The 1,153,433-nt window shown below is 45.2% G+C and overlaps 6 protein-coding genes, 7 long non-coding RNA genes, 1 other non-coding gene and 2 pseudogenes across 60 annotated transcripts; 7 read left to right on the top strand and 9 right to left on the bottom strand.

Annotated features, from left to right (window-relative positions):
* The first annotated feature begins 6,316 nt into the window (after window positions 1–6,316).
* Window positions 6,317–9,058, top strand: LOC117098275 (aconitate hydratase, mitochondrial-like). The gene is given in 2 exon segments (XM_033236636.1): window positions 6,317–8,621; window positions 8,623–9,058. Coding segments are annotated over 2 exon segments (2,343 nt in total). The 5' UTR covers window positions 6,317–6,341; the 3' UTR covers window positions 8,686–9,058.
* A 207,475-nt stretch (window positions 9,059–216,533) lies between these two features.
* LOC117099291 lies at window positions 216,534–222,695 on the bottom strand. Its single transcript, XR_004443744.1, has 3 exons — window positions 222,207–222,695; window positions 218,099–218,335; window positions 216,534–217,475 (listed from the first exon to the last, which is right to left on the bottom strand). It is a non-coding gene; the product is annotated as an uncharacterized LOC117099291 (long non-coding RNA).
* A 23,090-nt stretch (window positions 222,696–245,785) lies between these two features.
* On the top strand, window positions 245,786–249,247 carry LOC117099290. The gene is made up of 4 exons (XR_004443743.1): window positions 245,786–245,875; window positions 246,861–247,046; window positions 247,812–247,979; window positions 249,013–249,247. It is a non-coding gene; the product is annotated as an uncharacterized LOC117099290 (long non-coding RNA).
* Window positions 249,248–339,678: 90,431 nt separating this feature from the next.
* Window positions 339,679–349,673, bottom strand: LOC117098273. The gene is made up of 3 exons (XR_004443299.1): window positions 349,544–349,673; window positions 343,002–343,015; window positions 339,679–339,695 (listed from the first exon to the last, which is right to left on the bottom strand). It is a non-coding gene; the product is annotated as an uncharacterized LOC117098273 (long non-coding RNA).
* On the top strand, window positions 340,593–414,211 carry PTCH1 (patched 1). 8 transcript variants are annotated; one of them, XR_004443298.1, is made up of 25 exons: window positions 349,270–349,470; window positions 351,022–351,214; window positions 371,570–371,759; window positions 375,256–375,325; window positions 375,419–375,510; window positions 376,858–377,056; window positions 377,354–377,475; window positions 378,300–378,447; window positions 379,259–379,390; window positions 379,750–379,905; window positions 380,588–380,686; window positions 381,284–381,409; window positions 387,931–388,049; window positions 388,692–389,094; window positions 390,431–390,740; window positions 395,835–395,977; window positions 398,015–398,198; window positions 399,504–399,784; window positions 401,299–401,436; window positions 404,069–404,211; window positions 407,547–407,562; window positions 407,745–407,844; window positions 408,355–408,609; window positions 410,220–410,769; window positions 411,286–414,211. XR_004443298.1 is itself a non-coding variant. In XM_033236630.1 (24 exons), exons 1-23 carry the CDS (start codon window positions 341,173–341,175, stop codon window positions 410,766–410,768), a joined length of 4,155 nt encoding a protein of 1,384 aa, XP_033092521.1. In that variant the 5' UTR covers window positions 340,593–341,172; the 3' UTR covers window position 410,769; window positions 411,286–414,211. The 8 variants fall into 8 exon arrangements, 7 of the variants coding, with proteins under 7 accessions (XP_033092521.1, XP_033092525.1, XP_033092520.1 ...); XM_033236630.1 differs by lacking the exons at window positions 349,270–349,470; window positions 407,547–407,562 and adding an exon at window positions 340,593–341,175; XM_033236634.1 differs by lacking the exons at window positions 349,270–349,470; window positions 407,547–407,562 and adding an exon at window positions 340,698–341,023.
* LOC117098274 lies at window positions 343,117–346,715 on the bottom strand. Its single transcript, XR_004443300.1, has 2 exons — window positions 346,059–346,715; window positions 343,117–345,621 (listed from the first exon to the last, which is right to left on the bottom strand). It is a non-coding gene; the product is annotated as an uncharacterized LOC117098274 (long non-coding RNA).
* A 29,652-nt stretch (window positions 414,212–443,863) lies between the features above and the next one.
* LOC117099445 (metallothionein-1E-like) lies at window positions 443,864–444,166 on the top strand (the record flags this gene model as incomplete). The annotated part of the gene is made up of 1 exon (XM_033238790.1): window positions 443,864–444,166. A coding segment is annotated over one exon (231 nt), but the record flags the coding sequence as incomplete, so codon positions are not given.
* A 94,612-nt stretch (window positions 444,167–538,778) lies between these two features.
* On the top strand, window positions 538,779–755,651 carry FANCC (FA complementation group C). Of its 9 annotated transcripts, XM_033236618.1 has the most exons (16): window positions 538,828–538,964; window positions 547,276–547,374; window positions 604,258–604,500; window positions 606,417–606,501; window positions 613,138–613,232; window positions 683,843–683,953; window positions 685,150–685,214; window positions 704,298–704,462; window positions 719,409–719,565; window positions 728,037–728,089; window positions 729,656–729,755; window positions 737,285–737,360; window positions 739,933–740,014; window positions 742,978–743,152; window positions 747,583–747,786; window positions 752,929–755,651. In XM_033236618.1, the coding sequence occupies exons 3-16, from the start codon at window positions 604,336–604,338 to the stop codon at window positions 753,070–753,072; spliced, it is 1,677 nt and encodes a 558-aa protein (XP_033092509.1). In that variant the 5' UTR covers window positions 538,828–538,964; window positions 547,276–547,374; window positions 604,258–604,335; the 3' UTR covers window positions 753,073–755,651. The 9 variants fall into 9 exon arrangements, with proteins under 9 accessions (XP_033092507.1, XP_033092512.1, XP_033092514.1 ...); XM_033236616.1 differs by lacking the exon at window positions 547,276–547,374 and having other exon boundaries at window positions 538,779–538,964; XM_033236619.1 differs by lacking the exons at window positions 538,828–538,964; window positions 547,276–547,374 and adding an exon at window positions 583,897–583,980.
* LOC117098266 (histone H3.3A-like) lies at window positions 620,229–621,029 on the bottom strand. Its single transcript, XM_033236627.1, has one exon. It carries the CDS (start codon window positions 620,953–620,955, stop codon window positions 620,545–620,547), a length of 411 nt encoding a protein of 136 aa, XP_033092518.1. The 5' UTR covers window positions 620,956–621,029; the 3' UTR covers window positions 620,229–620,544.
* LOC117099510 lies at window positions 683,397–683,503 on the top strand. Its single transcript, XR_004443846.1, has one exon. It is a non-coding gene; the product is annotated as a small nucleolar RNA U13 (small nucleolar RNA).
* Window positions 730,926–731,368, bottom strand: LOC117098267 (annotated as a pseudogene). Its single transcript, XR_004443293.1, has one exon. The product of XR_004443293.1 is annotated as a 40S ribosomal protein S26-like (transcript).
* Window positions 755,652–759,979: 4,328 nt separating the features above from the next.
* Window positions 759,980–1,138,576, bottom strand: AOPEP (aminopeptidase O (putative)). 29 transcript variants are annotated; one of them, XR_004443283.1, is made up of 18 exons: window positions 1,138,434–1,138,576; window positions 1,107,155–1,108,089; window positions 1,094,141–1,094,307; window positions 1,072,432–1,072,585; window positions 1,063,832–1,064,077; window positions 934,806–934,995; window positions 930,275–930,381; window positions 901,593–901,695; window positions 900,874–900,981; window positions 888,388–888,431; window positions 876,256–876,316; window positions 850,887–850,949; window positions 850,534–850,608; window positions 794,738–794,854; window positions 773,316–773,402; window positions 772,014–772,153; window positions 771,420–771,564; window positions 767,476–767,928 (listed from the first exon to the last, which is right to left on the bottom strand). XR_004443283.1 is itself a non-coding variant. In XM_033236600.1 (17 exons), exons 2-16 carry the CDS (start codon window positions 1,107,949–1,107,951, stop codon window positions 771,424–771,426), a joined length of 2,460 nt encoding a protein of 819 aa, XP_033092491.1. In that variant the 5' UTR covers window positions 1,107,952–1,108,089; window positions 1,138,434–1,138,576; the 3' UTR covers window positions 767,476–767,928; window positions 771,420–771,423. The 29 variants fall into 29 exon arrangements, 20 of the variants coding, with proteins under 20 accessions (XP_033092494.1, XP_033092491.1, XP_033092486.1 ...); XR_004443284.1 differs by having other exon boundaries at window positions 767,654–767,790; XR_004443285.1 differs by lacking the exon at window positions 767,476–767,928 and adding an exon at window positions 767,935–768,637.
* LOC117098265 lies at window positions 925,353–927,517 on the bottom strand (annotated as a pseudogene). Its single transcript, XR_004443292.1, has one exon. The product of XR_004443292.1 is annotated as an L-lactate dehydrogenase B chain-like (transcript).
* On the top strand, window positions 942,122–948,050 carry LOC117098268. Of its 2 annotated transcripts, none has more exons than XR_004443295.1 (4): window positions 942,122–942,300; window positions 943,146–943,307; window positions 943,960–944,150; window positions 947,807–948,050. It is a non-coding gene; the product is annotated as an uncharacterized LOC117098268 (long non-coding RNA). The 2 variants fall into 2 exon arrangements; XR_004443294.1 differs by having other exon boundaries at window positions 947,760–947,822.
* Window positions 994,765–998,745, bottom strand: LOC117098270. Its single transcript, XR_004443297.1, has 3 exons — window positions 997,664–998,745; window positions 995,494–995,571; window positions 994,765–994,959 (listed from the first exon to the last, which is right to left on the bottom strand). It is a non-coding gene; the product is annotated as an uncharacterized LOC117098270 (long non-coding RNA).
* LOC117098269 lies at window positions 1,055,409–1,061,519 on the bottom strand. Its single transcript, XR_004443296.1, has 4 exons — window positions 1,060,254–1,061,519; window positions 1,059,985–1,060,127; window positions 1,056,870–1,056,996; window positions 1,055,409–1,055,869 (listed from the first exon to the last, which is right to left on the bottom strand). It is a non-coding gene; the product is annotated as an uncharacterized LOC117098269 (long non-coding RNA).
* Window positions 1,138,577–1,153,433: the final 14,857 nt, after the last annotated feature.

Genomic DNA, 1,153,433 nt, shown 5'->3' with positions numbered 1-1,153,433 from the left:
CGTCTCGCCCGGCTAGTTTTTTGTATTTTTTTTAGTAGAGACGGGGTTTCACCGTGTAGGCCAGGATGGTCTCGATCTCCTGACCTCGTGATCCACCCGTCTCGGCCTCCCAAAGTGCTAGGATTACAGGCTTGAGCCACTGCGCCCGGCCAACTGTGCAGTCTTGAACACATTCATGCAATGATTCTGAGCTTCAGTTTCCTTGTCTGTTAAATGTGTGTATTACCAGCCTCACTAGCTCAAAATATAGTATTTTTTTTTTTTTTTTGAGACGAAGTCTTGCTCTGTTGCCCAGGCTGGGGTGCAACGGCACGATCTCGGCTCACCGCAACCTCTGCCTCCCGGCTTCAAGCAATTCTTCTGTCTCAGCCTCCCGAGTAGCTGGGATAACAGGCATGCGCCACCACGCCCGGCTAATTTTGTATTTTTAGTAGAGATGAGGTTTCACCATGTTGATCAGGCTGGTCTCAAACTCCTGATCTCAGGTGATCCACCCGCCTCGGCCTCTCAAAGTGCTGGGATTACAGGCATGAGCCACTGCACCCGGCTCTAGTGGAGTTTCTTCTAACTTAAAAGTTAGATTCTAAGTAAATGTGTAAGGCAGAAATAGATGTATGTGTATGGTATATGTATATGTACATGCTTGGAAGTACCTTTAAATCTTCTGTTAACTATATGATTTTAATAAATCCAACGCAGGTAGGTAGAGACTTCGCATTAGTATCTAGACAGTAATCTGTTCCTGGACAATTGGCATCATGGTTTGTTGGAACATTTTGCAGTCCTGGTGAGGTTCAAATTCCCTTCCATCACCAAGAAGGGGTGGAGAGGACAGTAATTGTTCCAATCCCTGAAGGATTGCCCTCTGATTCTCAAAGACATTGAGCAATTTCAAATTAACTTCCAAATCTGTTTGTGTAAACTGTATCCCGTTTCAGAAAGAACAATCTACCACATTCACTTATAAACAGAAACTTAAATCACAACAGATCTTTCCCTTTTTGAAAAGGTTCTTGAATTCATTGACAGACCTTTGGCTAAACTGATGAATTAATTTGTTCAGGCCAGATTTCATAAATCCTCTAATAATTCTTCCCTTTACACATATTGACTTGATTTTTCAGACCCACAGCATGTGGTTTAAATGTTTGAACCATTACCGCTTTAATCAACTAACATTTATTTCAAGGTTGGATGATGACTGACCATTGAAAGATATAGCTAACTAATAAATAAAGTCCAGTTTGTCAGTTAAGTAAACCTGGGTATCTAAATAATACGTAGAAATCAGTCTGTGTCACTGAATTTTGGAATGTTTGGCAGCTTTAACGTAACTCTTTCTCTCCCAGGACTATGTGGAAGATCAATTTCTGGGTATTGCTACAAAGCTCGGGCATGCATGTAGATGCCAATGCTTAAATGTAGCTAATTGAGCTTGGCCATACACACACCAGCTTTTAACTATACAAGTAGATTTGTTTATGGTGTGTTAGACTCTGTTTAAAATTAATACATGAAAGCTAAGTACCAATTTAGCATGGTTCAAATCAGGTTTTAATACAAAATTGAGCTGAGCTTTTCAATTTTATTTTTGTTAACTCACAGCACTAAACTTGAGGTGAACTTTGCTTACCATAAACAAGTTTAAACTCAAGTTTGTTAAAAAAAAAAAAAATGTTCAAAGAGTATATATAAAGCTTTTTAAGAGTATCTGTTAGGAAACTTTATTTCTTGAGTCCAATGAGCTGAATTTCATCGGTGTTCTTTGGTGGTTAATTATCACAGGGCCATGAGAGAAATTCAGGGGATCACTTACTGGTTATACCAAAAATGGGTTAAGTTGGTTATTTTCCTTTTTGATATGAGTCATATCAAAAAGTCATGTCAGAGTCTAAGATTCCCATTAGAATACTGAGGTGAGAGTCATCATAATTTCAAGAAAAAATGCCTTTTGTGCATTGGGAAAGCCATTTGATTGCGACCCTCTCAATCTTAGACTGGCTAAGCATAAGATAAAGGATAAAACACACGCAAAACAGCATGAGAATTACCTGGATGCTGGTTAAAACACAGACTGAGACAAGGGTGCCAAAATCATTCAGTGGAGAAAGGTCAGTCTTTTCAACAAATGGTGGTGAGAAAACTAGATATCCATATGCAAAAGAATGAAGTTGGACTTTTAACCTTATATCATATATAAAAATTAACTCAAAATGAATCAAGAACCTAAATGTAAGAGCATAAACTGTAAAACTCTTAGAGGAAGATGTGGGGGAAATCTTCATGACATTTGACTTGGCAATAATTCCTTGGATATGACACGAGAAGCACAGGCAACAAAAGAAAACGTAGAGAAGTTAACTTCATCAAAATTAAAAATTTTGCCTATCAAAAGTCACTATAGGCTGGGTGTGGTGGCTCACACCTGTAATACGAGCACTTTGGGAGGCTGAGGCAGGAGGATCACCTGAGGTCAGGAGTTTGAGACCAGCCTGGCCAACATGGCGGAACCCTGTCTCTACTAAAAATATAAAAAATTAACTGGGCGTGGTGGCAGGCACCTGTAATCCCAGCTACTTAGGAGACTGAGGCAGGAGAATCACTTAAACCCGGGAGGTGGAGGTTGCAGTAAGCTGAGATCGAGCCATTGCACTCCAGCCTGGGCGACAGAGTGAGACTGTCTCAAAAAAAAAAAAAAAGTCACTATAAAGACAGTGAAAAAAATAACTCACGAAGTGGGAAAAAATTTGCAGATCATCTAACTGATAAGAGATTAATTCCAAAACATATGAAGAACTCCTACAACTCAACAGAAAAAGACAAACAATCCAATTCAAAAATGGGATAACTTGGCCGGGTGCAGTGGCTCAACCCTGTAATCCCAGTGCTTTGGGAAGCAGAGGCGAGTGGATCGCTTGAGCTCAGGAGTTTGAGACCAGCCTGCCCAATATAGTGAAACCCCAGCTCTACTAAAAATACAAAATTAGCCAGGTGTAGTGGCTCATGCCTGTAGTCTCAGCTACTTTGGAGGCTGAGGCAGAAGAACTGCTTGAACCTGGGAGGTGGAGGTTGCAGTGAGCCAAGATTGCACCATTGTGCTCCAGCCTGGGTGACAGAGCCAGAGCGAGACTCCATCTCATAAAAAAAAAAAAAAAAAAAAAAAAAAAGACAACTTTAACAGATATTTCTTCAAAGAATATATACAAATGACCAAGAAACATATGAAAAGAAGCTCAATATCATTAGTAAAGTGCAAATCAAAGCCATAATAGGCTGTAACTTCATATCCATTAGGATGGCTGCTATCAAAAAAGTAGAAAACAGCAAATATTGGCAAGGATGTGGACACATTGGAACACTTGTGTCATGCTGGCAGCAATGTGAAATGGTGCTGCTGCTGTGGAAAGCAGATTGACAGCTCCTCAAACAGCTAACAGAGAATTATCCTGTGATCCATCAATCCTCATTCCCAGTTTATACTGAAAAGAATTGAAAGCAGGGACTCAAGGAGATATCTGTACAGTGTTTATAGCAGCATAATTCATGATAGTCAAAACATTGAAACAACTCCAATGGCCATCAACCGATCAACGGCTAAACAAAATATGGTATATACATACAATGGAATATTATCCAGCCTCAAAAAAGAGTGAAATTTAGATACATGCTTCAGTCTAGATGAGCCTGAAAAACATTATACTAAGTGAAAAAAAAAAAAAACAGATACAAAAAGACAAGTATTTTATGATTCCACTTATCTGAGGTACCTAGAACAGACAAAAATTCACAAAGACAAAAAGTAGAATAGAGGTTACCAGGGACTAGGGATGGGATTGGGGGAATGGGAAGCTATTGCTTAATGGGTATAGAGTTTCTGTTTGGGATGATAAAAAAAGCTCTGGAAATGAGTAGCAGTGATGGTTGCACAATATCATGAATGTATGTAAAACTACTAAATTGTATACTTACAAGTGGTTCAAAGGGTAAATTTTATATTATGTATATTTTGCCACAGTGAACACACACACACAGAGAGAGAGAGACAGAGAGAGACAGAGAGAGAGAGAGAGATTGCTGGGTCCTAGTCCCAGAGTTTCTGACTCTGTAGGTCTGGGCTGGAGCCAGAGAATTTACATTTCTTTTTTTTTTTTTTCTTTTTTTCAGAGTCTTGCTGTGCCACCAGGTTGGAGTGCAGTGGCACAATCTTGGCTCAGTGCAACCTCCACCTCTCGGGTTCAAACGATTCTCCTGCCTCAGCCTCCTGAGTAGCTGGGACTACAGGCGCCCACCACCAAGCCCAGCTGATTTTTGTATTTTTAGTAGAGGCGGGGTTTTACCATGTTGGCCAGGATGGTCCTGATCTCTTTACCTTGTGATCCACCCACCTCGGCCTCCCAAAATGCTGGGATTACAGTCGTGAGCCACCGCACCCGGTCTGAGAATTTACATTTCTAACAAGTTCCCAGGTAATGCTTATGCTGCTGGTGGAGAAACCACACTTGAAGAAACCTCTCCTTTAGAAAATAGTTCTTGTCTCCCAAGAGGGTAAGAAATGCTAAAGACGATTTTAAAGAAAGCTTCCAAATTGTGGCCAACTCTGATAGGTCATTGACACTTGAAACTCAGTGCTGAAGAGGATGCTGTAGTCATGCCCAGGCTCAATGGGAGAGAGCTCCAGGACGAGAGAGGCTTTCATACCATGGGACAGGGGGAGGAACTGACAACACAGATCCACGTACTTATCATCCACAAGGTTGGCTGGTCTTAATCTTGTGCTTGCCATATCCATTTTATAATACAATCACATTCGTACACTTGACTTTAATTTACATCACAGAGTTGTATGTCTTTGATGCAAGACTTCAGCAAAATGGCCCAGCCAGGGTGTTAGGGTTTTCTGGCACTCTACCCATGGAAGAGGAGAGGATTGGAATGCAGAGAGGAAGGCACAAGGGAGAAAGCTGACATGTGGAATCAAGTTGGAGAAAATAGTGGGAAATAGAAAAGTGTGTGCAAAGATTTCTTGTGAATTCCTAAGTACTCAATTAAAAGCAGACCCAAACTTGAGAACTGGGTTGAAGGCTAAGGACTGTGAGGGGAAAGGGTGGACAATGCATTTGCAGGGACCAGCTCCATCACTGGCTCTTCTCAGCAAGCTGTGCTGGAAGCCTGGATTACATCTGGAATTCAAGAACTCTCCCTGTTTCAAATACAGCCGAGAGAACACAGGTGGTCCACAGGCTGCATTTTTGCCACCCACAACTTTGGACCACATTTAGAGGAGCCAGTGAAAGAATCAATCTGCTGAGTCAGAATAAAAGTCAACACTTTAAAAGCTCTTATCCAAATAGGCACTCATACATGTTGCCATATTAAACATGCAATCTGTCCCATTAGTAATAAACTCTTCAGACACAAAAAGCATTTGTGTCACAAATTCTGTACAAGTTATAAATAGAGGGAAAAGCATCTGGGAATATGAAGTCAAGAGTCCTATGTTTTGATGCTAGCTCAAGTGCAGATTAAAAACATAGGTGCTCACCTCTCAGTTCAGTTCAGTTTAACAGTATTTCTCAAAGATCTCTCTGTGAGGCACTTGGATGCATGGTCTATAAATAAGACCAAGTCCCTTTCCTGAAAGTGCTTAAAAATCTAATGAAGGGGGGAAGATAAATACACAAATCAATCAATTCAAGACAGAGTATTGAAGATGTTAGGAGAGTAATACAAGTAAAACATTGACCAAGTTAAAAAGGACAAAACAAAACAGCAAGTAAGGTGTTAACTCCTCCATATTCCATTAGAATACTCTTAGCATGCCCAGTTCCTGATACAAAAGTAGGCATTTGATAAATCGTTCTTTGAATGAATTAAATGAGTATTATCTCTTCCCAGACCTAAACAGCCCACCAATGACCTAGCTTACAATTTATGCACTGTTAATTTGCCTAATTAGACTCAATATCTACTTCTGTGCCACAAAATCATATGATTACAGCATTAATAGTCATGAAATTCTTTATAGACCTGGACTTCTCCAATTGAGGACATTACAATCTACTAAATAAAGAATAACTTGAAGAGGGATTTAAATAGAGGAGGGTATTGAGAAAGTCACAAATATAGTAAAAGAGAGTTAAAATCTGCACGTGGGGTTCATAGAGTTAAAGGAAACGATTTACCTCTGAAACTCCTGTTTATTTCTACCGGATGAGCAGGAAGAGATTCTGAAGAGGAAAAGATGATTAGAAGTAGGAATAACAAGCTTGGGCAAAATGGCAAGACCTCCGTCTCTTTAAAAAAACAAAATGGATGCGACCTCATCTTTGTCAGTGCACAAAATGGCGCCCTACAGCCTACTGGTGACTCAGCTGCAGAAAGCTCTGGGTGTGCGGCAGTACCATGTGGCCTCAGTCCTGTGCCAACGAGCCAAGGTGGCGATGAGCCACTTTGAGCCCAACGAGTACATCCACTATGACCTGCTAGAGAAGAATATTAACATTGTTCGCAAACGGTTGAACCGGCCGCTGACCCTCTCGGAGAAGATCGTGTATGGACACCTGGATGACCCCGCCGGCCAGGAAATTGAGCGGGGCAAGTCGTACCTGCGGCTGCGGCCGGACCGTGTGGCCATGCAGGATGCGACGGCCCAGATGGCCATGCTGCAGTTCATCAGCAGTGGACTGCCCAAGGTGGCCGTGCCGTCCACCATCCACTGTGACCATCTGATTGAGGCCCAGCTCCGGGGCGAGAAAGACCTGCGCCGGGCCAAGGACATCAATCAGGAAGTTTATAATTTCCTGGCAACTGCAGGTGCCAAATATGGCGTGGGCTTCTGGAAGCCTGGATCTGGAATCATTCACCAGATTATTCTGGAAAACTATGCATACCCTGGGGTTCTTCTGATTGGCACTGACTCCCACACCCCCAATGGTGGCGGCCTGGGGGGCATCTGCATTGGAGTTGGGGGTGCCAATGCTGTGGATGTCATGGCTGGGATCCCCTGGGAGCTGAAGTGTCCCAAGGTGATTGGCGTGAAGCTGACAGGCTCCCTCTCTGGTTGGACCTCACCCAAAGATGTGATCCTGAAGGTGGCAGGCATCCTCACGGTGAAAGGTGGCACAGGTGCCATCGTGGAATACCACGGGCCTGGTGTAGACTCCATCTCCTGCACTGGCATGGCGACAATCTGCAACATGGGCGCAGAAATTGGGGCCACCACTTCCGTGTTCCCTTACAACCAGCGAATGAAGAAGTACCTGAGCAAGACTGGCCGAGCAGACATTGCCAATCTAGCTGATGAATTCAAGGATCACCTGGTGCCTGACCCTGGCTGCCATTATGACCAACTAATTGAAGTTAACCTCAGTGAGCTGAAGCCACACATCAATGGGCCCTTCACCCCTGACCTGGCTCACCCTGTGGCAGAAGTGGGCAAGGTGGCCGAGAAGGAAGGATGGCCTCTGGACATCCGAGTGGGTCTAATTGGTAGCTGCACCAATTCAAGCTATGAAGATATGGGGCGCTCAGCAGCTGTGGCCAAGCAGGCACTGGCCCATGGCCTCAAGTGCAAGTCCCAGTTCACCATCACTCCAGGTTCCGAGCAGATCCGCGCCACCATTGAGCGGGACGGCCATGCACAGATCTTGAGGGATCTGGGCGGCATTGTCCTGGCCAATGCTTGTGGCCCCTGCATTGGCCAGTGGGACAGGAAGGACATCAAGAAGGGGGAGAAGAACACAATCGTCACCTCCTACAACAGGAACTTCACGGGTCGCAACGACGCGAACCCCGAGACCCATGCCTTCGTCACGTCCCCAGAGATTGTCACAGCCCTGGCCATTGCGGGAACCCTCAAGTTCAACCCCGAGACCGACTACCTGACGGGCACGGATGGCAAGAAGTTCAAGGTGGAGGCTCCGGATGCAGATGAGCTTCCCAAAGCGGAGTTTGACCCAGGGCAGGACACCTACCAGCACCCCCCCAAGGACAGCAGCGGGCAGCACGTGGACGTGAGCCTCACCAGCCAGCACCTGCAGCTCCTGGAGCCTTTTGACAAGTGGGATGGCAAGGACCTGGAGGACCTGCAGATCCTCATCAAGGTCAAAGGGAAGTGTACCACTGACCACATCTCGGCTGCTGGCCCCTGGCTCAAGTTCCGTGGGCACTTGGACAACATCTCCAACAACCTGCTCATTGGTGCCATCAACATTGAAAATGGCAAGGCCAACTCCGTGCGCAATGCCGTCACTCAGGAGTTTGGCCCTGTCCCTGACACTGCCCGCTACTACAAGAAACATGGCATCAGGTGGGTGGTGATCGGAGACAAGAACTATGGCGAGGGCTCGAGCCGGGAGCATGCAGCTCTGGAGCTTCGCCACCTTGGGGCCCGGGCCATCATCACCAAGAGCTTTGCCAGGATCCACGAGACCAACCTGAAGAAACAGGGCCTGCTGCCCCTGACCTTCGCTGACCCAGCTGATGACAACAAGATTCACCCTGTAGACAAGCTGACCATTCAAGGCCTAAAGGACTTCACCCCTGGCAAGCCCCTGAAGTGCATCATCAAGCACCCCAACGGGACCCAGGAGACCATCCTCCTGAACCACACCTTCAATGAGAAGGCAGATCGAGTGGTTCCGCGCCGGCAGTGCGCTCAACAGAATGAAGGAGCTGCAGCAGTGAGGGCAGTGCCTCCCCGCCCCCCGCCCTGCCCCAGTGCTGGCGTCAAGTTCAGCCCCACGTGCGCCATCCGCGGATCCGATGCATCCAGTCATGGCTTCTTATTCCAAGATGGTGTGACCAGACATGCTTCCTGCTCCCCGCTCAGCCCAGGGAGTGACTGTGGTTATGGTGGGGGAGTTCTTAAAATAACTTTTTAGCCCCTGTCTTCCTATTTTTAGTTTGGTTCAGATCTTAAGCAGATCCATGCAACTGTATTTATTTTTGATGACAACACTCCCATCTAAAGTTTTTCTCCTGCCTGATCATTTCGTTGGTGGCTGAAGGATTCTAGAGAACCTTTTGTTCTTGCAAGGAAAACAAGAATCCAAAACCAAAAAAAAAAAAAAAAAAAAAAAAAAAAAAAAAAAATGGCTGGGTGTGGTGCTGCACACCTGTAGTCCCAGCTACTCAGGAGTCTGAGGCTGTGGTGAGCTATGCTGGTGCCACTGCACTGCAGCCTGGATGACAGAATGAGACCTTGTCTCAAAAAAAAAAAAAAAAAAAAAAGAGAAAAATTATGTATGAATCAATCAGCCAAGTTTCTCTTAGCATCCAATTCATATCATGTATCATACTTGGCACACTGACCCATTTTTGTAGTTCAAGACAGAATGTTCCTGTTAATTGAAATTCTTTCATTTTGCACACTGGAGGGCCATTCCTGCAGATTAGGCTTCATGAGCTTGGCAAAATGGAGCCCATGTTGCAAAGGAAAAGCAAAAGGAGTTGAGCTACTTAGAATTTCTTGGCAGAGGAAAATATTTTCAAAAACAAGCATCTTCTAGGCAGTGTTCTCAAAAGTTACGAGGTTCTACATATATTTTAGCAACATGCTTTTAAAGGAAAAGCCTAAGACTGATGATTTCTGTTCTACTGAAGAATACAATATATAGCTGTGGGTCCTAATCTTACTGTGCAAAGTTAATCTCACATTAAGCAGACATGAGAACACGGCCAGTGAAACTGATGCAGCAAATAGTGAATAGGAGGAAATCAAGCCGTTTGATAGAACATTGTGATATAATGTTGCAATACAGGATTTCATTATCTACTTCACAGTCTTTAAAATAATAAAATTGTAATTCCTTTCACTCTTCTGTATAAAGTATCTGTATTTAATGCATGACTATTTGACAAATAAGTAAATGCCTAAGTAATTAACATGCTAATATGACAGTTTACCATATAATTTATCAGGTAACAACAGGCATTCCTTCAGCCACTGACCAGGTGTTTATACCTAAGAAAATTGCGTTAGTTTCTCTGAGCTTTCATTTCTGTCTTAGTTTGTGTTTCCTTTGTGGCACACCCTGAAATAAGGACTTTATTTAGGAAGCATGCTGGAGGCAGTTTGTCTTAACTGGGGAGAGCTGACAGTGCTGTCCTTCCCAGGTTCAGGGATGTCCCATTGAGAGCTTGAAACAGGCCATGGTGAGAGCATAGACACCATGGAGACCAGCAGCTGCTTCACACAGGGGCTGTTTCTGTCCCACTTGTTGTTTTCCTCTGTATTTTGAGCACTGGTTTACTAGCGTGCTGCTGGTACGGGCAACTCAGCAGAGGAGTGGAGGAGTAAGACAAGGAAGGGAAAGCCTCCAGTTAGGGGACATTTTAAAGCCTGCTACCCCTAAAATTAAGCTAGAGATTAGAAGAAACTCTGAGAAATGTTATAGGACGCATTGCAAATTTTACCTGCCTGAGGATAGAGGGAGCTGGGGTATTTATACACCAACTGCTGGGGTGGAACCGTTGATTCCCCTGGCACCTCTGCCTCCAGTGAGTGGGAGGAGTGGCCTTGCCCCTCCTAAGCAAAGAGATGCAGCTCCCATCAGCCATCAAGTGGCAGGCCAGCACTGAAGTGACAGAACCAGGAGTATGGGTGGGGCACCAATAGCATCTGCTACAATTGCTTTGCCCGTATATTTTAAAAAGTCAATCATCTCACATTAGCTTAATGGGAGTATCCTAATGTAAAAAACAGATACAATTTTTTTTATAGAAAGTGAGAAAGATAAGAGAAAGACAAGATGTTTAGTGTATCATCATCATCATCATCATAAAAATGACAATGATTGGCAATAACCCATTGATCTAGAAAACAAGAGGAAAAAAACTTTAACAATCGCTAACAGAAAGCCTAGTTAATGTTGTTCATGAATAGGATGTCAGCACTGGGGACCAGCAGTTTGTGAGGCCATGGAGTATACATTTTGGGGCATAGGTAAAGACTCCCACTTAAAAATGACCTCCTCCTCTGGACCATTCTGACCCCTAACATTTGCCACTTTGGTTCCTTCACTGAATGTGGCACGTAAAAGGCCCTTGGTGATGATGAAAGAGGTCACTTTGAAATAATACACGAACCCCCAAGCTTTACCGAGAGCCTCACCATGATGGTTTTGTCAGAATCCTAGGTGCTAAGGAAATGGACAACAACAGGAAGTTTTTACAGTGGAAGAAGATTGGAAACTATTCAGAGCATGGAATCTTGGGTGAGGATGACTGACAGAAATAGAGGCTAATGACTTAGCCAGGGCCAGATGATGCGACCTTATAAACCGGACAGAATTTAATTCAGATTTTATCTTCTTAGATGTGACATGATCTGACTTACACCTTAAAAGGATCACTTTGGCTCCTGCAAAGAAAATATAAAGGGCTCAGGAGTGGAGCTGGGAGACCAGTGGGAGTATTGCGGGAATCCAGGCAAGGGCTTTCAGGGTGGAGACAGTGAGACAGGATAGGGTTCAGACCCTGCTGTGAAAGTAGCTAGGTGGGATTTGCTGAGGGGTAGAATATGGGTTGTGAAAGGAGAAGAGAAATTAAAGATGATGCTGAGGGTTTTGGCAAAGACACTGGGTGAAAGTGCTAAACCTGCTGAAATGGAAAGACTGGAATTTGGGGGAGGACAGGTTAAGGGTGGCAGGAAATTAGTTCTGTTTTAAACATGGGAATTAGTCCTGGTAATACAGATATCCAGCAGCAGTGAGGAGTGGCCCACATTTTCCTCAAAGAGCTCAAGAGTTTTGCATCTGTTCTGGTGTCTCAGAGTCCAGTACTTTAGAATATGCAAGAGATAACTTTGCCTAGAATTTGCAGGAGAAGTTTTTTGTTTGTTTGTTTGTTTGTTTGTTTTTTGAGATGGAGTCTTGCTCTTGTTGCCCAGGCTGGAGTCTTGCTCTTGTTGCCCAATGGTGCGATCTTGGCTCACCGCAACCTCCGCCTCCTGGGTTCAAGCGATTCTCTTGCCTCAGCCTCCAGAATAGCTGGGATGACAGGCACCTGCCACCATACCCCGCTAATTTTTGTATTTTTAGTAGAGATGGGGGTTTCACTATGTTGGCCAGGCTGGTCTTGAACTCCTGACCTCAAGTGATCCATCTGCTTCAGCCTCCCAAAGTGCTGGGATTACAGGTGTGAGCCACTGCACTGAGCCAGGACTTTTTTTTTTTTTTGAAACAGAGTCTCTCTCTATTGCCCACACTGGAGTGCAGGGTCATGATCTCAGATCACTGCAACCTCTGCCTCCCGGATCCAAGGTACTCTCATGCCTCAGCTTCCCAAGTAGCTAGGATTACAGGCATGCACCACCATGCCTAGCTAATTTTTGTATTTTTAGTAGAGATGGGGTTTCACCACATTGGTCAGGCTGGTCTCGAACTCCTGACCTCAAGTGATCCCCCCACCTCGGCCTCCTAAAGTGTTGGGATTATAGGTGTGAGCCGCCATGCCCAGCACAGGACAAGTATTTTAATTGCTCGCTCTTATAGACTAAATTCTGTCCTCCCTGAAATTCTTATGTTGAAGTCCTAACCCCAGTACTTCAGAATATGACTGTATTTGGAGATACAGTCTCTAAAAAGGTAGTTATGTTAAAATGAGGTCATTAAGGCTCTAATCCAATCTGACTGGTGACCCTATTAGGAGAGGACATGAGGACACAGACTCACAGGGGGAAGATTATGTGAAGACACAGGGAGAAGACGCTGTCTACAAGCCAAGGAGGGAGGCCCCAGGAGGCACCTGCCCAGCTGACACCTGGAGTTCAAGCTTCCAACCTCCAGAATGGTGAGGAAACAAATTTCTCTAATTGAAGCCACTGAATCTGTGGTACTTTGTTACAGCAGCTGTAGCAAACTAACACACTCACTTTGGCCATTAAAAATTTGAATTCCTAAAAAGGGTATTTTTTACTATATGGTATCTGTTTTCAAGCAAAATAATAGTCTGTTGGAACTGAACTCTCTACTTCTACAGAACAAACAAACAAACAAATAAAGTTGACCCGTTCATTGGAATTATTTGCATTTTCCATCTGAATGCTAAAGCCTCTGTACTAGCAATAACTCTGCTTTTTCCATTGAGGGCTTTTTCTAATAACACTTATCCAACAAGTCAATTGTTTCTCATGATAACTACTGGATTAAATTATTAAAAACCATGACATTGACATGGAGCATCATTACATAGATTTAAGCTTAACGGAAATGAAAGCTAGGGCACTCTCCTATTTTATACCGTAGAAGCTTGGAATCCGGTTTTTATTATTCTGATCCACGCTGCTTCTACGAGTGGTATAACCAGCCACGTAGGCTCTGACAGAATGTTTGTATTCTGGAATTTTCTGAGATCACACAGGTTAGCCGACAGCATGAGATGAATAAATATGAAGGAATGTTTCAAAAACCTTCTCAGTAAGAGAAAGCCAAGTGTAGAAAAGATCTACAGAAAAGCGGTCGTCATTAGATGAAGTTCGAGCCTCATACAACGTAGTAGATGAAGAGACCTGCATCTGGTTGAGAAGAATTCTTTTTTTATTTTATTATTATTATACTTTAAGTTCTAGGGTACATGTGCATAACGTGCAGGTTTGTTACATATGCATACTTGTGCCATGTTGGTGTGCTGCACCCATCAACTCGTCAGCACCCATCAATTCGTCATTTATATCAGGTATAACTCCCAATGCAATCCCTCCCCCTCCCCCTTCCCCATAATAGGCCCCAATGTGTGATGTTCCCCTTCCCGAGTCCAAGTGTTCTCATTGTTCAGTTCCCACCTATGAGTGAGAACATGTGGTGTTTGGTTTTCTGTTCTTGCAATAGTTTGCTGAGAAGGATGGTTTCCAGCTGCATCCATGTCCCTGCAAAGGACACACCTCATCCTTTTTTATGGCTGCATAATATTCCATGGTGTATATGTGCCACATTTTCTTAATCCAGTCTGTCACTGATGGACATTTGGGTTGATTCCAAGTCTTTGCTATTGTGAATAGCGCCGCAATAAACATACATGTACATGTGTCTTTATAGCAGCGTGATTTATAATCCTTTGGGTATATACCCAGTAATGGGATGGCTGGGTCATATGGTACATCTAGTTCTAGATCCTTACCTGGAGTAGGGACGCTGATTCATGCATGACCGAGGGAGATGGAGAGTAGGTCTTCGGACAATATGATGGGTGACATGTGAGTCCGTTCTGAAGCAGCCATTCCTGTTCTTTCATTATGGTGGATCATTATTTAAGATCCAGGACCATAGCAGGAGGGAGACACCTCTGAAGGCATAAGGATCTTCACTTAGTGCCATTTTCTAAGTCCTCACTAGTAATCATTTACCTTGTACTGAGGGCGGGTAGAGGAAAGAGCTACCAGACTCCAGCAATGAAACACTTAGAATATCACACTGGATCCTTCTCCTGCACCACTGTGTCCCCAAACCTTTATTCATTGGCAGGCTATGTGGCTGTCTCTCTCTGAGATTTCATTTATTTCTGTTTTTTAAGACCAGTTTATTTTCAAAAGTAAATACATTTCTGGTTGTTTTGGGAGTTTTCATTAAGAGGCCAACTTTTTTACTTTGCCAGACTATTTGTTCCAATCGTGTCTATTAAATCAAGAGACAGGGTTGCCAGGCCTGGGGTAGTCACAGCTTGCTTTAACTGTCTATTAAACTGTCCATTAATCTGCCTAGCAAGGAAGCTACTCCCTTGAAATAACGAAACTGAGGCTTATGAATTCTCTGCCCCACCAAATAAGTTTTATAAACTTGGTGATGCCTCAATTTATTTCAGTTTCATTAACCTTTATATTTATTCTATACAGGATTAGTGAGACTTAAGAACTTCAGTGTTAAGGGTATTTCAAGTAGGAATTATTTTTCAGCCCATTATATGGGCTTATTATAAATAATCCCCAAATCTGATCTCTTGATGAGAGATGACAGTGAAAGTCTCTTTGCACTTCTCTGCCAATGACCAACATTACTTTGTGATTATACGTGAATTTGGGCAAGTATTTTCTTCTCCGAGTGCTCCTCTTCTGATTCCTGAGAACGTCTAGTTTTTCCACGTTGATTACTTATTGGTAGAACCTTAGCCAAACCGTTGCCCGCATCAGCAATTTAAAAGATTGTTTGTCCAGCGTGTTCACCCCTGACATGTTTCAGGATGATGGGCCTGCAGTTTTGGTGTCTTAACTCCAAGAAGATGCAGAAATGAAAATAGTTACTACATTTCAAATTGTTATTTAAAGATATGTTACACAGGATTTTATAAAAATCAGCTTGGTACTCTGCAGTTGCTATCTGCGCAGGAGGTAAGATTAAAGTTTTTCCTTTGAAATCTGTTATCATTTCAAACTTTTATCTTTTCGGTTTACTGGAGGAGTGAGGTAAGAAAAGTGGATGTCTCCAGAGTGATAAGAAAACTGTAAACATTTTTCTTTATTGGAGTATAGCCAACAGTTTTATTTTCCTAGAAATTCTAAGGCCTGAGGAATCAAAATTGATTTGGCTAGGAAACTCTGGTGGGTATGTGGGTTTTACCCAAAATGTAAAGGATGTGGATTCTGCCTCTGATGTGTCCTCACTCTCCTCCTCCCTTCAAATGTGGACAATTATGACATCAGCAACTGGCCACAAAATACTTCCACCGAGACAGGCTCTATCAGTTACCCTGACCAGGAATCCACCATCCAAGATGGTGAGCTAGCATTCTATCAGAAAGGCCGCACTCAGGCATTCCTTCACCAACACCTGGGGCTGCTTGAATTAGCATACTGAAAGTCACAAAGTGAGTTTTTATTGGAGAAAGGAGTGGCCTGTTGACTGTCATGATACATGCTCCAAATGGTGAATGTAAGATTTTCAAGAGGCATGGGTTAGCTCAAAGTTATTTTGTTTATTTTTAAAAACTTCCCTTTCCTTGAATGTAAAGGATGGAAGAATCTCTTCTGGTTCACTGTTTTCTCAGTGCCCATCATACCGGTTTTGGTCAGTAATACCAAATGTTTGAATGGGTGAATGACTGAATGGTTTGCAAGCCCGTTTCTGTGAGGAAGCTGGATGGCCCTCCATCCAGGAAAAAAGAAAAGTAACTCAAGTTGTTTAAATTTTCTGACAAAATATCAACCTGACAATCCGCACACAACACCTAATGCACAGGAATCTTTCCACCCAGGCACACACACTGCTCACTCTCTGGCAGCTTGGCGCTGAGTGGAACAAGGACTGGCAACTCAGCGGCCCTTGCCTGAGCCTGCTCAAGATCATTTCTGTTTACAGAAACATATTCTATGAGACACGCTAAGTTTGTTCTTAAGGTTTTCAAACCCCTACCTCTATACTAAGTTAGAACTTGAAAAACTCTTCACAAGACAACATAATCTTGCAGAGATTCGTGTGTCATTCCTCGGCCGTATTTGGCATTGCTCAGGCAGAGTGAGAGAGTATACACTTTCTAAGAATAACCCACGTAAATATGTTTCTGTTTTTTTTCTGTTGTTATTAAAGAGATTATCTGCAATGTTGCTCGAACACCCTTTGTATCTGGATCTTTTTGACAAAATGTACATTGAGGCGCAGTTCCAGGAAAGCGTCCCTCTTCCAGTGAATTAGAGCTCTTCCTCATATCAAACGAGGAAGGCCATGTACTGTGTTTTCCTCTTTATGTTGGCTGCCAGGAAGTATTCCTCTGCTTCAGCCAAGGCACAGCCACAGACCCATGAAAGCAGGTAAAGCACATATCTCCGCATCTACCTAGCATGGAGCTGATTGCATATTTAGCAGTTATTTAGTGAAACCTATCCATTTCAAAATCTAGATAATTTTATTTGAAATTCCAAATTTTAACTTGTAGCTAGTCAAAATATTTGAGGTTGTTGTGTGGAAAACCTCATAAAACATTAATTGGCAAAACAGAGATAACAATTTTTATATAAGAGTCATATCTGATCTTTCATCAAAATTAATAAGATCAAGCCTAAGATTTGAAAAGTAAAATCTCAATTGAAAGTCCAGCTTGTATTTAATTTTTAAATTCATTTAAAATGGATTAACCTCTCTTAATATTATATATAATAACAATGAATGCATCCTTTACCTGGATTAGTTTCTTTTAATGTTGATCAATTTAATATTTAATCATAAATAAGTATAATCAACATTCTTTGCTTCTTAGTCACAAAAATTACTACATGCTTTGGCAAATGGAAAATTATTATTATTATCATTTTTTATTATACTTTAAGTTCTGGGATACATGTGCAGAACGTGCAGGTTTGTTACCTAAGTATACACGTGCCATGGTGGTTTGCTGCACCCCTCAACCCGTCATCTACGTGAGGTATTTCTCCTAACGCTCTCCCTCCCCTGGAAAATTATTACTGTTTTCAGGAGTATGTTCATGTCAACCTTTTCTTTCTGCCTTCTACATTCTAATGCCATGTGTCAACCCCAAGCATAGGCTGGATATACATGGATCTAGGAAAATAGGGATACCCACCTCCAACCCCAATCATAAAACTCAGTTTAAAAGAAAACCCTTGAGCACCTAAAACATTAGGCAATCATCATTGAAACTTCATGACGAACAAGCGCCTTCCGCCCAGCCCAGTGTCTCTGAGGGTCCAGTTGTTTGGAGGACGCTCAGCTTTGGGGACATTGGATCCTGAGCTACGCATTGGCCTCCTTGCTTTCCGTTCATTTGCCGCTCTCTCCCACCTTTCCTGTTTCACTGGAGGCTGATCCTCATTAACTTCATTTCCCAAAAGCTCTTTTACCAAATAGTTTTCCTTAGTTTGGTGAAAGAGGGGAACTGGTTAGAGGCTGGAGGGTAGGAAGAAGGGAGCAACCAGAATATTCCTCCCCCATCCTCTCTGCAGCCCAGCTCCTGGGCTCTGCCGCTGGCTGCGGTTCCCCTCCACTAAGTCTGGTCACAGGACCTCCATCCCGCGTCCTTCCCACCTTTAGGGTGACAGCGGCTTCCTAGCGTTGCCAGTATCTTTGTTTTCTCACTATCTTCTGTCTTCTTTTCCCCTTCAGCTCTACCAGTCCCTTCCTCACTGGCCATTTTATTCTCTCTACTGAATCCTTGTTATCGATAGAACTCCAGAGGGACTCCCTGGCCTGGCTTCTGTTTTCCTGATTGGACTTTGATTTACAGGGTTCCCACCCACAGCCTGAGCTGGGTTCACAGAACTCAGCCAAACCTGGCAGCTTGAGAGAGTGCAGAAGGAACCTATTTTACAAAGACTCAAGGAGCTTCTAAGAAAACTCAGCCTCAGGAAGGACAGAATGGACATTAGGTCAGGGTCAGAGAGGGAGCATTTTAGCCAGAGTGGCCTAAAACTAGAGCTTTCTCGGAGTGTGTAATCACAGGCAGCAGGAGTAAAGGGAGGGGAGAAAAGGAATTGAGACAAGGAAAATGAATTCAAATGGAAGGCGGAGGTTGCTGAGGTGACTACACCTTCACAAGGAGACACACACATAGCTGCCTTCTGGACAGGAGCCACAGAGCCTTTGGAAGAGTCTGTCTATGAAGAAGAAGGAACAGGGGATGGAGACGGGTAAGAATTTATCTGCTGGTTCCTTCCCACCTCCTGGTCTCCTGCCTCTCATTGTTCAAAATGTGCCAGACAGCCAGTTGTTGGGGCTGGGAGATGAGGAGACAGCAGAGCTGACTGGTGCTCTCCATCCAGCAAGTAGCCCCAGCTGAGGTGAGGCGGAGTGAGGCTGGGAGCTGGGGTCTGCTACAGTGACAAGCTCAAGCCCAGTCTCCGTCTCACTGACTTTTTCCTCCAGCTCAGACCTCATGGGCCCATGCCTGAGTTGTAACGATCATGTGCTACAATGACAGAGGGTATAACAAAAAATTAAAGCCTGCACGGGCCACTGAGGTCACAGGGTGTCAGCAGCTTTGGCCCCAGTAGCGTGGTCATTTCAAAAGATGGTCCTGGCGTCATGGCAGGGATGCCTGGTTGGCAGCCTCTGCAGCCACTGAAGATAGTAGCATCAGCTTTAGCAGCAGGGGCGTAAGGGGCCCTGGGTTTTGGCCATAGCAACTTGGGAGGGAGACGATCCCAATGCAGAAGTTACCATGTGTCAGCAGCAATGACTGTGTCTGTGATGGCTTTGGCGGCACAACTGCTGCTCAGGGCATTGGCAGCAGGAGACACAGCTGATGAGTCTTAGTGGGAGAGTGGGCCATGGTGACCCAGCGGCCCCAGGAGATGGAGCTCTGCGTGGGTGACTGGCATCATCAGCATCTTTTACCCTTAGGTGGGGTGGTTAGACCTGGTGTAAGAAGATTTTGCTTCTTGTTTTCAAGGCATGGATCTACTAGGGTGAATCACAGAAATATCTCTTCAGTCCACCAACCAGATCAGTTCTATCAGCAATTAGATTTTTTTTTTTTTTGAGATGGAGTCTCACTCTGTCACCAGGCTGGAGTGCAGTGGTGCCATCTCGGCTCACTGCAACCTCCACCTCTCGGGTTCAAGCGATTCTCCCGCCTCAGCCTCCCGAGTACCTGGGACTACAGGCGCAGGGCACCAATGCCCAGTTAATTTTTGTATTTTTGGTAGAGATGTTTTCACCATGTTGGCCAGGATGGTCTCGTTCTCTTGGCCTCGTGATCTGCCCACCTTGGCCTCCCAAAATGCTGGGATTACAGGCCTGAGCCACCACACCCAGCCCTCCTTCTTCTTTATTTTTTTTTTTTAAGACAGGATCTAACTCTGTCACCCAGGCTGGAGTGCGGTGGTGCATTCCCAACTCACTGCAGCCTCAGTCTACTGGGCTCAAGCATCCTCCTGCCTCAGCCTCCCAAGTTGCTGGGGCTAAAGGCATGTCCACCATGCCCAGCTAATTTGTTTTCAGAGACAGGGTCTTGCCATGTTGCCCAGGCTAATCTCAAACTCCTGGCCTCAAGCATACTCCCGCCTCGACCTCTCAAAGTGCTGGGATTACAGGTGTGAGTCACTGCACTGATTTAGCCAAAAACCTGATTCTTCTTCAGCAGTGTCTCAAGGTTCCTTTTCCTGAAGCTCCCGTCATCTCGCCTGCATTCTTCAAAGCTCTCAGCGGCTTCGTGTCCACGGCTCAGGGAGGCCCAACACCTCAGCCAACAGTTCTGGTGTGTTGGAGCACCCAGCCCCCACTGCCATTGGAACCTTGTTCTCCGTTACTCGCCTTCCGTATCCCCCGTCCAGTCAAAGCAAAATGCTTGCTGCTTTCTTTTGCACCACACTGCGTCAGCTTTCACACCTCTGCTCATGAAATTCCCTCTGGCTGCATTGCTCTTGCTTCCATTCCTTCACATTCAAACCCATTCCACCCTTCAGCACCGACTCAGTTCTGCTCTGGAGGGCTGGTCAGGGGAAAACCTCTACAGGGAGGTTCCTTTGATTCTGAGACTTCAGTGTCAACGAATGAGCCATGAGAAACTCTCATGCAGGCGTGTTCTAGGCAGAGAGGACAGCAGCATTTCTAAACCTTCTCACTTTGGCATTACAGCATTTTGGACCAGATAATTCTTTCCTTCGGGCCACTGTCCTGTGCACTACAGGACACTCAGCAGCATCCCGGGGCTCTGACCACCGGATGCCAGTAGCAACTCCCATACCCCATCCCTAGTTGTGATAATCAAAATGTCCCCAGCCATTGCCAATGTCCTGGGGGCCAAACTGCCCTGGTTGAGAACCACTGAGCTAGCGTGAAGGCTCACAGTCGAGATCAAGCTCGATGTGTCCAAGGAAATAGAGCAAGGCCAGGAGGTGTTTATTAATGCTTGCTTCCTCTGTATGACAAAATCCTTTTCTATAATAATCATGTAGCAATCCAGAGCCATCATTATTTTTTATTTTTTGTAAGTTATAAAATAGCTAGCAATTTAAAAAGAAGACTTTTTTTTTTTGAAACTAAAAACTTCTAAGAGCCACATAGAAAACCGAATTGAAGTAAGTCAACCTCTGTTTTTCATCTTTGCAAGCATTATGGGATCATTGGATCAGAGGCACACTGTGCCCAAAGAGAGCTTGAACGGTCACAAACTGTTACACACTCACTCTCAAAACCAGTGTGTGTAGCGGCACCTTCCCTGACTGCTGTGCTTGGAGGGATCTCTAAATTAACTTCCGTGTAAAATGCAATGTCTATTAAAGGATAAGTAATACAAATGTGCTAATTTTAAGCTTACCTGTACATTGTTAAAATTCCACATACATTCAGCAACAGCTTATAACTCAGACCAACAAATGCTTTATTTTTCAGGGAAGGAGTATTTTATCCCTGAGGTTGTTTAGAATTGCCAACTCGTGGTGATAATAAAACTCATACCAACTGCGATAGTTTTACCTATCTGTTAATATTCTGTGGTCAGTGCATGCACTTATAGCCCGCACCTAGGGCTGGCCACTCCCATCGCTCTGCCCCGGATGGATCAAAAAAGGCAGGAGAGATCTCCAGGAGGCAGGGGCCAGAGCATATGCAACTCCGGAGGCTACGGTAAAGACTTGGGCTGTCATTTTCCTTCCATTTTAAGTGCAGTGGAAAGTTGGTGGAGGGCAAGAAGCAGGGGAGTAACAGAATCTGAACTGTGTTTTCAAATCAAATCATTCTGGCCAGGGAGGAAGCCAGGAGACTGGAAGGGAGATTGACGTGGGAGTTCAGGGGATACCATCCTGCTAGCTGGGACCAAGGCAGATGCGTCCAATGGAGCAATGTGGGAATGCGAGTGGAGGCCGGATATGTTCTAAAGGTGACACAGGCAGGATGGGCTGTAAATCTGGAGCCCAGGATAGAGGTCAGGGTTGAGGGTTTCATCTGGGGCCAGTGGCATGCATCTATGTTTGAGCGCTCAGGCAGCTGGGGAGAGTGCGGCCAAGGGAGGCCGGCAGCCCTGCGATGTTGAGAAGCCAGCAAGGTGTTGAGAGGGCAAGAGGGAGCAGGGTCAGACAGGACAGGGTGAGAGGCAGGTGCGCAGGAAGAAGGGAGGGACCACCGGGACGACCTGACGAGAAGCCAAGAGCAGAGAGGACAGACTGGAGACCTGGCTTTGCATTCTGGAGGTGATGGAACAGAAACCCACTTGGGGATGACAAGAGGCGGAGAGGTTGTGACAATAGAAAAAACTCTTTGCAGACATCTTGCTTTGAAGGAGAGCAAAGAAATTGGAGGAGGATATGGGATATTGATTTCCCTTTCTTTTAGTAGTTCATGAGCTTCTTTTGAGGAATCTCTGCTCTCCCACGCTCAGCGCATATGGTTTGAGATCGGCTCAGGCCCTGTCTCTGCTGCTGCACGTGACCCAGCTTGGCCATGTGGAGTGTCACATCCCCTGGCCATGGTATTGGTTAAGAAATGGGCTTGTGACTTGTGTTGGTACAATCCTGAACTTCTTTGGGAGCTACAGGGGACACACTCTCTTTTCCCCTGAATCTGAATTTCGGAGGATGTGCGTCTGGAGCGGCAAGAAGTTACCACACGAGTCCTTAGAATAAGAAGAAATATTCTGGAAAGCAGAACCGAGAGACTCATCTGCACTCCTGAGTCCCTCCAGGCCTCAACTCACTTACTTCTTGAGTCAGTAAATTTCCTTGTTTAAAAAACTGAAGTGAGTATGAGTTAAGTTTTCTGTTTCTGTTTCCACACAAGAGAAAGTGTCCTAATAATAATAACCTTCTATAATAGCTTCCAAAGGGCACCCATGCACAATTTCCTTTGCGAAAGGCACACCAGGTATTGTTTTAGGTTCACAGGGCTCTGCCATAACAAAATACCACAAACTGGGTGGCTTAACACAACACAGACTTCTTCTCTCACAGTTCTAGATGCTACACGTCCAAAATCAAGGGGTCAGCAGAGCCATGCTTCCTCTGAAGGGTCTGGGAGAGTCTGTTCCAGGCCCCTCTCCCAGCTGTGGTTGGCAGCTCCTTGCTGCAGCTGCATCACTACCGTCTCTGCCTCCATCTTCATGTAGCCTTCTCCGCACTTGTCTCTGCATCTCTTCTCTTCTCATAAGGACAGTCATGTTAGACTAGGGCCCACCCTCGTGACCTCACCTTAACTTCATTAGGTGTGTAGTAGGGTCTCTAAATAAGGCCCGTTCACAGATCCTAAGGCTTAGGACTCAGCGTGTCCTTTGGGGGACACAGTTCAGCCTATAACATCGTTATGATTGTTCTCACTCTGCGTATTATTTACACTTTGCATAACATGATCAGAGTCATAGAGTCAATAAATTGTGGAATAGAGACGCAAACCTCACGACTTCAATTTGAAGTTACAAATTCTTAAGTGGTGGCATAAAATATTTCCGCTTCGAATTTTTTTTAAAGACTGTAAATTATTTATAGAGTTTCATGAAATGGTTATTTCTCTTAGACTGTGGAAACAGTACTACGTTCCATGTCTGAGTGTGATAAACCTGGACTGTTATTCACTCTTACCATCATACTTCTCTTGAGACCCATCTGTGATCCTTCTCCTGCCCCAGCACCATCCGGGAGGCCGAGCCCACTCCTCCGTGTGGGGCCCTTTAGGGGACAGCTCTCAGCAAACACCCTGAGCACACGGATGTGCCTGTGCCTCCCCAGGGAAGCAGGAGTTCCAGCTCAAAGCCCGTGGGCCATGGGAGCATATCCTGAACTTGGGGTGGTGACGAAACGTGGCTGGGCTGTGCCACCGGCTTGGATATCTGGTGGATGTTAGTCTAAGCCAGAAAATTTAAATCCATCAAGAAAAAGGAATCGACGTTACCTCAATCAGGCAATTTGAATCCTAGAGAGATAGGCAGGCTGAAAAAGCCTACATTTCCACAATGCTGAACCCAATAGAGATTATGAACTGGGGCACCATTCTTAGGGCGTTTCTCTCTCCTTTTATTTTTTATTTTTATTATTTATTTATTTATTTATTTTTGAGACAGAGTCTCGCTCTGTCACCAGGCTGGAGTCCAGTGACTGATCTCAGCTCACTGCAACCTCCACCTCCTGGATTCAAGCGATTCTCCTGCCTCAGGCTCCGGAGTAGCTGGGACTACAGGCATGCGTCACCACGCCCGGCTAATTTTTGTATTTTGAGTAGAGATGGGGTTTCACCATGTTGGCCAGGCTGGTCTCGATCTCTTGACTTTGTGATCCACCCTCCTCGGCCTCCCAAAGTGCTGGGGTTACAGGTGTGAGCCACCACACCTGGCCTTCTCTCTCCTTTTAAGGATTGTACTCTTAGGATTACAAGATACTGCACATCAAAAAATGAACCCCAACATGTGGTCAATTGAGGAATTTAAAAATGTCATGCCAATAATAAAAGCTTGCACACAATAACTGAAGTTAGAAGGAGGTAAATATTGCTAACCTATTGCGGATTTTAAAAGATGACCTAACCCTCTATTATTTTATGTGAGTCTCATGTTCCCGAAGGATAAAAGAATTTAGAAAAAGGGCAAGAAAAATGGACAATACACCTAAAAGAACACAAGCACCCAGTTCTATGAAACGCATCGCCTTGGGGGAGCTTGACGTGAAAGTTGTGATTTGGAGTGAGAGAGGGTGTGTCCGAACATGTTTTCATCTTGTGGGCTTTGGTTCTCCCAGGATGCAGTGGAAGAAAATGAGGACATTGATGAGATTTTAAGAGGCATAGATCCTCTGCGGTAGATGAGCAGTGGAAATGCTTGGTCACCAGCGCAGTTTTCACCAAGACGCTCCCAGCAGGACTCCTGCTTAAGCCTCCAGGCTCACGCCTCCCTCCGTCCCTCCCAGCCTTTGTTTCAAAAATGTCCACTCATTTGTAAACTATATATGTTGCTGCTCTGTGTCTCCAAAACCCAAGCATGATGCCTGGAGCACAGAAGGCACACGGTACATATTTGTGGCATAGGTAACTGAATTCATGAAAACAGCCATTCAATATAGATTGGATCCAATTCATTTTTTTTTCTGATTTCTTTGTACCATAGAGGCTAGCACTGCTGTGGTGGCAAGCAATCATCATAGCTAAATATGTAAGGAGCATGGTTTTCTTGGATAGTTCGGACATGCCCCGCTTTGTTGAGCTAGTCTAAAGGAGAACTCCAGGGCCATGAGGCTCACTCCCTGAGGAGCACCAATGTGGGAGGAACTCAGCCTTCGGAACCCCATTGATCCTGACTGGGAGTGGAGAAGCTCACTCATATTCTGCCGTGTTTGAACACCTGTGTGGCAGGTGGCAAAACAATCAGCTCACACATCATTTTCCCAGTCTTGAGCCCAAATCATATTCCCATGGGAGAAAATATTGGCCGTATTTCTTAAGGGCTTCAAGCCTGGAGAATAGGAAAGCTCAGGCCCTTTGCTGCCAGCTGGGACAAGCTCTGACGGGTGCCTTATCCTCTTGAGGTCCCTGCAGGATCTGGCTGGCGCCACCCCATGGGCCACAGCCTGAGATAACCCCCTGGCTTGGCTCTTCTCCCCCTCACCATCCTGCTTCCCTCACTCCTGCCCAGCCTTCCCTGGCATACTTACTTAGCAAACACCTCCCACTCCGTCCTCACCTCACAGAGTTGTTTCTGGGGAACCTGATCTTGCACACATGCTTACTCTGAGGGACACAAAGCTGTATGAGGTGCAGGAACCACCCCCAAGGAACTTTCAATCCAGTTGAACTTGGCTTGAATTGCAACTGTGCTTCTCACAGGAGGGTGGGCCTTCAATAGATCTAGACAGAGCCTGATGACACAGGTGTTTGGGAATCTTGAGGACAAACCTTCTGTTTTTATAAAAATCTGCCTGCCTTGTGCATGGCAGCAGGTTTGACCCTGATCTTGCTTCACTAAATTAAGCAAAAACAAGCATTATCAAATGTTTAGATTTCCTGGAGTCTCTGGCTTCAAGTAGCTTGATGATTCATTTCTGACAAGCTCATAAAACCAACCTCTAGCCACGTCCAGGCCTTAAGCTTTCTGGCAGTGGAGTGGGTTTTCCCTGTTGTATTTTTAACCTAAGAACAGAAGCAAGGCTAGCCACACTGATAAAAACAAGTGAAGACTTAACTTTCAAGGTGACCACAGTCAGATGGCAGCATGGAAGCCACCAGAGCCACTTAATCTTCCCAGACAACGATCACTGCAGTACCCAAGTCTCCCGTGTGGGTTTCTGCCATAGTCCTCGGCACACACTCATTAAAGGGATTTGCAGTTCATGGGTCCAACACAGCAGCATGACCATGGGTTTGGGCAGGGCCAAAGGCCCTCAAGGCAGAGGGGTTACCAGGACAGTCATGCAGCCTTTGCCGTCGGGATTTGTGAAGACAGCCACAGTTGGAGACAAGGGTTTTCAGAGTTCTAGGTGTTACTTCACCACCCTCCCCTCCTCTCAGCCCACTCTTTCCTCTCCTGTCTTCGTTCTTAGCTCCTATTGTTGCCTCCTTTTAGCTCTTACACATTCTCCCTTCTTCTGGTTCTGCCCCAGATATTCTCCCAAGCTCTGTCCAAAAAATCACCAGTTTATCCCTTGAAATTATTTCTCAAGAATTATTTTCCCCCAAGAAGTTGCAAGTTGCTGCATCCCACCTTGGTGAGCTAAGAGCCTGGAGATCAAGTCCTGGACGAGCGGCCAGACCCCGTTGCAGGGCAGCACCCTCATGGCTTCATGCTCAAGCCTTGCTTCAGACACCCTGAGATCACGAACAAGGGTACGTTCTTAGTTCATGGCCTTTTACAAAATGCTACAGACAATGGAATTTAGATGATGCAACCATTTTACTTGCAGTACAATGTGTTTTTAGCTGAGGGGGTTTTCAGGGGAAACACATTATTTAGATTTAGAGGGTATCACGCTTGTCAAAAGCAATTAAATGGGACATAGAGCCCTCAAAGAAATGTTCAAATGTAATCTGGACATGGTTTGGGTATCTGAATAAATATAAACTTGACCAAGCCTTCTTGTTTAAGAAATACAGCCTAAAACATACTGCTCTTGATAAAAATTGAAGTTATTAAAATGTTCTGATTTAACGTTGCTTTCACCAGCTAGTTGTTGCTTTATAAATGTCATTTGCCATGTAATTCCAAATGACTTTACAGACTACAGAGCATGGGATTATTGTGTCAAAAGGAGGCTTTCATGATCTCACATAAGCCAGAAAGATTTATTTAAACTTGCATAAGAAGATGTATCGGCTGTTTGGCCCAAGAAGGTCTTATTTGAAAGACAGCATTTAAGAGACCACATGACATTTCTATAAAACTGGACTAGAGTTGATAACAGATGAAGGATTAATTTGTTGTTTTTGTAGTCAATATAGTCCCAAACCATGGATCTATTGCTTAGATCCATTTATACCATCAAGTCAGCCCAAGACAAAATTACTACTCTAGTTGTCTAGCATAACCAACGACTCCAAATTTAGTGGCATAAAACAATAGCCTTTAGAGTAGGCTTACATATTCTGCGGACTGACGATTTGGAAAAGACACAGTAGAGATGGCTTGTCTCTGCTCCATGGTGTCTGGGGCCTCAGCTGGGAAGACTGGAACAACTGAGGCTGGAGGATCTACTTTCAAGATGGTGTCTTCTCCCGCATGCCTCGCTGGGCTGCTCCAAGCTGGGCTTACCGGGACTGTTGACCAAAGCACCTACAAGCATGTGGCCTCTCCACGTGGCTTGGGCTTCTCATAGCACGGCTGATAGATTCCAAGAGGAAACATTCTAAGAGCAAGTATTTCAAGCACAAGAGTCCCAAGAGGCTAGAAGAGATAGACACAGTGTCGCTTTCTCGGATCTAGCAGCGGAAGTTATATAGTCACTTTCCTTACACTTATTGGCTGAAGCAGTTGGAAGCCCATACAGAATGAAAGGGAAAAGTCAATGAGGAGAGAGTAATATGTGACCATTAAAAACAAAACAAAATAAAACAAAACAAAAAACCAACCCCATTATCATGGTTTTGACAAGATGGAAAAACCAGGAGCTTGGCTTTGAAGCCAAATTCCTCTGTTTCCAAATGAGTGACCTTAGGCAAGTTACTTGACCTCTTCCTTCTTGTACAAATGTAGGTAAGAAGTAACCGTAACGTTGCTGTGAATAGGCACGAATCCATATTAAAGTGTATCTGTGGTTCATAAATGGCTGGCTAATGATGCTCGTCCGCTTGTCCTACTCTACTACTCTACTCCTTTTTTTTTTTTTTTTTTTGAGACGGAGGCTCGCTCTGTCACCCAGGCTGGAGTACAGTGGCGTGATCTCGGCTCACTGCAAGCTCCGCCTCCCAGGTTCACGCCATTCTCCTGCCTCAGCCTCCCAAATAGCTGGGACTATAGGTGCCCACCACCATGCCTGGCTAATTTTTTGTATTTTTAGTAGAGACGGGGTTTCACCTTGTTAGCCAGGATGGTCTTGATCTCCTAACCTCGTGATCCGCCCACCTCGGCCTCCCAGAGTGCTGGGATTACAGGTGTGAGCCACTGCGCCTGGCCCTTTTTTCTTTTTTAAAAAAGTATAGCTTTATCAAAATACAATTAGTGCAATAAAGTACAAAGCTGTACAATTTGATAAATTTTGATGTATGAATTATACCCATTAAACCATCAGCACAAAGAAGGCAATGAAAATATCTAGCAACCCCAAAAGTTCCATCCTCCCTCTCCTCGCTCCCTCTTCCACTCCTCATCCCTGGCAACCATGGACTCATCTGCTTCCTGTTATAAGGCTGGGCTTGCATCTTCTGAAGTGTTGCGTGAGTGGAGTCACACAACAGTACTCTTGTCTGACTTCCTCACGTAGCATACATTATTTCAGATTCTCCATGTTGTGTGTATTGTTCATCTGTAACTCTTTCTATTGTTGAACATTATTTTGTTGTATTGATGTATCAGGTCATTTTCATCCACTCATTGTCCTTTCCTCTTCCTTTTTGTGTCTTAATCAGTTTTGCCTCCTTCTTCGGGGAGGAGCATCCTTGATCTCCCTCCCATCGTGCCACCTAAGTCTGCCCTCACAGCACTGTTCAGAAGGCAGCGTCTCCTGGGTCCCTCCATGGAGGAGGGGCATGCAGTCGCACCCTACAGAGGCCACCTACTAGGTCACGCCTCAAGCCTGGCCCTTCCTTTCGGCCCAGCTCCGTTAGAATTCCAAACCTCCCCTCTTGTGACACCTGAGGGAGGCACTGACAGACATTCTTTAAGCCCTCAGGAATTTCCTTTTCCTTTGAAGAAAGAGAAATGGAATTCCAAGCAAGGGCCCTGCAGGAGAGGATTTTCCTGCGGGATGTACTTATGTTCTTTCTGCTTCCTGTCCTCCCTGGGCGTCACAGCAGCAGAGGTGCATGCGTTCTGGAAGCTAAAGGGTGCCTGCAGCCCTGGCTTCTCTTTCTGCCCCACATCTTTTAGCAGGACACCCACATCTACTCCAGCCCAAGGGAGTTTCACTCATGGCTGGAGCCAAAGAACACACAGAAAGCTCCAAATACTGGGGGTGGTGAGGGCAGCATTGCATCCAATGATGGTGACAGAGCGGTGTTCTTCTTTCTCTTTTATTAAATTATTTTTAGATAGAGTTTCCCTCTGTCACCCAGGCTGGAGTGAAGGCTCTTTGCCTTCTCAGCTCACTGCAACCCCTGCCTCCCAGGTTCAAGTGATTCTCCTGCCTCAGCCTCCCGAGTAGCTGGGATTACAGGTGCAAGATACCACACTCGGCTAATTTTTAGTAGAGATGGGGTTTTGTCATGTTGGCCAGGCTGATCTCGACCTCTTGACCTCAGGCGATCCGCCCGCCTCGGCCTCCCAAAGTGCTGGCATTACAGGCGTGAGTCACGGCACCTGGCATGTCTTTCTTTCTCTGTTGTAGTTGTTGCCATTCTCCAGGCCCCCGCCCGAACTCCTCACTGGTGTCCCTGCTGTGACCCTAATCTCCCCAGGCTCCCCTCCACATGGGAGTCAGAGATCCTGCTAGAAGCCTATCGGGTCACCCCCTCCCCACTCAGAACCTGACAATGGCTTCCTGCTGCACTTGGAGGAAAATCGAAGGTCCCCACAATGGCTCACCAAGCCATCGGATCGGATCGGCCTGAAGTCCTCAGACTGACCTCGTCACCCGCCTTGCTGCCTTTAGAGCTGCCAGGTGACACGTACGGTCACCCAGGGCCCCAGCTTGGAGGCGCCCCACAATCGGTTCCGTGTTCCGCTGTTGTCTTTTTGAAGGTTTAAATAACTTTTGAACACGAGACCCTGCATTTTCATTTTGCACTGGGCCTTGCAAATCATATAGCGGCTCCAGCCACATAGGCCTCCGCTGATATTCAGTCAGGCCAGGCACATCTCAGCGGCTTCAGGGGTCGGTCAGGGGCGGCCCGTTCCCTCTACCAAGGAAGCTCATTCAAGAGATGTGCACCTGGCTGCTTCTCTCGTTCACTCAGGGCTCAGGTCAACTGTTTCCCCAGCAGCTGGGAGCCACCGATCATGCCTGTAATCCCAGAACTTTGGGAGGCCGAGGCGGGAGGATCCCTTGAGCCCAGAGTTCAAGACCAGCCTAGGCAAAATAACGAGACCCAAACTCTAAAAATATATATATATATTTTTTAAGTAGTGGAGTGTGGTAGCACAGTCCTGTCAACCCAGCTACATGGGAGGCTGAAATGGGAGGATCGCTTGAGCCCAGGAGGTCGAGGCTACAGTGAGCCATGACTGGGTCACAGCTCTCCAGCCTGGGAGACAGAGCAAGACCCTGTCTCAAAAAAACAAAACATAAAACAAAAACAAATGAACAAAAAACCCAATGTCTCCCCAGAAGAGAAAACTTTCTGACCACTCTGTCATGGTGTCAATGCCCCCCAGCCCCCGTGGCCACCTCCTCTGTGAAGTTCCCCCTGTCTCAGCCTGGCTTGATGTTCTATAGTTCCTAACATGAAGTTGGTTCTTGTTTTCCCCATGTAAGGTCGTTGAGGGCAGGGACATTGTCTGATTTGTTCATTTCTTTTTTCCGGGGCTAACACAGGCACACAGATGTTCCTCAATACGTTTTTGTTGAGCTAAGTGTTACCTCCCAGCCATACCACGCATGGTGACGTCTCACCAGGGGCGCGTTTTAATCCTACGAATTTGGCTGTGAGAGAAGTTCACAGGACACATTTAAAGATACATTGTTTTATTTTAATTGTGGTCAATTGGCTTTTCTCAGACTACCATAAAGTCACATTTATCTTAATCTCTTTGCCTTTTTTTTTTTTCCTCTTTCTCTTCCCCTGGTTTTCTATGGCTCTAGTTCTGTGTTTTAAACACAAGGTATGGAAAAGTTGAGTTTTTTTTAAACATTGAAGAGAGAAGCCATGCATGGAGGCTCATGCCTGTTTCTCTCTTCTAAGAAAAGAAAAAGAAAAAAGAAAGAAAGAAAGAAAGAAAAAAGGAAAAAGAGAGAAACAAGATAAGGCATGGGAAATATCCGAGGAAGCCCCCAGATGGCTCTGAGTGGGACAGTCTCAGCTGCAGAGGGCGGCCGCTGCCTGGTGTCATGACTACAGGTCCCAGGGCCCTGCCCCGACCCACGCAGGGCAGGAATGTGAGTGCCAGCGGTGTCTCTGAGGTCACGTAGCCTAAACTCTAAACATTTTGTGTTCTTTCGGAGTGGAAACCATGTGTCAGGTTAGCAAAGAAAGAAAGTAAAACAAAACAAAATGGAAAGGAGTGGAGAGGAAAGAGAAGGAGAAAAAGACAGTAGACGGGAGGGAAATGGAGGAAAAGGGAAGGAAAGGAGGGAAAAGAAACCATAAAAAGCATACGTGGCTGATTCTGCCTCCGGGGAGAAAATTGATTTCTTGAGATTACAAAGCTGTTTCCTTGTAGGTCAGGCTCCCAAATTTAAGTTTTCTGACTTTCTATCTGATATTAAATGTCCTTTAACAGACGAAATGATCACTGACATCTACATGTCCGATCGAGTAAATATTTATTACCGTTCTCCATGTTCAAGTGAATTTTTCTAGCATTACTCATTTCAATGAACAATTTCTGTCCAGGTCTGTGCCCTTTACACGCGGGCATCAGTGGCTCCACAGCCAAGAGATCAGCAGACGGTGAAGGCCGGGTCAGTGGGCTGCACCCAGGCCCTCTAGCAAGCTAAGAGGGTCGGCCGGGGGTCCTGGCATACATCTCCCTCCAGTATCTCTTTTTGCACCTGGATGAACAGAAATGGATTAATAATCATCTTAGGTTCTGGACATACTCTCCGCGTTGGTCCATGACGCCCCCTACGGTTTCTATGGAGATTTGTTTGTTTTTTCTTAATAATTATATCAACTCCCATGGACTCACCTGGCAACCTGGAAACCAGAACCCTGACAACGCCGCGCCTCCATCCGAGGTGCCCCCAGCCTGGCCTCTACCTCCCCAAACCGGGAACTGGAGGAGGTCCCTTTCCTGGATCTCCTGATGCTTTTTCCCTTTGCTTTTGAACACTTGTCCTTTGTGAAATAGTTGACATTCCTCCCTGTGTTCTCAAAAGAAATGTTGTTTAGTTTGGGTTGCTTTTAGCTGTGTACAGAGGTATCATGCTGGAGGTCATTTTTTGGGACTTGCTCGGAAGGAGGAACTGGCCTCGCCCGGGACCAAATCCTTCCACATCCCTCGGTGGAGACAGAGCCCCAGCGACCATTCCCTGCATCTGGCTCTGAGCTGACCCAGCTTCGGAGGGGGGCTGCCTTCCACGCCACCCTCTGCAGAGGGGAGCTGACAGCGCCGGAGCACTCGGGCCTCTGCCTGCCGGGGTCTGCTTTTGCTCGGGGTCTGCACCTGCGCTCCCGGCAGAGCCTCCAGCCACCCACTTTGCAAAGCCTCCTCGCTCCCCCATCTGTGCAAACACAGGGCTTCCTGTCACCACGTGGCCCGGCGTCGCGAGGCCGCGGACGGGGAGCTTCGAGCTTTTAATTTCCTAATGAGAACGACTGGAGACCTGGAAAACAGCTGTTATCCCAGGGGCCACGGCTCAGCCTAATTCAATTGCGTCTTTATGATTTCTGTCTTGTCCTTTGCAATTTCCCACAAACCTGAATCATGTTTGGCTACTCACTTTCCATCTCACCGCATCACAAGACTTAGCACTAGGGAGGTTCCTCCAGCGTGGAATGGGTTTTACTCCCTAAGTCCCAGGTGGGAAGTAACAGGATATGGACTTACTCACGCGATGGAGGTACAATGTCAGGGCGCTGAGTCTGCAAGGATAGTTAACTCAGTTCCAAATAGGGTCCCTCCCACGTCCTCTGTCACCACTATTATTCACCGTTTTCTTTAAAACAAGAGGCTGATGTGTCATAGCAGAAAGAATATGGACCAAGTCAAGACCAGAAAATGGGTTCCAGTCCCACTTGTGCGTGTACCAGTTACGTGGCCTTGGACCTGGCCTGCTCCTGGTTTCCTGACCTGTAAGATGGGGCCAGATACCGACTTCACAGGGCACGATGAAGATGAACGGAGACAAGATGGGAAGCACGTGGCTCGCACAGCCTGTAGGTCATGGGTGGCCTCAGCGCAGACTCCCAGCTCCTCACCCTGCTTCCACAGCAATCCCAACACTCCGGCTCTCTCTCCATCCTGATCCATCCTACATCACAGTCAAACGACTCATCCCAAAGCAGCGTCTTGTATATATCACATTTCCTTCCCTCCCCAACCAAACCACACCCCTAAACAACAACAGAAACCCTCCGAGGTTTCCCAGTGCCTTCAAGATGGTGTTGACCAACTTAAATCAACCGAAATTTAGAGTCCATTTACCCCCTCGCAGGGGCCCTTATTACTCCTATACCTTAATCCGCTTTGCTACGCAAACTCACTGCTCTCTGAGTGTGCCAGATTCATGCCAGGCCCACCTCTTCCCCTGCTCCCCAAGTTCATGCCGCTCCCCTTGCACGAACTCCTTGCCCCTCCAAGGCATTGCATCTTCTCTTGGAAACGCTGGTAAAGTCCCATCTCCTCCTCTCCCATCCCGTTGGCTATTTAATGTATCCCACCTTGATTTGTTGTTAGTCACCTGTGTATGCAGCCAGCAGCGCCTGGCATAGGCTCTGTAGAAGATGTTCAGAAACGTGAGGTAATGACTGCAGGTATAAAAGCACAAATGTCAAAGGCATTTCCATTTAGAAATTCAACTGGAATTCAACTCATAACAATTTCCTCCCATGCAATTTTGAAATATCGGTAGCTTGACTGAAATGATCAAGCTTTGAGTTTGTGTATTGCTCTGTGTGTGTGTGTGTGTGTGTGTGTGTGTGTGTTTAGGGAGTTGCATTTAGTGGTTTATCTTCACTTTATTCAGCTCCAAGTGGGAAATAATTATCTTCACTTCTTTCTCCTGCTACTCTCAGCTGATAAGCTCTCATCAGACCACACTGATCGTTCAAGCAACCAAAATCATACTGGAATTTAGGAAAGATAATTGAAGCAAAGATAAGGCTGACAATTGTTGACCAGTTTCCTCTTTAACTTTTCTCCCAGACTCCCTGGGTAGTTTAGTCTTCTGTATTTTGTGTATCTTTTTGCTAAAGCAGCTTAGCCTGTAATTTCATCCAGAACCTTCCAGTGCCTTCCCAGAGCCACTTGAAGGCATTGGGAAACCTCAGAGGATTTCTGTTGTTGTTTAGGGGTGTTGTTTAGCCTGTAATATAATACACCAAAGAAAGTGGTCTTCTCAGAGCCCGCTGGCAGCTGGGGCATGCTCTGACTATGTTGGCAGCGAAGGGCATAGAGGAAGGTGGCCCTTTTTAAGCTCTAAACTAGGCTGTTTAGATTCCAGGCATTCTTGATAAGTTATACCTAAACCTGTACTTGGACAAGGACCAAAAGATTGTGCATCAGTGCCATACCCAAGATATTTGAGGATTCTGTCAAATTGAAGATTGACTAGTATCCATGTGCAATGATGTAGTCAAGAGAATATTGAATTGAAGCAATCGAACAGTAATATCTTGAATTCATGTTTTTGAAAAGGCTGTTAACTGGAGTCCATTTTTCTGCCTACCAGGAAGAGTTTGAAGTTTGAAATCCCAGAATGAAGAAATTCATCCAGCTTGGAGACTTCCAATCCCTTCATTGTGCAGAAGGCTGCTAATGCTCTCAGGAGAAGCCCTTCACCACGAGGGTACTTCCGTGCAGAGTCCTCTCCACTGAGACTAAGGAAACATGCTATGTCATGTAGCCACAGCAGCCTTTGCAGCTGTCGAAGGCAGCAAGACTTGCATGGCAACCAGAAGACACAGAACCAAGACTGATATCCAGTTATAAGATGGCAGACGGGACACACACACGTCAGGCTTAGTGAGCAGCCAATCCAGAGGGAACCATACTCAGAAAGCCCTGGGGGCTGGGCACGGTGGCTCTCGCCTGTAATCTTAGCACTTTGGGAGGCCAAGGCAGATGGATCACCTGAGGTCAGGAGTTTGAGACCAGCCTGACCAACATGGAGAAATCCCATCTCTACTAAAACTACAAAATTAGCCGGGCATGATGGTGCATGCCTGTAATCCCAGTTACTCAGGAGGCTGAGGCAAGAGAATCACTCAAACTCGGGAGGCAGAGGTTGTGGTGAGCCGAGATTGTGCCGTTGCACTCTAGCCTGGGCAACAAGAGCAAAAGTTTATCTCGAAAAAAAAAAAAAGAAAAAAGAAAAGAAAAAAAAAGAAAGCCCTAGAAAGATTTCTTCAACCAGATGAAACTAATGATATCCCTAGTGTGTTCGAATATATTGAGAGGAGATCACATAAAAGGGACACTGTTTAGGGTTGAATTAATAGCAAGCAAATGGGATGCTAAGCAAATGTAAAGAATTAAAGTTCAAAGGGAAAACAAAATGTTATTCAAGAAAGTAAAAGGGTCCATCATACACTGTTTTTTGTTTTATGGTTTTTTTTTTTTTTGAGACGGAGTCTCACTGTCGCCCAGGCTGGAGTGCAGTGGCACGATCTCGACTCACTGCAAGCTCTGCCTCCCGGGTTCAGGCCATTCTCCTGCCTCAGCCTCCCAAGCAGCTGGAATTACAGGCACCCACCACCACGTCCGGCTAGTTTTTTTGGTATTTTTAGTAGAGACGGGATTTCACTGTGTTGGCCAGGGTAGTCTCCATCTCCTGACCTTGTGATCTGCCTGCCTCGGCCTCCCAAAGTGCTGGGATTACAGGCTTTAGCAACCGTACCTGGCCCATACACTGTTTTATATACCACTTGCAGTGTCATAATTGTATACATATTAAATATCTATTGATCTATCCAAAATTACAACATAAGTATATTTGGAAGATGGAGGAGTGGGTGCTGAGTATATGTGGGAGAAGGGAGGCTGAGGTGAAGGTGGGAGAGAAGGAAAGGATGAAATATTCATCTTCCAAATTGGAAACTCAATAGATAATGCCTGAACATGAAATATCGAACAGAAACGTAATATTTAAACACATGGTGGTGCTTCTGAGAAAAAGAAAAGAGGATGGGGAAGACTGTTCGTATGTTGTTTAAACATACAATTGTTTGTTTAAACAAGCAATATGGATGAAATTAAAGGGCTAAGCTGCTTTAGCAAAAAGACACCAAAATACAGAAACTTAAATGAGATAGGTGTAAGTTTCTCTTGTTTGATATGATCTCGAGAGAAGCAATCTGGGTTGGAATATCATCTTTATGATTCTTAAAACGTAGCTTCCACCTGTGGGGCTAAGGCAGCCATTCTAGTTTTTGTCTTCCCAGCCAGAGGGAAGGAGGACTGGGTCAGGAGAGCACACATGCATAACTGATAGGAACACGCCCCAGAAGGGCCACACATCCATTGGTCAGGATGTGGGCACATGGACCACAGCTGCATGGGAAGCTGGGAACCATAGGGTCTAGCTGTGAGCCATGTGCTCAGCTAAGATACTGGAGCCCTGATATTAAAGAAGGTGAGGCTTGATGCCAGTACTCAACCAGCAGTCTCTGTCACATCAGCTTTGCAGAATCATTTGATTCTTTCAACTCGGTGCATATACAACTTCAATACAAACGAAAAGTAAATATAAGACATAGTTCTTAAAGATCATCCTTTGAACAATTGAGGATGCAATCAAAACCTAGAACAGCAGGGTCCTGAAGCAGAATGCAGGCATCCCCAGAAGACACAGTGCTAATGGACTGGAGTCCAGAGGGTCCACACCTGCTTGGTGCCATACCTTGGGTCCCTCCAGATCAGGATGCTCCCAGCAACTTTTCCAGGATGGTTATACTACACATGCTGCAAAGATGAGTGGGCATCCCTGTAAGCCTATAATTTTAGAGCAAAGGGTTCCAAAAGAAGGCGTGAAGCAGACCCATAGATGGAGATGAGTGCATGGGAGGGTTTTGGGGGAGTGCTCTTGGGATCAACACCCATGAGCAACGGGGCAGAAGCAGGATTGAGCAGGGAAGAAGGTGGGGTTCTGGAGCTGAGAGCAGCCTTCGGAAGTGCTGTGGCAAGAGGGCCCAGTATTGGTGAGTCTTTCAATGTGACTGCTCCAGGAATTCACAACCTGGGAATGGAATCTCAGGTGAAGTTGCTGTCTTCAGCCTGGGCAATTCTGGAGAGGCCTGATGAGTGAAGCCTGCCCCAGCAGAACGCTTGGCAGCTCGGGGAACACATTTTTCATTCCTGAGATGCTGCTTCACAGCGTCTACTCTGTGTGGATCCAAGCAGCTGCCTCTGGGTCTCTGGGACATCAGTCATTTGAATCTGGATTCTATCGTGTGGCTCTTACATTTCTTTTTAGGAGAAATCCAATAGTGACTCTCTCACTATGATGATAGAGGGGCTGGAAGGTGCCAGGGGACCAACAGGGAAGCAGCAGGAGTGCAGCAGCACACTGTGTAACCCGGACCAGGTTTTTTCTCAAGGTGGCTTAGCACAGCTTTTGAAGATTTAAGGGAGAAGGACCTAAAATAGAGGCAAACCGGATGATCACTACCCTGCTTACATCTGTGCCTCAGGGTGATTAGTCAGCATTTGTTGGTTAACATATTAAGAACCCCGTGATTTCTTCAAATATATACTTGGTCTTTGACTCCATTTTCTGACATACAAGTCCTAAAATCCTTCAAATCTCCAAAGTGATAGTATCTTTTTGTATGCTTATGAGTTGACTGGTGGCCGACAGCCTCTATGTAGCTTCTTGACAGGGACTGGTCATAGGAAAGACCAAGGCAGCATTAGAGGGTTGGGACTCTCAGCCCCCTACTCCCACCTCCAGGAACCAGAGAGGGTGGGAAGGTTGCTGACCACCAATGGCCAGTGATGTAATCAATCCTGCCTACAGAATGAAGTCTCCATAAAAACCCAAAAGGACAGGGTTTGGAGAGCTGCTGGTTAGCTGAACACATGGTGCTTCTAGAGGGTGCTGCACCCAGGGAAGGCATGGAAGCTCCCTGCCCCTTCCCCCATAGCTCCCCCTAAGCATCTCTTCATCTATGTCCTTTGTAATACTCTTTATAATAAACCAGTAAACCGACGTTTCCCTGAGTTCTGTGGCCACTCTAGTAAATGAATCAAACCCAAAGCGGGGTGGTGGGAACCCCAATTTGAAGTCAGTTGGGCAGATGTTCCAGGGGCCCCAACTTGTGACTGGTCTCTGAAGGGGGGATCAGTTTAGGGTACTGAGCCCTTAACCTGTGGGATCTGAGGCCATCTACAGGTAGAGAGCCTCTGAAATTTTTTCTTTTTCTTTTTTTCTAGACAGAATTTCACTGTTGTCCAAGCTGGAGTGCAGTGGCTTGATCTCGGTTCACTGCAACCTCTGCCTTCCAGGTTCAAGCGATTCTCCTGCCTCAGCCTCCCAAGTAGCAGGGATTACAGGTGCGTGCCATCACACCTAGCTAAGTTTTGCATTTTTTAGTAGAGATGGAGTTTCTCCATGTTGGCTAGGCTGGTCTCACACTCCTGGCCCCAAGCAATCCTCTCCCAAAGTGTTGGGATGACAGGCTTGAGCCACTGTGCCCAGCCAGAATTGAATCAAAGTAGACACCCAGCTTGTGTCTGCTGCTTGGTGTCTGGGGAAACCCCCACATTTGGTCACCGAAGTCTTCTGTGTCCTTTTTGTTTTTTTTACGTGAAAGCAGAGGAAAAACTGGGTGAGTTTAAGTATTTCACTCACAAACCCTAATCTTACATTTAGGCTCCAGAATGGCCCAAGGCAAAGGTTTTAAATGGCCCTTCTCCATCTGCCCTAGAGGGTTTATTTGTTATCACAGGGGTTGTTAGAAGGAAATTTTCATTGGAGAAATGTGTGATGCTAAGGCATGTGGTTGGCTGAAGAGATTTCCACTGGCACCGCCTCCCTTGTCTGGCAAACCCAGCAGCTGGCCACCTTTGGAGTGACAGAATCTCTCTCTATGGATAGAATTCTGTCTTATGGTCCCCATCTAATGGAGAGCAGCCTATGTCATCTCTGTCACCTACTCTGATGTTAAAATTTTATTATGACCACAACAAAGTAAATATTTCCTGCAAGATGCTTTCCAAAGTACCTAAAAAGACAAGAGAATGAGAGAAAGAGTTTACATGACTATTTTTGTACTTGCCTCCCAATAAATGTTTGTGTATATGAGGCAGAATTTGGTCTGAGACTTGCTTTCATTTAAAAACAAGTCCTGGTGAGGTAGGGGGAGGGAAAGGACCTAGACCTTCACCTCCTTCTAACTGCTAGAGGCTACCAATATTTTTCAAAAGAGCCTGATATTTGTGAGTAGCTAAATAAGCCCAGAGATTAAGAAAGTAAATGATGCCTCATGTTATTGCTGGTTACATGTTTCAGCAATCTGAACAGTAAGGACACCTGAAAAAAATGATTATCAACACATTGGTTTAGTGCAGTGATTGATCATAAAAAATAAATGATCCAGCTATAGAATTTGGGAACATGATATATGATAATAATAGCAAGGCAAACATAACCTGATTATTCTAGATATTCATTTGTCATTTACATGGTGTCTGCTACTGAACTTGGCTTTGGGCAGGCTCAGGCTCTAGAAGAGTCTTTCATGCCCCCTGAGGATCTGTGGCATGGCTGTGGACAATCCCTGGGTTTAACTCCTATGTGTGAAAAATCTAGAGGATTCTAGTGGCAGAACATACAGAAAAGTAAATCCAAAATCTAATCTTGCTTTGATTTATGTGGTTGGAAGCGGGGGAGGTTTGGGAAATGCAGTCAGACAAAAATCATCCCATCTCAATATTAAATGCAAGAGAATTAAAAGGAGACAGAGAATAGAAATCACTGTCAATATGTTGGGAATCTGACAACTCTGATGTTAGACATGATTTTCCAACGTTCCCTCACACAAACCCTCCATTCAGGCCAGGCTTCGCTCTTTCTATCCCCAAGGGCTTGCCCACCAATTTACACGTGGGCTCATCAAACCTAGGTTGCCCTCATCTATTCACAAACTCTCACCACCCTTCGGCTATCCCATCCTCATGTATAAAATGCCTCCCCCAATCCCACTGGCCAGTGTTGATCTCTTCCTGTAAACTCTCTTAACTTTGCCACTTATATATTTCATGCTTTTTCTTCCTGAGATTCTAAGTCCCATGAACATTTACTGGGGAGGAACTTGTAGTCCTGTGAGACCACGTACAGTCCTCATCTGTCCATGGTTAGACATCATTAGTGAACAACCCTATACAGGGAAAACAAATGCTTAAAGGGACAATACTGAAGCATTATTTGCTTCATTCTGGACTTCTTCCCTTAATCCGCATTTGTTTCTGGGCAAAGGGCCAGAATGGCCCAAGGCAAAGGTTTTAAACAGTTCCCAGGAAGCCACATTCAGATTGCCAAGGCATCCTACTGAAGGGGCCTTGCTGTTCAGAAAGGTAGGTGTCCTCTGGGTCTTGCCCTGACCCCAAGCACAAACTCTTTCCCCTTCTGGAGTCCCTGCCTGGTCTCTGCTCAGACATAGTCTGCCCTGCAGCTGTCGGGCTGGGAGCTGGAGGGCAGGCAGGCAATGGGTGGAAATCAAGGGAATGTTTCTCTTCAGAAAGTGCTATTTGAAGGCAGAAACCAGCTTGTACACCTTTCCTAAGGATTCAGGATGAGGATGTTGGGATTTGGGAAGATAGAAAGATCGACGCCAAAAGCCATTTGAATAAGGCAAAAATATCTTTCTTTTGAAGGGAGGCTAAACATAGAGACGTACCCCCAAAGAAATGGGAAAATGAGAGTCTTTATACTTGGTGAAAACAAGAAATGAAAGACGATGGAAAGATGAATGGAAATTATCTTCCAGCTTGCTCTTTTGAAGATGCTCGTCTAAAAATAAGATCATGTGGAGGAGAAATGACATGTCTAGTGCTGACAACAGCCCTACTGGGACCAGGAGATGTGGAGCAAGATGTATTCAGAGAGATTTTCCTCTGGAAACCATTGCTCACTGCCCTGCTGCCAAGGTCACAGAGAGCTGGAGCTTTGCTGCTGCAAAGCTGTTTACATACAAGGATACACAGGAACGAAAGGTCATGGGAGGTACTTGAGCCTGGAGTCTCCAAAGCCAAAAGATAATAAACACACCAACTTTCAGGGCTTTTAACAAGCACAATCGGGCCAAACAAATTCTCACTTTGGATGTAGATCCACAACATCTTGCTGCAGATGGAAATAGGACTGGGGCAAGAGTTGGTACAAACAGAAATACTAAGTTTATCAAGACCAAAAGAGGCAATGGAGGGTTAAAGCCCGAAACCTACTTCAAATAGATCTGAACTGGTGCTAAAACTAAGCTAGCATTGAAGAGAAGGATAAAATTCAGGAGCAAGTTTCCAGAGACTCATAAGAACCCAGAGAGAGGAAAATCTTTTTCAGAAAATTCATAAAAGTTAATGAGTCGCCATTCTGATGTAATGGAGAGAACTTCAGTAATATGATCAGTGATGGAGTTGGTGTGAAATGCATAGACTCTCAACTATGACCTGACCGGGTATTTCCTCAGCAAATATTTGGGTATATTTAATTGAAATGCATTTGTGGCAAAAGTCAACTCCCACAAAAAAATTGTTAAAATATTCTTCCTGGAAGTTGTCTCCCATAGTGACTCACATCAAGTAGTCTGAATAAATATGGTGAGACTTGGCACCCTCTGAGGCATCATTTGCTAAGGAGAAAATGCTTTTAAATATCCTAGAACTCTTTGGCCTCACGCAAGCCCATTGTCCCTGTCCAACACACTCCCACATCCTCCTTTTCCCTCGCCATCAGGCACAAATGTCCTTCCTAAGTCACAAACGCAAATCTGACTGGCTGACTTCCTTTTTACAGACCAACCACAGTCACTGGTCTTTGAAATTCAACTTCAAGGAAGACAGAAAAGTCTATTTTTCATCAGAGAAAAACCTCAAATTGAGTGAGAATTACTGCCTAGGCCCTGTTGAATGCAGACTAGAACCACTTTTGAGATGATCATTAATTTTATGGACGTGATATACACCAGAATGAACTTCTAGCCTGCTTTATAATCAATCAGTTAATCAGCAAGTCTGAGTGGAGTGTGTATGCTTTGTGTTATCTGCAGTGCGGCCTGAGGTTATGGGAGAACAAAATGTCCCTGTGTATTTCTTGAACGCTCAGGGCTGTGCTCAACTAATTTTAACCATTGAGTCGAAATGATCAGGTAGAGGGCAGGAAATGTAGAATGACTTGAAAAACTGCCTCATGAGAGGAAGACAGCCAGGATGCGTTTGTAATTCAGCATCTTTAAATGTCTCTTTTGGTGGTATTTCTTTACAAACGTGGCAAAGCATGATATCTTTGAGTAAATCTTCAAACTTCACAAAAGTTTCCGAAAAAAAATGTACAAAGAAAAACACTTGGAAATAAATTCTGTCTATAGTTTATGCACATTTATTTTATGCATTTTCTTCTGAAATCATTACGCATTAACATTTTTTGAAATTTCTCTCTCTCTTAGCCTTGTAAAAGCCCTAATTCTAGTTTATCACACTTTGAGATCAGGCATGTTCAGGGTGGTATGGCTGTAGACACTATCACACTTTGAAGCAACTTTCTATACTCAAACTCAGCTGGATCCCAGAGGCAGCCTATTTCATACATCAAATTGAAAGAGTTCTTGCATGAGTGTCATTTCTATTAGACTAGAAGAGCTTATAATTTACAATTTATAAGTTATTTTAAAGAAACAATTACATTTTGAAATGTAACCCCTTTGTTTTCGTTAGGACTATATTCTCATAGTTGCACCTTGCAAAAATTACATTTGCTAGTGTTTCTTCATGCGTAAAATTATAACGAACATACTAATGTCTAATACTCCCACTACCTAGATAACTTTGATAACATGCTTTAAAAATTTATTCCCTTACATGACACAAAAATTCAAGAAGTACAGAAAGTTGTAAAGTGAAAAGTAATATTGTACTCATCTGGTCATTGTCACTCTGACTATTAGCAGTTTTTTAGAGTTCTTTCAGAAAATATTTTTCTTATATACCAACATGCATGCACACACACACATATACATACATATTTTCAATTTATTTTTACAGAGAAGATTATACAATCAGTACCTATAGTGCCTCATCTGGCTCATTTTCACATAAGATGTCTTGAAGAATTTCCCATGTTAGCACAAATAGACCAATTTCATTCTTTTTAACAGTTGCATACAAGGATACACAGGAACAAGACACCCAATTCTGTCAGATGCTAAATATATCCAATATAGTCTACAGTATATTTCAATAGCTCTTTACAAATAGACATGTAAGTAGTTTCCAGTTGTTTTTTCAATTAAAAAATGCTAAGTGAAGATCTTTTTATAGCTTGACTTTTTTGAAGTAAGTTTATTAGTCAATTAAATTCCTAAAAGTGGAATTTGGCATTTGCTTATTTTTTACAGAAGGGGTCTTGGTAAGTTGCCCAGGTTGGCCTTGAACTTCTGGGCTCAAGTGATCCTCCACCCTAAGCCTTCCAAGTAGCTTGGACTACAGGTAAGGTCTAAAAGTGGAATTTTTTTAAAACTAAGTTTTCTAATGTATTCTAACCTTTTCTGTTGCCTACAATTTGGAGGGCAAAGAAGCTTGCTAATTTTTTTAGGTTAAGAAGGAAAAACAACCTGGAAAACATCAGTGACACTAAACGTGCTGACCCAGCTGCTTTGATTAATTTCACATTCCAGTGTGGAGGTGTTAATTTTGAGAATACACTTAAGAATGAGGTCTGCAGCAATGTTCTTCTCACTTCAGAAGAATGCAAAAGGAGCTATCTAGCAGGTAGTGTGTGCGGAGTTGGCTCCTGTCAGGTGGGTTCGTGGCCTCCCGGCGGACCTTCCCAGTGAGTGTCACAGCTCTTAAAAAGGACCCAAAGAGTGGGCAGTCGTAAGGTTTATTGTGAACAGCGAAAGAAGATCCCACACTGTAGAAAAGTACAACAGCGGGTTGCCGCTGCTGGCTGGGGTGGCCAGCTGTTATTCCCTTATTTGTCCCCGCCATGTTCCGTTTTTATCCTATCAGAGTATCCTTTTTCAATCTTCCCTGTGATTGGCTACTTTTAGGATCCTGCTGATTGGTGCACTTTACAGAGCGCTGATTGGTGCATTTTCCAGAGTGCTGATTATTGCATTTTACATCCTCTTGCTAGCTACCGAGCGCTGATTGGTGCATTTTACGGAGTGCAGATTGGTGCATTTTACAACCCTCTTGCTGCCTACAGAGCACTGATTGGTGCTTTTTACAATCTTCTTGTAAGACAGAAAAGTTCTCCAAGTCCCCACTAGACCCAGGAAGTCCAGCTGGCTTCACCTCTCAGTAGCACCTACATGCAGAGAACCACGGAGAGAATTCATTAAGAAACATGGCCATTTAAAACTTATTGACACCTGATCAAGTCTTTGTGATGAAGTCACACTGTCAAGAGTGTTCTCAGTCACGCTGAACATGCAAGTGCCACTAAAGGCAGTACCCACCTCCAGTCTCTCTAAAGCAAGGTTTATGTGAAGCCGTTGGGCCTGGACCTCAACTATAATCACAGATTTCTTGGGAGAGAATAACTCACCCCTGTATAGCATCTAAGTGGTCCCCAAGTCACGTATAATTTTACAAGACCTAGAAGTTGTATAATAGAAGCCTATTTTAAAATCTTGCTTTCATTAAATGCAGAATGTTCATCCTATTGGGGAAAAGTCAATTCCTTTGCCAGTATTAACAGCCAGACCAAACCTCCCGCATATCATCAGCACGGCATGACAGATTCAAATTATGCCTTAAGTCACTAGGGTTGGGGAGACGTTGAAGGGGACTGTGTCCTGAAAAAGAACAAAATTGCTGACGTAAGTCTGAATAGAAATTTAATTTTAGGGAAAAGAGAAACTCCAGGCAAAGCTAGATTTGCTCCATTGATCAAGCCAGACAATTTTCCATAAAGCCAGATCCTTTGGTGACGTTCCTAAGAGGAGCAAACTACAGAGCCCACTTTACCTTTGCCATCTCCCAGACCCCATGCTCTGTACCCACAGGGTGTCCAATGAGGAGAAACCCCACACCCAGTGAGGCTGCCCTGGGCTATTTGTGAGCACAGCTACATCCCTTTAGGAATTTTTTCTCTGGGAGTTTGAGAAAACTAACACTCCTCAAGATCCTTGAATTTAATAACAGATAGGAAACATCGTTCCATTGGTGTACTGTATTAGAAAATTAATAGTCAGAACTTGGGTGCGTTAAAAAAGCAGCAAAAAATACAGCCAATAATATATTCCTGCTCCTGAGAAATTTCCACTGAAAATTAGATATGAACCTTGAATAGCTAATGGGAATTTTAAGAAAACAAATGGAAAATTGCAGAAATAAGTGGAGTTATGCACGAAGCGGCATGGATTGAACTGCTTTGATTAGATGTGCTTTCTCATTTCATTCATTCATTCTCTTAACAAATATTTTTGAGCACCCATGCACCACACTCTTCCAGATAGAGGAATACAAAGATTTTACACATAAGTAGTTCAAGTAATAGTTTTAATTTAAAGTGGCTTTCGTTGCAGCAACTGGAGTCCACCCATTTTTCATATTCACAAAAGTATGAAAAATTTGATGATACCCAAGGTAGGTCAGGATGTGGCCAGCAGGTGGGAGAGAAATTAAAAATATTTTAACACTGGTGTAACATATACACCCACTACTCCGAACTGATGCCAGCCGTAAAATGCCAGTATGCCCATGTTAGCACCTGCCAGCCGAACATCAATCTAGGGGACAGACGTCCCAATTTGATGGGGGGATGTCAGTGGATGCAGTTTTCCTGGAGGACATTAGTCATTTTTTTTAAAAAATAAAGTCATCTGAAAATGCTTACTGAATTGAATATCCATCTAAGTAAAACATTAAAAAGGATATAATTGTAATAGCTTTATCAATATATAATTCATGCATTACACAATTAGCTTACATAATGTGTACAGTTCAATGGATTTTCATATATCCTCAAAGTTGCGCACCCATCACCACAATCAATTTTAGAACATTTTTATCATTCCGCAAAGAAATCTCAGATCCTTTAGCTATCTTCCCTCCCAGCCACCCTCCTCATACCTGGTCCCAGGCAACCACTAATCTACTTTCTGTCTCTATAGATTTGCTAGTTAGTCTACATTTCATATAGAATCATATATGGTCTTTTGTGATAGTCTTCTTTCCCTTAGCATATGATTTTTAAGTTTCTTTTATGTTAAACCATGTATCAGTATTTCATTTATCTTGTTGCTGAACAATGTCCTATTGTGTAGGTATACCGCTATTGCTTATCCAGTCGTCAGTTGATGGACATTTGGCTTATTTCTACCTTTTGATTATAAATAATAGTGTTATGAACACTCATGTAAAAGTTTTTGTGAGGACATATGTTTCCATTTCTCTCGGGTATATAGTAACAAAGAATGAATTTGCAGTGTTAAATGATAACACTATATTTAAATTTTTGAGGAGCTGCCAAGCTGTTTTCCAAAGAGGCTGAACCATTTTACATTCCCAACAGCAGTGTATGAGGAGTCCAATTTCTCCACATCCTTGCCAACATATGCTATTATTTGACTTTCTGATTTTAGACATCTTTGTGGATGTGAAGCCATGTTTTCCTGTGGTTTCCATTTGCATTTCCCATTTGCTAATTATGTTGAAAATCTTTTCACGTTCTTGGCCATTTGTATAACTTCTCTGGAAAAATACCTATTCAGATACCTTGCCCATTTTCCAATTGGGTTGTCTTTTGTTACTGAGTTGTAACTGTTCGTTACATACTCTAGATACAAGGCCCTTATCAGATACATATTTTGTAAGTCTTTCTCCCATTCTGTGGATTGTTTTTTGCTTTCTTGATAGTGACATATGAAGCACACAAGTTTGTAAAGTCTAATTTATTTTTTTCATTGCTTGTACTTTTTGCTCATATCTAAAAATTCATTACCAAATCCAAGTTTACCAAGATTTAACCTGTTTTCTTATAACACTTTTATAGTTTTGGCTTTTACATTTAGGTTCTTTTTAATCTATTTTTATGTAATTCTTATATATGGTGTGCAGTAAAGATCCAACTTGTTTTTTTTTTTTTTTGCATACGGCTGTCAGTCTGTCCTAGGACCATTTGTTGAGGCGACTATCCTTTCCTCACTGAATGATCCTGGTGCTTTTGTTGGAATAAATTGACGATAGATGTATGGGTTCATTTCTGGACTCTCAATTTTATTATATTCATCTATATGTTTATCCTTGAGTCAGTTCTACACTGTCTTGATTGATTATTATAGATTTGTACTAAGTGTTAAAATCAAGAGGTATGAGTCCTCCAGCTGTATTCTTCTTTTTTCAACAGCATTTTAGCTATTTGGGGCCCCTTTCATTTCCATATGGATTTTAGAATCAGCTTTGTCAACTCCTGCAAAGAAGGCAACTGCGATTTTTTATTTTTTTTATTTTTTTATTTTTAGATAGCATCTTGCTCTGTTGCCCAGGCTGGAGTGCAGTTCTGCAATCATAGCTCTCTGTAACCTTACTTGAGCAATCCTCCCACCTCAGCCTCCCGAGTAGCTATTATTACAGGCATGCACTACCACACTCAACTAATATTTTTAGTGTTTTTGTAGAGACAAGGTCTCACTATGTTGCCCAGGCTGATCTCAAACTCCTGACCTCCAGGACTCTCCCATCTCAGCCTCCCAAAATGTTGGGATTATAGGCATGAACCACCTTGCCTAGCCCCAATTGAGATTCTAGTAGAGATCTCTGTATAATTCAGAAAGTTATTACCTACCGTCTTAACAATATGAAGTTTCCTGATCCATGAGTATGAGATGGCTCCCCAATATTTTTAGTCGTTAATTTTCTTTAACCATATTTTGTTGTTTTCAGAGTATAACATTTGCACTTCTTTTAAATTTATTCTGAAATCGTTTTCTTAATTTCATTTCCTAATTGTTCATTACAAGTGTATAGAAATGCAATTGATTTTTATATCCTGCTGCCTTGCTGATTTCATTAGCTCTGATAGCTTTTTAGTGAATTCGCTAGGATTTTCTACATAGTAGATCATGTCATTGCGAATAGAGATAGTTTTACTTTTTCCTTTCCAATCTGGATGCAGTTTTTTTTTTTCCCATTATCTTGCTTGATTGTCCTGGCTAGAATGTTTGAAACAATTTTGAACAGAAAAAACAGAGAAGACATCATAGTCATTTTCTCTTGAAATTTAAAATTAAAAATACTTTGACCCAGTAACCTCATTGCTGTCAAACTTATGAAAGTTCAACAAGACATATGTATAAATATACTTATAAGGGTTTAAAAACAAATACAAAACTTAATCAAAATATATCAATGACCTAAATATATGCATTAAAACCACAAATATCTAAGCAGAAAACATAGGAATACATCTTCATGACCTTGGATTTGGTAATTGATTCTTTGATATGATGCCAAAAGCATTACCAACAAAAGAGAGAAAGAGATAAAGTGAGCTTTATCAAAATTAAAATCTTTTATGCATCAAAGTATATCATGAAGAAAATGACAAAACAACCTACAGAATGAAAGAATATATTTGCAAATTGTGTATCTGAGAGGAGCTTAATCTCAAGAATATATAAATAACTCCTAAAACTCAACAACAAAAGGACAACTCAAAAGTGGGCAAAGAATGTGTTGGGATAACTGTAGACATTTCTACAGACAAGACATATACATAGTCAATAAGTACATGACTGGATGCCCGACATCCCCTGTCACTAGGAAAAAGTGAATTGTAAACTTCAATGAGATGCTACTGTATACCCACTAGAGTGGCTACAGTAATTTTTTATTTTTTTTAAGGAAACTAACACTTGGAGAAATTGGAACTCTTGTACATTGCTGGCTGGCATGTAAAATGGTGCAGCCACTGTGGAAAACAGTTTGATATTTCCTCAAAAGGTTAAACACAGAAATACCATATGAACCAGCAATTCTACTCTTCGTTATACATCCTAAGGAAATAAAGGCAGGGACTTGACCAGATACTTTTTTGGCCGACGTGCTCCACTTTTTTGCCCAACACGCAGCACTATTCACGATGCCCAAAGGTGGAAATAACGTAAGGGTCCATCCGCAGATGAATGGATAAAACAACATGTGATATGTACATACAATGCAATTATTTTATTTGGCCATAAAAAGAATGAAGTTCTGACCCATGTGACAACAGGGATGAAGCCTGAATACACTACATCAACTGAAATAGGCCAAACATAACAGGACAGTTATTGTGTGATTCTACTTATTGAAATATCTAGAATAAGTAAATTAATAGAGAGGGTAAGGGCCGGACACAGTGGCTCACAACTGTGATCCCAGCACTTTTCGAGCGTGAGGCAGGTGGATTACCTGAGGTCAGGAGTTTGAGACCAGCCTGGTCAACCTGGTGAAACCCTGTCTCTACTAAAAATACAAATATTAGCTGGGCGTGGTGGCACGTGCCTGTAATCCCAGCTACTTGGGAGGCTGAGGCAGGAGAATCACTTGAACCTGGGAGGCGGAGGTTGCAGTGAACCAAGATTGCGCCACTGCACTCCAATCTGGGCCACAGAGTGAGACACCATCTCAAAAAAAAAAAAGATAAAAGTTATCATGGACTAGAGCAAGAGAGAAATGGGGGAGTTGCAAAGTCTCAGGATACAAAATCAATGTGCAAAAGTCACAAGCATTCTTATACACCAATAACAGACAAACAGAGAGCCAAATCATAAGTGAACTCCCATTCACAATTGCTTCAAATAGAATAAAATACCTAGGAATCCAACTTACAAGGGATGTGAAGGACCTCTTCAGGGAGAACTACAAACCACTGTTCAGTGAAATAAAAGAGGACACTAACAAATGGAAGAACATTCCATGCTCATGGATAGGAAGAATCAATATTGTGAAAATGGCCATACCACCCAAGGTAATTTCTAGATTCAATGTTATCCCCATTAAGCTACCAATGACTTTCTTCACAGAATTGGAAAAAAACTACTTTAAAGTTCATATGGAACCAAAAAAGAGCCCACATTGCCAAGACAATCCTAAGTCAAAAGAACAAAGCTGGAGGCATCACGCTACTTGACTTCAAACTATACTACAAGGCTACAGTAACCAAAACAGCATGGTACTGGTACCAAAACAGAGATATAGACCAATGGAACAGAACAGAGCCCTCAGAAATAACACCACACATCTACAACCATCTGTTCTTTGACAAACCTGACACAAACAAGAAATGGGAAAAGGATTCCCTATTTAATAAATGGTGCTGGGAAAACTGGCTAGCCATATGTAGAAAGCTGAAACTGGATCTCTTCCTTACACCTTATACAAAAATTAATTCAAGCTGGATTAGAGACTTAAATGTTAGACCTAAAACCATAAAAACCCTAGAAGAAAACCTAGGTAATACCATTCAGGACATAGGCATGGGCAAGGACTTCATGTCTAAACCACCAAAAGCAATGGCAACAAAAGCTAAAATTGACAAACGGGATCTAATTAAACTAAAGAGCTTCTGCACAGCAAAGGAAACTACCATCAGAGTGAACAGGCAACCTACAGAGTGGGAGAAAATTTTTACAATCTACTCATCTGGCAAAGGGCTAATATCCAGAACCTACAAAAAACTCAAACAAATTTACAAGAAAAAAAAACCCCATCAAAAAGTGGGCAAAGGATATGAACAGACATGTCTCAAAAGAAGACATTTATGCAGCCAACAGACACATGAAAAAATGCTCATCATCACTAGCTATCAGAGAAATGCAAATCAAAACCACAATGAGATATCATCTCCCATCAGTTAGAATGGCAATCATTAAAAAGTCAGGAAACAACAGGTGCTGGAGAGGATGTGGAGAAATAGGAACACTTTTACACTGTTGGTGAGACTGTAAACTAGTTCAACCATTGTGGAAGACAGTGTGGCAATTCCTCAAGGATCTAGAAGTAGAAATACCATTTTACCCAGCCATCCCATTACTGAGTATATACCCAAAGGATTATAAATCATGCTGCTATAAAGACTCATGCACATGTATGTTTATTGTGGCACTATTCACAATAGCAAAGACTTGGAACCAACCCAAATGTCCATCAGTGACAGACTGGATTAAGCAAATGTGGCACATATACACCATGGAATACTATGCAGCCATAAAAAAGGATGAGTTCATGTCCTTTGTAGGCACATGGATGCAGCTGGAAATCATTATTCTCAGCAAACTATCACAAGAACAGAAAACCAAACACCGCATGTTCTCATTCATAGGTGGGAATTGAACAATGAGGACACTTGGACACAGGAAGGGGAACATCACACACCGGGGCCTGTCGTGGGGTCGGCGGAGGGGGTAGGGATAGCATTAGGAGATATACCTAATGTAAATGACGAGTTGATGGGTGCAGCACACCAACATGGCACATGTATGCATACGTAACCTGCACGTTGTGCACACGTACCCTAGAACTTAAAGTATAAAAGATAGAAATGGGGGAGTTATTGCTTAATTGGTACAGAGTTTGTTTTGGATAATGAAAAAGTTTGAAGAAGGATAGTGGTGACAGTTGCACCATGCATGAATGTAGTTAATGCCACTTAATTGTACAGTTGAAATGCTCAAAAAGGCCAATTTATGGTATATATATTTTATCACAATAACAAAATAAAATAGTTAAGAAAAAGATTTAGTAGTGGTTACCTTCAAAAGCAATGAGCCAAGAGTAGCAACAGCCTGGATGAAGAGGAGCAAACTCCCTTCTGTCTCTGGGATTGAGAACCTGAGCCTAGACCCCGCTCAGGGGAACTGGTCAGGGGTGTGCCTTTTGATTGGAGGTACATTGGTCTCTGCAACCCGCTCATCTGTGTTTATGTGTCATGGCTTAGCCCCCCCGACAACTTCTTCTTTTTTTCTTTTATCTTTTTGTAAGGCAAGGTCTCTTTCTGTTGTCCAGGCTGGAGCGCAGTGGTGTGATCACAGCTCAGTGCAGTCACAAATTCCTGGGCTCAAGCAATCCTTCCACTTCAGTCTCCCAAGTAGGTAGGACTCCAGGCTGGCAACTACACCTGCCTGATTTCTTTCTTTGTATTTTTTGTAGACACAGGGTCACGCTATGTTGCCCAGACTGGTCTCAGACTCTTGGCCTCAAGTGCTCCTCTTGCCTCGGCCTCTCCAAGTGTTGGGATCACAAGTGTGAGCCACTCCACCCAGCCTCAACTTCTTTTTAAGTGTTTTTTCTATTTTCCCCACCACGAGGATTATTTTTTTCATAATGCTGAAGCCCAGGAACTAATCTGGGAAAAAATAATTGTTCCCCTTTCCTCACACCTCCCTTCCTTCCTTCCTTTCTTCCGTCCTTTCTTCCTTCCTTCCTTCTTTCCTTCCTTCCTTCCCTCCCTCCCTCTTTCCTCTTTCTTTCTTTCTTTCTTTCTTTCTTTCTTTCTTTCTTTCTTTCTCTCTCTCTCTCCTCTCTCTCTCTCTCTCTCTCTCTCTTTCTTTCAGATGGAGTCTCGCTCTTGTTACCCAGGCTGGAGTGCAGTGGCACGATCTTGGCTCACTGCGAACTCTGCCTCCTGGGTTCAAGCAATTCCCCTGCCTCAGCCTCCTGTGTAGCTGGGACTACAGGCATGTGCCTCCACACTCAGCTAATTTTTGTATTTTAAGTAGAGACGGGGTTTCATCATGTTAGCCAGAATGGTCTAGATCTCCTGACCTCGTGATATGCCCGCCTCAGCCTCCCCAAGTGCTGGGATTACAGGTGCGAGCCACCGCAACTGGCCTCCTCACACCTTTTCAATCTCTCTCTCCCCATTTTCTTCGTTTGAAAACACAACAATCCCCCATCAAGGCTAGCAAAGACAGAATCTCCCCAGAAGACTGAGGTCTGGACTGGAGAGGAGGCTGGGAATATCCCACATGAACGGACCTCATCTCTATGATGTTTACACAGTGTATAGTTCTTCTAACATAAGCAGCACAAGTGTCTTCTTGCCTCTTCTCCTTCTGGATGATAAGCTCCTGGAGGCCAGGGAGTTGTCCAGAACTGTTTCTCCAATACCTGGCAGAGTTCTTGGCAGACAAATGGGCACTCAGACATTGGCTGCATAAATATTTCATGTTTCAAATGAAAGTGCCTCCTATAGTTGTAATGGCCATCCAATCAGATGATGAAAGGGGAAATGATAACCTTTTAAAGACCCAGAAATACAACACAGTTTTCAAAAAGACATTTCTTAAAGAAACAAAGTGTGAGTAGGATATCATCTGAATTTTCTAGCGGTGTTAGAGTCACTTCCCTGAACAAGAAATGAGAGCAATGATGCAAATGAAATATGATTGCAGACACACTGAATTCAAAATGTGGTGGTTCCTCGGATATCATGTGCAGATTCGCAATTTCAACATATGTTGTTTAAATAAATGACAAAAGATCAGATCTTTTGTGACTAAACATTTACAGCACTGTATATTTTACATCTTATCTTCCCACAGCTCCCTCTTCATACTAGTTTGTTTTTATTGGACCACCAGCAGCAAATTCCTGCAATTTTATAACCTTATGACATTATTGTCATTGCTTTTAGCACAGGCACTGCTACAACTGTTAGTAAAAAAACTAGAAGTATTCTCTCATGAGTCACTAAAATACAATTGCCAAAACCAATTAAACTCGTGCCAAATATGACAAGTCACCAGAAGACTTTTAGCAATTTACAATGTTTTTGCTGGGAAAAGGAAATAAAGGAAAGAGAGAAGTACATTTGCATAACACTTTTTTTTTCTTTTTTGCTTTTTGCTAGTGAGCTTCAAAAGTTATAATCACCGAAATTGAGTAATGCTGACTACATCACTGTTTCTTCTGGTGTTTTCTACACTCTAGTCCAGAGCTGACCATTAAAATTCTTGGTGGTTGGTCCTTCCCATCTCCACACTGCAAAATATTCCTGTTCTTCCTGAGCTGTAGATACTCACCAAAGATGAATGAAGAAAGTATAGAAGAAGCAGTGGCTGGATTTTAGGTTGAATAATCAAAGGATGGCCAGATATTTAACAAGCAATAAGGTAAACCAGCAGTGAAATTCTGCATATAAACCTGCCTTGGGATAGGAAATTTAGCTCAAATAAATGCTAGGGATAGAGTTAAAAAGTGCCAACAGGAGAGATATTTTCCTATCCTCACCTCAACAAGTTCATCAGGAGTAACACATTGGCAGGACTTGGATACTGGTCATCTCACTACATGCAAGCTTTAAGAGAAATGAGTGTAAATTTATTACAATGTGGAAAGCACAAGATTAACTAGACTACTCAATCGGCCTTATATCTTACCACCTAGATCTTTGCAGACTCATCCAGTCAGAGAATTGAAGCAGTTATTTCAACAAAACTGAGGCCCTAATATTATTTTTTTTCTAAAATATTCTAAAAGTAGAGGAAAAGATGTACTTAGTTAGACCATCAGTTGCACTATCCACATTTCAAATCCTACATACGTAAGTATGGCTAGTGGCTACCCTGCTGGACAGCGCAGATACAGAACATTTCCATCACTGCAGAAATGTCTACTGAATAGTACTAATCAAAAGCATTTGGGGCCACACTGGCTCATGCCTGTAAACCCAGCACTTTGGGAGGCTGAGGCAGGAGGATCACTTGAGCCCAGGAGAAGGAGGCTGCAGTGGGCTATGATTGTGCAACTGCACTCTGGCCTGGGTGACAGTGTGAGACCCAGTCACATAAAAAAGAGGATTTGGGTTGCTGAAAAGAGAACAGAGAAGAGAAAATTCTTGACTATTTCAACCTATAAGAGGTGAGCAGAATGAGAGAAGCCTGAAGATTTAGGAGCGTACAGAAAGGAAGGGGGAAACCAAGAGCATCAGAAGTCGAGGGAGAAAAAAGTTTCAAAAGGCAGTAAGGAAACAAGAATGCCACAGACACAAGTGAGACGGTCACTGAAGAGTACCATTGAATTTGGTCATAAGAAGATCATCCATGGCCTTCAAAAGACTCCAGATCACAGACAGTTCAAAAATCAATGGGAGGGTATGAACTGGAGCTGATGAGTATAGCCAGTCTTCTAAGAAATTTAACTTTGTAAATGATTGCGAGAGTAGCACTGTGCCTGGCACATCCTCTGTGTGTCCTCTCCGAATCAGAAGTGTCCCTAACAAGGTGGCTTCCGCATCTCAGTGCGTCATGTGGACCTAGAGGTCTTATGAAAGTATCATGGAGCAAGATGGTCATAAATAGCCCCATAGCCCCACCTTGTTCCTCTGTGGTAACTTAAGCACTGGGAGGGTCAGACTTACTAAGGGTTCATATGTGGGTCTCATAAACTAAAAGATTTTTTTTTTTTCATTTTTGGTAGCAATGAAACAAAAATAATTCAGCTAACTTTTTTACTCGAATGGAAAGGGGCACCTCACTGGTGGGAAGACAAAAGGTTATCATATTTTGCTTATTTTCCCCTTGTATTAAAGAAATAATTTTAGTACTTTTTTGGTTGTCATTGTTGTTTTGTTGTTTGGGTTTTTTTGAGACGGAGTCTTGCTCTGTCGCCCAGGCTGGAGTGCAGGGGCGCGATCTCAGCTCACTGCAAGCTCCACCTCCCAGGTTCAAGCAATTCTCCTGCTTCAGCCTCCTGAGGAGCTGGGACTACAGGCGCCCGCCACCACGCCCGGATAATTTTTGTATTTTTAGTAGAGACGGGGTTTTACCATATTGGCCAGGCTGATCTCAAACTCCTGACCTTGTGATCTGCCCGCCTCAGTCTCTCAAAGTGCTGAGATTACAGGCATGAACCACTGCACCCGGCCGGATTTTAGTGTTTTATTTAATATTACAAAAGAAATACATTCTCATATAAAAAGACTTAGAAAACTCATATGAGCCAAAAGAAGTTAAAAGTACCCATTATATCTGTTTGTGTGCCTCAGCTCCAGAAGAAGGAAACCTGGCTTAAGCAATACAGACTCTCCTACGTAACAAGGAGACCAGGGCCAGGTGGGTGGGTTTCAGGGCTGGCTTTTCCAGTGGCTCCTTGATGTCATGAAAAATCCAGGTTTATGGCCGGGCGCGGTGGCTCAAGCCTGTAATCCCAGCACTTTGGGAGGCCGAGACGGGCGGATCACGAGGTCAGGAGATCGAGACCATCCTGGCTAACATGGTGAAACCCCGTCTCTACTAAAAATACAAAAAAAAAAACTAGCCGGGCGAGGTGGCGGGCGCCTGTAGTCCCAGCTACTCCGGAGGCTGAGGCAGGAGAATGGCGTAAACCCGGGAGGCGGAGCTTGCAGTGAGCTGAGATCCGGCCACTGCACTCCAGCCTGGGCGACAGAGCGAGACTCCGTCTCAACAAAAAAAAAAAAAAAAAAAAAAAGAAAAATCCAGGTTTATTTCATCTCTCCGATCTGCTGTCTTCAGTGTGGTTTTAACATCAGCCCCACAGGCTGTTGCAATGGTGACAACAGTAGTTCAAGGTGTTACATCAAGACATAACCACATCGAAAGGAAAAAGAGAGACTTCCTCATCTCTTTTACAAGTAAGACATTTTCTTGGAAGAGCTTTCTAATGGACTCTTCCTCACATTCTATTGGCCAGAACTGGATGACACGCCCACTCCTTAATCAACACTTACAAGGGCGTGGGATTCCTTTTCGAGCCATCAGAAAGAGCCATGAAGACGGTCAGCTGCCCCTTGAGACACAGGAGTAAACGGGGCTTTGGGAGATATTGAGCCCAAAGTGACAAGTTACTCTAAAGGAAAGTAGGGGGATGGACACGGAGGAGGCAATCAACATTATCCATAGCTAACAGCTTGCAGGATTAACCTTGGTTAACATCTGAATAAACATCCCTTCTTTTCCTGGGAGTGTGTGTGCGTGTGCGTGTGTGCGTGTGTGTTTGTGTGTGCGTGCGTGCGTATGTGCGTGTGTGCGTGTCTGTGTGTGCGTGTGCGTGCGTGCGTGTGTGTGTGCGTGTGTGCGTGTGTGCATGTGTGTGCGTGCGTGCGTATGTGCGTGTGTGCGTGTCTGTGTGTGCGTGTGCGTGTGTGCGTGTGTGTTTGTGTGTGCGTGCGTGCGTATGTGCGTGTGTGCGTGTCTGTGTGTGTGCGTGTGTGTGTGTGTGTGCGTGTGTGCGTGTGTGTTTGTGTGTGCGTGCGTGCGTATGTGCGTGTGTGTGTGGTGTGTGCGTGTGTGTGTGTGCGTGGTGTGTGTGTGTGCGTGGTGCGTGTGTGTTTGTGTGTGCGTGTGCGTGCGTGTGTGCGTGTGTGCGTGTCTGTGTGTGCGTGTGCGTGCGTGCGTGTGTGCGTGCGTGCGTGTGTGTGTGCGTGTGCGTGTGTGCGTGTGTGTTTGTGTGTGCGTGCGTGCGTATGTGCGTGTGTGCGTGTCTGTGTGTGCGTGTGCGTGCGTGCGTGTGTGCGTGCGTGCGTGTGTGTGTGCGTGTGCGTGTGTGCGTGTGTGTTTGTGTGTGCGTGCGTGCGTATGTGCGTGTGTGCGTGTCTGTGTGTGCGTGTGCGTGCGTGCGTGCGTGTGTGCATGTGTGCGTGTGTGCGTGTAATAATACTGTATTCACTCTCGTAATCTGGGGTTTTCTCCCTCAGCAATATATTGTGTCAGGTAGAATAAAGCTGTAAAGAAATTAAACAATACAAATAAAAATAAATACATTATGGAATCCTGCCATGCCATAAACAATCTTCTACAATATCATTTTAATGACTACAGATATTCCATTTGTATGAATATAGCATACTTTATTTGCCAAAAAAGGAATTAAAAATAAATATTTTCAAGTACGATATGAAAATTTTTATTTTAATTATATGCACTGAAAAGATATTATAAAGTTAAGGTCTTGCTTTTTTTGAAGGCAAGTAAAAAGGAAGGAATCTTATATTGACATTTTATTTTAACAACTTATGTTTCAAATTAAAACATGACCATTGACGCTGATGCTGTTGGACCATAGACCAAACTTTAAGAATCTAAGCAGGTGTGGCCACTCATGACTGTAATCTCAGCACTTTGAGGGGCTGAGACAGGAGAATTGCTTGAGGCTAGGAGTTCAAGAACAGCCTGGGAATCATACAGTGAGACCCCCTCTCTACAGAAAGCCAGGAAAGGTGGCATGAACCTGTAGTTTCAGCTACTTGGAAGGCTGAGATTGGAGGACTGCTTGAGGCCAGCAGTTCAAGACCTCCCTGAGAAACATAGTGAGACCTCGTCTCCACACAAAAAATAAAAAGTTAGCTGGGCATGGTGGCGTGCACCTGTAGTGCCAGCCACGTGGGAGGGTGAAATGGGAGCATTGCTTGAGCCCAAGAATTCGAGGCTACGGTGAGCTATGATCACGCTACTGCGTTCCAGCCTGGGTGACAGAGCAAATCCCATCTCAAAAGTAAATAGATATAAATAAATAAATAAATAAATAATCTGGAGCAGTACTGTTCAGTAGAACTTTCTGTGCTTATGGGAATGTTCTAGAATCTGCACTGTATAATGTGGTAGCACATGTGGCTACTGAACACTTGAAATGTGGCTACTGCAACTGAGGATCTGGCTGGTTTTTTCTTTTTTTTTATTTTAATTAATTCAAATTTAAATAGTTACAACAGGACTGACTAGTGACTACCATATTGCATAGCACAAAATTAGAGTGTTTCACAATCAAAAATATTCTTCCTCTTGCAAATCAAAGTCACAATAAGATATCCACCTCACACCTGTTAGATTATCAACAAGGCAAAAGATAAGAAGTGCTGGTGAGGATGTGGAGTAAAGGAAACCCTTATACACTGTTGATGGGAATGCAAATGGGTACAGCCATTATGGCAAGAGGTATGGAATTTTCCCACAAAATTAAAAATTAGATCACCTTTTAATCCAGCAATCCTACTTCTTTTATTTTTCCAAAGGAAATGAGATCAATATTTCAAAGAGGTACCTGCACTCCCATCTTCACGGCAGCATTATTCACCATAGCCAAGATATGAAATCAACCTATGTGTCCATCAATTCGGATGAATGTATAAAGAAAATGTGATATATACACAACAGAATATTATTCGGCCTTTAAAAAGAAGGAAATCCTGACTGGGCGGGGTGGCTCACACCTTTAATCCCAGCACTTCGGGAGGCCGAGGTGGGCGAATTATTTAAGGTCAGGGGTTGGAGACCAGTCTGGCCAATATGGTGAAACGTCATCTCTACTAAAAATTCAAAAAAAACAAAAATTGCTGGTTGTGGTGGCGGGCTCCTGTAATCCCAGCTACTGGGAGGCTGAGGCAGGAGAATCACTTGAACCCAGGAGGCAGAGGTTGCAGTGAGCAGAGATCGCGCCACCACACTCCAGCCTGGGCGACTGAGCGAGATTGTGACAATATGGATGAATCAGAGGACACCGTGCTAAGTGAAATAAGCCAGATATAGAAGGACAGATTCTGCATGATCTCACTTACTTGGGAATCCAGAAAAGTGGAGATCATGGAAACAGAGTAGAATGGTGGTTGCCAGAGGCCGGAGGAGGGAGAAATGGGAGATGTTTGTCAAAGGATACAAAACAAAGTTTCAGTTACACAAGGTAAATAACTTCTGAAGATCTAATGTACAGCAATGTGAATATAATAACAATATGGTATTGTATACTTGAAATTTGCCAAGAGCGTAGATCTTGTGTTCTCACCACGAAAAAAGAAAAAAATGGTAAAAATGTGAGGTGATAGATACATTAATTAGCTTGATTGTGATGATTTCCCACAACATATATGTATATCAAAACATCAAGTTGTACAAGTTAAATGCACAAAATAAAGTAAAATAAAATCAGGCCAAATAAAAAATATTATTGTTAATTAAAAAATGTAGATTCTTCCTCGTTCTGAAAGGTATAGGTTTTCAAGCACTTCCAAAAGAGTAGAGGAAAAAGGAGAGAAGGGGCCAGAGAGAAATGAAGGTCTATTTGCATGCACTGCATATGATAAGACGCAGCAAATCTCTAAGCAGAGATGCCGGCTGAGTTCTGTATGGACCGTGATGGGACTCAACCTCACCACCTGTGCCAAGTGGATCAAAGACGCTTCTTCCCACGAGCAGGGAGACTGTGCCGGCAGTCAATGAAGAAAATGTTCTTTCTCATCAAATGAGGATGCTATGAAGTGCTGACCTGAACTGGGCTTTCCCTTTTGTTCTTAGAGGGATGGAAGCCATTGAAAATGTATTTCCAGCTGAACTGTGGCTCATTACGCATTGGCCTTGCACGGGAACCTTTTGTTCAGCAGCACAGGCAAAGTGGGCACACCAGCCAGAGCGTAACTGTCCACCTGTCTCTCTGTGAAAAGTCTTTTTTTTCAGTGCTTTTTGGCTCTAGCTAAATCATGGCAGCAGTTGAATCTTGGCAGAACTCTACGTCCTGAATGAGGATCTGGTGCTGGAATCTCAGAGAGGGCACGCTGTATTTACTCCATGCACACTCAAAGCCGAAAACCGTCTTCACTCGGTCCCGTGATTATCTTTTTTATTCCTTTTGGTCCTCTATTAGAATCACTTCTCCAGGAATTATATAAACAATCTTCTGCTCATGAGCAATTTGTGATCTAAAAATCTAGGCCCTTGTCGGGAGAATTCCCTGGTGTCACTAACACCACAAAGATCTTAAACCTGTCTTCACTTTACATCTTCTAAGTGTGTCATAGCCAGCTCGACTCTCCCCAGGGCTTCAGCCATCCTTTGCCAAGAGCAAGGGGAGGAGCCGGGATCTAAAGGCATCGAATGTCCACTGGAGGGTTGAGGGATGTGGTAGAGTTCTGATTGCGTGTCAACACCCAAGACATTCCAGAAGTGATATATCTGTGGGACTTAACATTTTTACTTGAAGCATTCTCAAAAATTAAAAGACTGGTTCTACTCTAGAAGATGCCTTACATTAAGTGAGGCACTAACTGGGTGCCAGCTCTTACTTTTAGGTGCCAACAATGAACTAAGCCGACAAGACTTCCTGTCTTAGCCTGGGCGCAGTGGCTCACACCTGTAATCCCAGCACTTTGGGAGGCCAAGGCAGGTGGATCACGAGGTCAGGAGTTCAAGACCAGCCTGGCCAACAGAGGGAAACCCTGTCTCTTCTAAAAATACAAAAATTAGCTGGGTGTGGTGGTGGGTGCCTGTAATCCCAGGTACTCTGGCTGCTGAGGCAGGAGAATCATTTGAACCCAGGAGGTGGAGGTTGCAGTGAGCCCAGATCCCGCCACTGCACTCCAGCCTGGCCACAGAGTGAGACTCCATCTCAAAAAAGAAAAAACAAAACAAAAAACAAAACAAAACAAAAAAACCTTCCTGTCCTAACATCATCTTTCTGAAAACAGATTCAGAATGTTGACGTTTATTTTTGCCAAGGGAAAAAATTAACACTTCCTATGAGAACTGGAAAAAAAAAAGCTAACATTTATTATCACTTTTATGTGTCAGAAACTATACAAAGTAATGTTACATAAATTATTTCAGCTTAGCCTGGTAACAATACCATGTATTAGATACTCTATCATCTTCAGTTTACAGATGAGGCATAATGATATTGGGGAGATGATAAACCAGGGGGCTATGGCTTCAGCAGTGGGGGCAAGCCTGACGCCCTGACAGCAGAGGAGGCCACTCCTCCACACACTAAGGAAGTAAAACACACAACGTCAGATCTCTGTCCTGACAGGAAAAGAAAAGCAGTCACAGTGAAGGCATGGAACCTAACCATCTTTGCTTGACGAGAGGTTTTGGTTCTCTTCCGAGGGCTGTTAACAGGAAAGTAAACCACGTTGTTTTCCACTGAAAATCATTTTGTGGCAGGGTTTAGGGCACAGAGCAGCTTCGGGATAAAGAGAGCGGAGGGGAAGAATGACCCTGCTATTGGTGACCACAGTGTTCCCGGAGGCCAGCCTGCCTCTAGACTTCTCATGGTGTGAGAGAATACATCTTCCCATTGCTTCAGTATGAGTTGACGTTTTGTATCGTTACTTGAAACTCCAAAATCCTAATTGCCGGCAGCACGGTCTTGGGGATGGCAAGCCCCGCATCCTGGCCAGGGGCCCGCTGGAAGACACTGCTGAGGTTCAGAAGGGCTTGAGGCATCAAGGAGAAATGACATGAGGCCACGTTAAGGAGGAGAACAGCCACAAACCAGGAGAACAAACCACAGGTTACCTGGCAGAACCCTAGGCCCAGGAGCAGAGGAGCTCAGGGGCCAGAGGACACTACCCAAAGCAGATGGCAGCAACCGGCGTCCCAGGGCGGCTCCCAGCCTGAGGCTTCTCCCCTCAGTCACAAGGTCACTGCCACCCCTTCCCATTTCCACAGACCCAGGTGCCCTCTTGCGAACAGCAAGCTGAGGAAGAGGACACATGAAAGACTCTCCCCACTCCCCTCCCCAGAAGACTGTTTAAACATGAAGAAACCTAAACTCCAAAAACTGGCAAATGAAAGGAGTTCCAAATCACCTCCGTCCTCTTCCCGAAGCCCGTCCTTTCCAGCCACCCAGCAAGGTGAGGTTTGCAGGGAAGATCAGATACCTTTAGGAAATAAAGAGGCGAGACCTTCTCCTGTCGCACAGAAACAGCACATGTGCACTTAGGCTCCACAATATAAGGCCTACGGAGTCTCAAGCAATGTCACTCTAAACCCCACTGGTCATCGCAGCCCCATGCCACAGGGGCTGGCACATGTCTGGCCTACCTGCGGCCACTTTCCCCCACTGAGACCATGGCGGGGATCACTGACTGATCATCACACCTTCCTCCTCCGAGATCGCATAAGGCCTCAGATGCCTTCTCATCACATGCTGCATGAAACCACTACCAAGTCATCAGAGCTGGGAAACACATGGAAACTATTTGCAAACAGCAATTTGACGAATGCCAGGAATCAAGATCCTTGCCTTCATTTCTTATTAGAAGGTAGTACTGGTGTAGCAGAGGCTCCAAGGCTCATTCTGCAGGATACCAGTGCTCCTCCAATACAGAGAGCAAAGCCTGTGGAAGTCAACTGTGCTTAAGGCAATCTGGATTTTCATAGTGACTCCTTTTAGCTCAGCAACAAGCAAGCCTTTTATTCCCCTTTCCTCCCACCTTGTTCCTAGGCATCATAAAGCACACGGGCTCTCCTTCCAGGCTTTCAACTGTTTCCAGAACCCTAAGTAACACCACTGTTTTCAAGACACCTTGCAGCAGCCAAAGTTCAACCTTCCTGGTGTGGGTTTTCCCTAGCTCTCGGTGTGGTTGAACATCTGACAGCCATTCGGTGGAATAAGTGAAGGGATTAAAACAAGAAACACAACCTCTTGTGGACTTTTCTGCTGATCCATTGGAAATTCAGTTAGGTTCCCCAAAGCATGCTGATTCTTACTTAAATATTAAAAATGCAATTTCTGCAGAAGCCATCATGGAGGTTATAAAGAGCTGTCAACACAGGATCCCAAAAGGGAGTCCTCTCTCACTCTTGTCTTTGCCCGGCCACCTTTTAAAATTATACCAGAGCTCTAGAGCAGCCCGGACGGATGGCCTCAGCCAATGAGGTCACCTGTTTACTGCCCAAGACCACCAGGCTGCAGGCTGCAGTGACATGGGAAGCTACTTCTCCCAAAGATGTCTTCCCAGGAACACCTCATTCCAAGGAGGTCAGATTCTACCCTCTCTACTGAAATCTGCAGTCCTTCTACAACCCACACTGTCAGGCTCTTGAGCATATTCATCTGAAAATCTTTATACATCTCCTGACCCTTCCATAACTCCGAAAGCTACACACAAACCTAGACAACATCTGGGAGAATTTCCCAGCCAATGGGCATGTCGCCAAGGTAGAAGCCTCCTGAGACCGTCAAGGGCGTGGCTTTGGGGTCAGATGGCCAAGGGTGAATCTTACAGCTCCCTCACTTCTAGCTGTGTGTGACCTTGGTCGGGTTTCTCCATCTTTTTGAGCCTCAGTGTCTATATCTCTAAAGAGCAGCGTAGTGAAACTGGCTACTTGGGTTTTTAGGATAACTGAGCAAAGCTAGGGGATGAGTCTGTTCTCGGTTCTGGCGTCCCTGTTCTCCCACCTCTGCTCATACACATAGGTCAGGAAATCTTCCAAAAAGAAAACCCGGTATCACTTGGTTGTCGTTCCTTCTGAAGGGGAACAGGGTTGCTCTGAAGGCGAGGAGGATCTGTTTGCAGGAAACCCGGAGACAGGCTCAACCTCGCGGGACGGCTGCACGCGCCGCTAATAACTGAAGCCCCGCTTGAGTCCGGAGCCCCCAGAGTGGGCCGCGCTGGAGGAGGGGCCTCCCCCGTCCCGCTCAGCCGCGTGGAGCCTGGAGCCGCAGGACTCCTCGTGCCAGGGAAGCCTGAACCCGGGGGTGCCATCGAGTTATGCTGCTGCGCAATGAGGTTTCCACACAGGCCTCGTAACCGCGCCCGGGAACCAGCTGAACCGATGCCCTCCGGCCGCGGCAGAGCGTGGGTCGCAGGACCGCCTCCCGCCCCGTCCGCCCACGACCCCGCGTGGGCAGCGCAGCGGCGCTTGCCCCAGGCCAGTGCGGGGACAGTGCCCCCCGCGGGGTGCCCGCAGCTTCCAGGCCCTGGTGGCCCCCAATAAGGAAAGGTGGGGAAGCGGGGGACGCCGGCAAGGCAGGCTTTAAACGCGTGTGTATAATCCCAGTAGACCCCCAGGAAGGGTCAGTGCTGCCGTCAAACCCTGGGAAGGCCGAGACTTCGTTTAGCGGCAGGCCGGGCAGGTGGGTGGCAGCGGCCGGGATCCAGCTCCAGGGGCGCGGAGCGCAGGGGCCTGGGCGCAGACCCTGGACCCCCAGAGCTGGCCGGGAAGGAAGAGGGGATGTGGCCCGCGCCTCCTTTTCCAGACGATGGAACCAAGGCAGGATCGCTGTATTCGCGGGGGCGCGGGCCCAGCCCACCGTCCCGCCTCTCTCCGTCCCCTTCCCACGAGCCTTTCCCAAACGGTGCTCCACGGAACACACGCTGCTGGGGAGCCAGGGTGAGGGGGGTTCTGTACAAACGGACTCTGATCAGGAGGCTGGAACTGGGAAGGAAAGGCCGCCTCGCACAGGCTGCCATCCCGCCACCGGCGGCTCGAGCCCGGGGGCCTGCGCTGGGGTCACAGGAAGCCTGGAGGCGCCAGCTCAGCTCTGGGCTCGCAGCGTCCGGGCCGCTCCCACCGCCCCCAGTCTCTGTTCTCAGCGCCCCGCTCCAACCGCTCCAGGTGTCCTGTTCCCTCACCCTCTCTCACGCAAAGGCGGCAGCCTCGAGGGCACCTGTCCCTGCGTTTCTCTCTGTATTTCCCAAACATCTCAAAGCCTCCCTCCCCTGAAGTCTCATTGGCCAGAAGGGCGGAGTCACATGCTCACCCTGTACTGATGACGGGCAAAGGGGACTCCAGGGCCCATGACTGCCGTAGAAACAGGACGATTCGCCCCCTGGGGCTGGGCCTGGACTTTCTTTCTCTTTTTTTTTTTTTTAATTGAGATCAAGTCTTGCTCTAGAGCCGCCCAGAGTGCAGTGGCAAGATCTCCACTCACGGCAACCTCCACCTCAAGTGATTCTCCTGCCTCAGCCTCCCCAGAAGCTGGGATTATAGGTGCCTGAAACCACTCCCAGCTAATTTTTGTATTTTTAGTAGTGACGGGGTTGCACCATGTTGGCCAGACTGGTCTCAAACTTCTGACCTCAGGTGATCCTCCCATCTCAGCCTCCCAAAGTGCTGGGATTACAGGCGTGAGCCACTGCAGCTGGCCCTGTGTTTCTTGAACAAGATCATAGTTCTGATCTCATAAAAAGGAGAAACAGCTATTCAGAAGCCACCAATGGGGTCAGCCACGACAGAGTTTCTCACTTTGGGACTTCTGAGTGCCCTTCCATGTGCATGTGCACTGTCCATCTCAAGAGGTGAAGTTCACTTCCTAAACTCAGTTGGCCACAGAACCCCTCCGTCACCAAGCATCTCCTGAGACTTGTGTTCTATGAGCATACTTTGGGAAGCACTGCCCAATGTGTCCTCTCAGGGTTTCCCTTCTTAATTTGTGTGACATCACTTTTAGGCTAGACAGAAACCTTCTCTTCAGCCTTGAGTAAATACAATGTCCATAAATGTCTGTCTCCTTGTTTTTTTAAGTCATTCCCTGTCCAAGTCAAACCTGGATTCTGAATGACAATTTTCTGTTTCAGCCAAAAGCCTTGCATTTAGACATTTATCCCCAAATATTTTCAGTCGTTACAAAACTCTTCAAAGTTTTAAAGCTCGCGTGCGCGCACACACACACACACACAAGATGAAGTCCTGAAACCTAAATTCCAGCAGCTGTTCTAAAATGTTTTAACAATTCTATCCACCCATGACTACCATGTTCACCATCACAGGAGGTTCTGTGTGTTTCTGTGTTTTCTCTCTAACAAATTAGATGTTTAAGGCTCCTTTCTTCCAGGAGCCTGAACATGGTGTACACTCAAAACTAGCTGCTACAAGTTCTGTAGCTCAGGATTAAAGGAAAACTTAGGTTTGCACTGAATTTGCAAAGTGTTCTCATTCTCTGCATGATAATTCTGAACTGCTGTAGCTACCACTTCCATAGCAGTGTCCAGGAGCTGCGCAAAGCATCTCACCTGCGTTATATCCATCTTTTTTTTTTTTTTTTTTTTTGAGACGGAGTCTCACTCTGTCGCCAGGCTGGAGTGCAGTGGTGCACAATCTTGGCTCACTGCAACATCCGCCTCCCAGGTTCAAGTGATTCTCCTGCCTCAGCCTCCGGAGTAGCTGGGATGACAGGCATGCGCCACCACGCCTGGCTAATTTTTGTATTTTTAGTAGAGATGGGGTTTCACCATGTTGGCCAAGATGCTCTCAATCTCTTGACTTCGTCCGTAATCCACCTGCCTCGGTCTCCCCAAGTGATGGGGTTACAGGCGTGAGCCACCGCACTCAACCCATTATATCCATTCTTATACGAAGCTGTGAGACAGGCATTCCTATCATCTATCATCCCCAATTTTACAAATGAGAACAGAGTTTGGGGAGGCAAACCCAGGCTGGTCTTATTCAGAAGCCGATGTTCCCAACACTAGCTCATTGTCAGATTATCTGCCAGTTTCTGGGAGAAACTTGGGGTGAAACCTTTCTTCTTAGAAAGTGAACCTGGGTGCACCACCTCCCTTTATGAAGTTGTAACCACATAACTAGTAAACTTCGCTCATTGTTGTATAAAACTTCTATTTTTTTAAGTCTAGACTTGACACAAATTGCAAAAAGTGTAACCAAGCTCTCCCTGGGAAGATCTGGTGTGTGTGTGTGTGTGTGTGTGTGTGCGCATGGGGGGGAGGAAGGAGGGGCAAGAATCACATGGTTCCCCTGATAAGCCAAATTGGCTTAAAATGTACATTAGGAGCAATCTTCTCCGATGTTTGCAAAGCAGGAGAGCACTACTCCCACTTATTAAAAAAATACAAATACGTAAATCCAATGTGAACATCGCCTACATGGGAGACATAGTGCTATGCGCTGTACTTACTTTTTCCAAGTTCTTGGAACCATCCTGAAATGTGGGTGTCATTGCTCCAATTTAATAAATCAGGAAACCACAGTTTCAAGAACTTAATCAAGTAAGCTGACGTCACAAAGCAAGATTTGGCAATAAACATGATGAAGTTGAAAAACAAAAGGTGATTACAGAAAGAAGAGTTCTGGCCTAGGCTTGAACTGGCCCCAGTACTTAAAGCCACCACCTTCTCCTACCAGGTACGGTAGACTCTCTGAAGCACTGGCTAGCAGAAAAGGGTGAAGACATAAGGTTTGAACAGTGATGCTGTGACCTCTTCAGCTTGGGTGCAAGACTGGGCAGGATCAGCCTGGCCTGGAACATTTCTGTACATTCAGGCCAAGACACTGGAATCTCTGAAGGGTCACTTGCTTCCTTGGTTGCCCATCTGCAAAGAAGGGCAGTCGTCGCTGCCTGCTTGTTCAGGTGATGAGGTGCTTGCCCTGTGAATTAATAAGGTTTATAAGTCACTGTGCACGCCTCTGAGAAAGGTGCCATTCCACCCGAAGCACTGTTTGACTGTTACTCTTTTTGCTTTTGTTATACAGCCTGTATTATTAAAATATAGTCTAAAACATCAGCTTAAATTAAAAGATCCTTTCAATGGATCATTTAAAATGCCCATTGTCTTGATTTCTGGAGAAACTTGTTTGTGCCACAAAATCTCTTAAAGGAAAAAAACAAAACAAAACAAAAAAAACAAAAGAAAAAGCAGAAGTAAACTCAAGTCAACTTGGTGAAATAAAAGAGAATGTCTTTTCATACGGCCATGCTTAGGGTTGGCCGCTTTTAAGATGTTTCAAGGGATTTTCTTTCTTTTATTTTCTTCTTCCCAAACTACCTTCTTTGTTTAGGGATCCCTATTTGCCCTCCTGCCTTTTCTACAGTGTCACTTATTGTTTTGCCAGAGACTAACTGAATGTGAGGACACAAAGGGACAATGAGGCTCGTTACCCGAGGCAAGAAGCCACCTGCATGCATTTAGAGAGGCTCCTTCTCATATGTCTTGCAGTTTGTACCAAAGGCATTAACAAGGAGAGCCACCAGCAGCTCCCTTACTCAGGGGGAACGGGGAGGGGGTTAGCCCATCAGTGTGTTACTCAGTGTCCCTTGCTCAGGAGGAACGGGGAGGGGGGTCAGCCCATCAATGTGTTACTCAGTGTGTTACTCAGTGTCCCTTGCTCAGGGGGAACGGGGAGGGGGTTAGCCCATCAGCTCCCAAACTGATGAGTCCTGAGGAAGCCCCAGGAGGAGGCACCTGAATTATTGTTATTCTTAGTAACTCAGTCCTCTTCTACTACAAAGACATTGCAAAGAAATAGCAAAGCAATTGATCTGTCCTGATTCACACCAGGTGCATCTGATAATAACATATTTTCTCAAGACCAGCCTGATCAACATTTAGTCTCTACTAAAAACACAAAATTAGCTGGGTGTAGTGGTGCATGCCTATGATCCCACCTACTCGGGAGGCTGAGGCAGGAGAATTGCTTGAACCCGGGAGGCAGAAGTTGCAGTGAGCCAAGATCATGTCATTGCACTCTAGCCTGGGCAATAAGACCAAAACTCTGTCTCAAAAATAAGTAAATAAATAACATATTTTCAAGGGCATAAAGAGGCCAGTAGTGTCACTTAGGCCAGACGGCTGGGTCAGACGCATTCAGCAACCTTCCCAACATTATTGACAAGCTTTACTGCTATTACCTAGAAAGTCAAGACAATGTGAATAATTCAACATGTGTTGTTCCTGACAGGAAATGCTAGCTAAGGAGACTGCAGGCTTTTTTTGTTTTTCAGCCAAACGGTTGGCTTTGTTTCGCCCTTTCCCTCCTTATTTTCTCTCCTCTCCACTTTTTGCTGAATTCTACAGAAATGACAGTTTGGAAATACTAGGCAGAAAACACTGCACAAAGGCCACACACTAAATATTCTCCGAGGCAAAATAAAAAGGAATGGATGCCATGGCATGTCTCAACATAATGAAAGACTCATCTGGGCAATGACAAGTTTATCCAAAGTCATATAAATGAGAGTAACAAGAAAGTAAGTGGTGATTGTTGACATGGATGAACTATTTAGGCAAGGAACTGGATTGCATTGAACTGGAAAGGCACAGAGAGAGACAGAGTCTGCACAGTTTGCTCACTTCAGATTTTGCCAAGCATGAAACACACCTGCGAGGTGGAATCATGAGGCGATTGTGTGATGAGTAGGGGCAGGTGGTCTGAGTCCAGTAATGGCACACGGCTCTCAGCACAAACCCTGCAGAGGAGGATGCATTCTAGCACAGGCCCCTGGCCCCCGTCCAACGTGCTTAGTTACCAAATTCCCGAAAGGACCTCTAATCAGGCAAGGTCAGCCGTAGTGCCACCTCAGAGATTGTGTATCAGCAGGCCCTGTTACAGTTTTCATTGGGAAACTAAGTTGCTTCCCAAATGACTGGTGTCTAGGATGAATCAATGCCCACAGCCATTATGGTGTCTGGCTCATCGGAAGCACTGAATACTCATCGACTCAATGAATGGTTGGCCAAAACTTCACCATGACCTGCATTGAGATTTAGTTATGCTGATGGTTTTATAAAGTGCATGTATCTTAGAACTAGCCCTGTCTTCCTTCATCATTCTATAAGCTATGATCTAACTGCTATACTTTGTCACAAAACAAAAGAGGAAATGGAAGGAGGAAGGAAGGAAATTTTCTTCAAAGTTGTTGAACAAAATACCGTGTTTAATTATTCCAGCTGGGGAAGGGGGAGGGGAGCCTGCCCAGGTGGTCTTTCCAGTGAGCCGGGCCACCAGGGCCAGGACTCTCTCTGACTCACATTCAGATTGGGGTAACCCAGGGGGCGGCTCCAGCCCGAGGCACCAGAAGCCGTGTATTAAGACCTAGACAGAAGCCAGAACATAAAGGGGCAGAGAAACGGAGGGAGTCGGGGCACTGGGTGTGGGAGAAGTAAGTCAGGATATGAAGAACCAAAGGAGTTCTGAAGGAAAGCTGAGGAAAGAAGAGCGATGGGCAAAGCCAAGCCCTCAGGACAGATACGCTGTGAATTTCAAAAATAGTTTAAAAAGTAATTGCTCTTTTTCTCCCTAAACCTATTTTCTCCCAACATGATTAATGTTTTCAAGTATACAGAGAAGTTGAACATTTTACACTGAGCAGACCACCTACCTAGATTTCCCAACGATCATTCCGGCATGCCTGCTTCTCATGTATCCATTCATCTACCCATTCTCCTCTCCTTCTATCAATCCTTTCCAGTTTTTGATATTGTCTTTTCCAGCATTATCTTATGAAAATACAGTCTTATTGTTAATGCTCATGATTTCTGTTATTTATATCAAGGTGAGTGTAGCAGGGGTGGCTAGCTCTCCAACAAATATATATCCTCCCCTTTATCCATAGTAATTGAGTTTTAAAATATGGACATAGAAATTTAGTATAAAAACTACATTTCCCAGCTCATTTGCAGCTCACACAGCAGGTGTAGCCATGTGACTACGTTCTGGCCAATTAAATATAAGAGGAAGTATCATGAGACAGCTTCCCGGACCCTTGTCTAAGGGGCAGCACGCCAGGGCCTGTGCCCCGTTTGCCCTCTTTTCCCTCTCTTCCTCCATTCTGCTACCTGGAACACGGATGTGGCCATCTTGGACCATGAGGATGAAGACGGCAGCCTAGGGATGGCATTGTGAAGCCCTGAACTGGGGGAAGCCTGGGGCCCTGAAGGCTCTGTACAACAGGGCCACCACAACAGTCCTGAACTGCTTCCCCCTGAACCAAATTTACATGAGAAGACAATAACCATCTTTCTTATTTAAGCTGTTATTTGTGGCATTCTGTCACTTGCTACTAAACTTAATTCTAACCAATGCAATAAGACTTAAAAATCTCCATCGATTCGAAGAGCTTATAAAGAAAAACAACGAACAAATCCTAATGCCTCCCCAGCCCCGCTCCCGAGGCAAATCCTTTTAAGTGGTTATTTCCACATCTCTAAACAATATGTTTCTATTTTTAGGCACTGTCTATTGAATTCAGCTCCCTTGAGCCTCCCCTCTACTTCTCCTTAATTCTTCCCGCCAATAAAGGTTCATCATCATTTCAGTCTCTCTATTGTTCCTGTTGGTCAATGTAGTTTTATTTACTCCATTATTTCTTTTTCCATCAACCAAAGATGAAACCTCTTGTGTCCCTGCTTTGTAAAACAGGTCCTCAGGCCACACACCTTCAATTATTTCTACTTCTACTCCTCTGTCTTCTGTCATCTCAGTCTCCATAGTTTTTACATTTACACTGTCAATGTTGCTGGCACATATATCCTTTGGCTGACAGCTTCACTACAGAGTGAGCGGAGGGCACCCTGAAATGCCAGAATGTGGGGGGCGTTGCTCTGCTGCATCAAATCCCAGCTTAGGTGCTCTAATTTGTTTGTAGCCCCATAACCTCCAATCTAGAACTCACACAGAATACTGTAATTGTGTGTTTAAATGTGCGTCACATCCAGACTCTTTATTCTCAGCCACACACATGGAGCTGTAATGACCTACCAAAGTTTTTTGAGTGACAAGACTGAGCCAGAACCCAGGTTCGTATTCGTTGCTACTGAGCATCTCTTGATGATTCAGTGCTTGAGGAACAATATGGCAGGTTTTCCCATCTTCCAAGATGCTCTGTCACTTCTTAGCAGATTAAAGCTGAGTTTGCTTAGGCACACTGGACACGCTGCAATTCCTCCAGGTTGTGGAGGCTCTAACAACCCAGAAGACCCCCGGTTAATACCATCCATATCTGAGCTGAAGAACCATGGCTTGGCAGAGTTAGATTCAGGCTGAGAGAGAGCACAGAGTGCCCACCATGAATATCTGTTTGGTGGATCACAGAGGGAAGCTGTTGAAATCATAAGATACTGCTCCAGATATGCTATTGGTTCAATGCATGTTTTCTCTACAGAGAAACAGATGAGAGTGCAGAAACACATGTTCAGATACATTTGGTCGAAAAGAATGGCAGCCCTGTCATGCATATTCTTGGCACAAAAATCCAAAACCATAATAAACATGAGAAGCAGATGTTTATAAGAATCATTTGTAGCTTGGAGCTATCAAATTGAGGATGGAGATGAAAACTATAAAATGTTTTTTAAGTGTACTGATAGGCCTTCTCTACATTGTTTCATGCCAGTTTAAATCTGTCTGACTTTATATTGTAGTTTTCACCCACCCAATTGGAGGTTTTAGGGTGATAAATGTGGAGATTTTGGAAGGTGATTGCATCCATCCTTTTTAATCAAGTCAAGGTCACATCTAAAACACCTCAGAAAGTCTGTAGTCCAGTGGTACCTCTTGGTAATACTGTTACATTGAAACAATTGGCAGTAGAGATTAATGAGAAGAGCTCATATAAGAAAATAGAAAAAAGACTAGAAAATCAATGAAGTGACCCCATAATGAATGAACAAGGAATTCACATAGCAGAGAAAAATCCCAGACAGAACCAGATTTTCCCAGAAAAGACACTGAGGTGCTGACGCGCCAGTCCCCAAACTGTACTTTCTTCTACAATCTCACAGTCAGTGTGCCCACCATGCCGCAGCGCCCTGCACAACGCCCCAGTGAACCCCAGGTCCCTGTCTTTGCTGGCTTCCTATCACAATACCCCCTTTACCATCCAGATCACAGGGTCCCTGTGGTCAGTGGCTTCATTCCCCGCGCCATCAGCTGTCATGTCTGCCTTCACATTTCCCACTCTCCCTTATGCGCCCAACACTGTCTTCCTTGCTGGGTGGACAATGATATTCCCGTCCCTCCTAATCTACCCCTTTGATTGCCTTCTTGTCCCCCTAACATGCTCTCTTTCTGCCTTTAATAATGAAATCCCCACATTTTTGCTGGTTATAGGACAACGTAGCATTAAGACTACATTTCCCAGCCTTCTTTGCTAGTTGTGCTCATGTCACTCAGTTAAGGTAGGAAGCTGGGTAAGTTCTAGGTCATGGCCTTCAAGAGAGTGGTTGCGCCTTCCCTCACTCTTTTCTCCTTCCTACCTGCTGGACTATGAAGCCATCGTTCATGTGAGGGAACCACTTGGACCAAAGGAATCCCCTAGGAGAAGGTAGAGTAACAAGGCGGAGAGCCTGGCTCCCTGCCCCATCGAGCCACTGCTGTAGCTCTGGATCACCTACTCCATCCTTGAGTAAGAGAAATGAACTTGGCTCTCAGCCACCGCATTGAGTCTCTTTGTTATTGCGGTCCATCCTGTATCTGAATACAGCACTATTCCCATCACTTTTCACCATGCAGGCTACCTGCTCCAAAGGCCAAGACTCTGCTCCCACACCCCTGGCACCCCGTGGAACCACTCCTCTGTGACCCTCAACAAAGTCCCAGCTTTCCCTGTGTTCACTTTCCTTTCGTGCACTGCAGCTGGAGTTCTCGGTACTAGAGCAGTGGGTAAGACTTGGTCAAGCTACTGCTTCATTAGAGGAAACCAAAAGGCATTCTGGATCTGGGAAGAGTAACTCCTGGTAGGTTCTTAGTTGTAATGAACCCCTGTTACAAAGGACACATAAACAAGAGAAAAACAAACAGAAATTGATTAATATGTGTATTTTATATATACATGGGAGATACCCAGAGAACCGTCCTGAATCGTTCTCCAAGAAGTGGCCTTGACTCCCAGCTTATATAAGATCTTCAACAAAGAATAGTACATTTTTAGAGAAGGGACAAAACAAAGGAAAAGGACTGTAAGTCTCTGCGGGCAACCTGCAGGAAGGCAAGTCCATGGTGGATAAAGGCTGGCTCGACAGCTGGTTAAGTAGAGACGTCTGTATCACCTCCAGGCCGATGAGAGTCTACAGCAGCCTTCAGTGGTCGACCTTTGTTCTCCTGGGCAGGAATACTCTTTGTCTCTATAAATCTATGTCCTGCTTTTAGACAAATAGAGGGAAGACTGAGGGGCTCCTGCATCTGCTTCTTAATCATTTTCAGCTGAACAATCCTTCGTATTTGGGGATGGCATATTCTGATCTCCCAGGAGCTCATAGAAGGTATTCAGTAAATGCTTGTCAAATGAATGCATGACCAAGAGAAAGTCCCACCACTAGGTGCAAAGGAACTCATAGGTGGGAATTTTCTCCCTCCAATTCCTTAAAATAATTATCAACCTCATTATCTTACATTCATTCAATCAACGTGCAAGATACCATACTGGTAAGCAATGTGTAAACATTGTTTTTTAATCTCACAAGAATCATATCAGCAGATTATTACTATTGTTGTTGTTGTTGTTATACCTGTTTTACAGATGAGGAAACTGGGTTCAGAGAAGCTAAGCTAATTGGCCAAGTTAGAACTCAAAGCTCTGTCAGTCTGTCTGCAACGCTACCTGCATCCCTAACCCTTGTGGCAACTGTCATGGTTTAAGGCAAAAACCGGTAAATAAAGAACACGGAGTAGCCCTTGCTATTCACGCTTGCTGCACTGAGAAGCTTTCCAAAAGCCCGAGGCCTTGAAAGAACACGTGGGGCCTGCAGGGCTGATCATTCAGGGACCACCTTTTGCCAACCGAGAATGAATAACCCAGATACCTAGGTTTCTTGATATCTGCAAGTCTAAAAGCACTTTATACTGCTTTCAGATTACTTGTTAAAGCACAATAATTCATATTATGTAGCACTTTACAGTGAATACATGCTCTGACGAACATCAGCCTAATCACAGAACTGTCTTGTGGTCAGGCCTGTCGTATTACTCTTCCCATTCTCCAGAGGAGGGCACTGAGGCCCACAAAGCTTGTGACTGTGCTGGGCAGAGGCCGCACAGGGCCTGGAACGCAGGACTTACCCTTCCTTCACGCCGCGCTTGTCTTGGTCAGCATGTTACCTTTCCTTTGTCCCTCACCCACTCCCTTCCACAAAGCAAGCTATGGGGAAATAATGATAGATTAGCCTTTACAGAGGGAAAACCAAATAATGGTAGGTTTCAAAATATTATTTTGAAAAGTTTTTTAAAGGCATCCAGTCCCGTTAGCTACGAAAGCTGTAAAAAAAATAAACCACAAGAGTTCAGTGGTTTGAATTCAGCTGAGGCTGGGAAAAATGCCATCAATGGCTTTTACTTAGGTGGCCAAGCTGCCTACGTTTTTCTAGCAACTTCGGGAGTTGGCCAATATCCACATCTGAAAAACCATCATGGGCCCTGAGAAACCTCCTGCTTGCCCAGTTCCACAGACAGAAAGACTGTGATGGGGCCCAAAACAGGATTGGCTGAGATCAAGGTCGCGGAAGCTGGCAGAGCAGGTGGGCTGTGCATTGTGACGCCAGTGGGGACCCACACTGGGCACCCACATGATGCGGGTTTCAGCGGGTGCCAGTCCCACGCCCAACACCCTGTCCTTTATTCCTCTCTTCAAACCGGCTGGATCTCGAGCCCACTCACCTGAATGCTGAACTTTTTAGTTGAAAATTTACCAGATACGAACAGGGAGTTTTTGTACTGGGTGCTTATTTCCCGGACCATGGGGGTTGGGGATGGGAAGAGGATGACAAGGCAGCAAACAAAAAGATTTTACAGCCGCCCACCCGCTGAGGACTCCAGCGAAGGCTTGAGTTGCTGAGGATTACTGAGAGGCCTGGGGCTGCCATCAGAGCTAGCAGTCAGAGGGGAGAGAGAGTGCAGTGCTCAGTGCAGCAGCGGAGGCTGGGAAGAGCTGTTCCGGGCTGTTTTCAGGAGCAGCTGCTCAGCTTCGGTGGCCTGTTCCCTGGGCTGACGGGGCCACAGGCATCGAAAACCCGGCCTAGCCCAACCTCTGCCGGCCAAACAGCCCTCATAAAACCACAGACTCCTTTTAAAAAGCAGTAAAAGGAGCCATGCCCAGAACACCAGATCAGGGCAGGACATGGGGTGAAGATGTGTGAGGGCGAGAACTGGGGGAAACAGTTCCAGGAACCTGCGTCTGTGCGAGTGGTTGGGGGGGCGCATGGTGTGTGCGTCTGTGTGAGTGTGTGTCTGTGTGTGAGTGGTGTGTGTGCCTCTGTGTGTCTGTGTGTATGTGTGTGAGTGTGTCTGTGTGTGTGCGTCTGTGTGTGTGCGTCTGTGTGTGCGTGTCTGTGTGTGCGTGTGTGTCTCTGTGTGTATGTGTGTGTGTCTGTGTGTGTGAGTGTGTGTGTGTCTGTGTGTGCGTCTGAGTGTGTGTGTGTGCTGTGTGTGTGTCTGTGTGTGAGTGTGTCTGTGTGTGTGTGTGTGTCTGTGTGTGTGTGTCTGTGTGTGTGTCTGTGTGTGTCTGTGTGTGTATGTGCGTGTCTGTGTGTGTGTGTGTCTGTGTGTGTGTGTGTCTGTGTGTGTGTGTCTGTGTGTGTGTGTGTCGGTGTGTGCGTGTCTGTGTGTGTGTGTCTGTGTGTGTGTCTGTGTGTGTGTGTGTGTGTGAGTGTGTCTCTGTGTGTATGTGTGTGAGTGTCTGTGTGAGTGTGTCTGTGTGTGTGTCTGTGTGTGAGTGTGTCTGTGTGTGTGTCTGTGTGTATGTGTGTGTGAGTGGTGTGTGTGGAGAGAGAGAGAGTTCTTCTTACAGGGGAAAGCCAAGTAAGATGACAGACCCTGGGGACTGGCAGACAGTAATTCTGTCGCCTCCCCATCCTGTGGCCTAGTGTCCAGCTCAGGCCCATGGACCCTGCAAAGCGCCCCCTCCTCCCAGCCACTCCCCTCCTGCCTTCCTGGCCCTGAACGCCCGGGAGGGCTCAGGCCTTCATCCCTACTCGCAAGCGGCAGCAGCCACCTCTTGTTTCCCGGCACTGTCGGAGAAGGCTGGGACACCCTGGACAGTCTTTTGGGCACCTTCCAAAACTGTGTGTGTAAAAAGAAACAGGGCTTGTAAAAGAGACCTTCGCGAATGAGGGCTTCCTCGCCTTCCCTGAAGAGGAACAGACTAAGAAAGCTCTCCCACGGCTCCCGTGGGTTTCTCACCGGAGAGCTGTGCTCCCCCTGGCTGGCCGTCGGCGGGAGGGAGGGGTGGAAAGCCTGCAGGATAAGCAACGGGGGAGGCTGCGCACTCACCCGCAGGAGGCCACCCACGGAGACTGCGGGGAACACACACACACTCACACACAAATACGCGCAAACACAAAGAAACCTCCATTCAGCCCGTCTCTCAACATGAAGCAAACGCATGGCAAACATTGCAAAATCGCGGCTTTGCCGGGGTGGCCGCTGGGTCTTTCGATGGGTATTAAGGCAATCGGTAGCCGTTAACCCGTTGTGCGCCGCCTGCTGGGTGATTCTCCAGCTGAGAATGAAGGGAGAAACTGGGTTTTAAGAAAGTCTCAGAAGCAAACGATGTGATGGTAGATACTGTATACAATTCAGGGAGAGAAGCAGCACACCAAACGGAGTATTTGAGTAATACTAAAATACAGTTAATATCACATTTTTAATGATGCCAATTGCAGTATTGATTATTCAATATTAATCCCAACTTTAATAAAAGTATAAGATGCTACAAGACACTCAAATGCAGTTGTGGAATTACTAGCTCGGGGCTTCTCAAACTTGAACAGGCACACAACCCTCTGGGGGTCTGGGAAAAACGCAGATTCCGATTCCGAGGTCTGGCAGGGGTGTGGGGTGGGGGGGAGCACTCCTAAGAAGGGCCCAGGTGGCGATGACGCTGAGATGAGCAAGGTATGGGTAAATTTTTTTCTTCTTTACAGTATAGCTTTTGGTATCTTACAATCTTCTGTAATGACCATGTTACTACTTAGGCAATCATGAAAATATTTTCCTTTTGAAGATAAGGTGTTTGTAGATTAAGTCCCATGCCTCATCTGACCAGGGCCTGGAGCACTAGGGTACGAGGCTTATCAACAGGAAGGGTAATTCAGAGCTTTGATTCTCAGCCTAGAGTGGGGGTCGCCAGGGAATCCCGGGGAAGCTTTACAAAGCATTTGCCCCCTGGGGACTTGTCAGAATCTGGGGGAGAGGAGGGCTGTGTAATTGGAGAGCTCCCTGGACCACACACCACGCCAGTTGCCCAGGCCTGAGCGCCACTACTGCAGACTTCCCACTTTGCTGTCCTGTGTCACACACCTCAGCCTGTTCCGATCCAGGCCTGCTCTGTAGCTGTCACTGGAGTGGCTGAGTGCAGGGTGAGAAATATACGCTTTGGTGTTTCAGCCAGAAGATCCAATGTTTCACATGCTTATCCGGAGTAAAAAGGGCTATTTGCTGCTCCCACTTAGCGTTTGTGCTAAAGAAACTATCGCGTAACTCACCTGCAGATCAGTGATTGAGAAGGATAAAGGACCCTGTTGCTGTCTTTAAGACACTGTGCATGTGGGCACAGGTAAGCAGACAGTCCTCTCCGCTGTGGCTCTTAAGGTTTACAAAGTAGCTCAGTGGTACCAAGGGTCTGACAGTTATAACACCAGACAAACTGGCAGCTTGGTGAGTCCTTCTGCCAATGGGACAACAGTCAGGAGCGTGGCTGTGTAAAATGTTCCTCTTCTGTAGCACTGTGCCATTCAGAATGCCGTCAGAGATAATGCGATGTTAACTTAATTATCAGTGACATGTGCACTGGCATCTTTTTGTTGCCTTGCACTGAGGACAAGGAAAACGAGATGGGCTGGTTTGTAAGTTATATTCTCTGTGCATTATTGGATTAGAACGCTTCCCATTCCAACTGGCATAAGCAAGAAAATGGAAACTATTGTCTTACGTAACTGAAAATCCTGCCTTCAGGCACAGCTGGATCCAGGCACTCAGATGATGTCATCAGAACTTTGCCTCAATCTTTCCACCTCTTCATTCAGCTCTCCTTCATGCAGGCTCTTTTATCAGGCAGCCTCATGATCCAGAGACAGATGCTGGAGGTTCAGGTTTATTCTCTATCCTTGCAGAAACTGCAGTAAAAGCAGCAAGCTTTTGTCACAACAATTCAAAGGAACATCCCTAAATGGAGTCTTACCAGCTGGACTTGGATCACCTCCAGGAATCTGAACCAATTGCTGTGACCTGGGGAATCCATGTGTCCAGTCCTGGCTCAGGTGCCCACCCCTGAACCAACCAGCAAGGTTATGGAGAATCCAACCTCTGACTGGGCAGGCCTGGGTCAGGTGTCCGCCATGAACCAATCACTGAGGTCATGAAGAGTCCATGCTATGATTGGCCAGGCTGGAGTCAGGTGTCTACCTGAGTGGACCAATGAACCACTCACTGAGGCCAAGAAGAGTCCTGCCTGATTGACCAGGCGGGAGTCAAGTGTCCACCATGAACCAATCACTGAGGTCATGAAGAGCTCATGCTATGATTGGTCAGGATGGAGTCAGGTGCCTAGCCCTGACCCAAATGTTGTTAAGAGATTCAAGAGCAGAGAAGTAAGGGCTCTTCTCGAAAAATACACATTCTATTACTAACAGAAGAGTAGTAAAGTCTAAGCAGGAAAAAGAATAAGTGTCCAATTCAGTATATAATTAGCAACAGACTAATATTCAAAAATGGTCTGTTTTGAACTTCATAATTAAGGTTGATTAGCATTGCCAGTGCTTCCCAGCCTTCCTGGGTCACATAGAAAGGTGCGATGTGTGCAGGCAGCCTGGGAAAATGGGAGGGGATTTGGGATTTTTTTTTTTTTTTTTTTTTGAGACAGAGTTTTGCTCTTGTCACCCAGGCTGGAGTGCAGCAGCTCAATCTCAGCTCTGCAACCTCTGCCTGCCAGGTTCAAGCGATTCTCCTGCTTCAGCCTCCAGAGTAGCTGGGATTACAGGCTCCTGCCAACATGCCCAGCTATTTTTTTTTCTGTTTTGTGTTTTTAGTGGAGACGGGGTTTCGCCACGTTGGCCAGGTTGGTGTCAAACTCCTGACCCCAGGTCATCCACTCGCCTCTGCCTCCCAAAGTGCTGGGATTATAGGTGTGAGCCACCGTGCCCAGCCTAATAAAAAAATTTTAATGCAGCACAGTTCAAAGTTGATTGTGACTTGTATCCTAATACCTTCCCCTCTTTACCCCACCCTACCTGCCTCCCCAAAACAATCGTTTATTAAGCAATTATTTGTTGAGCAAATGCTGTGCTCCCAAAACTATTTTAGGTGCTTGGAATACATCAGTAAATCAGACAGAGAAGGATTACTGATTGGCAGAATTTCTTTTGAGTACATATGGGTGGGTTGAGACAGACAATGTGCAATGGACATAATCAGTAAATAATAAAGCTCATTAGATGGTGGAAATGTTAGAGAAAAAAAATAGAGCAAGGCAGGGAGGCTACCCGAAGAAGAATTCAAGAGGCCAGGCGCAGCGGCTCACGCTTGTAATCCCAGCACTTTGGGAGGCCGAGATGGGTGGATCACCTGAGGTAAGGTGTTCTAGACCAGCCTGGCCAATATGGTGAAACCCTGTCTCTACTGAAAAAAAAAAATACAAAATTAGCTGGGCATGGTGGCAGGTGCCTGTAATCCCAGCTACTCAGGAGGCTAAGGCAGGTGAATCACTTGAACCCAGGAGGCAGAGGTTGCAGTGAGCCAAGTTCGCACCATTGCACTCCAGCCTGGTCAAAAAGAGCAAAACTCCTTCTCAAAAAAAAAGAAAAAAAAAAAGAAAAAAATTCAAGAAATGCTTCTGCTTTAATAGTTTCAGAGGTACTCCTAGTCTCCAAATGTTAGGTGATTTAAGAATGGCTCATCTCAGTTTACAAAGGGTTTCAGTGCCCACCTTTGGGCATTAGGGCATACCTGGAAGCTCTGAGCCTGGGTCTACAGTGGCAAGAAAGGGTAAGGCTTTTATGCAGGAGAACAGCTCATTACATGGTAATGCCAGCAGGTATGTAGAGTTCTAGACCTGGAAGGGACTGGGGTCCACCCTCTTGTGTTGCTAATGAGGGCTCACACGGCCACAGCAGTAGCACCAGGCTGGCCTCTGACTCAGGGTCTGGGGTAAGAGGATACAAGTCTCAGCTGGTGTCTGTACTGTTATCCATCACTGCATAGTAAGTTACTTCAAAATTTATAGCTGGAAAAAATCCCATGTTTCGGACTCATAGTTCCTGTGGGTCAGGAATCTGGGCATGCTTAGAGGACCCCTCCCTCAGGGTGCCTCATAGGCTTCGATGATGGTGTGGGCTCCCAGCATCCCGTCCCATATGGCTGTCACAGAGACTCAGCTGGGGCAGGATCCACTTCCAGGCTTGCTCCGTGGTTGGCCTGCCAGTGGTGGCAGGACCCAGTTCCCTGCCAGCTGTTGGCCAGAAGACACTCTCAGTCCCCTGCCGTGTGGGCCACTCCAGGGTGGCAGCTTGCTTTGTCAAAGCCCACCAGAGAGAAAGAGTGTGTGCTAGCAAAGGTGGGAGTCACAGTCACTTGTAATTTAATCACAGAAGCAAGTCACTAGGTCCAGCCCATATCAGGTCAAGGATGACATCAGGGGCATCTACCAGAAGGTGGGAATTGTAGACCATCTTCAAAGTCAGCCTGCTACAATTTCCGTAGCTCCTCTCGCTCCGTTTTCTACTAAGGGACAACACATCCTGCCCTCACCACTTTTCCTTTTGTTGTGAACACTAGGGCACTCTCTCATTCTCACCCCGTCCTCAGCCCTCTTGGGTTTCTCTGAGGACGTGTCCGTCACCCACCCTCTTGCAGAAACTGACTGCATCTCGGCCAGGACCACATGGTCAATCCACGGTCACTTACTCAGATGGTTTTAATTCCACTTCAACCTTCTAGGCCCAGCCAGACTCAACACCCACCACAGCCTCTGAGACATTTGGGGAGAGGGAGTTTTCCCCACAGGGAATTTGGAATAGGCAGCAGTTATCAGATTGAGAGGGGAGCCCTGGCAGGGAGGGTCAGTGGAAACAGTCACTGGCGGCTTCTACTGAGGCATTTGCTGAGAGAGAATGGTTTCTTTTTTCTTTCTTTCTTTTTTTTTTTTTTTTGAGACAGGTAATCTCAGCTTACTGCAACCTCCGCCTCCCGGGTTCAAGCAATTCTCCTGCCTCAGCCTCCTGAGTAGCTGGGACTACAGGCGCCCACCACCACACCTGGCTAATTTCTGTATTTTTAGTAGAGACGGGCTTTCACCATGTTGGCCAGGCTGGTCTCGAACTCCTGGCCTCATGTCATCACCTGCCTCAGCCTCCCAAAGTGCTGGGATTACTGGTCTGAGCCACTGTGCCTGGCTGAGGGAATGGTTTCTAGGTTTCTCACAAGCTGTCAGATAAAGTGATGATGGTGGAAGATTCTAAATTAAAGAAAATTCAAACAGCCTCACTCCAGTCCTGTCTATGCAGGTCAGATTGCACTACAAAGAGAAAGACGTAACTGAGCTTTCCTTCCGAGATCCAAGCAAGGCAATTCCGCAGTTCCACAATTAATAGGGCACAGTTTGGGGGGACAGCTGTGGTCTGTGCAGATTCCATTCATAAGGGGATATTTAGAACCACTACACAGTATGTCTGTGGTGTGCAAACCAACAGCACTCTAAATGCATCCAAGTGCAAAGTAACCTGGGCTAACACAGGCTTCCTTGGCCCCTCCTCCTTAGCCCACTGTGCATGCTTTATTATATATTTTCTTCACAACTCCCCTTCTCATTTTGACAACCACCCATAGTGGCCATTTGAAACTGTCTGCTAAACATTTGAGTCGTTTATTTCCCTCTCTCCCTCCCTCCCTCCCTCCTCATCCTTTCTCTGTCTTTCTCTGATGCCACCCCTGTTGTAACCTTGAATGCCCTTTGTAAACTACTGCCTTTTCCAAAGCAGTTTCAAAACTCATCAGAAGGAGGCAGGTGGTTACGGTATGAATGCATCCACCGCAGCCCTGTGTGCTTCTCTCCAGACTGAATCCTCTAAAGGCTGGGTGTGCTGAGCACTGTCCGCCTTCACGGTGAGATGCGCGTGTGTCTGGACTCGTCAGGCCGGAGACGCTGAAATGTCCTACCTGTAATTCCTCTTGGGGGATCCATGTTTCTGGAAAATGATTTCTCCTCACATCCCTACAGTTAGATTTTAGACAAAGCTTTCGTTTCTGCATGGAGTCTCCAGGGTGTTGACGGTATCTCCTTTGACTCATCCTTTTAAAGCATTTTTACTGTTTTTTGTTTTTAATTTTTTGGTGGCGGGGGGGTGGAATGGGGGACGGGTGGGTTCTGTAACTATACGGCTGTGTACACATATTTCTCTCCTGGAGAACAGCCATTGTGTGAGTTTGCCAGGGCTGCCATAACCAAGTCCCACAGACTGAGTGGCTGAGACAGCAGAGATGTATTTTCTTACAATTCTAGAGGACAGGAATCTGAGATGACAGTGTGGGAGGGCTGTTTGCTCTTGAGGCCTCTCTCCATGGCTTGTAGACGGCAGTCCTTTCCTCCCTGTGTCTTCATAGAGTCTTCCCTGTGTGCAAACGTGTGCGTGTCCTCATTTCTTTTTATAAGGGCACTGGTCACAGTGGATTAGGAGGGTCCACCCTAATTACCTCACTTCCACTTCATTACCTGGTAAAGACCCTATCTTCAAATCTAGTCACATTCTGAGGCACCAGGGCTTAGGATTTCAACACCTGAGCTTTGCAGGGGACATAATTCAGCCCCCAGCAGCCATAAAATAGAAATAAGCAAAAGAACAATAAAAAGCCATCTATAATCTCATACTTTATGACCTTCCAATGGCTCCCGATGACACTCAAGGGTCAATGCCCACTCCTTGACCTCGGCCACAGCTGCCCACTCTCCCCCACCCTCCACTTCTGTCACCTCCTCCTGGATGTCCTCCGTGCACAGGCCAATGCTCATCCTGCCGGGGCCTTTGCTGCTGCTGTTCCCAGACAGCTGCGTGGCCACGGACGCAGCCCAAACCTGAAAGAGCACAGAGGCCTCCCACACGCTCTCTCCCCAGGCATTCGAGAGCAGGGTGTCTCCACCCGGCACTCAGGCCCTTTGGGGCTAGAGAATTCTCTGTTATGGGGCTGCCCTGTGCATTGTAGGATGTTTAGCAGCATCTCTGGCCTCTGCCCACTAGAAAGCGGCAGCACTTCCACAGGTGTGGCAACCTAAAGTACCCCCGGCATTGCCCGAGGCCTCCAGAGATGGGCTAGGATAGAGCTGAAGAGCAGGGTGGGGCTCTCATCTCAGTGCCTCAACTCTCTCATTTATAAAATGAGGATAAAATGATGTATAATATGTTAGCTCATGCAATGCGAGTTAGCTTAGTTTAATAGGAGGTAGACTGTAGTGAAGCTTCAATGAGAGAAGATGTATTGAGCAAGTGGAGGAAGGCCAGACCCAGAGTAGGTGTCCAGAGAACTGGAGCCTTCTTATTCTCTCATGTCCCTGATATTTTATTTATTTTTACTTTTATTAATTTTGTGTGTGTGTGTGTGTGTGTGTGTGAAATGTAGTCTTTCTTTGTCACCCTGGCTGAGTGCAGTGGCGCAATCTTGGCTCACCACAACCTCTGCCTCCCACGTTAAAGCAATTATCCCACCTCAGTCTCCCGAGTAATTGGGATTACAGGCACATGCCATCATGCTCGGCTAATTTTTGTATTTTTGGTAGAGACAGGGTTTTGCCATGTTGGCCAGGCTAGTCTCTAACTCCTGATCTCAGGTGATCCACCCACCTTGGCCTCCCAAGGTGCTGGGATTAAAGGCATGGGCCACTGTGCCCAGCCGACCTTGATATTTTCCTGTACATGTTTATTCATCTACAAATGCCACAAAGCAGGTGCCTAGAAGACTTCACGGCACACAGTAGGTGCTCTATATCTATATGCTGAATGAAGAAATGGAAGTCTGGCCCAACTACAGTAGAAGGCACTGTCTGTTGTGTTCCAGGACACAGCTCCAGTGCAGGTGGCACAGAGCACCTGGCACATAGTAGGTGTTCAATAAAAGTGTTGAATTGCTGGCATGTGACAAATGAAGGAGATTTGCTAGCAACTCTGGCCACTATAGCTTCATATTTCCATTACTTGCCTTTTGTTATTGATGACTATTCCCATCATTTTTCTTCTCTCCTATTAAGTTTTGAGGAACTCAGAAAACAGACTTGGCTTTTTTCCTCCTGTGACGGGACTCCCAAGTGCAGGTGACATTTTAGGTCCCTGATGAGCTCATGAGTCCAAGTCCATGTTTGACTTGTCTGACGTCCCCTTCCCCAAACCCTTCCCCGCACACAGGACTACTCCTGTCCCATCTCCGTCCATGCCCTGGCGTGGTCACCATCTTACCAGCTTCATCAAAATGAGCCTGGCCTCCCCGCTTTCCATGGCTTACAGGTGAGTCTATGGCCACCCTACCTACCGGGAGGTACACTCGTTATTTGGGGCCCAGATGTCACAACTGTTACCACACAAGACATACCAAATACCTGTTTTGCAAGCATCTCAACCATCAACCACACAGTGAAGGAAGGTTCCTGTGAACGCTTCAAAACAGCCACACGTGGTGTCTGAGGTCTGGTCTGGTTCTGGTTGCGTTCTGCCACCACATGGCACCAGCCCTCCGATGCCGTTTGTAACGTCAGGGGGTGGAATGGAGTGTTGCTGATGAAAAAGTGGCACCAAACAAATGGGACCATGTGCCAGGCCCAGGTCCAACTGCTTTAGGGCCACACAGGGGCCATGTGCCAGGCCCAGGTCCAACTGCTTTAGGGCCGCACCTCCTGACTCCTCCAGCAGCCCCACAAGGTAACTCACTATGACTGGCAACCCGCACTACAGGCGTGTAAGCTCAAGCTTGGAGCAGTAAAGTAACTTGCTCAAAGGCCAGGATGACCAGCTGGCCTCGGTTCACCTGGCTCTTTCTTGGCTTTAGCACCAAAAGCTCCACATCCAGAAAAATCCCTTAGTCCCTGGCAGGCCAAGATGACTGGGGACCCAAGCCAGGTCACCCAGATGGTAAACAGAAGAGCTGGGATCTGAATCTAGTCAGCGGGACTCCAGTACCCACACTCAACGGCTGCGAGAAGCAGCCTTAGAGATACCGTCGTGTGTGTAACCAAGGACAGTAACCAGGGAAAAAATCAGTTGGTCAATTAGTCAAATTCAGGGAGATACTCTGAAATGTATCTTACATCCATAATGACAAAATAGGGTGCGTCTGTTCACCAAAACCATGGGCACTCTAGAGGGATAATGTCAGTATTTCTCCTTTGTCTAAAAGCATCCAGGCCGGGCGTGATGACTCATGCCTGTAATCCCAGTGTTTTGGGAGGTCAAGGTGGGAAGACTGCTTGAGTGCAAGAGTTCGAGACCACCCTGGGTGACTTAGGAAGACCCTGTCTCCACCATAAAAATAAAAAATAAGAATACTAGCCAGGTGTGGTGGTGTTCACCTGTAGTCCCAGCTCCTCAAGAGGCTGAGGTAGAAAGATCACTTAGACCTGAGAGGTCAAGGTTGCCGTGAGCACTGCTGATTGCACCACTGCACTCCAGCTGCGCAAAAGAGTAAGACCCTGTCTCAAAAATGAAATAAAATAATCCAGTTCAGTGTCTCAATTTCCCCCTTTGTCACTGGTCTCAAAGACCTAGGAATTTAACTTGTGGTCTTCATGCAGAAGACGTCTTTATTTCTAAAACCATGAGTCAGTCATCTCACAGGTGGACATGCGGCGAACCTGAAACATCCCTTGTTTTCGTTCCCACACTACATCACACGCCTAGCAAAGACTAAAGTAAACTGCTCCTTAAGTATTTCCTTCTGCCAACAGGATTATTTCCCATAACCGATAATGCTGGCTTAGAATAATGAAATAGGGCCTCGAAGGTCAGCTTTCAGATTGAATTTAAGTCTGTCGTTAGAGGGGGAAAGAAAACCCACGGAGTTGCTTAGTGCCATGTGTCTTTTGCTCAGCACATGTTGAGCTTGTCACAAATATGCACACATCCTTCGGCCTAACCTTTATCTTAAATTAAGAATGGCACTCTTGACCTCTTTCTGACTGCAAATGTCTTAGCTACAAACCAACTCGGAGCCCTTGGGCTGCGGGACACTCTCTGGCCTGCGTTCACTCAGTTCTGGGTGCTCCTGGGCACTCGGGCCTGCGTTCACTCAGTTCTGAGTGCCCCCGGGCACTCGTGCCTGCGTTCGCTCAGTTCTGAGTGCCCCCCGGGCACTCGTGCCTGCGTTCGCTCAGTTCTGGGTGCTCCCGGGCACTCGGGCCTGCGTTCGCTCAGTTCTGGGTGCTCCCGGGCACTCCGGCCTGCGTTCGCTCAGTTCTGGGTGCTCCCAGGCACTCCGGCCTGCGTTCGCTCAGTTCTGGGTGCTCCGGGCACTCGGGCCTGCGTTCGCTCAGTTCTGGGTGCTCCCGGGCACTCCGGCCTGCGTTCGCTCAGTTCTGGGTGCTCCCGGGCACTCGGGCCTGCGTTCGCTCAGTTCTGGGTGCTCCCGGGCACTCGGGCCTGCGTTCGCTCAGTTCTGGGTGCTCCCGGGCACTCCGGCCTGCGTTCGCTCAGTTCTGGGTGCTCCCGGGCACTCCGGCCTGCGTTCGCTCAGTTCTGGGTGCTCCCGGGCACTCGGGCCTGCGTTTGCTCAGTTCTGGGTGCTCCCGGGCACTCGGGCCTGCGTTTGCTCAGTTCCGAGTGCTCCCGGGCCTGCTTCTCTGCTGTCAGGGAGCATTCTTGATGTGTAAGACAAGAAGCAACCCAGGAGATTAAAGAAGAACCATCCTCCATAGGACACAAACAAACTGTAGGACAAGTTTCTGAGGGTTTACTATGTCTGAGAATTAGCTAGGAAGTTTATCTAAAATTCCCTGGCGATTCTGGATCTGCATTTCTTCATCAGTAAAATGCAGTGTTTGGCACAGAAACCGTAAGTGTTTTCTTGCTCCAGAATTCTCTGTAACGATAGCCCCTTGCCCTATTAGCAGACCACGAACCTTGGCAGATCTTTTATTCATGTATTTATTCATTAGAGTCAGGTGAACAAGAAACCTGGAGATTCTGATTCCATAGGTCCAGGGTGGACCCAGGCATCTTCTTTTTTTTTTTTTGAGATGGAGTCTTGCTGTGTCAACCAGGCTGAAGCGCGCAGTGGCGCAATCTCAGCTTACTGCAAGTTGAAGCGATTCTCCTGCCTCAGCCTCCCCAGTAGCTGGGATTACCAGTGTGCACCACCTCCCTGGCTAAGTTTTGTATTTTTAGTAGAGACGGAGTTTCTCCATGTTGGCAAGGCTGGTCTTGAACTCCTGACCTCGTGATCCCCTCTCTTCAGTCTCCCAAAGTGCTGGGATTACAGGTGTGAGCCACCGCGCCCGACCTGCATCTTATTTTTAACAAGCTCCCCAAATGATTTTCATGAGATTCAAGGCATGTTACCTCCAAATCTGGCACCTTTGGCATGTGAGAAAATAGCAGAAACAGGAAAGCCCTTCTCCCCTGACACAGATCCTACAACCTACAAGGTCACTCTGTGACTTTCTCCTGCTCTTCTCTTCTGAAACCAGTCATAAGACCCTCACTTGAGAGGTTCCCCCTATACCCAGAGGAGAGTAGTATCCTTATCTCAGAAGATGCAGGGATGCAGAGAAGAACCCGAACTAACGCCTTGCAAGTTCCCCCAGGCTAGCACCACTAGCTCTCCCCTGCCCAGTCACACTTCCGCACACCTGACCACTCTTCATCAAACCTAAGCATAAAAGTATGCAGGTTTCCCACTCTCTTTGGGTCTTCATTCCTGCAAGCTGTCACGTCAGGTAAAACCTACATGCAATCAGTGTGTATGCTTCTCACTTGTTAAGCTGTCTTTTGTTACAGGAGCCTGAGCCATGAACCTAGCGATGAAAGAGGACAGAAATCTTTCTTCTCCTACAATTCTATGCATTTTGCAATCACACAGTGAGAAACTCTACCTTGAGATGTTACACTGAGGTTTGTCTCACACAAGTTTCCTTAAAATTTCCCATATAAGAAAAACTAGAAGTCTAAAATTTAAAGCATTTTCCACATTTTCTCTTGGGTATATGTTTTGTTGAACTCTCTAACCACGGGTGCTTGGGTGGGCAGCAATGTTATCACACCAGTTGTGGATATTGAATAATTCGTCTTACTTTTTTTTTTTTTTTTAAAGAAAGAATGCTATTGGCTCCAAGGTGCAGTTTGGAAGATGACCGACCTCTATTCCAACCTTGAGGTCAGCTTTGAGGATGCCTCTGCCTGCCATCTTTGGTGTGCCCACATAGCACATTTCCTTGAATAGGTTTCGGTGGTGACGCATCTTCACTTCTCGGGGGTGGGTGCAAAAGTCATTCAGAGCTGAGTCTGATGGAGAGGATGGGTGATATGCTGGTGAATACTTTTTGCTTTAAAAAACATTTAAAGTACTTACATACTTTTTTTTTTTTTTGACACGGAGTCTTGCTCTGTCTCCAGGCTGGGGTGCAGTGGCACAATCTCAGCTCACTGCAACCTCCGCCTCCCGGGTTCACGCCATTCTCCTGCCTCAGCCTCCCGAGTAGCTGGGACTACTACTAGTCCCGCCACCACACCCGGCTAATTTTTTGTATTTTTAGTAGAGACGGGGTTTCTCCATGTTAGCCAGGATGGTCTCGATCTCCGGACCTCGTGATCTGCCCGCCTCGGCCTCCCAAAGTGCTGGGATTACAGGTTTGAGCCACCACGCCCGGGCTTAAATACTTTTAAAGTACCCTTAAAATTAGTACTTTGGGTCTGGGTGTGGTGGCTCATGCCTGTAACTCCAGCACTTTGGGAGGCTAAGGTGAGAGGATCACTTGAGCCCCGGAGATCGAGACCAGCCTGGGCAACATAGGGAGGCCCCATCTCTACAAAGGATAAAAGATTAGCTGAGTGTGGTGTCAAGTGCCTGTAGTCCCAGCTACTTGGGAGGCTGAGGCAGGAGGATTGCATGAGCCCAGGAGGTTGAGGCTGCAGTGACCTGTGATTGCACCACTGCACTCCAGCCAGGGCGACAGAGGAAGATCCTGTCTCAAAAAATAAAATAAAATAAAATAAATAAATAAAGGAAAAGAAAAAAAGAAAACAGTACTTTTGTTAATAATAATAGGTAAGATTAATAAAATAATTCAAATTAAATTTGAGATTTTTTTGAAAAACCCTGCATCATCATACTTTTCTAGAGAAAAAAAATAGCTAAACATCTGTCATGATTTAATCATCACACAGCAAATTATATTCTATAAAAACAGTAGCCTGGGCTGGGCGTGGTGGCTCACGCCTGTAATCCCAGCACTTTAGGAGGATGAGGGGGGCAGATCACGAGGTCAGGAGATTGAGACCATCCTGGCTAACATGGTGAAACCTCGTCTCTACTAAAAATATAAAAAATTAACCAGGCGTGGTGGCGAGTGCCTGTACTCCCAGCTATTCAGGAGGCTGAGGGAGGAGAATTGCTTGAACCCCGGAGGCAGAGGTTGCAGTGAGCTGAGATCGCGCCACTGCACTCCAGCCTGGGTGACGTAGCGAGACTGTCTCAAAAACAAAAACAAAAACAAAAACCACAGTAGCCTGGGCAACACAGTGGGACCGCATCTCTACAAAAAATTTAAAAATTAGCCTGGCATGGTGGCGTTCACCTGTGGTCCCACCTACTGGGGAGGCTGAGGCGGGAGGATTGCTTGAGCCCGGGAGGTCAACTGGATGACAGAGCGAGACTCTGACTCTAATAAACAAAAAAATTAAAGATCCGCTAAGGTTCATGGTCGGCTCATGGGTGGGGGCTGTTGTTACAGTGAATTCTAGAGCAGGAAAGAACCTTAAAATTTATGTACCAAACCCTCCATTTTATGGATGAAGAAATACAGATCCAGAAAAATGGAGTGACCTGGCCAAGTTCTCGTAGCCAGCTTGTGCCAGCGCTGGAGCTAGAACTCAGGCCTGGCCTGGTTGGTTAAGAGAGAAGCCAAGTGCTAAGGTCTCATCACCCATTAACATATGGACGCACGCCTGAGCTAGAAATCAGCGTGAAGAGAGGGTCAGACATTTCCCTTATGCAAAACTGCCAATTCAGGGACGACAGGCATGTGCCACTGCACCCGGCTCTGTCTCTCCATTTCCTTACAGCTTCACTTAATTTGTTTCAGACATCTGTGGACATACTGACCTCTGTGATTGGGCTCCTGGGAGACAGGCCCTTCCTACAGAGGCGGCGGGTTCATCAAGCCAACTACTGACCCCTTCTCTAGCGTTTTTCTCTGGTGAACAGAAATTCCTTGGGTAAAAGAGCAAGGTGCATTGACAGACAGTGCTAATTCTCCAGTACGTGAATAGAGATTCTCCCTTTCTCTCCCGTCAATTGGCTGTGGAGGAAGGAACACGTAGTCAAAGGAGAGACACGTCGTAATATCCTCTCAGAGCTGCTTTCTCCTCCAACACTATGTCATGTGCCCGTGATTCAGAGTAAAGAGGAGAGCAGGAATGGTTGAAGCAAACAGATTATACAATAGAGGATCCCAGCGAAGGGCTCCAGGGGAAAGCTGAAAAAAATGCAAGGTCTCTGCCAAAAGGCCCTGGAGGGAAATTCCTTTCAGAACCCAAATTTGGCAAAAACTTCAACGCTGCAAAATCACCATAGCTAGGTTTCTGATTTCATTTTCCCCTGAAACTATATGGGATGTCGCTTGGCCCTGGCATGAGTTTAAGAATAGAAGTGGTAAACACTCACTTTAAATTCTGACTTTTAGCTATTTTGAGCCCTTGCATAATCTGTGTGTTTTCCTTCCCCAATATGTAAATAATGTTTTTACATGTATAGGGATTAATTTGGCCTGCCACATGGAAGAGAGACCCGTAAGTTTTACTTTCGGAAAATGTGTACAGTTTTTCCAAAGGGTACTGTTAACAAAAACTTCTAGATAAATACGTCCTAATAAAGACAAGGAGTAAATTTATATTGTCTCTTGTCTTTCAGAAATTCCCTTTGCTTTGCCAAATAAAACACAGTGTAATTTTTTAACTTGATAAAGAATGATGAATTTGATGTCTTGAATTTGTATACTTTTAAGAAAAAGAGGCAAGATTTCTGTTGTTGTTGTTTTTCTTTTACTTTTTAAAGTAGTTGGCTAATAAACTCTGGATATTTGTTTGTAAGAAATTTGGTAGCAGAAAAAAGGATTAATAAAACACACATATCGAAAACCTGACCCAAGGCATTGTGTAAGCTACAGAGAAGTAAAAGCTCAGTATGAAAGAGTTCCTGCAGTAAAAGGGCCAAGAGAGGATGTGAGGGAGAAAGGGAAAGCCATGGCCTTCAGCAACAGCTAGCCCTGAATTCACATCCCAATTCAACCACTTATAAGCTGTGTGATCTTGGATAAATGTCCTAACTTCTCTGAACCTCAGTTTCTGGACCTGAAATTACGACTATCGTAATCCTGCTGTTGCAGGTCTGTGGCCTAACAAGAGCATGCCTTCGGAAAGTGATAGCTAATGACGTATTTCATGGTTGGTGCCCGCCCTAATGCTCATTCCGTCCTGGGATATTCCTGGTGCCTTTGAAGTGCTAGCAGTCTAGTAGGGGCATAGAGAAGCAGAAACACTTTTCAACTCCAGTTCTGCCTTTCCAACTTGTAACTGGGCATTTCTATTTGAATGTTTTGCCCCAAATTCAAGGTATATGAAACGATGCCTTCCTTTTATTCTTCAGGCCTTGCTAGCTTCTGCGGAAGGTGCTGCGCCTTCAGGGTTGGGCCTGGTCTTGCCTCCTCATTGAGTCCCTTGGCTCTTTCTCTAGGATCTCTGCAGTCCCCCAAGACTCCCCTCTCCACTCCAGCTGCCTCTGAGCTGCTCACCCTTATGCCTGGATCAGCAGCCATCTCTATCTTGAGTGTCTCACCTTTCCACCAGACCCACCTGCCTGGAATCACTGCTTTCCAGTACTTCCTCGTAAGATATGACAAGGAAGAGACTGAGCTCCTCACCGAGGACTCAAGCCCCTCACAATCTGATCACAATTCGCCTCCCCAAGGTTAACGTGCACAACTCCTTCCTGTTCCTTTAGGACAGATAAATGGATTGTCCCTTGGAAAGTCACTGTGAACACCTGTTGCTGAGCATCCGCCCAGCAGGTTACCATTCAAGGTGGCCTCTCTCAAGTCAAGTCTCCTCCCTGAAGTCTTCACTCTCTCTCCAGACCCCCGTCCCTCCCTTGACTAAACCCTGGCACCGTTTATTCCCTGTAGCACTGCTGGCTTTTCCTGTGTGGCCTTGACTAGTTGATCATCTTGTCAGAGATAAGGTTTATCTCCAGGGCAAGCATTTATCCCCTGAGGGTGGTTTGTATGCCAAACTTCTGCAGCTTCCAGCAGTGTCTTGAGCCATAAGCATCCCTGGTGTCAAATAAGGACGGGGGCAACAGAGAAATTCAGATTCTCGGCGAAGGTCACATCAGCTAGCAGGAGCGCAGTGGATCTGGAACCGGACTCCTGCAGGCCCCTGCCTGGCGCCACTCCCACACCCAGACACTGCCTGAAATTAGTGATCCCCGGAGCCAGCACTCGTCACTCAGAGGCACTAGAAACCAGTAGTACCCAGTTCCAAGCTCTGGCTTCCCTGGGAAGACAGAGGCAGAAATCCCTTCCACTGGGACGCAGGGCTGGACCAGCTGCTGCTGCCCACTCCCCACTCCCCACTAACCAGGTGAGAGAACCAGTGTGCTGTCACTTTTGTTATTTAAATGTCAAGGCCCTTCTTCCCTGTTCCTCACACCATTTTCATTTCCAAGTTTCTCCTTTGAGACTTTTAATCCAATAGCTGCCAACCCAAGGTCATAAGGTGGTTCAGTCACCACCATGTTGAGTTCCCGACATGCTGCTTCTGCCAGCCTCGGCAGTCACAATTCTGAATCTGTTTCCGACATGCTGCTTCTGCCAGCCTCAGCAGTCACAGTTCTGAATCTGCAGGGGCCTCAGGCTGTCAGCTGAAGGTTTAAATGTAGCATCCCTAGGCTCACCTTCTTTTTACGCAGGAAAAAACACCCCACATTATAAAGTAACAAGGGCAGCACATAAAAGCTCACTGTAAACAACTTCGATCTGAACACTCTGTCCATGCATTTCCATCAAAACGGAGATTTGAGATTCCAAAGTGCATGAAGTACTTTAGGGTCTCCTAGCTTTGGAATTTTCTTTTGACCCCTAAGCAGAGTTAAGGAGAAAGATCTGATGCCTAGGAAGGCTGAAAATGTCCAAGGCAGCTCTCATTATCTGTGGTCTGGATCAAGACCACAGACACGGCCCTTCAGTAGACACCCCTCCCCGCAAACAGCCATTTGGACATCCTGTAACCTGAAACACATACTTGCAAGCAGTTGAGAGCGGGTGCAAATGACAGTCAGCTACACAAATAATTGGCCCCCAAATGTTTATCAGCTCCCTGCCATGGCCACTTCCATTTATAGCTTATAAACGGTTATTAACTGGCTCCTTCCCATCTGATAGCCGGGCCCCAGAACAGGTGGTGAGAGCGGTGGGTGATTCGAGGCCTCCCTGGGAGGTGCTGTGTGTTTGCCTGTGGGTGGTCTTCCTGCCTGAGCCTAGTGCCCACATGAGAAGACATTGCAGAAAGCCTCCAATTTAGGAGATAACAGTCTATGTTGTCTGTTTGTGTAAAGCACCGTCCAAGTTCCAGCTGGCTTTGCTTTCTGGCCAGCAAACATTGCCAAGAAGGGTTGAAAGGTCAGCGTAATCAGCCCCCCAAACACAATCCCTTCCCCCCTCTGGCCTTTGCAGACGGGCCGCAGTGTTCCATGGATTCTTTTGGAGGTTTGATTATAACAAAATGTTGCTCTAGCTGCGGCTTTGCACAAACCCTGCCAGGAGACGGAAGCCAGAGGGGTACGCCCAGTGGGAAGGAGGGAGGGTTTCTAGGGCTTCGGTCCTCTATGATTTTGTTCTGTGCTAAAAACAGCGTTGCAGGTCCCCACAACTTGCTTTTCTCAGAAACAGTTCCCGACGCAATGGACCACAGAGACATCAGACGTTGGTTCCCTTGGCGTGTCTTTAGGAGAGACCGCAGGAGAAAGAGCTGTCAGGGCAGAGTTTCTCCATCTCGCCACTATTGACATTTTGGGCTTGTCTTTCTTTGGTGGGTTGTTCTGCGCATTTGAGATTTAACATCATTCCTGGCCATCACCCACCAGATGCCATTAGCAACCCCCTCTCCAGTTGTGACAAAATTGTCTCCAGATATTGCCTGGGGAGCAAAATCAACCCGTTAAGAGCCACTGTGTTGAGAGTCTATATATACACTAACTAAAACACAGCGTCCTCAAGTATCCTAACAGGACAGTAGAGGTTTGACAACACTAGAGCAGTCTGGTAAAGCTACACAGAATAGACCAGCGGTAAATATTCTTCATCAGCTAATACAATCCTGATTCATTTGGCTCATTGGGGTGGAAATGGTAACCAATGATCATAAAATTTGGAAAAGATTTTTAAAAAATAACTTCATGATGAAATGTTTAAACAAGACTCTGGTGATGATACTGTGATTAGCTAAAATGCAGTCAACATTTTTGAGCACTTTCTATGTGAAAGGCACTGTGCTAAAAACCTGCATTGTTTTCCTTAGTCCCAGCAAATATACGGGAGGTAGGTCCTGATAGTATCCGCATTTTACAAAAGCAGGGCCTGGGCGTGGCCCAAGACTCTTTCTGAAGTACTCTCCGGAAGGTTCTCTGACTACAAAATTATTCCCCACTCCCTGAATCCAAAACTGAGTTGAAGAGGTGGCATGTACTTGGGTAATTATGGAATGGGCTTTTAAAATCCCAAACTCAAAATGATAATAACGGCTACTATGCAGCCATTGCCTGGGGGTGGCGGATGCATCCTCCCTTTCAACGCTCGCAGTTGTCCTGGGTGAGGGACTTGCTGGCGGTGGCCCAGCGGCCGGAGCAAGATTTCAGGGCAGGAGCCGCTGCCCCTGCCTCCTCCTGAGCCCAACTTAGCGCCGAGGGTCTCCAGGCGGGACCCAGTCCCGCTCTGCGCGGTTCCTGGCTGCCTCGCCCCGTCTCTCTTCCCCGCCACACTCCACAGAGAGGGGCACGAAGGAGTCGCTAGCCTTGGCCTGAGCCCCTGGCAGTCCCTGCCCCGGGTGCCTGCTCGAAGGTCGGGAAGACAGTTCTTGGCAGGGCCTGACCCTGCCCGCTGAGGTCCCTCCCTTTGCGGCCTCCACGGCAGCCCCCGCGGGCTGACCTGGCCGCCCCCGCTGAGCTCCCCGGGTCGGTCCGCTGGTCTGTGCCTCGCTGGGCTCCTCCGGGCAGACCACTTCCCACCCCTCCGCCCCCCCACCCCCCCACCCCCTCCACCTCCCCCCACCCCCACCCCCCCACCCCCACCTCCCCCCCCCACCACCCCCCACCTACCCCCCCCCCACCTCCCCCGCCCCCTCACCTCCCCCCCCCCCCCACCCCCATCCCCCACCTCCCCCACCACTCCCCCACCCCCCACCACCCCCCCCACCCCCTCCACCCCCACCACTCCTCACCCCCCCCACCCCCCCACTCCCCCACCCCCACCCCCCCACCACCCCCACCCCACCCTCCACCCCCACCCCCCCACCCCCTCCACCCCCCCACCCTCCCCCCACCACCCCCACCCCCCACCACCCCCCCCACCCTCCACCCCCACCACCCCCACCACCCCCACCACCCCCACCACCCTCCCCCCCCCCACACCCCCACCACCCTCCCCCCCCCACACCACCCCCCCCACCCTCCCACCCCCCCACCCCCTCCACCCCCCCACCCTCCACCCCCACCACCCCCACCACCCCCACCACCCTCCCACCCCCCACCACCCCCCACCACCCCACCCTCCCACCCCCACACCCCCCCCCCCCCTCCACCCCCACCACCCCCTCCACGCCCCCACCCCCACACCTCGCCACCCCGCCCCCCCACCCCCACCGCGCCCCCCCACCCCACCGCCCCTCGCCAGCTCTGCGGCACGTTCTCCGCCCCCCGGAGGCGCCGCTCTGCCTCCCGGGTGCCCCGCAGGTCTCTCCTGCGCTCCCCTTGCCCGGGTGTGAGGAGGATCCGGCCTGGGGACCTCCCGCGCTGGCGCCACTCTCCCTGCTGGCTCCCAACCCGCACAGGAGGCTCCGGTCTGTAGGAGGACGCGGTACTGAGAGGGCGGCGGGAGGGGGAACAGATCATGTGTGACGCGCCCCACTCTCCTGAGACAGGGGTGATGTCCTTGGCACACTGGAGAGGATGAACGGGTTAGCCACATTTTTCAGTGTTAATGCGGCCCCTTCCCTGCTGCCTGGCATTGCGCAGGCGCGCAGGCAGCACCTCTCGGTGTGGGTTCTCCGCATGGTGCCCTCCCTCCCTCCCGCAGCTCAGCCTCCATCCCTCCCTCCCTCCTCTCCCTCCCTCCTGCAGCTCAGCCTCCATCCCTCCCTCCCGCAGCTCAGCCTCCATCCCTCCCTCCCTCCTCTCCCTCCCTCCTGCAGCTCTGCCTCCCCCTCCCTCCCGCAGCTCAGCCTCCATCCCTCCCTCCCTCCCTCCTACAGCTCAGTTTCCATCCCTCCCTCCCTCCCTCCTACAGCTCAGTTTCCATCCCTCCCTCCCTCCCTCCTACAGCTCAGTTTCCATCCATCCCTCCCTCCCTCCCTTCCTCCCTCCCTCCCTCCTGCAGCTCAGCCTCCATCCCTCCCTCCTGCAGCTCAGCCTCCATCCCTCTCTCCCTCCCTCCTACAGCTCAGTTTCCATCCCTCCCTCCCTCCCTCCTACAGCTCAGTTTCCATCCCCCTCCCTCCCTCCCTCCCTCCCTCCTGCAGCTCAGGCCCCATCCCTCCCTCCCTCCCTCCTACAGCTCAGCCTCCATCCCTCCCCTCTCTCCCTCCCTCCGGCAGCTCAGGCTCCTTCCCTCCCCTCCCTCCCTCCTGCAGCTCAGCCTCCATCCCTCCCCCCTCCCTCCCTCCCTCCTGAAGCTCAGGCTCCATCCCTTCTCTCCCTCCCTCCTCCCCACAGCTGAGGCTCCTTCCCTCCCCTCCCTCCCTCAGCCCCTCAGCTCAGGCTCCATCCCTCCTCTCCTCCCTCCCACAGCTGAGGCTCCTTCCCTCCCCTCCCTCCCTCAGCCCCTCAGCTCAGGCTCCATCCCTCCTCTCCTCCCTCCCACAGCTGAGGCTCCTTCCCTCCCCTCCCTCCCTCAGCCCCTCAGCTCAGGCTCCTTCCCTCCTCTCCCTCCCTCCCTCCCGCAGCTCAGGCTCTCTCTCTTTCCTCCCCACTCCCCACCCCCGCCCCCTCCCCCTTGGCTGCCAGCTGTGGGGACTCACAGACACCACCGCAGAGCTGCACATACCTTGTTGTGGACAGAGCACATTTGTACACATTGGTTAGAACTGGGCAGGCTTTTCCACAGCCTGAGGCGGAGAAAGTGCCCCTCTGAGTGAGGTACTCATTTGTGACCATAGTTACCACCATGAACAACTTTAAAGTCTGTGTTTTCTTCCTTGGACTAAAGACATACAGGTCTTTGAACTACTCTTGGTTGACATGGTCTTAGAGTCTGTCACATGTTGGCCAACAAGCCCATGGCACCAGACTCCAGGGTTTCAGGACTGGTCAGGCCTGGATACTGAGGCCCTCCCAAGATTTCCTTCAGGTAGGAAACTTATGGAGGCCTCTATGGGCCCCTGCACACACAGGTGAGCAAATTCAGCCTCTTTCCTCAGGAAACTGCAGTTTCCTTTGCTTCTCTGTGGGTTTCGAAGCCTCACTTCAGAGTTCCAGTAAGAGCAATGGTTTCCAAACCTGGATGTATAAACAAAGGGCCTTGAATTCAACATAATTTTAAAATGCAAATATAGGCCTTACACGTCCTTGAGGGTTTAAGGCTAGACTTGGGTTGCAAGGCCTTGGGCATGTCACTTAACTTCTGGAATCTCTCATATCCATCTTCCAAATGGACCCTAATGCCAGCCCACTCACTCAAAAGACTTTATCGAGAACCAAATAAATAATGTCAGCAAAAGAATTTATAATTTTTGTAATCACATAAATAAAATTTTCTTTTCTGGTAAAAGGTTCTAAATAGACCTCTCTTTGGTCCTTTCCATCTCTAACTTGCCGTAATTGCAGGATGGAGGGGCTGCGCCACTGCAACTGAGGATCATGGAAACTCAGTATGTTATGTGCATTAGACAGCTGCCTGTGACTACCAAGGAGGAGCTGTTCTCCCAAACAGGGAGAAATGGTCAGCCCTAGCAGACTGAGGGTGACGCTTGGGAGTAGTCCCACCCAGGGCACAAAAGGTTGTATTGTTTGAGAGACATTAAAAGCAAATATGAGGCCAAGCACAGCGGCTCTCACACTTATAATCCCAGCACTTTGGGAGGCCAAGGCAGGAGGATCACTTGATGCCAGGAGTTTGAGACCAGCCTGGGCAACATAGGGAGACCCCATCTCTGCTAAAAATACAAAAATTAGCCAGGTGTGGTGATACATGCCTGCAGTCCCAGCTACTCGGGAGGCTGAGGTGGAAGAATCACTTGAGCCCAGGAGGTTGAGGATGCAGTGAGCCATCATCTTACCACTGCACTCCAGCCTGGGTAACAGAACAAAACCCTACTTCAAAAAATAATAATAATTAATTAATGTTTTTAAAAAAGCAGCCGTAAAGCCCACTAAAGGGTATGCTTCTTACTTTCACCTAAACACCACCAGTGATGAACTCTTCCTTCTTGGCCAAAAAACCTTTCATTGGTCCCGATTTTAATGAATTGCTGTGATTTTGGCTGAGCTTTAATAATATAGCTGTAGATTTCAAATCAGCACATTTTCATGCTTACCCTTCAATAACATTCTATTCTCCACGAGGTTAATCTGGAGCACTCCCGCCTCCAACACATGTGGACTCAGCCAGCAGCATCCGTTTCAAGCTGCATTCAGGAGGGCCCAGAACCGAGCTGGCTTCAGAGCAGGTCATTCCACCAGGCCTGCAGGGCTGCACGCGCCTGCGTGTAAGCAGCAGGTTTGAAAGAAAGAGTGACAGCACAGCGATCATAGAGAGGAAAAACTAGAACTGCAGGGACGTGAATTCTGTCACTGCAGGTGACCACTTTCAGTTTTCATTTGTGTTTAAAATTTAAAACAGTGAGACAGTGGACAAACGGCGGGGAGTAGTATCTTTTTATTAAGTGTAGATTTTACTTCATTCATGAAATATTTTACTGAATGGGAATCATATCTTTCTGTTGAAATGTATTTTCCTTTTAAAATTTTTGTTTTAGATCTAAAGACTAAGGAAATAATGACTACTAATGATTATTACTTGAAAATAATATTATTGTACAGAGGAGAATATTTAAGAAATGATCCAGGCTAGGTACAGTAGCTCACACCTGTAATCCCAGCATTTTGGCAGCCAAGGCAGGCAGATTGCTTGAGCTCAGGAGTTCAAGACCAGCCTGAGCAACACAGGGAGACTCTATATCTACAAAAAAAAAAAAAAGATTAGCCAGGAGTGGTGGTGCAAACCTGTAGTCCCAGCTACCTGGGAGGCTGTGGGGGGTGGACGGCTTGAGTCCGGGAGGCAGGAGTTGCAGTGAGCCAAGATTGTGCCACTGCTTCCAGCCTGGATAACAGAGTGAAACTTCATTTCAGAGAAAAATAAATAAATAAATAAAACACTGATTCTGCTCTGAAAGTCAAGTATACCACCAATGATGAGAAGATGTTCATTTCTCTCTGTCGTTGTGACTAGTCAAAATTGGAAGAACAGGTAATAGGAAATGGCCGGTCTTCAGGTTTCTAATAGGTTGAGACCACAATGGAAAGCTAGTTAGCTCGATGGAACACTGACGGGGTGTTTCTACTGAGACATGCTGCAGTTCGTGCTCAACTGTCGCAGAAGAATGGGAAGGACTCACTCAACCATCCACTCATTCATTCATTTGACAGTTCTTCAGGGGGTGCTTAAAGACACTGTTCTGGGAGTTGGGGGCATAAAATCTCTTGTCTCATGGAACTTCCATTCTAATTTGGGGTGTGAGGACTCTGGCAATAAATAGGTAAAATAGACAGTAGGGTCGGACGTGTTACGTGCTGTGGAGACCAGCAGAGCAGGGAAGCGGCAAACGGGAGTCCTAGAGGACTCTTCCTGCTAAGCCGAGGGAGGTGAGCAGCGATGGGAAGGTTGGCTATGGAGGAATGCCATTGTCCTGCAGGTGTTAGGAGGACTGGACTGTCGCTAGGTTTCAGACCAGGGGGAGGCAGGCAACATACAGTCCGTGGGCCAAGCCTGGCCCTCAGCCTGATTTTGTGCAGCCTGAAAAAAAGAGTGGGTTTTGGAGTTTGTGTTTTTGAGACAGGGTCTCACTCTGTCGCCCAGGCTGGAGTGCTGTAGCACAATCTCCTCCCCGGGTTTAGGTGATCCTCCCACCTTAGTGTCCCCTGAGTAGCTGGGGCTACAGGCGTGCATCACCACACTTGGCTAGTTTTTTTTGTATTTTTTGTGGAGACGGGTCTCCCTATGTTGCCCAGGCTGTTCCCGAACTCCTAGATTCAAGCAATCCACCTGCCTTAGCCTCCCAAAGTGCTGGGATTACAGGAGTGAGCCACTGCACCCAGCTGAAAGTGTTTCTTACATTTTTAAACAGTTGATAAGAAGTCAAAAAGAGTCACATTTTGTGGTACATGAAAACTATGTGCAATTCAAACTTCAATGTCCATTTTGCTTATTTATTTTCTGTGGCTGTCTATGTGCTGCGAGGGCAAAGCTGGGTAACTGCAACAGAAACCATAAAGCCTGAAATATATACTGTTATGTTGTCGTGAAAATAATTGCACCAACCTAAAATATCTGGCTCTTTACAGAGGAAGTTCACCAATCCCTGGTTAGACCATAGAGGCATAAGGGTGGGAGCAGGGAGACCAACAGGGGGCTCTTGCAATAATCCAGGTAAGAGGATGCTGGCTTGGGCCGAAGAACAGAAGAGGAGACCATGAAAAGCGGTTGTATTTTGGACATACAGATGGTTCCTGACTAACGATGGCTTGATTTATGATTTTTTTTAACTTTACGATGGTGCAAAACAGATACACATTCAGTTGAAATCACAGTACACATTGAATTCTGCTCTTTTCCTGGACTAGCGATGTGCAGTCTGACACTCTCGACACTGGGTGCGGCAGTGAGCCACGGCTCCCCATCAGCCACGCAACCACGACCACCGTCACTTTATGACCAAGTGTTGAATAGCTCATGTAATTTCCTAAAGCACAAAAATACATTTCAACGGAAAGATATGATTCCCGTTCAGTAAAATATTTCATGAATGAAGTAAAGTGTACGCTTAACAAACAGATATTACCCTTCACAGTTTGTACTCTGTCTCGCTATCTTACATTTTAAACCCAAGACCGGAGATCTTCTTGAAGAAGTCCATGCCGGCTAAGCCATGGACAAGTGTGGATGCCCCAGGACCTGCTACCAGCTACTCTTGAGGTTCATCAGAAGACAGACATGGATGACCCTGTCACGGTAGCATCTCCATCATCCAATTAACTGTAGTTCAATGCGTCCCATATCCTTCAGGCCCTGTGTGATTTCAGGCCCCATGCAGCCCTTCCGTTTTCGACTTCCAGAACAGTACTTAATAAATTGCATGAGATAGTCAACACTTTATTGCAAAAAAAAAACAAAAAACAATAAAGGCTCTGTGTTAGATGACTCTGCCCAACTGCAGGCTAACCTACGTGTTCTGAGAGTGGTTAAGGCAGGCCAGGCTAAGCTCTGATGTTTGCTAGGTTGGGTATAATACATACATTTTTGACTTAATGATGTTTTCAATTTACGATGGGTTTGTTGGGACATAATCCCGTCATAAATTGGGGAGCATCTGTGTTTTGATGGCAGAGACATCAGGATTCACTGATAAATCCAGTAAAATATGTGAGAGCCAGAAAAAGGTCACACGGAAGGCCAAGGGTGTAGCTTGTACAGTTGGATGCTGGGGGCTGCTGTTTACTCAGATGGGGAAGTTCCAGGAGGAGCAGGACTTTTTTTGGAGGTGGTTGGGGCAGAGGATCAAGAGTTCAGTGAGATCATATCATAAACCTATTGCAGTAGTGAGGGTTGGGCATTCTTTTTCCTATTCACCTAATTCAGCTCTGGTAGCTGCCTGGACCTGTAATAAATGGCTAGGTATAATTATGAGGTCCTCGTATTTTCTGACGTGGAACCTAATGTCAGTGGTGTGTTAGACCAAGAGACTTGGGCTAACCTAAGGGACATCACGTGGGTTGCAATGGGCAATGGTGTCAATAAAATTAAAAACAACTATTAAGCAACATTGAGGTAGGTTGGGTTCACCCGGAAGCTGATTTTGAGACACAGATTCACGTACAAGAAGCTCATTTGGGAGCTCATCTCAGGAACCACTGACAAGAGAGAGGGTAAGTGAGACTAAGGGGAGAGGGCCGCCTGCAGTCAACAGGTCGCGGTTCTGGATATGGGGTTCAATCCCACTGGGGACCTCTAGGAGACCGTACCAAACACACCTCTGAGTTGTCCTATCCAAGGTGAGGCTGCTGGGGTATTTATCCTCCAACCTCTCTCTATTACTGGCCGAGGGGATGATAAATGCCTGGCACTTCCACTTCCCAAGTGTGACCTCAGCATGTGTTTGTAGCTAGAGAAAGCTCTCCAGTAAAGTTGCAGGTGACACTGGCGTCATTGAGAAGGGCAAGTGCCAGGGAGTTCATGTTCCCAGTGAGACAGCAAAAGCATCCGGTGGAACATGATAATCACGGAAGTGCAGATGCTGGTGCGCTCGCCTGTGATGCCCAGAGCCCCAGGGAAAGCTCAACTGATCCCCAGGCCTGTTTCAAACTACAGCCAAGGAGCTTTCTCAAGACCAGAGAAAGTTTTTGAAGACCCAAGGCCATATTTGGCCTCATTAAGTCAATTCAAGACCTTTTTATAACCAGAGCAAAAATGTCTTTGTGTGATGTATTTCCTAAATTGCTATAAACATTTTCACATATGTAGCTTCAATACTGATTTTATCAGAAACAACATGGACTATCTTTTCATTGCTAATGAAAAGAGAAAACATCACTTCATTTACTGAGAACAGTGGCAAAATCTTCTTCTAAGATATTGATCAAAAGTTGGGCTGAATACCCCTTGTGTTAGCCAGTAATAGAAGCTTCAAAAGGCAGCCCAGGGATAGGCTGAGTTCCGTGAAACGAGAAGAGGATTTAGTAGGCAAAAAGTACCTGGAAATGTAGATGCAGGTTCCATGGATAGCAAGGCTGACTTTCAGCTTCAGCTTACAGGTATCTGAAAGACTGAGCAGATCCCATTCGCTGATACTTCCACATCTCTTTAGAAACTGTTCCAGTCCACCTACAGTGAGATATAAGGGAAATAACAGTCAGGCTGTCCACCTAGAGGGGTGAACAAATACATGCAAACCTCAGAATAACGTTAGTTGTTAAGAAACACTCACACTCACACACCAGATGCTCTGAAGGCCAAATAAGTTGCTGAGTGTCTACCAACTTCATGCGCTTAGTGCTAACTACAAGATGCTTAGGTATTCTCTATTAAATCACCTGAATCGTTTAAGGATTTTTATATTTTCGTACCCATTAAGAGTGTATACAATGTACAGTGATTTAAAGAAAACAGAACTGGCCAGGCATGGTGGCTCATGCCTGTAATCCCAGCACTTTGAGAGACCGAGGCAGAAGGATCACCTGAGGTCAGGAGTTCAAAACCAGCCTGGCCAACACGGCGAAACCCCATCTCTACTAAAAAATACAAAAATTAGCCAGACGTGGTGGCATGTGCCTGTAATCCCAGCTACTTAGGAGGCTGAGGCACTTGAATCGCTTGAACCCGGGAGGCGGAGGTTACACTAAGCCAAGATCATGCCATTGCACTCCAGCCTGGGCGACAGAGAGAGGCTCTGCCTCAAAAAAATCAAAAACAACAACAACAACAACAAAAAACAACAGCAACAGAAAAGAAAATAGAACTCCCAGGTCCATGAAATTATGACGGTCGTCACTAAAAAGATATCCGATGTATGCAGGCAGGAAGATTTTGTCATTACACATCACAGAGGCCATAAACCACTGACCTCATTGCCTCCCTCTTCTGGCAGAGTATGCCTGGCCTTCAAAAGCTGAACACTTATTTTTCAACATTTATTAACTTTTTAAATATGTCTTTGAATAGCCTGTTTACGATCTTGCCCGTTTTCCTGTTAAAGCATTTGTCTTTTTCACATTGATTTGTAAGAGCTGTTTAAATAATTGAGAATGAGCATTTAGTTGTTGCAATTATTGCAAATGTTCCTTTAGTTTTTCATTTCTAAAACTTTCTGTGGCATTTTATGACATGTAGAATTGTATACTTTTATGAAGTGATAGCCAAGCTCTTTAGCTTTATGATTTTTTTTCTTGACTTTTATGTGACTGGATGAATATCCACCTATATTTTTCTAACTCATTTAGTTTTTTATTTTACATAAAACTCTTCAAACCATCTGGGATGTATTTAGACAGGGGGAAAGAAATGTAATATTTTTTCCCAAATTGTTAACCAGTAGTGTCAGCCATCAATTACTGAATAATCCTTCCTTACTGATTTGTTAACAAGGTGGATAATTTTTTTTTTTTTGAGATGGAGTCTCACTAGTCGCCCAGGCTGGAGTGCAGTGGCACCATCTCAGCTCACTGCAAGCTCCGCCTCCCGGGTTCACGCCATTCTCCTGCCTCAGCCTCTGGAGTAGCTGGGACTACAGGCGCCGCCACCAAGCCCGGCTAATTTTTTGTATTTTCAGTAGAGATGAGGTTTCACCGTGTTAGCCAGGATGGTCTCGATCGCCTGACCTCATGATTCGCCCGCCTCGGCCTCCCAAAGTGCTGGGATTACAGGCGTGAGCCACGGCGCCCGGCCAAGGTGGAGAATTTTATTCCCCAAAATGCTCCATGAGTTTTCTGTTGAAGTGAGAAACAACCGTGCTTCCTGGCGACTCTGATGTGCTTTCGCCACAGGGCGCCAGGGATGCTTGGAAGGTGAGGTGGTTCTAGATGCTGTGGCCATCCTAGAGAGGTCTGGCATGGGGGCAAGTGGAAACAGAAGTCCTAGAGGCCAATTCTGCAGTTCCCTGTGGCACAGAGGAGAAGGAAGCAGAGCATATGAAGGAGAAAGTCAGTGGGGAAGCCACGAGAAAGCAGTGTGGGCAAGAAAAAGGAGCGGTAGCTGGTAGCTACTGTGAATACTGAAGTTTGGGGAACAGAAATATTTCTAAAGAAGATCTTTGGGAAGTTTTCTAAAGATGAATTTCTTTCAGAAAATCTGTAGCAAAATTTCTATCATTCTTGAAAGGGTCTTAAATTGAATGTGTTTTCTTCGAATGAGACTGCAAAAACTGGACCACATGGGACATATATCTGGGTTACATTTGGAATGCTACCTCATTTGTAAAGAAACTTTATCTATTCTTTACTTAGGATGTATTGCTAAATTCTTAAATATCATAGCCTCTTTCTGAGATTCAGATTATAGTATGTTCTTGTACTAGGTCCTACTTACTTAAATGCTCATCCTTTTAACTTTCTCTGTTACCGCCCATAGGGGATCTTCATCCATCACAAATGATACGTCTAGATTATAGTAGAATCTAACCCCAGCCGGTGAAAAACACAGCTGGAAATGCATACCTGATTTGCCAGGTAGGAGCTGAGGTGAACTCTTTCCTTGATCTGAGTAGAACACAATCAATGCTGCTGGTCCTGGGAAACTCCTGGCTGCCAGAACCAGTGGGCTGTACAGGCAGCATGTCCAGCTGGGGCAGGATGAAGGGCGACGTGAGCAGGGGCAGAATATGTGGAGCAAACACTGTGACCACAGGATGGCTGAGACAATGCAGATAGGAGGTCTCAGGGATAGTGTCCCGGGACTGAAACTTGGGAAGGAAGAGGAAGAAGTTGTATGTTTCTATTACTATCACTACAGAGCTTAAGGACTGGCCCTAAGAATGTGATGAACTTAGAAGAAATTCTGATCCTTACTATGATCTGGAGTTATTCCTTTTATTTTTATATTATGTTATTCTTTTATTTGAGGCTCTTTTCATTTGCACAGGACTTTTATTATGCAATTTTTAAACACATTGAGACTCAAAGTCGGAATTTTAAATCTGAGTTTAAAAGAAAGTATGACAGTAGTAAATGTGGGGAAAAGCATTTCAATAAAATTCCAACAAGGATTCTTTTGTGCTGATGAATATCAAACGCGCTGTCATTTTTATTGCCCATGTGCTATTTTACTGCATAGATATTCAATGAATGACCGAATCTGTCCTCTGACTATGGACAGTTTTTCTTCCCCCCTTACTGGTTGCTATTGCAAACAAAGCTGGATTGAACACCTTTGTTTATAAGTTGAATCATATCAATCAACTGCTTTAAAATCCTTACTGGCTCCCTGTTCCCTCAGGATAATCCATCCTTTTATATCTGGCACACAAAGCTCATTAGAACCCAGCCAGAGTTTGCTTTAGAGGCTCCTCTCCAGCCAGCTCCATTTCCCAGCCCCTCAAGACCCAGCTCTCGTCCCCTTCTTTGTAAAACCTGTCCCATGGTTCCCAGGCCTGGTGACATGTCCTTGCTCTGAGAAATCACAGCACTGCGTTCCCACATCGATGAAAACAAGTATCACATCACAGCACAATTATCTGGGAGATTGCTGTCTCTTGACCTGAACTTAGCATTCTCTGTTTTGCTTTTGCTATTGAATACCTAGCCCGGTACTTGGCACCTAGCATAATGCCTCACACAGAAAAATAGTTGCTCAATAAATGCTTGCTGAGAGACATATGATTAAATAACAGAATGGAATTACACAATGGGTAAAATGTTGAATCACTGCTTTTTTTTTAACTGAAATTTAAATTCTCTCTTGGCCTTGAAATGATAGGATTTCATGCATCCCTTTAAAAAGTTAGTAGACTATGACCCAGAAATGAACAGAAAAGACTAGGTTTTGCCATCCTCTGGGGAGATCTCTGGCTGGGAGGTGGAGCCGCAGTGAGAGACCTCCTATAGCTGCTACTAGAGCTTCACGAGGCCATTTCAAAGACCTCCCAGCAGTGGTGTCGTTGGTGTGGGGCTGGAGGATGAGAGAACGTGTGGGAAGGAAGAGGAAACGACAAAAGTCTTTCTGTGAGACCCTCCCAGGCCCACCTTGTCAAGCGTTTTCTAGCCAGCAGAATTCGCTGCGCACCTTACAGTCACTCACTGCTGGACGGGCCAGCGGGTGGTCCAAGCACCTCCCTTTTCTGAGGCCTGGAATCTCAGTGGAAGTAGAGATCTGAGGACGAGTGGTTGTGAACGGCCCTTTGGGGGATAGAATTAGAATTGGAAGCGATTTTGAGAAATTGCAAACCTGGAGATAGACAAGGAACTGAAGGCCAGCAGGGCCCCTGGGCACCACCCCATTGAGGCCAAGCCTTCACGGTAAAAACGTAGCTGTGAATCGAGGAGTTTGCCCTTCAATAACCTTTGTTTCAGTGGCTTCGCGTTTTTTCAGTGATCCACAATAAGAAATACAGTTTACACCACAAGCCAACACACCACAATCAATAAATAGGCGCAGAATGAAAACAAAGTCTCAGATTCGTCTGAGTCTATGCAGCATAGCCTTATATTTTCAACTCTATTCGAGTTCATTGTTTTAAAAATTCTGGTCATGACCTTGCATTGATTTCAGTTTTCACCCTGCTGTGTGAAAACCACTGCCCAAGGATAACTGCAGAAAGAACGGTCTCCCAATTTCATGAGACCTGGGAGAGAAGTGCTTAGCTGTCAAGTGTGAGGTTAGCAGCCAAGGGCACTGCCCTGGGTCTCAGCCACCATCAATCTTAAGTAGGTGAGGAAGGCTTGGAGTTCTTGGTTGTTAGGAAAACAGCAACCATAACCTGTTAAGTATGAGTTATGTTTGTGGAGCGGGGAGAGAGAGAGGAGAGAGAGAGAGAGGGAGAAGGTGAGGCAGAGAGAGCAAGAGAGGCCACGACTGGGAACAGGAAAGGCCTTCCAAAACGTCTGCACCTTTGCCCTGGGGCTGTCGTGAGTGGATTGGTGGATGCCTCAACAGAAAGGCATAAAATACACAGCAGAATGCCAAAAGAGTCATTCTGAAAGAGAAATCACTCACACACAGCTTTTTGTTAACCACACAAAATCAGAATTTGTTAGCCTAATTGAATTAATCTGGACATCAAAACTCATTCTTGGTCCAGAGAACTGATGGGATTATAGGTAAGAGCTAAGCGGACAGACTGAACTTTTTAATAACACAAAGTTCACAAATATTTGTTCTCCCACTCTTGGGAAAGTAGAAGGGAATAAATTAGAGGCACATGCCAGGACCTTCAACCTCCTTGCCTCCCATCAACTTCTAGAACAACTAAACATCAGGCATCCTTAGTGACTTCCTCTTTGTGTGAACATGCATGAGCGACGGGAAAGAGATAGACTTGGGGCCAGTGTATTTTTAACTCCCTGGGAGGTATTTTTTTTTATCTAAACATGCCTTCATTTGGGCCTTCAAAGATGAAATAATGAAGCAACTTTCCCAAGTGCCATATCTTATTCTATCATCAACTTTTTATAGACTTGAATACCACATCAATTAACATCTTTTAACTCAGGACAAACTCCTCCTTCGGGAATAGACCTATGGTAAACGCAAGGCAGATAAAGGAGGGGCTGAAGTTGCACAGTAGTTGCGGATTTCGGCACTGTCCTTTACCCAACACACAGCAGTAAATGTTTTTTGGAGCGGGGAGACAGAGTGTCACTCTGTCACCCAGACTGAAGTGCAGTGGTGCAATCGTGGCTCAATGTAACCTCCACCTCCTGGGCTGAAGCCATCTCCCCATGTCAGCCTTCTGAGTAGCTGGGACCATAGGTGCACACCACCACACCTGGCTAGTTTTTTTTTTTTTAATTTTTTATTTTTTGTAGAGACAGAGTCTCCCTGTGTTTCCCAGGTTGGTCTCAAGCTCCTGGGCTCAAGTGATCCTCCTGCCTTAGCCTCCCAAAGTGCTGGGATTGCAGGTGTGAGCCACCAGGCCAGGTCAACAGCAATAGAATTTTCTGTGCCTATGGAACATGCCACTCCCAAAGGCAGGTGTGCAAAATTTTAAAATAACCTTTTTTAATTAAATAAAATGTCATTTCCATGTGAAGACCCCATTCTGACACATGTCAGAAGCTTAACCTTAGTCAATTCAGGATAAATTCAATGTAGCATTTTCCCACTTCCCATTTCTCTCCAGGATTGCATCTTATGCTTGACTTCTGGCTGTCAATGACCATCTCCCACACTCCTCTGAGATGTGGACATCCCCCCGAACCCCCCACCTCTGCCTGGGCCATGCACACTGCATCCCTGCTGCACACCGCCCTCAGCTGAACAGTGAGTTCTGGGCAGGTCTGTCATCCAGTGTCCATGCCTTTTTTGGTGCTATGGGAGCATTCCACCACTCTGCATGGAAGTGGAAATCCTCATGAGATCCCAGGAAAACATGGCAGAAGCTCCAGGAAGCTGTATTCCAGCAGCCTCATTTCCTTTTACTTTTTTTTTTTTTTTTTTTTTTGAGATGGAGTTTTGCTCTTGTAGCCCAGACTGGAGTGCAATGGTGCGATCTCGGCCCACTGCAACCTCCACCTCCTGGGTTCAAGCGATTCTCCTGCCTCAGCCTCCGGAGTAGCTGGGATGACAGGTGTGCACCCCCATGCCCGGCTAATTTTTTGTATTTTTAGTAGAGATGGGGTTTCACCGTGTTGGTCGGGATGATCTCGATCTCTTGACCTTATGATGTGCCTGCCTCGGCCTCACAAAGTGCTGGGATTACAGGCGTGAGCCATCGCACCTGGCCATTTCTTTTCACTTTTAACATATTTTTAAGTAGCTTAAATGTGATCAGTAGGGAAGACGCCACTTCTTGAGCCTGAGTCGGCGCCATCATCCTGGGGCAGCCAGTGGCTCCCAGCCGAGGTGTGTGCGTGTGCTGCTCCCCTGGCTCGCCCTCCCTCCCGCGTGTGCTGCTCCCCCTGGCTCGCCCTCCCTCCCTTCCTGCCATGGTCTGGGCCCCCGACTCGCCTCTACACAGGCCTCGCTGGGCTTCCTGGCCCTCTGGCTGCAGTTTGGGTTAGCCGGAGAGCGGCGCTGGCAGTAGATCAAAGCGCAGGAGGAAGGGCGGTGGAGATGTTGATCCTGCCGGCTCCCTTCCTTCTGAGTCACAGGTGGGCAGAGGCTGCTCTCCTCCCCTGAAAGCCCTATGCAGGCAGGGGCGAGGGGGCCATCTCCTGCAGACCCAGCTGCAGCGAGGGCTCCGGCTCTCTCTGGCCTTGAGTGTCCGCTCCCCGCCCTGCCCTTTCAGCCTGGAAATGGTGACAGTTCTCCAAAGCATGGCCCCAAGACGTGTCGCCATCCCTTTTTGGCTTCCCTTCATCTTGCCCATGGCTGTGTGAATAGCTCCTCCATTCAGCTCGCTCCAGTCACCCCGCTGGCAAGTGCCATCTGCTTTCTGCTAGGGCCTGAAGGAAACGCTCGCTGATCACGGGGAGGAGGCTCCTGCCTCTGGCCATGGAGTAATACTCCTTGGATGTGGAGTGGGTCAGGCTTGGAGGGAATGAGGAGACCGTCCACACCCCGGGGTGTTGCATCAGACACGTGCAGCTCCTTCAAGAAGACCGCCTGTCCCCATCCCTGGATGAAGAGGCAGCCCCGGGGGGCCTGCTTCTTTCCCCACCTGTCTCTGCTCTGCCTCCTATCCTTGGTATCCATGCGCCTTCCCAGGGCTGGCTCAGCCACTCACACCTGAGCTGGAGAGAGTATGTTCACAGCTTGGCCTGCAACTTACATCACGCTCAGCTTAAAAAACTGAACTAGGCCGGGCGCGGTGGCTCATGCCTGTAATCCCAGCACTTTGGGAGGCTGAGGTGGGTGGATCACCTGAGGTCAGGAGTTCGAGACCAGCCTGACCAACGTGGAGAAACCCCGTCTCTACTAAAAATACAAAATTAGCCGGATGTGGTGGCAGGTGCCTGTAATCCCAGCTACTCGGGAGGCTGAGGCAGGAGAATCACTGGAACCCAGGAGGCGAAGGTTGCGGTGAGCCGAGATTGCACCACTGCACTCCAGTCTGGGCAACAAGGGCGAAACTCGGTTTTAAAAAAGAAAAAAAAAAAGAAGAAGAAGAACTAGGCCTATCAGCATCTTCCTTCCAAAGCCAGAATCAGGAAAAGTAAAAAGAATAAAATGATTTGTGGCTGAGACAAGTGCGCAGGAGGAACAGAGATTGAGCAGCAGGCAGAATCCAGTCCACAGTGAGGGGGCCACAGGGGCCCTGGCCATCGAGGCCATGAGGAAAGTGGGAGCCCAGGGAAGCAGAAGCCATGAGGCAGAGGATGAGAACAGTGTGGGCAGCTGGAGGCGGCAGCCCCGCTGGGGAGAGCAGCTGAGCAGAGGAATGGCAGAACCCTAAGGACAGAGCCATCTGAGGGTCCCAGTGTCCGCCCAGAGGAGGCTGGGGCTGCCCTCCGGACTGCCTGCCAGGAACCTCGTGTTTCCAGGGCAAGAACATTGCACACTTAGAGGTGATGTCTATGCAGAGTGACTTGGGCTAGGCCGAGGGTCATTATTGTGGTCCCTGGCTGAGGTCCCTGAGAACCCCAAATTCCTCATGCCCTTGAGGCCCTGGATCCTGCCTGAACAGCCTTCCGGCTTCCTGGGAGGTTGCCGAGCAGGTCGTTAAGAGCAGGTCTCTGGAGCCAGTCTGTCTGGGTTTCTATCCCAGATTTGCCACTTCTTAGCTCTGTGGCCTCTGGGCAAACTTCTAACCTTGCTGTCTGTTTTCTCATCTGTAAAATGAGGATAATAATTGTAGCCCTCTCACAGGGTCATTGTGAGGATTAAATGAGTTAATACATAGAGCCATGATTGACACACAGTAAGGGCTGCCTAAAATTATTACTATTGCCACTTTAATAACCCACCCTACCCCCTTGCTCATTAAAAGGCAGGCGGGGGTGGTGAAACAAGAGGCGCCAGCGTCAGACCACCTGGCTTCACATCCTGCTTAGCTTGTTACTGGCTACAGGACTTTGTAACTTACCTCATTGTCAGTTTTCCTACCTGCACAATGGGAATAATAATAATGCTCCCTTTGGGAATGTGTTGGCAGGGCCCTGTGGCGGTGCAAAGGGAGGGCTGAGCAGGGTCTGGCCACAGCGGGCTGTGAGTAGAGCTCAAGTGTGATCACTCCTGGAGCTGTCAGCCTCGAGCCTCTCCAAGAGGGGAGCCTGTCCAAAACAGGAGTTTTTCATTTACACGGAGCTCTTCACTCTAAGGTGTTATCTCCATCTTTGCAATAGTTCTAAAGGTGAATTTAGTTTAATACCTACCCAGGAAATAAAGAAAGTGTATAGGGCCGGGCGTGGTGGCTCACGCCTGTAATCCCAGCACTTTGGGAGGCCGAGGCGGGTGGATCACAAGGTCAGGAGATCGAGACCATCCTGGCTGACATGGTGAAACCCCATCTCTACTAAAAATACAAAAAAAAATTAGCTTGGCGTGGTGGTGGGCGCCTGTAGTCCCAGCTACTCGGGAGGCTGAGGCAGGAGAATGGCATGAATCCAGGAGGCGGAGCTTGCAGTGAACCAAGATTGCACCACTGCACTCCAGCCTGGGCAACAGAGCGAGACTCCATCTAAAAATCAAAATAAAATAAAATTTATATCAATTGTTGGTGGTTTCAATTACTGGATGTCTCCTAAATTTAAAACAAAGGATTGTATTCATCAGCCCCTGGAGTTGGATATGTGCATTCCTGCCCTGTTCATTGAGCACCTGTGGGCCTTGATCTAGGAATTAGTTTCACAGAGATGAGTAAGACCTTATTCCTGCCCACAAGGAGTTTATAGTTTACTGAGCAGGATGGGCACAGGAGCAGGTAATTCCCCTACAATATGATGCTTCCTCTGAAAGAGGAACTCACAAAAGGGCAGTGATGGCTCAGATAAAAGGGGTGAGTGACTCTGCCTCCAGATAGAGGTAGACGCAGCCTCTAGAGAAGCCTTGAGATATCACATGTGAATTGGATCTTAAAGGATGCATGGGAGTTCACCAGGAAGAAAAGAGGGGAGATGGAAAGGAAAGAAATGCATTCCAGAAGCAGCCACGGGTCCACAGACCTGGAGCTGTGTGGAAAGAGGTAGGGGTAGAAAGGGAGATGTGATCAGAGCCAGATCAAGAAGGGCCTCTTAGGCAGTGCAAAGAAATGTGGACCTCATCTGCATGCAGTCGAGTTTTTAAAGAGAAGGTGGCCAATTTTTTGTTTCACACTGGCAGTACAGTGGAGGAGTGATTGGAGTAGGAGAAGAAGATAAGAAGACAGGACATACAAAGTGGACCCGGTCCCAGCACTCCTGAAATGCATAATATGTGGAGAAGTCAAAATGCACATCGCTTTCAAAAGGATGTTTGGGAGCCTCTCACATGTGAAATTTTTAGAATCTCTCGTGAATAAGAATGCTGTTTGGAAAGATAGAAGGAAGTGAAGTGTTTGCAGGAGAGGCAGGGAGAAGGATGGCCTGAGGCCCCGTTCCATGGCCTTTCTTTGGTCAGAACCTCTGTTTTTATGCATGAGGTTCAAGCACCTTGCAACCAGGCGGTGATTAACCCAATCCAGGTTCAAAGACACTCACCGTTAGTAAGATCAACTGTTGGGCCTCCTTTCTTAGGCTTAGACTTTGGGCTATGGTGTACAAATCTCCACTATTCACACAAGTCATTTTGTAAGAGTTTCCAGGTCGGTGGAGCTCTGGGCAGCTGCAGAGAACAGGGAGGAAATGCTTTGGGGCAGCAGGGAAAGCCATTGGAAAGGCAGAAATGCAAGTCCACTGGGACTCTGCAGAGCATTCAGAAGAAGCAAGGGCAGCACACTTGTTTGCGGGAAGGTGGTTCCGCTCTGCTTCCATTGTCTCTGATGCCCAGCACAGCAGGAAACCAGTTCAGAGTGACTTTGACTGGTGAATGTAATAAAGTCCAAAAGGAAAGGGCAAATTCCCAGAGTCCTCTTCCTTGCAGATGCAGTGTTCGACCAGATCTCCACCATGAAAGGGGTCCTCAGAGTCTGCCCAGTGGAGCCAAGGCATGCTCCTTCTTTTTCGTCTTCATTCTTAAAATACGCCACAGAAACATATGACTATCGTAGAGGGAAATTCCGCACCACAGCTAACTGGTAAGAAATGCCTGATACTGGGATGAGCTCTTTGGTAGCTGTGGTTGTCATGGCAATCGAGTTCCCAGCCATCAGGGACATACCCCCCACCCCTGGACATTGTTTTTTCAGTGCATCTATTTACTGGTCATTGATCCAAGACCTACCAGGTCACCTCCCAATTCCTGCACTGCAGACGGCAATTTCACAGAGAAACAGCCCACGATTAGCTGAATGGATCCCACATTTGGCTTTGGACCCCTCACCGAAGGCTGTGCATGGGCGCCACACACACACATCTGTGTCCCCATATCACAGCTGCATCAACAGAGGCGCAGGGCGGTTAAGGGACAGCCCCAGATCACCCAGCGAGCCCCTGTCTGCGCCAAGAATAAGATCTGGGCCTCATGACTCTTGCTCCATTCCCTTATTGCTCTCTGCCCTTATAAGGTGATTAAATGGTTCTTTTTCTCCTTAGAAAAGGCGAGGAGGGAGTGGTGGGAAGTGGGGAGGGGGAGGGTAGAAGGGGGCAAAATTAATTTGAATGCAACTATTTTGCCCAAGTCTCAGAACACTGTAGTTCTTTTATTCGTTTGGAATGAGTGGGTATACAGAACAGCTTTGTTTTTCAATTCATTAACTTCCACAGAAAAAGACCATCCTTTCTGTTTATACTAAAGGAACTGGATGTCGGAGCCATCGCCATGTGTGTGGTGTAAATAAGAAAGGCCACCAATGGAGATCCATCCCTTTCATGATGAGAAAATAAAAGTTAGTTACTTGGGTTCCAGGGGAAGTTTCTTACTTACCAGATGTCAGCTTTTATTTTTTTGTTTTGTTTTCAAGAAGTAGGTAAAATAGCTGTGTTTTTAAATTCATTCCCTTTAATTTTTAGAACCCCAGTGACTTCTAAAGCACTTCTCTGGACATAAATACTTTCTTTAATGGAAAAAGAAGGCATCCAGAAAATGCAACAGAGATGAGACGTTCGGAGAACAAAGCGCCCCAGGCTATCATGGGGTAATTACCTCCCTGCAGCCTGGAGCACAGAATTGGGTGTCAGTAATTTTCCTACCTAGATAACTAGGCCTCCAAGGGGTTCTGTTATTGCTGTTGTAACATTTCTGTGGTAAAAGAATGTGTTATTTGGATACATTTGTTGAAAGAAGATGAATCTATTTGTGCAGGTTGGCCAGAGGTGACAAAGGAACATGAATACCAGGTCTGGACTTTTCAAATATTCCTTCTGGACATTTTCTCCAGTCCCCGTTCTTGAGCACTCTTGCCCCAAACAGCAATGTTTGGCAAGCTTTGCAATGAAGACCATGGTGTCGTTCATTTCATCTGTCTAGAACACTCTAAAAACAAAACTCTTAACTGCAGTGTGTTTATTACGCATTTCCAGTTCTACTTGCATAATTAAAATATATAGCAAAGAAAACATTTTTGTAATGTCAGTGATGACCTTTCAACTTTTGTTTTGCTCCATCAGTGTTGTTTGATTTACAAGGAAATGACAGTTTGTTTCTGTCTTAAGCTTGTAATTTTCACCAGCAGTGTCCAGCAGAGTCCAGAGTCACCAGCAGAGTCCAGCAGTGACCTCAAAGGCACAGGCCAACTTCCTGGGATCAGGGGTGGATCAGCAATTCAGACAAACAGGCTCCATTTCCAACTAAAAACTCAGGAAGCTTCGATGAACCTAAACTTCTTCTAGGCTGGAAGTTCAGAAGCCCAGTGGTTGACTCTAAATTTTAAACTGATTTTGGAATAAGTCAGCTTCACCTGAGCCCAAAGATAGCATACCACCTAAAATGGGTGAGGATTTGAGGAATATGTCTCCTCCTTTCACTAGAACAATTCTCATTCCCTTCATTCTCATTTTCAGTTTTTTCCTGGTTGCTCCTAGCCGATGGAAGTGGCTTATCAACGGACCTCTACTTCTGTTGCACTTCATTAGGCAGCAAACAGAGAAAAACCTGCTCTGAGAAACCGATCTTCTCGTTCTGGGACTCTGATCCTAAACAAGAAGCTTCATTAGCAGCTGGAAGCCCTTGTCTCCTATGGATTAGAGAGGCTCCCATGGCTAATAACTAACATGGACGGGATTTCTTGGCTGACAGTGCTCAGTGTTAACCATCTTACCTGGAGGTGGTTTCCCTCACCCCCCAACACCCAGTCCTTTACCAGAGGATTTACTAAATCAAATTCACAATTTGTAACATGACTCCCAAAGCTCCTGATAATCCAGAGCTGCCCCTGAGTGTGCCCCTCAACAACCCTGGGCTACACACCACATTCCCCCCGGGTTCATGGGATTCCCATGCGCTGTGCTCTCTTCCAGGAATGCTCTTCCTCCTGTTTCTATGCCTGGATAAAACCCACTCATGAATCAAGTATCAGCTGAGAGTCACCTTTTTAAGGGTAGCATTTCTTAAACACTCCTCGCCCCTGCAAACACAGCTTTTTACCCACTTTAGTAGTTCTTTATCTCTTTCTTAGCACTTCTCATGACTCATCATTATATTTTTGTGTCATTATTAGATAAATACCAGTCTCCCTCTGTGGCTGTCTCCCAATACCCACTATCCTCTTCTTTAATGAAAGAACCCAACTTCTGTCTGGGCACATTGTTAACCACCTAAAAAGTCCACATTCCAGCCGGGCGCGGTGGCTGAAGCCTGTAATTCCAGCACTTTGGGAGGCCGAGGCAGGTGGATCATGAGCTCAAGAGACTGAGGCCATCCTGGCCAACACGGTGAAACCCTGTCTCTACTAAAAATACAAAAATTAGCCAGACATGGTGGCGGGTGCCTGTAGTCCCAGCTACTCGGGAGGCTGAGGCCAAAGAATCGCTTGAACCCAGGAGGCGGAGCTTGCAGTGAGCCGAGATCACGTCACGGCCCTCCAGCCTGGCGACAGAGCTAGACTCCATCTCAAAAACAAAAAACAAAAAACAAAAACCCACATCCACATTCCTCACCCTCTCTTATGGTTAGATGTGACCAGGAAACAAAATGCTGGTCAATAACATGTGCCCTTCCCTGTCGTTTTTATTTTATTTTTGCTGACTGGAATGGAGATGAGGAGGAGGGCCACAGCTTGGGCAGCCATGTTGGGTCGTGAGGCGGAAGTCACAGGCTTCCGAGGTAGCAATGAAAGGAAAGGAGCCCAGGTTCCTGGGGATACCAAGGAGCTTCCACACCAGCCTTGGAGCGTCACATTTTAGTCTCCTCTTCATGTGAGAGAAATAAACTTTCATGTTGTTTAAGCTACTTCTGTTGTCATTAACCTACGTTAAATGAATAGTTTCAGAAGCGATGACTGCACCTCCATTTTGCGGGACAGACGAAGAGCTGAGCACATCCCAAGTCTTCTCCAGTGTGCGCTGGGGGAGGAGACAGGTGTAAGGGCAAGGTTCTAGGTCATCAGTTTTTGTTCTTCCTCATGCCATGGATTTGAGATGTGTTCAACATCTTTTTAGCCTCACAAGAAATCTTTTGGCAAAGATTTCTTTTCTTTCCTTGAATTTTTCTTTCTTTTTCTTCTTCTCTTTTTTTTTTTTTTTTTTTAGATAGAGTCTCGCTCTGTCGCCCAGGCTGGAGTGCAGAGGTGCGATCTTGGCTCACTGCAACTCCATCTCCCCAGTTAAAGTGATTCTCCTGCCTCAGCCTTCTGAGTAGCTGGGATTACAAGTGTGTGCCACCACACCCAGCTAATTTTTGTATTTTTAGTAGAGACGGGGTTTCACCATGTTGGCCAGGCTGGTCTCAAACTCCTGACCTGCCTCAGCCTCCCAAAGGGCTGGGATTACAGGCTGAGCCACTGCCTGTGGCCTTTGCTTCCTAGCACAGCCTATCTGGCAATGAGGGCATCAAATTCATGGAATCAACTTTTCACAGTTCATGTGAGTTAAGATTATTGGGTGATATTACATTTGAAGATGCTGTAAATATGGTTTCATTACTTGAACCAGTGACCTCGCAAAGAGAACACCTCAAGTGAATGTGCCCTGCAGAGCACATGCCTTAAAAAGGTCCTAGACAAAGGTGTGTAAACCAAAGTTGAAATGAAGGAAAAAATCTTAAGGGCAGCCAGAGAGAAAGGTCGGGTTACCCACAAAGGGAAGCCCATCAGACTAACAGCAGATCTCTCAGCAGAAACTCTACAAGCCAGAAGAGAGTGGGGGCCAATATTCAACGTTCTTAAAGAAAAGAATTTTAAACCCAGAATTTCATATCCAGCCAAACTAAGTTTCATAAGTGAAGGAGAAATAAAATCCTTTACAGATAAGCAAATGCTTAGAGATTTTGTCACCACCAGGCCTGCCTTACAAGAGACCCTGAAGGAAGCCCTAAACATGGAAAGGAACAACCGGTACCAGCCATTGCAAAAACATGCCAAAAGTAAAGACCATCGAGGCTAGGAAGAAACTGCATCAACTAACGAGCAAAATAACCAGTTAATATCATAATGACAGGATCAAGTTCACACATAACAATATTAACCTTAAATGTAAATGGACTAAATGCTCCAATTAAAAGACACAGACTGGCAAACTGGATAAAGAGTCAAGACCCATCAGTCTGCTGTATTCAGGAGACCCATCTCACATGCAGAGACATACATAGGCTCAAAATAAAGGGATGGAGGAAGATCTACCAAGCAAATGGAGAACAAAAAAAAGCAGGGGTTGCAATCCTAGTCTCTGATAAAACAGACTTTAAACCATCAAAGATCAAAAGAGACAGAGAAGGCCATTATAATGGTAAAGGGATCAATTCAACAGGAAGAGCTAACTATCCTAAATATATATGCACCCAATACAGGAGCACCCAGATTCATAAAGCAAGTCCTTAGAGACTTACAAAGAGACTTAGACTCCCATACAATAATAATGGGAGACTTCAACACTCCACTGTCAACATTAGACAGATCAACGAGACAGAAAGTTAACAAGGATATCCAGGAATTGAACTCATCTCTGCACCAAGCGGACCTAATAGACATCTATAGAACTCTCCACCCCAAATCAACAGAATATACATTCTTCTCAGCACCACATCACACTTATTCCAAAATTGACCACATAATTGGAAGTAAAGCACTCCTCAGCAAATGTACAAGAACAGAAATTATAACAAACTGTCTCTCAGACCACAGTGCAATCAAACTAGAACTCAGGACTAAGAAACTCAATCAAAACCGCTCAACTACATGGAAACTGAACAACTTGCTCCTGAACGACTACTGGGTACATAACAAAATGAAGGCAGAAATAAAAATGTTCTTTGAAACCAATGAGAACAAAGATACAACATACCAGAATCTCTGGGACACATTTAAAGCAGTGTGTAGAGGGAAATTTATAGCACTAAATGCCCACAAGAGAAAGCTGGAAAGATCTAAAATTGACACTCTAACATCACAATTAAAAGAACTAGAGAGGCAAGAGCAAACACATTCAAAAGCTAGCAGAAGGCAAGAAATAATTAAGATCAGAGCAGAACTGAAGGAGATAGAGACACAAAAAACCCTCCAAAAAATCAATGAATCCAGGAGTTGATTTTTTGAAAAGATCAACAAAATTGACAGACCGCTAGCAAGACTAATAAAGAAGAAAAGAGGGAGAAATCAAATAGACGCAATAAAAAATGATAAAGGGGATATCACCACGGACCCCACAGAAATACAAACAACCATCAGAGAATACTATAAACGCCTCTACGCAAATCAACTAGAAAATCTAGAAGAAATGGATAATTTCCTGGACACTTACACTCTCCCAAGACTAAACCAGGAAGAAGTTGAATCCCTGAAGAGACCAATAGCAGGCTCTGAAATTGAGGCAATAATTAATAGCCTACCCACCAAAAAAAGTCCAGGACCAGATGGATTCACAGCTGAATTCTACCAGAGGTACAAGGAGGAGCTGGTACCATTCCTTCTGAAACTATTCCATCAATAGAAAAAGAGGGAATCCTCCCTAACTCATTTTATGAGGCCAAAATCATCCTGATACCAAAGCCTGGCAGAGATACAACAAAAAAAGAGAATTTTAGACCAATATCCCTGATGAACATCGATGCAAAAATTCTCAATAAAATACTGGCAAACCAGATTCAGCAGCACATCAAAAAGCTTATCCACCATGATCAAGTGGGCTTCATCCCTGGGATGCAAGGCTGGTTCAACATTCGCAAATCAATAAACGTAATCCAGCATATAAACAGAACCAAAGACAAGAACCACATGATTATCTCAATAGATGCAGAAAAGGCTTTTGACAAAATTCAACAGCCCTTCATGCTAAAAATGCTCAATAAATTCGGTATTGATGGAACGTACCTCAAAATAATAAGAGCTATTTATGACAAACCCACAGCTAATATCATACTGAATGGGCAAAAACTGGAAAAATTCCCTGTGAAAACTGGCACAAGACAGGGATGCCCTCTCTCACCACTCCTATTCAACATAGTGTTGGAAGTTCTGGCTAGGGCAATCAGGCAAGAGAAAGAAATCAAGGGTATCCAGTTAGGAAAAGAAGAAGTCAAATTGTCCCTGTTTGCAGATGACATGATTGTATATTTCGAAAACCCCATCGTCTCAGCCCAAAATCTCCTTAAGCTGATAAGCAACTTCAGCAAAGTCTCAGGATACAAAATTAATGTGCAAAAATCACAAGCATTCTTATACACCAGTAACAGACAAGCAGAGAGCCAAATCATGAATGAACTTCCATTCACAATTGCTTCAAAGAGAATAAAATACCTAGGAATCCAACTTACAAGGGATGTAAAGGACCTCTTCAAGGAGAACTACAAACCACTGCTCAGTGAAATCAAAGAGGACACAAACAAATGGAAGAACATACCATGCTCATGGATAGGAAGAATCAATATCGTGAAAATGGCCATACTGCCCAAGGTATTTATAGATTCAATGCCATCCCCATCAAGCTACCAATGAGTTTCTTCACAGAATTGGAAAAAACTGCTTTAAAGTTCATATGGAACAAAAAAGAGCCCGCATTGCCAAGACAATCCTAAGTCAAAAGGACAAAGCTGGAGGCGTCACGCTACCTGACTTCAAACTATACTACAAGGCTACAGTAACCAAAACAGCATGGTACTGGTACCAAAACAGAGATATAGACCAATGGAACAGAACAGAGTCCTCAGAAATAATACCACACATCTACATCCATCTGATCTTTGACAAACCTGAGAGAAGCAAGAAATGGGGAAAGGATTCCCTATTCAATAAATGGTGCTGGGAAAATTGGCTAGCCATAAGTAGAAAGCTGAAACTGGATCCTTTCCTTACCTCTTATACAAAGATTAATTCAAGATGGATTAGAGACTTAAATGTTAGACCTAATACCATAAAAACCCTAGAAGAAAACCTAGGTAGTACCATTCAGGACATAGGCATGGGCAAGGACTTCATGTCTAAAACACCAAAAGCAATGGCAGCAAAAGCCAAAATTGACAAATGGGATCTAATTAAACTAAAGAGCTTCTGCACAGCAAAAGAAACTACCATCAGAGTGAACAGGCAACCTACAGAATGGGAGAAAATTTTTGCAACCTACTCATCTGACAAAGGGCTAATATCCAGAATCTACAAAGAACTCAAACAAATATACAAGAAAAAAACAAACAACCCCATCAAAAAGTGGGGAAAGGATCTGAACAGACATTTCTCAAAAGAAGACATTCATACAGCCAACAGACACATGAAAAAATGCTCATCACTCGCCATCAGAGAAATGCAAATCAAAACCACAATGAGATACCATCTCACACCAGTTAGACTGGCAATCATTAAGAAGTCAGGAAACAACAGGTGTTGGAGAGGATGTGGAGAAATAGGAACACTTTTACACTGTTGGTGGGATTGTAAACTAGTTCAACCATTATGGAAAACAGTATGGCAATTCCTCAAGGATCTAGAACTAAATGTACCAGATGACCCAGCCATCTCACTACTGGATATATACCCAAAGGATTATAAGTTATTCTACTACAAAGACACATGCACACGTATGTTTATTGCAGCACTATTCACAATAGCAAAGACTTGGAATCAACCCAAATGTCCATCTGTGACAGACTGGATTAAGAAAATGTGGCACATATACACCATGGAATACTATGCAGCCATCAAAAAGGATGAGTTTGCGTCCTTTGTAGGGACATGGGTGCAGCTGGAAACCATCATTCTTAGCAAACTATCACAAGAAGAGAAAACCAAACACCGCATGTTCTCACTCATAGGTGGGAACTGAACAATGAGATCACTTGGACTCGGGAAGGGGAACATCACACACTGGGGCCTATCATGGGGACGGGGGAGGGGGGAGGGATTGCATTGGGGAGTTATACATGATATAAATGATGAATTAATGGGGGCTGACGAGTTGATGGGTGCAGCACACCAACATGGTATAAGTATACATATGTAACAAACCTGCACGTTATGCACATGTACCCTAGAACTTAAAGTATAATAATAAAAAAAAAAGAAAAAGAAAAAAAAAAAAAGGTGTGTAAACAGTAATGGGCCTTTTCCAATGCAGGATTCACAGTGGCTAGGAAATGAAGCTTTAAGGTCAATCCAAAGGAAACAGGAGATAGTGCCTCTATGGGTCATCACCTACAAGAAGAAACCCAATGAATAATATATATACTTTTTTTGTTTTTTAGAAAAAAATAATTTATGACACCAATAAAAATAGGACTTGTGTTTTAGAAAATTACATCATGGGTTGGTAAACGGTGATCTCAGTTTTGTAAATAAAGCTTTATTGAAGCACAGCCACACCCATAACTTTCCTCATTCTCTGTGGCTGCTTTGGGACTTGAACTCCAGCAGTTGCGACAGAGACCCTATTGAGTCTGCAGTTTCTTTCTTCCTGCTGGAGGGTCCACGGTCTCACCAACTCAAGAATGAAGCAGCAGACCTTCGCAGTGGGTGTTACAGCACTTAAAGATGGCACACATCCAAAGAGTGAGCAGCAGCAAGATTTATTGTGAAGACAGAAAGAACAAACCTTCCATAAGCAGAAGGAGACTGCACGGTTTCCCACCACTGGCTGGGATGGCCAGCTTTTGTTCCCTTACTTGTCCCAGCCCACATCCTGCTGATTGCTCCATTTTACAGAGTGCTGATTGGTCCATTTTACAGAGTGCTGATTGGTGCATTTACAATCCTCTAACTTGACACAGAGCGCTGATAGTTGCGTTTTTACAGAGTGCTGATTGGCGCATTTACAATACTTTAGCTAGACACAGAGCGCTGATTGGTGCGTTTACAATCCTCTAGCTAGACAGAAAAGTTCTCCAAGTCCCCACTCAACCCAGGAAGTCCAGCTGGCTTCACCTCTCACTATGGCCGCCAAAAGCAAACATTTCCTCTCTGGCACTTGGCAGAAAAAGATTTCCGACCTCTAGCTTATGGGATGGGGAGGCGTCTTTCTCAACTCCCGCTTTATGGCCCTGATGACTGGGGAGCAGAACGTCCTCCCACACACCGCGGCGCATTTCCAGGCGGGCCTGTGTAGGGCCTTTGCTGCCTCTGGCCTCCGGCCCAGCCTGGCTCTTCTCTCCCCGGAGCTGCGGGAGGGCGGTGCGGGCCTCCCAGGCTGGACTTCCACCGCTTTCCCCGACTGCGCGTATTTCCCACGCCCACCCCCACCGCAAAGTGGAGACCCCAGGGCAGGCCCCTGGGGACGGCGCCCTCCGCAGCGGCTCCTCCCCTCCTTGCAGCCCGCCGACCCGGGCGGTGGATGCGCCGGAAGTGCGCTCATCTCCAGCCCCACGGGCTCCCGCACGGTCCTCTCCGCAGGGTCCTCTCCGGGACTCCCCTCGGGCTCCCGAAGGGTCCCGGCGGGGGTGGGGCTGGGCGGGCTCCGGGCCAGCCTGCGGGTGGCCGCCTCCTCCGCGATCACACACACTTTGTCACCGCGAGGCTCGATTCTCTTCTCACTGCGTCTAGCCCACGCACCGATGCAAAGTGGTCAGAAGCGCCCTTCTCCCCTCACACAAATGAAGTCGTGTCCCGAGGGACCCCTCAGCCTCTCAGCGGAAAACAAGAGGCAGCTGCCTCCTTCCTTGGTGCCCTGCTGTTCACCGCACACAGGGGCCTCGCCCGCTCTCCACCAGTGGCTTTGTGGGTGGTGGGTCTCATCCTCCAGGCTGCTGGGCCGGCGTGGGCTGACCTCCGCTGGTCGCTTTCACTCGGCCAGGTCCTTCTGCATGTCCACGTCCAGGAAAGGGTAAGCAAGGAGCCTTCCTAGGTGACCCAAGGCCGTCTTCACGTACCCCCTCTTCTAACGCCCACTCTTGGGAAGGTTGTCCTGTCCATTGCCGGTCCCCTTGACCTCAGCGGATGGCCCTGGCAAAAAAAATATAGGAGCGGATTTGTGGATCACTGGCATGTAAGGACCGGGACGATGGCTGAGCATGCAGGAAAGTAGTCATATCAGCTAACGTTTGTTCAAGGTTTACAGTGTCAGGCTTGGCATATATTCTGTCACTTGACACATAAAACAACTTTATGGTTGTAGGACCTAGCATTATCCGTAATCATAGGGAAATTCAACAGAGGCACAGAGATTAAACGATATTCCAGGGGTGACTCAAACTCAGGCAATCTGACTGCCAATCCTAGTGTTAAGCACCTGTGTTGTGCCTGTCTTTTTAATCGAGTCCTGTTGCAGGCTGCTGCTGCTGATGCACAGTGGTGCAGTTTTCCCAGGCAATCCTCCTGAGTGCCTTTCAAAAGCTTTTGGCTTACTAGTTCCACATCTTGGAAAGTTTCCAACCCAAATAATGAAAGGTATGGGTAAAGATGTATGTATAAGAATGTTCATAAAATGTTTTTAGTAATGTGAAAAATTAGTAACAACCTGAATATCCAACAATGAGGACCGATTAAGTATACTGTGGAATGTATTTATGATAGACTACCACAAAAGCACTAACAATTATTTGTAAAAAATACTGAAATGGGATATTGTTTAGTCTATATTGCTAAGTGAATGTATCAGGTTATATAACAGTATTCCATAATCATAGGAAAATGCACATATAAATACAAAAAAGACTGGAAGATCATCATCAAACCGAAAAATTGTTAACTGTGAGTTTTCTCTGGGTGGTGGTATTTTGGGACTGTTTTTTAAAAATGATGTTCTATGTTTTCCAAGTTTTCTGAACTATAATTAGAAAAAAATCAATAAAAATCTTTATACTTACATGTATAATCGAGATAGAGGTCCATTCTCACATCTCTCACATCAGAAAGTATTACTCTATCACTTACTTTCACTTCCATGTAACTTACCACAAAGTGTGGAAAATGAAGGTCTCTGGATTCTACGTGGGTAATTATCTTTTTTCCTCAACTCTGAAAGCATAGAAATAGATCTCTCATTGGTTAAAATAACTTTATAGTTGGGGTTGAAGAATAAAATCAAATAGCCTCCACCACCAAAGACATAAAATGTCATCCGTCTACTCCGACCTAGCTCAGCCAGAACTGCCATTACTCAAATCTAGCTTCCTCTACTTACACAAAATGCCATATATGCAAAAAGAGAGAAGCACTTCAGAACCAATGCCTCTGTTTCTCTAGTGTTTATTTCCACAATAAATATCAATGCTACCAAGCTAGATCTCATGAGGAAAAGCTGTAAACACAAATGGTTGCAAAAGTGTCCTTTGAGAAGATTGAGAACTCTGAGTAGAGCTGCAGAAAAAGGAGGAGGAGGAGGATGAGAGGAGGAAGAGGAAAGAAAAGGGGAGTGGGGAGAAGTGGAGGATCTGAGGATATAGAGGCCCAAGCTGGGTTCCTGCAAGGGAGCTGAACTGATCTTGAGACCTTCCAAAGCTCTAGCACCAACAGCAGCGACATCACCTGGTAGCTTGATAGAAATGTAGACTCCGAGGCCTCACCCAAGACCTACTGGATCAGAATCTCCACAAAACCACCAGGTTATTCACATGCCCGTTAAAGTTAGAGAGACACTAACCTGGTATGTTGTCCAAAGCCCATCGCTATTTTGGAATTGTTTAGACAAGATGGAGACTGTCTCCTATCTCTCTTTAGTGACCCCTAGTGGTAATCCCAAAAGGTAACAAGATCTATATTATAGGATGACTGAATTTTGATCTCCAGCCTAAACCAACAACTGTCCAACCTTCAGCCAGTTGACCTATCCAAGGTCCAAGCACTTGGAAGATTAGGATCCTAGTTGGCCATCCTGGTTTAGAGAATCTTATGTAGTCCAATCCAAGCTGGAGGGTAGTGTTTTTCTGCCTATTGCTGCTGTTGGAACTCAAAGATCGTGTTTCTCAGTGAGATTATTCTCTGTGTCTAAGAAACACTGATTCAGGTAACTTGGGATCTCTTGACTGGAGACACACCAAGATGGGCCATTATTCATGTCACTAAGTATACCTCATGTGCCTCCTCTTGGACTTGCCCTCATTGAGAAGGCTTTAGCTGAAAAAAGAAAAAAAAAAAAGTGATGTTTCCTTACAGGCTGCTCAGTGTTCAACTGGCCTTTCCATTTATATTGAGTTTGAGTTTTGTAAGAAAAGTGGAAAAATTTAGGGAGTCGTAGGGGTGAAAGAAGTACCCTAGACATCATTTAGAACACGTCCCAAAGTGTGTTTCCTCTGTGGAATATTCCTAGAAGTTACAAATAAGGGTTCCAGAGTCAAACTAGTTTGAGAAACACTGGATTGAACAAAGTCGGAACTTTTTTTACTGCAGGACATCTCAGGACTTTTATTCGAGTGCCTGGTAAATTTCTCGAGTTATTCTCTCCTAGAAAACACGCACGCGCGCGCGCACACACACACACACACACATTTGTTCTTGAACTCCTGGGGAAATGTGATCCGTGGAGCCTCAGGCCTGTGAAGTATCTCAGTATCTCACCCCCAGTCATTCTTAGATCAGTGCCCAAGCGCCTTGCTCCTCTCTCCCTCACTCTGTGTGCGGTGTTACGCTGCACTGTAAAATTGATTCCCATTCTTTTCAACTCTGGTCTTATCCATCAACCCATCCATCCTTTTGTGCTCTATGGATAAATGTAGCAATGTGAAGGGGGAAAAGCAGGAATACAAGAAGGGGAAGGATAATTGAGAGGAAAAAAGAAGAGAAGGTACAAGAAGAACTTTGCATTCATTTAGAAGTGGGAACTTGAAAATAAAACAACAAAATGGCGACCTTATTTTCTTCCATGCTTTCCTTATCAAGCAGATAACTGGTGAATTGGTCACAGTGATCGTTCACATCAGACCATTAATGCGCTGGTTCAGGTGGTCCGAATTATACCCCGTGTTGGTGGACACACAACACTCATTCCTTCCATTTGTGGGCAGGTTGCGGGCAGCTTCCATATACATCACTGCTGGGCTCTTCAGGACCCTTGGCTGTGTGTCTTTAGTGGTGGGGTCTGTGCTCTTCAAAGGGAGTCCATCTACCATCAGCATTTTCCAGGGGAACGTTTGGTTATTGAAAACACCATGTTGTCTGGCATTTATGCCTTTTCCGCCAAATGATTTTGGGTTTGCCCACTGGGGGTTGGATTATTCTATTGTCAACCCATATGGTTCCAGGTTCGAGTTGGCAAAAGTGACTCTGCACGATACTTAGGAGGCAGAAGAGAAACCACAGCCACTATGTCTTGAAGGTCACTGTTGAGTGTGGGGCCAGAAGTGCTAGAGAGTTCCAGTGTGTCCTTACCCTTCCCACTCCACACCCACCTGTCCTTCCAACCAGCAGCGCTGCTGCCCAATGGTAATGCCAGGCGCCCACCAGAGGCACTGCTGTGGACTCACACAGGCAGTAGCTTCAAAAAGCCAATGACCTTTGGACTGATGTCAATCCCTTGTCAACTTCTTAGTGCAGATGCTCCATGTGCTTCGATTCCAGATTTCCTGCAAACTCTGACTCAGTCACCAGCACCAGAGCTGCCTAAAGATTTTTCTACAAATATTAAACACCCATTTTCAGGCGCTCGCTTCCTTCCCCATCTTTGCCCACAAGCTCTAATAGCTCTATTAAATGTTCAGTTCTAAAATATTCCTAGTGGGTCTGCTTCTCTGAGCCCTGTCTGATACACCTATGAACTCTGGCTGTTACACTCTTCGGCTCTCATTCTGGGGTTCCCTGTTGGAACACCCTAATATTGGATTCTGGTTGTACCTCACTCGGCTTTCCTTTGGGCACCATCTGGCTTCTGCCCATCCTTTGCTTTGATCCTCCTGTCCAGGAAGTAGCATCTTTAGACACCGCTTCCTGCCATAAGCCCAAGACTTACTCTATTTCGCACTCTCTCACCAGTGTTTGACAAAGGTTGCTAGTCACAAAGAAAGCAGCTCACTGAATGCTATATTTATACTACTACAGAATTTAAGGCAGTATGAAGAAGGCTTTGCTTCATGTGGCTCGAAACTTAAAGTCAGCGTTTGTAGTGGAAATAAAGATAAAAGAGCAGTAGTTCAAAGAGCAGTGATCTTTCTTTTTGGAGCCATGAGAACAATTAATTATAGGTTGTAGGTTAGCCTGGTTTGGGTGCTAATTTCTAGCTCATAATCATATGTGAACACTTCTTTTCAATCTTGGTATGGTGGTGGAATGTTAGTTTCTAAACATCCTTAGGATGATCATATGGTCATAAAATCCTTGGCAAAAATAAGTGCTGTGATCTTTTTCGAGTTAATGCACTGTATACAATGTGTTTTAAAGGAGGGGGGATATAGGATGTTTTATTAATGCAGTGTCTCTGGGCATGTACTTTTGACTTTCTATTGGCAGCACTGTAGGGGTAGAAGTTAACTGATAAAAAACCAATAGCAACATAAAATAATTCTTGTTAGAGAATAATGGAAATGATTCCAGCTTCTTACAATGCAAATGGATTTTACCTGGTAGAGATAAAATTTATTTTCATCTAATAGAAAAGCTAGCCCCCAAACATTACAGTTTATTACTGTCTAGAATATTAATCAGTTTTACATTTGTTGGCAAGCTTATTTCAGCATTCTTTTGACTGACCATATAAATCTGTTTCTTTCTTTCTTTTTTTTTTTTTTTGAGACAGAGTCTCGCTCTGTCGCCCAGGCTGGAGTGCAGTGGCCGGATCTCAGCTCACTGCAAGCTCTGCCTCCCAGGTTTACGCCATTCTCCTGCCTCAGCCTCCCGAGCAGCTCGGACTATAGGCGCCCGCCACCTCGCCTGGCTAGTTTTTTGTATTTTTTAGTAGAGACGGGGTTTCACCATGTTAGCCAGGATGGTCTCGATCTCCTGACCTCGTGATCCACCCGTCCCGGCCTCCCAAAGTGCTGGGATTACAGGGTTGAGCCACCGCGCCCGGCCAAATCTGTTGCTTTCAATACTTTCAACGTTTATTTTAGCTTAAGGGGTACACATGCAGGTTTGTTACATGGTGTGCTGCATGACACTGAGGTTTGGGGTGCGAATGGTCCCATCACCCACGTAGTGAGCATAGTACCCCATAAGGCAGTTTTTCGGTCCTTGCCCCACTCCCTCTCTCTGGCCTCTAGTAGTCTCCAGTGTTTAAATCTGTTCTTCAAATTCTCTTTTGAACCAGTCTTAACATTTTACTGGTTCCCTCATCAATTAATGAGTCACATACAATTTTGACACGGATATGATTTTGATTTCTTTGAGAGTCATGTTTTTAACTTTTTTTTTGAGATGGAGTCTTGCTCTGTCATCCAGGCTGGAGTGCAATGGCGTGATTTCAGCTCACTGCAACCTCCACCTCCCTAGTTCAAGCGATTCTCCTGCCTCAGCCTGCTGAGTAGCTGGGATTACCGGTGCCTGCTGCCACACCCAGCTAATTTTTGTATTTTTAGTAGAGACAGGGTTTCACCATATTGGCCAGGCTGGTCTCAAACTCCTGACATCAGGTGATCCACCCGCCTCAGCCTCCCAAAGTGTTGAGATTATAGGCATGAGCCACCATGCCCGGCCTTTAACTTTTTGAAAAGCTCGTTTCATTCACATTTGTTTGATGGTATTTATGTGATGTTAAGACATCTGGGCTTGAGGTTTCAGCTATAAACCCAACTTCAAAGTGCAGCTCCCCTAGTCTTAACTTCTCTTCATATACACTCTGAAACATTTGGGTGTCTTAACACCTAGTATGCCTTGATATTCTAAGCACTATACCACACACCTGGAGAGGTGGGAGGCCCACCTTTACAGGCTGGACCATCCATCTGGGCTTGGCTCTCCTGACACTGATGAGGACACGCAGAAACTCCTGGGATTTGGAGCACCAAATCTCTCAGCTCTTCTTTTAGGATAAAATGGTAAGAAGAGGGAACCGGGCAACCACTGTTGACTTATTAAAGTAGAATCAATGGTTAAGAAGAAGCACAGGATTTATATTATCAAAACAGATAAAGAAAATAAACAAATCAAGCACGCAATTGCACAAGGGAACTAAAACCATGAGAATTCATTCCTAATTTCTCTCTTTGCCTGTCTAATGGATCTTATTATCCAGTTCTTTACCAGACTTACTTATGATTGGGCATTGTCCAGTCTTTCTACGGAAGTCCCTTGAGGTGGAGGGATCTCCCACCGTGCCTCGCATCCCAGTTTTCTTGCAGTCTCTGCCCCTCCCTTCTTCCAGGTCCCTGAAGGTGACCTGCTCTTTCTCTATTGTCTGGAAAGTTCAGTGTGTGTGTACACATGCACAAGCACGGGCACACACACAGACACAAACACACACTCCTCCATGACTCCTGCTCATCCTTCAGCTCAGACAGCATTTCTCAAGGAAGCTTTGAGGCCACTGCCGCCCAGAGCAGGCCTTCCTGTTTTACACCACACAGACTCGCTGCTTTTCCTTCTGAGCTCTTGCATGTGATCATTTGTCTCTCTCTCCCATTGTCAATAAAATCCGGGATCATTGTATCACTACTGTATCCCCAGACCTGGCAGGATGCCTGGCGCATAGAAGGTGTTCTTGAATGAATTAATAAGAACTCAATGCCTGTTTGTTACAGTGATGAATAGATGGCTGTTTGGTCTGTTATGGTCCCAAAAAGCAAAAGAAGCTGTTAAAATAGTGTGACTCTGACTTACTGTTCATGTCTGAATAAAAGAAGCCATTCAAATTTTGGACTGAGTTTGACAATCTACTATGTTGTGAGGAATCATTTCCATACATTTCTAGGGGGAACTGGTAAACCTGGGAGAACAATTTGGCAGAAGCTTTAAAAGATTACAAATTTAAAAACCTTTTGACCCAATAATTTCACTTTCAGAAATATATTCTCTACTTATGCTTGCACTTGCATAAAATTATCCGTGTTCAAGGATGTCTACTGAACATTCCACAGTAAACTGAAACATTCCACAGGATGTTTCTGGAAGTTTCTATAATAAAGTGGTGGCAGCAGTTGCTTTGGGGAGGGGAGGTGTGTGGCTGAAGGGTAGGGGTGAGGAGGAGACTGAGGTTTCACTACAAGGATACTTTAAAATTTGTAATTTTGTGCCTTTAATCTTGCATGACCTATTCCAGAAATTCACGAATGTAAAAAGGTTACTATGTCGTAACTGCAAAAAATATGTAGTCATGGCAGTTAGATCTAGATTAAGTTTTACTGATGTTACTTTGATTTTTTCAATCCCATATTTTCACACATGTACCGTCAATGTATCATTGGCTTAAGCAGTCCCTGCAGTTCATTCCTTCTCCCCTTATCGCCCCCAAACCTTTCCATCTTTGCAGCACTCCTAAAGTCTTATCTAATTTGAAAAGAGGGGACTTCTTCTATGGGAGGTCCAGAAATAAGACTGCATCTGGACGCACATTGAGGTTCGTGACATAAAATCTCACCACCCTCGTGAAACCTGCCCAATGCGTCCTGGCCTACTGTATTGACTTTGGCATCCTTGCCGGCCTTGTCATACTAATAAGGTTATTGCAACTAAATTGAATGAGTATGTGGCTATGTCCTCCAAATGTTTTCTGATACAGTTAAATGGAAAACTGTAGATTGCATTTATTTATTTTGTGATAAACCCCTTGTTTATGTTGCTGGTGATCCAGAAAAAGTGGTCTCCTACAACATGCCATGACCTAAACAACGACAAGTTGAATTACTCTTTCATTTACCATAGGAGACTTTCTACCATGTGTTTTGCAGCAATGATTTCTGACACAGCTTAAGAAATGATAAATTACACCCAACGAAAACAAAGAGAAACTCAGAATCTCATAGCAGATAATTGTAAAGAAAACAGTTATTTGCATCTCTGTCTCCCACATTTTCAAAAAACAATGTACTTGATATGAAAAAGACCCAAGAATCGTAAAAGCAATTTCATTTTCCTCTTATAATTGGAAACATTTGGAGAAAGCACTTTGTCTACTCGGCCTGCATATTTATGGCTTAATTTTACATAGAGAATGTTACCATACCTTAGCCTCTCATTTCATGGTTATTGTAATTTTCACAAACGACCAAAATTATGTTATTAAAACAAATGTCACAAGTACAACAGCATTTCTGTATACACACACACCAATATAGCTGTCCTTTGTGTTGAAAGACATTCTATGGCGTGCTAACCTTGTCTGCAAGGTCATATAAAAGTTGGAGGCAAAGACAGCAATGCTTTCCACACCCCTTTCAGCAATAATAACAATTGTGTGGCCAAGTTACACGAGGAAAACATGAACTTCTGGTCACTGAGGCTCACACAAAACCATAAACATCCAGATTGGTGGCCGGGCGTGGTGGCTCATGCCTGTAATCCCAGCACTTTGGGAGGCCGAGGCAGGCGGATCACGAGGTCAGGAGATCGAGACAATCCTGGCTAACATGGTGAAACCCCGTCTCTACTAAAAATACAAAAAATTAGCCAGGCGACGTGGCAGGTGCCTGTAGTCCCAGTTACTCGGGGGGCTGAGGCAGGAGAATGGCGTGAACCCAGGAGGTGGAGCTTGCAGTGAGCTGAGATCGCGCCACTGCACTCCAGCCTGGCAACAAAGCTAGACTCTGTTTCAAAAAAAAAAAAAAGATTGGTATGAAAACACTCACAGGGCATTCGTATATCAAAGGACTTTTTTTTTCTTTTTTTTTTCGTAACAGGTTCACAGTGTTCTGCATTCTCCTTTTCCTTTGAATTATCTCTTATTTGAAACTGCATTGAAATAAATCAAATGTATGTTACTTCATCATGTAACATGATGTTACTTCATCAGTGAGACAAATGCTTTCATTGTTAAGAACCAGTAATAATTTCTATTTTCAGAAACAATGACTTTAGAACTGTATTAACATTTTGAAAGTTAACATCATTATTTTTAACAGTTTCCAGAATTTGTTCTACTAATATCGACTAACCTCAAGCTGCAGATGCATTAATTTAATAACCCAGGAACACATTCTCCAGCTCAATTACCCCAGGAGTTTCGCTGAGAAGCTATGTTTTTTTCAAATCAGTTGATCCAAGGTAGAGATACTGAAGTTCTATGGGTAATTAATTATTTCTGTTTAAAAAGTTTTAGTGATCAAAACCACCTTAGCCAGGGTTTGTGGCATTCTCTGCTGAGGACTCAATTAAGTGGTTACTCCCATGTGGTAGTTTCCTGAAAATTCTGACTCCATGTGGGCCCTGCGCCTGCTCACATGGGAGTTCATATTCTTGACTGCACTCCTCGTTTTCACCAGAGAGTGTTAATCTCACCCAGCACTTCTCCACTTGTTTAAAGTTCACAAATTCTCTCCTTACGCTGGTAAAAGGTAAACTGTTTTCAACAGAAAGGAGAACAAAGTCTCAGCTCCAGGAGCGTAGACCATACGGTTATTTTATTGCTTACTTGATAAGAATCTGCAGGAGGACGGTCTCCAGAGTGCACTCCCAGCTCCATGTCACAAAGACCCACGCTCACTGTTTTTTCTCTTGACCCACCTTAGCTAGTTGGCTTTTCATTTGCATTTCTATTACCTACTGCAAGCCTCTTGTATGGGTTCCAACCCCAAGAACGCGCCAACAAACAACACAAGGTGGTGTGGAGCAACACAGCTGTTTTAATGAGCGCCTGGGTGCAGGCAGGCTGAGGCCTAAAATGGTATCAGTCCCAAGTGAGGATGAGGCAAGGGTTTTATAGTCTCCTGTAAACAGGAAGTGTCCCAGTCTGACGTAAATGCTACGTGGTACGCGGAAGGCCTCTCTCTGTCTATTTCCAGGGGCTATGTGTCTTCTGGTCAGCTCTCTTCATGCTCCTGCTATCTTGCTGACGCACGCTGCTGGCACAAGTGGTCTTGTGCCTTGGGACTGGGCCTGAGGAGGGAGGAGTTACTCATCCTCCCAAGCTTTCAGGTCCCCAAGCTTTCACCTACCTCATGATAGCCACCATTGCACCAGACATCACATTCATGTTCAAGACAAGAAGAAAGAAGAGGCCATGCCAACACCTTTCTTCTCACATCATTCACTTTGTCAGTAGAACAAAAGCCTTCCTAGGAGCTCCCAAACCTATTTCCCCTTAGTCTTTCTGACTACATCTGTGTCATCTGGCCACTCCTTGTTGCAAGGAAGCCTAGGAAATGGACCAGCAGGCTTCTATTTTTAAAAGATAAACAAGGGAAATGGGGTTGGGAGGAGCTGTTGAGATAGCTGAGTAATGAGTGGTTGCCTCAACAGGCAAACAGATTGTTGGAGCTCCTAGGCTTAATCAGAGCACCACCCTGGAATAAATGTTACTCATCTTGAGAGGTGAAGCCAGCTAGACGTCCTAGGTCAAGTGGGGACTTAGATTAACTTTTCTGTCTTACAAGAGGATTGTAAAATGCACCAATCAGTGCTCCATAAAAATGCACCAATCCACGCTCTGTAGCTAGCAAGAGGATTGTAAAATGCACCAATCAGTGCCTGTAAAACACACCAATCAGCAAGATCCTAAAAGTAGCCAATCACAGGGAGGGTTGAAAAAAGGGCATTCTGATAGGACAGAAATGGAACACGGGAGGGGACAAATAAGGGAATAAAAGCTGGCCACCCCAGCCAGCAGGGGCAACCTGCTTGGGTCTGCTTCCACACTGTGGAAGCATTGTCCTTTCACTCTTCACAATAAATCTTGCTACTGTTCACTCTTTGGGTTCATGCCATGCCATCTTTAAGAGCTGTAACAATCATCCTTGAAGGTCTGCAGCTTCATTCTTGAAGTCAGCAAGAACACGAACCCACCAGCAGGAACCAACTCCAGACACCATCTCCCCTCCAGCTTATGTGTGGTCAGGCATTCTCTTCACTCTTCTGGAAACTCTGAGATCTAACCTTGAAACCTGCTGAATCACTAGAGATCACATATTTTTGCCCTTTGCAGAATCACTGCAGCTTACTTCAATAGTAGTGTTAAACCACAAACTTCCATGGAATCTCTTATACTGCAGGGCCCAGGCCCATGAAATCCACTATTGAGCTTTGCTGTAAAGATGCTGTTGAGAATCCTTTCCATGCATTGCTCCCTGCTCCCTCCTCTCAGGTAAGCCCTGAGAGACATCTTTCAGAATTTGGTGCTGGGAAAGATTTGCTTGCTCTAGGGCAAGTTTGTCCACTCCATGGCCTACTGGCCACATGTGGCCCAGGACGGCTTTGAATGTAACCCAACACAAGTTCATAAGCTTCCTTAAAATACTACGCAATTTTTTTTCTCATCAGCTATCGTTAGTGTTGGTATATTTTATGTGTGGCCCAAGACAATTTTTCTTCTTCTAGTGTGGCCCAGGGAAACCACCCCTGCTCTCGGGAAATTAGCATTCCATCTTCTTTCTGATAACACAAATAACGTAGAGCACGATCTCTTCTACCTATCCTTGGTGCCAGGAAGCACAGATCCAAGTTTGAACCGTGACTATAACAAGTACTCACCCCAACCCTGGGATCTGTTTGTCTTCTTGTTCTTCATGATCTGGGGTTCATTGTGTGACTGTTTTGTTGACTGTATTTTGTTGTAACCCTTCGCACGTTTTCTGTGGAGAAGGGGTAATCGGTAGGTGGGGAAGAGAGAGAGAAGCATTTATTTCGGCACATTTTATCAAAGCAAACTGCAAAGGCTGAAATAATCACAGCGGTGAATCAAAGGAGTCATTAGTGGAGAGTAGGTTGACTGGATATAGCACATTATTTCTCAGTCTATAAAATACTTCCAGTTTAAATGGATCCCTACTGACCAAAGGTTGGGTTCTAAAATCTTCATATTTATATTTTTTATACTATTTCTACCTGCTGATACTTTTATGTATTTTGTTTCCCAAATTATTCTTGTCACTAGTTTAATACTTAAAAACCGCCAAATGATCAATATTGACATGTGCTGATTTTCAGGACTGGCCAGTTGCCCATCAAATACCCATCCTTTTCTTCTGTGGGGACAAAACCTTGATTTAGTTGGGGTTGCCAAAGTGCCCACCTAAAAAGCCTGTTTCCCAGCTTCCCTTACAGTTAGGAATGACCACTTGACCTGATTCTGGCTCTGAGATTAGCTAGAATTTTCTAGGAGGGATTCCCAGGAAAGCGCTTTAAAGGGGCAGACTCAGCTGGTACCTTAGTTTGAATTCCCTCAGGAAGGGGCTTGAGACAAACTTGGGTGCAGGTGGTTTATCTTGGAGTTGGTCCCAGGTAACAGAAATGAAGGGGGAGAGGAAAAAAAGGAAGAGGGAAAAGCAGTGAGTGAGGCATTAATAAGCCAGTTGCCAGGGAGTGCCTCAGTCTGCCGCGGGACCCTGCACACTGTGGGCCATGCCTCACGCTCGTCTCAGTGAAGGAGGACTATGAAGCTGGGCTGCCTCGTTCCCCGTGGGCTGGGATCTCCCTTGGGCTCTTAGCTCCACCACACTAACTGATTGTTCTTCCACGTGGTTGGGTGGTCTTCTGTGGCTCTGGCACAGCAAAGACGTGGCATGGTGTGGCTGGTGTGTGATGTTTACCATGTGTGCAGATCTATGAACATGGCTGACTGGAGTGAAGATGGCCAAGGGAGTACAGCTGGAGCGTCCCAGGCACCCCCAGAGCCAGTGTGCATACCTGTGCACTCCACTTCCCCTCCTGCACTCTCCCCAAAATGTCAACATGACAGCTGGGACTCTAGGAGCTGTGAACACAAAATGAAGGCCACACTCTAAAAATGGCCCTGGAGTGAAAAACTAGAAAAAGCCTGATGTCGCCGTGGAGCTGATAAAGCCTTGGACTATGTAACTTGAAACTTGAGAGAAAAATAAACACTCATGTTGTTTAAGGCGCAGCCATTCGTTTTCCTCTTAAACAGAGCTGAACTCAGTCGTAATGGATACACATCCCTAGTGCCAGCCGCATTCACCAGATTCAGGCTTCCCGGTATGAATTATAAGCCAGTGACCTTCACTGTGACTCACTCCCCCCAGCTCAGCTCAGGCCGAGCTCCTTCTTTGTGAAAATGACCCAGAGGAAATCCTTTTCCCTTTGAATTTCTCCAAGCTGCCTGGAAATCAAGTCGCATTTTTCCTTCCCCATGCGTGCTATCAAAAACATCACTAAACATCTGAGTTGACTGAGTTTTTTTTCCTTCAACAGATTTTGTGTTAATCAGAGTAGACGAAGTGCTATAACAAACTCTTGGTGACACACCATAATGAAGGTTTATTTCATGATCATTTCACAATCCAAGCTTCGTTGGAGGGGGCTTTGATCCATGCAGTCATCCAGGACCTCAAGCATCTGCTATTGAGTGGTTCTGCCATCCCCTAGGGCCCTGGAGGCCTCCACTGGAGCATCCGTGTCTGACCAGCAGGAGAGAGAAGAGCAAGAGTGTGGAGGATGCCATAGGGAGTTTCATGGCCTCAGCTTGGATGTGGTGGATCCCACTTCTGCCACCTTCACTGCTTCTCCGGTCACATGGCCTCACAGACCTGCGGGAGAAGCTGGGAGATACAGTCTAGCTGAGTGTCCAGGAGAAAAAGAAAGTAGAGCTTAGTGAGCACTTATCATGCTTCTACTACACATGTTTATAAAGCGTCCACGGAGGCCGGGCACAGTGACTCACAACTGTAATTCCGGTACTTTGGGAGGCCACGGTGGGCGGACCACCTGAGGTCAGGTTCAAGACCAGCCTGGCCAACATAGCAAAACCCCATCTCTACTAAAAACATAAAAATTAGCTGGGCGTGGTGGCACACACCTGTAATCCCAGCTACTTGGGAAGCTAAGGCAGGAGAATCGCTTGAACCCTGGAAGCAGAGGTTGCAGTGAGCCATGATCACGCCACTGCACTCTGGGCAACAGAGTGAGACTCCAGTCTCCAAAAAGAAAAAAGAAAGAAGCTTCCAAGGAATCCTCCCAACAGGGACCAGGGCCCGGAGAGTCTCGCTACCACAATCTCAAGACGTGTGCTCATACCCTTCAAAAACTGCTTTTACACATTGTAGACCTTTGCATTTTAAAGTTTACACCTGGAGATTTTCGTCATAAATTTAAATCATTGTGAATGGATATAATTTCTGGCATATTATAGACACTGAAGTTTGTGGTGGTCACCAGACGATGCTCCACCCAGATCCCCCATCAAGGAAAGACTTATCCGTACCCCCTCCACTGCTGGGAGCACTGCCAGCTTGCAGCTGGGTTAGGATGGCCTCAGATGCAGAGCTGCCTGGCCCTGGTTCATGCCCTTCCCCAGGCAGCCCGCTTCAGTGACTGGCTCTGGTGGGAGCACAAGGCTTGAGAGTCAAGGCTGGAGCAATTCTGACAACCCTTTCAGTGGCAGAGCTTCCTTGGGGCTGCCAAGTCTGCTAGTTAGTCTGCATCGGAGCTAACTTCTTCCTCTCCCCAACTCCTGCTTCCTTCCCCTTCCTTTCTCAGGGTTTCCCCCCAAGGGCACCCCCCGTAGACATTCTACACACGAAATTCCAGGCCATGATCCCCTTTCCAAAGACCCTCCCTACAACAGTTTTTGACATGAAATGGTCATCCTGTTCTGCTGTAGCAGAAATACTTAAATACATTTAAATTAACTTTAAAAACAATCCTTAGTACCATAAGCCTTCAAGCGATTAAAAATGTGTCCTGAGTTGAGTTGCCATTTAAAGTTAATGTCAATCACTATTAAAAAGAAAAAGTAATTTTGGGGGATGTGCATCTGTAATGTACAGGAAGTGTTATGCTGACTAGAAGGAAAGACCAACACTGGAGGCACCATTTGGATTATGTCCTTTTTGGGCACTCTGAAGGTATTTCTACCTTGAAACATGTCACATAGAATATTCAGGAAGGATAAAGATATGCCTTGCTTTTGTAAAGTGGGAAAAGGCCAATTTTAAAAGCAAAGAAAGAAAAATCAACATAATACCTCCTGACCAATTTTAGAAAACAGTACAGCTCCTAATTTATTTTCCAAAAACCATCCAGGTCTGGATCACAAGTCGCAGAGCTAGTAGGAAAAGTGTGCACCCCCATTTGAAGATCGTGTCCACTGCACAGAATCCTCCCACCCTGCGTTCTTCCCTTTAATTCTGTTTCAGACGTATTGGTCACGTTGATCAATTACAAAGCACTCCCAAGAGGAACATCCTTCCCGTGATGCCTCCTGAAGGGATGCCCCTCTGCCATTGTGCACTGCACTTGCCACAGCTGATTGGACCGGGGTGGCATCTGATTTCAGTCTCTGTTGCTCGGGCTGGAGTGCAGTGGTGCAATCATAGCTCACTGTAGCCTCCAACTCCTGGGCTCAGGTGATCCTCCCCACTCAGTCTCCCAAGTAGCTGGGATTACAAGCATGAGTCACTGCCCAGCTGGCATCTGATTTGACAACCACTAATATATAGGCCAGCCAGTGATCAGTGCCTGCACAAAACGATGAACAGCCACTCAGAGGCTCTGTTTTGGAGGAATCTGAGTTGTGGACATGGAGAATACCATGCAGTTAGAAAAGAAAGCAGGAGGTAAGTGGATCCAGGAGAGGAGCCAAATGCCAGTGTCACAGCCACACAGGGCCACTAGGTGAACGGGGGTGAGCGTATAGAGAGGAGGAGATGAGGAGAGAGGGGCTCTGTCCCGGCTCTCAGGAGCTTAGCATGCTGGGCACCAAGATCTCCTGGATCCCCATAGGCACCTGCACGCATGACTATTCCTAGTTACAGTGGTATCCATAGAGACGGTGGCCATCTCCTGCTGCATAATCAACCACCCTTAAAACTCAGTGGCTTAAAACAACAAGAATCACTCACACTGTTTATGTATCTGCAGTTAGGGCAGGGCTTGGTGGGGACTACTTTTTCCTGCTCACAATGCACCTTAGCTGAGATGTCTGGGTGCTCAGATCCCAGAGCCAGCGGCCCAAAGTCAGGTGCCTCAAGTTGTCCAGTGCTCCTCCCAACCCCAGGTTGCTTCTTGGGTGTAGGGTGGACATTACTGGTAACAGCAAGTTTCTGGAGTCCTGTTGCCCCTTCTTTGTTCTCCCTGGAGCCATTTCTCACCACAGGCTTCCTTCTCGTGGCCAGCACAGAACTCCCTGAGTTCTGAAGGATGTAGAATAATCGCAACAGTGAAGTCCAATTGTCTGCAGTTCGACCTGAATGCTGCTGATTCAGGGCACGGAGGGGGACCACACCCCATGGGTGGTCCAGGGCTATTACTTCACTTTGGAAGGTGGCCAAATGAGCTACTACTTCACCCTGGAAGAATTATCAGTGGAAATGTTGGGGCACCAAGGAAAGAAAACAGAAAGTTCTGTCTCATACACAGTGCTCTGTAAAGATGTCTCAACTATCTTTTCATCCAGAGGCTCGAACTGCTGGCTTACAGAAAAAAATGCAGCTTCTACATATATTTATCTTGCTTGGCCCATACTCTGCTTTAAAAAAAATTCCCTACTTTTAAAACCTGGGAGAATTGTGTTTAAAAAATGGCTTTCTGGCCGGGTGTGGTGGCTCACGCCTGTAATCCCAGCACTTTGGGAGGCTGAGGTGGGCAGATTGCCTGAGCTCAGGAGTTGGAGGTCATCCTGGGCAACATGGTGAGACCCCATCTCTATTAAAAATATAAAAAATAGCCAAGCATGATGGTGCGCACCTGTGGTCCCAGCCACTCAGGAGGCTGAGGTGAGAGGATCGCTCGAGCCTGGCAGGTGGAGGTTGTGGTGAGCTGAGATCACGCCACTGTACTCCAGCCTGGGTGACAGAGCAAGACTCTGTCTCACACACAAAAAAAAGATTTTCAGACTTCTGTTGAAGAGACTGAAGGCCGTGGAAATACCAGGCCACTTTCTCACATGGTGCCCAGTGGGACTGAGTGGTTCCTGAGCCCCTGCCTGGCTCCTTCGGGCTTCTGAGTTTGAGGTCCCCATGGCTTTCAGGGGAAGCACCAGGGGCAGGTAGTGGGTGGAAACAGTGTGTGTAGCCACATTTTAGTCTTGCATTTCACAGACCGCCTTGCCAGCCCCCTATTAGTTTTGAACTGCTTTGTTTCAAGGCTCGAGCGGACACACATGAGACAGGGTTGAGTCTGACAGAACAAGAGTGGAGCTGGACTAGGGAGTCAGCCAGAGGCCGCCGACTCAGTGCCGTCAAGCACAGGGCTCTCCTTCCCCAACGACACCTTGCGAACCTGGAGACGGGCAGGTTAGCTGAGGTGAGGGTCCCAGGTAAGTAGGGCCACACACGTTGCAGTTTAGCATAAAGATTGTTACCCAAATGCCGGGGCAGAAGATGCTGCAAGTGTAAAGGAAGCATATTTGTTGAGTGACACGAGCCTCCTCCTCCACACACTGATACAATTTTTACTGCATTTCTCATAATCATTTTATTACCTATTAAATGCAAGTTTCCAGGTCCTAGTGCTTCTTGCTACAATGGCATCGTTGGCACGGCAGGCTGTTTCGATCAGGGCTGCTGCCTGCTGGAGGGGAGTCCTTTGTCAAGGAACAAAGCTTGTTCTCAATCTAACATCACAACAGGCCCCAGCAAAACCAGGAGGCCTCGGAATTGAATGGAAGCGCAGCGTTGTCCCCCGAGTCTGGTCCTCAGCTTGGGCTGCCTGCAGGGGCAGCCCGTGTCTCCTCAGGACGTTCCAGGGGGGGATGCATGTCACACCATCGTATTTCTCTGACTCTACCACCACTAGAAGAACTCCAGACCCCAGTTAGTCAGGGACGCCCTGGAAGGTAACTCCACAAACGATGTTTCAGGTGCCAGCTGGCATCGGCTGTCTTCTGTCTCTGATGCTGCTTCTGACTGCTGATGCCTGCAGCAGAGGCCACCCAAGCTCCAGGGAGGCTGGCATTCCCATATGACTACATCTGGATCTCTGGCACCGCAGCCACGTGTGGCCTTCAACAGGAACCCCAGGGGAGAGGCCTGCCCTTACCCCCCGCCCCATAGCTGCAGCCAGGTCACCCGAAGCAGAGCTGCCTGGGACCCACACCTGGAACTCTGAGTCTCATTGATCTTTGCAGCTTCGTCTTTCAGGGCTCGGCTCTGTTCCATGGGGCTGGGGCTGAGGACAGTCCAGGCAACCAACACCACGCAGAATGTTTCACTTGCCCGTTGTTCATGAGCCTCAATTCTTTCTGCCATTTATTCAAGTCCCTCCAGTCCTCCAAACCTGAACGTGGAGGTTCCTAGGCCTGAACGTGGCTCAGGTTCCCACTGGGACCCTGGACATGGGGCTACACATGGGTTAATCCAGAGCATCAGCTGCACAGGGTGTTTTCTTGACCCCTCAGATAAAATAGGGCCCCCCACTCCTCTTGGCAGCCCTCTCAGTCCCTTCCTCTGCTTATGTTTTCTTCTCATTGCTTCCTATTCTATTTTACCTTATTTTGTATTTATCTTCTGTCTCCTGTCATGAGAACGTAAGCACTACGAGAGCAGGAACTTTGATATTGATGAGGGCTGTATTCCTAGCACCCCGAACAGTGCTGGGCACACAGCTGGTGCATAATAAATGTGTTGAGATAAAAAAGTAAGAGTGGAGAGGGGTTGATTTTCCATTCTATAACATGACTTCTTCTTTCACTTATTAGGCATAGCTAAGGAACCGAAGACACAGAGAGTGGAAGATAGGATGGGAGAGACTTGCTGGGTTCTGCTTTCTATAATCTGCCTTGGCAATAAAAATGGCCAAGGAGAGGAAAGATGCTACGATTCTTTCCAAACTGATAAAGGTTTGATCACTTTGAATGACAATGACATTCCCAGGAGATGAGGAAAGAGCTAGAGCTCCTGGCCCAAGTGTAGCAGATTGTTCTGTGTCAGATTAGATTGTTCTGTGTCAGATTGCACCTTCTCTAGCATGGACATGCCATGTCTTCTACTTGGCCCGGGGTTCAATATCAATCAATATCCATAGAAAGACAATGTGCCTGATACTATGCTAGGTACTGGGTAGAGTATGACAGATGACATTTGGGAGTGACACAAGAAACAAGTAAACAAGCAAGATAATTTCAGGTAGTGACAAGTTCTTTACAGACAATAACAACAGGTGACATGATGGGGGTGGCATCTTATCGGTATTGATATATGCCCACTGTGGAATGATGCATCTTGAATATCTGAGTTTTCAGGAGACTGTAGAACTAAGCCCTTTACATTGCATTTTAAAATATCTAAACCCAGCCAGGAGACTAAGAGAGCTTAATCTGGAAGGCTTCACTGCACTTACAAATTCACTGGAAATTCACCAGCATCTGTTATTTTCCTGTTGAAAATGGTTTATATGTCAAATCTGGGCTCATGATTCTATCCCACTTACCTTTCTTACTCATTTCCAATTTTTAGCTGTCTCAGTTCTAATAAACATTTATTAAGAGTTTGCCATGTGTCAAGCTCAGGTGCAAGAGATACTGAAATGAACGTGACAAAGGTGAGTGGGTCTTCTTAGTGGCTGAGGGCAGAGACTATGGAATCAGGCAGGTCTGGGTTAGAATCCTAGTTCCTGCCCTTCCTCCCTAGCAGCTAGGTCCTGCCAATCAGAGCCATTTTCCTCTCTTGTAAAATGGGACTGATCCTATCCACCTTGCAAAGTTGTTGAGCTATTTAAATGAGAAAAATGTGGTCTCCCATAGAAGATGTTCAATAAAGGGAAGCCATTTCTTGCCTGAGACACCTGGTTTCTGGGAACAAGCAGGAACCTGAAGTGATTCAATGACGCATTCTCCTGAATGGGGACCTTGCATTTAAGGAATTGGTGCACATGGAGGCTCGAAATGCTGTCTATTCTCCCGGAATAGTGTGGCACAGAAAGCCATGGTAGTGACTGGGGCGGCACATTCTCTGTGCACGGGACATGGACACTTCATTTGGGAGCAGCTGGCTTCTCTGGGGCCGGGCTCCCTTTGGGCACAGTTATCAGATTCGTGACAATGTGGAAGATCTAATAATAGTGTTTTCCACCCCAAGACAGGGGCTGCTTTGCATATTTTGCGTCTTTTGTAGCTCCCTAAATGACTTGGTCATGTGAAACATGCCTGTGGAGAGCCTTATTTTGTTTGTTCTTATGCTTTTGTGCAAACATTGAGCAAGAGGAATTTGTTATAAATAGCTTGCAATTATTTAGTGAAAAAAATAGAAAAATAAAGTTGGGTGGGCACTCGTCAGACTTCTGGACAAATGCAAGCTCCCTCAGCAAGTATGGTCCAGTGGAATGGCAGGCCATGGGTGCTGGCTATGGACCTACGTTCATCCTAACTCAACCCTGAGGAATGTCGGCTTCCAGGGCCTCGTGTCTGAGAGCGGCTTGGAATCACGGATGACGGAAACACCTCCCCAGAGCCCACTCCCTGGGACACGTTCACCCACAAGGAGGGTCAACCTGACAGATCTGGAAGAGTCATTCTCAGCTTTAGGAGGCCAGAGCGGGGGAAACTAAGAAATCCTGTAAAAGGAATAGGGTGGAACTTTCCATCTAGTTTTTTCTCTGTAATTGCTGGTTCAAATTTTCATGTTTAGAAGTTGCAAGCTCAGTGTGGCAAGCATGTGAAAGGGCATCTACTCTTTCTGCCACTTCCTTCATCACCAGGAATCCACTGTTTTGGAAAAGGACAAGCATGTGTGTGTGTGGTGAAGAACCTTCTCTTATGATTCCATTATGGTGCTATTTCTGGAGAGTAACTGCAGCAGTAAGAAAGTCCTGATTTGTGTGTTCAGTAGGCTATTGCGACAGAAGAACCCAGGGAGTGGATCTTTTCAGAGGCCTTTGGGACTGCCCAGGTGCAGAGATACTTTGCTAATGGTGTTGATACCATTTTTTAGAAACACATTCTTCTTTGTACTGTAATTTGCATATGACATTTCCATGATTCTGCAGAATCCATGAGCTGAAGTCTCTGTTGTTATAAACTTTGCAAAGTACTTTAGAAATAATTATATAAGCTCAGCATAAGCTCGATTTCCATTCTTGCTTTATCACTTTTCTGGTCTCTGCTGGGAACGCCTCATGAATATTTGATGCATCCATGGTACACTCTTAAGGAGAATAGCATGTTCTGCTGGAGATGAAGTGGAAGATTTTTCTTTCCACGAATGGAACCTGAGAGGAGCTATTTTCCCTGCCTTCTTTCTCAAATGGAGCCACCAGTGCAGACAACGTAAATGACATAGTTGTCTGTAGGTTGTATGTGCATGTGTATTTTGACTAACCATGGGAATATTCTTTGCGTATTCCTTAGATTGATTACTTGTATCCCCGGATTTTGCTGTAAGCTTGGGCCTTTCATCAGAGGTCTTTCTGGCTGAACGAGAAAAGCAAGGCGGCAATGCACTGTGTGGCGAGAACGCGTGCCTTCTGTTCACTGATGGGGTAAGGGTCTGCCACCCCAAAATGACAATCTGAAGACAAAGCAAACAGTCTCCACTTTCTGGCCATACACATTAGCTTTGGAAAATGTGTCTTCTGAAATTCCACCTCCTCCCACCCTGCCGTCTAAATAAAGGCTCTTTCCAAGAAAAACATCAGCGGTTCCAGTTCTGCTTCCGGTGTCTTGCATGGGAAGCCTCTGTTTTCACAGGGGTGCTGCGGGGTGCGTTTCACTGTTTCCAAGAGTGGAAGAAAGCAGTGTGCGGGCTACCAACCTTATTAGTAGCTGATGACAGGTATTTGCAATCCATGGAGAAATATGTAAAGATGGAGGAGACTGAAGCAGATTCCGGTGATATTTAATAATAAAACACATCCCCAACACAGCTCACACAGGCTGAGCTTGTCACCTTCTCCTCTGCTCCCAGAGCTTTCTACCCACATTGCAACTATAGAACTCACATGTTAAAATGACTACCCAGGCCACATAGCCTTGAGCTCTGAAACCTAAGGATATGACTTGCTGACTTTGGATCCTCAGTGCTTAGAGCAACCTCTAGGACAGAAAATAGATGGCTACTGACTAAGTGGTTGAATTTCAACTGCTTTATCATTAACAAGGATTTTCACATGCATTAGCATATCTGCCTGAAGATTCCAAATGTTCTGACCCTTTAAGCTCTCTTTGACTCTGCAGTTCAGCCCTACGTTGACCAAAATCAGAGTTCAGCATGGCGGACACCAAACAACTAATCAATTTACTTACCAATCTTTCATCAATTGACTTTATGCTGTATGTAAATTTTAAAATCAATCATTTATAAACACAAGCAGCTCTAAAATTGCTTTGGCATCTTGGGTTTTAATCTTTAAGAAAAACAAAATCATCTTTGAAGAAAAATTAGAAGAAAAAAATTTTTTACATATTCCATATCATTTGAATTTTTCTGAATCAAAGTGCTTTTTTCAAAAAAAGCACCTATTTTGACAGAAATAAGATAAAGAAATGATTAAGCAGAGAAACACAGTTAGCCTAAACAGTTAGCACCTAAACAGAAAAAGATTGTCTGGGTGAGATCCAAAAACTTTCAGTTCCAGCAAGTTCCCAGGTGATGGTGATTCTGGTAATGGTGATGGTTGTGATGATGGTGACAGTGGTGCTGGTGGTCATGATGGTGGTGGTGGTGATGGTAGTGGTGGTGGTGGTGATGGTAGTGGTGATGATGGTAGTGGTTATGGTAGTGGTGGTGATGATGGTGGTGGTGGTGGTGGTGATGATGGTGATGGTGGTGGTGGTGATGATGATGGTGATGGGTGGTGATGGTGGTGGTGGTAGTGGTGGTGGTGATGGTAGTGGTGGTGGTGATGATGGTAGTGGTTATGGTAGTGGTGGTGATGATGGTGGTGATGGTGATGATGAAAGGTGGTGGTGGTGGTGATGATGGTAGTGGTGATGATGGTAGTGGTTATGGTGGTGGTTGTGGTGATGATGATGGTGATGGTGGTGGTGGTGGTGGTGGTGATGGTAGTGGTGGTGGTGGTGATGATGGTAGTGGTTATGGTGGTGGTGGTGGTGATGATGGTGATGGTGGTGGTGGTGGTGATGATGGTAGTGGTGATGATGGTAGTGGTTATGGTAGTGGTGGTGATGATGGTGGTGATGATGATGATAATGGTGATGAAGGTGGTGGTGGTGGTGATGATGGTAGTGGTTGTGGTGGTGGTGATGATGATGATGGTGATGGTGGTGGTGGTGGTGGTGATGGTAGTGGTGGTGGTGGTGGTGATGATGGTAGTGGTTATGGTGGTGGTGGTGATGATGATGGTGATGGTGGTGGTGATGATGGTAGTGGTGATGATGGTAGTGGTTATGGTAGTGGTGGTGATGATGGTGGTGATGATGATGATGATAATGGTGATGAAGGTAGTGGTGGTGGTGATGATGGTAGTGGTTGTGGTGGTGGTGATGATGATGATGGTGATGGTGGTGGTGGTGGTGGTAGTGGTGGTGGTGATGGTAGTGGTGGTGGTGGTGGTGATGATGGTAGTGGTTATGGTAGTGGTGGTGATGATGGTGGTGATGGTGATGATAATGGTGATGAAGGTGGTGGTGGTGGTGATGATGATGATGGTGATGGTGATGATGATAATGGTGATGGAGGTGGTGGTGGTGGTGATGATGGTAGTGGTTGTGGTGGTAGTGATGATGATGATGGTGATGGTGGTGGTGGTGGTGATGGTAGTGGTTATGGTGGTGGTGGTGATGGTGATGATGGTGATGGTGGTGGTGGTGGCGGTGGTGATGGTAGTGGTGGTGGTGGTGGTGATGATGGTAGTGGTTGTGGTGGTAGTGATGATGATGATGGTGATGGTGGTGGTGGTGGTGATGGTAGTGGTTATGGTGGTGGTGGTGATGGTGATGATGGTGATGGTGGTGGTGGTGGCGGTGGTGATGGTAGTGGTTATGGTGGTGGTGGTGATGATGGTGATGGTGGTGGTGGTGGTGGTGGTGATGGTAGTGGTGGTGGTGGTGGTGATGATGGTAGTGGTTATGGTAGTGGTGGTGATGATGATGGTGATGGTGATGGTGATAATGGTGATGGAGATGGTGGTGGTGATGATGGTAGTGGTTATGATGGTGGTGGTGGTGGTGATGATGGTGATGGTGGTGGTGGTGGTGGTGGTAGTGGTGGTGATGGTAGTGGTGGTGGTGGTGGTGATGATGGTAGTGGTTATGATGGTGGTGGTGGTGGTGATGATGGTGATGGTGGTGGTGGTGGTGGTGGTAGTGGTGGTGATGGTAGTGGGGTGGTGGTGGTGATGATGGTAGTGGTTATGGTGGGGTGGTGGTGATGATGGTAGTGGTTATGATGGTGGTGGTGGTGGTGATGATGGTGATGGTGGTGGTGGTGGTGGTGGTAGTGGTGGTGATGGTAGTGGTGGTGGTGGTGGTGATGATGGTAGTGGTTATGATGGTGGTGGTGGTGGTGATGATGGTGATGGTGGTGGTGGTGGTGGTGGTAGTGGTGGTGATGGTAGTGGTGGTGGTGGTGGTGATGATGGTGATGGTGGTGGTGGTGGTGATGATGGTGATGGTGGTGGTGATGGTGATGATGGTAGTGGTTATGATGGTGATGGTGGTGGTGATGATGGTAGTGGTTATGATGGTGGTGGTGGTGGTGATGATGGTGATGGTGGTGGTGGTGGTGGTGATGGTAGTGGTGGTGGTGGTGATGGTAGTGGTGGTGGTGGTGGTGATGATGGTAGTGGTTATGATGGTGGTGGTGGTGGTGGTGATGATGGTGATGGTGGTGTGGTGGTGGTGGTAGTGGTGGTGATGGTAGTGGTGGTGGTGGTGGTGATGATGGTGATGGTGGTGGTGGTGGTGATGATGGTGATGGGTGGTGGTGGTTATGATGGTGATGGTGTTGGTGATAATGGTGATGGTGGTGGTGGTGATGGTGATGGCGGTGTTGGTGGTGGTGGTGATGGTGGTAGTGGTTATGGTGGTGGTGGTGTGGTGATGATGGTGATGTGGTGGTGGTGGTGGTGGTGATGGTAGTGGTGGTGGTGGTGGTGATGATGGTAGTGGTTATGATGGTGGTGGTGGTGGTGATGATGGTGATGGTGGTGGTGGTGGTGATGATGGTGATGGGTGGTGGTGGTTATGATGGTGATGGTGGTGGTGATAATGGTGATGGTGGTGGTGGTGATGGTGATGGCGGTGTTGGTGGTGGTGGTGATGATGGTAGTGGTTATGGTGGTGGTGGTGATAATGGTGATGGTGGTGGTGGTGGTGGTGGTGATGGTAGTGGTGGTGGTGGTGGTGATGATGGTAGTGGTTATGGTGGTGGTGGTGATAATGGTGATGGAGGTGGTGATGGTGATGATGGTAGTGGTTATGATGGTGGTGGTGGTGGTGATGATGGTGATGGAGGTGGTGGTGATGATGGTGATGGTGGTGGTGGTGGTGGTGATGATGGTGATGGTGGTGATGATAATGGTGATGGTGGTGGTGGTGATGGTGATGGCGGTGTTGGTGGTGGTGATAGTGGTAGTGATGGTGGTGGTGGTGATGATTATAATGCTAAGTGGTAATGATGGTGATGGCAATGACATTGGTCTGGAGACAAGCGTGGAGAACCCTGAATTCAATCAGAGAAGGAGTATAAGGGTTTGGAATTGAATTTATCAATTGTTTGATGTGATGCAACAGATGGATGTCTGGTCATTGGACAAAGTCTCTCTTTCATCCACCTAGAATCCCTCCTAGAAAATTCTAGCTAATCTCAGAGCCAGAATCAGGTCACTTGACCTGATTGGAATGACCACTTGTCATTCCTAACTGTAAGGAATGTCTTATTGCTTTTCCCCATTAAAAAAAATGTTGGGGCCAGGTGTGGTGGCTCACACTAGTAATCCCAGCACTTTGGGAGGCTGAGGAGGGTGGATCACTTGAGCCCGGGAGTTCGAGACCAGCCTGGGCAACATGGCGAAAACCCTCTTTACAAAAAATTTTAATAATGAACTGGGCATGGTAGTGCACACCTGTAGTCCTTGCTATCTGGAAGGCTGAAGATCTTCTAAGCCCGGGAGGTCAAGGCTGCAGAGAGCCATGATGACACCACTGCACTCCAATCTGGATGACAGAGGGTGACTGTGTCTCAAAGAAAAAAAAAATTCTGTATATATTTGACAAAGACACCGGATTGGGAGGATGGCAGAATAGTGTACTGTTGAACAACCAGCTCTCAACAACAGTAACGATAAAAGCCCTGATTTGCAGCATTTGCCTCCATGGTGCAGTTCCCTCTCCTGTGGTCACCCTCAAGGTGCCAGCATGAAATCAGGGGGCCTGGAGTTGGGAAGGGCTAGCAGCACACACTGAGGGGTTAGGGATCACGTGGATGGCAGTCACCGTGGAGTGAAGAGGAGGGGCAGAGGTCATATTACAAACCAACTTATTTACTGATAGGATGCTATGGCCCCCAGAAGCTTCTCCAGGTATGGGAAGGACAGAGGTGGGGGCCCTATAGCCCAAAGACCACGCTGTCTTCATTCATGTGTAAAGTTCTTACATAGCATAGAGCCTAAGAAGAGTATAGTCGGTTCTTCTTTCTCAATTTTTCTTAGAAAATAAGTAACAAATATAAGGTCAAAATAAGAAAATGTTTATATCTGTTTTATATGCTATAGAAACCTTATAAATTTATATGCAGCAAACAATAAAAATGTGGTAGTGAAATCACTTTTTAAGACTGCTCTACAATAAACGCATTTTAAATATTTAATAAAAACAATAATCCTGAATGATTCTCAGTCTTCAGTTTCATGGCTTCTTTGTGACCTCCTGCAACTCTGCCAGGTTTCACAAAGCCTTCACGTATAAAGATGGCAGCTTCTGTCACCACTTAACAATCATAGAGTGCATACACAGTCTGGGTTAGGCACTGTGCTAAGTGCTAAGTGCTACAGGTACAATGCTGGGCTAGTCAAAAACTGCCCCTGCCCTCACAGAGCTTATATATCAGTTCATTCCCACACTGCTTTATAAAAGAAAGAGGTTTAACTGACTCACAGTTCCACACGGCTGGGGAGGCCTCAGGAAACTTACAATCATGGCAGAAGGCAAAGGGGAAGCAAGGACCTTCTTCACATGGTGACAGGAGAAGGAAGAGTAAAGAACGAAGTTGGAAGAGCCCCTTATAAAACTATGAGATCTCATGAGAACTCACTCACTATCACAAGAACAGCATAGGGGAAACCTCCCACATGATCCAGTCACCTCCCACCAGGTCTCTCCCTAGACACGAAGGGATTCTGGGGATTACAACTCAAGATGAGATTTGGGTGGGGATACAGCCAAACCATATCAGCTTACATTCTAATGGGGGATACAACTGGAAACAAGCATTATAAATGTTTCCTTAAGGAGAAAACATTCAAGGAACCATACAAGTTTCAAGAGAATGAATCCTACCACCACACAGCAAAAGGACTCATACCACAGAAATGGACTCCAGGTCTGCCCTGGTCCAGGTTACCTAGCAATACACTTCCTCTCCTCAGAGAGCTCCAGGCACACACAGAGCAATTGGAATAGGGGTTAGAGAGTTGGAAGAGCAAGATGTGGATTTTCCTTCTCTATAGTAACTAGTATCTCTCAGTTCCCAAACTGAAAATAAAACCAAGCAGGGTATGGTGGCATGCACATGTAGTTCTAGCTTCTCAGGAGACTGAGGTGGGAGGATCACATGAGCCCAAGAGGCACCCCGAGCTGATTGCTCCACTGCACTCCAGCCTGGGCAACACAGTGAGACCCTGTGTCTAAAATAAATAAATAAATAAATAATAAACTTTTTTAAAAAACCATAGATGGGGTAATTCTCATTTACTTCAACAAAAATGTCTTATACATGGTAACTGTGTTCAATTCATTGGCATACTGCAAGAGAAACAGAAGATAGCTCTTCTCTCTGGGATTTAGGGGACTGAGTTATTACCTTTTTAATTCAAGATTAAAAAGAAAAAATACCAGGTGAGGTGGCTCATGTCTGTAATCCCAGCACTTTGGGAGGCTGAGGCAGGCGGATTACCTAAAGTCAGGAGTTCGAGACCAGCCAGGCCAATATGGCAAAACTCCATCTCTACTAAAAATACAAAAATTAGTCAGATATGATGGGACATGCCTGTAGTCCCAACTACTCGGGAGGCTGAGGCAGGAGAATCGCTCGAACCCAGCAGGCAGAGGTTGCAGTGAGCTGAGATCATGCCACTGCATTCTAGCCTGGCAACAAGTGAGACCCTGTCTCAAAAAAACAAAAACAATGGCCGGGCACGGTGGCTCAAGCCTGTAATCCCAGCACTTTGGGAGGCCGAGACGGGCGGATCACGAGGTCAGGAGATCGAGACCATCCTGGCTAATACGGTGAAACCCTGTCTCTACTTAAAAAATACAAAAAACTAGCCGGGCGACGAGGCGGGCGCCTGTAGTCCCAGCTACTCGGGAGGCTGAGGCAGGAGAATGGCGTAAACCCGGGAGGCAGAGCTTGCAGTGAGCTGAGATCCGGCCACTGCACTCCAGCCTGGGTGGCAGAGCAAGACTCCGTCTCAAAAAAAAAAAAAAAAAAAAAAAAAAAAAACAACAACAACAACAAAAAAACTTCCCTAAGCTCATTATAAACAAACAACAACTAAACTGCCTAGAACACTAGTTAAGAAAACATAGGCTACATTGGGAGTGTGAGATGTTTTTATAAAGACCATAAAAGCTTAAAGAAGATGGGTGTTTTTGAAAGTGTGTTCATTTTTAAAGAATAACTGTATCAGTCAGGATAAGTCTAGGTTATGCTGCAGTAACACTGATCCTGAAACTCAGTGGCTTAAATAACACTAGGTTGTTTCTTACTCATGCTGCATAGACAACACGTGTTGGTGGGGGTTTGACCCATGGTAGTCCCTCAGGGGCCCAGGTTGGAGGTTCCAAACTGCACACATTTCCACAGTTAAGGCACCCGGTGAATCGTACATTCACCATTAAAGCTTCTGCCTGGAAATGACACATGTCACTTAACTTACCTTTGGCCTGAGCAAGTCACACGGTTATACCTACTTTAAGTGGGGCAAGAGCGTGTAATACTACAGCAGTGACTGGCTTCACGAAAAATGGGAATCATGGGAGTGTTATTTTTAAGGGTAGGAAATCTATCTCAACTACATTTAATTCCATATGTTTTAATTTTTAGAAGACATTTTCCAAGGCTTTAATCATCTTAACTACGCACTTGAGTTCACAGAGAGATGGAGTCTAATTACCGTCCTCTTGAATCTAGGCTGAAATCAGTAAACTGCTGGAGCAATTAGAAAGTGGCAGAAGTGATGTTCTGGGAATTCCGAGGTTAAGTGTACAGAAGGCTTTGCAGCTTCTTGCCAGCCCTTAAGGACCTGTGATGGGCAGTGCCCCCTGCCCACCTGGGATGCACTGCAGTGAGAGGCACTTGCTCCTGCAGCCCCAAGCTGCCACATAACCAGACCAGCTGCCCTGAAGCCACCATGCTGAGGAGGCCACAGGAAGAGACCACAGAGAGTGGCCCAGAAACAACACGAGGAGAGAAGTGCCCCCAGCTGGAGACGAGTTTACTTCTTTGGTTCAAGTCTTTCGATGCAAATAAATGTATTTCTGCCTTCTAAATGTTATGTGAAGATATAAGTATTCTGAGGAGTAGCTATACAGCTAACTGACTTCTTTTGGGCTCTAATTCCTTGTGCGAATGAGTGGATCATAAGATGTTTTTTCTTGGTTGCCAAGAGCGCTGGGGGAAAGGAGTCTTTGTTCTCAGAAGGAAAAGAGAGGATAGGAATAATTTTGAGGCTCGAGTTACTATCTAGGAAGGCACATACTTGTGTGGTTGGGATACTCACAGGGTGGCCAGCAACCAGCACAGAAATGGAACACACCCAGAAGCCCAAGAACAGGGTGTCTTGAGGAACCCCCACCCCATTTTGCCGGGACCACCCTGAGCTGGCAGCAGGGCAGGCTCTGAGCAGATGTGAGATACACCATGAACTCAGTCTTGTCTCCTGGAAACCTGCAGCCATCCCGTGGAATCTGCTTGGGTCTTTTGAGGAGAAATAGGCAGAAGCCACCCTCTTCCCTACCTAAGTTATAAAAATATTGACCAAAAAAATCCCCCATAAGGCACCTGAACTGGGAACTGAAACAGCACATTGATTCTGTCAAAGCTGACGATGTCGAGAAGGCAGCTTCAGGTCTTACAGCCTCATGGGCTTACCCTATGAACCCCAGAATGAGCAGACTTCAGCATCTGGTCACAGACAGTGTAGGGTGACAGTGGGACAGGTGACGTGAGCAAAACTGAAGGCACAGAGGAGCGTAGGAAGACACATGCTTCCTGTAGCCCCTCTCCCTGAAAGAACAGAGAGGGATTGAACTGAGCAAGCCCAATGTATTTTTCTCAAATTTGCAAAAAAGAAAGTCTTTCCACATTCCTGGGATGCAGTAAATAAAGTGGCAGAAAGAGGCTTGGAGTGTCACACTAGCTGAGCTCCCTCCACATGGAAGGAAACAGTAACAGTGGAGAGGAGCGTCTCACCCAGTGGCGGAGCTGACGGTGCCTTGCAAGACGGGCATGCACCTTCACCCCTAGCAACGCAGCGCTGAGCAATTGCATTGGCCTGGAGAACCCAGCAGGTTCACCAGATCTTACACTTGCTTGGCACGTCATACCAGCCCTCCTTGATTAGATGTCTGCTGTAAATATCTCTCTTGGTTGTGTGATCCTAACTCTAAGAACCTGTATTAGTGAAGATATAGCGGAGCTCACATAACCAAAAAGCCACCAACACAAAGGCTCTATGCCAGGCACTCAATCAGGCTCCGGAATACGGGAGATGGATAAGACAAATATTCTATTATTAAGGAACTGTCTATTTAGTGAATGAGCCAGGCAAGTAAATAGAATTTTTTTTTTTTTTTGAGACAGAGTCTCGCCCTGTCACCCAGGCTGGAGTGCAATGGTGTGATCTCAGCTCACTGCAACCTCCACCTCCCAGGTTCAAGTGATTCTCCTGCCTCAGCCTCCTGAGTAGCTGGGATTACAGGCATCTGCCACACCCAGCTAATTATTTTGTATTTTTAGTAGAGACGGGGTTTCACCATGTTGGCCAGGCTGATCTCGAACTCCTGACCTCATGATCCACCCGCCTCAGCCTCCTAGAGTGTTGGGATTACAGACGTGAGCCACTGCATCCGGCCCAATAGAATGTTATAGAAGAACAAGAGTGCTATCCCAGGGCCACGTTCACAACATCACAGAAGAAGCCATCAGTTCTGCGTGAGAGGCGGGAGGAGGTGCACGGAGGAGGTGAGGGCTAAGCCAAGACTGGTAAGAATTTGCCAAGACTGGGGAACAGCCTGTGGGAAGGCATAGCACTGCGAAAGAGAAGGCCCTGTGCCCAGAATACAGCAGTTCTCTCACTCAACAAGTATTTATGAAACACTCCTGCCATCCGTTTTCGGGGTTTGATGTTGAACGAGATAAGCACAATCCCTGTCTTCGGGGAATTTAACATCTCACTCTATATAGAAAAGGGAGTAACAGGAGACAAGGCTGGAAAGGTAGGCAGGGGCCAGATCATGGAAGGTCTTACGTGTCATGCTGTGGAGGCTGTGGTTTCCACAAAACCTTTTCCTACTCTGCTATTGTCCACACCATAGTGCAGGGCTGGCTCGTAATGGGGACGTGCCACATCCCTGCTCAGGGGCCAAAGTAGCCGTGGGTGATGGAAAACAGAATGTCCAGCATAGCAATGGCCTTTTATGTCCTAGCAATTCTAGAAGTACAAGGAGTCTCTTAGGTTTTCCCCAAGCCAAGTCATAATAACCATGAGTAAAAGCACTAGGAAAATAAGCCAAAGTTATAATAAGGATTCGTATCCTTATTACACTTAATGGTGGGAAACTTTTAGCAAGTCTTCTGAAAGTACCATAGGATTAAGTCAAGTCTCAGAAGAGAAGGGCTTCCTGGCCCATACAGAAAGAGAAAAGGAGGGAGTTTATGATCCCTTGCAGAGACCTGTCCAGATTTCTTTCAGTTTTCAGGATTCTATCATAATTTTTTTTTCTTTATTTAGGCTCAGAAGATGCTGAGACTGCCTTGCCAGATTGTTTCTTGGAGAAAGTTAGAGGGAAAACCAATTCAACAACAAATGCTTATTGGGCACCTGTACACTCCACGCTTGGTGCTGCAGTGTGTGAGAAAGGTACACTGTCTCTTTAGTGAGTATTCACTGTTTAGAGTTGAATAAATAAAACTTCATTATGCTCGGCCTAAATATGTTCCTAAAAGTAAAGTTACAGTCCATTTAGTTTTTTAGAAGAGGAAAATGGGCATGTCTTCTTTGGAAATAAGTTAATCTGAAACAATCGTAGGGACAGATTGCTTAAGTGTTTATGAATAAATATAAGCCCTTGAGCAAGTTTCCAGTTTTTTCTGGTGCCCCAGGGATAAATCTTGCTTTTGAAGAGAGACAATTCATCCCTTCTGATTGGAGAAACAAAGATAATGACAGAAATTTATATTGCTGACCTGAAAATGTACTTTTTAGCGGTAATTGTTTCTCTGTTCTGGCTTTTTTCAAGCTGCAGGGAAGGCAGAAGCATGGGATTTGAGGTTCTCATTTCAGTTTTTAAGCAAAAAAGACAGGCATCACTGCATTCATTCACAAACGTTACGCCAGGATACTGAGGTGACTGTTGGGATTTTTCACAAATATCCTGGTTGCCCTCTCCGTGCAGCTCAGGGCAAGCGTGAGCCTCCCCATCCCCTTTGAAGTTAGGTGTGGCCGTGTGTCTTGGTTTGGAATCAGGCCTGTGTGGAGACTGGAGAGCTGGAGAGCTAGGCTGTTCCTCACCACATGTCCGTCTCCCCGCACGGGCCCTTGGGGAGGGTATGACAGCATAGCACCTCTGTCTCTCTGTCTCTGATTCTTTTTTTTTTTGAGACGGAGTCTCACTGTGGGTGCCCAGGCTGGAGTGCAGTCGTGTTATCTCAGCTCACTGCAACCTCCGCCTCCCGGGTTCAAGTGATTTTTCTGCCTCAGCCTCCCCAGGAGCTGGGATTACAGGCACCCACCACCAGCCTGACTAGTTTTTGTATTTTTAGTAGAAATGGGGTTTCACCATGTTGGCCAGGCTGGTCTCAAACTCCTGACCTCAGGTGATCCACCTGCCTCGGCCTCCCAAAATGCTGGGATTACAGTGTGAGCCACTGCACCTGGCCACTGTCCCTGAAGTAATTCTATGAAGACAGCCTCTCAGTAAGAAATAAACTTGTTGCCTTAGGTCACCAGATGTGTTATTCCAGCATAAGGCGCCTATGCTGGCTTGCCCAGATGTTCACATGTAACTACCCTGGTGACAGCTTTCAAGGGTACAAAGGTATCAGACAGCACCTGCACTCTCCTCAGGGAACTTCTGTTCCAGGGGGAAGGAGAGCCAGGAAAACAACTCTGAGAGAGCCACGCCCACAGGGGAGAGGAAATCCAGCCTCAGGGGAACCCAAAAAAGAAAGGTGGTGAGATAAGTCTCTTTCCTTTAAATCAAGAGGTGAACAGACTAGGAAAACCTCCTCTATGTATTCAGTCACAGCCTGGCCGATACTCTGGTATAGTCTGTGCTATTGACAGTGAAGTGGTGGGATTGTTTATATGCTAGCAGAAAGCTTCATATTCTACTTAATATGTTTAAGTGTTTTTATGGAAATTCAGTTCCAAGATGGCAAATGGGAGTCATATTTTGGATTGTCTGATAGATAAGGAATGGTTGCCTGATTTTACTTAAGATAAGATTATGATGCTGCGTCCACACTTGTGAGAAAAGTGACGTGATCAATTAGCAATGTCTGTCTCATGTTTAGGAGATGGGACCAGAAAGCCATATGTTATTCTTTGCCAACCTACATCTATCGGAAACAAAATAATTGACAGTTTATCATAATTTCCCACCCTCCCAGCTACTCGGGAGGCTGAGGCAGGAGAATGGCGTGAACCCGGGAGGCAGAGCTTGCAGTGAGCTGAGATCTGGCCACTGCACTCCAGCCTGGGCGACAGAGCGAGACTCCGTCTCAAAAAAAAAAAAAAAAAAGGAGACTGGCAGCGGCTCCAGTTGGCCTGGTCTGCAGGGCTGATAACAGGTCCTAGAGGAAGTCTAGGGAAAGGCTTTATCTCTAATGAGCAGGCATCATCTCCACTCACATTCCATTGGCCCCAGGTTGCTCTAGGATCACACCTAGATTTGGGGATATCTGGAAAACTTAATCCCTCACTAGGCAGCCATGTGAGGAGCTCAGCCTCGGGGTGTTCTATGACTGAAAGGGAGGGAAGAGAATGTACCCTGAGGATAGTTAACAGTCGCCGTCCTTACAGGAGAAGGAGGAGACCAGTTTGTGCTGAAGTCATCAGTACAGGAAGCCCCTTCATGAAAGAAGGAAGAGTAAAAGCAATATGGGCCCACATTGGAGGAGGACATTGGAGTGAGACTCAAAAGTACAACTTTCTAATGTTCCTTTGGCTGACACCATGAATAAGTAGACATATCGACATCATGTACCTTTGATAGGATGGACTGAGAAAGGTACAATATCACCTGTAGTCTTGCCAAAAGTTCATGGCGTCAACATCATTATGAGAAAATGTCACATACACCCCAAGTGGGGGGCACGCTACAAAACAGAGAACCAATAGTCTTCCCAAGTTTCAAGGGCGTGCTGAGGGGCTGGCCCAATTGGAGGCAATGAGGAAACGTAACAATGCAATGCAATGTGAGATCCTGGATTAAATCCTAGACCAGCGAAAGGACATTATGGAAAAAACAAAATTTAACGACGTATATAGATTGGTTATGGGTGTTTTAGCAAAATGAGTTTCCTGGTTTTGATAACTGTAGTCTACATTTGGAAGATGTTTGCTTTGGGGAAAGCCGGGTAAACACTACGTGGGAACACGCTACTATTTTTTCTTTTTTTTTTGAGACGGAGTCTCGCTCTGTTGCCCAGGCTGGAGTGCAGTGGCCGGATCTCAGCTCACTGCAAGCTCTGCCTCCCGGGTTCATGCCATTCTCCTGCCTCAGCCTCCGCAGTAGCTGGGACTACAGGCGCCCGCCACCTCGCCCGGCTAGTTTTTTGTATTTTTTTTAGTAGAGACGGGGTTTCACCATGTTCGCCAGGATGGTCTCCATCTCCTGACCTCGTGATCTGCCCACCTTGGCCTCCCAAAGTACACGCTACTATTTTTGGAATTTTTCAGTAAGTTTAAAGTTATTTCAAAATGAAAAGCTTGTTTTTTTTCTTTAAATCCTGTCATGTCTTAGGAACACTTTTCACATGAAAGGCTAATGAAAGGCATAGAGCCAGAGGCCTATGGCCTGTGAAGGACGCCCATCTCTTCTCCATCCTGGGCTATTCCAATAGTTACGTAATTCATCTCCAGATCTTCATTCTCTCCCCAGCTGCACAGCCTTCCTGGTCCATTTCCTGTACAGGCCTGATTATCTCGATGCCCCACACAGAACCCAGCAGGGGCTCCCCATTTCCTAATAGTGTAAACCCACAATCTTCTTTTTTTTTTTTTTTTCTAATTTTATTTTAGGTTCGGGCTAGATGTCCACATTTGTTATACAGGTAAATTACATCTCACAGGGGTTTGCTGTACAGATGATTTCATCACCCAGGTATGCTTATGTATAGTACCCGGTAAGTAGCTTTTCTATATTCCTCCTCCCACCATTCACCCACACATAGGCCTGGCGTCTGTTCTTCACTTCTTTGTGTCCATGAGTACTCAATGTTTAGCCCCCACTTATAAGTGAGAACATACAGTATTTGTTTTTCTGCTCCTGTGTTAGTTTGCTTAAGATTACGGCCTCCAGATCCATCCATGTTGCTGCAAAGAACATGATTCAATTCTTTTTAATGACTGCATACTATTCCATGGTCTATATGCACCACATTTTCTTTATCCAGTCTACCACTGATGGGCATTTAGACTGATTACGTGACTTTGCCATCGTGAATAATGCTGCAGTGAACATACATGTGCATGTGTCTTTATGGTGGAACAATTTATATTCCTTTTGGTATATACCCAGTAAAGGGATTACTGGGTTGAATGGTACTTCTGTTTTAAGTTCTTTGAGAAATTGCCAGACTGCTTTCCGCAATGGTGGAACTAATTTACATTGCCACCAGCAGTGTTTAACTGTTCCCTTTTCTCCCCAACTTTGCCTGCATCTGCTATGTTTTGACTTTTTGATAATAGCCACTCTGATCGGCATAAAATTGTATTTCACTGTGGTTTGATTTGCATTTCTATAATGATTGGTGATATTGAGCATTTTTTCATATGTTTGTTGGCTGTGTGTATGTCTTTTATTGAAAAGTGTCTGTTCAGCCGGGCGCAGTGGCTCAAGCCTGTAATCCCAGCACTTTGGGAGGCCGAGATGGGCGGATCACAAGGTCAGGAGATCGAGATCATCCTGGCTAATAACGGTGAAACCCCGTCTCTACTAAAGAATACAAAAAAAAAAAACTAGCCGGGCGACGAGGCGGGTGCCTGTAGTCCCAGCTACTTGGGAGGTGGAGGCAGGAGAATGGTGTAAACCCGGGAGGCGGAGCTTGCAGTGAGCTGAGATCCGGCCACCGCACTCCAGCCTGGGCGACAGAGCCAGACTCCGTCTCAAAAAAAAAAAAAAAAAGAAAAGAAAAGTGTCTGTTCATTTCCTTTGGCACCCCCCACCTTTTCTTTTTTTTGAGACAGAATTTCGCTCTTGTTGCCCAGGCTGGAGTGCAATGCCTCACCGCAACCTCCGCCTCCCAGGTTCAAGTGGTTCTCCTACCTCAGCCTCCCAGGTAGCTGGGATTACAGGCATGCACCACCACACCCAGCTGATTTTGTATTTTTAGTAGAGATGGGGTTTCTCCATGTTGGTCAGGCTGGTCTTGAATTCCTGAACGGAGGTCATCTGCCTGCCTCAGCCTCCCAAAGTGCCGGGATTACAGGTGTGAGCCACTGCGGCGCCCAGCTCCTTTGGCCACTTTTTAATGGGGTTGTTTGTTTTTGCTTGTAAGTTTCAAACTCACACTCCTTACAATGGCTTATAAGACATTTAACGGTCCAACCCAAACTTAGCTCTCCACTCTTAAGTTCTGCCCCTTCTAGACATTCCTTCTCCTCTCAAACTTTTTACCTATTTTCAAAGATTCCATTTCAGGCCCTACCTTCCAGGATTCACACATACTCTTCTGAGTGCCTGAAATGCTTCCCTCAACCTCCTCTCTTTCTGAGATTTCTGGGCAAACTCCAATGTTTTCTTAGAGATCCAGCCTAAACATTACTTCCCCTTCAACACTCTGCACCATTTTTTAAAAACTCTTCTAGTTCTTATTATTAATATTGTGATTCATCTAGTCAGTCATGGTGAGGAATTGTGCTTGGTTCTTGGATAACAAAGACAAAGGACAGAATAGCCCCTGCTTCCTAAGAGCTCCAGGTAGGGGGCGAGGCTGGAGGGGAGCCAGCAGCTGTAGTACAGCATGATGGATGTGATGGGGTCAGCACAAAGTGGTTCCTCCAAGGGGGAGGATGCAGGAAGCCTCGCTGGGGACGTTATTCAAGAGTTCAGTGCTGTAGGGTGAATGAGGATTCCTAATTCTCCTTCTGCTTAAAGGTCAGTTCTTCCCACATCTCACTGCTCTCCTTCTTCTGCTACTTGTTCTCCATCTGGTCCATCATGGTTCCATTACTAATTCAATTTAGTTCAACAACTTCTCCATATAGTCTTTTATGAAGAGCATGAACATTAATGACAAAAGTTAACCTGTTCATGCTTAAATGTGGATGAGGTCCTCAAAACTATAAGAGACAGAAAACTACTTGTGTTAACCCTAGGTACCAATAGAGTGGAAGTTTTGAAAAAAAAATATTAGAGCCATTCAGAATCTTTAGACATCAAAGAAGAACACGAGAAAGCACAGCTTTCAAAATAACTACTTAAGGATGATAAAGATTGTCACCATTAATGATGAACTAATGGTGTTTGTTAATATTGCTTATGCCTGTGGTTCTTAAACTGTGTGCCAAGGCACCCAGGGTTGCTGCAGTAAAGATCCAAGAATATAACAAACTTTTTTGTTGTTGTTGTTGAGACAGAGTCTCACTCTGTCAACCAGGCTGGAGTGCAGTGGCATGACCTTGGCTCACTGCAACCTATGCCTCCTGAACTCAAGTGATCCTCCCATCTCAGCCTACTGAGTACCTGGGACTATAGGCACAACCACCACACCTGGCTATTTTGTTTGTTTGTTTGTTTTATGTAGAGACAAGGTTTTACCATGTTACCCAGACTGGTCTCAAACTTGTGAGCTCAAGCGATCTGGCTGCTTCGACCTCCCAAAGTGCTGGGATTACAGGCGTGAGCCACTGTGCCCAACCGACAGAATATTTTAAATTTTTGAAGGAAATACAAAGCTACTTAACATCTGTCAGACACTCAGTGAACCAATAGCTGAGCAGAATTCACAGTTTCAACATGAGATTATGCTAGATTCCTTCTGATGATATCATATCTTTGTAAAAACTAGATTTCCAGTGGTTTCTGTGATAAAAAGCCAGTACTGCATGAAAACCAATGTGGAAGAGGAAATGATGGGGAGATGGTCAATCTGATTCCAAGATTTGGGAAGTCAGGCAATGCCAAAAGGCTCACATATCCCATAAATAATTGTGGTTATTAAAGAATGAAATAAAATGTTATTTTTTTCTTTCAGTCTATGTGTCTTATTTTTTCAAACAGCTACTGAGTTGTTAGAACATAAATATTATTAAGGTGTTTGGACTTGCTTCATAAGTGGAACTATTGGGTGTTTCTTTTGGCCTTGAGTGTCACGAGGAAACTTACTGGGAAATTAAGGGAGTCAGGAACTGAGAAAGTTTGAGAACTTCTGACCTGTACTGTTATTGAATTAACAGTGATATTGCTCCTTTTAAAACTGCTTCATCTGAAGGCCATGGAAAACCTCTAGATTCCAAGGATTTCATGGGTCTTCAAGTGTAAAGACAGAAACACAAAGGTCTCATGAAAGAAAATCCTTATATAATCAAAGGAAATGTGAAGGACCTGGTTTGTGACTTTGGGCTTTCCTGGTGAGTTCTCGCAACCTAAAATGTGCCCATTCTCCAGATTCAGATGCCATTCCTGAGCCTCATCAGGAGGATATGACAAGGGGTTTGTGGTATCTTGCCCTGTCTACTTGTGACAAAACAAATAGACTTGCCAGCTACAAAGCCGGGTTTGGGGTTGTTTGCTGTGACTGATCATGATACAGTGAAACCTTTTCTTATTTTTCTTTTTATGATACTACTTGCTTCTTTCCAGTTTAAACTCACTAGCTTGACCTCATTGGCACTGAGACTGCTGTGATTCTTAGCCAGGGAAACCAGCCAGCTCCTCTCTAAAGCTGCCCTGGCCATGTAATCTTACGTGAGCATCACCAGCCACCAGAGAGAATTGGGTTTGGAAGTAGCGTAGGAAGGGGAGATGCTAAGTGCATTTGTTTCACCAAGAGTGGGCTAAGAACGTTATCTTCTTCCTGTGAAAATGGAAATAAGCAAAGTTACAATCAATGGAATAAAGAGCCTGTGTTCTAACAGTTCCTTACTTCTTTACAAGCTAAAATAAATATTTAACACTACTGTTTCAGTATTAGTGGCACCTATGTTGCTGGCTAATAGACATACATTGTTTTTGCACCCTGGAGGGCTCACTATATCAGGCAATTTAGTTGTTCATTGGTTTTCCATCCAACACACTTATTGACAGTTTTTTTTTTTTGTTTGTTTGTTTTTTTAAGACGGAGTCTCGCTCTGTCGCCCAGGCTGGAGTGCAGTGGCACCATCTCGGCTCACTGCAAGCTCTGCCTCCTGGGTTCACACCATTCTCCTGCCTCAGCCTCCGGAGTAGCTGGGACTACAGGCCCCCACCACCATGCCCGGCTAATTTTTTATGTTTTTAGTAGAGACGGGGTTTCACCTTGTCAGCCAGGATGGTCTTGATCTCCTGACCTCATGATCCGCCTGCCTCGGTCTCCCAAAGTGCTGGGATTCCAGGCGTGAGCCACCGTGCCTGGCTGACAGTTTTTGAGAACCTGCCATGTGCCAAGCACTGCACAAGGTCACACTGCATGCTGGCAAACCTGGGGTTGGGGAAAGGGCATGCATCCAATTAGCCTCATCTTTCTTGCCCAATAATGAGACTGTAGGGAATTACACTGTGGTTACTAACACAGTATCCTCTGTAGATCAAAGAAGGGCGTTTTCCCCATGGGGCTCAATGACACATGGATTTGGGCAATGGCAGAAAGCGTATGTTCTTCCTTGGCTTAGAGGGCTCTGTGCAAATATCCTACGAGTGCTTGTCATGAGAGGCCACCACTGATGAATTGTAGGATTGTCCAAATGTTCCCTGTTTCTTGGAACCACATCCTGTTTCTGAAGATTCAGGCAACAAATTAAATGAAGAGTTCATCATTTAAGTTTCTCCAGGCTCCCTTTCAGTTGTGTCCAAATTAGGATGGATAGATATTAATGAATAAATGATATTATCTAAGAATTGCTGTTAGTCTTTTATAAAATGGATATGAATAAAGTAGACTGTGTCATTCCAGGTTATGGAAACCTGGAGTTGATTTCCTTCAACTAACAACAGGGTTAATAGTCTCAGTTATACCAGAGAAGGTCCTTTGGAAGACAGTGATAGAAAACCCGGCCCAAGATGTCTTAAGTAAGAAGGAAATATGCTGGATCACATAACTGAAAAGTCGGTGGCAAGAGTGGGCTTCAGACAGGACCTCAAAAGAAGGACACTGCCACCAGGCCCCGGTGGCACTCCTCCATCCCTCAAGGCCACTCCCTCGGAGCCCTTGGCTTGCCAATGTTTGTGCCCTGGTGGTAATAAAATGGAAGCAGCAACTCCAATCTTTGTTTTTTAATAATTTTATTGTGTATATTTGAGGTGTACAACATGATGTGATAAGATACACACATATATATAGTAAAATGGTTATGATAGTAAACAAATTAACTTATCCAACACCTCACATAGTTACCCATTTTACCCCCAATGACAAGATCAGCTGTAATCTACTCATTTAGCAAAAATCCTGAATGCAATACGCTGTCATTAACCAGTGTCTGCCTGTTGCACTTTAGATCTTTCTTTTTCTTTCTTTCTTTCTTTTATTTATTTATTTATTTATTTATTTATTTTTGAGACAGAGTCTCACTCTGTCGCCCAGGCTGGAGTGCAGTGGTGAGATCTCAGCTCACTGTAACCTCCACCTCCCAGGTTCAAGTGATTCTCCTGCCCCAGCCTCCCAAGTAGCTGGGATTACAGGCACCCACCACCATGCCCAGTTGTTTTTTTTTTTTGTATTTTTAGTAGAGATGGGGTTTCACCATGTTGGCTAGGATGGTCTTGAACACCTGACCTCACGATCCGCCTGCCTCGGCCTCCCAAAGTGCTGGGATTAGAGGTCATCCTATGCATCTGCTACTCTGTGTCCTTTGACCTACATCTTCCCATTTCCTAACCCACCAAACCCGGTAACCCCTGTTTTCTTTCCCTTTTCTTTTCTTTTTTTTTTTGAGACGGAGTCTCGCTCTGTCGCCCAGGCTGGAGTGCAGTGGCGTGATCTCGGCTCACTGCAAGCCCCACCTCCTGGGTTCATTCCATTCTCCTGCCTCAGCCTCCCGAGTAGCTGGGACCACAGGCACCCACCACCACGTCCAGCTAATTTTTTTGTATTTTTAGTAGAGACAGGGTTTCACCGTATTAGCCAGGATGGTCTAGATCTCCTGACCTTGTGATCTGCCAACCTTGGCCTCCCAAAGTGCTGGGATTACAGGCGTGAGCCACCGTGCCCGGCCCTGACCTTTTTTTTTTTTTTTTTCAAGATTCCGCATGTAAGTGAGATCATGTACTATTTCTGTTTCTATATCTGGTTTATTTAACTTAGCATCCTAGATGCTATGTGATGAAATGATGCACAAACAGAAGGTGGAAGTAGGGGTGCAATTATCCAGTGAAAGGTAAACGGAGGCAGGAAGCCACATGCCCACCACCGAAATAAAACTCATCTCCTTTTCCAAGGAAGGGTATTTCCAAGAAGCCATCTTCATAGATTGTGGAGTCCAAGAAGCAAATGTCTTAGAATAGCAGCCCAGCCTCAACTGATCAAGTCTTCAAAAATATTATAGGAGGCAGAGGGCCAGGAAATGTCTGACGACAACTTTCTTGGGGGATGGTTTGTAGCATCCACTGATTCCCATGTGTAAATACTCCCACAATGGCTGATGTCAAGCTACCAAAACGGCTACACTGAGCATAGGTTTGGGAGGAGATGCAGCCAGCTCTCATGAGCTGGTGAGAGCTGATGCAAGCTGCCTCCTGCACTGGCAATTAATGATGTTCACAGAAGGTTTGCACACTTAAATACCTTACTTATGCCACCAAAATGATCACCAAAATCCCTCAAAACTTTCCAAATTAAGACAGATGTGAAGGTTGAGGTGAAGGAAGGGCAATTATAACCGACAGCTTTGTCACCAGGTCAAAAATACAATATTTTAGATGCTTTGGATGGAAACCAGGGAGATAAAACCATCGTTTGGCTGGTCATATAGCCACACTAAAATAGTCTTCCTTACTTGACATAAAATGTTGAAGAAAAACAGCAATTACGTGACTGCAGTTGCCTCCGTCTCTGTGAACTGCTTTACAGTCAAGCATTTCTGCACACACATCTCCCAAGATGCTCCTTACTCCTCAAGGGAGTCTCCCAGGTTTCAAACTTTCTGGTCACAGAAGACACATCTGTTTGCTGCTATTTTTCTAGACTGCTCATTACAGGAATCGTATGATTTTCCACTCGGGTAAATGATCAGAAACGAGGCCCTCTGTCAACACTGTGGCTCGGAACACGCTGGCTTGATCCAAACGCGGAAATAACCACAAAGACTAAGCCTGAGGTAAAGTGCTTGCTGAGAAAACGCATCTGAAAGCTTTAGGTTTGCCCTTTGCGGTCAGCTACTCTGACTGTGCACCAAGTGGAAATGGCATAGCTTGTCCTCAGGTTTATTTGGGAAATAATAATAAATTCCCCTGTAAAATTTTTCTGGAAAACCAACTTTCTGTGGCGGGCTGTGAGTCCAGATCCTGCTTATGAGAGTTTGGGGTATGACCGGCCTCGAGAAAAAAGCAACGTTCCTTGATTTGCTTCCTTTTCTGTCATGCTGGGCCCTGCTTTGGGGACATCTGGGTCATAGATATAATCAGTCAGGACTGATTAGCAGGAAGGATGCATAGCTGGAGGAAAGAAATTAAAACTTTTCAAGATCTCTTTTTCCCCCTCTGTCAATGAAGGTGCTAGTTGAGGTGGTGCCTGAATGTAATAACACGGCTCTAAATATTTGCCTTTGCCTTTCAAATTCCAGAGCACCAAATGATGAGAAAGTCATCAAATTCTTCCCCAAAAGGCTAAGAATCACAGAACTTGTAGTAGCTAAACTGCAGATTTACTAGAAAAATAATATTTAGTGTATATCAGATAGGGGGAAACCTGGAATTGAAATCCTTTCCCCCTACTAAAGATAGGATATTAATTAGCTTCTTAGTAAGTCAAAAGTCATACCCATCCCAGCTCTCAAGTAATTCAGAGTCAATCTACAAAAATAATCTTATTATTGATAGGAATGGTGGCAGCAGTGGCCCACCCGGAGCACTGCTGCCACGACGCCGGCTGCAGCAGGGAGGCGCAGCTGGGCTACATGCCCCACAGAGCCCACAGGAGCTAGGAGCAGGCAGGAGCCCCGCCCTCCTGGATGCAGCTGCAGCTGCAGCTGCCCAAGTCAGGCTGTGGACTCATGCCTCCCTGTGCTCTTGGGGGCCAGGAGCAGGCAGGAGCCCCACCCAGGGCGCAGCTGCAGCCACCCAAGCTGCCACGGCAGACCCAGACATCTCTGCACTCTCAGGGACCTGGGAAGGCCCCCATGTCTGGGCAGGCATGGAGGTGTCTGCTCCTGCTGCCTGGCCTCTCCCTGCTCCCTGTGCCCATTCTCTCTGCACCCACTCTCCCTGCACCCAGCCTGGTATGTGTACCACCAGCTCCCTGCTGCCTTGTCTCCCTCCCCACTTTGGATGCTGAGGCATATGGGAGAGAGGCTGAGTGGGGAGCTGAAGACAGCTCACTGCTGGCCTGCAGGAGCACCTTGGCACCAACAGCCTGGATATCATGAATGGTGGAAGGAGGCAAACAGTCTCCTGGGCAGAAGGGGGTGGGTCCTTGGTGAAGCCCCACCTTCAAGCTCAGGAGGACCTGAAGCCTGGGGGTGGGACTGCCAGTCCCACAGACTGAAGTGGGAACTTGTGGTTCTTTTTCCAGGGCCCATGGCTGCTCATGGACCAATCAGCATGCACTTCCTCCCCTCTGAGGCCCATAAAGCCCTGGACTTAGCCAGACCCTAAGACACAACAGGAGGACCAGCTGCAGAGAGGAGCTACCCACTCCAGGGTCTTCTCTCTGAGAACGGAACACTGCCCAGTGGAGAGGAGCTACCCACTCCAGGGTCTCCCTTCTGAGAGCTGAACACTGCCCAGTGGAGAGGAGCTACCCACTCCAGGGTCTCCCTTCTGAGAACTGAACACTGCCCAGTGGAGAGGAGCTACCCACTCCAGGGTCTCCTCTCTGAGAGCTGAACACTGCCCAGTGGAGAGGAGCTACCCAATGTGGGTGTCTCTGAGGTGTTCTGTAGGTCGATAAAACTCCCTTCACCTTGCTCACCCTCCACTTGTCTACATACCTCATTCTTCCTGAATGCAGGACAGGAACTCGAGACCTGCCAAATGGCAGGGCTAAAAGAGCTGTAACACAAACAGCTGAAACATGCCCCTTTTCAGCAACAACAAGGAAAGAAGAGCTGCAACCCTCAGGGAGCCCAGACCTAGGAGCTCCGAGCCAGGCCTATGGCACACTCTTTGGGGCTCTGCAGTTCCTGGTGTCTCCAAGCTTCCAGGTACCATGGTGTTCCTCAGTGCCAACCTCGGTGGAAGCTGCTTGTGGCACTCCAGGCCCAGCTGCAGCCTTGCAGGGAGCCAGCACCCATGCTGGTGCCTGGAGCTGCCCACCCCACACAGCCAGCATTCCTGGCTGTGCACAGTGGCTGGACCCCACACTCGCCCACACGTCCCTCACCACTCCATGCCTGGCTCACCCTTGGCCAGCATGGGATCCAGTCCAACAGGGCTAGCTGAGCGAAGCCTGCCAGGTTGAATGGGCCAAATGAACCCAGCAGGCCTGAGCAAAACTCAGGCAAAGGAGTCACTGGCCACAGAGATTTCCAACTAGCAAAACAACACCCCAAGAATCCCATAACAGTAATAATAGCTAACTTAGTTTACAAGTATACTTAAGAGGGGGATCAAAATGTCTTAACCCTCACAACTACCATCAGGTCCCCATTTCATACACAAAGAAACTGAGGCTTAAAAATATTTAGTGATTGGAACAAAAGTCACAAAACTAATACATGTCAGAGGCAAAGATTGAAGTCTGAGTTTTTTTGTGTTTTTTGTTTGTTTGTTTGTTTGTTTGTTTTTTGAGACAAAGTCTCACTCTGTCACCCAGGCTGGAGTGCAGTGGTACAGTCTTGGCTCACTGCAACCTCTGCCTCCCGAGTTCAGGCGATTCTCATGCCTCTGCCTCCCATGTAGCTGAGATTACAGGTACCTGCCACTACGCCTGGCTAATTTTTGTATTTTTGGTAGAGACAGAGTTTCATCATGTTGGCCAGGCTGGTCTCGAACTCCTGACCTTGCCTACCTCGGCCTCCCAAAGCTGAACTCTTAATTATACTGAATTTCCAAGTCAATTTCCAAAACTTGCAAAGTACATAGAAAATGAAAGAATAAAGGAAAAATAGGGTGTTTGGATGCAATACAGCCATAAACAGAAAAACAATTTAAACTTTGGATTTAGAATGCAAGTAATAATTATTTTAACAATATTTGTATCGCATGTCAGAATTTGAAAAATATTTTCATGTGCATTTGATCTTCACAGCAGTTCTGAAAGCAGAAAAGATCTGTGGTTCTCATTCTGCAGAAGCAAAGACCAAGCCTCAGTCAATGACTGAGGAAAACAGATCACTACTGTGCTACTCAAGGCCACTGAGAAGGATAAAGGGCTTCCTAGTTCATTTTCAAATCTATGCATGATACACAAATCAGATAAAGACAGACTAACACTACACGTTAATTCCACTTCTAAATACAAATTCCAAGTCAAACATTTCAAATTAATACAAATGCAAAAATTCTAAATAAAATATCTGCAAATGGAACTCAGAAGTATACAACATGATTACACACCACGGCTCCTGCTATGGTTTGGGTGTTTGTGGCTCCAAAATTCATGTGGAAACTGGGTAGCCAATGTGGCAGTGTTGGCAGGTGCAGCCTAACGAGAGGGGATTGGATCATGAAGGTAGAGCCTACGTGGGTTAATGTTGTTATTGTAGGAGTAGGGTAGTTACCAAGAGAGTGGGTTGCTATAAAGTGAACCTGGACTCTCCTGCTTTCTCTTTTTTTGCCTGCACTGGCTTGCCCTCCCACCTTTCTGCAGTGGGATAATACAGCATAAAGACCCTCACTGGATCCCAGCCTATGAACCCTGGATTTTTCCAGCTTCCAGAACCAAGAGCTAAATAAACCTCTATTCTTTATAAATGACCCAGTCTGTGGTATTGAGTTATAACAACAGACAATGAACAAAGGCAACTCCCTAGGGCATCTCCTAAGACTTCAAAAATGGTTCAACATAAGGAATCCTCATAACATACCATGTACATATGTTATACCTCCAAAGTAAGGTAGAAAAAGTGCATTACACTGCCAGCTTCCTAAATAGGCATTTAATAAAACTGAGTAGCCATTTTTAATAAGTTAGGGAAAAAATGTGAAACAGCGACTGAAAACCAAGTAAGTCTTCGAGTATTTGTTGAATCAAGTACATGTGCTCCAGAATAAGAGAAGAAAATGAGCTGTTTATTTCAACCACATGTGGAGGGGCAAATACACTATATATCTGAAATGTGTGCATAATTTACCTGAATGAAAAGCCTGCAAACAAAGTCAGTAACATAGCAGGCAGCAACCTTGCTCGGCCCTTCCCATCACAACCGCCTGGGTGTAGGAAGGTTCAGGGAAGCAGCCAGCTCTACCACCAACTGTATCTGATGGTGAACTGCGGTTGGGTCCCACCGAAGTCGAATAGCCATGTTTTTCTCATGTAACCACCTAACTAACCTGCTTCACATACTGTCGTCGTCTAACCGTCTAACTCACCTGTTTCACGTACTGATGAAGCCCTAATTGGCCCGTGAGGAGAGGACACAGGGGCATCTCTTACTGGAGGGTGCTCCAGCAGCCTTCACAGTCACTGGTCCCTAAAGGCTAAAGTTGCGGGTGGCAAAGAGAATGGTGACCACCTTCACTCCCTGGTGGAGAGTGGTGAGATCCCTCACCAGATCACACCATTTAAAGCCCACAGTAGCTTTGCCTGGTTGTGCAACAAGGGCAAGTAGCCCTCATCTGCACAATCATGACTCTCCGACAGAACACCCAGCTGGACCCAGTGGGGAACGGACAGAGCCAGCTTTGAGGACAGTCATGCCCTTCCACATGTGGGCTGCTGTGTCTGCAGAGTTGAGAGCACAGTCTCGAGCATGGGTGTTTTATACGAACGTCTGCAGGTGAAACAGATCACTGCGCCGTCTTTCCTCGGGTGTAGGAAAGGAACTGGTCAGTGTGTCCTCAGGCAACTCGAGCCAAAGTCCGAGCTCCCTTTTCGAATCTTGTTAGCTCATTAGAATGCTGAAAGAATGGGAAGAGCAATAAGAATAAAATAAGCCATGTTTTCTAACCTCCTCCTTTCCTAAGTCACAGATGGAATACCAGAAACTCTACCTGGTCCACAATTTTTATTTCAAAATGCTGACCAAAAAAGCTGTCCCGTTCTTCTCTGAGACTCCTAGAAAGGAAACCCCCAGAAAATCAGTAGCTGCCTAATTATTACACTAATGATGGAGCTTTAACAAAAGTAAATTCTTTATTCTTTTAATGCAGTAGACTTTTCAAAAATTAAAACTAAACAAAGTAGCTTTAGCATAATAGTTAGAGAATGTTATTTCTTTGGACTCAAGTTGAAATGTAAGCCTTACATTGCCTTTGACTTTATTTGTTTATACTCTTCCTATTTTTTTAATGAGGTTCCTTTGGTGTATTTTGGGCACTGTGCAGAACCGTTAGACTAACCCATGTGGCAGCCTGCCTGTTCCAGTTGGCATGTTTTTCTATTTTACTAACCTCGTGTATCCTTAGATATTTGGTTAGCTGGGCCAGAACTGCAGAGGCTCTTCTAAACAGCATGACCCAAGTGTTTTAGCTTAGCAATATTACAAATCTAAAAAGGCAATACTGCCAATCAGACTAAAGCAGATATGTAAAAGTCATTTATTAAACTTGTATGTGTTTTTATTTACCTAAATTAATTAAAAAAGATAACATGTTTAAAATGTGCCCAGAAGCAAGTTCTTTGAGACTTGAATGTTATAAAATAAATATTCTAAAAACGACTTCTTGATTAATTATAGTCTATTCTGGAGTGACAATGTTACATTTGCTATGGGTGAAATTCGTGTGTTGGAAGCAATCCCCGAGGCAACAGTGTTGGGAGGTGTGTAGGTTGTGAAGGCTCTGCCCTCGTGAATGGACCAATGCCACTATTACAAGGGCTTATGTGAGTGGGTTCAGTCTCTTCCAATCTTCCGTCATGTGGGGAACAGCATTCCTCCCCTCTGGAGGATGCAGCATTCAAGGCACCATCTTGGAAATGGAGACTGTGCCCCTCACCAGACACCAAACCTGCCAGCATCTTGATCTTGGACTTCCCAGCCTCCAGAACCGTGAGAAACAAATTTCTGTTCGTTATAAATTACTGTCTCAAATATTCTGTTATAGCAGCAAAAAGCAGACTAAGACAACATATCACTTTTCTCAGTTAGAAAATAGATTAATTTACCCTAATTATTTCCACTTGCTAATTTGCTTCCTAGAAGATTTAATACATCTCAAATATACTCTTGTATTTAAAAACACCTCAAAGACACAAAGTTAAAATAAAATTCCATGTTGAAAAGGCCCTTTTGTAGGGGACCAATATTTTCTATGCTAAAGGGAAAGCATTATGTTTGTTGTGGAATTTGAACCCCTAGTTAAAGTAAAACAATAATACTAATTATCTGAGTCTGTTCATGGTTCATCTTTATCAAACTGTGAAAGTGCCTCTCTTCACACATATTATGACATGCACATTTACACAAGACTGTACATTTACAGAGTTTAAAAATCAAGAGCAGGCCAGGCGCGGTGGCTCAAGCCTGTAATCCCAGCACTTTGGGAGGCCGAGACGGGCGGATCACGAGGTCAGGAGATCGAGACCATCCTGGCTAATACGGTGAAACCCCGTCTCTACTAAAAATACAAAAACTAGCCGGGCGAGGTGGCGGGCGCCTGTAGTCCCAGCTACTTGGGAGGCTGAGGCAGGAGAATGGCGGAAGCCCAGGAGGCGGAGCTTGCAGTGAGCTGAGATCTGGCCACTGCACTCCAGTCCGGGCGACAGAGCGAGACTCCGCCTCAAAAAAAAAAAAAAAAAATCAAGAGCAGTGCAGGGAAAGAGTTGACGGGCAGCATGGAGGTAACCAAAAGGAATGAATCCAACTTTGATTAAGTGTTCCCATCAACTCCCATGAATTGGGGAGCAGAATGGTCCAGTCTTAGATGTACCCAGACTGAAAAACAAGCCAAAATTCCATGGACAACAACAAAAAACATCTTACCAAAGTATAAGAGTCATGCATGAAAATTTTGAAAAAACAAGTGGAAGACTCTGGTGCATTGGTAAGTCACAAGTCATCTGAAAAAATGATTTTGATCACCATACACATACATAGTCTTCTTTTTACATAGTCTGTTTCCCCCTAACAGTCCATGAGTTGTACGCAAGCAGGCCACAAGGTATAGCTCAGCACTCATTCATACATTTAACAATTTTGAGACAGCTAGTATTACACCCACTAGCAGACTCTGTGCAAAGAGAGGGGATACAGGGATAAACAAGGAGTCTTGGATGAGGAAACCAGTGATTATCACACAACATGATAATTTGCTATACAATGAGAAACGAGAGAATGAAAGAGAATCGTGATCTCCGAGGAGAAAAGATAACATCACAGAAGAAGTGAGCTGAGTTGTTGAAGAATGAAGATGCATAAAAGAGAGAAGTAGAAATTATCGCCCTGGGGTCATCCCTGAGCAAAGAGTAGAAGAATCTTAATGGCCACAGGAAATTAGGAACCCTGTCTTTATGTTCTGGTCAACAGCAAATGCAGTGCTGAGAAATGGTGGTGACAAATAGATTTATAGACATTAGAGCAAAATGATGGCTTGGGATTTGGATGACAGTATTATGGACTGTGGGGTCAGGCCATGCAAGTTTAGACAAAGCTGAGGATGACAGTCTTCTTTTGCTTTCAGTCAAGTACATGAATATTGAGACACATTGACTGCACTGGCGATTTTAGCTTGGTTAGGGAGGGACCTTCCTTAGCCATCACTTACTGTGCCCTCCCTCCAGTTTTTTTTTAATGCACATAATTTCAACTTTTATTTTAGAATCAGAGGGTACAGGTGCAGGCTTGTTACACAAATATACTGCAAGATGCTGAAGTTTGGGGTACGACTTATCCTGGCACCTAGGTACTGAGCATAGAACCCAGTGGTTTTCTCACCCTTCCCCCAACTCACTTCTAGTAGTCACCAGCATCCACTCTTCCAATCTTTATGCCTGTGTGTACCCAATGTTTAGTTCCCATTTATAAGTGAGAACATGTAGTATTTGATTTTTTGTTCCTGCGTGAATTCCCTTAGGATAATGGCCTGCAGCTGCATCCATGTTGCCACCCAGGACACAATTTCATTCTTTCTTATTGCTGCATAGTATTCCATGGTGTATGTGTACCACATTTTCTTTATCCAATCCACCATCGATGGGCACCTAGGTTGAGTCTAAGTCTTTGCTATTGTGAATACTGCTGCGATGAGCATACAAGTGTACGTACCTTTTTGGTAGAACAATTTATTTTCTTTTGGATGTATACCCAGTAGTGTGTACCCTCCAGTCTTTGGCATCAATAAAATAGTTGAGATGAATATTCCACAAGGAGATTTTTGTAACAATTATAGAAGCTACTAACAAAAGAAGAAATAAAAGAAATCCTTCACGCAGTGTCCAGAGTGATAATAAAAATCTTTTTAAAGGTTATAAAATTTTCATAAACTTAGTTTTGAGATTTTGCCTTCATCCTCTTGCAAGCTTCTATCAAATCCTAAAACATCACAATTTGACCCATCATTCCACTTGTACAAGAGTGTTTAGTGTTTATGGCAAAATTGTTTATGATAATAAAACATTTGAAACATGTAGGACAAATGGGAAATATTCAAATACACCACCTGATAGAACAATATACTATCATTGTAAAATCATCTTACCTTTAAAGATATGAGAAACTTTTCATAACGTGAAGAGAACAAAAGTTTATAAGCTTTATCCAAGGAAGACTACAAAGCAATAGCCCAGTGCTTAAGAGTGATTCTAGTCAATGCAATTATGAGTGAATTTTATTTTTTTCTATACTTTTCATCATTTTCCAATTGTTCTGCAATTAAGCTTTATTCACTTTATAATCAGACAAGTGCTTTAAAATGTTAGTTAATTGAATAATTAAGAAAATACATATGTTCACAACTCCACTTGCAAAACTAATCCTGGAATTCTGGAGACAAAGGTCCACCTTCTGTGATTTTGACAGTAGTACTCAACAGGGCATGATATGGGATATGGTATGTGCTGTTAGGATAAAGATCCTCCCCTTCTTCCCCGCACACTGAGGAAACTGCATTTGTGGCGTTTGACGATGATGATATTAATGACTATCCACCTAAGGTCTCCAAAGTAGTGGGGGAAACATGAGAATCAGCAACATGAACTCCATGTACAAACTGAACTTTAAATCTTTACAATGTTCCCATTTCTTGAACTAAAAACAGTTGCAAAGTGGAGAGATGGCCTTGGAACACCTGTAGGCCCCTTAACTGCAAGGGCAAACTATCTCCATAGCTCTTTGGAAAGGCCACAGGGCATTCCAAGACTCATTTGAAAAAGAAAGTCTTGAATATGGAGCTGAAGCCTAAGGTGGGAATTGTTCAGGAAAGGGAATTCGAAAAATCAGGATGTAAAACTGGAAGGAGGAAGAAGGACAGCTACAAGAAAGATTATTATCCAAAATGGAGATTACCTGGTGAAAAAAAGTCAGCGTAGGAGGAAAAAAACTGAAAAGTTAGACCCAGAAATGAAAATGACAGAACTCGACGTGGAAGGCCAGAGGACTCTAGATCACTAGAAATAAGTATGAAATAGGAGTGGCTTTTTTTTTTTTTCAGAAATGGACAGAAATTAGAATACATTTCTTGCATTCGATTTCATCCATTAGCCTTTAAAATGCTTTATCCGAATGAAATGTACAGCGCTTGCTGATTTTTAATGGGGTTCCCTAAGCACAGTGTGATCAAAGTTGGCTTTCTCCTGGTAGCTGGAAGCCAAAACCAGGTTCGGAGAATGACACAAAACGCGAAAAGCCTCCAGGCAGAAGAGGTGGTCCCCTTGCTCTCCCGGAGAGGAGGTCAGACATCTGGAGGCCACACCTGGCCCGCAGCGAGGCAGCCCAGAAGGCAGCGCCATGTGCAGATGGCTGCAGACGCACCTCCCAAGGAGAAGGGCACCGGATGGGGCAGAGATGAGTGTCTGGACAGATTGCTTTAGGCTTGGAGAGAGCGCCGAAGGAACAGCGGCTGCACCACAGTCACAAACATTGTTTAAAGGATGAGGGCACAGCCTCCTGATGGAAAGAGCTTTTTTATTCTAAGAAATCTCACTTGAAGACCTAAAATCTGACTAAACTGGTTGTCTTGTTTTAAACAAAGCATGTATTCAATTCATTACCTCCCTCCCTTCCCTTGGAGGACTTTTTCAAAACACAAATAAGAACAGTAAAAAGCATGTGAATTGATTTTTAAAACATTTTAGTAACTTTCAAAACCATAAGTTTTGGGATTTTACTGTCACTACGGGAGAGGTTTCCCATTCCCTCACTCTCCCCCAGCCTCCCCCGACCCCACGCACCCGTCGTGGGCCTCCCTTCCATTCCCAGCTGTAGCTGCAGAACTCCATTCTCCCCTTCTCCCCGACACCCACAACTCACTGACCCTTCCCCGCATCCCTCTCTCCTCTTCAGCGCTCAGAGTCCAGGACGTGTCATGGTACCCACTCCCCTGACTGTCCCTCCCCTGACCCTCCTCAACTTGCCCCCCACCCCCGCCGCCGTAGGTCTAGGGGGCACTGTGGTGAAGGCATGATGGTGGAGCTCACCCTCACAGCTGCCAGATCGTTGCTGCTGAAGACTCACCGCTCACTTGTTCTTTTGGAAATGCCTTTGGCAAAAGGGAGTCGTCCCCTCCAAAGTAACATCCCATCCCCAGAGGCAGCCTGAAGCCAATGACACGGATATAAAAGCAGGGCCTGTGGCCTCGATCCTGTGCAGCTCAGGAACAGCCCTCCCGGCTCCAGGATCCCAGCAGATCAGCCCTGCCTGTGGCTGCAGCTGTGTGGCATTTCGGCTTCTCCCTCTGTCTCATCTGGTTCTCCCACTCCTTTTTGAGTTTTCTTTCCAAAAGCACTCCCCGATAAACCTCCTGCCGGCAAATCTCCTCAGGGTCTCCTTCCAGGGAGCCCAGGTTATCTGGGGTCCCAGAAACAGAGGCACAGGGGTCACCCAAGAGAGTTCACAGTTTACAAGGGCTTGAGCAAGGGTGAGCAGAACCATAGGGCTTGGTGAAATGTGCAGGGAATAGAAACAGGGTTGATACAGAAGAAAAATTATTCTGTATTCTTTAGTTCTTTAGCTACTGATTCTAAATATAAGTCAATCTAATAAAAAATGAACATTCATTTCAGCTCTACAAAAAATTCAGTTAAATCTAAGTGATATTTACTAAGTAGCTACTACGTATAGAATAAACTGCTAGGCACAGTACACCACCAAAATAGCCAGGTGACAACAGAACAACTCCAACCTTCAGCACATTATTTTGGGTACATGACACTGGTTGATTGGAAAATGAAATATACTGATTCAACACATTCTTCTGGAATCTGGTAAACAAAGCCATAACAAAGCACACATAATTGGCACACCATTTTTCGTACAAGATTAAATTTAATCACGAGGATAAAACTGTCTTGCAGGCATTTCTTTTAATCCACCAATCCATGTAAATACATCAAACACCTGTAAAAGAGAAAGCTCCTTCTCTCCACTACCTCTTACCTCCCATCAAATCTGCCTTTTGCTATGTTTTATACTATTTGACACTTTACTTCTTAATTCATAAAGAAACTTTCCAACTACATTTATGTTAAAATTTGGGGACTTCATTTTAGGTTTGCATTTTCTAAAGAGGAAGATGTATTCTCATAAAAGCGCTAGTATTTATTAACAGCCACTTGAGTGACTTGGCAACAACCAATATATCAATTTCATTAACGATATCATTGCAGTGTTCAGTGGGAAATGTCCATTTTCATACATTTGTTTTCTCAATGCCATTATTTCTGATTTCACAGCTGGAGGATGCTCAATATCTGTTCCTTACTCAGTTAAATAGAATTTCCTAAGTGTGTTTCATGTCCAAGTCTGTGGAGCACTGGGAAGGTCAAAGAAGTGGAAACTGTGGTGGGGAAGTGATACAGACCCCTAAATACTGAGAGACAAGGACAGACCCTAGTCTTCAGACTATGCCAATTCCCCTTGCCTCTGAGAGGTAATTCACTAAAAACCATAGACAGAAGTAGCCATATTTTCCTTGTCTTCACCACCTGATTTCAGGAGAGAGTATTTTAAATCTGTGCCCTGCAGGCAACATTTTAGAAGAAGCCTGCCAATCTCTGTTAATTGCAAAGTAAACAGATTTTTCCAACAGAGGTAAAGCCTGCGTTGGCATTATTTGTTCCTAGTCTTAGTATGCACATTTGTATCAGTTTCCAGGCTAAATTTAAAAAGGGAAGAGAATTTTGAAGTAAAATTTAAAGACAAAAAGTGATGAGGCAGTTCACTAAAGGGGCACATTTCATGCTAGGTCAGAAAATAAGTCTCAGTAAATTTCAGTGACTTGAAATCTGACCACAATGGAATTCAATTAGGAATCAGTAACAATAAAGTTGTTACTGATAAAAGAAAAGAAAGGATAATTAGAAAATATCCAACTATTTGGGGCCGGGCGCGGTGGCTCAAGCCTGTAATCCCAGCACTTTGGGAAGCCGACACGGGCGGATCACAAGGTCAGAAGATCAAGACCATCCTGGCTAACACGGTGAAACCCTGTCTCTACTGAAAATTCAAAAAAAACTAGCCGGGCGAGGTGGCGGGCGCCTGTAGTCCCAGCTACTCGGGAGGCTGAGGCAGGAGAATGGCGTAAACCCGGGAGGCGGAGCTTGCAGTGAGCTGAGATCTGGCCACTGCACTCCAGCCCGGGCGACAGAGCGAGACTCCGTCTCAAAAAAAAAAAAGAAAGAAAGAAAATACCCAACTATTTGGAAATTAAGTACACATTTCCAAATAACACACACCATTTTTTTAAAAAGGGAGAAGTCTTTAAGGAACTAGAAAATATTTCAAACTGAATGATAATGAATACCCAGTATGTCCAAGTTTGTAGGATGCACCCTACACAATCCTTAGAGAAAAATTTATTGTTTTAAATGTCTGTATTAGAAAAGATAAAAAGCCTTAAAATCACTGTTCTAAGTTTCCACCTTACGAAGCCAGACTAAGACCACATTAAACCCACAGTAGGGGAAGGCAAATAATAGAAATATAGATAAAGACAGAAATTAAAGAAATAGAAAACAAACATACAGAAAATCAGCAAAGCCAGATGTTGACTCTTTGAAAAGCTTACTTTAAAAAAAGTCAGCACATATGTACAGATATAGCACATTCCACTCATATGCTTTGTTAGGAAAATAAATAAATATCTCGCTTCAGGAAGATTAGAAGCCATTAATACTTCTTCCTTTTAAAAGCAGGAGAAGATCATGTTTATGCATGCCACAGGCACAGTTTGGCTTCATATGTCTAGTCAAATGGAATAGCCACAGAAAATGCCCAAAACCATCATTTAAATGGAAACATACACATATACACACGCTGTAAGGGGATTTTCCGAAAATATTGCTACTTTTGTTAGAAAAGTCAGGTCCAAAATTGCTTTGAAAAAGAGAGGATTGTTATTTTGCCTCTGAGTTCCTCCATTGCGCCTCTGCAATAGGGCTGTTGGCATATGCCCTTGAAGCCACACTTCCCTCTCCCTCCTATTATGGACCTCACACTGTGTTGTTTTTTAGTGCGAAAGCTCTGCATAACTAAAAAAGTTCCCTAGCCTCTGTTAATGGCATGCTTGTTATGAGTAATGCAGTCAATATACATATATTTTTAAGAATGTTGAAGCCCCTTAGACTTCAGCCTGATGGGACAGTGTTCATATTCATTCCGGGGATCCTAGTACACACAGGGGCTTTCCAAAAATCCAGCTAATTGCAGGCTAGTGGCAATTGCTCAGCTTCATGGGAGGTCATTGTCGTCACAGTAACTGGCTGGGTGCCCTGGGCAGGCAGATTCTCCTGGATTGTGGGAGAAAGACCAAGAGGGGGAGGGACAAGCAGTGTGGGGAAGCTTAGCCACGGTGTTGAGAGCTAGGAAAGAACAGGTCTCTCAGGAGACCTGGGCCTCCCTGCACTCCTTTCATCCCAGCCCAAAGGCAGGGTACAGATGAGCCAGGGCAGAAGGCAGCAGGGAGGTGAGACCCCGGGGCCTGGAGCAACCCAAGGACAAGCCTCAAAGCGAAGGAAAGCTGGAGCTGGCCTTCCAGTGGACTCCGTATGGGCCAGAGCATCCAGATCCTGTCCGGTAACTCCACATACACGACCGAACAGTGCCTCACCGGGCGGTTCTGTTACATTGCCAGCACGCATGAGTTAGGAGAAACAGCAAGTTTATGGACAGCTATGCACAATAAATTCCCTTTTACATTTATTCACTCTATCAACAAATATTTATTGAAGTTCTACTTGTACCAGTTCCTGCCCTAGGCATGGAGACAATTAGGACAAGCTTTCATGAAGTTTCCATTTTCGTGGTGGACCACAAAACAGACAACAGGTTAAAAAGATCATTTCAGAACATAATATTGCTCGAAAGGACATAAAACAGGAAGGTGTGATGGGGTGTGACTTCTGCAGCTGGATGCAATGGGGCTCTCTTGGATAAGGGGATCAAAGCAGGTCACTGAGACACGGCTGGCTTCACAGGCATGTGGCTCACATGGTCACAGAAGGTCCCACACTCAAAAGAAGGCTCGCAGCCGGGCGCGGTGGCTCACGCCTGTAATCTCAGCACTTTGGGAGTCCAAGGTGGGCGGATCACGAGATCAGAAGTTTGAGACCAGCCTGACCAACATGGTGAAAAGTCCGTCTGTACTGAAAATACAAAACACTTTAGCCGGACGTGGTGGCGGCGCCTGTAACCTCAACTACTCAGAAGCCTGAGGCAGGAGAAGCACTTGAACCCGGGAGTCGGAGATTGCGGTGAGCTGAGATTGCAACACTGCACTCCAGCCTGGGCGACAGAGTGAGACTCTGTCTCAAAGGGGGGGGAAAAAGCCTTGCATGTGGAGACTAGCACTCTTCTGTCGTCAAGTTGTAATTCTTACCTTTACCTTTGATTTTGTGTTTTGTAAGTGGCCTCTGTTGGGACAATGGCACATGCTCCAGGAGTACCCCAGGACAGGTTCTCAGCCACCTACTGCCTGCACCTATCCAGCAACTGTTACTGTCCTCTGCACCCTGAAGGGGCACCAGTGCCAGGTGGGAGAGGTTCCGTGTATTTCCCAAGAGCCTGGGAAGGTCTGTATTTGCCTCAGAAGTATTCTGTGCCCAATGAAGCATGGCAATGATTAGCCAATTTAAAACACCATGATGATGTGTCCAGAATTTGTTCCTGCCAGTGGGTTCCTGGTCTCACTGACTTCAAGAACAGAACCGCAGACCTTCGCAGTGAGTGTTACAGCTCTTAAAGATGGCACGAACCCAAAGAGTGCCTGGTGGCAAGGTTTATTGTGGAGAGCAAAAGAACAAAGCTTCCACAGCATGGAAGGTGACCCAAACAGGTTGCTACTGCTGGCTGGGGGTGGCTAGCTTTTATTCCCTTATTTGTCCCCACCCATATTCCATTTCTGTCCTATCAGAACGCCCTTTTTTCAATCCTCCCTGCAATTAGCTACTTTTAGGGTCCTGCTGATTGGTGCATTTTACAGGGCGCTGATTGGTGCATTTTACAAAGCGCTGATTGGTGCGTTTTACAGAGCATTGATGGGTACAAGAAATGAACAAGAGAAGGCCTCCCCTGTGTCAGGAAGACCGTGAGTGTGAGAGGGGTCTGCCGGTCCAGGACAGCTGCTTGCCTCTCTCCTTTGCCTGCATCTCCACCATCAGCCCTTGCAGATCCCCTCACCAGGCTTTCTGGTATTGTCCCATTTGCCCCATCGAAAGTAGTATACCATGGCTGGGTGCAGTGGCTCAGGCCTGTCATCCCAGCACTTTGAGAGGCTGAGGTGGGCTGACCACTTGAGCTCAGGAGTTCAAAAACCAATCTGGGCAATATGGCAAAACTCTCTCTGCAAAATATACAAAAATTAGCTGGGCTTAGTGGCTCACACCTGTGGTCCCAATGCTCGGGAGGCTGAAGTGAGAAGAAGCCATTGACCCGAGGAGACTGAGGCTGCAGTCCGTCAGGAGGGTACCGCTGCACTCAGCCTGAGTGACCGAACCAGACACTGTCAAAAAAGAAAAAGTATATCAAGCATATCAAGGTCTCTCTTGGGAACACTGGGGTAAAGTCCAACACCGTAGGCTGGGTTGAGACACTGTTAGGAAAGTTGAGACACACTTTTAGGAAAGCTGTTAAGTATCTTATTGCTCTGATAAAAGCAGAAATGAAGAAGAAAATAACCCAGTGTGGCAGGCAGCCTCTGGAACGGACTCAGAACCCCCACCTCTGAGGATTCACACTTTTTCATGGTTCCCCCCACTGAATGTGAGCTGAACTTACTGACTTGCATCTAAAAACTAGAATATGACAGAAGTGACAAGTCTAATATTAGGCTACACAGTGTTGTGGCTTCTGCCCTAGGCATCTTCTTCTACCCACCCCGAGGGAAGGCAGCTGCCCTGTCCTGAGGCAGTAGCTCTATGGAGAGGCCCACAAGGCAAGGGGCTGAGGCCTGCCAGCAACCACATGAGTGAGCTCAGAAGCAGACAGGGCCCCCTGCAGTCAAACCTTCAGATGAGACTGCAGCCCCAGCTGACAGTTTGACGGCAACCTCATGAAGACTTTGAAGCAGAGGCAACCAGTTAAGTGAAACCCAGGTTCTTCACCCACAGAAACGATGAGACAAGTAATGTCTGTTGTGTTAAATCACTAAAAAAATTTCTTACCCAAAACTAGGTAACATGCACTGTGGTGGGGAGTTTCTCAACCCCCACCTGTGCTGAGACTTGGTCCTTAAGCAGCAGCAATGTGCTGGACATGTGGGCATATGGCAAAGTGTTCGCTGGGACCCCTGCCCAGTGCAGCACAGTAAATGACAAAGGCAAACAAAAATAATTTCTGGCTGAGAAGATTTTATAGCACTGTTTTTGTTAAGCAACATTTAGAAATCTGTAACAATTACCAATACCCCCTTCCTTAAAAAAGAAACTTATGTAAGAGAAAGGAATTTGGGAGTTTTGACTCCTTTTTAAAGAATCTATTGAAGCATGTGTCCACAATATGTAATGCCAAGTTGACTTGACCAGTTCTTTCTTATCCCGTATTTACATATTGTGAATAATCCATTATATACACGGCCTTTGAAGATTCTTTCTCTTTTTTTTCCCTCTTCTTCCATCCTTCCTTCCTTTTGTCCTCCCTCCCTTCCCTCTATCATTTCTTCCTTTCTTCCTTAATATTATAGGCAAAACATTAGTAGCCTTTTGTTCATTGAATAAAATGTCCTTTAATTTTGGCAATCCTCGACTTACCTTTCAAACTTGGACATCACTCCTTATAGCCTATGTACAAAGAATGTTTTATAAAAGTAAGAAAACTTATCCCAAATCATATTAACTTAGTACTAACTGAGCTGTGCATCATATTCGTTAATTTCCTTGGAACAGTGCTTCTCAAGCTTGATGTCCACAAATCACTTGGGAACCTAGTTAAAATGGAGGTTCTGATTCCATAGGACTAGGAAGGCTGTGACTTTGCATTTCTAACAAGCTTGCACCCCTTGAGAAGCAAGGCCTTAGATGCAATCATTTCTTATTTCTGGACCTGAGTATCTGCAACCGTGAAGGGGTTGGACTCATTGATCTCTTAAATTCTGTAGTCTTGTGATCTTCCCCCTTTTTCTACCCCTGCTGCATTTCTTGTTGCAGTACATGGCACCACCTCCATCCCCATTTTCCTCTAAAAATATGCAAATGGTCCTCCCCCAGCCTCTCCCCGATACTTGATCCACGTGCAGGTGCCATCAGTTTTGCCTCCAATATCACTTATCTCTATCCATCCAGGCTCCACTCTATGCCAAGCCCTGATAACCTGCTTGCTGTTCTCCCAGGCTAATAACACCAACCTCCAGGGCCTTTTGACAAGGCAAATCCACCCATCTCGTTTCTCTACTTAAGCCCTTTGGTAATTCCTTAAGGCGGGCTGTAATGCAGTTCTCTTTCAATTTCTTAAAAAAAACAAGGTTTTTCCATTCTTAAAAGCCTTTGCATGGACAATCTGTTTAGCCTCAGAATGCTATTCCCCAACCTCGTCACCCTTTGGATGTGGCTTGCCTTGGAGAAGCCTTGCCTGATCCTCAGAATGGTTTGGGTATCTTTGGTGCACAGTCTTTCAACAGGCTGTGTTTTTCCTTCCTAGCACTGATTACGATTAGTTGCATTTTGTTTAAGTGTCTGCTCTATGTGTGGGCTGACATCCACACTGGTTCTTGGTCACCAGTCTATCCTCGCTGTCCAGTGCAGGGCCGGCACATTTGGGCATATGATCAAGACTTTTCTAGTGAATAAATGCTTTTCCACTCACATTCAGAATTCCTAAAAGATTTCTCTACATTGTATCTATAAGCTTTTAATAGAAACTATGGTCTTATTTAAAAATTTAACATGGGCCTCTCATAAGTGGCCAACATTCCCATGTTGTCTTATAATTCTTGTAGCAATTTCCTTGCTAGGAAGGCTGTGTATTCTCTGGCTAAGTGTGATAATAATTAGCGGATGGATGCAAGGGGCCTATGGCTCCTTATTGAAGTTCCAAGTAATTGACGTTGGAATTTTAAATATTGACACGAACAACACATAGAGAACACGTGGTTTCCAGGCCCCCTCCTTCAGAACTTTAATTTGCTTCTGCATTTTTTTTTAAAAATAATGAATTTGAAAAGTAAATTATTGTCTATCAAAAACCCAAACCAGTCCCAAGAACAGAAAAAAATGTATGGCCAAGGAGCATGTTTCTACCCAGGAGGTGTGAATGGAGGACTGGGAGCCCTGCAACCACAGTGCCTTCCCAGTCACTTGAACTCCACCAGAAGAAATATGTGTCTTTTTTAATTTAACTTTATTTTTTTGAGATGGACTCTTGCTCTGTAGCCCAGGCTGAAGTGCAGTGGCGTGATCTCAGCTAACTGCAACCTCCAACTCCCAGGTTCAAGCGATTCTCCTGTGTCAACCTCCTGAGTAGCTGGGACTACAGGTGCCCGCCACCACACCTGGCTAATTTTTTTTTTTTTGGTAGAAACGGGGTTTCACCATATTGGCCAGGCTGGTCTAGAACTCCTGACCTCATGATCCGCCTACCTCAGCCTCACAAAATGCTGGGATTACCGGCATGAGCCACTGAGCCTGGCCAGAAACATGTTTATTTAGACCTGGGAGAGTTCTGTAAAAGCACAAAGGCCTTTTAGACAGCTGAGCCATCTAAGATGAGAGAAACACACTGTGATCTTAAATCAGAGCATGTGTGCGCTCACAGACACAATAGGATCATTTTCCGAAGCCATTTGTTTTTTTTCCTACAATAAGAATCTTTAGCATATTTTAAACCAAGGAGATAAATATTTATTTATTTAGAATCCTGTCAAAATTTGCATGTATCTTCAGATGAGAGATCGAAGTACCTGTTACGATGGTGGAAGGTATTCCTAGGGATACTAATTCAGTCCTATGGTATCAAGGATCCCTCTTGGAACGTTTTAAAAGCACAGGCAAAGTGTATCCTCTAACTAAGCAGTCAGCCTGTGGAGCTGTTGGATGGTAGTACGTGTTTGTAGGATGATGTGTGGCAGAGACTGCTATTCTGTACTTTCCATCTTTCTGAGAATAGAATCCTTTATTTAAATCTTGGGCCATCACTAGCCATGACAAAAAAAAAAAACAATTGATATTTCCCAGCCTCCCCTGAAGCTAAGTGTAGCCCTGTGACTAAATTCTGGTCAAGGTGATGCAAGCTGAAATGTGATGAGATAATTTCTGGAAACTTCCTTACAAGACAACTGATAATTACATGGTTGTATCAATAGATACATAAAAAGCATTTGGCAAAATCCAACTCCCTTTCATGATTTTTAATAAAAGGACTCTCAGTAAACTAGAAATAGAGGGAAACTTCCTCAACTTGATAAAGAATATCTATGAAAAGTTTATAATGAACATCATACCTAATGGTGATGAATTCGAAGCTTTCCCACTGAGATCAAGAACAAGACGAGGATGTCCTTCTCACCACTGTTTTTCAGCATTGTACTGGGAGTCCTAGCTAATGCAGTAAGACAAGAAAAAGAAAAAAATCCAACAGATTTTGAACCATAAATAAAATTGTCTTTGTTTGCACATAACATGATTACTTTTGTTAAAAAAAAAAAAAAAACCAACAGAATTGACCAGAAAAAAACCTCCTGCAATTAATAAGCAATTACAGCAAAGTTGCAGAGTGCAAGGTTAATACACAAAAGTCATCACTTTCATATACTAGCAATTAACAAGTAGAATTTGAAATTAGAAAGACACGTACATTAGTACCTCCAAAGTGAAATCGTTAGGTATGACCCTAACACGTATGTGCAAAATCTATATGAGGAAAACGACAAAACCCTAATAAAAAAGATCAAAACAGAGCTAAATAAATAGGGAGAAATTCCATGTTCATGGATAAGAAGACTCAAATTGTCAAGATGTCAGTTCTTCTCAACTTGATCTTTGGATTCAGTACAATCCTAATCAAAACTCTCAGCAAGTTATTTTGTGGCTATCATCAAACTGATTCTAAAGTTTATAAGGAGAGGAAAAGCATCCAGAACAGCCAACATGTTATTGAAGGAGAAGAAAAGTTGGAAGACTGACACCACCTGACTTTAAGACTTACTATATATAAAGTTATAGGAATCGAAACTGTGTTACTGGTGAAAGAATACACAAATAGACCAATGAAATAGACGTACATAAATATAGCCAACTGATATTTGGCAAAGGAGCAAGGGTAATACAATAAATAAAAAGTAGTTTTATAACAAATGGTGCTGGAACAACTATAAATCCACAGGCAAAATTTTAAAAATGAATCTAGACACAGACCTTACACCCTCCACAAAAATGAACTCTAAGTGGATCACAAACCCAAATATAAAACACAAAACTATAAATATCCCAGAAGATAACATAGAAAATCTAAATAGCCTTGGGTTGGGTAACGACTTTTTAGATTCTAACAACAAAGGCACAATCCATGAAAGAAATAATTGATAAGCTAGAATTCATTAAAGTGGAAATTTTCTGCTCTGGAAAAAAAAATTGTGAAGAGAATGAAAAGACAAACCACAGACTGGGAGAAAATATTTGCAAAGGATGTATCTGATAAAGGACTGTTACCCACAATATACAAAGAACTCTTAAAACTCCAGAATAAGAAAACACAGCCTGGGCAACATGGTAAAACCCCATGTCTACAAAAAATAAGAAAAAATTCACCAGACATGGTGGTGTACACCTGTGGTCCCAGCTACTTGGGAGGCTGAGGTGGGAGGATCACTTAAGCCCAGGTGGTCAAGGCCGAAATGAGCCAAGACTGCAATGAACCAAAGTTATGCCACCACACTCCAGCCTTGGTGACAGAACAAGACCCTGTTGAAGAAGAAAAAGAAGGAGAAGAAGCAGGGGGGGGGGGGGGAGGGGGAGGGGGAGAAGGAAGAGAGGGGAGGGGGAGGGGGAGGAGGAGGAGAGGAAGAAAGAAGAAGAAGAAGAGGAAGAGGAAGAGGAAGAAGAAGAAGAACAAGAAGAAGAAGAAGAAGAAGAAGAAGAAGAAGAAGAAGAAGAAGAAGAAGAAAAAGCAACTTAGTTAAAAATGGGCCCAAAGACTTAATAGATACCAAAGAAAATATGCAGATTGCAAATTAGCATACGAAAAGACCCATACGTAGCATGTCATCAGGGAAATGCAAATTAAAACAACTATGAGAAACCATTACACACCTAACCAGAATGGTCAAAATCCAAAACACTGACCACACTAAAGGTTGGCAAAAATGTGAAGCAATGGGAACTATTCATTACTGGTGGGAATGCAAAATGGTGCCGCCACTTTGGAGTTCAACTTAGCAGTTTATTACAAAACTAGACATACTCTTAGCATGCAATCCAGTTGTCATACTCCTTGATGTCCACACAAACACCTGCACACAGATGTTTCTAGCAGCTTTGTTTGTAATTGCCAAAGCTTGGAAGAAACCAAGGTGTCCTTCAGTAGGGGAATGAATTAAAAAAAAAACAAGGTGATACCTCCAAACAATGAACTATTACTCAGAGATAAAACAGAAATTAGCTGTTAAACCATGAAAACTCATGCTGGAAACATAAATGTATGATGAAGTGAAAGAAACCAATCTGAAAAACCAACTCTATGACCTTCTGGGAAAGGCAAAACTACGGAGACAGTAAAAGGATCAGTGGTTGCCGGGGGTTAGGAGAGAGGCAAGGACGAACAGGCAGAGCACGGAGAATTCTTAGGGCAGCAGATCTACTCTATGTGACCCTATAAGGGTGGATACCTGTCATTATGCCCACGTATAATGGTCTATACATAAGCTGTCCAAACCCACGGAATGTACACCACCAAGAGTGACCCCTAATATCGACTCTGGGTGACAACGATATGGCAATGCAGGTTCATAAAATGTAACAAGGCACTACCCTGGTGTCAGATGTTGATACTAGAGTCTATGCATTAAGGCAATGCACGTGTAGGCATATGGGAATTATCTTTACCGTGCACTAAATTTCGCTATGAATCTAAAACTGCTCCAAAAAATAAAGTCTATTAAAAACAACAGGCAGCTGGCATCTGTCCTTAACTTCCTGTCTCCCCTCTGCCTTCCTTCCTATTGACTGAATTTTCCTGGGGTAGCTGAAGATGGAACAACCAGACATGGCAGGGGAAACTACACACACTAGAAGAATAAGACAGGAGGGGCAGGACTTACATTCGGGTCCCCAACAACTGACCCCAGACGTCTACAGAAGAGAAAGAGGCATCCACCTTGCTTACACTGTGGCTGTCAGGGGTCTGTAACTTGTAAACCTAAACCTAACTAACACACAGGCTAAAGATTTTTGAAAGGCATTTATCATCCTACTTCTGGAGGGAAATGGGGTGTCAAAACCATGTAAAATATTTTTCTAAGTTGCTATTTCATGTTGCTAGAAACAAAATTATATAATTTTTAACTATTTTTATGGAGTAACAAATTGGTTTTATTATATTGATAGACCTATAAAATAGTTCAATACAAAGACTATTTTTACAAACAAACTTTCTAGAAAAATAAGTAGCACATACCTTTGTAGGGTATGTAAAAACAATGGAAAATTTCTTCATATTGATTATCAGAGTGCTAAAAATTAAAATAAGCAGAATTACTTTTGGTGCCTATCCACATGCTTTGATCAGTTTCTCAGCTATATCTTGAATGCATGGCACTAATATACTAATTTTTTTTTCTGAAAAATGTGCTTTCTTCAAATTGGTCTTATTATCCTTTCATCTTTTTTTTGTAAAATTGCCAGCAATCTTCTTCAAAGTCACTTTTTATGGTTAACAATTTTTTTTTTTTTTAGACAGTCTTACTCTTTCCGCCAGGCGCGATATCGGCTCACTGCAACCTCTGCCTCCCGGGTTCAAGTAATTCAAGTGCCTCAGCCTTCTGAGTAGCTGGGATTACAGGCACGTGCCAACACGCCCGGCTAATTTTTGTATTTTTAGTAGAGACAGGGTTTCACCATGTTGATCAGTCTGGTCTCGAACTCCTGACCTCAGGTGATCCCCCAACCTCAGCTTCCCAAAGTGCTGGGATTATAGGCGTGAGCGACTGTGGCTGACCAGTTAATAAATTTTAAATTATTGACACCTTCAAGTCACCTCAATAGGCCATAGTATTTTCAGTTGAGAAAAAGTCTTCTCTCAGGACGGAGGTACACAAATGCTCCTAACTAGAGAATATTCTCAATACTGATTTTCCTAATTGAAATGTGTAAATATGTCCACCCAAACTTACAGTTTTTGTCTTTTTAAACTCTGTTCAAAACACTTTTAACAGGGTCAAACTTGTCAAACGGTCCAAATGTAGACACAGCAGAATAGGAGATTTAAAAATGTCATTTCACTAGGGTTCAGAATAAACATTTATCTAATTTAAAACAGAACCTTCAGCCAGGTGCGGTGGCTCATGCCTTTAATTCCAGCACTTTGGGAGGCCGAGGCGGGTAGATTGCCTGAGGTCAGGAGTTTGAGACCAGCTTGACCAATATGGTGAAACCCTGTCTCTACTAAAAATACTAAAATTAGCTGGGCATGGTGGCACGCACCTGTAGTCTCAGCTACTTGGGAGGCTGAGGCAGGAGAATTACTTGAACCCGGGAGGTAGAAGTTGCAGTGAGCTGAGATGGGACCACTGCACTCCAGCCTGGGCGACAGAGTGACACCCTGTCTCAAAAAAGTAAAAAATAACAGAACCTTCTTCAAAAATATTTTTCCCACACTCAAAATTTTTTAAATGAAACTAAAGAATCCTGAAATTAAACTTTATACCTTATCTGAGCCCTTGCCATCTAATCTATTCAGTTACTTCCTCTTGTACGTGTAAGTTGTGGAGTCTTTTTTCTCAGCTTTGTTTTCAATACCAGTAATGCGTAATATTACTTGTAATTTCAATACATGTAATAGCTAAGACTTTTTTGTGCTCCCTTCTTTAAATACTTTGATCACAGATTTCCAACAGATTTTGAACAAGATGCAACCAAAATTTAGAAGACTCATTTACAAAAATATCCACTGCCATGTTTAGAGACTTAGGTTTTACTTGTAAAGTTGACCTGCAAAACTCAACCATTTCTAAATGCAACTGATGGCAGGCAGCCAAGGAAGCATGCTTAGCCTGCCATGCTCATTTTTTAAATTCAAATATGGAAGTTTACTGGAGGACCCTCAGACGGTATGAATAAATGCAATGGAAATGCCTACATCATGTAGATGTAGAATCATCCGTGATTTGAATTTAAAAATTGTTACAAGCAAGGATATTTTAATCATCATAATGCTTTCTTTTGTTTCATCTTTTCATTTTATTCTTTTTATTTTTCAATTTCAGCAACATATTTCTCAATTTCTTCAGGATTTAAATTCCTGAGGGATTGATCTCGCCTGGTGACAGCAACCTCAATGTTTCTGCTGCCTGAGGCACCCACTTCCAGGAGCGCCTTCATCACCAGCCTAAGGGTCTAGGCCACACCTTTCCATGGCTTCATCCCTTACTTCTTCTCCAGGCACTCACTCACTGCCTTGGTGCCCGGCCTGCAGCACTGGCCCTGCAGGCACAGTGTATGCCCCGATAAAGTCTGGGGTGCCATCAAAGTCAAAACCCACCATGAGGGCGCAGGGGCCCAACAGCCCAGCCCATGCTTGACCCATAAGGCTGCTCCAGAAGGTGGAAGTGTGAAGTGGAGGCCTACCAAACCTACCCAGCCAATGTGTGTTAGTCAAGCCACTGTGGAGAGCAGTTTGAAGATTCCTCAAAGAACTTAAAGCAAAGCTACCATTCCACCCAGCAATCCCACCATGGGGTATGTACCCAAAGGGAATTCATTCTACCAAAAAGACACATGTACCTGTACGTTCATTGCAGCAACATTCACAATAGTGAAGACGTGGAATCAACCCAGGTGCCCATCACTGGTGGATCTGGAAAAAGAAAATGTGCTACACAAATACCTTGGAATACTACGCAGTCATAAAAAACATTAAATCATGTCTTTTGCAGCAATGTGGATGTAGCTGGAGGCCATGCTCCTAAGCAAACTAATGCAGAAACAGAAAACAAAAACTATGTGTTCTCACTTATAAGTGGGAGTTAAATATTGGGTATACATGGACATAAAGATGGGAACAGTGCCCTGTGAAATACAAGAGGGAGGAGGTAGGAAGGAGGGCAAGGGTTAAACACGACCTATTGGGTACCATGCTCATTACCTCAGTGACAGATTCATTCATACTCCAAGCCTCAGTATCATGCAATTGACTCAGGTAACAAACCTGCACATGTACCCCTGACTCTAAATTAAAAGTTGAAGGAAGAAAACCTACCCTCACTTATTTTAATGTGACCTTTAATAATATTTCCTCATTGGCCGGGCGCGGTGGCTCAAGCCTGTCATCCCAGCACTTTGGGAGGCCGAGACGGGCGGATCACGAGGTCAGGAGATCGAGACCATCCTGGCTAACATGGCGAAACCCCGTCTCTACTAAAAAATACAAAAAAAAAAAAAGCTAGCCGGGCGAGGTGGCGGGCACCTGTAGTCCCAGCTACTCGGGAGGCTGAGGCAGGAGAATGGCGTAAACCCGGGAGGCGGAGCTTGCAGTGAGCTGAGATCCGGCCACGGCACTCCAGCCTGGGCCACAGAGCGAGACTCCGTCTCAACAACAACAACAACAAAAATATTTCCTCCTTAAGGAACGGAAGACCTGGGACCAATACTAAACCATATAGAACCCCAGAAAAAGGCTTAAACAAGGACTGTCCAGGACAAGCAGGAATTTTGTATTTCCTCCATAAAAGAAAAGGTAGAACAAAGAAAAATGTCTTCTCCCATTTTATCTAAAGTGTACTCCTAAAGGAGTCATCAAAGTTGTTGCCTTCTATGGGTCTCTTAGCATACCACTCAAGCTGTTAAATCTGATTTTTATGTTTAATCCCATGAAATACTGTTTTTTTTTTTCAAGAATTTTAATGTTCTGTAAAGCAGACATCTACAGTTAGTATGAGTATTTTGAATTTCACTCAATTTCATTCTGTATTTCTTTCTTCTCTGAATATGAGCCAATAACATAATTAGCAATTTACACAATAATGGCCATAACACCAAGAAGATAACTACATCACAGACAGCCCCGGAAGATACAGGGATGGATCCCGCTTCAAATCCGGAGCAAACTGGAAGTTGAGGCTGTTCCTGGAAATCAATCAATACATGTTGTACAAGGTGCAAAGTTTACTGATTGACATTGCAGAAGAAGGGACAGTGGCTATTGGAGAGCTAGTGGACTGAGTTTCACTATTGCACCAGGGAAAATAAAAGAAATCTTTTTACTGGAAACACGTCTTTACTTGAACCCTTACTTTGAAAGAATTAACCAATTAAGGCGTCAAGCTGCTTTGACAATAATTTCTCAGTGATGGGACCAGGTTGACTTAACTGGCTTCTTAGTTTTGCATCATACAGACTATCTGTGTTTTGTGCAATGAAAACACAAACTAATCTACATCCTGCATGTGCTTAAACATTTTCATGTTTTTTTTTTATTTTTACCGTCAAATTTATATAAGCATGCTTAAATATTTTTAGTAGCTCTACATTGCCTACAGAAAACAAATGTCCAAACTCCTTCAACTGGCTCTTCATGAGGAAGCCCCTCCTTGCTTTCAGCCTCTTCTGGCTTCAGCCTCACCACATCACAGGCCGGCTCCTCCCCCACACACACCCATAAGCTTCGTGGCTGCTTTCCCCATGTCTAAGTACCCATCCTGATCTGTGCCCACAGGGCTCACCTTCAAGATTCAGGCCATGCCTTATTTCATCTTGAAAACAGCTTCCAACACCTCTTGTCCATTTCCGCCCCAACCTGGGCATAGCCCAACCCCTCCGTGGGCCACATCTACCCCCACTAACCTGTGGTGCCCTCCTGTTTGTGGACCTCATCACACAGTATTAGGCAATTGCTTTGCCTATCACCGCTGCACCCGGAGCTTTATGAGGGCTGGCTGCCAGGACTGTGTCCCTGGAATCAAACACAGTGCCTGGCCCAAGGTGGAGACACTCAGGAAGTGTTGGGTAGATGAAAGAATTTGGATGGATTCAAGCTCCAAGAGTTAAACTTATTTCTTTACAAGAATCACCTCCCATTTAACTTTCAGAGTCAGACTTCCTCCAATGCTTGAAACTGTATCTGATAACATGTTTTCTAGTTTAAATGCTGCCCACGTCTCTAATCAATCGAATAGTATTGTCCAGCAGCAAGGGAACAGCCAGACACCTTCCATTCTCGTGGCTTTGAAAGTGTCTAAAATAGAGCGGCTTGGGGAGCAGGAATCAGAGACACTTTCTTCCCTTTTCACTAGAGCTTTCTGAACATCTGTGTATTATTGTAAGGAGAGACACAGAGAGATGAAACCACAAACCAAAAGTTACACCCTTCTGGTCTGAAAGGTTTGGACAGACACTAGTGTTTCTGGAAGACAGAGAATCCGCAAACATAAGAATGTGGGTGTGAATGTTTGCACACAAAGAAAGGCACGTTTTGAAGGCACGTTTGCAGACCACGGTGTGAAATAAAAACTGTGAGACTTACCGGTAAGAGCACACATCACCTGTGGGGCTCTGACTGCAAGAAGGGGACGCACAGGACTCAGCAGAAAGCGAGACAACTCCTGCTCCCATGGACCCACAAAACAAAGCACTGAACAGACTCCATAGTCATTTTCCTTACACGTCATTTCCTGGTAGAACTCCCACCTCCTAAGAGGAAACCTCCGTGACCACATAAGAAAAAAAAAATTTTTTAATTTCATTCCAATTTTTAAATGAGTCCAAACTAAAACAAAGATTTTATGACTCTCCCTCTCAGTCTGCCATGCGGATTTCCGCCTCTGACAAATGCCAGGAATCCTTGTGGCTACTTTAGATGTTCAAACCATTTATTAAGAAGAATGAGAGGGTGCCATGTCGGAAATCGGGCTCCAGAAAGGTAGCTGTGGCCACCACTTTGGATGCCAGCCAGAAGAAGACTTCTTGGCAAGGAAGCAGGCAGTTTTAGGAATTTCACAATTGTTTCAACTCTCCTGTGCAATTTAAGAAAAGTATTTGCAATGGCGAGGAGGTACCACAGAGCTGGAAATACAGATGGAAGTATTCTCTCCAAACAATTGTATTATGCTGAAAATGAAAGCTACATAAATGCTGCCATTATCCACCAGAAGCTCAAACAGAAGCCGATCTCATTCAAAGGATTATCAGGCCATTGGATAAGAGGAAGGAGAAGAATAAACTGAAGGTACCTTTTGAAGAGCACAGACTTGTTAATGTCCCATCTAATTGGTATCGGACTTTTGGTGGGAGGAAAAAGTATATGCTCCGTATCAGATGCTGTTGGCTTTAAACTAAGTAGTGACTGGACATCTAGAAAATCATCTCCTCTGGATACGTGTGGGTTAAGGACTGAATACCACTAGGGCACACATGGATGGGAAATAGAGAGTGGGGAATAGAAGTTAGATCATTGATTAGCTGGCAGCCAGATGGAAGAATAACTTGCTAGTGATGGAGGCCACTCAGTTCTCTAGACAGAAATCTACTCCTAGGGTCTAGTGCAGTGCCTGGGACACACATGTACATAAAAAGTGAAAGTCTTCTTTAGTTAACAGTAAGGCATATTTTTTAAAAAAATGTGTGTCGAATCAGGTGAAGAGCAAATAAAATCCATACCTGAGTTAAAAGTATTGGATCAATGGTAGTGCCCAGGTTTTCAAATATGTTCTATGGTTATGTAAGATACTATCATTTGGTGAAGTGTGGGAAATCTCTTGTGTTTCATTTCAAAATGAAAGTTATAATAAAAATAATTTAAAAACAGAAAGGTGGAAGATAGATTCTTGACATGCCACATGTAGAAGATGGCTGAGTCTCCAAAAGCCTGGACCCAGAATGGCCAGGTGGAGGAGGACTGTCTCACTGACCTACTGACCAGCCCAGCACCATCCTGAGAGTGACAAATCAACTTCCTCATTGTTGCCATGACATGTTTGGGTGTCTTTTTACCGCAACCTCGCCTACCCAAACTAACAGAGTCCCGCTCCTTCTTCTCCTGCTAGCCCATTAAATAGTCGGGAAACCACTCTAATAAAACTAACATTGACCTCTAGAAGAGAAGGAAGAAGGGCAAACTTTCAAAGGAGCTAAGCTTGCAAAAACACTCTGAGGACAATGGAAATGACTGTCTTGCATTATACTCAAATAGCAGGTGCTGGAGAGACAGAAATTTGGCTACAGAAGCTGCATTTTTTAAAGTTGCCTTTTGGGTGGAGACAGGAAGACTTCTTAGAGCAGGGCAAGGTCACTTGGTCATGCAAATTTAAGAAGCCCACGTGCCCTTTACCCTGGAAGGGAGAGGGAGGGCCTTTGCGGCCTGGCAGAGGCTGCCTTTGCCCCTGTGGCTTGCGAAGGTGGGAGGGTCAGTAAACCTGTGCTGGAGACCAAGGACCCCGCCACTGGGAATGAAATGGGGACTCCGCTCTTCCCTGTAGCGTCTCAGCATTGTGGGGCCGCTTTACTGGGCCCAGCGTGCTCTGGCTGATGTCTGCTGTCAGGAGAGTCACCAAAGCCCACAGAGAACTGACTACAGGGAAGGGGAGTGTGGCGGGCAACCTTGACTCACAGCAGCGTCTGCAGGATCTTGAGGGGAGGACTCTTTCTGGCCCAAAGGGTGGCTGAGCTTAGATGGCCCTTCTAACCCAGCTACCCTGGTGTTCACAGACTACTTTGGGACAGTGCATGGCTTGAGAGTGTGAACCCAAGGGCTCTAGCCTTGGAAGGCCAACAATGGAGCACAGTGCATCAGGAACTAGCAAAGGCATGGACTGGCCACAGCCCCGTTACAGTAGTGCACAGGGCAATAAACCGGTGCCGGGATAAATGGCGCAAGTGGGTTAACCACATTCTCTGACACTGTCTACACCAAATGAGAACAGCGCTTGGACTGTGTACCTTCCTCTGGGAATGTCGAAAACCTGACACTGGGAGAGGCAGGGAGGGCAGATGTTTCAGAGGAACTGGATACCCTGCTAATGTAATATTCATAATTGGCATTCACAATTAATATTCGTAACTTAATACTATATTTTAATATTTGAGCCTTTAAAATAGCCATGACCATTTTTGCACCTTCAAGCTATATAGTGGATCATACCAGCTTCCCAGGGAAAACACATTAGGAAAGAAGACACCTGAAGTCAAAACCTACAGGTTGACAGACAGCAAAAAGCAAGCAGGGAGCTTGCATCTTCTTTTTCAAATGCAGTGATATTTAGGCCAAAAAAAGTAACATAAATATTAGTATGAGGGAGTGGATCCCAGTGTGGACAGAGCGTAAGAAAGCAGTGAGTGTGCCTATTGAACACTCATCTCCTGACCTGGACAAGTAACACCCAGGCCATAGGCAGAAGCGACCTTTACCAGCAACTGCGGAGGACGACTGGGGCCAGAAGAATGACCAAAGACCAGAGGCGGGCAAGTGGCATTTCAGTTTCCTGAAAGAGGGAAAAGGCAGATTCTGAAAACCATGCAGTTCCAATCTCAGGCGAGTCGCAAGAATAGATCATTTAAAGACCTGGGTGAGTAGTGGAAGCTTCGACGGGCTCACTGAAAGCAAGCCATGGAGGGTGAACAGCGTTTCTTTCTAAAAATTGTTAGAGTAGTAGCTCAGGGAAATGTGACTGTCGTAGAAAAAGTTGATATCAGAGAAACACTTGACAAAAGCACAATAAAATATTGGCAAGATGAGGATATTTGGGGATAGAGCATGGGGATAGAGGTCATTGGGTTGATGGATGACTGAATCAAAATGAGTGGATTCAGTTCATTAGTGATGTGTCATAGGCCGCAGAGCTGGACGTTGCCTCATTCAACATTTTTTAAATGATGTAAATGAAAATATAAATTACAATTTACTACAATTGCTGAAGCTGGGCAGAATATCAGAATCCAAAATTACCTCAAGTTGAATCAAAGGACCAAGGAACACCATAGAAATGGAAAAAAGTTCCTTAACAGTTAGCTTTTTATTGCTATTCTTAGTGCCAATTTTTTTTTCTAATCATAGCCAGAGCCAAGACTAGAAATTTAAAACTATTTTGTAAATTTAGTAAATCATTTCCAAATTATTCCAGTAGGGAATGCATTGCTCACTGCACAACTGTACATAGTAGGAAATTACATCCATTTTCAAAGGCAAATGTATTCCTAAATCTTTCAAATTTAGTGCCCTTCAAATTTCAGTAACTCAAGAAAACGAAAAGAACTTTATATTATTTTTCTTAATCCTCTCAGCAGAGATCTTTTAAATAAAACTTTTGTGCTAAACCACCATTTCTTAAATGGATAATTCGTTGAATGCTAGTCCATTAGAGGTTAATAGTATAGCATGAATAAAGTTTTCCACAGTCAAATAGATTGAGAAACCATAGGTCAAACTTGGCTATCAGACTTCATTTCTGTGGGAATTCTCAAAGCCTTCGAGTTTAAATATGCTAATGTGAAAAGAGCTCAAAGAAGTGGGTACAGCAGAGGTCCAGTTTACAATCCTCAGTCCTCAGGCCAAGTATGACTCAATGCCTGTTTCTGTTGGAACAGAGCCACACCTATTCATTTACATATTAACTCTGGCTCTAAGGACAGACCTGAATAGTTACCACCGGGACTGTATGACCCTCAAAGCCTAAAATATTTACTTTTATCTCACCCTTGTCTGGAGACATTTGCCAGCCTCTGGGCTATAGTATGCAGTGTTCTTTAAATTTGACCACAGAATAACTTCGGGGAGCCCACCTATTATGAAGATTAATTTTTGTGTGTCAACTTGACTGGGCTACAAGGTGCCCAGACATTTGGTTTCACATCATTCTGGGTGTGTTTGTGAGGGTGTTTCTGAATGAGCTTGACATCTGAATTGGTAGACTGAGAAAGCAGATGCTTCTCCCAAATGTGGGTGGATCTCATCCAACATGTTCAAGACTCAAATACAACAAAATGCTGAGTAAGGGAGAATTCACTCTGTCTGACCGTCTTTGAGAATAGGCCTTCTGCATTTGGACTCAGACTCAGGCTGGAATTTACACCATGGACTCTCCTGCTTCTCAAGCCCTTGGACTTGGACTGGAAGCACACCATTGGCTCTCCTTGGTCTCCAGTTTACCGACTACAGATCTCAGGACTTCTCAGCCTTCACAATCATGTGAGATCAGCTCTGTTTCTCTGCAGAACCCTGACTAACACAGATGTTGATACCAAGAGTAGTTCTGGAGAACAGAATAGAATGTTAGGGATGAATTTTCTGAATTGGTCCTGGGGTTTTTAGAATTGGCTCTCTAATCTGACTAGATTTAAAGCTTCCAGTAGTAAGGAGAGCATTGAGAGTACACCGTGTGATCTAGCAATAGAGATGTGCAGAATAGCTCCACGGGATACTCTAATCAACCACTTTTAAAATGTGGTATTTTCAAACACTTTTTAAAAACGAATTAATATAGTGAGGTTGGCATCAGTCAATGGGCTGCTGACTTCTGGTTATAAAAGGGAAAAAGTTCTTTGGTTGTCACGGTTGACGATATCACTGACTGACGTCATATTGATAACTGACATCACACTTTTCACTGAAGTGTGAACTGGCACCGCGTCCTCGGCTGACACTGAGAGATGCCCTATAGAACTCTTCCATGGTGGTTGCAACTGTATCGTGTTTATTGCCCATTACGATAACTGGTTGTTCTGCATCCAGTCTTGCACCCTCCAATACCTTCTCCATTCTGCAGCCAGGATGGTCTTTTTCACATTCAAATTTGATTACACCTCTATCTTGCTCACGACTCTCCAGCGGCCTCCTGCAGCATGAACAGCTAGCTAATCATGCACTAAACTCCATACCCTGTTTCCAGAATGGAGCTATTGCTGTGAAGTGGTTGCCTAGCCAGGGACTGCATTTCCAACCCACCTTGCAGTTAGGTGGTGGGTTGTGACTACTTGTCTGTGAGTTATGTGGAAACAGTGGGTCATTTTGGAGGTCAAGATGATTAAGACATGCTTCTTCCCCACTTTCTCTCTCCCCTCCATGGTCACAGGGTGGCTGTAGAGGGTGTAGGAGACTCACGACAGAATCACCACGGCGAAAGCCGCCCAGACATCAGAAACATCCCGTTAGGCTAACAGGGGAGTCCGGAGTAAGTTACACTGTGCACAGAGCTACTGAAACCCCGAGGTTTATCACAGCAGCTGAGTGTTCTAACTATTAATAATACAGTTTACATTGGATACAGCCCAGAACCTTTACCGTGTTGCTCACCATCTGACACAGCACATGCTCTGTTCTGTCTTCACTCCAACTATACCAGACAATGACATGGACAACTATAAGTGTCTCCATTGGTCTTCTCTCTGCCTTGCCTGACAACTTCCTCCTCTACTCTTTGCCTGATGAATTACTGTCATGCCATGGAGAAATGACTTTGGATGTCACCTCTTCAGAGAGACCTTCCCTGACCAGCCCATAGATAAAGTCCCCCTGCTATACATGTCTGTGCCTCTGTTCTTCTTCACCTATAGCACTCCTTGGACTTGTCAATAATTGCACATCCTGCCAGGCCGTGAGCTCCAAGAGAACAGAGTTATTTCTATCTGGTTCATGACATATCTTTCTAGTCACTAGGACAGTGTCAAATATGTAGAAGGCAATCAATGAATATCTGTTGAGTGCATGGATGAATAAACTGATATTGTGAGAATAACCCTGAGTGTCCCTGTTTAGGAAGATCCATGGAAAATGTCACTTCATGCTGTAGGAATTCCTAGCAACTTTTAAAACATTCTATTAATAGTGTTATTCTTACACAATCATCTTTCTATCTTTGCTTTTGCTGCTAGGAAACTCACAGACAGAATTACAGCTCATTTTTAAGAACCACACAAGCCCTGAGGGCATGCCATACTGGAAAATCTCTTAATCTAGCTCCATGTGATAACTGAATCCTTCCTCTCTCATTCTGAGTTCATTATTCTTTATCCTTAGATAGTGAAAGTACTTTTGTGGACTTCTCAAATGCTTTTCTGTACAGAATGGCATAAAAATTTTAGTTTCATTCTGAATGACAGAATTGGCCTGTAATTTCCCCATGCTTATACTAACTTGGGAATAGTTAAAATTTATTTTTTCCTTTATTTTGCCTATAAATATTGAATCTTTCCTGATACAACTTAGCACAAAGCTGCTCAGAACAGATTTAAGCTACATCTCTTACAACAAAGGTCACTATGACAGAGGCAGCTGTTGAAAATACTCCTTCTCAAAAATCAAAAAATTTAAAGATGACAGCACTAAAAAGAGTCTCAGGGGGTCATATAGTCTAATTCCCTCACATCACAAATGAAAAAAGCTAAAAGCTAGGGAGGTCCAATGACTCTCCCAAGACTGTGCATACAGTGACTGGAGCTGGGCCTCTGGCTCTGGTGAACTTGCTCCTAAATCAATGTTCTTTTTACAGCAATCCACCCGACCCCTGCCTTTTTGTTACTCCATTCCAGGGTGTAATAGGATGAAAAATGCCCCCTCCGCCCCCCACCCTAAGACATCCACATCCTATCCTGGGAACCTGTAAACGTTACCTTACGGCCAGGCACGGTGGCTCAAGCCTGTAATCCCAGCACTTTGGGAGGCCGAGGCAGGTGGATCAATGAGGTCAAAAGATGGAGACCATCCTGGTCAACATGGTGAAACCCCGTCTCTACTAAAAATACAAAAAATTAGCTGGGTGTGGTGGTATGCACCTGCAATCCCAGCTACTCAGGAGGATGAGGCAGGAGGATCGCTTGAACCCAGGACGCGGAGGTTACAGTGAGCCGAGATCGTGCCACTGCACTGAAGCCTGGCGACAGAGCAAGACTCCGTCTCAAAAACAAAAACATTACCTTACAAGGCCAATGGATTAAGTTAAACGCCTTGAGATGGGGAGGTTAGCCTCGCTTATCCAGGTGGACACTAAATGCAATCACAAGGGTCTTTGTGAGAGGTAGGTTTGATTACACAAGAGGAGAAGGTGATGCCATGTTAAAGAAGCAAAGGTTGGGATGATGCAGCCACAGGCCAAGAAATGCTGTCAGGCCTTGGAACCTGGAGCAAACAAGGAACAGACTCTCTCCTGGCACTTCCAGAGGAAGTGTAGCCTGCTAAAAACCTGATTTTAGCCCAGTGATAGTGATTTCAGACTTCTGTTTCCTATGAGAGAATACATCTGTGTTGTTACAGGCCACTAATTTCTGGTCATTTGTCACAATGGCAACAGGAAACTAATACACAAGAGTTGTCAAACTATAGCCTGTGACCAAATCTGGCCCATTGCCTGTTTTTGTAAATAAAGATTTATTGGAACACAGCCTTGCCCGTTCCTCTATGAAATATCTATGACTGTGTTCATTGCAGAGTTGAGTGATTGCCACAGAGACCATATGACCTGCAAAGCCAAAACTATTTACAATCTGACTCTTTACAGAAAACGTTTGCTTTTAATGAATTCCACCTTTTCTCATATTTTCATTGTCCTTTTGGACTAAAAATAATACATATTCATTATACAAAGTTAAAACATTAACAAATCATATTCCTTAGAAAGTAAGTGTCCCCTACAACTGTTATTAAAACTTGGGAGTGGCCGGGCGCAGTGGCTCAAGCCAGTAATCCCAGCACTTTGGGAGGCCGAGACGGGCGGATCACGAGGTCAGGAGATAGAGACCATCCTGGCTAACACGGTGAAACCCCGTCTCTACTAAAAATACAAAAAACTAGCCGGGGGAGGTGGTGGGCTCCTGTAGTCCCAGCTACTCGGGAGGCTGAGGCAGGAGAATTGCGTGAACCCGGGAGGCAGAGCTTGCAGTGAGCTGAGATTCAGCCACTACACTCCAGCCTGGGCGACAGAGCAAGACTCTGTCTCAAAATAAATAAATAAAAAAAAACTTGGGACTATCTGCTCCAATTTGACATTTACTATTACTAATGCTGTTCATCAGTGTTTCTTAAGTCTTCAGATATTCATAAATGACAAGACTAAACACTTCAGAAAGATAATATATAGATGGGAAGCTTTTCAATGAGCGAGCCAAGGGCAAAGAGAAAAGCATGAAACCGACAGGTTCCCAAGGCGCTCACAAGACACTCTCCCTGGAGCACCCCAGCGGGAGCGAGGAGGGTAAGTGGCTGTGACTCGACTCTTTGCCTTCACCAGACCAGGTCCAGATCCAGATCCCCACTTTTCCGGAGGAGCCATCCCTTAGCCTCTCTAGGCATCGGTTCCCTCATCTGTAAAACAGGCATAAAAATACACGCAGAGCAAGTGACACACTGGCAAAGTGCCTGGTGGGCAGTCACACTACATAGAAACAGCTGCCATCACTTTCAGTAAATGAAACAATATTCAAGGCAAATGATTTTTAAAAAAATAACTGCACAAAAAAATAATTTCTTTTTTCTAGTTATAAAAGCAATGCATGGTTATTGCAGATAATGTGAATTTTACTAAAATCATAAATTTTAAAAATTAAAATTGCCTTTTAATCCCACCACCCTGAAATTATCTTGTTTACTATTTTTTCACATTTCCTTCCAGTCCTTTTTCTAAGTGTGTGTATCTGTGCCCATTTATAACAAAAGTTGAATCCCATTATGTGCAAAGTGTGTGCTTGGCTTTTTAAAATTAAAACCGTATGTGCCATTAAATATTTTTGGGAAATATTTTAATACCTTCTCATGTGTTCCCCAGAGATATATTTCAAGCATTTTAACTCCACAAATACGTCCCAGGCACCTATCACATGTCGGACATTCTGGCTGATGTTGAAAGAGTAAAAGAAGAATGGATGTTTTTCCTGCTCTCAAGGAGCTTATAATTTTATAAGAAACGAAATAGCAAGCAAGCACATTTGTAGTCCATAATACAAGGTGGGTTCAAATAAGTACAATTTTTAAAAAATATAGTGGGTTTAGGTGTGAGTACAAAGTGCACTTTTCTCCCCCTTTGAATTTTCTGTTGGCTATTGCCTCAATAGAATTTGCAAATAAGGTACTATCATTTGAGGAGTAACAGAGCTAGCAAGAACATTCTTTGCCAAGAAAGGAGAATTTTCTTCCCAGTGAGCACTCTCTGGGAGGTATTTTGAAAAATGCAGCGCGTCCTTTGAAAGAGAGAGGAAATGAGGAGATTGTCGTGTCTGTCTCACCTTAGATAATAAATGCTGGGTCGACATCAGAAATTGGAAACAAATTCTAGGAAAACCTCTCTGAAGTTTCCACAAGGTGATCCAATTAAGATATGACTGGCAGCCATGAAAAGCTTTGGTCCTGCCAAACCACAGAGAAATTTTAGATGTAGAAACACAAGAAATATCTTGCTGGATAACCAAATATTTTTTAAAAGAGCCATATAGTGTAGGCTTAAACTTCCAAGACATCACTGACTATTTTTCTTGCCCTCCAGCCAAAGATAACCTAAAACAAGGGAAAACACTGGCTATCCCACGAAAGCCAGACAAGTAAACAGAAATTTGCAATGAATCTTTCTTAGCCTCCGCAAAGGCCAAGTTGAAAATCCATCTTCAGCACATTGGAATGGAATCTCTTAGGTCAACTAACAAGACCCCCGCTTGCAGGGGTGCTGACACCGAACCACTCCGGAATCTCCTGTGACATGGGCCTCCATCTGCCATCATAAAATACTGTGTCAACTGGGCTTTAGATGCTCTGGGCGACTTCTGAATGCTTCCAACTTCCCCTGACTCCAGAGAAGACTAGATACCACTCCAACGACAGCTGGTGCCATATATGATGCAACTGCCATGGAGGCATCCTTGAGTCAGCTTGTCCCACATGACAAGGAATGGAGGTCAAGAGAAGTCGCCGTCAAATCCCCTCCTTTTAAGCAGGAATATCACCCTCACATGAGAACCCTTAAAAAGTCAGGCTCCTGACTCCTTCCCATTCTTGAATGGTCACACTGGGGACCAAGTGGAATAGCCTGGAACCTAGGAAAATCTCCTCAAGACAGGCTACACAAGTTGATTGCTTAATAAAATCTCTTCGTTCTTCTTGAAAGACATTGTTTTACAGACATTTCAGTTGTATTCTTAAACCTGTCCCGCCAGGTAGAACATTTTGAGATCATGGAATGTTTGCTGAGCTTTTATTCTGTTTTCTTTTGTTTTTTTGAGATGGAATCTCCCTCTGTCACCCAGGCTGGAGTGCAGTGGCGTGATCTCAGCTCACTGCAACCTCCGCCTCCCAGGTTCGCACCATTCTCCTGCCTCAGCCTCCCGAGTAGCTGGGACTACAGGCGTCCGGCCCCTCGCCCGGCTAGTTTTTTGTATTTTTAGTAGAGACGGGGTTTCACTGTGATAGCCAGGAAGGTGTTGAGTTTGACGGAGCAGAATTAAATCTTTCTGGAATGAGACTGGGCATTGCTGAGTCACGAGAACCACAAAGGGTGTCTCCAGTCGCTGGTGGTGTTGGTCCTTCTCATTTCAGGTGTTCGGGCAGGCGTGTCATAGTGTCTGATGATAAATTCTGCATTTCCCTGGTGGCTGATGATGTCGAGCACATTTTCATATGACCATTGGCCATTTGCATATGTTCTTTGGCTTGTCAGTCTTTTGCCCATTTTTTAAAAATTGAGCTGTTTGTCTTTTTATTATTGCATTACAGTAGTTCTTTACATATTATTGATACAAGTTCTTTGTCCAATATATGTGTTGCAAATATTTTCTCCCAGTCTGCGGCTTGCCTATTGATTTTTCTTGATGGTGTTTTTCAGAGTTTTGATGAAGTTTCGTTTACATACACTGTTTTCTTTTATGACTTGTGCCTTCTGTAACCTCTCCAATACATTTTTGCCTACCTGAAGGTCGCGAAGATACTCCTCTGGGTTTTCTCCTAGTAGCTTTATAGTTTTAGATATTATATGTAAATATTATACCCATCTCAAGTTGATTTTTAGATTTGGTATAAAGTAAGAATTGAGGTTATACACGCACACAAAGGGATATATATATATGTATGTATATATGTGTGTGTATATATGTATGTATAGATATATATGTGTGTGTATATATATATATGAATATCTCATTGTTTCCATACAATTTAGTAAAGAGATTTTTCTATCTACATTAAATTGCTGGTCACACTCATCAAAAATTATTTGGATGTGTATTTGTGGGTGGTGTGTCTCTGGGCACTCTATTCTGTCCCACTGACCAACATGTACAGGCTTCCACAATTGCCACCCTGACCTGATGCGTAGTCTTAAAGTCAGGTACTATGAATCTGGAAACTTTTTTCTTCTTTTCCAAGACAGTTTAGGCTATTGTTGGTCCTTTGCTTTTCCAGACAAAACTTAAAATTGTCTTGTCAATTTCTGAATAAAAGTCTTTAAGCTACATAGCAAAGGTGCAGAAGCAAGGCTTTGCGATGAAAAACATGAAAGAAACTTTGAGGTGAATATCCTGGCGGCAAGCAGGTGGGGAAGGGGAACAAATGACAAAATAAGGAACATGAGCCAGTATGGAGGGTGCTCCATGGACTGACATGCCCCACCCCGGGAATCATACGTTGAAGCCCTTACCCTCAGTGTAATGGTATTTGGAGGTGGGCATTTGGAAGATCATTCAGTTTGTATGAGGTCATATGGGTGGAGCCCTCATGATGGCATTAGTGCCCTTATACAAAATCATGCCAGAGAGCTCGCGTTCTCTCCCATCTCCACCATATGAAGACACAGCAAGAAGGCAGCCACCTGCAAGCCAGGAAGAGAGCCCTCACCAGGAGCCAATCAGCCTGCCTCCAGAGTGGTGGGAAATAAATCACAGTAGTTTAAGCCACCCAGTCTGCAAGATTTTGTTATGGCAGCCCAAGCTGACTAACAGGTTGTAGGCATAAAGGGGAAATTATCATGCGCCTTAAAGCTGACAATTTAATTTGATTCAAGGGGCCACTAGAACTTACAAATGGCAGACTGATCCCATGCATTATCTCCATTCCCTTCCAACACCCCACTCAAATAACAGCAAAGGAAAATAGTAAACCCATAAATGCTAAGAGAATGGCAGAAGAGATCATTCAGTCAACTTTTTGAAAGTGAAAAGCACATGAGGAGATAGTAACTAACCTAAACTTAACAGAGGAAGCTAAAACCAAGAGGCTGTAGAGGATGCCAAGGGGTGGCAAGGATTTGTTCTGCTGAGCTCTGGAAAGGATCAGGAACTCGAGGCAATGGTTCTCATAGACACATGGGACTAAGACAGGAGCAGGGAGACCACTGGATCCCTTTCCCAGAAGCCACAGAAGAGCAGCAATGTCAGACAGGAATATAATGTGAACCATGGATATAATTTTAGATTTTCCAGCATCCATATTGAGAAAGGTAAAATTAATTTTAATAATATGCTTAACCTAATATATCATTATTTCAGTGTGTAATCAATACTTTACAAATTGAGATCATGTGTAATCAATACTTTAAAGACAGATATTTTACTGTTTTTTGGTCATATCTTCAAAATCAGGTATGTATTTTACACTCACCACACATCTCAATTCTGACCAGCCACATTCCCAGTGCTCCGGGACCGTCAATGGTGAGAGGTGATGGTATTAGACAGCATCAGTCTAGTGTAGCACAACCAAGGAGACCCTGAACACAAGGACTCGGGCATGGGGAGAGTTCGGCATCCAAGCTGAACTGAAAACAGAAGCTCTAAACGAAAACCTTCACTCTGAACAGTGATACCCACAGCGTCCCCTCACCCCAAAACCAGAACACAAGCAACAGATCTCTTCTCTCCTCAGCCCCCAGTTCAGGAGACTGGGTCCTTTTCAGTACCTTGGAAGAAACAGAAGCAATTTATAGGGCAAAATTAAAACTTCAGAAGTCAGTAACATCAAAGAACTAATAGAAGATATCACGTCCCTAAAGCAGTACCAGGATAACCTAAAAATGAAGAAGATATTTTGAAAATTAAAAACACTATAGCCAAGTAAAAATGTCAATAGAGCGTTGGATTTAAAAAGATAATGTAATCCTGCAGACAGGAGAAAAGACAAAAAATAAAATAAAAATGAACTACAGAAAAGAAAAAGATACGCAATTAGAGGATTAAGCCAGGAGATTCAACATGCAAAGGAGTTCAAGAAAAAGAGAGTAGAAAAGACATTGAAGTTCACAAAGAAAAATATGAGAAAAATTTCCTGGAAGTGATATCTGACTTTCAAAAGTATGTGCATATATTACTTTGATAACATTAAAATTTATTTCAAAACAAAAACTATTATAAAAAGAAAAAGAAGAAGCCATTAGACATTGCTTTGGTGTCTGAGGATGGGGGTAATGTGGTTATCGACCCTTCTTGATGAACACAATTTCTGTTCCTAGCACCTGGCAAGTATTAACTGACCACAGCAGCAAAGCCATCGGAGAGGCTGCCTGCCTGTCTCCCACTCCAACTCTTGTTTTATGGCACTGCTTTAATGCAGCAACAACCAAACATCCTCTGGGCTTCACATTGCAGAAAATCTCTTTTGGACTTGAAGACATTTTTGTTCACATTCAGAATCTGTGGTCTAGACATTTCTTTGGCACTTGTCATCATCATCCCAGGGAAATGGAACTGAAATGAAAGGAAGGGTGGGGAGTGCCTTAGAATAATCCCCTGGAAGAAGAGACTGCAGAGCACATTTCCGCCCTCAATTCCACTCAAATCCAGTGCTGACTGTACCAATGGTGCAGGGTGGGAAGGGCAAGGCGGTGGTCTTGGAATCCCTGGGACCGGGGGAGTGGCGAGGAGGTACGTCCTTGGATGCCCTCAATGGATCCCTGTCTCCAAGGGCTCCCACATCAGAACATACAGAGGGCTCTAAAGGCAAGGTCCAGGAATCCACTTTTAACCGGAACCCCACCCCTCCACCTCTACCCCCATTCATTCCCTCGCACACCTGCCAAAATTAGAGGACCACTGGGACACATGGGAGCTGGAATTGGAATCACAACGGGACTTCTTCCAAATGCAGATGCCTGTGATCCACCCCCAAATGTATTAAACGAAAATCTGCCAGGCACAGTGGTTCACAGGGTGTGATGGTGTGACCTGTGATTCCAGCCACTCGGGAGGCTGAGGTGGGAGGATCACTTGAATCTGGGAGACCAAAGCTGCAGTGAGTTGAGATCGCACCACCGCACTCCAGCTTGGGCGACAGAGCAAGACCCTGTCTCAAAAAAAAAAAAAAAAATATATATATATATATATATAATATATAATAATTCTATATCTTTCTTCTATATATATTCTATATCTATATATAAAGAGAACAGAGTGCTGAGAGTGATTCTCATGTGCTCCTCTACTTAAAAATCTCTGGATGGATGGCTCTCAAACTCATGTGTATTTTAGAATCTCCCAGGAAGTATTGTAACAATGAAAATACCTAGGTTCCATGTCTTCTGAGTTGTGCAGTCGTGAGTGAGGCCCCGGAATCTGCATTTTGACTGGCTCCCGTGATATTAGATGCAGGTAGTCCTGAGAGCTCACTGCTGAAAAATACAGCTCTATGCTCTGGAGCTTCCATTCGCCTCAGACCACATCTCCAGGAGACCCCCTTGGTGTGCATCCATCTTCCTCAGTGGGCTGAAAGAATCTTACATGGGAATCTGGGTTCAAATATCCAAATACTTCCCCAGCAAACACTCATCCGATTGCACCTACACTTACGGCTTAAAACAAGACAGGTTGGGAACATTAGGCTCAGGACTTTTTACCCCATTTGCTTCTCGCTGACCTTGAGGATGTGCGGCTGGGAGAGGAAGTACTTACGTTGTCCGTTTATTTAAACCATCTCTGCCTGAAAAAAAAAAATAGACTCATCATATACTTGGATCTTTGTGTTATGACGGTAGGTGGTGTAGCCATATGTGTGAGTGTGTGTGTGTGTTACACAAATGCCTCTGTAGACACTGCGCAGGAATTGGATCTGTGCCAAGGGCAGATACTAAGGAGACATTTGATTAAGATCAAGCCCTGCCCAGTCATTTGAAGTGTGTGTTCACAAAGTGTCAAGAAAAGGGGTCTGAGTGCCAGTTCTCCAAGAACATGTGGAGGGCAGCCCCGGCTTGTGTGTGTGTGCTGGCCGAGAGGCAAATACACTCCCTACCCAACTGCTGGAAACCAGATGAGAGAGTGGCCGTGCCACGCCACTGCTGCAGGCGAGGGAATAGGCCTCTTGAAGAAAACATTTTGGATAAGTTCTAGAGGCCAGAGAAATGCTCTGGGGAAGTTCAAAGGCCTGCAGAGAGAACGCAGCTCTCCCTGAAGGCAAGCATCTGGCCATCGCTTTCCTGGGGGCATTCTCATCAGGCCAGCAAGGCTCTTCATGGAGATTCAAGACTGACAGGAATTGGAAGAACGACCAGAATGAGGCTGTTCGCAGGGTTTCCAAACAGGACAATGCTGCCTGGGCCCAGTGCATCTGCCTGGCCTCCTGCTTCTAAAGGAAGGTGCCTCACAGGCTCTCAAATCTGGGCCCTTAATTAATCCTCCTGTGTCTTCAGTGCTCTGCTTGTGAACAGCAGCAAGGATCTACAAAGAAGCAGTTACACCTAGAACCCAGTTACTAGTCCGATCTCGCACTGCTTTAAGGGAATACCTGGGACTGGGTAATTTATAAGACAAGAGGTTTAATTGGCTCACGGCTCTGCAGGCTGCACAGGAAGTGTGGCAGCATCCGCTCCTGGGGAGGCCTCAGGGAGCTTCCAATCATGGCGGAAGGCAAAGGGGTGCGAGGTGTCTCACATGGTGGGAGCAGGAGGAAAGCGGGGAGGTGCCACACTTTTAAATGACCAGGTCTCATGAGAACTCACCCACTATCATAAGACCAAGGGGGAAATCCGCCCCCATGATCCAATCGCCTCCCACCAAGCCCCACCTCCAACACCGGGGATTATAATTTGACAGGAGATTTGGGCTGGACACAGGTCCAAACCAGACCAACACACAAGGACAAGCATCAAACTGGGGCACCGGTAATGACTGGGGAGGGCTTCTGTCTGGGAAAGGTGGGTCATACAATGAGAGACAAAGTACTGAAGCTGATGTTTCCTGGCATTGTGTGGGGCATGTTCACGTTTTTTTCTTTCTCTTTCTTCTTTTCCTTTTTGAGACGGAGTCTCGTTCTGTCGCCAGGCTGGAGTGAGTGGCGCCATCTCGGCTCACTGCAAGCTCCGCCTCCCGGGTTCCCGCCATTCTCCTGCCTTAGCCTCCCGAGTAGCTGGAATTACAGGCACACACTTCCACGCCCAGCTAATTTTTGTATGTTTAGTAGAGATGGGGTTTCAACATTGTTGGCCAGGCTGATATTTTCTTAGGTAAGTTAAACAGAATCCTTTCCACATATCAATTCTAATAATTTGTTAAAGAATTTTTTTTTTTTTTTGAGATGGAGTCTCACTCTGTCACCGAGGCTGGAGTGCAGTGGCGCAATCTCAGCTCACTGCAACCTCCACCTCCTGGGCTCAAGCGATTCTCCTGCCTTAGCCTCCCGAGTAGCTGGAATTACAGGCGCACACTTCCACGCCCAGCTAATTTTTGTATTTTTAGTAGAGACAGGATTTCACCATGTTGGCCAGGATGGTCTCGATCTCCTGACCTCATGATCCACCCGCCTCAGCCTCCCAAAGTGCTGGGATTACAGGCGTGAGCCACTGCACCCGGCTGTGTACACGTTTTTAAAATAGAAGAGTGCAGCAATATGACAAATCAAGTCAGTCAAACCAGAACTCTCCAGGGCTTATCAATGCAATCTGATCGCAGTTAGAATTTTGCAGTGCACCAAGTATACTACCAATATATCAAAATGATATTGATGACAATGGTGATGATGACATCCTCGTCATTTTCTGAGCATAGACTATGGGCCAACCCCCTAGTATTTTACATGTATTTACTTTCTTCATTCTCACAACAGTCCTGGTATCGCCTCCACTTTATTAATGAGGAAACTGAGGCCCAGAGAAGTGAAGTTACTTGTCCAAGTCCACACAACTAAAACTGACAACTTGAGGCAGCCTTATGTCAGTACCCACAGCTGTCACCACTGTTCAGTCGACACGATAGACTGTCTATTATTTTTCAGTTTTGCTCTTTCATGGAGAAAAGAATGGAAACGAAAAGGGTTAGAATGGATTTGAGGGAAACCTGGGAGGAGTTAAAAGTCTAAAGAAAATGGGTGAAAGAGCTCTTGGACAATTCCAGGGCCCGACAGTGGTGGAGAGAAGCTTGCAATTCCCGTCTTTCTGGGAAAAGAAATTATGGAGTCAGATTGCTCTGGGACCCAAGTCTCACTCTTGGAAACCACACTCAGATCAGCCTGTGGAACACCTTTCCCTGGGGGTCGGACTGACCTGAGACATCACACAGACCTCCAAGCAGGGTTTTCCATGCAGAAGCCTCTGGAGGATGAACGCAGAGACTGAAGCCCTTCTCTCCTCTCTCCCATGCGGACGGGCACCGGCAGCCCCGTCAGGCGTCATTAAGGAACGAGCTGGCTGCTTTTCCCCATGGCGTTTGTGATGCTGACAGACTGTTCTCTATGCAGATTCACCCCCAGCCCCCTCTTTTTTTTCTAATAGATTTCTTTTTACATAACATCTATTTAAATTTCATAGAAGCATTCCATGGCCCATACTAGGGGAAGCACACCCTGTTTATGTGCTGCCGGTGATAACAAATGCAAGAACGCCTCTTCCGTCAGAGATCTTACACTCCCATTTCCAAGACAGGATCAACTCACACCAAACTAGAGAACAAAGTAAGGAGAGTCCCTTCTAGCCAAAAGGTGCTTTGTGCAAACTAACAAGAAAAGGGGGACATGTCCCTTACTCTGGGGGCATTTAGCCCCACACCAGGGCACCCTGCTGTAAGCAGAGAGCATGGACTGGACTTTTGTCCCAGCTCATCCCCTTGGCCAGATGCCTTGTGCAGTGAGCAACTTACACAACCTTACATGAAAATAAGACCCAATACATTAAATGTAATCCGGTTTCAGTAAAGTTTATTACCAGTAGTTGAAAAGAGGACAAGAAGGGCATAGCTATCAAACTGCATCAGGCTTGGCCTTTGGGGCATCAGTGACAACGGAGACAGAAGGAGTCCCAGTGTATCCTCCTGACACATGACCATCAAAACGCACGAATTCTCTGAAGCAATGAGACCCCCGTGACTCTATTCTCCTGCTCTTGCCTTGTATTCAGGTGTCTGTCTTCACCAGTCCGTCACTGTCTTCAGTGCTCTTCAGCAACTTGCACAGCATAGACGTTCCCTAGGTCAGGGCTTACAGACTCAAATCCCTCCGGAGTCCAAGCAACTGTGATTTCTCAGACCCACCGGGACTGAGAAATCCCAGATGAAGAGGAGTGACATGGAGGCTTTGTGCAGGGAGCCATAGGGAGGGGTAGGGCCATCGTCAACTTGAAGGGGACAAGCCCTGCCCTGTCTGAAGGGGCAGCCCCTGCTGGGCTCAGGCCGACTGTTGCTTTGCAGGAATATGGGCTTATTGCTGCTCCAAACTCTAATTTTTCAAGAGAAAGCAGAAATCTGACTTTTTATATGAAATCTCCAGGTATTTAAAAGTTGGCTACTAATTCATATTTTCTTCAAAATACTGTGTGGACCAACAAACCAGAGGCCAATCAAAACACATACAGGCACCAGGGCTGGCAACGGGCCTTCAGGGTGCTACCTTGGCCTGATGTTTCCATCCTGAGTTCAACCTCCCTTTGATTAATTCTCCCAAGTTCCCTATAACTTTATTATTTCCTCTTCGTTCTCTCCAGCTGTCTTCTTGGGTCTTAGAAATTGGAACCAGGAGATAGATGGACAGAAAGCAATGTTTTTCCCCACACACTGAACTTAAAGCTTCGTTATTGATTTACATTGTAATTGTGAGTCAAGAAGACTTTTTCTCATCTTCTTTCTGTAGAGTTCTGTTCCAAATCAGAGCACAAAGAATAAAGTTCAGGGTCACCCACTGAACAACAGAGCTACCCACTGGGAATCACCCACACCGTTTGTGAGCTCAAAACCCCAAGCATACGTCTGATCAGAAAATTAAAAGGCAAATGGGACAAGCACGGGGCCAGAGGAACCAAAGACTGAGCTCTCTCCTCATTTAACGTGGGGATCTCCCATGAGAACGCCTTCCACGCTTGTTACTCCCAAGAGTGATAGCCTCTAAGGCCAGGGTTGGGCCTGAGTACTGTGTGGTGCTGAGCCGTCAGCAAGGCCATCCTTACCTACGTTCACCTGCATTTCAGGAGCCTGGAAATGAGCAGAACTCCAGCATCGCTCAGCAGAAGCTTATCTTTCTGCATTAAAGTAGTAGCTGAAAGAGCTGTGTCTTGGGTTAAGATGTTTAGCCTGCCTAAAACAGTGTATTTCTGAGGAAGAGTACATGTCACTCATTTATACTTCCTTTTTACCTTAGTATCATGTACGTTTCAGACCGTTCCTAAGGGATATGTGTAGAAAAGAAGTTTCTCCAGGAGTGGAGAGGGGGATTTGCTGAAGAGCTTGGACACTGAGGCGCTGCAGAGCGTGCTGTGCTCACCAATATCCATGGGCTCCTTCCGCAGTTAGGAGGGTGGCAAGATGGTTGTAGCCAAGGGCGTCGCACTTCTGATTCAGGCGGTTAAGAACCTGCTGCTCCTTGTACTCTTTCTCTTCTGTGCACATGACTAGAAGTACCTGAGCCAGCTCGGATCACAAAGCCACACCATGATCCCTGAGTCACTGCTTGGAGGACAGCTGTTGTGGAGCCACCCAGTTCTCAACAGACTTTGCACGCCTGTGAAACACACTTGTATTCAGTTATTGGAATTTGAGGACTATTTGTGATCACCGCTAGCACGAATTGCTGTAACTAATACAAAAGAGAAATTGGAAAGGCTGGTCAAAATGTATCCACAGTCCTTTCCACAGCCGCCAGGCTGAGCTACAGGAAGTGGAAGCTGGGGTTATTCCACCCCTGAAACTGCTGTCCCCAGGTCCTGAGATAATGTCCACCTGTTCTTTGAGATGATGTCACCCGGATCTCCAGGTCTTGGGGACCCATCTGGAATGTGGCCCCCTCCACTGAAGAGCCCACGTGGTTGCCACGGTTTTCCCTCATCGCCGGCACCTTCACAGGTAAGCCCTGTGAGATTTTGCTGAGGAAAAGGCAGCTCCCTTCAAGGTTGCCTGTGCTTTAGGCGGTGAAAAGTTGTCTTAATAGAAAAAGTATCTTTCCAAAGACCAGGTAGGACAGAGGAAGATTTGTGCCTGATTGCAGGAAAACCACCTTCTCTGCCATGGGTGAAGAAGGAGGGGAGGGCGGTGACTTTGCCTCTTCCGCTTGTTTTGCTAAATTGGTTTGACAGAGTTTCAGCAACAGCTTCAACTCCAGAGAAGCTACTTCAGAAGAGCAAATTTGGTTTTCAGGCTCCAGTTACAGATGCACGGCCCCTGATCATCCAGATATACAGAGAGACCCTTACCCTGGTGAAATAGACACCGTAAGGGACATAGATTAAACTAGCTTCCATCAAAAAAGGTCCATCTTCTTTGCTCCCTAAAAGAAAGAAACAAAATAAATAAATAAAAAGAAGACAAGGGCCAGGCATGATGACTCATGCTCATAATTCCAACACTTTGGGAGGCTGAGGCAGGAGGATCACTTGAGCCCAGGAGTTTGAGACCAGCCTGGGCAACATAACAAGACCACATCTCCACAAAAATAAAAATAAAAACAAAAATTAGCTGGCTGTAGTGGTGCATGCCTGCAGTCTCAGCTACTCAGAAAGCTGAGGCAGGAGGATCACCTGAGTCTAGGAATTTGATGCTACAGTGAGCTTTGATTGTGCCACTGTACCTCAGCCTGGGTGACAGAGGAAGACATTGTCTCTCAAAAAAAGTTTGTTTTGTTTTTTCGAAGACAAGGAAGGAGCAGAGGAGGAGAAAGAAGAGGTTAAGGCTCCTCCTTATTTGACACAAATGCAGGAAGATACACAGTTGACCGTTGAGCACCGTGAGAGTTACGAGTGATTATCCCTTGAGCCGTCAAAAATCACACATAACTTTCAACTCCTTAAAAACCTAACTACTAGTAACCTACTGTTGACTGGAAACCGAGAAGATAAACAGTTGATTGACACACATTTTGTATGTCGTATGTATTATATACTGTGTTCTTACAGTAAAGTAAACCAGAGAAAATAAATGTTACTAAGAAGATCATAAGGAACAGAAAATACATTTCCTATTCTTTAAGTGAAAGCAGACCATCCTAAAGACCTCATTGTCTTCATGTGGAGTTGGAGTAGGATGAGGAGGAGGAGGGGTTGGCCTCGCTGTCTCCAGGCGCAGGGACGGAAGGAAAACCATGTACAAGTGGACCCGTGCAGTTCCAACCCGTGTCGCTCAAGAGCCAGCTGCGTGTTTCACGATCCCGGGATCCGGTTTCCATTATGTGGAAAGAGTGCTAGTACTTCTGAGTGCCGTTGTCCCTTGCTCAGGCAGCATTTGTGGATTCATTTCTTATCCTCAGCATGATGATGTTAGGTGCTCTGTGGTTTGACCCTTCAGCTCACCCATTCGGAGGGGAAGAACTTTCCTCTCTGCTCATGGAGCACAGGCAGGTAGGAAACTAACATCAGTCTTTTTCAGGTGGCCACTGCCCCAGGCCAGAATGAACAGGACCAGGGACTCTCTGGGGGTCTGACAGGAACCATGGCTGTGGCTGAGGAAGCACTCTGGTATGTATCAGGAGCAGCGTGTGCCCTGACTCGGGAGACTGCCCCTGCTCCAGTGCATAAAACGGAGAATCCAGTTGGCTCCACTGTGGTAACATGCCTACCGCTTGGCCAGGGAGAGTAGGGCGCCTTGACTGACAGTCTACCATGCGGGTGAGCTAATTCCCTGGAATGCACAGGACGGGGATGAGGTCATTTCCTGGAAAGGAAATGGGGTGCTATTAGCATGAACGGGGAGCAGCAAAAACAACAAATGTCCGTTCTACCTCCTTTCTAAGTTCATAGATTTGATTTTAGCCCAAGACTCCTGGAGACTGATGCTTTCATTCAAAGGCTTCATATCCATGGAAAGGCGTAAAAGCATGCCCTGGTCGGATGCTAAAGAGGGAGCACCACTCCACGCGGCGTCCCGACACTGGAAACATGACGGACGTGGATGCTTATTTCCTCCTGTGAAATTGTTCCTCTCCTATTGCAGAAATGAGGAAGGAGGGGCAAAGATGGGAAAACTGCCCAACATCATCAGCTAAGCAGAAACCTGCCATGCACCCGAGATCTCTGTCTTAAGGCTCAACCTCCTGACCCCAAGCATCTCTCTCAGTCACCTTCCCCTGCTGACAGGAGGGCCCCGGGGGGCTGACGGCCTCACTACCCCCGGAACCATTTCTGAAAGCACACATCCTCCTGGGGTAGGGGCATAGGGGCGTGGCTGTAGGCTTGACTTGAGGCTGACTATTCTTGTCAGGGCTGGGGAGGGAGGGGACTAAGAAGGGGGTCAGCAACGGGAAGGAACCCAGCGTAACAGATTTCAAAGGTGACAATATTTTCCTGAAAATATAGTGTCTGTGTGTAGTAGGTTTCGATATAACTAACCTTCTGTCTTGAGTTGGAGCTGGGAATGGATTTTTTTTTTTTTTTTTTTTTTTACAGGAAAAGGAAATGCATGGGTGTGGAGCTGCCAGCAGCAAGGGAAGTTCCCAGGCGACTTGTCGTGGTGCAATTTATAGACCCAAGTCTCAGAAGGGCTGTGGCGGGCCGAGGAGTGGGTGTGATTTGCTGACGGTAGAGCCTGGCACCTGGCACCCGTCCACGCCGCTGAGCTCAGCGTGCACGTGTGTCGCCCGGACACGACCGCATCTGGGCCATTGAAGTGAGAAGGGCAGGAGGCAAATGTACTCATCCAGAGGGAACATAAAAATGGAACCCAGAAAGCAACAGAGAGGGATTGTGGGGAAGGGGAGCTGGCTCCAGGGTGAGGGGCCTCCCACGACCTCTCCGAGATCCGACTTGCCGCAGGTCATTGAACCTGCCCTCCGCTCCTGAAACACACATAGCCTGGATGCTGGCAAGGTCTTCCTCCCCAAAAGAAGACCGTCCCATTGGCTGTCAGGCCGGCTCTTCTGGGAAGTGGACATATGGACCTCAAGGGACAGAGTCAAATCACTGGACTCGCACCCTGTCCCTGAGGCTTTCCCCAGAGCCACAGAGACCAGACTCTGCGAGAGCCCATCAGGCAGCAAGGCCTGACAGTCCCCACGGAGTCCCAGGGGCGAGGGCCGCAGCCATGTTTACAGAGCCTGGGGGCCCTGCCAGAGCTAACATGCCACACGCTTGGCCCATCTGGGCAGGCTGGAAAAAGTCAACCATTTTCCTCTGGATCCCAATGGCTGTGGCTCAAAACATTCCACACAGCTATATTTGCTTCCCTCCCCTCACATCCCTTCAGAAAGCCCACACATCTGTATACACACTTGAAAATAAATACGCATAAATGCAGAATCCACCCTGAAGGTGGGGGCAGGACAGGCCTCGGGGGCTCCTCTCTGCACAGACCCTGGCTGAAGCTGCTCTGCCCCAGGACAGCCCACCCGGGGCAGGCTCCAACTGCAGCATTTTCGTGAAGTGGGAGAACTCTTCCGAATGTGTTACCTGGCTCTGTGGCTCCCCAGTCAACACAAATACAATTTTGAGATCTGCAGTTCAAATTTGCTTCCCCTACAAACTTCTGAGCTGGGTTCAGATGGCAAAAAGGCCCAAGTCTCTTTTCAAGTCTGTTGGAAACCCTCCAAGCCAAGACCCGCTCCCATATACCAACTTTACCAAAGATTTTCCTTCTCACTAAGACAACAAAAGATAAAGCCTCTGCTCTGCTCTTTTTGAGCTTCTTCTTGTCCAGTTTTCAAACTCGGCCTTATTGTCTTGATCCTCTTGAGTGGCAAGGATGGAAAGTGCCACCTGATTTCCAGAAGCCTGGGGGTGCACAGTGGTCCTGTCCTCTTAGCACGCTGTGGGCTCTAGGACTGCATGTGGGGCAAGGAAAGGCAGTTGGAGTTTGAAGCCAGGGTAATTCAGAATGCCACTGAACAACCGCTGCCACCGAGAAAGCAGAGAGCCATGCACACACACTCGCCAGGGGCCAGCAAAGGGCGGTGCCATCTGCAGCTGCACTGGTGACCGTCACAAAGCTGCTTCGCCCACTTGGGTGTCTACCAAATGGCCATGATATCAGTTGCTATGGTAATGGGCACCCTAGTGAGTGTGCCAGGAGCCAGCCTTTTGCTCCTAAAACCTCAGCCTCCAGTGGGCAACTGGCTGGGCCCTTGTCCGACTGGCAGACACCTTTCTCCTGTCGAGGGGCAGCTCTCAGCACCTCCTCTGTGAAGCTCCCTCACCCCAGTACATCCAGTCACCCCTCAGGATTGGAAACCCATTTGCTCCCTCACACAGTTTTAAGATGACATTTTCAAAACTTTTATGGTAAGTTTAAATAGTTGCAGAGAATGTCATTTCCTTACTATTGTAAATATTAACATTTTAAAATAAAACCATTACATCACTCTTTTAAACACTGCTAGTGAATGGTACTAAGCAGCAGAGCAATTTTGTGCTCACCATGACCAATTTTTAAAATACAGGAAAAGTCTTCTTTATTTGCTTCTTGTTCCATTTTCTCCTTGAACTCATATTTCCACGCCATTGACTCCTCATACTTCTTAGCAATTGTCATGTTTGAAAGTTATCTTCATAAATGACCATCATTATCATTCTATTCTGACATAAAAATGCACATACACTAAAATTCTAATTTCAGTATCATTGTAAGACTGTAAGGTTTAAGCAGTTTTTTTAGACCAAGTTTATAATTTCAATAGTCATCAGAATACAATTGATCAAAACAACATAGCTCTATAATGTGTTTAAATAAATAATTAAAAAGGCATTTTTTCAATTAGCTGATATATTAACAGATGAAATTTACTTATTGCTAAAATGAAGTGGGGTCCAAAATTAATTCCATTTCTATTTCACATTTTTAGAAAGAAAATTGTGAGAAACTTTGTTCTCCTCAAAAACAAGAGATCAATGAAAGGAGTTTTATGATGTCAAAAATTACATTATAATCTATTATCAAAAATTAGTAATGACCTATCACCTGACAAATCAACTTGATCCCCCTTCAATTTTGTCAAAAGAAAAGAAATGGAAACCATGAGACATGAAAATGTATTTGTTACCCAGTCATTTGTCATTCACTGTCTTGATTCTGGGAAATATACCAAAAAGACTGCACCCAAACTTCTCAGATGACTGCTAATTATACCTGCTACTCATTTACTTAGAGGTTCCTTGTTAAAATGGGAAAGGTTAGGAAAATTAAAATACTAGTCATTTTAACACAACTTTGACTATATATATATATATGTATTTTTTTTTTTTTTTGGTTTTCAGATTGAGATGTAATTGACATACCAGAAAGATCACTCTTTTAAAGTGTGCAATTTAGTGAGTTTCAGTATCTTCAGAAAGTTGTGCAGCCATCACCACTGCCTAATTCCAGGACATTTGCATCTCCCCAGCAAGAAATTTCATACCCATTAGCAGCTACTCCTCATTCCTCGCTCCACCCTCACTATTTTCAATAAAGTTATTTTATCTCATCATATGCATTAGGTACATTTTCATCCAAATCATGGCATTTTAGATGCAGCTCATTCAGTTCATGGAAATGTCTGCCATGTAACCTATTTGGCAAAGCAGGCCACTTCATCAAGCCAGCAACCAAACCAGATCTAGTTTCAGTTAGGAAAAAACTGACTTCAGTTTCAAAGCAATGTGTTAATATGCATCCCTTCCCAACCATCTGACTTCTGAATTCTAATTCTGAGATGAGAGATTGATGTACAAGGCTTATTGCATACCTCAGGTTTCATTCCAGACCACTGCAATAAAACAAATATCACAAACATCACAATAAAGTGACTCACACATTGTTTTGGTTTTCTAGTGCATATAAAAGTTATGTTTACACTACACTGTAGTCCGCTAAGTGTGCAATAGAGTTGTGTTTTTTAAAGATGTACATGCCTTAATTCAAAAATATTTTATTGCTAAAAAAAAATGCTAATGACCATCTGAGCCTTCAGTGAGTCACAGTCTTTTTGCTAGTAGAGGGCCTCGCCTCGATGTTGATGGCTGCTGACTGATGGGGTTGGTGGCAGCTGAAGGCTGGGGTGGCTGTGGCAATGTGTTCAAATAAGACAACGGTGATGTCTGCCACATCAGTTGACTCTCCCTTTCACAGAAGATTTCTCTGCAGCAGGTGATGCTGGTTGGTAGCATCTGACCCACAGCAGGCCTTCTTTCAAAACTGGAGTCAATTATCTCAAACCCTGCACTGCTTTTTCAACTAAGATTATGGAATATTCTAAATCCTTGGTTGTCATTCAGCAATGTTCATAGTGTCTTCACCAGGAGTAGAGTCCATCTCACTTTCTTTGCTCTTCCATGAGAATCAACTCCTCATACATTAAAGTTTTATCATGAAATCGCAGCAATTCACTCACACTTTTGGACTCCACTTCTAACTTTAGCTTTCTTGCTCTTTTCACCATATCTGCAGTGATTTCCTCCTCTGAAGTGTTGGCCCCTCAGAGTCATCCATGAGAGCTGGAATCCAGTTCTTCTAAACTCCTGTTATTATTGACACTTTGACCCCTTCCATAAATCACAAATGTTCTTAATGGCATCTACTATGGTGAATCCTTTCTAGAAGGTTGTCAATGTACTTTGCCCAGATCCATTAGAGGAATCACTAAGTATGGTAGCTAAAGCCTTATGAAATGTATTTCTTAAATACTGACTCTTGAAAGTGAAAACGACTGCTTAATCCATGAGCTGCTGAACAGACGCTGTGTTCACAGGCATGAAAACAACACTGATCTCCTTGCTCCTGTTGGAGCTCTTGGGTGACCAGGCACATTGCCAGTGAGGAGTCATATTTGGAAAAGAATCTTTGTTTCTGAGCAGTAGTTCTCAAGAGTGGGCTTAAAATCTTCAGTGAACCATGTTGTGGACAGATGTGCTGTCATCTTGGCTTTGTTGTTCCATTTCTAGAGCACAGGTAGTAGATTTAGCCTAATTCTTTTTTTTTTTTTTTTTTTCAGATGGAGTCTCACTCTGTTGCCCAGGCTGCAGTGCAGTGACACGACCTCGGCTCACTGCAACCTCTGCCTCCCGGGTTCCAGTGATTCTCCTCCCTCAGCCTCCCAAGTAGCTGGGACTACAGGTGCATGCCACTATACCCGGCTAATTTTTTGTATTTTTAGTAGAGATGGGGTTTCACCATATTGGCCATGCTGGTCTCAAATTCCTGACCTTGTGACCCGTCCACCTCAGCCTCCCAAATCCCTCCTGGGATTACAGGCGTGAGCCACTGCGCCCGGCCCCTAATTCTTAAGGGCCCTAAGATCTTCAAAATGGTAAGTGAGCATTGGCTTCCACTTATAGTCACCAGCTGCATTAGCCTCTAACAAGAGAGTCAGCCTGTCCTTTGAAGTTGGGCACTGACTTCTCTTCTCTAGCTGTGAAAGTCCTAGGTAGCATCTTCTTCGCATTTAAGGCTGTTTTATGTACTTTGAAAATCTGTTGATTGGTGTGGCCACCTTCATCTTAGCTAGATCTCCTGGATAACCTGCTGCAGCTTCTATATCTCCACTTGCTCTTTCACTGTGTGCTTTTATGTTATGGAGACGGCTTCTCTCCTTAAACCCCACGAACTAACCTCTGCTCGCTTCTGACTTTTCTTCTGCAGCTTCCTCACCACTCTCAGCCTTCACTGAACTGAAGAGATTCAATCCTGAGTCTTACTCTGGATTAGGGTTTGGCTTAAAGGAACATTATAGCTTGGTTGACCTTCTATCCAGACCACTCAAACTTTCTCCACGTCAGCAATAAGGCGGTTTTGCTGTCTTATCATTTGTGTGTTCGTTGGGGTAGCACTTTCAATTTCCTTTACGAACTCTTCTTTACATTCACAACTTGGCTAACTGTTTGGCTCAAGAGGCCGGGCTTTTGGCCTATCTCAGCTTTCAACATGCCCTCCTCATTCAGCTTAATCATGTCTAGCTTGTTAGAGACATGCAACTCCTCCTTTCACTGGAACACTTCTTAGCCATTAGGGTTATTAACTGGCCTACTTTTAGTATTGTTGTGTCTCAGGGAGACCCAAGGCAAGGGATGGAGACAAGGAATGGCCAGTTAGTGAAGCAGTCAAAACACACACAGCATTTATTGATTAAGTTCGCCATCTTATATTGGCATGGTTCATGGTGCCCCAAAACAATTACAATAGGCCAGGCGCGGTGGCTCACGCCTGTAATCCCAGCACTTTGGGAGGCCGAGGTGGGTGGATCACTTGAGATCAGAGTTTGAGATCAGTGTGACCAGCATGGCGAAACCTCGTCTCTACTAAAAATACAAAAATTAGCCAGGCATGGTCGTGGGTGCCTGAAATCCCAGCTACTAGGGAGACTAAGGCAGGAGAATCACTTGAACCTGGGAGGCAGAGGTTGCAGTGAGCCGAGATCATGCCACTGCACTCGAGTCTGGGCGACAGAGCCAGACTCCAACTCAAAAAAAAAAAAAAAATTACATTAGTAACCTAATGTATGGTGATCACGGATCACCATAACAGATATAATATAAAAAGTTTGAAATATTGCTAAAATTGCCAAAATGTGACACAGACATGAAGTGAGCACGTGCTGTTGGAAAATGGCTCAGTTAGACTTGCTTGACACAGAAGCCTTTCACTGGTAAATAATGTGATATCCGCAAAGTGCAAATAAAGAAAAGAGCAATGAAATGAGGCAAGGCCGTGGTGGCAAATGATTGGTAGACCAGCTGTTCATCTCAGAGAGGGACGTGGAGAAAGCACAGCACCAAGCCATGAATCAGTTGCCTCCATGAAAGAAAGCCTTTGCAATTGTCTTTGATACCCTCCTCCCTTCATTTCTGTGGACTCTATCTTTAGGGACATACATTCTTCAACATAATTTATTTAGGGGATGGAAGAAGTGAGCTTCTTGGACAGACATTCTCATCAATCCTGCTGCCTCGCTCTACAAAACATCTGAGTTCAAAACACTCCAACTCAGGACAAAATATCCCTCTTCTGAACATAACATTTTGCCCTTAGCGGAACGGCGCCAGCATAGGGAAGTGTGCTGGATGGAGTGCACCGTGTGGGTCTCCTCCAGGGAAGCCTTTGCTGCCCAGCTGTGGGAGCGAGGCCAGCAGATGGCCTCCAGCTGTCAGCTCCTTCTGAGTCAGCCTCAGCTACAAGGAGGCCAGCCTGGTCTCCCTTTTCTGCCCAAAGAGGGCCACTTATGTGGGCAATGCTTGCCCCAGCTTGCCTGCTGGGTTTGACTAAGCCTTTGTTGGGTCTATAATGAAGTTTGACTTCTTCTGCCCAAGCTTGCTTCCTCCCCTGTTCCTTGACAGTTGTTGATCCCTAATAAACACCTGGCACCCCAAACTCTGTCTCAGCTTCTGCTTCTGAGACCCCCCTAAACAGAAAGACACTGGTGGTCTCTCTGCAAGTCAGCTATGTTCAGTCACAGAAGCTTTGCCTACAGCAGTATGTTCAATCATAACTTTATTGCCTCCAAAGACTCTTTATTTTTGAAATGGAGTCTCGCTCTGTTGCCCAGGCTGGAGTACAATGGAGCGATCTCTGCTCACTGCAAGCTCCGCCTCCCAGGTTCACACCATTCTCCTGCCTCAGCCTCCTGAGTAGCTGGGACCACAAGCGCCACCACCACGCCCGGCTAATTGTTTGTATTTTCAGTAGAGATGGAGTTTCACCATGTTAGCCAGGATGGTCTTGATCTCCTGACCTCGTGATCTACCCCCCTCAGCCTCCCAAAGTGCTGAGATTACAGGCGTGAGCCACCGTGCCCAGCCGCCCCCAAAGACTTACAGTCCAGAGCAAGACCCCATGGTGAAGTTCAGCATGGGTGAGGGGTGCCCTAACTTTCTTTGGCCAAGTGGGAGAAGAGGACTGTGGCGAGGTGTTGGGGAAGGCCAGGGGTGGGCACCCCATCACAGCTGTGTGCGCCGCAGCGCATCTTAGGAGAGTGGATGGAGAGTGAGTATCCACAGCTGACTCCCTTCAAACCAGCTCAGGCCACACCCACCCCAAGAAGTCTCTGAGGACATCCTGAGGGACGCAGGCCCAGTTTAAAGCTCCTGCCGGCCGGGCGCGGTGGCTCAAGCCTGTAATCCCAGCACTTTGGGAGGCTGAGATGGGCGGATCACGAGGTCAGGAGATCGAGACCATCCTGGCTAACACGGTGAAACCCCATCTCTACTAAAAAATACAAAAAACTAGCCGGGCGAGGTGGCGGGCGCCTGTAGTCCCAGCTACTCGGGAGGCTGAGGCAGGAGAATGGCGGGAACCCGGGAGGCGGAGCTTGCAGTGAGCTGAGATCCGGCCACTGCACTCCAGCCTGGGCGACAGAGCGAGACTCCGTCTCAAAAAATAAAATAAAATAAAATAAAGCTCCTGCCTACAGCAAGGTGTCTGTCCTAATAATAACACACTGCGTTCTACGGATCTGGTGAACATCTGCCGTCTCCACCCCATGGGAGCTTCTTAAGAGAAAGCACTAAACTTCCTTCGTTCATTCACTCCCTCAGTCGGTCAGCTGGTCAGTCGGTCGGTCACCAATAACTCTGTTGTTTTTAACGAATGCCTGAGTACCCACTGTGTACTGGGTGGATACAGCTGAGCAATCCTCTAGGACCGGTTTGCAAGAGAAACAGGAAAAAGTGGAGGAAGTGGAAGGAAGTCAAAGCATCCCAAGGACAGCAAGTGGGTCTTGCTGGTCTCAGTGAAAAGAAAACTGTTTCTACTGCTTCAGCCCTTTCTAATCCATGTCCCTTCAGACAGAGTAACCGCTGTGAGCTGGTGATCAAACAGAATTTTATTTAAGTGAAGCAAGCGATGGAGAAATACGGGAATACTCCAAATTCCCTCCCTTTAATTTGCACATTTTCAAGTGCAGATATTAGTAAATAGTTTATTTACATGAACATACAGGAACTTTAACCTTTAAGAGTTTGTAAAATATGGCTTAACTTAAATGCGTTTATTTGTCTGAAATTCCTGGTGGTTAATTATACTTTTTTTTTTTTTTTTGGCAACTTTTCACTTGAAATCTCAAAGTACTTTAAAGTAAGATGGCATTAAAAACAGCAACAGGAATAAGCTGACGTGTCTTAAGGGCTCACCATGTTTAGACACTAAGTGCTGTTAACCTGTATCACCATTTACTCCTTGAACTCATCCTATCTGTTATTGTATCTACACCACCAAATTCTGTATCATTATTGTCTCAGCTTCACCGATAAAGAACCCTAGCTTGGAGAGTTCAGAATTGCTGGCAGATTAGGGAGGAATGGAAAGTGGAACCCAGCCCTGACTGTGCCCAGCACCCCCGAGTCCCCTCTCCCCTGCAACACTGTCTGCCTCTCAGGTGCCTGGAGTCCAGTCCTTCAAAGTGCCGCAGGTCCATGTTGTCCCAACAGAATTAAAAGGCGCAGGCCAGCATCACCTGCAAAGTCCCAGGTTGGAAGGGAACCTCGTCTACACGTCTATGGGCAGATAAGGTTAGAAGCAGACTTTCCAGTAGCCACGTGAGCTGCAGTTCTCTCTAGACAAATCTGTGTCTGGAATATCAGAAAATGCTCCCCACGTGCTGGTCTTCTCTGTGACCTTTTAATGCTGGGGCCCGGGGCTCCCTGTTGGTCAGCTCTTCCCTCCACACCATCCATGTGCTGAGGCCTCAAGCCACCCCTGCTCCAGCCTGGACCTCACCCCTGAACCCAGACTTGTGTGTGCATTTTCTACGCTCCCGCTAAGGTGTTTAAAGGACTCCTCGACCTTAGTGTGTCCTGTAGAGGGTTCCTGAGCGTCCCCCTCAGCCCCGCCTCTCCCAGTCTTTCCCATGTTAGTGAAGTCACTCCAGGTCACTTCCTGTCACTTGGAAAATGTGGAGGGTCCTCCCGGAGTCCTCCCTTTCTCTCGCACCTCGCACTCTGCACACAAGCCATGGAAAGGATCAAGATCCAGCCCCGGCTCCACCCTCACACGGCACTCCATGCTCCCATCCCAGTCCGAGCACCGTCGTCTCTCTCCGGATCTCCACGATGGCTTCCTGGTCCCTGTTTCTGTCCTGGCCTCCCTTCAGTCTATTCTCCGCACCCAGCCAGAGTGGCCACCTTTCACCATGAGTCGGAGTGTGACTCCACGGCTCAGCTCCCCCATGCCCATCCCTCAGAGAAAACACAGACTCCTCACAGCTGGCTGCTAGGCCCTGAGCCGCAAGCACGGCAGCCCCACTGCGACTCCTGGGACCGCACCCCCAGTCCCAGCCACAGTCCCAGCCACACGGCCTGCTGTTCCTTAAACACTCCGGAGTGCTTGCACCTGCTATTCCCGCTGCCTGGAACGGCCTCCCCTAGGGATCCACCTGGCTCAGGTCTTTCCCCAAGGCACCCTTGGTGACACCCTTTCCAGCCACTCAGTCTAAAATGGCAACTCCTGTAGGTCGCTCTCCCTTGCTCTGTTTTTCTCACAGCACTGACCTCCATCTAACAGCCCACATGTTCATAACTTTAAACCAAAAAGTGTCTGAGACGGGTCTCAGTCAACTTAGTGGCTCACACCTGTAATCCCAGCACTTTGGGAGACCAAGGCGGGTGGATCACCTGAGGTCAGGAGTTTGAGACCAGCCTGACCAACGTGGAGAAACCCCGTCTCTACTAAAAATACAAAATCAGCTGGGCGTGGTGGTGCATGCCTGTAATCCCAGCTACTCGGGAGGCTGAGGTAGGAGAATCGCTTGAACCTGGGAGGTGGAGGTTGCGATGAGCCGAGATCGCACCACTGCACTCCAGCCTGGGTGACAGAGCAAGACTCCATCTCAAAAAAACAAGTCTGTTTCACCGAGGTTAAGGATGCTCCTGTGACTCAGCCTCAGGAGGTCCTGACGACACGTGCCCAAGGTGGTCGGGGCACAGCTCAGTGTTATACATTTTAGGAAGGCGTGAGACATCAATCCATGAGTGTAAGACGTACATTGGTTGGGTCCAAAAGGTAGGACAACTTGAAGTGGGGAGGGGTCTTCCGGTTCTTAGGTAGCTAAGAGACAAATGGTTGCATCCTTTTAAGTTTCTGATAAGCCTTTTCCAGAATACACAATTTACAGCGACGTAGCCTCGTCTGGCTTAGGGAAACAAGAGGGCAAAAGAGGGAATGGGACGTGCATCGGACGCACGCGAGCAGAGGGATGGCTTTCAGTTCTGTCTGTGCTTTACCCACAAGAAAGTACCTCGTGGGCAAATTACAAGGGAGGTATGTAGCTTTTTTATCTTTGTAGCTCTCTTTTTTAGGAGCAAATGGGAGGCAGGTTTGCCCAGTCAGTGCAGTGCCCCGCTTGACTTTTCCCTTTGGCTTAGTGATTGTGAAGCCTGAGATTTATTTTCCTTTCACATAACCCTCCTGTGTCCTGTGCCATTGGGGTGTAAACTCCAGGAGGATGCAGAGTTCCCGTCTGTTTGGACAGTTATTTCTCCAGTGCCTGCCACACAGTCTATGCTCAGAACACCAAGGCTGAAATAAGTAATAAAGTTGTAGGAGAGGTGAGAGGGGCTGCCTCATCCCAGGGAGAAAGTTATGTCCTTTGGTCCAAAGTTTGGAGTGTATTCCCCTAAAGCCAGCACGCCTTGAGTGGAAGCTTCGTGTCTGTTGGTTTCCCCTTCCCTGAGGGCTGCTTGCGTCGGCTCCTTGCCTTCAGATGGGCCCATCGGAATCACGGATGGTACTCACGATGAGATGCTGTCTTTTGAGGAGCCATGATGTCCCAGCAAAGCTGTTTCATGGGTCTGTGAGCCACAGAAGAGGTGAGAGCTGCCTGCTGACAAAGGCTGGGGCACATCTTCAGCTAGAGACCCAAACTCTCTGCACCTCTATCAAAGGAGAAAACCAAACCTGGAACCCGCCTACCTGTCTACCCCAGGAGGCATATGAGATCCGGTGGAGTCAGGCCACGAAAGCGGGTAGCACCGAGCCCCACTGCTGGCTTGCTGATAAACGTGCACTGCTCCCAGGGTCCACAGTGCCTGCGCTCTCTAGTCCAGAACCCAGCGCTCCCCAGCCACTCCCTCAAGAACCTCAGTGCCCTGCTGTGACTCCCCACTACCCCAGAGTGCGTCCCCAGGAGGCAGGTGGAGAGAAACCATCACAGCTCCATTCTTAGCTCAAGAGGAATCCGTGCGTCACTCTCACTATCTCCCTCTCTCTCACACACACAGAAAAATCCAGATCAAATTGGCAACTAAACACCCTTGATTTCTTCCTGACTTTTTTTCTTTTTATTTGAGACATGGCCTCGCTCCGTGCCCAGGCTGGAGTGCAGTGGTGTGATCGTGGCTCACTGCAGCCTCCAACTCCTGAACTCAAGGGACTCTCCAGCCTCAGCCTCCTGAGTAGATGGAAGTACAGGTGCACTCGACCATACCCAGCTATTTTTTTTCTTTCTGGTAGAGATGAGGTCTCATTATGTTGCCCGAGCTTGTCTCCAACTCCTGGCCCTAAGCAGTCTTCCCACCTCAGTCTCCCAAAGTGCTAGGATTACAGGTGTGAGCCACTGCAGCTGGCCACCCCCTCCTGATGCCCTGTCCTTCCGGCAACCCATGCAGAAACTTCCTAGTGAACAGGGGCACCTCCCAGGCATCCCACCCCCACCCTCGGCTCCCAGGTGGCCCTCGGTGGAGCAGCCATCTGCAGGGATTCCCTTCCTTGGGAGCCCCTCGCAGCCCCGCCCACTCACCCTACTCTCAAAATCTGCCAAAAGGAGAACTACAGAGAAGCCAGGCAGGGGTATTTATCTCAGACTCCCCGCTCCGCTAAACTGGACCCCTCCAAAATCGCTCACTTCCTCATTCCTTCACCAGTTTTCATGGCAGGCTGTGGGCCCAGATCTCCTCCCCTTCCTGCCATCATCCTCTCACCTTGGTACCTCACTGTGGCTGCAGCTTTCAGGGACCCCCGTCCATCAAGCATCCTGCTGTCATCGTCCTCTCTGGTAAACATACCCAAATATCAGGGAGTCTCCAGTCCTCGTGTAGGTTGGTGGCTTTCACAGGTAGAATGTTCTGGGCTTCTAGAGGAAAGGTATCTTGGTTGGCACAGTCACAAATGGCATGTCAACAATTTTGATTCTAAAACCAGTTCTCCCCTTCTAGGTGAGAACAAAGTCCCTGAATTCAGAGATACTGCCTTCCTGTGCCAGGCAGCTTCTCCCACTCCCTTCTCTTTAAATCTAGGTGGGGAACTAAGGACACCTCCCGCCTCCCTGCAGAAGCACCCACAGGCCGAGCAGGGGCTGGGGCATCTCTCAGAGCCCAGGCCTGGCTAACAAAGAAGACTCAAAGATCAAAGGAGAGACTCAAAGATTGACGTGAGGTGGGGAGGGTACCGGGGAGATATTGGTCAAAGGACCCACAATTCTACAACTTGGAGACTATAGTTAATAGAAATGTATTCTTGAAAATTGCTACAAAAATGATAAGTATGTGAAATAATACGTATGTTAAGTACGTGAAGTAACACACATGCTAAATATGTATACATTGTGGAATTTAGCCATTCCGTAATATATACATATTTCAAAACATCATGCTATACATCATTAATAGGTATAATTTTGTCAGTTAAAAATTAATTTAAAAATTAATTGTTTACAAAAGGCAGATGTCAGGACATGACCCACAGGAAGACTCCAGGGGCCGTGAATCACCCACTGACCTGGTGGGGACTTCTTTTTCCTCCTCCGAATTCTCTCAAGCACCCAAAGCAGGGCCTCTGACAGAGACCTGTGAAGGCAGAAAAGTGCTGCCATTCTGTGAGCGAGCTTGTTTCCAGAACAGAGTCTCTTTTCCAGAAATGGAGAAGTGGCAGCCAAGAAAGCAAAAGAACCCGAAGTACCCCACGAGAGAGTGATACACCATGGCAGAAATTCAAGCCCAGAAGCCTCAAACCTGGTCTTGACAACATGCTGCTCTCTGGGTTCCCTTTTAATCAGGTCATAAAGAGCAAGGGTCAAGCCATTTTTTAAAAATTTCTTTAAATCCAAAAAAGGCTTTTCAGGGCACAAATTAATAGGCCATGATAAAAGTGTATGGAGTGGAGGAAGCAATCCAAGTGACTGTTGAGAATTTCAGCCTTCATGATTCCAAGGGAGCCATCACTCAGGCAGAGCCCTGCTGGATACTGCGCTCCCATCAGCTCAGAGAAGGGGAAAGTCTTGTCTTTTTGCACTTTGTTAATGAATTATAACTCATTTACTTGTAATGTTAAAATTTCGAGGAGTGGTGAGACTCCAAAACTTGCAATGCATTTGATCCAGCTCCCAAATCCACCCACAAAGTCTACCACATACAATGCAAGGAAGGCTGCAGGGAGAGAGATGCATGCCTTACAAGGCAGGTCACACCTCTGAACCAGAAGTTCAAATCAGAGCAAGCCCTCAGAAGAGGCTGTCTACCATTGGGAGAGGCGCTGTTTATTTTTGAGCTGTGAAAGGAGAAATCTTTTGTTGACTTGAATCCTACAAGACATCTGCCCAGGTTCATTCAGTCAGGAAACGATTCCACCAACATAACCTCTCCCTTCAAAGTCCATCTCAATGTTCTCCCTTCCATGAAAGGACTTTTGCACTCCCAAAATGATTATTATCCTTTTCTGAATCCCCATAGCCCTTCGTTCATTTTCCACCACATTCACATTCTGTCTTGTACTAATTATTTGTGCACTTACTGTGCCCTTTGGGTAAGAGTTTTTCTCCTTTGTATTGTCAAGGTTGCTGCTAGGTCAATCATTGCTGAATTGGAGCAAATCAAACCCAGTGTTCTCTGATGACAAGAGAACCTTCTAGTATTTTAGGAACCTCCCCTCCCAAAGATACCTAACTCATAAATAATTTGTAGCAAATGTCCTGGTGAAATATACCTAAAGCAGGCTGCAGTGTTAGGTGTGTCTACTAACTTCCCTCCACACTGATAGTAAGAGCTAAAAACACGTCCTTGAAGTCTGTTCCAATTACTTTTTTTTTTCTAGACAGAGTCTCTTTCTGTCACCCAGGCTGTGGGGCAGTCACCTCAACCTCTGCCTCCCAACTGCAAGCGATTCTCCTGCCTCAGCCTCCTGAGTAGCTGGGACTACAGGCACGCACCACCACGCCTGGCTAATTTTTGTATTTTTAGTAGAGACAAGGTTTCACCATGTTGGCCAGGCTGGTCTCAAACTCCTGACCTCAAGTGACCCACCTGCCTCAGCTTCCTAAAGTGCTGGGATTAGAGGCATGAACCACCGCACCCTGTCCATTCCAATTACTTTTAAAACTCGATTTGATTACTCTCATGGAAATTGAGAACAATGGGGATTTTTAAATGATATTCTTGCATATACATTAAGAAGAACTTGTTAATTCAGCTCCTCATTTGCATTTCTGAAAAGCTATTAAATCAGAAAACTTACAGTCAAGGAAACCAACAGCAACCCTCTGTAGAACAATAATTCTCCTTGGTGAGTCCATCTTGCAATTAGAGCCCACTAAACACATCCCCTGGTCAGTCGTGGGAGTCTGTTGTTTTTACCTGCCTAGCCGCCATGATATCTTCCTGGGAGATCAGGGGACCCATACCCAGGGCACACATACCTAATTTTCCCCAGGATTATCCCCCTAACCTCCTCCTGGTTCATGTGGGGTTTACCCCTGTGCCTGGCTGCAAGATCCGACACGTGACCAAGGCATGATCTCAGGACATGGTGACGGGCCTGAGGATGGACAGATGACCTATCCAACACATGCAAGTATCATCTGGGAATTTGCCTAAGCTATTAGAAAATGTGTCTTTTTTCTCTTAGGGTTGTTCAACTGGCAGAATCCAAATCTCCTGGTGCCCGTCTTTGCCATCACCTGGACGAAGCCAGCTTAAAGGAAAGAGAAAGCCTGATTCTTCACTGTTCAGTTTGAGCACCTAGATTAAGCCATGCCTGAAGCTCCTAGACTTTTAAGTTAGATAAGCCAATAAATTGCTTTTTAAAAAATATCTTGCTGGGATTGGGTTTATGTCACTTGTAACTGTGAGTCCTGACTAATGTAACAAAAATGGTGCTATGATAAGAATTACTGTTATATATATTATTTTTAAGCTTCCCATTCACGGAAGGACAGTTACTGCAGCTGCTCTTCCTGGTGAGGAAACTGGGGCCCAGACTGGGGCCCAGAGAGGTGCTGGGTTTGTCCAAGGTCACACTCAGTGAGTGGCAGAACTGGGACTTGAACTCCGTTCTCCTGCCTCCAGAATCCAAATTCCTGTCTCTGCACCAGGCTGCCTCACCAAGCACAGCACGCCAGCTGCATATCGCACCAGGGAGTGAGGATTCCTCTCAGGCATGACTGGCTGCTCATCCATTACATCCTAATAAAATGTAATTATTTTCTATTGAACCATGTCTTTGAGCTTCCACATCCTCCTCGAACTCATCAGTCATGCCTTTTTCTCACCAAATGAGTCCTTTGCTGCATTGTGTAACATTGCTACCTGACAAGAAAGTCCGGGCTTCCTTGCCACTCCAGTGGGGGGCCCAGGAGGAAAGCCCCCAAGAGCTGGGCTCTGATCCCCCACAACATTGGGCTGTGTGGCTTGGTCCTCACGGAATATGAGCACTGAGCCTCTGTCACGCGGTTAGGAAAGAGGTGAGGATTTTACTCTGAATCCGGTCAACTTGGCAACTTGCCAGCTCCTGGGTCCCCTCCAGACCTTGGACATGGCCCTGGAGAGAGGCCGTTCATGCTGCCACAGGCACCTGGCTGCCCAAGCCACAGGCGTGTGAGTCAACCCCAAGGAGGACTTTGTCATCTTTAGTAGGGAGATTATTTGGGATTACTGGAGATTAAGGTAAAGGGGAAACATAGTATCTGTTTAATCCTGTGTCTAATGAGTTGAGAAGGAATTCCCTGTGAGAAAGATCTGCCTGCTTTGCAGGATTGAATGTAACTTATAGACACTGTCAACTGGTGCCCTGTGGCCGAGGCTGGGCCAGCCTCAGTGTGTGCAGTGGAGGCACCAGCATAACCACTCCCCATACACACCCCGGCAGCCCAGACACAGGCTACTCGCCCCTCCTTCCAGAACTTCTTGTCTGGACTCTCTGGTAAGGTTCAGGTGTGTGTGGAAAGAAAGACCCTTTAAGCCTTTCCTGAGCTCCCTTGCGGCGTCAAAAACAACAGGTCAGAGAGATTTAAAAGACAGGGAGTAGAAGAAGTAAGAGGCCTGTGAGAAAGGGAGGGCCAGGCTGGGCGCAGTGGCTTACGCCTGTAATCCTAGCACTTTAGGAGGCCGAGGCAGGTGGATTGGCTGAGATCAGGAGTTCAAGACCAGCTTGAGCAACACGGTGAAACCCTGTCTCTACTAAAATACAAAAAAAAAAAAAAATAGCCAGGCTTGGTAGCATGCACCTGTGATCCCAGCTACTTGGGAGGCTGAGGCAGGAGAATCACTTGATCCCAGAAGGTGGAGGTTGCAGTGAACCGACCTCAAGCCATTGCACTCCAGCCTGGGTGACAGAGCCAGACTCCGTCTCAAAAAAAAAAAAGGAGGGCCCACTGGGCGGGGGCAGGACTTCCCAGTGTCATGACAGTGGCCTCCAACCTAGACCCAGGGCAGTGGGAACTCACACAGCCTCAGCCCGTTTTGCTCTTGACTCCAAGACTGAAGTCACAGGGCTTCACAGAGACACCAGCAAGCCTCAGTTACTCAGGGGATGGTCAATGCAGAGTTTGTCAAATGGCAGCCCTCAGGGGCAGTCAGAGAGAGGGCACTTTTTCATTTAACTGCCATGTTAAACGTAGGGTTCTGTTGCCAAAATAATGCACAGATCCACTCTGCTCTTTAGAATTAAAGTATTTGGATGAGGCTAGTCCTTCTTGACCACTACTCCAATCCCATCCTCTGGGGTAGTCCCGGTGAGAAACAACTCCTGCTAGACACACGTGTGTTTGCACGCATGCGCGTGTGGCCACATACACGCCCACAGACACTTTATGGTATTTGTGTGTGTGTATGCATCTTCACATAAATCATATGCTATCTGCCTATGACTTGTCTTTTTCACTCAAAAAAGTTGTCTTGCAGGGCTGGGTGCGGTGGCTCACACCTGTAATCCTAGCACTTTGGGAAGCTGAGATGGGTGGATCACTTGAGGTCAGAAATTCAGACCAGCCTGGTCAACACGATGAAACCCCCCTCTACTAAAAATATAAAAAGTTAGCCGGGCGTGGTGGCGGGTGCCTGTATTCCCAGCTACTCAAGAGGCTGAGACAGGGGAATCGCTTGAACCTGGGAGATGGAAGTTGCAATGAGCCAAGATTGCGCCATTGCACCCCAGCCTGGGCAACAAGAGTAAAACTCCATCCCAAAACAAACAAACAAACAAACAAGAAAACCTGTCTCAGGGATTTGTCCACATTGAGAGCCACTTGCACCTTCCACGCAGACTTTTTGAATCAAAGCCAAGTATAATGAAACTGAGCTGCAACGAACATGCCCTCCGCCCACCACCCTTGCCTCTGCCCTTCCTCCCTGGAGCTGGATCAACATTCCTTCATCAAACACTTCTTGGACTCAAGGAGGTGTCAGATTGAGTCCTAGTCAGGCTGAGACTCGTAGCCCATGAGACTTGTGGCCCAGGGGCGTCCTCCAGCACCTGTGAAAATCCTCCAGCCTCTTGTGAGCTCAGGGAGACCACGGCCGCTCCCCACGAGTTGCCCCTGGAGAGACCATTACTAACGTCTGGGCCCAGTCTCTTTCCTCCAGCAGCAGCACAGAACGGGGAAAGGGTCGCATGCTTAGAGCTGGCCAGCTTAGGTTTGGGTGCTTCAGCCCAACCGTCTACTTACATGCTATGTTCTTGGATACATTATGTAACCTCTTTACATCTCAGTGTCCTCATCTGGAAAACGTAGAGAATTCAGTGTCTCCTTAGACAAGGAGCTAGAAGGAATAGCTGCTCTGCTGATGATGGCTGGGGCAATGTGACGGCAGGGAGGCTTGAGTTACTCAGTTTGGGGATCGCCAGGTTGGGCACCAGTTTTGGAGCATCGGTGGCTCCGACTTGGCCTTCTCCCTCTTACTGCTTCTGGGATCCCCTTGCCTCCCCCCTTTTCTCTCCTTCTCCCAGTCTCAGAGTATGTCACACCACTGGGCTTCAGAGGACACATGACAGGAAGTGAAATAAGCATCTGGATTCACCTGTTTAGAAAACAGCTGAAGCTGAGAGAAGAAAAGATGGAGAAGATTCTCTTCCCAAATTTAGATTTTTTAAAATCAGTGGTAGATTTTGTTTTTTGGTACAGGGGAGATGATATCAGGATGGTGAGGAGAGCTGACTTTGGAGACTGAGCTGCACGAGGTCAAATGCAAGCTTGCATAGGCGACCTTGGGAGCCTTGGTGTCCCCACATCACACCTCCTCCCGTAAGAGCTGTGATCGGCACACGTAGTCGGTGCTTGATAAAGAGACACTATTAGCATTCCCCTCTAGTGATCCCTGTTCTTTCCTAACATGCTTACATGCAAGTTGACCAATTTCTTAAAACCCCTTTCAAGTGCCTTAATTTGCATCAAAAGAAGAAAAGAAGCAAAATGACCTTTAAGCCACAAGCTTTCTTGTTTCAAAATGAAAAGAACCAAGATTTAATTTCACCAAAAATGATGTTTTCCCAGCCTGGCTACATAGCAAGACCCCATCTCTATTAAAAAAAAAAAAAAGAAGAAGAAGAAAAAAAGATTTTAAATTAACTGGGGCTGACGACACATCTGTAGTCCCAGCTACTTGGGAGGCTGAGTAGCCCAGCTACTCGGACTCAAGATCCCTTAAGCCCAGGCAGTTGAAGCTACAGTGAACCATGATCACACCACTGCACTCCAGCCTGGGTGGCAGAGAGAGACCCTGTCTCAAAAAAAAAAAAAAAAAATCTGCCATTTCAGAGTTAAACAAAACTCACTAACATTTGCCTTGGTCTATGGGGCATCCACAATGGACAGCAGCAGCAGCCTCACTGTCCTTGGCCCTCAGTGTCTCCCCTTACTCACCAGGAAGACCAGCAACAGCTCACTGCGGGACAACCCTGGGCACACATTCAACCCTCTGCACGGACTGTGACCGAAAGACCCTTATCCCCATTTAATGGGTGGAGAACTGGGTGCTGACGCAATGTTCAGGACTCCAGCTCTCAGCCTCTGTTTTAGGATTCCTTCCTTCACCTGGTTCCACCTCTGCCTCCCCCAAAGAGCCTGTATTCTATTGCATTGCATTGAGATCACTTCTCTATGATGGAAAACAGAGGTAGGCAGCTAGGGTGGAGCGAACAGACCACAGAACTTTGCATCCAGAAGCCTGGCTCGTGGTCTGTAGGCGCCCTTTGGACATAGGTAAATCATCATCTCAGTCTCCATGTCTTAATTTATAAAATGGCAAAACCATACCCCACTGAGCCCAATAACAGGATGCATGTATGTTAGAAACCACTCCACACATGTAACATCATGCCTGGAAATTGAAACCACTCCAGAAATGTAAGGTCGCCAAGTCCTTGGCAGGGAGTGAAACAGGAAAACTGGATATCATGAAGTTTCTCATCAAACATTTACTGAACCCTCATAAAATCCCAGGTTGGAAACTGCGATGCTTTCAGGCTTCAGTGAAGGGCCCAGGCAGAGTCATGGACAGCAGCGCTGCTCATAGCAGATCCGGGGGCCAGCAGCACCATCGCAGTGCCTGCAAGAAAGAAAAACGCATGGGCCTCACTCCAGACCTGCTATATTAGATTCTCTAGGGGTGAGGCTCTGGAATCTGCACACTAACAAGGTCCCCAGGTGATCCTCATTGTTCCCAGGCACCACCGCCTACCTAGCACACTTTGGTTAGTCACAATCACTGCCTTAAACCCAATGTTATCAAGTAGATTGTTCTAATACGGAGGCAACCTTGACCCCGGGTGAGGGTGCAATGTCAGTAGGTCTATGACCAGGGCAGCTGGGGCTCCCTCATGGTGAGAAGCTGAGCTGGGTTTGGCTTGGAACAGCCGTTGGGAGGAATTAGTGGGGCGCCTGGCGGTGGAGGCACCGACCGGTGGGGTCTCAACTGCACTGGCAGCTGCCTCGGGCCCCCCAGCTGATGACACGTGGCTAAGTGTTGTTGCAAGAATTAAGCGAGATAATATATATAAAGCACGTGGTAAGTATTCAATTAGCTACTGTCATCATCATCATTATTCTCACTGCGGCCTCCACACCTCCAGCTCGGGCCGTGTCCATGCGTATCAGTATGAGTCAACTCTTTTACCCTTCATGTGTGCCCATGTTGAGAAAGAGGTCAGGAAAGGGCATTTGCATGTTTTAAAACAGGCGCTTTGATCATTCACAGAAACGCCTATAGTCAATAGGGAACCTCAGAGGGAAATTGGGGTCCTGTTTTGTGCCCTCCAGGCCTCCGCTAACATTGACCCCTTCATCAAAGGGATCGTGGTAAACCAACTGCAAACCAAACGAAACTGGTTTCTGAGATGAGAAGTGATTCAGAGACTACAGCAGCTCATTAAAAAAAAAAAAAAAAGCATTTGCTAATGAGTGCAGCAAATGCCTGTAAATGAGAGAGACCTGCTGCATTATGACGGTCTCAGAGTTGTGCAAACCTAATTTTGCAGCAGCAAGGAGAGAATAAAAACGTCCAGCGCTGGTCGTCCCCCGCTCCGAGACAGGATAATCTTGGGAAACATTTTACGGTGTATCGCTTGAAGAAAAGTGCATTAGTCTTTCCTGAAAAAACACTTGGTTGACCTTGAAAATAAAAGCATTCATGAGAAGTATGAGCAGAAGTTTTCATTATTCCTTAAGCCCTTGATTCAGAGAGACAAAAAATTCCACCCTCCACTGCAGCCCCACAATGCCAAGTTGCCAAGCAACGGCTCTTTTATGGTGAATCGCCACGGAGACTGATGTAAACAAAATCATAAATCCCATTACCCTGCTAAATACTAGGTCTGGGTTAGAAAGGGAGCAAAAGAGCTGCTTTTCAGGTTAAAAGAGATCATATGAAACGGTGAGTGGCAAGATCTTAGTCAGAGTAAATTGTCATGGGTGAGACTGTAATTAATGTCGTGCTTTTCTTCTTTCAATGGCCAACAGCCCCCAATTTTCTTGTATCAAGGAAAGCAGTCATCGTTGGAAGAGTCGTTTCCAGCTGAAAACTTACCTCCAGTACTCCCCAGGCCCACGCCAGCCACAGAAGGACCGGTTCATTGTGGTTCTTCTCTGCACTTCCCAACTGGACTTTGGCCAGGGCCCACCTAGAGCCAGCGGATGGTTCAGGAAACAGCTCCAAGGAGACCCTCGGGAACAACATTCTGTCCTTTGTTCCCCCTTTCAAGACAAAGGGAAAGGAACAGGAAATTCATGGAGCTCATCTCTACAGCAGACTGCTGCGGATGATCCATTTGTGGTACTCCATTTCATTCTCGCAACAGTTCCAGGAGTTCCAGGCTACCGTTCCCGTCAGACAGACAGAAAGCTGGAGGCCTGAGGATGAAGACATCTTATCTAAGGTCACACAGTCAACTAGCTGAAAAAGGGAGATTCCACCTTCAAAGCTGAATTACAGCCTCAACGTGGGCCCCACCGAGTTGGACCTCAGGCCTTCTGTGGGTAGAAACCTCTGGCTCATTCCACACTGGGACATTGACCCCTGCAGAGGAAACAGCTCACGTTGTGGCTCCCACAATAATGACCCAGAGCTCTTCAATGGTGTGCCAGGAGTGTTAACAACCGGCTCTCTGGAGTGAGGGGATGCGTTCTGCTTTCTGTGATGCAAATATTTCTCCCTGGCCAATTTCAAGGTATCAGCAAGAGAGCATTGGCCCTCCTGAGCTGCACAAGCTCCAACACACCGGCTCCAACACACCAGCTCCAACACACCAGCTCCAACACACGCTAACCAGCACTCTTAGTACTATCCTGGCCAGCCCCAGACCCATCAAACCTGAATTCCTAGGGGCGGGGCCCAAATCTTCGCATTTTTTTAAAGAGGAGAGCCAAGGGTTGAGAACCGCTGGGCTCAAAGCTTCATGTTCAGGGGCCTGTTGGCCTTTTGACTTTTGTCCTAGTGAGAAAATACTAGGCTCTGGAATTAAGTGCTGGCCATCAGATCTGCATTGGAAAGATACTTCTGTTCTTTCCTGAGTGTGGCCAGCCGCCAAATCTCAAGCCCCGGCCACGGCAGTCACATGCCAGCCATTTATTCCAGGTGTTCTGCACACGGTCAGTCACCTCTGCCCCAGACCTAGGGCCCCAGCAATTCTAGCACAGGGTCACAAACCCAAACATCCACAGGGAAGGCAGTAGAGGGATGTTCCCAAGCCAGTTTCCACAAGACAACTGCAGTGTGATGGGAACTCTGGAGGCCGTGCAGAATACCCCTCAGAGTCACCCCAGCCTCGAGGCAAGACATTAGGTTCTCATCCAACATCTTGTCTGTCGGTGAGAGATGCTTCTGGGATATTAACTTTACTTTTTGGCTGGCCCCGAGCTCAGGGCCCCAGATGAGACAAAGTTCTCACATATCTTAAAGAACTAAAAATAGAACTACCATTCAACCCAGCAATCCCCCTACAGGTATTGGAAACCAAAGGAAAAGATATCATTGTATTAAAAAGACACCTGCACTCAGACGTTATCGCAGCACTATTCCCAATAGCAAAGTCACAAGTGTCCACCCATGGCAGATTCGATGAAGCAAATTGGTCCATATACACCGTGGGATACGATGCAGCCACAAAAAAGGATGACATCGTGTCCTTTTCAGCAACACAGATGGAACTGGAAGCCATTATCCTAAGGGAAATAATTCAGAAGCAGAAGATCAACCACTACCTGTTCTCTCTGAGAAGTGGGGGGTGACCAATGGGTGCACTTGCACAGAAAGGTGGAAATAATAGACACTGGGGACCCCCGAAGAGGGGAGGGTGAGGAGGGGAAAGGATTGGAAAACTACTACTGGGTACCATCTTCACTATTCGAGTGGTGGGTACACTAGAAGCTCAATCCCCACCAGGACAAAATACACCCATGAAACAAGCACAGGTGCACCCTGAATCTAAAACACTTTTAGAAAGCGAAGGCTCTCGGGGTGTTTGCAGTAAGCAGCCTCTGGGGCACATGTGAATGTCGAGAAGGTGTGGGCAGGGCGCAGGCGGCACCTGCTATGCGCAGGAACCGAAACACTAGTGCCAGGATGCTCGGTAAGCAGCTCACTGCGGGGCACGCTGAGCAAGAAGACTGGACAGCGAGTCACAGGCCGCGCGTGATGGGGAACTGGGAGCCAGGACACAGCTGAAGAGAGAAGAGCAGGGGGCGGGGGCATGACACAACGACGGACGCCAGGCGATGTGGCGATGGATGCCAGGGGTTCCACCGCTGATTTCTGCCCCTGCCCTTCTCTGGCCTCCTAGGTGGGCTTCTAAGTGGGTGCAGGACTCCGCATCTGAGAGAAGAGTCCTGCAAAATGCAAGATGAAGGCAACACTGTCAGGCAGTCAAAGGGTGTCTTCAGGGCCTCTCCTGATGCTTTTCTCCCTTTGGAAACTCCGGCCCCTGTGTGCAGTCGGCTCCAGCTGAGGTAGGGGCCAGGATGATCCAAGGGAACCACAAATTGTGTAGGAAGCAACAGGCAACCCAGCAGAAGGCAAGTGCCTGCGTTAGTCCAGGTCTGAGGATCATATGCCAAGACAGGATGAAACATGCAAGGGTTTATCAGGGGAAATGCCCGGATGGAAACTAGGTGGGGAACTGGAGGAAGCTGGGGGAGTCGGCAATGCAGGGCTGACCCAGAGAGACGGAGAGAAGGAAGGAGGGTGGGGTGGAATCGTCCTAGACTGTCATGCAGCGGAGGGAGGGGTTACAAGGCCCTGGGGACTCCTGGAGCCAAAGGCAGCCCTCAGAGCAGCCCGTATCTGTCAGGTGGTACCTGGGGGCAGCCTGCAGGAAGCGTGACCTTGGCACACACGCTGCCATCCATTGATCCATTTCAGAGCCCAGTAGAGGACGTCGTTTGTCAATTACACTCACCCCTCTCCCCACTAGAGAATGCTCAGAAATACTGGAAGGGCTCTGGATTTCCCACAAGTTGTGGATGGTAAGGGCTCAAGTTATTTTAATTCAGAGTTAAAGAAGAAAGGAGAATGCAATGTATGAAGGATTATTATCTCCAGGCTATAAGGCAAGTAATGATCTTTCCTTAACCCTTCTTATATTTACGAATCCCTTCGTAGTAAGCCCTCATTGCCCTTGTAAGCGGTGGCAGGAGGTATGCTAACTACTGTACATGCCCACTCGATTCCATTTACCAGTACATGTCCTCCAGCTCCCACTCCCCCTCCCGCTGCTGAGAGCTCCGAGCCTGCTCTCTGCGCCCTGAATGGGAGCCCCTTTGCCCTGGCATTTCTCCTGGCCCTCCCCAAGGCTGACTGACCTGGGAGGAGGAAAGGGGCCCCTGCCTCAAGGTGGGACCAGCGCTGGGTGCAATCCAACGTAAGTGGCCACACCCTTGCTTGCTCCTTCCCGTGCCCGATCTTGCAATAAATCCCTTGCAGCACAATCCTTGGCTTGGGCTCTGCTTCTAGGAAACCCAGCCTAGGCTGGGCATTTTTTTCAAAATCTCGTATAGATTCCATCGGGGGATTATTCTCGGGTCTGTAGCCCTTGGTCTGCTGCACAATTTACTTGTGCTGTGAAGCAACTGCTTTAATGTTCGCCTTCCCTATGCTTCTTTTTATTGTTTGTTTTGGTTTGGTTTTTTTGAGACAGAGTTTCGCTCTTTTTGCCCAGGCTGGAGTGCTGTGGCGCGATCTCAGCTCACCGCAACCTCCGCCTCCCGGGTTCAAGCGATTCTCCTGCCTTAGCCTCTCGAGTAGCTGGGATGAGAGGCATGCGCCACCATGCCCGCTAATTTTTGTATTTTTAGTAGAGACGCGGTTTCTCCATGTTGGTCAGGCTGATCTTGAACTCCCGACCTCAGGTGATCCTCCCGCCTCAGCCTCCCAAAGTGCTGGGATTACAGGCATGAGCCACTGCGCTCGGCCTCCCTATGCTTCTTGAAATAAAAGATGACTTTATTTCAGGAGTGGCAAGTTCAAATTCTCCTGAGGCAAGGCAGTTGATACCAGTATATAAGGCCAGCCTGGTGGGGACCGAGGTGAGGGGAAGCAATGGCCTCGTCTGAAAGGGGCGCATTGGACACTGACACACAGGAGTGTGGACTGTAATCACCAGGTCTCCTGGACATCTAGGACATTCCAAAGTTTCAGGTATTCATGTGAAATTCCTGATGTTTAAACACTGGCTCAGATTTTTCAAAAAGCCCTGCATGGGCCAAACAAAACCCATCTGCGACTGAATTTGGCCCACGGGCTGTCATCTCAAGTCATTCGTTTTCTGGAACAAGTTGGGAAAAAGAAAAACATCCCCTTCACCACCGACCCCACAGGCACGCTGGTGAAGCGGACATTCCTTTTGCACTGTCCCCTTTTCTTACCCCGAACCTGATTCTAAACCCCTGACAAGGAGCCAATGTGACTCTGATCCGCGCAAGGGGAATTCAAACCCCAAACTCCACCTACACTTTCCAGGTGGACTTTGGGTGATCTGTTGTCCTCCAGAAAATGTGCTATTTTTTAAACACACTGCTTTCCTCCCCACCTACAATGAAACGGTTCTAGGCTGTTCTTGTGGCCTTGGAGGACTGGCTCTGCACCCAGCTGGCAGTAGTAGCCTCTGCCTCCCACAGTGCTTGGAGAGTGAAGTGGGTGGTGCACAGGAAAGGGCTGAACCCAGGGCCCAGCCTGCGGTGAGTGCCGAGAGGACGCCAGCCTTGGTGCTGCTGGCAGCAGTGGGCAGGGCTGGACTCAAGCCCCAGCCAGGCTGTGGTTCTTCAGCTGAACCAAATAGGTTCACAGCAGCAGGGGGGTAAGGGTGTGAACCAGGATACTCCTGCCCTGAGCAATCCTGTTCGTTTGTTCATTTCACACGTGTTCCTGGAGCACCTTCCTCACTGAGAACGTGATTTTTCACAGAAGACCTGAAAGAAGAAGAGAGTGGACTTCCCTGACCCTTTAGGGAAGGAAGAGCCCTCCAGACAGCAGGACAGCAAGTGGAGAGACCACGGCGAGAGCAAGCGTGGCAGGCTCTGATGGCTCCCCAGCAACAAGGAGGAGACCAGGGAGTGAGCGGAGGTCAGAGAGGTGAGAAGTATCCTGGTTCACGCCCTACCCCCTGCTGCTCTGAACCTGTTTGGTTCAGCTGGAGAATGGCAGCCTGGCTGGGGCTTGAGTCCAGCCCTGCCCAACCTGGGCGACAGAGCAGGGGCTCTGTCTCAAAAAAAAAAAGAAAAAAGAATAGAAGAAGTCAACATGACTCCATGACTTTTGGCCTGAGCAATTGAAAGGATGGAGTTTCTATTCATTTAGATGGAAAGGGGAAGAAATTATTAGGGAAGGTGAATATCAGTTCAATTTCAGACATTTAGCAGGTGGCGCCCATGATGCATCTCACGATATTGTACATCCTCAGTTGTCTTATACATCTCAATATATAGAATAATATATGATTACATATCTTATATACATAATTATAAAAACATTATGTATACAACATATATTATACATGTGTAATATCTCAATTACACACTATGACCGAATTCCTCCAGTTGACCATTGGATATAAGAGATCGGAATTTAAGGGAATCCTTGGCTGGAGACAGATGTATCAATACTTTTCAGCTCATCACGGTCAGGATGGGATCTGCAGCCAAGGGACTGAATGGAATCCCCCGGAGAGGAAATGCAGAAAGAAAACTAAAGGTCCAGGAACAGAGGCCAAGCCCACTGTCGCAGGGCAGCTTCAGACGACCATTCAGATACAGGTGTACAAAAGAAGTGATCCTTCCTAACAAACCCACAGCCAGAGAGCCAGAAGGACCACTCGAGGAGGCAGCCCCTACACACACACACACACACACACACACACACACACTCAAGCCATTCCCTTACCTCCCAGAAAGCAGAATCTTGAGGAATTTCATCCTGAGGAATACACGTACAATGTTGCTTTTTTCTGTCACTATTTATTTCATGATTTGACCTCAGCCATGAACTTCACAGTCCCGTTCATGACTGTTACATGTCACTCCCTCCCCTCTGGGCCACGCAGACATTCCTGGGTGGCCACCGTTCAGCCTTACAAGGTATTCATCAATTCTACATGACCGTATTTCAGCATTTGAGGTTCGGCAAGAAGAGCTCTGTTGTTGACGCCATTGGGTCAGCTGGAGACTCCACAAAGTTGCCACAGAGCTGCAGCGTGAAGCATCAGCTGCTTTCTTGAGTTGTGCTAACAAAATTAAAGATGCGAATTTAACTGATCTCTAATGGACTGCATCAGTTAGCATCTGCAACAATACTACTGCAAAACAAAACTCCCCACAATCAGTGTCTACAACAGTAAACGTGTATTTCCAGCTCTCACATGTGCAGTTGGCTGGGGTTTGGCTCGTCTTGGTGCGGTTTTGTGCTGGGCTTGACTCTAGGCTGCAGGTTTGGTTAGGGTCTGCTTCTCATATTTCGTTTTCCTCTGGGGTGAACAGGGTACCTGGGACATGTTTCCACGGTGGTGATAGGAGCCAAAGAGGCAGACCCAATCACACAAGAACATTTCCGACTGTGGCTTGCATCATGTTCACGAACATCACCATTGGCCAAAGCAAATCGCATGGCCAAACCCAGCATTATGGAAGCAGGAAAAGATTCTCCACCTCTGGTCAGAAGGGAAAGGATTTAAAGACAGGGAGGAATGAAAAAAATTAGGAACAATTCTGCAATCCACCATCTAGACTTTTCTTTGCCTCTACTCTGTAAACCCACGCCACATAGCAGCAGGTGTTTCCCAGTCAACCTATGCCTGCATCCATATATTTTGTAAGTCAGTCATAACAAGACAGAGCACAGCCTGGAACTCTGTTCTTTGGAGGCAGAGCTTTTGCCATGAACCTGACTTGCTAAAGCAATGAAAACGTTTGTGGGATTGAATAGAGAATAATGTTTCCAGATGGGCAAGCTAGGTCAGAGAGGCAGATGACTTTCAAAGGGAAGAGTTGGATTTCCGCAGTGTGCTGTAAAGTGGGCTGGGACATGTGAAATAGGAAAACCCTCAAGGGATTATTTTCTTGTTATTAATACAGTTTTTCTCACCCAGGTTTCACAAATAGAGGCAGTAATGAAATTGGCTCCGGACAATTCACACCCAAGTGTTTTGCTGATTTGACCCTCTAACCACAGGATTAGCAAGACCCATTTACCCTGGCTCGTTCTGCAAATTCTTCCGGTTTCATAATTCAATCAAAGATAATAGTAAATGGAATGAGAGGCTGCTCATAGGAAAGCCAAATGCAGGAGAAACAAAAATCAGGGGAACCAAAGACTTAAATTTTATGTATGTCTTGAATCGGTTTGGCAGGGAACCAACTAGAAAAAAATCTCATTCCCTGTTAGCTGCCTATTTCCAAATCACAAAAGCCTTGTGGGGTCTGGCCTAGCTCTGCAGCTTCTTCTCATAAAAGGCCCAGACGAAAGGGAAGCCCATTGCAAAATGCAAGTTCCCAACAGAGCTATACAGGGAAATTATTTGGTGGCTTTCTGAACCCAAGGGTGTCCTGCACCCTTCTGACAAGTCTCCCAGGAACCCACCAGCCAAGAATTCAGAGGAAAGCATCCTTCACATCAAGGTCTCTTGTCCAGTGTAACAAGAGCATGTGCTTTGGCAAAATCTTGTTCAAATGCTATAATTGCTACTAACTAACTGTAGGACCTTGGGCACATTATTGAACTTCTCTGAGCCCCAGTTTTCTCATCTATACGACGTAGAAAACAATGAACTCGCCTGACCCTTCCCAAGGGCTCAGGAAGTGGCAGTTCTTACTACTAGGAGGTGCTAAGGAAGCTTTGTGTAGGTACAGGTTCTACTGTCCAACAGTTCCTCTAATTCCAATCCCCTCTGCTTAGTGGAACTAAAAATAACAAAATATCTATCCTCTTCATAAGTGCCAAAGGCATGCTAGTGATCCATCCAACTTCCCCAGAAACCTAACAAAATCCATCCAAAGAAAGCAGCCCCGGCTGGGCACGGTGGCTCACACCTGTAATCTCAGCATTTGGGGAGGCCAAGGCAGGAGGATCGCTTGAACCCGGGACTTAGAGACCAGCCTGGGCAACATAGCAAGACCCCATCTTTTAAAAGAAAAAAAAAAGCAGGCTGGAGACTGGCAGAAGCAGCCCACCCACAGCCAGGTAGGCCAGGAGTCCCAGCGTCAAGCCAGACACCAGTGGGCCTGATCAAGAGGGCTCCTGCCCTGGAGCTCCCACACACTGCAAAGAACCCCTGTGGCCCGTCTCTGGCCACTGCGATCTCCCACTGTGAAGTAAGAAATCTGCTAGTTTAGGATGGGCCCACCAGGAGCCCAGATCCTCTTTTGGAGGCCACGCTCTAGGGACCTGGGGCCCCAGGTTTCCCTGCCCAGAGAGCCCCAAGCCTGCTTCCAGGACTTGTGGGGCCTCTTCCCCTGGTCCTCCCTCCCATGATGGCCTAGGCTTCTAGGGCGTACACTTTCAAGTCCAAGAAGTGGCCAACAGTAGATGTTTGCAAGGTATGCAGAAGGAGCTCAGAGGTGCAGGCTGCGGTGTGCACACGCATACCTTTGAAGCCCTTTACATTGTGGAGCAGAGCTGGGGTGTAAAGCCAGACAGGGTTTGCCTTGAGGGCTGAGGGATGGTTCTCCCCACTTAGGGAACTCCCAGGAATGTAGGAAATCCAAATTCAAATCTGGCTTTTCAGGTCATTAAGAAGGATATCTGCCAAGACGACAGGATAAGGTAGTCATTTAACAATTAATTTGCTTTATTTATAAACTAAATATTTAGACATATGGCAGGTGAGCTCCATGTGTACTCTTGCTTTGAGCCTGCAAAAGTTAGGGGCGAGGCTGTCACATAGCAAATCCCAGAAACAGCACATATTGATGAGACCCTGACATTGATCCCCTTTATTCAATTCAGTCTGGCTACAGAGGCCACGGCTACCTCATCCAAACCCCAAGGACCTCTGCAATCCCCAGGTACCCTGGAAGCAGCTGCCAGTACTGTCCTGCTTTGGCTCACGGTGACTGACTGCTGATGTCGAAGGGTCCAAGATGACCCAGAGTTCCGGAATCCTTGGGCCTGTGCTCCGCCCTACAGTCCTGGGCCCCATCAGGAGATGGTGGCAGGTTTATTTTCCAGAACTGGCCTCACATCATTATCCCTGCTGTACACTCTTCCAGAACCTTGCCACTCCCCTATCAAGAGGTGGAGTCCACGCCCCCTCCCCTTGAACCTGAGCAGAATTGTGTGACTTCCCTGACCGGTGGCCACTGTGGAAAATGCCACGTGACTTTCACTAACTCATACATGGCAACAGCGTCGGCTCAATCCTCCTGCGATATGCCTCTTGGGAGCCCTGAGCCACTGCGTAGGAAGTCCCACTGCTCTGAAATTAACATGGCTGGAGGGACCATGTAGATACAGGGATGTCCGTGGCAGAGACCTCTCCTTATAGAACTGCCACGCCACCCAAGACAGGGCCGCCAAGGCAGAGGCCAGCACCACAACGAAACAACCCAAAGTCCATTTCTACATTTACAGAGACTCATCTCAAAGATTGGCTCCGAAATGATTATTCCAAAGCTCCTCGACGGAAGCCAGTTCTCCGTGCGAGAGGGTGAGACAGAGTCCACGGGAAGCATCTGTTCTCGCTGCTGCCTGTGGCTACGGATCCTCCTGACGGCCGATTGCCCACTAACAGGCAGCACTCTCCAAGAATCGGGCCCAAAGACTCCGCTTGGTCCCCACGCTGGTCTGAGGGGGCTCCCAGGTCACGCAGCCGCAGTGGATCTCTCCAGCAAGCAAATACTACCACACGTCGGCTCCAGGCCAGGCCCAGGTCAGGGGCCTCACACAAGGGCTGGTTGCTGAGTCCTGGAGCGTCTGCAGCTTGGTCATACCAGTGCGAGGGCCAATCCTGCACGAAGGGGCCCTGGGTCAAAGCTCTGGCCCACCCTAGACTTAAGGGAGGCTCAGTGGGAACTGCATATATGAAAATACTGGCCAGAGCTTTCAACACTCACAAGTCAAGCATGTATGTATGGGTCATAGCCCTTTGGGGAAAAAAATTTTTTTTTAATTTATATCTTTTTTTTTTAATGCCTCTTTTCATGGGGCACATCAGTTCAACCATCACCCATGCAATTCAGGCTAGGAGTTTTGTGGTCTCAGGCACAAATCACAGATGCAAGTACCCACTGGGGCATCGCCAGAGATGTGGATGCCTGCAGCAGGCTGGAAGGGGTGGTAATGAATCAGAGCCCAGGCCTCTGCTCAAAACGGCATGGCCAGCTGTTTGCAGCCTTGTGGGAATGTCAGCCAGTTTTGCCAGGTCGTCACTGTTTTCCCCCGAGAAACCAGAAATTTATATTTTGTCCTATTTTTAAAAATATTGGCAACCAAAGAGAAACAATGGGTGCCACACCCACAACTCCAGGGCCTTACAACTGCGATGTGTACAAGCTGACTTTCAGCTGCCAGCCGTCGCAGCGTTGGAAGGCCTCTGGGCCTGAACACAGAGGCTGGAATTGTCAGAGCATTAGCTCCTCCCAGGAGCAGCCCTCTGGGACTGATAGGACTTGGTGTATACATGCTCCAGCTCCCTCGCTCCAGGCTGGGAGAACCCTGGGCGCCTTGTGTCCTGCAGTGCTCCCCAGCCTTTCCACCAGGATGAAGCACCATTGCTAACAAGTTTCATCATCAGTCCTTAACTGCTGGCTATCCCTTCCCACTCTCACAGCCCCGCTCCCCACCAGCATTCGCTGAGACCAGCCCCATAGAAGCTGTGTGCCCTGGATTCCGTATCTCACACACCAATTCCAAAAAGTTCAAATGCATAGAACCATGGTATAGGGATGTCCATGCTGTATACTTCTTAAGGGCACTTGGGAGGGGTTACGTGGAGGCTAAAATCCAGCTGAGCGTCTGTTCTCCCCACAAACCCAGCCCCTCCGTGGTGGGCTCAGAAGAGAGGCACCCTTCCGGAATTCACACGGAGATGCCGGGCGGGCTGCCAGAGCCTCAAAAACAACCTGAGGCTGGAGGTGACCCCAGTCACCAGCCTGCACCTTCCGATTTAGAGGACAGCAGAATCTGCTCACGAGGAGTTGGCCCCAGTCACCAGCTTGCAGCTGCCAACTTAGGGGACAGCAGAGTCCGCTCAAGGGGAAGTGGCCCCGGTCACCAGCCCACACCTTCCAACTTAGGGGACAGCAGAGTCCGCTCAAGGGGAGGTGGCCCCGGTCACCAGCCCGCACCTTCCAACTTAGGGGATAGCAGAGTCCGCTCAAGGGGAGGTGGCCCCGGTCACCAGCCTGCACCTTCCAACTTAGGGGACAGCAGAGTCCGCTCAAGGGGAGGTGGCCCCGGTCACCAGCCTGCACCTTCCAACTTAGGGGACAGCAAAGTCCACTCAAGGGGAAGTGGCCCCGGTCACCAGCCTGCACCTTCCAACTTAGGGGACAGCAGAGTCTGCTCACAGTGAGGTGGCCCCAGTCACCAGCCTGCACCTTCTGACTTAGGGGACAGCAGAGTCTGCTCACAGTCAGGTGGCCCTAGTCACCAGCCTGCAGCTTCTGACTTAGAGGACAGCAGAGTCTGCTCACTCCCACCAGGCCCAGCTCATGTCACCACAGCCCATCCTGCCTCCTGCCTCCCCGAGGCCAGGCACCTTCCTGAGTTCTCTTATTTTGTCCACTATCTCCTATCAAAAGTTCATCTGAGGAAAGTAGCACATCAATTTTTTATACTTAGTTTTATAGGATAGACCGTAGCTAAAAGTAATGTCCAGCTGAAGGGTATTTATGTTTTTCTGAAATCAAAAACTCAACAAAAATATCCCTTTATTCATTCATACAGCAAATATGTGTTCAGTCCCAGGCACTGCTCTTCCTGCTGGGGAAGACACAAGCAAACAAAACAGATAAGGACGCCTGGCCCCTGTACTCACACTCCAGGTAGGAGGGACAGCCAGTGAGCAACAGGCATAATTTATTTTAAGCACCTTCATTGAGATATAATTCATGTACCAGGAAATTCATCTATTAAAAGTGTAAATTAACCTGGCTTCTGTGATCTACAGAGTTGTGCAGTCATCATTTTCATCACCCCAAGAAGAAACCACACACACATCAGCAGTCACTCCCCAACCCAGCCCCTCTCACCTCACCTCTGCTACTTCCTGTCTACTCACCTCATCTACTTCCTGTCTCTATGGATTGCCCAGGCTGAACATTTCCTATCAGTGGAATCACACAATAAATACGTGGTCTTTTGTGTCTGGCTTCTTTCACTTAGCATAATGCTGTCAAGGTTCATCCACGTGTGGCACGGATCCTTCACTCTTTTTTATTGCCAAATAATACCCCACTGTATGAATATACCACATTTTATCTATTTATTTCTCAACTGATGGGCATTGAGGTTGTGTACACCTTTTTGCTGTTGTGAAGAGTGCTGCCATGAATATTCATGAACAAGTATTTGTTTTCCGTCTTTTCTGGGTGTGTACCTAGGTGTGGAATTGCTGGGTCATATTATAATCCTATGCTTAACTTTTTAAGGAACCAGCAAACAGATTTCCACAATGACTGTACCATTTTACATTCTCACCGGCAAAGTACTAGGGTTCCCATTTCTCCACATTCTCAGCAACACTTGTTATTTTTCTTTTTTAAAATTTATTAGAGCCAGCCAGGCACAGCAGCTTACTCCTACAGTCTCAGCACTTTAGGAGGCCATGGTGGAAGGATAACTTGGGTCCAGGAGTTGGTGACCAGCCTCAGCAACATGGCAAGACTTCGTCTCTAGAAAAACACAAAAATTAGCTGGGTGTCATGGCAGGTGCCTGTAGTCCCAGCTACTCTGGAGGCTGAGGTGGGAAGATCACTTGAGCCTTAGAGGCAGACGTTGCAGTGAGCCAAGATCTCACCACCGCACTCCAGGCTGGATGACAGAGGAAGACCCTTTCTCAAAAAAAAAACAAACAACAGAAATTTCTTAGAGCCATGTTGGTGGCTGTGAAATGATATCTCTTTGGGATATTTAATTTGTGTTTCTCTAATGACTAATGATGCTAAGCATTTTTTCATGTGCTTGTTGAGTATTTGTATACCCTCTTTGGAAAAACGGCTATTCAAGTCCTTCGCCCATTTTTTAATTGTATTGTTTGTCTTTTTGTTGTTTCATTGTAACAGCTCTTTACGTATTCTGGATACTAAGTTCTTACCAAACATGATTTGAAAATATTTCCTCTCATCCTGTGGGTTGTTTTCATTTTTGTTTTGTTTTGTTTTGTTTTTCTTTTTTTTTTCTTTCTCAATGGTAACATTTGCAGCACAAAAGTTTTTCAATTTTGATGAATTCATCTATATTTCTATATTTTCTTTCACCATTTGGGCTTTTAATGTTATATATAAGAAAGCTTTGCCTAAATCAAGTTCACAAAGAGTTACTGCTATGTTTTTTCCTAAGAGCTTTACAGTTTTAGCTCTTACATTAAGGCTTATGATGCACTTTAAGTTCATTTTCATGTATGATGCGAGGTAGGGATCTAATTTCATCCTTTTGCATGTGGATATCCAGTTTTCCCAACATCAAAGCTTAATTTTCATAATTGAATTGTTTTGGTACCCTTGTGGAAAATCAATTGAACATACATGTAAGGGTTTATTTCTGGACTTTCAGTTCTGTTTTATTGATTAATAGGTCTAGCCTAATATCACCAACACACTCTCTTGATTACTGTACTTTTGTAAGCTTTGAAATTTGCAAGTGTGAGTCCTCCAACTTTGTTCTTTTTCAGACTTGTTTTGGCTAATCTGGGTCCTCTGAATTTCTATATGAATTTTACAATATGCTTGTCAATTTCTGCAAAAAATAAAAAATAAAAGGCAGCTGGGATTCTGATAAGAATTGTATTGAACCTGGAGATCACTTTGGGGAACATTGCCATCTTAAATATTAAGCCATCCAACACACAAACATGGGATACCCTTCCAGTTCGTTTCTTTCAACAATGCTTTCTAGTTTTCAATGCACAAGTTTTGCACTTCTTTTGTTAAATGTATTCTTAAGTACTTTATCGTTTTGTGCAATTATAAATGAAATTGTTTTCTTAATTTCAGTTTTGGATTGTTCAATACAATAATTTTTGTATGTTGATCTTGTATATCCTGAACCTTGCTAAAATCAGTTGGTAGTTTTAATAGTTCTTTAGGGGGTTTCTTAGGATTTCCTATATATCACGTCATCTACAACAAGAGTTAGATTTTGTCTTTCTTTCCAATCTGGATGCCTTTTATTTCTTTTTGTTCACTTAACTCCCCTGGCAAACATAATTTTTAAAAAGTAAATTATACAGTGTGTTAGAAGATTATAAGTTCAGTGAAGAAAAGAAAAGGTGTATCCAGGTAAGGAGGGTTTGAAATACTGAGGGTTAGAGTTGTAGTTTTAATTTCTCCTCAATGAGAAGGTGACGTGTGAAGAAAGAGCTAAAGGAGGTGAAGGAGTTGAATGTGTTGAACATCCAGGTGGTTTGAGTAGCCAGGCAAAGAGCCATGGTAAAACTGTGACAGGCAAGTTTCCCAGGAGCAGCCAGGGGTCACTGTGGCTGGAGCAGAGTAAACAAGGATATCCCACAGGGGCCTTGGGATTGGAAGGTTCGGATCAAAAGTGTGACCCGACTTAGGTTTTGAAAGCGTCACTGTGGCTGCCGTGCAGAAAACAGACTGAAGGAGTAAAAGGAGCAGCCAGGACACCAGCTGGGGGCTGCTGTGGCCATCGCGGGGCCACCTGATCATGGCTTGTTGCAGGATGGGATCCATGGAGGGAGTGAGAGCAGACTGAATTCTAGCCATATTTTGAAGACAGAGTTGACAGAATTTGCTGACAGGTGAGATGAAGAGTATGAAAAGGAGGAGTTAAGATGAGTTCAAGATTTTTGGCCTGAGCAATTGAGGGGCTGATGTTGCCATCATCTCAAGCTGCAGGTTTTGAGAGGAAGACTAAGAATTCACTTTGGGACATGTTTTATTTGAAATGTCTATTAGAAGCCCAAGTGGGGGTCTCAGGTAGGGAATTTGATATGTGAATCTAGACACAAGAGAGAAGCCTGGACTAGAAATGGAACTGGAGATTGCCGTCCAGGTGGCACTGGAGGCTGAGCAATGGTGTGTGGTCACCAGAGGGGTGGTGTACACAGAGGAGAGACAAGGACTGGGGCCTGCGGTGTGAGACCTTCCCATGTTGACAGGTGGAAGAAGAGAACGAACCAGGAAAGAGGCTGAAACAGAGCCGCCAAGGAGGTAGGAGGAAGCCCCACAAGAGTGCCATGATCTGAGACAAGCCACGAACTGTGTTAGGGAGGCAGGGATGACGCACTGTGGCAAAGATTTCTGAATGGTCAGGAGGAGGAGGACTGACGATTCTCCACTGGAGAACAAACCAAGGCGTGAGTTTGTCATTTCAGATACCACAACGTAGAGAGGGCTTTTTTATCCCTACATTTCTTTTTGTTGGGGAGGGGCTCAGGTGGGCAGGGCTGGGGTGGAAAATGAGGATCATCCAGAAGGGTGCTGCCAGAGATGGTGCTTGACTCTCTAGCATGCATTTAGTATCTATTGCTGCGTAACCAGTACCCCAAAACTCAGTGGCTGGAAGCGACAGTTACTGTCTCACGGTTCCTATGGATCACAGGATCACAGGCCTGGGAGGGGCTCAGCTAGGTCCGCTGCTTCCGGGTCTCTCCAGGCTGCGATCAAGGTGTCAGGGACGGCTGGGCGCGGTGGCTCACGCCTGTAATCCCAGCACTTTGGGAGGCCGAGACGGGCGGATCACGAGGTCAGGAGATCGAGACCATCCTGGCTAACACGGTGAAACCTGTCTCTACTAAAAATACAAAAAATTAGCCAGGCGTGGTGACGGGCACCTGTAGTCCCAGCTACTTGGGAGGCTGAGGCAGGAGAATGGCATGAACCCGGGAGGCGGAGCTTGCAGTGAACCAGAATCGTGCCACTGCACTCCAGCCTGGGAGACAGAGCGAGACTCCATCTCAAAAAAAGAAAAAAAAAAGGTGTCGGGGCGACACTCTTTCCTCCAGGCTCGCCCCAGGAAGGGTCTGTGCCCAGCTTGTGCACATGGTTGCTGGCAGGACTCCGCTCCCCACTGGCTGCTGGCCAGAGGCCCCCTTCGTCCCTTGCCACATGGACCTCTCCATTGTGCAGTTCAAAGCATGGCTGGCTTCTTCAGAATGAGAAAGCAGGAGTGCCAGACAATCCTGCAAGGAATGGACACCAAAGTCACAAGTGTTTTGTTATTTAGTCATGGAAGTGACATATTCCATTAGCATTAGGTCACCAGGTCCAGTCCATGTCCAAGGGGAGGAATCACGTAGGGGCCTGAACACAAAGAGGCAGGGTCACTGGGAGCCAGGACAGAAGCCGCCTCCTTGCCCAGCAGGTCCAGTGCGATAAACGGGTTGAAAAGCGGCGGCATTTCACCAGTCTACATTAATCATTAATCACGAAAAACAAGTTAGAAAACCTACTCAGGAAATGAACTCATTGATGAGATTTTTGACAAAACTTTTAAAATGTAAATGCTGGAGCCGGGTGCAGTGACTATAATCCCAGCACTTCAGGAGACCGAGGCTACAGTGAGCTGTGATCGCACCACTGCACTCCAGCCTGGGAGCCAGAGCAAGACTCTGTCTCTTAAAAACAATTAAATAAAAGTAAAGAAAATGTAAACCTTGGCCTTAGTATGCAAAAAAAAACCGACTTTATCCAAAAATCATCTCTATTTTGCCATTGTTTTATTTAACTTAGAGCCTTGATGTTGGTTCTAAGCACCACAACGAAATTAGTAAGTTGAAAACTTGGAGCACAAAGACTAAATCTTACAATACGCAGTGCCAGCACATTGCCTTGCTGAGAAATCTGTGCATGACACTTTCTCAATGCGATGATTATTTTAAAAAGTAGGGGGACACACGATGGAAGTGTTACATTGTATCATCCCTGTGGTTCAGGTTTATAAGGTCGAATGTGGGCTCACCGCTTACCAGCCGTGTGGTTTGGGGCAGGTCACCCAGCCTCTCTGTATGTCCATTACCACACATATAAAATGCAGATATTCATGCCCACCCCTCAGATGGTTGTGTTGGTTAGATGGGATCCTGAGCACAGTCTTCAGGCATCTGGCCCGTCTTCCGTGCTCAATGGGGGTAATCATTATTACTGCTATTTTTATAAAAATAAACATAGTGGCCGGGCACAGTGGCTCAGGCCTGGAATTCCAGCACTTTGGGAGGCCGAGGTAGGTGGATCACGAGATCGAGAGACTGAGACCATCCTGGCCAATATGGGGAAACCTCGTCTCTAATAAAAATACAGAAATTAGCTGGGCGTGGTGGTGGGCACCTGTAGTCCCAGCTATTCAGAAGGCTGAGGCAGGAGAATCACTTGAACCCGGGACTTGGAGGTTGCAGTGAGCCAAGATCACGCCACTGCACTCCACCCTGGTGGCAGAGCAAGACTCGGTCTCAAAAATAAATAAATACATAAGTAAATAAAAATAACAAATAACAATAAACATAGCAACTGAAGGAATTTGTGTGGAATGTGTTGATTCAAAGAACTAATCCATGAAAGTGACTGTACAAAGTGTCTGGCTCATACTGTATGTTCAATAAATGGGAGTTACCACTACTGCTGTGAATTTCATAGTGTACACTAGAATTCCTGAAGGCATTTGTGTGTCTCTATTCTCACTGACTCTGTTAAATCACATGAATATTCTCACTGACTCTGTTAAATCACATGAATTCTTCAAACAGTCCTCAGGTCACCTCCTCCAGGGAGCCTTCTGGTTTTAGGGCCCAGAATGAGACTTGGACTGTCATTGACGTGGGGAAGCAGAATGTGCTGTGCTCTGTGCCCGTGTGCTCCAGGCTGGGAGGCTCCATTCTCAGGCCTTTTCTTGGCATGTCCTATTTCTCCCATTTGGTTATGTTTGGAGAGGTGGGTTGTGTATCCCCCCTTTATGTGTCCCCAGAACTCAACAGCATGCCGTGTGCTCCATTCTGTTTTACCTGACTTGTGTGCCACCCAGCCCCAGACATTGCCCCACAATGGACAGCTGAAATATCTGCAGACACCTAGCCAGGTGGTGACCAGCAAGGTGGATGGAAGGCTACAGGGAGGGCCGGAGGTGAAGGAAGAGAAAACAGCATGTGACTAGAAGGGCAATCACAATCTATTTGGATGCATTCAATCTTACAGAGAGCAGCAGGGGCCGTGGGTGACAACTGCTCCATGCCAAGGCCACCCATGAGCTCATGCAGCCGGATGACGGAGAATCAGATGATGCTCTCTCCCAGTCAGGCCACTCCATGAGGTGGGGTCACTTCGTGGTGAGAGGAGAATTTGCAAATGAAGTTGGTTCAATACTGGGGAAGGGTGTTGAGTCAGGCAGCACAGCTCTATCAGGAGTGGGTTTAGACAGTTAACTTCTCTGAGCTTCTCGGTGTTATAATTAACACGTACGGAATGCTTCCTGTCTACCAAGTCCCTTTCTTAGTATTTGCATGTTTTATTTAGTGACACAATAACCCAAGAGGCAGGTACTATCACTGTAGGTATTTTACCAGTGAGGAAACTGGGGCACAGGGAGGTAAGAAACTTACCCTTGTTCAGAGAGCTCAAAAGTGGTGCAGGCAGGATTTGAATCCATAACACACACCCATTGCATGCCTAACTTCACAAGGGTTATTTAAGAATCACATGAGACACTTTATGTAAGCACAAAAAAGAAGCAGAGCCTAGCAAACGGTCATCAGTGGTAGCTAAAGGCAAAAGAAAAGATATTGAGAAGAGTTGAGTGATTCGCTTCAGTTGCTAACAAAGGATTTTGGGGGCTCAGGGCTTGGCATTGCTTGCAAAGGAAACTTTCCACCTGACTCATTTGCTGTTAAATATGCAGCTTGAACCAGACCAATCTATGCAGGGAACACAGAGCTTCTGTGTCAGGTAGTTGAAGGCCCTGAGAGAAGGCTCATCCATCCACTCAAATCCAGTTTCAGCTGGCATCGATTCCGTGCTTGCTGCCTGCCAGGCAACCTGCAGGATCGTTGTCCTCTGTCACCTCCTGTAATCTTCACCACACCTGTGCAGGAGTTGCCATCGTCCTCATGCGGCCGACAGCGAACCTGGAGCACAGAGAGCTTACCGTGGCTCATTCCAGACCTCACAGCCGATAGGTGACGAAGTCGATATGTGAACTCAGATCCACTTGCCCGAAAACAGCTGCCACTACTTCCATGCCCCAGATGTCTGTCTGGTCTCCATGCCTTGGGCAGCGGTACCCCAATCAGGGCCTAACTTGCCTTATCCTGAGAGGCGGCCCACAAACTCAATCTGATCAAGACAAAGTAAGTATGCTTGGGGTCGTCACGTTTTAGAAATAGCCACTTTGGAACCTGCTGACGGGAGCAAAGAGGAAGGGTGTCGGTGATTTCAGTGCGCTTGCTCTACTCCAGGCTGGGACGGACATGCTGGAGAGGTCTGATGTCACGGTGCTATTACCTCCTACGACGCCAGGCCCCCACAGGCACTCTGTTCAGAAGACGAAGCCCAGGGCAGGAGCCAGAGGCTGCTCTGCAGAGGACCTCCCCTCCTAGAGGAAAGGAAGTCGCTTGCTCCAGGGCAGAGGGTGGGTGCAGTGGGTCTTTTGAAGGGGTCTTAAAGCCACAGGGCCATTCGAGGAGATGGAGCTTTCATGGGAAGGCATCAAAAACTTCACATTCCATGAGGGCAGCCCCCCACGGACCGCTGAGGCGTGAGGTGGTCTCCGGGCCCCCACGGACCGCTGAGGTGTGAGGTGGTCTCTGGGTGTGGTGGCCTCAGTCTCAGCAGGGGTCCATGTAGCTCTCAGGAGCACATCCAAAGATCCCGGGGTGGGTTTCAATATTTGGAAATTGAGAGAAGCACCAGAGGCCAACAGCCCAGTGCTGTTGTCTTCCTCTGGTATCAGTTCTATTTTCAGAACCCTGCTGGGTCTGGTGAGTCACTGCTAAACCTCTCCAGAGAGGCCGAGACCAGAAGGGCGAGTGTCTGGCAGAGGCCGCCAACCATCTCCAGAAGGCCTGGGCTCTCTTGTCGCTTTCACACAGCACACAGGTTAATGCTCCTATTTCCCAGGGAGGCTTCTCTGAGGATAACGAGCACAGTATGAAACAGGCCCCTTCACCCACCCGCCTCCTGACGACGCCTGGAGGGGAAGAGCAGCAGCCAGGACCCACCAGCTCCCAGATTTCTGGCAGGAGGGCAGGTGTCCCACGAGTTTTATTTCTTTTGCTCAGTTTGGAGACATTTTCCCCAAAATCATTCTGTCAGCCCAAGTTCAGCCACCAACTGGCAGAACCTGCAACACTAGTTATCTTGAACTTTAGAAATACAGCTTCCTAATTTTTTCCAATTCCAAATATAAAACAAACCAAAAAAGTATTAAAATAATTTGGGCTTCGAAGACTTTCTCATTCTTAGTGGCCATAATGAACTTAATAAGAATCAGCCTCTCTTTTTAGGCTCGCTCTTTCTCTCTCTCCTCTTCCCTCTCTCTCTCTCCCTTCCTCCCACCACCTCTCCTTTTCCTCCCCTCTTTAAGGAAAAGAAAATAAAGCGAAGAGAACACAGGGCCCATGCAGCCCCAGGAATTGCTTGCACGGCGCTTATTTACCTTCTAACTAACATTTGTAACCCAGGATTAGCGGAGCAGCCTCTTGTAATTACCCGTGTTGCCCCATTTGCGGCCGGCTATCTCCGTGAGGCCAGTAAATCTTGAAATTACAGGCTGACCACCCGGGAGAACTGAGACAGTCAGCCACATCTCTCAAAGGCACTGCCCTGGGGTGCTTCCCGCCCCCCCGAGATGACTTGCTGGCCAGGGAGAAGGCCCCGCCTGGGAGTGGCTCCCAGACCTCACTGTGGCTGGGAGGTAAATAAAGCCAGGGTGGCCCAGGACGCCCTGCACCCCCTGTGAGTGAGACGGAGGCAGCTGGCCGAGACAGAGCCTGCTCTACCGCCCATCCTCCCACCCAGGGTGGACTCCTTCTGGTTAGGGCCCCAGACATGGACAGGAGGAAGGAGACAGGACTGAGATGGGGGGATAGGAATGCAGTGAAAAGGAGATTCTGCCTCTTGAAATGCTGTTCTCTTCTGTTGAGGAACAGAACACCCACAGAGGACTTCTACGGTAGTGTGGCTGTCATTTTATAGAAATGGAGATCATGGGCCAGGTGCAGTGGCTCACGCCTGTAACCCCAGCACTGTGGGAGGCCGAGGCAGGTGGATTGCTTGAGCCCAGGAGTTCAAGATGAACCTGGGCAACATGGTGAAACTCCATCTCTACTAAAAATATCAAAAATTTAGCCAGATGTAATGGTGCCGGCCTGTGGTCCCAGCTACTCAGAAGGCTGAGGCAGGAGATTTGCTAGAGCCTGGGAGGCAGAGGTTGCAGTGAGCTGAGACTGCACCACGGTGCTCCAGCCTGAGCAACAGAGACCCTGTCTAAAAGAAAGAGAGAGAGAGAGAGAGAGAGAAAGAAAGAAAGAAAGAAGAAAGAAGAAAGAAAGAAAGAAAGAAGAAAGAGAGAGAGAAGAAAGAAAGAAAGAAAGAAAGAAAGAAGAAAGAAAGAGGGAGAGAAAGAGAAAAGGAAAGAAAGGAGGGAGGGAAGGAAGGAAGGAAGGAAGGAAGAAAGAAGAAAGAAAGAGAAAGAAAGAAAGAAAGAAAGAAAGAAAGAAAGAAAAGGAAAGAAGGGAGGGAGGGAAAGAAGGAAGGAAGGAAGGAAGGAAGGAAGGAAGGAAGGAAGGAAAGACATGGCGATCACAATTTGACGTGAGACTTAACCGTAATCTTGATCATACCTTTAGAATGAGTGTCAGATGGACCTGAAAAACATACACCTATTCTGGAGCTCTGGGGAACGTCAAGGTATTTTGAACCAAATAGCAAATGTTGCTCAGGCCCAGGCTGTTTTGAAGTAAGAGATGCTTGGCTCAACTCTCGCTGACATTTTCACAAGGATGAAGCCATCACTAAGGACATTCTCCATTTTCTATCTGCAAGTCCCCTACATGGAGGCTGTTTTGGTTATTTCTCCCTGTGATCTGAGACCTTAAACACCACATACAACTCCATGAAGACACAACCAGGATTAGGAGATGTTAAGGTTTCTCCAAAGCCAAGAGCCTATGACAATAAAGTGTTCGGCGTTGTGTGTACTGCGGGCGGGTTCCGTGATTTTGCCTTCGCACAAAGCACTTCATTCCACTTTTCAGTGGAGGTGTGGATACCCATAAAATCCGCCTTACTGGCTGGGCGCGGTGGCTCACACCTGTAATCCCAACACTTTGGAAGACCGAGGCAGGCAGATCACAAGGTCAGGAGATTGAGACCATTCTGGCCAACATGGTGAAACCCCATCTCTACTAAAAATACAAAAATTAGCTGGGCATGATGATACATGCCTGTAATCCCAGCAACTTGGGAGGCTGAGGCAGGAGAATCGCTTGAACCTGGGAGGAGAGGTTGCAGTGAACTGAGGTTGCACCACTGCACTCCTCCAGCCTAGGTGACAGAGCGAGACTCTGCCTCAAAAAAAAAAAAAAAAAAAAAATCTGCCTTACTATGTGCTACTTTATTAATTCTACTATTCACAAAAGCTCAGCAGGATTTGACACTTGGTAAAAGAAAAAATCCCACACAGTTAAATAATTAAAATAACTAATTTAAATGTGTACAAATTTAGTATTTGTAATACTAAATATTAATATAAATCTGGATCATACCTTAAAATAATATTCCCCAACCCATTTAGCATCTATCAATGGCCTTTGGTTCAGATGTCCTGTCTTATCTACTCCACTAGCTCCTCCACCATCATCCTAATTCCCCACACGTGTTCTGTTCAGCATCTCCGCAAAAGGTACCACTGGCTCTGGGCGGCCCTGTGCCCTTCCCCCATGCCCCTCCCCAACTTGCCTCTCTCTCTCTCTTTCTCTCTCTCTCTCATTCAAAATCCTCAGCAATCCCAATCTTCCTATTATAACTTTAATTGGGGGGACAGGTCTTTGCCTTCTACTGAGAATGGCCCAGAGGATTCGATTCTTTGCCCAAAGCCACAAAACAAAGCAAGGAAATGAGTTCTTTCTTCTGTTCTTTCTGTTGTTCTTCCAACCTCATAAGATTTCTTCTTGCCCCAGAACATGCGAGTCTGAGAAGCACTGTTCAGATACGGATACTGTTGTGCTTCCATTTCAGAGAAAGCAAGACACAGCCATCAACCAGTTTGCTTGCCACACTCCTAAACCACACACAGACACCAGGACATTCCGCGTTATGATTCCCATAACAAGTTTACTGACACAAAAAGAAAAAAGAATGACAGCAAAGAAAGGAGAAGGAAGGGAAAAAAGGAGAGAGGAATAGCGAGAAGAAGGGAGGGAGGGAGAGGAGTCTGCGGGGGAAGTTGTGGAAAGTCCCTATTGCAGAGGGGATTAGGTTTTAGTTGCTCCGGGAGCTGTAGGGAGGGGAAGGGTGGAAGCCGAGGAATTCATGCCACCCAGTTGGTCAGTTGGGAATTGTTTACAGCCCTGAAGGAGCTTGGCTTTTGTGCTGCTGACTTCAAAGTGTAGCCAGATAGTAACATACTGACCCCTTCACCGTTTCCACCCCCAAACACAGCAGGGGTTAGGAGGACCATCTCCAATGGGGAAACTGAGGCATGAAAAGGGGAGCTTGGAAAAGGGAAGTGAAGAGACTAGGAATGCCCCCAAGACTCTGCTGTTAACCCAGTGCTAACATTGGACACCAAAGGCAGGACCCTTCCTCGTGAACCAGCCAGCCTGCACGCTGCAGTGTTGAAAGATGACAGGGCTCTCTTTGGGACCAGAGATAAAGTCCCAGGTGAATATCGAAATCCAGCAGTCCCCAGGTGCCTTCCCTTCAAGGTGGGCAGTCTTGGTGACCCGCTTTGCTGCTGGCCCTTACCAAAGTCCTAAGGCCCAGCAGCAGCAGGCCACGCCCTCCCTGCAGCCTTCAGGATGTCTGCCTCCATGCGGTGCTTGGATTCCCCTCTCCATCTCCTAGGAAGAAAGGCTGCTGGAAACCCAGACGCCCCATGGAGGGGACTGGTGCCAAGTCGTCTGGGGCCTTTTCCTCTGGGAAGCGGGAGGCGCAGCCAGCCTTGTCACCATGCCCTAAAGTAGGATGGATGGCCCCGGTAAACCGATCCTCACTAATGTAGCCTAGGTGCTATTTCATATAAATACATCCACCCAGACATTTCCCATCAGCACAGCGTCTTTCCGTCTTTCCCTCGAGGCCTGGCTTTCGGAGGCCTCTGCCCCCACCGACAGCCTCCAACCACCCGGGTTAATGACATACTGGGGTGGAGAAGGGAGTATGTTAAGTGTCTTTGCAACGGCAAATAAGAGGCCCCCAAAGCCTTCCCTTTCTTCATTTATCATCTTCTATAACGTACCTATCACATCCCCGGCTTCTCTCATCTTTGCCAAACTAAACAGCCTTAGTCTTGCTAATCTCTCCTCAGATGGAGGCCCGGGCCATAAATCTAATCACTGCAGAAAGGAGGCCTTCCCCAAGCGTGCCTTGGGCGCTGGGCATAGCACACATTATAAAGCACACAGCAGATAATGGCAGAACTGCTGTCGCAGGACGTGTTATAAAGTGCAGATGTTGTTACCACAATGTGCCTGTTGTGAAGTTTACACTGTAAATGGGTAAATGGGCCCGCTTGCTCTGGGACAAAGCCATTCAATTTGCTCATCCACCCCACCTGCTCTCCTTTTTCTCCTAGGTCCCTACGGGTACCTGATGTTTGAACGAAATTGTGGGTGGAAAGTGGAAAAGGGGAACTCCTCACTGGCTTTGCCAGAATAACATGAAATTAAATCCCATTTGCTTTTTGAATCAATTTCAAAAGGTAAAAGGACCTCATGGTTGTAGTTCAACGTGTGGTCTAGATGCATATTTTTTAGTAATGGGACACCTTCTCACTCCCCATGACAACTTCTCATTCACCTCTTCTCCCAATCGTGAATGTATTAATGCTTTTCTCAACAAGCACTAAATTTTCATGGTGTTCCGTGTTCTGAAAGTGAAAGGAGCTGGGAGGTCCATCCAGCCTTAGAGAAGATCCTTAGGCCTGGTGACGTGGCTCATGTTTATAATCCCAGCACTTTCAGAGGCTGAGGCAGGACTTCAAGACCAACCTGGGTAACACAGGTATTCCAAGAGCCATCCTCATGAGGTTCAGAAGCTAGGACAAGAAAAAAATATTGGAAGTCTGATCCTTCTCACAAACCAAAGAGTTTCCCTCCCTCGCTTAGTCTGGGTTCTCCTGATCCAGACCTTGAGACAAGGATTCAAGTGCAGGTCATTTATTTCGGAGGGGACCCCAGCATGGGGAACAACAGCAGGCGAGTGGGGAAGGGAGACGGAGAAGGACAGCCAGCCAAATAAGGATCCATTATCCAGCAAGTTCCCACCATGGACAACTTGAGCTTGACCCTCTTGGTCTGCAGAATTCCGGAAGGCACTACAGAACACAACCTCAGATGCATCCCACCCGAGGGGCAGGGGGCTGGGGTACTTATACACCATACTCCATGGCCACTGGTGGAGGGCAGCGGCGGGGAGGAGAGTGGTCTTTAATTCCCTAGCACTTTGGCCTGGCTTGAGTAGAGCTACCCCAGGAGACAAAGGAAGGCCTCAGGCAAAGTGTTGCAGGGGCTGGTGGTTGGAAGGCAGCACTCACTGTGAGGATGAGGCTGAGGGTGCTAGCGAGGCACACACAGTCAACTGCTCTACCCTCTGCATGGAGGAATCTGTTCCTCTTCACTGAGGGTTAAGTAGCTGACATGGTGGCAGACCTGGGCTTGTAGATAAAAATGGTAGACTACCGCCACTAAACACATAAGTCAGGCAGTGTGCTAAGGGCTTCTTATTTGGTCCTCCCAAGAAACCTCTGGGTAGGTACTGGGATTACAGATAAGGAAGTTGACCATCAGAGCTTGAGGACCTTTGGCAGAGTCCTACAGCGGGCGAGGCTGGGACTTCAGCCTAGCGTCCATTATTGTAACCTTCGCATCTGCAGCAAGAAGGGACTGCCTGTCCTTGTGGTCACTGCCAGGAGGCATAACGAAGTTTTTGTGACATGTGACTGAGCCCTCCCACCTAGCCACAGCTTTTTGGACCAAGGGGTGGGAAGCTGACCATTTGACTACCCAGGGCCCTGTGTGGCCTGACTTGGAAAGATGAGCTGGATAAAGCAAATTCCTATGGTGAGATTTGGCTCGGTACCTGGAGACCCAGGCAGTTAGCAAAGTGAACTGGGGGTGGGGGTGGAGCCACATACAAAGGGAGCATTTTTTGGTTTGGCTTTCCCGGTACCATCCCTTCCCTCCCTCCCTCTCTCCTCCCTCCTTTCCTTCCTTTCTTCCTTCCTTTCTTTCTCTTGAGACAGGGACTCACTCTATTGCCCAGGCTGGAGTGCAGAAGTGTGGTCATTGTAACCTCACGGTAACCTCAAACTCTTGGGCTCAAACAATCCGCTCGTCTCAACCTCCCAAAGAGCTGGGACTACAAGCACGTGCCACCTGCCTGTGTAATTCAGTTGCTGCTCTTCTGGTCTCCTCACTTCTCCATTTCTTTTAAAGAATGACCTTCCCCATTGTATGCAATCTTGAGGTCGTTGTCAGTCAAGATCCCCTGTCATCTCTGACCCAAGATTCCAATGACTCATGATGGGACAATTGGACTCCCTCCCTCCAGGGAACTTAACTCCTGAGCAAAATGACTCAGAGAAGACAGGCTTTGAGATCAGTGCTCTAAAGTGATTGTCCACTCTGTGCCGCTGCAGAGGTCCATGGTATATCATCCATGAGGCTGGGACACAGCTTTTCTCTTTCACTGCACATGTTGCCTGCAGCAATGTCATAGGCATCCTGCCCACACCCCCCCGGTACTCACTGCTCCCTTGTGCGGTCCCTGTTATCCAGGGCTGCATAACAAGCCACACAGAAACTTTGAACAGAGTACAACAATAATTTATTGTTACCTCTCATGGTTCTGGAGGTTAATAGGTCTGGCTAGTTGGTCTCATACAATTGCAGTCAGTCTATGACTGAGGCTAAGTTCATCTAAAGTCTTCTTCACTCACCTGTTGGTGCCTGGTCTGGGACAGCTGGAACAGCTCGGGGCTAATCGAGCCTCTCTTTCTCCTCTCTACCTCTCGCTTCCTTTCTTTTGTTGTTTTGTTTTGTTTTGTGACAGAGTCTAGCTCTGTCGCCCAGGTTGGAGTGCAGAGGTACTATCTCAGCTCACTGCAACCTCTGCCTCCTGGGTTCAAGCAGTTCTCTTGCCTCAGCCTCCTGAGTAGCTGCGATTACAGGTACGTGCCACCACGCCGGGCTAATTTTTGTATCTTTGTAGAGACAGGGTTTCACCATGTTGGCCAGGCTGGTCTTGAACTCCTGACCTCAAGTGATCCGATCACCTCGGCCTCCCAAACTGCTGGGATTACAGGCGTGAGTCACTGCACCGGGTCCCCCGTCTCTCGTGCGCTCTCTCTCTCCATGCAGCCTCTTCATATGGCTAGCTTGGGCTTCCTCGTAGCATGGCAGTCTTGAAGTAGTTGGACTTCTTCCAAAGCCGCTGATTCCCCTCAAAGTGAGTGTTTCAGGAGACTCAGGCATAAGCTGTGAGACATCACCTTCACTTGATTTGATTTCAGATTCAAGGTGCAGGAGCAGTCATCTCTCAACGGGGGAATAGTTTATGCGCACAGAGAGGGAAGGGGATGATGGACAGTAAGCATCTTGGAGATAAACCACCACATAGCCATTGGCTCTTTTCTTCAAGAATCTGGACTCTGCCTGAGAACATTCTCTGACTGGAACTGTATTCTGCTTGCCTGTGGCAGAATTCAGGAGAGTTAACACCCCCAGATTTTCTTGAACTGAAGATAGATGGGAGTTTGAAGATAACGCCCTGGCTTCTCCCAGCTCAGGGGCGGGTTAATTCAGAGGCCCCTAAAGAAACCTGCTATCCTCGTGCCCTGAAATAGCAGCCTTCCTTCCCCGACTCATCTCCCCACTCTTCCAGCTGTGCTTCCTGAGATCACCCCTCAAAATAAATCGCTTGCACTCAAACCCCTTTCTCCACATCTGCTTCCGAGGTATCCTACTGAACACATGCCCCGCATTCTCCCCAAGCACTTCCCTCTTGGATAGGTTAGCCTGAGTTGGTTTCTTTTGCTTACAGCCAAAGACTAGTTAAGTGCTAGAAGGAAGAAGTGGCTAGAGAGAGGATGGGGGAGCCGTGGGGTCTGGGTGCCAGCTAGAGTCGGAGGGACGTGGCAGTGGGGCCACAGAGGAGGCTGCTCTAGGTAAGAATGTGCACACGGAGCACACACACGGACAAGCCACAACAGAGAGGCCGGGCTGCGGGCCCTGCTCCCATTCCCACGCATGGTGTGCAGCCTCTGTGGAGTTCCATGTCCTCACAGTTCCACAAGATCCCTTCTCCTTCTAAGAAGGTGGCTGAACCCCTTCATGAAAGCAAGCAAGTTATAGGTGTGAAGGGCCTAGTAGAGACATGCAGATAACCCTCCTGGCAGACAGCAGTGTCCACAGAAACCTTCTTCCTCCCTCTTCTCTTCTGTCCCTCCCGGCCCCTCAGGGACTGGCCTGGCTGTGAGCTCCATGACTCCACAGCACATGAAATATTCCCCAAAACAGCTCCTTTCACAAGGCCAGGAGGATTCGTGGAAACGAGGGCATTAGGTCCTTCCCTAAGGCTCATGCGAGGGCAATAGAAGTGGGAAAAACTATCTCAGTTAGGTAAAAGTGGGAGATTCGGTGAGAGCTGATGCAAGAGACTGTGGGGACACAGAGGACAGCCTGGGGGCGGTGCCATCATCGTGGGACACAGAGGACAGCCTGGGGGCGGTGCCATCATCTGTAGGACACAGAGGACAGCCTGGGGACGGTGCCATCATCGTGGGACACAGAGGACAACCTGGGGGCAGTGCCATCGTCTGTGGGATGCAGAGGACAGTCTGGGGACGGTGCCATCGTCTGTGGGACGCAGAGGGCAGCCTGGGGGTGGTGCCATCGTCTGTGGGGACGAGAAGAGATGGAACCTGAGGGTAGGAGATGGACACAGAAAGAGAAGTGGAAAGGCACCAAAAACCAGCTTGGCTTACATGAGAATCTGGTTACAGCACGTCTCTCGACTCCCCCCTTCCTTGAGAGAGATGAAGAAACCACGGTTAACTTTGGAGTCAGGCACAATGTCAGAGCTAGGTGGTAGAGAATTATGTGGACACTCAACCAATGCTTTGAGCCTGCATGAGGTATTTCTATCAGGAAATCTTCAACGTCTCTGAAAACAGAGACGTTACTCCTCAAAACAGGAAAACACCCATTTGGAAATGTTTGTGGGAAGCAGCTGGGATGGGAAAAGTTCAATGATTTATCCAAATAAAACCAGAAAAATCTGTCCCTTTTAGACTGGGTTCGGAGACGAGTATCCAGATAATTCATCGTCTCAACCTGGACACTGTTGAGAGTGAGACGGGGCGTGGGTGGTGCTTCCACATTGACCCTGCTCCCAGGCAGTGCTGGGGGCGTTCAGGAGCCTGGGGCTCGCTCTGCTTCCCCTGTGGGAAGGTGCGTCTGGCTGGCAAGTGGAGGTATGAGATCTGAACCTAAACAACACTGGTCATTGTCACATTCCTCTTTGGTAGATGTGGAATAGTGGGAAATATCTTAGGCTCAGAATTTCAAGATCCAGATCAAGTCCAGCCCTACCCCTTCCTGACTGAGAGACCTTGAGCAGATCTCACCTCAATCCACCAATACCCTCTTCTGTAAAATGTAGGTGATTCACCCATTCACGAGGTTGTGTGTGTGAAAGTACCTTGTAGACTCTCGTTCAACAAATGCACAGCATCGTTATTATTTGACCATTCAGTGGGAAATTTGGACACTCCAATGTGTAAAAAGCTTAGACATAGTACCAGGGCTTTTAGGAGCTCTGAAGAGCATTGCACCTGTTTCCCTTCTGGCCTCAGCATGCATAGATTGTGTCTTTCTTCTGGAAGTACATCCTGTGACAGCCTGGGCCCTTGAGCTTTCAGCTCCTTTCTCATTGGAGAAGAAGAGCAGCTCAACCTCTGAGGGAAGAGGCATGTACCCCCGAATGCCTGACACCAGGCAGCGTCAAATAAACAGTCTGGGCAGCAGGAGCAGCTTGCATTCAGCACTGGGATGCCTCTGTGGCCAGCTTGTGGGTAACATGGAAAAACTTACAGGACATGAGAAGAAGGAGACGGGGGTTTTCCGCTATAAGGGAAGACCACACACGTGGTCCCATGAGGACTGTGCCCTGGACCATCTTCAAAAACATGGAAGCCGCACTCTCTCCAGCCATGCGTAGGCCTGGTTTAATTAAATGTGGGCCACAAACAGGCTGGCAAAGGCGACGCAGAGACGCTGTCGGTGTCTGTGGGAGAAACGTCCCGCAGCTCCGTGTCCCTGATAAGATGGTCCATGTGGAGAACAACCTGAATGCCTGGCAGATGGTTCCATCTGTTTTTCCATCATTTTGAATTTAGCAGGAAACCCTCAAGATGTGTTTTGACACAAGTATGCTGTTTTCCTTCCCCACGTTTGGAAATGTCTGTGTTTGGAGGCTAATTAAATCCAGATGCTTCTGATTCATTTACACTTAAATCATCAAAATGTTTTGTAATCGCCATTTGAAGTCCAAGTTGCCTCTCTTGAGTTGTTTTTTCTTTTTTTCTGAAAACCAGGAAGTTGTGGTTTGCCAGCCAACAGCAGTGTTCACGTACCAAAAGGTTCAAATGTGGTTCAAGACAAGATCCTAGACCCAAGAGATGGTAATGGCTGGAATTGCCCTAAAGCATCATTGTCAAATGTGGGGTGTGACCAGGCATGGTGGCTCACGCCTGTAATCGCACCAATTAGAAAGGCAGGCAGATCACTTGAGGTCAGGAGTTCAAGATCAACCTGGCCAACATGGTGAAACCATCTCAACTAAAAATATAAAAATTAGCCAGAAATGGTGGCACGTGCATGTAATCCCAGCTACTCGGGAGGCTGAGGCATGACAATCGCTTGAATCCAGGAGGCAGAGGCTGCAGTGAGCCAAGATGGCACCACTGCACTCCAGCCTGGGCGATATGGGCAATAGAGCAGGACAGCATTCCCCCCGCCCCTGAAAAATGTAGGGTGTGGACCGGGCCCAGTGGCTCAAGCCTGTAATCCCAGCACTTTGAGAGGCTGAGGCGGGCAGATCACGAGGTCAGGAGATTGAGACCATCCTGGCTAACACGGTGAAACCCCGTCTCTACTAAAAACACAAAAAAAATAGCCGGGCGTGGTGGCTGGTGCCTGTAATCCCAGCTACTTGGGAGGCTGAGGCAGGAGAATGGCGTGAACCCAGGAGGCGGAGCTTGCAGGGACCCGAGATCGCGCCACTGCACTGCAGCCTGGGTGACAGAGTCAGACGCCGTCTCAAAAAAAAAGGAAAAAAAGAAAGTGGACTGTGACTAAATCTTCTGTGACTATCCAAAGGCATTTACTGTTTAGAATGGCAGAAAACAATATATAAGAGAAAAAAGAAAGTGAGCCACGATCTCTGGGTTCAACAGGAAAATCTGGCTTAGAAAGCACTGGGTAGATCTTCCATTTTTAGAGAGAGCTCTCATGAAGCATAACCAGGATTTCTAACTGAAGACTTCACACCAACCCCACCCAGAATACAGCAGTCTCAATGCCACCTATTTTTGCTATCAGTTCTTATTTATGCTTTAAAAAAAAAAATTATCCCTCCCTCTCTCCCTTCCCTTTTTTTTTTTTCTGAGACAGAGTCTTGCTCTTTCGCCCAGGCTGGAGTGCAGTGGCAGGATCTCGGCTCACTGCAAGCTCCGCCTCCCGGGTTCACGCCATTCTCCTGCCTCAGCCTCCTGAGTAGCTGGGACTACAGGCACCACCACCACATTGGCTGATTTTTTTTGTTGTTGTTGTATTTTTAGTAGAGATGGGGTTTCACCGTGTTGGCCAGGATGGTCTCCATCTCCTGACCTCATGATACGCCTGCCTTGACCTCCCAAAGTCCTTCCTTCTTTTTTTTTTTTTTAAAGAAAGAAAATAGTCTTACTTTAGTATAATGCTATTATCTTAAGAAATGAAAGGTATCCATAACTTGGCCTTAAAACAAAATTCTTTCAGTGTCTTGCTAGAGCATTGCCTGAGAAACCCACCTGAGAGTCACCTGAGTTTCTGGAGTTAACATCTTTGTTTGACCTACTATTTGCTACTGTTTAGGGCCTAAACTCCGTAAAATATTAAATGGTAGAAGCTGAAATTGTTTTTATTCACTGGAAAAGCAAATTATTTATATCCAAGAGACAAGAACACTCTGAAGGCTATAATTTTGTTGCCTTGTTGGACATTCACCAGTTCTGTGCCTAACCTGGCAATATTATTTCAGTATTTTTTTCTTTGATTGTGTATACCAATCTCTCCTATCCTCCTTAAATTAGCTTTACTGTCTCTTTAGTTCTGCCATCAACACATTCAATGAATCCTGATCGACTAATACAACTCAATAAATACATGTTTGAGAATCTTTTTCAAAACTTTTTGACAATTACACTTTGAAATTGCACAAACCTCAAGCATGGTTTACCTAATGTATCTTTCCTCCTACTGCTGCCCATTTAGGTTTTCTTGTTTGTTTGTTTTTTCAGACAGGGCCTCTGTCGCCCAGGCTGGAGTGCTGTGGTGCCATCACAGCTCACTGCAGCCTTGAGCTCCCGGGCTCAAGCAATCCTCCCACCTCAGCCTCCTGAGTAGCTGGGACTACAGGCACACACCACCATGCCTGGTTCATGTTTCTATTTTTGGTAGAGATGGGGTCTCCCCAAGTTGTCCAGGCTGATCTAGAACTCCTGGGCTTAAGAGACACTTCCACCTCCCAAAGTGCTGGGATTACAGGCGTGAGCCACCATGCCCTGTGTCTGCGGGCCACCATTTAGGTTTTCAACTACGTAAAGTAATCATCAAGCAGATGTAGCACTAGAAAAGGCCTAAAAATTCAGTCAAGAAGAGAGAAAAGGGAAGGTTTTGAGAGCCGAATGAGTTTACTGACTTGACTGCCTTTCATCCACATCGCAGCTCTGGGAGACGTACCACATCACTTCCGGGTGGCAAAAGCGAGCTGGGAGTGGTTCCCTAACTGCCCAGAGTCACAGCTTGGAAGTGCAGAGCCTGGATTTGGACAGGGAACTGTCAACCCACATGTCCTTCTCACTCTACCTCCCCATCACTGTACAGTTAAAAGCTTCCAGGGTGAGGCAGGAGAAAAATCGTAGACACGAAGAGAAAATGACCCAGCAGGGCCAGGGTTGGAGAGTAAAGCAGGCAGGGCTGGTGTCCCAGAGAAGAAAGCCAACTCCTGCTCACACCACGTGCTTTGCAGAAACTTCCCTGTGATAGAGCAGTGGCTCAGAACAAACGCTTTAAAAACGTCTTACAGGCCGGGCGCAGTGGCTCACGCCTGTAATCCCAGCACTTTGGGAGGCCAAGGCTGGCAGATCACCTGAGGTCAGGAGTTTGAGACCAGCCTGGCCAACATGGTGAAACCCCGTTTCTACTAAAAATACTAAAATTAGCCGGGCTTGGTGGTGTGCACCTGTAGTCCCAGCTACTCGAGAGGCTGAAGTTGAACCCGGGAGGCAGAGGTTGCGATAAGCCGAGATCACGCCATTGCACTCCAGCCTGTGTGACAGAGCGAGACTCCATCTCAAAAACAAATAAACAAATAGGTCTTATAACCTTCAATGCCAACCTAGATTACAGTCATTATATTATGTAAACAAGTATAGTTGTGCATTGCTTAACGACAGGGATACGTTCTGAGAAATGCGTCGTTAGGCAATTTGGTTATTGGGGGGCCATCACAGAATGTACTAACCTGGATGGTGTCACCTGCTGCACACCTAGGCTACATGGCAGAACGTATTGCCCCTCGGTGACACACCTGTGCAGCATGGGACTGTACTCTACACTACAGGCAACCAGAACCAAAGGGTAAGTATTCGTGTGCCTAAATGTATCTAAACATAGAAAATGTACAATAAAAATATGGTATAAATGATTTTTTAAAAGATGCACTTATCTAGGACACTTATCGTGAATGGAGCTTGCAGAACTGGATGTTTATCTGGGTGAGCCTGTGAGTGAGTGGTAGGAGAACGTGAAGGCCTCGGACATTGCTGTAAACTACTGTAGACTTTATCAACACTAGACACTCGAGCTACACTACTTTTATAAAAAGTATTATTTTTTCAATGACAAATTAACCTTAACTTAGTGTAACATTTTTACTTTATAACCTTTTTAATTTTTTTAACTTTTGGACTCTTGAAATAATACAACCTAAAACACAAACACACTGTACCACTGTAAAAACTATTTTTCTCTTTATATTCTTACTCTATAAGCTTTTTTCTATTTAATTTTTTTTTCACTTTTTTTTTACTTTTTAAACTTTTTTGTTAAAAAGTGAGGCACAGACACACACATTAGCCGAGACCTACAAGGGGTTAGATCATCAATATCACCGTCTTCCACCTCCACATCCCAACGCACTGGAAGGCCTTCAGGGGCAGTAACATGCATGCAGCTGTCATCTCCTGTAATAACAACACCCTTTTCTAAAGAACCTGTGTGGGTTGTTCACAGTTCACTTTTTTCTTTCTTTTTTTTTTTTTTGTAAGTAGAAGGATTATGTGCTAAGATAACAATAAGAAGTACAGTATTTGTAATCCCAGCACTTTGGGAGGCTGAGGTGGGCAGATCACAAAGTCAGGAAATTGAGACCATCCTGGCTAACAAGGTGAAACCCCGTGTCTACCAAAAAATACAAAAAATTAGCTGAGTGTGGTGGCAGGCACCTGTAGTCCCAGCTACTCAGGAGGCTGAAGCAGGAGAATCGCTTAAATGCGGGAAGTGGAGGTTGCAGTGAGCCAAGATCACGCCACTGCACTCCAGCCTGGGGACAGAGAGAGACTCTGCCTCAAAAAAAAAAAAAAAAGTACAGTATTTGTAAATACATACACCAAACAGTAGTTTCTTCTTATCATCAAGTATTGTGTCCTGTACACCATTGTACATGCTATGCTTGTGTAGGACTGGCAGCACGGCAGATGTGTTTACACCAGCATCCCGACAAACATGTGAGTCATGCAATGTGCTACCACGTCACTCTGTGATTAGAATTTTTCAGCTCCATTACAATCTTATGGGGCCACTGTCACACATACGGTCCGCCCCTGAGGAAATCCACCATGCGGTGCCACTGCACAAGCAGAAAGCCAGGGGTCGGATGGGGAACCCGTTCCATCCCCTCTCCCCATGATTCCACGTGGGGAGGGCGGGGTGGCGGTGGTGGCTCTTGCGGCCTGGTCCCTAGCTCGGAGGAGAAGCGCTTAGCTGGTTGGAGGGCTGGGAGGGAGGAACTGCACTGTTCAGCCCCTCTGTGCTGAAGCCGGTGGTCCTCTGGGGCCTGTGCGTTGCTCTGCTCTCTGCCCTGCAGATCTGAAGCTGTCCAACTCCATCTGAAGCCAGGGGTCCAAGTTTAATTCTGGGGTGACCCATAACACAGCCAAGCCTTGACCTCCACTCTATCTTTTACCAGTTACAGAGCTGGTATTCGTATCTTCATCTGTCTGATTCCTGCATCTCTGCCAATGGTTCCAAACTCAGCCACGGAAGAGAGGTGTGATTTATTAGCACCACTGAAATCTAACAAGTATAAATAAGTTTTATGCTATAGAAGGTCCATGCAAATTAACAGATTATGTGTAAACAAAACTGCGCAAGTCGTGGAATTCAAGGAAACAACCGTCGTGGATGTGATATGACAGATGGATTCTGCTGTTTTCTGAAACTGAACCATTGGTGCTGGTATGATGGGCCCCAGCAGGCCCCAGCATGCCTGTTCCCACTGTCCATTCCGCTGTTGCACACTGACTGGGCATCTTTACAAGGTGCACCTTCCTGCCATGTCACCTTCATTCAGTATAAATTCTGCATTACTCACTTCTTCCTTTCCTCTATTAATTCAAACAATTAAAATGTTTCTACTTGGCACTAATATGATCCTAAACACAAATGCAGACCCAGGCTTATACACATATAGTAGATCCTGGGTTCTATGATGTACATCTAGATCAGTGTGTCTCAATTTTTTTCATTATTATCCACGTAAAGAGCAATTTTTAGACTTTTTTTTCGTAATCCCTGGTCCCATAAAATTTTCATACCATAGATATACTGAATATCCGTTTATATACTGTACGTCTATTTGTTCTCTCTATATAAAAGATTACAATTTTTTCACTGCCACCCCCCAACAACCAATTTTTGCCCCTTAAGGAGCAATACAGTCCCCTTTGAGAAGGTGTGATTATATCAATGCTGTCCAGTAAAATATAATGTGAGCCACATACGTAATTCTTTTTGTCTTGAGATGGAGTCTCACTCTGTTGCCCAGGCTGGAGTGCAGTGGCGTGATGTCAGCTCACTGCAATCTCCACCTCCAGGGTTCAAGCGGTTCTCCTGCCTCAGCCTCCTGAGTAGCTGGGATTACAGGCGTGCACCACCACCACGCCCAGCTAATTTTTGTATTTTTAGTAGAGACAGGGTTTCACCGTATTGGTCAGGCTGGTCTCGAACTCCTGACTTCATGATCCACCTGCCTCGGCCTCCCAAAGTGCTGGGATTACAGGTGTGAGCCACCGCGCCCAGCCCACATACACAATTTTAAATTTTCCGGCAGCACAACACATTGGACACTTAAAATATATATCGTTTTTATTTGTCGATTACACCTCAGTAAAGCTGGGGGGAAGATTTCTAGCAGTCACATTAACAAGGTAAAAAGAGACAGGTGAAATTAATTTTAATAATAGATTTTATTTAACCTAATATATCTGAAATATTAGCATTTCAGCAGATAATGCATATAAAAAATTACTGAGACAGTTCATATTCTTTTTTTTTCTAAGTCTTTAAAATCCAGTGTGTATTTGACACTTAAAGCACACCTCAGTTTCTGCTGGTCACACTTCGGGTTCCTGATAGCCACAAGTGGCCAGCGGCTACAGTATTGGACAGTGTAACTGTAAATGATCCAACACGTAATGATCTTCATCCTTTTAGCTCACCTGAAAGCCACGTGTGTTCTCAGAAAGCTCACCAACTGCAGAAGAAATGTCTGTGGGCCTCCAGAGGTCTACAGATTCCAGCTGGAGAAGTACTGACGGGCATTTCACATGCAATCCGATCTCTTCCTCTAATGGGCACTGGCTGTGAGGATAAGTGGGAAGGAAGGAAGAACAGGAACAGGCTCACCAAACCCCACTGAGAAACAGAGACCCCTTCCTCCTGTCAGTGCTCACAGCATCTTCGGAGTCAAGGGGCCCGCTCCTAGCTGCTTATGCTGGGGGTCTTAAGTGCCCGGATCCTCGCTTCCACGGCCACTCTCCACCACCTCAATATCCACACCTCAGGGCTTCTGCTGTCTCCTAGTTTCTACCTGGAAATAAGAGAACTTCCAACAGGGTGGCTTTCCATGGCTTTATCTGCTGTGCGTGGCCCCCTCCCTCCACATGTGGACCCACCAAGCTTTGTGTTTAGGGCCATGTAAAACGTGGTTGCAATCCTTCAGGCCAGTGGTTCTCACCCGGAGTGATCTGCCCTGTCCCTCGCAGCCTCTGGAGACTGTTGGTTGTCAAAGCTGGACTAAGCCCCGAGCATCTAGTGGGTAGAGCCATACATGCCACCAGATGCCCTATGAAGCAGGGACAGTCGCCTCACACTCAACAAAGAATTATCCAGCCCCAAATGTCAATAGCACAGCAGTCAAGAAAACCTGAGCTTCAGGGAAAGAGGCTTTTCGCTGGCAGCGGAAGTGGGAGGCCTGAAGGCAGGAGGGGGACTGCGAAGGTCGGCGGCCTTGGGGCATGTTGGCAGTGGGAGAAAGCAGCCTGGCCCTAAAAATGTCGTCTGCGCTTGCAGGCTGCAGAGGGCTTCTTTCTATGGTATTGCCATGGGGTGAGCCACAGATCGCCTTGATGATGTTAAGAGGGAGTAAAATGGAAGCCTCTGAGTATCTATGTGGCAAACCCAGGCCAGCATCCACGACACGTTAAAAGACCAGAGCTTGTCCACAATGCTCTGATGTGCCACAGAGGAAACGTAAACAATATTGGGGCTAAGGGGCAGCAAGGCATGAAAGAACAAAATAGCCGTTTTCAAATTTCTGAAGCAGTCACTGGTGAAAACAATAGGATCCTCCTCCTCCTCCTCCTCCCCCCTTCTCCTGCTCCCCTCTCCTCCTCCTCTTCCTCCCTCTCCTCCTCCTCTTCCTCTCTCCCCCTCCTCCCTCTCCCCCTCCTCCCTCTCCTCTTCCTCTCTCCCTTTCTCCTCCTCCCTCCCCTCCTCCTCCCTCCCCTCCTCCTCCCTCCCCTCCTTCTCCTCTTCCCTCTTCTCCACCTCTTCCTCCCTCCCCTTCTCCTCCTCCCTACCCTCCTCCTTCTCCCCCTCCTTTTCTCTCTCCTCCTCCCTCTCCTCTTTCCTCCTCTTTCCTCCTCCTCCCTCTCCTCTTCCTTCCTCTCCCCCTACTCCTCCCTCTCATCCTCCTCCCTCTCCTCCTCTTCCCTCTCCTCCTCCCTCCTTTGCCTTCTCCCTCTCCTCATCCTCACTCTCCTCCTCCTCCCTCTCCTCCCTCTTCTCCTCCCCCACTCCTCCACCCTCTCCTCCCTCACCACCTCCTCCTCCTTCCCCCACACTCCGTCTCCTCCTCCCTTTCCTCCTCCCTCCTTTCCCTCTCCTCCTCCTCCCTTCCCTCCTCTCCTCTTCCTCCTTGCCTCTCTTCTCCTCTTCCTCCCTCTCCTCCTCTTCTTCCTCCCTCTCCTCCTTCCTCTCCTCCCCCCCTCCTCTTCCCTCTCCTCCCTCTCCACCTCCTCCTCCCTCTCCTGGTCCCTCTCCTCCTCCTCCCTCTCCTCCTCCTCCCTCTCCTCCTCCCTCTCCTGGTCCCTCTCCTCCTCCTCCCTCTCCTCCTCCCTCTCCTCCTCCTCCTCCCTCTCCTCCTCCTCTCCCTCTCCTCTTCCCTCTTCTCCTCCTCCTCCCTCTCCCCCTCCTCCCTCTCCTCCTCCTCCCTCTCCTCCTCTTTCTCCTCTCTCCTCCTCCCTCTCCTCCTCCCTCTCCTCCTCCCTCTCCTCCTCCCTCTCCTCCTCCCTCTCCTCCTCCTCCTCCCTCTCCTCCTCCCTCTCCTCCTCCTCCCTCTCCTCCTCCTCCTCCCTCTCCTCCTCCTCCTCCCTCTCCTCCTCCCTCTCCTGGTCCCTCTCCTCCTCCTCCCTCTCCTCCTCCCTCTCCTCCTCCCTCTCCTCCTCCCTCTCCTCCTCCCTCTCCTCCTCCTCCTCCCTCTCCTCCTCCCTCTCCTCCTCCCTCTCCTCCTCCTCCCTCTCCTCCTCCTCTCCTCCTCCTCCTCCCTCTCCTCCTCCCTCTCTCCCTCTCCGGTCCCTCTCCTCCTCCTCCTCTCTCCTCTTCCCTCTTCTCCTCCTCCTCCCCTCTCCTCCCTCCTCCCTCTCCTCCTCCTCCCCTCCTCCCTCCTCCTCCCTCTCCCCCTCCTCCCTCTCCTCCTCCCTCTCCTGGTCCCTCTCCTCCTCCTCCCCCTCCCCCTCCTCCTCCCTCTCCTCCTCCTCCTCCCTCTCCTCCTCCCTCTCCTGGTCCCTCTCCTCCCTCCTCCCTCTCCTCTTCCCTCTTCTCCTCCTCCTCCCTCCTCCTCCCTCCTCCCCTCTCCTCCTCCTCCCTCTCCTCCTCTTTCTCCTCTCCTCTCCTCCTCCTCTCCTCCTCCTCCCTCTCCTCCTCCCTCTCCTCCTCCCTCTCCTCCTCCTCCTCCCTCTCCTCCTCCCTCTCCTCCTCCCTCTCCTCCTCCTCCCTCTCCTCCTCCTCTCCTCTCCCTCTCCTGGTCCCTCTCCTCCTCCTCCCTCTCCTCCTCCCCTCCTCCTCCCTCTCCTCCTCCCCTCTCCTCCTCCCTTCCCTCCTCTCCTCTCCTCCCTCTCCTCCTCCCTCTCCTCCTCCCTCTCCTCCTCCTCCTCCCTCTCCCCCTCCTCTCCTGGTCCCTCTCCTCCTCCTCCCTCTCCTCTCCCTCTTCTCCTCCTCCTCCCCTCTCCTCCTCCCCCCTCTCCTCCTCCTCCCTCTCCTCCCTCCTCCCTCTCCTCCTCCTCCCTCTCCTCCTCTTTCTCCTCTCTCCTCCTCCCTCTCCTCCTCTTTCTCCTCTCTCCTCCTCCCTCTCCTCCTCCTCCCTCTCTCCTCCTCCTCCTCTCCTCCTCCCTCTCCTCCTCCCTCTCCTCCTCCCTCTCCTCCTCCTCCCCCTCCGTCCTCTCCTCCCTCATCACCTTCTCCTCCTCCCCCCTCACTCCGTCTCGTCCTCCCTCTCCTCCTCCCTCCCTTCCCTCTCTTCCTCTTCCTCCCTGCCTCCCTTCTCCTTGTCCCTCTCCTCCTCCTCCTCCCTCTCCTCCTCCCCCTTCTCTTCCCTCTCCTCCTCCTCCTCCTGGGATGGGTTTGCATAAAGTGTCCTTAGCCCGGGAACTCCCATGGGGGCTTTCAGCTCTTGGATGCCTTAAAAAACAGTTACTTTGAAATATTTGGTGGCCAAAGAGAAATCCAAGTCATTAGGGAAAATTATACGCAAAATGACAGCAAAATTCTCTCATCTGGAAGGGCTTTGAGTCCAGTTCATCAGTCAGACATTGCCCCCATTCCTTGGGCTTTTATGAGACTGTGGAAGAGCGAATGTGGACGGTTCCAGAGCATTCTAGTAATTATCATTTTAACCCTTGCAGAGCGCACTAATTGCGGCCCATTCGTTCTTCTATGAGCCAGGCCCTGTTCTAAGCCCTTTGCAGTACATGATTCAGAAGGCCTGAATGTCTTCTCATTTGCCCGCAGGAAATCTAAGGCACAGAGGGGTTAAGTAGCCCAAGGCTTCCCAGCCTGGGAGGTTGTAGAGGCCGGATTCACACCAGGCCCTTAGTGTGACCCAAACTGAAGAAGCTTCCTCGCCCGACCATCAGGCCACGACGCTGCCCCGCATGGAGATCCAGGTAAGTGGAGGCGGGCACCCCAGCTTGCTAAAGCCAAGACACGCAGATGTTTTCACCTAGGAAGCCTCTTCCCTCCGCCACAGCACGGGCCCTTCACCTGGCCCAAAGCCTGAGAGGAGCTCAAGGCCCGGCAGCTGCGTTCCTTCCCTCCCTCCCTTCCCTCTCTTCGCGTGCGAATGAGAAACTCCGCACCACACTTTATCTGGAGGGCAGCAAACCAACGAAAGGGCGCGAGGAGGCAGCTTGCTCCTGGGACTCCCGGCAACGCCAAGGAGCAACTGAAAACCCGCAGGTGATCCCAGCCTCCAGCGTTGGCACTAGAGGAGTGCCAGCATCTCACAAACGCCCTTCCATGCGGGAGGTGAGCTCACTTCCTGAGGAAGTGGCTGCAGGGGGTGTCTGCAGGGCCAGCCAGGCCCGGCTTGAAAGCATCTGAAACGGCCTGCGGTGTAATCGAGCATGAGTATTGGTTCAAACACAAGATGCATATTTGTCCACTTGGTTATTAGTTATTCACGTGCTCGTCCTTAGCCCGAGAACTCCCATGGGGGCTTTCAGCTCTTGGATGCCGTAAAAACCAGTTGCTTTGAAATATTTGGTGGCCAAAGAGAAATCCAAGTCATTAGGGAAAATTATAAGCAAAATGACAGCAAAATTCTCTCATCTGGAAGGGCTTTGAGTCCAGTTCATCAGTCAGACATTGCCCCCATTCCTTAGGCTTTTATGAGACTGTGGAAGAGCGAATGTGGACGGTTCCAGAGCATTCTAGCAATTATCGTTTTAACAAACAGGGCTCTTTTCTAATATTCACATTCCTTTCGCATGGCCTCACGAAAATACAAACATTCACTCCATCCGCAAAAAATGCAGGCGCTCTGGGAGGAAAGAGCCGCCCGCTCAGCCCCCTCGCCGGGTTGCAGCCACAGGAGATTGATTGTATCTGCTCCCGGTTTCCCGTGCGGACTGTGTCTGACTCCTGAGAAAAGATACCGCACCCCTGGGTGGGCACTGCCACGACCAGAGATCCGGAGGCCTGGGACCCTCCGTGCAGGAGGCCGGGCTACGGTGGGCAGGGTCGGCCCTGCAGACGGGGCTTTCCCCCAGTGTCTTCGTTTTGGAGAGGAAGGAAGAGAGCTCCCTGAGCCCTGTGTTGAGGCCTGCCCTGATCCAGTTCTTTCCGTTCATCTCATTGTCTTGGGTCTGATCTGTTACCAACCTCAAAGGGAACCAGAGTCTAAGATTTTGGACTCAACCACTGCAGTTAACCTCAGAACCTCCCCACACGCCCACGACGTGTTATGAATGTATATGTTAAACATGGATTCTCCTCTACAGGTCCACATTAGCAGGGGGATGTCAGGTAAAATCCATCGGTAACCTATATTGATGAGCTATTTTCAACACATTATTATCTGAGAGAAATGAAAGTCGGATCCAAGAATGTGACATGCTCATCTCTCAAAGCAACATCATGGATTTTCATTTTCCACGGTAGGGATTTCTCACTCTTCCTAAAACAACCGGTGAATTATTATGTGATTTTAAAATGTTTTTAAAGAAAGGGGAAACAGCAATACCTAAAAATGTAAGAGACACTCTCCTCCACAAGGAAGGTATTCTGCGGATTCTCTGGGTGTTCACTGTCCTTGCGTGTCCGGAGTTGGTTCCTGCCGTGGGTTCGTGGTCTCCTGACTTCAAGAATGAAGCCAGGACCTTCGCAGTGAGTGTTACAGCTTTAATTTATTTATGTATTTATTTATTTATTTATTAGAGTCTCGCTCTGTCCCCAGGCTGGAGTGCAGTGGCGCGATCTCAGCTCACTGCAACCTCCACCTCCCGGGTTCCAGCGATTCTCCTGCCTCAGCCTCCCGAGTAGCTGGGACTACAGGCGCCACCGCCACCCGGCTAATTTCTGTATTTTTAGTAGAGACGGGGTTTCACCGTGTTGGCCAGGATGGTCTCGATCTCCTGACCTCGTGATCTACCTGCCTCGGCCTCCCAAAGTGCTGGGATTACAGGCCTGAGCCCCGCGGCCAGCCATGTTACGGCTCTCGCACGGACCCAAACAGTGAACAGTAGCGAGGTTTATTGTGAGGAGCCAAAGGACAAACCTCCCGCAGGCGGAAGAAAACGGGCTGCCGAGACTGGCTGGCGTGGCCAGCTTTTATTCCCTTATTGTCCCCACCCACGTTCCTTTTCTGTCCTATCAGAGTGCCCTTTTTTCAGTCCTCCCTGTGATTGGCTACTTTTAGAATCCTGCTGATTGGTGTGCTTTACAGAGCATTGATTGGTGCGTTTTACAGAGCACTGATTGGTGCGTTTTATGGAGCACTGATTGGTGCATTTTACGGAGCGCTGATTGGTGCCTTTTATAGACCACTGATTGGTGCGTTTTACAATCCTCTTGTAAGACAGGAAAGTTCCCCCAAGTCCCCACTCGACCCAGGAAGTCCAGCTGGCCTCACACTCACTTGCACAGCACTCCACACAGAGGGGGAAACGGCTGTTCACTCAGCTCGTGGTGCATCATCCACCTGGAATAATTGTTCCAGGAGTGGGGAGACGCAGTGAGTCCGGGAGGGAGGTCTCTCACCGCTTCACTCCCAGGGTGACCTCCTTGTTCCCCAGAGAGGGCCAGTGCCAGGAGCAATGATGTCCACACACACCCCACACAACACCACACACACCCAACACAACAGACACCACACACCACTACATGTACCCCCACACTTCATAGACTCATACTACATGCATCACACACACCACACACTTTGCCCACACTACACATACACTACACAACAGACACACACCACACAACACACATCACACAACACACACCACCACATGCTCCATAGACCACACATCCTACACACCACACACACCGCACACACTACACGTACACCACACAGCAGATACACCACACAACAGACACATGCCACACAACACACACCACATGTCCCATAGACCAGACATCCTACACACCACACGCACTGCACACACCACACATACACCACACAACAGACACACACCACACACAACACACACCACCACATGCCCCCAACACGTCTCATAGACCATACATCCTACACACATCACACACACACCACACGCACTGCACACACTAGACCTACACACAGCACACAGACACCACACACCACCACATGACCCCACACGCCTCATAGACCACACATCCTACACACATCACACACACACCACACACACTCCACACACTACACATACACACACCACACAACAGACACACACCACACAACAGACACACCACACAACAGATGCCACAAACCACTATATGCCCCACACACAGCCTATAGACCACACATCCTACACACATCTCACACACACACCACACATACTGCCTACATACGCATCACACACCGCACACACTACATATACAATACACACACATCACATAGACTACACATACTACATACATTAGACACATATCACCCAACACCCCCACACACCTCATATATGCCACACACTATCCCATACCATATACACACCACATATACCACACATACACATACACCACACATACACAACACACACACATACCACACACCACCCTATACCCTATACACACCACATATAGCACACATAACACAGCACATACCATGCATACACACTGCACGCACTACACATACACACTACACACATTACACACACACCACCCAACACCCCTCACACACCACACATACACACTACACACACACATCACACACCCATACCATACACACACTACATACACCACATATGCACACTACACACCCACACCCAGTACACACCATAGATGCTACACATACGCACCACACAAATGCACAAACACCTGTGAGCACCGACTTCCCAGGTCGTCAGCCCACCATGCTGATCTGTGGTCAGTATCTGAAGGGCAAACAAGGGCTTAAACTAGCACCGGGCCTAATTTCAGAGGCTATTATGCAACTGGGTAGCCAAGTGTAACAACATCCTGTGCTACTTCCAAGAGCACAATGGCCAGGCCCCCTCCTGAGGAGGCAGACCAGGAGGTGGGAAGACATTGGGAGGCACTAATTTTACCAAAATAAAGTGGGGGCATTCCATATTCTGGAAAGTGTGATTGGCGCTGACTGTGTGACTGTGAAAAGGAGCGTCAACCTCAGCATTAAATGAGCACTCTTATTGTTTGGGGCATTTTTTAAAGCAAGTAATACTAATTTTTTTTAGTAAATTGTGATTTACAGTTTTTCTGAGAACAACCCAAATTCCCATCACTAAGGGTGGTGTATACTAGAAAGCTCTTAAATAGAATGAGGCCGATCTGTGATGTGGCCCCAGAAATGATCCCAAATTCCCATCACTAAGGGCGGTGTATACTAGAAAGCTCTTAAATAGAATGAGACCGATCTGTGATGTGGCCCCGGAAATGATCACTAAGATGCAGGGTCCACTGAGGAGAAAGACTATGTGATGAAACAATGCACAGAGTATGTCATTTACATGAAAAGAGAACTTTATTCCACAGCTATAAACACGTGTGTGAATGCAGAGAAAAAAGACTTGCAGGATCCACTCCAAAACTGAGGATCATTATCTCCCAGGAAGAAAGTGGGATTATCCTGCAGAGAGAAGCAAGCAGCAAAGAGGCTTTTCCCACTTCACTCTATGTGTTTCCAATCTATTTCAATCTCTGAGAATGGAAAATACATTTGGTTATTAATTGCATAACTTTATAAAGCAACAGAGAAACAGAAAGGGACATGCTCGCTTTGGCAGCACATATACCTAAAAAACAAAAAACAAACAAAAAACACAGAAAGGTGGGGTAAGAAGTTGGATTCATACCCATAAATAAGAAGTATAATTTGTTTAAACGACTGGGCACAGTGGCATACGCCTGTAGTCTCAGCACTTTGGGAGGCCAAGGCGGGCAGATCACTTGAAATCAGGAGTTCGAGACCAGCCTGGCCAACATGGTGAAACTCTGTCTCTACTAAAAATACAAAAATGAGCCAGGCGTGGTGGCACGTGCCTGTAATCCTAGCTACTCAGGAGGCTGAGGCAGGAGAATCCTAGCTACTCAGGAGGCTGAGGCAGGAGAATCGATTGAACCCAGGAGGCAGAGGTTGCAGTGAGCCGAGATTGTGCCACTGCACTTCAGTCTGGGTGACAGAGCAAGAACCTGTCGAAGAAGAAAGGAAGAAGAAGAAGAAGGAGAAGGAGAAGGAGGGGGAGGGGGAGGGGGAGGAATTTGTTTAAATGCGTGCCTCAATTGGCAGGACACCCTGGGTTTGGTGACTTTTTTTTTTTTTTTTTTTGAGACGGAATCTCGCTCTGTCGCCTAGGCTGGAGCGCAGTGGCCAGATCTCAGCTCACTGCAAGCTCCGCCTCCCGGGTTTACGCCATTCTCCTGCCTCAGCCTCCCGAGTAGCTGGGACTACAGGCGCCCGCCACCTCGCCCGGCTAGTTTTTTGTATTTTTTAGTAGAGACGGGGTTTCACCGTGTTAGCCAGGATGGTCTCGATCTCCTGACCTCGTGATCCGCCCGTCTCGGCCTCCCAGAGTGCTGGGATTACAGGCTTGAGCCACCGCGCCCGGCCGGTGACATTTTTAAAGCTGAAGACACTTGCTAGATTGCTAGTAGAATACCAAGAGGCTTATAAAACACCAAGGAGGCTTATAAAGCGTCTTCAGTGTGCTGCGGACCCCTAACCCACTGCAGAGTAGAGGACCTCCAGGGACTTGCAGGCAACAGGTGTCACCGCAGGCCGAGAGGTCACCAACGTGAGTTTGGGACCAGAGTCCAGCTTCCAACCTGCAACGGCCACATGCCCGCTGTATGGTCTGGACCATTCACTTCACCTCTTTAATGGAGTTAAAAATAGTACCTACCTCACTCATCAAAGAGTGACTGAAGCCAGATGCAGAGGCTTATCCCTGTAATCCCAGCACTCTGGGAGGTGGGCAGATCACTTGAGTCTAGGAGTTTGAGACCAGCCTGGGCAGCATAGTGAGACCTCATATCTACAAAAAAAAACCGCCTGGTGTGGTGGCACCTGCCTGTAGTCCCAGCTACTCAGGAGGCTGAGACGGGAGGATCACTTGAGCCCAGGGGGTTGAGTACGCAGTGAGCCGAGATCGCGCCACTGCACTCCAGCCTGGGTGACAGAGTCAGACCTTGTGTCAAAAAAAAAAAAAACAAGTGAGATAAGAACATGGGATGTGCTTAAGGACTTCTTGGGACAATTTCTTATTGTTCTAGAATACTGGCTATTATTACTGAAGCACCACTAGGAGCTCCTAATAGAATGCGTACCACCACCCCAAATCCAGGATGCAGGAGAACTTTCCACTAGCCAGAGTCAGGTTTCAAGGCCCCACACTCGGCAGCGGGCAAGTATTTGTTAAGCACTGTCAGTGTGCCCACCTCAGAGGGCTCTGCCAAGGAGTGGCGCCGGAGCTTCTCCAGGACCCTCACTCAGGGACATTAGCAGCCAGTACCAAAAAGAGGTAAGAAAGTACCGCCCAGGCCCAGCACTGACTGCCCTGAAGTGGATAAATGTGGGGTGCAGGGCATCCAGTCCTGTCCTGGGGAGAGGGCAATCAGGTCAAGCTTCTCAGCGGAAGCAACATCTAAGAGTGGAAAAGTCAAGAGGAATGAGAATGTGTCCCAGGTAGAACTCAGGAGCAAAAGCTCAGCGGTGAGAGGGACCATGGCACACACCCAGCCACGCAGGTGCTGCAGGTGGACTTGGAGATAGGAGTGTGGCAGACAGGCCCACCAAGTAACAAATAAGAGATGGTTTGCACCTAATAAATGATCTGTCCCACCACACACCCTGTAATAGCAGAACTCCCCACTTGGCTGAACGTGGGGCCTGGATAGCTGCACCGTCAATGGAAAAAGTGTGCACGGACTCTGGGGCATTTTCAGCAGCAGCAAAAGGGCGCTCTCGGGCTGGGAGACACCGAGGAAAGTCCATACCCACAGGAACTCCCTTAGAAAATGTCCTCAACGACAAAATCAGCCTTGTTGCGCAAACGTCATACAAGTGAGAGGTAACTAGAACCTCAGCGATGCAGAACTCCCATCGTACTTCCCTTTGCAGGCACCGGCAGGTCAAGGTTTCCCCAAGCCTAGACCTCAGGGCTCTTCTAATGCAGTGTCCTTAGCTGTGTGCTGCAACGGGAAAGCCGGTGACATGGAGCAGGGGACAGGCCCCACCTCCTTTCAACAGTGGCCTCGGAAAGCCCAACCCAGGAAGGCCGTCAACAGGGGGGAAATAGACCTGAAGGTCGAGAGCGACTGGGTGAGCACAGGAGGGTGAATTCCGGTCCTAGAATGAAATCTAATTCTGACTGGTTCCCAGACAGAACTCATCCCCAACTCTCCTGGAAGAAAGAATAAGACAATCAAGATTTATACCCAACCATTTGTTTCCTTTTCGGTGACATGGGCAGATCATCGCTTACTGTCCTAGTTTTCCTTTTCTGCCCTTGGTTTGTTATGGATTCACCTCAAAAGAAGCGATAGCCTGAGGAATCCCAGAGCCCATCTTCCCACTGCTCCCGCTGTCTTCGAAGACCAAGAGCCCTGTGTCATCACAGGACCCCACCACCCCTGCCCAGGGGACCAGATCTAGTGTGGCCAGAAGGAGCTGGGCCCAGGGAGCTCCTAGTTGGGAATTTCACTCAAGAAAAGGGAGAATCGGCTGGGTGCAGTGGCTCATGTCTGTAATCACAGCTCTTTGGGAGGCTGAGGCGGGTGGATCACAAGGTCAAGAGATTGTGACCATCCTGGCCAACATGGTGAAACTCCTTCTCTACTAAAAATACAAAAATTAGCTGAGTGTGGTGGCGCACGCCTCTAATCCCAGCTACTTGGGAGGCTGAGGCAGGAGAATTGCTTGAACCAGGGAGGCAGAGGTTGCAATGAGTAGAGATTGTGCCACTGCACTCCAGCCTCGTGACAGAGCAAGACTCCATCTAAGAAAAAAAAAGAAAGAAAGAAAAAGAAAAGAAAAAGGAAAAAAAAAGAAAGAAAGAAAGAAAAGAAAAAGGAGAATCGCACTGTGGGAACCCAAGCTGACGGGATATCGGAAGAGTCAAGCTGAGAAGCCGCGTTCCGAGGAAGGAGCCAATGGGTGCAGGAGGGAGAGGAGCCCCCTAATAATAAAGAGAGAAGAAGACACAGACACAGAGGCAGAGGCTGAGAGAGTGGCCACGCTGGGCTGGGAGTGGAACACTCCAGGGACGGTGCTGGTGCTCCAAGGAACTGGGCTGTGTCGGCGAGGGAGCCCCAGGGAAGCCCCAGGTCCTGCTCTCCACTGACGCGGTGGGCTCACAGTACGCCTCCCCACAACCCGCCTGCACAGCCCGCCTGCGAGCACTTGTGTTCCTTGGGATCCAAGTCTCCTGGAAGATTCAGATGGAAGCCTGTGAGATGCCTGGTGAAAAAACGTACCCCCTGGGGGCTGGAAGAACATGGCTATTTTTTTTTTTTCACCAAATCTCCACTACAGATTTTCGAGGAGCTGTAAATCACAGGAGTGGTGCAAAACACAGGTACATGGGAACGTTTTGTCTGTGTTGTGTGAAGATGAGCAGGTGGTAGGTAGCACCACCTTGTGAACTCTGGCTCTGTGCTGTGCAGGTTCTAGGAAGGGAAAATCAGAGCAAAGGACGTGACCTGAAGAACCAGGAATGGTTTAAGAAGGATCGTTTATGGCAGATTAAGCTCACCGATTTTTTTTAAGTGGCATGGAAAGTCAGAGTCTCTAGTGAATGTTTTGATGAGAGTTGACTTGCTTTACCTTTGCCCCAATGCGAAAGCCATTCTTTACAATACACACTTCAAAAATCAAACACATCATGGAACGTGGCGAATTAGGCACTGTGAAATCAACCTTCTCCTCAGCTCTTGAGCCTTCCCTCCTTGGAGCTTAACTTTCTCCAACAATAAATAATATGTAATGTGTTTGCTTTCCCTAATTCTTCCTGCCAAATTACCCCTTTTTGTTAGTAAGAGAACAAACAAAATCTCTCTCTTAGATAGCCACAACTGTATTAGTAGTTTTCCATGGATTCTCTTCTTCCTTCCCTTCCTCTTTCTTGTTTTTGATGAGAAGCAGCTTTTATCAATAGATCATTTCCAGGAGTCCAAAAGACTATATGTATATATACAGGTTTAATTCCTCTCCCCAGAGTCCCCCAGGCCCCCACCCTGGGCGAGGCTGCAAGGTGCCTTGTTTTCAAGGGGCCCCGTCCCAGCCCCTCTTTTATGGGCACCCCAGCTATGACACCCAGTAGTGACTCTGGGCTTTGCGTCAGTGCTGGCTGCAGCTTTAGTGGCACTGTTTATGGTGGAAAGGGGGGTGTCAGGGCCCAGGTCTTATTAGGGGCAGAATGATGAGAAAGTCCCTGAAATGCAGGGACCAGGACTACCAAAGGAGGCCTCTCTCTGTGTCTTAGGAGCTTGATCCTTCACAGGCTTCATCATTCCTTCTGCAAGACCACGCCCTTCTCAATCAGACGCGGGGCATCCCTGCCAGCCACAAGTCCAGTCCTAGAATGATGAGGTGAGCCAATACAAACGAAAGCATATTCTGGTCCGCAAAGACTTGGTGATTAATTAGACATCCTTTCCGTCTTCCCGCCTACCTTAGCAAAATGCAAGTTCTGGTGCGGTGCTGTGATAAGTGGGGAGACGCCAAGCTGGGCGTCAGATGCGTTCCTGAGGAAGCCGTGGACGTACTCGCTTTCCTCGGGTGTTTGCTGTGTGCTCCGCTCACAGTGTAGTTTAGTTTAACTGGCCTGAAAGAGGAAGTGCTCGAAAGGAAAGCACTTGGTAAATGCAGGCAAAATCTAGCTAAGTGTTTCTCCTGAACGGAATTAGTGCTGGGAGCAGGAGAACGGTGATTTGGGAAGATCATGTCTTTTGGTGATTTTGTTCACTGTCTGTGGCAGATCATGCAAATTATGTCAAACATTGTCTCCAGCATTCACACAGTCTATTTCCCTGCTCTGCAGACGTGGAAAGGTAAAAGCCATGCCTCCCGGACTCCCCTTAAAGACAGCACTTGCTGAACTCAGGTTGGAACTGACCGTCGTCTGTGTTGTGGGAGCAGGCAGGAGTTCCAGATTATACCAAACAAATGCAGCCATGAGGATGGAAGGTGGCATGAGAGGGGGAAATGGGATCTTCTGGCAAGCATGGAGAAGGAGGTGTTTGTTCTGTGGCAGCCACGGCCAGCGCTCTTCTCTCTGGTCCCAGCAGCAGAGAATCTGAGTGCTAGAAATATCTCATTGTGTGGTTGCTGTTTCTTCTGGTTGCTTATTCCTGATGATGTAGTATCCAAGCTTTGTTCTCTCGTCCTCCTGGAAATTCTGTACTGACTCTGCATAAACTAGCAGAGTGGATTCTGTCGTCTGCAATTAAGAAAGCCTGCCTCTTTATGATTTCCCAGAGACAGAGTGGCATCAGGACAGCCACACCACCAGCTCACAGCTTGCTTCTCCAGTGCTCCCAGATGATCAGGGGAGACTCTAGGGCCCTAAAAAACAACTCTAGTGGGTCAACTAAGAGACCTAAACCTAATGTTTTAATGCATTACATTGAGCAATCTGAAAGGGTAGGAATTTCCTCACAAACTCTATGCTGAAATGCTTCTGATATCTGTATGTTCCTAGGAGTATATTTTGAAGAAATTGACCACATTGTATGGTTCTATATAGTAAGTCCACTCCAAATGGCATCAAAATGGTTTCAACTGGGCACAGCGGTTCACACCTGTAATCCCAGCAATTTAGGAGGCTGAGGCAGGGGGATCACTGGAGACCAGGAGTTGAAGACCAGCCAGGGCAACATAGACCTTGTCTCTACAAAAAATAAAAATAATAAAAAATTAGCCAGGCATGGTGATGCATGCCTGTAGCCCCAGAGACTCAAGAGGCTGAGGTGGGAGGATCGCCTGAGCCCAGGAAGTCAAGGCTGCAGTGAGCCGGGCTGTGTTCACGTCACTGCACTCCAGCTTGGTCAAAAGAGCGAGACATTGTCTCAAAAAAAAAAAAGTAAGAATAGTTAAAATTCTTTTAAGAAAAAGAAATTCGAAAGGAAAATATTGTGTAGTCCAGTTCATTCGTGAAAAGAAATTGCTGAAGTCAGTTTTTATTTCCTGTCACTTCTTTTACATTTCTGAATTCAGAATTCTTATTAGGTTTTACCTTAATATTTCAACGTTTCATAACTGCTCTCCTAGAAAGATCATTTTAAAGCAATTGCATTTGTTCTGAAAGTCACATCTAGATCTCCTACCTGGGTCTATAGGTTTATAGAGTAAAAAGAACTCTTTCACTAATTTACACATTAAAACTATGACCCAGTTGCTCTGGACACAGCAAGCATACAGATGGTCACTCAGTGAATAAGTAATAATGGTGGAAGAGGGTGCAAGAAAGTCTGTTAACAAAAACCAGAAAGTGACTTTTATTTTGGCGTTGACCATAGAGAGATATTGGGACCACCGGAGAATGAGGTAGAGTAGGTGTTAAGTGATATAAGAGGGATTTGATGTCCATAGGAAAGGTTTCCCGTCTTTGTCAATGACAACTCCCTTCACCCAGTTACTCAAGTCAGAGCCTGGAAGCTCTCATCCCACCTGTCCCTGCCTCACGCCTCATATCTGATCCATAGCCAGGTTTGTCTGTTCCGGCTCCAACATGTTCCCCAAATGCATCCCTGTCTTTCCAAGTCTATGGGCAGCATCCTAGTCCTGCTGAACATTGTCTCCTGCCTGGATGGCTGCAGAGGCTTCTCACCAGCCTCCTGTTTCCTCACTTGGCTTCGTACAACTCTTTCTGCTTGCAGTAACCAGAGCTATCCTTCAGCCCTGTGCAGCAAACCACAGCCACCACTCCGTGGCCTCCCCACCACCAACCAGACCCCAGGCCAGGTCCCACCCGTCTTGCCAGCCTCACGTCATGCCATCCTCCTCCCCCACACTCCTCCCAGTTCATCCATGTGCCCAGGTCCTCTGTCCCTCGGAGGCCGAACAAGAGAACATCTTGCTGCTGGGAACATCCTTCGCCCGACGCCTCACAGGAGGCAGTCAGGTCTGAGCTTACCTGTCACTTTTCAGACAGGCTTTCTCCTACTCTTGCCCACATCTTTGGGTCTAAACAGTGCCATCTCTGCCCACAGCCCCTTATCCTCTCCAGCACCTTATTCGTTTCATACACAGAACCTCTCGCCATTTATAATTATATACTTAGTCTTGTTTATATGCCTGTCTCCCACCAGACTGAGAGCGTCACACACACCAAGCTCTTCCCTGTCTCATTGACTGTTGTATTCCCAGCACCTCACACTGGTCCTGGTACATAGTGGGTTCCTGTGCATATACATTTTATTTTCTGGACAGATCAAGAAAAAATGTTGCTCACTTAGCAGCCTGGGCAACATACGGAGACCCTATCTGGACAAAAAAATTAAAAATTAGCCAGCCATGACGGCACACACCTGTAGTCCCATCTACTCAGGAGGCTGAGGCAGGAGGATCACTTGAGCCTTGGAGTTTGAGGCTGCAGTGAGCTATGATCACTGCACTCGAGTCTGGGTGACAGAGCAAGACCCTGTCTCAAAAAAAAAGTCACTTAGGATATTAATTCAGGAGGATTTAGCAATAACCAACAAAAAGGGGATTAAATTGACCAACGGAACTCCAATTGAAAACAAATCTGGCCAGTACCTTCCAAAACTGGGGGGATGGGGGATGACGAGGAATTATACATACAACTGGTAGGCTGTTTCCACCCACCAGTCTGCCAAGATATAGACAAAGATTCTTAAAATTGTACTTACAGTAACCAGTTTGTAAAACAGTTTGCATTCTCTATAGATGTTGAAGAGAAGCTCACCCAGCAATCTCATTCTTAGGTATGACCAAGAGAAATGTGTTGTGCAAGAATGTTCAGAGCAGCATTATTCACAACAGTCCCATACTGGAAAAAAGAACCCAATGTCCACCAACGGAATAGATCAATACATTGTGGCTTAGTCATGTAATGTAATACAACTACAGGCAGAACCATGAATCACTTTCACAAACCTAATGGTAAGGAAGCAAAAAAAAAAAAAGAAACAAAAAAACAAAAACAAAATGCCAAGCCACATGCTGCGTAACTCAATTTATATAGCACTCAAAAAAACAGACAAAACCCTACTATGATGTTGAGAGATACATGTTTAAATAAATCCCTAAATGTTAATGCATCCCCTCTCCGGAAACGCACTGAAGCAACTGTGTAAACTCAAGATAATAGTCACCCTTGGGAGGCGGGACACGAAGGGATCTCTGCCACTGACAAAGTTCTGTTTCTTGACAAGGGTCGTAGCTACGTGTATGTTCATTTTCTGGTAAATAGCTGTTTTAAAGGAACTAAATATGCATAAGAATCACATGTTGAGAATACCAGTTCTTGGACGCATGCCCGGGATAGTCCGATCCAGTGGGCCCAGAAAGCCACCCTTCAACAATGAACTTGGGAGCTTCAGATGGAGGTGGGTCAGGCTTGCAGAAATAATCACTGACAACCTCATGGCTGGAAAGAGTTTTAAGGAACAGTTAAAAAGTTTACCCTGACTCTGAATGTATTGCCCTGGCCTGATCAGCTCAGGCTCCCGTTGGTAGAAGACAGAGATACAAAGAGCAGCAAGACGTGAGGAACATCTCGCAGCCCAGCAACAGTTTAAAGCAACTCTGAAGCAAAGCGAGGATGAAGCTGGAAACTGCGTTACGGTATCTCTAAGGTCAGAGCTGTGTGTCTCAAGGGAAAAAGCTGGAAATTGCATCACGGTATCTCTAAGGTCAGAGCTGTGTGGCTCATGGGAAAATTGACCCTTGTACATTTTCTCAACTCCATTTGATCACTTTCCTTAGTTTTTGAAAGAGCCGCTGCATGCCTGTCATTGGGATCAGTGTTGGTGATATGTCATGTGCCAAAGGCCGTCGTTTTGCAATATAGAAAATTAAGCCCAGTCCTGATGTGGGCATTCAATCCGTGAGTGCTCATGTCCAGCACAACTGAGCTCATGCTGAACAGGCTCCGGTTTTCCGGGGTAATATACCTGCAAAATACAAGAGGACGGGATGCATAGACCCAACATTTCCTTGCATTTCTGTCAGTCCACTTCGCTGAGCTTTCTCTCTGGATGACAGCTCCTGAGCTCCAAACTTCGAGGGGCCCTTCCCCCACGGAGATCTGGACTTGGCTGACCGGGACTAATGCAGCTACGACGCCAGGAACTGCAGCTCAGCTCCGCAGCACTCCAGGCTGAAGTTGCCATTGAAAACCACTCAGCCATAACTAGGCAAATATATCCATTCACCAGAACGGCGGGTAGGCCCTAACCCTAACTACTCACCAGAGAAGCCTGGGTTGTGTTACGTTGTGTGGTGTTGTGTTGTGTAATTTGTTATGTTGCATTGTGGGATGTTGTGTCATGTGGTTGTGTTGTGTTTCACTGTGTGATGTGTGGTTGTGTTGTGTTGCACAGTGTGATGTTGTGTGGTTGTGTTGTGTTTCTCTGTGTGATGTGTGGTTGTGTTTCACTGTGTGATGTGTGTTGTGTTGTGTTTCACTGTGTGATGTGTGGTTGCGTTGTGTTGCACAGTGTGATGTTGTGTGGTTGTGTTGTGTTTCTCTGTGTGATGTGTGGTTGTGTTTCACTGTGTGATGTGTGGTTGTGTTGTGTTGCACAGTGTGATGTTGTGTGGTTGTGTTGTGTTTCTGTGTGATGTGTGGTTTGTTATGTTGTGCTGTGTGATGTTGTATTGTGTGATTGTGTTGTGTTGCACGATGTGATGTTATGTGGTTGTGCTGTGTTGTGCTGTGTTGTGTTTAACACCCCTTGGAGACTTCTGAGAATTGCATACAGCAGAGTCCTCCCTTTGGTTCCAGTCTGTGCTCCCCCTAAGATGTTACGGATTTTTGAGAACCTATGCTAAGGATTCCTACAATATTGGCTAAAACCAGACATGTTCCAGGAACATCTGGAACCCCGTGTTTTTATTTTCCTGGACCCAGCAGGCAGCTTTCCCTGAAAACCCCCTAGTCTGATGATCCCACCTGCCACCTGGTATTCCCCACGCGCCAATCCCTGGCCCCACACTTTCCAAGTCCTATTGTTTCCAACAAGCGCCTTCTGTGTTTTGACATCCACCTCCCGCCAGCAGCCCTCCAGCGCGGGCAGGCCGAGCAGGGAGCAGGCTGGCACAGGCGCGCTCCTAATCCCTAGCATTAAATCCAGGGTGAGCTCTGAGGAAAGCGACGAGGGGGCCTTTGCTTCCATCAGCGTATTGAATTTGGAAAGTCTGTGGGGGAAAAAGAATTATGCATATGCAGGCATAACCTCTTAACACACTTTCCAAGGATCTCAAATGAAAAAGCTCAATACACAAAATGGGAAGAACTGCAACGTTGTGGGTGGTATCATGGAAAAAGCTGGGAGGAGAGAGAAAAAGATTTTCATCCCATTGTCTCTGTCAATAAGAAGCTCTGGGCCTTAGGCAGTTTGCTTGGTCTTCAGTTTTCCTCATTTCTGTAAGGAAGTATTTGGATGTACCAACAATTCTTCCAGCTCAGAAATTCTGTAAACCTATGGACACATGTTCTTATCCATACTATCTTTTACGTAAGACTACCTGAGCAAAAACTTGATCTCAGTACTTGACTGAACTACTTGTACCAATCATCTTTTTAAAATCTGTCCCAGGCAGTATTAAATTTCCCACTGTGCCTGCTGGACCAAAAGTCCTAGCAGCTTGCCACAGAGGTACAGGCAATCAAGGAGTGTCACCTTCTTCAAGTGTGCGTATTCATTTGGGACCTCAACAAGTGGCTTACTTCTCTCTCGCCTCTTCCTTGGGTTACGAAAAGAGCAAACTCCACAGCATAACATGACACAACAGGCACAAGAAATGAGGGTGGGGGAATGTGAATAAGTCTGAAAAATCACAGCCAAAGAGAAAGACATTAACGTCCTACAGAGTTCTTAGAGTTCACCCTCAAATTTTGCCCCCAACGTTCTGGAAGCCAGAGAGGAGAAGGAAGCCTGGGGCAGAGCAGACCAGGTACTCAGTGACATCTCTGCAGTGCAGTCATTGGGAGAAAGCAGCTGACTTATTTTTGTATTATTCCTCACAAAAGCTGTGGTACAGTCGGTCTGTATCGCTGTGGCTGGAAAGTCAGGTGACACTCAGTGCTGGAGAAGTGAAGGAAACAGGGAACAGCATGTGGTGGGTGGGGCAGGTGCCACTTGGGTAGGGTGGCTGAGGAAGCTCAGATCAGGGGACATATGAGCAGAGGACTGCAGGAAGTAAGGGAGGAGCCCAGATACCTGGGGAAGAGCACTCCAGGTAGAGGGAAGAGTGAATGCACAGATGCCAAGCTTGGTGTGTCTGAGGGACAGGAGGGAAGCCGGGGACTGGAGTAGGGCAGGTGGAGGGAATAGTGACAGAGGATGTGATTAGGGAGGAAGAGTCTCTGGGGTGGCGTGAAGGAGCAGATCCTATGTAGCCAGCAGGGACTTTGGCTTTTAATGTAGGGGACATGGGGAGATATTGTAGGCTTTTGAGCAGAGTTCCTGATGTATGTAGCTGGAAATAATCACTACAGCTTCTTCCTCCTTCTGAAATACGCAGAAGCCTTAAAGAGAGAGAGCCATGACCCCTTCTCTGCCGGTGTCTGGGTCCTCACCATCCAACCTGAAGAGCTCTTAATCTCTGTGAATGAGCACCTCCTTATCTTTCCACACATGTGCCTTGCCCTCATCCCAGCTGCCTTAGTCCATTTGGGCTACTATAACAAAAATGCCACAGACTTTGTGATTTATAAAGAACAGAAATGTGTTACTCGCAGTTCTGGAGGCTGGAAGTCCAAGATCAAGGCACCGGCAGAGTGGGTGTCTGGTGAGGGCAGCTCCTGCTTCCAAGATGGCGCCTTGTCGCTGGGTCCTCATACAACAGGAGGCAGAAGCAAAAAAGACCTGGCTAGCTCCCTCCAGCCCTCTTACAAGGCACTAATCCCATCCCTGAGGGCAGCCCTCATGGCCTAACCACCTCCTAAAGGCCTCACCTCTTAATACTGTTGCTTTGGGGATTGTTTCAACATGAATTTTGAAGACAACGTGAACATTCAAAACATAACATTGGCCTTGGTTTCCAAGGCCTGAACTCCAGGAGGGCTAAGATAGTGGTTTTCGATTTGTCTTTGTTCCTTGTAGCCTGTGGGTTCCTCCAAGAGATTGTAGGAGGAATAGTCAGTGGGTTCCAAGCATCCCACCATGGCTGCTTCCACAAGCCCGGTTCTGTTTCTACCTGGGTTAAAGTTACATTTCCTATATATTTGAGTCCATTGTCACTTGGAAAGTGTCTTCCTAGAGAAAGGACTGGAAGGGTCTTCACCAGAGTGCTCTTGATTGTCATTGGTCACCATGGGCATAGGAGGTGGGATGGAAGAAGCGGGCAGCGGGTGAGGGCAGAGTGCATTCTTCTAGATTGCTTCAATTGTCTGCAAGTCATTGTACAAGGCATAAATTTGGCTCATTTCTTAAATGATATGAAAAATTTAAACCTGCAAAGTCATTTTTCAAATCTAGGATGTGAGCCTTCTGAGGTGGTTTTTGGTGGATGCTGTTGAGTCTGGATAGAGCAGAAAAGGCTGAAAGGGAGTGGAAAAGAGGGAGGCTTTCCCCTAGGGGACAGCCCCAAAAGCTCTCAACATGATAAGAAAAAGGCCAGCTTTGGTGAGTTCATTAAGTGAGTCCAAAGGAAGCGTGTTGAACTGGATGGCTTTCAGCCCTAGAATCAACCAAGCAGAAAATAGCAGCTTGAGAGGGCGCCTCTACCAGCTTCCCAGGGCTGCCAACCAATGACTACAGATCACCAAAGACCACAGACCTGATGGACTAAACAACAGAAACGGACCCTGTCACAGCTCTGGAGGCTGCAAGTCCAAGATCACGGTGTTGGCAGGGCCATGCTCCCCGCCAAGGCTCTAGAGAAGAATCCTCCCTTGCCTCTCCCAGCTGTGGGTAGCTCTGAGCATTGCTTGGTTTGTGGTTCCAGTCTCTGCCTGCCTCTCCACACGGCCTTCTCCTACTTCGCCCCCCCACCCCCACCTCTTATAAAGACACTTGTCATTGGATCTAGGGCTCAGCTTAACGCCAGGATGATCTCCTCTCGAAAACCTTTATTTAATTCTCAAAAACCCTCTTTACAAATCAGGTTCCCAGACACGGACGTGTCCTTTGGAGAGCCACCACTCAACCCACCACTACAGCCCCCAAATGACACCTCCAGAGACAGTCACCGCTGGCAGCAGGCGGTGGGGAGAAGAAGCGAGGCCGCGGCCCTTCGGAATCAGGCGGAGGCACCGAGCCAGAGGGCAGCCCGGGGGCGCGGGGGGCGGCGGCTGGGGCGGCCGGAGTCTGCAGGGCTGGCTGCGCACGAGGTCACCTGGGAACTTGAAACAATGTGCGTTCGCTCAGGCCCCTCCCGCAGAGACGCTGGTGCCACGGGGTTGGGCTGGTGCCAGCGCACGCGTCGTTTTTCAGAGGCCCCCGGGGGCTCCAATGTGCAGCGAAGGCAGAGAAACCCCGGCCGCCGAAAGGGGGTGCGGGCAGGAGTCCGAGGCCGGGGTCCCCTCCGGCTCGGCCGCCCCTGCGGGGCAAGGGCATCGCCATCCGCGGGGAGGGCCGGCGTGAGGTCAGAGGAGGGCCGAGGCTTCCTCCTGCCCTGCGTGCCCACCGCCCCCGGATGCCGCCCTCCTGGCTCCGCGCTGGCCGGGCCTGTGGGGAGCGTCCGCGGAGACGCGCTGCTCCGGACCCGCGGGCCTCGGTTTCCACCCGGCCCAGCCCGCTGTGTCTGCCCCTCGGCCGTGAGGAGTCCTTCACACTCTGACACGGTCTTAACAACTGAAGCCAGTGGTCCTGGGTCCTCCGCAGAGCCGTGGATCCGTTTGATGTTCATCTGTCAGGAGATTTTCATGCTTTCAGGGCCTTCCCCAGATGTGGGCCCCAGTGATGCTAAGGACCCCCGCCCCTGTCCACAGCTGGGTGCCCTGGTGCTCTGTTGGATCCCTCGGCGCTCCGGGGCCTGAACTCTGCAGCAGGGAGAGAAACTCACTCTCTTCTAGTTTTTTGAAAGGAAGGACAAATTCAACAGGGCTTCTTGTGTTGCAATAGCTTCCCCATCCCTAGGCCTCGGGTTTGATTACACACCTGAAACTGTTCTGTCTGGGTGGCTGTGTGATATCTTGAGATACTAAATTACCTGCATGTTTCATCCTCTATTTTATCCTTTTCTTTCCCCCACCCGCCAGTCAAGCAGGAAGCCTGTGCAGTGCTCACTGCCAGGAGCTCGCCCTGGGGTGCTAGTGGGCAGGGAATGGGCAGAGTGTGGCAGCTGTGGAACCAGAGCCCTTGGCCAAGAGCCGCCTTGTGCGGGGCTCCGTGGAGGGCAGCTGGAGCAGAGCACAGCCTCCAGGGTGCCCCGTGCCCTGCAGGAGGTAAGACGGCCTCCCTGCTCCTGGTGACCCTCCAGTTTGGCTGAGGAGGTCTTCTATTGGAAAGTGGCCTGCCCCCTTGCGTAAACATTCTAGCCCACAACCCTTCACTACAACTGAGTTACTTTGAAAATTAGATAATCTGTCAGGGAGGGAGAACTGACTGAAGACAGAAAACAGAGAATAAATGAACGATTCTTGGGATAGAGAAGTGGTAAAGGCAGGGATTTCCTGAGACTAAATTGGCCTAAGGGTGGGAAGGCTTTTTTTTTTTTTTTTTTTTTTGGAGACAGAATTTCACTCTGTCATCACCAGGCTGGAGTGCAGTGGCACCATCTCAGCTCACTGCAACCTCTGCCTCCTGGGTTCAAGTGATTCTCCTGCCTCAGCCTCCTGAGTAGCTGGGACTACGGGCACGCGCCACCAGGCCCAGCTAATTTTTGTGTTATTAATAGAGACAGAGTTTCACCATGTTGGCCAGGATGGTCTCTATCTCTTGACCTAGTGATCCACCCACCTCGGCTTCCCAAAGTGCTGGGATTACATGCGTGAGCCACCGCGCCTGGCCTGGGAAGGCATTTTTTAAAATATTCTGAGCACCTACAGTGAATGCTCCAGGTTTAAAGATCGAGCTAAACGCTTTGAGGGAACGCACATTACGGAGACAGAAGACAAACTAATCTCGCAAGTTACCATGATGTGGTAGATCAGCATTGAACTGAGAATGGGGATGCTGGCTTTCAGGGCTGACATCACCATTGCCTAGTTATACCACCTCGGGGAAGACACGAACACTTCCAGAGCCCAGGTTTTCTCACCTTCAAATGAGGAAGTCAGTTTACAAGGCTACTAGGATGGCTTTCTACAAAAATCATAATCTATATTCATGGGAGTGAGCTGGAAATTAGAAGGTATGTATTCCTGGCACTGAGCTGGGTGTTCAATGAGATGAGATGGGTTACCGCAATCCATTTTTACAACATTTAATGACACAGAGGAAGTTCCCCCACTCCCTCTACTCTGTCTACAGCTGAGAAAACTGCCTTCTAAAGAATTTTACCCACAGTCACACAGCTAGTAAAAGGTGCACTCACCCACGTTTATTTGATTCCACAATTTATTAAAACATGATTCCTCTGTGTCTGAAATTGTATTGATGAGTTTTCATCAGCAGTTGGAACCTAGCACAATTCATGAAAATAACTGGATGCTCAAAACATGCGTTTTTGGATGAGTCAATATTGAATCTAAAATGTATTTACTAAGTAACTCTATGACATGATAAGATGGTAATTTGCTTAACTGTAGTAATCACTTCACTATGTCTATGTGTAGAAAGATAAGTGTATCAAAATACCATGTACTCATTAAAATAAAATTTATTATCAAACCAGATCACAAATCCATAGCACCTAGAATACACCCTGGCACACAGTAGATGCGCAACAAGTATTTGTCACAGCAGACTACTCCCTGAACCTATTAGTCCAGCATGCTGTTACAGTTAAGAGGACCAGGGACAAAGGTTTTATTAGCAAGGAGATTGGGAACCAAAGCATAGATGGCATATTCCTATCCTAGCAAGAGGCTGTGTGCTGCTCACCACAATGTGTGGCTGCCTCTTTAAGGCTCTTCTTGCCTCTGCTCTCTGTACTTACACCAAGAGGTGAAGGAGCGGGAGACAATCCCCAGGGGAAAGCATTTTTGCATGTGAACGATCTCTAATGCTCTTCCATCACCGGTACTGTTTTCAGTCTTCATCTTCTCAAGCTTTCAGCAGAGGGGATGGCTCCCCTCAATCCACAGTCGTCTGCTCAGAAAGCTACCAGATGATCTCCAAGGCAAAGTTTGTCTTCAAACATTCCAAAAATCCAAGCTGAATGAGACAATTGTACTTGACACGACACTTAAACTCTTTCAAAGATACACTGAATTACATCACCACAATCTAATTTTAGAACATTTTCAACGTCCCCAAAAGAAACTCTCTGCGAGCCGGGGCAACACAGTGAGATCCTGCCTCTAGAAAAAGTTTTTGATTTTGATTAGCTGGGTGTGGTGTCACACACCTGGGAGGTTGAGGTAGGAGGATGCCAGGAGTCAGAAGCTGCAGTGAGCCATGTTCATGCCACTAGACTCCAGCCTGGGCAACAGAGCAAGACGCTGTCTCTATTGACAAAGGTGGTGGGAAGTGGGGAAGAAACCCCATGCTACAACAGTCTTCCTGATTCCTACTTACCCGTCTCCTACTCCATCCCTAGACAATCTCTCTATGGAGTGGCGCATTCTAACATTTCACATCAGTCATCTGCTGCTTAATGACAGACACACATTCGGAGAAAAGTGTCATTAGGCAGTTTTCTTCATGTGTACACATCAAAGAATGTCCTTACACAAGCCTAAATAGGACAACCTGCCACACACCTACGCCGTATGACAGAACCTGTTCCTCCCAGGCTACAAACCTGTACAGCATGCAACTCTACCCAACACTGTAAGAAATCGTAACACAATGGTAAGTATTTATATATCTAAACTTATCTAAATATAGAAAAGTTATGATAAGAAAATGGTATAAAAGATTAAAAAATAGTCCACCTGTATAGGACACTTACCATGAATAAAGCTTGCAGGACTGGAAGTTGCTTTGGGTGAGCCAGTGAGTGGGTGGAGAGTGAACAGGAAGGCCTGAGGCATGAAGGTAGACTTCATGAACACTGTACACTTAGGCTACACTCTTTATAGAAAAAGTTTTTCTTTCTGAAATAATAAATTAACCTTAACTTACTGTAACCTTTTTACTTTATAACCTTCTCAATTTTTGTCAACTTTTGGACTCCTTTTTAATAATGGTCAGCTTAAAACACAAACACATTGTACAGCTACACAAAAATATTCTTTCCTTATATCCTTATTGTACAAACATTTTTCTGCTTTCTTTTTTTTTTCTTTTTTTTACTTTTTAAACATTTTTGTTAAAAAGTAAGACACAAACACAGACATTAGCCTATGCCTACACAGGGTCAGGATCCTCAATGTCACCATCTTCCACCACCACACTTTGTCCCACTAGAAAGTCTTCGGGGCAATAACACACACACAACTCTCATCTCCTGTGATAGCAATACCTTCTTCTGAAGGACCGCCTGAGACTGTCTTACAGTTAAATTTTTATAATAAGTAGAGTATACTCTAAAATAACAATTAAAAAGTGTAGTGTATTACATACATAAACCATAACATAGTCATTTCTTATCATTAGCAACTATTATATACTATACATAATTGTATGTGCTAGACTTTTATATGACTGCCAGCACACTAGGCTAGCGTATCTCAGGATCACCACAAACTTGTGAGTACTGTGTTGTGCTATGGCATTATCACGGCTCTGACATCACCAGGCAATAGGAATTTTCAGTTCCATTATAATCTTTTTTTTTTTTTTTAATTAAGTCTGGCTCTGTCGCCCAGGCTGGAGTACAGTGGCACAAACTCAGCTCACTTCAACCTCCACCTCCCAGGTTCAAGTGATTCTCCTGCCTCAGCCTCCCAAGTAGCTGGCACTACAGGTGCCCGCCACCACGCCCAGCTAATTTTTGTACTTTTAGTAGAGACAGGGTTTCACCATGCTGTCCATGCTGGTCTTGAGCTCCTGACCTCAAGCAATCCACTCGCCTCAGCCTCCCAAAATGCTGGGATTATAGGCATGAGCCACCACACCCAGCCGTTCCATTATAATCTTATGAAACCATTATCTATATGCAGAGTCCATCGTTGACCGGTCATTATGCACCACATGAGTGTAAGCAAAATTATACAATATGTTGCCTTTGCTGTCTAGCTTCTCTTAGCTAGCAAAATGTTTCCAAGGCTCATCTGCATGCTGTCACCTGTGACAGGACTCCATTCCTTTGCATGGCTGAATAACATTCCATTCCATGGACACACCACAGCTTGTTTATCCATCGATCAGCTGATGAGCACTTGAGGGTTTTCCACTTTTGGGCTATTATGAATAATGCTGCTGTGAGCGTTCAGGGACAACGTTTTTGGTTCTGTGTGTGTGCGTGTGTGTGGTCATACGTTTTTTATTTCCCTTAGGTTTATACCTAAAAGTGAAATTGCTGGTCATAAGGTAACTCTATTTCTAGCATTTTGAGTAACTGTGAAGCTGCTTTCCAAATTGTCTGCACCACTCGGGTCCCACCAGCAATGACTGTGTGAGGGTTCCTGTTCTCCGCGTGCTCACCAACACTCGCTACATCCGTCTTTGGACGACAGCCAGCTTAGTGGGTGTGAGTGGGATCGCACTGAAGTTTGATGTGCATTTCCCTGAGGACTAATAATGTTGAGCATCTTTACATGTGCTTATTGGCCACTTGTCTCTCTTCTCTGAAGAAACGCCTATTGAAATCCTTTTACAGTAGGTTGTCTTTTTATTACCAAGTTGTGTTTTCTAGATACTCTAGCTTGAAATCCCTTGTCATAAATATGATTTGCAAGTATCTCCTCCTGCCCTGTGGGTTGTCTTCTCCCTTTACCGGCGAAACATTGATGAACAAATGTTTTAATTTTAATGAAATCCAATTTTACTCTTTTTTCTTTTCTTGCTTATGTTTTGGTGTCATTTTTAAGAAAATATCTTCTCACTCAAAGTCAAAAACTCCTATTTTCCTTGCTGGGTTTTAGACTCCTAGCCCTTACGCTGAGGACTGTGACTCGCTTGTGTTTCATCTTTACGGATGGTGTCACAGCAGGTCCAGGCTCTTCAGACGTCCGCGTGTTCTGGCACTGTTTATTGTCATGGTTAGAATTACGGGTGAGTCTGACTGCTCCAGCAGGTGCTCAGGTATCTGACTAGACATTATTCTGGGTATATCTGTGAGGCTGTTTCCGGATGAAACATTTGCATCAATAAACCGAGTAAAGCAAACTGCCCTCCCTACATGAGCTAACTTTATCCCATGTGTTGGAGACCCGGTTGAAAAAAAGGCAGAGTAAGGGGAAATTTGCTGTCTCTGCCTGACCTGCCCGAACACTGATTTCTCCTGCACTCCAACTAGGGATCAGACTGGAACTTACACCATTGGCTGTCCTGGTTTTCGGGCCTTCAGACCCCACCTGGAACTACACATCGGCCGCCAGGGTCTCCAACTTGCCAACTGCAGACTGTGAAACTTCTCAGCCTCCATCATTGTGGGAGCCAGTCCTTGTTTCCTACATATCCGTACTATTGGTCCTGTTGGTTCTGTTCCTCTGAGGAGCCCTGACTAACACACTCGTCTTTCCCCTGGATTTATTCATCGTCAAATTCCTATGTCTCAGTTGGATTTCCTGGAAAGCCGCTGGGTGTTTGAGCACGTGGGTGAGGGTGTCTGGGGAGTGCTCACAGCAGCAGTACCCAAGGAAACGAGGCAGAGGGAGAAGGCGGACCGCAGGGAGTCCCGGAGTGAAGATGGCCCATCAGAACAGCCCTAAATTCCCACTCGCAGTGGGTGCTGGAGAAGGCGTGCCTCTGTCAGGCAGCTCTCCAGGAGGGCCTCAGCTGAGCTCCCATCAGCCAACACTCCTGGCAGCCAGGAGCAGCAGTGCCTGGCCTCAAATAGGGACCTGGGCCCCAGGCTGTAGCATCCACTACACCTCCAGTGTTTACCCACATCAACGGGAAATTGGGGGAATTTTTAGCTAAAGCAATCAAGAGACAAAAATCATCCTTTCTGGTCTGTGGGAGGTCTTCCTTAACTGTTTAAGAGCTTTAGCAGAAAAAGCTGAAAAAGAAAAAAACCAAAAAAATCGCCCTCACTAAGTGATGGAAGAATTCTACAGCAGTTGGCAAGAACACTGAGAAGCGAGTGTTTAGATATGAAAACAAAACCTCTAAGGCACTTCCACAAAACACTGGCATTCACAGTGGAGACCCTCACACATGTGGGCAGGCAGGCTGATGGACAGCCAGGAAGACCAGAGGCTTGCAGGACACACAGCTTCGGTTACAGCAGCCGGGGCTTATTTATCTTCTCCATTAGGTGCTGCATTCAAAGGACCTGCATGTGGTTCAATGAACATCAAAGTGCATTTTTTCAAAGTAGAAAAAAAAAAAAAAAAAAAACAGAAAGCATGAACTCTTCCAAATATACATATGTGCTGAGTTGTGACTAGTTTCCATTCTTTGTTGTGGGAAAATAAGGGAAGACAGGAAAGAACTAGGTGATAGAATCCATTGTGTATGTATCATTGTGGAGACAGAGACACTGCATTCAGTACAATGTTAACCCGTCCGTGAGTCCAAGTCTTCAGAATTTGAAATCATCAGTGACCACCTTGCTTAGGATGTTTTTTCTGTGATTACGTTTGAGACATTTGTAAAGGATGATTTCCTTTAAAGCGTTTTCCAGCATATTGAATTGACTTACAGATACTGAAGCATTTCATAGCAACTCTCACATCTCACACATCATACTTTTTTCCTGCAGATAATAGCCTCTCTCCACAAAAAGCCATATGTAAAGGAAAATAAAAATTATGCACTATGTTCTTGAAATGACCCCAACAGAAAAGTATTTCCAAATAGAACACATTCAGCACACAGCCTAACATGTATTAATGGTTGCCTTCTTTGTACCAGGTATTGGCACTGAGGATACATACAACTAAGTCACAGTTCCTACTTTTTTTTTTTTTAGAAAGTGAGAGAGAGAGGGTCTGGCTCTGTTGCCCAAGCTGGAGTGCAGTAGCTCGATCACAGCCCACTGCAGCCTTGACCTCCTGGGAGATCCTCCCACCTCAGCCTCCCAAGTAGCTGGGACTACAGGCACATGCCACCATGCCCAGCTTTTTTGTGTATGTGTGAAGTTAGGTTCTCACTGTGTTGCTAGGGCTGGTCTCAAACTCCTGGGTTCAAGCAACCCTTCTGACTTGGCCTCCCAGAATGCCGGGATTATAGGCGTGAGCCACTGCCCCCAGCCTCGTTCCTTCTTTCATAGTGTAAGGAAGACTGGCAATCCCAAAGTTAAGGAGGACATTCAAAGGCAGCGTGTAAAAAGCACGATGCTTTGGAAACCACCTGCTTCCTCCTGCGGAAGGAGGGGGAGGATGAGGAAAGCTTTCATGGAAGAAACTTTTTTAACCAAATCGGTCAGACTTAGTTAAGTCTGATTATCTTAACTAAGTTAACTTATAGGATAAGCGGGAGTTGGATGGGAGAAGAGTCCCAGGAAGGACTGTCCAGGCTTGGGGAATGGTAACTGCATTCCCCAATACACACACTTGCTGTGTATGAAAGAAAGCACAGGGGAGAGAAGAAGAACTGGACAGGTAGGCAGAAAACAATTACGCTAGCTCTGAATGGCACGCTAAGGAGCTTGGGGTCATTGAAGAGTCATATGGCCAGACACGCATTTTAGAACGGCTGTTCAGCAACTCCGTAGAGGAGGGATTTAAAGGAGACAGTGTAGACCTGGGTTTCAAAGCATAAGGTGGTTCTTAGAGCAGTCCAGGCGGGAACCAGTGAGGGCCAACCTCATTAGGCAGGGCCTGTGGGACCTAGACGAGGGGACAAACGTGACAGCTTGTTTCAGAAACAGGAAGAGACTGGGTACTGCTGGGATTTAGGAGTGAGAGAGGGGGAGAAATTATGTATCATTCCAGGGTCTCTGGATTGGGCAACTGGCTGGATACATGACTGGGCAGACAGAGAATCCACTGGAGTAGGTCTAGAACAAAAGGATAAGGAGTTTGATTTTAGATATCTGGAATTGGAGGAAGCCGAGGAATAGGTGAATGTGGGTGTGTGTGTCTGAATCTGTGAAGAGAGGCCTGAGCCGAACATGGACTTGGGAGTCATTCGCATGCTCAAGCATCATAAAGGCATGGATTCGTGTTTGTTTGTATGTGGGTTTTTTTTTTTTTTTTTGGTTTTTGGTTTTGTTTTGTTTTGTTTTTTGTTTTGTTTGAGATGGAGTCTCGCTCTCTCGCCCAGGCTGGAGTGCAGTGGCGCGATCTCAGCTCACTGCAACCTCCGCCTCCTGGGTTCAAGCGATTCTCCTGCCTCAGCCTCCTGAGTAGCTGGGACTACAGGCACGTGCCACCACATCTGGCTGATTTTTTGTATTTTTAGTAGAGATGGAGTTTCACCATGTTGGCCAGGCTAGTCTCGATCTCCTGACCTCATGATCTGCCCACCTCTGCTTCCCAGAGTGCTGGGATTACAGGAGTGAGCCACTGCGCCCAGCCTTGTTTATACCTGTTTTATGCACTACTCCATATCCAGCACTTAGAGCAGTGCACACCATAAATATCTGTTGAACTCACAGGAGTGAAAGAAACTGTCCAAGTAGCTGTGTAGGATGAGAAAGAGGTAACACAGTCACATAGAAATAATAACATGGGATCTACCACCAGCAGCACCAAACACCAACTCTCTATAGTTCAAGTTTAATAGAAGTTGCAAAATAATTCCCAACTGATTTCATATCACAAGTTCAATACATTTATGCAGTTGTCTCCAGGGTAATAAGAAAATTTTCTTAATTTCCTATAGTGGAAAGGTCTATTTTGTGTATTTTCAACTGATATATATATATATATATATATATTTTTTTTTTTTTTTTTTTTTTTTTTTTTGAGATTCACTCTTGTGAATCTTTTTTGAGTTTCACTCTTGTCGCCCAGGCTGGAGTGCTGTGGCACAATCTCGGCTCACTGCAATCTCCACCTCCCGGGTTCAAGCAATTCTCCTGCCTCAGCCTCCCGAGTAGCTGGGGTTACAGGTACCCACCACCACACCCAGCTAATTTTAGTATTTTTGGGAGAGACAGGGTTTCACCATGTTGGCCAGACTGGTCTCGAACTCTTGACCTCAGATGATCCGCCCGCTTCGGCCTCCCAAAGTCCTGAGATTACAGGCATAAGCCTCCGTGCACAGCCTATTTTCAACTGATTTTTATGCGCTAAAGTGAACATCATGAATAAATGAGAAATCCACTCAACCACATGCAAACAGAAACCCTGCATATTTCATCTAATTTTTAAGAAATTGAAAAGCATAAGTTATATAATAATAAAAGGGTGCATCTTGGTTTCCAAACCCATATTCTTGTGTCTACTCAACCTCTCCATTTGGATATAACTCAAAGGTACTTCAAAATAATCCTGCTGAAGATCAAACATGATCTTCCCCCAGCTCTTGGTGAATGACACCATCCTCCATGCAGAGTCAGGAGTCGGAAACCCAGGATTCCTCCCAGGCATCTTCCTCCCCCTCCCTTTTCACAGTCATAACACACTCAGTCCTGTCAACTTTACATCCTGCGAGCCTCTTGAATGTAGTCGCTTTCTCTCTCCATCACCCCACACTGGTCCAGGGAACTGCCAGCTCTCCCTGGACGTCTGCAATAGCCGACTCACTATCCATCCCACCCCTTACCCTCTCTGCTCCTTCAGATGCCAGATGCCGGTCTGAGTGACTCGGTTTTCTCAAAGCACAAACATGATCACATTTCCCACCCGTGGAGAGCCTTCGCTGGCTCCCTGAGACTCACAGGAGAAAGACCTACCTGTATACATGGCTGTGCGGCGTTCACAGGCGTGGCCTCTGCCTCTCTCCAGCCTCATCCCGCTGGCTCTCCGCTGCTCTCTCTGCGCCCAGCAGCTTTTCGGATCCTCAGGCATATTGTGTGCACCTGCTGTTCCCTCCACCTGGAACCATTTTCTCATCAGCCTCCCAAATCCAGCTGAACCCATTTGTCTTAAATAACTCCACTTATCCTCACATCTCAGCGGAAACACCGCTTCCTCAGCCTCGGTTCCATTCCACCAGTAGGGGATTCCATGAAATTCCACTGCTATCTCTCAGAGCACATGATCTCACTTTATCATTACACCTATTCTTCACTGTATAATCATACATTCTTCTGTGTAATCAGACAATACCTGTTTGCTTGCCACTGAACCCCAGCCCCCTGTTTATGGATCACTGTGATATCCGCACCACCCAGCTCTGTGCCAGGCACGTGTATAATAGGTATTCAGTAACTAATTGTTGGAGTGATGGGTGAATATGTGTGGGCATGCCTTTCTATCATGTCCGTTGCCAAAGGCTTTGGAATTATTAACCAAAAAAAATCTCCCCAAACGGAACTATTGCATGTTTTTTGTTTTTTGCTCCTATCTCTCAGTTATTACACAACTTAAACAGAGTGTTCCTGCACATGCTCCTTGACAAAGTGTTTGGCTATTGCAGATTCATCTGATTTAACTTTCCAAGTTGAACCAAAAAATCTAGAGCAGCTGGCGCGGTGGCTCATGCCTGTAATCCCAGCACTTTGGGAGGCCAAGGTGGGTGGATCACTTGAGGTCAGGAGTTCGAGACCAGCCTGGGCAACATGGTGAAACCCTATCTCTATTAAAATACAAAAATTAGCCCGGCGTGGTGGCAGGCAGCTATAATCCCAGCTACTTGGGAGGCTGAGGCAGGATAATCACTTGAATCCAGGAGATGGAGGTTGTAGTAAGCTGAGACGGCATCACTGCACTCTAGCCTTGGTGACAGAGTGAGACTCCCTCTCAAAAAAAAAATTTTTTTTTGAGCAATATCCACGTAAAAATTTCAGTGAGTCTCTTTCCTTAGATGTACCTCCATTACAAAGAAGAAATCAACTAGAAATGGCAAATGAAATGCTGTTTTTTTCTACCCTTTATCATAACACATAATATGAACCCTTTTTATTTTTTTTTTACTGTATTTACTTTTTTTTTTTTGAGACAGAGTCTCACTCTGTCACCCAGGCTGGAGTGCAGTGGCGCAATCTCGGCTCACTGCAACCTCCGCCTCCTGGGTTCAAGCAATTCTCCTGCCTCAGCCTCCCAAGTAGCTGGGATTACAGACGCCCACCACCACGCCCAGCTAATTTTTATATTTTTAGTAGAAATGGGGTTTCACAGTGTTGGCCAGGCTGGTTTGGAGCTCCTGACCTCAGATTATCCGCCCACCTCAGCCTCCCAAAGTGTTGAGATTACAGGCGTGAGCCACCACGCCCAGCCTAAACTCTTTTTAAATAAAAAGAAAATAGAAATGTTTTAAAACGTTGCTGTAAGTAATCCACATATTTTGGAAATTTAATCAGGATATTGCAGAGTAAATACTACAGAATATCAGAAAGGCAAGACAAGCTTTGTAAATATATTTTAAATAATTCGCAATTGTATTTAGTGTTTCACACAGCTATTTCCTCAATCATATAGAGAGAAGAGGTCTTATTGATCTTTTTATTGCCAAGGGATAGGTCTACATGCTTTCTATCCAGTAGCAACAAGTGTTCCTCGAATAAATAATTGCAGCCTCAAAACTTTACCAAATCTTTCCTTTTTTCAAAAATAAATAGGAAAGCAGATGTGACAGCTCATGTCTGTAATCGCAGCACTTTGGGAGGCTGAGGCAGGAGGATCACTTGAGGTCAGGGGTGTGAGACAAGCTTGGGCAACATAGTGAGTCCCTGTCTATAACAAAAATAAAATTAAAAAATTAGCTGGGACCTGTACTCCCAGCTACTCAGGAGGCTGAGGCAAGAGGATCACTTGAACCCAGGAGTTCAAGGCTACAGTAAGCTATGATTACGCCACTGCATTCTAGCCTGGGCAACAGAATAAGGCCCTGTCTCAAAAACAAAAAAAAATAACTAGGGGGCATTCAATTTAAAACAATATCCACAGGCAGGTGGGGCGGCCCACGACTGTAATCCCAGCACTTGGGAAGCCAAGGTGGGCAGATTACTTGAGCCCAGGAGTTTGAGACCAGCCTGGGAAACATGATGAAATCCTGTCTCAAGATGGGCGGATCACGAGGTCGGGAGATCGAGACTATCCTGGCTAACACGGTGAAACCCCCGTCTCTACTAAAAAATACAAAAAAAAACTAGCTGGGTGAGGTGGCGGGCGCGTGTAGCCCCAGCTACTCGGGAGGCTGAGGCAGGAGAATGGCGTAAACCCAGGAGGCGGAGCTTGCAGTGAGCTGAGATCCGGCCACTGCACTCCAGCCTGGGCGACAGAGCGAGACTCCGTCTCAAAAAAAAAAAAAAAAGAAATCCTGTCTCTACAAAAAATACAAAAATTAGCCAGGCGTGGTGGTGAACCTGTGGTCCCAGCTACTCGGGAGGCTGAGAGGTGGGAGGATCACCGGAGCCTGGGGAGGTCAAGGCTGCAGTGAGCCATGATCATGGCACTGCACTTCAGCCTAGGCAAGAGAGTAAGACCATGTCTAAAAAAACACAAAAAACCCAGAGACTGAATCTCCAATGTTTATAGATATTCTTGTTCCTTTTTTTGCCTCAAAAAAAAGATTTATGTTTAAAGAGAGTGTTGTTGTATTTGCACAACGTTCTAAGACAGGACAACAGAATCCTCTGTTGAAAGGTGAAAAAATTATGGCAAATAGAACATCAGAAATCACTGCTGCAAAAGAAACCAACATATGGGAAAGATGTTTAATGTGTTTGTTGCAGTAGCACCTGGACAGTTGGTGTTGGATACACTGTACTCATTAAGTAAAAACCCTTTATGACTCAGTTGATGACAAGGCCTCATATCTTGCTTGCAAGAAGCTTCCTTGTAGAAGTTTTGGAAACAGGATTCACGTAAATGGCCATGACTGAGTTCAACATTCATAATGGAAATTCTTCCTCATGTTCCAGGTGATTGTCTTAATGTGGGTTTCCCCAGAAGTGGCCCTGAGGAAGGACTTCAGTGCAAGTAGCTTCTTCAGAAGTGGCGAGTGGAAAAATGCAGCAGGGAAATGGAGAAGAGAGAAGTGGAAGGGAAAACAGTTGCTAAAGCTGCCTTATCACAAAAGCCGCCCCTGTGGAAAACTGGAGCTCGGTTGCACTGGGGAACTCATGGAGCCAGGGTAAAACCCGAGAGTCAGTTATTCCAGTCAAGTGGCAGGGGAACTGGGGTATTTATACATCAGTGGATTCTTGTTTGAAGGTGGCCTCCAGAGTTGTTAATTTCCTGGCTCTTCCAACCTGTTGTGTGAGAGCCACAGAAAGCCCTTGGGCAAAGAAGGGCAGGTGTCACAGCTGGAAGTCGGGCCTGTGATTTCTGAAGTAGTAGGAAGGGGTAGCATATGGGCACCCATAGCATCTGCATAGTGACAAATCGTTCAAAGTTAATTCCCACTTATTTAGTGCTTGCTCTGTGCATAGGCCCTTACGTGTCTTATTTCATTTTCCAACTCATAACAACCCTCTGAGGTAGGTGTAGTTATTAGGAATTTACCACTAAAAAGCAAAGGTAGCTAGTTTTCCCAAGGCTGCGCACCAGTGCACAGCAGAGTATATTTGGCTGCAGTCTCAGTTCCGAACCACTACCCTGTACCGGCAGGACTATCCCTGCCCTTCCACAAATACATACAGACCCCCGTTCCATACACAGTGGCGTTGACGCAAGATCAACATGTCCCTCCCATCGGGCACTGTATTCTGCCTTTCCTGATTCTTTCACGTTGGCATGAGAGCAGTGCCAATTATTCAACAGTCAGTTGACCAAATACAGGACAACTTTGTGCGGGGTAGCAGAGCTCTATGGGCCTTTGACTGAAACTTCCAAATGAACATTCCATGTGGCCAAGGACTCAGTGAGAAAGTAGGTTTAATGAATCTCCACGGTGTAAGAGTAAAGGCAGAGCCTGAACCACCCGAGCTTGAATGCAATTATAAGGGGGTCGTCCCAGTGCTTTGGGGCACAAAGTAACTGTTATCTGAAGTCGGGAAGGAATTTCCTGAAAGAGTTGGTAACTGTACAATGAAGCATATCATAAAAGCTTGCTGCCCTGCAGACCCTGGTCACAAAGACAAAACTGGACCAGTTAGAGCATGAATTTAGACCATGAAATTATTTTCAGAGACTTTTCCTCCAATGGAGAAAAAAAAAAATCCACCTCCCTAAAATAACCTCACTTTAATAGACCGTTGCAGTTAATAAAAGGCTTTATTTTATGGAACCTGCTGTGTATTCAGAATGCAGTTGGACCAACTAAATTCCCATCCTTCTGAGAAGGTACAGTAATGACCTGTTATATATTCATGCATATAAGTCACAGCATTTTTAATTTTGTCTTGAGAAAAGCTGAACTCTTTAAAAGTTAAGTGCTAACTTTTCAGGGTCCTCATTTTTTCTTCTAAATTATGCAAAGAATCTCTATAGGCTCTTTGTTTCCATGGAAAGCCCACTGCTAAGAAAAAATAAAACTCATTCACCCTGCAATCCTTTTTTAAAACTAGACAACTATAATATGATATTCAGGAGATAATCATACCAAATGCAGGATCAATTTTTTTTTGAGGGGAGATGGTGTCTTGCTCTGTCGCCCAGGCTGGTGTTCAACAGCGCAATCTCAGCTCACTGCAACCTCCACCTCCCGGGTTCAAGCGATTCTCCTGCCTCAGCCTCCTGAGTAGCTGGGACTACAGCTACAGCCACCATGCCCAGCTAATCTTTGTATGTTTAGTAGAGATGGGGTTTCACCATGTTGGTCAGGCTGGTCTCGAACTCCTGACCTCGTGACGTGCCCACCTTGGCCTCCCAAAGTGCTGGGATTACAGGCTGAACCACCACGCCCAGTCAGGATCAAATATTTAGGATAAGAATCCAGGAGGTCGGCAGACACTAATCCTCCAGTTTCGACCTGACACTGATTAATTCTCTCTGTCATACAAGTTGTTCATCATGGTTCACATTCTCTTGAGGCAAAAAAAAAAAAAAAAAAAAAAAAGCCGGGCTCGGTGGCTCACACCTGTGATCCCAGCACTTTGGGAAGCCAAGGTGGGCAGATCACGAGGTCAGGAGATCGAGACCATCCTGGCTAACATGGTGAAACCCTGTCTCTACTAAAAAAAAAAAAAAACAAACAAAAAATAAAAAAAAACATTAGCCAGGCGTGGTGGTGGTGCCTGTAGTCCCAGCTACTCAGGAGGCTGAGGCAGGAGAATGGCGTGAACCTGGGAGGCGGAGCTTGCAGTGAGGCGAGATCGCGCCACTACACTCCAGCCTGGGCAACAGAGCGAGACTCAGTCTCAAAAAGAAAAAGAAAAAAAAAGTGAATATACTCCACTCTCTGAAACAATTAATTCAAAGGAATATTGCTGCAGACTGGCATCTAGAACAATTTGGAACTCAAATTAGAGTGTGAAATGTTAAGGTCTTCTGTATTCCAGCAGATAGAGTCTCCTGACATCAGCTTTTCTACAGGGAATTTGGTTTCTTGTGCCTTTAGCATAGACGTTATAAAAGCATCAATTGATTGTAGAATGAAAGCACATTTAAAGTACCACTGAAAAGAAACCACCAAAAAGAGGGACCCTGGGAATGGTGGGTTTATAAACCCAGCAATGGGGACTTCTGAGGTTCTGCATTGCCCCGCCCATTCAAACAACCGATCGCCTCCTTTTCTCTGGCTGAAAGTGGAGAAATGCTTGGAGATGGGCTTTTCTGAAGACCAACTCAAATATCTGTGGTTGGTGCTCATTTTTAAAGGATGCTCTTTCTCTACTAAAACATTTGCATTGATAAAGCAAGGAGCGGCTCTCACTGGGAGATGCCTAACTGGAATTTCTATGACATAATAACTCCTGACCTGTGAAGACTTGGGCACAGTAAACAAATGTGTGTGAAGGGTTTGTGCCCTGAGGAAAAACTGAGGTACTGCCACTACCATCATCAGGACAATGTTGCATAAGCATTGAGCCTGCCAAATGACATTACTTCCTCCAGCCAGCACAGATTGGGTGACCATGACACTGGGCTGTGCTAAACAATACTCAGAAATTTAAAAGTTGATTTTTTTCTTTTTTTAAAGCAGAGGATGGAGGATAAAGAGTGGATAAAGATGGAGGATTATCTTAGACCTCAGAAAAAAAGGTATTTCCAGCTGGGTGCGGTGGCTCACACCTGTAATCCCAGCACTTTGGGAGGCTGAGGTGGGTGGATCACTTGAGGTCAGGAGTTTGAGACCAGCCTTGCCAACATGGTGAAACCCCATCTCTATTAAAAATACAAAAATTAGCTGGGCCTGGTGGTGCGTGCCCATAATCCCAGCTACTCGGGAGGCTGAGGCAGAAGAATCGCTTGAACCAAGGAGGCAGAGGTTGTGGTGAGCCAGGATTGCACCACTGCACTCTAGCCTGGATGACAGAGTGAGACTCCATCTCAAAAACATAAAAATAAAATAAAATAAAGGCATTTCCTATCTTCAATCTCAGCAGTTAAGGATCATGCAAAAAATTAAAAATAACATATAGTGATATGGAAAGGCTTATTTAAAAACAGTTTAAAACAGAAGATAGATTACTAGTTTTCCACACCACCTTTGTATAAAGAAAGGGACATATACCCATACACATCTAATTATATACAAAATACTCTTAAGAGATACATAAAATCCCAAAGCGATGGCTGCCTCTGGAGAAGACCATGAAGGATTTCTTCTTTGTGTTTAACTTTTATTTTAGGTTCAGGGCACATGTGCAGGTTTGTTTTACAGGTAAACTTGTGTCATGGGTGTTTGTTGTACAGATTATTTTTTTACCCTGGTACTAAGTCCAGAACCCAATAGTTTTGTTTGTTTGTTTGTTTTTGTTTTGTTTTGTTTTGAGACAGAGTCTCACTCTGATGCCCAGGCTGGAGTGCAGTGGTGCAATCTTGGCTCACTGCAACCTCCACCTCCCGGGTTCAAGCGATTCTCATGCCTCAGCCTCCCCAGTAGCTGGGATGACAGGCGTGTGCCACGACGCCCGGCTAATTTTTTTGTATTTTTAGTAGAGACGGGGTTTCACCATGTTGGGCAGGCTGGTCTCAAACTCCTGACCTCAGGTGATCCGCCTGCCTCAGCCTCCCAGAGTGCTGAGATTACAAGCGTGAGCCACTGCGCCTGGCCCCAATAGTTATTTTTTCTAATCTTCTCCCTCCTCCTACTCTCCACCCTCAAGCAGGTCCCGTGATTGTTGTTCCCCTCTTTGTGTCCATGTGTCGTCATCATTTAGCTCCCACTTTTAAGTGAGAACATGCGGTATTTAGTTTTCCTGCTCCATCCATGTTCCTGCAAAGGACACAATCTCATTCTACTTTATGGCTTCATAGTAATCCATGGTGTATATGTACCGTATTTTCCTTATCCAGTCTACCACTGATGGGCATTTAGGTTGATTCTATGTCTTTGCTATTGTGAATAGTGCTGCATAAACATATGCCTGCGTGTGACTTTATAGTATAAACATCCCATTACTGGCTATATACCCAAAGGAATATGGTATATATGTTTATACTATGGAGTATATATGTTTCTGTTCCTTTGGGTATATAACCAGTAACAGGATTGCTGGGTCGAATGGTAGTTCTGTTTTGAGTGCTTTGAGGAATCACCACACTGATTTCCACGATGGCTGAACTAATTTGCACTCCCACCAGCAGTGTGTGTGTTCCCTTTTCTCCATAACTTCACCAGCATCTGTTATTTTTTGACTTTTCAATAATAGCCATTCTGACTGGTGTGGGATAATATCTCACCGTGGTTTTTATTTACATTTCTCTAATAATCAGTGATACTGAGCTTCTTTTCATATGCTTGTTGGCTCTGTGTATGTCTTCTTTTGAAAAGTGTTCATGCCCTTTGCCCACTTTTTAATGGGGTGGTTTGTTTTTTTCTTACACATTTGTTTAATTTCCTTGTAAATACTGGATGTTAGGCCTTTGTCAGATGCATAGTTTGAAAATATTTTCTCCCATTCTGTAGGTTGTCTGTTTACTCTGTTGATAGTTGTTTTGCCGTACAAAAACTCTTTAATGTATTTAGATCTCATTTCTCAAGTTTTGCTTTCGTTGCAATTGCTTTGGCATCTTCCTCATGCTATATTTGTCAGTTCCTGTGTCCAGGATGGTATTGCCTAGGTTGTGTTCCAGGGTTTTTATAGTTTTGGGTTTTACATTTAAGTCTTTAGTCCATCTTGAGTTGATTTTTGTAAATGTTGGAAGGAAGGGGTCAGTTTCCAGCTATGCATATGGCTAGCCAGCTCTACCGGCACCGTTTATTGAATAGAGAATTCTTTCTGATTCTTTGCTTTTGTCAGCTTTGTCGAAGATTAGAGGTTAGAGGTGTGTGGTCTTATTTCTGGACTCTGTATTCTGCTCCGCCAGTCTATGTGTCTGTTTTTGTACCTGTACCATGCTGTTTTGGTTACTATAGCCCTGCAGTATAGTTTGAAATCAGGTAACATGATGCCTCCAGATTTGTTCTTTTTGCTTAGGATTGCCTTGGCTATATGGGGTCTTTTTTAGTTCCTTATGAATTTTAAAATAGTTGTTTCTAGTTCTGTGAAGAATGTCATTGGTAATTTAACAGGAATAACATTGAATCTGTAAATTGCTTTGGGCAGTATGGCCATTTTAATTATATTAATTCTTCCTATCCAGGAGCATGGATTGTTTTTCCATTTGACTGTGTCATCTCTGATTCCTTTGAACGATGTTTTTAAATTATCTTTGTAGAGATCCTTCACCTAGTGGAAGATTTGAAGTCAAGGATAGAATGAGGACACTTACTCGTCTTTCTGTACCTTTTGCATTCTTTGACTTTTTGCCGTGGATGTGTATTTCTTCCTTTTAAGTACTAAATATTTGGAAATGTACAGCCTCTAGAAAGCAGGAGCAGAAGAATATAGAATTCAGAATGTGTCGTGCATGAGTAATACCTCTGGACGTTGACGGGAGGCTGAGGCTTAATCCTGCTTGGAGACTCTGGGCAACCGCATAGGACATAAGCCTTGGAACTATGGCAGCCCAGGCTGGGGGGTCTAGTGGGGGTATCTATGCGCCAGCTTCTGAAGGTCCACCGCCTGCTACAATTAGACTCCATGAAAGCTGCTGGGCAGGAAGAGGCTATTGATTCCTGGGCACTGCAAGGCAGTGTGATTTGGGCTGCTGGGAAGGCAAAGAGTCGTCAGGCCCAGAGAGAAAGATCTGGGCAGCTGGACACTTGCACAGCACCCACGGCACCCCTGCAGGCCTCATCCTTTGAGTGCCACGACAGAGTGGCCCACTGACAGCCACTGAGTGCTCCAGCAGATACCCTTGGGACAGCTCCTCACATTCCTAGGCCTTGAGTCAGACCAGGTAGAGCTTTGCTTGTGCTTTTCAGAGATGTTACAGGGACTCTGTGGAAAATAACAAAGCGATGGAAAGGATTGGGAATGATCATGAACGGCGAGCCTTGAACAGAAGCAGCAGCTCCATGTGCCATCACTGCACCCGGCATGGACACCAATGCTCCATCACACCGCTCTCAATCAATCCTCTTCAACAGCAGCGGCTCTCAGCTTATCAAAATCAGCCATTGAAATGTCAACTACTTGTCATGTCTTTCCTAGAGGATGTAAACAGTTCCACCAGACTAGGGACTATTAATAGCACTTTTTTCTTTTTTAATTGATAAATAAGAAGTGTACATATTTATGGACTACATGTGGTATTTTGATACATGCATACCATGTGTAATGATCAAGTCAGGGTAATTACGATATCTATCACCTCAAACAATGATCATTTCTTTTTATTGGGAACATTTCTTCTCTTCTAGCTATTTGGAAATATACAGTACCGTGTCGGTAACTGCAGTCACCCTGCGGCGGTATTGAACACTACGTCTTGGTCCTTCTATCTAATTGTATGTTTGCATCCATTAACCAACGTCCCCCACTGCTCCTGACTCCAAGCTTCTGGTAGCTACCACTCTACCTCCATGCAAACCACTTTTTTAGCTTCCACGTATCGTATGAGTGAGAACATACATATTTGTCTTTCTGTTCCTGGCTTATTTCACTCATGATGACCTCCAGTTCCATCCATGTTGCTGCAAATGATGGGATCTCTCATTCTCTTTTATGACCAAATAGTACTCCATTGTATGTGAACCACATTTTCTTTATCCATTCATCTCTGGATGGACACTTAGGTTGATTCCATATCTTAACTATTGTGAATAGTGCTGCAATAAACGCGGGGGTGCAGGTATCCCTTTAATAAACTGATTTCCTTTCCTTTGGATAAATACCCAGGAGTAGGGTTGCTGGATCATATGGAAGTTCTATTTTTAGGTTTTTGAGAAACTTTCATACTGTTTTCCATAAGGGCTGTACTAATTTAAATTTCCACTAACAGTGTTTAAGAGTTCCCTTTTCCCCACATCCCCATCAGCATTTGCTATTTTTTGTCTTTTTGATAACAGCCATTCTAACTGAGTGGGTGATACTGAGCATTTTTCATATGGCGTGGGTCATTTGTATGTATTCTTTTGAGAAATGTCTATTCAGGTCTATTGCTCACTTTTTAATGGGATTATTTGTCTTTTGCTGTTGAGTCATTTGAAGTCCTTGTAAATTCTGGATACTAGTCATTTGTCAGATGAGCAGTTTGCAAATATTTTCTCCTGTTCTAGATTGTTTCTTTACTCTGTTGATTGTTTCCTTTGCCGTGCAGAAGCTTTTTACTTTAACATAGTCCCATTTGTCTGTTTTTGCTTTCGTTGACGGTGCTTTTGAGGTTTTAGCCATAAATTTTTTGTCTAATGTCCTGAAGTATTTCCCCTATGTTTTCTTCTAGTAGTTTTACAGTGGCAGGTTTTATGTTTAAACAGGTTTAAAATAAGTTTTCTTTCTAAACTTTGGTGTGTGGCCTTAGGCAACAGAGGGAAGAGGGGTAAGGAAGGGAGAGAGTATGTGCCTGAATCTCCTATACTGCTGTCACAGTGACCACAGACTTGCGACTTACAGCAACATGAATGTATTCTCTTAGAGTTCTGGAGTTCCGATTCCAACACACAGCTCACTGAACTAAAATCAAGGTGTCAGCAGGCTGCATTCCTCCCTGTAGACTCCAGGGAGAATCCATTTCTTTGCCTCCTTTGGTGTCTAGAGGCTGCCTGCACTCCTTGGCTGGTGACCTCCTCCTTCATCTTCAAAGCCAGCAACAATTAGTCAAGTCCCTTTCACATCTCATCACTCTGAGCTCCTTTTCTGCCTCCCTTCACTGTTAAGGACCCTTCTGAGTCCATTCGGCCCACCAGGATAAATCCAGGATGATCTCTCCATCTCAGGGTTCCTAGCTATTCACTACCTTGGCAAAGTCCCTTCCCAGGTAAGGATGTGCACTCTTTGGAGGACCCTTATTTCTACTTACCACAGGTCCTTATCAACAGCAGTTCATCAATGTCTTAATTTTTCAGAAAATGGGCCTGATTCTATGCTATCTCCCTTATTCTTTTTTTTCTTTTTTTTTTTGAGACGGAGTCTCGCTCTGTCGCCCAGGCTGGAGTCAGTGGCCGGATCTCAGTTCACTGCAAGCTCCGCCTCCCGGGTTCCCGCCATTCTCCTGCCTCACCCTCCCGAGTAGCTGGGACTACAGGTGCCCGCCACCTCGCCCGGCTAGTTTTTGTATTTTTAGTAGAGACGGGGTTTCACTGTGTTAGCCAGGATGGTCTCGATCTCCTGACCTCGTGATCCGCCCGTCTCGGCCTCCCAAAGTGCTGGGATTACAGGCTTGAGCCACCGCGCCTGGCGGCTATCTCCCTTATTCTTTATAATCTGTGTAATTTTTGGAACTCTAACAAAGCTATCTATGACTCTTAGCTCATTTGTTCACATAGAGTTTTACCAGATGTATTCCTCTGACTCCGACTTTGACAGTTTTATTAAAGCATTATTGTGGCACTCTACAGAGATTGATACAGCCAAAATCCTACCCCAAGTTACTGGTAATTAAGATAAAGTTTTAGAGCTAATCCAACACTTCCATTTAATAAATGAGGAAATAAAAGCTGAGAGATGCTACTCCTGGTCACACAGCTGGTGAGTGGCAGGCCAAAGATTAGATTCAGAGTTTTCAGAGCTCTTTCTATGGCATTGTCTCTGGACAGCTATTCATCCAAGAAAGCAACCATGCTTTAGTGCGTGCCATTACTAATACTATCACTATTACTATTACTATTATTTTACCTGACTCAAATAAACATTCTATACCCCATATCATGACTGTACCTCTTCTTTCATGCTTCAGAGCCAAGAATTTATTAGAAATAGTGATGGATCCAACTAAATACTCAATTTTCCAGGCTCCCTTGGAGGTAAGTGTGGCTTTGTGAACAATTCCAGCCAATCAGGTATAAGCTGAAGGCCAGTCACTGTGAATGGGAAGCCACTGTGAGTGGCTTCTTATAAAAAGGATCAAACTAAAAGCGAGCAAGTGCGTTTTGCAATTCTTCCTGCCCAGAGCATGGGTGTGATGCTGGGGTGCTGTCATCTTTGAAGCGTGAGACAGCCACATGCTAAGGGTGACAGAGTGGAAAGCTACAGAGGGGACTGTGCCTGTGACATCAGAGTCCCTGCACCTTCCCAGGGCCACCTATCTCCAGGCTTCTTGGGACATGAGAAAAAGAAACCCTTACTTGCTTTAGCTACTCCGGTCAGAGTTCTGTCAATACTGCCAAAAGCAATCCTAACTGATGCAGATGGCATCAACAAACTCTGACATTCAGAGAAGAGTCTAATTATATGTTTTCAATCTAATAGGAAAGGGTAGAATTATAGCTTGAATTCTCTCTGTCATTCTCATTCATTATGTTCACTGAGTAGGAACTCAGCTTTCTAATTTCCAGATTACATGTACATTTTCTTTAAGATTTTGAGTTTGTATACTCTTTGTTTTAAATTTTCCAACTTGGTTTTCTCTTTTGTTCCAAATTATGTAGCTCTTAACTAATTTTTTTAAAATTGTTGTTGAGACAGGGTTTGCTGTCTCTTCCAGGCTGGAGTGCAGTGGTGTGATCTCAGCTCACAGCAGCCTCAACTTCCTGGGCTCAGGTGATTCTCCCAACTCAGCCTCCCAAGTAGCTGGGACCACAGACACGCACCACCATGCCCAGCTACTTTTTTTTTTTTGGATAGAGATGGGGGTCTCCCTATGTTGCCCAGGTGGTCCTAAACTCCTGGGCTCAAGTGATCCCCTGCCTTGGCCTCCCAAAATCTGAGATTACAGGTGTGAGGCACCACACTCAGCCTAACTGCTTTAATAGTACATAGATCATTGTAGGTTTTAGACCAAAGAGCAATATTTTCCCAGCAAGCGTTCAATTTAATCATGTTTGATAAAACGTTGACTTGGTATATTGACATTTCTTCAGCTCTAAATTCACTTATTTCCAAGTTCCATACTCACAGAAATATTGTGAAAATACTGTAATAATTTTAATAAATACTTTGGATGCTGCTGATACATTATTTCATATTTCATTTTTAATTTTTGTTTTGTTAAAAGATAAAAATTTTAAAGGTATTTATGACTCTTATAAAGACAGAAAATAAACACCTGTCAAAGATTTCACTGAACTTGTAATTAATGAGGGAACTAGTAAGATGTTACAACAGAGTGAGAGGTGAATTGAAGTATCACACTGATGGTCTGATAAGGAAGTGTTGAAATGAATTTACAAATAGATGCAAAAACTGGCAAAACTGGTCACTATACACCACAATAATCAGTTTTGTTTCACTAGAATATTTTCGCATTTCTATAGACAAGAATCATTTGTGTTACTATCCATTTTCTATGGCTTGTAGTTATAAAGTAGCTCAAGGAAATGAAAGTCTGAATGAACTTAATCCCCATTGAATTAAATTATCTCCCTTGTCAGATATTACGTTCCTATATTTACTAGGAACTATTTACTGGAACTATTTCAGTCCAGCATATTTACTAGGAACTAGTTCTCTATCCCATTGACTCAACTATTTGACTTTCCTTATGGTTAGGAATAACCAAAGCTCTAAAAGTAAGCTAGAGGATAAGCATGAATTCAGGCTGTCTAGAGAATCTGTCTCTAGGTCCTTAGAGGAAAATAAATAGAATGAAGGAGAACTGAATATGTGTGAATAGTTTGGGGTGAGGAAATACAGCCAGTTTTGGTGACATGGAATTTTGAATTTTGGGGAGGTAGCTGCATGATGCTGGCTAATTGGCTGTTGAATGAGAAGTCAGGCAAGGCAGTGGATCAAAAGATCACTCATTTAAAAGGAGAAAAGACCTAGCAGTGCGACGAGAAAAACAAATGCAAGGTCTGGGCCATCAGTGCCAACTTCCTGATACTAAAACCAATTTCAATCCCATTCGGAGGGCATCTGATGGTCTTCCTGGTGGGAAAAGAACCTGTCTCAGGCTGTGTGTGAGTCAAGTGAGTGACTGCAGCTAGGACAGACAAGGGCTCAGCCAAGGGAAGCCCCATCCACTAGCTACAGTGGCTGCATTCACAATGCAATTCCATCTCCCCTTTCTCCTTATGCCAGATCTAGACTAGTGGTTCTCAGATTGGAGCAGGCACCAGAATCACCTGGAGAACTCACACAGATTGCTGGGCCCCACTCCCAGAGATTCTGACTCAATAGATCTTGGCGGGGGTGGGTGCTGAGAATTTGCATTTCTAACAAGTTCCCAAGTGAGCCTGCTGCTGCTGCTCCAGGGACCACATTCTGAGAACCACTTCTCTAGACCCTTTTTTTTTTTTTTGAGACAGCATCTCCCTCTATTGCCCAGGCTGGAGTGCAGTAGCGCGATCTTGGCTGACTGCAACCTCCGCTTCCCAGGCTCAAGTGATTCTCCTGCTTCAGCTTCCCAAGTAGCTGGGATTACAAGTGCCTGCCACCACGCCCAACTAATTTTTGTATTTTTAGCAGAGACGGGGTTTCACTGGCTGGTCTCAACTCCAGACCTTAGGCGATCCGCCTGCCTCGGCCTCCCAAAGTGCTGGGATTACAAGCGTGAGCCACCGCGCCCGGCCACTTCTCTAGACTTTAACACCAAAATGACTACCAATACATGAGAGATTTAAATGTGATAAGAGAAAGCCTCATTTGTGAAGTTCCCTCTGACCCTCTCATGTAGAGGTGATGTCATCCCCCAGCCCCCATGTGCACTGATGAAATGGCATTTGAGCTGCGTGCATCTTAAAGGCTGCGTGTAAAGTAGAAGATGCAGGAAGTAGGTGAAGGGAAGGACAATGAATGGGTGTGGGAGAGTGAGAAAGTCAGAAAACTGCACGTCATTCTGTTTCTTCACTAAGGAAGAGTGGCAGGGTGTGGAGATACGCTGGAGAGGAACACAACAAACTAACTCACCAGGGGCCTTGCAAGCCGCCCCTGAGAATGTGGGCATGGGCCCTGACAAACTCCTCTGGGTAAAGGGAGCGGGAGCCGTCAACGGTGCTGCAGAATTGCTGGCTGCATAGCTTGTGATGGGAAGACCTGTTAACTGAGTCAGAAGAGCAGGTGTGCGGCGTAAGGCCGTGATCCTGAATTCAGCTGGAGGAGGCAGGGCAGGGACACGTCAGAACCCCTGTAGATCCGAAGATCAGGGTAGACAGCTGGGAGGAGACATGGGTAACAGTGGGCTTACCCTCCAGCCTCAACAGTAAAGAATAAGTCAGCAAAAGGAAATGAGTCAGCACTGGGACCCCAGGAACACCCAACTTGAAAGAGTAGGTGAAAGAACAGGAACCAGTGGAGAGATTGGAAGGAACAGTAGAGAAGTAGGGCAACGGAGGCCAAGAGAAGTTTGCCACCAGGAGCTGCAGGATGTGAGCACTCCGTCGATGAATGTCCAGGCAGTCCTGCCAGTGAGGTGGTTGAAGCCCCTGGGGCAGCATCTCCAGCCACAGGGCAGCTTTCCCCAGAACTCCATGAGTGCAGGTCAGACCACTGAAGTTCACAGGCATGGGGCCTGAGAGTTCCTTGGGTTCCCACACTTGCTGGTCCATGACATGGAAGCCATGGGCATGCCCTGGCTCCATGAGGCAGCTGGGAAGGGCATGTTTCAGGTGCTCTGAGTGGCTTGTTGCTCTTGGGGGCTGGGAGGCAGAGAAGAGCCTGCAGCCATCCCAAATCTGTGTCTTTACAAATATTGAATGTGTCTCTCTGTTCTGAAGCTGATGCACTATTTTAGTGGTGTCCCAGCTGGCTCAGGGTGGCTCTAATTATGCATGAATATTCTGCAAATTAGAACCTCACTGTTATTTTGAAACGCTTGCTTTGAAAAAGAAGGTGTTATGTGTTGACTTGTGTCTGCCAAAAAAGAAATGTTAAAGTCCTAACCCTCTGCACTTCAGGATGTGACTTTATTTGAAAATAGAGTTGAGCCGGGCGCGGTGGCTCAAGCCTGTAATCCCAGCACTTTGGGAGGCCGAGACGGGCGGATCACGAGGTCAGAAGATCGAGACCATCCTGGCTAACACGGTGAAACCCCGTCTCTACTAAAAAATACAAAAACCTAGCCGGGCGAGGTGGCGGCGCCTGTAGTCCCAGCTACTCGGGAGGCTGAGGCAGGAGAATGGCATAGACTCGGGAGGCGGAGCTTGCAGTGAGCTGAGATCCGGCCACTGCACTCCAGCCTGGGCGACAGAGCGAGACTCCGTCTCAAAAAAAAAAAAAAAAGAAAAGAAAAGAAAATAGGGTTGTGACAGATGTAATCAGTTAAGGTGAGGTCACACTGGAGTAGGTGGGTTCCTAATCCAGGAAGATTGATGCCCTAATATGAAGAGGTGGGGACACACAGGGAGAGCTCCATGTGAAGATGGAGGTGGAGACTGGAGAACATCTACAAGCCGAGGAACACCAAGCATCCCCAGCAGTCACCAGAAGTTAGGAGAGCAGCCTGGAATAGATCCCCGCTTGGAGCCCTCAGAAGAAACCAACTCTGACAACACCTTGATTTCAGATTTCTTGCCTCCAGAACTGTGATATAAATTGTCTACTAAATACTCCCATAGATAGGTGCTTCAAACCTCTTCCAGTTTATTCCAGTGTGTGTAGCAATATTATCATTCTTTCTATGTGTACCATGACATAAAAAGTTGGAAAGCACTAGAAACTCTAGAAGAGACAGTGTTAAGAAGAAGTGATTAGTGGAGCCAAATAGAGTTGTATGTCTGCGTAAGTGGGGCTGGGAAGGCGTGCATGTCTGCATGGTCAGAAAGGGTCATAGAAATGAATGACCGATCCATGAGGGTGGGTGGGTGGCTGTTTCAAATCACAAAGCTTAAACAGAAGTGTTCACCTCTATAAGCAAATAATGAGCTGCAATATGTGAGCCACCTCCTCCTTTGCTTCCTCCTGGCCAATGCTATCTGCAACAGAATATTTCTGAAGGAGTCTGTCACTTTACGTGACTTCATCGTAAAACTTCCTATCAATGTGCAAACTGACAAGAGAGTTAAGGTCACTATTGTATGGATTTTCACTACCATATACATTTATAACTCCTTCTAGCATTTGTAGTAGATAAATAACATCTCCTTATACACAAGGCACCACTGCAATGTCATTGTAAAATGACCCCACTAAAGGGTTGACTTATATATGCAGTTTTTTTTTCGGATGGAGTCTCACTCTGTTGCCCAGGCTGGACTGCAGTGGCTGATCTCAGCTCACTGTCACTCCTGCCTCCTGGGTTCAAGCGATTCTCCTGCCTCAGTCTCCTGAGTAGTTGGGATTACAGGTACCCACCATCACGTCCAAGTAATATTTGTATTTTTAGTAGAGACAGCGTTTCGCCGTATTAGCCAGGATGGTCTCGATCTCCTGACCTCATGATCCGCCCGCCTTGGCCTCCCAAAGTGCTGGGATTACAGGCTGAGTCACCGCGCCCGGCCTTGTCTCTCCCTTTGACCTGGTCAGTAGCCCCTCCTCCTCTTCCCCAGCAAGCCCCTCCCCGCTCCATGCAGTCTCGGGAGTCAGGACCCAGGCACACTTCACCTCAGCTCCCATGGTATTCTCGTGTGCGGCGGCCCCCACTTGTCTCAGAGTACAGTTTCATGTTCTCCTTCACTCCCCACCGGACTCTGCATTGACCCGGGACTAGGATGGCATCTTTAAAATAAAAATGTATGAAATAGAACATACGATAAAAAGTGTTATCACCTGTATGTACATTTTAAAGAACAATAACAAAATAAATACTTGATGGAGCTTCTCCTCCCTTCACCTCCTGCACCCCAGGAGGTAACTACTTCCCTGAATGGGTTTTTCATTCCCTTTTAAAAATAAGTATTACCTCTATACAAATGGAATTTATGAAGGCATTCTGGGTTTTGTTTTGTTTTTCTGTTTTGTTTTTTGTTTTTTTTTGAGACAGAGTCTCGCTCTGTTGCCCAGGCTGGAGAGCAGTGGCGAGATCTCAGCTCACTGCAACCTCCGCCTCCTGGGTTCAAGTAATTCCCCTGCCTCAGCCTCCCTAGTAGCTGGGACTACAGGCACGTGTCACCACACCCAGCTATTTTTGTATTTTTAGTACAAATGGGATTTTACCATGTTGGCCAGGATGGTCTCGATCTCTTGACCTCGTGACCCACCCACCTCAGCCTCCCGAAGTGCTGGAATTACAGGCGTGAGCCGCTGCCCCGGCCATGAATGCATTCTTATGAAACTTGCTTCTGACCTGGGTATTGCACCCGAGATTGTGTTTATGCGGTTCATCTGTGTTGCTGTAAGGTGGCCATGGCTTGTTGCTTTTCACTTCTTTGTAGAATTGCATTGCAGAAATTCTCTACTCTTTATCTTTTCTACGTTGATGCACATTGTGGTCATATCCAGTTTTATGCTGCTAAAAGCAGTGGTGCTGTGGACGTCTGGGGTGCATCTCCTGAGCCCCAAGGAGAACAATTTCTCTTGGAAGGACCCCTAGGAGGGGGGATTCAACCTTTCTAGAGAATCCCAAGTTGTTTTCCAGAAGTGATCAAACCAACCTATACTCAAACGAGTCATGCGCAAACATTTCCATTGTTTCACAATCTTGATCATCTTTGCTGCAGTCAGACTTTTCGATTTTGACAATCTGATGGGGATAAAATGGTATTTCACAGTACTTTAAGAGAAAATAGCTTTTTTGTTCCCAAATTCCCATCACCTATCAGAGGACGATGCATTTAGAAGCTCACAAACCTTGTATCTGGTGAATGAACAGCAGTAATGTAATGTGATAAATGCTGTAACAGAGGACAGCATCAAGAAGATATTCACCAAATAACCAAATGTCCCTTAGGTCCTCAAATCCAGTTGCACAGCAGAATAATTCAGGTATCCGTTTATTTTCTTTTTGGCATTTTATTATGAAAAATTTCAGGCTGGGTGCTGTGACTCACGCCTGTAATTACAGCACTTTTGGGAAGCCAACGCAGGTGGATCACAAGGTCAGGAGTTCGAGACCAGCCTGACCAATATGTTGAAACCCCATCTCTACCAAAAATACAAAAATTAGCCAGGCTTGGTGGCGTGCACCTATAATCCCAGCTACTCAGGATGCTGAGGCAGGAGAATCGCTTGAACCCAGGAGGCAGAGGTTGCAGTGAGCCAAGATCATGCCACTGCACTCCAGCCTGGGCAACAGAGTGAGACCCCATCTCAAAGGAAGGAAGGGAAGAAGGAAGGAAGGAAGGAAGGAAGGAAGGAAGGAAGGAAGGGGAGAGAGAGAAAGAAAGAAAGAGAGAGAAAGAAAGGAGGGAGGGAGGGAAGGAAGGAAGGAAAGAGAAAGAAAGGAGGGAGGGAGAGAAGGAAGGAAGGAGGAAGGAAGGAAGGAAGGAAGGGAGGGAGGGAGGGAGGGAGGGAGGGAGGGAGGGAGGAAAAAAGAAAAATTTCAAACATACAGCAAAGTTGGAAGAATTTTTCAGTGAACACCATGTACCCACTCCTAGATCCTACCATTAGCATTTTCCTGTACTTGCTGTAGTAGGCTGTTCTCACTCTGCTGATAAAGACATACCTGAGACTGGGTAATTTATAAAGGAAAGAGGTTTAATGGACTCACAGTTTCACATGGCTGGGGAGGCATCACAATCATGGCAGAAGGAGAATGAGAAGCAAAGTCGCATCGTACATGGTGGCAGGCAAGAGCATGTGCAGGGAAACTCGCCTTTATAAAACCCATCAGATCTGGTGAGATTTATTCACAATCATGAGAACAGCACGGGAAAGACCCGGCCCCATGATTCAGTTATCTCCCACCGTTCGTGGGAATTATGGGAGCTACAATTCAAGATGAGGTTTGGGTGGGGACCCGGCCAAACCATATCACTTGCTTTAGGGGGATTATTTTAAAAAATACTGATTCCCCAGGGCTGAGAAGCTGATTCTGTAGTTCTAGGAGGGGTTCAAAGAATCTATTTTTGTTTCTTTGTTTCTTTTTGTTTTTAAACTCCCCAGGTGATTCTGATGAACAGCAGCCTTGGAAACAACTGCCTTAGGGAACTTGCTGCAATAAATAAAGAAGACAGATTTGTCATTAGCCTAGCAGTGCTCATTCTTTGTTGGGCGGGGGGGGGGAATGTTCTGCTGCTGCTGGGTGCTTACAGCCATTTTCTTAGACCACCAACATTCTTAGAAAATGTGTCAGCCAGTGTCTGTTGTGTGGAGGTGTAAACAGGTCTCTGAGAGGGGGTGGGTCAGGTCCTTTGAGCACTGGATGCCAGGAAGGACCCAGCTTCAATCTGCCCTGAATTCCCCTCCAAACACAGAGCTGAGAAATGAACTTGCCTTTCAGATGCAAGCCAGATCTTTTCGACCTTTGGTTGCTGTTGTGGGCTGAACTGTGTCCCCTCAAAATCCTTCTGTTGAAGTCTTAACCGCTAGTGCCTCAGAATGTGACTGTATTTGGAGACTGGGTCTTTAAAGAGGTAATTAAGCTAACATGAGGTCATTAGGGTGCGTCCTAATCCAATATGACCAGTGTCCTTGTAAGAAGAGCACATTTGAGGGCTGAGTGTGGGGTCTAATGCTGGTAATCCCAGAACTTTGGGAGGCCAAGGTAAGAGGATCGCTTAAGGCTAGAAGTTTGAGATTAGCCTGGGCACTATGGCCAGACCTCATCTATATGAAAAATTTTAAAAATTAGCCAGGTGTGGTGTCACATGCCTGTAGTCCCAGCTACTCAGGAAGCTGAGGCAGGAGGAGGATCAGTTGAGCCCAGGAGTTCAAGGCTTCAGTGAGCTATGATTGTGCCATTGTACTGCAGCCTGGGCGACTGAGTGAGACCCTGACTCAAAAAAGAAAAAAAGAAAGAAAGAAAGAAAGAAATTTCAACACAGATACCCACAGAAGATCAAGCAAGGGCACAAGGAGGGAGGCCTCAGGAGAACCCAACCCTGACGACACCTTGTTCTTGTACTTTCAGCCTCCAGAACTGTGAAGAAAACTCAGGATCTCTGTGTAAGCATCCTAGTCTGTGAGACTTTGCTATGGTAGCCCCAGCAAACTCACACAGGTAGAGAAGAAGGCACTGAGCCTGGGATATGGATGGCAAGGCAGGACCAGCCCAGACCCAAGCTCCCACCTCCCACACTACAAGAAACCGGCCTCAGTCAACAGCTTGTAACACATCCTTTCCACCTCACAAACACAAGGAATGGCACTGTCTGGATATACGTGAGAAGGGTCTTCAGAGCCACCAACCGATCCCACAGATGGCTGGCTGGTTGTCCTGCAGCGCACAGCCTAGTGAAAGGACTCTCGGAGACGGCTTCTCCCACATGGCTCAAACTTGCTCCCTTTTTAGGAGTCTGCTTTACACACCTTCTTTCACAAATAGAGTGGATATAAACTTTGGCTCGCCCCTCCACATTTTCAATCACGTAACATAAGGAAATGAGCTTCCGTTCTGCACTTTCTCCCACCAATCTTAATAGAAACAAGCGATGAAGGTCAAGTTGCAACACTGCAGAATGTGTAAGCAGCGACTTTCATCAGATGGAGGCTGTCATTCATATTCACGACATTTACTCTCTTTATTCAGGCCTCTTAGGTCCAGGTAGAACCTCATGACAATTTTTGGAACCTGCTTGATCGCAGTGGGATATGTCTCCTGGCACGGACCCATTGCTCTCACCACCGGCCACCCTGGCCACACCTGCCTCCCACAGTTGACCAGGCTCCTTGGTGTTTCATTTTCTCAGCACTTTCTGCATTTACAAGGTGCCCTGCAGGTCTTCTGTATACGGGAAGGTCACCACTGGATGGATAGGAGTCAGTTTGTATGTGTACCACTGTTGCAGGAAGAGCAACTTGAGTGAGTGTTGTTTTTTTTTTTTTTTGAGACGGAGTCTCGCTCTGTCTCCCAGGCTGGAGTGCAGTGGCCGGATCTCAGCTCACGGCAAGCTCCGCCTCCCGGGTTCCCGCCATTCTCCTGCCTCAGCCTCCCGAGTAGCTGGGACTACAGGCGCCCGCCACCTCGCCCGGCTAGTTTTTTGTGTTTTTAGTAGAGACGGGGTTTCACCGGGTTAGCCGGGATGGTCTCGATCTCCTGACCTCGTGATCCGCCCGTCTCGGCCTCCCAAAGCGCTGGGATTACAGGCTTGAGCCACCGCGCCTGGCCGAGTGTTGTTTTTTGAGGTGAGAGTTCCACAGGTATCTCTCTGTCTGTTTCTTGTTGTCCTGAAATTATCATCTGATTTTTTGAACACCTCCAACTGCCTTCCTACTCCTCAGTAATGGGGTCTGACAGAGCCTGTATTCCATAATATTTCAGGTTTCAATCCACCCCCCCTGTTTCCAAGCTGTATGTTCTGATGTTTCTATTCATAACACATCATCGCCTTTTCTGTTTTGCAATCCTGTTTTCCTTCTTCTTTTTTGTATTTAAACAATTCCTTTGTTTCAACTCAAGTTATCTTCAATTGTTCATTGAGTCTAATTCTATGTTGTAACAAACACCTTTAAATATTTCTTACCTCTCCAGTCCCCAAAGCCCTAATTCTGAGAGTTGATTTGGCTTGTGAATATCCTCCCACAGGGAAGAGGCCAGGGTAGGAGTGAGGGGGGGCGGTCATTTTAGAATTGAAATCCCCACATTGAGTAAGAGCACTTTTACGAAAGCTTGTGAGGATCTGTCTGATCCAGAATCAAAGACTGACCACACCTAAGGTGTGGCTGGTGTGGTATGGCCGCTGACCATGTGCAAAAGTGGCATTCATCTTGAGGTGGAGAGCTCCTTAAATGTGGGCAAGTGTCTCTTCTGAACCCTCAATTACTCATTTGAAAGCCTTCCAATTGCTGGAGGTTACCATGAGGGAGGAGATGAATGGAAGTGCTTAGCCACCCATTTTTATTGGGAGCCAGAGAAGAGGGGAGCTTAAAATGAAGAATGTGAGAACACATGTATGCATGTGCAAGTGTGTGTGTGAGTGTGTATGTTGATGGTACAAGGGTAACACTGGGCTGGGCACGGTGGCTCAGGCCTATAATCCCAGCACTTTGGGAGGCCGAGGTAGGCGGATCACAGGGTCAGGAGATCAAGACCATCCTGGCCAACATGGTGAAACCTCATCTCTACTAAAAATACAAAAATTAGCTGTGTGTGGCGGCATGTGCCTGTAATCCCAGTGACTCAAGAGACTGAGAATTGCTTGAACCCAGGAGATGGAGGTTGCAGTGAGCCGAGATTGTGCCACTGCACTCCAGCCTGGCGAAACAGCAAGACTCCATCACAAAAAAAAAAAAAAAAAAAAGAATAACACCGTATCTCCAGTAGCAACAATATTCAGAAAGACAACCTTGCCTATGCATACTAATTGTGGTCTGTTTCAGGTCGGTTTCAGGCCTGTTTCAAAAATCCTATTGTCCCATCTTCCAGTGCCCCCTAAATCTCCATCTGGCTCTGCCCTGAAATCTTCAACTTTGGAATTATTCTTCTGTGTATGGCTCTAAAAGTTCAAGTTAATCAGCAAAAGCATTGTCTAGTAGCTTCATCGGCTATTAACACTTTGATGCCAATTGGCTTATCAGACTGGGAAGACTTGGAGCTGAGCTATGTTGTCTGGTAACCTTGTGTGCCACTAACACCTCCATGCCATCTGGCTTAGATTGGACAGCGCTGGAGCTGGTTTTTGGGAAGTGGGGAGACATAAGCAACTTTAGAAGTGTGGAGGCAGCTGTTTGATGAGAGAGGGCCCACCCTGGTGGGAGTCTCAGAGAACCACCAGAAGGTAACATATAAGGGTGCTGGGTCCCTGACTCCCAACCAGAACCCATATCATTGACTTGATTTAATGCTTCTAGCATCTGAGAGTGGAGAGAAGAGAGACACAGCACTGACATCATCTGCAAAGATTGATTTCAAAGGAAGGAAAAGAAAGACAGGTTGCTTTTGGGAGATGTTATATGTAAAATGTTTATTTAGAAACAGAATGCTTGTTCCCTGGTGCTGCAAACAAACAGCACTCGAACATAAATTTAACTATCTCAGCAAGGCCATTTTTACTTTCTGCAGAAAGGGTGCTCATCGCAGATGAAACAATGTGGAGAGCACACCTGAACAAAGGAGGGAAGCAATTTTTATGCCTTACACAGTTTGTCCCTGCAATTGTGTCCTGTCTCCAATGGCTGGAGCCAGACCTCACAATCGAAACTAAAACCTGACTGGCTAACAGTTTAAAACTTTTCTAAATAGGTAAAAGTAATGGAAAGACAAAGAAAAGAGGAAGTTGCTTGTGCCAAATAGGGAAGGGGCATAGGCTGCGAGCTGGAACGGACGTGCCTGTGAGCATGTCCAGCATAAATATCTTGGTTCAGGTACAAGGACATAGAATGTAGTGCGTGCCTGTGAGCATGTTTAACAGCTACGTACGATAGGGCTTAACAAAGAGTTATTAGCACAAAGCAAGGAGGCTTGATGGAAGTTAGTTTTTAAAACAAACTATTATTTTTTAACATTTATGATGTATTCTTTAACAAAAAGAGAAACTTTGAAAAGGAATTTTTTACTTTCTACAGGAGAGAACATTTCCAGAGGCTTCCCTCCTTCCTGAACTTGTACGTTTTCACACCAGATTTTCTGCTCCCTGTCTCATTATGCCACACCTGCCCAACTCTAAGTACTTACACTCTTGTGCAAAACAAACTTGTCTTTGCTCCCAACTGTAAAGCCTTGGATAAGATATGACTCATATGAACACATTCAGTCCTAACTAAGGGACAGCGTAGACCAGCAGGACCACAAAGACTGAGTAGTTCCGTCGTCCAACCATCTGCACACTCAAGAGAGGCGATTTGCTGGAAGCCCAGGTAGCTTTAGGGCTCCTCCCTGCCCAGGCCACTTCCAAGGCCCTGTACTTAATTTTGTGTTTGTAATTTTGAGTTGCTAAAGAAGCTCCCCACTCCCCCTTCACTCTGAAAGCTGCCTAAGTCCCAGGCCACACAAAACTAATGTCCACTCTGAGTATCAGCCTTGGCCACAACTCAACAGGAGCATGCACCTAGGCATGCCTCCGTGAGGGTCTTCATTTTAACCAGGAAAAGCAAACTCCTCAAGTTCTGCTCGAATTTTCCTAGCAACTCTACATTGTGGGCCATTTAAATGCCCTTTATCAGCTGTTTCTTTTTTTTCTTATCCCCCTTTCTCCTTCATATTCTAGACCCCTCTATCTGGAGATTATGTATCCCTTCCTGTTTGTAACGCCACCCACATTGATAGAGAAACAGGGCCTTTTGATATGACACAAAAGACAGGGAGAAGTGTTTTGAAGGGAAATGTTGGGTTTTGTTTTGTTGTTGTTGTTACAACTATCATGACTCTTAGAATCCATGGTCAACCAATATGCATTTGAGTCCATTTTTGACTGAAGTCACTGGTATGAAATGACCTTCTGGACCAGCCAAATTCACAGGGCTGCCCCCATGTGAATGCTTAATTACTTAATGTGTCTCAAACACATGCATTCTGGAAACTCAAATGACTCTGCTCAAGAATGGCTATGTCATCGTAGTGGGAGGAGACCCTGAAACCCCTAGGAGGATGATGATTATTTATTAACACACGGGGCACCTCTTTTACTCCCTGCCCCCGCCCCCGCCACACACACACCTAATCACACTGTCAGCCCAGAATGAAGTGAGAAGAGTCTGGCTTTATTTCAAGCCCAGCTAGTTAGCTCTTCAGAGTTGCAGTAAATGTTCTCCCTCCCTCCACCCTGCTCTTGTATCTGTAATTCATCTTGATTCATAATGTGGCCCCTTTAAAGCGGCGGTGTGTGAAATACCGTCTACCAGCGGCGGGGTTGAGCAGATAAAGCGTCAGACATTGTAGCGCGGGCGCTCCCGAATAGGACGTTTCAGTCTTGGGTGAGAGCAGGGCTCTCCGCGAGACCCACCAGCTCCTAGGTCTAGGGCAGTCACCCAAGGCCGCCTGGCACAGGAAGGCATAGTGGGTGCGAGCATTTGGGTGGCATACCCCAGAAACCACAGGAATCGGAAGGGAAAGGGAGCAAATGTCAATCCGTGATTCTTCGGAGCAGCTACCCATCTCGGTTTCCAAGGGACGCCACCTTGGTCTCTTTCAGAAGAAGCGGCTTCCCAGGGACCGACACGAATCCGCACACATCTCGTGCTGAAATCTCCCCGGGAAGGCGCTGTGAACTGTCCAGCTCTCCTGCTCTCCGCCTCCCTGGCGGCCTGTGGGCCTGTCATCTAGAAGGCTCCCAGCTTTTCCGCGCTGCCGTGGGAATGGGAGCAGGAAAGGCTTTGAGAATGCAGGCAGGAAAGGTGGTGTTCCTCCGCAGCCCTCTGGGCACCCCCCACTTCCCGGAGCGCTGGGGAGGCTAAAAGGAGCTCCCCTGCTTCCCCACACCTCCCCCCACCGGCGTTCTGGCAAGATGGCCAAATGTTAGCAAATAATGTGTGCGGGGGCGGGGGAGCCGAGCACAAGGTGGAGAAGCCGCGGGAGCGCGCGGAGACCCCCCGCCCGGCGGCCCCCCGCAGACAGGGCCGCGGGGGGCGGGGAGGGGGCGGCTAGGCTCGCGGGAGCTCGCCGGGCCGGGCGCCTCCCAGGAAGGCGCGGAGGGGAGCGCCTGTTTACCCAGGAGGGCTGTGCTGATAGCACGTTCCTCGAGTTTACTTTGCTTTCCTTGAGTTTATTGTAAAGGGGTAAAGTTTTCGGATCCGTCACGTGACCCTGACAGGTCCTGCCTATGGCGCGGCAGACCACCCACGCCGAGGGCCATGGAACTGCTTAATAGAAACAGGCTTGTAATTGTGAGTCCGCGCTGCACTCCGCCGAAAGCCTCCGGCGGCCCAGCGCGCCGGGGTTTTTACACTTTCCGTTCCTTTTGTAAAGACGGAGGAGGAGGAGAAGAAGAAGAAAACGGAGGAGAAGAAAAAGACGACAGGGGAGACAAAGAGACCCGCAGCGACAAGGCAAGGGGGAGAAGAGGGAAGACGGGGAGAAGACGGAGGAGCGGAGGACGAGGAAAGGGGGGCCCGGAAAAAAAGGAATTGATGTGAAATCCAAACCCAGCGTCCGCGCCATCGGCACCCGCGCTCCGAGCAGGGGTTGACGGCCGGCTATGGTGAGTGCAGCCAGCGCGGCGGCCGCCGACGCCACCTCGCCCTCGCCCTCGCGCGCCGTGCGCCCCGGGCGGCGCGGGGACACGGGGACGCGGGACGCCCCGCGCGGCGGACAGAGGAGCGAGCCCCAAGCGCCGGGCGGGAGGGGCGGGCCGCGCGCTGGGGCCGTGGGGCCGAGTGGGCTGCGCTGCCTGGGCGCGGGAGCGCGGGTCCCGCGCCTCCACGCTCGCTCGCACGCCCGGGCCCCCGCCCCCGAGGCCAGCCCCGCGGGGCGGGGAGGGGGGGCTGGCCGCGGCAGGCCCCGGCCGAGGAACGGCTCCGAGGGGAAGTCTCACGAAGGGGGTCGCCGGGGCCCCCATTTTCACGCCTGAAAGGGTCGCCACCTTGGCTTCCGCTCATCAGCCTGGTGGTGGCTACTGACTCGCCAGCGGAGGCAGAGCGGGTGATGGAAGGGCTCGTGCGGAGAGTGACAGCGCCGAGGGGAGGGGGCTCGAGGCGCGCGCGCGGAAGCCGCTGCCGCCCGCTCGCGGGAGCAGCCGCAGGGAAGGGCGCACGCTCGCGCCCCGCAGACACGCTCTGGAGCCGGCACGCACGCCTAGGGGAGCGGGACACCGGGCTAGAAGAGACGCACCTTACCCACCTCCCCTTCCATGCTGCGGGAAAAGGGCCAGAGGGGCTTTTGGAGTTCAGGAAGGGGCGGTGGGTAGGAGAGGTGATGTGTGTGACTCTTGTGCCCACCGATTCCGGCGCTCGGGTGCCTGCCACCCTTACAGAGGTGGGCGACCAGCCCAGTGCTGAGAGTGCAGAGTGCGGCCTCAGGGGAGCCCGGGGGCGGGCAGGACCGATTCGCACCTTACAGACCTGGGCCCTGCGCTGAACCCCAAGACCCCCAGAGACTGTGCCTCTGGGTGACATGCGCTGTGTCTCCACGTATTTACTAGGTTCATGTTTAAAATGATGCTAGCGTGTGGATGAGCACACTCTCATAGAAACTCATCTGTTTCCATCACCTAAGAAGAACTATATGGGTGGGTGGCTGTGGAAGACATCCACAGACCTGTTTCTCTGCACCTGGGAGAGAAGACCGTCTTCCTCCCTTTTTATCCTTTCTTCCTCCCTGGGGAGGAGAAATACAAAAGAACTAGACATAAATAATAAAAAGCCACAATGGGTGGCTCTAAATATTTGATAATTGGATCACTAAGGTCTTGAACTACCACAATAGTCCTTTTTCAGCATTCTGTGTGTGTGCATTTCTTTTAGGTTTTTATTTATTTCAGTGTTTATTGGCCACAGTAGTTCAGCATGCAATTAATCGCCTTCACAAAGAAAGACAGTGCTTTATGGTGTCATCCTTTCTTATTGCAACTTAAAATTTCTGGGTGGTACTCAGGATAAATTGTTGCCTCAGGTGCATGGAGTGCCCAAGTTGTAAAACAAGGGGCTTTCAATTGTGAGTTTGTGTGTGTTCCAGTTGTCACCCAGCTTCCTTCCACAAGGCTATAAAATGCCTTTAAGTCCATGATCTGTTTCAATTAAAATGTTGAATCAAGGTAGACATCAATAGGCCCCACCATTCTCAATTTGGGGTATTAGCTTCATTTCAAACTCACTGTGCTAGGTGTATCTAATTTCTGGTTATAAAGTAGTCATAATCTGACAAGCTCTTTGAACAAAACTTAGAACCATTTGGAATTATTTTGTGAAAAGAAAAAGGCTGTTTTACAAATTATCTTCAACTTTCTACAGATAGATAAACTGATGAGGTTAATCAATGTGGATTAAAATATGTCTCCCGTTTTTATCCTCATTCCTCTCTCTCTCTCACACACACACACACACCTTTTATTTTCTCCAGCCTCTGCCACAGTGTATAATGCCCTAGTGAGACGTGTAGGCGTGATGTGTAAACCGGATTAGCAGTATGAAAGAAAGACACACAATAAGCTGGAATTGTTTTACTTCCCTTTCATTTCTCATGCCTATATTTCTAATAAATTTGTTGCTCCAGCAGTGGGTCAAAGGGATCATGTTGCTCAGCTTCTTTTTCATGCAGGACCCAATGGCAGAGATCACTGAAATGAATGGTGTGCCTCCTAGCAAACGCAAAGCTTGATAGAGATATATTAGACAGGGAGATAGAGGCGAGGCGAGGGAAGGATGCAAAACATGTTCAAAGTCTGGGTATTTCAGGAATACATCTCTATCCATTAGAGGAAAGCAATGTGGGTAAGAATATATTTGGAGAAAGGGGGATCAATGCAGGGGTCAATGCTCTGTTTTCTTTCAAGTTCATAGTAGGCTCTGAACATTCTCTCAGCAGTTGGTGACATGCTTAGCAAGAGAATACCAATAGCTTTTGGCAATACATAAAGTCTAATTCCCCTTTCAAGCTAGTATTTAAACCTGGAGTAATCAATGTGGAGATTTCTGGGACCTTCTCAGGACACTCCCCTCTGCCGCTTTCCCCACCCCCAGCTCACTGTAAGCTCAAAAAATGCCAGTGCTCCCGGGTTTGTGCTGTAGACCCCTCATTTACTCCTTTGTGGAGTTAGGAGCAGCTTCCCATTAAAGGAGATCAGGGGTAATTAGCAGCATTATTTTGACAAGTTGGCTAGAGCTGTTCCCTTTCCTCCAGCCTGAGGAGGGGGGTAAATAAGGGGAGGAAACAGAAGGTGGAAGGGAGTAGGGGAGGGGAGTCAAGCCCAGTAGTTTTACATTTTGTAGCTGCTGAATCTCCCCCCACCCCACCCCCGACTTCCCTGAAACCTTTCAGACTCATTTTCTACCATCACCTTTTAAGAATATATAAAAGCTGCCAATGAGAAAATAATAAGGCATTCTTAGGGAGCCAAGAAAATGTGGTGGATGGTGGTACATTGGCTTGAGTTGAGTCAACTCAACTCTTATTCAAGGTACCTGCTTCGAACTTCTGAAGCCCTGCCTTGACCATCACTCACATCCTGTATCCTGGGCTCCCTATGCAGTAAAAGAATATTGCATCAAATCCCCAATGCTTCTGTCCATCCCACCGTCTCAACAAGAATACTGAAGGACTTAAAATCATGTTTGCAATTCCTTGTATTTCTGGAAGAGAGTATTAAACTCAGTAGGCAAAATTATAAATGGCCCCAGGGTCAAATTACTGGAATACATTTATACTCTGCAAAGTTAGCCAAATTACATTGGATTTTAAAGACTCATTTGGTTTGATCTGAGAAACCAGTGAAAAGTTAAAATCTCACTGTGGTTTTTCATAACTCCACCAAGTCTGCCTCCTACAATTGCTTACCATTGGAACATCCCAACACAAAGGGCAGATGTTTTATTTCATTGTCATCATTTGGATAATCTGATGTCACTTTTGAAATGTGTGTGGCGTGGCCATGGATATTTGTAGTATTGGAACAGAGAAGTGGGGAGATGTGAGGGAATCCAGAGAGCTTAAGGCATCTGCTTTGAAAACTACACACTCCAATGAAAAGTCTTGGATCATGACTGGGAGACCAAAATGACAATTTACGCATTGAGATGAACTTTACCTGGAAAGGGGAGATGGAACACTCAGCTCTTGCTTCATAGAGGCTGGCAACTCCTGCTGGCTGATAAGGCCCTAAGTTCTCACTTATTTGGTAACTGTCACAAGGGGTGCCATGAGGCAGAAGGGCCATTTAAAGGGACTGTCTTCCCAGAGGACACCTTAGCAGGTCTGGCTGCCCCAGTCAGCCTCATCTCAGGTCTGTGGAATCCTTGTGGGTTAGTTGAAGTTAACAAACCCGGTGTGGCACAGCAGTCCCCTGCACAGGGCATGCATATTAAAGCCAACAATGCTTACAAATGTAAATAAGGGCAGATTGATTAGGAACAACATTATCGCTGGGAATGTCGCACTCGCATGCATCAGCAATGAGGCAAATTGGGGGCAGCCTCAGCCCTGACCACCCAAGTCGAGCAGGCTTTTACACTGGCTCCTCTTCCCTTTCTTAAAACGTTACAGAAACAAGGCCAATTAGATCCTCAAAGTAATTCATCTCTGAGTATGAAAAAAGCAGACCACAGGGGAAGCGGCGGGTGGGGGGTGGGGAGATTAAGATAGCGCTCGTTAGAGCCGAGGCTCCGGAGTGCGTCCTGGAACCCACGGGGAGAATTTACAGGCCGGGACCATTGTCTGAGATGCTGAAAAGTTAACCCATCAAACAGCGGGCGAGTGGGCTCGGGGCACTGAAAGCTCCGGGGATCAATGTTCAAAACGTTTAGGAATTAAGTCAAACTAAGGGACATGGGCCTGAGTGGAAGAGGCTTTGCCACTGAAATGACGTGCATGTGGCAGCCGCGGGAACCAGAGGACATGCAGCCGCGTGCGGAGAGAGAGGCGGATCCATTACGGGCACACTGCTTACCATTTCCTTCCAGAACTCCTTCATCCAAGCAGCTATACCGAAATCCCTCTAGTAAAAGATTGAGACGAAACACTAATAGTTTTGGGCCAAAACGTGGTGGAAAAGTTTGAAAAGACAAACATAGCAACGAGTCTATGGCTACATGATTCCTTGCCCTCCAGCAAGCTTGAAATATAAAAAGGCTGACATGCAAAACTAGGGGTACTACCCCCTCCCCCAGTTTTTAAAAAGCAGTTTCCAGAAGCAAGCACACAATGGTTCAACTTGAAGTGTCTGCATAACCGTTCAGTAAGAAAAGCTAGAATAGTAAACTTCTTTTCCTGTTTTGTGCTATTTATCAAACCTAATAAACATCAGGATCGTACTCAAAGATGAAACTGGAAATGTGTGGAGCCGTCTGCGCTCTTTATCAACGCAGTGTCACTTTCGTCGCACGCTGCCCGCCTGCCTTCCGAGTTTCCGCAGCCCTTCCCTGAGCCACTCACAGAATCACGTGCTCCTTAAGCGGTCTGAGTTTTGAATTTCCGCGCTGGCCCGGTGCTCAGGTCCCCCTCCGGATCCCGCGAACGCCCCCAAATACCTCCACCCCGTCTCCTTCTCTTCCTCGGGACATCCCGCCCTGCCCCCGGTACCGCACACGGTTTGCGGGTTAGGGGGTCGGGGGCACGGCCTCCCCCTGAAGCCGAGGAGAGGCTGGAGGGAAGGTGGCCAGGCTGGTGGGGGAGGGAGCGGGGAGAGCGAGGCAGGAGAAGGCGCAGGCCGAGGGAAGGAAGCGGGGAGGGGAAACCGCCGGGGAGGAAGGAAGGGGGCGGGGAGAGCCGGCGGACGGGCCCCCTGCGGGAGCCGCATGGACCGCCCCGGTGGCCGGCGCGCCCCGCCGCAGCCCCTAGCGCGCCCGGGCCGCCAGCGCGGGGCCGCTGAATGGGCAGGGACTCGTGAGCGCGACCATTGGCCGGCCGCGGGGAGGCGGCGCGGGCATTGGGCAGCGTAAGGGGGCCGGTCCGCCTTCAGGAATGTACTACGGCGCGTCCGGCACGTCCGTCCGCGCCGGCTGGGCGCGCGCCTAGCCTGGGCTCCCGGGAGGCCGCGTTGGAGGCCCGGAGCCCGCCCGGCGCACCCGCCTCCCTACCTGCTCTGCCCTGGCCGCGCGGGCGCGGGGAGTCCCGGAGCCGGGCGCGCGCGCGCGCACCCGGGCACACGTGCGCGCGCACACAGGGCCTCCCGGCGCGGGGTCACGTGGCCACCGGAGCTCCGCCTTCTCTCTGCTCCTCCCCCTTTCCCTCCATCTGGGTTTCTTTCTTTCCTTTCCTTTCCTTCCTTTCTTCTTTTTTTTTCAATGAACACACACCGTGTGCATCTTAAAGCCACACCGCCCCATTTCACGACTTCACTAGGCTTCTTGCTACTGCGGGTCCTTCTGCAGTTCAACCCCGTTTTTTTTAAAAAAGAAAGTGAAGCAAAGGAAGGGTTTGCGGGGGCTCCTATCGCAGGGAGGAACGTAGTAACTTGCAAACGTAAGAAAAACACATTCCACTTTGCGAAAACAAAATTTTTTAAAAATAAAAAGCCTAGTTGTGTAGACGTGTCTGACTCCAGGATCCATCTCAAAGGGTCGCGTGTTTTCCTCCTCCGCGGGAAGCGAATCCCCGGGATGTCTTGGTGACACTGGACGCGGTGTCGGGACAAACCCTCGCGATCCGCGCACAGTTTGTTTTGAATGAATCAAACATCGGGGCATTTATAATCTCCTACGTCATACTATTATTAAATATAACATGCATACCGGGTTTTGTAAAAAACTTGCTGTATAAACATCTGGTTAATAAAAAGGGGGGTACAAATGAACCCAAAATAATCAGGAAAACTTTACTCTCTCAAGGAAGCAATTACGTTTCTCTGAGTTGTAAAAAAGGATTCTGTTGTTTCTCTTTTATGTCACATTCGAGATTCAAATAAAAACGCCTCTGCCTCTACAAGACTGCTTCGGTGTCTGGATTCCACGTTTATAGAACACTGACTCCTTCAAACCAAGACTGTACTGTCGGTTTTTTTTTTTTAAAGTTGGGGGAGAAAGCGGCGGGGGGAGGGCAGACGGATTTGAAGAAAGGGTGGCTTTTCCCAACGTCCTTGCTTTCCTCTTTAACTTTCCATTCTGTTTATCTTAATGCGAGGCGTTGTTCCCTGCAAGAGCCTAAGTCTTCCCTTTAGTTATAAAAGAAAAGAGAAGAGGAAAAAAAAATCTGGCACACACTGGCGCACTATCCAGCACGCTGTCATTATTGGTGCAGGCCTGGGAATGCGAGCCGGACCTCCCAGTATTTGCTGCAGCTTGAGGCCAAGGTGCCTCTGAAAGGCTTTTCTTTGAGGAATTTCAGAAATTGTTTAAGCGCTTAAAAAAATATTACATTTCCCCCCGTGTCTACCGCGAGGCAAATGTTCGTGTGTGTGCGTGCGCGCGCGTGTGTGCGCGCAAAGGGCATCCCACAAAAAAGAAGACACTGTTGAAAAGAAAAGGAATAAGAGAGAAAGGAGGGGGAGCATTCCTTAATGGAAGTATTGCATGCGAGAAGGTTGGCGCTCTCAGAGGCTGCCCCGAAGCCGGGGATGCACACACTGGGTTGCCTACCTGGGTGGTCTCTCTACTTTGGTGAGCTGTTGCTAAGCAGCTAATAATAGTCATGTTTGCTGAGTAATTTCTGCCCTCCGCGAGCCAATCGCGTCGCAGAAACCCAAGCCATCTGACAGCCCCGGGGGCGGGAGCTCCAGCCTTTTTCTCTTTCGCTCGCTCTCTCCCCCTCCACCCCCTCCCCTCCTCCTCTTCTTTCTCCAAATGGAGAGAGTTCTTTTTTTTCTTCTTCCATCTCATCTATTGAATCAAGGAGCTGCTGCGGCCGCTGCCCGCTGCACACACACAGAGCGGAGTCCCCAGGTCCCGGGAGCGAGAGAGGCGCGCTGCACGGGGACAGAATGGTCCAGCGGGTTGCCGAGGAGCACAAGAAAGCAGAGTCCGGGACCGAGCAGCCACCGCGAACCCAGCAGCCAGAGCCCGAGCAGCAGCTCCTGGATCCGCCACCGCCAGCAGCAGCCACCGCGGGAGCAGCGGCAGCGGCGGCTGCCCCGGCCCGGCAGCGCTGAGACCCGCCGGGCACCCTCGGACCCCGCGGCGGCGGCGGCTCTGCGCTTGCCCTCCGCGGCCGCTCGGGCGACCCGGGAGGCGCCGAGGGAGCCAGCGCGGCCGGCGGGAGCGGCGGGGATTCGCTGGCTCTTTCTGCAGTGAAGGGGTCGCGGCGCGGGGCGGGGGGCGGGTAGGGGGTGTTGGGGACCGCAAGGAGTGCCGCGGAAGCGCCCGAAGGACAGGCTCGCTCGGCGCGCCGGCTCTCGCCCTCCCGCGAACTGGATGTGGGCAGCGGCGGCCGCAGAGACCTCGGGACCCCCGCGCAATGTGGCAATGGAAGGCGCAGGGTCTGACTCCCCGGCAGCGGCCGCGGCCGCAGCGGCAGCAGCGCCCGCCGTGTGAGCAGCAGCAGCGGCTGGTCTGTCAATCGGAGCCCGAGCCCGAGCAGCCTGCGGCCAGCAGCGTCCTCGCGAGCCGAGCGCCCAGGCGCGCCAGGAGCCCGCAGCAGCGGCAGCAGCGCGCCGGGCCGCCCGGGAAGCCTCCGTCCCGGCGGCGGCGGCGGCGGCGGCGGCGGCGGCAACATGGCCTCGGCTGGTAACGTCGCCGAGCCCCAGGACCGCGGCGGCGGCGGCAGCGGCTGCATCGGTGCCCCGGGCCGGCCGGCTGGAGGTGGGAGGCGCAGACGGACGGGGGGGCTGCGCCGTGCTGCCGCGCCGGACCGGGACTATCTGCACCGGCCCAGCTACTGCGACGCCGCCTTCGCTCTGGAGCAGATTTCCAAGGTGCATTTCAGACTCTCTCCTCTCCTCCCACTTTCTCTTCCCTCCTCTAACTCTTTGGGATCGCCCCCGCCACACACACACACACACACTCACACCTCTCCAGGAAAAGCAGCAGACAAGTGGGGATTGAAAAATTCAAACCCTCCCTCTGGTCCTGGGAGGAAAGGGCTGTCTCAGGTCCGCAGGGGGTGGAGGTGTGTGCGTGTGTGTGTGTGTGTGTGTGTACACACGCCCTCCCCGGCGTGCCTTTTCCGGAGCACTGGAAAGCCGTCCACGGCGGACCACCTCAAGGGCGGCCGTGGTACTGCCCTGCCCCGTGCCCCCTGCCCTGGAACTCCCTCCTCCTGCGCCCCTGCTCCTATTTGCAGCCTAAACCCCTGTAATGCCACATTTCTTAACATCTTGGAGGGGGAGGCGGAGTGGAGAGAGAGGCGGAGAGAGGAAGGGGGGAGGGAGCCGAAATAAAGGTGGTTTCCTTTTTTGGCAGCCGGTTTTGCTTTTGTTGAGCATGAAATCTCTGCTCCCTTAAAAAATTATTCTCAGAAAAAGACATTCCCCGTGTTTTCCAGATTTTGAGCCGCCTCTCCTCAGGGCCTGGTAGGGGGAGGGAAAGTTGTAAACAAATTGCCACCTTAAATTCGCGGTGCGAGTCTGCGGAACGGCCGGGTTCATTGTGTTTACGAGGCTCGCTGAAATGTGTGGAATCCGGGGAAGGCGAGCACCCAGACGGGGGCCCGCCGGGGCCGCGGCCAGCGCCGGGGAAACGCCGCGCCGGGGAGCAGCCTGCGCCGGCCTGGGCCCTTCCCTGTGCACTCGGCTGTTTTTTACGTTTAACCAGAAAGGAAGGGAGAGGAGGGAAAGATCCATGTGGCCGCCCTCTTCCGATCACAAATATTGTCGTAAGTTGCAGATGGCTGCCCCACTTCCTAATTCAGCTCACACAGCCTCTTCCAACGCTATGGAAAAGCGTCGGGAGTGAACTCCGGCGGCCGCGCTCACCACGTGGATCCCCACTTACTACCACTCTAGGCGGGGGTCCAGTTGGGGGAACCCGCAATATGTTGTTCCAAAGCGCGCTCGCCCCTAGCGCCCGTCCCCGAGGGTGATGGACGGAACAGGACTGGTTTGCTGGCTCCTGAACCTTGGGTTCCATCGCTGGGATTACGCAGCCCCTCCCTTCTCAGGTCTGGGGTGAATATTGCCTGTGTCTAGTGGTTTCTCTCCTCTCTACCTCGGCTGCTTCTTCTCCTGGATTGCAGCCCCAGTGCCCCAAGTCGTACTCAGGAATCCCGCGGGTGGGGGCGCCCTGATGTCCCCGAGGTGCAGCTCCCACGCTGCGGCCCGGATTTGATTTATGACCGATCCCGCCCCCCCCAACCCCCATGACGCTCAGGTCCGCCGGGGCTGCAGCCTCGAGGGCGAGTCCGTGTGCCGCGGCCACCCGCGCCCCCACGGCTGTTGGGGGCTCACCGGGCGGGTGCGCGCGAGCGGGCGTGGGCGCGCGGGCCGCGACTCCCCGGCGCTCACTCCTCCCTTCTGCTTCGTCCCCAGGGGAAGGCTACTGGCCGGAAAGCGCCGCTGTGGCTGAGAGCGAAGTTTCAGAGACTCTTATTTAAACTGGGTTGTTACATTCAAAAAAACTGCGGCAAGTTCTTGGTTGTGGGCCTCCTCATATTTGGGGCCTTCGCGGTGGGATTAAAGGCAGCGAACCTCGAGACCAACGTGGAGGAGCTGTGGGTGGAAGGTAAGAGCGCCCGCCGCGGCGCCCGCGCCCCCGGCCCGGTCCCTCCTCGCGGTTGATAGAGATATTCGCCAGCGCACACCTAGAGCCCGGCTGCGGCCGGCGAAACCCCCTGCCCGCACCCGGGGGATTGTTTATTGTTTGGGCGCCTGGCCGGGAGCCAGGCCCGCCCGACAAAGACCGCGCTGTAATCTACTCGGGGCGCTGCGCCGGCCGAGGTGTGGTGGGAGAGAGCGGCGGGGGCGCGGGGCCCCTCCGGGACGGACCACTGCGCGCGCCGGGGGCTCCGGGGCCCGCCGCCGCCGCCACCGCCCGCCTGGGCCGCGCCCCGAGACGCGCCCCGGGGCTGGCCTCTCCCAGCCGGGCTCCCCGGCCCGGCTTCCTTCTCCTCCCCACCCCCACCCACCGCGTCCAAAGAGAAAGGAGTCGGGGGGAGCCAGAGGCCACCCCTCCGGCTGGCTGGAGTGTGCGCGCCCCCGGCGGCCGCGGCCGGCGCGCTGGGGAGGGCCGGGGGCGGGCGCAGCGCGGGCCTGCGGAGGCGGCGGCGTGTGTGGTCCTGTTTTTGGACAGCTTTCAACTCTGAGGGAAAAAAACATTTGTCTCAAGGTACAAAAAAAGCGGGGTGGGGGTGGAAGGAGTGGAAAAAAAATAGTAAGGCACAGACTGGAACGCATGTTTGCAAAGTAGATTAATGTTTCCTCGCGGGTGGGGGCTTTTGACATGGAATTATTCTGGGAGAAGGCTGCATTTTGCAGGCAAAGGAAAGAAATGTTTTAAGAACGCGAGGTTGAAGGGACCTCTTGGAGGGATTCTACCAGTCTTTTATCCACGGCCCTCAGTTTTAGAGTTCTTGGGACCTTTCTTAGCAAAGCAGTTGCAGATTTAAAGTAGATGTATATTTTTTCGAAGGCAAACATTTTTACATTTTTTTGGTGACACAGGTTTCCATCTTTTCCCCTGCTGGTTGTTTTTTATTTATCTTTTTGGCAAATTCCAGATCCTGCTATTTGGAATCATTTTAACCCTAAACACCACTTGGGGCGTCCCTTACCTTACAAGAGGGTGGTGGGGAGAGTTGAGGTGACTATGTGGATATTTCAAACCAAAGTGCCTGGAGCATTCCCCCGGCAGCATGTGGAAGCTGAGGAGTTATGCGCCTAATCGCTTCAGTGATCCCTTTCAGGATGCTGTTGGAGACGAACCCTGGAGAATATATCCTTAATCTCTCCTTGTTTGTGAAGATTCAGCTTGCGGAGTTTTGCAAGCCTGTGGTGGAGTTGGAGTATTTAATTGAGAAGTGACAATTAAAATAATAGTCTACATAATTAAGACAAAACATTCCTGCCTTAAGTAGTTTGGTAATTAATACAAAAGCGTTCTTTGGATTGAATCCATGGAGTAATTTACCTCAGTTCAGCGATTCAGTATCACTGGTAGATAAAAGAAGGGTTTTATCGAGCAGCTATTATGCTCCTAGCAACAAGTTTCCTGAGCACCTATGATGTCCCTAGCACTGTGTGAAGCACCATAGGAGACTCAAGTGTGTGCGACACTGCACAATTTAAAACTATTAGAATTCGATGCATTTGGACTACATTTGGGTTCACAGTTGAAATGGGCTGTGCAAGTTACAAGAGGGTGGTAGGGGAGCTTCCATGGAAGTGGTGAGGAGACCGGTGGGGGAAGGAGGGCATTTTAGGCATGGGCATGACACACCAGCTAAGGCCCCAGCTGAGGAGTTTGGAAGTGATGTGATTGGCTAGACTGTAGGGGCACTGCCATAGATTCTGGGACAGAATAGGGCCTGAGAACAGGGAGGGCCGGCTCATCCACCACTTTCCACCACTTGATCCAACCTGTATTTGTTGCCATCTGATGGGGATGACAAAACGTGATTTTGTGTTCTTAGCAAGTTTTCAGTGGACCTTTAACACGTTGAAGGAGAGAGAATGTGATTTATTTTCTTAACATTGCATATTTCTGGAAATAACTTGCTTTCTGCATAACACGACCCATTTCAAGTCCTGGAAGGAGATGCAGTGTGCTTCCAAGCAGTTTTATGGGAGCTGCCAGTTGTATAGTGAGAGGGAGTAGAGTTTTTCTTTTTCAGTGGACTGGATGAGGACACTTCTGAGGGGCACACTCACTTTGCTTCCTTTTGGCAGTTCCAGCATGGCTGACTGGTTCTTGGGCCAAATGTTTATTTGCTCAGTACTAATACTATCACTTGTTGAGCAACTGCCATGTACCAGGCATTTGTTATATATTGTCACATGCCTTGCAACTCAATAAAATAGCTGTCTATTATTACTTTATTTTGTTTCTCTAACATGATAGTGGATGTAATGTCTTTATGATGAGGATTGTCCCGTTTTACAGATGGGAAACTATGGGTTGCTGTGTGTCTCCAGGTCTGTTTTGCCTACTGATGACATAAGTCACTTGTTCTCCTGTTGCCCTGTCCTTGATCTCTCATTCATTCATTCATTCATTCATTCTGTGCTAGATTCTCTCTCCCCCTAAAGAAGAAGCGAGTTTCGTAAATGCAGATAAACCCAACTAGATAGGTGACTATACGACAGTAGTCATATAGATTTAATTTCATTTCAAAGCAGAAGTAACTGTGTAGAGATCTTGTTTGTGACACAGTGAGCTGAGTGTTCATGTCAGCAGTAAGTAGTGTGAGCATTTGCATTCAGGAGTGAGAAATCTGCTGTCCTAGACCTCAGTAGATGTCCGTGAACTGAATTGAGTAGCAGCTCCAAATTTAAGTTCATTTTGTGCATCTGTCTCATAGATAAATTCCTCATGGCGATCAGTAAAGAAATCTGTTAGATGGTGCTTTGTTAAGAGGTACGTTGTTCTGAAAGTTCTAGACATGAATTTTTATATGAACTGGGCAAGAACAGAGTGCTTGCTACACAAACGAAATGGATAGAGGTAGCATATTGCCCTAGTTAGAAAGCAACAGAAGAAAGTAAAGTATGAGATTTTAAGGGGCGAGGGATGCTGAGGGATAGTTTGGAAGAACCTCTTTCTCCTGCGATTTAAAATCACAGGAGCATGTGTGTGTATGCACATTGTCTTATTCTGCATATCCTCCTATCTGCCAAAGTCATGTTAATGTTATCTTTTTAATACAGCCAGCAAATTAAAGGGATCTACTCAAAAGGCTGTATCTTCAAATTGACTTGCATGCTTTGTTTAACATGCTGGGGAAATGTGGCTTTATAAAGAGTTAGACTACATCAGCCACAATGTGGAGACTAATACATGCTAGATGAGGAAGAGTCCGTGTGCGTGCGCGCGTATGTGCATGTGTAGGCATTGGTGATAAGAATTACTGTATTCCGTTGTTTAAATGTCCATATAATGCTTGCCTTTTAAGAAACTGTCAATTACATGTTAAGATACCAGCTTGAATTTTAGGGTTATAGTGTTTGCAAATCAAAATTGTCAAATCAGTTTCACATATACTGTGGAGTAGTGAGGTTTGATAGAGAATATGTTGACTAATGTAGTGGACATCTGCTATTGCAGAAACACACGACCATGGCAGCAAGGTGGGGGAGAAACTAATTGTCATTGTATAAAAATAGAAGCGTTCATTCTGCACATGTTCTCAGTACCACCACTGGTTCTGCACTGCCATTGCAGAAAGCTCTCCAGAGAGATGCTGGTGAAAAGCCACAGTCTCTGCCCTCAGGGGAACTCCATCCAAACATTCAGCAGGCACATGGACTGGTGTGTGGGTGGTTAACATGAAGGACAGCAGTGCCAAAATGGCAGGAAAATCGGGGATATCTTCCAGGATGGCCTCAAGGGTGGAGGCCTGAGCCAGGCACAGGGGCTGGAGGGGAGAGGGTAGGGGGCTTTCCAGGCAGAAGGAACAGCATGGGCAAAGGCTCAGAGAACAGGAATGTGGTCTCTTGGAGGGCAGCCATTGCCTCCCTTTGTGGGGTGGTTGAGATTGGGTGGGAGCCTGGAAGCTCGGCTGGTCCCTCAGGGCCATTTCACAGAAGTCTCCCTGCTTGAGCTGGGGGCTGTCAGCGCTTCCTGCGAGCCATCCCTGTCTCATGAGTGTGCTCACATGTTGGCCTCTAGTGTTTTACCTGGAGCCCTGAGTGCTTCACCTGGAGCTCGCCCTTCTGGGCACAGACTGATGTTATTTTTAATCTTGCCTATTTCTTTGTTGGTATTTCCTTTTTGTTGAGCAGTTTTAGCCCATCTCCCTCAGTATCTATTTCTTTTCATATCAACTCCCTCACTCCAGCCCTCCCTCAGACACAAGTTTCTTGTCAAGCTTCTCCAGCGATAGAACATTCATTTATCTCTCTGAGCTTTTTGTTTTTTCTAAAAGTTTGCCCAGCTCCTGGCCTCCTTTTCTGCAGAGGGCAACAGCCTTGAAATGAATCCATATTGCCTTGGTGTTTGGATGTTAACATTGCTGCAGGCCAGCGTCAAGGGGGGAGGAGGCAGGTTGTGATTTTGACTTTTTTTTTTTTAAGGAAAATAGAAGAAATTGTTTTTTTAAATACTGCATGATATGTGTAAGTGCTTTCAAGTTTGTACCTTGCTAGTGTTAACTCTTTCAGTGTTCTTGAACTCAGGCAATCAGTTGTAGGAGATAACTGAGTTTCACCACTCCTTCAATTTGGAGCAAGGTCCCTCAGCCTCAGGACTATTGACGTTGGGGCTGGATCATCCTCTGTTGTCGGGGGCTGTTCTGTGCACTATAAGATGTTTAACAGCATCCTGGCCTCTACCCACTAGATGCCAGTAGCACCCTCCCAGTTGTGACCACCAGTGTTTCCAGTCATTGCCAGATGTCACTGGGGGAGAGGGTGTACCAAATCATCTCAGTTGAGACCCACTGGTTTAGATGCTAAAAAGATTTTGACTGGAAGACCCATGCTGTGCAGATGGAAGATGTTTATGATGATGCAGTTGTGGCTACAATACATTGCAGAGATGCAAGAGTATTCGTCTCTTCTTTAAGATAACCCCCCCATCCCATTCCTGTATTTACTGACCCAGATAACTGTTTTTCTTAGAGTGACATTAAACATCAAAGAAAAACACCATGACGGGTCGAAAGAGGAAAGAGGCCGTGGAGGAAAGAAATGCTTTATAGTTGGGTACCTTTTGGTGGGGGATATCTAAATTTGCAGAAAGACTGGTTCCACCTCAACCCCAGTAGCCTGAAGGTTTTTAGCATCTCCAGAGAGATGTTGGTGAAAAGCCACAGTCTCTGCCCTCAGGGGAACTCCATCCAAACATTCAGCAGGCACATGGACTGGTGTGTGGGTGCTTTAATAGAAGCTTTAATAGAAGACACCGCTGCCCTTGTGCATATTGAAATAACAGCTCCTTCCGAAGCCTGGCTAGTGTGTGAACTCTTTGGTGGTGTCATTCTCCTCCAGCTGTTTCTGTCACAAACCACTCCCCCTTGTCCCCCCAGGAGCCCTTATGGAGCAGAACCAAGGGACAGCAAGGGACCAAGGCTTCCCAGCCAGAAGGGCAGCATGGACTCTGCTGTCACTGCCCTTCCACAGTGAGCACCTGGTTTCTTTTCTCTGGGGCTGCCATTTTGGGGCCATTTCACAAGGGACAGGAAGAAAAATGCAGCTCCTTTCTGCTCCCTGGACCCTGCCCCGCCACACATGGTTTGAAAGGAAAAATATGCTTAGATAGGTATTTATTAGTTTGCACTAGTGCATATGTACATTTAGATGGAAGAAGTTGTGGGGTCTCTTTGATATTTGGAGAAAAACAATTGGAAATGCGAAGTTACTAATGATTGTTTAAAAAAGAACAAATAGCCCTCAGGTGTCTTCTACACAGGGCAGCTGACCCTGCAAATCCTCCCCATGTCTTTGCTGTCTGCCACTCTCGACCCTTCAACAAGTTGAGGGGACAGGCTGGGTAATGGGGTGTTTCAGATACATCAGATGCCGCCCGGAGGTTCCAGAGGATGACAGCTTCCAGATGTATGAACAGCCTGATCCGTGTGTTTAGATTATGCGCCACAGCTGATGCCGAGATGAATGCTGGCTGGACAAGCCACGGGAGATTCGTCTGGTTTCCACAATGCCATGTTTATGTTTCATTTGGGTTTCTCCTTCAAAGCTGACCTGCCTGTGACCCCAGGCTCTGTCCACTCGGGGCAAGCTGAAACTCGTCTGCCCTGCTCTCCTGCTTGTATCGGGGTAGGGGAGAGTCACAATGGGGCAGAGAAAGGGGGCGCTCTGTGGCCGCCTCCCGCCTCACCATGCTACTGTCTGCCCCGATGTAGCCCCGATGCGTGTTCAGTTCTACTCCGGGATGTGTTTCACTGTGAAAGGTTTTTTGGCTTTTAAAACAAATATGGAAATATTATAAAATAACTGTAAAGGGGGCCAGATTTAATAGAAGCCACTTTGCATAAATGTAGTATTTTAATTTCTGGCACTCTTTTGACACTATTTAGGGGGAGAAAAAGTTGAGGGAATTCCAAGCTGTGTCAGACACCCCCACACTATAACCATAGCTGTGTTGTCCTATTATAATACTATTAATGTTTTCTGTGCCCCTCACTGGCTCCCAGAACCTCTGCTGCCTCCTCCCCCTCCCCCCTTCCCTCCTGCCCTTTCTCCCACCCACCCACCCACCCACTCTAAGCTGCCCACGTCATTTCCTTCCAAGTGGATCTCTGCAGTTACTAGTGTGAACTCTGCAATGGTTGTAAGTCTCGCTAATCACAAACTAAGAGGAGGGAATGAGAACATTTATTATTTCAAGCCGGCTGCGGGAGATACTAGATGCAGAGCTGCCATTTGCATCCTTGGCATTCTTATTTTGGTTAGGGTTGGTTCCAAGACCACACTCTTTGATGGGCTCTTGGCAGAAGATGTGATTCCCCTGTTGAAGAATCATGACTTTTTTTAATGGACTGCTGAGGCAACTTTAAAATCCATTGACAAGTTTCTTCAACCCATACCACACCGCCAGAGAGAGTGGGAAATAAGGCTTGGTCCCCTGCTTGTATTGCTTACTGTGGCGCATGGACAGTGGAAGAACCGGGTTCTGTAGCATTTCTGAGACGGTGAGTGGAGCACAAACCATGGCTTTCCCTCCCAGGTGCCCCACTTCAGGTTTTCCTTGCTTAGAACTCCCACCAAAGCCAGTGGGCACAAGGAGCTTGGCTAGATTGAAGACGATGGAATTCCTTATCCAGATTTTATGGTCCATCCTCATAAGAGGTCTTGGTTGACATCCAGAGAGCAGAGGGCTTTGCTGGTGAGGGCACTTCTGCCTGCAGGAGGAGGAAGCTCTGCAGGATTCTCTCGGTGGGAACATTGCTTGAATACACAGATATAATCAGGGTCATCAAAATATAAACACTTCTGTTACTTTCTCTTCTAATCTTTGAATTTGGGTGCTTACGATAATACTTACTGGATTTTTTTTCTCTTAAATTGGATTTAGGGCGCTTTTTTTCCTTTACACTGCAATGTCTCATGCCTTCCGTAAGCAGAATACTGCCATTGAGAAACTGCTGGGCTGTGGTGGGGGATTTTAGGAGTCTGGTGTACAGGAAGATGCGTCCCATCCTTAGTCCCTCCAGAAAGGAGTATGACTGTTTCATTTGGGGTTTAGAGCATGGCTGGAGAAACAGCTGACATGTGTTAGGGAAACTATTGTTGGTGGGCAGTCAGATACCTGCTAATGAATGGCAAGTTTGTTGTTGGAGAGATTTATAATGTGGGGGCAGGACCTTATTTCTAATCCAGAAACCCAGGTGTGAGTTGGCCCAAATAGTCCGCTCTGCATGTGGGTCCTGTAATGCCACTGCTATGAAAGCAAGGCTAGTGAGAAGCAGGTCCCCATACCACAGTGCAAGCTTTATTTATTATTGTTAGGATAAATGAAAAGAAGCAGTAGACTTACCCAATTTAGCAACCAAGATAGTTTTCAGTTATTAATGAAACATGTACAAAAGTAAGCAAAAGGAACTGGAAATGGGCTTTGTTAAGTCAATGTGCATGGCTTTTTTTTCCCCTTAAATCATTGCTTAAGGGCTTCTGGCCCCTAGCTCAGGAATCCTGCCCAAAAATGCCAGATGTATTACACAGTCAAGTATTGCAATGTAAACACCGCTCCGTGCCATGAGGCAGGGTGGTCCATCTCCTATTTAAGAAGAGTGCGATATTGAGAGGATGGGGGGTGGGGGGTAAACCCTGCGCTTTGCAGTGAGCACAGTAGTGGTTGTGTCACTTGTGTTTTTGGCTGCACAGTCAAGATTTGAAACTACAAAACCCAGATAAACACATTGGAATGGCAAAGACTAGCAACTTGAATTGGGATGCCAAACAAATCAAGCTGTGGCTTGGAGAGTGTTGCTTCATTGGGTCAGAGAAGTGTATAAAATGTGGGACAGAATGGAGGGTGGAGAGAGGCAAGAGTGCTCTTGTCACAGCAGCATCTTTAAGTTGCGCGAGCATCCTGTTTTTCATTTGCTGGTGGTTAAACGGAAAGGTGAGCGGAAGCGAGGCCAGAGAGCCCGAGCCTCGGGGTGACCTCCTCCGTGGGAGGAAGCCCGCGGGGTGGGTGCACCTTCCAAGCGTGGAAAGCTGACGGGTCGCAAAGCCAGTCTGGTGTTGTGCAGCCCGGAGGGGTGTAGCCCACAGTATATTCTGAAGTAAATGGCCTTCCAGTTTTCTCCTGCTTTCTGCATTTCTGAAGTAAGGAGTCTGCTAATGATGATTGTTTGGAGGTGAGAAAGTCACTGGCACTTTGGGCCACCCTCCGGTAAAACGTGTCATACGATGCTGCCAGCAATGACAAGAAATCGGAGTGTCCAGATATGACCTGTCCATCCAGATAGCCTAATATGAAGCAGCCCTGAGAGTGACTACGTTCGGGGTTTTTAAAAATTAATATGAACATGTTTTGTGAGTTAGGAAGAAATAGGATTTCAGTCTGAATTTGGGGAATTGTTGAAATACCTGCACCAATATTCTCCTGATTAAGAAATTTATTCTACAGAGTGATCTGAGGAAACAGCTTTAAGAAATGGTGATGATAAATGCAGGAATTTTGAGATGAAGGAAAATGTAGGCTTCTTGACTCCCTCTTTCTCCTCCCACCACTGTTTTTTTTCTTTTGTGAATTCTTCCACATTCCCACCCCCACTCCCTGATTTCCTCTGCTCCTTTAGTGGGAAACCAGCAACCTTCACAAAATAGACTCAAACATCACACAGCCTCTTTTTAAATAGAGGCTTTCTAAGAGAAAATAACAAAAGAATTTTTCCTAGCTGCCTAAGAAATTATTTCTTTCTTCTTACTTTATTTTCCTCATGAGATTTACACATTGTTGTAATAAATAAAAAATGATAAATACGATAGCATCATTTTGGTCTACACATGATCCAGAAAAAAAAATTGCACATGTTTAATACCTTGCTTAATTGCAAACAAAGCTTGCAATTTGAGAGAATTGGGATTAGGGCTAAATATCTATTAACTGCTCTTTCTAGAGATTTGGGGAATAGGATGACCCTTTTTTTTCCTTTTTTTTTTTTTTAATAGGCTACAGTTTCACATGGCTCCCAAAAGAAATCTCTCTCCCTTTTTGTTTCCCACACCAATTGATTTATCATTTTGCTTGCAAGCAGATCCAGAATGTTAGGGCAAGAACACACTCACTTTTTTCTCGTAACTTTTTTGTTGCGGACCGAAACCAGTTGACTTGAATAAATTTTTCTGAGGCCTGAATGTAGCCAGCAACGTGGAAAAATCTTGCCATTCAGGGCCGTCTGAATGTACATTTCAGCCACACAGTAAGCTGCATTGGGAGGCGCTGGACTGCTAAATGCAACCATTTTTCGCAGCAGCGAGTTAGACAGGTGATTAGCATAATTAGCACCGAGCAGCTATACATATGGTAATGCTGAGTGTGTAAATGCCAGCTGCGGTGTAAAATTTATGTCAGGGGTCGGCAGGGCTGTGCGAAAGTATTGTGTTCCAGCTGCAGGTCAGGGCCGCCAAAGCTTACCTCCTTTTCTCTTGTTGGTGAATACGCCAAACAGAAGAGAAAGACAGAAATATAACAGATACTGCTTTGATGGGACAGCCCAGTTCTGTGCAAGAGGGACTGCTCTATAAAACACACACTCGCACACACTTGCAGAAATCCCATTACTTTCTGTAGAAATTGTGTGTTTACTTCACACAGGGTCCCGATGGGTGGGGCCAGGATGGAGGTAGGTCAATGATTCCCTGGGAGGAAAAAAATTCAGTCATTGAAGTTTTAAAAGGAGTTAAAAGTTCTGTTTTGTTTTTCTCTCCATCCTTTTACCCCCACACCGTTCCCTCTGCCACTCTCCTGCCACATTGTCTTATTTCACGTTAGATGGGGGCATATCCTTGCTGGATGGGATAGCTTTGGTCCTTCAGAAGAAGAGGAACTAACCATCCTGGAGGTGTTAGCCTGGAACAAAATACAAGGTTTCAGCAGTGCAACTCTTCCCAAACTGTTTGACTAGCTTTAGAAAGGGGCTAGAAGGTTTTTTGTGGGCTTTTTGTTCTTCCTCTGGGTAGTTACACGTACTCGCCTACCCATATTTACTCTCCCTACCTCCACTGTCAGACCCACCAAATTCTTCATAGATAAAAAAAAAAAAAAAGAATCACATAGGTTTCTTGTTTGAAAGAAGAATAGTCTTGAATGGCTCACACACTTTGAAATGCATGATGTGGGAATGTATTGCTATGATGAGTTTATACATTTTGCACTCCAGGCATTTTCTCTGCCACGCCCCCACCTCCATCCTCCCCCCTTTTTTGGTTGGTGGCTATAAGGAGTGGTGGTGTTGACAGAATATAGTTCACACCACGCTGACCCGGTGATGAAACTTCCTCACGGCACCAGGGGGTCCTTATGTACCGGCCCCTAATCCAGCTAATCCTGATGGCAACAAAATCATGAAAGTGGCCCCCAGTGACGTGAGTCTCCCTGCACAGATGCAGAGGGAAGGAACAGTGCAGGAGATAAATGAGGCCAGCGTGGTGTTCCCCGGAGGCCAGGGAGCCTGTGTGCGAAGGTGGAGACTGGCATTGTCTTCTCCCCCATGCGGGCTCAAGTGGGAGGCCAATGAAGAGAGGCGCAGGCTGGATAATGGCAAGAAGACTGCTGAGAGCTGAGAGGCGATGTCAGCCCCACGGAAGCTGGGAGAAGGGAGCTGGGGTTAATGTTATGCAGTGCCTGAGTGCTGTGATGGAGAGCCTGCCGGGGAAGCACTTGGGTTTTGTTGGTGGTGGTGGGTTGCTTTCTGTTTCTGTTTTTTTAATGAAGACTTCAGGAGGTTTCAACTAAGCTTGATGAAAACACGCTGTGTTGGTTCCTGGGTTCTGCTGCCTGGTGGAGTGTGGCCTCTGAGCCCGCGTGCGCTCTGCATCTCACCTCTGGGCGCGCCCACTTCCTGCAGAGCCACGGGACCTGGGTGTGCCTCTGCCTGCCTGTGGCGCTTGAGCGGCCTGGTTGCACCTGAGGTTGTGGTAGAACCTGGGACAGTTCCCAGCTTGGAAGGTACGCCGTTCCGGATGGAAGACATTTCCGCCTGTGCCCTGCAGGAAGTCAGCAACGTTCTTGGGCCTGTCTCAGGTGGCGCGGTGCACAGCCCTCATTTGCCAGTGTGGCAAGTAACCAAAGAAGAAGGGGCCTCCTGGCAGATGCAGTGTTGTCTTGGGAACTCATGGCTCCGTGGGAGCTGGTGGGACCTGCGACAGGCAGCAGGTCCAGCGTGGGCAGAGTGCCGGGCTGACCTGATTGCATCTGACAGGGCGAGCAGGTCTGCGTCAGGGAAAGCCATTCAGAGGGAGCAGCCTGGGCAAGGCTGATAACAGATGGCACTGCCAGCAGCTGGTGGGGGCGGGGAAGCTTGCTTCCGGCACATGCGCGGTGCGGACCCGGCGCCTGCGCACTACCTGCGCCCAGCCTGCCGCATGCGGTCCCGTGCGAGTGTCCTTTTTTCGTGATGTTTTGGTGGTTGTCCTCTCGCTGGGCTCACTTCATGAAGGCACATTCTCTTTGGGCTGATTGTAGTATTTTTCCCATGGCAACACGCAGGGGCACAATCTCACAAGGAGAAAAACGGCCCAGAAATTTGGGCAGCGGTTGGCTCCTCCTGAATAGAAGAGATGGGTGGGAGAGGACTAAAATTCACAACCCGTGAGTTTTCAGCCAGTTGCCCACATGACTGGATCTTCTTTTTTTCGGTCATAAAAAAGAGGCAGTGGTAATAATTTTGCAGTTACACCCGCTTAGAGATTTGTACCTTTTCGGCCTCACAGTAACTAAATGCAACATTGAAAGGAGGACCTGAGCGACTAAAAGAAAAAGAAAATCTCTCTGGAGGCTGTTAGATAATTCATGGGATTAATCAAATGCAAATGCAACGCTTGCATATACACAGACCCTATTTTCCTAATTGGACTCTGAGTGGGTACTTTTCAGGCTGAAAGGGTCATTTGTTTTGACTGATTGACTTTTTGAGGCTTTGGGGGGAATTAATAACTTATACAGATGACTGCCTGTTCCCAAGGCTCTGTATTGAGACCGCGCATTCATTTATTCATTCAGCACACTTGGTGTGCCATGGCCCTGCTGCCCCTCTGCGTCCCTCACATACGGAGGTGCATGGGCAGGACTTGAATTTTGTGGAAAATAACTTCAGTTGGTCCCTCAGATCATCTTTATGTGGATCACAATAAACTTTTGCTAAAAGGTTTTTGTGTGAATGCCACAGACTTTTCTTAAGCTTGTGCAGAAGGCTGCGCTGAAGAGAGGGGCACAGCAGGGAGGTGTGATGAGGGAAACATCTCTTGTCTACAATGGATTGGAATCATATTGGCCTAGAAGTATGGGCCTGTGGGTCAGCTGGCATCCCACCTGAGCTAGCTAGCCTTTCCTCACTTTGGAAAGTTAAGTCTGGTTCTATCTGGGGATGAGAGGACATCCCACCTGAGCTAGCTAGCCTTTCCTCACTTTGGAAAGTTAAGCCTGGCTCTATCTGGGGATGAGAGGATCCTCAGAGCTTGATCAAAAATATTGGCAGAAGTGGTGCTTCTTTTGCCTTTCAAAGAATTGGCTTAAGCCTTGGATTTCTGGAGAATAAGATGGCAGAATTTGCAGGTAAAGAGGCTTAGGGCTGCATGTTCTCTGTGTGCTTTCATCTGCACCCTCTAAGACAGGCCCCTCTGGGGACCAGAAGGAAAACGAGGCCTGTCCACTGCGGCCCCGGGAGCCCTATTGAAAAAAACTGCATCTTCTCACTGGCTGAGAAAAATCTTTGGGGCAACATGGTTGTACTTTAAATAAAAATATGGATTATTGTCATGATTCATGCATTCTAAAATTCTAGCTGTGAGCATAATACAGGATGAGTATCCCTTATACGAAATGTTTGGGACCAGAAGTGTTGGGGATTTTGGATTTTTTCTGGGAGGGTGACATTCACACATGTACATAATGAGATAGCCTGAGGATGGGACCCAAGTCTAAACATGAAATTTGTGTTTCAACTGCTTTATGCATCTAGCCTGAAGGGAATTTTATACGATATTTTAAAATAACTGTGTGCCTGAAACAACGTTGGTGTACATTGAACTAACAGCAAAGATGTCACTATCTCAGCCACCCATGTGGACAATCTGGTTGTGTGGCATTCCCATCCTTCCTGACTTAGAATTTATATGCCAGCGAAAAGCAATCATTTTCTTAAACTAATTCACACATACGTACTTACCAGAAAAAAAAAAAAAATGACATTCCATTAATGCAGTGAAAAAATAATGTGTTCGGGGTACCCAGGCAGCCCGATAGCATCACCAGATACCTGCATCAGCGGCTAAACGACAGCTTCTGGCCTCCACCTGCAATGCTGTGTTTTCATTGAGAGGTTGCTGTACACCATGTTTTACTTTTTTAGGCGAGAAGAAACGTCAGAAGCAGTGGAAGGATCAGGGAGTGGATCCTGTAGGGGTGAGGAGGCATCTGCTGGATGGCTTTTCAGAATGTTTCCTCCAGCATCACAACGGACGTCTTAGACGTGTCTCTTTGATTTTAGGAACTGACATGATTTCCTGTTTGGTTGTGAATGCACAGTGCGTTAGTTTTCAATAAGCCCATCGCACATTTTCACCAGGTCTGCTATAGTTACTTTTTGTGCCGTGGTGACAATGTCGTCTTCATGGTTGTGAGCCTGTTTTGACTGTGACTGACTGTGTGAGGTCAGGTGTGGAATTTTCCACTTGGAATATCATATCGGCACTCAGGAAGGTTTTGGAGCCTTTGAGACTTTCAGATTAGGGATGCTCAACCTGTCTAGCGTGCTCTGTGGAATTTGGTGCTCCTAGACTACCTTCTCCTGCTGTACTCAGGTTCCCAGCTGGTACTCAGAAGCCATGAGGCTCGCAGGGCACTTGGATTCTGGGTTAAAGGGTCCGTCCTACCTCTTACTAATACGGTGGGTAACCTTGGGCAAGCCACCCAAACTCTGCAGCTGTGCCCCCTCCCCTGTGACATTAGGGCAGTGAACCAACGCTCTGTGACAAGTGCATGGGTGAACAGACACTTGCTCAGCTCTCGGGTAATTTCACACACATCGTCAGCTAAGGCTCACACAGTCCTGTGAGGTTTGTCACAGCATGTGTCATCCCTGTTCTCAGCAACGTCAGGAACTTGCTGCAGATCTCTCTGCCAGTAGTGGCAGTGCTGGGGTCTTCCGGTCCCCATTCTCACCTCCTGCCTGGTACAGCTGGCCCCAGCTTGATGGAGGAGCAGCAATGATCAAAATATTTCCAAAGACATAAAGAATACAGGTTCAAAGGGCTTTGTATGTGGAAAGCAGAACCCAAGTAGAAAACGTTATTTTGTGTCTCAGGATCCTGAGATAATGATTTTTCTTGAGTCTTCTTCAGAGGGGTTATTTTATTGTTAATATAGGAGGACTTCAGGATATGATGAAGGTGCATGTGATTATTTTTATAGTGTATTAGTATTGATACCGAATACTGTATATATCCATGGTGTACATGTGATGTTTTGGTAGAAGCATGTGATGTCTAATGATCAGATGAGAGTAATTGGAGTGTCCATCACCTCAAACACATTCATCATTTTTTTGTGTTGAGAACATTCTAAATCTTCTCTTCTAGTTATTTTGACATATCCAATATATTGTTGTTAAATGTGATCTCCCTACGATGCTATGGAACACTAGAATGTGTTCTTAACTGTATGTTGGTACCGATTAACCCACCTCTCTTCCTTTCCCCTCATTCTTCCCAGTCTCTGATAACCCTCATTCTATTCTCTACCTCCATCAGATTAACCTTTTTTTAACCTCTCACATATGAGTGAGAACAGAGATGCATATTTTTCCGTTGAGTTTGTTTTTAATTCATATCTCTACCAAGTAGCCCGCATACCTGTTTTTCTCTTTTTCTTTTTTTTTTTCTGTGTGTGTCACATAGAAGGTTTGTTTTTCTGGTTTTTGTTGTGTTTTGAGGTGGGGTCTCATGCCGTTGTCCAGGCTGGAGTGCAGTGACACAGTCACAGCACACTGTACCCCCCAACTCCCGGGCTCAGGCGATCCTCCCACTTCAGCCTCTGAAGTAGCTAGAACTCAAGGCAGCCTCCACTACTCCACAGCTGTTTTCTTAACTTTTTTTTTTTTTTTTTTTGAGACGGAGTCTCACTCTGTCGCCCAGGCTGGAGTGCTGTGGCCGGATCTCAGCTCACTGCAAGCTCCGCCTCCCGGGTTCACGCCATTCTCCTGCCTCAGCCTCCTGAGTAGCTGCGACTACAGGCGCCCGCCACCTCGTCCGGCTAGTTTTTTGTATTTTTTAGTAGAGACGGGGTTTCACCGTTAACTTCTTGTTTGTAGAGATAAATATGTTTATCTGTGTTGCCCAGACTGGTGTGGAATCCTGGCCTTAAGTGATCTTCCCACCTTGGCCTCCCAAAGCGCTGGGATTACAGGCATGAGCCACCATGTCCAACCATAGAAGTTTTTAATTATACTCTTTTGTTGTAGAAAAATTAATAGAAATAAAAAAGCAAAGCAGGTAAATATTATCCATAGCCCAGCCAGGCACGGTGGCTCACGCCTGTAATCCCAGCACTTTGGGAGGCCAGGAGGGCAGATCACAAGGTCAGGAGATCGAGACCATCCTGATTAACACAGTGAAACCCCATCTGTACTAAAAATACAAAAAATTAGCCGGGCGTGGTGGCGGCGCCTGTAGTCCCAGCTACTCAGGAGGCTAAGGCAGGAGAATGGCGTGAACCCGGGAGGTGGAACTTGCAGTAAGCCGAGATCGCGCCACTGCACTCCAGCCTGGGCAACAGAGCGAGACTCCATCTCAAAAAAAAAAAAAAAAAAACACAGTTATTCATAGCCCACCACACAGCAAAAATGGCTATTAACTTGGTTCCCTATACCTACATCTACATAACAGATAATGGATTTAATAGTTATTTTCTTCTGCACTATTTCATGAACATTAGATTATTTTTAAAATGCATTAGGACTTTGATCCTGAAAATGGAAAAGAGTCATGCCTGAAATCCCAGCACTTTGGGAGGTAAAGGCAGGAGGATTACTTGAGCCAAGGAGTTTGAGACCAGCTTGGGCAACATAGTAAGGCCCCGTATCTACCCAAAAAAATGAAAAAGTGGCTGGGCATGGTGGTGTGTGCCTGTAGTTGCAGTTATCTGGGGGGCTGGGGAGGGGGGATCGCTTAAGCCCAGGAGGTTGAGGCTGCAGTGAGCTGTGATTGTGCCCCTGCACTCCAGCCTGGGCGACAGAGCGAGACCTTGTCTTTAAATAAAGAGAAGAAAAAGAAAGGAGAAACCTATTTCTCCAAGATCACGACCTTCATCTCAATCATCTAAAATGGGTTCTGTGGAGCTTCCTGGGCTCAAAGCTTCACACTTAGGGATGATAAGGAAGACAGTAATGTACAGTAAAGTAATGAACAGCTTTCAGCTGTCATTCAGCAGTGATTTAGGATAGGTGTTTGCTAGGGTAGCAAATGTCAGACGAGTCTGTAAAATTGCTCTATCCTGAAGGGTTTCTGTTTCTGGCAGCTTGTTCCAGAGCGTGTTGGGTGAATACTGATGTCAAAATGTATGAGTGTCATGTACTTTATGACGCAGTAATACCCAAGAAGGCGCTGAGTCTACCAGTGCACGTGGTAAATGACACAAGACTTAATGACAGTCTCAGCAAGCTCCACCACACTTGCCTCCCTTCTCTCCCTGCAATAAGCCAAACCTGGGGCCTTTGCAGTTGCTGGTTCCTCTACTCAGAACGCTGTTCCTCCAACTTTTCAAAGTCACCTAAATGTTGTTTCCCTTTAGGTCTTCCCTGCTATCCCATTTGAAGTAGCTTTTCCCCTTCCCTGCCACCCAACATGGCATCACCATCTTCGTTTTCTCCATCACACTTGTGCTATGAAGGTATCTTACTGCTTTGCTTGGCTGTTGCCTGTTCCCTTCACTGGCCAGCACGCCTCTTGGAGAGAGACCACACTGACTGGTTTTGTCCACCACATCCCCACTGCCTGTGACAAAGTGCCACCCACACATGCTTGCTGGATGAATGAATCACGTTACAGCTGTTGGTCAGATAGAACGCATGGCAACCAGACGTCATTCAAGTGTTTGAATCATTTTGCAAAACATTCATATTTGGTTAAACGTAAGATGAAAGATTAGATAAAATATGACCGTGTAATATGTAAAAGTGAATTGAATTGAATAGTACATATGGCAGAAGTGGTTGAGAAAACTGTAGACGTCAGAGTCTCAACTCTCGTTGCTTGGCCACCCTGTAGCGATAGTCTTGGTTGAAACATCATGTTGGCAAAATATTTGTGTTCATCACTAGAGCAAAGAGATGGAGGAGTGAAAAGTTCTCCAATTCCAGAGAAAGGACAAATCTATACCTTTATTAAAATGTTTATGTCAATATACGTCTTAAAACATCTAAAAAGGTGACACGACGGAGACTCCGGGGTACATTTTATATCTCGTAGAAAATAAGTGCCATTTCCGAAACACCCTGTGTTTCCATTATGAGGTTGGTCTGGAAGAATATGGTAAAAAGTTCTTAGCAGCACAAACTTTGTGTTTAGTTTTGCTATTTTTGTGCACACTGCACTCTGGTCACTTCGAGGGCTGTATAGTTAACAGGCAGCTGCTCTGCTGAGGCCTGATGGGCAGAATCCTACTGAAGCCAGGCTGTCTGTCATGGACTGCTCCTCACTGTAACAGCACCCAAACCACCATCCTAAGGGGTGGGGGGCTGTGCTTTGTCGCTGTTTTTTAATTTCGTGGGTTTAAGTCACCTGATATTCTAAGCGTCAGTAAATGTGCAGAAGGTGCTACTTTGTAAGCAGAATGAAAAACCACACGCATGCTCATGTTTGAGAAGGCAGGTAAAAATGGGAATGACTTCTAGGTTTGTGGCATGAGATGTGGTAACACCAGGAAAAAAGAAGGGGTGAGCAAAGGCTGTGCGTTGAGCTCCTTGATAGGCAGCTCTGCAGCTGTGACCTCTGGCCTCATAACTGGCTTTTTAGTCTCATATAACTTCTGCACTTCTAGGGTATGTGGGCTGGCTCAGATTCAGTTCATTGGTTGGAAGTCTGCGTGGTGTTAAGTACTGTGCTTTGTGCTAGAGTGAGCAGGCCCTGCCTTCAGGCAGCTTTCCTGGGGCTCCCAGAAAAGGGCAGCCGAGTAGGGAAATGCTTCTCTGTGCCAGCTGTTGCCCAGTGTTTTCCCGTGGTTTTTCCTTAACTTCACATCGATTGCAAGGCGCTCGGCCATCCCCCCTGGCATTTTTCAAAGTTTTCTGCACACAGAAGTCTTATTCCTTTTTATTAACCTCCCTCCTTCCCGACCCCACACGCAGCATGTTAAACCTCACCTCACGGGGCTCCTGGCCTTGGCATCCGCGTGGACCTGCACAGAGGGTGCTGCCAGGCGGTGAATTTGTACTGGTTTTCCTAATGAGGGCATTATTTGCTTTTTAGGCTGCCCCCTTGTTTATAAAATATGCCAAGAGAACTAAACGACCCGCTGTTCCCAGTCCTTATTTACTTGTCCAAACCAAATGTTTATGTCCTTGAATACTAAACTTGAAGAAAAAGGATTCCTCCTCGTGGGAAAGCTATGATCACTGAGTTTTTTCTAAACTGTCGCTGCAGGCCTGCTTTTCAGTCAACATGCAACTTATCAGTGACTTTAGGAACAATTCAGACTCGCTTCCTTTGCCCTAGAGAATGGGCTGGGGGAGCTCTAGGTTCCTGGGTCTGTAACTGTTAGTATCTCCCTGAGACACCTCCCGGCCCAGGCGCAGCATTCGGAGCTTGGCTTGGCCCAGAACCATTCACTGAACATAACGTTGGGCCTAAGGATGTAAAAAGGAGAGGAAGAGAAAAGGCGGTTGGCAGTCACAGGGATGATGGTTTTCTTTGGTCACCTGTGCCTGCGCTGGCTTTGGGCATGCCCTGTGCTGGCCAGCTTGCTGGAAAGCCAGGTTGGTGTGGGGCAGGACTTCTCAGCCTGGGCAGCAGGTTCAGGATCACCTGGGACACTTCCGGAACACAGGCTGCTTGCCCCCAGCTGACTCAGAACCTAGCATCTGTGTTTTCTGGATGCTGACCAGGTGAGACTGATGGAACCAGGTTCCAGGGACTGCCCATGATGGCTGTGGCTAACACATTTTGTTCCTCTCAAGTGGAATTTCCCCGTGGGCATCTGACTTGAATCACTTTATCTTCTCCTGGCAAGTTTTGTGCTGAACACACACTTGTCACCTGTCCTTGTTTCTTTTTCCACGAGGAGAAACATTTCCTTGTTACCTTTGCCAGATGACTCAGGAGAAGAGTGTAAATTGAAGCCATTTATCTTGAAATGTGCTGCAGGGGCACGTTGTTTATACAAGTGAAAGAAATTGTAACGGGGTTATTTGGTCTGGTCTGCAAGGAAAAGGTGTCTCAAGTTTTCCTTTCTGCTCCCCACTTCTGCTCCCCCTTTCTGCACATAGTATATTAGTTAGAATTAGGTTTGCGTCTGTGACAGGTGGGATAGCCATTAGTGGGCTTAGTGAGTATTTTTTATGTTTACTATTGGTAAAGTTAACAATGCCATTAATAATAAAGTGAATGTTACTGCTCACACATCAGCCAGTCTCATGACCAGAGTTCATCTATTGTGTATTCTATGGCAGGTAGTCAGATAACAGATAAAACATGAGTTTGCAGTGATTTTGCTATTCTAATTAAACCCGTACATGTTTGTCAGTTGGAGGACGAGTAAGTCGTGAATTAAATTATACTCGCCAGAAGATTGGAGAAGAGGCTATGTTTAATCCTCAACTCATGATACAGACCCCTAAGGAAGAAGGTGCTAACGTCCTGACCACAGAAGCACTCCTACAGCACCTGGACTCCGCGCTCCAGGCCAGCCGTGTCCACGTATACATGTACAACAGGTAAGGCCTACCGCGCCCATCTACTGACAAGCAGCAGGTAAGGCGGTGGGAGAAGGCTGCTGGTTTAGGTCCTGTTATTTTAGTAAATGGAGTTGCCCTGGAAATGCACCTGGATTATTAGTTCAAATAGCTTTGCAATGAAAGGATTTTTTTTCGTCTTGATTTGTTTCTCAAGTTTGGTAACAAAGCAAGTGCATTACTTTATAATGTATTGCCAGTAAGTATCTTGGCACTGTCCCCAAATGAGGATGACCCTGAGCCAGGTGGGGTGTATACATCAAGGCTGTAAGATGTTTCATTGCTTAAGAGATTTTCGGAGCAGTGATATTTTGAATTGCCCTTAGTGAACTTACAAACAATGCAAAAAAGAAGAGCTGTTTCTTGTGACTTTGTACTCGTGGTTATTTTGTGTCACACAGCGTGTTGGGGGCTGAGCCAACATGGGAATTGTTGCTGACACCTTTTTATATTTTTTTTGAGACAGAGCCTCACTCTGTTGCCCAGGCTGGAGTGCAGCAGTGCAGTCTCGGCTCACTGCAACCTCTGCTTCCTGGGTTCAAGCAATCCTCATGCCTCAGCTTCCCAAGTAGCTGGGACTAGAGGCACCCACCACCACGCCTGGCTAATTTTTGTATTTTCAGTAGAGACGGGGTTTCACCATGTTGGCCAGGCTGGTCTCGAACTCCTGACCTCAAGTGATCCATCCACCTCAGCCTCCCAAAGTGCTGGGACTACAAGTGTGAGCCACCATGCCTGGCCCGCTGACACCTTTTGAAAAAGTCATCTTTTAGCATCGTATTGCTGATTTCACAATGCTGTGAGTAGAGTCAAGCACTAGGAAGAGTCCAGAACTCGGCCCTTTTCTCATGTATCTAGACTGTCGGTTTGTACAGGGCAGGGGCCACCTCTCGCCTGTTTTCACCCCAGCATTGAGAACAGAGTGGGCATTCAATTTGTTGATTGCTACTGAGGTTGGCATCATTAAACCCCATTTCCAGGGGACCTCTGAGTTGACGTCACCCAACCCCATTGCCTCCCCTAGGCTTTCAGCACGTCTTCACTGAGGCCTTCACTAGTACCCTTTATTTTTCCCAGAAGAGGTGAGGAAGGAGCAGTGTAGGCATATTCGGCAGGCAGGGAGAACCAAAGAAGAGAATAAAATTAAGATTTTTACTTGTCCCTGCTCTAACCTCTGCTTACATTCCAGCTTGACAGGATCCTAGGGACAAGCACAGCCAGGGGCAAGTCACATATCCATATCTTTGGCACATTCTTGTTTGCTTATCTGTGACCTGGGCTTATGGTCATGTGTGTTGGTGTCCTCCATGGTCCCCAGAGCAAGATCAGATATATGAATGCAAGGGCCTTAGAAAATGTAAAATCATGTTTCTGCCAGGCAGACTTGCCTTGCTGGTCTGTAACAAGCATTGTAGGGAAGCAATACCCAGTGTAGTTTTGCAGAATGTGAAGTGGCATCCCTGCGGGGAGCCAGGAAATGAGTGTCCTAGGGCCACTGCAAGCATGGCCAGTGTATTCTTAGTGTTTGTCACCGACACGCTTCAGGAGGAGATGTGAGGGTCTGTGCAATTAAATTACATTCTTAAGCTGAGATGGGTCGAGAGTCATTTTGTGCATTGGAATGAACTTTAAGAACGTGTAGTTCAACCCATCCCATGTTCTAGGTGAGAAAACTGAGAATTAGACTAATTAGAGCATTTGTCCAAGTTCATGCAGTTATGAAATGAGAGAGCGAGGTTTCAAAGCCTTTTTCTGGCTTCAAGCCTGTTAGTTTTTCTAATGCACAATGATGCTTTTCTCAAGCAAGTGTAAATGAGAGTTGATCAAGTAGTATAAACTGAGAACCAACTCATGCTGGACATTCTATGTTGATGCTATGTAGAATTACAATATAAATATGTCCATGGATGGGTGGATGGGTGGAGGATGGAGGAGAGATGGGTAACTTAGGCACAGCTCTCAAAGAGAGGAAAGACATGAGTATAGGCAGACATGGACAGAGCAAACGTGGGCGGTCCCCATGACAGCTGCGCAGGAGATCTGGCCAGCCAGGGCTCTAGAGTTCAGGAGAAAGGGGTCATTTTCAAGAAGCTTAACGGGGGGGGGTGACATTTCAACAGGGTGCTGAGAGAGAGATAGGAAGGCACAGGGAAGAGGACACAGTAAGCTCCTGGGGTGAAGACAGTCCTGCCTTAGGAGGCCAATAACAGAGAGTTGGAAGGGAGGTTTTTACTTTTTTTTTTTTTTCTTCCCTTGGACTTTTCCATCCCCACCACTTTCAAATTTTCTCTTCTTTTTTCTTTTTCTTCTTCTTCTTCTTTTTTTTTTTTTTCAGTTAGACTGATCTCCCTAACACACTTGGAAAGATATGGGCATATATAATGCTTTTCTAGAGACAATGAAACTCCAGATTAATTTTTGTTTGTTTGTTTGTTTGCTTTTGAGAGATGGGATCTTGCTCATCTAGGCTGGAGTGCAGTGGAGCAATCATAGCTCACTGCAGCCTCGAACTCCTGGGCTCAAGTGATCCTCCCACCTCTGCCTCCCGAGTAGCTGGGACTATATACATGTGGCACCACGCCTGGCAATTTTTCATTTTTTTGTAGAGACAGGGTCACTCTCTGTCGCCCAGGCTGGAGTGTGGTGGCACGATCACAGCTCACTGCCTCAGCCTTCCAGGCTCAAGTAATTTCCTGTCTGGAGCTGGGACGACAGGCATGCCCCACTGCGCCCAGCTAATTTTTTAAGTTTATTCATTCACTCACTCATTCATTTATAGTAGAGATAGGGTCTCACTTTGTTGCCTAGGCTGGTTTCAAACTCCTGGCTTCATGCTGTCCTCCCACCTACACCTCCCAAAGTGCTGGGATTACAGGCGTGAGCTGCAGCACCCAGCCCCAAATTAATTCTTGATCTGTATATTTATTCACATTTCTGTACGATAGGAATAGAAGAGACTGTGAAGTTAGAATTTGACCCACCTGGCACATGTTGTTTATAATATTAATGGTTAAGAGCAGAAGAGTTCATTTTGCACACTACCTATTCAGGACAGGATCTGCCAGTAAAACACCTCCGCACCTGAATGTCAATACTTTGCAGACCTCATTTAATCCCCACCTATTTTGAATTTGTGATAATTCAGCTGGGCTGCCCTGAAGTTGTTTAATGTATGTAGAAAAGCAGATTAATGGTGTAAACAAGATTATTGGGAGAACACTTAAGAAAACAAGACTTTTCAAGTACTTTGGTAGCATTCATTTACATAAACACCCTACATGTTAATTACGATTGAGTATTATCTATTCATTAAAGCAAGCTTGCTGGGTCTCTACTTGGCAAAAGCTCTGCTCGTTTTGACAGATGCTTAAAAGTGATCGAAATTGCAGTTCTTTTTATATGTTCTATCATTCCGAATTTGCACTAATTTTCTTACCTTCCAGTGAGAAATTTTTGTCTCTGCTTTTCATTTTATTAGGCAGTGGAAATTGGAACATTTGTGTTACAAATCAGGAGAGCTTATCACAGAAACAGGTTACATGGATCAGGTATATTTTCTTCTTGTTGGCAAAAATTTCTCAGGAACACCCCAGTAGTATGCCTTAACCTAACGCATGGCCTCTTCTTTTTAACTTCGACAGATAATAGAGTATCTTTACCCTTGTTTGATTATTACACCTTTGGACTGCTTCTGGGAAGGGGCGAAGTTACAGTCTGGGACAGCGTACCTTCTGTAAGTGTGTGATCGCGCTTTCTGATGTCTGTGACTTCTCTAGGACTCAGTGTTTCTGATGTTGCTTATCATTGCTTGTTCCATTTCGGTTTTGAACAAGAAATAAAAACATTGAAATTCCATGTGCATTTTTTGAGTGAATAGTCAGGGGAGAGGGGATTTCAGCAGAATGTTTTTTCTCTTTTCAAAAAACAGTTCTGTAGGCGTCATTAAATTTCATTCACTTTTACCAACCTATTTATATGCAAATAAAATGCAAATTATTGCAGAGTACGTGTGATTTTTTAACTCTTTAAAATGTTCGTAGTTTCGAAGACTAGGCATTTAGATACTTATTTTTTAAGGAGAGATTTTATTAGTGGGTACACATCAGAACGAAATATTTTAAGTTTGAGATCTTCCTGTGAAGGAAAATTCTAACCTTTCTTTAGATCACACTAATGGCATTTAAGGGGAAAATCCAGTATCTGTGAAGGCCATGGTAGGGAACACTTCACCGTTTAGCAGTTGGATATTATATATACTGCATCATTTAGAGAGTAATTGTTAATCAGCATAGACATTTTCAGTTAATTATGCAAGAGTGAGAGCTTGGGTTATTGTTTCTGTCCTGGCTTGCACATATCTGCAAAAGCAATTTGCAGTGGCCATCCTCTGACCTTCAGTGTACAGTTTTAGATGGGAAATAAGGGGTTTTGTGTTTTCTGGTTGGGAGATTCCGAATAATGACTTCAGCCTGGTTAAGCAGCTACAGTGTGGTTTGAACCACATAACAGGCAGCCAAAAGCCTTTCTGGTCTGTCAACAGCACAAATTCAAAAGTGAGTGTGGGGGGAAGTGGCTGTGATGGTGGTGATGGCAGAGGCCGCAGGGGGCTTGCCCATTCCATTGCCAGGCTGTCAGAGAGCGCTCATAAGTATGGAATTGTTAAAGGTAGCAGAGATCAAATATTTTGATCGATGACATTTACAAAGCATTTATTAGGCTGCCAAGTGCTAATTTGACATTGTGACGCCCTCTTTTTAAAAAAAAAAATTTAATTTTGGATCTGTCTTTTGGCTAATTTTGTCTGTAGATATTAAATATACAATATCAGCAATTAAAGATTGTTCAGTGCCCTCATTATGAGTCCTCTCTCTGCTTAGCATCTTCAGTCATGAATTATTTTCCTGACCTAAGTTTGCATGCAGATATGCTGGAAAGGAGCATTTGTTTTGATGCCAGAGTCCCAGAATTGCAGCATTGCCAGGAGCCTCCTACAAGGCGGATGCAGTGGGCACAGCCGTGTTACTTTACGATGGGTTTAGAAGGCTCTTTTCATGGTCTCGTCTGCTGATTTCTTTCGCAGAGGTAAACCTCCTTTGCGGTGGACAAACTTCGACCCTTTGGAATTCCTAGAAGAGTTAAAGAAAATAAACTATCAAGTGGACAGCTGGGAGGAAATGCTGAATAAGGCTGAGGTTGGTCATGGTTACATGGACCGCCCCTGCCTCAATCCGGCCGATCCAGACTGCCCCGCCACAGCCCCCAACAAAAATTCAACCAAAGTGAGTGTCAGCAGTGAGCGCTCTCAGAAGGGGTGAAGAGCAAAACACTTTTTTGTGTCCATTCATCGTTCAGTTTATTATTTTCATTTTTAACATTTCATTCTCCATGATTGTCTTTGTCTACGGAACTAAGTTTGTTTATAGAGCTGAATTTTGCTGTAAGATTTGCCATACGCCTCTCATTAGCCTAGCTATTAATGTTCTCTCTGAAACACACAAGCCCTTACACTGGATTTTAACAAGGCATGTGACCTGCCTACTAATGCCCGTAATTATGTGCCTGTCTTTTTATTTTAGCCTCTTGATATGGCCCTTGTTTTGAATGGCGGATGTCATGGCTTATCCAGAAAGTATATGCACTGGCAGGAGGAGTTGATTGTGGGTGGCACAGTCAAGAACAGCACTGGAAAACTCGTCAGGTAAGCCAGCTCCGAAGACAATCTATGCCCTCTAGTCTTCTTCCTTTCCTCAAAAGCCACTTCCCTCCTGACATCAACAAGTGTATTTGTATTAATACTTACACCGTTATCCTTGCTAGCTGGGTGGCGTCATAGAATATTAAGAAATACTAGCAGACTGCAACAGCTTGAAAAAGCACCTTGTGGGGAATTTTTCAAGAATGGATTTGTAGTTTTCATCAAGACTGTAGTTCCTGCCTCCTGACCGTAGGGTTTCAGGAGATCGGTCCATATGTAGAGAAGGGGGCAGGTGTAAAGTAGGCCGGGAGACTCTGGTCAGAGAGAGTTCATGGTGCAAGCTGCACAGTGTCAGATTGTTAACGGAAAAGACGAAGAGCCAGCGGCTCAGTAAGAATTATCCTTTGTGCACTTGTGGACTCTGGTCAGTCAGGTGTCTGGCGTTTCATGTAAGATTTCTCCCCTGGGAACGCCGTGGTCTGGGATTTCTGCACAGCGAGTATGCTTCGCTGAGCCCGGTGTATCCGCTCAAGCTATCTGCTCCTCTCCCCTTCCTGTTTCATGGAATGGAAACTGTGAAAGGAAATTGCCTATTAATTTAATTTTGGGGTCTATCTGTAAAAGGTTTGTAAGGTTACACCTTTAATATGGTACATCAATCTATTAAATAAAATAACCATCCTGGTTCCATTTTAATGGAAACATGTGCTCACGGAGAAGGAAGAGAATTGCAGCCAGTGAGTGGGGGAGCTGGCTGGGGGTTTGAGGCAGTGGAAACGGCTTCCTGGGCATACTGATGACGTGCCTTCCCTTGGACTGTGCCACAGCGCCCACGCCCTGCAGACCATGTTCCAGTTAATGACTCCCAAGCAAATGTACGAGCACTTCAAGGGGTACGAGTATGTCTCACACATCAACTGGAATGAGGACAAGGCGGCAGCCATCCTGGAGGCCTGGCAGAGGACATATGTGGAGGTAAACCCACCTTTGAATCGGCCTGCAGACTCGCTGGTTACGCAATTCTTCGTTTTCACCATTATTTAAAACATTTCTTTCCATTTCGCTTTATTTTCAAAATGTTGCAATTCTGGGAACTTGATGGCATGAAAACTTTTTTCCTCTTCTTTGATGTTGAAAATCCTAGGATAATATCTAAGAGACTAATTCTAATTGGGGTGCCCTCAGACATGTTTAGTAACGGTTGTGAACTACAGAACGAAAGCACCTAACAGTGTTTAAAAAAAACACTTGGTTAGCAAAGGTGTCTGGAAAACATTAGCAAGGCATAGAATCTGTTCACAGCTGCAGGCCCCTTGGCCAGGTCATGTGACAGGAGCTAGCCTTTGTTTCCCAAGCAGTGACCTCTGCCAGGCTGCATGTGACCTTTTAAAAGTGGCCAGCAAGTGAACAGGGGGAGGAGGGCCGTACGAATGGGTTGTTTTGGATTAGAGGGGAGCTGATGGGACCGCAAGTCAATTGTGAAGTTACAGAGAAGAGACGAGCAGTCTCAGCCCTGGGGTAAGTACAGCACTCGGAGTGAACTCCAGCAACACCGGCCCTCAGCAGCACCCACTGCCACTGATTAGCCACGGCCCTTGTCCTAAAACAGGGTTCTTTAATGTTAGCCCAAGTTCAGCTTCCTTCCCTGCCCTGGAATCATGTAGAGCTTTTTAAAAAATGCATCAGAAGAAAAGAAGGGCTGGGCTGTGTCACCTGAGGTCTGTGCTGTCGAGGCTTGTGAGGTGTTCATTGCGTTTGGGCATTTCACCTTCTGTTGTGACTGCAGGTGGTTCATCAGAGTGTCGCACAGAACTCCACTCAAAAGGTGCTTTCCTTCACCACCACGACCCTGGACGACATCCTGAAGTCCTTCTCTGACGTCAGTGTCATCCGCGTGGCCAGCGGCTACTTACTCATGGTAACGCTCCATGCCATGCTCCTGGGGGCTGGAGTTCGGTTTGGTGGTTTTAGTCTTTACTTTTCCATGACCGCTCCTGCTTCTTAACTGCTCTTAACATCCACGCGCAGCCGGGACAGAGAGAGCGTGGCTTCACCGTGGTTTAAAAGTGGTCTCGTGTAAAGCGTTTTTCCCATTTGCTGTTGGCCTACCTTTGACTGCTATCATTTTATGTGACGTCCTTGATGTAAAGTTTTGTTGTTGTTGGATTTCATAAGTTCTGCCTTTTGATTTGGGGTGATGGGTGGGGGGAAACATTAGAATCACGACACATTCTGATGTTCGGCTTTTGTTCTGTGCCCCCATTGTTCTGCTTGCAGCTCGCCTATGCCTGTCTAACCATGCTGCGCTGGGACTGCTCCAAGTCCCAGGGTGCCGTGGGGCTGGCTGGCGTCCTGCTGGTTGCACTGTCAGTGGCTGCAGGACTGGGCCTGTGCTCATTGATCGGAATTTCCTTTAACGCTGCAACAACTCAGGTACTAAAGGAGCCATTCATCTGCTGTCCGTTGACAAACGCCCCCTGACCCCCCAGGCTCGGCCCAGCCAGCCTTCTGTGTGTCCTTCTCACCAGAAGGGTCTCGCAGCCTTTTCCACTAGGATGCTACTGGCCTCAGGGAGATGCTGTCTCTTGATGCCGTCCGCCCTGATGGCAGTGGGTAGGAAGTCTGTTGGCCTTACTGGTTAGTAGAGACACTTCGCTGATGGGAATGTATGTCATTGACCAGGGTTGTGGCTCTCCATCTCTGGTGGGCATTGGCATGGCTTGCAGGGCTTGTGAAAGCTCAGATTGCCAGGCCCCACCCCCAGGGTTTCTCAGTAAGTCTGGGGCTGGGGCTGAGAATGTGTACTTCAGAGCAGTTCCCAGTGATGCTGGTCCATGGACCACACGCTGCGAATCATTGCTTAAATGAGTTAGATTCCTTCTCATTTACCAGCCTAAAAAAATGACAGTACACAGACCTTCGAAGTAGAAACGTGCAAGCTCTCCTGTGAGCTGAAACTGCTAGGCTTTGGGATGTCGGGTGAATTCTTCACCATGAGGTCACCAAGCTCTGCTTTGGGAGCTGTCAGGCGCTGGTGGCAGTGCCCTAACTAGCTTTAGAATCATCTGAATTGGATCTCACGTGTCTAATGCCAGCACCCTCTGTTTTGCGGTAGGTTTTGCCATTTCTTGCTCTTGGTGTTGGTGTGGATGATGTTTTCCTTCTGGCCCACGCCTTCAGTGAAACCGGACAGAATAAAAGAATCCCTTTTGAGGTAATGCAAAAGCAAAAGACGAGAGCTCTGGGGACTTAGCAGCTTCCTCTGTTCCTGAGTATTTGTCCTTTAATTTTCCTCAGTCTGGCCCAGTAAAGATTTCAGTCCCATGTCAGATGACGTGCCACTGGCTGCCAGGCAGTGAAATCAGCTGGAAGACCCTCCGGACATGTATTTGCTATGAGATGTCCCAAGAGCTGCATTTGGGGTGCCTTTGGGAATACGGGTGTTTATTTTAGTGTGACACTTTACCCCTAGTTGCCATACCTTTCCAGAGCCTGCTTTTGCTTCTCTGGAGATGTCTGTCACTTAGCCATCACCTCGCTCCACTCCCTTTTAAAATTATACTTAAGCGTTAAGTCATTATCTTGCAGCTTTCTGCTCTGGATGGGAATAACCATGAGGAATTCATGACTCTGTAGATAGTACTAAATAATGCTGGTGTTAGGGAGCAAGGCAGGTGGCTCTTTCTCTTTCCCTAATGCCAGCATGATAAGCTACAGTTGTGTTACTCTGCCATGTATCTGCTCACACAGTCTGTGCTCCAAGGGGACCCTGTCCAGTGCAGCTCTCAGCGCTGTGGTTTCTTATTCCCAGGACAGGACCGGAGAGTGCCTGAAGCGCACAGGAGCCAGCGTGGCCCTCACGTCCATCAGCAACGTCACAGCCTTCTTCATGGCCGCGTTAATCCCGATTCCTGCTCTGCGGGCGTTCTCCCTCCAGGTGAGCTTCTGGTGATGAAGGCTACGGTGATCCTGAGCGGGGCACTGACTTCCAGCATCCCGTATCTGCGGTCTCTGCTAAGGCACTTCAGTTACTTATGAAGTGAAATAGAAATGCCTATGTTTGAGGCTCTGTTTAACTGGGTGGATGCTGCTTTAAGCTTATAACCCTGACACTCCCTCCAAAAAACTCAGCACCTCTGGAGTTTTTCCTTCCTTTCTATCCCTATGAAGCCCAGATGCCTGTTGCCTTATAGAGTGGCCCCGTCCTTTGTGCGTGGCTTTCGGGGCTACTCTGCGTTGCCCTCTGGGGTCACCAGTGCTGCAGCCAGCTTCTGGGCCATGCCCTGCTTTCAAACACCACTCCCAGTACCTGTGCTTACCCCCTCTCCCGCTGCCCACCCCATCCCAAACAGGCCACCTTTTCTTTTGCTTTTGCCAAAGCAGCCCCAACCCAAGACAGTATTAAGCTGAGGTCGCATGTCAGACGGCACTGCAGGACCATGGGCTGGCCAGGCTGCTGTGGAGAATTTCCTGCAGGGTGCTCCACGGCGGGCCCTCACTTTCCACCTCCCTTTCCTAAGTTGGCCTCCACAGTCTCTCCTGTCCCCTCTTCTCTTTCCTTTTGGTCCCCTGCTCCCCTCTCAGGCTGCCCAAGCAGATTCACAGTCCCTCTCACTTCCCATGTGGAGCTTCCAGACCAGGCCGTCACCTCCAGAGGCCGTCAGCATATTTTCTAATTAGAGACTCGGCTTCTGTGAATTGTAAGCACGGACAGTTCCCTGGGATGGGGATAGAGCTGTAGTCCTTCTGTGCCTGGAGTAAATACTGACATTGCCCTTGAGCTGCTTGAAACGCATAGGAATCCTAAAATTAGTTACTGTGGCTGATAAAGCAGAGACTTCACCAGTTTGTGCCATGGTCTTCTGGAGCCCAAAGTGGCCTGGAGTTTTGATATCTCAAGATGTTATTGGGGTTTTGTGAATTAATTTCAAATTTTAAAACCTCAATCATTTCCCCTTTCTTCTCTGTGAAGATATGATATATAATTCTCAAGCTGGCCAGGTTTTTAAAGGAAACGACATCTGTGTCACTTTTTAGCCTGCTGTTATGATGCCCAGCGCACTCACACAGCTTTACGCTACTCACCACGAGCTCTTGCAGATGCAAGCAGGAAGAGAAATTGACCAGTCATGCATCTGGTTTCTGTTTATATTTTGTCAATATGTTTAGCCCTTTCCTACTCTCTTACGTTTGTCTTATATGATGAACCAGTCAATCACGTATTTCAATGTCATTTCGCTAGATACCAAGAGGCCTTGGCAACTACTGGTCCTACTGGGTTTGGGAATCGAGGCATCCTTAGTATTTTGTATGAGGCACGGTTGGATAAAAGATTCTATGCCGATGGCCATAACCACCAGCCCCAAAAGAAACACAAAAAGAAAAGGAAACAGGGTTTATTTGTATTATAAATCTATATAGAAGTAAAAATAGTGAATCAATGAATAATGTTCAGATCTGACGCTCAAACCAAAGCACAGGACAAGGAAACTCTCTGATTGCTCAGTGGCATGAAAGGTGAGCCAGACTCGCAGCGCAGCTGAAGTTGTAGAATGCCTTTGTGCGCAGGCGTGCGTCTGCTCAGCACCCGGTGGTACCCCAGTCTCATTTCATGTGCAGCAGGTGCTGGTATTGAGAAACCGTTCCTAGAGTCTTTCAGTCGTGGGACCCTGTCTCCCCATTCTCTCTCCTCTCCCCTGCTTTTCCGCTTGCCTTTTTGCTCACTGTCTGTCTGTATCTGCTCACACTCCTTCTTTTCTTCTTTTCTCTCTCATTCTCTCCTCTGCTCTCTCAGTACATACTGATGGCTCATCGAGGCCGACTGTCCTTTAACGACACCCTATGGTGTGGTGGTCTGAAACGCTACATGAGGTTTCCTTAGGAGGAGTAGCCTTGTAGAAAATCCAGTGCGTTAAGTTCTCCCAAGGTAAGCACCTTACAGAGACGAAAATAAGTACTGTTGGTTTTTGTGTTTCTGTTTCAAACCACCGCAGCATCACTGTAGAAAATTGCAACTATAGTTTCCAAGAGTCCTCATCTTGTTAAAGAATGCCTCCCCGTGACACTGGTTCATTCTCTGTCAAAAAAAAAAAAAAAGATTGCTGGGCACTGTGGCTCATACCTGTAATCCCAGCACTTTGGGAGGCCGAGGCAGGCGGCACACCTGAGGTCGGAATTCAAGACCTCCCTGACCAACATGGAGAAACCCTGTCTCTACTGAAAATAAAATATTAGCTGGGCGTGGTGATGCATGTCTGTAATCCCAGCTACTTGGGAGGCTGAGGCAGGAGAATTGCTTGAACCCAGGAGGCGGAGGTTGCAGTGAGCCAAGAGCGTGCCGTTGCACTCCAGCCTGGGTGACAGAACAAGACTGTCTCAAAAAAAAGAAAGAAAATGCAAGGAAGAGAGCGAGCTTACAGTGGTATTTGCAGTGGCCATCAGAAGATTTTCCCTGGTTCTGTTTTAAATGTATTGACCCTCAAATTTAGCCATTATGTGGCTTCTCTTTCTGTTGGTGAACAGTATCAGGTTTGACTCTGGGTGTTCAGTTGTGTTTATATTTGCAAGATGCTACAAATTAAACTTCAAAAGCGAGTGACTCAAGGTGGTTCTGTCCAATAGTAAACTTGCAATTACCTTCAGAATTTTCCATATACAACTCCAATTTTGTAGACTGACCAAATAATTAGATATTTTTTTCCACAAAGAAACTGTCTTAAACCTCATCAGCCTTTATCTATCTGCCACCTCTACACCAGGAATCACTGGTACCAGCTGTAATTCTTTGTAATTAACTAGGGCTTGCTGGTAGCCCAGCAGTGTTTATTCTTCATTGAAAACTCGCAGAACAGAACCCCTTGTTGTTCTATCTGGTCTAGGAGGGTTCGACTGGAACCTCCTCTGCACGTGTCCCAGCCTTAGCTGCTTTGAGGGGATGGGGCATTGCCTATGAGCACAATAACTAGAATTGATTCACAGTTACAATATCACCCCCATCATCTTCTCTGGTTTACTTACACTCTCTTGCCTTTGCAACAACCCTTTTTGCTTTCTGAGCAGCCCCTGCTGGTTATTTTACTATTTTGGTGTACATCTGGGAACCTGGCGTTGAGAAAATACTCCCCCATACATGTAGTAGGTTATGAGAAAGTCAGTACGACGGGACGCTGCTTGGGGTTCTTCTCTCATCCCTTAATTTCCGTCACGGACACGGAGCAAGGGGCCCAGCAGGCTTCTCTGACCGATGAGGCTTGGTAGCCGAGAAGCTCCCCAGCCTCTGTGGTGGTGGGTGTGGCTGGCAGGTGCCCATCCCTGCACCCGTGGGGCTCCCTGTGTCACAAACTTCTGCTCTCCTCATCCTCATGAACACCTGTCCAAAACGGGATGCCCGGGGTCTCTTCTCTGCGTTCCACTCCTCAAGTCTAAACATGACTGATTGTAAAAGCTAAAAGGATTCGGCCCCCAGGATTACATGCTCCTGGAAAATCTCCGTTAGAATCCTACCTGTTCTTCTTGCCATCCCCTGCTGTCTCACAGTCTCGTATCCTAACCCCGTCCACAGACATCCTCTCAGTAACGGACCAGATCTCACAAAACTCCCGGTTCTCAGCTGGGCTGGGGGCTTTGATCTGATTTACTGCATAACCTCAGGCAGGTGACTTGACTGCACTTCGGGGACGTTGTCAGGTAATACTGTCAGCAGCAGTGAGCACCTCCTGCTTGCTGTGAATCAGGCATGAATTGACCTGATCTTCATAGCTTCTTCTTTCTCTTCCCCAAAGTGAATTTCAAACCCCAGCAGTACTGAGGTGCTTGAGCCGGGTGCCGCCTCTTGCACAGTCTGTGTTTTCTGTGTGTTTTCTTCACAGGGAGCACCTACCATTCCCCTGCTCCTGACTGACCTCTTTTTCTTTTCTTTCTTTTCTTTTTCTTTTTTTATTTTTATTTTTTATTTTTTAGTTTTTTGAGGTGGAGCCTCACTCTTGTTGCCCAGGCTGGAGTGCAGTGGTGCGATCTTGGCTCACCACAACCTCCACCTCCTGGGTTCAAGCGATTCTTGTGCCTCAGCCGCCCGGGTAGCTGGGATTTTAGGCACCCGCCACCATGCCAGCTAACTTTGTATTTTTAGTAGAGATGAGGGTTCCTCCATGTTGGTCAGGCTGGTCTCGAACTCCAACCTCAAGTGATCCTCCTGCCTTGACCTCCCAAAGTGCTGGGATTATAGGCGTGAGCCGCCGCGCCCGGCTCTCTTTATCATCTTCTAAACCCTGCTGAAGCCTCTCCCAGAAAGCCTGCCTTGACTGATCACCCCTACACCCCACTGAGCTGTTCTGCAGCCTGGCACCTGCCTTTATGACGCCATCCATCATTTGGGATTGTCATTTGCGTATAGGTCTTACTCTGTGAGAATTGAGAGTAGAATTTTTCTTATCTTTGTGTCTTCAGCACCCAGCACAGTACTGGACTTTTTAAAAGATATCTCTCTCGGGTGAATTCTCCTGTCACAGTGGTGATGAGCTTATTTGTGTAGGCCTATCAGACAGGTCTTATATACATGAGAGTGGTAAGCTAACATGCTTCATATTTTTCAATTGATGAAGGATTTTCAAGATAGACCAAGAAGAAAGGGGTTAGGTCGTTTTTAGAAGAAGACTCTTGACAGGGAATTAATTATTAGAAGACATCGCTCCAGAAGTCAGGCTTGCTGGTTTACCTTGAGCATAAACTCACAATTCCCATCCAAAGCCCTTTGTGGGAGTTCTGCCTTGATTGTGTTAGCTGCCAGTTATAGCCAGGTTTTCTTTCCTCACCCTAGGACATTTATCAATCTGAGGTTTGTGAACTAAGCAGTTCTTTGAGAAGCCTCGTTTTTTATTTTCTTTCTCTCTCTCTCTTTTTTTTTTTTTTTTTTTTTGAGACAGAGTCTTGCTCTGTCACCCAGGCTGGAGTGCAGTGGTGCAATCTTGACTCACTGCAACCTCTACCTCCCAGGTTCAAGCGATTCTCCTGCCTCAGCCTCCCAAGTAGCTGGGACTACAGGCGCCCACCACCACGCTCAGCTAATTTTTGTGTGTGTTTTTAGTAGAGATGGGGTTTCACCATGTTAGCGGGTATCGTCTCGATCTCCTGACCTCATGATCCACCCGCCTCGGCCTCTGAAAGTGCTGGGATTACAGGCGTGAGCCACCGTGCCTGGCTTCGTTTTTTATTTTCAAAGCCATGTCTGTCAATTTCCTGGCTCCTCAGCATCACCAGTGCGTTTCTCTGTGGTGCCCCCTCTGCCATGCCCTTCCGAGCTGGGTCGACTTTCCCCTGGCCTCTGTTGGCTTCCTCTATTAACAGCCCAATTTTGTAATTTTTACTAGGTCAGCAGGAGATTTGCCAACACACTGCAGAATCTAGCCCTGTGTTTATTTTAGGTTATAGAGTGACTTTTGAATCTGTACTTATTTATTCTGCCTACTACAATCACACACAGGAATTTCTTTCTGCTTAACTCTCCTTGGCCTTTTGTTTCTTGCTCTCACACCCCACTGGCTACTCCAGAGGCTATTTGGAATTTGCCTATGAAAACCTCAGGGGACACGTGCGAAATTGTATTTCATGTTTTAAAGGGGGACATTTTGATGAGCTCGATCCACTTTATATAAAAGTGTTTAACTGTAAAATCAGGGTCGCGTGACCTCTTGAAAGCATTCTGGAAGGGAAACGCTTCTGTTTGTTTTACATTCTGTCTCGAGCGTGCTCTCTGTTCTGCCTTTGTGGGTTCGGTTTGGTTAGGTTACTACAACACGTTAGTAGTTTAGTGCCCAGGTGTGTGCCTTACCGGTTTATGGAATTATTAGAGATAGAAAAGTCCAGAAATAGTCAAGACTGTTCCTGTCACATCGGCTCTTGATGTAGCAAAAGAAACTCTTAACATCTGTCATAGTTTCAAACACGTCAAGAGGAAAGGGAAAGAAAAATACTGTTTAAAAGCGTCTTTATTTTCTAAGCAGTCCTCTGATTGGGCGGAGGCGTATTGGTGACCTCTGATTGGGCGGAGGCGTATTGGTGACCTCTGATTGGGCGGAGGGGCATTGGTGACCTCTGATTGGGCAGAGGCATATTGGTGACCTCTGATTGGGCGGAGGGGTATTAGTGATCTCTGATTGGGCGGAGGAGTACTGGTGACCTCTGATTGGGCGGAGGCATATTGGTGACCTCTGATTGGGCGGAGGGGTATTAGTGATCTCTGATTGGGCAGAGGCGTATTGGTGACCTCTGATTGGGCGGAGGGGTACTGGTGACCTCTGATTGGGCGGAGGGGTACTGGTGACCTCTGATTGGGCGGAGGGGTACTGGTGACCTCTGATTGGGTGGAGGGGTACTGGTGACCTCTGATTGGGTGGAGGGGTACTGGTGACCTCTGATTGGGTGGAGGTGTATTGGTGACCTGAATTTCTCTCCTGTTCCCAGGCAGCGGTAGTCGTGGTGTTCAATTTTGCCATGGTTCTGCTCATTTTTCCTGCCATTCTCAGCATGGATTTATATCGACGTGAGGACAGGAGACTGGATATTTTCTGCTGTTTTACAAGGTACGTTTTCAGACCACTGTGGCCTTTTGGTTGGGTGCAGAATTGTGCAGAACTCTTTCAGCCTGTGGACTTAGACAGGAATGTGGGTAACAGGGTTTGTGCTGGCATGGAGGATACAGGGGAGGGATTGGACAGAGGCTGCTTCCCTAGGGGGGCATCAGAGTCCCCAGGGCTTCCTTCTCCCCTGCCCCAGCTGAACAGTCTCACAGCCCTCGGGATGCTGGTACCGATGACCCCTTTTCCCATCATGAACTGATGTTGCCAATTGTGGGAGTGTTTCATATCTCTGCGTTAGAGCAGAACAAGATTGAAAACCACCCATCTAGAAGATGTGTAGTCCTTTGGTGGTGGTTTGATTTTGTTTGGAATTATGCTTTGAAGGATTTGTCATGATGGAACTTGCTTTTGGAAGCCAAATTTAGGATCAGTTCTCCATGTGGCCTCCTCAGACTGACTTTTATCTAGTTCACCAGGCAATGATGTTATCAGCCAGGCGATGTTTCTGGAGTTCAGCAGTGTAATGTTTCTTTTCCTAAGTCAGGGCTGTGTAAAATAGCTTCCCCGTACACAGTGAAAATGGCAGAATGAAAGCAGCGTTTCCCTCTTTAAGCGTAACATTGCAGCGTGCTTCCCTCCTTTCAGCCCCTGCGTCAGCAGAGTGATTCAGGTTGAACCTCAGGCCTACACCGACACGCGCGACAATACCCGCCACAGCCCCCCACCCCCCTACAGCAGCCACAGCTTTGCCCATGAAACGCAGATTACCATGCAGTCCACTGTCCAGCTCCGCACGGAGTACGACCCCCACACACACGTGTACTACACCACGGCCGAGCCGCGCTCCGAGATCTCCGTGCAGCCCGTCACCGTGACACAGGACACCCTCCGCTGCCAGAGCCCGGAGAGCACCAGCTCCACAAGGGACCTGCTCTCCCAGTTCTCCGACTCCAGCCTCCACTGCCTTGAGCCCCGCTGTACCAAGTGGACGCTCTCATCTTTTGCAGAGAAGCACTATGCTCCTTTCCTCTTGAAACCAAAAGCCAAGGTAATCTGCCACAACTTAAGACTCTTCCTGTCTTCAAAAAAATAACAGAACCTTTGGAGCTCATCAGATTGCTTTTACTTTTCTTCTTTTGCCTTAAAAAAAATTCATATAAGTATGATATATTTCAGTCCTCCAGAAGTCAACACTTGTAGAGCATAGGGCCATTTTAATGAGGTTATCTTCCATGGGAGTGAACCTCCATGCAGCGAGTCTTTTTATGAATGAGGTTGTTTAAAAATGTGATTATTGCCAGGTGCGGTGGCTCATGCCTGTTATCCCAGCGCTTTGGGAGGCTGAGGTGGGAGGATGGCTTGAGCCAGGAGTTCGAGAATAGCCTTGGGCAACAAAGGACGACCCTGTCTCTACAAAATATTTTAAAAATTAGCCGGGGACAGGTGTGGCTCACGCCCGTAATCCCAGCATTGTGGGAGGCCAAGGACAGCAGATTGCTTGAACCCAGGAGTTCAAGACCAGCCCAGGCAACGTGGTGAAACTCCATCTCTACAAAAAATTGCCAGGGCATGGTGCTCTGCCTATAGTCCCAGCTGCTTAGGAGGCTGAAGTGAGAAGATCCCTGAGCCCGGGGAGTCAAGGCTACAGTGAACCATGATGGCGCCACTTCATTCCAGCCTGGGGGAGAGAGTGAGACCCTGTCTCAAAAGAGAGAGAGGGAAAAAAAAGGCATGGTGCTGTGTACCTGTAGTCCTAGCTACTTGGGCAGCTGAGACAGGAGGATCACTTGAGCCCAGGAGTTGGAGGCAACAGTGAGCCCTGATCATGCCACTGCACTCCATCCTGGGAAACAGAGTGAGATCCCAACTCAGATAAATAACAAAACAAGGCTGGGCGTGGTGGCTCACGCCTGCAATCCCAGCACTTTGGGAGGCCGAGGCAGGTGGATCACCTGAGGTCAGGAGTTCAAGACCAGCCTGGCCAACATGGTGAATCCGCATCTCTACTAAAAATACAAAAAAAATAGCCAGGCGTGGTGGTGCACACCTGTAATCCCAGCTACTCAGGAGGCTGAGGCATGAGAATTGCTTGAACCTGGGAGGTGGAGGTTACAGTGAGCCGAGATGGCACCACTGCACTCTAGCCTGGGCAGCACAAGACTCTGTGTCACCAAAAAAAAAAAAAATATATATATATATATGAATAACAAAAATGCTATTATTATGATTTTATCCTTTTTCCTATGGGAGAACAACCCCTACAAGCTAAATCAGGTCAAGTGTGGTGGTGAAAACAAGGTATTAACTAGACAGCTTCTCTTTGTCCAGGCAGAGTCAGTGGTGCTCCCTGGGATCTGTCTGACCTTGTACCTCTTCTGTTCCAGGTAGTGGTGATCTTCCTTTTTCTGGGCTTGCTGGGGGTCAGCCTTTATGGGACTACCCGAGTGAGAGACGGGCTGGACCTTACGGACATTGTACCTCGGGAAACCAGAGAATATGACTTTATTGCTGCACAGTTCAAATACTTTTCTTTCTACAACATGTATATAGTCACCCAGAAAGCAGACTACCCGAATATCCAGCACTTACTTTACGACCTTCACAGGAGTTTCAGTAACGTGAAGTATGTCATGTTAGAAGAAAACAAACAGCTTCCCAAAATGTGGCTGCACTACTTCAGAGACTGGCTTCAAGGTAAGACGCTGTGGGAGGGCTTTCGTCCTTTTGGTCTTTTGCATGTTCAGCTTCAACAGGTTCCTTTGTCCTGATCATGAAAGTGTTAGATTAGAATGTAACACTGACTTGTTTCATGGGCTTATAAGAGTTGCTCAAGAGTCTTACCTGGACTGTTTCTACAGCAGCCTCCCAGCTCTGGCTTTTCCCTGTAAAATGATGCAGATAATTCAGACGAGCTTCTGTGGGAAGGTACAAATGCACGTTAGGAAAAGGGGAGCATGTAACACATGGAGCCGAGGCTTCTGGTGCTTTCCTCTTAGATAGATGGTGACTAGTTTGGTGACCACATGAAATCAAAGTGTGCCTGGGATTACCAGACTGATTGCCAAATTATAGCTTACTGCACCAGGAAACGCTTAAGCAGTGGACATAGTCTTCAACTCCATATTTTGACCATCCTTTAAAAAGCTATTTGTCTATTTCTAATTGACTTTGTTTTTAGAGCAGTTTCAGGTTTCCAGGAAAATTGAGCAGAAGGTGCCGAGATGGCCCATGTCCCCTTTCCTCACCCATGCACAGCCCCCCACTATAAACGTCCCGCAGCAGAGGGGTGTATTCGTTACAGCTGATGAACCTGCACGCTGTTACCCAGGCTCCATAGTTTACGGTTGGGTTCATTTTGACCATTTCTTGATTTGGTACATGAAGTAAAGTTATAAATGCTTAATCACATTTCACATTATTTTATAAATAATCAAATTCTGCTTTAAAATGCCTTTCTTCGTCGGGTGCGGTGGCTCACACCTGTAAATCCCAGCACTTTGGGATGCCAAGGTGGGCAGATCACCTGAGGTCAGGAGTTCAAGACCAGCGTGGCCAACATGGTGAAACCCCATCTCTACTAAAAATACAAAAATTAGCTGGGCGTGGTGCTGGGTGCCTGTAATCCCAGCTACTCAGGAGACTGAGGCAGGAGAATCACTTGAACCTGGGAGGTGGAGGTTGCAGTGAGCCTAGATTGCACCATTACACTCCAGCCTGGGCGACAAGAGCAAGACTCCATCTCAAAAAATAAATAAATAATAAAGTGCCTTTATTGATTTCTTCGCTCTTAGAAATGTTTCTAGGAAATATTCATCAGCTGGAGGGAAAAAAAAGTCTAAATTTTCTCCTGACCAACTGCATATAAATGTATGCAGTGATTGCAAGAACATCTGTTCATTTATTCTGCGTTGACACATGCAAAGCCAAGTAGAGAATCAGGATAATTATCCACCCAATTCAAGCAAAAACGCTTTTACTGGAGTACCAAATCATTATGGCCCCCAACATTTTTTGGCTTAGATTATCCAAATGATTGTCTTAATTTCCCACTTAATTAGGCTTGTTTAAACACAGATGTAAGTGCCTTTTTTGGTTTGAAGTCAATACACTTGTATGTAAAGACTCAGCAGCCAGTTTCCCTGAGAGTTTGCAGGAAATGGTCAACAACTTGAGGTTGGTGGAGGATAGTTCCATACAGCTAGCTTCTGGCCTTGACTTGTGTTTACCAGAACTTTGTGCCTACATGTATACCCAGTTTGACTTTCCTTTTGGAGGAAGGTAAAGAGAACATGCCATGATTATTATTTATTAACAGCCTCCTGAGACAAACGTGAATTTATTCCAAGCTTTATTTTTCACATTTAGTTTAGAAAGCAATGGTTTTCGGGATAATGAGTTAAAAGAGAGACAGTGGAGAGAGTCCCTGCTTTTCATGTTCCCTGCATTGACCAAAGACATGCAAATAACTTGCCACAGATAACAAAGAGATCTGCTCTGCTCTGCCAGTCTCTGTGCAGAGGAGGTTATTGTAGAATATATTTCAGTGTCTTTGGCCACTGCTCTGGAGTGTGGCATGCTAGGCAAAGATTGGGAAGAGGGTAAAGGGAGATTGTCTTAAGGCCGTGCAGGGAGTTAACCTTTTTATAGAGCATTGTAGATCATCTCTATACGTTTCTTCCTTTATAGATGTAAAGCAGCTGGACTTGAGATTTATTTTCTAAGGTGCATTGGAATCATGTTTTGATTGCTATGTGAGCGGCATACACCTAGACCAAGTGAGATCCATTGGTGCTAAGCAATCAGGATCCCAGGCAGCCCTGGGACTCCATGATTGACTCTTCCAAGGTCCACTAGAGCACTCAACACAGAATGACCAGACACTGGAGCCCTTTGCTGCCTACACGTTTTTCAGGCCTGTTGAGTCTTTGAACGTTTTCTCCAAGGAAACAGTTAGCCTTGAGTCAGCTTTCCTTGCTGACATTTTTATGTGGTTTTCAAATGGTGGGAGCCTCATTGGTTTTTAATGGAATTCCCATTAAAACCATGTTATCTCATTGGTCTTTATCAACATTCCAAAAGTTTATCTTTGATTTGTTTTACTCCAAAAACTATATAATGGTTAATTTCAAAACTGTCCCACATGTCACATCTTAAAACATACATGCAAACAAGGCAGAATCAGATCAAAATCATGCCTCGAATCATGTGCAAATGTGTTCCTTTTTATTTCACGCTGGATTATGCAAACAAAATTGTGATTAACATTTTACTTCTGGGGTTCCATAGCTGAAGGAAAATGGGCAATCGGGATTATTCCTTTAGGCCAGAACTTTACACTAGAAAATAATTACTGGCACAAGGTATTCATAAGGGGAGAACTTCTAGCTGACATGTTAAGATTTGCTGTAAAATAAGTAAAATGTCCAGTTTTCTAGAGTGTGTGTGCGTTGGAATATGAAGCACTGGCTAAGGGGCAGTGGAAACCCAACCTTATCCGTTGTCTTGTGTCCAGGGTCGAACCTGGTACATGTGCTTAGGCCAGCCCGTTGTTACTTGAGCTTTTTGGTGATTCGTCAGAAAATACCGTAGTAATGGGGAAAGAACTTAACTGTTCCGTAAAGTCGATCACTGTTTCATATTCATCTTTGAGCCCCCAGTAGAGTGAATGGCACCTAAGGGACCAGCAGTGTGGATTCTGAGTTGAATCCAGTTTCCAACAAGGCCGACTTCCCCAAATAGGTTCTTTCTTCCTTTGTTTCACCCTCGGGTGTCCCAAAAGTCTTTGTGTGTGAATGTTGTAAAACCGCCTCAGATTTTGGGGACCTTGTTTGCCACCAGATGTTGTTGATGCTGGAGTTGAATCTGCTTGTCTTACTCCTGCCTTTGACACATCTTTGGGTGCCACGGTGTGTCCCGGAACTGTAGGCCAGTGAGTGGCTCCATCTGCCTCTGCTGACTGGCTGCCTGGGTTTGAGCTCCGTCCAACACTCGCCTGCTGGGTGGCCTTCTCCAGGCCCCCCTCTCCAAGCCTCAGTTCCTCCACGTGTGAAGCCGGAGTCACTAACTGTAACGGGGCTGTCCCTTGGTTGCTGTGATGCCCAGCGCTGCCCCACACTCACCAAAGCGTGAGCCTGTCTTCAGGATTAGCCGGTTAAGGGAGAGGGGCTTAAAGCCCAGGACGCGCCGTGACGTCATGAAAACTGTGACGGCGAGGAAAACAGATGAGGTCTCCCTTTTTGAGGTGAGGGGAAAGGAGCAGCAGTAATTTTTCTTCTCCTGTTCATTTTTTTTTAAAAACAGGAAGAAAGGGCTTTCAGTAATAACATCTGCTGGGTGCCGTGTGTGTGTGTGCATGCCTCCCTGTGAAAACCCGTGTGTCTGGGAGGTACGCGGCCCACCCCGTCGTCTCCCGTCCCGTCTCCCCTCCACGCTCACCCCGACACGGCCTCCCTTCACCGCCAAGCCTATTGTCATCCCCAAATTGTTCCTCTAGCCAGTAGTGTCAGAAGGAGAGTTTCACTTCTCAGAGAGACAGAAGGGGGCCTGTGCTCCCCCGCCGTCCCCCCACTTCAGACCCCAAGAGCTTAACCATTCTGAGCACTAACGCAACCAGATTTTTTTTTTTGAAGCCTTTGAAATCATCCAAGGCATGTCCTGAAATGAAATAAACCCGTCTCCCTTCTTGCTAGCCGTGTCCAACCCATACATGTACAGCTTGTTCAAAAGCTGTGGTTTCCTGAGCTGCTGGGGTTGGGAGTTCGACTTGGGAGGTGGCTGGGAGGGGCAGGGGTGGGTGAGGGGTGGGGGTGTCCCGGAGAGCGTGCGCACCAGCCGGCGCTCAGACCCTAAGGCCGGGTCACCGGGGCCCTGTTTTCTCTTCCAACACGCTTATCTCTTTACAGCTGCAGCCAAACCGTCAGGTCTGTAATGATGGTTTTGATTACGGAGGCCAAGCGCAGCTGTGTGTGGTGGACTGGCGGGCTCGCCCATCCCCCAGGCCCAGAAAGCTCTTTCCTCCCCCTCCCCGGCTTGTGGTTTGTCATCTGTTCTCACAGAGCCTCCTTGTATTGGCCTGTGGCTTCCTGTTCTCAATCGGATCCAAATTTACCCTGTGAGGTATTTCCCTGCACGCACATGAGTGCCTTCCCTTCCTTCTCCTCCACCCCCTCTCCTGAGGAAGGGTGGCAGAGAGGAAGAGAGCAGTCGAGAGTGAATAGGTATTGGCTGTGATCTTTACACAACCTGGCAGCGGATCCCACAGCTTGTGTTAGCTCCACAAGTCGAACAGATGGAACAAATTGACAGAATCGTGTTCGCTCACCCTGGGCTCCAGAAGCAGCTGAGCTGCTGTTTGAAGTTGGGAGTTTGAGTATGCTTTTCCCCTCCGCGTGGGATTTCTGGGTGTGTTGAAGAACCCATGACTTAGCACCCCGAGTGGCACGAAACGGTGAATGACCCTGGGGGGTGTCCCTGCCGCACTCTTGCCTTCTTTTGTAATTGTCATGGGGCGAAAGGAGGAGAGCGGTTTTTCTTAAGATAAAATATGAGTATTTGTTTCACAGAAACAGATCATCTCCTTCCCCCTTTTCAGCAGTGGCTGGCAACAGCTGCAGTTCATTCATGAAAGTCCAGTGCTGTCAGTCAAAGTGGATGTGGAACACAGAGCGTGTGTTTCTGATGGACGTCTGAGAGCCCCCTGCCCTGCTCACTCTCCTCAGCCCACCCCGTTAGGACCAGGGTCCTTCTGGCTGCGGGTTATAATGTGTTACAATCATTTGCCATTTCTAGGACTTCAGGATGCATTTGACAGTGACTGGGAAACCGGGAAAATCATGCCAAACAATTACAAGAACGGATCAGACGATGGAGTCCTTGCCTACAAACTCCTGGTGCAAACCGGCAGCCGCGATAAGCCCATCGACATCAGCCAGGTACTGCCGCTGCTGCGCACTGAGGGCGCGTCCAGGGCTGCGGGGCCGCTGCCCTGGTGGAGGTCACTTCACAGCATGTGACCCCACCCTGTGCTCTCTGGAGACCTGAGGCACTGGGAGCTGGTAGGAGGAATACTGGGTCACTCTACTTCACCTCCTCCCACCAGCTAATTGTGCGACCTCAGGCCAGCCCGTGCGCCTCGCTTTCCTCATTTGTCAAAGGGGACAGGCGTGTTCCTACCACCAGAGCGGTGGTCAGAATGAAGTGCAGCCGAGCGAGTGCAGGCTCTTTCCAATGCTGGAAACGCAGCAGCATGCGATTCTTTCAGTTCTAGGACTCAGTACCGTGAAGACAAGCTTGCAAAGATGGGTTTCTTGGGTCGCGGTCATTTGGATGAGCAGAATTTGGGGTAGGTGGGTGGGTTAGGAGATTGGGGAGGTGACAGCAGGATAGGAGGGTTTGTTACATTTGAGATCTCTGGGTGGCCCTGGCCCCAGGAGTAGACAGATCGCTCTGCGATGAGTGAAGCAAACGGAAACGTGCACCCTTGGAGTCGGAGTGGCCACGCCATGCTGCTCACTCCTGCAGTAGTAACTGTGTCTGTTTGGGAATCATATTCTCCACCTGTGTCTGCATCGTCTTCCTGCCGTTCGGTTCCCAGCATACCCCTTTTGGTTCTGCAAGTGTGTGCAGGAGTGTGTTGGACTCTTCCCGTTGCACAGGACCCGGGCTAGGGCTGCTTCAGCTTCCTCAGAGCCTCTTCCCTCTGCTCTTTGTAGCTTGCTTGCTTCACCTTCAGGCAGAAAACCGTCATACTAATGATCTTCTCAGCAGCTCTGTTTATCGTCTCCCCTGTTTTGCTGGCGTGCAAGGTGACAGATTTACAAAGTACATTGTTCAGAGTTGTTCAGGAGTATGGAACTCTGAGCTCACAGCAGCAGGCAGCAGACCGTCCCGTTTCCCAAGGATGCGGGCAGAGGTGTCTGCCTCAGAGACACCAGGGAGGTGCCCAGGGACACTGTGGGACAAACAGGATTGGGCCGGGCCCCCGGATATCATCTCCTCCTCCCGGGAGGGAGAAAGGCGTGCCTCATGCACGGAGGCCACGGGCTGCGCTGTGTGATTCCAGGGATGTGTTGAGGACGTACAGTTGTTACATATCCTGTGGATTAATCGAATCCAGATTCCCGAAATCTAGTTCTCTCACTCTCTCCCTGCTCCTTTTTCCTTCACTCCTTCTCTGGGAGCTGCTGTCACTGGTGTTTTTCATTTTGTTTTAAAAAGACCCAAAGTGAGGAACGAGGCCTGAATCTAAAATAAACAGGAAACAGAATTTTTCTATGTATATAAAATAGACATACACATACTGAGTCCCACAGAGCTCCCCACCTCAGCGAAACCCACCAGCCCTCCTGCAGAGGGAGCACATTTGGCCACGCAGACGCGGCGGCCTGCCGAGTCCAGCGACCTCCGGGAACAGGATCCCCCTGCGAGGCTGAGGGTGTACACTCGTCCCTTGCACTTTCTGACACTGGGCATTTTTTGAACCCACAGGTCATAGGAGGCTAGTGTTAGCAACATTTATACAGATGTTGTTTTATTTTTATAGCTCTCCTCCATTTACTGGGCGGCATTTCCTTCAGTGTTAACAACAGAGGTTAACTGCACACAGACGTGCATGGGGACTCTTGCCAGGTTTCTCCCCCTTCCCCTCCTATAAATATGTTTCTCCAGATTGTTCATTCTCTGCCTTGGCTGCAGACGGTCTTTTAGCATTCAGATTTAATTGGTTCAGCCAATTCCTGGGCCATCTGCAGAACTGTGTTTGTTGTAAACACGCCAGTGATTGCATCCTCTGATAAGTGCACATTGAAAGAAATCAAAGGTGTTCTGATGGGGTTTTCGACACTTTCAACAGTGGGCATTCTATCCTTTGTTGTGATGCTGGTGCGAAGCTCGGCTTCCGTGCTCTGAAGGCAGAAGTGTGTTTACCCCAACCCCATTCTCAAAGGCCTCTGTTCTTCCCGTTTTTGTAGTTGACTAAACAGCGTCTGGTGGATGCAGATGGCATCATTAATCCCAGCGCTTTCTACATCTACCTGACGGCTTGGGTCAGCAATGACCCTGTCGCGTATGCTGCCTCCCAGGCCAACATCCGGCCGCACCGACCGGAATGGGTCCACGACAAAGCCGACTACATGCCTGAAACAAGGCTGAGAAGTAAGTAGTGTTTTATCGGGGGTGCTGGGAGCTTACAGAGATGCCTTCCCTGGTTCTCCAAACTCAGCAACAGCCTTCGTCCGTTGATACTACCCAGGGTTCAAAAGTGTAAACAGAACAATCAATTTCTTCTCGTTTAAAACTCCGGGAGACAGACAAGGATGTGTAATGGGATACCACCCCACACTCTGTCACGATGGGAAATAAGCGTCTCGTCTCCGTGCGTAGCTTCGATGCTAAGACGCTCATTAGGCATTGCTCTCGCATGCCAGCTGTTCCCTGTGAACACCGGGGACGCCTCCAGGTTGAGTGTTATTTTACTATTGCAGAGTTTTATCGCTGAGGATTATATGTTTATCTTCACTTTGTCAACTCTGGTGTTGAAGGGATTTTTGGCACATCGGGTCATTCCTATAAGCCACCAAGCACCTGCACTCTGTCAAAGCTGTTTAAACCGGAGCGGAGAAGTCTATATACAACAGTGTCCTCTTCTTTTCACCTCTCAGCCCAGAGTTTGAAAGGTGGTTCTGTGTGGATTTCATGTGCATTTCTGGTGGAGACATGAGTAGCGTATGCTTTGGATACCGGGCCCAGGGAGGATGTGAGAGAGAAGACGGGTCCCCTTGCAAACATGGCTGGAGACTCAGCAAGTAGTGCTTCCCGGGATCTAAACCCCAGAGCCCTGTGGCAGGCAGCCAAGGCTTGTCTTAATGAAAATTTATAGTTGAGATTATAATAGGGCAAATCATGTTTAGCAAGTCAACTGAATGACCCCAGAGGGTCTGGAACACACAACGGCAGTAACTAAATGCTTGTTGTGTAAGGATTTCTTCCCCTGTTGCTGAAGACTTAGCATTGCATTAGAAAAGAAGCATACAAGGTTTAAGTTTGTTCAGTCACCAAAAGGATAAGTTAAGCATTTTTCTCAGGAAAGCAGGACTCCAGAGTTATTTTGCTCTTGGAGGTGATTGAATCAAACTGCGTGAACTCGGTATTTTCATGTGTGTCAAGAGAACAAAAAATGTTCCCAAAATGTAAGCCTGGAGTTTTCAGACCCTTCAGAAAGAATGACTGCTGGAAGATTAAAATTGAATGTTAAAAAATACGCGGATCACAGAGGTAAACATTTTTAAACCAAACGGGAAGATTGTAAAGGCCTGGAGGCTGTGATGGGGATTGTTTGTCCTTTGTATCATGTAGAAGAGCAGTCAGTAAGCTTTCATGCAAAGTTCTTCTCTCTTTCCATTGAAACTGCGATGCTCCTCTCCCCTGGGCTGCTCCTAACCTGTGCCCTTCTCTGTCCAGTCCCGGCAGCAGAGCCCATCGAGTATGCCCAGTTCCCTTTCTACCTCAACGGCTTGCGGGACACCTCAGACTTTGTGGAGGCGATTGAAAAAGTAAGGACCATCTGCAGCAACTATACGAGCCTGGGGCTGTCCAGTTACCCCAACGGCTACCCATTCCTCTTCTGGGAGCAGTACATCGGCCTCCGCCACTGGCTACTGCTGTTCATCAGCGTGGTGCTGGCCTGCACGTTCCTCGTGTGCGCCGTCTTCCTTCTGAACCCCTGGACGGCCGGGATCATTGTGAGTGTATTATAAGGGGCTTTGTGGAAGTCAAATTCCTTTCAGCATAGCTCTTTCTGCAGCCGGGAAGTTTGGTTTATGTCTGGGCCTCTGGAGGAGGGTATAGCTTGCATCATCCGTAATATATTTATTCTACTGGAGGTGGTGAGGTCCATGGTTAAGGTGGAACCTCTAATGGCCTCATTCTTAGGTCCTCTCTCCCGTAGCTTGAAGATTTTTGTGGAAAGATAGGGACTTTTTAAAGCGCACTTTCCATCACAACTCTGAGCATTTATTAAATCAAAGCACTCAAAGCCTAGCTCATTTTTTCTTTAACTGAAAAGTGTCATTCTGTGACCTCATCCAGGCCTAATAATAACATAGCAGGTTCTTCTACATTTAACATGGAGGGACAATCAGAGAAGTTAGGACAGTGATATATGGAGAACATGATTTTGTGTGTTTTAAGTCCTGGGGGAAAATGATAAACTAATATTACGAGCCTGTTTTTTGGCATCCCTTCTCCAAAATACTCTCAGATTTGACGTAAGTTTCATGTAAAGTCCAATAAAACCGTGGCAGTGTTTAAATTCTGTGAACTATGGTGTAGCCTTTAAAATGCCAAAATTATAAAAACAGAGGCCAGATTTTGTGTCTGCACCATGAGTCTGTGCAGCAGGTACGTTAAAAGGTAAATGTTTAGTCTGTGAGAGTTTTCATGGCACTTAGCAATTGATGTTGTCCATCTCTCATCATTCCTTCCCCTCCCGCCACCGCTGCCCACCGCCCACCCCCAGAAAAGAAAGATCGTTTTTCTCCTTCTCTTCCATCTGGGTAACTCGTTGTTTATTTGTGTCTTCTTCCCTTTGGACCAGGAAACCCCAAATCTAACTCACAGATTTCATTTCCATTTCCCCACAAATTTTTACAAGGAAGATGAAAGGCAAGAAGCTTTTCCTTGGATTTAACAATTGGCTCAGTCCACCCCAGCTGTCCCCAGCTCTTCAAAGTGCAGGGGTCCTGTAACCTGACACGCGTCAGCTGATGACGACCTCCCCGCTTCCCTGGCCCCCAGATCATCTTCACTTAACCTGCAGGTTCGCCCACAAAAGCAAAACTACTTTGACCTGCAAGAACTTTTATTCACCCCGTCCCATCCGCTTTCTTTAGAATGGAGAGTGAGGCAACCAAATACTTAATGATGGGTTCACGGATGGTTTCTGACGGCTGAGACCCAAGCAGGAGGAGAGATGGATCTTGTTGTAATCTAGGCGAAATTCGTAGCTGAGTGGTGCGTCCATGCTTGTGTGATTCCTCGTGGATTGCTCTGGTGGAGTTCTGTGTGTTTTTTGCTGTCTCCCTTCAAAGCGGGAAGATGAATTAGGCAGTAAAGGTGGTGTCCAGAGTTAAAGCAAGTCAGTCCGTTCATTATGTTGATCTGAACCGAGGACACCTTAGCCCTCTGGCGGCCTCCCTTGTGGGCAGCCCCGGAGGGTGACCTGCCCGCCCACTGACCACTGTGTGCCCTGCTCCAGGTGATGGTCCTGGCACTGATGACGGTCGAGCTCTTTGGCATGATGGGCCTCATCGGAATCAAACTCAGCGCCGTGCCCGTGGTCATCCTGATCGCTTCTGTTGGCATAGGAGTGGAGTTCACCGTTCACGTTGCTTTGGTATGGGAGACGTTGGAAGCAGAAACTTTGTGAAAAAACAACGGCTCTGTTTGTTTCCAAGTGGGAACCTTGGCAGTCTCCCTGTGCATGGCAGGGAAGAGGCCTCGGCACAGGGCCCCTAGGAGAGCCTGTGAGGTTTCTGGACTCCTTTCCCTCGAGGGAGGCTGAGGAGAGGGGTGCGGAAGGTACATGGCTGTGGGCCCTGTCAGCCGTAGGCAGTGCAGGGTTGGTGTGTTGGAGTGGGCCTGGGAGGGCCGTGCTCACCTGACGCTGACTGTCATGACACCCCTGTGATTCCTGACACTGTGGCGTTTGTTCGTAAGGCAGATCATGCGGTGAGTGTGTGGGTGGGCATACACAGAGGCTTGAACGCACCAGGAGCCGTGGGGATAAAATGAGACCACGCTCACAGGCTTGGGGATGGCATCATTGAGGGTGAGGTGAGCTGGCAGCCAAGGAAGTACCCTCGGGCTTAGGAGTGGAGGCTCCATTGTTCAGCCCCGGGGAACTGGCTCCTCTCCCTAAGCCCACCCAGCTCCTCGGACCTCCCAGCCTCTGCATTCACGACAGCAGAAAGTAAGAGAACCAGTGTTGCTTTCAACAGACATTTTTTTCCCCTCTCTTTGTCTATGCCTTGCCCTGTGAATGCTTTGTTGGAGGTAATTAAACTTCAGAAGGAATCTTTAGCCCAGGAGATAAATCTGTTGTATACTTTTATGCAAGAATTATCCAAACCCTCACAACTGTGTAAATCATGTTCCATCTGCAGATTAGAGCCTAAGAATTTGGGGTTATCAGTAGGCATTCAATCAATAAATGCCTTCACCTATTAAATACCGGTGTACGAAATACCCTAGCTAGGAAGCCAGCGCTGGGCTTGGACCGAGTCATTTCCGCCATTGCTTTTGCAATCTCCAGCGTGGGTTCCCTTTGGGCTCAGCACATGGCACATGCATGTCTCCACACAGGCCACAGCCTTGTGCCTTCTGCAGTCTTTCCAGGGCTATTATGATACAATTGAGAGATTGTAAACTTTTGTGTTTTGGAAGGAATGCTTTGTTGAAGTTATCCCATTTTTTTACAGTGTATCATAAAAAGCCAATACAGAAACAGTATTCTCTAAATTTCCAGGCTGCTCAAATTATTTTCTTCCTTTGAGCTGGGAGGAGGGACTATTTTTTAAAAAAGAAGAGTGCCAGCCTAGAGTTTAGAAAACCCACAATTCTAACACAGTTCTTCAAAAGGGAGATAAATTTGCCTGTGACTTAAGAATCCACAAATTATTTTATTCTGATGCAAATGGAAACCACCTTGTTTGGAAGCTAGCATGGCAAACAGATCTCCAGAGCAGATTTTTACCATGGAAATGCTCACTACAGTCTCTAAACTCTAGGACCTCGAGTCCAAGTCATTTTCAGTATTCTCATCCTCCCTGTGAAACTGCATTTAGAGTTGCCAGTTACTGCTCTTTTGAGGTTTGTAAAATGGTGGAATGAGGTGTGAAGAAGTCTCTTCTTCCATGGATGTCTTCAGGAAATCAGTGGGTCCCGTTCATTTGCTGTCTTGGTAACACAGAAGCAGCGTGTGACAGGGTCATCACAACCTGGCCCTTATGGCCTCATGGCCCAAATATGATGTAAGGCAGCATGGCTGAAAACCCTATTGGTGCCTTCTGCCAAGAGCAGAAGGCAGCCATATTGACCCTAATGTCTTTACCAACTCTGAAAGAGTAGAACCTGCTTGAGAGAAAAGTATGAAAGCTCTTAGCACACCTTGGTATATTGGTATTTTTTCATCTGTTAAGGAGAATGACTGTCTCAGTCCTTCTGCAGGTAGGTAAGGCGTAGAAACGCATCCTGCCAAAGACACCCAGCCCTCTCCTCTCAGCATAACCCAGAACAGCCTGAACTTCAGAGAGAGAACTTGTGCCAGGCTTAACACTCCCTGCAGGGGTCACACGTTCAGGCCAACAGTCTGATCTTCCAGAATTTACTCTGCAAAGATCCCATTAAGTATCAACAGCATTCCGGGCCTGGAAGAGCTTTAGGACTGCAGGAGAGACAGGGATGTGTCCACACAGCATTCGAAAGGGCTCGATTCGAATGTCCGGTCCTGTGTATTTCTTGCAATACTCTCATAGTGCTTAGGTGTACTACAAACACAGCCTGAAACAGCAACAGAAGGTCTCACCTCTGCATGATCGTGAGGACGTGTGTGTAGCACCCAATGACTTGGGACACTGAGCTAAGCTCTTGGCCGTCCAGTGCATTAGCCAGAATCCTGTTGCTGTGGGAATTGGAGGTCTCACGTGTGAGTGGGGTGAGATCATTAAAGGGGGGGAAACTTAGGGGTGAGTAGCAGTGAAAAGAAGGGGACATTTCTGTCCATTTTATATAGTTTTGGTTTTACTGTGTTCAAGATTTATGTCAACACCAAATATGACCCAGTGTCATGAAGAGGTCATCTTAGTTTAAGTCTAGATGCAGCTAGTTGAGCCACTCTGGTTACACGTTCTAGCAGCTGAAACAGCAAAGTGTGAGCAGTTCTGAGAGCTTGTCGCACTTAGGACAGAGCTGAGCACTTACCATGTGAAGTCCAGGAACCTGATCTTGTGAACATCCTCCTTGCACAGGCCTTTCTGACGGCCATCGGTGACAAGAACCGCAGGGCTGTGCTTGCCCTGGAGCACATGTTTGCGCCCGTCCTGGACGGGGCCGTGTCCACTCTCCTGGGAGTGCTGATGCTTGCGGGATCTGAGTTCGACTTCATTGTCAGGTAAGCAGGCGTGTGCAAGGAGACATGTTTTAAAAATCATTGTTATTGAGCCGGGTGCAGTGGCTCATGTCTGTCATCCCAGCACTTTGGGAGGTTGAGGCGGGTAGATCACAAGGTCAGGAGTTCAAGATCAGCCTGGCCAAGATAGTGAAACCCCATCTCTACTCAAAATACAAAAATTAGCCAGGCGTGGTGGCAGATGCCTATAATCCCAGCTACTCGGGAGGCTGAGGCAGAGAACGGCTTGAACCCGGGAGGCGGAGCTTGCAGTGAGCCGAGATCGCACCACTGCACTCCAGCCTGGGCGACAGAGCGAGACTCTGTCTCAAAAAAGAAAAAATCATTGTCATCAGCTCAGGCGATCTTGGTTGCTTATTTCCTTCTGTATCTGGTAGATTGCAGCATCTCGTCATTGTGACTCTGCTTTCTTTTGAATTTGTTAACTTAGAGATACTCAGAGGTGTGAAGACAAGCTCTCTTCTAGAGCTGTCTTGGGGAATATCTTGGAAACAGAAGATAAAGGGTTTGGGACTGGCAGCAAGGACAATTCCACAGCTTGAAGCTGAAGGATCACCCGATAGGGGGCCCGTTATTGGGGTCTCGGGTTAGAAACATCAGTAGAAAGAGATGCCAGATTTGACCTATGCTCCCTCTCCTTCAACTGTGGAAAGGAAAGCTTAAAAATACCTAAATTTGTCACCTGACTTTATTCTTCTAAGAAGTGAAAATGATGTGCCCAGATTTCATATTCGAGTCCCCACAATTAGGAAGCGTTTAGCAGTGGACTTTGGTGTCAACTCTTGGGAATCTAAGCCTAGTTTGGATCTCAAGGTGAGTCATTTCCAGTTGATGTAATTAAGAATATGACTTTGTGAAATATAAAAGAAGAGTGAGTTTTCCTTTTGGAAAGAATTCGAGAACTGCAGAGGAGGAAACGCTTGCTGTTCTGAGCGGCCTCCATAGCTTTGTGAGGGAGCTGCTCTCGGACGGAACCCTGCTACTTTCTGGAGCGCTGAGGCCAGAATCACCAATAAGTAAAAGATAGTCCAGGATTAGAACCATGACAGGGCACAACCAGATGTGAGAAATGATGGGTTTGTTTGGCACGCTTCAGTACTGCGAGGTGGTGTGTGCGTCAGAGAGAGAGAGGCTTCTCATCTTCGAGTAAAAAGAAGAAGGTTTCAACTAGAAGTTTTAGCCAAAGTTTTATTACGGGAGAAAGAGGAGTCCATTGGTTGGCCTGTGGCGAAGCCCACCAGGCAGTTTGGCATCGTGGAGGCTGCCTTCCTAGACTGAGTGCCAAGCTGGCTTGTTGCAGTTTTTGCATCGAGTGATGGTGAAGTGGAATCTCTGTAGACCAGTGCTCCAAACACCGATGTGCTGAGGAATCGTCTGAGGCTAAGTGCAGGGCTGATTTCGGGGGGCAGGGGCGGGGGGCGGGGTGAGGGCCGGGTCTGCATCTCCAGCTACCTCCCTGCAGTGTCCATGGAGCTAGACTTCTCAGCACAAACTACTGCTAAGCCAGCAAGCCAGTTCCTAAATTCCTGTTTGCCAATACCAAATAGATAGTTGCCCAACTGAGTTAAATGTTTTGGTCTATGTTTTATTTATTTTAGTTCTTAGTTTGATTTTAGCTTTTCCTTTGTTCTTAGTATCCACTTTTTCAGGCACTAACATGTTATCGCTATGATATAAAAGCCCAATGTCAAGTAGAGTTTCTTTTGCATATTTACTTTCTCATTTAACACAAATATAACAAGCACCCCGTAAGTGCCATTTGCACAACAGCAAATAATGGGGACCCCCCATATCCCTCTGTGTAGCTTAAGGTCTTTTGGGGGCAGAGACGAGTTCACAGGCAAAACCAGGGGAAATGCAAGGTGTGCTGTGGTCTTCTGAGTTTACAGGAGGGTCTCACTCAGCCTTGTGGGGGATGCTGAATGAGGAAACTTAGCCTGAATTAGAGCCCCCAGCTGGAAACCTAGCAGCCAGAATCCCAGCCCACTCCTGTCACCCGGGGTTGTTCCCGCCCAGAAATATCAGGGTTCCTCTTTCAAGCACTTAAAAGGGCTTCCCATTTTCTAGAACGGGATGGATTAACCTGATAAAGGCCTCACCAAGGTCAAATACATGAGCAGACACTGTATATGCTAAGCCGTCAGAAATCTAATTGGCCTGTTTATGCTTCAGCTGGATGGATGGGATGCAAATGTCTTGATGCGGCTGCTGATACATGCCCCAGCCGAAAGTCCCAGCAGTTTACATTACACCAAGGCATTGGCTGCTTGGTTTTTACTAATGCAGTTCAGAAGTTTTGAGTGTTTACAATAGCTGCGAGGTATTTGTATTTTTGTAGGGATTCTCTCTCCTTTCATCTGATGTCAAAACACATCCAGACACCGCAGCACTGGTTGCCTGTTTAATTTTATGAACCAGAGGACCATTAACAGATAGATATCTTGCCTTCCCTCTTCCCCGAACATCCTGATTCTCTCCCCTACCCCAGCCCACTTCCATCCGAGTTGCCCTAGAAATCATTAGTTCCAGAAATGCATCCCTGCGTGGCGTCCGTGCCCTCCAGCCGTGCAGAGTGTCCGCCAGAGGCTGTCCCTGGCTGACAGGTTTACCTTGGTATTCATGAAGGATTCCAGACCTTAGCCCTCAATGGTGGGAAAGCAGAACTACTTGTGCACTCTTCTCCTCTGCCATGGTGCTGCGGCCTTTATGTTTGAATTGGCTGACGCAAAACAAGAGTATTCAGAGATGCTAAATTGTTCAACAAAAGATTGGCCCGCAGAGCAGCCCCGCCATTGTGGAGCGCCCTCGCCCAGCACAATGCCCCAGCTCCCACAGAATGGGCAGCCTTTTCTTTGCAGAAAGCTGGTTCCTGTGTTCTAAAAAGGTTGCAATTGGAGCTATTTGGTAAAACTGGAACTCACAGAATTCTAGGCAGAAAGTTGTGATTAATGAAAGCCCAGGGAAAGCCTCACCTGATACGCTAGAGACTTAATTAGAGATTCTGCCGTAAGATGCAGAAGCATTTCACAGTGGATTAGCAGCCTGCAGAAGTGGGCTGCTTTTCCTCCTGGGCTAAATTGTTTAAATTCTACACCCTTCACTTCATTTGTTTGCTTCTGCTGGGTTTTCATGAGCGGGGCCCCTCGGCATTGTGTTTGTGCTTTCAGTCTGCCCAGCCATTCAGGTCGCATTCCATATTTTTGTGTTTGTGTAACACATTCATAAATAACATTACGTGCCATCAGAGTTCAGCAAATTAACAAACTAATTTTTTTTTCTTCCCTTCATGAACTAACACTCTGGGTTGTGGAATGTAGTCCTCAAAGCCATAAGGTAAAGAAACCAAAACAAAAGCTCACCTTGTGTTGAATGTGAACTGCGGTTGGATAACAGCCTCTTCAGCGGGGTGGGTTTTGGTCATTTCTGGCGTTGCCATGCTGCTGTGTTGGGCACACGGAGGGTGGCGCGATCTACCCTGTCACAGCGCCTGTTCCCATTTCCTCTTGATCTCGCAGGTATTTCTTTGCTGTGCTGGCCATCCTCACCATCCTCGGCGTTCTCAATGGGCTGGTTTTGCTTCCCGTGCTTTTGTCTTTCTTTGGACCATATCCTGAGGTCAGTAGCGACGCGGGGATGTCCCATGTGGAGCCGGCTGAGTGCTGTGTTTCCTGTGCCGCTCTTCGTTTCTAGACTTAGCTGCCTCCCCACTTGCTGGTCGTTCTTCAGTAAACATCTGAGGCCTGTTTTCCTCCTCGCTGTACTGGCTTTGAGGGCTGAAGGGCGGGTTTGGTTTGGTTCCTCTCAACCAACCAATTGCAGCCTAGGTCTTACAGATCTTTGTACAGTAAATGAAGACTTTCACCTTGAGATGCATAATCGGACTTCACAAGAGTAAAAAAGTACACATCCCGCCTTTCCAGTGTGGAGCAGAGGACAGTTCTTCTGCTCCAGCTGCGGGACCCGAGGATCCTCCAGGTGGTAGAAAGGGGGAGGTTAATACGGCAGAGTGCGCAGGGCCCCAGGGCAGGGGACAGAGGCCCCTGAAGAACACCGTGCTTTGAACTCTGAGCGTGGCCAGCAGGTAAATGGACAAGAACACTTGTAACATGGAATCCCCTTAAATAGGTGTCTCCAGCCAACGGCTTGAACCGCCTGCCCACACCCTCCCCTGAGCCAGCCCCCAGCGTGGTCCGGTTCGCCATGCCCCCCGGCCACATGCACAGCGGGTCTGATTCCTCTGACTCGGAGTATAGTTCCCAGACGACAGTGTCAGGCCTCAGCGAGGAGCTTCGGCACTACGAGGCCCAGCAGGGCGCGGGAGGCCCTGCCCACCAAGTGATCGTGGAAGCCACAGAAAACCCCGTCTTCGCCCACTCCACCGTAAGTGGCCCTGCGGAACGCGGTGGGGGTCTTGCCACCGAGGTAGTGGGCCCAGTGGTCGAGCGGGGCTCCTGTCTGCTCTGCGCAGCACATCACACAGGCAAATGGGATGCAGAGAGAAAGTACAGGCTAGGTCAAATCATAGGAAATGGCCAACAGTTAACTCTTTTCAACTATAAAAATGCCATCTTCCTGTGGTTTGATCTCATAAAGGATAAAAAAGGGGCAGGGGCCAGTAATGTCCCTGCACAAAGCAGTAGCATCTATCTTGTTCGGGGTGAGGACAGTTTGGGCTTCAAAGGCCAGAGATAAAACAGTCCTTGCCTTTCCCTGGCCCCCCCTTAAGGTGCATGTCATTTGAGAGTGATATTTTCTAAAACTGTAGTAGTATTTTTATTGCCCGCAGAAGTAAGGTTTTTTTCTTCTCTCATTTCTGTTAGGTTTCATTGCCCTTGACACAGCATTCATTATTACTGTCTCAATACTTTACCATAGCTTTTGTGGCTCCAAGCTCATGTTCCAGGTGGCAGGAAAGAGCAGAGAGGCCGAGAACCATCCCTGAGTTCTTGGCCTTCAGGGATTCAGGAGGTCACCAGGAGCCTGGGAGCCCCTCCTCGAGGTTCCAAGGACCTGGGTCCCTTCCTCCGCCCTGTGCGCCCTGGGATGGGCTCAGCCCCAAAAACTCAAGGAAGGTTCTGAGGCTCATGTGGCTCCACTGAGGACCCCCTGCTGTCCCTCCAGGAAATGGGTATTCCAGTCCCAGGCCAGAGCAGCCCTTCCGTGAAAGAGAGAAAGGCCAACCAAATAACCTGAATTGTCCTCCTCCTCCCCCCGTGCCGACCCTGCTGAGCTGCAGTGCGGATCTGGTTTTGTTCAGCAGGAGCCTAAAAATAGGTACAAGCTGAACGACTTTGAAGTTGGTCACGGTCCTTTTGATTGATGTGGCCACTGTGTTGCTCTGTGCTTTGTGTAGAGACGCAGAGACCAGATTCTTCACAATCAGACGAAGCGGGCTGCCCGCCACAGCCCTCCGCGCTGACGCAAGTGCCCTCTCTGCTCTCAAGGACGGGAGCCACCGGCCACACGTGGCCGTGGAGTGCTTGAAATGTGGCTGGGGCTACTGAGGAGCTGGATTTCGGATTTTAGTTCATTAAAACTTAATCAGCCACATGTCTGGAGTGGCTGCTGTGTTTGACAGAGTAGGCAGAGACAATCCTGCCAGCGTCCTGCACTCAGGCCAGCCAGGGCCGCACACTTAGCAGCTTTGGGAGAAGAGCAGCTCAGGGCCTGCAGGACTGAACAGGGTAGGGGGCCAGCAGCTTGGATGCTCTGACCACAGCCCACATTTATGGGCAACAGCAGTACGTGTCCAGCCAGCTGTGTCAGAGAAGGCCTGGAAACAGGATTCAAACCACACGCTCCTCTGCCAGGTCCTGGAGGTTCTTAGAAGAACGGGCTTTTCTTCTGTGGGTGGAAGGCCCCCGTGGGCTCCCCAGGGTTGACTAAGTCTTTGGTGAAACCCAAGGAGGGAGGTGTGGGAGCCGCGGGCACCATGCCCAGCCTGGGGCCGCACCCTCCCCCGCCTTCTAACCCACCCTTGCCCTCTGCAGGTGGTCCATCCCGAATCCAGGCATCACCCACCCTCGAACCCGCGACAGCAGCCCCACCTGGACTCAGGGTCCCTGCCTCCCGGACGGCAAGGCCAGCAGCCCCGCAGGGACCTCCCCAGAGAAGGCTTGTGGCCACCCCCGTACAGACCGCGCAGAGACGCTTTTGAAATTTCTACTGAAGGGCGTTCTGGCCCTAGCAATAGGGACCGCTGGGGCTCCCGCGGGGCCCGTTCTCACAACCCTCGGAGCCCAGCGTCCACTGCCATGGGCAGCTCCGTGCCCGGCTACTGCCAGCCCATCACCACTGTGACGGCGTCTGCCTCCGTGACTGTCGCCGTGCACCCACCGCCTGTCCCCGGGCCTGGGCGGAACCCCCGAGGAGGGCTCTGCCCAGGCTACGAGGGCTACCCCGAGACGGACCATGGCCTGTTCGAGGACCCCCACGTGCCTTTCCATGTCCGGTGTGAGAGGAGGGATTCGAAGGTGGAAGTCATTGAGCTGCAGGACGTGGAGTGCGAGGAGAGGCCCCGGGGAAGCAGCTCCAACTGAGGTGTGTGCCACGGACAAGGGCAGCTGAGGGACCTAGAGCCAGGCGGAGAGGAGGGCAAGGTTCTCCTGGGGTCCTCAGCATCGCCGAGGGGCCGTGGCACTCGGGCACGTCCCATGCTGGACCCCAGTGACCTTTTATGCCCAGAGCAAGGCTGATGTGCTCAAGTTTTGTCATCCTTGGGGAACCAGCCTAGCTCCACACTGGGTCTCTTCCCCCACTGCTGGCCTGCGGAGGGTCGGTGCAGCGCCACAATGGCACGAACAGCACCACCTTTTACCTGTGCCAGTCTTTACGGAGGTGCATGCCACAGCGAATTGGTCACACGGGAACGCATCCGTGTAACCAGCCCCCAGATGAAGGGGGAGGTCGCAAGCGGCCCTCAGGGACCCCTCAGGCCCACACCCCACTCTCGTGATTTCTAATACCAAGATCACTCCCGCCTGCTTTTGTACTTTATAAATACGGACTCGCACACCTCTTACTCTGTTCAACTTCCTTTTTTGTTTCCTTTTAAAGGGTGATTAAAATCTGAAGCAAAGAGGCCAAAGATTGGAAACCCCCCACCCCCACGTCTTTCCAGAACTGCTTGAAGAGAACTGCTTGGAGTTATGGAAAAGATGCCCTGCGCCAGGACAGCAGTTCACTGTTACTGTAACCGATTGTATTATTTTGTTAAATATTTCTATAAATATTTAAGAGGTGTACACATGTGTAATATAGGAAGGAAGGATGTAAAGCTATGATCTGGGGCTTCTCCACGCCTGCCCCGGAGTACGGAGGCCGCAGCGGGGCCTGTCTGTATTCGAGCATTGGGCTCCGTGCCACAACCAAGCTTCATTAGTCTTAAATTCCAGCATATGTTGCTGCTGCTTAAATATTGTATAATTTACTTGTATAATTCTATGCAAATATTGCTTATGTAATAGGATTATTTTGTAAAGGTTTCTGTTTAAAATATTTTAATTTTGCATATCACAACCCTGTGGTAGTATGAAATGTTACTGTTAACTTTCAAACACGCTATGCGTGATAATTTTTTTGTTTAATGAGCGGATATGAAGAAAGCACGTTAATCCTGGTGGCTTCTCTAGCTGTCGTTGTGTGCGGCCCTCTTGTTTGGCTGTGCGTGTGAACACGTGTGTGAGTTCACCATGTACTGTACTGTGATTTTTTTTTTTTTTGTCTTGTTTTGTTTCTCTGCACTGTCTGTAACCTTTAGTAGGCTCTGACCTAGTCAGGCTGGAAGCGTCAGGATATCTTTTATTACTTTGTGCTGGTGAGGGCTGGCCCTAAACATCCACCCAATCCTTTCGAATCAGCCCAGCAAAAGCTAGACTCTCCTCGTGTCCACAGTATCTCCTACGATCATTGGCTGCCATCCAGGACCCCAATTTGTGCTTCAGGGGAATAAGCTCCTTCTCCCGGATCATTGTGATGGATGCTGGAACCTCAGGGTGTGGAGCTCACATCAGTTCACCATCGTGGGTGTTAGAGAATTGGGTGACATGCCTAGTGCTGAGCTTTGGCTGGGCTGTGAGAGTATGTACACTCTAAAAAGGTGCAGCATTGTACCCCTCTTGCAACCAACACACACACGGCCCCTCCCCCAACACCCCCAAATTCAAGAGTGGATGTGGCCCTGTCACAGGTAGAAAAACCGATTTGGTTAATTCTTGGCCCACAATCACCCAGAAATGATGTTTTGAGTCCCTATGGTTTAAACTCCCTCTCTTAAATGGAGCAGCTGGTTGAGGCTTTCTGGATCCGTTTGTATCTTCTTTAAAAATAAACGGTGAGCGTGCATTGTGGTGGTGCGGAGGCAGGCATTCTGTAGGATAAGAGCTCCAGTGGGGTTCATACACCAGCGTTCAGGGTGCGCACTTCCTAAATAAATCCAGTCGTCTCCATGTTCCCCGTCATTGGTGCTCTTTCAGTGTGATATGGGAAAGCGGGCGGGTAGATACACCCCATTGAAGGATGTAGGCAGCGGCAGGTCTCCGCCAGGCATATTTTTAAAGTTGCTTCTGTACTGGTTCTCTTCTTTTGCTCTGAGGTGCGAGCTCCCTCATCTTGTAGCCAGAGACCAGCACATGTCAGGGAAGCACCCAGTGTCGGCTCCCCGTCCAAACCCACACCAGCGCCTTGTTACAAGAAGTCAGAGGAAAGGGTGGGGTCCCTGCAAGACTGAAGCCTGAGCTGCTGTGAGGCACTCACGAGTGGCAGCTCCTCTTATTCCCTTTTAAATTACATGGGAAATCTTAACGGAAAGGTAATGGGCCCCCAGAAATACCCGCAGCGTAGTGACCTCAGACCCTGATACAAACCACGAAACTCTAAGATGCAGATTGGGAGCTGCTTGTGGCTGCTGGCTGTGTGTGTGTGTGACTCTGCTGGGGACCCTGGCCACCCCCTGCTGCTGTCTTGGTGCCTGTCACCCACACGGTCTGCCGACCTCACACCCAGCTCTGCTCAGAAAGCGTGTCCTGCGTGGAGGAGGGATGATGCGAAATTCCGAAGTCGACTTCCCTCTGGCTCCTGGCGTGCCCTCGCTCCCTTCCTGAGCCCAGCTCGTGGTGCGCCAGAGCCTGTGCGGCCCCTGACTTCTGCACGGTGTAGAACTTCCTCCCATAGTCACATTGGCAAAGGGAGAACTGGGGGGCTGGCAGGGAATTAGAATTTCTCTCTCTCTTTGAATAGTTTTATTTTGTCTGTCCTGTTTGTTCATTTGGATGTTTTAATTTTAAAAGAAAAGAACTTTGCTGATATTTATAATTTTGTATCATAAGAATGTTTTCCTCTACAGTATTTGTCATGCCAGTTTATAACAAAAAAATGCAGGGATTTTATTTCTATTGGAAACATTACAGCTATGTTTTACTTTTGGACAGAATTTTTATTTGTATAGAGTGCTTACTAATGTTAAATAGTTCAGAGTATATAACATTTACATTAAGGACTCATGGTAGGTTTTAGGGTAAGGAGTTTAAAGGAAATAAATATTCAAACTGGGTCTCATTGCCAATTTTGGTGGAAATGAGTTTGTGTCATTTCAATTACAAAGATAAAAGTATGCCATATAATTTATTTATATGAAGATTTATTTTTGTAGTGTACATAGTAGTCATCAAGTCTTTTGACAGAAGTATATTTTTAAAGAATTTATATGTGATGAATCCATAATGTCTGGAACTTTGCTGAGACATGAGTGGGGCACAGTTTTCATTGTAAATTACAGCAAGGAAAGAAAATGTTTACCAGTGTTAAGAGAGAGCAGAATGGATATTCATGCGATTGTCAAGTGTTTATTAGTTACCGTTGGTGACCTAGCATGCTTCTCATTTCAAACCTTGGAAGGTGAAAATGTACAAACTCTCTAAATATTAATGTTCAAACACTGATAGAAATTCTAACATGAATAAAAAATAATATAACTTGTTGGTTATATCTTTGTTTGTAGAATGCTTTTTTCCTTAAAATACTTGGGAGAGGCGGTTAGTGTTGGAGCCATCAGAAACCTGTTTCATCTTGCTGACCTTGTGACACTCGTCTTTTTTGCTCTATCCGAGGGAGACGGTTTCATGTTTCTCTCCTTTTTGTGTTGTATAAACCGTGGGTACAAGCATAGCTCTGTTACGTGAATGTGTTACAAAGTGGGAGCTGAGCTTTTGGTGTGACCATCATCCAGTGTACATTGTGCCCATTCATTCATTTCTTACCACCCAGCCCTATTTTTGTTTTCTCATACCAAGAAACTTCCTAAATTAACCATCAAAATCAGTCCTTCTGTCATCTCTCTTAGCATACTTATTTCCCTTATGTGATGCCTAATAGGGAACATAAAGCCAAATTAAAAGATGATCCTCATCAGTGAAGGTGTCATACTTTTTTTTTTTGAGATGGAGTCTTGCTCTGCCACCCAGGCTGGAGTGCAGTGGCCGGATCTCAGCTCACTGCAAGCTCCGCCTCCCAGGTTTACACCATTCTCCTGCCTCAGCCTCCCATGTAGCTGGGACTACAGGCGCCCACCACCTCACCCGGCTAGTTTTTTGTATCTTTTAGTAGAGATGGGGTTTCACGTGTTAGCCAGGATGGTCTCGATCTCCTGACCTCGTGATCCGCCCGTCTCAGCCTCCCAAAGTGCTGGGATTACAGGCTTGAGCCACCACGCCCGACCGAAGGTATCATACTTCTAACCAGTGTCAAAGATAATATGGAACTGATTGAACCTGATAAAGAACAGTCATTGTGTGTTTCCTGGTAAGCAATGATTTCATCATAGGCATGGAGAAAAATATGGCCAGGAATATCATGTCCATGTTACAGCTGTGTAAGCAAGGAGTGGTGGTGGGCCTGAACTCAAGGTCCCCACTGCCGTGCGCATGGGTGAGTTGCAGAGAGGTCAGCGAGCCACAGCCGGCTGGCCATGTTCTGTTGTACAGGTTTATGAGGAGACAGCCGTGCCTGTTGCAGCACATATTGTTGATGGCTGCTTTTCTGCTGCAACAGCAGAGTTCAGTAGCTGCCACACAGACTATAGTCTGCGGAGACTATGATATTTACTATCTGGCTCTAAAACCCCTGCCAGTCCATCTCTAGACAAGGTAACATAGGCCAGTACTTGTCAAGTGTGAATCAGCCAGCCTTGGAAACTTGCTAGAAAAACCGAATCCAACATCGCCCCAGACCTACTAAATCAGAATCTCAGAGTGAGGTCCAGGAATCTCTGCTTTAGCCATCTGTCCTGGTGGTTGTGATGCACCAGCAGAGGTGATCCCAAAATTCCAGCCGAATGTGGCCAGGCTCTATCATCTGGCTTCGGCTCCTGGGCCGGTGTGGGCTGGATCTGGAAACAGCACAGAGATACTGACTCCACCGTGTAGTTCTTTCACAAAACACATGCTCCTCTGTGGGTGAGCCCAGGCCAGAAGCTTGGCTCTTATGTCTGCGAGTCCAGAGTGAGGAATTCCCTTCTTAGTGCTCGCCTCATGGTGAGGGAGGACCTGGGTGGAGAGTACAGGCCCCTTTCCTAGAGGGGAGGGGGAGCCATGCCAGGCCAGACCCGCTTCCGCCCTTCCACGGAGAGGGCTCCCTGTCACCCACTTGACTGGCTTGGGCAAGTCTCTTAAAACCCCAGAGCCTGTGTGTCCTCATCTGTAAATTAAAGACATAAGTATCCCTTGAAAACTTCCGAAGGGTGGCAGCAGTGATGCTGGTGACAAGGTCTGGACCCCAGGGACTGGCCAGAGTCATCTGAGTGAGAATCGGACAGCCCCGTCCTGAGGACGCCACTCTGAACCCCAGTTCAGTCACCAACTCTGCCTCAGGGTTCCCATCTGGAAAATGACAAGGGCTCCCCGTAGAAATGATGGGCACTGCTATGGGAATCGTTTGTGTTTACTGAGTCCCTCGTGGGAGGCATTTGAGGTAGCACAGCAAACTCTGACCAGGTAATGTTCAGGTAATACAATGTCCTCAGTACTACACATAACAGATAATTTGGCTCATTTAAGTTACAGAGAGTATGTGCTCCCTGAATCTGAACATGGAAAATAGTAATTGCATGAATTGGAATTCAAACTGGGACAGGCTTTCCCCAAGACATGTTTAATACCACCCAAATGGCCATTTGCTACCTTCCAATTTTATATTCTTAGTTAGCTAACTAGCTAACTTTTTAACCGCATTGGCCTAGGGAGAAATTTTTAATCAGATTTGTGTCCCAAAATCCACCATATTTATTCAGGACTTAGGTCAACATAGAGCTCCATTTCTTTTGGCACAACAGATGTATTTAACAGCGTTGTGAAAGCTGCGTCCTGGTACGTTTCGGCAGCAGCCCGTTGTAAAGGCAGGTGTTTTGTTTTTGGTAACTGGTAACCGACCTCCCAAAAGGAGAAGTGATGGTCTATTAATCATCTGAGAAGAATATTTGCCAAGTTTTAATTACTTTTCATGAAGGCTGCGCATAATGAGAACATGCCTTGAACATGAATCTGTTTCATCCTTTGCACTGTCGTGACGGAGGGCATGTCAGGTACTATTTTCTGCATAGGTTCCCTGCCAGGAAATTCCAACCACTGCCACCAGAAGGATCTGGAAGGGATATTCTAGCCTGTTAGGAACACGGTGGGCCTCAGGAAGGGTGAACTATAGAGATGGCCCAAATCAAGCTTGGTGCGCATGGGAAGCACCTACAGAAAGTGTGCGCTTCGACACCGCGAGGTGGTGGGTATGTCACAGATTCCTGCCCGCTCTCAGGGACGTCCCTTTTTTTTGCGGGGTGGGGGAGCAAAAGGAACAGGGCCCTCGAGGTGACAGGCTATAGAGAAAACCAGTTTTGTGAAGACGGTGTTTGCCGAGAACGAGTCGATCCCCTGCAAGCGGTGCCAGCCTGCAGAGATAGCCGCAGCCGCAGCGGCAGCCACAGTGCCAGCACTGACATGCGAGCACGTCTCACAGGTGACCCTGGAACGGCGTGGGTTTGCAGTGCATGGTCCACTTATGCATACATCTTCCCACTCTGCCCACCCTGAGGCAGCAAGACCGAACCCTTCGCCTTCCTCCTCCCCCTCTTTTTTTCTTCCCTCTCTCACTTTCCTCCTCCTCCTTTTCTCCCTCATCCCCCTCCCCCCCTCCACCTACTCAACGTGGAGACAAGGAGGATGAAGACCTTTGTGATGCTCCACTTCCACCTAATGAATAGTAAATAGGTTTTATCTCTTCCTTATCAGTTTCTTCATAATGTTTTCTTTTATCTCACTTACTCTACTTTAAGAATAAGTATGTAATACACGTAATATACAAAGTGTGTGTTAGTCACCGTGTTATCGGTAAAGCTTCTGGTTGGCAGTAGGCTACCATCTTGGGGTAGCCTAGGTCTTTGAGTCAGAAGTTATACATGCATTTTCAGCTGCTAGGGGATCAGCACCCCTAATTCCCACGTGATTCAAGGGTCCACAGTACATCCCACTTTCCTGGAGAGTGTTGTCCTAATTCATCTGCTTCCCATCCACAGGGCTTGAGGCCGAAGATATAGGAATGTGATGTAAGCTACCAACAAGGCAAACAATAAAGTTCAAGAAGTAAAGCAAGCACACAAAACACCTAAGCCCACAGCACCATCTCTCAGGGCAAACTCTCTCTCGACAAAATTGCTTCTCTCTACAGCCTCTCACCAGAAGGGCCCTGTTCCTTTTGCCCCCGCCAAAGGGAATTCCCACAGAGCAGGCAGGAACCAGTGATAATAACACCTCCTCATGATGTAGAAAGGACAACAGCTTGTATTGCTATGGAAAGGGGGATGGTAGATAATAACCTGTTTTATTTTTATAAGGAAAAATTCCTGTAGTGGGAGAGGGATTGATGAGCAAGTTCTAACTGGTGAGTTATTATGTAATAATGAGGAGTGCAGCATGAAGCCCAAGTCAAGATGCCAAAGAACCCTCTTGATAATTACAGACCTCTGTTAGCAGCAGTGGTTGGTGGACTTGTGTTGAGAGCCTATTTTACAGAAAGAGGAGAGGAAAAGCAAGACAAGGCAGGAATGGAGACCACCAGCAGGCTCTCTGCTGTGGTTTAAGAGCGAGACCAGAACTATCCATTGGTGAGGACTGGGTCAGACATCAGAAAGTGAGGCCAAGTCAGGCGCGGTGGCTCAAGCCTGTGATCCCAGCACTTTGGGAGGCCAAGGCGGGCGGATCACGAGGTCAGGAGATCGAGACCATCCTGGCGAACACGGTGAAACCCCGTCTCTACTAAAAATACAAAAAAAAAAAAAATAGCCAGGCGTGGTGGCGGGCGCCTGTAGTCCCAGCTTCTAGGGAGGCTGAGGTAGGAGAAGGGCGTGAACCTGGGAGGCGGCGGAGCTTGCAGTGAGCAGCGATCGCGCCACTGCACTGCAGCCTGGGCGACAGAGCGAGACTCCATCTCAACAAAAAAAAAAGAAAGTGAGGCCAGTACTGGGGAAAAGACCAAGGTACCACCACAACCAGGAAAAGGCCATGGAAATTAGGGAGGAGGCATGAAAAACGATGCAATGGAAGGGTGCCAAGAGACAAAGACCTTCTCCTTCAAAAAAATCCATGGACTGCAAGAGCAGTGGCCAGCCCAGGTCCTTATATTGTGACCGTGTGGTGTCCACAGGCACACTCGGCCCTTGTGTGAATAGATGCTTTTGCATTTCTCACACAGCTCCCACTTACACGGCAGCATGGCAGGTGACCAGGAATCATGGAAGCAACTCATCATGAGAGTCTGTAAGAGACCTTTGCCATCTTGTATCCAGGAAGCCTGGAGAAGTGATAGGACATGTCCAGTGTTAGCCAACAGCCCCGGGCGTTGGGTCAGATTGAGAACCTGGATCTCTGGAGTCCAGTCCTATGTTTTTCTCTCGTAGTGTCCTTGTTTTTTTCTCTGTTGGTTTCATGTTGCTAATTCCAACATTATGGTGACCGCTGTCTACACAACGACTCTAGCAGTGGCGTTTCTGAGCCTCTCAGCCATCCGTGTGTGTACGCAGCATCACATGCGGACGGTATATGTTTGCGCTAAAGGCAAACAGCTGCAGTGGAGAAAGCAATTAGCAAATTTCTGAATTATCCTTCTGATTCCACTTAAATTCCAAAAGCTAATTGGCCAAAATGTTCCTCCTTAATTAGAAGCAATTAATATGTGAAACCAGGTTTGTATTTCACAAGAGAGTGTGCATTTCACGATTGAAATCGCATAGTTCATTTACTAATGGCCTCTAATGGCCTGTAATCATAAGGCAGACACAATTAAGGTGGAATTTGAAAGTGCAAGTACGGAAGGAAGCCTGAATGTATGAATTATTCTTCTGCTGCTGAGAATCCACTTTGAGCTGTAAAGTATCCACTGAGGGCTGTAAAACATTCATCATGCATGCACACCCTTGCCCAAACACATCCACATGCATAGGCAGTCCTGACCTGTCACCTTTGACCCCTTCTGAATTCCCTCCTCTCTACTCTCACTCCCTCTCCCTGGGAAGACTTGTCTTCTCTCTCTGACTCCACCAAGACACCCACCCTCAGCACCAATGCCAATAGAAATCTCTCCTTGATAAAAACGCTGGTAGTCAGACCCCATCTTGGGTAGCAGTAATACCAATAACCAAAGCCACCGTTTCCTGCTCAGTATGTGCCATGCTATAGCTACTCTCACTAGGTGAACCCAATAAATAAGATGTTGGCAGAGACTAGAAATGAGCAGGAAAGATGCAGGAGGAAATACGAAAGATGAGAAAGACATGGGGCAGGGCGGCGAGGATGAGAAATAGGGAATTATGGAGGTGAATCCAGAAGGACAGAGGAAAGGGCCGCGCTTGAGTTAGAAGTCAGCAGAGTTGAGGCGAGGACAGGCATTTCTCACTACACCACCCAAGTGGTTTTTATGAGAAAGGCGGTGTTCTAAAGTGAAAATAGAAAGATGGATCATTAAAATGCAGCGTCTTTGTTTTATGTGCTGATGTTTTCCACTGTTTTCCTTTCATTGTTCAAAATCAGAGCATGATAGGTGTGTTTAGAGTAGGGTCCACAAACTACAGCCCGCAGGCCAAATCTGGACCCAACTTGTTTTGGTAAATAACGTTTGCGCAACACAGCTCTGCCTATTTATTTATGTCTCGTCTAGGCCTGCTTTTGTGCTATAATGGCCGTTAAGTGGTTGCAACAGAAACCACATGGCCTGTAAAGCCTAAAACATTTACTATCAAGTCCTTTAAAGAGAGAGTTGCCATCCCTCCCTGATCTGGAGCGTAACATCTCCGCGCCAAACCAAGCAGGCACTTCAGCCACTGTAGAGACCGCAGGTGCTATTTCTTGCTACTCCTCAAACACACCAGGCACTGTTCTGCCTCAGGGCATGCACTTCTTCTCTCCTGCACCTGTAATATCAGTCTCCCAGACAGACACGTGGCTCATTCCCTTATGAAATTCAGGTCTTTGTAGAAATATCGTTTTTTCATTGGGACCCTGACTGACCACCCAGTTTAAAGTTGCAAATCCAGGCCGGGCGCGGTGGCTCACGCCTGTCATCCCAGCACTTTGGGAGGCCGAGGTGGGTGGATCACGAGGTCAGGAGATGGAGACCATCCTGGCTAACATGGTGAAACCCCATCTCTACTGAAAATACAAAAGAAAAAAAAAAAATTAGCTGGGCGTGGTGGCGGCGCCTGTAGTCCCAGCTACTCGGGAGGCTGAGGCAGGAGAATGGCGTGAACCCGGGAGGCGGAGCTTGCAGTGAGCCGAGATCACGCCCTGCACTCCAGCCTGGGCGACAGAGCGAGACTCCATCTCAAAAAAATAAAAAATTAAAAAAGTTGCAAATCCAATCCCCACCCCCACCCAACATATCCCCTCTTCCTTTACTACTTAATTTTCTCCACAGCACTTACCATTATCTAACATCCTTTATATTTTGCCAATGTATTTGTTTCTCTTTCTTACACTACTAGAATAATGTCCTTGGAAGACAGGAATTTTTTACTATTGTATCCACTGCTTATTCCCAAAGTCTAGAACAGAGCCTGGAACATAGTACTCTCGGTTTAGTACAGTATTTGTTTTTTTGAAAAGTGAGACCTACAATGCGTCTGCAGTATTATTCCTGTTTCACCAATGAGAAAGCTAAATTCTATGAGGTTAAATGACTTCCCAGAGATTGCAGTGCTAGTAAGGGTGAAAGGCAGCCATGGATTCCTGAGTTTGCAGGCTAAAGGATCGCAATGGGAACGGTGTCTGGAGCTACTGGTTGCTTCCACTGCTTGCTCATGCTGAAGCTAGCTCAGAGCGTAGCACTCTGCCTAGACCCAGGCACCATGCTAGGTTCTGTGCAGGATAAAAACATGAATATGACAGTTCCTGACAAAAAGAACCTTAAAATCTACCTCTTTCAATTTCTATAAATATACATGATCTATAAAACATAAGGACACATATGTGCATTCTTATTTTAGTGTGCTTTATTTTTTATTATGAAAAAATTGTAAACACACAAACAGCATAGAATAACAAAGTCCCTGTATCCACCACCCGGTTCTGACAATTAGTAACAATAATTCTGTTTTATCTGTCTCCCTTGAATTTTTGGCTATTTGCTGGAATATTTTAATGCAAATTCCAGACAGCACACCACTTCACCTGCAGTTATTTCAGTATATATCCCAAAACTGAGAAGAACTTTTTAAAAACCTCCGCTCTTGGCCAACGTTATTGATTTAAGGATAAAAGCATGGACCAATCAGAATGCGTTCCATGTTGTGAAGCTTTGTCTGAAACACAGAATGTGCCTTTCCATGGGTCTTTAATCTAAAAATCTTCAGCCTTCTTAAGGGAATTGAGGATGGGGGCCTTTTCTGAGAAAGGAACAAATACAGCAGAAAACAGATTCAATGAAGGAAGAGAGAGAAGTCAACTCTGATCACATCACTTGAACCCTGGGTCAAGCTGTACCTAAAGCTAAATCTATTTCTGCCAAACTTTCCTTTCTAACGGGCCTTTGTGCTCAGGGCAATTGGAATGAGATTTTTTGTCTTGATTGACCCAAACTCAGTCATGGCTCTGGACTTCAGATAAGGGAGTCACAGATTCATAAGATGTTGGCAGGCTTTGGACTATGATTCAGAGACGAGAGGGAAAGTCACGGGCAATTGACAGTGTTGCAGGATGGATTCCATGAGAAGCAGGCTGTGAGAGGGAGCATTGTGTGCAGGGAGAGCACCCGGGGGTGGTCCCGGGTCAGCGCCTATGGGGGAGTGAAGAAGCAGCACTGCGCCCTGGGGGAAGTCAAATTGCCATGCGGCTGAGCCTATGAGGAGCTGAGATGCCCTTTGGAGTTGGCTCAGGTTAGGGCGAGGAGGCCAGAGCCTCATGCCCTCACACTGACCCGTCATTGGATGCAGGCGGCCACCAGGAGACGTGATCTTGGGCCAGATGTTGGGTCTCTCTTCCATACAGTCTCAAGGAAGGACTCAGCTGAGCCACCGGCCAGCGCACCCCCGCAGAGGGGACACAGTGCTGAGTCAGGGTGTAGGTGGACGGGGGACAGAGTGCTGAGTCAGGGTGTGGGCGGGGCGGGGACATTGCTGAGTCAGGGTGTGGGCGGAGCGGGGACAGAGTGCTGAGTCAGGGTGTGGGCGGAGCGGGGACAGAGTGCTGAGTCAGGGTGTGGGCGGGGCAGGGGACACAGTGCTGAGTCAGGGTGTGGGCGGAGCAGGGACAGAGTGCTGAGTCAGGGTGGGGCGGAGCGGGGACAGAGTGCTGAGTCAGGTGTGGGCGGAGCAGGGACAGAGTGCTGAGTCAGGGTGTGGGCGGAGCGGGGACAGAGTGCTGAGTCAGGGTGTGGGCGGGGCGGGGACATTGCTGAGTCAGGGTGTGGGCGGAGCGGGGACAGAGTGCTGAGTCAGGGTGTGGCGGAGCGGGGACAGAGTGCTGAGTCAGGGTGTGGGCGGGGCGGGGGACACAGTGCTGAGTCAGGTGTGGGCGGGGCGGGGGACACAGTGCTGAGTCAGGGTGTGGGCGGAGCGGGGACAGAGTGCTGAGTCAGGGTGTGGGCGGGGCGGGGGGACACAGTGCTGAGTCAGGGTGTGGGCAGAGCGGGGGACACAGTGCTGAGTCAGGGTGTGGGTGCTGAGTCAGGGTATGGGTGGAGTGGCGGGTGCTCAGGACAGCGAGGTTCCCAGCGCGGTGAACAGTGTGAGGACACTGAGCCCTGCAGCTAGAATGAGGAAGTGGGGGGAGCAGATGGCATCAGAGAGAGGACAGATTTCGTTCTGAGCTGGTGGCATTTAAACTCTGGAGAAGGTGTCGACCTTGGGAATAGAAACCACGGTTGATGAACCCTGGCCCGAAGAGAGCGCAGACAGAGAGGGTGGGGAGCTCAGAGCTCAGGGAGCGGAGGTATTTTAAGGTAAGTATTTTAAAAGTCATTGAAAAGGAGTTTGTGTGTTTGCTGAAGAATTGTGTCCCCACTCTCCTCATTCCTGTTAACAGCTTTATTGGGATATCATTCATATACCATACAATTCACCCATGTAAAGTATATTATAATTCAGTAGTTTTTATATTCACACCATTGTGGAACCATCACTGTAGTCAATCTTAGGACAATTTTGTCACCTTCAAAAGCAACTCCATACCCTTCAGCACTCACTCCCCCACTGTCCGCCACGACAGGTGCCTGTCCACCTGTGCAACCCCAGGCAATTGTGAATCTACTTTCTGCCTGCTCTAGATATTTCCTGTGAATACAGTCTTACAGTATGCAATCTCTTGTGGCTGGCTTCTTTCACTTAGCATAATGTTTGTTCCAGTTTCATCCATGTGATAACATAAATCAACACTTCATTCCTCTTTATGTCCAAATAATATTCCCTTGTATGACTATCCACATTTTGTGTGTCTTTCATCAGCTGATGAATGTGTGGATGATGTCTGCCTTTGACTATTATAAATAATGCTGCTGTGAACAATTGTGCACAGGTTTTGTCAAACACTTGTTTTCCATTTTCTTAGGTGTACACCTAGGAGTGGAGTTGCTGGGTCTCTGTTTGGCTTTTTGAGGAGCCACCAAACTCTTTTCTGCAGTGGCTACACCATTTTATATTCCCACTAGCAGTGGAAGAGTGTTCTGATTTCCCCACATCCTCACCAACATGTGTGGTTACCTGAATTTTCTTTTTAATGGAATTTTTTTCTTTTTTTTCTTTTTTGAGACGGAGTCTTGCTGTGTCGCCCAGGCTGGAGTGCAGTGGCACGATCTTGGCTCACTGCTAGCTCCGCCTCCCAGGTTCACGTCATTCTCCCGCTTCAGCCTCCCAAGTAGCTGGGACTACAAGCGCACAATACCACGCCTGGCTAATTTTTTGTATTTTTAGTAGAGACGGGGTTTCACCGTGTTAGCCAGGATGGTCTCAATCTCCTGACCTCGTGATTCACCCGCCTCGGCCTCCCAAAGTGCTGGGATTACAGGCGTGAGCCACCATGCCTGGCCATCTGAATGTTTATTCTAGCCATCCTAATAGGGATGAAATAGCATCCCAATGTGATTTTTTGGGTTCCTTGTAGATTAGACTGAACTTCTTGCCCATGCTGACGTTAAACTCACATGCAAAGAGACAGACACACACACATCCCACATGAGGAAGTAAGCTCAGGGGGGCAAACCAGGGTAGTCCCTTGGGAATGCCCAGCTCTGAAAGAGGAGAGGCACACAGGAAGAATAGGAGTGTTTGGCGTCTGAAGGCACAGGGTAAGAATAAAGCCAAGCACTTACCATCCTAAGGAATGACCCTACGCTTGACCTTCCACTTCAGCAGTGCAGAGATATTCTCCATTTGGTTCTCGAAGTGGCCATGGATTTAGTCCACCCCACGTTCTCCCCCCGCCCATCGCCGCCACCTGTTCTGGGGGTGGGGTGAGGAAGGAAGGAGTAGGAGGGGTCCTTTGATCCCAATTAACACACACATTTTGCTTCCAAAGCTTATTATGCACCTTATGCCAAAATTTGAGTCGGACTCAACCAGTATATGCCAAAGTCTTCTTGGGACTTGGAGAAAACAGATGATGCATGATGCTGTGTCACAGATGATTAAATAATACTAACAGGCAGATCAGGGGCAGGCTTCGGGAAGGGGTAAGCAGAGCCTAGAAATTCAGAGGCAGGAAGGATCACTGTGGGCTGGCAGGGCCATTTTGATATTTCTGTGGTGGGAGGGGCTGGGTTCTGAGATGACCTTTCTGGCAGGGCTGTAATCACCTGCCACCCTAAGAATGAAAGTCTAGGACAGGATGAAAGCAGAGACGGTGTCCAAAATAGATCTGACGTCTTTGCCAAGGACTTTACACTTATTCTCTGTGCTTTACATTTATTCTCTATGTAATCTTTAGAGGAGGCCTGTGTGCTAGACGTGAAGTGCCAATTTGCAGTCGAAGAAGCTGAGGCTCAGAGAGGATATCAGTTACGGTTCGACCAGAGAAGCAGAGCCAATAGAAGACATGAGAAATAGATAGACAGACAGACATATAGATGATAGATAGATAGATAGATCGATAGATAACAGATGATAGAAGATTGATAGATGATAGATAATAGATGATTGATACATGATAGACTGATAGATGATAGATAGATGATAGATAATAGATGATAGATGATTGATAGATGATACATAATAGATGATTGATAGATAGATGATAGACTGATAGATGATAGATGATTGATAGACAGCAGATAGATGATAGATAGATAGATAGATAGATAGATTTATTTATTACCAAAAACATTTGCTTATGCAAGTCTGGGTTGTCCTCAGGACAGACAGTCAGAAAGGGGAGATCATGAGCAGGCTGGAGCCCCACAGGCATGAGCCTGAAGCCTCTTATTCGTAGAGAATCTCTAAACATAGGAAAGCCTATACCTTCTTTTAAAGGTCTTCAAACTGATTAGGTCAGGCTCACCTGTAATAACCTCCTTTTTGATCAGCTTAAAGGGGATCGATCAGGGACTTTAATCACATCGGTAAAATACCTTCACAGCAGCATCCACATTCGCGTTTGAGGGAATACCTGGGAGAAGGTGCATGCATGCTTCAAAATGGCCACTGCTTCCCTTCTATCCTCCAATTCTCCAAAAAGGAAATCTCTTGCAGCCCACCCTAACCAGAAACATACTCAAAAGAGAATGCTGGGGTCTGTAGCTGAGCCTATCCCAGGTAACATATCAGAAGCTGTCACCATCACATATCACAGAGAGGTTAAAGAACCCTGTTGGTCAGGATTCCATTACAGGGAACAGATTTCACTCTCCCTCATTTAAAAAAATATTTATTACAAGGTAATGAATGGTTTACAGAATTATTGAGACAGCTGGAGGGAAAACTGTGGGATGAGCTTACAGAAGCAGACCACCAAGAGGGTTTCTGCCTCTTTTAAGATCAAGAGGCCACCAGTCAAACTGGAAAGTCCTTGACAACTCCTGAACCAAGCCGCCAAAACCATGCTTCCCAGGAGAAATACCAGTAACAACACAGAAACGCCTCATACTCATTTCTGCTTTCTGCTTTCTCTGACTGTACCAAATGGGTAGGACCTAAACACTAGGTCCTAACCCCTAGCTGCAAGGGAGTCTGGGAAATGTTTTCAGTTTCTCATCTCTGAGATACAAGTTGAATGGACATAGAGTACCAATCCACTGCCGTAATATACTCAAGATCCTTCTGCCATGAAGGAGCAAAGTCGGGATTCAAACCCAGGTCATGCTCTTGACCCCCAGAGTGCACTTCATCCCATGAGCTGGAATGGCCTTTCTTCCCTTGCCACAGTGGGGGCTTCTCTCAGTCTGATTGTACTGCTATAACAAAACACCACAAACTGGGTAGTTTCTAAACAAAGACATTCATTTCTCACGGTTCTGGAGGCTCAGAAGTCCAGATCAAGGTGCCGGCAGGTTCAGTGTCTGGTGAGGGCCTGCTTTCTGACTCATAGATGGTCCCCTCTCAATGTACCTTTGTAAGATGGATGGGGCAAGGCAGCTCTTCAGGTCCTCTTTTATAAGGGCACTAGTCTCATTCATGAGGCCCTCCCAAAGGTCTTGCCTCCCAATACCATCACACTGGTGATTAGGCTTAACATGTGACCTGGGGGGACACAACTCACATCATAGCAGGCCTCTTTCTTGTAAGTATTTCTGGTCTCTACTAAGTTGACATTTACTGACTATATCCACAGTTTCCATTCTTGTCATCAGCTGCAGAATATTCTGAAATAGTCCATACGGGAGGAAATGAAAACAATCAGTTGTGTCTCCAGCCCATCTGCATCGCCTCAGGATTGGGAAGGCTGCAGTGTGTACAATCCCCTTTTCTTCCCAAGCCACTCATGTCAAAATGCTTCTGTTTACGGACGTCTACAAAGCAGTTACTGGGCAATTCAGTCCAGTGGTCTCAGGGACCCCTGGAAATGTAGGAGGCACTTGGAAAAAAACAAAACACAATCTATGGCCATGATAATAGAAAGTATCTGTAGTGAAAGCCCTGCCTTCCTCGGGTCTTCTCTTTGTGTCCTAGTCTATCAGTCCCACACCCCAGAATTCCTAAATAAGCCCCAGTGAACAAACCTGGGCAGCTTCTGGGCAGGCACATGAGTGAGGCAGCATGGCGTTCTCAAAGGAGCTGTGTCAGCCATGGAGGGACAGTTTCTGAATGAAGAAAGACAGAAAGAGCTGCACGAGTCAGTGATGCTCCTTCACAGCGGAAAGACCCTGGAAATAAACAGTTTAAAGGCTCTCAAGGGAATCAAATTCACATTCCGGACAAATGTCTCTGTATTAGTCAGTTCTCGCACTGCTATAATGAACTACCTGAGATCGGGTAATTTATGAAGAAAGAGGTTTAATTGACTCACAGTTCCACAGCCTTAACAGGAGGCATGGCTGGGGAGCCTCAGGAAACTTACGATCATGGCAGAAGGGGAGGCACGTCTTCACATGGCTGGAGAAGAAGAAAGAAAGCAAAGGGGAAAGTGCCACACACTTTTAAACAACTAGATCTCGTGAGAACCCACTATCATGAAAACGGCATGGGGGAAATCTGTCCCCATAATCCAATCACCTCCCCCCAGGCCCTTCCCCCATCATGCAGGATTACAATTCAACATGAGATTTGGGCAGGGACACAGATCCAAACCACATCAGTCCCTAATAGCCAAGTTTCAGGTACACGGTGCAGGACTCCAAAATTTATAAACCCAAACAAATGGATTTTTCCAACACAATTGTACAAATCCTTTGCAGGGAAGCATCTGCACGGTAAACCTTTGTTTAAGGGAAATAGCCTTTCTTCAGGTGGCTCATTACGTAAACACTACACATTTGTATTCAGCTGTATACATCTAAGGGTGGCATAGCAAAACCTGTGTACATATTTATTTGTGACAATTTATCTGGAAGTTTAGAAAAATCCTTGTGGGTCTGCAGAGACCATATATCTACTGATACTGAAAAATGTTCATGACCTATTATCAATGAAAAAGTGGATTACCCAAAAAAGTGGGCACATTATAATCCTGTTTCTGAAAAAAAAAAAAAAAAATGTATCTTTATATAAGAATAGAGGCAGGCCCGGCATGGTGGCTCATGGCCATAATCCCAGCATTTTGGGAGGCCTAGACAGGTCAGGTCTTTGAGACCAGCCTGGCCAACATGGTGAAACCCTGTCTCTACTAAAAATACAAAAATTAGCTGGGCGTGGTGGCACGCACCTGTAGTCCCAGCTACTTGGGAGGCTGAGGCAGGACAATTGCCTGAACCTGGAAGGCAGAGGTTGCAGTGAGCCGAGATGGTGAGACTGTACTCCAGCCTAGGTGACACAGCAAGACTCTGTATCAAAAAAAAAAAAAAGAGGAAAATGTACATTTTTATTTTATGATTATAGTAGTCATACAGATGAAATTTAATATTGATTATTGATATTAACTATATTACTGAATAATTATAATTATTACTTAATATGTCATATATTATTCATTATATTTTTCCTTATATTATTTTAAAAAATTGTTTTAAATTACTTTTAAAATTTGTTGTGAGTTGTGGGTACATAGGTGTATAGATTTATGGGGTGTATTGGGTGTTTTGATACAGGCATGCAATGTGAACTAAGTACACCATGAGGAATGGGCTATCCATCCCCTCAACGTTTATACTTTGAGTTGCAAACAATCCAATGAACACTCGTTAAGTAACTTTAAAATGTACAATTAAGTTATTATTAACTATAGTCACCCTATTGTGCTGTCAAATAGTAGATCTTATTCATTCTTTCTCACGTTTTGTACTAACCATCTGCACCTCCCCCCAGCCCGGCGCTCGCCTTCCCAGCCTCTGGTAACCATCCTTCTACTCTCTATGTCCACGAGTTCAACTGATTTGATTTCTAGATTCCACTAGTAAGTGAGAACCTGTGATGTTTGTCTTTCTGTGCTTTTTTCACTTCCAGTTCTGATATGACTGTTTTGAGGGATTTATACTTTGCGTGTATCAGTACTTTTTTGTTTGTTTATTTGTTTTTTGAGAGGGAATTTCACTGTCACCCAGGCTGGAGTGCAATGGTACGATCTGGGCTCACTGTAACCTCCGCCTCCCAGGTTCAAGCGATTCTCCTGCCTCAGCCTCCCTGGTAGCTGGGATTACAGGTGTGTGCCACCATGCCCGGCTAATTTTTGTATTTTTAGTAGAGACGGGGGTTTCACCATGTTGGCCAGGCTGGTCTCGAACTCCTGACCTCAAGTGATCCGCCCGCCTCGGCCTCCCAAAGTGCTGGGATTCCAGGCTGAGCCACCGCGCATGTATCACGGAGCCGTGTATCAGTATTTTTGTTAGTCTGTCAAAAACACGCTTGATCTGCCCGAGACACACGTTAAAGAGATGTCATGATTGTTCTCTCTCCCGTGCCTTCCTGGCTCCTGGCTGCCCCGCGGCCCGGCGCCTCTCGCTGGGTCTATTCCTTCTCCCCGCGGCTGCCTGGTGCCGGCCGCGCCCTCTCGCCGCGGGCCAGAGCCGGGCAGGAGCCGGGGCAGGAGCCGGGGCAGGAGCCGGGCAGGAGGGACGAGAACCAGGGCAGGAACCAGGTGTCCGCGCCCCGCCCCGCCGCGCCGCGCAGGAGAGGCTGCCGGGAGCCGGGGCCGCCCAGAGCCGCAGCCGCCGCGCAGGCAGGGCCGGGCCGGGTGCGCGGGCACAAAGGGGCCGCTGCACATGGCAGGCAGGCGAGCAGATGCCAGCAGACAGCTTTTGTGAGTCCCTTCATGTTAATTAACTTTTGTGAGAACCTTCATGTTAATTGACTTTGCTGAGCTTTCCCTAGACTTGAAAGCTCTGGAGTGGTTTGTTTTTGTAAAATGCTTTGACTCCGGGGAGAGCCGCTTCAAGGGGGAAAAAAGAAGAAACAAAAAGAAAGAAAGGGGAAATTTTTAAGTGGGGCTTTGCTTACCAGCAAATTTCTTCCCCTTGGCTCCGTCTCCCCCTCCCCCACAAGCAGGGACTCAACCATCGGAGAGAATTTTAATGGCCTTTTTCTTACCCTAAAACATAAACCCGAAGCAGACCTCCCCGTGGCAGAGGGGGCTCGGCGGGCCGCATCGGGGACAGGACAGGTGTGTGCGAGCAGGGCCGCCTGTGTTTCCGAGGAAGCAAGTCAAAGTGTGAGGGGCCAAGGGCCCTGGACTAATGTACCCCCAGTTTAGAGAAATGGGGACATGGAGCTAGATTTGTGAGGGCCAGTTCTGCTAGGTAACAAATGTGCTCACCCAGAGTCTCAGGCCCCCAGGGTGAGATGCGGGGGGTGGTCTGCTGCTTGCAAGACTTCTTCCTGGGACAGGACCGGTTGTTAAAGTTTAACCGAGGCCAAGTAAAAAGAGACAGTGCTGGAAGGTGGAAGATCTAGCCAGACACCCAGCTGTTTATTAATATAAAGGCGGCACTGCATCAAACCACTGACTTACCTCTTCTTCCCCCCAACATCTTACTATGAAAATTTTTGAACAAACGGAAAAAGTTGAAAGAATTATGCAGTTCATACCCATATACCCACCACCTACTTTCTGTAATTAATATATTCTTCAATCATAAACACGTCCGCATGTTAGTTATCTGACCCTAGTTAGATAACTAGAGTGCCATCTTCGTTTATCACTCATGGATTATTATTATTTTTTTTTTTTTTGAGGCGGAGTCTTGCTCTGTCGCCCAGGCTGGAGTGCAGTGGCCGGATCTCAGCTCACTGCAAGCTCCGCCTCCTGGTTTACGCCATTCTCCTGCCTCAGCCTCCCGAGTAGCTGGGACTACAGGCGCCCGCCACCTCGCCTGGCTAGTTTTTTTTTTTTTTTTTTGTATTTTTAGTAGAGACAGGGTTTCACTGTGTTCGCCAGGATGGTCTCGATCTCCTGACCTTGTGATCCGCCCGTCTCGGCCTCCCAAAGTGCTGGGATTACAGGCTTGAGCCACCGCGCCCGGCCCACTCATGGATTTTTTAAGGTAAAACGTACATACAGTAGAATGCATGACTAAGTAGAACTTTGACGAGTTTTCACAATGCATACAGTTTGCTTTTTCTTTTTACTTTTAATTTGAAGTAATTTTGTACTTGCCAAAAAGTTGCAAGCACAGTCCACAGATCTCTTATCTGCTCTTTACCCAGATTCCCAGTTTTTTAACAAGTTGCAAGGAAGTCACATACATTATATACCTTTATTTCTTAATAATTCTGCATTTTCTAAGGACAAGGCTGTTCTCTGATTTAGAAAATGTGAATTTGATATAACAGTTTTATTTAAACTTCTGTCCATATTCCAGTTTTGACAACTGCCCCAGTAATTTTCTTTATAACATATTCCTCCAACACAAGTTCCAGTCCTTTGCGAACTATGGTTTCACCTTTACTAAATCTCTTTCATCTTGTTTAATGCTTTTGGCTTAAATCCTACTTTGTCTTAAATTATCGTAACGATCCCTGAATTCTTATTGTTTCTATTAGCCTGGTAAATTTTTGTTTTTATTCCTTATTTTTTACTCGTTTTGAATCACTGTGTTTCAGGTGTGTCTTTTGATCACAACATAGACTTTGGTTTTGCTGTATGAGCCAATTGTTTTGTTTTGTTGAGACAGAGTCTCGCTCTGTTGCCCAGGCTGAAGTGCAGTGGGGTCACAGAAAACTTTGCCTCCCGAGTTCAAGCGATTCTTGGGCCTCAGCCTCCTGAGTAGCTGGGATTACAGGCGTGTGCCACCACGCCCAGCTAATTTTTGTATTTTTAGTGGAGACAGGGTTTCAACATGTTGACCAGGCTGGTCTCGAACTCCTGACTTCAAGTGATCCATCTACCTCGGCCTCCCAAAGTGTTGGGATTACAGGCATGAGCCACCACCCCGGCCCTAGATGAACCAATTTGAGAATCTTATCATAATAGGTCAATTAAGTCTATGCACATTTAATATGACATGTTTAATCTTGACTCTATCATATCACTTCATGTTATAGTTTGGTGTATATTTTATACTATTTATTGTGCTGCTTTCTCTATTTAGTATGTCATTCATATTAATTTTTTTTGAGACAGAGTCTTGCTCTGTTGCCCAGGCTGGAGTGTATTGGTGCCATCTCAGCTCACTGCAACCTTTGCCTCCCGGGTTCCAGTGATTCTCCTGCCTCAGCCTCCCAAGTAACTGGGACTACAGGCACACACCACCACAGCCAGCTAATTTTTTTTTTTTGAATTTTTAGTAGAGACGGGGTTTCAGTATGTTGGCCAGGCCGGTCTCGAACTCCTGACCTCAGGTGATCCAGCTGCCTCGGCCTCCCAAAGTGCTGGGATTACAGGTGTGAGCCACCACACCCAGCCATTAATGTTAATTTTTAAAGTTTCTTTTGGTATTTAAGAATATTTTTGTTCTAGGTTATTACCTTTGTATTCATACATTTTACGTTATGGTTTCCCTAACTCCTTTTTTTCTTTAATCTTTTATGCTCTAACCTGTCAGTGGTGTCTTCTGATTCCCACATATTACAACTGGCAGTGATCTTATTCAGCCTTCCCCCTCCTCGGGTTCCTGTCTCCTCCCACTTTTACTGGTATTCTTCCTCTTTGCCAGAACGTATCATCATTGTATATTTTCCACCCATGTTCTCTCCCTTGTTTTACTCCTGGCTCTGCAATTAAACATATATATATATATATATATATTTTTTTTTTTTTTTGAGGCGGAGTCTCGCTCTGTCGCCCGGACTGGAGTGCAGTGGCCGGATCTCAGCTCACTGCAAGCTCCACCTCCTGGGTTTACGCCATTCTCCTGCCTCAGCCTCCCGAGTAGCTGGGACTACAGGCGCCCGCCACCTCGCCGGCTAGTTTTTGTATTTTTAGTAGAGACGGGGTTTCACCGTGTTAGCCAGGATGGTCTCGATCTCCTGACCTCGTGATCCGCCCGTCTCGGCCTCCCAAAGTGCTGGGATTACAGGAATTAAACATATTAAGTACTCACTACTGGTTATTTTGCTGAAGTTTCCTCTGTGATCACTTAGTTGGATGAAGTCTACTTTCCAGTGTATTCTTCTAGCTTGGATGGATATTAAATCTGTGACTGGCACTTTCTTTCCTTGAGTCCATGAACATGCCACTTCACTCTTGCCTGACCTTTTGTGTGGCTGCGAGAAGCCTGATGCCCTGCCTGATTTTCTTTCCTGTAAGTAACTGGATCTTTTTGCCTAGAGGCTCTGATGACTTCTTTCCTTTGTCTTTAAAGTCTAATCATTTTGCCAGGATATGTCTTAGAGTTAATTGTCTGTTGTCAATTTTCTCATTTACACAGTAGGTTTGCTCTATATGTAGAATGAATATTTTTTTTATTTCCAGAAAGTTCTCTTGGAATATAAATTTGAGTATTAGCTTTGTTCCAATATTTTGCTTTCCTCTTTAGAGAGTACAGTTATTCATATGTTGGACCTTCTCTGTCTGCCTTCCATTTCAACCACTTTCTCTCTGACCCTTTTAACTTCTTCACCTCATTTTAAATCTCTTGGTCATTTGCCTACTTTTCTTCAGTATCCCTTATTAAATTTTTGTTGAATTCTGTTTTCCATTGGGACTTATCATTTGTTCTGAAATAATTGTCTTTTTCTGTTGGTATCTGTTTTGAGATTAGTCCATTTGTTTTGTATTTCTTCCTGTTTTATGTCCATTTCTATCCTTGGTTTTTTAAAAATTATGATTCTAACATTTTAAAAAATCCATCTAAATGTATTTGGTTTAGAATATTTTATTGAGTTTGGAGAGTTGTGTAAAGTTTTATTCTACTTTCTGAATTTTTTTTTTTTTTGAGGCAGGGTCTCACTCTATCACCCAGGCTGGAGTGTAGTGGCACAAACATGGCTCACTGCAGCCTCCACCCCCCAGACTCACACAATTCTCCTACTTCAGCCTCCCAAGTAACTGGGACCATAAGTGTGCACCACCATGCCTGGCTAATTTTTTTTTTTTTTTTTTTTGAGATGGAGTCTTGCTCTGTCATCCAGGCTGGAGTGCAGTGGCCGGATCTCAGCTGACTGCAAGCTCTGCCTCCCGGGTTCACGCCATTCTCCTGCCTCAGCCTCCTCTAGTAGTTGGGACTACAGGTGCCCGCCACCATGACTGGCTAATTTTTTGTATTTTTAGTAGAGACAGGGTTTCACCGTGTTAGCCAGGATGGTCTCAATCTCCTGACCTTGTGATTCGCCTGCCTTGGCCTCCCAAAGTGCTGGGATTACAGGTGTGAGCCACTGTGCCCGGCCATGCCTGGCTAATTTTTTAAATTTTTTGTAGCAATGGGGGTCTCACTATGTTGCCCAGGATATGAGTGGTTTTTTTAGAAAACATTTTCATCAGTCAAACATTACAATGAACACTTTGTTTTCTTCTTACGTTTGCTTTATAGGAAGTCAGTTTGATTTTTTTCTATTTCTGGGTGTTTTGTCGAGAGGGTTCCTAGTTGAGTGTCGTCTTAAGATAGTTTAACTGAAGTGCAATTTATTTAATAGAAGATATTGTTGGCAGTTGTGGTGGTGATGGTGGTAAAGAAAGGGGACTGATTGATGCAGTCGTCAGCTGGTAAATGTTTAACAGCCAGAGCTCCAAGAAAAAGTGGCTTGATTGGTTGCATTTGCTGTGCCACGTGTACTCCCACTACAGCTGATTTTAACCTACCAGTGGGGTGTCACCGAACACCGAGTTGGGAGGAGATGATAATAATCAGTCCTCGTGAGCCGTTGTATTTACCGCACATTTTATTTCTCTTTAATTCGCCCGTCTCACTTCCTTCTCTGTCATGGCAGCATCTTCAAGGGCACATCCCTTCTCTGATTCTTTCCCAGCAGCACTGCTGCTTCTTGGCTGTGGTTTCCAGTGCCGTTCACTGCAGGCCCCCCTCCTGTAGCTGTGGCTTTCCACTACTATGTCCCAGACGTGTGTTCAATACTCAGACACTTGCTGTTGGGCTTTTCTGGGGTGAATTTGCCTGTGCTTCATCAGTGTCTTCTACTTCCCCGTCTCATTTTTTATGGGACTCTGAAAGCCCTTTCTCCGTACTCTCAGCATCCACAGGCTTGTAGTGGTGATGGGACTGTCCTGGGATTTGGTATTTATTTATCTATTTACAAGTAATGTGAAGATCATGGTATTCTCTGCCTACTAATAATGCTAACGGCATGAGTCATGTGTAGTTTTGGGGGTCTTTTTGTTTTTGTTTTTTTAAGAGCCAGAGTCTCACTGTCACCCAGGCTGGAGTACAGTGGTGCAATCATAGCTCACTACAGCCTCGAACTCCTGGGCTCAAGCAATTCTTCCTCAGCCTCCCAGGTAGCTGGGACTAAAGGTGCATGCCACCACACCCAGCCAATTTTCTTTCTTTCTTTTTCTAGAAATGGGGTCTCAATATGTTGCCCATGCTAATCTTGAACTCTTGGCCTCAAGCAATCCTCCCAGCTCAGCCCATGTGTGGTTTTATTGACAATCATTGGTGATTTTATATTTTGAGGGTGGATGTAGAAGAGAGATTTGGATTTAGGCAGCCACCAGTATCTCCCAGCCATCAAAACCCTCCTGGTTTTACTTTTTACTATCAAATTCATTGATTGTTTCAGTTTCATGTTGACCCAGGATGGGAGCTTTTCACTTTACTCCACTTCAAGTGAGATCCAGCCCCTTAGTCTCAGTCTGTGTGCCCCGATAAGTAAAGCATGGTTTTAATATCCAGTCAGATTGATTAATATGGTGAGTGGTAAATGCCATACCTACGACTCTGGGTCAGTGGGGTTGGTGAATTGATCCATCCAAAACTTCAGGTCAAGTTTCATCCAGCTGTTCCTGCCAGACTGACCTCAACATATGCCAACAAAGGCAGTGACAGAAGGAGAGGGAGGGGCATGTGTCAAAATAAGAGCATTTTGAAGCTGTTTTTAATTTTGGTGCACAATAGAATAGGACAAGTCCTCAATTAAAAGCTCTTCAGTGTTCCTGTGGCCTCAGTATTCACAAATGCATTTAATCTTCAATTGTTACTTCATCCCATCCCAAAGTGTCCCACTTATTAAAAATTTATTCATCTTTCTATTTACCACAGTGTCTAGCAGAGATCCATGAGTCAAGTTGTTGATTTATTAATTTTATTTTACTTTGATTTTATATTGTAAAGCCTTTTTTTTTTTTTTTTTTTGAGTACCAACATAGTAAAATCATTGACTCAGCAACGCACACAGGCTACAACTCCACATGCTCATACACTAGGTCATTCATTCAGTCAGTCGACAAACATTTTGAGCACGAGCTCCAGGGACCGTTTTGAGGAATATGGTAATAAGAAAATGAATCTGGCCGGGTGCGGTGGCTCACACCTGTAATTCCAGCACATTGGGAGGCCGAGGCGGGCAGATCCCCTGAGGTTGGGAGTTTCAGACCAGCCTGATCAACATGGAGAAAACCTGTCTCTACTAAAAATACAAAATCAGCTGGGCGTGGTGGTGCATGCCTGTAATCCCAGCTACTCAGGAGGCTGAGGCAGGAAAATCGCTTGAACCCGGGAGGCAGAGGCTGTGGTGAGCCAAGATCGTGCCATTGCTCTCTAGACAGGGCAACAAGAGTGAAACTCCATCAAAAAAAAAAGAGAGAGAGAAAATGAATCTGACACAGATCCTGCTCTGAGGTAGCTGGAATCTCCGTTCCTTTCTGCCTCCAATTTCTGTTTTAATTCTGTAATCACTTAAGCAATTGAATGAAAATTTGAAAATCCAATTGATTGTTTGCATCTGTATATTTTGTCTATAACTTTAGTTTTTTGCTGACATTGAAGCAATTTGTGATTTTTATGTATCACTGCCATTGCTATGGTAAAGCACCCACATTGGATTTCATTTCCATTTTCATTTCCCTGTTTTAACACATCATAGGCACAACCACGGTTTCACAGACCTGGAAAAAAAATTCTGCTTTCTAATTGACTTAAAATGGAACACTTTCCATAGAGTACATAAACACTGATAGAGTTTTGAAGTTCATCTCTTCATTTCTTTTTAAGAATGTATTGTAAACTTTAGTATGTTGTTTTGATGGAAAGAGATAAATACATCTGCAGAAAGACTACAGTATTTTTAAAGACTTTATTCCAAGATTGCCTTCTGGTAATGGAAAAAAAAATCAGACTTCAAACTCACCAGACGTAGGGTGGGTTTGGTTTGGTGAGGTAACATTCCAGATGGAAGTTCTGAAAGTGAAAGAGAGTAACACAAATCAGATGTTCATCCAAGGGATTGAAGATGTGTGTGTGCGTGTAAACACAGCCTCTGGATTATCAACATGTGATTTTCTTACAGCGATTGTCATGCACAGCATGATGCAGGCTGCTCTCGGTAAGCAACCTGCTTTGAAGCAATCCATCGTGCTTGGCTGCGTAGCTCTTGTAATTTTTCTTTACCCGTGATACATTTACCAACATCCCCCTGAATATACTTACCACTGTGCTACGCGCCTCCTGCTTCCTTAGCTGGCTGGGTGAAGGAGACCCTTGTGACTTCCTAGCTTCACTGAAGGAGAGCAACACTTCACTACCCCTCATCTTCAACGTATAGCTACAAAGGGACCTTGCTCGGGTGACACAAAACTTTATAAAGAAACATGACGATTAAAGCTGGGGTGGCTCCACTGGTCATTGAGATTATGGATGACTTTTGTTTTTAAAAGTTTCTCTATACTTCTCAATATTTTTTCAGTGCATGTGTGCTACTGTTTCCAAAATCATTTTAAGCACACAATTTTAAACACACGCACACACACATAAAAGGAAATATACCAATATGATATGGTTATGGGAGTTGGAGTGGCTTTTATATTCTTTACATTTTTATGCATTTTCCAAATACTGTTTTTCTCAAAGAAACCAATTATATACACAAAATAACCTGGGAACTACCAAAAATAAAGGATTTTCTTTATGGAAGTTAATAAGCATTATGTAGCAGTCTTTAAAATTCTGATCTCGGCCTGGCTCGGTGGCTCATGCCTGTAATCCCAGCACTCTGGGAGGCCGAGGCAGGCAAATCACAAGGTCAGGAGATCGAGACCATCCTGGCTAACACGGTGAAACCCCGTCTCTACTAAAAAAAAAATGCAAAAAATTAGCCAGGCGTGGTGGCAGGTGACGATAGTCCCAGCTACTCCGGAGGCTGAGCAGAAGAATGGTGTGTACCCAGGAGGCGGAGCTTGCAGTGAGCTGAGATCTAGCCACTGCACTCCAGCCTGGGTGACTGAGCGAGACTGTTTCAACAACAACAACAAAAATTCTGATCTCTTAGCATCTAGATTCCCATTGTTTTCACACTCCAGGTATCACTTCTTGATACATGTTAACATTTAATTTGAAATCTTGCAACTTTCTTGACTGTTTAAGTATTTTCAACATTTCTGACTATTCACTCTGCATCTTTGAGGCTTCTGAAAAGCAAACCTATTTTTCTTTCTCCCCAAAACACATACACACGCACACACCACAGCCATACACATATACACACAAATACTCACACCTCACAGTGGCAAGCTCTGGCTAGCAGAAATATGATTTGTTTTGCTGGTTTGTTTTGCTTTGCTTGTCTATGTTTTGAAATTTTCTTCGCTGTAACAATATTGTTTCTGTAATAATGAACAGTTTACCTGTTTGTTTGTTTTAACAATAAACTAAACATCCAACATTTGCCTCCCAGGCAAATAAATAAAACACCATTCTGTATTCTTACCAACACTTGGCATTATCAGAAATTTCCAATTCTGGAAATCCAATGGGCATAGAGTGTTTTCCAGAGTGGTGTTAAGTTGCATTTCCTGATTATTAATGAGACAGCCATTGGTGTTTTTGTCTAGCTCTGCATAAAACCTACCTTGTTTTTACATTACAATTTTTAAAAAATAATAAATCTTGATATCTGGTAAGGCAGCTTCTCCAACCTTGGTCTAAATCTACACTATCCAATATGGTGGATACTCTCTACATGTGTTTATTGAGCCCTGGAAGTGCAGAGTGCAGCTAGTTCAAATTGAGACATGTTGTAAATGGAAAATACACATCAGATTTTGAAAGTTTAGTACCAAAAAAGAATATTTACTGATAATTTTTATATTGATTACATGTTGAAATGATATTTTGAGTGTCCTGGGTTAAGTAAAATATGTTATTAAAATTAATTATAATAATTTCCTTTTACTTTTTAAAGTGTGGCTACTAGAAAATTTAAAAATGCATAATGGCACCGGGCGCAGTGGCTCACACCTGTAATCCCAGTACTTTGGGAGGCTGAGGTGGGCAGATCATGAGGTCAGGAGATCAAGACCATCCTGGCTAACACAGTGAAACCCCATCTGTACTAAAAAATACAAAAAATTAGCTGGGGGTGGTGGCGGGCACCTGTACTCTGAGCTACTCGGGAGGCTGAGGCAGGAGAATGGAGTGAACCTGGGAGGCGGAGCTTACAGTGAGCCAAGGTGGTGCCACTGCACTCCAGCCTGGGTGACAGAGCGAGACACTATCTGAAAAAAAAAAAAAAGCATAATGGCTTACATCTTTGGCTCAGGTTGTATTTCTCTTGGACAGTGCTATTCTAGAACAATCTGATTTTTTTTATTTCTTCTTAAGTTAAAATTGGTACATTACTTTTTCTCCTATAAAATTTTCCATTTTGTCTAATCTTTCAAATGTATCAGCATAAAGTTGTTCATAATAATATATTATGATCTTTTAAAATGTCTGTAGCATTTGTAGTGGTGTCTCCCTTTTTATAAAATTTCCAATATGGGTAATTTGTGGTTTCTCTCTTTTTCTTGATCAGTCATACCAGAAGTTTGTCAATTATTAATATCTTTAAAGAACCAACTTTTGACCTTGTTGGTTCTCATTTTATATGTTTACTTTGTATTTCACTAACTTCTGCTCCTATATTTATTACTTCATTTCTATCCTCTTTATGTTTATTTTGCTGTTTCTTTTTCCAGTTATTGAGATGGAAATTTGAATTGTTGATTTTCAGACTTCTACATCAACAATTTTTATTTCAACTGCTGAGCGAAGTGTTTTAAAATTTCCTCCTGTGATTTTAGGTGTCAATATTTGTTTAATACATTGAGGTTATACTATTAGGTACATACAAATTTAAATTTATTTTTATTGTGAATCTAGCCTTATATCATTATGAACTGGCTCTTAAAGAATACGTAAGTAATTATGAACAGAATGTTCATAGAAATATGGAGGTAAAAGCCTTTCTGATGTAGTCTCAGACGTAAATGAGGAGTGTTATTGGATGACGGGGGAAAGGCTATCCTTATTTTACAGTGGCAAATAATTTGACTGAATTGTGTTTGTGTCCTAGTGTTTTGTGGAAGGTAGGACTTGCAAGGGATCAACTGGATATTTTGCTGAGGAGATTTCTAAGCACAGTGTTGAAGAAGTGACTTGGTTCTTCCCAGTTGCTTGTAGTAAAATGCAAGAAGAGAGAAATGAATTGAAAAAGGAATTGTTAAGCAAAAAGGAACCAGAGTTTAAAGATTTGGAAAATTCTCAGTCTGTTCCTATTACAAAAATGAGAAAGTGGGTTCTGGAGAGAATGCTAAGGGTGTGGTGGACCAACTGTTTCATAAAGAGATGAGTGTGGCTGTGTACCGTGAACTTCACCAGCCATTTCAGCAGAGGCCAAGAATACAGATGGGATTACACCCGCAGAGACACTGCTAGCTGGGACTAAAAAAAAAACAAAAACACAGAACATGGGATGGCATGAAGGAAGGCCGTGAATTTGTGCTGTCCTCTAGGAAAAGGGATGAAGGACCCTGAGGCAATTTGGAGGTCCTCTGCCTCCAGTTTGGAGGACCATTGCCTTGGTTTCAATAGTCCAGACAACCTCCAGCCAAAGACATGGGGGTACGATCTTTGCCTGGCAGAGAAGTTAGGAGTGAAACTTCTGGCCAGGAGAGCTGCTGGGGTAGGACCTTCACCCTAGTGGCTCCGGAAGGCACCAAACCAAGGAGGGCTACTCCCAGGCCTTAAGATTTCATGGAGTTTGCCTTGGAGTTTGGACTTGCTTGGGACTAGGTCACCCCTTCCTTCTCTGTTTCTTGCTTTTGGAATGGGAATGTCTATCCTATGCCTGCCCCACCAATGTATTTTGGAAGCATATGGCTTGTTTGGTTTCACAGATTTGCAGCTGGAGAGGAATTCTGCCCCAGGATGAATCATACCTCGAGTCTCACCGTACCTAATTTAGATGATATTTAGAAAAGACTTTGGACTTTAGACATTAGAGTTGTTGCCAGAGTGAGTTAAGACTTTGGGGGATGGAATGAATGTACAGATGCTCCTTGACTTAGAATGGGGTTATGTCCCAATAAACCCACTGTAAGTAAAAAAGATCATAAGTAAAAATGCATTCAGGACCCTGATAAACCCATGGTAAAGTCAAAAAATCAGAAGATGCTCTTCAACTTACAGTGGGGTTATTTATTTCCGGATAGACCCATCTCAAAATTTAAAAAATGTAAGTTGAACCATCATATGTTGAGGACATGTGTGTTTGGCACATGAGAAGGACATGAATTTTGGGGGGCCAGGGGTAGAATGCTATGGACTGAACTAATGTGTCTCTCTAAAATTCATATGTGATGACCCTAGTTTCTGATATGAGGAAATGAAGTTCGTTGTTTAGGCCACCCAGTCTATGGTATTCTTTTTATATCATCTTGCACTGACTAAGACAGGCATTATAAAACACAGTTGCTCTGGCACTAAAAGGAACAAATTATATGCAGCAATAAAGGTGGGTGTTAAAAAATGTTGTGCTGAGTGAAAAATGCCAGACCCTCCCCCAACATATCCTCTACGTAATTCCATTTCTATGAAGTTCTATAATTGGCAGGACAAATCTAATGTATGCGATTGAGATCAGATCAATGGTTGCTTTGGGGGTGTGGGGTGGGAGTAACCGGGAAGGGGTATAGGGAAACTTTCTACGGGATGGAAGTACTCTGTATCTTCCTCAGGATATTCATTTGTCAAACCCCATGGAACTCTACAATTAAGACCTGTGCATTTCACTGTATGAAAATGATACCTCAGTAAATGGAATATGTGATATATATGTGTGTGTGTATCTGTTCTTCGCCCTACCCCCTTTCCATTCCTGTCCTAAGAAGATAGAAGATCTAGGAAGTAGAGAATGCAGTCCCAGAGAAAGGAAGGCAGTCCCAAGGATGGCCACAGAAGAAGTCCTCGAATGACGGAGAAGGAGAGTGGCGGGCTCCAGCAGGGACGTCTGCAAGAAAATAGTGGCCCAGATGGATGACTTCATGAGGAAGCTGGAGGATGTTCCTTGTGGGAAGTTGTACCAGGAGGTTATTAAAAGGTGTGAGAAAGAAAACTAAGGAAAAAGAAAAGAAAAGCAATCATTAACACAGGGCCAGGGGGCAGTAAGGACAGAGGCATGGTCACAGTACCCTACAGTGCTCAGTTGGGAGTAATATGTACGTAGGCAGGATAATGTAAACGCTATATGTTATTTAATCCTACAATTTGTAATATAATTCTATTGAAGGGCTGCTGAGGGAGGGCTGAGGGATGGCTCCTTGACCATCATGTGAAGTTAGTAGTTAAAATGGATGAATCAGAAGAAGTCAGGGTGCACACATTACTTAGAATCATGAACATGTGAATGCCAGGAAAAAAAATTGCTTAAAAATTACGTGGACTTTAAATTCTATCTTATTAGTCTTTTCCAGTAACAAAGTTGAACCCTCAAAGGAGGTTCCTATGGCAGTTTGAAAAGACCTAAAGCTGTTTACTAATGTAGTTTATTAATTGAAGTGGCCCTGGAGTCACACACCACAGGTACCACAATTTGTCATGACATTTGGCCTTCCACGTCCAAGGGTTCCACATACACGGATTCCACAAACCTCAGATCAAAAGTATTCAAGAAATAAATAATAAGAAGAAGAATAATGCAACCATATGACACCGTCCAGCTGCCTGACTGCCTCTTTGCCTCTCCCGTGGGAACTCCAGTGTCTCCTTGGCTCGAAATGGACCCCACGGTTCCAGCACCACTGGTGGCTCCTGCACCTGTGCTGGCTCCTGCAAATGCAAAGAGTGCAAATGCACCTCCTGCAAGAAAAGCTGCTCCTGCTGCCCTGGGGGCTGTGCCAACTGTGCCCAGGGCTGCATCTGCAAAGGGGCGTCGGAGAAATGCAGCTGCTGTGCCTGATGTGGGGACAGCACTGCCCCCAGATGTAGATGAAGCAAGTTGGGTACAAACCTGGATTTTTTGTTTCATACAACCCTGAGCCATTTGCTACGTTCCTTTTTCTATGAAATATGTAAATGACAATAAAACACTTTTGACTTGAAAAAAATAATGCAACAATATGAAGTAATACATATAAAAATACAGTGTTAACAACTATATACATAGCGTTTACATTGTTTTAGGTATTATAAGTCATCTAGAGGTGATTTAAAGCACATGGGACAGTGTGTGTGGGTTTTGTGTACATACTGTGCCACTTTATGGAAGAGACCTGAGCATCTGCTGCTTTTTAGCATCCACGGGGGTCCTGAGACCAATCCCCTGAAGACACTTAAGGTTGGCAGTACTCATTTATTTGTTTACTTGGTTTCAGAAGTTCAGACGAAAACTAGGGAAGCAAAAATTATTGAAGGTAGCTCTGAAGCAAGCAAGAGGGAGAAGCCCTTACCTCCCTGCTGTGGTGGGGCCGGAGTCCCTCTCCTGAAGCCGTTGACAAGACTAGACCTCTCTCACACATCCCCCACCGCAGCCTCGTTATCAGCCAGTCTGTTCAATACGGTGTTTCCTCAGTTCTCAGATCTTCTGTTCTGAAACCCACCATCAATTTAATAACAGCTTTGCAGCTGACAAGTCTACTTTGACCTGAATTGCAAAATGCATCTCAATTTCAGAAATATTAATATGTAGAAAACCATGTATCTCTCCACCAAAGATTCCGTTAAAGGACCCTGGTTTGGGTCTTGTTCCACACCTCCCATCTTGGCCTGTTGGTGGGTATTTTTGTACAACTGAACAGTTAGTCCATGGTGCATTCCCAGAGCCCCCCGGCAGCTCAGGCCTTCATGCTCTTGGCTATACCAAGTGTTGGCTGCCCACAGCTCTCAGCTGAATTCCTCTCTATGACTTGCCTTCAGCTCAAAGCAGCCACTTTCCCGAGTTCATGCCCCTTCCCCAGGACAGCTGCGTCCAGTGGGCGATGGGGCAGCGGTGCAAAAGCCCTGCCTTCTGAGGGCTCTTTCTGCTTCAGACCTGCCCTGGGGTTGGTGAAGGCCTCACGGCGACTGCCTTGCAGCTCAGCTCCTCTCTGCCTCATCCTGCCTCTTTCTCTTCCCTCACAGACGTTGATCCTGAGAGTACCTCAATAAACTTCAGGGGCACATCTCAGAATCAGCTTCCTGAGGTCCCAACTGGGACAAAGTCTCATTTCAGCCTTTTGTCGTTCCCTTCATGCCGTAGGCATTTCAGGGGTTCATGACTGACCGCCTCATCCAGTCTCTGTGCAGACATGAACCCGTTACACCTGGAGCCCTCCCTGACTTCCTAAGGCCCTGAGCTGGTGCTTTTCTGGGCCAGGCCCATCATGAGGCTCCTGACATGAGGTGACCATCCCGCTCTGCTACCGACATGACATGTGGCTTCTGCAGGTTGCTCAGGGTCCCTCCGCCTCCAGGTCCTCATCTGTCAAACGGGAGGATTCAGGAGGAGGACTGAGGCGTTAAGCACAGGCCTGGCACATGGCAGGGGCTCCTTCCTTTCTCCTGCTTCCCATTCCAGGTCGTGCAGGATCCCAGTCATCCCCCTGACCTGCTCCTGTCTGCACATCCTGCCGCCAGTCAAGGCAAATGGGCTCAGCCACTGTCCCACCCCACCCCGGCCTGGAGTGGACTCCCCGGGAGCCTGCAGAGGGGCAGGATGCTGAGCAGGAGGCCATGCGGGAGCGCTGGGGGCCTCACCCCAGCCCCAGGGAAGAGGCTGTTTTATTCAGTGAACCAAGAGGGGATGGAGGGGAGCGCTCAAGCGGCCTCCTGTTCCCTTGGGAACTCGAGGGAGTGTCGGGATGTGTCCCTTTCTGCACTCCGCTGGGAAAGAGCTGGTGGAGACTTTTCCCCTCTGAGCAGAGAGAGAAATCTCTTCCCCTCCCCGCCCCGCCCCCGTCCACTCCCACAGCCACCAGTTCTCTGGGCAACCCTAGTTAGCAGTTTGGGCCTTTCTTTCTGCACACAATTGACGTGGAGGGCCTGAGTCTGGCCCATTCAGACGCCACATGGAACACTCTGTTTTTGTCACTGCGCTCTCATCTTCTAGAAGCAAAACCGTATCCGACAGAAGGAGGCAAAAGCGATCGGGCCTGAGCTCTCCCAGGGACGGTGTCTGCACTTCGTTCCACGGCACGGCGTCTTCTGTAACTTTAAGATTTCACATTTCAGATTATTTTCCACTGGGGCTCCCATCGATGCGGAGTGCTGGCTACTTTTTTCCCCTAATGCTGAAAGGTTCGATTCTTCCATCTATCCATCAACAAATCGCATTGAATGACGGTGCTCAGTGACCCAGGATGCCACTGGAGACAAAACACACTATACATATTTTCTGGTCTCCCTGGAAAATTAGTGCAAACACTTTCATCACTGCGGAGAAGGGAAATACGCGCAGAGCTGTGAAGATCTGCTTTGTTTTTTGTTTTTCTAAGAGGAGATTTCCCTCCTTCACACAGTGAAATTTATATTGTTCTTTGTCTGCAAATTAACCAGTTAAGTCGAATTCCTGTATGTCTCTTTCCCTTTCTGCCCGCCAAGGCTCCTCTTTCTCTCCACCCTGTATTCACACATAGTCCAGGATCACCCCGTCCCCCACAATGCTGCTTGAAATTTCGTTCCATTTTCGTCCTGACTTGTTCAAAGTAACATTGAAAATATTTTAATTCAAATTCCTGTCTCATCAGTCCTTTTTAAGTTCCATTTTAAAGAATCTTCTTTTCTAAGGAATGGTCTGTTTTTGATTCAGTGGGAAACGCGGGCTGCTCAGCCCTTTCTCTCTCCTGTTAAATTTTCACTTTTATGAAGAGATCGGATCTCGCCCTCTGGAAAGGGAGCAGGAGGAGACCCAGGAGCTCTGGCCCTCCCTGCAGCCCTGCGTGGTGCTCCCTGTGCAGCCGCTACCCCTGTTCAGTGGAGAGGACAATTAATCTCCTACTACACAGAAGTGGTGCCTGAATGCACCAAGATGAAAATGTTTGTGTACAGGGTGGTCTATTTAAAACAGTTCCCATATGATGCAATGCAGCTTGACAAGGAACCTCTTTCAGATGACTCACCATTTCACAGTAACAATTAGCATTTGAGAGTCTTGCATCGAACACCCAGCAGAGGAATATTTTATTGATTTCTTCAGAGTTTCCACACACTGGCTGGGGCTTCAATCAAGACAACCTATTAAAGACTGACGTCCAATTTCATTTGTATGAGTTCACAGTAAGGGAGATCCAGTTTAACAGTGCAAGAGAGAAGGACTTAGGAAATGCGGACTTCAAATTCAGATAAACCATCAGTGGGACCTAGTTTTTCAAAAAACCAGTAAAATGTAGGGATGCATTAATGAAGGCATAATATCTCAAATGAAGGAGGTGACAATCCCATTGTAATCTTTGATGGTCAGGCTATATTTGGAGTACTTTTTAAGTTACAGGCAATGAATTTTAAAATAACCAGAAAGCATCCAAGGAAGACAATCTAAATAGTGAACACTCTGAAAACTAAATTCTCTAGAAGAACAGGATTCAGCATTAGAATTGGGTTGCAGTCCTAGCAGTCCCTCACCAGCTGTGAGCTTAGGCAAGTTACTTAATCTTGCCTCAATATCCTCATCTACAAAAAAGATGATAGTAATTTTTAAAAACCCACACCATGGGGTTATTCTGAAGATTAAATATTCATACATAGTGGCAGAGTGCCTGCCTGGCACACAGCGTGTGCTCAAGAAATATTAGATATTGTTATTAATGTTGGCAACAAAAACAGTGATTATGATCCCACCTTATGGTGGTGTAGCGTTTTCAGTTTATAAAGTGACTTTATACCATTACGTTTTCTAATGTTCATGTTTAATATGATTTGGTCATTACTATTCTCAGTTTTGGAGGAGGAGAACTTTGGGGTCATCTGCCCTGAGAGGGCCTTTCCTTCCTGCTCAGCTGGCTGGGCACCAGCCTCTATGCCACCTCCAGGCAGTCCTCACAGCCTGGGGTGCCTCTGGCCCCCAGCAGCTGACCCTCCTCTTGAGGAGGGGCCAGTCCTGGAGGGAGGACCCCTGACAATGGATTTGGCCATATTTGGCTATCTTTGTGATTACAAAGCTTCCACTCAGCCTCGCCATTCAAATCTCATCGGTCCATTTATGCAAAAACAAAACAAAACAAAAAGTTGTGTGTATGTGTACGCACATACACATCCATGATCGAAAGAAAATACACCGCAAGGTTAACCCTGGTACTCTCTACGTAATGGATTATAGGTGTTTTTAAATCTTTCTTTCTCAAGTGTATTTTCTAATTAAAAAAATTTTTTTTCTCTATGGATTTATATTGCCTGGGAATAAAGAACTAAGAAGTGCTTCACAACAGCATGGGGTTGTTGTGACTGGTTCATAGAAACTAACATTAGAAACGCCCACAGTTTCTAAAAGCTGATGAATGGGCAGAACCTGCTAGTATCCATCCAATAGCCATTCTGTCCTTCTCCCTAACCACGGTGATTTTGACAGAGCAGCACTGGGCCCCAAAATTACACACCTTCAGTTGCAGCCAGGGGTAGTCACATAGCCCAGTCCTAATAGATAAGATGGGAGCAGAAGTAGCTGAGTAAGCCTTTATTCTTTTGTTCTTGTTATGGTTTTCTTCTATCATATGCCTGCAGTAATAGGAAGACTTTGTTGTTGTTGCTGTTGTTGTTGTTTTGTTGTTGTTTTTGAGATGAAGTCTCACTCTGTCACCCAGGCTGGAGTGCAGTGGTATGATCTTTGCTCACTGCAACCTCCACCACCTGTATTCAAGCGATTCTCTTGCCTCTGCCTCCTGAGTAGCTGGGATTACAGGTGCCTGCCACCACACCCAGCTAATTTTTTGTATTTTTAGTAGAGACAGGGTTTCACCATGTTGGCCAGGCTGGTCTCGAACTCCTGACCTCAAGTGATCGCCCATCTCAGCTTCCCAAAGTGCTGAGATTACAGGCATGAGCCACGACACCTGGCCCAGCAATAGGAAGACTTTGTATGAAGCATGAATTGCAGCATTTTTTTTTCTACCTAAGAAAACATTACAGCCCAGGCACGGTGGCTCATGCCTGGAATCCCAACAGTTTGAGAAGCCGAGGCGGGCAAATCGTCTGAGGTCAGGAGTTTGAGAACAGCATGGTGAAACCCTGTCTCTATTAAAAATACAAAATTAGCCTGGCATAGTGATGCATGCCTGTAATACCAGCTACTGGGGAGGCCGAGGCAGGAGAATCAGTTAACCGAGGAGGCAGAGGTTGCAGTGAACCAAGATCATGCCATTGCACTCCAGCCTGGGCAACAAGAATGAAATTCCATCTCAAAAAAAAAAAAAAGAAAGAAAGAAAGAAGAAAGAGAGGAGAGGAAAGAAAGAAGAAAGAAAGGAAGAAAGAAGAGAAGAAAGAAAGAAAGAAAGAAAGAAGAAAGAAGAAGAAAGAGAAGAAAGAAGAAAGAAGAGAAGAGAAAGAAAGAAAAAGAAAGAAAGAAAAAGAAAGAAAGAAAGAAAGAGAAAGAAAGAAAAGAAAGAAAGAAGGAAAGAGAGAGAGAGAGAAAAAAGAAAGGAAACATTACTGCGGAACTGAAGATCGTGCAAACCAGGTGGGAAGCACCTGGGACATACAGCATGGGGGCAGGATCCTTAAGAAGGTGCAGCACCCCTTTGCACTCCTCACAAAAATGTGGGGTTGTGGTTAGATTCCAAATTTGGAGGTCTTTTCAATTGATCTAGACCAAGCAATAGAATTAGACCAAGGAAAGGGAGGCAAGTGAGGTGTGAGTCTTTTCCTCTCCTGAGTTTGGTAATTCTGAATGTCACAAAGGTCCTTTGTTTAAGAATCCTGCATGTTCCAAGCAATTCCTGGAATTTCTTAAATGGCTTCCATTTTCCTGGAGGAGAAGCTCGTAATGGTCTGCTTGGCTCTCTGCCTTTATAGCCTCTACTGGAGCCACTTAACCCATAATTTGTAGGTTCAGTTGTACCCCCAGCCCTAAGGCCACCCCTGTCCCCAGGCGAGGGAAGATAAGTTCAACCCAGCCTGCCCTGCCTCTGTCCTCTCTGGTCACCTGGATCTTCTGCAAAAAGCAAAGATTCCCCTTAGTCTCTGGTAGAGATGCACATTTACTCCTGGGTAGAAGTTAAAAAAACCAAAGATATATATATTTTTTAAATCCGCTTGGAAATATAAACAAAGGTGAAATCTTATAAAATAAACTGTTCCAAAAACACTCGTCCAAGTATCAGCACTCCTAGGTGGTCAAGCCGTTTAATGCGTGTGGACCTTCTGCTTCCAAGTGGTCACAGGAGGCTTACCGGATCCTTTAGGATTTATTCTAATTTTCCAGGAAACATCCCATTTAAAGGGAGAAAAAAAAAAACACTTACAAAGTTTCCCATGAAGCCTCCATTATACAACTCTTAACAGAGAGCCTCTTCCTTTAAAAACTTGCACATTTTCATACTATCCCATTTTTATTCACACTGGTCAAAACTGTGCTATTTTTTAACTTAAGGAAAGTAATTTGATGAAATTTAACAGCACTAATGAACTAAGCGGAAGAAAATGCAGAAGGCTTTAACAACAGCAAACCTATTGAAACGAAAGACCCTATACATTGTTCTACTGACAGACTTACTAGCAGGGCAAACCAGATGTAGGTTGCCAAGGGAAGTTCAGCTTGTAAATTGTAAGAAAAGAGTATACTGCCAGGCTCTGCTGGGCTCTGTTATTTCTTCATTAAAATGCACTGTCAATCAGGTTGAAAAGAAATGTCTAATTAACACCATAGGGCACCAAAAATGTAGCGTCAGAAACTCAGCTGCTATCCCTTTTTACAACTGTATCTCTCTGAGCAACTCCAGTCCTCTTCCCACCCTTTCCCCACGCCATTGCCCCTCCCGCATATCCTACTTGCTTATGATTAAAAGCATCAGAGAAATTGCAAAATGCATTGCATTATACAAGTCCTTCTTTATAGCTGTGAACCCGCTAGAACTAAGGTTTCCCGCAACTTCATTTCTTTTTATGCCCTGTATCCATGCAAGGACCCAAAGACAATGAAACATAATGAAAACCAACAGGTTCCATCCTGAGGTCTCGCCTTTCAAGATGTGGAAGAAGGAGGAGAGGTGTAACCTGGAGTAGCCTAGTCCAGGCTCCCGACTCCCCAGCCTGTTTGACTTTGGGGATGTCCCTTCATGCTGATGAGCCTGAGGTTTACCACTCAGAAAACAGGTGAGGATGAAGGGCTCAGCCACCTACTTCAAGGATCCACTGAGGCAGGGTGTATAAAAGGGCTTCGTAATATTTAATGCACTATTACTGTGACCCCAGTCTCAGAAGGGCTGGGCGGAGTCCATATTTTTGTTAATAGGAGGCTGATTGCATTCTGGTGCTTCCTGAAGGGTCGGGGACCCCAAGGTCTCCCCAGGGCACAGTGGCTGAGTGGAAGCTGATGATGAACCCAGGGATTTGGGTTTGGGAACATTCCAGGAGAAGAGAACACAAGATATGAGAGACTCTAAGGCTTACAGTGGAATCCTCCCCCACTCCCTTGCCATCCAGGCACCCAATACTGTGGATTTCTCCATTGTGATGCCTTCTCCGCCTCCATACACTCTTTCCACTCTCCTCACACTGGCACTGGCACTCCTGCCATGGGAGTTTTGACTGACCTTTACGCTGCCCTCTCCCTTTTAGTCCCTTCTGCACATGGCTACCAGAGTAACCCCACTTAGCATATGTCAGGCTCACTGAAGATGTCAACGGTTCCATCATGTCCATCATGTTCTTTCTTCACTGGGCATTTTAGGTCTGCTTTGCTGACGCACCTCTCTTCTCTTCCATCTTAAGTCTGCCTGGTCATTTGAAAGTCTCTTTTTCCATAAGTATATGTTTCATAGCCTCTTTTCTTTCTTTCTTTTTTTTTTGTTTTTGAGATGGAGTCTTGCTCTGTCGCCCAGGCTGGAGTGCAGTGGCGCAATCTCGGCTCACTGCAAGCTCCGCCTCCCAGGTTTACGCCATTCTCCTGCCTCAGCCTCCTAAGTAGCCGGGACTACAGGTGCCCGCCACCACGCCCGGCTAATTTTTTGTATTTTTAGTAGAAACGGGGTTTCACCGTGTTAGCCAGGATGGTCTCGATCTCTTGACCTTGTGATCCGCCTGTCTTGGCCTCCCAAAGTGCTGGGATTACAGGCTGAGCCACCACGCCTGGCTGCCTCTTTTATTTCTTGAAAAATATTTCTTCAAATATATTCCAACTAGTCATTATGCATTCTGTGCATGGACATTCTGTTTTTTTAATTTTATTTCAGTAGGTTTTTGGGAAACAGGTGGTGTTTGGTTACATGATTAGGTTACTAAGTGGTGATTTCTGAGATTTTGGTGCACCTATCACCCAAGCAGTGTACACTGTACCCCAATGTGTAGTACTTTATCCCTCACCCCTCTCCTACCTTTCCCCCGAGTCCCCAAAGTCCACTGTATCATTCTTACGCCTTTGCATCCTCGTAGTTTAGCTCCCAATTATGAGTGAGAACATACTATGTTTGGTTTTCCATTCCCGAGTTACTTCACTTAAAATAATGGTCTCCAGTTCCATTCAGGTTGCTGCAAATGCCAATATTTCATTCCTTTTTATGGCTCAGTAGTCTTCCATGGTGTATATATACACCACATTTTCTTCATCCACTCGTTGATTGATGGGCATTTGGGCTGGTTCCATATTTCTGCAACTGGGAATTGTGCTGCTATAAACGTGCATCTGCAAGTATCTTTTTCGTATAATGACTTGTTTTCCTCTGGGTAGATATCCGGTAGTGGGATTGCTGGATCAAACGGTAGATCTACTTTTACTTCTTTAAGGAATCTTCACAGTGTTTACCATAGTGGCTGTACTAGTTTACCTTCCTACCAGCTGTGTAAAAGTGTTCCCTTTCACCACATCCATGCCAGCATCTATGATTTTTCAATTTTTTGATTATGGCCATTCTTGCAGGAGTAAGGTGATACCACATTGTGGTTTTGATTTGCGTTTCCCTGGTCATTATTGATGTTGAACATTTTTTCATATGTTTGGTGGCCATTTGTATACCTTCTTGTGAGAATTGTCTATTCATGTCCTTGGTCCACTTTTTGATCAGATTGTTTGTCTTTTCTTGCTGATTTGGTTAAGTCCCTTGTAGATTTTGGATATTATTTCCTTGTCGGATGTATAGATTGTAAACATTTTCTCCTACTCTGTGGGTTTTTGTTTACTCTGGTGATTATTTCTTTTACTGTGCAGAAACTTCTCAGTTTAATTAAGTCCCATCTATTTATCTTTGCTTTAGTTGCATTTGCTGTTGGGTTCTTGGTCATGAAGTCTTTGCCTAAGCCAATGCCTAGAAGGGTTTTTTCGATGTTATCTTCTAGAATTTTTATGGTTTCGGGTCTTAGATTTAAGTCTTCAATCCATCTTGAGTTGGTTTTTGTATAAGGTGAGAGATGAAGATCCAGTTTAATTCTTCTGCATGTGATTGGCCACTTATCCCAGCACCGTTTGTTGAATAGGGTATCATTTTCCCACTTTATGTTTTTGTTTGCCTTTTTGAAGACCTGTTGACTGTAAGTATTTGGCTTTATTTCTGGGGTATCCATTCTGTTCCATTGGTCTATATGCCTGTTTTATACCAGTACCATACTGTTTGGGTAACAATGTCCTTATAGTGTAGTTTAAAATCAGGTAATGTGATGCCTCCAGATTTGCTCTTGTCTTTGCTTTGGCTATGCAGGCTGTTTTCTGGTTTCATATGAATTTTAGGATTCTTTTGTACCATAGGGTGCTCCTTTGATGTGGTACTCTCCTCCTTCCCCTAGGGATGGCACTTCCTGAGAGCCAAACTGCAGTGATTGTTATTTCTCTTCTGGATCTAGCAACCCAGTGGCACTACCAGGCTCCCAGCTGGTACTGGAGAATGGACAGAACTGATCCATCTTCAGGTCTGTCAGCCATGGATACCAGCACCTGCTCTGGTGGAGGTAGCAGGGAAGCGAAGTGGACTCTGTCAGAGTCCTTGGTTGTGTTTTTGTTAAGTGCACTGGTTTTGTGTTGGTTGGCCTCCAGCCAGGAGGTGGTGCTTTCACGGGTGCATCAGCTGTGGTTGTATAAGGAGGATACAAGCTTGCCCTAGGGTCAGGCAGTGGGCAGGACCATAGAGCTGCCAAGGGATTATGTCCTTTGCCTTCAGCTGGCAGGGCAGGTGGAGAAAGACCATCAGGTGGGGACAGGGTTAGGTGCCTCTGAGTTGAGGCTCTCTCTGGGCAGGGTTGCTGCAGCTGCTGTGGGGGATGGGGTGTGATTCCCAGGCCAATGGGTTATGTTTCCAGAGGGACTGTGGCTGCCTCTGCTGCGTCATACAGGTCGCTGGGGAAGTGGGGGAAGCCGGCAGCCGCAGGCCTCACCCCGCTCCCCTGTGCATGACCATTCTGTGTGGTGTCTTTGTTCTGGTTCTGCTCTTCGTTGCTTTGTTGGTGCTCACTCACAGTAGCTTGTTCTCTCACGTGTTCTCTGACTGCTTTCATCGTGATTCATGCTCGCCGCAATGTGATCTGAAGGAATTACTTGAGGCCTGGGTTTAAGGTCATTCCTCCAGGGAAGATTTTAGTTTGCACCACCATGGATCTCAGACACTATCAACTCCAGTTCACTTGGACGTAAGTTCTTGGCTTGAGGTTCTTCACTTGAAAGTAAGTTCTTGGCTTAAGTTCATGGACAGTGTAAACTGGGGCCTCATTTCTTCATGAGTGAAGAATGGCAGCCTCCGCTTCCGTGGCTCAAACGATTCATAAGGGCCTGCCCTGTGGTTACGAATTTCAGGGACTTTTTATTTTTTCCTGTGTAAAAGCCCAAAGAGGACAAATTTTCTTCCAGTGTCCTTTTGGGGGTCATCTCTTTGTCTAGGTCACACATTGAAGGTGTGTTTATATAGGACTTAGGTTTATGGGGGGGGGATCCCCAATCTGACTTCCCTTCTCCCCTGTCACCCTGTGCAACCCTTTAAAACCAACACCCAGGCCAGGCACAGTGGCTCATGCCTGTAATCCCAGCACTTTGGGGGGCTGAGGCAGGCTGATAGCTTGAGCCCAGGAGTTCGAGACCAGCATGGGCAAAAGAGTAAAACCTCATCTCTACAAAAAAAAAATACAAAAATTAGCCAGGTGTAGTGGTGTACACCTGTAGTCCAAGCTACTTGGGAGGCTGAGGCAGGAGAATCTCTTGAGCCCAGGAAGTCGAGGCTGCAATGAGCTGTGATTGTGCCACTGTACTGCAGTCTGGGCAACAGAACAAGACAAAAAGCCAACTCCACAGGCGATCAGGGAGGGACAAAGCCCCACAGAGCAGCAGCTGGCTGGCTTCAGTGCTCATCACTGAATTCATGATTTAAAAAAATTTTTTTTAGTATACAATAGATGTACGTATTTTGGGGATACATGTGACAATTTAAAACATTCATACAATTTGTAAAGAGCCAATCCATGTAATTAGGATATCCGTTACAGTAAATATTTGTCTTTTCTTGGAGCTAGAAACATTTGAGTTATTTTCTTCTTGCTACTTTCAAATATACACTAGATTATGGTAAACTGTAGTCACCCTCCTGATTTAGCAAACACTAGGTCTTATTTCTTCTATCAAACTGTATGTTTGTACCCATTAATTAACCTTCACTCACCACCACCGCCTCTTCCTGGCCTCTGGTAACCACCAATCTACTCTATGAGAGTATACTGAATAGGCACTCCATGAGATCCACTTTCTTTTCTTTTCTTTTCTTTTCTTTTTTTTTGAGATGGAGTCTCACTCTGTGGCCCAGGCTGGAGTGCAGTGGTATGATCTTGGCTCACTGAAACCTCTGCCTCCCGGCTCAAGCGATTCTCCTGCCTCAGCTTCCCAAGTAGCTGGGATTATAGCCGTGAGCCACCACGCCCAGCTAATTTTTGTATTTTTAGTAGAGACGGGGTTTCACTATGTTGGCCAGGCTGATCTCAAACTCCTGACCTCAGGTGATTCACCTGCCTCAGACTCCCACTGATCTCAAACTCCTGACCTCAGGTGATTCACCTGCCTCAGACTCCCAAAGTGCTGGGATTACAGGTGTGAGCTGCCATGCCTGGCCAAGACCCACTTTCTTAGCACCCACAGTGAGTGAGAACATGTGGCATTTGCCTTTCTGTGCCTGACTTATTTCATTTAACATAATGACCTCCAGTTCCATCCATGTTGCTGTTGCTGCAAATGACAGGATTTTATTCTTTTCTGTGGCAGAATAATATTCCATATTGTATATATACCACATTTTCTTTTCTTTTTGTTTTTGTTTTTGTTTTGTTTTTTGAGACGGAGTCTTGCTCTGTCACCCGGGCTGGAGTGCAGTGGCTGGATCTCAGCTCACTGCAAGCTCCGCCTCCCGGGTTCACGCCATTCTCCTGCCTCAGCCTCCCGAGTAGCTGGGACTACAGGCGCCCGCCACCTCGCCCGGCTAGTTTTTTGTATTTTTTAGTAGAGACGGGGTTTCACCGTGTTAGCCAGGATGGTCTCGATCTTCTGACCTCGTGATCCGCCCGTCTCGGCCTCCCAAAGTGCTGGGATTACAGGCTCGAGCCACCGCGCCCGGCCACCACATTTTCTTTATCCATGTGTCTGTTGGTGGACACTTAGGTTGATTCCACATCTTGGGTTTCGTGAATAGTGCTGCAGTAAACATGGGGGTGCAGGCATCCCTTTGATGCACTGATTTCCTTTCCTTTGGGTAGATACTCAGTAGTGGGATTGCTGGATCATATGGTAGTTCTAGTTTTAGTTTTTTGAGAAACCTCCATACTGTTTTCATAATGACTGTACTATCTTATATTTCTACCAACAGGGTACAAATGTTCCCCTTTCTCTACATCCTCACCAGCATCTGTTATTTCCTGCCTTCTTGATAAAAGCCATTTTAACTGAGGTAAGGTGATCTCTCATTGTGGGTTTGATTTGCATTTTCTGATGATTAGTAATATTGCACATTTTTCATATACTTGCTGTCTATTTGTATGTCTTATTTTAAGAAATGCCTATTCAGATCTTTTGCCCATCTAAAAAATCAGGTTATTTGGTTTTTTTGCTATTGAGTTGTTTGAGCTGGTGATTAATCCCTTGTCAGATGGATTGTTTGCAAATATTTTCTGCCATTCTATGGTTTGTCTCTTCACTTTCTGGATTGTTTCATTTCCTGTGCAGGAGCCTTTTAGCTTGCTATACTCCCATTTTTCTATTTTTGCTTTGGTTGCCTATGTTTCTGAGGTCTTACACACACACAAAAATCTTTGCCCAGACCAAAGTCCTGGAACATTTCCCTAAGGTTTTCTTGTAGTAGTTTCATAGTTTCAGGTCTGTCTTAGATTTAAATCTTTAATTCATTTTGATTTGATTTTTATATATGGTGAAAAATAAGGATCTATTTTCATTCTTCTACATATGAATATACAGTTTCCCCAGTACCATTTATTGAAGAGACTGTCCTTTCCCATTTTATGTTCTTGGTAACTTGGGTTGAAAATGAGTTCACTCTAAGTGCATAGATTTATCTCTGAGTTCTCTATTCAGTTCCACTGGTCTATGTGTCTGTTTTTTATGCCAATACCATGCTGTTTTGGTTATTATAGCTTTGCAGTACGTTTTGAAGTCAGGTAGTGTGATACTTCCTTTGTTCTTTTTGCCCAAGATTGCTCTGGCTATTCAGGATCTTTTGTGGTTTTTTATAAATTTTAGGACTGTTTCTTCTATTTTTGTGAAGAATGTCATTGGCATTTTCATAGGAATTACATTGACTCTGTATATTGCTTTGAGTAGAATTGTCAATATTAATTCTTCTGATCCATGAGCATGGACATCTTTCCATTTGTTTTTGTCCTCTTCAATTTCTTTCATCAGTTTTTGTCATTTTCCTTATAGAGAAATTTCACCTCCTTGGTTAAAGTTATCCCGTGTGTGTGTGTGTGTATGTGTGTGTGTCGATTGTAAATGGGATTATCTTCTTGATTTCTCTGTCAGATTGGTGTATATAAATGCTACTTTTTTTTTTTTTTTTTTTTTTTTTTGGCAGAGTCTCTCTCTGTTGCCAGGCTGGAGTGCAGTGGCACGATCTAGGCTCACTGCAACCTACGCTTCCCCAGTTCAAGTGATTCTCCTGCCTCAGCCTCCTGACTAGCTGGGTCTACAGGCACGCCGCCACCACACCCAGCTAATTTTTGCATTTTTTAAGTAGAGACGGGATTTTACTATGTTGGCCAGGATAGTCTTGATCTCCTGACCTCGTGATCCACCCATTTTGGTCTCCCAAAGTACTGGGGTTACAGGCGTGAGCCACTGCACCAGGCCTCAATGATCTTTTTAATGTGTTGTTGAATTCTGTTTACTAGTATTTTGTTGAGGATTTCCCAACCATGTTCATTGGCTTGCAGTTTTCTTTTTTGGTCTGGTTTTGGTATCAGGGTAATGTTGGCCTCACAGAGTGAGTTTGCAATTATTCCCTCCTGTCCTTTTTTTTTTTTTTTTTTTTTTAAGAGTTTGGGTAGAGTTGGTATTAGTTCTTCAAATGCTTGGCAAAATTCAGCACTAAAGTCATCAGGTCCTGGGCTTTTCTTTGATGAGAGACATTTTATTACAGCTTTGATCTCCTGACTCATTATTGGTTTGTGGAGGTTTTCCATTTCTTCATTGGTCAGTTTTGGTAAGTTGTATGTGTCCAGGAACTTATCAATTTTTCTAAGTTTCCTAGAATTTTTAAAAATTTGTTGGCATGTAGTTGTTCATAACAGTCTCTAATGATTCTATTTCTGTGGTCTCAGTTGTTGTGTCTCCTTCTTTGTTTCTAATTTTATTTGGGTCTTCTCTCTTTTTTTCTTAATCTAGCTAAAGGTTTGTTGATTTTGTTTATTTTTTCAAAAAACCAACTTCTCATTTTATTGATCTTCTGTATGTTTTAAGTCTCAGTTTCATATATTTCTGCTCTGATCTTTATCATTTATTTCCTTCTACTAATTTAGGGCTTGGTTTATTCTTTTTTTCTAGTTCCTTATGGCACATTTTAAGTTGTTTATTTAAAGTATTTCTAGTTTTTTTGATATAAATGTTTATTGCTATATACTGCCCTCTTAGTACTGCTTTTGCTACATTCAATAGATTTGATATGTTTTATTTCCTTTGTCATGTAGTTCAATAAAGTTTTTAATGTTCTTTATTTCTTTGCTTATCCGTGGGTTGTTCAAGAGCATGTTGTTTAGTTTCCATGTGTTTTGTGGTTTTCAAGGTTCCTCTTGCTACTGGTTTCTAGTTTTATTCCATTTTTGTTAGAAAAGACACTTGATATGATTTATATTTTAAAAAATCTGTTGAAACTTGTCATGTGGCCTAAGATATGGTCTGTTCTGGAGAATGTTCCATGTCCTGATGAAAATAATGTGTATTTTGCAGCATTTGGGTGAAATGGTCTGTAAATGTCACTTAGGCCTATTTGGTCTGGTATGTAGTTTAACTCTGATGCTTGAATTCATGCTTTTAAGTACTTTTTTAGAATTTGAGGATTTCCCTTACTTTTTGAAAATTTAACTATACTTTAAAGTATTTTAAAAAATTAAGTATTTTTAAGGATTTTGTAGAGGAATGATTTTCAGGACAGCTATTATTGCTATTACTTCTGTACAAGACTTCTTGGATCATCCAAGTAATCTTTTTGTTTTGCAAGCCTGCCATACACATTGCAGCCTCCTCACCATAGCTCATGAAGTCTGGTCTCTTTGGAATGCCACAGCCATGTTCACTTACTCTCACCTTGAAGCTTGTCTAAGCATTGTTTTATTTTGTGTTTTTTTTTTTTTTTTTTTTTTTTGAGATGGAGTTTCGCTCTTGTTGCCCAGGTTGGAGTGCAATGGCACAATCTTGGCTCACCACTACCTCCACCTCCCGGTTTCAAGAGATTCTCCTGCCTCAGCCTCTCGAGTAGCTGGGATTATAGGCATATGCCACCACACCCAGCTAATTTTGCATTTTTAGTAGAGACAGGGTTTCTCCATGTTGGTCAGGCTGGTCTCGAACTCCCAACCTCAGGTGATCTGCCCGCCTCGGCCTCCCAAAGTGCTGGGATTGCAGGCGTGAGCCACTGTGTTCTTTTTTTAAGGGCCAGATTAAGTCCTGCTTCCTCCATAAAGTCTTTCCCTACAACTTTAGGTTTCTATAGGCATTCCTGTTATACTTTGTGTAACCCAGTTATCACTTACCTGTGCTGTAATGCTGCTTATCATTTTCTTTAGTCACTACCAGTTGTTGAGGGCTTCCTAGATGTCAAGCACAGAGTCAAGTACTTTTCATGTATTATATCATCTAATCTTATAAAAACCCTGACAGGTGACTCCAGCCAGCACCCAATTTTTTAAATGAGAAAATCCTAGAGTCAGAGAAGTTAAGGAACTTTCCCAAGGTCACATAGCTAGTAAATTAATGGAGGCCAGATTCATATCCAGGACCACTGCACTGGATTTCAAAATTCATTCTAATACCCACTACACAAAACCACATTACACAAAACTAAACGTGTAAGTTTCACATTAAGTTTTCACAGTCATATAGTTTGTTCTCTAAGGGTAGAAAAAATACCTCATACATATTCTCTGCATCCAGCACAAATTTATTTTCTCAACAAATATCAATTACTTGGTTATTAACCTGACATGTATTAAACCATCTACTGTGTGACAGACAGCATGCTAGACTTCGTGTTGCAGAAAAAAAAAGCAGACAAAATCTCTGACCTTGAAGAGTTCAAAAGCCAATAGAGTAGTCTTCCTTATCTGCAGGATATACATTCCGAGACCCCCAGAGGATGCCTGAAACCACAGATAGTACCAAACGCTATATATACTGGGTTTTTGGTCTGATAACCAAGAGGACTACCAAGTAACTAGCGGTCAGGTAGCATATGCTGAGTAGATACGCTGGACAAAGAAATGATTCGCGTCCTGGGTGGGATGGAGCAGAAAGGGGCAAGGTTTCATCATGCCACTCAGAACAGTGCAAAATTTCAAACTTAAGAATTCTTTATTTATGTAATTTTCCATTTAATATTTTCAGACCACTGTTGACCACAAGTAACTGAAACTATGGAAAGCAAAACCATGGGTAAGAGGAGACAACTGTAATAGGACTTCCAATTCCGCCAGGATGAAGTAGCTCCTTTTCTCCCAGGTCCTCCCCTTTACAACTAAAACCCGTGGACATAACACAACAAAATACAAAAAAGCTAATAAAAGAAATCAACCTATATACCTATAATCAACCTATAATAAATGACCTGTCTAAATGGAGAGACATACTGAATCATGAATTGGAAGATTCGGTATAGTAAACATGTCATTTCTTCCCAAATTGATCTACAGATGTAAGGAAATTCCTGTCAAAATCCCAACAAGTTTTTTTTATAGACAAAGGTAAGTTTATTGTAAAATTTACATGAAAAAAGCACAGGCCTAAGAATAACTAAAACAATTTGGATGAAGAAGAAGAAAGTGGGAGAAATCACTCTCTTTGATTCATTAATTCAATTTCATTAAAACTATTATCAAGTTGGGGAGAAATGACATCTTTACTATACTGAACCTTACATTTCATGAGTACAGTATGTCTCTCCATTTATTTAGTTCTTCTTTGATTTCTTTCATCAGCATTTTGTAATTTTCAACATACAAATTCAATTCATGTTTTATTAAGTGTATATTCTAGGCATTCCATTTTATTTGGAGCAATTACTTATAAATGACATTGTATTTTAAATTTTGCTTTCCATATCTTCATCGTTAATATGCAAAATGTGATTGACATTTGTGTATTACTCTTGAATCCAGCAACCTTGCTGAACTCACTTACCAGTTCTAGGAGCTCGTTTTGTAGATACCTTAGGGTTTGCTATGTAAACAATCATGCTGTCTGAAAATAGGCACTGTTTTATTTTTTCCTTAAGGCTTACAATAATAGCTGTAGTCATTAGACCATGTTATACAGGCAGAGGTACGGGTGCATAGATGACCGGAGCAGAATAGAGAACCCAGAAATAGAGCAACAACAACAAAAAATACCCATCTGATTTTTTACACAATTTCAACAAATGGTGCTGAAGCAACTGGACATTGACCTAAACCACATAAATTACACCAAAAACATAGCTCAGAATGGATGAGGGACTTTAGAGCTATGAAACAGCCACTCTAGAAAACAGGTTGGGCTGGACGCAGTGGCTCACACCTGTAAGCCCAGCACTTGGAGGCTGAGGCAGGAGGATCACTTGACCCCAGGAATTCAAGACCAGCCTGGGAAACATGGCAAAACCCTTGGTCTCTACTAAAAATACAATAAATCAGATGGGCGTGGTGCTGCATGCCTATAGTCATAGCTACTCGGGAGGCTGAGGTGAGAGGATCACCTGACCCCAGGGAGGTCAAAGCTGCAGTGAGCCATGATGACCCCACTGCACTTCAGCCTAGGTGACAGAGCGAGACCCTGTCTCAAAAAAAAGAAAAGAAAACAGATTGGTAGTGTCTTAGAGAACTGAACATGCAACTACCATATGACCCAGCAATAGTTCTCTTGGTGTTTACTAAAGGGAACTTCAGAAGCTTTTCCAAAATTCACACGGAGAAGCAAGCGGCCAAGAACAGCACATGCTAAGGGAAAGAAGAACATTATAGAAATAAACAGGCAGCATGATTCTGTTTATATAAAGTTCAAAAGCAAGCACTAAAGGAGATGTAGTTCACGGATACACACATGAGTGGTAGACGTGCAAATCCCTCCAATCACCTCTGGCTGAATGTCCTAACGGTACCAAGTAGAGTAAAGCGAATCAGATACTTCACACGATCGTATTCTGTGCCTGTTAGTCTGAAGCCACCTATAATCCTGAGATGTCTCAGGAAGGAAATATTCTTGTAACATAGTTTCACTGGTAACTCTTTTCAAATCTGAAATCTTTAATATCTGAAATGATAAAGAATTTCTTTCCATATTATGACATACAGTGCATACCCACTGGCTGGTGATAAAACTATTACAGAAATAAGATACTTTGCTTGAAAAGGTATTTGGAATTTTATAAGTTAAAAAAGTCTTTCAATCTCCTATTTCTTTGTTACTTACAAATTAAGAATTAAAAGATATTCCAACATGCAAATAGCACTCTTGGCACTAGAATAATCTACAATTGAAATGCAGAAGTCAGTCCTAAATTAAAGGTATGGTTTGACTTTTACTACTTTCTTTCTGAAAATCAGGGGGTTTAAGTTAATTTAAAATCATCTTGAGAAAAAAGGAGTAACTATCTTTATTTTTTTTTTTTTTTTTTTGAGACGGAGTCTCGCTCTGTCGCCCGGGCTGGAGTGCAGTGGCCGGATCTCGGCTCACTGCAAGCTCCGCCTCCCGGGTTTACGCCATTCTCTCGCCTCAGCCTCCCGAGTAGCTGGGACTACAGGCGCCCGCCATCTCGCCCGGCTAATTTTTTTGTATTTTTTTTAGTAGAGACGGGGTTTCACCGTGTTAGCCAGGATGGTCTCGATCTCCTGACCTCGTGATCCGCCCGTCTCGGCCTCCCAAAGTGCTGGGATTACAGGCTTGAGCCACCGCGCCCGGCCAGGAGTAACTATCTTCATTACAAATATTTGTGATCACGCATCCTTTAGTGAAGTCATAATGAATGGCTGGACTTCTCTGGGCATGAAGACAGTCTAAGCTTAGGGCCTAGACCTTACCTCTTTCCAACACAAAGATGGCAGTCTGAGGAAATCAACCTAAGCAGTGACACAGGAAACAAATCATGCCCAATTCCCAACCTCGAACCCAGCGACTTGCTTCCAACAGCCAATGGTCTTCCTTATACTCTTATTAGGGCACAGCAGATTCCATCTAACAGATCTACAATTACCACAGTTCCTTTTAATCCAGTTCAGTGATTTCCAGTTTTACAGAATCCATATCTACCTAAGCCTAAGTGGACAAAGTATAATTCGGCAAACAATTCTCCACTGCAGGAAAAAATAACCATGTAAAGCATGTATTCGGAAACACTTGTCCCCACTGCATGGTTAGGAAGTAAAATCCAACAAGTAGTCATTGACAATTTTGCCTCTTTTTTTTTTTTTTTTTTTTTTTTTTGAGACGGAGTCTCGCTCTGCCGCCCAGGCTGGAGTGCAGTGGCCGGATCTCAGCTCACTGCAAGCTCCACCTCCTGGGTTTACGCCATTCTCCTGCCTCAGCCTCCCGAGTAGCTGGGACTACAGGCGCCGCCACCTCGCCCGGCTAGTTTTTTTGTAGTTTTTAGTAGAGACGGGGTTTCACCGTGTTAGTCAGGATGGTCTCGATCTCCTGACCTCGTGATCCGCCCGTCTCGGCCTCCCAAAGTGCTAGGATTACAGGCTTGAGCCACCGCGCCCGGCCAATTTTGCCTCTTTTATAAACCACACTTTGAGATGTATAAAAGTATTGATAATTTCAAATCAGAGAAGAAGCCAAGTCTAATTAAATTTTTCCTCAGAAAATTTGAAATATGTTTAAAATTTTTCCTCAGAAAAATTTGAAATATGTTTAAAATGGACTTACTATTCAGCGCTCTGTTTATGTTTTTGTTTTTTAGGAGACGGGCTCTCGCTGTGTTGCCCAGGCTGCTCTAGAGCTCCTGAGCCTAAGGGCAATGTTCACACCTCTGCTCCCAAGTGCACACTTTTTTTAATGTAAAGGTTGGTGTTGATAAACCAGGCATTGACCAAGCTCCTTAACAGGGCTGTTGAAACACTATTAAGGTAAATGGGTTTAAACCAATCAGGTTTTCTCAATGCTGCCATCGTTGACATTTGGGGCCTGACAATTCCTTGTTGCAGCAGCCTGACCTGCGCATTCCTGCCTTCCACCCCCTAGATGCCAGGAACCCCTCTTACAAGTTGTGACAACCACACATGTCCCCAGACATTGCCCAAGTTCCCTTGGGAGCAGAACTGCCTCAGCTGAGCAGCTCTTGTTGAAGCACACACCCATTTTGAGAACTCAGTTTGGATTACCGTTTTTTGAACATTCATCTTGTCTCTCGGATAAAGATGAATATTAGCAATATACAGGAGATTTGTGTAGCTGATACAGAAACACTCTGGAGTCACTATCATGTGAAGAAAGCAAGTCATATAGTTCAATCAGCATAATTCCACTTATGTGAAAACAAACGTAAAAGTTATTTCCATATATAAAGGCAAAGAAGACTGCAAGAATCTGCACAGCCCACTGATATCAGGTTACTTCTCAGGAGGCTTTTGAGGTTGAGGGGAGACTGCTGTGCTCGGACTGTTGGATTTTTTTTTTTTAGAAACTGTATTGATGGATTAATTGTGTAATTAAAATAATAAAGGCAAGAAAGGAATATGGCCCAGGCCAGAGTGCAGTGGCACAATATCGGCTCACAGCAACCTCCACCTCCCGGGTTCGAGTGATTCTCCTGCCTCCGCCTCCTGAGTAACTGGGATTGCAGACATGCGCCACCACGCCTCTACTGGAGTGACCTCTTCCTCTGGTTCAAAATCTCCAGCAACAGGGTGCAGACACGCCCTAGACCACCGTGTGTAGTGAGATTACTTGAGGACCTGAGGTAAAACACTTTCAGGATGGAAATGCCTCAAGACTTGGAGTCAGACCCATTTAGGTTCACCGAGTAGTTCTGCCTCTCAGTAGTACTGAGCACACGTAGAATCCAGATCTTGGTTTCCAATCAAAGGAATCAGGGCTCCTTGGAAGGATGGCTGATTCTAAGGCCGGGGCGGGAAACATACAAGATGAGCCTGGAGCATAGTGACAGGAAGTAAGGAAGCACTCAAGTGCCCCTCCACCCCCACACACCCCCACCATTGGTGGGGCTATGTCGAGGGGGGCAGAGACAACTGCAAGGCTTCTAATGGCCAATGCTGAAACAATGGCAGCAAGGAATAAATAAAGCAATATTTGATTATAACCCAAAACATACTGCAGCTGTTCATGATCCCATACTGACATAAATAAATTGTTGAATAAATTAATAAATGGAGAAGAAACAAACCTTCCAGGTGAAAGAATTCCAAATAATGTATGTAGATGCTGCACACTGAGAGAGATTAAGCATAGCTCCCCCTCCTGAGTGTGGGCTGCACATCATCACTTTCTGCTCAAGAGTACAGGATGGAAAAAAGGAAACAAAGAGTAACCTTCCAGTCACCTGTGTCATTCAGGTGATCGAGGTCCACATCAACAGTCATAAATGGGCTGCGCACTGTGGCTCATCCCAGCACTTTGGGAGGCTGAGGCAGGCAGCCCACTTGAGGCCAGGAGTTTGAGACCAGCCTGGCCGACATGGTGAAACCCCGTCTCTACTAAAAATTTAAAAATTAGCCCCAAGTGGTGGTGCACACCTGTAATTCCAGCTACTTGGGAGATTGAGGCAGGTTCAAGACTTGCTTGAACCTGGGAGACAGAGGTTGCAATGAGCCAAGTTCGTGCCACTGCACTCCAACCTGGGGGACAGAGTGAGATTCCATCTCAAAAAAAGAAAAAAAAAACAAACATAATTCATGCTGCTAGTGTGCCCCTCAATATGTCACTTTCATTCTCTGACCTTCTCCCCAAAATCCATAGCCCGTGTCCCGTCATGTAAAAATCATCAAACAAGTTCCAGGAGAGAAGCATCCTGCAATACACCTCCCTAGTACTCCTTGAAACTGCCAAGGTCAGCAGGAAAAAGGAAAGTCTGCCGTGGGTGTCCAATCTTTGGCTTCCCTGGACCACACTGGAAGAAGAAGAATTGTCTTGGGCCACACACAAAATATGCTAACACTCAGGATAGCTGGTGAGCTAAAAAATAACAAAGGTCCGTGCAGCAGTCTCATAATGTTTTAAGAGAGTTTATGAATTTGTGTTGGGCCACATTCCAAGCTGTCTCGGGCCACATGTGGCCCGCGGGCCGAGGATTGGACAGGCTTGGTCCATCACAACCAATATGAACCCAAGGAGACAGAACAACTAAATGTCCCGTGTTATCCTGGATGGGGTCCTGGAGCAGTAAAGAGATACTAGGTTTAAAAACAAAAAAACAAAAAATAACTAAGAGAATCAGAATAAACTATGGATTTTAGTTACTAATAATATATCAATATTGGCTTATTAATTGTCATGAATGTACCATACAATGTAAGGTGTTTATAACAGGGGAGCAGGATGGTGGGACTGGGCTGGGAACTCCATCTGCTCGATTCTTCTGAACTAAAGAACTGCTCTGAAAAATATCGTTAAGTGCAAATCTTATATATATCTGGGGAGAAATATTTAAAAGGTATTAATAATAGATGCAACCCTCAGTGCTCCCTAAAATCCACAACAGCCTGGAAAATTGCCTTTGATGCAAAATAAAACAAATGATATGATTTTGTTTTTAGAGGCAGAGCAGGAAAGTAGAGAGCAGAGCTGCCTGCGGATGAGGAGGCGGCAGGAAAATCTCATTCGCGCCTGAACCTCTGGTTCCTCGGGGTGTCCATGGGGCCTAGTTGGTGAAGCTGTTTGTTATTTTCCCCAATTTTCCGTGTCTTCCTGGTACTGAAAATGCCTCTCCAGTAACTCTCCTGGAAACACGTAACCCCATGGAGAAAGCGAGACACACTCTGGGGCTACACAGGACACCTTGCCTGGGTGGTCAGGAGCAGGTGCTTTAGTTACACCTACAGCAAACTCCCGTGTGTCAGCAACCTGAACGGGTCTCTGCTCCTCGCAACAGGAAAGAAGCACAGAAAGGAAGGAAGTGACTCAGTGTACAGTGGCACCTTGGTGATTTCTTCTCAATGCAGTGCCATTATCAGAACCATATATTAGGGAAATGATGGCTTAAAAAAGAAAAGTGGAGTTTGGAAGGCCCATTGCAGCAGTGCTTCTCAGCTGCAGGGTGGGTGAGTCTCCCCCAGCTTCACACAGATTCCCAGGCTCCCGCCCTAGAGATTCGCATCCAGTAGGTGTGGGCTGGGGCCTGAAAATGTGCTTTTCTGGCAAACTCCCAAGTCCTGCGGCGGCGGCTGGTCTTGTCCCACTCTGAGGATTCTAGGGCCAGAGGGGCTTTGCAAGTCTGTCAGGAACGAGAATGAGAACAAGAGGACGGGGTCGGTAAATGACTCTCCTCTTCCGTGATGCAGGATACCGTGTGCATGTTAGTACCTGGTATATGGTCCCTAGGCTCTGATACCCTGGGACCTAGGATTGTTACTCACTGCTAACGGGGACCTCACTGTTACTTCCCTGGTGTTAGCAGGCTGCCCGGCACAGAGGGTGAGCTTCATAAATAGTTGTTAGCTGAACGAGGGAATGTGATGACTTAGCATTTGCCTGGGTATTGGGAATGACGATGGTTTGAGTGTTTATGTACCCCCCAAAACTCACGTGTTGAAGCTTAATCACCACTGCGATAGTATTAAAAGAAGGGGCTTTTCGGAGGTGACTAAGTCATGTAGACAGAGCTCTAGTGACTAGGGTGACGGCCTTTATAAAAGAAACATCACACAGCATTTGCCCCGTTTTTGCCCATCCACTTTCTGCCGCGTGAGAACACAGCACTCGGGGCTCCATCTTGGGAGCAGAGGGCAGCCCTCCCAGACACTGGACCTGTGGGTGTCTTGATCTTGGACTTCCCAGCCTCCAGACCTGGGAGCATCTACATTTCTATTCTTTATAAATGGCTCAGTCTATGGTATTTTGTTACAGCGGCACCAGTGGACAAAGACTGGAGTGGAAGTTAATTGCTTTGTTCTGGTGGAGGGGGCATGGAGCGGTGATGTCAAGAAAAGGACTGGAGATAAAAGAGAAGCCTAGAACATGAAATAAAGGAATCAGCAGGGGCTCTCAATGTCAGCAGCTGAAACTTCCTCCTGCTGCTTTATGCGAGGAGAAAATTCACTGACAGATTATAGGGCGGCTCCTGGAGGCTAGAGAGCCCCGCAGGGCACCCACATGGGCAGGACCACAGTTGGGATTGCCCGGCGGGGCTGCTCCAGGAGAACCCAGGTATTGTGGGTGCTCCATACAGTCTGCCTTTCTTGCCCTGGGCCACCTTTCCTGCGGGTGTCAGACACCACCCCACACTGCCCCTTGAGTTCCCTGCCACTAAAGGTTCTCTGCTGTCACTCCCAGGCAGAACCTGGTGAGCCAAGCCTTTGCCTAGTGTCAAGTGAGGCTGGGGAGGAAAAGAAATGAAGGCTTCAGCCTCCAAGATGGGAGCCAGGCTCAGGCAGGGCATCTCCCAAATGTAGAAAAGGGGCTAAAACTCACAAACATTCAGGACATCTGGCTTCACAGATTGTCAAGAGGACTCAGTTCAGCAATCAGAAGTGGCCAGGACAGGGAGAAAAATGTTCAGGCTGTTGCCTTCTTCACTGGCATTGCCAGGGGCGCCTCAGTCCCCCAGAGGAATCATCCAAGAATACAAGTAATTAGAAAGTCAACTTAGCTTAAATGCAACCATGTCTATTGCAAACCATTTTAGTAAAATAAACTTGCTGATACCAAATTAGAAATCTGGAAGTAACTTCTGAATTACAATCTATGTAATTATTTTGTTGATGAAGCAATTTGTTTCTCAAATACAATTGGGAAAAATAAATGGGTCAGTGCTGTCATGTGAGACTACTGTGACATGGAGATTTCTATAATACCATATATTTTATAGCAGGATTTTACTGGGTTTTAGCAAAGTGGCAGTGAATTAAAGGCATCTAACGAAACTGCTTTGCTCGAACACTTCCAAAGGGAGGTCTGAGATTCCAGAACACGTTATCATTTTGAAATGCTAGTCAATCCAAAGATGGGATTAAGATAAGCAAATTAGCTTACTCTCCGCATTGGAATGCAAGTCGTCCAAGCAGTGAAACATCTTGGAGCATACTCTTATCTCATCATCTCGTTTTTCGGAATGAATTATTCTGCCTACAAAACAGCCTCGCTGAACCACCAGGGTAACTGGCAACCTGTGGAGAAACCACAAGCTACCTTGAAACTCATTCATGAGAGTCCCCTCAGCAGATCCTGTTTTCTGTAAATAAAAGAAATTTTTTCATTGTTAGGTGTAAAATCTGCAAGTCGTTTCACCAACTTTGACTACATTTCTCAGCCACACAAATCTGCAGCTGGCAAGGATGCAAACAGCAGGCCAGGAGCTTGGAAACAGGGTTGGGCAAAGCTGTCAACGTTATTCAGGTATTTTTTGGTTTCAGCCTTTAGCTCATCTAAGATCCTTTGCTTATTTTCAGACTGCAGGCTACAACTAATTTGTTGAGATTTTATCAGGGCTGGCTGCCCTATAGAAATTTATAATGTTGTTGGCTGGGTGCAGTGGCTCACACCTGTAATCCCAGCACTTTGGGAGGCTGAGGTGGGTGGATCATGAGGTCAGGAGTTTGAGACCAGCCTGGCCAACATGGTGAAACCCTGTCTCTACTAAAAATACAAAAATTAGCTGGGTGTGGTGGTGCGTGCCTGTAATCATAGCTACTTGGGAGGCTGAGGCAGGAGAACTGCTTGAACCCAGGAGGCGGAGGTTGCAGTGAGCCGAGATCGCGCCACTGAGCTCCAGTCTGAGCAACAGAGCGAGACTCCGTCCCGGGGGAAAAACATTTAGAAGGTGGCCCTCCTTGTATTCGAACTCATCTTCCAGCAGTCATTTTCCTCCTTCACTTCTCTCTAAGCAACCAATATTCCTGAGCCGCGGCTTCCCACCTACCCACTAGCTCCTATGACTCCAAGTGTGGGTTTGGCAAGTGGCCAACCTGACCAGGCCGGAGGGGCTGAAATGTAATTAAGTTGTAGATGAGCTTTTGTTCTAAATCAGCTTGGAGAAAAGATAAAAACCAAAATGCGAAGGCCCAGGGAGATAATTACGTTCCTGGGGCTGTTTGATGATCCAGTGCAGGTTGGCTCCCAATTTGTCAAATCGCATGTACTGAGCTTCGAACACACAACAAATCTTTATTAAGCACCTTCTGTGTGCCAGAGGCTGTGCTAGGTACTGGGGATAACCAGAAGAGGTAATCCATGCTTTCAGGTAGCTCAAGGTCTGTGAAGGACACGGGGACCAAGGGAAATAATTACAACATGCAATTAGTTTCTCTACCTTGGAGTTTCCATTGCATTTAGGTACAAATGTCTGTTGGCACTTACCTCACACCGTGCTTTCCCAGCTCCTAACAGGTGTCAGGCGTATAGCAGGCTCTCAAAAACGCCCATGAAATAACGAATGAATAAGCAAATGAACAAACAAAACTTTCTGGGAATGCCAATATAGAGTGTGGCAGGAGCAATTAACTCTGGCTGGAGGAAAAAGGAAATCTTATAAGAAATTGTGATTTGAGTTGAGGTTTAAAGCATGTCTAGCGTGGTGTCTGACCTTGAATGAGCCCATAATAAAAGTCAGATGAATTCACTTGGGTGGAAGCTCAGGTGGAGAAAGAGGGCATTCGGAGGCGAGGGTGTTCCAGGCAGAAGTATTCCAGCACCTAGCCTACTGCCTAGCACATGGCAGGAACGTAAGAAGTACTTGTTAAATGAATGAATGGACCAATGAGTATAACACATGGCATAGACAAAGTCACCAGTGTCGTGAAAAAGTAGACACGTTTAGGGAGTGACATATTTGGAAAATTCTATAATTACAAGAGAAAAGGAGAGAGCAAGAGAGTAGTTAGAGAAAAAAGAATGGAAAATACAAGAAAAGTGCAATGCAAGGAGCGGAGCTGCTTGGGGAAAGAGGAACTGTGCAGGGAGGAAGAGGCTCAAATGACAGCACAGAAATAAGCCAAGGACTACAGAATCAGGGGTGGTGTCTGTGAGGAGGAAACCTAAGGATCATGTCTTAATATGACCGGGGCCAAAGGGCCTTTCCGGCAGCAGGGCTTGGGCGAGGAACAGAGTGTGGTTGATCACTGAGGACAATCTCTCAAGGGACTCTGGCCCAGAAGGAACGGAGTCATCGGGAAAATAAAAACAAGGAGAGTTAAGAAAAAATGGATCGTCTTAAGCTGGGGCAAATCGGAGTGAGCTACATTAGACCACGTATTCGTTATCTATTGCATGTAACAAGTCACCTCAAAACTTCGTGGCTTTAAGCAACAATCAACCTTTATTACCTCAGATAGTTTCTGCAAGTCAGGAATTTGGGAACAGATGAGCTTGGTACTAAGGTCTCTCATGAGGTTGCAAGAAACATGTTGGCGGAGAGGCAGCCATCGGAAGGCTTGGCCGGGGCTAGAGAGCAGCTCAAACACATGCTGGTGGAGGCCCCAGTTCCACCTCACACAGGGAGCAACTCACCTAAAGTGCACTGATGTCCTTGTGATGTACAGCTGGCTTCCCCCAGAGCGTGTGTTCCAAGAGAGGGCAGAGTAGAAGCTGCAGTATCTTTCATGACCTACCTTTGGGACTCTAATGCATCATTTCTGCAATATCCCATTGCCTATGTGGATCAGTCCTATTCAAAGTGGGAAGTGGGGCTGGGCACAGTGGCTCATGCCTGTAATCCCAGCACTTTGGGGGGCTGAGGCAGGCAGATTACCTGAGGTCAGGAGTTCAAGACCAGCCTGGCAAACATGGTGAAACCCCATCTCTACTACAAATACAAAAATTAGCCGGGTTTGGTGGTGCACACCTGTAGTCCCAGCTACTTGGGAGGCTGAGGCATGAAAATCACTTGAACCTGGGAGGCAGAGGTTACAGAGGTTGCAGTGAGCTGAGATTGCACTACTGCACTCCAGCCTGGGCGACAGAACAAGACTCTGTCTCAAAAACAAACAAACAATAACAACAACAACAAAAGGAAGTCAGGCACAGTAGCTCACGCCTGTAATCCCAGCACTTTAGGAGGCTGAGGCGGGTGGATCACAAGGTCAAGAGATCAAGATCATCCTGGCCAACATGGTGAAACTCCGTCTCTACTAAAAATACAAAAATTAGCTGGACATGGTGGCAGGTACCTGTAGTCCCAGCTACTTGGGAGGCTGAGGCAGGAGAATTGCTTGAACCCGGCAGGCGGAAGTTGCAGTGAGCCGAGATCGCACCACTACACTCCAGCCTGCCAAATAAAAAAAACCACACACACACACACACACGGGGTTCCACAAAGATGACTAGCAGGTGGCAAGAATCACCGGGGGTACCTGACTATCTTGGGGCACCCTCCAACTCCAAGGTGATGTTGGAGGCTGGTTACCACAAACTGCATTCCATAATTACCTAATCTGATGGAGTTCTCTAGATTTCACAGGCAGGTTCAATAAAAGATGACAAAAGTAGCCTTCCACAGCTCTGGGCTTAAGATATCCTCCTCATAGTAGCTAATCCCTTCAAAAGGAAAACACCGCATCCTCATCGTTCCAGACAGGCTCCCCAAAATGAGGCTCATTGGCCTGGCTTGGGTCCAGTAAACAACCACGAACACATTTATTGTGACAGGATGGGTCCATTCCATCTGAAGTGCATAGACGGAGTGTGAGGGACCCACTGGCAGTGACTCGGGCAGTTCACTCTGGCTGGTTCCAGTACTGGCTCTGTTCCTCCAAAGAGAAGAGATGCAGAGCAAATGAGGGAAAAGGTGGCAGGTGCCCTCTACTGCCCCAGTGGAAAAAACTGCCTACTCTGCCCATATCTAAGCTTTTCCTTAGCTGGCGTAACATCACATCCTGTATCTACTTGTCTTTTTTTCAATCAACATTTTGTTATTATCTGAATATATTACAAATATAGATATATCACTACACCAAAGATTTATAAGACCTGGAGACCAAAAACTATGAAACATTGTTAAAAGAAGCCACAGGGCTGAGTGCGGTGGCTTATGCCTGTAATCCCAGCACTTTGGGAGGCTGAGTCTGGTGGATCACTTGAGGTCAGGAGTTCAAGACTAGCCTGATCAACATGGCAAAACCCCGTGTCTACTAAAAATACAAAAATCAGCTAGGTGTGGTGGCGTGTGCCTGTAATCCCAGTTACTTAAGAGACTGAGGCACGAGAATTGCTTGAACCTGGGAAGCAGAGGTTGCAGTGAGCCAAGACTGTGCCACTGCATTTCAGCCTAGGCAACAGGGTGAGATCTTATCACCAAAAAAAACAAAAAAACAAAACAAAACAAAACAAAAACCCACAGGAATAATGGCTCACACCTGTGATCCCAGTTACTCAGAAGTTGAGGCAGGAGGATTGCTTGACGCCAGGAGTTCAAGACCAGCCTAGCCAATGTAGCAAGACCCTGGTTCTAAAAAAGTAAAATAAATAAATTAGCTGGGCTTGGTGACATGCAGCTGTAATCCCAGCTACTTGGGAGGCTGAAGTGGGAAGATCACTTGAGCCCTGGAGTTCATGACCACAGAAAGCAAGCTACGATTGTGCCACTGTACTCAAGCCTGGGGAACAGAAAGAGATCCCATCTCTAAAAAAGTAAAACTAGCCCAAGCATGGTGGCTCACACCTGTAATCCCAGCTCTTTGGGAAGCCAAGGTGGGAAGATCACTTGACCCCAGGAGTTTGAGACCAGCCTGAGCAAAATAGCAAGACCTCTTCTCTACAAAAAAGAAAACATTAGCTGATGTGGTGCATTCCTATAGCCCTAGCTACTTGGGAGGCAGAGGCAGGAGGATCTCTTGAACCCAGGAGTTTGAGCTTACATTGCACCATGGCACCCCAGCCTGGGCAACAGAGCAATATCTTGTCTCTAATAAAATAAAAAGTAAATTTTAAAAGAAAATTAAATAAACCTAAATAAATACAGAGATATCCTATGTTTATAGATTGGAAAACAGAATATTGTTAAGATGTCAATTATCCCTAAATTGATCTATAAATTCGATGCAGTCCAAATCAAATCCAGGAAGACTAGATTTTTATGTCCAACTTGATAAGGGGATTATAGAATTTCTATGGAAATACAAAATACCTAGAATAGCCAAAACAACATGGAAAAACAAGGACAAAGTAAAGAACCCACATTACTTAACTTCATAAAGCTATAGTAATGAAGACAGTGTCTTATTAGCATAAAGATAGACAAATAGATTAATGAGAGAAAACAGAAAGCAGAAGCAGACCCAGGTATATACGGCCAGTGGGCTTTCAACCAAAGAGCAAAAGTGATTCCATAAGCAAGGATTGCCTTTTCAACAAATCCTTTTTAGGATTTGTTGCTAGAACAATTGGTTATGCATATGTAAAAAAATTAATCCATATCTCACACAATATGTAAATATTAACTCAGAATGGATCCTAGCCATAAATATAAATCATAAAACTATAAATCTTCTAGGATAATACATAGAAGAAAATCTTTGAAACTTTTGAGTTAGTCAAAGCTTTTTTAGAATAACAAAAGCACAATTTATTTTTAAAAATTGTTAAGTTAGATTCCATCAAATTAAAAACTTCTGCTCTTCAAACAACACGTTAAGAGAATGAAAAGACAAGCCACAGCTGGAAGAAAATCTTTGCACATTACATATCTGATAAAGGACTTATCCAGAATATAAAAAGAATTCCCTCAAAACCCAATAATAAGAATATAAACAATCCATTTTTTAAAAGTCACAAAAGCACTGAAGAGACCAATGAAAATATTTAGATGGCAAAAAAGCTGTGGAAAGATGTTCAACATCATTAGTCATTAGGAAAATGCAAATTAAAACCACAGTGAGATACCAGTACACATCATTACAATGGCTACAATTAAGAGGACTGATTGCACCCAGTGTTGGTGAGCATGTGGAACAACTGCAACTCTCCAGCCCTGCTGACGGGAATGTAAAAGGGCACAAGCACTTTAGAAACCAGTTTGGCAGTTTCTTCATGAGGTACACAAATACCTAACGTAGGACCCAGCCATTTGACTTCTAGGGATCATAGACCTAAATTTCTTGAGATTTACTGAAAAGAAATGAAAGCAGTGTACATAAAAAGAGTTGTACATGAATTTGTAATGGTTCAAAACTAGAAACAACCTGCATTAGTCAAGATTCTCTAAGAGAAACAGAACCAGTAAGATATGCGTATGTGTATCTATGTGTGTGTGTATTTCTTGTATGTCTCATACATGTCTGATAGGTAAGTAGATTGATAGACATCTTATTGGTTCTGCCTCTCTGGGGAGCCTTGACAAATATGTATACTTGTAATTTAGTAGGGAATTGGCTCCTGAGATTATGGAGGTCAAGAAGACCCACAGTCTGCTGTCTGAAAATGCAGAAAAGCCAGTAGTATAATTCAGGCTGAGTCTGAAAGCCTGAGAACCAGGAACTACTATCTGAGCACAGAGAAAGATGGACATCCCAGAGTGAATAGAGAGGGCAAACTGCCCTTCCTCCACCTTTTTGTTCTATTCCAGCCCTCAGTGGATTGGACGGTGCCTGCCCACATTGGTGAGGGTGACCTTCTTTACTCAGTCTGCTGATTCAAATGCTCATCTCTTCTGGAAACAACCTCAGAGCTACACCCAGAAACATTGTTTTACCAGCTATCTGGACATCCTTCAGTCCAGTCAAGTTGACACATAGAATTAACCATCACACAACCCTGTGGTCAGTTAACAGATGAATAGGTAAGGAAATTGTGGTATATACACACCATAGAATACCACTCAGTCATAGAAAGGCATAACTACTGATATAACACAAAATTGATGCAGCTCAAATAGTTATGCCGCATGTATACTCTATGATTTCATTACATAAAATTCTAGAAAATACAATTGATAGCATCAGAAAGACAGCAGTGGTTACTTAAGGGTAGAGAGAGGCACAGGGAGGGAGAAGATTGGGGTTACCAAGAGAAAGGAGGGTTTTTAGGGGAAGATGGATATGTTTATTATCTCGATTGTGGTAATGGCTTCATAAGTGTATACCTGTGCAATTTATTTTAAGTCAATCATACCTCAAGCTGTTTAAAAAAAAAAAAAAGAGGCCAGGTATGATGGCTCATACCTGTAATCCCAGCACTTTGGGAGACTGAGGCAGGAGGATCACTTGAGTCCAGAAGTTCATGACGAGCTTGAGCAATGTGGTGAGACCCGTCTCTACAAAAATACAAAAAATTACCTGGGCATGGTGGTGCGCACTTGTGATTCCAGCTACTTGAAAGGCTGAAGTGAGAGGATCGCTTAAGCCCAGGAGGCGGAGCTTGCAGTGAGCCAATGAAAGGCTTAAGTGAGAGGCTCGCTTAAGCTGGGGAGGCGGAGCTTACAGTGAGCCAATGAAAGGCTTAAGTGAGGATCGCTTAAGGTGGGGAGGTGGAGCTTGCAGTGAGCCAATGAAAGGCTGAAGTGAGAGGATGGCTTCAGCCCGGGAGGCAGAGCTTGCAATGAGCCAATGAAAGGCTGAGGTGAGAGGATCGCTTCAGCCTGGGAGGTGGAGCTTGCAGTGAGCCAATGAAAGGCTGAGGTGAGAGGATCGCTTCAGCCTGGGAGGTGGAGCTTGCAGTGAGCCAATGAAAGGCTGAGGTGAGAGGATCGCTTCAGCCTGGGAGGTGGAGCTTGCAGTGAGCCAATGAAAGGCTGAGGTGAGAGAATTGCTTAAGCCCGAGAGGCAGAGGGTGCAGTGAGCCGAGATCACACCACTGCACTCCAGCCTGGGCTCCAGAGCAAGACCCTGTCTCAGGAAAAAAAAAAAAAAAAAATGCAAGGTTTCAATTTATCTCCCATAAATCTGTATCCCCACAACCAGTAGTATCCTTTTTCAAGAAGCTGCCAGTGGTCAGGCGGCACAGTGGCCCAGGCCTGTAATCCCAGCACTTTGGGAGGCTGAGGTGGGCAGATCACGAGGTCAGGAGTTCGAGACCAGCCTGGCCAACATAGTGAAATCCCAACTCCACTAAAGATACAAAAAATTAGCCAGGCGTGGTGACGCGCACCTGTAATCCCAGCTACTTGGAAGGCTGAGGCAGGAGAATTGCTTGAACTTGGGAAGCGGAGGTTGCAGTGCTCCGAGATTGCACCACTGCACTCCAGCCTGGGCGACAGGGCGAGACTCCATCTCAAAGAAACAAACAAACAAACAAGAAGCTGCCCGGAGGATGGGGGTGGCATCTTCACTGTCATATGCATAATCCCCTACAGCTGACCATCCCACCCCAGGCATGAAGGTCTGGTCTACTGCAGACGCCCCTGCCGACCACTCCAACTTGGAGTGAGCGCTCATTCTGCCCCACTTGTTTTATGCATACGACAATCCAGAATGTTCTTTAGTTCTTCTGGTGCACTGGCTCCTTTGTTCGTTGTTTTTTTAACTTACATTTTGTCAAGCACCTACGTGTTGCACTATACTAGGCAACCGTGCAGAGGGTGCCTATAGAAATTATTACATTTCAGAGTGAAAGTCCAGAAAAAGGAGTGATTGACTCTTTCAGGGAGGGAACACTGGAGAAGAGCCAGGTAGGAGTCTTGAGCTGATTCTTGAAGGATGAATATGGGTTTTTTTGTGATGTAATTTTTATCTTCAGTTAAATTGTAAGCAATTCAAAACAGGCACCGTGTCTTATACTTTTTGGTTTCCTCATATTTGTTCCTGTCGCATGGAATAAATATTGAGTATTTGTTTGTTAACTGACTAATAAATTCAGGTAGATGAACAGAGAGGTGGACTTCTCAGCTCAGAAATTCCTTTTTCACAGAGCAGTTCCTACAGATGTCATTAAGCATTACAGACTTGTGTTCTGTGCCTTGCACTGAGATAGTCCAATGTGATTACTGCCCTTTTTTTAAGGACATGATCACTACGTTGCAGAAATTAAAATCATAACATCTTAGACAATGAGAAGATAACAGCTGCCCTTCTGTTATATAAAAGTATGAATCTTGTCTCCTTAAACATTTTCAATTTGGAACGGAAAACATTCATTGAGTTAGCTGGACCTCATGGCGTACACCTGTAGTCCCAGCTGCTCAGGAGGCTGAGGTAGGAGAATCGCTTGAACTCAGGAGGCAGAGGTTGCAGTAGGCAGAGATTGCGCCACTGCACTCCAGCCTGAGTGACAGAGCGAGACTCTGTCTCAAAAAAAGAAAAAGAAAACATTCGTTGAAATGTGGCGTAGTCATATGCCACAAAGATGTGAAATATTTCAAGCTCACCCTTCAAAATTAAAGTCCGCAATGACCCTTGGAGCAGGTCATTATTGTTAAAAATAACTTGTGGGTGTCTGTCTGCTGTATCCCCACAACCATGCCTCATCTGGGAACACTGTGAGTTGAAAATTACATGCTTATGAGAGTTTCAAGCACCAACTCAATGAAAGAAAGAGGTGTTAGCAAACCCATTAACAAATCTGTAAGACACAAATCATAAATTCTGCTTCTTTATGTGGGTGTCTGCCTCCCACACCTACTTGCTATTTTTTTTTTTTTTTTTTTTTTTTTTTACCTCTGGGTGTTTCATGAATCAAGGGGAAGAGAAAGAAATACAGGGATTGAGGGTGTTTCATGTTCAAAACGTAACACCATGCCCCTAAGTTACCCCAGGCAATGGAAAGGAAAGAGGTTTCTGGCCTCTGGTGTAAAAACCGGGTTGATACTGTCTGGTTCACTGTTTTACCGTGGGGTGGGCGGTGATAAATCATACATAAATTATTAGCAATAGTTTGTTCCAGATGAGGTGGGCTCTGGAAAAATACACAACAGTAAATCACATCTGAAATATGAGACTGGCATGGCCCACTTGATGTCATTTCATGTTTTTAGAATCAATACCAGTTTTATTTTGCAATTGAAGCAGACAGGTTCCCTCCTTTGGTGTCTAAGAACTCACTGAATTCAATGTTGAACTATTAAAATCTATCTTGGTCCTATCTGCTTGAATTAGTTCAAAATAGGGGCTTTTATTCTTGCTATTGCCAATGTATGCAAATATATCAAGCACGAAATCATTCTCCTGGTGCCTTCTTCCCACAGATGTTTTGAGTTCTCCTTCTTTGCACAAGAGACATACAGGGAGTGTGATAAAATTGGCATGATTGTCAAAAGGGCGGGACAGGTGCACTGCCCAGGTGGAGAAACCGTGAATATCAATCGGGAGAGACGACTCCGAAGTGCTTCCCAGCGCCGTGCCTGGTTGCTGAGAAGGGATTCATGCTCAGGCCCTCTGAATCTGCCAGCAGAATCTCTTTCCCACGTGATTTCCCAGCCTGGTCCAGAGCTGAGTTGACTCAGAATGAAGTCCATACACTTCAGAAAAGATTTCCACGTTGACAGCTGTGTTTCTGCAATCATCCTTAAAATTCAAAGTTGTCAGACACTAGGTGCGTCTTGTTGACGTAGGATGTGGGTGTGTTTATGCAGTGCTCTGTTAAACCCACCACTTGCCAGCCTGGCTAACTGCCCAGGCATAGGCTCCTGGAAAGCTTCCACAGGAAGTGGGCAGGGGCTGAAGCAGTAGAGTAGGTATACGAGAGATTCATGTGGCTCCAGATGAGATGACACAGATGTCAAAAAAGGTAATCAAGCCTTGGAATTTGGGAGACACTGGGATCTGCAGAAGGTGAGGAAAGTAGGTTTTTATTTCATTACTTGTAAAAATAACAAGAGTGTGGTGCAAAAGAGTGTTTTCCTAAAATGAACTCAGGCAGCATTTATTGAGTTCCAACTGAGCTAGAAACTGAGCAAGGCTCTGGGATCACAAAGATGTTTTTCTGTGGGCAGAAGTTAGGCAGACACGAAATTACTCTGGAAGCATTGATGGGGACACCAGTGAGTAACCTAGGTATCTGTATCAGCTGGGATGCTTCTGGCCGGAAATAATAGAAAATCTAATTCAAACAGGCTTGTGTGATCAAAGAGATCTACTGGCTCCCAGACTTGAAAAGTCTAGAATCAAGAGTATCTTAAGGCCTGTTCCGGAAACCCAGCCACATGACCACAGCTGGAATTTCTCCCCAGTTCTCACAGCTGCTTTCTCAGTGCTGGCTGTGTCCTGAGGGTGGCTCCTCTCCCCAACCAAAGACGGCTGCCACCACATTCCAGGTGACAGGCTTTGTCCACATCAGTAGGAAAGAAAGAGTACTTCTGTCCCACCATTGCAATAAACGTCCTGAGAAGAGTGGTAACGGAAACAGGGTGGCTCATAGGACCCCCCAGGAAGCAATCACTGTGGCCAGGACATGGAATGTATTATTTAAATTAACCTCCAGGTCACACACCAACCAGAAGAGTAGGAAAATAGTTCAATTTATCAACAAACATATCTTTGGGATGTTGGGTGCAAAGGATGTGGAGATACCTGACTCTGCCCGAGGAGGGTGCGGTGTAGACGGGGAAAGAGGAGGTTGGGGAAGACTTCACAGAAGAGGAGATGTCAGGCCAGGCGCGGCAGCTCACGCCTGTAATCCCAGCACTTTGGGAGGCCGAGGCAGGCAAATCACATGAGGTCAGAAGTTCAAGACCAGCCTGACGAATATGGTGAAACCCATCTCTACTAAACATAAAAATACAAAAATTAGCCAGGCTTTGGTGGTGTGTGCCTGTAATCCCAGCTACTCAGGAGGCTGAGACAGAAGAATCACTTGAACCCAGGAGGCGGAGGTTGCAGTAAGCCAAGATTGCACCACTGCATTCCAGCCTGGCGACAGAGCGAGACTCCGTCTCAAAAACAAACAAAAAAAGAGGCTTGAAGAGGTTTACAGAAGTAAAGAGGCGTCTTGCCTGATTCCTGGGGTTGGGATAGTTGAAGAGAGCAGCCCTCCCTCCACTAGAGGGAGGTTCACCTGCTGCCAGGCGAGAGAAGAGCCCAGCAAGAGGAGACCGCAGCACCACAGAGAGGTCTTCAGGGTTATTCAGAAAGCAGCTAGCAAGGGAGACATCAGCTCTGAATCCAGCCCAGGCCATGGGAGTCCCACTCCCTGGCGTCTCTTTTACCCCGAAGTGTTTTGGTTAAGAGAGAAAGACATTCTAGACACTCAGTAATCAAGTGCAACCACACTAAGCCACGTTTAGAGCCACATTTTTGGATAACAGATTTATTAATGGGCTGGTTGAGAGAACTGGACCATGTGGTGTGTGGAGAAATTCAAAGTATTTCAAATAAATACTTGGTGTCCTTTCTGTCTGACTGCAGCGATGTGTTCAGTTACTCTTATGTTCCCTGTTGAAGATTAATTAAATAGAAATTGCTCACTAAAAATATAGTTTAGAATATTAAAAGACCAATTAATATCAATTTTTCTAAAAAGGAAGGCATTTATTTCAATAGGCACTCACCAGTCCAAATCCAATTTTTTTGTTTACTGATAAAGTTGTAGGTGGAATAATTGCCATAGCAGAAGAGAATACACCCTATCTACACTTCAAAAAATGAGGATTGCCACATTTAGCAAATAAAAGTATGGTATCCCCAGTTAAATGTGAATGTCAGAAAAACAATGAATAATTTGTTTTAGTGTAAGTATGTCCCATGCAATATTTAGGACATAGTTGTGGCAGGTAGAAAAGGGGCCAACAAAGGTGTCCATGGACAGATGTTCCTAACGCTTGGAACATGCTCCCTTACATGGCAAAAAGGATTTTGCGGATGTGATTAAGTTAAGGCTTTTCAGAGGGCGGGTCGTCCTGGGTGATCTGTGTGGTCGAAATGTAACCACAGCATCCTTAGAGGAAGCAGGCAGGAGAGCCAGAGTTAGAAATTGAAGGTGGAGGAAGAATGGACCAGCTGGAGGATGCAGTCGGCTTCTAGAAGTGTGGGAATAGGAAAGGAAACGAACGCTCCTTGGAGTCTTCGGAAGGATCGTGGCCCTCTTAGACACTGATTTGAGCCCCAGGAGACCCCAGGGCTAGCTACCTGCAGCAGTGTTAGATTAATTTGTGTTGCTTTACACCACTGTAATTTGTTACGGAAGCAATAAGAAACTCAGGTAATACTTACACTAAAAAAACTATTTGTTGCTTACCTGAAAATCACATATACTTGGTGCATCCTGTATTTGGCCTGGCAATTCGACCTAGAACGCTGGAGCAGGAAGCAGCCGGCCGAGGTGGGAAGCACTGGAACAGCTCCAGGAGGTCTCACGCTCTCGCCTGGGGAGTCTCCAGATTCAGGCCTCCGGTCCCTCCAGGGAAATCTGAGGAGCCGTCTGGCCTGGGTGATCCCTGAGGCTCCCTCGCAGTCCGTGAGCCTCTCTAAGAAAGAGCCTTTTGCCAATACGAAATAAAACAACCAGCCCAATTAGCAAATGTTCACAGTTCAGACAGTTGCTGCCTCTGGGCTCTGTCCCCTCTCCCACCGTCCACTACCCCCTCCGGGAGGCAGCCCACCTGCCAGTGCATCTGTGTTAGGCCCTGCCCAGGGCTGGTGTCCTGGTAGTTCTCCCTGTCTCCCCACACCCCCTCCTAACTCTGGGACAGACAACGCCACACGGTGCAGCATGAGTCTCCTATAGTGAATTACCACACAGAGGCTTAAGAAAAAAACTTACTTTAAAGCTCTGAAAGAAAATCAGAATTCCAAAGAGGGTTTTGTGGGCTTAAAATAAAAAGTGTCCGGAGAGCTGTGCTCCCTCTGGAGGCTCTGAAGAAGCGTCCCTGTCCTCTCCGTTCCCCACCTCTCGATGCCGCCTGCTCTCCTGGGCTCACAGCCCCACACCACTCTGCCCACTGCTTCCAACAGCGCATCTTCCCTCGGGCGCTCATCCGCCCGCCTCCCTCTGGTGAGAGGCCTTGTGATTACAGTGGGCCCTCCAGGTAACACAGGAGAATCCTCCCATCTAATCACATCTGCAAAGTCGCCTTTGCCATGGAAGGTAACATAATCACAGGTTCCAGTTATTCAGTCATGAACATCATTGGGGGACCATTATTCCACCTATGGCACCTACCTAATTCTCCCCTTCCTTCTAACAGAGCCATTATTTTGTTCAGTGTGACAATATGCTTGGCTAAATAATTTTTATTTACAAAATTGCCTCGAAGCTTCCTGCAGTCATGTGACTGATGAGATGTTAGTTGACGTCCACTGGCCAATGAGAAGTAGGAGTCTGGCTTCCCAGAAAGCGGCTGTTTTCACAATTAAAAGACGGAGACTCACTTGGCATGTACCTTTTGTTCTCTCTCATGACCTCTTCATCCTCATGGAAAATGAACATGATACCTGGAAGGGCAGCCACTATATTGTGACCTCGACAATGAAAATCACTCAAAAAAGATGGCGAACCAAAAAAAAAGTGGACGAATCTGCAAAGAAAAGTGAACAAATCCACAATCCCTGAGACATTGTGGAAATGACTCCTTCGCTCCTGTCTGCCAAGCTCCAGATTTCTAGATTCACGAAAAGGGAGGAATTGTATTTATTTATTTAAGACAGAGTCTCACTCTGTCACCTGGAGTGCAATGGTGTGATCTCGGCTCACTGCAACCTCTGCTTTCTGGGTCCAAGTCATTCTCCTGCCTCAGCCTCCTGAGTAGCTGGGATTACCGGTGCCCGCCACCACACCCAGCTAATTTTTGTATTTTTAGTAGAGACAGGGTTTCACCATGTTGGCCAGGCTGGTCTCAAACCACTGACTTCCAGTGATCCACCTGCCTCAGCCTCCTAAAGTGCTGGGATTACAGGCGCATGCCACCATACCTGGCTAATTCTTGTATTTTTGTAGACAGGGCTTAGCCATGTTGGTCAGGCTGGTCTCAAACTCTTGACTTCGTGTGATATTCCTGCCTTGGCCTCCCAAAGTGCTGGGATTACAGGCATAAGCCAATGCACCTGGCCTGGGAGGAACTTTTAATTATTTGAGCTGGGTAGTCAGTTACATGCAGCGGAACCCAGTCATAACAGATGCAAGCTCTGTCTACATCTTCACTAATGGAGGCGTGCTCCTTGGGGAGCAGCAGGGCAGCACCTGGGAATGTGTTGGAAATGCAGAATCCAGGGCACCCCACAGACCAGCTGAACCAGAATCTGCGTTTTAACTAGATCCCCAGAGACGTGCTCTGTATGCCCCTCAGAGTCACCGCAGCTCTGAGCCCACAGAATCTGAGAGGGAAAGTGCCCTGGATGCCTCCACCCTGTGCTGGAAGACATGGCCTGTCTAGCAACAAGAGTACCCTTGGAATTTACTGGAACAAACGTCAAACAGTGGGAGGTGGGTGCAAAACTGTATATACAGTCGTCAAGTCCGCTTCTCACCCTACCACCACCAATTGCCCTGATTTAGTTCTTTTCTTTTCTCCCTAAAGTTGTATATTTCATGATTAGTCAGCCTAAGACTCCTACATCCATTTCATTCAATCAAGACCAAAATTGATAAGAAGTTGAAGACCGGGTGAAATCAGGAAAAAATGGAAAATTACCCCTTTTAAAAGTTTCTTAAAACTTTTAAAAACTTTTGGTGGTTTGTAAATAGACCTGAAATTTCTTTGATGCTGTTGGCCACCCAGATGAATGCAGTGCAGTATATAACGCCCCTGACTTACGATTCAACTTGGGATTTTTTTTACTTTAAAATTTTTTGACTTTATGACTTTAACCCCATCGTAAGTTAAGGAACATCTGTAAATATATAAATCCACAGAGAGGAAGAAAGAGCCAGAGAGCCTTTCAACACACTGCATTTCTCATTTCCATTAAATCTCTCAAGTTATACATTTAATATGGACTGTAAATTGTGTACTCATTTTTCTTCAATGATTTCCATTCTGAATATTACAAAGAAAGACAGAGTTAGATGAAAGCCCAGCTACTGTTTCCTGGGGCCTGGAGGGAACGTCAGGGGAGTGAGCAGATCTTCCAGTTGACTTTGCCCTCTTGAAGACTGTGCTGGGAGGGTTTTAAAAGTTATTTTTTAAATACGTAAATCCAAAAGGTACATAAGCATATATAGACAGTGACAAGTCTCCTTTTCCTTCAGTCCCTCCCTCCAACTGCCAGATTTCCCTCTCTCAAAGCAACCTCTGTTTCTGGTTTCTTGAGAATCCTACCACGTGAGCAGGCTGCATGCTGGTAGAGGCTAAAACACGTGGCTGAAAAACAAGAGTGGAGTGTAGATGGCTCGGAATTGTTGTTGAGGGCATGCATTAAAATTAATCTTTGTCATCATCCAATTGCTTTCTGTGAAGATCTTCTGCTGGCATTTCATTTTTCCAATCATAGATAAATTATCTGTCAAGTAAAAAGCCAGAGTTGCCACCTCCTTGTTCCAGAGGTTTAAGAAGATAACATTTATAAAACACTGGGAGCATCTCAGAGGAAGGCTCCGAATAAACATAAACACTTGTTAAAGCTGCAGCCCTCTTCTATATGATTTGTTTTTCTAAGACCACCAGAGCGGGCACAAAAGAACCAGCGAGTAGGCAAGTGTAGGAGCAAAACTGCAAGTTTATTTTGGTCACCTAAGGTGTGGGGAAGAGGTCTATCGGCCTCCGGCAGAGAAGGCCGACAGAGTCCCCCGGTGGGGATCTCGGACGGAGTTCCCACAGTCCTGACATCCCGACAGGAGTGGAGGACTGAGGAAGGCCGCGCATGGCGTCTGTCTGGAGTGGCTTTTCTAGGAGTGGGAGGGCAATAGGCGGGGCACGGGCGTGTCAGGGGCGTTCCGCAGGTGCGACCAGGTAAATCTTGGTCTCTTCGGATTGACATCACCTGGTGCATGCCTAGTTGGTCTGCACCTTCCCGGGTGGCCGGCTGCATTTTCGCGCGCCCAGGAAACGTTGGTGAAGAAGAACCCGGAAGTGCACCATCTTGCCTCCGTTCGTCCAAACACTATATAATTTACATTTTATCACTCTGTCCTCACCCCCAGCCCACTACGCACTTGCCCCAACCTCCTTGCAGCACCATTTAAGGGTGAGAGGTTAATAAGAAAGGGTGATTGATGTAAGGCAAGACTAAGTAGACTGCTTTGAGGACTTTTGCTTTGTTTCCTAAAGCTTCCCAACTCATCTCCTCTTTAAAGAACCTGGAGTTTTTTTCAAAAAGAGAGACACCTAATTGCATAAGTCAACTTTGTAGTTGTGTGGCTTTATTTAATAATTCAAATAATTTAAGAATATTTTCTTTTTTCAAAAATGGATCATAACTTACATACTTTCTTGTATCTTATTAATATGTTATGAGCATTGCTGTTGTGAACAGCTGTGTTGATATAGCATGAGTATTTGAAAATAAGAAGTGTTTCTGTATTTAAAGATACCCGTAAGGAGACTTGGTTCACATTTATGCAGTAAATCGATATATGCACGTTCAGGGCCTACTATGTGCTAAAACAAAAATGGACACCACAGAGATACCTCAGATGTTTTCCCTGCCCAGTACAAAGCCTTTGGTGACAAGTGTGAAATTGGAGGATGCAGAGGGCATTTTCTGGCACCTGAGAAATGAGATGGTTTGCTTAAATTGCTGCACTTTAGGAAGACTTTGTTTTGTCCTAGATCACTTTGAGTACCCCAGTGGTCTTATAGACAAACGAATAGACTTTTCCAAGAGATGAAAGCCCCCACATAAAGATTCTAGGAAAAAATATGAAACCATCTCTGGGAACAGATATAAAAATCATAAATAACTAAAGTAGATAGAAGTAATAAACTGCATTTCCTTTTAAAATATAAAGTCTTCAATTGTAGAACTGTTGGGCAAAGAGCTGAATGATGGTTTAAGCCATATGAACGGCAAGTCTGCAGATCGGCTAATTATTGGCCAAAACGATAATTGCCCTGTACATACCAAATTAAAGGACACAGCCCATAAAGATAGTAGTAAGAGTTTATGTTTCCTTCTCCTTAATCTTGTACAAGCGTTAACCTCCTAGACCCAAGACCTTTCTAGCAATTAGTGATGGGTTGAAGTTAACAGTGCTGACAAAGCCTTGGTCACTGACCCCTTCAGCCTGTCATTAACCTCTAAAACTGCTAAATAGGATGCAAAAAAAGCATTTTACCAATATTATTTAAAAGACTGTATGATATTTCATATGTAAATTTCCAATGTAGAAAAATATCTTACAATGTATATACGTGTGCAAGGTAGTTTAAAGGGTTTTTTAGGTTTTTATTTCCAGACTTTTCTTCCAGTACAAAAGAGTAATTTGAGGTAAATATTCTATGTATGTAGGGAAGGAAAACTATTACTAAGATCAGGCATTCCAAAATATTTTTCAAAGAAAAGGGGCATAAAATTCACTTTAAAAAACAGGAATCTTTGTTTTTGCCTGTTAGCACTTTGAATGAATTTATTGAAAGTTTTAAGGAGAGTGAAAAATTGGATCATAGGTTAGTGTCCTCTTGAAAATCGTAGCGTATGTTTCTCATAGTCTTAAAAGAACCAAACGTAAAGTATCATTGAAACAACATGTAGCCCCGTTTATTATTATAACTACAAATCATATTTTCACAGTAATTTGTTCTAAGAATTTTCATAAGAAAAGATATGAAGTCTCAATGGATTGTAATGTTGCTGACTCTATTCAACATGTAATAGGCTTTACTCTGATTTTACATCCTGAGTCCATAAAGCTTATTAAATGACACTTCAAAATTTCTCTCGATGGTGGAAGCTTTGGTTAAGTGAAAAAGCCTGTTGGGGTTTTCCTCCTGTAGTTTTCTAATTAGGGCTTCCTTATTACATCACAAACATTAATCACCACATTATCCAGTAACAGATCAGACTTACCCTATCTTTCAGATCCTCATTAATCTACTAGTAAAGTTATGAGCTCCATTAATATGGTTACATTTAGAATGTCTCCCCGAAGCACAGTACATCCATTACTGGGGTGGAATAACCCAAAAGCCATGTGTCTTACCCAGTCCAGATATGTTTTTGAAATGTCAGCTTCGACAGAGAAGTTTTCCCTGCACCCCCCACATAGGAATCCTACAGAATATTTGCTTTATTTACTGCTTGGGGTACTATTTTAGCAGAAGATAAATTCTCCAAGCAGGATCAAGTTTGCATTTTGCAGAGATGGAGCCATCTGTTGTTGTCCAGAGCTTGGCTGTGTTCCATTTGGAATGCAGGGCCAGTCCCGGTTAAATAAGAATGTGAACTCTTCCTGGTGTGATCACCCCCACAAACAGAGGGAACGCTGCAAGTTCCTTGCAATCCTGAACCAGCCAGCACTTCCTGAACACCTGCCCTGAACACAAATGTTCCTTTGGTGAGTGACAGTGAAAGTGACAGGGCGTCAAGTTCACCTGGCCACGTCCACATCAATGAACCAACCTGGCCCGTAGACGCAGAGCCCACGGTGGTTCCGCAGGAGCGCACGTTGCAGAAAGGTGCCCTGGTGCCTTCACACGGTCTTCGGATTGCCAGAAAGGCATATCACTTTCTAGATTTAGGGAGTGTGGGCTTTTCTTTCAGAACTTTACAAAAAGAAGTGTCTACGTCTCTCAGCTTACCTTGGAGTTGAATTTATTGCATTCATGGCTGGATTTGGCAATTACTATTTGCATTCCGTCCTTCCATAGAGTCGTATATAGATGTAAGCAAGCCATTTCCTTCTAGAGGATGTAAAAATAAATAAACAATTACAATGTATGCTACATACATATGGCATTTATCATCAGACTCATTTAAGAGAACTAGATAAATAGAAATATACTCTTTTTTTATTTTGGAGACAGAGTCTCACTCTGTCGCCCGGGCTGGCGTGCAGTGGCGTGACCTCAGCTCACTGAAACTGTCGTCTCCCGGGTTCAAGCGATTGTCCTGCCTCAGCCTCCCAACTAGCTGGGATTACAGGCGCCCACCACTACGCCCAGCTAATTTTTTGTATTTTTAGTAGAGACAGGGGTTTCACCGTGTTGGCCAGGCTGATCTCAAACTCCTGACCTCGTGATTCACCCGCCTCAGCCTCCCAAAGTACTGGGATTACAGGTGTGAGCCACTGTGCCCAGCCTAGAAAGATACCCTTAAGGAATTTTAAAATACTAGAAAATATTTTCCTGAAGAGAAACATGTTGAAGTCAGTGAATATTTTGTTCAAAATGTCAAATGGCTAAGATAAAATTCAAAGATAGACAAGGTGAAGGAAGGGAAATACCAATAAAAAAAGAAAGTCTGTTAAACAAAACTTAGGAGACTTCAAAAAAATACATTTCAAAGATTAGCAATTATGTCTTTGTGAGCAGAGTAATGTGTTTATCACATTTTTCTGCAAAACAATCTAGTTTTGGAATTTGAGGACTGTGTTTCATTCTTTTTTCTCTTTTGAGACAGAGTCTCGCTGTCACCCAGGCTGGAGTACAGTGGTGCCATCTCAGCTCACTACAAGCTCCGCCTCCCGGGTTCATGCCATTCTCCTGCCTCAGCCTCCCGAGTAGCTGGGACCACAGGCACATGCCACCACGCCCTGCTAATTTTTTGTGTTTTTAGTAGAGATGGGGTTTCACCGTGTTAGCCAGGGTGGTCTCAATCTCCTGACTTTGTGATCTGCCTGCCTCGGCCTCCCAAAGTGCTAGGACTACAGGCATGAGCCACCACGCCCGGCCTGTGCTTCATTCTTGAGGTCAAGGACATCCTATATCATTTAGTGAACTTCATGCAAGAAATGGTAAAGGAGAATGAAATGAGCCTGGAACTAAATGAACAGCATCTTGGTTTCAGATAGGTGCTTTTTCAGTCTTGTATGATATTCTTGTAGAGCTCATGGAAAACTGAGGCCTGGGTAATAGTACAGTTCTGTGGATTTATAGTTGATTAAACCAAGAGGTCACAGAGGCAATAGATCAATGTTACATGTCCAGGAGAGCTCCAGGGCTTTCTATGTGACTTTGCAACAGAGAAACATGCTTCTCAGATTTGTAAGGTGTGTAGAACTCAGGATTCAAAAAGATCTCTAGGCTTGGTGAGGTGGTTCATTCCTATAACCCCAGCACTTTGGGAGGCCGAGGTGAGAGGATTTCTTGACACCAGGAGTTTGAGACCAGTCTGGACAGTAATATGAGACCCCCGTCTCTAGAAAAAAGTTTTAAAAATCTCTAAGGACTGTACAGATGAATGAAAATCAACAAAATGAAATTGAATGCAGATAAATAAAAATAGAAACCTACATTTAGGTTCCAAAAGTTCACTCTACAGTACACAACCTGGCGTCAGAAGTTTGTATGGGAAGACAGACACACACACATACAAATGTACCTTAGGTGCTTTAGTTGATTTCAAGGGGAGAATGAGTCGGGACTGTGTGAACCAGAGAATGAACTAGCTAATGAGATCTTAGTTTGTATTAAAAAAGGGTGGCATCCAGCTCAAGAGAAATCATCATCCCCACAGACGCTTCCCTGGCCAGGCCACATCTGGAGTTGCAGTTCTGTGTGCCACCCTGGGGAGCCCAGGCTGGGCCGAAGGGTAATGGAGAACAGGCAGAGGTCAGCGACGAGGGAGGTCGAGGGGACGACTTGCAGGGATGCTGAGAGAAGCTGGCTAATGAGAATCTAAGTCTTTGAAAGCTGGGAGTTTCCCTTAACAGGGGCCCAGGCTCATTTCTTCCAGGCCGAAGGTGGAATGTTAAAGGGGCTAAGAAAATTTAAAATAAAAGACATTCACCGTTATGCCTCCTACCACTCCAACACAAGTAAAAAATAACCTGCTGTAGTAATTAAGGGGTTTCTTCAACAAATAAGTGGCATAAGGAAGAGAAGGGGAACCTGGGATGGATTTTCAAAGAGCCTTGGAGACTTAACGAAATATATTCTGTGGGCTTTGTTAATTTTTTTTTTTTTTTTTTTTTTGAGACAGAGTCTCACTCTGTAACCCATGCTGGAGTACAGTGGCATGATCTCAGCTCACTGCAACCTCTGCCTCCTGCGTTCAAGTGATTCTCCTGCCTCAGCCTCCCAAGTAGCTGTGATTACAGGCACCTGCCACCACCCCAGGCTAATTTTTTATATTTTTGGTAGAGGCAGGGTTTCACCATGTTGGCCAGGCTGGTCTCGAACTCCTGACCTCAAGTGATCTGCCCGCCTCAGCCTCCTAAAGTGCTGGGATTACAGGTGTGAGCCACCGTGCCCAGCCTGGCTTTGTTAGATCGTGATTTCAACAAAATCTACCTGGTAAAAGAAACATTTTTTGATATAATCAGGGAAATTATTTTGTAATAATAGCTTTATGGAGATACAACTCACATGCCATACAATTCATCCTTTTCACAATGTTGGGCACCATTCACCACGATTTAATTCCAGAACATTTTTATCATCCCAAAAGGACACCCCATAGACATTAACAGCCACTGCCCACACCCCTCACTCTAGCGCCTACTAAGCATCATCTTTTCTCTCTAGGGGTTTGCCTCTTCTGGGCATTTCATAGAAATGGCATCGTGCAATCTGTGGCCTTTTATGAGTGACCTCTTTCACGTTGTCTAATACTTGCAAGGTTCATCCATGCCGTAGCACGCATCAGTACTTCATTCCTTTCCATGGCGGGATACCATACCATTGTGTGGACAGACCACACCTGGTTATCCATTCTTAAGTTGATGGACATTTGGGTTGTTTCTGCTTTTTGGCTATGATGAATAATGCTGCAATGAAAATTCACCTACAAGTTTTTGTGTGGACGTATGTTTTCAGTTATCTTTAGGATATGCCTAGGAGTGGGATCGCTGGGTCCTATCATAATGCCACATTTAACATTTTGAGGAGCTGTGAAGCTGTTTTTCTGAAGGAGCTATGCATTTTGCATTCCCACCAGTAACGTGTGAAGGTTCCTTTCTCCACATACGCGTCAACACTTTGTATTATGCCTTTTTTATTACAGCCAGTGTAGTGAGTATGAAGTAGTATCTCATTGTGGGTTTTTTGTTTGTTTAGTTTTGGTTTTCTTGAGACAGAGTTTCGCTCTTGTTGCCCAGGCTGGAGTGAAGTAGTGCAATCTCAGCTCACTGCAACCTCTGCCTTCCGGGTTCAAGCGATTCTCCTGCCTCAGCCTCCCAAGTAGCTGGGATTACAGGCACCCACCATGACACCCAGCTAATTTTTTATGTTTAGTAGAGATAGGGTTTCACCATGTTGGTCAGGCTGGTCTAGAACTCCTGACCTCAGGTGATCCATCTGCTTTGGCCTACCAAAGTTCTGTGATTACAGGCGTGAGTCACTGCGCCCGGCCTCATTGTGGTTTTTATTTGCATTTATCTAATGACTAATAATGTTGAGAATCTTTTCACGTGCTTTTTGGCCATTTGTCTGTCTTCTTTAGAGAAATGTCTGTTCAAATAATTTGCTTTTTATGTTGAGTTATTTTTTTCCTTATTATTGAGTTATAAGAATTATTTATCTGTTCTAGGCCAGGTGCAGTGGCTCACACCTTAATCCCAGCACTTTGGGAGGCCAAGGCAGGTGGATCACTTGAGGACAAGAGTTCAAGACCAGCCTGGCCAACATAATGAAACCCTGCCTTTACTAAAAACACAAAAATTAGCCAGGTGTGGTGGCCCGCACCTGTAATCCCAGCTACTTTGGAGGCTGAGGCATGAGAATCACTTGAATCCTGGAGGCAGAGGTTGCAGCAAGCCAAGATTGTGCCACTGCATTCCAGCCTGGGCGACAGAGAGACTGTCTCAAAAAAAAAACAAAACCAATTTATCTATTCTGAATCCAAGTCCTTTATCAGATATATGATTTGCAAATATTTTCTCCCATTCTATAGGTTGTCCTTTTACTTTCTTTTTTTTTTTTTTTTTTTTTTGAGACGGAGTCTCGCTCTGTCGCCCGGACTGGAGTGCAGTGGCCGGATCTCAGCTCACTGCAAGCTCCGCCTCCCGGGTTTACGCCATTCTCCTGCCTCAGCCTCCCGAGTAGCTGGGACTACAGGCGCCCGCCACCTCACCCGGCTAGTTTTTGTATCTTTAGTAGAGACGGAGTTTCACCGTGTTAGCCAGGATGGTCTCGATCTCCTGACCTCGTGATCCGCCCGTCTCGGCCTCCCAAAGTGCTGGGATTACAGGCTTGAGCCACCGCGCCCGGCCTGTCCTTTTACTTTCTTAATGGTACCATTTGAAGCATAAAATTTTTTAATTTTGATGAAGTCAAATTTATCTAATTTTTCTTTCTTCATTTGTGCTTTTAGATTTCTGTAATTAGATTTTGTAAATAAGTTTTTCATCTATTAATTTAACGTAAATATATGTTACTACAACTATGAAATAACCCTTGTGTTGTGGTTGCAGAAGAGATGTTAAAATGCAGTACACTTAATTTTATTAAGGTCAATTAGGACCGCCTCCCATAGTAAACATCCATAACCAGTCTGTTACAATTTTCAAGTCCAGATTATACCATCAGTTCAACTATCACAGTAATGTAGTCAAGTTTGGAAGGGAATGGAACTCCCTGAAAATCACTGTGGATAGTAATATACATCATTTGAAAATTCCCAGGCCGGGCGAGGTGACTCACGCCTGTAATCCCAGCACTTGGGAGGCTGAGGCAGGCAGATCACCTGATGTCAGGAGTTCGAGACCAGCCTAACCAACATGGAGAAACCCCATCTCTACAAAAAATACAAAATTACCTGGGCTTAGTGGCTCATGCCTGTAATTCCAGTTACTTGGGAAGCTGAGGCAGGAGAATTGCTTGAACCCGGGAGGCAAAGGTTGCAGTGAGCTGAGAGCGTGCCATTGGGAGTGAGAGAGAGAGAGAGAGAGAGAGAGGAGAGAGAGAGAGAGAGAGAGAGAGAGAGAGAGAGAGAGAGAGAGAGAGAGAGAGAGAGAGAGAGAGAGAGAGAGAGAGAGAAAAGAAAGGAAAGAAAGAAAATTCCCTAGCCTCAAATTTCACAGAAAAAAGTTGCTTCTAAAATGATCTTCACCATAGCCTTAACAACCTGGTAAGGTCACGTGCCCTTCCTCCAGCCCCCAGTAGGGGGCACTAATTAGAATCTGGAGAAGTGAGAACATGTAACTTGGAAAAAAAACAAAAAAATCAGCACTATTTATTTGAAAACAAAAACAAGGGCTGGGTGTGTTGACTCAGACCTGTAGATCCCAGCACTTTGGGAGGCCAAGGTGGGAGGCCACGAGTTTGAAGCCCACCTGGACAACATAGGAAGACCCTGTCTCTGCAAAAATTAAAATATTTAGCCTGGCATGGTGGCATGCACCTGTAGTCCTGGCTACTTGGGAAGCTGAGGAAGGAGGATCGCTTGAGTCCAGGAATTGAAGGCTGCAGTGAGCTATGATTGCTCTACTGCACTCTAGCCTGGGAGACAGAGCAATATCTTATCTCTAAAAAACAAAACAAAACCTCAAATATATAAGGTAAAATTCAGTAAATGTCTTTTAGGCTCTTAAGAAAAATGTATTAGAAATGGCAAGGTTTGGGTTGGGAACGGTGGCTCATGCCTGTAATCTCAGCACTCTGGGAGGCAGAGGTGGGCAGATCACCTGAGGTCAGGAGTTCAAGACGAGCCTGGCCAACATGGCAAAACCCTGTCTCTACTAAAAATACAAAAAAAAATTAAGGCTGGGCGCAGTGGCTCACGCCTGTAATCCCAGCACTTTGGGAGGCCGAGGCGGGAGATCACGCCGTCAGGAATTGGAGATCAGCCTGGCCAACATGGAGAAACGCTGTCTCTACTAAAAATACAAAAATTAGCCAGGCGTGGTGGGGGGTATCTGTAATCCCAGCTACTCGGGAGGCTGAGGCAGGAGAATTGCTTGAACCCAGGAGGCGGAGGTTGCAGGAAGGTAGAGGTTGCAGTGAACCGAGATCACACCACTGCACTGCAGCCTAGTCGACAGAGCAAGACTCTGTCTCGAAGAAAAAAAAAAAAAATTAGCCAGGCGTAGTCATGCACGCCTGTGATCCCAGCTACTCGGGAAGCTGAGGCAGGAGAATCGTTTGAACCCGGGAGGTGGAGGTTGCAATGAGCAGAGATCGCACCATTGCACTCCAGCCTGGGCGACAGAGCAAGACTCAGTCAAAAAAAAAGAAGAAGACGAAGAAAAAAAAAAAGGCAAGGTTTTGGGAATGTGGTGAGTTTTCTATTTGTCCAAAAGAGACATGAGTTTAAAAATATTGAGAAACAGTGTAACACTGGATTCGATGATTCACAGTACAGAGTAAAATCTCAATGCTCCTACCCACCATTTAAAAATGTTTAAATGTCTTTAAAGAGTAGATACTTTCAGATAGTGTTGCACAAATAAGTAAATATGGAGTAAAACTTGGTTTCGTGTGATAATCAGTGTCCTCATATAAACTCAATTCCATAATCCCTGGGTCATTATACATAACTGTACACTACAAATTACATAATACTTTAAATACCTGTATTAATCTTTTTTTTTTTTTTTTAAGACAGTCTGACTCTGTCTCCCAGGCTGGAGTGCAGTGGCACGATCTCAGCTCACTGCAAGCTCCGCCTCCCAGGTTCACGCCATTCTCCTGCCTCATCCTCCTGAGTAGCTGGGACTACAGGCGCCGCCACCACGCCCGGATAATTTTTTGTATTTTTAGTAGACATGGGGTTTCACCGTGTTAGCCAGGATGGTCTCGATCTCCTGACCTCGTGATCCACCCTCCTCGGCCTCCCAAAGTGCTGGGATTACAGCCTTGAGCCACTGCGCCCGGCCACTTGTATTAATCTTGATTAAATCAGTAATTCATTGTCACATAACAAGTAGTTTTTAAAAATAATTGCTATAACTAACTGCTCTGCCTTAACTTTGTTCTAGGAATGATTTTTATTTTCACTAAACTGAAATCCACATGGATCAAAATCATGATTATTTATATTTGTCCAAAGTTTCCAAAGCTGTATCTATTTTCTAGAAGAAGGTCAAGCTCTAAATTTTCATTTGTCTTGAAAGAGTATGGAAAAATCCAAGAAATGACCCTCAAAAGAAACATGAAGTAAAAAGTGAAAATCTTCTATTTTTACATAAATAATTATATGAGGCGAGACACAAATCACTTCCAATTAAATATAGTGATTAATATATTTTAATTTTTGTTCTTTCCTGAAACCCCAGTAGAGTAAAATAAATTAAACATGCAGAAACCCAGAAGGAAAAAGAAAGCAGAGAAAGCAGCAGCAGAGGGGAGTCTCAACAAACTTTGGAAGTTGACAGGAAAATCAGTGGGTGGCCAGAAACCAAAACCTTACACTGCCGGGAAGATCAGAAGAAAGGAACAGATTTAAACTACTCAGCTCAGGGACAGCTCAGAAATGGGAGGTACTGGGTAAGCACTTCAGAAGCATAGGTGCAGGGTGGAAGTAAAAGCAAGAAGAAAGTTGATGGTGGTTGTAAGAAACAGTCAAACCACCACGCTGCACTCTTCCCCTGGCCCCCCAAACGCTGCACTCCTCCCCTGGCCCCCCAAACAACCAGGAATTACTCTGCCCCTCCACCAGCGAAGCCAGGGTTGAACTATTACGGACTCTGATCTTTGGGCTACTCGATCTGATTTAGGGCGAGATAACATTCTGTACTAAAACTCAAGTGGAAACCTACACACTGAACTTGAGATTTCCAGCCACAACTCTCCCACTCCCACCATACCCTGTATCTGCTCAGATCCCGTTACACTGGCAGCCAGGCATATACTCCCAGGCAGGAGCTAAGACAATTCATCATTACTGGCAGAGGAACCAGCCCCCTCCTCCCGATTTTGGAGATACTGATATTTGGAGTTCTCCTGCAAAAAGGCCAGGGACATCTAGCACCACCCAGTGAGACCTACTCATTGACAGGTTCCACCCAGGTAGGCAGAATTTCCAATGAGCTTTTAGTGCTTGGAACTTAAATATGAATAAACAAAATCATCGGAAATTTGAGGAAAGCTTTTTAGCATGGAAAACAAAAACGGAAACAGAAAAAAGAAAATCAGAGGAAACAGATAATTAAAGGAAGAAGAAAACTTCAAAATTAAGATATCATATCCATGAAGAAAAACTGGATTGTAAACATGAACATTTAGAAAGCCAAAAAAGAGCCTTTGGAAATAAAATATGATGGCAGAAATTAAAATTTTAACACAAGAGCCAGGCGAGGTCGTTCATGCCTATTATCCCTGCACTTTGGGAGGCCAAGGTGGGAGGATTGAGCCCAGGAGTGAGTCCAAGACCAGCCTGAGCAACACAATGTCACCCTGTCTCTGCAAAAAATAATTTTAAAAAATTTAACCAGGCATGGTGGTGCATGTCTGTAGTCCCAGCTACTTGGGAGGCTGAGGTGGGAGGATTGTTTGAGCCTGGGAAGATGAGGCTTCAGGGAGCTGTGATCACCAACTGCACTCCAGCCTGGACAACAAAGTGAGTCCCTGTCTCAAACAAGCAAACAAAATTCAACACAAAGTTCAGAAAATAACAATGATGAAATATCTCAGTAATTAAAAGGAAAATGTCAATGAGGCAGAAAATTGGATGACAAATTATAAGAAAAGTAGAGCTTCATTCATTCATTGAATGCCTACTATGTGCTAGATACTATGTGCTAGGTACTATGTGCTAGGTACCATGTGCTAGATACTATGTGCTAGGTACTATGTGCTAGATACTATGTGCTAGGTACTATGTGCTAGATACTATGTGCTAGGTACAATGTGCTAGAGACTATGTGCTAGGTACTATGTGCTAGAGACTATGTGCTAGGTACTATGTGCTAGATACTATGCTAGGTACAATGTGCTAGAGACTATGTGCTAGGTACTATGTGCTAGAGACTGTGCTAGGTACTATGTGCTAGATACTATGTGCTAAGTACTATGTGCTAGATACTATTCACAACATATGAGTGAGCAAACCAACAGAAGATCCCTGCCCTCAAGGCCTTTACATATTAACTGCAGAAGTCAGAAAATAAACAATAAACATAATAAATAAGGAAATTACATAATATGTTAAGAGATAGTGCTTTGTTCAAAAAGAACAAAAAAGCAGGGAAAGGGGATTGGGAGTGCTGAGAGGGTTTTGTGGTTTTTTGTGTTTTCCATTTTCTGTCTTTCTGTTTTGTGTTGATTTTGGGTGTTTGTTTGTTTGAGACAAGGTCTCGCTCTGTTGCCCAGGCTGAAGTGCAATGGCAAGATCATGGTTCACTTGTCCTCCCAGGCTCAAGTGGTCTTCCTGCCTCAGCCTCCCAAGTGGCTGGGACCCCAAGTACACACCACCATGCCCAGCTAATTTTTTAATTTTTTGTAGAGACAGGGTTTCTCCATGCTGCCCAGGCTTTTTAATAAAAGCCATTTTAACTTGGGTAAGGTGATATCTCATTGTGGTTTTGATTTGCATTTTCTGATGATTAGTGATATGAAGCATTGTCTCATATACCTGCTGTCTATCTGCATATCTTATTTTAAGAAATAAAAAATATTGGCTAGGTGTAGTGGCTCATGCCTGTAATCCCAGCACTTTGGGAGGCCAAAGTGGGCAGATCACGAGGTCAGGAGATCGAGACCATCCTGGCCAACATGGTGAAACCCTGTCTCTACTGAAAATACAAAAATTAGCTGGGCATGGTGGTGCATGCCTGTAATCACAGCTACTCGGGAGGCTGAGGCAGGAGAATCGCTTGAACCAGGGAGCCACAGCACTCCAGCCTGGTGACAGAGCGAGACTCTGTCCCAAAAAAAAAAAAAAAAAAAAAAAAATTGGACAGGCATGGTAGCTCACATCTGTAATCTCAGCATTTTAGGAGGCCAAGGTGGGCAGATAGCTTGAGCCCAGGAGTTTGAGACCAGACTGGACAACATGGGGAGACTTTGTCTTACAAAAATACCCAGGCATGGTGGCATGCACCTGTAGTCCCAGCTACTTGGGAGGCTGAGGTGGGAGGATCACTTGAGCCTAGGAGGTCAAGGCTGCAGTGAGCTGTGATTGCGCCATGACAGAGCAAGATACTGAGAAAGAAAGAGAAAGAAAGAAAGAAAGAAAGAAAGGAAGGAAGGAAGGAAGGAAGGAAGGAAGAAGGAAGGAAGGAAGGAAGGAAGGAGAGAGAGAGAGAAGGAAAGAAAGAGAGAGGAAGGAAGGACGGAGAAATGTAAACTCTGAGTTAAATTTAACATGGTTATATAATTATATTTGGAGGAAATGTGTAGTTTTGTGTGGAAAAAGCAAGTATGTGCGTCTGTGTGTGTAAGAGAGAGAGCAACAGAGAAAATGAGTTTGTATATTTGTATATTGATATGTTTAAGTCAGTAGATAATATCTTTAATGGACAAACTGAGAAAGAACAGTATAAATATAGCATTTACAGATATGATAATAAATACCAGAACAGCTAAGAGTTGAATATTGTTGTCTCTGTAGAGCAGAAGACTATTTTTATAGTAATTCTTATATTATTTGTTGTTTTAAACAATGTGCATGTGACTACTTTGAAATCTTTGAAACTTAAAAAGTAATATGGCTTATTTTAGAAATATAAAATAGAAATAAAAATGAAATCAATACATTGAGATTTTCTATTATATATCCTTGAAACCATTACCATTTTCTTTTTGGGCTTTCCATTGGATACTCTGAGATTTTCTTGGCTGGTGGAAATTAGATGATATTTTTGTTCATGCAGTGGTTGTCCTCATACTCATTCACCCCTCCTGATTTCTTAGGTGTATAACACCGGCTTCTTCCCCCTAAAGAGACCGGTCTTCTAACCTGAACTTACTTCCCACATTCCCAGTCCTCATTATGTCGATATCATTCAGATATTTAGTTGTGTTTTATTTGGTCCTATATTTTTCTTTTTCTTTTCTTTTTTTTTTTTTTTGAGACGGAGTCTCGCTCTGTCGCCCAGGCTGGAGTGCAGTGACCGGATCTCAGCTCACTGCAAGCTCCGCCTCCCGGGTTTACGCTATTCTCCTGCCTCAGCCTCCCGAGTAGCTGGGACTACAGGCACCTGCCACCTTGCCTGGCTAGTTTTTTGTATTTTTTAGTAGAGACGGGGTTTCATGAAGCAACAAAAACCTGTATCAAAGTATTTGATCATTGGCAGGGCACGGTGGCTCATGCCTGTAATGCCAACACTTTGGGAGGCCGAGGTGGGAGGACCAGCTGAGATCAGGAGTTCCAAGCCAGCCTGGCCAACATGGCGAAACACTGTCTCTACTAAAAATTCAAAATAAATTAGTCGGGCATGGTGGGGTGTGCCTATAATCCCAGCTACTTGGGAGGCTGAGGCGGGAGAATCACTTGAACCCTGGAGGCAGATGTTGCAGTGACCGGAGATCGCACCACTGCTTTGTAGACTGGGCGACAGAGCAAGACTCCGTCTCAAAAGAAACAAACAAAAAAAAAAGCAAAGTATTTGATCATTGCTACTTCCTGTCTCATTTGCAGTATCTTTTTCAATATGTTTACTGTCTTCTTTAACTTTTTTTTTTTTTTTACCATGGGTAGTGCTTGGTTTATTAGTATTAAAAACAGTTCTTATGTACATAACAAGTTGATGTAAAGGCACTCTTTAGGCTGGGTGCGGTGGCTAACACCTGTAATCCCAGTACTTTGGGAGGTCGAGACTGGCCAATCACTTGAGGTCAGGAGTTCAAGACCAGCCTGGCCCACATGGTGAAACCCCAACTCTACTAAAAATACAAAAATTAGTGGGACATGGTGGCGGGCACCTGTAATCCCAGCTACTCGGGTGACTGAGACTCGAGAATCATTTTTGGCACAAGAATCATTTTTGGCACGAGAATCATTTGAACCTGGGAGGCAGAGGTTGCAGTGAGCCAAGATTGCACCACTGCACTCCAGCCTGGGTGACAGGGCGAGGCTCCGTCTCACAAAATAAAAATAAAAATAAATAGAAGTTAAAGTATGGATTACATGGAACTGTGTTTCCTGGAAGCACTTCAGTGACAAATATGCCACAATGAAGATATCAAACACGAAAGACGGGGCTGGGCAGGAACAGGGATCCTCATGGCAGCTTCTGATCCGCAGATGGAAGGTGGCACATGCCCGCAAGTGAGTACAGAAGTGAACTCCCGCTAAAACCCAGGGGTGCACAATGTGTAGACGTGTTAGAATACCAACAATTTTCAGCTGCAAAGTAAACCCTGCATCGCGGCTAAGCCACGAGGTTGAGTTGTGAATCTTGGGGGACTGATGAAAGTTCGCTGGACAATTACAGTGTAAACATCATGACCCGTCAGTCCCTAACACTGCTTCCCTCTCTACAGCAGCCACGGGCACCGCGGCGGCCTCAGAGCGGAAGGCACAGGACACCACCAGGGAGGCATCGCAGGGCGTCGACACCGAGAAGCTGAGGCCACCGCCTTGAGCCACGCCACGTGCAGGCGCGGGCCCTGCGCGTTCGGCCCGGGAGGCGGCCCGCAGAAACCGTCCAAAGGGCTGGCCTTGTTGTTGGGGCACACCTCCGACGGGGCGCCAGTTTCTGGAAGGCAGGTGTGGGCAAGGCTTAGCCCCAGCACCGGGCTTTGCACATCATCCGTGCCCAAGGTGTTTAGGGACCAAAGTTCTAAGCAGCGCTTATTGGTGTGAGCGAATCAAGAAAGGGAATTTTAAAATGCACACGTTGTATTATCCTTTTGAACCATGATTTGAAACGAAGAACAGTAACTCCATATAAAAAGAAGTGTTTTGCCAGGCGCGGTGGCTCACGCCTGTAATCCCAGCACTTTGGGAGGCCGAGGCGGGCGAATCACCTGAGGTCAGGAGTTCAGGACCAGCCTGACCAACATGGTGAAACCCCATCTCTACAAAAATGCAAAAACTAGCCGGGCGAGGTGGCGGGCCCCTGTAGTCCCAGCTACTCGGGAGGCTGAGGCAGGAGAATCGCTGGGACCTGGGAGGCGGAGGTGGCAGTGAGCCGAGACTGCGCCATTGCACTCCAGCCTGGGCAAGAGAGCAAGACTCCATCTCAAAAAAGAAAAGAAAAGAAAAGAAGTTTATTTAGATGTTAGAGTCATCTAGTGATTGAACAAGATTGGACATGAATCCACCCAGGCCCGGGGCCCCGCTGCACAGCAGCCACCGCGGACATGCGCGGATTTCACCTGCAGCAGGAAGCGGTCAGTGTGCTAGCCGGCCTTTGTGTTTCCAAACGTTTTTCCAACAGACGGCTGTGGCTGCAGTTTTCAGAAGATGTGCTGTGGCCTCCACGGACCAGCGTGGTGGGGAGGGACCCTTTGTATAGAAAGTGCTGTCCTGGGAGCCGTCCGCAAAGCGGGCAGCTGCGGCCTTCGATCCTCGAGCTCCCATGGCGCCCACAACCAGACTTCTTCCCCAGCAATCAGCCAGAAAGCGTCCTCTGAGTCTCTCTGCACCTGGCTGTGATGATAAGAACCAAATGTCTGCTGATCTAAGCCGTGTATGCAGAACACAGAAGACTGCAGTTTAGGAACACCCTACAAAATCGTCTTTTCCAAAACCAGGGCGCTGGGAGCCGGGGTGCAGTCCTGCCTTTTGCGTCCGGAGAACCGCCTCCGCCTCCGGAGAGAGTCCGTCCCCGTGAGGGCCGCCCCCAGCTCCCAGCCCCCAGCCCCGGCTCCCCGTCTGAAGACAGCTGTTCCGGGAACGCGAGAACAGCGTCCAACTGGAGATCAGGAAGTTTTGTCTGAAAAGGCCAAGGGGCGGTGTGCGCGCGGAGCCCGGCACAGGGGCGCGGACTGAGCGGGAGCGCGGGCGCAGCCCTGGAGCGACGGCGGCAGAGTCTCCGCCAGAGGCTGCGAGGGACCCAGTCGGCCGCCAAAGGTGCCTCTGGCCAGAGGTGGCGCAGCGCGCACCGAGGCAGGAGGCGCGGGGACCTTTCACAGGGGCTGCAGGAGCCGGCGCTTCCCAGCCCCAGCCCGGCAGCTGAGAGCGGCTCTAGCGCCCAGGCCGACTGCGCCCTGTCCGGGAGCCTCTGCGCCCAGCGCAGCCCGAGGGCGCTGAGCTCGGAGGATGCGGCGCGGGGTGAGTCTCGGGAGCAACAGACACAGGGATCGAGGGCCCGGGCCGTGCTGCTGCCTACGCAGCGCTTCCTCTTTGGAAAGAGCGTCTCCCGCGCGGCGGGCCGGCCTCTCCAGCGCGCACCTGCGCTGCCTCTGCCCGGCCACCCTCTGCCTCCAGGGAGGCCCACGCTCGCCTGCGAGGAAGGACGGTGGGCCCCGGCCCAGCGGGAAGTCTGGAGGACCTCAGGCTCGGAGGAAAAAACCTTTGAGACCTGGGCCATCGACGAAGGGTCTCCATAGGGACGACCAGGACCGGGACGCCGTGGGCAAAGACGCTGTGCCTTCGGCGCCACCTCCCTGGGGACCGCGCGTTAGCTCGTGGTGCAGGGCCGAGCCCTGGCGCTGTGAGCGCGCGTCGGTCTTCGTGCGCCCGCCCGTGGAAAGCGGCGTGTCCGTGCATGCGTCCGCGCGTGTGTGTCAGCTGTGATCGCGGGGAGAGCAAACAGGCGCTTATGCATGTGTCCGGGTCAATAGGATTTTTATAGCTTTTTGTAAATTATCTAAAATGATGTAAAAAATTTTTTTTGGAAAATTAAGTAATTTTTAAAGAGAGCTTTCAGTATTAGCCTTTGTGTGAAAAACCTCCTGTGGCTGTGTCAGCCTGGGGATATTTTTTCACACCCTCGAGTTTTGAGAGTTTGGCTGGTATAAAATGCTAGGTTCAAAGCTCTTTTTCCTTTAATACTTTAAAATATAATGTTAATTTCTTGCATCCTGTATTGCTTTTATTTTTGGAAACGGAGTTTCACTCTTGTTGTTCAGGCTGGAGTGCAATGGCACGATCCCAGCTCACTGCAACCTCCTTCTCCCGGGTTCAAGCGATTCTCTTGCCTTAGTCTCCCGAGTAGCTGGGATTACAGGCGTCCGCTACCACGCCAGGCTAATTTTTTGTATTTTCAGTAGAGGTGGGGTTTCACCATGTTGGCCAGGCTGGTCTCGAACTCCTGACCTCCGGTGATCCACCCGCCTCGGCCTCCTGAAGTGCTGGGAGTACAGGCGTGAGCCACCGTGCTTGGCCTGCTCTGTTGATTTTTGAAGGTTATCTCTAAAAGATATTATCCCCAGATACTTTGAGTTTTCTTTTTGTTTCTTAATTTGTTTCTTTTGTTGTTGTTGTTTTGTTTTTTTTCCTTAAGACAGGGTCTTGTTCCATTACCCAGGCTGCAATCCAGTGGTACAATCTCAACAATCTCAGCTCACTGCAACCTCTGCCTCCTGGGCTCAAGCAGTCCTCCGGAGTAGCTGGGACTACAGGCTAGCACCCACGATGCCCGGCTAATTTTTGTTTGTATTTTTATTAGAGACAGGGTATCTCCATGTTGCCCAGGCTGGTCTAGAACTCCTAGGCTCAAGTGATCTGCCTGCCTCTGCCTCTAAAAGTGCTGGGATTACAGACATGAGCCTAGGTTGTTTTTTTTTTTTAATGTTTTGAAACCCTATTGTAATATTCGTTCTTTCTCTTTCCACCTCAGCATCAAACCAAAAGAGCCTTTGAATCTGGGAAATTTATCTTCACTATTTCTTTCAATAATTTCTTATGTCACTCAATGCTGGCACTTACATTTTATCTTCCATATCCATGAGCTTTTTTTTCTGTTATATTTTCCCTTTGTCTTTCTTGTTTTCTTTTCTTATTTTTTTGTTTTTGTTTTTTTGTTTTTTGAGACAGGATCTCACAGTCACCTAGGCTAGAGTGCGGTGGTGCAGTCAGGGCTCACTGCAACATCCACCTCCCAGGTCCAGGCGATCCTCCCACCTCAGCCTCCCAAATAGCTGGGACTACAGGCCTGGGCCACCTCACTGGGGCTAATATTTGTCTTTAGTGCTGTCTTCTGAAACAGTTCCTCAGTCTTTCTTCAGCTGCATCCATTCTGTAATTTGTTCCCTATTTTGTATTCTTTTTCCAACTGTTGTATTTGCTGCCCAGTAGTTCTCCTTGGTGGGTTTTATGCTTTCTTGATCTTGCTTCACGTTTCTAAGAAATTCGAGGATCTATTAAGTACATTTATCATGCTTATTTTAAATTCTTGGTCCCTGTGTTCCAATAATTCAGTTGCAGAAAAAGTTTTTAGATCATTGCTTGTATTAGACTGAAAAATGGTCTCCAAAAATATCAGGTCCTAATTCCTGGTATCTGTGAATATTACCTTAGTTGGAAATATAGTCTTTGCCGATGTGATTAAGTGGATGATCTTGAAATTAGGAGATTGTCCTGGATTATTCGGGAAGGCCCTAAATGGCATCACAGTGTCCTGATTTGAGAGAGGCAGAGCGATATTTTACATGCACATGCACACACTTTAGAAGGTGACAGGAAGATGAAACAAAGAGATTTGAAGAAGCTGGCCCTGCAGATTGAGTGATCTGGCCACAAGCGAAGGAATGTCAGCGGCCTGAAAGAGACAAGGAACAGACTCTCTCCTAGAATTTCCAGAGGGAGTGTGGCCCTGTCAATGCTTTGATTTTAGCCTAGTGATACTGAATTTGGATTTCTGACCTCCAGAACTATGCAAGAATAAACTTACACTGTTTTAGGCCACCAAATTTGTGGTAATTTATTAAGCAGCCACAGGAAACTAATGCATTGCCTTGCCCCTGTTTCCTAGTGTGGTTGTGCCTCCCTGTCCAGTCACTTTGGCCTGTACCTTCATTTTCCCCAAGGGAATCATCTACCTTGTCTGACAGTGTGTATTGGAGAAAGGTCAAAGACTCTGATGTTTCTTACAACACTGTTTGTGATGGGAGGAAGTTAGAAGCAATCTGAGTGTCCATCAGTGGCAGAGAGGATAGAAAAAATACGGTGAATATACACTCCCTGGAGTACTGTGTAGCATGTGGGTTAGAAACGTGGATATATTTTAAAGGCACGATGCCAAATGAAAATTAAGCAGCCTGGGCAACGTAGTGAAGCCTCATCTCTACTAAAAATAAAAAGATTATCCAGGCATGTTGGCATATGCCGGTAGTCCCAGCTACTCCGGAGGCTGAGGTGGGAGAATCACTTGAGCGCTGCTTCAGTGAGCTGGGATGGTGCCACTGCACTCCAGCCCTGGTGACAGAGCAAGACCTTGTCAAAAGAGGAAGAAGAAGAAGAAGAAGGAGAAGAGGAAGAAGAAGGAGGAGGAGGAGGAGGAAGAAAGAAGAAAGAAGAAGAATTAATCAGATGATTTCTGTGACGGACATCATTTGTGTTAATAAAAAACACACAACAACAATGTGCATTTTACAAGAACACATACAAAGAAAGGATGCAGCCAGGCGCGGTGCCTCACACCTGTAATCCCAGCACTTTGGGAGGCCAAGGTGGGTGGATCACAAGGTTAGGAGCTCGAGACCAGCCTGACCAACATGGTGAAACCCCATCTCTACTAAAAATACAAAAATTAGCTGGGCATGGTAGCATGAGCCTGTAATCCCAGCTACTCAGGAGGCTGAGGCAGGAGAATTGCTTGAACACTGCACTCCAGCCTGGGCGACAGAGCGAGACTCCATCAAAAAAAAAAAAAGCATATTAAATATATTAGAATAGCATAGCTTCTTATGGGAGATCAGGGGAATGGAAGAGGAGAATAGAGGAGAAAAGGGAATTGATGAATAAATAGAAACAAGGTGAGGCCTGAAAGGAACAACGATGCCCTGCACTGGGAGCACAGAACGGACCCTGTGGACCCAAGGTCCAGCCTATGTTATCCGCTCATCCTTATCACTCATCAGTTTAAGATGAGGAAATACTGGCCTGAGAAACTGTGATATTGTGAAATATATATTTGGTCTTCAACACTATTTCCTGGCACACAGCTCCTAAAATTCTTAGACTCTCCCAAGTGTTGTCTTCTTGTATGCTAATGATTGACTGGAGACGGGCAGCCCCTGGAGAGCTACAGGATGGGTCTGGTCACCAGAAAGACCTAGGCAGGGGTAGGATTGGGACTTTCAGCTCCACCCCCTGACTTCTGGGGAGGGGAGAGGGACACCTCCCACAAGGTCGAGTCAATCACCAGTGGCCAATGGTGTAGTCAATCACGGTCACATAACGAAGCGTCTATAAAAACCCAGTGTGACAGGGTGTGGAGAGCCTCCTGACAGGGTGTGGAGAGCCTCCTGATGGGGTGTGGAGAGCCTCCTGATAGCTGAACACATGGAGGGTCCTGGAGGGTGGTGCACTTGGGGAGGGCGTGGAAGTTCTTTGTCTCTCTCCATATGCTTTGCCCTGTGCATCCTTCATCTGCATCTTTTGTAATATTCCTTTTTTTTTTGAGACGGAGTCTCGCTCTGCCGCCCAGGCTGGAGTGCAGTGGCTGGATCTCAGTTCACTGCAAGCTCTGCCTCCCGGGTTTACGCCATTCTCCTGCCTCACCCTCCCGTGTAGCTGGGACTACAGGCGCCCGCCACCTTGCCCGGCTAGTTTTTTGTATTTTTTAGTAGAGACGGGGTTTCACCGTGTTAGCCAGGATGGTCTCGATTTCCTGACCTCGTGATCCACCCATCTTGGCCTCCCAAAGTGCTGGGATTACAGGCTTCAGCCACCGCACCCGGCTATAATATTCTTTATTTAAAAAAAAAAATAAATAAATAAACTGGTGACGGCCAGTCATGGTGGCTCACACCTATAATCCCAGCACTTTGGGAGGCCAAAGCAGGTGGATCACTTGAGGTCAGGAGTTCGAGACCAGCATGGCCAAAATGGTGAAACCCCACCTATACTAAAAATACAAAATAATAATAATAATAATAATGGCTGGATGTAGTGGTACCTGCCTGTAATCCCAGCTACTCAGGAGGCTGAGGTGGGAGGATTGTTTGAACCTGGGAGACGGAGGCTCAGTGAGCACAGATCATGCCACTGCCCTCCAGCCTGAGCGACAGAGTGAGACCCCATCTCAAAAACAAACAAACAGAAAACTGGGAACATGTTTCCTTGAGTTTTGTGAGCTGCTCTCGCAAACTAATCGAGCCCAGAAAGGGAGCCATGGGAACCCCAGTTTAGAACTGATCAGAAGTTCCGGAGTAGAAGGGGGAGCTTAACGGGAGTGCTCAACGGGACGGGACGGAGTGCTCAACCTGTGGAATCTGACGCTGTCTGTCTCCAGGAAGATAATGTCAGAATTGAGGTAGAGGACGCCTGGCTGGTGTCTTCTGCAGAACTGATGACTGGCTTGAAGTGGAGGGGCAACCCCACACGACCGATCACGGAAGTATCCTGTGTTGATTGCTGTCATAGGAGAGCAGGGGAAGCGCCGTTTGCTGGCTTTTTGGTTTTGTTTATTTGGAATTAACAGAGACTCCTACTTTTGAACCGTGCAGCACTGAGCAAATAATTTCTACTCTGTAAGCATCTGTTTCATCGTCTGTCAGTGGGAATGAGTGTCGCCCTCGCCAGAGATTACAACATGAGGTAAAGTGAGACGACGTACGTGAGAGGAATTTCTAAACCACAGGGATTATCTGCAGAGATTTCCTTGTTATTAAGCTCCTGGGCCAGACTGAAGTCCAACATGTAGTAGTGGGATTGGGGTTAGGGGATGGGGAGTCTAAAATGAGGAGGAAGGAAGTAGGAGCCCGCCTCTGCGATCCTGCCCATTAACTGGTCCTTCTGAGCTTGCTCAAAATGTCCCTCCCCAAGGTGCTCCCACCACAGAGCTGGCTCAGTGCTTCCCACAAACAGGGCAGAATGCCTAGAATAGGGGCTGCACACACACACAGATAACTTTCAGGGCACAGCCACGTAGCAGATATGGCAAGGTTGAAAGGTTTAGGTCATAGTATAGCTTGTGAATGCAGAGAAAATGGGTACCTTAGCTGGGTTACGCACAAGTGGACCTTGAGATGAGCTTTTGTGTGCAAGGGATTTATTGAGGAGGGGCTCCCTAAGGAAACCAGTCAGGAGATAGAGGAGAAAGGACGGGAAGGGGATGAAACAAAGCAACCGTACAATTTCGGAGTCTGCAGCCTGCAAGTGAGATGGCTCCAGGAACTCAGTTTTCCAAAGCAAGTCACAGCAGGACCTTGAGCCTCAGAACAAAAGCACACAGAAGCTAAAAGAGGGGACATCTGACACGATTCGTGTAAAATGTTTAACAGGAGTGGGGACACACCACAAAATTAATGCATTTTCTTTATTTTGACTCAGTTTCATCTGATCTTCATCATGAGCCTCCGCCCATCGGTTCAATGGCGCAGGGGTGGAAAGGGAGTTAGAAAATTAAGTATTAGTTCTATCTGGTTTAAAGGTTGTAGCATGTTCCCTTAATCTCATCAGTGTCTTTAGTTATTGCTCAGTCTTCTCATAGACATGAATATTCCCTTTCTCAGTTATCCTGCATCCTCCTTGCTCTCTGTCTGAGGCGGTGTCTTGAGAGAAGGGGAGTAGACTAGAGTGTGGCTCACACAGGTCCTGGGGTGATGCAGAAAGGCTGGGTCTCCGCGGAGGCACCTTCCACTCCGTGGCCTCTGGGGAGGGGCCCTGCCCTGCCTGTTTGCAGGCTGCCTCGATGCCCCCGACCCGTGCTGGGTCTGTCAGTTTGGTCCCAGTCTGGGGTCACCCTCTCTGACTTGTCATCGTGTCGGCCTACACTGGCTATAGACACAGGGCCTGTTCTATGCATCCCTTCCATCTTCCTTCCAGCAGTTACAGGTCCATTTTCTGTCCACTCACTGACCATCAACTTTCCACTCACCAGTCTGCTGTGGGGAACCCCAGATTGTAGCAAAATATCTGTAACATAAAATTAGCCATTTTAACCATTTTTACATGTGCAATTTGGTAGCATTCTTAGGTTCACAGTGTTATACAACCATCACCACTACCTATTTCTAAGAATTTTCAACTCCCCAAACAGAAATTCCCCCAGATACCTCCTTCCCCCCAGCCCCTGGTCACTGCTAATCTACTTTCTGTCTCTATGAGCTTGCCTATTCTTGATGTTTCACATAAAACGAGTCAAAAATTTTTGTATCTGGCTCATTTCACTTATAATGTTTTCACAATTCATCCATGTTGCAGCACGTATCAGAATTTCATTCTTCTTGATATGTCAACTTAAAATCACATATTATTATTATTGTTAATTATTTGAGACAGAGTCTCACTCTGTCACCCAGGCTGGAGTGCAGTGGTGTGATCTGGGCTCACTGCAACCTCCACTTCCCAGGTTCAAGCCATTCTTCTGCCTCAGCCTACCAAGTAATTGGGATTACAGGCATGCTCCACTATGCCTGGCTAATTTTTATATTTTTAGTAGAGACAGGGTTTCACCATGTTGGCCAGGCTGGCCTCAAACTCCTGACCTCAAGTGATCCTCCCACCTCGGCCTCCCAAAGTGCTGGGATTACAGGCGTGAGCCACTGCACCTGACCTCAAATCACATATCCTAAAATTTGGGAAGGAGACTTTCTTATAAAGGCTTACAGCGTGCAAAGTGGTCATTCTGACAGGCTGGGAAGGGTGGCCTCTGGCTGAAGCTGTTAGCAGGCGCTTTGAAGAAGGAGGGGCTGGGGCAGGAGCATTAGGCTGAACTGGTTGGTTAAACACACATACTCAGCAGGTCACAGGAGGAGCTATGAATATTCATGAGAGGAGTCGCACACCTATGTGATACGCAGACATGCGTGTTACATGCGACCCATGTTCCTTTTGGGGTGGAGACTTAATGTTCAAGTGCATTACAATTAGTCCCTATATATGAGAAAGTGAAGCAGGGACAGGATGGCACTCACGTGTGCAGCCTCTGTAAACTGGCCGGAACCAAGCCATGGCTTCTTCTCAGGAGAAAGTTACTGAAATGGGGCTCTCGTCCAGTCACAGCTGTGGTTCTGGCGGGTGGAATGGGAGAGTGGGTGTGGGCGGGGACTTTGGAGGTCATTGCCTGGCTGTCAGCTGTGGATGAGCTGCAGCTTGTTTTAATATTGCTTATTTCAAGGCCAGTGCTTGTTTAACTGCTAGAGAAAAAGAAAATAATTTGTGGCAGTTAGAACATAGTTTTTTTTTTTTTTTTTTTTTTTTTTGAGGCGGAGTCTTGCTCTGTCGCCCGGACTGGAGTGCACTGGCCGGATCTCAGCTCACTGCAAGCTCCGCCTCCCGGGTTCACGCCATTCTCCTGCCTCAGCCTCCCGAGGAGCTGGGGCTACAGGCGCCGCCACCTCGCCCGGCTAGTTTTTGTATTTTTAGTAGAGACGGGGTTTCACCGTGTTAGCCAGGATGGTCTCGATCTCCTGACCTCGTGATCCGCCCGTCTCGGCCTCCCAAAGTGCTGGGATTACAGGCTTGAGCCACCGCGCCCGGCCGAGAACATAGTTTATTTTTTAAGTGTAGGGGTGAGTGATTTAACCCTTGCCTGGCATGGCCTTAGATCCTGCTTATAATTTGGTTTCTTATACCACAAAGAGTCCATTCTGTCAGTCTTATGAGCTCTGTTTTCACGCGAATGCTGGTCGGTTGTGTTTAAACTGCACAAGGCAGGCGGTGTATAACGAGGCATGGCCAACCTCCCATCCCTTCATGGCAGGGAACTCAGGTTTTAAGGTTTCTCTGGGGTGCCTTTGGCCAAGAGGGGGTCAGTTCAGTTGGTTGGGGAGCTTAGGATTTTATTTTTTGTTTACATATGGTTGAATTATATTCCATTGTATGTATATACCATATTTAATTTATCTATGCACCTGTGAGTAGACACAAAGATTGTTGCCATCTTTTGGCTAATGTAAATAATGATGCAATAAACCTTAATGTTTGAGTCCCTGTGTCTAATTATTTTGGGTATAGACCTAGGAGTGAAACTGCTGGGCCAGATGGTAATTCTGTGTTTAGCTCTTTGAGGAATTGCCAGACTGTTTCTCACAGCATCTGAACGATTTTATATTCCTACCAGCAATGTATGAGGTTCTGATTTCTCCACATTTTTACCAATACTGTTATTTTGGTTATAGCCATTCTAATAGGTGTGAAGTGGTATCTTACTGTAGGTTTTTCTTTTTCTTTTCTTCTTCTGCTTTTTTTTTTTTTTTTTTTTGAGACGGGGTCTCACTCTGTCACCCAGGTTGGAGTTCAGTGGCACAAATACTGTTCACTGCAGCCTTAACCTCCTGGGCTCCAGCAAGCCTTCCACTTCGGCCTCCCCAAGTCCTGGGGTTATAGGTGTGCGCCTCCTCACCTGACCTCATTATAGTATTGATATACATTTCCACAATGATTAGTGATGTTGAGAATCTATTCATGTGGTCATTGTCCATTTGTGTATCTTAGTAGAAATGTCTATTTATGCCCTTTGCACATTTTAAAATTGAATTGTTTATCTTTTTTGTCAAAGACAGATTTTTAAGAAGGGTGTGAAGACAAGAGACCCTTGTGCTTGAAGTGTCAGCCTTACTGATTTTGTCCTGCTTTCTGGAGAAGGGTAGATGGGGATATATTCATCTCCTGGGCTTAATCTCTCTGATGCTTCTATATTCTTCCTTCATTCGCAGTACTTAAAGGAGTGGTACATTTCTTTTATTTTTCCTGTAATATATCCTCCCTGTACCATAAGGAATGAAAGGTAACTCTAGTTATTAGCTAGTCATCACATTGTACAATAGAACTCTTAAAATTACTCCTCCTAACTGAAATTTTGTATCCTTTGAACAATATCTCCCTATAGTTAATAACAATATGTTGTATTCTTGAAAACTGCAAAAAATAGATGTTAAGCGCTCTCACCATAAAATAAATGATATCTATGTGAGGTAATGCACGTTAATCAGCTTGATTTAGCCATTCTACATGTATACATATTTCAAAGCAATATGTTACACACATAAATAGGCACAACTTCTATTTGTCAATTAAAAAATACATTAAAAATTTTTAAAAAGACGCTGGGTGTAGTGCCTCGCACCTGTAATCCCTACACCGTGGGAGGCCAAAGTGGGAGGATTGCTTTAGTCCAGGAGGTTAAGGCTGCAGTGCGGTATGGTTTCACCACTGCACTCTGACATGGGCAACCAGAGTAAGACCTTGTCTCTTAAAAAAATGTAAAAAAAGAAAAAACCCAAAAAACTAAATTTATTTGTTTCCCACGGTTTGTAGCATTAAAACAACCAGTAGCCTTAGAGTTACAAGTTGTTCAAGATCTGGTTTTGCAATCCACAAGTTGCTATGATCTGAATGTTTAAGTCCCCACAAACGTTATGTTAAAATCTTTGCCTGTGAGGTGATGGTATTAGGGGGTGGAGCCCTTGGGAGGCAATTAGATCATGAGAGTAGAGCCCTCATGAATGGGATTGGTGTCCTTATGAAACAGGCCTGTGGCCGGGCGCGGTGGCTCACACCTGTGATCCCAGCACTTTGGCAGGCTGAGGCGGGCAGATCACGAGGTCAGGAAATCAAGACCATCCTGGCTGACACGGTGAAACCCCGTCTCTCCTAAAAACACAAAAACTAGCCGGGCGTTGTGGTGCGCGCCTGTAGTCCCAGCTACTTGGGAGGCGGAGGCAGGAGAATGGTGTGAACCCAGGAGGCGGAGCTTCCAGTGAGCCGAGATCCGGCCACCGCACTCCAGTCTGGGCGACAGAGTGAGACTCTGTCTCAAAAAAACCCCAAAAAACCAAAACAAGAAACAGGCCTAAGAGAGAGCCCTTGCCCCTTCCACCGTGTGAGGTTCGAGTGAAAAGACAACCATCTCTGAGGATGCAGGGCCCTTGACAGATGCAGTAAACCTGCTGTTGCCTTGGTCTTGGACTTCCCAGCATACAGAGGTGCAAGAAATAGATTTCTATTGTTTATAACTTCCCCTCCCCCACCAAAAAAAAAAATGATAAATAGATTCAGCTGGGTTTTCCTGTCCTGAACCTAGAGAAGTTACCTCATTTTTTTGCTTGGTATTCTTTTGTCATTGAAATCTCCCTCCACTCATTTTAAAGAATGTCTCTGACACGTGGAAAGGCGAAAGAGAATGGCGTGTTAATAATTTTCAAAATGTTATTTCCAGGATTTGTGAAATTGTTATAGGCTCTTCGGGGGTCATTTTTCTGGCTGGCAGCCTCTGTGGCCTGTGGCACCTTTGCCTGAGTTTTGCTTGGGCCTGCTGGGCTCATTTTGCCCACTGAGCCTGGCAGGCTGTGCTCAGCTCATGCTACTGGCCTGGATCCCATGCCTGCCAAGGGCGAGTCAGGCATGGAATGGTGAGGGGTGTGTAAGTGAGCGTGGGATCTGGCCACTGCAAACAGACACGCCAGCTTCTACAGCGGGTTGGGCAGCTCTGGGTGCCAGCATGGGTGCTGGCTCTCTGCAAGGCTGCAGCCAGACTGGCACCAGGGAACATGGTGGCACCTGGAAGCTTGGAGACACCAGGGGCCACAGGGCCCCAAAGAGGGAATCACAACCTTGGCTTGGGGAGCTCCTAGGTCTGGGATCCCGGAAGGGCCACAGCAGCCCTTTGTTCCTTCTCTTCCCCCACAGTGTGGTGAGGAAGGAGCACGTCTCGTCTTGTTTGTGTTACAGGCTCTTTTAGTCTTGCCGTGTGGTGGGTCCAAAGTTCTTGTCTTGTGATCAGGAAGAATGAGGTATACAGACAAGTGGAGGGTGACCAAGGCGAAGAGAAGCTTTATTGAGTGCTAGAACAGCTCAGAGAAAACCCGCGGGGGCAGCTCCTTTCACAGCCAAGGTGTTCTGATGAGTGTTCAGCTCCTAGTACAGACAGCAGCTGCTCTCTGCTAGGCAAATCATCCCAACGAGTGTTCACTTATCAGCAGAGAGGGTAGTTCCTCTCTGTAGCTGGTCATCCTGTTCTCTGCGTGGCTCTCAGCAAAGAGGAAGCCCTGGAGTGGGTAGCTCTCCTCTGCAGCTAGTTGTCCCAACATCTCCTCAGCTCTGGCTGAGCCTGGGGCTTTTATGGGCCTCAGAGGGAAGGAAGTACACCCTTGTTGGTCCATGGGTGGCCATGGGTGGCCTGGAAAAGGCATCACAAATTCCCACTCTGGTCCATGGGACTGGCAGCCCAGCCCCCAGCCTTCAGGCCCTTTCTGGCCTGAAGGTGGAGCCTCATCAAGGACCCACCCCCTTTTGCAGGGAAGCCTGTCTGCTTCCTGCTGCTGTTCATGGTGCCAAGGGGCACCTGCAGGCCAGCACCAAGCTGCCCTCAGCCCTATCTCAACTTCCCTCCTATGCTTGTTGGCACTGAAAGCCTGGCAGGGGCTGAGGTGGCAGGGGGCTGGCACGTCAACACTGTCCCAAGTGTGTGCACACCTGGCTGGGGTGCAATAGCACCTGGGCATGGCCTCGACTTTGCTCCCAGATTGGAGTCGGTGCCGACAGCAGGGAGAAGCCACACAGCGGGAGCAGGCACTTCGAAGCCTGCAAGCACGGGGCCTTCCCAGGCCCGCAAGAGTGTAGGGATGCCTGGTTTCTTGCAGCAGCCCCACAGGGGGGTGGGGGTCCTGCCTGCTCCCTGGAGTGGAAGGCCAGGTCTGTAGCTGGGGTTTGGGCGGCTGCAGCTCTGCCCTGGAGGGCAGGCCTCCCGCCTGCTCCAGTCCCTGAGAGCACAGGCATGCCTGGGTCTGCAGCTGTGGCCAGGGTGGCTGCAGTGGCACCTGGGGAGCTCCTGCCCCAACACAGAATGGTGGGGCTCCTGCTTGTCCCGGGCTCCCACCAGCTCCATGGAGCATGCAGCCCCAGTCGCATCTCCCTGTTCTAGCCAGTGTGATGGCAGTGGTGGCTCCAGATGGCCCACTGCTGCCATCAGTGTAAGTGAAGTAGGCTTGGTCTCAGTGGTGTGTGGAGGGCAGGTGAGAGGTGGTTAGCTATGAGTTTCATCTATAGCAGTGCTTCTCAAATTTTCAACTATCCAAATCACCTGAGGATGTTGCTAAAATGCAGATTCTGGCTCAGGAGAGCTTTTAACAAACTCCCAGTTAATGCCAATGCTGCTGGTCTGTGGACTATACTTTGATGTGCAAGGTCTTAGAGGACAATTTGTACATTAAAAATATGTAGTAAAAATGCCCTCAAACAGTTCCTGGGCCAAATTTGGGTTTAGCAAGCAGTCTCCACACTTGAAAAATGAGGCGATAATGTTAGGATATTGCTAGGAGAATTTCTACAGGGTGTCTAGCATAGGGGTCTCAAACTCAAATACTTCCAGGGCCAGACGAGGGCTGGGTGAAGACCATGAAGCCGGAGAGCCTCTGCCTGCCTGCAGGGGGCACTGCCACAGAACTCTAGCTCATGGTTGCCAGGCAGAAATGCTGGCACAGGGTGCCCATATTAGCCAATTTTTTAAGATAAGTGAAATCAAAAGATTTTATGTGAAATTCTCTGATTTCAAAATGTTTTCGATTAATTTTTTTCTCAAACACTCTTCAAGCTAAACAAACAAGTCCGTTGGCTAGATACAGACTGCATGGTGTTTGCTTACTCTCTCTGGTCCAGTATTTTGCTAGGCCCCTTGATAGATATAAAAGAGGATGTGGGTTCAGCTCTCAAGATGGGCATAGCTTTGTTGGGAGCTAAGATACTTGGATAGGAAATAGCCAGGGAGCAATTCAAAGGCATGTGTCTGTAAGTGAGAAAAAAGAAATCCAGGGCATCTAAAGGAGCTGTGAAATAAAGCGGGGATGACTTCGGGTACTATCCCGTAGCTGAATCTTGTGATGTGTAGAATCTGAAGGAGCTGTGAAATAAAGCCGGGATGACTTCGGGTACTATCCCGTAGCTGAATCTTGTGATGTGTAGAATCTGAAGGAGCTGTGAAATAAAGCGGGGATGACTTCGGGTACTATCCCGCAGCTGAATCTTGTGATGTGTAGAATCTGAAGGAGCTGTGAAATAAAGCGGGGATGACTTCGGGTACTATCCCGTAGCTGAATCTTGTGATGTGTAGAATCTGAAGGAGCTGTGAAATAAAGCCGGGATGACTTCGGGTACTATCCCGCAGCTGAATCTTGTGATGTGTAGAATCTAAAGGAGCTGTGAAATAAAGCGGGGATGACTTCGGGTACTATCCCATAGCTGAATCTTGTGATGTGTAGAAGTGCCCTATGTTTGGGAAATATCCTGTTTACTTCATCTTCTGGTTAATTAGTGCTGATAAACAGTGTAGTTATTTCTGCTCAGTACCGACTTTGATAGTTAAGCAGGTAATAGTTATTTGATACAAATCTGTTCAAATAAATAAATTAATCAGCAAACATTAGTGGAATCTGTCATTAAACACCATAAGAAACAGAGAGTCTTTGAAGAAAGAAAGTAGATTTCCTAAAAGTCATATGAAATAAATTACCTTCAATACGAGGGAAACAATATACAGAGCATTATGCATCATTATCTGAAAATGGAGTCATGAAAATGTATTTAAATAAATAAATGGGATGTGGTAAGCTGAACAATAGTTCCCCAAAGTTATCCACATCATAGTCCCCAGAGTTGGTGAATTTGTTACCTTACACAGTAAAAGCGACTTTGTAGATGTGATGGAGATAAGGATCTTGAGATGGAGAGACTATCCTGGAATTTCTGGGTGGGCCCAATACATTCACAAGGGAGAAGCAGTGTGGTCAGAGAGGGAGACACTGGAGGATGGGGCCAGGGCCAAGGAATGCAGGCAGCCGCCAGAACTAAGAAAGGTGAGGAAACAGATTCTTGCGTAGGACCTCCAGGAAGAACAAACCCCCGCTGACACCTCGATTTCAGTCCACTGAAACTGACCTGAGAATTCTAACCTCCAGAAGTATAAAATAATAAATTTATGTGGTTTTAAAGACTAAATTACAACATAATGGGGTTGGTTGGTTACCAACGCCATCAAGAGATGGGTGATTTGTTGCAGCAGCAATAGGGAAGTAACACAGATAGCAAAGACACTTAAGGCAGGAATCATGACAACGCTTCTAAAGTTTTGAGAGTTTCCAATATAAACAAGAAGGAAGTTTTTATTTGTTTGTTTGTTTTTAGATGGAGTCTCACTCTGTCACCAGGCTGGAGTGCAGTGGTGCGATCTCAGCTAACTGCAACCTCTGCCTCCTGGGTTCAAGCAATTCTCCTGCCTCAGCCTCCTGAGTAGCTAGGATTACAGGCGTGCACCAACATGCCCAGCTAATTTTTGTATTTTTAGTAGAGATGGGGTTTCACCACATTGGCTAGGCTGGTCTGGAACTCCTGACCTCATGATCCGCCCACCTTGGCCTCCCAAAGTGCTGGGATTACAGGTGTGAGCCACCACGCCCAGCCCAAGGAAGTTGTTTTCTATTAAAGCTATTCTGTCACTTGCTGTCCTGAAATTTTTAGTAAACAGATTTCTTCTTCTTTTTTTTTTCGAGACAAATTCTCGCTCTTGTCCCCCAGGCTGGAGTGCAACGGCTGGATCTTGGCTCACTGCAACCTCTGCCTCCTGGGTTCAAGCGATTCTCCTGCCTCAGTCTCCCGAGTAGCTGGGATTACAAGCACCTGACACCACGCCTGGCTAATTTTTGTATTTTTAGTAGAGATGGGGTGCCACCATGTTGGGCAGGCTGGTCTCGAACTCCTGATCTCAGGTGATTCACCTGCCTCAGCCTCCCAAAGTGCTAGGATTACAGACATGAGCCACCACGCCTGGCCTCGTAAACAGGTTTCTTCTAATACATTGATTGACTTTATTGACATGTGCAAAATGACAGTGACACTTTTATTACATTTACATGTGGTGAAATTATGTCAGAGAAACAATATCAAATGAGATAACAAGCATAAAGTGCCTGACACATAGTAGATGCTTATTAAATGTTAATTTCTTCCACTTGTCCTTATAGATCATAGAGTTTAAGGTATGCAAGTAAAGATATATGCATGTTGATATTATGTTTGAAGTTTGTTCCTTTATCGTGTTAACACTTATTTTATTGTATGACTTGGGTGTACTAAAACCTTAATTTAGCACATTAATATGATACATAAAATAATGAAACTAGGCTTAGAAAACATTAGGCAATTAAAGAGTCAATCTGAAACAGACGCAAGAGTGGGAAGAAATTTACTTATTTTTGACTTAACGGTTGCCAGAATTAATGAAATCACAAATGTGCATAATTTCCTTTTCAATTTGAATTTTTAAGTACTTATTGTTAGCAGTTAATATTAATTTCATGCTAAATGAATCACTATGAAATATGAGGGAAACTATTTTTAAGACGTGCTCATTTAAAAATGTAACTTACTACTTTCTGCAGGCAATAAAAATGTGTTACATTAGTTACAACACACCATAGTTGGTGGGAGGCATGCGCTGAGTAAGAATGCATTTTTTACTGAACTAAAGGAAATTGGACTAAAACTGGCTTAAGGTTCTTTTGAAACTGTGTGTCATTGCTCAATGGAAAAATGACAGATTTTATTTTCTGGGAATTCTGTTAGATTGCACAAGGGTAGTTTTTTTTCTCCATTCCACAATATTCACGGAATTTTAGTAAGTAGGCAGGAGAGTTTACTCTTCTTGCCTCCTGGTCTGGTTTAGGTCCTCCCACAGCCTCTTTCTTAGAATGAAACTTGCTCCTTTTTTGAGCTTACCTCATTTTGACAACTATATATCTATTGATTTATGCTGCAGGAAAAGCAGACTTCAATAAATTAAAGGAAAATTCCCTTCACTCTGCTAAGCTTCACAAGGGCATAGAACATGCTTTTTTTCCTTTTTTTTTTTTTTTCCCTCCCGTTAACCCCAGACCCTACTATAGTGCTTTGGCTGAGTTCTGCTGCCAGCCACAGAGACCCGAAATAACAATAATTTAAACAAAATAGAAATTTGTTTGTCTTTATTATGTGAAAGAAAAATCTTGGTGAGAGGTAAAGTCAGCTGGACTTCCTGGGTTGAGTGGGGACTTGGAGAACTTTTCTGTCCTACAAGAAGATTGTAAAACGCACCAATCCACACTCTGTAGCTAGGCTTGTAAAACTCACCAATCAGCACTCTGTGGCTAGCAAGGGGACTGTGAAATGCACTGTGCTCTGAAATCAGTGCTCTGTAAAACGCACCAATCAGCGCTCTGTAAAACGCACCAATCAGCACTCTGTAAAATGCACCAATCATCAGCAGGATCCTAGAAGTGGCCAATTGTGGGGAGGATTGAAAAAGGGCATTCTCATAGGACAGAAATGGAACATGGGAGGGGACAAACAAGGAAATAAAAACTGGCCACCACCCGCCCCCTCCCGCCCCTCAGCAGGCGCAGGCAATCCGTGGGGTTCCTTTGCATGCTGTGGAAGCTTTGTCCTTTTGCTTTTTCGAGTAAACCTGGCTGCTGCTCCCTCCTTGGGTCCGTGCCATCTTTGAGAGCTGTAACACTCACTGTGAAGGTCCGCGGCTCCGTTCTTGAAGTCAGTGAGCTCACGAACCCAACAGCAAGAGGAGACCCAATGGAAGGAACCAACTCTGAAAACATTGGGGTCCCAAAATCACTAAGCTAAGTGGAAAGTCAACCTGGGAACTGCTTAGAACAAACCTGCTTCTCATTCTATATAAAGCCGCCCCTCTGCTCAAGGAGGTAAATGTCTATCTGCTTGCCTCCTTTGGCAGGACAATCAGAAACTCAACGGAATGCACGTGGCCAGACACGGTGGCTCAGGCTGGTCATTTCAGCACTGTGGGAGGCTGAGTGATCACTTGTAATCACGAGTTCAAGACCAGCCCAGCCACAGACAACGTGGTAAAACCCCACTCCACCAAAAACACAAAAATTAGCCGGGTGTCGTCGTGGGCGCCTGTAATCCCAGTTACTTGGGAAGCTGAGGCATCTCAGAAAATAAAAAAAAAAGCACCCATTTGTCTCTTATCTACCTATGACCTGGAAGACCCCTGCCTGCTTCGAGTTGTCCCACCTTTTTCTGGACCAAACCTATATTCATTTCACATAGGTGGATTGGTGTCTCATGTCTCCCTAAAATGTATGAAACCACAGCGTGCTCTGACCACCTCGGGCACCTGTCGTCAGGACCTCCTGAGGCTGTGTCATGGGTGTGTGTCCTCAACCCTGGCAAAATAAACTTTCTAAATTAACTGAGACTTGTCTGAGATATTTGGGGTTCACATTTTGGTAACCACAGACGGATTCTGAATGGAGATGCCCGTGACCTTTGACAAATCTCCTATTGGTGCTTGGGACCAGCATGAGCCAAATTTATGGTTCAAACCAATAGGACAATTTGCTGAGGTCTGGGAGCACCCCCCTCCACAGAATCCCTGGTCTCCCGAAATTTGGTTGTGATCTAAAGTTTATTTTTATTTTGCTATACAACTCTCTCTCTCCTTTTTTTTTTTTTTTTTTTTAAGAGTTTTACTTGCATCCAACAAGGAAGGCAAGATTTCCTGCTTCCATGCTGATGGAAGGCAAGTAACTCCTTTATGAAGTTTGAGCGCACTTTCAGGAGGGAAGAATAATTTGGGTTTCCTTTCCCTGCTTCTAGGACGGTTGAAAGCAGTCTTCAGCCTGAGACCTATCTCCAGATCGGTATCTGAAACGGGGTTTTGGCTTGGCTAAAGCTCAGCAACCAGCTGGCCTTAATTTCTCCTGACCATTAGAGTGCTCAGTGATCGTATTGTTGCATTTGTTGTTGTTGTTTGTTCCGATTTTTCTCCCATCAGATTTGGCCAACTCTACCTGACTGGTCAAATCTGAGTGAGAATTCCAAATTATGGGTAACAAAGCCTCTCTAATTCGGCTAAAATTCCTTGCAGCTGCAAAAGGGGGGGGCAGGGAAAAGCAAAAATCCATGCTTGTGTTTTGCCTTAAATAGAAAAACAAATTTCTTTTGTTTACTTTTCTTCCAACCTGTACTTCCTTCCACCTTTGCCATCTGCAGTACCAAAACAAAACAAAACAAAACAAAACAAAAATGTAGAAAAGCCTTCTAATGACTTGAACCCCTTTAAAGAATTCAGAACAAAGGTGTCACTCAGCCCTTTTGGGCTGTTCTATTTTCTTTGTGGAGTTTCAAGAGTCATGGGCAGATTCTTCTTAGGTCTAGAGTGCTGTTTTCCTCTACTGCATGGCCTGGCCTCTTTCACTTTGGGGGTACCAGAGATGACCTTGTACTGTGAGAGGATTTGACCTTGGCGTGTGTAATGGCAGACTAGAGCTACAAAGTAGGGGTGGCTGAACACAGTTTACAGGAAGTGGTCTTAGCTGTGGTTTTTTATTTCTCTCCTAGAAAGATGTTTAAGGATTCTAATTCTAGTTAGGAGATGCATTCTAAAGGGTCTTCTCTGTTGCCTTTTCTCCCAAAATTAATCTTGATTCAGTTTGTCTGTAAGCATTTGCGTGAGGAACTGAACTGTTGTTTTCATAGGTAAATGAGAGATTGAGTTTTCTTCAGTACCAAAGAGAAAGAGCATTTGCTTCTCCCAGCTGAAAGGTGCCCCAGGTGATGGGGGGATGGGGCTCATGGAAGGGTCTGAGGGACTGACCCTGTGATGTGCAGTGGCCCTACAGGGAAATCCCCAACAAAAATCAATTTTAAAAAAAGGCCTGCCCAGGAAACATATAAGGGCTGATCATTCAGCATTTTGATCCCTCTCAGAGGCCAGGGATGTCTGGAGAGAGAAAACAAGACACGTGAAAGGGTGGAAATAAGTCTGTGGTGACACACTGTGGAGTCCTGCCCACAAGCAGCACAAATCAATCCACCATGCGAAAACCTAGGCCACAGCTCACAGCTCGGTTCCTCCTTTTAAGAAAAGAAGTGGGTTGGGAGGCCAAGGCGGGCGGATCACAAGGTCAGGAGATCGAGACCACAGTGAAACCTCGTCTCTACTAAAAATACAAAAAAAAAATTAGCTGGGTGCGGTGGCAGCGCCTGTAGTCCCAGCTACTCAGGAGGCTGAGGCAGGAGAATGGCGTGAACCCGGGAGGCGGAGCTTGCAGTGAGCTGAGACGGTGCCACTGCACTCCAGCCTGGGCAACAGAGTGAGACTCCGTCTCAAAAAAAAAAAAGAAAAGAAGTGGGAAACAATAAGCTAAGAATGAGGAGAAAACAAGGAGAATGACCCCCTTTCCAGCACTCTGCAGATTTTGTAGCACCCCTACTTGCCATAGTCTATGTAAAATGGAACTAATATGGTCTTTATGCACAATTACATTAAGGAAAAAGAGCCCTAAGGTTGATCTGCAAGCTGTAGAGTTCCTAAGTTCTTTTTTCCTCTATTTTCTTTTCTTTTTTCCTCTATTTTCTTTTCTTTTTTTCTCTATTTTCTTTACCTTTTTTTTTGAGACGGAGTCTTGCTCTCTCACCCAGGCTGGAGTGCAGTGGCGGGATCTTGGCTCACTGCAAGCTCCGCCTCCTGGGTTCACGCCATTCTCCTGCCTCAGCCTCTCGATTAGCTGGGACTACAGGCGCCCGCCACCACGCCTGGCTAATATTTTGTATTTTTTAGTAGAGACGGGGGTTTCACTGTGTTAGCCAGGATGGTGTCTATCTCCTGACCTCATGATCCACCTGCGTCGGCCTCCCAAAGTGCTGGGATTGCAGGCATGAGCAACTGCGCCCAGTTATTTTATTTTCTGCCTGCTTTAAAGCTGCTGTTATTTTTCTATTAAGATAAAAACCACTGTTTGAATCCAACAGGTTTTTTGTTTGCAAGCCAGTGAATTTGTATTTATCTCACGGCTAAAAGTTCTGAAGTAAAAGCTATAGGGTGTGTGTGTGTGTGTGTGTGTGTGTGTGTATTTAAAAGATATTTATAATTTCTATAATTTCATGTTTAATTGGCAATTAAATCAAATTTCCCTCTAACGCACCAGACTTTTTCTCTTTGTACCATATGATGTAAATCTTGCTATTTGATTTTCACCTGAGTTGGTCCCTTTAATATGCAAATTTAAGGCTACTTAGCTGACAACTGGCTAGGGTAGTGAAAACAGGTTATCAAGAATTTGAAGGTTGGGCGCAGTAGCTCACACCTATAATCCCAGCACTTTGGGAGGCCGAGGTGGGCAGATCACCTGAGGTCAGGAGTTTGAGAACAGCCTGGCTAACATGGTGAAACCCCATTTCTACTAAAAATGCAAAAATTAGCCAGGCATCATGGTGCACACCTGTAATCCCAGCTACTCAAGAGGCTGAGGCAGGAGAATCACTTGATCCTGGGAGGCAGAGGTTGCAGTGGGCTGAGATTGTGTCACTGCACTTCAGCCTGAGTGACACAGTGAGATTCTGTCTAAAAAAAAAAAGGAAAAAAAGAAAGAAAGAAAAGAAAAAAGAATTTAAAAGTCTAAGGAAAAGAAAAAGCTCTTATGTATCTATGAGACGTACTTCTATCAGCATGCCTAACACATCTATGTATTTATGTGTTGTGTACACAGTGTTTCACTACTGAAAATATATAAAGGAACTCCAATTAATTGGCTTAAGAAAGTAAAGGTGGTTGAACCAAATACTTTATCAGGAAAAAAGAAGACTAGTCAAATGCTTTTTCAAGTTTACATAACTTAAGTAAAATCTTTTAATAAATAAACTAGCTTTGAAATTATTGGTGAAGTAATGTTAGAAATGGGAATTGCCAATATATATTTTTGTTTGCATTTGTTAATCAAGCAATTTCATGCTTATCTCTGCCAAATCCTATAGGGTGTCAAAATTTGGCATAGGGGCTACAAAATTACAGACCCAGACCCAGCCCAAGACAGAATAATCTTTGCTTATGTAATTTTTTTTCTTTTCTTTTTTTTTTTAGACAAAGTCTTTCTCTGTCGCCCAGTTTAGAGTGCAGTGGCGTGATCTCAGCTCACTACAACCTCCACTTCCCAGGCTCAAGTGATTCTCCTGCCTCAGCCACCCAGGTAGCTGGGATTACAGGCATCTGTCACCACACCCAGCTAATTTTTGTATTTTTAGTAGAGATGGGGTTTCACCATGTTGGCCAGGCTGGTCTTGAACTCCTGACTTCCAGTGATCTGCCTACCTCAGCCTCCAAAAGTGCTGGGATTACAGGCATGAGCCACTGCACCTGGCTGTAAGTTTAATAAATAAGACATAGATATAGGTTAAATGAAAATAGCTACATCTTGAATTTAGTAAGATTACCATAACTTCTAATCTTGTGACTTTAGGCAGTCTAGTCCACAAGCAGTAAGGTTTGTTTTGGGAAAGGACTGTTATCATCTTTGTTTCAAAGCTAAACTGTAAACTAAGTTCCCCCCAAAGTTATCTCAGCCTATACCCAGGAATAAACATGAACAGCTTGGAGGTTAGAAGCAAGATAGAGTCAGTTAGGTCAGATTTTTTCACTATCTTAGTTATAATTTTGCAATGGCAGTTCCATAACTTTAAATGAAGACTATTGTAGTTTTCATAAATAATCTAGGTAAATGATTAAAATACAATAATTAACCAAATGTAATGGGATAAATACTTGTAGACAAACTCATCATAATTTAGAATCTAAAATTATATTAAATTAAATAATAGATATTTCATTATTTGGGTATTTTCCAATAAAAATATATTATAGGAAAACATTATTTCAAAAAAGTGTGTCCTTTTTAAAAAAGTGAACAATTTTTGTCTAGTTCAAACCTTATATAAATGGTACATATAAAACAAGGTAAAAGGAGCCAGGAAATAAGAGAGATATAATGAAAGTTGTAAAAATAAAGAGGTTTTTTTTTTGGTAAGAAAACTTAAAGATAAATAATTTTATATGAGAAAGAATCTTGTATGGTAAATTTAGTCCTAAAATAAAATGACTGGTTGTTTAACAAAGAGGGATGTTCAGGACAAACCAGAAAGTCTAAGCATGTCATGAATAGTCTGCGTAAGTCACAATAAGAGGATTTATTTTAAAAAACCCAAAACTTTTATATGATCAAATTGTCTATTAAAGGGAAATTGCAGTGTTCTTTCTAGAGATTGGGCTTGATGTAAAAAAAAACCACTTATACAGTAAACAACTGGTTAGAACAATGAATTTTTTTTTTCTCAGAAGTAGTCCCACTGTGTTGCCAGGCTGGAGTGCAGTGGCACGATCTCAGCTCACTGCAACCTCCACCTTCTGGGTTCAAGTGATTCTCCTGCCTCAGCCTCCCGAGTAGCTGGGACTACAGGCACGCACCACCACGCCTGGCTAGTTTTTGTATTTTTAGTAGAGGCAGGGTTTCTCCATATTGGCCAGGATAGTCTCGATCTCTTGACCTTGTGATCCACCCAGCTTGGCCTCCCAAAGCGCTGGGATTATAGGTGTGCATCACTGTGCCCGGCCAGAACAATGAAATTTTCTTAAGGGGTTGACTTACTTTTAATAAATTATAAGAGATTTTTTTTTCTTTTTTTTTTTGAGACAGAGTCTCGCTCTGTCACTCAGGCTGGAGTGCACTGGCATGATCTTGGCTCACTGCAATCTCCATCTCCCAGGTTCAAGTAATTTTCCTGCCTCGGCCTCCCAAGTAGCTGGGATCACAGGCACGCACCACCATGCCCAGCACATTTTTTGTATTTTTAGTAGAGAGGGGTTTCACCATACTAGCCAGGCTGGACTCAAACTCCTGATCTCATGATCCACCTGTGTTGGCCTCCCAAAGTGCTGGGATTACAGGTGTGAATCACTGTGCCCAGCCTAGAGATGTTAATTTTTTTTTAACCTGATTTTCAACTTTTATTGCACCTTTCCATTTTTGGTTTTCTCTCCTCTTTTAAACTTTGAGATATAGTAACACTCTCGAACTCATCTTTCAAGTAATATAAGTTTTTTTTCCTCAAGTTCTGTTTTATGTGGCCTGATGCTAACAATATTTTCTTAAAGATGTAAGGGAAATGTTTTCTTCCAGCATAATATTCTGTGCAGTGCAGAAGCTCTTCTCTTTCGCCTTTTAGGAACTAGCCTAATAGATTTTATGGTTTATTGAAACAATTCCTATGCCATTATTATTAAGTTTTTGGTTTCCTTAGGAAAAAAAAATGAGATTAAAATGTATATTTTTAAATTAAGGTTATTACATCCTTGTATCTTTCTGTATGGGCTTTTAAAGTCCTTTTGACATTGAGTTACAGGGCTTTCAATACTGGGTCTAAAAGGACACCAAATCCTGCTAAATCTTAAACTCTGACAGCAATTAAAGCCTCATCTTCAGGCCTCGTAGAAAATGTCAATCAAGGCCGGGCGCGGTGGCTCAAGCCTGTAATCCCAGCACTTTGGGAGGCCGAGACGGGCGGATCACGAGGTCAGGAGATCGAGACCATCCTGACTAACACGGTGAAACCCCGTCTCTACTAAAAAATACAAAAAACTAGCCGGGCGAGGTGGTGGGCGCCTGTAGTCCCAGCTACTCAGGAGGCTGAGGCAGGAGAATGGCGTAAACCCGGGAGGCGGAGCTTGCAGTGAGCTGAGATCCGGCCACTGCACTCCAGCCTGGGTGACAGAGCGAGACTCCGTCTCAAAAAAAAAAAAAAAAGAAAATGTCATTCAAAACAAACTGCATTCCTGAGACACAGGGTCAGAAATTAAAGCTATTCCACAACTCAAGGTTCGGAGACTATCGCAGAAGATGTGGGTATGTGAGAGGGTAAGGGCCAATTTTGAGAGATAAGATAAGGTCAGTTTTTCTATAAATTAACCATGAATGTTAAAGGCACTCTGATGCAAGACCATCATATGCACCACTCTGTCAGATTAACAAGGTTTTCTTGAAGCATTAACCACCTCCTTAATAAAGGTTATGAAGGTTATAAAAGGTTTATGTAAGTTACATCTTTTTTTTTTTTTTTTTTTTTTTTTTTTTTTTTTTTGAGACTGAGTCTCGCGCTGTCACCCAGGCTGGAGTGCTGTGGCCGGATCTCAGCTCACTGCAAGCTCCGCCTCCGGGTTCACGCCATTCTCCTGCCTCAGCCTCCCGAGTAGCTGGGACTACAGGCGCCGCCACCTCGCCCGGCTAGTTTTTTGTAGTTTTTAGTAGAGACGGGGTTTCACCGTGTTAGTCAGGATGGTCTCAATCTCCTGACCTCGTGATCCGCCCGTCTCGGCCTCCCAAAGTGCTAGGATTACAGGCTTGAGCCACCGCGCCCGGCCGTAAGTTACATCTTATGGTCAAGATAAAAATCTTACAGATCGTTCATAAAATTTTGAAAAAAATTTAGTTGGCTTCATGCTGTTTTTATTAGGACTTATTGTTTGAAAAATTAAGTCTCCTCTCTCAAAGAATGAAGGTTTTCACCTTTTTTGGAAATTCTTTTTTTTTTGAGACAGATCTCGCTCTGTCGCCCAGGCTGGAGTGCAGTGGCCCGGATCTCAGCTCACTGCAAGCTCCGCCTCCCGGGTTTACGCCATTCTCCTGCTTCAGCCTCCTGAGTAGCTGGGACTACAGGCGCCCACCACCTCGCCCGGCTAGTTTTTTTGCATTTTTTAGTAGAGACGGGGTTTCACCGTGTTAGCCAGGATGGTCTCGATCTCCTGACCTCGTGATCCGCCCGTCTCGGCCTCCCAAAGTGCTGGGATTACAGGCTTGAGCCACTGCGCCCGGCCTGGAAATTCTTGAGTTATCACTCAAGAATGTCAATGTCAAAATAAGTCAATGAATGACTTATTTTACAGTGACGTGTGATATCAAGTGTTTTAAACCTTTGATATTTGACAAACTTTCCAAAATCAAATGATAAATTATGTCTTTTTTCTGATCTAATTAATCCTTTAGGATATTAGGTTCCCTAAAGTCCAAAAATGACATAATTTGGCTTATTGGTATAAAAATTATACAGGAAACATTGTCAAATGTGAAATGGTGTTTAGTTTTCTTTGGGCTGTATTTGTATAATTATGTTATTGGTATGTGTTCCAAAATTATGGGAAACGCCTATGATTCTGATATGACTTAGTGTACATTATCAGTAATAATTATAATTGTTAAGTTAGATTATTATGTGCCACAGAGGTAACAAATTTCCTTGTCAACTGTGTCTTTGACTATGGCTGCCCTAAAACTTTTTGTCATCCAAAGACAATTGTCTCATTTTGGTCCTCTTTAGAAGGTGGCTTTATAATCAGCTATAAAACTCTAACAGGTGCTCTTGAATATAAGTTTCTGATAACTTTGGAAATTGTGATATCAGAATAGGAGAAAAACTTTTGGGAGTCATGGAGAACTGAAATGTTTATGAATATCAAGCAGAACAGAAATTAACTACATGGATTGAACTAATAGAAAACTAAAGTAATCTTTTTGACTTTTTGCTTAAAACGTTTCTCATCCTTCGTTTTGTTTCTTTAGAGTCAGAGAAAGTTTTTTGAGCTATTAACAGCTTTTAACAATTTAGTACACTTCTGTGAACAAAATTTAGAACATATTTGTTTCTCTCTACCTGATTTCTCCAGGATTTGGAAACCATTTGTGAATATTCTTAACTTATGGCAATATAGTTATTTGCATAAGTGCAATAAGAATATGTCTTCATTTATAACAGAACACAATTGGAGAAACTGATTATTTTACCTAGGCTTTGACTGGAATGATGTGCTTTCCTTTAAGGAATCAAACTTGACTTATGGAGTCAATAAAAGCCCCTTGGGAAAACAGGCCTCATACCTTGTCTACACAGTCCCTGTACAGGGTTCCTGACCTATGGTAAGTAAAGAATGTCACTTTCTGACAGGCCCAGGAGCCCCAAGTTTATCTTGGAACCTCAGAAGTAGAGAAATTCACCCACTCATAGGTATTTGATGGTATAAATCCATGGCTGGGCTTTAAAAAAGTCTTATCTGAGATTCCTTCTATGGAACAAAGTTCCATCAAAGGCAATTTAAAAGGCTATGTAAACAAATAATTATTCTTGCTGCACTGTATACAAATTGTCATTTCAAGTGTAATAAAGCAAATCAGTCCTACCATGATTTGGCTGTAGTAAAAATGGGAAACTGGAGAGAGAAAAATTATGTTTCAGAAACTATAGCACACCTGTTGTTACATTTGAGTCTTGCCTAATGTTTTCCAATTTTTATTATTGTCTATAGTTTGGGCCGAATTCTAATTTTCCTTGGCTATAAGTTTCAAAATCATGTTTTCATTTTTTTCCTTCTTTTACCCCCCATTTTTCCTAATTTGGAGTCACTGAAAATTAAGCTGCACTTTTGTAAAGCCCTGCAAACTGAGGCTAGACAACTTAAACTTCAGAAGAAAATAACAGCAACCTATTTACATACATAATCCACTTTCACACCTACCTACTGATGCATGCACTTCAGAATCATATGGCCTATATCCATTTTCCAAGCTTGTTCTTTTGTTTGTTGTTGTTTTGTTCCCTTCCTCCCCCTATTTTCTCTTCATAAAACATAAGATTTCATAACCTGGTAAAAATGAACTTTCCTAATAACTCGGGACCTACCCATCGAGGAATAAACCATGCTAGCCATCAGAGATCAGACAAAAGTTGAGACCAGAGACTCATTTTCTTCTAAAATTATTTCTACTAAATATTTCTAAAAAGAAAAGGGGGGAAATATGGAAGGAAAATTAATCTGGGGGCCCCAAAATCACTAAGGTAAAGGGAAAAGTCAAACTGGGAACTGCTTAGGGTAAACTTGCCTCCCATTCTATTCAAAGCCACCCCTCTGCTCACTGAAATCAATGTATATCTGATTGCCTCCTTTGGAGAGGGTCAACAGAAACTCAAAAGAATGCACCCATTTGTCTCTTATCTACCTATGACCTGGAAGCCCCCTCCCCACTTCGAGTTGTCCCGCCTGTGCTTTGAGTCCTCCTGCCTTTTCTGGACCGAAACAATATTTATCTTACACTCACTGATGTCTCATGTCTCCCTAAAACGTATAAAACCAAACTGTGTTCTGACCACCTTGGGCACCTGTCGTCAGGACCTCTGAGCCTGTGTTATGGGTGTGCGTCCTCAACCTTGGCAAAATAAACTGTCTTTTTTTTTTTTTTTTGAGACGGAGTTGCGCTCTGTCCCCAGGCTGGAGTGAGTGGTGCAATCTCGGCTCACTGCAAGCTCCACCTCCTGGGTTCACGCCATTCTCCTGCCTCAGCCTCCCCAGTAGCTGGGACTACAGGCGCCCGCCACCACACCTAACTAACTTTTTGTATTTTTAGTAGAGGCGGGGTTTCACTGTGTTAGTCACCATGGTCTTGATCTCCTGACCTCGTGATCCTCCCGCCTCGGCCTCCCAAAGTGTTGGGATTACAGGCGTGAGCCACCGTGCCCTGCCGGCAAAATAAACTTTCTAGGCCAGGCGCGGTGGCTCAAGCCTGTAATCCTAGCACTTTGGGAGGCTGAGACGGGCAGATCACGAGGTCAGGAGATCGAGACCATCCTGGCTAATACAGTGAAACCCCGTCTCTACTAAAAAATACAAAAAACTAGCCGGGCGAGGTGGCGGGCGCCTGTAGTCCCAGCTACTCGGGAGGCTGAGGCAGGAGAATGGCGTAAACCCGGGAGGCAGAGCTTGCAGTGAGCTGAGATCTGGGCCACCGCACTCCAGCCTGGGCGACAGAGCGAGACTCCGTCTCAAAAAAAAAAAACTTTCTAAATTAACTGAGACCTGTTGCAGATATTTGAGGTTTGCAATTAGAAAGTCCAGAGTTAGGCAAACCAGGTAACTCTCATGATTACTGGGGACCCAGGGTCCTCCTCCTTTTTTTTTTCTTTTTTCTTTTTTTTTTTTGAGACAGAGTTTCACTCTTGTTGCCCAGGCTGGAGTGCAATGGCGCAATCTCGCCTCACTGCAACCGCTGCCCCCCAGGTTCAAGTGATTCTCCTGCCTCAGCCTCCCAAGTACCTGGGATTACAGGTGTGCACCACCATGCCTGGCTAATTTAGTATGTTTTTTAGTAGAGATGGGGTTTCTCCATGGTAGTCAGGCTGGTCTCAAACTTCTGACCTCAGATAATCCACCCGCCTCAGCCTCCCAAAGTGCTGGGATTACAGGCATAAGCCACTGTGCCCAGCCCTCCTTTTTTTTTTTTTTTTTTCTTTTCTCTGCCATCCTCATTCCATGGCTGTCATCCTTAAGAGTTGTTTACAGTCGGCCGGGCGCGCTGGCTCACGCCTGTAATCCCAGCACATTGGGAGGCCGAGGCAGGCGGATCACGAGGTCAGGAGATCGGGACTATCCTGGCGAACACGGTGAAACCCCGTCTCTACTAAAAATACAAAAAAAAATTAGCCGGGCGTATGGCGGGCGCCTGTAGTCCAAGCTTCTCGGGAGGCTGAGGCAGGAGAATGGTGTGAACCCGGGAGGCGACGGAGCTTGCAGTGAGCGGAGATGGCGCCACTGCACTCCGGCCTGAGAGAGCAAGACTCCGTCTCAAAAGAAAAAAGAAAAAAAAAAAAGAGTTGTTTACAGTCCAGGATGACTGGAACTTAAGCCCTTCAGCCCTTACAGTAACTCGGAAGCAGGGGAGAGGCGAAGAAGGCTAAATATCTCCTGGCCTCTTGTCTTTCCACCTTTTCTCTCTCATTGGCTACAGCTGAGTTGCTGGCCACCCCTAGTCAGAATGGAGTCTGGGGAAGGTGGTCCCTTTTATTGGGCACATTGCCATGCTAAATAAAAGCCGTGTTCTGATATGAACAAGGGGAGGAAGTGGTAAAATGAGATGGATAAAAACAATGTAATGAGTTTTTCATGAAATAAAACGTATTCAATTTAGAAGACTGTTCTTTGAGACTTTTCCCCTTCATCTTGTCCTAAAGTTAAAAATACATTTCTTAAAAAATGAAATTATAATGATGGCAGACTTTTTTCTCCTCAGGTCTTTACTTGACCAAATAAAAAGTTGTTAACTCTGTTAACTTCTAATATTATGGACATTTTACTGGCCCCCTCCACTCCAAATCCAAAATTCTAGACCACTCCTGCTTTCTTTTAACTCTAAAATACTTAGATCTGTGTCTTTCATACAGCCTATAGGCTTTGTGCTTTATGCTTGGTGGTGATTGTGTGCAGAGCATGCTACTCCTCAGTACGGCATGTTGACGTTTGAAAACATGGCAGAAGCTGGAAGGTCACTCTCACCTTCCCTCCTCTCCTTTCTCCTGATGCAGGTCATAAAACCTTGGAATGATTTTCTGAACTTTCCATGAAGCAGGTCCTAAGCCCCTCATGTAAGAAGCGCTGCCTATATCCACAGTACCTATATCCACAGGAAAGGTACTTTCTTATCTCTGAAGACTGAAGGGTTACAGAGAAAAATCTGAACAAATAAGCCTTGCTAAATTCCCCCCCAGTTTATTCCCATCTTTATTCAACTATATCTCCCCACAACTGTCCACCCTTCATGAAACCCGGCATAGAAACGCACAAGTTTAACAGCTGCTCTGGGTCTTCCTTTCCTTAGGAAGGCTCCTATGTCATGGGAAACTGACATGCAACATCTACGCTTTGCTCTTGTTCATCTGTCTTGTGTCATAGAGGCCTCAGCCATGAACCTAGGATGGGTATGGAAAAGCTATTTTTTGTTCCCTAAAGTAATCTCGCATTAGGTGTCTATTGATTAATTTATCAAGTAGGCTCAGTCAAAGTGCTGATGCCCAGTGACACAATGAAGAGCTGCCACCTCCAGGTTCTTAGTCAGGGCTTGCTTTGCAGTGAGGGAGAGAAACTCACTGAAGTCAGCATAGGTAAAGGGGTGATTGTTGCAAGGATATGGGGGAATCTTGTGGACCACTAAGAACAGAAAACAAAATAGTCAGTTTACCTTAAAATTGGGCTTAAAAATAAAAAATAAGGAATGGAAGCTCCCCACTCTCTCACAGAATAAATAATAGCCTTTCAACCTCATTTTGCTTTCCTCTGCCAGCCAACTTTCTTTGCTACTTACATTTTTTTCTTTCCCCCGTAACTCCAGTTGGCATGAGGGCTTTAGCTCCTGTTGTATAGAGGGGTTACAGTCTCTCAGTGTTGCAATTCCAAATTCCCCAGCAATAGTTTGATTGGTTCAGCTAGGGTCAGGCTACCATCCCTGGTTCAATTAGCTGTGGCTAGCAATGGAGGCTCTAGTACAAACATGTCCTCCTAGGTGCATTATTTCAGCAGAGCCTAGGGAGTGAGCATGTCAGGGGCGGGGTAGAAGGAGCAGATTCCATGCAGCATTTATAATACATTTCCCCTTTTCCATGAATTTCCATCTCCTGCAGCCATCCCTTCCTTGGCCTATTCCCCTTCGGGGTGGCAGATCAAAGCCCTGCACTATTATCTGCTCCGTTTCTTAAAGTGTTTCTGGCACAAAAAAACTCTCATTGTTCTCTTCTCTAATTCAACTGACATTTCCTCAGCGGGAATGTTTTAATGGGAAAGTAATGTGGTGATGAGAGTGTAGAAGCCTCTGGGATCACCTCACCCTGTGCCCTATCTCCAAGTCATCAGCCTGGCCAGGAGCAAGGACACTGTAAGTACGAAGCCACTGTGAATGGAGCTGAAGTCAGGTTCCACCCTCCGCTAGAAGAGATGGCTCTGTGCATGAGTTCTTATATCTGTGAAAGTGGAGTATTACCACTGTGGATTACATAAGATCACTGTGAGAATCCAAGGAAATAACCCAGGCTCAGGAGTTAGCCCAGTGCCTGGAACTTCAACATGCATTATTCACAACTGAGGCACAAGAGGCAAATATCAAAGCCATGGACAAGATAGTGTTAAGGGCGTGATGGCATCTGCCTGTAATCCCAGCTACTCACGAGGCTGAAGCACAAGAATTGCTTGAACCAGGGAGGCGGAGGTTGCGGTGAACTGAGCTGAGATCATGCTACTGCGCTCCAGCCTGGGCCACCGAGTGAGACTCTGTCTCAGAAAAAAAATTTTAAAAAAGAAAGAAAAGATAATGTTAAATATTGGGGTGCCAAATAAGGACTGGAAACCAGGTGGGTGGTGTCTGAACTAATTCTGGAAGTAGGAGTCTTGGTACAATGGTTTCCACAACGTGGATTCTAAGACAGTTGATTCTGTTTGTTGAACTTTGAAGGAAGGTTTGATAATATCAGGAACTTTGCAGCACTCAGCCAATTGTGTTGTTTTCCTCTAGAATGTAAAGATTTGATGTAAACAATGTAGTAATTTTCACCTAAATAGGCCATTTTTCATTTTTGCTACATTATTTGTGATTGGGTTCTATACAACCAAAACTGTGTTCCAGAGTAACATATATCTGGGTCTGGTGACCCACGCCTGTAATTCCAACACTTTGGTGCCGCTGAGGTGGTTGGATTGCTTGAGCGCAGAAGGTTGAGGTTGCAGGGAGCTGTGTTTGCACCACTGCACTTCAGCCTGGGTGAGAGTGAGACCCAGTCTCAAACAAACAAATCAAACCCCCCCCCCCCACACACACATTGGATCACCCATAATCAATTTTATGATTCAATTCAAAAGAGGGTTTGTATTGAAATATCTGTTTCTCTGGAAACTTTCCGGGCATTTTACAAAGTGAACATCTCATTATTGCTTAAAATATTATTAAGATAGTTCCATGTATATGAATGCCAGGCAAAATGAATCCCTATAAATTTAAGTTTGGCTCTTTATGCTATGTATGCTTCCCATTTAGGTCTAAATGAGGCCTAAATATGGTGTCATTTCATATACTGCAAAGTTGGATGAGCCTAGCAATTCTTTATTAACCACTGAACTAAAAAGACAGAAAACTGGGATATGGCAAGACATCAATCATTAACAAACACTAAAAATGATTTTTCAGCAAATATGTAAAAGGATGTGGGTACCAAAATAGATAGTTTCTCTAAAGAAATACATACTTTACTTGCTCTCTTTGCTGGTAAATGCAGAACTTAAACATTAGCTCACTCTCGATTTGTTACCACAGAGGTGACTTTCTCATGGTCAAGTTACCACGATGAGTGCCCCTCAGGCATGTATCTCCCTACCCAGGACTTGCTTTTGATTTATCCACGTCACACTATGCACACATCAAAAACACATCGACCTCTCCGCTGTAAAACAGAATGAAATCATGTCTTTTGCAGCAACATGGATGGAGCTGGAGGCCACCATCCTAAGTGAACAAACTCAGAAACAGAAAATCAAATACTGCATGTTCTCATAAGTGGGAGCTAAACGATAGGTATACATGCACATAAGAATGGGAATAACAAGACACTGAGGACTCCAAAAAGGGAGAGGGTGGGAGGGGGGTGAGGGCTGAAAAATTACCTATTGGGTACAATGTTCAATATTTGGGTGACAGGTACACCAGAAGCCCAATTCCCCACCATTACACAATATACCTATGTAACAAACAAGCACATGTCCCCCCCCCAATCTAAAATTAAGAAACAATCAAAAAGCACCGACTTCCTTAACTGGCAGGGAATAGTTTCAAGAATGGATTTAAACACCAAATTCCTTAATGTAGTTGCAGATTCTGCCAGTTTTGTCTCAACCTCTGGATCGGTTCCTTGTTTTAACTACCTTTAATTCTTAAAAAGATTGTTGCTACCACTATGCTACATACTTATTGTATCACTTATAAATGTATAACCTCTGCAAATTAGTCTCTGAATTGAAAGTATTCATTGGTAAAATGGGTATTTCTTCACCATAGGAATAGTTGGAAGTGTTTAAATACTTGAGAGCTATTTTTATTACAAGCACACACAGCTTTGTGGTGGTGTTTTTGGAGACTGAGTCTCGCTTTGTTGCCCAGGCTGGAGTGCAGTAGTGCCATCTTGGCTTACTGCAACCTTCGCCTCCTGAGTTCAAGCAATTCTCCTGCCTCAGCCTCCTAAGTAGCTGGGAGTACACACTAATTTTTGTATTTTTAGTAGAGACGGCTTTTTGCTATGTTGACCAGGCTGGTCTCAAACTCCTGACCTCAGGTGATCCACCTGCCTCAGCCTCCCAAAATGCTGGGATTAGGGGTGTGAGCCACCGCGCCCCACCTGTAGTGTGTTTTTGAACGTATATGTGAAGTTTTTTTTGTTTTGTTTTGAGACGGAGTCTCCCTCTGTCGCCAGGCTGGAGTGCAGTGGCGCGATCTCGGCTCACTGCAACCTCCGACTTCCTGGTTCAAGCAATTCTCCTGCCTCAGCCTCCATAGTAGCTGGGAGTACAGGCGCCCCCACCACGCCCGGCTGTTTTGTATTTTTAGTAGAGACGGGGTTTCACCGTGTTGGCCAGGATGGTCTCGATCTTCTGACCTCGTGATCCGCCCGCCTCGGCCTCCCAAAGTGCTGGGCCTAAGCTGTAGTTTTATGATTATGATTTATGGTTATTAGGCATTGATTTAAGGCATTTTCAAGCTTAATTCGTCAGATTCTAGAGGAAAAGAGAATTCACCAAGACAAGCCAATGCCATTGTCATAAATGGCATTTATGACTGATGCGCGGCCGGGGAAATCATTAACTGAAGATGACTTTTTTGTGGGTATCGTTGAGAACGCAGTTAGACAATCTTATTTTAGAGGTTTTACCCCATTGACAAAGCCTCAACTTTTCTTCCAAAGAACTAATTTCCATTTTATCTCCCCTACGTTTTGAACACAATATGGAAGAAGGCAGCGCCCCTTCTACGCGGGCGCTGCTGCGGCGCTGCTCCCTGCGGGACCTCCTCGCGAGACCGGGAACACCCGAGCGGTGCCGACTCCGCTCACCCAGCGCCCGCCCCAGCCGGGCCCACTTCCGCCAGCGTCCCGGACGCGCCCGCCCCGCCCCACGGACCCGAGATTCGTCGGAATTTTCCCGCGACGCCGCGGGAGCGCGCGGGGCTGCTCGCCGGGCCCCAGAATGCACTGCTGACACGTGAGCGCGCGCAGCTCCACTCCGAGCCACCGCGGGAAAATTCCAAAAACACTCGAAACAAAAAGCCACTACGAGGCAAAGCCAAATTTTCAAGCCACAGATCCCGGGCGGTGGCTTCCTTTCCGCCACAGCCCAAACTGCTGAAGCAGCTCCCGCGAGGACCACCCGGTAAGCGGCAGGCCGCAGAAGGCAGCGAGGGCGGAGGCTTCCCGGGGGGTCTGGCCGACACGTCAGCGGCGGGAGCGGGAGGAGGCGGCGAGGGGCGAGGGAAGGCTCGCGAGAGCGGGTGGGCGCGGCGGGCCTCGCGGTGGGCGAGAGGGGTTCCCGCCGGCGCAGGGCTGAGGCTGGGGCTGAAGCTGAGGCGGAGGTGGCGGGTGGTGCCAGCCCGCGGGGCGGGGCCGGGGCCGGGGCCGGGGCGGGGCAAGCCGGGGCGGGAGCCGGCGCTGGGGTCGCGCGGAAGGGAGCCCCTGGGGAGGCGGGAGCCGGGAGTTGGCGTTTTGGTGGTTTTTGTTCATTGAGCGCAGGCAGCTATGTCTTCTTCGAAGGAGAGGCGCAAAGGTGAATTTCTCCGCCTCGGACCCGTGGGAGCCGTGAAAAGCTCTCGCCTTTAGCCGGTCGCCGTCTACTTAGAGGCTGGTCTCGTCCTCCCCGGCCCTCGCACCCCTGCCCCCCAGCCCGAGTCGCCGGGCGCAGGGAGGGGCGCGGTGTTACCCCTCCCGCCCTCCACCTTTCATACCCGGAGGGAGGCGGGTTCGCAGGGTCCAGTGTCTTCCCTTCACTCTTTTTGTGGACGCCAGGCCATATCTCCTTCGAAGCCCGTGAGAGATTTTTCAGGTGCTGTTTGTTGGTTTTGCTCTTTTAAATTTTTTAGGTGGGTGCGTTTACAACTACGAACCCTCTATAATCTTACGTGTCCAGCGCAGCGAATGGGGGAAAAGATTTGGAGTTTTATAACATGGGAAATTGGGTACCAGAATCTTCAGGGAAGAGACCCAGGAGTTTTCTAGCAAAGACCTGTATGTGCCTGGACTTTTGTTCTAATCTGAAACTTGGAAAACTCGCGGGCACCTGGTTTTATTCTAACCTGTGCCCCATTTAGTGCATCTAAACTGTGATGTGATTTGACTTAGCATTTATCAAATGAGCAGAGCACTTTCGGGCCACCCAACTTCAGCTCTTTGTGGCTGTCAATCACTGTCAGTGATATGCCCTCAGACAGATCGTTTTCTTCTTACTCCCCTCCAGGGTTGTTACAAGCGATAGAATTCATACCATGTGTTGAGATCATTCATTACATAAGCTTAGATAGAAAACATGTTCGTTGCGACTTTATACTTTAAACTTAAATTGATGTTTCAATGTAATGTGCTGTACCAGAGTCACCTGGAAATAAGCACTCATATACATTATTCATGTACAAGAAAGGCTGCATCAAAAAAGAATTTGTTTTCCTAGATATATCAGAGGTCTTTTTCACCAGCTCACTGCCCACAGTAAAAGATCCTGCTTCTTGAGAATTGGACTTTGTATATACATTCGAATTTATTTTTGCTTTATTCGGTCATATTTTCTCTTGATTTCTTGAAAAACATTTACCAAGGCCTCAAAAGAAAAGCAGGCTCTATATTGGTATTTTTTTGTTCTGTTCTCTAATAAAAAGCATTAACTTGATTGATTGGCTGGATGTGGAAGATGTGTTGCTGCATGTATGTGCAACTGTGCATGTACATTTGAAAATAAATGATACTTTTAACCAGTTCCAGATTTCAGCTAGTAGTTCAAATAACAATTATACGAATTTCGTGTTTATGAAAACCAGCTACAGGGAGACCAGCCTGTCCAGTAGAAAGTTGGATTGATTATCTGGGCCATGGAGAGAGCCAGAGGAAACTCACATGGGTGGTAGTTCCAAGTTGGTAGTGGTAGGGCCTCAAAGCAGGCTGGAAATGAGCACCAAATGATTTTAAAAAGTTTTATTTGAGGCTGGGATATGTGTATTCTCTGTCTTGTTTATGGATCTTGAGTGATTGACTTAATGTGAAAGAATACAGACAGGAGAAGTACACTCAATTTTTCCAGTGTTTAATAAAAATGCAGAAGTGGAGAAGGGAAGACAATTCAGATAACAAGCAGAGCGTGGTGGCTCATGCCTGTCATCCCAGCATTTTGGGAGGCTGAGGTGGAAGGATCACTTGATCCCAGGAGTTCGAGTCCAGCTCAGGCAACAGAGAGAGCCCTGTCTCTACAAAAAGTTAAAAAATTAGCCGGGCATAGTGAGTGGGGCTGTGGTCTCAGCTAGTCGCGAGGCTGAGATGGAGGATCACCTGAGTTCAGGAGGTCGAGGACACAGTGAACTGGGATTGCACCACTGCACTCCACCCTGGGCAACAGACTGAGACCGTGTCTGGAAAAAAAAAAATAATTTGGATTGGCCACCGAAGTTGGACTGGGCGCTAGCAGGCAATGGTTTTGCCTTCATTTTGAGATCGGCATCTTCTAACTCAAGTTTAATATGGGACTGAGGGCAAGAGGCCTGTATGCCTTTTATATCAGCATCACACTGTCTTGATTATGGCAGCTTTATAGTAAGTTTTGAAATCGTAGTATAAGTTATCTAATGTTTTTCTTCATTTTCAAAATTCTTTTGGCTGTTCAGGGTTCCTTACATTTCCATATAAAGTTTAGTATCAGTTTGTCATTTTTTTCAAAAACCCATGCTGTGATAGACTTTGTAGGAATTGCATTTAATTTTGCATATCTGTTTGGGAGGAATTGCCATCTCACCGTGAACATGGAATCTCTTTCCATTTGTTGAGATCTTTAATTTCTCTCAGCAATATATAGTAATTTTCAGTGTACAGATTTTGCCCTTTTGTAAATTAATTTGGAGTGTTTTTGATGGTGGTGTGAATTGAATTTTAAGATTTCATTAAAATTTTTTATCGATAAAGCGAAAGTGGTTTTTTTTTTTTTTTTTTTTTGAGACAGAGTCCCTCTGTGTTTGCCCAGGCTGAAGTGCAGTGGCATGATCTCAGCTCATTGTAATCTCCGCCTCTCAGGTTCAAGCGATTCTTCTGCCTCAGCTTCCTGAGTAGCTGGGACTACAAGCGCCTGCTAATTTTTGTATTTTTAGTAGAGACAGAGTTTCACCGTATTGGCCAGGCTGGTCTCAATCGCCTGACCTCGTGATTCTCGTGATTCTCGTGATTCGCCCGCCTCGGCCTCCCAAAGTGCTGGGATTACAGGTGTGAGTAATCCCAGCACTTTGTAATCTTTGTAACCCAGTAATCTTGCTTTCGGCGCCCGGCCGAAAGCAAGTTTATTAAGAAAGCAAAGGAATAGAGAATGGCTACTCCATAGAGCAGCCAAATTGTTTTTAAAATTTCGTTATGGATTGTTGTTAGTATATAAACATACACTTGATTTATTAATCTTGTATCTTGCAACCTTCGTTGTTGAACTTGATGATTACTTCCAGTTTTTTGTGAATTACAGAGGATTTTTTACATACGGCATCATGCCAATAAAGACAGTTTTACTTCTTTTCTTTCCATGTGGATACCTTTAATTTCTTTTTTGCCTGATTAATTTATTTTTTTGCCTGGTTCGACCCTCCAGCAGTTTGCTGAATAGACATGGAGTGTATATTATTAACTTATTTCTCATCTTAGGGGGAAAACATTTAATCTTTTACTGTTAGATACGATATTAACTGTAAGTTTTTCATAAATGCACTTTATCAGGTTGAAGGATTTTCCTTTTATTACTAGATTGAGAATTCTTATGAACAAATGTTAGAAATGTTGCTTTCTGCATCTATTGAGATGACTGGTTTTATTCCTTTATCAATATGATTTATTAACTGATTTGTGTATTCATACTAACCTTGCATTCTAAATCCCATTTGGTCGTGTTATATAACCCTTTTTACGTATTGCTGGATTTGGTTTAGTAATATTTTGTTTAGGATTTTCGTATTATGTTCATGAGTAATATTAGTAATATTTTGTCTTGCGATGTCTTTGGCTTTGGTATTACCGTAATACTGGCATCTTAGAATTCTGAGTTGGGAAGTGTTCCCTCCTATTTTTTCAGAATTTGTGAAAGATTGGTCTTTTTTTGTTTAAATATTTGATAGAATTCACTCACAAAGTCATCAGTTTGTGGATATTTCTTTTTTTTTTTTTTTGAGATGGAGTCTTGCTCTGTCGCCTAGGCTGGAGTGCAGTGGCGCAATCTCAGCTCATTGCAAGCTCCGCCTCACGGGTTCACGCCATTCTCCTGCCTCAGCCTCCTGAGTAGCTGGGGCTACAGGCGCCGCCATCACGCCCGGCTAATTTTTTGTATTTTTAGTGGAGACGGGGTTTCACTGTGTTAGCCAGGATGGTCTCGATCTCCTGACCTCGTGATCCGCCCGCCCCAGCCTCCCAAAGTGCTGGGATTACAGGCTTGAGCCACCGCGCCCAGCCGTGGATATTTCTTTATAGTGAAATTTAAAATTACAAATTCAGTTTCTCCAGTGCACGCGTGCAAGTGACTCCTCCAGTGCAGGTTGTCGTACACGCGCGTGGCTGTGACTCCTCCAGAGCGAGCTTGTGCACGTGTGCGCACGCCGCCTCCAACGCCAGCTCCCACGCACTTTCTCCAGCACTGGTTCCCATGTACACACGTGACGCTTCTCCAGTGCTGAGCTCCCATAGTGTGTGCGGGCTTTTAATTAAGCGCCCACTCCTGGTGAGTGTGCTTTGCCAGCGCTAGCTCCCTGGGTGTGCCGCTTCCCCAGCGCTGGCTCCCGGGCGTGGTGCCGCCCCAGCACCTGTTCCCAGGCGTGTGCCCATCTCCAGCGCTGGCTCCCGGGCGTGGTGCCGCCCCAGCACCTGTTCCCAGACGTGTGCCCATCTCCAGCGCTGGCTCCCGGGCGTGGTGCCGCCCCAGCACCTGTTTCCAGGCGTGTGCCCATCTCCAGCGCTGGGTCCCGGGCGTGGTGCCGCCCCAGCACCTGTTTCCAGGCGTGTGCCCATCTCCAGCGCTGGCTCCCGGGCGTGGTGCCGCCCCAGCACCTGTTCCCAGGCGTGTGCACATCTCCAGCTCTGGCTCCCGGGCGTGGTGCCGCCCCAGCACCTGTTCCCAGGCGTGTGCACATCTCCAGCGCTGGCTCCTTGGCATATGTGCTTCTGCAGCGCCGGCTTCTGTGGTGTGCATCTTCCCCAGTAGAGGCTCTTGTAGTGCGCTGTGATCAGCTGCACCCAGTAGTCAGCTGTGTGCCTCGGCATCCCCTTCAAGCAGTTTTGTAACTGAGTCTCTGGTGGGACACCTCTCTGTGAACACCTTTTCCTGGCGCCCTAGAGGATGGATTTCTGGCAGGTTACCAAAGGTGGTTTTCTAGCAAGTTGTGCTGGTGCAGCACCCACAGAGACATCTCTTCTATTCTGTGAACCATGGCTGTGCTCCCTCCAAAAAGTTCTTGATCCCATTTCTGGGAAGAAGTGGGTATTTTTCCTTAGGGCACCCACCTCAGCCCTAGGGGCAGTGGCTTCTTCTTATATCTGCTATTCCTCTGTTTTGTAGAATTCTGTTTACTTCTGACTAGCCAACACCTTGTCACTCCAGTCCTGTTACAGTGAATAGTTCTTGACTGGACATGGTGACTTATGCCTGTAATCCCAGCACTTTGCCAGGCCGTAGGGCTTGGGAGGATTACTTGAGACTGGGAGTTTGAGACAAACTTGAGCAACATAGCAAAACCCCTGTTCTACAGAAAACACAAAATTATCTGGGAGTGGTGGTGTGTGCTTGCCTGTAGTTCCACCTACTATGGAGGCTGATGTGGGAGGATCGTTGAGCCCAGGGGGTCGAGGCTGCTTGGAGCCATGATTATATCATTGCATTCCAGCCTAAACAAGAGTGAGATCCTCTCTCTAAAAAGAAAAAAATGACAACAACAGCAATAACTCTTTATAGTTGACTTTCTTTATTCAAATTGTTATGCAGTTTCTTTCTACTGACTGGACCCAGACTGATTTATCACCTTTGCTCTGACATTCCTCAATAAATCACGAGTGGTGAGAGTATTTAGTCTCTTCATTTTCTTGAATTGTGAAAGTTAATCTTAAGGTTACTCCCACTTCCACGTAACAAAAGACACGTTTGTGTGAGAGCGTGTCAGGCTTTTATGAAGTGATGAAACTGCCTTTCCATTCCTTTGCAAATTAGAAACAGTATAGATTATCCTGGAAAGTGGGGTCAGGGATTAGGAGGGGAGGAGAAGAGGACAGGATTAGAACTGTGGTCGGCCTTACGGCATCCAGTGGAAGGTTCCCAGATGACCTGACTAGATGTGACTATACTTCTCATTATCTTTCACCCTGTTTTTCATTTTTCAGATTTCTGGGACTTGTGTTTTCATTTTCCTCTAGAGCCCCAATGACGCTTTTGTAATTCAGAAACATTTTATGTATGATATAAACATTTTATGTACATTTAGCTATTTTAGTGGAATCTGAGATCTGTTACTCTGGTGACTACCCATAAGACAGTTTGAGGCTGCAGTTTTTCACACACACACACACACAGATTCAGAGGCGATTTTATTTAAACACTATGAATTTGGCTGGGTGCAGTGCTATGCACCTGTAGTCCCAACTATTTGGGAGGCTGAGGCTGGTAGATTGCGAGTTTGAATCTATCCTGGGCAAAATTGTGAGACCCTATCTCTGGGGAAAAAAAAAGTGGGGGGGCTGTGACTTTCTCTGTGATTCCTTCTTTACCTGGGTCAGTTCAAAGGTATGGAATTGCCAGGCACTTTTGTTTATTTTATAAGATTTTAGAGGTGCCATTTACCTTAGTGACTTCCAACACCCTCCTATGGGGCTGGTTCCTTTTTGTTGTTGTCATTTTGTTTTTGTTGGTGGTGGTTGTTTATTTAAAGCAATCACATTATAAAGCCTCATACTTAGCCTAATCCTGTTTTTGTAATTATGCTTGTACATTCAATTGCAGTACTCAATAGATTTCCTTGTTAACTCCTGATTTTTTTTTTTTTTTTTTTTTGAAACAGAGTCTCGCTCTGTCACCCAGGCTGGAGTGCAGTGGCACGATCTCGGCTCACTGCAAGCTCCGCCTCCTGGGTTCACACCATTCTCCTGCCTCAGCCTCCTGAGTAGCTGGTACTACAGGCGCCCGCCACCACGCCTAGCTAATTTTTTGTATTTTTAGTAGAAACGGGATTTCACCGTGTTACCCAGGATGGTCTCGATCTCCTGACCTTGTGATCCGCCTGCCTCGGCCTCCCAAAGTGCTGGGATTACAGGCATGAGCCACCACACCTGGCCAACTCCTTATTTATTGATGACCATTTGTGGTTATGCATAATGACTTTGCCTCTGTCCTTGTGCACTGCAGTTCATATTATTGCCATATGTATATATGCCTGTTTCCACAACTCTTAGCCAACTTCTTTAGGGTATATTCTTTTTTTTATATAACTGCATTGATGTTTGTTGAGTGCCAGCATCCTTTTTTCCCTTCTCTGTCATAACATACCCTAGATTTTCTTTTAGTAGTCACGATTGTATGGGCTCTGGGGAACACTGATACTACCTCTAGCTCCTGGGGGTGGACTTTGATTGGTTTAAGGAGTCCTGGGGGTGGTCTTTGATTGGTTTAAGGAGTCCTGGGAGTGAACTTTGATTGGTTTACGGAGTCTGTTTTGTTGATTTGTCACAGTCATGGGTTAGAGTTGGGCATAAGCTCAAGCAAGTCTAGTCTGAATATATCTGAGGTCCGTCTCTTACTTGGAATGCTGGAACAGAAGTATGTACTCTATTTTTGGGTGGTATGGATGTGATGTGACTTCTGTAATGGCTAAAGCTGTTTTGCTATCATGAGGGAAGCAGGATGGAGAGAGAGATCAACTGTGAAGTCTGCCCTGTTTCTGGACTTGCCAGTTTCTTGAGCCAACAAATTCTTCCCCCTTTTTTTTTTCTCTTTTGAGGCAGGGTCTTGCCCTGTCAACCAGGAGTGCAGTGGCATGATCGTAGCTCACTACAGCCTCAAACTCCTGGGCTCCAGCAATCATCCCACCTCAGCCACCTGAGTAACTAGGACTACAGGTGTGCACCACAGTGTCTGGCTAATTAATTATTATTATTATTGTAGACACAGGGTCATGCTGTGTTGCCTAGGCTGGTCTTGAACTCCCGGCCTCAAGCTGTCCTCCTGCTTGGGCCTCCAAAAGTGCTGTGATGAGAGGTGTGAGCCACCATGCCTGGCCTCCTGTTATTGTTTTAGCTGGTTTTGCTTGGTGCAGCAGGGACATTTAATGCTTACTAAATATTTGTATCTTCCCTCACATTTCCCAGTTCATTTGCAGCTAGGTAGGGCATTGTGATCGTTCTAGCCAATAGATTTTAAGCAGGTTATTTCCAGGTAGAAGCATTTAGTAGCAGATTCCTGATCTAGCTATCTCTCCTTTTTGCAGTGGTGATTATGGAGGCTAGGTGTTGAGATGTCTGAGCACCTGTCATGCTGGATCCATGAGTGACTGTGGAGTAGAACACCGGCCCCACCCCACAAACACGTATGTCCCACATAACATATTGGACATATAGTATGAGAAAAAAGTTACTACATCGTAACTTAGCTTATCTTGATGAATAGAGTTAGGTTTTCAATTACTAGAAACCAAAGGCATCCTAGGTGATATAGTATAATTTTGTAATTCTTAGTGTGTATTTGGTGATTTACAATATAAGCAGATTATACATTGTAATTGATTAGTAAGACACTTGTCTGAAGGAATCAGTTATATTTAGCCCTAGCTTTCTGAATTTGGTGTACCCAAACATGACCTTGTCCAACATCGATTGTAATGATTCCTTCGCCTATCTACCCGTACATAGCAAAGGTTATAATAAAACACTATATAAAACATAGATTTGTACAAATGATATCGAATTGCTGCTTTTGCTTGAAGCTGTTAGCTAGGAATTTCTAATCATAGGCCGTAAGAGTGAGTAACCCTGTATTACTGGTATAACAGCATGCATTTTGTTTATGAAGTAGTATTTTCTGCAGTATTTGGCACTCAAAAGAATATCTTATGTTTCTGATTCTGACTAGTACCATTCGACTTTTTAGTCATTATGCTAAAAAATTGTCAAAGCTAGTGAAAGTTTTGCTTGATGATAAGTATTTTGATTAGTGGTGAGTTTTTGAAACTATGCAGCCAGTTTTAGGAGTAACGTGCAAATATTTTTATATGAGATGGTATAATATGATTGACTTTATTTTATCTTAAAATCAATTTTGTTATAGTCTGAAGTTGTAAGGAAGAAAAGTGCAATACAAGCATCTTTTTCGTTGTTAGAGATGCATCTCACTGTGTCCCCCAGGCTGAAGTGCAGGAGTGCAGTCATAACTCGTTGCAGTCTTGACCTCCTGGGCTCAAGTGATCCCCCCACCGGAGCCTCCCGAGTGACTGGGACTACAGGCATGAGGCAGGCACTGTGCCTGCCATTAAAGATGTCTCGACTTTTGGTAGTGACATTCCTTTGAAGGTGTTAAAAGCTAGAAATGTGTTTCGTGATGTCAGAGTTCCCGGTGTCTTTATTGAGTTCTACACGCGTGTGCTGTACTAGCCTAATGCTTGCCTACAATTGTACTACGTCTTTTTGGTTTTCAAATAATTTAAGTCTAGGCCGGATGTGGTGGCTTCCGCCTATACTCGCAGCACTTCGGGAGGCTGAGGCAGGTGGATCAGTCGAGTCCAGGTGGTCAAGGTTGCAGGTCAGCTGGGCAAGGTGGCTCCTGCCTGTAATCCCAGGACTGTGGGAGGCCAAAGCGGGTGGATCACTTGAGGTGAGGAGTTCGACACCAGTCTGTCTGGCCAACATGGTGAAACCTGTCTCTAATAAAAATACAAAAATAATTAGCCTGTTATGGTTGTGCGTGCCTATAATCCCAGCTGCTTGGGAGGCAGAGGTACGAGAATCGCTTGAACTCAGGAGGCAGAGGTTGCAGTGAGCTGAGATTGGGCCATTGCGCGCATGCACACACACACACACACACCACACACACACACACACACACACACACACGAGCAGCTGTTTAATTTAAAAATAACTAAGTTTTTAAATTTAAAGCTGAAGTTGTTTAAAAATAATTTGAGTTTTTAAAAAAGTATCTATTTTTGAGGCAAAATGGTGAAAATAGGACAAGTGTTTGAAAATATTCTGGTACTTGATCAGAACCACTTTAGGTTATGTTGTTTTGTGGCCAAAGTGGCTATGACGAAATGACTACGTATTATTTTAAAAACATTGTTACTGAGGTATTACTGATGAACATGAATGGATTAATATTGTTATCGTGGGAGTGGTTTGTTATAAAAGCGAGTTTGGCCCTCTGGTGCTCTGTCACTGTGTATGCCTTCCATCGTGATGTGACCCCTCAGTCTTAGACTTTCCGGCCTCCAGAACTGGGAACTGATACGTTTCTGTTATTTGTAAATCACTGAGTCTCACCTGTTCTCCTATAGCAGCACAGAACAGACTGAGACAGGCAGTTGGGCAACTCCAAGTCTGAGTTCCCTACCAGCAGCAACTGCCAGGGGTGAAATCCTGACTGTCTCCTTTGCAGTCAAATGCTCTACCACTGAGCTATACCCCCTGGCTGTCTTCTTTGGACAGTGCTGTTTTTGAGTTGCCACAAGCCTGTCTAATTGCTTTACTCATTTAACTTATCTGTTGTGGACATTCGAATGTATGACCTTTGTCTAAAGTAATTTACTAAGTTTTGAATAATTTTGAAATGCATTCAGTTGTTAAACTAACACCGGGCGCGGTGGCTCAAGCCTGTAATCCCAGCACTTTGGGAGGCCGAGGTGGGCGGATCACGAGGTCAGGAGATCGAGACCATCCTGGCTAACAGGGTGAAACCCCGTCTCTACTAAAAATACAGAAAATTAGCCGGGCTTGGTGGCGGGCGCCTGTAGTCCCAGCTACTCAGGAGGCTGAGGCAGGAGAATGGCGTGAACCCAGGAGGCAGAGCTTGCAGTGAGCCGAGATGGCGCCACTGCAGTCCAGCCTGGGCGACAGAGCGAGACTCCGTCTCAAAAAAAAAAAAAAAAGAAAAAAAAAATGGACAGATCAGAACAAATTTGTCATACTTACTGGGGAAATTACTGCAATAATCAGGGTTCTCTGGTGACTTCTAAGTTTCATATCTGTAGAAAAGATTATTATTATTCCGGAGCAGTAAGATACTATATACACTTTATAAATCAGAGCTTTTTGTTCTATTGATTTTGGTTTTATAAGCATTTTTTTTTAAACTACTTCTTTTGGTTTCTTAATTTATTTCTAACATTACTTTGGGCAATAGCCCTATTAAAAGTGCTTTGTACTTTCCAAATTATTTTCTTATAGATTATATGGGATTCTCACAATAACCATATGTGCTAAGGTAAGATAGGCATTTTAAAAAGAGAAAAATAGGGCTGAGCACCTGTAATCCCAGCACTTTGGGAGGCAGAGCTGGGCGGATCACTTGAGCCCACAAGTTCAAGATGAGCCTGGGTAACGTGGCGAAACCTTGTCTCTACACAAAATACAAAAATTATCCAGGCGTGGTGACATGCAGCTGCAGACCTAGCTACTTGAGGGTCTGAAGTGGGAGGATTGCTTGAGCCTGGGAGGTTGAGGGTGCAGTGAGCTGTGATCATACCACTGCACTCCAGCCTGGGTGACAGAGGGAAACCCTGCGTCTAAAAAATAAATAAATAAAATAAAAATTAGAAAAGAAAAATAGAACGGAGCTTTTTCAAAAAAAAAATTACTTTGGCTCATCATTCAGGAATTCCCCAGAGATTCCCCAGAGGAGGATGGCTGCTGATGAGCTTCTTGGGTTAATCGTGTGTGTCTTCATTGTTATGAGATGATAACCTTTTCAGTCATCAAAAGAGCCGGGTGTTTCTGGTTACCCAAACCCAACTGATTTTAGCAGAAAACATTTGCCTTAAATAATACCTTCTCTTTGGAGTGTTCACAGAGGGGGAAACTGAGTTGAATGACAAGGCTGGAGACTGTAACCCAGGGAAACTAACTCCTGCCCGGTGCTCTTTTGGTTGCACCAAGAGTTCGATGTCCAAGGTGGCTGAAGCTTCCTATTGAAGGCTTCTCAAGCAAGTCTCGCAGGCTTTCGGTTGTGTCTTTCTACTGTGTAAATAGGGGCATTAGGAGCAATGTAATCTTTGAATACTGCCCAGCCAGTTTCTGCTTGGTAACGTGCCCTGAAACCCTCAGTGAATGTCAGCAAACAAATCAGATCCGCAGTGTATTTGATACGCATGTCTTTTCCCCAAACAAAATTCAAATTTCACAAACACAAGCTGAGTCATTTTCCAAATGTTTGTATATGAATGGAAGTTTTTGTCCTGTTCTTCTGTAACCAGTACCATAAAACTTCTGAAGGTCCTCGATGCATTTATGGTACAATGTTAATCCAAAACAAAACTTTATTCTGACTAAACATGTAGCTATAGAGAGATACCAAACTCATTTTTGTTGATCAGTACAACATGTTTGTACCAACCAGATCTAAAAAATGTGTAATGGAGTGCCATGCTGTAAAGACCTTATTACAGTTGTAAACACCGGTGCAGCTGTTACAAATCTCGCAAAACCTCAGGTTAAACAATTTCACATTTACTGAAGATGACATTCCAGACCCAGTTTTCATAACATAAACACTCTAAGACATGCCTTTGAGATGAGTGGGGTTGTCATTAATATTAATGCCACCGAATTCAAGGCTGAGAAGTCATTTCTTTCCAGGCTTTGTTTTCACTCCTAATTTTGGAATAAAATATACTTTGAGCTGATGTTTGGCGTGTATTTTCACAGCCTGAAAACATTTGATCCTGTTGCCTTTGAATTGTAGGAATGCAGAAATACAATATAAGTCTTTTAGTCTTTATGGTCATTTAACTTAAATGAGTTTGTTAGAATTAAAGTTGGGAAAAATTAACTGTTAATGGAATCCAATTGCATTGTTCAATTAAAAAATAAAAGGATGCTAAAAATAGTTGCTGTTTTAAGAATTGTATTAATATGACATTTTAGAATGCTGCAGTTAAGGAAATAATTTTATTCTAAAGTGATTCGAAGCACATTTTTTGTGGTCTTGTCTTTCATCTAGACAAGCTAGGACAAGCATTCAAAACCTGTGCGAGTCTTAATCTGTTTTTTTTCTTAGTTTCCACTTAGTGGGACATCTGGTGAGGTATCATTTTGGCCATATAGTCATTTCTAAAGTTACTTTCTCTGCTCTGATTTCCAATTAAGTCTTATATGATGTTTGTCCAATTTAAGAGTATGCAGGGGTCCACTGGAAGCCCTGGGTAATTGGGCTTTGGCCTGATTCTTGTGCATGGCTGTACATGTGGGGTGGTTTTGGTTTGTTTGCTTGTTTATTGGTTATTGCGTTAAAATATTCCATTTGCCTTTACTGAATTTGTTTTTGTTGGATTTTTGGGGAGACCTCTAAATTGGATAATCAAGCAATTAAGTGACTGTTTGTAAGCTATCCTCAGTGCTCTATTAAAGAGAGACAGCACTTATCAAAAGAAGACAGTTGAATTTCTCTTGTTTAAACTTGTTTTTGAAATTTTGTTAATTTTCTAATAAAGAGAATTGAAGCCAACCACTGTCAAGTGCCATATTGTAATCTAAAGTTGGTAACTGTGGAAGCACATAGTCGATATGGTGATACCTTTTTCAGAGGAACTTTGGCTGTTCCCATCAGCATAAAGGACATAACAGACTGCATCTTTTGCCTTCACCTCTGCCTTATTTCTTCTGTTTTCCTTTTTTTTTTTTTTTTTGAGATGGAGTCTTGCTCTGTTGCCCAGATTGGAGTACAGTGGCATGATCTTGGCTCACTGCAACCTCCGCCTCCCAGGTTCAAGTGATTCTTGTGCCTCAGCCTTCCAAGTAGCTGGGATTACAGGTGCACGCCACCACGCTCACCTGTTTTTTTTTTTTTTTCATTGTTAGTAGAGACAGGGTTTCCCCATATTGCCCAAGCTGGTCTTGAACTCCTGGGCTCAAATGATCTCCTGCCTCAACCTCCCAAAGTGCTGGGATTACAGGCTGAGCCACCATTCCTGGCCCCCTTTTTAAAAGAGAAATTAAAGACATTGTAGAGGTTTCTTTGAATTCTTTTGGCTTTTTAAAAATGTTATATTTTGAAAAGAAAACTGGGCAGATACAAAGAACCCCTCCCTTTCCTGTGTAAAAACTTTTTTGCAGTTGCCCTGGAATTTCCTTCACTGTCATTCATCCTTCTAGCCTTTCTTGATATTGGGTCTTCTGTTTACTATATTTTCTTCCGTGGTTTTCTCCCTCCTCTTGGTGCAGAGCAGATGATTTAGTATCTTCCTAAAGCAGAATGTATGGGAGGTGAATTATTTCTAGTCACTGCCTGTTGAATGTGAAGTTATTCTAGTCACATTTGATTGATAGTTTGTCTAGATATAGAATTCCAGATTGAAAATCATTTTCCTTTAGAATTGTGAGGCATTGTTTACTTTCCTTCTACCTTCCTGTGTTTTTACAGTTTCTTGATGATGTGCCTGGTGTGGATCTCGCCTCATCCATTTTCTTGGGCACTTGGTCAGCCCTTTCAATCTGGAAACTCCTGTCTTTTCGTTCTGATAACATTTTTATTGATTATATCTTCCCTTCCATATTGGAACTCATTACAAGAAAGCTAGTTAAGGAAGAGTAGAGGGTTGTGTTATGGGCTGAATTGTGTCCACCCCTCCCCCATTCGTAAGTTGAAGCTGAAGCTGTGTCCCCCAATGGGACTGTATTTGGAGATAGGGCCGTTAGGGAGGGATTGAGGCTAAACTAAGTCATATGGGTGGGGTCCTAATCCGATACAATTGGTGGCCTTATAAGACGAAGTAGAGAGAGAGATCTCTGCCAACATGAGCACAAAGAAGAGGTCATGTGAGGACACAGGTAGTTGCCTACATACAAGTCAGGAAGAGGGCTCTCACCAGGACCTAATAGGCCAGGACCTTGATCATGGACTTTTCAGCCTCCAGAATTGTGAGAAAATACATTTCTGTTATTTAAGCCACCACATATGTGATATTTTGTTATGGCAGCCTAAGCTGACTAAGACAGGTTGAGGTCAAGCTAGGACCTCAGCTTCATCAAGGTGAACTGCATGCATTACAGGGGAATATTCACATGGTGCTGGTGTGTGTGTGTGTGTTTTCCTTTTGGACTGTTTGCTTTTTAAACTTAGCTCACTCATCTGCGTATCACCCATTGTGAGTTAGCACAAGTTATTAACCCAAGGTTCTAGATCTGTGCTGACCAATGCTATAGTCAGTAGGTACATTTGATTATTTAAATTCACATTAATTAAAATTAAATAAAATTCAAAATTCGCTTCCTCAGGTGCATTAGCCATATTGCACGTGTTCAGAAGCCACATGTAGCTGGTGCCTACAGTACTGGATGGACAGATAGAGCCAGAACCTTTCCATCCTTGCAGAAAGTCTGGCCCTACAACCCTGTTCTGGATACTTGCCTTACACCTCTCCCTCTCCCTCCCTCTCTCTCTCTCTCTCTCTTTTTTTTTTTTTTTTAAATCCACTGGGTCTGAATGTTTTCAGGTTCAAGGCATACTTAGGAATACTAGAATTTGTAGTGGACATCTTCAAGGTTTTAAAACTACACTAAGAAGTAAACAACCATTATAATGCGAACTCTGCCAAAGTATCATATGCATACTGAGTCTATAACTGCATCTGCAGTGATCATGCTATTCATTTGGCCATGCTTCTGCAGTATGGCCCTTAGAAGAGCTGTTTTCTACCCCTACTGGCTTTCTGATATGTTTGTAGGACAGACAATGGCAGGAAGCAGGCCTTCTTGTGTGAGCCGGTCTGCTCTGGTTTGCTGTGCTGAATGTTGCTGTGCTCTCTCCCGGAAGAGGTAGGCACAGGTGCTTTAGACGGAACTGTCAGAACCCCACTGCTCTACTGAGCACTGGTGAGTCTGAAGATTCACAGGGTGAAGGCAGTTCACTGAACGCAGCCTACATTCTGGAATTTCTTGGAATAGATTATTTCCTGAGATGATAAAAAGTATAATTTTGGTCAGAAGGGTCACTGATCTCCCTGGAACCTACCCCACCAGGCTGTGTCATCGTAGGTGGGAGCCATTCTCAAGAATCCTCAAAACAGCCCTTTGAGGTAGGTTCTGTTTCACTCCCAAAGAGAAGGGAAGTTGGCACTCAGAAATTTCACATCATTTGCCCTGGCTCACTGAATGAACTAGTGAATAGTGATGCCAGGTTCAGACCTTTCCATTTTTCTTTAAAACTTGTGTTTTTTCCTACCAGAATGAAACTAGGCTTGGCCAGTGGCCCCTTCTCTCCACTTCGTGGGGGCAGCTCTCCTAAAGCTGGGCTCTGCGTTCAAGGGATTATTTGCAAATTCATTAAATTAAACACGTTTAATTCAGGGTAAAAACGGAATGATTTGGAAGACCTTTTTTCTTTTATTTTAAGGACTGTTGTTATTTTTATTTCAATTAAATTGAAAAACACAGGGAAAAAAGTACAACAGCAAATCCCAGGCAGGGCATGGCGACTCACGCCTGTAATCCCAGAACTGTGGATCACTTGAGTCCAGGAGTTTGAGACCAGCCTGGGCAACGTAGTCAGACGTCAGCTCTAGAAAAAAGTTTAAAGAATTAGCTGGGCATGGTGCATGCCTGTAGTTCCAGCTACTAGGGAGGCTGAGGTGGGAGGATCGTTTGGAGGAGGTCAAGGTTGCAGTGAGCCTCGATCAGTCGTGCCACTGCACTCCAGCCTGGGTGACAGAACAAGACCTTGTCTAAAAAAAACCCAGAGCCAAAAAAACAAAAAACCCCAACAAATCCCTCATAGCACCAGCACTTATTTTTGAAGACTTCCTGTCCTTACACATATAAATGCTTTGTACAAAAATGTTATGTTATAAATATTTTTCTGCAACTTCCTTATTTGACTTAAGAATTTACGGTGAAAATCTGAGTCAGTCAGGAATATTCTTTGTGCACTGTTAACTCCTCTGTTACTTTAACAATTTTGTGTGTGTGTGTGTGTGTGTGTGTGTGTTGATGGTTATTGTTATACTGACTTTAGCCACTTTTCATCATTCTAGCCTTTAGGTCTATTTTTTCTTTGTGTAGGCTTAACCGAGAAATAATTGCAAGCAAGGAACAAAGTCTTAAATTTGGTGGCACTCGCCACCAAATAATTCCAGATGTTGGCCTTCCCTTTACATAGAAGGAGCCCGCTCTGATGCTGTATTTGGTCTTCTCATCCTCCCGTCTTATTTCTCCTTCGTTTCATTTAATTTTAACCTCTATACCAGACTTAGTTTGTGAAGCCCTTGGCCTGCTGCAGAGATATCTTTGCCACTGGCTCTGTCTCCAGCCCCCAGTCGCTGATGTGTCTCTTGGCAGCGAGTGTAAATGATGGTGGTCCTCTCATTCTGACATGGGAGCACCCCAAGTCAGCAGTAATATTTGGTGTAACAAGTACCAGGGTGGGATAACCACATATCCCTGGACTGGGATTTTAAAATTGTCAGTTGTCCTGTCATTTGTGGTTTAGGGATCAACTTGAGCAAGAGAAACCCCGTCTCTACTAAAAATACAAAAAAAAAAAAAATAGCTGGGTGTGGTTACAGTCGCCTGTAATCCCAGATACTCAGGAGGCTGAGGCAAGAGAATTGCTTGAACCCAGGAATCAGAGCTTGCATTGAGCCGAGATCATGCCATTGCACTCCAGCCTGGGCGACAGAGCCAGACTCTGTCTCAAAACAAAAAGAAATTGTATTTATTTCCTACAGACTTCTTTTACCTGGTTATCAACTGACATTGCCTTATCAGGTATTTTATTAGGCATTTTATTCCTTTTTATTATTTTTGGCTTAAATTTTCCTTTTAGACTTCTACTTTGATCATTCTTTCTTATTTTCTCCACCCTATTTAGGATTCCTCAGACTTCCTCCCTTTTCTTAATCTTATCCTTACCAGATTTCCCTTCTGCTTAAATTTCATGATCCAGTTTTTCAGTGGATGGGGATAGAAGGCTGAGGTGAGGAAGGTAGGGGTAAATATGCTACTTGCTGACTTTTAAATGTAAAACAAGATATTAGGGAACTTACTTCCTTTTGATTCACTATATTTGGGAGACCACAGAATTGGCTGGCCACTAATATCAAGTGGCTTTTGTGTGCAGACCCTTATAAAGAAATGACTGATAAAGTCCCTACTTCTGGAAATTCATGATACATTGTGGGAGAAAGGACCAGCTCATGTAGACAGTGCCAGAAAAATATACCAACAAAGGTAGACCAAGCTGATAGTAAAAAGTGTGACATCCATGACACATCCATTGCCAGTGAATGATGGATAGACACGGACAGACTTTGAGGAGATGAGTTTTGAGTGTACAGAGATACCATTTTGTGTGTGTGTGTGTGTGTGTGTGCGTGTGCGCGTTTGAGACAGGGTCTCACTCTGTCTCCCTGGCTGGAGTGCAGTGACACGGACATGGCCCACTATGGCCTCAACCTCCCAGGCTCAAACAATTCTCCCACCTCAGCCACCCTTGGAGCTGGAACCACAGGCATACGCCATCATGCCTGGCTAATCTTTTGATGTTTTGTAGAACTGAGGTCTCACTATATTGCCCAGGCTGGTCTCGAACTCCTGGACTCAAGCGATCCTCCTTCCTCAGCCTCCCAAAGTGCTGGGATTACAGGTGTGAGCCACTGCAGGGCCACAGAGATATAGTATATTTGTGATACCGTTAGTAACTTTTATTTGACAGAGGGTTAAGTATTGACTAATGGATAAAACCTATTCTGGGGCTCAGAAAATAAGGTTTTGCTCCAAGAAGGCAATTAGATGTGAATAACAGTTTCAGTACTGAATTGGGAACCTTTTTACTAAAATGTAATCTACATGTGGGTGTCTACCAATAGAGTCACTGTTAGTGAAGAACTGTATATATTTGTGACATACAGAGGAACCACATGCAGTTTCTTAGTATGTTCTTCATCTTTGGGGAAATCCTAGACAAAACTGGAAAAATTTCAAGTTTTATTGTTGCTTATTATAAATTATAGGGATTTTGATATTGTACAGTTAAAAGTTCAGTAGATTTTGGAAACTAGTTATTAATTGACCTCAGTTCTGCACATTTTTGTTGCTTTGCAAGAGTACCCTTAAGACTCAAATAAAGTTAAAAGTAGGGTAAATGGCGTGTTAGACTAAAACTGTATTTTTTGTCTGTCAGCACTTAAATAGAAAAACAAACTAGCTTAAGAACATGACTGCAATTTAGAATCTTAAAACCACATATACCATAGTGTTTTTAAAGCCTGCAACCAAAAGGTAGAATCATTGTGTTTTGTGGCACTTTGAAATTCTGTCTGATGTTACTGTATGTCTGTGCTGTCCTGATATGACTTTTGGATTGTGTTTGTGGTACAAGAATGATTTCTTGTATTTGTATATTGCTTGGCTGCACAGATGGTGTCTGCTTCAAATCTTCTAAATAAAACTAGAACAATGATTTTGCCAGTTTGTTTTGACTGCTTTTATTTATTTTGGATGGCTATAGTCTTTGTGAAGATGGCAGACTAAACCTGGAAGTGACAGCTAAGAACAGAATGGGTGGGCTACAGGTCTGCTGATTTATCTCAGCAGAACTCATGCCACTTCTCCCTGGGTACACGACGTTTTCTTCTAGTGAATGTCCACAGGCCACCTGAGCCATCCTTCACTCCCATACCCCTGTTATCCTTGGCCCAGTCCTTTTCTCCTCCTCCCTGGGTTATCTCATCCATTTCCATGGCTTTAGCTACTGTCTCTCTGTTGATGTTTCTACCTCTGTGTCTTCAGCTCAGGCCTGTTTCCTGACCTCTTCCTCACACACCCACTGCCTGTTGGATCTCTTCTTTTAGATGCCCCAGGTCTCTTGTACTCACCGTGCCCTAAGCTGAGCCTATCTTTTTATCCATGTATGTTCCTACTTCTTTGTTACCCCTTTCAGTGTGTGATGGCATAACACATCTAGTTCTCTAATCAGAAACCTGAGCAACATCCTTACCTCCTCTCTATTCCTTTTTTTACTGTGTTCGATCTAAACACTAAATACAATGTGTTCTCCCTGGTAAGCATCTCTTATCTGGGTGCTTTTCTCTATTCCTTCATGCGACTAGACTAGGCCTCAGTTACTATAAGATGGTTTTCCGTCTTATAGTATGGTCTTGTCTCTCCTGGCGGTCCATTTTCTGTATTGCTTGTGTGATTTTTCTGAAACACAAATCTGATTATATCACTTTCATGCTAAAAATCCTCCAATGGCTTCCGTTGCTCTTAGAATAAAGTTCAGAGTCCTTACTCTGTTTTGTAAAGTCCTTTTAAATCCATCTACTACTTGCTTGAGCAGGGTGACAGTCTTGGTAAAATGTACTTTTATAGCCAAAAGTCCCCCTCACACTCAACATATCATGATGCTTTCTTTTCTTGTGAGAAGCAAGAAATTTTACTGTGATGTGTTGTCCATTAGTAAACCACACTCAGATCTGTGTGCCCCTCTTCCAAAAAATACATTATACATATTTCTACAAAGGGAGAAAACATGTAATAGTTGTCAGGTTCTTTTGAGAAATCCTTTTGTAGAAGTTATGCTTGGTGTTGTTTTAATGTTTTTATTACCAAGTAGAGAGCCTGTCTGATGAATCTTACATAAATAATGGAGGTAATTAGATACCACCACAGCCTTTCCTCTCTCTCCAGAAGAGGTAATAAGAGTCAGCATCTGCTCATTTGGAAGCAGTGGCCCAGACATGCCAACAGAAGTTGTGGGCATCTGTATTTCCTTCTAAGAAAGTGGGTTTCCTGAAAACCTTGGGAAAGGAAGGAAGAGAGGGAGGGAGAGAGGAAGGGAAGACACTAGGTAGGTGGGCCAGTCATCATTGAGGGATAAAAAATGGTGAGATCAAAATATAAAAGCACCAGTAGAATTCTCCTTTGGCTGGGCTCTCTCTCTAGATGCCCTAAAATGTTTATCTCCATTATTATAAAATAAGTCAACGTAGATGCCTAGAGAAAGGAGGCGTCCCTGATTTGGGCAGGATTCTAAACAATCGCTGTTTGTGGTGTTAGTCTACACTTTGCTGAAGGTCCCTCTTGCCTCAGTCTGCTGTTCTCCTGGTGACTCCCATGTATGGTTCAGTTCTCAGGGTCAGGTCTCTTTTTCCGGAAACCTTCCTCAGCTCCCCAAGTCCGGGTTAAGTGCTCTGCTTAGTCTGCTGTGCTGTGTCACACTTCTCACTCTGCAGTTTTAGTTTGTATCTGAAGTCCAGTGACTATGACTAGTGTTATTTTTGAAATGAAAGAGATTTTAAGAGTTTCTTCCAGAGAATTGACCAGAGTCCTGAGACGTTTCTCCATTCCTAAATACATAAAAGCCATGAGTTGCCTTTGAACTTCATGACAATTTTGAAAATTTTTAGACCTATCAAAGGTATTCTGTGGATGAGAGCCAGCCCGCTTCCGTCCAGCTGTGACTATCTTGAGTGTGAATGTCAGTGTTCACGTTTGATGTTCTTTATTTTGGTGGATACTCCAGGTGTAAAGCCAGCCCAGTGTTGTCCCAACACACGACTGTGTTTGTTTGGCTAACTGATACACCCTACCTGCCTTTTCTCCACTTTCTGTCTTCATATCCAAATCCATACACTTGAAATATTCTAATCCACTAGATACATGTAATTTCCTCATTTATGCTTTACTGAAACCCTGTTGGAAAATTCAAATTAATTACACTTAGATTAAAAAAAAAAAAAAGCCTAACAAAGCTCTGTGGATTTGGTATGGGAACATATCAATAACTTTTAAAAAATAAAAACCACATCATTATTTTTAAAAACAACGTATTTATTTTCAGATCTGTTGAGTTTTTCCATCTACTTCTTCAGAGTTTTCCTTGTCATCCAAAGACATGACATTTGAGGATGTGCGTCTTTACTACTTTTCTATTTTCCAGGCAGTGATGCCTCTTGTTACATTAGATTAGTGTGTCTAGGTCATGATCCTTAGCCATTTTAAATTGGAGTGTGATAGAGAGGTTTTAATATATTGTGCAGTAGATCCTTGATATTTTCAGGTTTAACAGCAGTTTGTTTTGATTTTTAAAATCACTTTATTGAGATATGATTGATATATAAAAAGTTGTACATGTTTGATGTATAGAACTCAGTGAGTTTGTGGGTAAGTATATACCCATGAAGTTATCACTGCCATCAAAACCGTAAACACACCACCACCTCCCTGAGTTCCCCCGTCCCCTTTGTTGTTGTTCTTTTGTGTGTGATCAGAACACTTAATATAAGCTCTACTGTTTTAGCACATTTTTACTATACAACATAATATTGTTAGCCATGGGCACTATGCAGTATAGTAGATCTCCAAAATTTACTTCTCTTTTAGGACTGAAGCTTTGTACTTTTTTTTTTTTTTTTTTTTTTTTTTTGAGGCGGAGTCTGGCTCTGTTGCCCGGACTGGAGTGCAGTGGCCGGATCTCAGCTCACTGCAAGCTCCGCCTCCCGGGTTTACGCCATTCTCCTGCCTCAGCCTCCCGAGTAGCTGGGACTACAGGCGCCCGCCATCTCGCCCGGCTAGTTTTTGTATTTTTTTTAGTAGAGACGGGGTTTCACGGTGTTAGCCAGGATGGTCTCGATCTCCTGACCTCGTGATCCGCCCGTCTCGGCCTCCCAAAGTGCTGGGATTACAGGCTTGAGTCACCGCGCCCGGCCAGCTTTGTACTTTTAAACATCACCTCTCCGTTTCCCCTCCTGCCAGCCCCTGGCAACAGCCATTCTACTCTTTTTTTTTTTGAAATAGGGTCTCACCCTGTTGCCCAGGCTGGAATGCAGTGGCGTGATCGTAGCTCACTGTAGCCTCAACCTCCGGGGCTCAAGATACCCTCCTGCTGTAGCCTCCTAAGTAGCTAGGACTACAGGCATGCACCACCCTGCTTGGCTAATTTTTTATTTTGACAGATGGGGTTTTGCTGTGTTGCCTCAGCTGGTCTCAAACTCTAGCCTCAAGTGATCCTCTCAGTGTGGTTTTGATGTGTATTTCCCTGATGATTACTGATATTGAGCGTTGTTTCAAATAACTGATAGTCATTTGTTTGTCTTCTTTGAAGAAAAGTTGGTTCAGGTCCCTTTGACCATTTAAAAAATCAGGTTTTTTGTTTGTTTTGTTTTTTGTTTTTGGTATTGAGCTGTTTGAGTTCCTTATATAATATATTCTGGATATTAACCCCTTCTCAGATGCATAGTTCGCAAATATTTTCTCCCATTCTGTTGGTTGTCTCTTCACTCTGTTATTTTCTTTGCCGTGCAGAAGCTTTTTGGTTTGGTGTAATTTCATTTGTCTGTATTTGCTTTTGTTGCTTCTGTGGTCTTACCCAAAAATCTTTGCCCAGAAGACCAGTATTATGAAGCATTTCCTCTAGGTTTACTTCTAGTAGTTTCATAATTTCAGGTATTATATTTAACCCATTTTGTGTTGATTTTTCTAAGTGGTGAGAGATAAGGTCTACTTCCGTTTTTCTGCGTGTGGATATCCAGTTTTCCTGAGCACCGTTCATTGGACAGACTGTCCTTTCCCCGGGGTGTGTTCTTGGCACCTTTGTCAAAAATCAGTTGACTGTAAGTGTGTGGATTTATTTCTGGGTTCTCTATTCTGTTCCATTTGTCTGTGTGTTTTTATGTCAGTACTCTACTGTTTTGCTTACTATAGCTTTGTAGTGTATCTGGCTTTTTTTGACACAAGATTGCTTTGGCTCTTTGGGGTCTTTGCAGTTCTGTACAAATATATATATATAGAGAGAGAGAGAGAGAGAGAGAGAGAGAGAGAGAGACAGAATCTCACTCTGTCACCTAGGCTGGAGTGGCATGGCACGATTTCGGCTCACTGCAACCTCCACCTCCCGGGTTCAAGGGATGCTCCTGCCTCAGCCTCCCAAGTCACTGGGACTACAGGCACCTGCCACTATGCTTAGCTAATTTTTGCATTTTTATATACAGACAGGGTTTTGCCATGTTGGCCAGGCTTGTCTTGAACTCCTGACCTCAGGTGATCCACCTGCCTCGGCCTCCCAAAGTTCTGGGATTACAGGCATGAGCCACTGTGCCCAGCCTCCATAGAAATGTTAATGGACTTTTAAAAGATATGAATTCTTTCAATCTGTGAACATGGGGTGTCTTCCCATTTTTGGTGTGTCTTCAATTTCTTTCAGTAATTTATGGTTTTCATTGTAGAGATCTTTCACCTCCTTGGTTAAATTTATTCCTCAGTATTTTATTTCTTTTTTTGGTAGGTATTATAAATGGGCTTGCTTTCTTGATTTATTTTTCAGATAGTTTATTAATATTTGGTGTATAGAAACACTAATGATTTTCGTTTGTTGATTTTATATCATGCAACTTGACTGAATTCACTTATTAGTTGTAATAGTTTTTTTAGTGGAATTTGTAGGGTTTTCTGTGTACGAGCTTATGTCATCTGTAAACATGGACAGTTTAACTTCCTCCTTTCTAGTTTGGATGCTCTTTCTTTTCCTTTTCCTTTTTCTTCTTCTTCTTCTTTTTCTTTTTCCTTTTCTTTTTCTTTCTTTCTTTCGTTTCTCTTACCTAATTGCTGTGGGCAGGATTTCCGGTGCTGTGTTGGATAGAAGTGGTAAGAGTGGACCTCTTTGTCTTGTTCCTGATTTTAGAGAAAATGCTTTTAACTTTTCCCCATTCGGTATAGTTAGTTGTGGGTCTGTCACAGATGGCCTTGTATTGAGGTACATTCCTTCTATACCTCATTTGTTGACAGTTTTTTTTATCATGAAAAGATGTTGAATTTCGTCAAATGCTCTTTCTGCGTCTATTGAGATGATCATATGATTTTTGTTCTTGGTTCCATTAATGTAGCCAGGCGTGGTGGCATGTGCCTGTAGTCTCAGCCATTTCGGAGGCTGAAGTAGGAGGATCCTTTGACCCTTGGAGGTCAAGGCTGTAGTGAGCCAGGATAGCACCACTGTACTCCAGCCTGGATGACAGAGCAAGACCCTGTCTTAATCAGTCAATAAAACATCATACAGTTATGGTTTAAAACTAAAACAAATTTTTTAAAATTTGAATGAACAATAAAGAATTTATTAACATGATTTGAATTTATGTTAATTTTGTGAAGAATCATTTAGAATTTTAGCTCAGTCATAACCCTTAACTGTAGATGATGACACATGAAATTATTACTCCCCTGTGAGATACCAGTGTGAAAGATGACTATGTTTTTGTGGTATGGTTTTTGTATATTATACTCACGTGCGCTTCTTCAAGGTTCAGTTGTGTGGTTTTTGAGTTCTTACTCCAGCCACTGGACGTGCAAATACTCAGTGATTGTGTAAAAACCATACCTGTTAATTTATATATACTGTCACTGGCAGGAGACAGATAGATAATGCTTTTATTGGAGTTATATGTGCTTCTGAGCATTATTTACCTAAACAGGTATTTCAAAAGTTCAGAAAACTATTTTTAAGTCTGAACCTTATGTAGTAACTCTGAAAAACTATAGAAAACAGAGTAATAAAATATAAAAGTAGCAGATTGAAATGATGCTCTTATTATTATTATCATTATTTCTAGAGACAGGGTCTTGCTCTTTTGGCTAGACTGGAGTGCAGTGGCATGATCCATAGCTGATTGCAGCCTCAAGCTCGTGGGCTTAAGCAACCCTGCCTCCTCAGCCTCCCAAGCAGCTAGGACTACTGGTGTGTGTCACCATACCTGGCTAATTGTTGTTTGTTTTTTGTGAAGATGGGGTCTCACTATGTTACCTGGGCTGGTCAGAACTCCTGGGCTAATGTGATCCTCCCACCTCAGCCTCCCTAGGTACTGAGGTTGCACGCTTGCACTACCAAGCCTGGCCTGAAATGAGACTCTTGAAGGAAACAGGAAACAGTTAACAAAGAGAAGAGTCATTGGAAATTAAAAAAAAAAAAAAGAAAAAAGAAATGCCCTATGTCTGATCAAATAGAAGCACTGGATTCAGATATCAACAAACTAATCAAGATGGAAGAGCATAGGAAATTTCCTATGTCATGCCCTGGCAAGAGGTTGGTAACCAAGGTATCAGGGGCCGGAGTAAAACATGCTGAGTGCATAAGCCAAGTGCTGAGACTCAGTTGACCTATAAGAACAAATAAAAATAAATCCATGTAAATCCATGTAAAACACAAAACCATGAACACTTGTATTAAAGTACAGCTTGTCAATAGAATTTGCATCAGTGCATGCTAAGGTTAAGTCACTGTCAAAGCCTACTCAAAGAATAGCCTAGTGGTTTTCAAGTAGCTGGGCAGATAAAGAAAATCCCTTGACATCTATAACTCTTAAGATCTGCTGTAACAAAGAGTTATTATACTAGCCATACCAAGTTTAATTTTCTCCTATATATGGTGTTGGTAAAGGCATCATGTTATATAGAACAGACATGATCAACTTGGATAATGAAATTGTAAATACAATCCTGCTTTACAAATTATTATTACTGAAACAGCCTGTGTTTTAGCGAAAGCAAAAATGTTTTTAGATACAATAAATAATTGTTCCATTTATTAATGTTATAACATTTTATTTTAATGTCACAAATACTTGTTCTGTACAGAGATTATTAAAAACTGGGATCATGAATCTGTATTGCAGATAAATAAAATTTCAGAGCTCTTGAGACAAATTATGAATTCAGTTTGGGAGAACAGGGATACCTTGTCAGCTAGAAAAACTGATTTTACTACCATATGGCAGTGGTAAAAAAGTCCACACCGAATTTCTTATCTTGGATATGTATCTTGAATTTTTATGTGACAGAACAGAAATATATTTTTGTTCAGGAAAAAAAATTGCAGAAATATTACTCTGTGCAGCTCCTATATGAACATGCCTGCCTTTTTGTTGTAGACAAAAAAGAGAATTTTCTAGTTTAATTCCTTGAAGAGCAATCTGAATGATTTCCATTTGGGAAATTATGTAATTTCATATTAAATAGTGGGTGGTAAGGTAGTCAGATGGAAATGTTCAGTTCGTCCAGCATCATCAGATTGATTTGACAAATGGAATTCTTTTAACTCTGTGGAAAGCATTTCTTCTCCCTTTATCCTCTGGCAGAGGCAGACATTGTCTGTGGTTTCCCCACCGAAGTTTGAGTGGGTAAACTTTGGATGTGTAAATAGAAACAGCAGGCAGAGACATTGCCCCCGACAGCTGGAAGGATCCACTGAGGATCTTAGAAGGAGACTGCTGATACGGATGATGTTGGGGAGGGCTGTTTAGAGAGACTTGAGGGAGGAATTAACCAGTGCGAACATAAATGAGGAATGCACATGCTCGGAAAAAATCATAGTTCCTCCTTCAGTTTAGGTCGAGGTTGCTGAAAAATTTTGCTCTTAATATGGATAAAAACAACAAAAAACTGACTTTTCATATTCACACTTCATTTGCTGTTGTGACATGTCGTCAGTGCTTTGTGATGTGGATGAGCACATGCTGTGTTTCTCGGTGGCCTTGGGCAAGATGTTGACCTCACTTGTCCTTTGTTTCCACACCTGTATAGTGGGATTGTGGGGACTAAGATAGGTTTACAATGCTTATAATTGTCCTTGGCATAGTATAAGCACCGTCTAAGTGATAGCTGCTATAAAATAATAATTATTATTTTGGTAGATTGAGAAATTCCCTTAAGGAGGAAGCTATTTGCTTCCTTTAATAAACTTAGTATAGTTGATGTATTTATATATAAATGAGATACAGAATTCAGGAGCAAATTATTTAGTGTTAAAGATGATTTATAAAGATATGTTCATATTACCTGTTAAAAATTAAATTGCGAAAATTACTGCAGATGCCCACCACCATGCCTGGCTAAACTCGGAGCCTTTGCACGTGCCAGGAAGGTGCTGTGGCACGGACCCTGGCTCTGACGATGCTCCCCTTTTCTTTGCTTGGACAGTAGTCGTCCCTCAAGACTCTTGTGGTTTGTGAAATCTTTGTGCCCCATGCTATGTGTGTGTGCTGCCATCAGATCAATGTCACATTATTGTGGGAATTTTCATTTGCATATCTGCTACCTCACCCAGTTGTGTGTTTTCCGGTCTACTATACGATACAATTTCTCAAAGATGAAAAATTACGTCTTTTCATTAGCCACCGTGCCTGCTGCATAGTAGGTGTGTTCAGGTAAATGAATGATAAACAAATAAATCATACTGGACGTAAAGAAAACAACACTTCTCTTATTTTCCCTGTAAGGAGCAAGGAAATCCTTCCTAGAAGCCCCTACGCCAGACATCTCTGTGTATTGGTCTAGGATACAGTCACTGACAAGGGAATGGCATTTCCCTAATTGGCTTAGATGGAAAAGGCATTTTGTGTTTAACCACAAAGATCACTGCACTGGTTACAAAAGTAATACATGATTATTATAGGAAATTTATAAATTAATGAAAAGTACAATAAAATAATCCGGCATTACACAAAGAAACCTGTTGTTAACATTGTGGTGTTTGCTTTCCGGTTTTTGGTTGTGTATGTATACGTTTGTGTGTGTATAAGAAAATTGCTATCATATTGTATATAGCATTTTATAGTCTTACATTTAAGTCTAACGCAAGCAGTTTTCCGTACCATTAAATATTTTTTTCTGAAATTAGACTAATGGCTTAAGTTCCTTCATATGGCTGTATGACAAACTGTATAATTGCTTGTTATTACAGATTTAGATTGTTAGCAGTTTTTTACTAATGTAAAATGCAGTGAACATCCTTTTATATCAATCAATCATGTACATCTCTGGTTATTTCCTTACACTAAATTCCTAGAAGTAGATTGATGAGTGAAAGGGTATAAACACATTCAGAGTTTTTTGATATACTTCTCTGATTATCTTTCAGAAAACTTGGACCAATTACATTTCCAGAAATCTGCATATGAGTGGCTGTTTTAACTGTATTCTTGCCAGTACTGGGGATGTTTTTTTTGTTTTTTTTGAGGCAGGATCTTGCCCTGTTGCCCAGGCTGGAGTGCAGTGTATGATCATAGCTCACTGCAGCCTCAACTCCCTGGGCTCAAGCAATCTATAAAATGTTTTTTAATCATTGATTTTATAGGCAAAAGCGGTTTCACTCTGCTTTTTTGACTTGTGTTATTTTTCATTTAGTCAGCATTTAGTAGATATTTGTTGAACGAAAGAAGAAATCCTTGTGTCTTGATATGTATATTGTTTATTCACATCTATTTTTGGCATTATTATTTTTGCTTTTTTATTGTGGTATACAAAAAGTACATAAGCTGTACTAATGTTAAGTGTAAAACGCCATATAATTTATGGCATTCTATTTTCAGTTTGTTGTTTTGGATATTAGCTCGTTAATAGTATTATAATAATTTATAGTATTATCTCAGCCTAGTCTGGTTGGGCGAGATTTATTCCATCATAGTTACATTCTCCCTAGAGCTCCTAATTACACGGAGACTTCATTTTTGGTTCTGACTGAGAAATAAATTATTTCTTTCTCAGTTCCTTTATATTATTTATTACATGTCTGTGATTTTTCACACAATCCTTCTCTTTGACAACATACCATTTTATTTATCTTTGTGTTCTTCTAGATATCAAAATCTTTTTTTTACACTATTTAGAAGAACCATTAAATTACTTTCCTTTTATGCTTTCTCCCTTAATCTTGGCTCAGATTTATTTTTTCTGTGTGTGTCTCTGTGCATGTGTGCGTGCGTGCATGCGTGTGTGTGTGTGTGAGAGAGAGAGAGAGAGAGGAGTCTCAGAGCTCAAGTAAATGATACTTTCCTGTGTTATTTTATTAACAGCTACAACTGCTGTTTGTTGTTAATATTTATCTCATTTAATCTTTTTTTTTTTTTTTGTCTTGTAAGACTGGTATATATCATTGTGCTTTTCATTTAGAGACAAATGGAATATTTTGGGCCATACTGTTAATAGTGTTGTGTGGATCAGAACTGAGATTAGAGCCCAGTATGCTAGTGATATGTTTGGATTTCAAATTATAAACTGGACTGGGTTTAGTCTTGCACATAAAAAGAAGCTGAAGTTTCCAAGACGTTGAGAAATTTACAGTTTATTTAAATTTGAGTCTTGCTCTCAAGTACACTCTTTTCCCAGTTATTTGCAGCTAGAAAAGCAAAAGTCTTCAAGTATAATTTAATATGACCAATAGGAACCACTCGACTTTTACAGTCATTTTGTTGTGTACTAGTGTTTATACAACTCATGACTTGACAGCTGACCAAGCTGTCTTATCCATCTCATATTAACATATTGTGAATGCAGTATGAACTGGCTTAGCAAAATCTTGAAACCTCTGACTCTAATATTTGTGGGCTAATAAAGTAAACAATTTAGGGCTTTCAGACTGTGTGATACACAGCCTGTGCAGGACCTTAATGCTTTTCCTCACTGTTGACTCTGTTGCTTTTGTGAACAGTTTTGCCGACAGGTGTTTAGGCTTGCCAAGAGAGATTATCTCTAGCTAGTAGAGGACTCTTGGAGAAAGACCTTGGTTTCTACTTAGAAATGCAATAACTGATGATAGTAACTGACATTGAATGGGTGTTAACATGTGCCAGGCACAATTCTAAGTGCTTTCTGTGTAATTAATATATTTTATTATTCACAGCAGCCCTACCAGGTTTTTCCCATGTTACAGATACAGAAACGGAGGCATAGACTGACAAAAAACTCCAAGTCAGCCTTCTTAATCACTCTGTTATGCTGACATTTATTAGATGAAAAGAAAGAGGCACAGGTGAGTCATACGTGGCTGTTTGTGTTTTTGGAAAATATTTGACTTTATGCCTACTGGCAGCTTGAAATAATTAAGCTGCTACCATTTATTAAATTTTTATTTTTTATAAAGTAAAAGTTATTTGCTTGCATGTAATATTATAACTGGAACATAGTGAGTAAAGTATACCCTTTTATATTTGTACAAATTTAGGGTAAGCCTGTATTTTCATAAAGAAAGTGGTCTTTGAGAAAGAAAGTGTTCGAAACAAAACTTTGAAGAGTGGGTTCAGAATCAGGGTTACATTCAAAGTCATAAGTAATTTGGTCAGCGTTCTGTAATAAATAGCAAAGACTGTGCCTTATTGGTCCTTTGCACCATTTTGAAAAGCTGAATGTTGCAGAAATGGCAGGCTAAATGTTTTGGAGTAACTCAAGCTGACTCTAGGCAGAATTTGTCTTTGGCATCTTCTCATTTTGCCTGTCACTGGCACCTGTCTCATTCACCTTTTGTCATTGCCAAATATGGTATGGTGCCTAAGAACCTTTACTCACTATCAGCAAGTCCAGCTGGGTTTGGTGGGTGCACCTATAGTCCCAGCCCCTGAGGAGGCTGAGGCAGGAGGATCCCTTGAGCTCACGAGTTGGAGGCTGTAGTGAGCTATGATCGTGCCACTGCACACCAGTGTGGGTGACAAGAGGAAGACCCATCTGTTTAAAGCAAAACAATAACAAACACGTTTCTCATAAAGTATTAATTAGTGTTTAATAAAAGGGATATCTTTTCTCAGGGTATTTGCATTTAATAAATCATTCTCAAAGTTTGGGCTTTGGGGTTATTTTTGAGAGTTGACATTTATTGCTGTAAACTCTCCTCTTAGAATTGTTTTTGCTCTATCCCATAGGATTTGGTATGTTATGTTTCCATGTTCATTTGTCTCAGGAAATTTTTTAATTTTTCTTGAAATTTATTCATTAACTCATTGTTGGTTTAGGAGCATGTTGTTTAATGTCTATACATGTGTAAAGTTTTCAAAGTTTCCCCTTTTATTGATTTCTAGTTTTATACCATTGTGGTCAGAAAAGATACTTGATAAGATTTTGATATTCTTACATTTAAAAGACTTATTTTGTGGCTTAACATACAATTTATCCTGGAAAATGATTGATGTGCAGTTGAGAAGAATGTGTATTCTGTACCTGTTGGATGGAATGTTCTGTAAATGTTTGTTAGGTCCATTTGGTCTCGGGTGCAGTTCATATCTGATGTTTCTTTGTTGATTTTCCATCTAAATGATCTGTCCGTTGCTGAAAATGGGGTGTTAAACTCCTCTACTAGTATTGTGTTACAATCTGTCTGTTTCTTGAGATCTATTAATATTGGCTTTATGTATTTAGGTGCTCTGACATTGGGTGCATATACATTTACCCAACATCAGAGCACCTAAATACATAACATCCTTTGGTGAATTGACTGACCTCATTATCATATATTAATATAATGACCTTCATTGTCTCTATTTACAGATTTTGACTTAAAGTCTATTTTATCTGGTATAAGTATAGCCACTCCTGTTCTGTTTTGGTTTCCATTTGTGCGAAGTATCTTTCCCCATTTATTTACTTTCAGTCTATGTGTATCCTTGTAGGTGAGGCAGGTCTTCTGTAGGCAGCGTATCGTTGGGTCTTTTCTTTTTTTTTTTTTTAAAATCCATTTAGCTACTCTGTGTCTTTTAATTGGAGAATTTAATCCATTTACATTCAGAGTAATTATTGATAGGTAAGGATTTACTATTGTCATTTTATTATTTTTTTTCTAGTTTTGTAGATTCTTTTTTTCTTTCTTCCTTTGAGGCTAAGTGATTTTCTCTAGGAGTATATTTTGATTCCTTGCTTTTTATTTTTAGTGTATCTGTTATAGGCTTTTGCTTTGTGGTTACCATAGGGCTTATAAAAGTATGCCTTATAGTTTTTATAAAGGGTTATTTTACACTCATAGCAACTTAACTTTGATTGAAAATAAAATACTCTTTAACTCCACTCCCCCATTTTGAGTTTTTGGTGTCAAAATTTATATCTTTTTATGTTGCATGTCCCCTAACAAATTATTGTAACTACTATTTTTAATTGTGTTGTCTCAACCTTCATTAAAAAAAAATGCGACTTACATACCACCATTACGTTATTAGAGTCTTCAGAATTTAACTGTGTACTTGCTTTTACCAGTGAGTTATGTACTTTCAGATGTTTTTGTGTTACTCATTACTATCCTTTTCTTTCATCTTGAATAACTCCCTTTAGCATTTCTTGTAAGACAGGTCTGGTGCTGATGAATTCCATCAGTTTTTTGTTTGTCCAGAAGTCTTTATTCTTTTCTTCATTTCTGAAGTACAGCTTTGGTAGGTACAATATTCCTGGTTGATAGTTTTAATTTTTTTTTTTCTTTAGGACTTTGAAGATATTATCCCAGTCTCTCCTAGCCTACAATGTTTCCGCGTAGAGGTCTCTTGTTAGGCGTGTTAGTACTGCCTTATACATTATTTGCTTCTTTTCTCTTGCTGCTTTCAGGATCCTCTCTTTGTGTTTGATCTTTGACATTTTGATTCTAATATGTTGTGGGGTAGTGTTATTTGGACTAAATCTGATTGGATACCCTTGATCTTCCTGTACGTGGATAGCTGTAGCTTTCTCCAGGTTTGAAATACTTCCTGTTATTATTTCTTTAATAAGCTTTCTATTGCTTTCTCTTTTTCAAGGTTCCCCCTTGAACACCAGTGACCCACGTATTTGCTCTTTAGATGTTACCCATAAATCCTGTAACTTCATTCCTTTTTCCTTTTTCACCTTTAATGATGTATTTTCAATTAACCTGTCTTTGAGTTCACTGATATTCCTCTAATTGAACGATTCTGCTGTTGATGCTTTCTATTGGATTTTCTATTTTGTTCGTTGTAGTTTTTAGCTCCTGGATTTCTATTTGATTTTTAAAAATTATTTCAATCTCTCTGTTAAATTTCTCTGATGAATTTCTGAATTGTTTTTCTCTACTTCATTGAAGTTAGCCAAATTTCCTTAAAACAGGTATTCTGAATTTCTGTCAGGCAGCTTTTCTATAATCCTCTCTTTAGGATCAGTTACTGGCAGCTTATCTTTGTCCCAAAGCGTGTTTTTCCTCCTTTGACCCACTGGTTATGTAGCAGTGCCTTGTTCAGTTTCCACATTTGTGAATTTCTTTTGAAACTTCCTGCATTTATTTTAATTTCTTTCTTTGTGATCAGAGCACATGTGTTATATTACTAATGTTCTTTTAAATATATGAAGATTCATTTTATGGCCTAGCATGTGATCTGTTTAGGAGAATATTCCATGTGACTTGAGAAAAATGTATATTCTATTGGGTGGAGAGTTCTACAGATATATGTTAGATCTAGTTGGTTTATAGTGTTCTTCAGGTGTTCTGTTTTCTTGTTGATCTTCTTTCTAGTTGTTTTATCTGTCACTGAAAATGACAGTTTGAAGTCTCCAGCTATTAATATTCAATTATCTGTTTCTCCCTTTGTTTCTGTCAATTTTTGCTTCATGAATTTTGGTCCTTAGTTGTGTATGTTTATAATGGTTATATCTTCCTGATGGATTGACCCTTTTATCATTAACAAAATGTCCCTCTCTATCTCTAATAATGCTTTGTTTTAAAATTTATTTTTTTCTGATATCAATATAGCCACAATAAATTTCTTGTTTGTGTGTTTGCATGACATATCTTTTCTATCCTTTTACTTCTAATCTGTTTGTATTTTTTACTCTAAAGTGTGTCTTCTATGGACAGCATATAGTTAGATCATGTTTTCTTAAAGTCTGACAATCTTTGTCTTTTGATGGGATTTTTTTTTTTTTTGAGACAGACTCTTCATCTGTCACTCAGGTTGGAGTGCAGTGGCACAATCTGCACTCACTGCAACCTCCACCTCTCAGGTTCAAGCGATTCTCCTGCCTCAGCCACCCAAGTAGCTGGGATTACAGGCGCTCACCACCACAGCCAGCTAATTTTTGTATTTTTAGTAAAGACAGCATTTCACTATGTTACCCAGGCTGGTCTTGAACTCTTGACCTCAGGTGATCCACCTGCCTTGATCTCCCAGAGTGCTGGGATTACAGGTGTGAGCCACTGCGCCCAGCCTGGTGGGCTTGTTTATTCCACTCACATCCGTCCAGAGTGCTGGGATCACAGGTGTGAGCCACTGAGCTCAGCCTGGTGGGCTTGTTTATTCCACTCACATCCGTGATATTATTGACATGGTTGGCTTTATGTCTAAACTTGTACTTTATGTTTTCTGTATATCTCTTGTCTTTTTTGTAACTCTATTTCTCCTTTTATTACTCTCTTTTGTTTTAAGTAAATATTGTCTGTCTTTTTGTTTTTGTTTTTTGAGACACACTCACTCTCTTGCCTAGGCTGGAGTGCGGTGGCATGGACATGGCTCACTGCCATCCTTGACCTCCTGGGCTCGAGGGATTCTCCTCCCTCTGCTGCCCAAGAAGTTGGGATCACAGGGATGCGCCACCACACCTGGCTAATGTTTCGATTTTTGATTTTTTTTTTTCTTGAGACAGAGTCTTGGTCTGTCACCCAGGCTGGAGTGCGGTGGTGTGATCTTGGCTAACTACAACCTCTGTCTCCCAGGCTCAGGCTATTCGTATGCTTCAACCTTCTGAGTGGCTGGGACTATAAGCATGCACCACCATGCCCAGCTAATTTTTGTATTTTTAGTAGAGATGGGGGATTTCACCATGTTGGCCAGACTAGTCTCTAAGTCGTGGCCTCAAGTGATCTGCCTGCCTCCATCTCCCAGAATGCTGGGATTACAGGTGTAAGCCAGCATGCCCAGCCAATTTTTTGATTTTTTGTAGAGATTTTTTGTTGCTCAGGCCGGTCTCAAACTCCTGGGCTCAAGTGATCCTTCTGTCTTGGCCTCTCAAAGTGCTGAGATTACAGGTAGTGACTCATGCCTGTAAGTGAATATTTTATAATGTAGCATTTTAATTTCTTTAATGATGTTTTCACTCTTCTTTTTGAGTATTTTTTTAGTGGTTGCTCTAGAGTTTGCCATAGAATAAGCTTCAGACTTATACTAGCTTAATTACCATGATATATAGAAATGTTACTCCTATACATATGATTTTCGACTTATGTCCTGCACATATAATTCTCGACTTATGATGGAGTTATATCACCATAAGTTGAAAATATTGTAAGTCAAAAATGCACTTAATACACCTAATGTACTGAACATCATTGCTTAGCAACACAGTACACTGTAGAGTGTTGCTTGTTTACCCTTGTGGTTGCTGGGGCTGACTGGGAGCTGTGGCTTGCTGTCACTGCCCAGCATTGTGAGAAAAGCATACTTGAGAAGAATGTTTGTTCTGTTGTTGGGTGGAGAGTTCTGTAAATGTCTGTTAGGTCACTTGGTTATAGTGTTTCAAGTGTTCTATTTTCTTGATCTTTTTTCTAGTTGTTTTATCAGTAGTTATGGTATCACATATCAGTAGCCTGGGAAAAGAGCAAAATTCAAAATTTGAAGTATGGCTTCTGCTGACTGTGTATCACTTTCACATCACTGTAAAGTCAAAAAATTGTAAGTCTAATCATCATAAGTTATGGATCGTCTGCATAGCTTTATTCCCTTCTCTTCCTTTTTTGTGGCATTATTGTTATACATATGACCTTTCTTACTGTTATGAATTCAACAATGTTTTAATTATCACTTTAACATGTATAGTTATTTCCTTAGCTCAATACAACTTGTCTGTTTAACTCATTTGCACTGTGTTTTGCAAATATATTTACATATCTTATAGCTTTCTGTGTGTTATAGGTGTAGCAGTACAGTGTGTACATATTTTATGCAATTCATTTTTATGTCAGTTATGAGAATAAGAGAAAAATGTGCATTTATAGTTACATAATTACCTTACCAGTGTTCTTTTATTGTGTGGATTCAAATTACCTTCTGGTATTAATTCACTATTTTTTACAAAGTGGGTTTTCTAGCAACAAATTCAGTTTTTGTTTATCTGGGAAAGTCTTTATTTCACCTTCATTTTTGAAAGGGAGTTTTGGGGCATATGGGATTCTTGGCTGACAATTTTTCTTTTGAGCACTTTGAATATGTTTTCCCATGTTTTTCTGGGATCTGTTGTTTGTGCTGAGAAGTCACCTGTTAATCTTATTGGGGTTCCCTTGTAAGTAATGGGCTATTTTTCTGTTTCTGCTTTTAAGACTTTCTCCTTGTCCTTGACTTTCAGCATTTTTACTACAGTGTTTTTGTTTGTGAATCTCATTGCGTTTATCTTATTTGGAGTTTGTTGATGTTCCTGGTATCTTTCAATAAATTTGGAAAGTTTATGTGTTTCTTTTTAAAAATTATTTTATTTTTAATTGGCATGTAATAATTGTGTGTATTTATAGGGTGCAATGTGATGTTTCAATACATGTGTACATTATGTACTGATCAAATTAGGATGATTAGCATATCCATCATTTGAAATACTGTTTCTTTGTGGTGAGAACTTTCAAAATCCTCACTTCCAGTTATTTTGAAATATGCATACGTTATGTTTAACCCTTTTCCCATTTAGGAACAAAGGTGCAGCTCACCACCCAGCACTCACTTAATTTTACATAAACGTGCTCTTTGAGGCTGAAGCAAATCTGACTGATTTTCAATGTGAAAACACAATATAAAAACTGTTCTTGGAGTTATTTCTAAACATAACTAATGTTAGAATTGTCTGAATCATCAGAATCGTCTATTTTAGAAAACTTGAATTGAAATGGATCTTTGGCCAATAACTGTTCAAGAACAATGTTACCATCATGCATAGGAATGCTGCATTTTCTAGGATTTGATATTTTCAACAATTGAGAATTACTGTATTTTGTGAATGGAAATACCGATACTAAAAACAGAATGTTATAAATAGAATGATGTTTTTTATTTCCAAATTCAATGCACTAGAGCTTGCAAAAATAGTAGTAAAAGCGAGCAAAGTTATCTCATAGTAGACGCTGCAGCCGCATGCACTGTGGGCAAGTATTCTCTGGGCAAATGGGAAAAGGGTTCACTATAGTCACCCTACTGTACAACAGAATACAGTTTAACTACTGTCACCCTACTGTACAACAGAATACAGTTTAACTACAGTCACCCTACTGTACAACAGAATACAGTTTATAGTCACCCTACTGTACAACAGAATACAGTAACTTTTCCCTCCTGTCTAACTGTAACTTTGTACCGGTTGATGAACCGATAATTATGCTTTTTAAGCCCGTGGAAAATGTTTCAGATCTTTAACCACAGTTAGTAGGCAAAAGGACTCATACTCTTTCTTTGATGTTTGTTGTTATTGTTGTTGTTGTCGTTGTTGAGATCCGACTCAAATCAATGTGGTAAAACCTGAGGATTGCCAGACCAAATATAGTTCTTGGGGTGTGACAGGGAATGAGTAGTATCACTTTATGAAGGCTTTGGCTGGTATACATGGAAATAATCAGGCTATTACTAGAGATGGCCCTGCCCCTAAATAAGTGGTCTTGAAGATGTGTTGGGCAAGGGACAGAGAGAGACCAAGCACCCTGTGACCAGAAAAGGATTATCTGTTATTTAGAGGAAGGGGTTAGAGAAAAGTTGGCTCATTGAATTAACGCAGGAAACCAGAGGTACTGTTAGGATATTCTGCAGTCTAAGTCAGCATGAAAACATATTTAAGAACAAACTCAGCAACAAAAATAACTTCATGTCTTGAATGTGAGAGGCAGTCTCCCATCTGAAATTGTTAGTTGACATTGAAAATTCGTATCATCCTGGTGGCTGAGCTGGGGGAGACCCCAGAAGAGGTTTTGTTTTGGTTTCCTGGTGGTTGGAGAGTTCAAACACTGGACTTGGAAGCAGATGATACCTCATAGTACAGGGAGCAGGAACTTTGCTCACTGTCTGGAGAAACCAAGCGTCTGGCTGTCTGATTTTAGTGAAACTGTAATTCAGGGAACTGATTAATGTCATCAGACAGGGTGTGAGTGCTGTGGCTCCTGCCAGGTGTAACTGAGATCCACTCTTGCCTTCTCTCTGCTCCTCCTATTTATGGTCCTTATGCTCAGAGTTTATAGAGTAGGTTTGCATTTTTTTTTTTTTTTTTTCCTTTTAGAGACTGAGGTCTTGTGAAGTTGCCCAGGCTAGATTTGAACTCCTGGGCTCAAGCCATCCTCCTGCCTTAGCTTCCTGAGCGGCGGGGGTTACAGGCATGCACCACCTAGCTGGGTTGGGGTTTTGTTTGGCTATACTTCCTCCTCTTCCTGCCACCATGGCTTGTAGTTGTTGTTGATTTTAATAGACTGTTTTTTAGAGCAGTTTTAGGCTCACAGCAAAATGGAGCAGCAAGTACAGAGATTTCCTCTCTACCCCACGCCCTCACATGCACAACATCCCCCACCACAGTGGTGCATTTGCTCAAATTGATGAACATGCATTGATACATCATCATCACCTAAAGTCCGTAGTTAACATTAGAGTTTACTCTTGGTGTTGTACATTCTATGGATTTGGACAGATATACATGTATCATACAGAATAGTTTTATCGTCCTAAAAATCCTCCGTGTTCTGCCTATTCACTCTTCCTTCTCTCCTCTTCCCTGCCCCAGCGGCATTTCTGTTTTTATTTTATTTTATTTTACTTTTTTGAGATAGGGTCTTGCTCTGTTATCCGGGCAGGAATGCGGTGGCACAATCATAGCTCACTGCAACGTCTACCTCCTAGGCTCAGGTGATCCTCCTGCCACAGCCTCCTGAGTATCTGGGAGTACAGGTACACACAACCGTGCCTGGCTACTTTATTTTTCATTTATTTATTTATTTATTTTTTGTAGAGACAGGGTCTTGGTATATTGCCTAGGCTGGTCTCAAACTCCTGGGTTTAAGCAGTCCTCCTGCCTCAGCCTTTGCAATCCCAAAGTGCTGGGATTACAAGCATGAGCCACCAGGCTTGGCCTGTTTTTATGTTTAAAAATTACTTGAGGAACTAGTTCTAATTCCAGTCCTTTGCTGGACTTGTATCATATATAGTTCAGAGAATTCCTACTTAGGTAGGGACTGCATATATCCTCGCCTTATCCCTTTCCTCCTTTCCTTTCACCAAATAATGGCAAGTCAGTGCTCATACTGTATATCAGTCCATTTCATTTTTTGAGATTTCCTTGATGGTCTGCTAATTGGAGACACTTCTGGACAAATGATAGATTTCTGACAGTACAAGCCAAAAGTAGTAAGATTTTGCTCTAGACACTGGAGCTAGAAGGAAATTTAAAAATGGTTCCTTGCTTTTACACTGTTGGTGGGAGTGTAAATTAGTTCAACCATTGTGGAAGACAGTGTGGAGATTCCTCAAGGATCTGGAATCAGAAATACCATTTGACCCAGCAATCCCATTACTGGGTATATACCCAAAGGATTATAAATCGTTCTACTATAAAGACACATGCACACGTATGTTTATTGCAGCACTATTCACAATAGCAAAGACTTGGAACCAACCCAAATGCCCATCAATGATAGACTGGATAAAGAAAATGTGGCACATATACACCATGGAATACTATGCAGCCATAAAAAAGGATGAGTTCATGTCCTTTTCAGGGACATAGATAAAGCTGGAAACCATCATTCTCAGCAAACTAATACAGGAACAGAAAACCAAACACTACATGTTCTCACTCATAAATGGGGGTTGAACAATGAGAACACATGGACACAGGGAGGGGAACATCACACACTGGGGTCTGTCAGGGGGTGGGATACCATTACAAGAAATACCTAATGTAGATGACGGGTTGATTGGTGCAGCAAACCACCATGGCATGTGTATACCTATGTAACAGATCTGCACGTTCTGCACATGTATTGCAGAACTTAAAGTATAATAAAAAATTAAAATGGTTCCTACTCCCTGTTTACAAATTATGACCACTTCGTCCAAAGATCACAAATTCTACAGTGATACAGTCTTTCTGGGTAGCCTTAACTGAAACAGCCATATCACTCTTGAGTTCCTCTATGCATATGCCAATCATTTCCTCTTTGCTACACCCTGTTTTGAAGTGTCTGCCCAGACAGTAGTACTCATCAACCACCAGTCTTTGTGGAATGAGCACCTGACCCCATAGGAAACAATCTAAAGGCTCTATTGGCTGGATGGAGCCAATCACATCCTCTTCCCTGAGAATGGGGACCTTGAGCTACTGAGCTGGTTAGATCTTGGGCTGAAATTTCATATAGAATTGTAGCATGTTCTGAACTACAGCATAAAAGATATGCAAGCTGGGGGAACTAAAAAAGCTGCAGGCAGCAGAGGCAGCTAGTCTACAGAGAAGCCCTTGCACCGAGCGGACATGTGGACTCCCTGAGATGTGGTGGCAGGAGCTTCTAGTTCCACTTCCTATTTGGACCAGCTGAACCTTTTCTTTTCTTGGGTGGTGCTCATGAGATCTTTGCTCATAGCCTTTTCATAACACCTCTTCCCCCATTTGACTTGTGCTAGTTGAGTGGATGTTCTAGAGCTGAAATACAGTGCCAAGCACAATCTAGTGCAGTAGAGTCTTATGTAATTCAAGTCCCAAAGACTCTTTGAATTGTGAGACACACAAAAAGATAGAAAACCAAGGTCTGATAATCACTGCAAAATAATTCCATGTTGGGGTACCCTTCAGTCAGTCAGTGTCTTCCTCACCAGCAGGCATTTAGTGACTCATTCACCACCCATCCCTTGTCTCGGCTAAAGATTCCTGCATCATTTCATCTTTTCTCAAAAAAGAAAAACATTCTGCTGTTTTCTGCTGCTTTATTGATCACATTTGTCCTTAATTCCTTCATATAACCTCAGGTAGAATATTAGTCTAGGTGCCAGGGGATGCGGATTCTGTTCTTGTTGGAGTTTTAACTGAATGGATGGTCTCTGTAAGGTTCTTCATCTCTCTGTACCCCTACCCCCACACCTTTGCTGGGCAGTAAAGGGTTATGCTGATCACCGATTTCTAGCTGATAACTCCTGCAAAGCAAGGTGTGAGTAAAGAGGGTGAAGAAACCAAGCTACTTCCCAGGCATTTACTATAGATGAAAGGAATATGCCTGTCCCTCACTTAATGATGTTAATTCTAAGAATCCTGCCAGTAAGTGAAAAGCTAGAAAATGAAAAATTACTTCTGTTAATTTTTTTGTTGTTTTTGTTTTTTGAGACAGAGTCTTACTCTGTTACCCAGGCTGGAGGGCAGTGGCACGATCTCCCAGCTCACTGCAACCTCTCGGGTTCAAGCAATTCTTGCTGCAGCCTCCCGAGTAGCTGGGATTACAGGCATGCGACAGCACGCCCAACTAATTTTTTCTATTTTTAGTAGTGACAGGGTTTCACTATGTTGGCCAGGCTGGTCTCAAGTTCCTGGCCTCAAGAGGCAGCAGAGGCCACTAGTCTACAGAAAAGCCCTTGAACCAAGCAGACCTGCTTGGCCTCCCAAAGTGCTGGGATTATAGGTGTGAGCCACCGCAGCTGGCTAACTTCTGTTAATTTTAGTGGTAAAAGTTATGTTGTGTTCCATCCCAACCTAAGATGTCCAAATACTTTCTATAAATAGAAAAATATATCATTGAGCAATGAAAACTTTTTATTAGTAAATAATCCAAAATTAAATAAATGTAGTTGGTACATAAAATGGGTTAAAATGTTGCTTTGTTGCCTCAATAAAAAAGAGGAGGTGGGCCGGGCACGGTGGCTCGTGCCTGTAATCCCAGCACTTTGGGAGGCCAAGGCGGGCAGATCACAAGGTCAGGAGATCGAGACCATCCTGGCTAACACGGTGAAACCCCGTCTCTACTAAAAATACAAAAAATTTTAGCCAGGTGTGGTGGTGGGGCCTGTGGTCCCAGCTACTCGGGAAACTGAAGCAAGAGAATGGCGGGAACCCGGGAGGTTGAGCGCAAACCAGGATGGCGCCACTGCACTGCAGCCTGGGGGACAGAGCGAGACCCCATCTCAAAAAAAAAAAAAAAGGAGGAGGCTTGATGGGATTGATGGAAGAGGGAAGGAGCCATTCTTTGGAAGGTGGTTGGTGAGTCAGGTGATGAAATTTTAAGGTGTGCATTCAGCAGCCAAAGTGCTTAATAATATTTTTCCTTGGGGATTTTGACAGTAGAAGAAACTCCTAGTGTGGAAACCTTTGGTATATCAGTAGAAGGGGATCTTTGGGTCAAAAAAAAAAAAAAAAAGCAAGATGTTAAGTTTGCTTCCCTTTTTGTAATTTGCAATTCCTACACCTCCTTGCAGGATGCTATATTAGTTTCCAGAAGCTGCTGTAGCAAATTACTACAAACTTGTTGGATCAGGAGAACAGAATCATATCTTGTTGCAATTCTGGAGGCCAGAAGTGTGAAACCTGGCAGGGCCACATTCCTTCTAGGGACACTTGCTTGCTCTCACTTCTGGCGGCCAGCATGGCATTCCTGGGCTTGTGGTTGCATCCCTCCAATCTTTGCTTCTGTCTTCACGTTGCTGCCTCCTCTGTGTCTGTCTCCAACTCCTGCTGCCTCTCTCATAAGGATGCATGTGGCCTACCCTAGCCTGATATTCCAGGACAAGCTCCTTCTCTCAGGATCCTGAACGTGACCGCTTTGTAGTAGTAGTTGTTGTACACGGTAATAGTCATTCCTTTGCCATGTAGAGTAATATCCACAGGTCCCATGTGCTAGTGTGGGAATGAGGTGGTGACATTTGGGCTGCTAGTTCTTTGCTGTGGGGGGCTGTCCTGTGCACGGTAAGTGTTGAGTGGTGTTCCTGGCCTTTGCCCACTGGGTGCCAGTGACATCCTCCTCCCAGCTGTGACAACCAAAAGTGTCTTCAGACATTGTCAAGGGTCCCCTCTGGGATAAGACTGTCCCTGGTTATGAGCCCTGCTTTAACCTAATGAGAGCCCATTCTTATCCCACTCAAATATGCCGACTGGCAAGTTTCCAGTCTCATTGAGAAGGGGGAGGGTGGAGAATGCATGCTGGAGAGGTAACTGCTCCTCTCCACTACACCTAACGTTCTGGTGAAGTCCACAATTGGGCCAAATCGAGCAGGATTATGAAATATTTGCTAGACCCCTGTTAGTGTATTCTAACATTGTGGCATTTTATATTAGTCAACTAAATCTCAATATTATGTTTTTTAAAAATCCTATGGGCCTCTGAATCCCCAGCTTGGGTTTTTTCTACTTTACCTGTGTTAGACACCTAGGTTGCCCTTCATCTTAGAATTTGTCCGTGTATCACCTCATTCTTTTTCAGCAGGTCCCTTTCTGGAGGTTTTTGTGCTCAGTTGGATTTATCCTCTGCCGGCTGCTCCTTGCCTTGCCGTGCGGCATTGGCAGAGTACGAACTGCACATTTAGCTCAGCAGTTTATGCACTAGAGAATCATGATTGGAATTTTTCTGAAGTATCTTTTTTTTTTCTGTGAAATAATTGAAACAGTATAGACACATTTGCTGTTTTGAAGTTTTTATGATTTCCAAAGTAATCAACATGCACTCCCACAGTTCTCAGGTGGCTGATCTCTGGAGTGCTTGCCGAGTGTCCAGGAGTGCGCTTTGTCCAGGCTCCCCCGTCATGTTGGCCTGCAGTGCGCTCGCTGCGACGGGTCCCTGACTGGTACTGGATGACAGGACTAGTACTGGTGCAGACGCTGGCAGAAACAAAAGCTGCAGCTTTTTAATCATGACTAAGGCATGGGAGAGGGTGACATATAATGGTTCCCAGAGCGTCTCTCTCAGACCCGTAAGACATAGCAAAGCTACATGATAACCAGGCTGGAATGCATGTGAATTGTTCAAGTGAGTCTGTGTCACCTGAACTGTACTTGGCAGTACCTAGGGGCTTCATGTAAGGCATGAAGGGCTCCAGAAAGACCCCGCTCTTTGCCTTCAGTTATATTTGATATATTTAGTACACAGCACAGCAGAAGCAATCAGCTCTCCCCAGTGTTACTTATCCCGTAAATCGTCTTTCCTTACACCTACGTATTTTCTTCTGTATTCTATTTTATGAACAGATCGTCTGATCTCCAGCTGTGCTGGTTTAGAACCTGTATGCTCATCTTCAGCTCCGCAAGGAGAAAGGGACTGCTGTCATCATCTTTCAGTGAGTTTGTGAAAACGGCTCCCCTGTCTCAGCACTGTGCTTCATAGGTTTAAAATCTGACCGAATGATTGACTTGACATACATCCCTCCCAGACCCTGTAGGACTGCTACTCCCTTAGAGGTTTTCTCTGCCCTTTGGGAAACAGGTAGGGGAAGAGGGATCTAGAAATAGCAGTATGCATTAAGATAGCCAAAGCTTGATAGGAAGAGAGAGATTCATTTTACTGTGGTAATTAAAGTGAAAATGGGAGAATAAGAAGGCGTATTGCTGCTTTTTCAGGAGTCTTGGCAAGGGTTCTAGTTTTAAAAGAGAAAGAGACACAACTAGATTGAAATGATGTGGAGTTCATCCCTCCACAGTCATATTTTTCAATAAATGGACTAAGTTGTCCCTTGGAATTCTGTAGGTGGTGCTCTTGTGCCATAGCATAGCATCGGCTTTGGAGAGGTTCTGAGAGCACAGCAGCTGGTTCCAGGACCTGTGTCCTGTTGGTCCCCTTGCATAGCTGCCAGGCACACCACCTGGAGGGCATCACATGGCTGGTCTGGTGAGAGGCTTTCTGTCTTTGGAAATGAGGGGCTGAATTAGGGTCTTTACCTTCTCTAGCCTGTCTGAGCTCTGCTTTCCAGGGGAACCTAAGTGAGAGGTTTTCTAACCTTTTAAAGAAAAAAATGTGACTCTTTATCCAAACAATTTTGATGTGTATTGTTACCAGTTTTCCAAGATTTTTAAAATTTTTATTCATCTGTGATTCCTCAAATCAAAGTTCCTTTCCACATAATGCAGGGTATGGTTCTTGTTTATGTTTTCCTTCATGTTAATGTTTGTTTCCTGTTTAAGCTTCAGAGAAGATGCAGTAGAATGAAATAAATATGTAGTAGAGAAATTTGGAAGTGATGAAGGAATACAGGTGAAAGCCATCGAGTTCATGCAGCAGCTAGTAGTGACTTAGCTGACAACAAAGCCATCGAGTTCATGCAGCAGCTAGTAGTACCTTAGCTGACAACAGACCCTTTTGGCAGGAGCCCATTGCTTTACTCCTTGGTGAGAAGTTGGTTGTGATACCATGATGGTGAAGAAGGAATCCAGTCAACTCCACATTTGGTGATGCTGGAGAAGTGTGGTGGGCAAAGAAGATAAATTTAAATCCAGAGTGGTGATCTATTGCAAGGAGGACAAATCTGTTGCCAGAAGCATTTCAGGGTCTGCTTTTTCAGCAAGTTTCTGCAGGGGTTGTATAAGACGAAAGTCGCTTCACCTATATCCACCAACTGGTAGGGGAGAGGCAAAATGCTGGTGGGACTCAGCCTGGATGTGCGGATCTGACCCATTCAGTCACCTGTGCGATCAAAAGGCCACCGGCCAGGCCTGAGCGGGGCTGGGCTGTGGGGCCGGCAGCTGGGCTCCTGAGCTGTGGTGCTGCAGATCCAGGGATGTGCAGTGTTTCGTCAAGACAGAGCACTTCCTCTCCAGTCTACTGTCTTAATATATTCTGCACTGAGTTTTTAGGTTTTAATGACCGTAGTCCTGATTTACATACTTTGCAGATGATTCTTTTAATTCTGCCTTTTCAATTGACACTTTCTTATTTTTTAATTAGCTTTTTTTTAAAAGCACCCCAAATACACTTATTTTTGTGGGTTTTTTTTTTTTTTTTTTTTGAGACGGAGTCTCGCTCTGTTGCCCGGACTGGAGTGCAGTGGCCAGATCTCAGCTCACTGCAAGCTCCCCCTCCCGGGTTTACGCCATTCTCCTGCCTCAGCCTCCCGAGTAGCTGGGACTACAGGCGCCCGCCACCTCGCCCAGCTAGTTTTTGTATTTTTAGTAGAGACGGGGTTTCACGGTGTTAGCCAGGATGGTCTCGATCTCCTGACCTCGTGATCCGCCTGTCTCGGCCTCCCAAAGTGCTGGGATTACAGGCTTGAGCCACCGCGCCTGGCCTTTTGTGGGTTTTAAAAATCACCTTAAATATATTTTGTTGGGATTATTTTAGTATCTTAAGTATCCTTTGTTAGGATTTTTTAGCATCTAAATATACCTATTTGTTGGACTGATTAACTTCATCTGAAGTGAATTTGTGATCTAATGTCTGCTATTGTTAGTTGCATTTATTTCTTTATGTACTTTAGAACTTTGGTTAAATGACATGTTTTGAATGAGGTTTTAAAAACTTTTCACTCCTTCAGTCATTTTTCACCTCTTTCTCCCTCTCCGCACACTCTCCCCTGTGTAGCCTCATTCCGCTTGTCTCTGTCTGGCTTCCCTGGAGCCTGGTGCAGACCCAGCGTTCACAGTGGGGGCCGAGTTCCCTGGAGCCTGGTGCAGACCCAGCGTTCACAGTGGGGGCCGAGTTCCCTGGAGCCTGGTGCAGACCCAGCGTTCACAGTGGGGGCCGAGTTCCCTGGAGCCTGGTGCAGACCCAGCGTTCACAGTGGGGGCCGAGTTCCCTGGGCATTCACCGGCTGTTTCACAGAAGGCCTGGTCCCGCCTGGCAGGTGTCCTCTGTCCTCCCTAGACCGCCACTGCGTGGGAGGCGAGGACGCCGCGAGCCTTCCTTCCGGGATGGAGGGGCCTCCAGTCAGCACCTTCATCCCACCTTCCAGCAGAGGTGCTGGTTTCTCACTCTGTCCTTTGTGCCTCTGTGTAGCCCCCAGCCCTTCTGAGACCCAAACCTACAGTTTCTTTGCCAGTTTTTGGATCCTAGCGTAGGAGGGGCTGTGGCTGCTCAAGGTTTTGTCCTCAGGGCCTTGCCTCCTTGTGTTTCTGTCCTGTATCGATTTCATAGAAATGTTTGTTTATTTTGTGTGTGTGCTTGCCTGCATCCTTTTCCTTTTTTCTTTTTATGTTTCCCCTCTCATTGCTGTATGTTTGGAGTAAAGAGAATCCATCAAAGAGCGAATTTACCGTGCCATCTTAACTGGACGTCACGTGGGCAAAGAGTTTAAAGGAAAGAAGATATTTGGTTTTACCTAGTACTGAAAGCTAACCACAAGAACGCTTCCTGTGTGAGCTCAGTGACCCATAGCATACAGTTATTTAAACTCCATCTGAGGCTTGCAGGCCCCAAAAGATGAGTGGGATTAGGCAGGTGGGATTTATTAGGATGCTGTGGTTCTCTACAAAGGTTTCACCTTCTATTTTTCATTTTGATGGTAATTTAAAAAAAATTCATGTTTCCACACACCTAAATGCCTGCAGTTCTAACTAAGTAATATCTTAAAATGTCAGTGCCTGGAGTTGTGTTTGTGTTGGTGCCAAGGAGCACTACTTTGAATATAGGGAGCGGTTATAAAGAGCAGAGGTGAACATGTAGACAAGTGATTGAGCTGAGTCGGACAGTGCCGTTGCGCAGCGGTTCTGAAGAGGAAGGTGATGGGTGAATTACTCTGTCTCCCAGCATGTGTTGGTACTGGCCAGTCAACAGAACCTGCCTGTCAGTACCAAGCCCACATGATTAGTCCAAAGTGAGTTTCAATGACCACATCATTGATCACGCTGAGTTAATTTTGTCAATTTAAATTTACTCATTTTGTAGATTTGTTGGTATTTAATTTGTACATTTTTTATTTTGTGATTAAGAGTTACAAGCATAAAGGCTTTACTGTTTTATGTTTGTTAATATTTAACAAGAAAAATGACTTTAGATAATACTGGGAGCTCTCAACAGTTTTTACATTTGAGAACCATGGGTCAAATGGTAACTTAACTCTTGCTGTTCGTTGCAGCAAGCACCCTGCATTGGATTTTGATGTCTTTAGCTCACTCCTGCTCATGCTTCCTGACCTGCTTAGCACAGCGTCGCTTCTCTCCGGGGCCTCTGACACCTCTGTGCCGGGCTGGCGCCCCTTCCTCATGCTCCCTGCAGCCCCCGGTGTTTCCTTCTCTCCCGGCCCTTCCCACAGGGTGTGAAGGGTTATCTCTTTATGGCCTGCAGTTTCCTCATTAGCCGTAAGTTGCTTGAGAGCAGGGAACACTGTCATCTTTTTATTTGCAGTGATTTTCAGAGCTCTTGTCATAGACTCCTAATAAATGTATGGGTTCCTTGTTTTTGTTTAGGTAGTAATAAACTACCTGTGGAATCAAGGGGAGAGAGAGGCAGAAATAACTTGGAGCCAAGTCACAAGGCAAGACTTCCTAATATTTTAATAACTCATGTGTTCCTCAGCTCACTTTCCAACTGGTCTGACCAAAACCCAACAGTCTTACTCTCAGGTAGGTGAAGTGAGGACAAGAAATGCAAGGAAAGGAAGTAATCATTGTAACAGAATGCATGGGGGAAGGCTGGTAGTTTTTCAATCCGAATGATGGCTCTTTGGTGCTCTGATGGAGAACAAGGTCAAGGATTTCTGTCTTAGCCTCGAAGGCAAGCGTTGTGGTGAAGGGATGCTTTTACTTTGAAGCCAAGTCCAGAGAATAGCTCCTCTCCCCACATTGCTGGGGACTTGGGTGGGAGAATTGAGCTTAGTAAATCCCCAGAGTTATCTGCTAGATTCAATTTCCTTAATTCTTTGCAAAGTCATCTGAAGAGTATATATACATACTCTGCACCTGGATTGAAGTTGCCTCCTCCAATTCCTTAGACCCAGGTTTTGTTTACAATTGAGGTTTGTTTGAAATTATCTGCAAATTTCAGGTCTATGTTTTTGATTAGACTATCTCAGAGGTGGAATGCCACTGACTCAACAGAGAAATAGCCAGCTCCTCCTAGTGGACGTTTTCTTAAAACCTCATTGGTTTTAGGAGCAAAAATACCATTTGTTTCTCTCATAAGCACTTGATGGGGACAAGAGTATTTTATTGTGACTTTCAGAAAAAAAAAAAAAAGCCGCAAACACAGTGGTAAATTGACCAATCTTACCCTGTGAAGTGAAGCAAAGAAGCATTACATTTCAGTAGATTAAAAATAGTTATCAGGCTTTCATCAAGGAGGAGGAAGAATCTTGTCAACTGAAGTGGAATTGAACATAAATTTCTTAAGTTTATATTTGATTATATTTTAGGGGGTTTTAAATATTTTCTGACAAGGTCGTGGTGCCCCTAGTTGATGACATTGATTGGAAGCCAAGTATTTGATTTGTCTTTTTTTCCATAACTAGTGTGTTTTGTAGCATTCTCTCCGTACATCTCCTGTTTGGTGCTTATTTCATGAGAGAAAGGACCTCATGCTGAGGGGAAATGGGAAAAAAGTGCTGTTTATCAGGGCGCCCCCACTTTGAGAAGGTTATGTGGTCCATATTTGATGTGAGTAGACCTAGCTCTCCGGGCTTAGAGATGTTTTAGACCAAAGGAAAGCATTCTTAGACTCTTGTGCCCCCGACAGGTACCACATATAGCTACTTTTGTGTGGCTTAAAATGAGCTTTATTTTAAATGTTAACAATCTTGGAGCTACAAGGGTTTCTGTCAACATAAAATCAATCTGAATTTTATCTGTTTTATTTTATTTTTCTTCTGCAACAACCTTGGTGGTTTTTTTTATGGATTTATTTTCCATACATTTGTTCAGTGTGTATTTATCACGCTCCTACCATGTGCCAGGCACTGTGTGGGTTCGTGGGTTTCAAAATATGCTCAGCAGACTAGGTCCTGAGATGTGTCAGCTAGGACGTGTTTAATTGCAAGTCACAGGAAAGCCAAGAATGGTGGATTCAGCAACAAGAGCAGTTCACAGTCGACTGCTTCCTTGCCTCGACCACACTGGCAGGACGCGAGGCTGTGATTCTTCCTTGCTGTTTGCAGTACGTTGGCCAGGCCTCTCAGGCTTCCTTATCCCTGGGTCTCAAGGTGACTTTTACCATTCTGAGTGTCACCCAAAGACGACTGCGTCAGATATGGAAAAAAGTGAACTCATTTAAAACAGGAAAACTGAGAAGCCTTTCATTGAAGTTTGGTGATCATGCCCTGTAGTTCCGTCACATGCCCGTTCCCGCAGTTTGATAGGAGAGCAAAAGTAAACGCCGTGACCGGTCCGTACTGGCCATTCCTGAAATGTGGCTGAGGGCCCGGGATCCCTGAGACCCTTTCAGGAGGTTCACAAGGTAAAACTGTTTTTAAATAATGCTAAGCTGCTATCTGCCTTTTCCACTCGCATTCTCTCACTAGTGTGCGGTGACCTTGTCGAGAGGTTACATGATGGATGATGATGACTTCGCTCTGACAGCTAATGGAATGTGTGTTTGTATATTTTGTCTTTTTAATTTTTCTCAGTTTCCGTTTCCGGTGGTAAATATTGATATATATATCCTTAATTCTTCACAAAGTCATCTGAAGAGTATATATACATACTCTGTCAGGTGTGTGTGTGTATATGTATTTATATGTGTGTAAATATATATTTTATATATGTGTAAATATATATTTTATATATTTAAATATATATTCTATATATTTATATATTTAAATGTATATATTCTATAGTTATATGTTTAAAGGCATATGTTCTATATAGTTATATATTTAAATGTATACATTTTATATTTTATATTTTATATATTTAAATGTATACATTTTATATTTTATATATTTAAATGTATATATTTTATATTTTATATATTTTTATAAATATATATTTAAATATATATGTTTATATATTTATATATTTAAATATATATTCTATATATTTATATATGTGTAAATATATATTTTATATATAAAACTCTTTGGGGTCTTCAGTAATGCTGAAGGGTGTAAATGGGCCCTGAGAACAAAACATTTGAAATTACCTGGTCTGTGAGAATCCAGATTCACCCCCAGCACTGGGGGATATCCCAGTCTCCCTAAGACATGGCCCTGAGATTCCTGGACAGAACTCTTAACAAAGAGGAAATGGAGGGCTTAGGGCTTCTGGGTGGAAGACTAGGAGGGTGTGCAGCACTGTTGTGAGGGGCCCTGAGAGGAGGGCAGGGCAGGGGTGCAGCATGTTCTCCAGGCCCCACCCCTGCGGGGCCAGCCATGACCGGAGCCACTCTAGGTTTGTCGTTTGTGTGTTGTTGGTTTTTTAATTGTGGTAAATATAAATAAGATTGTAACCGTCTTAACCACTTTTATGTGTAATTCAGTGGCATTGATTACATTAACATTGTTTAACCATTGCCGCCCTCCACCTCCAGAACTTTCCCGTTATCCCAAACAGAAACTCGACCCATTAAGCAGTAACATTCCCTTACCGTCTCCCCTCTTGAATTAATTGGACTCTGTGAATTTGACTGTTGTAGGTACCTCCTCTGTGTGGATTCATAGACTATCTGTCCTTCCGCGTCTGTCTGATTTCACTTAGCATAGTGTTTTCAAGATTTATTCCTGTGTGTATCAGAATTACATTCCTCTTTAAGGCTGAATGATATTCCAGTGTGTGCATACACCACACTTCGTGTATCCTTTTCTCCACTGATGGATATTTGAGTTGTTCTCACTTTTGCGTATTGCGCTGCTATGAAGCTGGGTGTACAAATATCTCTTTGAAACCCTGCTTTTAATTCTTTTGGATATATACCTAGAAGTGGGATTGCTGGATCAATGGTAATTCTATGTCTAGTTTTTTTAGGAACCACCATACTGTTTTTCGTAGTCACTGCACCATTTTACATTCCCACCAGCAGTGCTCAAGAGGTCTGGCTTCTCTGTGTCCTCGTCAGCGCTTGTTTTTTTCCTGGTAGTAGCCATTCTAAGTGAAGGGAGATGGTTTTCTGTTTGTTTTTAATAAATTAGGATGCGTGGCCCCAGCCTGTCACCCAGTGGCTCCTCCCTCTTTGCTATCTTTTTTCAGACACTGCTCAAGTGTTTTGATGCTTTTGCTTCCTTCTGCTCTCATGAATTGTGCTTGGTGAGCTCCATATTCTTATACATTTTCCATGAAGTTTTTGAATATATCCTTCTCCTAAAGGATAGAAATTCACCAAAATGAGCAACCTTTAGTCCTGAGGTAATACTCTTTGCTGCCTGCTGTACTTTGAATCTGAGCCATGTTATCTTGGTGACTCAGACTGTGAGCCCTTGTGGATAGTGGTGTATCTTCGTACCATGGCTATTTGAGTTCGTAAAATAGTACTTAGCAAGCAAACTCTTGAGCAATTTATAGGTGTGAGAAGAAGGGCAGTGGCAGTGGTCCTAAACTGATGCCATTGTGAACCCGTTCCTTTTCAGTATCTCGGATGTTTGCATGGCCCCATGGCTGGCTTCCCTTGGTACTTTATCCCACCCCTCACCTCTTCCTGCTTCTGAAGCATCCGCTCCCACCTGGTAGGAAACGGACAGGATCAAGCACGTATGGATCCTTCACTGGACACTGCCTTCTGTTCCAGCGTCTGCATCTCTCTGCTCATACGACATTGCTTTAGTCCCCTCTGCATAGGAATTTCTGAAGGTCTTTATTTAATTTCTTTATTTTCTCCTGGAAATACTTGGGGATCTAACAGCTTCTGTTGTTTTTAGTCTGCGTACGTGGAGAAGGTGAAATCGTGGTTTGTGTTGATTCCTTAGGGACTGGGTAAAAGACATTCCTCAAGAAATGGAAAATGTGGATTTCTTTCTAATTTTTCATGCCAGTTGCTTTTGCTACATTAGTAAATGCTGTGCGTGTATGCACAGAATACTTGTTAACATCTTGAGTTTTTGGGAAATATGTTATACAACATTTACCTTTTTTATTTCTTATGCTAAACAGTATTTCTCTAAGAGCTAGTAATGAAATGAATTTAGGTACAGACACTAGGCAGAATCATAAGAAAGTCAAGGACTTACATCTGGAGCAAGATAAAGGATTTTGGTATTGAGCAAAAAATATAGTCAGCTGTCAATTGTCTAATAGGTTTGTAGATTACCTGGGATAAAAAAAAAAGTAGTACATTTGTGAAAAAAGTTGAAATTACCATAAATCTGAAGAATCAGTCCCGTTTTTCAAGGCATGCATTTTTTGGAGCTGCACGGAAGCCACCTTATATGTCTTCTTTAGTATGACACTGTCTTGTTCTTCCCTGAGTAGTGAATTGAATGTCTCTCACTCTTTGTGCCAAAGCCCTCTGGAGCAAAACAGTAGCCATAAAGGTAAGATAGGGTCCAGGAAGCAGGTTTTGGATTTTCCCCTCCTTAAAGCCAGGACTGGAAAAATGGAGTCATTATTTGAGGACTAGAAGGAAAAAGAGGGAGCAGGTGCTAGGACTGTTGTCGCTGCCCATCCTGGTGGGTGGTTTTAATATTTTCAGACAGCGAACTCAGGTAAAAAAAAAAAAACCAGAAATACATTTCAACAATTTGAAAACTTTTATTGTCTTCATCAAGTACTGTCCATCTTGATTCACATTTATAAACCATCATACTTTTTCCTTTCTTCTTTGCCTATGGGTGATGTCTTTACGGTACATGCGTATCTGGAAGTTTATTATTATTATTATATTATTATTATTATACTTTAAGTTCTGGGATACATGTGCAGAATGTGCAAGTTTGTTACACAGGTATACACGTGCCATGGTGGTTTGTTGCACACATCAACCTGTCATCTACATTAGGTATTTCTCTTAATGGTATCCCTCCCCAGCCCCTCAACCTCCTGACAGGCCCTGGTGTGTGATGTTCCCCGCCCTGTGTCCATGTGTTCTCATTGTTCAGCTCCCACTTATGAGTGAGAACATGCGGTGTTTGGTTTTCTCTTCCTGTATTAGTTTGCTGAGAATGATGGTTTCCAGCTTCATCCATGTCCCTGCAGAGGACATGAACTTATCCGTTTTTATAGCTGCATAGTATTCCATGGTGTGTATGTGCCACATTTTCTTTATCCAGTCTGTCATTGATGGGCATTTGGGTTGGTTCCAAGTCTTTGCTATTGTGAATAGTGCTGCAATAAACATACATGTGTCTTTATAGTAGAATGATTTCTAATCCTTTGGGTATATACCCAGTAATGGGATTGCTGGGTCAAATGGTGTTTCTGGTTCTAGATCCTTGAGGAATCTCCACACTGTCTTCCACAATGATTGAAGCAATTTACACTCCTACCAACAGTGTAAAAGCATTCCTGTTTCTCCACATCCTCTTCAGCACCTATTGTTTCCTGACTTTTTAATGATCGCCATTCTAACTGGCGTGAGATGGTATCTCATTGTGGTTTTGATTTGCATTTCTCTAATGACCAGTGATGATGAGCTTTTTTTCATATGTTTGTTGGCTGCATAAATGTGTTCTTTTGAGAAGTGTCTGTTCATATCCTTTGCCCACTTTTTGATGGGGTTGTTTTTTTCTCGTAAATTTGTTTAAGTTCCTTGTAGATTCTGGGTATTAGCCCTTAGGTGGATAGATTGCAAAAATTTACTCCCATTCTGTAGATTGCCCGTTCACTCTGATGATAGTTTCTTTTGCTGTGCAGAAGTTCTTTAGTTTAATTAGATCTAATTTGTCAATTTTGGCTTTTGCTGCCATTGCTTTTGGTATTTTAGTCATGAAGTCCTTGCCCATGCCCATGTCCTGAATGGTATTGCCTAGGTTTTCTTCTAGGGTTTTTATGGTTTTAGGTCTTATGTTTAAGTATTTAATGCATCTTGAGTTAATTTTTGTATAAGGTTTAAGGAAGGGGTCCCAATTTAGTTTTCTGCATATGGCTAGCCAATTTTCTCAACAAAATTTATTAAATAGGGGATCCTTTTCCCATTGCTTGTTTTTGTCAGGTTTGTCCAAGATCAGATGGTTGTAGATGGGTGGAGTTATTTTTGAGCCCTCTGTTCTGTTCCATTAGCCTATATATCTGTTTTGGTACCAGTACCATGCCGTTTTGGTTACTGTAGCCTTGTAGTATGTAGTTAGAAGTCAGGTAGTGCAATGCCTCCAGCTTTGTTCTTTTTGCTTAGGATTGTCTTGGCAATATGGACTTATTTTGGTTCCATTAAAGTAGTTTTTTCTAATTCTGTGAAGAAAGTCAGTGGTAGCTTAATGGGGATGGCATTGAATCTATAAATTACTTTGGGCAGTATGGCCATTTTCACAATATTTACTCTTCCTATGAGTGAGCATGGAATATGTTTTCATCTGTTTGTGTCCTCTCTTATTTCCTTGAGCAATGGTTTGTAGTTCTCCTTGAAGAGGTCCTTCACATCCCTTGTAAGTTGGATTCTTAGGTATTTTATTCTCTTTGTAGCAGTTGTGAATGGGAGTTCACTCACGATTTGGGTCTCTGTTTATTTGTTGTTGGTGTATAGGAATGCCTGTGATTTTTGCACATTGATTTTGTATCTTGAGACTTTGCTGAAGTTGCTTATCAGCTTAAGGAGATTTTGGGCTGAGACGATGGGGTTTTCTAAATACACAATCATGTCATCTGCAAACAGGGACAATTTGACTTCCTCTCTTCCTATTTGAATATCCTTTATTTCTTTCTCTTGCCTGATTGCCCTGGCCAGAAATTCCAACGCTGTGTTGAATAGGAGTGATGAGAGAGGGCATCTTTGACTTGTACCAGTTTTCAAAGGGAATGCTTCCAGCTTTTGCCCATTCAGTATGATACTGGCTGTGTGTTTGTCATAAATAGCTCTTACTATTTTGAGATACGTCCCATCAATACCTAGTTTGTTGAGAGTTTTTAGCACGAAGGGCTGTTGAATTTTGTTGCAGGCCTTTTCTGCATCTTTTGAGATAATCATGTGCTTTTTGTCATTGGTTCTGTTTATGTGATGGATTACGTTTATTGATTTGTGTATGTCAAACTAGCCTTGCATCCCAGGGATGAAGCTGACTTGATTGTGGTGGATAAACTTTTTGATGTGTTGCTGGATTTGGCTTGCCAGTACTTCAGTGAGGATTTTTGCATTAATGTTCATCAGGGAATTGGCCTGAAATTTTCCTTTTTTATTGTGTCTCTGCCAGGTTTTGGTATCAGGATGATGCTGGCCTCATAAAATGAGTTAGGGAGGAGTCCCTTTTTTTCTGTTGTTTGGAATAGTTTCAGAAGGAATGGTACCAGCTTCTCTTTGTACCTCTGGTAGAATTCAGCTGTGAATCTGTCTGGTCCTGGACTTTTTTTGGTTGGTAGGCTACTAATTACTGCCTCAATTTCAGAACTTGTTATTGGTCTATTCAGGGATTCAACTTCTTCCTGGTTTAGTCTTGAGAGGGTGTATGTGTCCAGCAATTTGTCCATTTCTTCTAGATTTTCTAGTTTATTTGTGTAGGGGTGTTGATAGTATTCTCTGAAGGTAGCTTGTATTTCTGTGGGATCAGTGGTGATATCCTTTATCATTTTTTATTATGTCTATTTGATTCTTCTCTCTTTTCTTCTTTGTCTGGCTAGTGGTCTGTTTTGTTAATCTTTTCCCAAAACCAGCTCCTGGATTCACTGATTTTTTTGAAGAGTTTTTCTTGTGTCTATCTCCTTCAGTTCTGCTCTGCTCTTAGTTATTTCTTGTCTTCTGCTAGCTTTTGAATGTGTTTGCTCTTGCTTCTCTAGTTCTTTTAATTGTGATGTTAGGGTGTCTATTTTAGATCTTTCCCGCTTTCTCCTGTGGGCATTTTAGTGCTGTAAATTTCCCTCTAAACACTGCTTTAGCTGTGTCCCGGAGATTCTGGTACGTTGTGTCTTTGTTCTCATTGGTTTCAAATAGCTTACTTATTTCTGCCTTCATTTCATTATTTACCCAGTAGTCATTCAGGAGCAGGTTGTTCAGTTTCCATGTAGTTGTGCAGTTTTGAGTGAGTTTCTTAATCCTGAGTTCTATTTTTAATTGCACTGTGATCTGAGAGACAGTTTGTTATAATTTCTGTTCTTTTGCATTTGCTGAGGAGTGTTTTACTTCCAATTATGTGGTCAATTTTAAAATAAATGTGATGTGGTTCTGAGAAGGATGTATATTCTGTTGATTTGGGGTGGAGAGTTCTGTAGATGTCTATTAGGTCCACTTGGTCCAGAGCTGAGTTCAAGTCCTGAATATCCTTGTTAATTTTCTGTCTCATTGATCTGTCTCATATGACAGTGGGGTGTTAAAGTCTCCCACTATTATTGTGTGGGAGTCTAAGTCTGTTTGTAGGTCTCTAAGAACTTGCTTTATGAATCTGGGTGCTCCTGTATTGGGTGCATATATATTTAGGATACTTAGCTCTTGTTGCATTGATCCCTTTACCATTATAATGCCCTTCTTTGTCTTTTTTGATCTTTGTTGGTTTAAAATCTGTTTTATCAGAGACTAGGATTGCAACCCCTGCTTTTTTTTTTTTTTCTTTCCATTTGCTTGGTAAATATTCCTCCCTCCATTTATTTTGAGCCTATGTGTGTTTTTGCACGTGAGATGGGTCTCCTGAACACAGCACACTGATGGGTCTTGACTCTTTATCCAGTTTGCCAGTCTGTGTCTTTTAATTGGGGCATTTAGCCCATTTACATTTAAAGTTAATATTTTTATGTGTGAATTTGATCCTATCATTATGATGCTAGCTGGTTATTTTGCCTATTAGTTGATGGCGTTTCTTCATTGTGTTGATGGTCTTTACAATTTGGTATTTTTTTGCAGTGGCTGGTACCGGGTTTTCCTTTCCATATTTAATACTTCCTTCAGGAGCTCTTGTAAGGCAGGCCTCGAGGTGACAGAATCTCTCAGCCTTTGCCTATCTGCAAAGAATTTTTTTTCTCCTTCGCTTATGAAGCTTAGTTTGGCTGGATATGAAATTCTGGGTTGAAATTTCTTTAAGAATGTCGAATATTGGCCCCCACTCTCTTCTGGCTTGTAGGGTTTCTGCAGAGAGATCTGCTGTTAGTCTGATGGGCTTCCCTTTGTGGGTAACCCGACCTTTCTCTCTGGCTGCCCTTAACATTTTTTCCTTCATTTCATCTTTGGTGAATCTGACAATTATGTGTCTTGGGGTTGCTCTTCCCGAGGAGTATCTTTGTGACATTCTCTGTATTTCCTGAATTTGAATGTTGGCCTGTCTTTGTAGGTTGGGGACGTTCTCCTGGATGATATCCTGAAGAGTGTTTTCCAGTTTGGTTCCATTCTGCCTGTCACTTTCAGGCACACTATACACCAATTAAACGTAGGTTTGGTCTTTTCACATAGTCCTAAATTTCTTGGAGGCTTTGCCTTTTCCTTTTCATTCTTTTTTGTCTAACCTTGTCTTCACGCTTTATGTCATTAAGTTGATCTTTAGTCTCTGATATCCTTTCTTCTGCTTGATCGATTCAGCTGTTGATACTTCTGTATGCGTCACGAAGTTCTCGTGATGTGTTTTTCAGCTTCATCAGGTCATTTATGTCATTCTAGTTAGGAGTTCCTCTAATCTTTTTTCAAGGTTCTTAGCTTCCTTGCATTGTGTTAAAAAATGCTTGTGTCAATTTGTCAAACTAATTCTCCGTCCAGTTTTGTTCCCTTGCTGGAGAGGAGTTGTGATCCTTTCAAGGTTTTTGGAATTATCAGCCTTTTTATGCTGGTTTTTCCTTATCTTCATGGATTTATCTACCTTTGGTCTTTGATGTTAGTGACCTTTGGATGGGGTTTTTGTGTGGACGTCCTTTTTGTTGATGTTGATGCTATTCCTTTCTGTTTGTTAGTTTTCCTTCTAACAGTCAGGCCCCTCTGCTAGAGTTTGCTGGAGGTCCATTCCAGACCCTGTTTGCCTGGGTATCACCAGTGGAGGTTTCAGAGCAGCAAATATTGCTGCCTGATCCTTCGTCTGGAAGCTTCGTCCCAGAGGGGCCCCTGCCAGATGCCAGCCGGAGCTCTCCTATATGAGATGTCTTTCGACCCCTGCTTGGAGGTGTCTCCCTGTCAGGAGGCACGGGGATCAGGGACCCACTTGAGGAGGCAGTCTGTCCCTTAGCAGAGCTCGAGTGCTATTCTGGGAGATGTGCTGCTCTCTTCAGAGCCAGCAGGCAGGAACGTTTAAGTTTTCTGAAGCCATGCCCACAGCCGCCCCTTCCCCCAGGTGCTCTGTCTCAGGGAGATGAGAGTTTGATCTATAAGCCCCTGACTGGGGCTGTTGCCTTACTTTCAGAGATGCCCTGCCCAGAGAGGAGGAATCTAGAGGGGCAGTCAGCTACAGTGGCTTTGTGGAGCTGTGGTGGGCTCTGCCCAGTCCGCACATCCCTGCGGCTTTGTTTACACTGTGAGGGGAGAACCACCTATTCAAGCCTCAGTAATGGGGGATGCCCCTCCCCCACCAAGCTCAAGCATCCCAGGATGACTTCAGACTGCCGTGCTGGTAGCAAGAATTTCAAGCCAATGGATCTTAGCTTGCTGGGCTCCTTGGGGGTGGGATCCCCTGAGCTACACCACTTGGCCGCCTGGCTTCAGCCCCCTTTCCAGGGGAGTGAACGGTTCTGTCTTGCTGGTGTTCCAGGAGCCGCTGGTGTATGAAAAAACTCCTGCAGCTAGCTTGGTGTCTGCCCAAAAGGCCGCCTAGTTTTGTGCTTAAAACCCAGGGCCCTGGTGGTGTAGGCACCCAAGGGAATCTTCTGGTCTGCAGGTTGCGAAGACCGTGGGAAAAGTGTAGTATCTGGGCTGGAATGCACCATTCCTCACGGCACAGTCCCTCATGGCTTCCCTTGGCTAGGGGAGGGAGTTCCCCAACCCCTTGTGCTTCTTGGGTGAGGCGACACCCCACCTGGCTTCTGCTTGCCCTCCGTGGGATGCACCCACTGTCTAACCAATCCCAGTGAGACGACCTGGGTACCCCAGTTGGAAATGCAGAAATCACCTGTCTTCTGCATTGATCCCATTGGCAGCTGCAGACTGGAGCTTTTCCTATTTGGCCATCATGCCAGCTTGTGGAAGATTTAAAAACTATTTTTTAATTGTGGAAAGTAACATATTGAAAGGCATATAAACATGATTTATACTTTGGTGAATTATTAAAATGTGAATACATAGTCATTGCCACGCAGGTCAGGAAATAGAATATTGCCAGCATCTTGGTGCCATTCACGCACACCTTCCCAATAGCACATCTTCCTTTCCTCGAAAGCAGGGGTCCCCAAGCCCCAGGCCACAGATGGGTACCAGGCTGTACAGCAGGAGGTAAGTAGTAGGCCAGTGAGCGTGACTGGCTGAGCTCCGCTTCCCGTCAGATCAGTGGTGGCGTTCGATTCTCACAGGGGCATGAGTCCTCTTGTGCACTGCATGTGCGGGGATCTAGATTGCACGCTCCGTGTGAGAGTGTGACTAATGCCTGAGGGTCTGAGGTGGAACAGTTTCTCATCCCAAAAACACGTCCCTCCCCTCACTGCCCCCGCCCCGGTCCATGAACAAATTGTCTTCCACAGTGGGAGATGGGTGCACCAGAATCTCGCAAGTCACCACTAAAGAACTTACCGTGTAACCAAATACCACCTGTTCCCCAAAAACTTATGGGAATAAAAAATTTTTTAAATGAGAAATATATGAAACAGTGATTACTGAGAATATTCCAGGTTAATGTCAGACGGCATACCACAAATACAGGAAGCTTTCTTATTTTGAACGAAGCCAGAAGAAAAATGCACCTTACCTGTAGAGGATCAGAACATTCAACTTCTCCTCAGAAACCATGTAAGGAAGAGGAGAGGGGAGTGAAAGATTTAAAAATACTGGTGTAAAATGCTGAGAGAAACACCTTACCTTATTAAGAACGTGTACTCAGATACCTCTGGGGATCTAGACGAAGAGAGCCTTTGAATGACTGAGTTCCACCTGTCAAGACTCAGCTTCCCTGCAGGGTTGGATTTGCCCAGCAGGTGTGATCATCCCACATGTGGCTGATGGCACAAGGTGCTTTGATTAACCAGATGCTGGCAGCAGCTGCCACCCCCGCTCCCTGGTCATCACAACCACAGCACTGTGTTTTCACCCCCCAGCCCCGGAGGCTGTGGAGCAGCATATTGAGGATCACTGCACTGCATGATTGCTAAAGCTGTTTCCATTTAAAACAATCAGATACATTTCTATTGCTGAGCAAAGGTTGTTTGCCTTTTTTTGTTGAGACAGTCTGGCTCTCTCACGCAGGCTGGAGTGTGGAGTGCAGTGGTGTTACCCTAGCTCACAGAGGCCTTGAACTCCTGGGTCCAAGCGATCTTCCTGCTTCAACCTCTAGAGTAGCTAGGACTATAGGTACCTGCCATCATGCATGGCTAATTTTAAAAAATTTCTTTTTTGTAGGGATGGGGTCTTGGTTTGTTGCCCAGGCTGGTCTCAAACTCCTGGCCTCAAGTGATGCTCCTGTCACTGCCTGCCAAAGTGCTGGGATTACAGGCATGAGCCACTGTTCCAGGCCTGCAATTTTATTTGAATAAAATATTTGTCTCTTTTATCAAAAAGTTCTTCATTTTACTGGGTTCCCAAATATCTAAACTGATCTGCATGTAGTAACATATGAAATATGTAAGAAATTCATCAGTTTGTTTCTGCAGTTTCTTTCTTTCTTTCTTTTTTTAATCAGTCTCACTCTGTCTCCCAGGCTGGAGTGCAATGGTGCAATCTTGGCTCATTGCACCGCCGCCTCCTGGGTTCAGATGTTTCTCCTGCCTCTGCCTCCCAAGTGGCTCGGATTACAGGTTCCTGCCACCACGCGCAGCTAATTTTTGTTATTTTCAGTAGAGACGGGGTTTCACCATGTTGGCCAGGCTGGTCTCAAACCTCTTGACCTCAGGGATCCACCCACCTCGACCTCCCAAAGTGCTGGGATTACAGGCATGAGCCACCATGCCCCGCCTCTTCAGTTTATTTCTTTAAGGACACAAACTTTAGAGCCAGACCCTGGATTCATATTCCACAATCATAGCTCTGCTGTTTACTAGCAGTTATTTCCTTTCAGTTGTTTACATAATGTTACTTTGAGCAGTTATGTAATCTCTTGGTGCCTCTGTAAAATGGAGATGATAATAACACCCATTTCACAGTGTTGCTGTAATGATTAAATCAGTATGAATAAAGCATTTAATATACTGCCAAGAGCATCGTATAAATGTATCCAAGTATAAACTATTATTATATTTATAAAATGAGATATTACTAATTAAATTTCACACAGGCAACATAAATATACTTTAAATTTTTTTTTGATGGGGAATTACCTTTTAAAAATTAAATTACTGGCTGGGCAGAGTGGCTCATGCCTGTAATCCCAGCACTTTGGGAGGCTGAGGCAGGCAGATCACTTGAGGTCAGGAGGTCGAGACCAGCCTAGTCAATATGGTGAAACCCCGTCTCTACTAAAAATACAAACATTAGTTGGGCGTGGTTGTGTGTGCCTGTAATCACAGCTATTTGGGAGGCTGAGGCAGGAGAATCACTTGAACCCAGGAGGTGGAGGTTACAGTGAACCAACATCGCACCACGGCACTCCAGCCTGGGAGATAGAGTGAGATTTTGTCTAGAAAAATAATAACACGAAAATTAAATTACTTCATCTGGAGAAGCATTTTGCTGTGGCATTTAACTTAGAACTGTACTGTGAGGAATACCAGTGAATTATTCATTCCTTAATTCAATATTTTTTGAGTGTTTGCCAGGCATATGCTGCATTCTAGGAAGACAGGGAATTTACACAGCAGTAGAGGAAGTGGTAACTAAGGGAACGAATAAAGCCCAGGATAATTATCCGGAATCAGCAGAAAGGCCTGGGAGGATTTGTTGTGTGCATGAAGCAGATGAGAGGCCTGGGCTGGACCGTGGTGACCAGGGGAGAGGAAACAAGGGCTGTCGGAGAGGATGCTGGAGCCATGTTTTGCAGGGTCAAGACTCCAAGCAGCTGGGAGTATCTACGGGGAGTTTAAATTTCTTTTCAAGGAAGCTGTGAGGAGAGGTTTTACCCAGGGGAGTGTGCTGGTCTCATTTACATTTGCTGAAGTTTTTTCTGTCTACTGCATGGAGAATGAATTGGAGAGGGGCGGGCCCAGCCTGGCAGTAGACATGTGCAGCACTCCAGGGCTAGGCGGAGGGGCGGCGGTGAGGCGGAAGGAAGTGCACGCAGTCAAGTCAGATCACACACATTTATTTTGGTGGTAGACTTGACAGGTGGTGTTGATGGCTTGGATGAGGAAGACAATGAGGAGGCACGGACATTACCTGGATTTTTGGCTAAGTGCCGTTTTGACAATATGCATATATTCGCTCTATTATTAAACTTTCTTTTCATTTTGACATGATCCTTCTCAAAGCTGTAAACGTTCTAGTATGTGTGCTGCCTAAGTGAACATGAAAACCGCACATTTTTTAGGTATTTTAAAACTTTTCCAATCTAGATATTTTGCACTGCAGCCAAATCGTACAGTCGTTTCAGATTTCTTCTTGTTTTCTTGTTGAGTAATGGGAACCGCCTTGGTTGATATTTTGGGTATTTAATTGGGAGCATTTTACCTGTTAATTATGGCTGTTGAGGATTTAAACTCACTTTACCACCAGTCTTTTGAAATTAGATTGCTGAATATCCTGCCTGCCCTGGGGAGTGTCAGAGCCTGCGAAGGCCTGCACCTGTTGAGAGGCAGCTTTCCCTCCTCTGCGCTTCCTGCTTCTGGCTTCTATGGGCGATGAAGGGGTGTGGGATGGGAGAGGCACCTGGAGCTGCTGAGCCAGCTCCACCTGAGGCTCGCTGTGTAACTTCATTGTTCTTTTCAGCATGGCCTTCAGGGGTAGGAAGTCAGGCTTATGAGATTTTATCTACTGTCGCTTAGGACTGGTATACCTCCTCAGTAAGTGGAATTTATTATTACTTTACTAAAATATGGCTTCTTCGTGTGAATGAAGTGAGATCAAGCATATAAAGCAATCTGAAAAGATTACTTAAATTGTTGCATGTGGAATTATTTTACTTTTTTCTAAGAAATGAAGAGAAACGGGGGAAAAAAATTCATTAGACAGTAATGCATAGAGATTTTTTACACCTAAATGAGAAGCCAGAAATTCATATAAAACATAAGAACTTCAAAAAGATTTCTTAGGCACAGAGTATTATTAAACACTCATGGATGTTTTTGATTTCCTATTACATTAAAATACTCAAATCAACTTCATATTCAGAACATTTAAAAATAGCTCAATCTTAAGAAGAAGATATAAAGTATTATCAGCTGTGCTTTTTGTGCATAATTAGCATGTTGTGCCTGTGGAGGTATAATGACTTCTAACCTAATGATAGTATCATGATTAAAAGTTCAGATGGTAAAAATTGGAGCTCCAGCTGGGTGACACACTTGATAACAGTTCAAAGATGACTCCAGGATAGAAGCCATGCTATTTTAGTTCTTCGTAATCCCCCATTCACCCATCAGTGAGTTGTGAAGGCTCTGATAAAAGAGCCTTTTAGAAATGCTTCCATTTGTTCCCTTTCTTACAGATTTAATGTGTGCCCAACATTTCCTTCAGTGCTGGACAGGCTGCTGTGAAGGGACATCACCTTTTCCCTTTTTCCAAGATGGCTCAAGATTCAGTAGATCTTTCTTGTGATTATCAGTTTTGGATGCAGAAGCTTTCTGTATGGGATCAGGCTTCCACTTTGGAAACCCAGCAAGACACCTGTCTTCACCTGGCTCAGTTCCAGGAGTTCCTGAGGAAGATGTATGAAACCTTGAAAGAGATGGTAAGTAGTGGACCAAAATAATGAAATTATTTTCTGACTTCAGGGACTCTGCCAGATTTCACCAAGACAGAATGCCACCCGGAGTCAGGACTTGTGGTGTTGAGTGAAGTGCCAGTGGATTAGGAAGACAGATTACTCAAGAGCTGGCTTCCTAGTCTCCGATTTATTATATTATTTTTTTTTTTGAGACGGAGTCTTGCTCTGTCGCCCAGGCTGGAGTGCAGTGGCCGGATCTCAGCTCACTGCAAGCTCCGCCTCCCGGGTTCACGCCATTCTCTTGCCTCAGCCTCCCGAGTAGCTGGGACTACAGGCGCCCGCCACCTCGCCCGGCTAGTGTTTTTGTATTTTTTTTAGTAGAGACGGGGTTTCACTATGTTAGCCAGGATGGTCTCGATCTCCTGACCTCGTGATCCGCCCGTCTCGGCCTCCCAAAGTGCTGGGATTACAGGCTTGAGCCACCGCACCCGGCCCAATTTATTATATTATTATAATTTCTTCTTGAGTAGCTGTATTGTCACATGAGTCTTCCTGACCAAACAAGTTGTTTTTAAATAATCAAGATTTCATGCTTGTTGTCAGGTAGTAAATGGGATTCTTTTAAAGGCCTTCGTGTCCCTTGAATGTTGGAGAATTTGCTACATGCTTAACCTTTCCTCAACCCTCTTCTCAAGTGGGCTGTCCTAAGAGATGATAAATATTACGATTTCTTCTTATAAATGTAATACTTTTTATAAATATTAAGATTTTGAGTATCTTTACTATCATTTATTATTTTCAAAATTTACTATATTTTCATTTTGATGTTTTATTATGATATTTTTATGATTTAGCACATGTTTATATATTATGAGCTAGTATTTTGTATTTAATTTCAAAATGAAAAGCAAAATTGTCACTTAACAAAGTGTTCTTGTATTAAGCTTTTCTTCCTGGAATCAAAGAGTAAGTAGGAAATTTGAAGAATAATTTGTATTGGTAGTATGAGTTCATACGTCTTTAGAAACTATAAGGAAAGATACAGTCTGTGCAAACAACCAATGCTAATTTAAAAAAATTTTTTTAATGAGACATATGGAATTTGACCTTTATGTGGTCCCAAAACGTCTGGGACCAGCCTTGATGCTGGGCCATGTGTGAGACGTTTTGCCACAGGAGCAGAAAGTGCCCGTTGTGTCAGCTTGCTTGCACCTTATCCTAGTTTGCTTTTATTTCTGAGCTTTTGTGAAAGGTAACAAGTGGAAAAAGGTCCAGTTGTACAATAGCATGCATGTGTGTTTTTAAATCTATTTGGTTGATCCTTTTTCTGTTTCAGGGTTTAGATTGTTACAGCCTAAGTATGATGTCATTTGCCATACAGTAATCACAATAGTAATAAACAGAGATATATACATTTATGCTTTGGCTGCTTTTATTTCTTTTTACAAGTTCCAGAGTCTCGTCCCTTTAAACCTTCTTCTTTGAAATAGTCTTAGTGGAGTTGAGTTCGTTAGAAACTCTTATGTTTCTTATTCTCTCTTACGTTAGAATGAAAAACCAGGATAAAGATGTGGGATTATATAGTTATTAATCACCAATAATGTGTTTTCAATTCTTAAGCAGTCTTTGTTATTTTTAAATAAAGAAGCCTTTATTGACTATTAAGTATGAGTAGAATTAATTTTGCAACACAATTGATTTTATCTGTGTCATACATCTTAGTTTGGTGACCTCGTTTAAGGATGAAGTAAGGTGGTTGGTTGCTTTTTAAACTTTATTTGAATTACTTACCTAAAGATCTTCTCTAATCTTTTTTTGCTTACTTTTAAAAATGGTATACTAAACAAGAAGCATTCAAGCTCCCTCAACCTGTAATGTCAGTTCAGTCTTTCTGAGTTGCATAATGCTTTTACTGACCAAAATTTATTTTTCTTTCACAGAATTCTAATACAATCTTTGAAAGATTCCCCACAATTGATCAACTGTTGGCAAAAGCTTGTTGGAATCCTTTTATTTTAGCATACGGTAAGAATCCAAAATGTGTCCTCTCAAAATATAATCTTTGCATTGTTTCACAGAGGCTTACATTATGAACCTTTCTCCTATTTTTTTTTTTATGGAACAACTTATCAAATGTATTCATTGTTCCATTACAAAGATGGCCTCCTGCACTGTTGTCCAGGTATGTGTGTGTAGGTTTGTGTAGATACACACACACACACACACACACACACACATGCACGCACCATGTAGATCTTCAGGAAAATAGAGCTCTTTGTATTAGAGCACAGCAACTCCTAGATGATTTAAATATCTATTTTTGCCTGTAATCACTTTCATAACTTCATTTTAAATTCAATATAAAATAGCTATACTAATGATACTGAGTTAATTTTGTTTCACGGTTTCATAACTCACACGCTGTTTCCATGTTGTAAAGTCATTCTTGAGAGTCTGAGTCCTGCCGTGACTTTGCCTTTGGCGTTGCCGCTGTGACTTTATTTAAGGGTGCCATTTTGGTTTTATCCAAGGTGGAGATGAATGTGGGGGCACTTAGGGGAGGTGTTCCTTCAGCAAGCTCCTGTCTGCTGTCCAGTCTCATTTCCTGCGCCATCTTCCACAGCTGCACCTCATGGTGGTAGCCGGGTCCTGTTACTAACAGTGCCTGAAGGCCCTTTGTGGCAGGATTCCTTTCACACTCATTCTGCTTTGAAATAGCCTCACTGTGCTGAGGTAGGAGCTGCTGGGGGTGTCTCCATGGCCTCCAGCATCTCCCTGTAATGCACTTACGTCACTGCCTGATGCCCTGGAAGACAGCATGACTCTCGAGAGCAGGAACCGCGGTTTTAGTTCTCCTTGTCGTCCTGGGGCCTCCCAAGGAGCATGGCTGAGGTTTGCTTTAGATTGACTGTATTATTAGCTAATGTAATATTTACTTTTAAGGTTTTTTAAAGTCAAAGACTAATTGCATAATGTAATGACATTAGAACCCAAAATAAAATGAATATTCCCCTTTGATGTTGTAAAGAACCCTATAGTTTCCCATTTCTAGGCTGTCGTAGTCATTATTGGAAGAGATGTGAACTAGGCGGGAAAGGAACAACGTGGGTGTTTAGTCCTGTGAGCAGGCGTGCATGGACGCCCACACACTCGGCCTCCCTCATTCTGCCCCACCCTCGTATGTCCATCCTCCTTGCCACTTACACCTCTTTCCCCAACCCCTAAACTTCTTCAAGTTCTTGATTCAAATGGCAAAACTAGTGAGGCAGCAATGTGTTTGCCCATCAGGGCCACCTTACCTGTCCTTGGTTTATCTATTGCAGTTAGGTCAGTGTTGAGTCTCAAACATCTTTGACCAGAAATACATTATGTATATGTGTACGTGTGTGTATGCGTATGGATATGCACACACACACACAGTGAAACACATCTCATGAAAGAATACATATAATAGCACCCCCCTTTGACTTTCTGCAGTTTCAGTTACAGTATAGTACAATAAGATATTTTGAGAGAAATGGAGAGATCACATTTACGTAACTTTTTTTTTTTCTTGAGACAGAGTTTAGCTCTTGTCACCCAGGCTGGAGTGCAATGGTGACATCTCGGCTCACTGCAACCTTCGCCTCCTGGGTTCAAGCAATTCTCCTGCTTCAGCTTCCCCAGTAGCAGGGATTACAGGTGCCTGCCACCACACCCAGCTGATTTTTGCATTTTTAATAGAGATGAGGTTTCACCATGTTGGCCAGGCTGGTCTTGAACTCCTGACCTCAGACGATTCGCCTGCCTCGGCCTCCCAAAGTGTTGGGATTACAGGTGTGAGCCACCGCACCTGGCCTAAGGGTTTAACAAGGACAACAATATGAGAAATCAACTGTAACAATACAGTGTAGTACATAACTTTTATTACACTATGTAGTTTCAGTTGATTTGTTGTATTGTTGTCCTTGTTAATCCCTTACTGTGCCTAGTTTATAAGTTAAACTTTATCATAGGTATGTGTGTATAGGAAAAAAAACACTGTATTTAAGGTTTGGTACTGTTCTCAGTTTCAGACATCCCCTGAGGGTCTTGGAACATTTCCCCCATTGATAAAGGGGGACTACTGTATTATTATTCTGTGCAGTCCATATTCACTATGCTGTTCATAGTGAGTGGTGTTCATGACCTGATACTGATTTCATAACCCTTGATGCTTCTTGACCAAAAGTTTGAAGAACATTGATCTAGGCCAATATTGATGGCAGGAAAAAGGAAAAGAAATTGTTGAATGACCTTCGTTTAAAAGCAGTACCCATTGTTAGGGGCTTCATGGATTTATTAACTGCTTTTTAGAAGGAAAGAAATTCTACGTCCTTTTAATGTACATGGTGGATGTAATACGTCCTCAAGTCAGAAGTGTGAGAAACACGGGGAGGTTTATGATGTAGTGTGAGAGGCATTGCTCACTTTGAGTTGGGCACTGTTCTCTGTGGACTACATAATGGACCTAATTAATTCTTGATGACAGTGTTGCAGGGTAGAAAATTATGGATTAGAGTCAGTGAGTCACTTTCCCTAGAATACAACACTAAGAAGAGCCAGAACCCCACTCCTCGTGTGACTTTAAAGTCCACCTTGCTGTAACGTTCTGTCCCTGTTGGATCACATCTTGTGACTGAAGTGTTCCAGTCTTGGCATTCCCACTAGCCAGCTTCACTTGCACATACATATTCATTCAGCACGCATTTACCAATTATTATTATTATTATTTTGGAGATGAAGTCTTGCTCTGTTGCCCAGGCTGGAGTACAGTGCCGTGGTCTCGGCTCACTGCAGCCTCCACCTCCCGGGTTCAAGGGATTCTCCTGCCTCAGCCTCCTGAGTAGCTGGGACTATAGGCATGCACCACCACATCCAGCTAATTTTTTGTATTTTTAGTAGAGACGGTGTTTCACTATGTTAGCCAGGATGGTCTTGATCTCCTGACCTCATGATCCGCCCACCTCGGCCTCCCAAAGTGCTGGGATTACACCACACCCAGCCTATAAAGTGTGTTTTTGTGTGTGTGTGCCAGCCCTTAGGAAAACGCGGCTCACCGTCTCTGCCCACTGGGAGCTTCCAGTCAGGGAAAAAGAGATACTTAAGCAGGTCAGCCTGACTCAATGTAATGGTTCTCTGATGGGAGTAGCAGTTGCTGAGAGGAAAGGAGGGTTTCTCAGGAGAGACCCTGCTGGGGCAGACTTGAAGATGTGATTGTCTGAGACAGGGCAGCTGAACTTGTGGGGTCTCACATTTCTTCTTTGTGAGAGTAGGAGTTCAGACTGATTTACCCTGGTGTCCTTGAACTCGTATCTATCATCTTTCCTTAGCACCTTATCTGCATTACCTTGGCCCCTCCGACAACCAGAAACAAATTCTCCATCCCTTTCTGTCTCAGCGCTCATGTTACCTTTTGAACTGCTCTTAAATTTCAGTTTCCTATTGAGGTGTGCCCTGGCTCTGAGCTCACAGAGGTGGCTGAACAGCACGAAACCCCGTGAGCAGTCAGATGTTGCATGTGTTGTCCCTGTTGTTTCACTGGTTGGGCATTTTCTTCCTGGAAGGGATCTTTTCTTACGGTTTTATAATAACAAAATTGCTCTTTTTTTTTTTTTTTGAGATGGAGTCTCGCTCTGTTGCCCAGGCTGGAGTGCAGGGCGTGATCTCAGCTCACTGCAAGCTCTGCCTCCCAGGTTCACGCCATTCTCCTGCCTCAGCCTCCCGAGTAGCTGGGACTACAGGCGCCCGCCACCGCGCCCGGCTAATTTGTGTGTGTGTGTTTTTAGTAGAGACGGGGTTTCACTGTGTTGGCCAGGATAATCTCGATCTCCTGACCTTGTGATCTGCCCACCTCGGCCTCCCAAAGTGCTGGGATTACAGGCGTGAGTCACCATGCCCAGCCCAAGAGTGCTTTTTAATTACAGTAAAAGCAAACTGTTTTCATCATGGAAAAAAGTAAGTAATACGTAGTGTTCATGGAGAACAAGATCAGAAAAGGGTATTAAGGAAGGAGGAATGATTTAGAAATGAAAAGATACTGAAAAGAGAAGAGAAGAAATTGATAATAATGGAAAGTTAGAGAATACCTTTTTATTCGGTGATGTCCTCAGCGTAAACATATTGCCTTCACCTTCTGAAATTCTGGTCCATTGCTTCTAACTCTGCCCTCATGATTAAGCATGACAGCTGTTACTTCTCTTCTTCACTATTCGCTCTCTATTTCTGTATAACAAGTTTCCGCCAAACTTAGCAGCTTAAAACAGTGAATATTTATTGTCTTAAACATTTGCTGCCTTCATACTTCATAGAATTAAAATTTAAAGAATTGCTTTAGCTTTTATGTGGAATTTCAATTCCAGATATCAAAAAGTAAAATATAAGGTGGCAAGTGTATATTGTTATCTTCCTTTCCTTTCCACTCATTTTTAGAATCCAAATTTACACTAAGATGGACTGTCAGCAACTGTCCCTGCAGTGAATCCCAGGCAGTTTCCCATCTCACTTAACATGCCTTGTGGGATGCTCCAGCCTGAGTTCAAGGCCTCCAGGGTAGAGTCTGACAGATGCCAGCCCCTGGAGTGAGTGCTGGTGGCACTCATGAATAGCAGTCTGTGGCTCCTGTTTGTAAATTGCCTAAGCAAAGCAAGCCGTAAGCTCATTAGCAGTGCATTTCAGTGCACTGACTCTGGGCACGGAAAGTCGCCCCCTAGAGGTTGGGTGGAAGTTTCTCTGGCTCCTTCTCTTTTTTTATTTTTTGGGAGAAAAATAAGAAATAATATACTGTTTGAACTAAGTTTGTGCAATCACTCCACACCTGGGGAAACTCCCAGTTTTGGGTATTCTTTTAGATTTAAGCTTCATAAACTGACATTTCCTTTTTTCCTTTTTTTTTTTTTTTTTTGGTGGTGAGTGTCTGGTGTTTGGAAATGATCCCCATCAGATTACATTCCTTTTTAACAGCCTGCTGCATGTGTAAGGATGTCACTGGGTGCATCTGTCACACTTGCTACATGAAGCTAGGTAGAATTTCTTCTAGTATTTAAACTATGGGAAGCATAACAGTCACATTTTTAATTAGTGGCATTGGTTCAGCCTGAAGAATCTTAGGATCTTTAGTGGTTAAATTATACGACTCTTGAAATGAACTGATCTCAGGCAAGCCAGTGCTTTATAATAGTTTATTTGAACTCATAAAAACTAGGGGAAAAAATGAATGGCCTCAGAATAACCCCTGATAAAGTTTTTTCAGAGATGCTAGTTATTGGAAAAGCTTAAGCTATATATGTTCACGGGAAAAAATGGGTTTAAAAATTACTGTTAGCAATCTTTAGTTTGTGGATAAAAATACAGAAGTCGCTTACTAGAGTTGGTATTGTTCTTATTTCTTTGTTAATGAAGTCCTTAGAAATGCTGGGTTTTGGCCAGGCATGGTGGCTCATGCCTATAATCCCAGCACTTTGGGAGGCCATGGCAGGAGGATCACTTGAACTCAGGAGTTGGAGACCAGCCTGGGCAACATGGTGAGATCCCTTCTCTACAAAAAATACAAAAATTAGCCGGGTGTGTGGCACGCACCTGTGGTCCCAGCTACTCAGGAGGCTGAGGTGAGAGAATGGCTTGAGGCTGGGAAGTGGAAGTTTCACTGAGCTGAGATCATGCCACTGCACTCCAGCCTGGGTGACAGAGCGAGACCGTGTCTCAATAAAAAGAGAAAGCTTGGGTTTATTAGATTACAGAAGATGAGGCGGTAGAGAGGACTGATTCTGGGCACCGGGTGTCTTGGCTTCACCTCCATGGCCTGGTAAAGTCTGAAGTTGCTTTGCCCTAGCTCGGGTACTGACATCTTCAGTTTCTAGGCCTCATTTTTGTTTCTTAATTGTGTTATACAATCTTCAGCTGGAATAGACTCAGTCACCACAAGAGGAAAAAGAAAGTGGTTCATCAAGTGGATGTTTCTGCAGAATGTAAGATTTCAAAGTTCAGATTTTTGTTGCATGTTTGGTAAAGTTTTGTATTTTAAACAATTTACATTTTAGAGTAAAGGAGCATGTAAGAGACTTCTATTTTTATCCAAAGCACTTGGTACTAAAAATATTTTTTAAAACAATCCTTTTTATTAAATTTATTTTTAACAAGTGAAGATATTTTGGCAAATTAGAAAATTAAAAGATTAAATCAGAAATATTGGCTACTCACTGCCTGTAACCATTAAGTTGCCTTAGAAAGGTCGAAATTACTAACCGCTGGAAATGTGAAAACCTGATCATGAGGAAAGCCCAGTTCTCTGAGTTCTTTCCATCCTTCTCATTTGGCTTTAAAAATTGCTACTGTTACAGAAAGGAAATTGACCACACAAGAGTTAAGTGATCCCAAGGCCACAAGAAGGAAAAAACTCCACAAAGTTAAGCTTAGGGAATTCTGAAGGACAGCTAGGAGAGCGAAGATAGAGTGAGGGAAAATATTCCTGTCAGCAGAAAGAGAATGTGCAAAGTATGGTGGTGAGAAAGCAAATGTTACATTCAGGGATACTTGTACTGTGAACTTAGTAGTTTGAGATTTTCCTAAATATAATGTTTAAAATATTTTTATATTGATTATTTTTTCTGCTTGATAAAACTTATTAAGTTTTCCTTTTTGTAGATGAAAGCCAAAAAATTCTAATATGGTGCTTATGTCATCTAATTAACAAAGAACCACAGAATTCTAGACAATCAAAACTTAACTCCTGGATACAGGTAAGAGAGTAAATCTTGCTCAGCACTTCTTTGAATTAAATTGATTATTTAAAAGTGCTGCTTAAAAAATTGTTGGGGGGGATCCAGTTCTATGATGTTTTAGAAACTTTTTCAGACATACCTTTCACTGTTACATTATCTTGCTTTTTCAAGAGATTTCAATTTTGCTTGACTGTGAATTCCAAAAGATATAATTCTTTAGGGTGAAGACCTAATGTTGAGTGGTTTTGAAAAGCTTCTTTCAGGTGATTAATGTATTCCGTTTCACTCTAACAATTGCTATCCTTCAAAAAATTGTTTTTTCCTGCCAACCTGGTTTAGATTCCTTTCCATGTGCTTCCCTGCCTCTCTCAAAATCTGTTTTGTAGTAAAATGAAAATTCAGCAGTGCGGCGGGAGCAGCACTCTTTATTTTGTGTCCCGAAGTTGGCGCCTGGGCCAGCGTATGCACAAACTAGATCTTGGTGCTGCGTGGCCTCTGCTGCTCACGCTTTGCAATTGGCTACCTACTGTGCTAGTCCAGATAGCTGACAGCTTCCTAGATTTCCCTGTCTGCTTCTGCTTTCTCCCACAGGGCAGGCGTCAGGTGGCGCTGTGGTGAAGCTGGGCTGCAGCTGCCGTCATCAGCAGCGCATTAGCTGTTCTTTTCTGTTCCCCACACTGCCTTCTGCAGCAACCCCAGGACTTGCTGGTGCCGGTCAGACTCCACTTAGTATGCATGTAGTTCAGGTTAGCTGCTTAGCATTATGAAATCGTCCAAACAGATGAGTGCATATGGTTTTGTCTGTCAGTCTGACTGGTGAGATCGTTACATTCACTGCTTTTTATGATTTCTTTGTTTTAGACAAAATTGCTAACAGAGATGATGAAGACTGTATTTATATTTTTCTGTTTGAAAGAATAGAAGGGAGTCAGAGGGATTGGGCAATGGACAGAAAGAATACAAACTTTAATTGGAAGGAAAATTAATGTAAGGAACTGAAGAAAGGAACGGATAAGTAGAATTAGGGAAGAAAGAAAGCGTAACAAGGCCTAAGAAACAAAATAACATATTTAGTCCTTAATTGTTTTAATTGTTGCTTTTATTGAGTATTTGATACTTTAATGCATATTTAGCATATAATTTTGCATTAGATAGCTCATTGAGTCCTGAAGTAGGCCATCTAATGAAGTGTTTTTAGCGTGACTGGGTTAACTTTCTTCATTTAACTCATGACTTTATTAGCCTATTTAAAAATTTCTAGCCTCACATTTTATTCTGTGTTTTCTTTGTTTAATACTTTATCTACTTATTAGTAGGTACTTATTAAGTATAGTTCAGGGAGTGAAAACACTTAATCTGTGCCTTCAGGGAATTCCCACACTGGTAACCAGGTCACTCCAGGGTAGCATGGTTGGGTTATGACTAGAGCTGTGTTTAGGTATGATGGTGACGTAGAGGGGGACACTTACTTTGACATGGGGGTTTGGAGACATTTCCTGGGGCAGGTAACGTGTTAATTGAATTCTGAAGGACAGCTAGGAGAGCAAGGATATAGTTAGGGAAAATATTCCTGTCAGCATAAGTAGACTATGCAAAATATGGTGGTGAGAAAGCAAACATATTCAGGGGACTGCAGGTGCTTAGGTGTGCCTGGAACTTGGGGTTTTGTGGAGTTGGTGATGAAGCACGAAGCCAGAGAGACTGGCAAGTACAGTCCTTGCATATGGCTATAGAAGGTTTTTATCTTGATGGCAGTGGGGCAGCCACCAGAGTATTTAAACAGATCATGCCTGGGCGCGGTGGTTCACACCCGTAATCCCAGCACTTTGGGAGGCCAAGGTGGGCCAAACATGACGTCAGGAGATCAAAACCATCCTGGCTAACATGGTGAAACCTTGTCTCTACTAAAAATACAAAAAATTAGCCAGGCGTGGTAGTGGGCGCCTGTAGTCCCAGCTACTAGGGAGGCTGAGGCAGGAGAATCTCTTGAACCTGGGAGGCAGAGGTTGCAGTGAGCTGATACCATGCCACTGCACTCTAGCCTGGGTGACGGAGCAAGACTCTGTCTCAAAAAGAAAAAAAAAAAGTCAGAGAAATCATGTCGCCAGTGTGAGTTTTAGAGACTAACAGCAAAAGGAAGTTGGTTGAGAAGAGGCCAAGGATAGACATTGGAAGCTATTGTACTGATAAGTTGAGAAACTGGGAGGGCCTCAAAGAAATGGAGGAGGGGGCCCGATTTATAAAATATTAATAAGGTGAATACCCAGCAGGTATAATGGCAGATTAAATGTCGATACACTTAGGCATAGCTGGAAATGTCCAGAGAGCAGGTGAGTATCCCATTCTCAGGGGAGCAAGCTGATTTGCTGGCAGAGGGTTGAAAGTCAGCCACCTGTGGGAATAGTAGAAGCCTTAGGTGAGGTGGGTGCTAGGACAGGGGCCCAGGAGAACTGGAGAGAGCCTTGGGAGACACTGACCTTAAGGGGAAGTGGAAGAATGATTGATGCTGCAGAATACAAGGAGGGGTCCAAGAAGTAGGAGAGAAGCAATGGAGAATTAGTGCACATCCATATCTAATGCCATAGAGCAGCGCCGTCTAGTAGGAATAAAATACATGCTGCATAGATAATGGTAAAATTTCCAGGTGCTGCTTTAAGAAACATAAAAAGAAATAGTTAAAATTAATTTTAAGAAGATATTTTACCTAATTCAGTATATCCCAGATACCATCGTTTCAACATGTAATCAATATTAAAATTACTAATGAGATTATAATCTTTCTCATGATATATCTTTGAAATCTAGTGTGTGTGTTACACTAACACATCTACGTGTTGTATCTTCATTCAGACATTAAATTTTCTTTGCAAATTCTTGATCTGTATTTAGATTTTATAAAATATAGGGTTGAAAAAGTAGATTCACATACCCAAGTTGTTCCAAGGAATTTTATAACTGAATCAAGTATCGGTGTTTAAATTAAAATTGAATTAAAATTAAATAAAAAGTTCAGTGACTCCCTGGTGCTTACTGCACTGCAGTGCTCTGCAGCCACATGTGGCAGGTGGCCACTGTGTTGGACAGGGTGGCTGTGGAGCATAAGGCAGAAGGGTTGAGAAATGCTACTTGGATTCAGCCACTGTCAGCAAAGACTCGATGAGGAGAGGTTTGGTGAGAGGTGGAGGGGAATAGCCAGATTGCTCCAGATTGAGAAATGACGGGGAGGTGAGGAAGCAGAGATGATAAACTTCACTCTTTCAAGAAGCTTGGCGGGAAAGGAGGAAGGACTTTGGCAGTGAAGGAGGTGATAGCCAGACTAGGGTGGGGTGGGCTGAAGTGAGCAAGTCCTGAACATGCTTTACATTGAGATGAATGTGCGGGTAGGGAGCAGGTGAGGATATGGGAGGTTGGGAAAACGGTTTCCCTCCTTAGTTACCAAGCAAGCCTGAGCTAAATAACATGAACCGATAAAACGATGTCTGAGAACATACTAACAATCAACTCTTAACAATTTATTGTTAACATATTAATTATTTAACTCTTAACTCTAACGCTAATTACATTGCCCATCATCAGTCAGTACATACATAATCTCACGTTGGCCATAAATGCAGCAAGATAGAAGGTAGTCTGTAGGTTGGTTTGTAAATCCGTTCACATCTCGGGTGCACTTGATTTTAGCTTGGAGGTGATATTTTCTTCATGGAGGTTTTAGAGTGACATGGTACACGTTAAAGATGTGTACCTTGTCATGCAATATCCTTGTAAACATTATAATTATAAACAGCCATATTTTAATGTTTGCTAATTCATTCAGCAAGTATTTATTAGGGCCTGCCATGTGCTAGGATGTTCTAATTGTGGTAATAAAATCTTGGGTCAATCTGTGGTGTTGGAGCATTACAAGTATGACTGAAGTACCCTAAATCGAAAACTAATAATTTCTACAGTAAATTACAAAATTCAGTAAACATTCAAATTAATTAATAAATTTGAAAATGGCAGACTGAGTTGTATTTTCAGCACAGAGAAAAAATGGTCTGTTTGACCCTTGACATGTTAGCATGTGTTATATTGGAAACACATTAATAAAACGTTTTGGAGTTTTACTGACAACCTTGAATGTGCCGTCATAGAGCACTGCCTCAACAGCTCTTCTTACAGTTCAGAGACGAAGTTCTGGGACTCTTTCATGTATTTTGGGAATATGTGCTCTTGAAAAACGTAGTTTTACTGGTGAATCCACTGAACAGATACTTTTTGAGCACCCACTGTTTGCCAGGCACTACTATAGAGGCTGAGGATACAGCACTGGACCTAGAAAGACAGTCTGTTCTCAGATGCTACAATAGATGGGGAAGGTTTCCAGGGCCTGCCAAATGTAGGAGGATGCCTGTCTTCTCTGGCAAAACCCTGCCACTGTTATGTTTTATTCTGATGAAGCACACACACACACACACAACAGAGTGCCGGGAACGGAGATCCGAAGGTGGTGTCTTCTATCTGTGTTCCCTTTCGAAATGAAGCACTAAGCAATATCCAGATAGCTTCTGTCCTCTACTCCGTTCTTTTTCAAAAAAAACTTAGATTTAAAGATCTAACAGACTTACACAAAACATAAATGCCAAGCGTAACAAGTTGTGAAAGATCCTTGTAATCACCACCCGAGGAAATAGAACAGAACATTGACTGCTTCTGGATGCCCCTGCCCCCATGTGCCCCTTGTTGCTTTTTTTTTTTTGAGATAGAGTTTCGCTCTTGTTGCCCAGGCTGGAGTGCAATGGTGCAGTCTCGGCTCTCTGCAACCTCTGCCTTCCGGATTCAAGCGATTCTTCTGCCTCAGCCTCCCAAGTAGCTGGGATTACAGGCATGTGCCACCACGCCCAGGTAATTTTGTATTTTTAGTAGAGATGGGGTTTCTCCATGTTGGTCAGGCTGGTCTCAAACTCCGCACCTCAGGTGATCAGCCCACCTCAGTCTCCGAAAGTGTTGGGATTACAGGTGTGAGCCACCATGCCCGGCCACTTTGTGCCTTATTTAATAAATTTTTCTGCACTCCAAGGTCATAAAGTTCTTCCATATTATCTTCTAAGAACATGTTGGTTTGCTTTTCCCATGTAAGTCTGTGATCCACCTGTAACTTTTGTGGTATGGTGTAAGGTAGTAAGTAGTCCGCTTTCGTCTCGTTTGCACATTGATATCCCATTGCTTGGCACCGTTATTGAAAATCATTTCCCAGTGATCTGTGGTGCTACCTTCGTCATGCATCAGGTGCCTTGGGTGCACAGGTGTGATCCTGAATCTCTCCATTGTTTTTGTTGTTTATCTTTGGTATTAATCTTAGTATCAACTTGACTGGACACAAGGTCCTGATGACATTACTCTGTGTGTTTCTGTGAGGGTGTCTTGGGGTGAGATTAGCATTTAAATTGGTTGACTGAGTAAAGCAGATTGCTCATCCCAATATGGGTGGGCCCTATCTCAGGGACAGGCCTGACTAGAACAAGAAGGCTGACATTCCCCTGAGGAAGAGAGAAGTCCTCCTGCCTGAAAGCTTTTAAACGGAGACATTGTCCTTTTCCTGCTTTCACACTCAGACTGAAGCATCACCTCTTCCTGGATCCACAGCCTGCTGGCCTTCTGACTGAAACTATACCAGTGACTCTCCTGGTTATCTGGGCATCGGCTCTCTTGGGTCTCTGACTTGCTGGCTACTGTAATGGTGTTAGCTGATTCCTTATCATAAATACCTGTGTATGTGTGTGTCTATCTCATTGGTTCAGTTTCTCTGGAGAACTCTGACAAATATACTATCTTTATGTCAGTTCCACATTGTCGTCATTAATGTGGCCTTCTAAGTATCTTGCTCTCCAGGAGGAAGTTCTTCCATCTTGTTCTTCATCAAGACAGCCTTGGCTAATATTGGAACTTAGCATTAACTGTTACATAAATTTTAGAATGTGTGTGTCAGGTTTCACTAAAACACAAAATAACTTGTTGGCATTTTGATTGGCATTGTAATTAGTCAATTTGGTGAGAATCTCAATGGCCACTATCCTCTAAGGCAAAATTGGTTTTTCTCAGTTTTGTGTACTGTTATTAGCAAATTGAACAGTACCTGGCACAGTATAAATTTTTGAATGAATTAATGAATATATGATATGAATAAATGAATGACAAGTTGTACAAATTTATTGTTTCAGATAATCTTCCTGATAACTTTGAAACATTTTTGCCAACATTTAATTAGCATAACCTTTTAATGAGGCTGATGATTAGCTTGCAGAAGTATCTGTGTTACCATTTCCCAGTTTTCTTAGGTTGCATTCATAGTGGTATTTTTAATCTCTGACTTCTTTGCAGGGATCCTTTGAAGCCAGGTGTCCATCTGATGGTTCCTTAAGTTAGATAGCATAATCAGCAGACCTTCCTTACTGGTCACGTGGAAACCATAATGCATATCCTGAGAGGAAGTGGGAACTGGAGTGGCTCCTGCCAGCCCTCTGTGAGGTGGAATCCCCACCCTTCCCTCAGGGTCCCACTTGGACTACTTGTGACACATGACCATCTAACATCTAGACTGGCTAAGGTTGTAGTGCAAGTACATTTGTGAAATATTAATAAAGCTTGATTTCTTCTTACATATAAACATTCTAATGTTTTCACATCTCAGTGGACTATCTTGTGCACTATTTGGAGTACACACCCCAACTTTATTAACCAGTCATAAATTTTGGTAAAATCCACGCTACCTTGGTATATGCAGCTTCTCTTCACCTTTTCTCAACCCTAATATCTTTCCATTTTCCATTTTTGCACCCACATACCATGAAGGCCACTCCCTGATCTTTCCAGATCCTAGCATCTTGCTGCACTGGCTCCAGACATGCCAAACCTATGCACAGATTTGTACTTGGCAGAAATTTTCTTTCCTCTCCTTGGAATGGTTTTTTTTTTTTTTTTGCCGTCGATAAGAAATTTACTTGTTTTAAAAAAATCCAAATGCTGGCATTGTCCAGAAAAATTTAACAGGTTTATTTATAATTATTATAAAGTTGAACCGCTGAAACTTGTTCACTGAAACATTTTAACTTGCATTAATGCTTTACGCCTCTGCATTTATATTAAAAATTCACACACAAATGAAAATGGAAAAACTGCCAATACCTGATTTCTGTCCCCTATTTTTCCACTCGCAATCATATACTTAGGTACCTTTTGACCCCATGGAAAAAAAATATCTAACGTTCAGAACTACCAATAACAGGAAGAAGAGAATTTTTTTTTTTTTTTTTTTTGAGAATGAAATGTTTCCCATCATAGTGGATTCTTAAGCACGTTCTCCACGTATGCGGCGTGCTAGCTGGATGTCTTTTGGCATCATTGTTACACGTGTGGCATGGATAGCACACAGGTTGGTGTCTTCAAAAAGGCCAACCAGGTAGGCCTCACTTGCCTCCTGCAAAGCACCGATAGCTGCGCTGTGGAAGCGCAGATCTGTTTTAAAGTCCTGAGCAATTTCTCGCACCAGACGCTGGAAGGGAAGTTTGCGAATCAGAAGTTCAGTGGACTTCCGATAACGTCTAATTTCACGGAGCGCCACAGTACCAGGCCTGTAGCGATGAGGTTTCCTCACCCCTCCAGTAGAGGGCGCACTCTGGCGAGCGGCTTTTGTAGCCAGTTGCTTCCTGGGTGCTTTACCACCGGTCGATTTGCGGGCAGTCTGCCTTGTACGAGCCATGGTACAGAGACCTCCTTACTTACCCCCCTTCTCCTTCGGCTGGAGCTCGGCGAGCGAGAGGCGGCGCGGCGGCGGCTGCGAACACCTGGAATGGTTTTATGCCCTTACTAGCCTGGCTGAGATATGGAAACGTAGGGAAATAATTATTGTTCAAGTTTGAATGGCAATTTAAAAGGGAAAATAAGGTGGTTAGTGAAAAATAGCAAAGGCAAGGTGAAATTCAGAGACGAGGCTGGGATGTTAGCGATTCCTCTTCTACAGCTCCATCTACTGTTTTTATTACTTTTAAGTAACAAACACATTACTGATATTTTTTCCTACCTATGTTCTATTTGCTTGACTTTCTACAACCTCAGGGTGTTACTTTTTTAAAGATTAATTGATAATTGAATTTTTGTATTTGCCTGTATAGGGGATATTTATTCATTGTTTTTCCAGTATCCATCTCCCCTCCTTTCCCACCTTCGTAATAGTACCCTGAATTTCCCAGCTGTGCATGATTCATTCTGGGTGAGAGGTATCTTATGTGGCTCCTGGAGTGGGTCCTACCTGGCTTAACCAACACTGCTTCTCTGTTCCTCTGGCCACAGTGGTTGGTCAAGATAAGCCCCATCAAGGCTGGTGAGATTCAGGGCTGTAACATTTGTTTGCAAGATTGGGAAGTGGATTGTGTTTTTCCTGATGAGCATGAATTGTAGCACATAATCCCTGAAGTTGCTTTTGGTCATGTGGAACCGTGAGATCAGAGCCTCTCTGGAAATGGAGTTAGTCCCGACAAAACATAGCTGAGAAAAAGAGAAAGAGAAAACAGGTCATATTCACCTTGTGTGGACCCTGGATCAAGTCTTTCCCAGGCATAAATGCTCGAATTTCTTCCCTTTTCTATTTGAGCTGTTCGGTTCAGGATTTTGTTACTAAAAGCCAAGAGCATTTTGAAATAATATTGTTTGGGGCATTGAAAAAACATTTCTTTGAAGGTTTTTGAAACTCAGGGACACATGGACACAGTTGCGGGAAAAAAAATCTTATGTATTCAAGGATTTTATGAATAAATAGTGAATTTAACAAAGTACTTTCAGTTTCTTAAAAATTGCTTTAATTTCTATTTGTTTTTTCACTGCCATTCATTGTAAAGATATATGCATTCAAGAATGCAAGAAGGATATGCATCCTTCTTCCCAGCCTCAGTTAATTTTACTCCTTTGCACAATCCGGAAGTGAGTTCATAATATATAAGTTTATCACTGATATGGTTTGGATCTGTGTCCCTACCCAAAACTCATGTTGAATTGTAATCTCCAATGTTGAGGGTGATTTGGGCTTGGTGGGAGGTGATTGTATCATGAGGGTGGTTTCTCATGAATGGTTTAGCACCATCCCCCAGTACTGTCTTTATGATAGTTCTTGCGAGGTCTAGTTGTTGAAAAGTGTGTGGCACCTCCATTGTTTCTCTTGCTCCTTCTCTGGCTGCGTGACGTACGTGCTCCCCCTTCACCTTCCACCATGCTTATAAGTCTCCTGAGGCCTCCCCAGAAGCCAAGCAGATGCTGCAATGCTTCCTGTACAGCCTGTAGAACGATGAGCCAGCTGAAACTCTTCTTTATAATTACTTTATAAATTATTCATTGCCTCCATTACTCAGTCTCAGGTATTCTTTATAGCGATGTAAGAATGGACTAATACAGTCAGCTGACACTCATTTCCATGGTGGCTGAAATGGCACAAACACAACAATTGGAGGTCATCACAAGATCTTGCCAAAAGAGAGAGTGGCCTTCAAGTAATACCTTTATTCCATGTTATAATTTACTAAATAATAAAGGACTGGTATATAAGTTTCTTTTTAAAATATCCCTCTCTTTGATTTGCACCCTCACAAGAATTCCTCTTTAGGTTAATCACGAACTCTATTCTCCACACTTGGAACTTTCAAATATAGGATTGTTGCAGAACTTTTCCCTAGTTCAGCTAAGGACGGGGTTCTTTATTCCCATGGCCATGAAAATTCAGGCTTGTAGACAATTTGAATGGTGAGTGAGAATGGGTTTTATTGGGTAAAAAGGAAGAAAAGGGACTCTTGCTAGACCAGAGTCCCTGCTGGAGTGCTTCCTGCCTGCCGTTCAAATCCCAGGTTCCTCACAGGAAGAGGAGGGGCCAGGTGCCTCTCTGCTGCAAATGTTGTGAACCTCCTAAGGCTCCACCACAGTCAGTGGGCAGGCTGGTTGGAGTTTCTCCAGGGACCCCTGTCACCTGGCTGTCTCAGTATGACCTTGATGTATCATTGTTAGGAAACGTGTTTGCAATCACTGTTGAAAAAGTAACATAGGTTAGGTATTTTATGGACTTGGTTTTTACTTTCTGCAAATATTGCATATAGACTATCTCAGAAAAATAAAACAGAAGGATAAACTCATGGTCTAAATAGTATTTGGTATGACAGTGGAATTCAAAGGTTCATACTTGAAATTGAATCTAATGCAAGATCAGACTGGTAAAATGGAGTGAAGTTACAAAAAGAAATCTGACAATGAGAGGTGAAGCCAGCTGGACTTCCTGGGTCAAGTGGGGATGTGAAGAACTTTTCTGTCTAGAGGATTGTAAACGCACCAGTTAGTGCTCTGTGTGTAACTAAGGATTGTCAACGCACCAATCAGCACTCTGTAAAAATGGACCAATCAGGGCTCTGTAAAATGGGCTAATCAGCAGGATGTAGGCGGAGCCAAATAAGGGAATAAAAGCTGGCCACCCCAGCCAGCAGCGGCAACCAGCTCGGGTCCCGTTCCACGCTGTGGAAGCTTTGTTCTTTCGCTCTTCACAGTACATCTTGCTGCTGCTCACTCTTTGGGTCTGCACTACTTTTATGAGTTGTAACACTCGTGGCAAAGGTCTGCAGCTTCACTCCTGAAGTCAGCGAGACCACGAACCCACCGTAAGGAAGAAACTCCGGACACATCTGAACATCTGAAGGAAGAAACTCTGGACACACCATCTTTAAGAGCTGTAACACTCACCACGAGAGTCCGCAGCTTCATTCTTGAAGTCAGTGAGATCAAGAACCCACAAGAAGGAAAAAATCTGGACACGATAAGGTTAAATAATTTTGCATTGGAAACTGTGGTTCTTTATTCATCCATGGGCTAGATGCAACACAGAAAGTAAGGTATGTGCTTCCAAAGATTTCTCACCCCTGAAACCAGCCTTGAGCTCTGGCAACCACTCACCGGCATGAAGAACAGTTAGGCTGCACTCCAGGTGGTGGCGTGACTGCACTACAGCCGCACCGTACGGCTGGGACCCTGGCCCCTCAGGCCTCTTTCACTAGCCTCCAACTGCTGAGGATGGCACAGGGCTGAGTCTTCACTGTGGCTTTAAAGAAATACCTGCATTGATTTCTGAATGGCAAACTTAAAAAAATTTTTTTGTGTGAAATAATTAAGGAAGCAACCATTTAAATAGGATTTGTCAGCTTTTCAAACATTATATTCCACAGAATTGGGCCATGTCTTTTTGTTCGTGTTCTTTTTGTTTTGTGTTGTAACACATAGCAGGCACAAAATAAAAAACTACTGAGTGGTTAAAATTATGTTAAAGTTTAATAATTCAGAATTTTTTCCCTTCCCTTTTTCTAAAAGGTAAGACTACCCAGAATTTTGTTTTATTTTGAAGTGATCTGTTACAAGATCACTGGAAAAAGCCATGAAAGAATTATAAAGTATGTGTGTGTGTTTGTGTGTGTACATGTGTGCACACATGCACTGACAGGTCCTAAGCCTACATCTCCAGGTCGAACCTTTCCCCGAGACCCACATTTTCTTTTTTTTTTTTTTTTTTTTTTTTTTTAAGGCAGAGTCTCGCTCTGTCGCCCGGACTAGACTGCAGTGGCCGGATCTCAGCTCACTGCAAGCTCCGCCTCCCGGGTTTACGCCATTCTCCTGCCTCAGCCTCCCGAGTAGCTGGGACTACAGGCGCCCGCCATGTCGCCCGGCTAGTTTTTTGTATTTTTAGTAGAGACGGGGTTTCACCGTGTTAGCCAGGATGGTCTCGATCTCCTGACCTCGTGATCCGCCCGTCTCGGCCTCCCAAAGTGCTGGGATTACAGGCTTGAGCCACCGCGCCCGGCCGAGACCCACATTTTCAACTGCCTGTGTGACATCTCCACTTGGGTGACCATGAGTATCTCAAACTAAATATGTTCCAGAATACTTCCTGATATTTCCCCCAAAACTTTATTCCTGATCTTTCCCCCAACATTTTATTCCCCCTCCAGGCTTCCCTAACTCAGTTAAGAAGCAGCCTCATTCTTCCTGTTTCCTCAGGTCAAAAGCCCTGGCGTCATCCTTGACTGCTCTTACTCTCCCATCTCACCTCCAGTCTGTCAATCCATCCCATCTGTTGATTTTATCTGTGACACATGTCCAGAATCTGACCACTTCCTACCAGCCTCACTGCTTCTTCCCCCGTTCATGCCACTGTTACCCTCTCCAGGAACATTGCAGTGTCTTTGTGCATGCTCTCCTAGAGTCCCAGCCAGAAGGATCTTTTTTTTTTTTTGAGACAGAATCTCACTCTGTCGCCCAGGCTGGAGTGCACTAGTGCGATCTCAACTCACTGCAACCTCCACCTCCCGGATTCAAGTGATTGTTCTGCCTCAGCCTCCCAAGTAGCTGGGATTACAGGCACCTGCCACCACACCCAGCTAATTTTTGCATTTTTAGTGGAAATGGGGTTTTGCCATGTTGGCCAGGCTGGTCTCGAACTCCTGACCTCAGGTGATCCTCCTGCCTTGGCCTCCCAAAGTGTTGGGATTACAGGTGTGCACCACCGCACCCAGCCCAGAAGGATCTTTGTAAGTGTCTCTGTTCAAAAGCCTCGGGTAGTTTCCTGTCTTATTCAAAGTGAAGTGCAAAGTCCATGCTTGGCTCATGAGGCCCTCTGTGACCTGGCTGTGGGGTATCACTGGTTTTCTCTCCCATATTCTCACTTCTCTCAGCTACAGTGGCCTCCTCACTGTTCCCCACGTGTGCCCAGCAGCTCCCTCCTGGGGGTTAGGGGTTGAAGCATCTGTCTTCACTGCTCCTCTCCGAGAACAACACAGCTCCTCTGGATACCGCTTGGGTCACTGCTGGATGTCACCTCCTCATGGAGACCTGCCTCATCATCCTGTGCTAGACCCTCACTCTCTTCGCTTGCACGCAGTCTTCGTGCTAGTCAGCTCCTGACGTGCTAGGTTTTTTTCTGTCTCCCCATTACCTCCCAAATAGTTACATGTTCCATGAGCGCAGAGACCTTGTACAGACTAGGATAGTGCCTGGCACACTTAAGTAAGCATTCGGTGATTATTTGTTGAATCAGTAAAGAAATGAATAGGAATTTTTGTGGCAAAATGTGGTGGGGTTAGGAGAGGGACTTCCACATGGAGAGAAGAGAGTGGACAAAGTTGACCATGGCTAAGACATAGTGATTACTCCGGTTAGGCTGGAGAATGAGGTACCTAGAGGGAGAAGTTAAAATTAAGGTTAGAAAAATAGTTTGGGACACATTTTGGAGGACTGTGAGTTTGTTTATAAATTAGTGGTGTGAGGCAACAGTGCTGCGAGAGTGTTGTAATATGGCACCTGTCATGCTTCTCATGCCCCTGCTTTCTCCCTGGCTCCCCTCCCATTTTTTCTTCATCCTCCATCCCTCATTTATTCCACAATTGTATCCTGAGTGCCTACTGTGTACAACCAGGTGTTGGGGATGAAAGGGTCTTGCCTTTGAGGATCTGGTGATTTTATTGCATTTTACCAAGTGAAGGGGTGGAACAGCATGCAGAAGGCACTGAGGTAGCCAGAGGGAAGGGAGAGACACTTTGTTGTAGGAGTGCAGAGAGACTGCAGAGGTGGTTAAGAGGTTTCCAGAGGGGGACAGTTGAGTTTGCAACATGAAGAAGAAGGCCCCAAGTGAGCAGAGGCTCAGGGCCTGTATGGTACTAGGAGACCTGAAAGTGATTTGAGGTGCAGGCAGAGAGATAGCTAGAAACATTCTTCTTGCTAATGATAAGAAAAACGGCCATCTCATTGATCAAATTTTAGGTACTCAAGAAGGTTTAGATAGGGTCTGATCCCAATGGGCCACTTGGCCCATAGTAAAGAATTCACTTAACTTGAAAGGCAAGACATTTAATTGAAAGGGTTTAAATAGGGGCTGGGGGACACATAAGTAAATATAAATCAGATGGTAGCTTCTTTGTTGAAAATACATTCAGCACAGTGCAGGAGGGCAGGAATTGGCAGGTTTAGATGTTGGAGCAGTGGGAGTGGAGCAGTGGAGGATAGTGTTAGGTTTTAGGAGACTAATAACACCTGTCAGTCGTCTCCTGTCTTAGGAACTAGTGGAGAATAAGATACCAGAGGTAGGCAATTGGACAGTTCCTTTACACCTAAAGAGATTCAAGAATGTTGCTTGTGTCTGTGGTTCAGTTGGCTCCTCTGGATTTAGTAGATAAATCCACCAGGCACTGGTGAGCTGAGCCCCCAGAGGCCTGCCTGGCTCGGACTGAGCCTGCCTAGCCCAGCATGGTGCAGCAGTAGGCCAGGACGCATCCTTTCCACAGGCAAGGCAAGTTGGAAAGAGGAAGGAAGAAGGACCTAAGTGGGGTGGGGCATTTTTAATTTTCTCTCCTGAACAGACCAACTAGATCAGTTCTCTTAGAAAGGAGAGACAGTGGGTTGAGAGATGATGTCATAGGTCGGGCTCTCAGGAACTGTGACTTTGAGATGGAGATTAGTGTTCAGGGAGTGCTTTGGGGAGGAACAGCTGTGGAGTAGAAAGGAAGGAGGCAGGACTGTGCAGAGGAAAAAGTTTAGCTGCAGTGCAGTCTCCTCAGAACCATCAGCTGTGCCTGTGGGGTAGAAGCGGGAGGCCCTTCAGAGCTTTCCTGTGCTGGGACAGGAGGGCTGGACGTTTGTAACTCTACAGCCATCAGTCCTTGAGATGTGGCCACTATGGGATGGGGGTGTGACCTTGGGCAAAGTGGAGACAGCTGAATATGATACGGTTGTCCTGTCACAGTCATCCTACACTTGTTCCTCCTCTGCTTTGCCCTCCTGGGGAGGGGGTGGACATTCCGTCTTCTCTGGGAACCGGGCAGTGTGTTTTCCTCTAAGACAATGCCGACGTCTTGTGGTTGAAGATAGACCTTTCCCTGAGAAGTATAAGGGGAAGATGTGGTGGGATCCATGACAGAAGCCACTAGAATGTGCGAGAGGGAGGAGCAGGAGACAGTGCATCCCAGCAGCTGCCCTCACTCCTTCTGCCATGTTCCCAGGCAGCTGCCTGGGAAGACGCTGTCTTCTCCTCTGCCATCCTCACTGCCTTTTGGTGTCCTTTTCTGTCCCTAGAGCATAGATCAGGGACTACAATAAAATTGAATCCTTTTCCGTTTCACCCCCTGTCTATTATTGAATAGAAGTGGCTGGTAACAGGCATCTGAAAAAGAGAAATTGTGGAAAATTTTTTTAATAATTTTGTAAGTGTATTTTCCCTGGAGCTTTGGAAACCACAAAAACTTTCTGTCATACTTTATTAGGGTAGTAGAATTGGTGGTAGGTTCTAAAATCAGCAAGTACATTTAGTAAATCCACAAAATGCCATTGCTTTCTTAAATATCATGATTTTATTTAGTCGGAAACAAATTTGCTCGGCATTTCATAGTTTTGCAGGGTAAGTATGGCATTTAGCATCATTTTACAGGGCTCTGGAATGTGGAAATTGCTGCTATTCCCATCTTCGGTATTTCAAGTCCATTTGGTGTGATCAGTACTTCATTGCACACATGAAGTCTAATTGTGAATTTTTAAAATGTCTTTATATGTGCATGTTTTGGGGGAGTGGTAGCTGTCTCCTGAGTCATTAATGTGAATGCACTGAACTTCTTAAACTTCCCAGTATGAAAATTTGCCTCCCCTAAAGGGGTAAAACGAGATACCATTTGTGTTCCTAGGTAGGTTTTTTTTTTTTTTTGAGATGGAGTCTCGCTGTGTTGCCCAGGCTGGAGTGCAGTGGCGCGATCTCGGCTCACTGCAAGCTCCGCCTCCCGGGTTCACGCCATTCTCCTGCCTCAGCCTCCCGAGTAGCTGGGACTACAGGCGCCGCCACCTCGCCCGGCTAGTTTTTTGTATTTTTAGTAGAGACGGGGTTTCACCGTGTTAGCCAGGATGGTCTCGATCTCCTGACCTCGTGATCCACCCGCCTCGGCCTCCCAAAGTGCTGGGATTACAGGCTTGAGCCACCGTGCCCGGCAGGTTATTTTGTTTGGGAGTGTTGTTTTATTTTGTTTTTTCATTTCATTTACATGGAGTTCTGCTCATTATAATTCTAATTGTATCAGATTGTTTCTTAGTGATTTGCCACTGCTCAGATGGGCCAGATCAAGACATCTATTGCCAATTAGGAACAGGATGTTTGCGATATTTACTGAAGTTCTCCGGATGACCTGTTTTACATTTTCGGTTTGTTTTGTTTTATGATCTTGTTGGCTTTTCCATTAGACTATAACTTTAACTCGAGTTGGCTTAGTTAGTAAAACATTGACCAGCTCACCTTCTCTATCCTCCAGCCCCTCCTGATGCATCTTCCCCTGTTGTGCCCCAGCCTCAGTCTGAAGGGAAGCAAATTGTTAAGTCTGTACTTTCCAGATGGAATCTATGTTTCTAAGACATGAGCTCACTGTATTTCAACCTAAATTGCCTGAATAATGCTCCTTGGAACATTTAGGGATAAACCCCTGTGAAAAGTAAATTTAAACAGTGATGTCTGTAGTGGGAGGTATTTCTTAATGAATAGCCAGCAGTGAGGATGTGTGGATGTCTGCACTACACGTGGCTGCCTGATCACGACATCTGTTTTGAAGTTCAGTGAGTTCCCAGACCACATGTGCATTTCTTTAGGGGGCTGCTGTCCCTCCCGCGATCCAGTCGTTGTGAGCTGGTAACTGTAACTGGCTTACTCTTTTTGACCTAGAGATTATTATACTTTGTCTTAGTTTGACTATTGTTCCTATCAGATCTGACAACACTGGAGTTTCTATAAATTAGCAGCATGGCAGAGGAACCAAGTGTGTTTAAACCCATAAATCGTGATTTCCAGGTCTTTTAAAAGCTTTGTGGTTTGAATAGTACTTTACTCTATGGTAGACATAAAGAGTGCTTATAAAAATTCTGGCTGTCAGGAGGCTTTCGTAGTTCAGCTGAAACTACAAAATAACCTCAGATGCATCACTCCTTTGGGAATCAGACCATCCAGATTTGTCCTGGCTCTGCCAGTGAGATCTTTCACAAATTACATAGCCTCATTCCTATATATTAAAAAAAAAAACAAATACTGTATGATTCCACTTAAATAAGGCATTCTATAGTAGTCAAGTTTATGGAAACAGTAGAACAAGCTGGGGGGGGTGGTGATAGGGGAGTTGTTTAATGAAGGTAGAGTCTAGGTTTTACAAGATGAAGAATTTCTGTTGCACAATAGTGTGAATGATTAAGATGGTAAATTTTCTGTTTTTTTTTTAAACCACAATTTTTTTTAATCTTCAAAAGGATGGTATTACTGTTAACTGAATGCTTGATATGTGCTATGCATGCATTATCTTGTGAACTATTCACAACTCCATGAAGGTAGATGTTGTCACCCTGTTTATAGGTGAGGGAACTGAAATGTGGTTTACTAGCTAGGAGGTGGCAGACCATGTTGGGCCTAGGTGTGGCCCTAAAGCCACGTGAAAAATGTGTTGCCACCAGCGCACGTAAAGGCAGGCTCACTCTCAAGCTTTTTAGCTCTAGAATCTGTGATTCTGTGATTCTGAGACACACCAGGGACCTTGCAAAGACCCATCAAGTGGGAACAAAGTTTAAATGTTTATGTGTTGAGAGACCGCCTCTCTACTATTTTTAGTGAATAAAAATTACCATATTATATTTAATCTGTGGTACATCAGTAGCACCAAATGCTGGTTTGTGGGAGGTTGAAATGTTACTCAAATGTGAGAAAAGTTAAGGTGTTAGTAGTAATTACTTCTTTTTTGTTTGTTTGTTTGTTTCTTTGTTTTCCTTGAGATGGAGTTTCGCTCTTGTTGTCCAGGCTGGAGTGCAATGGCATGATCTTGGCTCATTGCAACCTCCGCCTCCCGGGTTCAAGCTATTCTCATGCCTCAGCCTCTCGAGTAGCTGGGATTGCAGGCATGTGCCACCACGCCTGGCTAATTTTTGTATTATCTGTAGAGATGGGGTTTCTCCATGTTGGTCAGGCTGGTCGCAAACTCCCGACCTCAGGTGATCCGCCCACTTTGGCCTCCCAAAGTGCTGGGATTACAGGCATGAGCCACTGTACTTGGCCAATAGGAATTAGTTCTATGGAATGACTTGGTGAAGACTGAGAAGAGCCTCACCTATCCATTATATTTTTCAACTTTTTGAGTTTATAATAGTTAGCCTGTATTACTTATAGTTTGGATTTGTGCCCCCAAGTTCATATGTGGAAGTGCTGACCCCAACACCTCAGAATGCGGCCTTACTTGGAAATAGGGAACTGCAGAAGTGATTAGTTAAGATGAAGTCATACTGAATTAAGGTGGACCCTAATCAACATGACTCTTATCTTTATAAAGAGGGGAAATTTAGACATAGAGACATGCACACAGGGAGAACGCTGTGTGGAGATGAAGAAAGAGCCCAGCTGATGCTTCTGCAAACCAAGGAAGACCAGAGACTGCCAGAAAGCCCCAGAAGTGTGGGGAGAGGCATTTCCTCACAGCCCTCCCAAGGTATCAGCCCTTAGGTCACCTTGCTGTCAGAATTCTAGCATCAGGACTGTGAGACGAGTTTCTGCGGTTTAAGCCACTCAGCTTGTGGTACTTGGTCACAGCAGCTCTAGCAAACTAGTACATTTTCTAAAATTAAAAGGTTTTTTTACTTACAAAAAAAAGTTAACCATGGTTACTGATAGTTTATCCAAAGCAGTGTTGAAATTAAGAAATGATCTTTATGTGTGAAGATGTTTAATGTAATATTCTTTATAATCAGAAAAAATAAGAATCCAAATATCTAGGCATTAGTGAATAACCAGTTATAACAAATTATAGCATAACTACTTGATGAAATATTATGTTGTCATTTCGTATAGCCTATGAAATGTGAAAAATGTGTATAACATAAATAAGCTAGATGAAAATTTTTTGTACAAAATGATAACCGCTGTATGAAATGTATATGCATCAGATTGAAATTGAAAGGAACACAGAAAATGAAAAAACTTTGTTAGGATTATGGAATTATAAGTGGGCTTTTTTCTTTTAATCTTTTGTTGCTTTTATTACATAGAATCGTGGCCATGTATTATTGTGTTATATTATTATTTAAAAATCAACTTTATTGAGGAAAATTTTACATGCAATCAAATGCACTCTTTTAAAGTGTACAGTTTGATAGTTTTGACACATGTATACCTCCTTATAACCACGCCACAATCAAGAAACAAAACATGTTCATCACCACAGAAAGTTCTCTCTTGCCCTTTTATAGTCAGTCCTTCTCCCATCTCTGGTCTCAGTTAACCACTGATCTGCTTTCTGTCACCATAGATGAACTTTTTCTTTTCTATAATTTCATATAAACATAATAATATAGTATATACTCTGTGTCTGGCATCCTTCATTCGGCATAATGTTACTGAGATTTATCTATGTTCTAGCTTATATGTAGCTGATTAGCTGGTTACTTTTTATTGCTCAGGATGTTCCATTGGTATGTTGTATCCATATACCAGTTTGTTTATCTGGTCATTTGTTGATAGCAGTTTGGATTGTTTCTAGTTTTTGGCTATGAATGAGTTGCTATGAACATTTCTTTTTTTTTTTTTTTTTTTTGAGATGGGGCCTTGCTCTGCTGCTGAGGCTGGACTTAAACATCTGGGTTCAAGTGATCCTCTCACCTCAGCCTCCTAAGTAGCTGGGACTATAGACGTGCTCCCAGGCCCAGTTTGAACATTTTTTGTAAAAGTTTTATATAGTCATACATTTTCATTTCCCTTGGATAAATGCCTAGGATTGGAATTGCTGGATTGTGTGATAGTATGTGTTTAATGCCAAATGGTTTACATTCTCACCAGCAGCCTGTGAGAGTTCCAGTAGCTGCACATGTTCGCCAGCACCTCGTGTTATCAGTCTGTTTTTATCTTAGTCATTCTCGTGGGTGCACAGCAGTCTCTCGTGGTGGTTTTCATATGAGTTTCCCTGATGATTTGACATTGAGCATCTTTTCATGCGATTCTCTCTTCTTTTGTGACGTGTCTATTAAAATATTTTGCCTATTAAAAATATTTATCTTATTAAGGTGTGTAAGACTACCCTTTATATCCCAGATACTGTTCCTTTGTCAAAGAGATGTATTCAGAGAACATATCCGCTCAGTTTGTGACTTGCCTTTTCATTTTCTTAATGGTATACCCAAAAGTGCATGTTTTAAATTTTGACTTTAAATGTAAAAATTTTCCTGATTTGTCATTTTCTTCTGTTATAATTCATGCATTTTCTTCTGTGATAATTCATGCTTTTTACATCCTAAAAATTTTTTGCCTATGTCAAGTTTATGAAGATCTCCTCCTGTGTTTTCTTCTAAAAGTTTTATGTGTTACTTTTTACATTTAGATATGTGATCTATTTTAAGTTAACTTTTCTAGATAGTTATGAGGTGGGAGTAGAGGGCATGGATTTCCATTTGTTCTCTGTTTTCTTGTTTTAGCTCTTTGAACATAACTTCAGACAGTTTTTGTATGTGGCCTTTTTTTTTTTTTTTTTTTTTTTTTATTCCAGACGGAGTCTCATTCTGTCGCCAGGCTGGAGTGCAGCGATGCAATCTCAGCTCATGACAACCTCTGCCTCCCAAGTTCAAGCGATTCCCCTGCCTCAGTCTTCCCGAGTTGCTGGGACTACAGGTGCGTGCCACCATGCCCAGCTAATTTTTTGTATTTTTTAGTAGAAATGGGGTTTCACCACGTTGGCCAGGATGGTCTCAATCTCTTGACCTTGTGATCTGCCCGCCTCGGCCTCCCAAAGTGCTGGGATTACAGGAATGAGCCACCACGCCCGGCCCAGTTTTTAAAAAGTCTTTGTCTAGTAAGTTCAAACCTGTATTTCCTTTTTTTTTAATTTAGTTTTTTTTGTTGTTGTTGTTATTGTACTTTAAGTTCTAGGGTACATGTGCACACCGTGCAGGTTTCTTACATATGTATACATGTGCCATGTTGGTGTGCTGCACCTGTTAACTTGTCATTTACATTAGGTATTTCTCCTAATGCTATCCCTCCGCCTCCCCCTACCCCATGGCAGGCCCCGGTGTGTGATGTTCCCACCCTGTGTCCAGTGTTCTCATTGTTCAGTTCCCACCTATGAGTGAGAACATGTGGTGTTTGGTTTTCTGTCCTTGGGATAGCTTGCTCAGAATGATGGTTTCCAGCTTCACCCATGTCCCTACAAAGGACTTGAACCCGTCCTTTTTTATGGCTGCATAGTATTCCATGGTGTATATGTGCCACATTTTCTTAATCCAGTCTATTATTGATGGGCATTTGGGTTGGTTCCAAGTCCTTGTTATTGTGAATAATACCACAATAAACATACGTGTGCATGTGTCTTTATAGCAGCAAGATTTATAATCCTTTGGGTGTATACCCAGTAATGGGATGGCTGGGTCATATGGTATTTCTAGTTCTAGATCCTTGAGGAATCACCATACTGTCTTCCACAGTGTTGAACTAATTGACACTCCCACCAACAGTGTGAAAGCATTCCTGTTTCTCCACATCCTCTCCAGCATCTGTTGTTTCCTGACTTTTTGATGATCACCATTCTAACTGGTGTGAGATGGTATCTCATTGTGGTTTTGATTTGCATTTCTCTGATGGCCAGTGATGAATAGCATTTTTCATGTGTATGTTGGCTGCATAAATGTGTTCTTTTGAGAAGTGTCTGTTCATATCCTTCACCTACTTTTTGATAGAATTGTTTGATTTTTTCTTGTAAATTTGTTTAAGTTCTTTGTAGATTCTGGATATTAGCCCTTTGTCAGATGGGTAGATTGTAAAAATTTTCTCCCATTCTGTAGGTTGCCTGTTCACTCTGATGGTAGTTTCTTTTGCTGTGCAGAAGTTCTTTAGTTTAATTAGATCCCATTTGTCTATTTTGGCTTTTGTTGCCGTTGCTTTTGGTGTTTTAGACATGAAGTCCTTGCCCATGCCTATGTCCTGAATGGTATTGCCTAGGTTTTCTTCTAGGGTTTTTATGGTTTTTGGTCTAACATTTAAGCCTTTAATCCATCTTGAATTAATTTTTGTATAAGGTGTAAGGAAGGGATGCAGTTTCAGCTTTCTACATACGGCTTGCCAGTTTTCCCAGCACCGTTTATTAAATAGGGAATCCTTTCCCCATTTCTTGTTTTTGTCAGGTCAAACCTGTATTTCTTTAGGATTGTTTCTAGAAATTTATATTTTTCCTTTGAAGGGGTTGTGTTTCCCTGTGTCTTTGTGTGCCTTGTGATATTTTGTTGACAACCAGTCATTTGAAAAAAAAAAACAGCCACTTCCCTCAATTTTTGCAGACTGGCTCCGTGTGGGGAAAGACCTTCAGTAGTTAGTCCAGTGTAAAGGCCTAAGGTCTTATGCTTTTTGGGGTATGCATCTTCCTCGGATTTGTCTGTCTGGTTTTTTGATTTTTTCCAATTCCCCCATATACATGGCTGCTGTTACATGTGTTAATTTCTCTAAGAGCCTTACTCCTCCTTCTTCACAGAGACTTAGCTGTTCTGCTGTTTTCCTCTGTGCCCACAGGCGTCTGCAGTTTCCTGCAGTTTTCATGCACTACAGCACTTGTCCCTACCTTCTGCAACTTTCAACCTGAGATCCAAAGTGTCCCAGCATTCCCATCTGAACTGAGTCAGGCAGTGAAGAACCGTCCCTTGGGCAGCCTGCAGATATGCTTTTCTCTGTAATGAGGGAGAAAACTAGGAATTGGGTCACTCTCTCTCGCCCATGGTATGCCAGGGAAAGGCTGGGGCAAGTGCAGGCGAGCACAGCACGACATTTCCTATCATTTTCAGTGTGGCTTTTTCTTGATTGAGTGTTTGCTTGGTTGTTGCACATCCTTGACTGGTTTCCAGAGCTTCCACAAGACCATTTTAATCAGTGTGTAGTTGTTTACTTGCTATTTCCGTGGGTGAACGGAGAGGCCATCGTAGTCTGCCAGCTACCTGATATCACCCTATCAAATGCTGCACATTTTTAAATGCTTTTTCTGCATCTGTTGAGACGATCATATAGTTTTTCTTCTTTATACTATTAATTCTAGTATGGAGAATGCGGTCACTGATTTTAATGTTAAACCTACTTTTCATTACTGGGATGGTCCCCATTTAGTCATGCAGTGTTATCTTTTTAATATATTGCTGCTCTATGCAATAGAGGATTTTTATGTCTGTTCATGAGAAATATTGATCTATTGTTTTCTTACAGTGTCTTTGTTTCGACATCAGGGTAATCCACTCTTACTATTATTTTTTGAGGCAGGGTCTCCCTCTATTACCCAGGCTGGAGTGCAGTGGCCAGTCATAGCTCACTGCAGCCTTGAGCTCCTGGGCTCAGGCAGTCCTTCTGCCTCAGCCTCTTGTGTACCTAGGACTGTAGGCATGTACCACTGCAGCTGACTAATTTTGGAATTTTTGTGGCAACGAGGTTTTCCTGTGTTGCCCAGGCTGGTCTTGGACTCCTAGTCTTAAACTGTCCTCCCACCTTGGCCTCCCAAAGTGCTAGGATAATAGGCATGGGCCACCACACTCGGCCTTCCCTTTTCCGTCCTTCAATGTTTAATTGAAGTCACTAGTGAAACATTCTGGTCCTCAGATTTTCTTTGGGGTAAGTTTATAAATTGTAGGTTCATTTTTTAAAAATAGATAGTTTCTATTCAGGTTCTCTATTTCTTCTTGAGTCAATTTTAATAATTTTTGTAATGTAAAGAATTATCTCTTCCATCTTTGTTGTCAAGTTTATTGATATAACATCCTTTAATCTTTTAGTATCTGTAGCATATGTAATGATGTCTTCTCTTTTATTTGTGACATTGGAATTGATGTCTTCTCCCTTTTTTCTCCCCCATGAATTGAGCAACAGTTTAACAAATTAAATTTGTTTAAATAGCCAGGTTTTGAGTTTATTGATTTTATCTGTTGTTTGTGATTTCTTTAATTTTTGCTCTCTATGATTTTCTTTCTTCTACTTACTTTGTATTTAATTTGATCTTTCTTCCCCTGGTTCTTAAGCTGGTGACAAATACTTGCTCAGAGACCTTTCTTTATTTATAACATGAGACTTAAAGCTATAAATTTCCCTCAGTCGCTGCTTTATGTGCATCCCTTGAGTTTTGATACATTGTGTTTTTATTTAAATTTAGTAAAACAAATTTTACTAATTTTCCTTGTGATTTCTTTTTTGACCATTGGTTATTTAGAAATGTTTTGTTGTTGTTGTTGTTTTTTTTTTTTTTTTTTGAGACGGAGTCTCACTCTTCCTCCCAGGCTGGAGTGCAGTGGCGGAATCTGGCTCACTGCAACCTCTGCCTCCCGGGTCCAAGTGATTCTCCTGCCTCAGCCTCCTGAGTAGCTAGGACCACAGGCGCCCGCCACCATACCCGGCTAGTTTTTTGTGTTTTTAGTAGAGACGGGGTTTCACCGTGTTAGCCAGGATGGTCTCGATCTCCTGGCCTCATGATCCACCCACCTTGGCCTCCTAAAGTGCTGGGATTACAGGCATGAACCACCGCGCCCGGCCTAGAAATGTGTTTTTAAATTAACAAATATTTGAGGCTTTTCCAGATATCTTTCTGTTACTGATGTATAATTTAATTTTGTTGTGTCTGATTATATATTTGTATTATTTTGGTCTTCTCAGATTCACTGAGAATTGTTTTATGGTTCTGAATTTGGTCTGTTTCAGTAATTGTTCCATGTAAACTTCAAAATGATGTTGGGTGGAATATTTTCTAAATGTCAGTTGGGTTAAGATGGTTGATAATTATTGAAGACTGTGGCGGATCTGAGATTTTGTTTTTCCTTCCTTTTTGGAGGGTAACAAGTTAGACTGCCAGTGTTTCATGCATGCTGGCTGAAGACATAGGACTTCTGGGTCAGAGACAAAGGATTTTATAATCACAGCACAGCAAGCCACAAGAGTTTGGTGTTTGTATCTGCTCCCTGGAAGACCTGTGGGAGAGATACAGAGAGTCCTGGGTAAATACTGTGCACCCGTGGATTTGTGTCACAGCTGAGGAACCTACAACTTGTATTGCTCAAATCTTTTATAATAGGCTGCAGGCAAACTTCCTTTTACCTGGAGGAAGACATTGTTTTTATTATTGGACAGTTAACCAACCTGTCTGTTTCTTCTGAATGAGACCCTGTCTCTTTTTCAAAGGGGTTGGCTGTCCAAATATCGTTGAAAAGATGGTCTGGAGCAAAAGCAGAAATGCAGCAGATCCATGGAGAACTGTCTCCCAGTAATAGTGTTGTTCAGGTCCCTGTAGTCCTCTGATTTTCTGTCTGTTTTTATCAATCTCCTAAGAGATGATGTTGAAGCCTCCAATTACGAGTTATTAATTGCTATTTGCAATTCTGTCACTTTTTGTTTTATTTGTTTCTAAGCTCTGTTACTGGGTATAAACACATTTAGAATTGTTACATCCTCTTGATGAATTGGCCCTTTTATCATTGTGAAATCTCTTTTTTCCTGGTAATACTTTTTGTTCTTAAGTCTGCTTTGTCTGACATTAAAACAGCAGTAACAACAATAACAGTTTTCTTTTGATTACTGTTTGCAGGGTACATCCTTTTAACCTATTTGTGTCTTTATATTGAAAGTGAGTTTCTCATAGGTAGCATATAGTTTTTGGTTTTATCTAATGTGACAACTGCTGCCTTTTCATCTAGTGTGTAAAACATTGCTGTGTAATGTAATTATTGACATGGCTGGTTTAAATCATTAATACTAATTGCTATTGTTAAGTAACAAGCCATTCCAAAATTAGTGAATAAAATAATAATCCTTTTAATGCCTTTTTGGATTCTGGGTCAGGAACTCCGCTATACAATGTGATGGGCCTCCACTGGGAAGACTTGCATGCTGGCAGGATTCAGCATCTGGGGCTAGAGTCATCTCAGTGCTTACTCCCTAGTTTTCCTGATGTTAGTTGATACTGTCAGCTGGTTCCTCAAATGAGGCTGTCATCTGGAACCCACGGCTTCTGCACGGGGCTTCTTGGCTTCAATGGCTGGGTTTCTTGAGAGTGTCCCCAAGAGAACCAGGCAGAAGCTACATAGCCTTCTGTAACCTACGCTCAGAAATCAGAGTTACTGCACTCTCTCAGCGGGAGCAGTCATAGCCCCACCCAGATTCCAGGGAAGGGACCTGAAACCGTACCTCTCCGGGGGAGGAGTAGGAGAGATCTTTAACACCAGACTTCAGAACTGCCACATCTAGCGCCTGGCTGTTTTCTGTTTTGATCATCTCTCTCCTGTCCTCCTCACCATCCCCCGCCCTCCATCTCCCGCTCCTCCTCTCCCACCCCCTTCTTCCCTCACTTTCTTGTTTCTCCTTACCTCTTCAGAGACCGTATAAACTGCTCGCTGCTCCCCAAGAGAGGCTCTTGTTTTTAAGGAATTTAATTCTTTTACATTTCTTTGCATCCTGAGATGCAAAGTGGTTTACCCATTTTGTCTAGTTGTTACTGCAGAAGCAGTGATCTGTGTCCGAACTGTAAGAGATAGCTTTGTCTTTAACTGGTAAGTTTACATCATTTAATTTTTCAAAATTACTGCTAGTTTGGAACTCTTTTTTATAACCAAATTTATTGTTTCAGTTTGACCTATTTTTAATGTTTCTTTTAAACTCTTTTTATTATATATTTTTTGTGTGATAAAATGCACATAAAATTTATTACCTTAACCATTTCTGAACATACAGCTCGGTGGTATTGACTACATTCATATTGTTGTGCAGCTGTTACTACCATCCATCTTCAGAACTCTTTTCATACTGTGAAACAGTACCCAGTCAGCAGTAATGCTCCATTTCCTCTGCCCCGGCACCACCATTCTACATTCTCTCTCTGTAAGTTTTGACTACTCTAAGTACCTCATATAAGCGGAGTCATACAGCATTTGTCTTTCTGTGTCTGACTTCCTTCACTAAGCATAATGCCATCAGGGTTCACCCATGTTCCAGCATAAGTCAGCATTTCCTTCCTTTTTAAGACTGAGTAAAATTCCGTTATGTGAATAGACCACATTTTGCTTATCCATTCATCGGTCAGTGGACACTTGGGCTGCTTCTACAGTTTAGCTATTTGTGGATAATGCTGCTGGGAACATGGGTGTACAAATATCTCTTCAAGATCCTGCTTTCAGTTCTTTGAAGTATAAACCCAGAAGTGGAATTGCTGGATCATCTAGTAATTCTATTTTTAGTTTTTAAAATATTATTATTATTTTTAGAGACAAGGCCTTGCTGTGTTGCCCAGGCTAGAGTGCAGCAGTGTGATCATGGCTCACTGTAGTCTCAAACTCTTGGGCTCAACCGATCTTCCCACCCCAGCCTCTTGAGTAGCTGGGACTACAAGCATGCACCACCATGCCCAGCTAATTTTCCAGTTTTTTTTTTTTCTGTAGAAATAGAGTCTTGCTTTGTTCCCCAGGCTGTTCTCAACTCTTGGTTTTAAGCAGTCCTCCCGCCTCGGCCTCCCACACTGCTGGGGTTACTAGTGTGAGCCACAACACCTGGCCTATTTTCTGTTTTTTTTCATAGTAGCTATCCTAATGAATGTAATGTAGTATCACATTGTAATAGTTTTGAGTTGCATTTTTCTAATGATTCATGGTGTCGAACATCTTTTTATGTGCTTGTTAGCTATTTGTATGTCATTTTTGGAGAAATGTCTAGTCAGTCCATCTGTTTTTCAGTTGTGTTGTTTGGTTTTTATTGTTGAGTTTTAGTTCTCTCTGCATTCTGGGTAGTAATCCCTTATCCCGGTATGTGATGTGCAGTATTTTCCCCCATTCTGTGGGTTGCCTGTTTACTGTGTCCCAGTGTCTTTGGAAAGGTTTCAGTTTGTTTTCTTTTGTTGCCCGTGCCTTTGGTGTCACATCCGAGAAATCACTGCCAAATCTGTTGTCACCAAGCTTTTGCCCGATGTTTTCTTCTAAGAGGGTTACAGCTTTAGGTCTTCAGTGTAAGCCATGGATGCATTTTTGTTAATATTTGTGTATGGGGCTAGGTGAGGGTACACAGTTGCATTCTTTTCCATATGGGTATTCAGAATTTCCTACCATCATTTGTTGAAAACGCTGTCTTTTCCCATTGAATGATCTTGGCACCCTTGTTAAAAATCATTCAACCAGATACGCAGGGTTTATTATTGGACTCTGTAGTCTGTTCTGCTGATCTGTGTGTCCGTCTTTATGCCTGGACCACACTGTTTTTTATTACTGTAGCTTTTTAGTAAGTTTTGAAATCAGGAAGTGTGAGCCTTCTAGCTTAGTTCTTCTTGGGATTGTTTTGGTTATTCTAACTCTGGATTGATGGTTTTTACTTCTTCCTTTCGTCTCTACTTTTTGCTTATTAGGTATGTCTTTTTGTCTCTTGCTGGCTGCTCTAGGGCAGCAGTGTCCTATAGAAAAATAATGTGAGCCACAGTTATGAGCGCCCTATTTCCCATTAGCAACACTAAAACCTCAAAAGAAAGAAATGAAATGAATTATAAAAACATTTTATTTAACCCAGTGTAATGAAAGTGTCGTTGCAACGTGTGGTCAAAATAAACAGAATGAGATAGTTTGTTCTCCCTCTCATACTAAATCTTTGAAAGTCAGTGTGTAAGTTGTGGCACATCTCAGTTCAGACAAACCACATTTCAAGCTTTCATTTGCCCATGTGGTCAGTGGCTACTGTGTTGGGAAGCACAGCTCTAGGATTTATAATATTCATGTTTTGCCTAATACATGACTACACATATTACTTGAAAATAGAGCACATAACATATGTGTATGCTGTTAGAACCTCAGCACAGTCTGCAGCCACATCTCCTCTCCCTTCTGTTGATCGTAGTGCTACATTTACTTCTAAACATTTTATAAACCCACAGTATATTCTTAATTTAGTTTTAAACAAAATTACTGTTTTAACAAAATTGACAAGTAAGGAAAAAATCTTTTCTGTTTACCCACAGATTCTCCCTTTCAGCACTCTCCTTTCTTCCTGCAGGTACATGTTTCCATGTGACGGCACTTTCCCTCCTCTTGAGCTTCCCTTACCATTGCTTGGAGTGCATATCGGCTGCTGACAAATGTTCTCAGCTTTGGTTTGCCTGAAAGAGGCCTCATTTCACCTTCATTTTTGCACGATGATTTCTAATTTGACAGTTTTCTCTTTGCTGTTTGGTATTTAAAGAGGCAATTCCGTTCCTCCGTCTCGCGTAGTTTCTGAGAAGGTTGTTGTCATTTTTGTCTTTGCTCATCTGTGTCTTTTTCTACTTAGGCTGCTTTTAGGAATTTTTTCTTTATCATAGATGTTCAGAAGATTGATCATGATGTACCATGGTGTGGTTTTCTTTCTGTTCATCCTAGTTGGAGTCTTTCGAGATTCCTGTATTTGTGCATTTACAGTTTTCACCAAATTTGGAAAAAATTTAGTTATCATTCCTTTAAGTGCTTATTCTGTCCTGTACCCCCTTTCCTAGGACTTGAATTCTGTCAGTGTTAACCTACTTGAGGTTTTCCCAAAGATCGTTGAGGTTCTTGTCATAATTTTCCCCATCTTTTTTCTCACTGCTTCCTTTTGGATAGTTTTATTGCTATGTCTTTAAATTTCTAAAGATTTTTCTTTTAAAAAAAGGTTTAAAGAAAGAACAATTTTAAATCTTTAAGTCTCTCTCCTGAAGTATTTAATCTGCTTAATTTTGCTTTGTGTGTTTTTTATTTCATATATTGTATTCTGTATCTGTAGACGTTGTGACTGGTTCTGTTTTTTTTTCCCCATTCATTTCTCTCCTGATTATATTTTTCTTTAAATACCTGTAATACATGTAATTGTTCAAGGTCTTTGCTGCTTCCCTCATCTCTGCCATTTCCAGCCTGCTTCCTTATGCTGCTTTCCGTTGTGGTTGCGGGTCATAGGTTCCTGCTTCGGAGCATGCCAGGTAACTTTATTAGATGCCAGGTGTTAGGAACATTGTACTGATGAAGGTTTTTATGATGTCTTCTTCTTTTAGAGAGTGTTGTTTTATCCCAGCAGACATTTATGTTTTGTAGATTAGGTCTGTCCTTTCCAGGCTTGTTTGTAAACGTTGTTGGGGCAGGTCTATAGTAGCCTTTCTCCAGGGCTACTTTTATCTACCCTTATGGAGTTCCACCCTACATATGCACAGATTATTATTCAGCCAAAAACTCAGAGCCCCCATGTTGATTTCTGGAGCCTTTTTCTCTATCTGGTTTCCTTCTTGGCTCTCAAATTCTAGCTGCCTTTGCCTTATCAAACTCCAGGGTCGGCCTCCTTAACTCAGCGAAACTTCTGTGCTCTGCTCACGATGGCTCTCCAGCCCTGGTTCAGAAAGTGCACCCAGGCAGAAAGCCAGGCCAGTCATAGGGCTTCCCTCGTTGGTTTTTCTGCTTTCAGGATCAGTCTCATGCTGCCTGTTGTCAAGTGTCTGAAAATATTTTGTTCAGTTTTCTAGTTTCCTGTAGCAGGAGGATACATATAACAGCTTGCTAGGGTTAGAAGTCCTGAAGATAACTGGAGTGCTTTAAAATCCTTTGAAAAAATTGGTAAGGCTTCAGGAAATTTTTAAGTAGTTTTAGAGGTTAGTATATATATTAATATGCTACTTGACCTTGGTAAAATTAACATTTTCAAGTTATAAAGATCTGTTGTAACCTGTCCTCTTAGTATATATAGATAGAGTTTATGGTATATATAGACATGTGTTCAGAGTCTCCATTCTGTAATAATTGCCATTTGTTAAGATTGTTAAGTTGAAAAAAACTGTTGGGCATCTAAATCAGATTGAAAAGGAATTATACCAAATTGAGACTGAATTTTGGAATGGCTATGCCAAGTACTCTACAACATAACTAACTGCCTGGGTTCAAATCCTGGTGAGTCACTTACTAGCTTATTAGCGTGTGCAAGTCATATAACTTTTCAAAATTACAGTTTTCCATCTGTATTGACAAAATAACTTTACCACCTTGTAGGATTGTTGGGAGGATTAAGTGATTATTTATGTATATTGTGTGTGTGTAAAGCTTTTAGAACAATGCCTGATGTTATGTCCTCAATAAATGTTAATTATTGTCATTGTTGCGATTGCCATTGTTAGGGAACTGAGTTTCTGATTAAGGTAAGGTTTATTAAGTCTGAAATTTTGTTTTTACCATTTTAATTGAGACTTCTCTTGCTTTTTTAACCAAGTATAGCATTTTATAATTTAAAGAATAACAAATAACACATATCTATCATCCAGTGTTAGGAATAGAATGTTACTAATATGTTCAATATCATTCACATAACTGTCCCTGCTCACATATCCTATTCTCTCTTCTTATCTTGAATTTTCTATTTATTGTTGCCTTGCTTTCTTAAAAATAGTTTTGCTATGTATTGATTTAGTCATAAATAATATATATTAATTTTTCCTGTTGCTAAAGTTTTATGTAGATGCAGTGACATGTATTCTTCTGCCACCTGCTTGTTTGCTCGCTGGTGTGTTTTTTTTGAGATTTGTTCATGTTGGTGCATGTAGTCGTGTGCATTCATTTGTACCAGGGTAGAGTGTGTTAATTTCCAGGTTTTGCTGTCACAAACAGTAGAACTCTGAATATTTCTGTGCAAATTTCCTAGTATACATGTGCAAGAGTTTCTCTGGGTATATATCTGGATGCAGACATTCCAGGTTCTAATCTTTAGAAGGCTGCTCACTGGAGCAGACCAGAGTGGAAGTAGGGTATTACAGTAGTCCAGGCAAGGGGTTATGAGGACTTGAACCAGAGTGATTACCTTGGGATGGAGGGAAGCAGATGAATTAGAGATTTTGTCTGGAAATATAATCAATAGGTATTGATGGTGTATTTTATAAAGGGGGCCAGATGAGAAAGAACATCAAGGAGACTCCCAGGATTTTACATCAAGTTGCCGTTTACGGAAATGGGAACTGCTCCCAACAGATAGACATATTTTATTTTGTTTTAATTCATACATGGGCTTTTAAAAAGAATAAACTTTATTTTTTAAAGCAGTTTTAGGTTCGCAGCAAAATTCAGTGGAAGGTACAGGTATTTCCCATATTTCGCCATTCCTACACATGCCTCCCCTGTTATCAACATTCCCTTCCAGAGGGATGCATTGGTCACAACTGATGAACCTGTCCTGACGCGTCCTTATCACGCAGTGTCTGTAGTTGACACTGGGGCTCACTCTGGGTGGTGCACACTCTATGGTTTTGGGCAAATGCACAATGACATGTATCCACCATGACAGCATCACACAGCGTGGTTTCCCTGCCCTAGAAATGATCCGTGCTCTCCCTGCTCATTCCCCTCTTCTCCCTAATCCCTAGCAGCCAGTCATCCTTTTACTGTATCCACATTTTTTCCTTCCCCACAGTATCCTGTAGTTGGAATCATAGATTATCTAGCTGTTTCAGATTGGCTTCTTTCATTTAGTAATATCATTTAGTAGCTCATTTTTAAAGTACAAAATAACATTCCATTGTCTGGATATATTACAGCTTATCCATTCACCTACCAAAGGTCATCTTGGTTGCTTTCAAGTTTTGGAATTATGAGTAAAACATCTATGTTTACTAAAACACAGATGCTGAAAACATCTGTGTGCAGGTGTTTGTGGGGACACAAGTTTTCAGTTCTTTTGGGTAAATATCAAGGAGTATGGTAGCTGGAGAATATGGTAAGGGTATGCTTAGTTTTATAAGAAACTGCCAAAATGTCTTCCAAAGTGGCTGCACCATTTTGCATCCCCACCAGCAGTGGATGAGAGTTCCTGTTGTTCTACATCCTTGTCGGCATTTGGTGTTTGCAGGGTTCTGGATTTGGGCCATTTTGGTAGGTATATAGTGGTATCTCATTGCTGTTCTAATTTGCATTTCCCTGATGACATATGATGTGGAGCATCTTTTTGTATGCTGTTTTGCATTTGTATGTCTTCTTTGGCGAGGTGTTCATTAAGGTCTTTTGTCCGTTTTTAATCAAGTAGTTTTCTTCTAGTTAAGTTTTAACAGTTCTTTATATGAATATGTCTTTTGAAAATATTTTCTCCTACTCTGTGGCTTTTAAAAAAATTCTCTTGATAGTATCCTTTGCAATGACATAGTAGGAGATAATATGGGTGTCTTTTCTGTTAAAAGGTTTATGGGGGCTGGACGCAGTGGCTCATGCCTGTAATCCCAGCACTTTGGGAGACTGAGGCGGGTGGATCACCTGAGGTCAGGAGTTTGAGACCAGCCTGACCAATGTGGAAAAACCCCGTCTCTACTAACAATAGAAAATTAGCCAGGCATGGTGGCGCACGCCTGTGATCCCAGCTACTCAGGAGGCTGAGGCAGGAGAATCGTTTGAACTTGGGAGGCAGAGGTTGCGGTGAACCGAGATCGCACCATTGCACTCCAGCCTGGGCAAGTAGAGCAAAACTCCATCTCAAAAAAAAAGTCTTATGGATTAGTAGAAGGCAGTTACAGAGTTCAATACTTCCCTGTCCCTTACCTCTTCCCTGCAAAGTTTATTAGAAGATGGATTTTTAACATCTAGGTTGAAATATTACAGTCAGAGCCGTTTGTGTCACACTCATAAATGTAGTCTAATCTGTATTATTAAAATTTTTAAATAAACACCGAAAAGACAGACACACACATACACACACACTCACACTTCGTTCCTCTTCCTCAGGATGAAGTAAAATTTGTTAAGTTATATTAAGTCTCTAAACAAATGGCTTCAAGCTGGGCGTGGTGGCTCAAGCCTGTCATCCCAGCACTTTGGGAGGCCGAGACGGGTGGATCACAAGGTCAGGAGATCGAGACCATCCTGGCTAACATGGTGAAACCCCGTCTCTACTAAAAAATACAAAAAACTAGCCGGGCGAGGTGGCGGCGCCTGTAGTCCCAGCTACTCGGGAGGCTGAGGCAGGAGAATGGCGTGAACCCGGGAGGCGGAGCTTGCAGTGAGCTGAGATCCGGCCACTGCACTCCAGCCTGGGCGACAGAGCGAGACTCCGTTTCAAAAAAAAAAAACAACAAAAAAAAAACAAATGGCTTCATGGCTCCCGCAGCTTTGTGTTGTTTCTTTTTTTTTTTTTTTTTTGAGACGGAGTCTCGCTCTGCCGCCCAGGCTGGAGTGCAGTGGCCGGATCTCAGCTCCCTGCAAGCTCCGCCTCCCGGGTTCCCGCCATTCTCCTGCCTCAGCCTCCCGAGTAGCTGGGACTACAGGCGCCGCCACCTCGCCCGGCTAGTTTTTTGTATTTTTTAGTAGAGACGGGGTTTCACCGTGTTAGCCAGGATGGTCTCGATCTCCTGACCTCGTGATCCGCCCGTCTCGGCCTCCCAAAGTGCTGGGATTACAGGCTTGAGCCACCGCGCCCGGCCTTGTGTTGTTTCTTACCTTTGTCACATTTTGCCGCAGGCACAGTATGTAATGAAATTGGTGGGGACAGCTGGTGGGGAGGTTGTAACCCTATCAGTGACGAGGCGCCTGGGATTTGTCCGCCTGACCTGCCCGGTCTGAGCAGTGGAGCCACCCGGAGTTCTAGGGAGCATCAGTCAGGAGGGAGATGGGCAGTGTTGCATCTCCTGGAGGCCAGCACAGTTCAAAGTTGGTTTTCTGAGTCTCAGGCTTGTGGTTTTAGGATTTTATGGCTTTTGGTGGGTATGTTTGGGAAGGAGGAGTTTTCATTCCTTGCTTAACCTATGCAAATAATCTTGAAGGACTTTGATCACTGGGCAGAGGGATAGGAGACTGCCATCTGTCCTCCAGATGAAAGGGTTCTTCTTGGCAGGAGCACTCCAGAGATGGAAATTGTGATGTTTTTGGTTGTTTTGACTTTATGCTTCTTGAAAGGATCTTTTAAAAAATTCTTAGAGCTCTTTTCTTTTTCTTCTTTATGGTTTATTTCCTTTTTAGTGATAGAAGCCGTGGCCAGCTCTTCATGTGAGTTCACTCACTTGCCCCTCCCAAGGCAGGCACCCTGCTACAGACCAGTTTAGGTGGAGGTTTGGGGTCTTCCTTGCTCACCTTTGAGCCAGGCTGGCCTGCCAATTTCTGGCTGAGCTGACTTGCCCTTAAAAAAAAACAAACTTGATATTATCTTGGCTCCTACAGAGAAGACGTGCAGTGCAGGGCTGGGGGCTGGGGTGGAGCAGGGTTTGGCTGTGCTCCCGTTCTTTAGTTCACCTGCTTTTCTGAGTTCCTGTCCTGGGTGTACTGACTGACCCTCAAACACTGTGCCTGGGATGATGCTTCCGGAAAATCATGTCTTTGCAGCCCCGTTACTGTCATCATGAACAAAATCAGACAGAATGGAAAGCAAATTTTTGTTACAAAACAAAGTTTGGGGTTAAACAGACCTGCAGAATTTTACAGCTGCTGTGTTTCTTGGTGTTCTCCTGTGTGTTTCACCACTGGACAGACGTCAGGGTGAATGTTACTGTTCCCTTGGTGCGTGTTTAACCTGCATCTTAGCTGTTTAGTAAGAGGTTTAGCTTGGGCTGTCTATCTTCTTTAAGAGCTTGAAAGGGAATTTGGAGTAGCATATCTGTTTTCATTGCAGCGTTAGATGTACAGTAAGTTAAACCATTTTTGTGAAAGTTGAAAGCATAATGTTAAAACTGTCCAGTTTTTTAGCTATTTGTGCACATTAAAAATAACTTGCTATTTATGCTCAGTGGTTTCCTTGTTAGACAGTGTAGGGGACTTGCCACAACACATGCAACAGATTATAAAAAGACTGCAAATTTAATAATTACAACATGGCACAGACCGCGCTGGCAGATACGGGATCCAGCACACTCTTTAATCATCGTGCTTCCCATAGTGTGGGTGGTCATGGTCCGCAGGCGTTTCTGGCAGGCCCGTCCCCTTGCCAGAGCACAAGTAAACAGCATTCCACAGGCTTTTCAGGATTTTCACTTTGAAAAAGTATAGCATTTCTTTTAGGTTGTTTTCCCTTTCTGCCTCCTCCTTCTCCCGCCTCCTCCTCTAAAGTTTTGTTGTTTAGAATGTTTTCCTTTTCAGGCAAAATGTTTTTGCATATGCTTTTGCTTTCTTTTTCCAGCTTTTATTTGGGGCAACAAAATAAAACATTTCTTAATACCCCAAAGTCTGTTTCAGCACAAAAGCTGAAAATGACCAGTAGAATATTTTGCTCTTTGGAGAAATTAGCAACTTTTCATTATAAGTCCTGGTAAATTGAATTTTATCAATTTGTTTCCTTATTTTTTAAAAATTTAACTTTTACCCCTTGTTTGCTTTGATGTTTGTTTGATTATATGGAAATTTGAGTCATTTGCAAAGTTTTTTCTTCCTCATTCAAAAATGTTGTTCTTGCTAGCCTGTTTTGTTCTTCTACTTTCCCTTTTTTGAAGCGTTTGTGATCTTAGTCTTTAATGTTAATGAATATTGATAAAAGAAGCAAGTCACTAGTTTTTGTTCGTTAATGAGAATTATGGAGTTTATTAAAGCTCTCGGGTAGTTTCTCTGGGGAGGAGTTATTTTAAGTAATAAATGTGTACAAATGGAAATGTAACATTCCGAAGCTTTACCATTTTCTCTGAAAGTTTTTTTTTTTTTAAAGGAAAGACTTGGAGAAACACAGATATTTTAGTAAAGAACAGTTAATATTACAGATGTGCACCTTTCTCTTCTTTCCTTCCCTAGGGATTTCCTTAGGGGGTGCTGTCTTGTTGCTTTAAGTTATAGACAGACTGTTCCTAGTCTTCATATATATTTAATTAAAGACAGTTGTCAAGTTTTTTTAAATATAAAATATGACATCTTAGCTGCTATTTTATATAAGCACACATAATTAAGTAATATAAAAGAACTATGTAAAAATAGTTTAGATGTATATATCATAAGGTATGGTCCTTAATAAAGTCATAGTATACTGGACCTTTTTTTTACATAAGCTGATTAAAAATGAATTGCCAGCAATTATAATTTATAATGACATTGTCAAAGCCAGCTTAAAGAGAAAGTGGTGTGATTATGCATTTTAGAAGGAATGACTTCCTTTTACGATCATACCTGTATAGAATGCAGTGCTATACATAATTTTTGGAGTTCTGTTGTTGGTCATGAAAGCATTTTAAAAATGCTTTAGTCATTTTCATTTATGATAAAGCTAATCTAATTCTCTATTCTGATGCTTCTTGCCAAGCTTCAGATCATAACAGCTTAATTTAAGACAAAAATTGCTGGCTAATCCCCTTTGGTATTTTGAAGCTATTTTGGGCACCCTTTGTTCTGTGGTACGTTCCATTCTGTTTATGGGGAGCCATCGGGTGTTTGATGTGGGACCCTCTGGCAGAGGAGATTGGAACTCCAGAGTCTGGGTGCAACTGGTACAAGTTAAGGATGCTGAATTTAACTTGCTTTTGGATTTGTCTGTCTTCTATATAAATTGAAGGATTACATTTACTTTTAAATGGAGTAGGGTAAGGCAGGTTGGGTTTGATTTTCGAAATCACCATTTTTGGAGTTTGTAACCATATCAAAAGTGAGGATTTTGACAGATTTAATTTTCATATTACTGGTTAACATATACTTATGGCTAAGTGTTTAGTCTCCCCTTTCCTGAGCTTCCTGATGGGTGTCAGATTTGCATTAAGACACCAAGGCCAACCCTCCTACACACAAATAATGTGTTTTGGAAGTTCTTAATCCCTCATTTCAGACTCATGTTGTGGTTCCCACCGAGTGGGCTGCCTGAGACGCAGTGGAAGTTCAGCAGGTTTCTGTTTACAGGCATGCTCTCAGAACATCTCCCCAGTTACCAATGCCTGATTAATCGGTCTAATTAATGTCCTCATGATGGATATCCATGGATCTATGTAGATGAAGCTTCTTGAATTCCATTCATAAAACAGATATGTAGCCATATAAGAGACATGAGTAATGGACGACTGGAAGACTAAATGTTCTATGTATTACTTTTTGTGATTCCTTCAGTGAAATATTTTACATAAGTTTAAACTACTATTATTGAAATTATTTTACTTTCCTGGCCTTTTGTCTATAAAGAACACATTAGTATATACTAACCGTGTCTTATTATTGAACATGGTGCTTCTGTGCTCCTGGTGATATTTACAGTTCTATATCCCCTCCACTCCATCCTAAGTATAAGTATACATTGTTTGTGTTTTTGTGTTATAGATTAGCAGCTCTGAAAATGTGGTCCAAGGACTCTGGGGTCTTCAAGACTATTTCAGGAGGCCTATGAGGTCCTCTCTTTTCCAGCTATGTAACTGTATTATGCTAGATTTTCTTTAGAAATTGAACTAAAGCAGCATATCACAACAGATTGAATGCTGCAACAGATGGGAGAACATAGCTGTCTTCTACTGAGACAAACATTAAAGAGATTTGCAAAGAAATGTAAAACAGTGACACTGAAAACTTTTTGTTTTGTTTTGGAAAACATTTTTTTCATAAAATTTTGTTAATATGTAAAGGGTTATTATCTCATATTAATTACTAGGTAAAAATTTTAAATTTTTCTGAGGCTTAATTACCAGTACAGTAAATAGTGATAGATAAAACCAAAATAAAAAGTGCTTTGGGATCCTGAGACCAGAAAACTTAAGAACTGGTAATATATATAATGTAGAGTGAAATTAGCCTACAGTTATGAGGTTTTAATGAACTGTCTCCTGCATATTTTCAGGTTTTTTTTTTTTTTTGAGACGGTCTTGTTCTGTCACCCAGCCACAAGGCTGAAGTACCCTCCAACTCTGGGCTCAAGCAATCCTTCCACCTCAGCCTCCCAAGTAGCTGGAACCACAGGTGCGTGCCACCGTGCCCAGCTATATTTTTGTGTTTTTTGTAGAGATGGGGTCTTGCTATGTTGCCCAGGCTGGTCTTGAACTCCTGAGCTCAAGTGATCTGCCCACTCAGGCCTCCCAAAATTCTGGGATTACAAAGTGGCATGAGCCACTGTGCCTGGCCTCGTGTCTTTTTATAAATCAATTATCAAGCAAAGCTGCCACTGTCCTTTTGTAAATTTAATAAGGAGTCATAGGTTTTAGAGTTATGATCCCTTTTACTTATTTAGCTAATATTTCTTTGTAGTTTGACATAATCTGGACCTATCTGAATTGTGATATGTGGCTTTTAACAAACATTGTAGATTGCCATCTTTCATATGTGATTTCATGCCATTCATGGAATCTACGGCAATTTCAGTAACGATAGAACTCATCATTCTTGTATATACTTGGGATGTTTCTAACCACATTTGCCTCAGTTACCTAATATTTTTTGTTTTTCAATTGATTTCTAGTTTGGGGATGAAGAAGAAAAAGAATGTAACTGGCAAAATAGCTGTTATTTTTTGCCTTTATGCCTCACACTTTCCATTTTTAGTTTATCTTGTGTTGTAACCAATCCTTTAGAATGTAATTACTTATTAATTGAAAGGGGCTACTGCCCCACAGAACAAACTTTTGTAATTAGAAAAAGAGTCTCGTAGCATCTGATCTGCTTCCTTTGCCCTGAGCATATTTGTTGGCTACTTAAGGCAAGGTTGATTCCCTGGTGGGAAGCTGCCTTACTCCTCACCTGTGCTGGAAGAGCTGGCTCTTTCTAGAGGCGGCCCCGTCGCCGTTCAGCCCAGTTCTGTCTGCCCTGACATCTCCGCCTCTACTGGGGCAGCTTCCCCAGTTCTCTTCCCAGCCAGCAGCACTCCTGGAGTCGTCTTTTAGTCTCCGGTCACATGGATGAAGAGGAAATGTTCCTCCTTCTCCGAGCTTAATATAGTTTTATCATTTGACGTTGTAGGTGATTTGCATGACAATGAGCTTATTAAATAAGGCTGTTTTTTGAGTTCTGCCAAATGTCTAATTGATTTTTTCAGTTTTCTTCCAAGATTATCGTTGTCAAGAACCATCTGCCTTATATATTACATTAAATGGGTAAAAGCTGCAAATACTTCTTTAAGCAAAATATAGGTGTGTATCTTATAGAAAGTAATGCAATATCACCAGTCTGAGGTTTGGAGTATATTAAGGTACTTGGTTTCTGGAAATCTTTTTAAGCTTAGAAACCTTTAAACCTGTGACTTAAAAATGGATCTACAGCTATCTAAGTAGGTGGCCTTCTGTGTCTTGGCTAGTTTTAGAGTGTGGTGTTTGTTTCTTACGCAAAAAGGAACAAATTTAAATCACTAGGTACTAACCCAACAGATTTCAATGTGGATTAGGTAAGAAATAATTGTAGTTCTTGTGTGGTGGCACAAATTTTCTTTCCCTGCATTTTGTTTATGCAGACTGTTTTTTTTTCCTTCATCCTTTTCTTTTTTTCACTGCAAAAGGAAATCGCAGTTTTGTTAGTGGATTGCTTTGAAGAAAATGCAGAGGGAAAGAGAGAACCAGACTTGACTCGTGATTACTCTTCACGAGTGTGGGTAAGTACGGGCTTCAAGACTTGCCAGGCCTTCAGTTCTTTGGCTTTTTTTCTTAACATTTCCAAAGGTTTTGTTAGTGACTTTCAGATGGAACTTCAGGCCTTGGAACAGTTCCATTAAAAAGTTGTGTGGTCTTCGCCACAGTAGCAGCATGGTTTATTTTTCCTGTACTAGTTTCACAGAGGTTGACTGAGCTGGAAATGATGAGAGACTAGCAGTGCAAGGGGGTGGGTGTGTGCTATGTGCATGCTTTTTCCCTCTTGATTTATGCAAAAAAAAAAAATTTTTTTTCAATTGGCATTAACGTGTACTTTAAATGTTGTTTAAAAAGGAAGCAAATCAAATTATCCTAAAATGCTTTATACTACATTGTTGAAAACTTTCAAAAATGTTCTCTTTTGTTAATTGTATTTTTATATTGCATAGTACCAGCCCACATTTATAAAAGGCAATTCATTGTGCAGATTTGCTTTCTTGATGGGAAGTGTAGTACAGTTTAAGCTCAGCATAATCTTAGTTGACGTGTTCTGGAGAGTGCTTTTTATCTGTCTGGATTTAAAAGAACACTTGACTGTGTTCATGATTGAGACGGTTTTATTCCTGGTTCAAATAAATATCTTGAAGTTAAAATATGCACCTTTTATTCCTTAGGTGAGTATATTTTTTAAGAAAACATGGTCTTTATTTATATGTCATCTGCTTGTTATATGCATAAGTTACTCAAAGAATAGTCAGTTTCTAATGAAAATAACAATTACATTAATACTTTAGATTTTAATGCTGTTTTGTAAATTTTAAAGGAAATCCATATATCTCATTTAATTCCCACAACAACCTCATGATATTCCAGGGCAGATATAATTATCTCTATGTTATAGATGAGATGAGAAATGTCAGGCCTTTGCCTGAAATCCCCCATTTGGTAAATGAAGGAGCTGGGTCAAGTCCACATCCCTGACTCTGCTGTCATCTTGCCGCTGTCCCGTTAACAGCTGCTTAGACCTCCTTGATGGTTTACAGAGTGGCTTGTGGATGGACAGCTGCCATAATATTGTTTATAACACACTTCTTGACTGCTTACAAATTTCACATATTTTGAAGTAAGACTTACCTCAGTTAATTGCTTCACCAACTCTGAGTTGGGAACTATTATTATATCCCTATTCTGTACATGAGGAAACTCGGGTTCATTAGATAGGTGAGTTGAGCTTCCTAGGGTGATGTAGCCAGTAAGTGGTGGTACCAGTGTGAACCCCAGCAGCTTTGCTCTGAGATCCGGGGTCCCTGACTGCTACCGTGCATGAGCTCCCAGTTGTGGTTCATGTGCCAGATTTTCCAACACAAGGTATTCACTAGTGTTTGTAAGAGCATCTGTTTGCGTTCATCTGTAGTCTTGAAGATTTGACCATGAAAACTTAGAAATGAGAGGTTTACCCACTCTAAATTTACACCAAAATAAAAGAAAAATTTTAAATATGAAATACATATTATTATCAGTAGCTATACCACATGGAGCAGATAGATACTAACTTGTATCAATCATCCTAAAAATAAGATAAGTGTTTATTAAGAAACAAAGAGGGTTCGTATAAGCTGGGTAAATTTTTTTATGTAATAAATGTCCTCTCTGTTGTATAGAAGGTTTTTAAAATGTAAAACTTTTGGGGGGAAATGAAGTGTAGAAGGTTTCATCTAAACAGCAGAGCCATTGTACCAAGGCGAATGTGTACCTTTCAGAACTCTGGAAGTCACTACTGTAAACACTCATCCTTGGAATGGAAACCAGGAGCCTCTGGTGGTGGTTTTTTCTCTGTTCCCTCACCCCTCCATTCAACAAATGGAATGCCTGTGTGCACCGAGCACTGCCTGTGCTGTGCTGGGCACACAGTGGTGGTCAGATGGTCCAGGAGGCAAACAGCCATCAGTCAGTCCTTTCTTAGACCGAGAGACCATGCCCTGGGAGAAGGGTGGCTAGTAAAGTCATGGCAAATGGACATGAGGTGGTCTCGGCTGGAGCTGACACCGGAAGAGCAATTAGGGCGTCAGTAGGTGAGGAGGAGAGGGAAGGGGACGTGGGAGGTGAGCAGAACGCACTGGGAGGAGGCATGGCGAGTAGGAGGGGCCCAAGGAGGCAGAGAGGGCTGTGGGTGCAGGATGGGGCTGCAGAGTCAATCCTGGGGGGGCTTCTCTGTATCTAAGCAGCAGCAGGAGGAAAGGATTTTAAGTACTAGGGGTGAGGTGAGGGGCTGTGAAAACTGGCCAGAGTGCAGTCTGTGGAACAGATTGTTGAGGATACGATACACGGCAAGGTCTAAACCTATTCAGATCCAACACCAGTGTTTAAGAACAGATGTTTTATAATACCTGCTTGGAGAGATGAAATGCAAAATACTCTTTCAACAAAATATATATATATTGCCTTTACTACAATATAAAGAAAAACTAGGTCAGGCACATTAGCTCACACCTGTAATCTCAGTACTGCAAGAGGATCACTTGAGCCCAGGAGTTCCTGGCCAGCCTGGGCAACATAGCGACACCCCGGCTCTACAAAAAAATTTAAAAGTTAGCCAGGCATGCTGGCGCACATCTGTGGTCCCAGCTACTTGGGAGGCTGAGGTGGGAGGATCACCTGAGCCCAGGAGGTGGAGGCTGTAATAAACTATAATGGCGCCACTGCACTCCAGTCTGGACCTGTTTCTAGTAAGACTCTGTCCCTAAAAAAAGAAAAAGAAAAACAGTATTAATAAGATAATGTACATTTCCAGTGTAAGTACTTGCGTCTTATGAGGCTGGGAGACATCATGAACAGATGCATGCATCTGCACATGGGCTCTCTGAGAATGTGAGCACTGCAAATTCAGACTGATAGCCGAGGGCCTTGTGAGAATGTGAGCACTGCAGATTCAGACTGATAGCCGAGGGCCTTGTGTGGCCTCGCCTTCCAGGCGGTGATTTTCCAAAATGATGGACAACTCTTGATAAAGCTCTGATGAAACTTCTGTAAAATCTCCCCTGATCAACAGGGTAGTTACATTTTCGGAGAAGTCAGGATGCCAGAACATGCAAAACGTATTTTGTATTTCTATGTAAAACAGCTTTAGGCTCTAAAAGAAGGTTCCACATACATGATGGTACAGTGGAACATCTGAAAATTGTGTGTGACAGTTTGCTATTACATGGTATACTTCTAGTTTTCCTTAACCACTAAAGGCCAGTAAAGCCACAGAAATGTTTTAATAGCAGATCAAGAGCCACTGTTGTGTTCTATAGCCCTTTCCCACCTGAGTCCCAAGCTAAAGACAGTGAACTGTGGTGGCATTTCAGAAATTCTGTCTCCATTGGCTACTGGGTCGTGATATGTGTCTCACTCCCACGAGTGCTGGCTTAGGGGCCTTTAACAGCTCTGAGCCAAGACTGGCGTGGAGCCCTGTGCCTGTCCTAGGAGCCTGAGTCTCAATCTGTGATGATATTCATGATTGTAGACCTTCTCCCCTGATGAGATCAGTCCTTTCTCTAGGGACTCCTGGAATTTGGCCACTGATGCCTGCTTCACTACTATTTTTGGGTCCTGTGGGGACCTCTGCTGTGGTGTTGCACTCACGCAGAAGGGCTCTTTGGATAGCTTCATCTGTTCAGAACATGCCCAGGCTTGAGACTTTGTTTCTTGACCTTCTGCCTACTGACTCCTTTATGTCGGCTCAGCAGCGCTTGGCATCTTGGCTGCAGCAGCAGTAGAAAGTCCTCTTGGGCCCAGCACCACTGGCCTTCCTCAGGAGTCAGCTCTGCACTTTAACAAGCCGCGATTCCTGCAGACTGTGAGGGCCATGTGCAAGATAAGCATGGTGACAGGGCTGGAAGCACAATACCTGGCAGAGAAAGCTTTCAGTACAGGTGAACTATAACTACCATACAGTTCCTTTATTATACTGGGCTTAGTTTGTTTTGACAGGGTCTGATTCTTTCACCCAGGCTGGAATGCAATGGTACAGTCACGGCTCATTGGAGCCTTGACCTCCTGGACCCAGGTAATCCTCCCACCTCAGCTTCTCAAGTAGCTGGGACTACAGGTGCACACCACCATACCCGGCTAATTTTCAAAATCGTTTTGTGAAGATAGGGTCTCCCTTTGTTACCCAGGCTGGTCTGGAACTTCTGGGCTCAAACAGTCCTCCTGCCTCGGCCTTTCAAAGTGCTGGGATTACAGGTGTGAGCCACTGCACTTGGCTATATTTGGGTTTTTTAACTTGAGGACCTTGGGCCCTGGTGTTCATGGATGGACTTCAAAGGGTCAGAAAACTCCATGAAATTGTGTAGAAATATTGTAGACATATGTAGTTTTCCTGGAAGAGGGTTCACAACTTTCATCAGATACTCAGGATCGGTCATGAGGGACTTCCGTTTTTAGCAATTGCAAACTCAGAAATCAAGCGACACAGCCTGAGGATGAGAAAACTCAGACTAAACATGCAAAATATGCTTCAAAACCTGAAAAAGCTCATAATACAGTAACTGTGTTCTTAGTCAGGGTCCCGGGAAGGGTAGAGGCCACAGGAGGTGAGCCTGTGGTGTAGGACTAGGGGTGTCTGTCAATTCCAGAGGAGACAGTTCAGCAGCAAGGTGCTTCGGAGAGCATCGCAGGACTAGGACGGGAGAAATCAGAGTCTGTGGTCTGCCAACCAGGCACGTTCTGGCAAACCTTTTACTTGAGGTTGGGATCTTGAAGGGAAGCACCTGAAGAGTAAGGGTGAACCGAAACAGGCCCTCGGAGAGTGTGCCGGTCACCCTCAGACCATCTCAGTCACTGACCCTGGGTTAGGGGAATCCTGGATTGCTAGTGCTTCAGGTCTGACAGAAGCCTCTTTGGAGGAAGACAATATTATCTTGGTGTCTCAAATTATTTCTGTCAGCAGTTTTGCACGTGTAGTGTCATGTCTGGTGTAGCTAGAAATAACTAGGTACACAAAGAGCCAGGATAACAAAATTGAATCAGTAGAAATAGCAGATAATGAAACAGACACATAGGGGCTCCAAATACGAGCATTAAGACTCAGACTTTAAAGTAGTTATTCTAAACCAATCGGTGTAATCCACCATATTAAAGAAGAAAAAACATGTGATTATATCAATTGATGCAGGAAAAAATGCATTTAATAAGATCACGATAAAAAAAAAAAAATCTCCTAACAAATGAAGAATAGTGGGAAATTACCTCAACTTGATAAAGGACATCTACCAGACACCTACAGTGAACATCACGCTTACTAGTGAAAGATTGAATACTTCCCCACTAAGACCAGAAACAAGGCAAGGAGATTTGTTCTTATCACACTGGAAGTTCAAGACACTGTTATCAGTCAAGAAAAAGAAAGAAAAGGCCTGCATATTGGAAAGAAAGAAAAACCACTGCTATTTGCAAGTGATACAGTCATTTACATAGAATATCTTAAAGAATCTACCAAAAACCAAAAGAAATAAATTCTTAGAATTGATAAGTGAGGTCAGCAGAGCTGCAGGATACAAAATCAACACACAACAGTCAACTGCATCTCTATATACTATCAATGAACATTTGAAAACCAAAATTAAAAACACAATAACTTTTAGAGTCACTCCAAAGAAAATAAAATGCTTAGATATATGTATAATAAAATGGGATCTGTATAATGAAAGTTACAAGGTGCTGATGAAATAAATGGAGAGACAGTGATGATGCATTGAAAGACTCAACTTGAAGATGTCAGTGCTTCTCCAATTGATCTATAACGTCAAAGCGTTTCCTGTCAAAATTGTAGCAAGGCTTTTTATATTCATAGACAGACTTATTCTAAAATTTGTAGGGAAAGGCACAAGCCCTAGAAGAGCTATAACAATTTTGACAAGAACAAAGTGGGAGAAATCCCTGTGAATACTAAGTCTTTACTATGATAGCTGCAGTAATCAGATCCGTGATGTTCACAGAGGCGTGGACACACAGATGAGTGGAACAGAACGGAGAACCTGGAAATAGACCCACATCAGTATGTTCACCTGGTTTTTGACAAAGGTACAGAAGCAATTCAATGGAGACATTTCAACAAATGGTGCTTTTGCAATTGGACATCAACCTAACCTCACAACGTATACAAACGTGAACTCAAATGGATCAGAGACTTAAATGTAAAATGTAACACTGTAAAACTTTTGGGTAAAAAAACAGAAAATCTTTAGGCTCTAGAACTAGGCATAGTTGTTTTTTTGGGACAGAGTCTCACTCTGTCGCCAGGCTGGAGTGCAGTGGCGCCATCTTGGGTCACTGCAACCTCTGCCTCCCGAGTTCAAGTGATTCTCCTGCCACAGCCTCCCAAGTAACTGGGACTACAGGCACATGCCACCACACCCAGCTAACTTTTATATTTTTAGTAGAGATGGGGTTTCACCATGTTGGCCAGGCTGGTCTCCATCTCCTGACCTCGTGATCTGTCTGCCTCGGCCTCCCAAAGTGCTGGGATTACAGGCATGAGCCACCAAGCCCAGCCAAACTAGGCATAGTTTCTAGACTTGCTACCCCAAGCATAATATGTAAAAAGAAAAATCAACTGTGTTAGAACCTCATCAAAACTAAAACCTTATGTTCTGTGAAAGTCCATGTGAAGGACAGTGCAGACCGGGAGGAGGTATTTGCAAACCACAAATAACAGGACTAGTATCTAAATATAAAGAAATCTCAAAACTCGTTAGTAAAAAACAACCCAGTTAGAAAATGGGCAAACACTGTTTCACCAAAAAGGTGAGATAAGTTCATGAGCAAAAAGAAGGGCAAATAAACGCATGACAAGATATTTCACATCGTTAGCCATTGAGGGAAGTGAAAAAATAAAACCACAGTGGGCTATCACTATGCACCTATCAAATGGCTAAAAGAAAAGCCAGCGAGAACATAAAATGCTGGTGAAGATGTGCAGGAGCTGCGTTATTCATGCATTTTTGGTAGGAACATGGCTGTGGATAGTTTGGTACCCAAGGCAAGTGCTCTCCTGCATCTTCCTAGTGCCAGCCTGACAGGCTGCTTGTTGACTTCTCACAGAAGTGAGGGAAGCTGGGAGACAGTGTAATGATACCTTCAAATTCATGGGGGTGGAGGAATCCTTTAAAAATCAGACATTTTAGGTAAACAAAAAGGAGGAGAATTTGTCACCAGCAGAGCTCCACAAAGGGAGTACTAAGACTGTTCTTCAGGCAGAAGGAAAATGACCAAAGTAATCCTCCATCTCCAAAAACATAAGAGGTCTAATTAATCTGGTTTCCATGCTCTGCCTGGCCCAGTGAGTTTTGGCCCTGGCTACATATCAGAATTACCAATGGAATTAAAAAAAAAAACCCCGAAGGAAAAACCAACCCTGTACATCCTCCTTCAGTTGGTTTGGTGTATGGCTCAGAGTCACTCATGGTGCTGCTGTGCAGCCTTGGGAGTAACAGGGTGGACCCAGAAGGAGAGAAGAAAGTGGTGTCATGGCTTAAATGGAACACACTGTCCTCCCGGTTCCTGGGCCTCACCTTTATGCCGGGTATGTCTTCCTGTGGCAACATTCGTTCTGGCGAGGCTGAAATGACCCTCCACAGTCCTGGCTTCTCCCTCTTTTGCTCCGGTCAGCACCAAATCCCGTCCATCACACCTGTGTGGGATCTCACGCTTTTTTCCTTTTCTCTTCATTGCCATTGCCACCCTTGCAATTTGGGTACTTTTTACATTTTGACTGTGACAAAAACCGCAGTTACTTTTGCACCAACCTGTAGTATCTCAGCTTCCACAGTGTCATCTTCCTCTTTCAGTTTGTCTTGCACAGTCTTACCAACCCAATCTTTGTAAAGTGTAACTCATGCTACTGCCCTATTTAGAGACATTTTTAGTGCTCCCCTCCCCACTATTCACAAAATAATCTCAAATTTAATGCTTTTGAAAACAAAATCAAGTTGTTTTCCTATTGAATACCCTTTGATCATACCCACGGCTCCTGTTACCACAGCATACGAGGTGCGACATGATTGGAGGCCTGTTTCATCTCCACCCTCATCTCATAGCACTCCTTCTTCTGCTCACCATGGCCCAGCTAGAGTCTAGGTTTTTCCTTGCCTTTGGGCTGAACTGACCAGTTACTCCACAAGCTGTTTGCATGCTCTTTTCTTACCTTTCAGGTCTTGATCCCATGCTTAGTCTGTGGAGTAGCGCTCCCTTGCTTATCTAGAGTGAATCGTATCCATTTCTAATCTAATCAGTATGCTCTTCATTTCTTTTATTGTTGGTCATCTTCATCTTGTTGACTTCTATACGTGTTCGTTGCCTCTTCCCTTTTTCCTCACTGGAATGTAAACCCCGTGAAGGCAGCCGCCTCAACTCTTGTTGGCTGCTACATCTCCAAAGCCAGGTGCATAGGAGGTGCTCAATAAATATACCCTCATCTATTTTGAATATAAATACCCTATAGTAAAGATTTTATAATAAAGCAACTTTCTGACAAGAGAATCTTTTTTGTTCAGTGATTTTGACAGTATAGTACTACGTAGTTGATTGTTGAAATTCTGCCTGTTTCATTCTTACATGTAACCTTTGGAGGAATGAAGGGCAGGAAATGTGGTAGGAAATGAAACCGTATAGGAAAAAACTGATATCTAGGTTGGACAAACAAACTGGAAATAGAATTCTGTCATTTCTGCAAGATCCAAGAGGCTCTATCTTGACTATATCTTTCTGTCTCTGAAATTTCTGTAGTCTTTTTCTGTTGCTTCAATAATAGTAATTTTAAAATTTTAATAGATTACAGGTACTGTTTTAAAAGGGACATTTCTAGAGAGGTTATATTTAATAACATATTTCAATGGTGTTTTACAGTTTGTTCATTCGTAATTGCATTGAACAACTCCCTGTGAAAAATGTTATATCCTCACTTTGAAAATGAGAAAAGTGAGGTCCTAAATGTTAAGAAACATTTAAAAAACAAGTTAAGTTGGGAGACTGGGACTGAGGTCTTTGAATGTCTAATCCAGTTTCTGTGTTACTACTGGGTTTCCCATCCCTGGGATGTCAAGTTTCAACTGAAAGTACCTGTGGCAGGAACCGGAGATGTAACAGACTTGCTTGTCTCCCAAATATGGAAACAAGTGAAGGTGCCTGGCCACCAGGTCACCTTCACGTAGCAACACGATGTCTACCTGGTGATGTCCTTGGTCGTTGTCCCTGCCCCTCCTGTCTTTGGTCCCAGCAGATGTAGTTGTCCAGAGTGACGTGGCTGAAGCACCATGGGAATCAATTTCAGATTTCTCATCCAGGGTGCTCCTCCCATGGTTCCCTGCATCTTCATCCTTAAAAAGGAAATCAGTCTCATCAAAAGTATTATTGTGTTCGGAACAACTCACATTTCTTACTCGCAAAAATTGTTCTGGCTTTAAGAGAGATATGTCCTAACATTCTCTCCTTTTGCTGCCTTCCGGAAAATGGATCTTGGGGGAGGAAGCAAGAATGAAACGAGAGAAACGAGACTGGAGGCTGTGACAGCATGCAGGTGAGAGATCATGGTGGCTGAGATCAGGGGGAAAGCAGTGTCCTGGAGAGAAGCAGACCTATCCAGAATGTGGTTGAGCTGTAATTGGCAGGACTTAACGGATGGACTGGATATGGAGGATGAGGGAGAGGATTTGAAGGATGAGTCGAAGGTAATGTCTAAAATGTTGAATGGAGCAACCATGTGGTTGGTAGAATCATGTTCTTGGGTGGCAAAGATGAAAAAGGGGCTTGGGGATGTCTGGGATAAGAGTCTTAATTGCGTTAAATTTGAGATATCGATTGGACAGTTGCCAGTGTCAGGTAAGCTAGTTGCATATATGAATCTGGAACATAGGAGAGATGGCAGGGCTGGAGCTAGAATTTTGGAAGGTGTGGTCATGCTATAGAAGTCGGATGGTGGGCAGGCGTGGTGGCTCATGCCTGTAATCCCAGCACTTTAGGAGGAAGGGAGGATTGCTGAGCTGAGGAAGTCTTGGCTGCAGTGAACCAAGATCGCGCCACTGCACTCCATCCTGGGAAACAGAGTGAGACTCTGTCTCAAAAAAAAAAAAAGGAAAAGGAAATAGGATGGTGGCTGGGGCTGGGCTGGGCCTATTGGGGTTTGAACCCCTCCCCGGGCCACAGGAGGGAGCACTCAGGCTTTCTTAGTCTTCTGTTGACCTGCCCAGATGAGAGGCTGAAGGGGAAGTTGGCCTGGAGTTCAGCCCTTTATGACAGAAGACCCCAGCACAGAAACGGCGTCCAAAATCATAGGACTATACAAAATCTCATGGACTTGAAATCCACTGTTCTGGCACCTCAAGACTGGAGTCCAGCCCTTCATGACAGAAGAACTCAGCGTAGAAATGGCATCCAAAATCCTGGGACTGTGCAAAATCTCTTCGGGTCCAACCCTTTATTACAGAAGACCCCAGCATAGAAACGGCATCCAAAACCACGAGACTATACAGAATTTCCTAGAGTCCGGCCCTTCATGGCAAGACCTCAGCATAGAAATGGCGTCTAAATTCACGGGACTGTACAAAATCTCCGGGGGATCACTTGAGCTCCCAGGTCTCCAGTGTCTAAAAATGAGGTTGAAGAGAAAGTACCAGCTAAGTTAAACTAGATAAAAACAAAAATACGTAGCATGTGGTGTACCAGCAGCAGAAGCCAGGGCCACCCTGCTGACCTGCTCTGGTCTCTCCCACATGGTACCAGGGTGGGCAGTGCATAGACATCCTGGAGATGTACAGGTGCAGCCCTGGGGAAGAGGCAGCCCAGGGCACCACTGAATGGGCAAGCAAGAGGGTACAGGGCTGGATCCCACGGTTTGCAGCATGGAGTTCTGACTGGTGAACTGGTAGGAATAGAAACCAGATTAAAGAAGCCTGAAGAATGAATGTGAGTTACAGAAGCAAAGAAGGCAAGTTTAGACAGCTTTCTCAGGAAATGGTGCTAAATGCAGAGCACAGAAGTGAGCAGTAATTAGAAGGAGGGAGAGGTAGGATCAAGGAGAACTTTTTTCTTTTTAATCTAGGTAGCTCTTCCAGCATGTTCATAATTGACACAAGAAATCCAGCAATGATGCAGGTCACTGCTGTGGAGGGTCCTGACGAGGTAGGAGTGGAGGTGATCAGGGCCCAAGTGGACAGCTGCACTTTATAGGAGCAGAGACACTCCTTCCATCCGAACAGGAGGGAAGACAGGACATGGGGGTGTGCCTGTGCAGGTGAGCTTGTAAATCGGTTGGTGGTGAGATGAGTGAGTTTCCTGCTAATTGCTGTTTTCTCAAGTATGTATGAGATGAGATCCTCACCAGGACTTTTGGGGAAGGGGTGGTGGTGTGATGAGAGAGGAAGCAGGAAATAATTACTCAGGAAGCGGCCAAGCAAAATGACCAAGGATGCATAAGAAGGTTGTGAGGCACTGCTGAGCCCCTTCGAGGATTGTGGTCAGAAATCCAAGCCAACGCCGTCAGCTCAGTTGTCTGATACTCTCCAGCAGCATTCAGCTGTGTGGGCACCGGGAAGAAAAGCTGCAGCATGGATTCACAATGGCCAGGGTTTTACGCAGCAGGTACCACTGGACTTCAGCAAAGGGGGCCAGCCAGGAGGGGAGGGTGTTTTCAAAGGGATGATGATTTAAGCCTGGCAGAATATTTATCAAACTCGTGACCTGCTCCTAGTAAATGTGTTTAGTAAAGCACACATTTCCAGGTCTGTGTGTCTACATATTTCTGTATACATTCTTAAAGATACGGCTTAATGCCGTGGTTTCGCTCAGGCTTATTTTCTAAAGCCTTTTGGTTTTGGTTTTTGGGAAGCCTACTCTGTTCCCCCCCCCCGGAACTAACGAGTGAGCAAGCGAGAGGTTCTGTAAGAAAAGTAGAAGCTGTGGACTTTGTTATGGTTGGACCCGCGTGTGGAAATTCTGTGAATTGTGTTCTGTCAGCGTCCTGCGCGCGGAATAGGCTGTGGCAACAACGGCGCTGGGAGGGTCTGTGAGGGAGCGGCCTTCCCTCCCACTCACAGACTTAACCGCTGCAGTTCTCCAGGTTTCTGAGTGTTTATTTCATAGTCAAAAGGGCTCTAAAAATACCAGGGCAGTTGGGTTTTTATTGTAGATCATTTCACTTAAACTGCAATGGGACATATAAATTCTAAAAAGAAAAAAAAAAAGGCATTGAAGGCAGGATTTTGAAGCAAAAGCTACAGAAACGTGTCTGCTGTAATTTGTTTTGGCTGTGGATGTAAAACTGCAAAAGAGATGGGAATAAATTTGTTCCATTTTTTTCAGTTACAGTAATTGGCATATTTAATTGATATTCACAGTATTTGAATAGCATCCCAGAATGCATATATAATATGCTATCATGAGAAGATTACATATATTGAGATTTAAAGGAAAGGAAATTCTGTTTTTGAACTTGACTTAAAATATCATTTGTAACTTATTTGTAATTTTGTTTTTAAAAAATTATAGCCGGGCGCGGTGGCTCAAGCCTGTAATCCCAGCACTTTGGGAGGCTGAGACGGGCGGATCATGAGGTCAGGAGATCGAGACCATCCTGGCTAACACGGTGAAACCCCATCTCTACTAAAAAGTACAAAAAAATTAGCCGGGCAAGGTGGCGGGTGCCTGTAGTCCCAGCTACTCAGGAGGCTGAGGCAGGAGAATGGCGTGAACCCAGGAGGCGGAGCTTGCAGTGAGCTGAGATCCGGCCACAGCACTCCAGCCTGGGTGGCAGTGCGAGACTCCGTCTCAAAAAAAAAAAAAAAAAAAAATTATAGGACACATCATACTGTAAGTTTGAGTATCCAGAGTGAAATGAGAAAAGGATTCAGGCAGATTAGGCTTAATTAAGGACAGGAGGCAAAGGCCTGAGAGTCAGTCCAGGGAGGGATTATAAATGGCAGGGTGTGGCAGGAGTGGACATAAAAATACGAGCGAACGAGAAACTGCAGGAAGTAAAAGTTAGTGGGAAACAAACAGAGAAGTTCCTGAGAAAACAGACACAAACACTGACCTGTTTCAGACTGTCATGTGACCACCACTGAAGGATGATAAGGTTTACCGAATAGGAAGATTTGACATTATGGACAGGAGCAATACGTACCAAGGAAAGCAAATATTTTACATTTCACTGGATGGAAATTTATCCCTTCTAGGAACTCCTGACCTTCTTTATGGGACCAAGCAGTGTGAATTCTGGGCTTGTAGTTCCTTCTGACTTCTTGTGTCTTCTCCCCAGGGGTAATGATGGTGCTGGGGTGTGGTGTTTTCAATATGAAGTCGTGTTTGGAGGCAGTGGCACGAGCCTACGGGAGCTCTTCCTGGAGCGGGCTGCGTGAACCCGCGCACTGCGTGCCTCCCGAGGCTGTGGCAGTTGTGGCGTGACACTTGCCTTCCTGGGAGCCTGGGAAGAAGAGCCCCAGGGAGAGACCGTGAGATCACATCTCTCGTGGGAGACGGAAGAGGTCGGTTCAGTACTGGCAGTGATCAGTGCTTGCTGTGTAGGCCAACAGAATGATGAGTCAGAAGACTTAAAGACTTTTTCTCCCCCTAATGAGGATGGGTTTTAGACATTTGGCCCATGTCAGAGGAACAGCCCTGGCGCTGAACCGTGAAAACTAACATTTGTTTCGCACCTACGATGAGCCAGAGCTCTAGCCGGCGATGTACACACATGGCTTCTTTCAGACCTCCTCACCTTGAGAGGTGTCATTTTCTCCGTTCAAAAGAAGACACCGACGTGTAGTGACAGTAAGTGATTTCTTCACTGAGAGGCAGAACTACTCAGTGAACCTAAATGGGTCTGACTCCAAGTCTTGAGGCATTTCCATCCTGAAAGTGTTTTACCTCAGGTCCTCAAGTAATCTCACCACACACGGTGGTCTAGGGCGTGTCTGCACCCTGTTGCTGGAGATTTTGAACCAGAGGAAGGGGTCACTCCGGCAGAGGTGGGGAGGTCACAGGATGACCTGGGCGTCCCCCATGCTATCCTCTCCTGGTTCTTTCCCTAGTGCACAGGAAATCAAGACACACAGCCTTTGAGCTAGAGTCAGGTCTGTGGCTGGTGAGCCCCAGACTTTACAGTGTAATGGGGAGGGGGTGTTGGTCCTGTTGGAGAAGCAGATTCTAGGCCCCACCCCAGAGGTTTGGACTCCGTGGGCTGGGTGGGACCCAGGTGGTCTGCAGGATAATTCAGATTGAGGTCTCTGCACATCACATCCTGAGAAACACTGACTTCGGCACTCCGGTTTTCACCCTTGGCTCGTTCTGGGCCTCTGCATACTTTTGTGGCAGACCTAGAGATGATATGGTCAGGTGAGTGAATGCAGGAGCAGGCACTGGGACGAGCTAGAGGGCAGGAGGTGGGCCTTGCCAGTGACCGTGAAGAGGGAGAAGGGAGAAGGTTAGAGGAATCCAGAACCCGGGAACTGGGGTTATGCAGTTATCAGATTATATTCCATGCTCGCCCGAACTGCAGCTTCAGATGCAGCAGCATCAGATGGGAGATGGGAGATGTGCTGGGAGCATGTTATGTTCGCTGCTTCCCATGCATGTGCCTCACTTACTTCTGTGAACTTCCTCAAAGTCAGTTTTATCATCTACATTTTGTAGAAGTGGAGACCTAACACTGTTTTTGAAGATTATCCTAAGGCCGGGCACAGTGGCTCATGCCTGTAATCCCAGCACTTTGGAAGGCTGAGGCAGGCGCATCACTTGAGGTCCGGAGTTCACGAGCAGCCTCATCAATATGGTGAAACTCTGTTTCTACTGAAAATAGAAAACTTAACCTGGGCGTGGTGGCGCATGCCTGTAATCCCAGCTACACAGGAGGCTGAGGCAGGAGAATCGCTTGAACCCGGGAGGTGGAGGTTGCTGTGAGTCAAGATCATGCCACTGCACTCCAGTCTGGACAATAGATTGAGACTACTTCTCAAAAAAAAAAAAAAGAAAATCCAACAGTCCAAGCACAGCAGTCGGCCCCCAACCTCAAAAGCCTCCTGAGAAGTAACCTGGTATCAGTGGGCTGTGCAGATTCTTGCAGTCTTCTTTGCCTTTATATATGGAAATAACTTTGTTTTATGTTTGTTTTCACATAGGTGGAATTATACTGACTCTGATACTCTGTGACTTGCTTTCTTCACATGATAATAACTCCTGGAGTGTTTCTGTATCAGCCACACAAGTCTCCTTTATGTTGCCAATATCCGTCTTTATCCCAAAGACAAGATGAATGTTCAAAAACTGTAATCCAAACTCAGTTCTAAAAATGGGTGTGTGTTTCAACAAGAGCTGCTCGGCTGAGGCACTTTTGCTGCCGAGGGGATTTGAGCAATGTCTGGGGACATGTGTGGTTGTCACAACTTGTGAGGGGAGCTCCTGGCATTGATGGGGGTGGAAGGCAGGAATGCACAGGTCAGGCCCCTGCAACAAGGCATTGTCAGGCCCAAAATGTCAATGGTGACAGCATTGAGAAAATGTCATTGGTTTAAACCTACTTACCTTAATGGTGTTTCAACAGCCCTGTTAAGGGGCTTGATCAGTATGTAGCTTATCAACACCAACCTTTGGTGCAGGGGGGTGGGTGGTGCTCCTGTTGGAGACGCAGATTCTAGGGCCCCACCCACAGAGTGCGCACTTGGGAGGCAGAGGTGTGAACATTGCCATTGAGCTCAGGAGCTCCAGAGCAGCCTGGGCAACATAGCAAGAGCCCATCTCCTAAAAAATAAAAACAAGAGTGCTGAATAGTCAATCCATTTTAAACATATGGTAGGATTTCAGATTTTCTGAGGAAAAATTTAATTAGACTTGGCTGCTGCTTTGATTTGAAATTGGCAATACTTTTATATATCTCAAAGTGTGGTTTATGAAAGAGGCAAAATTGTCAATGACTATTTGTTGAATTTTGCTTCCTAACCGTGCAGTGGGGACAAGTGTTTCCGAATACATGCTTTACATGGTTATTTTTTCCTGCAGTGCGGAATTGTTCGCTGAATTACAGTTTGTCCACTTAGGCTTAGGTAGATACGGATTCTGTAAAACTGGAAATCACTGAACTGGATTAAAAGGAACTGTGGTAATTGTAGATCTGTTAGATGGAATCTGCTGTGCCCTAATAAGAGTATAAGGAAGACCATTGGCTGTTGGAAGCAAGTCGCTGGGTTCGAGGTTGGGAATTGGGCATGATTTGTTTCCTGTGTCACTGCTTAGGTTGATTTCCTCAGACTGCCATCTTTGTGTTGGAAAGAGGTAAGGTCTAGGCCCTAAGCTTAGACTGTCTTCATGCCCAGAGAAGTCCAGCCATTCATTATGACTTCACTAAAGGATGCGTGATCACAAATATTTGTAATGAAGATAATTACTCCTTTTTTCTCAAGATGATTTTAAATTAACTTAAACCCCCTGATTTTCAGAAAGAAAGTAGTAAAAGTCAAACCATACCTTTAATTTAGGACTGACTTCTGCATTTGGATTGTAGATTATTCTAGTATAAAAAGTGCCATTTGCATGTTGGAATATCTTTCAATTCTTAATTTCTAAGTAACAAAGAAATAGGAGATTGAAAGACTTTTTTAACTTATAAAATTCCAAATACCCTTTCAAGCAATTTGTATCTTATTTCTGTAATAGTTTTATCACCAGCCAATGGGTATGCACTGTATGTCATAATATGGAAAGAAATTCTTTATCATTTCAGATATTAAAGATTTCAGATTTGAAAAGAGTTACCAGTGAAACTATGTTACAAGAATATTTCCTTCCTGAGACATTTCAGTATTATAGGTGGTTTCAGACTAACAGGCACAGAATACGATCGTGTGAAGTATCTGATTCGCTTTACTCTACTTGGTACCGTTAGGACGTTCAGCCAGAGGTGATTGGAGGGATTTGCACGTCTACCACTCGTGTGTGTGTCCGTGAACCACATCTCCTTTAGTGCCTGCTTTTGAACTTTATATAAACAGAATCATGCTGCCTGTTTATTTCTATAATGTTCTTCTTTCTCTTAACATGTGCTGTTCTTGGCCCCTTGCTTCTCCATGTGAATTTTGGAAAAGCTTCTAAAGTTCCACCAAAAACCCTATTTGGAATTGTTACTGGTACTGCATTGAGTTTCTGTGCCAGAGAACTGACATCTTTGTGACATTGAATTTTTCTTGCTAAGATCACAAGGTCTTCCTTTATGCAGACCTTTCACATGTATTTTTAACAGTTTTGTAACACGAGTCTTCTTTGCTGTCTTGTCATGTAATGCCGTGCCGGGGAGTGGTGGTCCGTCTCATTGTTAACAGTTGGTAACACGAGTCTTTCTCTGCTGTCTTGTCATGTAATGCTGTGCCGGGAAGTGGTGGTCCGTCTCATTGTTAACAGTTGGTAACAAGAGTCTTCTCTGCTGTCTTGTCGTGTAATGCTGTGCCGGGGAGTGGTGGTCCGTCTTATTGTTAACAGTTGGTAACAAGAGTCTTCTCTGCTGTCTTGTCATGTAATGCCGTGCCGGGAAGTGGTGGTCCGTCTCATTGTTAACAGTTGGTAACAAGAGTCTTCTCTGCTGTCTTGTCGTGTAATGCCGTGCCGGGGAGTGGTGGTCCGTCTTATTGTTAACAGTTGGTAACAAGAGTCTTCTCTGCTGTCTTGTTGTGTAATGCTGTGCCGCGGAGTGGTGGTCCGTCTTATTGTTAACAGTTGGTAACAAGAGTCTTCTCTGCTGTCTTGTTGTGTAATGCTGTGCCGCGGAGTGGTGGTCCGTCTCATTGTTAACAGTTGGTAACAAGAGTCTTCTCTGCTGTCTTGTCGTGTAATGCTGTGCCGCGGAGTGGTGGTCCATCTTACTCTATAGAGGACCTTTCTTTCCTTTTTTAGTGAAACAAATGTAGATGGTGCTTATGAGTTTTTCTGATTTCTAGTTTGTCTTTGTTGGCAGGGTGAGGTGATAATTTAAAATTGTGTTATAAGAAAATTGGCCAATTTTCACCATGGTATTTAATTTAGAAAAATAGAAGTCACGTGCAGGTAATTTAGTTGGTTTGGGCATTTTGATATTAAGTAAACAAAGAATTCCAGTGTCACAACATAACTTTTTTTACTAGATGTTTACATAAAATGCCATGGGAACATTTTTTAAAAAGCAGGGGCGGGGAGGGAGAAGCAACTAATTCAGCATTTGGGCACAAGTGTTTTCTGTGGTCATGGTCAGAGAGCCCTCCAGGTGTTCGACGTGGCAGCATGGCCACAGACCCAGGACCGAGTAGACTGAGAGAAGGCTAAACACACCAATTTATACCTGAGAAATACATTTTGGGGGGCCAAAAATAATTGAGTGTATCGAATGGAACTAACAGAAGCTTTGTTTTACTAACCAGGTTTGCAGGAAAAAATGTTTTTAAGTATGTAGATATGCATTATAACTTCTATTTAAATACAGCTGAGGCCGAATTTCCCAGGACCCCTTTCAGCAAAGATAATCCTTTGCTGCTGCTTTTCCTCTCCATCCTGGATGTTCTAATACCCCAGCACCTGAAGGTTACTGCAAGCTGAGTGGCGCCAAAGCAACACCTTAGCCAGTGATGTACATCCTCATTGGTGTGCAGGTTCTGGTCAGTGTTACCAACATGAGTTAATGTCTTTGAAGTAAAAGCACGTAGCCATGTCATGTTTTCCCAGTTTTCTGTGGGTATTTTATGACCTGCAACTTAGGAAAGCAAATTGTGAAAAAGAAAACTTGTGTTGCCCTATAACGAGGTCATGAGGGAATCCTGTAGCGATGCTGTTCTTCAGTAGCGGTAAGAGGGCAAACCGTGCTCTTGGTTTTGACTCAGCTGGTCTTTACTGAACGACTATTGTGTGGGTCACAGCTGTGCTGGGACTGTGAGGGATAGCGAGGCAGTGCCTACCGTGGAGCGCCTGCGTGTAACGGTGGACAGAGGAGAGCAGGCTCACCGTTACACTGCAAGGTGACCTTGGAAGGTGCAGGGAGAGAAACACAAGGGAGGAACCACAGAGACTTCAGAACAACATCTTGCCCAGTCAAGAACTAGAACAGGAATCCTGGAGAAAGGTGAATTTTGAAAGACGGGTATGATTTTGGCAGCTAGAGATGGGGGCGGGGAGGCTGTTGGGTTTCTCAGAAGAAGGAAATGGTCTGGAGGTGGGAAGGGGCTGGGTGAATTTGGTGACCAGCCAGGAGTCTGATGTCACCAAGTCGCAGGGATGAAAGAGAAAGGCAGGGGAAGTGAGTTTGCCTAGGCGGGCCGAGGCCATGTAGGGGCAGGCTGGAGTGGGGGCTCGGAACCTTCGGGGGTGACAGAAGAGGTTTTCCCACCTTTTTTCTCTCCTCCCTCCCCAGTCACCTTCCTGTGTCCCAGCCACATCACACAGGCACTTTCTCTCTTCCCCTCGCCTCTCCCTCCTCCGGTTTGTCTTCTTCCCCAGCCCTCAGAATCAGCTCAGATGCCATTGTCTTTGGGAGCACACCAAAACCCAGCAGTTGGAACTCATCTCTCCTTGCTCTGTTCCCACAGCAGCTGCCTCACCAAGAGTCATTCCAGCACTTAGCGAGCTGGCTCGTGCTGGCTGTTCCCACCTGCAGCACCCTTTACCGGGCTGCAGGGCTTCTCACTCCAGTGGTCCCAGGAGAGTGGCTTGAAAGCAGACCATCCTCAACCTGTTTGTTGAATGAATAAATAATGGATCCCTATTTATAAGCACTTTTTTTTTTTTTTTTTTTTGAGACGGAATCTTGCTCTGTTGCCTGGGCTGGAGTGCAGTGACGCGATCTCGGCTCACTGCGAGCTCCGCCTCCCGAGTTCATGCCATTCTCCTGCCTCAGCCTCCCAAGTAGCTGGGTCTAAAGGCACCCTCCAGCATGCCCGGCTAATTTTTTGTATTTTTAGTAGAGATGGGGTATCACCGTGTTAGCCAGCATGGTCTCGATCTCCTGACCTTGTGATCCATCCGCCTTGGCCTCCCAAAGTGCTAGGATTACAGGCGTGAGCCATGACGCCTGGCCAACACCTTTTTTTTTTTTTTTTTTTTTGTATATTTTGTATAAAGAGATATGCCATGGAGAGCCAAGTGGTGGAAATTCTAAAAGACTTTAATGATCAGATGAAGAAATTGTTTAGAGAAGCATAATAGATGTGCTCTGTCTCAGTTTGAGAATATTGACCACAGTTTGGCTCTCCTAGCCCTTTGCCTGAGCAAAACCCACAGCCCATCTTCCACACCCATACCATGTTCCAGACCACAGCCCATCGCTCCAGCTTTCCCAGCCTGCCTGTGAATGTTCTGCCTGTTACACTTGAGGGAGCAGATATAGTGAGGCGAGGACAACTAACAGCACCCAAAAGCAAGGGCAGTGGATTTCCCTCCGCTTTATTTAAAACTTGCCTTCTTAGGAAAGTTCACCCTCATGATCTTAGCATATTCAGTGGCTTTTCACACATGAGCAGAGTTTCATTCTTAACTTTTACATGAATCGAAATTGGGTTTAAAATCATTTTAGGTACAGCTGTGTTAGTTCCCATACTTTCTACCCATGGAAGATTTTCTATCAATGGTCAGGGTGATAATATCTGTACGTCTTTATGTCTGAACCTGTTCATTTATATGCATATCCTTTCCTTAATTACTGATTTGTATATTTAGAAACTCAGTGCTTCATTAGTAAAATGAGGGAGTTAGAGTAAAGGATCTCCAAGATTGCTCTGCCAGCATTTGAAAAAGAACCTATTATTATATGACTATAGAAATTTGTTTTTGTCTAAGAGCTGGTGCCTAATCTTTAATGGTTTTGTGTTTAGACTATTTGCCACTAGGTGGCAGTAAAAAAATTATTCTTAGCAATGAGAAATGCTCATCAATATTTAAGTTTACTTTAAAATAAAAATTTAGGGGGCCAAAGTTTGAGGTGTCTGTTTTGAAACTATGTAACCGTATACTGGCCTCTGTATATTGTTTCTAGGACTTAACACGTATTTTATTCGGGGAAAAAACTTGTGGCACTTCATAGCCACTTATATCAGGGTTATTATGGAAAAAGGACATTAGTTAAAATATGTAATTTTGTTTTATCTATTTACACACACACACACAATGTGCACACACACACACAGAGGGGAGAGAAAGGTTGGGTACCATTCAAGGTTTCTGGCATCCACTGAGGGTCTTGGAGTGTATCCCTTGCAGATAAATGAGATACTACATTTTCGTTTTTCCAGGACATTATATGTTAAAGTCAGCTTGTGCAATGCGGACATTGGAAATACAGTCATGTGCCTTATAATGACATGTTGGTCCACAACAGCCTGCATGTACAGTGGTGGTCTCCTAAGATTATAATGGAGCTGGAAAGTGTCTATGACCTAGGCACATCATAGGTGTTGTAATGTAGCCTAACATGTTGTTCACATGTTTGTGGTGATTCTAGGTAAACAGATATCCTGTGCTGTTAGTCATATGAAAGTATAGCACGTACAATTATATATATACATGATTACTTGATAATAATAAATGGCTATATTACTGGTTTATGTATTTAACATACTTATACTTTTTATTGTTATTTAGAGTGTACTACTTATTTAAAAAAAAAAAAAAAGTTGGCCAGATGTGGTGGCTCATGCCTATAATCCCAGTGCTTTGGGAGACCAAGGTGGAAGGATAACTTTAGGCCAGGAGTTTGAGACCAGCCTGAGTGACATACTGAGACCCCGCCTCTACAAAAATAAAATAAAATAAAATGAAATACATAAGCCAGGCGTGGTGGCACATGCCTGTAGTCTCAGCTACTCCAGAGGCTGAGGCAGGAAGATTGCTTGAGCCCAGGAGTTCAAAGTTGCAGCGAACTATGATTGCCAGCCTGGGTGACAGAGCAACACCCTGTCTCAAAAAAAAAAAAAAAAAAAAATTAAAAATTTAAAAAAGTCAACTGTAAGACAGCTTTAGGCGGGTTCTTCAGGAGGTATTCATTCCGGAAGAAGACATTACAGGAGATGATAGCTCCACATACGTTATTGTTATTGCCCCTGAAGACCTTCTAGTGTGGAGGTAGAAGACAGTGATGACCTGACCCTGTGTAGGCCTCAGCTAATGTGTGTATTCAGTTTTTCTCTTTAATATTTAAATTTTTATTGATACATAATATGCATACAGAAGCACATGCACAAAGCATTAAGATAAAGCTCAGTGAATTATCACAAGGCAAATACATTTTTGTAACCACAAGATAGAACCAGCCTTGTTTGTGCTTCTGACATCGCTTTCTTCCTTCTCCCTCTCCAAAGGTAGCCAAAATCTTAAGAGCTAATGTTATAGATAAGCTTTGTCTTTTTATACAAGTGTTTTGTTACAGAACATTTTAAACATATACAAAATTAACAAAATGGTATAATAGATCTGACACTCAGCCTCAACAACAACTCATCATGTGCTATTTCTGCTTCATCTAGACTTCGGCTCATTCCCCATCTCTTTATTATTATTTTTTATAAGATGTATGTGCATTGAAATGTATACTCTTAACTGTACCTGTTTGACAAATCAGTACACCCATATAACTTTTTCTCCTCTTAAGAATAGAGTACCGGCCGGGCGCGGTGGCTCACACCTGCAATCCTAGCACTTTGGGAGGTTGAGGTGGGCAGCACTTGAGGCCAGGAGTTTGAGACCAGCCTGGCCAAATGGTGAATCCCCATCTCTACTAAATATACAAAAATTAGCTGGGCGTGGTGGCGGGTGCCTGTAATCCCAGCCACTCCAGAGGCTAAGGCAGGAAAATCACTTGAACCCGGGAGGCAGAGGTTGCAATGAGCCGAGATTGTGCCATTGTACTCCAGCCTGGGCGATAGAGCTAGTAACAATCATTAATGTGCACGTGAATCACCTGGAAATATTATTTTAAATCCAGATTTTAATAAACTAGATCAGATTTTGATAAAATAGGTCTGGGTTTTGTCTGAGAATTTGTATTTCTAACCAAGTACAGATTCATAGAGTACATGCTCACTACAAAGTCTCTTTTATCTAAAGTAAATAAAATTTGATGAATAAGGGAAATTGACCTTAGATGCAAGAGCACATCAGAACACATGTGCAGTATGCTATCTGTAGGAGCATTCGGTCAACAAGAGCATAAACCAACCAAACCGTTTTAAAATGATTTTAATCCAAAATTAGCGAAATCCCTATTACGGTTTCCATGGAAGTGTTCTTTCAGGCTAAGAAATGTTAGTGTCACCAGAGGGCACTGGTTAAAAACAGCACAGATTTGGAAGTCGATGTCTTATAAAGTAAGTGACAGACCCCTCTTTGCACCCATAAGTGGCTTTTACAGAGTTACCCAAAATTCAGTCATTTGTACACCAAGTGTAGATAATTTTCATAGCTTCCTATTAAAATTATATTTTAACGCCCTTACAAAATTTAACTCAATTTTCTTATAAAATTAAGTAACATTTTTATATGACATTGTAAGTCCCATTTTAGATTCAACTTAAACTGACATACTTGTATTAGGTGCTGTGTCTGTGTGTTGACCACCCAGTGTTCTTTGGGGTTCCACTGTTTGCACAGGTACCACAGCTGGAGCAACACAGATGCACAGACACAAGCTGGGTCCTGCGTCTCTTCCTGCCTCCGGACATCAGGGCGCCAGTCAGCCTGGTTGTACGAATGGAGGTTGTGTTCCCTAGCACAGAGGGTCTCCTTCCAGGGCACTCCTCTCAGAGGAGGAAGAGGGACCAGAAGGTCCTTTTAGGGGGCACTTCCTGGCACATGGGCCAAGCCTTCTGAGGGGTGAGGGCTCCAACCAGCAGGTACAGACCTCTCAGAAGGGAGGGTTAAGGCAGCTGTTCTGAACCTGAATCTCTACCACCCCTCGTCCCATCTCATCAAGACAGCTCTGAGGGGCTGTTCTGGCACATGTCTGGACGTCAGGGGCTGGGGGACAATGTGAGCTCTGACGGGACTCAGATAAGGTCTGTTCCAGGGAGGCAGGAGGTTGATGGTCAGCATCTGGGATGGTGTCCTTGTGGACAATGAGTTGCCTCTTTGGGTACAAGTCCATTTTCACTACAGACGAGGCTAGAGCAGGGTGGGTGTCCAATCTTTTGACTTCCCTGGGCTACATTGGAAGAATTGTCTTTGTCTACACATTCAGTACACTAACACTAATGATAGTTGATGAGCTAAAAAAAAAAAAGGCAAAAAAAATCTCATATTGTTTTAAGAAAGTTTACAAATTTGTGTTGGGCTGTGTGCTTCAAGCTTGGGCTGGAGAGTCTGGACGGCTCCCCGATCCCCTCTCTGATTCTCTTTGGCAGTGAGGCCTGGAAGGGGCTGAGTCTCAGTATCTTGGGGAAATTCTGGAAAGCCTATTTGGGAACCTGAGCAGACCTCTTGCCTGGAGCGTGAATGCTTGATTTGCTGTCCTGGCCACATCCATGCTTGGCAGCCAGAGAGCAGGGTTTGCATTCACACTGGCACAACAGTGAGCCAGGGGTTGAAGTGACCAGGACAAGTGTCTGGGTGGCAGTGTGCCTCAGTTTTTAACAAAAAAGTTTAAAAAGAAAAAAAAAAAAAATTAAAATAGAAAGAAGCTTATAGTATAAGGATATAGAGAAAGAAAATATTTTGTACAGCTGTACAGTGTGTTTTAGGCTAAGTGTTGATTTTAATAGTCCAAAAGTTCAACAAAAGTAAAAGGTTTATCAAATTCGAAAGTTGTGGTAAGCTAAGAACAGTTTATTGCTAAAGAAAGAAACATGTGTTTTTATGAATTTAGTGTAGCCTAAGTGTACAGTGCTGTAAAGTCTACAGTGGCGTACAGTCATGTCTTTGGCCTTCACATTCACGCTCCGCTGACTCACCCAGAGCAACTTCCAGTCCTGCAAGCTCCATTCATGGGAAGTGTCCTATACAGGTGTACCATTTTTTCAATGTTATACCATAGTTTTACTGTACCTTTTCTACGTTTAGATAGGTTTAGATCACAATGTTACAGTATTCTGTACAGTCCCATGCTGCACAGGTTTGCAGGCCAGGAGCAATAGGCTCTCCCATGTAGCCTAGGTGTGCAGTAGGCTGAGCCATCTGGGTTCATGTAAGTATACTCTGTGATGTTCGCATGCCAAGACACTGCCTAACGAAGCATTTCTCAGGATGTATCCCAGTTGTTAAGTGATACATGACTTCAGTATCTAGGGAACTATTTGTGGCTATTTTAAACATTACTTAGGAATTATTTACGATCTCTCATGTCACCCTCTGAAATCAAATGTCAAGACAGAGCTCATGCAGTATTGGGAAGTCACCCTCCATGAGCTGGTCCCAGGCCCAGGGCGTGAGTGCTTCTGGGAGGCTGTGGGTTAGGGGGAAGCCTGGGCATGGTTTTGTTTAACTCTACAATCTTAACTGGCCCTTAGCTGTTACTGCTCAAAACTGGCTTCCTTCAATTGCATACTACCTTACTTTCCATCCCAACTGGGTCTGTAGCGCCTTGCGCTCTAATTTTTTGAGGGTGGATTGTGATATATAATAACAGTAGCCACCTGTTTATGGGTGGCTTAATTGAAACTTTGCTTAATTGAATTTGATTAAAAACTGAACCTGGGGTTTTCAGTGAGATGCCATACTTAGAGAACATAGTGCCTCACACATTGTAAGCACTTGGTAAATTTTAGTTGTTACAGTTGCTAGAATTCCTTCAAGAAGTCACTTCTCACAAGTGAGGGGCATAGGAGAGCTCACCAGGCAGAGGGAATTGGACATACTAAAGTCCTGATGGCCCAAAAAGCCTGTGGCCCTCCAGGGTCGCAAACAGGCTAGTAAGGAGCAGTGAAGCCTGGTGGCGGGTGTGGGGTGCACTGGTGGGCCAGGCTGCTTCACTCTGAGAAATTTGGGCTTCACAGGAAAAGTAACTGGAAGCCGAAAGGGTCTCAGACTGAGAGCATTCAGATTTGCATTGCTAAAAACTATCCCAACAGTCTCATGGACAGTGGATGTAGGGAGGTTCATTATAAGGTCTGGCCATAGAGTAAATAACTAACCTTGGGCAGGCTGCTTAAACTGTCTTGATTTCCTCCTCTTTAACCCAGATTCAGTAACAGTACCTACCCATAGGCTGTGAGGATTAAATGCGTTGCTATTTGTAATCTGTTTAGAACAGCCCTGGTGTGTAGTAAGTGCTTTAAATGTGTGTTAAATAGAATGCAGAAGTCTGGTTTCTGAGTAGAAGGTTGCATTCTTCGGACACTGCCCTCCCCTCACCTAGCATCAGACTGACCTGCTCTGTGAAAACCCAGACTGCTGCCGACTTGGAGACCACCTAGTTTCCAAACCAAGTCCTCCTGTTCTGCCTGGGTCTCACTCGGACACCTCCATGTGGATTGGACATATAGCTGGCCAGACCTGACCGGGCTTTCCCTTTTCCCAGAACACCTGCACTGCACCCCGCTGGGGGTTCAGGCCCCACACTGGCTTGCTAAGAGCACGAAGCGCTCTCCCTGCTGTGCCGGCCCTACCTTCTTCCTTCAGAAGTTCAGTGGAGTCCAGCAGTAAGCGCGGCTGGTGGTGAGCACCATCGCCCCTCCACAGATGGCACGCTGGCTTGTACCTGAGCTCCCTGACTCTGCCTGCCCAGCCACAGCTGCTCCCTCTCTCTCTCCCAGATTGCACTTGATGTTGAAATAGACCACCGCCAACATGGAGACGAACTCTCTTGGAGCTGTGGTCAGCTTCTGTTTGCTTTCTGTATTTGGGGCAGATTTGAACCGAAAGAGGGAAAACCAATAACAAGCAAGTGGCCCCATCCTTCTCTCTACCTTAAAAAAGGTTCACTCTAACTCTGTAAGGTTCCTGTTCTTCCTGCTTTGCAGTGGATTCATTTTTTGGTAAATCGTGTAGTACATACCTCTGGGGGGTTTTGTTGTTGTTTTTATTAATCATGAATGTCTTCTACTAAGTAGTAATGTTTTAAAGCTACTTTGTTAACTTGCAATTCTAATTTGAAAACTGTAGATAGGATATAATGTAGAAATGGCAGGTTTCCACTTACATGACTTAGGAGTGTTGCCTGGATTCTCTTTTAAGGATACGGAGGCAGGTCTGAGCTCATAGGGAGAAAGTACATGATCCTCACAAAAGGATGCATCCCAGATTCAGGGTAACGTTGTCCCCAAGGGTAGAGACTGCTGTTGAATCATGGTGAGGAAGGGCAGAGGGCATAGAAGGCTTCTGTATTTCTAGTGTTTTACTGATTAAGGTTGAAGGTTTGTGGAATTTGACATAATATTTTATATCTTTTTGGATGTGTGAGATATTTGATGATGAAATTGAAATGACCACCATGATAGTGATAACCACCCAGAGTGTCACTAGTATGTGTGCCACATGCTTGTCGTCTGGGTCTGTGGAGCCTACCTGTCCATCACTGAGGCACCCTTAGCCTCCACCTCAGATTAGACTGTCATCTCCAAGTATTTGTGTATGTAGTTACATACATACATTTATATGCACAGATGCAAATTCATTTTATCTCGTAATGTGTTATCACAAAATGCAGTATAGGACTTTTAAAAAAATTAAATATTTCCAAATAAAACTTTTTCAAAAAATATTTTTTTCCTGGTATTAAAAGAAGCACATACATGTATGGGAGGCAAGGAAACATACTAAAGTAGAAAGAAGAAGAAAATGTGTGTGTGTGTGTGTGTGTGTGTGTGTGTGTATAATGTTAATATAAATGTTAACAGCATCTAGGGTGGCACTATTATGGGTCTCTAGCACCACCCTAGAAACTGCTAACATTTGGTAATAGCTGTGATGTAAATATATCCCCTAAAATCCATGTGTTGAAACGTAATCACCAATGTGATAATATTAAGGGGGTTTGGGGGGTGATTAAGTCGTGAGGGCAGAGCTCTCGTAAATGGATTGGTGATTTTGTGAGAGGTGGAAGAGAGTGCCCTGGGTCCTTTTTGTCCTTCTGTCCCTTTCACCATGTGAAGACACAGCATTCATAGTGTCTGTCCCCTCTAGAGAGCACAGCAACAGGGCATCACCTTGGAAGCCTTCACCAGACACTGAACTTGCCAGCTCCTTGGTCCTGGACTTCCCAGCCTCCAGAACTGAGACATAAAGTTCTGCTCTTATCAATGACCCCGTCCGAGGTATTTTGCTCTAGCAACACAGACAATCTCAGACCGTGATATTTTCTTCCATTGTTTTTCCATTCTCATGTATGGATTATTTTTATATTGATGAGATCATTTCTGAGTATAACATTTTACATCTTTCTTCATTTAGTAGTATAACCATTTTAAATACTATTAAAATTATTCATAAACTTCTTTTCCTTGGAGACAGGGTCTCACTCCAACTCCCAGCCTGTAGTGCAGAGCCTCAATTTCTGGGGCTTAGGCGGTCCTCCTGCCTCAGCCTCCTGAGTAGCGGGGACCACAGGTGTGCGCCACCATGTCCAGCTAATTTTTTGTATTTTTTTGTAGAGGTCAGATTTCTCCATGTTGCCCAGGCTGGTCTCGAACTCCTGGGCTCAAGTGATCTGCCTGCCTCGACCTTCCAAAGTGCTGTGATTACAGGTGTGAGCCACCATGCCTGGCCCCTTTATAAACATGTTAGTGGCTTACAGTGAGCCACTGTATAAGGATATTAATCATTCCCTGCTGTTAGATAATTTTTACTATATGAGAAATAACCACTACAGTAAACATCTTTGAGCATAGTTCTTGTCATCATACTTGCATTTATTTCCTTAAATGTATGCCACGTATATCAAAGGTTCTGAATATTTTGAAGACATTTTATATATGTTTTTCAAGTTGCTTTCTATAAGGCAGGGCCTCTGTTAGCCTGTAATCTCTTTGTTCAGGTGACAAACCTCTAGCCTGACACACCCCTGGAAGTCCAGGCCTCATGGTGGGTTCTGGGCTGCGTTGCATCTGCTGACACTTCATGGGCCCCTCGGTGCCATTCACAACTGCACTCTGTGTGGAAGACCCTATTTCCATCCCTCCAGGAGCTCACAGAGCACCTGTTTCGTAGAACCTCGTACAGCATTACCTGTTCACGTCTGTGAAAACTTGAACTCCTTAAGTGAAAGTGCCATACGGGTGTCTTACCCTTTTTGATGACGGAGGACGAACATTCGTTTACGTGTTTCTTAGCCATTTGTATTTTCTCTTGTGAATTATCTATTCATATCCATTGTTATGCTCTTAGTGTTTGTCATTAATTTTGTACATTAATTTGATAACACACATAGAATCTGTACTGTTTGTTGTTAACATTCTTCTTAGTTTGTGCTCATATTATTTTTCTGGTAAACACAAGATTTTATTTTTATTGAGCACAGCCAAGCCTCTTCCCGGATGATTTTCTCCCAGGATTTTCAGTTTTCAGAGTTCTTTCTCATTCAGACACTTGAAAAATGTTCATATTTTCTTCTTGTGTATTATTTCATTTTTACATTTATCTCTTTACTTTACATTAAACTGGAGTATATTTTGATGAATAATACCCGGTGAGAATTTTTTTTCTTTTTACAAATAGTTTTTGAGGCACCATTTATTACATAATCTGCCCTTTCCCTACTGATTTGTGATATGTTCTCTATCTTATGTTAAATTCTATTATCTGGATCCTTTTGTAGTTTGTGAGTGTGATCATGATTGGGTGTTTCACGCGCGTGTGTGAGATGTGCCACCCCCGAACCTTGTGTGACATCAGCACATTGCCCAGCTGACCTCAAAAAACAAAAAAAAGAAATGATCTTATCATCGCTGCTAAACGTATTTTACTGAGTTTAAAAGCAATAAAGATTCCTTTCTTAAGTAAAGCACTGCTCATTCATTGTATTTTCGTTTTCACTATCAATGTTTAAGTTGACTTCTTTTTAATGTATTAACTTTAATGCTAACATTTCTCTTTTACGCTTTGAATCAAAGTAAATTGGGTACTTTGACAAACAGATTTTTTTGTTTCATAGAGACCACTCCCATTTGCAAATAAATTGTAGGCATTGTACCTAAAAGGCACTTGTATTCACTTTTAAAGAAGTTAACTTTTTCTGTTTATGTTTTTTAGGGTGTATTATCTCATATACTTTCAGCACTCAGATTTGATAAAGAAGGTGCTCTTTTCACTCAGGGTCTTGGATATGCCCCTGTAGATTACTATCCCGGTCTGCTTAAAAATGTGAGTATTTAAAATGTGTCACTTCTGGAATGTTTAATGCTGAATGTGCCATCAGCAAAAAGAGTAAATGGAAATATTTCAGTCCTGCAGAAGAGATGTTTAACTTTTCTTCGTTTATCTCTTCTTACCTTGGGCAGTCTTATGGCCATGTAAGGAAGAAACGTGAGATGGGAAGTTATAAGAAAGAAGGAAACCAGGAAGGGTTTTACTAAACCAACCCATCAGCCTCTCTTTCTAGGAACACATCTCACTTATTCACTCAGAGATGTTTGGGAGAAGAGCTTTTCTTAGCTATTATAAACACAGTCTTGTACTGTTGCACGAATCTTGTATTTCAAATAACCTGATTGGACTTTTCTGTTAAAGCAAAACAGAAAATTCAATACATAGTTTTACATATTTACCTCTTAATATTAAAGCTTTGTTTTCTTCTGGCTTACATTGTAGCCAAATGTAAGAAATTTTAACTTACAATCTTGATGTAACTCTTTTAAAAAATGTTATGAGATTTTTTTTTTTTTTTTTTTTTTTTGAGGAGTCTCGCTCTGTTGCCCAGGCTAGGGTGCAGTGGCCGGATCTCAGCTCACTGCAAGCTCCGCCTCCCGGGTTCCCGCCATTCTCCTGCCTCAGCCTCCCGAGTAGCTGGGACTACAGGCGCCCGCCACCTCGCCCGGCTAGTTTTTTGTATTTTTAGTAGAGACAGGGTTTCACGGTGTTAGCCAGGATGGTCTCGATCTCCTGACCTCGTGATCCGCCCGTCTCGGCCTCCCAAAGTGCTGGGATTACAGGCTTGAACCACCGCGCCCGGCCGATGAGATTTTTAATGTTTGCCAACCATTCTGGTGTTTTGGAAGCTTTATACAAGAAAAACTTTTTTTTTTTTTAAATGAAAATTTTAAATGAAGGAATAAACTCGTTTTTCTTTAAATGGATTTTGTTTTAATTCTTAGGAAGTTAATGACCTGTCTGTTGTTCATTACTTACATAGAAACGCAGAATTATAGACATTAAACATAAAATCCCAGTTATTAGTAAATGTGACATGGCACTGCTTCCTTTTCATTCTGACAGAGTAAAACATGAGAAGATGGGGGTTCGGGGAATCTCAACGGAAATATCACTCACACCAAGAAAAATAGAACTGATGTAATCCTGCTTGCAGCGTGAGTTAACCTGCAACTGATTTTGTTTTACAGATGGTTTTATCATTAGCGTCTGAACTCAGAGAGAATCATCTTAATGGATTTAACACTCAAAGGCGGTAGGTGTTAAACTAAACATCCTTCTTCTCAAGTTTCAAAATGTATCAGTTTGGTTATGAGAGGAAAATTGTACAATTCATAGGAAGTGGATGTTCAGTTATGGTTGTATATTATATAGAAAGATTATTTTAGTGGAATACATAGCACATTGGTGAGTTTTTTCAAACTCTTTTAAAAATCACAATTTTCTCAACTGTCACAGAGCAGTAAGTAAATCCTACAATGTCTTTTGTGGGCCCATTAGGTAAAAAGCCCTACATTTACAGTAGGGAGCACAAAAGAAAGAGCAGTACTTAATTTTACCCTGGGATTCCTCACTCTGCAAGAGGAGAATGTGCACAGATGCAAGTGTGTACTCTCACACTGGCCTGCCCTGGCTCTGCCTTCTCCTCCCAGCACACGCGCACGCGCGCACACACACACACTCTCACAGAGTCAGGATATTTACAAGGCAACATTTGATGTGAACATATGCCCTATTTTAAGAAACATGATATTCCAAAATCTAGACTAAACAAATCAAAGAGATTCAGACAAATTAAAAGGCAATTAATCACATTACAAATGTTTCTTCAGTCTGTGAAAGAATTTCAGTTTTTATTGGTGGGCATTTCATTTTTGACGTATCATTAACCGAGAGAATCTGGGACTGAGGGACTTGGTGATTTTTTTTTTTTTTTTTGTAAAGCTATTGCTAATTCAAGTCCTATCAGAAATTGTCTTTGTCCTCAACCTTTAGGAATCCTTTGCACCTAACCCTTAAATATATAATTATTATAGGAAAACATTGGAGAAAATCTTCATTATGTTGGATTTGGCAATGTAAAAAGAACTATAGGAGACATGGAGAGTGTTTAGATTTACTTATTTACATGTCAGGTAAAGACTTGGATTTCGTTGTGAGGTGAATGTTGACTGATGGATCTTTTGAATTATGTAATTATAAATTTATTTAAAAGGACTTTAAAAATCAGTCAGTGCAATGTGTATGTACTCCCTACACCAAACTCCCAAAATATGCATCACAGTTGATTTTTTAAAAAGCAGCTCACAATAAAAATAATTTTTAAAATCTGTTAACAAATAGAAACAAAGGATCAGAATGCAAAATATAGAAATGACTTGGAAAAATCAATCATAAAGAGGCAGACACTCCAGTACAGAAATGAGCAAGAATATAAGCAGGTCATTACCAGAAGGTGAAAACTGAATTGCTAATATTAAAGGAGTTCTTCAGGAATGACATCAGCAAGATAGCAGAATAGGAAGTCCTAGACCTTATTTCCCAATAGAGACATTGGCTTAACTACAACATACATCCCAAAAGATTTTAATGAGAACTACAGAACCAATTAAGAAGTCACAGTACTGCAGGCAAGCTCAAAGTGTAGAATAGCCACATTGAAATTGATTTAAAAATCTGTTTCATATCAACTGTGATAGCCCTTTTCCAAGTCTGGCACGGCTTGGTGAGACTGGTAGGAAAAACCCAGCTTGTGGCTTCTCTCTCTTGGGAGGGAAAAAGAAGAGTGGAATGTGCATCCAACATTCTCACTTTTTAGGGAGCAGACTGAGGAACAGATTTCTGTCCCTACTGACTGGGAGCACTGATGAGGAAATTGCGTACAGTAATCCCTCTTTATCTATAGGGGATGTGTTTCAAGACACCCAGTGGATGTCTGAAACTGTGGATAGTACCAAACCTGATTGCCATCAATCATAACACATTTCTGTATTCCACTCACAACTTTAATGTCTTTTCCATCTTAACTAAGCACTCACCATATATGATGGCTGTAATTTTTGCCATGTGAGATGCAACAACAAAACTAACACAAAGTTTTTTCCCTCTTTACTATTTCACAGATAGATGTGTTTTTACTATAGATCTCAGCAACCTCAGCATATGATTTTTTTCTTTCCTAATTAAGTTGAAAACTTTCACCTTTTCACTTAAAGAAAGCACTTTACAACTTCTCTGTGGCATATCCAAATTGCCAGCCCCAGTGCTCTTGGACTTTGAGGTCATTATTAAGTATAAATAAAATAAAGGTTACTTGAAGACAAGCACAGTGATGCTGTGACAGTTGATCTGACCACCAGTAAGGCTACTAAGTGACTAATGAGCAGGTAGTGTATATATCATGGATACCCTGGGTAAAGGGATGATTCATGTTCCAGGTGGGACAGAGTGGGACAGCATGAGATTTCATCATGCTACTCAGAACAGTACACAATTTAGGCCAGGTGCTGTGGCGCATGCCTTTAATCCCAGCACTTTGGGAGGCCGAAGCAGGTGGATTACCTGATTTCAGGAGTTCAAGACCAGCCTGGCCAACATGGCAGAACCCTGTCTCTATTAAAAATACAAATTAGCCGGGCGTGGTGGCTTATGCTTGTAGTCCCAGCTACTCAGGAGGCTGAAGCAGCAGAATCACATGAACCTGGGAGGTGGAGATTGCAGTGAGCTGAGATTGCATCACTGCACTCCAGCCTGGGCAACAGAATGAGGTGCCATCTCAAAACAAAACAGTGCACAATGTAAAACCTTTGAGTTATTTCTGGAATTTTTTCATTTAATATTTTTGGACCACAGGTGACCATGGCTAGTTCAAACTACAAAAAGTAGAACTGCGGATAAAGGAAGACTACTTTTGATGTCTTGGGGCCATGGAGAACAAAAGAAAGCTTAGTGGTTTGTGGTAGCACCAGAGAGTTGACAGTGCTGTGGATGGAGGCTGGCATAGCTCAACAGAATTGGGAGAAAACGCCTAGCTCATGACTTGTTCTTTGGGAGGGGAGGAGAAGAATGGAATATATACATCCAGTGTTCTGGCTTTTCAGGGGCCTACTGGAGGGACTGGTGTCTGTCTGTTCTGACTCACAGCACTGACAGAGAAATGAATGGCATACTTTGGAATAAGAGCGCAGCAGCTTGTTGCAGCACTGGAGAATCTGCAATACCACAGACGGACACTAGGGGGAGGGAGAGATTAGGAGCGCTCGAAAAACCAGTAAAGCCCTCTAATTTGGAAATCACATGCGTAAGCCCAGAGAAGATACATCCCTGGAAAAGGTTTGACCGACCCCCAGAATCTCCAGCTGGGTCCATTGGTGAAAGTCTTCCCTTGTACCATGTCAGTCGATAAAGACTGAGAGAAGTGGATGTTTCTTTAAATGTACAAAATACAACAAAAATAACAAGACACAAAGTAAACCCAGGGAAATGTGGCATAATCAAAGAATCAAAATAAATCTACAGAAACAGACCCTAAAGAAGCAGAGATCTATGCATTACCTGACAAAGAATTTGAAATAATTGTCTTAAGGGATCTCAAGGCACTACAAGAGAACACAGATAAACAACTAAATTAAATCAGGAAAACAATACATGAACAAAATGAGACTATCAACAAAGAGATAGAAACTAAAAAAGAACCGAACAGATACTCTGGAGCTAAAGATACTCAGTAAGTGAATGGAAAAACTTAATAGAAAGGTTCAGCAGTAGACTTGATCAAACAGAAGAAAGAGAAAACTTAAACACAAATCATTTGAAATTATTAAGTCAGAGAAACAGAAAAAAGAATGAAGGAAAGTCAAGAAAGCCTAAGACACTTGTGGAACAACATCAAATGGAACAATATACACATTATGGGAGTCCTAGAATAAGAGAAAAAGGGGCAGAGAACTTACTTGAATAAATAATGGTGAAAACTTCCCAAATATTAGGAAGGAATTGGATATCCTAATTTAAGAAGCTCAAAGGACTCCAAAGAATGAACCCAAAGGGGCGTGGTGGCTCAAGCCTGTAATCCCAGCACTTTGGGAGGCCAAGATGGGCGGATCACGAGGTCAGGAGATCAAGACCATCCTGGCTAACACGGTGAAACCCCGTCTCTACTAAAAAATACAAAAAATTAGCCGGGCGAGGTGGCGGGCGCCTGTAGTCCCAGCTACTCGGGAGGCTGAGGCAGGAGAATGGCGTGAACCCGGGAGGCGGAGCTTGCAGTGAGCTGAGATCCGGCCACTGCACTCCAGCCTGGGCCACAGAGCGAGACTCCCATCTCAAAAAAAAAAAAAAAAAAGAATGAACCCAAAGAGGCCCACACCAACATACACAAAAATCGAAATGTCAGAAGTTAAAGACATAATCTTGAAAGCAGCAAGAAAAAAGTGACTTATCATGTACAAGGAAGGTTCCATAATATTATCGGTGCATTTCTCAGAAAAAATATTACGGGCGAGAAGGGAGTGGGATGGTACGTTCAAAGAGCCAAGGAGGAAACAAAACAAAACAAAAAACCCTTCCTACCAAAAATACTGCATCTGGGCTACATCATCCTTCAAAAATGAAGAAGTAAAGACATTCCCAGATAAACAAAAGCTGAAGGAGTTCATCACTAGACCTACCTTACAAGAATTGCTAAAGGGAGTCCTTCAAGTTGAAATGAAAGAATATTAGCGACGTGTAAGCATACAAAAATATTAAGCCTTCTGATAAATGTAAATATGCAGACAAACACAAAATCTTACAATACTGTGTTGTATAGTACAGTTGTCCCTTGGTATCCACAGAGGATTGGTTCCAGGACTTCCCATACATATAAAAATCTATAGATGCTCCAGTCCCACAGTAAACTATATGGAACTTACAGATATAAACAGTCAATCTATAGGTTCTACATCCTGCAAATACTATATTTTTGATCCATGATTTAGTTGAATCCATGGATACAGAGCCCATAGATATATAGAGGGCTGAGTGTACATGACTCACTTTTTAATTCTAATACAGAACTTAAAAGATAAAAGCATAAAAAATGTTAAACAGTGTTGATAAATACAAAATAGAAAAGGATGTAATTTGTGATATTGATAACATGAACTGGGGAGGGAAATGTAAATGAGTAGTGTTTTAGTATGTGATTAAAGTTGTCTTGTTAGGTTGTTATAACTCTAAGATGTTTAATGTAATGCCCATGGTAACAACAAGAAAATACCTGTAGGAGATGCACAATGAAAAATGGGAAGGAAATCAAAGCATATCACTATGAAAAAATCAATGAAACCCAAAGGAAGGGAATAAGAGAAAATTGTGAACAGAATAACTACAAGGTATATGGAAAACAACAAAATGGCAATAGTAAGTCCTTCTCTATCAGTAATTACTTTAGGTGAACATGAATTAAACACTCCATTCAAAAGATGTGGAGTAGCAAAATAGATCAGAAAACAAGATCCAACTATATTCTAGCTGCAAGAGACTCACTTGATACATTGGCTGAAAATGAAAAGATGGAAAAATAGATATCATGCAAATGGTAGCCAAAATAGAGCAGGAATAGCTATAGTTGTATCAGAAGGCTATCAAAAGAGACAAGATTATATAATAATATAAGAGTCAGTTCAGGGAGATACAACAATTACAATAATATATGCACTTAACAGAGCATCCAAATATATGAAGCAAATACCAATAGAGTTGAAGGGAGAAAGAGACAGTTACACAATAATAATAGGAGATTTCACCACCCCACTTTTAATAACAGATTGATTAACCAGACTGAAGATCAATAAGAAAATAGAACTTGAATAATGCTATAGACCAATTGGACCTAATAGACATATACAGAACATTCTACCCAATGACAGCAGAATATACACTCTTCTCAAGCACATATAGAACATTCTCTAGGAAAGACCACATGTTAGGCCGCAGAACAAGTCTTAACAAATTTAATAAGACTGAAATCATAGTAACTGTTTTTTTTGACCACAAGGGAATGGAAATCAATAACAAAAGGAAAACTGGAAAATTCACAAATATGTGGAAATTAACACACTCTTAAACAACCAATGGGTCAAAGAACAAATCACAAGAAACACAGAAAATAACTTGAGACAAATGAAAATGAAAACACAACATATCACAACTTATGGGATGCAGCAAAAGCAGTTCTAAGCAGAGAGTTTATAGTGGTAAATGCCTGCATTAAAAAAGAAGAAGGTGTACATGCTTTTGAAGGAAGAAAAAAAATATAAGAAGGATCTCAAGTCAGAAACCTAACTTTACACCTCAAGCAACTAGAAAAAGAAGAACAAACTAAACCTAAAGGGATCACAAGGTCAGGAGATCGAGACCATCCTGGCTAACACGGTGAAACCCCGTCTCTACTAAAAACAAAAAACTAGCCGGGCGCGGTGGTGGGCGCCTGTAGTCCCAGCTACTCGGGAGGCTGAGGCAGGAGAATGGCGTAAACCCGGGAGGCGGAGCTTGCAGTGAGCTGAGATCCGGCCACTGCACTCCAGCCCGGGCAACAGAGCAAGACTCCGTCTCAAAAAACAAAAAAGAAGGGAGAGACTAATAAAGATTAGAGCAGAAATAAATAAAATAGAGAATAGAAACCAGTTGCATTTCTATATGTTAATAAGAACAACCCAAAAAGGAAGTTTAAAAACAGTCCTGCTCACAATAGCACCAAAAAGAATAAAATATTTAGGAATAAGCAATTAAGGAGGTGAAAGATTTGTACAGTGAAAACTATACATTGCTAAAAGATACTATGTAAGACATAATAAAAAGATATCCCATGTTCATAGATGGGTTAGTATTTTTTTTTTTTTTTTTGAGATGGAGTTTCACTCTTGTTGCCCAGGCTGGAGTGCAGTGGCGCGATCTCGGCTCACCTCAACCTCTGCCTCCAGATTCAAGTGATTTTTCTGCCTTGGCCTCCTGAGTAGCTGGGATTACAGGTACCCGGCACCACTCCCAGATGATTTTGTATCTTTAGTAGAGATGGGGTTTCTCCACATTGGTCATACTGGTCTTGAACTCCTGACCTCAGGTGATCGACTTGCCTCAGCCTTCCAAAGTGCTGGGAATAGGCATGAGTCACTGCACCCAACCTATACTTAGTATTTTAAATGCCCATACTACCTAAAGCAATCTCCAGGTTCCAGTGTTATTTCTATCAAAATGTCAGTGGTGTTGGTTTTTATTTTTATTTTTTTTTACAGAAATAGAAAAAGAATCCTTTAATATACATAGAATCTCAAAGTACCCCAAGTAACCAAAATGATTTTGAGAAAGAAAAACATGGTGAAGGCCTCATACTTCCTTTTTTCAAAGCATATTACAAAGCCACAGTAATCAAAACAGTGTGGTACTGGCATAAAGGCAGACATATTGACAAATAAAACAGAATAGAGAGCCCAGAAATAAGACTTCACATATGTGATCAAATGGTCTTTGACAAGGGTATCCTGACTACAAGATTGGGAAAAGACTGTCCCTTCAATAATTGATGTTGGGAAAACTGGATATACACATTCAGAAAACAAATCTGAACCCTTACCTTACGTTATATATAAAAACTAACTCAGAGTAGATTAAAGATCTAAACGTAAGACCTGAAACTATAGGGGAAAAGTGTCATGGCATTGAACTTGGCAATGATTTCTTGGATATGACACCAAAAGCACAGGCAAGAAAAGCAAGAATAGACAAATAGGACTACATGAATTTTTTAAATGTCTGTGCAACAAAGGAAGCAATCAACAGATTAAAAAGCAGCATATGTAATGGGAGAAAATCTTTTCAAACCTTATATCTGGATAAGTGGTTAATATCCAGAATACACAGAGAACTCCTGCAACTCAATAACAGCAAAATAATCCAGTTTAAAAATAGGTCAAAGACTTGAATAGACATTTCTCCAAAGAATATATACAAATGACCAACAAGCATATGAAAAGATGCCCAACATCACCAGTTATCAGGGACATGATAATCAGAACCATAATAAAATACCAGTTCACACCTATTAGAATGACCACTATGAAAAGAAGAAAGAGAAAAAGACAAATGTTGATGAGGATATGGAGTACTTGGAACCCTTGTACACTGTTGCTAGGAATGTTAAACTAGTGCAGTCACTATGGAAAACAGTATGGAGTTTCCTTAAAAAACTAAAAATAGAACTACCAAATGATCCAGCAATCCCATATTTGTGTGTATTTCCAAATAATTGGGAACAAGATCTCTAAGAGATATTTACACACCCATGTTCATTGAGCATTATGTACAAGAACCAAGAGGTGGAAGCAACCTGTATGTCCATCAGCGGATGAATGAGTGAAGAAAATATGGTATATATACACATTGGAAGATTATTCCACCTTAGAAAAGAAGGAAGTCCTGTCATATGCTACAGTGTGGATGAAAGAAGTAAACTAGTGACAGAAGGCAAATACTGCATGATTACTTACACTTATGTGTGATATCTAAAGTAGTCAAACTTGTAGAAACAGAAGCTAAGGCCAGGTGCAGTGGCTCACACCTGTAATCCCAACACCTTGGGAGGCCAAGGCAGGCGGATCACTAGAGGTCAGGAGTTCGAGACCAGCCTGGCCAACACGGCGAAACCACATCTCTACTAAAAATACAAAAATTAGCCGGGTGTGGTGGCACGTGCCTGTAATCCCAGCTACTCAGGAGGCTGAGTCTGGAGAATTGCTTGAACCTGGGAGACGGAGGTTGCAGTGAGCTGAGATCGTGCCACTGCACTCCAGCCTGGGTGATGGAGCAAGATTCTGTCTCCAAAAAAAAAGAAACAGAAAGTAGAATAGTGGTTACCTTGAGATGGGAGGAAGGGGGAAATGGGAGTTGTTGTTCAATGGGTATAGAGTTTTAGTTTTGCAAGATATGAAAGTTTTAGAGATCTGTTGCACATAAGGACATATAGTTTACTGTACACTTAAAAATGGTTAAAATGGTAAATTTTATGTTAATGTGTTTTTCACCACAATTTAAAACTGGTCTATGAGCTTTTCTGTGCATTTTCAGGAAAGTGTAAACTACAACATCAGTTAGACATCCATTAGGTTATGGTGAGCTTCAGGAGGTTGCTGATGGGAACTTAAATAGGTACAACCACTTTGCAGAACAATCTGGTCTTCCTGGAATTTGGGATTCCTCATTAGTCTCTCTATTAGGGCTCTGTATATTGTAGCCTCCAATAATTATGGAAAGATCAAGAGGTGGTGTTGATTGAGGTTGCCAGTAAATATGTATTGGCAATAAATAAATAGCCAATAAATTGTAGCCTTAGAGGACTCCCATATTTTCTGGAGGTTGATAGCCATTTGGGACTGGCGTCTCCTTCCAGGCCTCATTTCTCCTTCCTGTTGGAGTCAGGACATTTCTGTTATCTCTTGCCTAAAGACAGTGGATAAGAAAAAGAGTATATAAGATCTTGGCAGCTGGCTGTCGGTTTGCTCCCTGCTCCTTGAATTCACCCCCAAAGTAATTCTTATCTTTTATAGTAGTCCTCTCTTGCAAGCTTTTAGGGTGGTGGTATTTTCCTTCAAAAAGATCCCACCTACCTACCAAGTCAAGCTTTTCTCAGAATTTGTGGGTCACCAAAAGCCCCCATTTTATAGTATTATATATTTAATTGTAAAAACTCTTCCATCATTGACATGATTGTATATTTAGAAAATCCCACTGTCTCAGCCCAAAATCTCCTTAAGCTGATAAGCAACTTCAGCAGTCTCAGGATACAAAATCAATGTGCAAGAATCGCAAGCACTCCTATACACCAATAACAGACAGCCAAACCATGAGTGAACTACCACTCACAATTGCTACAAAGAGAATAAAATACTTAGGAATCCAACTTAAAAGGGATGTGAAGGACTTCTTTAAGGATAACTACAAACCACTGCTCAACAAAATAAAAGAGGACACAACCAAATGGAAGAACATTCCATGCTCATGGATAGGAAGAATCAATATTGTGAAAATGGCCATACTGTCCAAGGTAATTTATAGATTCAATGCCATCCCCATCAAGCTACCAATGACTTTCTTCACAGAATTGGAAGAAACTGCTTTGAAGTTCATGGGGAACCAAAAAAGAGCACACATTGCCAAGACAATCCTAAGCCAAAAGAACAAAGCTGAAAGCACCGCACTACCTGACTTCAAGCTGTACTACAAGGCTACAGTAACCAAAACAGCATGGTACGTACCAAAACAGAGAGGTAGACCAATGGAACCGAACAGAGGCCTCAGAAATAATACCACACATCTATAACCATCTGATCTTTGACACACCTGAGAAAAACAAGAAATGGGGAAAGGATTCCCTATATAATAAATGGTGCTGGGAAAACTGGCCAGCTGTATGTAGAAAGCTGAAACTGCATCCCTTCCTTACACCTTATACAAAAACTAATTCAAGATAGATTAAAGACTTAAATATTAGGCCTAAAACCATAAAAACCCTGGAAGAAAACCTAGGCAATACCATTCTGGACCTAGGCATGGGCAAGGACTTCATGACTAAAACACCCAAAGCAATGGCAACAAAAGGCAAAATTGACAAATGGGATCTAATCAAACTAAAGAGCTTCTGCACAGCAGAAGAAACTACCATCAGAGTGAACAGGCAACCTACAGAATGGGAGAAAATTTTTACAATCTACCCATCTGACAAAGGGCTAATATCCAGAATCCACAGAGAACTTAAACAAATTTACAAGAAAAAAAAAACCCATCAAAAAATGGGCAAAAGTTATGAACAGACACTTCTCAAAGGAAGACATTTATGCAGCCAACAGACACATGAAAAAATGCTCATCATTACTGGCTATCAGAGAAATGCAGATGAAAACCACAATGAGATACCATCTCACACCAGTTAGAATGGCGATCATCAAAAAGGAAACAACAGATGCTGGAGAGGATGTGGAGAAATAGGAATGCTTTTACACTGTTGGTGGGAGTGTACATTGCTTCATTCGTGCAAGACAGTGTGGCGATTCCTCAAGGATCTAGAACTAGGAATACCATTTAATTCAGCTATCCTATTACTGGGTATATACCCAAAGGATTATAAATCATGCTGCTATAAAGACACATGCACACGTATGTTTATTGTGGCACTATTCACAGTAGCAAAGACTTGGAACTAACCCAAATGTCCATCAATGATAGATTGGATTGAGGAAATGTGGCACATATACACCATGGGATACTATGCAGCCATAAAAAGGGTGGGTTCATGTCCTTTGCAGGGACATGAATGTAGCTGGAAACCATCATTCTGAGCAAACTCTCAACAAGTACAGAAAACCAAACACCGCATGTTCTCACTCATAGGTGGGAATTGAACAATGAGATCACTTGAACACAGGGTGAGAAACATCACGTGGGGGACTGTTGTCGAGTGGGGGGAGCAGGGAGGGATAGCATTAGGAGAAATACCTAATGTGAATAACGAGTTAATGGGTGCAGCACACCAACATGGCACATGTATACATATGTAACAAATCTGCACGTTGTGCACGTGTACCCTAGAATTTAAAGTATAATTTAAAAAAAAAAAGTGGAAAATTCTTCCATCATTTCTAGGAGTTGGGAGTATAGCATGAATGCTAGGACATCCGTGTCCTTAGTTCATTATTTGATTCAGTCTCTTAGGTTATATTTTCATCTTATTTTCTCTTTGAGTAGATTATGAGCGTCAGCATTCTTCCTAGGTCTTGCCTTTCAGTCCTCGGGATGTGTAGCAGTTCTCCACCAGAACTACTCAGAAGTGTGGCCCTACGAATCAGTAGCATCAACGTCCCCTGGGGAGAGACCAAGAAATCCGAGTTTTTTAAAACACCTGTCTAGACGTACTCTCTGGAAGCACGAGAAATGCTGCTCTACACTACTTCTTTAGAAGCAGTTCCCATAACTGCATATCTATCTCTAGTCACGATCTGAACACTGTATGGGGACATGATAGGATTTTATTTACGGTTTTTATTTTTGTTGATGAATTCCTATAAATCGCTAATAGTTTAGCTATATTATTTTCTTGATAGTAAATTCTCATAAAGATAATTTTTTGTCAAATGACCCATAGTGATCTATTTTGTGTGAACAGTTTGTCCTTTCTCCTCAAATATTCACCTTTTCTAAATTGTACTTCCTGTTCTCTACCACTTTCTTAAGTGGCAGATAATCCTTTCAACGTTTACCTTCCACAGTGCTTTACCATCGTTCTCTTACCACCAAGATGGTTTTAGATCTAAAATTAATTAATGTGGGCCGGGCGCGGTGGCTCAAGCCTGTAATCCCAGCACTTTGGGAGGCCGAGACGGGTGGATCACGAGGTCAGGAGATCGAGACCATCCTGGCTAACACGGTGAACCCCGTCTCTACTAAAAAAATACAAAAAATTAGCCGGGCGAGATGGCGGGCGCCTGTAGTCCCAGCTACTCGGGAGGCTGAGGCAGGAGAATGGCGTAAACCGGGAGGCGGAGCTTGCAGTGAGCCGAGATCGCGCCACAGCACTCCAGCCTGGGTGACAGAGCGAGACTCCGTCTCAAAAAAAAAAAAAAAAAAATTATTAATGTGTTTTTGAGTCCATCATCTAAGTTGTTAACAAAAAGACACATTTAGCGTGAGTTGTAAATATCTTAAATTTTTGGAATTTATGAGCTTAGTGGGTGGGCTGATAGAGGAAGAGGTGTGTGGGGATGTGTGTGAAGGTGTATACTCTGCACATAGCCTAGCAGAATGTATTGCATAGAGTTAGGGCTGGATGGATGTTTGTACAATTGAAAGGCAGGCTGAGAGTTGCCTGTGTGCATCACTCGTGTAGCGTCTCAGATAGGCAGGCAGGTCTCCAGCCTGACTCATCAGTCCTCCTCCCTAAAAGATCTCTTAAGTGCAACTTTTCTCTCATTATCTGAAAAGAGGAAATGAGAAGAGTCAGAGATTATTACCGGGGACTGAGTGGGTGGAAAGACTGTGGTGCTGGGGACATTTATCAAGTATTGCAGCTCATGGCTGCAGATTGTATCTTCTAATTAGGCTGGAAACGATCCAGGATAATTTTTCTGAAAAATTTAAAAATCTCATAAAGACAGGTAGTTCCTGGGTATACCAAAATTCGGGCAACCCAACGGATAACCTTCCAAAGACTTCAAGGTGCAGAGAGCCTTCACGGCTCGTCTTTTGGTCTGAAGTTTGTCAGAGTGCGGAGACCCAAGTTCAAGTGGAGAGTTATGCAACGCTTTCCAGATTGAATTGCACTAAGCATTAGGTCTTGACTGGTTGCCAGAGCAGCACTTCCAAATAGTTTCTGCACAAGAATTCAACTGCAGAAGGCTAGACAATAACCATATACTGCTGGGAACATCCTTCCTGTGTGGTTGTATTGTAGCTTCCAAACCATCTGCCCCGAAACCATAGGGCTACAGGATAAGCTGACAATGCTCAGAATGTTGCTCCTTCTAGATGGTTTGTAGCAAAGAACAGGATAGAATTTAAACATTCTGTCACTGAATTGTTGACTTTACTTGGTGGCAAGTGAAACTCTATTTAAAGCCCTATGACAACACAATTTATCAGGCCTCTAAAAATAATGCAAAAAGAAAGTAAGCTAATTTTCCCACTTTTTTTTGTTGTTGTTCCTCTGGCGATCCCATGCATCTGAAGTTATGAGATCAATTTCTCTATTTTCTGTGAGACTTTTTGAATCTTTGGAAATGAACGTTAAACACTCAAGTGCTAAAAAATAAGAAAAAATAAATACATAGACGCCTTCTAGAAGAAGAAGAAAAAAAACAGAAAAACATCATAGCATTGTTTATATGGTGCTTAAGTTTGGGTTCTCTTGGCTGCTTGGACATTTGAAGTCATACTTGTGAAAGGAAAGGAATTAGAAACTTGGATTCATAGGTGGGTGGGACTGTCCTGACTTTAAGCATATACTAGAAAGTAGTTTGCCTATTATGCTGTGTTCTGATTTAATTGTTTCGATTTGTAAATCTGAAAAATGGACAGAGAACTTCAGATGTGTAGTAGAAAGTTAGGTAGTATTATGATACCTATTTTAATTGTTATGATTAATGATGGCAAAAATTATAATGGCACCCACGTGGTTGGCAGCTGTTTTGCAAATGTTATTGCGGTGCCATTCTGTTACCTAATTTCATTAAACCGGCTTCCACTTGAGATAGGAGGACACACTTGGCAGAATTTGCTATTCACTGGAGAACTGTGGACTTAAAAAGTTTTGGTTCTCACACAAGCTTTTAGGAATCCAAGTTAAAATTTTATGAATGGTGAACACAAAAGCTACTAAAAAGGCTCAAAAAGCATGTTAGGCATCAAATTGCTTTTTAATTTCAATCTTCTGATAGGTATAAATGAACTCAGTCCAAGAGATTGAATTACCTTAAAAACTATGTATAAGGGCTCAACACATTCAGAAAAGTACCTGGAAAAAATTTATCTTGTTGAATTCTAAAATTATCTTGTTGAATTCCAAAATTCTAAAAGAAAAGATTCTAAACATCATTCTGTAGAGCAAATGAGGAATGTATCAGGTGTGTTGGTTTACAGGGAGTACTCTACTGGCACAGGCATCTCACATTCTTAGTAAATTCAGTTAAGAATTTTACTGATTGTATCATAGGTTTGCTTTGACTAGGAATATCCTAAACTGCTAACTAAATTCATTCCCATTTTATCCTTGCTACTCCTGCCAGCTGGGATGCCAGCGTGGACATCCTTCAGTGGACTTTGCTCTGTGTCAGGGAATTTGTTCATATTACTTTGGAAAAGCAAGCATTCTTAACAACAACAACAAAACCAATTATGAACTAGAGAATAAACCTCTTCCATAGTGGCACAATCTGGCACAAAGGCAAGTTTTTAATCTATAAAAGTTGTTTCAGCCCAGGCACAATGGCTCACACCTGTAATCCCAGCAATTTGGGAGGCCAAGGTGAGAGGATTACTTGAACCCAGGAGTTTGAGACCAGCCTGGGCAACATGGAGAAACCCCATCTCTACAAGAAAAAAAAAAAAAAATTAGCCAGGTGTGATGGCAAGCACCTGTAATCCCAGCTACTGTGGAGGCTGGGTAGAAGGATCGCTTGAGCCTGGGGAGGTCGAGGTTGCAGCGAGCCGAGATTGCACCACTGCACTCTAGCCTGGGTGACAGAGCAAGACCCTGTCTCTAAAAAGAAAGAGAAAAGATTGTTTCAGCTGATACCATCCAGCAGAGTCTTTTAATTGTGGTCCAGGAGACTTTAGAAACCTTTCTGAACTGCTTGTCTTCTGTCCAAGGGTGAGAAAATGAAAAGCACAAATAATTGTATAGCAATACCCTGAAAAGAGACCAGTACAATCAAATAATGGGAAGAGTGCAAAAAAGATGTAAATAAAGGGGAAAAAATACTCCAGAGGAAAAGAAATACTAAGCAGTTTAAGGCTGATTAAAGATGATTTTTTTTTTTTATTTTTATTTTTATTTTTTTTTTTGAGACAGAGTCTGGCTCTGTCACCCAGGCTGGAGTGCAGTGGCCGGATCTCAGCTCACTGCAAGCTCCGCCTCCCGGGTTCACGCCATTCTCCTGCCTCAGCCTCCCGAGTAGCTGGGACTACAGGCGCCTGCCACCTCGCCCGGCTAGTTTTTTTTTTTTTTTTGTATTTTTTAGTAGAGACGGGGTTTCACTGTGTTAGCCAGGATGGTCTCGATCTCCTGACCTCGTGATCCGCCCGTCTCGGCCTCCCAAAGTGCTGGGATTACAGGCTTGAGCCACCGCGCCCGGCCAAGATGATTATTTTTTAATGAGTTACTTTTGCTATTTGGAAATAAGAACCTGAGGCAGGAAGTAACCCCTTTATTATGAATATTTTCTTTTCCCTCCCTCCCTCCCTTCCTTCCTCTCCTCACCTTCCCTCCCATCTGCTCCCCTCCCTTCCCCTCTCCTCCCCTCTCCTCCTTCTCCTCTCCTCACCTTCCCTCCCTTCCCCTTCCTTCCCTTCCACATTCCTCCCTTCCCCTCCCCTCTCTCTTTTCTCTCTCTCCTTTGTCTCTCTCTCTTTCATTTCTTTTTTTGACAGGGTCTTGCTTTGTTGCCCAGGCCAGAGTGCAGTGACATGATCTCAGCTCACCCCAACCTCCACTTTCTGGACTGAAGCCATCCTCCCACCTCAGCCTCCCAAGTAGCTGGGACTGCAGGTGTGCACCACCACACCCACCTAATTTTTGTATTTTTTTGTAGACGCAGGGTTTCACCATGTTGCCCAGGCTAGTCTCAAACTCCTGGGCTCAAGCAATCCACAAACTGTTATGTTCTCACTTATTAGTGCAGGCTAAGCTATGAGTATAGAGACACACAGCAAGCTCGTCGGACCTGTGGCCCGTGGCTGCACATGGCCCAGGACAGCTTTGAATGCCGCCCAACACAAATCTGTCAACTTCCTGAAAGCATTGAGGGTTTTTGCGATTTTTTTTAAGCTCGTCAACTATCGTTGATACTAGTGTATTTAGTGTGTAACCCAAGACAATTCTTTTTCCAAAAAGAAGGAAGCCAAAAAGATTGGACATTGCTGGCATACAGAGTGACATAATGGACTTCAGAGACTCAGAAGCGGGAAGAGGGTGGGATGGTGGCTAGTGATAAAAAACTACACATTAGGTGCAATCTACTCGGGCGATGGGCACATTAACACCTCAGAATTCACCACTATACAATTCATCCATGTAACAAAAAACTACTTTTACCCAAAAGCTATTGAAATAAAAATTTAAAAGTAAATACATATTCTAAATTTAAAAAATATAGTTGCATTTATTAATTTCATAAAAATGAAAACTTAAGTTTTTTAAAAAAGAATATGCAGGCCCCACAGTGATCTACAGAAGCCATCCTCCCAGGTTCACTGGGTGTGACCACGTTGGTCCCCTTGCTCTTTTCAGATGCTGAGGCCTTTGCATTTGCTTTTCATCTGTCTGCAATGTTTTCCTCCCAGATATATACGTGGCTTGTTCATGTACTTCCTTCAGAGCACTGCTCACATGTCACCTTCTTGGTAAATTTCTGTCACTTCTGAGTATTCTTTACTTTTCAGCATGATACCCAGTATCATCTGGCATTATATTGTTCCTCTCCCTGATGAGACCTTGTCATCTTTGCATCTGTATCACGTACACCTCAAACAGGGCCTTGACTACAATAGGGGATCAATAAATAGGTATTAAATGAACAAATAGGACAAAAATACACAAATATATAAACAAATTCTCTGAAGAGTAAAATACAAGTGGGTAACAATTACCATCTCACAAGTTATCAGGAAAATGCAAATTAAGGCAATGAAATAGCAATTTTTGTTCGTTAAATTTTTGAGAAATAGAAACAAATAATGATATCATTGGAAGGGTGGTCATTTGCAAGGCAGTTTTTTGTGTGTGTCTGTGTGTGTGTTTTTTTTGAGACGGGGTCTCGTTCTGTCTCCCAGGCTGGAGTGCAGTGGTGTGAACACAGCTCACTGCAGCCTTGACCTCTTGGGCTCGAGCAACCTCCCACCTCAGTCTCCCCAGTGAGCTGCAGCTGCAGGCACGCACCACCACACCCAGCTAGTTTTTGTATTTTTTGTAGAGATGGGGTTTCTCCATATGACCCAGGCTGGTCTTGAACTTCTGGGATCAAGCGATCTGTCTGCCTCAGCCTCTCAAAGTGCTGGGACTTCATGTGTGAGCCACCGCCCCTGGCCTTGGAAGGCAATTTAATATGCAAGTTCTCACATGTGGGCACAGACAGGCATGGGTAAGGGTAGCGCCACAGCCCTGTTTGAATAGTGAAAAACCAGAAACAGCCTCAGTGCCTACTGATAGTGGCATTGTTAAATTACAGAACACGTGTGTTTTAATAATAGGCAGCAAGTTTTTAAGAATGAGGGACAGCTATATGCTCTACACTGTGATGCCATGTGTGTTCCACAAAACAACAAGACTAAATTTCTATATTTACAATTACATATGAAAATACCTAGAAAAACGTTGAATAGGCTCCACCCAGAACTTTCATTTTATTTATCGTTCACTGCACTGGAGATGGATTTGTTGAGCATGTGCTGTGTGTGAGGAGTTATCCCTAGGTGCTAGGAATAGAGTGGTGGGCAAAGTAGGAGAAGCTGCCTGCCATCGTAGAGCTTCTGCCCTCTCAGGAGGAAGGGAACCATGAGTACTACAAGGGAATAGCGTATAGGTCAGATGGTGAAAGGTACCAGGAAGAGAAGTCAACACGGGTAGGAGGGCGCGTGGAGCTCCAGTGTCCAGCAGTGCCTTGTGCGGTCCCAGGCGCATCCCGTACGTGTGTGCTGTTCGGGACCGTAGCTGCCAGCCGCCCATAGCTGTTGAGCACTTCAGCTGTGACTAGTGCAGTTGAGGAGCTGGATTTTTAATTTTATTTCATTTTAATTCATTTACATTTAAATTGCCACACGTGGTAGACAGTACAGTGACATGGGATGATCAGAGAAGACCTCACTTAACAAAGGGACATTTGAGCTGCAACTGGGGACCGCAGGACCTTACTTGGGGCAGTCAGAGGCAGAAAAGACAAAGGTAAGAGTGGAAGGAGATGAAGTCAGTGAAACAGATGGGGAACCACCATGGAAGGACTTGCTGGCTAGTGAAAGACATTGCTTATTCTCTGCATGAGGTGGGAAGCCATTGCAAAGCTTTGAGCAGACAAGTGTTGTGATCTGAATTTTTAAAGGGGTGCTGGAAGTGTTCTGATGTTAAACTATAGGAGTGAGTGCAGAAGCAACGAATCCAGAGGCTGGAGGTGGTGGGTTACTCTGCACTTAGGAGGGCAGTAATGGAGGTGTTCAGAAGAGGTCGGATGTGTTGCTAGTATTCACTGATGCATCAGTGAAAGGGAGGAATCAGCATTTGGGCCTGAGTAAATGAGATGGCACTGGGGAAAGGGAACACTGGGAAGGGATTTCAGGAGTTGTGTTTTGGACATATTAAGTGCCTGTGAATATAAAGAACAAAGTCCTGACCATGAATGACACTGAAACAGCATTGGCAGCTAAAAGATATCTTCCTAAAGAATTGGATAAAAGAGAAGTGTTCATCGATAGTGTTAGAGTCATTCTCTTTATTTAGAGGCAAAACAGGTGACCTGTCGTTGACCTTTTTAGCATGAAGGTTTTATATGTCCTTAATTATGCGTGGCTCTTAGATTTGGGTGATTATTTCTTATTTCTTCCATAGAATGACTCCCGAGCGATTGGCGTCCCTGTCACGAGTCTGTGTCCCACTTATTACCCTGCCAGATGTTGACCCCCTGGTGGAGGCTTTGCTCGTCTGTCACGGACATGAACCTCAGGAAATCCTCCAGCCAGAGTTCTTTGAGGCTGTAAACGAGGCCATTTTGCTGTAAGTGGTGTTCATGTCTCCTGTCATCCTGCGTCATTTTTCCTTTTCTTAGAAGGCTGTGGTGTGTTGGAAAGACTGTACGACAGCAGGGTCCAAACGTTTTTGTCTCAGTACCCCTTTATACTCTTAAAAATCACTGAGTATCCCGGCCAGGTGTGGTGGCTCACACCTGTAATCCCAGCCCTTTGGGAGGCCAAGGTGGGTGGATCACCTGAGGTCAGGAGTTTGAGACCAGCCTGGCCAACATGGCGAAACCCCATCTCTACTAAAAATACAAAAATTAGCCAAGTATGGTGGCGTGTGTCTGTAATCCCAGCTACTAGGGGGGCTGAGTCAGAAGGATCACTTCAGCCTGTGAGGCAGAGGTTGCAGTGAGCTAAGATCACGCCACTGCACTCCAACCCGGGCAACAGAGTGAGACTCCATCTCAAAAAAAAAAAAAAAAAAAATTACTGAGGAGCCCAAAGCATTTGTTTTTAAACTTTTATTTTAGGTTTGGGGGTACATGTGAAGGTTTGTTACATATGTAAACACATGTCATAGGGTTTCGTTGTACATATTTCATCACCCAGGTATTAAGCTCAGTACCCAATAGTTACCTTTTCTGCTCCTCTCCTTCCTCCCACCCTTTCTCAGGTAGGCCCCCACATCTGTTGTTTCCTTCTTTGTGTTCATACATTCCCAAGAGTTTTTTTTTTAATCTGTTAAACACTTATTAATATTTATCATATTTGAAACTAAATTTTTAAAAATGTGTTTCTTCACTTAAAAAATAAAAATAATTTAATTACACGCTAACACAAATAGCATATTTTCATGAAAGACAATGCTCTTTTCCAAGGCAAAAAAAAAAAATTTGACAAGAGCAGCATTGTTTTTACATTTTTGCAAGTCTCATTTTCTGCCCTAAGGCTGCTGAATTCTCATATCTGCTTCTGGTGGGATGTGTTGTTTTGGTTGAAGTGTATAAAGAAAATCCAGTCCCACATAGATGGTAGCTGGAAAAGGCGGGAATATTCTAATAGCCGTCGCAGATCATTGTAGATAATTCTGCTTTGATAGCTCACCAAAATTTGAAAATGGTCATTTTTTAAAGGGTAGTTGCAATGTGGAATCTGAAATTGTATCAGTTAACTTTCCATTCTCTGTTACATTAAAACCCATTGGTCTGTCTTGCACTTTCAATGGATCTTTGTTGCCTACACACATAATTTTGCAGCATTATGCATGGTTCATTTGGAAAACATTCATTGAGTTATGTATATCTTCCAAACATTGACATATTTCATTATGCAATATCAAAACCTATAGTCACTACTGCCACCTCATCAGAAACGACTTTAAGTATTGGGAAGCTGTCAAGCTTATGTTGGTGGACATAGATTTCCAAGATTCTAATTTCTGCTTAAAAGCTAAAATTTATCATGGGCTACAAGCACTGTCAGTTGTTTTCCTGAGGGGACTGAGTCACTTTGCAAATTGTTGAAAAAGTACGTGCCTGATCCCAAAATGTGACTAACCACTGCCTGTCTGGCACTCATTCTTTCAAGTCAATTTCCATGACAAAAAGTGATCAGGTGAGTCCACCGCTGAAAGAGTTGTGCAGGTGTACAAGTGGAGTGCTTTTCTCCAGGCAACCATCGTTTTTTATTATGAAGCAGAAGTGCTTTATGCACACTTTCCTTTTCACCATACAGAATTCTTTTTAAAAAGTATCCTTGAGGGCAACAGTTTAATAAAATCAATATGATAAACTGCTTCATCAAATATTCGTATGTGAAAGCGTGGTGTTTCTACTGTGTGTGTGTGGTGGTGAAGTATAGCGTGAGGACTGTCTCTGCTCTGATTCCCACTGAGATGCAGCTGTGTTACCCACCGTTGCTTTTGCGCTATCAGTGCAAACGTCAACATGGTTGTTCCAGGAAAAACGAGGAGATTCTAAATAGTTATTCAGTAATTTAAGTATTTCCCTACCACTTGTGTGTGTGGCCAACTTTCATATAAAAGAGCTTCTGTGCTTAGTTGGTGCTGATACCAGACAACTACAAGGAATACAGTAAGTCCAGAGATTCTGTTGTAAGGCAGAAGTACGGTTCTGTTGGTGACATATTAATTTATCACATCTGCACTTAAATTAATTTTTTTCTTTAGATTCTGAATGATTGATCTCAAATCGATGTGGCAGTTAACTTGCACCATAATAGTATTTGAAATATTGTTGCATAAGACACAATAAGGTAAATCATTAACATCTGTAAAGGCAAGGGAAAAATAACTTTCCTCACATTTTTTGTCTTTGTTTACAGTTTAGCCCACTTTCTCTGGAGCAGATGTCTCCATCTCATGAGTCAGAGAATTCTCTGATGTGTCAGTTTCCAGTTTCATCTTTTCTTTCCTTTGATTTCTTTTTTTTTTGGAGACAGAGTTTCACTCTTGTTGCCCAGGCTGGAGTACGGTGGCACGATCTCAGCTCACCATAACCTCTGCCTTCCAGGTTCAAGCAGTTCTCCTGCCACAGCCTCTCGAGTAGCTGGGATTACAGGCATGCACCACCACGCCCAGCTAATTTTGTATTTTTAGTAGAGACAGGGTTCTCCATGTTGGTCAGGCTGGTCTCGAACTCTCGACCTCAGGTGATCCACCCGCCTTGGCCTCGCAAAGTGCTGGGATTACAGGCGGGAGCCACCGCACCCAGCCAGTTTCATCTTTTCATGATGAAACATCTGTAGGATGAGAAATTGAATCTTTTAATCCTCATATTTAAAGCCAATGATCCATTCTTAAATACAAGAAAATACATTATAAATAAATGTTACTTTTCAAATAGAATATTGTAAAATTACAAAATAATCTAAAATATTTGTTAAAATATATAAGTAAAATATATGCTATATATATACATAAAAATGTATATAATAAAATTATCTAAAATAGCTTAGATAAAATTTAAAAATTAGAAAAGTTTTCAAAATTAAAAAATATATATTACTGCAAACCCCAACAAAGTGTACTTATTTCTTATGTTTCCACGTAGGCCCAAGATAAATTATGAGAATTTTAAAAATAATGATTTTTTTCTTTTAACGCATCTCAGTTCTTCCCTCCCTCTCTGGAAAGGGTTCTTTGGACCCCACTTTGAAAATTGTTGCATGGCCTCTGACTACTGCTGTAGTCATGTCTCCAAGTTACGAGTGGCTCTGTCTGCAGTGTTTGAAAACACTGTGAATCCACTGTGTGGTGTAATTTGCAGAGCCCTCTCAGTCTCAGATAATGAGATCCAAAGCATTCACATTTCTGAAATCAAAGTATACATGCAATGTGATTTTAAAATGATACTGCTTATAAACCTGACATTTTGTTAAGAATACTGTGGCTTTTAAATCATTTTATTAATACTATTTATGTTTTCAATTTTTTTTTTTTTTTTTTTTTTTTGAGATGGGGTCTCACTCTGTCACACAGGCTGGAGTGCAGTGGTGCAGTCTTGGCTCACTGTAGTCTCAAACTCCCAGGCTCAGGCGATCCTCCCACCTCAGCCTCCTGAGTCGCTGGGACCACACAGGTGTGTGCCACCACACCTGGCTAATTTTTTGTATTTTTGGTAGAGATGGCATTTCACCATGTTGCCTAGGCTGGTCTTAAACTCCTGAACTCAAGGAGTTTGCCTGTCTTGGCCTCCCAAAATGTTGGGATTATAGGCGTGAGCCACTGTGACCAGCCCAATTCTTTATTTAAATACTTTCAGTGAGAAATCGGAGAATTGTTACATATATAGACCCTTCCTTGCTATACAATGCATTTTAAAAAAACAAGACTACAATACCATTATTACATCTTAAAATTGACATTAGTTCCTTATCATCACATGTCTAGTCAGGAATTAAATTATCTTCATTGTCTTAGAATTTTTCTTCCAGTTGGTTTGTTAGACTCAGAGTTCAGATCTACACATTGCCTTTGGTTTTATAGGTTCTTTCAAGTCTCTTTCAATCCCTCTTTGTTTTTTGTTTTGATATCATTTGTTGAAATAATGCGGTTGTTTTCCCCTCTCTCAGGTGGTAGAGCATGTCCGCCCTCTCGAGTGTGATGAAGGGTGCGCGCCTCTGGGGCGCCCTCTCAAGTGCGATGAAGGGTGCGCGCCTCTGGGGCTTAGGTGGCGCCCTCGTCACATTCTCACAGTCAGGCCTGTTTTGTTACCTTCTGTTCTGGTTCTCTCCTCTCTTGCATGTGCGTGCGGCAGTATCACTGCTTTAGTGCTGGCATCAATGCAAACTAAGGATCATTCCCTTTGATTTGTCTCCGTTACCAGGGTTGTTTTTAGTTTGTTTTGCTATCATTGCTTGTCTTATATTCCACATAAACTTTGAAACCAATTTTTCTAGTTGCAGGGAAGACACCCAGTGTTGTTCGGGGGAAGACTCCTGTAAGTATATAGATTATTGAGAGAGCTGGTGTTTTCATGATGTTAAGACTTTCTGTCCGCCTGTTCAAGAACACATATGTTTTACCATTTGTTCAGCTTTTGTGATCTGACGGGAGTGTTGTATAGATTTTTCACATGTTGGATTTACACATTTCTTGTTCCTAATGTTTTGTTGTATTTGTGTTTTGAATGTTTTCACTGTCGTAAGTGGATCTTCTCCATCTTCAAATAGATTTTCATTGTGTTGTTGCGTTTGGAAAACAAACAGGCTGAAAACCACCGTTGTTCTTACAGTTCAGAGTATTTCCATTTTTTAAATCTATAACTCTTAAAAATTAGGATACGTATTTTAATTTCAGTTTATATAAAAGATTATAATCCAGGACTTTGTGAAAGTGAGATTTAAAAAGAGAAAGAGAAGATTAAGTAACTTGATGTTTCGAAAAATGGTCAAATCGCAGGTTTCGTGGTTAAAAAAATAAAACGGCCTTTTTTCTCCCTACTCTAAACCTTCTGTCAAGATTCACCCGGTAAGTGGAGTGAGCTTCCTGAGGAGTCCGAGCGTTACGTGTGGTCCTTACGTGAGATACTGAGTAAAGGGCGCTGTGAACGTGCGGCACGGTGCTGGGATCCTTCCCTCACGGTGCCCGACACCTGCAACGAAGCACTCGCTTCCCGGCCCCGCCGCTGACCGCACCAGCTGGCATTTTCACTCTCCACAGTGATTTTCCTTTTTTTTTGTTTTTTGTTTTTTGAGAGGAGTCTCGCTCTGTCGCCCGGGCTGGAGTGCAGTGGCCGGATCTCAGCTCACTGCAAGCTCCGCCTCCCGGGTTCCCGCCATTCTCCTGCCTCAGCCTTCCGGGTAGCTGGGACTACAGGCGCCGCCACCTCGCCCGGCAAGTTTTTTGTATTTTTTTTAGTAGAGACGGGGTTTCACCGTGTTAGCCAGGATGGTCTCGATCTCCTGACCTCGTGATCCGCCCGCCTCGGCCTCCCAAAGTGCTGGGATTACAGGCTTGAGCCACCGCGCCCCGCCGTGATTTTTCAAAATACTTACAAAGAATATTTAACTAAAATGCTCTTGCCTTTCACTGTGGCTGTGGCAGCTCCCTTCTTGATTGATCTAGGAATATATTTCACAGGAAAATATGGTCTCAGCCACCCCCATGTCCAGCCTTACTGTTTCAGCAAGAGCTGAATTAAAGGGCATCTGGAGGTGAACACTCCTGGTCCTCTGTGAAAACTGTTTGAGAAATCACTGGCCAGGCGACGTGCTCAGAGAACAGCTACTACTGCTCCAGCACGGTGCTCAGAGGGACGCCGAGGGCAGCGGCTCCCCAGGCAGGCCCACACTCCTTTGCTTGTAATTTTGCTTGTGATAGCACGTTCTCCCTCAACAACTCATAAAATTTATTTGGTTTGGAAAGTTATGTCTGCTAATCCATAAGGGACAGACTGTCCAGAAGTGCTGGGTGGTCTTCAGTGTGTCCAGATCCTGTGGCTTCAGCTCAGCAAGTTCCCCAAGCAGTGGCGTAAGAGCTGGAGCCTCTCCATGGACACTTTCCCGTAGACGGAACATCCCAGCCACATGTTGACACAGCCAGGCTGATCCAATCAATCAGTGCAAATGACCAGCCGCGCCCAACACCCCCTCCCCAGATGTGCTGCGTTGGTCCTTTGGAAACCACACGCTTTCTTTGACCAATGCACCCTACCCCGTGTTTAGCCTTCCAACTATTTGCTTAACCACAGTACAGCAGTGGAATTTCATCTGTTTGACAATTGGCTGGTGTCTTTGACCTTGGCTTCCAAATGCAGTCATATATTTTCAGCAGTGGGCTGCCTGTCTTTTAAACAGCAGATGCTTGCCCCTCTTTATGGTTTAGATAACCTAGAGGAACTTTTACGTTTCTTGGCCTAAATGTCAACTTTTCATATCTGTCCCTGGGGCTGCTGTCATAGGCACCTGCAGGCTACAGATTGCACAAAACCTTCCTGGGCGGGCTGCTGAGGTCCTTTTGTAAGTATAAGTAATTCAGCATGCCATGTCCTCTGAGGTCATCCGAATCTGCTGCTTCAAAAATACTGAGAAGCTTGAAGATTGGATGGAGAATCTGTTCTATATGCCTGAATGAATGGGACAGTGAACAAGTGAGAAAAAAGAATGAAGGCATGACTGTGATCTTGTGATACAATAAGAAATGTGCATTTGGTCTTCATCCAGGCTCCTAAAACCCTTGGAATTTCCTGAGTATTGAGGTGAGAAGAGCATCTTTTGTTATTCGTAAGTCCCTTTCACCACACCTGAGTGTAGGCTAATGAAGGGACTCCTGGTAAGCCCCCAGATAGCCTCGGGATGGGGGCTGATAGGCAGAGGAACCAACCACACCTGACCCTCAGAGTTCGACCTGATCACTGCTGGCCAGCGATTCAATCAGTCACGCTTACAATGTGAGACCTCCATAAAAAACCTAAACTGTGGGGTTCCGTCAGCTTCCAGGCTGGTGGTCACATCCAGGTGCTGGGAAGGTGACCTGTCTGGAGAGGGCCCCAGAAGCTCTGAACCTTCCCCCAGGCCTGGCCCTGTGCATCTCTTCCATGTGGCTATTCCTGAGTTGTATCCTTCAGAATAAACTGGCAATGGCAAACAAAGTGTCTTCGTGAGTTCTGTGAGCCATTCTAGCAAATTATCAAACCTGAGGAGAGGATCATTGGAACCTCTGATTTTATAGCTAGTTGGTCAGAAGAATGAGAGGCTCAGTCTTGTAGCTGGCATCTGAAGTGGGGGCAGTCTTGTGGGACTGAGCCCTTCACCTGTGGGGTGTGTGCTAACACCAGGTGGTGTCCGAATGCAATCACTGGACACCCAGTTGGTGTCTAGAGAGTTGGGAGCATTGGTTTGTGTGGAGGAAGAAGATCCACACAGAGAGTGTAAGAAGTGCTCTGTGAGTGAAAACAGCTCCTAGTAGTAGAATGACTGACATACCAGTCTCTGACTGATCTCTCTAACACTCGCAGCTCAGGGGTGGCTCTGAGTGTTACATAGGGCAGCCATATGATTTAAAATCTAGACCATGCCACTTTTGAGAGTTAAAAGAGATCCCTTTTTTAAGTATGGTGGGATAACAGAAATAAACTTACAAACTAGGACAGATACTTACACTAGGATTTAAATGGGTTGAATGACTGTAATATTCTTAGTACAGTGCATGGTATCCACAGTAAATACCCCGTAACCATTAGTGTCTACAGCCACTCCACCCTGAATGTGCCTAGTCTCGCCCGATCTCGGAAGCCAAAGGGGGTTGGGCCTGGGGAGTAGCGGGTGCTATAGGCTTTAAAAAATAAAAATAAAAAGTCAGGCACAGTGGCACACACCTGTAATCCCAGCTACTCAGGAGGCTGAAGCAGGAGAATCGCTTGAGGCCAGGAGTTCCAGCCTGGGTAATGTAGCAAGACCCTGTCTCTAAAAAATAAAAATAACTGTTAGTGGCCAGGCGCGGTGGCTCATACCTGTAATCCTAGCACTTTGGAAGGCTGAGGCGGGTGGATCACCTGAGGTCAGGAATTTAAGAGCAGCCTGGCCAACACGGTGAAATCCCATCTGTACTAAAAATAGAAAAATTAGCCAGGCGTGGTGGCAGGCACCTGTAGTCCCAGCTACTCAGGAGGCTGAGGCAGGAGAATTGCTTGAACCTGGGAGGCAGAGGCTGCAGTGAGCCGAGATCGTGCCACTGCACTCCCGCCTGGGCGACGAGAGCAAAACTCCATCTCAAAAAAAACCGACAAACAAACTGTAAACTGTTAGCATATTGCTGTTCCCATTATTGACTTTAGTAATTGTATTATTTTTGACAATGTATAGTATTAGGTTTTCGCAAACTCACATTTTTCCCCCTAACAAAAGAACCACTGAACTAAAACCAGATGTAAGCTTAATTCCCATTGCTGAAAGAGCTAATATGGCTTCCAGCAGTGCTTAATAAGAAAACAATTCATTATCCTATCAGAAGAACCTAATTTATACTTCTTTACTAATTTTTGTATTAGTAGTTTGCTCATCTGTTATGCTCTTGCATAGCAAATTACCCCAAAAAAGGAGCCTAACTAGAATTACTCTGGGGAGCCACAGATTCTTTTGAATACCCTCAGTATCGCTCTAGCCATTTTACAGATCAGGAAAATGAGACCTCTGGAAATGAAAACGTAAATTACAAGAAAGGGCCGATCTACAATCAAGCTGTTGGGATTATGTTTTTTTCAACTTAGATAAGAAAAATCCAGATTTAAATGTTGTCATATTATACAGGTGAGTGTTTAAACAAAGAAAGGTCAGCATAATACCAAGGATAGAAAGGTGGCAAAGAATTAGCAGTAACTAAAACTCCCATTTCTATTAATATTGTTTATCCATGATTGAAGCTGAGAGACTTCCTCACGTCTTATTCTTTTTTTTTTTGAGACAGAGTCTCACTCTGTCCAGGCTAGAGTGCAGTGGCACAGTCATGGCTCACTGCAGCCTTGACCTCCCAGGCTCAGGTGATTCTTTCACCTCAGCCTCTCGAGTAGCTGGGACTACAGGCATGTGCCACCATGCCTTGCTAATTATTTTGTATTTCTGGTGGAGACCAGGTTTTGCCATGTTGCCCAGACTGGTCTTGAACTCCTAGACTCAAACAGTCCACCTTCCTCGACCTCCCAAAGTGCTAGGACTACAGGCATGAGATACTGTGCCCGGCCACATCCTGTTTTTTTAACCTTAATAAGATATGGTCACAAATTTAGTCATAGAAAACTTTACTTTTCTAACAAAAATCTGCTGCTATTGATGTGTAATTGACAGACATTCTGGTGTGTTTGGGTTTGGACATTTCTTCTGCTTGTTGGTGGCTGCCTTTTGAGAATTGAGCTGCTCTGCACATACAGATGATAATGATGGCAAACTTTGAATTATGATGCATTGCTTAGATCAGGCTGTCACCTAAATACAACTTTAGGATCAAACAGTGTTCTTTTCAGTTCCTTGGAATTAAGCAATTCTCCAGAACAGTTAAATCCAAGTTTTGTGAGTTTCTCTGGCAACCCAAACAGCCTTGGTCTCTTTCTGGTTTGAAAACGTGGACTGTTGCCGGCGCACCTTTGTCTTGGCTAAGGAAGCCCTGGCCTCCTCTCTACCACTCAGACAGCTTTAGAACACAGCCTCTCAGATGGGCCTCCCTCATCAAGAACCTTTCTTGTGAAGAATTTAATTCTGCATTCTGGTTTTTTGTTTGTTTTGTTTTTTGTAGCTATAAAAATATTTGGAGCCAAAATTATTTAATAAGCTGTTGGACCAATTCTTACCTGCTACCTCTTTTTGGAAAGGATGAGAAAACACAACTTCCTCACTAAACTGAGTATTTGGGGTAAACAAAGTAGAGTTTTCTAAATGTCAAGGAGGCATCTGTTGGAAGAGTCTGTTGGACAGGGGAGAACGTCCTGTTTAGGCTTCCCTGCCTCCTGTCAGACACTGTCACTGTAAATCAGATTTCTAAGTGGAGCCCTGATTGGAAGCCTGCTGCTCATTATTTTAAAGGAGAAAATAGTAATGTATTACACATAAATTCTAAATGTCCTATCCATTCCCTAAAACATAACTACGACACAGAAAACTCTCCTAACTATTAGGTAGGGATCTGGGGGAGTCAAGTTTTTATCTTACTCTGTTTTCCTGAATTCATGATTTGGATCAATTCCAGGCAGGATGGATGGAACCAGTATAGAGAAGAAAAAGGACAACCTTAGCGTTTCTGCCACTAGCACATGGAACAGAATGGAATTTTTTAGTCTCCCTAAAAACATTTTTTTCTTTTTTACTTTATTGGCCCTTTAAATTTTCCACAGAATGTGAGTGTGTGTAGATATATATATTCATTCTTCATTCTTTCAGGTCAAACAATACAGCACAGGGTATATAAAGAAAATGTTCATTACCTCCTCCTCATCCTCCAGTAATTCAGGTAGTCATACCTTATGCTTGTTAAACATGAAGTCCATATAAAGCCAGTTTCAGCTCACTGTCGAAACAAAAGGAGCATTACACCATAGCCACATCGCTCCAGAACCTGCTTGTTAACCAACACGCCTTAAATACCCCTCACAGGACACGGATCCAGCTCATTTGAAATAGGGGCATGCTCCATGGCACGAGGCCCACACTCTGTTCCGCCGTCCCCATGGTGCACACTGCAGTGTTTCTAGTTTTGTCCTTATCATATTTAAGGATTGCAATAAATTCCTCAGACTGATGTTTCTGTTTCTGCCAGGCAAATTCACAGCAGTACGATGATTAAGACGGGGGTGTGTGTCTTGCATTTTCTTCAGTGGCACCACAGGACTGGCCGGGTGAAGCCACTGCCCTCCTGCCTGTGAGGAGGCGCACCCTGTGCCTACCCCAGCACTGCGTGTTGTCAGTCTTCTCAGCGCCTGCATGGGGAAGGTGAAACAGACTGCATTGGTGCATTGCCCTTCCTTTACTGTTAGATGAGAGAGCTGCACGTTTTTAAAGGCCATTTGCAGTGCTTTTTCTGTGATTTGCCTTTTTATTTAAAGCCAGCCTGGTTCAGAGCACCATGTAGAATACAAATACGTTGGCTTGGCCAAATTCTGTTAGGCAAGCATATCAAGATCATACTGCTTCAGCGATTCCTTCATTCAGGAGTGATTACAAAGAGTTAAGTCACTGATATTTTAGAGCAAAATCTATCCAAATATTAAACACGGGTCCATAAACGTAATCACTCACAGCAATTAGTAGAGTGTGCCCTGAATCAAAGCTCTAATAAAAAGACAGCCATTAACACACATTGTTTTCAAACTAGAGTGGGCGCACCACGCGCTTTACTGACTGGAGTGTGACTTGTGTGCTTGCGTGATACGCAGTGTCCGTTCGTTCCTGCCGCTGAGCGGACGGGTCGGCTCTGTGAATTTGCTGCTGCTCCTGGCCTGGCCCAAGTGCTGCAGCGGCCTCCCCGTCACCACCTGGCAGGAGGAATGATACACACCACACACCGTGCCACGGCTCTCGGCCAGGATGCGGTGCTGGCAGAAGACCGCTCACTGCAGTGAAACGCCTTTCCAGTGACATACAGATTCGTATTACATGGATCCTGAAAAAAGATAAGGCATGAGGACAGCTGGTCAAAGCCAGCACTGCTGCTTGAGAAGGGAGGAGCCACTGAGAGGCGAACTCTCCTCTTCAGAGCTTCCTGGCTCCATGATGGAAGCTACGAGCACCCTCTCCACACCCAGGGGTGTTCTGCTCCCCGCTGATGACTGGACGGGAACCTCCCCAGGGCTCCACTCATGCGGCTGGAATTGGCTGACCGCCTGGATGGAAAAGCCTTTCCTCTTCACGAGGGGCGTAAGCACAGGCACGGCTTCTGGCCCACCCCGTCAATCTGCCCGCTGTTCCGCTGAGCCCAGGCCCGGCTTCCTGCACCCCTCCAGAGCCAGTGTGGTCCTGTACTCCACCCTCAGCCCCGCTGGTTTCAGGTCTTACCAGCTTCGAGTCCTGGTCCTCTCTGACCTCGGCTGCCTCTTCTGTGCGAGGAAGGGATGCTTTTGTACCTGTTTTGTAGGGCTATTCTGGGGATTCAAGTGCAAGCGAAACAGCATCATTCCAGCCCCTGCTGCTCAGCCTCTCCCACTCCTCTGCGCCTTGCCCGTCGGCAGCCTTTTAGGAGCACACTAGGCCCCACTTCTGGGCCGCCGCCTGGCATCACTCCTGTCACTGCCAGTCCTCTGAAGTCCTATCTCCAGTCCTGACTTCACCTCCACTCCTCTCCTCCCTCTGCCACACGCTCCCATCCAGGGCCTGCCCAGCACACCCAGGGTTCATTCGCCCTCTGCAGCACTGCTCAGAGGCACACTTCCTGCCCTAGGGCTATGTCTTCTTGTGCTCTGGTGACAGCGTCCTCTGCTTCTGCGCCTCTTGCCATCTGCAGCTGCTCCTCCTCCCCTGCCTGCCTCTCCACTCAGAGCTTCCTCCTTTGGGGTTCTGACACCCAAATGTGTACCTTTAGGCCGTACCTCTCCCGGAGCTCCCACCTTGGATATTCAAGGACCTGTTGAATAGCTCTGCTCGATTGTGCCTCAGACACTCCAAATCCACACGCTTCAAACTGATCTCTTAGTAAATCCTCCAGAAATCATTTCTTCCCTCTTTTCGTCTGAGTACATGGCATGTCCGGTATTGAGGGGGGGTGGCACCATGGCAGGGCTTTGCCAGGTGTGGGAAGTGGGGAGATGAGGAACGGGGCCTGCTGGTGGGTCCTGGACAAGTTGAAGCTCAGGGTGTGAGCAGGAGATCAGGAGGCTCTGAGGTGAATGTGCCCTCCCTCCCTTCCCCCTGCCTTCTGCCAGCTCCTGTGCAGTCTCCCTGGGTCTTCAGCGTCTTCCCTGCTGTTTTTGCCCCAGGGTCAACCCAGGACAAGGTCTGCAGGAGCTACACCAAGCAAGCAAAAAAGTGAAACCTCTAGGAACTGCTCCCCACGTCCCCTGCCCTGTCCCTGGACCCAGTTGCTGGCTTCACACCAACTCTGCAGAGAAGTGGCCCAAGTGAAACCTCTAGGAACTGCTCCCCACGTCCCCTGCTCTGTCCCTGGACCCAGTTGCTGGGCTTCCCCAGTCTCTGGCTTCCCACCCGCTCTGCAGAGAAGTGGCCCCCAAGTCATGGTGGAGGGACAGGCCCTTCTTGAAGGGGTTGTTGGGTTGGGGGGGGGTTGTGCCCCCACTTTAGTTTTCCTTATTAATAGCAGTAGCGTCTGTGGCAGCCAGAGAGTGGGAGGGGGTGACAGTGACTGCTCGAAAGCCAGGCCTTGGAACACACATGCTGCCCTCCTTTCCCCACCTCAAGATTTATGTGCATCTGGCTTCATTTCTATTTGCTTGTTTTCCTTGGGGCAAGACAGGAGGGAGATTAATGAATAAAGACATCAAGTTTGAAAAGCACCCACTGGGGAGCACCCACTGTCTGGGATGTGCAGGTAAAGGGCAGGTGGCCCTGGGGGGCAGCTCTACTGTATCCCAGAGCCGGCAGTTGGGGCTCAGAGTCAGACACGTGCCCCTCATGCTCCCTCCAAGGAGGGGAAGTGGAGCCCCAATTCACTGACACAAGAGGACCTTAATATATTTTCCTTGAGAAACAAATGTAGCTACACAAAATGGTTGTGTCTGTGGAGTATTAGGGCTCAGGCCTATAATCCCAACATTTTAGGAGGCTGAGGCAGGAAGGTTGTTTGAGGCCAGGAGTTTGAGACCAAACTGGGCAAAATAGCAAGACCCCCATCTTTACAAGGAAAAAGTTAGCAAGATGTGGTGACGTGCACCTGTAGTCCCAGCTACTGGGGAGACTGATGGAGGAGGATCACTCGAGCCCAGGAGTTTGTGGTTACAGGGAGCTTTGATTACACCACTGCACTCTAGCCTGGGTGACAGAGCGAGACTTTGCGTCTTTTTTTTTTTTTTAAGGAACCTTTGATTCCCAGTCCTGCTAACCTATCCAGTATCATACTTAAGGTCCAGTGCATCAACTAGGCTATAACCACCATATATGAAATTGGATTTTTTTCTTTTGAGATAAGGTCTTGCTCTTTTGCCCAGGTTGGAGTGCAGTGGTGTGAACACAGTTCACTACAGCCTCAGCCTCCTGGGCTCTAACAATCCTCCTGCCTTAGCCTCCCAAGTAGCTGGGATTACAGGTGTGACATCACCATGTCAGGCTAATTTTTTAATAAACTTTTTTTTTGTAGATGCAGGGCCTCACTATTTGACCAAGCTGGTCTTGAACTCCTGGGCTCAAGTGGTCCTTGCACCTCAGTCTCTCCAAGTATTGGGGTTATAGGTGTGAGCCACTGCATCTGGCCTTGAAATTGTTAGAAATATTTTCAACTTTCAAGCAACCAATTACAGTTACAGTTATTGAATGTTTATGTGCCAAGCCCTGTGCTAATCACTGCAGGTGTGTTGTTGCATTTGATCCTTACAAGAACACTGTGAAGGAGATAGGCCCATTTTACAGATGAATAAACTGAGGTGAACTTCCCCAAGATCATACAGTTAGTAGGCAGTGGCGCTGGGACTGAAACCCAGGTCCATGTCCCTATTGTGAGGCATGATGACACACGTTTGAACACGCCTATTTCTTCAGTTAGGGACTAGGCATCACAAGGCCTAGATGGAAAATCCCGTTTTTTATCACTCTCTCTTCCATCACTAGACATTTGCTTATTCTTTTTGAAAGCAATTTTTTTCCTAAGCATTTTTGATTTCTTAAGGTGAGTTGAAGTGGAAGCATATTCACATTATTTTGCAAATGAGTACTTGGTAAATATTCACTGGTTCTATAAATTATTAGCCCCTGCTATGACCATGATGAGAAGAAGTCTCACAAATTGGATTAGTGATTGCATTTTGAACTTTCTTAATCTTCTTTTTTCAGTAAGCTATTTCTATTTAAAATTTTGTTTCTTTCTTTCTGAAAGGAAGAAGATTTCTCTCCCCATGTCGGCTGTAGTCTGCCTCTGGCTTCGGCACCTTCCCAGCCTTGAAAAAGCAATGCTGCATCTTTTTGAAAAGCTAATCTCCAGTGAGAGGAATTGTCTGAGAAGGATCGAATGCTTTATAAAAGATTCATCGCTGGTACGTGCTGGGCTTTGATGAAGGGAAAAAATCCTTGAAGGAGATGCTGGGAATCATTTCTTTTAGTCAGAGAATGAAAGGGGGGGATGTAAACTAAAGAGCAATTGGAACCTTTATAAATAATCGTGTATTTACATTTTAGTTTTGAAATCGCTGACGTAGGGGGCTTTTCTGCATCCTTGGAGCATGCAGCAAGAGATGTGAGGTTTGCTTGATTGCTGTGCCGTATATCACATGTTCACAAGAATTGATATTTGCACAACAGACTTTTTAAAAACAATATTTATTATTTCAGCATGGAAAATAAGTTTTTAGAAATGAACTTATGGGTAAGAGGAGGAATCAATTAAAAACATTCAAAAAATAAACTTATAGCTCTTCACTAGAGGAAAGCTGAAATACTCGAGAGACACAGACCCCCAGAAAAATGGTTAAAGCAGCAGAACCTGCTAAGACTTCTGTAAGTTTTCTTTTGGTGTGAGGCCACCTGCCTTCACCCTCCCCTGCGCAGTGATGCCGCCTCCCTTCCCCTCAGGACTGTGCAGCTGGGGACTCCGGCCCACGTGGACATCCACCTCCTGGCCCGGTGTCTGGCACCCTGGGCTCTCAGTGGCCCTCGCCACCACTGACTCGCCAGTCATCTTCCTTCGTGGGAGGCAGCTCTGTGGGACTGGAGCACATTTTGTAGGACGGGAATAAAGACCAAGGCACCCTGAAAAAACGATTCAGAAACCTGCAGTTGCTTTGTCTTCCAGGAGCCCCAGCGGACTCTGCCCTGTTTCCCTTTAGCTTTCGTGACCTGCAGCGATGTGGCACAGAGATTGCCTTCCACCTCTTCCTGCTTCCTACAAGCAGAGAAAGTGAGTTCCGAGAGCCACAGTGAACAGTCCGGTCTTTCGTTGTTGGCCGGGACTCTGGGAAGGAGGAGTGTTCACCCTCGCCCTTGAGCTGAGACTGAGGAAGTCCCTGAGGTTGGCTGTGCCCCCTTGTCCTACCTCCTAGAGGCCTTCAACTTTAGTTCAGTTGGGACTTCTGTGTTCTTTCTTTCTCTTGCTAGTTGCAGACTGTCTAAGGGAATCCTAATGGAATCAGTTGCCCTCCTCCTCGATCCCGTTTCTCCCCTAGTTTCGTGGGCCCTTTCGCCCTTCCCCTCGGCTTCCCAGGGCGACATGCATAGGGTTGCAGGTGCTGACAGCCACGCTGCTCTCACCCATACCTCAGGCTGCACACACTGATCCCACCTGACTTGAAAGTTTGCCATGATAGAAGAGAAAGGAAGACATGTGTATATTAAGACTGAGAGAGCCCAAAGAGATTTCTTAAGGATAATTACTACCTAACCTTACCATCCAAAAGAGTCGTATATTAAGGCAAGAAATAGGAATGCACCTTATTTTTAAATGATTGCAGTACAATTCAAAATAAATCACGACTTTCAGAAGCCCTCTGACAGCCCATTCCTGGTGATTCAAGGTCATAAATTACCTCTGTTGTCCACGAAATCTGTTTCTAACTGACATGCGCATACTAGGACTTCAGTTTCTCTGGGCCCTTTTCAGTGGCAAAATATAGTAACTGGGCTATGTGCTTGCTCCCAGGGTGCGTATGACATTTTCTTTAAGTCTTCTCCCTGTTGAAAAATTCTAGTCCCATTGCCTTTTCTCCAGCCTTTCCTTAATCCTTGGATTCTTCTCTGAACCTTCTCCATGTCCTTTTTGCCTGTGGCCCTCATGCCTGAGTAGCACTGTGGTGAGCACAGCAGATGCAAGACAGCGAACGCAGGCTGTCCCATTGCACATCACTGTATAACGCTCAGTCTCCAGTTTGTAGTTTACAGTAATCTCCCACGAGTCACACAGCTTTGAAGTCCGCGGACTGACAAAGGCTTTTATCAGGATCATGTGTGCCGAAATTCAGAGCTTCCATTATGGCTAAAGGGGGATTCTAGAGGGTGTTCTTTGGTTTAATGTGTTGTGGCACTGGCAGGATGTGACCTCTCTGTGCCTCATGGTTCAAGGGGGTAATGACAATATGGACGATGAGTGGAAGCCCCTGACTGGCGTAGGCTGTTCTCCTCAGCATCCCGGGCCTGCAGTGCCAGAAAGCCAGGCAGGCTAGAACAGGCCTGTGACGCGGCTAAGTGATCGCAGGGGTAACCTGAAGAGCCTGCTTCCTAATGGCATCATCCGATTCATTTATCGCAGTGCAGCATCTTGGTGCAGTGACAGGACTGTAGAGAAGTATCAGAGAGATCTCTAAGACTCAGATAGCACGAGACTGCGGCGCTGTGCTCCAGAGGAAACCTGATGCCTATTACATTAGAGTTGGATTCTGAGAGTAATTAAAGTGTGATGGTCTGCATAACTTGTGTTTTATATAGAGCACTGTTAATTATATTTCTCTCTCTTGGGACTATCCAGAATGAGTCCTGGAAATTCTATAGTTACCAAAATGTAACAAAAACAAAAGATAAAAGTGTGGTACAGGTTGTACAAAGTGAAAGGACCTTCCCACATGTTCTTTGGCCTCTTGGACTCGCAGGTCTGGTATTTTCCATTAAGACCATGAATAATGAGGGATTAGTCTCTTATTACCTGAGTTCCAAATGACTATGTATGTATTTAACATCTAAAATAAAAGAGAAGTTTTCAAAGCCCGTTCACTTTTGAGGCTTCCCCTTTGGCCTCCGTGCGGTAGACCGGACTGCCCTCGAGTCATGCTCTCCACCACAGTTGGTGGCTCCTACATCAAGTGAGGTATTAGCCCTAGATGGTCATTTACTGTACAGACTGAAACTTTTCAAAAGCAGATGGTCTTAAGTTTCCCTTGACAGCACGGGCACAGGAAGACCATAATCCGTAGCTTCAGACCTGACCTTAAAAACTGATGTCACCCACAGCAGTGAAAGCCACTTGTTAATTATGCTGCCTTCTTGGCATTGTTCAGTTTCCCAAGGCTGGCCCCAAATTAGAGGGATGTTATGTTTTCTAGTTACAATTCTGTTTGTGGAGCCCAGAAGGCTATTGTTTGGATTCCACATTGGAATGAAAAGTGCCTGCAGGGTGTCAGGGTGGCACTGTGCTTGGCTGGCAAGCTGCATGCCAGGGCTGGAAGGTACCCGGTTCCCATGCCCTCCCATTTGTTCCTTTGCTGGCAGAGCCCAGCCGCAGCTGGGTCCAGAGGAGCTAGCCTCATCCCCCAGGCAGACTTGTCCCCCAAAAGAAAAGGGGCAGAGGAGGCACCCAGCTGAGTGTTCTGTTTCTGTTTCACTAATAGTTGATATCAGAATATGCTTCATTTTCTCTCCTACCTAAAAATCTTTATGGTGCAATTCAGAAGATTTATCTAATAAGAACCTAAGAATAAAAAGCATCTAGATACCTCAGTATATATCCTCCTTGATATGGGATAGGATGTGTTTTTTTCCCTCATTCTCCAGGTAAGAATTATAGCACTTCAGAAAGAAAAAGAAACTTCCTTTACACAGACTCCCAGTGTGCAGCTCCTCCTTGGTAAAATGCTGTGCTGAAGAGTTTATTCACTCCACATCCTGGGTGATGTTGTCAGTTTGCCGTGCTTAAGTAGCTTTTCAGTAACATGCCAGGGTTTTCTTTTCCTGCTTTTTCAGTCTTTTCAGCACTTCCTTTTGAGCTTTTTAATGTGGTGCATGTAATTGAACAAGCGCTGAAGTAGATAATTTAGCAGTGGTCCAGTAGTGCTGGCTGATGTGTGTTGCTAAAAGCTGCAAGATTCTGCGTCTTGGACTGGAGTTGCACTTTCCAGAATTAGCCTCAGGGGGGCACCAGATCCTCCAGCATCGTCTCTGTGAAGAAAGAGGCCCACACTGCAAGTTTCCTTGCAATGGCATTGCAGTTGGAATTGCAGACCTTGTGGGCCAGAGATGAAGGGAGAGAGGAGAAAACCCCAAAACAAAGCAGGGGTGGACCTAGGGGTCATCACCACTCAGGCTGAGCTGTGAAGCAGCAGGTGGCCGAGGAGCTTTCTTCCGGCCTGGGCTACCCTGGCTAATTGGATAGAGGCCACTGGGCAAGGCTAGGACTTCAGGCAGGGGTAGGGCGCTAGGGAGGGGGTGCTGGGCATCCCTGTGCCTCCCACTTCTGTGTCCTAATACGGAGGAGAGCTCATGTAAATTTAAGACACAAAAGTACATTTGGTACTTGTTAAGTTCTTAAGCCCAGGAATGACAGATTTATGACTAATTAAACAATAATTGCATTATGGAGTACTGAAAAAATTGTTTGTGTATAAACAACATCTGGTAAAGATTAAAAAGAAAGAATAATTTTTTCAAGCTCCAATTTGTTAAAAGGAACCTGAATGTTTTAAAACAAAATAGATCTGAAAATGTAAAAGGGATATTTAGAGTCTTATGTTTAGTATTTTGAAAATAGAAAAGAAGCAAATGGCATAATAAAAAATACATATTTATAAAGGTGCCCCATAGTACATGATAGCTGTAAAGGTTTTGTATAAATAGGTTTTGCTTAAGCCAAATCATTTTTCAATTCAATAGAGGAGTTCACTGGTGAAATTACTCTTACGGAGAATCTTCTTTTTAAGAAGAAAGGTATTTTCTGGTGAATATGCACATATTAACAACAAGGGCTTCCCACTGTGGAGAGAACAGTGGCTCGGAAACAGCTACACAGTGGGACGGGATTGTCCAGCTGCTGGGTAAACTGGAGGGGAAGCTGCCCATTAGCCGATTCTTTAAATGACCCATTTCCTAAGTAAATATTTAAACTACACGCAAGAACATGAAAATACCAGGAAAGAATCTATGCCAGGCTTAATGCACTTCAGCTTCTCTGTCATCTGCTATTTCCTTCTTTATTTTTAAGGCGAATATACCTATGAAAGGTGATAGATGGAAAGTACTTGATAATTTTTTCTGTTCCTTCACCACCTTTTTATTTTTTCTAAAAGGGATTTGCTTTTGTCTGTGAATTACCTTAAATCATAGTCCAATTTCCCTTTTTGGTTTGTTTTCTCTCCCTCTCCTTTTCCCTATTCTCTCTCTCTCTCTCTTTTCCCTATTCTCTCTCTCTCTTTTCCCTATTCTCTCTCTCTCTTTTCCCTATTCTCTCTCTCTCTCTCTCTCTCACACACACACACACACACACAAACACACAATCAGCAAATGACAGAAAAAAAGAAATGCTTCTTCCTGAGAATTCTGTTTTTCTGCGTTCTCAGGCCTCTTTCAAGTGGCAAGTGACTTGTAATAATCATTGGTGAGTCGGTATGAAAATAACAGCTTAAGTAAACATCAAGGACTGGGCACAAGAGCTTGTGTAATTTGCACAGTTCATGGTGCAGAGTGACAAGTTGGTCTCTCCCTTGCCTCTCCTCCAAAACAGGCATTGAGACCATGGTTATTGTGTATCGATTCCATGTTGACTTTGTCTTCCTTTGTGTTTTGAGGGATGAAGATGGGCGTCTTTCTAGTTGGAGGGGAGATAATGCAGTTTTGGGTAGCCGTGAGGGGAGATTAGAGGGAAAGCTCTCATTAGCCCAAGGGGATTCACACCCAGCAGAACAATCGGGTCTATATGAGAAGGAAGGCAGAACCCAGAGCTCTCCATCATTGCCCCCCTAGTCATCCTGGGCATTCAGTGAAAAGACTAGGGGAAATAAAGAGGGAAGGACAAGACTCATGTTACTGAAGTTCTCCTGCTGACATAGCTCCCCTTGAGTTGAAATGATCTGCCCGTGGAAATCGTTAGGCCAGATGGAGAAGAGAGAGCTTGAGAAGGAACAGATTTTGGTAGGATGGAGAAAAACAAACAGATGGAAACCACAAAAGGTTTATTTTCTTTCCTCGCTTTTATAGAAAAGATAATGGCCCCAGTCATGGGGCTTCAGAGCCCTGAGTTGCAGCCTGACCTCTGGTGTGTTACCGGAGTGCCCCACCCTACAAATAAAACAGGATTCACAGAGGTTAGATGCCTGCGTCATCACTCAGAGGATGCTACAGAGATTTAGGGGGGAAGATACGGCTTCCAAAGAAGCGTGTATTAAAACCTTAATTCTATTTGGAAGATTATCTTGATAAGAAAAGCAGCTTAAGATTGCTTTTGTGATTTGATGTCGCTGGGACACATGCCTGACCTGTAGTACTCCAGTCCTCATGAGGGGACTCACTGACCCTGAAATTATGTGTTCAGAAAGTATAAAGAGTCCCATTTTAAAAGCCATCGGTGAGGGGTGCAGATGAGAAGGAGCTGTTCACAGCTGTAGGGTGGCAAGGGAGACTGGTTTTCAAATCAAAATCTCTGCCGTTGCTGTTTCTGCAGGTTCCCCTGCCTCCTGGTCTTTTATCTATTTTAAAAGCCAAAATGGGTTGTGGAAGCAGGCTGAGAGTAGCCAAGGATCTGAAATACTTGGAAAGAAAGAAATCTAAGAGGAGAGTCCATCTGTATGGGAAAGAACAAGCAGATTCCACACAGCCAGCAAACATTTAAAACATCGGACTGAGCGATTTTGCTAGAAAACAGCTCACAGCAGAAGAGCACATTGAAGCTCTTACTCTCTTCTGACAAATGGAGTTAGAGCTGTCTTCCTTGCTGCCCCAGTGGTTTTCATGGTAGCCCTAATCTACACATCTGATCATCATTTTCTTTGCTGTTTGGAAATCCCTATAATTAGTATGGAATGATTCTCTACTATCATCAGACCTATAGTATGGCTCTGGGATAGTTTGACCATTTAGAAAAAAGAAATTCAATTTTACCATTTTCAAGTTTGATCTTATCAATGCATTTCCAGGCTCTTTCTTGTCTGTCTGCCTGTGGGCACAAAAGAGTGCTATTTGATCTTAAACACTCTTATTCAATAGGCATGTTGTACAAACTTTGAAAATTGCTCTGGCAAACTTAGATGAATCACGTTTCTTCAAGACATGCAGTTGCTTTTCCCTTGTTTTATTTTTTTCATTATGAATACATAGAAACTTTTATATTTTCCGTGCTTATATCCAGTGACCTCTTAATAACTGTTATTATTTACAGTGAGACTGGGCAGCAGGAGATTCACTGACATGCCTTAGTTCAAAGCCACGAAATAACCTGCCTCTTCTCTCTTGAACCGTGGTCCTGCCAAATTATTTTCTTGCATAGATAATGAATTTATCTGTAAGAATTTCAAGTTAGTTCCTTTTAGATAAAAATGCACATCAGTGAAGGATGAGGGAGCATAGATTATTTAAAGAGTAGGACGTTTTAACTTGCAAATTAGAAATCTTGAAATAATTAAAAGGTGATTATCCTGTCCTGAACAAGTGGGGGAGCTCCTGCCTGGAGCCCGGCGGGGCCGGCAGTGCTGGCGAGTGGACGCTAGAGGGCGCGCACTCAGTGTCCGCCGGGCGTCCGCGGGGAGGGCGGTGCTGCCTCAGTGTGAGCCAGGGCACGGGGCGGAGCAAAGCCTCCTTTTGTCTTGCTGATGGAGCCTAGGAACAGAGGTTTTCCCAAAGCTAGTCATAGCACGTGCAGGATGACTGAATTTCCGGTAGCGCCGGATCCACCTGCCGGTCAGAGCAGCCGGCTTCGCTTCCGGTGGAACGGGTGCCCCCCCCCGTGACTGCGCATGCGCGGAATCCTTTGCGGTCTGAGGGCAGCCGCTCCATCGCAACCGTCTCCCTCCGCCTCTGTGGAAACGCTGCCTTCCGCGAAGCCGGCCCTGGTGCCGGAAAGATCGCGGACCCTGCTCTAAAGGATCTGTTTTGGAACACAAACGGGCATTTTCATCGGGCGTCATCTCATACTTTGAGCTCTGGCCAAAACGATAGGGAACCAGGGATTGGGCCGGTGAAGCTCCCTCAGCTCCCAGGGCTTCCGCAGACCAGTAATCGGAACCCAGGGCCAGAATATCCAAGGGGAAGGCAGAGACCTTTTCTTCTGCGTGAACCCCCTTTTCGTCTTAAATCCCGTAAGCTGTTCAGTGCACTAAGATGCGACGTGATTGAGTCCAGCGTGGTAGTCGCTGGTTTGCCGATAATAATTCTACATTACTATGTACCCGTGACCGAAGACACAGGAAGAACCAGGCTGCAGGCACGGGCCTGACCTCGAGGCACAGTAGCCATCGGAGGAGGTGGCACAGGCACACTTCGGTAGAGCTGGCAGCACAGGCAGGCTCCACGGCATGCGGGCAGAGGGATGTTTCCAGTTTCCGTAGTACGTACTGATTCTGTAGGATGGATCGCCTGAGCTTTGATAGAAAACGTGGGACATACGGGAGTAGACAGAGGAATAAGCTGCCTGTACCCCCTGCCCAGGGGGACCACCACCTGCACTTGTATGTGGGGTGTTTTCAGTACAGCAGTGGTTCTGTTTTCTAACCACAATTTTCTGGACATCAGCAGTTCCCGATAACTCCGGGGGCTGATAATAGCAAGTTTCTGAGAAAGTACCTGCGATATTTCACATTCTCGTGGTCTTCTCCTTTTACAGCCTCAAGCAGCCTGCCACCCTGCCATATTCCGGGTTGTTGATGAGATGTTCAGGTAAATGTTACACTGTTTCTTCTAGTAATTGATGTAAAAAAGGTTCCATTTCCAAACATGAAAAGAAAATGTTGTGGTAGTCTCTGGCTGTACCACAGGGAAATTAGAGTTTCTGATTCCCTCCTATTCGTCTGAGCTTTGTGGTAATGAGAGGTAAAAACTAAAAAATCAGTGTAAATTTAAAGGCCAGTGCCTAAGAATTACGATAACTTTCTTTCCTTTAGTCTTTAAAGATTCTAATAAGAGAAACACGGAATTGAGTTAGATATTAATATCATGAAATATTCATGTAAGATTTTTCTCAGCTCAGAATAAAGGGTGGCAATATACTCCCTTCACCACGTGAGGGCTGACCAATCTTTTTAAAAGACTTTAAAGAAAGCCAAGAAAAATAAATAAAGTCATTCTTAACAGAGCTCTTCTGTGGGGCAAAATACACCTTGCATGTTCTCTTACAACACATTGTTTATTTTGAAAATACGAGTACTTCTTGGAAAATGCATTAGATTTACAGACGGCAAGAGACGAGGAGCTCACAGCCATGAAGCTGAGCTGTGGCTGGCAGTTAGTGGGAGTTTTAACCATGGAGTACTAAGACTGGACCCGGCTGGGGAGCTTGTCAACCTGGGAGTGTCCCAGCCCCTCTTCCACGGGAGCCCGTATCAGCTCTCTCTCTAGTCCCTCCCACCTAATACATACCAGCAGAGGCTGCAGGGCAGACTGCAGACTTTGGGGAAAGGAATTTTTACAGTAACAACTGTTTAGGGTTTAAAGCTAGCAAAATTTTTTTTTTTTTTTGCTTAAACAAACATAAAGAAAAATTAATTGTATGAAAATGCATGGGCCAGGCGCGGTGGCTCAAGCCTGTAATCCCAGCACTTTGGGAGGCCAAGACGGGCGGATCACGAGGTCAGGAGATCGAGACCATCCTGGCTAACACGGTGAAACCCCATCTCTACTAAAAATACAAAAAACTAGCCGGGCGAGGTGGCGGGCGCCTGTAGTCCCAGCTACTCGGGAGGCTGAGGCAGGAGAATGGCGTAAACCTGGGAGGCGGAGCTTGCAGTGAGCTGAGATCCGGCCACTGCACTCCAGCCTGGGCGACAGAGCGAGACTCCGTCTCAACAAAAAAAAAAAAAAAAAAAAAAAGAAAAGAAAATGCACGGAAACCAAACCAGGTACACACAGATTCTTACTTTGCTGGGTGGATGGACCAAGCCATTTCTCCACTTGTGAAAGCAAAATGTTGATGTTGCGTGTCCAGGCATACAATACAAAAATATTTGTACAGAGTATGCAAGCCTGTATGGAAGGCATTTGCATTGCTTAATAATGTAAGAACCAAGAAAGAGAGCTCTACACGTTGCAATTTTAAAGAAAATATTTATAAAAGGGAGCAACAGATTTATCCTGCTTTCCCACAAGGACTGAAATCTGATGAGCTGAGATACTGCTGAAGCTTATGGCACAAAAAAAGTGTTTCCACTCTTCCCTTATACAGTACAGGTTTTTATGTTTGCCGGATTACTTGTTAAACGTGTTCTGGTCTGACTTTGCATTGTTCAGGTGTGCACTCCTGGAAACCGATGGGGCCCCGGAAATCATAGCCACTATTCAAGTGTTTACGCAGTGCTTCGTAGAAGCTCTGGGGAAAGAAAACAAGCAGGTTTGTTATATCGCATCTATTACTCATTCATCCCAAAGAATAAGAGGCTGTTGGGAGTATTTTGGACAAGAGCACTTTATTTTCAGTAATTCTGATAAACTGTTTTGCTCACAAAGAAAGGTTCCTAATGAGTGCCCCAACAAAGGTTAAACCATTTTAACTTAACAAAAATCAAGATCTGTCTGTCCTGTGCCCTGGTACCCAGAAGCATCTGTCTACTGTTGTGTCTGAGAACTCTGTCAAGCCAGCATGCGTGGCCCTGTGCTGTGCGCTGTCTGCCGAGTGGGACACCACCCTCTGGCTGCATCTGAGCCTCCCAGGTCAGCAGGAGGCATCCTGGGGTCTGTATGGCATGCACTGAATAGGAAAGGGCGCTTATTACAAAGCAGTCCTGGACATTCTTCATTATTTGCGTCTTTATTCTTATCAGAGACCCAAATGTGATTTGGATTCCAGGAAAGGAGGTGGTAAGAGTAGTAAGAGTGACTGGGAAAGGCTTGACTAACTAGAGGAGGAGCGAGGAAGGGCAGTGAGCAGGAGGTGTGTGTTAGGCACGGTCAGTAAACCAAAGGCCAGGCCCAAACCCTGCAGAAGATTGTGCTCCAGGTCCCCAGCAGCAGAGGCTGGGCAACAGCTGCCAAGGGTCACTGACCAATTAGAGTGACCTCGTGAAACAGCAACCTTTGCTACCAGAGAGCTTTCACCCTTCAGCATTTTATTTGGCCTTGATTTCTAGCGGCCACAGAAGTAATGTTTATGGGACATACTGCCTGTCGAGAGGGGTGCTGGTCCAGCGCATCTCATCTGTGGAGTATGTCACGGCCCCTGTGAAGCTCTCTGCAGTTTGACTTCTGAGAGCAGAGCTACAGTGCTTGGCTCCACCAGCTCACACCCCTCGCCAATGTCAAACAGATCTCTTAGGTTTTAGCTGATATTTCTACTTTTTCTTTTATTTTTTTGAGACAAGGTTTCACTCTGTCACCCAGGCTGGAGTGCAGTGATGTGATCTCAGCTCACTGCAGTCTCAACCCCCCACGCTCAGGTGATCCTCACACTTTAGCTGCCGCGAGTAGCTGGGACCACAGGTGCACACCACCACACATGGCTACTTTTTGTATTTTTTTATTAAGTGCAATTTCCATTTTATTTTTCTCCAGGGAATAGTCTGTCTTCAGTCTTTAAGGACTCAGCTCCTTACATGGGCTTTGGTGGGGGACGTGGGACAGCACCCGCAGGTCTAAATCGGGGTAGGGGTGTTCGGTCCTTGTGGGCTTCATGAGATCAATTCCTGACTAGTTTGCTGTGAACTGCACAACTCAGACAGGAATGTAGCTTCACGTACAGCTTGGGAAGCACACAGGCATCAAAGATGCTCGCTGCAGAAATGTCCCTGACTGCTGCAGCCTCCACTATGTTTCCAATGACGAATTTCTTAATGGCCTTGTCCTTGGGCACACATCGGGCACAGTTCGTGCAGCAAATAGGCTGCACGTGGCTGCGGCCCTTTTTGGCATGACTGTTGTTCTTTCTTTTTTTCGTCATATTGGAGGCATGGACTGGAGGGAGCACTCATTTTTGCATTTTTATTAGAGATGGGGTTTCACCATGTTGCCTAGGCTGGTCTCAAACTCTGGGGTTCAAGCAATCTTCCCACCTTGGCCTCCCAAAGTGCTGGGATTACAGGTGTGAGCCACCAAACCCAGCCTGTTTCTGCTTTTCAAAACAACAATAAATAGATATTTATTTTATTTTTTGAGACAGGCTCTCACTCTGTCACCCAGGCTGGAGTGCAGTGGTGTGATCATGGCTCACTGCAGCCTTTGGCTTCCTGGGCTCAAACGATCCTCCCACCTCAGCCTCCCGAGTAGTTGGGACCACAGGTTCAAGCCACCACACTGAGCTAATTTTTAAATTTTTTTGTGTGGAAATGGAGCCTCTCTGTTACCCAGGCTGGTCTCGAACCCCTGGGTTCAAGGGATCCTCCCACCTTGGCCTCCCAAGGTGCTCGGATTCCAGGCTTGAGCCACTATGCCTGGCCAACAATAAATATTTGTGATTTATTTTTTCCCACCCTCACTTTCCCTGGAGAAGATAGCTGGGCTGTAGCAAACTGCGCTCTCCGTGGTCCCACCTAGAATTTTGGAGGCAGCTCAGCTGGAAGGCACGGCTGGCCCTCATGGTTATTTTAAGCCTAACTGTCAATGTCCCTGCGCCTCCCTTGTGTATTCTTTGTAGTCCCCATTAGGAACGGGCCTCTAGGGAGTCTGGCCTGCGGCCTCGCGGAGCACACCTGGGCTGGAGCAGCGGCCGCAGAGGAGCGCCCCATGCCTGTTCTTCTTCTTGGCTTCACCCTCAGCCTCTGCTGGCCGTGGCCACTATGGATTCGGACTGATGTTGCGGTTGCTTTTAATTGAGACTAGTACCCTGACCAGGCATACGTATCTGAGGACGTGGGACCACACACTGGGTCCTGGTGTGAGGCAGGGCAGGGATCCGAAAGCAAACAGGAATTCACCACCCTCACCTTCAGCTCAACAAAGGAGAGCAAAGTCTCTTCGTTTTGCCGATGCCTGCATAGGTATCTGTTAGTTTATTTCTCTTCCTAGAGCTGTTGCTGCGTGCCTGCCTTTTTAACTGATGGCCGTCTGTATCTGTTGACCCTCTGCCTTCTTGAGTGTCCATTTTTAGCTAATCAAAACCCTTCATGTCATATTTGCTAGATGCATGACCCTCTTTTCTCTCTGTGGTTTATTCATTAATTCTTTCTTCATAAAATGAATATCTATAAACCTGCTATCTAATCATCTGAATACATGGCTATACATGTGCTCCTCCTTGCCTCTTTCCCTCCAGGTGGTAACCTCTGGTTTGAATTTTATGTTTATTATTCCTTTGCTCTTTCTAAAGGTAGTTTGATCACATATATATGACTGCCTAAACAATGTTTTGTTTAGTTTCAGTTGTTTTTGAACTTTATAAAACAAACAGGAGCAGCATACTGTGTGCAGTCTTTTGAGACTTACTTTTCCACTCAGCAAAGACTGCTTGATGGTGCCATGTGTGGCTGTGGGGAAGTGTTGTTATGCACAGTCCATGTGAAAACGTATGGCAGTATAGCCATCCTGCTGCTGGGAGGCACTTGGGATGCTTCCAGGTTTTGTTTTTTTATTACAAACGATGTTGCTGTGGACACTCTGGGATAGGTACTTAGGAGTGGAAGTGTATTCGGTATGCAGAGGTTCAGCTTTCATAGATCCTGCCATGTTGCTGTGGACACTCTGGGATAGGTACTTAGGAGTGGAATTGTGTTCCGTATGCAGAGGTTCAGCTTTCATAGATCCTGCCATGTTGCTGTGGACACTCTGGGATAGGTGCTTAGGAGTGGAAGTGTGTTCCGTATGCAGAGGTTCAGCTTTCATAGATCCTGCCAGACTCATTTCAGAAGTGTTGGTGCCCATTTGCACTTCCTGCAATGGTCTCTGAGTGATCTCGTAAATCCACATTCTCACCCATCAGAAGCACTCACGTCAGTGATTCTGTCTCTTCTTACCCTTTGCTCTTGCCCCTGTTCTGTTTGGAGGACACAGGCAGCTCCGTCATTATGCCCTGTCAGACAGTAGGCAGAAATTGAGGTGGGTGTGATAAGCCACTTACCCTGAGCCTGCACTGTGGCTTAGTACAGCCAGTCAGGTCAGTTTCTGGTTGCAGCCATGACAGCATCTGCTCATGAGCTAGATTAAATCTCCCAGAGATAAAAATGATAAACTCCAGGCAAAGTATTTTTTAAAATTTATTTGAAGGCATATAGAGCGCCTGAGAAAGTGGACAGAGACTGAAGGCCACCAGCCCTTTAAAGGGACACCACACTGAGAGGTCTCCTGCCCCCCTCACCCCCCCACCCCCGCAGCTGCCCTCATGTGAAGTTGGGAGCTGGTGTGGGGCCGGGGAGGGCCAGAACTTGGCACAATTGGATCGAGTTAAGGTGCCAAAAAATAGAAAATGTAAACTGCCAAAGGAACAAAAAAAAATTGAGGGGGGAAAAAGAAAACCAATGTCAAAAGGTAGACCTAAACCCAAAACTACCAAGAATGACATTAATTTCAGCAATTAAATGGAAGTTAAATATTCTAGTAAAAAGGCAGAAATGTCAGATTGAACAAAGAAACGAAGACCTGGCTGGACACGGTGGCTCATGCCTGTGATCCCAGCACTTTGGGAGACCAAGGTGGGAGGATTGCTCGAGTCCAGGAGTTCAAGACCAGCCTGGGCAACACAGTGAGACCCCAGTCTCTGCAAAAAAAAATAAAAATAAAAAAATTAGCTGGGCATGGTGATGCATGCCTGTAGTCCCAGCTACTCGAGAGGATGAGGTGGAAGGATTGCTTGAGCCCAGAAGGTGGAGGCTGCAGTGAGCCATGATCAAGCCACTGCACTCCAGCCTGGATGACAGGGCGAGACCCTGTCTTAAAATGAAAAAAAAAAAAAAAAAAAAAGATTTTAAAAGCTATTGTAATCAAGAATCAAGACAGTGAGGTATTGGCAAAAAGACAACCATAGATCAGAATTGAGTCCAGATATAGACCCATACATATGTGGCCAATTGATTTTTGACAGAGACGCCAAGACAATTCAATGGGGAAAGGAACATTTTCAACAAATGGCGCGGGAATAACTGGATGTCCATATGTAGAAAAATGAGCCTCAACCATTCCCTTATAAAGCACACAACAGTTAATTTGAGAGGATCATGGGCTTCAACAGAAATGTTAGAAAGATAAAGCCCCTAGAGAGAGCATAGGAGAATGTATCTGTCTGACAATGAGGTCATCTAAGATTTCTCAGAAGCACTAACCACAGGAAAAAAAATGGATAAATTAGACCTCATCAGAATTTAAAACTTCTAGGCTGGGGGCATAGCTCATGCCTGGAATCCCAGCACGTTGGGAGCCCCAAGGCAGGAGGATCTTTTGAGCCCAGGAGATGGAGACCAGCCTGGGCAACAAAGTAAGACCCCTTTTCTACAAAAAATACAAAATTTTGCTGAGCGTGGTGGCACACACCTGTTGTCCTAGCTACTCGGGAGGCTGAGGTGGGAGGATCACTTGAGCCTGGGAGATCAAGGCTTATGATCATGCCACTGCACTCCAGCTTGGGCAACAGAGTGAAGCCATATCTCAAAAAATAAGAAAGGAATTTAAAATTTATATTCTTTGATAGATATCATTAAGAAACTGAAAAAGCAGGCCAGGCACAGTGGCTCATGCCTGTAATCCTAGCACTTTGTGAGGCTGAGGTGGGTGGATCACAAGGTCAAGAGATCAAGACCATCCTGACCAACATGGGGAAACCCCGTCTTTACTAAAAATACAAAAATTAGCCGGGGGTAGTGGCACGTGCCTTTAGTCCTAGCTACTTGGGAGGCTGGGGCAGGAGAATTGCTTGAACCCGGGAGGTGGAGGTTGCAGGGAGCCAAGATCATACCACTGCACTCCAGCCTGGCAACGGACCAAGACTCCGTCTCAATAAATTAAAAAAAAAAAAAGAAGAAACTGAAAAAGCAAGCCGTTAGCTAGGAGAAAATATTTGTAATACATGTATACAACAGAGGACATGTGTCCAGAATACATGAAGATCTCTTATAAACTGCCTAAGAAACCAGTTTCGAAAATGGACAAAAGACTTGAATATACACTTTCAAAAAAGATATACAAGTTGGCAGTAAGCACATGAAAATTGTTGGGCATCATTTGCCATCAGGAAAGTGCAGATTGAAACAGGTAGGAAAGCAAGCATGCGTGGGGTTATGTTCCCCAGCCACTAGAATGGATGAAATTAGTAAGACTGACAGCACCAAATGCTGGGAGCACGTGGAGCACCTGGAGTTCACACACATTGCTGGTGGGAGTGAGATGGCACAACACTGGAAAACCATATGGCCTTACGATGTTAAACAAGCATCTATCTGTGACCCAGCAATTCCATTCCGATGGTGTGCCCAGGAGAAAGAGAAACACATGTCCACAAAAAGACATATGTATGCATGTGAACTACAGCTTTATTCACGACAGCCCCCAACTGGAAGCAGCCCAAACTGGAAGCAGCACATCAAGAGGAGAATGGCTAAACAGACTATGGCATATTCATACAATTCAGACTACTTCTGAGCAATAAAAACAGAATGATCTACTTGCACACAATAACATGGCTTAATCTTTAAAAAAAAATGTTGAGCCCAAGAAGCCAGACACAAAAGAAAACATACTTTATGTTCCCTTTACACAAAATTCAAGAATAAGCAAAACTAATCTGTCTTGTCAAAATCAAAACATTGGTTGCCAGGGTGGGGTGGAGGGAGTGATTGTTAAGAGTTGGAAGAGGTCTTCTTGGCGTGATAGAAATGTTGTGTCTTCACTGGGGTGGCGGTCACATGGATTTGCACGTTTACAAAACCTCATATACTTAAAGCCTATGCACTCCATGCTTTATAGATTTTACCTCAATTTTTTAAGAAGCTGTGCCTCTTGGGGGTGTAGATAGCTGGAGCTCTTTGGCCCTCGAAAAGTGAGCACAGTTGTTTTATGCTTTTGTTGTTATTTTAAAAACCATGCTGAGCCGGCACCGTGGCTGACGCCTACAACCTCAGCACTTTGGGAGGCCGAGGCAGGCGGATCACTTGAGGTGAGGAGTTAAGACCAGCCTGGCCAACATGGTGAAACTCCATCTCTACTAAAAATACAAAAATTAGCCTGGCATGGTGGCATGTGCCTGTAATCCCAACTACTCTGGAGCCTGAGGCAGGAGAATCATTTGGACCCAGGAGGTGGAGGTTGTAGTGAGTTGAGATTGTGCCTCTTTACTCCAGCCTGGGCAACAGAATGAGACTCCATCTCAATAAAAAAACAAAAACAGACCAGGCGCAGTGGCTCACGCCTGTAATCCCAGTACTTTGGGAGGCCGAGGTGGGCGGATCACCTGAGGTCGGGAGTTCGAGACTAGCCTGACCAACATGGAGAAACCCCATCTCTACTAAAAATACAAAATTAGCCGGGTGTGGTGGCGCATGCCTGTAATCCCAGCTACTCGGGAGGCTGAGGGAGGAGAATCGCTTGAACCCGGGAGCCAGAGGTTGCGGTGAGCTGAGATCGCGCCATGGTCCAGCCTGGGCAACGAGCAAAAAACTCTGTTTCAAAAAAAAAAAAAACCGAAATACCGAACATCTCACAACTGCTCTGGCAAGTCTTTCTGAAATAGAAGATTTATTTGTATAATTGGGTTCATGTGAGGTAGAACTCATAAAGACATCAAGAGCATAACTTTATTATTTTTCTTAAGTCCCAGGAGGTGATTTAAAAGGTTAATTATTCTGGAAAATATGAGGTTACTGGGAGCTTATTTTTCAAAAGATAAATGTTTCAGAAAGTGTTCTGACCATGTTAGTACTGGTGGGCAGAGGACTCGGAGTTTTGTATTTTCCTGACCCCGTTTCAATCTTAATGTTCGTGCTCTTTGGATTTTCCATCCTGTGGCAGCTGCGGTTTGCACTCAAGACCTACTTTCCTTACACTTCTCCATCTCTTGCCATGGTGCTGCTGCAAGACCCTCAAGGTGAGTTAGGGTTGACTTTGCCCACATCAGAATGATTTCCTGGGAAGAGCACTGTTGAATGATGGCCTCCCCACCAGGCCCTTATCTCTAGCGTGAGGGAGACACAGCTGGTTATTTCTAAGATCCCTTTCCGTGCCCAGGATCCCCCATTCTGTAGATTTTGATATGAGCGTCTTCTTGGCTTCCCAGCTGTGATCACTTCCCAAAAGAAGAAGAAAAAAAAAAACCAGTGGCCTCTGGTAGGTTTTGCTAGTCTGCCTCCAGATAACACAGGCTCTGCTGGTGCCAACCAGATCCACCAGGTGCCAGGAACAGGCTAAGACTTGGCTGAGTCAGAAGAAAACAGTACATTCATTTGCTTTTCATTCTTTCTACTCCGTGCAGCCTTGTTGCAGAAGAAAAGATAAAATGATGGATGAAGCTGAGGAAATTCAGGGGAGGTTTCCCCTAACCAAGCTAAGGGAAGGATTTTGAGAGCGTTCAGTAAGGTGCTTCATCCACAGCCTTTCCTGATACCCTTTGCCAGCCTTTCCAAGGCTGTCCGCTTGGGGAAGGGGTGGTGCCAACCTTCATTCAACTGGCGTTGATCCAGGAATGTGGCTGTGAGCTCGTGCTTAGGAGACATTTCAGAAATAGAGAGTAAGGGCCTCCTTTCCCTGTGAGGCCTGAAACCTGACGGAAGGCAGTCCTGGCGTGGGCACAGACTGTGCCAGCCAGAAAGGGGCCTTATTGGAGCATGGCAGGAGAGGAGACAGAAGGGAGCGAGCCAGTCACATTTCCTTTTTATGCCATTTTGGGCCTGCCTTTTTTCTGAGACTTGAGTGAGTAGATTTGTTTGAGAAATGCAGATGATTCAAAGTTTCAGAGCATTTTACAAAACCTAAATTCATCTTCCTTTTTCAAGAAGATGTAGATTCTCGCCCAGGGTGATCCCCTGACACTGTCCTCTCAGATGCCGGAGCTGGGGATGGGGTCTCTGGGTGACAGTTTTATGAAAACCCTTGGGAAAACGTTATTAACAAGACAGAAAAATGAGGAATTCACCCCTTACGGCTTAGGTCAGATCAGCAAAGCCTGGAGTCAGCCAACAGGGGGCGCTGAGTGAGCTCCAAAAAACGTACCGGAGTTGTTAGTGTCTCCCTTTGGAAATAGTAAACAAACGGCGAAGTGGTGCGTGGGCACGGGCCCAACCCTCTACCTTTCCGTTTGTGTAACTCGTAGATTTATGTCCAAATATAAATAGGTGGCTTCAAGCAGAAGTGCAAGAACCTCTTGTGCTAGTTCCTAGAATAGCTGTCTGTATATTACTTTGGCAAACAGTGTGGTGGTCACACATTGAAGAAGTGTTTTTTAGTAGCATGATCTTCTGTTCATCAGAAATTTATTTCATGCCCATTGTGAAGGTGGGGGGAGGGATGGAAAAGATGATCACTTCCAAGCCCTGACTGTAGGAACTACAAGTGGAGAAAATGCAAAGTAAATACCTAAATAGCTAGTAAAAGGAAGAAACGAAAAATGCCTTCAAAAGGCTGTGCTCCAAGGGCCGCGGGGGTTCAGAAGAGGGAGGTACTGGCCTTGTGGAGTAGCAGCAGTTAGTCCATCACTCGCCTTATCTTCCTTGTGTGTTCGATTGTAGCATCTATCACTATGTGAAAATTTTGCAGATGCTGCATAGAACTGCAGATATGTGCTGCTCAGATGTGTTTAAAAGTACAGGATGACTGTGAAACCAGAGCAACTCACTCAAGAAGAGACATTTGTTTGCATAATGCTCACTTATTTTCTTTCCTGGCCTTTTTTTCCACTGTAAACCTGAAATCATATTGTGAATTCATCACAGCCCTAGGAAAGCAGTCAGGCAGTCTATTCCTAATTCCTTGTTGGCTGCTTTACTACAGTCTGTATCTATTTTGAAGTCACACATTAGTGATGGAGGAGTGGGTAGGTAGAAGAAACCTAGGGCATCCGCAACCCGGCATTTCCCCGTCTCAGCAGGGGCTGCTTGTGCAATCTCTAGCTACTTCCATGTACCTGAATTCAAAAGTACTTCAGGCCAAGTGTGGCAATTAATGCCTGTAATTCCAGCACTTTGGGAGGCCAAGGAGGAGGATCACTTGAGCCCAGGAATTTGAGACAAGTTTGAGAAACATAATGAAACCTCATCTCTACAAAAAAATTTAAAAAATAGCTGGGCATGGTGGTGCACCCCTGTAGTCCCAGCTACTGGGGAGGCGGAGGTAGGAGGATTGCTTGAGCCCGGAAGGTTGGGGCTGCAGTGAGCCAGGATCATGCCACTGCACTCCAGCCTCTGACAAAGCAAGACTGTGTCTTAAAAACCCCCACAAAACTAAATAAAGAGATCAGATTCTTTGAGGTTCAGCTCTGTGTACTATGGACAGATCTTGCTTAAGAGATAGGTACTGACTGGGAAGAGCATGAGAACAGTATTGGGTTCTGTGAACCAGAAGTAGAGGGTGTCTCCCAAAGACTCCTGCGGTCGTCCCTGCAGGTGGCTCCTCACGGGCTTGCCATTTCCTCACTTGCCCTCTGACGTGTCTCTCTCCACCCACAGATGTCCCTCGGGAACACTGGCTGCAGACACTGAAGCACATTTCTGAACTGCTCAGAGAAGCAGTTGAAGACCAGACTCATGGGTGAGCAAACACTGACCATTCCCAAATCTACTTCACACACGGGTTGCCTAGATCCTCATCTGCCCTTTGAGCAGGGCTGACAGGACAGAGGAAGGCGTTACTGGTCTGGGACCGTCACCAAACAGGTGAGCACCATGGTGAAGTGAGAAGTAGAGGAAGCGCATGGCCACACGGACTGCTTGGAGCAGCTCAGGATGAATAGGCATGCGCGTGTATGCGTGTGTGAATACCTGTATCCAAACGTTTCTACGTAATGTCTGATTTTAGATTTCAAAATATACAGGCATAACAATGAAAAGAAGAGGCGCTGGAAAAAGCAGCGCCCACCTGCTGGGAAGCCCTGGCCGTGCGGAAGGAAAAGGGCATTTGTTTGGGCACCCTTTGGTCTTCTCTCCACCTCTCTAGGGAAGGGAATGTGCGACTTCTGCACAGTAGGGTGGAATGTTAAATGCTCGTTTTTCTTTCTCTTTAATAAATACCTCTAAAATGAGAAAATCTATTCTAACAAATTCTTTTTTTTTCTTTTTCTTTTTTTAATTTTTAGACATAAGGTCTTGCTCTGTGGCCCAGGCTGGAGTGCAGGGGAATGATCACATCTCACTGCAGCCTCAAATTCCTGGGCTTAGGTGATCCTCCGACTCAGACTCCTGAGAGCTGGGACTACAGGCACACACCACCACACCTAGCTAATGTTTAAATTGTTTTTGTGACTGGGCGCGGTGGCTCACGCCTATAATCCCAGCACTTTGGGAGGCCGAGGCGGGTGGATCACAAGGTCAGGAGATTGAGACCATCCTGGCTAACCCCGTCTCTACTAAAAATACAAAAAAAACTAGCTGGGCGTGGTGGCAGGCGACTGTAGTCCGAGCACTCAGAAGGCTGAGGCAGGAGAATGGCGTGAACCCGAGAAGCAGAGCTTGCAGTGAGCCGAGATCACGCCACTGCACTCCAGCCTGGGTGATAGAGCAAGACTCTGTCTCAAAAAAAAAATAAATAAATAAATTGTAGAGGTCTCGCTGTATTGACTCAAATTCGTGGGCTCAAGTAATCCTCCTGCCTTGACCTCCCATCGTGCTGGGACGACACGTGTGGACTGCCGTACCAGCCTGTTAATGTCTAACAGTGGTGTTAGGTACCCTCTTATGTGTGTGACTTTCCTGAAAGCATTCACATTTATGCCTTGCTAAATTCCTTGTATCATAACACTCTTTGGCTTCCTCTTAACTCCCTTTCTTTTAGAGTATAATTTTATTCATTGTCCCTGCTAGCCTACTAAGACTATCTTATTTGTTCCTTTTGCCACTTTTCACTCCTGGAATTCTCTGTCATCTCACACCAAGTTGACACAGACGATGGGTGACATCGTCTCCGCGATTGATGGCTTGGGTGCCAGCTGCTCGCTCCTTCCTCACCGTGATTCTCATTGACAGAGCCGGGGGCTCCACGGTTGGCCACGGGAATGGCCTGCAGTGGCCAGTCGGCCCCACACACCCTCCCTGGTTGTCCTGGCATTACACAGAGCTGGACCTTGAAGAATCTTTAACTCGGGGACAGGGCAGTAGATGGAGGTGGCATAAGCAGCCCACCCTGTGATTGAGAAATGTGGTGCCGCGGCTGCTCTGGTGTTTTTCTCTTCCGCCTGCCCACCCCCTCCGCCGTCACTCACAGTGTGTGATGTCGAAATGCGTGGAGACTGGAATAAAACAGCCACCAGAAAGGATGCATGTGGTGCTACAGAGCAGGACTTAGACCTCGTGGGGCTCCCACCTCAACCCGGACCTTGGGGCCATGAGACACCTTTCAGGTGGCCACATGGGACTGCCCTGTGCATTCAGCTACTGGTGGAAAACAGAAGGAAGGACCAGGCTGGTCTCTGATCCTGATCCAGGCACGCTGCCAACCTGGGAACGGGGAGCATGAGGGAGCCCACTGCTCTGTGCATCTGTCTACCCTGACATGGTGCCTGCAGGGAAGAGGCATGGCGGAGTCCCCTCCTCACTCTGATACAGCCTAACCCAGCCCACAGCCAACGTGGCCGGCAGAGCATCAGCTCTGACTGTGTCCTGGGAAAGAGGGAGTAAGACCAGTACTCCACCCTCCCATCTTTTTGTCTCTGTTGCTCAAATGTTGAACATTTAACCACTTGTTCTCAGGAAGGACTGGGGCAGTGACCAGGGAGGTGAGGACGGTATTTAGAGCTTGGGAATTCCACGGGCCAGGCAGAGGAACATGGAGGCAGATCCAACAAAGGGCCCAGGAACACTCCTGTTGCAGCCGCTGCCCCAGTCCGGAAGGAAAGTTCTCATCTAACATGACCTCAGGCTGGTCTGTTCATCCTCTCCAAGGGATCGTTCACCTGCTGAGACTGGCACTGCACACAATTCGTGAGCCTTACCTCGAGCGGATTCTACCCTAAAACAAGTATTGCAGCTTCCATTTGCCAGTGTGGCGAGGGGATAGCTTCGCAAACGCTTTAACTTTCTGGCATTGACGCACACATGATGACAGCAGCTCATTAAAAATTCCTAGTTGCTGAAACATCCACCCAAACTTTGCGTCTTGTCAGAAGTGGAACGCCCATGTTTCTGCCTGCGTCCCACCCTCCACCTCTTTCTCCGCGTCTCAGAAGGCAGGGAGGTGTGCCGCCGTGTCCTGCCGCATTCCTGCCGGTCACGACCGCAATCTTCCTTCCTCAGTGCCTGTCCTCACTGAAGGTACCTGGATTAAAGACTCCGACGTCCGGAGGCCTCAGGCCTCACAGGGGTCCTGAGAGGCCCTGTCGATGTCCTGTGACGACGCAGAGTGGCGTTTGGACAGGCTGAGTCTAAATTGTATTCCTTGCAGGTTGCACTTCAGTGGATAAGTACAATTTAAGCCAACCGCTGGCAAACGTTCAAGTTGCTTTAAAAACCCGAAGGAAGAATTCAGGTTGCCAACTGCCGTGTGTTCTGGCTGTGTTCCAGGTCCCGCAGAGGTCCCTTGGAGAGCTGGTTCCTGTTCATTCACTTCGGAGGATGGGCTGAGATGGTGGCCGAGCAGCTACTGAGGTCGGCAGCCGAACCCCCTGCGGCCCTGCTGTGGCTCTTGGCCTTTTACTACAGCCCCCATGACGGGAGGCAGCAGAGAGCACAGACCATGGTGGGTAGCAGGCCCCACTGCATGTGTTTGGGGTGGGCTCTGGGGGGCTGAGAGGAGCCTGCAGAGGGCCTCTGTTGTGGGCTCGGCTTCCATGACACCTGAGCTCTGCCAACAGATGGCGTGTCGTGGCATCCTGCAGGCGTGGCGACCTCTAGCCTTGTGGTCAGAGGCATTCGCCTGCCCCCACCGAGGTGGCCAGAGACGGGACACCACATGTAGCCCATTGTCCCGCAAACGAAGACTCTTCCTCCCCGAGGTCGTTTGATCTGTGATCGCTCAGCTGCGGTATCTGCCCCAGGGTCGCATCCTCCAGGGCGTGCCCTGCAGAGGCTGTTCTGAGGGGTGCACTGGCAGCACAGCCTGACCACAGCCGGGGCCCTGTCTCGCTCCCCGGCCGGGGCTTGCTTCCATCTTGACTGTCTGCTTTCTTGGATCAGTCAACAGATCCTCACATTACTGGCTTTGTTTACATCTCTTACTAAAGTAATCACAGGATATTAACCACTTTGCTTCTGAAAAAGGAGTTGGTCATTTCCTAAATAACAGAGCAGCTAAGTATGGGACTGGGTAACTGTCTGTGGCAAAGACAGTTGTTATTTTATGTGAAATATAATAATTACAGGAAGCAATGCTTTGATTAAAGGCACTGGCACCTTCCTTGCAAGCATTTATTTCCTTGGTTCTGAAAACTTCCCCGGCCAGTGCTCTCTGCCAATCCTAGTAGCTGAAGAGGACAGGCTCATTTTATATGGCGCTCCTCTTGGCTTTGGCGTTTTCTGTTGTCTGAAAACACAGGGACTAATAAAGATGTCTGCGTATTTTATTTGTTTAAAGGCTTGCATGGCATAGGAAAGAAAAATGGTTTTACATTTTAAAAAGAAATTTGGTGATAGTTTATTTTAGATCAGAAATAAAGCTTTGTGAAGAAATTATCGTAACCCACATACGTATTTGAGGATTGCTGTCTGATTAAAAAGAAAGCTTTTTATTTCTTCTCCTTTAAAAGAGCACATTAAACTAATTAAGGAAAATCCTGGTTGATGTTTTTAATAGTAATAAGATGTACAGGGCACACATGGTTTCTAAAGCCCTTTTATATTCTGTCTTACTTGATTCTGTATAAGCTAAGTTGGTAGATATGTGTTCAATTCCATCACAGTCAAAAGGGTACTGACAGAGAGTCACTTTTGAAGTAAAAAGAAATAAATCGGCCGGGCGCGGTGGCTCAAGCCTGTAATCCCAGCACTTTGGGAGGCCGAGACGGGCGGATCACGAGGTCAGGAGATCGAGACCCTCCTGGCTAATACAGTGAAACCCCGTCTCTACTAAAAATACAAAAACTAGCCGGGCGAGGTGGCGGGCGCCTGTAGTCCCAGCTACTCGGGAGGCTGAGGCAGGAGAATGGCGTAAACCCGGGAGGCGGAGCTTGCAGTGAGCTGAGATCCGGCCACTGCACTCCAGCCTGGGCGACAGAGCGAGACTCCGCCTCAAAAAAAAAAAAAAAAAAAAAAGAAATAAATCATTCAATAACACTTAATTTCTAGGAAGTTCTATGTTGGCACATCTTCTATGAGCTAACTTGGTCCTTTTTAAAGAAAAAATAACAAAACCTTTGCGTAGTTCTCCCTCAGGGGACACCTAGGATTTTGGATGAGAGCGGACTGGCTCACTGAGTGGGGCGTGGCGGGCATCTGCTTCCCTCCCCGCCATCTGTCACAGGTGCCATCTGCCTGGCAGTCCAGTCCAGTGCTCATGTTGGTGACTCCAGAGCCCCTTCCTCGCTGGTGCCTGCTGAGGCCTTGGTGTATGTGGCATCCTGGGAAGGGGATTTTATTTTCATGAATGATACGTACCTCTTGTTTTCCTGGGTTTTATGGGCTTTAATCCCTTGACGGTCTGTTGGGGGGCTTGAGAGACATGCTGTGAACTGTGTTACTAGCATGATTCTTATACAATTGGATTGAAATGAGCAGTATCTGTGCATTTGCCTTACTTAAAAAGGCACAATTAAATCAGCTGGTCGCGTGTCCCCGCATCGTGCGCTGGGCCTGGCGTCGCTGCCTCTGTGGCCGTCCTTGAGGTAAAGAACATGGGTACAAAGAGCAAGTGTGTTCCCACCCGGGATGTGTCCTGCCTATGAGAAGGCCTGTCCCACTCATGGCCAAGCTACCCTCTCCACCAGCAGCCAGCGTTCATCTCCTTTTGCCAACTGAATTGGATCACAACAAAATAAACAAAAAAATATGTTTAGATGCCCTTAAGAATCAGACAAGGCACGATGATGACGAGAGAAAAAAAGGAAAAACAGAAAAAGAATCAGGCAAGGTTCATACCCTTTAACCCTGTGGTTCCACTGCTAGGAATTCCCCAGGGAACAGAGATCCATGCAAAGGCTTATGCATGAGAATATGCAGCACAGCACCGTTCATAAACACAACAATCGGAAATGGCCTAAACTTCAATAATAAGGCTACTGGCCAAATAAATTGTGGTATATGCTAACCGTGGAATAGCATTCTGTTATACACCATGCAAAATCATGCTCTTGGCCGGGTGCGGTGGTTCACGCCTGTAATCCCAGCACTTTGGGAGGCCGAGGCAGCTGGATCACTTGAATCCATGAGTTTGAGACCAGCCTGGGCAAACAGACCCCTGTCTCTACAAAAAATAAATTAGCCAGGTGTGGTAGTGTGTGCATATAGTCCCAGCTACTCAGGAGGCTGAGGTGGAAGGATCGCTTGAGCCCAGGAGGTGGAGGTTGCAGTGAGCAGAAACTGCACCACTGCATTCCAGCCTGGGTGACAGGGCAAGGCTGTGTCTCGGGGGGGGAAAAAAAGGTCTTGAAGAACATGTTTTATAGGTTTAGTGAACTGAACTGCTTGTAGTACATTATGGAGAGGAAAATCAAAGATACAAAGCCTTATGTGTAGTGAATGGTATGGTCTCAGTGCATAGAAAAAAGACAAGTATATAAACTGAATTATTAACAGTGAGTCTTTTTGGATGGTAGAGTTGTAAATCATTTTAATGGTTTTTCTTTTTCTCTTTACCAATTTTCCATAGTAAGCATATATAAGCTTTTATAATGCAGGATAGAAAAATACTTTAAAAAGAAAAGAAAGCTTCTGTCTTTCTCCTGAAAAACTTCGGACGTGTGTAAAGTTGCTGGTGTTCAAGTGGAAGCCCATGGGCACGGAGGACTCTGCAGGGAAGGACAGTCTGGGACAGACAGACAGGAAGAAGACCCCGTCTTAGGGATTATTGGACGAGGGCGGAAAGTCAATTGTGGGTCAAGAGAAAAAAGATACAAAGGCACAGCCTCCTCAACCCCGGCCTTTCTGCAGACCCAGTTAGATGGCAGAACGGCCCTGGGCTCGCGTAGACACCATCAGACCCTGGCCGACTGGGCCGGCGGGGGGCGAGGTGGGGAGCGTGGCCACTCCCCGTGGAAGAGCCCGATGGTGCAGTTTCTCACGGTCTCGTATTGTGTCAGAGGAGCTCGCACAACACGCCCAGTGTACTGGAGTTTATGACAGACCTCATTGAATGAGGCCTTGACTTCCAGGGAAAAAAAACGCCTCACACAAAATCCATAAAATCGGTCATGGGAATTCTCAGAATAGGCCTAAGTATTCTTTCAGAAGTGATGGAACATAGCTGTTCATGAGTTCCATGTGGCATTTGGAGCTCTGGGCTTTCAGTTTTTGCTTTGTTTTCCAAGTCACGACTGGGTGTACCATTCTTGTGGTAAGCAGAAACATCTCAGCATGGAATAAGTTTTTTTTAATGCAAAAACAACCTGCAGACTTATAATTACCATTATTATGTGGGTTCCACAGACTTGTGACCTCTGCTTGAGCATTAAACAGGTACGAACGGATTGTTCCAGCATCTAAAACAAATGCGTTCTTGTGTGTGCATGCATGTGTATGGCCGTGCCTGTGCGCACGTGCCTGCCTGTGTGTGTGCCCCCCGCCCCCCGCCCGGATCCCCAATACAGCAAGAAGCAAAAGCAAGCCTGCATTCGTATGGGAACGCTGGCTCGGCGGAGGTCTGACTGCATGGGGCTTTAATTGATTTGTGGCTGTGATAGGCGAGTCTTCAAGGAGGCTTTTGTTCTTTTTCCCCACAATATAAAAATCTGACTACATTCCGTTGAGGACTTTTCTGTTTCCTTTTATACAAAAAAAGGTCAGTTCCTGGCACGGTGCCCTGACTGCTTGGTGAGCAAGAGGAAGAAAGTCAAGAAATGTCCGTTCTGCCCCTTTGGGTTTGTGTGGTGTCGCGGGTAAACTCGGCCGCTGCGAAGCTCCCGCTCTCGGGCCCTCCTTGCCCCTTTCTGGGCGTTGCTTCAAAGCAAATAAATAAATCCTAGAAGCACGTCTGTCCTGCCTCTTCCTAACCTCTCCCCTGTGCAATGCTCTGCCCAGGTCCAGGTGAAGGCCGTGCTGGGCCACCTCCTGGCGATGTCCGGAAGCAGCAGCCTCTCAGCCCGGGACCTGCAGACAGCAGCAGGACAGGGCACAGAAACAGACCCCAGAGCTCCTGCACAACCGCTGGTCAGGCGTCTTCTCCTCCACTTTGTGCTCTGGGCTCCTGGAGGCCACACGATCGCTCGCGATGCCATCGCCCTGGTAAGTCTCCCTGGGGTCCAGCCTCCTAGTACTCGTTTCTGCTCCAGCTAAGAGGTGGGTTCCCTGTCCGAGAGTGTGGCCTCTGATGCTGCCCAACACAGACAGATGGTCAAGGAGGTTGACAGCTGGGATGGCCCCCACCGCCGGCCCCTCCAGCACCTTTGTGTCATAGACGAGAAAACAGAGGCTCAGAGAAGGGAGCTGCCATCTCCTGGGCCCATGGCTTGCTGCCAGAGCCTGCAGTAGAAACCAGGTCTCCTGTCCCCCCATGTATATTGCTTTCCATCGCAGTGTGCTGCTCTCCTCCTCCTCATGGAAGGAAATGCCACAATGAGAATGTGCTCACAAAGCAACCACAATGCTATTCACTGCAACAGTGCAAAGAATTGTGTTAATTTTTTAAAAATGGTTTATTATAAAGAAATCCTTCCTGAAGCCCACTTGACTTGAGGGGTAAAGAATGGTCCAAGTCAAAAGTGAGCCCTCTTCGTGACATTAGATTTGGCAGTGATTTCTTGGATATGATACCGAAGACATAGCAATGAAAAAAAGAATAGATAAATTGGACTTGATGAAAATTAAAAGCTTTTGTGCATCAAAGGATGCTATAAAGAAAGTGAAAACACAGTTCACAGAATGGGAGAAAAATATTTGGAAAGAATATATGTGATTAGAGTTTAGTATTCAGAATACATAAATAATTCTTGTGACTCAACAACAAAAAGATAACCTGGTTCAAAAACGGGCGAAGGACTTGAACAGACACTTCTCCAAAGAAGACGCACCAATGGCCAGTAGGCATGTGGGAAGATGCTCACAGAAAGGGCATGAGTGGTCAGGGAGAGGCGAAGGGCAGTGAGATGCATCAGGATGGCTGTCAGCAAGAGAGAAAAGAAAAGCCCCTCAGGGTGCACAGGAACCAGAATACTCATACACTTCTGGGTGGGGATGTTAACATCGTGCAGCTACTGTGGAGAAGAATGGCGTGGCTCCTCAAACAGCCAAACTCAGAATTACCATAGATCTAGGTGGTTCTCCTAGATCTATACCCAAGAGCCGAAAGCAGGGGCTGGACGGCCCTCTGGCCCCGTGCTCAGGGTGGCACTATCAGCAGCCAGCAGGCAGAGATGGCCCAAATGCCCGTAGACAAGCAGTGCACCGTGCAGTCTGTCCCGCAGGCGGGCAGTGCACCGTGTGGTCTGTGCCCATAGGAGAGTACTCTTCGGCCTGAAGATGGACGGAGGGTCTGACACTGCTGCAACCTGGAGGAACCTTGAAGACACTGTGCTATTTAAATAAGCCAGAGACGAGGATATTGTATGAGTCCACTTAGGTGAGGCACCTGGAAGAGTCAAGTCCAGGAAGAGGAAGTACCATAGAGTTCCCAGGGCGGAGGGTGGGGAGTCAGTGTGGGGATGATGGAAAGGGGCGGAGATGGCCGGTACTGATGGCCATGTGACACTGGAAACACAGTGCATGCCACCGAATTACAAAAGTAAAATGTTCTATTTTATCACAATTTAAAAACATACTCGTCTCAGAAAAAGCACCAGCATGCTGGCTCTGGGAGTTTTGTTTTATTTTTTATTTTATTTGTACTTCTGTTGACATATACATACAGAAGATACACAGCTTGATGAGTTTCACAAACCAACAACACCTGTGCAGCCAGCAACCAACTCGAGAGGAATATTCCCAGTCCCCAGAGGCCCCTCCTGCTCCCGTACAGGCCGGGCCTGACTGGAATGTGAGTGTCCAGGTGCAGAAAGTCCCCATAACAAATGACCTACCTACCAAGAACCAGGGCCAGGAGTTTGTCTCCATCCTGGTAGGACAGTCCTGTGGAGCGGCCCAGGCTGTGCCTCCCAGGTTCTGATGTCTCAGCTGAGATGGATCCAAGAGCGTGAGGCAGCTCAAGGCTGAAGACGACTGGCTGCCACATGCCAGGTGCCACCTCTTCGGGCCTGGCCCAGCACAGTGAGAATGCTTTTGAGAATCTCTTGTGTACTTCTATAAAATGCACACCTGCAACAATGCAGCCCAACCTAGCGGGCTTTATGCTGAGCAAAATAAGGTAGACGCAAGAGACAAATGGCGCCCTCAGCTATGGGTGGGATCTAAAGAGTCGAACTTGCAGAAACAGTGGGAAGGTGCTTATGGGGGACTGGGGGAGGGGCAGTGGAGATGGTCAGCCGTGCCCTGTGGCAAGGACCGTTCCCAGCTCAGGCACTTCCTCCCCCACCCTGTGGCCTGTGTGAGTGGAGAAGCTGCCCCTGGCCTGGGCCTGGCAGTGGGGGTTAGCGTGGGAGTTTGGTGGCTCCAGCCCTGCCCACAGGGTGAGAGAAAATCACCCAGAGAGAGCACCCCAAAGACACCCAGGTCTCTGCTTCAGTTAGCCTGACACCACGTTTCCATCTACTCTGAGGAAACTTTCAGTCCACGTTCAAAGCAGATTGCCCTCAAGACTGGCCCCAGAGACACTGCTGGGAGTAAGAAGCTGGCTGCTGCGAGGCTCGGCCCGCGCCCTGTGCTGGGCAGCCCATCCTGACACGTGGTTCAGTCCCGCCTGCTGATCCACACGGGAACCCACAGGAGTGCGGAGGGCCCCGGTGCTGTGTCATCACACCCCCAACGTCATTTCCGCTGCAGAGAAGACACGCACAGCAGCAACTCATTCCCGGAGCAGACGCCAGTGTGGCGCGCGTGCACTGGCTCCGTCCGGCGGGTGCTGGCCATCTGGGCGCCCGCCCTGGTGAAAGCGCCTCCTGCGTGCTATTCTTTCGGACGTTTTAAAACCCGTCTTTATTAACACATCAGTCTTCCTAATGAGAAGCCTTTGCTGCGGTGGCCGCTGGCAGGGAGGGTCTCCAGGGAACAGTCCCTCCCACTGCCCCCGCCTCTCCTGGCCGTTGTCAGTCCCTGTGCCTACAGCACCCTGGAAAGGGCCAAGTCTGCTTGGCCCACGAGCAGGTGGTGGCCAGATGGTGGCTTTGGTGGGACGGCCTTTCCCTCCTGCAGCTTGGGTCTCTCTACCCTCAGGACCTAGCCCGAGCGCAGCCACCTCCTAGCTGGTCCCAGGCTCTGCCCTCTGTCTTGGCATCCAGATTTGGAGAGCAGTGCCAGCTGAAGGCAGGACGAGGCAGCCTGAGGCAAAGGCCGCTGTCTCTCTTCAGAGCCCTTGCACCCTCTTGGAGATGGCTTGAACAAATGGCTCCATCTGACCTAAAGGACACACAGGTCCTACAGCCTGCCTCCTGCGTGGCCTCCGCTGTGAGCTCTGCACAGTGGGCTCTTCTCCAGGCACTTGGAGGTCCGCTCCCTGGCTGTCCTGGAATCTTCTCTGACCTCAGCCCTCCAATTTTGCCCAGAACTCCATCCACGAGGCCCTGCCCAGTGTCCCTGCGGTTCTCCTGCCTCTCTGGCTCCTGGCCTCTTGCCGGGCACTCCTCTGGCTTGCCCCAGCCGTCCACTTGCTCCCTCACCTATGCCTGCAGGAGGCCAGCATAGAGCAGGGGACCGCGTGGAGTCCAGCCCCGGGGCTCCACCTCCTGTCCTGGCCTGGATTCACGCTTCTCTCTCTCCTGCCTCCTGCTGCTCGGCCACAGCAACAGCAGCAGAAGTTAGCAAGGCTCCGAGATGCAGAGTTAATTCTGTAGTCATTAAACTCAACATGAACTGAACCCACTCTTGGTGCACCAGCCAAGGCCAGCAGGGAGGCAGGTTTCCAGGTGGCTGCAGGGCTGCGAATTTTTGCAGGTGACTAGAGAACTGGGAAGGGGCTTACCCAGGAGTGCTGGCATGTAAGGAAGATGCAAGGTTGGATTTGTAATGACAACTCGGTCTTTCTTCAGACATGGCCGAGCCCATCGCCATGGGCAGTTCTCCCACTCAGGGTCTGGGTGGTATGTTAACTCTGAAAGGGGTCCGCAGCAGGCGCACAGTGTTTCCTTGATGAAGGACGGGCTGCATCTGCCGAAGGCCATCAGCATTATGTGCCTGTCATTTCTGAGTAAAAACCAAGTGATGGCGATACAGACACCCAGGGACACACTGGCACATGCTGGGGCCACAGCTGCAGCCCCGTGCTGGCTGCACTGGCCCTGGCGGGCTGGCTGCAGGCCCTGGGTGCTACCAGCGGGGGCCGAGGAGAGCAACCGTCACTGCCCCACATCGTTTACTCTTAGCTCTGCATCCCCACGCTGCCGTTCACACAGTGTGCATGCGACAAGAAGCTCCCTTTACTGGTGGTCAGGAGGTGGAAGCCCAGTTCCGAAGGGTGTCCTGGGCTGTCAGACCTGAGGCAGTAAAACCAGAATAGTCCTGGGAAAACCAAGGCAGTTGTTCACCCTCCCAGAACGTCCCAACCCTTCCAGAGGAAGCTGACCTTGGGCTGCTCTGGCTAATTAAACATTTGCAGGTTCTGTACAAACTGACACACACTAAATGAATATATCGGTTACTCTTTCAAAAACTTAAGCCTTCTTAATACTGCTGTGCTTAAAAAAACCATAAATTCCCCACACAGCTAAATTGTAAGATCCTTACCCTTCCCTTTTTTCTTAACCGAAGTCTGTAGGAAAATACTTACGGGCATCAACAAGTACAAACGCCTTGAGGCTGTCTCCTGCTCTCCCCGCAAGAATCAGGTGTTAAAACCTCAGAGGCCTGTTAAAAAGCAAGTCGGTCTGGTTGCTAGCCCAGGGCTGCCAGATTCCTGGGCTGTTTGTGTGGAACCAGGTGGCATTTCCCAACTCGCACATTCATGTGAGCCTTGTGCAGAAAGTCAAGCCACAGCATGCTCATGTGCCTCTGTTCCCCGCAGCCCACCGTCCCACAACCTGTGAGAAGCACTTCTGATTGCAGCTCTTGTCTGTGGCCTTTATGAGTCTAACGCTGTTGGCAGCTGAGCTCAATGCAAGGAGGCTCGTTAGGAAGCGGCACCGCGCACTGTGTAGCCAGCCTTGGAGACAGACTTGCTGTGCCAATCACCTTGAGAACAAGAGCTCCCCGTGCTTTACTTTGGAACTGATGGAAATGCTGGATAGGGCGTCTCTCAGGGACTGGATGGTTAGGGTCCGTCCCTGGACAAAGGGACAAACTGGAAAGTGTTTTAATTTGCCTTCTCTTCTGTCCTGATTGCAGATGGCGCACACTGCTGAGATAACTCACGAGATCATTGGCTTTCTTGACCAGACCTTGTACAGATGGGATCGTCTTGGCATTGAAAGCCCTAGATCAGGAAAACTGGCCCGAGACCTCCTTAAAGAGCTGCGAACTCAAGTCTAGAAGGCACGCAGGCCGTGTGGGTGCCCAGCATGAGGGATCAGGCTCGCCAGGGTCACAGGACAGATGATGACCTGTGGCCACGCATTTGTGGAGTAAGTGCCCTCTTTGGGCTGTGAGAATGAGCCATACACGTCTTGGGAAGATCTGCTAGTATCTGTTTTACAAAATGCAGAGCCAGGTCCCTCAGCCCAGACTCAGTCGGACATGTTCACCAATGACTTGAGTGAGCCTTCAGTGCTCCTGGTGCCCGCCCGGCCAGACCGTCAGCTGGAGAATTAGTAAAGCAAAGGCTTGGGTGGGAGAACAGGTTTCTAGTTTTTACCCAAGTCTAGATGCACATCTATTACTTAAAGATTCAAAGCTTTAGAACCAAGAATTTGGTGATGAACCATTGAAGAATTGAGAGAGAACTCAGCTCTTTTTAGACTCTTTTCAGGAGTCAGGGAGCTGGGATAAAGCCACGCTGTCTTGCTGTATGGAGAAATTCTCCAAGGGGAGTCAGGGTCCCTCAGGCTTCCTTTGTGTCTCCCTGGACCTGCCTGATAAGACCACAGGAGCAGACAGAGCTCACCCAAGCCTGGGTCTCCTGCACACGCTTTCCACTCTATTTGCTAAACGCTGACTGCCACCAGAGAGCTCCTGGGACGTGAGAGGAGCCGGCAGGTGAAGGTGGAGGACGTGTTCAGAAACATTCAAAGGCAGGATTCATATCAGTTAGTTCTCTTGTTAAACAGAGATGGGAATTGGAAATTCCTGATAAAGAATTGACCTGGCTGGGCACAGTAGCTCACACCTGTGATCCCAGCACTTTGGGAGGCTGAGGCAGGGGGATCACTTCAGCCCAGGAGCTCCAGACCGGCCTGGCCAACATGGCGAAACTCCCTCTCTACTAAAATACAAAAATTATTGGGGTGCAGTGGTGGGCGCCTATAATCCCAGCTATTCGGGAGGCTGAGGCATGAGGATCCCTTGAACCTGGGAGGTAGGAGTTGCAGTGAGCCGAGATCACACCATTGCACTCCAGCCTGGGCAACAGAGTGAGACCCTGTCTTAAAAAAAAAAAAAAAAGGCATTGTTGGTGTAATCTCAAGGTTAACGTTTATTTCATGTCGGTAGAGGGTGCTTTTTCCTTTCAGAGACGTTCTGGAATTGTATTGATCATACATTCTTTTGTGCCTGTTCTGTTTGTCAAGTGAGTCAAGACTTGCTTTTGTCCATTTTGATTTATGTGTATTAGTCTGAGTCTTGGCTCCGTTTTGAGGCATGAGCAGAGTTTCGCTGGATTAGAGGTTAACCTTTAGGGAAATTCCTTTTCTCGGTATGTGGCAATGCTAATAGAGCCACCTGAAGATCTGGAAAATTCCAGGAACTTTTCACCCGAGCTTTTCTTCTGAGAAATGCTGCAGTCAGAAGGGTGTGCTGGTAAAATATTTTGGTGGCAGCCGCCTTCATGATCATTGCTTTCATGTAACTCGCTCTGTGCCATCATGATCCTTATCCTCATATAACACACACACTTCGTCAGAGGTGTCGGGGTTGAAACAGGAGCTGCATGCTTCACTGGAGTTGAGGGCCTCTCTCCTGTTCTGACTTTGAGCCGGAACTTGTGGCTGGCCATGGAAGCTCTGACTCCACTGTGGACATGGTGGCAGCAGGGAACCCCTAGGGAGAGGGGTCACTGGGACCAGGCCTTCTGTTGTCGAGGGGCTTCCTGGGACAGTCCTCACCCTGTCCCGGGGTCCTGTTTACGGGGTTGGCCTTTCCCTCCTCCCCTGCCAGGCCTCTGACCATGCCCCTTCCCTCTTCTCCACCTGGGACTGGTGATGCTAGGCATCTGGAAGCCTCCTTCCTGGCCTGGAAGCCCTGACCCCGGCCTGTCTGTAGAATCTCCCGGTTCCTTCACAGCTGCCGAGTCCTCTCGTGGGCGCGGTGGAGGCGGCCTTGCGGGTAGCACTTTCCGGGCAGCCGGGGATTCCCGGATAGGACTGTCCCGCTGGGGCTGTGGCACCAAAGTGCCTGCTGGCTTCATGTGGCCCTTTGCCCTTTCCCGGCCTGAGAGACGCTCAAAGGTGGAGAGCCAGGGGAGCCACCCCTCGGCTGTTCCTGCCACCTCTGGGACAGGTGGCAGCCGGGCAGGTGAGGGCCGAGGCTTCGCTCCTAAGCCCACCTCCTCCTCCTGTCGCCTTCGATTTTCGGCAAAGTCTGGGCAGGTGCCACCGGGAAGGAATGGCGTCCGAGATGCTGGGCAGGGGCGCGGCCGAGGGGGCCTTGACATTGCTGGCGGGGCCTGGGCACAGGCAGCCGTGGGGAGGCAGGGATGCCAAGGCCTGGAGCCACCGTGGAAGGAACTGATCGAGGTCTGCAGAGGCGCGACGGGGCCCAGAATCTGACCTTTCCTAGACTCTCCCTGATAGTTTTGATAAAGCATGTTGGTAAAACCACTACCCTCAGAGAGAGCCCCTCCAACCAGGCTGTTACTCACCTGGGCTCCAGGACATCTGTGGAATTTGTAAGCTCTTTAAAATCTGTAACTTGTTGTCTATTTTTTCATTCTAAATAAAACTTCAATTTGCAGCTAATGTTGTGTCCATTAAATATTAACAATCTTTCTCTCAGGAAAAAGCTCCTCCGATGACCCCAAACAGTGGAGGCTTCAGGCCTCGCAAAACTGAGATGTGCCCGGAGAAGACCGAGGATGGCTTAGCCTCTGGCCTGGAAACATTGCTACCAAATACCTAAAAACTAAGGGGCCTGTCACCACGGAGGAAGGGGGAGGACGAGGGTAGGCATCCGGCAGGGCCTCCTGAAATCGGGTTACATGCGCTTCATATGTTTTTTCTCTAAGCCAGGCTTGACCATAAGCCTCACTTGAATTGTCCTGTCCCTTCCCTGATCCCTGAGGCTGAAGGCCTCGTCCCGCCAGCACAGCCCACCCACTCTTGCTCAGTCTGTTGGTTCACAGGCTGCTGTCCCCTTGCCCTCCAGACCCACAGGTCCCTCTGGGAGGCATAAGTGACGCGGCCAAGGCGAGCAGCCCTGTGGCCACCCCCAGGACCCCTGCTCCAGTGGGGTTTCCGGCGCTCCTTGTGCTTCCGGACGTGGGACACGGGGGCCCCTCCCGGGGTCAGGAGGGCGCCTGAGGGAGCCGACAGGAAATGCTAGGGCACCCCGAGGAGCCTCTCGCTGGAGCAGCCATGGTTGGCAGGTTTTGTGGTTTGTCCTTCACCCTGTCCTGCCCGGTGTCTTAACTGGTGGGACAGGGTGCTGGGATGGAAATGGGAGCTAGTCCAGGGGATGGGAGGAAGCCGAGTTTTCTGTTGAAATGGAGAAGTTTTGAACAGGGCCTTGACAGGGAAGCTGGAGAAGGGACCTTGGTGAGCCTGGCAGAGCGAATCCACCCGAAACGCAGGAAAGTCAAAACCGAGCCTGGCCGTACGCTGCCCAGAGGACGGCAGACGCGCTGGAGGATTTGCACGGTGGCAGCAAATGTGAGGAATGTTCTTATTCAGCAAGGAATCCAAAATTGTTTTGCTTTCCAAGCTTCTCCCCTCGCCTTTTTCTTCCTCCTTCCAGCCCAGGACCACCTCCCCCAGCCCGGGGCCTGTTGCTAAAGTTCTTCCCCCTGCCAGACGTTGGGAAGTCCGTAGATTTTGTCCAAAAATCCTAAGTCATTAATCATCACTAAGCCATTTTACAACCAAAACACGAAAATTAAGGTACAGTAAGTATATAATGTGTCTTCAAGCCGCCTCCTAAAATCCAGTTCCACCATTTTTTTATACCATGGGTCCAAATCACACCCCTCAAGCCCAAACTGATAACAGAGAGCTCACAGCAGAGGCCTTCCCCCCGCTCCTGTCATGGCGTCTTACTGCACTTGCTATTCTCGGCAGGGAATTTGTACACCCAGGACTTTTGGTGGCAAGCAACAGAAATGTGCACTGAACGCTGAAAGTAAAGGGAACTGATGAAAAAGATGTTGGGCCGGTGAGGCCTGGTGTGAGCCAGCCAGCAGCAGTCCCAGCCTTGCTTCAGATGCTCTGGCAAGGCCAGTCCTGCTGCCCAGCCCTTCCGGACCCCACTCTAGCCAGGAGAAAGGCCCTCGTGCCCACTCCTTTCCGCGCTCCCGCCCAGGTGCATCAGATGGAGGAGCCTGGGTCAAACGCCTGCCAGGGATGCTGGGAAAGCATCTGGCTTCAGCTTCTGTAACGTGCTTGGGTACCTTGGATACCACCAAAGGCATCACCCAACTGCAGGAAGGGGCCGGACACTGGGCAGATGGAGACAATAAAAACGTCTCCAGTTGCATACAGCATCTATACTGTAGCCTATGCAAGAGCATTTTAGAGGGTCGCGTCCCATGAAACAGCCCAGCAGCCAGCAACAGAACAGGCAGAGACGAGCCTTTTCAGAAAGACGTTTTGTAGGCACCTAAATCTGGGTTTTTCTCAAATACAGCACCACGAACACTTGGGACCAGATGCCTCCCTGTTGGGGGGGTGTCCTGTGCACTGCAAGGTGTTGGCAGCATCCTGGCCTCCACCACTAGGTGCCAGTGCACCCCTTCCAGCACTGGGGACAAAACTTTCTCCAGACATTGCCCAGTCCCCTTCCAACCGAGGGCACTGCTGTAACTGCTGGCTGCTCCCTCTGGAATGACACCCTGGACACAGACACTAACGGTTGTAGACACAGAGAACAGACAACCTGATTCCAACGTTCAAATGGACAGTAAACACTCATGAACAGCCAGGCAAGCTCCGAAAGTGAAGCGTCATGAAGCGTACCGCGCACTGACACACAATCGGTGTGAGCTTCTCGTGAAGGGAAACATGGGTGGGGCTGAAAGGGCCCCCACGGCTGCAGCCAGCGGCCAGCTCTCAGGCCTCCTGGGCCGACCTCCTCCCAGCTCACATGTTCCTCCTCTTCTCCTGTCCCCCTCCTGGTGGGCGCCCCCGGACTCTACCCAGAGGCTGGACCCTGTCCTGCCCACGGCCTCACATGGCAACTCTGGGCAGAGGAGCCACACCTGCCACTGGACCGCCGGCCCGGAGAGCCCACTGCCTGCCGGGCATCCCCACTGGTGGTGTGAGGACGCCTCTGCTTACCATACTCCAGGCGGGCCCACCTGCCCCACCCATGTCCCGCACCCACCGGCTCCCCATGTTGCCGACGGCCACTCCATCCTGCCAGGGACTCAGGGCGAGTTCTGAAGCTACTCGACCCCTCCCCTTCTCCCACCTCCCCATCCAGCCCGTTGGGGAGCCGGGAAGCTGGCCCTCTGTCACTCCCCGCTACTCACTGCCTAGGTTTCAGACATCATCTCCCGCCTAGTAAATCACGTGTACATGTACAGAATTTCATATAAGATGAAGACACTGCCATCAATGGGGAAAAGATGGTATCGGGAGTAGAACTGTGACAGATAAGCTCCCCAGCCCTCTGTCTCTCTCCAGCTTCGGCACCTGGAGCACGGCTCGTTCCAGGATCTGTGTGTTCTGAGAAGCCTCTAGCAGTTCCCCTGCTTGGGAGAGGCAGGGAGGCTGCAGCCACTCTGGGTCGAGATGCTGTATTACTTAGATAAATAAGGATTTAGCTTATAAAATTAAAGCTTCCCTCCTCCCAAAATGCAGAAAGTGTTTTCTGATCTTTCATTTAGAACTTCTTGTTCCTCAGTGGTTTGCAGATGGTCACACCCTGTCCAGCCCCAGCCTCGCCCTCCCAGCACACCCACACCCCTGCCCACAGGTCACTGCTTCAGGGCAGACTCTCCAGCCCTGTGGAGGGAGGAAGGAGAGTGGAGAGGATGCTGCTCGCCGAGGTGGAGGCAGGACCCAAGGCTCTGGTGCATCCCTGTGGACTTCCACGCCTCCTTTCAGGCCAGGCCACGGGGACCCCCACGCATCTCCCTTGGCTGTGTCTGCCACAGGGGAGCCCTTTCCAGGCCCAACGCAAAGGCAAGAAACCACAGGAGAAAAGGCTGATAAAACTGGTCCTACAGAAATGAAAAGCAACTAAACAAAGTATCTGAATACACGTGGTACACTGAGGGAAGAAGTATTTGCAGCACACAGAGAGCGAATTTCCTAACTTCTAGAGCTCTTCTACACATCAGTAAGGAAACGGCTGCCAGCTCGAGACGCACGGGCAGGGACCTTTCCACGGCGCGGCAGAAGCCCAGGTGCTCCTGACCATCTCTACAGCAGCCTGGAAACACTCAAGGCTGATGCTCCCCGTGCTGGTCACAGAGTGCAGAACAGGCAGAGGAAGGGACGGGAAACTGGTACCACCTTTTCGGAGGGCAGCTTGTCAAATACCCAAATTGATCAGAACCATAAGATAGGGTGAAAAAAAACAAAGTAAAAAATTCACCCTGGCGACAGTATGGTAGCCTAGAACTCTGATCTATCCATTCTGCCTCTAGATGTTTACCCCAAAGAATGTAAAGTAACGGCTGAGGAAATCCTGGACGCTATGTCCCCAGCAGTGCTCTCCTCGACAGCCAAAAGGCAGCGACAGCTGCATCCGCCAGCAGCCCAGCCAGTGCAGAAAGGAAATGCGGTGTGCGTGCATGGCAGGATGGTCCTCAGCCTTAGAAGGCAGAGATCCTGCACTTTTGGAGGCCCAGGCAGGTGGATCACAAGATCAGGAGTTCAAGACCACCCTGGCCAATATGGTAAAACCCCGTCTCTACTGAAAATACGAAAATTAGCTGGGCATGGTGGTGCACACTTGTAGTCCCAGCTACTCGGGAGGCTGAGGCAGGAGAATCGCTGGGACCTGGGAGGAGGAGGCTGAAGTGAGCCGAGATCGCACCACTGCACTCCAGCTTGGGCAGCAGAGCGAGACCCCGTCTCAAAAAAAAAAAAAAGAGGCAGAGATCCTGAGCATGCCACAGCATGGAGGAACCTGGAAGCCTTCATGTTAAATGAAATCGGCCAGACATAGAAGGACAAAGATTTTATGACTCCTCTCATGTTAGCTCCCTTACACAGGCAAACCTCACAGACAGGAAGCCGCATGCTGCCCCCAGGGACCTGGGGGGGCGAGTGTTGAACGGGCCCCGTTTCACTGGGGAAGATGGAGCGCTGCCGCGGACGGTGGTGAGCTGCACGGCAATGAAGACACCGAGGCTACTGAGCTGGGTCCCCACACGTGGTTATACTGGTCAATCTTATGTGTATTCTGCTGGAATAAAAGCACTAAGATCGAAAAAGATTGTATATCCTTTCTCCAAGAAGCAGACGCCCAGTTCTCCCGACCCCACTCCCTCCACTGCAGACTGCAGGGATCCGTCGAAGGCTTCCCCGCGGAGAAGCTGGCGCCTGTGTGTGTGCAGGATGCCACAGCCCACAACTGGGCAACTCAGAGGTTCCTGTAAAGACATAAATGAAAGAGGAAACGGAGAGGGAGGAAAGGGAGAGAAAGGAGAAGAGCAAGAAAGGAGAGAGAGAGAGAGAGACGAGAGAAGAAAAGAAAGGAAAAGCCTGCGTGCCAGCCAGCGCACGCTCTTCCCCTCGAGGCTGGGCCTGCTGTCCGCGTCATGCTCACTCACCCAACGAAGTCAGCTGAAGTTTACAGAGGAGGAAATGCAGACACAGAGAGGCCGAATAACTTGCCCAAGGTTACACTGAGGCCATCTAGCAGGGCTGGGACTTGAACGAAGCCCACGGAAGGCTGGGTGTCACGGCCTCTCGAGTTACAGGGTGTCCACGCAATGTGGCCATTGACAGAGAAGCGTCACGTACGTGCCAATCTAGACCCGTGTGCACACTGTGCCACCCTCTGTGTATAAAGCAAGGCCTGCACACACGCTTGCTGGTGCCAGGGTGCAGTCGGTCATCAACTTTATTATAGTGACCTGGGGAAGAGACGAGGTGAAAAGGCAGAGAAAACTTACTTTTTGTTTACATATTACCTATATTTGTTTGCATGTGTGATCTATGAGAAAAATAAGTTGTCGTTATCAAGTATGCAAAGGAAGACTCTTGTTTGCCCTAAGAGAGGGCTGCTGTGAAACGCTGCCCTGAAGGGAAGGAGACCAGGCACCATCTGCAGCTTTAAAAGGAGACAGCGCCATCTGCGATCCCTGCACCGTCGTCAGCATGGTGGTGCTTTTGTTTCTTATTCACAGCACTTATGTTCTACCACTGGACAGAATTTTCTAGAAAAAATCCACTTTCTTTTTCGGGGAGCTCGGCTCTTAAGATGTGAGTCTGCCGACGCTCCCGGCCGAATAAAAAAACCTCTTCCTTCTTTAATCCGGTGTCTGAGGAGTTTTGTCTGCGGCTCGTCCTGCTACACTATGGCTGGACGCATGGGCCCTGACATGTACCTTGATGACTTGGGCTTCTTGGGTGCCCCCAAGCTTGGGTATGGGCCAAGACCCAGCTTTCCAAAGACCCATCCTCCATCTGCAGGGCCCTGTGCTCATCACGGCTTTCCTCCTGTAGCAAGGCCTCTGGCCCAGCTGTGCCAAAACCAAGTTTCTGCAGTCGCTTCCTCCACAGCATTTAACTTAGTAAAGCACGTACAATCATCAAACTATAGTTCCTTCCCCGCAAATTATCTGTCTTTTCTTTACAACCCAACATAAACGCACACTTGTTCCGTTGCATCGGCAATCACTGAAACGGACTCCGGCTTCATCTCTGAGTTAGGCCCATAATTCACGTCCTTCCTGAGCCTCCCTCCCTAAACATAACTGCAGCCGAAGTCCCTGGGGACTTAACTCATAGGGTCAGAATGCGGAAACCCCGGGCATCGGGGGTGAAGACTGTGGTGTCTTAGCCCGAGGGCCTTCCTTGACTCCTGCCTTGCAGAGCTCACCATGAGCATCCAGTCCAGTCTTCAGGACACGCACTTCTGTTCTGCCAGACCTCGTGTGGCAAGTGAGGACCATGAGAGCAGAAAAGAACTTTCTGGAACTCGGGACTCTTGGCAGCGAGTCTGGGGCTGACCGTGGGCAGCTTCAGCACCCCACCCACCCCCTGCTGAAAAAGCACCTCCTCGGCTGGGCTTTCAAGCGGCGGACAGACTCCACAAAGCCCGGGCTGAGAGAAATCACAGGCAGAAGGAGTACAAAGAAAGCTTAAGAAAACGGAAACCGCAGGGTGCACACCCAGTCGCCTCCGTGCCCCAGCCAAAGCCACAGATGAGCTGTCTGGGCAGGCGGCCCCGGCAGGACCAGAGCTGGGCACTCCTCTCCCAGGTGGGGAGCCCGCGGGAGACTCAGAATGGACAGTTCCCCGGGGAGCAGCCCCAAGCCCGCCCCCAGGCCCCACTCAGCAGCGACTGCCAGGGTTAGGTAGGGGTGGCGGAGTAGCCAGACGCTGGGTGGGCCCAGGCAGGAGTGGGAGGGTCTGGTCTTTACAGCAGCTCCCCCTGGGCCCGCTCCCTTAAAGTCCTGGGGCTGAGAAGCCAAACCTTGACCTTATTTTATCTCAGCCAACACTGTAGGGACCAGATTGGTTCCTTGTAAGCTGTTGGGACTCGACAGAACTGTGTGGCCAGAGGTCTTTCTCTGCATTTAGCCCTGCACTGCCCCTGCCCACAAGTGTGTGCGCACATACACGCGCGCGCACACACACACACACACACACAGCCTTGAACAGGCGCTGGTGCCATCAGCAACTGTCTCAGGCCACACCCTGGTGACCGAAGCTCTCAGCCTCTCCTCTCTTCTGGATCTATGTGAGAACCAGGGGGCATCAGCCCCTTCAGGCTAGGCGTCCCGTGGGGAGCTGCTGGGGGGCAAGCGGATGCACACGGGCCAAGTTGGTCTTGGGACATCTGTGGCTTTATGGTGACTTCCTTCCACTCCAGGCTCGGCTGCTGGCCTTTCTCACACTGCCTGGTTATCGGACTGGAACAGAAATGCCTATCAGGCGATCAGTCTCCCGGACAGCAGGGAGGGTGGGAAGAGATCTATAAAACCTGCCACTGAACAGTCACAACCGGCCTCTCCTCCCTTCCACCTTGTAAACCTCCAGAGCCCAAGCAGCGAGGCCAAGGTCACTGTCCGCGGGTGCTGGGAACGACCCTGGGCGGTCCAGGCAGCCCCTTCAACCTCCAGGCCCCCCAGACCTCTCAGGTGGCCACCGTCTCCATGCTCCTATAGGGAGTGCCTGCCATGGCTGGGCCCTGCACAGAGTGAGCCTACTGTGGCTCAGCCCAAGGCACCAACTAACCAAAGAGCCACCACACTTCAATGTCAACCCCTGACAAAGTGCCAGGCAGCACCCCTCTTCTGAGGAATGGGGTGTGGGGGCCCCTGCGCACCCCGAGTTCTGCTTGGAAGGAGCCTTCAGGACAGACTGCGGCCCCCCGCCGGGTGGGACTGCCTTGCTGAGGAGACCCCCTTCCCTGCCAGCACCTCTCCTCACCCCCACCCATGACCCACGCAAGTCCTCCGCTGGCCCATCTATAGAACAAGGAGGTGCTTGGCCTACAACTTGAAACCCTAAACAAACTGTCCCTTGAAAGCAGCCCTTGGCCTTGCTTTCAGCTGCTCTGGGTCACAATTCCCCTTGGTGAGGTCACTGCACCACAGGTCCCTCCCCTCGGCCTCCCCCAGGTCTGGCCGCCGGCTGCTGCAGGCTGAACGGAGGTGGAGGGACACTGCGGCCTCCCGGACCCTCCACCATCGAGGGCAGGTTTTCCGTCAGGCCCGTCTTGGGTATGGCTGGCCTCCCTCCATGCTGCAGGGAAGGTCACCTTGCCGAGGATGGAGGCTATTACTTCAGTGTTTTGGTTTGAAATTCCAATAAAAATAAATGCTTAAAATCCTTTAATCCTCAAAAGGAAGCTGAGCTGGGACCTGACCGTCTTCCCTGGTGTTTCTTTCCTATGTCCTCCCTCGCCCCACTTTTTGCCTTTGTCCGGCCACAATTCCCAGCCCTTCTCCCCTGGCTGTGGCCCAGAGCTCCAGGCCGGGGAGGTCCTCCTGTCCCCTCAGCCCCGGCAGGAAGGCGGGGAGCTGCCCTTCCAGGCCGGCCCCGGGGTGCTGGCGAGGCCTGCAGGCAACCGAGTGCAGGCTGTGGTCACTGCTGCTTATTCCTTTCGTGGGGGGCCCTCCGGGCTGGGGTCACCCTCAGATGGCCTGGCTACCTCCTCTCCTGCAGCAGGCCCTAGGCCCAGGCTCAGCCACAGACTGGCACAGCCTGTGTTCAGACGGTCGGAGGCGACAGCAGAGGACACTTGTTTCAAACATGCTGGCCTCTGGAGAAGTGCCCTGCGCTGGGCTGCCCGGCTCCTGCGGGCTGAAACACTGGCATCACCTCGGCCTCGGGGGAAGGGCTGAACCCCGCAGCCATTTGTTCTCCTGGAGGACAGTGGCAATTAACCCATTCACTTGCTGCCTCTCCCTGATCTTTTATGAAACCTGGCAAACCCAGTTAATGGTTCGTGTCCACCGGGGGACAGGTGGCCTGTGACGTTGCTAGTGGCTGCAGGCCACAGGGGCCAGGGCAACATGTTGCAGCATCTGCCCTCTGGCCCCTCAGTGCCCCTTCAGTGCCGTTTAGTCCCACGCAGCCTCAGGGCACAGCCATGGGCCCCCCCACCCCGTGGCATCTCCAAGTCATTTAGAGCCTGAGAAAGCCCATGTGAGCAGGTGTTTCTTGGCTTCTACCCAGACAGGAAACTGATGGTGTCTTGGGGGACCCTCCAGTCCTGGGTCTGCCTGCTCAGTGGAGGCGTCAGCTTGTCGGTAAAGCAGGTTGTTCCTATCAGTTTATTTCTTACAGCCTGTTGCGGGGTGGGGAGAGCTAATATCTTCACATCAGCTTAACCGAGGGCCCGTGACAGGTCCCGCCCATGGGTCGGCCGCGGGGAGCTGCTGAGCTGAGGCCGGAAACAGCAGCAACTAGCGGGTTCAAATTCAGGTTTCCGTGTTTTCCCGAGCAGCCCATGCCCTGCGCAGCCCGCCTTTCCACCACACCGGAGTAGGCGTGAAGGCCCAGGGGCCTCTCAAGTCCTGGCTGCTGAGTGTGACAAGGTGGTGTCCTGGGAGTGCCTGGACATGGAGGCCTCAGCAGATGTCAAAGGGCCCACGGCTGGGGAGGCATCGTGGCGTGGAGGAAAGCTCCGAGCCACGTGGACCTGCGTTCAAACCCTGCCACGTGGCAGGTGAACCCACAGTGGGAACTCTGGTTCCCCGGCACACCCACATCCTGCTCTCCCAGACAGCTCCTCTTCATCATCCAGGACTACCATGCCCCGCGCAGACACGCCTGCTCTCCGAAGGCGCTATGGCCGGGCTAAGGCAGTGAGCTTTCTAGCCTCACTCCTGTCACACGTCCTTTGATGGGAGCTAGTTTCTGAGGTGATACTTCACTGAAAAATGGAAGAGTACTGGTCACATCTGTCTCCTACTGACCCTGAGACCCTGGTTTGCCCTCAAGCTGGAATCTCGAGGCCTCTCTGCCAGGCCCTGGCTGGAGGGTCTCTCAAGTCTCTTAGGAGATGCCAGAGGAGCGGCTGGCAGAACCCACTCACAGTCGGCTGAGGCACAGGTGGAGGACGCCGGCGAGGGCAGTCGCAGTCTCAGGGAGCCTCCTGCCTGGATAGAGCAGAGGTGCTGCTCTCCGGCTTCCTCCCTCCCTCACCTCCAGCGGCAGCCCCAGCACGGGCAGGGTGCCCCCAGGTCTGGAGGCAGCAAAGACCACCTCTCCTGGTAGGACCTCGGCCAAAGCCGTGACACCAGTGTCTGGTTCTGATGAGGTCCACCGAATCTATGCCACCCACAGGTCAGATCTCCGGTGGTCAAAGCAAGTCACAGGACCGGGTGACTCAGAGGAGCCAGGGATTAGCGCTCTGTGCAGAACCCACCTATTCAGCAGTTCAGCTTTGCTTTAGTGCTTTCTAAAGAAGACAAAGCATGGCTTTCAATTTTTGGAAAAGCAGGATCACCCCAAACCACTGGGCCGGTGAAGCCGCCCGCAGCTCTCGAGAGGCCCAGGTGCCAAGCGTCTACACACAGCGGGAGCGGGAGCCTCGCAGGGCAGTTTGGCCGCTGCGCCCAGGGTCCTTCCCGGCTTTGCCTCAGTGAAAGCTAAACACACTCGGAAAGCGCAGAGAGAAAGACAAGAGAGAGGGAGGGCTGGGCGCGGGGGCTCACGCCTGTCATCCCAGCACTTTGGGAGGCCGAGGTGGGCGGATCACCTGAGGTCGGGAGTTCAAGACTAGCCTGACCAAAGTGGTGAAACCCTGTCTCTACTGAAAATACAAAACTAGGTGGACATGGTGGCGGGAGCGTGAGGCAGGAGAGTCGCTTGAACCCGGGAGGCGGAGGTTGCAGTGAGCCGAGATCGTGCCAGTGCACTCCAGCCTGGTTGACAACAGCAAAACTCTGTCTCCAAAAAAACAAAAAGGCAGTGCAGAGAAAGCATCGTTCATTCGTTCATTCTGTTTCCACAGGACGCAGCAGTTGTGTTTGTTCAACTACACAATCAGCCAAGTTGCAAGTCGTCCTCCACGATGGCACAGCCAGCCATACAGCCCCACGCAAAGGCATGTGACAGCAGACAGCAAATCCTAAGAACCTTCTGGAATCAGTCACTGGCACAAGAAAACAGAGTTCTGGAGACCACGGCCTCTCAGTCCAAAACTTCTAACAGAAATCCACGGTAGAGCCCCGCTTCACCCCAAATAGGCCAGAATTTGTGGTGCGCCCGGAGCCAGGCAGAGGAGACTGTGGGTGTGTTCAAGCGCACTCAGGCTCAGCCCAGCCTCACATGGGGCCCGTGGCTGCACCTGTTCCTACGGCCTTCTCCAGGCATTGTCAAACATGCTGCCCATGGACAGCGCCCAGGAAGGTCAGTGCCCAGCTTCTGTCTATACCCTAAACCTTGTGGAGAAAGAAAAACCACACCACCAGACTCCCACGGTGCCTGAATATGCCCAGGCTCTCCATTTTATCAGCAGAGCGTGCCCCACACCCAGCCAAATTTCTTTTGTTTTCAGGCTTCTAAGAGAACTAACACTACCTTGAAAACAACAAATAAACTAGGGCAGTGGGAGAGGAACACCAGAATGTGAAGAATACCTTTTTCTTGTATGTGCTTTTTATTTTTTTTTTGAGACAGAGTCTTGCTCTGTCACCCAGGCTGGAGTGCAGTGCCGCGATCTTGGCTCACTGCAACCTCCACCTCCCGGGTTCAAGCGAGTCCCCTGCCTCAGCCTCCCGAGCAGCTGGGACTATAGGTGCCCACCACCACACCCAGCTACCTGTTTGTATTTTAGTACAGATGGGGTTTCACCATGTTGGTCAGGATGGTCTCAAATTCCTGACCTCGTGATCCACCCGCCTCGGCCTCCCAAATTGCTGGGATTATAGGCGTGAGTCACCACACCCGGCCTCTGTTATTTTTAAACAGTATGAAATTCAGAAGCAAACACATATTCAAAAAAAAATCCATTACATTTATTAAGAATAATCTTAAGAGTCTCATCCTGCTCTTTTACATCAAACGGCGCCCACTGGTCTTGGTACACAGGAGCTGTGTGACTTCCTGGAATTACAGAAATATCCACATCCAGCCATGTGCTGAGCAGCCCAACGTAAAACGTTCAGCAGGTTTCCCAGCGTCTCTCGGATATATTTAATCATCTGTGCAGAAGAACTCGAAATCCCAGAGCAGCTCCACTCCAGATCCAGGGCGGGAGGCCGCGTTTACGAGAATCTGCCTTTTGTGCGTGCCTGGCTGGGACCAGCCTCTGGGAAAGAGAAGCACCAAGACTTGAACAGGGCTGTGGGCTGATGGCTTTAGCAGCCACATAATCCCTCCTTTGATGTCCAGGGTCAGTCCCCCAGGCTAGGAGGAGGTGAATGAAAGAATCTCGCTGGGATCTTTCCTGCAAAGGAAACAGCAGTAACTGATTACCCAGTCGCCAAGAGGAATTCTTGTGAGCGCGCACCTGTGTGCCTTTGCTCTCCACTTTCAGGAGAGGACTTTAATCACAGGACAAGGACGGGTCACAGCGAGCTGTGTGATGCTGGCCTGCTCACACCTGGCCGTTGACACCAGCAGGCTGTACTCAGGCTTCGCGTACACAATAGCTGCTAGGAGGAGTCCCCATTTCAGACCCGCACCCACTCTAACTGCTCTCAGAGAGTCTCCGCTCACCTTGCCGTGGGAGAGCTGGGCCCTGGCTCCCTCACACATGGGGGCAAACGCCCCCCTGCTGGCACTGCGTCCCGCCTTCAGGCCTGGGAGCTCTTAACTTTCTGCCAGCAGAGTTTTCTGAGTCTACAAATCCCCATGCCGCAGGAGCACATACAGATGATTGGCACCGTGCTGCCGCCGGGCCAGGGAGGACGCGGCCTGTCTGCCGCGAGTGGGAGCCCCAGCTCTCCTGAGCCTCGGGCACTTACAGACACGAAGGCTTTTTGCTCAAGGGCTCGACTCCTGTTCCTGCTGAACTGAGCCAGTGTGTAAAATGAGAACTGATATCAGCTCAGTAGGCACCGGAGGGCGGGTCCAATCGACAGCCCGGAGAAGCAGCGCCTCAGCTGGGAGCTCCGTGGGCACCGTCCGTGGCGCAGGAGATGCGGAGGCCTGGACTGCAAATACAAGAGAGAGTTCACCGCGCCCAGAACAGGAGCGCCTCCGAAAGCCCCACCCGCCCCGCTCACAGCATGAACCACCACGTGGTTTCACTCGACTGATGGGATGCATTTGGTTTCAGTTTTTTGTAAGAAAAATTTTTGCAACTTTCAATACATTTGACCTTTCAGACGGATGTCCGATTAGTGGATGTTTCTGTGGACAGACTTAAGGACTGAGTACGCCGCTAGCATTCCTGGCAGGAGATAGTGCATCCTTTGGGCCAAGTGGTCTCATCCTCCAGGATCGCGCTCGGCACCCACGCTGACTGTGCAGCAGCGGCCCGCCCGTCAGCAACAGCCTCTGCCCCAGCGGCTCCAACTTAACTGTCCCCATCTCACCTTCTCTTCAGGTGCAGAACTTAGCCACTGTGAACAAAGCGGAAACCAATCACTGTTCACCAATCAGCTAAGCTCTGCACCTTGTCAGAGAGGTCGTCGCTGGGCACAAATAAAGGGACGGTGACCGGTGAGCATCTTCCTCAGCTGGTGGCTTCTTTTGTTTCCAAAGAAGATTTATGAGATGCACCTATCCTCCAATCTGCAGCGAGTGCGACCACGACTTCTGGAGCAGCAGCCAAGGTCGTGGTTGCGTGGTAATCCCTGGCAATGTGATTTTAATCTTAAGTCACAAATCAGCATGCCAGGAACCCAAGCAGCCAGAGCACCTGAGAGCAGCGCCGCCCCGTGCCCCCGTCTGCACGCACCGGGCTTCCGCGGAAGGACGCCGGCGACACGGCCACCTTCACGCCTGTTACACAGGCAAACAGGTGGAGTTTCTGTTTGCTGTTCATTTAGTTGGCATCCTAGAGTTATAATTTTGTGAATCAAAGGGACTCAAGAGATGACCATAAAAATGCCAGTGCAGCTTTGGAACTGATGAAAAATGCAGGGACCAAGCACGTGACACACAGAATTGCTGAAGGCAGCTGTCCTTGCTGTTAGTTTACTGCCTGTAACCCTTGGGGACAAGATCTCTTCTCTCCAGGCAGAGTCTAGCTGCCCTGGGAAGCCTGTGGGGACTCTCAGGTCAGGAGGTCCGCTTGCTGGAAGGGCCCTGGGAGCAGCCCCGGCCACTGTTCCTCAAAGGAACTGGCTGGGAGGGAGGCTGGCAACCCCTGGATTCACCTTGAGGGGTGGGGACAGGAACAAAGATGTCGGGGATGGGGGAAAGGGGAGACCTGTGACCAAGATGGCTCCTTTGCCTGCTCGGGCAAAAATCCCCCCCCACAAAGACTGGCAAAGGGTGAGCCCCGCGGTGCTGCCCGAAACCGGCGGGAATGGCGACAGGACTAGCTGGCTTTGTAGCTTCACACACTTTAACACAAATGCCACGAAATAACAAAATGAAAGAGAAACACTGTTTATACTGATGACTACATGAGGCCGGCAGTGAGGTAAGTGCGCAGTCTGTGTGCCGCCGGCCCGTCCTGGAGGGGAGCCGGGTCATGTCTGCCGCAGGCATTTCGCTACATGACACTCAGTAGTTCATTTCCCTTTCCTGGCACACGTGGTTCCTGACTCTTCTGGAATATGATCATGCTTCGGAAAAACTTTTTATTTCTTTTCATTATTAGAGTTCTTTCAGATAAATAAGCTACTTAAACACATTACACAGAAATGGTTTTCATAAGCACAAAACATTAGAAGCAAACTCAATGTTCAAAACTGAGCGAAGAATATCAACACCAAATATTCAATGTTCATGAAAAATTACAGAGAAGCTATAACATGAAAAATGCTTCAGATCTGATGAAGTCTTTTTAAAGACACAAAATTAGACATCCCCTATTAATATCATATAAAACATTGAGGCAAAACGGCGCAGACACAGAAATGATGATGACTGTTAGAGAAAAGAAATCCCAGTTGTCCTAGCAAAACTTCACGTGCCACTGCAAGGTTGCTTTAATAGTGTAGAAACCGATACTGAGCAACTCACTGCTAGGAAGTAAATCTAACAGGTTAATTCCAGACACAATTAACAGAGAAAGTGATTTAAATAATCCAGAACTAACTCCAATATAAGCCACGGTAGAAATTCCGCTCCAACACAACAAAGCAAAAAGTAGGACTTGCCCTCAAGACACAGGGTCATGGAGTGCATATGCCACGTGTGGTGTGTGTGCCGCGGCTGCTCTGTGTGGTGCATGCCTGTGTGTGCTGTGTGTGGTGTATGTGCTGCATGTGGTGCATGTGCTGTGTGTGCCTGTGCCTGGAGAGCCTCCCGCCAGCCCATGACCAGGCGTGGACAGCCCAAGGAACCTCCAGCTCACACATGGCTAAAAGAAAACATCTGCTCGCAGACGCTAGGCTTTGGAGTCACATGGCCGCGTAAACTCCTGTGTGAGCCCTGACCTTGAAGACTGGGCCGGCGCTTCCGCCAGGCTTCCCATTCCATCTCTAAACCTACTCAAGATGTTCCCCTACAATTTTTGTTCTTACAGATTTTAAAAGCTGAAGTGGCCAAAATAGGGCCAAGGAGCGCCACTGTGCCTCCAGGTGGACAGCCTCTGCCTCCCGGTGACCGCCCCAGTCAGACGAGGTGCTCCGGGGACCCTGGGCTCCCACACCAGCCCAGCACCCACTTGGCCAGTTACTCTCCAGGCCCCCGGCCAGGGAGCCAACTACGGATGCTGCGGGTGGTCTTGGCTAACTATTCGGCTTTTTTATTTAGCTGGCTCCTAACAGGAGTATCTGGTTAGAACTAAATGACAGAAAAAGAAAGGGAAAGAATCACCTTGTTAAAATAACATGTCGGCCACCACCTGGGCTGAGGACCTATCCATCTGCTCCCTGGTCCGCTCGAAGCACCTGCGGGCGAGCTGCTGCTGTCTGGCGTCCTCACTCACCATCAGCTCCCCATAGAGGTACACGCCCATGGCCTGCAGGGCACAGAGGCCAGAGGGCATCAGGCGAAGGCGTGGGCACCCACACACACACACGCACACATGACCTCAGTGTGTGCTTGTTCCACACACACTTGCTGGTCTAGAAACTGCAAAGACCCCAGAGAAGACGGAGACTGTGGGGTGACTGTGCTTTTGGAAGCTGCAGTCTGCAATGCCTGTCTCCCCCTGGTTCTCAAAACCCCAAGGAATCCTCAGCTCCCAATTCTCTCCACAGACTCCGATGATTTCGCTGGTGACAGAACGATGAGCCAGCATTCCCACCATGATGGCCGTGTCAGGAATGCTCTGAACAGAGACAGAGATGGTTCCCAGAATTACCACGTGGAAGGCCTGTGTGGCCTGACAAAGAGACGCGGGACTCCTGCCCCGCAAAGTGTGTCCCTAGGAGTAGCTGGTCTGAGTTCACCCAGCAAGTCCCTCACCTGCCAGGGAAACAAGCGCAGAGCAGCCGCAGACACATCACGAGGCCTGCAGACACCGCCCTGCCCGCGCCCATTCCTCCGCGGCCCTGCACCGCAGCCCGCACCGACTCTGCTGCGTGGGAACGATGCTGCAAACACACCTGTATTTTTAAAATAGCCAAGGACGTTCTGGAAGACCCAGGGACCCCTCTGGATCTGCCTACTCCCTCCTGCCAGGCTTAGCTACGCCGTGAGTCACATTCCGACTCAACGACTAAACGAAAGGCCTCAAAGACAGCGCAAGAGCTAAACTCCGCAGTGAAGGGTTCAAAAGCGCTGACCTAAAAAAGCCCAGACATAGTGATCCTTATTTGTCAAAGATCATGATTCTAAATATACTGCAGTGATTTCTGGTCTTCAGAAGAGACCTTAAAGTTGCTCTTAAATTCTGTCCTTACACTCTTGGTATGTTTTTCGAGACACCTCTTGCTCTGCTGTGCAAATGTGACATTTCTTCTGGTACAAAGGCATGTACTTTTCTTTGTGGGAATAATGAGGCCTCAGGCCTCACTGGCTGGCTGTCCCCACACTGAGACCTTTTGTTTGCCTCATTCCCACTCTCCACCCCAGCTGGAAGGCAGCTCCACGCTGTCACCCACAGCGCTTGGCAGGCCACTCACTCAGAGGCTGAGAGAGTGGAGAGTGGGCAAATGGTGTGGGAGGCTGTGACGTGCCACAGGACACACCTGTTGGTGACCTGACAAACTGCGGACATCAGAGGCAGCTGATGAAGGTCTCCCCAGATCCGCTCCCGCACACGCACTGCCTGTGAGCTCCTAGGAAGGGGATGGCTGTCCCTGGTGAACAGTGAGAAAAGCTCTCACAGGAAGGAAACCTGCCTAGCACAGCACAGCAGGTGCAGGTACAGACCGAGACTGTCCTGTCAGGGTTCTCCCATCTGACTTGCACGTGTACTTTCTATGAGGGCCACTGATCAGGGATCTACCGCACGGCATCACCAAGCGACAAGCATGGCCTAGCAGGTGCTGGAGACGCCGTGAGGTGTGAGCACGCAGCATCGGATGACATGTGGGCCACAAGGCAGCATTGAAGGTGCCTAACTCAATTCTTCAAAGACGCTGAGAGAGGAAAAAAGCAGCTCAGAAGTATCAGCGTTAGGTAAGATCCTACCAGTCCTTAAGAATCCCTGGGACAGATTATTTATTTGTTATGAAAGAGATACTGAGAACGTGGGTTCCTGTGTGAAGTGCAGGGGACAGCCTTTACCGAACGAACCGCCATTGGCTACAAGATGACACCTACCTGATCCTCCTGAAGGAACCTCTCCACACTTTTGTAGGCTTTTGTGAACTTGTGCTTAACAATGAGTTCACACCAGCGATGGCGAACCTGGAGGAACAAGAGAGCGCCCAGTGAGAAACGCGGGCAGGCACCCCAGCCACCGGGCCCAGTGACCGGCAGCCTCTGTATTCCAGAAAGCTGTGCTTTCAAATGGACTGGCATTGTTGACACACTTAGGTTTACATTTTCTTTTAGTTTTTTTTTTTTACTTTTTATTTTCTTTGAGAAAGAGACTCGCTCTGTCACCCAGGCTGGAGTGTAATGGCACGATCTGGCTCACTGCAACCTCCGCCTCCTGGGTCCAAGCAATTCTCCTGCCTCAGCCTCCCGAGTAGCTGGGATTACAGGCGCCTGCCATCACACCTCACTAAATTTTGTAGAGATGGGGTTTCACTATGTTGGCCAGGCTGGTCTCGATCTGACCTCGGGAGCCACCCGCCCCAGCCTCCCAAAGTGCTGGGATTACAGGCGTGAGCCACTGCGCACAATCAGTTTACTTTTTAAAGAAAGAAACCACAGTGCTAATTACAGCTGCCAGTCAACTTCAGAGGGAAAAGCAGGTGTTTCACTGTTTTAAACATGATTTTGCAAGATGACAGATACTAAACGCAAAGCGTAACGAGGAAATTCCACACACATTCCGACCATGCTGCTGGTGCCCCTTCCTGCAGGGTGCTGAGAGTCAGCGTTCCCTTTCAAACCACCACTCCCTAAGTTCCCACAGCAGATGTGGCTCAGTGCTGCTCATCTGTGACAGACACAGCAAGAGGCAGAGACACTGCTCTCCCATTCCCCGGAAGCGGCAGCGCTCCCTTCTGAGAGTCTGGGGAAGGAGTGAGCCCAGGACACCCCTGAGGTGGACAGTTCCTGCTGTGTATCCACAAGCGTGCAGGTCTGCACAACGTATTGCAAACGGACAAGCTAAAGGTGGATGTCGTTCCTGTAAAACATAGATTTCATCAGAAGCTCACCTGCAGGAATTCGGAGGGAACCCCACTCCCACCCTCTTCGAACCTCCAGACACAGTGGAAGAGTCCGATGCCAGCCCCGGCCGCCCCTTGGACACGGGCACAGCCCCCTGCATAAGGTATTCCCCACACCCCCGAGCAGGCGGCATCTCTCGGTGCTGCAGGTTCATTCTCTACAAGAAGATTCACCTACAATTTGTTTCCCAGAATCCAGTCCCCTGCCTTTTTCCGCTGCATCAAAGCCCTCTCAGTTATACCAAGTCACCCATTTTTTACTCCATTACTGAACCAACCTCAGCCATACATGGAAGTGAATACGTGTATTTTAGAAGAGCCTCCTTCTATCACGCCTTGTTTTTACTGACTGTGAAAGAGGGAGATACTCTATAGTGACATATTTGCGGCAATAATAAAATGTATGCAACGTCAACATTTGGGCGAGGGTCCCTGTAAAGGACATCATTATCCACTGACCTAGCCGGATCTCTCCTTTACCCTAAAGAGGTTCACATGCAAACAGTTAAGATTGAAGGAGAGAAACCAATCTTTTGGAAGGAATCCTTCCCCCAAGCCACAGTGCCCTCTGAGACGGTGTTAACTCAGGAATTCTGCTGGGCCGCCCTGGGCTTGGAGGCAGCCAGGCCCTTTGAAGAACTGAAGTGGCAGGCCTCTGGGAGGGGCTGATAGCCTCTGCCCTCAGAGCAAACGGGAAGGAGGCTGGGGCGGCAAAATCTTTCTACCTTCAACAAAATGTGCTTTCCTGTACAGCCAACAGAAATTAACACCAGACTATACAAGGAAGAGCCCTCCACTTCCCCAACAGCAACAAGTGACCAGAGCTCAAAGAAGCCAGCTCACCATCACATGCCAGAGGAAGCCACTGGAAGAAACCACGCCCAGCTATGCCCAAACTGTCCCTTGGACGCCTCCATCCCTCATCTCTCTTCCAACTCACAGCCACCTAATATGCCCTCTGCCAGGTCCACACACCAGCAGAGGTGTCATCTGCTGTGAGCTTTGTGAAGACGGGCACCAGCAACCCAAGGTGGAAGGGGCTTTCGGGCAAGCTGGTCTGATGTGGAGAGATGGCCACATATGGACGGGAGGGACAGCTGAGGACAGGGGCTGCTGCTGAGACTCAGGGAGAGAGCCTCATTTTCTTAACGGCACAAGAGAAACCCTACTTGTGGCAGCTTTTAGGGAGGGTCCCTTAGGTGAGACCTGTTAGCTTCTAAGTATTCTTTAAGTGTTCTAACCACCGATGCTTGTCTGATCTGGCCACACCACCACGACCGCTGTCATTCTAAAGCTTGGAGGACGTGTATAAATTTGATTGTGAAAATGGAGGGTTTCGCCTCTCCTTTTCTTTCTGTGCTTTCCTTCATATTTACACACACAGAAGCAACAAAGCATAAACTGGGGCTTATTTCCTAGTAGAACAAGGCCCTGGGTGGGGGCGGGGGGCAGGAGGCAGCGCAGCCCACAGCTGGTGCAGGTCCAGGAGATGGCGGGTGAAAGACGCTCTTTCACCGTGAATCCGAAGTCACTATTTCCACTTTTCTTACTGTTAGAAATAGTTTGTTGTCAAGATTAATAAGAGACCCAGGCTTGTGACCCCTGGAGGCTACCAGCAACCAGGAAGGACAGAGCAAGCCCAGCCTCCCAGCCTCCCAGCCCCACTCCCTTTCCCACCCCACGAAGAGAAGAGACAAAAACAACAAGTCCTTTCACTGCAAAGAGCTAAGTGTATGTCAGTATTTCGGCGACAGGATGCTGAGAAGACATCGCAGAAATGCTGCAGGAGTCCGGGCAGGCTGGAGAGCTCCTGCTCACGCGCAGTCTTCACTTCTCTTCGCTCCTTTGAGAAACAAAGAAAATCCTTATTTTTCTCCCCCAAACTCTCAAGGACCCACAATTCACCCGCCATTCGTCACCACAGGGAGAGGGGATGATCAGTCTCACCGAAGCCCGAAGCCCGGCAGTCTTTCCGAAGGTGCCCTGACAGAATACCCGTCTCCAGACCAACGGGGGGCTTTATGGTCGTGAAGGACGCTCCGCCCTCCTACGGCAAGCCCCGCCCTCCTACGGCAAGCCCCGCCCTCCTACGGCAAGCCCCGCCCTCCTACGGCAAGCTCCGCCCTCCTACGGCAGCTCCTCCGCAGCGAGAAGGCAGGAGAGCCCTACGGCCAGGGAGCCGGGGCCACAGAGCTCCACAGCACCCGCCAGAGGACAGCGGTCCAGTCTAGAGGTCTGAATTTATTAACGAGGCTGGTCAACGTGTCTTTCTGTAATTTCCTCAGTCAGAGTAAAAATAAACAGGAACACTGCAGGCTCCCAGGACAGTGCCTGGCACCAGCGGGCACCCCTCACTGTCTCTTCCGGTCCCCAGCCTCCCCACAGCACCTGGCGGGGAGACCGGCCTCCCTGTGGACCCGAGCAGTTGTCTTCTCTGAACAATTAGGAAGGAGTTTGCTTTTCAGGGGTGAAGCCACACTCCCTGGCTGCCTCTCTCTGCTCCCACCCTGTCTGGGAGCCAGGGGAGTGCTGGAGGCTGGCCAAGGCTCCCCCAGAGCCAGCGCACTGTGCCGTCCCGTGCCCAGGAAACCAGATGCTGGCAGGAGGAACACGTGACCCGGGCTCCGGGGGAGAGCCAGCTGTGGCCGCTCGCCACGAAGGACACGGGGCCGCCTGCAGGTGAGCGGCTGTGAGGGTCAGAGGGACCTACTAAGAAAGAGCGTCCCCTCCCCCACTCCTCCCCAGGCCTGGAAGGCGGCAGGAGAACCTGATCAGACCCTTCCCCAGCCACAGGCCACCCCAAGCCTAGACTGCACTGGAGATCTGAGCTTTAAATCTGAAATCAGGGTAAGGGCTTGGCTCCCTAGGAGACTGGACCAAGTGCAGCTGGGAATAGGGATGGGGGAAAAACGTAACTTTCATTTTAGACCCAACCAGGCATCGATCAGCAAATGAATCACACCCCCAAACAAGTCCATTTCTATTTCCCAGCTTTTTAGAATTCTTTCTTCTAGATTAATGTACAATATACTGTAAGGCCTTCCCCTCATCCCTGTCCCCAGAGACTGTCTTCAGTCCCTACTGTGGAGGTGGCCACTGTGCCAATGTGTTTTACACACCATGTGTTTTTCCTTTTCCTTCTAACAAAGATAACTTCATGGATTGCATTCCTCTGTACCCTGATAAAAATATAGATTTACTTTATACAATTACACTGATATTTAATAGAATATCTTGACTTAATGATTCTCCTGAGTGCAGGAAGAGACGTCCCATTCCCTGTATTAATGGTTGCAGGGTCGTCTATGATACTCCAAATATTTCTATGATTAGCGAGACCCTGACAGACAGACACTGTTCACATCCTAACAGGAAGACAAGCCACCTCTGATGCAATGTAACACGAGGTGCGGTCACCCCGTGCCCCGAGAGTAGCTGTGTGCTACTTCCCAGATGTGGGGTGTCCGGATTAGGGTGTACGTCTTCACTTTGAGAGACTGCTGAATTGCCTTCCATGAGGGTGTAGCAATTTACAGTCCTGCCAAAATCGATGTGAGACCCCACTTTCCTGTACCATCACCACTACTGAATCATCAAACTTTTGATAAGTGAAAAATGGTGTCCATGAGGTCCTTCGTTTTTTAATGAAGAGAGAACTTAAGGAAGGGACTAATTAGAAAGGTGGGGACAGTATTATGGACACCAGCCAGGTACGGTGAAGTACCAGAGACCTTGCAAGCGGTAGCTACCCACTGGCCTGAAGAGATGGGAGGCTGTTTCTGGAACAGAGAGAGCTAGAGCCTGGGAGGGGCTGCCAGCCAGCAGGAGCAGTGAGAGAGCCCCATCCCCGTTGGGGCAGCTTAGGCATTCTTTTACCAGTTGAGTATGGCTATTTTCTTTTCTTTTTTTTTGTTTGTTTGAGGTAGGGTCTTGTTCTGTCATCCAGGTTGCAGTGGCTCACCGCAGACTCCACCTCCCAGGCTCAAGTGATCCTTTGGCCTCAGCCTCCCAAGTAGCTAGAACTACAGTCATGTACCACCACACCCAGCTGATTTTTTTTAAATTACTTTTTGCAGAAATGGGGTCTCTCTGCCCAGGTGGGTCTCAAACTCCTGGGCTCAAGCCATCCTCCCACCTTAAGTTTCCCAAAGTGCTGGGATTATAGGCGTGAGTCACCACGCCCCAGCATTTTTTTCATGCACATAAAATCCTTTCTAGTAACTGTCTATTTATATTCTTTCCCATGTTTTTCCTATTGGATCACTGACTTTTTCTAGTTAATCTGTTGAGTGTTTCTGAGTACTAGGGAAATTAGCTCGTCTCTGATGAAACTGCAGCTTTTTCCAGGTTTGTTAATCTTTCTGACTTTGTTCATGGTGGTTTTGCTTGTATTTCTTAATTGCATACAGTTGACTTTATCTATTTTTTTCTTCCTATAGCTTCTCAGTTCTCTTCATTTATGTTTAATGTTTCATGGGTACATATGCCAGAAGTAATCAAATGGTACACTTTCAATACTCACATTTTAAAATATAGTTGAAAAATTTAAGGACCTTTAAAACTGTGACTAAAATTCATCAAGTCACTCCAAATGCATGCCAGGAATCACCGAGAGCCTAGGGTCGGCACATATTTCAGCCTTATACAGACCCAGACCCCAGACCCTGACCAACGGGGCGAGGGAGGAAAGATCAAGTAGGTGCGGGAGGGAAGGAGAGTGGGCAAATGGAGAAAGAACAAGACAGCAGAAGGGAAACAGGGACATGGCATGGAGAAGTGAGAGCAGAGCTGCCCGTGGCAGTATGAGCACAGGATCCTGGACACCTGCAGCACCCACGCCTCTGCCTTGGTGCCAGCCTCTCAAGCACCCGACACCTCGCCTACTAAGGATGTGCTCATCTGCTCATCTCTTCCCTCTGCTGCTGCTGGTGCTGACGCTGGGTGGCAGACAACCAGGTGGCCTGGGACAAGGAAGAGCAGGTGCGGACTGGGCCTGGCTGGCCTGCCGGAAATGGGCGAGAGCTCACATATGGAATAATCAGCATAGCTCTCGCAAGAAGGGGCATCTGGGTCTCTGGATCCTTTCCATGTCATCACAGTGAAGTTGACTTGCACAACACACAGGTGTGCACTCCTGAATACTTTAGTCCAATAAAAATTACTTTGAAAATCTGCTTTTCAAAGTTTTCTGCTTACGGGACACGCTAAATAGAAAAAAATGAGGGTGCTGCCCTCACTCAGTGTACAGGTGTGGTTTAACACAGAGGTGCCATTTACACTGCTGGAAAGGGACTGCAGCACTTTTCAGGTTTCCAAAGCCTCCATGAACACAGGGTAATGACAGCAAAGATTTCAACATTCTCCCAGGAGTGCTCCACACGACTGGATCTTTGAGGTTGGGTGCAGGTGGGAGGGTCTTGGAATCCAGGGTGAGAATGAAGGGCAGGTATGTGGAGGCCCATTCACAGTAGGCACATATCTGACGTAGAGAATTAAAATTCTCAAGGAATCCAAGTACTGGTTCCAGGATCGTGGACCCTACCCCAGTGAGAGACCACCACAGGGAGAACGGGGTATGTCTGTGGTACAGGCCTGAGCCACCTGGGAGGCTTGAGCAGACATGCAGTCTGGGTATCCAAAAGGCACGTGGAAGGAAGCACACACAGACGCTGGCTATGAGGATGGGGCTCACTGATCCCAAGCATGTTCATGGCAGCCAACTGCACGACAGGCTCTGGGAAATGGTGCGGGGCAGAGGGATGGTCAGTACAAACACGTACGCATACTTATGTGTGCAGACGTATCCACAAATGTGTATGTGTAGAACATACAGACACACACTGAATTCAAAGTGTTCTTTTCCAACGCTTTCCCTTACTACACGCAATGCAGTCTGGTATTTTTATTCTTTTCGTTTTGTTTTTTGAGACCGAGTCTCACTCTGTCGCCCAGGCTGGAGTGTAGTGGCGTGATCTCGGCTCACTGCAACCTCTGCCTCCCGGGTTCAAGCAATTCTCCTTCCTCAGCCTCCCGAGTAGCTGGCAACACAGACATGTGCCACCAGGCCCAGCTAATTTTTGTGTGTTTTTGGTAGAGACAGGGTTTCACCATGTCGGCCCAGCTGGTCTTGATCTCCTGACCTCAAATGGTCCACGTACCTCAGCCTCCCAAACTGCTGGAATTACAGGCGTGAGCCACCGCGCCCGGCCTCTTCTTTCCTTGTTTAAAATGCTGCTTGGTGACCTACTAGATGGATTTCATGACCTACTGTGTCCTGACTCCCCCACAGGGTGAAAACCTGCACACCAGCTCGGCTTCCAGAGCCCGATGCTCCAGGCTGGACCCTCGTGGGCTCAGGCAAGCTGCTCTGACCAGACCCCACTCCAGCTCCCGCTCCCCAGGATGGAGGTCAGAAGAGCGCCAGTATGCAGGGAGCGCCACAGACAGGCTGGGCTGGCACCAGACAGGAGGCAGGAACCACATGGCTGAGGAAAAGCCTGGGCCAGGTCTGAGACTCGCAGCAGGACAGCAGAGGGAGCAGTAAGAGTCTCCCAGGGACAGGCACCGGGGAATCTCGCAAACCATTTGTAAAGATGGCTCCCTGAGCCTTGCCCCAGCCTCAGCCCCAGCCAGACGCCACTTCTGCCTTTGCAGGAAACTTACCACATACTGCCCAAGGGGTTCCATGGAGCTGAACTCCAGAAGGCTCAGAAACATAGTGCGGAGGGAAGCCTGCTCCTCGGACTTCCTGCAACGCTAGAAAAACGGCACACGCCCAGGAAGGCCGCTCAGAAACCACATCTCGGATTCGGGACACAGGGCCCATGACGATGGGCACGTCTGTATGTCCATAATTTTAACTAGGAGATGGTGAAGGGGGCTCCCCGCTATTTGATTGCTTTTTTCTTGGAAACAGAAAAGCTGCTGAAGCTTCCTCACAACTTGAACCACTCTAATCTCTTCTTAAAAATAATCTTTTTTAAGACAGAGTCTCACTCTGCCACTCTGGCTGCAGTGCAATGGCATGATCATGGCACACTGCAGCTTCCAAATCCTGGGGTCAAGTGATCCTTCCACCTCAGCCTCTCAAGTAGTTGGAACTACAGGTGCGTGCCACTATGCCTGGATAATAGTGGCACCCTGTCTCTAACTCCTAGGCTCAGCCTCCCAAAGTGCTGGGATTACAGGCATGAGCCTGGCCCCAATCTCTTTTTAACCCAAGATATCTTCATGTTTCAGAACCAGATTCCTAGTAAACTCTAGAAGACAGGCTGGTAAATTTTTTCTTTCAAGAGCCAGATGTTGAGCATTTTTGGCTTTTTGGTCAAAGCAGCTTTAGATAACATGTAAATACGTGGGCACAGCATGGCTGCCTTTGGATAAAACATTTACAAGAACAGGCAGTGGGCTGCAGAGGCTCAGGCTGGGGTTGTCTGATCCTTGCTCTAGACGAGTGTCAAAGCTATGGCTCCCAGAGCACCACATACACGGTGGTACACTGGTGTTTGCCCCCCAGCATCCACCAACACCATGTCGCTGAACACACAGATGAGGCAAAAGGTGAACCATGGCCCTGTGAGTGGGTGTGGGCCAGCTTTAGCACAGCCCCACCAGAAAATCCGGGGTGCTCCTAAACGCTGGTCCTCACACCCTGGGCCTTATTCCTCCCTCTGCAGGTCAAATTCCCCTATACAAAAAAACATGCTCTGGCATTCATCTTGAGTCAGACTCATTAAAAAGGGGTACTATGTCTTTAGAGTACCCCAATAGTGGAGACAGAGTCTGAAAACCAGTGTCTTAAAGAAAAAATCACTCTGCCTGAAAAATCAGCAGCATCCACGAGGGCCTGAGCAGACGTGGCTACAGGCGCGAGACAGAACGGATGAGCTCTAGGAACTCAGCCAGTCCACCCAACTTGCTTCCGGGAGCTGCAGTGCCACCACCAAAGACCATCAAGACCAAAGACAGGAACGGCCCCCGCTGTCTTCCACGGCAGTCCTGGAGCCAGGATTCAGTTTGGTGCACGCTCGTCACCACGCTTACAAAAGCACATAGGGCTCCTTCTAGTAGCTGCTTTCCTTGCTTTATTTTTAAACATTTAAAAATTATAAGCAGATGACTATACACAAATATGGAATCCAGTGTACATGAAATTCTAGCCAATCATGTCAAATTCAATTTTGATCTTTCCAACAGCAACAATCAATACAGATACTTATTCAGTATCCCAAATTCAAAAATCCAAAATCTGAACTGCTCCAGTGAGCATTTTGTGTGTGCGCACGCGTGTGCGTGTGTGTGCCTGTGTGTGTGTGCATGTGTGTGCGTGTGTGTGTGCGCGCGCACGGGGGGAGGGCGGCGTGGGCAGGTCATGTCAGCACTCAAAAAGTTTGGGATATTGAAGCATTTCAGAGTTTGGATTTTCAGATTTGGGAAACAACCAGTTAAGTATAAGACAAATATCCTAATAACTGAAAAAAAAAATCTGAAATCTGAAACATTTCTGGTCTCAAGCATCTTGGGTAAGGGAGGCTTGACCTGTATATTACTTTGGGTTTTTCCTTCTCTCTGCTTGCCACTGTTGCATTTACTGTCATGGTGCCCTTCTGTTCATACACTACAGCTCACTGTCTGTCCGTCTTCTGATGACACTACAAAGTCTCAAGTATGTCCGAGTAGCCTTCAGCCTTTTAACAAGAAAGTTATGCTGGGGTCAGCAGACAGGGGGGCACAAGGAAATCTGCTGTGACACTAGATGGCATTGCTGTGGCCATAGCTCATCCAGCAGACCCAGGTTCACTCTGAGTGATCTGACGCGCCCACATCTCCCAGCTCACCTCTGCAGCCCAGAGATCAGCTCCCAAGGTGCCCCCACTGGCCACTCTCAGAGTTGGGCTCGTAGCCTTCCCAGCTCCCACTGCTCTCTGCACCGCCATGTCCTTCTCCTCTAGTCTGTTCTATTTATTTACCATATCATGCAAGTCTGGGGAGTGCGTGGGCCTCTGGGCCATCTTTGGGCCTGTCCAATGCCCAGCACATAGCACATGCTTGATAAATGCTTCTGAGTGAATGTACCACTTTTGAAAACTTGGAATGCTTTTCAGCTACTCTGAAATTATAATGCACAGTGAGAGGCTATAAAATGCTGTGAAGAATGCTGCCAGTCCTATTTATAACAGGAAGCACTCCCCTTTCTTTTCAGTCCTTTTGATTTTCAAATTTACTGTTGAAGAAGGAAAAAAAAAAATCTGTCCAGGGAACATGATCTGGGAAGCCCATTAAACCTCATTTAGAGTTCCATTTTATTTCTGTAAACAGAAAGACCAGGGCTCATGGCTTTTCTAAGTTAATAAGTCTACCCTGCAATAAACAAACCTGCTTTGTCAATTTGTGTCCTTAAATTAGATTTAACTTGGCTTTACAGTGGGCTGACTGGCTGGTCAGGGTCTCTGCAGAGCAGCCACAAGGCAGACGGCATTCCAGCGGAGCACTGCCCTGGGGGCTTCGGGAGCGGTGGAGGCCGTTGACCTGCACGGTCTCACGGAAGGACGAAAAGAACCTCTTGCTGTGCGGTGATCACATCAGAGCTGTCCACATTTGTGTTTTCATTCTCTTCTTTTCTCTCTCACCCTTTTCTGCTCCTTATTTCTGAAGGGCTGCAATCTGAATGTTATTTTTTAAACTAAAGGAAATTAAAAGTTACTTTATTTGCTGCCGCAAAGCCAGGTTAGTCAATTCCTAGGCACAGGGCTAAGAGGACAAATGAAGCATTGGCGGCTCTTACTGCCCTTGCTGGCGTCAGTACCTATAGCTCTTGTCCACATCTCACCGGTTAGAGCGAAAGCAGCAGCAATGTGCAAAATGGGGGGCATCTCAAGTGCTGCCAGGGCCATCACACTCGACATGCGCATGGAGATCATGGTGAGGGTCAAGAGTGACGACAAGCATCAAACACTGTCGTCAAGTATGACAAAGGAGGCGACCTTGCTCCCTTGTGTGGTCTTGGACAAATCTTAACTACTTTTGAAAACTTGGAATGCTTCTTATTTTCCTCCAAATAGGCTCTTTCAAATAACAGTGGTGCTATTAAAGGCTCCAAAAAGTACAACGTGGGAGCCCACATGGGGTCCACTTTGAAATATGGCACAGTTTGCCTTCCTTCCATACTGCGACTGCTCACTGAATGGCTATCCATCTCAATATGTAATTCTGAAATTAGAAAATAATACACTCCACCTTCTTTCTTCAAACTCACAGCTGAAAAGGACTTTTACTGCTGGCAGAAACAGTGACCATGGTTACCCCCTCTGATAAGCTCTGGGGACAGGTGTCCCCTTCCCTCGCTTTCCCTGGAGGTGAATTCAGCCTGGAGGGCCTCCCCAAGTCTGAAGGATGGCTGACTCTCTCCCAGCACCTTGCTGTGTCAGACATGAAATCCAGGAAACATCATTCTCCAACAAGTCAGTCGACTGGGCATTGAGGATAAAATAGTGACTAACACAGAGAAGCACTTGCCTTCTAGAGGCTTACAGTTCAGTAGGAAGTTTAAGAAAAATCCAGTAAACCAGCAAGTGTAGACTCGTGTTGGTGACAAATGCCAGGAAAGGGTGCATGAGGCGCAGGGAGTGAACGAGCTCCCTAAGAAGGGCCACGCACACTGAGGCCTAAAGGAGGAGAAGAAACCCACGCGGCATCCTGAGCCGGCAGCTTCCAGCCAAGCCACGTTCCATCCATGAAAGAAACTCAGCCTCCCTCCCCGTCTCTCCTCAGTGGCCATTTCTTCTGACACCCTTCTCTTCAAGAGCTAGAGAAACAGGCTCTTAAAAATAAACTCCAGAGACCAAAGAACTAAAACTACACAACTTTTCGGAAAGACACAGGCATAAATTTTCATGACCCTGGCAATGAGTTTCAACAAAACAAAGGAGATACACTGGACTTCATTAAAGTTAAAATCTTTAAGGCCGGGCACGGTGGCTCAAGTCTGTAATCCCAGCACTTTTGGAGGCCGAGACGGGCAGTTCACGAGGTCAGAAGATCGAGACCATCCTGGCTAACACGGTGAAACCCCGTCTCCACTAAAAAATACAAAAAAAAAAAAAAAAGAAAAACTAGCCGGACGAGGTGGCGGGCGCCTGTAGTCCCAGCTACTCGGGAGGCTGAGGCAGGAGAATGGCGGGAACCCGGGAGGCGGAGCTTGCAGTGAGCGGAGATCCAGCCACAGCACCTCAGCCTGGGCGGCAGAGCGAGACTCCATCCCAAAAAACAAAAAAAAGTTAAAGTCTTTAGACCTCAAGGGTTACCATCATCAAAGTGAAAAGACAACCCAAAGAATAAAAGAATATTTTTGCAAATTGTATTTGATGAGGAACTTGTATCTAGACTATATAAAGAACTATTATAACTCAGTAATACAAAGACAAACCAATTTAAAAATGAGCAAAAGGTCTTACCAGACCTTTCTCCAAAGAAGATATGCAAATGGTCAACAGGGGGAAAAAAAAGCAATGACGACGACAGTGGGGTCCAAGTCATACCCAACAGGGTGGCTAAAATCACAAAGACGGACCATAGCAAGTGCTGGCGGAGCCCGAACCCATACTCACTGCTAGAGAAAACGGAAGATGGTCTAGCCATACATAGTAGCAAACACTCTGGCAGTTTCTCAAAAGGTTAAACAAGGGTTACCACATAATCCAGCAATTCTACTCCTAGGAATATGCCTAAGAGAAGTGAAGGCATATGTCCACACAGAACCTTACACACACGTGCTCACAGCAGTTAACAGTGGAAACACCTCCATGTCCATCAGCTGACGCCTGGAGAAACAAATGCCGGCCGTCCACACGACTCAGAGTATCTGGCAGTAAAGAGGAATGAAGTAATGACACATGCTACAAAGAAGGATGATCCCCAAAAACATTACGCTAAGTCAAAAGAAGCCAGTCACGAAAGACCAAATATTACATATAATTCCATTTATGTGAAGGCCCAGAACCGGCAAATCTACAGAGACAGAAGAACAAGTGCTTGCCTAGGACTCGGGAGCTGGGGAGGCAGCCAGAGGGTACTGGGTTTCTTCTGGGAATGATAAAATGTTCTGCAAGCAATTGAGGTGATGGTTGTACAACTCTGTGAATATATTAAAAATGACTGAATTGTATACTTTAAAATGGGTGAACTTCACGGTATGTGAAGTATAGCTCAAAAGTCACTAAAAACAACGACCCCTCACCTGAAGAGCCGAGTTGAGAACGGCTGTTTTGGCGAAAGACACAATTCTACACGGTCTGCTCGAGAAAAGCCACCCGGAGCCCTGAGAGCCGAGGCCATGGGGGGGGGGGTCAGTTGTGGGCTGCTCCTGGTGGCTGGTTCCCTCAGCGCCTAGGAACTTCCTGTGCCCAGCCTGGGCATCTGCTTCCACCCACGGATGGACAAAACCAGGTGGTCTACAGAACACAGCTCCATGTGGTTCAAGGTTGCAGCAAAGCAATATGCAGAGACTGAACAGCCTAAAGATCATTTTTAGTGCCACCCTACGAAGTTTAGCTGATCTCTACTGTGTTTATGTTCTACATTTCATCCCTCCCATCCACACCAAATTCCACCATTTACATGCAGAGTGGGCCTGGGAACGTGCCCCGCAAGCTGACTCCATGCGAGCGGCCCGAACACAAGGTGTAGAGCCCACACCCTATCTGTGCTCTGAGGTCCTCACAGCCTGAAGGCCAGAGATCCACCTCTCCCATCCTGGTGTGCCACCGTTCTAGACAGCAAAGACGGTGTACAGGAAAGGCACCAGAAGGAAGAAAAGCCACCTGGAAAGCTATGCTGAGAGCTGTGGCAAAGTAAGCCCTCTCTTTCAGGGTATTTAAGGTATACTTTAAATGTGAATATGGCTCAGTTTACAATTGTAAGGAGATGGCAGTGTTCAAAGAAAATTGTGTGGTTTTTAGTGTGGCCTTCAGAACAGAAATCTAATACAAACGTATGTAAACTACTGACTGAGCTGTAAAGAACCCAGAAGCGCCAATTAAAGCCCAGTGCACTAATACCACTCAAGAAACCTCTGGACACAAAACGAATTGAGATGCTGCTGTTTCCCTGGCTATACGGGAAGAAGAGTATCAGCGCACTGCTACTTAGACCTCAGAATATATGTCAATCTCCATCTCCATCTTTCTGAGAAAATCTATACAGACGGGAGAGCGTCCCATGGAGCAAACGCAGAGGCCCTCCCATCCTCAGAGATCGTGGTACCAGTGGACCTGCTGCTGAACCCTGGGCCAGACAGCAGGGACACTCTGCAACCACTGACTTTTCTAACAAAGTCTGGCTGAACCTGCAGCTAAAAACCGCCTATTAAATGCCCTCCCTCTTTTAACAGATAAACGCTAAGCTGACCATTTAAGAAAAATTAGCCAGATTATGCTGTCCATGGCTCGCTTTTCTCTTTACTTTCATTTGCTATAAATTCATGGTAAACAAAACACAATCCCTAGCTTGAGGAATAACACAGGAAATTATTAATCTAAAAAAGAAAGTTCTTTGTGATTTTAGATCAGCTTTATTTAAAAAAAAAAATCCCTTTATGACAGTGTAACAGGGGAGATGCTGTTGCTTCCCACAGGAAAGTTCCAGAGGCACTGAACTGAACACCAGAGAGAACACCCTAAGAAAGATGTACCGAGAGACAGACCGTTCTGACTCTGAAGGGAAGTTCTGAAGCATCAATTAAATGTTTCATAAACCAAACACGACAAAGAAAAAATACACAAAACCAGAGTCACGTAAGAATTCTATTCTTTCTCCTATCATAAAAAGTAGATGGTTTAAAAAGATAGGTCTAAAGCAACTAAAGACAATTACCCTAATCCCTTTTCTCAATCTATACCCAGCCACCTTTTAAACTCTAGAAAAAGAATAATGCTCTGTCAAAGGGACAGCCTGTCAAATAATGCTGTCAAAGGGAGACCCTCACAAGCATGGTCTCGGCTTTCTAAAAACCTGAAGTCACACTGTTCACAGGCCATGTTCTAAAGTTCAGATTCATCGGTATCTGGCCTCTTGATCTGCAACCTAAGGTTGATGACATCAAGGGGCCAATTAAGCCAGACCCCTGTACCTGTAACGATACTGTGAGAAACAGCCTAATGCTGAGTTTCCGTGGGTTGCCAGGTGGAGGTGTCAACTTGCCCTCTCGGGACCCCCGGGGGACCTGGTTCCTTGTATTTTACTCCATAAAAGCACTTCACTAATTGCACACACGACTCCGACACTCCACAATGGTGTCCTTTTTCATGTTCAATCTGAAACCCTGCCTTGTAGGGCTGTTCCACCGGTGCCTCCTGACAATGCTGGACGACGATGTGGTGAGCCAGCTGGCTGAGTGACGAGGCCCTGGATTCGCCTGCACCAAGGGCAGCCAGCAGGAGAAGCGGAGGAGAGGAAAAGGGAAAAGACGCTCCAGAACACTTCACATCTCCAAGCAGAAGACCCAAGTCATCTCTACCGGACAGAGTGTGAGCACCTACAGGCAGGTACAAAACCACAGCGATGGATCCATTTTGGAATCTGGAGATGTAACAACCGTTCAACCTTCAATCCTTGCCCTCTGGTAAGTCCCTCTAGAGCTCCATTAATCATTAAGTGCTCGAACCACAGAACGACGCTTTTGGCCCAAATGAAATTCAGAAGTGAGCATTAAAGCTGTCATACGATTGTGTTGCTGGAGTCACAACTTCCACCTCTGGACTGCAAATAAATGCTACGGTTTTTTCTTCCCAAGTAAACAATGAGTAACAACGTATTAGTAACAACATATTAAGATAAATACTGGCCGGGCGCGGTGGCTCAAGCCTGTCATCCCAGCACTTTGGGAGGCCGAGACGGGCGGATCACGAGGTCAGGAGATCGAGACCACCCTGGCTAACACGGTGAAAACCCGTCTCTACTAAAAATACAAAAACTAGCCGGGCAAGGTGGCGGGCGCCTGTAGTCCCAGCTACTCGGGAGGCTGAGGCAGGAGAATGGCGTAAACCCGGGAGGCGGAGGCTGCAGTGAGCTGAGATCCGGCCACTGCACTCCAGTCCGGGCGACAGAGCAAGACTCCGCCTCAAAAAAAAAAAAAAAAAAAAAAAGATAAATACCAGCTTGCGTACAGTGCATCAAAAGAGGCAGAGGAGGCCGAGCACAGTGGCTCACGCCTGTAATCCCAGCACTTTGGGAAGCCAAGGCAGGTGGATCACAAGGTCAGGAGTTCAAGACTAGCCTGGCCAAGATGGTGAAACCCTGTCTCTATTAAAAATACAAAAACTTAGCTGGACGTGGTGGCGGGCACCTGTAATCCCAGCTACTCGGGAGGCTGAGGCAGAATTGCCTGAACCTGGGAGGTGGAGGTTGCAGTGAGCCGAGATTGTGCCACTGCATTCCAGTCTGGGCGACAGAGCGAGACTCCATCTCAAACAAACAAAAAGGAGGTAGAGGAGACCCAAAGCCATCAGACAGCGTATGCAGGGCCTCTTCATCTACCTCCCCTGCTACGGGACAGGCCTGTGATGCTGGACGTTTTTTCCATTTCCAGTCAACCTTGTGCCCTTTCCCTCCTGGAAGGCAGCCGGATGAGTGCTGAAACAGGTATGTTCTTACAATCTGGTTCCTCACATTCACTTGCTCCTACTAGTTTAGTCTGCAATTCTACATGAAAGGGTAGAGCCTCCCAAGGTTACATTCTTTGGCACTTCGGGAGAGTACCGCTGGCTCAGCGTGGCCTCTGAATGTTAACCATCTTTTTCTAGCCACTCCACTCTATGCAGACACCTTACTAAATGAGATTTTTTTTTTGAAACTGCCTTTTGTCAATTAGCTGCTGCCAGTCAGCAGAAAGAGCCGCTCACGTGCACACGAGCATGTGGGTCCAGGCACAAGGCCAGACCGTGAAGGGAGACCTCCAGTGAGGTGGCACCCCGGGGAAGACAGTCACAACACATGACACCCACACTTCCTTGCTCCAATCCAATCCAGGAGTCCTCTTCCTTCCAATCGACACTATTTCCCCCACACAGGGAAGGGAAGAACGGGTGCTGATAACGACTTCTCCCAGAAAACTCATGTTCTCACTCAGCATATCAACCAAACTCAAAGCAAAGCAGGCTGCAGCACGGGCCTTTCGGAATCGTGGCCACCAGCAAAACAATGCTGGGGAAACCCCTCCCGAGGCACAGCCCCAGTCTGAAGGCGCTCGGTGGAGTCTGCAGAGATGCTGCTGCCTGTAGGTCTGTCACGGAGCTCCTGGGGAAAGAGGTCAGAGAGCCAAGGTCCAGGATCTTCACCTCACTGCCATGGGTAGCTGTTTTTACAGCTTAAGAGACCCGCTAAGGCAGGCAGGAAATGTGTTACTTAAAAAGGGATCTTAGATAACCTCTTTTGTTCCCAGAGTTAGCTGTCAAATACATTTTTTAAACTTTTATGGCCATATGAAAAATATACTCAAAAACTGCAGAGAGACAAGGTGCTTCTGTGGACTGGATTGCCCTTCGGCTCATTTTCCATGCTGGCTGCAGTGGCCCAGCGAAAAACCAACAGGCCTGAGGCTTGCTACATACGAGACGGCTGACTTTGAGGTCAGCTTCACTCTCCAGGCCAAGGAGCACCAAGGAGCACCACCTGTGCCCGCCCTGCAGAGGGTGGCAAGGCAGGAGGTGGCCTGGGGTGGTCTGCCTACTCCACCCACGCTCTCACTCTGTCTGTCCCTGAGCCCTTTTCCTTTCACACTCTGGACATGGGGGCACTGCCTCTCTGAAGAGCATACACCTGGGGCTTCACATCACGTGATGCAGGCACACGGAGGGCAGGCAGGGTGTGCAAAACCCGAGACGGTATTCAGAACCCTGGCCCCACAACCCCTCGACGTGAAAGCCCTTGGCAAGTAGCCACAGCAGACTCAGTGCTACACTCAGAAAATCAGACCAACAGATCAGACGCTCTGTGAACACAGCCCATACACAGAAGCAACACACACAGAATGGTTAATAGTAATCTCGTCCTCCTTTCTTCTCTCTGTGGGTGGGCCCGTCCCGGCCCGTCCACATGCAGGCAGCGAGGGACAGATGGGGATGGCAGCCCAGGAGCTAAAGCAACCACGGAACAGGGTTGTCACAGCAGAGACCCTTCCAGCCGCTCCATCCCGAACACGCTGCTCAGCCAACAAAACTCCTCCGTGCACTCTGCCATGAGGAGCAGCAGCAGCTGGAGGCAGCAAGCTTACCTTCTGGAAAGGCAGCTTTCCATATGCACCTCGGTCACAGGTAGAGCAAGGGAAGCCCTTCCGCATAGCTCGAAAATACAGGGGGCACAGCAGGTGAAGAATCTGCCCCCACCAGGTCCGAACCCCCTGCACTGTACTACAGACCTGCCGCATCAGCCTGGGCAAGGGTTTCTGCACCCGCCACCTAATTCAACACGGGTCCAGCGCCCACAGCCACTCTCCACAGCGTGCTCAGTACACAGCCTGCCTCACTCCAGAATCTCTGGCCCGCTCTCAAATGGTTGCCACTTATTCCGTATATAAGAGCCCTGAGAGCAAATGCAAGGGACGCGCCTCATTCGTTTAGTCAAGGAGAAGCACCAAGAATTCAGCAGGCATCCCTGAGACTTTTTCTACCAAGTAACAATTCTTTCTCCCATGAAATGTCCTGTCACTTAAAGGCAGATGATTATTCAACGAAATTCCCGCTTAGTATTATAATAAATCACACTTCACTAATAAAGTTTCTAGAAAACACCCTGGTTGGCCAAAATCCTGTTGCTTTTTTGGTTCTGAGTGACATTTCAAGGAAACTTCACAATGAGATAAGCTGTCAGTATAATTAACTACATGCCAGGACCTCCAGAGTTTGGGTGTAGGCACGTTTTTTAGACACACACCAGGGTCTATCCTCCCTCTCTCCACTTGATTTGGCCCCTGCTCATCCCTGACCTCAACCCTGCAGGCCTGGCACGGGGGTCAGGAAACCACGGATGGGGCCTACAGCCAGGAATGGTGTGTATGTTTCCAAATCATTTTAAAAAGGAAAAAGGGCCAGGCATGGTGGTTCACACCTATAATCCCAGCACTCTGGGAGGCTGAGGCAAAAGGACTGTTCCAGGCCAGGAGTACGAGACAAGCCTGGGCAACATAGTGAGACCCTGTCTCTCAAAAAAAAAAAAAAATTCTTTTTCTAAATTAGCACACGTGGTGACACATGCTTGTAGTCCCAGTTACTTGGGTGGCTGAAGCAGGAGGATTGCCTGAGCCCAGGAGTTCAAGGCTGCAGTGAGCTATTATCACACTGCTGCATTCCAGGCTGAGCAAAACAGTGAGAACTATCTCCAAATAAATAAAAAGAAAAGGCAGGGAAAAAAAAAACAACAATTATCTGGAGATGGGCTAATTACATCAAATTTAAGTTTCAGGTCCGTACAAGTTTTACTGGCACACAGCCACGTCTGCTATACTACTTATGGCAGCTTCATGCTACAGCCACAAGGCTGAAGAGCTGCCACAGAAAGCGTACGGTCTGAAATATTAACTGCCTGGTCCTTTATGGAAAAGGCTTCCTGGCCCTGTGCCGGCACACACCAAGTTCACACCCGCGCTCTCTGTGGTCAGCTCCCTCCTGCCTTCAGGTTGCTCTGAGTGGCCTGGACCCCCATCTAGGGAAATCTTGCCCGACTTGTCCTGTCTCTCTCCTTCACCGCTCTCGTCTCAAGCTGTCTTGTCCATTTACTTAGGAACTGTCTTTTCAGAAGAATGTAAGCTTCCTGAGGGTAGCTAACCTTGCCTGTCATTTCTATGTTCCTGATGCCGAGTGGAACAGTGGAATATTTGTGAATCACATGAACACAGACCACACTAGTCACATAAACTGAGCAGAGATGTAATGAGACCCCAGCACCTCACCACCAGGGCTCCAGCTGAAGAGACTGCCTTGTCTAGCACCAGGACATAGTTTGCGCAGTATAAAACAAGCAACTAAATAAAACCTATTATACTTCTCAAAGGTTCTAAGAGGTTATACATCACAAGTAAGTTGAGCTGTAAGTTAAGAACAGGACATGTTTTATGCTAAACGGAAGGGGCCACCTCCTGGCTTCCGGACATCAAGTGACAGGTGCCCGGCGCCTGCTCTGATCCTCCCCTCTGGTCTGTCCATCCCCATCACAGGCCCTGGCGGTTCGGCGGTATTCCACCCTGATCGAAACACAGCCTAATGACTATATATAGCAAAGTCTTTTAAGCACTAATTAAAAATAACAGCCTGGCATTTGAAAACTCCTATAAACAAAAATGTAAGAGCTGAAATAAAGAGCAACAGTTGCAAATCTGGTCTATGCTCAGGTGGGTAAAAAGCTACACGTCTCCTCTGGAGTTTTTCCATCACTCTTGAGTTTATGGGGTTTTAAAATGCCTAACAATGGCCATCTTACCTTTGGTTAATAAGGAATGGGGCTTTTCTCAATTATTCCATTTTAATGATTATAAAATTCACTACAGCAATATTTAACCTAATATATCCCAAATATCACTAACACTATAATCAATCGGGAGACATTAAGCTATTTTGTCTTTCTTCATTCAATGTCTTCACTATTCATTGTGCATTTTATACTCACACCACATCTCAACTCAAAATAGCTGCATTTAAGTGTTTAACAGCCACACATGGCTAATGGCTGCTGTACTAGACTGCACAGCTTTAAAATGTTCAAAACCAAACTTACCTTTCTGCATTTTGGGAGTCTTACATAAAAGAGGTTTTCTGTTTAAGCTCTTGTTTTTACTTAAGATGTCTGAATACATTATTTACTATTTTGTACTTTTTTAAAACCCTGGAATTTGTCTTAGGATTCACACTGCATTCCTCACAATAAGGCAGAAGATATTAAGGACTAGATCACATTGCTTTCTCGCAAGCATCCAGTTGACTTTTCCAACTACAGCTGCTAGATTTAGTTTTTGTTCCCTTTACACATGGCTCCTTTCCTGCCCTGACTGAACACAACCAAGAAGCTCTGACACATCAGAGCCAAGTTTCCTTCATGGGCAACAGAACGGCACCACCGTCAGTCACACAATGACCCACCCAGGTTTACAACTCAAAAGCATTCCACTCATTCCTTTAGGAGACTTATGTCCATCTTTATGATTTAAGAAGAGGGAAACACTTGAAGACCTCAAAATACTCTGGTTAGAAGCGTAAGTACAATCAGATTAACGCACTTAGTTCTTCACTCACACGGCAGACACATGGGATTTTGCTAATAGAAAGGTGGTTTCAATAGTTTGGGGCTGCAATGGGATCACCATTCTTCACCAACAGTGGGATCTGCTGGTTAAACTCCGAGGGTGTTCCTGGTTACCTCTGCATCCTGATCCTGGAGGTCGTATGTCCTCTGGAGGCTTTGCAGAGTTCGGGGGCTCAGGGTCTTCTGCTCCAACAGATGCTCCAGAAGCAAGACCAGCTGGTCTGGAAGAAGCTAAAGACAAAACCAAACAGCCTATGAAAATGCTATTCAGCTGATGAGAAAGTAAACCCAAATGTTCAGACTGAAGACCGCATACCCAGGGTAACCTGGGTGCTTTCGGCATATGTCGGCAACGTGGGAAGGCTGTGAAACTGACTTTTGTGATTCCTCAGGGTGTATACTGTCTGTATTCCCAAAGACACTGCATTCCGGGGTCTGATTAGGCCCCGTTTTCCATGACTAATCATTTCAGTTTTACACTTAGAGCAGATCAAAACTGTGCTTATCTTAATAAAACATTATCGTGGTTTACTGGATCTCTTCCTTTACAGCACGCATATACCAGAAAATGTAATTTAGCCTAGACAAAGATTCAAGGAGCCATCCAATTATAGGCAAACACCTGGAAATTTCACAGAAACAAGATGGGGCATTCAGTCCCCTTTTCACCACATAAGCTCTGTAAATACACCTGCTGCACACTGAGAAATAAAGAGTACATACTGAAAGAACTGTCTTCCCTCCATTACGAAAAGCATAAACTTATGATCCATTAAAAAGCTAAAAAGGCCGCATGCAAGTATATGTGCCGCTGTATACACAGACACACCAGGTCACCCATATTCCTGAGTTCTCATACAGGAATGGTCAAAAGTGATGTTACAAGTTGAGGGCAAAGAGAGGAGGTAGTCTTTACATGGTACAAAAATAAAACACAATGTATGTGAAGTACAAGAAATGAAGAGAAGCATGCGTAAGACTTCATCCGTGTTACTCGCTATGAGGCAGCAGGGCCAAGACTGGTGGCCCTGTGAGATGGGCCCTGTGGTGCACTGGAGGAATGATCAATTTGAGATATGCCTTGTAGGAAGTGAAACATATTTATTCTAAAATCAAGATTTTAAAATTTACCCTATGAATTCCATGGCTCTCTCTGCCGAGCTTCTCTCCATCCCTGTGTATGTGCAGATCATTCCCGTCAATCCAAATTACAGGTCTGGAAGCTGGTATCACATCAACAGCACATTCATAAGAACACCTGGATTTTAACTGCCACTTTCTGATGCTCTAAAACAACTTTTTAAAAGTACTGGTTTCCCTTCCTGCTCCTCATCTTTCTGCCCCCAAGTGTGCACTCTGCCTGACCCTCCCTATCCCTTACCCCTCACTCATTCACACACACACTTACATTTTTCCAAAAGGTATGCAGGGGGCAACAGGTAGACAGCAAGTACTGCAAACACCACACCCACTGCACCATTCCACAAGCTATCTGTTTTCTCACCTCACCCTTCTAAGTTCTAAGAAAGCCCCACTTGCCTACAGACAGAGGCAGAAAGAAGGGAGACAGGCACCAATGCAATCACTTGGTTCTTGGGTATATTCTGTACTTCATAACATCGCTTCATCTGAAAGGCATGCTGTGGCTGTTCTCTCAGGAGAAACAGGGCGCCTTCAGCAAAACTGCAGTACAACCAGCATTGACTCCAACCCAAGGAATTACTAACGCTCCATTTCTTTTCATGAGAAGTCAAGTAATTGCAGCATGTTTTAAAGATATCAAATTACTACATAACTACTTGTAACAAAATCACCCATCTACCATACGATATTAAAAGGAAATCTGTTTTACAGAAGAGGCCAAATCCAGGCCCCAGCCTCTGGCAAGCCCCCTCACCATTCACACCGTGAACACTGCCGGGTGCGTGTGGTATCTAGCACTTCTGCCCAGGCAGCCCAGTGAGACTGGTTCCTTTCTCCCTCTGCCCTCCTCCTCCTTGCTGTTCATCTCATCCCTCAGCCTCCTATGATGTTCCAAGAGAGGTGCTTTTCTGCAGGAGGCTGAGCCTTCAACCCATGGCCTCAAGCACCCCTAACCTGTCTCCTGGGGCTGCTGACTGAATGCCCTCCAGCCCTTGAGCCCTCTTCCCAAGTGCCTTCCTTTTCACCCCAGTCGTGGGCTCTCCCCGCTTCATCTCACTACTACCCTTTGTTGTGCTGCTGTCAAACAGCAGCTCCACCAGGGGTACCCAGGCCAGGCCACCACAGGATGGAGACCTGCTCTACTCCACAGACACTCAAAACTGGTGAGCAGCGTTTCTCAAGACAGACAGTCCGAGGACAACAGAAGCCTGGCATTGAGACCCCTCCAGACAAAGGCAGGCAGGCTTCGGGGAACGGGCTCAGCCTCACAGAGAAGCGATTCTCGGCACCACCAGCACCTCGACCAGCAGAACACCCTTTGCCAGAAGAGGGGCCTTGTTTGCTAACTAAATACAGAAGGAACCAGTCCTGCCAAACTGAAAAAGCATATCCCCATGTTACATACTTGTGCTTACAAAAAAGCCTCCTGTCAGAACTCTCATTTGGGATTTGGTTTAAACTAAAGAGACACACTGAGCAAAGAAACTCTGACTAAGACAACTAGCTTGGTCCTCAACTTACCCCAACTAGGTTTAACCAACAGATACAGCTCCAGTTTAAAATCCAACAATTACCAATACATGAACCTATAAAAATACCTGCATTCATACTTGTATATCTGAGCTTTCTTTTAAGCTGAAAGCTCACGCATCTCTACACAGAAACAGAACCAAAAGGATCAGTGGAAGCTTTTGTCCTCTCCAAATTTTACACAATGAAAACCTTTAAAGCTATGCTCCCGGACTTAAGACCATGAGACGGAAGGGAGGGAGCATCCTGACTCTAATTTGAGAGAGGTGAGGAGCAAGGGTGGACACTCCCCTCAGGCATCTGCTCCCCTTAAAACAAGGCCCCGACCACAGAGGTTCGTGCTCCCAGGTTTCTCTGAGTCCCATTCTTCTGAATAGATGTGAAATGACTCTCACTTAGTAAACAACCTGGAGCCATCCGGCTTTTAGTTGTAACTATTCTAACTCGTGGCAGGGAATGTAGTTTCTGAAAAAAGTGGGGAAAAAAAATCAGTGAACAAATGCTATTTTGGGACACAGATAATAAAACTGATAAAGCATCTTTTATTTGCAAAATACACATTACAACATTTTTAAAGGATGAGATAATAGACCTTAAAAAGAGGATATTGAAGCAAAAATGTAGTTAAATAGCTTCAATACATTTCTCTTTGTAAAATAAACATTTGCTCCCCGTAAAGCCACCCCACAAATGAAAAGGTAGTGGTAATGTAATCAACCAAAATGTTTGTAAAGCAACCGAAAGAGACCACGTATCAGCAGACGTGCTCAAGGCAGCACCGCGTGGGGTGGTGCGAGGAGCCCAGGGCAGGCACAGGGGAGTGGGACATGCTATGTGGACCACTCCACTTCCACCCACGTGGAAATCAGAGCAAACTTCACATGACTTCTAGGCCAACTGCGTTTATTTACTCATTTTAAGATTAACTGAATTTTAGACTGAAAGGCCAGCTGTGTGTAACATAGCAGAACTGGCAGGAGAGAAATAAGGCTTTGGTCGTACCACAGAGTGATCGTGAAAAATAAAGGACCTCACCTCCGAGCATCACCACCTAAGAAAGTAGCTCCTTCTTCAAACATTATAAAAACAACTTGCCTTTATTTCTAGGGGCCTAACAGTGCTCACACCCACAGTTCAACAGTGACAGGAATGCAAAAGTCCTTTCCTTTGCATAAATAAGAAATTCATGATGGGGTTATTTTTTCCATACGGAGACCAGCTCAATATTTTTAAAATGCATCTGCCTCGGAAATTTACACAAAATAGGACTACAAGGTGCCAAAGTGATGTGGGTATTTGCAAGAGAACTTCACAGAACTATAAAACTTACTGAAATGAATGCAAGAAATAAAATGCTACACGAGGTCAGTCAAGTACAAATGCTGCTTGTTAAGGATTTTAGAAGTCTGTGTTCTACTCTAAACATGGAAGATTTCATAGTTGCTAAATACTAAGAACTGTACAAAGAAAAAAGTCCACCGCATGTTTTTCCCAACTTCAGAGCCGACGCAAGCTGTACGACTTACAATGGTTTGGGAGAGTTTTCATGCATGCTCTTGGAAAGAAAACATGAATTTTCCAAACCCACCCTCCTAAACTAGAGGCAGCTCAACAAAAAAAAAAAACCCTGACTCTCCCAAAAGCCCCTTACTGCTGTCATGGGGGCGTCACTCACTCTGCGCTCCCAGAAGACCACCCACGCAACTGAGGTCCCGCCACCACGTCTTCCATCAGCATGATCAGAACAGGTCAGCTCACCTCCTGCATCGGACATGTCTCACGGCTGACCTTGCAGAGGCAGGGCCTGTGACAAGAGACCAGCGAATGGAACCTCCAAGCCCCACCGCCTGCAGCCCTCCGACAGCAGAGGAGAGCACCTCCCGGCGCAGCCCAGCTGGTGTGCCGCTGGCTCACACCAAGAAAGTCACTGTGCGACTCCCCAGACAGAGAATAAGCCTGGGACTAAGGCAGCCACGGGCTGACAGCGGCGTGAGTTCTATTATTACCCCATTATCACTCTGGGATCTGTGCCTAAATGAAGCATGCTTCCTCCCTGATGCCATTTCCTTTTATCCTGGCTGGAGACTAAAAGCGGATCAATGGGGGCAATACATATGATGTCACTTCAATTTACAGCCATGGCCTCCCCCTCTCCAGTCTGTCTGAAACACACAGAAAGATCAATTCTTCCCAAAAATGGTTAAAAAATGCTTAGGGAGCATTCTTCTTCCAGAAAAGCATTCTCTGCTATATTTGTCTATGTTACTATGCAGGGAACTGTTTACATGGAACAAAAACAGAAGAAACGGTGGGGAGGGGGAAATCTCAAACTCTGTATGCTGGAGACTTGCTGGCTGAAATTCAACACAAGCAGGGTCCTTTGAAAGTCACATGCAGAAGGCCTTCGGGCAGAAGCACAATAGAAACCAGTTTTCTTTTGCCCCTTGGATTAAAAAGGTGATCCCACTGACATAAAACATCTTTCATTTTTATAGAGTTCCCCCAAAGTCAGACAAATCCCCTTTCACTCTTTCCAGAAAACACACCCACCACCTTAGCAGACCCTCAGGTTGCCCCTCCAGTCCACAGGTATAGGAGGAAACAGCATCCACTCACGGTGCCCTCATTAAAGGAGGCGGAAAGCTTGGCTACAGGACACGAGACAGAACTTATAAACTAAGTCACCTTCCAGACTCGGCTCTGAACCAAATAAAACACAGAGAAAATCTCTACGCTGCATAAATTTTCACGTGGTGCGTTTTGACAATAAGGCAAAATTAAGATATAATCAATGAAGTTCCTCAAAACAAAACCAAGAGTTCTCCCTCCTCATAACCCAAAAAGAAACAGAAAATGTTCAGAGCCACAGAACCCAGGTGCAGTCAGCCTTTACTGCCCACACACTAGCCAGGCCACAGTCTTCAATAAATGGTCTTCTTCCATCTGTTACTTTTTAAATAAACATTTCTAAGAAACAAAAGTAGACAATTTAGTAATATGTACACATACCAGGGTGTCTGCCCAAGAGCCTGCCTACTAGGATATCATGACAGAACTGAAATGTATTTATTCTAAATTAGTAATTTGTATAATGGTAACATACAACTGGTTTGAACTGCTGCTGAAAACACAATTCAGAAAAGAAAAACCTCTATATGTTGAAGCAAAAACTTAACATATTTTAAAGAACTGCCAAAACTTACAAATAGAAGTATCTACTGTTCACATTATTTGTGTGGCATAAAATTGGATTTGCCAGCAAAGGAAGTCACCAAATAATTAAGAGAAAAAAAATTTTCTTCAAAATAAAGAAAAATCAATCAATTGGTGCATATTTGTCCAGCAGAATCAGTTATTTCTGATTACCAAACATTGTTAGGGAGTATGTCTATAAACAAATTTTGGAAAGAAAATTCATGTAGCAGCAAATATTCATACAGCTCATTTTATACAGAGAAAACCATATTCATTAGATTTTTGGGAAATTCTAATAGTTACAGTTCAAAAAGATTACTGCAAATTTTGAGCCATGGTTTGCTTGTGAAGTTTCTAAAAGTGGCACCACAGAACCTAAAACAGATACATATCATCATTAGCAAATACTATCTGAAATAATTTATTGGCATAATTCTCATGTTTCCAGATTGTAAGGGTCAAATGTTGCCGTGCTATTATTCCCCTAACTCTTGCTAAAAGCATATACTATACGCAATCTAACACAAAACATATTATTTAAATGACAAGATATGCACTCCTCTGGTCAACTGGATCTCGTACAACCATGTGTACCTTAATATTTTATGTTATTATATATGTCAGAAGCATCATAAACACTCAAACTGAAAATTTCCAAGTATTTCACAAGAGATGCGTGGGATCCTTGTGTCTACCTCTGACCCCAGATCCTGCCAGACCAATTACAAGGGGCCAAAGGGAAAACATTCCTGATCTGAACTTTATGCTTCTCAAGAAAATCATCACTCATGAAACAGAAACTGTAAATTCCTAAGTGATTCCGTCTATTCACCCTGCCACGACAACAATGGCATGTTTAATATACGGCTTGTTTAATATTCCTAAAGAAATTGGAATACTTTAAAGTATAAGAATATTTCTAACTCTTCTTGCATTCACATTTTCATAAACATTCCTTCTTTTTGTTTCCTTAGAATTAATGCTTTTGCCACAAGTGGTAGCTCATGCCAGTAATCCCAGCACTCTGGAAGGCCTAGACAGGAGAATGGCTTGAGCCCAGGAGTTTCAGACCAGCCTGAGCAACACAGTGAGATTTCGCCCCTTACCCACCCCCAAAATTAGGTGTGGTGGTATGCGTCTGTAATCACAGCTATTTGGGAAGCGGAGGAGGGAGGATCATCTGAGCCCAGCAGTTGGAGGCTGTGGTGAGCTACGATTAATCCAGTAGACTTCAGTCTGGGCAACAGAGCAAGACTCTGTATCCAACAACAACAACAACAAAAAGAATTAATGCTCTTACCTAAATTAATAACGGTGTACTTAATACTTGATATATTTATCTTGAAGGAGAGTATACATTTTATAATTCTGAGTTCCTAATTTACAAACAGTGACACTTGCTAACTCCAGTTAGCCCAGCATATGAATATACCTTTACTGTAAAAAAAACGGTTGGCTGAGTCTATGAATCAAAACATCCTACATGGTGTGTAGTCATGAAATGGAATACTACGTAGCTACTAAAAAGAAGGAGATGGAATTATTTTTGTAATATGGGAAGATGGCAAGAAATGTTTTTAGAAAAAAGGTTCAGAATTGGCCGGGCGCGGTGGCTCAAGCCTGTAATCCCAGCACTTTGGGAGGCCGAGACGGGCGGATCACAAGGTCAGGAGATCGAGACCACCCTGGCTAACACGGCGAAACCCCGTCTCTACTAAAAATACAAAAAACTAGCCGGGCGAGGTGGCGGCGCCTGTAGTCCCAGCTACTCGGGAGGCTGAGGCAGGAGAATGGCGTGAACCCGGGAGGCGGAGCTTGAAATGAGCTGAGATCTGGCCACTGCACTCCAGCCTGGGTGACAGAGCGAGACTCCGTCTCAAAAAAAAAAAAAGTTCAGAATAAAATGTACACTATGGTTGAATTTGTGTAAATTACATTCTAAAGACACATAATAAGAAAATAAGGAATGTTTTGTGTCAACTGTTTCTCTGAGTAACCTACTTGAACTCTTTGCCCTCTCCTCTGTCCATTTTTCTGCTTCCAGCTCAAGCTGAACTATTTTTCTGAAATCATGCTACAAGTATTTCCTAATAATTCACTTAAAAGAGAGATCTACCTTATGAAGAAATTCATTACCACAACTAAACCTAAGAACACTGAAAGTGATTGGAGCATGTGCTCTAACCAAGTGCTGAACCAGGCAACCAGAAACCAGGCATTTCTCTAAAGCTGGTCCGGTAGTTATGGGAAGACCTTCTAGCACTAAGTGTGCACCGAGAAACCTATCATTGTCTCTCCAGTCTTAGTCATAACATTGTAACATTGGTTCTGTGCAAGCAGCAATCAAAAAGTGGAAGAATTTTTAAATTTCCAAATATTCTGTAAATAGATATATAGGAAGCACAGCATCAGTCACATGCTCAGGTTTTTACGCTGTCACTTAGAATACTAACAAATTATAAAATACCTTCAGATTTTTTTCCCAAGGGAAAAAACCAGTAATTTCATCCAAACCCAGAATTTCTTCCTTTCTATAACTTCCTACATTACTCCAGTATGTCAAAAATCAAAATCAGATGGTGTAGGATTATTTATTACGAATTTAGTGATTTTAGCTAATAATTATATCGACATGATTCTTCCTTGGTTAAATGCTTTTTATACGGCCCTATATTCCTGGTGAACAGTAATCTATACAATGCACAAAATTACTGTGTTCATATGGACAAACAGGCAATCATCCTAACATTCAGTGTGATAATACAGTTTTTCCTCTAAATTAGAAGGGATTAGCAAATAGGGGGGAAAAACTCAGCTCTTACAGAAAATGCCTATCTTCAGAATTTCATGTACAGAAAATAGGATCCTCTCCTTTTGAGTTTAAACAGGAATCACTGAATTCAAAGAACACTATATTTTAACTTCTATAAAAAGAATGTACATTTTTAAGGTGTGTCTTAAATATTGGAACCAGATTTTGCTCATTTCATGTGCTATCTACCCACATCCTTGATAGTCAAATGTTCATCACATTGAAATAAAGGACTTAATGCCCTATATTGGTATAGTAAGAAGAAATAATAAGGTAACAATGTCGTCTGCAAGAATAGCTGTCAATTAACAATCTGGTGATTTAAAATAATTTATTAAAAGCAAATTTATATAGCAACACATGAAAATTCAGACCAGGAGTGATTCTCATTCCTCAACAAGAACATATCTAAAAAATATAAATTCATCAACTTAAAGTTTCATAAACATTCTTTACAGTACAGATCTGGTTGATGATTCTTCATATTTAAAAAGCTAATGGTAAAATGACTGAAATGCCTCTTTAAATGTAACAAACTGTAATTAATGAAATGATAGCTCTGCAGTGTTTTTAGAAAGCAAACAGATGGGTTGTATGAGGAGTTATTAACAGTCTAGTTTGCTTTATTGTGCAAAAACTCAACTGTGTGTCTCAGAGAGATCTCTCCCTTTGCCTTCCATAGTCTCCTTGTTAAAATTTACTATTAAGGATTAAGGGTTTTTTAAAATCAAAACTCACAGTTAAAAAAAAAATATGGCTGGGCACAGTGGCTCACGCCTGTAATCCCAACACTTTGGGAGGCCAAGGCACATGGATCATAAGGTCAAGAGATCGAGACCATCCTGGTCAACACGGTGAAACCTCATCTCTACTAAGAATACAAAAATTAGCTGGGTGTGGTGGCGTGTGCCTGTAGTCCCAGCTACTTGGGAGGCTGAGGCAGGAGAACCGCTTGAACCTGGGAGGCGGAGTTTGCAGTAAGTGGAGATCACGCCATTGCACTTCAGCATGAGCAACAGAGCAAGACTCCGTCTCAAAAAAAAAAAAAAAAAAAAGTAAGCCACGAAAACATTTTAGAGATAATGACATAACAGTTGCTAAGTGAGAAAAAGAACAGCAACAAAAGGACAGAGAAACCAAGTCAACCACTCCGATCCTCAGGTTAGACAAGTGATTCAAGTACGGACACACACACACACTCCCTAGCAAATCCCGAAGCAGGAAACATAATTTATCAATTAATTTCACTCTTGGGTATTGATTCTGGAGTCGGAAACACTAACATTCCATTACTCTCAGTTCCTGTCCTTTCTTGTGCGTAGACACACAGTCAAGACAACATAAATATCTTTTTGGTCACATTTTATTTTCTAATATTCTTTATTTTCTATCAAATCCAAACTAAGCATAAATTTCAGCTGCATGTCTACAATTTGTCAGGTGGTTTCTGCCATCAAGTTGACAAAGCAACCTGTCCATTTGTAGGGACAGCCAATCACAACTAAGGAGCAGGGTGGAGGTAGGGAGCATGGTGAGTCCAACTACATGAAGGATTGCTGGAAAAATAATGGAACTTGTTTTCATTTAATAAAAATGTGTTGCGAGTACTGTACAATCTCCTATCCAAAGTTTCAGTTTTATTTCACAGAATGATTTAATGTCTACAAGGCATAGGAGTCACATTTCCTCCAAATTCTGCACAGTTTTGGATTCTCGTCCAGACAGTTTACACACTAGATTAACTGTGAAAAGTGTTATGAGGAATAGAGCAAAGGATTAATTCCTTAACAGTCTCTTGGACATGTAGGGAAATTCACGCTATTGAAAATAAAATGAATTTAATTTCAGGAGAACAAGGGCAGAAGTCTCAGACTTTCCAGACATGTTTAACTTTCCTACATTCCATAGGACAGAAAAGGCTACCTTGCCGATGTGTATTCTGTGAGAGGGTGATGCGAACATCGAGCCTGTCTGCCCTGAAGTTACACATTTGCACAAATAGCTGAATAATTCATAAACTAAGGTACTGCCTATCACGACAGAAACTATTTTCAAGGAAACAGACAGAAACAGCGTTATAAAAATGTTCTTCTATGTCAAAACGTCACTTTACTGCTATGAGTTTAGACATAATCTTAGGTCTACTGTGAGTTCCAGCCTGGACCCAGAGCCTGGAGTAGCCTGAAGTTGTTAGAGGAGCAGGGGATCTGAAATGAGACTTTGCTGCCAAAAAAGTATTCTCTTACATAATTTCAAGTACTTGAAAGTCAATCAACGAGTCTTCAAAAATGCAAAATAGATACTTACAAGTGGTGGTTAACTATGGATGTAAAATCCTGGTAGGTCTTTTCATAGGCGTTGGTATGAACATGATTAAAACCTAAGATGTGCTTTCTAGCAATAATCTAAATCCTCAAATGTATGCAACACTTTAGGAAATTTTTTTCAGACAAATTTCGCAAAAATGGTTAAGTTTCAACACTTCTAGTATTTCTGTATCTTCCTTTACATATGTAAAATGTGCTTCTACAAGAAAAAGTATTTTATTGGAATTTTACTTTGATGTTAAAATGTAACATTTTCTATAACTTCCAGAAGTTACAGGAATAACATTTCTAAGCTTTCTGATTATTTAAATTTTAACGGAAAACAGTCTATAGAAAACCATACTTTCTCTCCCTCCCCTCAGTATTCCTATTTATCTGCAGAAATTAAGAATTTATCTTTAAAAAAGAGGCTAAAATGAAACATAGGTTTTTAATTGTTTTTCTTATATACATTAAGCTGAAAAAGAAGCAAAACTTTTAAAATGCTCCTGTGGCTACTGCTTGCATCCCGCATTTTTACAGAATTTTCCTTTAACATATCAGAGTTCCAACGGAGCAACTATAATCTCCACCTTATACTCCAAAGTGAAGCTTGACTCCTTTAAAACAAACCGGCTTGAAAAACCAGTGAGCACAGATCCTCAAAAAGTGAAGTGGATAAACAAACTCTAAATGTTCTAAGAACCACTTTTCTTCTGATTTCACGCTACGGATCCTCATCTAGGAATTTCACAAGGAAGAGCTAACTCTGACAGAGAAATGTCTGAAACCTCACAAGCTGCCCCTCTCTGGGCAGCCCAGCCCTGTCCCCTAGAGCCGGAGTCTACAGCAGGCTCCACCCGCGGCGGCGCAGGCGAGGCCCCGTCTGGGAGAGCGCGGAGCCGGCCTGGGCAACAGGAAGGCAGGAGGGCCCGAGAGTCGGGCTGACGCGCGCGTGGCTGCAGAAATCCCAAGCCTGACCTGCAAGGTATGTCACTAGCTCCCTGCTGGATTTCTGCTTCGTGTGAACGTTCCTGAGCGCCCCAGAACGTGCGTGTGCCTGGCCGTTTTGATTTGAAAGCCTGGTAAATAACACACGCGCGAACTCACAACTCCGACGCCTATGCCCTCGAATGCACCCTGAATTTAAAAGGTTCCCCGCCAGCTTGGAAGAAAGCACAAGCAGCAGCAGCCACTCAGCAACCTCCCACAGCGCGCCCGAGGGACACGGCAGCCCCGCTCCCACCCTCCGCGTCACCTGGCGGCGGCAGCACGGGCTAGGAGCCGAGGGCAGGCGTGGGGGCCGCGCGAGGAACAGTCCGCGGTCCCCGCGCGCCCCTGCGGCGCGAAGCCGAAGCTGGAGAGGGCGGGGAGCCCGCGCTGCTCTGGTCCCTCTGGTCCCTCTGGTCCCGGCCGGCGGGCTGGGCCGCGCTCGGTCCCCGCGCGGTCAGTCTCCAGGCCAGGCCCGCGCCCGCGAGTATCTCGGCCGCCCGCACCTCGCCCCGCCCCTGCGCCCCAGGCCCCGCCCCGCCCCGCCCCGCCCCGGATGGGCCGCTCCCACCCGGCAATTACTCTAATGAGAAGTTCTCATCTCAGCACTTCAACAAGGTACAAACCAGCCCCAACACAGCCGGCAATTCAAATGGCTTTGACAACAAAGGCAGTCACAGCTGTAGCAATTTCTCCTCTCATTTACACAATGTGAGGATTTTCTCTCTTTGCATATGATATTTAAGAAAAAAAGTTTAAAACTGTAGCATACATGCCATTTCACAAGGGTATTAGTATTACGTGGAAAAACACCAGACCTGGCCGGCTTCAACTAAAAAAAAAAAAAAAAAAAAAAAAATTCTTACCAATAAATACATAAACTTTCAAGTTTGGTCCCTCCTGCAGAACAAATGTTCCTGGACCACCTGGTGGAAATCAGCAACATGCTGAGGTGTGAGAAGACTGTTTTCTTATAGCTTATAGATCATGTGAATAAAAGAGCAACAAACCACCCAGGGCCGCTTTCTGTAAGAATAAACACTCTATACAATTCGTAATCAGCACTGGTGGAGGCTGCTAATTGTTCACACTAAAATCAGAAAAAAACAAAATGCCAGAGATAAGTTTTCTGTGTGCTTGCAAGGATGGCTTTCATGGTTAATTACTGGTGTCTTCATCCTAAACAACCAGAACATTTGCATGGCAAACAAGAAATCCGTCTCATTTCCAATCCTGCAGCAATCTCAGGAGATAAAAGTCGCCAGAATCGACCCCAACGACAAAATCAAAACTTCCAACAAGGATTATGAGGAATGTGATTTACTGAGAATAAGTGAGAGGTAGGCATTCTGAGAATGCACTTCACAATGAAACCAGAAAGATGTGGCCCCAAACCACAGGATAGGGACCCACCTCAGGAAGGGAACTACCAGGGCCGTTTTCCCTAGAAAACTGTAATACTCCATTTACAAGTTCTGCATGTTAAACTCTTCATTCTAATTTTAAATGTACATTAGAATGTTGTAGATGAGAAAAATTATAACTAAAACGGGCTTAGAAAAATAAAACATCAACAACAAAGCCTACTTTGCCAGTACAGATTTGATCTTTAAATAATCTGCATCCATTTTAAAGAATTACTGAACAAAGTTTATGTGAAAGGTTAAAAAGAAAATCAGGCAATGAACTACTGAGTGGAGGAATATTAAAACCCCACCACTACAAAAACTTTGCATTAAATAGGCTGAGAGTCTTCCACTTTCAAACTGTATTTCTTTTTTCAAAAGCAGATTTTAATTTTTAAAACATTTCAGGTAAGTATGGCTTTCAGTCCCACTCCATGCATTTATAAAATGTGAGCTAAAATATCTCCATATATAAGTCAAGGAAATCCTTAACTGTTCATGTAATAGAAAACGTAGCACCTTATTTTCTTACAAATGCCACGTTTGGTAACTAAATTTGCCTCTCTAAATATTAATATGACAAATAGCTGAATACAATTTAAATTGTAATAACCACTTTAAAAGTTAATCATTTTATAAACAAGAAAATCAACTGATTTTAAGTTAAAACAAACAGAATAAGAAACAATTTTTTTTAAAGTGAGCACTTGCAAATGCTAATATGTCTACCTGAACTTACAACTTTAGTTCCCTGAAAGTAAGATGACATTTTTAAATACTTAAAACTAAGAAAATCAGGTGTCTGGGAAGTAAAAATATAGAAAGGACTCCCAAACACTTGTTCTGCAAATGAAATAAACATGGTGAGCAATTGAGACTAGAGGGAGAAAACTCCTTCGGAGAAACTGTAATATTCCCAAAACACTTATCCCTCCCTATATTCCCCACACTCTCAGATCTAGAAGTCATTGTTAGCTGGGTCGATCTCTTTGTGTACAGCACAGAACACTCCCCTTCAAATGTTAAGAACACTGATAAGCTTTATGCATGTTTTCAAAAGCATAAGAACATGAAAATTAAACATAATTCCCTTAAAAATTATGTCCGTTGGAAAAATTCTTATATACCTTTAAAAAACAAACATTCTTTAATGAGAGACAGAACAAAGAAGTTTCACAAAATACACCAAACCATTACTTCAGGTACCTACGCTATCAGCCTCATCGCTCACACATTTTAGCATGTACTTTTAAAAGCAAAAAGCCACTGGCCGATTAAGTTGGTCACATCTGCAATTCTGCTTTCAACTAAAAGGTAGAGAGTAAGCCTTGGGATAAGCCACGAAAGGTCTTGAGAGTATTTCCACTTCAGATAAGCAGGTCTCACTAACATCACAGATTTAACTTATCAAGTGATTCCAATACTATTTGTTCGCGCTATTTTTATAATTAGCATTTCGCTTTTTGGAAGCTGAATTAGTGGCCCTAGTCCTATATATTTTTTTTAAAAACCCGTATCTGGGAACTCGTATCTTCCTTTCTAAGCCCAGCGCAGTCCTCTGCTGGCCAGCAGTGCTCGGGCCACCTGAGCACCCACCCTGCATTCCTACCGTTGTTCAAAGTGGGGGTGGCGGCAAACCCCCGAACACCACTCTCCGTTCTGCAGGCGCCGGCTGCACGATGCTGCCTGAAGTCTACTGGTACTGCTCCCCTCTCAATGGGCCTTGTGTTCGTTTAACGAGGGTTAGGGGAGCTACGCTACACGGACATACGTCCCTGGAGCACCTCTGTGAAGGCAAACTACGAGGACCACGATTATCCATAGAAAAAAAAGAAAAGATCTGGCCCTTAGGAGCGGCAGCTGCTATACAGCAATCCTTGACACGAGTAACTCTGGTTCTGAAGCCGAGGCCCCAGGGTGGGTGCAACGGCCTGAACCAGCGCCCTCCGCGGAGGACCCAGCCACCAGCATCCCTGACCGCACTGCAAGGTGAGGGAAGACTGGGACGAGAAGGCTTTAGAAAAACTCAGGCATGTCCAATAGCCTGGCTCCAAAGCTGGGAGCACACCTATCACTCGGAGGTTTTAACAAAGGCGAGTCGCGCTGGACCTGGGGCCTCTCACCGACTCCCGTCAGCAGCAGACACAGCGGAGGCCCGCCGGGTGCAGGGGCGCGCCCCAGCCTGAGCCGCCCCACAGCGTCCCCAGCCCCGGCAAGCGCAAGCCCGCGTCCCTCCCGTGCCGCTGCGGAGCTGCACTGCCAGGACGCGGGTCCGCCCGCTGCAGGCGATGACACTCCCTCTTTCAAACCTGTCTCCTTTCCTCCAAGCACAGTGATGTCGCAGACGCTAGGGGCGCCGTCGGCTGGGGAGTAACCCGGGCCAGGGTCTAATCCCGCCTGGCTACTCATCTTGTGACCTCGGCACAAGCTCTGGGAAGCCCAGCTCTCCAGGGTGTCAGGAAACAGCACCGTCCTTGGCACGCCCTTCCTGGCTAAAGACCCCTGCTTCTGAGCATGAATGTAAAACGGCCCACCCTCTTCCCCATGTTCCTTCAACACCAGCTCTCACAGCCTGAGATGTGTGCCGCGAAGGACTGAGGCAACCCATGACCGTACCAAAGGTAACCGCCAAATGTAAACTAGAGGTGCCAAGTAAGCGCTCCACTCTCCCCCCTCCCCTACTGCCAGCGCCTGTCTAGTGCAGGCCCCAGAGGAGCACCAGGCCTGCCTTACCACCAGGTGGGTTCCCTGGCGCCCACCCTGCACTCCTCTCCCGCTGGGGACTGAAAGCGTGACACGTACGCCCTATGCGTGCAGGTCACTATGCTCATTTCCAGTCCCAATCCACTCCTCAGCTCTTCGACAAACCTTTCTGCAGCCTACTCAGCCCTCTGCCTGGAATGCCCTCTACTCAAATCACTATTCAAGGGGTCACGTTTTTCAAGAACCCTTCACCAATCTTACCCTTCCAGACGAAGGATTTGCTTCACGGGTTTTACTCTCATTCATTTCCACGTGGGCTGTGACGCTTTTCCGCCATACAGCAGAATTATCGGAGTGCTGCTGCGCATGATGCTCCCATTTCTGAGCTCCTTGCAGGCCTGGGATGTCTTTACTTTTAATCCCTCCTCACTCTCACCCCCACCTGCATCCAGAGGAACCAGTTGTGAATTAATGTAACCAATCTTGTAGCAGGATCAAAGTTTCCATTTGTGCCCATTAGCAGTGATTCTTAGCAACTAAATGATGAAAATATGTTAAAATAGAATCAACTTTGAAAGAGAAATTCAAAGATAATACTTTTTAAGCCTTGCACCATTAATTTCACAAGCAAAGAAAACCATTACAGGTAAATGTCATATCGATTTCGGGGGCATTTTCCCTAGGAAGCTGTTGACAGCTTAACCACGGCAGCTCTGCTTTATGCAAATGCAGATGGTGCTTTTCTCCCAGAGAACTTCGCATGTGTTATCTCAGTTGACTTTGCAATGGCCTTGTAGACAGCAGCACACATTACCCACAGTCTTAAGATGACTGGGGAAAGAGAACACGGAAGGTCAAGCCACTTAATACACAATATGTACACAGTGGTTACAACTATGCAAACATTTTGGGCTGGGCACCATAGCTCACATCTGCAATCCCAGCACTTGGAGGCCGAGGCTGGTGGATCACGTGGGCCCAGGAGTTCGAGATCAAACTGGGCCAAAACTGCCTCTACAAAACATACAAAAATTAGCCAGGCATGATGGCATGCACCTATACTCCCAGTTACTTGGGAGGCTGAGGTGGGAGGATCGCTTGAGTCCGGAAGGTTAAGGCTGCATTGCGCCCTCATCTTGCCACTTGTACTCCAGCCTGGGTGACAAACTGAGATCCTGTCTCAAAAACAAAACAAAACAAACCTAAAAATTATACAGATGTGTGCACAAAAAAGGATGCTTACGGTGTTAAAACTGGAGTATCATTTTAACTGGAAGTTTTCCTATAAAGTGTTAGTACAAATTATAAAATAAAAAATGTCACAAGACAAAGCAAATGATTAACTCAATTATTCACAAGTCAATAAAACTATAACTGAATCATTCTTTTAAATAGAAATGCCAATTTCCCTCAAACTAAAACTATAGTTTCATGTCACACTGAAAATTTCTCTTTATAGTCAGCAGTGGGCATGTTAGATATTACAGTATAACAGAAACTTCATTTAATCAAAGTACAAATGACTTTTTCTACTATAATAGCATATATCTGTGTGTGCACATACATTATTTTTCCTATGGTAGTTATGAGAAGCTGTAAGAAAACTACAAAGCCATTAACTACCCCCTACCTTTTTAAAATTTTTGTGTAGATGTGGGGGGCAGTGGCTTACTTTGTTGCCTAAGCTGCTCTCGAACTCCTAGACTAGAGATCCTCCTGCCTTGATCTCCTAAAGTGCTGACATTACAGGTATGAGCCACTGCACCCAGCCAAAAAACTCATATCTAATACTACACTCTGTATTTGTCAACTATCCGACCCTATGAACTCCCCAATTCACTGCCCTTTACATTATCAGCATCCTCTGAGGTTATAGGCAGGATAATGGCCACATTACCTGGCAAAAGGGAATTAAAATTCCAGATGGATTAAGGCTGCTAATCAACTATGAGAGTACCCTGGATTATACAGGTGGGCTCAATGTAACCATAAGGGTCCTTATAAGTAGAAAAGGCAGGCAAGAAAGAGAACCAAAACGACAGCAGCGTGAGAAGGACTTTACCAAACCGCGCTAGCTTTAAAGATGGAGGAAGGGGCCATGAACCAGGGAATACAGGCAACCCTAAAACCTGGACAAGGCCAGGAACTAGATTCTCTCCTAGAGTCTACAGAAAAAAAGTGCTGCGGACACCCTGACATTAGCCAATGAAGGCTGATATTGGACTTCTGACCTCCAGATACTATAATAAATTTGTTTTAAGTCACAATGTTTGTGGTAATTTGTTACAGCACAATAGGAAATTAATACATCTGAGTTCCAAGTTCCTCATAATCGATATCATTGCTTCTTAGCCTGTTTGGTGCAACACCTAAAGACAATGACATCCTTTATTCATTTATTTTTTGAGACGAGTCTTGCTCTGTCGCCCAGGCTGGAGTGCAGTGGCGCAATCTCGTCACTGCAAGCTCTGCCTCCCGGGTTCACGCCATTCTCCTGCCTCAGCCTCCCGAGTAGCTGGGACAATAGGCACCCGCCACCACACCCGGCTAATTTTTTATATTTTTAGTGGAGATGGGGTTTCACCGTCCTCCAGCCAGGATAGTCTTGATCTCCTGACCTCGTGATCCACCTGCCTCGGCGTCCCAAAGTGCTGGGATTACAGGCGTGAGCCACCGCGCCCGGCCAATGACATCCTTTAAAAGCTCTCGGCTACACCTAATTCATCAGCTTCCTTTTAAAAGAGGAAGGTTTCTTTCCATTCCCTCCCAGATCCCTAAGTGTGCTGCTTTATAGATGGTTTCAGGCTCAGTTCTGGAGGTGGAAGAGTTTGCTGGGTTTGAGGGGAGGGGAGAAAAGGTGGCTAGACAGGAGGTCTACGGGCCTTCTGGGTCTGGTTCTTGAACTGCCCTGCTGCTTTTATAGCGCCATGGAGGCCGGGGCAGAGCGTGTCAATGAAACAAAGCACAAACATGAAACAAAGTGCCAGGGGCCATCGCGTCCTGATCAAATCTCAGAGCGATTCCAGTTAATGAGTAACATAACCCCACCACCTTTTTCATGGCTTTAATTATTACGGCCGGTAAGAAATATTCAAGCCATCCCTGTTTAGTGATGTTTTATTTACCCCTAAAGGCTAAAGTCTTCATTAAGTGAGAAGAGTTGTGTTCAATTCAGCACATATGGTGAGATCACAGACTGGCTGACTGTACTTTTTTAGTGTCTCTCCCTCTCCGCCCCCCACCCACACACCCTCCCAAGGACTCTGAGTACACAGTTCACAATCTCAATCTGGCAATATCACAATTTCACATTACCACAAAGAATATTTTTTTTAAAATCTTATTTCTGAATAGTTTTCCTTATTCTCAATTTTTCTAGCACAAATCCATCTTCTCATAAGGCCATTTCCTACACTGATTAAAGTGCAAGTCACTCTTGCTACAAAGGAGTCTTTCTTTGCCCCCAAATGTTTCACTCACATACATGAAAACTGGCTAAGTTCCTGAATGGCACAGAGCCTTTTGGTTTGAGAAGCCTGACAAAATGTCTAAGTAGTAAAAAGAACTGGTAAAACGTGAGAGCCTGTTATTTATTGCAATTCATATATCCACAAGATCAACAGTCATTACTTGCCTCTTTTTTTTTTTTTTTTTGGTGTGGAGACTTAACTCTGTCATGGAACTCCCTGATGATGGTATTTTCTGAAGTTCACATTGTTATGTTTTCTAAAGGGAAACAATTAGCCAGCCATAGCTTTCCAGGCACAATCTTTGAGGAAGGGAGACTGTTTACCGTGTTTTCTATCAGAAAAGGAATGTTTGCAGCTCATCTGCACTTGGAACAATATTTTTATCTTTGGGTATCATTTGGCATTGCTGTCACTGGAGCTGCAAAAACATGGGAGGAGCTAGGAAAATCCAAACTTCTGATCCTGCACTTTGCAAGAGGAAGGACGAGCTGGGTGTAGCTCTCTCATGTGTGGCCCCACCTCCAGGAGCTTGGGCCAGGAGGGAACGGGGAATGCCTGTGCCCATCAGCAATAGGCATCCTGGGGGCACCCGGTCAGAAAGACATACAGGAGGGGAGGGCGAAAGGTCCCTGCTCTCCTCTTTCATCGCAGAGGCGGAGACAACTTCTGAGGAAGAGCTGGAATCCTGGGGTCAGGGGAGGCAGCCCGGGGGAAATGCACATGGCCTGGGCCTCAACGCCGTTCCTTCAGAAAAAGGGGGTTACCACGTGGCTCTGTGGTGGCCCTAAGGTGCGAAGATGAACTTGGCTTTGTGTCTGATCATCCACTTTATTAGCAGGATCACACACCGTGGTACACAGCCTTTCTTCTGCTCCAGTTCTGAAGAAACCATTCCTGGTAGCAATGTAATTCTAAATGGGAGTCGTAAAATACATAATAAAGAGGCTGGGCACTACAGTTTACAGAGGATGGGAAAGCAAAGCTGATTTTGTATGTGCAACTGTTCCTGTCAACGGATGAACAAGCCTGCGGGAAGGGACTGGGGCAGCAGAATCCCCTGGTGTGCCTCCTCTCTCCTCTACCTACTGAGGTCCCCTGGGAGGGAGGAGACGCCACCTGTAACCTCTTGCTGCCCAGGTATTAAAGCACGGCTGATGAGGCCTGTGCCTCTGAGCTCCTCTTCAATGCCCCAATGCTATTTTTATTATGTTCCCAGAATTAAACTCCAATAGCATCTTTAACATGCTTTAGTTCTGTGGGAAAAGGAAATACATCAGTCATGCAATAACTATACAAATTTAACATCCTGGAACCTGTTTTTACAAACTCTAAATAAAAAGTCAGCAATCTTCGTCTGCCATCACAGATCATTGTTCTTGACAATAAATAACCCCAGTGGCTATTTTAAAGATTTCTTAAAATTAACATGAAGAATGAATGAAGAAACATGTCCATAGTAGGGGGTTGGATATGTAGGGATGGACATGTAGAACAGGAAAAGAAATGAAATCTCCCTTAACAACAAAACTTGTTCCCTTGAGGAGATGCCTTCTCTTGCAGGGGACCTTACTAGCAAGCTATAAGTTGTTTCTGTTTATACAGCCTGCCTAAAGCTTTTGAGAGAAATATTACTTATGTTAAATGTATTTAATTATAGGATAGGAATTCCTTAAAACTATGATCCAGTTTTTTGTTTGTGAGACAGGGTCTCGCTCTGTCACCCAGGCTGGAGTGCAGGGGCGTGAACACAGCTCACGGTAGCTTGGACCTCTTGGGACTCGGGTCATCTTCTCACCTCAGCCTCCCAAGCTGCTGGGACTACAGGTGTGCGCCATCACACTTGCCTAATTTTTTCCTTTTTTTTTTTTTTTTTAATTTGTGGAGATGGGATTTCACTGCGTTGCCCAGGCTTGTCTCAATTGCTGGGCTTAAGTGATCTGCCCACCTCGGCCTCCCAAAGTGCTGGGAATACAGGCATGAGCCACTATGCCTGGCCAACAATTTGAGTTGTAAAAAAATTTTCCCATAGGTCTTATTTTTCTCATGCCCGCAATATTACTTTTCTTTGGACCATTCTCAGTTGATCCATGTTGCTCAAGATGCAGACTGCAACAGCATGGGCCGATCCCATGTTAACTCCACCATTACGCTATTCAATATTTAAAGGCAGTGAACGCATGCTCACATGTATTCCATTTGACTTCTGTCCATCCAGAAGGCCCACAATAACCCTCTTTCAAACCCAGAGCTGGTCACTTCTGCACATGAATCTACACAGTGCTTGGTGTAACAGGATCATTTCAATTGCCAAATTTACTGGTAATCCTATGAAACCTTCCTCATCTGTGAACTCATCGAGGTTATCCAGAAGTCCCAATTTCCAGTACAGATGTGAAGCCACACCCCAGAACTGCTCCTATCACCTCCCACCTGGTGGCGACGGAGGCAGTGATGAGCACCCTTTGGGTCGGACCCGTTCACCTGGAAGTAACCTGGACTTACCGAGCTTGCTGCTGGCACTAAGAAGATATACAACTTCTAAGAATCTTAATGTAAGACTAAGTAAAAGAACAGGAAAAGAAATGAAATCTCCCTTAACAACAAAACTTGTTCCCTTGAGGAGATGCCTTCTCTTGCAGGGGACCTTGGAGGCAGAGCACACCTGATGTGCTTGCGTTGTAGAGACATTAGTTACTGTGCAACAAAAGACGTTATTTATAGCTGCTGTGTCTTTACTTCCTAGGTCTAACCACCAGAATCTCTACTTAGCCAGGTCGTGGCCTGGATTTGTTTGCTATAGTTACTGAGACTGTGGCAAACATGGTTTATATCATTAGGTTTTTTATTGTTTCATTCAGTTTTGGGCGTATGTGTGTGTTTATATTCAGATTTAAAATGTGTGCAAGTTGCCTAGAAACCAAAGTGCAGAATTCACAACCTAATGCATGCTACACTGCAGCTGCTGGGAAACAGCATGTTCCTTCACCTGCAGTCTAGGCTGGGCTCATTCCTATCTACCCTGTCATTCAAGGTTGATGGTATCTAGTTTTCGCGGGAGTTTGGTTTAGTTACATCATCACTTTTGGTATAACTGGAAGGAAAGCGTTGTGTTTTTATTTTTTCATCTTGCTTGAATGCCCGTTCCCCGCCCCCCCCCACCCAAGAAAACGTAGGTTCTTCTCCTGCATCAGGACATACAACTTTTGGTGTGGGAGCCACAGGCCCAAGACGCCGAGAACTTGCTTGCATGGAGCATGGATGGACAGAGGGCGGGATGGAAGGTTTCTCACGTTACTGTATTTCCCACACTGAGCACCTTTCATCTGAGGAGCTCCACACCATCTCATACGTGCCTGAGGTGCCAGCCTGAGCACCACGGCATCACACTCAGGGTCTCAAGGCAGAAAGCCACAAGATCACTGTAAATTAGAAAGTGAAGCCAAATAAACCCCCAGGAATGTATTAACTTGCACTGACAGGTACTACTTAGACAAGCCCCTTCTACTGTCGCTGCGGTTCTTCAGGAATAAGCATGGCCCTTCCCCAGGAGCAGCTGAAGGCCCGCAGACAGCCGCTGAAGAGAAACAAATAGTGCTCCAGGGCTTTTCCTTTCAGTTTCACTAGCAGGACCATTCCTACTCCTGAAATGCTCTCTCCTAAGTCCTTCAGCAATAAGAAACTGTGTCCAGAACAAAAGTTACGTTTTATTTTACGCCACAAAATTAGGAGTGGAAAAGAAATGTGAATATCTTATGAGAAAAAAATGCAAGTTAAACTTCCTGGAAAATACCTGAATTCATGGAGCTTTGGTGCTTGTATACCATGAGCTCAGACAATAAAATCCCACCCACTCTCTTGAATTGCATGTGGTAATACTTTTGACAACTTTTAGGTGCCAAGGAGAAAAATATTTTTCATGGTTAACTGTACAGCCTATCATTTTCTATCAATGAACACTAATCAGTTTTCTGGATGAAATAAAGAATGACTTCAGGAAGAATTCTTAAGATAAAATGGTTAGGGATTGATAAAGGAAAACCACCCCCCTTTAAAAAATCAAAATAAAGGCTAAAAGGTGGGGTAAAAAAAATTATCCTGAAACTTCGTAAAACAGCTATTTAAAACCAAATCAATAATACTGCTGTGAGGTCTTTTTAGAATTTAAAGGCCTCTGTGGGTTTGCTACAATTTTCATGCCCACTCTTAGGCCGAAGACAGCTCATACATCTGTGGTGTTCAACTAACTAGCAACTTAGCTTCTGAATAAAAAGTACATGGAGATGTTGCCACTTTCTGCAAGTAGCACACTGGACTGCATGATCTGCCGCGTCGCAGGGAGCATCCATCCCACGACAATGACGTTGTCAAAAGATGTGCACGGGCCGCGGACTGCTAAGGCAAGCTTGTGGCCAGGCTGGAAGACTGACAAGAGCACAGGGCTCTAAAAACCCACAGTCCCGGCCGGGCGCGGTGGCTCAAGCCTGTAATCCCAGCACTTTGGGAGGCCGAGACGGGCGGATCACGAGGTCAGGAGATCGAGACCATCCTGGCTAACACGGTGAAACCCTGTCTCTGATAAAAACTACAAAAAACCAGCCGGGTGACGTGGCGGCGCCTGTAGTCCCAGCTACCCGGGAGGCTGAGGCAGGAGAATGGCGTGAACCCGGGAGATGGAGCTTGCAGTGAGCTGAGATCCGGCCACAGCACTCCAGCCTGGGTGACAGAGCGAGACTCCGTCTCAAAAAAAAAAAAAAAAAAACCCACAGTCCCTTCAAGGTGACTTTAAGCCCAGGTGCCCAGGCAGCAGCTGTCCCTCCATCTCTCAGCTGAGCTATGCCTGGCCACCTCTGAAACTAACTATGGTTTTATTCACCGCCCCCCCCCCACACACACAAAAAGAAAGAAGAAGAAGAAGAAGAAAGGAGAAAAGGAGGAGGAGGAAGAGGAGGGGGAGGAGAATGAAAAAGAAAACAAAACCCAACATTCTGACATTTACTGAAAGGAATGAAGTGCTGCTCTTGTTTATGAAGAGCAAGTAAACACATATTTTATGGCAGATATTTGAAGATAATTAAAAAGGAAACTTTTAAAAAAGATGAAATACCTTTAAAAGAGATGAAAGATTTTCTCTCACCCCAACCCCCAACGATGATTCTTGTCATTTAAAGGGCAACTACTGTTAGGAATTTGTTTAAAAGTTGGAATTTTTTTTCCAAAGGCAAAAATTTAAATCAAGTAAGACCTATCAGATAAATTCCATCTTCATGAATTATAACTTAAAGAAATAAAACATTTTATTTTCATGCTTTCAAATATGAAATGTTTTAAAATATCCTGAAAAATCAGTGGTAACATCTTAAAAAAGCGGGCGAGATCAGTGGAAGATTCCACCTGTCCAGAAGCCTAGGCTTAGGGAAAATGAGATCACACAAGACCATATGCACATCCTCACAAACGAACCTGTAAACAGGACACAAATTCTTAAAGCCATCAACATCACTAGACAGCAAAAATCCAGGGAGATTTAAAACACAAATATTTGCATAATCCTTTCTATTCAAGAAAACTCAGTGTGACCACCATCATGGAAACCTGTCCCGGCCGGGCGCGGTGGCTCAAGCCTGTAATCCCAGCACTTTGGGAGGCCGAGACGGGCGGATCACAAGGTCAGGAGATCGAGACCACCCTGGCTAATACGGTGAAACCCCGTCTCTACTAAAGAATACAAAAAACTAGCCGGGCGACGAGGCAGGCGCCTGTAGTCCCAGCTACTTGGGAGGCGGAGGCAGGAGAATGGCGTAAATCCGGAGGCGGAGCTTGCAGTGAGCTGAGATCAGGCCACCGCACTCCAGCCTGGGCGACAGAGCCAGACTCCGTCTCAAAAAAAAAAAAAAAAAAAAAAAAAGGAACCTGTCCCAGGGGTCTACAATGGCCACCCTCAGACCTACTTTCTGGGTAAAGCAACTGAAAGCACATGGTAGGAGGGGAGTCTGTCGTAACTGAGTGAATGACTGGGGACAGGTGCCTGCTTTTACTGACAAGCAAGTAAGGCCACACAGCAATTTCTTTAAAAAAAAAAATTATCTGGGCTGGGCGCCGTGGCTCACACCTGTAATCCCAGCACTTTGGCAGGCTGAGGTGGGAGGAATCACCTAAGGTTGGGAGTTCAAGACCAGTCTGACCAACATGGAGAAACCTCCTCTCTACTAAAAAAAATACAAAATTAGCCGGGCATAGTGGCGCATGCCTGTAATCCCAGCTACTCAGGAGGCTGAGGCAGAAGAATCACTTGAACCCAGGAGCCAGAGGTTGCAGTGAGGAGATTGTGCCACTGCACTCTGGCCTGGACAATGACAGCGAAACTCCGTCTCAAAATAAAAAGAAAAATTATCTGAAGCTGGTGTCAAAGGGATTTATTTTAAAAAACAGCAAATCACTAACACAAAGAAATTTTCTCAGAGATTTACTACCCACTTTAGATACCTTTACTTAGGTCTTTCAGGATGCTCCAACTGGCCTGAACTTGACGCATCGAACTGTTAGGTCTGGCGCTGACTGCTCCTACGAGACACATCACACGAGCAGACTTTCCCAACATGCCAACAACTCATGTCCAGGTTCAGGAGAAAACTGGTATGTCATCAATGTCGAGATGGTTTTCTTTCAACCAAATACTGCACGGTCTCACTCATAGGTGGGAACTGAACACACGGACACAGGGAGGGGTACATCACACACGGGAGCCTGTCATGGGGTTCGGGGGAGGCAGAGGTATTAGGAAAAATACCTAATGGAAACGACGGGTTGATGGGTGCAGCAAACCAACACGGCATATGTATCCCTATGTAACAAGCCTGCACAGGTACCCTAGAACTTAAAAGTATATAAAAAAAAAAAAAAAAAAGGAAAGAAATGGTTTTCTTTCAAATATTAAATGAAATGCTGGGTGTATCAGATGTCTGACACTTCTCTCTCAGGTTCATAACAAAACCTGAATCCTATCAATCAATCCAATGCAGCGATTAAAGGAAATCCCAGCAAGGCCCGCTTCCCAAGCTCCTCTTCTGAGAGATCTGTATCAGGAAACCAGGATCCGCTTGATCTCAGAGAGCCTCATGTTGAGTCGAAGACTGTCAGTTGACCAGAATTGAGAGCGAACTTGTTCCAACCCTTCCCCATTAAAAACACAAGGGTATTTACATCTTCCAAACCAACGCCTTTAGCCCACATAAAAACTGATGAGCCAAAATGAGGCCTTGCGGGCCACTGTGTGAGATTCAAGGGAAAAATTACTAATATCCAAGTAGAGTTTCCAGATTATCTCACCTTTTCAAACTGTTTCAACCTCACCCCTCATGCCATTCCTGTCCCATGTATAATTCTCAAATTACAACAAGCATAGTCTGAAATCCGCCCATCTAAATGCCCTGGATAGACACTTAGCATTTACCCATTTGGTAGATTCTTTGGTATTTCCTAATACTATTCTAGCAAATCCACCTATACTGCAAGGAAGGAGAAAATGGGGGAAAATATGTCTTCATGGGTGTCTGGGTCTATTTTCCCTTGTCAAGGATCTCCTTTATGAAGACACCTGTTCAAGTTACTATATAAAAGTACGGTAAAAATAAAATGGAAGCAATCGCTACCTACATCTTGGCTTCAGGCAAGAAATAAGAATATGATTGTGTTTCAAATATAACTGAAAATTCCCTTGTTTTCAAATAGGTACCCTGGAATAAAGCAATATCGACGTCAGGACTCAGAACCAAACTTCTAATGGAAGACAAGACAGGGATGACAATGTCTTCAGTATGTCATTTAGCAATTCTGTCATCGCCAGTGACCTCCCAGAACTAACAGCTGACAGCACAGCAAGGGGAGAAAACAATATATGATTTTTAAATCCCCACTGGGTTAATCAAATAATATAATTTGATATTATAAACTTATTTTTCACAGTATCCCCAAATTTAACTGCTCACAAATGAAATTGGGGATATTTAACTTCTGAATACACAGTATGATTTTTGCGACTTCTATATGTAGAATTCTTATGTATTTCATACTCTACTCTTATTTCTATAATGTTACAAAAGAAAGTAAATACAAAACACTGTATTGTGATTTGCTGAACCTTGATAAAGACGGAATTCAGAGATAATTTTTAAATGTCAAAAATTTCCCATGTGGCCTTTTGGATGAAAGGCATATTAAGTAGAATAAATTTATTATTCATTATAATGTCACAGAATTAACCTACTATTTCGTTTTTACGAAGGAGGAAACTTCAGTTATGGAACTGTAGCTTCAGTGAACCTTTGTAACCCTGAAGAACCACACTGACAGACAGACAGAACCACATACACACGAGCCTATCGATTCTACTGGCTCATTGTATCACCTATCAAGGAACAGCAGAGACACACAACAGGGAGGGAGGAGAGGGAAACTGAATGAGTACATTTTGCTGGAAGGAAGGAATCACCACGTGGGGTTTTAGAGAGGAGAATGGAGAGACACGCCAGGCACATGGCACCGGAATGAACAGGTGGAGGAGACGTTAGCACTAGAAAGAGGAACAGAAGTACAGGAGGAAAAGGTGTAGAACAAAAGAACAGGTGAAACGAGGACACAGCGGACTTACATCTGTTTGGCCAACTCTAGACTCCATGGACTAGTGGTAAGGAACCGTCTCCAAGATTAACAGCACACAGCAGAGGAGCTATTCTTAGCTGGCCGTGCTGGCTGAAGCTGCAGGCACCTTCCCCCAACCATGTCAGGTGTGCTTCCAACTGCAATCTCCCTGAACAATATGTGGCCATCACAAAAACAGTCATTCTAAAATGAACTCTAGTGTTCTAGCACTTGGCACGGTATTAGAAGAATCCTTATCCCCATTACACACACCTATCACATAGCCTGGTCAGAAAAGAGCTCTGGGGCTCTCTCAGGGCTGCACATCCTGCAACATCACTGATGAGGCTGTTTTGTCATAAAATAAAAGCACAGAGGCGGAAACAACTCCAAACCACCCTCCCCTCACTTATTCAGTCATGTATTTACCTACTGATTTGGGTGCCGGTTATGTATTCTTAAGTAACACCTATTATTTACTAGCTGTGAAACAGGCTCTGTTGCAGGTGAAGTATTCCAAAGTGAAGTCTTGTGCCTAGAGCAAAGAGTAGCCTGGGAGAACATCAGCTCCTCAGGGGAAACATTCTCCGACTAGCCCACTGGACACCCAAGGTGAGGGACCCTCTGGTAGTGAACATGGCCACCTTTCACTGGCTCACCATAGGACAGGGGAGAACATTTTCAGATTTCACTCTCTGGCTTTTGTTTCAGTAACACCTTTGAACGGCAGAATTTACTTAACAGATAACATATCTGAAAGGCTCACCTGAAAATCAGTGCTGCAGTATCTGCTTCATTTCCCTGGGGGGTGGACAGGCTTCCTGATGGGCCACAGGAGGTCTGACTGTCTGTCTGGCCCAGAACAGCTCCCCTGCACCTGTGGACACCTGGCTGGCCACAGCACTCAGGCCAGGAGGCCTACCTACCGCTCCAGGTGGGGTGGCCTAAAAAGGAAGGGCCAGAAGCAGGTAGCCTCCGCTGGCCAGGTGCAGTGGGGTTTTTCTCAGACACACACGATAAAGTGTGTTTCCAGGCTCCCCCTAAGTCCTGCTGGAGGGTTTCAGGGCCCCCCAGTTAGTTTACTTTCCTGGGACATGTACCTTCTGATCGTACCCCTTTCCGTGTTATGGTTACTGTAACAGGATGAGAGAAACCACAAAGTATAAAAAGCTACAGGACACGGAGCCACTTATTCACGCCCCTGTAAGCACTGGAAAAAGCTGTCTTTAACAGAAACACATGTAATCAAAAGAAGAGGCGGGGGCTCTGCAACATCAAAGCCCCTCAGTTGTGGCACATGGTCCACAAACAGGATAATCCTCCAGATATCTGGGACAAGTCAAAAGACAAGAGGAGCGAACAGTGTTCACTTGTTTGAACTGGGATACATTTCCAAAAGGGAGCATGAAATGACATGATCCAGCAGCAGCTTAGGGAGCTTATGTTTTAATTCCCCCTACCCGGAGAACTGGGCTTGAACAGGATTTAAGGTGCACAGGTGAGCTTCAGCAATTCATCGGTTACGTGGAGAGCAGTGACATCCAACAGTCCCCTTTGATCTGCAAAAGTGACCTCGCTCCCCATCGGCCGGCCACTGCCGGGGCACTGGCACGGAGCTGGGCTCTTGTGCTTTCCTGTGCTTTGATAGATGGCGACGTTTCAATCAGGTATCAGTTTCTATTAAAAAATGCTGAGGGACTTAGCTGCTAATCACACTAAAATGAAGACCTAGATGACGTCGTGTTCTGGCATCCTGGGTACATGTAAAGAATGCCCACCCAGAACACGCTCTGTGATTGGATGTTTAGGAGAGAAGAGAAACTACTTCACTTTCATGACATTCTTTTTACACTAAAAGAGTAGCTATGTGAAGAACAAAGGCAGACCGATGCAATGACTTCATGTCACTAAACACATACCGGTAAATGCAGAGAAATCTATTAACTGCCAAAATAATTAACACTCTTTGCCCACACATACTTCTATGTAACACTTTCCGCTTGTAGCACCACCAGAGCTCACGTCGTCTGGGGGTGTGTGTGACTGCACACCCAGGGTACAACGGCACACTGTGAACACCACACTTTCCACCAGCCTGGGATCAAGCCTAGCCGAGAAGGGTCGGAGAAGCCAGCCAGGCCAGACCACACAGTGGAAATACTAGAGAGGAGGCAAAGTATCACTTATACCTTTTCCAGGATTTGATTATGCTACTTTGAAGTGAGGACTATTTGTATTCTAATAAAAGCCAGAGAGCAGGAGACAGCTGTGTAACTGCATATTTCTCTGGAAGTAAGTTGAGAGTATCCATTTCACGGAACCCCGTAAAGTGGAGCAGAAATAGCCCCACAGTTAACTGCTGAACCTTGAAGCTCGTCTTCCATGATTTCCATATTGTGCCTACAAACTAAACATGCACGTCACGATCGGGAGCTGGCAGTATCCCCTCAGATTCTGAAACGGATGTCAGTTTGATTCATGTTCAGAGAGGAAGAAGAGACACAGGATGGCTGCTGCCGGTTTTTACATCACTGGCCACATGCAGAAAGCCAAAGGTAAAGGACGAATGCACAAACCTTCCTCTCACAGTCCTACACGATCCATTCATGAGGCTCAGACGCTGCTCTGCACTCACAGCCGTTTACTCCAGTGCACAGGAGATGGTTATCAAATGGAATGAGTTAAGGTATACATGTCCCCAGGACTACAGCTGCAGTTAAATGCTGAATTCCAGTATTCACAGTCAATGAAGTTACTTTTTATGAAATGTACATAACAGATCTTTCCAAAAAAGCAGTATTTCAAAATAACTCAATTAAATTATTTTTCCAAAAAGTAGCCTGCATGAAAGCACCTTTGAAGTCACAAAGTTGAAAGTCACAAACATAAAACACACTCCCATTCTTCTTCAATGATTATTCTCCGTAAAATACAAACATCAAAATATTAAAAGTAGCTTGCTGGGTGATGATTACTGATAATTTGAAATTTCTTCTTTATACCTTCCCATATTTTCAGAATTTTCTCTAACAGTATCACTTTGATATTCAGGGAAAAAAAGTTAAATTTCTTACCTTGAGTTGGTTTAAAATAAGAAACTAAATATGCTGAACTGAAATAAAAATACAGGAAAGGTGCCCCCCTAGAAAACAAAGCTTGGTTGCTTTATGCAGAGACCAGAGACATACCACGGCTGCAATGGTCACCTCAGCTCTCAAATCCAGATTTCAACAACTTGAGCAACATGAACTGGACTCCTGGGGCCTCCCCACTTAGGAGTGCTGGGCACACTATCAGTAATGCCACCCGTCTCCCAGGACAAGCACTATGAAAGAGAGGCCAGACTATCACCTGGATTTCATATTAACAGATTCAGTTATTACAAATTAAATTGAAATGAATTTCAACCTCCTTCCCTTCAGTAACTTTGCTTTTTAAATCCTCACCATGTCCCTGATAAGCTGCTGGAGAAGATGCTTACAAAACACTGGAATGCCCAAAATATAAATAACAAATGAAAGGAGGACAACAAATACTGGAAAACTTACAAACTCCAATCAGTGTTGAAACAGTTACGAGCTGCTAAAACATGGCGTCTCTCAAATTCTGGGGGTGAAGGAGTGACTAGCATGGCACTGAATGGGTGGCAGGTGTGAGGGCCCAGAAGGGTGACACGCAGCACACAAAAAGGAACGGCACTTACACTTGAGGGTCTCATGTAACTTTACCCTGCTGAGAAAACACGGGCCTTGGAAGGGGCCACACCAGTTTATAGGGCATGGCTCCTCAACAGTAACACACGCAGACAAAAGGACAAAGGCCAGGAAGATTCAGACTGGTAGAATGATTTAATGTGTCCATCTACACAATGCCCATAAGGAATTCGGTAATGTCCGCCTGAGGCCTGCCAGCCTGATTGCCTCTCACCCTCATCTCCTCTCAGAAATGTGTGGCTGGTCTTCTGGCACCCCCCGTTTCCCTGAGAGGGAGCATGGTGACAGGAGATGTCACGTTGGTAACGGCAGCAAGTATAGAGGACCACATCCTAGGGAGTCCCAGGCAAGGCCCTGAGAGAATCAGTTTTCAGCAAATGAGGACAGCTCAATGCCACACAGCACCTACCCGCACAGGTACCTGGAAGCTCTGCCCCACCTGCATCCCTCACCAGCTGGCACTGCCTTCCAGACACACTAGGCTAGTATCTCAGTAATATGGACCAAAAACACTGTGGACATCTGGGGCCAATGGCTCTTACAGAATTCCTGGATAACCTAACCCAAATAATATACACAATCGGGCAGGGAAATTCTAATACAATGTCCTATCTAAGAAAGGAGAATTAAAGGAAAAGTCAGTTATAATGCACTAATATGGACGCAATATTTACAAGCTGATGCCTATTAAATACAACAGTGAAGCAATGGGCTGCCTGAAGAATCCCCACTAACACACAGCTATTAATGCAAACTGAAGCAGCTGTGCCAGGTGGTCACTCAAACACCACAAATGCATTCCCACTGCAAAAGAGATTTTCTGAAATGGCAAGTAACTCTTGGAAAAATTCAACAAAATACAATCTTCCCAGATTTACCCTTCAGACTCATTCCCAGAAACCTGAGTCAATATTAAACCTGTGCACAAAAAACAGGTTCTAAGTCCAAATATTAGACACCAGTTTTTCACCTGTACAGCTCTCCAGTTGGCACCTGAAGAGTGTGGGCAGTGGCGTAATTCTCCACTCTGCTGGAATGCACTGTGCACCACACGCATAGTGCGCATGGACTCCACCCACCCACGGCCAAAGCACCCCGATCACTGTGCCACTCACGTCACTCCCAGGAGGGTGATTCTGCCCTATGAGAACCGTTCCTTCAACACAAACTGCCACCACATGACAAAGTACCTCTGGAGGCCAAAATAATGGAAGTAAACTGTGTTCAGTTGAGGTTGTTTATTCAGATACCAGACCCTAAGAAAATCATCTCTGCCACTATTTTCCTCCCGTGAACTTCTGGCACTGGACACTTGGGTGCTGGGTGTGAACTGGAATGCCTCTCATCTTCTCCTCTTCACAGACTGCATGCCCCGCTTCAGAATATTTGGACAAGCACAAATTTGAAAGATAAACAGGCCTGCAATGAGTGTTCTGAGGCTCATGATGCTGCTGAGACCCAAAGGGTGGTCCTGAACGTCACCCACGATGAGAGGGCTATTTCACCGGAATGCTCTGTCATGACTGATAAAATTTATTTAGAAAAATAGGTTCCCTTGATTTGTTCACTGCCAAAATTAAAAATCCCTGCAAATCCTAGAATAAGCAAAAATAATGAGAAAGTTTAGTCATTTGGTCTTGAAGACAATCGTAATCCCTGCCATGTCAAGTGATGTGATAAAGTCTTCCTGCACAACTTTTGCAAGGCTTCTGAAGATCGCCTAGATTCACACAAATACTGCTAGTTGCATTTTTAATAAAGAACCCTAAAAAGCTACCCAATTCTAACACCTAGAACTTCACTATTTAATTATTTAAAGCACCCCAAAACATGGCTCTACAGATACGTGTGTCTTTTCTATATTAAAACAATGTTTACAATCAGAAATACAAACTGACAAACATTGGTTTGAGTAACAGAACTAAAAAAAAGAATTCAAAATACCAAAAAAAAATCATTTCTCAAAGTAAACTTAGACAGCATCACATACACACATCAACTCAATAGTTTATATCAAGTCCACAAGAAAAACATAATTAAATGGAGAGTGGTTAACCGTTGCATGCATGAGTGGTGGCAGAACCTAGAGATTGGGGAGGACAGGCATCAAAGACCACAAGTTTATTTATTTTGTTATTCCATTTCACTTTATTATTTTTTCAGACAGGGTCTCACTCTGGCTGTGTCACCCACACTGGGGTATAGTGGTGTGGTCACAGCTCACTGCAGCCCTGAACTCCTGGCTCAAGCGATCCTCCCACCTCAGCCTCCCAAGTAGCTGGAACCACAGGTGCATGTCATCATACCCAGCTAACTTTTTTATTTTTTGTAGAGATGGGGTTTCTCCACGTTGCTCAGGCTGGTCTCGAACTCCTATGCTCAAGCAATCCACCCACCTCAGCCTCCCAAAGTACTGGGATTACAAGCGGGAGCCACCACTCCCGGCCTACAGTTTTAACTAACGTGTTAACAATGCTTGATAAACTGTAAATACCTTAAAATAGTTCCTAGCTTTCTTTTGTACCTAAGAATATAAAACAAGTCAATGGTTAAGTTGATACTCCCTACAGTCCATGGCAAAGATGTGGAGAAACTGGGACCCCTGTTCACCACTGGTGGGAAGGTAATGTGGTATGGCCACTCTGAAAACAACCTAGGCTTCTTAAATCATTCCATTTACTCAGCTGCTCATATACACTTACTCAACTTATATGACTCCTAGGTCATCTACTGGAGAGAGCTGAAAGCACATGTTCCTTTAACAACTCACCTGTACTTACTGCAGCATTATTCATGGCAGCCCTAAACTGGACACAACCCAAATGTGCATCAACTAGTGACAGAGAGAGAAAACGTGGTGTAACCGTAAGATGGAATACTGTCCAGGAACAAAGGGAACACACAGCGACACACACTGCAACACGCATGGACCTTGAAACGTTACGCTAAGTGAAAAAAACAAACACGTAAGACCATGTATTATATGATTTCACTGACATGAAATGTCCAGAAAATGCAAATCTACAGAAACCAGAAGTAGATTACAGGTTGCCTAGGGATGAGGAGAGGGGGAAATAGGCAGTGATTACCAGCGGACGCCAGGGGTTTCTCTGGGATGATGGAAATGTTTTAAAACTAGATTGTGGTGATGGTTGCACAACTTAGCTAACTTACTTAAAATCAGTGAATTGTTTATACCATGTAAATTATGCCTTACAGTTGTTAAAAACATATATACACACAAAAAGAACCTGTGCTGAAGTCCTTGGTAGCTATGAAGTGTTAAATCTATGTTCCGGTTTTTACTTTCTTGACTTTGGAATGGAAAAGATGACATCAGTCCATTAGCATTATGAGAATGCAGAATTTTGCTATTCAATTTCCTCTTAAAGATAATAAAGGAACACGGGGGAGGGAGGCATGCAGGGGAGCAAATAAATCTGCTCTTTCCTCATTACGGAGTTCAAACTGGGTCACAGCCCTATTAGGCTTAACCACGCAGAGCTTACTTATTACTGCTTGCTGCCGGCGGGGGCAGTGCTGGGGCCTGGGAACCGGCAGAGTCCAGTGAGGATCATGACCATGGCCCTAGGAACACAGGACTTTTAGAATGGGCAAACCCAAGCCAGACGCCTAGGCTAAGCATGATAATGGGTACTCTGAACAATTAGAAAATGACACTACAGAAACTCTTACCTTTCGCTCATGTAACCTAAAACCTTACACAAGTCACTTACCTCCCGACTTTAAAGTTAGGTTTTCTTTGTTCAAGTCACTATGGACTTAATTACACAAAATGAAAATACCAAAGTGGCGAGCAGGGAGCCCACGCCCAATAATCTAAGACGAACTTTCTTGCGCCTTTTCTCCCAACTCCTGATGAATTAACTCTTGCCAAGTACCTACTAAACTCACTGCTTGACTCGGTGGGGTCAGCTCTCGCAGCTAACCTACCAGGTCTGCTCTGCAGGCCCACCAACCACCCTTGTCTGTCTGACAAGGCACTGAGCCGTATCCAGCACTGTTGCTGTGGACAAGGAAGTAGCAATGGGCCATGTCTGCAGTGGCTGTGGGTTGACAGTATCTGTTAACAGAAGGCTGGAAGGAGTAGGGGGACACTAGCATATGTAATGGCCTTGGCTGGGAAAATGGGTCATGGGTGAAGGAAGAGCAAGGACAAGCCAGAATTTCTGACCATCCAAAGGCAGGATACCAAGAGTGCCCCAACCACAAGACCACGACACATACACCAGGTGCAGCAGGTGAGCACTGTAGACTATTTCCTCCCTGTAGAAAAGCTTTTGAGAATGGTTCTCGCTTAAAGAAAAGACAAATATTTAAGTTGATGGAGATCCCAAATATAATGATTTGATTTTTATAAATTATATGATTGTACTAAATCACATGTACCCTAAAACTATGTATATCTATTATGCACCAACAAATAAATATGAAGCTAATAAAGTAAAACAGTTCATTGGCCTAAGGGGAAAAAAAGGTTTTGAATAGGAAAGCCAAATAGTAACAAGTACATAAATGATAAGAGGGCCAATCTGATAGAAATGGTTGGAATTATTTTTAGCTGAAGTTGATAGGATGAAAATCTAACCTTACGAAAAGTGAAACGCTGTGGAAGAGTAGAGGAAGCAGGAAATCGGAAACGCTATATTTATCCCCTCCCCTCCCACCATCCCCTTGAGTATTTCCTTTATTTTGAGAAGAAAGCAATAAAATTATTCTCCCTCCTCTCAGAGACACTCTGGCACACAAACCAGCCAAAGGCTTCATGGAACGTGGGGCCACACGCTCAGGCCCAGAGTACGAAACCACTGCCATCTCTTGGGCGGTCGGTACTCTGTGTGGCACAGGGGCCACACAAATACCCCATCTAGAAACGGCTGTGGCCAATGGCCAGGTGGCGTTTCTCTAGGCCTAGGAGATCCCTGGTCACTTGCAAGGCTGAGGGGAAGAACAGCACAGCCTGGAGAAAACAATAAGCATGTTCCCAAGGCCTCCTGCAGGCAATGCTGCCAGTGGCTGCTTGCGAGCTTGCGGCCGAACTGCTGCTCTCTGTTGACAAAGGTAAGGATATCCCAACAAGGACATGGAATAAGAAAAACGACTGGTGGCATTTTTCTCATGATTCATTCCCATCCTACATTCCTCTCATTCCTGACTCTCCAATTAAAATAAACTTTGCAAGGAAAAGCGGGGATCAGGTGGGGATAAAAGCAACCTGCCTGGATGATAGAGCCGGCTGGCTGATCTAACATCTGACATGAATATTATCCGACATAAAAACATAATGTCTTTCCCCATAAAAAATTCAAGCATGCTCATAATTTACAGGGCATGTGGAGTTTCAGCCCTTAGCAATTAGGAAGCCAGCATCGGTCCACTGGGCTTTATCCAATGACCCTTTTAACTACTTGAAAATGATGTCTGATTATCAAGTAATGTTATGGCTTACCTATAAAAACTTCTTTTCAAAAATATTGATCGTTCACTACATAAGCAAGGCCTCTCTGAGAAGCCTTTTTAAATCATGCATAACCCATTACTCATAGCTGGGACGAACACTGGACCCACTTCTTCCGTGACTAAGTGGGTTTCTGTTAGTAAGTCAGCGCTCAGGGAAACTTATTAACTATCCAGAGCCAATTCCACACAAGAATAATAGTTACTGTAAACTCGGACCTCTGTAGTTGCTGGGAGGCGGGGGTCAGGGGAGATCTCAACACTTGCTGTTGAAAGCTTTCTGGAATTCTTCCGTTGCTCAGGACATCAGCAGGCATTTTTGTGGATAACCAGACTTTTTGTAAATTGAGCTCACAAAGACACCAACCAAAATCAATAAAACAGCTCCGGTGACTTCAACCGAAACTCCCTGTGGAGGAGCCAACTGGAAACTTCCAACAGAACCTGAGGCAGTATTTGACCGGAGCAGAGTGGCCCCATGGGGCAGCTTCCTGGGCCAGCCTGGGAGGCAGGTGCCCTCTGCACCTGTGGCTGGGACCCACTAGAGAAGTGACTGGGCCGCTTTCCCAGTCTTAATGCTGGGGACATTTCAGCTGGTCCACATCCGCCACACTGATGTTCCAAACGTGCCCTCACCGCCACTCTTCCTGCAGCTACACTTCCTGGTCTGTCCTATCAGTTCTCAGGGGCATCTTCTGTTCCCATAACACACCACAGATGACAAATGACTTTAAGTCTGAAAACAGTACTGGAAAAGCCCATTCCCCAGTAATGTTAATAACTACTGTCTGTGACCCATGATCCAGGGGCAGCTCTGGGCAAAGTGTTCTCCCATGGAGTCTGTTTTACAGGTGAGGAAACTGAGACTTAGACAAGCTAGTCGATCCAGCGTGAAAAAGCCGGTGACGGGCAAAGGTGGGATTTCAATCAGTTTGTCTGATCCCAAACCCATGTCGTTCCGGACTGTAGCGGGGAGAAAGGACCTTTAAGATCTCAATTTAACCCTAATAGCGCAGGTGACCCACAAAAGTTCTACGGAAAAATAAGTTAATGGAAACCACACATGTTCTGGGAAAGGGGGGAAATGTGTCCATCCACAACAGACAAACACTACTCTTGCTAAGAAAACTAAATCAAAACACTTATTGGGAAGTAAAACACTCTCAACAAATTAACTCTTTCCATTGAGCTATTGTTAAAACAGCTACTTTATTTTGAGTGATTTCTAATATGATATTAAGATAGACAATAATGAACTGTCTTAAAAAAAACAAAAACAAAAACAAAATAGGCCAGACGCGGGGGCTCACGCCTGTAATCCCAACACTTTGGGAGGCTGAGGCGGGTGGATCACGAGGTCAGGAGATCAAGGTCATCCTGGCTAACACAGTGAAACCCCATCTCTACTAAAAATACAAAAAAAAATTAGCCGGGCGTGGTGGCGGGCGCCTGTAGTCCCAGCTACTCGGGAGGCTGAGGCAGGAGAATCGCTTGAACCCAGGAGGCAGAGGCTGCAGTGAGCCAAGATCGGGCCATTGCACTCCAGCCTGGCGACAGAGACCCCGTCTCAAAAAAAATAAGGATGTATGGCCGGGCGCGGTGGCTCAAACCTGTAATCCCAGCACTTTGGAAGGCCGAGACGGGCGGATCACGAGGTCAGGAGATCGAGTCCCTCCTGGCTAACACGGTGAAACCCCGTCTCTACTAAAAATACAAAAAACTAGCCGGGCGCGGTGGCGGGTGCCTGTAGTCCCAGCTACTGGGAGGCTGAGGCGGGAGAATGGCGGGAACCCGGGAGGCGGAGCTTGCAGTGAGCCGATATCGCGCCACTGCGCTCCAGCCTGGGTGACACAGCGAGACTCCGCTCTCAAAAAAAAAAAAAAAAAAAGGATGTATTCCCAAATATGCTGGCAACAGTTTTTCAGAGGAAAAACCCCCACTAAGAATACCACAGAGGTACTTTCTTTTTTATTCTTAATCTTCATGTAAATGACATACCTCACCCTCTAGATACCTGGAAGATCATTTTGAAGAGAAGGAATAACACTGAAGTCCACACACATTTATAATACGCCTCCTCTCCTTTCTCTGTAACAGTGTATGATCTCAACACAGGTTTGACACACAAAAAAAGCTGAGACAAAATCTACAACAATCACTTGTGATTACTCTCTTCTCCCCTCCCACTGAAGAATCTGAACCCAAGAGCAAGAGTCCGGTAGCAGTGTCTGATTTCTTCTCTTCTATGACCTTGAACTCCATCAGGGGTTCCCAAGAAAGTGAGTATGAGGTTAAGCAAATCTAAACAGAAATAGTCCTTCTTCACCTACTGTTCTGGAGCCAGTGTGCTTGCTCCACCTTCACACTTCCCCCTGAGCCTCTCCCTGAGATGGCTCCTGATGACAGTGACTCTTGCATGAAACAGGGCAGTTCTCCAGAAACGAAGGCGTCGGTCAGAGTGTGAGTCAAGAGTCAGATGCACACAGCGATGTAGCTTCAATACAAGATGGGAGACTGTGGTCACACAGCAGGCCCCAGTCCAAACCTGCCCCCTGTTCAGAGGCCAAAGGCCAATGAGACTGTGTGTGTGTGCGCACATGTGCGTGCTTGCATGCACACACACCCACACAAGCTACACACGCATGCTGGTACATCACTAATTGTCTGCTGGAAGATACTTCAGCATCATTTAAATTTGTCTTATGATAATCTGATGCTCTGTGATTACGTAATGCTACTGTTGACCAAGTCATTAAATTAATCTTCAATAAAGACTAAACGATGCCGGGTTCCTCAAGGCAGGGAAAGGCAGGTGTCATTCCCCAGAGTCTTTCATTTTGCTAAGGAGGAGGAGAGGAAGCTTTCTGCAAGTCTGAATCAGCTCAGTACTTGCCTTTTCTTGCCACCTGCCCACCTCAGTATCTGCCAGTTGTGTTAGAGAGAAAATATGTCTTTTTCCCTAAGCCATACTATTCCTACTCACTTTGCTCTGCCAGTAACACAGAGAGTTCTGGGGCACTAAACTCTTCACAATCCAAGTTCAGTATTAATTTTGTCAATACTGTTTCGGGGAATGAGGGTAGTCTGATCTGGCCTATGAACAAATAGCCAAGTCAGGCAGACTGCAGAAAGAAAATCTAAAATTGTAACCTATCAAGGTATGAATATGTATAAACATGAAAATCAGCTTTGCATTTCAGAAAACAATACTAATATATGTATTTACAAATACCAGCACAGACTGGTGAAAAGTTCATTTGTGAGGGTGCCATTACTGCATTTCAAAATAAAATGTCAATTTATCCGGCCATGCTTACGTTTGATTTTTTTTTTTGACAAGGTCTCACTCTGTTGCCCAGGCTGGAGTGCAGTGGCACAGTCTTGGCTCAACTGCAACCTCCACTTCCCAGGCTCAGGCAATCCTCCCACCTCAGCCTCCTGAGTAGCTGGGACCACAGCCATGCAGCACCACACCTGGCTAATTTGTGTATTTTTAGTAGAGACGGGGTTTCACCATGTTGCCGAGGTTGGTCTTGAACTCCTGAGCTCAAACGATCCACCTGCCCTCAGCCTCCCAACATGCTAAAACTATAGGCGTGAACCATCATGCCGGCCACTGTCACGCCGGCCACCGTCACGCCGTGAACCATCACGCCCGGCCCTATGTTTCTCTTTTTTTCTTTTTTAAATAATATTTTCATGTCACAGTTGCTTCGTCTGTAACAAACACCACAAAAATGTCAAATAATCTGTGCCTTGTAAAATTCACTAATGTAACAGGAAAAGCACAATTTCACATAAACCTTTGCAGTGAACACAGCTGTGTTACCAAAGAATCCTTACCTGCTCTTTGGAATGACTGATCTCTCCAAATCTGACTCAGTTTACTCCTAGCCCAAATGGAAAGGTCCTCCATGAGCCAGGAAACGGCCCTCCCTGTGGACGTGTGTCTAGTCCACAAAAGGTGGCCTTCAGAGGTATCATCTTGAGTGTCCCAAACCTTTCCCTGTCTCCCTCAGTGTCTATGCCCCACAATACAGTAAAGCCACCTCGACACCTCTCTCCTCACCTGGAACCCAAAGCAGCTTTGCCTCCATGCTTGCGCAGGCAGACAGCTGGAAAAAGCCACAGGAGACCCAGGCTCTAGTTTCAGCCAGGATGCAGGCCTGGGAATCAGCACTTCTCAGGGCCTCTGCACTCTCACACGTAAAACAAGGCCTTGAATTAGAGAACTTGTGAGGCCTTTCCCAAAAATCACAACTCCTGCCTTGGACAGCTTCCCAAACGAAGTGCTCAACTGGGACTTCAGGTGTTCCTCCGGGGCAATCCTCGTCCTCCTCCTTCTCCTTAGGACCAGCACACGCATCTATGGAGGACCTCCAGTAGCTTTCAAACATTCTACTCACGAGCACGCTCCTCCAGGTGCGGGGGTTATCATCTTCCGGCTATGTTCACAGCTTCTTGCTGGTGATGACTTTATTTTCTCAAGTTGCCTCAACTTGTCAGTTCTTCCTGATGGCCTGTGCAGCACCATGGCACCAAGATGAGATTTCCACAGGTCAAAAACACTATGTTCTCTTTAACATTTAGAAACTCAACATGACCAAGAATCATTTCAGAGAAAACAATCATTTCACAGAAAACTAGAGTGCACTTTTGTCATGAAATACACTGCAACACCGCAACTGTGTTTAGCAAAAGGGTAACAGGTAGCTGGAACCCTCCTTTAGACAGAAAACTTCAATGTGCTGATGCAGGAGGTGGGCCTGATCTTAAGTGCCTTTCAATTAGCTGGGTATTTGCAAAAGCTCCAACAGTCTTTAAAGGAACTTCAAATTAAAACTGAACAAAAGAAACAAAATCAGTGACTTATTGCATATAAAAAATGATGACAGATTATCTAAAATGGAGCTTTGCTGGAATACAAATCTCATCAACAGCCTGACCACCACCTAGGGAGCTTCCAATTTGGAGAAGGGACAAGGATAGTTTATTATACTGTCACGGACAAAGTGAAGAGAGTGGCAACTGAAACAATACAGTTGCTCTGAGAAACACAACTGGTTTTCTTGAATAAAGCCAAAAGACAGGGAATAAACATACCAACTCATAAAAGTACCGTTGCTATACTTGCTGCTGGCCGGAGAACAGTTACCGGAAAAAAACAAGCCTATTTTTTTTTAACATCTATAAATAAATTTAGGAATGTTTTCCTGTTTCTCTGTCATGGAGGAGAAAAAAACAAACGGATGGCATCGCTATCTACACGCCATCACGTAGGCAGCCTTCCACCGCCTTCTGTGAAGAGGTGCCTTAAGATACATTAAGTATTGAGTGAGTACCAGCTGCCTTAGAGAAGTCCCCTCACTAACTCCCACAAGGCTCTGACAGGCACGTGTCTGCCCTTTCACAGGATGACACGCGGCACACAGTCATGTGGAGCCAGCCTCGGAAACCAGGTCCGACCGCCCAGCGCCTGTGTGCTGCAGCCCAGAGGCAGCGAGAACCTCTTCACGACACTAGCATACTTCTGCAGGAAACAAGCTGCGTGTCATCAGACACAATTCCACAGAGGACAAGAACAGGTGATTCTGAAAGGACACAAAGAAAGGCACACCTAACAATGCTACAAGGACAGAGAGGATTCCGAGTCACAAGAGTTGAGAGAACAAAAGCAGGTTGCTCCAACTCCAACTGACGCATGAAGATTCTAGGCTCAGTGACTCATTCGGGAATCTCGTGTGAGACATTCAGATTTCCCACTTAGTGGGCCAACGCCTTCTGGTCTGTAAAAGTGGAAGACAAGAGCAGCATTAAAGTATCCAGACACTTTCAAATCCTCTCAAGAAATAAAACGTTAAGTGCAAGAAAGCATGTTTGAACACCCACCAGCGTGGCGAAAATAAAGAAGTCTGACAATATCAGGAGCTGACAAGGAGGCAGAGAAACTAAAAACCTTCAACACTGCTGGTGGAAATGTAAAATGGTACAGCTAATTTGGAAAACAGTCTAGCAACTTCTTAAAAAGTTAAACATATACCTGCCATATAGCCAAGCCATTCAAGGCCTAGGTATCCACCCAAGAGAAACGCAAACATACGTCTACACAAAGACAGTTACACCAGCGTCCACAGATGCACTATTCTTAATAGTCAAAAACTGCAAAAAAAAATTCGAAACGTCTCATAACCAGTAAGTAGATCAACAAAATGTAGTATATATCCATACAATGCAATATGACTTTAAAATAAAAAGGAATTAGTGATACATGCAACCCCACTGGAACTCAAACTTTACAATGAAAGGAGCAGATTCAGCAGACTGAGTAGTGTATGATTCAATTATATGACATTTCTAGAGAAGGTAAACTATAAACCAGAAAGCCAACTAGTATTTGCCTGGGGCTAGGAGGAGGAATGGGGATTGACCACAAATGGCCACAAGGAACTTTCTGGGGGATGGAAATGTTCTAAAACTGGATTGTGGTATCAGGTACACAACTATAAGCATTTCTTAAAACTAAACAAACTGTGGGTGAATTTCCTGGCATGCAACATACACACGACATATAACTCAAGAAAGTCATGAAGAGCAAGCCTCCGAATCACCATCTTTGCTGTCTATGGGGGCACTCAGCAATCTTTACCTTTGTCATCAGGAGTAAATGTGGGAGGCACAGTCACACACTGCATCACATTTCAGTCAACGATGGGTCACATACACAACAGTGGTCCCATAAGAATATAACACTGAATTTTTACTGTCCCTTTTCTATGTTTAGGTATGTTTGGATACATAAATAATTACCAACGTGTTACAATTGCTTGCAGCATTCAGCACAGTAACATATTGTACACATTTGAAGCGTAGGAGCAACAGGCCCTACCACCTAGGTTTGTCTAAGTCCACTCTATGACGTTCTCACGACAATGGAATAGCCGCATGAAGCACTTCCCCATAACCAAGTGATGCCTGACTGTGTAGCTTCGACACGGAAAACTACAGCTCACATATGTGTGATGGTTAGGGGGAGAAAACAGAAACCACTTGTATACAAACAGGACCCAGAGGCACATTCTGCTTTTCTCCTGGATTCTTTCTGCCATTCCTGTTTAACGTCTCATGCCCTTCATACCTTTTTCTCTTCTTGGACACCAAATTAATGGTAGAAAATTGCCACAGAAAATTAATAGCATGAGCTTTATGATTTGTAGTTACAAGTGAGGCCACATAAAATGACTACTGCTACCTTATGTAAGAAAATGCCAGGGTCGGGAGTGGTGGCTCAGGCCTGTAGTTCTAGCACTTTGGGTGGCTGAAGCACAAGGATTGCTTGGGGCCAGTAGTTCAAGACCAGTAACATAAACCCTGTCTCTTTAAAAAAAAAAAAAAAAAAAAAAAAAAGGCTCCCAGCTACTCAGGAGGCCGAGGCAGGAGAATCACTTGAATCCAAAAGTTTGAGCTTACAGTGAGCCATAATCATGCCACTGGACTCAAGCCTGGGTGACAGAATGAGAATACGTTTCAAAAAAAAATCACAAGAGAAGGAAACGCTGAATAACTCTAGAACTTAAAGTTACCATCCCCAATTCTGAAACATTTTATTTTGCCTTGAAACCAAAGGTTTATAGTGGGCCTTGTGGGGAGGAAGCTTAATGCAAGTTAAAGGAAAAAAGAGTGAGGGTAAAACAGATTGAACCAAGTTCAGAAGTAGCCTAAACTTGCTGTGGCACTTTGATTTCACATTTATGAGCCAAAGATAAAAGATTAATTTCTGAGGCCAGGCAAAGTGGCTCACACCTGTAATCCCAGCACTTTGGGAGGCAAAAGCAGGCGGATCACTTGAGGTCAAGAGTTCGAGACCAGCCTGGCCAACATGGCGCAACCCTGTCTCTACTAAAAATAGAAAGAAAAAAAAAATTTCATAGTGAGTATGTGCTCACGAAGACAATCTGGATTTTGAGAATACGAATTATGGTATCCTCGATTATACAAAATAACAAGAGTTGAATGAAATTGAACAAATATTTGCATCCTGCTATCAGCCTGAACGAGGGCTCATGAACAATGAAAATAGCCCAAAGTGATGACTTCCCTTATAGAGATCCAAACTGCTCCGATACCTACTGCACTTTCCTGCACCTGACACGGGTCTGATTCAATTCTATCTTCTATGCTGTAACAGTGTTCTACATCTAACTATAAACTCTCCTATCCTACACAGTTTTCTACATCTAACTACAAACTCTTCTGTTCATCTCGGTATTCTCTATTGCTCTATAGTCAAAAACTGCAAAAAAAAATTCGAAACGTCTCATAACCAGTAAGTAGATCAACAAAATGTGGTATATATCCATACAATGCAGGGTTTTCTATGTTGTGAACATCAAACAAAAATTGTAAATTGTTTGAAGAAATATAGAATAAGAAATGTGTTATGCACAGAATAACCAACAGTATTACATTTCTGGCCTTGGGTTTCCAAATCAATTTGATCCACAGGTGTCAGCAGGACTTCTACAATAGGTTCCAGCTTTACCTGTGAAACATGGACGAATTTTTAAAATCATATATTCAAATAAAGACACTAACACTATTTACAGATACATCAATCAAACCCCTATCTGTGCTTACAAACCAGGTAAAAGCACTAAAATGGATTCAGTTAATTCAATTACCCAATTTCCCACCATAACTTCCAGCCTACATGTGTCAAGTGTTGCTTTATCAAAACAAAGACCAGGCATGGAAACTCTAGTCCAGGGTAGCCTCGGGTAAAAATGCGTCGTATACTCATGTCTTTAATTTGTGCTATGCTGGTGTGGCTTTATTTATCACAGGATGCTCTGTAAGTGATCTTTGATATGCTGTGTGTTTTATCTCCCCCATGGCCAGAAATGACATCTCTCATGTCTCTTTGGTATTTTCCAGCAGCCTCTTACGTGGGGGCTTGTGTACAATAAATTCAAGAAAATGTACTGTTGTTCAGGCTGACTTAGGTTTTCAGCAATCCTCATTATCTGAAAAAGACAGTAATTTTTTCTAAGTGTTTCTCTATGCACATATAAACTGAAATCACGTAAACCCAGAGTTCCGAGTGGGGAACTAACACGACAGGCAAGAGTGTGAGAAGATAAATGGAAATGGAATTTTCTAGGTGAGCTACTTCAGAAAGCACCACTCCTTCAGTCCAGTAGTAGTCCCCCATGAGCAGACGCAGAGAGCCTGCTTACCACATGGAGTCAGGAAAAGGTTATTTACTGTCAGGACACAGAAGACTCACTGGGTAGCCACTGTCTACTTTTCACAGACAGAACATCAACTCAAGTTCATACACTCATAAAATGAAGTACTCTTAAGTTTCTTTTCTTTTTTTTTTGAAACAGGGTCTTGCTCTGTCACCTAGGCTGGAAGGCAGCAGAACGACCTAGGCTCACAGCAACATTTGCCTCCCAGGCTCCAGGGACCCTCCACCTCAGCCCTGGAGGAGCTGGGACAGGGACCCTCCACCTCAGCCCTGGAGGAGCTGGACCACAGACGTGCACCACCACGTCCCGCTAATGTTTGTATTTTTTTTTCTAGAGATGGGATCTCACTATGTTGCCCAGGCTAGTCTTGAACTCCTGGACTCACGCCATCCATCCATCTTGGCCTCCCAAAGTGTTGGGATTACAGGCATGAGCCACCATGCCCAGACAGTTTTTGTATTTGGTAGAGATAAGGTTTCACCATGTTGCTCAGGCTGTCTAAATTTCAAAGTTTCTAACAACAAAAACTTTAAAGGATAACGAGATAGTAAAATAATACATTTACATCACTTCATATACATCTTATTTCACTTCCTATCTACCGTGAGTAAGCAAAACAAAAAAAAGTTATTCTCATTTTACAGACAAGGAAAATAAAGCTCAAAAGCCAAGTGACAACAGGGGAAAGTAACCCACAACGAGACATATTAAACTAAAATTATTGGAATGTATAGAAAAAATCTGGGTGTCCAGGAAAAATGACCAGGTCACTCCAAGGGAAAGAAATGAGACCAGTATTCGACTTTATGCAGGATGACAATGGAGTAACAGACTTCAGATAATTAAATTTAAAAATATGAACCAAGGATTTCTTATTTAGCTGACATGATCTTCAGGTATAAACAGCACAAACTTAAAACATGCAAAAAACCAGGGACCATAAGTGCCCTAGGCTCTTCCTGAGACATCTACTAGAAAACGAGCTTCAGAACTGACTGAAAAGACATCAATCTAAAAGCAGATGATGAACATTAAACATAACCCACAGAATTAAAACTAAGTGATTTTATAAAGGGTACAGCATAGTATGTAATGCCTTTATGCTCTGACATTGTAGACACAGTCCAACCATCAAGAAGGGAATCATGAGGAGATTATATGGAAAATATAATCGACCAGCTGACTGTCTTACAGGTATTTACAGAAAGTAAAAAGAAAGGATAATATTTCAAGTCACCTTGGGAGGCCAAGACGGGCGGATCATGAGGTCAGGAGATCGAGACCATCCTGGCTAACACAGTGAAACCCCGTCTCTACTAAAAATACAAAAACTAGCCGGGCGAGGTGGCGGGCGCCTGTAGTCCCAGCTACTCGGGAGGCTGAGGCAGGAGAATGGTGTAAACCCGGGAGGCGGAGCTTGCAGTGAGCTGAGATCTGGCCACTGCACTCCAGTCCAGGCAACAGAGCGAGACTCCCCCTCAAAAAAAAAAAAAAAAAAAAATTTCAAGTCACATGATGGAAAATAAAGGGAGGAGGGGGAAGAAAAGGTAAATGACTGATTTATCTCTCACAGCAGGGAATCAATACACAAGAGCAGAAAAAAAGTATTACGTCAAAGTAACCATTAAACCAAAAATAGAAGCCTCCCTAAATATCAAAAAAGGACAATACTTTTCAAAAAATCATAAAACTGTGGGAAAAACTTGAAGTCAAACATATTGATTTTACCAATTATTATAAATGGGCCTAACTGGTCTACTGAATAAAAGGATTTTCAGAGGAAAGCAAAGGTCACGTGACAAACTCAAGGGACACGTGATTAGGTGGCACAGCTGGGACCAGGATAAGCTCTGCAGGAATCCAAGCTCTCTTTACAGAAGAGAGATCACCGCCCCCACCACCGACCCCCCCCCCCAAAAAACAGGAAAACTCTACCAAATATATTTTGATGAAAACCTCTATAATTAAAAAACAAAATTAAAAAACACCTGAATAGTGAAAAAAAGTTTTTTAATGCAATAGCCAGGTATGTGTTTATAAAATAAATGCCATTTGTGGGATTCATTCAATTCATTCAACGAATACTTATTGAGGCTGCATGTGGCCAGGCCCTTTCCTAAGTGTTAGAGATTAAAAGCTCGAGTATAACTCTTCTGTGGGCACAGACTCTGAAATGGAGGGAAATATATGTTGGCTAGACTTGATACACGCTGCTGTCAGCCTCCTCCAATAGAAAATGAATGGGAACAACGGCAGGCCTGAGCCCACACAGACACCAGTAGGTGCTACTAAAAAAAAAAAAAAACGTACCTTATTAGTGCCATATGAGACCCAGGCACAAAACAGTAGCTCCTTAAAATGTCCATGAGAATGACTGCCAAGTAAAGCATTCTGTCACAAGAATGAAACTAATACTTCCTATAAAAGTAACTAAAAAGCCACAAAGTTTTTCTCTGCCTGCCTCTCTTTTCCAGCCGAACTCTAACATTTTATATAAAAATGGCTTTCATCTCTCATGGCACAGAAGAGTTGATGGCTGCTGGCATCAAACTTGCTAAAATCAATAGTAGTGTAATTATCAGCACACTTCCAAATGTTTTCACATACATCCCGGCTGGGATTTTCCTAAATTAGATATGTGTGCTTTATGCTGATGGTCTAGGATTGTCAATAACCTGCACTAAAGAGAATTTTCAAATGTTGCCCAAAGCATTATTTTTATAGCAATTGTTTGACTTCTTTACACCTCACCCCTTTCAAAAAGTGTTTGATGCACTCTACAACATCCTAATGTCATTGCTGTTTGTGATACTACTTTACTGGTACATTTTCATGAGCTGCTACATGGAAAGGATTTAGAACAGTGCTTGACACATGGGAAATGTTAGCTATTATGATATGAGTAGTTCCAATGATTCTTTTTAAAATATGTGAATAAGTGCATGAAGGTAAGTGGATGATGATACTTTAACTTTCCCTATTATGCTAGTTAAAAACGGGAATTTTAGTACACAGAAATCTTGGAACATGTTTTTTAAACTACAGATTCTTTTTCTCTTTTCTTTTTTTTTTCCAAGTTTGGGTCTTGCACTGTCACCAGGCTGGTGTGCAGTGGCAGGATTACAGCTCGCTATAACCTCCAGCTCATGAACTCAAGCAATTCTACTGCCTCAAGCTCCCGAGTGGCTGGGACTACAGGCATGTACTATCATACCTAATTTTTACTTCCTTTATGTTTTGTAGTGATGGTGTCTCTCTATGTTAGCGAAGCTGTCTGGAACTCCTGGTATGAAGCGATCCTCCTGCCTCAGTCTCCCAAAGTGCTTGGATTACAGGCGTGCCCAGCAAAATGGCAGAGTCTGAAAAAAAAAAAACATCAGCCAGGCACGGTGGCTCACGCCTGTAATCCCAGCACTTTGGGAGGCTGAGGCGGGTGGATCATGAGGTCAGGAGATAGAGACCATCCTGGGCTAACAGGGTGAAACGCCGTCTCTACTAAAAATAGAAAAAATTAGCCAGGTGCGGGGGCACGCTCCTGTAGTCCCAGCTACTCGGGAGGCTGAGGCAGGAGAATCACTGGAACCTGGGAGGTGGAGGTTGCTGCACTCCAACCTGGAGGACAGAGTGACACTTCGTCTCAAAAAAATAAAATAAAATAAAATAAAAAATCAATGGCTAGGGAAATTAGGAAAAATAAGTAAATCTATGCAACAGATAATAATTTAACAGTATTAAATTATACAGATCAGATGTCCTTCCTGAGGCTACCAAAAATACCTTTAATCAGCGATTACTCCTTGGTCCAGCTTAAAAAAAAAAACAAAAAAAAACCAGCAAACAAAGCCAAGACTTTGTGAAACCTCATCTAAAATGAGACCTGGGTACAGAAACTTTAATACATTATTTATTAGGGATTTACAAGGGAAAATGAGAGACCCACAAATAGGACCAAGAATCTCAACTGAGTTCCAAATATTTCAGCAATAAAGTCACAAATTGCGTATTAACAGCACTGTAATTACGCCTTCTGTTTGGTTTCTTTGTAATTACTTTTAATAAATTATTCTGCCTCCCCCATCACTCAAGTAAGTTGTCATCCAAAGGCACAATCAGTACAACACAGGATACAAAGCCACTCACAGTTAGGGAGGAAGGGATGAAGGGAGGGAAAACCGGTAGGCTGGTGCTGCAAGAGCTGTGACTCACTAGAATCCATAAAGCTTTTCTATGGAAATCAAGTATCAATGAAGCTATTGTAAGAGATTACGGCTATATAAATGTAGACCAGTTATGAATTCTCACAGAGCAATGGTACTCTCAAAAAGAGGCCAGGGCACCAACGCCTGGGAAAGCACTCAACTGCAGTGTTGCCTCCGTTGCACAAGACTGGCTGCCTAAGCCTCCTATTTTGCTGAAAGCGGGGTAGTTCCTACAAAGTGAAGGAACCCTCAGCTCAGCACTCTGTAGGTTCACTCTGTGCCATTTTGCTAAGCTTTGTGTGCTGATGGCTCTGGAGTCAAGCCTACCGCAGTCACCATCTGCTCTTTTGGGTCCAAAAAAGAGCCAAATAATTTTTAGTAGTCTTAACATTCATTTTCAGAAATCATAAACTGAACATAAAATATACCTTTGTCACAAAAGACAAACACAGCAGTACTTTATTAAATAGTTTAAAATTTGCACCTACCTTTATCATTTTGAATATTAGTACTGTAATAAAAGTATTCTTACAATATATAAAATTTAAAAGGAACAACAAATGCTAAAAAATGCATAAACCAAATTGGATTTTACATACAATTTTTTAAATCTGTGAATTATCATTCAAACTAAGATTATCATTGATTTTGGTTCAGAGTCAAGTATGTATAAGGAACAAATGAAATAAAAGTAAAGTGAAAATACTCTAGAATTTAAGAATATATAACAACAAGGAAAATAGTTTTTTTTTTTTTCCCCTTAAAGATTTGGAAAACAGAATTTATCATTTGGCCTCAATGAAAATGCCCACTACATACTATAAGGTCCATACTTTTCACAACCATCCTTCTAGATCTTTATGTTTCACTCTGAATATGTGAAAGAAAATTTCAGCAAATTTTTAACAATTTGAACACTGAGAAACTCAAGAGTATTGTTTCTTGGGTTCTGCAGAAAAGAATTATGAAGGTAACCTTGAAGTGCACTGTTGTTGGAAACCATTTGCCCTGTGTTCGTTGTAACTAATCCTAACAGAGAGCTGACAATCTCACCCCAGCCGAGACCACTGGCTTGGAAACGCTAATACACGTAGGAGCCAACCTTACCACGGCTGAATTTTCAATGATTTGAAACTGAGCCAATGAATACTCCTGATATCATCATACACGCTTACTGAAGACCTGAAATGAGGACTGTAAAACTCGCTCTCCACTTATGATATGTATAGACTAGGAAGAGTGCTTCCTCTGAATCTGAAAATTGAAATTTTCTTCCTCTAAAGGAATCATATCCCAGTCATATATTTTCCATAAGTACATTATTTCATAAAAGACTATTCTACTATACATTCTAATCTTTAGAATATTGATAAAACGATTACTAAATCTTTATATTATATGCATATATTTGTAAAAACATTCCTTAATCTGTGATGGCACACAATTTTATCTTTGAATCAGCTAAAAAAGGTAAAAAAAGAAAAAAATGTGCGTTCCTCTTCCAAAACCAATAGCCATTTAGTGAAATCTATTAGTTTAAAAACACATAAAATTCACTGTTGCAATCACAACTGTTCATCCTGTCCTCTGCACAGCTGGCTGATCCAATCATCCTAATTGTTTTTCGTGAGTTATTCATATTTTCCTTGTTTTTCTGTTGCGAAAATTATTCAAACTAAATGAAAGGAACTTGAAATAATTTAAAAAATGAAGAGTATCAGAATAGAAGAAAAAAAAAACCTGAGGACCAGAAGTAAAAGAGGTGACTTTTGTCACTTTAAGTGAAAAACAAAACAATATAAAAGAATTCACTCATACCAGGAGAACAAGGGCTAAAATATGAAACTAAAATAAAATGGAAATAAATGTCAGAGAAAATATGAAAAGATGCATGAGAGAGAATGATGCACCTTCAGAGAGATAACAAATGTAGTCTGTTATGATAACACAGAAAGATGGCACAATTCTCTGGTGGGTGGGATGACTGGAAGCAGAAGGCGGGGAAAGGCCAGGAGAGCACTTTAAATCCCTGTATCTGCACGGTACATCTCAGTCCCCAATTTACGTTCTTTCACTGTGTTATTTTAACCCACAGCTGAGAACAGGGTGAGTTTGTTTTGCTTCCCCTCGCGAGTTCACTGAAAAACTCAACTAGTATTTCAAGTTGCCTCGGACTATGCCTACTACTCAGCACCTTGGAGATTTTCTTTAAGGGGAAAACAAACATCCCTGGATGATGCCGTTCTCCGGCGCGGCTCCTTTGCCCAGCGCCCGTGGTCAGAGTCCGTCCTCTCACTAGAGCACTGTTTTCCTTTCCTGGGCAGGTCAGAAGGTTCTGCTTTCCACATGGCAGGAACACAGCCGACCCTCCTATCGGAGGAAAAAGGTTATGACCCCCAGCAGAGTTAGCACAAACGACTTCATCTAAGTTACTCATCTAGGCTGAATCCTGAGAGAGGCCTGCAGGTGTAGACAGACCCCTGGGGGCTGGAGGCCAGGGCAGTGTGGAGGGGAGGAAGGGAGGCAAGAAAAACAAAGTAGACAAATAAAAGCAACGGCTACATTTCAAATGGGCACCTACCAGAAATGACTGAGATTCATTCTATTTTACACTAATACAAACTGACTAAAATCAGAAAATACCATAGTTTTATTTTAACATAGAAGAAAGATATAATGAATGCAGGAAAAAAGAGAAACTGAATAATTTGCTTCTATTTGTGACATGGCAGACATTTTTAAAAATAACTTACTAGACGCAACAGCAAGTGAACTACATAGGCTCCTACTAATAACAGGTTCAAACCCTAGCAAAAGGTTCACACACGGACCTTGGAAAGAATACTCATGGTCACAAAGTTCAATTTCTACGTCAGAATAGGGGAAGGCCCTTGGAAATACCGCATGCTTTACCTCTACGAGCTCTGAATCTTCTTCTAGGTGTAGCAGAAGCAAAACAGTGGGCAAAGGGGCTTGGAAGTGCTGTGCAGAGCCAAAAGAAACACTGGAAACTGACAGTTCATATTCTCCGACACGACTCTGAAATTTGCTATCTTCTAGCCCTTCCTCACCTCCACCCTCAAACCTCCTCAGCTTTAAGTTTCAATCCATGAAAGGAAGTTCTGAATGTTGGTTCCAACCTACTCCATTTTCACGTTCTCTTAAAATTGCTGCCCACATTTTCCAAGAAAAAAAGTCAGAGGCAAATCTTCCCCCTAAGTTTTAACACAAGAGCTTGTATCAAGGGGAAATGGTTGGGCAAAGAACTTCATTCTCCTGCAAGGTGAAGCAATCAATCAGTCCCCCTCCTTCGCCCCACCCCCATTCTCAGGAGACCCGGTCATGGGTGTCACAGATACGGTTACTTCTAGGTTAGATTTTGGTAGTCACAACATCTAGTAATCCACAAAGATAATGGCTTCCCCTTCCTTTCTACAGGACGTTGCGCATTTTGGTAATCTTATTTTTGGCTTAAAAATTAACAGCTTGCAGGCCACGGTGGCTCACGCCTGTAATCCCAGCACTTTGGGACACCGAGGCAGGCAGATCACGAGATCAGGAGATGGAGACCATCCCGGCTAACATGGTGAAACCCCATCTCTACTAAAAATACAAAAATTAGCCAAGCGTAGTGCCACGTGCCTGTAGTCCCAGCTACTTGGGAGGCTGAGGCAGGAGAATAGCTTGAACCTGGGAGGCTGAGGCTGCAATGAGCCGAGATGGCGCCACTGCACTCCAGCCTGGATGACAGAGCAAGACTCCATCTCCAAAAAAAAAAAAAAATTAACAGCTACGACATATTTTTTTTAAAAATACCAAGCAGGTCGTAATTCTTCTCCTTCTTTGGGTATTTTATGATCTCATTCATCACCTCACAAACATTTAAAACACACCTAAACCATTAAACACGACTTACCATACCATGTGCTGAGGTATGGCCAGAAAACTCAAGTCTGTTCCAAATGACAACTTTTTCTACTACCCCTCAACTGAAGTGACACATATGACCCTCTGGGGGGGGGTAAAAAAAAAAGGGGGCTGGGATCCCCCTTTTCACGCACGCTGAAAAGTCTAGCTACAAACAACCATATTCACAGGCTGGTTCCTTTTCCAGCTCTCTCAGAAGCTGCCCTCTGGTATCCTGAAGTGCACTCTGCAGCTCTGGGATCACCTTTATTCTGATGTGCTTTGTGCACATTCTCGGACGCAGCAATGCCCATACTAAGGCAACACAGCACAGAAATTGGCAGCAATGCTATCAGCAAGAATTTGGCTTCAGAATCAAGAGTGATTCATCATACATTCTAGCAGCAGAAAAACAACACACCGCTATTTTAATCCCTTGGTGGTATCAAGAATCAAAAAACAGTGAGATGTAATTAAGCAAAAGCAACAAAAATCCTATCTGCTGTAACATTTGTCAAAAAATTATTCACTTTTACAAGTTTTCCGCAAGTCACTTGGAAAACAACGGGTTACTTACCTTATTTCATGACATTTATTACAATGACAAATCAAGTTTTAGTACAAAATCAGACAACAGGCAGTCCAAACTTCTGCAAAGTAACATACTGAAATTCAAAACTTAGGTAAACAAATTTCTCATTTGCTTTACAGCAAATAAAATTCCTCCTAGTGTTTTAAAAGTAATCCACTTCTTTCTTCTTCTCTCTCCATTTCTTAGGTGACTCCCATTTAAAGTCTAGGTGAGAGAACGTACCGCACGGAAACCTAACACTGGGCGATTTCTTCGGAACACTTTTCATTTTTCAGAGGTACCTTAACACTGAGATAATAAACACCGCTGATCTAAAATAATAATGGAACCCACCTAAATCCTACTGCTGTATTTAATGCGCAAGAAACAAATCTCACGGGTTATTCTCTCTTTATGAGAATATGCAGATGATTAGGCTTATCGACCAGTATTTCCACAGAATTTCCCCGTAGATTAAATCTATGGTTTATTATAACAAAAACTTTTTAAATTCAACGCTGCTCTATTGTCATGACCAGGTCCTCGCGGGGCAGAAGCGGATTTACCGAGACCCGCACCGAGCACCGTCTCGGGAGCCCCTACCTTTTCAAACACCTCTTCCCTCTCCCTGCGCTTCCGTTTTCGGGGTCTCCGGTTCACTCGAATCCACTTCGTGACCTGAGGTTCAAAAACCACAGCATTTCAAACAAGGCGACGGGGTCCTGACGGCCGCCCCGCAGCGCGAGAACGCAGAGACCCCCGGCCCCGCCACCTGGTCTTCCCCGCGCCCGCCCGCGGGGCTCCCGACCTTCGTGCCCGGCCGCTCCCCGCGCCGCAGCCCCGAGCCCGGCGGGTAGTCCCCGCGCCCGAGCCGCAGCCCCGAGCCAGGGCCTCTCGCCAGCCGCGGTCTCGCGTCGGCGCCTCCGGGGCGCAGGGGCCGCGCCGCCCGCACTCACCTCGGCGCGCACTTGCCGCGCGAGCCCGCACTCCGCCCCGGCGTGGCGCTCCCGCTGCAGCGGCTGCGGGGAAGAGGACACAGGCAAGTTTACCGCGGGCGCAGCCCCGGCCTCCCTGCCCCGCGCCCGCTAACTCGGCGTGCCCGCCCCGTACCTCGCCCGCGGCCGGGGAGGACGCCGCGGGGGCGCCGGAGCCCGCGCCCTGCGCCCGGCCGGGGTCCGCATCACCTCAGGCGCGGCGCGGGCGGCGAGCGCGGGGCCTGGGCGGCGGCGCGGGCGGGCGGGCGCCGAGCGGGGGCGGGGCCTGCCTTAAAGGTATAGCGGCCGCGCCGCCTCCCGCAGGTCGCCCGTGCCGCGCCGGCGCTGTATTGTTCTCGCCGCCAACGGCGTGTTCCCGCTCCTGTTCCCGCTCCCGCTCCCGCTCCCGCTCCCGGGCTCCGGCCGCCCCGCGTCCCCGCGCCCCGCGAGCGGCTTCCCGGCAGCGAGAGGGGCCCCGGCCGCCCGCCGCAGGCTGGAGGGAGCGGTGGCGGGGAAGGAACCCCGCCCGCGGCCAGCCTAGCGCGCTCCTGGGGTCAGAAACCTGGTCCCGGTGGCTTTCGCGGAGGGAAAGCAACTTTCCTAGTGTCCTAGTGGAGTTTTCTCCGGGAACGGGCTCTACGCCGTCGAGCAGACGTTTCCCAGCGGCCCCTCTGGGCTCCGGGCAGCGGCAGGTGACCTCCCGGGGGCGAGGCCGGGGCGCAGAGAAACCCAGCCCCGCTCCCGCCAGTGTGGACCCCCAGAACCACTGGGTAGGATTTAAAAAGGAGGGGTCAATCTGTTTTCATAATTTGGGAGAAAGTTTACACTTAGTTTATAAAAATGTGCAATACCCCAAGATTTTCCTCCACCCGCCAAAGGCCTTCTCATCCTCATCAGCAGTGGCTGGAACCCGCCTGCCTCTGAGGGCGGGCCGGGGCGAAGAGTGGGGTTGTCCTGCTGCTTGCTGGATCTTGACCATCCCTTTAACTTTATCACATTTCTTTAAAGGAAATCTGTCTTGCCCTCTCTTTATTGCTACTCCATCCTTCTTTCAAGATCAAAAGGTTTAGATCAAAGCCAAGATCAAACTCACTACTTTAAATAGCAGCAACTTTGCCATGGAGTATTTTACACAGAGGAGCTTAATGGAGACATCAGGATTTTATCCCTTCATTCCATATTCATAACTGGACTACTTAAAATTACACGGATGATGCATGTCTATTTCCTAAAACAACAAGTCTGCTCAAATGAGGGATTCTTACTTTGTGTTTCCAGGAATACAAAAAAGTTGAAATCTAGACAGTAATATAAACAGACGTGTTAACCATTGTGTGTCATTATTATAATAGCTAAGTGCTACGAAATGTGTGCTCATTTGCTAAAGATTTTCAAAAGTCCAGTAATAGGAATAAACACAACTATTACATGAAAGCTGTTGTTAACAGCTAGGTACTAGTTACTTGAAAAGTTTTTTCCCCTTGCAATTTTTAACTGGTTGCAGTCACATACGCACACACGCGTTCTTAATTCTATAAATCCCATTGAACCACTGGAAAGATCTTAGAAACCAAGACCTGGAAACCCTGTCTTGCTGCTACTGACACAGTTTCCTTTCTTCCTAGCACCCAGATCATGGATAACCTAACGGTTGCTGGCATGAGCTGAACAAAGGAAACAGCCTACTGTCACTCTGCTCTTCTAGGATTTTGCTAAGTAGGAAGCAAAAGCTGTGACCCATCCTAATTGACTCTTGTCTCCTTGTTTGTCCTTTGTCCCCCAACTCTTCTCCCAATTGCCATCCCAGAATCCATCCTCCACAGAGAAGCCAGAATGGTATGTCCCAAGGTAATTCAAATGATACCACTTTGCTTCACTGAGAACGCTTTTCCATCTCTTTGCCTGGCTAGCCCACTTATCCTGTAGTTCTGGGTTTCAGCAGCGCTTTTGCAGAAAGGTCTTGCCTTACTCCCCAATCCAAATTATGTCACTCCACTGTTCTTTCTAATAGCATCCTGTTTATTTCCTTTAGAGTGATTTTTAGAGCAGTTTTAAGTTTATAGAAAAACTGAGCAGAAAGCAGTTCCCGTATTTGTACCCACTCACCAGCTTCCCCATTATTAACATATTGCATTAGAATATTTATTATAACGAGGAACCAATATTGATACATTATTATTCACTAAAGTCAAATTTACATTAGGGCTCACTCTGTCATGTGCAGTTATTAGAGCTCTTTTAAAAATGTACTGAACGTCCCTCTCCCCAGCTGGACTTTATGCTCCAAGAAGAAAGAGATCCTGTTTCTTTTGTTCCTGATTTTTGTTCAGTCCACCAGAAACACTGCCTGGCACATACTAGAAATCCAATAAATATGTTACATAGTGAATGGAAGGATAAAGGAACAAATGAAGGACACCTAAAATTTCAAGGAGGAGAAGTCTTAAAATGAAGATCTTTCTAATTAACTCCTGTTTGTTTCACCACTAAAATGCTTAATTTGTAAAGAGCCTAGAATTTTACATTTTTACAAGAGGGAGACCATGGGATATTAGTTACATTGCCAGGGTAATTTTATAAACAGGCTGTGCATGGTGGCTCACACCTGTAATCCCAGCACTTTGGGAGGCCAGGGTGGGAGGAGCTCTTGGGCCTAAGAGTTGAACACCAGCCTGGGCAACACAGCAAGACCCCTGTCTCTACCAAAAAAAAAAAAAAAAAAAATTAGCCAGGCATGGTGGTGTTAGCCTGCAGTACCAGCTACCCAGGAGGGTGAGGTGGGGGGATCACTTGAGCCCAGAAGGCAGAGGCTACAGTGAGCCATGATCGCACCATTGCACTCCAGCCTGGGCAACAGAGTGAGATCCTGCCTCAAAAAAATATTAATAAGTAAATAACAATAAAAATAAATTTAATAAAATTGAAATGAGAAAGGCTCCTAATCCCTCACATATGAATCACTAAAATTATATTCAGAATGGTGCTAGAAGCTGAATTTAATCTAGAATGAAAGATCTACATATTGCATGACACTGAAAAAATTCTTATTGTGTTCAATCCAACCTGAACACATTTCTCCTGTTGTCTACCTGAATCTCCCCTTCTTCACGGGCTGATGCCAATGAAGACGGTGTAGAGAAACTGGAAGACCGCTTTTTTAAAAACTGGAATTCTGTGGTGGGGGATGGGCATTCTAATTACTGCCTTTGAGAATGCAGTAAAAGCACTTTAAAGCTGTCTCTTAAAAACAGATGTTTTCTATCTGAATTGTATCTTTAAAAATGCCTCATCCAGTAGATACGCATGTTTTGAAAGGAAGTTGTTCTACGAAACTTTTTTGGTCAAAGCAGTTCCTCATAGCTGAAGACAATGTCCGAGGCTGAGGAAAATACCATTGCTTTAAAATTATTTAACCTTGTGATTGACTGCAGATTACTTTTGGAGGGAAGGCCTTTTTCCGTTTTCTTCAGTTTCCTTCCTTTTCTTAGACAAAGACGAAATTCCTCCTATCACTGGAAAAATATAGTGATACCAACTTCACGTTATGGGTGTGTTTTCTCTTCCTGCTTCTACTTCATGGAGGAGGCACGGGGCAGAGGAAGGAGGAGCCAGCCTTCCTAGGCACCAGGAAGGCCAAAGGGCAAGCAAGGGGCTCTGCTATGGTCCCAAAGAGCCGCAAATGGCAAATTACATTCCTTTGGGCACAGCGGAGGGAAAGCTATCCACTAAAAGAAACCAAATATCTTTGAATACCAAACAAGGTCGAGAGTTCCAGAAGCTTCCACTGGTTTCAGAAGTGTTCTATTGCCAACATACGTTCAGGGTAAATTTAAAAGTAAGAATCTACACACATCTAGAAATAAAATCCAGGCTGGATTAAGTTTCAAAAATAAAGTAGGATTGGGGTAAAGTTATCAAATATTTATTTTATTTTTTTTTTTTTTGAGACAGAGTCTCGCTCTGTCGCCCAGGCTGGAGTGCAGTGGCCGGATCTCAGCTCACTGCAAGCTCCGCCTCCTGGGTTCACGCCATTCTCCTGCCTCAGCCTCCCGAGTAACTGGGACTACAGGCGCCCGCCACCACGCCCGGCTAGTTTTTTGTATTTTTTAGTAGAGACAGGGTTTCGCTGTGTTAGCCAGGATGGTCTCGATCTCCTGACCTCGTGATCCGCCCGTCTCGGCCTCCCAAAGTGCTGGGATTACAGGCTTGAGCCACCGCGCCCGGCCCAAATATTTATATCTTTAAATTTGGTTTATTTATTTATTTTGAGACTGTGTCTTGCTCTTATCACCCAGGCTGGAGTGCAGTGGTGCAATCTCAGCTCACTGCAACCCCCACCTCCCAGGCTCAAGCGATTCTTCTGCCTCAGGCTCCCAAGTAGCTGGGATTACAGTCACGCACCACCATGCCCAGCTAATTTTTGTACTTTTAGTAGAGACAGGGTTTCACCATGTTGGCCAGGCTGGTCTCGAACTTCTGATCTCAGGTGATTCACCTGCCTCGGCCTCCCAAAGTGCTGGTTTATAGATGTGAGCCACCGTGCCTGGCCGTCTATTATTTTTAAATATAGCATCCTTTATGTTATATTTTTGGATTATTTTAGAAAATTATAAATTAATCCAAAAATATAAAAGATGTTACATAAAGGATGTTTAGAGGGTTGTTTATTCCGTTAGATAGTAATTTTCTATGAAGAGCCACAGGACAGTCTTCTCCCTGGTGTCCGCATCAGGAATAGTTTGACTTGATCAGCTGGTTTGGTTTTACCTGTTATTTGTATTATTTGTATTTGCCCATTCTGTCTCTGTATTAGATAAACTAGTTTTTTTGTTGTTGTTTCTTTTTTTAGGAGGATTTTGGTCCTGCCAAACGGACCTCTTAGTGGAAGTCCTTATAAAGCCTAATTTTCAAAAAAGGAAGTCGGTTTCACGCTGGGCGCAGTGGATTGCTGAGGCCGTGGCTCCGCGGCGAACCGGCTAACAGGCCATCTTTCTCTCAGGAGCCATAACCTGAGCTCACTACTGCTAAAAACCTTTCTAGAGATCAACTGAGGGAACAGGTACAATGCTTAGTTCTTCCATTTCTGGACCCCCTCTGAGAATCTGATGCAGGCTAATGGTGCTGTCAGCTCCTTACAAAAAAAATACACCTACAGCACACACACCCCAACTGTCAGGAGGTTCACAGATTCTTCTGTACCTAAACTTGTAGTCTGGATACTCTAAAATCCCTTCTTGGAATAAGCCAGACCACTTTAAAGCTGGCCCTGGACTTGGTCTTATGGGCACTCTGTGAAAGTCCTGTTATCGCATTAAGTTCTGGTAAGAAGCCATCAACCTTTATTGAGGTGCATTATAAGAAACAGCCCCATAAAATCCATCACGATGTTTACCGGAAGGATGGATTTAGAGGGTTGTTTATTCCATTAGACAGTAATTTTCTGTGAGGAGCCACAGGACAGTTGTCTTCCTGGTGTCGGCATCAGGGATAGTCGGACTTAGGCAGCTTGTTTGTTTTCACCTCTTGCATCTGCAATTTATCCCTCTTCCCTCTTCTAGAAAGCTTAGAGCTCTGTGACCCTGTTTAACCAGGCATAGGAACGTCAGGGTGTGCATATTATATGCTAATTTAATTCCTGGCCCCATCCTTTTTTGCTACCATTATTTTCTTGTTGCTTCATTTTTCTTGTTTTATTTCTATCATGTTATATTTATCTGTTTTGGAAGATGCCTTCACTCCATTTTGGACAGGGAAGAGTATGAATTAATAACGTATTCTGGTTTTTTGTTGTTGTTGTTTTTTAATTTCCTTTTTCTCTTTGGATGGGAGAAAGGAGGATCTGGGAAAATCTTACAGTTCTAATATTTATCTTCATTAACAACGTTTAGAAGTAAAATACAGAAGTTAAGGATGTATGGCTGTTCTTATAACTCTACTTATAAAATTCTAGGGAAAGAACTGTCAAAAAATAAACATAGTACTATGCAGACATGATACTATACAGACATCATCAAATAAACATTACTATACAGGACTATTATAAAAAGGCTAACCAACAAAATATTTTATCTCTTGGTATCAAAACCAGAAGAAAGGGGCTTAGATTTGGAGAGAATAATATAAGTTGAACATATAGACAGGTTATTCACATAAAAAACATATTAAATGCCTACTGTGAAACAGAGCACTAGATTTCGTGAATGCAAAGATGAGTAAGACAAAGATGAGTAAGTCCCTGTCCTCAGGAAACTCCTGTGACAAGGTAGTAATACAGCAAGGTATAAGGAGCACACAGCCGGCTTGCCTAGTAGCTGTGCCCCCTCTAAGCCTCCTTCCTCATAAAGTTCTGATCAAATGACATGTAATTTGCTTAGAACAGGAAGCAGTTGCTATTTATCAACTTCTAAATGACTAGAATTAAGAAGCAATACAACATCACTAGAAGCTGGAGGGAAGTGACTTTAAGACAAAAAAAGTACTGACGCGTCCCTACCGGAGACCACAGGACCTGAGACTGCTTGAGAGAGTAAGAGTGGCAATTGCCTACAGAACTGAAGGCTTTACAACGTGCTTCCATACACAGACTGTTCTGCTCGTTCCTCACACAGTCCCATCTGAAAGGTGGAAAAACTGAGTCTCAGGGGATCTCATATCGCTTGGCCCCTGGGTCTCCTGGTTGGAAGTGGAGTACTCTTTCTACTCCAGCGTGAGTGCTTACGGAACATCTAGTGTGACTGTCTCACTTTAACATATTTATTCATTATATGGATTAGATCAACCCCAGATGAAAACATAGGCTGCAAAATATAATTCCATACTATAAAAGTCTACTGAAAAATACATTCTAAAAAGCAGACATTATTCTATTTCCTTCAATGCCTTCAATTATTTACAGGGCTTGATTTTCATGGACATTATAACCTTAAAGAGTTTTCAGCTGTGTGTGGTGGCTCATGCCTATAATGCTAGCACTTTGGGAGGCTGAGGTGGGAGGATCACTTGAGGCCAGGAGTTCAAGACCATCCTGGGAAACGTAGTGAGATCCCGTCTCTACAAAAAATGAAAATAAAAAATTAGCTGGGCACGGTGGCATATGCCTCTAGGCCCAGGTACTCAGGAGGCTGAGGGAGAAGTATCGCTTGAGCCCTGGAGTTTGAGGCTCCAGTGAGCTACTGTTGTGCCACTGCACTCCAGCCTGGGTGATAGAGCAAGACTCTGTCTCAAAAAAAAAAAAATGGTCATGGTGAAATACAAAATTATGTAAGGGCGGTTTCAGATTAGTGGTTTCTACCCTCGAGTGCTTATTCGAGTCACCAGCAAGTGTTTTACAAATCCCAATGCCCCGGTGACCACTTAGGTTCCCATCTCTGAGAGTAGGACCCAGGCGTCAGTCATTTCTAAAGCCCCTCCATCCCTCAGGCTTCCAATGTGCAGGCAGCACTGAGAACCACTGCCTTAGATAATTTTAATGATGCCCCATCTCAAATAGGTTACTATGAAAAAATTCCAGATGCTTGGGAGACATCTAAATTTCAAAGTCAATGCCACAGGTGATGGCCACTCAGTATGCTCTACTACAGTAAGTCCAGTTTGGCAGATGGCAGACACAGTGTTGGCAGGATGGGCTCGTGGGCCAAGCCAGGAGTCACTTCCTGCAGCTCACACCAAGGGATAAAATTTTGGGCAAGATAAGTGAAGCATACACACAAAAAGAACTAAAAAGAAATGGAAGATTTCAACATTCTACCCGGAAGGGAGGCAACAATGGGCAGCTATCTGATTTTTTTTTCTAAAGCTAATACAATCTGGGTCCTTAGCAAAAAGTACATACATCCTTATCTTTAGGAACCCAGTCTTAGTGCTGACCTGCAATACTGTAGACATGAAGGTGGTATTTCCAACTCGTCATCTGCAGATGATGTTCTAATGATGCTGATGGCTGTCATCCATTCCCTTGAAGTGAACATTTGCATTGGGAAGATTGCTGGCTAGAATGAGGGACAGGCTGCACCAATGGAAAAGACCCTTCGCCGTGTGCAGAAGGTATTGTTCCATTCAGGAAGCAAGCCGTGCTGACTTCCTCGAGTCCTGGGCACTGTGCACTAACCACAGGGCTCTAGTGTTCAGAAAACACACACACACACTGCTGCTATAGGAACATTATTCTGGCAACATGCCTTACAGAAGGGATTCGTTACTATTGAAAAACACAAAAATATCAGATGTTGCTATTTCACTAGCTTGAAAAGCAAACAACCATGTCTAGGCACTTTCCCGTTATTTCCTAAGATAGAGCAGGTGTGGTATCTGAAGTGTGGGCACATGGACGTGTGGATGCTCCACAGTGCCTTTGAAGGAGGGGACATGATGGGAGTCTGTGGCCCTGGCATGTCCATTTTTAAAAAGCGTGGCACTCACACTGGGTGGCTTGTTATATGGCCTCCAAAAGAAACCCAGTGAAGTCACAATTTGCAACAAGAGGAATGGGCCTGAGTCATCCATCCCTCGATGAAGAAGTAAAATCACACACACACACACACACACACGCAAGTAAAATCCACCACATGTGGGGGGTGGAGTGGCTGTCCCAAATATAAATAATATATGAGAGAAAGCTATTTTCCAGAATGTTTGTTCACCAGTCAGTGCCATACAAGGAGGTGTTCCAGGAAAACAATGGGAAGGGCCAGAATTAATTGGCTGCTAATCTCTTCACTTTTTGTAGGATGTTTTCTCCAGCGGTGGATGAAATCAGTGTTTAATGCTACACAGGCCCAGCTGTGTCCATATAAGGAAAGCCCAGGCTCACGTCTCTCCGTGAATAAGGACCTGTCCTCCCCTCCCTGTGTTCTGCTTCCACCCACTGCGTGTGGAGGTGGAGAGTGGGAGCCGGGGAATGTGAACTTGATCCAGCACTGATCAGCCAAGCAGCAAACGCTCATTGTTCTTTAGATACCAAACATAACTTCTTTCTACTAGGGATAAACCCAGCCGTTCTGTACATAACACAGCTTTTGTGCTCACCAGTATGCTAGTTGGAAAAGAACCACAAAGAACATTAGCGTTTTATTAGACATCTCCTAATATGCAGAATGAAGAACCTACCCAGTTAATTTATATTCATATTAATATTAGGTACGTTAGAATCTTATTAAATCTATCTTCTAGGAGTTTCTGAATGCTTTTATAATTATGGATTTCAATTTATTATGTAAATATTATGGTCTGTTCTGCCTTCTATGAGAGCATTTCTTACCATCACTGCCTTGATCTCTGCAGTTCAAGGATACTGGAAATCATGATAAAGGACAACCAAATATACGGTTGCTGTTTTTACAGGTCACTCTGTAAATGTGACTGAACTGTTTCCGTACGAAGCCAGGGTGTCATGGGAAGTCCACAGTTGGGAACTTAGACTCTGTCATTGCCACCAAGAAGCTCTGTGGCCTTGGACGTGCATGTCAACCTCTGAGCTATGAAACAGAAACAATGCTGCGGTGAAGACAAAATGAAATGGTGCATACAGCAAAAGGCACAAAATAGACCAGTAAATGCGAATCCCTTTCCCTTTCCCCTCAGAAACAAAAGCCTATCAAGTATTCTGAACCTAAACAAATTTTCGAAGGTATCAAAATAACTGAGTTGTGACGTCATAATAAAAAGCCTGGCCTGACAAGCGCGCAGGCTCAACGCCCTTGTCCAGAGCCCGCAAAGACACAGCACATCTGAGCTCCACAAACAAGTGTGTGTCCCTTCCAGTGACAACCAATGGACGTGAAAAAGAAGTTCTGTTTCTCGTATGTCTTATTATAAAGGAGATAACTTCATTTCTGGTCCTGTCGCATTCAAAATAGTAAGCTGAGTGTTATTACAACAATATCACAAAGTGAAATTTGATAGTTCTTTTTTTCTTTTGTTGAAATGGAGTTTCACTCTGTTGCCCGGGCTACAATGCAGTGGACTGATCTCAGGTCACTGCAACCTTCACCTCCTGGGTTCAAACAATTTTCCTGTCTCAGCCTCCCGAGTAGCTGGGATTACAGGTGCACACCACCATGCCCAAAAATACAAAAATAAAATAATAAAATAAAATAAAATAAAAATAAAAATTTTGTATTTTTAGTAGAGACAAGGTTTCACTATGTTGGTCAGGCTGGTCTCGAACTCCTGATCTCAGGTGATCCGCCCGCCTCGGCCTCCCCAAGTGCTGGGATTACAGGCATGAGCCACCGTACCCAGCCTGAAATTTTATATTTCTACATTGCTCTCTGAAGATACCACCATGGTCAGGTGCTAGATGCAAAAATAGCTGTAATCCTAACCGGAGCTACATGCATTTAAAACCAGTATAATAATTAAGGATGAAGGCTTTTAAGTCAGACAGATTTGGTTTTCAGTTTCTTCATCTATAAAATGGTTATCATAACAGTGTCTCCACGGAGTTGTGACTGGGATAAGTAAATAGCTATTATGTGGAATGCACTTAGTATACAGCCTTTTCTGCTCATTCTGGATGTTCTAAATAGGGTACTCTAGTCGACTGGGGGCAGGGAGGTGAGGGGAAGGAGTGAAGGGAAGGATTAGGTTAAAAACTACAGTTCTATAGAGAGTTAGACAATCTACATATTCTTAGATTTACGCATTTGCAGCTTAATTGACTGGAGGCATTTATGCAAAACCCAGGCAGATGTCTCTCAATTATAAAACCAATGACAGTGACTAGGAAATACAATTTGAGGAGGAATAACCAGAGAGGATTGTAGAGCAACTGCCTTTGCAATAAACAGAATCCAGAAGCATCTTAAGGAGAAGTATGTCTCTACCTGGCTACGTGGAATGTGAAAAATGGCCGCATGCGTGGCTGGGGAGAAGGAGGGAGACACCAGAGAAAAACAAGAGGAAGTGCTTGGACAAAAGGCAAGAGAGGCTGTCTGATGTGGGAGGCAGCTTCTCCGTCCCAGGGAAACAGACCCCGGGGTGGAGGGGTTATCTCCAGCCGAATCCCATTATCGCCTGTTGCCCTGGAGTCTGAGTCCCAAATTCTGATGTATTGACTTTGGCCTCCCTTCCGTGCATTTTCGTGCCAATAAAGTTGCTGAAATTAAAGAAGAACTGAATTGTGAAGCCTTCTGGCATAAGTAATGTCATATTGCGAAGTCGAGGCTAATAACAACCAGGATGCTGGTAACACCCTTACGGAAAACCATCTGATCTACATGTCCCTCAGTGCGGTTTGAAACTCCCCTCGGCCTACAAAGGAAAATATTTTTAGCATGTAGCATACTTTGTAACAGACATATAAATGCACCAAAAATACAATTTTAGGAAAGCATCTGGGTTTGATCATTTCAACCCCAAATAGGTTCTACTTTCTCAATATAAGAAATACTGCAACGTTTTGCTATAAAATATGCAGCAATCACTGTAGCAATTTCTCATACAATGTCATTACTGGTTCTGTTTGTTTTTTTAAAAGCAGCAAATACTCGAATGATTGAGATAAAAAGCAGCATAAAACATGAAGTGCTCTTTCGAGAGCATTGGGCACCAACGGCTTCCCCTCCTCCAAAAGGCAAACTCAACCCACTGGACTTTTCCCCCAAGGTTATTTAGGCAACAGGCATAAATAAATATTTTATCTCTATGCCTCAAAATGTATCTTAGAAATAATAGTTGTCCCTGTCTAAGGTAAAACTGACCTGCAGTTATTACTGACCCACAGGAATTTTAAGACTAAAAAGGCTAGCAAAATTTTTTTCATCTCCTGGTCAAACAGGTTAATCTCTATGAATAATTGATTTCAACTAGAAGCAAATGCCTATTCTTCAGCGGTCAGCCAGCATAAATGCTTTTGTAGATTGATTATTACTCAATTCTCTGAATCATCTCTCAAACAGCAATTTTCCACTGGAAAAGAAAAGAAATGAACAAACAGGGTTCCCTGATAGTGTAAGTCTGTAAAACACCAAACAGGACAAAGCATTTTTAAACAACTCTCCCAACACCAGTCCAAACTAAGGACAACTTTTAAGTCTGAGGGCAATTCTGCAGGTTCCAAGGACAGAAGGAAAGACACAAAGTAAATCGCAACTTTTCTCTTCTCAGACGTGACCAGGTGCACCTGCATCGCAGGCCTCCGCGTGGCACCGGACGCACCCCGGCCAGCTCCCCTTATCCCCAAAGAGGCAGTGAGCCTCCGAGAGGGCACGCGGCTCGCCCACTGCTACACGGCTTCGAGGTGGTACAGCTGACTCCAAAGCTGGTATTTAATGGATTCACTGACATCTCCATCCACTATAGGACTAGCTTTGCTGAACAAAACTTCACAATAAAGAACTCTGCAAAGGAACATGGATCTGGATATAACACAACTGACTTTCCTCCTCTACCCAGCCTCCAATCTTGTTCATTAACTTTAAAGTAACGCTGCCTTGCATGTTATGCACTAAACTGTTTGGAGCTCACTTACAGTGTGATGGTGGTGGCTATAACTCGACAGGATCAGAAGCAGAAAATACTGGGGTCGTAAAGGCCCAAGCTGGAGGACTGACCTGGAAGAACAGGGTCTTCTGCTGAATGACCTCAACAGACTCCTTACCAAGCACCAGTGAAGAGTAGACAGCTGCCATCCAGAGGTGTGTGACAAGAACACTGGCCTTTTTAAACACACATTGGGATCTGTGCAGTTCGACAATCATTGACAGTTACCCTGACGGTGATACGCTGGTTGGCTGGCCACCACCTTTGTGCTCTCTGACTCTGGGTCAGCTCCAGGGCGAAAGACAGGGACTCTGGTTGGAAGTGTGCTTGTGAAAGCAAATAAGAGGATATGAAAAACGTACATCAAGATACACTTTTTGTTTAACCATTTCCTTTTTCACATTCGTTTGTTTGTTTGGGTGGCCTGGTATTTATTATCTAATTTAGTTTCCATCTCAAGTGAGGAATGGCTGTATCTTTCCAAATGCAAAGACCTAAACTAATCTCTACATACAATCACATTCACTCACACCAAAAAATATACCAGCTTTTTGATGCACTGGAGCCCAGTATTTCCTATGCAAAATATTCCATCGTGATACCTAGGACTACCATTTAGAAATAACTAGTGGAAAAGGGGCATGTATACCCATGACACATATTTATGAAAAGCCCTGGAAAGTGAGGTCTACATTCCTGCATCCGTGAAAGAGTAGGAAGAAACAGCTTCAAGAAAAAAGGAGTCATTAATGAAAAATCATCACTTCTCAGGGCCCTCTGCCATACTCCTTTATCACCTACTCATAGGTCTTCACAGAAACTAAGGCAAAGATGGGACCCAAATTATAAAATGCTTTAGTCTGATGGGCTGAAGACTCAGAATCCTGTACTCCAGCCATAGCTCTGCCACTAGCTAGTGCTGCAAGCTTGGGCAGATGACTACACTTCTCCTGGGGCTCCGCTACCCTGGTGAGAAGGTGCATTGCACTCTAAGACTCATCTGTAGCCTGGGATTCTACAGCAAACCCAAAGTTGCACAATACCAGAAAAAACTAATATTTAACCATGAAGCAGCAGAGGCCACGCCGGAGAAATACCATGCAGATATTAAATGTATACGTATTTGGTACCACATAATGGCTTGCACAAAAGAGAAGGAAAAAAAGCTCTGACGCTAAAAGTAGCCAGATGCTCCTGATGGCTTTCCTGGCTAGCAGGTGCTCCGGCTGCAAGAGCTGAGACAAGCCACTGGGAGCACCGTGGAGGCCACGGTGGGAGCAGCGGCCTACAACGCCCTGGGCACCAATCTTCTGTCAGCATGTGCCAGGATGCTGTGCGATGTCAGCCAGCCAGGGGCATGCATGTGTGTGCAGCCATGTGCACAACTCACTCAACTGCTGCTTCGCAGGGCTTTGTCCTCCGGGGTGGGAAGAGTACAATGTCAATATAAAATAATCTGCTTTTGGCCTGGTGCAGTGGCTCCTGCCCGTAATCCCAGCACTTTGGGAGGCTGAGGCAGGATGATCACCTGAGGTCAGGAGTTCGAGACCAGACTGGCCAACATGGTGAAAGCCCGTCTCTACTAAAAATACAAAAAATTATTTTAAAAAAATTACAGGTGCAGACCTGTAGTCCCAGCTACTTGGGAGGCTGAGGCAGGAGAATCGCTTGAACCCAGGAAGAGGAGGTTACAGTGAGCCGAGATAGCGCCACTGCACTCCAGCCTGAGTGACAGTGAAACTCCACCTCAGAAATAAATAAATAAATAAATAAAATAATCTGCTTTTGATGAAGAGTCTACCAGAGTATGTCTTTAACATAATAAAAGAGAAAATGGGGGCAGTTTTTCTTAAAAAGCAGAATCATTATTTTTCTATTGATATAAGGCTTAATACTCCAGAGCTGCTTTGTCCTAGTTCTTTGAGTTTGCATGCCCCCTCTTTCTAAAAACGTTTCTCTACAAAATAAAGCAGCACTGCAGTGAAATCCTATGACAGGTCCGCTCATTATGAGGGATGCAGTAGTGCTTACTTCAGTGACTCTTTCTGTGGGCCAGCACTTAAAAGCCTGGAAGACAGGTACTGCCCATGTGTCCAAACACAGCTCACCGGACTACGGCTCGAGGACAGTCACGCTGGCTCCTTTGCACAATGGGTCAGCTGACTTGTGACTGAGTGGGGCGTAGGAGCAGACTCCTCCCTCCAAGCATCTTTGTTTTCTTACAGATTTAGCCTCCCAGCGGAACATGGCAAACACAAGACACCAACCTCTACAGTTGTTTGCAGGTCTCAGACTCTGGGGTGGAGGCCTGTTGGGCAAAGGTTGGTTTGCAGACGCTTCCAGAAGCCACGAGAGCTCATCATGGGCAGGGTCTGTGCCCTTTCGGCTTTATGTGCAAACTGCCCAGCGCAACGTTCAGCAAACTGCTTAAACTAAACCACAAAGCCAAATGTTTGGGTTACTCGGCCGGGCGCAGTGGCTCACGCTTGTAATCCCAGCACTTTGGGAGACTGAGGCGGGCAGATCACAAGGTCAGGAGTTTGAGACCAGCCTGGCCAATATGGTGAAACCCTGTCGCTACTAAAAATACAAAAATTAGCTGGGCGTGTTGGCAGGTGCCTGTAATCCCAGCTACTCGGGAGGCTGAGGCAGGAGAATCACTTGATCCCTGGAGGTGGAGGTTGCAGTGAGCCAAGATCACACCACTGCACTCCAGCCTGGACAACACAGTGAGACTCTGTCTTAAAACAACAACAACAAAAAAGTTTGGGTTACTCAGGAAGGCTATAAAAATGAAGGATTCTAAGGGTTTCGGTTGTACTTAGAAACTTCTTGGCCAGGCACAGTGGCTCATGCCTGTAATCTCAGCACTTTGGGAGGCCGAGGAAAGCGGATCACGGGTCAGGAGATCGAGGACATCCTGGCCAACACGGTAAAACCCCATCTCTACTAAAAATACAAAAATTGGCTGGACGCAGTGGCTCACGCCTATAATCCCAGCACTTTGGGAGGCCTAGGTGGGTGGATCACAAGGTCAGGAGATCAAGACCATCCTCACTAACACAGTGAAACCCCGTCTCTACTAAAAATACAAAAACATTAGCCAGGCGTGGTGGCGGGCGCCTGTAGTCCCAGCTCCTCAGGAAGCTGAGGCAGGAGAATGGTGTGAACCCGCGAGGCAGAGCTTGCAGTAAGTGGAGATCGCGCCACTGCACTCCAGCCTGGGAGACAGAGCAAGACTCCGTCTCAAAATAAACAAACAAAAAATACAAAAATTAGCTGAGTGTGGTGTTGTGCGCCTGTAGTCCCAGCTACTTGGGAGGCTGAGGCAGGAGAATCGCTTGAACCCAAGAGGCGGAGATTGCAGTGAGCCAAGATTGCGCCACTGCACTCCAGCCTGGGCGACAGACAGAGACTCTGTCCCAAAAAAAAAAAAAGAGAAGAAACTTCTTTTGATAGAATATATTTCAGAATATGAGATAATTAAGGAGTATGTTGACCGGTTCCAGTCGTACCTATGGAGATGCTGACTCAGTAGCAGGTTTGGGCTGGCTCCGGGATATGCAGTTTTAATCAGCCTCCTACATGATTCTGATGACCAGGTCTCCCTGAGTGCCTTCAACTCAAGCCTGCAGAGCTAGACTTCCAGCAAGAACCCAGCTTGATCCTATTATTAAGACCCACACATACATGGGCCACTACCAGCTGTCTCATTAGCTGCATTTTTTCAGTGCTCGTGGCCTCTGTTTCCTTTTGCTTCTGGTTATCTGTCAGTGTTCAAGGGCAGGACCAGGTTATCCTTCATACACCTAGCAAATATTAGCTCTCTAGTGTCATATCTTTAATGTGTCTGTGTGCATCTGAGCCCGTTCAGAATTCTTACTCTTTTTATAGGAAAAATAAGCCTTCCTCTGTGCTCACCAAAAAAATGTACGTCTAATCTGAGATCATGAAAGCTGTGGGCAATTGACTCTCCCTGCCGACTTCCCAACGTCCTTCCCCATCGTGAGTAGGATTTGGGTGCGTCAGCTGCATCACATTCATCTGTGCTTGCTTCGTGTGGCTTCCCACTCATTCCTGTGGATGCAGGCCTTCCTCAGCCCACTGCATGTCCTCTCTGGATAGACAGACACCGTTGGTTATCCAGATACTTACAGCTGTTTTTAGAAATATCCATGTAAGTTAATAGCTGCTGGAACAGAAAGTTTAGTCAGAAACCAAGAAGCAAAAGTCAGTCTAGCTGTTCCACACGCTCCACTAGACTACCTCTTCCCTACACAGAGGGGAAAAACATGGCTTTTCACCAGGGAGCTGTCTCTCCAGGCAAGTCTGCTGACCCCCTGACCATGTCTCAACATGCTGCTCAAGTCCTGTCACTCCTTCCACAAGCCATCAGTGGCTCCTCAATCTGCAGGAACTCTCTAGCATCACATTCAAGTCCCTGTGTAATCTGGCTGGGTCCTGCCCCACTCACCATTCCCCCTCACAGATCCTGCCCTCTATGTAGAACAAGCAACAATTAAACATGTCCCTAACAAGAAAAACAGAAAGGGAAAAGATTACAACCCCAAACCATGATCAAACTGCATTCACCCAGTATATTTTATCAGTATTTAAAATGCATTCATCCCTCTATTATTCAGGAGCAGAACAATCTTGGTTAGATTGTTGTAGGGGCGGAGAGGGACCTGAGAATGAGAAGGAGGCTGAATGGGAAGGATTCTTGCCTGCACCCTTCCAGCTGAGGACGCCGCCTTGACTTCGCTGGGGCTGGGATGCTAACCCGCTGAGCCTTCATCAGAGTTATGACGCTAGTTAATCAGCTTCCCAGTGCTGAGATTTGACTCTGCCTGATGCTGTTCAGACAGGCACACTGAGTCTTCCAGCAGCACACCTTGGTTATGTCGCTCTCTCTGCCCTAAGGGCCTTCTCCACAATCTCCACCTGCCCACGCTCTACCTGCCTGTCCTTCAAGACTTGCTTCAAACTCTCTCTGCTTTCACAGATCAAAACGGCCTTTCTTCTGAACACTAAGTTTTTCACCACTTACGGCTTTCTGCCTTAGATTAGTTATTTATGTATCTATTTTTCCTACTGAATTATTAAGCATCTTGAAGGCAAAGCCTGTATTTCTCTCATCTTTGAATCAGCCACAGTCCCTCATCAAGAACAGATGTGTGGGTTCCACTCATGGGAAGAAGGATAGGAAAAGACTGGACTCAGAGGTCTGATTTCAGATTCTGGAAGAAGCTTCCTCTTGCAAATATCATCCATCTGGTCTGGATGCTTGACAGTTCTACTGTAGAAGCCTGAGCTCTAAGCTCTGACACTTACAAAGGAAACCTTCAAGAGAGAGGAAACACTTTTAATTCTTGTTATTCACTTGAAGTCTAGTCTTAGACTACTGTGAATGAAATTCACACTCGTTCTGGAAATCAGGTTTTGAGAGGCAGAAATGAAGGAAGGACACAGCTTTCATTTGGGGGCACCAGAGGAAAATGTCTCTTATTTCATTGTGGTGCCTTGTGCAGTAAAGAGGTCAATATATTTGGATGGTGTCAAATCAGATGCCCCAATGTTACACCTCATGCAGCGCAGACCTTCAGCTATTACCAGTTTCCAGGGGAATGGACCCTTCCACATGTATTTCTCTCTCATGCCACCAAGACATGATTTTTAATTCTTGTGCACTCACAAGATACTAACATCATTTGGGACCAAAAAATATACCCAGAGCACATCCATCCATTCGGGAATAAAATGCAGTGTGGTTGCACTGAGTAAGCTTTATTGGCCATTTTGAAGGGATTCACTAGAATGCAGAACTAGTGAGAGACGTACTGAGAATAAGGTCAATAGGAATGGCTAAATTGTGTACCACCAAATTCATATACTCAATTCCTAACCCCCAGTACAACTCACAATGCAACTGTATTGGACTCAGGGCCTTTTGAAAGGAAATTAAGGTAAAATTCAGTCATATTGCTGGGCCCTAACCCAATATAACTGGTGTACTTATACACAGAGCAGGTGAGGACAGATGTGTGCACGCATACAGAGGAGAGACTACATGAGGACATGATGAGAAGGTGGCCGTCTGCAAGCCGAGGAGAGAGGCCTCACCAGAAACCAACCCTGTTGGCACCTTGGTCTTGGACCTCCAGCCTCCAGAACTGTGAGGAAAAAAATCTCTGTTGTTTAAGCCATCCAGTCTGTGGTACTTAGTGATGGCAACCCCAGCAAACTCATATGAGCACAAAGCCTTAGATGCCAAAAATAAAGGAAATTAAGCTAAAAATGAAAAGATTTTAATAAACCCTCCCCCTCTCTCTTGTGACTCTGCCGAGCAGTAGAGCAATTTGAAGAGCCTGTGGAGGGGCCAGGTGCTCGGATGAACAGAAGCGACTGGATGACTCAGAGGCATTTTGGGTGCTGCCTCAAGTGAGGCCGGAGAACCTGTTCCACATGTCTTCAAGGATCCTTGACAAGATGTTTAGTCACTTAGAAAATATAAGTTTAACTACTGGACAAAAATGACAGCAAAATTACTAGGAGCCCAAATAATATACCACATTATGGCAACTGCTATTATAGATACAGAAGAAGCAACGATACCGTGGTACATATAATTTGAAAAATATACTGTCTCTGGAATTTGCAAAATAATCAGTTTCAGTTTTCCTGACTGACCATTCAATGTAGAATTCTTACAGACACCACTGAGATTGAGTATCCTGATGGGCCTTAAAATTATGTTAATAACACTGCGTAACGTGTGCCGTGAGAAGCCTACGAGCTACTCCCCTGTGAAGCCAGCTGGGTTTCTCTGTGCTAAAAGCACATCGTGACTACAGTGACATAAAGCCCCTTGCATACTGTCTTATCGAGTATTCTCAATTCTGTGATTGCAGCATTTTCCCTACAAGACTTCAGTTTTCTATCATCTGCTCGTGCGGCCTCTGGCAACTTGCAGGTGTTTGCTCGGAAAGAAGTGGCATTTTCCCAAGGTGACAAAATAACCTGTTGTTCTAAATTCTGGGATTCAGGAGCAAGTCTGGGAACCCAAGCTGCTTTCTGCCTATTTCTGGGACACATTACTGTCGGCTCATTTCCCATCTTCTCTCTCCTCCTCACTGACGCTGCTGCGATGATTTTGCCAGGAACTGGCTGCTGAGCACTTCCTCCAAAGAGGAGACTGAGGTACAGAAGACACCTGCGGTTCCCCTGAGGCAGGGTGCTTGTTGTTCGCAACCCAGGAAACCAGTCTACCGAGAGTTGAAACCCAGAGCTGATGCAAGGCTGCTAGTCCATGCCCTCTGAATGTCCACTCTGAACCTAGCACGCCCGCCCGTACCTGCGGATTCTCATCATCCACGCTGTCACTGCAAACTGAAGGGTGTCTATGGATCAACCAGCTCTATCTTTACCCACACATTTGACAAGAATACAGATGATTTCACTCATATCTATTCTGAGGGTGACTTTAAGGCATTATGCACTCAGATTTTAATTCAACTAATAGCTTTAGAACAGCTCTACTCAACAGGAATATGCAAGCCACATGTGTCATTTTAAATTTGCTAGTTGCTACATTTAAAAAGAAGTAACAGGTAGGACTGATTTTAACATATTTTATTTATTTAACATGTTGAAATGATAACAAAATATTATCATTTCAACATGTAACCAATATTTTTAAAAACATTAATGAAATACTTACATCCATTTTTGTACTAAGTCTCCTAAATCTGATGTGTTCTCATAGTCCGTCTCAATTTGGGTGCTAAATATTCATCAGAAATGTTTGGTCTCTACTTCATAACATTCCGAGTTGAAAAAGTAGACTCATTCACATACCCAAGGTATTTCAAATAATAACTAAATTATGAGATTTTAAATTTAAATTTAATTACGATTAAATTAAAAAATCAGCTCTGGCTGGGCGCGGTGGCTCACGCCTGTAATCCCAGCACTTCGGGAGGCCGAGGCGGGTGGATCACGAAGTCAGGAGATCGAGACCATCCTGGCTAACACAGTGAAACCTCGTCTCTACTAAAAAATACAAAAAACTAGCCGGGCGAGGTGGCGGCGCCTGTAGTCCCAGCTACTTGGGAGGCTGAGGCAGGAGAACGGCGTAAACCCGGGAGGCGGAGCTTGCAGTGAGCTGAGATCGCGCCACTGCACTCCAGCCTGGGCGACAGAGCGAGACTCCGTCTCAGAAAAAAAAAAACAGCTCCTCGGTGCTTTCGATATATTTCAAGTGTTTGCCAACCACATGTAGCTAGTGCATGGGACGGTGAGCCCCTGAGCATCTACTATTCATCTATGCAAGGCCCACAATAGGCACTACGGGATGAGGCTTACAGAGAGAACCCTTGTTTCTGGGGGTGGGGAGGGACGGCAGGGGACGGGTACAGAGAGAAACATGTAAGACAGGTTGTGATGCATGCTAAAGAAAGGGAGAAGAAAGCATGCCAAGGAGCGGAGGGCATGCACAAAGGCAGGCTGATGGAAAAGCTTGCCAATACCTGTGCACTGACAGTCGCGAGTGGCCCAGTCTCCAGAACGGTGGGAAATAACGGTGAAAGGGTGGCTTTGACCAGTCTGCTGGCAGCCTCAAATAGCAGGCCAAGGAGTTTGTTCTAAATGCATTGTCCATGGGAGAAAAGTCTCTGGTAAGAAGAATGGGTCTGAGATGTGTTGTGGGGAGATTTACTTGACAATGATATGAACAATGAATGAAAAAGGAGAGAGCTAAAAGACCAGTTAGCTGTTGCACCCGTCCAAGAGAAATATAATTTATACATGGCAGAGGTGCTCAGAAAGGAAAGAAAATTAGACATTTGATAAGTGTGTACAGTAGGGCCTCAGGACTTGGCAATGTAGGGAGGAAATCAAAGAGAGGGAGGAGTCAGAGTTCTGTAGAAACTGGCTGGCTCTCACCTGTAATCCCAGCACTTTGGGAGGCTGAGGCAGGCGGATCATGGGTCAGGAATTCGAGACGAGCCTGGCCAATATGGTGAAACCCCATCTCTACTAAAACTACAAAAATTAGCAGGCATGCATGCCTGCCTGTAGTCCTGGCCGCTAGGGAGGCTGAGGCAGAAGAATCACTTGAACCGGGAGGCAGAGGTTGCAGTGAGCCAAAATCGCGCCACTGCACTCCAGCCTGGGTGACAAAGCGAGACTGTCTCAAAAAAAACCAAAACCAAACAAAAAACACAGTTCTATAGTAACTAAAATAAGGAGTGTAGAAGAAAGGCTGGATGCAGAAAGTTATTTATAGTGTATTTGCATATAAATGTTTTAAAAGAAGACTGGAATAGATGGCTATGGGCCAAGGGAAACCTTTTGTTTGGACAGACATGAAAAAAACCCAAAATCTATTTATAGAGCTGTCAAATTAGAGGAAGGTGCAACTTTCTGAGAATAACTGTAGAGTATACTCTTCTAATAGTGTGGGGTAGGCCCGAGTAAGTTTGATCATGGTATTATTCATCAGGAAGCGGTGCAGCTCTTTAAAAGTATTGCCCGGGAGGTCGAGGCTGTGGTGAGGCAAGATCACGCCACTGCACTCCAGCTTGGGTGACACAGTGAGACTCTGTCTCAAAAAAAAAAAAAAATTGCTCTTGAATTATATTAAGGGATGTGGGAAACTACTCAGTGTATATCCTTAAATGAATAACTTAAGTTTGGAAGATAAGACTCCACTTTTATTTCAAAAGAATGTGCACCTACAAGCCGTTCCGCGCAGAAACTGTGTGGGCGGCCACAGCGGGCGGTTATCAGGTGCGGGTGATCTCTGGAGGTGCCACTGAGGGCAGCGAGGAGTTTCACATGTTCTATTTTGCTATTGTTTGAATTTGCTACAGAGGGCATGTTATTTTTACTTTTAAAGAGGGAGAGAAAGGAAAAGGTAAAATATGTATTTATATACCCAGAACAATGAGTGAAAGGATGTACATAAAAAATTGTCTCTGGGTCATTTTTATTTTCTTATTTAGACTTTTTTGTATCCCAAAGTAAATGTGTAACTCTTCTATAACCAGAAAAGAAAGTCATAAAAAGACATAATCTATAGTGCTGATGGTGCAAAATCAATTTTAAATCTCTTTGCAAGGCCAAAGGTTATAGAGTTGGGATATTCTTTAAAGAGGTTAGGATCCAATTTCTTTTGCTTCTTCAGGGCTCATGCTCACTTTTACTGAAGCTATTTCCACTTTTTAAAAATGATTTCCATTCAGTGTAGCCAAAAAGGAAAATCGAGGCCCATGGCAGTGCGAGCCTTCCTGAGAGAAGACAAAAAGCCTCTGTGACCTGTGGAAGTGGAAGCCCCACCAGTGGAACACGACTCTTTTGTCATGAATGACTTCCGTTGGTGGTGGACAGAAAATGTTACGAGAACAAAGAGCATCAGAGCAATTTCAGGGCCCCGGCTGTCACTCCAGGGCACGCATCCTAGTAACTTTATATTATAATGATGGGGGCAAAGAACAAGGTGTCCCGTTCACCACGAGCCTCCTGCAGCCGGAGGCTCTCAGGCCCTTGTAGAGCTTTTCACTGAAGTGGAAACGACACAGAACTCTCAAGGAGTGGGAAAGGGGTTGAGAGCAGGTGAATCAGCAGCAGCCGCCGAAATCACGGCCAGAACGGGTCGAGGAGACCAAAAGACGCCATCCGATCACCCGCCAATGGCAAGGCATGCGCTAAACCAGAGTCCTTTCTGTCTGACACTGTTGTTTTTACCGAACAGTGAAGCACCCACGGAAATACCAGTTGGGTCTTAAACACAATTTATAGCCGGTTGGCCTCACTGCACCTGGCTGTTTTGACAGCAGGTCTCTTCAGTTTATAGCAGAGATTCTTGTCTACACTACAAGCTGTCACTAATGCAACCAGACCTTTGGAAAAAATGTATAGCTTAGAGGCAAATCTCTCCTTCCACAGACCCCTCCCTCTTTTAATGAAAACCAAAAGCCTCCTGCTGGCAGCAAAGCCTCCTCCTCTGCAGGGGAAATGACCAGCCCCCGGCAGTGACAGAGCCAGCCCAGCACCACAGCCTAAGTGGGGTGCGCAGCCAGCCCAGCACCACAGCCTAAGTGGGGTGCGTAGCCAGCCCCAGCACCACAGCCTAAGTGGGGTGCGCAGCCAGCCCCAGCACCACAGCCTAAGTGGGGTGCAGAGCCAGCCCAGCACCACAGCCTAAGTGGGGTGTGCCTGCTTCTGGGTATAGGATTAAAGTCTCTTTCTTTCCCCCTCCCTAGGGGCTAACGGCTGCGAACAGCAGTCTTCTTGTTCCAGGCCAGGAAATTTGGGAGCCAGTTACTGGAGCTCTCAGCTTCCAGGCCACACTAAGAATGTCTGGGAACCTTGTAACAGCCTGGCTTAGGAGCACAAAGCAAAAGGCTGCAGCAAATGTCCCCCACCACCTGCACTCCCATCTGAAACATGAAGGGAAAGGCTTGGTTATTCATACCTAGACAAGCCTTAACTTGTTTTTCCTGGAAGTTTGTCCTCAGTGAGCAGTCTGGTTTGGAAGTCACCGTCTCAGAGCCCACGGGCCCGCACTGTCATCCACATGAGTGAAAGGCACTGCCCCCAACCATGCACTGCCTTGTCCCACCCCTGCTTTGTTTTGTTTGTGAGACTCAGGATTTTTTTATTTTTTCCTCCCAGAAGGACCGGACCAAAGAAATAATTTGTAACAGGTGACACACATTCCTGAACTGAATGCAAACTGTCCTTTTTTAGGAGTGAGCTTTATGGTGGGCTGACGGCTGACATTTCCCATGTGGTGAAAATGCACAAAGATGTGAGGAGGGGGGTGAAAAGGTAATGGAGAGCAGCCCCTCCTGTCCCATCATTTCATGGTTCACAGACATTCACTGACATTGAGACCCTCCCAAGGGGAAGCTCACGTAACCAGCCATGAAACCAGAAACCAGCAGGCTACAGGGCCTGCCTTACCACGCGGGTCCGCCCCTAGACGCCAAGGCCCACCACCCTGGGGTAGGCCCAGCCTGAGAGAGCTCCCAGCCTGAGGTCCTCTGACGGCGCATCTGGGATCCTACCCTCAGATCTCCCAGGGCCTAGGCTTGCCATGGCCAGCATTCAACTTGGCGAAGGGGCCGGGGCTGTCCAGTGGTCTCTGGGAGGTGCAGGGCCAGAGGAAAGTGGATGGGGAGAGGAGCTCCGGGCCAGGTGATTTCCACAGAGCTAGGGATGGCCAGAAAAAGGCTTCTCCCTTAGAGCTGCCCACAGACTGAAAGCAGGGGAGAGAACAAGAATCTCCGGCTAGGAGGAGCTCGGGTCCCTAAGACAGAGAGACCAGTGGAAATGGGTTAGCCGGGTGAGAAGGCCGGCCTGAGACAGGAGCCCGACACAGAACCAGGAGACGAGGGAGCCGCAGACATGTCAGGGAAACAAGGGACAGGGACCACGGGGCAGGACAGACGACGGCGACGGTCGCAAACCAACTCCTGTGTCGGGCTGCATCCGAAGAGCAGAGCTGGAGGCCGGCTGCTCCCCCGCCACCTCCTCCCCCGCCCCCTGCCCCCTGGGGCTCGGAACTGGTGGCTGGTGGCTCCGCCCAAAATCTACCCCACGTTTTGCAGGGCCTCGTTTAGCAGGGAGTTCAGGCACTACCATCACTTCCACCTACACCATGGTCCCTTGAAAGTGGCCAGAGGCCCACCCCGCAACGAGGGCGGAAACGCAGAGGGGAGACAAGCGTTCTCACTTGCGGACCCTTGCACTCAGTAAGATAATGACTTTCCTACACATATAGTAAGACATCACTGTCATGACTGACGTGCTAGGCAGCAAGTTTTACTATTCTCCGTGGATTCTACCAGTGGTTATCTTGAGTTACCTTTGGTATTCCGGAACTCTCAAGCCAGTCTTGGTAGATGTTTTCAACAGACAACTCAAGCCTTTAGAAATAAAACAACAAAAAGCAAAGGATTAAAAAGTTACAGAGCACTTATGACACAGACTGGTTCTCTCTAACGGGGCACATGACAGCATCAATCTTCCAGAAGCACCTGGGCTTTAAAGAAAGGGCAGCATCCCCGGGTTACAGTGTGGAAGCGGGTCCCGTCACAAGACAGCTTCTCTTCGTCAACGGCAACATGCACGAGGACATCGAAGGCCCCAGGTGCAGCATCACAGGTGCTTTCAGTGCTTTGAACGGAACTATTTGGTTGGCACAGCCCATTTCGGGAGGATAAGGCATATTCACAGCACACATCGGGCACAGCTGCTTCCCGGGAGTGTAGTGAGGCAAAGCGAAATTGCAACGTTATGGCATTTAGTGCGTCAACACAAAGTAGGCACTTTATAGGAAAGATGGACGAGAACAAGCAAAAATAATACAGATCACTACCAGACCACAGAGAGCCTCAGGTGCGAGGAATGAGGACCACTTCCACTGTCTCCTTCCAACCGGGCCCCGTTCTGCTTTATTTAGGTGTTATCATTGCTTGGTATGTCCTATCTAAAGTCAGCTGAAATTCTGCTTTCATGCCCCGCTGGCTTGATGCTCCTTAAAACCGCTAAGTCTTCAGCATATTTAGGATCACCAGAGCTCAGGCTGTGTCCTTTTGTCTTCCTGGGCTAATGCAGCTTTAAGCACACCCATCCCCTCAACCTCTTCCAGATAACTCTTGCTCATACCCAGGATCTCTGCTTCCAGAGAGGCCTTTCTTGACCTCCTCCCAGCCTGAGGCAAGGCCTCCCCAGGGCCGTAACATCTGTCACACTCCCTGTTCTCTGCCTCACAGCGTCCACCAGAGTTTGTTATTGAGTGTCTGCTCGACTACTCGACTTAGTTACTGTCTCCTCGCTGGATAGAAACCATCTGAGATCTGATTCCTGGTATGAAAGAGGATCCTCATTTTTTTATTTGAATGAATGAAAGCACATTTAATTGTAGACTCATTAAAATTATTCCTTTTAAAGACAATATTCACTTTTCCAGCAAGATACTTCCAAGTTGTTAAGCTCTGCCTCTTTTAAATCTTAATGTATTATACGCTACATCATATATAAAAGTCTGTAACTATATACCTGCTTTCTCCCTCCCTGTTGGAATTCCAGAAGTTATGAAAAGATCCAGTGTTACACACACTGTTAAGGAGCTGGAAGGCCAAGGGCACCACTCCCCTGACCCTGTGGGTGGTGCTGCAGACGGGAAGTAGTGAGGTAGGGAGGGAAGGGGGGATTGGCTTGGGGAGGGCTGGAGGAAAAGGGGACTGACTGATTTTCTCTTCCTTTTCTTCCCCCTATTGGTCACTCACTGGTGCCTCTCGTCCTCCCTAGCCAAGGGCAAAAGGAAAGGCTGCTTAAAAAGGCAATTGCTATTTCCAAACAGAAGAAGTTCGTGGAGGGAAAGGGGACTTATGCAGAAAAAGGGCTTTGAGTTCAGACGAAAGATGAAGGCCCTCTGTGTGACCGGCAGGCAGGCAGAAGGGAAGGGTGCTGCCTCTCTAGGTCCTCCAGGGTCCCAGACTCAGTGGAGTTACCTGGCAGACCTCCCTCGCTGGGCCTTCCACTGCTGCTTAGTCATTTCACAGCATCGGCCTCAGTGCAAATGGCCAATTCCCCTGTAAGTTGTGAGTGTGTGGGAGTGTGAGCATGCATGGATGTGTGCACGTGTGTCCGTGTGTGTGTGGTGGAGACAGGGGGGACTTGAAGACAGGAGGAAGCTCTCAGCGCACCTTCCATAAGGTCTCTGTTCTTTCTTAAGCTTTGTTTACTTGGGAGGGAGGCTGGAGATTCCCTTAATGGGCAGTAGCAATGTGCCAGGAGGAGGGTGGGGGCCAACTCACCAGTTAAGAGGGAAACACCAGTGAAGAAGGTCCAAGAAGAAAATGGTCCTGTGCCTCTAAATCAGGGCAGGTGACATAGAGTATTGCAGAAGCCTCCACAAGCTCTGAAAGCCCAGGGCTGCTCAGGGCTGCAGGCAGGAACCTGACCCCTCCACCAAATGAACTGTCCTCTCCAGTGGCATGTCCAGCAGCAGATAAGGAGGGGACAGTGCACTCACACCCACCAAGAACTGGTCTTCCACTGGGCAGCCTTACCTTCAATGTACATTATAAAATCTATCTTATCTCCATCCTCACACATTTCACTAGAAAATAAGGCAACCTCAAGATTACTTGTGCACAGGTAGGAAAGCGTCCTTCACTGGCTTCCTTTCCAGCCAGAGAGGGACGTTTCTGTGCCCAGAACCCTGAGGCCAAACCTCCTTTCACCCATCCTTCAAGCAATCCTCAGGAAAGCCGGAGCAAGAGGCTGACTTCTGGGCCAGGCGCAGAAGGCCAGGCTCACACCTGTAATCCCAGTGCTTTGGGAGGCTGAGGCAGGACGATCACTTGAGGCCAGGTGTTCAAGAGCAGCCTGGGCAACATGGCAAAACCCTGTCTCTACTAAAAATACAAAAATTGGTTAGGCATGGTGGCGTGCGCACATAGTCCCAGCTATTTGGGAGCCTGAGGTGGGAGAATGGCTTGAGCCTGGGAGGCAGAGGTTGCAGTGACCTGGGGACACCATTGCACTCCAGCCTGGGGACAAAGTGAGACCCTGTCTCAAATCCCCCCCCAAAAAAGAGGCTGTCTTCTGAACTGAAAACAAGTCTTTGCCTTTCCCATAAGATATTTAAGAGGAAGATGCAGAATTTGGAAAGGACTTGAAAGAGTAATAGTGACAGTCAAAAGGGGAAGCGTCCACCAGGGAGGTAAATGGAACTGAAGTTAAATATCCTGGAGAAGAGAAGTCCACGGAGCGACTTAATTGCTATTTTTGGGTGATTTTACAAAAGACAGCGAACAGCTGTTGTGCATCAGCATGGGGGAGTGAGTATGAAGACACGGACATAAATTTCCTTTGGAGAACTGTCGCTTACAGACACTTCTCTAGGGGTGGCATGGAGTGGGGGCTGGGAGTTGAGCCCTGGAATGTTATTAAGCGAGGCCCAAAGTCTTCACTGGAGAAGACTGAAAAACAGGCAACCTTCTCTATGTGGCGAACATTCGCTGGATGGCTACTGGGCAAACGCTCTGTGGAAGGCTGGATGACGGGAAAACCCAGGGAGTGACTGTCCATTGGGGACGTGTAATACACACCAGGCAGAATGCTACCAGCACTTGTAGAGATGACGGTCCTCTAGGTGTTGAAGAGCCACCGCTGCAGGTGGGACAGGTAAAACAGGACAGTAGGACGCGCATCAGGGGAGGCTTCCTAAGAATGCCTGGTGGGGCAGAGCCAATAGAAATGGAAGAAAAGCATATGGGGCAAGGACAGCAGGAGCAGGAATGCCAGTGCGGTCGTGTGCAGACTCTGTTCAGCTCGGCGGGGCTGACCTCCAGAGGGAGCTGAGAAAGAAAACAGGGGTCCTGCGGGGACTCTGGAGGCCCTGGTACCGGGCCCTGCCTTTGTCAAGGAGGCTCTGGGGCACAGCTGCAGAGGGACATGGCAGAGAACTGAGTCAAGGAAGAAAAAGCGGAGAAGAGGCTGGAGGCAGGAGACCACACCGGAACCTGCGGAACGTTTCAGCAGGAGGCAACAAGAGAGGCCCACGTGGATGTGGCATGCAGGGGACGGATCTGGAGGGCAGCACTGGAGCAGTCCAGCTGCAGGATTGGGAGACACTGTGCAGATAGTGGCCCCCAGGAATCCCTGCAGGATGACTCTCCGTAGAAAGTATGTGGCTGCATACGATGTGCCTAAGCCACAGTCTTTGGCCAACTCAGAGGGTTAGTTCATTGGCAAGTATTAAGGCAAATTCTGCTTTAACACAGTTAGTACTTACACACACAGATAGTATCCAACAGTGGCACTAAAAGTGAAACAAAAAGTCCTCTATCCACTGCCAAGAAAAGGCATAGAAGTGGAAGCTACTGCTTATTGAATACCTACTGTTTACCAGACACAATAGACAGAGTATCGTCTATACTTGACAATAACTGTGCAAGACCAACATTATTATTATTATTATTATTATTACTAAAGACAGGGTCCCACTTTCTCACTCAGGCTGGAGTGCAGCAGCTCAGTCTCAGCTCACTGCAACCCCTCCTGCAGGGATGGACAATCCTCCCACCTCAGCCTTCTGAGTAGCCGGGACTACAGGCATGTGCCACCATGCCCGACTAATTTTTGACATTTTTTGCACAGACAGGGTCTCACTATATTGCCCAACTGGTCTTTTTTTTTTTTTTTTTTGAGGCGGAGTCTCGCTCTGTCGCCTGGACTGGAGTGCAGTGGCCGGATCTCAGCTCACTGCAAGCTCCGCCTCCCGGGTTTATGCCATTCTCCTGCCTCAGCCTCCCGAGTAGCTGGGACTACAGGCGCCCGCCACCTCGCCCGGCTAGTTTTTGTATTTTTTTTTTTTAGTAGAGACGGGGTTTCACCGTGTTAACCAAGATGGTCTCGATCTCCTGACCTCGTGATCCGCCCGTCTCGGCCTCCCAAAGTGCTGGGATTACAGGCTTGAGCCACCGCGCCCGGCCAGCCCAAACTGGTCTTAAAACTCCTGGCCTCAAATGATTCCAGTCTCCCAAAGTGCTGGGATTACAGGCGTGAGCCACCGCACCCAGCCAAAAGACCAATATTATTGTCTTCATCTTAAAGACGAACAAATACAGGTTCCAGGAAATTGAGAAATGTATCCAAGGCCACTCAGATGGTACTTGAAGAGCTGGGATTTGAACCTGTGGTGCCTGGCCATGAAACCCCAGCTTTTCTTTCTGTGCTAAACTCAGGCTTCATGACACACGGGTTTCTACTATGGAACAGACAAGCTGGCAGAAGGGGTGGGCCTATGCCTGCTCCAAACCATGCTGAATTCCCCTTCTCACTAATCTCTCCTGCTGAAGACGGCCTGGCTCCTGCATGGTTGCCCTGTTTGTCTTTTTGTTGTTGTTGTTTGTGTTTTTTTGAGAAGGAGTCTCGCTCTGTCGCCCAGGCTGGAGTGCAGTGGCTGGATCTCAGCTCACTGCAAGCTCCGCCTCCCAGGTTCCTGCCATTCTCCTGCCTCAGCCTCCCGAGTAACTGGGACTACAGGCGCCGCCACCTCACCCGGCTAGTTTTTTGTATTTTTTAGTAGAGACGGGGTTTCACCGTGTTAGCCAGGATGGTCTCTATCTCCTGACCTCGTGATCCGCCCGTCTCGGCCTCCCAAAGTGCTCGGATTACAGGCTTGAGCCACTGCGCCTGACCAGTTGCCCTGTTTGTCAACCCTTCGGTTACATTTCTGAAGAGATCGGGAGACCCTTGGGAGGGTCAGAAGTGTGACAGCAAGAGAGCTCGTCAGTGAGCTGCATCCAGAGGCTAAAGGCACTCTCCGTGCATGAAGAGAACATGTGTTTTCAGATCACTTTTCTTTGGAAAGGTTCGAAACATCTTATAACCATTATTCATTTCTCATGATATCCCTATGAAGTGAGTGTCAATTGTCGTGTGGCTTCTTAGCATAGGAGCATAGGAGGACTCTGACCCAAGCCAGCAAAGGAAAAATCCAGGTTTCTAAACTTCCAGTATCAGTGTCAATATCACACTGCATCGTGCCCTATTTGGGGATTGTTAATGTGGAATAAGATGTTAAATTAGGAGAGAATGATGAAAGCATTAATTTCAGCTGCTAACAAAAATTTTTAAGGTACGATGAGTGGCCTTATCTCCCAAGGAATCATGAGAGACCATAGGAAAATATTTGATTTTCAGGGAAGAAATGGACTAATACGTTGTAGAAAGAAACTAGTATGCATGTAGCTCAGGGAAGAAACAGGATGTAGGTCTTAGGAAGAAAGATGGCGTGTGTAGTTTCTGCTGTTTTGAGCATAATTATTGAAATGGCACTGCAGGTGAATTTTTAGGTCTGGGCGTGGATTTACGCAGTGGTTAAACTCAAAGCTGATGTTTTCAAATCAAGATACTCAGAATCTAAGCCAACGGTGAATTTTTTCCCTCTGAGGTCATGTGGCTTAAATAATCGCAACAGACAAGCAGAAGCATTTCCACTGAGCCAGGACCCAGAACTTACAGGAAATTACTCCTCTGCATGTCTGATCACTATGGAAATTGATTTTATACAGAGAGCTAAAAGTACACAGACCCATGACTGCGAGTCCTGCATATCCATACTCGTGAGCGCGGACTTTCCGCCTCAGGACTGAAACCCGGGCCTGAGCCCCAGGCCTCCCGGGTATGACGAACAGCAGGTGGCTTTGCCCTCTGGCTGGCTGCTCCCTGGTGCGCTCCCACATCCTACAGGGCGACTCTGAGTGTCAATGGTCTCCAGTCCCTCGGAGCTATAAATTCGGTCACAGTTACTTAACACAGCAGGGGAGAGAATATGCTGACCACCTGGCATGATACTGGTTAGAAAAACAAGCTGTGTGTAAAGCCAAAAAGTAACCAATTGTTCATCTCTCTATGGAGTTAAAATAAATCAACAGGCTTGTGTGAAGACGGTGTTGCCCATGCCTGTATTTACTCGCTCAGCTGATTTCCAAGGTGGGGTGACGAGAATGGGATTACTGGATGGATCGGCTACTTGTGCCTATCAACGTGTTGCTGATGAACAGAAATGTCTTCATCACTCTTGACTCCTGTCTTCAGCTCCCGAGATCCTAAAGATCACAGTCAGTGCCTCTGAAGGGAAGCAATTTTCACAGGAACTAAATGACAGACTTAAAGAATTTGGAAGTGCAACCAGATAGAGGTAAGGCAGCGGAAACTGCAGAGCTCAGGGTCTGGAATGGAAAATGCCCTTTTCTGGAATTCAATTTACATCTGCATCGATGTTTACATTTAGTTAGTTTACATGTTTAAATTCCCTCTCTACATGTGGGTAGATCTCAAAGCTGTGCACAGTTACTTATTTTCTTCCTTTTGTTTTTTTTTTTTTTTGAGACAGGGTCTCACTCTGTCTCCCAGGCTGGCGTGCAGTGGCACAATCTCAGCTCATTGTAGCCTCAAACTCCTGGGCTCAAGCCATCCTCCGACCTCAGCCTCCCGAGTAGCCAGACTACAGACACGTACCACCATGCAGGCTAATTTTTTGTATTTCTTGGAGAGATGGGATTTTACCATGTTGACCAGGCTGGTCTCCAACTCCTGAGCTCTAAGGGATCTGCCCGCCTTGGCCTCCCAAAGTGCTGGGATTACAGGCATGAGCCATGGTGCCCAGCCGATTTATTTTCTTGATCAAAACAAGTCATTTGTGCTTGGGTAGATAATAAAGATTGCTGAGGTCACACTTATAAAATGAGTACCATGTAGCTCCGTGGGGGAGGAACAGTATTAGATTAAAACAAACACAGGAACATGCACACACAAACACAGTAACTGATGGGCAAGGAAAGAAGTGGAGCTCTTACTAACACTGAAACACAAGGCAGCAAGGCGTTCCGCGGGGCTCTTGCACCAGGAGAGGCAGCTGCTCAGGATTTGTCTGGGTTTTCTTCTGAGCGCTTTTAGTTTTATCTGACAGCATCTTTCTGCCTTCAAATGCTTACCCCTTTCACTCCCTCTGCCCCATCCAGACTCCCCAAACACCTGCCCTCCTGCATTTCCATTGCTACTTCAGAGTGTGACTTAGTGACAAAGAAAGAAAGGTCAGACTCAACTTTCACAACCAGTCAACCAAGTCTTATCTGTGGCAACTCTGAAGAATGCCTTGGCCACTCATTACTCTCAAACCCACCACCACCGTCACCGTCCCTGCCACAGCTCCGGCTCTCCAGCTCTCGACTGAACCGCTCTACTGGTTTCTAATTGCTGTCCTGGCTTCCAGTCCTGTCCACCCCCGTCTCTGCCACACCACCCTTGGCAGATGCCTTTCAAATCTCTTCACGGTGCTGCCTTCCTTAAACCCGTTAGAGGTACAGGTGCCTCAAGGCTCAAAGCTGGGACTGTTGAGACCCTCTATGTCCCCAGGACTCTGAACCTCAGCACAGCACTTCCTACACGGAGGCATAATGACTCGTTTCTGTTTCGTCTTCAGTAGTCAGCTAGGAGCCTCCTAGGGCTACTCCTGGGATTTATTCCTCTCAGTTCCCCCATGTCCAGCCCAAAGCCTGGTATGGGAGATGCTCAATAGAGAATGTGGAGTAAATCAAAGCAAGGGAACAATGTAAAGGCAGGAAGGCCTAGAGAGTGCTGGCCCCTGGACATTGATGGACTGGTCTAATCTGAAAAACCTTGCCTCAGCAGAATGGCTCACGTGCCTAACAGATGTACCCAAGGATCAGTTTGCAACAGAGGCCAAAGATTAGAGCCTCCGGGGGGTAGGTGTGGGGCCTTTGGAGACCTAGATAAAATTGGTACAATATGTCGCATAACTAATAGGGTAAACAGTCTGTTTTAATAGCTGAACTAGATTCTGAGATTAGTTAGCACGCAAAAAGATTTTTAATTTCAAAATATATTCTGGTATACCTGCTGAAATCAATTCATTGTAAAAGAGAAATCTCCTTAGCTTTTAAGGAGATTTTTTTTAAAAGAAGCTTAAACCTGCTAGACAAAACATGATCCTAACCGGGAGAGGTATCCTATCAAAAGGCATGTGATTGGTGATTGGGGGCTGCCATTAAGACAGGGACACTGCTCTTAAGTTCCACAATTACAACAACAAAAGTCTCTTTGTGGGCTCAGTGTGCAGCCTCAATAAATATTCACAATGATAAAATCCAGGTTCCCCCAGAGCCAGAGGGCTTAGGGGCCATCCAGATGAACTCCATAACCTTATTAGGAAGAGGATTAAAAGAGAAAAGACCTCCAAAACTAAAAATGCACTTTGTTGCTTCAGTGAAAATTGTTATATTTATGCCCTAAGAAGTTCTTTTCAAAGAATACATGGTCACCACTCAGAAACAGACTTTAGTAACAGCCTAAGAAAGTAGTACACCATTTCTATTAATTTTCTTTTTTTCTCTGTTTTAGTTCCTAAGGAAAATGCTTCATTCTGTCAGAGGACCTGAAAAGTTATTCTGGGGTAGGTACGAAGAAAAGGAAAAAAATATACCCTGTAGGTAAACTATCTTTTTTATCTTAACAGCCACATGTGATGGGATTTTTGCATGAAGAAATCCCATATGTCTGGTTTTTTTTCTTTTTTCCAAGACAGTAAATCTGAAAACATTTCAGACCTCCCAAAACAAGCCACATTTCCTTTGAGCAGCCTCCCGAAACACTTAGACAAAGTTTTATCCAGAGAGACTGCGTGGGACCTTAGAAATCCTGGCCAGTTTTCTAAGGCCCCACGCTATCTCCCTGGATAAGATTTCTTCACTATCAGAAGGCATGAACATGAAAAGGTAGAAACAAAGAAATTTATCAAATATGGGTATGTTAATCCTATATGATGCACGGGCTTGCTTTATGTGTGTGTGGGGGCAGAAAAACACAGTCAGTGAAGCAAGATCTAGTGTTTGATATACAGTCGTGTGTTTAAAGCTAGTAAGAGTTTGTTGCATTGTTCAAAATCGCTGGACGCGAGGAAGTGAAATGTTCCCAGTGTAAAAAAGGGGTGGATGTCTGGGGTGACTGATGTCCCAGCTGCCCTGGTCTGGTCATTCCACATGGTATGCATGCACCAAAATACCACACGCACCACAAATACAGACCCCTATTAAGTACTGAAAATCCTGACTAACAATAATACTTCCACTATTGAAGAAAGAATTTGGAGCCATTCTGAATGGAAGGTGAAAGAGAAGTTTACACAGAAAAAGCCAAAGCAAAAACCCAATGCTTGGAACAAAACTTCCATGTCCTCATGAGCCCCGGATCCTCTCCTGAATCTGCACGTCATCCCCGGCACCCAGTCTGGTAGCATAAGCCCTGACACTGTACCCTGGAGACACCCAGTTCACACTGCCTATAAGACAGGCTCATGGACATGGAGGTGACTGGCCTTGTATGAATCAAGTCTATGTCCGTGTCAAAGAATTCATTTCCACACTTGGAAGTCTGTTCCATGCATAAAAACGTAGTTAAAACTGTGGGTCAGAAATGAGGCAAGCAATGTTAACTCTTCTTCAAAGAAATGTTTAATTTCTCAAGATGCCTCCATTTAATGTTTGAATACCAATTTTGCTATGAGAAATTATGTTGGCCGGGCGCAGTGGCTCACGCCTGTAATCCCAACACTTTGGGGGGCCGGGGCGGGCGGATCACAAGGTCAGGAGATTGAGACCATCCTGGCTAACACGGTGAAACCTCGTCTCTACTAAAAATACAAAAAATTAGCCGGGCGTGTTGGTGGCACCTATAGTCCCAGTTACTTGGGAGGCTGAGGCAGAAGAATGGGGTGAACCCGGGAGGCGGAGCTTGCAGTGAGCCGAGATCGCGCCACTGCACTCCAGCCTGAGTGACAGAGCGAGACTCCGTCTCAAAAAAAAAAAAAAAGAAATTATGTTTCAGGGTATTCACATTTTAATGCCTAAATCAAGATAGGAAATTAGGCGAAAGTTGGAATGAACGTATTTAACCCCAAACATTGGTCCTAAGACCCTTTTGCAAACCCTCTTGGTGGTCAGCCAGCCTAAAACTGGATACCTACAAAAATGAGAATCTCCTTCCTTCCAGGGCAGTGAGCTGGTGCTGAGCCGTGTACTGAAAACATACAGGCCAGATCCAGACGGGCCTCATTCCATCCATGCTGTTTTGCTTGCTGAGGGATCTTGGAGTCTCAGTCTCCCCATTTATAACATAGTAGATAATAGCTTCTAGAGCCAGACTGCTTGGGCTAAAATCCCAGCCTGCTGCAAACAGCTGTGAGATCCTGGGCAGCTTACTCAGCCTCTCAGTAGTATCTTGGTCCTCTTTTTGGTATGATCAGGATAAACACATCATGGACCAAACAGTGTTGTTTTGAGGATTAAATGACTGTCTGCATGTGCTCACTTCAGCGCTGGCCTATAATAGTCACCACCATGACGATGCTGAACAGAACTGTACTAAGAGTTAAATGATTACTGGATCTAGATCCTGGATCCAGTGCCTGAAACACAGATGATTATAATATCTACACCAATCACTAATTGAACACCTACTTTAAAAACATATGCTAGCCCCTTTAACCCTTTCGAAAACCCTGCTAGATAGGTTAAAAAACTAAAATTTGGAGGGATTATGTGACTTGCTCCAAATGTCATAGTTAAGAAGTGGCAATCCCAGCACTTTGGGAGGCCAAGGCGGGCTGATCACTTGAAGCCAGGAGTTCGAAACCAGCCTGGCCAACATGGCGAAACCCCAACTCTACTGAAAATACAAACATTAGCAAGGTGTGGTAATCCCAGCACTTTGGGAAGCCAAGGTGGACGGATCACCTGCGGTGAGGAGTTCAAGACCAGCCTGGCCAACATGGTGAAACCCTGACTCTACTAAAAATACAAAAATTAGCCGGGCGTGGTGGGCGCCTGTAGTCCCAGCTACTTGGGAGGCTGAGGCAGGAGAATCACCTGAACCTGGGAGGCGGAGTTTGCAGTGAACTGAGATCGTGCCACTGCACTCTATCCCAGGTGACAGAGTGATACTCCATCTCAAAAAACAAAAGAAGTGGCAGAGCTGGGTTTAAAATCTAGGAGAGCCTGAGTTTACATCCCAAGCTCTTACTACTATACTACATTGTTGCTTTTAATTACACAGTATTTCCTTGTATTAAGCCACATTAACTGGAGCTGCCCTGAGTTTCCGAACCTTCCCCTCCTCCATTCTCTCCACAGCAGCGAAGGCCACAGGCTGTGCTTGGCTTGCCTCCCATCCCACTTCTGGGGCCTGACTTTGGGGATCTTCGGTCGTGCACACTGGCTCCCAACATCCACCGGGGCTCGCCCCAAAGTCTGGCTGAGGACCCTGTACTCCCACTGGCAGAACTAGGTCCCTGCCGCTACTCCACAGAAAGACTGAGCTCTCTAGGCTGTGACAAGCCAGCCAGCGGCCATGTCCCTTTCATCATGAAAACTGGGTTCTTCATTCCTACACTGGTCCTTACCTTTTTTCTTCTGGGATGTTCTCCAATAGCATTTGAAGGAAATCCTGGGATTAAAAAAAGCAAACCATTAAAGATGTCCATCAATAAATAACCCTGCCTGGAACCATGCCAGAGGCTGAGTACTCCCAGCTACAGGCAGCTCACCTGCTAGAGAAGCTAGACCTATGCTGACTTCATAGACTAGAGACTCAATTTATTAATTTCCCAGGGTTTCAATCGAATTGTTGAAAGAGATTTGTTTTGTAAAAACCAAGAACACGTTAAAAAGTGGACTGTTTGTTATTCTGACCTAATCCAACAGTCTGTTTTGTTTTGTGTTTAGCCATTTTCAAAAGGCTGGCCATCAAGTAAAGCATTATCCTCTCTACTCCCCCATCACCTCCAATTCCAGAACCTTCCCTAGAGATGCCTGTACTCCTAGAGGCTGGGAACGAACTGCAACTCTCTCGCATTGCTCTACCAAATGGTAAAGATAAATATCAAGATGATAAATATGCCATCAAGGAACAAAGACGTCCACAACTCCAAGCATGGCTCACAAGCCCCTGCCTCCACCTGCAGCCTCTTCTCATGCCCTTGTACAAGTCCTTGGTTACTGGACATTTCAGATGTTTAGATGATACGTTTTTTAGACCTAAAGGCATGGCTTACACACACACACACACACACACATCTTATTTTCCTTTACTATGGAAAATTTCAAGCACAATCAGAAGTAGACAAAACCCTCACATACCCACCAATGCCCAGCCCAGCCCACCCTCTCCCCTTCCCTCTTCCTTTGTTATTTAGAAGGAAGTCCCCAACATTACATAATTTCATCAGTAAAGGTTTTAGTAAATATCTCTAAAAGATAAAGACTCTTAAAACATAACCACAAAACCATAAACACCTAAAAAACTCAAACATTCATGTTCATTTCTATTTAACTTATACTGCGAGTACTGTGACCCCCTTTTCCAGCCCATTTAATTCTGGAATCTTGATGTGTTCTTAACTAGGGCTGTCAGATAAGAAGAGATGCCCAGTAAAATTGGGGGCATAATTACGTTAAAAAATTATTTGCTATTTAACAGAAATTTGAATTGTACTGATTTTTCTGTTCTGTATGTTTATTTGCTAAGTGTGTAATCCTAATGCCAACCTTTCCTCATCTGAAAATTTAATAAGATACACTTTCGATAAATACAGAACATGAAACAAACAAGAACAATATTTAACTTTCTTGGAACTTGGTGATATTGAGTAACAAGTAAGATCTATACTTGAAGTTTTTCTTTTAATCAATAGAAAATAATCTTTTAAAATGGGTCTGCCCAAACATGACAGACAAGAGTCACCCCAGACTGAGCCTCCCGATAGAACCACGTCTGCAGATACAGACTCCACAGGACTCTGATGACACCCATTTAACTGCAGACTGAGCCTCCCGATAGAACCACGTCCGTAGATACAGACGCCACACAGGACTCTGATGACACCCATTTAACTGCAGACTGAGCCTCCCGATAGAACCACGTCCGTAGATACAGACTCCACAGGACTCTGATGACACCCATTTAACTGCAGACTGAGCCTCCCGATAGAACCACGTCCGTAGATACAGACTCCACAGGACTCTGATAACACCCATTTAACTGCAGACTGAGCCTCCCGATAGAACCACGTCTGCAGATACAGACGCCACAGGACTCTGATGACACCCATTTAACTGCAGACTGAGCCTCCCGATAGAACCACGTCTGCAGATACAGACTCCACAGGACTCTGATGACACCCATTTAACTGCAGACTGAGCCTCCCGATAGAACCACGTCCGCAGATACAGACTCCACAGGACTCTGATGACACCCATTTAACTGCAGACTGAGCCTCCCGATAGAACCACGTCCGTAGATACAGACGCCACACAGGACTCTGATGACACCCATTTAACTGCAGACTGAGCCTCCCGATAGAACCACGTCCGTAGATACAGACGCCACACAGGACTCTGATGACACCCATTTAACTGCAGACTGAGCCTCCCGATAGAACCACGTCCGTAGATACAGACGCCACACAGGACTCTGATGACACCCATTTAACTGCAGACTGAGCCTCCCGATAGAACCACGTCCGTAGATACAGACTCCACAGGACTCTGATGACACCCATTTAACTGCAGACTGAGCCTCCCGATAGAACCACGTCTGTAGATACAGACTCCACAGGACTCTGATGACACCCATTTAACTGCAGACTGAGCCTCCCGATAGAACCACGTCTGTAGATACAGACGCCACAGGACTCTGATGACACCCATTTAACTGCAGACTGAGCCTCCCGATAGAACCACGTCTGCAGATACAGACGCCACAGGACTCTGATGACACCCATTTAACTGCAGACTGAGCCTCCCGATAGAACCACGTCTGTAGATACAGACTCCACAGGACTCTGATGACACCCATTTAACTGCAGACTGAGCCTCCCGATAGAACCACGTCTGCAGATACAGACGCCACAGGACTCTGATGACACCCATTTAACTGCAGACTGAGCCTCCTGATAGAACCACGTCTGTAGATACAGACGCCACAGGACTCTGATGACACCCATTATCTGCGAGATGGAAGCAGTAGCACAGATCTTCGCGTTACAGAACAGACAGAATTACAGAGGAATGGAAATCTGCAACCCATTTGTATGACGAGGTGTTCTTCCTCTGTCATCACACAGAAACAGCCATCACTACACTAGTGAAGCCAGCGGTCTACGTGGTGGTCCTGCTTCTACCTGTTCACGGGTGGTCACAGTCCGTTTCTTCCAGAGACAAAGTCTCCCTATTAAGAGCATTAATGAAATATTTATTTCTTGCAATGTCTGTTCTTCTGAGACTTTGTTTATTGCTGTTTGACGTGAAATAACAATACAAACAGTAATAAAACTAATGTTTAAAAAAATGGACCACACGAAGAAAATGGGAGTGGGGACAACCCCAAACTGACTGATGCCCCACAACTGAAGTCGTTCCTTGCACTTGCATATATAGAGAAAATACCAAAGGAGACAAGAGCAGTATTTAGAACACAAAGAAGTATTTTTGCTGGAGGTTCTTAGAGTTATCATTCTTATTATTTAAAAATTATTTTGCAAAAACATTGAGTTAGACATTTATTTATCACAATCTAATGTATTATTTTATAAATTTAATATATTAATAGATAACTCTGTAGATTAATTTCTCACTGGCTTGTGGATAGGATTTTTGATTCTTAAAAATCCAAGTCCTTGTAGGGGCTGGGAACAGCAGCTCACGCCTGCAATTCCAGCATTTTGGGAGACCAAGGTGGGCAGATCATGAGGTCAGGAGTTTGAGACCAGCCTGGCCAACATAGTGAAACCCCATCTCTACTAAAAATACAAAAAATTAGCTGAGTGTGCTGGTGTGCACCTGTAATACCAGCTACTTGGGAGGCTGAGGCAGGAGAATTGTGTGAACCCAGGAGGCGGAGGTTGCAGTGAGCTGAGATCACGCCATTGCACTCCAGCCCAGGCAACAATGCGAGGCTCTGTCTTGGAAAAAAAAAAAAAAAATCCAAGTACTTGTAATGATAACTTTTTACTAATTTTACTTCATTATCTCCTTGTAGCCCATACTAATGTATCCTATATTTGCCTGGTAATTTATGCTCAATTATACGGGGGAAATTACATTAATTCAACGGCAACAAGGGGAATGTAATTGCATGAGAAGCAGGAAATTCAGAGTTAACCTTAATTCTGCCCTTTTGCATTTTCCAATCACAATCGGATCCTTCTGTACAGGACTGCAGAGCACAAGTATCCAGAATTGGGTGCTGAGTTCAGGGTAAGCGCAGGAGGCCCCGGGAACCCTGCTTCGTGTTGACGGAAGGTGGTTGTCCTGCTCCCAGTGCGCTGCGATCCTGGAGCACCTGCCTCTTCCTACCCCAGAGTTCAGGCCTACAGGCAACAGAGCCGTGAGCTGGAGGCTGCCAGCGTTGCTGGGAATGACAGGCCCAGGGCATCCTGGGCATCGCTAAGACATGGGGTCTGCTTTCCCACAGGCTATGGGAACGTCTTTCTACAGCGTTCGATATTCTGTTCTGTGCTCCATCCCATTCAAGACAGCAGGTCTCATCCAAGCAGTCTCTGTACCATCTATCCATGGACTTAACCCACTGGCCCTTCTGACGCCTGCCACAGATTCCATCTTTAACCATGAAACACTCGTTTTCCTGTTTCTTTTCATAAATTGGCATATACCTCTAGAGTGGACTTACGACAGAAGCGTTTTCCACTTTCTACAGCACCAGAAAATAAAAAGAAAAATGTCTCTTATGATTATTCCTTCCTGCACCACCTCTTTTCGATTCTTTCATCTGTCTTCTTTCTTTCCTTCAGTGTATTGGCAGTTTTGTGAAGCAACGTACAGATCTTATTCGAACAAGGAGGACATTTTTCACAGCTGATTCTAGAATCATCTGACAAAGCTAGCTAGCAACAAATAGTAGGGCCCCAGTTTGTCACCTCTGCAGTAGGCCTGAAAACAAATTAAAACCAAAGCCCACCCCCACTCCCCAAAATCTAGTGATAAAACAATAGAATTTTTTGAATCTATGAAGGGCATGAAATTCTATCTGGACCCTTGGCAATGATTATAAGCCCACACTCCAGTCAGAAAATACATTCCTTCAGAATTTTTTTCATTTCCTACTTTCCTAATAATCTATATGCCAGTCAGGTCCGTCGCATACAGCTTGTTTTGATTAATACCTAATAACGCTAAATTAAGCACTACGCATTTTTAAAAAACTAACACTGATTTTGGCACATGGCTAATTTGGTAACTATTTTTTAGTCCTGGTGAAAGCATTCAACAGAAAGCAGGTACATGTAGATTCTACTGGATAAACTGACACCAGCTTGACTATTACATGGGGCTAGCAATTTCTGTCAAGTATTTTATGAATAATTATCATGTTCATGGGGAAGGGGTGGGAGGTAGTAGAGGCAAAACAAAATATTGAAGGAAGGATAGGACTGGCAGGATAAACACTGAGAAGAAATGAAATAGTCGGCCGGGCGCGGTGGCTCAAGCCTGTCATCCCAGCACTTTGGGAGGCCGAGACGGGCGGATCACGAGGTCAGGAGATCGAGACCATCCTGGCTCACACGGTGAAACCCCGTCTCTACTAAAAATACAAAAAACTAGCCGGGCGAGGTGGCGGCGCCTGTAGTCCCAGCTCCTCGGGAGGCTGAGGCAGGAGAATGGCGGGAACCTGGGAGGCGGAGCTTGCAGTGAGCTGAGATCCGGCCACTGCACTCCAGCCTGGGCGACAGAGTGAGACCCCGTCTCAAAAAGAAAAAGAAAAAGAAAAAAAAAATCATAGAAAATGTGGAAAGTGGCCAGGCATGGTGGTTCACGCCTGTAATCTCAGCACTTTTGGAGGCCGAGGCAGGTGGATCACCTGAGGTCGGGAGTTCGAGACCAGCCTGACCAACGTGGGGAAACCCCGTCTCTACCACAAATACAGAGAAACTGACTGGACGTGATGGCGGCGCCTGTGGTCCCGGCTGCTCGGGAGGCTGAGGCAGGAGAATGGCGGGAACCCGGGAGGCGGAGCTTGCAGTGAGCTGAGATGCGGCCACTGCACTCCAGCCCGGGCGACAGAGCGAGACTCCGCCTCAAAAAAAAAAAAAAAAAAAAGAAATGAAATAGTCAGGAAGAAGTCATTGTTAACACTCAAGAGAGGGCTTTTGGGGGGCTAGAAAGATGGTAATATTGGCCGGGCACGGTGGCTCACGCCTGTAATCCCAGCACTTTGGGAAGCCAAGGTGGGTGGATCACGAGGTCAGGAGATCGAGACCATCCTGGCTAACACGGTGAAACTCTGTCTCTACTAAAAAAAAATATAAAAAATTAGCCAGGTGTGGTGGTGGCGCCTGTAGTCCCAGCTACTTGGGAGGCTGAGGCAGGAGAATGGCGGGAACCCGGGAGGCAGAGCTTGCAGTGAGCCGAGATCGCACCACTGCACTCCAGCCTGGGTGACAGAGTGTGACTCCATCTCAAAAAAAAAAAAAAAAAAAAAAGAAAGATGATAATATTGAAATGCTGGACAGGGAGAGCATTTGGAAGGGAAAAGATTAAGATGTAAATCGGAAAAGAAACTGGATCATAGACCTTCATCATCAATAACTAACTAGCAATTTACACAGAAACACAAACCATTCAAGTAACTAAAAACTTAACCAGCAGCATTCAAACAAGGACAGCCTCATGGGATGAACTTCAAAAAGACGCAACTAAGAAAGAAATCTAAGTTTCAGACACAGCTTCTAACTCTTCCTCTGCACCAACCCCAGCCTCATGCTTAGCAGTGGGAGCACTGATGAACCGCACAGACCCTGCGAATTCTCACAAATATCCACACATCTGGGGAAAACAGGAATATCTTTATCTTTCTTCTTGTTTGCCTGTGGAGGGGCTGGAAGTGTTTGCTGGCAAGAGACGAGCAAAACGTGGGGAATAAACAAGTTAGGACGACTCCGGGGAGCTGCTCACGTTCTAGGGCTGTCACCTAAACTGCAGGAACATTAGTTGAGGGGACACCCGCAGTGGGAAAAGCTACACCCATGTTAGGTCACAAGAATCTTGGCAGGGGACATTTAACAAGTTTTCAAGAGCAGCCCAGCCAAATTTCCCCAACAAAGGCCGTATACACCTCCAGCGGAGCGCCTCTCCTCCTCCCCTCTACACATAACATCCAAGTTCCAAACTGTAGCTCAGAGGGAGAGAAAAACAGGCACAGGGTAAGTTGGAAAAGGAATCAAAGATAATGTTCCAATACATATGAGAATAAACGAAAGGCCAGGAGAGTGCTACCCAAGCTGAGAATGAGCAAAAAGAAACGTATGGCAACCATGCAAACTAACACAACAACAACTCACATAGAGAGAGAAAGCAGCACAACACATAAAAGACAAGGAATCCCGCCTTGAAGAAAACATAATCCAAGGAATAGAAGAAAATGCTCCATGAATACTTTACACTATAAAATAAACTAACAACTACAGAAAAAAATAAGAACATAAATTTGGTAAAATGAAAGCTCAAAGATAAGTTGACAAAACAACAAAATGAGATAAACAGAGAGATTTCATGGCAAAGGCAATACATTAAGGAGCAGTACAGGAGCACTAATAAAATAGAAACAGCATGGAAAAGAACAGACATTAAGGAAAATAACACTAATAATAAAGGGGTTGCTTGGGATGAATACAGGTCATGAAGAAGAAAAAGAGAAACGCAACTGGAAGAAAACAGGTGCAGAGGACAAAGATTATTAACACAAGGACAACTGGTAACCCTGAAATCCAGAACCCTGCAAGGGGGAAATGAATTCAAAAATACAATGAAGACATACTCACGGAAAGAAGAAAGAATAGAATTTAGGACTAAAATTAAAATGCACACTATTTTTCCAGGGGGAAAAAGGATAGAAAACCATAGATGCCAAGCCATTTCCTGATAAAATTACTAAACTTCAAAGACAGGGAAAAAATTCTTCTGCCATCTAAGAGGTATAAAGGGGAAAAAGTAGATTGACTCCAAAAGTTTCCACAGCAGGATTTAATGCCAGAAAGCAGCTGAGCCATGTCTGAAAGTTTTGAGGGCAGGATAATATAACCCAAGAATATTATATCCAGTCAGTTTATATTCCAAATATAAAGACAACAAGCAAGCATTCTGAAGCAGTAAGAACTCAGAAATCATAAAGCCTGTGAGTCTGCAACTTGAACACAAATTTGATAATGAAATTCAGCCAGCAAAGAGCTCAATCAAAATAAAATATTCATGAAAAAAAGGTAAAATAACTGGAGGTAAATACTGAAATCCTTTAACAAGCCAAGATTACACAACTGTGAAAATTATGGTCACAGTACATTTTGTAAATGAAGTAAACCTTAATATATAAAAATAATAATTAAGAAAAATTTAGAATTAAGGAGAAAGTAAAGTACATAACTATGTAATTCCTCATCTTTTTTTTTTTTTTTTCTTTCCCTGAGATGGAGTCTTGTTCTGTCCCAGGTTGGAGTGCAATGGCATGATCTTGCCTCTCTGCAACCTCCACCTCCTGGGTTCAAGCTATTCTCCTGCCTCAGCCTCTTGAGTAGCTGGGATTACAGGCGCTTGCCACCATGCCTGGCTAGTTTTTGTATTTTTAGTAGAGACAGGGTTTCACCATGTTAGCCAGGCTGGTCTCGAACTCCTGACCTCATGATCCACCTGCTTCAGCCCCCCAAAATCCTGGGATTACAGGCATGAGCCATCATGCCCGGCCAATTCCTCATCTTTTACAGTAGTGAATAAACTGATGTTTTCTAAAAATGAAATATATAAGTAAAGGGGAAAAATAATTTCAACCTCCTAATTCTTTTATAATTATGTTTCTTAACTACAGAAAATTCTTTTAGAAAATAATCTTTCTTACATTTATCTTAAGTTTGGGAAGTTATCTCCACTTTAGTTGCTTTTTCATTCATTAAATTCAAGTAAGAGAAAATTTAAAACATTTCATTAAAACGCACATATAATATATACCTATTTTTATAAAATTATTTCTGTCCAGTGACATCAATGTCTGTATACATGCATATACCATATATACATATATACACAGATACATGTATATACATCATGTATAACATATAAACATTGAGGGATAAATAGTATGATTTCTGGAACATCATTCACACAATATTAATTATAGGTATTTCTGGGTGGTGGGATTTTGAGTAATGTTTCACATTCTTTGTATTTTTCTGCATTGCTTATAATTTTTTATAATGAGTATATGCCAGTTGGAAAAGCAATAATTTCCAAACTTAATACAAAGCTACAGTAATCAAGACAATATGATACTAGCACAAGAATAGAAATAATGATTAATGGAATCAAATTGGGAGTCTAGAAGTAAATGCTTACATTAATGGTCAACTAATTTTTGGCAAGGGTACCAAGGCAATTCAATGGAGGGAGAGAACAGTCTTTTTAACAAATGGTTTATGGGACAACTGGATATTCGCATGCAAAAAAAAGAAGTTGGACTGTTATCCTCACAACATATATAAAAATTAATTCATCACGTCTGTAATCCCAGCACTTTGGGAGGCCGAGGCGGGCAGATCACGAGGTTGGGAGATCGAGACCATCTTGGCTAGCATGGTGAAACCCTGTCTCTACTAAAAATATAAAAAATTAGCTGGGCGTGGTGGCGGGCGCCTGTAGTCCCAGCTACTCAGGAGGCTGAGGCAGGAGAACAGCATGAATCCAGGAGGCGGAGCTTGCAGTGAGCCGAGACCGCGCCACTGCACTCCAGCCTGGGTGACAGAGCAAGACTCCGTCTCAAAATAAATAAATAAATAAATAAATAATTCAAAACAGATCAGAAAACTAAATATAAGGGCTAATGCAATAAAACTCTTAGAAAAAAAACATAGGAGTGAATCTTTGTGACCTTTAATTAAGCCACAGTTTCTTAGTTATGACACTTAAAGCACAATAAACCAAAGAGAAAACAGATACATTGGACTCATCAAAATTAAAAACTTTTGTGCTATAAAAGACACCATCAAGAGAGGAAAAACACAAAACATAAAATAAAACAAAATACTTGAAAATCGTATCTCTGATAAGGGACTTACATCCAAAATAAATGAAGTCCTCTGAAAACTCAAGAATAAGAGACAAATAATCAAAATTTTAAAATCAGCAAATAATCTGAACAAACATTTCTCCAAAGAACAAATGGCCCATAAGCACATAAAAAATGCTCAAAATCATTAGCCATCACAGAATGCAAATCAAAACCATCATGAGCTATAATTTCACACCCACTCAGATGGCAATAATAAAAAAATCCAGAGGGCATCAGGTGTTGGCAAGTGTGTGAAGAAACTGGAAGCCTTGTGCATTTCTGGTGGGAATGTAAAATGGCACAGTCAATATGGAAACAGTATGGCAATGCTTCAAAAAGCTAAACATAGAATTATTGTATAAGCCAGCAATTCCACTTCTGGGTATAGACTGAAAATAACTGAAAGCAGGGACTTGAACAGATAGTTTATACACTAATGGTCATAGCGGCATTATGCACAATGGCCAAAAGATGAACAAAATGCAAATGCTCATGAAGGAATTAACGGGTGAACAAAACGTGGTATATGCATGCAATGGAGCATTCAGCTTGAAGAAGGGAAGAAGTTCTGGCACACGTGCAACCTGGTGCCTCCTGAAGACATCGTGCTACGTGAAGTCAGCCACACACAAAAGGACAGACACTGTGTGGCTCCACTTACATGAGGTGCCCAGAGGAGTCCAACTCACACAGACAGAAGGTAGAATGGTGGCTGCCGGGGCTCGGGGAGGAGAGAACGGAGGGCTATCGTGATGAAATACTAACAGTATGGGAGATGGACGGTGGTAAGGATTGCACAAAAATATGAATGTACTTAATGCCACTGAACTGTGAACTTAAAAATGGCTAAAATGGTAAATTTTGTTTTGTATATTTTATCACAATTAAATGAAAATTAAAATAAAAAAAGGAAGTACTGATACATGCTACATGAACCTTGAAAACATTATGTTAAGAAAGCCAGACACAAAAGGTCAAAGCATATGATTATTTTATGTGAAATGTCCAGAACAGGCCAATCCACAGAGACAGAAAGCAGGTTAGTGGTTCTGTGGGGCTAGGGGAGTAGAAGTGGGGAAATGACTGCTAGTGATTTCTTCTGGGTTTGGTGAATATGTACTAAAATTAGATAATGATGATGGCTGAACAATCTTGTGAACATACCAAAAACCACTGACTTGTAGACTTTCACAGGGTTAACTTTATGGTATGTGAATTTTATCTCAATAAAGTTGCTATGAAGAAACAATGAAGCTGTTCAAAAGAGATAAACAGGCTGGGTGCGGTGGCTCACACCTGTAATCCCAGGACTTTGGGAGGCCGAGGCAGGCAGATCACCTGAGGTCAGGAGTTAGAGATCAGCCTGGCCAACATGGTGAAACCCCATCTCTACGAGAAACACAAAAATTAGCTGGGCATAGTGGTGCACGCCTGTAATCCCAGCTACTCGGGAGGCTGAGGTGGGAGAATCGCTTGAATCCAGGAAGTGGAGGTTGCAGTAAGCTGAGATCACACCGCTGCACTCCAGCCTGGGCGACAGAGTGCGAATCTGTCTCCAACAACAACAAACAACAAAAAAAGAGAGAAGCAAATGAAGAACTGAACGGTTTGGTTCAGAGAGCAGTAAGAGTCCATGGAAAGTGAAAATCAAAACCTCCAAAGCCATGGTGAATACAATGCACGTATGTGACACTGCAGTCTCTTGGTGAGACGTGGCTTCAAGCAGCAGGAATCTGTACTAATCTGTCAACCAAGCACGTACGACTTTTGAACCAGTTTTCGAATTGCCTTTCCAAATATATGCTTGGGAGGATTTTCCCCACACCCAATACGAGAATAAAAAGAACAGAGAGGAACAGCCGTCCGGTCTTGCTACGCTCATGTGATTCTTCCACCTGTGTTCAAACTACACGTGCACATCCTTTACATCTAACGTTGCAGATAATGGGACTCGCAGCTGTATATGAGCACAATGATCAAACACGAAAAAGCTCCACTAGTCCAACCTATGCTGAGGATGCATCACCTATTTTCTATTACTTATGAGTGTCATTTTTCAGAGCCTGCCACTCCTTGTTAACTTCCTTACTACGTGCTGCTTGGCCCCATACCCAGATAAGCTGACAGGGTCTCTCTCTGATAGTTTTGTGGCCAGGCTGTCTGCATATTTCAGTGTATCCTGTTATTAATCTATTGATCAGATATTTATGGAGTACCTACTGTGTGCCAATCACGTGCTAAGTACTGGTGAAGTAGAATGGTCTGGCCTTGTTGGGCATATACGTAGAGTGGAGGAGAGAGAAAAGAAACAAATAGCCCCCTAATGAAAATATCACTGCAGACAACGGCAATGACAGTGAGGGCAATGGAAGGCAAAGGGGTGGCACGCGTGGGCCTGGATGCAGGTCTGTTTAGCCGGCTGACGTGGAGGCTGTGGCACTCAAACTGAAACTAGAAGGTAAGAAGGTGGCATCTTCCAAAGAGAAGTCCAGGTAAAGGGGACGGCAGGAATGTTTCGTTTTTGTGTCTAAGGTCACTCAAACTATCCACCTCACTGTGTACGAGACAGCTTTGGGTTACAGTTTATTTCAAAATGACAGAGAGATCACCCTCCCTAAAGCAACCACTCTCTTTGTGTCCATTTCATTAACTTCCTATTTTTCCCACTGCATTAAATGGGAAATCTTTTCCCTCCTCTTTAATACTGGCATAATCTAATCTTCACATGCCATACCCCCTCCAATTATACATCACGGACTCATGAGGATCCACAAATTACCTGGGAAAGAATCAGCTGTCCATGAAATGCGTGCACAAATTTTCTTAAAAATGAAAAATAGGTTTCATCTCCAAGTCTTTCGGCAAGAAACCGAAGAAGGAAGTAGCCCTAGAAGAAAGAAAGAAGAGACAGAGAAAGAGGCCTGCCATGAGTCCATAAACAAATGGTTCCATAGTCAGCCCTACCTAACCCACAGTCACTTGTGCATCTAGAATGTGCTGTCCTACCTGTCCCTGGCTGCCCTTTCCATTTTCACCAGGAAGGCTTGGCTTGGAAATTAATTAGTTCTCAACTCCTTTGTTAATGTTGTCATCATTTCTGCTTGGACTTGGTTCACATGAAGCCTCGTTGTCCAACGCAGACGAAAAGAGAAGAGAGACCCAGCTCTTCTCTACTCCAGCTACCAGGAAAGGTCTTTACAACAGAAAACACTTTCTTCTCACCCATGTCTTTCAGTTGGAATCTGACAGCAATGTGAGAGTTCTGCTCCTCAGGTAGGCAGAACAGAGGTACAGGGCAGGGAATATTTCAGCCTTTTTTCATTCAGTCTTTCCTAACACAGTCTCCTTTTGGGGACATGAAGTGCTTTAATTACTGAACCCTCAGATATCATTACAGTATTTTCGCCTCAGTCATGTCACTCATCATTATCGTTTAATTGGATAGCCTAAAAAGCACTGCACCACAACAACTGGCTTCTGCAACTGAGATGTGCTTACCTTTAAATAATGCACCTGCATGAAGATCTTCTCTGGATTGAGTCCATGCTTGATAACAGATGCTCCTGAGTCACTTGTGTAGCCAGTTTTGTCTTTACTGGGTCTAAAATGATTCAGTAACAGTTTATTTAAGTATAGCACATTCTTAAGTAATTATGCCATAAGAGCATCTTATTTCTTATTTTCAGAGTTGCTCAATATCACCCTGATACTATTCAACAGTACCAGGTATAATTTAGAACAGTTTGTATGACATACTCATCTACCGAATAAGGAGGGATTTATATTTGGGTTGGGAACCTGAAGTTGGCTACTGACAAATATTTTACAACAATGTATCCAAAATTAAAGCCTGCCAGACTCTCAAGGGATCTCAGCTCCACCATGAATTATCTAAGAACATATACCCTTTTTTGATGACAGACTGGAAATGTAATGGAAAATGAAAGCTTTACTTGGAAAAGTAAAGAACTTATATCTCTTTCAAAAAATTTTGAAAGCCTCAATGTTATCCACTTCTCTGGATTTGCATTTAGTAATTAAGGCTCCTTTAATAAATATTTGTACTTTCTATCCATATTAGAATTACAAAAACAAACAGGTCACAGAAGCTCATGTTTTTAGAACACGTGGGGACATCAATAATCACATACTTCAACTTATTTCACACATGAGGTAAACTGAGGCACACAGACGTTAGGTCTACACTAAGTTTGTCCAACCCACAGCGCACGTGTGGGCCACATGTCGCCCAAGATGATTTTGAACGCAGCCCAGCACAAATTCATAAACTTTCTTAAAACATTACGAGATTTTTTTGCGATTTTTTTTCTTAGCTTATCAGCTGTCGTTAGTGTTAGTGTATTTTATATATGGCCCAAGACAATTCTTCTTCTTCCAGTGTGGCCCAGGGAAGCTAAAAGACTGGACTGGACAGTCATGGTCCACTCAAAGTCTTATCCCTTTTTTTTTTTTTTTCTTTGAGTCAGGGTTTCACTCCCATCAATCAGGCTGGAGTGCAATGGTGCGATCTTGGCCCACTGCAACCTCTGCCTCCTGAGCTCAAATGATCCTCCTGCTTCAACCTCCCAAGTAGCTGGGATTACAGGAGCCCGCCACCGTACCCAGCTAATTTTTGTATTTTTTGTAGAGATGGGGTTTCGCCATGTTGGCCAGGCTGGTCTCGAACTCCTGAGCTCAAGCTACGCGTCCACCTTAGCCTCCCAAAGTGCTGGGATTACAGGCGTGAGCCACCGCATCCAGCCTTATGCCTTGTTTTGATTTGTAGTGACATTAGGACTGAAACCAGTGACTCATTATCTGTGAAGATCTTTTCCACTATGCTCTATGGCTTTAACATTTTAAATATGTTAAATAAAGTACAACAGATCCTTTGAGCCATCTAGCAAAGATGTGTGCAGTGTTACAGTATAGCTTCAACAGCTAGCTAAAATCAAAATAAGTGAGGAGGTATTTACAGCTTTCGGATGTTCTACAACCGGCCACTCACTGGATCAACACTGAGGAGCGCTGTGTTGAGGCGAAGGAAGGCAAGGAACCACGAGAGGGTTGGTGCATCAGAAAAGCAAGGGGTTATTTTAAAAGGTAGTGTGGTGGTGCAGAAGGTACGCGGCCTTTGGAATATGAGACCTAGTTTAGACTAGCAGCCTTACTTCTTCCTACCCGTTCCTTACTAACCTTCATTTACTCACGTGCGAAATGGGAATAATCCTACCCACCTTCCCAGATCCTGCAGAGAATAATTGAAATAATACATTGCAAAGCCCCTAGCAAGGGCCGGGGATACAGAAATTACCTACTAAACTTAACAAACTATTCCATTTGAGCACACAGGATCCCTGATTAGGTCTTAACTGAATATTCTGGGACATTATCCCGGCAGACACAAGGCACAGAATCAGCAGATACCTAAAGGAAAGATGATGATGAAAACCATCAGAGCTAACTGCATATTTTCCACTTTTCTACTTGATCCCTGACTTACCTACATGCCCACACTTGTAAGAATAACTAATCCATTTCATCTTCGTTTAAGACTCCCCTGAAAAGAATCCGCTTTTTTCACTGCTCTCAGGTTTGTCCTGCCATGCAGTGTTTTTGTAAGAAAGCCACACTAGCCTCGATAAGGAAAGCCCATCAGCCACTGTCTGGGGAAGAAGACTTCTCAAGCGTCAGTCTGGACTCAGACTAGGCTGCCCAGCCCCAACACGGGCAGAGTTGCCGCGTGTCTTTTTTGCCCTTGAGCCCTGAATTGACGCTGCTGGAAGGGGAGGAACGCAGAAGAATGATGTAAATCTCTGCTCAGAAGGCTGGCTTCCAGGCTCCAGTTCCCAATGACGCCTTCAGTTGCTGTTTTTTCCTTTGCCTAAAAATGTCCCTCCCAAAAGCATCCCTCTCTCTCTTCCTCCATCCTCTCCAAATGAAGAAGTGCTCAAGAAAATTCTTCCTGCTGACAGCATTCAGAGTCAACATACCAGTCCCCAAGAGATTCCTCTGATAGCAGCTTGGTGTGGAGAGGGCAGGGCACAGGCAAGCTCTGCAAGAAATCAGAGGGTGGTTTCTAGGAGGAAAAGACACTCCGTGAATGGAAGCAGGAAACTTCCATCTCTGTGCTACTCTGGTTCTCACAACGCTATGAACACCAGGTCTGGGTAGAGAGACAGAGTTCAGGAGAGAGCAAATGAGCTACAGCCACACGCAGAGACACAGACGACTCTCTCAGGTCAGTCGAAGGAGGCAGGCCCACGAAGCGCACGTACAAACGTACAAGTCCATGTCAATGGAATCCAAGAACAGGCAAAACTGACCTATGGGGACCGAGATCAGAATAACGGTCATCTTGGGAGGGAGTACTGACAGAGAGCAGAGAAACGGGAAGGTTTCTGAGATGCTGGGAACATTCTATAGATTGATCTGAATGTACTTTCATGGGGATAAATCATAAAAATCCTTCGAGGCATCTAGCAGAGACTTGTGCACTTTAATGCATTATGTTATGCTTCATTTAAAAACTGAAGAGATGCACGTACAGCACACACTTGTGAGCAGGAAAGGCAGTCAGTCTAGCCGCTCTTGTGCCGCGAGCACATGCCTAGGATGAACTAAGCCCAACGCACCTGAGGACCAACGAGAAAACATTTTTTATATGACAACATGAGGCAGGAAGGACTGCGGCAAATCCAACTGATCGGTCTCCTCCCATTCTCATGTGCCTTCTTCCTTGCCACTTGTATGACTGAATCTGAAAAGCTAATGCTCATTTCCTATTTTTTTTAATTCTTTTTTTTTATGATTATACTTTAAGTTCTAGGGTACATGTGCACAACGTGCAGGTTTGTTACATAGGCATACATGTGCCCTGTTGGTGTGCTGCACCCATTAACTAGTCGTTTACATGAGCTCATTTTCTAAGTGGCCCTTGCAGCTGTGGACAGCCAGGGCCCTTAGTCCAGGCCAAAAAGACAAAAGCAGATGTCTGCTGGGACTGCGTGCTGGGGGGGTTCTGGCAAAGCTTTTGCTTTCCTGACGAAGGGGGAAATGTAACTGCTACCACACCCCTTCCCCACAGGCAGGGCGGATGGAGCTGGGACGGCCATCTTGCAACCACGAGGCAGCAAACCAGCACTCTGTGGAGAGCAGAATGGACTGAAGGAAGCCAAACAGCCTTTAATAGCATCGTTCTGCTGTGGCCAGCCTGGGGCTGCCTGCCTTCTGAGTTTTTACTGTGTATGAAAGATAACTACCATTTGTTTAAGTCAACCATTGCTTTATTGCTGCAATAATTGTAGCCAGATTTGTTTCTAACTGGACTAGTACTAACAGCTAACGTTTCCTAGCTATCCTCTGTGCCAGGTACTCTGCCAAGCTCTTCTTATTATGCATCACACCCTCTTCCCTCATAAGATCCTGATGAGACCAGATCCTGATTATACCCATTTAAAAGCTAAAGAAAGTGAGACCTAGAGAAGACCACAAAACTGGTTAGTGGCAGAGTCGAGGCAAGAACCAGGTCCACAGAACACCGAAGTCCTTGCTACACTCTGGGGCATCCCCAAGATCCAGGTCCCCATCTTGGCTGTGCCAAGTACTAACTGGAGAACCTTAGACAAATGGCTTACCCTCTCTGAGGCTCAGCTTCCTCACCTGTGAAGTCTGCAATGAGGCTCAGGTCGTGGAAGCATTCCAGAAAGCAAGAGTGTTCAGTATCTCTTAGACATTACACTCTGGTGTTTATTTCTTTGGCTGGAATACATGGAATGTGAGAGATCAAGTTACCAAGGTCGTCTGGGCTCAAACGCCCTTGGCTTCTGTTGTACCTGGCACCAAATGCAACAACTGAGATTGACGTGCCCTTTCCCTTCCCCACGCCTTCCTTTTCCACCGCAACCACAGAGGCGATGTGGATATTTAAAGAGTGGGCAGGTGGCAGTGATATTTGGTATATAATGATTTGATTTGGAATCAGGCCTCCTGAAGAAAGGTCCAATCCTGCAGGATAACCCCCAGGGTGGAATTTGGGAAAATGCCTCTGAACAGTCCTCTGGCATGTCAGCTGGGTCTGAACACCCACCCGCTGCTCTGCCCCCGCCCAGACGGGCCATCCAGCAGTACTCTCTTCCTCACACGCTCCTGGCAGTCAGCATGAGCGTTACCAGAGAGTCTTCATCTATACACTTGCTGCTGCCAGGCCTGAGCCAGGGACTAAGCACACCAGAAATGAGACAGAAGGGAATGAATGAGCATTTCAACATCTCAGTGTTTCTGTTAGTCGCAGCTGCCCCACCAGGTTTGACAGCTTTGAGAACAGGGCCTCACTCACCCTGCAACAATGGAGGAAGTGAAATCTGACCCTTGGGTAGAGACTGGCCTGACAGTGCACATCTGAGCCCCAGATGCACAGGTGAGACCCGCAGGGGAGGCAGCACGACACACTGGGTGAGGGCTTGGATCCACGGCTCTCCACTGCCACGTGACCTTGAGCACGAGCCCCATGCAGCCCAGCTCCCTTATCTGTGAAAAGGGGACAGTAAGAGTCACTGGGGCAGCTCCCAGGGCTGAGTGGCACCGGAGCACTCGGCCAGAGCTCCTCCTGGCATGCAGTAGCTCGGTGGAAATGCGGCTATTTTCTGTGTTCTGTGTTCTGACTGAGGCTCCAGTAGCATCAACTGAACCTTCCTCTGACAGGCAAAGACATGAAGAAGACAGGGTGCCGTGGGGGAGGGCTGGGGAGGGACACAGGAACTCGCTCTACTACGACAGTCACTCCTTGGGAGTCCAGACCTATTCCAAAATGAAAAGGTTTTTTGACACCACACACAAATGCAGCCTATTCTCTCCCTTGGTGAGATCACTGATTCTGAATGCAAACCCTTCAAGGGCTGGTCTTTAAGCTCCCTGACTCATCATCGTCAGAACATAAACAAAAGACACAACGAATTTCAAGAGCCAGGTGAAGTGCTACGAAGCTAGGTCTGGGCATCGTCCTTCCACACTCATTCCCTGGGTCTGCGCCCCGAAAACACCTCTTGGTAAAAAGTGAAGGCAGAATGATGACAGCACAGGAATTCTCAGTGACAATTTTCCTATCTATAAACTGTGAATAATGAACACTTGCCACTGACTAGCATTTGCCGTGCTACCAAAAGGTTGTGGATAAACCTTTAACGAATAAATCTGTATTGTATCCGCGCCGCTGGTATTTGGCAGATGTGGCTGTCCGTATGCTTTTCAAAACGGATTTAACGGCCACTCAGCAGGAAGAGCTTCCCCACGAGGACCATCAGCCTGCAGCAGACACAGAAAGATGTTCCTCTGCTGTTGAAAAAGGCAATCGCTAAGATGATTTAAGACAGAAGGAGGACCCCTCTGAGGAGCCACAGGAACATAAAGAAGGTTTATTCTGTCCTCCTGATAGTGGAAGGACCTGGTGGTGGGTACCGATAGATCTCTCAGGGTCCCAGGTCAGCTGCTAATGAAGGTGACAAGGAGAAACTCTCTAGTTAGCAGAACTGTGGCAAATGCAAACAAACTCCACACATTTTAGTAATCAGGGTAGGAAAATCAAAGATGAAACTCAGAAAAGCAATGAGTACCAACACAAAACCAAAAATGTCCTCAGGTCTTGACTGCCCATGTATCAGATATTCCTTTCTGAGAAGCAAAACGCCACATGGAGAAAAAATAAGAAACCAATCAATGCAATGGTCTGAGTGCTATACTGCCTCATTCAACACAGCAAGCGATGATCTGGACACATTCTCAAAAGAGACAGAGGAAAATGGAGCCAAGACACCCATGTGACTGCACAGGTGGTATCTGCTAAGAGTGGTTTTCAGAGAACACGGACAATAGTTGAACAGGACGCTGAGAAAGGAAAAACCCATACTACATAAAGAGAGCTGGGAGGCTGTAAAATGACTGCCAAGAAGGTAAAACTTCAGGACGAGCTAGTGGAGAAGGCTCAGGACAAAAAAAAAAAGGCTTTGGAGGTGAAGTTGGGAGCCTAAGGAAGACCAGGTGCCAAGAGGTGGCAGAAAGAACAGAATGACTCAACTCCCATTTTGATTCAACTTTCCTGCCAAGGAGAAAGATTTTCAAGCTACTCACGGTAGAACGAGCCCTGCTGCGTGGGGACTGCTGCCCGGTGCTGGTAGACAGGGCTCCTGGTAGACAGGGCTCCTTCACCCTCTAAAGGAGTTCCCGTTCCAAGTCCAGGCGAGGGACAGGCTCTAGCTCTGAAAGCGTCCACCTGTGATATACGTGAACCCAGATCTCTGGGGGGGATCAATTCACACAGACAATGAGAAGGAAGCTGAAGGAGGTAGACAGCTATTCTGATCTGCAGAGAGAAGAGATGGGGGAGTGGCCAAATGTGTGATGACATTATTGAACAGAGTTTAATATGAGCACTTAAAAGAGAAAATGATGAACTGCAGGAGTTAGAATGGGATCCTGAGGGCCAATTCCAGAAATTCACTGGGGGATCCTGACTTCTGCAAGGCAGTTAGTAGAATGCATGTGGTGGCGAGCATGCAACGGTGAGCATGTGGTAGTTCTTTCATGGCTTTATAGAAGGCTAAAAAACAGAACCCCAAGGGTGTTGATTAATTATTTGCTATAACCTGGACGGAGGTCCTTAGGGCTGTGCCCAAGGAATGCTGATTTATTGGCTTAACAGATTTGCCTGTGAGCTACAGCTGGGAGTCTACCTGGTTGACTGACAGCATCCACAGTCAAGCACAGCAACCACAGGCTGAACTGAGGGTCCAATGAATAAGAAGAAAATATCTAATAGAGAGAAAGAGTTTTTAAAAAATTAACTTTGCCTATGAAAACTATTTAGTATATTTTTCTGTAAAGTCAACACGTGGCAGGTGGTGACTGCTGTGGCTTCCAACATAGTAAGCACAAGGCTGGGCTGGATCAACAGGAGGAATGCAGATGTAATGGGAATCCCATGGGGGTAGGTGATGTGGACAGGAGCAGTTAGGAGCTGGGCTCTGGGGTCATATGTGCCTCGGCTTTCACCCCAGTGCTGCTGCTTACCTGCCGTGCAGACAAGGCCACCTTTTTACTATCTCCACGCTCCTGCTTCCTCCTCTATCAAACGGGGAGGAAAATGGCACTATGGTACAGCACTTCCCTCACAAGGCCATTTTGGGATCAAATGAGATAATGTATGTAGAATGCTTAGGACAGTGTTTGGCATATTGAAAGCACTCAAATAATGTTATTAGGGAGGAAAAATGCATGGGACTTGGAAGGGTAGAACTGCCATGTGTATCACACAGAATGTAAAAATGAAATATGGGGCTAGGTGCAGGGGCCCAAGCCTGTAATCTCAGCATTTCGGGAGGCCAAGGCGGGAGGATCCCTTGAGGCCAGGAGTTCGAGACCAGCCTGGGCAACAAAGCGAGGATGTAGTAGTGCTCATCTGTAGTCCCAGCTAGTCAGGAGGCTGATGTGGGAGGATCACTGAGCCCAGGAGTTCGAGGCTGCAGTGAACTTTGATTGCACCACTGCACTCTAGCCTGGGCAACAGAGAGAGACCCATCTCTTAAAAGAATAACAAAAGGCCGGGTGCGGTGGCTCACGCCTGTAATCCCAGCACTTTAGGAGGCCGAGGCAGGTGGATCACGAGGTCAGGAGATTGAGACCATCCCTGCTAACATGGTGAAACCCCGTCTCTACTAAAATTACAAAAAAAATTTAGCCGGGCGTGGGGGCGGGCGCCTGTAGTCCCAGCTACTCAGGAGGCTGAGGCAGGAGAATGGCGTGAACCCGGGAGGCAGAGCTTGCAGTGAACCGAGATCCGGCCACTGTACTCCAGCCTGGGCGACAGAGCAAGACTCCGTCTCAAAAAAAAAAAAAAAGAGACTGTATAGCCCAGAATATATTTAAGTTAAAGCATATGAAGAAAAACATTATTCATCCATTCAGTAGAGTCAAGAGGTTTGCCACACAGCTTTGGCCTTGCTAAATCAGCCTCGTGTGGTTTTGTTTTGTTTTGTTTTGTTTTTTGAGACAGAGTCTCACTCTGTTGCCCAGGCTGGAGTGCAGTGGCCGGATCTCAGCTCACTGCAAGCTCCGCCTCCCGGGTTTACGCCATTCTCCTGCCTCAGCCTCCGAGTAGCTGGGACTACAGGCGCCCGCCACCGCGCCCGGCTAGTTTTTTGTATTTTTTAGTAGAGACGGGGTTTCACCGTGTTAGCCAGGATGGTCTCGATCTCCTGACCTCGTGATCCGCCCTTCTCAGCCTCCCAAAGTGCTGAGATTACAGGCTTGAGCCACCGCGCCCAGCTGGTTTTGATTTTTTTAAAAAACTAAACTAAATGAATTATTTAGAGGAAGCTTAACTGAATTGTATTAAACATATATTGTGAGATAGAATTAACTTTGAGTATAGGATCCAAGCAGTTCAAGGCTTGACTGTACTTTTCACAGGGTTCTGTTTGGGGCGGGGGAGAGTCGTGCAATGTGCTGAGACCGGTCTCCTCATAAGCTGGGCCCATCGATCAGGGTTAAGGTGATCACAGTGACTCAGCCGTAACTCAGGCTGCTGCTCTGCCATACACATTCAGAACACAGGAATACAGAGAACCTGAAAATTACTGGAAGCAAAAGCAGAAAGAATAAAAATGGAAAACTTTTTCTGTATTGCATAAAAAAAAATCACGACTTCTTCCGGAAAGAGGCAAATGAGACAAACATCGGCTTCATTTTACAAGAGGAGGCTCGAAGCCCGTTTTGAACACCAACAGCATGTGCAGCGCTGTGTGCTGAGGTAATGGGGAGGATCGCCTCATCCGATGACTCAGCGAGGAGCAGATGGCCCGTGGGAGCCTGAGAAGGACTTTTCCCTCCTCAGTGGAGGACAGCACGGCCCCAGGCATGGGGGCGGCAGCGGCGGGGTGGAGGGCTTGCCTGGTTTTCAGCCCAGCACATACCAGGATGCACAAGAGGACGAGTCCTCGGGAGAGGAGCTCTCTTCTCAGTCTTCCGGCAACAGTGTGCTCTTTGGGCCTTCTGTTTCTCACACAGTGCATCTAACAGTAAGTGTGAGACCATTCACCACAGCATTGTTCGCCAAAGCAAAACACTAGAAATGACCATGATGACGCCCAATGGTTAACAAATGTTTGATGGTTACTAATGGAACATTCATATCTGGGAATACCCACAGCAGTTAAAAAAGCAAAGAATTCGCTGTGTTGATAACAGAACACTAGCCAGGATTCTACTACTAAGTCAAGAGGTTTGCTACACAGCTTTGGCCTTGCTACATCAGCATCAAGTGTGGTTTTGATTAAAAAAAAAACTAAATTAAATGAGTTATTTAGAGGACGCTTAACTGAATTGTATGAAACATATATTGTGAGAGAATTAACTTTGGGAGGCACAGCATGGCGTGCATGAAACACACAGTCTCATGTGTACACGCTTGTGCTTGAGGGATGCTTTCTTGGGAGTGAATTATCATTCCATGGGGTCGTTACATCACAGACCCCGTGGAGATGTCTTCCATCTATCCAGCGCTGGAAATGGCCCCACGGGTCTTATCCAAACCTCAGAGGTCACCAGTTGCCTCCTGCCCTAATTTCTTTTTCCATGTCTCCTCCAGACAATTGCTGATCAACCCCACCAGGCTACCGGGGTGTTGTGAGACAGCAGAGAACATCAAATGATTTCCATCAGTCTCTCTCTTTTTTAAAAAAAAATTGAGGCTGGGCGCGGTGGCTCACACCTGTAATCCCAGCACTTTGGGAGGCCGAGGCGGGCAGATCATGAGATCAGGAGATGGAGACCATCCTGGCTAACACGGTGAAACCCCATCTCTACTAAAAATACAAAAAATTATCCGGGCGTGGTGGTGGCGCCTGTAGTCCCAGCTACTCGGGAGGCTGAGGCAGAAGAATGGCGTAAACCCGGGAGGCAGAGCTTGCAGTGAGCCAAGATCGTGCCACTGCACTCCAGCCTGGGAGACAGAGCGAGACTCCGTCTCAAAAAATAAAAATAAAAAAAATTGAGATGTAATTCACATATAGTGGTTTTTAGTATAGTCATAAGGTTGTGCAACCTTATGACTTGCACATAAGTTGATTATGTGCAATAAACTTTAGAACATAATCAACATTAGAATATTTTAATCACCCTAAAAAGAAACCGAATACACACTGGCAGTCACTCCCCAATCTCCTTCCCACCTCCACCCAGGCCTTGACCATTAATCTAGCGATTAATGGTCAAGATTAATTTGGGAGATCAAGGTGGGAGGACTGTTTGAGCCTGGTAGGTTAAGGCTGCAGTGAGCCATGATCGTGCCACAGCACTCCAGCCTCGGGAACAGGGTGAGACCCTGTCTGAAAATAAAAAAAAACAAAATAAAAAATCTACTTCTTGTCTCTATGGATTTGCCTGTTATGGACAGTCCACATAAATGAAATCATACAGTACGTGGCCTTTTGTGTCCAGCTTTTTCCGCTGAGCATAATGTTTTCAAGGTTCATCCATGCTGTAGCAAGTATCGGTGCTCTGTTCCTTTTTATGGCTGATTAATATTCCACTGTATGGATGTAACACATTTTGATCATCCATTCATCTGTTGATGGACATTTGGGTTGTTTTCATTTTGGGCTGTGATGAATAAAACTGTTATCAACATTTGTGTATGAGTTCATTCTTTTGGTTATTTAGCTAGGAATGGAATTGCAGGGTTATATGGTCACTCTGTGCTCAAGCTTTTGAGGAACTGCCAGGCTGTTTTCCACAGCAGCTGTACCATTTCACCAACAGTGTACACAGGTTCCAATTTTTCCAAGTCCACACTAATATTTATTATCTGTCTTTTTCACTGTAGCCATCCTAGTAGGTATGAAGTGGTATCTCATTGTGGCTGTGATTTGTATTTCCTGAGAGCCAATAATGTTGAACATCTTATGTGCTCATTGGACATCTGTATATCTTCTTTGGAGAAATGTCAGCTTAGATTGACCTTTTTTTTTGAGATGGAGTCTTGCTCTGTTGCCCAGGCAACAGTGGCGCAATCTCGGCTCACTGCAATCTCCGCCTCTCGGGTTCAAGTGATTCTCCTGCCTCAGCCTCCCGAGTAGCTGGGATTACGGGTGTGCACCACTATGCCGTGCTAATTTTTTGTGGAGATGGGGTTTCACCATGTTGGCCAGGCTGGTCTCAAATTGCTGACCTTAAGTGATATGCCGACCTCAGCCTCCCAAAGTGTTAGGGTTACAGGTATGAGACACCACACCCAGACAGATTGATCTTTTTTTATTTTTTATTTTATTATTATTTTTTGAGATAGGGTCTCACTCTGTTGCCTAGGCTGGAGTGCAGGGGCATGATCTCAGCTCACTGCAACCTCCACCTCCCAGATTCAAACAATTCTCCTGCCTCAGCCTCCTGAGTAGCTGAGATTTACAGGTGCATGTCACCACACCTGGATAATTTTTGTGTTTTCAGTAGAGATGGGGTTTCACCATGTTGGCCAGGCTGGGTCTCAAACACCTGACCTTAAGTGATCCACCCACCTCGGCCTCCCAAAGTGCTGGGATTACAGGCGTGAGCTACCACACCCGGCCCAGATTGACCATTTTTTAACTGGGTCATTTGTCTTTTTATCATTGAGTTGTAAGAGTTCTTTATGTATTCTCAATACAAGTCCCTTATCAGATATATGATGTGCAAATATTACCTCCCATTCTGTAGGTTGTCTTTTTATTTTCTTGATGGGGTTGTCTGTCACACAAAAGTTTTTAATTTTGATGCAGTCCAATCTACTGATTCTTTTTCCCTTTGGTTGCTTATGCTTTCAGTGTCTAGCATGTAAGAAACTATTGCCTAATCCAAGATCATGAAGATTTACGTCTACATTTTTTCTACTTGTTTTATAATTTTAGCTTTCATATTCGAGTATTTGATCCATTTTGAATCTCAATATGTTATTATCTTTGATGCTACTGTAAATGATTTTTTTTTTTTTTGAGACAGAGTCTTACTGTGTCCATGCTATTGTAAATGATTTTTTTTTTTTTTTTTGAGACAGAGTCTTACTGTGTCCCCCAGGCTGGAGTGCAGTGGCACGACCCCGGCTCACTGCAACTTCTGCCTCCCAGGTTCAAGTGATATAAATGAATTTTTCTTAATTTAATTTTCAGATTATTCTTAGTGTATAGAAATACAGCTAACTTCTGTATGTTGATCCTATATCTCACAACTTTACTGAAGTTCATTAGCTCTAATTATTTTTTTGGAGGATTACTTAGGATTTACTCCACATAAGATCATGTCTACAAATAGAGACAGTTTTACTTCTTCCTTTCCAATCTGGATCCCTTGTAGTTCACTTTTTTGCCTAACCACCCTGGCTGTAACCTCCAGTACAATATTGAACAGTACAGTCCCTGTTCCTTATTCCTTCTGTCCTCAGCTATTGACTTGAAAAGGGCAAGAACTCCTGTAAAGCGGAATTGTACCACTAGCAGGACGTTCTTCTTTCACGTCTTTGCGGCAGGTCCAGCAGAATACCTGTACAGCTTTGTCATCCATTCTAGATCAGAACTGTTGGCCAAAACACAAACTAAATGGTAGGAAAAAGGGGCACAGGAAGTAAGCAAACACTCTGTGGAACTCAGTCAATTTGGCATTACCTGAGAAAGCACTCACTGGAGGAGAGCTTTTCTGAATGGGAAACTAACGCTCATCAGCCGAGCATGTAATGTACATAGTGACTCTTCCGACTGGCTGAGTGCGTAAGATATCCCTACGATGGGCAAAGTAAGAGTGAATTATTATGGATTGGCATATGCACCTCAATAATTTTGTAGGAAATATTTCAGAGTCAAATAGCATGAGAATGAATCAGTGCTACACAGAGCAGCAGTGTGGAAGTATGCATGTATACTGAGAAACTTTCCTTTCCCGATTCACAAGAAAACAGTGGCAGTAATTATCTTTGGGTAAGTGACTACAGAGGTAGTACATGGAATTTTATACTTTTCTAAACTGAATTTTCTTACTATGTGCTTTAATTTTTGAAAACAACCAAAGGTAACTAACTGGTGATTACGAAATGCCTTTTGCTTTTTCATGTTTTTCTATAACAAAAAAAAGACCCTACTAAATGTTATTGCAAAAATGAAATACCAAGGACTGTAAATATGTAATTAGGGGTCTATGGAGAATTCTCTCCCCCTTAGAAAGACCTGAGTGCTGACTAGCCAGGGAATGGTCTGGAAAAATAAAGAGGCAAGGTCATTTGAGTTCAATTATTCAGGACATGCCTGTCATCTTTGCTGTTTAAAAGAGCTGAGAGCTGAGGGTGTCCCTCTAACGGGAAACAAACTGAGTGGGCAGCTCAGGCGGGTGGAGTTGGCCTTTGAAACAGGAAAGGGCAGGGTCCGTGTCTGGCTGGCTGGGAGCTCTAAAGGTTTTCAGAAAATGCTGGCAAAGGTATAGCATCCTCCCATCAGGAGCAGGTAGAAACACTCTTCACAGCTCGCTTGTTAGTGCATGTGGTCCAACTAAAACAACTAGACCGAGAGGAGTGGGTGGGGGTCCCACGTGCCTGAGGGATAGAGGGTGTCGGGCAGGAATGCTGAGACACACAGTGGAGACATTAGGAGAGGCGCAGGCCAATGGTCAGGCGGGAACTCTCGAAGGCCATAAAGGCAAGAACTTTCTTCTGCTCTGGCCTGTGGTGAGATTACGAACAGAGGCCAGAGGCGCTTTACAGAGGCGAATCGCAGGCACACGAGGGTCGCCCTTCAGAGGAGCTGGACTAGACGTAGGTTCCAGAAGGGAAGTCTTAGAAGTGCTGCCCGTTCCATTCTCACCTCTAGCGATTTGTTTGAGCATCTGTTGAACGTTCAGCTTTTTCCTTTTAAGCCTATGCTCCACATGTGTAACCAGGCACTCTTGCACTGTTTTTTTTTTAACATTCTCTTAATTAGTAAAATTAACTTTTTGAACATTCCAGCCAATTACATTTGTCAGTTGGGGAGGGAGGTGTTTCCATGTTCTGGTTGGTAAAGAGACAGGAGCAGATGCCTTGTGTGGTGCCCAGGGACGGGTGGCAGAAGGGATAGGGATGGGCCCAGCTCCGGAGCCTTGCGGACATGAGGGGACGAGCCAGGCTGAGGAAATCAGAACAAGCCAGGAGGGGCAGTGGAGCTGGCTGTGGGGGCTGCGTCCTTGTGCCCTCTGCCACTTGTCTGACAAACCTCTTCCAAGTGCCAGAGGACACAGATGACAGCCTTAAACATGTGTTAACTATTTACCTGAACCGTAGGAAATTGCCCTATTCTATTCTATTCTATTCTATTCTATTCTATTCTATTTTTTGAGATGGAGTCTCACTTTGCTGCCCAGGCTGGACTGCAGTCTTAGCTCACTTCAACCTCTGCCTCTCAGGTTCAAGAAATTCTCATGCCTCAGCCTTCTGAGTAGTAGGATTATAGGCATGCCACCATGCCTGGCTAATTTTTGTATTTAGTGGAGATGGAGTTTCACCATGTTGACCAGGCTGATCTCGAAGTCCTGACCTCAAGTGATCTGCCGGCCTTGGCCTCCCAAAGTGCTAGGATTACAGGCATGAGCCACCGTGCCTGGCCCTGAAAATATTCATTTTAGATCTACCAAAACAGCAATTCTCTGTGATTCACCTTAACATACATGTTCTAAATGGTTTGCATGTATTCCCTGCATTTACTCCTCAGGTCCACCTATAAGGTAGAAACTATTGGGTTATCATCCCTGTTTTACAGCTAAGGGGACTAAAGCTAAGTGTGGTTGAGAACTCTCTCAAGGTCACACAGCAAATGTGTGTAAAGGTTGAGTATTCTTTATCCAAAATATTTGGAACCAGAAGTGTTTCAGACTTCCGATATTTCTGGATTTTGGAATATTTGCATATCTTGGCTTTACACTGTACTATTAGAAGGCTTCTTCTTTTTTTTTTTTTTTTTGACATGAAGTCTCGCTCTGTCACCCAGGCCAGAGTGGCACGATCTCAGCTCACTGCAACCTCCACCTCCCGGGTTCAAGCAATTCTCCTGCCTCAGCCTCCCAAGTAGGTAGGATTACAGGCAGCTGCCACCACACCCGGCTAATTTTTGTATTTTTAGTAGAGATGGGGTTTCACCATATTGGCCAGGCTGGTCTTGACCTCCTGACCTCATGATCCGCCCGCCTCAGCCTCCCAAAGTGCTGGGATTACAGGCGTAAGCCACCACGCCCAGCCTAGAAGCCTTCTTTTTTTTTGATAGCCCGTTTTTGATACCTGCAAATGAATAACTCAGTCAGATCCTTAGGCCAACCAAGGTCTTCTGAACTTATGCCTCTGTACCTCACATAGCCACCTGATTGCATCTGTTCTCCAGACTCTTTCTCTTTGATCACACGTCATCCCAAACGCTGTTCTCTAGACTTTTTCTCTTTGATCACACGTCATCCCAAGCGCTGTTCTCTAGACTCTTTCTCTTTGATCACACGTCGTCCCAAACGCTGTTCTGTAGACTTTTTCTCTTTGATCACACGTCATCCCAAACGCTCTGTTCTCTAGGCTCTTTCTCTTTGATCACACGTCATCCCAAACGTTAGGTAATCTTCCCAGAACTCTACTTGCATTATGTCATTCTTGGAACTTAAAATACCTCACCATTACCCGGAGGATCACATGCGAGTTCTTGAATTTGGCATCTGAGGAGCTCCATGACTTAGTCTAGCCTTGCCTGGCCCACCTTCAGTCTCACCGGTTCTTTTTGTGGCTGTCCTCTCCAGCAAGTCCATTCTCATGTTAATGTCCACATCCACAATCCATTCCTTTTTATGCCTACTAGGCTTTGCTCCTTGAATTCCTCTCCCTCTGCCTCTTCACCAGTCTCAGTGGTGTCCTTTCTTACTATCCCAGCTCACGCCTCACATCCTCTCTGTAGCCCTTTCTAACTAAACCTGTCAACAGTAAATTATCAGTTCTTAAACTCTGCGGATGTAGCCTAGGATTACCTATCTATCTTGTGACCAGTATTTCACCTCTCCAAATAATGTATAAAGAACCTCAGGGACAGAGATCATGTCTACAAGATTCATTTTTTCAACACTTATGGAGCACTAACCCTAACCCTCTCAGTGCCAAGCACTGTGGTGCACTGAGAAACAAGACATAGTCCCTAGGGACAAAAGTCTGAGGGTCAGAAGAGAGAGATGTATTAGGTTGGACCATATGAAATTGTTTTTGGCCGGGCGTGGTGGCTCACACCTGTAATCCCAGCACTTTGGGAGGCAGAGGTGGGCCGATCACGAGGTTGGGAAATCGAGACCATCCTGGCTAACACGGTGAAACCCCATCTCCACTAAAAATACAAAAAATTAGCTGGGTGTGTTGGCACGTGCCTGTAGTCCCAGCTACTCAGGAGGCTGAGGCAGGAGAATCGCTTGAACCCAGGGAGGCAGAAGTTGCAGTGAGCTAAGACCACGCCACTGCACTCCAGACTGGGTGACAGAGCAAGACTCCGTTTCAAAACAGAAATTATTTGTGTAGGGCAAAAATGATCAAATCTTGACAATTTAATGTGGTAAACATAAAGAGAATTATCAAATCATGTAGTCAGAACAGAGAGGGACAGAGAAGAGAGCCTAGGAGCGCAGAGGAGGGACGGCAGCTTACGTTAGGGAAAGGTCTGAGACTTTCTGGGAAGGCAATGCAATCTGCGCTGAGTCACAATGATGAGTCATAATGATATGGAATTATGCAGCAAGGCAAGGATATTCTAAATAGAGACAACATTTTTTAAAGGCATGGAGGTAAGAAAGAGCAGGCAGATGGTATGAGCTATGGCTGAATTGGGTTCCCCCAAATTTATATGTTGGAGCCATATCCCCCGGTACCTCAGAATATGACTGTCTTTGGAGACAGGGCAGTTGAGGGCTTCGAGGGGTGGTTAAATTAAAATGAGGCTGTCAGGGTGGGCCTGTTCCAATGTGACTAGTGTCCTTTAGGAAGAGCAGATTAAGACATTCAGAGGGACAAAAGGGACATGCAGACGCAGAGAAAAGGTCACGTGAGGACACAGCGAGACGGTGGCTGTCACACTGTGGAGTGTGTATTTGGTTTTTGTCCTCGTTTCCCGGCATATAATTCCTAAAATCCTCTGGATCTTCACAATTATGCCTTTGCATGCTAAGGAGTGGATGGGTGGCTGGCAGCCCCTAGGTAGCCTCAGGAGGAGCTGTCACCGGAAGGACCAAGGCAGCATTACAGGCTTGGGACTTGCAGCCCCGCCCCCAATCTCCAGGGAGGGGATGGGGGGAAAGGTCAAGCTGACCACCAAAGGCCCGTGGTGTGATGCATCATGTCTGTAAAACGAAGCCTCCACAAAAACCCAAAAGGACGGCATTGTGAGAGCTTCTGGAGAGTGGGACACAGGGAGGGGCGCACCTGGGGGGGGCCGGGAAGCCTCGCGCCCCGTCCCTCATCCCTCGCCCTCCGCATCTCTCCACCTGCATCCCGTGTCATCTCTTTATAATAAATGAGCAAACGTGTTTCCCTGGGTTTCGGGAGCTGCTCTGGCAAATCCCAATGCACCAGCCGTGGGAACCCAGTTTAGAGCCGCTGGTCAAAAGCACAGGGTGGACAACCTGGGAGAGGTGGAGGGCAGTCGTGGGAATGCGCCCTCACCCCGCGGGATCTGACGCTCTGGACAGTGTCAGAATTCATCGGAACCAGGGGACACCCAGCTGGTGCCCACTACAGAAGTGACTGCTTGCTTGGTGTGTGGGGAAACTTCCCACACATTTGGCCACAGAAGTCTTCTATGTTGATGGCTGTGGGGTGAGAGCAGATGAAAAGCAGTTTGTTTTTTCTGCTCAGTGACTGCAAACCAGGGAGTGAGGGCTCAGAAGAAACCAAATCTGTCAACACCTTGATGTGGGACTCCTGGCCTCCAGACTGTGGGAAGATAAATCTATGCTGGCCTTTGGTAACTTATTATGGCAGCCTGAGCTGACTACCACAGTCGGGGTCTCTGAGCTACCTGGAGGGAGAGGGTAAAGCAAAGAACGACAAGAGATGAGACGGGGGACAGAGGTGATGTGCAGGGACTTGCATGCCACACCAAGGGGCTTGAAGATTTTCCTGCAGGTGAGGGGAAGCTTTTGGAGAGTTTTAGCAAGGAGGTGGCAGAACCATGAGGTTCTTGTAAGGAGAACTCTCTGGTGGCAGCAAGGAAGGGCAAGACCAGAAGTAGAAAACACTCTGGGGCTGCTGGACTGCTACAAGCACGTGGGGAAGAGACAGGGGGTGGTATTAGGGGTGGAGAAGAGGGGTTGAATTGAGGAAATCCTTAGGAGATGAAATTGGCAGCTGTTAGCAATGGCTCCCAGGGGAGGAGTGAAGGAGAGGCAGGAACTGGAGCTCCCAGGCTCAGGCTCTTACCCTGTTGTGGGTGGACCTGTGCCACCAGTTCAACACTACGGGAGGGGAGCAGACGAAGCGAGGTAGAGGGGATGACCAGTACAAGATGCCTGTGGGGTAATCAGGAGAGATGTCAACAGGGAGTTAAGCATTCACACTTGGTCTTTAGAGAGAGTGCAGCTGCCAGTGGAGACTTGGAAGCCTTTGGCTTAAAAGGGGGTAGGGCCAGCCACGCCCACACCCCACCTGTGTGCACGCCAGCCCTTGGCATGCTCTCTGCCACTCTTTGTCAGAGGGTGGCCCTGGGCTTGCCTGAGCCTGTCTTTCCCATGAACATATGCAGCTGGAAGCACCTGGGACTGTACGGTTTTCCAGCCAATCAGATGAGTGCAGGGGCACATGCACCCTGGGGGTCCACTGCCTGGTGGGAACAACTGAGGGTGACCCATGCTTCCTCCAGAGTAACCCTGTGTGACCTGGCCTGATGTCACAGCACCATGGCTTGGTCTCCTCTTCTCACTTCCATTTTCCTTCCCTTTCCACCTCCTGGGAACATATATTAGTCTGTTCCTGAATTGCCATAAATACCTGAGACTGGGTACTTTACAAAGAAAAGAGGTTTAACTGGCTCACGGTTCCGCAGGTTGTACAGGAAGCATGATGCTGGCATCTGCTCAGCTCCTGGGGAGGCCTTAGGAATCTCACAATTATGGCAGAAGGCAAAGGGGAAGCAGGACATCTTACATGGCTGGGGCGGGAGGGAGAGAGTTGGTGGGGGAAGGTGCCACACACTTGTAAACAACCAGAGCTTGTGAGAACTCACGCACGATTGTGACCACAGCACCAAGGGGGATGGTGTTAAACCATGAGAAACCACCTCCCGCCAGGCCCCAGCTCCACCACTGGGGATTACAATCCAACATGAGATTTGGGCAGGGACAGCCAACCTGCATCGGAACAATTCCTCATCAATCTCTGTCCCATATGCCTTGCGTCAGGGTCTGCACCTGGGGAACCCCACCTAAGATGGGGGTTCAGATGAGACCACTCTGGGAGGACACGCAGCTGAGTGTGGAGGCCTGAGGAAGACCAGCTCTGAAGACGCGGGCAGGCAAAGGGCAGACCTTGAAGGAGATGGAGGAGGAATGACAGAGGGGCAAGAAGAGTCAGGCGAGGGACTGCCACAAAAGCCAGTGACAGAAACTTCCAGAAGAGCTGTCAACAGCACCAAACAAAGCAGAGGCGTCTCATAAGATTAAAAATAAAATCTGCTTCCAGAATCTGGTGACTGTCAGGATACAATGAGCCAAGGAAAAAACAGTTTCCCTACACCGGTGAGAGCAGGAAGCAGATTCCAGAGGACTGGCAGTTTTAAGAGCTGTGGGAATGGAGACAAGTGTTTGGCTAATTAGATGAGTGTGCAGCAGTTTAAAGAAGAGATTATCATGGATAGGAGAGGCCGGGCACGGTGGCTCGCCCCTGTGGTCCCAGCTACTCGTGAAGCTGAGGTGACAGGATCACCTGAGCCCAGGAGGCAGAGGTTGCAGTGAGCCGAAGTTGCGCCACTGAACTCCAGCCTGAGCAACAGAGCCAGACTCTGTCTCAAAAAAAAAAGATGGGAGAAGTGTGAGCATAGTTAGCAGAGAGAGGGAGAGGAAAGGGAGGGAGGGCTGAGGACAGAGGACCGTGGGTGGCAACTGAGCCAGGTCCTGGTGGAGGAGGGCCCCAGGTAGCTGGTGCACTGGGCAGGGGCCCCGGGACATTTCCCTTTTGGAGCTTGCCCCACCAAAGCAGATGAAACTGAGATTTTCCTGTCTCCTTACCAGACTCTTCCTCGAAGCCCGCAAGCTTTCAATTTAAAAATAAGATGGTATGAATCAATAAAAATGTAGCTAATTAAATTCAGGTATGAATGTCATATTAAAATAGAAGGATATGGCTGGCTTTCATCAAGAGAATTAAAAAGGACTGCCTGCCCTTCTTGGTAGGCAACAAGACCCCACCCAGGTAATCCCATCAAAAAGAAAGCTCCAAGGTGCTCCAGTGACACACAAAGGTGACTGGACACTTATTCTAGGCTTTCACCACCGTCATGCCTGTGGGTGCCCCCAAAGAACTACTGTCCTCCCTGACAGGACACGGTCCAAAGTGATGAGTGCCTCGTTTTCCCATTCCTCCCTCCCCTTCTTCCTCAAGGGCAGAGGGTTCAATTCTGTGAAACTGTGTCAAGCCACACGCCCTTCTAGCTCTACCCTGAAACTAGCAACTCATCTTTAGCCATATCAAGGCAGACAGGATGTCACTTGGGCATCTGAGAGGTCGGGGTAGATGCGGATGTAGCTGTGTTTACAGAATCAAAAGAAGAACATGGCTGATGGCCTCCATTTTCCCAGCAGAGCAGGAGGCAAGAGAAGGCGGGGGAACAGGAAGGTCTGGAACAAACACTGAAGGCCTGGGAGAAGGGAGCTGGCCCAGGAAGAGTAAAAGGATTTATTCTTGGCCCTGCTAGAGGCTTCCCATCTCGAGAGAGAGGAGCAGCAGAGGAAGGCGACCCGGGGGCTGGAAGCGAGTATATGACTGCACCCAGGGATGCTCCAAGGAGAGCTTTCCCATGAGGCAGGCTGGTGTCCCTGCGGATACACGTGTCCCCACACGCAGGTGGAAAAGACTGCTGTGTTCTTTGGGGATTAGAAATAAAAATTTTGAGCAAAATTTGAGAGGTGAAAACTTCAAGTATATGGAGAAGGTTTACACACAGAAGACTTAATAAAAAAGCGTCTTCCTGCCGGGCGCGGCGGCTCAGCCTGTAGTCCCAGCGCTTCTGGAGGCCCAGGCGGGCAGATCACGAGGTCAGGAGATCGAGACCATCCTGGCTAAAAGGGTGAAACCCCATCTCTATTAAAAACACACACACACAAAAACTAGCTGGGTGCGGTGGCAGGTGCCTGTAGTCCCAGCTACTCGGGAGGCTGGGGCAGGAGAATGGCGTGAACCCGGGAGGTGGAGCTTGTGATGAGCTGAGATCGCGGCACTGCACTGCACCGCAGCCTGGGGGACAGAGCGAGACTCCGTCTCCAAAAAAATAATAATAATAAAAAAATAAAATAAAATAAAATAAAAAAGGCTTCCTAGTTTAAGTGGAATGTACAGTGCTTAGGCATCATACAAATTCACAACGCTTGTGGCACGCAGACTTTATCTTGGCCATGGACAGGGTTACATACTTGGGGTTTTTCCCCGATTATTACGGGATGTTTTTGTGATCAAGGGATGAGGCACTCAGGAGGAAGGTTAGGGAAAGATGCCGGCATTTATCTGGTATTGTCTCAAAGTGGAGGCAGCAGCGAAGATTAAGAGTTCCATAGACTCCTGCCTGTCAGCACCTCCTTAAAGCAATACATTTTAATGTTTTTCTCAGCAGGAGCTTGACTTTAACAATGAATCCAGAAAAAAAGGGAAGACACAATAAATCACAAACGATAAAAACCAACAGAGATTTCTTCTGACCCTGCCACCTTAGCTCTTCCATCCCTGGGGCCTGTCAGAGTGCGCTAACTGAAAGCACTTAGGCAGAAGCTGCCGGAATCCAACTGCACCCTGCAGACAGGAGGCATGGCGAGCCTCTTAGAAGCCCTGTGCATCTCTGGCTAGAGCCACCACTGCTGCACAGGTCAGGAGGGGACCTTGTAGGCAGGGGACGGATGACAGGAGAGAGCTAAGCAGTGGCAGGACAGAAAGGAACACTGAAAGCAGACTTTGCTTGGAGAAGAGTTCTGCCCAGTACCAGAGAGGAGAGGAAGAGTCTGGGAGAGTCCCTGGGGTCTCATGTGTGGAAAAGACATCTTCAATAATTAACAAATGAAAAGTGGCCTGTGATCCCTAACATTTTGAAACTGAGCAAATCGTCTTGCCTCAGAAGCCTGTAGCCACATTACAGGCTATCCAGTCAATGGAGGCTGAGAAGGCCAGGAAAACACAAGAAACCTGAAACGAATGACTTACAAGCAAGTCAATCTCAGACACATCTGAAGCAAAGGAAACACAACAAAGTCAATCTAAGAAACATCTGGGCCGGACACAGTGGCTCACGCCTGTAATCCCAGCACTTTGGGAGGCCGAGGCAGGCAGATCACTTGAGGTCAGGAGTTCGAGACCGGCCTGGCCAACATGGTGAAACCCCGTCTCTACTAAAAATACAAAAATGAGCCAGGCATGGTGGCACCTGCCTATAGTCCCAGCTACTTGGGAGGCTGAGGCAGGAGAATCCCTTGAACCCAGAAGGCAGAGGTTGCAATGAGCAGAGATCATGCCACTGCACTCCAGCCTGGGCAACAGAGCAAGACTGTGTCAAAAAAAAAAAGAAAAGAAAAGCAGAAACATTTGGTGAGACCCGCGACTCAGTGGATGGATGGAAGGCACAAATGGAAAGCTGTTCTTATCAATTACTAAAAGTCATAAGTCATTGCCAAACAAAATTTTAGTTTTTCTCTTCTCACTTTGTTAATGCTCCACTATCTATAACCAAGAGAATGTTGAGTTTTCCTTTTTCTCAGTATCTTTTAAAATAATAAGACACATGATTCATGTGTTAAAAGACAAAAGACGCCTGGACTAAGCATACATTTCACCCTGACCTGTATGTCCTTCCAGAGCCCAAGATACCTGCAGGCTGTTGTTTTGTTTTGTTTTAAATGCAACTAAATGCTCTCTCCGTTCCCTGAAGACAAGAATACGGTATAGGGAAACAGAAGAGTTTCAGTCCTTGGGTTTAAATCCCTGTTCTCTTCTCTATCAGCCAGAGGAGGTTAGACATCTTTTTTTTTTTTTTTCACACTACAATAGTTAATTTTATTTGTTCAAGAGCTCATATTGCAAGCATTAAACCAAGCATAGGCTTTGATTCTGTGAGCCCAAATTCACATATTGAAGAAGATCAAAGCAAACTGCGATCCATGTACACGGATGAAAACTAAAGGCTCAGAGTTAATACCATTGTAGTTTTTAAATTTCTATAGCCTAGAGCCCAGTAGTCACAGGTCTTTTAGGTCCTTCTGGATGTCCCACAGGGTATCTGCACTTTTCTTGAGCTGAGCAACTTCATCATCCTTTAGCTTCTGGTTGATAACGCTGGTTAATCCTCGGGCATTGAGGATACACGGAAGGCTCAGGAAGACTTCATTCTCGATGCCATCCATCCCCTTTACCATTGTTGACACGGGATGAATCCTGGATAGATTTTTCAACATGGATTCAATAAGATCAGCCACACTTAATCCAATAGCCCAGTTGGTATATCCTTTTAGCTTGATGACTTCATAGGCACTTTCAACCACCATCTTATGCACTTCCTTCCACTTTTCACTATCATTGTCAGTTCCCATTTCTGGATTCAATTCCTAGAGAGAAACACCTGCCACATTCACGCCACTCCACACAGCCACACTTGAGTCGCCATGTTCCCCCAAAATCCACCCATGGCAGCTGCTGGGATGAATGCCAAGTTTTTCAGCCATAAGGTAGCAAAATCTAGCAGAATCCAGATTACATCCACTTCCAATCACGCGGTGTTTGGGTAATCCACTTAGTTTCCAGGTAACATATGTAAGAATGTCCACTGGGTTGGAAACCACACTTATGATGCAATCAGGACTGTACTTGACAATCTGAGGAATAATGAATTTGAAGACATTAACATTTCTCTGCACCAGATTGAGTCGACTCTCCCCTTCTTGCTGACGGACTCCTGCAGTTACCAATCTTAGAATTGGCAGTCACAGAATAATCTTTATCTGCCACAATTTTAGGCGTCTGAAGAAATAAGCTCCCATGCTGCAGATCCATCATTTCTCCTTTAAGCTTATCTTCCAAAACATCCACAAGAGCAAGTTCATCAGCCAGAGACTTTCCCAGAATGCTGATAGCACACGCCATACCAACTTGTCCAACACCCACTACAGTGATCTTCTTGTTTGGGACTGTTGCCTCTTCTTCCGCAACTGGTGCAATGAGTTTTTCCTTAAGAGTTGCCATTTTGCACAGGAGAGGGAAGGCGCTGGAGACCTCTGTAACAGCAGCAGTGCGGAGAAGACAATGTGAGCCGGAGGTTAGACATCTTATTCAGTCTTTCTGAGCCTTGGGCCATTGAAGTGGAGACTGTTAACCTGCCAGCAGGAGAGGTGAGGAAGGACTGGCCACAGAGGCAGAGGGAACGCAAGGAGAGTAAGATACACAGAAGCCGGGGGAGAAAGTGCTTTAAGGAGAAAGCATTTTTAGGAGAGAGTGGTCAGACATGTTGAACAATGTGGCAAAGAGAAGTTTCCACTGCGTCCAGTAACATGTGGAAACCTGTTGAGACATAAACTCAGACTTTTACATTGTTCTGGTCCATCATTTCAAGACCATGGGGCATCTTGAAAGAAAAAACAAGATAGCATCTCTGATTGTTTTTAAGGGACTTCTTTCCCAAGGTCTCGTTGAAAACAAAATCTGAGAACACATTTTTACAAGTCTGGTTCTTCCTTTTACTTTCAATAATTTCCAGGTTCTCTGAGTCCATTTAAGGGAGAATTCTAGGGGATGGGAGTAAACGAGACTTAGACTATATAATTCAGGGCAGGTTCGGAAACATTTCCTCCTCATTGTAAGTGCATCTGATAACAGTATTTTCCTTACTGATGTGCAATAAGCCTTTCAAATGCAGTCAATTCATGGTTAGCCTAAATTTAGGCAAACAAAATTTCTGAATACTAAGACAAAGAAAAGCAAATGCCGTAAAAAGCCGTCTAGCACAAAGGTCTAAAAATACTAGATTGTTCTCCCAGCTCCACACACAAAGGAAAAGATCTTGGCCATCAGAAGCTGGGGTGACTCAGGCTCCAGGGAAGCCAGAGATGAGGCCCTCCTCGTGTGTGAACCGACTTCCCAGGGTGCGGTCTGACTGGCTTACAAGTTGGAAACACAGTTCATCAAAACTCATCTTCATTATGATACTTCTACCCCCCACTGAAGGACTATGGTTATGCAGAACCAAGGGGATCAAAGGGACTTAGAGACGTGGAGAATGGAGATGACCTCTTAGGTGGAGGGCCTGAGCCTTTGCGGGGTGAAGGGATCTGCACAGTGAGGTGGCTCAGTAAGGCACAGTAAGCATGCTCCTGGGCGCCCTACCTGAAAGCAAACCCCTCTGGCCCTCACGTTCCTCTGCTGCCTTTCCAGTTCTGCTTCCTGGGCCAGCACAACCCCTCTCACAGAGCCTACAGTCACCAGCCCCACTTCCTGTCCACTGCAGCCTGGCTTCCTTCTCCACCAGCCTTGTAGTCCCACTTCTCTCTCTTTCACTCCTCTTCATCCCCCAGGCAGCTTCCAGCATCAGCCACTCCCACCTGCTTGCCTCAGCTTCTTTTCTGGCTTCCATGGCCCCGGTGCCCTGATTTTCTCTGGGGAAACACTTAACGGTTTCCCTAGATCCCTCTGTTGGCCCCCCTCTTCCTCCTGACCTCTTCTCTCAGTCTCCTCTCTCCCTGGGATTTCACTGTGTTCAAGATTTAAGGGGTTTTATAGGCTGAATGTTCCAGTCTCTCCAGTGAGCTCCTGACCTGCAGTCTCCAAAGTTCATCCTATTGAATATCTGTTGGTCATCACAAACTTAACACATGCAAAGCTGGAAACTTCACTTTCCTTCCAAGCTCCTCCCCACGTCTTTACCATCACATACATGGGATCACCATCTACCCAACTGTTCAGCTCAAAAAAACCTCCAAGTCATTCTGGATACATTCATTTTCCTCTTCTCCACATTCAATCAACCAAGGCCTGCTGGTTCCATGGCCAAAACACATTCCAAATGGGTCTGCGTCTTGCCTCTGTCACCGGCACCCCAGGGCCTCTCGCATGGACGACTGCAAGGCTGCAACCGTTCTGCTGGCTTTCCGTGGGCTGCCTGTGGTGCTCTCCACACAGCAGCACCGCACAAACACTGAGCGGATCACACCACCTGCCTGCTGAAGGTCCTGGAGCAGCTTCTGAGAACCTGGAGAAAGGCTCGTGTGACCTGGCTCCTGCCTGCCTCTCTTGCCCCGGCCCTCAGTCCCCTTTCCAGCCACACTGCCCTTCCTTCTATCCCTAAGGCACACTAAGGCTTTTCCCACCTCAGCCAGGCTACGTACAAGGCAGCTCATTTTCAGAGAGAAATTCCCCACCTCCTGATGTGCCACCCTCCAGTCAGTATGGACATCAATGAGCGGTCCGCTCACCGCGCTGCACACCACCTGTGACCGGCCAGTACATGCAGCGATGTCCCTGCTAAGTGGAAGCTCCATGAGAGTAGGGGCCGTGTCCACGGTGGCCACAGGGGCAGCTGTCCTGCCTGGCTCAGTCAGCATTGGCCGAGGGAACAGATGCTGGAACAGTGGCTTTGAGGCAGGAACACAGGTCTCCTGGCTCCTGGCCCGCTCCACTTCCCTCCACTAGATCTGCCTTTCCGAAACAATGGATGAGTCAACTTGGGAGGCCGCCTTAGCGTGCAAGCGCAGGGGACTTTGCCGTGGGAAGGGTGCAGCTTGCCACACCCGACGCTCTGCAGTGCTGCACAGGAGTCCCAGCCAGCTCTCCCCCTGGGGTGCATTTGAGTTAGGCTTCAGTCACAGGCGAAGTGCGGATGTTCGTTTAAAAACAAACCAAAAAGCAGAACCATCCAAGGCAGGCTTCTGCCCGGGAAGGTACTCTCAGCACTTTGGGAGGCCAAGGTGGGAAGATCATCTGAGGTCCAGGAGTTTAAGACCAGCCCAGCCAACATGGTGAAACCTCATCTCTACTAAAAATACAAAAATAAATAAATAAATAGCTGAGCGTGATGGTGGGCGCCTGTAATCCCAGCCACTCGGGAGGCTGAGGCAGGAGAATCACTTGAATTTAGGAGTTGGAGTGAGCAGAGATCCGCCACTGCACTCCAGCCCGGGTGACAGAGTGAGACACCATCTTAAAAAAAAGGGGCGAGGAGAGGAGCAGTTCCTGGATGGCCATCCCTCCCCACCTGTTTGATGCCAGATTCCAAGCATCTGACTCTAGTCAAGAGGAGGGGCGGACGGAGGCTTCTGTTGCCACAGCAACCGCAGGGCTCGCGGAGCCTAGGCACCAGGTTTCAGACAACCATTTCGCAAAGAAAAGGAGCGAAGCAGAGAAGGACACACGTGGAAAAACGGCACGAAATAATCCTGCACATGCCACAAGCCACAGTCCACAAACAAAACTCAGGAGCTGGCCATGGAATCCTACTGCACGGGGGGCACCAGAGGCTCCCTGCTGGGCTGCGGTGGACACAAAAGGGCCCATGGACACACACATCTGTGACCACTGAACACTTAGGAATCAATATTTTCCTAAAGATTTTTTTTCCCCTTTGGCTTTATAGGGTTACTGTCTGCCAGGCTGCCAAACCCCAGCCCCGTCCGCAGCCACCACATCAAGTGACTATTAGAACTTCACACGGAGGATCTGACCCCCGGAAATGGCCTCATGCTAGTTTTTTCCTAAACAGTCACCAGGAAAATGTCGGAAGGCAAATCAAAACACGCACCCTGAAAGACTTAGAACGTGACCCTCCCACCTGGGGGGACGAGAAGCCCGCCCGGCTTGATTTAAAAAGGAAACCCAGCAGATGTCATCAGTTGGCAGGGAGATGTCTTGAAGGAAAGAAGGCGGGGAATGAGAGGGGCTGCGGGTCACAGTGCAGTTTTACCTTAACACCTGCATCTCCTCGGGGGAGCTCTGCATCTCATCCTGGAGGCGACGCCAGCGCAGGCAGGCCCTCAGTTCCTGCTGCTCCCGGGCCTCGTGGGGGGTCAGCTGCTCAGACACAGACACAGACACACATGCACAAAACACCGTCACTGTTGTGGTCCCGGTGAAATGGCTCGCTTGGTTTCAATGGGGGACAACGTAGCCTGCCCCCTGCTCTCCCCCTGCTTCCATCAGAACCCTAAAGGCCACCGGAGCCTCTTAGTGCCTAAAACAGCAAACCAACCGCGCAGGCTCGCTTGTGCTGCTGGCAGTGGAGCCGGCCTGCTGTTCGGCAGAGGTCACCTGGTTCGCGAACCCACCCGTCCCACCAACACACACCTGGTCTGGACAGAGTGGGCTTCCCTTGTGGCCATTTCCACTTGGATCTGTCCTCTTTTCCTGCTTTGTCTTTCTGCACAGGAGGGAAGGCCCCACCGTTCCCCTCGGATGTTCCCCAGCCCTCAATTTTGCTAAGGACCGTTTCCAGCGGGGCCTGCTAATGCAACCCAGATGGTTCTGTGTGCACATAACTAGAAGTGCTGCCTGGACTCATTCTGGGGGAGGGGAGGCCATCACACTCTGCCCTACTGAGTCAGAACCAGCTGCTGTCCCTGGTGTGCTCACTGGGCCACATGGCCTGGACCTCTGTGAGGGAGGGCGGGCAGCAGAGCACCCACCGGGGAGGGAAGACGTCTATCCACGGTGTTTCTGGAAATCAAACGTTCCTGATAATTCCTTCAACAGATATTTACTGAGTCTCTGCCAGGCCCTGGGGACAACAGAGACAGGGCCTGGGGGAGCAGCCAGGGGAGGGAGCGATGGCAGGAAAACTAACATCAGAGAGCGGGTGACGGGAGAGGTGATGGGAGAACCCAGATGCCCCCTTGCCCACCAGGGCTTCCTGAGGAGGGGGTGTTGACAGCGCTGGTGCTCAGGGAAGCAGGAGTTGGCCGGGGAGGAGGGATTTCGGGAAGAGGGAAAGCACTTGCAAGGCACGTCGGGCCAGGCAAGGATGTGATGTGCTTAGAGAATGGCAAGGCATATGTCAGACCCAGTGCAGACGACCGTGCTGGGAGGGAGTGAGGCGCAGGGAAGCTGGCCGAGGCCGGATGATCCTCAGACCCCATGTGCCTGCAGACGACCGTGCTGGGAGGGAGTGAGGCGCAGGGAAGCTGGCCCAGGCCGGATGATCCTCAGACCCAGTGCGGACGACCGTGCTGGGAGGGAGTGAGGCGCAGGGAAGCTGGCCGAGGCCGGATGATCCTCAGACCCCATGTGCCTGCTGTTATGGACTAAACTGTGTCTCTGCAAAATATACGTGTTGAAGGCCTTACCCCAGTGTGACTGTATTTGGAGACAGGGCCTTCAAGGAGGTCATTAAGGTTAAGTAAGTCATGAGTGGGGCCCTAATCCGACAGGGCTGGTGTTCTTCTAAGCAGAGGAAGAGCTAACAGAGTGTTCTTTCTCTCTGCAGGCACAGAGGAAAGGCCATGTGAGAACGCAGAGAAAGAGCAGCTTGTGGCCGTCTGCAAGCAAGGAAGAGTGAGGGACCTCACCAAAAACCAACCCTCTGGGCACCTTGGTCTTGGACTTCCAGCCTCCAGAACCGTGAGAAATAAACGTCTGTTGCTTAAGTCACCCAGTCTCTGGTATTTATTACAGCAGTCCAAGCACACTAATATGTCTGTGAAGGCATTTAGACTTTCTCCAGGTGGATGACAAGTTACACCATCCAACCTTGCGACTGACTCAATTCACAAATCCCTGCGGATGCCTCTCTGAGTGGATGGTGGTCTCCACCTCCTTGGGATTTCACACGTCCCCGCACCCCACCCCAGCCCTGCCATGCTTTCTACTGCTCAGTACTACAGGGCACAGTCTCCCAGGCAGCAAAGTGACCCCGGTGACCCCTGTCACCCTGTATCCTCATCCCTGGTCTCTGGTGGGGCCTGCTGGCCAAGAGCAGCCCAGGAGGTGGCACACCCACCCCTGCCCCACAGGGTGCTCCCCCACTCCCTGGATGGTCTGAGGCAGGCACTCGCCACGGCCAGCAACAACTCAGTCTCGCCACTGAAGGGAGAGGTCAGCCTGGCGGACGTGCTCTGGAAACGTTTCAGACTTTGTGCTGGAATCTAGAATGGCCATTTTGCCTCAGGGGTGTTCATGTTTTCGCATCTTGAAGAGTTACTGCACAGACCTCCAAGGATGACGAGCGGGCTGACCCCTATCATGTTAAAGGAAAGGAGCAACAGAGAAAGCTCAGCTCCTGCTGTCCCTTTAGGCTCACAACAGAAGCCAGCGGCTCCACAAAGGCTTTCTGGGCCCGCCCAGGCCTGTCCTCTCCTACCTCGGAATTCTGACGATATTTAGTGTTTACTTCTCTTTGCAAACTTATCAGTCAAAAGGCAGGACCAAGCCAGCAGACTAAGGAGTGACCTCCTAGAAGTCTAGGCAGAGGGAAGGCTAAGGAGGAGCACTCTGGGGATGCAGGAGATCAAAGCCGGAGGTGTCATGATCAGACGCCTGGAACGCATGACAACTCCAGGACCAGCTCAGATCGGATCGTCTCAGAAGGGAGGCACTCCAGGGAAGAGATGGTGACAGAGGTACATTCACATTAAACCCCTGCTGAGTGCCTGTGTGTAAGGCGGAGAGAAGCACAAGGAGGATGGGAACAGGTATTTCTTGCACACTCTCCACGTGTCAGGCACGGTGCTAAGCTCATTCACACCTGATCCCATTCACCCTGCAAGCTTCGGCATTCTAATATCCATTCTACAAATGGGGAAATGGAGGTTTGGGGAGGTACCTAACCGACCTACACTCACAGAGCCGGTGAACGGCAGAGCCAGGACTGGAAGTCAGTCTTCCTGACTCAGAGCCCAGAGCCTTTTCTGTGTCTATCTTGTGGCCTCTCCTCACAGGACTCCATGTGGCAGCAGACACTGATGAGAACACTGCTGGGTCCATGGCCAGGGTAAGAAAAGCAAGACCCAGCTCCAATTTGAAGCAGTCATAGTCCAGGTATGAGGATAAGGAAATGACATAGTAGAAGGAAAAGAAAACAGAACAGTAAGTTTAAAAAGGTAAGTACCACGTATCGTGAGAACGCACAGTGTATAGGAGGGCAGTGCTGAATTGTGAGTCGGGTAATCAGTCTGGGCTATCTAGAGAAGGTGACCTCCAGCTGGTTAGTGAAAAATAAATAAGATTTCAACAGACAAAGGACCTTGAACAGTATCATGCAGGTATGCACAAACCCGGGAATTTTGGAAAATGCCAAATAGCACAGTGTATAAGGGACAAGGATGACAGGGGAAAAAGAGTGACCCAAATATTAGGAAGTTGAGGCTGGACATGGTGGCTCATGCCTGTAATCCCAGCACTTTGGGAGGCCAAGGTGGGCAGATCACGAGGTCAGGAGTTTGAGACCATCCTGGCCAATATGGTGAAACTCTGTCTCTACTAAAAATACAAAAATTAGCCAGGTGTGGTGGCATGTGCCTGTCATCCCAGCTACTCAGGAGGCTGAGGCAGAAGAATCGCTTGAACCCAGGAGGTGGAGGTTGCAGTGAGCCAAGATCGCGCCACTGCACTCCAGCCTGGGCGACAGAGCAAGACTCTGTCTAAAAAAATAAATAAAATAAAATAAAATAAATAAATTAGGAACTTGAAAGTAAGCACAAGGCAGTTCAGCTGCTTATTATCCTCATTAGAACTGATGGCCAATGCTTTAAGGTAGAGGCTGCAAACTGGGAGCGTGTGCAGCAGGTCTGGCTTCTGGGTATGTTTGTCTTGCATGGTAATTTTTAAATTAGTAAACTTCACATAAAAGTCCAGAATTATAAATTACCTTAAAAAACTAATAGTGTAAGTTATATTGAGCCCTCCTCCCTTCACCATGACAACTGGTTAGAGCTGAGTAGCAGCTGTCAGTCTGCCACAGTCCTCACCATTCCCTAATCTATATCACCCCTGCTTCATTCTTCATTCATTACTTGTGAGCAGACATCTGAGATGATTCTGGATTTACGTTTTAACCTCTTTATTTAAAACACACACACACACACACACAACGCACACACACGTCACCACAATCAGAACCACAAAGAAGTGCTTGAGTATGCCATAGCACGACCTTTCTTCACATCTCTGCTCAAATATCTCCTTACCAGAACGGCCTTCTCTTGCTGCCTTCTACAAGAGGACCCACTGCCCCTCTCTGGGGCTCATTTCTCTTCACAGAAAGAGCTGACCGGCCTCCCACACTTGACCCGTTGCTGATCCACTTGTCTACTCTCTCTCCCACCTCTAGATTTCACATCCTGTGGGGAGTGGGGGCTTCCCTCTCTTGTTTATGCAGCCATCTCCCCAGCAAAGTCTGTGCCTAGTGCACAGTAGGCCCTCAGTCCACAGCTGTTGGGTGAGCAAATGACCAGAAACGGAATTTGACTCTGGGGAGTGGGATGCTTAGGGTCACCTTAACCCACCTGCTGTGCTGCAGCCCAAAACACATCCTCCAAGTGAGAGGCAAAGCCTTCGCTCAGCCACTCCTCCGTCCAGTCGCGGGCCCCGAGGGCTAGGCCAAACCAGGCGTGGGCAATTTCGTGGCAGAGGCGGGTCCCACAGAGATGGCTCCCTCCTGTCAAGATGCTCTGAGAGAGGAACATGATGTGTGGGCTGTGGAGGGTGGGGGAGAAAATGTACAGAGTCTTGTTAGAGCCTGTCCTCCCGGCCATCCCATGGGGCAGCTTTCCTAGCCTGGCGAGCCTGTTATTATCATGTGCGTGCTAGATCATGACTGATAGGCTTGTGGCTTAGATGCTTTCAGACATAAATAAAGCGGCAGTTTAGGTTTCTGGCTGCAGTTCAGGTGGCCGTTTCTGCCAAGCAGTTTTCTCCATCATGAAACGGCTATTACCTGTAATAAGTAACCTGCACCAAAGTTTTACACTCAAAAAAAAAAAAAATTACAAGGCAGTAGAAGCATTTCCTCTGAAATCTGGACTGTAAAAGAAGAGCAGGTGTGACAGTGTGAAGCTTATGCCGTCAGGAGAGAGATCAAAGAAGACCCTTCAGCCAAAAATCTGAGCAGCTTACAGACAAATTGAGACGTCGCACAGAAGGACAGAAAAAGCCAAGAAGAATGGAGCAAAAAATGTTCCATTCTGCACCGGGCCGGCTCTGATGTTAACATACCAGCAGCTGCTGGGGATGGCTGAGGGTTCCAGGAGGCCCGAATAAAGGCCGAGCCTATGTAAGGCCAAGCTTTTCCGTCGTATCTGCAAGAGCTTATAGACTCACACGACAGAACAAAATTATGCTGAGAGAGAGAAAGAAGGCAGGGAGTTATCCCACCCAGGTGTGCAAACGGCCCCAGGACTGGCACCAGACAGGGAGATTTAGCTAATCTCATTTTCCATACCTTGTGTTAAAACCCAAAATACCACCATTAAAACTGCATAGATGACATGGGAAAGGGGGAGCTGACGAAAGAGGCCCATCAGATACCTTCCACGCCTCCTCCTTCAGCAATTATCCTTTTTCCAGCACTTGTTTACAGTCTTCCTAATGAAGAATTTGCCCTTAAAAACTCTCTCCTCCTTCAGTTGAACAAAAACAGTTGCGAAACCTTCCAAACTGGGAAACTGTACACACCGGTTCCTCCCTTCAAAAGTCATTTGTTTGCTATCATGTCAGCTCGGCACAAGCCAAGACGGCTCGCCGGTTTTTCTTCCACTCCCACAGCCACCAGTGGAGAAATCCCACCTCGAGTTCCCTCACACAACATCACCCATGCAGCTCAGAGCTCAACTGCAATCATGAGAGTCACGTCTGCCAAAACAGACAGCTTTCATGTGAAGTCATAACAGGGCAGGCGTGCCAACGAAAAAGCGTCTGCCAGGCGCTCGAAGAGGACACCAGAAACCCCAGAAATGACCAGTGGAGTTGGGGCACTCAGGACAAAGGGGTGCGATGCAACAGGCACCAACAGTATTGCTCAGAGCACTAACCAGGGGGAAAAAAACAAGGAAGGAAGGAAGAAGCTGAGAGACACAGGAACTCAACTCCCCTAACTGAGAAAGTCACCCCGTCGAGAAGACAAACTGTGCAACCTGGCATTTTCCAGTAAATGGCTCTGGCATGTGCAATGCTACAAAGAAAAGCCACAGAAATGTACCAAGTAAATAACATTCCAGACATACTGCTGGCAGCAGTTCACCCTTTGGGCTAAAACAAAACAGAAGTAACTTCAGGCCTTATAAAGAGGCTGGAGGGCAAGCCTGCGTGGGCAGGGCCTGCAGCCAGAGGGACAGACGCGCACGTCCTTCCAGAGACTGGAGGGCGGACTCCGGCCCGGAAGCTTCTGCGCGCGGACGACGGCGAAACCGCTCCGAGACTTCCTGGAGAACAGGCCTCCACTGTCCGGGGACCTGCCTGCTCTTCTGTGCCGGCGCGGAAGCCTCTCCAGGCCCCGCTTATGCAGATAGAAAAGCCTGCGAGGGCCGGAAGGCAGGCACAGGAGCAGCCGTGTGGGGGGCGGCACTTGTTTCTCCCACCCTCTCATTTTTCCCCTCGAGCAGTCCTTGCTGTCTGCACCAGACTTCCCTCCCCACCCTTCCGTGTTCCGGAGACGCCACCCTGGCCTCAGTCCATCTTGTGGGCCTTGGGACAGGCCCAGCGTGGCCGGAATTCCACCTCAACTTCCCCTTTGCCACCCTCAATCCTTTCTTCTGAGTCGGGGGTCAGTGTATTTCCCACCGTCCTCTGCGGGAGGCCGAGCCGGAACGTCCCGAACATCCTCCGGCTCAGGAGGACGGGCGTTAACCACAGAAACACCGCGCTGTCTGGAAAACATGACCTTCTCCCTGAAGAGCGACTTTCCGGCTGGAACCTGAATCCAAAGCCTCCCGGGCCCGTCTGGCCTCTGGGGTTGGGTTTGACTTACTGGATACTCTGGGGCTATTTCCCTAGGAAGGAAAAGGCTTCTTTTTAAAAGTAAACCAAACACGTGGAGTGAGGTTTTGACAACCTTTCTTACAGGCTGCTGACAAAATTCTGACATAAAAGGACCAACAGAATATTCTTTCAAGGAGAATTTCCTTCCCTCCCTCGGATCCTAAATGTCTGAATTTCTCATGTTAAGTAGATTTAACCTCTTATCTTTTTTTAGACTGCTTTTTTTTCAACGGTGAGTGAAGAGAAGTAATTTTCTTTAGCTCACTTCAAGGAATAATGTTAAGTATTTCTTTCCCAACAGATAATCTATCTCATGCCCACCCTTGAAATGGACCTGTAGAACACTGCACTCCTACCTCAGCCTCGACTCACCGGCCCAGCCCCGCTCCTCCTCATCCCTGCACCCAGCCCGGCTCCTCCTCATCCCTGCACCCAGCCCGGCTCCTCCTCATCCCTGCCTTCTTGGAACTGTGCTCAGGGTCCAAGCCGGCCTGCCGGTGATCAGTCTTCCCCCTGACAAGGTTCACTGGAAAATTGTTTCTTTTTCTTCCCCTGGAAGAGTCGGTGTCAAATGCCTCTACAAATGCCAGACTGTCGATTCATCACCATTACAGAGAATGGAAGATAATCACTTCAATGACATCTTCATCCTAAAAACGTTTCTTTCATGGTTTTTTGTTGTTGTTGTTTTTTTAATCACAGAGTGTACTATTTTTCCCAAATAAGAGATGGGAAGGAAAGTGATATTTCAAATCTCAAAAAGCACAAGCCCTCTCGCTTCTGTTCCCCACCATAAATTCTTCTTGGCTCCAGGTGGTGGAGGAGAAGGAGGTGGCAGGAGGAGTGGCTTGCAGCCACACTTCCATGTCGTCACTCTTCCCCAGGAGACCACCTCTGGGGCCGCCTCCGCCACAGAGGCCAAGCGTATTGCACGTCTGCCGCCTTGCCCCTCGAGATTAAAAATATCATGTCTGGTCTGAAAACACTTTCTCAAGGCTGTTCCTGAACCCTACCTACCCACCCAGATTAGAAGGCTGCGTCTGTTAATCTAAAACATGTTTCTAGCAGAGGAGGAAGGAGTGCCTTCATTACTCCCAGGAGCTGCTCCCATCCTTCGGGAGGAATTCAATTTGGAGCGGAAATGGAGAATTTCATCAGATCTTAAGTAGGAGCTGGTGTTTGATTTATTTGTGCTTTCTCCGTGGAGCCCTGACCAGCATGGCCCATCTTGCTGTGGATGGAACAACCCAGCACTCAGCGGCCCCGCGAGATGCTGCTGCCACAGCAGGTTCCAGCAGGCTGCAGGGGTGGAAGGAACCCAGAGGACAGGCAATTGCTTGCTGTTAAGGACAAGAAGAGCCCCCAGGTCACCCCTCCCATTTTACGGGAGCAGATCCCAATTCCCCTCATAGACAGCAAGTTTACATTTTTGTTTTGAGACGGAGTTTCGCTCCTGTTGCCCAGGCTGGAGTGCAATGGCGCAATCTGGGCTCACCACAACCTCAGCCACCCAGGTTCAAGCGATTCTGCTGCCTCAGAGTAGCTGGGATTACAGGCATGAGCCACCACGCCCGGCTAATTTTGTATTTTTAGTAGAGTCAGGGTTTCTCCACATTGGTCAGGCTGGTCTCAAACTCCCTACCTCAGGTGATCCGCCTGCCTCAGCCTCCCAAAGTGCTGGGGTTACAGGCATGAGCCACTGCACCCGGCCGCAAGTTTACTTTTCACACAGATCCTCGGGAGGCATCATGCAGACTTACATTTATCAAGCTGGTACTTCTCATGGACTCAACGCTTTTCACACTTTCTTTTTTTTTTTTTTTTTTTTTTTTTGAGACGGAGTCTCGCTCTGTCGCCCGGCTGGACTGCAGTGGCCGGATCTCAGCTCACTGCAAGCTCCGCCTCCCGGGTTTACGCCATTCTCCTGCCTCAGCCTCCCGAGTAGCTGGGACTACAGGCGCCAGCCACCTCGCCCGGCTAGCTTTTTGTATTTTTTAGTAGAGACGGGGTTTCACCGTGTTAGCCAGGATAGTCTCGAACTCCTGACCTCGTGATCCGCCCGTCTCGGCCTCCCAAAGTGCTGGGATTACAGGCTTGAGCCACTGCGCCCGGCCGCTTTTCACAATTTCAACATGTGCAGGCCAATATCTCATGATAGAGATGAAAGAAGACGCGAGAGAGAGGAGAACCAGGCTTCTAGCCCTCTCAAGTCCAGCGGGATAGTTCTAAGGGTCTTATAATCACAAGCAGCAGCTTCTGCTTGTGTGACTTCATTACTTGCTAATTTAAACTGGACAACTGAAATGTAGACTTGTAGTAGTCTGGGCCCATCTGAAAGGGAGACAAACGGCCTCTCCGCCCCCTGAGGTTCCTAGCCTGTCTCCTCTTTCCTTCATCAGGTGTGTGAAGTGATGTGTGTCAACACTCTCACCTACGCGTTGACAAGCCCAACAACACTCAGCCCCTGCCCCTATTTCTAAACGCAATCCCTTAGTCCCTCTCTCCTGGATGCAGCCTAATGTAGGAGATGCTTCTGCAGTCCTGAAGCCAAAGTTGGGGGGTGGCCCAGACAGTTTGGCGGGACCCTCCTTCCCACTGGCCCTGAGACTGCGTGGGAGGGAATCTGCGTCTTCCGCTTTCCTCATCTGGCACCCACCCGACTGCAGTGTGTAATCTTTAAACGGGAGGCTGAGGAGATAGACAGCAAACTTGCTACGTCTGATCAGTGTGTAAGGGGATCTGGGTTTGAAAGAAAGGCTTAAGGTTAGTAGAAGTGTTTTCTAAAACATTCTGAAAAACTTTGGGAGGCCGAGGTGGGTGGATCACAAGGTCAGGAGTTCGAGACCAGCCTGGCCAACATAGCGAAACCCTATCTACACTAAAAATATAAACAATTAGCCAGGTGTGGTGGCGGGTGCCTATAATCCCAGCTACTAGGTGGCTGAAGCAGGAGAATGGCTTGAACCTGGGAGGCAGAGGTTACAGGGAGCCGAGGCTGCGCCACTGCACTCCAGCCCACGCGACGGTGCGAGACGCCGACTCGACAGCAACAAAAAATTAAAATTAAAACAATTTTTAAAAATCTGAAAAAAAAATAGCAAAACATCCACTCATTTGCCTAAATGAATTTTGACTCGAATGTGACTACGGAAGAGAGACTGAGGAAAGCCCCAGGCCACATTCCTTATTCCTGTACCCAAACATCTTCTCCTAAAGACTCACTGCTCAGTGTCTGTGGCGTGCCAGGCACCGCATTTTATACATGCCATCTCACTGCTCTACCCACAACCTCAGGATGGTGCTATTATTTGATTTTATGATCTCATTTTATACATGAGGAAAGTGGGGTGCAGAGAGGGAGACTGACTAGCCCAAGGTCACACAGCTGGCAAGCAACAGAGCCAAGACTGGAGCTCAAGCCTGGACTCTAAACACAGTCCGGACTCTAAAGCCTCACTCTGACCCACTCTTTCCAGTGTCGCTGGGTTTAGACCTGTGGCCTCTGGACTCCCGTCCCTCTGTGCCAGCTCAAGCCCATGGGCTTCACAATCATTACTCTCCCAGGAGCTCTGTCTTCAGGAGGCACCAATGGGAAGCTATCAACCACGCACATCCTGAGACCTCTGTTCCCTCAATCTACGTCACAGCCAGAACTGGCCCAAGGTGAGCAGGCCTCTTCCTAGTGAGAGGAAGGTAGGAAATAGGGGTACAGAGGCCATGGGGGGCATCACTACTCCACTGCTGATGCCCCCGAAGAGCAGTGCCTAGTTCCTCATAACCCTGTTCTACACTGGGAGTCTCCAGTGGGTCACAGGGACATGTGTTAGACAAGCCCTTACAAAGGTACTTAGGTCTGTCCCCAGGAGGGTGACACACGAGTCTACCTCTCCCTGGTTCCCCACCTGTCATCTGTTTTCGCTAAAGCCTTGTATTCTTTTCAAGTAGAGATGGTTTAAAGCAGGTCACAAACTCAAAGGGCTACAGGAGGCAAGAAGATAACAAAATTCGGGCCGTAGAGAATGAGATGGGGAAACATGAAAAGACAGGGAAGTAGACAAGGAGAAAAGCAGAGAAAGGAGCTGGGGAGCAGATAAGGGAAATAAAGATGGAGATGAATGAAGCAGATGGAAAGATGAGGGAAGAAAACAAGACGAAGGAAGCGCATTACAAAACAGGCCGACAGGCTGAGGGAAGCAGACGCGGGCAACAAAAGGCGGGAGACAGAGAAAGCAGGAGGGACCCAGAAGACAAGCTGGGGAGGCAGCTGACAAGATGGAGAGAGAAACTGCGGTAGAGGCGTGGCAGTGATACTACAGGGAAGTGGGCAGCTACGCCAGGGAAGCAAACAGCGACGCCGAGGCCAGGAGCTCCAGCTTTATGATCTGGTTTAACTTCGAAGTGCTCTCAGAGGAGCCTCACGGTTTCAGGTCACATGGAGATGCAAATGAGGGATACCTGGATCCTAGCAAGGTTCAAGGTGGGAGCTCATGGGGGCCAGGGAAAGGCTCCAAAGCAGAGCACAGATGACAATGGGGAGGAGAGAGGCATGAGGGCGGAAGAGGAGGCTGGGGACACAAAACACTGGCCAGCTTCCCCACCTGCTTTAGCGTTAGCCGTGGCCTGTTGCTAGCAGGAAAAGCAGCATGGCAACAACAAAACATGGAGACCACTTTGACTCCAGGAAACACAGAGACCACCTCTGGCTCGGTGGCAGCTCTGCAGACCATGCGGAAGGCTCGGCTGCCGCCCAGCAGGGCAGCGGATACATCACCTCTGACCCCTGGCAGCACATCCAGAGAGAACAGAGAACGCGGTGGAGACCTCGGCCCCGCACACCGAACCGGGCAGCACATCCAGAGAGAACAGAGAACGCGGTGGAGACCTCGGCCCTGCACACGGAACCAGGCACCTGCCTTGGCTGCTCTGCCTCAGCCTGGGGGTGGGGGTGGGGGCCGGTTCTGCTGGTTATGGTCATCAAAAAAGCTGCACGTGAAAGTCTCAGGTTTCAAAGCTAAAGAATCAGAGGTAGGAACAGCATTTTACTGAGTTTTTCAACTACATTTGGACTCCTTTCCCTCTCTGAATCTGACAGTACATGTTCTGCCTTAAACGTTCCAGAATCTCATAGATGAGAACAAAAAATTTGTTTTTGAACAAATTTTGAACATTCTATTCATTTAGTTACACATTTTGGAGACTATAGATTTTGGTTACCAGGGGACACACCCATACCCACACAAAATGAACAAATATTTATTGTAACCAAACATGTCTTTTTTTATTTTTCTTTGAGACAGAGTCTTGCTGTGTTGCCCAGGCTGGAGTGCACTGGCGCTCACTGCAAGCTCTGCCTCCCGGGTTCATGCCATTCTCCTGCCTCAGCCTCCTAAGTAGCTGGGACTATAGGCGCCCTCCACCATGCCCAGCTAATTTTTGTATTTTTAGTAGAGATGGGGGTTTTACCATGTTGCCCAGGCTGGTTTTGATCTCCTGACCTCGTGATCTGCCTGCCTCGGCCTCCCAAAGTGCTGGGATTACAGGCGTGAGCCTGGCTCTGAACATGTCTTTTGAATCATCTATAAATTACTTATGAATGAAAGCTGTGTATTTTCTGCAGGATCTGGGGAACTCTTCTGGTAAGTAAGTAATTAAAGTGAGTAACCAATTAAACCATGTCGGCAGCCTCATTGGAGCGCGCAGATGACAAAATGTGATTCCACTCCCTCACCTCCCCACGGCCCCCACCTCCGTCCTCCCTGAATCAGGGCGATGATGTTTGTTCCCATAAAAAGAGCTAATAAAATTAGCCTCCACTGTGATACAGGGAAAATCTTTATTTAATAAAATAATGTGTTTTGCTCCATTCCCAGAATAGCAATAAAATGGCACAACTGAGAGCCGTAATAGCTCATCCTGGTGGTTTTCACGGCAAGCACAAGTCTGTCACGTGTGGTGGTGTGGAGGCCTGGAGGGCTGCTTTATGGAGGGACGCGCTGGGGCAGCTTGCAGCCATTCTCGGCAAGGACAATTTGGTGAGTGCTTTCCTTTTAAATACACTCTTTGGGTCCACAAATCAAATCTTCCCATGTTCCTTGTCTGGAAAAAGTTGCAGGGATTTCCCAAAATGTACTGAGAATTTAATTGCTGAGGAAGGCATTCATTATTTCCCCAACTGATAGCAAGAATCCAAGACCCAGTCAGGCCCGCTGCGAATCTGAAAACCCAAGACAAGGTCAGGAAGCTGCTGACTTGCCCTGCTGGGCTGGTGAAAGCAGAAATGGAGAAGCAAGGCTGGTCTGTCCAAGAGGCGTGAGCACCACAGAGGCACTGCTGGCTGACAGAGTTCAGGCAGCAGGACGTCGGGGTGGAGGCAAGTGTGGGTTCCCTGCCAGACCTCCACACTGTCACCTAGATTTCAAAGCAAGGGTAACTCTGGGTAGGAACAAGCAACAGAGTGGCCTTGGGGAGTAGCACATTAGAATCAATTCTGCTAAATCAAAGATCCAGGAAAAAAGAATTGAAGGAAGATGAGTTCTCGTATTCCCTCGCGGCTGGGTGGTGGCAGCAGTGGTGATGATTAGAGAAGAAAAGAAAAGAAAAATAAAATAATGATGATACTAAACACATATATTATTTATCCCAGGAAAAGTTGTATTTTATGTTCGCTAACTCATTCAATTCCAGCAACCACCCCACGAGGAAGAAATTATTATCGTGCCTATTTTACATGGAAGTAAACCGAGCCACACAGAAATTATGTCACTTGCCTAAAATCCCAGGGTCAGTATGTGTCAAAGCAGATTCAAACACAAGCAGCCTGGCTCATACACATGTTTTGCTTGATCAACACCAGCGTGTATCAGAAGCACCTGGAGGTAGGTCTGCTAGATAAGAAAACAGCACATGCAGTCAAATCTGAATTTCAGATAAACAACGAATAATTTTTTTGGTGTATGTTCCATGAAATATGTGCTAAAAGCTGGCAGCCCCACCTGAAAGGCTTGTTAAAACAGAGCTCTGGGCCTCATCCCAAGAGAGTTTGTGTCAGGAGGCCCGGGTGGGGCCCAGGAACCTGTCTTTCTGTGAAGTTCCCGGGCAATGCTAATGTGGCCGGTCCAGAGACCACAACTCTGAGAGCTGCTGAACTGCACTGTGGTGGCTGCACAGCATCAGCTTAAATAGCAAAAACTCACTGCCAAGATTTACAAACTTCCCATTTATAAAGACTGATAGGAATCTCAGCTATGGGAGATAGCTGGGATTGGTCTCTGCTAGTTGTAAGGCAGCACGGGAAAGATGCTTCTTGGTGTTTTCTGACTCTACAGTGGAGGGTGGACAAGGAACCGGGTCTCACACGGTCAGCCATGGCACCCTAGAGTCGCCCCCTTTCTCATTTCTCAGAAATCCAGATTTTCAAATTACATTAAAAATTTGGAAGATGTGGCCACACTAGGCCCAGGTCTTTTTTAGAAGTGGACACATATTTATTCTGTTCACACACACACACACGTCTAATGCCAAAGGGCAATATTTTATCATTTCCTAAGAACAATAATAAGCAGTACAGAGCATTTCAAAGATAGGAATTTATCAGGTCCCTGTTATGATTCATCCTGGTGAAATCCGAGAAGCAGGCAAAAAACGCTTGGGAGTCCCTCATCACAGGCCTGCATTCTTATGTAGTAACTGCAGCTGAATCGGAGCTGGTCCTTTCAGACACGGCTTGGGGTCTCCAGTTTGCTGTGGTCCCAACTTCTCCCTCCTGTCTCCCTGCCACTGGCTGAGCCTCCTTGTCATTTATAATCATGGTGTGGTTCTTTCCTTCTTATCACAGGATAAAAAGTGAAATATTTCTTATGTCCATGTCTCCATCAAAAGTAGACCAAGTGTTTCTCAGAGGATGCTCTATCCAACCCATTCACTAATTTATATTGGTGCCTGGCTCCTTATAAGCATTAAGATTTAACCTGTTTTGTTTAGTTTTTTCTTATGAGAAATTCCTGTTTATGGCTAGAAAATGATTTAGCAAACCCTTCATGCAAAAGGCAAAGACACAAACTTCTGCCTAGCTCAGGTCAATCAGACAAATTCCATATTACTAAGGGTGAAATTAATTGGGTTTATTTCTGTATTTTTGAAATCCAAACACAGTTTCAATTATTACTAGCCACTAATGGCTTATAATGAAGGCAGAGCTTGTTAACTAAGCAAACAACTGGCATGTTTGTTTAAAGTGTAAATAGAAGGAAAATTCATGAATTAAACGAATGAATTCGCTAATTGTTCTCCCTTGGCTGTAAGGGGGCAGCTGCCACAATATATATCACCACCTTTGTTAAACAGACTCGTCTGCTCCAGTTATCTTTATCCGGTCAGAGACCGTCTTAGTGGTAGCTTACAAAGTAAACGTCTCTCTTAATTTTTCAAAGTACTCATCTGTATCAATAAATACCACTAAGTAGAAGGGATCACCTGGCTATTGGAGATTCTTAAATAATTGAGCTTTTAAGAATGATAGCATATTTCCTAATCTCAAATTATGACTCCATGGATAGACCAACACGGCACGCTTGTTGAGATAAGGAAACAATATGCCTCGTATTTCCCAGGGTGGTCCTGGAAAATATGTGACAGATGGTCGTTCTCAGAGGTACTCAACTTAACAGCATGTCCCTCTGAAAGGTAATAAACCTCACCAGAAACAAAAATAAATAAATAAAAGGCTCTCCAAAGTTTCCTGATTTTAACTAACCTTTTCATATAAAATTATGAGCCTTCTATTTCTTCTCGCCTAATGGAATGCATCAGGTTTACTGGTTATCTATAGCTCAATCCCATTTCTCCGGATGGTTCCCTTGACTCATCATTCCTTGCATGTGTTCACCGTGGTGAAAGTGTGGGCAAGGATCCCAGGAATTCCTTTCATTCTAAAGAATTCTGCCTGCCCACGTCCCCATTCCTAGGTGGTTACCTTTTTGTGATCTGAAAGGCACCTTGGCCTGTTTGGAATGTATTCAGCTGCAAGTAACAGAAAATACAATGAACACTGGCACACACTGGAGAGGTTTTTCCTTTCTTGAAACAAGACCTCTGGAGTGACAAGGCCTTGCTGGGGCTGGTGCAGTGACTGGCAGTGCAGTGGGAGCTGGAGGACTTGCTCTACTCCCACTCCCCATCCTTCCTGTGTACACTTCATTCCTCGTGCTTGCAGGTTGGCCACTACAACTCCATGCACCATGTTCGTGTTTAACATGACAGAAATGCGCTGTGCCAGCAACAACGATCCCTTTTATCAGGAAAGCAACTTCTCCCAGGGAGCCCACAGCTGAGATTCCTACGCTGTAGTCTCTGCTAGCTATCCCGCTAGCTATTCCTACTCTTTAGTCTCTGTAAGGCAGCATGGGAAAGATGCTTTTTAGTGTTTTCTGACTCTACAGTGGAAGATGGACAAGGAATTGGGTCTCACACGGTCAGCCATGGCCCCCTAGTGTAGCCCTCTTTCTCATAAATAGTAGAAAGTCATCGCTCAGGTCATCTTTTAGAACACAGACACTTTAGGAAGAGATAATGCACTCAACTCACACTGAAGTGTTAGTAACATATCACATTCCCTCTTTCCAGGCAGGGGACATTCTGAGCATGGGGGTCGGGGGCTGGGCAAGTCAGAGTACCTCAAAGACACTGGCTACCTAGTACCCAACTTAACCGCACGCTGGCTAGCATCTGCACTTTCATTCTACCTTCATACCCTCACCGATGACCAAACACCTAACAAAGCCAGCAGCGGTACTATTTATCCTGCTGGTTTTTAAGAACTCGGTCTTTGGGGACAGAGCTGGGGGTCAACTCCTGGCTCTCCCTCTTACCAGCAGCATCAGTGCATTGGTTTCCTAGGGCAGCTGTAACAGAGGACCACAAGCACGGTGGCCTGAAAACACAAATTTACTGTTTTACAGTTCGTCAGGTCGGAAGTCGGACCCGGTCTCACTGGGCTGAAATCCATGCTGCTGGAAGTCTTTGTGTGTGTGGTTGGCTGGAAGAGGCATGGGGTCCTCTGGGGTGCTGGTGACAGGGATGTCTACGGTTTGTATCCAACAAGCTGTATGCTAAGATGTATACTTTTCTGCATGTATTACACCAAATGAAAAGCTAAAAACAGACAAATACCCTGGGAGGTCCATCTTTTCCATGGAGAAACTAAGGCAAAGATGAAGTCAGAGCTCTGTCAGTAGGGACAGAACTGAGACCAGGGTCTCGGCAGCCCAGCTCCTAGTCTTTTGAGTTTAATGTATTTGAGGCCAATTTCCAACATTAATTATGCATACATATTTAAAATCTCTTGAGACAAGCTTTTTGAAAAAAGTTTCTTTTGCCACAGAGTCACATTTCTATTGCACGTGAAAGGTACCTTGTGGCCTTCAGACACACCTGTGAAAACAGAACCGGATCCTGTCATATAGCCCTGTCTGCTTCATTTTTTTTAGACACTGTGAAAAACATGCCACAATAATAAACCCCTTTTCCATCCTAGCCAGCTGGAAAATTACGTGATGCTTGAAGTGACATCATTCAGCTACGACACCAAGCCAGTGGCTGCTCTGAGAAATCTGGGTTAGACGGTGACAGCATGGATGTGAATGGGGCCACTAGGGCAATGGATCCCACCCTTTTCATTAGCAAATGGCTTTATCACCATGACATTTAAAAAACGAAACTGTGACAGCTACGCTGTCTGAGGCCATTGATCACCCAACATCTCTTATCTCCAAAACGAAGCCCACTGGCCAGAGGTGTCCTGTTTCAAAGCAGGGAGGACAAGAATGGGGGTAGAGGAGAGCTCATTTGAAACCTCTAGTTCCAAAGGCAAAGACCAGGGGCCAGGGCCAAGGCACTGGGGCCTCCCAGGGGATAGATAGTCTTCCCTCTGTCTCTATCAATTGTTTCTAAAGTGAGCTCATGTAGCAGTGTGATAATACCTTAAGTAGTAATGATTGTAGTATCTACAATAATACTCTTTGCTATAGACACAAATACTGTATTACATACCCTAGGTAAAACCCCAGGATGCTTATCCGGTAAACATGACATCACAAGGAGGCCGACATTCCTCCACCTTTTTGACCTTTAGGTTGAACTATATAAAATGCAATACGTGACCCTTTCCAACTTCAAACCATGGGCAATTTCATATAGCTCATCCTAATAGACTGCCCCTCCCGCAAGATCCTTCCCTGCAGATGTGTTAGGAACTAGGGAAATGTCCACACTTCTCAAGCGACAGAGTTGGAAACACTGCTGCATCTCATCATGTAAAAGTGCAGAGAATGGCCCTGGGGCCAAAGACGGTCAGCTGTCCTCCGAAAGAGCTGGACCCTAGACCAGTGAGCCCTCTGTCCTTCGCCCACTCAGTGTGAAGCCAGGTGCATTCGGTTAAAAGCACATCCTCAAGTCAACAGCAAAAGCAGAGGCATGCCCACAGCAGGGAGACTGCAGTAGCATCAGGTCCTACCCTTGAGGGAGCCCAAGAAGGTCTGCGGCTGATGTGCTGCGTGCTACCAGGCTGCCCGAGACCCTGCCCGAGACCCAGCCCTGGCTCGGAAGCCAGAGGGCAAGGAAGCTGGGGTCCTACCCGGGTAGCAGGGTTCAGATGACCAGTCTGCCACAGGTGCCGGATGCTTCTGCACCCGAGTGCAGGGCCTGCTTCAGAGCCTCTCTCCTCAGGTGAAGAGGCATGGCCCACGCTATTCACAGTCTGCCAGAGAGGGCTCTGGGAAGGAGCACCGGCTGCTTCTGATGCAGGACTAGCGGCGCAGAGGAAAGGTGAGAATGTACAGAGGGCTGCCCAGGAGAAAACTAGTTCAGGGGAAGAAGCGTCCATCTGGGCAGCGATCCGATTCCAAAGCCTGCACAGGTCTGGCTCACAGCAGTTCTGCCGCAACTGAAATGGGGGAGACAGTCTGGGGAGGACAGATGTGCTCGTGCTAGCTTGGGAAGGAGTGGGGCTGGAGTGGGGCTGGTTCTGGATCCCCAGAAAACTTGATATAGAAGGGCTCTGAGAGGCCCTACCCCTCCCATTCTCAGATGAGAAAGCAGGACCCGGCGAGCTACAGCCTTCATCCCACGGGGTGGGAGCAGATATGTGCCATGGCGGACTCAGCCCTGAGTCTGCAAGGTATTTCCGTCAAAACCCTTTTACAAAGGCCCGGTCACCTCAGAACCAGCAGACACCCCTTGGCTGAAAGTGGTGACTCACCCTGAGCTAGAGGCTTGTGGGGATCTAGGGCAGACGTCAGCGTGTGCCACCCTGCGCAGTCACACACAGGCTTTGGAGATGGATGCCACTCCTGCCACAGCAGCTGACTGTGGCGCCTTCTTTCTGGGAACACTTGGCCTTTACTTCTGCTGACAAATGGCTACCCTTAAGCTTCAGCCTCATCGTTCCTTTTGTTTATTTTGGTGGTTGGCTGACCACTTTCATGTGAGAGGAAAATAACCACAAAGAAAGAAAAGAAAACACTTCATACTATTTTCCAAGTATAAAAGCTGTCATCTGTTCACAGTTGTACAACTATAATGGTTTACCTAATTGTTTTCAAATGTTCTCATTCATTCTTTTTTTTCTTTTTCTTTTTTTAAGGCTCCAAAAATTCACCTTTGGGTTGAACACATCTGTGTGAAAAAAGCCTGGTGGAAAGAAAAACTGGATTATGCTGGTGCTCAATGCGCGTAACCTTAACTACAATATGTTTGCTTCTGCAAACACTACAATGTATGAAATAAAATATTAATAGCCATCACCTCACCCCTTCGGAGAAGAGACCTGAGTCACAGCTCCCGTGTGGCGTGAGTTCCATGCACGGCCTCACCGTGAACGCTGCTCACGTTACGAAGCCTCAGACCAGGCAAGACCAAAGCAAGCGTGTGTTTTCACTCCATAATGTCATGGGGAACATTGCTTATTTTGGAGGCCAAGCTCAGTTCTCCTGAATTTACCACCCATGACACATTTTAAGACTAATCACCTCAAAACGTACCAGGAGAAATGACAAAGTTATTTTTAAGTTAGAAAGGAAAATATTGGAATAAGATGAACATGTCTGTTATTTATCAGTGACGAGATTTGCAGCCACTCAGCTGAACTCTCTGACATTCGAAAGCACCAACATATTTGTATTGGTGAATATACTTCCAGTGCCCCTTATCTGTGCATTGCAAATGGACATGATTAGATTTTTAAACTTTGCATGGGTGGTGTGAAGTATGCCAAAGGTATTTAGCTTCCTGGGGGCTTATGGGAGGTCTGGTTTCCCCTCTCTGCCTCTGCATGGCCACTGTCTTCTTGATAAGCTTTAGACTCTCAGCAGCCTAAACCATTTGACGGTTTTGTGTATGATAATTACAAAGCAGAGTTAAAGGAAAGAATGAAAGTCAAGTAGACAACCCAGTACCTGGCACACAGCAAACATCCCACAAATGTCAGCTCCCTTTTCCCTTCCCCACTTCTTATGCTTTCTCTTAGATGGATAAGTGCTTTCCAGTCAGTGTTCAGAACTGATTCTTCAAATCCCTCATGAGACAGTGTCAAGTGAACATTCCGCTTTTACTGGCGAGGGGCCAAGAAGGGGAGGATGGAGAATTGACTCTGTGGGATGGGATCCTGGCACAGTCAGAGACTGGACCAAAGCTCTCTCTGCCACAGCTTAACAGCAGGGCTTCTGGGCGACATCGCTTCTTTCGGTGGCCTGCCGCACCAAGGTGTGTTTTTAAAATCTGCGCAATAAAATTTAGTGTGGTTGGAGAGGTGGCAGCGGATGGGAACCCACCCACAGGCAAATGACGTCAAAAAACCAGAGGGAAACATTAGGCTTCTCTGTTCTCGAGAAGCTTCTGCTCTGTTAAGCAACCTGAGAAGGAAGCTGATTTTCCATTAAAAAACGGCCACTTTGGCAGTTGTCAGAGACAGCCTGGTGTCTTACACTTCCCCTCTCAGGAAAAGTGGGGAAAATAATTTCCATAAGTTGGAAAGGAAGAAACCAGGAGTTCAAAGACTAGAGCTGGAAAGGAATTTGAAGGGCACTTAGAGTAACCTCCACCTCCAAAGAGCAAATGAGGAAAGAGGCCCAGAGCAGACTGGGGACTCATCTTGCCCTTGGATTTGCGGGGCGGCCCTCCCTGCAGGCCATGCTGCCTTCACAAAGCCAGCTAGCTGCCTGCACCTTGGTCAGCTGTTGAGAGGGACATGCCTCTAATTCCAGTCTGAAGAGGGGTTGCTGCAAGGGAGCCTCCAGATGCCTGGAAGGAGAATTGCACTTGACTGCTGGCCCCTGAGGCTGGAGATGGTGCTTTGGAAGAGGCTCTGGGGAGGCTGGTGTGGGGGAGGTGTGCATGTGTGTGTACGCACGCATGTGTGTAAAGGGGCAAAAATGCAGGCAGTCCTTTCCTCCTTACACCTTTTCCCACGGGAAACAACCTGACACTTGACTCTGTGCCCACCCGGCCTTCTCCTGGCTGGTCTCTGAGGCCAACACTGTCTACACACACAAGACGGCTAACATGGCAGCTGCCCTTGATGCGGACACCAGCCTCTGGGTCTCTCAGCTCTTGCGTTTCCTCCTTTCTAGAGAAGCCTGAGAAGCAGTGTGCCGAAATTGCAGAGCAGGGTTGTTCACGTGCCCCGCACATGCCTGCAGCTGTGGGTCTTCCCTGTGTCTTCAGGAAACCAGTGCGTCTGATTTTAAAATATGGTGATGTCACTCATAAGACTGTACTTTCCTTAGGAAATTAGTAATATCCTTATTTCTAGGGGCCCTTCCTATCCATCTTTCCTCTCTTTTTCATTGAATCTCAACAGCTTTGTGAGGGTGGTGGCCTCAGAAAGAGGAAAATTCCGACCTGGAACAGCAGGCCAGTGACGCAGCAGAGCCCAAACTCGGGCCCACCTCTCCTTTCTGGTATCAGTGGGATGTACACGTGCGGGGAACAGCTCTGTGTCTGTGGTTCCCCAGGTGATTCCATTCGGGGAACACACACCTAAGTCCAAGACTGGGTTGGGCAAACAGGACACAGAAGGTGGACAGTGCTGCTGCACCACTCATTGATTCAGCAAATATTAACTGAGAGCCTACATTGCCATGCTCTGTGCTGGGGGCTTGGGATACATTAGCAAACCAAACTGATGTGGACTGGGGTCCTTAGGGAGGTCACAGTGTAGCAGGAAGAGACATTCAATAAACGAAAATATTTTTTAAGTTTTTAGAGACAAGGTCTCACTCTCTTACCCAGATTGGAGTGCAGTGGCGCAATCAGTTTACTGTAACCTTGAACTCCTGGGCTTAAGCAATCCTCCTACCTCAGCGTCCTGAGTAGCTGGGATCTGGTTAATTTTATCAAAATCTTTATTGAGAGGGGTTTATATTCTTCTTCTTCTTCTTATTATTATTATTTGAGACCGGGTCTCACTCTGTCACACAGGCTGGAGTGCAGTGGCTCACTGCTGCCTCAACCTCCTTGGCTCAGACAATCTTCCCACCTCAGCCTCCTGAGAGCTGGGACTACAGGCGTACATCACCACACCCGGTTAATTTTTACATTTTTTTTTTTTTTTTTTTTTTTAGAGACAGAGTCACACCATGTTGCCCAGGCTGGTCTTGATCTCCTGGGCTCAAGTGATCCACCTGCTTCAGCCTCGTAAAGTGCTGGAATTACAGGTGTGAGCCACTGTGCCCAGCCAGAGACAGGGTCTCACTATGTTCCCCAGACTGGTCTTGAACTCCTGCCACCTCAGCCTCCCAAAGTGTTGGGATTATCAGTGTGAGCTACCGTGCCCAGCCGATCAACAAAATTCTTTACCTTTTTATTCTTTATTAAATTATTGTTTCTTTCCCTGTCTTGGTTCCCACATTTTCACAGTAGAAACTGGAGGTCATGTTTGGATCTGCATTCTGCTGCATGGTCTGCTGTCACTTCTGTCCACTGCAGGGCCCTGGCTCCCTCCCCCAGCGCCTTCTGCACTCCCTGAAGAAATGACAGGGATGATGGATGGTTCCTCACAGTGTCTGACTGCTTCAGTCTGAGTGTTGGCAGTTGTTAGTGATGGGTGTTGCCATCTGATCATTGATAGATCTCATAGTTTGTAGCTTTCCAGCAAGGCTTTTGCTGGAAGTCCTCTGTGAGTGTAGCGTGTGTGCACGTGTTTCCCAGAGTATACTTTATAACAGGTTTTAGCAAGACTGGGGCGAAAGTGTGAGGTTAGTAACTTCCAATAAGGGCTCAATGACATGTACAGGAAGGTACATTGGAATGACAAGGCTATCCCTCTAAATATAACTACAAAAATGACAGAAGAACATGTTTATTTACCGTTTTGATAAAGCTAGAATCTGAAATAAAATTTTAGTCCTTTTTCTTATTTTATGGAACGCTTAGTTTCTTGCTCCCCCATCTCACCTCCATTATCACAGGATGTGGAACAGTTATTTAATGCAATCCCATAACTGTGTTTATAACGTTTTGAAATAATCTGCCTTAAACAATATGTAAGCAGAGCATAAAGAAGCCAATATTTTAACTTTACTGAAAGATTACTGATTGCTCTTGAGGTTGTTATTGAGATGAACAGAACTCATTCTTTAATCGGGAAAAAAAGGATGAGAAGAAGAAATCACATAAAAGAGTAAGCAGCAACTCAAAAATTATTTTCTTGGTTTATTTTATGTTGCAGCTACACAAGCCATCCCTTTTTGTGTGTCCATCAATACGATATCTGTTGTGCTTTTGTACAAAGAACAAAGATGCTTTTATCAATTCTCAAAAGTCTGTAAGACAAACCATTCATGCTGTCAAACCCCCTAAAACCCTTTCAGCAAATAATGGAATCCATCAGTGACAAATGTCAACATACTAATTTGTTAAACGCAAAACAAAAGCAACATTCAGACAAGGCGCTTCGTTTCATGTTATATCAGCACTCCAATTTGTACCAAGTTTATGGCAACCCACAGATCATGCAATATTAAACAGGGCTCTATTATAATGACTAAAACTGGAACAATCAACTCCCCTTAGCGAGAATGCTAATAAAACAGCTGAAATACGTGCTATGATTCTAGTACATTCAACTCCTTCCAAACTACTAGAAATTCTACAAAGATACCTATTGCTAATAAAGAGTTCACTGGTTTAACCCAAATATATGGCTTTCAGAGGGATACGAAACTTGAAACACAAAACTGAAGTCCCAGGGAAGACCTTAGAAATCATTTAGTCCAATAAGACCAATTAGAGCACAACGAAATCCTTAAAGGTGTGCAATCTATGATAGGACCTTCTTGATTTTTATTATTGGTCAGGATTTTTAAAAACAGACATTTTAACTGAAACGATCCCATTCCACAATTCTGGAAGAGTTTTTTAAAAGCTCAAAAGAAACAACTCACAGGTGCTGAGATTCAGAGCTCTATCTGCAGGGTGTGAGGGAGAGGCTCTGAGTAATGTTTCTCCCTGACGTTTCTGAAAAAAACTGCTTCAAGTAACACCCAGTGCCCCATGTGACTTCAGGCCAAGTTCTTTACCTCTCTGGCCTCAGTTTCCTGTCACTGAACTGAAAGCCACAGCCAGCGTGCAGGGAAGCTGTGGGATTTCTAGTATCATGTATGCAGTGGTAAGTATTCCATATTTTTTGATACATGAATGCCTTGGTCAGGCTTCCCTCAGATTAGTTGATTTCATCTCCTTTACTTTAGGAGGGATTAATTTCGTTGGGCTGTAGGGCAGCTCAAATGCAGATGAAGCAAAGAACACTATTCAGATGAAAGGAAGACAAAATTGAGTAGTGATGGTAGGCAGTCATCAAATGGCAGTCACAAATGTTTTAGTAAATTCTTTTCTTTTTTTTTTTAAAGAAACAGAGTCCTGCTCTAGTTACCCAAGCTGGAAAGGAGTGGCACAATCATAGCTCACTGTAACTTTTCAAATTTTTTTTTTTTTGAGACAGAGTCTCGCTCTGTTGCCCAGGCTGGAGTGTAATTGCACAATCTCAGCTCACTGCAACCTCCGCCTCCTGATTTCAAGCGATTCTCCTGCCTTAGCCTCCCAAGTAGCTGGGATTGCAGGCACCCGCCACCACACCCAGCTAATTAGCTCACTGTAACCTTGAACTGCTGGGCCCAAGCAATCCTCCTGCCTCAGTCCTCCAAGAAGCAAGGACTACAGATGCACCACCACACCCAGGCAAACTTGAAAACTTTTTTTTTCTTTTGGTAGAGATGGAGTCTTGCTACATTGCCCAGACTGGTCTTGAACTCCTGGCCTCAAGCAATCTTCCCACCTCAGCCTCCCAATGTACTGGAATTATAAGTGTGAGCCACTGCACTGGCAGGTGATATTTTTTGAAGTGTATCTAGTCGGATTTCCACATATCTTCAACCAATTCGATTACTGTAAAGAGATGATGAGGATGACACCTGTTATCACAGATCCATTTGCTACCACTTTCCCCCATAATGGGACTGCTGCCTGTTATAATCTTTGAAACAGAAGCAAACAAGCAGAGATACTTCAAGAAACCTGAAATGCAAAAGGCTATCAAGAAAAGGTTTTAAGGCCGGGCATGGTGGCTCATGCCTGTAATCCCAGCACTTTGGGAGGTTGAGGTAGGTGGATCACTTGAGGTCAGGAATTCAAGACCAGCCTGGCCAACATGGTGAAACCCCATCTCCACAAAAAAGACAAAAATTAGCCGGGTGTGGTGGCAGATGCCTGTAGTCCCAGCTACTCGGGAGGCTGAGGCAGGAGAAGTGCTTGAACCCGGGAGGCAGAGGTTGCAATGAGCCGAGATGGGGCCACTGCACTCCAGCTTGGAAGACAGAGCGAGACTCCGTCTCAAAAAAAAAAAAAAAAAAAAAAATATTTTGGGATTAAGAGATTCTCCTGCCTTAGCCTCCCAAGTAACTGGGATTACAGGCATGCAGCACCACGCCCAGTGAATTTTGTATTTTTACTAGAGACAGGGTTTCTCCATGTTGATCAGGCTGGTCTCAAACTCCCGACCTCAGGTGATCCGCCCACCTTGGCCTCCCAAAGTGCTGGGACTACAGATGTGAGCCACTGCGCCCGGCAAAAAAAAAAAAAAAAAGATTTTAAAAAGAGCTTTAAATTTTCTTTCAAATGACACACAGATACAGAGCCCCAGGGGAACACACATACACGTGCGCGTACACACACGTGCACACACACGTGCGCGTACACACACGGGCGCACACACGCGCGTGCACACGTGCACACACACACACGTGCACACACACATGTGCACACACACAGCATATTTCTAAGAAAATTCTAGGAAACCGAAGACCAGAAAATGTATATACCTAAAATGTGACAAATGAGATGAACACATCTTTGCAGAAGAAAGGTAACACAATCACTAGTACTAATGTCTTGGGTAAATTCTCAACTCGGCAATTGGTATTTGAGACAGGCAGGTCTAAACCACCATCCCTGACCATTTCTTTTGGATACAATACATTCCTATGCTTCTAGTCCTCAGAGGGGTGTGGTATTGGGGGAGATGTTAAAACAGCTGCTGTCTCACCCCCACAGTAAACTGTGTTTTAGCAGTTGACTCTGCTCACCCTACCCCCACTCCAGGTCAGTTTGCTGAGCTGAGGCACAGCACAAAAAGCAAGATCCAGCCAGCTTTATTAGCTTCCTTTCTCACCTGCTGAGCGCCATTCACACGGAACCCTGCTAACGCTGCCTCACCCTTTCTGTGTGTGTGAGCAATACGACATGACGCGCTCACTGGAAAGCTGAACCATGTTTTTCCTCCCTGCTTAAACACTCAGTCAATTAACAACATACACAAGTCAACTTGAAGCTCTTGATGCTCAAAGTGTGGTCTGTGACCAGGACCAGTGGTCCTGGCCTAGACATCTCGCGGGCTCTTATTACAAATGAAGAATCTCGGGCCCGGCGCGGTGGCTCAAGCCTGTAATCCCAGCACTTTGGGAGGCCGAGACGGGCGCATCACGAGGTCAGGAGATCGAGACCATCCTGGCTAATACGGTGAAACCCTGTCTCTACTTAAAAATACAAAAAACTAGCCGGGCGACGAGGCGGGCGCCTGTAGTCCCAGCTACTCGGGAGGCTGAGGCAGGAGAATGGCGTAAACCCGGGAGGCGGAGCTTGCAGTGAGCTGAGATCCGGCCACTGTACTCCAGCCTGGGTGGCAGAGCAAGACTCCGTCTCAAAAAAAAAAAAAAACAAAAAAAACAAATGAAGAATCTCTTCTCAGAACTGCTGAATTGAAATCCACATTTTAACAAGATCCCCAGTTCGTTCATATGCACGTTAAGCTATTTTATTAGCACTTTTTCTTTTCTTTTTTGTGAGACACTGTCTCACTCTATCACCCAGGCTGGAGTGCAGTGGTGCGATCTCGGCTCACTGCAACCTCAGTCTCCCGAGTAGCTGAGATTACAGGTGTGCTCCACCACACCCAGCTAATTTTTTGTATTTTCAAGAGAGACGGGGTTTCGTTATGTTGGCCAGGCTGTTCTCAAACTCCTGGCCTCAATTGCCCACCCACCTCAGCCTCCCAAGGTGCTGGGATTGCAGGCATGTGCCACTGCACCCAGCCTTCTTAGCACTTTTCTACATGAAAAGTTATACGCATTTTAAGTGAAGATGGTTGAAGATATGAGGTTTTTTGTTTTTCTTTTTTCTCTTGTGGCTAGCAAAAGGTATGTGAGATACTGAGAAGCAGCGAGGAGTCCTAAGAACTCAAGGGTTAATCCAACCATCAGGAGAGAAATCCCACATTTAACAAATACCAGATAAACACCGATTACAGGTGGAACCTTGGGCCAGGTGTCAGGGACTTAAGGATGAATGAAGACAGTGCCCATCCTCCCGTTTAAAACATGTACTGTACTACACTACACTACACTACACTACACTATTGTAGGTTAGGTGATTAAAGCTGCTACATTGAAAAAAATACATTCTTGCTATGGGGGCTCAGAGGAAGAAGCAATCGATTCTTATTTAATTTGAGCAAACTTGCATACTCTACTTTTTGGCCATTCTTCACTAAAAGTTGAAAGGCACATAAATAGAAGTCAACCCCATATGAGTCAGAGAAGATTATGAAATTTTGATTTCTTGCTTATTGACAGTAACACATTCTAATTGTTTTGATAATGACTCCCACCCAACCACTTACTGAAATGATATTTCATATTATTTATTCAACTCTGCATGAATTACAAATAAAAAGCCAAATGGCAACTACCTCTTAACAGGAGGGAATATTGGAATGGCCAGTTTGCCAGGGTCTGAGAGATAAGTGGGCCGATCCAAGCACAGCATTATTGTAGGAAAGAGTTGAGCAAGTTCTAAAAAAATGGGCCCTTGGAAAGCATTCAACTTACTTGTGAGTCAGATGTGTCTTCACTGCAAAGCTTCGTGATTTTGTTTAAAGTCAGTTCCCAGAAACGCAGATATATCCAGAACTCGAAGCTAAGTAGAAAACACACTCTAAAGCCAAATATAGATGACATTTGGATTATCTACATGCCCCACTCTCCTCAAGTAGGGGGAAACTGAAAGTTGACTAAGATACAGACATGCAGAGAGAAATGTTTCAAAGAATTATTCGTATTGGATACTATTCCAAAGATGGTAGTCTGTTTCCCATGAAATCTTCTACTCAAGCACAATAAAACACTTCCCGAATGTCAGATGGGGCAGAGGCAGTGATAAATCAGGAAGAAGAAGATGAGGAGGAGGCAAGAGATTCTCCTGTGGGGGAAGCATGAGGAGCACCCACAAGGCTAAAGATGGTGAGAAAAAGGAGCTCTGCAGTCACCTCCCCAGGGGCTGAAGAATCGCCGGCCTCAGTAGATCTGCTGCTGGGGAGAAACACTTGACGACCTGGGGAGGATGGTGTTTTAAGCCCTGAAACTCTGACCTGAAGAAGAGTGCTTACATTAGCAGGCTACTGTGGTTCTCACAACCACCTCCGTGCCATTGAAAGTTTGCAGGCTACGATATTCATAAATCACAGAATGTGGTTGCTAGAAGGGGCTTTTACCACCTCCTTTTACCCCCAGTCTCATTCCACAGACAAGAAAACTCAGCTGAGAGGGTGGCTCACGCGGCCAGCTAGTCGGTGGCGCCGCAGTCAGCCCGGCCGTCATCCTCCGACCCCGCCCAGCGCGCTTCACGTTGTAACTGTGGTTTCTAACTGGGTTCCCCAGACTCCTCCATCTCCTTCAGGTCCGCAGGAATTCGTCAACTACGACCCATGGACTCATAGTTCAGGATTTCAAAAAGTTTACCTGAATCTATATATGTGGCTGGGGGGGGGGGGGGCAGGTAACTCATTCACCTGCTTCGGGCTAAACTTAACTCAGGAACTCAGTAATTCTAATTATATAGACAGTAGCTGGAACTCAAGCAGCCTACGTTCAAAACTCTGTGATGGGCCGGGCGCGGTGGCTCAAGCTGTAATCCCAGCACTTTGGGAGGCCGAGACGGGCGGATCACGAGGTCAGGAGATCGAGACCATCCTGGCGAACACGGGGAAACCCCGTCTCTACTAAAAGATACAAAAAAACTAGCCGGGCGAGGTGGCGGCGCCTGTAGTCCCAGCTACTCGGGAGGCTGAGGCGAGAGAATGGCGTGAACCCGGGAGGCGGAGCTTGCAGTGAGCTGAGATCCGGCCACTGCACTCCAGCCTCGGGGACAGAGCGAGACTCCGTCTCAAAAAGTAAATAAATAAATAAAAAATAAAACTCCGTGATGCTGGCCGGGCGCGGGGGCCACGCCTGGAATCCCAGCACTCTGGGAGGCCGGGGTGGGCGGATCACCTGAGGTCGGGAGTTCGAGACCAGCCTGACCAACGTGGGGAAACCCCGTCTCTACCACAAATACAGAGAAACTGACTGGACGTGATGGCGGCGCCTGTGGTCCCGGCTGCTCGGGAGGCTGAGGCGGGAGAATGGCGGGAACCCGGGGGGCAGAGGCTGCGGCGAGGCCAGATGGCGCCGCTGCACTCCAGCCCGGCGACAAGAGTGAAGCTCTGTCTCAAAAAAAAAATAATAATAATTGTAACGCTGGTTGAAAAGGGTTGTCTGTACTTTGTTTCAATTTTTCGGACAGGGTCTCATTTTGTTGCCCAGGCTGTTCTCAAACTCCTGGGCTCAAGTAATTCTCCCATCTTAGCTTCCCAAAGTGCTGGGAATAGAAGTGTGAGCCGCGTGCCCGGCCTGCATACTGTTAATTATTAATAAGCTGACAGTTACACGGGGGAGGAGGGGAAGGTCAATATAAAAAAATAGCAAATGTGACTCGGTGAAACTCCGTCTCCACTAAGAAAAAAAAAAAAACATAAAGTTATCCGGATGCGGTGGCGGCGCCTGGGGTCCGGGCTGCTCGGGAGGCGGAGGCGGGAAATCGGCGGGAACCCGCGGGGCGGAGCTTGCAGGGAGGAGATCGCGCCGCTCACTCCAGCCCGGGCCACAGAGCCAGACTCCGTCTCAGAAGAAAAAGAAAAGCAAATGAAGAGGCAAATTCTCTTCCCATCGGTCCTCCACTCGGACATTTTCTCCTCCAAGGCAACTAGTGTTAAAAACGTGTTATGAATTGCTCCAGAGAATATTTTAAGGTAATAAGGACAAATGCATGACGGACACTGCATCATTGGGAGCTTCTCCCACATTTGGTCTACTTAATTCTTTTTATTTTTTATCTGATTAATATATCTTTATAACATGTTTTAGATAGAAACCCTCATCATTACTCTTCAAAAATGTTTTCCCATTCATCCTCACGTTTATTTTTTCAGATTATTTTTTATACCTTTTCAAAAACATATATTTACATGTACATGACCAGGGAAGTTTACTGTGGACAAACTATACACCTTATGTTTCATATTCAATATTTGGTGCTTTTTAATCTAAATAAACATTTTACTTTAGTTTTAGAAACACAAAAGTTAAAACCAAAAATCAAAAAAAAAAAAAAAACCCCACAAAAGTTGTGAGACATCTGTCACAATGTACAATGCTAATACAATTAACCAATATTAACATGTCATTATTAAAGTCTGTAGTTTACTCAGAATTCCCTAGTTTTGTTTTGTTTTTTTTTTGAGACGGAGTCTCGCTCTGTCGCCCAGGCTGGAGTGCAGTGGCCGGATCTCAGCTCACTGCAAGCTCCGCCTCCCGGGTTCACGCCATTCTCCTGCCTCAGCCTCCCGAGTAGCTGGGACTACAGGCGCCGCCACCTCGCCCGGCTAGTTTTTTGTATTTTTTAGTAGAGACGGGGTTTCACCGTGTTAGCCAGGATGGTCTCGATCTCCTGACCTCGTGATCCGCCCGTCTCGGCCTCCCAAAGTGCTGGGATTACAGGCTTGAGCCACCGCGCCCGGCCGACCTTGACAGTTTTAAGGTGTAATGGTCAAGTACTTTACAGAATGTCTTTCAATTTAGGTTTGTCTGAGGTTTCTCAGTTAGACACGGCTTATAGGTTTTCAGGAAAAAGAATAGAGACATAAAGTCTCATCACATCACATCAAGGAAGCTGCTATCAACATGACATCACTGTTGATGTTAACCTTGATCACCCCGCTGAAGCAGCAGTCCAGTCTGTCAGGTTTCTCCATTGCAACGTTATTCTTTTCCCCCAACTTTCCCTACTGTGACGTTTGGAAGGAAGTCACTATACACAGTCCACACGTAAGAGGTGGGGCGTTATGTCCCATCTCGTCGGAAGGGGAGCATCTACATGCAGTATTTGGAATTCAGCGCAGGAGATTCTCTCCTATTTATTCATTCCATAATTTATTCATATCATATAGACTCATAAGCATTTCTTTTCCATGCTTTTCTAAATGGGAGCTCTTCTTCCACTATAACTGTTTGTTTGTAAATCAGAAAATGAATGATTTTTAAGTTCATTTTGTAACCATCTTATCGAGTTGCATTGTTTCTATTTTCCATTCAGTTGATTATCTTGGTTTTCCTATGCATCCACTGAAAATAATTATAATTTTGCTTCCTCCTTTCAATAATTCTATCTCTAATTTCTTTCATTTATCTATTAGTATTGTCTAGAACAGAGACAGGCAAACTTTCTCCATAAAAGGGTAGCAAATATTTTAGGCTTTATGACATACAACCTCTGTCACAACTACTCATTTCTGCAGTTGTGGCATGAAAGTAGCCACAGACAATATATAAATGACTGGTCAATGCTGTGTTCCAATAAAACTTTATTTAAAAAGCACGGCTGGGTGCAGGGGCTCACATCTGTAATCTCAGCACTTTGGGAGGCTGAGGCATGTGGATCACCCGTCAGGAGTTCAAGACCAGCCTCTCGAACATAGTGAGACCCTGTCTCTACTAACAGTGCAAAAATCAGCCGGGTGTGGTGGCTCACACCTGTAGTCTCAGCTACTCCAGAGGCTGAGGCATTAGAATTGCTTGAACCTGGGAGGCGGAGGCTGCAGTGAGCTGAGATCATGCCACGGCACTCTAGCCTGTGTGACAGAGGAGACTCTGTTTCCCAAAAAAAAAAAAAAAAAAATCAGCAGGCAGTTGGCTTACAGGTGGTAGTTTACTAACCATGAGTCTAGAATCCAAATATTATTACATAGTGATGGTGATGGTAGGTACCTTGTCTTGTTTTAATGTTAACTTTAAATAGAATTTTCTTTTGTTGTTTCATTACTAAGCATAATGCTTTTGTTTTTTCCCTTTTGTGTGTGTGAGACAGGGTCTTGCTCTGTCACCTAGGCTGGAGTGCAGTGGCGTGATCACAGCTCACTTTAGCCTTGGCTTTCCAGGTTCAAGCAATCCTCCTACCTCAGCTTCCTGAGCAGCTGGGACTATAGGTGCACACCACCATGCCCAACTATTTCTTTTTCTTTTTTTTTTTTCTTTTTTTAAAGTAGAGATGAGGTCTCACTGTGTTGCTATGTTGCCCAGGCTGCTTTCAAACTCTCACACTCAAGCAATCCTCCTGCCTCAGCCTTCCAATGTGCTGGGATTACAGGTGTGAGCCACCACACCCAGCCTCATGCTGCCTTTTGATTACAAATACACACACATACACACACACAGTTTACATAACTTTAAAGAAATATCACCTTGTCCTATTTTCTCTAAAAGTATTTATTAGAAATATTATTGAATTTTGTTAACTGCCTTATTTGCAACTACTGAGCTTTGACACATTTGACATATAAATATAAGTTTTCCTACCACATTTCTTAAGACGGAACCACCCTTACACTTTTAGGATAAAACCCATCTGGTCTGGGTTTATCGTGCTTTTGATATGTTGTTGAATTATGTGTGTTAATATTTATTATTTTTACACTGATATTTACAAATAAGAGTACCTTATAGTATGTTACTGTTCTAACTTGTCAGGTTATGGTATTGGTATTTTGCTGGTCATAAATATGATTTGAAAGCCTTCCTTTCTATGGAAATATCTTTATAGTTAGAACTTACCTGTTTATTGAAATTCACTTATGAAACTATGTGGGTCTGGTGCTTTTCCAGGAAAAATTCTTTGCTAACTTTCCTCCACGGGTATTGTTTACTTAGGTTGTCTAATAGTTCCTTTGGTATCAATTTTTGGTGACTCATATGTTCTTAGAAAATCATTTATTTCAGTCAGATTGTCAAAATTCTTTGCTGAAAAGTTCACGAAGTACTATTTATGATTCTTTTAATTTCCTCTGCATCTGTTATTATTTGTCACTTACCATTTCTAATCTTCTGGATTAGTGATTTTTTCCCTTTCCCCTCTTAATGCAGTTAGCCAATGTTATCTCTGTTTTATTGGTTTTGGCAATAAATCAACTTTAGATGTATTTGTCAATTCTGGTTTTTCTTTCATATCTTCTAATTAATTCATATCTGCTTTGATCTTTATTTCTTTTGCATTCTGTAGGTTGATTTTATTGTTTTCTAACCTCAGAAGTGATGTTAGAATATAAATATTTCATCAAGAACAATTTTAGTGGCATTCCATAGATCAAGCTATATGTTGTTTTCTAGATATTCTGCATTTTGGGGTTAATTTCTTCTTTGACCCAAAAGTTAACAGAGGTTTTGGTAGGAGAGGGATAAATTGTTCCTCTTTTATTATTTCCTCATTTTATTACCTTACTGCATTGTGACCAAAGATAGTCTTATTTCTACTTTTGAGGAACTGATTGACATTTTTTGCAAGTCTTCCAATGTGATTAATTTCTGCAAATGTTCCATGAACTGTCAGTTTACCAAGCGGACAATTACACATTTTACATTTTTCTTTCTAAGAATGGAATAATGTTATTTCTGTATTATTGGTTTCTTAGGAGAAAGAGACCTGTCTTGCTCATTTTGTATCTCTAACACCTGGTATTGCATTTGGTACATAGCTGCTGTTCAGTAAAGGTAGGCTGAATGAATGAATGCTGTCTGTATTCAGTGGGTTTATGTTTCTGAGGTTAATTGGCTCTGGAAAGCCTCTCCTCACACAAGCACAAGACTGACAGACTACTAAATCATTAGTTTTATAGGGATGCATGGCAAAAATGAGCCATTAAGAAAGAACAGGATTTGATATGTAGGTTGTTAAAAACCTGGCTTATATACCTCTTTTTCTCAAATGTCTTCTCATTTCCTCATTTTATACTTACCTTTTCAGGCTCGAGTCTGGACTCATCCATGAAACCAGGCCACGTGCCCTCCCTGAGCCCCCTCTTCACTCCTCTCGTGCCCTCACTGACTAGATGCATTCTGCATGCCATCCAATGAGCCTTCCACTGCTACCTATTTCCTGTGTCTTTATCTTTCCGGTAAAACTATAAGCAACTTGAGTTTGTCTTATGTTCCCTTCTATCCTGTAATGCACCCAAAAGGGTGTTCAATAAATGCCTCCTGGAGCAACAAGAGAAAAGTGAAGAGAAAACAATACTCCAGAGTTCAGCTGCCATTCTATCACTTCACAGTCTTGTGACCTTAGTGAAGTAATTTCACACTCTGCGCCCCAGTTTTCTATAAGGGCACAATAAGGTCTTGTCAAGGCTTAAAAAATGCAATCACTCTGTCATATCTTTGATTATACAATGCAGAGAGAGGCACTGTATCAAGAAAATAGCATAAAACGTCCAGGTGAGGTAGCTCTCCCCTGGAATCCCAGCACTTTGGGAGGCTGAAGTGGGAAGATTACTTGAGGTCGGGTGTTCGAGACCAGCCTGGGCAACCTAGCAAGAAACAATTAGTCAGGTGAGGTGGCCTGTGTCTCCCGTCCTACCTACTTGAGAGGCTGAGGCAGGAGGATCGCTTGAGCCTGGGAGTTCAAGACTCCACTGAGCCATTCTGGTACCAATACACTCCAGGCTGAGTGACAGAGCAAGACCCTGCCCCTTTAAAAAATGAAGAAAAAGAAAAAGAAAATAGCATAAAACATTCCAGTTAGCCAAATGACAGTAGGACAACAGCGCCCTCACTCTACACAGAAGTGAGCACCTGCTCCATGGTTTCTGTTCTCTTCGCCCTCCAAATGTAGCCATCTCGTAGAAGCTATCCTCAGCCCTCACTCTTCCTTCTTGCTCCACTCAGAGAATTAACGGCTGTCACTAACATGTCTGTCTCTCAATCTGCCCCTTTCTGGACCTGCTTCTTCTAAGCAGCTCTATGTAGCCAACTTCTGGGTGTTTTGAGTGGACTTGATGGCACAGTGGAGATAGAATCAATGAATCTGACAGCAGATCAATACAATTTACTCAATTTGAACAACAGTGAGAAAATAGAAAAAAAAATGAACACTGCTTCAGGGTTCTGTGGGAAAATAATGAAATATCTAAATTCATATCATAAAGGTCTCAGAAAGAGAGGAGGAAGGGAGTAGAATTGAACACTTCCCAAGTCTGGCAAAAGACATAAACCTATAGTTTCAAAAAGCTGAGTAAGTCTCAAATAGGATAAACCCAAAGAAACCCATGCCAAGATAAATTAGGAGTAAACTTCTGAAAACGAAAGACAAAGAAAAAAAATCTTGAAAACACAGGGAAATTACACATTATCTATAAGTAAATATTAATTTGAATGACGGTGGTTTTCCCATCTGAAACTATGGAGGCCAAAAGGAAGATGCATAGTATTTTTCAAGTGCTGAAAGAAATATCAACCCAAATCCTATATACAGGGAAACTATCTTTCAGAAATAATGGGGAAATAAAGACATTCTCAGATAAAGGATTAAGAGAATTTGTTGCCAGCAGACCCACCTTTAAAGAATAAAGGAAGCTCTTGTTAACAAAAAGAAAATAGTAACAGAAGAAGGTTGGGACATTCAGAAAGGAAAGAATGAGTAAAAACAGAAATAAATGTAATAGACTATTCTTCACCTTATGGGTTTTAAAAACCTTATTTTACAGTTGAACAAAAGTTATAGCACTACCTAATACGACGTTCAATGTATCTAGAGGAAACACCTAAGACAAAATATATTTCAGAAGTGAGGAGGGTAAAGGCATCTAAATGGGAGAGTTCTGCATTTCCTTTTAGGGGATAAAATGTCAAAAACAGTAGGCTGTCGCAGGTTACATATGTACATGGTATTGCATGAAGGAACCACTAAAAACTCTGTAAAATGCAGTATGCTAAAAAAAATCAAAATGAAAAGTAAGATAAAAGAAACAGAAGAATAAGAGAGAAACAAACATAAAATAAAAGTAAAATGGCTAACTTAAGCCCTAACATATCATAATTATATTAAATATAAATGGCCTAAATATGCCAATTTAAAAATAAAACCCAACCCAACTATAGAAGAAACTCTGTAAGAAATTCATATCAAGCATAACAACATAGGTAGACTGAAAGTGACAGGATAGAAAAAGATATCATGCAAATATTAATCCAAAAAAGCAGGAGTGGCTATATTACTATCAGATACAGCAGACTAAGTAGACTTCCGAGCAAAGAAAAGTAAAAAGGACAAACGTTACTCTCTGCCAAGAAGATATAGCTATCCTAAATGTGTATGCACCAAACAAGAGCTGAAAAGGACATGAAGTAGGAACTGATCGAGCTAAAAGGAGAAACCGGCAACCTACCATTGTAGTTACTTCAGTACCCTGCTTTCAGCAATTCGTAGAACCACTTGCCAGAAAATCAGCAAGGATCTAGAAAATCTGACCATCAACCAACAAGGTCAAATTGGCATTTAAAGTACGCTCTACTCAACAACAGAATACATGTTCTCTTCCAGCATCCATGGAACATTCACCACAACAGACCCTGGGTCACAAAACAAATATTAACAAATTTTAAAAAACAGAAACCATAGAGATTATACTCTCTGGCCATAATGGAAGGAAACTAGAAAGAAATCAATAAAAGAAAATCTCCAAACACTTGGAAATTAAACAATAATGCATAGTAATGCATGGATCAAAGAGTGTCAAAAATTTTAAAAATACACAGAACTAAAGGAAAAAATCAAAGTTTGTGGGATGCAGCTAAAGCAGTGCGGAGAAGCAAATGTACAGAACTGCTGACATTAGAAAAAAAGGAAAGATCTAAAAACAATTTTTAAAAAGAGCAGAATAAACCCACAGCAAACAGAAGAAAAGAAATAGTAAAGATTAGAACACAAATCACTGAAACTGAAAACTCTCAAAACTGTGTATTAAAAATCAATACAGCCAGGCACGGTGGCTCACGCCTGTAATCCTGGCACTTTGGGAGGGTGAGGCAGGTGGATCACCTGAGGTCAGGAGTTCAAGACCAACCTGACCAATATATGTGGGGGCAGGAGCCTGTAATCCCAGCTACTTGGGAGGCTGAGGCAGGAGAATTGCTTGAACCCAGGAGGCAGAGGTTGCAGTGAGCCAAGATCATGCCACTGTGCTCCAGCCTAGGTGACAGAGCAACGCCCCATCTCAAAAAAAAAAAAAAAAAAATTAGCCGGGCATGGTGGTGCATGCCTGTAGTCCCAGCTACTCAGGAGGCTGAGGCAGGAGAATCACTTGAACCTGAGAGGCGGAGGTTGTAAGTGAGCCAAGATCATCACACCACTGCACTCCAGCCTGGGTGACAGAGTGAGACTCTCTCAAAAAAAAAAAAAAAAAAATCAAGTAATACAATTAGAACATGGGCAAAAGATATGCACAGACACTTCGAGGAGGATATACAGATGGCACTTAAGCACATAAAAAATATTCAACATCATTAGCCACTAGAGAAATGTGAATTAAAACCACAACGTGGTATCAGTACATACCCATCTGGCTAAAATTACAAAGTGGTGACACTGAATGATGGTGAGTATGTGGAGAGACTGAATCACTAATGCACTGCTACAAGAAATGTAAAATGGCATATTTCTTTGAGAAACAGTTTTAAACTGAAAATGGGCTTACCATATGACCCCACAATTGAACTGTCTTGGGTATTTATCTCGAGAACTGAAAAATTATTTTCATGCAGAAACTTGTACATGACAGCCAGGTGCGGTGGCTCACACTTGTAATCTCAGCACTTTGGGAGGCCAAGGTGGGAGGCTCACTTGACCCAGGGAGGTTGAAGCTGCAGTGAGCTATGATGGTACCACTGCATTCCAGCCTGGGTGACAGAGCAAGACTCCATCTCCAAAAACAAACAACAAAAAAAGAAACTTGTACATGAATGTTCATAACAGTTTTATTTGTGACATCCAAATAGGGAAAATTGTCCAAATGTCTTTAGTGGTGAATGGCTAAACCAACTGTAGTATATTCATACCATGAAATTCTACTCAGCAGTAAAAAGGAACAAACTTTTGATAGATACAGTAGATTGAATGAATCTCAAAGAAATTATGCTGAGTGAAAAAGACTAATTTTTAAAAGATATAGCATTTTGGGAAGCCAAGGCGGGTGGATCACTTGAGGCCAGGAGTTTGAGACCAGCCTGGCCAACATGGTGAAACCCCATCTCTACTAAAAATACAAAAATTAGCTGGGCGTGGTGGTAGGCACCTGTAATACCAGCTACTCAGGAGGCTGAGGCAGGAGAATCGCTTGAGCCCAGGAGACAGAGGTTGCAGTGAGCTGAAATCACGCCACTGCAAAAAGGAGAACAGAGGAGAGGTTTCCAGAGGTGAAGGATGGAGGGGCAGGGGAGAGGAAGCCGCAGCTAGAGCTCTGAGCGAGTCGTGTGAGGGAGTCTTGGGGCAATGGTACACCACAGTCATGCGGTGGTGGTTACACGTGGTGGTGGCAGCTTCATACATGATAAAACCACCTAGAACTATACACATACACATGCCGAGAGAACATAATGCATGTATAACTGTTGTAGTCCCATCAGTGTACCAAGATGGAACAGTCTCTTGTTGTCTGAGATAGTAGTCCTTTTACTCATGTCCAAGAGAATTAAGCACTAAACACATTCCCAAACCCTAGACCCCAACCTCATAGGAGACACCCATTCAGGCCTCACCCTCCACTACAACCAACTTTCTTTCACTTATTACACTTTCACTCTACCCTTGTGTTCACACGCCTTAATCCTTTTAGATGTGAGACAAAGAACTGCAGATACCATCTCAGACAACAGACTCTTACATCTTGATACATTGATAAGACCACAACATAACTGCTGAGATCTGAATAAACTGACATTTGTCAATGACAATGACATTTGACATTGGTAATCCTACACCAGTGTCAAATGTGCTGGTTTTGATACTGTGCTGTGGTCATATAAGATGTTAACACTGGGGAAGGCTGAGTGACGGGTACACGGGCCCTTATTGTACAGGTCTTTGCAACTTTGTGACGCTATACTTATTTCAAAATAAAAAGTGTACACACACACACACACACACATAGAGTAAGGTTCTTCATGATTCCATCTCAATTTATTCCTTGATGGATTCAAATCATATAAGCACTATGGACAAAACATTTAAAGTCTCATTTTGTGGAGAAGAGAATAAAACTCTAATTGGTTGACACAGTCACCTCAGCTGCTATGGAGAGATTTTCTTGCTTATTTTCATTTTCACTCCTTGACTTGTCATTAATCAACTTAGTTGGGTGCTAATATAATTTAAAAAATCCTCTTTTTAAGATGTAATATTGGATAAAAAGGTGAAAGTTTAGTGAACAAACGTATTTTCAATAGTCAAAGCAAACAATGGCCTTATACTTGGATAGCTTTCAACATGACAAATCCTTTCCCAATAAAACCCACTGCTCACTGCCTCATGAGGGAAATTTCCAGTGTTTACACTGAATTTCTGCACAGGCTTATTTCACTTAAACATGTACAGCACTAATTTCTCTGTATGGACTGAAGTTTCAGGAAAAAAAGCCTAATTTGCTTTCATTACTTCAGATATGTTGACACCACCCTGTGTGCACAGGTCTATCTGAGAGTGTCTGCCAGTGGACAGGAAAGAGAGGACCAAGTTATCTCACTGATTTGGTTTTCCAATATGACTTCCAGCAAAAACTCATGAAAATTCAATAGCAGTAAGACTGACATGGTACCTGCTCTCCCAACACTCTCAATCTGGTAGGAGCCTCTTGATAGGTTTAGCACCTTAGAGTTTATGTCATTTCACTTCATCTTTAATCCAACTTAGGAAGTAAACAGTATAAGCCTCATCTTACAGGCAACAGAGGTAAGCTTGGAAAGGTTAAATGACTTGTCCCAGGTCATAACATACCAGGACTTCCAACTCAAGTACAATGCTTATGCCACTATACCATGGAATTCCATCTTGTGTGAATTTAACTTATATGAATTATTATTATTATTATTTTGGAGACAGGGTCTGGCTCTGTTGCCCAGGCTGGAGTGCAGTGGTACAATCTAAGCTCACTGTAACCTCTGCCTCCCAGGCTCAAGCCATACTCTCCCTTCAGCTCCCCAAGTAGCTGGGGCTACAGGTGCATGCCACCACACTTGACTAATTTTTTTTTTTTTTAATTTTTTGTAGAGACGGGGGTCTCACTTCGTTTCCCAGGCTGGTCTCAAACTCCTGAGCTCAAGAGATCCACTCACCTTGGCCTCCCAAAGTGCTGGGATTACAGGCATGAGCTACTATACCTAGCCTTAACTGACATGAGTTAAACTATGCCCACTCATAATAATGAAACAGAGACTAATAATTGAAATAGTACCATGAAACTACACTTGGCATGTATATTTCATTATGGACTGTATTTTAATCTATATTACACATTCATATTAAGCCACAGATTTATATATACAAACCCATATATAGTATATATTGTGGGTACTCTAAAGAATTTTCAGGATGATTGCAACTATTGGGATTTTTAGATTTATGAGCCTAATTTAAAATGTTATACAAACCTTGCATAAAACGTGACTGCACTGTTCCACAACAATTCAAGATTGCAAAGTAACAGAAAACAATCAAACTGTAGGAAATCAGTCTCAACACTTTTTCTAAGAAAATCTTGCATTACATTATCTTTTTATTTTTCTTAATCTTAACTCAGAAAGTAACATGTTCATTGCAGAAAATTTGGAAAGAAAAAAATTCATAGTAAGCCATTTCTATTCTGAATTTTAAAAATTATCACAAATTTGCCTTCTTAAATATGTAACATAAACTAGTGGGATAATCTTCTTCAAGAACATTAGTAAATGCTTAGGCTTATAAAACCCCAAGAATAAAAAGGATTTTTTAATATTTTCTGTAGGCTTAATTATATAGGTATCTTTTCTAAAGCATTAAGAGTAAGTTTTGGCCGGGCGCGGTGGCTCAAGCCTGTAATCCCAGCACTTTGGGAGGCCGAGGCGGGCGGATCACGAGGTCAGGAGATCGAGACCATCCTGGCTAACACGGTGAAACCCCGTCTCTACTAAAAAATACAAAAAACTAGCCGGGCGAGGTGGCGGGCGCCTGTAGTCCCAGCCACTCGGGAGGCTGAGGCAGGAGAATGGCGTAAGGCGGAGCTTGCAGTGAGCTGAGATCCGGCCACTGCACTCCAGCCTGGGCGACAGAGCGAGACTCCGTCTCAAAAAAAAAAAAAAAAAAAAAAATTAAAAAAAAAAAAAAAAAGAGTAAGTTTTTATCAGTTCAGCTTATGGACGTCTCAGGAATGTTCACACACCCAGCAAAGCACACTTGGTCCCTGGCTCTATTTTCTTTGTGTACTTTAGAAAGTAGCTAGGAGATTTCACTGCCCACCACCTGACAGATGCACATGACCTCTGCTTCTCCTTTGGGCTAGCTTTTCCATCAGACAATTTTCTATTGCTTTGACCCTTGAGTTCCACACCGACCTCTCCATTGTCCACAAAGCTTTGTGGTTTTAATTTTTACCAACACTTTTTTGTTGTACTCTCAGGTCATACTGATACTAATCCTGGCCACTGAGCCAAGGGAGTAAATATGGATTTTATAATGGTGGGTCAGTTGTTTGTTACTGAACAGAGAACTCTGCGATGTACTGGAACTGCCCTAATTTCATACAATTACATCCTTTCCAGTAAAGGCAACTCTTTAAATATACAACCAGATTAATTTAATTATTATTATTTTGTAATACTTTTCATACAGAAAGCTTTTGTAGATCAGAAAAAAAGTGTTTAGGTCACACACTCCAATTTTGCTAGCAAAATATGATTACTATACATGTATTTTATCTCCTTGATCTCTCTATTCCAGTGGGTCTTAACCCAAGAATGCAAAATCACCTAGGTGCTTATGGATGGGTTTTGGCTTGACAAAGACTATCCAGCACAATTCACGTTCTCCTCTTGTTCCTGGGCTCAGAGTGTCAGGCTACACTTCCCAGCTTCTCTTGCAGTTAGCTGTGGCCCTGTGAGTTCGAGCTGAGGAATGCAAGTAGGAGTGACAGCAGCCACCACCAGGCCTGGCTGATAAAAACTTCCTGTGTGTGTTCCTCCATGCTTTTTCCCTTTAGCCATCTGCATTCAGCAAATAACTAATATGAGATACATGTATATTTTTTAGTACAAAGTAATAATGCTAGCACAAGGTTTTTTTTTTTTTTTTTGAGACAGGATCTCGTTCTGTCACCCAGGCTGCAGCGCAGTTGTGTGATCCTGGCTCACTGTAGCCTCCACTTCCCAGGCTCAAGCGATCCTCCCACTTCAGCCCACCAAGTAGCCAGGACTACAGGTGCAGGTCACTGTGCCCGGCTAACTTTTGTATGTTTTGTAGAGATGGGGTTCCTCCATGTTGCCTAGGCTAGTCTATAAGTCCTAGGTTCAAGTAATCCACCCTTCTCGGCCTCTGCAAGTGCTGGGATTACAGGCGTGAGCCACTGCACCCGGCAAACACAAATGTTAATGGAACACTTTGCACCAGCGCCTGATTTAAGAGCCATATATGCATTCACTCACTTCATCTTAACAGCCCTGTGACATAGGTATGGCAGTAATATCCCCACTTTCTGGATTCGGAAACCGAAGTTTTGGGGAGGTGAAGTAACTTCCCCAAGATCACACGGTTAACTAGCAGCGGGTCTGGGTCTGGGGTTGGCACCCTGCAGTCCTGCTCCAGAGCCTGTGCACTGTGCTTTACAGCCTCCTTACACCCCAAGTCTTCCCAGTGGCATGTTTCATGTTTGTGATTGTGCCAAGTTAGCCTTCATGTTATTTGGTCAGAACATCCTTACTGGCTACAAGCATCTCATTGTCAACTTTCCTAGTCTCACGGGGGTACCACAGGCCAATTCCGTATAAACTCATTCTTTATTTGGGGTTTGAATTTCAAAGTCTCACTTAAGCACCCTTAATTGCTTTTTGTTAACAATTGTACCCACTGATATCTAGGGACAATCTGAGACAAAGGAAAAAGTAAACAGGGCTATTAGAAGGAATGTCCTGGTTTCTTCTTCTCACCATCTGTCTCAGAACCAGGAGGGGAAAGGCTTCGGGTTGGGGTTCTTAGTGCTGATGAGGACAGACACCCAGAGGGTAGGTCCAAGCAGCTCTCTGCAATTCCAAAGCAGGTGCGCACGAGGCAGGGATGCCCCTCGTGAAATGTCAAAGTAGAAGCAACGCATGAGGAAACTCTATCTTGGGGCCTAGTCCTGATGGATCAAGGGGTGGCCAGAAGTTTGCCCTGGGTCCCAGTTTTCAGAATGTCGACTGGGATGGAGGTCCCACAATATCCACCATTCTGTGCAGTCTCCTGGCTCATCCTCTTCATATGGTCTTCAGTATGTCAGCTAATATTTCTCAGATCTCTAGGTCAACCCTCAATTTATGTTTAATATTTTCTTATTTTTTTTTTATTTTTTTTGAGGCGGAGTCTCGCTCTGTCGCCTGGACTGGAGTACAGTGGCCGGATCTCAGCTCACTGCAAGCTCCGCCTCTCGGGTTTACGCCATTCTCCTGCCTCAGCCTCCTGAGTAGCTGGGACTACAGGCGCCCGCCACCTCGCCCGGCTAGTTTTTGTATTTTTAGTAGAGACGGGGTTTCACCGTGTTAGCCAGGATGGTCTCGATCTCCTGACCTCGTGATCCGCCCGTCTCGGCCTCCCAAAGTGCTGGGATTACAGGCTTGAGCCACCGCGCCCGGCCTATGTTTAATATTTTCAACTAACGTCCTTTGCCATCAACTGAAACTGTCTCGTAAGAATAAACTTATGTTAGATGACAGAAATATATTTTTCTGATACTTAGAGGTACTTATTCTTAGAACTTTATTACTCTAATACATCATGATCTATACTGTTAAATCCATCTAAAATTTGTTCTGAGAAAGCCTTGGTATTAACACTTGCTTCCTTGAGTTCTTCAGTCTGAATTGTAACTTAACTTAGTGTGGAACACACTGAAAACTGAGGAGTATCTTCTGTAACAAAAGGTGAGCCTCGGCCCGTCACTCTAGCCACACTTCAGCCATTCACAGGTAGTCAACTGCTCAGCCTCCCTTAACATACTGGCAAAGGCTGAGCTGGAACCGGTCCAGCTGTTTATATACCTCATTTTCCTTTTTTTTTTTTTTTTTTTTTTGTCTATAAATCTTATCTGCCCAGGTGGTAGCCCCAAAGTTTCTCTGAATCTGTTTTGATTTTGAGGGCTGTTCGATTTGCAAATCATTTTTTTCCTTGCTCAATTAAACTCTTAAATGTGTCTAAAGTTCTTCTTTAATCAGATCTGGAGTAGAAGTGAAGATCGAAGTAAAATTCCAGTGACTCCTTGCAACAGCAGGCAACCAAGCGGGGCACCTGCAGAGCCAATGGTGTGTGCTACTCTCTCGTTTGTAACTGGAGGCTTGTGGGTGAGTTTTCTCTCAAATTCCGAGCTCCACTGACTTGTGTTCTCAGCTCCCTGAGTTGATGTGAGCAGTATTTATACTGCCCTGGGTACAGCATCCCATTGAATTTAGAAGCCCCGGGCTTCAGATGAGTAACTTTTTGAGAATGTGTTCATATCAATCCAAAGAATCCGAGACCGTAGCTTCTGAGACTCCAGCTAATTTTATACATAAAAATTATGGGCCCACAATGTACGTGTTTTTGGAAACATGGGCTAACCTTTCTGGAGACAACTTAGGATTAAGATCACCATAATAGGGAAGTTTGCTTTTTATTTTTTGGTTTTTGTTTGTTTGTTTGTTTGAGACGGAGTCTCGCGACGCCCAGGCTGGAGTGCAATGGCGCAATCTTGGCTCACTGCAACTTCTGCCTTCCACGTTCAAGAGATTCTCCTGCCTCAGCCCCCCCAGGAGCTGGGATTACAGGCCCCCACCACCACATCCAGCTAATTTTTGTATTTTTAGTAGAGACTGGGTTTCACCATACTAGCCAGGCTGGTCTTGAACTCCTGACTTCAGGTGATCCACCTGCCTTGGCCTCCCAAAGTGCTGGGATTGCAGGCATGAGCCACCGCACCCAGCCAATAGTTAAGTTTTATTTTGCATAAAATTGTTTAGTTGGGAGGCGTATTAGAAAAAAGGGGATTAAAAAAACCCCACAAAACAATGAGATGTGTTCTTTAATTGGTATGCAAGGCATCTAAAAGACTAAACAAAATAAAGATTGCCTCCTTAAATGATTCTTTGCAACAAGCAAGCAAACATTTTAAGCAACAGACTAAGAACGTGACGAAAGAGGACTCTACTCTGAAATAACCCTGTTTCTTCTCTTTACCCATCTCTACCTAAATAATTTGCTCCACTAATCTTCTAGTCAAATTACCCTTTCACCCATGATGAAAAAAGAGAAGTTGGACAGATGCCTTACAAAGTAAGAGCTTGTGATCAGCCAGGGCTTCCTGCCATAACCACCTTCACTCCATGTTCTAAAGCTGAGCTTAGAGCCATAGTAAAGGACTCCCTAACTCAAGAGGAAGTCCTCAAAAACGTACTCATAAGAGCTTACGATCCAGGACACCCTGACTTTTACCAATTTATTCACATGATACTGGGGCCTGTGGAAGCTGGCAAATGAATGACAGCTGCAGAATGGAGCCAACCTGAGGAGGGTATTAAAGACCCCTCCAAATCCCCCTCACAGGAATAGCTGAAAGAAGCTAGAAACATTGCCAAAAACATTTTAGATTCAATTCCTAAGATTTTTCCACACAAAAAAATTGACTGGTCCACCATACAGACAAAAGAAGTCTCAGACGACAGAACTCACTTAGAAACACTGTGAAGCATTTGGGGCTCCAAGTAACAGCAAGGAGTATTTCCTGCAGGAACCGCACCAACTACTCTATCTGTAAGTGGACTCCGTCCCAAACTTAGCAGTTTAATTAAAGAAACATGAACCTGGGTGGGAAGTTACAGACATGACTGAATTGGTGGCCTTAGCTGAACATTTTGAGAGGACTCTGGAGCAAGAAAAAACTCAAAAGACTACCAAGCTTATGTCTCACCAATTACAACAGTTATGGGGCTGAGACCAAAGGAACCTTCTTTTTTATTTTAAATCACAACCCAGAGACAGATCCTAGAACAAAAAATTCTTTTCCCTGAGATGTCTGCCTTCCTTGCAAACAAGCAGGACACTGGAAAAGAGTTGTCTGCTTTTCTGTTAGTCTACCAATAAGCCTCCTCCCATTAGGGCAGTCTGTTTCACCACTAAAGGAAGCCCAAAACAGATCCTGTGTCTTAAAAAAAAAAAAAAAAAGAAAATAGAAGCAGCAGCAGCCACCAAGTTGCTGGAAGTTCCATCTGAGCTGGTTTTAGGGAATTAACTTAATTTGCAAATTCCACATGCTGTGGAAAGTCTATTAAATTCCAACCAAGCTCAGCATTTTTCAGCAAGAAAACTAACATCTTATGATCTTATGAAAATTTCTCCTGCCTCCTTCTGACCTCCATCTAAAATGCTCCTCCATCGAAAACCTACTTAACCCTGCTACCCCATTACCTCTGACTGACCATGGCAAAGATCACAATTGTGTAGGTGTATTATCCAAACCAGTAGCCCCTTGTGTTGATTTATGAGATGCTCCACTGGATAATCCTGAGTTAATACTTTTCCTCATGGGTCCTATGCCAGTCTCAGAAGCAAAATATCAGGCAGGGTATGTTGTTACTGCCCAAAATGAGTTAATACAGAAGGGAACTCTTCCTCAATTTAAGTCAGCTTAGCTGGCAAAGCTTTTTGCTCCCACCCAAGCTTGTCATATAGTTAAGGACAAGTCAGTAAATATTTAAAAAGACAGCAGATATGCTTTGAGTAGAACACAATTTTGGCATGTTATGAAAACAATGGGACCAGGTGCGACGGCTCATGCCTGTAATCCCAACACTTCGGGATGCCAAGGCAGGCAGACTGCTTGAGCCCAGAAGTTCAAGACCAGCCTGGGCAATATGGTGAAACCCCTTCTCTACAAACTATCTGGCATGGTGACTGGCATCTGTAGTCCCAGTTACATCTGTAGTCCCAGCTACATCTGTAGTCCCAGCTGCATCTGTGGTCCCAGCTACATCTGTGGTCCCAGCTACATCTAGTCCCAGCTACATCTGTGGTCCCAGCTACTCTGGGGGCTGAGGTGGGAGGACGGGTTGAGTGAGCCTGGGAGGTCGAGGCTGCAGTGAGCCATGATCACACCACGGCACTCCAGCCTGGGCAACAGAGAGAGACCCTGTCTGGAAAAAAAAAAAAAAAAAAGAAAAGAAAAAGGAAAAAAAAAAGGCAAATATGTCTAATAAAAATTACATTATTAAAAAAAGAAACAAGAAGGGTTTCTCACTTCTAGCGGAATTACCATTTGGTGAACTCCTTTTGGCTATCCTGTTACCACTGTTACCATCACAGATGGTTATGATGAAGACTGAAGATGATACCTGTAAAACTCAATCTGAATATCAAAGCAATGCCCTAGCCGATTTGCATGTTTAATCAGCTAGTGCTGACACTGTGAGAATATACAATCTGAATGAACTCCATAAGACTGATCCAAATCAACTCCCTTATGGTGACCTATTTAATAAACAGTGCAATGCATTTAATTTGGAAAAACAGAGTTGGTATCTAAAAAAAGGTAAATTCAGTGTTAAGCGTGGACTCACAAAGGGCCTGACAACCACTTGGTCCTCCCTGAGTCTTTAAAGCTTCCGCCGTTAAAAGCCCTGCACTCCACAACTCATCACGAAACAGACAAAATGATCCAAATTATAAAAAAAATTGGTGAGATATATGTTCCAAAATTGCTAAAATGGTTTACAACCAATGTGTGATTCGCCAAACTCATTATCCTAGGAAAACAATACAAACTTCAGGTAGCCATTTCCACCATCTGATGGACCATCTGAACGTTTACAAATGGACTTTATTCAGTTATCACCCTTGCTGAGGTATGTTTTTGTAATAGTTTGCATGTTTTCTGGTCAAATACAGTCTTTCCTTGTAGAAAAGCTGGTGCTGTGCCAGCAGCTAAGAAATTACTAGAAAATGTTTTTCCTTTATGGGATATTCCTGGAGAAATCTCCAGCTATAGATAGGGAAACTCATTGTACTGGGTAAGTTAAAAGCAATCAAATAAGGTGTTGTGGCTGCAGTGGTACTACCATTGCCTTTATCACCACCCTCAGTCTTCTGGAAATGAAAGCACACTTGCAAAATTGTAAGTGAGACAGTGAAAGAGACCTGAGCTAACCAACTCCGTCTTGTTTCTAACCTCCCAGCCGTCCTTGTTCATTCCTGGACGTAGGCTGAACGAACGTTGGGAATTACTTAGTTTATAGGTTAAAACAAAGATGCTAAGAACCCTTTCCCAAAACCTCCTTCTTGCCTGAGGACTAGACTGCCTTTTTAGGACCAACAAATTAGCCTCAAGATTAGAAATGGTAGTTTAGGAGTCATGCAGCTGGAGGCCACAGGATTCCAACCCTCCCTAAACTGCTCCTAAGATCAGTGCTTGAGACACTTTGCAGACCCTGCACTTGATGGATCGGCTGGCACCACTCAGATGGATCAACTGGCTCATCTGATCTTGTGGCCCCACCCAGGGCCTGACTCAGCACAAGAAGACAGCTTCAGCTCTCTATAATTTCATATCTGGCCTGACCAATCAGCACTCTTTACTCAGTGGCCTTCTTCCACCCACCCGATTACCCTGAAAAACTCTGATCCTCGAATGCTGAGGAAACTGATTTGAGTAATAATAAAACTTGGGTCTCCCACAGCGCTGGCTCTGCGTGAATTCCTCTTTCTCTGTTACAATTCCCCTGTCTTGATAAATCAGCTCTGTCTAGGCAGCGGGCAAGGTGAACCCACTGGGCAGTTACAGAAAGGCTGAAAGAACAAATGGTATCTTAAAACTGAAATTGGCAAAGTTAGCTGAGCCAACTGGGTTGTCTTGGCCAAAGGTACTGGTGTTGGCATTAAATGGCAATCAGATCCACTCCCACTGGAAAACATAAGTTGGCCCCTTATGAAATAGTCACTGGAAACATATGCCCCTAATAGTAGAACCTAATAGATGTTCCACTCTCCTAAACTCTGATATGACTAAATGATGCAAGGTTTTAATGCATTATGCCAAAGTGTATTTTTACCAGGTACAGGAAGCTTTCTGTGATCCACTGACTAAGGACAATCAAATCCTTTATGGTCCAGAGCCTGGAAACTGGGTCTTCCGGAAATAACATCAGAGGAAGGCTGCCCTCGGACCCTGTCGGAAAGGACCACACTGAGTTCTCATCACCTACACCTGTAATCTTGGATCCACATCTCACAACTCAAAGGGCCCCTTCAGCCTCTTGGAACACCTGCTGGAGACTTTAAGGTAAAGATGACCAGGAACAGTTCTCCCCGAAAGTGGACAGCATGCTAGATGTGGACAGCTTTCCCAAGATCACAGATAAAGACTTTTCTGCCATTATGAAAGCCTTGTGCTTTTTTGCTTTTTTCCTCTAATCTTTTTGTCCCAATACTTTCCTTTTTCCTACAGGAAAATCCATGGGACCATAATCACTAGATGGCATGTGTTCTAGCACAAAACCAGAGTAACTGTTGGGTTTGTGGGCAAATGCCAAAAAATCAGAAAACAATTCCACTGATGCTTCTCCATGCCTCTCTCTGTTCCCAATGGCAGTGACTGAAACTCCAAAGGAGGAGGGAGTGGAAACCTATCCTTGATATTCTAAACATCACTGCTTCATTTGCTTTCCTGCATTCGCTAGAAACAATACTTTAACTTTTCCAATGAATAACCTGGTTGTTACCAAACATAGAAAACCTATCCAAGTGATGCCTGCAAAAGGTATATTGTGCTTCTAGACATCACGCACTTGAGACCTGGGCATTAGCGATATGGATACAAGTAATTGCTTATATAATGTTACCAAATTAAATCCAGTAGGAGGCTGGGAACAATGGCTCATGCCTGTAATTCCAGCACTTTGGGAGGCCAAGGTGGGCAGATCACCTGAGGAGGTGTATTTTTAGTAGAGACGGGGTTTCAATATGTTGGTCAGGAGTTCCAGACCAGCCTGACCAACATGTTGAAACCCCGTCTCTACTAAAAATACAAAAATTAGCTGGGTGTGGTGGCACGCACCTGTAATCCCAGCTACTCCAGAGCCTGGGGCAGAGAATCGCTTGAGCCCGGAGGCAGAGGTTGCAGTGAGCTGAGATTGCACCACTGCACTCCAGCCTGGGCGACACAGCAAGACTGTCTCAAAAAAAAAAAATCCAGTAGGTTCATTTTTTGTTACTAAATGTGGCTATACACCCTTACCGCATGCTATAAACGAACCCAAAAAAGTACATTACCCCCTGAACCTTGTTCAGGAGCTATGCAGATTCACAGGCAAATAAATTTAACTGCCCCTTGCACAAATGCAACTAGGTGACCCTCTTTTCCAGTCCCCATGGGCTTCTATTGGGTCTGAGGAAAATCTGCTTCCTGTCTAGTCTGGATGTTGCTATTTGGCCTGGCTCACTCCGGCCATTCAAATAGCTTCCCCTGCAAATTCCCATAACAGCTCCTAGGGTCAGAGGCCAAAATAATCGATAACTGAAATCACCTCCCACCTTAAAAGAGATAAACTATTTTCAACTAAGAAGAAACTCCGGCGGGGCTCCTGGGGCTCACTCTCGGCAGTAGTGGGGTATCAGTTGTATAGAATTTAAAGATCATCTGTAAATTGGGAAAAATACTGGATTTTGTAGACAGTCAGACCTCCCAGGGGTTCAGATGGGTAGATGTCACTCTCTGAAAGGTGGATAACAATAAATGCATTCAACCAAAACACTTAATGGAACATCATGCAACTTTAGGGCTCCCTTTTGCTCTAGTTGGGGGCTTATATTTGGTACTGACGAAAACTGAGTCTCTCTCCCTTGATTTTGTTACTACAGAAGGCTTAATTTAAAAGGTGGCCTTAGACACTGCCACTAAACACATTAAGGAAATTAATCTTCTAAAAGAAAGGAACACAGCTGGGCGCACTGGCTCACGCCTGTAATCCCAGCACTTCAGGAGGTCAAGACAGGTGGATCACAAGGTCAGGAGATCAAGACCATCCTGGCTAACACAGTGAAACCCCATCTCTACTAAAAAGACAAAAAATTAGCTGGACATGGTGGCGGGCACCTGTAGTCCCAGCTACTTGGGAGGCTGAGGCGGGAGAATGGAGTAAGCCTGGGAGGCGGAGCTTGCAGTGAGCCGAGATCACGCCACTGCTCTCCAGCCTGGGCGACAGAGCGAGACTCCATCTCAAAAAAAAAAAGAAAGAAAAGAAAAAGAAAAAAGAAAGGAACACATGGTGTTTACAAGAGCAACTAAGAGTTGGTCTGCAGGCATCCTCAATAGTGGATGGCAGGCTTGGGTTTTCCAAGGTTTTGTCATCTTTAAATATATTCCAGGTATGTCTCCAGGTTATTATGACTTGTGTTACCAGGCTAACAATGGAAATGAACACCTCTTTCAATCAGGCCATTGTACAGGCAACTGTGGTCCTTAATCACCGTCAGACCCTGAACAAGGACCATGACCAATTAGACCCCAGCACTGCTGAGCTGCCTGCATTGCCTCAGCTGTGACTCGTTTCATTTGGTTTGGTTTGTTTCGTAAGAACGCTTGTGAACTCCTTGGTCTTTTGATATTATCCTCTTGGAAGTCATCCTAATAGTAACCCTGGTGCCTTGTGTCTTCTCACGTCTTAAATGTTTTCTATGCAGCTGCCTATTGAGTGTTGAATAGTCTCACTTCAGCTACGTAAGAACATAAATAATTATTCAACTAGTTTCACACTGTCATCTGTGAATTCCATACTCAGAACAAAGGAGTCATTTACAACTGTGATGAGAGTGGCGCCCATGCTCAGAATTTAGGTTAATCCCTCAAAACTGAGAGGCTGACCAAAAGGGTGAAATTGTGAAATCAAACTAAAACTGAGCCTGAGAAAGCACAGTACTCACCCACTTCAGTTCTTAGAAACGAACTACAACCTTAGTACCTAACAAACTGAAAATGTAACCGAGGAGTGTGCTTCTGCAGCAACGGCTCAGCCATGCTGTAACCACTCACAGGTGGCCAACTATTCGGATTGTCTTCAATTAATAAGGCCAAGGTGGAGCTATAACCAGCCCAGCTGCTTCTCTACCTTACTTCTGTTTTCTGTATGTCACTTTCCTTTTTCTGGTCCATAAATCTTATCTGACCATGTGGAGGCCCAAGTCTCTGAATCCGTTTTGATTCCGGGAGTTGTCTATTTCGTGAGTCTTTTTTTTTTTTTTCCAATTTACTCGCTCAATTAAACTCTGTTAAATTTAATTTGTCTCAACTTTTTATTTTAACCAGATATATAAACAGTACTTTCACACCATTCTTTAACTGGAAGTGAAGTCATTAAAAACCATGTGGGTGAAAAAACATGGACCCTGGGTTGAAAAACAACCCCCAACACAACTCACTGCTTTAACAACCCAAAGAGTGGCAGATAGGCCACTGATTGTACCTATCAAAGAACATTGGAAAGATAAGGCTACATCTTGAGACTATTAATAAAATCTTAATGCATACTTCATAAAACTTCCAATTACTGGCAGCTTGTTTTCCCCACCCTTGGCCTGGCAAGTATTTCCAGAGGAATTCTTCAGCCAAGAATCCATCCTTGAGCCCCCTACACAGGTGAAAGGCATACATTCATGTTTGGCAGGATATTATCAATAATATAGTTGCCTTGTTAAAAAATAAATAAGGAAATACTGATTAAAATGTCAATTCAGCAAAGCCAAGTCTGCCTTCTGTATCTTGGAATAATTTAAGGCTCAGATCTTCTGAATGCCTTTGTGGACTGTTCGAAATATGTAGAGATTTTCGTCTCTGGTTTTTAAGTCGTAGCATGTGTTATTAGGAATCGGAAGAACTCTTCCGTGGCTCCTTCCTTCATCACACTGAGTTTCTAGTGGGTTGGAACCAAGCCATATTGCTTCTGGCCTTTAACAAGAAACAGAAAATAAAAAATAAAATTTAAAAAAAGAAAAAGGGAAGAAATAAAAACAATAATTTTTTTAAAAAGGGTCCACATACCTTAGGACACCGTGAGTTCTTTGAAACCAAATGGAAGCAGAATTACTGCCCAATCTTCTAAGTGTGTCATGGATTGATGAGTCAACATTTCACAAGTGCTTAAAAATTCTCAGATGAAAGATCACAGATCTGTATAAAGTATTATCACTATAAAAATAACTCGATTTTCCTGTGGCTTTTTTTAAAGGAATGTTCTTTCAGATGCTGTTTGTAACCAACTTTTTCTTTTTTTTTTTTTTTTTTTTTTTGAGACGGAGTCTCGCTCTGTCGCCCGGACTGGAGTGCAGTGGCCAGATCTCAGCTCACTGCAAGCTCTGCCTCCTGGGTTTACGCCATTCTCCTGCCTCAGCCTCCCGAGTAGCTGGGACTACAGGCGCCAGCCACCTCGCCCGGCTAGTTTTTGTATTTTTAGTAGAGACGGGGTTTCAGCGTATTAGCCAGGATGGTCTCGATCTCCTGACCTCGTGATCCGCCCGTCTCGGCCTCCCAAAGTGCTGGGATTACAGGCTTGAGCCACCGCGCCCGGCCGTAACCAACTTTTTCTTTAAAAAATAATAAAAACATCCAAAAGTGGGATATTCTTGTAGAAAAATATTAAATCATTAGTACTTTTCCTGGATTAAAAAAGGGAGTGGAGACTGTGCAACACCTTTGAGAACGCTCACGGTGCCGCCTGGTGTACAACGTTGGAGAACTGTATGCTTTTTGAAAAATTTATAATCATATGTAATGACTCACTAAATAATGAAAATTTCTAGTCACATTTTTCTTTTTTTAATTAAATATTAAAGGGAACCCCTATTTCTCCATGATCACAAAATAAAACATGGTTATTTCTAATATACTTTACATGTTTCCTATCATTCTTCCTTTTTTGTGTGTAACATCCCAGGTATACACAAAAAGGAATGTATTCAATAAACTACTAATAGTTTATTCATCCTCCATTGAGAGAGGATATATAATCTTCTCACTTCACTGTGTGTAGTGGCTGTAACTTGACTAAATTATGTCAGCAATATATATCATTTACTGAAACTTCTAGTACCTGAAAAATTTGTATAGCATCTTGATGAAACAAAGATATTACTGTTTTGTATGATGAAACAAGATATTTGTATGATGAAACAAAGATATTACTTGATGAAACAAAGAAGTTACTTGAAAAAATATTAAGCATTTGGTCACTCTTTGTTCAATCAATATATTAAATATGTAAACATAATAAACCAAAGGAAACTAAATTTGCTTTTTTTTTTTTTTTTTTTTTTTTTGAGACGGAGTCTCGCTCTGTCGCCCAGGCTGGAGTGCAGTGGCCGGATCTCAGCTCACTGCAAGCTCCGCCTCCCGGGTTTACGCCATTCTCTCGCCTCAGCCTCCCTAGTAGCTGGGACTACAGGCGCCCGCCATCTCGCCCGGCTAATTTTTTGTATATTTTAGTAGAGACGGGGTTTCACTGTGTTAGCCAGGATGGTCTCGATCTCCTGACCTCGTGATCCGCCCGTCTCGGCCTCCCAAAGTGCTGGGATTACAGGCTTGAGCCACCGCGCCCGGCCTAAATTTGCTCTTTAAGGTCTACAAATAACTGCTCAGATTCTTCAGGTTGATTCATCATTTCTCATGAACAAACCAGATACAAAGGAAGGGAGAGATGCTGTGAAGGCGGCAGTTTCCCTCTTCTGTCTCTTCTCTGAATCTGTGCAAGGTCCCCAGCTCCTTCTCAGAGTTATCTCCTAACCACTCATGCAACTGTTATTTATCAAGTTCTGCTCTGGCTCCAAAGACGTCAGGTGCTTCCCAACACAGTAAGATAAGGACCACACCACATATTTGTTAATTCCAAAGAATTCTGGAATCAGGACTTTAAAATTATATTCTTGGTCAAAAGGTCTAACACTGTCTTTTGTACTCTTTCAAGTAAGAGAAGTAAAAATAGAGGCTTGGGGAAAGCATTCAAGTATTTTAGCTGGGAGGTTTCTCCTAAATTTCCTTTGGCCACTAATCCAAAGCATTTCTGACAGATAACTGGACTGGAAACAGTGCCCCTGGAAACCATCAGCCAGTATTCCCACCCATTAATTAGGTGATTCATTTTCAGTTTTTTCCTCCCTGTTTTTTTTTCCCCTCATATCCTTTCCCCACCCTTTCCTTGTTGCCTTCTCTTTGGATCGTCGGCTCCTCTGCTATCCGCCTCAACCTATTTATTTGTGTTTTACTTCACTGCCCCTGGACACATTTCCTTTCCTTATTGCCTCTCCTGGACTCTGGGTTCCTCTCTGACAAATCTTCCTGCCTGGCTACTTAACCTGCCAGTAAAGACCTTAGCCCTCTTGTGAGTGAGAAACTCTCTGGAGGCCTCTCGTGATGGCCCCGACTTCCAGTCATTTTTATTTTCCTTCAAGTTTTAAGGCACCAATGATTGGTACCACACACAATTAGCACTTAATTGCTGTTTGTTCATCTTTCATGTCTTTTCTTTCCAAATGAGTAGGCAGATGCTTGAGATGAGGAAATATTTCATCTAGCTTTTGGAAAATATACCACCCATGTAAATGTAATGAAGCATTCACGAACTGAGCAGGAGGGTGCACATATCTCACGGAGTAAGTCATTGCCTTATTTGGGGATAACAGGATTTGAGGTTACAGGAGTTTTAGATATTAAAGTCTTTTACTGAAGAATATAGGAGACACAGTGGTCTGAGAAGCTCACTGATGGAACACAGAACTTTTGCCTTAAAGAGGCACGCCTGCTGTTTCTTGAGTTAATGGTCCAGAATCACGTAGGACTTGGGTTCTAAGAAAATGCCCTCATGAGCCCCAGACTTGGGCCCATTTTTGCCGTGTAATTCTCTGAGTAGCAACGTAAGGCAACCTTTCTTGGCCTGTTTCCGCCTCTGTAAAACGAGGGGTTAGACAGATGACCTTTAAAAACCAACCAACCAAAACAAAAACACGACTAAAGAATGACGACTGCCCCCGTTTAGATCTCCGCCAGAGTGCGCGATGGTCTCCCTGCCATCGATCCATTTTAAACACACGCCTCACTTGTAGGATCACTTATTCATACCCCCAGACAAACTCAATCCAAAAAGACCTGGGGAAGAAAAGTGATATGGAAATTCTAGACACTACTTTTACTGACTCTAGAACCATTTGCTTCCTATAGGTGTCTTACTGAACTGTAAACAACTAGGGGGAAAAAATTCGTCTTTTTTTTTTTTTTTTTTTTGGTGCGGGGGGGGACAGGGCCTCCCTCTGTTGTTCAGGCTGGATGCAGTGGCACAATCAGGACCCACTGCTGCCTTGACCTCCCTGAGTTCAGATGATCTTCCCACCTCAGCCTCCCGAGTAGCTGGGACTACAAGCACACACAAACATGCCTTGTTAATTTTAGTATTTTGTATAGAGACAGGGTTTTGCCATGTTGCCTAGGCTGGTTTCAAACTCCAGGGCTCAAGTGATCCACCAGCCTCAGCCTCCCAAAGTGTTGGGATTACAGGCGTGAACCACCATGCCAGGCCCATATTTCTTACTACTTTGATGAATGAGGTGCAAGAAAGGAAAAAAAAAATTAACGAACCTTCAGTACCAATAAATATCAGATAGGCAAAATGCTTTTAAGTCTGTAACAATCAAGTTGATAAGAGGTTGCAGAAATTCAAGTGTGCTGGAATGCCAATCTGACACTCCAACATTAGTAAAAACAAAAACAGCACATACTGAGCTACTTTCTTCAATCAGACAGTCTCTGTGGTAAAAGAAATGGGATCAAAATATCAAGATGAGCATGCCATTGGCTTGAGGCATGTGTCAGATTTATTGTGGCCAAGAAGATTAAAATCAGCCACCATTACACAGGGTGGTATGTCCCGCGCTCGGATGTCAGGAAGTCTGAAAATCATGTGATCAAACCAGAGAGGTTCCTGGGTAGATGGTAAATAAAAGACATGTTTAAAACAGAGGCCTGTACTTGAGTGGTGGCATTACCTGTGCCTGTGGTTAAGAGAGCTAAAGATAGCAAGTTGAATCAAGGTCATATGAAAGGATATAATAAGAGTGAGTAGAAAGGCTGCTGACACAGGCTCAAAAATATGGTGCAGGGTGGGGCATCAGAATGCCCTCCAGGCTACAGACCTTTGCAGAGAATGGAATTGGGAGTCGCGCCCGCGCCCACACCCACATTCGGAAGAGTGGAGGAGGAGGGCTGAAAAAGGAGTGGAGAGAAAGAGGAACAGCCCACATGTGCACTACTTTACTGCTGAGGCAGCGGACAATGGCCTAGTCCAATCAGGGCGGAGAGAGGAGGGCAGCAGCCCGAACACCCTTATGAAGGCCAGCCAGACACAGACAGACCTCAAGTAGGGCTGCGATCCTTTGAGGTCAAAGGCAGGTCTATAAAAACCCAAAAGATAGTGACTTTGATTTTTCTGGCTCTTCCTTAGAAACCACATAACCACGAACATTTTACTACTTTTCCCACTTGGCTGACCCACATCCAACTTATATCTTCACTATCCACAAATGTCGCAGCAGACATCTAGTCATCACCTGGCACCAGGCCCCCGTGGTGACCCCTGCCTGAGACAAGGCTGGCTCACTGCTAATCTGTGGTATCAGCAAGCTTGGTTTACTGGAATGTGTGGAGCCCTGCCTCTGTGGCCTCAGGGTTCAAATACCAGCCCTCCCATCACCCACTCTGGGACCTTGAGGGAACTCTCTTTGTGTCTAAACTTCTCATTTATAAAATAAAGCAAATACCTCTCATTTGGGGTTGTTGTGAGGACTGAATTCGATTTGAATGTATGTAAGCCACTCAGCATCTGCCAGACAGACTGGTAGTCTAGAAATGAAAATGATGATTATTAATTCTCGATACTCCTCTCCTTAAAAAACATTCATGTTTTGACTGCCTCCCTTCCCTTTTAAAAAAATTAATGGCTCACGCCTGTAATCCCAACACTTTGGAAGGCCAAGGTGGGCAGATCATGAGGTCAGGAGTTCGAGACAAGCCTGGCTAACATGGTGAAACCCTGTTTCTACTAAAAATACAAAAAATTAGCCAGGCACAGTGGTGCGTGCCTATAATCCCAGCTACTCGGGAGGCTGAGGCAGGAGAATCACTTGAACCCAGGAGGCGGAGGTTGCAGTGAGCCGAAATCGTGCCATTGCACTGCAGTTTAGGCAGTAAGAATGAAACTTTCTCAAAAAAAAAAAAAAAATTCATAGCTTCTATTCCTCTCTCTCCTGCCCGAGGACCAAGTGCCCAGTCAGGTTCCATCTTTCCTATTAGGGGAGAAATCAATGTGATAATGCCACTCCTATCAAATGGTCACACTTAATATTACAAACTCTAAAAAGTAATGAGTATAATGAGATTGGGCAATGATTACACAAAGAAAAACTCTGTGGAGAGAGATTCACAGCAGATACGTATGCTGTCCTCAGATGACACTCGACAGATAAGGAATCATTCATTCTGCCTCTGGGTAACATGAGCCGTATCTGGCTTTGATTCTATATTTCTACAGGCTTCCTTTTATACTAATTCAATTTCATTTGAAGGTAAATGGTCTAACCTAAAAAACATTACTCACCCCATTCCATGTGGGCTGTGCCATCCCACAGCAATTGATTGCCAAGAGACACTAGTAAACTTTTCCAGCCCACATTCTGCCCAGACAATGGGCTGAGTGGAAACTCAATACAACAGATAAGGGTTGATGACTCAAGTCTCCAAACAAATTTTTGGTTAAATACAGCCTCAAAGGCTAATCACTACATTCACCCCACCCAAGCTAGAAATAGGGCATTCACTAACAGTCAACAACTTAAAGGATCAAAAACTTAGAACTTCAGACACATAAAATTAAACTGGACACAAAAGGCTACTGCCACAGCAACATGGACCAATTTTTAAAACATACAGCAAATGTCTTTATTTTTATTTATTATTTATTTTTATTTTTTGCGACGGAGTCTTGCTCTGTCACCCAGGTTTGAGTGAAGCGGTGCAATCTTGACTCACTGCAGCCTCCGCCTCCCAGGTTCCAGGGATTCTCCTGCCTCAGCCTCCCGAGTGGCTGGGATTACAGGTATGCACCACCACGCCCAGCTAATTTGTGTATTTTTAGTAGAGAAGGGGTTTCACCACGTTGGCCAGGCTGGTCTCGAACTCCCGACCACAGGTAATCCACCTGCACTGGCCTCCCAAAGTGCTGGGATTACAGGCAAGAGCCACCGCGCCTGGCCAAAAACATACAGTAAATGTTTTGAGAGTAACAAAGAAGCTGCAAGTTCCTAATGACACTGTTCACATTAAGGTTTAAAATATGGCAAGCAATACTAAATACATGTTCCGAATCCACATGACGTAAAATAATAAAGATACACATGAGAAGAGAAAATTATAGTGGTTGCTGGGAGAGGGGCAGGGAAACAAATGAAATCAGGGCCGGGCGCGGGGGCTCAGCCTGTCATCCCAGCACTGTGGGAGGCCGAGGCGGGCGGGTCACGAGGTCAGGAGATCGAGACCATCCTGGCTAACACGGGGAAACCCCGTCTCTGCTAAAAATACAAAAAACTAGCCGGGCGCGTTGGCGGGCGCCTGTAGTCCCAGCTACTCGAGAGGCTGAGACAGGAGAATGGCGTAAACCCGGGAGGCGGAGCTTGCCGTGAGCCGAGATCGCACCACTGCACTCCGGCCGGGGTGATGAGCAAGACTCCATCTCAAAAAACAAACAAACAAACAAAAAAAGAAATGAAATCAGGGAAGGTAATATAGGGAGCTTCCACTGCATTGGCCTGTGTAGTCACACGGCCCCACTCACCCCACACTTGGTTTCATGATCTGCTGTCACTGTCTTGAAACTCCGGTTAATGTTATCTTTGGACCTACACTTTGTAAGTGAAATCTGATGCAGCAATGGAGCATGCATGGGAGCAAAGCAGCTCAGTGCAAAATGAAAATACGGGACACACAAATTATGTGTGTCTGCCACCATTTCTCACCGCCTCATACACACCAGCAGTCAAAATGCCCATGAACAAAGAATTCCAGTGGACCCTCAATGCATGGGAATTCGGTGAGACTCAAAGTGAGTACAAGGTAGCTGTGTTAGTTACATCTAAAACTGAAGAAATAGATTTTCTCAAGTCAGCAAGCACAGTCCTTGAGATCAAGTGATTTGCAGGTATTATTTCTCCAGGCCAACTGCCTTCCCCACACTGGTGAACCGCACCACTTCTGGTACAGCTCAGTCTGGAAAGAAGAAGAAGTCACCTGTGGCCTCCAAGCTGCTTTACTAGGGAATGAGGGACACAGGCCTGCTGTCCCAGTTGTTACGACCATTCATGCTAAAGTAGCTAGGAATTAGTCATTTTGGTCAGTTGTTTTAGTCAGCATTGGATTCGTTCATTTGCAGCTTTGGAATTTTTCTTAGTCATCAACAAATCTTTAAATTGATGGTCACTGTCTGTAGGCAAATCTCCAGAGTGTTCTGTCAGAATGGAAAACAGCCAGGGGAGCATGGGTTGAGAAAACAGGAAGGATTTATATTATAAACATGTTACTGTCCGGCCTCTCATTTTCCTGGCTGGTCTGAAGGTATAGCTTTATTTGATACTTTGACCTGGTTGAAATGAAAGGCAACTGGCTTAAATTACCTAGTTACAGGGAAGTGACTGCACCAGTACATAAGAAGTCAGGTTTATTCACCAAGAAATGTTCCCTGATATTCCGAATCCCAACAGATCCTATCAGGGCTGGGAAGACTTTCTGAAGAACGGTAAGGGGTGCTGACCACAGTTTCATTCTGAACTTCAGGCCAAGGTGTTTGCAAAGGGAGCATTCAGCTATCCTGGCTAGAAAACTAGGTGTCTTCCAGGCAGAACAAGAAATCAGACAGAAAAACAAATCTGCTCTTCAGTGTAGGAGGTGAATGTTATCACTGTTTTCACGTACATTCAGATACTATGGGCCACACAAAGCAGGAAGAATTCCTCAGATGCAGTGTTTTCTGTTCCTCTGTGAATCGTGTGGAACAGGCAGACTATACATGGCCGGCTGAAGCTGACATTGAGGTGACCTCTGAAGGCAAACAGGCCAGGGAAACTGTTGTGTCAACTGAAATTGACTAGACATTCCAGGCCACCTCTGCCCAGAGTGGGCCGTGCTGACTACAGCCTGGTACCTGGAAACAGCAAGTACTTCTCAACAGAAAGGGGACAGACACAAATCTTCTGTGATTTTACATTAAGGGTTGTACAAAATTTTGTACGCAATGGAAATCTAAAACACTTCAAAATTTTAGAGAAAGGCTTTGTAAACTTGATAGGTAATAACAGAAAGGCTTTGCTGTTTCAAATCTGAATGGTAGGAAGTAAATTTAATCAAAACAGCAGGCAGCAGACTGAAAAGTATATAATACAATATGGAATAATGTGTCATTAGCTCATCTTCACTGCAATGAGATTAGCTTCCCACAGCATCATAATTAGATCTTGGAATTTTGCTGGGTTAGATTTATGTCCAAATGACATACAGCCAGAAATAAGTTTCATGCATTTCACACCAACATTTTGACTTATTTTAAATAAGGCTGCTATTAAAAAATCCTCACATTTTATAAGCTGATTATGAGTTATCAAACTCTTCAAAATCCCTTAAGTAAACAATCTAAAAAATCCAATTTGAGCACTGGTTACATTGATGCTGGTTATATTTTTAATCAACCAATGAGCTTTATTTGTAAAACCAAAGATTTGGTTTGAAAAAGACTTACATTTGATGTACTTCACACCAAAAATTTCCATATTCAAATAAATTGTTTTTAAAAAAATCCTCAAATTCTACATACTGACTGAAACCATCAATCTCTCCTAACGCCTTCTCTTAATCTAAAACTTTTTTGAAAGGTAGCTTCACTGATGCTTGAAGCTACCTTCAAATTTTAAAATTTACATGTAAAGCCTATCAGTTTATTAAAAACATGATGATGATTAGTTTTTAATGAACTAGTAGACGTAATTGGTAAAATTTAAAATGTGGTTTCTAAATACCAGGAGGCTGGGGTAGAATCATCAGAGAGGAGTCCTGCATTTCCTTTGTGCATGAGAGTTAATAGGATTAGGGCTGGGAGAACTGAACAAACCCTGAGTGGGTTAAGATGGATGTATCACATTTCCGCGTGCCCACTGCACAGCCGGCACGCCCCACGTGTCACCAAGTAAAACACACGGGTGAGCTTGTTTAAATGATTCTTCAGAAAGACACTGATTTCCGAAACTCGCGGAGGGCACGCATGTCCATTTCCCCTCCAGCCACACGGCTCTTTGTGTGCTCGGCCCGCCTGGCTTCAGGCGGACGCCTGCTTCCCAGTCAGTGACTCCTTGCTACGGTCCGGTTACACGGAAAAAGAGAATAAAGACTTCTGTGTTCGGAGAATTTCTGCACGTAAATTAATAGTTTCTAATTTTCACAATGATGCCATTTGCAATGGCCCTAATCGTCTGTAACAAATCTAAGCTAAAATGCCAAAGACCTATTACCTTCCTCCAGATCATGTCATGGAACGGGGGTCTGCTGCTTTCTGCTATCAAGGTGGTTATTATCAAGTATAATTTGCGGTTGGAAATGTTTGGCATTCCTGTCTAGCAGTAGCCCAGATTGTTTAGAATAGATTTTTACATAAGAGTTCCAACATCTGTCTGTTTTAGGTCAGATTTCTGTGAGAACCTATGCATATAGTCTCTAAACATATGCAGCTGTCCAAGATTAAACAGGACTGGTTTCTTGCATTACAGTGACAACAAAGGGTCAAGTTTAAATCAAGAATATAAAAATAAGGCTAAGAATGGTAAGCAAAAGGCATTTCCATCCTACAAAATGCCAAATAATGTTACCAATTAAAAGTGGGCTTGAAAGCAGTTTAGGCGCTGGCCTAGCAAAAGACTCACTAATTAGCAATTTACAACACCACTATGACTATGGACTGAAACGCAGCATTTCAATTTCATTACCAATTCCTTTCATTGTAATTCCTCTGTTACAGAAATCAGTTCGTTTGAAGTGAAGAGTGGTTATTAAATAAAAGCTGTATATAAAACTGTGAAGAAACATAACATCAAATTTTAGAAAGGAAGTAAAAAAAGAATTAAAACAAGCTGTGATGCTCTTAACAAAGACACACAAAACCTGTTACTAGGAAGAGTCGTTTGGTCAAACTTCCTGTTTTTTCCTAAGTCCTCGTTTCTTTTCAATATGTCGTCAGCACAGGGTTTATTGCTGTAGATTAACGTTTCTACATGGAAAATCCAGACCCGTTCTCTAGGATTTCTTATTTAAAGATATTCCAAACAATGCAGATTCTCTTTTTTCTCCAGATTCTGGTCTTCATCATCGTTAGGAGATGATAAACCACGGATTTAAATAGCTGAAAATTAGTGTTAGACACTAGAAAATTACTCAAGTGTGTGTTAATGAAGAAGTCATAAAATGAAGACTGTCTAAAATATCTGCTTAACCCTAACCCCTTAGTACAAGATTCCAGAAATCAACGTGGAGTGTTAAAAAGTACACCGAATCAAAGCCACACAAGTGTTGCTGATGGCTCTTCGTTTTACTCACATTTTTAAAAAATCTCTTCTGCAAAGACAGCTGGCTCTAACAGCAACCTATTATAAAATTGAAATAACTGAATTATACTGTTGTGTATGAAATGTAGGAAAATAAAAATTCCTACCTTGGGAAAAAAGTATAAAACATTAATATTTTGCTAAGTATTTTATAAATTACATTGCTTTATTAAACACATAACATTAGAAGTCTCTTCTGTTACTGACAACACTTTTCTTAATGGTCTTTACATGTTTAAATAAATGGCTCCTGAAAATGTGCATTCATATTATATAAATAAAACCTTAATTAATATAAACATACCCAGATATAAACTTTTTAGAAATGTCAGCATAAAACTTTCCAGTCTAAATAAATCCTCTTATGAATGGTCCAGCAAAGCAATTTTTAACGCATTTTTTTCCCCTCTAAAAAAAATCATAGAGATTTACTGGCACAATCCAAAAGAGAAACCAAAACAGCTTTGATGAAGACTGAATGTCTCATTCATGTAACAAGCAACTCTGAGTAATATCCAATCAATGGGAAAGTTTTTAAACCAAGACCATGTGATTTTTTCATATAGTACTTACTATTATCTTGTAATTATTTCGTTCATTTATTTGTCCTCCTGTATACTGTCTGTCTCCCCATGCGGAATTGTCATCTTTCTGAGAGAAAAGGTCGTATCAGTCTTTTCTCTGTTCTATCTCTAATAATTATCATAGAACATAGCAGATGCAAAAAGTGGCTCATTGAGGAATTCATGAAGGGTCTGACGAGGCTAAAAAGACAGTTACTTCAACATAACTATTTCATCCAAATTGGTTGATGTGTCGCAGTATCCCGCTATTTTCCCCCTTCTTCCTTAGTACCCCCAAGTTTCCACTGAATACATGGCTATCTAGAATGAAGTCTATTCTCCAACCTCCCTTACAGCTAAATGTCACCAGGTTTGAACTGGTAAGAGGCAAGCAAGTATTCTGCAGCAGCTTCTGGGAAAGCTCCTTGAAGGACAGTTGGTGCAGGCCTTTCACTCCTTCTTCTTCCTCCTTTCCTCCTTCCCGCTACCTACAATGTGCATATACATACACTTGCTGGATCTCCAAAAGCTGTTATGTACTATGAGTAGACCTTGAGGATGAAAATCATATGCTATGGCCGGGCGTGGTGGCTCTCATCTGTAATACCAGCACTTTGGGAGGCCGAGGCGGGTGGATCGCTTGAGGCCAGGAGTTCGAGACCAGCCTGGCCAACATGGCAAAACCCTGTCTCTATTAAAAATTCAAAAATTAGCTGGGCGTTGTGGCACGCACCTGTAATCTCAACACTTTGGGAGGACTATGCGGGTGGATTACCTGAGGTTAGGAGTTTGAGACCAGCCTGGCCAACATGGTGAAACCCCATCTCTACTAAAAATACAAAAAATTAGCTGGGCATGGTGGCGGGCAACTGTAGTCCCAGCTACTCGGGAGGCTGAGGAAGAAGAACGGCGTGAACCCGGGAGGCAGAGCTGGCAGTGAGCCGAGACCACGTCACTGCACTCCAGCCTGGATGACAGAGCGAGACTCCGTTTCAAAAAAAAGAAAAAGAAAAGAAGAAAGAAAAAGAGAGAGAACAGAGAAAAAAGAAGAGGGAAAGAGGGAGGGAGGGAAGGAGGGAGAGAATGGAGAAGAGAAGAGAGAAGAGACGAGACGAGACGAGGAAGGGGAAGGGGAAGGGGAAGGGGAAGGGAAAGAAAGGAAAAGAAAACTCAACCACAGAACAGGACGGTGGAGCAGCAGGAAAGGAATGAGAAGCAGCCCCGGCTCCGACTCCGCCCTGGCCTCTGCCTGTGCCTTCCTCCACATGGGGAAAGAAGGAAGCTTCTGTCTCACCTGAGTCATTCTTTCCAGTGTTCTGTCACGCGCAACCAAATTAAATCGTACCATTATGCTTTTGAAAATAATTTGAAAAACAAGTCCGTGTGGACTTTATGTGTGTCTTTGTAAACCTATTACTCGATGAACGCAGTAAAACTCTTTTCTAGTGAATGATGAAGTATTTGTGCGCATATACTTCGTCCCGAGAATTAAGCCTGACACTATGAGAGAATATAAAGAAGTTCAAGACGGGGTTCTTGTCCTTAGGAAGTTAGTGAGTCTGCCACTGAGAAAGGACATGCACGAACCACCTATGCTCTCTCCCAACACACCCACCCAGAGGAAACAACATGAGGCAACAAAGTGCAAAATTGTGCAGTGTGACTGCAAGTGGGGATGGAATTCAGAAACCAAAAACAGGGAGGACGAGGGCTCTGGAAGAAGGCTCCAGAGAGGCGCTGGCCCTTGAGGTGGGCCTTGCAGGAGGAGGAGCAGAACCTGGAGATGCAGTGGAAACTGGCTGAGCATCCTCAAGGGTGGGGACCAGCCACAGGCAAACCACTGTCTCAATAGTGAACAGAGCATGTTCAAGGAGACTGGAAGGAGGTCAACCAGACGTGTGACCTCTGCAAACCAGACGTGTGGCCCCTTTTCTCAGGACATGGTCTCTCAGCCTTGAGAAAGAGTTCCTTTAAAGGATGATTTACCTCCCCATTCGCCCCACATCTGGGAGATGAATCCTTGCTCCAGATCCTCCCTGCCGTGCATCTAACACAAACCTGACATCACTCAGGCGTCCCCCAGCATCGCCCTGAGTTACGCCCGAGGCCCAAGGACCCTGTTTTTCTGTGGGGATCCTGCTCAGCCAGCCCAGTGACTTTGAAAGAAACGTGCTTCTTACCATGCAATAGGCACATCTGAAGTCTCACTCACATACTCCCATGAGCTGTTTCAAGTTAAGCAGTGAGGCAGAGGTGGTGTGCTCTGCTTCCTAGGTTGTGAAATAGTAATAAAGCAACAGAATGACCAGTCATTGCTTCCAAAGAGAAGGCCAGGGAATTTAATTACTCACAAACTAGCCACAATCAGAGGATGAAGCAGCAACTTTCCTAATAAGCTGCTTTTCATAAACGAAGCCGTTGTTGAGTTTTTAAAATCCAACCAAACAACAAACAACTTTGAGGACAAGAGGAGCACCCCCAGCCTCACGAAAGACGTGGTGCAGCCTTCACTCGCAGAACGTGCTTCAGAAGAGCAGGTGCCACAGAAGCACGCAGGACCCAGCCCATGCAGTTAGGGGAAATGCCTGTGGAATCCAGGCTGCGCCAGGTCTACTACTCATCAAGCACTGGCTGATGAGAAGGCCTGTGTATAACAACTTACATTCAGTGGTTTCACACTGGGGGCTGGGAACAGTAAATAACATCTCTGGGGTCTGGTCTAAGACAAATGAAACCAAACGACTCTTTTTCCAAAACTAGGCCTTAAAACAGCTCATGGGAACCACCCTGGCAGCCTGGTGGAGCAGGAAAGCACAGGCCAGGTGTGAGGAGACCTGAGTGCCAGTTTGGCTCTGTTGCCATGGAAGTCGGTGTTGACTTTGGTTGCTTAATCTATAAATCAAGGGAGCTCAACTGGAGACGGCCCATCTCTGACACTCTTTGTGGCGCTGAGGATGACTCTGTTAGTAACAGATGAATGCACAGGAAAGAACCAGTATATGTTTCTCTCTTCATCTTCTTTTCTGCCCATCACCATTTCTCCATATGCCCCACATCATATTAATTCGCCAACTAATAAACAGGCATCCTCAGTTGCAATGTCGTCTGAAGCTCAGTGGATTTCATGCTTGTTTGGTGACGGCAGCAGTTGCTGCTGCCCTCAAACCACATCCTTCCCCTTCGTCATGAAGCCTCCTCGAGAGCCACAGTTTGCCTTGGCCAGAGCTCCCCATACGTCAGCTTCCACCAGAAACTGCCACCCATATGCAGAGTTCTGGTTCATCAGCCCCTCTGAAGCAGATCCAGCTGGCCACAGTGGATTCCAGGTGGTCAAGACCGAAGAATCTCATGGCATTGTCAGCATACTGAAGCCGAAAGGAACCGCAAAAAGCACCGAGTCTGACTGCCTCCTATCTGTAGGTGAGGACACTGAGGCCCTAAGAGGTTTATTTGTCTAACATGGACTAGCCAGAGCTAGAACCCAAGTCTCCTGACTCGACGGTCAATTATGACTTTGAAATGGACAGAATTAGAAGCTACTAAAATCTATTTATGGTGTACTCTGCACTGTGCTAAGTGGCTTCTTAAACCTGACATGTACAGATAACTCAGAATCCTTTCTAATCTGCTCCTCTTCCTGTCCTCCCCACATTAGTCAATGGAGCAGTCGTCCATCCAGCTGCTTCTGCCAGAAACTTGGGAGTCACCCTTGACATCTCCCTCTTCCTCATCATCTCCCCATATAAAACTCCCAAGTCCTGCATTCTCCAGAGCATATCTTGGAACTCTCCAATTTTCCCCACCAGCACCCTCTCCACCCTGGTCCAAGCCACCTTCATCTCCTGACTGGATTGCGGCCACACCTCATCTCATCTCACCTTTCCGCTGCCACTACTGTCCTGTCCTGGCCACCTTCATCTCCTGACTGGATTGCGGCCACACCTCATCTCATCTCACCTTTCCGCTGCCACTACTGTCCTGTTGCTTCATTCTCGAACCAGAAGCCAGAGTTATCATACCAAAACATAAGCCAGATCACGACCTCCCCACCTCGTCCCCACCCTTGCCACTGCCTAAACCCTCTGGGCTTCCCAATACACTCAGAATGAAGCTCAAATTTATATGAGGCCCTGCTTGGTCTGACGCCCTCATGATGTCGCCAATCTCATTTCACGCCAATCTTCCTTTAGGTGACTAAATTCCATGAACACTTCTTTCGGGTCCTCCAGAGTTCCAGGTTGCTTCCATCCCTGTATAATATGCCCTTCTTCCTACTGCTGGCCTGGCTCACCTTCCACTGCCCTTCAGGTTTCAGCTTCCACATCACTGCCTCAGAGGCACCTGCCCCAGGGTCCTGCCAGGAGCCTCTCCTCTAACCCTGTATTTCTCCCACATAGGACTGACCAGTTTGTTGTACTCCATTTTTGAGAATATTTGTTTAATAACTATCTCCCCAACTAGACTATAAGCCCCTTGAAGACAGGGAATGTCTCTATTTGTTCATCACTGTAGCCAAAGAATTTAGTGTTGAGTACATAGGAGGCCCTAAATAAATGTCTGCTGAATTTATTTATTAATTAATTTACAGAAAACGTGAGTATAATAGTGTCTGTCATTTGCAGATGAGCAAACAAAAGCATAAAGAACGTAAGCAACAGGCCCCAGACCTAGAATCAGTAAGCAGCGCAGAAGAGATTCCAACACAGGTTAGCAGACCCCAAAGCCCGTGTCCTAACTCTATATCCAATCACACCAGGATGGAATAGGCTGAGAGAGGATCTAAGAGGCAGTGAGCATTGATTCATACGGAACAAATGGAGTCTGTGAAAGGCTGAAAAATGGCCCCCAAAAGATATTCACATCCTAATTCCTGGAACGGTGAATGTTACCGTGTATGGGGAAAAAAGAAAAGAGAGGGGGTCTCTGCAGTTGTAATGAAGTTAATAAGGATCTTAAGTTAGGCAGATTATCCTGGATTATCTGCACGGGCCCTAATTGTAATCACACATGTCCTTGTAAGAGGCAGGCAAAGGGAGATGTGGCAGACAGAGGACAGGGGGATGTGAAGACAGCACCAACAGAGATTTGAAGATGGCCTTAGTTCAGGCTGTTAGAACCAAGTACCATAGACTGGGTGCTTATAAACAGAAATGTATTTCTCACACTTCTGGAGGCTGGATACCTGAGGTCAGGATGCTGGCACAGTCAGGTTCCTACTGAAGGCCCTCTTTCCACTTTACAGATGACTACCTTCTCATTGCATGCTCACATGGTGAAGAACAGAGAGGGAAAACAAGCTCGCCTATCTTTTTTTCTGTGAGACAAGTCTTGCTCTGTCGCCCAGGCTGAAGTGCAGGGGCGCCGTCAGTTCACTGCAACCTCCACCTCCATGTCTTTTTTTATTGTTTTTGAAATGGAGTCTCACTCTGTCACCCAGGCTAGACTGCAGTGCTGCAATCTTGGCTCACTGCAAGCTCCGCCTCCCGGGTTCCCGCCCTTCTCCTGCATCAGCCTCCTGAGTAGCTGGGACTACAGGTGCCGCCACCACGCCCGGCTAATTTTAGTATTTTTAGTAGAGACAGGGTTTCACCATGTTGGCCAGGCTGATCTCCAACTCCTGATCTCAGGTGATCCGCCTGCCTCGGCCTCCCACAGTGCTGAGGTTACTGGCGTGAGCCACCAAGCCCAGCCTCAGTGTCTTTTATAAAGCACTTATACCATTAATGAGGGTTCTACCCTCCATCCTCATGACCTAATCACCTCCCAAAGGCCCACCTCCTAATCCCATCACATCAGCGAGTTCGGATTTAAACACAGCTACTCTGGGAGGGATATCAACATTCAGTCCATAGCGAAGATGCTGGCAACGTTGGCTCTGAAGACTGGAGTGATGTGGCCACAAGCCAAGGAACACCAGTGGCCACCAGAAGCTGGAAGAGGCAAGGAACAAGATTCTCCCCTAGAATCTCAGGAGAGATGTGGCCCTGCTGCCGCCTTGACTAGTTTAGCCTAGTTGTACTGATTTCAGCCTTCTGGGCTCCAGAACTGTCACAGAATCCATTTCCATTGTTTTAAGCCACCAGGTTTGTGGTAATTTGTTACAGCAGACACAGGAAACTAATATAGAATCCATAATGTTATTTTGTGAAGACACAGAGGCTTACATCTGGAAAGGTTTTACTCCCTACTTCCCCCATCTGTACAGGGCCAGATATTTCAGACACAGATAAACACAGCACCTCCATTCTTAGCACCATTTCCACTATATATCCCCTCGGCCAAGAATCAGCATTGAGGAATGGGAAAATCAGAAGGCAAAACGATGTAAAAATCAACCAGGGGTCTAAATGCTTTTTTTTTTTCCCCCCCAAACTAGCCCTAGAAATGCTTCAGGCCAGACGTGGTGGCTGAGCTACAGGCTGAGCTGGGAGACTTGCTTTATCCCAGGAGTTGGAGGTTGCAGTGAGCTATAATCACACCAGTGTACTCCAGTCTGGGCAACGCAGTGAGATCCTGTGTCTTAAAAAAATAAAAAATGCTTCAAAGCCCAGCACCTACGTGAAAACCAATGTAAATGATGTCTTAACATAGCTTCCAAAATGTTTTTGGATCCATAGAGATCTGCATTTTCATTTCGCCATACAATAAGTAACCTGTAGTAGATAAGCAGCTGCTTTAAAATAGCTAAATAATCACATTCCATGAAATTATAAGCCTATATTTGCAAGTTCACCTTTTCAGTCTCACTTTGGGTCCTTGTTCTGCATCATATATTAGGGTTTGGCTTGAAATACTGATAACTCGCTCTGTTTTAAGACAATCTGTAATTTTATAAGATAGATAGTAGAAATATAAATTTAAATGGCTTGTTTTAACATCCTAAGAAGTCAAATAATATTGACAAGGTGAGACGCACTGAGAAGAAACACATTTTAACATACTCTCAATCTCTCCTTCCAGAGGACAAGGAAAACGCGCTCCTACCAGAGCAGCCATCTTGCTATTATTCCATCCAGTTTCCAGATGGGAAAGGAATATTAAGTCGTTGGCGATTAATCCTACCAAAGCAAATTGGAAATTTCCAAAGCTGTTGTCAGTATGGCTCTGCAGTTTAAGATGAACATACAGGAGGTGAATGCACAGCAGTTACAACATGGCTGAAGAAATAACAATCTTAAGAACTGCTATAAGAGAACATAACAAGAACTCCGTGATGAGAGGGACAGCGAAAAGATAGTTGAGGAAATGATGTGAGCTGTCTTCAGGTTGCTGAATCTTCACAGAGGCAGAAGGGTGAGGAGAGTTTCATGTAAGAGAATGTCCTGAGCAAAGGTATTTTTCAGAGAGCCCAGAGCAGCTCTGGGAAGCAATTAGAAAAACTTTGAAGTACTTCACTTACAATAGGTCCAGAGCAGGAAAGAACTTTAAGTTCAACAGCCCCATTTTACAGATGAGAAACTGAGGCTAGGACAGGTTAGGTCACGTCCCCAAGGACAAGAACCTGGTAAGTGGCCAAGCTGGGATTCAAATTCGGGCCTATCAGACCCTCCTCTAGTACTGTCTGCTGGGCCGTGAGCGAACCCTTGGCCTCTCTATGTTTATTTCAGATGCTAGAGGTGTATCTACCAGCTTAAATAATGAATGACAAGCTACCTTTTATTTCTTATAGGCCAATTAATGTTGAAGCACTATGAATCTATCCTATGAGTCACTCAACCAAATTGCTTTTTACCAATTCTTTGCAATATGACATTTACATAGATGCCATCCCCCATCACCTTCTTGCATGTTTTTTTTTTGAAACAGAGTTTCACTCTTGTTGCCCAGGCTGGAGTGCAACGGAGTGATTTCAGCTTACCGCAACCTCTGCCTCCCGGGTTCAAGTGCTTCTCCTGTCTCAGCCTTCAGAGTAGCTGGGATTACAGGCGTGCACCACCACACCCGGCTAATTTTGTATTTTTAGTAGTGACAGGGTTTCTCTATGTTGGTCAGGCTGGTCTCGAACTACCAACCTCAGGTGATCTGCCCGCCTCAGCCTCCCAGTGCTGGGATTACAGGCATGAGCCACTGCACCCGGCCTTCTGCTGCCTCTTTTACCCTGGCCTCCCCTTGATCTCAAGGGTAGTAAATAACTATTTGGCCCAATTATTTTTATTGAGACTACCTAGTTTTATACATGAGCCCTTACCCGCCACACTGAAGAAAGAAACCTGTGCTAACACTATACCTTTGATAAGTGCAGACACTTATCAGGTGTGGTGTGGACATGTGCACGATGGTCTATGAACACGTGGCCTGAGTCAAATGCACAGACGTGGCACCTTCCCAGCCATTCCTGGTCAGGGCCATTAAGCTCTCTGCTGCTGTGCCTCCACCCGAGAGCTGGTGCCTGGAGGAGCAGCTTCGTGGCCTCGGTAGACAGAACTTAGGGTGTGAGCAACCCCAGGCAAGAAACCTACATACAAGTTCTATTGCTAGGGTTCTTATTCTAATGTTTCCTCAATGGTGACATCTGATAACAGGAGCATGCCTGTCCTTTGTTATATATATTCTTTCAGTCTCACCCCAGAATCTGAGAAGAGGATACCTGTGACTTTGTATAATGTAGTTTCCATAAGGATAATTTATATATTTTCTCTATTTCTAGGCCATCATTTATCAAGCATAATGAGCATTGTGTTACCTGGATAATGACCAACTGTTTGAGTTGTCCTCCAGGTAGTTCATTTTCTTACTTTTTACTTCTTCTAAGTTAGAAAATCCTAACTCATATGTAGAGCTCATTTGGTGGCTCTGTCGGATACATTTGGGTGTTCCGATCCAACACAGTCCTACAAATTATGAGTTGATTTCACATTTATTATGGTAAACATAAATCGATGGGCACAATAAATTCAAGAGCTAGAAGGCTGGGTTAAATGTTCCATTGGGGAAGTGAAATCAACAAATAGATGTGTAACCTACTTTTGGGTTGCAGTTGGCAAGCATGTTTTAGCATTTGGATGTCGTTTTAAAACATAACCTATAGCATGTCATCAGTTCTTTGACTAATGAATAAAAATCCATTCATTCAGCAAATATTTAGTAGCTACTGGTGACACTGCTTGGCACTAGGGATACAATTGGAAACCAGAAGATGGTCTCTGCCCTCACATATCTATAACAGGATTTCTTATGCTTAGCATTAAAAATCTTAATGTTCAGCCTTAAAATAGCACATTATTTGAGAAAGCCACCTAGATAATAAAAATGGGCTTTACAGACACTGTTCAGTGTCATGTTTTTAATTCATACCACATTCCAAAATCTTTCGTGAGGCACCTTTGCCTCCAGTACATGACTTGCTGCCCATTTTCTTCATTTTTATAAGAAATTGTCACATTTTCACAATTCCTTTCAACTACAGTGTCGGGAGGCACAGTACAGACCACCACATTCTGAAAATAAAATACTGCCATCCACCACATTCTAATGCAATTTCTTTGAGTCATGGAACAATGTCCTTTCTGTCCTTTCTTACTGGTTGCCACGGATCCCAACTTACCTTTTTCATTCTCCTTCATGACTCACAATATAATCATTAACCAAATCAAACAAAGCAGTCTTCTCTTACGATGTGGATTTTTTTTTTTTTTTTTTTAGACGGAGTCTCGCTCTGTCGTCCGGCTGGACTGCAGTGGCCGGATCTCAGCTCACTGCAAGCTCCGCCTCCCGGGTTCCCGCCATTCTCCTGCCTCAGCCTCCCGAGGAGCTGGGACTACAGGCGCCGCCACCTCGCCCGGCTAGGTTTTTTTGTGTGTTTTTAGTAGAGACGGGGTTTCACCGTGTTAGCCAGGATGGTCTCGATCTCCTGACCTCCTGATCCACCCGTCTCGGCCTCCCGAAGTGCTGGGATTACAGGCTTGAGCCACCGCGCCCGGCCTACGATGTGGATTTTCATCGAACAAAAACTCATCAGGTAATTCCGTCTCACATAAGTACTGCGCACGTGCTAAGTCCCGTCTCACATAAGTACTGCGCATGTGCTAAGTCCCGTCTCACATAAGTACTGCGCATGTGCTAAGTCCCGTCTCACATAAGTACTGCGCATGTGCTAAGTCCCGTCTCATATAAGTACTGCGCATGTGCTAAGAGGCGATGGACAATCTGCACATCTCTGGTTCTGCCCAAGTGTGAAGTGAAAGCCCTGCCAGCATGTACCTATGAGAGGAACCGCTTTTCCATGCGTGTACCATGGATCTTCTACATATCTGTCTGATGAAGCATTTTGCCAATAGCCTGTTCTGCCTTCTCTGCACATTAAACTCATCGTTAACGTCAAAGCTAATGTCACTAAGTTTTCCAATAGTAGTGCGTCTTGTACCTTGTTTTCTCTGTGTGGAGTAGAGCTCTGAATACTGCCTCTGACATTTTGACCTCATTTCTGGTATCACTGTAGAATCTCAAATTCAACATTTTCAAATCTCACTTTGAAAAATACTATTTTGGATATATTCTGGAAACAATAGGTTTATCTTTGTGTTTAAAAATAATAGAAAAGCTTCATGACTTCATGTCATCATCTGATAAAAGGACAGTGCACAGTGACGTGAGATTGAATGCACTACTTGTTGGATAATGTTTTTTTTTTGAGACGGGGTCTCACTCTGTCACCCAGGCTGGAGTGCAGTGGCGCAATCTCAGCTCACTGCAACCTCCACTTCCTAGATTCAAGTAATTCTTCTGCTTCTGCCTCAGCCTCCCAAGTAGCTGGGACTACAGGCACGCGCCACCACACCCGGCTACGTTTTGTATTTAGTGGAGATAGGGTTTCACCAGTTATCAGGCTGCTCTCAAACTCCTGACCTCAAGTGATCTGCTCACCTCAGCCCCCCAAACTGCTAGTATTAGAGGCGTTAGCCACCGTGCCCATCCTTGTTCAATAAAACCTAATTTCATATAGTCGTAATTATTTTTTCCTTTTTTGGCTGTTTGCGTTAAATCATTCTACTCGAAGGAATCACTTGTCTCATCTGCTACATACACATTTCTATATCCGTACTGCGGTCCTAGTCACTATAGTTCTAATATTTTTATGAATTCTAATATTTACTTGATTCATTCTATCTCTCCTTTTGCCCTTCAACACTCAGTCATTGAGCTATTTTTTGGAATTGGCATAGAATACCTAAAATCAATGAAAATTTGTGAGTAAGAATGGCAGATAACGGAAAAATATATCAGCTGAGGTGGACTGCACTCAGCTGACTAAATACTAGCCAAGACAAAGTGATTAACACTCTTTTTAGCATATACATAATCTTAAAGATGATTAATAACAGGATTCCGCTAACATTTTTAATGAATAAAACATGTAAGAATAAAATGACTGCATTGGTGTTTCCTCTGAAACTGCGAAAGCCCCTGCAGGTCACCTAACTGACTTTGGGGTATGGTGGGGGCATCCCCCATGGTCTATGAGCCACATTGAGAAACTCTGCTTTCAGTCTTCCAGCTTACCTTCGTTAGGCCTGTGTCAACACACAGCCAAAAGTTGTCACGATGTCCGATCCCACTGTCAGTTCAAACTGAACTCCATGCAGAAGCTATCTCTCTTCTCTCCTTGTTCCTTACCCTATGCCCAACTCCCAGCCACCACTCTTCCCACCCTGGTCTATGCAAACCTCTCCTCCACATCTCAAGTCAGGAAGCCTGTGATACTGACATTGAACTAGGGTTGAGTCCTACTGCTGTTCTTCCAAGGCAGTAATTCCCAACCTTGGCAACTCATTAAAGTCATCCGGGGAGCTTTAAAAAAATTTCAAAGTACTGCTGCCTCGAAGCTACCCCAGATCAATGTAATCAGAATCTCTGGGGTGGGATCCAAGTACTTGTATTTTTAAAAGGCTTCTCTAGTGTAGGCAGGATGAGGAGAACTGCCTAAGATGACACTGACAGAAGGCATCTCCCACAGCAGCCGCTCAAATTATTATGTCTACGGGGTCCACCCTTGTTCTGGGTTCATCATCTCTCATCAGGGCTACTGTGACCAGCTCCTTGTTGGATTCTCTGGACCCAGTGACATCTAGTGTTGCTGATCTGTTTCACATCCACCGTCATCACAGTTCTCAAATGGTCTTTGTTGTCTTTCCCTCTGGCTATGTCACTCCCTTCCTGCAACTCTCTTCCCAACTTGTCTGCACGCTGGAATCACCCGGGCCTTTAAAGCACCAATGTCTGGGCGGTAGCCCACACCAAATACATCACCACCTCCAGGGATGGGAATCAGGACGTGGTTAAAAAGCAGCGAGGACTGAGAATCAGTATTGTAGGAGTCACAGTATCTAGCATGACTACCACATCTAGATTAATTTAGCTACTACAGTTGAGCTTGTTCTGAGCTGACAGCCATTCTCAACAAGGAACTACTTTCTCTCTAGCGATTACAGTCCACTGACTTGAAAGACCAATCACCACATCACAGTGATGTAAGTGCTAACAGAAATACTAAGAATCCTCTGAGGAGAGAGCAAGTTATGGCCGGTGAAGTTAGGGAAAGCTCTTCAGAGGAAATCATACTTGAATGAGGTCTGGAGGGAATCATCCAGCCCAAAGAATGAGGGGCAAAAGACATTTTCTTAGAAACATACATTTATTCTTTAAAATATTATCGATGCATACTGACACAGAACATTCCCATTACATGTTTTTGATCAGTTAAGACAATGCTTCCCACTCTTTAAAATGCCATGATACAAAGAGAAAAAACATCTGCATATTCCCTGATTAAACGAGGCTCCTAGTGGTGGAGGTAACGGGCGTGGGACTCTGACTGAGGGTGTCTAGATCTCAGCCTACAAGGCGCGCCTGCAGGGACGCTCCAAATTAGCACCGCTTTGGCTGCCAGTGACAGAAAACCCATTCAAACTGGCCTAAGCGATGAAGGGTCTTTTTCTCTCACAGAATGAAAGGCACAGGGATGGGTGCCTCCAGGTACAGACTGTCAGAGCTCTGCTTCTTCGTCATTTTCTTGATAGTGTCTTACTTGGCATCGGCGTCATCCCCAGGCTGGTACAAGATGGCTGCCACATTGCTAGGTGTGAGCAGGTCAGAGGAGGAAGAGAGGGGTCCTTCCTTTTATGTCTATGTCTCTCTGTGAAGAAAGTTTTCTGAGAAGCCTGCAGAGAGTTACTCCTCATATTCCCGCAGCCAGAATCTTGTCAAATGTCCCTGCCTAACCGAATCCTTGGCAAGGAGAAATGGAACACCATGATCAACTTACATGATCCAGGATGAACTCACAGAAATGTGGACCAGATTCGCCTTCACAAAGACACATAGGGAGGGGTAAACAACCACACAAAATTGAGGCTTTTTCAGCAAGGGACTGATTGTTGGGTGGGCAACCAATAGCGTTTGCCTCGTATCAGAAAGAGGCTGTGCAGCATCGTAATTAGGGGCACCACTCTGGAGCCGGGCGGTGAGCTCCAGTTCCACTCTACTATTGCCAGCTGAGTATATGGGCTTCCGAGTTTTTCTCTCTGAAAAGGAAATGATAGGAGTCCCTAACTCTGGGGGGTGCTGGGAAGACGAAATGAGGATGAAAGGTACACTGCTCAGAAGCGACTCGGGCATATGTGCACATTATGATACGGCTCAATGTTACTGGTCATTTCTGTGGTGTCTGCCATGGGTTATAACAGCCAACAGGCAGGGCCACATCTGCGGGTAAGGGAGCACTGAGCCAGTGCCACACTCAATTAGGCATTCAATAAGTTCTTTTTTTTTTGCATACTAATAATTTAATTTAAAATCTATGTCTTCTTGCTAATAAAAAATATGCTACCAACTAAAAAGTAACATTTTTACAATTAGAAATACTTCTAAAGCAGAGGTCCTCATCTCGCAGGCTGGGGACTGGTGGGAACCAGGCTGCACAGCAGGAGGTGAACCTCAGCAAGCAAACACTCCTGCCTGAGCTCTGCCTCTGGTCAGATCAGCAGCGGCATTAGATTGTCTTTTTTCTTTAGATGGAGTCTCACTCTGTCGCCCAGGCTGGAGTGCCGTGGTGCGATCTCAGCTCACTGTAACCTCCACCTCCCAGGTTCAAGCAATTCTCCTGCCTCAGCCTCCTGAGGAGCTGGGATTACAGGCTCGCGCCACCACGCCTGGCTAATTTTTCTAATTTTAGTAGAGACGGGGTTTCTCCATGTTGGCCAGGCTTGTCTCGGACTCCTGACCTCAGGTGATCCACCCACCTCGGCCTCCCAAAGTGTTGGGATTACAGGTGTGAGCCACTGCGCCCGGCCTGGCATTAGATTCTCATAGGAGCACAAACCCAGCTGTGAACTGTGCATGAGAGGGATCTAGGTGGCAAGCTCCTTATGTGACTCTAATGCCTGATGATCCAAAGTGGAACAGTTTCACCCCTAAACCATGCCCTCCTCCCCACCCCCGTGGAAAAACTGTCTTCCACAAAATCCCCAATGCCAAAAAGGTTGGAGAACGCTGTTCTAAAGTATTTGAAGATATTACTGCAAAAAAAAAAAAGAAAGTAAAAAAGGTTACCAAGTAAAAGGTAACATTTAACAATTGGGAATACTTCAAAAAATCTGCTGCTCCCTGGAAAGTATATTAAGAAAAATATTATAACAGTAATTACAAATTACAATGAGTATCTATTGAGCCTTCACTAAGTGCTGGGACTGCTTTAAATGCCTTACATTCACTCTCTCATTTAACCCTAAAACCAAACTTTGGAGTCAGGATTAGCAGTAAAACACTTAAAACTAAACTTCAACAAAAATATAAGTTTATTTTTAAAGGACAACCTTTTTCAGAATTTCATGTTAAACAAATTTGAGCTACCCCCAATTCCTAGTCCTAAGACACACTTTCTCACCTTACTATTCCTACCCCTGCTCAATTTTAGCATTTCTGAACTCAGGATGCATCTTAAAATGTTTAGACTTGGCCGGGTGTGGTAGCTCACGCCTGTAATCCCACCACTTTGGGAGGCCGAGGCAAGTGAATCACCTGAGGTCAGGAGTTCGTGACCAGCATGGCCAACAGGGTAAAACCCATCTCTACTAAAAATACCCAAAAAATTAGCTGCGTGTGGTGGCACGTGCCTGTAATCCCAGCTACGTGGGAGGCTGAGGCAGGAGAATCACTTGAACCCAGGAGGTGGAGGTTGCAGTGAGCAGAGATCGCACCGTTGTACTCCAGCCTAGGCGACTAGAGTGAAACTCCATCTCAAAAAAATAAATAAATAAAATAAAATAAAATGTGTAGACGTAACTATAATAATGCTGTCCCCTGTTACCTGGGCTATTAGCTTGGCAGGGCATTCACAGGAGAGGAAGTGGAGCAGTCACAGCCATCTCCGAGTCAAGCTCCATGTCTGTTTTTTCGGTTTTTTTGGTTGTTGTTGTTGTTGTTGTTGTTGTTTTTTTTTTTTGAGATGGAGTCTCGCTCTGTCGCCAGGGCTGGAGTGCAGTGGCCGGATCTCAGCTCACTGCAAGCTCCGCCTCCCGGGTTCATGCCATTCTCCTGCCTCAGCCTCCCGTGTAGCTGGGACTACAGGCGCCCGTCACCTCGCCCGGCTAGTTTTTTGTATTTTTTAGTAGAGACGGGGTTTCACCGTGTTAGCCAGGATGGTCTCGATCTCCTGACCTTGTAATCCGCCCGTCTCGGCCTCCCAAAGTGCTGGGATTACAGGCTTGAGCCACCGCGCCCGGCTTGTTTTTTTTTTTTGAGACGGAGTCTCCCTCTGTCGCCCAGGCTGGGGTGTCGTGGCGTGATCTCGGCTCACTGCAACTTCTGCCTCCGGGGTTCAAGCGATTCTCCTGCCTCAGCCTCCCAAGTAGCTGGGACTACAGGTGTCCACCACCAGATCTGGCTAATTTTTTGTATTTTTAGTAGAGATAGGGTTTCACCGTGTTAGCCAGGATGGTCTTGATCTCCTGACCTCATGATCCACCCGCCTCGGCCTCCCAAAGTGCTGGGATTACAAGCGTGAGCCAACACGCCCGGCCTAACTTTTGTAGTTTTAGTAGAGACAGGGTTTCACCATATTAGCCAGGCTGGTCTCAACCTCCTGACTTTGTGACCCACCCGCCTTGGCCTCCCAAAGTGCTGGGATTACAGGCGTGAGCCACCGCACTGGCCCAAGCTCCATGTTGTACTCATTAACCAGGCATATGCTGGCAAGACCTTATCTTCCAGAGAGGGCCTTAAAATGGGATCGAATGAGTAATGGCAGTGTTACATTTCCCCTGGTGCTGGTAGCCAAGTAACTCCCACTTTAGATTGTAGAAATCACATGAAATAGTGTGGACCTGAACATTAAAGCCTAAGCGATATGTCCCCAATCCTGCAGGCGGTTTATCGCCAAGATTTCTCACTTTGCTTCAGTCCAAGGACCAAGTGAAGAACTAGAAATTCAAGAACACCATTTAAATCCTAGGTCTAGCAATTGATTTTCTGGGTGCGATAAGCAGTGACTGAAATGCCCTGGACTCTCCTCCTTCATCTGTTAAAAGATATCAACAGTGCCTACAGAAGGTCTGAGGGTATTAAGAGTAACTAATGAGATTGTTTTGCTTCCAACATACCTCACATTTTCTCCCACTCATATCTGTTTCCTCCCTTACCGCACACGAAGGTCTAAATCTCCCAACCCATTAATGATTCAACTTATTAAAGGAAATCAGCCGCTTGCCTGGCAGCTAACATAGTTCCGCTTCATTACTACTTCAATTAATTTCATTTTCTTCAGTCATCTATAAGAATCTATTCAATTTCAGAAACGTACGTGTTAACAACACATTGACGGAATAAAGAAGTAGAGTTCACCTGGCCCCGGCAGCAGCCTCTGGGCCCCAGGTTTTCCCAGCCAGCCCGGCCCCACTGGAGTTCCTGCTGCCTCCACATCCCACCGAAGATCTGGCTCCTCCCACTCTTACTAGCCACCAGGGCTACCTCTGCCCACAGAATGAGATCCAAACTCCTTAGGTGGGTGGAAGAGCCTCTCCACGATATCCATTCCCCACCCACCCTTCCAGCTTCACATCTCATCATTTCCTCCTTGTACCCTGCACTGCAGGCATGGCGGGAGGGTGGGGGTGTGTGTGTACACAAAGGGAGCCACCACATCTACCAACCTCCCTGCAGCCACCTCCACATGTGCCTCCCCGTCTTTGATAGTGGGTAAACCTGTGTGTTCATCAAAGACCCACTTTACTCCTATTCTAGATCTCCACCCCTCCCACCACCTCAGTGAACATGGTCCCTGCAATCACCCACTATCCTCCCCACTCTCATCAGCTTCATTCATTCATTCATTCATTCACTCATTCATTCAGAGACAGAGTCTTGCTCTGTCACCCAGGCTGGAGAGCAGCGGGGCCGTCCCTGGCTCACTGCAGCCTCAACCTTCCAGGCTGAATTGATCCTCACACCTCAGCCTCCAGAGTAGCTGAGAACACATGTACACACCACCATGCCAAGCCAATTTTTTAAAATTTTTGTAAAGATGGAATCTCACTTTGTTTTCCAAGCTGATCTTGAACTCCTGGGTTCAAGCAATCCTCCCACCTTGGCCTTGGAAAGTGCTGGGATTACAGGCGTGAGCCGCCGTGCCCAGTCAGCTGCTTTCTCTTTGTCCAGGTTATTCTCTTCAGCACACAAATGTGCTCTGATAGACGGTGCCTTTAAAACATCCTCAGTTGACTTCCCATCCTTCTCCAGCAACTTCCCTGTTTCTTTAATCTTTCAGTAGGACCCCCTGAAAGCACTGCCTGTACTTGATGTCTCAACTTTCTTGCCCTGCCCTCTCTCCTCAACTCCCCAGTTAAGCTTCTTTTCCCAATATTCTATCACAATTGCCTTCTTCCAGGTCACCAGTGACCCCCACTGAACCAAATCCCACAGTCCTCATAACTTCCACTTCTCGGCAGCTGAGATTCCTGATGCCACAGCTCAGGCTGCACACCACTGACCTTCTTTCCACCTCCCTCCAGGATGTGCCCCTCCACTTTCATGACGTCAAATACCATCTGTATCCTGAAGGCTCTGCAAATTCAGATCTGTAGTCATGGGCTGCCTCTTGAACTCCAGCTATACTTCCACTAGGCATTTCAGACTCAAAACATTTATTTTTTTTTTTAGATGGAGTCTCACTCTCATTGCCCAGGCGGGAGTGCGATGGTGCCATCTCAGCTCACTGCAATCTCTACCTCCCAGGTTCAGGTGACTCTCCTGCTTCAGCCTCTCCAGTAGCTGGGATTACAGGCACCCGACACCACACCCAACTAATTTTTGTATTTTTTTTTTTTTTTTTTTTTTTTGAGGCGGAGTCTTGCTCTGTCGCCCAGGCTGGAGTGCAGTGGCCGGATCTCAGCTCACTGCAAGCTCCGCCTCCCGGTTCTCGCCATTCTCCTGTCTCAGCCTCCCAAGTAGCTGGGACTACAGGCGCCCGCCACCGCGCCCGGCTAGTTTTTTGTATTTTTAGTAGAGACGGGGTTTCACTGTGTTCGCCAGGATGGTCTCGATCTCCTGACCTTGTGATCCACCCGTCTCGGCCTCCCAAAGTGCTGGGATTACAGGCTTGAGCCACCGCGCCCGGCAATTTTTGTATTTTTAATAGAGATGGAGTTTCACAATGTTGGCCTGGCTGGTCTCAAACTCCTGACCTCAGGTGACCCACCACCCCCCACCCACTCGGCCTCCCAAAGTGCTGAGATTACAGGCGTGAGCCACTGCACCCGGCCCAGTCTCAATACATTTAAAATCAACCTTGATTTTCTCCTACAACCTTATTCTTCCCCTGCCCAGCCCTACCTCAACAAAATGGCACCAAATCTTGAAATTGTTCTTGACTTCTTTTTCTCTCACATCTTAGATACAATCCACTCCAAAATCCCAACAGCTCTTCAAAATATCCCAAATGTGAACACTTCTCACCGTTACCAATTCTAGTCCAAGCTACCATGATCTCGCATGTAGATTTCTCTATTAGCTTTTAAACTTGTATGCCTGCACTTTCCTGCCCCTTTCCTCTCCCGTTCCCCCAAATTAGGTATCTACCCAGCATGATCTTTTCAAGGCACACCTCAAATCATGTTACTCCCTACTTAAAACCTTCAAATGGCTCCCCACAAATTGCTCAGAATAAAAACCCTGTAACACCCCATGGAATTGGGTCCTCAGCAACTTCTCCAGTTTTACTTCCTACCACTTTTTCCCTCGTTCATTCAACACCAGCAGTCTGGTCTTCCTGCAGCTGCCCCAGCTTGCAAAGTGCTTCCCACCTGGAGGCTCTGCCCCCCCTGATTCTGTGTCTTCTCTGTGCTGGAACATCACATCCTCCGAAAGTCCACCTGAATAGCCCACAGAAAGCAGCAGGTTCCTTATTCCCAAGTTTCCTTTCTCTGCTTTATTTTTCTTCATAGTGCTTTCATTACCTGAGAACATATTAAATATTCATAGGCCTGCCTATTTGTCTCCCCTAGCAGAACTCAAGTTCCATATGCAATGGGCTTTGTTCTGAGCACCTGGAATAGTACTTGCACATAATAGGTGTTCAATAAATATTTGTTAATTGATTGAATGAATAATTAAATTCTTGGACTTCTTCATCTTTTTTTTCTGAAATGGTCACTTTTCTATTTCCACAAGGCACTCACTGACTGCCTCAGGTAACTTGTACCCTGGTCTCAGAGGCTCCATACCATCCTACCTGAACCCCACTCCCACAGACAGCCCACATCCAGCCTGCCCCAGCCTCACAGCGGCCCTAGGAACAGACCCATCTGCACCCTGAGACTATGAGTTCTTCCAGGGCACAGATTTTGGATTTGTCTTGTACCCCAGTGCCAAGAGTTTCTGGCACAAAGTGGCTATTCAATATGTGTCTGTGGATTTAAATAATATGCCAACATGGGAAGCAGGGGACAGGAAAGGTTGGTCAGCAGGTACACAGTTACAGTTAGACTGGAAGAATAAGTTCCGGGTTCCATTACACAGTAGGGTGACTACAGCAAATAACAACGTAGTATATATTTCAAGAAAACTTGAAGAGAAGATTTTGAATGTTGTCCCCACAAAGAAATGACAAATGCCTAAAGTCATGGACATGGTAATTACTCCGATTTGACCATTATACTACGTATACATGCACTGAAACATCACATTATATCCCATAAATATGTACAATATTATGTGTCAATTATAAATTTCTTTTCAGTGCTGGAGAGGATGTGGAGAAACAGGAACAGTTTTACACTGTTGGTGGGACTGTAAACTAGTTCAACCATTGTGGAAGATAGTGTGGCGATTCCTCAAGGGTCTAGAACTAGAAATACCATTTGACCCAGCCATCCCATTACTGGGTATACACCCAAAGGATTATAAATCATGCTGCTATAAAGACACATGCACACGTATGTTTATTGTGGCACTATTCACAATAGCAAAGACTTGGAACCAACCCAAATGTTCATCAGTGACAGACTGGATTAAGAAAATGTGGCACATATACACCATGGAATACTATGCAGCCATAAAAATGGATGAGTTCATGTCCTTTGTAGGGACATGGATGCAGCTGGAAACCATCATTCTCAGCAAACTATCACAAGATCAGAAAACCAAATACTGCATGTTCTCACTCATAGGTGGGAATTGAACAATGAGGACACTTGGACACAGGAAGGGGAACATCACACACCGGGGCCTGTCGTGGGGTGGGGGGAGGGGGTAGGGATAGCATTAGGATTTATACCTAATGTAAATGACGAGTTAATGGGTGCAACACACCAACATGTCACATTTATACATATGTAACAAACCTGCACACTGTGCACATGTACCCTAGAACTCAAAGTATAATTAAAAAGAAAAAATAAATAAATAGATTTCTTTTCAAAGTAACTGGATTTTTTGCCTCCCTTCTTTTTTTCTTAGAAGGGAATAGGGGGCTTCTCAAAAATTAAAACTACTAGTTAGTGACCAGCCTGGCCAACATGGTGAAATCCCATTTTTACTAAAAACAGAAAAATTAGCTGGGCATGATAGTGAGTGCCTGTAATCCCAGCTACTCGGGAGGCTGAAGAATAAGAATCAGTTGAACCTGGGAGGTGGAGGTTGCAGTGAGCCGAATCGCATCACTGTGCTCCAGCCTGGGCGACAGAGGGAGACTCCGCCTCAAAATACAAAATGAAACTAATAAATATCCTCCTTTAAGAAAATAAATGATATGCCAGGCATGACTGAGCAACTCCATGGAGAAAAATAAATAGCCCAGATATAGTCAGATGAAGGAATAACTTTACCTAAATTTAACAACAAAAGATAGCAGTATCTTTAAATAACTTACCAACAAAAAGATAGTAATAACTTAAAAAATAACACCAAGGCATATATAAGATGATGGGAAGGTATATTTGAGGGAAACCAAAAGTCAAGTCCAAATACTACAGTTTGGATTATGAGAGAAAAAGCAATGCAACAGTACAGTCTTTTCCTTTCTGAACAGTAATGGGGTATTCGAGAGTCATAATCATTAGAGCAATATTAGATGAGATAAAAAGCAAGTTGCGTTAAACTGAGTGAGTTTAATATCCACTAAAAACTTGGTTTCAAAGGCTCACGGGCATTCTATGTGTGATCCCCAGCCTGCCCAGGAGGCAGAGGAAGGCGTATGGTAACAACAGCGAACTGACGGCTCATCCTCTGGTTGAGCCTCCTCTAGCTGCTGGACACCGTGCCTGGCACCGAGGACACAGTAAGACACAGCAGACCCGAGCTCCTTGAGAACCAAGTCTCAGAGACACTGACACAGACCCAACAAAATAGAGTACAAAAAGGTCAGCAAGCACACACAGACCCTCCGAGGACTGGAGGCTGGAATTCACTCACTCTAGGTGATCCAAGACAGGCCACAGAGGACGACATTCCTGAAGTGGATTCAAGGATGAGTAGAAGCTGGCCAGGCAGCAGGAAAGGGGGGTGGGGAGACAGGAAGGGGAGGCCAAGTAGGAGGAACAAGATGTGAGAAGTGCAGAGGCTTGAGAAACCCTGGAGCACGCAGGAATCAGGACAGGACAGAGATCAGTGTTTCTGCTGAGTGAAGTGCACCAGGGACACCGGCATGGGGAGGCAGGGAAGGGCCTGCGTGTCATGCTAAGGTGACAAGAAACCAATTCTAGTGGCTTTTCAGGCAGGTTAATCAGGTCTGCATTACAGAAGGGAGATTCTGACAGCAGTACAGAGGATGGACAGGGCCAGAGGCAGGGACCCCAAGGTCCCTCAAAGGAAGCCTGAGATGACGGAGGCTCTATGCAGAAAGCATCTGCAGAGGGGAAAGGAGAGGACCGACTTCAGGAAGACTTGGAGGAAGAGGAGACAGTGCTTGCTGCCTGGCTGATAGAGTGAACGGGAGGTTAGCGAGAGTTCAGGCTAACGTGGAAGCTTGTGTCTTAAGTTACTCAATAGATGGCAGTGCCACTCATAAGACAGAAGGGAAGAAAGGTGACAGCATTTAAAGACACAGCTGCATCAGGGCCTGCTCCCCGCGGCCCAGGTGTGGCCAGTGGTCTCCCTTACACTCCAAGTGTTTTCTGGAGCTTCCAGGCCAGGGCGGGCCTGAGGAGAACAAAGGACCAAGTGCCCTGGCCTCTGACCTCCCTGAGAGACCCAGTGTCACAGGGTGGGGGTACCACCTCCTTGATGATGTGCCCCCCACACTGGTGCACCATGAAAAGGCCACATCCAGGCCGGGCGCGGTGGCTCACGCCTGTAATCCCAGCACTTTAGAAGGCAGAGACCAGGAGATCACGAGGTCAGGAGATGGAGACCATCCTGGCTAACACGGTGAAACCCCGTTTCTACTAAAAATACAAAAAAATAGCCAGGCGAGGTGGCGGCGCCTGTAGTCCCAGCTACTGGGGAGGCTGAGGCAGGACAATGGCGTGAACCCGGGAGGCGGAGCTTGCAGTGAGCCGAGACCGCGCCACTGCACTCCAGCCCGCGCGACAGAGCGAGACTCTGTCGCAAAAAAAAAAAAGAGAGAGAGAAAAGAAAAAGCCACATCAAATAAAGCAGAGGCCACTACCTGATGGCAGAGACAGGGACAATCCGTAGCCCTTGGCACCCCACTCCCCAGGCTCTAAACAACATACACTTACTGGCATACAAGTACGTTTTGGGGACAAGCATGGACATTTTGAAGATGTCACCATTTTCTTATCACCTACATTTGCTTCTTCTTAAGCATTACAACTACGCATTGGATAAGAACGTTTCATCAATGACGGGCCACGTATGTGGCTGTGGTCCCATAAGCTTATAATACTGTATTTTTACTGTACTTTTACTATGTTTAGATACATAGTTACCACTGTGTGATATTGCCTGCAGTAGTCAGAGCAGCCACATGCTGTACAGGTGTGTAGCGCACCATTTAGCCCAGGTGCATAGGAGGCTATACCAGCTAGGTCTGCGTAAACGCACTCTATGACATCCACACAACGCACTCTATGACATCCACACAACGCACTCTATGACATCCGCACAATGCACTCTATGACATCCGCACAACGCACTCTATGACATCCGCACAACGCACTCTATGACATCCGCACAACGCACTCTATGACATCCGCACAACGCACTCTATGACATCTGCACAATGACAACATCACATAACGCTTTCTCAGCATGCATCCCCATCATTTAGCGACACATTACTGTATTTCTTCCACGTAAAATAAATATTCCACTTACAGTTTGAAAGTATTTCTCAATTCTATTCAGTTTTGGTGAATAAAAATGGGTAAGTTTTTACTCCTGCTGCTTGGCCCTGGAAATGGACAGTTGTGGGGAGTGTGTGACAGAGATGAGTAATAAAAGCCTCAGTTTTCTTGCCATGAGACCAAAAAAAGGAGGTTCAGAGAATGAGAAAGTACTAGGCAGACTGCAGAGAGGGAGTCCATGACCCCATAAAGATGTCTATAAACTCCTGAGCTCATCCCCAAGCTACAATGTGGAGATCTGATGCCAAGCAGTATTCCAAACACTACAGGACAGACCACCACCCGGGTCCCAGACTGGCAACTGGGTGGTGCACACGTGGGACAGGTCCCAATAACAATGCCAAGTCTTTAAAAACAGAACAGACACTGAAACTAAACTTACAGAAAGCTATTTGGCACTTGTAGCCTAGCCCTAAAATGCACTCATCATTTGCTGAAAACAACAAAAACGTTATCTTTGGTTTTAAATAAGACCCAAAGTCTCATAATATTCAAAATGCCCAGGATACAATCCAAAATTACTTGGCATGTGAAAAATCAAGAAAATCTTGACTCATGTGAGAAAAGACAGTCAACAAATGACTGTGGAATGACAGGGATATTGAAATTATCTGACAAAGACTTTAAAGTAGTTATAAAAATGTTCAAGGAAGTAATGGTTAACTGTATTGATATAAATTAAAAAACAGAAGATCTCAGCAAATAAATAGAAGATATAAAGCAGAAACAAATTAAAAACTTAAACCTGAAAAATATAATAACCAAGACTTTTTAAAACACCTCACTCGATAGGCTCAATAGCAGATTAGAAGTAAGAGACTTAAACAGCAGTCCCCAACCTTTTTGGCACCAGGGACCAGTTTTGAGGAAGACAATTTTTCCACAGAACTGGGGGATGTGGGGGGAGACGGTTTCGGGATGAAATTGTTCCATCTCAGATCATCAGGCATTAGATTCTCATAAGGAGCATGCAACCTAGATTGCTCGCATGCACAGTTCACCATAGGGTTTGAGCTCCTATGAGAATCTAATGCCGCCACTGATCTGACAGGAGGTGGAGCTCAGGCCGTAACGCTCACTTCTGGCTGCTCACTTCCCGTGGTGCAGCCAGATTCCTAACAGGCCACAGACCAATACTGGTCTACAGCATGGGGGTTGGAAACCTCTGGACTAAAGAGTCAGTGAACTTGAAGATATAGCAATAAAATCCAATCTGAAAAACAGAAAATATTTTTGAAGAAAAATGCTCAAAGCCCCAGGGATCTGTGAACTGATACTAAAAGGTCTAATATTTTGTCGTTAAGAGTCCCAGAGAGAGAGAAAAGCTGTAGTACAGAAGAAAATGTTTGAAGACATAGGGTCAAAAACCCCACAAAATTGGCAAAATACATAAACTTACACACCCAAGATGATGGGCAAAGCTTAAATGATAAACTCAAACAAGTCAATTCCAAGACAAATCATAATCAAATACTAAGAACTGAAGACAAAGTAAAAATTCTTGAAAACAGTCACAGAAATCCTTCTGTTGCTTATAAGGAAGAATAATTTGAATGACGGTGGATTTCAAAATAAAAACCTTGGAGGCCAGGGGAAGAAACAAGCATTTTTATTTTTTATTTTTATTAATTTTTATTGAGATGGTGAAATAAAGATATTCTGAAATGAATGTAAATTGAGAGAATTTCTTGTCAACAAATCTTGCTCTAAAATAATTTCTAAAGAAAGCTCTTCAAATAAAAGGAAAACGAAACCACAAGGAAACCTGAAACATCAGAAATGAAGAAAGAACAGAAATGGTAAATATCTGGGTAAGTAGATTATCTTTCTGTTATTCAGTTATTTAAAATGTGTTTGACAACTGAAAGCAAACATAGGATTGTCTGATGAGATTTTCAATCTTTGCAGATGTAATATATAAAACAACTATAACACAGAAGGAAAGGGGAAGGAGATTCTTGGATAGACAACTCCGTCCAATAACAGCAGAATAGATATTCTTTCTTATACACTTAGTTTTGGTTTTCTTTTGTTTGTTGCTTTCTTTTTTTGTAAGACGGACTCGCTCTATCGCCCAGGCTGGAGTAAGCGGCGCGATCTTGGCTCACTGTAACCTCTGCCTCCCAGGTTCAAGCAATTCTCCTGCCTCAGCCTCCTGAGTAGCTGGGACTACAGTTGCATGCCACCACGCCCAGTTAATTTTTGTATTTTTAGTAGAGACAGGGTTTCACCATGTTGACCAGGCTGGTCTTGAACTCATGACCTCAAGTGAGCCTCCCACCTAGGCCTCCCGAAGTGCTGGGATTACAGGTGTGAGACACCACAGGCGGCTTCTTGTTTTCTTTTGGTTTGTTTTTTAGAGACAGGGTCTTGCTCTGTCACCCAAGCTGGAGTGCAGCGGCACAACCATAGCTCATTGCAGCCTTGAACTCCTAGGCTCAAGTGATCCTCCCACCTCAGCCTCCTAAGTAGCTGGGACCACAGGCATGTGCCACCACACCCAGCTAATTTTTAAAAATTTTTGTAGAGACAGAGTCTTGCTTTGTTGCCCTGGCTGGTCTCAAACTCCTGGTTTCAAGCAATCCTCCTGCCTTGACCTCCCAAAATGTTGGGATTACAGGTGTGAGCCATTGTGCCAGGCTAGGAATAGATATTCTTTTAAAGTACACATGGAACATTCACCAAGATACACCATATCCTGAGACAAAAATCTTAATTTAGAAAAAGAAAATAATTTAAATCACAAAAAAGTGTCCTTTGATATAAGTGAATTAACTAAAAATTAATAATAGAAAGGTAAGAGGAGCATCTCCCAACAACTGCAACTCAAACAACACACAACTAAACAGTCCATGGATCAAAGAGAAAGTCCCAAAGAAAATTAGAAGACATCAAAATGAATAAAAATGGAAACATAATATATCAAAATGTGTGGAGCAGCCAGGCACATTGGCTCACGCCTGTAATCCCAGCACTTTGGGAGGCCGAGGCAGGAGGATCACCTGAGGTAGGAGTTCAAGACCAGCCTGGCTAACACAGGGAAACCCCGTCTCTACTAAAAATACAAAAAAATTAGCCAGGCGTGGTGGCACACGCCTGTAGTCCCAGCTACTCGGGAGGCTGAGGCAGGAGAATTGCTTGAACACGGGAGGCAGAGGTTGCAGTAAGCTGAGATCGCACCATTGCAATGCAGCCTGGGCGACAGAGTGAGACTCCATCTCACAAAAATAAATAAATAAATAAACAAATAAATAAATAATGTGTGGAGCACAGCCAAAGCAGCACTTAAGGGAGATTTATGCCATTAAATGCTTGTTAGAATAGAAGAAAGGTCTCAAATCAATAAGCTAAGTTGCTACCTTAAGAAACTGGAAAAAGAAGGGCAAAATAAATTCCAAAGCAAGTAGAAGAAGGAAATAATAAAAATAAGATCAGGAATCTATTAAACTGTAAGCAAGAAAAACAACCGAGAAGAATCAACGAAACCAAAAGATGACTCTTTGAAAAGATCAATAAAAGTGACAAACCTCTAGCCAGATGGACAAAGAAAAAGAACAACTTACCAACATCAGGAATGAAATCATCACTAAAAAGGATGAAAACATTAAAAAACATGGTGAATATGATGAACAACTCTATACAGATAAATTCAACAACTTAGATTACAAAAAAAAATTGTATGGATAGTATAAACTTCCAAAACTCTCCCAGAATGAAAGAGATAGCATAAATAGTACTAGAAATTTAGTGAAATTAAATTTGTAGTTAAAAACCTTCTGAAAAGGAAATTTTAGGCCCAGGTTTCACATGTGAATTCTATCAAACATTTAAAGAAGAAATAATACCAATTCTACATCATCTCTTCCAGAAAACAATCTCTTCTAGAAGGGAATACCTCCCAACTCAGTTTATAAGGCCAGAATTATCTTTATATTGACCAGTCAAGAGTACAAGAAAAGAAAACTGCAGGCCAATATCCCTCATGAACACAGATGCAAAAACACTCAACGAAATATTAGCAAATTGAATCCAACAATATATAAAAAGAATAATACACCAGAACCAAATGTGATTTTATCATGATAATGGAAAGGTGGTTCAATATCTGAAAATCAACCACTGTAATCCAACATATTGACAACCTAAAAAAGAAAAATCATAGATCCTGTCAATTAATACAGAAAAAGCATCTGACAAAACTCAACTCCAATTCATGATAAAATTTCTCAGTGATTTAGGAGTAGAAGAGAGTATCCTCAACCTGGAAAGGACATTTATAAAAACCTACAGCTCACATCATACTTAATGGTGACAGATCAAACACTTTCTCTATAAGATGAAGAATAAGAGGCCAGACCAGGTGGCTCATGCCTGTAATCTCAGCACTTTGAGAGGCCAACACAGGAAGACTGCTTAAGCCCAGGAGTTCAATATCAGCTTGGACAACATAGCAAGGCACCGATTCTACAAAAAATCTAAAAGGTTAGCCAGGTGTGGTGGTGTGCTTATAGCGCCAGCTACTTGCGAAGCTGAGGTGGGAAGATCAATTGGGCCCAGGAGGTTTGACGCTGTAGGGAGTCATCATTGCACCACTGCACTCCAGCCTGAGCGACAGAGTGAGACCCTGTCTCAAAAAAAAAAAAAAAAAAAAAAGATCAGGAATAAGAAAAGGATGTCCACTCTTACCACTCCTGTCCACATCACATTGTAAGTCCTAAGAGTGCAATACGGCAGGAAAAATAAAAAGTTATATAGATTAGAAAGAAATAAAACTGTCCCTATTCACTGACTCATAGAATAAATGAGAAAGAAAATGACTGGATACAAATCACCCACAAAATGAATCATATTTCTATATACTAGTTATGAAAACAAAACTAAAATATAAAAAGAAAACCACTTATAGGCCAGGTGTGGGGGCTCATACCTGTAATCCCAGCACTTTGGGAGGCCGAGATAGGCAGATCACAAGGTCAAGAGATCAAGACCATCCTGGCCAACATGGTGAAACCCCATCTCTAGTAAGAATACAAAAATTAGCTGGGCGTAGTGGTGCATGCCTGTAGTCCCACCTACTTGGGAGGCTGAGGCAGGAGAATAGCTTGAACCCAGAAGGCAGAGGTTGCAGTGAGCCAAGATCGTGCCACTGCACTCCAGCCTGGCACAGAATGAGACTCTGTCTCAAAAAAAAAAAAAAAAAAAAAGAATAGCACTTATAGTGATTAATTATAGTAATTCAAAAACAAAAGTGAAATACTTAGGTATCAATCTAATAAAATACATACAGGACCTCTATGTTGTAAATTACAAAACACTGATGAGAAAAACAACAGAACATCTAAATAAATGGAGAAACATGTTTGTGGATCAAAAGATTCAAAGTAAGAACCATCATCTGGAAGAGACACTGGGAATAACCACGGTCAAGATGACAACTCTTTCCAAATTTATCTCAAGATTTAATGCAAATCTGAACCAAATCCCAGCATAATTTTTTGGGTAGATATAGAGAAGTGAATTCTAAAATTTATATGAAAAGGCAAAAGACCCAGATCAAAACAATTTTTAAAAGAACAATAAAGTTGGAGGAATCAAATTAGCCAATATTAATATTTACTAGAAAGGCTCAGTGATCAAATCAGATGTGTTACTATAGAAGAGAGAGACAGAAATCAATGGAAGAGATGAAAACACACACACATAGACTCACACAAACATGGTCACTCATTTTTTATAAAGATGCAAAGGCAATTCAACAGAGAAAGAATAGTGTTTCAACAAATGATGTTAAAACATTACTGGGTTTTTTGGCCGGGCGCGGTGGCTCACGCCTGTAATCCCAGCACTTTGGGAGGCCGAGGCGGGTGGATCACGAGGTCAGGAGATCGAGACCATCCTGGCTAACACAGTGAAACCCATACCAAAAATACAAAAAATTAGCCAGGCGAGGTGGCGGGTACCTGTAGTCCCAGCTACTCGGGAGACTGAGGCAGGAGAATGGCGTGAACCCAGGAGGCAGGGCAAGCAGTGAGCCGAGATTGTGCCACCGTGCTCCAGCCTGGGTGACACAGCGAGACTCCGTCTCAAAAAAAAAAAAAAAATTATTGGGTTTTCTAGATATACGATCATGTCATCAGCAAACAGTGACAGTTTGATTTCCTCTTTACCGATTTGGATGGCCTTTGTTTCTTTCTCTTGTCTGATTGCTATGGCCAGAACTTCCAGTACTATGCTGAATAGAAGTGGTGAGAGTGGGCATCCTTGTCTTGTTCCAGTTCTCAGAGAGAAAGCTTTCAACTTTTCTTCATTCAGTATTATGTTGGCTGTGGGTCTGTCACAGATGGCTTTTATTACATTGCGGTATGTCCCTTGTATGCCAATTTTGCTGAGGGTTTTAATGACAAACGAATGCTGGATTTTGTCAAATGCTGGTTCTGCATCTATTGAGAAGATCATGTGATTTTTGTTTTTAATTCTGTTTATGTAGTGTATCACAATTATTGACCTGTGTATGTTAAACCATCCCTGCATTACTGGTATGAAACCCACTTGATCATGGTGGATTATCTTTCTGATATGCTGCTGGATTCAGTTAGCCAGTATTCTGTTAAGGATTTTTGCATCTATGTTCATCAGGGATACTGATCTGTAGTTTTCTGTTTTTGTTATGGCCTTTCCTGGTTTTGGTATTAGGGTGATACTGGCTTCATAGAATCATTTAGAGAGGATTCCCTCTTTCTCTATATTGTGGAATAGTGTCACTAGGATTGGTACCAATTCTTCTTTGAAGTCTGATAGTTAGTTTGGCTGTGAATCCATCCGGTCCTGGACTTTTTTTGTTGGTAATTTTTTATTACCATTTCAATCTCACTGCTTGTTATTGGTCTGTTCAGAGTTTCTAATTCTTCCTGATTTAAGCTAGGAGAGTTGCATATTCTTAGGAATTTATCCATCTCCTCTGTTTTCTAGTTTATGTGCGTTAAGGTTTTCATAGTAGCCTTGAATGATCTTTTGTATTTCTGTGGTGTTGGTTGTAACATCTCCCATTTCATTTCTAATTGAGCCCATTTGGATCTTCTCTCTTCTTTTCTTGGTTAGTCTTACTAATGGTCTATCAATTTTATTGATCTTTTCAAAGAACCAGCTTTTTGTTTCATTTAAAATTCATAAAAAATTTTAAAAATATAATTAGACATGCATAGGCAAAAAAAAAAAAAATGAACCTTGAACTAATCCTAGTACCATACAAAATATTTATCTCAAAATGACATTAGATCTAAATAGAAAGCATAAAACTGTAACATTTTTGTAAAAACATAGTAGAAAATCTCTGTGATCTGGAGCTAGGCAAAGAATTCCCACCCACAACACCAAAACCACAATCTACGAAAGAAAAGATTGATAAATTGTACTTCATCAAAACTGAAATTATGTGCTCTACGAGAGATACTGTTAAAGGAATGAAAAGGCAAGCTAAACGCTGGGAGAAAATATTTGCAAATCATACATCTGATTTTATCTAAAATACGTCATGGAACTCTCAAAACTCAATAGCAAGAAAACAATCCAATTAATAATGGGCATAAATGATCTGAACAGATACGATGCCAAAGAAAATAAGCATATGAAGCTATGTTCAATATCATTAACTATTAGGGAAATACAATGAGAAACTACAATAAGATACCCCTAAATACCTAACAGAATTACTAACATTTTAAAAACTAATAATACCAAGCGCTAGCCAGGATGCAGAGCAAGGAAAACTCTTGCTTACTGCTGATAGGAATGTAATATTATAAAGCCAATTTGCTAGGAAATTTCTTAAATATATACATACCATGTGATCCAGCAATCCCTCTCCCAGATGTTTACTCTAGAGAAGTAAAAATTTACGTTCACACAAAGCCTGTACTATGAATGTTTATACGAGCTCTATGTATGTCCTAAGTTACATGGCAATTACGTTTTCCTTGGAAAAGGTGCATGTGCTTGTACACATACACACACACACATACACACACATACACACACACACACACACATACACGCGCACACACACACGCACACACACATACACACACACATACACACACACACACATACACACACACACGCACACACACACACACACCGCACACACACATACACACACATACACACACACACGCACACACACATACACACATACACACACACATGCACACACATACACACACACACACACACACACATACACAAGCAGGAAAAAAAAATTCAGGCAATCTCATCAAGGTCCTTTCTTCTGTAGATGAGCATCCCTACCCCTACCACTGCCTCTCAGACCTCAAGATCCCTTGCTTAGGGATCGACTACTGATTTGGGTTAGGAGTCTGGGGAGGTACAGGGATAGAACAAAGACAAAAACAAAGAGCAGTAGAAGAATCCAGAAAACCCACTGAAACATCAGTTGATCAAAGGAGGCTTTGAACCATGGTCTGGAAGAGACACTGGGAACAGCCATAATAAAGAAATACCTTGGCTCTACTGCACTCCCTCCACTCACCCACTCCTTGGAATTTTGCATAGATACCACTTCAACTGAAGCAAAAAGAAAAACAGTTCAAGCATTTGCCTATAAACTGTTAAAGTCTTTGCTCTGGTCTGGTTTAAACAGAAAGAGATGGAGCAAGATTTCAACATCAACAGGAGTCTCAATGCATTTCTCAGAAAGGCCTTGCATGCCTGTACTAATTTAAGTCGGTGGGACATGCAGGAAACCAATTTGAAACAATGAGAGCAAGTTCAACTTCTTTTAGAAGAGAAAAAAACAGAGGTTATTATTTGATGGTTGAAAATTTTCTGTATCCCTTTCCATCCATCACTAGATTCTCACCAGTGTCCTCGCTGCTTCTAGTGATATGCAGAATAAAAGAAAATACTGGCCAAGGTTAGGAAGACACAGAGTGGGAGAATCATAGGTCAGACAACAGATGAGCCAAAGCAAAACACATCAACCTTTTACTACAGAGTCAAAGTACTCACTGTTTTGGGGAAAAAATTACTCCTGTACATCCTGGGGGGGGGCCCTCTCCTAGCTAGACTCTTGTCCAACCAACCTCTTCTGTCCACTTACGCACAACAAAATGCAGTAATGGGGGGAAGGGAAAGTTATTCCAAAGCTATACCCTGAAAAGACGGTCCTTTCCCCCATGAAATAACTTAGCATTTCTGCTGAAAAGCAAATGACCACACACATGTGGATCTACTTCTACACTCTCTACACTCCCTGTCCTTTTACCATGCCTCTTCCTTTCTCAGGTACCCATAAGGACTATTCAATGTCTGTCAGATGAAGTATAAACTTCCCATTCTGACATTTGCATTACTTCAATCTAACACGTTTGTCTCCCTCAAAAAACTATTTCAGGATGTAGCTCTAAAAGATAGACTCTTTTTTATTTTATTTTATGTATGTATTTATTTAGAGACAGAGTCTCGCTCTGTTGCCCAGGCTGAAGTGCACGGGTGCAATCTCTGTTCACTGCAGCCTCTGCTTCCCGGGTTCAAGCGATTCTCCTGCTCAGCCTCCTGAGTAGCTGGGATCACAGGTGCACGTCACCACAGCGGGATCATTTTCTGATTTTTAGTAAAGACAGGGTTTCGCAATGTTGCCCACAATGATATCGAACTACTGGCCTCAAGCGATTCACCTGCCTCAGACTCCCAGAGTGCTGGGATTACAGGCGTGAGCCACCAGGCCCAGCCTAGACTCTTTTTCAAACAAAGCCACAATACCGGCCGGGCGCGGTGGCTCAAGCCTGTAATCCCAGCACTTTGGGAGGCCGAGACGGGTGGATCACAAGGTCAGGAGATCGAGACCATCCTGGCTAACATGGTGAAACCCCGTCTCTACTAAAAAATACAAAAAACTAGCCGGGCGAGGTGGCGGGCGCCTGTAGTCCCAGCTACTGGGGAGGCTGAGGCAGGAGAATGGCGTGAACCCAGGAGGTGGAGCTTGCAGTGAGCTGAGATCCGGCCACTGCATTCCAGCCTGGGCAACAGAGCGAGACTCCGTCTCAAAAAAAAAAAAACAAAACAAAACCACAATACCCTTCTTATACCTTAAATAATGGAATAATTCCTTAATATCATTAACTATCTAGTCAGTGTTCAACTTCTTGATAAGCTCATAAATGTTTGTTTATATTTGGTTCATCCAAATTGGGATCTAAATAAGGCCCATGCACTGTAATTGGTTGGTATTTCTCTAAGTTTCTTTGAAGTTCTCCTGATATCTCTCTCTTTTGCTTGCAATGCATCTTTTGAAGAAACCAGGTTATCTCACAGAGCCTACGATTGCCTGGATTTTGCTCACTGTACTCCTGTGGTGTCATTTAATTTATTCCTCTGTACTTCCTGTAAATTGGTAAGCAGATATTCCTGATTGCCTATCAGATATTTCTATCCTCTGTATTCCCGTAGTGTCATTTAATTTGTTTCTCTGTCCTCTTTATTTCCTGGAAGCTGGTAATCAGATCTCGGAGCTTGATCAGATTCAGGTTGGTGTAACTTGGGCAATCTGGGCAAGAGTATTTCAACATGGGTGTTACGTACTCCCATCAGGAGGCACAAAACGATCACTGCCTAGATCCATTAATTATCTGGGAGTTGCAAAAAATGATTCTGTCATTCTACCATTACTTCTTAATTTATTAACTAAATTCCATAAAGAGAAACTCCCCTTCTCAGTGATTTGATTATGCTGAGATGCTGTATATAGGAAAGACAAAATAAATGCCTGAGTTTCTTTATTTACCAGTTTTCAAAATAATGAGTTAATTCCCTGGTATCCTTAAAAGGTGGCCAATGACATGAGTTTATTTTTATTATTACAAACTCACAGATTTGATGCATTTCAAACCATTGCGGTTATTTTATTGATGCTCAAACTGTCCCAGTAGAAACTTCAATTTGGTTCCTGAGTCCCTTCGTTGTGGCTCTAATAATCTTCAATAGCTTCTTTGCTTTCTGGTATAAGAAACTCCAGGCATGGCCAGGTGCGGCGGCTCACGCCTGTGATCCTAGCACTTTGGGAGGCAGAGGCGGGTGGATCACCTGAGGTCAGAAGTTCAAGACCAGCCTGGCCAACATGCTGAAACCCCGTCTCTACTAAATACAAACATTAGCCGGGCATGGTGGCACACACCTGTAATTCCAGCTGCTCGGGAGGCTGAGGCAGCAGAATCGCTTGAACCCAGGAGGCAGAGTCTGCAGTGAGCGAGATCATGTGCACTCTAGCCTGAGCAACAGAGCAAGAATCTGTCTCAAAAAAAAAAAAAAATCAAATTTACAAAACAAAGTATAGTGAGGAGAAGTCTAATTCTTACTCTCTGTAGCCCCACCTTTCCCCCCACTTCCTTCTACCATAGGTAACTACTTAAAATTTTTTTTATCATTTATGTTTCCATCGTTTTTGTAAAATTCCAATGGAACTGACATTTAACATACTGTATACACTCCACCTTGCTCTTTTTACTTAACAACATATCCTGAAGATTCCCACGCAGTCTTAGAGACAGTGAACATTCCTTTTCACAGCTACCGTGCTGCACTGTGTGGCTATCCCAGTTTCTTTAAACTGGCCCAAACTGACGGGCATCTGGGCCGTTTCCAGTCTTTTGCTATGCCAATAAACAACTGTGTGTGTGTGTGTGCATATTTTCATATTTGTGCCAGTGTATCCTTAGAATAAATACATAGGATTTGGAGTCAAGGTCTGTCTTGTTTTGTAGGTGTTGTAAACTCCTTCCCACGGAGGTGAAGCCCCTGCGTCGACGCCTCCCCTGCTACTCCAAGAGTATGTTGTCCAAGTCTTGGATGTTTGCCAGCCTCATAGGTAAGAAATGGTATCTCAGTGAAGTTTTAATTTGTATTTCTCCTATGATGAGCAAAGTTGAACATCTTTTCGTAAGTTTAAGAGACAGTTGCATCTCTTTTCCTGTGAACTGTTTGTTCTTATCTCTAGCTCATTTTTCTATATGACTGTTGTTTTTTCTATTCTGTTTTCAGAAACTCATATTTGTCTGTTACAAATTAAGAATATTTTTTCCAATCCCAGCACTTTGGGAGGCCGAGACGGGCGGATCACGAGGTCAGGAGATCGAGACCATCCTGGCTAACACGGTGAAACCCCGTCTCTACTAAAAATACAAAAACTAGCCGGGTGAGGTGGCGGGTGCCTGTAGTCCCAGCTACTCGGGAGGCTGAGGCAGGAGAATGGCATGAACCCGGGAGGCGGAGCTTGCAGTGAGCTGAGATCCGGCCACTGCACTCCAGTCCGGGCGACAGAGCGAGACTCCGCCTCAAAAAAAAAAAAAAAAAAAAAAAAAGAATATTTTTTCCCAAGGAGTCATTTGTTTTGATTATTTTTTTACATTCAAAAGTATTTTGTATTCATGTGCCTAATATATCAATCTTTACTTGTATTGGTTCTGGGTTTTAAAACCAGAAGTTTTCTCCACTTTCAGATTAAAAATAAATTCACCCATTGGCTCAACACAACATTTTTAATGATCATCACCTTTTCCCCTTCAGTCCCTTGGAGAATATACAAAAGCAGCCTCCTGTCCAGTCAGTTCACCTAATGGAAGCAGTCCACCTCTCTTTTTAAAAATTAAACACCTTGGTGTGTGTCCTCTCTGAATTCCTTGAGCAGTGGTTTGTAGTTCTCCTTGAAGAAGTCCTTCACTTCCCTTGTTACCTGTATTTCTAGGTATTTTTTCTCTTTGTAGCACTTGTGAATAAGAGTTCATTCAAGGAGAACTACAAAACCCTGCTCAAGGAAATCAGAGAAGACACAAACAAATGGAAAAACATTCCATGCTCATGGATAGGAAGAATCAATATTGTGAAAATGGCCATACTGACCAAAGTAATTTATAGATTCAATGCTTTTTTCATTCAACTACCACTGACATTCTTCACAAAATTCGAAAAAAAACTATTTTAAAATTCATATGAAACCAAGAAAGAGTCCATATAGCCAAGACAATCCGAAGCAAAAGGAGCAAAGCTGGGGGCATCACACTACCCAACTTCCAACTACACTACAAGGCTACAGTAACCAAAACAGCATGGTACTTGTACAAAATTGGACACGCAGACCAATAGAACAGAATATATAACTCAGAAATAAGACCACACACCTACAACCACTTGACCTTTGACAAACCTGACAAAAACAAGCAATGGGGAAAGGATTCCCTATTTAATAAATGGTGCTGAGAGAACTGGCTACCCATATGCAGAAAACTGAAACTGGACCCCCTTCCTTATATCTTATAAAAAAAATAACATAAGATGGGTTAAAGACTTAAATATAAAACCCAAAACTATAAAAATCCCAGAAGAAAATCTAGGCAACACCATTCAGGCACAGGCACAGGCAAAGATTTCATGACAAAAGTGCCAGAAGCAATTGCAACAAAAGCAAAAACTGATATATGGGATCTAATTAAACTAAGGAGCCTCTGTACAGAAAAATAAACTACCAACAGAGTAAACAGATGACTTACAGAATGGGAAAAAAATTTTGCAATCTATCAATCTGACAAAGGTCTAATATCCAGAAGGAACTTAAACAAATTTACAAGAGGCCGGGCGCGGTGGCTCAAGCCTGTAATCCCAGCACTTTGGGAGGCCGAGATGGGCGGATCACGAGGTCAGGAGTTCGAGACCATCCTGGCTAACATGGTGAAATCCCGTCTCTACTAAAAAATACAAAAAGCTAGCCGGGCGAGGTGGCTGGTGCCTGTAGTCCCAGCTATTCGGGAGGCTGAGGCAGGAGAATGGCGTAAACCCGGGAGGTGGAGCTTGCAGTGAGCTGAGATCTGGCCACTGCACTCCAGCCCGGGTGACAGCTCGAGACTCTGTCTCAAAAAAACAAAAAAAAAACAAAAAAAAGACCAAAAAAAAAACAAACAAAAACAAACAAACAAAACAAAACAAAACAAAACAAATTTACAAGAAAAAACAAACAACCCCATTAAAAAGTGGGCAAAGGACATGAACAGACAATTCTCAAGAGAGGACATCCATGCGGCCAACAAACATGAAAAAAAGCTCAACATCACTGGTCATTAGAGAAATGCAAATCAAAACCACAACCAGGTACCATCTCACACCAGTCAAAATGGTAATTATTAAAAAGTCAAGAAACAACAGATGCTGGTGAGGTTGCAAAGAAAAGAAGAACGCTTTTACACTTGGTGAGAGTGTAAATTAGTTCAACCATTGTGGAAGACAATGTGGCCATTCCTCAAAGATCTAGAAGCAGAAATACCATTTGACCCAAATAGGATGTAAGCAATACCACTGCAGGGTATATACTCAAAGGAATATAAATTATTCTGTTATAAAGATACATGCATGTGTATGTTCATTGCAGCACTATTCACAATAGCAAAGATATGGATTCAACCCAGATGTCCATCAAAGATAGGCTGCATAAAGAAAGTGTGGTATATATACACCATGGAATACTATGCAGCCATAAAATAAAACAAGATCATGTTCTTTGCAGGGACATGGATGGAGCTGGAAACCATTATCATCAGCAAACCAAAACAGGAACTGAAAGCAGAACGATGAGAACACATGGACACATGCGGGGAAACCACATACACTGGAGTCTGTCGGGGGGGGGAGCATCAGGGAGAATAGTTACTGCATGCTGGGCTTAATACGTAGGTGATGGGTTGGTCTGTGCAGCAAACCACCACAGCACACGCTTACCTATGCAACAAACCTGCACATGCTGCACATGTATCCTAGAACGTAAAAAAGTTGAATAAATAATAAAAATTAAACACCTGATGTAGTTCATGCAGTCACTCTCCTGATTTTATTCTTTCACACACATGAACCCATGGATCATGCAGGCAAAGCACAGAGATAGGTGTGAATATGTCATTGTGTTTCTCCTTTACAGAACTCCCTTGAGCCACCTGTAGTCATGACATCAGATGGTAACAACCAGCAAGTGCTCCAAATGCCAAGAGAGCTAGAGTCAAGGCATTTGTTCCCTCTCTATCCAGGGAGTGAGTGGCAAAGGAAACACAGGTGTCATGGGGGACTGGATTCTCCCCAGGGTTAACACATCTGACCTCTGGCCAAGGTGAGTGGAGGGGACTCACGAGGGTATTTTGTGGGAGCTTTTATGAAACAGAATTTCGGTAGAAAATGCAGCCTCAGCCGGGCGCGGTGGCTCAAGCCTGTAATCCCAGCACTTTGGGAGGCCGAGACGGGCGGATCACGAGGTCAGGAGATCGAGACCATCCTGGCTAACACGGTGAAACCCCGCCTCTACTAAAAATACAAAAACTAGCCGGGCGAGGTGGCGGCGCCTGTAGTCCCAGCTACTCGGGAGGCTGAGGCAGGAGAATGGCGTAAACCTGGGAGATGGAGCTTGCAGTGAGCTGAGATCCGGCCACTGCACTCCAGTCCAGGCGACAGAGCGAGACTCCGCCTCAAAAAAAAAAAAAAAAAAGAAAATGCAGCCTCAGCCAGCTGCTGAGGGAAACGGTCCCGTGCCTGCCATCATGGGTGTGGTCTCTCTGTTTTGTGAAGTACATCCAACTTAAGAAAGGGAGAAAAGTTTCTTACTTCTCTTTCCAGAGATGTATCATGTTTCCCATCAAAACATGTCTTTGTCAAGGCGCTTCTGGAAGAACGACTTCCACACCTGCAGTCGGGTATGTGGTTAGACAATGGCTTCACTTCTTTGGATCTCAAAACAAGGCCACAGAAAAGGCCTGAATTTTTTCACATTGAAAATAGATATGTGATTATATATCATCAAAGAGAAATAATAAACAGGCCTAGCTAACTTTTTTATATGTATTACTTATGTGTAATTATATACATATGTGTGTGTGTTTAATTGGTTTGTATCTTGAAACTTAGCAGCCAGGCACAGTGGCTCATGCCTGTAATTCCAGCACCTTGGGAGGCTGAGGCAGGCAGATCACTTGAGGTCATGAGTTCGAGACCAGCCTGGCCAACATGGTGAAATGCCGCCTCTACTAAAAATACAAAAATCAGCCAGGTGTGGTGCCGGGCACCTGTAATCCCAGCTACTTGGGAGGCTGAGGCAGGACAATCACCTGAACCCGGAGGCAGAGGTTGCAGTGAGCCGAGACTGGGCCACTGCACTCCAGCCTGGACAACACAGCAAGACTCCATCTCAAAAAAAAAACAGTAAGAAGAAATACAAATAAGATGTGAGAAATATGTAAGAAATACATATAATAAGAAATATATATAAATACGTTTCTTACATAACTAAAGTATGTGATTTTATATAGAAAGCGTGTGTATCTATGTGTATATATGTGTGTATATATGTATATGTGTGTATATATATGTGTATATATATAGTGTGTATATGTGTATAATTGGTCTGTTTGCTTTTTTAACAGGCAATCCAGGAAATTCTATGCAGGTTTCCTCATATTACATTTTTTAAAAACTCTGCTCAAGAGCTGAATTCCTCCAAAAGTCTATCTTCTCAAATTTCTTGAATTGCTTTCTTTGCTCCCAAGTCCTGAGACACTACGACACTGATGACTGTTTTGGTGACTGTTCTATCCCTGGCACCCAGCACAATGCCTGGCATATAATATGTATATAATACACATTTGATGAATTAAATAATAAAAATCTGGGATAAGTGGATACCCACAGGCAAAACACCCCTCCTCACACCATACACAAAAATCCACTTAAAATGCATCAAAGACCTAAACATAAGAGCTAAAACTATAACACTGTTAGCAGAAAACACAGGGAGAAATCTTTGTGACTTTGGATTAGGCAATGAATTCTTAAATATGATACCAAAAGCACAAGAAACTAAAGAACAGAATGGACAAATCAGGCTTCATCAAATATAAAGACACGTGTGCGTCAGAGGACACTATCAAGAAAACGAAGGCAGCCCACAGGATGGGAGGATAAACATGTATCACAGCATTCCCCTCCATGCCTCCTGCAAAAATATTCCCTGTGCTGACCACAACCAGTTCCTCCTCCCTGCTTCCCTCGCCTTCTGCCTCTAGTCCTTTCTTTGCCACTTCTTCTCCTCTTCTTTCTTTTCTCTGTTCTCATCTGTTTCTCTCTCTTGTTCTTATTCTGTGTCCAGGAAATGCCACTTATATTTCTGATTTTTATAAATGGGAATCTTTTTAAACAATATCACTAGAGAATCACAATATCACTAGAGTTAAACAGCCTTGGTACCAGAGTCTGTGCTACAGCCTGCCCGCTTCTGTACCCCTCTCCCTGGCTTATGGACAGGCACACACAAAGTAGGCCTTTGATCTTGAAAGCCTAGGGATCCCACTGGGACGAGGATAACTATTTATCTCTATTTGCTTTTTTCTGCTGGGGCCTGGTTTCTGGCTTGCTCAATGTCCTATTTGGACAAAGACCAGTCAGGTCAGGAAAAGATCACTCCACAGTTCCAGCCCTGAAAACATGCGGGAGGAGCCTCTAAACAGTTCCCATACAAATTTTAAAAGGGTCATCTTGGTACACTATCAGTGTAAGGAAATGTGTAGGAAGAAAAGACAGTCTATGTCCTCATGATAAGTTAGAGAAGAAAACCAAATATGGAACATTTTCTTATTAATTTCTTCCCATACACTCACCCAAGACAAGAAACATTTTAGAATGCTCTAAGAAGCTATCTGGAAGCTTCAATGGAAGAAAATGTAAAGGGTTTGAGGCTCATAGACTAAGATTTTCAAATCCTGTGAGCCAACCCTCACTTTCCTCATCTGTAAAGTCAAGATAAAAACTTACTTTACAGAGTTGTTAAAAGGATTTACTGATTTTGTGTGTGTAAATCACAGGGCACGGTTCCTAGAACGTGGTAGGTACTGCAATTTTGTTAGAAATACCACTATCTCTCTGATGACTCTGGGGTTCCAGAGCTCCAGGTCACCGTGTTCTTTGCTCCTAAACAAGAAGCCACAGAAAAGAAGAGAAGACGTTCTCTGGCTCTAAAATGGAGACCAGCTTCTGAAAAGGGGGCATGTATCCATCTCTTCCACAAACCAAATTTTATCATGCATTGGTAGACAAGATTTACCAAGAGTCAGTTGTAAGTTCCATTGGGGCACATTATGTAGAGGGAAGGGACAATGGCAGATTCCCTAAGCCGCTGCTTTCTGCAAAGATGAACAATGACTTGTGCAAACAGCTCAGGCAGGCAGGCAGAAGTCTATAGCCCCGACTGTTGGCATGACCACTCATCACCACTGTCACCTCCCCCACTTCCACGGTACTGCCACCACTACCGCTGTGGCCATCACAACCTCCACTAGTATCATCGGTGCCATCACCATGACCAATACCTCTTCTCCTTCCCCACATTACAACCACCACCACCACCACCACCATCATCATTATCATCACAGGACATCAGTCAAGACCCTAGCTCCCAGAAAAAGAATGGCTAAAGCTAAATCTGTCTAGCATGAAGTTTTAAAGAAAGTTTTATTGGAGAACTTTTCAATCACCTGTGCAGGGTGTCACACCCATCTCTCAGCATGTACAAAAACAGCCCCACCTAAAGCTACTTACTGCAGCAAATGCCACTGAGCTGAAGAGAGTCCTAGAGAGCCAAACTCCCTCCTCCCCTTCCCCACCCTCTCCCCTTCCCCACCATGTGCCTGTGGTCCCTCCAGTGGGTCCCTATCATAGCTCTGCACCTGCGCTGTTCACTGTGTCCCAACATGTAGGGCCAGAGGGACAGGGCTGGGGGACAGAGGAGGGTGGCCATGGCCTCATGATGGTTGGTCAGATTCCTTCCATCTGCCAAGAGGCTGCTGTGCACTCCTTGGCCAGGAGTTCTGTCACAATGAGCTTGAAGCCGTTGACGAAACGGCTTTGTCAGCAGTCCTATGGGAGGCTCATGTCTTCGGAGAACGAGGAGGGCATGTTCTGGTGCCCTGCCTGCTGCCACAAGGAAAACTGAAACAACGCCCTTTCAGAAGAGCTTTGACACAGATTTCACCGTATTTTCCTTTGAAGACACACACAAAAAATCTAATAACTTTGTCCACATTAAAAAACTATGGGTCACAGGTTTTTGCTAAAAAAAAGAAAAAGCTATTGTTATTTCCTTGAATCCTTGTAACAACAGTTATAAACAGCTAAACAGAATTTTTTAATGATCCTTTTAAAAATGCTTTTTAAAGAGTAACGGTTATTCCTAGGCTGACACTGAATACGCCGGGTCTGTAGCTAGAAGCAAAGTTCTATAGCTAGTTATAACCCTGACATATTAGTTTATACCGGAAGAGCTGAAACCGCCTTAACTCTAACCACGCCGATGGGCGCCACTTTAAAATATGAGTTTATACTGGAAGAGCTGAAACCACCTTAACTCTAACCACGCCGATGGGCGTCACCTTAATTACCGTCCCCGAAGGGAATAAAAGAGTCTCTCTTCCACGGTAGCATCACAAAGAGCCCCATTAACTCTCCAATGACTAAATGAGGAAACAACATTCTCTGGAACCCAAGCCAAGGCACGAAGAACACTGCATGTTCCAACCGAAAACCTTAAAACGGAGCTTCAAAGTGGCAGCGCAAAGGGAGGGCGCTCCCCTGGAAGGGAATGTTCACTTCATTTCTTTCACACAACACTACTTGTGTAACAAATAAAGATGTATGTTTCCTGGAGTGTTTCTGATTGGGATCTGAGGTCCCGCCTCCTAAGAAATTGCGGGCTGGCCATCTCCCTGGAGATGCCTTCGACAACATGGTCTCCCCTCTCAAGGGGAGAGAATGGCTCAGCCTTCGTAAGTGAAGAGGCACAGGCAAAACAGCAGGACTCAGGGCTGGTCTTCCACCAAGGCATTCATCACACTTTCAACAGGAAACAAAAATGGGGAAGCACAAAACCATATCCAGTAGGATTTGTAAATTGAGCTATTCAGTAGGCAAGCAAACTTTAAAAATAGTAACTTGGGGGAGGCCAATTTCCCTCCTCTCCTCCATTCGCTCCCTTCTCCTCCCCAATCTGCCGTGCTCCCCTGGCCATCTCTTCTGCAACAGCAGTTAAACAGCCCTGTTTTCAAAGCTATGCTTGGGAAATGGCAGGGCAAAAATCAAAGATTCTTTGGTAGGGCGTGTAATATAAAACTTGAAGTTGTTTCTGTTAAATAAAAACAGTCATGTTAATTTTGGTGCCATTAAAAACACAGGAAAAGGCTGTTGCCAAATGGAAAAAAAAAAAAAAAAAAAAAAAAACCTCACCAAATGGGAAGCAGTTGTATTTTCGAGACTTGAGAGTGGTGTTCCAAAAAACTCGAGAGTAAAACTGAGAAAAAAGAAGTGTAAAAGAATAGTTACTTTCTCGATTTTATTGTATTCTTTTTCTCCAACAAGGTAAAAGAATGCATCCGTCATTTCAAGGAGCCCTGAAATTCAGGTCTCAGGAGTTTCATTCTCTTGCTCTGCAAATAATGAAACATTTTCCTGCTTGAGCCATGAGCTCCTGGTTCCACCCTTCTGCAGATGCTCTCAATAACACACTCCCATGGTCTCCCACAGTACACAGATTAACTGAGCTATGCAGCAACCAGGAAAAATATTCTGTACTCAAGATCCTGTTTCGAGCTGAATTTGACAAATGATCAGAAGAACAGAAATTTTCTCTTTTCTGGTTCCACCTGAAAGTTAGAGAATAGTCCCAGGAGTGTTTCTAAACACCTCTGGGTTCATAAACACAAGAGTACATCAAGCTACACCTACAACGACAGCAATCATCTCAAAGGGTCCTCAGGAGTCATCCTGTTGATTTGACATCTTAGAGTATCCAAGAGGCAGGGCCATGATGTCAAAGAGGAAGCAAGAACTAGAGAGAAGAAAAACTAAGACTGAAGGTTCTTGAAATCCTCTTTTGGGGGGCTTAAGAAGACTCTGGAACACTATTTGTTGTTGTTCCTAAAAAACGTGTTGTGAGAGATTTTTGACTTTCATTTTAATTTGGGGGGTAACTGTAATGGTGATTCCTGTTGTACCCTCCTCTGGTTAAATTCGTGTACATTGGGGAAATCACACTAGAGGTCTTCAGCAAAAAGCAAAATCACTTTAATCGCCACTGCTATTCCTATTTCTATATCCCTTCCTTCTCTCATTTAATAAATAGTAGCAAAGGCCAGGCGCGGTGGCTCAAGCCTGTAATCCTAGCACTTTGGGAGGCCGAGACAGACGGATCACGAGGTCAGGAGATCGAGACCATCCTGGCTAACACGGTGAAACCCCGTCTCTACTAAAAAATACAAAAAAACTAGCCGGGCGAGGTGGCGGGCACCTGTAGTCCCAGCTGCTCAGGAGGCTGAGGCAGGAGAATGGCGTAAACCCAGGAGGCGGAGCTTGCAGTGAGCTGAGATCGCGCCACTGCACTCCAGCCTGGGTGACAGAGCGAGACTCCGTCTCAAAATAAATAAATAAATAAATAAATAAATAAATAGTAGCAAAGGGTCCGTTCCACGCCAGGGCCTGCATAGCAAGCTGGCTGTGATACAATTCAGCGTCACCTGAGTATCTTTCATACTCACTCCAAAGGCACGGCCTCCACCAAGTGACAGCATGGCAATGCCTGGGCTTCTCAGTGATAGCAATGAGTGCTCAGTAACTGTGGACTGGAAACAAAATCTAAGTGAGATTGCCCTACTTCTGAGGCTATTGTAAAACTCTGATGAATTCTCCAAATTTGAAAAAATAGCTACGACCTAAAAATTCACTGCTCCCGGACAGCTTGCTCAATCTACACCTCCTTCCACTCAACCTGGTGTGGGCACCTGAGGGAGAGCCACGGTAAGGTGGGACGGATGATGTCACAAAGGGCAGTAGACACCTAAAAGTCAACCAGGAGGCTTGTCCGTTAAGAGACCTCATTAGATCCTTCCGAGAATCAAGTTACGGGAGGTGAACACGCTCTAGAAGGACCAAATTAGAATTCAGTGAGATTCAAAGAACCTGGAAAAGCAGTTCAACAAAGTGAACGTGCAGACCAGCCTGAAGGAAGGCATGACTAACCATGTGTTAATGAAGGAGGGAAAGGTAGATAAATAGAAGGTGAGTCAACTGCCCAGTACAGCCGTTAGCATTTCATATAAGCCGGGCGTGTGGGCTCACGCCTTGAATCCCAGCACTTTGGGAGGCCGAGGCGGGCAGATCACCTGAGGTCGGGAGTTCAAGACCAGCCTGGCCAACATGGAGAAACCCCGTCTCTACTAAAAAATACAAAATTAGCCGGGTGTGGTGGCGCATGCCTGTAATCCCAGCTACTTAGAAGGCTAAGGCAAGAGAATCATTTGAACCCAGGAGGCGGAGGTTGTGGTGAGCCGAGATTGAGCCATTGCACTCCAGCCGGGGCAACAAGAGCCAAACTCCGTCTCAAAAAAGAAAAGAAAAAGATTAGGGGACAGGTGAGTGAAACTGTGGCACCAAGGATAATGGTTCAGACTGCAGGCTCCACAGGCAGGGACCCGGGTAGAATTTCGGCTCTATCACTTAGGAAATGGGCGAGATACAGAATCATCTTCGCTCAGTTTCCTCATCTACAAAATGCCCGAATGGCATCTATCCCATAGAGGACGCAAGTCTTAAACGCGATGATACGTGATGTGTACTCAGCGCAACACGAGGCAGAGTTCAGAGCTCGATAAACGGTTCCTGCCGTCAGCTACGGAGACACCTTTCCAGCTTGTTGTGTCTGGTTTCAGACTTTTTAACTTCCGAGCAATGAAGAGAATCAGAAAATGCTCCAGCAGAAAGCAACTGAGATGACCAAAGAATAGGAAAACAGAAGCTATAAAAACGGAACTCAAAGCTGTTGGGATTATCTAGCCCAGAAAAGAAAAGTCTGGAAGGTAGCAAAGCAAATAAACAAAAGTGCATTATTCAGCATGGGGTAATCAGATATTCTGCTGTTGGAATTAGGCCGCGCAGGGAGGTGTTTTGTTAAAGCAAAAACAGCAAATTTTAGCCATTAAAAAAAAAAAAACAAATAAACAGAAAACTTCCTTAAACTTTTCTTTTTAGGAAAAGTCATTTCCCTTGGTCTTAAAGACTAGACAAGCACAAGTCTATTTCACAGTTGATCAGGCATTCATTTGAAAGCACAACAAAATGACCCTCCTGCTGCTGTTTCAGCTTCTAACAAGATCAGCACATCCTTAGAGGGGTCAGAGGGCCCGCAAAGGGGCCTGAGTGTGTGACACAAATGACCAGCGGCTTGTCTGCCATGCTCTCTGGGCCTCTCAGCCCTTCTGTGATGGTTCTCTTTGTCTGTTCTCTCTATGTAATGAGTGCCCTGCCAAACCAGCCTGGGGATCACTGTGTTTCTGTGTGTCTATTGCAAAGAGTCATGGGTGGGGTCAGTAGGCTGAATGCTTGTGTGTGTGTGTGTTTGCACACACAGGGTGCAAAGGTCTATGGCTTATGTTAATTTTGTATCCACTAAAATGGTTGCCTTTTAGAGATACAAAAAATTTTGCCATGCTGGTAAAGACCATTTTCTGAATGTGTTCTCATTGTCATGCCTTACTAAGGCTGAGATAAATCACATCTATTGCTTGCCTCCCATTGATGTCACTACAAAAAAATAAAATAAAATAGATTAGTCTGGCCAACATGAAACCATAACAGGGTAGCAGCAATAGGCTCTGCCTACTATTTAAAATTGAGTTCTGGGTGGTCTGCTCTAGAATTACATGCCGGGGCATAGGGATGTTCAATTGAGTCTTTAAAAAAGGTTTCAGCAACTCAGCTCCAGCGCAACTCACTCTTCCTTGAGGAGCCTGGAAATTCGGACATATCTGGTTGTTTCCGGAAGCCACCACTTTCCACTTCCCTTTCTGTTATGTCACTCCACTTTCTCTGTATTCAAATCACGCTTGGCCTCTGCCCCAGTTTGAAGATTAAAACCACTGAAAGTCTCTCTCTTCTCAACATCCTTCCATTTTAACAAAAAAGACAGCATTAGACTTCCCCTTCATTTTTTCCTCAATGTGGTAGAAATATCTTCCCTTTACTTTGTAAGTAAGACTGGTGGCTGGCCTTTTGGGCCAGGATCTGGGCAAGCTCTCGCCTGCTCACCACTGAAACCGTGGGGGGAGCGCCCTGTCCTGAAAGCCCTGCTGCAGGTCCCCACACCAGCGACTGCCATTCACTCAGCGCCAAGGCACCACCTAAATAAATAAACCCAAAAGCCCAAAGAAGCATAAACAATACTTACTTCTTTTAACCAGAAAAATAAATGGCATTTCTCCATGCTATTTAAAAACACTTGGTATGTGGATTTACTTTTTTAACAGAGGTTCTCTTTAAACTTCCAAAGTTAGTGAAAATAGGGTGAACACAACTTTACAGAATTGTTAAAATTAGTGAAACCTGAAGAACTACAGCGTTACAAAACTGCTGAAAAGGAGTCATTATGGCTTCCACTTGGTTTATTAAATAAGGATTTGGACCTAAATGAGTAACATCTTCACCAAGACACATTAGGTTGGGGGTGAAAGACTTATTTTTCTTATCTCCATCCCTGCTATGGGATGTGGCTTTCTCTAAGTGTTAGTGAGCTATGCAAAAGTGCTGATATTCTCCTGCTTTTAAGATTTCCCCAGACAGAAACTGTATGTGGTTCCTACAGTGACCGAGCACCAGGGAGGGATAAATAAGGTGCAGGCCCATCCTCACCTCCCACAATGTGGGGGGATGTTCATGAAATCTTTGTGATTCACTATTTAAATATACCAGGTGCTCAACGCTGCACTGTTTACAACAGTAACATTTTGGAAAAAGTCGAAGATCCATATTTTGGAAAAGTATAACTGAGAACATCCATAGAACAGAATACTATGCAGCTAAATAAAAAAGAATGAGAAACTCTTTAAGGCCTAATATTGTATCTAGGAGATAATGATAACTGATAAAAGCGCACTGTAAAATAGGGTGTGTGTCCCATCTTCTTTCAAGAAAAGGGAGGAAGAGTAATAATCTGTATCGTCTAATTGGCCTGCATCTGCATGAAGGAACACAGGGTTATACAAAAAGCTCATAAAGTACTGTACCTAAGGAATGGAAGATGGGAACGAGGTGAGGAACAAAAACATAAAAGAATTGCACTGATCAGGAACGGTGGCTCACACCTGTAATCCCAGCACTTTGGGAGGCCAAGGCAGGCAGATCACCTGAGGTCAGGAGTTTGAGACCAACGTGGCCAACATGGCGAAACTCCGTCCTTACTAGAAATACAAAAATCAGCTGGGTGTGGTGGTGGGCACCTGTAATCCCAGATACTCAGGAGGCTGAGGCAGGAGAATCACTTAAACCTGGGAGACAGAGGTTGCAGTGAGCCGAGATTGCACCACTGTGCTCTAGCCTGGGCGACAAAGCAAGACTCCATCTCAAAAAAAAAAAAAAAGAATTGCACTAAAGAAACATTATTCAAAGCTCTTTTAAGGTTGGTCCTTTTGTAAAATTAAAATCCCTTTTGGGCTGGGCACAGTGGCTCATTCCTGTAATCCCAGCACTTTAGAAGGCCAACGAGGGAGGATTGCTTGAGCCTCAGAGATTAAGACTAGCCTAGGCAACATAGTCAGGCCCTGTCACTATTAAAAAAAAAATAGAAAAATGAGCCAGGCATGGTGGCACATGCCTATAGTCCCAGCTACTCAGGAGGCTGAGGAGGACTGATTGAGCCTGGGAGGTGAAAGCTGCAATGAGCCCACATCGTGCCACTGCACTCCAGCCTGGGTGACAGAGGGAGATCCTGTCCCTAAAAATAAATAATAAAATCCCTTTTGCAAAGTGTCTTGAGACATTCATTCTGGGCTATAAGATTATCTCAACCAAGACACACAGGCACTGTTTACAAAATGCTGCATATGCCCCCAGGAGGGCTGGCCTGTGAAGACAGGCGGAGGGGCTGGGCATTTGGAGGAAGAGTGACGGGCAGGAGTTGCCCTGGCTCCCCGCAGCTGCTGGCCACACGCTTGGTCTTAACCTTCAGACTCTGGGCCTCTAAAGCTCCATTTGGAAGACAAGGGGAGGTGACACAGGGCCCTTTCAGAAGTTTCCACCACACGGTCCTTTCGGACACAGGTCGGATAATGGCTCGGAGAATACTGAGAACAGATCACAGACAGCTGTTTCAGGAGCTGACAGGCTCTATGTCTGATCCAAAAGTGATGGGAAAAGAGGTCAAGGACAGAGAGCTTTGTCTAACTAGTGGGACCAGAACTCCAGGAGGGCTGGAAGCCAGGCGAATAGGGCTTGGATAGTCTAGTTTAATCCAGGTGGGATCCTAAATCCCTGAATATTAGGTACAAGATTTCTTTTCATTTGTTTTTTTGTTGTTGTTGTTGTTGTTGGTTTTTGTTTTTTGAGATGGAAGAGTCTTGCTCTGTCGCCCAGGCTGGAGGGCAGTGGCGCAATCTCGCTCACTGCAAGCTCCGCCTCCCAGGTTCACGCCATTCTCCTGCCTCAGCCTCCCGAGTGGCTGGGACTACAGGCGCCGCCACCACGCCTGGCTAATTTTTTGTATTTTTAGTACAGATGGGGTTTCACTGTGTTAGCCAGGATGCTCTCGATGTCCTGACCTCGTGATCTGCCCGACTTGGCCTCCCAAAGTGCTGGGATTACAGGCGTGAGCCACCGCGCCCGGCCTTTAATTGTTATTAAACGTGGAAAAGGAACTAAAAAATACATTTTGAGCTGAATCAAATAATGTCTGGTTTCTTTACCTTTACTGCCTTCTTTACCTTTCTTCTGGGGGGGAAGAAAAGTGAGTATATATACTCAAAGTTCAAGCTACAGCCTTGAAGGAAAACCTAACAAAAATGTTGGTGCTGCTCTAAACGCTCCTTCTGCAATGGAGAAATCCCAATGTGCACAGTGTAAGTAAGGAATGTGGGCTCAACAACTCTGTGACAAACCTTTCATGTCGTCACACGACCATGCTAAGTCACCACACCTATTTTTATTGTCTCCCCAGAGCTATTATTTTAGACACTCTGGGTTGACAGGAACTGTAGAATTTGTGATTCACACTAATAAGCCACAAAACTGATGTGTTTGTTGACCCATAAAACCATCAAATTCTCCTAAGCCTACTGAAGCAAAGAACTGGTATCTGCTGAGGACCTAAGATGCACTGGCATCTACACATAATCTTATCCACAAGAGTTCTGGAGATGAGTGGTCTATGGCAGCTTACCAGGGAGTAACTGGGCACAGCAGTGAATGGCAGAGCTGGGGACAGAGCACTGACTCCAAAGTAGTGCTCTCTCTCCATCATCTTGGGTGACAAGCAGAGGTGGCAGGTCTGAGGCACCATGGTAGGGTGGTAGGGTAAAATCCTATACCTTGTACTGTGCAGTGGCTGGATGGCTTCCAAGGAGCATGATGACTTTTGCCCGGGAAGAGGCTTCTGTTCTCCCAAGGGACCAGCTGTGCCAAAACACTGACCCTGGCAGGGAACTGTTTTCTCTTTCCCATTTTCTTTAAACTCAGCTCCTGCGATCTTCTCTTCTCATGCTTCCTCGTACTTCACACGGACGCTTAGAGACCTCTTTGGACCCAGCAAGACAGGCATCTTAGATACCACCCTCCAGAATGCCAAATCTAGGCCTAATGTTCTTAACGGCTCCCTTCAAGGTCCTTGTTTATTGGCCATGCTAAATCACCTCTATTCCCAAGTTTTACTTGATAAATATTCAGATGGATATTGGCATGCTTGCTGCTTTCAAATTATGCCATAACTCGTCCTACTAGACCTCAAAAGCCTTCTCATTTTCAAAGCCCCAGGGGCAAGGATGCCTGGGCAAGGATACTTGGACACCATGGCAGCCAGCCAAGGGAACAAGGATGCTTGTCTCTTCTGGCATGGCCATGGATCTGGCCAACTGTAAGCACCACACTCGTGTATGCAGCATTTCATAAATACTGGGACCAGTCTCTCCATGAGGGAATATGTTAACTTTCCTCTTCAGGCCGGGCGCGGTGGCTCAAGCCTGTAATCCCAGCACTTTGGGAGGCCGAGGTGGGCGGATCACGAGGTCAGGAGATCGAGACCATCCTGGCTAACATGGTGAAACCCCGTCTCTACTAAAAAATGCAAAAAACTAGCCGGGCGAGGTGGTGGGCGCCTGTAGTCCCAGCTACTCGGGAGGCTGAGGCAGGAGAATGGCGGGAACCCGGGAGGCGGAGCTTGCCGTGAGCTGAGATCCGGCCACTGCACTCCAGCCCGGGCCACAGAGCGAGACTCCGTCTCAAAAAAAAAAAAAAAAAAAAAAACTTTCCTCTTCTTCCTTTCATTTCATGCCAAAGACAAGTCAAGGCCTTGGGTAACTCTCTTTTAGAAAGCAGGGTACAAGGGCACGGTGTGGTGGTTCACGCCTGTAATCCTAGCATTGTGGGAGGCCTAGGCGCACGGATTGCTTGAGTTCAGGAGTTTGAGATCAGCCTGGACAACAATGGTGAAACCCCATCTCTACAAAAAACACACAAAAAATTAGCCAGGCATGGTGGTGTACACCTATAGTCCCAGCTTACTCAGGGGGCTGGGGTAGGAGGATCACCTCAGCCTGGGAGGATGAGGCTGCAGGGAGCCGTGATTGTGCCACTGCACTTCAGCCTTGGGTAAAAAAGTGAGACCCTGTCTTTTTTTTCTTTTTTTAAAAAAGAAAAAAAATGGAAAAAGAATGGGGTACAATGGTGAGAGAACATGACCCTGAATTTTAATACCATCTTGCAATTAGATCTTTTTTATAAATGTCAGGAGAATTGAACTGAAATACCCTGTGCACAGGCCTTTGTGGCCCTGTTAGAACCTTGACCGTTGCAGGAATTGCTGCCTTTGTTAGACTCACATCCCTTTAGGAGAATGAAATGGGAACCAGATATCCTAGACGATACGGTTTTTGGGAATATACCTCTCATAGCCCTTCCCCCACCTCCTAACCCAGACCCAGGTCTAGCACTCCTCACTCCTCCCTCCCACCCACTTTCACCTCCAACTCCCCAGTCTTCTCCTAGCTCCACCATCTGCAGCCCTCAGTCTCTCGTTAGCCCATCTCCTTACCAACCTAGATGCCCTCCCTACTGAAGGAACAGAGCCCTGCCAGGGCCACCTACAGTGGCATTTCCTACCTTCCTCACCATTCTAAGTTATGCCCACTTAGGGAGGTGGCCAGTGGGGGTGCTGAAACTATCCATGCACAGGCACCTTTTTCAGTGTTTGATCTGGCATGATGGAGCCCAAGGCTGGGCCAATTTTAGAGGACCCAACTAAACTCATGGAGGAGTTTCAGGCTCTCTCAATCTCACTTGAGTTAACGTGGGGAGTTATTCATATTACCTTGTCCACATGTTGCACCCTGGAGGAAAAGCAGTGTATCTGGGTGGAGGCCAAGGCTTATGCTGACAACTCATTAGCTGGGAACCCTGAACTCTGCACTGTGGGGGCCATGCCGGTGCCTAACAATGACCCCAACTGGAACTGTCAACAAGGCCAGGCTAATCTGAGAAAAAGAAATCACATGGCAACTTGGTTAGTGGAAGGAATAAAAAATGTACACTAAGCCTGTGAACTATGATAAAATAAGGGAAGAAACTCAAGGAAAGGATGAAAACCAAGCTTTGTTCCAGGGTCACCTTGTGAAGGCCTTAATATGCTGACACTGACCTCAGTACTGATGCCAGATTTAACTAGGGACACACTTGACAAGCCAGTCAGCACTTAACCTCAGGAGAAAATTACAGAAGTTGGCTTTGAGACTCCAAATACCTATTAAACCAAAGCTTGATGTGGCTCTCCAGGTATTCAGCAACAGGGACAGGGCTGAGAAGGCTGAAAGGACCCAGTGTGGCAAACAATGGGATAGAGAGCAGGCCCAAATGATAGCAGTCACTATTAGCAGCACCCTGCAACCTCAGGGTCACCCAGAGAGGTGCTTCACCCATGGACCAAAAAGGCCCAACAGCAAACCCTGCAGGCAATGGCTGCTGCTTCAAGTGTGGGAAGCCAGGACATTGGAAGAAGACCTGTTGCAGCCAGGGGAGCCCGCCCAGACGCTGTCCTCACTGCAAGCAGGGGAGTCATTGGAAAAGGGATTGCCCTCAGCTCCAAAGGAGGAGGAGGATACCCAATCCAAAATGGCCATAACTGAGGCCTGAAGGGGACCGAGGTTCTCGGCAGCTCCCATAAAAGGCCTGGTCATCATAACTGAGGAGCCTCAGGTGACTCTTGACACGGTAACTAAGAATATCAATGTCTTAACTGACACAGGGGTAAGTTACTCTGTCCTAAACGGCCACTCTAGGCCCTTATCTTCCAAAAGCCGCACTGTCATGGGTGTCAATGGCACCCCAAAAATCAGAACACTTTACGGTGCCTCTGAACTGCGGGCTAAGAAACTATATGGTGACTCATGAGTTTCTAGTTATGCCAGAGTATTCTACTCTCTCACTGGGATGGGACTTCCTAGCCACCCCAGAGGCCACTTCACACTTATCAGGCCCCAGAGGGCCTCCTGTTTGGCAGTATCGTTTCCTAAGCCAGCCTCAGAATGACAGGAGATCCCTCCCAAAATAAGGTGTCAGACCCACAAATATGGGACCAAGAAATCCCTGGCAAAGCAATTTATGCTCAGCCAGTGAACACCTCTTTAAAAGACAAAAATAATTTCCCACACAAGCATCAATATCCTCTCAAACCAAAAGCCAGGCAAGGACTCCAACCTCTAATTGACAAGTTTTTAAAACATGGCTTCCTGATTCCATGTCAGTCTCCTTGTAATACTCCTGGTCCTCCCTACCCAAAAACCAAACAGAGAATATCGTCTAATTCAAGATTCGAGAGCCATTAATGAGGCTGTAATTCCTTTATGTCCAACAGTGCCAAATCCTTACACCATACTTACCCGAATACCGGGAGACCAACCGGTTCACGGTATTCTATCTTTTTTTTTTTGTATCCCTTTGCGTTCTCACTCTCAGTATTTGTTTGCTCTTGAGAGGACTAATCCTGGAACTAGTATTATCCAGCAGCACACCTGGAGAGTACTGCCTCAGGGCTTCAGGGATGGCCCTCACGTGTTCAGAAATGCCTTGGCACAAGAATAAAGGGAGCTAGAGCTAGAAATGGGGAGTCATTCTCCAATATGCGGATGACATCCTTGTATGCAGCCCCACTGAAGAGGACTCAGAGAAGAATGCCACTCAAGTCCCAACCTCCCTCTTTGGGTATCAGGTCTCTCCATCCAAGGCCCAGATTTCTAAAACCAAAAATTAAATACCTGGGGTACCTCCTAAGCCCAGGAAACCAGACCTTCTCCACAGAGTGAAAGGCGGCTGTCTAAAAGGTGGGACTGCCACAAATGAAGCAGCAACTCAGAACTTTCCGGAGTATGGCAATATTTACCAGGATTTGCGCTCATTATTAAGCCATCATATGAGTCCCCAACAGGGCCAGAGCAGGAACCAATTGGAGGGGTTTCTGTGGTAATAAACCACACCTGTTGTTCTTATATTAACAATTCAGGATTAAACTGCAAGTTTGAAAGATTTACCCACAGACCACCTTGCTACATAATTTCAATGATCCAGCACAGCTGGATAGTCCACCCCTTGGTTACGGAAACCCCAACCTCCCTTGCACAGGACTACTCTCTTCAGTACACCAAACTCCCTTTTCCTGAGTGTGTACTTTATCTTCCAACTTGTCCTTGAATTCCCTCTTGTGGCGGTCAAGAGCTTGGACACAGCCAGGGCAGAGGTCCCTTGAGCATCAATCTCACATTCCATCCTGTGGGGAGCAGAATTTGAAATGTTCTTGGTTGTCTGGGGCTTGCCCGTGCTCATGCTCCAACCCATGTCTGCAGCTCAGCTCAAGCAAACAACTCACCATGGGGATCCACCTGCCCTGTGCTTCAGAGGCCAAGAGCTATAGAAGCCGGGGCCCTGATCCACTGTCAGCGCCTGCTGGGACTCATCACCCCGCAGGAGAAACTCCTCAGGGAAGCAGAAAGCACAGCTTGCCCTTCCTGGTGGGTGGAAAAACATGGGAGGGGCAGAGCAGAGAGGCCGCTCCGAGGAGCAAGGATTCCAGGTCTTAGCACGGGCTGGTGACGGGGAGGAAAGGGCTAGTCTGGAAGGAAGTTGCAGGGAGCCTGTGACAGCAGGGGCTGTGGAAGGACCTGGAGCTTGTTTGTGAGAGGAGACATTATCTGAGGACATCCCGAAAGCTATAAAGTCAGGTGATATCATCATTAAAGAATCTGAAGGCCAGAGGTGGACCTTCATCAGTCCAGACACTGTCTGGTTTACTCAAAGCAACCAAGATCTTTCATCTGAAGAAGGTGAGTTATGACAGCTATAAATCCACCTAACGACGCCACCGCAGACTCTACAAACCACCCCTATAGCTTAACAACGTACAGCCAATCGCTAATCAATGTTATTTCTAAAACCCACGGAAATTCCTAACAAACCACTTTGTGCAGCCCACTCCTTGTCCCTTTTTTTTGCCTCTAAAAACCTGCTTGTAACAAAGGCAGAAGGGAGTTCATATCCAAGGCTCCTTGGGTCTGAGCTGTCCAGGCAGCCATCTTCACTTTGGCTCAATAAAACGTTTTAAATTATATTTGGGGCTTCAGCTTCTTCCTTTTAGATCCACACAACTGACTCCCCTTCCCAATCCTAAGGTCTAACTGATGCTTTTGCTTGTAAAAAGCAAAAGAGAAGTGTCCCTTTGTAAATTATTCAGGGCTGTGGGTGTAAACAACAGAAACTCAACTCAACCAGCTTTGACCAAATAAAGTCCTTATTTGAAGGCTGAGAGATCCATAGGAAGGGCAGGGGCACAGAGTGAATGCCATTTCTCTCCCTTATTCTGTTTCTCCTACATTCTCTGACAGCAGGCTCCTCCCAGTGGTAGGAAACATGGTCCAGTCACTCTCATACCACACATTTCTCAGCCTCCTCTACTCAGCATTCTAACTGGGAAATCCCAGGGTAGGACTTGTGCCAAAGGTAAGTCATAAGATTCCCTTACAGAGGTGCCCCTCAGGCAGGGGGTATAAAGAGAACGTGGTTTGAGTCCTTGGAGCGAGACAGTGTGATGCACTTCTATGGCCTCGGGAAGACCTCCGGATTCTGGAAGGACAGGTTGGCAGGCACTGGTCTTCCTCTTAGATTCTAAGTGAGATCTCAGCAAGATATCTAAGGGGCCAGGCAGGGACCCTCTCCTTCATACGTCCCCACGAGCCCACCGAACAGTGGAGCCCATTGCTGGTGGTATTATCCATCAGAGAAGTAAGATCTAGTTCTGGGCCTACTTATTCCCAAGGTTAAGGAAGTATTACAGAGCGAGAAGATGTGCACGTGGTCCTGAGAACGAGCACCCTTTCCCTCATCTCTACCTTTGGAAACACAGTGCAGGTCTCCCTGAACATGCAGGAGCCTCGGACAAGGAAGCTGAAGAAGAAGTGTTCCCTGGATAAAGGACCATCAACTGTACCCTCAAATAACTGGAAACTGTCAAAGTGTTGGTAGGCAGGAGGATGAATCCGATAGGTTCCTTTCATCTGTCCATTTATTCTCCTCACCCCAACTTCCAGCACAAGCATGTGCGGCCTTTGAGGGCATGGGAGACACTCCAAGTTTAAACAGGTAAAATTCAGACAGATGAACCTGGACCACTGGAAAGGTTAGAATAATCCTAAGAAGTTCTCCCCAGACAACACTTAAGCTGAGGAGATGCCTCCTCTGAGGGCTGCACCCGAGTGGTTACCGGGACAGGCACAGGGGCCTGGGCAGGCTTTCTGGGTGCAATTTCGTGCAGTGGCCTGGAGACTGGGGCCGAGCCCCCTATCAGGCAGTGCACCCTGCTGAGCTCTGGGAACCACAATCTCCTGATTGCTTACAGCTCTGCAAGGAGATATCAAAGCCAGGAGAAATGGTTTGAAGCCAAAGAAGTGGTGGTGGGGGGCAGCTGTGGCAGAGAAGGGAGGGCTGATGGGGAGTGGAGAGAGTCCAGAGGGAAGAGGTCTGGGGGCAGGGAGGGAAAGGCCAAGGGAGAAGAGAGATCAGAATTAAATGAAAACAGGGTTTGTAGCTGGGGCCCTCTCAGTGAAGTTCTGCCATGCATGCATTAACCTTCCATCAGTGAAAACAAAATCCAAGGACCTCATGCCTGCCTGCTGGGGCACATAAAGCCTAGGGGACATAATATCTTCCAGGTGGGGGTGCCCAGAAGCACACATTGGTACTTGACAAGTCATTTAAAACTGACTGTCAAGGTCAGAACACCACCACCTGCAGGCACATCTGAAATGTCTTCATCCATTCCCCCCCTCTGAGTTCTCTGTTGTTTTAAACTAAAGCACAGTTTGAGCAGCAGACAAGCCTGACAACTGTTCAAACATATGTATGTGCAACTTATTAGCTTGCAAATGGAGATATCTGGAAGCTAAAGACATGTGACGGGTTGGGGGGCAGGTTAGGCACTGACTCTGAGGGGTCAAAGGAGGGGGTCTGAGTGGTAAATTGCTGGGCTGAAGGAAGGAGGCCTTCAGTGATGGAACCCACTCCTGATGGAGTATTTGAAATGATGCTTTTCACTGATGGTGCACAAAACAGAGGCAGTTATCATGAAAAGGGGCCCCTGCCCTTGAGATCTGTTTATTTTGCAATTAACAAGGGTAAAAGAGGCCCCCTTCGAAACTTCTGCTTGGGGGCCTAAAATTTAAACACCTACTACTGCCTAGGTGCCCACTGAGTCCAAGAAAATCCAAGCCTCATGATCTAACTAGCTCTTACATCAAAAAGAAAATATACATGTATTTTAAATTGCTGAAGGAAACTGAATCACCTCCAACCCTGTTCAAATAAAAAACCTGATTAAAGGCCGGCCGCAGAGGCTCATGCCTGTAATCCCCGCACTTTGGGAGGCTGAGGCAGGCGGATCGCTTGAGGTGAGAAGTTCAAGACCAGCCTGGCCAACATGGTGAAACCTCATCTCTACTAAAAATACAAAAATTAGCCGGGTGTGGTGGCATGCACCTGTAATCTCATCTACTCGGGAGGCTGAGGCAGGAGAATCGCCTGAACCCAGGAGGTAGAGTATGCAATGATCCGAGACCACGTCACTGCACTGTCTCAAAAAAAAAAAAAAAAACCTCAGTTAAATCAAATGTAGGAGCCCTAAGACATTCTGCAGGTTATTCTAAATCACCCCCTTACTTTTCCAGAGAAGAAAATTAGGCCAGGGAGGCCCAGTGACTTGCCCAAAGTCCCCGCCTGTGACTGGATGCAGTTCCTAGGAAGCACAGCCTCCTTCCAAGCAACAGACAGGCAGGAAGCATCACCAGGGAGCTTTCTCACCCACTCACCGGCACGCTCCAGCCTCTTTCTGACCTTCTCACTTGTGACATGATGGCAAGGTCTGGAGTCAGTGCAAGCTGTCCGGGTGATACCTGTCCATATAGTCCCCACACAACACACGCTGCTCTCCAACACCTGCAGCAGAATCAGCTGGGAGGACCTGTTGGCCTTCCAGGTACCAAGACTGCGGCTCAATTCACTGAGCCAGAGTCTCCAGGGTAGGGCCCAGGCAGCTGAAGGGATCCCAGGGCACGTGTTAATTCTTTGGGATGAAGGGGGAAAGTGATAGAATTTACTTTTCATAATTTTTATTCTCATCCTTTCACATTTTCTATTTTGTGTATGTGTTTTGTAGTGTACCTAACATACTAACATTGTACTAAATGCATACAACTTATAAATAAATAAATAAAGATATATGAATTGGGCAATTGCTCAAAAAGACGTCTATAAACAGAAAAGCATGGGGGCCTCCGGCACCAAACTGTGAGTCCCGAGAGGGCAGGACCTGTGCTTCCTCACTGCTATAAAGCAAAGCCCTTGCCCAGGGCCTGATGCCTGCAGGTCAGGTCCTCACTCACACTGACAGAATGAAAGGTGAATTCTATCTCCAGCTGTATCAGGGACTCCCAGATATTTCTGAATAGAATCATTTTCCAAAGTGTGTTTTGAGGAGGTGGGTTTGTTTTGAAACCACAGTGGTTCCACAAAATGCTCACTGTAAAAAGGGGTCCCTTGGCACAACAGTTGGGGGAATACTGCCTATCCTGTCTCTGTCTTCAAGATGCACAGATATACCAGGATACTAAATCAGGATCCTAAGAATATTAAAGGCTTTCTTAGAAGCCCTCCAGTAAAGAATCTCTTTTAAGTTTGTTTAATCCATTTATTTCCTAAACTCATTAGCCTACAGTTCCTTTTCCCACATTATTAACATTCCACAAAACTCGTCTTCCTTGAAATCAACTTTAGAACCTCCCAGTGTAGATTCAGGCTAAAGGTCTATGCTTCCTCGCGGCCACAGCATCGTTAGCATTCATCAGACCTGTCTGTTGATACGTGTTTATCGAGTGAGTTCTTGGCTTTGTCCATCCGCCCCTTTCCAACTGCCAGCTTCCAACAGGAGGTTCTACAACTGCACATCTACGGAAAAAAGCAAAAACTGCAGCTGGCTCATCCCCAAAGAAAAGCACCATCCTGAGGTCCTCTTAGAGGAGACCTACTCAAAAACTAGGACCTGCCAACCACGGCTTCCAACAACTGAGCAAGGTGGGCTCCAAGGAGCACAGGCCCAGGGTGGGTAGGGTAGTACCAGGCTCACAGGAGCACCCCCTCCCCCTTACCTACCCCAAGTCTTGGCTGGGGAACCCAACTATCATCCACACTTTCTTCGAATGAGGTTCCCAGACTTCCATTTTATGGTGAGAAACAGGGAGGTGATTATTCTTAGCAAGCTAGTTGGGAAGGTAGGAGCAGATTTGGTTTGTTCAATGACTGCAGATTTGGCATTCTGTCTTCTGGGAACAATGTCTAGACTTTCCGAGGAGTCACCTCTATAAATAGCATGGTTAGTTAACCATGCAGTATAACATGTTCTACTGTGAGCTCCACTCTGGGGTTAAATCAGGGCAGATTTGTGCAATGTACCTCAACTCCCACTTAGTATTCAATTTTTTTAAAAAAAGTAATCCATTTTTGAAGGGCGCATCCCCCTCACATCTGTGGCCTTTTAATATAAGCAGGTTAACACTTCTCTTAAAGAAAAGTGCTGGGTGCAGTGGCTCATGCCTGTAATCCCAGCTCTTGGGGAGGCTGAGGCGGGTGGACTGCCTAAGTTCAGGAGTTCGCGACCAGCCTGGGCAACACGGTGAAACCCTGTCTCTACTAAAATACAAAAAATTAGCCAGGCGAAGCGGCATGTGCCTGTAGTCCCTGCTACGCGGGAGGCTGAAGCAGGAGAACTGCCTAAACCTGGGAGGCAGAGGTTGCAGTGAGCCGAGATCGCACCCCTGCACTCCAGCTTGGGCAACAGAGTGAGACTCTGTCTCAAAAAAGAAAGAAAAAAGAAAAGAAAAAAAGGTGGCTGAGACACTCTTCCAATTACTTATTAGGGGTGAAATGTAGAAAGAAGGCAATTTCTCACCCACTTTATGCAAACAGGCCTCTGTGGTGCAGAGGTGGGCTCCGGCTGCATCTTGGCAATATTCCCTATGGCAGAGCTGTTCACACATTGTACCCCGCCTGAGGACCTTCCAGAGTTGGTGTTTTCCCTAAAAGAAATCTACCTTAAAAGAAAGACTTGCATAGCTCCATGCCCACATGCATGCATCAGCAGTACAGAAGCTGGTAGTATTTGCTCACTCTGGGTACTGGTCTAAGGAGAAAGAGCTGGCAAGACTGGGAATATCCCAAGTTAGGCAACTTTGTGCACTGAACTCCATTGTTCTTTTTCACCCAGGGAGTGTATGTTCTATTCAGTAATGATGCCTCATTTCTCTATTCAGTAGAGAAATAAGTGGGAAGGCAGAGAAAAAGCCTTTTCTTTGTAATGGAAAAAATGGCAAGGTAGTGCCATCTCAGGCTCAAGGGCTGGAAGACATTAGGAACCTAGGATGACATCAATAGAGAGATTACGAACACAGGTAGAGGAATGACTGCTTCAGGAAGCCCTTTCAAAGGCCTGACAATTGCTCTTGAAGGATGGCCCCAGCAGTGTTCTCTGAAGGCAGGACTGGCAGTCTTTGTGTGGGAAGAACAGTTCAAAGAAAACCAAACACCTAAGCATCATCTTTCAGAGGGCGAAGAATCACGACATAATGATGATAAGATGCTACTTCTCGATCTGACAAGCAACACAGCTGTTTAATGGCAAAAAGAAGATTCTAGTTAACCCAAAAGCTGTGAGTTCACTCTGCCTGTTGCTCCAACAGAAGAGAGAGAGCCTGGCCCCCCAAAAACTCATGTGATCAGGAATTTGCCTGGTATCCAGATTCTATGGCTGCCTCAAAGCCAGCCCACAGTGCATGCTGACCTTCAACGATAGCTTCACTCACAGGGACAGCAAGGTTCTGTGTGGAGACCCTAAACCAAGCACTCGCTGCCTTAGACACAGTTACAGATCGGCCTTGCCTAAGTCTGGACCACCAGACTCTGAGAATCATCACAAAATGAGGCCATTTTACTTTCTCCTTGACTTCCTGCTTCTAAGTGACTTCGGGACATTGTATATCCTCTTATACCCGCTCTGTAAAAAACGGAACATACGCACACATTCTCACTACCTACCTTGCTTAGTACAAACTGGTCTTGTCAAGAGGAACAAAATCATCCCAGCCAAGAGTCCCAGAAGAACATCCCTTCATGAATACCAGTTACTAGTTCAGGAACACAATACTATGGAATACTATGACCAGTTACTAGTTCAGGAACACAAAAATGAAAGAACCAGAACACAGTAGAAGGGGAAAGTCCCCACCTATAACATAGGATGCAAATAAAGTCAAATAATTTTCTCAAGAAGGAAAATTGAAATAAAAGAGAAAATGGAGAAAGTGAACACAAAGAAAGCAACAAAGGGGAAGCACACATGGGCATAAATCACCTTGCATGTGCCTCACGTTCACAGCTCATTCTGCTTGTTCATCTCTACAGCAACGGCAGGGTTGCCAGTAAACAAGGGATTAAAATTTTGCAGAAAAAAAGGATGGTATGAGCTGCTTTCTATCATTCACACCCACCTGTTCAAAAAAGCAGAGAAGAGTGATACTGCAAAACAGGGGAAAGAAATGCCCATTCAACATCTTTTTAAAAAACAATCCATGCAGAAAGAAAATTGAGAATTTATTAAAATCTGAGAAAGAAACGACAACAGTAACAAGTAACAAAACCCACGCACAAAACAAAACTACGCAGCACATCGGAGGAAGTGGAGAAGTTGGCAGCCATGGTGAACTGGAAGGCATACTAATTTAAGGCTCACAGCCTGATTCCTGAGGCAAAAAATCATTATGGCTGCATCTTGCCTTGAAATCAGGAGGTCACATCCCCTGAAATCTAAAGAAGGATTGTTTAAAAGTATGGTGGTTTCGGTTTGAAGGATCAAAAATTCAAGTAAAGCCAACAAAGAACAAGCGAAGAAAATTCCTCAAAGCTGTGGAACCTTGCTACCTAAGATAATGACAGAAATTAACGACTGCTTCCTTCCCCAGCAGAAAGGAGCACAATTAGAAAGCTGAAAACAACAGGCCCTTTGTACCAGCATGTTATGTTTTGCTTATTCTACTACACATTGGCTGGGAGATAAGAATAAACAGGACAACACCCTGTCTAACCCGGGAGGCGGGAGTGGAGGAAAAAGCTGGTTACATTCATTCTTGGGCATGTACGTGCATACCGTTTATTTGCAAATTGAGGTACTTAAGAAAATTGTGCATGCAATAGTCAGGAACCAGCATAAGCATTCAGAAGTCTTTTGTTGCACAATCAGATCTTGTAAGAATAAGCCTGTGTAAGAGGCAGCTTTATAGTTTTTCCTTAGAGTGAAGCATATTGTGAAGATTTTAATAATTGATAATTTTCTCTATGGTCTTTAATTGTCAATCCTATTTTCATTCAAAAAACCTTTAAAACTAGGATGAGCAGATATACAGACACAGCTTCCCTCTCTGTGACCAATGACGTCTAAAAACCTCGCAAAGAATCAATCAGCAGCTGCCAGGGGAAGAAAACGTGGTATCTAGGACTCCTCCCTTCTCTACAAAGGGACCGTTGCCAGTCTGGACGCCAGGTGTCCTGACAGCTTTGGCCGTGGGGCATTCCGCTCAAGAACAGCAGCTGCTACGCCAGCCGGGTTCTCACCAGCCAGTCGGGAGATGGTATGGGTAACTGCGGTCCCAAGAAAAAAAAAAAAAGATCTGATCTCTTCCCATAACCCCTGTCTGCCTAGAATGATGGACCTGACTCAATCTTGCCATTTCCTAGTGGCTCACTTGCTCCTGGCACCCAAGCTGACTAAGGATGGGGCTAAGAAAAGCCATTGTGAGACCTCACTGACCTGCCACCATCCTGGCCTTCACTCTGCTCCTCCAACCCACGAGAGTGGTTCCCACCCTGAGGCCTGTGGACTGGAGCGCTTTTCCACCAGATGGTCACAAAGCTGAGTCCTTTATATTCTTCAGTCTTAGCCTGAATGTCACTCGTTAAGGAAGCTTTTCCCTCTCACCCTAACGATGCTATTGATTCTCCACTGTGACACTTACCTGATTTTATTTTCTTCATAGCATACGTCTTAATTACTTGTTTCACGCACACTAATTTTCTCCCGACTAGAATGTCCGTTTCATAAGGACAGAGACCTCCTCAATCTCGTTCACCCTTGTAGGCTCTGCATCGTAAGTACTACCTGGCACACAGTACACACTTGATAAATATTTATTGTAAGAATAAATAAACAAGAACCAAATGATCAAGACCATCTGGTGGGGACAAGAACAAGAACGAGTGGGGAAAAGGTCAAAGAATCTGTCACCTGTCATCGGCCACACGAGAGTCACTTTTCCCCCTCAATTTTCCCAGTGGGATGAAGGGTGAAGATGCATGTGAACAGCTGACCCGTGAAGCAGAACTGCAGAACACGTGGCTTTTAACTTCAGTGTTCATCACGGAAAACCACTCTGAAATAAGCTGCAAGAGATTCTTGAAATTCAAATACAAGGAAAGAAAAGAACATATTTGGATGTCAGCAAGGTAGTTCTGCCAACCTAATTATGCCCATGACATGTAATTGTGAACTGCTGAAAGACAAATGTGAAGCAAAGCATTTATTACACACACATACAGAGGTAAGATTAAGGTGTTCGTTTTAAGCAACTGTCATAAGCCTGGTTCTAGAATACGATTCCATTAACGTTGTTGCTGTTATAACAGAGAGTGTAAGTAAGTGTGATGATGAGCTCCTTCCATGTATTTCTCAACATTAAGATATCACACTTGCCAGTCAGTCCCCAGCAGAGACTCTGAGAACACACGAGGACAACGAAAATGGTAGAATATTAATTAAACCAACAGGAAGAGCGCTGCGTGTACTTCAGAGATGCATTTTAAACGCATGCATATCTTCATACAGACATCATAGTAGTCAAGTCAAGGAATGTACACTTGACGGTTCCTGACATGGCAGATTCAGTCTTCACGGAAGGCAAAAACACAACGGAACAAGAACTGAAAGCCACACACACCCGCTGAGGAAAGCATCTGAAAGGCAACCCAGTGGTTTTTCTCAGCAGAGAAGGAAAGCCCCTCTCCCCTTGAACAGTGATTCCGAATAGGACTGGGGCGGGGCAGGGGGTCGGTTAGTAATGGCTCCTGTTACATTAAAAGGTGACAAACATCATGAAGAGCAGTACTGAGAAACGTTCTAGTTACTGCCATGTTTGAAAAGCATTCAAAATTCTAAAATATTACTTGTATATTATTTACCTTCTTATAAACTGATTTGTCATCATCATACATCCAAGTTTTATAAATGTGTTTCTTCCCCATTTCACTGAAATACCAGAATCAAGCTCAAAAACAGAATCAAAGAGGAGAACTTTCAGCTTATTCATGAAAACCATGATATGAAATATTTAAAATAGTGAAATCATCATGAATATCATCCAAAATGCTCAGAAACTCCTTGACATGATCAATAACAATGTTCCCATTTTAGTTCAGGAGGGAACGTTTAACATCATTTGCCAAAAAAGAAAAGAATACACAGGAATGGCATAAAACCAGCCATTCACTAGAGTTAAGACCCGATCACTAAAGAAGTCCTGAGGCATGGAATTTATCATCTTGCCTACATGTTTATAAAATATGGACTCAGGAAGGAGCCATTTAATTTACCAAGAAGTCCTTTGATCTCTTGGCATATTATATCTAAGAGGACCACGGCAAGTTTCACTATGGAGGTCTTTTTGGATGACTCCTCCTAGCCTTGAAGTTTTTCTATTCCTGTTTAGGGTACGAAGCTGACTTACAAAGCCATCATTTTTGTTTCAGCTTTGCTTTATAAAACCTCAAGCAAAGCCTCGACCATAAATAAAGCAGCAGGGTCCCAGTAGCCAGCTGAGTCATAAACCCCACTCAGCCGCATGTGGCCCAAGGTGTTGGGATCCCGACAGAGTCAAGCCAGGCAAGTGGAATCAACTGAAGTCAGAGTTTGGAAAAACAGAGCACTCCCCTTCCCCACCCCAACTGGCAGTGGAAGACACCACAGTCCTCCTTCCACAGCTCTCATCCAGGGAATGGTAGTAAGTCCAGAAAAACAGCTAGACCCGGGCAGACTTTACTTCCACAGTCTAAAAGGAAGGGAAAAAACGATATTTGACAACCCACCACAAATTTTGAACGTACGCTTCTCCTGCTTTTAAGCATAAAAGCGTCTTGTTGCTGCTCAGTTATTATCACCATCATATTTTTCAATATTTGTGCCCAGGACCATTTGGCCTTACGGTACTTACGCTTACTACTTTAAACAGAGTTAAGCATGTTTAAATCACTTTAAATATTGCAAAAAGCAGCAAACACACAGCCTACCTGCTTGGGCATGCACACATGAAAAGAGCAGCTCTACAGAATGACCTGCAGGTCGACTCATTCTGGCTTTGGCAGACTGATGTCAGGAAGGAGCTGTGGAAAACAGAATCCTGTGCACGAAAAATACTTTGCCTTTGGTTCCCTCAGGCCAGAACTTGGAACTGCCAGCAAACATGCCTTTAAAAAACTGCAATTCTCGGAAAGTGCTAAAAACTCCCAAGTAAATAGGGCCCCTCAAGCCCATGTACAAATAAGAAACATTTAATAAACAACTCTTTCTTCACCAACACTTCTACTACTTAAATTAAGTCCAGCAGACTCTTCAAAGGGACGAAAGAAGCCCCCACACCGCCGTTAGGACAAATTCTATATATAGACATCCAAGACAATTATATGATGCACATAACCAAATATATATAATTGTCCTAGTTTCTGCATTCCCATTATCTTCATAAATACAGGATAAAAATCAGTCTAAATGATTTTCTCAGACCTCCTCAAGGATTAAGCCGAGCCAGCCAGTCTTTTGAAAGTACATATATGTAGTAAAGATCAAAAGCAAATGTTCTGGTCAGTTCTTTTCTGCTCATGATTTTACTAAGAATGTGTGCAGTTTTCAGGGAAAACACCACGAATGACAGCTGCTCAAAACCATGGGAATTAATTGGCAGCAGGAATTTCCTTGACTAATAGGGAAAAACTTAAAGTCACATGTTTTGATGAGCTTATTTTTCCCATCCTCAGTCAAGCATATTCACTGTTAATGATTAAGATTTTCAAATGGAAATATAACCAAGCACATTCTCTATCTTTTCTCACTGGAACACAGACACCCATTAATGACTGAACAATGGCATTAATGAACAGATTTTAGCCTAAATAAATACAGGGAACCAAACCAAGACACAATAGCAAAAGTGCATTTATTATATTAAAAAACAGTAGCACGTGACTTCCCCTCTGCCCCTACAGTAAGTCATCTGCTTTGAGCTGTTTTTCTAGCAGTAGGGATGGATTTACACTGATCCATCCACAGTCTATTTGACACAGGGGCTCTCAAGTCGGTGCCCTTGTGCCCAGTGGTGAGAATGGACGAGACAGCTGGTCAGGATTAGGTGAGCAGCCTGTGGACTTGGGACCGAGTCATGTTACTGTGCCCAGAGCCCGATGCTATAACCTTGGGCTCATTAGCATTACGCTGTCATCATCCAAGCTAACAGCCACTCATCAGCCGTGACCCAGCACTCACCACTCAGGGGCACTATGCATTCTCAATCCCAGCAACAGTGTGAGCCTTTTCTTTTCAACACAGTCTGAACTGAGCCCATGACACTCAAAGGCTCATGCATGAGGGAGTCTGCATTAAAATTGTTCCTCAAGGCAGCAATGAGATGTCCAAGCATGAGCAACCATAGCCCTTCCATTTAATCAAATGACAGCTCTGACAGAGCTCAAGGAAAGCAAGACATAGTCAAAGAATTTCCAAAATGTACATACCCCAAGTGCCACAATGGAACAACATACCTGGCCATCCCCAGACTTGGAAAGTTGGCAGGGACGATGAGAACATCCAGCCGAGAGAACGGGTGTGTTCCCAGAACAGAATGCGCTGCTGAGAGGCAAGGAGGGATCAGCTGCACAAGGGTCTCTTGGCAGGCACCTGTGAGGCACACAGGGGCAAAGACACGATGAGGAATGATCTCCTGGGTGGTGGCAGAAGCATTCTGGAAGCGGCAGGGGTAGTCCATGTGACTGCAAACACCAACATCCCTGGGAACAACACAAAATAAACGGTAAACCATGTTTATTATTCTTGCTGTGGAGGTGAGGCAATCTTGCAGATGTAGACAACTTTTAGGAGACAGAGGTTCAGACAGACTCACAAGCAAAGACTGTTCATTTCAATTGTTGGCTTGACTGGCTCTGTGCAGCAGTGAAAATTTACAGGATAAAAACTTATTCGTGCATTTGAATCAACAGACTAGCTTCAATCTAAGGTAAGTGAAAGTACTAAAATCTTGTTTTAGAATTAACTTTGTTGTGGGGGGACCTCTAAGACGCAAAACAGTAAAACTTCTCACCAAAATACAAACAATTCCTGCCCTCGATTAGGTGTTTTCAAGTATCACCATATGAACAATCTCCAAATTAGAGACAATTCCTAACTCAGAAAGGAAGGAGCAGTACACACAAGTTAAAGATCCAATTCTGGGATTACCTAGAAGAAAAGACTTGGACTGAGGCAGAACCATGAACCCAATGAAAGTTACAGGCTCAAACTCCTCAAAAGAACACAAACCATTTTACTGAATAGTAATCTGGATGTTCTTTACACAGCCCATCAAAAGCTGTTATTAAGGAACACAGAGGCACTTTTGATACAGTATTTTTCCCAACCCACTTTCAGTACAAATTTAACTGAGCCAACCTTTTAAGGAAGCAGATCAGACCCCCGCCTGCTTCATCTGACCACTGCCAGTTATTCCATCAAAGGCGGAACTGAAAGAGAATTCCTAGAACCTGACTCACAGGCCTCAAGAGAACTTATCTACTCAAATCTATATCCAACAGTACTCCATTTTTTCACCTGCTAACATGTCTTTTATTCAAACACAATGAAAAACCCCTCTAATCACTATTATTTATTTTATTTTATTATTATTTTTTTAGATGGAGTCAAGCTCTGTTTCCCAGGCTGGAGGGCAGTGGCATGATCTCGGCTCACTGCAACTTCCACCTCCCAGGCTCAAGCGATTCTCTTGACTCAGCCTCCCGAGTAGCTAGGAGTACAGGCACCGCCACCACGCCTGGCTAATTTTGTATTTTTAGTAGAGACGGGGTTTTTCCATGTTGGCCAGGCTGGTCTCAAACTCCTGACCTCAGTTAATCCACCCGCCTCAGCTTCCCAAAGAGCTGGGATTACAGGCATGAGTCACCACGCCCCGGCCTATCACTATTATTATCATTTAACATATGGTTTCACTCTGTTGCCCAGGCTGGACTGCAGTGGCAGGGTCATAGCTCACTGCAGCCTCCAACTCCTGGGCTCAAACAATCCTCCCACCTCAGCCTGCTGAGCAGCTAGGACTACAGGCATGTTGCCATGCCACACGCAGGTCTATTTTTTTTTTTTTTAAGAGATGGGGTCTGGAGATGGCGTCTCACTTTGTAAGCCAGAGTGGTCTCAAACTTCTGGCTTCAAATGATCCTCCTGCCTCAGCCTCCCAAAGTGCTGGAATCATAGGCATGAGCCACTGCACTCAATCAGTTCTAACTACATGTGCTCACTTGATTCACAGTGAATAATGAAAAATCTTAAGATGCTGGCATGTCCCAATATGGGCAGAATGCAACAATTCCTCTCCAAATGTATGAAGTACCTTTCATTCACCCAAGGCCAGTGCTCAGGAGACCATATGGCTAGGTACAGGTAGGCCTCACCTTCTACCAGCATGGTTCATGGAATACAGCTTCCAGCACCGAAGGCATTTCACCACAGCGGAGAGTAAGAAAATGGATGGAGGCCCATAAAAACGTGTCAGAATAAGAGGACATGAAGAATATAATTCTTGAAATTGAATTCTGGCCAAAGTCCCTGGATTGATAACCTTGCTTTGTGGAGAGAGTGAGACAAGGTGCCTGCTGGTGAACATTTACCTAAAAAGGCTGCAATGTCCACCTAATGACAAGTACTGTGCTGGTGCATGAATGTGGTCAAAGGTCTTGAAAAGTGAAAAATGCCATTGATTAAATTAACCACCACGATATCTTTTACTCATGTATTTACACAGGTATATAATGTGCTACCGTCATTTCAGCTCATATCATCTCTATTGCAAAGCTTTCAGATCATGTTAAACCAGAGAAACTGGACATGTGCAGGCATCTTCTGGACAAAGCTGAGGAATAAGCTTACATTATATCTACCACAGCACAGTTTTGCAAAAAGGTCATTCTAATGGCCTCTAAACACAACACAGGGAAAGATGATTTCTTGCTGCCAAGAACCCGAAAGTTAGAGAATACTGAGGTAGCCAAAGATATACCCAAAAGTGTTTGGCTTGATGAATTTCTGATGATCGTATACAACCTAAACCTGAGAGACAACATTCCGTCTCCATGGTAAGTTCTCTCATATTCTTTTCCAGTCAGGAACAAGGTGAGTTAGAGTCTCTCTGGGAATAAAAGGCACTAGTTCAGATGATGAAGATGACTCTAGTTCTGTGAATTAGTACTGTTATAATCAAACCCTGGGAAAAAATGCAGGACTTTAAGGCAATCAAGCTCTGACCAGGTGAGAACAGTAAGGCTCCCACAGAAATGGAAATGGAAATGGCAACAGGAAAGCCACTTCTGCGTTCCCACATAGGGATCAGGAAACCTGGGCTTCACTGTCTTCTCAGCCGGGCTCACTTGTGACCAAGGCAGGCAACTCAGTATCTGGGGCTTCTTTTTCCCCATCTTTAACATGGTCTCACCAAAGTGGCTGCTGGAGGAGGTAAGGAAATAGTTAGAAAAGGATATGAGAGGCCAGACACTGTGGCTCATGCCTGTAATCCCAGCACTTTCGGAGGTTGAGGCAGGTAGATCACTTGAGGTCAGGAGTTTGAGACCAGCCTAGCCAACATGGTAAAACCTCATCTCTACTAAAAATACAAAAAAATTAGCCAAGTGTGGTGGCGCATGCCTGTAATCCCAGCTACTTGGGAGACTGAGGCAGGAGAATCACTTGAACCTGAAAGGCAGAGATGCAGTGAGCGAAGATCGCACCACTGCACTCCAGCCTGGGTAACAGAGCATCACTCTGTCTCAAAAAAAAAAAAAAAAAAAAAGAAAAGGGTATGAGAGAATTTACTAACTTACTGCAGAGACAGAATGTTCTCTGTCAGGTTTAGGCTGTATACAACATCGTAAACTCATTAAGCTGAACATTTAAGATCTGCACATTTTGTTGTATGTTAATTATACTTAAAAAATACACAAACAAAAATGTTTTCTAAGGTTTCTTTTGGCACTATGATTCTACGATAACTAAGCACACGAGCCATTCTTCATAGAATCGCCTTGTTTGTGAAGAGGTCAGGGGATTGTCCTTTTTTTTTTTTAAGACGGAGTCTCATTCTGTCGCCAGGCTGGAGCGTAGTGGTGCAATCTCGGCTGTAACCTCCAACTCCCAGGTTCACGCCATTCTCCTGCCTCAGCTTCCCGTAAGCTAGGACTACAGGTGCCCGCCACCACGCCCAACTAATTTTTGTATTTTTAGTAGAGACAGGGTTTCACCATATTGGCCAGGATGCTCTCGATTTCCTGACCTCGTGATCCGCCCGCCTCAGCCTCCCAAAGTGCTGGGATTACAGGCTGAGCCACCGCGCCCGGCCAATTCTGTGCTTTTTACAAAGTAATAGTCTTCCATAGATTCAGCACCGACTCAAATATGCCGTACTTTCTATCAAAGCAACTTTTCATATACTTTACAACGCTAAAGAAGACCTGTTCCCCACCAGATTCTTCTTTCAAATAATCAGTCTCAATGCGTTTTCTTCTTTGTAGTGCCCATTTTCCATGCCTTTAATCATTTTTGCTAAGTTCCTTTGGACTTTATCCAAGTTTCTGTGTCATGTTTAAACTGTATGGCCCCCACAAAGACCTCAAGAGGTTAAAGAAACAAAACACAAAGATTCCCCTGTGGCTGAAGAAGGTTATACTACAGCTGAATAAAATTAATAAACTTTCAACAGCTTATCTGAAAGCCCTATAATCAATGTATTTACTAAAATGCTCACCCAGAGTGGCTAGAGCATGTGTGAAAGTGGAGCTGGAAGAGGGAATGTTCTTACTATCATTTTACCCACATGAACATTGATCATAAAAGTTCAGTGACCAACACTTTGGCCAAATTTCTGGAAGCCAGATGAGCACTTTCGGCAAATGAAAACCTGTGGTACAGCAGGCCCCTGTGGAAGCTGGATTTACGTGAATTTGATTGGTGGTCTTAGGGAGGTTTGAAGTAGAACGGGTGCTGGGGAAGGCAAAAGGGACCAGATGTGAACATAACCAAAAAACACCACTGTGACTGGCACTTCAGAGCACCTTTGCTGACAAACTTTGCATGGAGTCAGAAATGTAATGGATGAAAACAAAGCCACTTTCTGACAACTGAAGACGGCACACAGGAAGCGCACAGCCAGGGCAGGACTAAGCAAACGCAAGCTGTGATTTTATCAGCAGCATATTCCTGAAGGACGAGCATATTGATAAAGGAAGGGAAAACTCATAGTTTATGAGACATGGAAGGGGGGCATGGGAGGAACCCCATTCACTAGGCCTCACAGTTCCATGGGAAGACACGCTTCCCCAGAGTGGCACTCGGACCTCTCTCCCTAGCTGACCTGACTGGCTGGGCCACACAGGCTTTCTCTTTGGAATCTGCTTGCCCACAGCGGGTGCACTTTGGACCTGCTCCTGCCATGTGTCAGGTGGACTCTGCATCTGTGTTACAGAGGCCGGCAGCAGTCCGGCTGGGCTAGTAACTTGGGTGGGTAAATTTGTCTCATTTGGAAATGGAGTCTCAGAAACCCCACTGAGACCATGCACCTGAGCTCCTTCAGTCCAGCTTCTGCCAATAATAAAACCTTTATTTTTATCTCCTCTGTTCCTCAACTGGTGAATTCAGGAGGACAAGAGAGGAGTTGTACTTGCTTCTTCCCCTAAAGCCCGACAGGAATTTTAGACATCCCAGAATCTTCATTTGATTTAACCATTTCTTCCTCCTTTCAGAATAGTGGATGCAAGAAAACTGAGAAGCCATTTAGGCTGCTTCTGAGCAGGAAGGAGAGAGCACAGAGTCAGTGGCTGCTGCCCACTCCCCAGCCCCATATCTCTTTGGAATATGGCTAGAAAGGCAAAATAACAAACGTCTGTCCTTGCCTTCCCCTAGCCTTCCAAAGGCACACATTTTCCAACTGAGCAGCTCCTCTAAGAATCAATCAATGCTGAGGCCTTAGATGAAAAAGGGAAGAGTACTTCTTCACCATCGAGAATTTGAGAAGCCATGGACAAAGCCTTCATTCTATAGATAAGGAAAGTGTGGCTTTGTCCAAAGAGCTACATCCAACCACCAAGAATGGCACTTTCAGGCTCAAAGGCATCACTCTCCACTTCTGTTTTCCGTTCCAACACAACACACTCCCGTCAATCATGGTGGCTCAAATCATGGCAGTGACTCTCCAGATGGGAAGGTAGATCAGACTCCAGGTGAGGCGTTAATGTTACATATAGTTTTTTAAAGTCTCCAGGTAAGATTCTGACTCACCTCTCTCTGGGGTCAGGCCTGGATATAAATCCAGGTATTGCTACTTAGTAGGTATATTAATGTTAACAAGTTACTATCTGAGCTTCAACAGCCTTATCTATAAAATGGGAATAATAATCTATCCAATCCGTCTTGCAGGCCTATCCTTAGGACTAAAAGAGATTACATTTAGATCAAGACTTAGTTTCTGACGTGGAACAACCAATGGCTACTGTATATCAGTTCAGGATAGCCTAGGATATGCTGCAGTAACAAACAACCTGGCTACTGTATATCAATTCAGGATAGCCTAGGATATGCTGCAGCAACAAACAACCTGGCTACTGCATATCAGTTCAGGATAGCCTAGGATATGCTGCAGCAACAAACAACCTGGCTACTGCATATCAGTTCAGGATAGCCTAGGATATGCTGCAGCAACAAACAACCTGGCTACTGTATATCAATTCAGGATAGCCTAGGATATGCTGCAGCAACAAACAACCCTGGTGTTTCAGTGGCTTAACACAAAACAGTGTGCTTCTTGCTAATACCACGTCCACCGCAGATCTAAGTGACTCTCCGGAGCACCTGTCATCCCCACCCAGAAATTCAGGCCACCTGAAATTACAAAACAAAGCCTCCTGTGTGATCCTACTGCAGGGAAGAGAGCACAGGAGGATCTCACATGAAATTAAAATTCCACATGAAACTAGAATATGTCACTTCTGCCCACAATTCCCTTCTTCCCTCAAGAATACAGAAGTAAAATCTAATATGCAATCTAGGATGTTCATATAGCTCAGGAAAGACAGTCCAAACTAGGCAAGCTACTGAACAGGAAGTGGAAATGACCTCCCTTCTGCCAAAAAAGGCAAAACGCAGGCAATAATACGTGCCCGTCGGGAGAGAGAGAACATAGCTTCATCTCTGAAAGATGAAGACCAACTGCCGCAGTTACTGTGGTACTCGTAAAAGCAGCAAGGCAAAATAAAATCAACACAAAAAGAATCTGCATTAGGAGTATATCTTAGCTGGTTTTCAAGGAGTAACGAATCATCTCTACCATTACTCTGGGCTTTCTCCAACAGAAGGTACTGACTCAGTGACTGTCTGTCAATAGGAAAAATGACTCCGTTGAGCTGGGTATAAAATCCTAGGAGCGCTGCATGATGCACGTGCTGTGCATCTTCTCGGCGTCCCCCTTCTCCCTCTTTTGGCTCTCAAAGCTAGAAACCATTGAACATCTAGACAGGCTGCCAGTAAATATCCAATGGCCTATACTAATTTTTGAAAGCCTCAAAATGATTTTATCTGGTTCATACTTAAAAAAAAAAGAAATCACTACTGATGTTAACAAAGCCCTGACCAAGCAGGATTCCCTTAACCCAACGGCTTTGTGTCAGTTTCCTTGTGTCCTGTGCTCCTAAAGCAGCGACTAGCCCCACTGGGGGAGCTGCTGTCCCCACAGTGCACTGCTGACAGCAGTTGGTACAACCAACACAGCAGAGTAGCTTAGAAAGTAATCCATCAGAAGCTTTGTTTTTGACCACTTAAGCACCGAAAACCAAACTTAAAAGGTATGGGAGGAGAGGAGGCATTCAATCTGAGGATTCCTTGAATTTAGCCAAACACATATAAATATTTCAGCACACTTCACAGGATTTCATATATACTTACCTTCTTCTCTCTTTCTGCATAAATAATAGGCTCACATCTCTTCTTCTTAACTCTTTTGCCTTTCTTTTCCAAGACAGAGTCTCGCTCTGTCGTCAGGCTGGAGTGCAATGGCACAATCTCGGCTCGCTGCAACCTCTGCCTCCCAGGTTCAAGCAATTCTCCTGCCTCGGCCTCCCGAATAGCTGGGATTACAGACACCTGCCACCACGCCCGGCTAATTTCTGTATTTTTAGTAGAGATGGGGTTTCACCATGTTGGCCAGGCTGGTCTCAAACTCCTGACCTCGTGATCCACCCACCTCAACCTCCCAAAGTGGGGGATTATAGGCCTGAGCCACCACGCTCAGCCTCTCTTTTTTTTTTTTTTTTTTTGTTGTTGACATGGGGTCTCGCTCTGTCGCCCAGGCTGGAGTGCAGTGGCCAGATCTCAGCTCACTGCAAGCTCCGCCTCCCGGGTTTACGCCATTCTCCTGCCTCAGCCTCCCGAGTAGCTGGGACTACAGGCGCCTGCCACCTCGCCCGGCTAGTTTCTTTTTTTTTTTTAGTAGAGACGGGGTTTCACCGTGTTAGCCAGGATGGTCTCGATATCCTGACCTCATGATCCGCCCGTCTCGGCCTCCCAAAGTGCTGGGATTATAGGCTTGAGCCACCGTGCCCAGCCACAGCCTCTCTTTCTTCTTCTTTTTCTTTCTTTTTTTTTTTTTTTTGAGACAGAGTCTCAGTTTGTCGCCAGGCTGGAATGCAGTGGCGCAATCTCAGCTCACTGCAACCTCTGCTTCCCGGGTTCAAGCCATTCTCCTGCCTCAGCCTCCCATGTTGCTGGGACTATAGGCATCTGCCACCACACCTGGCTAATTTGTTTGTATTTTTAGTAGAGACGGGGTTTCACCATGTTGGTCAGGATGGTCTCAATCTCTTAACCTCGTGATCCACCCACCTGGGCCTCCTCCCAAAGTGCTGGGATTACAGGCGTGAGCCACTGCGCCCAGCCCTCTCTTTCCTTTCTAACAGGGCTTTTCCTGCTTTGATTAATCCTATTTTGGTTTAGTTTCTCAACAGGAATGACTCACATTCCCAGTGCTTGGAAGAAATGCATCATACCACTCCCTCAAGTGTTTTTTTTTTTCCTTCCCAGCAAGTCCCCCTACACAAACCTGAAGTCAGCCTCAGAAGGTGAGAAGGGCCTCTCTGTTGCCAAATCAGCCGATGAGCACGTCTCCATCTTCACTTCTGTCCAGCATCCCACTGCAATTGTGAAGGTGGAGGCTGGCATCGGCATAGTTACGTAGTAATACCAGCTTGAGCACCCTATAAACAGGAAGAGAAGAACCATAATGAGGCTAATATATGGTTCTGGGCTCTGCTGTGTGATCTCCTCTCTTGCGGCACTTAGAGAGCTTTTGTGATAAGCTGGTAAGAGCCAACTCTTGGCGGTGGGTCACATCAGCAGAAAGGGCACTACTTCAGGTCTCAGGGAAAGCACAGGAGGGATGACGGCTTCAAGGCAACTAGGAAGGTCTGGTCTCTTCCACGGATCAGTCTGAAGCCCTTCACGTGAGGGCAGTAGTGCAGGGGTCCCTCTCAGCTGTACACACAGCAGGCTGTATGCTCCTACAGACAGAATATGTCTCATTCATCCAACACAGTATTTAGCATTTTAAAAATGCTCAATTGATACCAGTTGAATGAGTGAAAGAGTGAGCAAAGCAATGATTGCTTTGTGCTGTAACTATCTTGTCCAAATTCAATTCAAGTCCATCTAAATTCAATATAGCAGAAAACACATGAGACTAGGGAAGGGGGACACTTGGGTTTTCACGCCCACTCTGAAATTAACTAGCTGTGGGAGTTCAGGTCTTACCCTTAGTCCCTTTTATCTGTTTAGCTGGTCTTCCACTCTTTGCTGAGCAGATGAAAAGCAGGTGTAGAGGTTCAACGGAGCCAAGGACTCCTAACTAACTAGTTTGTAACAGGACTGGGATTAGACCTGGGGCTCCCCATTCCAGTTGAGGGTGTACTCTCCACTTGGTCCAAACCTTAGAGGCTTTTTACCAAACGAATGAATGGCTGATAACTTATAACACTATACTCCCCTCATTTCTAAGATGTAAAAATGACTTTCACATTTCTGAAATCTGAATGTGTCATACAACCTGATTTAACATAGTATTTTTTCTGAGCATCTGCTATACATTAATCATGTCTTAAGAAGAACTGATATCATCTTTTTTTAACTTTTATTTTAGGTTCAGGTGCAAGTTTGTATAACAAACTTGGGTAAACTGCATCATGGGGCAGGGTGGGAGTAGGTTTAGTGTATAGATTATTTTGTCACCCAGGTAATAAGCATAGTACTCAACAGGTAGTTCTTCTTTTTTGAGACAGGGTCTCGCTCTGTTGCCCAGGTTGGAATGCAGTGGCGTGATCACAGTTCACTGCAGGCTCAACCTCTTGTATACCCAATATCCAATGTCTCAAGTGATTCTCCCACCTCACCCTCCCAAGTAGCTGGGACTACAGGTATGTGCCACCACACCCACCCAGCTTAATTTTTTTGTTTTTGTTTTTTTTTTAGAGAGACAGGTTCTCACTATGTTGCTCAGGCTAGTCTCGAACTCCTGGGCTCAACCAGTCCTCCCACCTTGGCCTCCTGAAGTGCTGGGATTACAGGCTTGAGCTACTGTGCCCAGCCTAATCGGTAGCTTTTCTGCCTTCACCCTCCTCCCACCCACCCTCAAGTAAGCCCTGGCGTCCCTTGTCCCTTCTTTGTGTCCATGTGCACTCAGTGTTCACCTCCCACTACAAGTAAGAACATGCAGTATTTGGTTTTCTGATGCTGTGTTAGTTCTCTTAGGATAATGACCTCCAGCCCCATCCATATTGCTGCAAAGGACATGATCTCATTCTTTTTTACGACTGCATAGTATCCCATGGTGTATATGTACCACATTTTCTTTATTCAGTCTAACATCGATAGGCGTTTAAGTTGATCCAACGTCTTTGCTATGGGATATCACCTTCTGTTATGGAACACATTTCTCCACTCCTCATGTTCCCATAGGGAGGAACTTCTGTTAGCATAAATCTCTTTCAGTTCCTTCACAAACTCCTTCATAGAAAGAGCTATTATTCTTTTTCTTGCTTTAAGTTTTAGAGGGTTAAACACATTTGACATCCAATCACTGACCAAATTGGCCTATGGTTGTCCAATGTGGTCTGTGATTGGATGTCAAATTCCGAGCTGAAATATTAACATGCCCCTACTGGCCGGCAGACCTAACATGACATTTTTTAAAGTGCTTTACCAGTAAAAACCAAGAATCGAGATTAGATTTTGATCTCCATGTTCATGGTTCCTTTGTCTATCTCAAAACAAATTCTGAACTCAGGAAGGTTGGACTTAGTTAAAAATAAATAATATTTTGGTGAGATTCAAGTTTGGAAGCCATGAAGGGAGTTACTTGAAAGAGAGACACAAAGGGACATGATCAGAACTGGTGGACACCCACCAGAGCCAGCCATTCTCTCCAACTTGCCTGGAAGTTGTACCCTGCTTCTGGAACCAAAATGGCCACTCTTGATATCCCTTTCTTTATAGCTGACTAAGAAGTTGAAGGTAGGCCAGGAGCTGTGGCTGTAATTCCAGCACTTTGGGAGGCCAAGGCGGGTGGATCACTTGAGGTCAGGAGTTCGAGACCAGCCTGGGTAACATGGTGAAACCCCATCTCTACCAAAAGCACAAAAATTAGCCAGGTGTGATGGCACGTGCCTGTAATCCCAACTACTCAGGAGGCTGAGGCAGGAGAATTGCTTGAACCTGGGAGGCAGAGGTTGCAGTGAGCCGAGATCGTGTGCAACTGCACTCCAGCCTGGGTGAGACTCGGTCTCCAACAAAAAGAACAAGCTGAAGGCGTACTCCTCCTTAAAGGGACAACTAAATCCAGACACATTGAAGCTAATCAAGTGATAGCGTCTACTGGGCATGAAGCAAAACCACAGCCTCAAAGAGAATCACTGCTATGATTCCAAGACAGTAAGAAGGAGGTAGGGACAGTCACAGACGTCTTGATGAAAGAATGACATGGATATGACATGATGGGCTCTATGGACTCCACCTCTCCATTTTTCTGTCTTCCCGTAACTACCTACATTCCCTGGAACCCAATGCCTCCCATGACTGCTCCATAAAAACTTTCATTTTCTACTGGAAACACAATGAGTTGAAGCAGGTAGAAAGGAGCGTGCAGATGGAAGAAGGAGGAGGAAGTTATGGGTAAGGAACTAAATCTTTTGAAAGGCTCTGGTATTAAAAAAAACCTTAAAAAAACACATTTTCTTCATCAAAGGGCTATGGTCTGTCATTCCTTCTCTAAAGTAAATGTTAGAGTTTACCAAGAACCATTAAAATTTCCTTGTTAAAAATTCAGACCCTTGGCAGTTCAGTAAATAAGCAGCAATGGTGAGGTTTTCAGGTAAAAAGAGAAGTTTAAATGTATGAGGCCGAGGCCACCTTTACTTCCTCCCCAAACTCCATTCAGGAACAGTAAAAGAATTTCTATTCTAAAGACACGAACCAACAAGGACAGAGAGAATAAAGCAGCAGACAATTGTTGCAGAATATTGGAAGCTAGAATGCAGATGGAAGAATGACAAACGACACAGCAGACCTGAATCCAGACCTGAGCCCTAAGTTGGCAGTGGGGAAAGATAAGACCCACCTCATTTTACCCCTTAGAAGCTCCACAAGGCTCTAGGGTGGAGGAAATGCTAAACTAAGCAGGCCCAGCTGTACATCTAAGAAGTAGCCAGATCCATGGATGTTCTCCCCCACCCTGCACACCTGGGCTATTTGCCCATCCCACACATACCCCAACAAATAACTGGAAGTTTATTTTCTAGGAAGACTAAAAGGAGAGCCTCTGAGCTGGCAGCTGTGGTGTTGGAGGAGAAATGGCACAGTTGAAGGCAAGTGAATGGAATTACATGAATACATGCACATAGGATGCTGAGGCCACCAGCCATCCTCCCTTATTTTGTTCCAGAAGGCTGGCAGCCAGGCTTTCACTGTCTAGGCAAGAGACTGAAAGAAGGGGACTAGCTTAAGAAATCAGTCTACGGTGAAGCTGATGGCTGACGAGCCCTCCAAATGTATTCACAGCTTCCAATTCATATTTCAGTCCCCTGCTCCTGAATGCTTGCACGCAAGCTTCCAGGTATCCTTAGAAAGCCGCTAATGCAAAATCAAGATCCAAAAGGACAAGCAAATGGGAAAAAAAACAAGCAAAGCATAAGACAATTAGTAACTCCATCCAAGAAAAAAATTAACATGTACAGAAATAATAACGAAGCCACAGTTTTGCTACAAGGCTTAGCTCTTAATAACACACAAAAATATAATGATATAAATGAAGGCTGGATGCAGTGGCTCACCTATGTGATCCTAGCACTTTGGGAGGTCTAGGTAAAAGGATCACATGAGACCAGCCTGGGCAACACAGGGGGATCCATCACTACAAAAAAAATGTTTTTCAATTAGCCAGGTGCATTGGTGGTGCCTGCCTGTGATCACGTACTTGGGAGGCTGAGGTAGGAGGATCACTCGGGCCCAGGAGGTCAAGCTGCAGTAGAGCTGTGATCACACCACTACACTCCAGCCCAGGTGACAGAGGAAGACCCTATGTCAAAAATAATAATAATATAAATGAAGAATACTGATCTAATCAACATTATGATATTAATTACATTGAGAAGACAGGATTTTAGGAAGGGGGCCTGTGTATGGTGAAGTTGGGGGAGAGAGGAGGACAGCTAAATTGCTTACCTGCCACAGTGGGAAGACCAACCCTGAACAATAAAGCGTCTTATTGAAGGACATGCAGGTAAGTATCAAGGAATCAGCCAAAAGAGGTGAAAGTGGTTACTGCTGCTTGGGAAAATGGTTACAATAAACCCATCAGAATTACTTGACTCTTTAAATATTGCATCTTTAATACAAAATAATTGAACTAATCAATTAAGTAAAAGGTAATCTTAACAGAAAAAGAATAACATGTCTGGTACTGAGGTTCGATTAAAATGATGAAATATAACTCAGAAGAAAGAAGCAATTGAGAGAGAAGGAGCAGGCACTAGCCTACTAAGAAATCCTTTTAAGAATGAAGCACCAGGCACCACAAGCTTTCTCCCTACATTTGGTGGAAACTGTGGCCTGATTTTCTTGCTGCTGCCTGTCTGGTTCCTGCGCCATCCACCTAGTCCATGGGCAAGATGATGCTTGTGGAAACAGCAGAAACGAAACTACCTGCAAGAGGAAACACTGCTAATGGAGTAGGAGGTGTTTGTTAGATCCCTGCACAAGGTCCACAGAAGTCCACAGAGAGCGCCCAACCCCATCACAACCCAGGACCTCGATCAGAACGTCTGTACCCTCGAGGTGACGTGGGGAGGCCACAGGAAGTCACAGCGGGACGTGGCAGGGGAGAGAAATGGAGATTAGCAATTAAAAAGTCAGAAACCTTAAATGACCCAGAGTTAGAGAGTGAGATAGCAATAGTGCTAACGGAACCTGAGGTGAGTCCAATAAAAATATGTTAAAACTGTCATTGCTTCCTCACAGTCTTTTCTGAAATTCAATAATGGAAACAAAACAATTGTTTTTTAAATATCACCCAAATTCATATTTTAAGTGCTCAAGATGATTTCCTCCTGTACAGCACACAAGTTTTTTTTATTTTCTTAGATTTCTAAAGTTCCTCTACTGAGTGGAGCTCATTTGGAATCAACTGTTTCAGTCTGCAAGCTTTTACAAGCAAAAAGGTTTTCTTGGATACCAAATGACAGTCAAATCAGGGTAGATCAATTGGCTAGGCCAAATAAGAACCAGCCAGAAACCCAATTCCCAAAGACCCTGGTCGAACTCTTCTCAGAAGCTTCTCACTAGAGTCTGGCCCTGGGCTCCTTGCCTGGATCCTGGTTGAATGCTAGACCAGCGCCGAGATCACGGGGCGCGGCTAGCGCTCTGGAGACGATTTCATCAGTTCCCCGCTACGAGGAACTTTCTAGTATCCTCACTTGGTAGAAAAGTCTCTTTTGAGTTGTCTGTTGCTGGATTGTTCCAATGAGCCCAATCTTACGTGAAGACTGCCCACTGCCACAGGGAACAGCACCTAACCTTATCTTCCAATCAGCCTACCAAAATTGCCAAGAATAAGGTGGAAATACTGCCTCAGAAAGCAGAGCGTGCATTCCCAAGACAAAGATAAGTCATTTCGGGGTTGTCTATTGGTTGGAATAAGCCTGCCTGCAAGAGAGCTCATGAGAGTGTATTGCTCTTGGGTATGTCCATTCACTGAGTTCCACCTCTGGAACCCGACAGCTGGGGTTCGAGTCCCTGCTCTGCACTGACCAGTCTGGGCACATCGCTTGATTTCTCTAATGCATCGGTTTCCTTGTGTGTAACAAGAGAATGATCACAGTATCTCGCTGTGAGGATTAAGTTAAGATGAAATTAGATAATCTACAGAGTGATCACTAGGCATAATAATTGGCACAAAGTAAGTGTTCAAGAAACGTTAGCTGCTTGTCATCATCTGCTGTTGTTGTAGTCTTCATCTGCAAGCTCTCAGCTTTACAGCTGTCTACCCTTGATGCTCAGGCTGATCTTCTGAAGGCAGAGGCAAAGAATGCAGAAGGTATGGTTGCCACATGTGTACTGAAAACCGCGACCTGATGAGGCCCACATACGGGGTTTAGGGTTGAATGGCATTAAAACACAGTACACACAAAGCGATCCATTTAAAGGAGAATGACAGCCTAAAGGGGGCATCCTGTATGACTTCATATAGAATGGGCCATTTGGAGACTATTTAAATGGTGTTTACTTCAAATGAGCCATCCTTGATGAAACAGATAGTGAATGCCTTCGTTTTCCTTTTGATTCAATCCACTTGCACTAGATTCCCTCAGCCACACCAGCTGCAAAACAAAGAGAACACGCTGTACTTGAATTAACCCAGAGTTTTTCCTCTGCAGAGGCCAGAAACCCCTCACGCCACTGGATGATTTCACAGCCAGGCCAGGATTCATTAGCAAGACTAACAGAGACGGGTGGTAGGAAGGGAAGCAGAGGAAACAGCACTCTTTAACTTCAGGCACAAGTCGCCACCCAGCTTGCCCTTCTTTCTGGGCAGATTCTGTAACGCTGGCCTCCTGACCTCCTCAGAAAGAGACCAGAGTTCTCTAACGCCCCTACATCACTCCCTCCTACTGGACTGCATGTAGGGGAAAAACTCTCATACTTCAGTAGTCTCACTACTAAGATACACGTATCATATGACGTATTGACAATAACAGTTGTTACAAGATCCAAATAGACATTTTCATCTCCACAACAGGACTGAAATTTTCCTTAGATGACCGTGCTTTTTGTAGCTATAATAGAACCTGAAATGGATCAATTTTCAAATCACAAGACGTAGCTTAACATTTAGTTTTTGGGTCGGGCACAGTGGCTCACGCCTATAATCCCAGCAGTTTGGGAGGCCGAGGCGGGTGGATCACCTGAGGTTGGGAGTTTCAGAGCAGCCTGGCCAACATGGCAGAAACCCCATCTCGGCCGGGTGCGGTGGCTCAAGCCTGTAATCCCAGCACTTTGGGAGGCCGAGACGGGCGGATCACGAGGTCAGGAGATCGAGACCATCCTGGCTAACACGGTGAAACCCCATCTCTACTAAAAAATACAAAAAACTAGCCGGTGAGGTGGCGGGTGCCTGTAGTCCCAGCTACTCGGGAGGCTGAGGCAGGAGAATGGCGTAAACCCGGGAGGCGGAGCTTGTAGTGAGCTGAGATCCAGCCACTGCACTCCAGCCCGGGCGACAGAGCGAGACTCCGTCTCAAAAAAAAAAAAAAAAAAAAAAAAAAGAAACCCCATCTCTACTAAAACTACAAAATTAGCCGGGCATAGTGGCACATGCCTGTAATCCCAGCTACTCAGGAGGCTGAGGCTGGAGAATCACTTGAACCCGAGAAGCCGAGATCGTGCCATTGCACTCCAGCCTGGGCAACAAGAGTGAAACTCGATCTCAAAAAAATTAAATAAATAAATAAATAATAAAATAAAATAAAAATAAATAAAATAAAATACAGCTTTGGGCCAGGCGCAGTGACTCACGCCTGTAATCCCAGCACTTTGGGAGGCCAAGGCGAGAGGATCACCTGAGGTCCAGAGTTCAAGACCAGCCTGGCCAACATGGTGAAACCCTGTCTCTACTAAATATACAAAAATTTGCCAGGCGTGGTGGTGGGCACCTGTAATCCTAGCTACTCAGTAGGCTGAGGCAGGAGAATCACTTGAACCCAAGAGGCAGAGGTTGCAGTGGGCCAAGATTGTGCCACTGCTCTCCAGCTTGGGCGACAGAGTGAGACTCCGTCTCCAAAATAAAAATACAAATAAATAAAATTTAGTTTTGAAAATAAGTATCATAACTAAAGAGTGTTAAAACAGTTATCTTAATTATTTTTCATTGACTATTCTAAAACTGTCCTATGAATAGTTCTGAAGACTCTGTCTTCCACAGGAGGAAGAATAATTCTTAGTAAAGAGGGAAAAGGAAGAACACGAAGGAGTAAAGTTCACGAGAGGAGAGAGAACTTTTTATACTAAACCTGTGAGAAACTTAGCTAACGGAGATCATCATTTTTCACAAAAAATTTTAAGAGAAGAAAAATCAAGATATGGTAGTCATTTTTACACACCAGTCATGCCTACCAATAGTAAATTAAATAAGAAATTTATGAAAATTTAGTGTCCTATTCTTAGGTGAGTTTTGGATAAACCTACTCAATATAATTAAAAGCACAGCTATAACCACACACACATAACCACTCTGCTTGTGCAGAGGCAAAGGCAGATCATAGCTCTGCCAAGTTAAGCATCACATGGAACTTCTTGTATTAAAGAGTTATTGTTTTCACTGAAAATTAAAACAGGCACTTAAATTCTTCCTATGAAAACCGTCCATTTTACTTTTTCAACCTCTCCACTACAGGTTAGAAAAACAGCATGAAGCATTCGGAAATATCCAATTGATATGTGCTTTTATTTCACATATAATCTTTCTTTCCTCAATCCTTCAGTAGCCCCTGCTACTTTGCTACCTCAAAATTGTTTCTTTCTCTAACCACAATTCCTTATTTCAGCGATTCCTGTCCAAACTAATTTTTTTTTTTTTTTTTTTTTTGAGACGGAGTCTTGCTCTGTTGCCAGGGCTAGAGTGCGGTGGCCGGATCTCAGCTCACTGCAAGCTCCGCCTCCCGGGTTCACGCCATTCTCCTGCCTCAGCCTCCCGAGTAGCTGGGACTACAGGCGCCCGCCACCTCGCCCGGCTAGTTTTTTTGTATTTTTAGTAGAGACGGGGTTTCACCGTGTTAGCCAGGATGGTCTCGATCTCCTGACCTCGTGATCCGCCCGTCTCGGCCTCCCAAAGTGCTGGGATGACAGGCTTGAGCCACCGCGCCCGGCCCTGTCCAAACTATTATATACATTATGATTACTTTGGAACACCTTTGCATCACAAATTAAAGATGCCTAACAATGTTTACAGGAATATGTATATTCAGAAACATGTACACTTATAAGTGTATATAGACATACCATACGGAACGTATACCGCATATATTTTAAATATATAATATACATACATCTGCACAATAAATATAATATAGTCACAAAAAGGAGAGAGAGCTCCCCATTTTGGCTGCTCTTCCCCTCTTGGCCTCCTTCTCCACTGCTTGGGTCTTTCAGCAAACTCCAGCTTTCCATCAGGACTTTGCAGATGCCGAGTCTACATCTTCTGGTTTTCTAAGTGAGTGCCACCCTCGTGAATACCCATAGCGTGACTGTCTCTTGTTAGTTCTTCTCCACAGTTGCTCAAGGGTTGTAACTGGCACCAGAACAAACGAGACAGTAAGACGCCCTGGGCACCAGCATTGCCTAACCAGGGCGATGTGCCAAGTCAGGCCACCACTTTGCAAGCACTGATGCTACCCAGCAAGGCTTCGGGTTTCCTCCCCTGCAACATGGTACTGCCTCAGGCACGGGAGAGGCAGGAGAGAACGACCTTCAAGATCATTCTTGTGAACTCGGTAAAAGAGCGCCACCTGCTGAACACAAGCGCCTCGATAGGTTTTCCTTGTTGGCTAATGGGATACCTAAAGGAACATGCCCCAGCAGGCTTGTTATTCAAGTCTCACCAGCCACTCTGACCTTCGATGCAGGTGACCCAGTTCCCCTTAAGCTGGATCAGCTAACTGGACACCAAATCATACTGCTCCAGGTGGTCACAGGTAAACTTTAGTGCTTTACACATATGGAACATTCATAAATGTCAAGTCCAAGACAAAAATCTACAGCAACGAGAACTAGTATATACATGCCTGCCAGAATCATCACTGTCTGAAAGAAACCATGATGACTTTCACATATGTCATGTATGGTAAGCGCAGTGCCAGGAGGGTAAGAAAGAACTAGTCAACAACAAATCACAAAACAAAAGAATTAACTGACAGAGATTCAGAAAGCACTGGCCCACCGGCAGGTTTCTAATGGGAAAAGATGAATACAGTCACGCTTAAAACAGGAATGTCTGTGTCTTGGCGTGAAATAAAGTTTCCCCAGTTCTAGAAACAAGGAGCTTTCTCTACTTTGCATTCTTTCTTTGTGAGAAAAACGCTTAATCATAACCATTCCTAAATGCCTCTTAATTTACCATTTCCTCATGCGTAGTTCCTGGTTGCATACTACAGGAGCAGTCTAAACAGTACTGCTCATTTGGAAAAGTTGGCTTTCAGTTGCACACAGGAGGGTCTGGACTCTCAGATCTTGGCTTTTTCCTGGAATTTCCCACACAATGTCAAAAGAAAGAGAATGTCAGAGAGCTAGTCTATTGGGCAGGCCAGAGAGTAGCATTTTGCCCAGAATGAAGTAATGTCTACGTCTTACTTTTGCACAGAAAAATGAAATCGGATCCTGTGCAAGGCACATGTAGTTTTTAACATCTTTCACTTGTTCATATGCTTTTTCTCCTTCATCTGGAAAGAGCTTCCATTAGGCAGTCTTCCTCATTTACTCGAGGCCTCCCACAAAAAATAAAAGCAGGAAGAATTTAATGTATTTTTTGAGACGGAGCCTCGCTCTGTTGCCCAGACTGGAGTGCAGTGGCGTGATCTTGGCTCACTGCAAGCTCTGCCTCCCGGGTTCACACCATTCTCCTGCCACAGCCTCCCGAGTAGCTGGGACTACAGGCGCCCGTCACCTCGCCCGGCTAATTTTTTTTTATATTTTTAGTAGAGACGGCATTTCACTGTGTCAGCCAGGATGGTCTCGATCTGTTGACCTTGTGATCTGCCCGCCTCGGCCTCCCAAAGTGCTGGGATTATAGGCGTGAGCCACCGCACCCAGCCCTCAGAATATTTTATTTTTCTAGGAAGCAGGGATATACTAAATTAGACTCTATAAAAATAAAACTTTCACACCTGTAATCCCAGCACTTTAGGAGGCCGAGGAGGGCGGATCACGAGGTCAGGAGATGGAGACCATTCTGGCTAACACGGTGAAACCCCATCTCTACTCAAAATACAAAAAATTAGCCGGGCATGGTGGCGGACACCTGTAGTCCCAGCTACTTGGAAGGCTGAGGCAGGAGAATGGTGTAAACGCAGGAGGCAGAGCGTGCCACTGCACTCCAGCCTGGGCGACAGAGTGAGACTCCGTCTCAATAAATAAATAAATAAATAAATAAAACTAAACAAAAAAATTACTAGAAAAAATAATAATGTACTAAACCAATTCTTAAAATTTGTTGAGGCTGGAAAAAAGGCAGAAACTGTAATTAAGCAGCAAAACCAGAAGAAATGACCCTGAAGTCGATTTTGTTACTATCACTAGTAGTTTCAAATGTTTCTTCCATGAGCATACTACTTCTCCCTGATTATAAAGAACACATTTATTCCACAAATACATATTGGACACTTACTCTACACAAGGTACTGTATTAGGCATTGGGTCTCTGCACTCAATAGTTTAGCTATATTTTGGTAGAGAAAATAGGCCAACAATAAGTCACAGGATAACATCTCTGTCTGCCCAAATCGCATTATGCTGAGGAAGTTTAATAATAAAGGAGAATAATAAAGGAGCCAAGCAAGTTAATCTAAATCTATGGTCTTGTCTTAGCCTTCTTAAAAAAAAAAAAAAGAATAACAACTGCTCAGCTAATAGAATTCTTACAATGGTCATCACCCTACATCCAAACCATTACCCTTCATTTTAAAAACGGTTAGGAGAAATGATTTCCCTTATGAAGCAAGGACCCAGAGGTCTGTCTTCTGATTTCTGTTCCCTGCCCAAGGGCTGCTGTCATTTCTGCTGCTGTGATCTGCTCCCAGGTGCCTTGTATCTTTGGAAAAACCAGCTGGTGCCCGGGAAATGCGCTAATCAGGCCTGTGTGTCACTGTGATGGAAACTGTGACTTGCTGGGTCGCGCTTTGCCAGTCATGTTTTCAAAGACAGCTCATCATTTTAAAGGGCATTGTGCACACCAGAGTAGAGGGCCTATGAGACCAATCTGCCAATCGAGAAAACATGACTTGGAAAGGAAATAGCATCATCTTGTATCCACATCCCCTTTCTCTAAGGAGTGCAGATACATTTGCAGACATTATTCCATCCTCAGAACAGCCATTTTGGTTCTGGCAAACAGCTTTATTAGTACTATTTCCTGATTGTCCTCCGATAAACCCTGTCTGTGGGAGGAATTGCAGTATTAAGCATAGAGTTCTTTTATCTTGTCTAGCTTAATTCTCCCTCAGCTTGAACTGGCAAAGATTGTTCTGTGATATCATGTAAGGTGTAAGTGGTGTGAACATAAGCAAATCTCAATAAGCATCTATTTTATTACTCTGTCCTCAAATGGAATTCAAAAAAAAAAAAAAAAGTCCACAGATATATTTCTGGGGGTACAAAAGCTTTTCATAAAAATTTTAAACTTAATTCTCAATTTTTTGATGATAACCTTCAAACAGATACACAACAACAGACAGATGGATGAATATGATAGAGGTCAGAAAACTTTTTTCTGCAAAAGACCAGGTAACAAATTTTTAGGCTTTGCAGGACCTTGTTGCCAATACTCAACTCTGCTATTGTAACATGAAGGCAGTCAAAGACAATGGCCATGATCCAAAAAAAACTTTATTTACAGAAACAGGCAGTGGACTAGATTTGGCCAGCAGGCCATGGTTCGCTGGCCCCTAAAATCACCCAGATGTGAGTACTGCCAAACGATGTCAGAGTTCCCATCTGCATGAGTGTGTATGATGGCATGGGGATGTGTGGGACTGCGATTAATTATCAAGAGATAATGAGAAAAGAACATAAGGATGATGCTTTTGGCTGAGTAAAGGCCCAACGACATCACAGCATGCTGTGTAAGCAAAAGTTTACAGGGAGATAAAAGACAAGTGATGGAGAACTGGATTATTGTGTGGCTCAGGGTAGAACAGGTGTTCAGTCTCAAAAGAAACTGCATGGAGCCATCAGCACCACATTCATATGGTGAGGGGCAATTTCATCTCAGCAAAATATTAATCTGTACATTCAATTTATATTTATATATATCAATATAAAATTCAAATTATAAATTGAATTTGAATTTTATTGATTTGCTAGTTTGATCTGCATTTCGTTTGTAATTGTATTTTGGCTTTATGGATGTGTAAGAGTTGTAAGAACACAGAGTTCATATTTAGTCTTAGATCTCTAGTTTTTGAAATGTCATTCTAATATAAATAATTTAAGTCAACTGTGGTAAATCATGAGACCTTTCCCTCTAAAAAGAAGAAGAATGCTCCAGTTTGGGAAACACTGTCGAACACAAGGCTTTACTGCAGGGCCAAACCATGAATGAGAAAATACGTAGGCGTGCTGAGCGGAGGGTGGGGAGAGCCACACGGCATCTTGGGAAGTGGAGTTATCGCAACCACACTGCTACAGGCAGAAATGTGAGCAGGCCACCTATCAGTGCCTATCTGAAACTGCAGTGTTTCATATACTCAATCAATTCAGCAAGTCAGGGAACCAAACAGAGACAGCAGAAAAACAGCCTATGTGTTCTAGCAGAACCTGACTGGACAATTGCCAACAAGACACTAGAGCCCAGATAAAGGAGCTGCATGTATCTGCCAACTCTTTAATCCAGTCAACCTGACACCTAAAATTAACCACTACACATATACAATAAATGTGTACTTTTTTTTTTTCTTTAGACAGTATCCCATGCTGAAGTGCAGTGGTGCGATCTCAGCTCACTGCAACCTCTGCCTCCCTGGTTCAAGCAATTCTCTTGCTCAGCCTCCTGAGTAGCTGGGATTACCGGCATGCACCACCACACATGGCTATGTTTTTTGTATTTTTGTAGAGACAGGGTTTCACTATGTTGCCCAGAATGGTCTTGAACTCCTGGCCTCAAGTGATCCGCCTGCCCTGGCCTCTCAAAGTGCTGGGATTACAGGTGTGAACCACCATGCCTGGCCATAAATGTGTACATCTTAAATGTGTTGTTCAATGAGATTTCACAGATAAACACACTCACATAATCATCACCCCATGAACATTTCCATTACCCCAGAAATTCCGCTGTGCCTTCGCACTCATTACTTCCTACTCCATTCCAGCTAACCCTTGATCTGGTTTTCCTCAGTAGAGATTGGTCTGACTTCTCACAACTCATATAAATAGAGTCATTCAGTGTGACTCTATTTTACTCAGCATGTTTGTGAGATTCATCCAGATCGTTGCAGGTGTCACTTTTTTTTTTTTGATTTATCAATAGTGGTCCATTGTGTGAATAAACCACAATTTGTTTATCCATGCACAATTAGACTGTTTTTGGTCATTATGGAAAATGCGCTGTGAACAAACATGTATTAATCATTTTGTGGACGTAGGTTTTCATTTCTCTTGGGTAAATACTTAAGAGTAAAATTGCTAGATCATGTAAATATATGTTTAAGTTTGTAAGTATCTGCCAAACTATTTACAAAGTGGCTGCATCCTTTTATATTCTCACCAGAATGTGTGAGAGTTCTAGCTGCGGCTCATCCTTGGAACAACACTTGGTATTTTCAGTCCTTTGAATTTTAGCCCTCTAACTGGGTGTAAAATACTATCTCATTATGGTTTTAATTTGCATTTCACTGATGACAGTGTTGAGCACCTTTTCATGTACTTATTGCACATTCTTATATCTTCTTTTGAAAAGATGTCATGTCATTTGTACATTTTTTTTTTCATGAGGGGTTTTTGATTGTTTTATTATTAGGTTGTAAGAATACTTTATAGGCCGGGCACAGTGGCTAACACCTGTAATCCCAGCACTTTGGGAGGCCAAGGCAGGTGGATCACTGAAGGTCAGGAGTTCGAGACCAGCCTGGTCAACATGGTGAAACCCTGTCTCTACTAAGAATGCAAAAATTAGCTGGGCGTGGTGGTGCACACCTGTAATCCCAGCTACTCGGTGAGAGAATCACTTGAGCCCAGGAAGCAGAGGTTGCAGTGAGCTGAGATCACACCACTGCACTCTAGCCCAGAATGAGACACTGTCTTAAAAAAACAAACAAAAAAAAATGATATAATTCTAGGTACAAGCCTTTTGCCAGATATATGTATTACAAATATATTCTTCCGGTATATGTGGCTTGCCTTTTCATTTTTATTTACACTTCGTGCCACTGATTTTCCATAGTGACATTTTTGTTCTTTCCTAATTTCAGTAGCAGAAATTTACATTATGTTATTTTAACATTAGTTTTCTGTCAATCATTCATTTTTAAAAATTTTCCTTCTCTGTCGGTTTTTAATCTCAATCTGTCACACTTGCGTTTCAGCCTGTTACCGCCTCCTGGCTGTGTACTGTTGTTTCATAGAAGTTATATCTTCTTGTATCATAATGACAATGTCAGTTTCCGAATCTTGTTTGGGTTTCTGTGGTAAACTGATTTCTGATGCTGTTCTGCCTCGGAGTCCTTAGAATGATTTCTTGTTTTACCTTTATTCTGCAATTTTTTTTTCCTATAGTTCTCATGGCCTTCCTGTCTGGTGTGTACCAACAGACAGGATAAAATGTGTGGATTTCTTTTAGCTCCATTCGCTTCCCACATGTGTGTTCAAGACCAGCCTGGGCAACACAGTGAAATCCCATCTCTACAAAAATGCAAAAAAATTAGCCAGGTGTGGTGGTGCACACCTGTAATCCCAGCTACTCAGGAGGCTGAGGCAAGAGAAGGCTAAGGCAAGAGAATTGCTTGAACCAGGGAAGCAGTGGTTGCAGTGAGCTGAGATCATACCGCTGCACTTCAGCGTGGGTGGACAGAATGATATTGTCACAAGTAAAAAAAGTACACATTTATTGTATATATATGGTGATTAATTGTAGGTGTCAACTTGACGGGGTTAAGGAATACCTAGGGAACTGGTAAAGCATGGTGTCTGTGCGGGTATTTCAGAGATTGGCCTGAGAGTTGGTGGACTAAGTGGGTACATCTGTCCTCAATGTGGGTGGGGTCACCTAATCAGATGAGGGCCCACATAGAACAAAAAAGGAGATAAAAGGATTTGCCCTCTGTTTCTCCTAAGGCTGGTGTACTCTCCTCCTCCTGCACATGCTCTCTTGCCTTGGGGACTCTAGAATTTACACTAGCAGCCCCCTGGGTTCTCAGGCCTTTGGCTTTAGACTGAGAACTACACCACAGGCTTACCTAGTTCTAAGACTTTCGGAATTAGACTGAGCCATGCTACCAGCAGCCCAGGGTCTCTAGCCTATTGTGGAACTTCTCATCCTTCATAACCACATGAGTCAATTCCCCTGATAAACCCCTTATCATCTATCTATCTATCTATCTATCTCCTATTGATTTGGTCTCTCTGGAGAACCCTAATATAGTATGTAAGTTTTTTTTTTTTTTTTTTTTGAGACGGAGTCTTGCTCTGCCACCCAGGCTGGAGTGCAGTGGCCAGATCTCAGCTCACTGCAAGCTCCGCCTCCCGGGTTTTTTACGCCATTCTCCTGCCTCAGCCTCCCGAGTAGCTGGGACTACAGGCGCCCGCCACCTCGCCCAGCTAGTTTTTTGTATTTTTAAGTAGAGACAGGGTTTCACCGTATTAGCCAGGATAGTCTCGATCTCCTGACCTCGTGATCCGCCCGTCTCGGCCTCCCAAAGTGCTGGGATTACAGGCTTGAGCCACCGCGCCCGGCCATAGTATGTAAGTTATACATACTATATTAGTTGATTAAAAAGAAAGGCACCCACATCCAGATTCATTCTAGAAAGTTTTGAAGTACATAGATTAAAAAAAAATTCTAAGACCACGTAGACAGAAAAATCAGGTAACTTTCAAAAAATAAAAAAATGTGGGCCAGGCGCAGTGGCTCACACCTGTAATTCCAGCACTTTAGGAGGCCAAGGCGGACGGATCACGAGGTCAGGAGATCGAGACCACCCTGGCTAACATGGTGAAAACCCATCTCTACTAAAAATACAAAATTAGCCGGGCGTGGTGCCAGGCACCTGTAGTCCCAGCTACTCGGGAGGCTGAGGCAAGAGAATCGCTTTAACCTGGGAGGCGGAGGTTGCAGTGAGCTGAGATCATGCCACTGCACTCCAGCCTGGGCGACAGAGCGAGACTCCATCTCAAAAAAAAAAACAATTATTTCTCCTCAGAAATACTAGGTAAGAGATGATAATAGTAACATGTACAGTTGTTAAAGAGGGGAAAAAGTGATTCAAGAATGTTGTACTTCAGTTAATAGGGTTGTTACAAATAAAAATATATAAAAAAAGAATGTTACACCTAGCCAAGGATTTTTCATAAGTGAGTACGACAAAAAGCCAATCTAAATATGGGAGGGCTCAGAAAATGTACCATTCATCCAGTCTTCTAAAAAAAAAAAAATTGAAGCTATTTCCCAGCCAACTTAAGAGCTCAAGAATGAAGAAAGTCTAAATACTTATTATGAAATCATTTTAAACTGAATGAAAATATAACACACTAATAGTAATTCCTAGAAAAGACATAATACAAAAAGTTACAGAGAAAATGTGAGTGCCAAATCCCAAGTTTTATTAAGTAAAACTGGAGAATGTGGGTGCAGAAGGATAATGGAGTAAATACCCATCCAATTCCTTATTTGATATGAAGTCCAGAGATATTGGTTAACTAAATTGTAAAACATCCATTTATAGGATACTCATAGCCATAAAAATAATGAGGAAAGGCCGGGTGCAATGGCTTATGCCCACAATCTTAGCCCTTTGGGAGGCCAAGGCGGACAGATTGCCTGAGCTCAGGAGTTCGAGACCAGCCTGGGCGACACAGTAAAACCCTGTCTCTACTAAAACACAAAACATTAGCTGGGCACGGTGGCGTGTGCCTGTAGTCCCAGCTACTCGGGAAGCTGAGGCGGGAGAATTGCTTAAACCCGGAAAGCAGAGGTTGCAGTGAACCGAGATCGTGCCACTGCACTCCAGCATGGGCGACAGAGTGAAACTCCGTCTCCAAAAAATAAACAATAGTAAAAAACAAATAATGAGGATGCTCTTTATGCTGTTACAAAAATCTATAAAATAAATTTATTCTAAAAGGGAAAGCACAATGCAAAAATGTGTCTAGCATGCTACAATTTGTACAACAAAAGAGAAAAAACATATTATTCAAGAGAAATTGGTAACCGTGGTTGCTTGGGGAAGTGTTACTGGGTGTCTGGGAAATAGAGGTAAGAAAAACACTTCATTGCAAATAATGCTTTGTCCTTTGTTCTTCTGTAAATGACCACGTAAATGTTACTTATTTTTAAAAATTAACATTTTAATTTTTTTTTTTTTTTTTTTTTTGAGATGGAGTCTCACTCTGTCACCCAGGCTGGAGTGCAGGGGCATGATCTCAGCTCACTACAAGCTCTGGGTTCACGCCGTTCTCCTGCCTCAGCCTCCTGAGTAGCTGGGACTACAGGTGCCCGCCACCACGCCTGGCTAATTTTGTGTGTGTGTGTGTTTTGTTCTGTTTTGTTTTGTTTTGTTTTGTATTTTTAGTACAGATGGGGTTTCAGCGTGTTAGCCAGGATGGTCTCAATCTCCTGACCTCATGATCCACCCGCCTTGGCCTCCCAAAGTGCTGGGATTACAGGCGTGAGCCACCGCGACAGCCTAAATGTGTTGTTTTTAAGAATCAAGTAAGGTGGGTGCGGTGGCTCACGCCTGTAATCCCAGCACTTTGGGAGGCCACGGCAGGCGGATCACAACGTCAAGAGATCGAGACCATCCTGGCTAACATGGTGAAACCCCATCTCTATTAAAAATACAAAAATTAGCCGGGCGTGGTGGTGGGTGCCTGTCGTCCCAGCTACTCGGGAGGCTGAGGCAGGAGAATCGTTTGAACCCAGGAGGCAGAGGTTGCCATGAGCCGAGATCGTGCCACTGCACTCCAGCCTGGCGACAGAGCAAGACTCTGTCTCAAAAAACAAACAAAAAAAAATCAAGTAAATATTCATCAGTGACTTCACCACATATGTAAATCTAGCTTATGATAAAGACATTACAAAATTTAAAAATTCAATAAATGATCCTGAAGCAACTGGTTTTCTATTTGGAAAAAAAAGACAATGTTTAGTCCTCATTTCACAACCTGATGATAATAAATTACAGACTGATTAAAGAGTTATAAAAATTAACTATAAAAATATTAGAACAAAATGAATCTTAGAGCAATCTAATCCATTTAACTTCATAAAAACAGACATATCATATAAAATTAAAAGATATACCAAAAGCTGGGAACAATGCTTTTCACAAATATAAGAAATTAATATTTTTTAAAGAGCCAATAAAATTGAAAAATAAGACAAACTTGACAAAAACCTAAGTCTTCAGTATAAAAATGGGCCAAGGAAATAAACAGAAAATGAAAATGGTTAAGAAACATATAAGGACATGTGAAACTCACTAATCATCAAAGTAATCCAAATTAAAGAGAGATTTCTGCTGCCTATCAGATGAGCGAAGTTCCAGGTGACCAGGACACTCGTAACCACAGATGAATGTATAAATTAGCACAGACCTTCTGGAAAACATTATGGGATATGTACCAACAGCCTTAAACATGTTCCAACTTTTGACTCCGTAATTCTAAATTTTTTGTTTTTTTTTGAGACGGAGTCTCACTCTGCCGCCCAGGCTAGAGTGCAGTGGCCGGATCTCGGCTCACTGCAAGCTCCGCATCCCGGGTTTACGCCATTCTCCTGCCTCAGTCTCCCGAGTAGCTGGGACTACAGGCGCCCGCCACCTCGCCCGGCTAGTTTTTTGTATTTTTTTAGTAGAGACGAGGTTTCACCGTGTTAGCCAGGATGGTCTCGATCTCCTGACCTCGTGATCCACCCGTCTCGGCCTCCCAAAGTGCTGGGATTACAGGCTTGAGCCACCGCGCCCGGCCCGTAATTCTAATTTTATGTAAAATGTCTCCCCTGGAATTTAATGCAACTTTATAATAGGAAAAGAAACTGAAATAATCAAAATATTTAATGTAGAAATGTTAAATTCTGATATAGTCATATAAAAAATATTGTGCCAATGTTAAAATCATATTAAAATATTTAATGACCTGAAAAATGTTCAAGATACACTATAAGTGAAAAAAGTAGAATAAATACCATCATATGCTATCACAATTTGAGGATGATAACTGTACAAAACATACAGATTTTAAATACTGAAAGGAAATGTAACAAAATCTTAACAATAATTTTCTCTATAATTATTTAAATTTATTATTTTTAGTTTTCTGTATAAAGTTTCTATAATAAATATGTGGGAGGAGATGCCATATTTTAAATAAAGAAATAATATAACTATAAAAATGTTTCCTGGCCAGGCACAGTGGCTCACACCTTTGGGAGGCTGAGGCAGGCAGATCGCTTGAACCTAGGCATCAAGACCAGCCTGGGCAACATGGCAAAGTCTCATGTCTACAAAAAAAGTGCAACAATGAGCTGGGTGTGGTGGCATGCACTTGTAGTTCCAGCTACTTGGGAGGATGAGGTGGGAGGATCAATTGAGGCTGGCAGGTCAAGGCTGCGGTGAGCCGTGATCCAGCCACTGCACTCCAGCCCGGGCAACAGAGCGAGACCCTGTCTCTCAAATAAACAAATACATCTTTTCCTGGCATCAACATGCTCAGGATCTCCACTGAAAAAGTTAAATGCTGCAATAAGAAGCAATTCATAAACAACACCTTGATGATGCATGAGTATGCCTTCCATCTTTCTTATCCACCTTTGGTTCAGAACTTCACACAGTCATACAGCAAACCATGTGTAGAACAGACACTTCACTAGGACAACTCCAGCGGGCCAGCCAGCAAGAGCACTACCTCTCAACATAATGACACCATGTGCAGACACCATAACAAACTACAGACAACTCAACTGTAATGGTGTTTCCATGATACACTTGCCTGTTCAGAAAGTCTTCAGTCAAGACCACCTACTTATGGCCCACACACCACCAGGTGAAAGCAACTGCTGAAATAATCTATGAAGCGACAACTCTAGTATGAAGAGCCCCGAATCCCATGCCCAGGCTCCTAAGTGTCCCTCCCCATCCCCCGCTTGTTTTCTCTGGCAGGATGTTTTACCGTATGTTCATTTCCAACCCAACTAATAAAGGAGCTCTTTAAAGTTTAGAAAAATACTGCTTATTGGGTTCCTGGGTCCAGCATGTGCGCAATACATACATAAGCAAAGAACACGTGTACAGTACCTTCCCAAAGCTGCGTCGGCTTGGCAGAATTTTCCCCACTCATTAAAACAACAAAAGATGCAGCTGCTCGAACTGTAGCCTGCCATGTTGACATGGCAACGGGTGGCTCCTGGCACGGAAAAAGGGCCCTGTTGTTTATGGGAGACCCCACAGTATAAACACACGGCCTGCAGAGGAGAGACAAAGAGACAAAGGGAGAGTCTTTAAAACGAGTTGTCACTTTCCTCACCACTGTGGTAGTGCAGGTTAAGTTGAGCTTTCAAAGAAAACATCTGAAACTTTGGAGTTGACTGGTTTCAGAGCATTTTGAACTGAAGCTGCCAAGGGCTGGCTATGTGAATAGCTGAGTGGTTATTTCTCTCAAATGAATTACTTAAATATGTAGAAAGAGTTGGTTTTTTTAAGGAGAAAAATATTTTTTGGATAAAGTTTTAAATACTAGTCGGCCAAGTTATAATTTATATTACCCTTGCCCCCTCCCCTCAGGCCCTGGTGACTTCAAAAGAAAAGTTTTAGAGACATTCTTACAAATCTTTTGGAAAGCATTCTGGAAAAGAAAATATGTTTGGAGATCACTGAGATACTAATGCTTGGAAAAACAAGCTGGTGGTCTCAAATCCAGGGCTAGCAAGCAGATACCCCCAATCTCGGAAACCAGCATCTCAAATGGAGCACTTGTGGGAATCCTTGTGTGGAGGCCAGGAACAGGGGCTGGCATAGGAACAGGACTGCGGGTCACAACAACCAGGCTTGTGATGGGAAAGCCAAGGGTGCAGCGTCGTTACCAAAGTCACCGTGTGCAAAACCAATGGCACGGCGTTAGGACTCGTTCTGCTGCGATTAGAAAGCACAGCCCCACCCAAACCAAAAAGATTCGTCCCATGATAAAGTCATGGTTGATAAAGATGGAAAAGATTCTCAAGATCAAAGGGTCCACTCTTGACACCAGAGTAAAAGGTACAAGACTGACTCCTCAGAAAAAAACTCAGGCAAATGTATTTCTACTTTCTGTTTTTCAGTTATGACAAATATGTAGTTTTAGTCAGCTTGACTTACAAAGTAAATGAACAGAGCAAAGCACTACTTCTTTTGGATAAACTGGTGTTCCTTTTTCATTAACATCATTATAACTGAGCATTTACTGTGTTCACACAACATGCGAGAAAACACAGAAAGATAGTTCGACTCCATCAGTCAGGGTCTAGTATGGAAAACAGAAACCAGTCTAGGTCTTAACAAACAGGTAATTTAATTTTGGGAATGAGTTTAAATGATAGAAGAGCTGAGAAACCAACCAGAGGACAGTAAGACAATCCAGGGATTAGCCACAGCAGTAATCAGCTGCGACTCCTCAGACTGCTGGAGCTGGGTGCTACTGGGTTACGAGGCAGGAGTCACCTGGCAGAAGCCAGAGTCACAGCGGGGACTGTCCAGCGGGAGCTGGGACCACAGGAGACTCAGCCACACTGGAGCTGCCAAAGGAAAACAGGTGGAGGAGAAATATGTTACCTCTAGCCAGCTCCTGCTTTCAACTCTTCCACCAGTGGCCCCCATTGGCCAAACCTAGGAAGCCAGAAGACAAGAGAGCCTAGGAAATGAAGTTCCTTGTCACTTAGAGAGGATCACAATAAGGGCAGAAAATGGATCTCAGCGCAAAACGGCAGTCGCCGTACGCTTATCCTGCAAGTATACATGCCATGATAATGTGAAGGTTTGACATGGGGCAGGGGAAGATCAGAAAGTCGAAACACCTTTGTACCACCTGGGTTGCCAACTTACTAACTGACTGTGGGGAAGCTCCTCACCTCCCGAGGCACGGGTAAAATGGGTCTTGGGCTGCTGAGGCAGGGAGCAGGTCGTGGCTTCTACTGTCTGTTCTGCTCAGTAAGCACCTCACTTGCTGAGGGCAACGCTGTGTCGTGGGGCTTTCCCTGCCTGCACGGGGAAGAAATCCTCCCCAAAAGACTGGCTTGCCAAGATGTTGGTCTCCTCTCTATAAGGCTGGCTTGCAGGCCATGCTAGCATATTATTACGCATTCCACTTGTGCCCTTAGTATGTGGCCCCCAAGGCTGCCTCCATCAGCCTCCACACCACTTCCCCAAAGAAACAATCAGATTTGAGATGAGGTCAAACCTTAGAAATACTGCAGGACTCAGTAAGTGATGGCTGAAGAAGAGGGAGAAGGAAAGGAAGACTTCTGTGAAGTAGCCAGCTGCCAAGCTGGCCTCCAATAACCCCTTCCTCCTAATATTTCCATCCTTCCATACTGTACCAGGTCTGTGTGCTCAAACAGACCTGTGTGGAGCAAACAGGCAGTTGCAGTACACTTATGCTACAAGTATGCAGGCCGTGATATGCAAAGGTTTGACCTGGGACAGGGAAAGGACCACCAGGATACAGCAGAGGTGATGGCAAGTCACTTCAGAGACTATTTTAAAATCTGTGGTTTTCATCTTAGACTATCTTTTCTCGCTCTCTCCCCCATCGTTTACTCTGGGTCATGAGTGTCATGAAGTCACCCAGGCAGCCTAGGGAGGCACCCACATGGTAAGAAACAGAGACCTTTGGTCAATAGTCAGTGAGGAACCAAGGCCTGCAATAGCCATGAGAATGAGTTTGAAAGAGGATTTTCCAGTTCCTGGCACACCTTGAGACACCTGCAGCCCCGGCCAACAACTGGACGGTAACCTTGCAAGATATCCTGAGCAAGAGACACCGGCTAAGTTGCTCCTAGGTTCCCGAGCCTTAGGAACTGTGAGAGATAATAAATGTCTGTTCTTTTAAACTGCTAAGTGTGGGGGTAATTTGTTATGCAGCCATAGTTAACATAGACTTTTCTGAGGTTTCTGGCTCAAGTGATAAGATGGATGGTAAAGCTACTGAACAAGAAAGGAAGATCAGGATGGGTCCAGGGAGAAAGGTAGAGGGTATGCACCTGTTTAATTTGCTTATAAAGGGCTTTACATGAGCACACGACAGAGGACACTTTTATGGACACAGAAAAGATGTTTACCTAATCCCAAACAGTGTGGTGTCCATGAATGGGTTCAAATGTCTGAAATCAGACCTGCCTCAGAAAATGTGAGAATGATGATTTGATGAAGTATGAAGCATAGATATTGTAGGCATATTTGAGTCAGTTGATGCGGTGGGGGTGGCAGGGGGAGGCTTCCATTGACTGGATTAAAATCCACCATGTTGTCACCATCCTTTCCTTCCCAGTTCAGTATTATGCCCTCTTTAGCGATCTAGTTCTAGACATTTTGTTATAGAATTTTGTCCTGATCCCTTCTGTCATGCTCTTGAAAGCTCCTTCTGCCATTGTGTATCTGGGGACCTGACCTCTCCCATCAGGGGGGTTAGTTACCTGGCCAGGCCCCCAGCAAGCTCTCACCTCCACCCTCCCCAGTGTCCTCACAATTCTCTATTCCCACCCTCCTCTTTCCATGGTTGGGTTATCTTTTCTGCTAAAGTCTAACATTTTTTTTCTAGCTTCCACTTGGTATCCATAGCTAGAACTCTCAACATGTAGATCAAGTTAGCAATCTAAAACCCACACCCCATGGATATACCCATGTCTGATATGAGACTCGATCAACATGTAGATCAAGTCAGCAATCTAAAAGCCACACCCCATCAATATACCCATGTCTGATACGAGACTCGATCACATTCTCATTGAAATCCTTTCCTAAGCAGGAAAACAATCACATAAGAGGGCGGTCTTAGTGTAGGCACACCTTGAAAATGTAAATTCTCTTTGTGCTCCCAGCCTGTTCTTTTCTTGACCTTTTTCTCTTTATCAGCAGCAGGCTCACTCCTCCCTTCCCAACATGCCCAAATCAAGCCCTAGGGAGTTAAGAGTCTTTATAACCAATGGCTTGTTGCTCTTTTACAAGCTGATATCCTATGCATGTCTGACATCACAGTGCAAACCTGAAATCAATGTACAGTTGGGTAACTACATTTTAAGTGTGAAGGTTTTATCCTCTGAATAAAGCTCTACTGGTGGAATCTTGGTCATCTACCAGCAAATTTAGGATGGGTGAACATGGGGCCTTCCCAGAGTCATGAAATCATACCCACTACACAGTGACTCCAGACTAAAGACAGCCCCTATCACGCACACATTCAAATGAGAACTATATGGAGGGCAGAGTCCCTGCTTAGCCATCCATGCCTTCCCCTCCACAGAAGGCAGGAAAATCTATGTGTGTCTATAAAAATGAATGTGTAAACACAGAAATAAATGCATCTGTGTTTGTCTGACATGCACAGCCTTGCGCCTTGGCCATGCTGCTAAAATACTCATAGGACAGACGTGCAGGTAGCCTGAAATTCTCCAACGCCTGTAACGTCACTATTTCTACATCGAGTAATTCCCTCCAACATAGGACAGACGTGCGGGCAGAGCCTCTCCAACGCCTGTAACGTCACTATTTCTACATCGAGTAATTCCTTCCAACATAAGACAGACGTGCAGCAGCCTGAAATTCTCCAACGCCTGTAACGTCACTATTTCTACATCGAGTAATTCCCTCCAACATAGGACAGACGTGCAGCAGCCTGAAATTCTCCAACGCCTGTAACGTCACAATTTCTACATCGAGTAATTCCCTCCAACATAGGAGAGACGTGCGGGCAGCAGCCTGAAATTCTCCAACGCCTCTAACGTCATTATTTCTACGTCGAGTAATTCCTTCCAACATAGGACAGACGTGCAGCAGCCTGAAATTCTCCAACGCCTGTAACGTCACTATTTCTAGGTCGAGTAATTCCTTCCAACATAGGATAGATGCACAGGCAGCAGCCTGAAATTCTCCAACGCCTGTAACGTCACTATTTCTACGTCGAGTAATTCCTTCCAACATGCAAAGGAAAACTCTCTCACCAGGGTTCATCTCACATGCCCTGGGACACCCAACTGTAGGGAAGACCCCTTGGGGAGACCAGATTAACTGCACAGGAGTTGTGGGAATGACAGGACAATGAAAATCAGAAAGAAGAGAAAAATAGGGGAAGACAGGGTGAGATACAGGTCCATAGCTTGCTGCCATTAAAGAACTTCTAAATTGAGGAAGAACTTGTCAGAATAACAATTACTTCAGCTTCTGGCTAAATGTTTGTGCATTTGCAGAGAGGTCAAAAGAGGATGAGACACACTAACTCTGCCTTTCAAGGTAAGAGGTCAGCTAAGACTAACGTGTTTGCTCGTCTTCTTGAGGAGCTATCCAACCAAACTTGTAAAGGAGTGCTTAAAATCATACATTTTCTTTTTCTTCCGTTGACTGCTGTACGCATTTGTCTTTTCGCAGCCAGGAGAAAAAGGGGGTTGTTTTTCGTTTAAAAGTGTTTTAAGTTCCACTACAGTCCATCACGTCACCTTTTTTCTGAGACCTGGTTACCACTGTTAGGTGACTGGGGAGAAGGCTGCCAGAAGTAGGTTGGAGGTAATGAGCCCACGATGGCCCCATATGTGGCTTGATGAGGCCCTGACCTGATCTCTGGAGGGTGGGCCACAGATGCGACAGTTTAGGCGGTCAGAATCTTTTATAAGTTTCCAAGAGTTACAAGGTCTTCAGGCCTCCTCCAATTCCTTTCCATCTGTTCTTTCCGCACTAATCTTTTTTACAACTCCATGTTCTCATTAAACCTAGATTACAGTCTCCATTATAGGTGAGCAACCCTCTTGTTTTCTTGTGCCACAGACAGCAAGAACTACTGAAAGTGTTTAGCAATGACTCACTCTCTTTCTCTCCTATACACACACAGGCACCTCTTCCTTATTACTATTCTACTTTTCTACTTCCTGGCACAATTACCAAAACCAGAATTCATCAATCATACTGAATACATGGCAGGTCCATGCAGAATGCTGCTTTGACTCAGAAAGATAGATTTTACATAAAGTCAAAACAGACAAGGCTGCAAATGGCTTTGAGTCAGAAATTCATCACTTCTTCACCAGAAATGTTTCGGGTGCAAAACAGGCAAGCTGCTTGTAAAGGCAAAGACAGTATTTCTCATCTGGAAGTGCTTGTGGGTATAGGATTGTGTACGTGGAAAAAGTCTGGAGAAGCTCTCATGGAATCTTCTCGTTCCACAGACGAGGAAATGAAGAGATGTCAGGTGACTTGGCTGAAGTCACATAGCTAGTTACCACACAGCTCTCACTAGTACTGGGTCTCTTGGCTTTCCCCATCCATGTTCTTCTGAACACAGGATGCTCTTGGTGATGTGGGGCACTGTGATTTGTTATCTTCTGTAGATGCTTTGTTCCTTATTTCTTGTTCGGTTGGTTATGTTGGTTACTTGTTGAGACTGAGACAGTCCATCCTCATCTTTTCTTCCATGGTGACTCGACTGGGATTCTGGGAAATAGAGGTACGCACAGCCAGGACAGCAAAGGAAGAAAGCAGCTAAAACGCAACCCTTCCAAGCATTTTCACTCTTGATTCTGACTCTGCAGTCATACAATATCATAGAATTAACGTGTATTCCATTTTAGTTCTCGTAAATTTTGCATTGGTTTCTTGAAGAAAATAAGAAAAAAAAAAAAAGGTACTAATTGTGAAAATGTTCCTCGTAGACCTGAAATCTCTCCCAAAACATCTTCTGCTCATTCTTTTAATTTTAAAACTTTCCTTCAGAGTGAGATATAAAATAATGAAACTAATTCGGTGGGGGGAGGGAGGAGGAAGAACATGTTTTAACATCTGGGTTTGATACTCCAAACTAAAAATACTCCCAAAGTCTACATCCTCCCTGGCCCAATAGCTGAGCAAGAAATATAACAGAAAAAAGGTAGTTCTCTTTAGTATTTTGCTAACTTCATCCCGGTCTTGTCTAAAACAAACAAACAAAAAAACCACAGTGCTTTACAAAAATTTAGATTTTAATATTACTTTATCTTACAATGTATTTTCCCAGTTAGCTTTCTTACCTTTAACAAAAATCCAAATAGCTTTCTTACCGTTAACAAAAATCCAAAAAAAAATTTATTTTTCTAATAAATTTCCTATATGTAACTGAATTTTCCTCCATTCAACCCAAATTCAGTGATGTCATCAGCTTAAGCTCAGACCTCCTAAACCACTTGGCTGCTTCCACAACTATTATAATGATTCTAATGAAAAAGAGAATGGGTTATTAAAGAGAATGCTTCGGTTTGTTTTGTTTTGTTTTTTTTTTTTTTGAGACGGAGTCTCGCTCTGCCGCCCAGGCTGGAGTGCAGTGGCACAATCTGGGCTCACTGCAAGCTCCGCCTCCCGGGTTCACGCCATTCTCCTGCCTCAGCCTCCCGAGTAGCTGGGACTACAGGTGCCGCCACCACGCCCGGATAATTTTTCGTATTTTACTACAGATGGGGTTTCACCACATTAGCCAGGATGGTCTCGATTTCCCGACCTCGTGATCTGCCCACCTCGGCCTCCCAAAGAGCTGGGATTACAGGCGTGAGCCACCGCACCCGGCCAATGCTTCGGTTTTAAATCACATTTTCTTCAGAGAAATGGAAAAAATGTTAAAAATACAAGGAAAATGAAGAAAACACATCAACTTGGAATAAAGGTTTCCATTTTAAAAGTTTATTTCTTAGGGATACTGAAGATCTAGAATTAAAAACATATTAAGTCCCATTGCTTTATTGAAGCTTAGCAAGAACACCTTTACACAAGTCTTGACCCTGTCTTTGTTTTCATCAAAATATTTTTAAAGGGCACACACACCCACATACCACGGAAAAGCAAACATCTTTTCCAAGAAGCAGTTGTATCTGATTGTTATACATGTGTTCCTTCCATCAGTCATTTTCAATGTCACCTACAATCCAGTATCTGAATGATGGAGGCAAGAAGCATTCAGGTTCAACAACTGCACAACCCCCAAATGGCTAAACTAAGGCAGGAAAATTGAGTTTTCTATTTCCAGATATTTCATATTAGAAGTAGAATAATAACAAAGATAAAATTATTGATAATCATTCAGAAGAACTACTCCTTTAGAGCTTCAAATGTATTTTCTTCTCCAGAGAACCGTGCCACATGGTAAAATGGGAAAACAGCTCTTACAAAAGAGATTTCAGGGTAGAAACCTCCAAATTTGAGGTTATCTTTTTAATAATTTTTTTTCAAGACAGGGTCTCACTCTGTCACCCAGGCTGGAGTGCAGTGGCACAAACATGACTCACTGCAGCCTCCACCTCCCTGGGCTCAAGTAATACTCCCACCTCAGCCTCCCGAGTAGCTGTAACTTATTATTATTATTAATTTTTTTTTTGTAGAGAAGGGGTTTCGCCATGTTGCCCAGGCTGGTCTTGAACTCCTCGACTCAAGCTATCCTCCTGCCTCTCTCTTCCAAAGTGCTAGAATTACAGGTATAAGCTACCACATCTGGCATACATTTTTTATATTAAAACAGTTTTAGATTTTAAAAACTGGAACGGCAAGGCTGGGCGCAGTGGCTCATGCCTGTGATCCTACCACTTTGGGAGGCTGAGGTGGGAGGAATGCTTGGGCCCGGGAGTTCGAGACCAGCCTGGGCAACACAGCGAAACCCTGTCTCTACAAAAAACACAAAAATTAGCCGGGCGTGGTGCTGCACACCTGTAGTCCCAGCTACTCGGGAGGCTGAGGTGGAAGGATCGTTTCAGCCCAGGAGGCTGAAGCTACAAATACATTTTCTTCTCCAGAGAACCTGCCACGTGATAAAGTGAGAAAAGAGCTCTTACAAAAGAGACCTCAGGGTAGAAAGAACTTGGTGAGCCAAGTTCATGCCATTGCTCTCCACCCTGGGTGACAGAGTGAGACCCTGCCTTATAAAATAATAATAAAATTAAAAAATAAAAATCCAAAGATAATATGCAGAGTTTCCATATACTCCATACTCAGCCTTCCCTATTATTGGCACCTTGTATTAGTATGCTTGTAACAAGTAGTGAACCAATAGTGATACATTTACACACTTCATTCAGCTTTCTTTAGTTTTTCCTGAACATCTTTTTTCTGTTTCAGGATACTACAGTACTTTTATTTTATTTATTTTATTTTTTGAGACACAGCCACACTCCTGTCACCCAGGCTGTAGTGCAGTGGCACAAAGATGACTCACTGCAGCCTTGACTTCCTGGGCTCAAGTGATCCTCCCACCTCAGCCTCCCAAGTGGCTGGGACTACAAGTGCCCACCACCATGCCCGGCTAATTTTTTGTATTTTTAGTAAAGATGGGGTTACGCCATGTTAGCCAGGCTGGTCTCGAACTCCTGGCCTCAAGGGATCTACCCACCTCGGCCTCCCAAAGTGCTAGGAACACAGGTGTGAGCCACTGCACCCGGCCAGGACACCACATTGCTTTTAATCATCATGTCTCCTCCGGCTCCTCTTGACTGTGGCAGTTTCTGAGACTTTATGCTGACCTTATTTGTTTTGAGAAGAGCTGCTCAGGTATTGTGTTTAATGTCCCCTTGACTGGGATGTATCTGATGCTTTTCTCATGATTAGATTGGAGTTAAGAGCTTTTGCGAGGAAGACCACAAAGATAACATTTTCATCATATCATACTAGAGAATAAACTATCCCCATAAATTATCACTGTTGATATTGACTTTGATCACCTTGCTGAATTAGTATTGTCAGATTTCTCTAGTGTAAAGTTACTTTTTTCTCCCTTTCCATTCCGTTTCTTTGGAAGGGAGTCACTCACTGTGTAGTCCACACTTAAGGAGTGAGGAGTTAGACCCCACCTCCTTGAGGACAGAACATGCCCACAACTAACTTGGAATTCTTTTGCACCACGGATTTGTCTATTCTTCCTCATTTATTTATTTATTCAATCATCTATTTACATCAGCTTGGACAAATGGCTATTTCATACTCTGGGATGTCATTGGAAACTACTTGATAAATTTTGTTGCTTTGCTCTGGGATGAGGAGCTCTTTCGGACGGCCCCTTGTCCCTCTGGCACACCCCCATCGCTGTGGGTTGTTGCTCCTGCTGTTTGAGGGCTTCCTTACTTGCTGACATTACAAGATGCTCCAGGCTCATCTTGTATATTTCCTGCCCCTGTCCTGGACATTTCTCCAAGAAGTCCTAGTTCTCTTTATTGGAGAATGGTATCAGAAACTAAGATCTGGGTGCCAGGTGTGCTTACTTCTAAGACCCTCTCAGCTGACAAGCCAAGATATAGTGTGTGTGTGTGTGTGTATACACACGTGTATATATATACACATATATGTACATATACTTGTATATATACACACGTGTATATATACACACATATATGTATATACACACATACTATATATGTATACATATATGTATATGTGTGCATTGTGTGTGCATGTGTGCACATATGTGCGCATGTACATGTATGTGTGTGTTATGTATGTGCTCATGTGTGTGCATGTGTGTGCGTGTATGTGCATGTGTATGTATATATATACATATATACACATATACGTATATGCACGTGTACATGTACACACACACTAACCCTTTGAAACACACATCGGTAATTCTTTCCATATGCAACCATCCGTATCTATAATTAAGCTATTTCACTTTGATACTCATAAGTTTTATTCTCAGCTGGGATACAGTGCAGGTGGGAAATGGGGAAGCCACTAATGGGACTTAAAAGAAAAGGTACCAATTTACAGATTTTCTTATATTTCTGTCTAATCTAAAAACAGAAATTTATTGAAGGTTAATATAATAAATTTGTTTTAAATATACTTGAAAACTTTGCATACAGTAAGTGACATGTGAAGATCAAATTCAAAAAAAGTCATTCTCTCTCTCACTTGAGATACAGATTTATCTAGAAGCTTCCAGTCATTTATTTTCTTACCTGTAAAATGAGAATAAAGAGCTTCTCATCCCAGCCTGAGAACTTATAGTGGGTATAACTGATAATATTCTGCCATTCAGGAACAATTATGTAGAAACTATTTTAGTTTTAATAAATGTAGACTCTGTCCCCTGGAGGAATAAGCTCTAGCTAATTATGTTTTTCAGGCAACTGTAAAATGTTACATTTTCACACAATTATATTCATAAAGTATTGTGATCTTGACAATTACTATTCATTTATATCACTAAGAAGTTATTTCTGTCTAGCAAACTGGCATTCCTTACTCATTTTAAAGTCCTTAACATATCCAAACAACTACCAGTACATCCTGAGATTTATTCTGCAGCACAAGGGAGCATTGAGAGACACCTGGTGCTCCTTCACAACTGACTGTATGTAAAATTCCCCACCCCAGTAAAAGGGGAAAAAAAGAGAAAACATCTCTTCAGGATTTGTTTTTTAAAATAACTTTTCTTATCCTCAGAAGACTGCACAAATGGCATTAATATACTAAGGCATATTCCCAAACTTCCAAGGATACAGTTTAAACATCTGCCGTGATCATATAATTTATTGAATTATCAGAAAATGAGATATCAAGAGTAAAATCACCCTTTGAAGGAGCAAAATGTGCCCAAGGACCTCTTTAATTTCTTTACAGAAACTATCATTCATCCATAAGTACTCAACACTTTTACATGTCATTTAATTCACCAGTCTAATCTCTTTCTTTGCAGTGAGCACTCAGGAGAAAGTCATGTTTGAGGCCACAAATATTTCTTCCAAATTCTGTCAATAGTTCCTTCCTCTTCATTATTCTAGTTCAAAAATGAAATATCTAGGAGTATAAAAGCTACAATTTCCTAGGTAAATATTCAGATAGCATATTGTTAAATCGTATTCCCATCTTTAATAATTTCAAAAAGTGTGAAGATACAATAAGAACACCTGTTTCATTCTTTCACAGTCTCCAAAAAATATCTAGTAAGTTATTCTATAAATAAATCACTATGCTGATGTAACTTTGCACCAACCCTGCAATTTCCCAATGGCTGCCTCAGACTCTAACAGAAATAAGACAGGAACTGAACTCATTCTGAGCAGGGTGGGAGACCAGAACAGGAGGTAAGATTAGAGGAAAGGAATGAATAATTAGAGCTCAAAGTCAAAGTGAGGCTTTAAAAACTGTATCTGCAAGGTGTTTTGGGGGTGAATTGAGGGAGACATGTAAGCAGTGGCCGAAGACCACCGCTTCAATTAAGGAAATCCAACGCTGTAAAAGAAGGCTCTCAAACCCAGCTAACAGAGGTCAACGTTCCTCCATCCAAGCTCTGCAATAATTACCATATTGAATGCAGTACTTTAGCACAAATAGGTAAAATATGGAGGAATCAATAAAGTTTGATTTTAAAATTCTCAAATTTAAAAATATCTGAACAACTGTTGGAGGAAGGGCTGCCTAAATGTACCCCTAGAAAACGATGCCTCATCAACTCCTTCTCCTCGAACTAAAACCCAGGGGTCTTTCTGGTACCAAACACCAAGAATCACGGCCAAAGAAGCCAGTGTGCAGTCTCAGAGGACTGTTATGCTCCTCAGAAATAGGTCTTTTGTATGCTTTGGGGCGGGGGGGTGTCACATTACGTGAAAACTGACAAAAGTCAGGGAGGCATAGCTGCCAACAGACAGGTACGGTAAGAAACGCACAAAGCAGAGCTGGCTTTATTTGAAAGCACTTTGCCAGGCTTCACACCAACCCAACTTCATAGCGGTCTGGTCTCTCAAGGGACTATGAAGGAACGTTAAGCAAGTATTCACTTGGAGACATATCACTCCCATCTACAGCACTCCAAGTCACTGGCAGAGATCTCAATGGAGAGCAAGGCTCAGGATTTCAGCATTAAGCTTGCCTTTCAATCTCTTAACTCAGAAATAGGAGGGCTTAATAATCTTTTCATCCTGACTTAAGGGAGCTAATCCTATTAAGGATTTAGCATGCCTAGGAATTTACCTGCTTCACTGTAGGTCTAAGGATTTGAGGCTACTTGGGTCATGTCACAGAAGACACAGGAGCATCTCTGCAGAACCCGTCTCATGTTTGAAAGCATCCCTGCAGCGTACAAGATTAACAGGCACGGGGCTTTGAAGCGCTCGGATAACCTACCTGCCACTCTGGTCTGAGGTCCACGTAACTGATCGCCCTTTGGGTTTAGTTTTGTACCATATCCTGATAGCATGAGGAAAGTCAGTAGCTGTCTGAGCCCCTGTCTTCCTGATCTGTAAGCTCCAAGTGTCAGTGTCAAAGAGGAGTTCCCCACAGCCAGGAGCCTGGCTGCAGCGAGCATAATAGTCTAATTGCTCCCTCCAACGATTTGCAGGCAAAGTCACAAGTTCATGTACAATCTGATTCCTGAGCTCCTCAGAAACAACCGTGAGCTCAGGAGACCTTGCAAATTTTTCCATACCTGGCACAGCAGCAACATCCACCTCCTCGACTTTTAACACAGATAAATCACAGCAGTCCAACACTAGCAAAAAATCCTCACTCCCATGATTCCCTGTGTCACAGCAGTACTTTGAGCTAGAAATCCCAGAAGCATGTTCCTGGTTGTCATGGTTACCATCTTTATCAGAAGTATCTTTTTCACCTTTACTACAAATTGCAAAATCATTATATTCCATTTCAGATGAGAAGGTCCTTGCATTTGTCACAGGAACATGGCAGGGCTCAGGCATCCCAAATTTGCAGGCTTTGTTTGACTCTGATTGGCAGGCTTCCTCGATAGAGCTATTCTGTTTCTTGAATCTGTTTCCATCCTCAAGGAAAAGCACTATGGTCCCCTCAATGACTTGACTTTCAAAATCCACATCCAAATCCAGTACATAGTGCTTCACAAGTATGTGGCTGGTGTTGGCCATGAGAGGCAGGTCATCTCCGGCAGGGTCCAGCTGTATGTCCATGATGTGGTTTACTGTTTGAGAGATTTGTTAAAATCTCAGATGGGGTTTCCTATCTGCCTTAATCTTCCAGAATCATAAACAGCTGCTTATCAAAAAACAACTGATGGCACAGATTACGGTTCCACAACTTTCAGTCTCCTGGCAAAAAAGGAAAGCACAATTAGATAAAATTCCAAATAAGACCTAAGTGCTCCCGCAACTGCTGCTCCTGCAAGTTGACCACCATCCTTAAATAATCCCCCAAGTGGTAGATGCTCATGGCTAGAAGGCTGACTAATCTTTTTTACTGACATGAGAGAAAGCTGCATTATGGGTTTCTAAAAATATTTCAATTACCAAGTGGATGGCATGAGCCTCCACAAAGCCAGAAGAAGCATGCTCCAACGAGAAATGTCCTTCTTTTAGAAAACAGCAATTGTTATGCAAAAGTGTAACCCAGCATCACTGTGCCTCTGGTCTTAAAAGACATTAAATGTATCCCTTCTAATTCTGTGCATCAAAAGATAAGTGATTGTTTTTCCACTGTGATTCCAAGTAACAAGTGTGAATGAAGGCTAAATGGCCCCATACATTTTATTCTTTGAGAGTAATAATTTAATACACACAATGTAACTCCAGGGATTAATGTACTTTTCACATTAGGACTGCTTTCATATCAGCACTTCCAGTAAATTACAGGAAAATGAGCCAATTTACCAGGAGTGCATTCTAAGTATTCCTTCGAGATTGTTCATGGAGATTTTTCAAATTTATAGTTAAATACTCAAGGTATATCATTACATCTTAATAGCTGAAAACCCATTAACATTCTGGATAATAGCCTTCTTGTGGCAAGCAAAAGGTCTTCTCACTTGAAAAAAAAAAAAGAAGCATGCAAATACCCATAAAAGGAAGGAGAGAAATTAAAATGTAGAAACAGATGTTACAATAAAATGCACAACTTCTTCATAAAAGTTCTGAATCAAAATGTATTCTTATTGTATACTAGCAATCTGGCTAAAAGAAAAATTATTTGAAATTATTTCAGTCCCTGTTGTGTACCTGATTTCTGTCAGCATATGCTCTTCTTTTTTTATTCTTTTACCAAAACCAATAAAGAAATGGCAGGGGAACAGAAAGAAACACTCTGACAGAGTAGCTATATTTAAAATAATTTTTGTATTTCTAAATATCAGGAGGCATTCTTTCAACAACTACAAAACACCATTACTTGCTTGAATTTTCAAGTAAATCAGGCCCTCCCTTTGCATCCTAACTCCTCCTCACTTCCCTCCCAGCTTTATCTGCATCTCTACTAGACCCTTTTCTTTTATTTCCTTTCCTTCTAGAATCTCATTCTTGGTTAATATCCCATTGATTTTCACTTTATACCTCTCCACAGACTATTTCCTCTTCAAAATCTCACCTAACCTTAAAACATCCTGCCTCCTGCAGCCTTGTACAATTCAGTTTCTATTTACTTTTCCAGTCATAGAGGCGACATTCCCTTGCATCCTTGTCCTCTAGCCAAAGGGCCTACTCAAAACACTGCTCCCTGAAGAGGACTTGACTCTAGGCCTCTATGCCTTTTGGACTAACCCATGTGCTGGACATGGAGTGCTCCTGCTCCTGCCCTCCCACCTCCACCTGCCAAATCCTGTTCTTCCTCCATGTCCCGGTTTAAGTGCAACCACCTCCTGAAACCCTTCCCTGGTCCTTGCTCCTCCCCCACTGCACTGTATGTGGCACACTTTCAGTGCAATAGGAGTCGAGAGAAATCAAGGATGCAAAGAATAGTTTGAATTTACTTTATGGAGAAGCTGGTATTTCCCTTGGTCCTAGAAAAGTCAATGAGCAGAGGGGATAAGCCAGAGTATTTTCTGTCCTGTCATTTTGAATAATAACCTTCAATAAAGCCATGGGTATTTCTATGTAATGAGAAACAATGATCTTAAAACTTCATTCTGATGGTGGCTGTGGCTGCGAACATACAGTATTTTGTTGATTGGGCAACTTTTAAAAACCTTGTTTGATTAAAAGCCCTGAATACACACATGCTCCACACACAGAGAAGGAAAACAGGCATCAGTTGAGACAAAGGTCAATTTAGTGGCTGGCTACACTATCATATTCAGAGAAAAACAGTTTAGCACTTTTAACATTATAGATACAATTATTTATTGTCCAACTCTAACAGATTCCTAAATTCACTTCTAAAAGTTTGTATAATTTAGGCATAAAACATATTCTACAGAACAGTTCTCACCACTTTTGTTCCTGGTGGCAGAGAATGAGGCTGCCCTAGAGCCCTACCCACTCAAGCCTGTTAGCAGAACCACTGTTACGAAAAGCCATGGCTGGCTTTCCAGTGGGTAACCACGGCCGCCTCTAAAATCAGTGTACTACGTGGTATGTGTCTTAAGTGATGAAACGTTTGTCACCTGACAATCCATTGGTTCTCTTTAGCGGATTCTTCCGCATACTCTCCATAGAAGCAGTTCTAACACCTTTAACTTTCCAATTTCATGCTTGTTGACTTATTCTCAGCTGAGGATTTGGCCCCCTGCTTTGCTGAGATAATTCTGAATCTCTGCAGCTCGACCATACCTCAAAGCATCATTAGCTCTTCATAAGTACTACCTTCTCTTGACTCAGAGGGAACAATATCCCTTCTCACCAAAGCTTGTTTCGTTTATTCTGCCCCACTGAATCCCAACTTCTGGGGTTTTGAGAGAGCCAAATAAATAGCTCATTCCTCTTCCATCCAGATTCTGAATGTAGCAAAAAATAAGATATGGCAAAGGCAGACCGAAATATCGTCATTACTACTGATGAAGGCTAAACTGGAGAACATGGCTTACTGTGAGAGCCAAAGGTAGCTGGAAACTGAATCCCAAAATTAGGTTTATCAACATGGTCACAGGCAACGCTGGATCAAGTTAAAGCTTCCAGGAGAGGTGGCCTCCCTCAGGTAAGATTTAAGGCCTGGAGGAAGAGAGAATGGCTCTCTGTGGTCAGGATTGTTGCCCAAAAGCAAAAGGGAGGAGATGAGCAGAGCACATCCTGTTTCCTCTTCCCAAATTTATCAGACTAAGTCACTCCAACTCCCTTAGGATAAAGGTACCGGGACCAGGAGTGTTACACTGACTGAACTCCCCCAGCAAGGAAGGAAACAGGAGAAGTGGGGAAGAAGTGTTCTCTCAACACCATCCCCTTCCACTTACTTGAACCCTGTTTCATTTGACATTTTTCTCTTGCCAACATTTTATCCCCCTCAATGATTACACCCTGTTCTGAACATTCAAACATCCCTAGGATTGCAGGCTCAAGCAATCCTCCTTCCTCAGCCTCCCAAGCAGCTGGGACCATAGGTGCGTGCCACCACACTCATCTAACTTTTAAAATTTTTGTAGAGATGAGGTCTTGCCATGTTGCCCAGACTGGTCTTGAACTCTTCAGCTCAGGCAATCTGCCCACCTCAGCCTCCCAAAGTGCTGAGATTACAGGTGTGAGCCATCACAACCAGCCTTAGGGTTGCCATCTTTTTTTTTTTTTTTTTTTTTTTTGAGACAGAGTCTCGCTCTGTCACCCAGGCTGGAGTACAGTGACGCGATCTCGGCTCACTGCAAGCTCTGCCTCCCGGGTTCACGCCATTCTCCTGCCTCCACCTCCCGAGTAGCTGGGACTACAGGCGCCGCCACCACGCCCGGCTAATTTTTTTGTATTTTTGGTAGAGACGGGGTTTTGCCATGTTAGCCAGGATGGTCTCGATCTCCTGACCTCGTGATCTGCCCACCTCGGCCTCCCAAAGTGCTGGGATTACAGGCTGAGCCACCGCGCCCGGCCTAGGGTTGCCATCTTTAAAAACAATCAACAACTTCATTTGGCCTACTTTAAGTCATCTTTATTTTATTGAACTTTGGAACTGAAAAAATTCCTTAGGGCTCACTCAATCCAACTCTCTAATTTTACAAATGAAGACAGTGAGTCCCAGGCAGGCAAAGCAATTTGCTCAAGGTCACCCAGTTCTTTCTGTTTGCCACGAACAGAACATTTTCCACTTGCTGAGGCTTTTCCTGGGAATTCTCATCGCCAGGTCTCATGGCCATCTCCTTCATATTGTCTAAGTCATGAGACAAATGTCACCTCTAAGTCTCTCTTCCATATCTGCCTTCGACCTTCTTTATCTTCTTCAAGTTACGCAGACTAGTAAGCAATTCTTATTGCAATAGCTTGGGGGGCAAAGGAGAACTTTTAAGCCAGCCCCAGAAGATTCTGAAGAGCACTGTCACTTCTGCATGGTTTCCAACCTAAATTATGTATAAGTCTATTAGTTGTTGCTTATTTGCCTATGTCTTACTTGTCTTAGATGCATGGATGGCCTAAATCATCTTTCTCTATGCAAGTACGTAACGCTCACTGACGTCAATCAGGGACACAGCCCCACATTTAGGGAAAAATTGAACTGCCTGTGGTTGCAAATGCATGTATGTGGCCACACTGCAAGGTCTCTCTCAGCAAATGGAAACCATATTTCTAAGCAGTCCGTCGACTTCAGCACTTTTGGCTATTATTGTGCTCCAATTCAAAATGCCAGCCTGTCTCACTGAAGCATTTTTCCATTCTCTGTCATAAGCCATAACATATAAAAGTCCCCCTTATAAAAACCAACGGTTAGTTTCCAGTGGCTAACCATTGCTGCATCTAAAATAAGTGTGCTAAAAAAAAAAAGAAAAAGAAAATAAGTGTGCTATGTGGTATGTATTTGAAATGCTTAAATGATTGTCTCAGCAGCACCATTAAAGGCTTTGAAAGGATTAGTATACAGTAATATTTTTCTTAAGGGGGAAGAGGATCACATACTAAACAGAGCTATGGCACAGAGAAGAAACTGCTCTGCCATTTGCAGCCATCCAAAGTGGAATGTACCCATTTACGAATGTGGGATATAACCTCTGTAACGCCATCCCCAATCCCCCTAATGAAAAAAAATTTCATTCTCCTTTGAAGCTACAAAGCAACGTGTATCCTTATGACTCTTGAACTTATCCTGGCTCATTTTATAGTTACCTCCATCCTCCAATGCTCTAAAGATTCCTTGTAACTCCTCAATCATTTTTGTGTTCATGACCAGGTTAAGTGGAGTATCCTCAACACAGCAGGTTCTCAATAAATATTTGTGGAATTGCCATCCAAAGGCTTTTGTGATTTCAACGTCTAGTTACTTATACAACAGGGATTCTAGCTTGTGTACTCTATAGTCTAGTGCTAAGTTACTGCTTAACAAACATCTCCCTCCAGACATCTCATTTTTTCTTCTCAGGATACACCTGTGCCTCTTTTTATGCCACATCTTTTTACTTGTAAGCAACTGGGGGAAAGGAGAACGTATTTTTGCATATATGCTTATTCTACACCACAGAGCACACTGTGAGTAGTCACTAAATATTTAACTCCACCAATCACCTGACCAGAGAATGACAGCTTTCTGCTATTCCATTATTTAGGATACGCCAATTGCTCTTAATAACAGCTAGTGTATGTGCCAAAATACACTGTTTCTGGGCACAATTCTTCACACAATCAAATGCATATAGTCATAGGAACATAGTTCACTACTGTGAAATTCAATAATTTCAGAATTAGAAGGAAACTTAGAAGTTCAAATATACTGTTTTGTGTTTATAAATGTCACACTGACATACTGTTCTGCAACTTCTTTCACTCAATGATTCTGAGATATAGACATGCTGATGTATATAAATCTGTCTCTTTAACTGCTGTTTAATGCTCCCACAGGAATATTCTATAATTTATCCATACGTTCCCCTACTGATAGATATTTAAGTTATTTGAAAATTTTCTTCATTACAAATGATGCTGCAATGAGCCTCTTACGCACATCTCTTAGCTGCACGTTGCAAGTAAAACGATGTGGCATAAAAAGAGGCACAGGTGTATCCTGAGAAGAAAAAAAGAGATGTCTAGAAATTCCATTTTGCCTGATGTTAGTATTGTCATACCTACTTTCTTTTGGTTTGCTTTTTCCTGGCACATCTTTTCAATCCCTTTTATTTTTAAGTGCTCTGGACTCTTTTTGCCTTGGCTGTCTTTTTAAAACAACATTTGACTGGCTATTTTAAAAATATAATTATCATTTTTAATGACTGAAATGAATTTCTTTAAATTTATCACAATTACAGTTGTAATAGCACCATCTCAATCAACATGTTTTGTTTTCTATCTCCTGTGATTTTGTTTCTTAGCTTTATTTTTCTGCTTTTTATTGAATTTTTCTACATTCTGTTTTCCCCTCCACTGTTTCATAACTTACACAATCAATGCCTTTAATATGCCAACTTAAAGCCAATCTCAAACAACCTTCCAAACAAAATAAGGACCTTCGAAAGTTTTATTACCAGTCTCCCCTCTTCCTTACTCCATACCAGCTTCCATATTATTGTTGCTATTATCTTAGTATCACATTGTTTGTTAAAACTCCACCCAACTTTTTTAAAGTCAATATTCATTTGTATTTACAAATATATTCGGCCGGGCGCGGTGGCTCAAGCCTGTAATCCCAGCGCTTTGGGAGGCCGAGACGGGCGGATCACGAGGTCAGGAGATCAAGACCATCCTGGCTAACACGGTGAAACCCCGTCTCTACTAAAAATACAAAAACTAGCCGGGCGAGGTGGCGGGCGCCTGTAGTCCCAGCTACTCCGGAGGCTGAGGCAGGAGAATGGCGAAAACCCGGGAGGTGGAGCTTGCAGTGAGCTGAGATCTGGCCACTGCACTCCAGTCCGGGCGACAGAGCGAGACTCCACCTCAAAAAAAAAAAAAAAAAAAACAAATATATTCACCAGCTTCCTTACTCATGATAATTTATACATTCCACTCCTTCCTTCTGGGTCCAATTTTATTCTACTTGCTGCATGACAAATTACTTTGTAGCTTCAAACAGCAACCATTTAATTATATTCTATAGGTCATGAATGTGGGTAACAGTCAGCTGGATGAATCTATCTGTTACTCAATGGTACTCAGTTGGAGGACGGACTTGTCTGGAGGGTCTGATGCCCAGAGAGGCTGCTTAAACTTGTTTAAATAAACTTATTTAAATTTAAATAAAGCTTATTTAACACTGAGATCTTGGAATGGTTAGACATCTTCTATGGTAGCTGGCAGCCCCCAGCACGAGCATCCCAAAGAACCAGTTGAAAACTGCATGGCCTCTTCTGACCTAGCCTCAAAGTCAACATGGTTATTATTTCTACCATAGTCTATTGCTTTCAAGAGCAAACTCATAAGGCCAATACAGATTCAAGGAGAGGGGATTAGACTCCACCTTTTGATGGGGGAGTGGCAAGGTATACTGCAGAAAAGCATGGAAGATGGTAATTATTGTTATGGCCATTTTTGGAAAATACAATCTGCCACAATTTCCTTTTTACTTAAGTTTATCTTTAGTAATTATTTCAGGAGTCCATGGGTAACAAATTCTTTTAACAGATGTACGTTTGAAAATGTCTGTATTACACCCTCTGTACTGAGTGATCACTTAACTAAGTGTTGACCTTTTGTTGATAGTTATTTTTAATTAACACTTTGAATATACAACTCCACTGTAACCTGGCATATCTTTTTGCTGATAAGAAAGAAGTTTGTTATTAGCATGCATTTATTGATATGTATCTGTTCTTTCTCCCTGGTACATGCATGTATGTGGGGTGGATGTGTGTGTGTATGTGAGAGAGAGACAGAGAAAGAAAGAGACTTGTGTGTCTGTGTGTGTTGTTGTTTCTGAATACCTGAAGTGGAAGGGAGATTTCCTCATACTTCAGTGGATCACACTGACCAGAAGCCCACAGACTAGGATATACCACGTAATGGTCCAGACCCACAAGTCCTTTTGGTGAAGAAGTTTTCATGAGGCTGGGTGCAGTAGCTCGTGCTCGTAATTCTGGCACTTTGGGAGGCCAAGGTGGGAGGATCGCTTGAGCCCAGGAGTTCAAGACAAGCCCAGGTAACATAGGAAGACCTCTCTCTACAAATAACAGTTAGCCAGACATGGTGGTGTACACACCTATAGTCCAGTTACTTAGGAGACTGAGGTGGGAGGACTGCTTGAGCCTGACAGGCCAAGACTACAGTGAGTCGTGATTGCGTCACTGTACTCCAGCCTGAGCAGCACAGTGAAACCCTTTCTAAAAAAAAAAAAAAAAAGGTTTTCATGGGTTCTATGTTCACTGTCTGAATGATGGGTGCAATAGAAGTCCAAACCTTAGCATCATGCAATATACCCTTGCAACAAACCTGCACATGTATCCCCTGGATCTAAAATTAAAATTACAGTTAAAAAAAAAAGAAATTTTCATATAAGATATTCTTCATTGTATAACATTAGAGGTACCGTAGCTATAGATTACCTTTTATTATCCCAGAAGCCCAGAGAGATGATTCAAGACTGACAGGTTAAGAATATGTACAAAGAAAGAAGCCCAGATACACAGAAAGCTGGATTATATCACTCAATCAACAAATATGCGGAATCTCTTCCATTCTGTCTTTGTCTAGTAACTCTCTGGACCCCATCACGTACTCAAGGAAAACATTCCTGACTTCACCGATTAAGTCAAATTCCCCTGTTATTAGATTTTATAGTCATGTGCTTCTTAGTAGCACAACAAACACAGTTTTAGTTTTACATTTAGTTTTACATGTGTCTGTTTGATTATTTAATTAATATTATTCTGCCCTTCCCTTAAATGAAAGGGAGTACCACTTCTGGTAATAGTGGAGTACCTTCTGGCAGACTAATCCTCCCACTGACAGCACTTATAAACTCTAGACAAAAAGACAAAATTTCTGAAGGCCCATGAAAGTGAGGAAAACGCTGACAAGAACTGTAGGGAGCCAACACGTGGAAGAAGGGAATGGCATTGAGCTTCCTGCTTTATAGTTTTTCACCGGAGGGAAAACCCTACTTGGTGCCAGGCAAGGCAATTAACCCATTTATGCCAGAGGTTGCAATTTTTTCTGTGTGAAAAATCAGACCTTGGGCCCAGCGCGGTGGCTCACGCCTGTAATCCCAGCACTTTGGGAGGCCGAGGCGGGTGGACCACGAGGTCAGGAGATCGAGACCAGCCTGGCTAACACGGTGAAACCCTGTCTCTACTAAAAATACAAAAAATTAGCCACGCGCGGTGGCAGGCACCTATAGTCCCAGTTACTTGGGAGGCTGAGGCAGGAGAATGGTGTGAACTCAGGAGGCGGAGCTTGCAGTGAGCTGAGATAGCGCAGCCTGGGCAACAGAGTGAGAATCCGTCTCAAAACAAAAGAAAAAGAAAAAGAAAAATCAGACCTTGGAGATGACCTTGAGCAGCAGGATATAAATAACTGCCACAAGCTTAGCGTTCCAATAATGGAACACTAGGCATAAATGGGTTAAAACTAAGATTGAAACTTGAAGGTTTTTTTTTTTTTTTTTTTTTTTTTTTTTGAGATGGAGTCTTGCTCTGTCACCAGGCTGGAGTGCAGTGGCCCAGTCTCGCTCACTGCAACCTCTGCCTCCCAGGTTCAAGTGATGCTCCTGCCTCAGCCTCCCTAGTAGCTAGGACTACAGGCGCCCACCACCACGCCCGGCCAATTTTTTGTATTTTTAGTAGAGACGGGGTTTCACCATGTTGGCCAGGATGGTCTCAATCTCCTGACCTCGTGATCCACCCACCTCGGCCTCCTAAAAGTGCTGGGATTACAGGCGTGAGCCACTGCGTGCAGCCGAAAACCTAAAGTCTTACTGGCTGAAGAACGAGAGACTAGAGTTCAAGACCAACACAGTAGCTGGAGAGAAAAGAAGGAAAACTTTAGGAAAGGTGATGTCTGCAAAGCAAGAGTCCTATATTCTGTATATAAACTCTGCCCAATTCCCTAATTGTCCCCTGAACCATGCATGTATGGGGGAGATCAAACGGCCTCCTTAAGGCAAAATGAACTCACCTAAACTGAGATTTTGACTACTCTCCACAGCAGCAAAGGTAAAGTTAGAAGTCTGAGTTCAGTCAAGTCAATTGTCTGTTAATACAAAACATCAGTATTCTTCAGAGGACCATAACAGAATCCAGAGTTTCTACAAAGTATCAATTACAATGTCTAAGATAAAATATAAAACTAGTAGACATAAAAGAAATAAGAAAACATGACTCAAAGAAAAAGCAATTAGTAGAGACCAACCTGAGTGGACTCAAATATTAGAATTAACAGACAAAGATTTTAAAGCAGCTATTCATATTATAATTAGGCAAAAACGCTGTAATACATGAACTAAAAGGAAAACTCAGCAAAGAAATAGGAATTACTTTTTTAAAAAGGAAAAGAAAATTCCAGAACTGAAGAATACTATATTTCAGATAAAAACTTCACCGGATGGTTTTAACAGAAGATTAATGATTACAGAAGACAGTCAGTGAACCAGAAAATAGTTACATAGAAATTATCCAGTGTAAAGAACAGAAAAATGTGGGCCGGGCGCGGTGGCTCAAGCCTGTAATCCCAGCACTTTGGGAGGCCGAGGCGGGCGGATCACGAGGTCAGGAGATCGAGACCATCCTGGCTAACACGGTGAAACCCCGTCTCTACTAAAAAAATACAAAAAACTAGCCGGCGAGGTGGCGGCGCCTGTAGTCCCAGCTACTCGGGAGGCTGAGGCAGGAGAATGGCGGGAACCCGGGAGGCGGAGCTTGCAGTGAGCTGAGATCCGGCCACTGCACTCCAGCCTGGGCGACAGAGCGAGACTCCGTCTCAAAAAAAAAAAAAAAGAAAAAAAAAAAGAAAAATGTGAAAAAGAATGAACAGGTACTTTTGGGACATATAACTGGAGTCCAAGACGGACAGGCAAAAGAGAATGTGGCCCCAAAAAATACTTTAAAAAACAGTAAGCAGTGAGCACAACTGGCACCTAGATCTTGCTTCTAAATACCATTTTCCAGCACAAGGAAAGAGCCCTCCTTGGAGACATGGCTGATTCTCAAACTGGACAGGGAAAACACAAGATGGGTCTGAAGCATCACATGGACCCCTAAAGTAAAGAAGAAAACAGACAGACAAACAGCAGAATTGGCCACAGGAACCAACCTGAAAGAACTTTCAATGCCCAAAGCTGGAACAATTTGAGTAAGAAAATAAATAATGATATTATTGGATTAAACCCAAATAAAATGAATATCTGTCTATTCTGATACAAACAAATACTTAAATAAGCATCTGTTTACATTGGTTGAATAAATAATCATGAAGGGAGAGACTACATCTTCCTTATGGAAGAATTCCAAAAATCGATGTAGATATTACCTCTTCAAAGACATAGAACTTAATTCCCTTCCCCTTGAATATAGGCCAAACTTAATTATTTGCTTCCAAGAAATAAAGAATGGAAAAGAAAAAATATTATGTTTACAGTAGAGAAATCTGACAGTTTAATCAAGTTGAATATCACCAGTGATAAGTCATATTGGTATCATTATCCTCTGGTATGACGCAATGAGTAGGGTACCCTACCTGTGTCATATTCCTGAAACCTCAGTGTAAGCATGACGAAACATCAGACAAACCCTACTAGGGACATTCTGAAACATAGCTAACCAGTACTCTTCAAAAGTGTAAAGGCTACAAAAAACAAGTAAAATCACCGGGTGCGGTGGCTCAAGCCTGTAATCCCAGCACTTTGGGAGGCCCAGGGGGTGGATCACGAGGTCAGGAGATGGAGACCATCCTGGCTAACACGGTGAAACCCCGTCTCTACTAAAAAATACAAAAAACTAGCTGGGCGAGGTGGCGGGCACCTGTAGTCCCAGCTACTGGGAGGCTGAGGCAGGAGAATGACGTAAACCCGGGAGGCAGAGCTTGCAGTGAGCCGAGATCTGGCCACTGCACTCCAGCCTGGGTGACAGAGCGAGACTCCATCTTAAAAAAAAAAAAAAAAACAAGTAAAATCTGACAAAGTGTTACAGAATGGAGGTGTACAGGAGATATGATAAAACGCAATGTGGTATCCTAGACTGGATCCTAAAACAAACAAACAAAAAGAACATTAGTGGAAAAACTGTAGATAAAAGCATTATGCCAGTGCTACATTTTTAGTTTAACAAACATACCGTGATTATATGAACATGAAGAAAAGCTGGATGATGAGTTGGGAACCCCCTATACTATGTTTGCAACTTTTTGGTAAATCTGAAAGTATTGCAAAATAAACCATTTATTTAAAAATAGTTAAAATTTTCCAAATTTGGTGAGAGACATAAAGCTTCAAAAGTTTATTTACACAGGAAAAAAAACGAAGGAAAACACACCTAGGCACATCATTATCAAACTACTGAAAAACAAAACTAATCTTGAAAGTAGCCATTACGCAATGACATATGACCCACAGAAGAACGATGACACAGATGGCAGGTGGCTTCTTCTCAGAATGACCTGGATTCCCAGAGAAACAATGGAGGCCACAGAATGGAAATGATACCTTTTAGGTGCAGAAAGAATGCGCAGGGGACAAATTTGCTTCAAATATATTAGTCCTGAAACCTTACTTCTAATATTAATTTATCAGAAAGTCCTTATTTCTGTGTGCTTAGCAAAATGGCAGCCCATTCCTGGTTAATTTATCCAAAGTTTTGAATGACTAGAGGCTGAAATAATTTTTACTTTATTCAAGATTGGAATTTCCTATTTTTTAAATTTACTATTCTATTTCAAAACAAATACATTCTAAAACACTAACCATCCCTCCAAAATATCTACTGGCTTCCTCCTTCAGTAGAAATTCTCAAGAATATTGGTTTGGACAAACTGACATAGCATGGAACCAGTTTTCTCCTCAAATGCTGGGGCAGGTGTTAAACTTTCCAGCCCTCAGCACTTTCCCTTCGGCTCACTTTCACATCTCCCCGATTTGCTAGAAATTGTTCTCTGATGCCCTTCAACGGTTAATAAACTTTGAAAGCTGACGTTATCTTTAAACAGCAGAGACTGGCCAATCTAATGACCACCATTATCTCTGGTAAAATTGTAATCTTTGAGTTCAAGATATGCTTTTAGTCATTTTATTTGGTTTCTTGCATTTCAACCTTAAGCTTTTCCCCTTTGTTCATGCCTATTTATTTTTCTTTTACTTCAAGTAAAAATGTAGTGTTAAAACAACACTGAGCTGTACGTTTTAACTGTACAAGTACCAGTACATTCAGAGTTTAAATTCCCTCTGGAACCATAACTCTAACTAGCCCCCTCCTCATATAAATATATGTTACAATAGGGTCTTTCACTACAAAACTCATACCCGAGAGGCAATGTCATTTATCACTGAGTCAATAATGCAAGATAACATAATGAAAAGGGGATTTTGCTTTATTCCCTTAACTATAAATAAAAATATGTAGCACTTTGCAGGATTACCACATGTGGTAGGATATTAACTTAAAGACCAATCTTTAAGCCAAACTGTAAATAAGATAAACTGTGCTCTCTGCTCTCAAGTTTTAAACAGTCTCTCTTTGCTCTAAATTTACTGCTTTCAGGAACCATATAAGAGTGACTGCATATAATTTGTGATCATGTAATGAAAGACTCTATTGTGATATGTGTATTCAAAAAAAAAAAAAAACCCACTGGAGTTAATGCTGTTGTGGGAATTATAAAAAGCGCCTGTGTTGAAGATCAATGCAGTAAGGCCAAGGCAGAGTCTCAGTCAAAGGCCTTTTCCTGAACAAAACAAGCAAATCACTGTCAGCTGTGGCTTGATTTATATATTATAACCAGTCAAGTGGGGGGGGGGTCTAAAATGTGAACACTGAAAACAAAAACTGATTTTATTCCATCAGTGTATGACTGCCCTGACTTGTGCTGAAACATGATGTGATGTGATGGACTTGGGCTTCCCTGATGGCAGCTTGTGTTGACTCTGGTTTTGCTGATCACATCTCCACACCCAGATGCCATTCCTCTTTGGTGCCTAAGGTGTGCACGCTCACATTATCAGCACGCAATTGCGTTGCAAAGATAAGATTGGAAGTAATTTCACTCTACATTCAAAGGTGAAGAATGTATCCCTTTGATTGCTACTTGCTTGCAAAGTATAGTATGTTTCAGTTTCTGAAGTGTACCACTTAAACTAAATTATAGAGAGTGGTCAGAAAAGGATTCCCGGGAAACGTCACTACAGTTATAAAGAAATGGGGATTTCGCTTTTCTACTCCATTTTCTAAGAGGTTATACCTGCCTCGGGGGCTGACAATCCACCTACTGAAAAGATTACAGATGATGAAACGATGCTCAGAGAGCCTAAGTGTCCGAGATTTCCAAGATGTAAACGAAGCACTTGAACTCCAGAATGTTCTTAACCGAGATATCCATGGCCTGTATTGCACAGCAATCCAAGTAACCATGACATGCTACCTTGTATCAATGTCACATGGAAAACCAAACAGAGGTCCACTACCTACCATAGCAAAGGCTAGAGGAAACCCCCCGGCTGGATTCAGGGTGGTGAAGGGAGAGTAATTAGGTCAGGGAAGGGAGAGGTAGGCACAACAATAGACACACTGCATCTCTGCCCAGCTCTTGTCTCATTGCAACACTCAGAAGAAACAGTTGAATAAAAGACAGGCAATAATGAACACAGGCGAGGATGTGAAGAAAGAGGATCGCGTGTCGTATAGTGGGGATGTAAATGAGCACAACCACTGTGAAGAACAGTATGGAGGTTCCTCAAAAACCACAGATAGAACTACCATATGTTCCACCAATCCCACTGCTAGGTACATACTCAAAAGAAAGCAAATTAGTAATCAAAGACATACCTGCACTCCCATACTTAACTGCAGCACGATTCACAAGATTTGGAATCACGCTAAGTGTCCATTAATAGAGTAACAGATAAAGAAAATGTGGTACATAAACACAACAGAGTATTATTCAGCCATTAAAAAGAATAAGATCCTGTCATTTGCAACAATATGGATGGAAATGGAGGACATTACATTAAGTGAAAAAAGACAGGCACAGAAAGACAAACTTCCATATTCTCACTCAACTGTGGGAGCTAAAACTTAAAACAATTGAACTCATGCAGATAGAATACACTGGTAGTTTCCAGAGGCTAGGAGGGAGAATGGGGATGGTTAACGGGTACAAAGATTAGTTAGAGACAATGATGAGATTTAGTATTTGATAGCACAACAGGGTGACTATAGTCAGCAATACTCTGTTTACATTTTAGAATAACTGAGAGAGTATGATTGGAATGTTCGTAACACAAGGACATAATGAATGCTTGAGGTGATGGATACTCCATTTCCCTGATGTGATTACTACATATTTTATACCTGTATCAAAACATCTCATGTACCCCATGAATATATATGCCTAATATGTACCCAGAAAAATTAAAAATAAAAAAGAGCTCAGGCCGGGTGCGGTGGCTCAAGCCTGTAATCCCAGCACTTTGGGAGGCCGAGACGGGCGGATCACGAGGTCAGGAGATCGAGACCATCCTGGCTAACATGGTGAAACCCCGTCTCTACTAAAAAATACAAAAAACTAGCCGGGCGAGGTGGCGGCGCCTGTAGTCCCAGCTACTCAGGAGGCTGAGGCAGGAGAATGGCGTAAACCCGGGAGGCGGAGCTTGCAGTGAGCTGAGATCAGGCCACTGCACTCCAGCCTGGGCGACAGAGCGAGACTCCGTCTCAAAAAAAAAAAACAAAAAGAGCTCAATGAAAATGAGAAGTCAATAGATTATTTCAACAGGTAGAAGTTCTGAAGCATTTTTCAAATTTTACAATGTTTAGAGTACTTAAAGCACTATATTTCTATTTTTCGTAACTTTGCTGAGTGTTTTCAAAAATTTTAAATATAATTTAAACTACATAATTTTTTCATAAATCCAATTTGTACCATATTTTCTTTCTTTCTTTCTTTTTTTGAGACAGAGTCTCGCTCTTATTGCCCAGTCTGGAGTGCAGTGGCTCGATCTTGCTTCACCACAACCTCCGCCTCCTGGGTTCAAGCAATTCTCCTGCCTCAGCCTCCCAAGCAGCTGGGATTACAGGCATGCTCCACCACGCCCAGCTAATTTTTGTATTTTTACTAGAGATGGGGTTTCTCCATGTTAGTCAGGCTGGTCTTGAACTCCCAACCTCAGGTGATCCACCGCCTCAGCCTCCCAAAGTGCTGGGATTATAGGCATGAGCCACCATGGCCGGCCCACCATATTTTGTTGCTGTTGTTCAGACGGAGTCTCGCTCTGTCGCCCAGGCTGGAATGCAGCGGTGTGATCTCGGCAAACTGCAAGCTCCGCCTCCCAGGTTCCCGCCATTCTCCCCCCTCAGCCTCCTGAGTAGCTGGGACTACAGGCATCCACCACCACGCTCGGCTAATTTTTTGTATTTTCAGTAGAGATGGGGTTTCACCATGTTAGCCAGGATGGTCTCCTGACCTTGTGATCCTCCCGCCTCGGCCTCCCAAAGTGCTGGGATTACAGGCGTGAGCCACCACACCCAGCCCCATATTCTATTCTTAAGGATTAAGGATTAAGTAACTCCACTCCACTCCTCCCTTCGCATCACTGCTTTGTTATTCAGTAACATTAATTTTTACCGAATGTAGACTAGAGAAAGAAGCTGAATAGCCCAGGCTGGACCCCATGGTCACAATAGGAAAGAACTTCATTAATGCTCTCGCCAGGACTTCCAAGTCTCTGCTCGCTTAACTTTGACCACACCTACCGTGGCATCCAGGCCAGCTCCCAGGCATGCCAGCTTGCATTTTTCCCTGTTTGAGTCAACTGAGATATGCAGACTCCCATCCATGTTTCCCCTCTTAATGACCTTGTCTGCTGTGTGGATGGTTATCTGGGTTCAATCCAACCCCTGCCCTCACCCCTGGGTCCACTCCCATGGCCTCTGTCCTCCACTCCATTCCCAGCCATGGAACACTGCCATCTCCTTCCTCCCGCGCTGATTTTCCCATCTTCCAGGTGATAGAAGCCTTTTGAGTTGCTCATGATTTCCTATCGGAAAAAACAATAACAAAATGTGCTTTCTCTTGCTGGGCTCAATAGCTGGTTGTTGCTTTTGTTTATCTATCAAACTTTTCTGAAAAGAAGGTTATACCCTTTTCTATTTTATGATTGCATATTTCTTAAACTGTTGAAATCTGGCATCTGACCACACCACTTCACTGCAAGTTTACTTTCAAACATTCACAATGACTTACTTCTTGCCAAGTCTAGCTTAACCTCAGGCCTTATCTTCCTTGACTCTCTGTGGCATCTCATACTGCTAACTGCCCACCACCTCCGATGATTCCTGGGACACTATGTCGTCCACATCTCTTCTTCTTCTTCTTTTTTTTTTTTTTGCAAAATGAAAGCAAGTTTATTAAGAAAGTAAAGGAATAAAAAAATGGCTACTCTATAGACAGAGCAGCCTGCATCTCTTCTTACATGCCTGTCTCCAGAACACTGGGTGCTTCCCAAGGCTTAACCGTGGGCACCTCTTCTCTTTCTGAAGTCTTTCTCTTGCTCACATCTCAGGTACTCAACTCATCATTTTACAGAAAGGACTCAACTCCCTATCCAGCTCTGATCTCTACATCCTTGCCTCCTGTCTCCAAAGCAATGCTTCTCCAATCATCTGTGGTTATTTTTCCCCTTATATTTTCACAAAATATAATAAAAATAGATCACTAAAAAGAGAAAGAAAAAAACACAAAAATACATGCCCCTAATTTGTATTAGATTCAACATAGATATAATCAGGGCAAATTACAGCATATAAATAAAGAAAAGTGGCCACGTACAGCAGCTCACACGTATAATCCCAGCATTTTGGGAGGCTGAGGCGGGCGGATCACATGGTCAGGAGATCAAGACTATCCTGGCCAACATGGTGAAACCCCATCCCTACTAAAACACAAAAAGTTAGCCAGGCATGGTGGTGCATGCCTGTGATCCCAGCTACTCGGGAGGCTGAGGCAGGGGAATCACTTGAACCCAGGAGGCAGAGGTTGCAGTGAGCCAAGATCACACCACTGCACTCCAGCCTGGTGAAAGAACAAGACTCGGTCTAAAAAAAAAAAAAAAGAAAGAAAATAATATAAACATTTCTAAAAGAGTATCCTCTACTTCTGCACTTATTTCCTTGAGAACCAATTACACTCTGTGGGTAAGCACTGGTTGGTGGGCTACTCATCAAGGAGCACAACTCTAGAGGCCTTCAGGGCACCCCACTGGTCTGCTACCATCCCCTCAACACACACCAGAAGTTTTGCTTCACATTGACTCCTCTCTTCTTTGCCACTCGACCCAATCCATGATCAACGTTTAAATTCTACTGCTACCCAACCCTTCTCTGTATTGACTGCAACAACTGTGACCCAGCAGCGAAGACCACCCATTTGAACTATTACACAACCACCTTCTAAATAAGTCTTCCTGTGTGGCTGTCAGTGCTATTTTTGGATACTTCCCATTCTTTCTACCCAGCCCCTCCCCACAAACATACAAGATTTCTTGAACGCCTGGAACTGGTTACTGACATGTGACTGCTCCAGTGCTGTGTTGCAAATGGAAGCATGCGTGTCCTTCCGGCCTAGCATTTAATCGCTGGTGCATAACCCTCCAGAGTGCTCTTCTCTCCCTCTCTTAAGCTAAACAAAATGTGACATGCTGGCTGCTCTATCAGCCTGGATCTCAGAATGACTGTGATGAGCAGAGTCCCCAGTTCAGCTGTGATGGAATAGCATGACAAAGAAACGCACCTTTTTTTTTTTTAGGCCACAAAGATTTTGGAGTTGTTTTTAATTACTGCTAACTTAATCTATTCTGACTTAGATAACCTGTCCCAAGTCTCTCCTCTCTATAGAACCATACCACTAAGAGTAAGATTCCTGAAGCACTAATTTAATGTCATGTCGTCCCTGCTTTTAAAAAAAGAAGGTGGGGCCGGGCATGGTGGCTCAAGCCTGTAATCCCAGCACTTTGGGAGGCCGAGGTGGGCGGATCACGAGGTCAGGAGATCGAGACCATCTGGCTAACATGGTGAAACCCTGTCTCTACTAAAAATACAAAAAAATTAGCTGAGCATGGTAGCAGGCACCTGTAGTCCCAGCTGCTTGGGAGGCTGAGGCAGGAGAATGGCGGGAACCCAAGAGGTGGAGCTTGCAGTGAGCCGAGATCACACCACTGCACTCCAGCCTGGGCAACAGAGTGAGACCCGGTCTCAAAAAAAAAAAGAAGGGGGCAGGCCAGGCGCGGTGGCTCACCCCTGTAATCCCAGCACTCTGGGAGGCCGAGGCCGGCAGATCACAAGGTCAGGAGATCCAGACCATCCTAGCTAACAAGGTGAAACCCCGTCTCTACTAAAAATATAAAAATTGACCGGGCATGGTGGCGGGCGCCTGTAGTCCCAGCTACTCGGGAGGCTGAGGCAGGAGAATGGCGTTAACCCGGGAGGCGGAGCTTGCAGTGAGCTGAGATCACACCACTGCACTCCAGCCTGGGCAACAGAGCAAGACTTCGTCTCAAAAAAAAAAAAAAAAAAAGGTGGGGGGGAAAGGCCCTGAATGAATTTCCATGGTTTAAAGAAAAAATGCAAAATCCTTACCATTCAGAACTCTCACCCACATATTTTTTCAACCTTATCCTATCAGACCAACCTCCTATTACCTGAATTTGCCAGGCTTGTTTCCAGCCGCCACTCCACATCCACCCGGACCCAATAGAGAAACATTTTCTCTCTCTCTCTCTCCTCCCGCCACCTCCTCCTCTTTAAGGTAACAATCAATTCTATCCACTCTGCGAAACTTTCCTCAACAGCCCTATAACAGTTGATGCTTACTGAGTTCTTACTAAGCACCAGGCTTTGTGCTAGGCCCTTTCAATGTATTAACTCATTTAGTCTCCACAGTAACTCTGCTATGGGTACTACTGTTATTAACCTCATATTACAAATCAGGAAACTAAAACACAGGGATGACCCAGCTTGCTTACGGTTCCACAGCGCGTATCCAGCTTGCTTACGGTTCCACAGTGCGTAACTGATGAAGCGGATACGGACCCCGCAGCCTTCTGAACCACCGCCCTCTACTACTTCTAGGACATTCTCATCTCTCTTTTCTCTGAGCTCGCATTATACTGTACTGAACTTCCTGGCATGTGATCTGGTGTCCTGCATGGCTGGTCACTTTCATGTGTGCAGGCCTTATTTACTAAGCTAGACCGTCAACTCCAGGGGTGCAAGGAGCCACTTGACCATTCTTTCTATCACTCAATAAGAAAATGCTCCCAAAAGAACCACTTCTGTGATAAGCACAGTTCTGCTGGAAGGGGTATGCATTAATCATGTTTTTTATCTTCTATATTTTATGATGTTCTGACATCTCGGAGCCTTGTTAATCCTGGAGAAATTGCTCCTCCCAGGGCTAATTCCAAGAGATAGCAAAGAACTTGCCTGTGAGCCTTTCACAGGCAAACCAGCCAATCCACAGCCCACAACCGCCTCCTTATCTAACTCTCATGGCCCAAGCAATATCGCCACTGTCCTACATCACCCCACAGCCAGGTGCCACACAACCAGCACCACCCCCAGAGCCCAAGCAATATTGTCCTATATCACCCCACAGCCAGGTGCCACACAACCAGCACCACCCCCAGAGCCCAAGCAATATTGTCCTATATCACCCCACAGCCAGGTGCCACACAACCAGCACCACCCCCAGAGCCCAAGCAATATTGTCCTATATCACCCCACAGCCAGGTGCCACACAACCAGGACCACCCCCAGAGCCCAAGCAATATTGTCCTATATCACCCCACAGCCAGGTGCCACACAACCAGGACCACCCCCAGAGCCCGAGCAATATTGTCCTATATCACCCCACAGCCAGGTGCCACACAACCAGCACCACCCCCAGAGCCCGAGCAATATTGTCCTATATCACCCCACAGCCAGGTGCCACACAACCAGCACCACCCCCAGAGCCCGAGCAATATTGTCCTATATCACCCCACAGCCAGGTGCCACACAACCAGCACCACCCCCAGAGCCCGAGCAATATTGTCCTACATCACCCCACAGCCAGGTGCCACACAACCAGCACCACCCCCAGAGCCCAAGCAATATTGTCCTACATCACCCCACAGCCAGGTGCCACACAACCAGCACCACCCCCAGAGCCCAAGCAATATTGTCCTATATCACCCCACAGCCAGGTGCCACACAGCCAGCACCACCCCCAGAGCCCAAGCAATATTGTCCTATATCACCCCACAGCCAGGTGCCACACAGCCAGCACCACCCCCAGAGCCCAAGCAATATTGTCCTATATCACCCCACAGCCAGGTGCCACACAACCAGCACCACCCCCAGAGCCCTCCAAAAGTATTCAAACTAGCCAATCCATCTGCTCAGCCTGCTTGCCTTGCTTTTCCCACAGAAACCCCACTAAAGACTCCTGTCCATGCTTCCCCCAACTCTTTCTGCCTCCTGACCAATCCCAGCGCTTCCTCATATGGCCCTGTGAGGCATGAGGCACCCCCTCCTCTTGGGAACTATAATAATAAACTCTTCTTTCAAAAGCAGCTTGTTTCTGTGTCTGTCGTCTTGCCATACCTGATGAAAACAAATCTGAGGTACCTTTTAAAATAAGGCATCAACCTATCTAGAGGTCCTTGGCAATGCACACTCCCCCCTCAAGATGGGGAGGGCTCTCGTGGTTCTTTCCTGATTTCCTCAGTCTCCACTAGTGGTAGAAAGGAGAGTTTTCAGGGAGCAGAGCAACAGTCCATCCAACAGAATAGGTCTGGTGAACTTCACGCCTGGCCTAACAAGGATAGACGCCCAGTTTGGCTTCCAGTTGAATCTTAGTGGCTATGATTTAGCACCGGACTGGTAACTACAATTGTAAACACTCCAAATTTTTTTTTTTGAAGTCTCGCTCTAGTCCCCCAGGCTGAAGTGCAATGGTGCCATCTGGGCTCACTGCAACCTCCACCTCCCGGGTTCAAGGGATTCTCCTGCGTCAGCCTCCCAAGTAGCTGGGATTACAGGCGCCCGCCACCATACCCGTCTAAGTTTTGTATTTTTAGTAGAGATGGGGTTTCACCATGTTGGTCAGGCTGGTCTCAGACTCCTGATCTCAGGTGCTCTGCCCGCCTCGGCCTCCCAAAGTGCTGGGATTACAGGCGTGAGCAACCGCATCCAGCCAACACTCCAAATGTTTAAACTGCCCTAATCTTTAACCAAATCTTTAAATTGCCCTTTATTTTTCCATAAGGATCAGTAGGAAAATCCTTAACCCCAAAAGGATCTGAAGACAGCCACCAGGATAACAGGGAAAGTTGGAAGCTAAGCAAAGTGTGGCCACGCTGCAGCCAGCCTTGGGAAATACAGAATTCCAGGAGATGGGTGGGTGGAGGCAGCTCTGAGAAGAGAGGAAGCCAAGATGAGCCCTGCAAGCTGCCTTCGGGAGGACAGCAGGAAGAACCTGACCTGGACTTGAGATGCAGTTTTGGTCATGAGTGGCCCAGGAGGTTTCCTGGCATTCTTGCTCCTAGACTGACCAGTATGAATCCATGCTTAATAGACAATTTCTGAATAGATACTTCAATCGTACAAAACTGAATGTAGTTTTATTATTCATGGGGATTTAGTTACAGTTCACTTTGTCCTTCTCATTAATTTAAAATATTTTTCTCTTGTCCTTTTCTATATCTCCTGTAGCATAGGTGGTACAAAACTGTTCACGTGCTCTGATGTTCTAGTGTTCCTGTGGAATAGCGACACATTTAACCATGCTCCTCTGAAAACCGCCGGAGAACTCCCACTACACAAACACTTCATGTCAGAGGCCAGGAACGAGACAGGGACATATTCAGACAGCGGAAGGCCAGGAGAATCCCACTCACCCAAAACTTCCCCAGGGATTGTCCTGAGCAGGCAGCAGGAACCTGGAACGCCTTAAAGAAACCAGGTGAACTAGAGTCTTTCTCCTTTGGGAATTAAGTGAATTCAGAGTTCCTCTATTCAGAAACCTTCGAGAAGGCCCTTGACCTTCAGACACTCCTATTAACAACAAGTAGCAACAGCACCAAACATCTATTCACTGCTTGCTATGAGGCAGGCTAAGTACATGAAGAACATTATTGCATTACATCCTCACTACCCAATGAGGTACGTACTGTCATCTCCATCTCACAGATGAGTAAATTGAAGCCCAGAGAAGTTACGATACTTTCCTGGGTTCACAAAGTTATGAGATGGCAGAGGTGAGATTTAAATTCCCCTGGTTTGGCTCCAGACCCTGAACTCTCAGCACTACACTCTAGTGCCTGAAGTCCAGTCCAAGCCTAGATCAAAAATGGCCACTTAAAGCACAGAGCAGTACATTCCATCCTAAGCTGAACCATAAGCTGAACCAGACAGGTAAAAGTGAAACAGGCCAGGGACTCCCTATATCCCCAACCAAATACGGATATTCACCACAACCAGAGACCTCTCCCTCGCTCTTAAACACACCACATCTTGGCCGGGTGCGGTGGCTCAAGCCTGTAATCCCAGCACTTTGGGAGGCCGAGACGGGCGGATCACGAGGTCAGGAGATCGAGACCATCCTGGCTAACATGGTGAAACCCCGTCTCTACTAAAAAATACAAAAAATTAGCCGGGCGAGGTGGCGGGCGCCTGTAGTCCCAGCTACTCGGGAGGCTGAGGCAGGAGAATGGCATGAACCCGGGAGGCGGAGCTCGCAGTGAGCTGAGATCCAGCCACTGCACTCCAGCCCGGACGACAGAGCGAGACTCCGTCTCAAAAAAAACAAAAACAAAAACAAAAAAACACACCACATCTTGTCACTTATTGGCAAGGCAAGTTATACTATATTGCAGGTCTTATATTTTAAGAAGTGACTAAACTTTACACATTATACCAAATGGAAGATATATTTTAATCCTGATCTAATAAAACTTGGCTATATAAAATTGTATAATATCCGCCAGGGGCGGTGGCTCACGCCTGTAATCCCAGCACTTTGGGAGGCTGAGATGGGTGGATCATGAGGTCACGAGATCGAGACCATCCTGGCTAACACGGTGAAACCCCGTCTCTACTAAAAATACAAAAAATTAGCCGGGCGTGGTGGCGGATGCCTGTAGTCCCAGCTACTCGGGTGGCTGAGGCAGGAGAATGGTGTGAACCCGTGAGGCGGAGCTTGCAGTGAGCCGAGATCTCGCCACTGCACTCCAGCCTGGACGACAGAGCGAGACTCCATCTCAATTAAAAAAAAAAAAATTGTATAGTATCAAACAGCACTTTACACATTTACACACTGTTAAGGCTAAAATAATGCATTAACACTGATGCAATCATTTAACATTCCATATATTCTGAACAGGCAAAATACAATCCAGAAACCATTCTTAACATCAGACTCCAGACTAGATATTCTAGGAATTGAAAGATAGTGGAAAGGTACGTAAGGATGAAAAACTGGGCTGGGCACTGTGGCTCACACCTGTAATCCCAGCACTCTGGGAGGCCAAGGCCGGAGAACTGCTTGAGGTCAGGAGTCTGAAACCAGTCTGGTCAATATAGCAAGACCCCATCTCTACAAAAGAAAAATTTAAAAATTAATCGGGCATGGTGGCATGTGCTTGTACTCCCAGCTACTCAGGAGGCTGAGGCAAAGGATCGCTTGAACCCAGGAGTTTGAACCTGCACTCCAGCCCGGAGGGCAGAGTAAGACTTTGTCTTAAAAAAAAAAAAAAGAAGAAGAAGAAGAAAGAAACATTACAAAAAATCTCCGTGTTTTTTGCCTACTTACAACCCAACAAAATTAACAGCCTTGTTGACATACTCTTTCACTTCAAATACTACCCAAAGGAAGAATAAGATTTCTCTAGACAAGCTCTGAACGGCTGGGAGGGCTGTCATTGCCTGAGTATTCTCTTTAACAACTGAACAACCTCCATTCTTTCACCCAATTCTCACATGACACAGTCTCTAAACCCTTCATCACCCTAGCCACATGCAAGTTCAGTCACTGTCCCCACTGCAGAACGGTGGGCCCAGATTCTGAGTACCACGGTTGAAATAAGGTATGAGGAGAGCAGAAGTAAAAAGGACAGACCTTAACTCCATGAAGTGCTTTGCGCACTGTGGGTCCAAGATAAGTACCATTAAACACTTTTATGGATATCATTCAATTAACGTAGCCTTTAAAAATAAAAATAATTGATTAAATATTTAAAGATGAAGGTGGTATCAGACCACCCAGTGATTTTTGTCATGCTGGGATAAAAATTCACAAAACATTTTAAACTCTATTAGAACTAATATAATTTATTACTGTCCATAAACCTTTATATGCTAGAAAGAGGATCTAGATTAATAGAGTTAGGTTACAGGGTTCAGCAGAGTAAAAATGAAGAGATTGGAAAAGAAAATGTAGACGACAATATCAGCTTTTTCAGTAAGAGTTCCTCCTCCAGAAACGCGGAAGAATACTTTTTTTTTTTTTTTCTGAGACAAGAGTCTCGCTCTGCCGCCCAGGCTGGGGTGCAGTGGCCGGATCTCAGCTCACTGCAAGCTCCGCCTTCCAGGTTCCCGCCATTCTCCTGCCTCAGCCTCCGAGTAGCTGGGACTACAGGCGCCGCCACCTCGCCCGGCTAGTTTTTTTTGTATTTTTTAGTAGAGACGGGGTTTCACCATGTTAGCCAGGATGGTCTCGATCTCCTGACCTCGTGATCCGCCCGTCTCGGCCTCCCAAAGTGCTGGGATTACAGGCTTGAGCCACCGCGCCCGGCCAAGAATACCATTTTTAATAGAAACTATTTTTGAAATATAGTCCTTAAGTCATGTAAAAAGATTTCCTTTTTCAATATCAAATGTTCTGCTATGGAGAAAAAGTAGCTGCTCTAGCTCTTATAAGAATATATTTCACTACCCAAAGAAATTACAGATACAGACTCCTCAAATCCATGGACAGAAGGGGCTCTGAATCCAGTTCCCACTTCCTACAGGAATCCCTCTAAGGCACTCTACAGAACTATCCAGTGACTATTTGAAAAGGCCTAGATATAGTTTAATATTGTTTTAAAAACATACACATAGCAAAACAACCAAATGACCATCAACTGATGAATGGATCAACAAAATGTCCATCCACACAGTGGAATATTATTCAGCCATAAAAAGGAAGTACCAATACAGGCCACAACCTGGATGAACTTTGAGAACACCATGAGACGTGGAAGAAGGAAGATATGAAAGGCCATATATTCTGTGATTCCATTTACATGAAATGTCCAGAACAGGCAAATCCATAGGGACAGAAAGTAGTTGCCAAGGACTGGGATAAAGAGAGAATGAGGAGTCACTGCCAATCAGTACAGGGATTTCTTGAGGAATGATGGACATATCCTAAAATTATACAGGGTGATGGTTGCACAATTCTGTAAATATACTAAAAATCAATAAATTATATCCTTTCAAAGAGTGAATTTTATGGCATGTGAATTATATCTCAATAAAGCTGTTACTTTAAAATCACTCTCCTTGGAAATTTACCACAGTGTTTCTCAGAATATAGTCTGAGAACCACAAGTCCAATAAACAACGTTGGGGATGGGGTGGGCTGGTGTGAGCGGTGCCTGTTAAAAACGCAGCTTCTTGGACATGCAAGGATAGCAGCCAATAATCTACGTTTTCTGCAGGATATCAAGATAATTTTCATGTATCTAGTGTCTCTGAACCAACGTGCTACTAAACCAACTCTTGCCATCACAAAGCCATGAAAACAAAATTTCACTGGTCAATGCATATATATTAATACAATCAAGGAATAGATATTTAAAATGAAAAAGGAGGCAAGGTGAAGAGCGCTCTTGTATTATAATCTGGCAGAATTTAGAGTCTAGGGTGAATTGTAGCCACGAATGGGGGTATTCTCCACCTACAAGAACAATGTTGCACGTAACTGGTGTCTGTAACTGAAGCAGTCTTTTCTGTCCTTCAACTTGAAACGGTATTCTCTATAGGAGGAAAGCCATCCCTACGTAAACATCAAAAGACGTTCTAACATAATGAAATTTTCACTCATTCTTTCCCAGTATTTTCACTTTGCCACTACAATTAGGTTGAATTGGCTAGGCCAGTGGTTCTCAAATTTGAGTGCACACTTAGAACTTCCTGAAGAACTTGTTAAAACACAGACTACTGAGCTCTAAGAATCTGCATTTCTAACAAGTTCCAATATTACTACTACTGGTCCAGAGACCAAACTTTGAGAACTGGCTTAATCTAACTCTGGTCTCCTCCCAACCAGTACTATTTAAAGTCCACTGTAGAGTTCAGTGATGCTAAAAACGGCTGCATCTGGCAAATTCTCCAGCCACTTATGGCAGGGCTTCCTGTGGGACTCTTGCTGTTAGTATATTGAGGAAATTCTTATTACTGAAAACTTGTATATGGGTGATAAGCAGGCCTTTTCTTGGCAACTCCAAGTATAAGCATGCTTCCTTATCCCTCCTGCAATTCCTGGCCTCTGTCTGACCTTACAACCCCCACTTCCTACCCTGCACTGACCATCTTTCTGTCTTTCTCTACAGTAGGAACTATACTCCCCACAACAGGAAAACTGTAGGAAGGGCAAGAGGTCCCTCTGTTCCTGTCTTAGGCAACTACACTTCCTTCAGCCAGAAAGCAAGACAAGCTCCTCCACCCTAGGATTTATTTGGTGATCATGTCACAGGGCTACAGCTGTGCAGATGAACTCAGCAGGGAGCACTGTATCTAGGGGCAAAACAAGGCCAAGTATAAACTCAGAGGATTGCCAAGGCCAGCAAATAAATCAATCAACAAAAATAAATAAATAAGAAGCATTCAGATCTCAGTATTTACATCTAGTTCTTTATGGAAATAAATATAGAACACAGATTTCTCCATTCAGAGGTAGATCCAGAATTTATACACTGCAAATGCACAAATTCTCTGTAAATGGTTTTGAATCCACCTCATCAAGGTTTAAAATACGCTCCCAGCACCAGATTCTACATGGTAAACTGAACATGTATTCAGTTCATCCTTGCCAAGACAAAAGATTTCAACAAATTCCTGGAAATTGAAAAGCATTTGGGATTAAGGTAAGAAAATGCAATTGTTATAGCTTAAATATCTTTAGATCTTCGGGAGCTCAATCATCTTTTAAATGTAAACAGGCAACTGACACTTCATTGTAGGTCATATCGAAATGAATTAGGAAGTTTTAAAGGTAAGGTTCAACAGTTTATTTTCCTTTGAGATTCCATTTTTTATAAAGGCTAAGATATATACGCCGAAGAAAAAAGTGTAAACCTGGAGAACAAATACAGAACTACACCAGTACAGAAGGAACCTAAGGACATGTTTAAAGTGCTTGCCATAAGCTGGTTAAATGTTGCAAATACTGCATAACATTACGATTCGCCATGTGGTGTAAAAAATATGAATTTCGAAAACCATTATAAGAAAATGACTAGGCCAGATGCAGTGGCCCACACTTGTAATCCCTACACTTTGAAGGTCAAGGCAGGTGGATCACTGGAGCCCAGGAGTTCAAGATCAGCCTGAGCAACACGGTGAACCGTCATCTCTACAGAAAACACAAAACATTAGCTGAGCGTGGTGGTGCACACTCATAGTCCCAGACACCCAGGAGGCTGAAGCAGGAGTGAAGCCTGCACTGAGTTGTGATCCTGCCACCGCACTCCAGCCTGGCCAACAGAGTAAGACATTGTCTCGGAAAAAAAAAAAAAAAGAAAATGACTAAACAGCATATACAGTAACCATGATATTTCTAGAACCTGAAATACTCTCTTATTAGGAAAGATGTTATGCCATGTTCCAAAACAAAAAGATTTGTTATAAACTAATAGTCAAAGTCCTTGGGCATCCACTTGCTCAAACATGACCACTGAAGGATCTTGATTTGGCCAAGATTGCAGACAGCACAGAGACTGCTGCAGACAGCACACAGACAGTTCTGTGCTATCTGCCACTAGAGAGCAACTGCCAGAATGCAATGCTGCTGCTCTTTAAAGTGTTAAGTTCTTTGATAAAACAGTCTTCTGTCATGCTTTTGGGTTTATATTCTGTATTTAGTATAAATGTCCATTTTCATAGTCTGGAGAGAACAACCCATTTCTCTTTTGATGTGCCAGATCCTAAACACCAAAACAAATCAGGTCCGTATGCAATCCTGGTCATCACTCTTTCTTGAGGTAGTATCTTTTTCTTAGAAACCTTCATATTTAAGTATGTGAACAAGGTAATAAAACACCATTATTAAACACCAATAGGGAATTTACTGCCTATCATAGGAAATTCCTTGGTAGAAGCCATGTCTCACACCCTATCAAATAGACCAGATTCAGATTCATGAAAAATCTGTATGAGAATCACATTAAAACTCCAAGGCTTTTTTGTTTGTTTGTTTGCAGTCTCGCTCTGTCACCCTGGCTGGAGTGCAGTGGCTCCACCTTGGCTCACTGCAACCTCCGCCTCCCGGGTTCACGCCATTCTCCTGCCTCAGCCTCCCAAGTAGCTGGGACTACAGGCGCCGCCACCACGCCAGGCTAATTTTTTGTATTTTTAGTAGAGACGGGGTTTCACCGTGCTAGCCAGGATGGTCTCGATCTCCTGACTTCGTGATCCGCCCGCCTTGGCCTCCCAAAGGGGTTATGTTACTTCTTTTGAGGGCTACCTTCGCAAGGCTAATTGTCATCATTGCACGAAAACCCAAAAGAAATCCAGGTACAAGAGGCATTTTATGCAATGCTATTAACTGTTCCATGCATCTCAACAGCTGATTGGATCCTAAGTGGATCTTTTATTATCACAATAGATAATCACATTACTGTGCCACCTCCTCCCCGCCCACGCATGCGTTAATGAACAAAACTCCAGACTAACAGGATGAATGTTCTATAGGACACCAAAACTCAAAATTTGGTGCTCTCAGTAAAGATACTCCGGGGGAAGAAGAAGCGGGTGGGTTTCACTGCAAGTGGAAATGAATCGAATTGGAAACTGTTCTGCCAGCTTAAGACTGGAGATGAGCCCTGTGGGGCTGGAAGCCGAGACCGGCAGGTGACCGAGGGCCTGGAGGGAAGAGACGAAGGAGGAGGCACCCAGAGGCTGAGAACGGTCTGTGCCGCAGGGGAGAAGACAGCCAGAGCCCGTGGCCACCTCTGCAGCTGCGGTGGTGAGATGTGACCGCTCCGCCCAGTCCCCAGGATGGGTTTCAGCCCCAGGAGTCTGGGAGAACTGAGGAGGGGATGCGGGTCCTCGCTGGTCGAGCAAAAGTGAGGGTAAGGGAGGGTTCCCCGTCGCCTTCAGAACGGAATGGTGCTGTCCCTGCCGCCATCCCGACGCCGGAGGAGAGGAAGGCAAGGACCCAACAGGGAGCGAACAGGTTACCTGTCTCAGCCGCGTCCCACGGGTCACCACTTCCGCAGACTCGGGGTTACTACGGGCTACCCGGGCACGCGCCGGGTGACGTCATCGACACGCGCCCGGGGCCGCATTCGGCCTGGCCCGCCTTCCGCTAAGCCCGCCCCCTCCGGATGAGAGGGCGGGACCGCCCGAGGGAGATCTGCGCAGGCGCGGAGCTGCCGCCGCTGTAGGAGGGTGCGAGCAGTTTGGCGTGCCAGGGCATGTGGAGTTGCCGCGGTAGCCTACTATTCCTGATTGCAAAATCTTTATGACACTTAAGAAAAAAATCACCAGCCTGGACAACCTGGGGAGGCCCCGTCTCTACAAAAAAAATAAAAAATTAGCCGAGTGTGGTGGCGCGCACCCGTGGTCCCAGCTACTCTGGAGGCTGAGGCAGGATTGCTTAGGCCCAGGAGTTCCAGGCTGCAGTGAGCTATGAACGTGCCACTGCACTCCAGCCTGGGCCACAGAACAAGACCCTGTTTCAAATAAAATAAAAGAAGTTACCGAAATACAGATGTGCAATTTTTATTCCTTAGCCTAGTCTCATCTCTGCTGCGTTTGACTACTGTTCACATATTAATTCCACAAAATTTAGGTTCCTCCTGTGTGGCAGGGAAGCGTCCTTAACAGAAGCTGGGGAAACAACCAGGAACAAGACAGATGCTGTGCCTACCCTCCTGGGGATTACTTTCTAGTTGAGAAAGGAGATATTAAATGGAGAAGGAAAATAAGTTGCTGAGAAATTAAAGGAAGACAGGTGACCTTTTGATTTGAGATGTCAAGAAAGTGCCCTCTGAAGAGGTTCAGTAAACTGAGAAGAAGCCAGCCCTGTGGAGATATCAGGAAAGAACAGCCAACAGAAGGATCTACATGTGAGCAAGCAACAGGGAAGGAGAAGAATGTGGCGCCTTGAAGAAAGTGAGAAAGTGGGTCATGGGAATCACGGAGGAGGAGATCGACAAGGCCAGGAGAGTCCCCATCATGCACAGACTCTCTGAGACCCTGTGAGGGATACGGAGTTTATTCCAAGTGTAATGGGAAACTAGTGAAGAGTTTTCAACACGTGAGTGACAGGATCTCGTTTCGTAACATCACCCTGCTTGCTGCTGTGTATACATGGAACTTTTGAGAAACAATTTAAAAAGATGCAAAGAGAAGAGTTGCTTTTGCAATGAGCAGGTAAGAAATGATAGAGATGGACAAATTTCAGGAATAATTCTGAGGTAGATGTGACAAACTTGGGGATGAGTTTAGATAAGGGAGATAAGGAAAAGTGTGAAAAATGGTTCTTAAATTTGCGACCTAAGCAAATAGCTGGATCATATAGCTAAAACAAGGTTTGTTTCTCCTCTTTTCAAACCTGATTCCTTTGCTTCTTTGTTTCCAAGTCAGTCCTCTAGGTTCTCTAACCTCTCTATCATTCCTCAGTTTCTATCACTGGCCTCCACTTTCCCTTTTCCTGAGCTCTTTTTTCCCATGGCTTTCTTATGCTACATCAGAGGCTGCAGACCCCAAAGCCTACAGCAGCTGGGCAGTTAACACAAAGGAGGGAAGCCCAGGGATAGAGACTGTGGTGATCTGGAGCTCATGGTCCCTACCACAGCTCTGTTGATTTTTGGCAACAAGGAATGCTCATCCAGTGATGTCAGATCCTCTCTTTAAAAAACAATCGAGGGCCAGGTGCGGTGACTCACGCCTGTAATCCTAGCATTTTGGAAGGCGGAGGCAGGTGGATCACCTAAGGTCGGGAGTTCAAGACCACCCTGGCCAACATGGTGAAACCCTGTCTCTACTAAAAATACAAAAATTAGCTGAACGTGGTGGCAAACGCTTGTAATCCCAGCTATTTGGGAGGCTGAGGCAGGAGAATCGTTTGAACACAGAGGTGAAGCTTGCAGTGAGCTGAGATCATGCCATTGCATTCCAGCCTGGGCGACAGGGCAAGACTCTATCTCAAAAAAAAAAAAAAAAAATCATATTGAAATATCCAGATTCCACTTAAACATCCAGCTAGCATTTAAAAACATGAACTCATCCTCTATTCCCACCCCCAAACCTGACCTACTCTTGTATTTTTGTCTGAGTTAATAGCATCAGTATCCACGCAGTCACCCAATTCTGAAATCCAGGATCATCCTAGACTTGTCCCTCTTTGTCATCCCACAGTCCAATCAGTATTTATCATACCTGCTCATCACCTCCATCCTTAGTAACTCTTGCACTTGCCCAAGGCTTCGTCTTTCTTGGGGAACCTCAGTCTTCTCGCTTATAAAATGAGAAGATTGAACTAGATGATTCCTACAATGTATTCGTTTCTGTCTTTATAGCCACCAAACATGTCAGAATAGTTGCCTGGAATTTGGGGTTTTATCTCATTGGGTTTTTGGTGGTGTTATTTTGCCTGGCTATTGTAATGCCAAGGATATTGTGACCAGGTTGACAGGGAAAACTGGACTTGATAGAAATAAATACAAAATGAAATTAACAGTGGCCAAAACTGAGCACAATTTAGTTATAAAATTAAAACTGACTGAACAATAACTGCTGATTGGTAACATTGAAAACTGGAAAAATTGAGAAAAACAGACATGGTAAAACTTGTCACTTATTTAAAACTGATGAAAAAATCAATCAAATTTTTTGGACAAGATTTAGATCTACGAAGTTTGAGCAGAAAAACAATTGGTCTTGGTTAATTAACCACAAAAGAAAACTCATAATGTCAGAAACTCTAATGACTATAATTTGTCATGAAGACGGAAAATAATGCTAAATTGTAACTTCAATGGGAAGCTTACATGTAAAAGAACTGGAAATGATTCCAGTGAAAATAATTCCAGTAAAGTAGAAAAATGAGAAACAGTTATATAAATGTTATATAACAGTTTGTATGTAATATAAAATTTAAAACATAAAATATTAAAATGAGTTTTTTATAAACTTACAAAATGAAATTTGCTCCAGGACATGCTTTTGTTGATACAAATCATTGATGCAAATATAATTTTGATTTAAATGTTTGTGTTCATATATACAAAATCAGCACCTCGCGGAGTCAAAGTGACAGGAGTCAACATCTTGTATTCATTTGGTTACTCCTGAGAATACTAAGTGTTCCACTTGCAAAACTTATATTGATGAGTATTCATGTCACAAGCAGAGATACACCCCTAAGGTCTGTTCTTAGGGATACGTACTCCCTTGTGGATAGGATTCTCATTAATGGGCTGAGATATGATTCTCATTAATGATGTTTTTTCCCTCTGATGCTGTCAGCTCCATGAAATCTACTCATATCCTCATTGAGATTTAGTGCATTGGATTAAAGTTCAAAAGAATTTCTGACAGAATTAGCTCAGATGAACTAAGTTCAACAGAGGAGAGGATGACAGAGATTGCTGGCTGGTCCTCAATATCCAGTTGTTGTTGTTTTGCTATTGTTGTTTCATAATACTAGAACCTTCACATTCTAGGTAATAGAATATCTTTATCTAATTCTAACATGGCCACCCAGAAGACCAGAAGAAAGACAACATTTTTCAGCCTCCCTTTCAGCTGGCTGTGGCCCTGTGACTATGCACTGGGTAACGGCTGTAAGAGAAAGTATCATGTAGCAAGGTGTGGCAACCATCCTTACCAAACAGATAAGACAAAAGTTTGTCTTCTTTTCTTTCCATCTCCCTTCTTTTTGATTGAAATGCAGATGCATTGGCTTGTATAAGTAGCCATTTTAGATCATAATTCAACCCTCAGATCATTGGAGGAAAGCAGCAAGATAGAAAGAGTTGGGTCCCTGAGGACTTTGTGGACAGAGCTACCACATAAGTTGTACTTTAAGCAAGATAAATAAGCTGCTCTTTCATTTAAGTCACTTTATTTTGGGTGTGTGTCTTCCACCAAATCTAATTCTAACTGAGGACTAGAAATCAAAAGAAGAATATACAGTAAAGACATTTGCAAATTTCACCCAGACTGAAACTGTCTTTGCAAAGATTATGACAGTGGAAGAAATCTAGCATGGTTGACTCCATCTTGATTCCAGCCTCAAAGGCTGGCTGTCTTCGCGCACTCCTGGGTGTAGGCCAAGCTAACCATGGGAGGAATTCATAGTTTAGCTTTGAAGCAAAGATGGTAACAGTCCCTCCCTCAAAGTCCTCAGCCTTCCAAAGTGCTGAGATTACAGTCGTGAGCCACCGCGCCCCACCACATCATAATTATTTTTGACTCTGCCACTATCTATATGACTCTAGCAACTCGCTCGACTTCTCTGAGCTTACATTTTCCTCATGTGTAATGAGAGAATGTCTCTAAATGATTTTATGGAGTGTGAGAGGGTTGAAAATTTCAAATTTCTACTCTTATAACTACTCCTATATACAAAACATAGTTGCATAAGCCTTTAAGCTCTTAGAAGAATTTCCTTAAGGATAAGGAAATTTGTCTAAAGCCTGTCTGCCAGGTTTCTGACTCACTTAAATGTCACGATAGTCTGGCCACATGATATGGTTTGGCTCTGTATTCCCACCCAGATCTCATCTCAAATTGTAATCGCCACGTGTGGAGGGAGGGAGGTGACTGGCAGAGCAGCATGAAGGGAAACCGCCCCCCCGTGCTGATCGTGAATGAGTTCTCACGAGATCTGCTGGTTTTATGAGCGTTTGACAGTTCCTGCTTCACAGGTTCTCTTTCCTGCTGAGTTGTGAAGAAGGTGCCTGCTTCCTCTTGCACGTGATTGTTAAGTTTCCTGAGGCCTCCCCAGCCCTGCAGAACTGTGAGTCAATTACACCTCCTTCCTTTATAAATTACCCAGTCTCGAGTATTTCTTTATAGCAGTGTGAAAATGGGCTAATACCCCACATATCATACCAAAGGGAGTGAGCCTGTTCAAACCTCACTTCGGTTTGCATGTCATTATCTCCTACAATGGGAACTGTTGCAAAAAAAACTTCTCTCCAAAACTCACTGTGGGTTGATGAGAGACAAGTGGGATGAATGTGTCAAAACAGAAATGCAGGATTTGAAATATTTGCAAGTTTCTGGGAGAAAAATCCTGCTAGAGTAGGATGGGCGGTAAATGAAAGTCGAATACGGCCATGAGCTACAAGTCATCTCAGTGACTTGGTCAAAACGGGTTGGAGAGATTACTGTAGGTTTTGTATATAGCCATACAGCAGTTTGGGCTACAGGTTCTATCACTGTGGAGAGTATTGGTGGCTGATGCAAGAAGTAAACAAGGAGAAAAACCTGGCTCAAAGGGATGAGTCATTTCCAAGGGCACTGAGACTGAAAATGATGTTCTTTTTACTAAAAAGTAAAAAAAAATAGACATAAGGAGATGTCAACGTATTATTGCCAAAGAGGATGGAATGTCATGATTCCTAGGAAGAAAGAGCGGTATTCACAATGAAATCTTTATTTACACTTGGGAAGGAGGCAACAACAATTTTCAGAGGATTCTAATGAAATTAAACACCAGGGGGCCGATGCGGTGGCTCAGGCCTGGAATCCCAGCACTTTGGGGGGCCGAGGTGGGCAGATCACAAGGTCAAGAGATGAAGCCCAGCCTGGCCAACATGGTGAAACCCCGTCTCGACTAAAAATACAAAAATTAGCTGGGCGTAGTGGCACATGTCTGTAATCCCAGCTACTCAGGAGACTGAGGCGGGAGAATCGCTTGAACCCAGGAGGCAGAGGTTGCAGTGAGCTGGGATCGCGCCACTGCACTCCAGGCTGGCGACAGAGCGAGACTCCGTCTCAAAAATAAAAAAAGAAAGTAAACACTAGAGTGGTTCAGCCGTGGGTGGCACAAAGCCTCTGGCTTCCTGGAAAAAGAATCTAGTCCCTTTACCCCAATCTCTGGTCTATCTTTTCTTCTCTAACACTAGTGAGCTTTGTGAGAATGAGTGTGTGTAAGATTTAGCATTAACATATTCTTGCTAATTACATGTGTATCATTACATTTTTTTTTTTTTCCAGCAACTTTGAGTGCTGCTATGTATTAGGTATATTTCTGGTCTCTGGGGACACAAAGATGAAAAAAATGTGTCCCTGACATCAAAAAACTCCAGTCTACTGAGGAAATAAAAGTAGTTTATTACATTAGCAATCAGAGCCCTAGACTTTGCCCTATATAGGTACCAAATTGCAAAGCTAGGACAGCAAGAAGAGAAAAAGCAACCAAGAAATGGAGATAAAACTGGGGAGGGGAGATGATGTTGAGAAACCAAGAAGGCTGGAAACAAAGTAGAGTAGATGAGGTCAAAGGCAGATAGATGGCCTGGGATATCCCTAGGATAGTCTTTCTGGTGGGCAGAATGGGAGAGGGAAATGTGGATTTGCTAGCTTCAGACTAACATGGAACAGCCGGCCTTGACACTGGGCACTGCCTTGCCTCTTGAAGGTGCTCAGTGCATATTTATCTATTCATTGAAAGAATGGGCAAATGAAACGTGAGACTCGGTCAGTCGCGGTGGCTCACACCTGTAATTCCAGCACTTTGGGAGGCCCATGCAAGTGGATCACCTGAGGTCAGGAGTTCAAGACCAGCCAGGCCAACATGGTGAAACCCTGTCTCTACTGAAAATACAAAAGAATCAACCGGGCGTGGTGACATGGGCCTGTAGTCCCAGCTACTCGGGAGGCTGAGGCAGGAGAATCACTTAAACCCAGGAGTTGGAGGTTGCAGTAAGCCAAGATCTTGCCACTGCATGCCATCCTGGGCAACAGAGCGAGACTCCATCTCAAAAAAAAAAGAAGCAGCAGCAGCAGCATAAGACTCCTGTATGACTTCTGTTCTCATGTTCTTGGGAGACAGAAAAGCAGACACATGAAAAGAAAAATGTTTCCCACGGGTGGAACTAATGGGAAGCTTATTCTATCTAAACCTAGACATTGAGCCAGTACAGAACAGTATAATTTTTCACCCAAGCACAAACCCAACAGCATAGCTTTGGGAAGACCCAGGCAAAACTGTCTTTGGTGGGCCCCTTCACAAGGGACTGAGTCCCAGCAACACAGGCACTTACCTTATAGGAGGAATCCTCCTGGACATACTTGTGCAAATGAAAGCACGTTGTCCTGACCACCAATGGCGGTGTTGGAAACAGACAGGATTGGGGTACATTTGCCCACTAGAAGCCCAGTGATTTCACAAACAGTAGCAAAAACTTGCTGTTTGTCCCAACCTAGAGAGATATTACTCCTAAGAACCTGTGAGATTCATCTGGACTGAGGCTTTTCAAAAGTCACTGAACTTTTCTAATTCCATCACTGCCAGTAACAACAATGTTTTGTTTTGTTTTGTTTTGAGATGGAGTCTCACTCTGTTACCGAGGCTGGAGTGCAGTGGCGCGATCTTGGCTCACTGCAACCTTCGCCTCCTGGGTTCAAGCAATTCTCCTGCCTTACCCTCCTGAGTAGCTGGGACTATAGGCACGCACCACCACACCTGGCTAATTTTTTTTACTTTTGGTAGAGACAGGGTTTCACCATATTGGCCAGGCTGGTCTCGAATTCCTGATCTTGTGATCTACCCACCTCGGCCTTCCAAAGTGCTGGGATTACAGGCGTGAGCCACCACGCCCAGCCACAGCAATGTTTTAAAGATTCTGACTCTAATCCCTACTTAAAATATAAACACTTCCATACAAGGATTGAAAAATGCTCATCTCTTGTCTTACAAAAGGTTGCCATTGGTTGGATGTTTGTATTAGTTGAGACTCTGGTTTCAAAAATCATGTAAGTTAAAAATGGGAAATTATTATAAAAATGCAGCGGTGACTCAGAGACCAAGAGCGGGAATGCAGCTGGGTCAGAGGAACCCTGGGAGCCTGCAGAGCTCTCTTTTCTCCTTCTCTGTCTTCTACTTTCAGGCATTTCTGCTTCACTATCCTTTCTTCCTAGATGGACTTCCCTTGAATCTATAGCCATGCATTGGGCAAAGATAGTTATCTCAGAATCCCCAAGTTTATATCTCTTCCTTCTAAAGGGTACCAGATCTCTTAATTCTAATTCCAAATTACTGAGAGAGAAGGAATATATTTAAGACCATTTTAGGTCAAGTGTCTACCCCTAATTCAATCAGCTATGGCCCGGGGGCAGGTCACGTGACACAACTTTGGCTTCTGAGTACTTTTCTTTAGAAGGGAGTGGAGGAGACGGTGTTTCCTAAGTCTGATATTTTATTGCCAGGAGCATGAAAATACCCCATCCAGCAGATGAAGCACATTCTCATGCTCATGCTGCAGAATTTCTGGGTAACTGGTGGCATCTCCTGCGGCAATAGGAGAATGCAGGCTGATGGAAAGGACAGCGATACATCTCAGCAGCTTGACACTGCCTCCTTCCCTCTCCCACATTCCTGGAAAAGCTTAAAGTCTGCAGATTACCAGATGGGACCCCAAGTTAAATTCCTGCATACTCCCTGGGTGTGTATAGCTGCGCCATTTGGTGCAAGAATGACTCTAGCAAAATAGTTTCAGTGAAGTTTCTTGTGCCAAGCCCTATTTTACTATTGTTGCCAGAAAAGTAATGTGATGACTTACTTCATAAAGAGGCATTGAGATTAGAGTGGGGGCTACTTATATGTTCTTTGTCCTGAACTTTGGTTTCTTTATTTATTTCTTTATTTATTTTTTATTTATTTTTGAGATGGAGTCTCGCTGTGTCCCCCAGGCTGGAGTGCAGTGGCCGGATCTCAGCTCACTGCAAGCTCCGCCTCCCGGGTTCAAGCCATTCTCCTGCCTCCGCCTCCGAGTAGGTGGGACTGCAGGCGCCCACCACCTCACCCGGCTAGTTTTTTTGTATTTTTTTAGTAGAGACGGGGTTTCACTGTGTTAGCCAGGATGGTCTCGATCTCCTGACCTTGTGATCCGCCCATCTCGGCCTCCCAAAGTGCTGGGATGACAGGCTTGAGCCACCGCGCCCGGCCTTGGTTTCTTTTAAATCATTAAAACCTAATTTGAGGGGAAAGCATCTTTTATTCTCAAGAAATGAAAAGATAAAATTAGTCGAGGAGAATTATAAGCATCCCCTCTTTCTGTATTTACCTCTAGCCTTTTCAGAGGAAGGAGCCCTCTGATAAAGTTGCGTGTAGGATGAGATGGACATTCCCCAACATTCTCATCACCAGTGTTTGTATCTTTTTTAAAATCATGTAGCTCCTTATTGCCAACTGAGTTTTAGAGAGCAGGAGTCTCACTGTGAAGTCACCCTGGAGAGGCTCTTGGGAGATTCTTTTGAACACAGAAAAAAAAAACCATTTATGTGTTTCTCCGGAATGTCTCCAATTTTCCATCAGTGCTTTTGGTTTTTGTTCAGAGAACTTGTTAGTACAGTTCTCTATTTTCTTTTGAATGAATTCAAAGAAGAGCAGACATTACTAAATCATTTCATTGATGGAAATGTACCCAGAAAAGGCGTGTGGCCAAAGAGCCAGTGACCATGACATCTTTGAGGAGAAGTAACATCTGTAAAGATAATACATATGTAAGAGGAATTTCAAGCATTAAACAAAGTCTTCCTACATGAATAATGAATGAATAAGGATACGATTATGGAACTACTTTTGATGCAATAATTAAGGCAGAATAAATGGTTTTTCCTCATGCTAGAGAAGTGAATAAGGACTTGTCTTCTTTCCCCTTCCAAAGAAGTCTTCATATTCTGTGTGCTTGTTCCCTAGCCTAGAAATGGATTTTGGGTTGAAAAGCTAAAGCGTAAGGCAGCTGGAAATCAGCTGTCTACCATGCAACAAGGAGAATGGATGACGGGAGGATGGGAGTAGTAATGGGGTTGAGGTGTAGCTGGCCAGGCAGGGAGAGCAGTGGAAACCTTATCCTACAGGGGGCGATGACAGCAATGGAAGGTCAGATCAGCCTGTGGAAATGAGGGCTGAGGAGCATTCCAAGAGGGATAAGGTATGCAAAGATCCTGTGGCCTATAGATGCATGGTACATACAAGGAACTTACATAAGAGAGGAGGAGCAAAGCAGGACAGAAGGTTTGCAGGACCAGGCTCTACAGAGTCTGTTAGCTGGTGTTAAAGATGCTGGTCTTTTTCTTGAGAACAATGAGTTTGAAGCAGGGGAATGAGACAATCCTATTTGCCTCACAGGCATTTTAGCTTTGTAAATGATGGATCATGATTTCTACTGTATACAGCAATTCAATAAAGAAGGTACAAAGCAGCCTCATGGAAATAGCTTGGAGGAAGCTCAGCAGCCCTGTCATTGTTGTCAGTCACCCCAAATGAGCATACATTGTTTCCCCAGACAAAAAGAGCAGTGCAGCTATTGTGGAAACGCAGCTTCTGCACAAGCCCTTAAGCACGCCATCCTAACACCTGGCCCCACCCATATCCCCCTAGGCCCCGGGAGGTCACCTCCAGACAGTCTTCTTATGTGCCCACCAGCTTCCTGTTTACCGCTCCATAAGGACATTCTCTGGCCACTGGCATCCGTTTGACCTGTGCAGAGAGGTTTCATCTCATAGAAGTGACACTCAGCCAAGAAGGACGGGAGTTGGGAGATTAAGCCCAGCTTCCTCGCCCCTCTCTCAAATGACTCTGAGTTATTTTTCACACAATCTCTCAGAGGGTCCCCAGCAGCATGGACCCTCGATTGCCCACAGAAGTAACCTGACCATTAATTTACCCTTTGTTGCTTTTTCTCCCTTCCCTACACATATTCCCTAACTCTCTCTTAGTGCTTCCTGGGTCAACTTCTATATAAATTACTTGCACCTAAATTCTTGTCTCAGAGTCTGCTTTTGGGAGGACCCAAACCAAGACAGCTCTTAAGCAATACAGTCTACTGCCTCTCTTAATAGTCACTGGAAATTTTCCCAAAAAATTCCCCCTGCCCTTTTTTTTTTTTTTTTTTTTTTTTTTTTGAGTCAGAGCCTCACTCTGTTGCCCAGGCTGGAGTGCAGTGGTGCAATATTGGCTCACTGCAGTCTCGACCTGCTGGGCTCAAGCAAAACTCCCACCTCAGCCTCCCAAATAGCTGGGACTAGAGGCACACACTACCACACCCAGTTCATATTTTGTATTTTTTGTAGAGATAGGGTCTCGTCATGTTGCCCAGGCTGGTCTCAAACTCCTGGGCTCATCAATCTGCCCACTGGGATTATAGGCATGAGCCACTGCACCTGCCTATATTCCCTTATTATCACATCAATTTAACAAGCATTTGATGGGTACATGGCCCTGTACCTGTAGGTACAAAGGAGCAACTTATGACACCTGTTTGGTCCATGACTTTGGTCAGAAGGTAAGAACTCCAAAGAGTGAAAAAGGAATAAATGGCTGGGCACGGTGGCTGACACCTGTAATCCCAGCACTTTGGGAGGCGGAGGCAGGTGGATCACGAGGTCAGAAGTTTGAGACGATCCTGGCCAACATGGTGAATCCCTGTCTCTACTAAAAATACAAAAATTAGTCAGGTGTGGTGGTAGCGCCTATAGTCCCAGCTACTGGGGAGGCTGAGGCAGGAAAATCACTTGAATCCAGGAGGCAGAGGTTGCAGTGAGCCAAGATCGCTCCACTGCACTCCAGCCTGGGTGACAGAGCGAGACTCCGTCTCAAAAGAAAAAAAAAGAAAAGAAAAAGGAAGAAATGATGGAAAGAGAAAAACAGTTTTGTATGTAGGTGGCCCTATGCAGGGTTATAATAGAGCAATAGCATTTATATCCTAAAATATTGCTCTTCACTCTTATTCCAGGATATTAAATGTCTCCAACAGGGAAAATAATGTCATGCCATTAAGAATTAATAATATACATGTTTTGATGACATTACCCTATTAATTCTAGTTCTATCTTGGTTGAACACAAATGCTGTTCAGTGTTCGGATGATTTATCAAGACATGAAGTAAAGCTTTGCCAAATCTCTAGCTACAGTCATAAATAATTTTAACATCTTTCATTTCACATTTTCAGTTTAAAAGGCTGAGGCAGGAGAATCGCTTGAACCTGGGAGGCGGAGGTTGCAGTGAGCTGAGATTGCGCCACTGCACTCCAGCCTGGGCGACAGAGTGAGACTCTGTTTAAAAAAACAAATGCCATAATATTGGCAAACTTCTCATGGGTGAACTTTATGCCTCAGATTATATATATTTTATATATTATATAATCCAATTGAAAATGGGCAAAATATCTAAATAGACATTTTTCAAAAGAAGACATACAAATGGCCAACAGAAATATGAAAAAAATGCTCAATGTCATTAATCAGAGAAATGCAAATCAAAAGTGCAATATATATTATATATTCTGTATTATATAATATAGAATGTATATTCTATGTTCTATATCACATTATATATAATGTATTATATATATATATATATATATATATGTTTTTTTTTTTTTTTTGAGACAGAGTCTCACTCTGTCGCCCAGGCTGGAGTGTAGTGGCACAATCTCAGCCCACTGCAAGTTCCACTTCCCAGTTTCACACCATTCTCCTGCCTCAGCCTCCCGAGTAGCTGGGACTACAGCACCCGCCACCTCGCCCGGCTAATTTTTTGTATTTTTTTTTAGTAGAGACGGGGTTTCACCATGTTAGCCAGGATGGTCTCAATCTCCTGACCTCATGATCCGCCCACCTCGGCCTCCCAAAGTGCTGGGATTACAGGCGTGAGCCACCATGACCAGCCACCTCAAATTATATTTTGAGCGTGAACTCGAATCTTTAAAAGTGGCATACATTTCATGGCTTTTTAAAAAGTGTAAGTCCCTAAGTCTAAGACCTGAAACTATGAAACTGCTAAAAGAAAACGCTGGAGGAACTCTCTGGGACGTTGGTCTGTCTGGTCAGAGGTGTCTTGAGTAATACCTCCGAAGTACAGGCGACCAAGCAGAAGTGGACAGATGGGATCACACTGAGCTAAACAGCTTCTGCACAGCATAGGAGACAATCAACAAAGTGAAGAGACAACCCGCAGAATGGGGGAAATCATTTGCAAACTACCCATCTGACAAGGAATTAAAAACCAGAATATGTGAAGAGCTAAAACCACTCAATAGGGAAAAAAATCAAATAATCCAATTTAAAATGGGCAAAATATCTGGACATTTTTCAAAAGAAGACATACAAATGGCCAACAGAAATATGAAAAAAATGCTCCATGTCATTAATCAGAGAAATGCAAATCAAAACTGCAATGAGATACTATCTTACCCCAGTTAAAATTGCTTGTACTCAAAAGACAAAAAATAACAAATGCTGTCCGGGATGTGGAGGAAAGGGAACCCTCACTGTACACTGTTGGTGGGAATGTAAATTAATATAGCCACTATGGAGAACAGTGTGGAAGCTCCTCATGAAACTAATAGAACTACCATATGATCCAGCAGTCCCACTGTTAGGTATATGCCCAAAAGAAAGGAAATCAGTATATCAAAGAGATGTCTGCACGATCATGTTTACTGCAGTGCTATTCACAATAGCCAGGATTTGGAATCAACCTAAGTGTCCATCAGCACATAAGTGGGTAAAGAAAACTAGGTACATATGGCTGGGCACGGTGGCTCATGCTTATAATCTCAGCACTTTTGGAGGCTGAGGTAGGCAGATCACGAGGTCAGGAGATTGAGATCATCGTGGCTAACACGGTGAAACCCTGACTCGACTAAAAATACAAAAAAAGTAGCCGGGCGTGGTGGTGAGTGCCTGTAGTCCCAGCTACTTGGGAGGCTGAGGCATGAGAATAGCGTGAACCCAGGAGGCAGAGGTTGCAGTGAGCCAAGACTGTGCCACTGCACTCCAGCAGCTTGGGTGACAAAGCGAGACTCCGTCTCAAAAAAAAAAAAAATGCAGGGTTTGTTTTTTTTTTAAATTGTAAAGCACATAAATTAGAAACTAACATTTCTCAATTTACATTGTTCTTTCCATGAACTTTTTCTGATATTTTATTCTTTTGACAATACAATAATGCTTTTAATAGTTACAAAAACAATCCACCCGTCTTCCGCTGTGAAGCTGCCTGAGAAAAGTAACCATTTTCCTTTCTCCTTCACCCACATAACAGCATGCTTATGAGTCAGTACTTAATTTTTTAACGGCTTTATCAAGATATAACTAACATGCAATAAACTGAAAATATGTAAAGTGTAAAATTTTATATTTTTTGATATTGTATACACCTGTGATGTCCCATCACCACCTCAGACAGTTTTTTATGTCCCTTGGTAATCCCTTTCTCACACCCCTCCGACTCCCTAGGAAACCACTGATATTTTCTGGCACTATTGGTTAAGTGTGAATTTTCTAGAATTTCATATAAATGGAATGCTGAAATATATATTTATTCTTGGTCTTACTTATTTGACAGCATAATTATTCTGAGGTTTGTCCATGTTGTGGGATATACCAATGGTGTGTTCCTTTTCATTGCTAAGTAGAATTCCATTGTATGGAGGTACAATAATTTGTTTGTCTATTTACCTATTGATGGACATTTGGTTTTTTTCCTGGTTTTAGCTATTAGAAATAAAACTTTTTATGCATAAATATTTGTGTGGACATATTTTCATTTCTCTTTGGTAAATACCTTGGAGTTGAATGGCTGGATATGTGTTTAACTTTGTAAGGAACTGCCAGACTTTTCCAAAGGGGTCGGACGTTTTTAAATGCCCGGCAACAGTGTGTAAGAGTTCTAATTCCTCCACATCCTCACTAGCATTTGCTAGGGCCAGTCTTTTACATTTCAGCCATTTTAATAAGCATGTTGTGATATCATCAGTGATTTTAATTTGCCTGTCCATAATACAAACAGTATGTAGCATCTTTTCAAGCCTTATTTGTGCACATGGTATATGTGCAATCCGTATACCCTCTCTGGTGAAGTATTTGTTGAAATCTTTCATCCATATTCTTTGGGTTGTTTTCTTATTACTGAGTTTTGAGAATTCTTTAAGGATTCTATATATAAGTCTTTAATCACATATATGCTTTGAAAATATCTCTCCAGTATTTGTCT

This window comes from Trachypithecus francoisi, unplaced genomic scaffold (genome assembly GCF_009764315.1).
Source record: "Trachypithecus francoisi isolate TF-2019V2 unplaced genomic scaffold, Tfra_2.0 Lachesis_group16, whole genome shotgun sequence".
NCBI lineage: Eukaryota > Metazoa > Chordata > Mammalia > Primates > Cercopithecidae > Trachypithecus > Trachypithecus francoisi.
This window is presented reverse-complemented; position numbering and strand designations above follow the sequence as displayed.

What these genes read in the sequence shown, in the direction of transcription:
- FANCC (XM_033236616.1), top strand. Translation starts at nt 604,336, where the DNA reads ATGGCTCAAGATTCAGTAGATCTTTCTTGTGATTATCAGTTTTGGATG. An exon ending in GTAAACGAGGCCATTTTGCT is followed by an intron (nt 704,463 to 719,408) that starts GTAAGTGGTGTT and finishes TCTTTCTGAAAG; the next exon opens with GAAGAAGATTTCTCTCCCCA. An exon ending in CTCGCGATGCCATCGCCCTG is followed by an intron (nt 747,787 to 752,928) that starts GTAAGTCTCCCT and finishes TCCTGATTGCAG; the next exon opens with ATGGCGCACACTGCTGAGAT.
- AOPEP (XM_033236594.1), bottom strand. Translation starts at nt 1,107,951, where the DNA reads ATGGACATACAGCTGGACCCTGCCGGAGATGACCTGCCTCTCATGGCC. An exon ending in TGCAGGTGCATTATTTAAAG is followed by an intron (nt 900,982 to 901,592) that starts GTAAGCACATCT and finishes TCTTTCTTCTAG; the next exon opens with GGCTACTTCCTTCTTCGGTT. An exon ending in CGCGGCAAGTGCGCGCCGAG is followed by an intron (nt 850,609 to 850,886) that starts GTGAGTGCGGGC and finishes TTTGAACCTCAG; the next exon opens with GTCACGAAGTGGATTCGAGT.
- PTCH1 (XM_033236628.1), top strand. Translation starts at nt 349,270, where the DNA reads ATGGCCTCGGCTGGTAACGTCGCCGAGCCCCAGGACCGCGGCGGCGGC. An exon ending in TCTTTGGACCATATCCTGAG is followed by an intron (nt 407,845 to 408,354) that starts GTCAGTAGCGAC and finishes CCCCTTAAATAG; the next exon opens with GTGTCTCCAGCCAACGGCTT. An exon ending in CCGTCTTCGCCCACTCCACC is followed by an intron (nt 408,610 to 410,219) that starts GTAAGTGGCCCT and finishes TGCCCTCTGCAG; the next exon opens with GTGGTCCATCCCGAATCCAG.
- LOC117098266 (XM_033236627.1), bottom strand. Translation starts at nt 620,955, where the DNA reads ATGGCTCGTACAAGGCAGACTGCCCGCAAATCGACCGGTGGTAAAGCA.